The sequence below is a fragment of the Eulemur rufifrons genome, chromosome 20 (genome assembly GCF_041146395.1).
Source record: "Eulemur rufifrons isolate Redbay chromosome 20, OSU_ERuf_1, whole genome shotgun sequence".
In the NCBI taxonomy this organism is placed as follows: domain Eukaryota; kingdom Metazoa; phylum Chordata; class Mammalia; order Primates; family Lemuridae; genus Eulemur; species Eulemur rufifrons.
Genome location: NC_091002.1, coordinates 21,837,828 through 22,983,834, shown reverse-complemented (window position 1 = coordinate 22,983,834; position 1,146,007 = coordinate 21,837,828). Strand labels below are relative to the sequence as shown.

The 1,146,007-nt window shown below is 46.5% G+C and overlaps 24 protein-coding genes, 3 non-coding genes and 1 pseudogene across 57 annotated transcripts; 15 read left to right on the top strand and 13 right to left on the bottom strand.

The window, feature by feature from the left end:
* Positions 1-7,768: 7,768 nt before the first annotated feature.
* Positions 7,769-12,234, top strand: PROCR (protein C receptor). Of its 2 annotated transcripts, none has more exons than XM_069496142.1 (4): positions 7,769-7,916; positions 10,073-10,324; positions 11,052-11,330; positions 11,572-12,234. In XM_069496142.1, the coding sequence occupies exons 1-4, from the start codon at positions 7,847-7,849 to the stop codon at positions 11,685-11,687; spliced, it is 717 nt and encodes a 238-aa protein (XP_069352243.1). In that variant the 5' UTR covers positions 7,769-7,846; the 3' UTR covers positions 11,688-12,234. The 2 variants fall into 2 exon arrangements, with proteins under 2 accessions (XP_069352243.1, XP_069352245.1); XM_069496144.1 differs by having other exon boundaries at positions 7,810-7,916; positions 11,052-11,334; positions 11,576-11,993.
* Positions 12,235-43,901: 31,667 nt separating this feature from the next.
* MMP24 (matrix metallopeptidase 24) lies at positions 43,902-84,681 on the top strand. The gene is made up of 9 exons (XM_069496124.1): positions 43,902-44,135; positions 62,779-62,927; positions 66,991-67,107; positions 68,914-69,218; positions 76,342-76,503; positions 78,515-78,729; positions 80,718-80,856; positions 82,149-82,415; positions 84,344-84,681. The coding sequence occupies exons 1-9, from the start codon at positions 43,902-43,904 to the stop codon at positions 84,679-84,681; spliced, it is 1,926 nt and encodes a 641-aa protein (XP_069352225.1).
* Positions 84,682-86,352: 1,671 nt separating this feature from the next.
* MMP24OS (MMP24 opposite strand) lies at positions 86,353-87,857 on the bottom strand. The gene has a single exon (XM_069496037.1). The coding sequence runs from the start codon at positions 87,839-87,841 to the stop codon at positions 87,668-87,670; it is 174 nt and encodes a 57-aa protein (XP_069352138.1). The 5' UTR covers positions 87,842-87,857; the 3' UTR covers positions 86,353-87,667.
* Positions 87,858-88,553: 696 nt separating this feature from the next.
* EIF6 (eukaryotic translation initiation factor 6) lies at positions 88,554-94,681 on the bottom strand. Its single transcript, XM_069495707.1, has 7 exons — positions 94,603-94,681; positions 94,260-94,370; positions 94,063-94,148; positions 92,322-92,497; positions 91,608-91,784; positions 91,231-91,412; positions 88,554-88,850 (listed from the first exon to the last, which is right to left on the bottom strand). Exons 2-7 carry the CDS (start codon positions 94,364-94,366, stop codon positions 88,841-88,843), a joined length of 738 nt encoding a protein of 245 aa, XP_069351808.1. The 5' UTR covers positions 94,367-94,370; positions 94,603-94,681; the 3' UTR covers positions 88,554-88,840.
* Positions 94,682-96,257: 1,576 nt separating this feature from the next.
* On the bottom strand, positions 96,258-102,763 carry FAM83C (family with sequence similarity 83 member C). Its single transcript, XM_069495852.1, has 4 exons — positions 101,434-102,763; positions 99,070-99,237; positions 98,761-98,885; positions 96,258-98,272 (listed from the first exon to the last, which is right to left on the bottom strand). Exons 1-4 carry the CDS (start codon positions 101,944-101,946, stop codon positions 96,835-96,837), a joined length of 2,244 nt encoding a protein of 747 aa, XP_069351953.1. The 5' UTR covers positions 101,947-102,763; the 3' UTR covers positions 96,258-96,834.
* An 8,771-nt stretch (positions 102,764-111,534) lies between these two features.
* On the bottom strand, positions 111,535-212,885 carry UQCC1 (ubiquinol-cytochrome c reductase complex assembly factor 1). Of its 3 annotated transcripts, XM_069495402.1 has the most exons (10): positions 212,830-212,885; positions 196,718-196,822; positions 187,425-187,520; positions 186,385-186,492; positions 179,161-179,233; positions 173,049-173,106; positions 157,594-157,702; positions 121,786-121,863; positions 116,097-116,210; positions 111,535-113,048 (listed from the first exon to the last, which is right to left on the bottom strand). In XM_069495402.1, exons 1-10 carry the CDS (start codon positions 212,851-212,853, stop codon positions 112,914-112,916), a joined length of 900 nt encoding a protein of 299 aa, XP_069351503.1. In that variant the 5' UTR covers positions 212,854-212,885; the 3' UTR covers positions 111,535-112,913. The 3 variants fall into 3 exon arrangements, with proteins under 3 accessions (XP_069351503.1, XP_069351504.1, XP_069351505.1); XM_069495403.1 differs by lacking the exon at positions 121,786-121,863; XM_069495404.1 differs by lacking the exons at positions 186,385-186,492; positions 187,425-187,520.
* A 19,230-nt stretch (positions 212,886-232,115) lies between these two features.
* GDF5 (growth differentiation factor 5) lies at positions 232,116-236,560 on the bottom strand. The gene is made up of 2 exons (XM_069496228.1): positions 235,636-236,560; positions 232,116-233,521 (listed from the first exon to the last, which is right to left on the bottom strand). Exons 1-2 carry the CDS (start codon positions 236,258-236,260, stop codon positions 232,647-232,649), a joined length of 1,500 nt encoding a protein of 499 aa, XP_069352329.1. The 5' UTR covers positions 236,261-236,560; the 3' UTR covers positions 232,116-232,646.
* A 9,277-nt stretch (positions 236,561-245,837) lies between these two features.
* On the top strand, positions 245,838-293,538 carry CEP250 (centrosomal protein 250). Of its 6 annotated transcripts, none has more exons than XM_069496371.1 (33): positions 245,838-245,903; positions 253,360-253,648; positions 254,157-254,213; positions 255,366-255,448; positions 255,676-255,841; positions 256,941-257,047; positions 257,281-257,532; positions 259,003-259,099; positions 261,221-261,322; positions 261,833-261,991; positions 262,535-262,713; positions 263,034-263,216; positions 265,224-265,368; positions 266,831-266,977; positions 267,708-267,938; positions 269,405-269,598; positions 269,821-269,948; positions 270,147-270,316; positions 273,190-273,357; positions 273,766-273,900; positions 276,493-276,636; positions 277,292-277,425; positions 279,153-279,291; positions 279,984-280,326; positions 280,858-280,979; positions 282,338-282,458; positions 283,476-283,597; positions 284,400-287,015; positions 289,885-289,998; positions 290,181-290,336; positions 290,816-290,917; positions 291,881-291,943; positions 292,905-293,538. In XM_069496371.1, the coding sequence occupies exons 2-33, from the start codon at positions 253,463-253,465 to the stop codon at positions 293,172-293,174; spliced, it is 7,335 nt and encodes a 2,444-aa protein (XP_069352472.1). In that variant the 5' UTR covers positions 245,838-245,903; positions 253,360-253,462; the 3' UTR covers positions 293,175-293,538. The 6 variants fall into 6 exon arrangements, with proteins under 6 accessions (XP_069352472.1, XP_069352473.1, XP_069352471.1 ...); XM_069496372.1 differs by having other exon boundaries at positions 245,838-245,908; positions 253,473-253,648; XM_069496370.1 differs by having other exon boundaries at positions 245,838-245,908.
* A 12,550-nt stretch (positions 293,539-306,088) lies between these two features.
* Positions 306,089-307,916, bottom strand: C20H20orf173 (chromosome 20 C20orf173 homolog). The gene is made up of 5 exons (XM_069495751.1): positions 307,608-307,916; positions 307,212-307,390; positions 306,940-307,059; positions 306,770-306,821; positions 306,089-306,259 (listed from the first exon to the last, which is right to left on the bottom strand). The coding sequence occupies exons 1-5, from the start codon at positions 307,914-307,916 to the stop codon at positions 306,089-306,091; spliced, it is 831 nt and encodes a 276-aa protein (XP_069351852.1).
* A 5,906-nt stretch (positions 307,917-313,822) lies between these two features.
* On the top strand, positions 313,823-326,414 carry ERGIC3 (ERGIC and golgi 3). 2 transcript variants are annotated; one of them, XM_069495507.1, is made up of 14 exons: positions 313,823-313,959; positions 314,097-314,167; positions 314,287-314,374; positions 314,592-314,711; positions 318,215-318,308; positions 319,149-319,314; positions 319,446-319,503; positions 323,325-323,339; positions 323,986-324,017; positions 324,815-324,911; positions 324,989-325,053; positions 325,731-325,867; positions 325,956-326,011; positions 326,204-326,414. In XM_069495507.1, exons 1-14 carry the CDS (start codon positions 313,872-313,874, stop codon positions 326,281-326,283), a joined length of 1,167 nt encoding a protein of 388 aa, XP_069351608.1. In that variant the 5' UTR covers positions 313,823-313,871; the 3' UTR covers positions 326,284-326,414. The 2 variants fall into 2 exon arrangements, with proteins under 2 accessions (XP_069351608.1, XP_069351609.1); XM_069495508.1 differs by lacking the exon at positions 323,325-323,339.
* A 1,631-nt stretch (positions 326,415-328,045) lies between these two features.
* LOC138401213 (fer-1-like protein 4) lies at positions 328,046-364,594 on the bottom strand. Its single transcript, XM_069496578.1, is given in 47 exon segments — positions 328,046-328,305; positions 328,387-328,487; positions 328,575-328,858; positions 329,290-329,531; positions 329,788-329,916; positions 331,078-331,163; positions 332,058-332,133; positions 332,135-332,216; positions 332,791-332,945; positions 333,372-333,542; positions 333,668-333,795; positions 338,873-338,989; positions 339,087-339,224; positions 339,301-339,401; positions 339,494-339,536; positions 340,586-340,717; positions 340,805-340,863; positions 341,009-341,207; positions 343,478-343,563; positions 343,566-343,638; positions 343,732-343,848; positions 344,285-344,466; positions 344,586-344,724; positions 345,151-345,275; positions 345,403-345,556; positions 346,260-346,412; positions 354,491-354,607; positions 354,681-354,768; positions 356,404-356,504; positions 356,912-357,032; positions 357,126-357,303; positions 357,497-357,605; positions 357,963-358,321; positions 358,967-359,153; positions 359,238-359,421; positions 359,537-359,696; positions 359,954-360,038; positions 360,120-360,182; positions 360,422-360,553; positions 360,674-360,734; positions 361,248-361,406; positions 361,703-361,744; positions 361,942-362,033; positions 363,172-363,271; positions 363,366-363,454; positions 363,842-363,897; positions 364,516-364,594. Coding segments are annotated over 47 exon segments (6,024 nt in total). The 3' UTR covers positions 328,046-328,115.
* On the top strand, positions 349,171-349,232 carry LOC138401304 (U7 small nuclear RNA). The gene has a single exon (XR_011236464.1). It is a non-coding gene; the product is annotated as a U7 small nuclear RNA (small nuclear RNA).
* Positions 364,595-367,146: 2,552 nt separating the features above from the next.
* Positions 367,147-372,868, top strand: SPAG4 (sperm associated antigen 4). 2 transcript variants are annotated; one of them, XM_069496580.1, is made up of 12 exons: positions 367,147-367,767; positions 368,308-368,412; positions 368,732-368,798; positions 368,994-369,055; positions 369,309-369,352; positions 369,691-369,716; positions 369,838-369,946; positions 370,144-370,219; positions 370,371-370,486; positions 370,880-371,047; positions 371,602-371,691; positions 371,810-372,868. In XM_069496580.1, exons 1-12 carry the CDS (start codon positions 367,695-367,697, stop codon positions 371,966-371,968), a joined length of 1,095 nt encoding a protein of 364 aa, XP_069352681.1. In that variant the 5' UTR covers positions 367,147-367,694; the 3' UTR covers positions 371,969-372,868. The 2 variants fall into 2 exon arrangements, with proteins under 2 accessions (XP_069352681.1, XP_069352680.1); XM_069496579.1 differs by having other exon boundaries at positions 367,147-367,786.
* A 2,978-nt stretch (positions 372,869-375,846) lies between these two features.
* Positions 375,847-786,508, bottom strand: CPNE1 (copine 1). 7 transcript variants are annotated; one of them, XM_069495838.1, is made up of 18 exons: positions 410,136-410,275; positions 404,753-404,805; positions 401,990-402,132; positions 381,667-381,795; positions 381,388-381,567; positions 381,157-381,231; positions 381,002-381,073; positions 380,791-380,871; positions 380,540-380,629; positions 380,346-380,432; positions 380,124-380,210; positions 379,975-380,034; positions 379,762-379,895; positions 379,603-379,657; positions 379,291-379,342; positions 376,818-376,951; positions 376,419-376,655; positions 375,847-376,227 (listed from the first exon to the last, which is right to left on the bottom strand). In XM_069495838.1, exons 4-18 carry the CDS (start codon positions 381,793-381,795, stop codon positions 376,087-376,089), a joined length of 1,614 nt encoding a protein of 537 aa, XP_069351939.1. In that variant the 5' UTR covers positions 401,990-402,132; positions 404,753-404,805; positions 410,136-410,275; the 3' UTR covers positions 375,847-376,086. The 7 variants fall into 7 exon arrangements, with proteins under 7 accessions (XP_069351939.1, XP_069351937.1, XP_069351940.1 ...); XM_069495836.1 differs by lacking the exon at positions 401,990-402,132 and having other exon boundaries at positions 404,753-404,837; XM_069495839.1 differs by lacking the exon at positions 401,990-402,132.
* Positions 412,579-431,738, bottom strand: NFS1 (NFS1 cysteine desulfurase). 2 transcript variants are annotated; one of them, XM_069495420.1, is made up of 13 exons: positions 431,586-431,738; positions 430,898-431,001; positions 429,644-429,760; positions 428,642-428,725; positions 424,806-424,958; positions 420,973-421,066; positions 420,128-420,262; positions 418,400-418,557; positions 417,865-417,970; positions 417,703-417,784; positions 416,737-416,820; positions 416,231-416,320; positions 412,579-413,705 (listed from the first exon to the last, which is right to left on the bottom strand). In XM_069495420.1, the coding sequence occupies exons 1-13, from the start codon at positions 431,680-431,682 to the stop codon at positions 413,642-413,644; spliced, it is 1,368 nt and encodes a 455-aa protein (XP_069351521.1). In that variant the 5' UTR covers positions 431,683-431,738; the 3' UTR covers positions 412,579-413,641. The 2 variants fall into 2 exon arrangements, with proteins under 2 accessions (XP_069351521.1, XP_069351522.1); XM_069495421.1 differs by lacking the exon at positions 424,806-424,958.
* Positions 431,792-433,425, top strand: ROMO1 (reactive oxygen species modulator 1). 2 transcript variants are annotated; one of them, XM_069496082.1, is made up of 3 exons: positions 431,792-431,847; positions 432,053-432,183; positions 433,228-433,425. In XM_069496082.1, the coding sequence occupies exons 2-3, from the start codon at positions 432,053-432,055 to the stop codon at positions 433,334-433,336; spliced, it is 240 nt and encodes a 79-aa protein (XP_069352183.1). In that variant the 5' UTR covers positions 431,792-431,847; the 3' UTR covers positions 433,337-433,425. The 2 variants fall into 2 exon arrangements, with proteins under 2 accessions (XP_069352183.1, XP_069352184.1); XM_069496083.1 differs by having other exon boundaries at positions 431,803-431,852.
* RBM39 (RNA binding motif protein 39) lies at positions 434,986-465,994 on the bottom strand. 7 transcript variants are annotated; one of them, XM_069496361.1, is made up of 17 exons: positions 465,693-465,994; positions 465,011-465,074; positions 463,193-463,242; positions 458,526-458,720; positions 455,960-456,025; positions 455,810-455,863; positions 453,849-453,966; positions 453,274-453,426; positions 449,728-449,865; positions 448,245-448,310; positions 446,211-446,415; positions 445,378-445,455; positions 441,383-441,433; positions 438,875-438,956; positions 436,963-437,068; positions 436,404-436,482; positions 434,986-436,314 (listed from the first exon to the last, which is right to left on the bottom strand). In XM_069496361.1, the coding sequence occupies exons 2-17, from the start codon at positions 465,059-465,061 to the stop codon at positions 436,214-436,216; spliced, it is 1,593 nt and encodes a 530-aa protein (XP_069352462.1). In that variant the 5' UTR covers positions 465,062-465,074; positions 465,693-465,994; the 3' UTR covers positions 434,986-436,213. The 7 variants fall into 7 exon arrangements, with proteins under 7 accessions (XP_069352462.1, XP_069352463.1, XP_069352465.1 ...); XM_069496362.1 differs by having other exon boundaries at positions 441,383-441,415; XM_069496364.1 differs by having other exon boundaries at positions 455,810-455,860.
* Positions 489,824-600,789, top strand: PHF20 (PHD finger protein 20). Of its 2 annotated transcripts, none has more exons than XM_069495913.1 (18): positions 489,824-489,886; positions 509,635-509,749; positions 535,464-535,635; positions 537,457-537,541; positions 545,342-545,421; positions 549,195-549,582; positions 552,759-552,872; positions 553,562-553,741; positions 554,253-554,432; positions 578,439-578,717; positions 580,185-580,283; positions 580,993-581,157; positions 582,120-582,298; positions 587,934-588,033; positions 590,871-591,066; positions 593,589-594,000; positions 595,721-595,880; positions 598,317-600,789. In XM_069495913.1, exons 2-18 carry the CDS (start codon positions 509,667-509,669, stop codon positions 598,457-598,459), a joined length of 3,015 nt encoding a protein of 1,004 aa, XP_069352014.1. In that variant the 5' UTR covers positions 489,824-489,886; positions 509,635-509,666; the 3' UTR covers positions 598,460-600,789. The 2 variants fall into 2 exon arrangements, with proteins under 2 accessions (XP_069352014.1, XP_069352013.1); XM_069495912.1 differs by having other exon boundaries at positions 595,697-595,880.
* On the bottom strand, positions 567,440-567,610 carry LOC138401077 (small nuclear ribonucleoprotein G pseudogene; annotated as a pseudogene).
* Positions 588,439-588,542, bottom strand: LOC138401287 (U6 spliceosomal RNA). The gene has a single exon (XR_011236450.1). It is a non-coding gene; the product is annotated as a U6 spliceosomal RNA (small nuclear RNA).
* On the bottom strand, positions 603,509-604,460 carry SCAND1 (SCAN domain containing 1). The gene is given in 3 exon segments (XM_069495416.1): positions 603,509-604,216; positions 604,325-604,379; positions 604,382-604,460. Coding segments are annotated over 3 exon segments (729 nt in total). The 3' UTR covers positions 603,509-603,621.
* Positions 615,367-656,314, top strand: CNBD2 (cyclic nucleotide binding domain containing 2). Its single transcript, XM_069495415.1, has 12 exons — positions 615,367-615,416; positions 618,496-618,634; positions 621,694-621,747; positions 627,386-627,549; positions 631,502-631,658; positions 632,131-632,282; positions 634,075-634,213; positions 641,126-641,240; positions 643,879-644,056; positions 645,927-646,047; positions 650,915-651,078; positions 656,019-656,314. The coding sequence occupies exons 1-12, from the start codon at positions 615,367-615,369 to the stop codon at positions 656,311-656,313; spliced, it is 1,728 nt and encodes a 575-aa protein (XP_069351516.1). The 3' UTR covers position 656,314.
* Positions 775,149-823,949, top strand: EPB41L1 (erythrocyte membrane protein band 4.1 like 1). The gene is made up of 22 exons (XM_069495833.1): positions 775,149-775,325; positions 776,290-776,454; positions 778,372-778,476; positions 779,101-779,143; positions 781,114-781,189; positions 783,714-783,932; positions 786,269-786,356; positions 786,930-787,082; positions 788,173-788,270; positions 788,517-788,692; positions 791,728-791,876; positions 792,852-792,887; positions 795,362-795,544; positions 798,307-798,411; positions 802,349-804,307; positions 804,823-804,930; positions 806,008-806,418; positions 808,222-808,326; positions 809,973-810,053; positions 817,961-818,041; positions 818,373-818,489; positions 823,795-823,949. Exons 1-22 carry the CDS (start codon positions 775,149-775,151, stop codon positions 823,801-823,803), a joined length of 4,644 nt encoding a protein of 1,547 aa, XP_069351934.1. The 3' UTR covers positions 823,804-823,949.
* A 5,955-nt stretch (positions 823,950-829,904) lies between these two features.
* On the top strand, positions 829,905-848,479 carry AAR2 (AAR2 splicing factor). The gene is made up of 5 exons (XM_069495750.1): positions 829,905-829,957; positions 830,142-830,243; positions 832,876-833,687; positions 837,431-837,660; positions 847,085-848,479. The coding sequence occupies exons 1-5, from the start codon at positions 829,905-829,907 to the stop codon at positions 847,250-847,252; spliced, it is 1,365 nt and encodes a 454-aa protein (XP_069351851.1). The 3' UTR covers positions 847,253-848,479.
* Positions 848,480-988,261: 139,782 nt separating this feature from the next.
* On the top strand, positions 988,262-988,368 carry LOC138401269 (U6 spliceosomal RNA). The gene has a single exon (XR_011236433.1). It is a non-coding gene; the product is annotated as a U6 spliceosomal RNA (small nuclear RNA).
* Positions 988,369-992,446: 4,078 nt separating this feature from the next.
* Positions 992,447-1,074,081, top strand: DLGAP4 (DLG associated protein 4). Of its 5 annotated transcripts, none has more exons than XM_069495927.1 (11): positions 992,447-993,445; positions 996,175-996,416; positions 998,486-998,600; positions 1,001,267-1,001,317; positions 1,003,581-1,003,821; positions 1,043,317-1,043,678; positions 1,046,210-1,046,298; positions 1,046,824-1,047,236; positions 1,070,178-1,070,269; positions 1,071,264-1,071,419; positions 1,072,222-1,074,081. In XM_069495927.1, exons 1-11 carry the CDS (start codon positions 992,447-992,449, stop codon positions 1,072,438-1,072,440), a joined length of 2,979 nt encoding a protein of 992 aa, XP_069352028.1. In that variant the 3' UTR covers positions 1,072,441-1,074,081. The 5 variants fall into 5 exon arrangements, with proteins under 5 accessions (XP_069352028.1, XP_069352029.1, XP_069352030.1 ...); XM_069495928.1 differs by lacking the exon at positions 1,046,210-1,046,298 and adding an exon at positions 1,045,877-1,045,956; XM_069495929.1 differs by lacking the exon at positions 1,001,267-1,001,317.
* Positions 1,074,082-1,084,846: 10,765 nt separating this feature from the next.
* Positions 1,084,847-1,092,393, top strand: MYL9 (myosin light chain 9). 2 transcript variants are annotated; one of them, XM_069495662.1, is made up of 4 exons: positions 1,084,847-1,084,915; positions 1,088,250-1,088,461; positions 1,090,587-1,090,748; positions 1,091,617-1,092,393. In XM_069495662.1, the coding sequence occupies exons 2-4, from the start codon at positions 1,088,278-1,088,280 to the stop codon at positions 1,091,787-1,091,789; spliced, it is 519 nt and encodes a 172-aa protein (XP_069351763.1). In that variant the 5' UTR covers positions 1,084,847-1,084,915; positions 1,088,250-1,088,277; the 3' UTR covers positions 1,091,790-1,092,393. The 2 variants fall into 2 exon arrangements, with proteins under 2 accessions (XP_069351763.1, XP_069351764.1); XM_069495663.1 differs by lacking the exon at positions 1,084,847-1,084,915 and adding an exon at positions 1,085,931-1,085,948 and having other exon boundaries at positions 1,088,278-1,088,461.
* A 33,290-nt stretch (positions 1,092,394-1,125,683) lies between these two features.
* Positions 1,125,684-1,138,770, top strand: TGIF2 (TGFB induced factor homeobox 2). Its single transcript, XM_069496608.1, has 2 exons — positions 1,125,684-1,126,155; positions 1,135,996-1,138,770. The coding sequence occupies exons 1-2, from the start codon at positions 1,125,964-1,125,966 to the stop codon at positions 1,136,515-1,136,517; spliced, it is 714 nt and encodes a 237-aa protein (XP_069352709.1). The 5' UTR covers positions 1,125,684-1,125,963; the 3' UTR covers positions 1,136,518-1,138,770.
* Positions 1,138,771-1,146,007: the final 7,237 nt, after the last annotated feature.

Sequence of the window (1,146,007 nt, the reverse complement as noted above, 5' to 3'; positions counted from 1 at the left end):
GAGGAGAGTATAACCATGACAATGTAGCTGCAATGGAAGGCAAAGTTCTACTGGTTTTGTGAGAAGAGGGAGAGGTCACTTCTACCTGAGGACATTTGCGAAGGCTTTAGCAGGGAGGACTTGGAGAAGTCTAGAGAAGGACAGCAGAAAAGTAGTAAAACAGCAAAGAATATAATACAAGTAAAAAGGATAATTCCTCATGAAGAAGTTATTTTATCTCAGCAATGCAAAGTTAGAACTTAATTAATGCATTTGCCACATTAATAAATTAATTAAAATATGGAAAATCATGTGATCATCTCCTTAGATATTATAAAGGATTTGGAAAAACTCAAAACATTTATGATAAAAACTCAGCAAACTAATAATAAAAGGAATGTTCCTTAATATGATAAATGGTACCTACTAAAAATAGCAAACATCGTATTTAACAATAAAACAAAAGCTTTCCTTTTTAAACCAGAAAAACAACAAGAATACCCTCTCATATTCTCTATTACCATTTCTATTCAACATTGTGCTAGAGGTTGTAGCCAGAACAATAAGTTAAGAAAAAGAAATAAATAGTATAAAAATTAGAAAGGAAGAAAAAATACTGTCATTATCTACTAGTGCTATGATTTATGCATGTAGAAAATCCAAAAGAATCTACAAATGGTTATTAGAATTATTAATTATATATTATTAGTAATTATTAAGGTTGCTGGATACAAAATTAATGGAACAAAATTATCAGCATTTCTATATACTGGTAACAAGTGGACTGTGACATTTTTTAAAATATCATTTTCAATAACATTTAAAAATACGAAGGACTTAGAGCAACAAGTTTAGAGAGAAAATTATAAAACTCTGAGAGAGGCCAGGTGCAGTGGCTCACATCTGTAATCTCAGCAGCTTGGGAGGCCAAGGCAGGGGGATCACTTGAGGCCAGGAGTTCGAGACCAGCCTGGGCAACATAGTGAGACTCCATTTCTAAAAACAAAGAGGCCTGGAGTTTGAGACCAGCCTAGGCAACACGGCAAGATGCTGTCTCTACAAAAAATAAGAAAATTAGCCAGGCATGTTGGCATACATCTGTAGTCCTAGCTACTTGGGAGGATGAGCCAGGAGGATCATTTGAGTCAGGGAGTTGGAGGTTGCAGTGATCTATGATCACACCCCTGCACTCCAGTTTGGGTGACAGAGCAAGACATTGTTTCTGTCTCTCTCTCACACACACACACATACACACACACAAAACCAAAAAAAAAAAAAAAAAAAAACTCTGAGAGATATCAAAGAAGATATAAACAAATGAAGAGATAGCCCAATCACGCACTGGATGATTTAAAATTGTGAAATGTTAATTCTGCCCAAAGTCATTTACATACTAAATGCAGTATCAACCTGATAAAAACAATTCCAAAATTTATGTGTAGAAGTTCTATATACAAAAGCAGCCAAAGTACTCTTGAAGAACAAAGTGGGAAGACTTGATCTGCAAGATATGTAGACTTGTTATAAAATAATACTAATTGAGGTAATGGAGCATTGGTACAGGAAGAGACAACTAGGCATTGAAACAGAATAGACACATTTTCCATCAGAGATGTCACTTTAGATCAGTCAGGAAAGGCTGACTTTTGATACGTGGTGCTACGACAATGGATATCTATGAAAAGAAACTATCCTTGGCCGGGCGCGGTGGCTCACGCCTGTAATCCTGACACTCTGGGAGGCTGAGGTGGGCAGATCTTTTGAGCTCAGGAGTTGGAGACCAGCCTGAGCAAGAGCAAGACTCCGTCTCTACTAAAAATAGAAAGAAATTATATGGACAACTAAAAGCATATATAGAAAAAATTAGCCGGGCATGGTGGCACATGCCTGTAGTCCCAGCTACTCGGGAGGCTGAGGCAGGAGGATGCCTTGAGCCCAAGAGTTTGAGGTTGCTGTGAGGTAGGCTGATGCCACGGCACTCTAGCCTGGGCAACAGAGTGAGACTCTGTCTCAGAAAAAAAAAAAGAAACTAATCTTGACCATACAGCCTAAAGGTGAAAGACAAAACTATAAAGCTTTTAAAGATAAATAGCATATCTTCACTATCTTGGGGTAGAGAAGGATTTCTTAAACAAGGCACAAAAAGCACAAACTGTAAAGAAATAGATTGATAAATTTAACCACCTTAAAAGTAGGCACTTCTGTTTATCTACAGACCTGATAAAGTGAAAAGGTAACGTTTGTGTGTTCTGTGTTCAGAAAGCCAGGAAGTGTGGGTTTGGCTGAAGCTGGAATACGTGGGTAGATAAGGCTGCAGTGATAGGCAGAAGCCAAACCAAGAAAAACAGCTCCCACCAATTCCTGGGGCAGGCAGGCGCTGGAATCACCCTGACTTTATGGGGCTTCTTTTCATTTTCCCTAAGCTGGGGTGTTTTGCGGGGGGAGGTACCAATAGGGGAAAATCCTGATTAAGACTTGTATCTATTGCTTTGCCTCCCCTTTGGGAAATCATTACTTCATGTCTACCCTCCATTCCGCCTGTGGCAGGGTCAGTTCTGTTTGCTGCCTCCAAAGCCAAGGTCCTTCTTATCTCTCCCACCTACTGAAAATGCGTAGAGTTCTGGGCACTTCATATGAGTCATCTTATTTATCCTCCCAGGATGGTCTAATAATGAAGAAAGCATGTTTTGGAGTCCAACTCACATGGGTTTGAGTCCCAGCTCTGCCTTTACTTGCTGAGTGTCTTCAAGCAGGTCAGTTCACTGTTCTGTGCTTCTGTGTCCTCATCTGTAAAATGGGAATAATGACTATTTCTTCAGCCTTTTCATAGGGTCCTTCCTAGTGAGAATAAGACACATGTACTGTGCTTACTTCACAGCAAGCTCTCGGTCCATATTCTTGTTATTATTCCATGTCCTAGGGGGATGGTGTCTCTGAAGGGTCCACACTCCTTTGTTCTCTGATTGGGCCGGGTTGCTTAAACTGCCTATCTTCAGTAGCTAATGGGGGAGGGAGGGCTTGGTCCTCTGAAGTCCAGCTCGGCACACTGCCAGTCCCCGGCTCATCCCTGCTCCTGCAGCCCTGGCAAGGCCTCCCTCACCTACTGGGGCTGCACCAGCACTGGCCCCAGCTCAGCTTCCTGTCTCCCTTATCTTTCCCCAGCATGTGCTGTCTGGAGTGGGAAACACCACCACTTGCTTCCTTCACTTCCCTTTGCTCAATAGAACCCTCATTCTTTAGGCCTCAGTCAAATCCCAGCTGCTGGCCTGGCGCCCAACCTGCTCTGTGATGTTCTGCACCTCGGCCACCAAGGCCAGACGCAGTGTAGGCACTGGCTCCAACCACAGCGTTTCTCTTCTCTTCCCCACCCCAAACCCTGGGTTTAGAATGAGAAAACTCTCAAGTTGCCTCCACTCCCCAGCTTCCCTACCCCCACTACTCTTTTCACTCTCCCTGTTCGCAACCCCACAGCCCCATCCTCTTTGAGTTCAAATCCCTGCTCTGCTTTTCCAAGCCGTGTGACCTCGGGCAAGTTCCTCAACTTTTCTGGGCTTTAATTTTCTTATCTGTAACATAGAGACAATGAGCCCAGGCTTCCCCAGAGGAAATTATTATAGGGCTAGCACATAGTATGAACAGTAGGCCTATTTTATAATGTATATAATGTATTAAACATTCAAGCATGTTAGAGACAATGAGCCCGGGCTTCCCCAGAGAAAATTATTATAGGGCTAGCACATAGTATGAACATTAGGCCTATTTTATAATGTATATAATATATTAAACATTCAAGCATGTTAGAGGGATGTGTTCAAAATGTATTTAGGGAGAGTGATCAAAAAATATTCTTTTGAGATACTGTGTGGGGATTAAATTCACTAATTTGGGCATCATAGAGACAGAGGTTCAAATTATAGCTTTTGCTGTGTGACCTTAGGTAAGTCACTTAACCTCTCTGAACCTCGGTTTCGTTACTAGTAAATATAGTGATGCTAGTGAAACCTACCTTATAGGGCTGGCAGATGGATTAAATGAGTTTATTTATTATTTATTTTTCTAACCACTATACTAATGAGGAGAAGTGAGATTATTTATGTAAAGATCTGAACACTGTTTCTTGCCAGTGATAAGTGTTACCTATAAAAATGATGTTGTCTCACTGTTTGCTTTTCAGGGTTTTGGTGTGTGAGAAAGGTGTTTGGGAAATAGCTGTTGCTGCTGCCACCTCTGTCCATGAGAGATCTTAGCTTGGTGGGAAAGGCCTCTGTGTATTGAGTTCTGTGGAGAGTGATGGGGGTTCACTTTAACCCCAGTGACTCGGGCCTACCTGCTTAGATTGAAGGCTCACAACAATCAATTTCAATTTGGTTCAATCATATACTTTATCACCTGCCACCCCAAAGCACCCTTCAAACCCTCGAGAGAGAAAGAAGGCAAAGCCAAACGATGCACAACCTCACTAGGAATCAGACAAATGCAAAATAAAACCAAAAAGAGATGCCACTTTACACCCACCCATCTGAAAATGCCAAGGGTTGGCAAGGATATGAAGTGAGGGAATCCTCATGTACTGCTGGGAATGTAAGCTAGCACAAGCTTTCTGTAAAGCAGTTTGGCAGTATCTAGTGAAACCGAAGATGCATGTACCCTGTGACTCAGCAGTTCCACTCCCAGGTTCGCACCTACGAAAACTCTCCCACATGTGCACGAGGAATCGCGGGTAAGAAGGTTCATACCAGCACTGTTTGTAATAGCGAAAAATTAGGGGGAAAATGTCTAACAACAGGAAAACGGATAAATAAATTGTGATATAGTCCTAAAATGGAATATTTTAAAGCAGTGAAAATGAATGGACCTCCACATAGCAACATGGATGCATCTTACTAGTATGGTAAGTGAAAAAGCAAGTTGCAGACGCGCACATACACTTTAATATCATTTATATAAAGTTCAAAATATGCAAAATAGCACTATATGTTGTTTAGGGATATACTCATAAGTAGTAAAAATTTATAGAAATGAAAGAAAATGAAAAATAGCAACTTTTCATTTTCATTTGAAGTGGTGACTTCAGGGGCCATGGCAAGGGGAAACAGATGAGATTAGGGAGGAGCACGCAGAGGCTTCAATTATATTGCTAATATTTGATTTCTTATGCTGGGTGGGGGGAAAGGTGTATTTGAAATATAATTCTTCAAGCATGAAATAATAATTCTTCAAAACTGAAATATTTTATGATAATTTTTTATAAAAGGCAAGACAATATAATTGGTAGTGATCGAAATCATTCCGCTTTTCCTAAGTCCCCGCCCAGGAAACCAAGGTCCCCATTCTTCTTCCAACGAGACCGTTTTGCAATAACTGAGAGGTGAGCATGGATGCTCTTACATACATTCAGTTCAGAGAACGGGAGCCTGGTATATGTCCAGGGTTTGCCCCAGACTCAACTACGACATCATCTGTCCCTCCAGGGAGAAGTATATAAAATAAAAAATTAAAATACCCCCTCAGTCCCTTGTCCAATCGCATTTCCCAGAGGTAATCCCTATTGACAGTCTACAATTTTCCTACGTATACACAAATACACAGATACGCACATTAAGTTTGTTTTTTTAAAAAAAAATGAGGATGGAAATATATATGTATTACTTGGACAGAAGTGAAATTTTTTAATTAAAAATTGTAAATAGAGTTATACTATACATACTACTCTGTACTTCCTTCTGCCACAATCAACATCTCATGGACATCCTTCCGCATCAATACATCTGCTTATAACGATCTGCCACCCTCTTCCGCAGCCACAGAGAAGTCTATGTGGATGTGCCACAGTTTAGTATTAACATTTTTATTTTTAATTAAGCAAGAAATATAGGATCATATTCTAGATATTAAAATTTCAAACAATACAGATAGGGTGATAAAATCCCTCACAAACTAGAGTGATAAAACCTTTCACAAGATTGCCCATTCCCCTTCTGTGCGCGCGCGCGCGCGCACACACACACACACACACACACACACACACACAGAGCCCCCTATACATGTTCTTAATCCCAGGCCCCTCCCTAGAGAGAAACTGTTGCTATGTCTGAAGTAAATCCTTTCAGATTCATTTACTCTCATGAAGAATCAGGTTGTTTAGCTGCTGTGTGTGTCGTTGACACACAGTTTTAAACTGTACGTAACATTCTGCAACTTACTCTTAGAGATCTATGCACATCATAACTATCTCGTTCAGTCATTCATGTCACTGATAATTATTATGTGATGTGCACAATTCTAGGCATAGTTTCGAACAAGATGGACAGCCTCTATCCTCACGGAGCTTATGTTCTGGTGAGACATTCAAACATGTAAATAAACACGTAAATAAATAATATAATTTCAGGTAGTGCTAAAAATATGATGAAAATAAAGTGGGGATTGGGCAGGGGAAGGTATATATATTTTTAAACTACTGCATAGTATTCCACAGCATGGATTATCATAGTGCAGGGGAAATTTTTTTTTTTTTTTTTGAGACAGAGTCTCACTCTGTTGCCCAGGCTAGAGTGAGTGCCGTAGCGTCAGCCTAGCTCACAGCAACCTCAAACTCCTGAGCTCAAGCGATCCTCCTGTCTCAGCCTCCTAAGTAGCTGGGACTACAGGCATGCACCACCATGCCCGGCTAATTTTTTCTATATATTTTTTTAGCTGTCCATATAATTTCTTTCTATTTTTAGTAGAGATGGGGTCTCACTCTTGCTCAGGCTGGTCTCGAACTCCTGAGCTCAAACGATCCGCCCACCTCGGCCTCCCAGAGTGCTAGGATTACAGGCGTGAGCCACCGCGCCCGGCCGGAAATTTTTAAATTTTAAAACTTTTCTACTTGCTTCCTCAAGTAAGAAATACATTTTATATACAATCATTAGGTATCCATAATAATTAAAAATTTCAAAAGAAACATACGTTACACTGCTATCTAAAACCCATCAGAGAAACATATACACACAAAACCAAAACACACACATATACAACTGAACAAATATTTCACGAAATAATGCTTACCCTTACCTAAGTGTGATGCACTGAAATTTTTTATTCTGTTCTATTTCATTTTTACAAAGTGCTAACCATGACCTTTAACATGATTTTCATTGTCTACTAATAGATTATAACCTCAGTTTGAAAAATAGTGCTTTATGTAACTAGTCCTCTACTGAGATTAATATAGATTTTTCATAATTCTCTATTAAAAACAATATTGCAGTGAGCTGCTTTATACTCATTTTATGAGTATTTCTGAGAGCCAGGTCCCTGATTGCGTAATTGCTATTTACTTAAAATTCTGGTAAAAATGTAGCCATTATGTTGGAAAACTAAATTCTAATCCCAGATTTGTCACCACCATGATGCATAAACTTTGGGCAAGTCCCTTCACTTCTCTGGGCCTCAATTTCCCTATCAGCAACCTGCTGGTCCTACACCCTGGAGTGTATTCTAAGTCAAAAGCAGATGCCCCACCCCCTGACTCAGCTTGGGCGCCCTTCTCCCCCCTTTCCGTCTGTGGTTCCTCGTTCCTCGGAAGCAGCCCAGGGAGAAGGGAAAAGGCAGGTCTGGGCAGGAGAGCGCCATGCAGGGCGGGGCAGAGGGAGGGCAGGAGGGAGGCCGGCCCCCTAGTAGGAAATGAGGCAGAGTAGGAATAACACTTTATAAGCCTGACGCCCTCTTCCTCCTCCCATCCCTTGATCCCTTGGCCTCCTTCCATCCTCCTCTGCTCAGCCTCTGCCCCTCCCAGATGGTCCTCACTTCTCTTTTCCCCAGGCTGCAGCTCACCGAGCCTGGAGCCTGCCTGAGCCAGGAGCCTGGGTCCCTCAGCCTCAGGATGTTGACAACTTTGCTGCCGCTACTGCTCCTGCCCAGCTGGGTCCTTTGTAGCCAGGAAGCCTTAGATGGTAAGTCTGGGACACGTCTCCCGCCTCGGGGTGGTTCTGGGTAATCTCAGCCTATTTGGGTACATGGCAAGAGAAGAGCTTATCCCATAGCGTCCGTGTCTGCAGCTGGCTGGATCCCTCCACAGGTCAGACAGGGAAGGTCCTGGGGACTGGTCTGTGTTCCAAAGTCAAGGTGAGGAAGTACATTTAAGCCCTGCAGAGGAGATGACGGAGGCTGGGAGAAATAGAACGACTGGGAAAATGGGAAAGAAAGCAGCAGAGAGGGTGAGGGAGTCAGCCTCAGGAGAGGGGAGAAAGGAATGAAGCCCCGGACAGACAAGAGCTGAGGGTGATGGTGAATAGGGGTCAGTCTGGGGAAGAGGGGAAGAGACTCAGAGATGAGAAGAGAGATGGAGGGAATGGGAAGGTGCAGGGAGAACTGACAGAAACTTGGGGAATGACTGGGGCTGAGAGAGGGGACGCAGAGAGGAAGCAGCTGGCGAGGTGGGGAAAGAGAAGCCGTGCCCAATAGGAGAACTCACGGGCGATTGATCAGGCTGCCTGAAATAGCCCCGTTTAAGTGGAGAAGGGGAGTTACTACCCTGCATTATAACCACACAGGGGCCTCCTCGCCCCTCTCCCACAACCCCTATAGCTTCAGTCTGCCCCTCTGAAAAGGAGCAAATAACCCGTGTTCAATAAGTGTGCACCATGGTTAACACATGTATTGATTCATTTAACTCCCACAAGACCCTGAAAGGTGGGTAATATTATCTCCATTTTACAGAGGAGGAAACTGGGTCACAGAGCAGTTAAGGACCATGTCTAGGGTTCCCCATACAGATATACTTATTCATACCTGCAGATACAAAGCACAACTTCTCAAATGCAGACACAGACAAGATACACACACACAGATCTACACTCCCGGACTCATTCAAATGTTCTCTGGGCACCAGCTCTATGAAGGCCCTTTTCTGGGTGCAGGAGGCAGAGGTAACCAGACATGGTTCCGCAGCCTGGAGGAGTTCAGTGTAGCTTGTGTGTGTTGGAGAGTGTCACTTAGTATAGAATCCAGTGAGATGCATGCTAACACATGGTGGTTTGGGGATCACCAAGACAGACCCACTGTGTCTGGGAGGGTAAAGAGGAGAGGCATCAGGAAAACTTCTCCAAGAAGAGAGCAACTGAGCTGGGTCTTAAAGCATGAATAGAAACTTGCTAGGCAGAAAAAGGTAGGCAGAGCAACCTTGACATGCTATTCACATGTCAGCCAAAAGCAGCATGAGGAATGCCAACAAATTTGATACATCTAAGCCCAGAGAAGAGGCCGGAGAAGGTAGCTGGGGCCAGGTCACCAGCAGCCTTGAATGCCAGGCTAAACACTCTGGACTTGATCCTGTGCACAGATACCCTGTGGCAAGGCAGTGTAGCAGAGTGGCTAAGAGTACTGGACTCAACTCCCTGCATTCAAACCTTGGCCCTGCCATGCCTGCTTAGCTTCAGCTTCCCATGTACATTGAGGTTAATAACAGTAGCTACTGCATTATTGGGGGGAAGACACAAATAAGATGATAATGTGTGTAAAGCACATTGCTTAGATCATAATAAGCACTTAATGGATATTAGCTATTATTATTTTTAAGTGATGAAGGCAGTGGTGTGTCTCTGGAGGAATTTAAGTAGGACATGATTTTGTCCATGGGTTAGGTGGAGGTCAGATTAGAAGGGGTGAAACTGAGAAATGAGGGCAGGGGGATGAGGCAGGAAGTTGCTGCCCCGGTCCAGATAAGAAGTGATGAGCCCTGAACTAGGGCAGTGGCAGAGGAGAGAACAGGAGATGGAATTGGGATTTTACTGTGGGTCCAGGATTTGTTGACCAACTGGAAATGCCGGGGAGGGAGAGCTGAGGTTGAAAAAGGAGGCAGAGAGGAATGTCTCTTCCACTGCAGGCCTCAGTTTCCTCACCTGTAAAACGAAGATAATTATCTCTATCCTGCCCTTCTGGGAGGACTATGAGTGTCAGATGGGGCGAGCAGCGGGAGGGCACTTTATAGTTTAGGAAGGATCCAGAAGGTGGGCCGCCAGCCTCTGGGTAGGGGGTTATTATCTCCTGCTGCCCGCCGCCCGCCCCCACGCCGGCCCCACGCTGACGCTGACGCCGACTCTGCCCCCAGGCCCGCAGAGCTTCCACATGCTCCACATCTCCTACTTCCGCGACCCCTATCACGTGTGGTACCAGGGCAACGCGTCGCTGGGGGGACACCTGACACACGTGCTGGAAGGCCCAGACACCAACGCCACAATCCTCCAGCTGCAGCCCTTGCAGGAGCCCGCGAGCTGGGCGCACACGGAGAGCAGCCTGAAGTTATACCTGCTCCAGTTCCACGGGCTCGTGCGGCTGGTGCACCAGGAGCGGCGCGTGGCCTGTGAGTGGGCCGCGGCCGGGGCGGGGCTGGCGGGGGCGTGTCCTAGCGGGGGCGTGTCCTGCATGGAAAAGGGGGAAAATGTTCGCGGGTGGGCGTGGCCCTGTGGGCGTGACTCGTGCGCGCCTGGGCCCTTGAAGATTGCCGGGTGGGAGCTGGAGGGAAGCGGGTGTCCTAGTTTCTCTCTTCCTGCTGGCATAACCTCCTGGGGCTGATCCCGTTGGGAGGCTCTGGCCCTGACTCACCCTGACCCCCCCCCCCCAAGGTTTACTGAAGATTCCCCACAGGTGGCCTCACAATATTCCAACTCCTTTTCTTAATAGACATGTCCCCAACCACCCTCCACCGCCCGCCACACACCCCGCGTCCTTCTCTGCCCATACTTTACCCTCAACCCCCCAGCCACCGCTCCTCACAGCAGCCGGCGACTTTGCTCACAGCTCCCCTCACAACCCCCACTCCTTCCCCTCAAAGACCCCAATTTCTTCTCTCAAAGCCGCCAACTCCTTTCTCTTCATCCTAGTCCCTGCCCCTCCTTGCATAGCCTCCAACTGTCTAACCCCAAACCCCTCCCTGCAGCCCCCAGGCCCTCCTCCCCAGACTCCCCTCTCCTCACAGCCACTGACTCTCACCTGCTGGCTTCCCACCGTGCTCTGTTCCCGGTGGCGGACATCCCCCCACACCTGGCACCCTCCCACACAGCCCCCTGACCCTGAATCCCCATCCGCAGTTCCTCTGACCATCCGCTGCTTCCTGGGCTGTGAGCTGCCTGCTGAGGGCTCTAGAGCCCACGTCTTCTTCCAAGTGGCTGTGAATGGGAGCTCCTTTGTGAGCTTCCGGCCAGAGACAGCCTTGTGGGAGGCAGACACCCAGACACCCTCCAAAGTGGTCACCTACACCCTGCAGCAGCTCAACACCTACAATCGTACTCGGTATGAACTGCGGGAATTCCTGGAGGACACCTGTGTGCAGTATGTGCAGAACCACATGGCCATGAAAAACATGAAAGGTATGTTGGGACTGGGGCCAGGCCTGTTGGGGAGGGGGCAGGTTTCAGACAAATGGATGGACCTGAAGGGTGGATACTCTGAGCAACAAGAAGCCCACAGCTGGGGGGTTGGGACAGAGTACACAGTTAACTTGGTAAACTGGACCCTTTCCTTTGGAGCAGAAATCCTTTTGGGGTTTGTCCCAAATCATGGACTCCTTGGGGATATGTTCTAAGGGCTGACTCTCTGCGTGTTCTGCAGGGAGCCAAACAGACCGCTCCTACACTTCGCTGGTCCTGGGCGTCCTGGTGGGCAGTTTCATCATCGCTGCTGTGGCTGTAGGCATCTTCCTGTGCACGGGTGGACGGCGATGTTAATTACTCTCCAGCCCCCTCTGGGAGTGGGCTGGATTGATGGGGGCTGGTAAAGGAAGGTTTCAGCTCACTGTGAAGCCAGATTCTCCTGCTGGGACACCATATCCCAGGAGGTTTGGAGTGACAGCTCTTTTCTTCTCCCAGGTGTGCCCACCCAGGGTTTGAGGGAGGGGAGGTAGAGAGGCTAGGTGGACAAGGTACTCGGTCTGCTAAGGACCTAAGAACTTGCATGCTTTGCTGAATTGGTCTGAGAAGCGAATGCTTATCTGTCTGTGAAAAACAGATGATGGAATCGGGGCAGGTGGTCCATCCTCCAAAGACAGACAGAATCACCTGAGGCATTCAAAACACATAACCAAGTAAAACAAGTCATCTACAACCAAAATAAACAACATTCAATGCTTACAGGTGTGCCAGATTTGGTACGGGACACCAGTATAATGGGGTAGAAAGAAATAACTGGAGAAATGGTGGAAGTGTAAAGTCCAACTAATATAGAAGTAATGAGTTATTAATTAATCCATTAATTAATAATAATAAATTTTTTGTAAAACTTCTGGAAAAGTAGCCTATAGCCTTTGCTTCCACTTCCTCATCTTCCACTCACTCTTCAACCCACTGCAGTCTGACTTCTCCATAAAGTACTCTAAGATCACAAGTAACTTCTAATCATCAAACTCTCATCCTTCATGATATCTGCAACTTTGTGGACTAGAACTCTCTTTTTACCCAGGATACCATACTTCTAAATTTTTTTTTCTTTTTCTTTTCTTTTTTTTTTTTTTTTTGAGACAGGATCTCACTCTGTCACCCAGGCTGGAGTGCAGTGGCATCATCACAACTCACTGCAACCTCAAACTCCTGGGCTCAAACAATCTTCCTGTCTCAGCCTCCAGAGTAGCTGGAACTACAGGCATGTACCACCACGCCCAGCTAATTTTTTAAAAAAATTTTTTATAGAGATTGGGTCTCAGGCTGGCCTACTTCTAAAATTTAAACTGTTCTGGCCACTCTTTTCCAATCCCTTTGACCATGTCATCTTACTCAACTCACTCTGGAAATGTTGGCTTCCTTAGAATTCCATTTTTTGGTTCCTTTTGTTCCCCTTTAAACTATACTCTTTCTAGGTGATATGCTGACTTCATGGCTTCAAATACTATCTATCTCTGGTTGTTTCCATGGAGAAGCAATATAATTTTATCTTTAAGAAATTGTGTTTTATCACCAGACTTAAGTTTAAGGAGTTTTTCTTCAAATCTCAATCTCATCATTTACAAAAGGCATAATGAATATACAAAAAGGGTAAAAGAAAAACAATACCTACCTCATAGAGGCCTCAGGAGTATTAAATAAAATAACAGATGAGGCCGGGCGCGGTGGCTCACGCCTGTAATCCTAGCACTCTGGGAGGCCGAGGCGGGTGGATCGCTTGAGGTCAGGAGTTCAAGACCAGCCTGAGCAATGAGCGAGACCTCGTCTCTACTAAAAATAGAAAGAAATTATCTGGCCAACTAAAATATATATAGAAAAAAAAATTAGCCGGGCATGGTGGCGCATGCCTGTAGTCCCAGCTACTCGGGAGGCTGAGGCAGTAGGATTGCTTAAGCCCAGGCGTTTGAGGTTGCTGTGAGCTAGGCTGACGCCACGGCACTCACTCTAGCCTGGGCAACAAAGCGACACTCTGTCTCAAAAAAAAAAAAAAAAAAAAAAAAAAAAAAAACAGATGAGATAATATATGTATAGTTGGTAAATATGACACCAGTGCTGACCTCCAGACCACTCATTTGCATTGATTCTTGAAAATCACCTCTACCTTAGTACTTTGTGGGTTTTCTTTTTTTTTTTTTTAGACAGAGTCTCACTCTGTTGCCCGGGCTAGAGTGCTGTGGCGTCAGCCTAGCTCACAGCAACCTCGAACTCCTGGGCTCAAGCGATCCTCCTGCCTCAGCTTCCCGAGTAGCTGGGACTACAGGCATGTGCCCACCATGCTTGGCTAATTTTTTTTCTATATATATTTTTAGTTGTCCATATAATTTCTTTCTATTTTTTTAGTAGAGACAGGGGTCTCACTTTTGCTCAGGCTGGTCTCGAACACCTGACCTCGAGCTATCCTCCCACCTTGGCCTCCCAGAGTGCTAGGATTACAGGTGTGAGCCACCTCGGCCGGCCTAGGTTATTTATTTTAAAAGCATATTTTTAAATGACAGAAGTAATACAACAACAGTAACAACACATAAATTAACAAAGAAAGTTTACAAAGAAAAAAGTGAAAGACCCCTGCTTTTTCTTTCTTCTCAATTCCTTACCCCTAAGAATTCCAAGATTACTTGGTTGCAAGTAACAGAAACCAACTCTGCCAACTTAAGGGGGAAATAAATATATTGAAAGGTTATTAAGCAATCCTCAGAGTTGATGCGAAGGCCAGATAATCAAGCTCAGAAAATAGAACTAGGTGTCCCAGCCAGTCACACCACATGAATGGTCTGTTTAAAGATACCCCAGCTGGAACCACTACCTTCATCACCAGTGCATGCTGCCATATTAAATGAATTCTCCTTTGTCCCCTGTGTCTTTACATCATCTGCTCAAGATTCAAAGTCCTGAGTGGGAGCATCCAGATGACCAAACCTAGGTTATGTTGCCTTTGCCTTAGCTGCAAGGGGGGAAAAAGGAAAACTTTAGGTACCTCTGACTTCTCCTATGGAACATGAGACCCTCTCTCCCATTAAGACTCACAGAGAGGAAGAGGTTGCAGATGCTGAGCAACGAAAACACAAAAACAAAGGAAAACAGAAAAGCAACAACAGAAACCCATAAACATTCACTACACCTCACATCATTAATGTATTTACTAATCCAATAAACATTTATCAATAACTTCCATATGCAAGACTTTATGCTTTGTACTTTGGAAGATAAGAAATGATTAGGATGTGATCCTTCTCAAGGGGCCAAGTGTTTTCTTAGGAAGATGAACCACATACAAACAAGAACAATACACGGCAAGATGTCTTATTGTTGTATAATTGGAAGAAACATACAAATAAAAATGTTATACTGTGATTTGCTGTTGTAGCTATTATTTACATATTGCTTTATAGTTTTTGGAATTCTTTAACTTGTGTTTATCATTTAATACCCACTGTGGTCTTGTAAGATTATTCTTTTCATTTTAGATTAGGGCACAAGTTAGTAGCACAGCCAGGATTCAAACCTGTGCCCTTGTGTTCTGAGATTTATGCTTTCTCTCCTCTACTAAAACTGAGGGAATCAGAGGAATCTGAGGGGAAAGGTAGGATTTTTGAATGGGTAAGATATGACCAGGCACAGATAGGAAAAATAGAACAGCTTCAATAAGGGAAAGAGTTAGGAAAAAGGAGAGTAAATTTTAGGAAGGATAGCTAGTCCGGTGTGATTGGAGAATAGAGGAATGGTAGGAAAATGAAACTGGAAAGATAGGCTGAGGTTTCATACTATTGGGCCTCTAAAACCTAGTGAAGGAGTGTGTTCATTAGCCGGTAAAACCTGGAGAGTTGTTGGCATACAGAAGGGTGCTGAAGACATCCTTCCCCTTTCAGCTGCGTCCTTTAGATAGGAAGCCCACTGACCTCAAGCTAACAGGCCTGGCCTGGACACTATCCATCCAGATCAAGACCAGGCTAGGCCTTACCCAGATTTGGGGAGGAAAAGAGAAAGGAGAAAATGAGAATAAGCCAGTCTGGAGAAGAGTGAAATTTTAAAGTATGAGCCAGAGGTATTCAGGCTCTAAGACGTTATATGACCTCTTTTCATCAGTGCTGCCACTACATTCATTCAGGTGTTTATCAATGCTTACCTGGATCCCTAGCATCACTTCTTACTTCTTCAGTGGTACAAAGCAGCTGCTTAATACAATTGGAATGAATGCATGTTCTGGACATTGCTGGGGCATCCATCCTCCTTCCCATGCTAACTTCAGTAGTAGGTATTCAACAAATATGTTTGACAGAATGAATTAATATATATTAATATATTAATATAATTATATATGAATGAATAGATGTTATCCGAGTTGTAGTTCTGATTCTGCTATCATCTAGCTGTGTGGCTTTGTGCACTAACTTCACCTCACTGATTCTGTTTTCTCATCTATGAAATGGGAATAGAAATCTATGACCTGCCTACTTCACATTGCTGTTGTAAGGAGAACATAAGATAATGGATATGAAAGCAATTTATAAACTGCAAAGCACTGTGTACATGTAAGGGGTGATTATTATTGTTAAAAAGCAATAGTTAAAAAAACCCCAAATAGCTCTAAAGTAGATTCTGATAAGTTAAAATATATATTATAAGCCCAAAATTAACCACCAAGAAAAAAACTAAAAATATATTGTTAAAAATCATTAAAGGAATTAAAATGGTTCACTAGAAAACATCCATGTGGTACAGAAGAATGTAAATGAGGAACAGAAACAGAAAAACATGAGACATAATAGAAAATCAAAAGGAAAATGGCAGATGTATACATCCAACCATAAGAATAATATTACATGTGAATGGATTAACTGTCCACTCAAAAGGCAGAGATTGTCAGATTGAACACAAAAAAAGATTCAACTTTATGTTGTCTACGGGAGACACACTTTAGATTCAAAGATACAAATAGGTTGAAAGTGAATGCGTGGGAAAGTATGTACCATGCAAATAGCAACCATAGGAGAGCTGAAGTGGCTATACAAATATTAGTCAAATTAGATTTTAGGCTTGGCGTGGTGGCTCATGCCTGTAATCCTAGCACTCTGGGAGGCCGAGGTGGGTAGATTGTCTGAGCTCAGGAGTTTGAGACCAGCCTGAGCAAAAGCAAGACCCCGTCTCTACTAAAAAAATAGAAACAAATTATATGGACAACTAAAAATATATATAGAAAAAATTATCCAGGCATGGTGTCACATGCCGATAGTCCCAGCTACTTGGGAGGCTGAGGCACGAGGATTGCTTGAGCCCAGAAGTTTGAGGATGCTGTGAGCTAGGCTGACGCCACGGCACTCTAGCCCGGGCAACACAGTGAGATTCTGTCTCAAAATAAAAAAAAGATTTTAATACAAAAAAAGTTATGAGAGATAATAAAGGACATTTTATAATGAGAAAAGGGTCAATACATCAGGAATATGTAACAATTTTAAACATATATACACCTAACAATGGAGCCCAAAAATACATAAAGCAAAAGCTTACAAAATTCAAAGGAGAAATACACAATTCAACAATAATAGAGACTTCAATACTACATTTTCAATAATGGCAGAAAATCAGTAATGATGCAGAAGGCTTTAACAACACTATAAACCGACTAGACCTAACACACATTTATAGAACACTTCATCCAACAACAGCAGAATGCATATTTTCCTCAAGCACATATGGACCACTTTCAAGGATAGATCATGTTAGGTAATGAAAAAAGTCTCAATAATCTAGAAGTATTGAAATCACCATTGGTGTATTATCTGATTACAATGGAATTAAATCTGAAATCAACAACAAGAGGACGTTTGGGAAATTTATAAATATGTATGTAAACAACACATTCCTAAGTAACCAATGTGCCAGAGAAAAAAAAATCACAAGATAAACTAGAAAATAATTTGAGATGAATGAAAATAAAACCACAACATACCAAAATGTATGAGATGAGCTAAATTAGTAAGGGAAAGAGGGAAATGTATTACTGTAAGTGGCTATATTAAAAGAAGAAATACCTCAAATCAATAACTTAACCTTTCACCTTAAGAAACTAGAAAAAGTAGAGCAATCTAAAACCAAATCAAGCAGAAGGAGGGAAATAATAAGGATTACAGCAGATAAGTGAAATAGAGATAAGAAAAAACAATAAAGAAAACCAACAAAACTAAAAGTTGATACTTTGAAAAGATTAACAAAATTGACAAACCTTTAGCTAGACTTGTCAAAAAAAAAAGAGATTCATCTATAATATGGGGGTAATGGTAAAAAAAAAAGAAAGAAAGAAAAAAGAAGACTCAGGCCAGGTGTGGTGGCTCATGACTATAATCCTAGCACTTTTAGAGGAAAAGGCAGAAGGATCTCTTGAAGCCAGGAGTTCAAGACCAGCCTGAGCAACATTGCAAGACCCCATCTCTATTAAAAATTTAAAAATTAGCTGGGTGTGGTGGGGCATCTGGAGTCCCAGCTACTTGGGAGGCTGAGGCAGGAGGATTGCTTGAGCCCAGGTGTTGGAGATTGCAGTGAACTAGGATGACAGTACTGCACTCCAGCCTGGGCAACAGAGTGAGACCCTGTTTCAAAAAAAAGAGAGAGAGAGAGGGCTCAAATTATGAAAGCCAGGAATTAAAAGGGAACCACTCTAATGATATTACAAAAATAAAAAGAATTATAAGGGAATAATGTAAACAATTATATGCCAAAAAAACTAGATAACTTGGATGAAATCGACAAATTACTAGAGAGACACACACTGACACAGACTCATAATAAATAGAAATCCAAATAGATCTGTAACAAATGAAGAGATTGACTTAGTCATTTTAAAACTTCCCGTGAAGAGCCTAGGACTAAATTATTTCACTAGTGAATTCCACCAAACATTTAAAAAGAAGTAATATCAATCCTTGATAAACTCTTCTAAGAAGTAGAAGAGGAGGGAACACTTTATAGCTCATTTCATGAGGCCAGCATTACCATGTACCAAAACCAGACAAAACATCACAAGAAAACTGCAGGGTAATATTATAATTCTATGACTATACACACAAAAACCCTCAACAAAATACTAGTAAACTGAATCTAGCAACATATAACAAGGATTATACACCACGACCAAGTGATATTTATGCCAGGAATGTAAGGTTCATTCAACATATGAAAATCAATCAATGTAATATACCATATCCATAAAATAAAGTACAAATCCCACATGATCATCTCAATAGATGCAGAAAAAGTATTTGACAAAATCCAACAGCCTGTCATGACAAAAACACTCAGCAAACTAGGAATAGAAGGGAACTTGTTCAACCCAATAAAGGGTATCTACAAAAAACCCACAACCAACATTATACTGAAATAATAAGAACTGAAAGCTTTCTCCCTATATTCATCATTGTATTGGAGGTTCCAGCCTGGGCGATTAGGCAAGAAAAAGAAAAGTCATCTGGATTGGAAAGGAAGAAGTGAACAATATCTATTCACAGATGACATGACCTTGTATGTAGAAAATTTTTAAAAAATCTACCGGCTGGGCGTGGTGGCTCACGCCTGTAATCCTAGCACTCTGGGAGGCCAAGGCAGGAAGATTGCTTGAGGTCAGGAGTTCGAGACCAGCCTGAGTAAGAGCGAGACCCCCGTCTCCAGTAAAAATAGAAAGAAATGATCTGGACAGCTAAAAATATATATAGAAAAAAATTAGCCAGACATGGTGGCGCATGCCTATAGTCCCAGCTACTCGGGAGGCTGAGGCAGAAGGATCACTTGAGCCCAGGAGTTTGAGGTTGCTGTGAGCTAGGCTGACGCCACGGCACTCACTCTAGCCCGGGCAACAGGGCAAGACTCTGTTTCAAAAAAAAAAAAAAAATCTACCAAAAAAAAAAAAAAAAAAACCTGTGAGAGCTAATAAACAAATTCAGCAAGGTTTCAGGATACCAGATCAACACAATTAGTTATATTTCTATACACTAGCAGTGAACAATAGGGAAATTCAGAAAAGAATGCTATTTGCAATAGAATAAAAAAGAATAAAATAAATGTAACAAAAGAAGTACAAGATGTGTACATTGAAAACTATAAAACATTGTTGAAAGAAAGTGTAAATAAATGAAAGACATGAAAGACATCCTGTATTAATCAATCAGAGAGTTAATCTTTTGAAGAAAACAATACTCCCCAAGCTGATCTACAGACTCAGAGCAATCTCTATTGAAATCCCAACTACGTTTCTTTTTGCAGAAATTGATAAGCTGATTGTTGTTAGGCTGAATCCAGAGGCTGGTGGGAGGTTCCATGGGAACTTCCCCTTTAAACTGGCCCCGTCCCCTTTGAGAGCCCACCCAAATCTGACTATAAAAGCCCTGGACACCCACCAGTTTGGGGGTTGACGCCATCTTGGCCTCGGCTCGTCTGTAAGCAGATGTTAAAATAAACTTTCTTTTCCTTCTTCTTGGCCTCCTGCGTTCCTCCCTCGGCATTTCTAACAATTCTAAAATTCATATAGAGTAAAATGGACCCAGAGTAACAACAACAACAACAAAAAAATATGAATAAAAAAAAGAATGAAATTTGAGGACTCATACTTTCTGATTTCAAAATTTACTAAAAAGTTAGGCCGGGCGCGGTGGCTCACGCCTGTAATCCTAGCACTTTGGGAGGCCGAGGTGGGCGGATCGTTTGAGCTCAGGAGTTCAAGACCAGCCTGAGCAAGAGCGAGACCCCATCTCTACTAAAAATAGAAAGAAATTATATAGACAGCTAAAAATATATATAGAAAAAAAAAAAATTAGCCGGGCATGGTGGCACATGCCTGTGGTCCCAGCTACTCGGGAGGCTGAGACAGGAGGATCCCTTGAGCTCAGGAGTTTGAGGTTGCTGTGAGCTAGGCTGACGCCACGGCACTCACTCTAGCCTGGGCAACAGAGTGAGACTCTGTCTCAAAAAAAAAAATAAAATAAAATAAAAAGTTATAGTAACTAAGACAGTGTTTTATTGGCATAAGGACAAACATACAGGTCAATGGAATAGGACTGAGATTCTGGAAATAAACCCTTACATCTGTGGTCAATTGATTTCCTACAAGATGCTAAGACAATTCAGTGGAGAAAGAATAAGCTTTTCAACAAATGGTACTGGGACAACTAGATATCAACATGCAAAAGAATGAAGTTGAATCTGAACCTTACACTACATATACAAATTATTAATATTTAATTTAAAATGGGCTGGGCACAGTGGCTCGTGCCTATAATTCTCCTCTGGGAGGCTGAAGCGGGAGGATCACTGGAGGCCAGGAGTTGGAGACCAGTCTAGGCAACATAGTGAGACCTCATCTCTGGAAAAAAAAAAAAAAAAAGTTTTTGTTAAATTAGCTGGGTGTGGTGGTGCACCTACAGTCCCAGCTACTCAGGAGACTGAGGTAGGAGGGTTGCTTGAGCTCAGGAGTTCAAGGCTGCAGTGAGCTATGATCATATCAACTGCACTCCAACCTGGTGCCAGAGAGAGACCCTGTCTCAAAGAAGAAAAAGATGTTACAAAGTAGTAATAATAAAATAATTTTGAATCTGAAAAAAGAAAGCAATAGCTATTTAAATCAGTGGGCAGCAAAAAAATGTTAACAATTAGGTTATTTCCTTCTTTGTGCTTTCTCATTTCAGTCTGATCTATCTTCTTCTGAGTCTACATAGAAAATAAGGAGTAAGAATTGCAAAATGTTATACCTGATCACTCTGTACTATGGTGAAACTAAAGCTGGGTAAATGCAAGTTGCTTGCCCAAAGTTCCACAGTTACTTGGTACAAGAACTGGAACTAGAGCTTGGGACTTCTGACTTTTGATCCTGAGCTATTTATTGCTGCTACATCATGCTGTGGGAGATGGGAGGAATCATAGGTTATAGAGATAATGGGATAATTTGGAGGAATTCTCTGAAAGTTCATGTCCGTGTCCAAAACCACAAGAGGTAAAGAAACCAGGAAAGCAGTAGGATAAGTAACTCTGACCTTTCAGAGAGAAGTATGATCCTCATTTCCAGGAATTTCTAGTCAGGGTAAAGAGTGAACACGTGTAAATATTTATTCATAGCTGTGTGACCTTGGATAAGTCAGTGCCCCTTTCTGGGAGGGTGTTCATAATTTCTAAGATACCTCCCAGCTCTGATAACTAGGATTCTAAATTCCTAAATCCAGACAGTTAGCATTTGGACAACTTTAAGTGTCTTAGAAGTCCCATTTCTCTTTTTGGGAGTGACCTTAGAATGGTTGGCTTAGGTTTGTCCTGTGGTGGCCAGACTATTGGAGGCCCAGTTGGAGTTTACATGAGAAATAAATAAATCTGGAATAAATGTAAACAAGTGATCCCCTAGAATATGCTAAAAGCCTCCTTCTGAGTGGCCTGGTTTACTGTATTCCCGTCTTTTCGTTCAGTACAACATGTATGTCTTGATTTTAGGCCTTCTGCCAGGAGGTCTGAGGTTGAGGTTTCTCTACCCCATTCTTTTTCCAATTCAGTTAACTATTGCTGAGGGCTATTTTATACAAAGAATTATGCTAGTTACTATCAGGGACACAAAGATGGGTAAAACATGATCCCGTCCAGGATTCCATAGGGAGAGGCATTCAAAACAGCTTGTTTTAACACAAAAGGCATGAAAGACATTCAAAGTAATTATAAACTATGTGCTGAAGAAAAGAGATCAGAGAAGACTACACAAAGGCCACAGATTTCATCTGGGCCTTGAAGAAAGAGAAGAATTTCAGTAGGTGAAAAGGGGAAAGGTGTTTCTTCCTTCTGAGATCTTCCTGCTAAGATCTTTGAGGACAGAGATTACATCTTATTCATCTCTGTGTTCCTGACAGCCAGCATAGTGCCTGGCACAAGGAAAGAGTCCAATATACACGTTTATTGAATCAAGAAATAATGAGTTGATTCTGGACTGATATAACAGCACAAAGGCAAAGAGGATAAAAGTGCAAACATAATTTGGGGAATGCTAAATGATCTGATGTGGCTGCTCTGAATATAGATTATTTAAGGAAATGTTGTGGGAGATAAAATATCTCATTTTAAGAATGCCATGCTAAGAAGTTATACTTAATTCTATAGACAATAGTTAACTATTTTTTCCTCTAGGGCAATAATCTGCTTGGTTCATCTTCGTATCCTTAGTATCCAGAACAGTGCCAGGAATTTAGAAATTAGTCAATAAATGGCTGGATGAATGAATGAATTGAAGGTTTTTGAGAAAGGAAGTTATTTCATCCAATCTGCAGCTTACTTTAGTAATAATAATCTCTCACTCTGATATACAATTTTGTAGACACTGAAACACTTTTATTCTATTACTTAATTTAAAATTTTATTGATGTACTGAACAAGTTTATTAGGAAAGAAGGACAGATATTATCATTTCCTGCACGTGTTATTCTCATTTCCTGGCAATGTTATAAAAAAATTCTCATATCCCGTGTAAAATCAAAACTCTATTTGCTCTAGTTTCCCTTCATGTTACCAAAGGACTGTTGCACGTGCACCTGCATTTGACAGGGCTCTCATAAGTAGCCTCAGTCTTCTTCCATATTCACTATCCTCAGGATTTCTACATATCCCAAAAAGTAAATCTAACTCACGATGTAGGGATATTGTATTGATTACTTTGTGAGAAGCCTGGGCTAAAAGGTTCATCATACCCCACACAGCAGAAATTTAATCAAATTCGTAGACATTTCTGTTCTTTTTCTAAACTTGTACTCTGTAGTCATCAACTTACCTCTCCTCCTCTCTTTCCTCGTAGAACCTTGCAACCTTTTCCCACCAAAACAAATGACAAAACCATGTATTTTCTTAAGCCTCTCATTTTTCAGTGTGTATATACCTCTCTGCAAAACAAAAGGCCTGTAGTTTTTTGATTTCCTTAAACATACCCCTTTGGTGACTCATTTCATCCAGTTACAAGTGAAGGAGGGATTAGATTTGGTCTATGGGACTCCAGAGAACAGATTAATGAGTAAGAGAAAGTCAAAGACAAATAAATGTTAGTGTAATATAACCTTCTGACACAGCAATTTAATGATGGAACTGGCTGCTTCACAAGGTAGTGAACTCCCCATTACTGGGTGTATTCAGCATGTCAAAGCCAAGTTCAGACCTCTGAAACCACATGTGACAGCCCTACATATTTCCTAAGACAATGATCTTGTTCTCCTAAATCTTCTCTTCTCTAGGTTAAACGGCCCTAGTTCCTTCAAGTGTTCCTCATTTGATGTGCATTTCAGTAACCTAATATTATTCTTCTGGACTTGCCACAATTTGTCAATTTATCATGCATTTATTAAAATAATATTTATTGAGGGACTTCTATGATTCCGGAAGTGGGAATAAAGCAGAGAACAAAAACCAAGTCCCTGTCCTCGTAGAACTTACTGTCTACTGGAAGGGACAATTAATAAAAAAGTAAACTTTTTAAACATCAGCGATAATAAGTAGAAAATTAGTAGAGAAATAAGGGGGGTAGAATGGAAAATGACTGTCAGTAGTTGGTAAGTTCCTGTTTTAGGTTAAGCAGAGACCTTAAGGAAGTGCGAGAATGGCTGTGGGAAGAACGATCCAATCTAGGTAGACAGAGCAGCTGCAGAAGTCCTGGGGAGTAGGCTTGGTTTATCTGATGAACAAGGAGGCCAGTTTATCTGAAGTGATACAGGCAGAGGGGAGAGAAGTAGCAGGAGGCAGATCATGCAGGACCTTCTAAGCCAATTATAAGTACTTTGACGTCTATTCTGAGGTGAGACGGAAAGCCATTAGAGGCTTTTGGGAAGAGGAGTGATGTGATCTGACTTGCATTTGAAGAGCATCACTGTGGCCACCATGGGGTAAATAGAGGTTAAGGGGCAAAGACACACTCAAGAAGCTCCAAAGACACACACACTCCTGTTAGGAGGCTATTACCATCATACGGGTGAAAAAGGATGGTGGCATGGACCGGGGTGTTAACAGCAGAGATGGTGAAAGTAGTTGAATATTGTATATTATAAAGACAGAGCTGATAGAATTTGCTGAGAGATTGGATGTGGATATAAGAGAATGAGAGGAATGAAAAAATGACTCTAAGAAATGCAATGTGATACCACTGCTTACCCACCAGAACAGTAAAAAAAAAAAAAAAATAGAAAAAGAAAAAGAAAAACAAGGAAGGAAGGAAGGAAGGAAGGGAGGGAGGGAGGGAGGGAAAGGCAGTATTGGCAAGGATATAGAGTCCCTAGAACTTTTATATGCTGCTGCTGATAATGTAAATTGGTACAACAACTACTACTGTTTGTTTGGAGTATCTGCTAAAGTTGAATATATGTCTCCTAGGTATATATCTAACAAAAATGGTTACCCATGTTCACCAAAAGACATAAAAAATTAGTCATGGCAGCATTATACGTGATAGTCCCAAACTGGAAAGTACCCAAGCGCCCACCAAGAATAGAATGATGAAACAAATTATACTATAGTTACATAGTGAAATATACAACGAGAATAGAAAAACTTAACATGCCTTAATATGAATGAATGTCACAAATATAATGGTAATCAAAAGAAACCAGACACGAAAAAGTATAAATTATATGATTCCATTTATATAAACTTCTAAGATACACACGAAACTACCTTATGGTGTTTGAAGCCAGGATATTGGTCACCGTGGTGAGCTAGTGATTAGAAGAGAGACACAGCACTTCTGGGGCAATGGCGTGTTCCTCGATCTGGTGGTGACTATATAAATGTGCTCATTCTGTGAACATTCACTGAGTTGTACATTTATAATCTGTGCACTTTCCTGTATCAGTGTTGTGCCTCAATAAAGTGTACATCAAAAAGGAATGACTTGGAGGGTTTTGGTCTGTGCAACTGGAGGCTATAGTTGCCATTTATGGAAATGGGACAGCTATAGGAGAAGCAGTTTTTGGTGGGAAACACATCTGTTCTGTACATATTAAGTTTAATATTTATTAGACATTCATGTTGGAAGGCTGATAGGCAGTTGGTATACAAGCCTGAAGTTGAAGGGACATGTCTAGGTTGGAGACCTAAATTTGGGAGGAGCTCACCATATAGATGATCTGTAAACTCATGAAGCTGGTGGGATCACCTAAGGTATAGTGTAGACAGAGAAAACATGTGAGGACTAAAGCCTGAGAGTGCTCCAACATTTAAAGAGTGGAAATTGAGGAGAGACCAGCAAAGAAAACTGAGAAGTGACCGGTGAGGTATGACGAGAACAGAGAGAGTGGTATCTCAGAAGCCAGGTGAAAAAAGTGTACCAAGGAGGATGTGATCGACTGTAACAGATACTGCCCATGGGTGGACTATGGTAAGGACAGAGAATTGATTATTGATGGAGGTCATTGTGATAAGAGCAGTTTTGTGGTGTGGTGAAGACAAAAGCCTAATTAGAGTGAGCTCACGAAAGAAAGTGAGGGAACTAATTCGAGACAGTGAGAGTAATTATAAGAGTTTCTTGTTTTATAGGGGAGCAAAGAAGTAAGGTATTAAGTAGAATATTAATTAAGGATATTGAGAAGTGTGGGATTAAGTAGCTAAGAGGGATTATGAGATCAAGAGAAGTTTTTTTTTCTTTTAAGAAGGTAGATAATACAGCATGTTCGTATTAAAGGGATGATGATTAGGGAGGGAAAATTTGATGATGCAGGAAAAAGAAAGAAGGCAGTGGCCGGAGTGATATGCTTGAGTAGGCAAAAGAGGACAGATTGCAAGGCACTTAGCTAAGGAGCGAGGACAGATCGTTCATAGTAAGTGGACGGGAGACACAGACATGGGTAGAGATGAAGGTAGGTCAGTAGAGAAACTAGCCTCTCTTTCTTTCTGTTTTCCCAGAGAATGAAGAAGCACAATCTTTAGCAGAGTGTAAGAAGGACACAGTAGTGGTGGTGGTATGAAAAGAGATGTGAAATACTCATCTTGGAGACGGAGAGGGAAAGTGTGAATTTCAGATTTGGACAATAATAGTTCTGTAGGTAGCATTTGATAAGTGCTATATATATCATACACGCACACACACACACACACACAGAGAGAAACTATTACTTTCTGGGTTTTACATACAGTATTTTCTTTCCATCCATACAGTTGAATTTGTCATTAATCAAAATTCCCATTTTTACTTTTGCTGGTGGCAAGATGGAGTAAACCTATTCCAGCCCTTCTCTTTCACTAATTGCAACTAAAATTGTGGCCAAAATACAAAACCAAACAAAAACTATCTGAAGACTCTGAAAAGGAAATAGTAGCAGGCAGATTAAAGAGGGAAGTCAAAACTTGAACTTCATCTCCTTTATCTTCTGGCGTTCACCTAAGTGTGGGCAAAATCTAGAAACTGCACAATAGGTGCAGACAGCAAAAACAAAAAGAAAGCCCCATCTTTCTGCCCAGAGGATCAGGAAAAGGGGCCCTTGTGAGCTGGAGAGAGTGGGGTGGGGTGCCGACAGGCTATGGATTGGTAGTTTGCATGCAAAAGGCATGCCTGAAAAAGAGTCATTTGCCATTTCTGGGAATCAGCTATCCTTGAGAGGGAGAATAAGCTTCCTGGTCAGCAAGGCCCCAGATGTCAAAGCATCAGGTATAGAAACTAGAAAATGTGGTTAATACAGAGGAGACAATGAAAGGAATCTCCTTTTTCTTCTCTCTCTCTCTCTCTCTCTCTCTCTCCATCCCCCTTTTGCCCCTTCACCTTAGAGGTGGGCTAGATGGTATGGAGCTATGTAACAGCTTGGGAGGCTAAAACTCTAAGAGAATCCATCTTTCCAGACAGAGGAAAAGGGGCCTTGGGGAGCCAGAGAGCGTGGGAGAAATCTCAGAGAAGAACGAGCTAGAGAAAGCGATCCCTCAACTCTGTGCATGAACCAAGAGAAATCCTGGGCTCACTCTCAAGTTGCACATGTGCAGAACATACCCAAAGACACTTAGTAATAGCTTCGGGAACTGACCAATAATACAGACCACCACTTGAGTCGCAGAGTGATCCCAGAGTGGCACATGAGAGAGACAGATCCACAGAGCCTCACAAAGACCCTGAAAATGAACTGACGCTGCAACTACCACCCACAGAAGGTGAGACAGACCTTGTAGTGTGAGCCTAACTGACACTGATTGCTTGTTAAAATAACAATAGTCGACATCCAGAGGATTTAAACAGTACTCAGCGTCACAGTTTCGTACTCAAGATGGCCAAGATATAATCCAAAATTACCTAACATACCAAGAACCAAGAAATGAATCAATATTCAAGGAAAAAGAAAACAAACAGATGCTAATCCCTAAATGACCCAAATGTCAGAATTATCTGGCAAAGATTTTAAAGTAGCTATTATAACCGTCCTCCTTGAGGTAAAAGTTAACTTTTTAACATCCTTAAAATAAATGGAAAGGTAGAAGTTCTTAGCAGCGAAATAGAAATTATAAAAAGAAGCAAATGGAAACTATACGAAGTTAAAAAAAAAATGTACTGTTGGGACTCAGTAGTAGAATGGAGATGACAGAGGAATGAATGAGTGAACTTGAAGACAGGTCAACAGAAATCCAATATGAAGATCACAGAGAAAAAAGATTTTAAAAATGAACAGAGCCTCAGGAACCTGGGGAACAATATCAAAAGGTCTGACATTTGTGTCACCGAAGTTTCTGAAATAGAGGAGAAAGAGATGGGTGTGGAAAAATATTTGAAGAAATAATGGATGAAAACTTCATAAATTTGGTTAAAGACATAAATTTACAGAGTCAAGAAGCTCAGCAAACCCTAAACAGGATAAATGCCATGAAAACCCCGCCCACCCTACTCAAATTTCTGAAAACCAAAGATTAAGAAAAAAATGTTAAGGGTAGCCAGGAAAAATGACACATTAGGTGTAGGGGAACAATAATTCTAATGACTGTAGATTTCTTATCAGAGACCTGTGAAACTAGAGGACACTGGAGCAATACCTTTAAAGTGCTGAAAGAAAAGAATTGTCAACTCTCCATCTAGTGAATATCCCCTTCAGGAATGAAGGTAAAATAAAAACATTCTCAGATAAAGCCTAAGAGAATTTGTCTCCAGGAGACGTGCTCTGAAAGGAATGTGAACGGAAGCTGAAATGATTCCAAAAGAAACCTGGAAGTCCAGGAATGAAGGAAGAGCAACAGAACTGGGACGTATCTGAGTAAAAATAATAGGTTATTTTTCTCTTATTAAGTACTTCAAAGTTATTTATGACCATTGAAAGAAAAATTTATAACATGATCTAGGAGGGTTTCAGTGTGTGTAGATGTAATACGTAGGGCAACTACAATCTTAAGGGGAAAGAGTAAATAGACCTATATACAGGCATCCCTCATTTTATTGTACTTCACTTTATTGTACCTCACAGCTACAACATTTTTAATTTTTAAAAATTTTAATTTTTAATTATTATGGGTACCTAATAGTTGTAGGTGTTTATAGGGTACACGAGATGTTTTGATACAGGCATAAAATATGTATTAATCAAATCAGGGTAACTGGGGTATCCATCACCTCAAGTATTTATCATTTCTTTGTGTTAAGAAATTTCCAATTCCAGTCTTTTAGTTATCTTTTTTTCTTTTTCTTTTTTTTATCTTTTAGTTATCTTAAAGTATACCATAATTCTTGTTGACTATAGTCACTTTGTTGGGCTATCAAATATTGTTCATTCTATCTAACTATCCAACTATATATTTGCATTCATTAATATCCCCATTTTATCCTCCCCTCCCCACTACGGTTTCCACTCTCTGGTAACAATCATTCTACTTTCTGTCTCCAAGAGACAAATTGTTATAACATTTAGCTCCCGTGTGTGAGTGAGAACATGAGAGATTTGTCTTTTCTGTGCTTGGCTTATTTCAGTTAACATAATGTTCTTCAGTTCCAACCATGTTGTTGCAAATGGCAGGATTTCATTCTTTTTATGGCTATATAATATTCCATTGTGCATATACACCACAATTTCTTTATCCATTCATCCATTGATGGACAGTTAGGTTGATTCCAAATCTTAGCTATTGTGAACAGTGCTGCAATAAACATGGGAGTGTAAATATCTTTTTGATATAATTTTTCCCTTTCTTTTGGATATGTACCTAGGAGTGGGATTGCTGGATCATATAGTAGTCCTGTTCTATTTTTAGTTTTTTGAGTAACCTCCGTACTGTTCTACATAGTGGTTGCACTAGTTTACATTCCCACCAACAGTGTTTGAGGGCTCCCCTTTCTCCACATCCTCACCAGCATTCATTATTGCCTGTCTTTTTGATCAATGCCATTTTAACTGGGGCCAATTGAATTTTTTTAAAAGGTACTAAGGCAATTTAACAGGAAAAGATTATCTTTTTAACAAATGATGCTTAAACAATTGGACATTCATATGCAAAAATGTAAAGTTTGGCCAGGCCAGGTGGCTCATGCCTGTAATCCTGGCACTTTGTGAGGCCAGGAGTTCAAGACCAGCCTGAGCAAGAGCTAGACTCTGTCTCAAAAATAAATAAATAAGTAAATAAATGAATAACCTTTGACCTATACCTCACATCTTCTATTAAAAAGTTTAGTTGAAATGGATCATAGACCTAAATGTAAACCGGTGAAACTTTTAGAAGAAAGCACAAGAGAAAAATCCTTGTCCCCTTGGGTTAGGCAGAATTTTCAAATGCAATATTAAAGCACAATTCATAAAAGGAAAATTTGATAAATTAGATTTCATCAAAATTAAATATTTTTCATCCAAAGACATTGTTAAAGGAGTGAAAAAACAAGCAACGACCTAGGAGAAAATATTTGCAAATCACATTTCCTTTCTTTATTTTTTTTCTTTTCTTTTCTTTCTTTTTTTTTTTTTTAGACAGGGTCTGTCTCTGTTGCCCAGGCCAGAGTGTGGCAATGTCATGATAGCTCACTGCAGCCTCAAACTCCTGGGCTCAAGTGATCTTCCTGCATCAGCCTCCCAAGTAGCTGGGACTACAGGCACATGAACCACACCTGACTAATTTTTATATTTTTTTGTAGAGACAGAGTCTCAGGTTATGCTGCTAGTTTGGTCTCAAACTTCTGGTCCCAAGTGATCCTCCCACCTCAGCCTCCCAAAGTACTAGGATTACAGGTACGAGCCACCATGCCTGAATGAAAATCAAATTCCTAACAAAGGACTTGATCCAGAATTTATAAAGAACTCTGCAAAACTCAGTAATAAGAAAATAAACAAACAAAAAAAGATGAGCAAAAGATTTGAACAGGCACTTCACCAGAGAAGATATATGAATGGCAAATAAGCATATGAAAGGATGCTCAACATCATTTGTCATTAGAGAACTGCAAATTAAAACCACACCAAAATATGTTTACACATCTATTAAAGTTGAAAAGAAGCTGACAATACCAGTTGCTGGTGAAAACACAGAGCAACTGCAACTCCCATGCTGGTGGGGATACAAAACTATACAGTCCCTCTCTCAGTTTCTTATAAAGTTAAACATGCACTTACTGTATGACCCAATAATCCTGCCTAGAAATTTGCCCAGGTAAAATGAAAATTTATGTTCACACAAAAACCTTTATGTGAATGTTTACAGAGGCTTTATTCACAATTGCCAAAGCTAGAAACAATCCAAATATTCTTCAGCTGGGAAATGGAGTAACAAGCTGTGGAATATCCGTACAATGGAATACACTTTTGATGTAAAGGAATACACTTTTGATGCATGCGACAATGCAGATGAATCTTAAATCCATTATGCCGAGTAAAAGAAGTGAAATTTAAAAGGCTACATGTTGTATGATTCCATTTACATGACATTATGGAAAAGGTAAAACTATAGGAACAGGGAACACATCAGTGTTGCCAGAGCTGAAGGGTAGGGGAAGGTTTTGTCAATATAGGGGTAACACAAGGGAATTTTGGGGAGGTGATAAACTGTTCTGTATTTTATTGTGGTGGTGGTTATAGGATTCTGTGCATTTGTCAAAACACACAGAATTGTACGCCAAAATGTGAATTTTACTGAATGTAAATTACAATTAAATTATATATACATATCTATTGCATGTATATGTGTGTGTATATATATGAAATTTCTAAAAACGTATTTTCCATCATATTACTATCAAGTCACATCTCTGAGATTCTGTATTTGTACAATTACTTTTCTTCTTCTTCTTTTTTTTTTTTTTTTCTTTGAGGCAGAGTCTCGCTCTGTCGCCTAGGCTAGAGTGCCGTGGCGTCAGCCTAGCTCACAGCAACCTCAAACTCCTAGGCTCAAGTGATCCTCCTGCCTCGGCCTCTCAGAGTGCTAGGATCACTGGCATGAGCCACCGAACCCAGCCCAGTTACTTTCCTTGAGCCTGAAATTAGGACTGCCTTAATCCCTGTGAATTTTCCATTTCCTCTCGCTCCACAAAACCTAAAACTTTATCATTTGGAATTTATTCACTCTGAGTAGGTTATTCCTTCTGTCTCGAGAAGGTGCAACCCCTATTATTGAGAAAGGTAAAATAACACGTTATCTGCTGTTAGCACTTTGGTGGGGATCCAGTCATCGGTTAACTAGCTGTCGTTATGGATGGCGGTGAGAGGGGGGTTCTGAGGGACATGGGACGGATAGGCTTCGACGGGAGAGGAGGGAAAGAGAAGCCGGTGGCGCAGCACAGCGCAGCCACCGGGCACTGGCGGCTCAGCTCCAGCAGAGGTGGAGGGCAGTGACAGAAAGGAGAGGACAGCGCGCCAAGAACACACTGTGCTGACTTCACAGCTCGGCCTCAGGCTGGCTCTGGACTTAAGCCAGTCTCTTCCTGGAGCTTTCATTTTCTCTCTTCCGAATCTGTCAAGTCTCTACCCAAATCTGTTCCCCAGTCGTGTAGCCAAAATCCTCTTCCTCTGTCTCCATTTATTCAACAAATATTTATCTCAACTGACTCTAATCACACTCTCTCCTGTTTGTACAGCACTGAAAGCCCTTTTACATCTGCTTATCTCTTTTAGTCCAAGGGACAGAGAATTAACCCCGATTTCCAGAGAAGGAAATAGAGTCACAGAAAGGGTAAGTGATTTATCTAAAATGACCCTTTCCATACCGAGGACGGAACTGTTTCCATTATATGTACTCTGCTGCCCCCTACTGGGGCATAGCGCTAAGTGCTAAATTACAAAGACACGACATAGTTCTACAGAGGGCTTAGACGTTTGTTCATTTAACAAATATTCTTTAAGAGCCTACTATATGCCAGAAATGACAGGCATGGTCCTTGCGCTCATGGAGCTTAGGGGGAGAAATAATGATACAAATAATTACTTATTTGCCATCTGAGTAAGTATTATAAAGTAAAAGATGCTATACAAGGGCGTGGAATAGGGGTATGTGGCCTAGTCTGGAGGCTCAGGGAAATCTTACCTGAAGTGGAATCCACAGGAATAAATTATTGACTGGCTATAGGGGAGGTTAAAGAGGTCTCGAGGCTGCCTCCCAGGCCTCTGGCATGAACAGCTGGGTAGACGGAGTACTAGTACTAAGTTAGAGAAGCCTGAAGGAGGATGAGATATTGAATAGGAAGAACATGACCTTGGCTTTGGCTTTTTGCAATTTAGGAATATTGGGAGATACTAAGATATAAAAGTGGAATAAGAAATCGGATTTAGGAGTTTGAGAGCACAGTCTAGAATTAGAAATTTGGGAGTTGCTGGGACACAGATTGTATTTGAAACTGCAGTAATGGGTGAAATCTCTTAGTGAGAAAAGAACAGAAAGAGAAGAGGGCTTATAACTGCCCTGAGAAACTCCTGAATTTATAAGGTCAGTTGGAAGAGATGGAACTAGCAAAGGAAACTTAGAGTGAGGGGCCAGGGAGAGGAAAATCAGGAATGTGTGATTATGCCAAAGCCAAGGGAACAGTGTGTTTCAAAAAGCAGACTGGTCAATTGTGGTGGAAATTACTAAGAAATAAAGTACAGTGATTTTCTTGGCCAGCCTGGTGAAATTGAGGTCCAGTTGCAGGGGCCTAGAGGTGAAGAGGACCATGCCGGTACCTCCTAGAAAACCTCCCAAGGGCCACAGTCTTGAACCAGTGGTCTTCATACCCTTGCTCACATACCACTTTTAATTTTAACAAATAATGTCATCCATAATTGAAGTATGCTTCCTTGAATCTGATATTTTTTTAATCATCCTTTTGGCATCTCCAGGATTTTGTATTGCCCAGGCAATAATATACCAGAGTAAGATTCAGGGTGGGCCTGAATGCCTTTCTTACAAAAACAAGCAAACTACAGTTATGAAGAAAAAGCCACGGAGCCTCCAACCCAGGGACCTTCTCAGGCAGAGTACATCTGGAAGCTGAGACCTGGAAATTAATTCCCTTAAAGGTATCAGTACCTGAATATCCCTTAGTAGGTCTTCATCTGCCTCAGGAGTATTGCACCCCCCCATCTGAAAGCCAGTGTTGGGAAGGACTGGGGCACTCTGAAACAGCTGCTACGTTCCCGGAACCTGGCAGTGACTGCTGGGGCCAGCTGGGCCTGGTGACATCAGACCCCCATTTTAAAGGCCTGAAAGGTATAAAGAGATTAAGAAATAGGTGCGTGTGGCTTGGGGGACCCTCCAAATTTTTTCAGATCCAGGTATCTCCCACCCCTCCACAGGACCATCTATCCTATACTGTGACTCCTAGCATCAAGAGCCAGCCATCAGGGCCTGCTGGCCGCTAGGAAATTAGAGTCCAATCAGATTTAGCAACATGAAGGTGAGGTGTGTGTGTGAAGCACTATGGGGCTGATTATTTAGCATGCCCATCCAACTTAGCCGCTCCAACTCATTCATTCTCTCAGCTCAGACGTGCTAGGCAATGTCTGAGGTACCAGGGTTACAAAAAACGAACAAACAAAAACATAAGCCATAAAACAAGCCCTGGAGAAGCTCTGAGAGAGAGAGACTTTTAAGCAAATAATCATAGTACATTGTGACAAAGAGTTAATAAAACTATGTGTTGAGGGAGTACTGAGGAAAGGGTGACTTGGATGAGAAGGTTCAAGGAAAACATCCCAAAGCAGGTCACAGTAGAGCTGTATCTTGACAGGCATGTAGTACATTATACAGAAAAAGAGCTGATGGTGGAAGGATTTTCCAGGCAGAGGAAACAGTCGGTGTCCAAGTGGCACTCAAGAGGCAGGGCCGGCTTCATGGGCTTGCGACCACTGCAGTCTCACAGGGCCCCACGCATAAAAGGGCCCCAATGCTTATTTTAATGCTCTGCTGTCACCATCTTGAAATTCTTAATATTTTTTTAACAAGGTGACCTGCCGTTTCATTTTGCACTGGGCCTCACAAATCATGTAGCAGGTCCTGCAAGAGGGCAGGATGAAGGCAGGAGACCCGCCGGGAAGTTATTGCTGTGGCCCAAGGAAGAGATAATGAGAGGCTAAATCAAGATCTTGTCATAACAGTAATACAGACCCACAGAGTCCTTTTCAACACCCACCTCTGTTTAGACATAGCAGTTTCCCCAACTGGAAAGTATTTAGGTTGATTTCAATCTTTTGTGATTACAAAGAATGTTGCCATGAATAATTTTGTACGTTTGTCTTGGCATATATGCAAGGACATCTACCCAGGATAAATTCTCAAAATTAGAATTGATGTGTCAAAGGTGTGCTCATTTTCAAGGTTGATAGGCATTGCCAGTTTGTGCCCCAAAGAGAGTCTACCTATTTAAATCCCTTTTGATGATACAGAGGACTGTTTTATCATGCCCTCTTTAACACTGTGTAATATCCAGCTTTTGGTATCTGCAGTCTGATAGGTGAGAAAACAATAGCTCATCACTCTAATTTGCCTTTCTTTAATTACAAATGAGGTTGGTCATTTTTTTAAAGAAATTATTATAAAAGTCCATTCATATTTCTGTTGACATGAAACCCACGTTGGCCTTTGTCATTTTTTAATTGGGTGATGGGTCTTTTTCTTACTGGTTTATAAGAGCTGTTTTATGTTAAGAAAGTTTATAGTAAATATTTTACCTAGTTTATTATTTGTTTCTTACTTTATTTCTGGCTTTTGTTTTTTTTTTTTTTTGCCATGCAAATGAAAGCCTGAATTTTTGAAACTGCCCTGCTAAACGAACTGCTATTCCTTACACTACATGCCAAAATATTACAATATAAGCTCTCTTTTCAGGAAGTGGCCTTCAGACCCTATTTCCAGTACTTTTTTAAAAAGCTTAAGTTCTACTTATTTATGTTTTGAAGAGATAATATAACCACACGATGAAAAAGTCAAAGGATACAGAAAGGTATACAATGCAAAATCTCCCTCCCACCCCATCCTCAAGCCACATGGCTCCCCTCCAGGAAGCAAGCACTGTTATCAGTATCCTTCCAATGTGTAAACAAGCAAGTACAAAGTGTATTTACACACACACATATTCCTTTTCCACATTATTACACAAATAGTAGCATATTATACCCAGGATTCTACACCTTGCTTTTTTTCCACCACTTAACATTACATTTTGGAAATAATTTCCTAATTATTCATAAATTCATAAAGTGCTCTCTCTCTTTTTTTTTTTTTAAGACAAAGTCTTGCTCTGTCATCCCAGCTAGAGTGCAGTGGTGTCATCATAGCTCATCATAACAATTCTCCTGCCTCACCCTCCCTCCTTCAGCTGGGACTACAAGTGCACACCACAATGCCCAGTTAATTTTTTCTATTTTTTTTTGTAGAGATGGGGGTCTCGCTCCTACTCAGGCTGGTCTCAAACTCCTGGTCTCAAGCGATCCTCCCACCTTGGCCTCCTAAAGTGCTAGGATTACAGGTGTGAGCCACCCTGCCTGCCCAGGCCACTTTCTCATTTTTTAATGACTACATAGTGTTTCATCGTAGGCACATCTCTTTGAATGTGCTCTTAAGGGAAAAACCTAAGTGGGAAATACCCCGAAGTCATTTGGGGCTGGACATTGAGACTGAGGTGGGGAATTGAACTGCGGACTTCTCTGGATCCTGAACAACCAGACCCTTTCCTTCCTCCTCCCCATTTTCTGCCAACTAAAACTGCACACAGTCTTCCATTGCTTATAACTTTTAAACAAATGTGTGGTAATACTTAGTGTATATCGCATGTAAAACAATTATTAGAAAAAATGTTACCTGCTTCTAGAGACTCATCTCAAATGCTACTTCCCTTTAGAAGCCTTCCCTGATCGCCCCAATTTCCCCAGCCAGAGTGACCTCACCCCCGTCTGAAATCCTCTAGGATGGCATGATGTTTTGTGGTTATTTGTCACCTCTTACACGTGCTCAAGTTGTAGCTCTTTTACCTGAAGACCGTCTCACTCACCACAGTGCCCTCCACAGACTGGCTGGTTAGTAATGTTTATAGAATTTTTAGGGCGATTCATGGATAATTGTTAGCTCTGCAATAGGAATTCAGAGGAAGGAGGAGAGGGGCCGAGGAGACTTCCTGAGCTCTCTAGCCATCCCCCCCAGATCCCTAATAAGAACTTCTCTCTTCTCTATTCCTGTATTTTCTGTTTACATCCTTAGCTTTTGTGTAAATTCGTCTGGCTTCTGGCCAAGGGCCTCCAGCACCAACAGCTGTGTAGGGCTGCAGATTCTCATGACCACTCACTATTTCCTTCCTTTATAAGAAGCAAGAAATTACACTGTGGTTGAGCCCACAAGTCAGTTGCTTCCTACCCGTCTGGCATTCCTATGTCGGCAATGAAAAGCCAATGTGATTTAGGAAAAAAAAAAAAAAAAAAAATTCCACCGAGTATAAAGAGCACAGGGTCTTGGGACTTCAGGAGCTTTAGTTCAGTTCTTGACTTTTCTTGCCTCATTACAACAGCCGCATAACCCATTTTCTTCTCATGTCAGGAACTGTTGTGAGGGAAGCACCTAGCACAGTGCCGGTCAAGCTCTTCTCCAGACTGGTACCAGATTTATACTCCTAATGGTCCTCTTCTTTCCCCTTACTGTGGATGGATTCTCCTAGCTCACTTGGATGCTTGCTCACTCAAGGACATGGCTGCAGCAATTCTCCCCTCTGTCCTGCACCACCACCATCTCCCTCTCTCCTGGATCAGTCTCAACCAACATACCGTACAAATGTTATTTCTCCCATCTTAAAAACAAACAAAAACAAATAACTCTCTTTCGACTCCACTACCACCTACAGCTGCCAGACTTTCTCCTTCCCGTTGTAGCAAAACTCCTTGACAAAGGTATATACTGTATGCTCAACATTTTCAATTCCTCTCCTACTCCCTCTCGAACCTAATGCAATCAGATTTTTTCCCCTACATTCCACCAAAACTGCTCTTCTCAAGATCACCAGTAACCTCCACATTGGTAAATCCAGTGACCATTTCTTTATCTTTTTTTTTTTTTTTTAGCACTTTCATAGCTAGAGGGAACAATGACCATTTCTTTCCTGTTTTCTTTCTTTCTTTCTTTCTTTCATTTCTTTTTTTTTTTTTTTTTTTTTTTTTTTGAGACAGGGTCTCGCTCTGTCTCCCAGGCTAGAGTGCCGTGTCATCATCATAGCTCACAGCAACCTTCAACTCCTGGGCTCAAGTGATCCCCCTGCCTCAGCCTCCCAAGTAGGGGACTACAGGTGCGCGCCACCACACCCAGCTAATTTTTCCATTTTTTGTAGAGATGGGATCTCGCTGTTGCTCAGGCTGTTCCCAAACTCGCCGTCCCTCTGCCGATCCTCCTGCCTCAGCCTCCCAAAGTGCTCGGACTACAGGAGTGAGCCAGCACACCCAGCCTAACTATTTCGCAATCTTCGTATTACTTGATCTGTAGGACAAGTGGATTACTCTCTCTTCCTCCAAACGCTTTCTTCACTTGGCTTCCAAGATTTCTCACTCTCCCGATTTTCTTCCTTTTGGCTATTCCTTCTCAGAGTCTTCTGCTGATTCCTCTTTATTTTCCCAACCTCTACACATTAGTTGCCCCAGGACCCACTCATTGGAACTCTTTTCTACCTACTATCATTTCCTAAGCAATTTCTTTGGGTCCTCTGGCTTTTAAATATTACCTTTATTCTGAGAACCTCAAAATTGATATTTCACTCTTGACCTCTTTCCTGAACTCAGATTGATGTATCAAACAGCCTACTTGCCACATCACTTGGCTGTCAATAGACATCTGCCACTTAGTATGTCCAAAACTGAGCTCTTGGTGTTTCTGCTCAAACCTGTCCCTCCTGAAGTCTTCCTTGTGTCAGATAATGGCAGCTCCATTTTCCTGGTTGCTCAGGTCAAAAAGCTTGTTGTGATTTGACTCCTCTTTTTCTCATACTTCATATCCAATCCATTGACAAATCCCGTAAATTCTACTTTTAAAACCTGTGAGAATCCAACTGCATCTCATTATTTCCACTTGGGCCCTGGTCCAAGCCACCATCCATCTTGTACCTGGATTGCTGCAATAGCCTCCTAGCTGGGCTTCAACTTGTCCTCAGCCCAGCAACCAAAGTGGTTCTGTCAAACCTAAGCCAGAAGATGTCTCAGAACCTTCCACTGGATTTTTGTATCATATAGAGGACTCCTCCTCCCTATAACCTTCATCTCCTGATACTCTTACTCTTCTTCCACTCCAACCACACTGGTCTCCACTCCAACCACACCGGTCTCCACACCATGCTTTTGCCTCAGAACTCTTGCACTTGCTGTCCCCTCTGCTTGAATTTATTTCTCCCAGATATCTTCATGGTCCACTCCCTTGTTCTTTCTGACCTTTACCAAAAAACTTACCTTCTTACTGAGCCCTGACCACCCTCTCCAAAATTTCACAAACACATACACACATCTTTCAGATTTCATGTCCTAGTTCCCTGCTTTTCTCAACAGTTACTACTACTTAACTACATATATATTTTTTAATTATTTGTTGTCTGTCATCCCCATTATAATTTAAGTTCTGTGAATGCAAGAAGGTTTGATTTGTTTACTGCTCTACCCCAGCACCAGGAAGAGTGTTCGACATAAAGTAGGTGCTTAATAAATATTTGTTGAACTTGTTTGTCAAGTGAAGTCAAATGTTATCATGCTGCTCTTCTATTTTAAACCCTCCAGTGATGCCCTACTGCCTAGAACAGGGTTCTCAAAACCCCCCTTTTGGTCTCAGAACCCCCTTTACATTCTCAAAAATTATTGAGGATTCCAAAGAGCTTTTGTTTATGTGGATTATATCCATTGATAATTATCACACTAGAAATCAAAGCTGAGAAATTTTAAAATACATATTAATTCATTTAAAATAAAACAAACCTCTTCACATTAATAACATTTTTATTTAAAAAAAAAAAAAAAAAAACAACTGCATTGGCCAGGCCTGGTGGCTCACACCTGTAATCCTAGCACTATGGGAGGCCAAGGCAGGAGGATTGCTTGAGGGCAGGAGTTTAGACCAGCCTGAGCAAGAGCGAGACCCTGTCTCTACTAAAAATAGAAAGAAGTTAGCCGGGCAACTAAAATAGAAAAAAAAAAAAATTATCTGGGCATGGTGTCACATGCCTGTAGTCCCAGCTACTTGGAAGGCTGAAGCAGGAGGATTGCTTCAGCCCAGGAATTTGAGGTGCTGTGAGGTAGGCTGATGCCACTGCACTCTAGCCCAGGTGGCAGAGCCTGATTCTGTCTCAAAATAAAATAAATCAAAAAATTTTTAAAAAACTACATTTTCCAAAACAAAAAAACTTAGTGAGAAGAATGGTATTGTTTTTTACATTTCTGAAAATCTGTTTAATGTCTGGCTTAATAGAAGATACTTGTATTCTCATAGTACTTCTGCATTCAATCTGTTGTGATACGTCATGAAGCTTCTCGAAAACTACACAGGACTCTCATGAGAGAAAGAGAATTAAAAGAATGTCTTGGTGCCATTATGAAAACACTTTTGGCATCCATGTATATCCATGTCTTTGTACACACAGTTCCCGCCCACTCTGCAGCTCAAACTCCTGCTGGTCATTCAGGGTCCATCTCACCTCCTACAATCTCTAGACAGTTAGTTGTTCCCTCCTCTCTATTCCCATAATACATTTTTCTTTTCACTATAGTGGCACATATTAGGTGACCTTGTTATCCATGTAAGTGTCTATCTCCCCCATTGACTGTCTTACTAAAGACAGCAACTATGACTTCATCTTCTTTATGTCCCCAGCCCCTTCCACAGTATATAGCACCAAAAAGATTAATAAATATTTGTTGAATAAAGAAATAAGAGAGGAGGTGAAGACAAGAGGAGGCACAAGTTTCCCTACAGTGAGCTCTGGACCTGATATATTTCTTGATAAGATTATCAATAGCAAAGTTTTCCCTAACATCTGGTCAGTTTACCATGTGGTTTACAAAGTGAATCTCAACCATTCACGTGGGCTTTCTCATGAAGTGGAGAGGCAGGGGTCATTAGTTTCATTTTACAAATCAGGAAACCCAAGGCCCAAAGAGATGAAGTGACTTGCCCAAAGGCACATTGGCAGTTAGTGACAGAAACGGTGTTTGAATGCAGGTATCTGACTCTAAGTCATGTGTTTTTTCCATTTTACCCCATGCTTGTCATAGTCACTGGAGGCTGAGAAGTGAGAGTTCTGGCAATTCCATCTTACAGTGTTACTCTGAGGCCTTCTAAACTTCCTCTTGAACTGACTTCACAGTGGTCTCTGGACCTTCCTCTTACTAAAGACTATCTTAGGGATCCATTTTATAAGCATCTGTTTCCTCCTATCAGCTTCTTCTTTCCTTATTAATTACCTACTGCCATGCACAGCCACCATCCTCGGTAGCCAGCTCAGGATGGACAACTTGAGCGCTACATCATCATTAGCAGTTCCACGAGCATTTGGCACTAGCAGAAAGGAGACGAATAAAACAGATCTTGTCTTTAAGGAGCTTGGTCCAGTCTGTCCTCTTTCCTTCCTTGACTACACCATTTCTTCCTTCTGGAATATACCTCCTCCCAAACCTTCCAACTTGGGGCGGTTTGTTTCTCTTTCCTCAATGTTTCCACAATATTTTGTTCCCATCCTTGTCATAACTTAGCACATAGAAACAATTATGTGTCTCTAGCTCGCTACTGGGGCTGTGAGTTGTGCGTGTCAATGGTGGGAGCAATCTTCAGGCTCTCTGACCTGCCTGAGCCTGCCGACTCCTCTCCCTCTCTTTGAAACTCTCCTCCCCATTCCCACTCCACAGTCCTGTTCCTTCCATCTTTTTGGTCACTCGGTAGATTCATCTGTTGGCTCTACTTCTCTGGGGCCCTGAGCAGGTATGTCTCAACATGGGGCCCTGGCTTTTCCCTCTTTTCTACTCCTCTCTTCCAGCTTCAACTACTGTATTTACCTGAAGGTGTCCGAAATATCTGTTCTCCTCCCTCTTCTGAACCCATTCCTATCCCCACTCAGAAACCGTGTGGTCACCCCCATCTCATCAAACCTAAAACCAAGCTCCTTGTCATCTCCCTCAAGCCAGCTCTTCCTCCTGAGGACTCCATCTCTGTGAACACGCTGCCATCCATCTTCCTGGATTTGCCATTACTCACTCCTAGCTCCTTCCCTTCTTGTTTCATTCCCATTGTCTCTTAAATCTGTCCCTTTTCCAACCTGTCCCCTGCCCCAGTCCTAGAAAAAAGTGGGTTCTGAGGTCAGATTGCTCCAGCTCTACCAGTAATGTATCATGTCAGTTGGGCAAACTTATTCAGAGCCTCCACTTCCTTATCCTAAATTGAGTATAATATTAGCATAGGGTTTATCTGTGAGGATTAAATGAGATATAATGCAGTAAAGTGCTTATCCCAGTGCCTGAAATGTAGTAGGCATTCAATAAATGTTAATTATGATTGTGATCATTATTCCCTTATACCTGGACTATTGCAGTAGTCTCCCAGCCAATCTCTCTGCCTCCTCTAGACATTTTTCTCTACACTGGGAGGGGAACTAACATGAAACATCTATCGAGTGCCAAGCACTTTATCCTTACAGCAAGCTTATACAGTAATATTTGCCCCATTTTACAAAGATGGAACAGAACCAAGATTTGAACATAGGTCTGACTCTAATGGCTGTGCCCTTCCCACACCTCTGAATTACCAGGTAACCACAAATGTCGTTTTCCGCACATCATCATGCTCAAAAACCCTTCCATCACCATCCCCTCCCCATTTTCCCTCAGAATACAACCCAAATTCAATATCCCAGCAGTCACCCTCTTGTCCTATTTCCCTCACGTCCAGCACTTTCCTGTAGGAACCCTGTGCCCCAGAGAAACTTGGCTACTGCCCCCACCACATCTGTACACCCTCCACTTCCTGCCTGAAATGTCCTCTCCACTCCCCTGCCCTGGTTTAAATGAAATCCAGCCTTTGCTTCAGGGCCTGGCTAGAGTCCTGCCTCCTCCATGACACCTCCCGACTTCCCCTCCTCAGCTCTCCCTTGACCCCTGGAGCACCTGGCTGTATCCTTTTTGACACATGGTGTTTGCCATCCTGTTTTTGTTTGGGGATATGTTTTCTCTCCAGGCTATAAACCTCTACACTTCAGGGAATCGGCCCTCTCTTTTTTGTTTGTGTTGGGGCGGTGATTTTTTTACCCCCAGTATCCCAAGTAGCCCAGAGCCCTACAAATAGAAGATGCTTGATAAATGCGGGTTATTTTGGATGAGAGATGATCTTCCCAGCTGGGTGCTCGCTCTCCCTCTGGGGGGTGAGGGAATGAGCTTCACCTTAACTTCACCTTATGTCTCCCAGGGCTGCCCCCTCTCAAACACCCCTCAGGTCTATTCTTTTAGCTTTGCCAACCCACCACCACCACCACGCGGGCCCAGGGCGGCCCCTGAGACCCCCTTCTCAGGCGCCACCCTCCCAGACGCAGGAGTGTTTCTCTAGTCATTCTCCCCCAACCCTGCCTTTAGCCCGGGCCGGTCCTCTCTCCCCTGCCCACCCCCCATGTCTCTCCCCCAGGGTCACCCCTCAGACCCTCTCCCCAGGGCTTCCAGACCCCCACCCCCGGGTGTCCTCCCCCAGAGCCACCCCATGGTTCTATCTCCAGGATTTCTTGGTTAGCGCCGTCCGTCTCCCCCAGGGCTGCCCCCAGAGCCCCCTCCCCCAGTCCCGCCCCTTCGGACCCTGCCTCTGGGGCCGCTCCTCTAGCCCCTGCGACCCCGCTCCAGCGCCGCTCCTCGGCCCTGCCCTGGGGCTGCCCGGGGGAGCCGCGACCCGCGCAGGTCCGGCCCGGGTGCTGCCCCCGCGCCCCCGGCCGCCCCCCACCGGGGCGGGGCGCGCGGAGGCGGGGGCGCGCTGGCGGCCGAGGCGGCGGCGGCGGAGGCAGGCGGGCCGGGCGCGTGTCCGCGGCGCTGTGACTCGGCGGCTCCGCAGCGGCTGCAGCGGGAGGACCCGGCCGGAGCCGGAGCCGCCGCCGCCGCCATCGCAGCCGGGCGGCCGGGCCCCGCCGCCGGGATGCCGAGGAGCCGGGGCCGCCGCGCCGCGCCGGGGCCGCCGCCGCCGCCGCCGGGCCGGGCCCCGCGCTGGAGCCGCTGGCGGGCCCCGGGGCGGCTGCTGCTGCTGCTGCCCGCGCTCTGCTGCCTGCCGGGCGCCGCGCGGGCGGCGGGGGCGGCGGCGGGGGCCGGGGACCGGGCGGCGGCGGCGGCGGCGGCGCGGGCGGCGCGGGCGGAGGCGCCCTTCGCCGGGCAGGTGGGGCTGGCGCGCCGGGCCGGGGCGCGGGCGCGGGGCCTCGGGGCAGGGCGGGGGGCGGCACCGGGTCGGGCCTGGGCCGGGCCGCGCCTGCTGCCGGGGGCGCGGAGGCGGCGCGCCGGGGGTCGGCGCCCCGGGTCTGGGCCGCGGCCGGGGCGGGGGCCGGGGCGGGGGCCGGGGCGGGCCGGGCCGAGGGCCGCCGGGGCCGGGAGCGGCTTCAGCACCGCGGACAGGGGCCGCGGGCGGGAGCGGAGCGGGAGGGTCGGGACTGTTGTGGTGGCGGTGGGGTGTGTGGCCTGCATGACTATGTGTGAGGGAAGCCGTACAACGCCTCGGAGTAAATAGTAAGCGCAGCCAGTCTGTTGTGGGTTGGAGAAGAAACCGAGGATGTTCAAGCTGGAGGAGGGGGAGGGGGAGGGGGAGGAAGGACGCGATCACTGGCTCCGCGTCTGAAGGGCTGTCAGGTGGAGGCAGGACAGCCTTGTTCTGCGTGGCCCCACAGGGCAGAATAGGGCCGACAGGGGTAGAGGTGGGGGTTGCAAGAAAGCAAATTTCGGCGCAATATAGGAAGAAGTTTCTAACAATTGGAGCTGCTCAACCAGTTTAGGAGGCGGCGAGCTGCTCGTCGCTGGCATGTGCAAGCAAAAGCTCCAGGAGGGGATTGGATGGATGCGTGCATAATACTTGCATGGATACATGCATAATAATAATAATGCCAGCTAGCATTTACTGAACACTCACTATGTGCCAGGGCTGCTGCGATGTTTTATATGAATGATTTCACTGAATCCTCATAACCACTCTATGAGATAGTTGCAATTATTATCCCCATTTTACAGATGAGGACATAGACTCAAAGAGCTTAACTAACTTGACCAAGGTCACACAGCCAGTGAATGATGGAGTTGGGATTCTAACCTATGCAAGCTGACTCTAGTCTCCTTATATTTACCCAAGACATTATTCTATATCTCATGAGGGGTGGGGGTAGTTGGACTAGGTAATATCTCTGGTCTCTTCCAACCTAGTGGTCTGAAATTCTAATAAACGGTGTTGGGCCAATAGTATTTTTGCTGGGGAAAATCAGGGTGATTGTCTCAGTCATCCTAAGAGATGGAGTGTATTTGTTGAAGCAGGCAATCTGTTTTTTGTTTGTGTTTGTTTGTTTGTTTGTTTGTTTCAGAAGAGCCTGCGGGAGAAGATTTTTAATTGGGCATGAGACTCAGGGGGTCATAAATTCTCTGAAATGTGCAAAACTGTGTATGTGCAAATGTGTTTTTTTAGGAGTGGAAACCTAGATTTCTTTAAACTCTCAAAGGGTTACATGTTCCCAAAAAATGAGAGTGTGTAAAAGAATCTTTAGCCACAGTTGGTGGTTGTCCTCCAAAGATTTTATAATTGCTGGTTGACTTTTAGTGAAAACTTTCCCTAACCTGTTTGTGTTTTCAGGTTCATCACGTGTTAAAGTAATGCATTTCATGAGTTTGTATCCTAGAAAAAGTCGGATTCTTTTAGACTTCCTGAGTGTACAGGATGAGAAGGAAAGACCCTGGCCTAGGATTTAGGAGGCCTGGGCTCTAGTCTGCCCTTGGCCCCCCACTGGTTTCTGTGACCTTGAGCCATTTCCTTGCCCTCTCTAGGCTTGAATTTCACCATCTCTAACATAAAGAGATAAGGCTAGATGACCTCAACTTTGAAACCTTTTTATTCCTATGATATTTTAAGCATTAAGAGGAGGCTATTTGCTTGAATATGTCGTGATTTGGAGAGAAGGTTATGTTTACCAAGTCTTTATCCTTATCAGTTTCACAGGCTAGGATTATTCCACTGCTCTTAGCCTTGATCTTTTCAAATTTACGTTTCCCCCTTATGATAGGCTACCCCTAAAGTAGCCATATTCATTTTGTCCGGGTCATTTTACTTGCACTTTTCTGGATATCTTTGGGCCCTAATTTTCAATAAATGTAAACTTGACCATTGTCTCCAGATGTAGAAGCCTAAGGTTTTGCATAAAACAAGGATGGTTTCTTCTTTGGTTTCCAGGTCCTGTCCTGCTCCTCCCATCCCTATGTAGCCTTCCTGACCTCAACACATTAAGCCACTGTAATAGCTCCCTGATCCTTTTCCTGGATCAAAACTGATCGCCTGGAATACAACACCCAACATATGGATTATTTTTATCTAAGTACATTACCTTACATTTCCCCACATTGACGTTTATCTGCCATTTTGCATGGTACTCAGTACCTTCCTTCCTTCAAGTGCTTGTGCTGCTTTCACTCTCTCTCCCTCTCTGTCCTCCCCACCCCTCTCCCTCCCTTCTCTCCCCTCTCTTTGGGCGTAGCATTTCCCTATCTGAAAGGGCTTCATATGATCTCCAGCCCTGAAATTTTTACTTTGTTCTACTTCTTCTGGATCACTTATAAAAAATTCAAGCCAGACAGGTTCCAGCCTGGTCTCTTGGGGTCCCCTATACTCTTAATCCCCTTTCATTCAGAAATGTGACCATTTCTTGTTTTCTGTCTCTGAGTTCTCAGGCCCTGATAAAGACCACCACCCTTAATTCCACAATGACTCCATTTTAAATGTCTAATATGTTCTGAAAGATAGATGAATTATATCCAAAACTGTATTCTCTCAACAATTTGTGCCAAATTATCCTTTCATTGAACACTAGTGGATCACATGATTGAAACCTTACAGAAATATTGTTGCTTTTAAGCCAGAAGATAATGCTGCTTACTCCTCTGTCTTTTAAGGCCTCTAGAGCCCGACTCCACCCTACCTCCCCATTAGTGGGCTGTATTTCCCAGTGCTTATGGATAATGCATCCTTACTCCAGGCGAGCTTGTCTCTCGTGTATCCTAAGACAAGCTACCCATGTTTCTCTGGATACTGTCACATGTTGTTTACTTCTGCACCCTCGCCCATTCATCTGAAACCTTTCCTTAAAGTTTCAGCTCAAGCCCTGCTTCTCCAAGAAACTTTCCCTGATTTCTCTAGTCATCATCATTTATTTCTCTCTTCTTGGGGTAACACTTTGAGGCAGCCCCAGCCAGTTTGTCATTTGTCTTTTTTAAATACTTAAACATTATTGGAGGGGGGGAGTTGTGGTTCTTAGGCAGGGCTTTCCCCAACCAAAATGCTTTATGTTTTTAGATCTAACACGATCCCCAACTCTCAGTGCTCACCATGAAGTATTCAATGAGCATTCCATGATTCTACTCTTTGTCCCTTAAGTCAAAAAGTTGTGAGGGGCCAGGCACAGTGGCTCATGCCTGTAATCCTAGCACTCTGGGAGACCCAGGCGGGAGGATCACTTGAGGTCAGGAGTTCGAGACCAGCCTGAGCAAGCACAAGACCCCATCTCTACTAAAAAATAGAAAGAAATTATCTGGACAGCTAAAAATATATAGAAAAAAAAATTAGCCGGGCATGGTGGCGCATGCCTGTAGTCCCAGCCACTCAGGAGGCTGAGGCAGAAGAATTGCTTAAGCCCAGGAGTTTGAGGTTGCTGTGAGCTAGGCTGACACCACGGCACTCTAACCCGGGCAACAGAGCAAGAGTCTGTCTCAAAAAAAAAAAAAAATTGTGAGGGTCTAAAATAGGCACTCATGGGTATGCGGGTCTCAAGCTCCCTTCTAAAACCCTTCTTAGGGACGGGACTCACTGCCCACCCGCCCTTCCTTCAGGGGAAATAGAGGTCATTCCTTTTGACAGTGGTTCCACAATTTCACCCTTTAGTTCTTTCATAATTTCTTTAGGTAGGTTGTCATCTAATGGTAGCGACATACAATAGAAAGGAATTGAGAGGTAGCGTTGACCTTAGAGATCACCCGGTGCTCACACTAGCACTTACTTGGTGCTTCTTGCATTGCCTTAAGTGAGTTGCCCAAGGGCACAAAACTTAATAGTAGGTGATTCAGAACTACTGTAGTGCTTTGCCAGTTCTCCTGCGTTCTAAATTGAAAGCATTTTTCATTATTGTTGGTTTTTTATTTCATCTCTCTGATCTTTCATTACCAAGCCAAAAAAAAAAAATTGACCTTGTCTTCTCATTTGCTTTCTTGAATCTTTCTTTTGTATTTTGCACATGAGGGGGTCTCACTGATTCTCTAATTGGCTTCCTGCATTTGACTTGTTAAAAGCACCCTTTTCTCTTATTATTAGCTCAGTAGAATGCCCCTCAAATAGTTTTTTGGCCTTCCCGGTTTCCAACTTGATTCTGAGGAAGGTCAGATCAGGCAGAAAGAGACAGGCCCATTAGCACAGGCCACACCAGTTACGGAGTGTGACTCCGAGACCCAGGGCATTTGGATTTCTGCCCTTGAGACTGGTTTTGAATGATTTGCTCTGGGCAGGTGGAGAACAGTCTTTGGTTTGCACCTGTAGCAAGGAAGGCTAGAGCCCTGAGTTGTGGGGAGGGGGTGTCATTAAGAAACATATTCCCAAGCCCCAAAATTCTTTCACTGTGCCCATGGCCTCCAGTAGATCTTCATTCTTGTCTGGAAAATAAATGCTCACTGTTAGGAAGTTCTTCCTTTTATATAAGCTGAATCTAGTCTGCCATATTTTTAATTCATTTTCTCTTATTTATTGTTCCTGTGGGTTTTCCTATTTAATAGCCCCTTATGTCTGTAAGGTGCCTTCACGTGTGTGGCCCCATTTGGTCCTGGCAGCAACAGCATGAGGTAGATAAGGAGAATAGTCTCCTCATTGTGTAGCTGAGGGAACAGAGACTCAAAGAGGTGATGCGACTTACCCATCGCCTTATCCAGGGACCCACGTGTAGTTAATAAACAGTAAAGCGAGGACGAGAAGAGGGGGTCCTTGGGCTCTACAGGAAAGTTTCCTGTTCTGAATTATTGTAATAACCTTTTAGCCAAACCTCTCTACTTTCAAGTATGTCCCACGCCAGTCCTTGAAAGAGTTAGTTTCAATAGTAATAAAAGTAAATTATAATTGTACCAAAACGGCTAATCTTAGGAAGTGCTTAGCTTTATAAAATGGTAATGTTTGAACTCAAGACAGGAGGAATAGATGGCAGCCAGTGTCTCCCTGGTGGCTGACATTCTAGGGCATGTGATAAATATTTTTAAATTGATTTTATTGTCTGTGTCCCCCACCATCTTCTCTGCCTAGTGCTTGACACACACAAGTCAGTGCCCTTTTTTGAAGGATAAATGAATGCAGGCCAGAGGGGTAAGCAAGGTATGGGGAAGCACTGAAGCAGAAGGGTATGATGTTCCCCAACCTCTGTCTGAGGATGCTTCAGGGCAAGGTGGTATCGGAGAACCACCTTCGAGGGAGGAGAAGGATGGAGAATGGCAAGTGGGGCTGTCCAAACAGAAGGAAAAACACGAACTGTGGCTCCACAAAAGTGCATGGCACGTTTAGGAAACAGGATAATTTGCTGTGCCTGGAGCATTGAGTTACTTGCTGTTTCCAGTAAGAGCACATAAGGAGGAGAGGCTAGAAAGGGAGGCTGAGAGCAGATTGTGCAGTTGGCTTTTGTCCAAAGGCTGAGGGGAGTCATAAAGGTTTCTGAGCAGAGAAGTGACCTGCTCAGAGCCGTGTGGAGGCGGCGGAGGGACTGGGGCTTGTTCCTGAGTTGTTCTGGCTGCTGGCTCCTGCCCCACGTGCTTTTAAGCTTTATTAGCACAACGGAGGGTGGGCCGAGTGCCCGTTTTAGGGAGTAGTGTGTGGATATAGGTGTGAATTCGAGCTCTGGCCCTCCCTGCTGAGAGATTTTGGAACCAATCATTTGGTTTCTCTGGACTTCAGGATTGACTCTAATCAAGTTCTTTACTAGTTTTTCTTCATCATTACTCTGTGCATTTGTTTTGTTTTTTTGGTTTGGTTCTTTTGTTTGTTTGCTTGGTTTTTTGTGAGACAGAGTCTCTCTGTTGCCCTGGGTAGAATGCAGTGGTCATCATAGCTCACTGCAACCTCAAACCCCTGGGCTCAAGCGATCTTCCTGCCTCAGCCTTCCTAGTAGCTGGGACTACAGGCACGCCACTACAACCGGCTAATTTTTCTGTTTTTAGTAGAGACAGGGTCTCGCTCTTGCTCAGGCTGGTCTCGAACTCCTGAGCTCAAGCGATCCCCCTGCCTCGGCCTCCCAGAGTGCTAGGATTACAGGCGTGAGCCACCGCACCCGGCCCTTTGCATTTGTTTTTAAAGGCAACTTTGAACTAGGCTTCAGTGACATATAGGATAGCAGCAAAATCACATATATATATAAAGATAACACTTTCCCAAAGATTATGCATGTTATAACAAAGTAAGTAGAGGAAAGAAAGTCATTAATTTTTGTTAGCAATAATTTTAAAACTCAATTCTATTGCACAAACACTTATGAGCCCCAAAAGCACCAGGCCAGAAAGGGAGGAGTTGGCTTTTACCTCTTTCTCTTGTCCTCTACCTCCCAGGATCAATCGCCAAACCCCCACAATGCCACCTCCTGAGTAGATCTTTACTGTGTCCATTTCTCTCCACCTCCACTGCCTCCACCTGAGACCAAACTTCTACCCACCCGATCCTCCTCTCCCGCCTGCTTCTAATCCTTCTCCACGCGGCAGCCAGAGCAACCTTTTAAAAATAAACCTAGGCAGGAGTCAGTTATATCTGAAGCCAATATAGCAAAAACTAAGATTTGACAAAGCCGGTTGGTGATTATCTAGAATTTCTTGTTTTTTTTTTTTTTGCCTTTCTGAATGACTGGTATTGATGAATAAAAAAAATTTAAAAACAAACCACAAATCTGATCGTGTTACTCCCACCCTCAACTTGCTTACAATGTCTTTTAGGACAAACTATTATTACTATACTACTATTTCTTCTTCCTTTTAATTTTTATTGTGGAAAAATTTCAGAGGCACATGAAAGTAGAAAGAACAGTAGTACAACCCCTTGTGCCCAGCACCCAGCATGGGGCTCGCTCAGTGTGGCCCTGCATGACAGTCCTTCCCACCTATCTGGCTTCCTTTTATGCCACCCCTGTCCCCACTGGTCACTAGGCTCCAGTCACCCTGGTTTTCCTTCTCTTTTTCTAATATGCACACTCCTGCCCATTCAGGAATTCAAAAAGATAGCCTTTTTCCCGGAATGCTCATTCTCGGCCTTCACCTCGCCTCTTCTGTTCGTTCACAGGTGTGAGCTAAGATGTCCTCCAGGAGGCCGTCCCTGACATCGCAGCCTCTATCTCCTGTCACACACTCCCATAGCACCTAGTCCTTTCTCTTGCATTCCACGTATCACAGCTGTGAAGTGCTCAGCATTTCCATGTCTAGCTCCCCCAGCAGGCTGTGAGCTCCATGAGGAAGAGCTCCAGGGGGACAACAGGCGTGTAAACCATCACTTACAATGTCATAGGAAACATGCTGTGAATGGGGATGCAGGTGATGCCATTGGGAGCACAGCGATGTCAGCTTAACCCTGGGCAGACAGCCCTCCCTGGAGAGGTGGTGTTCAAGTCACTTTTTGAAGGATATCTAATAGTCCATCAGGGAGAGGCCAGAAAGGCATTCCCAGGAGAGGGAATGACATAAAGGCCCAGAGGTAGGAATCTGCAGGAGGTGTTCAGGCAGCACAAGCAGGTCCGTGTGGCTAGAGGTTGGGGTACTTGGGGAGGAGGCACAGGACAGAAGACAGGGCTGGAAAGGTACACTGGCATCATATCGTGAGGCTTGTTGAGTGTCATGCTAAGGAACTTGGACTTTAACACTGGCTTTCACACTCTGTCCACTTAAGCTCAAGGAGTGGAACTTTATATAATTGCTTAGGAGTTATAGGTTTCAGCCACCCCCCTGTTAGTGTTAAGAAGCACTAACCACTAACCCCTGGTCTTTGTCTGCCCTCCTCCCTTTTCTTTTTTTTTTTTTTTTTTTTTGAGACAGAGTCTCACTCTGTTGCCCAGGCTAGAGTGAGTGCCGTGGCTTCAGCCTAGCTCACAGCAACCTCAAACTCCTGAGCTCAAGGGATCCTCCTGCCTCAGCCTCCCAAGTAGCTGGGACTACAGGCATGCACCACCATGCCCGGCTAATTTTTTTTTCTATATATATTTTTAGCTGTCCATATAATTTGTTTCCATTTTTAGTAGAGATGGGGTCTCGCTCTTGCTCAGGCTGGTCTCGAACTCCTGAGCTCAAACGATCCGCCCACCTCGGCCTCCCAGAGTGCTAGGATTACAGGCCTGAGCCACCGCGCCCGGCCCCTCCTCCCTTTTCTTAACTCTTCAAGACAGCAAGCCTCAAGGGACAGAAGACTGCGGCAGGCTTGCAGGAGGGCACAGGAAAGGGTGAGGGAGACTAAGGCTCCTCCCCTCTCAGAGAGTGAACGAGACCATGGCCACACTCCTGGCTCGGGCAGAGGCCTCCCCAGAATCGGAAAACTCGGACATCCCGATGCTAACCCAAAACCCCAAATGCGCCACCTCCCCGGGCATGGTGATTGTCTGGCTTGTGGTGGCCTCCTGGGAGTGGGCCAAGGACATTGTGCGGAGCGCCAGGGAATTCCCGCTAGTGCACTTACCACCCACTCAGGAGCCGACGGCAGCCAACAGGCAATGCTGCGCCATGAAGGTGTTTGTCAAGAAGCTAAGCTGGGCACTGTGGGCGATCCTGAGGGCCCTTTTTAGACTGGCTGTAAGTGAAGGGGAAAAAAAAAGAAAGAAACAGCATTTGGAGGCAAACCAGAGCTAGCGTGGAGGGTGTAGCATGACAGAAAGAGCCCTCCCTGGGAGGCAGGGCGGCTTGGCTCCATTTCTGATTTCCCTACCAACTTGCTCGTGGTTTTGGATAAGCTATTTCCCCTCCCTGAGTTTTATTTTTCTCTTTGGCAAAACAAGCGTGTTAAATTAGATGATCTCTAAGTATCGTGGACCAGTGCATTTTCCAGCTACCTGAATGGGTATGCCCAGTATGCCACTGTAAAAGTCAGTCATAACTCAGGTGGGCTCGGCAGCAACGCTGGCGCCTCCGTAGTATGGGCAGAGGAGGAAGCAGGGACTGGGTGGGACAAGAGTTGGAGGGAACTAACACGGGGATGGTGCTGATCCCTGAGGAGTCACCACAGAGACCTAACGATTTGGTCTGGCTCGGTGACCAAAAGCGGTGGTCGGTCCATCACCGAGGAGTGTGGGAACAGGAACACAGACGATAACATAGCGAGAACACTTACTATGTGCTAGCATCAGCTAAATGCTTTATGTGCATGTATTAGTTTCCTATTGCTGCTGTGACAAATAACAAATAACCAAAATTAGTGTCTGACAACAACACAGTTATTATCTTACATTTCTGGAGGTCAGAAGTCCAAAATGGATCTTATGGGACTAAAATCAAGGTGTTGGCTGGGTGCAGTGGCTCATGCCTATAATCCCAGCCGTCTGGAAGGCCAAGGTGGGAGGATCACTTGAGGCCAGGAGTTTGAGACCAGGCTGGGCAACATAGCAAGACCCCATCTCTTTAAAAAGTTGTTTTTAAATCAGCTGGGCATAATCGTACATCCCTGTAGTCCTAGCTGCTGGGGAGGCTGAAGAAGAAAGATTGCTTGAGCCCAGGAGTTCAAGACTGTAGTGAGCTATGAGCGAGTCACTGTGTTCCAGCCTGGGCAACAGAGCAAGACCCTGTTTCAATACATACATACATAAAATCAAGGTGTTGGCAGGGCTGTGTTCCTTCTGGAAGCTCTAGGGGAGGATCCTTTCCTTGCCTTTTCCAGTTTCTAGAGGCTCCCCACAGTCCTTGGCTTGTAGCCCGTTCCAGCAGGTCTGCGTCTGCATCTGCGACCCGCCTGCCTCCCTCTTATAAGGACGCTTGTGATTCCATTAGGCCACCTGGGTAATCCAGGATGATCTCCCCATCTGAAGATCCTTAACTTCTTATCTGTAAAGTCCCTTTGCCAGGTCGCATGTTCACAGGTTTCAGGGATTAGGACGTACATGTCTTTGAAGGGCCATTATTTTACCTACCCCAGTAGCTAGGACTATAGGCACGTGCCTCCACGCCTGGCTAATTTTTACATTTTTTGTAGAGATGAGGTTTTGCTGTGTTGCTCAGGCTTGTCCCAAACTCCTGGCTTCAAGCAAACCTCCTGCCTCAGCATCCCAAAGTGCTGTGATTACAGACATGAGCCACAGTGCCCGGGCACAACGCTCACTTAAAGAAGTTAGGTCATTTGGAAAGAGAAAAGTTAGGCAATATTTGGTGTGTGGTGGCATCTTGGTCCCAAGTGACCTGTCTGTTCAGATAGGACCCCATCCCACTCCCAGGTGTGTGGGGAGTACTGTCTAACTCTCTGGAGGAGGCTGTCCGAGAACCAGGCAGGGAATCTGAGACCTTGAGAAACATACTAGGGTCATTGCGATCTCAGCTTAGGACTTGAGCGCCAGACAGAGAAACCAATGCAAAAACCCAGTTATAGGGACTAAGCCACACAGCAGTGGGTGGCGAAGGATGACCTTAGGCCACCTTCACACTGGTACACAGTGACGTGATAGAATCTCAATGTTGGGGCTGACGCTGCTGATGGACTGTCTGCCAACGTTAGGATCCGCCAGGGCGATGTGCGGGTGAAGGACCCGGAGATGGCGGCAGAGCCCAGGCACAGAGGGCACGGGCTGGCTACTGAGCCTGTGCTACCAGAAGGCTCTTCTAGGTGGGCGACGTACTTCCTGCCTTAGTAAATTACAGGCGGTACTGAACATAACATGTCCATTTCTTCACGGTCCTGCCAGGCCCTGTGCTAGGCGTTGGGGTTACTTACGATGGTGAGGAGGACACACATGCATTTTATAGCCAGGAGGAGGAGACAGGTCATTCAACATATGATTGCAATGAAGAGCTGTGACACGGAGAAGGAAGGGCCTGGACAGGGGATGTAGGAGGAACCCCTGGTGTAGATGTAAGGGGTCAAGGAAGGCTTCCCCAGAGAGTGGGGGCGGAGAGTGAGCTAGAGAGAAGGAACAATATACATCAGGGTTTGGAAGAAACGAAACTCACTGGAACATGGAACAGTAGGCGAGAAATGGGCAAAGCGTCAGGGGCCAAATCACAAAGGCCCTCGAATAAAGAGATGGAAAGCCCTCGAAGCTACCTCAGGGCACTCATGCTTCCTGTTCCCTCTTCCAGGAACACTTTTCCTAGAAGCCACGTGGCCTACTCCCTCCCCTCCTCCAGGCCTCTTGCTCAAATGTCACCTTCTCAGAGACCTTCCCTGACCCGTCACTCTCTATCTGCTTAACCTGCTTTGTTCCTCATAGCACTTAGCACCCGGCTTCTCCCACTAGACTGCAACTAGCAGGTAGCAAGGGTGTTTGTGTTCACCGTTACGGCCCTCACACACATCGCCTGCTACACAGTAGGTCCTCAGTAACTATTTATGGAATGAATGAATGGACAGAACCAAACAGTTGGTGTTAGGAAGTAGAACCAACTGTTCTGGGGTAAAAGACTAGATGTGGGGGGTGCAGTAAAGAGAGGGTCATGTGAGGCTGCTAGTTCAGATAACTGGGCAGGTGACAGTGCCATCCCCTGATGTAGCACAAGGGCATTGAGCGATCTGTGATCCGAGGTAAGATACTGCACTTTAGGGGTGTGAGGTACAAGAAGTCCTGGGAGGGGAAAGGGCTGCCTGTTCTATGGCCTCACAGCATGGAATGCCTGAATCCTGCCACTTGCTAGCTTTGGGGCTCTGGGTACATTCGTCCCTTGGTATCCATGGAGGATAGGTTCCAGGGCCCCGTGGATACCCGAGTGCCTTAGGGCCTCCATGTCCGTGGGTTCTGCATCCACAGGGTCCACATCCATGGATGTGAGGGGCCGACTGTAATTACATAACCTCTCTGAACTTCAGTCTCTTCATCTACAAATCAGGGATCATAATTCCTACTGGGGGGGTGGAGGGAGTTGTTGCGTTCTAGAGTGCCTAGCACAATGCCGGGAACACAGTAGGCGGTCTAATAATGGTAGCTATTATCATGGTTTTTATAATTAGAACATCTCTTGACTGTTAAAAAGTTGTTTCTGGGCTGGGTGCAGTGGCTCACGCCTGTAATCCCAGCACTTTGGGAGGCTGAGGTGGGAGGATCACTTGAGCCCAGGAATTTAAGACCAGCCTGAGCAATATAGAGAGACCCCATCTCTACAAAAAAATTAAAAACTAACCAGGCATGGTGGTGTGTGCCTGCAGTCCCAGCTACTGGGGAGGCTGAGGCAGACGGATCGCTTAAGCCTAAGAGTTTGAGGTTACAGTGTGCTGTGATGATGCTACTGCACTCTATCCTGGGAGACAGAGTGAGACCCTGTCTCTTAAAAAAAAAAGTTATTTCTTACAATGAGTTAAGATCTATGTCCTGCAATCTCTCATTCTGGTCTCAGTTTTGCCCTCTGTACCAAGCAGAATGTTCTCCCTCATGTTCCCTCTCCTCTGCAGCCTAAACATCCCTCGTCCGTCCTCCCAGGACATGGTTCCCAGTTCCCTCGCTCTCCTGGCTGCTCTCCCATAATCAAGCTCCAGTTTGTCCCTGTCCCTCTACATATAAAAGCCCCGGACCTGGGCTTGAAGCTCCCACGCACGTGGAGGCCAGTGCCGTGTTCCTGTTGCTCACATCGTCACCCTAGATTATGACGTCGGTTACCCAAATTCTGTGATCAGCATCTTTTACTCTTTCTTCCTCATTCTAGCCCATGCTTCTACATTTGACACCTTCCTGCCTGGTCCTCCTTTGTAGACTTCATGTCCCCTTCATGTCTGATCCTGAGCATTCTCCCACCCTTCTCCAGGCCTGCGCAGTCTGGTGGAGGCTCCTGCCCCAACCCAGGAGCGATGCTCCCCAGTCCCCGCTGGGGACCCCACTGTCTTGACCGGTGCCCTCCCCTGCCCTCCCCACAGCCATCTCTGCTTTCCGGGCACACTTGGCAGCCCTGCCCGTGATCTGCCTCCCGCCACCCTCATCGCCACTTCTAATCGCACCACCGCCTCTGCTGTCTGCCGCTCTCTTCCCTCTACAGTTTTTTCCTCCTTGTCATTCTCTGCTCTCTCCTTTCCCTGCCACCACTCCTGAATGTCTCAGCTTTGGCTCCTCAGGAACCTAAATCCCGCCTTCGGGCCGGCAGACCAATCGCAGGGTGTGGTCTGTGATCCCCACATCTTTGGTTCAGCCCGGCTATTTCGGTCCCTGCTAGCACTCAGACTTCTCTCACCTTCCTCTGGGTTTACACCTCTTTCAGCACCTGAAGGGTGACAGACATCTTAGAGTTGGTTAACTGAGCTGTAAAGGTTAGATCTGACGTGGCTGGTGATTGATTAATGGATCCAGGTGTAAAAAGATGAAAGCAAGGTCATTCTGTTTAAAACTGAATGGGGCTTTTTTTTCTGCTAGTGGATTTTATCTTCTTTTCAAATGGTACAGTGGAACCTATTGCTTCATCAAGCAAGGAAGTCAAACCACAATAGATTGAATTTCAGCAGATGTTTTTCTGAAACCTCTAATAGATACCAGGAATTGCGCTTGGTGCTTTAATGGTGTGTAGTACTCATTAAACCTTCCCAAGATGAAATCCCCTCCTTGTACCCAGGCAGTGCCTCCTAGACCGACTGTTCATTCATTCATGAACTCAGTGATTATTTGTTGTGCCAGGCACTGTGCTAAGTACTGTAACAGATACAAAAATAACTACGGCACAGTCTTTGGTCCCCAGGAACTCGATCTAGTGTGGAAAACGGACATATCAACCAATGGGTATGATCATTGTGGTAGCTGTGTTCAGAGCAGCGTGTGCAAAGTACAACAGGAGGAAGGAGGACAGCCGCTAGCTGTGCCGGGGAGAACTAGGGAAGGTTTAAGAAAGCAGGTGACATTTGAGCTAGACCTTGAAGGATGAATAGGAGTTTGCTAACGTGCATAAAGGGAATGGGCTTGGGAGGCAGCAGAAACAGCCTGGAAGTGTGAAAGGGCAGGGAGTGTTTGGAATATTGGTGTGACTGGAGTGTAGAACACGTGCTCCAGCCTCAGGGGCTTCTGCCCAGAGAAGGAAAAGGATTGCTTGGGTCACAGAGCAAGTGAGTGGCAGAGACAGGGTTAAGCATCGGAAGCTGGAATGGTCAGACCCCTAGAGCATCTTTCTTAGCCTCCTACCCTCTGACACACACACATACACACACACATACACACTGCCAGGTCCAATCTCGATGCCCTATTCCCTGGCTTAGATGCTGTCATTTGACCAACCCCTCCCCCTCCCATTTCCCCTCTTAGGAGTTTGCTCCTGAGCCTTGAGGCTTGTCCTCAGTGAACCTGGGAGGGAATCAGAGCCCAGAGAAGGCACTAACACTCCCCGCACCCCCACCATGTGTCTGGTCCATTCCAATGTTTGGTGCTGACCCAGACATTTGCCTATGACCTGAGTCCTTAGAGCCTGACTCCTGACATTGCTGAGATAGACTCTGTGACCTTCCCGATGGATCTTGGTTGCCTCTGAGATGCTCTTTGCTTGAGGATCCCAGAAGAGGAGCTGGGTAAACCACATTGTCAGACCTTTACTGACAAGGAGCTACTTTTCATTTCCCGAAGGCTGAAGTGGGTTTATGTGGAAGGTTCCCTGTTCCCTACTTCCTACCAGAAGCAGGAGTGCGGGCCGGAGGGGAGAGGAGTCTCATGTTCCACACTAGCTTAGAGGTGGGTGCTCAAAAAATACCCCACTGGCTGACTGGTCTGTCAGCAGTATCTGTGCAAAGGTCCTTCCCTCGCCATTGCCCAGTGCTGTAATTCATCTTAGTCGGACTTGCTAGAGAACTAATAGAGTCCGTTGACAGATAGGGAGGAATTGGATAATTTTAGATTTGTACCGCACCTCTTTATGGAATGGTGTGAGGCAACTCACAGATTAAAACATGTTTTTTAAGTAAGTCTTTTAAGGATGAAACATAACTTGGTGGTCTGAAGAATGAAAAGAGTTATAGTTACTTCCAAGCATCACTGTGCTCAACGCTTAAGCCATAAATTTGGCTGACAGGTTCCTGGCAAAAAGGCCACGAGGGAAAGGCATCGGGCCACCCAGTGCTTTTTCTCGTATACCTTAGAGCAAACAGAATCTCCTGTCGGGAAAGCATTTGCTTCAAGCTAAAGCCTTGTAGAAAGTGATTGTGTTTGGTCCTAAGAAAGGTGAGTGAGAGGGTGAAAAGTATATGGTTCACTTTAGCCATCGTTTCTGCACGTCCACTCAGCCCCAGACCGTAGGCAGTGCTCCCAGTCTTCCGTGAGGGACGGCCGTGTCCACGGACTCGACCGTGGAAGCTGGACTACCCTCCGTAGGACCCACGAAGACAGGCTCCTGGTCCGGGGAGCACGTGGGAGGACAGCATGACTAGATGTCAAAAGGCAGAGAGGGAGTTAAACCCTGTTTTCCACCTTGATTTCACAAAACAGAAACACCATCCGAAAGGATAGCAAACACTTTCTGAGTGATTGCTATGTGTCAGGTGTCAAGTGTATTCATTCATCTCATCTTCACAACAACGCTGTGGAGGAGGAATTATTATTTATATTTTACAAATAAGGAAACTGAAGCTCAGTTTGCCCAGGGCCACATAGCCAGGACGTGAAGTCAGGATTTGATCTCAGGGCTGTATGTCTCTTTCCCACTAAACTACCCTGTTTATTCAATCTGAAAGTTTTTAATTAAAGTTTCCATAAAGAAAGGGAACATAACGTGACATTCTGGCTGTGAGAGGCTGAGAGAATGTGGTACGGGGCCTGAATGCTTTGATGACATGACTTCACCCGGGAATAGAAATTGGGGTGCATGGATTAACAGAAGGGTGACTCGTCAGTTTCCCTGTCATTTCCATTTGCAGGTGTGTTACTTGAGCTTTGGCTGATCCTAGGCCACAGTCAAATCACATGTGACTCTTTGTAATTTTTCCACTCCGTGAATCGATAATTATATATCATCTCTCTCCACGCCCCTCCTTCCCAGCTTCTCCACTCATTGCCACCACCCGCTAAACTTTGAGCCATTTAAAATACTGCTCAGAGTGTGCCATGCTCTGCTGCACTTCCAGGCAATTGCACGTGCTGTGCCCTTTAAGTGTTAGCTCAATTCCCATCTCCACCTGGAAGCCTTCCCTGAATTCCTCTTTCTCCCTATCCACCCACTCCCCGCCCCATCTGTGGATAAGAACTCTTCTCATGTTCTCCCATAGAACTCTGTCCTTTCCTGCTTTTAGCACTATATTTTCATTTTGGGTTTACTTGTCAGTCCGTGAGTTCCCATTCACCTTTGCGTTCCAGAGCCTTGCGCAGTGCCTGGCATGTAGTAAGTGCTCAATAATGCTTGTCAAATGGACATCATGAATGGCTGCTGTGTGTCCAGCACTGTCCTGGACACTGCGAATATAGAGATGTGTAAGATATGGACCCTTCCTTTGAGAAGCTTAGAGTCTGGAGGAGATGGTTAAGTAAGATTAGAGCCCGATAGTATAAGATCTATAATGCTTGTATTAAGGGGTTTGGAGAGCACAGAAGAGGGAGAAAATAACTTAGCCTGGCAAGTCAGGGAAGCCTTCCAGAGGCAGTAATTTATGGGCTGAACTTTAAAATGTGAAAAATTTTTGGCAAACTAAGAAGTATATTAGGCAGAGGGAAAAACACAAAGGCATGAAAGAGAATCAATGTTTGGGGAACTGTAAGAAGTATTGATATTCCGTGCCATCATTCAGAATGAAAAACATGTTTTAGATACCAAATGTGAGAGAGGTAAGGTTGTTACTCTGTTGTGGATGTTTAAGGCTTTTTTATTTCGACAATTTTGTTTTTAATCGTCAGATGGATTTTATCGCAAGGCAGTAAAGATGTTACCGTCAACTTTGGCGAAATAAATAATAACTTATAGTTTCTGCTCTGCCTCCTTCCAAAAATGGTTTGACTTGACTTATGATAATAAATGACACAGCCACAATAAGCCTGTTCATATAGAAAGAGGAAACAAAAGCTGTAGATAGGAAGGGAATCATACCTTCATTAGCTCACTTGGTGCCCAGGATAACCCTCCGAGGACAGGAAACATTTACTAGCTTCGAGCTGGGCACATGGGAGTGCTCCCAGCAATGCTTGTGGGCTCAGGAAATACATGGATGTTTTCCTCATTTGCCAATTGATGCCACAGGTATTCCCTTATGCTCTCGTTTCTTCAGGTTTCCATCCCCTCCTGCTTTTTGGTGGGAATAATCACTGTTATATCCTTCACATTCATTGCTTGTTTGGGCTCCATCACCCAAGCTTCTTTCAGAGTCTCTTGCCCTGATAAAGTTTTTCTCCTAAAAAAGAAAAAAATTCCATGCATAAAAGTCAGAAAACAGAAAAGCACATTTAAAAAAAGAAGAAGAAGAAGTGTCCATGATACTGTAACCAAAGGAGACTATCACAGTTAATTCTTTTTTATTTAAAAAAATTTTGGGGGCCGGGAGCAGTGGCTCACGCCTATAATCCTAGCACTCTGGCTGGCTGAGGCGGGTGGATCATTTGAGCTCAGGAGCTCGAGACCAACCTGAGCAAGAGTGAGACCCCATCTCTACTAAAAAAATAGAAAGAAATTAGCTGGACAACTAAAAATATATAGAAAAAATTAGCCAGGCATGGTGGTGCATGCCTGTAGTCCCAGCTACTCCAGAGGCTGAGGCAGGAGGATCGCTTGAGCCCAGGAGTTTGAGGTTGCTGTGAGCTAGGCTGACACCATGCCACTCTAGCCTGGGCAACAGAGTGAGACTCTGTCTCAAAAAAAAATTTTTTAACATCATTTTGGACTTTCAGAAAAGTTTTCGAAAATAGGAAAAACAAATTCCTGAATACCTTTCACTCCTATTCCCCAGCTGTTAACATTTTACTACATTTGCTTTATCTATCTTTCTCTTTTCTCCTTTTCTGTTTCGGTCTGTATATATGTATTTCTGAATCCATTCAAGAATAAGTTGCAGACATCATGCACCCTTATGTAAGCCTGAATACTTCATTGTGTATTTCCTAAAAACAAGGAATTCTCCTAGATAAATATTAATTTGTATGTGTACCCTTCTAGATTTTTTCTATGCACGTATTGTTTCTATTTAAATAAAATAATACAATGTTTTGTTCATTTATAGTTATTTACAATGGCTTGCTTTTTAGGAGAGATTAGCAATAAAGATTGTATGTAATCTCCTGCCAGTAGATGCTCTGCAAAATGATTCTGTATCAGACTCTGACTGTAGACACAATGGGTTTCTGGTTGGCACAACATTTTCCAGAGACCACCCTATTTCAGAGAATCAACTGTTCTTGTGCTCTTGCATGTTGAGTCTGATATCCGTGGAAAGCACTGAATAAATAAGTAAAAAGGCAGGGTAGTGGCAAGCTCTGCATTCAAATTCGATCTTTATTGCATTGCCAGTAGAGACTCATGGAAAGGTTTATAGCAGGGGAGTGAGCCAATAAGAGCTGTGTTTTCTGGAGATGAATTTGACAGTGTCTGCAGAATAAAGGAAGAAACCAGAGCATGTGTTCACAAGTCGCTTGGGTAAAATGATCCCTAGTTTTAAGGGCAAATCTCAGGTAGAACAGAGCCTTCTCTAGCTAACGCGTGCTTTTCTCTCCCGGGTCTTCCAGAACTGGTTGAAGTCCTACGGCTATCTGCTTCCCTATGACTCCCGGGCATCCGCGTTGCACTCAGGGAAGGCCTTACAGTCAGCAGTCTCCACTATGCAGCAGTTTTACGGGATCCCAGTCACCGGTGTGTTGGATCAGACAACGATCGAGTAAGATTTGCGTAGGACATTGTGCCTTTGAACTTTCTGGACTTACATCTGGGTTTACATTTGTCATGGCCCGTGTACATAGCCTGCCTGTCCCACCTTCCTGTCTTCTCCTCCTGCAGTGCCATCCTGGCAGGGAACACCCCAAAGTGCCCTTTCCTATGTAAGCTGCAATGTGCCGGGATGAGAGTCCTGGCCCTGCCATTAACTTACTGTGCGACCTTGGAGACAAGTCACTTAACCCTCTGGGCCTCAGTTTCCTTATCAGTACAATGAGGGGTTGGGTTACAGACAGTCTTCTGAATCTCGTCGGGCTCTAGTAACTTACAGTTCTATAAGGAGCCGACTATAGTTCCCTGCCATGTACAAGTCTCGCTCGATATAGAAAACTCTTATGTGGTAATGGGATGGCAACTCTTGTCCCATTTTTTCCATTTACCAAACGTATGCCAAGTGTCTGCATGTGCCAGGCACTGTGCTTGGTCCTGTCCTCCTGCCCGCCAGAGAGGCTCACCATCCAGTGACAAACACAGTCATCCAGCCACACCAGTCTAGAGCTCAGAAGGAAGCACTGAGTTTCAGGGAGGCATTTAGGAGGTAGGAACAAGTAAATTGAGCCACAAGCCACGAGGATGATTATGATCACTCTAGGGAGAGTAGAGAGAGGAGGAAGAGGAGGGTGCCGGGGATGGAACCCCACAAAGCCAGCTGAGAAGGAGCAGCCGGAGCGGAGGAGGAGGCCTGATGGGTGTGATGTGATGTCCGGGCAGAGAGGGGCAGTGTCCGCAGGGCCAGCTGCTGCAGAGTGGCCCAACAGGAGCAGGACTGAAAAGTGTCTGCTGAGTTCAGTGACAAACCGGTGGTTGTTGTTAACCTCAGCGGAATGGCAGAGACGAAGTGAGATTGCAGCAGGGAGAAGGGCAGGCGAGGAGTAGAGATGGCAAGTGGAGGGAAAACATTCAAGCTTGACCTCGCAGGGGAGGAGCAGTGGGTGGGAGCTCAAGAGGATGAAGCTTGGTTTGTTTGTGTAAGCTGGGAGAGAGTAGAACAGGCTTAAATTCAAGAAATAGCTATGAAAGCTGTTTGAGAAAAGCCACTCGTGCCATGAAGGCACGGAGTGAGTTTCCTAAGGAGGTAGTAAGGACAAGAGCCTCGCAGGGCTGGGTGAGGACACAGGGGAGTCGGGAGAGGAACAGGAAATGCACCCAATTGTGGACCAAGGATCAATTCGTCCCTTGGGTAAGTCACTCCTTGACAGAATCATCTCTCTGGGTCTCAGCGTGTTTATTTGCAAAGGTGACTGTTGGGTTATGGCTCTCAAATTCTAGATTCCATTACTTTAAGCATCCAAGCTTTTAAAACTTGGTGAGTCTGGGTTTTTAGGATCCTAAAATTCTGGGTGAACATTTCACATCCCTCGGATTCTCTGATTGTGAGATTGTGAAATTCTGAGGTAACACATTTGACTGCTCCTGTGATGTCAGGTATACGGCGGATCCCTTGGCCCTGTGGCCTCTCGAGTGAGCTGGGGAAAGAGAGCCCGGCCGGCCTTTCAAAGCGGAGGTTATTTTGAGGGCTGTGTGCAGGCCTCGTGGCGGCGCGCCCTGGGGCAGGAGCGCTGGTGTCTCTGCTGGGGCACCACCTGGCCGCGGGTTTCGCTCCATTCCAGAAAGCCCCAGGCCTGCTGGACAGGGTTCAGAGAGCAGCAGGTGCACGGTGAAAGGCGGAGGCAGAGGGAACGATGTGAGGGAAAAGGATGGCATTTCCCACTTGCATTTCTGCCCGTAAGAAGGCAGGGAGTGGTGGTCTGAAAGCGAGGGAAGGAGGACGCCATTCACGCCTAACCCAAGACCCGAGACGTTGGCGTGGAATTTAGAGACCCGAGTTCCAGCTCCAGCTCTGTGACCTTGGGCAACGGCTGCCTCTCTCTGGGCCTGTTTCCTGCCTGAGGGGCCCTTCCAGGTCTCACTCGGCCTTGCAGTAGCAGAGGTGGCTCTTGGTTCTCTTCCCAGGGACTGTTAGTAGAAGGAAGCTAGATTAGCAGCTTCAAGTACGATTTTTGAACGTCTACCTTGGGAAAGGCGCACACTCGTTCATTCACTGTCAGTCCACAGCACAGTTCCTCTAGCTCAAGCTTGTGCTAAGCACGGACAGAAACAATAAAAGCTCCAGGCTTTGCTTGTTAAATTGCATTAATTAACAGTTCAGGTATTCATTCCAGCTAAGTTCCGGTCCTGCCTCGCTGGTTTCTATGTTTTACAAGTTACTCGGTTTATCGTGTATCTTCCCCTCGTCTGTAAAGTGGGGATGATAATTTCTGCTTACCTCACAGGGTTGTCTTGAGAAGCAAAAATTTTAAATGCATATGAACATTGGGAAAATTATAAATGTTTATGCCAAATGCATGGTATTGCTCTCATTATATCTTTTATTATGGATTTTTGAGTATGGGCGTTCTCTAGACAATGTGGAGCCTACGAAGAGTAAGACCTGGTTAATTCCCTTGAGGGGCTTTTGATATTTGGTTAAAATAGTCCCTGTCTTCTTTTCCCTACACTGCCAATGGCAGCTGCTTTTAGCTGCAAACGAGGTCAGACTGCTTTCCCTGCCAGCAATCCCGTGCTGTAGTGTAGTGGGTTGGTCATTAGGCCAGTACAGGGAGGGGCATAAAATGCAGGACCCCAATCAGCCACCATCTTCAAAGTCTCCTACCTTGGCCCCTTTTAAAAAATTCTCCAGTGATGTCCCAGGCTTACTGTTCCCTAATGTAACTTTACCTGATAACAGTTATCAGGATTTATTTAGTTCCAGGCAGGCACTGGGTTAGTTTCCAGGGACACAGTGATAAATATGACATAGTTCCTGTCCTCAAAGAATTTACCATTGATTAGAGACAACAGACTGAGACATTTAAATCACAATATGATGTGTTAAGTGCTGCAGAGAATTATGTTCCAAGTCCTATAGCTGTTCAACCACTTCTTGAACACTCACAGTGAAAGAGACTTTGCTGCCCTCCGTGCTCTGCCATTCTACTGTGGGGTGGTTCTGACTCATTCATTCATTCAGTCAGTCAACAAGTCATCACTGAACCCCTTCTGTGTCAGGCACTGTGCCAGCCCTGGGGACACAGGCAAGGTTCCTGTCCTTATGGAGCTTAGAATCTGGGGAGAGAGACAAAGAATAAATAAGCAGCAAATACATGATATAATTGCAGGGAGTGATAAACGCTATGAAGAAAAATTAAGCAGGATAAGCAGATAGCGATGGGATCGGGAGGAGGGCACTATTTTAGATAAGGTGGACAGGGAAGTCCTCTCTGAAGGGGTGACATTTGAGCAGAGACCTTAATGAAGCACAGGAACAAACCACCTGAAGAGGAAGAACATTGCAAGTAGAGGGAACAGCAGATGCAAAGAACCCGGAGTGGGACTAGGCTTAGCATGTTCAAGGAACAGCCAGAAGGTCACCGTTGCTGGAGCACAGGATACGAGGCGATAAGGGTGACGTTATTGGACAGGTAGGCAGGGGCTAGATCACGTGGGACTTTGTGGGCTGGAATGAAGGGTTTGGATTTCATTCTAGTGTTTGGGGAAGTCGTTGGTGGCTTATAACCAGGGAGTGACGTGTTCTAATTGCATATACAGTGCATTTTCACACATACTCCCTCCTTTGAGACTCACTGCCTCCTAGAAACAGCAAAGAATCTTAATTCTCATATTGCAGATGAGGAAACTGAGGTTCACCTTGGTTCAGTCGCTTGCCTGGGGCCCTGTGATTAGTGGTGAACAGAGCTGGAACTTACCAAGCCCTTGTCTTCTGAGTCCCAGTCCTTATACAGCACTGTTTCTCCAGATTTGGTTGTTCAAGTGCATGAATTAATGAATCAATCAGCCAATCGTGTTCCTATCGAGGCCCTTCAGAGCGAGGGTCCCAGAGTGTAGGCTGAGGCTGCACACCGCCTTTCAGACTGGACTGCGGATCACGCAATGGTTCCTGGAGTGCCCGGGGACCACAGCGTGTATATATATGTGTGTGTGTGTGTGTGTCTCCTCCTTCTGCCCAGGTGGATGAAGAAACCCCGATGTGGAGTCCCTGATCACCCCCACTTGAGCCGTAGGCGGAGAAACAAGCGCTATGCCCTGACCGGACAGAAGTGGAGGCAAAAACACATCACCTACAGGTGCTGTAACCCCCTCTCTTTCTCGCTGGCTCTGGACTCCCCCTCATTCAGAGTCTCAGAGGCTCACAGTGTAGGTGGGTGATTAGGGCCAGGTGCTCAGAGCCTATGACTTTGTCCTCCCTGTGGCTTCCACAGGATGCTGTGACTCCTACTTCAGGTTTATTTGGTCCTTTGGGGGCTCATTAGTTGTGTTCTGTTTAGATGCCTCTGGTTTTTAGGTTACAGAAAGTGGAGTACAGCTCGTTCAGTAAGTTTCAGCTGTGATAAAGAACCAGGCTTCATTCATTCTGCCTGTCACTGTCTGCCAAACCCCACCTCCTCTAACCTGGATGCCCTCCCCACCCAAGGTCCGCCTGATGGACTTCACCTGACATTCCCAACACAGTTCCAGTTGTTTCCCAAGGAGTAAAAGGGACCTGAATCACAGTAGTGTCATTCCTTGACTGTCTGGGTAAACCAAGGGCAGAGCAGGATTAGTCTCTAAGTCAGGCTAGTGGACCAAGAGCAGAGATGATGGAGCCACCAAAGCAGACTCAGACGCCAGAACTCAGAGTGGGGCTGGGGCAATGGATAGGGACAGGGACAGGGCGGGCTCCAGTGGGTGCTGTTTGGCACCTTTCAAGGCTCTGCTGTCATCTTGGGTGGATCCCCTGGGTCTAAGACAGGATCTAAGACAAAGATCTTTAGAGTTAAAGTAAGGGTTCTTCTGCTGACAAGCTGATAAGACCAGAACAGGGTTTTTTCAGAAATATGATAAGAGAAGGAAACTTAAGAAGAATCTGGGTTAGAAACTGGATAGACTTTTGGGTCTCCTGAAAAGCCAGAGTGGACCAAGAGAAAGAAGAACTGGGTTCTGTCCTAACTCTGACCTTATCACCCAACCTCTCTGGGCTTCAGTTTCCTTACTTATGGAATGGGTAGAATAATCCATGCCCCCGGCGTTCACAGGGCAGAGCACCCAGAAGTAGTGATGCTCCTTTGTGGAGGATCATGCAATATGGACATAGTAACCTTTAATGGCTAAATCTATAACAGATTAAATCAGAAACTGCCCTATACCAGCTTCTAGTTAGACAAGCAGTAGTTGGTGCCAAAGATTTTTCTAAAGTGACTTTTCATTTAAACTCCTCTCCACTGTTTGAATATTTTTAAAATAACTGTTTAGAAAATGCTATCTACCAACTTATCTTTTCTATAGATTGAAGTGGAGTCTTTTATTTAACACAAACTTTGTTGGAGATCAAATATGAAACACTGATTAAAGCAAAGCTGTTCTGATTGAGGCAGGGGCGGGGATCCAGAGCTCTGCCCACGCCACCTCTTCTTCAACCTCTGGGGCAGCTCAGCAAGATTCTAGGGTTCAAAATGTGAAGGTCGGCTGGGCGCGGTGGCCTGTAATCCTAGCACTCTGGGAGGCCGAGGCGGGTGGATCACTCGAGGTCAGGAGTTCGAGACCAGCCTGAGCAAGAGCGAGACCCCGTCTTTACTAAAAATAGAAAGAAATTATCTGGCCAACTAAAAATATATATAGAAAAAATTAGCCGGGCCTGGTGGTGCATGCCTGTAGTCCTAGCTACTTGGGAGGCTGAGGCAGGATTGCTTGAGCCCAGGAGTTTGAGGTTGCTGTGAGCTAGGCTGACGCCACAGCACTCACTCTAGCCCGGGCAACAGAGCGAGACTCTGTCTCAAAAAAAAAAGATAAAGAAAATGTGAAGGTCACTGGGCCTTATTGTCTTGGATGCTGCTTTTAGCTCTGCTAGTCTCTGACTGTCTGCTCCTCCCTAATGAGTCTCCCTCTCTCACCAGCATTCACAACTACACTCCAAAGGTGGGTGAGCTAGACACACGGAAAGCTATTCGCCAGGCTTTCGACGTGTGGCAGAAGGTGACCCCGCTGACCTTTGAAGAGGTGCCATACCATGAGATCAAAAGCGACCGGAAGGAGGCAGACATCATGATCTTCTTTGCTTCTGGTTTCCATGGTGACAGCTCCCCATTTGATGGGGAAGGGGGATTCCTGGCCCATGCCTACTTCCCTGGCCCAGGGATTGGAGGAGACACTCACTTTGACTCGGACGAGCCATGGACGCTAGGAAATGCCAACCATGATGGTAAGGCCACAAGGGGACAGGGATAGTCTTGGTTGCTCAGTTCTTGGGAAAGAAGCCCTGAGGAAGAGCTTAGAGGACACTGGAGATGAGTTTCCTGCTTTCTCAAGCTTCTTGTCCAAGAATCTAAGAGGGTGGGACTGTGGTCTCTGATAATATTTAACACTTGATCCACCAGGGCCAGGGCCACGGAGATGGGTCAGATCACTTAGGAGATGGTCTAACTGGGCTGAAGCAGGAGGGAGGGGTTAGGCCATGAATAAGAGGATAAAGTAATGGATCAGAGGCTGAAGCAAAAGTTAAAAAGGCACTAAAGCTGAAAGTCAGGTCTGAAATTGGTGGGCTCTGGCCTGAGTGATGAGAGTGTCAAAGCCCTTCTTACAAATGATGTGACCAACATTCTTCTTTATGTCAACTTCACAGGTAACAGGCCCCATAATTATCTTGCATCCTTGGATGATTTGCCTGCACCACCATGACTCAGTGAATATTTATGGAGCGAGAGTCAATTCTGTGCAGCAATTGTAACAATATCATCCAGGTTGCCAAAGAGTTCCTCGTTGACGTTCACTCACAAGGCACTTGCTTAGTACATAATAGGCAAATGGACATTATTATGCCCATATCTAAGATGAAGAGTTCAGGGCTCAAATGGTGGAAGGTGGCTGGGGCTGAAACCTCAGTTCAACTACCTGGCTATGAGACAAGGGACAAATAATTCACCCATAGTCTCCCTACCTGCAAAGTGAGGGGCTAGATTCAGTGCTCACTAAGGTCCCTTCCAAATCTAATGTAACATGACGCAGAGTCCTGCGAAGCCCAGGGGAGCCAAACAGTTAAAAAAAAAAAAGGCACGTTCTCTGCCCTCTTGCAGTCCAGTGTCAAGTGGGGGAGATGTGTGCATTTAAGTAGCCCTGTCACAGGCAGACTCTACTGCAGGCTGGAGCAGAGGTACCAAGAAAATGCAGCAGGGGTCTGGAGGACAAGGGACAGAGGATTCTGGCTTTTAGATTATAATAGATGACAATTTGGCCAGATGTGGTGGCTCACACCTGTAATCCTAGCACTTTGGGAGGCCGAGGCAGGAGGATTGTTTCAGCTCAGGAGTTCGAGACCAGCCTGAGCAAGAGCGAGACCCCGTCTCTACTAAAAATAGAAAGAAATTATATGGACATCTAAAAATAAATATATAGAAAAAATTAGCCGGGCATGGTGGCGCACACCTGTAGTCCCAGCTACTCGGGAGGTGAGGCAGGAGGATCCTTTGAGCCCAGGAGTTTGAGGTTGCTGTGAGCTAGGCTGACGCCACGGCACTCTAGCCCGGGCAACAGAGTGAGACTCTGTCTCACAAAAAAAAAAAAAAAAAAAAAAATTATAATAGATGACAATTAGTGGTTATGCTAATGTTCTAAGGCCCATGCCAAGTGCTTTCCATGAAATTATTATATTATATAAAATATATAACAAAACTAAATAATTAAATTATATATTAAGGAATATGTCATTGAATTGTATAATACAGAATAATATTAAATTATTATAATAGGTAGATATTATTATCCTCATTTTACAGCTCGGTAAGCTGAGGTATAGAGAAACATTCAGTAACCTACCTAAGGTCCCATAGTTGGTGAATGGGGAAATCAGGCCTTGAACCTGGGCACTATGACCCTGGAGCCACCGCACTAAGCTTCTATGGTTCTCAAACTGCAGGACACAGCAGAATCACCTAGAAACCATTTTTAAGAATGCAGATTCCAGGCTCCTAACCTCTTGCTATTCTGATTCTCTGGGTCTGGAGTAGGGCCTGGAAATCTGCAATTGGTCTAGTAAATTCCCCAGGGGCTTCTGATACCGGTGATCATCTTCTTGAGAAACACTATCTGAACTCCCAGTTTCCCCAACTTGCCTGATCATAAGAGCCAGCTGGAGTTCTCGTTATAAACGCGGTTCCCGGGGACGACTCCTGGACATCCTGACTCTGGAGCTCAAGCGAGTTTGGGAAACACAGAGCATCCTTCTTTCCTGCCCTCAGTGATGCTTCAGGCTGAGTGCAGACACTGCAAGGCCCATTTCCTCAGAGGCCACGTCTGGTGTCTGTAGATGGGGGTCGCCTCTTCCAGGACACTTTCTATCACTGCCTGGATCGGGGATTGGCAACTCAGGGTTATCTGGCAAAGGTTGGTTCAGGAGATGGTTTGGCCAAGGCCCAGCCTGGGCAAAATTATCAACCTGTTAAATTTCTCTTTGTCCCTTTCCTATCAAGCTCCACTTCCTTTGCCCTGGTGTCTCTCCCCTATGTCCTGAATGTTTCCTGGCCTTCTGAGTACCTATTCTTTATCTCAGTCTTATTTTTGGAATGGCTGTCGGTGCTAACTGATAAGGTGTGAGCAGATGGAAACTAACCTTTCTGAGGCCCTGTTATGTGCCAGGCACTGTTAGCTGATAAGGTTTTAGTTATATCCCTGATAAAGACAAATGACTTTTCAAAAGGCTGTTGTCCAAACAAGGCACTGGGAAAACACTCCCACCCCTCCACGCTCCCTTTCTGCCCAGCACTGGGGGTGTGCACTTCACACACCCACTTGCTGCTGGAGAACTCGTTGGGCCCAGCCCCTCAAATCCCAGGAACTGGTGGTGTGTGTGGGAAAGACCTGGGACCTGTGGCTGGCACCATCCCAGCACCCCTCGCATCTGTCCCACCCCGACTTTGGTGAACAACTGCCAGTTCTGATAGCCATCCCAAGATGGCGAATGTCTTCTTTGGAGAAGAATCAGGACTTTGCTCTGCTCTGGAAAAGCACACATGATCTGTCCGGACCCAGCTCACAACTCAGCAATAGACCCTGGCTGGCGAACTGGAATGCAGCGAATCGCCCAAAGACAGGTTTTGGAATGAGAGGAAAGGAACCAAGATTTATTGAACATCTATATATTATCTCGTCTAATCTCCACGTAGACTCAGCAAGGGAGGGAGAGGAGTTTCTCGGCAACTTTTTGATGATCTGCTTTCTTTTTACCTAATCATTATGAAAAACTTCGAACTCACAAAAGTAGGGAGAATGATGTTATTCCCCAGGTCCCCCCGACCTGCTGCAGCAGCTGCCAACATTGTGCCGTTCCTATTTCATCTACCCACCCCTGCTTTTATTTTTTGGCCGATGTATTTCCAAGAAAATCCTTGACATGATATCATTTCACCTGTAAACACATTGGTATACACCTAACAGATAGACTTACTTTTAACATAACCACAAAATCATTATCGAACCCAACAAAATTAACAATTTCCTAAAACCTAATACCCAGTCTGTGCTCCCTTCCCCGAATTACCTCCAAAACGTCTTTTACAGTTGTTTGCTTGACTCAGGATCCAAACGAGTTCGCACATCACACGTGGCCGACGTGTCTCTTAAAGTGCTTTTAATTGGAAACACCCCCCCCAACACGTGTCCCTCCGTACAGCTGTCGAACAAACGGCTCGTGTGTCCCGAGGACAGTCATTTGGCCTGACTAGATTCAGGTTCACTTTCAACGTGTCTCTCTCCCCCATCATTCCTGCATACTGTTAATGAGAGCTACAGGCCTGACTCGATTCAGGTTCACGTTTTTGGTGCTGGTACTTCCTAGTCATGGCATCGGGAAGCACGTACCATGCAGGTGGCCCCACTTTTAGTGACGTTAAGGTCGAGCATTTGGTTCAGGTTGTGTCAGCTCAACCCAACCGTTATATAATTCACCTGGGGGCTTAAAAAAAAGTTACTTACCCACACCCACGTGCCAATCCAAACCTGCTCAATCAGAACCTCCTTCCCCGGAGAACCACTGATCACCAAGGTGGTTCTGCGTACCCCCACCCCCCTCCGCCCAACTGGTCTGTGTGGAGGGGCGAGCTCGGCCACCAGGCCTTTAAGCCTGTTTCTGGGGCTACTTTCAGGTGTCCTCTGTCCTCATTTCTTTCAAATGAGTCAAGCAATGAAGTAAGTCAGCAGATAGTCACTAAGCTCCGCTGGGAGGGAGCGCAGCCCTGCGCTGCTCCTGTGTAGGGGAGGCGACAAGACAGGAAGAGTCGCCATGACCGTTCTTCACAGAGCAGAGCCCCTCCACACTCACCTCACTGACCCCCCCCACCCCAGGAGGCAGGCCAGCAGTTATAATCCCCATTTTACAGGGGAGGAAAGTGAACTTCTTGAGCTGGCTCACACCTGTAATCCCAGCTACTTGGGAGGCCAAGGTAGGAGGATTGCTTGAGGCCAGGAGTTCAAGACCAGCCTGGGCAACATAGTGAGACCCCCCCCCCAACACACACCCCATCTCAAAAAAGAAATTAAAATGAATAAATAGGAAAAATAAATTTAGTTGGAAAGTGGCAGAGACAGGTGGGGCCCAGGACCCTGCATTTTTAACAGTTGGTTCTGCTGCAGGCGATCCAAGGACCACCCTTGCAAAAATACTGAGCTCCTGGCATTGTTCCATGCTGGGTGTTGTCACTTCACCCTGTCCAGCACAAAGCTTGCCCTCGAGGAGCCCACAGCCCCGGGGCGGATGAGAGTGCGCACTGCAGCGATAATGCGGAGGCAGTCAATGCCAGAGAGTGCAGAGGAGAGAGCACGCCCTGCTGGCTGGGAAACCAAGGAAGGCTTCCTGGAAGAGAGGCACTGAGCTGAACTTGGAAGGAGTAAGGTTATTCCAGGTGCAGGGGACAGCACTGGCAGAAGAACAGAGGCAAAAGGAAATGCTATAACCCTTGGGGGTCTGGGGGCGTCCCTGAGATGGGAATCACCATATATGGAGGTCCTAAGAGAAGGGAATGGAGCAGAGACAAGGTCCCCTTGAGTAGCCAAGGAGACCACTGGGGACTTGCTTGGAGGCCCAGGGACTGACAGGAACACTCCCTATCAGGGGTGCTGGTCCTCACAGCTCAACATGACCTTGCTAATGAAGAGCAATACTTCTGTGCCAGGAGGCGGATGAGCGCGCTACATGCCTTGCCTCATTAATCTTCACCCCCATTCTTATGATGAAGGTGCCATTGTTCCCTTCATCTTACAGAGGAAGAGATTTTAAATGTCACACTGCTAGGACATGGCAGAGCTAGGATTCAAAGCCAGGCAGGGTGGCTCCCAGAGACTATACTCCTGACCACTCCGCTTCCCTGCCTCTCACGCTCTTGGGGAGTGAAGCCCCTAACAGCCTCCTGCTCGAGAAGCACAGGGGTCTTCTCCACAGCGGGCCCCTCCTCCTCGCACCTCGGCCCTCCTATGGTAGGCTCGGGGAGGCCCCTGCCCCTCTGCTTCCAGCTCCCCCAGAGGCCTCTGGGGTTTCTCTGCGGCAGAAGGCTGGCTCCCAGCTCTGCCCTTCCTTTGGGTCCCTGGACCCAACCCATGGGCCTCTTTCCTTTAAGGGGTCACTCTCCTCTGCAGACGCAGGCGGGGAGGCTAGGAGAGTAGTCGACACTGGCCGTAGACAAAGGTTTAGAGCCTCCCCAGGTGCTCAGAGCCCTGCTCCCCGGTCCCCAGCTGAGATCCCCATGGATGGCTCCTGAGGAAGAGCCTGGTCCGGAGACAAAGTCCCTGAACAGCTTGTCCCAGCTCATGGGACGGGCCAGGAGCAGAGCCAGGACTGGACCCCAGGAAGCGAAGCTGCCTTCCGCTGGCGCTAGCAGCCGCCTTTCTTTGGGATGGAGCTCAGAGATGAGCTCACCGTTCCCTGCTGCCAGAGGACCAGGACCTGAGGAAGGAGCTGGGGGCGGCCTGGCCTTCTCGCGCCAGCTTGCCCTTCGCCAGCAGAAGGCCACCCCAGGCTTTTGGCCAACCTTGCGCTGATCTTGCCCATCCCCCTTCCTTTCTGTTGCTCAAAGGAGGCTTCGCTGACAACACCGGTGGTGTCGGTAGGACTGCAGGCACACACTTCCTGCGGCCTGGGTCTCCCCCGTGGGGGTTCTACTTTCCCAAGACCTTAGTCAGGAAGGCCAAACAATGCCAACCCCCACCTGACCCTTCTGAGGCCCCCGGCTGGGCTGGGACAGGGCTACTTTGCCAGTGATGCTGGGGCCAGAGTGGGCAATAGGACTCCAGACCACCTCCTAGGCTCCTGGCACCTTCCCTGGACTCAGAGGTGGCAGGAACGGGCTGAGACACGCCTTAGGGCCAGGACATAAGAGCCAGGGCTCAAGGGGCAACGAATGCCAGTGAGGACACTGAGGCTCAGGTGGACCCACAGGCCAAATTCACCAAGCTGCAGGGGAAGAGCTGGCAGCGCTGGCACCACACTCGGGGGCCCAGGCTTGTGACCACCAGCCGTGCGGCTGCCTCAGTTTTACCTGGATGGTGTTTTCACCCGCCCTTGACCCACGGCCTCGATCTTGGCCAATAGCTCAGCTCTTCTGGAGCTGAGGTCCCCCTGCCTGAGAGCTGCCCCCGCCCAGGCCCTGCCTGCCCCTGGGGCTCCCGCTGCTGCCCGTGACTCTCTTCCCGCTACTTGCACCTGGACCTGGGACCAGGATGGGCCTCTAGACTGACCCCACTGCTCCCCGTGCCTCGGGGCTTGTTCCCTCTAATCCTCCCCCAGCCGCAGCTACAGTGATTTCATCCTATCACCACCCCCACCCCTGCTAAAGCCCCCACTGGCCGAGAAGCGTCCAAATTCCTCTGCGTGGCATCACAGCCCGGCTCGCCAGCCTGGCTGACCTCATCCCGCTCTGCCCTCCCCTCCTGCTCTGTTCCAGAGCCAAGTGGAAGGAAACTGCCCGTCCGTGGAGCATGTTTATAGCAGTCCCTCTGCCAGGAATGCCGCCCCCACCCCTTCCTCTCCTCCCCCTGAATCCATCCTCCCCACTTCTTATCTTTCAAGACTCACCTTTATGACGCTTTCCCTGAACTGCTTCCTCCAACTTTAAATGACTCCCCGCCCCCAATCCCCACTCGACCCTTGTAGACATCCCTGAAGCACCCAGAACACTGTGCCTCACTCTGTGCAGAGGTCTGGAGAGCAGGGTTGGGTCTGATTTCTCCGTGCGTCCCCAGAGTCCAGCACAGGGCCTGGCACAAGGCATGTGCTCGGTGTCTGCTGACTGACTGACCTCTAAGTGGGTGCCCTGGGCACCTCCCCATGCCCCTCTCCGCAGGGAACGACCTCTTCCTGGTGGCTGTGCACGAGCTGGGCCACGCCCTGGGACTGGAGCACTCCAACGACCCCAGCGCCATCATGGCACCCTTCTACCAGTACATGGAGACACACAACTTCAAGCTGCCCCAGGACGATCTCCAGGGCATCCAGAAGATCTATGGTGTGTGTCGGGGGGTCCCTGCTCGTCCTGCCTGTCGGGGGCGGGGCGGGGTGGGGGGCGCTGCCATCCTCCGCATTGCTGCTGTGTCTCTGTGCGCCGACCTTTATAGACTTCCGTCATCTTTGCCAGAGAGGACAGGCTGCCCCCAGCACACTCCGGAGGGTCTGAGCTGTAATGGGGAAGGACAAAAGCGAGGACAGGGCACCCCCCCCCCGCCCTCCTCTTTACCCACCCCCCCTTCCACACACCTCCCCCTCACCTCCTGCACTCCCCTCCGTCCTTCGCCAGATGGTGACTGAGCACCTCAGAGTCCCACCTCTAGCCAGGGAGGTCCACAGTGTGATGAGTATTGTAACCAGAGCTTTGTTCTTAAAAAAGAAAACAATGAGAAGTTCCTGCTGTCTGGATAAGGTATGAAGGGCCTCCCAGCTCAGTTCACCCTGGTATGTGAAGTTCCTGTTCTGCTCAAGTCAGGTGCGATGAGACAACCAGTTTATTTGCACAAAGCCTTGTTAACACAGCACAGGCCCCCACAGCCCAGGCTGCAGCACGGGAGGAGGCGTCCCTGTGGAGAAGATGCCCCACCCAGAGCCCCGACCTGCACAGGGGAGGCAGCAGGGGACCGGGTGGGGGCAGCAGGTGCCAGAAGGTGTTTCAAAGGTAGAAGGGACAGGATCTGCGGACAGATCAGATGTGGGCGTGAGGGAAAGGAGGGAGGGTAAAGGATAACCCCGAGGTTTCTGGCTTTTATAATTGTGAGGGCAACAGGATTTACCTGCAGCTCCAAAATCTGGGCTGGGATATTGATTTGGGATCTTTGGCGTCTAATACAGTAACCACTAATCACATGCGGCTATTGAAATTTAAGTTTATAGTAATTAAAATTAAATTAAAATTCCAATTCTTCAGTCACACCAGGAACTAGGCATTCATTTCAAGTGCTCAGTAGCCACCCGCAGCTGTGGCTAGAGGCCACTGTACTGAACGGTGCAAATCAGGGACATTTCCATCGTCACCGAACGTCCTACCGGACAGCTCTGATACAGAAGGCCTTTAAAGCCGTGAGGCTGGATGAGGCCACCTAGAGTACCAGTTCTCACCTTGCCTGCCCTTTGGAGCCACCTTGGAGGCCACTCCCAGAGATCTGGTTTTAGTTGGTCTGGCTGATCCCGAGCATACAGAGTTTAAAAGCTCCCTGTGTGACCCTAATGTGCAGCCCAAGTTGAGAAACACAGACCTAGGGATGAAAATGTAGAGAGAGAAGAGGACCCAGGGGCACTCCAACCTCTAGTGTAGGGCAGATGAGGACAGGCGGCCAGCAAAGGAGGCTGAGGAGGAACAGCCCACAAGGAAGGAGGAAAACCAAGAGAGCACAGGGCCCCGGGAAAGAGAGGAGGGTGTCTCAAGGCAACTGTTTCCATGATCTTGCTGCTCAAAGTGTGGGCCTCAGACCAGCAACATCAGCATCACCCTAGAACTGGAAGAAATGCAGACTCTCAGGCCCCAGCCCAGGCCCTCTAAGTCATAATCTGCACCTTACCCAGAACCCCAGGTGATTTATATGCTCATCCAAGTTTGAGTCGAGTCATGATTGGATTTGGCAACATGGCGGTCACTGGTGATCCTGACGGAGCAGCTGGAGTGGGTGACAGGGAAGAAGCTGCCTTGGGGTGGGATAAAGAATGAAGAGGGGTGAGAAAGCAGGGCCAGCGTATGTGAAGAGGGGCAGAGAAAGAGGGCACGGGACAATGACCCTAAGAAAGGACACATTCGCTCTGTAACAGGAGAGAAAAAAGAGAAGATACTAGGTTTGGGGTAGAAAGATGTGAGTTCCCTTCTAATGACTGTTTTCATCTATTTTCTCAAGGATTGGGGAGCTACACTGGGGAGGGGGGACAGGAGGTGGAATGTGGCAGACCTGTCTCAGAACTGCCTGGGGGATGATGTGGCCGTGGCCGTGGGAGGCAGGGAACGGCTTGGCCCCTCTCTAAGATGTGGCCCCTCTCCCCAGGACCCCCAGCGGAGCCTCTGGAGCCCACGAGGCCACTCCCCACACTCCCCGTCCGCAGGATCCACTCACCGTCAGAGAGGAAGCATGAGCGCCAGCCCAGGCCCCCTCGGCCACCGCTCGGGGACCGGCCATCCACACCAGGCAGCAAACCCAACATCTGTGACGGCAACTTCAACACAGTGGCCCTCTTCCGGGGCGAGATGTTTGTGTTTAAGGTGAGGCCGGTTGACTCTCCCCTGCCCCACGCCCCCCACGGATTAGGCTGCTGGGGGGCCCGCATGGGAGCTGGCCCAGTGGCCAGGACACGGGGTCTCTTCCTGGTGCTGCCCAGTGAATCAACTTGTTTCCAAGATGGCGGGGGAAAGACTGGTGGTGCCGCACCTTCCCGGGGTTAACGCTGGGGAAATGCTGGAGATTGGCTGCTGCTCTGTGGCCTTGAGCAAGCTGCATCCCTTCTCTGGACCTCAGTTTCCCCATGTGAAAGCTGGGGGAGTCATTCCTCTATCAAAGGGGGTGTGAAGACCAATGAGTGCCCGGCTATGAAGAGGGCAGGCTTGGAGTAGGGGCTGGGTCGGTGCTGGCTGAGTCTGACTCCAGATCCCACCAGGGCCTGAGAGGCTGCTACTGGCCAGGCTACCTCTCATCTCTGTCCTATGCCTGTCACTTCAGCCACAAGCTAACCGGGCGGCAGCCTGCCTGGCACTCTGTAGGTTGTGTTCCCAGGGAGCAGACTCCGCGTGGGTGTGTGGAACATAGGATTTTGATTGGGGGGTACCTTTGGGATCAACATCTGTGGGAAGGAGGAGAAGGAAGCAGGACCCGGCAGAGGGGGAAGTTATGCAGCAACGTAGGCCTGTCGTGGACTCCGCCACCCCTGCAGGGAGCTCTGCGGCTACAGTGGCCTGTCAGAGTCATGCCACGTTGGGCCCCAGATGGCTGGAACTTTATACCCCCTGCCTCAGTCATTGGATAGAGGAAGGGCATGAACTTGAGGAAGGCTCCCTGAAGCTGAGACCATCCCCAGAGGATGAAAACTCCCTGCTGGCCACACCCCCACCGCCGGGGCAGTAAGCCCTCCGCTGAGGGGGATCTGGGTGGCGCGTGTCCATCACTCTGGGTGAGGAGGGCTGCCTCACGCCCCTCGTGGAGTCCTCCCCAGCAAGCTCTGGGCCCTGAGCAAGCAGCAGATGTGGGTCAGGCCCAGTCCAGCCCCTCACAGAGTGGCTCTAAATCAGTCACTTGGCCTTTCTTAAGACTCTGTATATCTCAAATCGACTTAGCAGAGTCACAAAGGGAAAAGTAAGGTTAAAAAAACTGGATGCGAAAGTGCTATGTAAAACACCTTTTAAAAATACTAGCTTTTGTACCATCTTTTATGAATCACGTTCCTTCTTCTGCACCCACTTTTCTTTGATTCTCCCAACTGAACCATTCATAGGCGAGTCTAGGTTTTATCTCCATTTACACATAAGAAACCTGAGGTCCTGGGAGGCCACAGGCCTTGCCTAGATTGCCTCCCAGCCAAGGGCTGCGGTGGGGACAGGGCACCAGTTAGAAGAGGAGGGGTTTTTATTGGACTCTTGGCCTATTTAGCTGCCGTTTATCCAACATGGACTGCGTGCCCCATGCTGTTCTGGGCACTTTGCCTAGAGTCTCTCTTTGGATCCTCCATTACTGCCTGCACTTGCAGGTGAGACCCTGGGTCACACGGCTGTCCGCAGAGGAACCCAAATTCACCCAGGTCTTGAGGGAATTCCCACAGCATGCTTCCCAAGGTCCTCGCCCTGCTGGCTGGAGCCAGCCCCGGGGAGGGCGCTCTGCCCAGTCTCGCTGGCCACCTTGCTGAGAACTGGCCCAGCTGACGTCAGTGACTCTTGGCTGCCCTCACGTGGTCACTCCAGGCCTGGGAGGCACCCTCTGCAGCTCCCTCGCACCTCCTCTCCCGCACCAGGCCTGTCTGCTCTGTCTCATGGCCTCCAGGCAGCAAGAGCCATCGGGAGGCTCAAATGAAGAAGGTCACAGGGGCGCCCTGCCTTCCTCCCAGGGCTAGGAAGTTAGAAGCAGTAGATGGACAGACCCATGGAGGGTTGCAAGGCTGGGCCCAGGGAAGGTGTGGGGTGACTGGGGCCTGAGCCCCAGGGCTGAGATCACTGGGTCCAGGGGCAGGGCCTGACACGCCTCTCTGTCCCCACTTTCCTCCCAGGATCGCTGGTTCTGGCGCCTGCGCAATAACCGGGTGCAGGAGGGCTACCCCATGCAGATCGAGCAGTTCTGGAAGGGCCTGCCTGCCCGCATAGATGCAGCCTACGAAAGGGCTGATGGAAGATTCGTCTTCTTCAAAGGTAATGCAGCCTGTGCTGTGGGACCCGGAACAGTTCCCTGACCTCCTTGGAACAGCCTTTTTCCCATCTAGGCTGGAAGAGGTAGATGCCCTGCAACCACCCTTCTAGCCCTAAGAGACACTGACCTCTTAACAGGACAGATCCCCACAGGCAGGTGATGCACAGTCTGGGGAAATCAAGTCAGGGAGTGATTACTGAAGGTCTGTATATGCCAAGGTTGGTGGGGTGACATGAAGCAGAGGGTGGGATGGGCAGCTGAAGAGCACTCAGTGCTCCATGGAGGGCCATCCTGTCAGTACTGTATGAGCCCAGAGGGAGGTCACCCAGGCTGCAGAGGTCAGGGGAGGGAGGGAAGAGGGTGCCCATCCTGTGCCCAGCACCGTGCTGGGTTGTTTCATGACAATTATCCTGACTTGGGCCAGGCCCAAGATGGGTGAGATTCGGCTAGTTAGTGAGAAGCAAGGAGGGCACTCCAGAGGGACAGACGGCCCGGGTGAAGGAGCCGTGGTGGGACATGCGTGGTCATCCAAAGGGTTAGCAGACCCACCGGACGGCCACATGAGAGCTGTGAGAAGTGGCCTGGAAAGGTCTCGTGGGGGCGCATCCCGAAGAGGCTTGGTTGCCAGGCCGTAATGTGGTCCGGATCCATTAGGCCAAGGCTGGAAATTCACTGAATGTTTCTGCGAGGCAGAGAGCCATAGGGCGCCGCGCGGCAGGGCAGAGGCAGGGCGGTAGTGTCTGAGGCGGTCCTGGAGCGGGGGAGAGCACCGTCCATGCTGGAGGGCCAGGCGAGCTCCGAGGAGGCTCGGAAGGCCTCTTCCCGAGAGAAGGAAGGAAGGAAAGGGTTGAAGATGAAGGTCCCTGTTGGGGACCTGGGAGGCAGAAGGCGATGAGGAGGGAGCCCTGCTGTGGTGCAGATGAGGAGCTCTGGGAGGCCACGGGGGGTCAGGGTGTCTGGGACAGGAGAGCCCCAGAGCTGGTGTCACTGGTGGAGGTGGGGGGAGTAGGAGTGTGCACAAAGTCACGGGAGTGGCCGAGATCACCAGAGAGAGGCCCATGTCGCATGGAAAGTGGGCGGGGTGCAGAGCCCGGGCGGCACGGGGCAAGGCATCCAGAATCCCTGACTGGCTTCTGGCGTCCTGCCCCCAAGCTCTGCCTGGCCAAGGGCCAAGGGGATCAAGCCAGCCTCAGGTTCTCGTCCCCCCACACTCTGATGCTGGCAAGCAGCACTAGTCACACCTCTGTCCCTGAGTCAGGGCGGAAGGGTGACCCTGGGCTCCTCTTGGCCACAGGTGACAAGTACTGGGTGTTTAAGGAGGTGACGGTGGAGCCTGGGTACCCCCACAGCCTGGGTGAGCTGGGCAGCTGTCTGCCCCGGGAAGGCATCGACACGGCTCTGCGCTGGGAGCCTGTGGGCAAGACCTACTTTTTCAAAGGCGAGCGGTACTGGCGCTACAGCGAGGAGCGGCGGGCCACGGACCCCGGCTACCCCAAGCCCATCACCGTGTGGAAGGGCATCCCGCAAGCCCCCCAGGGGGCCTTCATCAGCAAGGAAGGCTGTACGTAGGGGCCGGGCTGGCGGGGTTGGGGGAGCTGATTCTGGGTGGTTCTCATCTGTGCCACGGGCAGACACACAGGGCATCCAGGTTTGAGAAACCAGCTGGTGGCAGACACCTGCCTCGTGTCTAGCCATGTCCATACGGTAGATCAAGTCACAGTTTTCCATCTGCAAGAATGATTCACAATTGAGAGATGTTCTCATAGACTGACTTCATTCCTTCAGAAGGCATTTCTCAAACAGTGGTCCTCAGATGCGCTCCAGGGGCTCCTCGAGTTATCAGATCTGAAAAGCATTGAGGGACATGGGTGGTTCAAAGGCAGCTTTTCACGCAGCCTGAGGGCAGGAAGATGGAGAGAGAGGTTTTTTTCATTTATGAGATTGTGTCCCATGCTCCTCCTGGAGGCCTGGTGGCCACCGGCCCCCACGGCTGCCATCAGGCGCTCACAGCCCGTCTCCCCACCAGACTAGGAGCTTCTCAGGAAGAGGAGCCAGGCTGGCCAGGTGCAGAGTGGGCATCCATGAGTGTTTGCTAAATATTTGATCTGGTCAAAAGCACAGACTCTGGAGCCAGGTTAGCTGGGTTCCCATACTACCTCCACCTCTTACGTCTCAGTTTGCTCATCTATAAAATGGGGATAACAATGGTACCTACCTTTATATAATGGCTTTGTGAGGACTAAATAAGCTAAATTATGTAGAGCACTTACAATAATGCCTAGCACACGGTCCATGCTATATAAGTTTTAGCTGCTATCATCCTCATCATCCTCATCATCTTGTTGGTGCATTTCAGTTTATATAGAACGACAGGATTCATTCATTCACTGCATAACAATTACTGAGAGCCAGCTTCTGTGATGGGGGCTGGGGAGGTGGCAGTGAACAAGACTTGCATAGCTCCCAGTCTGGTGGCAGAAAACAAATACGGTGGCAACAAACGCTGTAAGGGAAATAAATGCTGTGAGAGAGCAACGAGCAGGAGGGGCTGCTAGAGACAGCTGGGGAGGGGCTCTCCGAGGAGGCGTCACTGGCAAGAAAGCCAGTGGCTACAGGGGCAAAGCTGCCATTTGCTGGCTCTGCTGTGTACCTGATGCTTTACGCACGTGGTCTCCTTTTTGGGGGAGCCTCAGAAACAAGTGACATCAAGGACCTTGACCAATGAAAGTCCCAGCCAGGGTGGAGAGCTAGCCAATGAGGAGCATTTGAATGAGCCGATTTGTCCCCTGTGGGCGCTGTTGCTGGAGACTTGGGTGGCTGCTCAGGGAGAGATTGGCAGGGCTGCCTGGCTCCTCTTCCGCAGAAGCTCCTGGGTCTGGTGGGCTGCCTGATGGCAGCCGCGGGGGCTGGTGGCCACGAGGCCTCCAGGAGGAGCATGGGAAATGTGTCATAGATTTAAAAAACCTCTTTCTCCCTCCCCCACAATGGTCCCAAAGACCCTGCATCTGTGTTGTGAAGTGATGTATGTTAAGCCAAAAAAATTCATAATTACAGAGACGCAGTGTCTGCTGTCAACAAAAGGAGAAATCCTGCTCCCTGCCTCCCTTGGCTCAAGCAGGAGCCAGACTGAGGTCCTAGAACTAGGGAGACAGTGCTTGACAGGACCTGCGTAAGGGGCCTGTGGGCACAGTGTGACAGAGCTGTGACCCCAGGCTGAGAAGGGTCCTGTCTGGGTGGCACAAACTGAACATGTCCCAATTCTACCTAAAGCCCCTCAGTGGTTTCTCAGGACCTCTGAGACAACAGGTGGCCACTCCAGGCCCGGTCGCCCCTCCCTGCAGCTGCAGCTGTGCTGTTTACCGGCCTGATTCAGCCAAGCACGGCCCACACCCCCTCACTGCCCCAGCACCCTGTCCCCTCCCCCTCACGCTGCCAGAGCAGGTGCCTGGAAGTGTCTGGGAGAGGTGATGCCGGGCCGTATTTCTGCAGATTATACCTACTTCTACAAAGGCCGGGACTACTGGAAGTTTGACAACCAGAAACTGAGCGTGGAGCCAGGCTACCCGCGCAACATCCTGCGTGACTGGATGGGCTGCAACCAGAAGGAGGTCGAGAGGCGCAAGGAGCGGCGGCTGCCCCAGGACGATGTGGACATCATGGTGACCATCAACGATGTGCCGGGCTCTGTGAACGCCGTGGCCGTGGTCATCCCCTGCATCCTGTCCCTCTGCATCCTGGTGCTGGTCTACACCATCTTCCAGTTCAAGAACAAGGCAGGCCCTCAGCCTGTCACCTACTATAAGCGGCCAGTCCAGGAGTGGGTGTGAGTAGCCCAGAGCCCTCTCTGTCCACTCGGTCTGGCCAGCCAGGCCCTTACTCACCAGGGTCTGAGGGGCAGCTCTGGCCACTGCCCACCGGGGCCAGCAGGGCCCCAGGCCGGGTCATACAGCTGAAGTGGTGGGTGCATTGGCCTAGGCTGAGCGTCGGGCAGGGAGCGATGGGGGCTGTGCCCCAGGGTGGGTGCCTGGCTCCAAGCTGCCAGTCTTCTGTCCTGGGTAAATTACTCTCTACTCAAGGGAGTAAGCCAGGCCACACCAGGAGGCAGGGACCATGCCAGGAGAGACCCTATGGTCACTGCATCCTGTGGTGTCTTCCTGGCTGGGACCCAGCACCCTCTGTGGAAAGCCAGCACTAGCTGTCATCCCCCAACTGGGAGATGCCACCAGTCCCAGTCCCCTTTTGCCAACACCTGCTGGTCAGATGTCACCCCACCCCCACCCCTGTCCTCCAAGGCTACAGGACCCCTGCTGCTGACACAGTGGGCAACAAGCCTGGGTTTCCCCTGCTGGCCTACAGCAGACCCCTCAGGAAACCTGTTCCACTTGTCAGGGTCTCCTCCGAGACCCAGGACTTAGGGTCACATGCTGCAGGCAGGGCTGTGGCCCACCTGGGTCTGACAAGGACCCAGCTGTCACATCGTGAATATTTAAATGTCCTGTCACTACTGTTTAAAGTCCCATTTTGCAAAGGCTGCTTGAGGCGTTAGGTGAACTAGAGGTGACTGTCTTGGTGATGAGGCCGGTGTGGCAGCCCTCCCCCAGGCGATAAGGACCAAGGTGCTGCTAAGGCCACTCTAGCGCCCAGACACCCCAGGAGCCGGTCCCTGCTCATGAGGCTACAGAGCTGGGGCAGAAGCTGACCCCATTTCTGGAGGCCGATCCAAGTTTGTGACTATCCTCCACTCCCTCCCATTATCCCTGTCCCTCTCCCCACTTGCTCTGTCCCCAGCCCTGCCCCAGCCTGGCACTTGTGACCTGGGGCTCAGCCTGACTAGTTGAGGCAGAGATGGCTATAGGGCCAACACTGGCAGGGCCTGGGAGTAAGGGCCCAGGGCAGCCTTCTGGAGTGCTCTGAAACCACCCTGAGGCCAAGCCCTGGCTGACCCAGCTCAAGGGGCCATCTTCCTGCACTGCTCTTGGTTAAAGGGCACCCCCAATTGGTAGCAGCCCCAAGCTTAGGGGCCTCCCTTTTTGACCTTGTCTGGCCCACCCTTCACTGTCTATGGCAGGGTTCCCAGGGCTCAGCTTGCCTTGCCCCAGTCCAGCAGAGGTAGTCCTGCTTGTCACTGAGGAGCCCTAGGCAAGACCAATGGGTTCAGCAATGCCCACTGGCTCTCTGCCAAAGCCAAAAAGAGGTGTCAGGCAGTCTTCAGGGTGCTGGCAGGGTCCCAGATGCCACCCCGCCCTCTGAGCCTGCATGGGCCATACCCCCACCCTGTGGCTCCTGGGCTTTGGGTCGGCTTAGCCTGTAGCACAGACAGGGACTCCTGCTGCCCTGGGAGCTGTCTCAAGCAAAATCTCTCGTCCCAGAGGCGCCTATGTGGGTCCACTGTGTCCCCTGTCATCATCCTTATTTGTTCATTTTGGCCAAGGGCAGGCTCCCTGGGGCAGGCAGGGAACAACTGCGGAGATATTAGTGATTCATAGGTTTGTACAGTGTTTTATACTTTGCAAAGCACTTTATTAGCTCACACCTGTCCACTCACATGAAACTCGTGTAGGCCCAGGGAGGCCGAAGGTAACTCTCATCATGCCCTCAGATGAAGCACAGAGAGGTTCTGTTACTTGCCCAGGCCATCCAGTGGGCTGGCTGGGTCTCATGTCCCCATCTGTGGACCCTGTAGGGTCTGAGATGAGATGAGAAGTGTCTCCTCTATCCATCACTTCCTGGCCTCCCTTGCTGGTCCCTCTCCACTCCTCAGGTTGGTGCTCTCACTTCTTGAAAGCTCTAGGCACCCCCCACCTCCCGCCAGGCTCCCCGCTGGCTCCTGGTACTGCCTAGGCCAGCTGAGAAAGAGCAGGGGATGGGGCAGGCAGACCAGGCTGCAGACGTGAGGGATGTGGGGCCAGGCCCAGAGAGGGCTCAGCCTAGAGGCTTCCAATCTCAGATTCTCCTGCCTGTTGTCATCTGTTTGTCCACCACCCCAGGACAGGGCAGATAGACAGAGGGGCAAAGCACTGGGGGCCCCAGAGCCCAGCTTCCCCTCAGCCTGGGGAACATCACAGCATTTCAGTGTCAGTCACATTTTAAACTGATCAGCCTTTGTATAATGTTTTTTAAATCATTTCTAAATAAAACAGAAATACAGAGTGTGTCACTTTCCTGGGACGTGGGAACAAAGATGGGGTTCTATGAGTGAGCTTAAGAAGCTTCTGGGAGAACAGGGTGCCCTCGGGTGTCTGGGAGCTGCCCCACGAATCTCATCTGCCAGACCAGCAGATATCCCTCCTCTCCAAAAGGCTGGCCCCGGAGGCCCAGTGTGACTGGGGTCCCAGGAATACAGCCTGATGATGCCTCATTTGGATCCAAGATAGGGGAGCAATCCCCCCTCAGGAGGAGTATGGGGAGGGTCACTGTGGCAAGAGCATCTCTGAAGTCAAGGCACATGGTGCCATGACCTGGGACACAGGCACAAGCTTGGCTGTCAGCAATAAGAGGCAGACGAGGTCAGGAGCCCTGGCCTGGTCCTGGAAGACAGTGACAGGGAGGGATGCCCCAGGACCCAGAGAGCTGAAGAGGATGAGGGGGGTGCATGAAGGTCTGAGCTGAGTTTGGGTGCAGGCTGGGAAGCAGGCTGGGGGAGAGGCTGCGGAGGCCTCTCCGCGGGGGCTTCCAGTCCCCGGCGACCTCTTCGAATTCTCTGTGGTCTCCAGAGCGCTGAGGCTGGGAGAGGGGCGGTAAGATAGACACAGGGGCGTGGGCCAAGGCGGGCAAGGACGACAGGAGGCAGCAGGCGGGAGGCATCCTCCGGAGTCAGTACCAGGAGGTGCAGGCAATGAGAAAGCGCACGTCGTCCAGCGGGCCCCACGGGCTGGGCTCGGGCTGGGGCTGAGGCTGAGGCCGGGGTCGCTCCGGGCCCTCCGGTGCCGCTGGCTGTGGCTGTGCGGGCTCCGGGACGCCCTGGCCCCCGCTCTGTTGAGCCCCCATAGTCTGCGAGAACAGAAAACCTTCAGGCCTAGGTCAAGGCAACCCCACTAGGAACCCTTTCCCACCCCGCCCAGCCCGGCCCAGCCCTCACCTCGCGCAGCCGCACCCGCCGGTGTCTCGGAGCCAGCCTCAAGCGTTGGGAGGAGCCGGCGCGGTGACGTCACCACGCACCGACTCGCCCTCCGGCCGCCCAGTGTAAACTAGGCATGTTGGCCAGGGGCGGGACCCAACGAACACGGCCGGCCAATCCCGCCCCGCGCCCCGAGGCCCCGCCCCGCGCGCAGCCCCGACCTGTCGGCGTCGCCCGCAGTACCCGGCGCCCGGGCGTTCCAGGTCCTGAGAAGCGGCCACTTCCTCGCCCAGGCACGCAAGGGAACCAGCAACCAACATCCATCTTGCGTCAGGCAAGACTGCCCCGAAGCCAGGTGCCCCACAGCTCTCACAGGGTCTTCATACCAGCCCAGGGGAAAACTGGAACAGATTCTCACCCTTTGAAGACCAAAGAACACTGGGATAGAAGTTGGGTGAAATATGGAAGAACTACAGTAGAGAGTGTTTCTTCCTCTTGGCCCAGGATGTATCCTTCCATCCTGATGATGATGGAGAGGGGGATGCATGTGTGGAGATTGGGGACCTGGGGAGTGTGTGTCCATCCCATCAAATATTCCCAGGACCCTGGGACAAACTGCACACAGGCTGAGACCCCCAAACATCACATTCAGAATGGCCAGAGGCAGCTGTTCTTTAATGGGGTGACACAAAACAGCAGAACCTTCATCCGGGAGCCACAGGGCCTAACAGCCAGAAAAACATTAACAGGTTTTTGGAGCAACAATGGATTCGGGATTTTGGCACAGGTTGAAAAGGGCCTGGATGCGCAGCCACTCAGTTCCAGTGAGCTCTCTGCCACCTCCCTGCCAGCATCTGGTCCAGACTGGGTGGGGCATGGAGAGGCAGCCAAAGTCCAGAGCCAGGAGCCCACAGAACATGGAAGGTGACTCAGGTGAGGCTGCAGGGAGAGGAAAGAGCATTGTCAGCAGCTGTTGCACAGAGCACACCTCACCCTCCACTCTCAAGGTGCTTTCCTCCACTCTCACGCCTGAGCCTTTGTTCTAGCTCCGCCCTGAAGAGCCACACTCAGAGCCCCACCCAGCCCCATCCTGGTTCCAGGTTTGATTGCATCCATGAGTCACAGTCTACTCTAGAATTCTCAATGCTTAATGACTGAAAGTAACTCCTTCCCCACTCAGGTGGGTCAACTCACTCAACAATTTATCCAAACTGTTATTGTTCATAAACCAAAGCCTCGGAGGACAAGTTCACTGAACATCAGAGAAGGGAACAAGGGGGTACAACAAGGGGAAGGGATGTGCCCAGACCACAGTGCTCCCATGCCAGGGCTGGGGCCAGAACTCTCCCTAATTATTAGTGCTAACTAAACATGAAAGGCCACAAATACCAGGCAGAAAAAGAGATCTGCCGGCCAGCGCGGTGGCTCACACTTGTAATCCTAGCACTATGGGAGGCCAAGGCAGGAGGATCGCTTGAGGCAGGAGTTTGAGACTAGCCTGAGCAAGAGTGAGACCCTGTCTCTACTAAAAATAGAAAAAATTAGCCAGCCAACTAAAAATGGAAACAAAAAATCAGCCAGGCGTGTGCCCCTGTAGTCCCAGCTACTTGGGAGGCTGAGGCAGGAGGATCCCTTGAGCTCAGGAGTTTGAGGTTGCAGTGAGCTAGGCTGACGCCACGGCACTCTACTCAGGGCAACAGAGTGAGACTCTATCTCAAAAAAAAAAAAAAAAAGAGATCTGCTCAGCAAAAATAAGTACAAACATTCTTCCTGGAGGCAATAATCATGTTCATGATTATAAAACCAAAGTACATATTTCTTCCCCCCCCCCTTTTTTTTTTAGAAATAGGGTCTCACTGTTTCGCCTGGCGTGGAGTGGAGCAGCACAATCATAGCTCACCGACCTCAAATTCCTGGGCTCAAGCAATCCTCCCATCTCAGCCTCCTGACTAGCTGCGACTACAGGTACATACCACCATCACAGCTAATTTTTAAATTTTTTGTAGAGACAGGGTCTCACTGTGTTGCCCAGGCTGGTCTCAAACTCCTGGCCTCAAGCAATCCACCCACCTTGGTCTCCAGAGGTGCTGGGATTACAGGCATAAGCCACGCTTCCCTGTTTTGTTTCTTAACCCACAAAAATCCAGATTGTAAACCAGGCGTGGTGACTCACACCTGTAATCCTAGCACTCTGCAAGGCTGAGGTGGGAGGATCGCTTGAGCTCAAGAGCTTGAGATCAGCCTGAGCAAAAGTGAGACCCCCGGCTCTACTAAAAATAGATAATAATTAGCTGGGCAACTAAAAATAGAAAAAATTAGCTGGGCATGGTGGCTCACGCCTGTAGTCCCAGCTACTTGGGAGGCTGAGGCAGGAGGCTCAAACTGACGAACCCAGGAGTTTGACGTTGCTGTGAGCTAGGCTGACGCCACGGCACTCTAGCCTGGATGACAGAGTGAGACTGTCTTTTTTTTTTTTTTTTTTTGAGATAGAGGCTCGCTTTGTTGCCCTGACTAGAGTGCTGTGACGTCAAGCTCATAGCAATCTCAAACTCCTGGGCTTAAGCAATCCTGTCTCAGCCTCCCAAGTAGCTGGGACTATAGGCATGCGCCACCATGCCCGGCTGACTTTTTTCTATACATATAATTTTAGCTGCCCAGATCATTTCTTTCTATTTTTAGTAGAGATGGGGTCTCGCTCTTGCTCAAGCTGGTCTCGAACTCCTGACCTCAAGCGATCCTCCTGCCTCGGCTTCCCAGAGTGCTAGGATTACAGGCGTGAGCCACCACGCCCTGCCAAGACTGTCTTAAAAAAAAAAAAAAAAATCCAGATTATGATTTTGATGCAATACTCCCCACTCCCAACCAGTCAAAACACTCCTATAACAACTAGGGTCTCTTCAGCGTTTGAGAGTACCCTTCCCACCTTCCCTCAGCAAACAGCTCTCTTCTCTCTCAGGCCCTGGGCTGTTGCTGGCTGAGGATACTGATACACAGACAAACAAAAACTGCAAAATAATGTGGTCAGTGATGAAATAAGAAAAACCATAGGGAAGCTTTGCCTAGATAGGGGACACTGAGATGAGTCTTCAAAGATGAGGATTAGCAGATGCTCATGAAATATTTGCTGACTGTATCCTGTGACTGCTCAGCAGTGTGCAGATACATTCTCATACGAGGAGAACCTACCAGTATAAACACAATATGCCTTCCAGTCTACATGGCATCTTTTCCCCCTACCCTCAAAAGTCAAGTGAGCCCACTGCCCTGGGCAGAAGAGAGACCACCACCGCCCCCCCACCGCTCCCTGACACACACATACCTGTCAATGAGGGAATCCCGCATGCTGGTGGCTATGGTGCTAGGCTGGGCTTCATTTAGCTTGAAGACGCTCTCCACCACCGACAGTTCTGTGCTGGTTGTGTCCAGGCCACAGAAGGCACACCAGTCGTTCACTACCATCCCAGCAGCAATCACCTCACTGCCTCGGTTTACAGTGCCTGCCTGCCAAGAGATGGGCTCATTGTGGGTCATGGCACCAAAGTCTCTCCCTTCCCTGATGAGGATTCTCCCCAAACCCTGCTCCCTGACCTGCAACACCAATCCCAAACTGTGGCAGGTAATGACCCAGATTCCCGAACACTAGACAAAGGGATCTGCCTCAGCAGGCAACAGGGGTCAGAGGACAGGAATGCTTACCACAAGGGGGACCTGAAGAAGAGAAGAAAGCTCATCCTGGTCTTCAATTGAAGTCTTGGGATGCACCAGCCCTCCTTGATTGCTAAAGACACAGTAACTTCCCACTAGTACTTGGTCAGCCACTGTCTGTCTGAAGACCTCCACTTTGAGCACATCAGCCAGGATTTCTTCTGTCTCCTGTCAGTCAAAGGTACTGTATTCAGGGCCCAGAACTTACAGGCCAAAGAACCAGAGTTCTCCATGCCCAGAATCACCCCAGCTTGGCTCCCTGAGCCCCTCATTTCTCTGCTATGTACCTCATATGAAAGCCTCACCCAGAGAAAGGAGGGGGTACAGCTTATAGCAGAGTTTAGGCCAGCTCTGGAGCCCCATAATATCTATGCATGCTCTGAACTGCTGCAGGCTGGTCTCCATGTCACCCTTTTCCTTCTAACCCACAGTCATTAAGTTCAACTGTCAATCATTTATCCTGGCCCAGGCTGCAGGACTGGATGGGTCAAACTTTCGGATCCTGAGGATTAATAACCTCCCCAGCTTCTTTCTGACACTGATTACGCCATGGAAGGCTTCTATTATTATTCCAATGAGTGCCTCAAATTCCAGAGGCCATATATGAAAAGAGATACCCTCAATTCCTTCCTGTTAGGAAAGAACAGTGGCTAACCACTGAGTAGGATGGTCCTATGACTCTTGGGTGAAGTTGGGCTGCCTCACCCTGTCCAGGTCTGGGTGGACCAAGGCCACATAGTCATTGCATGTTGTGACATTGCCCAGGGCTGAGAGCCGCTCCTCTACCCGCCGGATCTGCACTGAGTCTGGGAGGCAGTTGCGAATATGTTGCAGCTCCTGATCGGTGGTGTTGTTGGGCACCAGGAGGCCATGCCTGTTCCCTGGAAAGACCCAAATTGGAAAATGGGGCAAAGATGGACCATGAATGAATTTGCAAGATGTCTGCGGGGCCCTAGGGACTGAGGATACAACCAAGCCCAGCCCAGTCAGCTTTCCCAGGAAAACTTTAGGCCCAGACCCCAGTCCTCCAGCCCAACGATCCATTCAACATCCAAGGGGACCAGGGGTCCCACTGGGCAGGCCAGAGATGGCCCAGGAGCCTGTCCCAAAAAACCTTGCCCACTTTACCATCATGAACTGGGGCAGTAGAACTAACAGGAAGGGCTCTTGGCATTAGTTGCACGTTATGCAACTAAAAAATTGAGCCAACACTACACGTTTACAAAACCAGCTAAACTTTTTAAAAGACCATCAATGTCAAGTGTTGGTAAAGATATAGAGAGCAATTGAAACTCTCGTACACTCTCATAGGAGTATGAATTGGTCAACCACTTCAGATAATTATCTGGCATCATCTACTACATTGCATAGTTACATAACCTGTGGCTCTGCCACTCCACTCCCAAGTTATATATCCAACAGAAATACATACATCTGTTCACTAAAAAAACAGCTGCACTATTCCTAACACACCAAAGTGAAAACTACCCGAATGCACACTGTCAAGAGAATGAAAGAATACATTGTGGTATACTTACACAAAACATATACAGCAACAAGAATGAACAAACTACAAATGCACGTGACAACTACGACGGCTAAACCTCTGCCTATCTTTGCAAGGCTACAACTCAATTTCTGAACTCCGAATTACTACCACCATAAAATACATCAAGGGCCAGGCTACATTCTTCCTTGTTCTGTCAGAGCTTGCTTCAAGTCCTAAGGGCATGGCTAGAGATCAGGATGTTTAAACCGAAAAAGAAGGAAAAAAAAAAAAAAAAAGTAAAGTAAAAAACAATCAGACTGCTATATGACCTCAATGAACAGCACTAAGTAACAAGGAGTGGCAGATCAAACAAGGAGACAGATGCAGCTTAAAGAAAGGACCATTGGTCAGAGTCAACAGTGCTGAGAGGCAGGGACGTAGGATAGAGATGTAGTAAGGGGACTTTAGGATTTAAATGTAACTGAGTAGGAGGACGCAGAATCTTAGCTAGTCCTTTTTATAGAGGCAGAAATGGATGCTCAGGAGGAGGAAGCAACTTGCCCACAGTGGCAGGGGGAGATGAGATACAAATTCTCCTCTAAACTAGGTGTGGAACTAGGTGTGGAACTTGGTGAGTCATTTAGGCTGAGTCTCAGCTACCTCATCAATCAAATTAAGCCAATAATCCCTACCTCCCAGTGTCTTTGTGAAGAAGGAATGAGAATAAGAGTGAAAGCAATTAATGTTATTACCATTATTTAGAAGCCTTTGTCAGAGGTTGCCCCCCGATATGCTGACACTTAAGACTGCGTCCTACCCAACACAGAGATTCTACAGTCCCCAGAGATAATGGATGAAAGCCTGGAAATTCTTAGGTCACTACGGATCCCCTCCAAGGGTATGAATAATGTACTTGGAGGCTCCACTCCCTCCATCGGCGCCCTCAACCTGTCTTACCCACACACATGCGCCCGATGATGCGGCAGCCGGCGATGGATGCGTGTACCACGGGGATGGTATCTGCGAGTTCGCCCTCGAACACACTATAGGGATATGGAGTCGGTGGTCACGAGGCTGAGGGACCGGTACCCTCACTCAGTCGAAGTTCCCAACTCCCCTCCCCGCCACCGCAAGCCCCCGGGCTCCCGCCGCACCTGTAAAAGTTCTCTGATCCTCCGATGGCCACCAGGCAGTAAGTGTTGGTGAGTTTGGCAAAGCAGCCGATCTCACAGTTGTTCTCGAACGACGCTCGGACCGCCATGAGGCTGAGGGCCGCGAGGCAGGGAATGAGAGTTCAGGGCCGGTGGATCCCCTCCCAGGTAACCCGACCTCTTCCCCCGTTTGGCCCCGCGGCGACCGCGCCCTTCTCGGCTTCTCAGGCCTTGAGTCCCGCCCACTGGGCCCTTCAGGCTCTCTGGCCCTGAATCCTCCAGCCCCCGCTCCTCCAGACCTGAGGCCCGGAGCTGATCCTTCCGGTCTCCCCTCACACCCACTTACCCAGTAACCGCAAACTGCACACGCGACAACAGACCCTTCGCCTCTCTGAAAATGTTTCCGTTTCCGCCTCCGCCCAGGAGACTTCCGGGAGGGCCTGCGCACCCAGCCACGCATGCGGCCTCTCTACCTCCAGCCTCCAGGAGGACTCTATGGTTGCTAATGGTCGGGACGCGGCCCCGCCCTCAGTTTATGTGCGTGCATTCATTCATTCTTCATTCAGGAGCTTTTTAGGAGCTACAATCGACCTAGGCCTACGGCTGGTCGGATGTGAAGCATAAAGGAGAGGCGGAGCCAGGGGTGTCTCGCAGAAGATGGGTTGATGATAGAGGTATTTACTGAAATGAAGCCACAGGAGGAAGGGCCGTTTTGGAGAAGTGATGAGTCCAGCTCCGCCGTGCGGGACAGAAGTCCAGATTTGGAGCCCAATCTCATTCTTCTGGAAATGAGGGGCTGAAGCCTGAGGTGGATGAGGTCACCCAGGGAGAGAGTGTCCAGGAGGGAGAAGTGAAACCAGGACAAAGAAGCTGGACAAGGAGGCGCAGCCAGAGAAGTAGACGCCCAAGAAGGTATTGGGGAGAGGGGAGGATGGATGAAGCAGGGTCTTAGGGAGAGGTCAGAGGGAAAGGGGTTCAGGGTGGGCAGGGATGAGAGTGCTGACTGGCTTCCATGATGTCTCTTGCACGGCTTTTATCACTCAACTCAGCAGCCACCTTCTGTCCCTGGGATAATGGTGACAGCCAAGGGCCTGGCTCTCTTGAACAGGATGAACTTGGTCCACATTTTGTAGAATCTACAAAAGCCCCAGGGCCTCTCAGAATGTCACAGTGAGAGCAGAGAGGGCTTGGAGTCCCGGGTCCCCCTTCCCCAAAAGCACTTTTTTGGCCATTCACTCTCCTCCAGGGGGCCCTCCATAATTGGCCTGAATGGTGCTCTGCCCCTACCCACAATGTGCCCATTTCATTAACTCAGCATAGCTCAGGATACACCAGGCTGCTGCTGGGTCACAGTCATGTCTGCCTTTATTGATTTGTATCATGTGTACTGTTCCAGGCAAGCGGTGAGCTCAGGAAAAGGGCTGACAACCTGGTACAGCGCATACTTCAAGAGACACTCAGCAAGATGAGGATGAGGATGATAATGATGATGAGGATGTGTGTGTATGTGTTTGTGTTTGAGTATCCACATGCTCCACTTGTCCTCCCCAGTTCACCTCAGACTCACTCACTCAGTCCTCTCTTGGACATCTCTTCACCTGGTTCCCTCTACCAAAAATTCCTCTAACTCTCGCCTCTGTCTGTCCAAAACCTCCTCATGCTTCAAGGCCTGGCTCAAAGGCTGCCTCCTCTACAAAACTATCCTGACCACTCCACCATCTCCATGACTCTCTGCCCTTTGTTTTCTGTCACCCTCTGTCACTGGTTAGCCTTTAGCTTGATACAGCTCTGATTTGTTCTCCAAATGGCTCATGCATTTCATCCTTGTCCTGGGTCTGAATCTGATTCATTTGTCAGCCCTACGGTATGCCCTGTGCAGGGCTGGAAACAGCTTAGGTTCAAGAAGATACTGGTTGGGGGTTGGGAGATGTGTGTGTGTTTGGGGTTATGGGGCATATTTATAGTTTGTGGATCCTGAGGGAGTCTACAGTGTACACTGAATGCAGGTATTTTGTGTAGCCATTCATTTAGCCAAATGACATTTATTGAGTACCCACAACTAAAATTCTGAGTGTTTTGGCTTCTCACACGGACCTATGTGTATTGTGTGTGGCTGTGGGTGTGCAGTTTGTGAATGTGTACCCTGTCAATGTGCTGCGTACAATATATGGAATGGGCATTTAGGTCCCTACCCTGCCATTTACTTGGACTCGACTCCAAGTAAGTCATTCAATGTCTCTGGGCCTCAGCTTCTGCATTTATTAAAAAAAAGGAGGATAACATCTATTATCCTATAATTATATACCTACAAAAGGTCCATCTTGTGGGATGCTGTGAGAATGAAGAATGAGAAGCAGTACCTGGTGTGAAGCACCCAGCATAGTGGCATGCAGTAGACACGAGTAACTGTGGGTTCCATTTCCCTGTGTTTGTCTGTATGTGTGTAAGCAAGAATCTTCAGCCCAGAGAGTGTGTCTGACCTGGGCTTCTAGACACCTCCCTTCCCCAGAGTTTGGGACCTGAGCAAGTTCAGTGTCTCAGTGGATGGAGGAGGGACCTGTCCTTGCTGGAAGCAGAGCTAGGACTCAAAGCGACTTCGGAGCAGCTTGAACTTGGACTTGTTGTATTTAGTGATGAGGTCCAGTTTGCTGTGGCCCAGGGTCAGCCGTTTCTCATCTCTAAACAGGTCATTGCTATTACCATTGCGATGGCCACCTGTGGGACCCCCAAGGAGGCCAGGCTCAGGCCCCTGCCTGGCACCCTGCAACTGATGATACTTGGTGATGAGGTCCAGCTTGCTGTGGCCCAGAGTCAGCCGCTTCTCCCCAGAGCCCACTCCAGCCATGCGAGCAGGGCTTGGTCCTGGGAGACCACTGGGCCCAGGCCCCTCACCCCGGAACGGGCCGAACTTTGTGATGAGATCCAGCTGGCTGTGGCCCAGGGTCTGCCGTCGCTCATCTGGACCCTGCTTGGCAGGCCTGGATGAGGAGTTGGCTTCAGGGGGCGCTCTGGAGCCCCGGGCCTTGGGGTGCTGTACCAGGAGGTCCAATTGGCCATGGCTATGGTTTAGGGACAGCCTCCTGTCCTCTGGGACTTGATCACCAGGCCTGAGAGAACCTGACTCAGGGGTACCCCCAGCACCCTGGGCCTGGGGCAGGAGATCCAGCTGGCTGTTGCCCTGGCCTGGGGACAACTTCCTGTCCTCTGGGGCCTGTTCGCCAGGCCAAAAGGAGCCTGAGTTTGGTGAAACCCCAGAGTCAGGGTCTCCTGCTTCTCGGGTTCTGGGGAAGGGTACAAGGAGATCCAGCTGGCCATGGCTCTGACTCAGAGATGCCTTCTTCTCCTCCACTGGCTCCAGGGCTTTCCCAGGTACCCGGCGACCTCGTGGAGGGCTAGGCTCCTGGCTTCCGGAAACCCCATTCTCTGGGAGCTGGGACAGAGCTGGGACACCCCGGGGGAAGTGGAGGAGGGGGCGGGATCGGGGAACCAGAGGTGACCCCACTGCCAGGGTCAAGGGGCTAGCGCTATTGTGGTTGAGGGCAGGGGAGGACTGGGACCATGGGTATGCCCCCAGCTTGCCCAGGTTGGCCCTGTAGAGCCCAGGAGAGGAGCCACGGTTAGGGTCTGACAGCTGGCGGTGCAGGGAGGGCTGGCCACTGGGCTCGTGGTGGGCAGGGCTGGGGGACGAGGACCCCATACCCATGTCACTGCAGCCACCGCCTCCTGGTAGAGCGAGGTAGGAGGAGTGGCCCATGAGAGGTGAGCGCTTGATGCTGCTGAGGCTGGTGATGGAGGGCGAGGAGGACGTGGGGCTTGGGATGTGAGGCCCAAAGGCCAGGGCCTCTGGGAGAGGACGCAGTGCTCGGGGAGACAGTGGATCCTCACCGCCACAGAAGCCCTCCACAGGCTGTGACTCGGCATACAAACAGCGGAACTCTCGGTCGAAGTCTTCCACAATGCGGCCCCTCAGCTGCAGCACCATGCTGGTGTGGGCCTGGCTGCAAAGCCAGGTGAAACTAGGGGCAGAAGGTGGGGTCAAGAGGCTAAGTGCAGGACCCTGGGGCTCAGCAAGGGTCACAGCCAGAGGAATGTACCCAGAAACTGACCCAAACTCCACCATGAGAGCTCACAGTGACAGGGGCAGAGCTCCAACCCCAGAGTCTCTGCTCATCCTAGCCCTGCTTAGCAGACGGGCACATGGCTGGCCTCTCAGGGCCCCAACTTCCCCTTCTGTAAAATGGGCCAGGGGAGGTTCCCTGAAGTCCCTCCAGTTCCAACACACAGTAGTTATTTTCAATGCCAAGGGCATTAAAGTAATCCTTCCACTAGAGTGAGCTCCTCCAGGGCTGACTTGCCCCCCATGCTATCCTGAACCCTGACGATGCCTGGCACACGGCAGGTGCTCAGTCTGAATCTGAAGGGAAGGATGAACGGAGGGAAGCTCAAAGCTCTCATCAGCCAGTGGCACAGCCCCAGGCCCCTCTCCCCTCCTTCCGTTGCTCACCTGTAGCTGCCCGCCACCACCTGCTCGCAGTCGATGAGGATGAACTTCTCCAGGGCCTGCCCAGTGAAGCGGCGGCCTGCCTTGCTGCAGTATGTGTCCCCACATGTGCTCCGTACACGCATGTTCTGGGCCAAGGGTGGAGGGAGGTTGGGGTGACCTTGAGAGAGTGGGGCTCAAGCCACATCTATGCCCCATGGGCATAGATAGCTAAAGGAGCCCAGTCTCCCACTCCCGCTCACCCCCAGTGCCCATCCAACTGGCTCCCCTCCCCACCCCAACCCCTGGTTACTGTCCCTGGTCCTCACTGACCAGCAAGTGCCCCCCATTGAGGTCCATCTTGTAGCACATCTCCAGGAAGTGCCTCAGGTGCTCCTGGGCCAGGAGCAGGTAGACGGGGACACCACGCCGGCTTGAGGCCTCCATAAGGTCACACAGAAGCTCCATGTCGGTGAATACATCCATTACTACAGCCACCACCTGGGTCAGGGGTGTGAAAACTCAGCCCTGCCCAGGGCACTGCCCACACCCAGCCCAGCCCGGGGCAGGAGCCAGGTCCCAGGAAAAGAGCACTGGACTGAAAATCAGGAGACCAGAGCCTTCAAGAACGACTGAAATGGAAGGGCTTTTAGCAATGACCCAGCCCGGAGGCCTTTAACTTGGGCACAGGGAGATTTGACTGTCTTGAACCCCTAGTTGTTTGAAAGTTTTTGTGTGCATTTTTCTGTGGTATGAGTGCTTATCTGTCACCAAATCCTCAAAGAAGTCTGTGAATCAGCTGCGCTAGTCCAAAGCCTCACTCTATATTGAGGCCCAGAGGGGGACAGGAGTCAGAAACAGAACCCAGCCCCCAAGTCCCAGGCAAGTTCCTGTGCTCTCCCTGTTAGCTCTAGCCCTTGCTCTGACCCAGGGCCTGTCTGAGGCTCCCCTCTTAGGAATCAGAGCTGTAAGCCAATTACTGGAGTCTTCAATGCCCTTTCCCAGCCCTGCCTCAGTTTCCCTGTCAAGCTACAGGGGTCTGGTGTGAAACCTTACACTCACAGACTCCCCCTTACTTACATCCATGCCAAGTGGAACCAAGTTTCCTGCTCAGTTGAGGGCTGTGCTGGGGCTTGTGCCCCCATCCCATATAAGGGGCTGCCTCAGAGAGGCCCATGAAACCCCCCTGGTACCTTCAAGCCCCCAGTTGACACTTCTTCCCATTGCCTGTATCTGCTGTGAGGATTTCCTCTCCCAGGCAGGGCCAGAGCACAGCATCCAGCCCTGGAGGCAGACAGAACTGAGTGCAAACCTGGACTCTGCCACTTTCTAGGGACACGGCCTCAGGAGAGTCACTTCACCTCTGGAAAGCTCAACTTCCTCATCTGTGAGATGGAGATAATGATAGCTACGTCTCTGAGTTATGGGGAATTGTGAAAATGCTCAACACACAAGCTCAATAAATGTTCCTTTCCCGCTGCCTTCTTAATAAATGAGGACATCGGGCTACAGGGAAAGGGAGCATTTCTCAAGGTTGCTCAGAGTCCGTGACAGCCCAGAGTGGGAGCCTGGCTCCTAGCCTGGGGTGCAGGGGTATAAATGTGGGGTGAGGAGGCAGGATGCCCTAGTCCACAGCACAGGCTGGCCAGGGGTCGGGGGAACAAGGCAGGAAAGATCAAAGAGGCAGGGGTGACAACGACAGCGAAGAGCCTCACTAATAACCCTGTTCCAGATGCCAATCAGGCCTGGCCCTCCCCTGCCTGGGGCACAGGCAGGCTTGCCAGGGAGGCTCTGGAGGTACTGGTGGGACCCCAGCATCCTGGCTCTTGATCTCCACAGCAGGAACCTAACCCAACTTCAAATCCTGCCAGGGGTCATCTTGTGCATTCCCCAGTCTCCTGAGTCAGAAGCTGGGGCTCTAGGAGTGAAGCCATGTTTGTGTAGGGCTGGAGCCGTCAAAGGTGCTGCCCTCCCCCACCTGCCCTCCCGGTTCTCTTTCTCCTGCACCGCTCCACCTGGCTGAGCCCAGCAGCCTCCACTGCTCTTTCCTCCTTGGTTCTGAGCTAAGGAGGCCTGCACCAGCACCCCTCCCCTGCCTCAGGCCCAGCTGCACAGGCAGTGCAGGAGGGCGAAGAGCCACTGGGGACATGGACCAGCAAGTGCGGCCCTGACTGTGCCCCAGGACCTGAGTCAGAGACCCCTTCTCTCCAGGAGCCCTGAGCTCTGTTCCACCAACTGACTGGACCTCCCTCGGTAAGTCCCAGCCCCTCTCTGGCCTCAGTGTCTTCCTCTGTAAGTCAAAGGGGTGGCTCAGATGTTTTCCACGGTTGGAGTTCTTAGTTTTGGGATCATAAAACTTGGAGAATCTGATGAAGACCACGGACCATCTCCTAAGAAAGATGTAGTGAGAACCCCTTCCTCCAACAATCACAACTTTGTGTGAATTTTCAGAGGTTCTGTGGAATACCTGAGGTCTGTGACCTATTCTATGCTCATCCATCATGTTCTTGAGAACAAGAGGTTGCCAAGGTAAATAAGACAGGTGCCCGTCCTCTAGGAGCTTGTGATCTAGTAGTGCCAGAGGTTCGAGTCCCAATTCTGCCCCTAAGTTGCTGTGTGGCCTTGGGCTAGTCCCTTTTCCCTCCCTAGGCCTCAGTTTCCACATCTGTGAAATGAAGGAAGAGATGAGGCCCTTACCGTGCGGGCCTGGCTGAAGAGGAAACGCAGCAGGTCCTTGATGTTCTTGGCCTTGTCCCTCTGGAAGTGGACCACGGCCTGGGTGGGGCTGAAGCCCGTGGCTTGTGGAACCTCGGGCCAGCCCAGGTCCAGGTCTGGGGGGTCTACATCGGAGACCATGGGGAAGTAAGTGCCTGAGGTGACTTCGGAGAGCAGGCTGAGGCAGTCAGGCCCCGAGGCCTCTGGCCCCCGGGCCTCGCTAAGTTCAGGGCTTCCACGCACATGGCTGGTCATGTAGTCAATGTCCAGGGCGCTCAGGAAGGGCAGCTCCCGCTCCTCAGAGATGACCCGCAGGTAGGCAGCCTCACCTCGCTCCAGGAGGGCATCAGCTGCCAGCCGGGCCGCCTCACTGTGCCGCAGCACCAGTGGTGAGCTCTCCCGCCACCATGGCCGCTTCAGCTCCTCCACCCGGCCCCGAAGGGGTCCCGCCATGCCCTGGGCTCCCAGGCCCCCAGGTCCTAGGCCTCCGAACATGCCTGCCCACCTGGCTGCCTCACCCACCGGCAGGCCCCATGCCTGCACGCTGGGTTGGCCGTAGCTGGAAGAAGATATCAGCAGAACCGCCTCCTGCCTGCGCGCTCCCTGTGTGGCAGGGCCCCCAAACCGTTGCCACCCTAAGTCAGAGGCATGCTCCGCCCCATTGCCCCTGGCCTCTGGAACCTGTCAGGTCAGCCCCACCTGTCTGCCTGTGTTGGGACTCGCCTGCCCAGAGAAGCGGCAGTGCCAGGCCCTTACTGCACACTCCTGTCTGCCTCCCCTCCCCTCCCTGCTCCAGCCCAGCAACACCACCGTAGGCCACCAAGCTCCTAGCAAGTCTCCAAACCCTGACCTTCCAGGGACCCATGGAGGTTAGATTACAGTCCAGAGGGGCCTGTGCCTGCTCAGGGACACACACACATGCACACACACTCCACAGTGGATGAATGACTCAAGACACCCAGGAAAAGACATGAACACACATCAGGTATGCTGACTGATATACTGACAATTGACCAACATAGACTACAGGCCAGCACAGGCAGGTCACATGTTTTGATCAAACATATTCACATAAATTGGCCCAAACACTAATTTAGAGACTGGCCATAACCCCAAACAGACCATGATGGATAGCACACCTGTTGGCCCACATGCACACAGGCCCTAAATAAGAGCTGAATGAGTGTCACACTAAACCAGCAAGGACATCAATACCTGTCTATCCGAAGGAGAGGAAGGGAGAAAAAAAAAAAAATACTTGTCTGTCCGTCATCCAGGCCTCTCTTTGCCCCCATAATCACCCTGTCACTCTCCACAATCAAAACTGGTGCTCAGGGCCCCCTGCCCCACCCCCACCCCTGCTCGGAGGCCATCCTCCAAGGATCTAGAGCAGTGGCTGTCACATGACACCCCAAGAATGGCTGGGAAGTGTTAAAATGCAGATCTCCCGGCTCCACCCACCCCACCCTGATCCAGTCTGGTCTGAGTAGGCCTTTAGAGCTTGCCTTTTTAACAAGGGCCTGGTGCACCTGGGGCAGAGGGCTGAGGCCCACCCCTGAGACATGCTGTTCCACATGGAACACCCTCAGCTCCAGGGATGTTCTTGGCTTGGTGGGGGCCAGACCCCAGCCTTCCTCCCCTCCTCTAGGGCTGAGTATTAAAAGATTGAAAGGTTATTTCAGACGATGGGCAGACACACTGTAAGGTCAGGGGGCAGACAGGGCCAGCAGGTTTCTGATCTCTGCCCCAACAAGGGACAAAGTCCCAGAGCAGATACGATCTGTCCTCGGAAGGATGGGCGAGAGGCTTTGCCCTGGAGAAGGGGGTCAGCTGATGGCAGCTGCAGATGGGGGCAGGCCTGGCAGAAGTGGGCACCACCTTTCTTCAGAGAGATGAGGTCCAATGAGGACAGCAGGGAGTACAGGAGACCTAAAGCCATGTCTCACAACCCTGTTTAGTACCGACTGCGCTTGGTTTATCTGGTCTATGATCATGTCTGGGATACAGGTTCTTCTGTGTCCACAGAACTTTGCACATGCAGTGGGGGATGGGGGATTTAGAAGTTCCCTGAGTTGAGTTGGGGCTGTCTTAGAGGAGCCTAGAAGTGAAGGGCCTGGGGGGGCATGGAGGACCTGGGTGAGCCACAGGCCAGAAGCCAAAATGCTGGGCCAGCCCACCCTCTCCTGGGTGCAGGGGCAGAAATCCGGAGCACCAGTCTTTCTAAGGAAGCCCTTCCCTGGGGGTGGGGAGGCTGCAGGAGGGGCAGGAGGTAGAGTAAACAAAGCCAGCCTGTGGGAGGGCAAGGAGCTCTCATTAGGGCCTTATCTCCAGATTTGTTTGAAGGGGAGAATCAGGGCCTTATCTGGGTAGGAAGGCGAGGGAGGCATGTGGGCGTGTGAGTTAACTGTATTTATCTTTCAGTGTGTAAGTCTACTTCATGGTACATATATTTGTCTCTCTGTATCTTTTAATTATGGTAAAATACACATAGAATGTGCCATTTTAACCATTTTTAACTGTGCACTTCAGTGGCATAAGTACATTCATATTACTGTGCAACCCTCACCACCATCCATCCCCAGAACTCTTTTCATCTTGCAAAACTAAAACTCTGTACCCACTAAACACTAATTCCCCATTTCCCGCTCCCTCAGCCCCTGGCAGCCTCCATTCTACTTTCTGTCTTCAGGAATTTGACTACACTAGATACCCCATTTAAGTGGAATTGTATAGCTTTGTCTTTTTGTGACCAGCTTATTTCACTTAGCAGAATGTTTTCAAGGTTCATGCATGTTGTAGCATGTGTGAGAATTTCCTTCCTTTATAGGCTGAATAATATCCCATTGTATGTATATATTAATAGCACATTTTGCTTATCCATTCATCCACTGATGGACACTTGGGTTGCTTCCACTTTTTGGCTATTGTGCATAATGCTACTTGAACATGGGTGTACAAATTTGGCTGTGTATTTTTGTGTACTTCCTTCCATGCCCAAGTTTGTACTAGATTCCATTGTTGTAAATTTTAAAAAAACCCTGAAGACTGGCAATTTTATATGATTCAACTAAATATATGTACATATACATATGCTGAATTGTACCTGTGCATGTGTGCCTGCTTGGCTGTCTGTAAGTACCTAGCTGCATGTCAATGTACATGGATATGAGTGTCTGGGTGGTGGGGTAGTCCTGGACTCTAACTCGGGACTGCGGTACTGTGTGTGTGTACAGGGGGCTCAGTTGAGAGAGACAGGGGTAGGAAGACTGAATTGAAGGGAAAAGGTTCCAGTGGACATCCTGAAGATAACAGTGTGCAAATCAAATCCAATTCCCCACGGCAGCAGGACCAGCTGCCCCTCCCAATGCAGCCCTCCCTGTGGGCAGAGTCGCCTTGGGGCTAGGGTAGGGGAGATGGCCCAGGGTGATGAGAGCCCTCCAGACAGACCCAAGACCAGTCCCTAGCTGCACCATGTTGGGCACAAACCCCTTAATGACTATTATTAAGAGGAAGGAAACTATTTTCCTGTCCAGGAGGTGTGTCAGATGCCTGCCTGGCTTCACTCAGCCATCCTAGGGGCCATTTAGTCTTGTCTGTTGTCTTTCACAAGCCAAGTGGCGCCTGGGCAGGTGACTGTCGTGTGGGGGTGGTGGGAGCAGAGGCTGGCACCTCTGGGTCAGGGGAGACAGGATTCCAGCAGAGGTGCAGCCAGGGCTGCTAGGGGTGCCAGAGAGTGCCCAAGTCCCTTGCATCAAGGCAAAGCCACCTAAGAGGTAGAGATACAAGGCGATGTGTGGTAAAGGATGAGGAAGATTTCAGTAAGTGCAGAGTGGCAAGCAGGGCATTCCTGAGGAAGAGGGCAAGGACATGCCCAAGGAAGGCGGGTGGGGGCTGTGGTGCAGGGAAAGACACTAAAGGAAGGCCATCTGGAGCCTTACCATGGAGAGCCTTGAGACCTTGCTAAGGTGTGGGGCTCTTACCGTAGAGACAATGGCACAGAGGGTGGGAAGATTCCAGAGTGTTATTTTTGGATAACTTGGAAGCAGCCTTGAAGAGGGGGGAGAGGGCAAGGCACCAGCCTCCCAGAAGACACAGGTCTTCAGGAGGTCACTATTCTGAGCTCTTATCTCATCCTAATAGCCCAGGGCTGGGGACATAGAGCTGGTCCTACGCAGGGGCTGTGGTTGTGCCACTGGACTGAGTCAGACCCCCTGGTTGGAACAGTGCTCTGCCACTTCATAGGTGAGCTGAACAATCACAACCTCCCTGAGTCACAGTGGCTTAATCTGTAAAACAGGACCAACACCACCTTTTACTGGGTTGTTGTGAGGAATAAATGTGCTAATCTATGTCAGGTGCCTGACTGAGAACACAGGCCGAAGTCCAGAGTTTTTCCAGTTGTGAAAGGGCAGGGGCTCAGGGTGGGCCTGAAAACCAGTAAAGCAGCAACCAGAGGACCCTCCTCCTCGTCACTCTCCAGCCTCTTCTAGACCAAAGTCTGGGCCCTCAGGCCTACATGGCCCAGGGCCACAGCAGTAGAGTGTGGCTGGTCCCACTGCTGCCTCTGAGATTTGGTCTCGTCCCACCCCTGCTCACAGGAGGCAGGGTCCCCTCTCCACAATCACACAGATGAGCACTCACATCCCTCTAGGCCCACTGGGCCACAGGGAATGAGAATTTTGGCATTCTATTTAGGAAAGGCGCTGGGTCTGGGTCTAGACTGTAGACACTGCAACACTGCGACGATGGGGTCTCACCCTTCCCACCTTCTCCCCTCGCCCCTCCAGCCACCCATCCACATCATCCCATCCCAGTGGGAGACGTGTCCTCACTCCTCATGATTTCATAAGGGGAGGGAAGGTATAAGAGGAACACTTCTGCATCTTCACTCACTTCTGACTGCTGACTTAGGGAAGGAGCTGGGCTCAAGTCTTTCTGGATTTTGTTGTTGTTGTTGTTGTTGTTGTTCTGCTATAGGCAAAGGGAGCACCTTCTCCATTGACCTACAGGGTAAACTTACAGAGGAAGGAGGTCCTGTCCCTGCAAGCAAGAGATCTGCCTTTTTGGAGGAGGGGAGGATATTAGCAACTCCATTTGGCCAGTAAGTGAAACCTTTATCAGTAATATTGGTAAAGCCAACGTTTTAATGTCCATCTGTCTGTCTCTTATGTCTTATTTCTCAGTTCATTCTGAACTTGGGAGGGGAAGAAAGAGGTATTATGTACTGGCCCCCTAAGCCCCCGCTATTGATGCAGCTACCTCTCCCCACCCATCCCACACCTTCCCTCTGTCCATCCAATCCACCCAACATGGATTTATTGCCTACTTCAGGCCAGCACTGGGGTCCCAAAGATGAGTAAGAGTTGTCTCTGCCCTGGAGGAACTCACAGTTTAGTAAGAAAGATAGACTCATAAATAATTATAAACCATGGATTAAGCTGAGGTATAAACCAAGTGCTTAAGGTTTAGATCTTATGACCCATTCTGGAACCTCAGAGGAACCATGTCCCCACCCCTCACCCCCTCAACTATGCTCTTTCCCAGACAATGACCTGGGGGGTGAAAGATCACCTTCTGGCCACACAGAGAGAGAAGAAGAGGAAGAGCAGGCCAGCACAGGCCTATGGGTTCTGGTTCCCAACTGTGAAACCTAGAGTGAGGCCTCTTAGGGCCTTGGCTTCTCACCTGTCAAACAAGATGGCTGGGCTGGAAGTCTCCAAGGGCTATCTAGCACTAACACTGTAGTCTACCACTTGTTGACATCATACGTCGGTGCTTGGGGGCTCCCTTCCTGGAGATTCCCCCAGCCAGGATCTCTAGGATTTCTTCTCCTTATTTTCCCCTCAACAGAAAGGAGAAGAGCCCTTGACCTGGTCAGGGTCTGGGTCCTAGTCCCCTGGAAGCCACAGAAAATCTTTGACGGGTGGTCAGCACACAGACAGGGATGAGTGGGGAGAGTCAGGGCCAGGGGTCTGAGGTCTGGCCTACCCCAAGGCCAAACACATGGATGAGGTTGATAAGCCATGGTGGACACCGTGGGGAGAAGGCAGGGAGTGGGTGAAACCAGGGCAAGTACAGGAGGGCTGCTCCCAAGGGAAGAGTTCAGATACTCTGAGACTGTCTTGTTCTCTGCCCACAAACCTGCCAGCTCCACTTCACCCCAGTAGCCAATAAACTCTAGGGCATTGAGACCAGCTGGCAGGAGCTTTCTCTTCCCCCTCAGCCCTCACCTCAGAAATCCCTTGTCCCCCCTCATCTGTGCTCCCAATCTCTGGTCTCAGGAAAGGGTTCCCTCTGCCCCTCCAAAGCCAGGCCCTTGTTCTCAAGACCAGGGCTTCCATTTCCAGAAGGATCTAATAAGAATATCTAACATTCACAGGAAGTTTCCTACTCCACCAAGTGCTCTGCATTTAATCAGGCTCTTCTCCCTTCCTCATACACCTTTAGCAAGTTCCTGCAAACTGCCTAGTTTTCACCTGCTCTAGCTCCTGCCTGCTTTTCCTCCATTTCTTCCCAGCATGCTGCACTGAGTCTCCTCCTCCTGGAGGCTCTCCTCTCCCCTGGCTCCAGCCCAGATTCCACCTTCCTCACTGGTTCCTGCTCTTCCTACCGTCTCCTGTGAATGCAGCCCCAACCCAATCCCTGGGCTACCTCACCTCTGGGAGCTCATCCAGTTTCATGATTTCTATACTCAAGACAAGGCCAATGTCCTTAGCCCCTCAGTCCCCATCATCCTCTGAGGTCCAGTCCTACCACATGCCTTTGCCCTCCCTGGGGCATCTCTATGGTCCAAAGTGCATCTTCCACCGGATTGGCTCCCCATAGATGAAACCAAAAGCAATGAAGTAAGGCTCAAAAGACATTAGACTATTCAGCTTTGCTATGGGGTCATCTTGCACCAGTAAGTGGTTTCTTCTCAGTGCACCTGGTTCCCTATTTCCCTATTGCATGATGGGTACTGTAATTATCACTTGAAAAAAAAAACAACAACATAATACCAAGAGGATTCTTCTTTTCCTGTTCCTGTCTTCTGCCAGATATCACCATGCCCTGGCCCCCGGACAGCTCAGTGACTGCTCCTTGTCTTCAGGCTCCATGTGCAGTTTGGCATCAAGTCCTGATGAGGTTTTTCTCTGAAATGTCTCTGGGATTTGCACCTCCCTCTGAATTCCCACTATCACTCCCCAGGACCTCAAGCCTACATGGCTAGATTCCCTTCCTGACTGAGCCAATCTATCCTGCCTACCGCCATGTATCCCTGCTGCCATCAGACCACAGTGCTCACCGAGAATGCACGGTGGCTCCGTTTCCTGCCAGACGACGAGTTGTCCAGACTATCCTCGTTCATGGCCCCACCTGATCTCTGCAACCTTTTCTTCCCTTAGCAACTGACTTAACTGGCCCATTTGAGTCTGAAGAGCTTCCTGTTCTGTTCCTTTTCACCTGGGCAGCTCCTCACTTCATGTTTTTCTGTCCACGTACCTAAACCTTGCCCATTTTTGTCCTGACTGCCTTCAGGGTTTTCTGATTTCTAACCCCCTTGCAGTGATTTTTCCAGTTAGTGTAAATATGTGCACACACAAGCCCAGGGGGCTGGAATATTGCTTTAGGTGTTTTTGCTTTTTAACCACAGCACAACTGCCCCTTCCTCCATTTCGAACTCCCTTTAGAGAACTAGAAGCAGTGGACCAGGTGTCAGAGCCACCTGAGTGTGCACGCAGGGTAAATCTGGGCACTTCCCTCAGCTATAACCAGAGTTTGAGAATACCCACCTCACAGGATGATCACTGGATGAGATAAATGAGATAAGTGAAAATACCAAGCATATCTAGCAGTGAGCAGAAACTCAAAAAAATACTGCCTGAAGTGTGTTCTGGGCTTTAATCTCAGTTTAAGATTAAAGATGTAAGAAATAGCAATAATTTAATTTATTTATTATTTTTAACTTTTTAGGTAAAACCAAAGTCTTAGGGGTACTGTTCACTACATTGCTCAGTGTTTCTCATTTGAAAACCTTTATAATGCATTCTTTTCTGAAGAGTAGGGAAGACATTTGTTTCTTCTGTTGAATAAGAACACTTCCTTTTATGTGACAATAGGAACTCTATAAACTTAAGGCTTTCCTGTTTCCACCTTTGGCCAGGAAGCTCAGAGCAAGGCTTTAAACTCAACTGCAGATCTTCCTGCTGACCTGGGTGACACAGTAATTTGGGGACAGAGTAGGAGCCTGGGGGTCAGAGATGGGCTAGGGCATTCTTGGCCCCTTCTTACCCTGGATAACTCTCTCTCTACACCTCTCTCAGCCTTAGTGCCCTCATTTGTGTAAAACGGATAATAAAAATGATGAGGACGATACCTATTTGACAGGACTGTTGTGAGACAATGCATTTAAAATATTTATAAATTACAAAAAAAGCTTAATGAAAGTAGCTTATCAGCCTAACTTTGCTTATCTCTCTTCCGTCCCAATACTTGCATTTTATCTTTTAAACTTTAATAGTTTTACAGTTTTATTATAACCATGTCTCTTAATTTTCTGTGATCCTTTCCAGAAGTATACCGAGTATAAATAAATGACAAAATTATCCCTAAAGAGCATTCTCCCTGAGAGCAAGAAATCGTGTCCTTCACTTGTTTTATATAATAACAATTTACATTAGAAAAACATTTAGCTATGGAAATGAACTTTGGGGTTTGGTTCCTATGCTACAGCCCAAGGAAGTACTTAATATTAATACTGAGCTGTTAAAATAAAATAAGCTGAACTGTAGGTCTCACTGAGAGAAAGGTCCAGAAAGGGGCTTTTCGGTTAGGCTTGCACTGATGGTGACTAGCGACTTAGGCACTGCTTCACTCTTGCATTTAGCAAAGTCTGTGCTGATGCTGATAACAAGCCAGTCACTGTTGAGCACTGGGAAGCAAGTGACCAACCTCCACACAGGGTGCACTCTGCGTGGAAGCAACTCACAGAGCAGAGAGCACTGTAGGGGCACCACGGACAGCGTGCTGTGCCTGGGGTGGACAGGAGAGGTGAGATCTGAGGAGGCCTGGGATTTTTTTAGTCAGAAGAGGGAGGGACGAGAGTTCCAGGTAGAGGAAACACACAGTGTGGTCTCTCCAGTAACCCCAAGTGGTTCAGAGAAGAAATGGGTTACAGACTCACAAAAACAGGATGGGGCTGGGTGCAGTGGCTCATACCTGTAATCCTAGCACGTTGGGAGGCCGAGGTGGGAGGATTGCTTGAGGCTAGGAGTTCAAGACCAGCTTGGGCAACATAGCAAGACCCTGTCTCTACAAAAATAAATAAATAAAAAATTAGCCAAGCGCAGTAGTGCGTGCCTGTAGTCCCAGCTACTCGAGAGGCTGAGGCAAGAGAATCACTTGAACCCCAGAGTTTGAGGCTGCAGTGAACTATGATTGCACCATTGCACTCCAGCCTGGATAACAGAGCAAGACCCTGTCTCAAAAAAAAAAAAAAAAAGAGAAGAAGAAGAAGAAGAAGAAGAAAAAGAAAAAGGGTGGAATGGAGGATAGAGGCAAGGGTCAAACTAGGAACTGCCTTGTAGTCTCCAAGGAACCTGGAATTGATCTTGACAGAGAGGGAGATTGGCAAAATCAGTGAAAAATGCTGACGGCCTGGAAGTGAGGGTTTTGGGGCATTGCAGACATGATCTATCTGATGTGACCCTTTCAAACGCAGCTTCATATTATGAGTTGCTGTGTTTGATGATTACCAAGTCCTGTGGAGACAGGACTCAGGTATACAGGAAGGGACCATCAGTTGCTGGAGGGACTCAGCTAGGGCCTGCATGAACATAGGCCAACTGGGATGTTAAGAAGGGGAGTCAGGTTCTGGACCAGGGTTGGACCAAATGACCTTTAAAGTTCCTTCCATATCTGAGGTTCCAGGATTCTAAAACAAGCCCAGTAGCTGAACTGGTGCTGTGGGCTGAGATCTGTGGCTGGGGAGCTGCCCTGGGCAGCAAATGGGTTAACACACAAATAACTTTTATATATGAATTAATGTGTAGAGTTGGGAGCCAAAATCTGTTCCATTAATTTTTCCATCCATTCCAGGAGCAGTTAGGTACACACAGTAAAGTTTATTTTGGTGCATGGTATACTTCACTCCATTAAAAATAAATTAATCAGCAAATTCCTGCCTGGCTCAGCTCTGGTTTATGTAAATAGTGCCCAGCTGTAATGAGTTACAAGGTGTTATTATCTCACACACACACAGGAGGCTTCACTCTAGAGCTCCACTCGCAACAAAAGCATCTTAAATAAACTGAGAGAAGGCGGTTTGATTTGTAATGTTTTCGCAGAAGTGGGATATACCTCACCCATATAGAGTTTCTTTATATGACTCATTTTATAGCAAGTTAAATGAAGGAAGTTTGATGGGGGAGGGAGGGGCAATATGGTTCCCCACCCCCTTTCTTCACTTTAAGAAAATCCCCCAAGAGATGACCTGTGCACACTCAGAGGGAGGAGGGGACTGGCATTCAGATGCTCAGACCAAGGTGGCTCTGCGGCACATACTCCAGAAGTTGGGAAGGGAGCAGAAGGCTAGGTGCGGGCTGTGACCTGGGACAGTTCAACTAAGCTAGGAAGAGTGTTCTCTCCTCCCCAGTATCTAAGGGGAGGACATGAGGAGAAAGACAGCATGTTTCTCACTCAGCTCACTGGGGGTGACAAAGGGACCTTTGTTCTTGAGGCCTCCTTCCAAATGACTTAGGATGTGACAAGCCCCTTGGCCATCAGAGGCCTCCTGGGTCCCAGAGGATGGGCCTGGCAGGCTGTGCCTTGGCCAGAACAGTGACATATCTCCATGAACTGGAGGCAAGAGCAGCAGCAGAGACCCTCCTGACCTCTTCCCTCGCCCTGTCTCTAACTGAGCTGGGTGGTGCTCCTCAGCTTATGGCATCCACCGTCTCAGAGAAGTTTCTAAAGATCCAGGAATAAAGAAGAGCCATGGCAGAGATAAGTCTCTTTCTTTTAATGACCAACTCGACCCCATGGCTCAAAGCTGAGGGGCAGAGTGTGGTTACCCATCTCGACTCAGCAGCATCACCAGCTCCTCCTAGGCCGCAGCAGGCCCGTGGTGGGGTGTCCACTTTCTAACCTACCCCATCTCTTCCTTGGCCTTTGGGAAAAGCTGTCAATCACATGTGGTTGCTGGAGGGACTTGGGGAGTGTGTGCTGGGGAGCCCTTGCTCGGAGCTTCACCTGAGGGAGAGGACACCCCAGAAGAGCTAGGGGTTCTCCCGGCACTGTACCCCTCCAGATCAGACTCCTGGGCACACTGAGAGGAAACTCTACACAAATGAGGCCAGGTATTTAACAGATGGTGTTCAAAGGTCAGTTCAGGCCACTTTCTGCGGGGTCCCAGGCCAAAGAGGCACTTCTCTCCTGGCGGTTCCTCCAAGCCAGCTGGCCAGCCGTCTGGAGGGCCCAGCCCATCAAAGACCTTCATCGTTGTAAGTGGGGGAATGGGGCTTCAGGATGCTCTGAGGATTCTTCTCCACGAGAGGGCGCCAGCTCACCTCCCCTGTCAGAAGCAGATCCTCCCCGTTCATGGAGTCCAGGTACTGCATCTGCAACCGGGAGAGCAGGGAAAGGGACAAGGGCAGGACAGATGTGAGGTGGCATAGGAACCAGCCTCCCAAAGGAGAGGAAGGGGAGGGGGCACGGGGGGGTTTCTGACCATTCCAGCTCTGATCTCCCAGATTATTTCAGTAAGGTGGTTCAGAAAAACAGGTCACTGGGGAAGGTTTTAGGGAATTCCCCATCATACCTTTGAATAGAAACGTGCATGCGCACGCACACACACACACCCACACACACCCCACACAGCCACCAAGGACATTTCACCCCCGATATACCTGCTCTAGAAAGCTCTCGCAGGCCAGTAAGTCAGGCCTTGTCACTTACAGAGGTCACCTTGTCCAACCCCATCCAACGCTGCTGGGTGAAAGAATCCTGATTGTGTCCCTTCCCTGATTGTTACCCAAGTGGCCATTTCCCTTCTCTCAGATTTAAGGTCCCCTGTCTGAGAGAGGGGATAGAAACGTGCACCACATAGAACACACGAAGAGATTAAATGATATGGCATATGTACAGTGCTAGTCACCCAAACGTTAAAAAAATATGTATGCCTCTATTGTCCTCTAGTGGGCCTGACTCAGTGGGCCCCAATATCACCCCTTTAGGACAACTTGGGTAGCCTATTCCCCTGAACAGCTCTGCCATTACAATGGCCATTATCCCAGACAACTCACAGCTGCTCTCCTATGACTCTCACCAATGGCCTGTTCCCTCTGGAACTGCAGAGACCAAGTGCTGTTTCCTCCTGCTCCCCACAACCGATAGCTGCTCTGACATACGGAGACAGTGAACATGTCCCCTCTGGGCTTCCTCCCGTGTGGGCCTCCAGGCCATCTGGCACATAGAAGCTTCCAGGCCTGCCTAAGGAATCTAGGTGGAGGACCCTCCCTACGAAGAGGAGACACCTGGCTGGAGAACAGGAGCAGCTGCAGGGGAAGCGTGATCTAATGCATGCCTGGGTCTCAGGAGACAAAGGCAGACTCTCAGAGGATTGCCCAGGCTGCCTGGTAGTCAGGAAGGCAGGAGAATGAGCAATGCTTGCAAGTAGGCAGACAAAATCTAGAACTGGTTCAGAGCAGGAGTCAACAATGGATTTCAAAAGATGCGGCTCCATTTGGCAGCAGAGGAAAGGGAGGCCAGTGCCAGCAGGCTTCATGTTAGGCTCTGGGTCATCCCCCTCTTCCAAGAATTCACTCTTGTTGCTTCATCTTCAGGCTGCTGACCCTTGAACCCAACGCCAACCTCACACATATCCCAGGTCTAGATTTCCACATGCCCTGCCATCTCTTCCAGGGTAAGAAGCTCAACTGAATTGCTTTCTTTCCTAAAGCCCACTCCTCTTTAAAGTGACTCCATTTATGTCCTGAATGCCACCAATTTGCCCATTTCCTGGGTTGAAAACCTCAACATATCCTCTGATTGGATCTTGGGCCATCAGCTTCACAGAGCAGCACCATGATGAAGGACTCTAGCATCTCCTCAAGGTCCAGGTTCCTGGTCTTCCCTGATCTACTTGGTCAGAAGGTGCCTGTCCTTTTGCTGGCCTTGCACATCACTCTGCCCTCCTGTACCACACCACACACTGACTTACCCCAGGGTGAGCCATTTGCCTGAAAGGCTTTCTCACCAAACCATGAGCTAGTTCCTCAAGAGCAGGATTGGGTTTCATTAATCTCTGCTTTCCCAACAGAGTGCCTGGCACAGCAGGTACTCAAAGGTTTGCTGACAGAACTGGGTCCCCATCAAAGCTCCCTGCTTTCCTAAGAGCCCTGTCACTGTTTTCCCATTGCCTAACTCTCACTGGGGCCATAGGGGACTTCTTGTAAGGACATTGGTTGTGGCATCCCTTACCTCGAGGGACCTCAGAGAGGTCCCAGCTGTGCCTTGTCATGTGGCCTCCGGCAGAAGCCCAACAAGGCCCAAGGTGCCTTTCCCCCTGGTTCTGGCAGATTTCAAGAGTGGTCAAACAGAAATCCTGGCTTCTGGGATTCTCTAACCCGTGGGTCTGAAAAGCCCCCAGTATGTGGCTTTTCCAGCAATTAAACAAGCTAGTCTTATTGGCCCTGTCTTTTCAACAGCTGAGGTCTAGCCTTCCCTTTCCAGGCTGTTGGAGACTTTGAAGGCCATGGACACAGGTGAACAAGAGAATAACTGTCGGGTGAGGCCCCTTTAGCGCCAGGGCCCAGGCCCATGAAGCAAAGGTGTGACTCATGGGACAGCCTGAGCTGATGACCTGTCTGGAGCAGCTGAGACCTCCAATGGCTACATGAATCACCCAGCTTGGGGTCCTAGGCCAGCTGTGCAGCTTGACTCACTGGGAGACACTCTATGTTCCTCAACCCTGCCATTCAGCTCACTCATCTATAAAGTATGAGTTCCCTATCAATACAAGATGTGGGGGCAGGGTGATCAAGAAGTTAATTCTCCATGGGCTTGAGGAAAGCTGTGGAGTTAGCAGTCCTCACTGCAGAGCTTTCTCCTAGAAGCTTTGGTGTCAGGGAGCCCTGGAGAGGCAGAGGGGTGAGGAACAGAAGTAGGGGGACCCTGCTTGACCATGGAGAACACCAAGTGGGAAGAGGCTAGGGGCGTCTATGAAATGCTGGCTGGTGCCCAGTCCTGCTAGAAGTCAGGAGCCGGAAACAAATCCCAGGGCTCCAAGTAGATAGAGAAGGAGACTACAGTGGGTGGCTGCCACTATACCCCATGCTTGTATCTCCCAGGACTCTCTGAGCCCAGTATCTAGCATAGCACCTGGCACATGGTAGGCAATGAAGTGTGTAGTGAATGGGTGACTAAAAGTTTCTGAAGGCAGAAGACTACCTGCCTCTTCCTCTTTTCTATTCCCATTTCCTGGACACCTGGCCTAGTTCATGGTTGGACACACAGAAGGTACTCTTTCTTCATCAGTGTCTGCTACATCATCACACTAGCTCCTGGTAACTCAACTTCCTATGATCCCCTGAAAGGCCAACATCCACAGACCTGAGGGAAGACACATTGTCCAGGAGACTCTAGAGGGGAGGAGAAGGGCTGCCCACCTGTTTCCTCACATACTCCACCAGCAATTCAAGCTGCCGGGGGTCTTCACATTTCTGGTTGAAGAAGGTTCTCCAGAGGGCAGCAGCCAGCCCATGATCATCTGAAAGGATCCCCTGGAACACAGAGTATAACTGGTCTCCTGAGGAGTATCGCAGAGCCTTGATACAAAAGCTGGGGATATTGTGAACATGCTAGCAACCACAGCATTGTCTCAGAAGGACCTTACAAATGCTATGAGAGAAATGGGGCAACTACATGGTAGAGCAGGAAGAGGTCTTACAAGAGCATCTGGTCCAACTCCTTCATTTTATACAAAGGAAGAACATGGGACCCAGAGGAGCCAAGTCACTGGCTAAGGTGATAAAGAGCTGGGACTCAGCTGGGCGAGGTGGCTCACACCTGTAATCCTAGCGCTCTAGGAGGCTAAGGTGGGAGGATCACTTGAGGTCAGGAGTTCGAGACCAGCCTGAGCAAGATTGAGACCCTGTCTCTACTAAAAAGTAGAAAAAAAATTAGCCGGGCAACTAAAAATAGGAAAAATTAGCTGGGCGTGGTGGCATGCACCTGTAGTCCCAACTACTCGGGAGGCTGAGGCAAGAGGATCGCTTGAGCCCAGGAGTCTGAAGTTGCTGTGACCTAGTCTGACACCACAGCACTCTAGCCTGGGCAACAGAGTGAGATTCTGTCTCAAAAAAAAAAAAAAGAGCTGGGACTCATGTCTGGCCGACCAACTCAGACATGGCTCCCTCTATTCTATTGCCCGGGGAACAACTGAGAGGCCAAGAAGAGAAATAGTAGTAGCAGTATTTCCATTGTTGTCCACAGGAAAGGGCTGGGAGTACTGAGAGTGTACATTTTTCCCAGGAATGGAGGTGGGTATGGACTGCACCTTCTCGCTTGGTGCAAAGGCAACTGGCTTTTTGGGGAAGGGAGCCAGGTTCTTGTCTTTACTGTCATCTAACTCTGGGCTGGCGATGGCTGGCCCAGCCTCTCCCTAAGTAGAGGAACAGGCTGTTCAACAGGACTGCCAGGAGCCACAGAGGGCAATGCTCAGAGCCTGCATGTATGTATGCCTAATGTTGCCTCTCCTGGCACAGGGATCTCTGTTGGGAAGTTCAAAGATCACAGAGGCTAACTAGAGCCCAGGCCACCAGCCAAGGCCATTTTCTAGTTTGGACCTCTAGAGGAGGGAGGGATGAGGGTTTTGCTTCCTGGGGTGGAGCTGACTGAAGGGAAAGGCTCTGAGAAGTTACTCTGTCCAGGTGCCAAGTTAGTGTGTGGAACCAAAGTGCTGACATGGAGTTAGAAGCCAGATCAAGTCCTAGTTCTGCCTCTGCCAAGCTCACTGATGGTGGCAATTCACTAAACCTGAGTCTTAATCTTCTCACTTATTAAAGAGAGATGAAAATACTTGCTCTACTTACAGTATCCTTGAATTGTAAGAATAAGATAACGTGAAGATGTTTTGTTGTTGTTTTTGGTTTTGTGACACAAGGTCTTGCTCTGTCTCCTGGGCTAGAGTGCATCATCATAACTCACTGCAACCTCAAACTCCTGGGTTCAAGCGATCCCCTGCCTCAGTAGCTGGGACTACAGGTGCATGCCACCACACCCAGTTAATTTTTTCTATTTTTAGAAGAGACAGCTCTTGCTCAGTTGGTGTGACTATATTTTTTAAGTGTAATATGTTGGATGCAGAGATTAGGAGCACACTTTGGCAGGCGGCTGTGGATACAGTTAAAACAACAGTGGTAACCGGGAGCCACAACACCTGAGTTCAAAGGTCAGCTCTGTTACTTGATGGCTGTGTGGCCTTTGAAAAACCATTAGCCCTTCCTAAGCTTTAGTTTCTCATGAGTTAAACAAGCATAACAATACCTATCCCACGGAGTCATTGAGAGAATTAAGAGATACTGACCATGAAAGGATATGTAAGTGGTAAACATTACACAAAGCCCTGGGATCATTTATTCTGCCTTATCTTGTGGTCTGGCCTCTTGGGCACTGACATATATGAGGTCTGGCTCCAGGCCTGCTGCCAGAAAGGGCCATGTCCAGTAAGCGGTGTTGACAGTTTGGTAGAAGAACATTCCACCTGTTCCAAATGCCCTCTGATAAACAATCCTACAGTTCCACAGCTTAAGACTGTCCTGGCACAATGGCTGAGTCAGGAAAACCAGCTTCTTCTGGCAAATGGGACAGGAGCCAAGGACAAGCTCAGGCACATCACCATTCTCCAAGCTATTTGTTAACACAACAGCCTGCCTGTGTCTGCAGTGCCCAGAGCACATGCTGGAATGCTGCTGGCAGCAACCCACATGTGCTGCACGGGAAGGAATGGGAGTGAGAGAGGGTGTTACGGGGACTGGGGGACTTGCAGAATGAGCAGAGCCCAGGACAGGGAAAGCTTGTGAGCCACGGCCTGCTGCAAACAGGCGGCCTCAGTAGTGGGTGAGATGGCTGGGAAGGGGCAAATCCACAGGGAAAAGATGACTCAAAACTCATTAATAGTGATAACAACCTGACTGTTTCAGACTGTCAGGGTTCCCTCACACACCTGGCTCCTAATGACTATGTATGCCAAGTAGAACAGATATTATTATCCCCATTTGAAAGATAAGTAAACTGAGGCTTAGAGGTTATCTAGCTAACTGGTGGTAGAACTAGAACCAGCATGTACTGATGAGGTCAGGAGATGGTGACTGACTAGCTCTAATTGGAACTCTACCTGGCACAGAGTGGAAGCGCAAAAAAAATGGCTGAATAAATAAACAACTTCGGCCTTCTTTTCACCATGCTGCTAGTAAGTCAGTGAAAACAAATGGGAGAGTAATCTGAGAGTGCAAATTTCAGACTAAGAAAGCAGAAAAGGAAAAAAAGTCTCTGGGACCCAAACATCAGGGTGCATAACAATTTCCCCATGATCTAATTGGGTGCTGACTTGAAGGAAGAAGCATCCTTCAGAAATTAAGACACTTAGTCTAGAGTGACTGAGAGGAAGCCAAAGGGACTGTTCTGGTTATAGAGGTTCTGGTTAAGGGTTTAGAGTGGCAGAGTTTCACTCACTGAAGATTGATCTGACACCACTATGTGCTTAGCATGATGCTAAGAATACAGAATCACAGCAATACGATCTGAGCTCTCAGGGAGCTTGTAATCTAGGTGAAGGAACAAAGCCAGTGTACATCTACCAGCAACATAGAATAAAATCCTGGAGAATGAACAAACACTAAACTGCACAGTGATACGCCAAGCCATACTCTGTGCACAGCTGCCTCCTCATTCTATGACATCTCGGAGAGACTTTCCTGGTCCACAGTAAGTCATTCCCTGCTGTCATTCTCTATCACTTTACTCTATTTGTAATTACATATTTATTTGCTTATTTACTTATTTACTGACTCTCAGTAAGAAGGTAAGCTCCAGTGGGAAAGAACCAGATCATGTTTGTTTTATTCACCAATATACTCCCAATGCATCATACATGGTAGACAATAAATATCTATTAAATGGATAGATGAATGGATGAATAGGTGCTGAAATTCAAAATAAAACACAAGATCTAAAGAGGTCAGGGAAAGCTTTGTGAAGTGGGCCTTTAAGAGTGGGGAGGATTTGTAGAGCTACAGGATGTTCTAAGCAAAAGAAAATATTCGTTCACTAAACATTTACTGAGGGAGTGCCTGCAAGGTGCCAGGCCCTATGATACAAAGCTGACCAAGACTCAGCAACGGCCCTCAACATCATGTTGTCCAGCAAAGTTTCAACCAGGCACAACATGTTTGTGGGGCAGTGAGGGAAATGGCCTAACTCAGAGAGACGGCAATGGGAGATAAAGGTGGACAGGGCGCATAATAATGGGAACAGTTCACAGAAGGCCTAGAAGTCTGTGGAGCAATTTGGACCTCAGGTAGTAGAAAAGAGGAAGGTTCCAAAAGTGTCCAGGGAGGTGGCACAATCCAAGCAAGATTCTAGGAAAAGGCTGCTGTAGAACAGCACTGTCAACCTTCTGTGATGATGGAAATGTTCTATATCTGCACTGTCCAATACAGTAGCTATTAGCCACATATAGTTATTGAACACCTGGAATGTGGCTAGTGTGACTAAAAGGAACTGAATTTTTAATTTTATTTACTTAATTTAAATCAAAATAGTTACATGTGGCTAGTACTGGACAGCTCTAGAACCTTGTGATTCCAAGTGTGGTATGCAAAATGGCTGCACCTACATCACCTGCAGCTGTTAGCAATGCAGACTCTCAGGCCCCACTCCAGACTTGCTGAGTCAGAATCTGAATTTTAGCTAGGTCTCCAGGTCATTTACATGCACATTAAAATTTAAAAAAAACTGTTCTAGAATTACACATTAAAATCACCTGGGGAACTTTTATAACTACAGATGCCTACCTCCACCAATTAAATCAGAACCTTTGGGGGACAGGGCCCAGGCATTGGTATTTCTAAAAGTGCCAAGGTAATTAGTATATTTCCCAGACTTTCCTATTCTTAAGAGTTACCTAGGGTGCTTGTTAACTACCAGGCAGAACTTGAAGATATTGCGCTAAGTGAAGATATTATGCTAAGTGAAATAAGCCAAAAAGGTCAAATACTGTATGATTCCACTTACATAACATTATCTAGAATAGTCAAATTCATAGAGACAAAGTTGAACGGTGGTTGCCAGCAGCTAGCAGGCAGAAGGGAATAAGTTATTGTTCATTGGGTACAGAGTTTCAGTTTGGGAAGATAGAAAAGTTCTGGAGATGAATGGTGGTGATGGTTGCACAACAATGGAGATGTACTTAATGCCACTAAACCGCACACTTAAAAATGGTTAAAATGGAAATTTTATGTTATGTATATTTTACAATTTAAAAAAAAGATGAGATGAGATAGATCTAAATGTTCTGATGTGGAAAGCTGCCAAGATAAACTGTTCAGTGAAAAAAGCAAGTTGCAGAATAGTGCGAGGTGCAGAGGCATAAAGAAGGAACATGTACAGGCATTTGTCTATGCACAGATGACACCTGGAAGGATACCCAATAAACTATTAATGAAGTTTCCTCTAGGGAACTGGGCAGGAAAGAAAATGGGCCTTCTATTTTCTGCATCAACCACTTCCACTTATATACAGCTTTACATTTTTTTGTTTTTGTTTTCTTAAATAGAGAGGGGGGTCTCACTCTGTTCCCCAGACTGGCCTTGAACTCCTGGGTTCAAGTGATCCTCCCGCCTCAGCCTCCCAAGTAGCTGGGACTACAGGTGCATGCCACTGGGCCTAGCTAGTTTTACTAAGTTTTAAAATGAGTGTGTATTGCTTTTATAATTAAAGCAAAAAAAAGTGTATAACTTGTCTTTCTAAGTGAGTATCTTTCTCGCTGGGAGCATCTGGGACTAAGACAGTGTCTGATTTGCCTTTGTCCCTCCATCCAGCACCCAGCAGCCACTCAATAAATGCTGACTAGTTGAATGATTTGACCAGATTAGACAGTGCTCTCATTCCCAAACACGAGGCAAATTGCTGGGCACATTCATTCTAATTGCCCAGTCAATGAAGATGAAGAAATAAACACTAAGCCATAATGGCAGGCAGTGATGATGATCTCTGAAGCTTCCTTCAGGGGCTTTCATCAAAAGTCTTTGTTGGGGGAGGCCACTGTTCTGCCTAAGACTTGGTAAATGATCTTACCTCATCATATCCCAAAATTGCTGCATAGAAATTATTCGTCATGATGATCATGTTCTTCTTCAGAATATAGGAATTAACCTACAGAAAGAAATGGCAAAAACAAAAGTATGAAAGAAAGGAAAAAAACAAAAAGTATGATCTTTGACACTTAGCTGTTACAGACTCTTAGTAGAACAAAGAGAGAGGGCCCCTAACAAGTCAAACTGCCAGTCCATTCCCAATTCTCTGATCTGTCGGGATTCTCCCCAATTTGCTAACTTCTTTAAGGTTTTGATCCCAAATTACACAAAACAGTCAGTTTAATGAAATGAGCCCCAATTACATGTTTGATTTTGTGCTAGCTCCTATGAACACAAAGTATAAGAAACAGTTTCTTTTTTTTTTTTTTTTTTTTGAGACAGAGTCTCACTCTGTTGCCCAGGCTAGAGTGAGTGCCGTGGCGTCAGCCTAGCTCACAGCAACCTCAAACTCCTGAGCTCAAGCGATCCTCCTGTCTCAGCCTCCCGAGTAGCTGGGACTACAGGCATGCGCCACCATGCCCGGCTAATTTTTTTCTATATATATTTTTAGCTGTCCATATAATTTCTTTCTATTTTTAGTAGAGGTGGGGTCTCGCTCTTGCTCAGGCTGGTCTCGAACTCCTGAGCTCAAACAATCCGCCCACCTCGGCCTCCCAGAATGCTAGGATTACAGGCGTGAGCCACCGCGCCCGGCCAGAAACAGTTTCTTGACTGAAGGAGCACATAGTCTAATATGGGAAAATAGGCATATAAAAAACAATTACACTGCAATGTGTTGCCTCAAATCCCATTCCAAACACGCTGAATCATAAATAGATTTCAGTGAAAATGACCTCTACTTAGGGGAGCTGGGGAATAGTTTGCTAGGAGGTAACATTTGAGTGGACCTTGGAGAAAGAGTTTGACAGAAGAGAGTGAGGGGGAGGAGACAGCATTCATGTCAGAGGGAACAAGGTGTGCAAGGTACAGCAGCTGGAAAGAAAATGGGGAGTGTCAGGGAGGGTGAATGGACAGGAACACTGGAAAGGCATGTTGGGACCAGGTTAGAAAATGTCTTAAGGGCCACTCAAAAGAGCTTGATGTGGTGAAAGAACTAAAAGAAGGAAGTTGTCAGAAGTGGGAAGAGGAGGGAGCGGGTAGGACTGTGAGTGAGATGCTGAGGAGAAAGGAGGGTCTCTGAGGCCCTGGAGATGGAGGAAGAACAAGATGAGCAACTCTGAAGTAGTAAGACTGTTAATATTAAGAGATTATTTTTTGTTTGTTTGTTTGTTTGGGTTTTTTGGGGACAGAATCTTACTCTGCTGCCCCTGGCTAGAGTACAGTGGAGTCATGATAGCTCACTGCAACCTCAAACTCCTGGGCTTGAGCGGTCCTCCTGCCTCAGCCTCTCAAGTAGCTGGGACTACAGGTGTGCACCACCATGCCCGGTTGATTTTTTCTATTTTTAGTAGACATGGGGTCTCGGTCTTACTCAGGCTGGTCTCGAACTCCTGAGCTCAAATGATCCTCCCTCCTCTGCCTCCCAGAATGTTAGGATTGAGGTTGCTGTGAGCTAGGCTGACGCCATGGCACTCTAGCCCAGGCAACAGAGCAAGACTGTGTCTCAGAAAAAAAAAATGCTATTCCAGTGAGACCGTTGAGACCGTGGTAGAATTCCTCTCAGGGAATGGCCAGGAGGGCCAGGAGGGCCTTCAAAGCCTAGAGTGCAGTTCACTGAATGTCTTCAACAGGGTAAATATTTGACCTGCAGACAGTAATATGCTGGAGGGCAGGGTCCACATTTTATTACTCTCTGGGATCCCAGAAGAAAGCCAGTGTAATGTTTAACATAGAGTAAGAACTATTTAAACTGACAGGTTTTAGAAACAGCCAAAAATCATTCGGCACTTTATGTAATATTTGTGTTTAACCACCCCAATCACCACCATGCCCACTGTCATCTCCTCCATTACTGAGCACCTGTCATGGGCCACATGCTTATGGACATCATCTCATCTCATCTGATTGTCACCAGAACTCAGAGAAGTGTTATAGTCACTGATAGCCCATAGGTGACTGTCTGAGAAACTTAGGTTGCACAGCAAACTAATGATAAGGCTGAGACTAGCATCCAGGTCATTCTGAATCCAAAGTCCATGCTCTTTACATTCTACAAGGTTCCTACCACCAGGAAGAAATTTTTACTTCCGATTTTTACTTCCGATCACAAATCAAAGACTAAGTAATTTTATCCTGTAGTTTGTAACTGGTCTCTGAATAAAGGCAGAAAGGGTAAAAGGATCTGGAGTTAGAGTCAGAAAACCTGTGTTCAAGTCATATTTTGCTATGTACATAGGATGTGATCTTGAGCAAGTCGAATAACCTCTTTGAGTCCATTTCTGTATCTTTTAAATGCCATACACACAGGGCTGTTTTGAAGAGCACATGAGTTAGCATGTATTCATTCATTAATTTAACAATGTATGCTGAAAGCCTTGGCAGACTGCAGAGTGCTCTGCAAATGCAAGGAATTATGAGTAATAACTTCTGGTTTGTTTATATAAAACTGAAACCAGTGCCAATACTTTATAGTCATGGATAATTTTCAAAAATGAAGAGAGAATTGTGAAGCTCAAGTCTGGAAAATGTGAGATTGGATGTAGCTAGGAGTACAAACCACGACCTTTCCCACCCATCTTCAACCCAGGCCACATTAGCCATCCATCCTTTGTGTTCTCACGGCTCTCTGTGCATATTTCTCCCCCTGGGTGCACAACACAGTTTAGAGTTGCTTGTGTGCCTGTCTCTCCCATTAGTCTGGGAGCTACTATAATGGTCATGGGGACCGTGTCCGATTAATCTCAGCACCCCCAACACCTGGTCCAGAGCCTAACCCAGAGGAGGGGCTGAAATAGGCATGGTGATGACTGAATCCTTACAAGAGCCTGAGTACCATTCATAGCATGTTCTATCCAATGATAACAGTGAGTTTGGGTTTCTTCTTTTTTTTGCTGCTGAATACTTTCCATGTTTCTGAAGTTTCAGAAACATATACTGCCAAATTTCTACTGCCCTATCTTCCAGAAGGGGCTGGGGTAAAAGGAAGAGTCAAGAAACAGACCAGAGCTAGAGTTCATTCCTTCTGTCATGTGAGGATGAGATTACAACCCAGACCTCGAGATACCCATTTTGGGGCTTACTCCCATACAAACTGTTCTCCTGCCTGTGCAAGAAGAGCCAGAGCCACAAAAGGACAGCATCAGAGGTGCCTCTCAGAGGAAAACATTCACTGAAATTTCCCAGCAGAGCTAGTTTATGTGTTGCATCATGCCATTAAGCTCTGGAGCTAGAAGGGCCCTCAGAGATCACCTAGCTCAGTACTCTTGAAGAAATGGTGAACTGAGACCCCAAAGGGACAAGAAACTTATCCAAGGTCACACATCAAGTTAGCGTCAGAGCCAGGATTAGAACCTGATTTCTGGGTGAGTGCTTTTCCTACTTCACTATCCATAGGGCATTTCCAGAGATCACCAATATATAAATCTGCAAACCTCACTTTTTGCTTTCCAGCTAAGCCATGTACATACAAACATATTTTCTCCTCCTGGGACACACCTACATTCTGGCTGGCTACTACCCAGGAAGAAAGGAGCACAGGAGTTGAGTTCCTTGTAAGCAGGGCTCCTCAACCTCCTAGTCCTATATTCTAACTCCAGTGACCTGTAAGCTGCCTCTCCCCCTCACCTCCACCAGAGAGATGGCAAGCGGCTAGGAATGGTTTTCAGATATCATCACCCAGGCTGGATTAGATCATGAAAAGGGCCCTTCCTGGAAGAGGGTGGAAGCTCGATCAGTGTGGACATATGATCTGCAGGCAACAGGTGAGGACAAGTGACAGCAGCTTCCTCAACTACTGGACTCACTCTGCCAGGCCCTTCTGGCCATCCCTGCAGCCAGAGGGAGCTGGATATTCCCTCTGGTGTACCCTTGTTGGATTTTATTCCCTCATTTAAATTTTTGTTTCCCCATCTCTCCATTGCCAGATCATTCTATATGGAGCACTCTGCCCATGAATACACAGATGCACCCAGCAGAAGAGAAACTCCTCCCAGATAAGAGACTAATAAGTTAGTCTCTTATTAATCTCTTATTCTTTCCATAATGCTTTGTTTATAAAAACCCATACATACAGCTCCACCACAAGGAAAAGGTTCCTTTTATATCAGTTACTCATATTTTCCCATTTATTTAAGCTATTAAAATTCATGTAGATATTTTATAAGCCATCAGGATTCAGTGACTGGTATTACTGAATGTTTAATAATAAACTAAACAGAAGAAATCAGAGGGTTAAATGATGACTGCAATTCCTAATGACTTAATTAAATTTTTATTGAGTACATAAACTATGATGTCATTTCTAGCCAACCATGGGTCTACTTTCCCAGCATGTCACAGGGTGGGAGCACTCAATAGGAGGCTAGCCTAAATGAGCAGCAGGTCTCAGTTGAAATGGGGAGGGGAGCAAGGCTCATGTAACACACTCAATAAATTATCCGTTCATTTTTAAACAAAGTCCATGAGTTATAATATATTTGCCATGCACTTTTTATGACATAATAAAAATGTTACCTTAAGGATTACTTAACACATACTACAAATGTTATAGCAGAGGCAGGCACAAGGGGCAAAGAAAACAAACATGAGCAGGCCAGGGACGGGTCCTGGAGTTTATGTCCCAGGGGGAACAGCATAGCATATTAAAAAGGGAATGCAAAAAAAAGGGAGGGGGGATACAAGAGTTCAAGGTTACTAATCAGCAGATTAATAAATGAGACAACCAACAGGGAACACAAGTAAAGCAATAATGAATCTTGCAAGGCATATGTTTAATTAACGTAGCATTCTCGAGGAGGAATATTAGCTTTAAAGAGACGCCAGTTCATTTGAGGCCAATTCACTACCCTCTTTCCCCTTTTTCACTGTTGCTGCTCTTAAAGACATTTATGTGACTGCTTAACAGAGGAACCAGACTATGTGGATATAGGGACCTATGGGAGATCAAATTTTAACTCCTCCGTGAGCTCAGCAAGACTCTTCGTGCTCTACTCTCGGTCATCTTTCCTGCCTCACCTCCTCTCATCTCCCCACTTTTATCTCACCCTTCAGTCAGAGTAAACTATGTACAATTTCCACAGGTATGTCATGCTTAGTTCTATCTCTTAGTCATACTGCTGCTGGGAATCTTTCTATTTGTCCATTGACAGAAGGGATGCTAATTCCTTATTCTCTAAGACTTAGCTCACAAATCACTTTCTCTACAAAGCCTCCCCTCTCCCCAGTCTATAGGTGCCCCAAAGTGATTCAAGTCTAAAAATAGGTCCCATAATTCACTGTTTACCAAGTGCCAAGAAATGTGCTAAGAGCTTTATATAATACATATTTGTTCACTTAATCCTTCCCAATGACTCTGATACAAGTACTGTTACTACCTCCTTCAGAGAAGAGGAAACTGATGTTTGGGAAAGTTAAAGCTGCAGAGCTAGGAAATAGTGGGGTCAAGATTAGAACACAGAGCAATCCAACTCCTATCTATGTTGGAACAAACACCATAAAGAATGTGGGTGCCCCTTCAGGTGCCCCACACCTTCCAGTTATCTGTAGAGGCAAAGCTAAGAAGTGCTAATGTGGTCTTGAGTAAAGACAACTCAGAGATTCCTAATTCCAGTGGTAGCTAGAGACAGGCCACTAGATAAGTCTTCAGTGGCCAGTTACTAATACGTCAGACATCTCTAGTGTAGCCAAGCTCCTCTCCTGATAGGAGGGGAGAATGGAAGAAGGTCAGTATGGAAAACACAAGAAATGATGAGGATGAAGGCAAGAATAAGCTTTAAGGTTACTGAGGAATCAAAGTTGCTAACGCAGCAGACTGATAAGAATTTGTTGGAATGAACAAAGGGTGGCTAAAGTTGCTGACTGAAGCATAAGGAATATATCAAATTCATTGTAGGGCAACAATGCAATGCAATACATGTTTTAGTTGTCTTTATAGCAGACAGTAATGCCATCAGCAACACTCTGCAGTACCAACACCTTGTGCTACAGTCGTTGTGTAGCAACAGGTAGCACACTGAATATCAGCTAGCCTATTTAAATTTAATGTTAGAAATTAGCCCATTATGGAATATTATGTCAGATACACAGAAACAGGGTACAAGTAACTGAGAGAAGATGGACATGGAGAGATCAAATACAAAAGTATACATATTATTCACTTACTTGCACTAAAAGATCTACTGAAGGTATTTTAGCAATGATCACAAAATACAAACAGAACTTGTGTGTGTGTGTATGTGTGTGTGTGCGTGCAAATTAGGCAGTTCCAGAGAAAACTGTTAATACTAAGAAGAAAAGGAAAATTAATAAAATATGAAAAGACATTTCAATTTCTTCTTCTCTTTTTAGAAAATGGTGTAAACATTGGAGTAAAGCATGTTCCAGTTGAGATGAAAGGCCAACCGAAACAAGGCATAAGGTGATCCTTTTAAAAATCCACTTCAACATTTTTTTTTTTTTTTTTTTTGTGGAGACAGAATCTCGCTCTGTTGCCCCAGGTAGAGTGCAGTGGCATCATCATAGCTCACTGCAACCTCAAACTCCTGGGTTCAAGTGATCCTCCTGCCTCAGCCTCCCAAGTAGCTGGAGCTACAGGTACTTGCCATCGTACCTGGCCTCATTTCAAACTTTTAATGCACAAGAGAAGCTTGCTGTATGACGAAATGCCTTTTAAAAAAAAAAAATCCCTTTCTTATTTATTTTGAAAATTTCAGTTTTGCGGCTTGGAATTGACATATTCAAAACCCGCATAGCCTGATAATGTCCTGAAAAACAAGATAGGTACATGGATAGCAGGCAGGACTGCAGAAGCAGCAGCCTTCCTTCAATTTCTGAATGGTCACAACGTACTGGAGTACTTTCCTCAGGCTTGAAAAATAGCCAAGAGAGAAAAGATGGCTGTCCTCGGAAACTCCAGTCATCCATTCAGTTGACAACGCATTCAAACACATCAGTAAGTCCATAATCACCTTGAAAAGCAGCTGGTAAGGTACATTAAGGTCCTAGGAAGATCACACTATCACACCAATTTAGTTTTCTTCTATATCAAGACATAAAGATAAGGGGAATATAACAGCTATAATCTACTGTGATTTCTGGAAGCTTTTTATAGTATCCACATGACAAGTCTCATGCACACTCCAGTCAGAGGAGTAAACACCTAGCTTGAAAGAGTCACTGTTTTAACAACAGCACTGATGGTACAGAGTCCTAAAGGAAACAATCCGGTGGGCTACTTTAAAATCTGTACTGATGATAATTCTGACAATAGTGGTGATAAAAATGCTTACACATTGCATTTGATTAGATAATGTTTTCATTTTATGATCTTATTGCCATCCAGAAGTTCATACCCTTACTGCTGCTGTTGTCCTGATTCTATAAACAAGGAAACCCAAGCTCAAAAATGTTAAGTGACTTGCAGCCAAATCACACCCTGCTTGTAAGTAGCAATGCTAGGGCTCAGATGGCCAGTCCCTAAATCTAGTGTCTTTTCTAAGCTATCACACCTTTCTGATTCTGATGAGTCATATCAGAAATGGGAGAATCACACATGCACAAAGCTAAAATCGCAAATTTCTGTACTTTAGAGAACAAGAGTAAAATGGACTCTAAATTATTGGAAAAATTATCCTAAAAACAAGATGAGAGTCAACAAGATCAAATGCAGAGTATTACGTCTATACTAAAATAAATAAATAAATAAATAACAGGATGGAAGAAGGGTTTGACCAGGTAGATGTAACAGAATCTCTCAGAGCAAATCTCTCTCATGAACTGATGAAATGGAAATGTGAAAAGGTGATAATAATTGGACATGTTAAAAGAAAAGCCATACACAAAGGTCAAAAAGTTTTCTTTCCTCTTTTATTATAATGGTTGAAAGTTTTTGTTTTAGCTACCATACTTAAGAATGAACATGGAGAACCAGAGAAATTTCAATGAAGAATGTCAGACAGATATGGTCATGATGGATTGGCACTGGTCACAGGCTAGAGCAGTAAAGGTTCCATAGCCAACAGAAACATCTAGAGGCTGTTCCATGAGGTCAGCCTCAATAGATCAGATCTCAGAAGTACTCTGATACTATCTGAGATGATTATAACTCTCTCTTTGTACCCTTTCCTTACATCTGGGACCTACTCCTTCCCCATTCCACATGGGTTAGCAAGCTACTGATCCTGGAATGCTGTCCCCTCATCACAGAGATGGGCACATAGCCCATGCTAAGCCAGTCAGACTCTTGCTTCTGAGACTAGAAACAACCAAAGATAAAAGGAAGCTAAATTTGGATCACCCCAAAGACACTATACATAACTTCCTGTTACTAATACTAAGATTCCTTAGCTGCCCTGCATCTTTTCTTCCTGAAGCCTGTTGCTAAACGCTTCATTCTGTGAGTCTTAGTTACCTTCCAGTAAATCCTTTGTTTGCTTGAATGAGCTAAAGTCTCAGTTGATTACAATCAACGGAATTCATCGATTCATTAAAAACTAACAGTATCAGCTAACATTTGGTGAATACTTACCATGTGCCAGAAATTGTATTAAAAGCCCTGTAAGTGTTATCTCTTTAATCTGCACAATAATCCTAAAAAGGGGGTATTATTATCCTCATTTTACAGAAAAGGCATCACCTCATTTTTCTGTGAAGGTTTTCAAGTTTCCCAAAGCTTGTTGCTTTTTCCTTCACGTGGGTTTTAATACTTCCACCAGGAATACTTACTGTACTATTTTAATGATCCGTTTATAGGCTGACCACCCCCTAACACACAGATACACTGCATTAGACTGTGATCTCTTTGAGGGTAAAGATGGCAAACTGCTTGGCACACATCACTAGGACAAATCAATATGACACTGTCACAATTACCTTGCATAATACTGGTACCCATGTACTTTTACAAATTTCAAGGAAGCTCTCCAAGTACAAGGATTCAGGGAGGGGCTGAGCAAGTCTGTATACATGCCAGTGCTATTTTCATGGTTTTCACACACTACTCTAGCATGAGGAGGCCCAACTCCTGTTTCTTCAGTCCGTCCTCACACAGCTCTGAAACCCCACACCCCTATCAAATCAATCTCTTGTACTAAAACAAGTTTCCAGACCACCTCTAATTCCATTACAGTCATGTGCCACATAATGATATATTGGTTGATGATTGACCATATATACAACAGTGGTTCCATAAGATTATAATACTGAATTTTTACTATACATTGTCTATGCTTAGACGTGTTTCAATACACAAATACTATTGTGTTACAATTGCCTACAACATTCAGTACCATAACATGCTTTACGGGTTTGTAGCCTAGGAGCTACACTATATAGTGTAGGTGTGTAATAGGCTATACTGTCCAGATTTGTTCAAGTATACTCTATGATAATGACGAAATCACCTAATGACACATTTCTCAGAACATGTCCCCACAGTTAAGCAACGCACTTCTGTACCATCATTTTCTAGAGTTCAGGATCTGGAATCAAAATATGTATACAGAAGCTTTTTTTTTTTTTTTTAAGAGATGGGGTCTCACTCTGTCACCCAGGCAGGAGTACAGCAGCATGATCATGACTCATTGCATACTCAAACTCCCAGCTCAAGGAATCCTCCCTCCTTAGCCTCCCAAGTAGCTAGGACCACAGGAGCACGCTACCATGTCTAGCTAATTAAAGAAATTTTTTTTTTTAGAGACTGGGTATTGCTATCTTGCCCAGGCTGGTCTCAAACTCCTGGCCTCAAGTGATCGTCCCGCCTCAGCTTCCTAAATTGCTGGGATTACAGGTATGAGCCACTATGCCCAGCTTATACAGAAGTCTAAAGTAAAAAGGAGAGCTCTGACTGAATACAAAGAGAACTTCACATTGTCAGAGTAAGAAAATACTAAGTGAGGAACTGAGTTTCTCTCTCTTGCTGGTTACTCTAACAAGATAAAAGCCAACTATTCTGAAGTAAACAGACCTTTGATACCTGCCTGCTCTATAACAAGTGCTATGTAAGAATAACAGGAAATTTTCTAAGAGGTATCTTTCTGTTTATACTTCCAAGTTTAAGAAAAGGCTTATGCCCTGTCAACAAATACTAGTGCAGGAAAGTTTTGGTTAGGCTTTGGGTTTTTTTTTTTTTTTCCTGAAACAGAGTCTCACTCTGTCATCCTGGCTAGAGTGCAGTGGCATCATCATAGTTCACTGCAACCTCAAACTCCTAGGCTCAAGGGATCCTCCTGCCTCAGCCTTCCAAGTAGCTCGGGCTACAGGCACACACCAAAATGCCTGGTTAATTTTTCTATTTTTAGTAGAAACTGGGTCTTGCTCTTGTTTAGGCTGGTCTCAAACTCCTGAGCTCAAGTGATCCTCCTGCCTCAGCATCCCAGAGCACTAGGATTATAGGCGTGAGCCATCATACCCTACTCAGGCTTTGGTCTCTGTTGTGAAATAGAAGATTTGGAAAGTGAAAACAGTTTACTTTATTGATGGCCATTAATGGCTAATAATCAAGGTAGACCCAATTAGCAAGACAATTACCAGAAGTATAAGAAAAGGATAATTCCATTCTCACCTACTAGGATGGCTATAATCTAAAATAAAAGGAAAGGAAAAATAAGTGTAGGTAAGGATGTAGAAAAATTGGAACCCTCATGCATCACTGAAGGGAATGTAAAATGGCACAGCCACTGTGGAAAACTGGTGGTTTCTCAAATGGCTAAACATAGAACTATCCTGTGACCCAGCAATCCCACTCCTAACTATATACCCAAAAGAACTGAAAGCAGTGACGAATAGATGTTTATACGCCAATTTTCACAGCAGCATTATATATAACAGTCAAAAGGTAGAAACAACCCAAGTGTCCATCAAGAGAAGAATGAATAAAAATAAACAAAATGTGGTATACACATACAACGGAATATTTGGAATATTATTCTGCCATAAAAAGGAACGAAATTTTGATATATGCTATAACATGGATGGACCCTGAAAACATTTTACATAGTGAAATAAGTCAGACACAAAAGGACAAATACTGTATAACTCCACTTATATGAAGTATTTAGGCAAATTCAGAGATAGAAAATAGGACAGAGGCTACCTGGGGCTGAAGGGAGGAAAAATGGAGGAGTTATTACTTATGGATACAAAGTTTTTGTTAGGGATGATGAAAAAATTTTAGGTATAGATAATGATGGTTACATAACACTGTGAATGTACTTAATGCCACTGAATTGTATACTTACAAATGGTTAAAATGGTAAAATATTGTCTTGCATATATTTTATAACAATAAAATTCCAATTACAAATGGCTTTTCTCAAACAGGTATTTCAATCTGTGACTTAATCATGTGTATATTAAAGCCTCTCTTATGTTACTCATCCCATTCTGTACAGTAGTATCATTAAGAAATTTATGTTCCTTGTTAGATTACAAGCTGTCTCAGTGAAGAATTCTACATTGCCTTGTACATGTTTGGTAAGCATGTATTGAGTGCCTCCTGTATTCTAGGCATTGTGGTATGTGCTGGGAATAAAAATTTGATGAATAAAACACAGTACTCGTCCTTAAGAAGTTCATAATCTCATGTGGAAGACACCCTTAGCACACTGTCTGTAAAAAATGGCAATGATGTGGGGGCCAAAAGGCTTCAGAAAAGAGGCAACATTTATTATACTGGGTATTAAAAGGTGAATAGGTATGTTCAGACAGAAAGAATGGTATGTGCAAGGCCACAGAGAGGTAAACAAGTACAGCATTATCAGAGGAAAATTTGTAACAAAGAGCTTATGGTAGGAGGAAGCAGAAGGCAGAGCTGGAAAAGCAGTTTGTGTTAGATTATAAATGGCCCTGAATGCCACATGAAGGAAAGACAAGGAAGGGTTCTAAGCACAGGGAAATTACATAGACATTTATTTTCACAAAGTAACCCTAGAAGTGAGCACCATAAAGTTGGGAAAGGACCAGAGGCAGGAAAACCAGGGGAGGCTGCTGCAATAATCTAGGTAAGAGTCGGTAAGGAATTGAATCAATATAAGTGGCAATAGAGAGGAAGGAATGCTTTCATGAGAAATGTCTATGGCAGACTCAATAGGATTTGTTTATCAAGTGGATGTGGAAGAGAAAAGGTGAGGCTGAGACTTGCACATCATCAAACCTCACTGAAGAAAGTGAAGAGAGAAGAAAGATGAAGAAAGAAGGCAACAGTTATATGCAATCGTACACTGATGACTTTCTGACCCTGGCAGCACCAAGTGCAAACAACCAGTCTTGTATGATTTTAGCAATCACTGTGCCCTTAATGTCTCCTATGTTGTGGTAATGGAAAATCTTACTCGGATAAGATGTAATATGAGCAAGATGTGTATTTAGTTGGAGCCCGGCAGGCGTCTCCAGTGGAGCAAGGGTATAACACACCAGGGCCTAGGAGCCTGAGCCCCATTTCCAGTAATTTGTTCACTACATGTCAGTAGATATCATTCCTCTGGGTCCTTTGCATTCTCTCTGCAGCCATGAGGTCTGATTACTGTCAGCAAGAAGATGCTGACATACTCAGGTTTCCAGAGACACTTGTAGGCTCCTAATTGCACCCTAAGCCTCATGACTGCATTTATGAGCACAGAAAACCTGCAGGCACAACTTTGCTTTTTAATGATTTTCTGTTAAATTTAGGCAGACTGGGTACAGTGGAAAGCTATAAGGATGCTTGTTCCCCATAACTATGAACCATCTCAAATGCACAGATGTACAAGTCAAACAGATGAATATAGATAATTAACAAGGAGTGGGTTCTTTGCTAAGGGAGCTAAAGCACTCACTGTCACTTGTGGATGCTTAGGAACTAAACAACCTAGAGGACCTAAAGGCAAAACTGAGATCACTGACCTCAGAATCCTTTCCCACTCAGTAATCCTAGAATAGATATATCATGCTGCCTAGAAGGCCACATTTTGTCACAGGATCCAACATTTAGCCCCTTACAAATCTTGAGGTTCCTAGTCCCTTCATCCAGCAGCCCTCTGCCTTCTCCTTCTCCACGGTGACGGAGAGCAAAAGAGGCAGGGCCACCCTAATGAACCAAGTCACACAAGTTAACTGGTGACTCCACCTGAGCACAGAAGTTCAGACAAAAGTCTATAGTTCAAAAAGTAAAGCACATATTTTCATTGTTTTCATTTTGCATAATGTTTGTCTTTCATTGGCTGTTTCTTACTGCCTACTGTTCAGAACTGTACGTTTTCCAAAAGTACTGACCCAATGGTAATGTGAGAAAGAGGTTGTTCCCTACTGTAGACATGAGGAAGCAAAGGCTCATAAAGGTCAAGTGACTCACCCAATTATCACTTGACTACTAAATGGTCAAGGTGTTCACAGAAACAAGGTCTTCTAACTCCTAGTCCAACATTTTTTTGTTTTTATTTTTGTTTCAGAGATAGGATCTCACTCTGTCACCTAGGCTAGACTGAAGTGGCCTGATCATAGCTCACTGCAGCTTTGAACTCCTGGGCTCTAGTGATCCTCCACTTCAGCTTCCCAACTAGCTGGGACTATAGGTATGTGCCACTGTGCCCAGATAATTTTTTTCTTTTTTTTTAGAGACAGGGTCTAGCTCTGTTACCCAGGCTGGTCTCAAACTCCTGGCCTCAAGCAATCCTTCCACCTTAGCCTCCAAAGTGCTAGGATTACAGGTGTGAGCTGCTGTGCCCAGCCCCAACATTCTTTTAAGGCTCAAGCAGAATTGCCATTCAGCTGATAGCTTGTAGAATCCTGTAGAAGTATCTTGGGAATGGCTGAGCCTGGATTCCAGGTAGAAGTGATATGATCACTCCCACTCTAGTGGTGAGGAGGTCAAGGGTGAGGCAAGGAGGGAGGTTCAGGTAACCCCTAAAATGCAACTGACGGTTGGCCTTGTGAGCTCTGACAGTGGCTCCATCTCTACAGGGTAATTCAAATTCTCTCTCTCTTTTTTTTTTGTTTTTGTTTTTTGGTCTTCTTTTTTACAGTAAAATGTTCCTAAAAGGGTATTTTATCCAAAGGAAAGAGAAAAACTCAGAATGCTGTACCTGTTAAGGAGATGCTCTTTTTAGTGATCTGTATTCAAGCCCCAACTCGGGCCTAGGAAACATACCGAAATCTAAGTAAATTTTGGGCCACAACAGCCCCATTTCTCCACCCTGTGACTCTGGAAGACAAATCACTCTGAGTCTCAGTTTTCCCATCAAAACTATGCAATATCGTCTTTCCTTTTTCTTTTTACGTTAACATACGAGATTAAAATGCTAAACCATAAGTAATAAAATTAATAGCAGTAAACATCTACTTCACTCTTAGGCACTGTTCAAAGAGTTTCACATGTGGTAAGTCATTTAACCCTCATAATGCTGTAAGATGTGAGGTAGGTATCATAGTTATCCCTACTTTGCAAAGAGGAAACTGAGGCACAGAGACCTTGCCCAAGGTCACAAAGCCAGGGCAGAATCTGAGCCCAAACTGTTTGGCTTCAGTGCTTGAACACTCTCAACTACTCTGTGATACTGCCCTGGAAAGGAGGTTACAAACCTCACCCAATCACCCAGTTGGAGTGAGGGCCTGGAAGTCTCTAGCCTTCCCCTAAGCACCTAGAGGTTTGCCTTCTCTCCTGCCCCATCCTCCCAACATACTCAGTCCTGCTCTGGGACAGCTTCTCTAGGAAGCCTGCAGCAAAAACAAAACAAAAGAGCTGGTCAACTCATATCTTACTTGTTTGTCTATTTTATTTGGAAGTGAACCTAGGAAAGATTCAATTTCATTTCTCTTCTTGGCATAAACTAGATTGTAAGCCCTATAAGATCATTTCTCTCTGGTATATCCTCTACCAACAGCATTTAGGGATTAGCACATGGCGAGAGACAATGTTCCTTGAATAAATGAATGAATGAAACAATCCTTAATAGAACCACACAAATTAATGATACTAGACTTAAAGGAAATAAATTCAATAATGTCTTCATCAAATGTATATTCAGTGCTAACCATGCATCAAGCACTGTTGTAGGAGCTGAGGCTATAGCAGTAAACAGACAATTTCTGAACTCCTGGAGCATACATTCTGGAAAGGGGAGAAGGGGATACAATAAACTAAACAAATAAAATATACAGAGCATCAGGTGGTAAATTAGTGTTATTGCCCTAATCCTGTCATTCAAGGTCCCTAACATAAGAACTGCCCAGTGCCACATATGGGGTATAAATGTGGGGACAGGTTGGGAACCTGTTGCTGCCAAGAACTGGCAAGGTCTGATGTGAAGGTAGCAGAAACCACTCAGAGACAGAACAAGGGATGTTTGCTGGAAGCTTCACTAAAAATCCTGGAGGACAAAAGCCACCTTTTAGTACCATCTGTACCCCCAGATCAATGCCTGGCACATACCAGGTACTGAGTGAACCCGGTGTAGAGCATCTGGGGACTGTGAGGGAAGGAGAACAAGAAGCACCACACCTCCATATGCACCTTTCTGTTCCGCACCACTATGCTAGACGAGAAAGGGCAAGCAAATAGGAAAATTCATCAAGAAAATATTTTAGCCAGGCATGGTGGCTTGTGCCTATAGTCCCAGGTACTTGGGAAGCTGAGGCAGGAGGATCACTTGAGCCCAGGAGTTTGAGGTTACAGTGAGTTATGATGATGCCACTGCACTCTAGCCCAGGTGACAGAACAAGATCCTATCTAAAGAAAGAAAGAGAAAAAAAAGAAAGAAAGAAAGAAAATATCATTCAGAATGTGCTTTGACCATATACCTGGCACAGATATCTCAACACCTATGTCAGTTATAGAAAGGATTATGTTTACTTCATTCTACTCTTCCCTTGGAGCCTCTTGCAATATAACAAAACTACTTGTTAAACCAAATAAAAAATATATACTATGTACTGACAGTATGCCTTGCTCTGTGCTGAGCCATGAGGTTACTCAAGGATGACTCATGATCCTTGCACTTAAGAAATTTACAATCAGAGCTGGGTATGGTGGCTCACCCCTGTAATCCCAGTACTTTGGGAGGCCAAGGGGAGAGGATCATTTGAGGCCAGGAATTTGAGACCAGCCTGGGCATCCCGTCTCTGAGATCCCGTCTCTACAAAAAATAAAAAAAATTAGCCAGGCTTGGTGGTGCATGCCTACAGTGCCAGCTACTCTGGAAGCTGAGCAGGAGGATCATTTGAGCCCAGGAGCTCACAGTTACAGTGAGCTATGATCAACCACTGCACTCCAGCCTGGGCAACAGAGCAAAACCGTGTTTCTAAAAAGAAGAAAAGAAATTTACAAGCCGGGCATGGTGACCCATGCCTGTCTCTACTAAAAATAGAAAAAATTAGCTGGGCATGGTGGCATGTGCCTCTAGTCCCAGCTACTTAGGAGGCTAAGGCAGGAGGATCGCTTGAGCCCAGGAGTTTGAGGTTGCTGTGAGCTAGGCTGATGCCATGGCACGCTAGCCTGGGCAACACAGTAAGATTCTGTCTCAAAAAAAAAAAAAAGAAAGAAAGAAAGAAAGAAAGAAATTTACAATCATATTGGTGAATAAGACATAAATGTAAATCTGGAGTGATTAGGGAAAATTTCTGAGATTTCCAGGTGGAGTTAGTGGGATATTGACAGGCAGAGACCAGAAGAAAAGTTCTACAGGCAGAAAAGATAATAAAATGATAGTGAATTGCAGCGAGTCTTTTTTTTTTTTTTTTCTTTCTTTTTTTTTTTTTTTTTTTGAGACAGAGTCTCACTCTGTTGCCCAGGCTAGAGTGAGTGCCGTGGCGTCAGCCTAGCTCACAGCAACCTCAAACTCCTGAGCTCAAGCGATTCTCCTGTCTCAGCCTCCCGAGTAGCTGGGACTACAGGCATGCGCCACCATGCCCGGCTTGCAGCGAGTCTTGAAGACAGACTAAGAGGTATGCTGTACATCTAGCAGGCACTGAGGAGTCACTGTGGGTTTCTGTGTAATGAATAATTTGACATAAATAGTGTTTAGGAAGATTAGCCAAGCTATTGAACAATTTGCAGAATGAATCTGAGATGAAGACAGTCAAGAGGCAAGAGGACCAGTGAAGCAGCCAACAGTGAGTTCAGGTGAGAGGTCAAGACTGGTTCTGAGCACCAATAGGACAGCTGAAGCTCTGATCATTGTTGTTCTAAAGAAAGGCTCCTTCTCTTCGAGAACCAGGCATGTCATATTTATGGCAAGTAGCACTGACACTCAGAAAGACTAACTAAACAGACAGCAATGGACATGGAGAAAGAAGTCCCTCCATTCCAGCTGGGCCCCTTCAGCTCTAACCAACCCTGTAAGGTCACTCACCTAGCATTCTGGGGAAATGAGAGGAGAAAGGAGTGTTACAGCTGCCTCACCAATGGATCCAGAAATACTCCCGGCATATCCAGGGCAGCTGTAATAAACATCTCACTCTACTCACTCACTCCTGGATCTGCCTCTTTAACCTCCAGAACTTATTCACATAGCCACTCAGATCTTGGCAGAGCCACTGCCCCCTGGTAATATCCACTGTGGGGTTTAACCCACAGGAGAAAAGAGCAGACAGCTGCCCACTTTGTAGGACATGGCATGAGCGGCATCATCAAGCTTGCCTCACGCCAAGAGCTCCTCATAATGCCTGTATATCTTACTACTGCAACCATTTCTTTTTCCAAAGACACTAATTACAGAAAGCTCCCATTAAAATGCAAATATTATCGAGGATCATTAAAACATTATCCTATTATTAATAGCATCCATTAACAATTTAGTATGAATTAGTTTATCAGGTAGGGTAGCAGCAGAGAACTGATTCTAAGAAAAGGGTTAGGAATAGAGTATGATTTCATTCACTCGTCCACACTCAACATTTGATGAAGGATTGTTATGTGGTAAGCACTGTGCTAGACATTGAAATACTGACCTTAAGAGAAAAGGATCAAAAGAGGTCTGTAAGATAGGAAGCTTTTCCCAGTAAAACAAAATGGAGCGTGCATGTGATAGCTCCAGAGAACAGCAAAGATGACAGTATCATGTAATGAAAACAGCAACAGAAGGAATCAAGAGAAGTGAGTTTCAGTCGCTACCTTGCTACTACTAATATGTAACCCTGTACAAGCCATTTTCCTTGCCAGGACGAAGTGTCCTCACTTGGAAAGGGCTGAGTTAGGATCATCTTTGTGGCTGCCAAGCTTTAGGAGCTTGCAGGCCACTAAAGCAAGTAGGAGAGAGATCGCACAAAGTATAAACACTGACTGCGTTGCAATTCTGACCAGCTAGGGCCAGCCCTCACTGGGACTTTCTGCCATCAGCCAGGACAGTATGGACCACCTTTACAAAGTCCCTGAGGATTGTCACCAAGTGGGATTCTTCTAACAACTATATCCAGCCACTGCTTCAGACCAGACAACCCTAGTACATTCTGAAGCCCACATTTGTCCCCATACCACTCTAGTCTCTTCTGAGCCTGCTGAGGATACTAGGGACGGAGCCTGTTCTTCCAGGGCTATAGGGCAAGAGACACTTGGAAAACAAACAGAAGGTCTTGCAAACTGCTGTTCAGTCTTATAAATTCTAACCTGGGTTAGAAAATTTTTATCTCATAGATTTTTTCCAAGCCAGTAGGGCCCTTAGAAATAACCCAGTCTAGGCTCTTCATCTGAATCTGCTGGTTAATTGAGGAACCAAGTTTAATTCCCTACTCTTCTGGGTCTAAGACTAGTAAGTGGTTTTTCAACTCTCCCATACTCTCCCTCCTCCAGAGGGAGGCTCTTCTTTGGCAGGCCACTCACCTTGAGACCTAAAGCACAACAGAGAGTTAACATCTTGTCTTTGAAAGAAAGGGTAGTATAGCCACAAATGTGGCTGTACTCAAAATGCCAAAGACAACAGGGTTCATTTGAAATCTGAAGAATCTTAGCAAAAGGGCATGGGGCAGGGAGGAAAAGGAGCAGAGTGGGAGATGCTTGGAAGGCCACTGAGTGCTTACCAGGAATCATCTTGTACTTGCCCCATCGCCACACGCATACCACAAAAGCCTGCTGACTCTTAACCCCAAGCTAAACTGCCCAAGGCCTAGAAAAGGGGCAACACACACAGTTTACACCTTTTATTATTCTGATAGAAATTTCTCTCCTGGGAGCAGAAAGGGGTCAAAAGTCCAACACCAAAAATATATATCTTTATAAGTCACGGGCAAAGAAGCATTACAGCAGACAGTTATTAAAAAAAAAAGTCACAGTGAACAGAGCAGAGTAGGAGGTGTTAGAAAACTCACTCCAAGTAATTTATTCACTGGGAACCACAAAGGGCTTTCCCAAGAACAGCAAAACACCATTAATTTCTCCAGTACCCTCCTTTCAAAGGGCTCCAAACACTTCACACATATCGTTTTAAATTGTCCTCAAAGGCTCCAAAATAAGGGGTTACTATTTCTCCAGGAACAGATGGAGAAACTAAAGCATTCATGTCCCCCCTGCTCTGCCCAAGTCATCTTAACAGATTCAACCAACATCAACTGAGTGCCTGCTATGCACTTGACCCATGCCAGGCAGAACAGGAGATAGAAAGATGAAAGATTTGATCTCTGTCCTCCAGAAAGTCAAAATCCAATGGGGTGTGACAGATGCATACATAAATCCTTTCAAATAAGGCAGCTTATGTTAGGTGCTATTGAAAAGGTCCAAATACAGTACCCCAATAGCTCCCATTTATCAAGTGCCTAATGTGTGCCAAGCACTGTACTAAGTCATATTGTTTAAGTCCCACAACTAGGTGTGACTTATCTTACAGAGTAAGGAATAGAGACAATGACAGGTAAAAAGACTTGCCCAGGGTCTCAAGGCTACACTGTGGCAGAGCAGGTATTAGTACCCATGTCTGTCTGGTTCCAAAGCCTATGTAATGAAAGGTAACTGCTTCAGAAACTTTTTAGCAATGAATGCTAAAAAAGACATTACCTTAGAGATAGAAAGCAAAACATAAAAGGGCCCTCACTAGATTTTTGGGGAATGGCCTGTTTCCCTGGCCCAAACTTGCACATGGATGTACTAATCTGTATTCTCCATCATAGGGATAGCTCCTGTGGAGGTCAAGAAGCCAAAGACAGGTGTGTCTTCCAAAAAAGAACAGAGCTCTCTGTCTGGGCAAAGAATTGCTGAAAGGTCCGGAGCCCTTCTTGTTCCTTTGCAGGGCAGTGAAAATGGATCAGGATCAGAGGGTATAGGATCCCCTGGATGGCTTAACAGAAGGTCGACAGCCTGCAGGACAGGCATAGTGACCATAGTATACATGCAGCACAACATCCTTTCCTCAGAGCCGGAGTGGAACTACTGCAGGGGAAGGAGCCCTCTACTGGAGAAGGGCATGGCTTAGTGACAGCTCTGCAGAGCTCACCTGGTGATGGCAAGTTCTGCCTCGCTGGCCAAAGCTCTACTTTGGAGGCCAAGGAAGAAAGTGTCAGATTTGGAGAAAAGACAGCTTATGGGGCAGCAGGCCATAGTCCTCACACCAGACATGTTACAGAGAACATGGTCAGTCCTGGGGAGTGCCTAGGTCTTAAGCAAGGGCTGGGTCAATAAATAGCTCTATTTTAAGCCCACAGGATGTGAAACAGACGGGAGAAGGAGAAGGTCCTCCAAACTCTGGGGAGCAAAGTTGAGCCTGAACTACAGATGCCTAATCCCCAGTCTAGCATTCTTCCCATTTAACTCATGGCATCCTTCTGTGATTGTTTTCAAATCTTCATTTTCAATCTAACAATACAAAACAATAACAACAAAACAAAACAATAACAACAACAAAAACCCTCAGAGGAAGCCAGGTACTTCTGTGTATTATTATCTCAGTTAACATTAGTGACTTGTGCTCCTATCAATGAATAACTTAGTTCATCAACGTACTCATTCACTATTACTTATATTCTACCTACTTCCAAAAAGGGTTCAAATTGGCTTACAACAAAGGGCTCTGTGTTATGGCCCAAAGAGCAAAGTTTGTTATTGTTTTTTTTTTAAAGCAAAGACTTTGAAATCGGTCAGATCTGGGCTTGTGACTTACTATGGTGGCCACAGCCAAGTCCTTTAATTTTTCTGCCCCTCAATTCTATTCAGCTGTAATACTCCCAACTCTATCACAAGGTAGTTTGTAAGGATTAAATGAGATGATGTCTGCAAAATGCCTGGCACAGAGTTTGGCCCATAGTATGCAGCTCAACCAAAATAAAAGTAAAAGAAAAGAGTTAAGTAATAAAGTTGCCGGGGGGAAGGGGGAGAAAGAGGATAAAGAATAATTATATCAAATATCTAAATAAGGGAAGCTTATACTTTCTGGCAGTCATGGCAAAAGGAAAGCAGGATTGTTATACCATTCTCATTGTTTAAAGGGAAGCATGTAAGTTCATCAGGACAGAGAAAGTTCTTAATTCTCAGTGCAGAGAGGCGCATATATACACGAGTGAGTGTGTTTGTTGCACACGTACACACATACACATGCTTATACCATTTCATTCTCCAACAGGAACAGGGCAAACAGCTCTCCAGAGTTCTGCTGCCCCTCTAACACCACACTACTGCTGTGTACAATGAAGTACTTCAAGAGTTAAAACATTTTTGTGCCAATATTTTAAGAGTGCAGAAGGTTCCAAATTACATGTAAAATAAACAATGCCAGACTGTGAAAACTCTTGGCTGCAACGTTCTCTGATGTTAACAAGAGTTTCTTTATTACTGTAACCTTTCAGAAGTGAATAAAAATTATTTCTCTGCCCTAGTTTTGCCCTCCAGTAAAAGGGAAGGGAACAGTGACCATGGAAAGAGCTGTACAATGACCTCTCATGAAGGCTAGGGGGCTAGGAAGGGGGCAGTTTAAAACACAAAGCCTTCCATGTATGTTTCTAGTCAAAGGTTAGAAATTTAGTTTGTGCTGTGCCGATCATATTGTAAAATTTTATATTCCTGATACTTTTATGTAACCAAAACCCTTAGAGGAACAAGGGAGTGTTTGCAAGAGCCCACACTGAGCTGGTGCTATGGAGAAAACCCAAATCTTGATCAAGACTCCCCAACCATTCACTGAACCCTCTTACTCAGAAATTGACTCTGAAGCACCGTTAAAAAATAAGGAAGATCTACTTGTGGCCAGTACTTACAACAAAGTATGTTACTTTGCAGACTCTTGAGTCTATGACTCTATAAATATCAGACACACAGAAGGATCTCAAAATGGAGCTAGTTTGGATAAAGAGAATCTGCTTTCACCATTGCAGTAAAAGAAGGAAAAAAGTCACCAAATGAAGCCAAACATTCTCTGCCCTCTTGTACCACTCTGTGCCTTTATCCACACTATTCCTCTACCTGGAATTCTTTTCTTGTCTAGCAAACAGCTACTTATGGGAAAAGATTTAACCCAAATGTCATCTACCACAAGCTTTTCTCCTTTGGGCGTTCTCAGCAATTTTAAAACATTATAATTTCTTAATATTTTAATTATCTGTTTATATGTTTGTTTTCTTGTACTAGACTAGAGTCATAGACAATGTCTTAGCCATCTTTGTATCTCCAGTGCTTAGCATAGTACCTGGAAGCTAGCAGGCCACAATAAAATGGATGGATGAATGGGTAAAACCTTGTTTGTGTCTGGGAACAGAAATCAGACAGAGAATGATGAACTGCTAAAAAAACAGAACACAAGCTCGGGAATTTAACACAAGGCTAGCTTTTCAGACTTTCACAGAGTTGCAGAATGTTAAGTCTGGAAGAGAATGAAGAAATCATCTAACTCTCCTCCCCAGAGAGGTGAGGTGATTTGACTTGTACTTACCGAGAGAGTGGCTGGCCTGGCTAGAACTTCTGTTATATCACACTGTCATTTCTTATTATTGTCTAAAACCATGGGTAAAATATGTGGCAGTTAGACTACATACTGTGATTATGTTATTTCATTATAAATGAAGAACAATGGATATCATCTAGGAATTCAAATAACTTGGCAAAAGATACAGTATCTGAGGTCCTCAAAAAGTTAACATAGAGCCACCACATGACCCAGCAATTCCACTCCTAGGTATATCCCCAAGAGAAATAAAAACATATGTTCAAACAAAAACTTGTATATGAATGTTCACAGCAGCATTATTCACAAAAGCCAAAAGGTGGCAATGACCCAAATATCCATCAACTGATAAATTGTTAATAAAATGGGATATAGCCATACAACAGACTACATATAAAAAGAATGAAGTACTGAAACATGCTACAACATGGATGAACCTTGAAAACATTATACTAAGTTAAAGGAAAGCCAAACAAAAAAGGATGCATAGTATATGATTCCATTTATATGAAAAGCCCAAAATAGACAGAATGTAAAGTTGTGGTTTCCAGGGGCTAGGGGAAAAGGGAAAAGGGGAGTGACTGCTAATAGGCATGGAGTTTCTTTCTGAGATGATGAAAATGTTCTGGAATTAGACAGTGGTAATGGGTACATAACATTGTGAAATTGCTAAAAAGCACATTTAAAATGGCGAATTTCATGGTATGTGAATTATATCTCCATTTTAAAAATGAAATCTCTGCTTTCTAGGACCAACATACCGAGATGCCCTAGTTTTGCCCTCCAGTAAATCGAAGAGAACAATGACAGTGGAAAGCGCTATACAATGTAGGAGCTAAGGTAGGTTCAGTGCTACATGACAAGTGAATATTATAGAAGTTAAAGGAGGAAGGAAACAACACATTGGTTAAAAATCTTAATGCTGATGTTAGAGCCATAGTTTTTGGTCAGGACCTGCTCAGGCAGTACAGAATAGTGATTAAGATCATGGGCTCTAGAGTCTGGCATGTTTGGGTTCCAATCCAGGATCCCACATTTACTGTGTAAGCCTAGTTAAACTGCCTGGCTGTGGTAGGCTTAATAACGGTCTCCCAAAAGATATCCATGCCCTAATGCCTAGAACCTGTGAATGTTACCTTATATAGAAAGAAAGGACTGTGCAGCTGTGCTTAAATGAAGACTATTGGGGAGAACAGCCTAGATTACACAGGTGGGCCCTAAATACAATCACACAAATCCTTATAAGAGACACAAGCAGTGGGAGATTAGACCCAGACAGAACAGAAGGCTGCAACGTGACTACAGAGACAGAGATCAGAGTAATGCAGCCACTAGAGACTGAAAGGGACAAGATTCTCCTCTTCTAGAGCCTACAGAAGGAGCACAGCCCTGCCAGCACTTTACTTTAGCCAAGTGAAACCAATTACTGCCCTCTGGAACTATAAGAAAATTAATTTCTGTTGTTTCAAACCATCAAGTTTGTGTTAATCTGTTACAGCTGCTATGGAAAACCAATTAAACTACTCTCTGAGCCTTAGTTTCCTCATCTGTAAAATGAGGCTAGAAATACTACCTATCTTACAGGTAAGACTGTTGTTAAGATATTACAAAATTCAAATGGTGTTTTCAAAGCGCATGGCAAAAAGAAAGTGCTCAATAAATGTTAGCTACTACTGAGGAAATGTTTTTGTATTATGCTGAAATCCTCAACTTTCACATGTCATTAGCTCATGCCCAGACCCTGCTCCACTTAACAAGGAGAGCAGTAAAAGCTGGCAAATGGGAGACCTGAGCTCTACTTTTCAGTTTCTAACTTACATTAATCTCTTCCAGAGCCAAAATTTCTGATTCAGAAGATCCAGGATGTAACCCTAGAATTTGTATTCTTAACAAGTTTTCAGGTGATGTTGTGGCTGCTGGTCTGGGGACCACACATTGAGAATCTCTGGACTAGATTATTTCAATGTTCCTTTCCAGTTTTAACAGTCTAAGATTCCCCAGGAACATCCAATAAATGTAGCACTCAAGTAATAAACACTGCTGTACCATGCTGAAATCGTCTTAAAACTAAGTTTTTTTCCTAAGTAAGAGTGGAGGATAGGAAGGTGACTATGAGGTACATGATAAAGACTAATTTTAACTTCTGAACAAAGCAGAATGAGAAATCTGAATGGAACAGGAAGAAGCTGTCCCTATCCAACATGCTGGCCCCATTTTAATTTATCTTAATCCCACCTTTCTGCCTTTTCACCAGACCCTTCCCCCTCACACCCCTCCTCTAGAAACACATCTAGGTGTCTCCTGAATTCATTTGCTGGCTTTGCTGGGCACAGTATAATACCGCCTTTGTTAGTCTCCCTGCCCAGCCCCTCCGAGCACCGTGTTCAGTCTCGGTGTTCCTCCACTCTTAAAAAAACACAACCAAGAAGTCTCTGAAAAATAATTGTAAAATCAACTAAGGCAAATTCAGACGATGTGGAGACATTCAGACTCTGAATGCTGGAAAAAGAAACAAATTCAGAACATTGTTAACATTCTCATCTGCCTATTTTTCCCCCTTAATCTCTACTAGTCCTGTTGAGTAGGAAGCCTCTGCTGTATTGGATTAGAAATTCTGAATAAAAGGGTTGAGAGTGCACCAAAGAAATGGAATGCCTCTAGAGTCAAGAAGAGTTGTCCTCTTGGTCTTTGGCAGTCCTTGGTAAAAGACAGGAGAAAAGGGATTTTTTTTTCTTAAGGTATTGTGGTATATTATAGAGGATCCCGAACTGGGAATCAGCATAGTCTATTTGGTCCTCATTCTATTTGACATTGGCAAACCAATTAAGTTCGCTGGGCCTCCATTTCCTCACCATAGGAATGAGAGTGTGGAACCAGATCTATGGTCCTTAATCTGAGATGTGCATCAGAAATCTTCTGGGAGATATTTTTCAAAATGCACACACCTGAGCCTCTTCAAACCACTCGAGAATCACTGAATTAGAGAACCTCTGAGGCACTCAGTCTAACATTCTAAGGTTCATCTATCCTATAAAGCAGATTAAAAGTATAACTGAAGAGAGAACCAGGGAACCCATGAGGCAGGGCAAGGAGAGAAAAATGAACCTTTTTTTAAGGGGGAGGGCAATCAGAAAAATTGAACCAGGGTGTGATCAGAGAAGATCATTCATTAAGTCAGTATTTGGGAGATAGTGCTAGCCAGATGCTAATAACAGAAGCAAGTACCTATGTTCATACAACAAGTATTTGAGGAGTGACCATGTTAGATACAGTGTGAAGACACCAGAGATCCTAGGATCCTTATCCCATCTAACAGGTGTGACCTACATAAACCAATAATTACAGCACACCATGGTAAGTTCTATCTCAGAAATTTGAGCACAGTGTTGCACCAATACAGAGGAGGGAGTGGCCAGATGTACTAACATTATTGGCAAGTGCTGGGAAAAGCTTCTTTGAGGAGGTATTATCCGGCTGTGTTTTACAAGGCCATGAGCAGAGTAGATAGGAGATGAGACCATTTCAGAGGGAAGAGCAAAAACAGAAGCCTAAAGGCATAAAAGAACATGGTATACTATGGTACTAGTGAAAGTCTGACATGAGGGAAACATGTTTGTGCATGCACCTGAACTTTTTTAGGGGGAAAGAGGGGAATGGTTTGTTGGAGATTAGACTACAAAGCTGGGCTGGAGCCAGAATGTGAATTTTTCTTTTCTCTCCAATTTTTTACTTTGAAGAATTTGAAAATTTTTTTAAAAGATAGAAGAGTAATGCAGTAAAAAACTATATAATCTTTTGATTGAGAATTGTTAGTATGTTGCAACATTTGCTTTATGTCTATCCATACACCCCTTTTTTTCTTTTGCTAAACCATTTGAAGTTAATTTGCAGATATCAAAACATTTTATCCTAAATACTTCAGCGTGTATCATCTAAGAACAAGCACATTCTCCTACATAACTACAAAGGGTTCTATAAGTCTTGCTAAGAAGTTTTAATTTTGTCCTATATGTGATGACAGCCCTTAGAGATGTCTAACATAAGGGGGCCATGATCAGAAGTGGGATTTAGAAAGAACATTTCTGGCAGTTGTATGGTGGGAGGGTTCATCAGAGTGGGGAATGTCTGGGAATTATATTGTTTAGAAGCTATTTGCAATAAAGGAGAGATGGTGAATGCCATGAAGCAATGGAACAGAGGACAGGATAAATTCTGGAGATATTTTGGACAGAGAACTGACAGGCCAACTGGATGCAGAGGATGAAGCAGAAATTGAGGATGAGGCAGAAGTTAAGGATGACTAACAATTCTAGCTTGGGAGACTGGACTGATAGTGATGACATCAGAAGTGAGACAGGAAACAGGTTTATGGAGCTATTTATCCCATCTCCTGAGTGATATTTACATGGGGAGAAGTATCAGTGACCCCTGAAAAGGAGGCTTAGAAAATGGCTTTAGCTATGCTCAATGCATACAGCTCTAAGTTGTGTTATAACTATGGAACAAAAGATATCAAATGGAATAGGACACCCAGAGACTGGAGGCAAAAGAAACATGATAGGCTGGAGAGGTAAACTGTTCTGAAATGATGAGCTGAATTGGAGTACTCAGCATAAGTACTTAAGGAAGGGTATTACAAAAAGGCCAGATTGTGTGAGTGCCCTGAGGCAGCCAGGGCTTTGAAAAATGGAATTAGGTCACTATCCCTCTCCTATACAAATTCTATGAGGTAAACTGAAGATAACAAAAGGGGATCAAATTCACTCACTCACTCACTCATTCACTCAAACATTTACTGAAGGCCTATTATGTACAAAGCTCCATTTTAGGTACAGTAGCAATACAAAGACAAATTAGACCTCAGGAAACTCACAATCTATAATTGAAGGTAAAAATGGTCATAAGAGAAAAATGATCAAGTATATTATTAGGAGTTTAATGCTTCATTTAATTTCAAATACAGAAAGGTTATATAACTTTTCTTTCAGCAAAACCCCCAAAATGGAGTGAGTTCAGTGCGCCACTCAGAAAGACAGGCAACTAGAGCCATCAGACTGGCATCCTGGTTGCATGCACCCATGCCATCTGATCAGTTGGAAAACTGCCTAAAGCCCCTACTCCTTGAACTCTTGTTAGCTCTTAAGGCGTTGGGGTAGGAAACCTGTGTAGACAAAGGAATGCAGGAGTTTGTGAACAGCCTAAGAAACAGCAAGACTCCATCTCTACTAAAAATAGAAAAATTAGCCAGGCATAATGGTTGACATCGCGGTGCATGCCTGTAGTCCCAGCTACTAGGGAGGCTGAGGCAGAAGGATTGCTTGAGCCCACGAGTTTGAGGTTGCAGTGATCTATGATGACCCCACGCCACTGCACTCTAGCTGGGGCGACAGTGAGACTCTTGTCTCAAAAAATTAAAAAGAAAAAAAGAAAGAGATGCATCTCCTAGAGGTACATCTTCAGCTGGACCCTGCTTAAATTCATGAGCTAATCTCAAAATGGAATTACTCAGCCTTCTAAGAATTTAGCTTTCTCTCCCCTAAAAACTGAGTATCCATCCCAACAGCTTAGGATATTTTTTTTAAACTTTCAAAAGAATGATTGATATCGGAGAATTTACACATATCTTCATGGCCACAAGCCCAAGAGATTTTTCTTTATTTACGCTCATGCCATTCATATCCTTGTCTTTAAAACAATAGCTTTCGCACTGAATTTTAATTCTGACCCAGAGATGTAGCAAAAATTTTCCCTCATAGTAAAACAGAAGAGTTTGAAGATTTTTGTAGGAGGAGGAAGATGAGATGGGAGGGGAATTACGGAGGCCTAAAAGGAAATTTTCAGAAAAACTAGAGCCTCTGTAAAAATTTAAACCCTTTGTTAGTTTGGAAACATAAAATGTCTTTGTATAAATTGGGTTTTTTAAAAAAAAAAAAAAATCAAATAATTCCATTAGAATATGGAAAAAAGAAACAGAAAAATTGATGGTGGAGGAAACAATTTCCCATTTTTCTTCCAATATTTAAGACCAACACAGAAAACAAATATCCTCAGAATAAAAAAGTATATCTCCCTGCCCCACTTTTTCCAATACTTACTCTGGGCTTCCAGGACTGTCTTCTTTCATTCTTCATATATTTACTGTGTACCTATTCAGCCAGGGGGCAATGATAGGCACTCTGGAGAATACAAAGAGGGATGCTTGTGATCCTGCCCCCCAGGAATTCCCCTGGAAGACAGTCAACATACATGAATGGCAATGATACAAAATAGAAACGGTAAAAGCCCAAAGAAGAGTAGATATAAATTACTAAAGTACTTCCAGCTAGGGGAAACTGGGATTGGCTTCCTGTTTGGTGTGGAAGGATGTGAAGGAATCGAGGCTGAGGTGTTAGGGCAATCTAGGTGTGTGCACAGAATGAAGAAAGACACAAGACAGGAATAGCAAGGCTTTCAGCTTGGCTGCAGTGAAGGGTATGTGAAGCAAGGATGGAATGTAATGTTCACTGAGTGCTTACTAAGTGCCAGGTACATGTACTAGTAGAAGGTTTCATATATTGAAGGTGCAAGAACCAGAGGAAATGAGTTTGGAGAGGTAGTCTGGAGTGTGATCACAGAGGACCTTACAAAGCAAAATGCTGGTCTGAAAAGCAAAGCAGAATTGCACAAAGGAGTCCAGTTCAGCCCACAGCTCCTCCACCTCTTTCTAGATCCTCTGCACCATCCCATCAAGCAGCTCTGCTACAGAGAGAGCAGGGGACCATGTGACAGGAGGTGCATTCTTATTCTGGAAGTCTTGCTGAGGCAACTGGCATGCCAGGGATCACTGATAAGGATAAATTGTAATTTCTTAACTGTGGTCCACCCTCACCCCTTCCTGCTTCTGTCTCCATGGCTTGGAAAGCTTAAACCTGCTCATTGTGAGCCACAAGGTGGAGATGTCTGGCAGGGCAGAACTGAGAGGAAATCGTTTAGCCAGCCTAAGGTTACCATTAACACTTTGAGCCACTGCCTTGAGCTAATTTTTATGTTTGTTTTTTAAGTTTGGTTGAAATGTCACAAATGGAAAAATTAAGTAAAGCACCCCGGCTAGCCACAAGACTGGACACACCTGGCTGCAAACCCAGCAAAAGAAACTTACTTCATTAGTAGGAGAGGCAGAGTGAAATTTACATCTGAAATCTGCCTGCACCAGGAGAAAGTGCTGAGGCCAAAGGCTCTGTCTGTTTTTACAGCTGTGTCAAGTCTTAGTTCTTTACTCTTACCAACACTCAGGAGTGCGGCAAGGGCCCAAGGAAAAATGGTCTCCAACCTCTCTTCAGCTGCAACTCAGCTCACAAAGGTTTTTAAGAAGCAGTTAATGAAATAAAACAAGACCAGATGAGGTGATATAATGAACTTTATTTCCACAGCTAATTTATATATTTAAATCCCAAATACTGTTTTTTTAAGTCAGAACACTCTAAATTATTGATGTGATTTTTGTAACCTCAAATTTAACACTTGCTTTTTGTACCGGCTTCACCAGTGATATATGAGTCTGCCCCATTTTTCATAACAGTTGGATTCCAAAAAACTGGTAAAAAGCAATTTTTGTAAAATGAAAATTTTCCCACCAAATGAGACTAGAATTTGAATTTCAAAGGTTCTTGATGCAAATTTCTGATTCATCATTAACTCACAAGTGGCTCTCTCAGTTCTGGATCTTCTACACACCAATCCACTAAGTCATGGCCTCTAAGTCTTTGGCATAAGAAAAATCACTACTATGTTGATTGGTTTTACAAATTCTACTTTTTATATGAGTTTTCTTACAGAGGTACAACTGGGATGCCAAATAACACAGAGATAGATTTGCAAATTACCACCTTCAAATCATAGGTTCTCAAAGCTGAAAAGAAACTTGGAGATCATGTAGTTTCCCCCACAACCCCCTTTTTGTATGAAGAAACTGAAGCACAGAAGAAAAATTTGCAAGCCAGGGTGAGAAGCAAGCCAGACTGGCTCCATACTGCCTACTACTTTTCTCCAGCCACATGTCCCATTTCTTCAGGTTGTGCACACGGGAAGACTGAGATCCCTTCTACACACACACTTCCACATGCATGCACTCACAACTTAGCCGTCAATATACAATGCCCTTGCCTACATAAAGGATATCTCTTTATACTATGAGGTTGGAAAAGGGGGATCAAGTCAATTATAATACAAAAATAATAATAATATTAACTCCTCCAAATCTCTATATTTTTAAATCATCATCTGTTATTTATAGTCTTTGTAACTAAACCAGAACTTGGGCATTTCTCTTCGTGAAGGCAATTTAAGAGCTTGTACTCGGTGGTCACTTAAACCTTGCTATGCAAAGTGCGGTTGCCCCCTACCCCACCGTGGACCACTGGAAACATTGGCATTATCTGGAAGCTTTTCAAAAATGTAGACTCTCTGGCCTCACCCCTAAAAGCTACTGAATCAGAATCTGTATTTTAACAAGATCCTCAAGTAAACTATAAGCACATTAAAGTTTGAGAAGCACTGATCTAAATAAAACATTTCCTGAGCCAGGAGCAGTGGCTTACACCTGTAATCCTGGCAACTTGGGATGCTGAGGCAGGAGGATCATTTGAGCCCAGGAGTTTCAGGATGCAGTGAGCTATAATCAAGCCACTACATTCCAACCCGGGTAACAGAGTGAGACACCCTCTTTTAAAACAAACAAACAAACAAACAAACAAAAACCCAACTTCCCTATAGGCAGCACTCCATCTACACCAATCCAGATTTTTTTAAAAATGGCTGGATAAAATGAGGGAGGAAGCCAGGCATAATGGCTCACGCCTGTAATCCTAGCACTTTGGGAGGCCAAGAGGGCAGGGGGGTTGCTTGAGGCCAGGAAATCCAGACCAGCCTGAGCAAGAGCAAGACCTCATCTCTACTAAAAATAGAAAAATTAGCCAGGCGTGGTGGCATGCACCTATAGTCCCAGCTACTTGGGAGGCTGAGGTGGGAGGATCGCTTGAGCCCAGGAGTTTGAGGTTGCAGTGAGCTGTGATGAGGCCTCTGTACGCTGGCCTGGGTGACAGAGCGAGACCCTGTCTCCAAAAAATAAATAAAAATAAACAATGAGGGAGAAAAAAAGAAAAAACTAATTCCTGTGGGAATGCATTGATGTATACCTAAACCAAAGAATAATAAACTAATATGACTTATTTGATAAGTTAGCTTTAAAACATAATTCCAGAGGCTGAAGTTCAATTTAGTCATTCATATGATAAATAATTATTCATTCAATGTTCACTGCATAAGCAAAGACCTAAATAAGACAGTTTCCTGCTCTTATAAAACTTAGTTCAGCAGAGGGGACATTATAGACAAAGTAACACAGAAGAAGGCTCAGAGTGTTGAGTATTATGAAGAGATAATATGGAGGCCCAGAAAGAAATTCATAGGGGAAGGGGGACAACTAAAATATTCCTGTGGTCCAGGAATCAGCAACCTATGGCTCATTAAGCTATTCAGAATAGGAACAGCTGTGGCCATATGGCTTTAGGGGCCCAACTTCCATCAGAGTTTAGTCAACAGCGGTAAGAAAAACAGATTCATTAAGAGAAGAGCTGCCGCATAACTGCCTGGCAGTCAGACAAGGCTTGAGCCGACCAGGGGATATCACTGGTGATCATTAAATGGGATGACTGGAGAATGCCAACACCAGCTTATGCCCACCATGTGCTGCCACAGAGCTGGGTAGTAAGTACTTGAGGGCATGTGGGAACACTCAGCAGGATAAATAGCTTAAAGGCTGCTGATCTCACTCCGGGCAGCTGTGATATTGTGAAATAGGTATTTGGTCTTCCACCTGTTTCCTGCCATACAACTCAGAAAATCCTTAGAATCTCCACAGTGATATCTTTTTGTATACTAATGAGTTGGCTGATGGCTGACAGCCCACAGGTAGGTTCAGGATGGAGGGTGGTCCCCAGAAAGTCCAAGGCAGGATTAGAGGGTTGAAACTTCCAGCCCCACCTACCAACCTCCAGGGAGGGGAGAGGGGCTAAAGGTTAAGTCGATCACCAGTGGCCAATGATTGACTCAATCGTGCCCCTGTAATGAAGCTTCCACAAAACCCCAAAAGGATTGGGTCCAGAGAGCTTCCAGACAGCTGAACAAGTGGAGGTCCCTGGAGGGTGGTGCTCTGAGCCCCTTCCTAAATGCCTTCCCTTAGGCATCTCTTCATCTGCATCCTTTATTATATCCTTCGTAATAGGCTGATAAACATAAATAAGTGTTTCCTGAGTTCTGTGAGCTGCTCTAGCAAATTAATTGAACCTAAGAAGGAAGTTGTGGGAACCCCAATCTATAGACGGTCGGTCAGAAACACAGGTGAAACAACCTAGAGCTGGCAACTGGCACCAGAAATGGTGGACAGTCTTGTGGATGGAGCATTCAACCTGTGGGATCTGACACTATTTCCAGGTAGATAGTGTTAGAATTGAACTGAGTCAGAGGACACCCAGCTGGTGTCCACTGCAGAATTAATTGCTTGCTTGGTCTGTGAGGAAAAATCCCTACACATTTGGTCACATAGTGTTCTGTGTTGATTATCGTTGAGTGATAGAATACAAAAAACACTTTGTTTGTTTTCCCCTGTATTACATAGCAGCTAAGATAGCAAGAAGGAATGACAATGAAAAAAATGAAAAAGGAGCCAAAGAGGATAATTACAAGGAGAGTTCAATATTGAATCCAAAAGAGATGATGGTGATGACAGCAGCTAAAACTTTAATACCTGCTGTCATCTTCTTAGAATGAACAGAAATGCCAATGGTCTGTTATCCCAGGGAAAGGCATGTAAATGTCAACAAAGATACCTAAAGGCAAACCCATGTCCACTGTGTTTCCTTATACATGCAGTTCCTTCAAACACACGAGAATTTTAAAAAACCCTCAGCCCAGATTCCCAGTAGGCAACCATACACGATATAGTCTCAAAGACTATAATTTTATATGTAGAGTAGTAAGCACATGATACCAACAGACAGCATAGTAGTGTTTGAAAATAATTACAATAAATAAAAGTAAACCATAGTTGAAGATTTCCCATTTAGCTCCCACGTTGCACATGGAAAGATCTCCAAAACATATTGTTGAGTGAAAAGAAAAGTTTCACATAAGTACATAAAGAATGACATCATATATAATAACACACACACACAAAACCAATACTACATATTTTCTACAGATAACACAGGAAAAAAGTCTTAAAAGATATACAGCAAACTGGAAACAGTGGCTACTTCTTGGAAAGAGGTAAATAGGATTGAGATTGATGATTAAAGAGATTTCAACCTTAGATAACACATTTTGAATTTTAAAGACATACAGATATGTAAAATAAAAACATGTCTCATATATGTGAAGGGAAAAATGCCAACATGCAGAACAGTGTGTACAGTATAAGCCCATTTGTGTTCTGTTAAAATAATACACATTTATAAATTTGTATTTGTATTTGTATTAAAAACGACTAGAAGGGCCAGGTGCAGTGGCTCACGACTATAATCCTAGCACTCTGAGAGGCCAAGGCACGAGGACTGCTTGAGCTCAGGAGTTCGAGACCAGCCTAAGAGTAAGATCTTGCTTCCACAAAAAAATAGAAAAATTAGCCAGGCGTAGTGGCACACACCTGTAGTCCCAGCTACTCAGAAGGCTGAGGCAGGAGGATTGCTTGAGCCCAGGAGTTTGAGGTTGCTGTGAGCTATGACACCACTGCACTCTAGCCAGGGTGACAGAGCAAGACCCCGTCTCAAACAACAACAACAACAACAACTAGAAGGATACACATCAACTCTTAACAATGGTTATTTCTGGGGAGCCGGACTAGAGAAAAGACACTTGTTTTTTACATTAAACACTGTTATTGTTTGAATTTTATTCTATGAGCCTGTATAGCTTTTTTTTTATGTCCCCTTACCACCTCCCCAACCATATAACTTTTATAATATATTTATAAACTTTGTTTACTTCTCAGGCTACAGGGAGAACTTCACTCTGTGATGAAAATAACTGAAATTAACCCATTTCATGACCCGTCTGATGGGTCTGCTTTGGATGTTCTCAAACTGGAAGGCAATGAAATGAGAAAAAACAAGGAACTACAAACTACCAAAACATAGTCTAGACACACAAAACACATAATATACACAAAAGGAAGATTATTATTTATGTAATCAACTGTATTCTAATGTTTGGTTTCATTTTTCTATTGCCATCACATTCCATGTGACACACACACACATATATATACGCACACATATACACATACTATATATACATATATTCTCCTTTCTCAGGTTAATTATTAAATACACTAATGTACATTTTCAGTAGATATCTAGTCAAAGTCTTCCAGGTTGCTAGTGATCAAGGAGCTTACTTTTTAGTTCCTGAGGACAGTGCAGGCCCCATGCCAGGGTCCTTCCATCAGAACTAATCCATAGAAGGACTTGTTCAAATACTGAATTGGTGTCAAAAGTACAGTATTCTTAAACTGGATTATAATTTGATACCCTCATTCACCAAATCCATCCCTCCTATCACCATGATTTGGGCTTTATATTCCCAACTCCATACACAGGATGTCTTCACACTGACAAATCACAATAATGTGTAGAAACACACATAGTATCTGTGGCATGTCAGTCTCCATAGAGGTAGAAAAGATGACTGTAGCTCTACTGCCACTTGACATTAGGCAGCATTTTACAGAAATCTAAAAGCAAGGACATTCAGAATAGATAAAACCCCAAACTCAAGTGAGACAATCACTCACTGGAGTTGTCTGGGATGAGAATCTGATAGTACTCACTTACCCCCATGACTCTGCCACGCTGCTCAACGTCCTCCCACATAAAGTGAACTATGATACGACACATGTACTTCCCAGTCCGGCCTTCCTGCTTCATTCGGACTAGACACATCCTGGGTGGGAAGAAGACATGGAGAGAGTCACTGGCTGTTTGTATTTTTCACATCGCACATTTCCACTGAAGGTCTACTCACCTAACAGTGACTTTAGCAAAGGGCACCAACCAAATTGAAAAACTGGAAGTGACCTTATTAAAAAAAAACAACCTTTATTAAGGCATAATATAGTACTATAAAGTATATGTGTTATGTGTACAGCTTGATGAATGTTTACATATTACATATACACCCATGTAAGTACTACCCAGATCAAGATATACATTATTTATAGCACTCTGGGAGGCCGAGGTGGGAAGACTGCTTGAACTCAGGAGTTCGAGAACAGCCTGAGTAAGAGCAAGACCCCCATATCTCTACATAAAATAGAAAATCAACCAGGCACAGTAGCACACATCTGTAGTCCCAGCTACTCAGGAGGCTGAGACAGAAGGATTGCTTGAGTCCAGGAGTTTGAGGTTGTAGTAAGCTATGCTGATGCCACTGTACTCCAGCCTGGGCGACAGAGACTCCATCTCAAAAAAAAAAAAATACACACACACACATTATTTAGAGTACCTGAGAAGGCTCCCTGATACATGGAAGGGACCACTGTTAATTGTTAGAAGATAAGCAAGTCTGAATCCTTCATTTTACTGATAAAAATAGGAATCACAAAGGAAGAAAGCAATTTGCCCAATAGCACAGAGTAGTCTATAAAGCTGGGTATAGAACTGTGCTGTCCAATACAGCAGCCACTAGCTATCTGTGGCTATTGAGCACTTTAAATATGGCTAGTCCATACCGAGATGTGATACAAGTTTAAGGTTGCAAAGATTAGTTCAAGAAAAAGAATATAAAATATCTCATTAACTTTTTATATTGTTTTCATGTTGAAATAATATTTCAGATATATTGGGTTAAATAAAACCTATTATTAAAATTCATTTCATTTGTTCTTTACTTTTAAAAATGTAGATACTAGAATATTTTAAATTACATATATGGCTTGTATTATATTTGTTGGATAATACTTGTCCAGAACATAGAACACACAAAGTATTATGATTATGTTTATGTAATTATCATTGTTTTCCCTGCTAGAAAATGTAAGCATCATTGAAGGCAAAGATCAAGTCTGGTTTTTATCAATATTTCATTTACAACGCTTAATAGTAGGCACTCATATATATTTGCTGAATAAATAAATGAATAAACATCACAGGGCCAAGCTTAGGGCCCTTTCCCCTATATATATTGCCTCTAATCAGTCCAGAGGGCTCTCTGTTCATGATCTCACATAACATAAGAATAAAGCCAGGTGCGGTGGCACACACCTATAGTCCTAGCTACTCAGGAGGCTGAGGCAGAAGGATCAAGGCCAGCCTGGGCAACACAGAGAGACCCCATCTCTAAAAAAATAATAATAAAGACTATAAAAATTATATGGTATTTTATTAATTAATAAATATATTTAAGAATATAAGCAGGGTCACCAACTTTTCAAACTAGTTCCTAATCTCATTCTTATGACCATACTTATTTCTATTATCTCTCATTAAATAGTTATTAAGCAGCTACAATAGGACTACCAACCTAAAAGACAATTCCTGCTATATTACAGAATATTCTATCTAAATTGACAATTCTATCTCCACACACAATTAATCCTGCCCATTAAAATCTACTGGTAATAACAAGGTACAATGAAATGATTACATCCTGGTCTGCCTCAACATCTCTGTTAATGACTAAGATGGACAAAAGAAAACATACTAATCAAATTTGCAGATGACAAGAAGCTGAGCAGAACAAATAAGCCGGATTACCCAACCATAAACCAAAAATACTTCATCAAGCTGTTTCAATGGGTTGAATCTAACAAGATGAATTTGAACAGGGATAAACTTAAGGTCCAGCACTTGGATCTAAAAGAACAACTGTAGAGGTATAAGATAGATGAGTCATACCTACTTATGTGTGGAAAAGCCTCACAGGCTTAAGATGACAGTATATGCTCAATGGGAGTCAATAGGATGATGATGTTGCCCCCAAAATTAATCTGATTTTAAATATAGTAACAAAACCATAATATCTTCAATGTGTAAAGTGAGACTTTTGTTCTACTCAACACAGATCAGAATCTACTTGGAATACTACTCATAATTTTGAGCATAATATTTTAAGAGACAAGAGGAAGGGATGAAAGACCAGAAAATATTTAACCTGGAGAAAAACAGAAAAATTGCCTTAAATATTGTAGAAAAATGATTAGACTGTTTTGGGGTTTTTTTTTTGTTTGTTTGTTTTTGAGACAGAGTCTCGCTCTGTTGCCCAGGCTAGAGTGAGTGCCATGGCATCAGCCTAGCTCACAGCAACCTCAAACTCCTGGGCTTAAGCGATCCTCCTGCCTCAGCCTCCCAAGCAGCTGGGACTACAGGCATGCGCCACCATGCCCGGCTAATTTTTTCTATATATATTTTTAGTTGGCCAGATAATTTCTTTCTATTTCTAGTAAAGATGGGGGTCTCACTCTTGCTCAGGCTGGTCTCGAACTCCTGACCTCGAAGCGATCCACCTGCCTCGGCCTTCCAGAGTGCTAGGATAACAGGCGTGAGCCACCACATCCAGCCTGATTAGACTGTTTATCCAACAGTTAGAACCAATGGGCAGACCATGGAGGGAAAAATATTTATTCAAACTGAACAACAAAAACAAAAACTTTCTAACAGGAAAGTGTCTGAAGATTTGAATGATGGAATGGATGACCTCAAAAAGTAGAGAATTTGCCTGTTACTAAGAGGTGAATAAATGCTTGGTGGGAACTCAGCTATGTGACAGAAGGTTGACTACATGATCTCTACTGAGATTTGGTGATGTGATTCCAGATCTGTAACCTCTGAACCCAGTTAGCGTCTAAAAAATAACACTTTGTAAAAATAATGAAACAAGTCACAGAAAAAGATTTGGCTACTTTATGTGATATAGGGCATACTCCAAGGTAGAAACAAACTGGGAAAGTTCAACAGTCCTTTTTCATACGACTTTTCTAAAAGTTAATCAAATCACTCGTGTCAGCCTTCTCACCTGAAAAGACGCTGTGTGTTTTGATGCTTAAGTGTCGTCAGAGGCCAATTCATCAACAGCAATAGTGAGGTAATGGAATTCTTCATTTATTTGAAAATTCTGTAGTTTGTTAATACACCTGTCCTCTGAGGTTTAAAAGGCACAGATTTTCTCAGACCATAAACTTTCTAACTATATCAACATGGGGTGAAGTGTTTTTTGTTTCACAGCACAACTTTTTCTACAACCCTTACAGATAATAGTCAGCTCAAATGGTTATCTAGTTGAAAAGATAAAGCAAAATGAAGACACTTTCAAGATGGTGATTAACAATTCACTCAGTGAACATAAATTGAGTTCCTTATGGTTGGATGCTCTGGGGATTGGAGTCTTGATGATCCTGACCCTGGGTAGGCTAGGCTAATGTGGGTGTTTGTGTCTTAGTTTTTCACAAAAAAAGTTTAAAAAGTAAAAAATAAAATAAAAAATTTTTAAAATAGAAAAAAATCTTAGAGAATAAGGATAAAAAGAAAATATTTTTTTGTACAACTGTACAATGTGTATTTTAAGCTAAATGTTATTACAAAAGAGCCAAAAAGTTTTTAAAAATTAAAAAGTTTATAAAGAAGTTATAGTAACCTAAGGTTAATTTATTATTGAAGAAAGAAAAATTTTTATACATTTAGTGTAACCTAAATTTATATAGTCTATAGTAGTGTATGGCAATGTCTTAGGCCTTCACATTCACTCATCACTCACTCACTGACTCACCCAGAGCAACTTCCAGTCCTGCAAACTCCATTCAGATAAGTGCCCTACACTGGTATACCATTTTTTATCTTTTATATCATATTTTTACTGTACCTTTTCTATGTTTAGATATACAAATACTTACCATTGTGTTACAACTGCCTACAGTATTCAGTAAAGTAACATGCTGTACAGGTTTGTAACCTAGGAGCAATAGGCCATGCCATACACCCTAGGTGTGTAGTAGGCCGTACCATCTAGGTTTGTGTAAGTACACTCTATGACATTTACACAACTACGAAATTGCCTAAAAATGCATTTCTCAGAATGCATCCCTGTCATTAAATGACAAATAACTGTATTTACTTCAGTAGAACTACAGTATTCAGAATAACCTGATCCAGAAATACACACCAAAGATTGCCACTGCCTTTTGAGAGACAAGCAACCAGCAAAGTTCGTTATAAGCTACACCTAATTTTGCTGATTCTAACAGTTTAGAAAATACGAATTGAAGCCTGTAAATGAAAGGAGGGCAAATTCTAATTATTCCTAAAACACTGTACCTAATTAGCTCAACAGACCCTTGACTGATGCAAAACACCATCAAATACAGTAAGTCCTCAATGTCTCCATAGGTTCTTCAACTTAAAAGTTAATGACATATAACAAAACCAATTTTACCCTAGGTTAACTGACATAAGAGAGTTAAGTTCCTATGGCATATTTCTGGTCATGAAAACATCACCAAACTTCTGAATAAAGACCCAAACACTTCTAATATTAAACACTGAAATAAATGTGAGCTATATATACATTTAAGAAAGATTAATAAAAACAAATGAGATAATTATTTACCCACTTATTCCAGTTCCAGGGTTGCAGGTGTCCAGAGCCTATCCTGGCAACTCAGGCCACAAGGCAGGGACCAGCCCTGGACAAGGACACCATTCTATGGCAGAGTGCACTCACACACACCCCCACACTCACTCCAAATGCAACAATTCAGACATACCAATTCACCCAACGTGCATACCTTTGGGACGTGGGAAGAAACCAGAGGACCCAGAAAAAACCCACACAGACATGGGGAGAACATGCAAACTGCACACAGACCGTGGCCTCAGCTGGGAATCGATTTTTTTTCTCATCAACATTATAATGAAACATTATTCAAAGACTTACTGTATAAAGCTCTACAGCAAATTTCATCACACACAACCAAAGTTATAAAACCAAACCAAAGAATCAGTATTCCTTTCAACAGGAAGTATACTGAAGATTCCATGAGTTCTACTAAGAAAATGAGTCTGATCCACAGGTCTGTCCAATCACCAGCACCGTATTCGGCTAACTAAAAGCTCAATGACTTTTTGCCCCGAGTTTGTGAATCATATTCCCTAGGTAGTTAAGGACAGAAAAGTAGTCCCGTTGTGAAGAACTTCCGCGTTTATCCTTTTCAAGGGAAAAGCAGAGCTGAAGGCTGGACCCACATCTAAGATAGTCAGCTGCCTGGAATGTCCAGATAAGCAGCTGAATGCCAATTCTTAGGCCACCTGACCTTGAAGCCTATCACATTCAGTCTACTCCTTTCTTTGCTTAGTAACTGTTCTTAATAGGTAATACATACACGCAGTAATAAAAACTAAGTCTCCTTCCTATCCTCATCCCCCAGCCAACCAGTTCTTCTCCCTAAAGCAACCACAGTTACTACTTTCTTAGGAATCCTTTTACGTATAATCTACACACATACAAGTTAATTCTTTTTATATAAATGATAGCTTCTTTTCTTCCCCTTTTTTCACAATGGTAGCATTCTACACACACTAGTCTTACATTAAGAAAATACATTATCTGCTATGAAAAGGATGAAAGTGAAGAAATCTCAACTCCAATTCTGTGTTTCATACACAGATACCACAGTCACCCCAGTGAAATCTTTTTTGGACACAAGAGATAACAGATTCCTAATTTATTTAACCATTGTTAGGTAACATCTGATCCAGGCTGAATTCAACTTAGTTGATAATTTTTCCTATTCTAAAAATGACTAAAAGGAAGAAAGCCCCCAAAAAACAAAAACAAAAAACAAAACAGCAACAACAACAAAAAAACCCTAAATAGCAAAAATGGACAAATGTTATAACTAACAGCTAACACAACTATGTGCCAGGCACTAGGTTAAGTGATTTTGATGCATTATTTCATTTAATCTTTACAACAACTCTATGAGGATGGTACTGTACCCTTACTGCACTCATTTCACAGTTGAGAAAACTGAATCTTAGAGAAGTAACTTGCGCAAAGTTACAAACTTAGTAAGTGTTAAAGCTAAGATCTGAATCTAGACAATCTGACCCTGGAGTTGTACTAAGGTTTGTGGTTTTTTGCCTCCTTTAATGACTAGAAAAACCCTCCAGAATCCACTTATTCTACTTTTCATTAAACTCTCACATGATGAGTAATTTAAGTTTCAAAATTAAATACATTAGAAATAGCATATCAGAAGGAAAAAGACTGGCTAACTTGAGGCAAGCATACCTATAAAAACAAAATGTAACTGCTAACAGTCTAACAGGAAAGGAAGAAACCAAAAAATGCATTTAAAACACGCTGGGCGCAGTGGCTCATGCCTGTAATCCTAGCACTCTGCCAGAGCAGGAGGATTGCTTGAGCTCAGGAGTTTGAGACCAGCCTGAGCAAGAGCAAGACCCCGTCTCTACTAAAAGTAGAGAAATTAGCCAGGCATTGTGGCATGCACCTATAGTCCCAGCTACCCAGGAGGCTGGGGCAGGAGGATGGCTTGAGCCCAGAAGTTTGACGTTGCTGTGAGCTATGATGATACCACTGCACTCTAGCGGGGTCAACTGAGCGAAACTCTACCTTAAAAAAAAAAAAACCAAAACTTTATCTAAAACAGACACACAAAAAACAGCACAGGAATTGAAGTTCAACAGGACAGAGTAAACCTACCCAATGCAACTCAAAGATGATAGTCTAGCAAAACACAGTTAAGAGTTGTCAGGACATCCCAAATCATTTAGAAAAGGTTAAAGTATGTTGAAAGGTGAAAGAAAGAAAAATGAATAAAACAAATTCTAAATGGTTAACAAAAACAGTTCCTTTAAGATCCTGGTACCCACTGCAAAACAAAGCCAACACTTGTCACAGACTCTAACTATACAATAATAATGTTTTGCATCATTAAGTAAGCTATTCCATAAAACAGTTTGTTTCAATTCATGTTGTAGATGCATTCCTCATATTAAACACCTAAATTAAATGTTGACAGGACAAATTACATTTTGGCACTGATTCAAAATCATAATTTCAGAGCTCTGTTGGGGGAAGGGAGAACCAAGAAGGGCAGGCGGTGGGGTGGAGGAGAAGACACACTTTCACGCTAAAACATAATAAAAATTGCCCCTAAGAATGCAAAATAAACTTCAAAAAGAAGCAATCTAGTAATAAAAAAAATCTCACATGAAATAATTCATTTAATCACTCATTTAACAAGTACTTACTAAGAACCTACTCTTAATATAGACTTAATCTGCGCATAAACTACTACTGTCTGTTTAGGAACAACTCAAGTTGCTCCTCCCAAGTTTGATGATGTTCTTAAACCCACAATTTATTATCAAGGTTTTAAGGCTCACAGTACAATCCTTGTCTCTCAGTGATTCCAGTGGCTCATAAATAACACTGATCTCTTTTACATATAAGGAAGGCAAATAACTCAGCTAGCAAAGTAAAGAAAAAAAGGAGTGTCCAAGTCTTAGTCTGACGGCTCCCTAATACCTCTAAAAGGCAAGCATAAAGACAGGGAATGAAGGAAGAAAAACTCACTGACTAGGAATCTCAAATAACAAAGGGCTGAAGATATCAATTCTGCCTTATGGCAAATAATAATATGATTACTACCATTTATTAAGTCCTCTAATATGAGACTTGTCACTGTAAGATGCATTTGTATTCATTCTCTCTCTCAATCTAATGATCATTTATCCATTATAACTGTCCCCATTTCACAGAAAACTGATGCTCTGAGGAAGTTAAGTAACTTAAGGATGCACAGTGGAGAAGAGAGGAGCTGGAATGAAGCCTGAGCTCCCCTCTTTTACCCCCAAGCCACAGGGTTTCCCACACTATTTCCCCCATTCTGTGACAACACAGCACCCGGAACCTCTTCCTGCTAAATGAGACAAGTTAGGAAGATAACAACACTATCTGCAGAGTTAAAATTAACAGGAGAGTTTCCTACCCATGATTTCCTCTTCTGAGCCTAAACCTGGGAGGGAAGAATTTCTATTATTCCTGATGCTGACCTCTTGCCATGTATTGGCAGCTCTGAGCATCCTGTCTCGCTTGCTCCGTTTGGGCATTCTGACAATGCCAGTTGTGTTTTGGCTTTGTTTCTCCCACATGGTACTTTATAAGCTGCTTAAAGTGGATCTGATTTTGAATTCAATGAACACTAGTGGGCACTGGGGCAGGTTTGTCACTCTGGCTGCTATAAAGGAATCCCAAAGAGGACTCTCATGCAGGTTGTTTCCCTTCCTCTGTCACCAGCCGAGGCCAAGAAAGCACAGCCTAGACGGCCACACTAATGTCCTAGCAGTGTGCTAATGAATGAGTTTATTGATCTGAGAGCTGGCCTTTTCCCAGGGCTGTGTACATGGCTAGCTCCACCTGGTTTCCCAAATTCCCTCCCCATGAAGCCTAACCCTTCTGAGGGGAGAATGAGGGTCACAGGACAGTCTGTGGGCAGACAGATGAGTAGGGTGAGGTCTTCCTGAAGCCATATCACCCGACAATGAGCCTCCTCCAAGAGCTGGACCTGGCCTATGGCTTGCCTGTCAAATCCACTATAAAGAACAAGCTCCTGGGTAGCAGGTACCGGTCCACTTAGGTTATGCAATGTTGGAAAATGCTGCTGCATAGTCCTTTGGTTTGGGCAATAAAGCTAAATGTGTGGGTGTTTGAACAGTGCAACTCTGGCTGGAGGAAGGAGAAAGAGGATGTGCACATGGCCAGGGCTCACCATATATAGCAGGTCTGGAGCTGCTGGAATCCAGCAGGAGCCCAAATGCCCTGCAGCTACATCAAAACTGCTGTGGTAGTTTTAAAAAGAACCTATTGCAGAGGCCGCCAGTGTCTGCCAGGGCAGTTCTCTGGCTGGACTGAGACTGGCACCAGTATTGCTTTCCAAGCCCTTCCCACCCCCACACTTTATTTCCTTCTTTCCCAAAAACTTCTTCCCCTCAGCTTATAAAAACATACCAGTGTTTCCCCCATCTTAAAATACAAAACAACAAAATGCTTCCCCTCCATCATGTTTCTCCCTCTAGTATCACCTTATCTTTTTTTTATCATTTGAAACTTCTTAAAAAGTAGTTTACAACACCTTGTTCCCCCTCCCCCTCAATAACTCCTCAACCCCATGTCCTCTGGTTCCAGCCCCAGAAGGCCAATGCCATTGCTTTCCTTGACCATCCCCAGGCAACTCCCTTCCCCTGTGCTCCCATATGATTTGTACATCACCCTGTGCTACTTTAAGGTTTACCTGTTGCCTCTCCCAAGACACAGATAGCGAGTGCCACGAAACGCAGTGCCCATCATATAGTCAGTTGATCAGTAAATGTTTCCTATGCTGTTCATATTGGGAGGAAAAAACCAGCATTCCCCCAACCACCAAATAGGACACTCAGAAAGGAAACAAAATGTTGCAGAAGGAACAGTTCATATAGTTTTGGATTTGTGTTGGATCCTCCACTGCGGACTAAGTGGCCGGTGTGTGACAAATCCTTTAAAATTGCCAAAACCATCTCCCTATTTGTAAAATGAGGGAACTGGACTAGATCTGTGATTTTTAAACTTTGTTCTGAGTTTCCTTGTAGCTACTTAAGCTGTCTTTTCAGTGGCCACGTTTTGAAGATATGAAGTGAGCAGGTCATTTTCACTTCCTTCAACCCAAGTAGCAATCTTTGTACATTATGGCTAAGCATATTTCATTTTTAAAAAGGATTCTGCTGGTGAAAAGTTTGAAAACCACTAGATCCTGGAATGCTTTTTCATCCATTCTTTCACTTGCTAACTTCTACTCATCCTTCAGGTATCAGTATAAATGTCATCTCTTCAGTGAAGCCCTCTCTGACTGACGCACTCCCCAAGTAAATTAGGTACTCCTCTTCCCACACACAGTCTTATAGTTCATCTCATGGCACCTATCACAGTTGTTATTTTATTAATGATTTGTTTAACATCCCTATTCTCACTCAAGCCCTATGAGGGCAGGAAACAAATCTGCTGCACAAAATAAGTTTGATTAGGGAATAAATGCTATAACTTTATGAATCCATGTTTAAGAATAAGCAGGTACTTAAGTAATAGTATTAATATTAAATAGTATTAATTATTAATAAGTATTTGATTAGTTACATTGGTAGTTATAATTACTAATGAGGAAAGCAACTCAATACTTTGAGTTAGATAGACCAGGCACCTGAATTTCCCCTCCACCACATACTAACTAGTTCTTTGGGCAAGTTCTCCAACTTCCCTAAGCCCCTGATCTCTCATATATAAAAATAAAGTAGTTGTGAGAAAAGTTTATGTAAATAAATAAACAATAATATATATAAAGCACCAAATACCAATTATATTTATGATATACCTGGCTTTAAAATAATCTTTAAAAATACAAACTACATTTTACTCCCTCTCTACCCAACATCTACCATAGGTATGTTCTAATTTCATTTGTCCCATTCCAATCTATAAAGTTAATTTCTACATTGCAAAGGTGCTAGTGCTCTATGACAACTTTAAAAGGGGGTCTCTACAACTCTATTAATGCTTATAATGCCAACATAAATCTCAACTACATAAATCTCACCACCTAGAGAAGCTTAAGTAGGGGCAGAGTTTTGCCACTCTCACCTGACCAACTGGTAGAGGCCAGCCTCTTCAAATTGCCATGGGAGCCATGTCAGATTTGAGGCCATTTAATAAACATTTACTGATGCACATCAAATCATCACATTACACATCTTAAATATACACAATTTTGTCAATTAAATATTTAAAATAAAAATAAAGAAGTTTGTTGTATTTAAATTTTTATTAAAATTTCTAATAAAGTTGTTTTTCACTAAAAAAAAAAATTTTACTGATACAAACTAAGACTAAGACATGGCATTGAGGGGAAGCCATGAGATGCAAAGATAATGAAAATAATTCTTGCTGTCAATAATTCACCATTCACAAGGAACACTGATACAAAAACAATGAAATATAAAAATGTTATGTGATGGCCAGGTGGCTCATGCCTATAATCCTAGGACTCTGGGAGGTTGAAGCAGGAGGATCACTTGAGCCCAGAAGTTTGAGGTTGCAGTGAGCTACAATGACACCACTGCACCCTACCCAGGGCAACAGAGTGAGACTCTGTCTTTAAAAAACAAAAAAATGTTATGTGACAAATGCTATAACAGAAGTATGCAAACTACTAAGGTAACACAGAAGAGGAAGTAACACTGCCTTCAGCGGGAAGGAAAGGCTTCAAAGAAGACATAATATACAATGTACGAATTGGATATCAAAGCACAAATAGGAGTATGTCAGGTAAAGAGGAAGGGCCTTCTACCTAAACTTTTGTACTCCCACAATATGCTGAAATAATAATAAAAAAAGAAAAAGAAAAAAAAAGCTCAAAAAAAAAAAAAAGATTTTATACAAATAAACACAGATTTTGTGAGCTAAAAAAAAAAGAGGAAGGGGCTTCTAGACTCAAGAAATTTTGTATAGAAGGCAATATTTCTACCACATAGTTTTGCTTTTTTTTTTTTTTTTTTTTTTGAGTCAGGGTCTTGCTCTGTTGCCCAGGCTAGTGTCATGGCGTCAGCCTAGCTCACAGTAACCTCAAACTCCTGGGCTCAAGCAATCCTCCTGCCTCAGCCTCCCAAGTAGCTGGGACTACAAGCACGCGCCACCATGCCTGGCTAATTTTTCTATATATATTTTTAGCTGTCCATATAATTTCTTTCTATTTTTAGTAGAGGCGGGGTCTCGCTCTTGCTCAGGCTGGTCTCAAACTCCTGAGCTCAAACAATCCCCCCACCTCGGCCTCCCAGAGTGCTATAGTTTTGCTTTTTCTTGCAGAGGAGGGAGAAGCGGTGATAATTTTGGTGCCTAGAATGGCAACAGATGAGACTAATAAAGGCAGCATAGGTCACATATGGTGGGAATGAATGCCACGCTACCAAACTTGTACTCTAACCTGAGAACAATGGAGAATATTTATTAAGAAAGACTGTGTGCATGTATGTGTGCCTGTGCGTGTGTCCTGATCCAATTTGAACTGAGAAGTACAGTGGAATGGAAAGAGGGAAACCAGAGGCTAAAAAACCAGTTTCCAGGCACTGTTGGTTATAATCCATGAAATCAACCTAGTGAGTGACACCTTGAATTTCTGTCTAAAAAGAATTCAAATGGAATAGAAAATATCAGAGATTATCTGACATTGTAAGGACAAATTTTAGAAAACTTTGGTATTGGATATATATGTGCATTCTAGGTCGTAAAGTAGCATGCATTTGTAACTATAGGTCAAGGTCAAAAAAGTTTGAGTTGATTGACCAGGTAAAGGAAATGAGGGCTAAGTCAAGGAGGACTCCCAGGTTTCTCATGTGAACACAATGCCACTGGACAAGATAGGGAGCAGGGGGGAGGCCTGCTTTTATCAAGTCCACATGGGGATGCTTGACAGTGCAGACAGCTGCCTCTCTCGGTACTTTTTCAGCAGCCACAGTCAATGCTAATCTTATTCAGCAAAGACAATGGACACAGTCATTGCTGCTCACATGAATACAAAACTGATAAGGGTCTTCTAGGAACTGGAGAGCATCCCAGCCCTAAATCCCAATCCACAGAAAAACTGTGGAACTAGAAAAAGGAGACAGGATAAATGAAACATCAATACTTCCTCCAGGGACCTAACAGGATGTGAGAAATGGTGTCCCTAGTCTAAGAGTCAACAGGGAACCATCACCTTTGGGAACTCAAGAAAGCATTATGAAATGTCAGCCACCAGGGTATTTTTGTTTATTAGGAATTTGTCTCATTTTTTGTTTTGAAGGGGAGGGTTATTTCTACTTTTATGACTGTTTTCTAAGCCTCCCCACCTCTCCCTCATACCACCACCTCCAATAAATATTTCACTCCCTGTACCTCTAGCAAGTTTGCAGAATTCTGAAATTTTGGATCTGGCTATCCGTTGGTTACCCTCCTAGAGCTTCAGGCTAAGAGAACAGGGACTAGAACAAAGCTCCTCCACAGACTTGGGGTGGATCTGTTACTCCTCCTAACACCCTCTATTCCTTAGAAGAGAGAGTTCTCCAGTTCTGCATTGCTCCACAAACCTGCCCCTGACACGTCAGACAACTGGCTGCCCTCAAATACTCCATGTTTTTGTACATTTTCTGCCTTTGCTCCCACTGTTCCCTCAACCTGAAATGCCCTCCCTTTCTCTGACAGAAATTCTATTCACCCTTCTCGGTACATCTCAAATGTCACCTCTACCGCAGAGCCACTCTTTATCCAACACACCCCCACTCCCACCAAATTTAGATTTAGTTACACTTCTTTGTGCTTCCACAGCATCTGCTTGTGCCTTGGGCACAGCATCTCTTTGTCATCCATTATAGGCAATTGTACTTTATGTCTGCTTTCCACTAGACTAAGTTTCTTGAAGGTACAGACCATGTCATATTGTTCTCTTCAACGACCCATGGTCCTGAACACACAGTAGGTCCTCAGTAAGAGTTTCAAATTGAAAAGTTTCTGTCTGATTCATTCCACCAGAGCCTGCAGATCATCAGAACTAAGGGAGAGGAAGAGTGGAAGGGAGACCAAGCATTGATATGAGGCAGAAAGCCTCCCTCTCCTTCCCTAACTGGTGGTGGTAGATCCCACTCCTAAGAAATTAAATCAACATCAGCAAGAAAGACTCAGCAGGCACAGTTTGGAAACTTTAAAGAACTACAAGTAGTTTCAAGGTTCTCCCAGCTGCTATTAGTCAGGTATTGACCTTGGGATGTGGTCACAGGGATTATATATTTTACTTTGCCATCCATTCCCTCTAACACTCTGATACCTCTAGCTATATGGGCAATAAAGAGTCTTTCATACAGGCTCTGAATATTATCTTTGAGCTCCTCTGGGAACAGCCTAGCCTTCTCTCAACCCTCCCACCTTTCCAGTGAGTAATTCCACTGTGCCACCTCTGCAGTCCTCCTCTCTTGAAAAGTAATTTTCTCCTCAATATATCCAGCTTCCCTTCCTGAACCCTTTCCCTAACCTTCACCATGAAGACAGTAGGAAGGTAATGTGCCTTCTCAGCTGCCTGATTAAAAGACATGGCACATTTCAAAGAACTAATAGGCAGAATTAGTAAGGGTTTGATAGTTGTAGCTTCCTCTGTGATCCTACAAGGACTACTTATTCATATTTATTATAGAACTTAGCCATTCCTATTTTTAACTGACCATTTCACATATCTTATCTCCCTCACTAGACTGTGAGCTTCTTTAGAACTATCTCTAGTTCCCAGCAAAATACCCAGGACATATGTGCACTCAATAAACTACTGGCTTACAAAAAAATAGCATAAAATAAACTGCAACCTTAGGCCCCTTAGCCAAACTCAGTGACTATGCGAGTACTGAAGAAGAAACATTTCAGAGGTGATCAAAACCAAAAAGTCTTTATATAGTAGTCAGTGCTGTGATGCAAAGGCTCAGCTGAAGGTAGCCTCAAACAAGGGGCCTTTTGACAGGGCAGCCATATCCCATGCTCCTCAGATACTCACTATGGTCAAAGTAGTAAACTTAGTTCTCCAGAATTTACTTTCCCAAGATCTGGCAGTTCAATAAATACATTCCCAAGCCCCCACTTCAACAACTCTCCTATATCCTTCTGACCTTTAATACTGTGTAACATTAGATGAAAAATTGATTTTTTTTGGCTACTTATTTCACGGCTGAAGAAAAAATATACTGTTTAAGGTGTTAAATATTTTTACATGCAACAAACCTGGCATGAATCTAACTCATATGCACATTTTAGAGGTACAGGCATAAATGTCAGTGCTATAATTTGTTATAGGTTTCTGATGACCAGCAATGAAAATGACCACGGATTCTCACAATTCAAACCACTTTTACGTAAATGTGAACTTTCCTAAAACAGCCAAGGGAGAGAACTTTCCATCCAAGCTCATAGAGTCTCCTAGAGATACTGATAGCATTGTTCGCGGGGTTAGGTGTTCTTTGAAAAAATCCTACAAATATTAGTTTCTTTCTGGGCCTATGCTTTGACCTTTTAATAAAAATGTGCTTCAAGACACCAGTTATTAAAATGAAAGGAACGGTTTTTAATGCCTGAACAACTGCCATTTCATATAATCAGCCCTGCTGAAGGCTATAGCTTACAAGTCAGCAGTGTTTAAAAAAAATACATTTGGTGACTTCACTAATTGCTCACTTACCAGACATGAAGTAGAGTTATAAGAAACCATGAATTGAATGTATCGGGCATCTGACACCCTAGAAAATAACAATAAAGTATAAGTATGTGAGGGTTTAGAGGAGGCAATATATATTTTAAATATTAATAGGAATTTGTTCAACTAAAGGATATGGCAGTTACAATGCTCTCTGATTATGCTATTACAGAGATGGCCAGTGAACCATAGCGCAACACCGTGGGCTGAAAGAGCACTGACTTCAGTCAGACCACCTGTCTTCTAGTTCCAGCCCCGTTACCGCTTTGTTGTGTGGCCTTGGGCAAATCACTTCTCCCCTCTGAGTCTCAGTAGTCTCACTTTGTATTAATATAATGTAGCCCAGATGATCTCTATGGTTCCTTCCAACTTCCATGTGATTCTACAGTATTTTCTCTTCCTGGCTCGGATTCTGAAAAGCTAGGCAAACACCACCTTGCCTGCCCCACTTTCATGTCAGCTTTTTTCAGTAGAGCCCCACTGAGAAGTTTAAGTCTTTCTAGTGTCCTTTTCCTTTCTTCTTTCTTTAAGGTGCTATGAACATAGTTGTATCGAATGAATTGCCCAAAAGAAATGACTAGGAGAAAAAAGTGGGGCTCTAGGGAGCCATGGCAGAATAAGAAAGCAGACCAAATCTAGTGAAAGGCCGTTCACCACTCCCCAGAAATGACAAAACCGGGAAGGGCTTCTCCTTGGTTTCAGGTCCCACAGATCAGGTCGATGCTCAGAAATCCAAGCCTCTGAAGTCTCAGATCTCTAAGAAATGCCTCTGAGCCAGGCATAGTGACTCACACCTGTAACCCCAGCACTTTGGGAGGCTGAGACGAGAGGATCACTTGAGGCCAGGAGTTTGAGACCATCCTGGGCATTATAGTAAAACCCCGTCTCTACAAAAAACAAAATAGCTGGCCGTGGTGGTGTGTGTCTGCAGTCCTAGCTACTCAGGAGGTTGAGGCAAGAGGATGGTTGGAGCCCAGGAGTTTGAGGCTGCAGTGAGCTATGATCATGCCATTGCACTTCAGCCTGGGTGATAAAATGAGACTCTATCTCAAAAAAAAAAAAAAAAAAGGAAAGAAAAAAGAAAAGGAAAAAAAAGAAAGAGAGAGAGAAAGAGAGAAAGAAAGAAAGAAAGACAGACTAGCCACTGGCTGGATGAGGGGTCCCCCACTCAATGTGCCCTCTTATTACACGTCAGGGAGAAAAGATGTAGCAAGAAGGTAAAGAAAAAAGAGAATCAATGGGGAATTTGGGTCCTTATTGTAGAATCTGCCTTTTGGAGCAATGACTCAAGAAAGAAATGCTATCCCCCGCCTTTCAGCACTCTGTGAGGTACACAATGTACTGAATGATAGGTAACAAACAGGGGTCACTAGGAGATAAAACACAGGGCAGGACCCGTTTCAGGTATACTAACAGCACCAATAATAACAAAGAGCTGTAATTCATCATGGGCTTACTGTGTGCCGGATGTTATATATAATAGGTGCTTTACATGCATTAACTCAATGAATCCTCCCTATGAGGTGGGCACTAATATTACTCCCACTGACAGGAGAGAAAACTGACTCTTAGATCAAGACTGCTCAAGGTCACAGAGCTATGAAATGAGACACCTGGGATCAAATTCAGATCTGCTTGATTCCAGACACCATGTTCTTAATCACTAGTCTAACTGCCTCTTTAATACTAATATCAGAAACTAATACACACGAAGGGCCCATCCTACATGCCAGGTACATTGCCAGTCATGTCAATACATTATCTCACTTAATCCTCACTTTAACCCTGAAAAGAAGCATGATAATCGTCATTGTAAAGATGAAGAAACAGACTCAAAAAGGCTAAGTAATTTGCGGGAAGCCACAATATTAACAAGCTAGTGGCAGGGCTGGGTTTGAATCCAGGTCTGTCACAAAGTGACAACAAAATACTCTGGTGAGCCTACTAGGAGGTGCCCAGCAGCTGTCAAGTGGACTTCCTCTCAGAGCCCAGCAGGAGGGAGGTGACGGCTGGCCTGGCCAGCCATACAGCTATTAAGACACATGCCATCTGAGAGTGGGCCAACCACCCTCCACCTAGAACGAGAATAGCCCTGAGAAACTCTCAAGCCCAGATCTGAAGTTGGGTCTTTTTTGGATGCTAGAACAAAACATAAAAAAGAAAAGTTTTCTTGGAAGTCTGTCTCTCAATCTGGAAAATGAAATTTGGCTGCTTCTAAAGGACAATCTGTTCAATTGCTACCTCTACATCAAAGCTTCTCAGCAGCCTCCAGGAGCCTTTCCAATTTTCTCAGAGAGGGAATCAGTTCTTAGGCTGGAAAGCACAGATATACAGACTGGCCAGCAGCTGGACTTCCGTCACAATTTCCCCTTCTGGGGGTCACCTCAGGGCTGAGGATGGGAAAAGAGCTGGCATATGATTAAGTCCCTATACCCACTGGGGTCCCTTAAGAAGTAAGACCAATGAATGTTGACTGTAAGCTACACAAAAATACAGCAGATTCTTTAGCTCAATGAAATGGGTTTAAACACTTCAAAGTTAAAACCTGTTAGAGTCTTTTGCCACGATCACACTCTTACTCCAATGCACATTCAGTGCTTCATTTTCTGAAGCTAGGTACTTTCTTTCTCAACATCAAGTTGGATAAAATTAAATAATTCATTACTGTTATGGGGAAGCAGTATTAACATAGTTGTTCATTTAACAGGGGGTCAGACTGCCTAACGGAAAACCCTGACTCTACCTCTCATTCACTACATGATGCTGGGTAAAGTTACTTAGTCTCGGTTTTCTTCTCTATGAAAATGGGAAGAACAAGATAATCTACCTTGTAAGGTTTTTGTGAGGATTAAATGAGATAAGGCCTGTAAAATGTTTAGCAAAATGGTTACTATTTAATAGGTACTGAATAAATATTTACTATTGTTTTCAGTCAATGATTTAAATAATAGGGTTTTAATTATCTCAAACAAACCTCACTAATTATTTAAGATTGTGTATATAAAGTGATAAACCTCAACCACTAACTCAGAACTTACTGATTAAGGAGCTTTCTCTCCAAGGTCTCTAGGGTTTTAAAAGTTAAAGACAAAGCAGTCTGCAGACTACAGGGTGGAATTAAACATAGGCTTCACTGACTGGCCACCTCTGCTCCGGTCTCCAAAAGACCAGTCAGCAAACCGCTGCATGCTCAGGTATGGCACGCTCATTTATGACACAAAAGACATCATTAGAACATCTGAGAAGCAACAATGGGCTGCTAAGGTATCTTACCACTCAGAATCCCCAATATCTAGCTCTCTGGATTTAAACCTTTGAACACTTCAGCTCTGAGGATGACAGACAGTCTGTAAGTTTGGCATTTGATGGGCACCTATCCAAGAGGCTAACAGATATTATTGTTTACTCATAAAGAATAAGCAAACAAGTTATTCTTAAACAATCTTCATGAAATAGCACCAGTCTCACTTTTATTAGGGTTGGGGTGGGTGAGGGTAACACTGGCCTGAGACTCTATTCTTTTAAAACTGAATTCTCAGGACTCTAAAAGTCAAGGTCTAAAATACCAAAAATCCAAGTGAACAATGACCATTATAAAGGTGTAATCTTAGGAAGCAATATATATATTCCCTATTTCAAACCTGTCTGGCCTATTCTTTAGAATCCAAGCCATAAGAAAGTCACAGTATTTTACAGATTTTTTTTTTTTTTTTTATCTTCTGCCTCTGGATTTGCTCCCTTTTTATTCACTAGCCACAGTTTGGAACCACTCTGGTTTGATTTTAAAACTTATTCTACCCACAAATGACTATGAAGGGCCACAATGGAACATAATACAAAGAACATGCTACAAGTCTAAAAAGAAATTCTCAAATTGAGTCTTAGAAAACCTCAAGAGTGGTGTCAGTGACTATTTTACTGCCTCCCTAGGTAACTACTACTTCAAAGACAAAGCTAGGACAAAGGTCACAGAGATGTACATGCTCTAGTAGGTATAACATCAGTTTCCAATACGAATAGAACTTCTCACAGAGGTAGTTCTCATTTAAATATAATAAAATACAAAAAATATTAAGATGGATTACAATTTCTAATTTGTAATTATATTCATTAACAGGCAATATGTTATAATGGAAAATTCCCCTAGATTTTAAGCCAGACAACACAGGTTGAAGGCTTGGCTAAGCAACCTTAGATGAGTCACTTAGCTCTCTCTAAGCCTCAATTGTTTCTGAAAACAAAACAAAAATGAAAACAATAATACAAACCTTCCTACCCTACAAGGCTTTGTAACTCCTAAATGAGACAAATGTAAAAGCATACTATGTAAATGTGAGCTATTCGTATATAACAGTCATGATTTTCATAAACTGTTCTTAAATTTTATAAGTAGTTTACAACAGGCTAAGAGTTAAAACATGATATATAAACTAAATATGTGAAAACAGTCTTATTATTCAATACTATAATATTAACTCAAAAACCTTCAATAATGAGGAGTTAACTAAGACAAAGATAGTCAGTAAACATCCTTTCAAAATAATTATAATAAATTTCTGAGTTATTTATTGAATCAAATACTAAATAGATGTCTGAGGATAAGGTTTTAAAAAGATCTGATGACAAATACTTAGCACATGGATTCAAGAAAGCACTTAAGAAAAAGACAGCTTCTAATATTAATAGTTTCATCTGCTAGAGGAAGGATTAGTCCTTTTGGACTAATTTCTCCTAAAAAGATTATTAGAAGTTAACAAAGAAGAAGGAAAGTTTTCTTTCTTGGCTATGAATAAATAAGAAATGAAAGGCAGATACCATATTGGAATTAAATTCAGCGTGGTATTTTAAGTTTCTAAAATCAATCTGCTGAGATGGTAAAATAAACAAAACAACTTGCATTTCATTTTTAAAAACCAAAATAGTAATTAAATAATCAAAACTGCATCTAGCTTTCTTCATTGTTATTAACATAATTATATATAAATATTTGTTGTCAGAGAAAAATAACAAGTGTATATGGTTAGGTGTTTGTTGCTTTGAGGATATGGTTGTTACCATAGAAGTACACAGCATACATTCCATTTCAAATATCTATGAAACTGGAAATGGCTTAATCTCTCCCAATGATTTTACAAGTACCTCCTTTAATTAATTTTGTTAATAACTACAACAATTTATAGCAACAAAATGTATTGTTATTGTATTGATATAATCAACCGCGTGCTTGTGATGGTGTACACCAGTAAAAGCCCCTTGGAAATGGGGCATAAATAATAAAATTGTATGTGCCTTTTGACCCAATAGTCCTCTACTAGAAAGAAGAAAAATCATGAGGCTTATTCTAGGCTTATTCTACTTATTTAACTAAAACAATTAAAAACTAAACACAAAGGAGGAATGATTGGACAAAAGTTCATCAAAGTGCTAAGTAAAACATCCAGAATGTAAAATAGGATATGCTCACTATGAGTACTCTTCTGTAAAAAGATGTATATGTGGATAAGAAGAATGATGATGTCAAATTACCAGACAAATCTTTAAGTTTTTTTCAAAATTGTTAAAATGTTTTATTTATAGGATTCTTTTGGTCTTTGTTTATTCTATTAAAAACAGAAAAACAGCCAGGCAAGGTGGCATGCGCCTGTAGTCTCAGCTACTTGAGAGGCTTTGACATAGGAGGATCACTTGAGCCCAGGAGTTTGAGGCCAGCCTGGGCAACATAGTGAAACTCTGTCTCAAAAAAAAATAAATAAATAAAAAATTAATTTTAAAAAAAAGAAGAAAAAATATGGGAGGAAGGGATGGATATATTCACACCTAAATGGGTGCAGTGTACACTGTCTGGGGAATGGGCTCACTTGTGGCTCTGACTCAGATGGTAGCAATACATGTAAACCTAAACGTTTCTACTCCTGTAATATTCTGAAATTTTAAAAAAAGAAAATAAAGAAAAAACAAAAGGAGAAAAATAGTTTGTATTATACGCTTTGTGCAAGAAAATTGTTTTGCTAGTGACTTAAAAAAGTCTATTCAGATGCAACCATAAAAATGAAAACTAGATTCATTTTCCTTTCAGAACTGTCAAATAATAACTTACTTAGAAAGAATTCCTCGAAGTCAGTTTTCTCCACACAGCTAGTATACATGCGCAGGGCCGCAATCTTAATCTTCTAGACAAAGAAAATAAAACCAAACTCAAAACATGACCAGTGGATGTTCTAGTGCCATTAGACATGGATCACAGAATCTCACAGTTCTTAAACTAGAAGGAAGGGTCCAAACTTGGGTCTAAGCAATTTATTTAAACCAATAAAATTTTTTTTTCCTTTTTTTCTTTTCTTTTCTTTTCTTTTTTTTTTCTTTTTTTCTGCGACAGAATCTCACTCTGTTGCCTGGGCTAGAGTTCCATAGTGTCAGCCTAGCTCACAGCAACCTCAAACTCCTGGGCTCATGCAATCCTCCTGCCTCAGCCTTCCAAGTAGCTGGGACTATAGGCATGCCACCACACCTGGCTAATTTTTTTCTATTTTTAGTAGAGATGGGGTGGTCTTGCTCTTGCTCAAGCTGGTCTTGAACTCCTGAGCTCTAGTGATCTTCCTGCCTCAGCCTCCCAGAGTGCTAGTGATTGGAAATGGTTATATCATATTTAATAGTGTTCACTCCTTCATATTTTGCTATGTTTCAGAATTGACTTAAGGGTCTTACAAGGATATGCAGTATGTAAGACAAGATAAATCAAATGTGAGCCAAGAGAAAAGAAAACAAGGAGACAGGCCTCTCAGTAGTTCACGCCTATGATCCTAGCACTCTGGGAAGCCAAGGCAGGAGGATTGCTTGAGCTCAGTAGTTCGAGACCAGCCTGAGCAAGACCAAGACCGCAAAAATAGAAAAATTTAGCTGGGCGTGGTGGCACACGCCTATAGTCCCAGCCAGTCAGGACGCTGAGGCAGGAGGATCGCTTGAGCCCAGGAGTTTGAAGTTGCTGTGAGCCAGGCTGACTCTATGGCACTCTAGCCCAGGTGACAGAGCAAGACTTTGTCTCAAAAAAAAAGGATATAACTAAATAAATTAGCACATCAACAAAAAGCTTGTAGAAGCTTATTTTTCTTAAAATAACAGGGAAAGTTACAAACTCAAATATGCACAGACTAAAAACAAATATACACAGACTGAAAAGGACATAGCAAGTAAAGAAAAACCAATCTAATTTAGCAGAGTTCTGATATTAAGGTTCAGAGTCACCAAGGATAGACTACACCCAATACTATACAATGTTCATATTTTTGCATACTCTCTACTGTGTAAAAAAAAAAAACCAACCAAAAAAAAACCAGGATCTCTGATAGGCAGAACAAATTAAGGAAGAATTATGTCTTTGACTGTAATTAAGATTTTTTTATTTTCTAATTTGAGGTCTGTCATGTTTTCAAGGCTTTTAGCCTAAAGCTCATACAGGATATAGGGCAAAACAGAACATATAACAAACAGAAATCTGATATGCCTATCTGGGGAGTAAATCAGCATTAGAAGCCCACATTTAAACAAAAACCATGGTAAAACAATAGAAAAGAAAAGAAAAGTAGGCTGGCACAGTGGCTCACCCATGTAATCCTAGCATTCTGGGAGGCCAACGTGGGAGGATTGCTTGAGCTCAGGAGTTCAAGACCAGCCTGAGCAAGAGCGAGACCCTATCTCTACCAAAAATAGAAAAAATTAGCCAGGTGTGGTGGTGCACACCTGTAGTCCCAGCTACTCAGGAGGCTGAGGCAGGAGGATCACTTGAGCCCAGGAGTTTGAGGTTGCTGTGAGTTAGACTGACGCCACGGAACTCTAGCCCAGGAGACAAAGTGAGACTGTCTCAAAAAAAAAAAGAAAAGAAAAGAAAGAAATAAAAGAAGTAAATTAAACCTAAAAGCAAGCAGAAAGAATATCATAAAAATAAGAGCAGAAATCAATAAAATTAAAAACAGAAAAATAACATAAAAAAAATCAAAGAAGCCAAAGCTTGTTCTTTAAAAATATCAATAAAATTGATACTCTATAGCCAGACTGATCAAGAAGAAACAAACCAAAAACAGAGAGCATACAAATTACCAATATCAGGAATCAGCAAGAAGACATCATGACATATCTTAAAGACATTAATAGGATAATAAGGAACTATTACAAACAGCTTTAGGCCAATGAAGGTGATTACTTAGAGGAAATGGACAAATTCCTTGAAAGATTCAAACTGCCAAAGCTCACTAGAATAAAATAAATAACACCAATAGTCTTGTATTTACTAAAGAAATTGTATTTGTAGCTAGAAATCTTCCCACAACGCAAACTCCAGGCCCAGATGACATCAGTAGAGCATTCTACCAAACATCTAAAGAAATGATACCAAATCTACACAAACTCTGCCAGAAAACAAGAGGAAAGAACTCTGCCCAGCTCTTCCATGAGGCCAATGTTACCCTGATATCAAAAACAAAGTCATTAGAAGAAAACAAAACTACAGAACCATAGCCTTCATGAACACAGATGCAAAATTCCTTAACAAAATATTAACAAGTTAAATCCATCAATATTTTTAAAAGACAATAAATCATGATGAAGTGGAATTTATCCCAGGAATGCAAGGTTGATTCAACATTGGCAAATCATCAGTATAATTCACTATATCAGCAAACAAAAAAAGAAGCCTATTTAACTTTGTTAACACCTGCAGTTCTTGGAAGTATTTGTCCTCAGATCACATCTTGGGAAGCATTTGTGTGTACCATCACCAAACTAATGATATCCTAATGATATCATTATCCTAATACTTTGGCCTTAACAGGCCTATTCCTATCCTTGAGACATGGAGTTTAGGGCATCTGTCCTAGCTCTTCAGTTCATCCAATAATTCACTGAGTACCTAATTCAGTGCCTGGCACTGATCCGGATGCTTAGAATAGATTATTAAACAAAACAGACAAAAATCCCTGCCCTCATGGAGGGCCATAAGGCCCAGTGCAACTACAGACAAATTTATAATTTTAATTAAAACTCCTAATCACCTATTTCTTAATCTTTTTTTTAACCTTACAATTTCCTTCAGACTCCTGTATATAAAGTCCTCTAGGTTCATAATTAATCACCCTGCCTAAGAAAGACAGACTTGCCTCCAAGGCCCAAGTCTTTCCTTGAGAAGGAAGCTTTCCCCACAACATGTTCGTAAAAAAGTATTCATTAGAAATAATGAAGATTTCACCAGATTGGCCAGCATATTTACACAGTGCTCATGCTGTGAAAATCAGGAGAATTTTACAGTTCTTCACTTTTCCTGCAGCAAAGCCAAGTCTTTATACTTTGGTGAGCCATTTTCCTGGACAAATCTCTAAAGCAAGTCCCTGAAGACCATCACTCAGGGCCTGGAAATAACAACCTGAGGAAAGAACCTTTTCAAGAATCATGCGTTAATATAAGTTAAGGAGGTGGGTGGACTAAATTTCCCACCAGTCAATACAAGTTGTTCTGATCCTTGGATGCTTGGATGACTTCATGTCTATTTCACTCTAACTTTGGAAGACTTCATCAGTCTACTTGAGTAAAAAGAGAACTACCTTAAACAGCTTTAGGAAATGAAAATCTGCTCTCCCACTAACTGATGCATTTTGTACTATCCTACAAGATGAAAAATGAATCTAGTAAAAGGCTTGCACTAACAGCTATGTGAGAGTTGGAAAGGAATTTTTAGTCACTTGAATCTTCTCTTCTGTACTGGAATTCCTTCTACAGCATTCTTGACTTAACGGTCAACCATCTGGGCCCCTGTTCAAACAAGATCAATGACCTTGTAAGGCTACCTATCCAACTAGAGGACAATTCTTGTTAGATTTTTGTTTTAGTCAACTTAAATGTCCTTCATGTAACATCCATTAAACATTATTCTGCCACTGGACTACCTCAGATTAAATCTCTTCATTTTTTTTCACACTTGTACCTCAAATAACCTGAGAAGAACCATCATGTCTTCTCTTTTCCAGGCTAAGCATCCCTATTTCCTTCAATTATTTTTTATTCAACACAGTTTCTGAAGCTTTCACAAGGCTCACTGCCCACCTTTCAATACATCCCAGCTTGTCATTGTCCTTCAGAGCAGGAATACTTTTTGGCTTAATGCTAATATGGAAACCATCTATTCTGTGGCATGTGGCAGAATTTAGTAAATGTCCTTATCTTACCTGATATTGCTATGTAAAGATAATGACGGCCAGATGCAATGGCTCATGCCTATAATCCTAGCACTCTGAGAGGCCAAGGCAAGAGGACTGCTTGAGCTCAGGAGTTCAAGACCAGCCTGAGCAAGAGTGAGACCCTGTCTCTACTAAAAATAGAAAAATTAGCCACGCGTTGTGGCATGTGCTTATAGTTCCAGCTACTCAGGAGGCTAAGGCAGGAGGATCACTTGAGCTCAGGAGTTTGAGGCTGCAGTGAGCTATGATGACGCCACTGCACTCTACCCAGGGCAACACAGAGAGACTGTGTCTCAAAAAAAAAAAAAAAAAAAAAAAGATAATGAAAAAGAATGGTTATTTCAGGATACTCAATAGGTAAGGAAAAGCTACATTTAAAATCCTAAATATGACTGTAGAAAAATGGGAACAATACATGAAAACAGTAAAGAAAAAGACAGAGAAAAGATAGTTGATACTGCTGATACAGATAGAGACGCAGACATTTCACTCCCTAATCAAATACATGTGAAAACACAAAACAAAAAATTTTGCTAGTGCAATCCAATGCAAGTATCTAGCAATAGATTTCTGAGTGAACATTGCTGAAAAGTGCTCTCAGTCGTTTAAGGCTGGGCATGGTAGCTCATGCCTGTAATCCCAGCACTCTGGGAGGCCGAGGCGGGAGGGTCACTTGAGGTCAGGAGTTCAAGACCAGCCTGAGCAACATAGCGAGATACCATCTCTACAAAAAACAGGAAAATCAGCCAGGAGTGGTGGCACATGGCTGTGGTCCCAGCTACTTGGGAGGCTGAGGCGGGAGGATCGCTTGAGCCCAGCTTTTTGAGGTTGTAGTAAGCTATGATTGTGCCACTGCACTCCAGCCTGGGCAACAGAGCCAGACCCTGTCTCAGGAAAAAAAAAAAAAAAAAAGTAAGTTATACCTACATTTTACCACTTTAATTATACTACAATGTCATATTTTGATGTGACAATTTTTTTTTTTTTTGAGACAGAGTCTCACTTTGTTTCCCTGGGTAGAGCACAATGGCGTTATCATAGCTCACTGCAGCGTCACACTCCTGGGCTCAAGTGATTCTCCTGCCTCAGTCTCCCGAGTGGCTGGGACTACAGGCATACACCACGACACTGGCTAATTTTTCTATTTTTAATAAAGACAGGGTCTTGCTCTTGCTAAGGCTGGTCTCCAACTCCTGAGCTCAAGGGGTCCTTCCGCCTTGCCCTTCCAGAGTGCTAGGATTACAGGCGTGAGCCATCACCCTCGGCCTGATGTCACAAATTTTAAAATGACAATTATATAAAGTAGACACTGCCACATCACAAAACATTTTAAAAATGCAAACATTAGGGATTTAGTTGAGGTCACAAGGGAACCAAGAAAAATCAGAGGCTAACTTAAGCTAAAAAACGAAGGAATTTTCCTGATGATTTAGTAATCCTCCAAATGGTAGCCAATCTTCCCTTTGGCATCATTAAAAAAACAGACTAGACAAAGCCTATGGTAGCAACCAAGTGGAACCTAATCACTAAGAAATGAATAAAATAGTGACTTTTTCTCTCTTTTCTTTCTTTCGGCTCTCATTTCCCCCTTTTTAATTTCTTATTTTCAAACAAAACACATATTTTAAGTTTTTAAGCCCCAATGCCATAATCACAACCTTTTGTTTTTAAATAGGGGAAAAGATTCTGGTTAACAATATTACCAAATACACCAACAATTATCAAGTGTCAAAGAATTAAGACATAGAAAAATATAACTTTAATGAACATAACTAATACTTCTTTGGTGATTAAGAAAGCACGTCAGAACCTTAAGAGTCCCAAGAACATCATTATCACTTAGTATTTGTGTTCTTTCTATACTTTTCAAAGCCCCTCAAAAACAAAATGCTTGTGGAATCACTGTTCACTTTTCAGAATTCATTAGAAGATTATAGAGAGAAGCCTATACTTGTAGTGAGAACTGTTAGGAAGAGAACCAGACATCAAAAGAACAAAACACAAATAGAAGGTCCACATTAAAATTGACATTCTAATTTGAACCCAATTATTAAGGTGGTATAACTGGCATTACTTGGTCATTTTGAGCGAAGTATGATTATTTTCTAGAAAAGCCTTCCCTACTGCTTTATAGTTGGCTTGTTCTGATTTACAACTTACTTATCTAATATTCTAGCAATCCTGAAAGGCATTAAAAGGCAATTCTGCTATAGTGATAGAAATGGCAGTACAACTTGAATATCCCCTATTTGAAACACATGGGACAGAAGGGTTTTGGATTTGGGATTTTTTTGGATTTGGGAGTATCTGCATTATATTCACCAGTTGAGCATCCCAAATCCAAAATTGTGAAATCTAAAATGCTCTAATGAGCACTTCCTTTCAGCATGATGTTGGTACTCAAAAAGTTTCAGATTTTAGAGCATTTCAGATTTTGGATTTTCAGATTTGGGATGCTCAACCAGTTCTAGAAGATAAGTAGGCTAAGAAGAACTGAACTGCTAATATTTTCTTTCTTTAATTGGTTAGGGGTATTGTTATAAAAGCCCAGGGGCAGTATGCAGGTAATGCAGAGAGGACATTTATTCATTTATAGCTACTACTATATAACAGATAATGTACTAGGCACAGCTAGCAAATATCCCACCACAATAAGAATTATAATAAATTGTGGGCTTAATTAGTTAACAAAAAGATGCTTATTAGTAAAATGTTTGTCAAAAATCACTTACAAATATGGATTCATCAGAGAGTAATGCTTCCTTAAGAAGGCTGTCCATCAGTACATTTGGCCCATCTGACCCCCAAGAAGTCATTTATGTGGCATACCATGTAGCAAGGGCCTGGAAAGCCCAGTCTTATTGCCATGCCTGCTACTATGTGATATTTCCAAGGCATCAGCTTGAGAGACTACTTCAGCCCCACACGCTGTATACATCTGACTTGGAAGCAGCAGTGGGGGAGAGGATTTTTTGAAGAAATTCTCAAAACAATGTATGAATTTCATAAAAAGTAAAGCAGAAGCTTATAAAATCTTCTATGAGGAGCAGAAAGCACAAAGCCCAAAAGGAAAAATAGATAAACTTAAAGGACTTTACCCATTTACTGTATTTCAAAGGTCCTGTGAATCCCATGGCTTCTATTATCTTTGTGAGGGCACCAACCTTCTCCTCAACAGGCTGTGGGGAATCCTTGGTAGTAGGCAGCTAATTAATCAAAGAGAAAGAAACCAAAATTACTTCCAAAAAATTTTTTTGAAATAGAATGCTTTTGTTCATCATTAGGTCTGAGAGCAATTTTATTGCTTAGTTTTTTTTCTTTCACCTAGACTTTTTAATTTTCATTTTTTTAGCACCTTATCAGTGAAAACAGATTTGGAACTGTAGATGTCCTCCAAATTTCAAAGCCATACATACCCACCTCACTGACCATATGCCTATGAACCCATGTCTAGGAAATGATAGATTTGGGTTATTATATAAAAGTTCCATCAAAAAGAGTACTCTTAAAAAGAATCTTGACCCCCATCTCCCAAAGAACAATTCTGAGAAGTGGAACATTCTATGTTTATTGATACAACAGGAAAAGGAAAGAAAAATACTATCTGAAAGCAGTCAAAAAGTCATTCAAAACCATAATCAACCGAAGCAAATACTGAATAAATATTTTTAAACTTCTGCATTCTTTAGTACAGGTATAACAAATTTTATTAATGACTATAGAAGATAGGAGTCATGCAGTTTACAAACAAACTCCAAGGAAAACCTGTTCTAATACTAAGCCTCTCCAAATGAAGGCAGGCCCTCTAACCAATAAGAAATTCTCCAAAAGGTTAAATATTGTATTTTTAACATGTAAAAAAATTCATAAAGACTTTTTCCTCTTAAGTGTTTTCTAGGCAAGAAAGTACAATGGAAGAAATATAGGACATAGGCTCAGAAGGCTCAGGTTCAAATATTCAGTTGGTCTGTCACTTACCATCCTTGTGACCTTGGGCAAGTTACTTTACCTTCCTGAGCCTCACCTTCTGCATTTCATAAAACTCCTTGCCTCACCTAGCTAACAGTTTTGTTCAGCTCCAAAGAATAACATCTGTGTGAGAGTACTCTATAAACACAGAAATGCTAACAATTCTCACCTTATTTGTGGTGTGGTATTTCCTACTCAGTTGTATGTATATTCCAGGAATCTGTTCTGATCCCCCACATGTTCGGGACTGGCTCATCTGGGGCCACTGGGGGATAAAAACACAGATGTAAGCAACACTGAGCATTCACTTAGAAGGTTATCCCAAGCAGAGCTGCTTCAAAGTAAAGACTACAGTATAGGATCTTTCCACCCTTACCCCAGTTCCTGGAGATCTGATCACCAAGAGAATCCAAGATCAGCACCTAGAATTGTGTTTGGTACCTGGTAAATGCTCAGTAAACACTTGAAGAAATAAAAGAATTTGGGCCTGGAAACCTAGAACTAAATCTAAGTCAACTCTAGGAAACAGAATTGTGACAAGTACCTATTTAAATATAGGTGGTGGAAATAAACCAAAGACATTATCAGTCAATTTTAAGTATAAATAAAACCTGCTTCTGCCACCTACAAGCTCGGTGGCCAGGGGCAACTTACTGAACTTCAGTTGTGGTGAGGATTAAAGGAGATAATCTATGTAAAGTGCCTTTCACAAAATAGGTACTCAATAAATATTCAATGATCACCATCATCATTGTCAACATTATTGTTCAGATCACAATTGCCTTCCTTTTATAAGTTCACATTGCATTTAAAGCAATTTGGCAATATTATAGCCATTATTTACAATTATTATGTGTCAGATACTATGCTAAATGCCTTACGTATATTTCCTTATTTAATCGTCACCACAACCCTATTGGGTTGGTATTATCATAACCAAGAACAATACACACAGTTTTGAAAATAATTCCTAAGGAGAAAAACTACATGCAAGAGATCCTCATTGTAGCATTATTCACAAGAGTGAAAACTGGAGGGAGAGAAAGTCCACTAAGGAGATGATTAATTAAAGTATACTCATTTAATGGAAAACCAGGTAACCACCAAGATTTTTTTTAATAGACTATCTTTTAGAACAGTTTTAGATTCATAGCAAAATTGAGTGGGAAGTACAGAGTTCCCATATACCCACCTCCCCTACATGCACAACCTCCCCCACTAGCAAATCCCACACCAGAGTAGTATATTTGTTACAGTGAACCTACACTGACATTATTATCACCCAGAGTCCATGGTTTCCATTAAAGATTTTTTAACATGAAAAAGTGCTTATAATATGCATAAAATTATAGATAAAAACATGAATGCATATGCAAGTCTCTAAAGGAACACACAAGAAATCAAAAAGTTATTTTAAGTGAGAATTATGGATAAGTTTAAGAATCTAGTTTCCAAACTCAGTAATGTTATAATGTATTATCTTTACAATAAAAAGGGGTGGGAGGGAATAGAAACAGGGTTAATCCTTCAAGTTTGGTTTATTCCAAGAAGAAATTTGGAACACATAGAATGAAAATGATTTTTTTCTTTAGACCTAACGAAGAAAAAATAGAATTTCTAATTGTGAAACGTTCCTATTAATATTTACTTTTCTTTCCAAACAAGGATATTAAAAGATTAGTCAGGACTCTTCTGGTCAGTCTCAAGGACACTTATGCTTTAATTCATAAGGATCAAGTAGGCTTTGTAAAACACAGACTAAACACAGAACACCTACCATTACATCAATGTAACGGTCTATCTGGAACACAAAGCACTTAAATTGGTTCAAAGAACACAACCAAGGGCAGTTTCAACAAGCTGTGCTTTGGGTTGAGTCGTCTTCTATCAGGTTATATGATCCTTTTCTTTCCCCATAGCTCCAGGAATAACTAATGGATTCCTTCCATGCCTGTCCCACCATCTGCTGTATTTGTGTCCTACCATTATTCACAAGTTAACATTTTACACTATATTGAACTACTGAAGCACTTACGTACCTAGAAACAAGGACAATATCTAGTTTCCCCACACCTACACATATCTATAATATAAACACAGATTTTTTTTTTTTTTTGAGACAGTCTCATGCTATCACCCCGTGTTGAGTGCAGTGGCATCATCATAGCTCACTGCAACTTCAAACTCCTGAGCTCAAGCAATACTCCTGTCTCAGCCTCCCGAGTAGCTGGGACTACAGGCTCATGCCATGATGCCCAGCTAATTTTTCTATTTTTAGTAGAGACGGGGTCTTGCTCTTACTCAGGTTGGTCTCAAACTCCTGAGTTCAAGCAATCCTCCCACCTCAGCCTCCCAAGTGCTAGGATGACAGGCATGAGCCACCATACCCGGCTATAAACACTGACATTTAAAACTCTTTTGTACTGTCCACTCTTGCTCTTGCCCCTCAAAAAGATTCACTTAAGCCTCAAAGATCTCAATGTTTCTTTTGTTTAAATTGAAAAGATATCAATAAATAACTTTTTGTAAAAGAGAAAAAATGCTCTGAAATACTCAAATGTCATTTTTTCAAAGAGGCCTTCTCTAACCACCTTATCTAAAAACAGGTTCTTATCAACCCATTCTTCTCTACCATAGTAGTAGCCTGTTCATTTCTTCATGGTACTCATTGTAATGTATAATTGTATCTTTATTTACTTATGTACTTGCTTATTTTCTAATGCCACTACCAAAAAGATACATGAGGGTTAAGAAATAGGTATATTACCAGAATCAAGTACAATGGGAAACACTCGAGTATTTGTTGAATAAACAAATCCTATCATCTGTACAATTTTTATTTCTGATTATTTCCTTCCTGTCTTTGTCCACACACATGCCATACATATATGCTTCATTCATTCAACCTGTATGGTCCACAGTATGCCAGCCCTTATGCCAGGTTTTGGGATACAATCAGAATCCCTATTCTCAAGGAACTCATAATCTTGTGAAAAAGAGAAAGACGACTTACCACACAAGAAACAGAACCAAATAGCACATTTTAAAATGCTGAAAGGTCATACACCACAAAACAAACAAAGAAAACCCCAGTGTCGGCAAGGATGTAAAGCAACTAGAACTCTCATACACTGCTGGTGGGAGTACAATGGTACAATCACTTTGAGAAAATATTTGGCAGTATCTACTAAAGCTGAATGTATATATGTCCTATGAGAATCACCAATTCCATTTCTAGGTAAACACCCCAGCAGAAATGTGTACGCACGTTCACTAAAAAGCATGTATAAGAATGTTCATAGCAGCACTATTCATAAAAGCTCCAAATTGGAAACAATCCAAATATTCATCAACAGAAGAATGGATAAGTTGTGGTACATTCATATAATAAAATATTATACAATTGAGAATAAACTATTACTACAAAGAACAATATGAGTGAATCTCTAAAACAAAGTTGAATGAAAGCAGACAAACACAAGAGATTATATACTGTGTTTAAAAGGCAAATTATCCATGGTCTTCAAAGTAAAGACTAGTTAATCTTGGTTGGGGGAGTGTCTAGAAGGGGATCAAGGAGGCTTCTGTGGTTCTGGTAATGTTCTATTTTTTGATCTGGATGCTGGTTATATTTACTTTCTAATAATTCATTCAGCTGTACATTTATGATTTGTACCTTTTTCTACATTTTATTACACTCCAATAAAATGTACAAAAATACTTAAAGATGTGGAACAGTGTAAACAGAAATTTGGAAATGGAAAATAATGACCTAGAGTCATCAGAAAAGACTTCATAGAGAAGAAGGCAGAATGGAGAAGAAGGTAGAATGAGAAGGCAGAGGTGAGGAAGCACGGTGTAATGGAAAGAGAAAAACACTGAGGCCAGTGACGTGGCTCACGCCTGTAATCCCAACACTTTGGGGGGCTGAGGCAGGAGGATCACTTGAGACCAGGAGTTCAAGACTAGCCTGGGCAACATAGTGAGACCCTGTCTCTACCAAAAAAAAAAAAAAAAACTTGAGTCAGAAGACTTGAGTTGAAGCTCCAGCACTGCCTGCCTATCTCATAAATTTGTTTTGAGAACCAATTAAATAATGCAAGTGAAGGAGATATATAAACTACACTGTATAATATAAATATAAAGACCTATTAACTATAATGATAAACTCTTTTGTAGATAGCCCCTGATTAAAAGGAATATACTAATAAGATTTCACCCTTATTTTTTGCTTCCAAAAAGGTCCTGAAAGTGAAGAAGCCTCCTTGAATAGAGAAAAGAAGAGACAGACAAAGGGAGAGAGAGAGAGAGAAAGAGAGAGAGAAAGAGAGAGAGAGAAAGAGAAAGAGAAAGAGAAAGGGGGACAGGGATAGACTCAAGTAATTCTTAAATACCATGGATGGGTGTATCTGGTCCTTTTAGCAAAACTATAAGCTCCACCAGGGCACATCCCATCTTATACTACTTTTATTTTCTGTCTCAATGTGCAACACCATTCTGGGCATGAAGTCGGTACTCAATAAAAACTAGATGGATTTTTCTTTTTTTTTTTCAAAGAGAAGGACAACCTGGAGAAGGTCCAAAAAAGAACCACAGGAACGATCAAAGGGATGAATAAAAGGCCCTAGTGGAAAGGTTAAATGGAATTGAGGCTGTTTAGCTTGGAGAAAAGGCAACTGAAGAATTAAGGAGTAACTTAGAATAATAACACTTGAGCTGGAAGAAATCTCAGAGATCTTCTAGTCCAACCTTTTCACTTCACAGATGAGGAAACTAAGACCAAGGGAGAGGCTGCAACTTGGTAAAGGTAATTTTAGAACAATTTTGTTTTTTTTTTTTTTTTGAGACAGAGTCTCACTTTGGTGCCCAGGATAGAGTGCCGTGGCGTCAGCCTAGCTCACAGCAACCTCAAAACTCCTGGGCTCAAGCGATCCTTCTGCCTCAGTCTCCCAAGTAGCTGGGACTACAGGCATGTGCCACCATGCCCGGCTAATTCTTCTATACATATTTTTAGCTGTCCATATAATTTCTTCCTATTTTTAGTAGAGATGGGGTCTCGCTCTTGCTCAGGCTGGTCTTGAACTCCTGAGCTCAAACAATCCGCCCGCCTCGGCCTCCCAGGGTGCCAGGATTACAGGCGTGGGCCACCACGCCCGGCCACAATTTTTTTTTTTTTAAGTTTCACTTTATACAGTGAGGAGAAAACTTACCCAAGTAGCATGAACATAAATAACAATAAAAATAGCAATTACAACTTATTGAAGATCTCCTATATGCCCAGGACCTATATGCTTGGTGTTTTACTTATGTTATCTCACAATAACCTTGTAAAGTAGATACTGTTTTTTCCTATTTTAGAAATTAGGACACTAAAGCTCAAAGAAGTAAAGTCCATTAAGGACTAGAATATTTATTCAAAGCTATGTTCTGTTCCCTATAGCTAGCTGCCTTCAAAAAGCTGAGTAGAGTTCAACAATACAGGCTCATGCATACCTAGTACTCAGATCTTGATTTCTAAATACTACTCCCCAATAAAAAGAACCACAGCTCCTTGGAGAAATGATTGAATCTAGGGCCAGGGCAAAGAAAATATAACATGAACCTGAAACATTTTGTGGTGCCAGGAAATAAGGGAGTGTTCAAAAAATGATGGGGGCATGCAGAAAGGAACTTGAAGGAGTTCCCAATAACCAAAACTGTGACAATTTGATCAACAAAATAACTAACTAGAAATGGATTATAACTCTTAGAAGAAAATAAATGTCCATGAGCTCATACTGATATGAATAAATAAATGGGGAAGAAGTAACAACTCTTCCTCACAGTAGAATTCCAATTAATAAATGTAGGAATGATGGAAACAGAAAATCATTAGACAAACACCACAGTAATAATTGCTGCAGTGGAGAACCATTGACTGAATTACCATATAATCCAGCAATCCCACTTCTGGTTATATATCCAAAAGAATTCAAAGCAGGATCTCTAAGAGATATTTGCACACCCACCTTCATTGCAGCATTATTCACAATAGCCAAGAGGTGGAAGCACCCCAATTGTCCACTGACCCACATGGATAAAGAAAATGTGGTGTATATATATAGAATGGAAGATGATGCAGTCTTAAAAGAAAAAGAAATCCTATCATATGCTACAAGAAGGATCAACGGCAAGGACATTACGCTAAGTGAAATAAGCCAGTCACAAAAAGACAAAAACTATATGATTCCATTCACATCAAATATCTAAAGTAGTTAAAATCGTAGAAAAGGAAAGTAGAAGGGCAGTCTCCAAGGGCTGGAGTGGGAGGAGGTGGGGTGGATTTTGTGTTTCATTAGCATAGAGTTTCAGTTTTGCAAGATGAAAAAGTTACAGAGATCTGTTGCAAAACAATGTGACTATACTTAACACTACTGAACTATACACTTAAAAATGGTTATGGTGGTAAATTTAATGCTATGTATCTATTACCATAATAAAAAATTAATTAATTAGTATATCATTTTAAAAAAATCAATGGCTGCTAAAATTAATGAGCAAAAGTATAATGAGAGACAGGATATTTGTACAGTCTCAAAATATCTCTTCACAAGATACTAATTATGAAGGGAAAATACTAACTTTATAGTGGAGAAACCTAACACAAATTCAATCAAATGATCAAAGTTAATATCACCAGTAATAAGACATGTTGGCATCACGTACCCCTGATATGACCGCACTGAGAAGAGAACATCAATTCTTTTGCCAGAAATGCATAACCTCAATCTCGTTATGAGAAAATATCAGAAAAACCCAAACTGAGAAATATTCTACAGATAACTGACTAATACTCTTCAAAAGTGTCAAAATCTTGAGAAGAAAAAGATTAAGAAAATGTAACAGATTGAGACTAAGAACATATACACTAAGAACATATACAACTAAATTTAATCTGGGATCCTGGATTTGTATTCTAGCCCAAAAAGAGGACATCAGTGAAAAAAATTGGAATAAGGTATATAAATTAGTTAATAGTATTATTTCAATATTAATTTCCTAGTTTCAATAACTGCACTATAGTTATGTAAGATTAACATTAGAGGAAGCCAAATGAAGGTTACATGGGAACTCTACTAGTTTTACAACTTTTACATAAGTCTAAAATTATTTCAATTTTTTCAGAGAAAAAAATTTTTAAGTAGACAGAACTTCAAGAGGTTAACAAAGACAGAGATAAGAATACAATGTCCCTAGCTCTTTGAAAATAATAGGCTTATAGCATTGAACATTACCTTAGAGATCATCTGATACCACCATTCATCCAATGAAGGATTCCTTTATGTCAGGCCCTTGACATACAATCATCCAACCACTGCCTGAATATTTCCAGTAAGAGTAAATTTACCATATGAAAATGCAGCCCATATATTCCATTACACATAATTCTAATTAACAAAATTCTCCCTCATTCTGAGCCAAATATGCCTCCCTATCAGACATGTACCTGAGGATACCATTCCGAAGCAGAAGTTTCCATATAAATGGGGGACCTCCAAGATGAGAAGATATGCCAATAAGTTATAGTCAATATGACAAAAGGTCCAGTTTATTTACATTGACTAAAATTACATTTAGTCAGCATGAGATAAACTACCCTGAGTTATTTGCATAAATTCTTTCCTATAATCCTGTCCCAGAGCCTAATACAGTAAGTACCTGGTACATAGGTGCTCAAGAAATATTTATTGATTCAAAGAATGGGGCACAGTTAGGGATTCATATAATGATGTCCCTTCCCCTACCATCTACATATATACAAAAAAACAAATGATTTTGAACTATATGATAAATGCTATTAAAATTTTGTACAAAAAGTAATAGAACATAGCCCAACTCTGAAAAGAAATAGCTGTGTGACTACCCAAAGTAGATACCTCTTCCTTACAGGCATACTCTTCACTCATTCAACATACACTTAGTGACTACTCTGTGCCAGGCTTAGTGATAAGCCTAGGAAATACAGGGACAAACAAGACATCTTAAAAATGGCAGGTGTATTGCTGACATCCTGTGTGAAAAAATAAAAAAACAAAAAAAAAGAATGGCAGGGCTTACACATTAGTTGGAGGAAATTTTAAAGTATGTTACATATAAGTTATATAAATAAATTATGTAATACGTATAATTATATATAACAATTTTTAAAATTGCATCAAGTATGAAAAAGAAAGTTAATGGCTACAGAGGAAAATCATAAATTGGTAAGAAAAATGAATTCCCAGGAGATGAAGAGAGAAATGACATAAGCATACAATTTTCACAAACTGGAATACAGCTAATAAACATACAAAAAATATATAACCCTGACAGCTAAACAAGAAATATAGGCAAAACAAGGTAACATTTTCTACCCAAATATTTAAATGTTTTAAAAATATCCAACTTGATGAAGGCAATGATGAAAATCTCGTTATACATACATTGCTGGTGGCAATATAAATTACAACTGTTTGGAGAAGCAAACTGCTCATACCCTTTGACATAGGGTATACCTTCCTAGGAATAAATAATTAAAAATAAGAAAAACTATATGCTAAGAAAATGGTAAGGAAATCAAGGCTTATATTTGCCAAAAAAGGGGAAATGATTTAAATATCAAACAAAGGCTAAGTAAATAAAATATCATGTAGCCATTTAAAAATCTAATCTAATTCAATTTAAATTAAAAATTTAATTTAAGTCTACCTAAACATTAAGAATAATGTCTGCTATAGTAAGTGAAAAGGTACCAGAATATAAAATTCTGTAGATATTTGTTAAGGCACTTAAGGAAAAAATTAGTACACTCGCGCGCGCGCGCGCACACACAGACACACACACACACACACACACACACACACGGGCTAGGAAAAAAAAACAAAAGAGATTACAATACTGATGTTTTCAGATTTGAAGTCACAGGTGATCTTTTTTTCCTTTATTACTAAATCATTTGTATGATTAACAAAAATCAGGAGGGAAGAAAATCCCTCACAAAGGGGCCAAGGTAAGCTACATTATAATGAGTCTGTGGTCAATGGTAAACTAAGACCTCAAATAATTGTTTATTGGATTTTATGTTCATAAAAAGGAAAAAGAAAAAGAAATATTTCTCACCCCAAATAAAAGTGACACAAAATGGCTACAAAAAGAAAACTGAAAAAAGTTAACTCTAAGATGAATAACTGGAAAAACTCCCTAACAGTAAAAACCATCAGACTGTAGCATGGTCTCCTAGGCTAAGTTCCATTGCTGGGGTATTTAGAAGCAACGCCCGAGACACCATACTGTAGGAATCAGTCCAAAGCTGGCACCACAGAGAACAAGAGTGGTCTCATGAGATTTTTCCATCACACAATTTGGTTGGCTAATCTATAAATACATGATATTTGCACATAAACACTAAGGTTTTCTTACCAAGCAAAGAACAACAAACCTTACCTGGGAAGTGCCAGACAGAGTCCTGCCCCACTGTCCTTGGGTAGGAGACACAGGTACCAATCTGCTGCATACTGGAACACATTGGGAAATGCTAGTCTGGTTCCTCTAGAGAAACAAAAAAAATTATCTGTCAGGAATCTATATCAGATGCCATATGTGAAAGGTAAAGAGCGTACCTGTGATGTAGTAATACAATGAGACACATATATTTGGTTTTCATCTTTAGTTCCTGGCACAGAGCTCTTAAAACCCTCGGAAATTCTGAGTGACAGGGGTGTTTTGTTATTTATCATAAGCTCCTTTCAACCATACCTAAGTTTATGTTAATGAGGTAACTCACTTGGAGGACGGGAGGCTGGTTGCCAGAGGAACCAACCACCATGAGTAGAGGACTAAACTTTCAGCCCCATCCCTCCACCCCACCTATCTCTGGGAGGGGAGAGGGGCTGGAGGTTGAGTTTACCACCAAAAGCCAATGATTTAATCAATTCTGCCATAATGAACCTCCATAAAAACTCTAAATAACAGGGGTCAGGGAACTTCTGGTAAAGTGGAAAAAACTCCTTTTACTATACTCAACAACAGAAAATGTGTGGGGTTTTCCCCACCCCCCCAAACAATTCTCCAATTCTCTACAGATACCAACTGGGTGTCCTACAATTTAACTTAATTCTGACCCTAACTGCCTGGAGTTAGCACAGACCCCACAGATTAATGGCTCCATCCAACAAGACTGTCCCCCACTTCAGACTCCAATTCCAAGTAATGAGTCCCCAGGTTACCCACACTTACAAATTGGGGGTTCCCAATCTGCCTCCTGAGGTTCAATAATTTGCTAGAATAGCTCACACAACTTAAGAGGGCACTTATGTTTACTGATTTATTATAAAGGATACAAATCAGAACAGCCAAATGGAAGAGACACAGAGGACAAGGTATGGAGGCATTAGGTGCATGGAGCTTCCTCTCCAGGCATACCACCCTCCCAACACTTTGATGTGTTCACCAACCTGGAAGCTCTCCAAACCCAAGGATTTTTATGGAGGCTTCATTAGGCAGACATGATTTATTAAATCACTAGCCATTGGATTTCCAGCCCCTCTCCTCTCACAGAGGTGGAGGGGAGGGTGAGAACAGCTGCAAGTTCAACCCTCTACTCAGTGTGTACCTCTGGCAACCAGCCTCCATCCTCCAAGAGTAACCTCATTAGCATAAACTTAGGTATGGTTGAAAGGGGCTTATTATAAATAACCATACATACTCCTCTCACCCCTATCATTTTCCAAGGGTTTTAGGAGCTTTGTGCCAAGAACCAAGGATGAAGATTATTATATATAAGAATATATCATTCTTATATCATAATACCATATCCAAGTTGGTGAAGGCAGCCACATGTCAGGAGAGTGGCACACTACAATTCCATAGGGACAGAGGCTACTGCATTCAGGACTATTCTAGATCTCATCTTTAGTACCTAAATTTAGAAATCTTGCCAGAATGCGGCAGACATGAACAAAGAACTTCCCAAATGGGACAAAGACCAAGCCTCCCCATGCTCATTTCTCCAAGGATAAAATGTACTTCTGCCTATTCCTGGTTCCTTGGACTAAAATAATTCTGATAATAGTTGACTCAAGCAGCGGGCATGAGCCCCCTCTGAGGAGAGAAACAAAATAAGCAGACTTCTAGCATTTTATAATTAGATTATCATTGAAATTACAGTTTGCGGCTAGGCGCAATGGCTCATGCCTATAATCCTAGCACTCTGGGAGGCCGAGGCGGGCGGATCGTTTGAGCTCAGGAGTTGGAGACCAGCCTGAGCAAGAGCAAGACCCCGGCTCTACTAAAAAATAGAAAGAAATTAGCTGGACAACTAAAAATATATAGAAAAAATTAGCGGGGCATGGTGGTGCATGCCTGTAGTCCCAACTACTTCGGAGGCTGAGGCAGGAGGATCGCTTGAGCCCAGGAGTTTGAGGTTGCTGTGAGCTAGGCTGATGCCACGGCACTCTAGCCTGGGGAACAGAGCAAGACTCTGTCTAAAAAAAAAAAAAAAAAAAAAAAACACCACAAATTACAGTTTGCCATTCCTTTTTTTTTTAAGAAACAGGATCTCCTTCTGTTGCCCAGTATGGAGTGCAGTGGCTATTCACAGGAGCCATGATAGTATGCTACAGCCTCAAATTCCTGGGCTCAAGTGATCCTCCACTGAGGCTGTCCAGCCTCAACAGCTGGGATTACAGGAGCACACCATCACACTGGCTTACAGTGCCTTTTCAAAAATAGTGATTTATCTGATCTTCATTGAATCCCTTTATAGTAAGCAGTGCTGGGATTATCATCAGCTCCAAAGAGATGAAAAGGATGAAGAAATGAGGGCAGAAGTCAGTTTTGTTGTTGTTGTTTAAGAGACGGAGTCTCACTCTGTCGCCCAGGCTGGAGTGCAGAGCAGTGCCTTGAACACCTGAGCTTGACTGATCCTCCTACTCAACCTCCGGAGTAGCTGGGACTATAAATGAGTGCCACCACCCCTGGCTAATTTTTTTTTTTTTTTTTTGGTAGAGATTGAGTCTCACTACACTGCCCAGGCTGGTCTTGAACTCCCAGCCTCCCAAAATGCTGGGATCATAGGCCAGAGCCACTACACCCAGCCCAGCTCAAGGGCATAAACTTTTAGGGTGGGAAAACACAAGTGGACAACTTGATTTCCAAGACAAAAGAGAGATTAAATGGCTGTTCAAGCTAAGACTGAGATTCAGTTTTTCCCTCTGACATTAGTTGACCTCAGAAAGGTTACTTGGCCAAAGTGAAAGGCTAGAATGGAGAAAGGGAGAGTTCTGTCTTGTTAAATGAAAAGCCTGCTTTATTTTATAAACCTGAAATACGTTCCATTGTATAAATGATATCCACGTACATAGCACTGGAAATTTCTATTCTAGAAACCAACTACAGGGGATCCAAGGGTTTTCTTCATTTGACCTGTAGATCTTATGGGGTCATAATGAGGACTGGATACACAAATTGTTTGAAAATGCTTTGCCAAGCATAACGTACAGTACAGTCGGCACCTCTGCAGCCACTAACTCTGCATCCATGGATTCAACCAATAGCAGATTGAAAAAATTCAGGAAAAAAATTTTTCTGTACTAAACATGTACAGATTTTTTTCTTGTCATTATTCCCTAAACAAAACAGTATAACAGTTATTTACATAGCACTTACATTGTATTAGGTATTATAAGAAATCTACAGAGGATTTTAAAGCATAGGGGAGGATATACATAGATTATATGCAAATAATAATACTATGCCATTTTACAACAGGGACTTGAGCATCCATGGATTTTGATATCTGAGGGAGGTCCTGGAACCAATCCCCCACACATACCAAGGGACAACTGTACTAGGAGTCAAAGATCTGGATTCTAGTTGAGACTCAGCTACTCTAATATGATCTTCATAAGTAACTTAATCTCCATGACAGTTTCCTCATAGCAGTTATTGGTAATATTTCTGAGCACCCACTAGGTGCCAGGGACTTTTCTGAGTGCTTTACATATATGAACATATTTAAACCTCACAATCACCACCCAATGACTTAGGTATACTGTTATTACCCCATTTATACAGATAAAGAAACTGAGATATGAAATATATGGCCAGGCGCGGTGGCTCACGCCTGTAATCCTAGCACTCTAGGAGGCGAAGGCGGGAGGATCGCTTGAGGTCAGGAATTCAAGACCAGCCTGAACAAGAGCGAGACTCCATCTCTACTAAAAATAGAAAGAAATGATCTGGACAGCTAAAAATATATATAGAAAAAAATTAGCCGGGCATGGTGGCACATGCCTGTAGTCCCAGCTACTTGGGAGGCTGAGGCAGAAGGATCGCTTGAGCCCAGGAGTTTGAGGTTGCTGTGAGCTAGGCTGATGCCACGGCATTCTAGCCTGGGCAACAGAGCGAGACTCTGTCTCGAAAAAAAAAAAAAAGAAAGAAAAGAAATATATGTATGCATATGTCCTGATAGGGCCTGGAAGAAATGACATCCCAGTAGCAATGAGTACATGTAGCACCCAGATTTGGTTTCTAAATAGCAATATCTGCTGAAAGGAACTAGTGTCCTCTAGGGAAAAGTTGACTCTAGAACGGGGTTAACAACTCAAAGCCTTAGTCACAAATAAGTGACTTCCCAATGTCACACAGTTAATAAATGGCAGGATATGAACCCAAGTCCAGAATCAATGCTCATTTATGGGATGAAAGGGTAAAGGGAATACTATCTCCAGGGCCCCTTCCAGCTCTAACACTATATGATCTAGTCTTGAACCAATTAAAATATAGCATATTGTGGAAAGAGCCATATAATTAAAGTAAGAAAGCATTGATTTGCCTTTTTTATTAATTAATTTATTTTTCTTTAAAGGCTGGTCAAGTGAAGCAGTGGGAGTGGAGAAGGAACAAAGGAATCTGTAACTGGTTGTGATCAATTATTTGTAAACACCACTGTACTCGGACCAAGAAAGCATTGATTTGATTCTTGGCTCCACTGTTCATAAGCTACATGTTAGATAACCACCTTTGTGAGCCTTGGTTCTCTCTCATAAAAAATAAAGATAAAATCCCTACTTCTCAGGATTTCAAAAAAAAAAATTAACAAATGTACCTTGCAGTATGTCCAGCTCAATATTAAGTTGAATCTGAATCTCCATTTCCTCAGGAAGGGGCAGGGGTGGGGCGTAGGGTGGAGAAAGGTATTTAAGTTTTAAACATTCAGATGCTTTCTAAAGTATCTCACAGTCCTAAAATTGGGTAACTGTTTCTATACTAATAGGCCACTTACAAGCACCTTATATTTCAAATGAAAAGTAGGCTAAAAATATTTTGTTTCAGCTAGGTTTGATTTGTTGGAATGATTTTTCAAATGAGAGACAGTTACTGGTGTTTTCTTTTAACAACACTGACAGATTTACCAGAATCATTCAATATCAGATGTTCCTTTCCTAAAAATGTAAATATGGGATCAGATGAAATGCTACAGATTCAGAGCCAAAGGTGGGGGGGTCAGGCAGGCGCAGTAAGCAACAGGAAATTACAAGTAGAAACAATGCAAACTTTTAGAAGAGTTTCTGAAGAATTTCATCATGTTATTTCCAATGTCAACAAAATTTTTCTCTGTAATTTTGACTCTAGTTGGTCTTAGGCCAATACTTTTAAATCAGTTCTTACTAGAATAAAAGCTCAATCAACTCTGTTCTTCCATTCTCCAATCCTACAATAATTCTTATCCAAATTCTTAATTGAAAACGCTGAGGTGTAGCAGAAAGGGTCTTTGAATCTCAAGCCTGCCATCAAATAGCTGTATGACCCTGAGCTAGCCACTCAACAATCCACATCTCTGTTTTCCCTTATGAAAAATGGGACTAATAGGCCAAATGTGGGGGCTCACGCCTGTAATCCTAGCACTCTGGGAGGTCAAGGCAGAAGGATCACTTAGGTCGAGAGTTCAAGACCAGCTTGAGCAAGAGTGAGACGCCCGTCTTTACAAAAAAATAGAAAAATACGTCAGGCACAGTGGTGTGTGCCTGTAGTCCTAGCTTCTTGGGAGGCCCAGGCAGGAGGAATGCTTGAGCCCAGGAGTGTGAGGTTGCAGTGAACTATCATCATGCCACTGTACTCTAACCCAGGCAACAGACCAAGACCCTGTCTCAAAAAAATAAAAAAGAAAAAGAAGGAATAATAAAAGCTACCTCACAGGAGTGTTCCAAGGAACATTTGTAAAAGCACTTTGATAACAAAAAGACACACACACACACACACACACACACACAAAGCCATCATCGTTATGAACAATCGTTACTGAATTATGATAATAAGCCTCTTTTTCCCCAGCAAACTGTCATAGAAACAAGAATCGTTTTCTTAAAATATTGGTTTGAACCTAACATTGCCCCTCTTTCTCAAAAGCTTGCAGGGGCTCCAAGGGCCTCATCATATAAGCATGTTTTTAAGACATGATCTTGCTATGTTGCCCAGGCTGGTCTCGAACTCCTGGGCTCGAGCAATCCTCCCACCTTAGCCTCCTGAGTAGCCGGGATTAGAGGCACACATGACTACGCATGGCTCCCAAGGGCCTCTTTAGTCAAATTTAAACACCTGATCTTTACTGGTCTTTACCAACTGGACTCCTATAGACTCATAATACTTACAACCCTGCTTTGCATTCTCCATTCAGCAATTCCAAAACCTGACTCAGATTCTCTGGTTTAGGAATCACTGCTCTGCTCCACACAAGTTAATCCCCTTGTAGTCGTTTCCTCTGGGACTGTCTTCATCACTTTGATCGAAACTGTAAGATCATTTGCTTCAAGAAATCTATTTAAGGCCGGGCATGGTGGCTCACGCCTGTAATCCTAGCACTCTGGGCGGCCGAAGCAGGAGGATTGCTTGAGCTCAGGAGTTCACGACCAGCCTCAACAAGGGCGAGACCCTGTCTCTACTAAAAATATAAAAAAATTAGCCAGGCAACTAAAAATAGGGGGAAAAAAAATTAGCCAGGCGTGCTAGTGCACGCCTGTAGTCCCAGCTACTCAGGAGGCTGAGGCAGGAGGATAGCTTGAGCCCAGGAGTTTGAGGTTGCTGTGAGCTGGACTGATGCCACGGCACTCCAGCCCAGGCAACACTGTAAGACTCTGTCTCAAAAAAATTAGGAAAAAAAAGAAATCTCTTTAGACTCTAGCTTCTGGTTCTACTGACACTATTCAGTCTTTTTTCCTTGACACCTGTGAAGTAAAAAAAAATCCTAAGGTTCTCACAGACTTAACAGATCCTCTCCTTGGCCAAGGGGTCCTGGCCATGAAGGGAAACGTCGTTGGACACACCTTGGACAACAAGATACTAAATTATTAACAAGACTTAAGGCCATGCAGAGCAAAAGTTAAGTCACCTGCAGGCCATCAATTTGCCTAACAGATCACTTGCATTGATACATTGTGGCTTGCCTGGATTAACAGACTTCCTTATCTTAAAATACTCCAAGCCTTTAGACAAAGCTTTATTTCTATAACCAATTACAAATCAAACAATCTTTGAACCCAACTATAACCTGTAAGCTCCCCACTATGCTGCCCAGATGTCCCTCCTTATCAGGCCAAACCAATGTACATCTTGATTTTTTTTTTTTTTTTTTTGAGACACAGTCTCACTCTGTTGCCCAGGCAAGAGTGCTGTGGCGTCAGCCTAGCTCACAGCAACCTCAGACTCCTGGGCTCAAGCAATCCTTCTGCCTCAGCCTACCAAGTAGCTGGGACTATAGGCATGCACCACCATGCCCCGCTAATTTTTTCTATATGTATTTTTAGTTGTCCATATGATTTCTATTTTTTTTTTTTTTTTTTTTTTTTTTTAGTAGAGATGGAGTCTCGCTCTTGCTCAGGCTGGTCTCAAACTCCTGAGCTCAAACAATCCACCTGCCTCAGCCTCCTAGAGTGCTAGGATTACAGGCATGAGCCACCGCTCCCAGCCTATACCTTCATTTGTATTGATTTATTATTTTACCTGCAGTTCTTGTCCCTTTAAGATGTATAAAACCGAACTATTACCCAACTGCCTTGGGACCACCTGCTCAAGACTTCTTAGGTATGACTCCCCAGGCCATTGGTCACACATGTTCGGCTCAGAATAAACCTCTTCAAACTATTTTATAGTTTGGGGTTTTTTCCGTTAACAATTCTGGCACCCAACCCGGGGCTCGGAGAAGACTCAGGATCCCCCCAAAGCAGTAGCCCAAACTCAGCACTAGGTACTAACATGGGCCACTCTTAGGCCCCTCGACTCCAAGCTTCTCCTTGGGCAGAACAGGTAAGTTCTCCTGAGCCCCAGACCTCCCAGTTACATGTGATCGGCTCAGAATAAACCTCTTTAAATTATTTTACAGAGTCTGTGGGGTTTTTTCCATTAAGACACCCCTCCCAATTCTTCATTTATAGATATAAATCTGTAGAAGTACTTACCTCTCTCATACAGGTATTAATATTAGGCCTATAACAATTAGGCCTAACAACAAGTTCAGAAAAACATTTATAGCCATTCCCCGTGGTAAAAATTATTGCTTTAACTTAGGAGACGTGCACCATTACTAAGTGGTAACTAGTTTTATTGCCTTTTGCCTCACCAACACTTCAAAACCAAAAATTTTAAAGACAGGCTTCATGTTTTCATTTCCCGTGCATATTGTTGATTGCAGGTGATTTTACATCAGTATTTCAAAACATTCTGACATACCAGCTCTTTTTTCCTTCTTATGGTAGAGCAGGGTCTCCCTATTTTGCCTAAACTGGTCTCAAACTCCTGGCCTCAAGCAATTCTCCCCTCTCAGCCTCCCAAAGTGCTGAGATTACAGATGTGAGCCACCAGAGCCAGCCTACCTGCTCTTTCATTGACTACACTTTAATCAGTCCATTTACAGACCTATTTTTTGCATGTGATTTTTAAGATACATAGTGTTTCCCTTGGTTCACTCATGAACTAGAAAAGGTTTACAGATATAGTCAATTCTACTTATTCACTATAAAATCACCACAAACACTAAATTAGCAAATACTGAACCATTGCTCCTAGGGGAAATACAGGGTTAGGTTCCTAAAAGCCTCTGGTCACATTTTCATCAACCAATCAATATATAATCGTGTTTTATGTGTGTTTCTGTTGAAAGACACCCTATTTAATATATATTGTTGATTCATTAACATTAAACTCACAGCAAACAGCACTATAATTCACTCATGAACAAAACTTATCTCATGCACATTTTCTCCATAAGGCACGTCACAGCCTTCTTGCACTCAGCAATACTAGACAATACTTCAGTACCATATTTGGGGGCCATTTTAAACACAGAAATCACAAAAAAAGCACAAAAATGCAAAAAATGGCACTAAATAGACCATGAAAGGACACTTGTTTATAGTATAAGAGGTGAAACAAGAAGGCAGAGTGTTTTTGTTTGACCTCAGCTAGCCTTTTTTGATCGCAGCTACGAACCTGCATATTGGCTGCTCAAATTTCTCACCCCTCTGCACGTATCTGCAAATGACTACAACAGCTTCCGAAGTACTGATTTTGCGGTTACAAATAAATTTTAGCAACTAGGTGAATTCACAAATACAGAATCCGTGAATAATGAAGATCTACTATAGTCATGAAATCTACTCTGTAATTCCCCAGTGGTGCCTAAATTCTGAATAGCATGGATACTAATTCAATTCCATACTCCAAAGAACAGATAACACTGTAACAAATCCTCCTATGAGTTACAATGTGGCATGCTACAAAAAGATACTTCTGTAGACCGGAGAAGAAGAGAATATTTAACCAGTCCTTCAAAAATTATTGAATAAGCTGCCTCTTCCCACTTTATTGGGAGTGTCCAATCTGAGTTTCAAAATGTTGATTAGTACAGAACAGTCTGAGCGAATCATTAAGGGCGAGGGTTCAGGTTTCTATCAGAGAAAAGAGTTAACAAATATGGCAAGGCAGGAGGGTAGAATAAATCCTGTGGTATTAGATTGGATTTAGAATAATCGGTGTGGGTTTTAATATATATAGCTAAAGAAAGAAATAGATATATATATGTTTACGTGCATGTATAAACACACATATATTTCCTACCCATGTCCTGATAGGGCCTAGAGGCAATGAAACCACAGTAGCAATGAACACATGTAGCAGCCAGATTTGATTTCTAAATAGCAATATCCACTAAAAAGAACTAGTCTCCTCTGGAGAAAAGTTAACTCCAGAATGGGGCTGATGCTCCTGAAAGCCTTATTCACAAAGAATTGGCATTATTTAATTTGTCTGATAATTTATCTTAGAAAGCTCTATTTGCAAGACTGTCTTAGAACTCACCCAGTGTGAAAAACCTCTTCCCCAGGAGCCCTGGTTGAAAACAAATAGATGTAACTGTTTAACTTCACGGCTTCCTAAGGCAGTGGATAATGGTCGGGAAAACAAGAGGCTAACCAAAACCCTTTAAAGGAAAAGCTGGGGAATGAGATGTCCTAAGGGGCTTTGCTTTGAAAAGCTCCAACATATGCCTGGTCCGTGCACATACACAAGTCTATGCACATATCCAAAGCTGTGCACATGCTCAGGAAAGACCTGAGAATGCCTCTCATTCCTGGTTGACCTTGAGGTTCTGCACAAGCAGGAAATGAAAGTGAAGGCAGAGCTGTTAAATGCCTGGCAGAGTGTTGAGGGTGTATCTCAACATGTACACAGAGCCTTTCATCAAAAACTGGGAGACACTGGTTCCAGGCATTTAAGGAAATTTCTCTTGAATCATTAGCTGACCACTAAGCTAATTAAGCAAAGACTTCAGGGGCCACACACAACAAAGAATACAGACTTTATAGAATTAATTCTGGAAAAGTCACAAAAACACAATAACACTGGGAAGGGAAAGAACCTGATTTCCAGAGTTGCCACATTGTATTATTTAAAATGTCCAGTTTTCAACAAAAAAATTACAAAACATGCAAAGAAACCAAAAATATGGCCCATACATAGGGAGAAAAAAGCAATGAATAGAAATGTCTCAAAGGAAGCCCAGATATTAGACTTAATCTAGACAAAGACTTTAAATTAGCTATTCCAAATATGTTCAAAGATCTAAATGAAACTGTCTAAAGAACTATATAATGTCTCACCAAATAGATTTATAAACAAAGAAAAGAATTATTTTAAAAGAACCAAAATAAATTCTAAAGTTGAGAAGTACAAAAACTAAAAATTCACCAGAGGGGCTTGACAGCAGATTTGAGCAGGCAGAAGAACTGCCGACCTTGAAGGTAGGTCAATTTAGACTATCCAGTCTGAGGAATGGAAAGAAAACAGAAAGAAATGGAAAGAAAATGGAAATTTAACAGCCTCAGAGACCTGTGGGACACCACTAAAAGTACCAGTAAATGTATAATGGGAGTCTCAGAAGGAAAGGAAATAAATGGACAGAAAAATATTTGAAAAAATAGTGGCAAAAAACATCTCAAATTTAATGAAAAACATTAATTTAGAAATCCAAGAAGGCCAGTGAGGTGGCTCATGCCTATAATCCTAGCACTCTGGGAGGCCAAGGCAGGCGGATCGAGCTCGAGCTCAGGAGTTTGAGACCAGCCTGGGCAACAGAGTGAGACCCCATCTCTTCTAAAAATAGAAAAATTAGCTGGGCGTCCTGGCATGTGCCTGTAGTCCCAGCTACTCAGGAAGCTGAGGCAGGAGGATTGCTTGAGCCCAGGGGTTGGAGGTTTCAGTGAGCTACGATGATGCAGTGCACTCTACTCAGGGCAACAAAATGAGACTCTGTCTCAAAAAAGAAAAAAAAAATGTAATTTGAATGGCAATAACAGCACAAGGCAGGGGGAAGAACAGAGCCATATAGAAACAAAGTTTTTATATATTATTGAAATCAAGTTAGTATTAATCCAAACTAGACTATTATGAATTAAGATGTTAATTGTAATCCCAGAGCATCGACTAAGAAAACAGCTCAAAAAATACAGTAAAGTCTTATACCATGTACAAAAATTAACTCAAAATGGATAAAAGAACTAAATGTAAGAACTAAAATTGTAAAACTCTTAAAAGAAAACTTAGGGGAAAGACTTTATGACAGTGGATTTGGCAATAATTTCTCAGATATAATATCAAAACAAGACAACAAAAGAAAAAATAGGTAAGTCGGTCTTCATCGAAATTAAAACTTTTGTGTATCAAAGGATACTGACAACAGAGTGAAAAAGCAACCCATGTAATGGGAGAAATTATTTGCAAATCATGTATCTGATATTGACATCCAACATACATAAAGAACTACTATAACTCAACCACCAAAAACAAACAATTCAAAAATAGTCGAAGCACTTGGACATTTCTCCAAAGAAAATACACAAATGGCAAATAAGAACATGAAAAGATGCTCAACATTACCAGCCACTAGAGAGATAAAAAGCAATACTACAATGAGATCCCACTTCATACCCATTAGAATGGCTACTATTAAAAACCAGAAAATAAGTGGTGGTGAGGATATAGAGAAATCAGAACCCTTGTGCATTGCTAGTGGGAATGTAAAATGGCACATAGCTACTGTGAAAATGGTATGACAATTCCTCAAAAAATTATATAGAGAAATTACCATATGATCCAGCAATTCCACTTCTGGGTATATATCCAAAAGAAGTAAAAGCAGGGACTGGAACAGATACTTGTATATCCATGTTCATAATAGCACTATTTGCAATAGTCAAAAAGTAGAAGGAACCAAGTATTCATTAATAGATGAATGGACAAAATATGGTATATCCATACAATGGACTATTATTTAGCCTTAAAAAAGAAGGAAATTCTGGCACAAGCTACAACACAGATGAATCTTGAGGACATCATGCTGAGTGAAATAAGCCAGTCAAAGTCAAATAATGTATGATTTCACTTATATGAGGCACCTAGAGTAGTTAAACTCATAGAGACAGAAAGTAGATTGGTGGCTGCCAGGGGCTGGGGAGAGGGGATCATGACAAGATAGTGTTTAATCAGTTTGCAAGATGAAAAGAGTTCTGTGGGTATGCATGGTGACAGCAGCAAAACAATGTGAATGTACTTAATGCAACAGAACTGTACATCTAAAAATAGTTTAAAAGGTAATTTTTATGTTACATGTATTTTACGACAATTTTTTAAAATTATTTTTTATGTACAAAGTGGCTTTCTACAATTTCTGCTAGCCCCAAAGAAAAGCAAAAATGACTACCAATGCCCAGGACAGCTCAGAAAACCATAACCATGTCCAGTTCCACTGCTCAAATGTCCAGTTTTTCTGCTGTAACCACTCAACAATAGTGTTTTAGTTTCCTCCTCCTTCCCAAACTCATCATTGGTTCTCCATCACTAGAGAAGGGAAAAAATTGGCTGACAGGACAGAAAGAAGAAAAATAAGGGAAGATTAACAAGAATGTTTCAGGAATACTACTTCTCTGTGGTTCAGTTTTCTTATCTGTAAAACAGGGAAAATAGGTGGACACCTTTTTCAGCCTCTACCCATCTGTACCCAGATGCTCAAAATAAACAGCATTTTGCTACAAAAATAAAAATAAAATAAGATAAAATAGGGAAAATAATATGCCCTCCTTTCCAAAGGGCTGCTGTAAAGATTAGGTAAATTCATATATACAAAGTATTTAAAAGTGCTTATCACATAGCAAGTGCCCTACCAATGTTAGCTATCAATATTATTGCCCAGGAAATCTCAATAACACCTGGCTTCAACTACAGCATCTCAGTTCTCTCACTCATGCATGCACTCTCACTCTGGAGAGTTGAGCACCAACTCTCCAACTGCTAAAAACATCTCCAGCTGGATATTCTCAGTGAAGGACAACACTAACAACTCAGTCATCCAAGCCAGATCTGGAACTTATTGTTAAATTCCTTCCTCTCCCTCACCTTCCACATCTAACCTCTCACAAAACCCTGTTGACTCTATTTCCTCCATACCTCATTAATCCACCCTTTTTTCTTAAACCACCCTTCCCTTAGTACAGGCCTTCTTCTTCTAGGATTACTTAAGTAGCTTCTGATTGGCCTTGGGGATGCTAATTTCAGCCCCCTCTGACTGATCCATCCACAACTGCTACAAGAGGCTACTAAAACAAAAATCTTGTAGTGGACATACAGTTTAAAAAAGAAAGAAGCCAGGCACAGTGGCTCACACCTGTAATCCTACCACCTTGGGAGACCAAGGTGAGAGGACTGCTTAAGGTCAGGAGTTCGACCTGGGCAACACAGCAAGACCCCATATCTACCAAAAAATTTTAAAAATTAGCCAGGCACATTGGCTTGTGCCTATAGTCCCAGCTATTCAGGAGGCTGAGGCAGGAGGATCACTTGAGCCCAGGAGCTCAAAGTTACAATGAGCTATGATCATGCCATCGCACTCCAACCTGGGCAACAAAGCAAGACCCTGTCTCTAAAAAAAAAATAGGAAAAAAAAAAAAGAAAGAAAGAAGAAACAACAAAAGTCTTCCCCGATCAGTGGTGAGTGGGTGGATGGAAGGGAGAGCAACAGGAGAAAATAATTGCACAGAGGCACAGAGAAACTTTTGGGAGGGATGAATATATTCGTGATTTTTATTGTAGTTATGGTTTTTCAGGTTTTATTTTCTATCTCTCCTATTAGATTATAAACTTGAGAGTAAGATTTATTTTTTTCATGCTCAGTGCATTGCATAGTTCCTAGAATGCTGTAAGTACTGGCACTCAAAATAGTTGCTGAATTAAAAAGAAGAGGGGAAAAAAGCACCAAAACATCGATTCATTCTCTGATCATCCCTAAGCAACCTTACTGATTAAGAAAATCTGAGGCTCAGAGAAGTTAGATGACTTGCTCAAGGTCACACCCACAGTAAGCAGTGGAGCCAAGCTTTCAGCCAAGGCTCTTCAGACTCCTAAACAGGTGCACTTTCGTGAATTTGGGAACTCCTTACAGTGCCAAATGGTTCCTCAGAGTAGATGATCAGTACATATCTACTACTTTCATGTTTACTGCCACTTTCAATTAGTCCTAAGGAAGTTTCCATTGCTTTAACACACATTACATTATAATGTATGATAAGAAGACTTTAGGGAATCACAGTATAAAGTGAAAATGATTTTCCTTATCTAAACTCGAATTGTACCAAAAAAGATAAACAGAAAAGCATAAATAGAAAAAAGAAAGAAGATCAAACTAATAGAAGGTAGATGGTGAGGTGGCATCTGTGGATGTCACCACCTAAGAAGAAATGAATCTGCAACAGTTCACATGCTAAGGGTAAGAATATTTAAGATAGCTGGGACAACCATTAATTTCTAAGACAAATCAAGGTGTTCATTTCAGGTCTCTAGTTCAATAAATTTTTCATCTTTTTTCCCAAATATCCATCTTAAAAACTAAATAATTTAGAACATCCTAGCTGCCATTTCCCCAGTCCTCAGATCTGAATCAATTTCTGTCCTGAAATCAACAAATACTTCACCAAATGAATCTTTCTGTAGGTTTTAGAAACTATGCTTTAAACAAATATTTATTGAGCCGCAATGGAGGGTACTGCACTTTGCTAGGCTGGCAAAGAATACAAGTAAAATCACCGTCTCTGTAAGCTATATATAAAAAGATTAAAAAGCAACTCAAAAGATACCAAAAGATAGGAATAGTCCACATCTGCTATGAAAAACAATGCTCTTGGCCCAATTTAAAAAAAAAAAAAAAAATTTGAGACAGGGTCTCACTCTGTCGCCCAGGCTGGAGTGCAGTCATCATAGTTCACTACAGCCTCAAACTCCTGGGCTCAAGTGATCCTCCTGCCTCAGCCTTCCCAGTAGCTGGGACATCCAGTAGCCCAGTGCATCCAGTTAATGTTTTTATTTTTTGGAGAGACGGGGTCTCACTAAGACTTGGTAAAATTATAAACTCTCCCACCCCTCCACGACTAAAAACTAAGCTCTGTATCCTCATAACCTTTTTTTCCTGCTACCACTTTCTTCTTTAATTTCTAAAGGAAAGAGTATGCTAGAAAGATCGGACTTAATCTCAAGAGGTGCAGTAGTTTCACATATGGTGCTAAAAAATGTAGTAGTCCTTCCTTACTTCATTCATTCAACACATATTTATTGGACACCTATGCTATGCCAGACACTGCACTGTGCATCAGTGACAGTCATAAACTAGAACTCAGGTCTCCCGAAACTCCAATCAGTACCCATGTGCTCCTCTCCCTGAGGGAAAACAGTTATAGGTGGTGACTGAGGAAAAGCAAACCCAATCAAATAAAGGTCTGGTGTCATTCTCCCTCTCCTCGAAAGAGGAGGAAGCCAAGTCCAAAACGGGGGTAGGGAGAATTGAAAAGCTGCCTCAGTTTCCCCGTGGAAAGGAGACCGCACAGCCTGGCTCTCGCACAGGCTGCCCTCCTGCGCTTCCTCCCAGTTCCTCCCCCAACCCTCACCCCCACCCTCAACCCCACCCTCTCGGACTCCAAACCGGGACTCAGCGGGCGACCATAGGAAATAACTCCTTCACTCACAAGGACTCGCACCAGCAGCGCCATATTCCTCAACAACCATTTCCGGGTGAAGGGCGAGCTTCCGGAGTCCCCGCTGCCACCACCCCTACACTACGTCTTCCTTCTGTCAGCGGGAGCCGGGTAGCGGCGGCGCAGGCGCACAGAGGCTGCTGCGCGCACGCGCGCGCTTCCCCCCGCAGTGCTCGAGGCTGTCGTGCCCGGGCGCGCGCCTCCCTGCTGTCTCATTTATCCTCGCCTTCGCGTCACAGTGGCTGGAGTCCTCCACCCCCACCTCGGGGCTTTTCATATCTCTCGCTCTGCTCTTTCCCCACCTCACCCAGCCTCCCTCCTCAGCCCCTCCTTCCCAGACTCCACCCCAATGAATATCCCCCGTTTTCAATGGAGGTGCAAAAGAACAGGACCTTGGGAAATCACAATGTTTAAAAGGAGCCTGAGAAGGAGTCTGAGATAAGAGGAGCCCAGGAGACTGCAGAGTTCTGGAAATCAAGGGAAGAAGGCGGTCACATACCGACCCGAAGCCTGGTAGAGGAAAGAACTTTGGGGGGTTGTGGTTGGTTGGTTATTTAATGAGAACATCTTTGAATATTGATAGGAGAGGATCAGTAAAGATGAGAACACAGGAGAAACAATCAAGGTTGCAAAGAAAGAGTTTACTGGGAAAGTAGGAGAAAATGGCCTTGGTAGAGGACTCCTCTTCCGTTGTATCCCAAGAGAAGTAGAGAAGGTGCCGATGCTCTGGGGGTTGACTGGGAGCAGAGGGGCAGGATGGTGAAGGACATCTTCCTTTTCATTCACTCAACAAAGACCGACTGAGTATTCGCTATGTACTGGACACCAGACAGGTGTAGATCCTGGCTTCCTGGAGCTCTCAAACTGTTAGGGCAGGCATATAGGACAGTCTAATAAACCAGTGCAAAAATAAAAACTGAAATAAGTGCTATGAAGGAAACAACCAACCGCTAAGCTAGAGAATAACATGAGAAACTGCTTTAAACAGTATGACCAGGTAAAGCCTCTAAGTGACATGTAAGGTGAGGAGGAGCTAGCCATGGGAAGTGACTTCACTCGTGCTATTTTTTTTTTTTTTTTTTTTTGGCCAGAGTTCAATGATGCTGTCATAGTTCACTGCAGCCTCAAACTCCCGGATTCAAGCAATCCTCCCACCTGAGCCCCTCTCTCCCCCCAGTAGCTGGGCTAATTTTTTTCATTTTTTGTAGAGACCTGGTCTCAGTATGTTGCCCAGGCTGGTCTCCAACTCTTAGCCTCAATCAGTCCTCCCACCACAGCCTCCCAAGTAACTGATATTATAGGCGTGAGCCACTGCGTCCTTGCTTTTTTTTTTTTTTTTTAATTTCAGGATATTATGGGGGCACAAACATTTTGGTTACATATTATGACTTTGCCACACCCAAACCATGATTTGGGGTGTGGCTTTTCCCCTCTACAATGCTCACCAGGTCCATTACTTGTGAGTTTACCCACCCCCAACCCCCTAATCCCTGGAGAATATTACTACCATGTGAGCACCATAGTGTTGATCAATTAGTGCCAATTTGATGGTGAGTACATGTGGAGCCCATTCTTCCAATCTTGTGATACCTCACTTTGGAGAATGGGCTCCACGCCCTTGCTTTTTTCAAATTTATTTTTATTAATTGACAAAAATTGTACATATCATGTACAACATGATGTTTTTTGGTTTTTGGTTTTTTTTTTTGAGACAGAGTCTCGCTCTGTTGCCCAGACTAGAGTGCCATAGCGTCACGCTCACAGCAACCTCAAACTCCTGGGCTCAAGCAATCCTCCTGCCTCAGCCTCCCAAGTAGCTGGGACTACAGGCATGTGCCACCATGCACGGCTAATTTTTTTTTCTATCTATAGCTGTCCAGATCATTTCTTTCTATTTTTAGTAGAGATGGGGGTCTCACTCTTGCTCAAGCTGGTCTCGAACTCCTGACCTTTAACAATCCTCCTGCCTCGGCCTCCCAGAGTGCTAGGATTACAGGCATAAGCCACCTTGCCCAGCCCAACATGATGTTTTGAAACAGGTATACATTGTGGAATGGCTAAATAAAGCTAATTAACATCTATTATCTCGCAGATTTATCATTTTTGTGGTAAGAACACTTAAAATTTACTAAGTGATTTTCAATAATACAATACATTGTTATTAACTATAATCACCATGTTATGCAGTAGATCTCTTGAACTTATTCCTATCTAACTGAAATTTTGTACCCTTTCACCAACATCTTGCCAACACTCTCCCCATCCCCCAGTAACCACCATTCTACTGTGTACTCCTATGAGTTCAACTCTTTTAGATTCCACATATAAGTGAGATCATTCAGTATTTGTCTTTCTGTGCCTGGCTTACTTCACTCAACATAATGTCCTCCAGGTTCATCCATGTTGTCACAGATGTCAGAATTTCCTTCTTTTTAAAGACTGAATAGTATTCCATTGTGTATGTAAACTACATTTTCTTGATTCATTCATCCATTGATGAGCACTTAGGTTGATTCCATAACTTGGCTATTGTGAATAATGCTGCAATGAACGTGGGAGTGCAGATACTTCTTCACCATTACTGATTTCATTTCCTTTGAATATACACCACACCCAGTAAGTGGGATTGCTGGATATGATCATATGGTAGTTCTTTTTTTTTTTTTTTTTAGAGACAGGGTCTTGCTCTGTCACCCAGGCTTGAGTGCAGTAGCCTGATCATGGCTCACTGTAACCCAGAATTCCTGGACTCAATTGATCCTCCTGTCTCTGCCTCCCAAGTAGTCAGCAAGTACAAGTACTACAAGTACAAGTACAAGTGAAAAATCCCTGAAGTAAAGGCATTCAAAGAATTGAGAGCCTAGGGTTTAGGATGGATCATCTACAGACATTTAAGTTACCTAGAGTGATGGCTAGATGTGGAATGAAGGGGCATACTCTATGTATGACGCCAAAGTCTACAGTAAACAGAGAGTGTTCACCAGGTTGGGAGTAGAATGAACATATAGCATGAGCCTTAGAGGAGCAGCAGGTAGAGGACTAATGACTTGAAAGTGATATTAGAAGGCAAGTGCAAAAAGACTCCAACTCCCAGTCTTAACACACACTGGGTATAGAATGATAACAAGCAACATCCCAGACAGGGCTGCAAGGGAAGTATATTCAAAAGGTAAGGCCAGGTTTGGGTTAAGACAGTAAGTAGAAGGAACTTTCTGGGAACAGGCTGGCAGTATAGTCAACTTTCTTGCCCATGGATTCCAGGGCATCTCACAATGCTCCTACCCGTGCTCCTTAACCTTGGCTCCCCAGTGTCACTCAGCTTCTTCCCACTGCCAGGGCTCCTTGTCCCCCAGACACTCAGCCTGAAGCCCCAGCAGTCTCAACTGTTCTCCCAAAGCTCCTTCTGCGTAAGTTTCCTCTTTCTTTTTACACTGCCTCTGCCCCTCAGACTTCCCACACTTCTTTATAGGCTCCACATTGAAACTTAGTCATTCATTTAAAAAAATTGCTGAGCACTTACCAGGATCCAGGCACAGATCTAGACGCTGCAGATACAGTAGAAAATGAAACAAAGTTCTTACCTTCATGGAATTTATGTTCCAGTGAAGGGAAACAAGCAATGGGCAAATAAATATAAATAAATATAATCTAATGTCAAGTAATGGTAAATGCTAAGCAGGATAAGAATAAAAAATGATAGGGTAAGGTGGGTTTTAGATAGTATAATCAGGCAAGGCCTCACTGAATTTGGTAAGAAATGTGAATAGAATGAAGTGATAGTGACCCCCCCCCCACACACACACGTAAATATCTTGGAAAAGAATATGCTAGACAGAGAGAACAGCAAGTACAAAAGCTTCAATATGGGAGAATGCTTGGTGTTGTCAAAGAGCAAGGAGGTCATTATGACTGGAGCCAAATGAATGAGGAAGGATATGGTGGGAGAGGAGCTTGGCAAAGATGGCCAGGGGCCAGACCGTGGGGGGACCTTTTTGGCCATGGACTTTGGATTCTATTTAGTACGTGTTAGTACAGATGAAGAAAATCACTGGAAGGACATACAAGAAACTGGTAATGGTATGGTTGTTGATTCTGAGGAAGAGGACTAAAGGACTAGAAGGTTAGGTATGGAAAGTAGACTTTTCACCATATGTCTTTTGGTCATGTTTGAATTTGTACCTTAAAAACCTACATGAGTTCACCTTAAAAACTTAAATAAGAACATCCATCTCACCCTCAAAATCTTCTTCTGCAAAAAAATTTACTCATTGGTTCTAGGGAAATACAAAGAAGTACTAGGATTACAGGCACGAGGCACCACGCCCAGCCCATAGAAGTAGTACTGGGTCCTTATTCTCAAAGTCCTTACAGTTGGGTGTGGATTTATAGTATATATATTCACAACTTTTATTAGAAAGACGATGAGGCTGGGTGGGGTGGCTCACACCTGTAATCCCAACACTTTTGGAGGCCGAGGAGGGAGGATCGCTTGAGAAAAGAAATTTGAAACCTGTCTGGGCAACATGGTGAGACCCCAGCTCTACAAAAAATAGAAAAATTAGCAGAGTGTGATGATACATGCCTGTAGTTCCAGCTATCGGAGGTGCTGAAGCAGGAGGATGGCTGAAGCCCAGGAGTTTGAGGTAGCAGTAAGCAATGATGATGCCACTGCACTCTAGCTTGAGTGACAAAGCAAGACTCTGTTTCTAAAAAAATAAAAATAAAAAAATAAAGGGCCAGGCACAGTGGCTCACACCTATAATCCTAGCACTCTGGGAGGCCAAGGCAGGAGGATCCCTTGAGCTCAGGAGTTCTCGACCAGCCTGAGCAAGAGTGAGACTTGGTCTCTACTAAAAAAAAAAAAAAAAAAAATTGAAAAAATTAGCCGGGTGTGGTGGCATGCGCCTGTAGTAGTCCCAGCTACTGGGGAGGCTGAGTCAAAAGGATCTCTTAAGCCCAGAAGATGGAGGTTGCAGTGAGCTATGATGATGTCACTGCACTCTAGCAGCAGAGTGCAGATTCTGTGGGCAACAGAGACAGACTCTGTCTCAAATAAATAAGTAAATAAAATAAAAAGACAATGAAAAACAATGAAGCAAAACAATGAAGTTGGACTCCTATCTTACACCATACTGAAAATTAACTAAAAATGGATCATGGACCTAAAAGCAAGAGCTAATCTATAAAATTTAGAAGAAAACATAGGAATAATTCTCCATGACCCTGTGTTAGGCAAAGCCTTCTTAGATATGACGTCAAATGCACGAAAAGCACAGATGACAAAAGAAAAAAAAAATGGATGAATTGGACTACACCCAAATCTTAAATTTTTGTGTTGTAAAAGATACTATCAAAAAAGGTGAAATATTTTCAGATCATATATCTGATAATGGACTTGTATCCAGAAAATATGAAGAACTCTTATAAGCCAATAATAGGAAAATAAACACCCAATTAAAATGGGAGGGCCAGGCACTATGGTTCACGCCTGTAATCCCAGCACTGTTGGAGGCTGAAGCAAGAGGATTGCTTGAGGTCAGGAGTTAGATACCAGCTTGGGCAACATAGTAAGACCCTGTTTCTTTTCTTTCTTTTCTTTCTTTTTTTTTTTTTTTTGAGACAGAGTCTCACTCTGTTGCCCTGGCTAGAGTGCCGTGGCATCAGCCTAGCTCACAGCAACCTCAAACTCCTAGGCTCAAGCAATCCTTCTGCCTCAGCCTCCCAAGTAGCTGGGACTACAGGCATGTGCCACCATGCCCAGCTAATTTTTTTCTATATATATATATTTTAGCTGTCCAAATCATTTTTTTCTATTTTTAGTTGAGACAGGGTCTCGCTCTTGCTCAGGCTGGTCTCGAACTCCTGACCTCGAGTGATTCTCCCGCCTCGGCCTCCCAGACTGCTAGGATTACAGGCATGAGCCACCGTGCCCCACTTCCTTAGAATGTTAAACATGAAGTTAGCATATGATTCAGCAATTCTATTACTAGGTACATATCCAAAAGAAATGAAAACATATGTCCACACAAAAACTTGTATATAAATGTTCATCATAGTATTATTCACAATAGCCAAAAAATGGGAACAATCTAAATATCCATTAACTGATGAAAAGATAAATAAAATATGGCTTATCTAGACAATAGATTATTATTCAGCAGTGAAAAGGAATGAAGTCCCAGTACATGCTACAACGTGGACAGTCCTCTGCCAAAACATTATTTAAGTGAAAGAAGTGAGTCACAAGAAGCCACAAACCAGATGAGTCCACTTCTATGAAGTGTCCAGCCACAAACGCCCCGGGCTAATTTTTGGACCTCACGTGCCAGAATTGTTTTAATTCTGAAATTTTTAATGTGTATCATTCTGTGTTCTCAGTATCCTATTCTTTCAGTTTTGATTCATTACGTCTAGTACACCTGTCATTCTACCCCACTGAGACCTCCATGCTTTTTCTCCCTTCTCTTTATAATCTGTTAACCCTTTCTTTACTTCTCCTACTTCTCCTAACTAGCTCAGACCATGTGGTCTATCATTTTAATTGCTCTCTTGCCAATATTAACTCTCTTGCTCAAATGTTTTTCTATGTTGCCCACCTAGAAAGACCTTAACCCTGCAATTGTCCATTTATTCCATGCCTGCATGTCAATTTTTTTAACATGTAAGATACTGTCCGATAGATTCTTAACTGCTATTGAAAAAAATCATGCAAAGGACATATTGTTACCACTAAATATGGTTTCCAACCTTTATTAAGTTGAACTCTGCTTCCCTCTTCTCCAAAACTACCATGTGTGACTGTGTTAGATTTTTAGGGCTGCCATAAGAAAATACCACAAACTAGGTGCCTTAAAATAACGAAAATTTATTGTCCCACAGTTATGGAGGCTAGAAGTCTGAAATGAAGATATTGGCAGGGCTATGTCCTATCTGTAGGCTCTAAGGGAAGATCCTTCCTTACCTCTTTCTAGCTTCCGGAGATTGTCAGCAATCCCTGGCATTTCTTAGCTTGCAGCTGCATAACTCCAATGTCTGCCTTTGCTGTCACATGGCATTCTCCCTGTGTGCCTGTTTGTCTTTTCTTCTCTTCTTATTGGACTCCAGTCATATTGGATAGAGTCTACCCTAATGACCTCATCTTAACTTGATTATATTTGCAAAGATCCTATTTTTGAAAAAGATCATATTCACAGGTACCAAGGGTTAGGACTTCAACATATCTTTTGGGGGGACACAATTCAACCCATAATAGGAACCTTTTCCACATTCCTCAAACCTTGACTTTGACCTCTTCCTACTGTCTCTCAACAGATGACCTCACATCCTGCTTCACAGAGAAAACAGAAATTAAAAGACATCAAAGGAAACTCAACTTCCCACCACTAAATCAACAAACCTGCTTTTATCGTGTGCATTTTATCCTCCCTTTCCTTTTCTCATTTGATGGAAGAATTGCTGCTTTTCCTATTTGAAGCTAATCTCGTAAGAGCACTTCAAACTTGACATGTCCAAAACTAAATTCAACATCTTCCTCTCAAAATCGGTTCCACCTTCTGTGTTCCTTGTTGTTGTTGTTGTTGTTAAATAGCACACCATTCATCCAATTACCCAAGCAAAAAACCCATAGGACTCATCCTTAACTTTGTGTTTCCCTTACTCTCTCCATCCCGACACTCCCCAAGTCCTGCCAGTTCCATCTCTTAATACATATGAATTCCAGCTGCTCTTCTCCAACCTCCACTGCCTCCTTCCTAGTTCACACTGCTATCTTCTCTCACCTGGACTACTACAACTGATTTGATCAGCAAGTTATATCAATTCTACTATGTGGATAGCTGGAGTAGAACATTTCAGGCAGAAAGAACAGCACATGAAAGGCCTTGAGGTAAGAATGGGCTTGATTGGCTGGGCGCGGTGGCTCACGCCTGTAATCTTAGCACTCTGGGAGGCCAAGGCAGAAGGATCCCTCGAGATCAGGAGTTCGAGACCAGCCTGAGCAAGAGCAAGACCCCCGTCTCTACTAAAAAATAGAAAGAAATTATCTGGACAACTAAAAATATATACAGAAAAAATTAGCCGGGCATGGTGGCACATGCCTATAGTCCCAGCTACTTGGGAGGCTGAGGCAGAAGGATTGCTTAAGTCCAGGAGTTTGAGGTTGCTGTGAGCTAGGCTGACGCCAAGGCACTCTAGCCAGGGAAAAAGAGCAACACTCTGTCTCCAGAAAAAAAAAAAAAAAAAAGAATTGGATTGATTCTTTTGAAGAAAAAAGGAAAGCCAAGGTCAGTATGGTTGGAATGTAGTGAGTGAGGCATGCAATATAGAAGATAAGGTTTGAGAGGCAGACAAAGTCCAGATTTTGGGGCCTTGGAGGCCATGATAAGAAAACTGCATTTTGTTTTAAGCAGAGCAGTGACATGATCTGATTTGCAATTTTAAAAGGGCTCTTTACAGCTGCTTTATAGAAAATAGGTTGTGGATCACACCACAGGTTACTTCCAATGTGTACTCTAGGTTTGGCAAGGTGAGATGTGAATGTGACCCCAATTTTGGGACTTGCTCTAGCTCGCTTTCATTGTAGGTTTGGCAAGGTGAGATGTGAATGTGACCCCAATTTTGGGACTTGCTCTAGCTCGCTTTCATCGCTTTCATTTCCCATATACAATGGGAAAACTATTCAGACTGCTTGAATTTTAGCTTCAAATAAGGAAACCTCTTTAATTCCCTGTTAACTGCCAGGGATCAAGAATCCCTCCCTGGAAGAGGCAAGGTAATACATTCTTTCCCTGTAGAAAAAAAAAAAAGAACAAAAACCACTGTCACAGGAAACCAGAAAGAAGGGAAGGCAGGCAGTGTCTCAGTCCCAGTGGATCACATAACCAAGCCTAAGGTACCCACCTCCATTCAAAGTGACTGTGCTTCCCTAAACCAAAAAGCCATTGTCTAACAAGAATTTTTACTGATTTATGAACTTCTGTATTTAAAAATTTTTACAAAGATTAAATATTTCATATATCACCTTTTTAAAAAAATGAACTTTATACTGAACTGTTCTAGAACATTCAGAATATATATTTTCTATGACAATATTTGCCAATGAGATCAAAGTTTTCTTTTTTGGTTTATTTTTATTTTTATCTTAGAAATATTTAGTTGACAAATATTATATGTATTCAAGGTGTATAACATGATATACATGTGTAATGATTATCACAATCAAATTAACACATCCATTACTACCCATGCTGTACGTCAGTTGCCCAGAATTTGTTCATCTTATAACTGAAAGTTTGTACCCTCTGATTAATATTGCCATGTTTCCCCCATATCCCAGCCCCTGGCAACAACCATTCTCTTCTGTTTCTGAGTTTAACTTCTTTAGATTCCACATATAAGTGAGATACTGTATTTGTCATACAATATTTGTCTTTCTGTGTCTGGCTGAGATCAAAGTTTTAAAGTCTGTTCCTCTTTGAAGAACAGTCCATACCCTTGACCTCTGTATCAACTAACTCAGCAGAGAGCTGGGTACGGTGTCACATTTGCCTCCACAAACTTGTTTTCTCTGTACCTTGTTGTTGTACTGTGCAATAACAACAATTTTGCGATTTGAGAAACCACTCTATAAATCTTATTTTTGCATTTATTGTAATAACATAATTGAGGATACCGTGTTATGTTAGTTTTTAAGAATGGCTGTACAGTATGTCTGCTGAGCAATTGCTTAACTGATAGATGCAATGACCTGTGTAAATAGCCTTTTTTCCTGCATTGTATTGGACAGCTGAGAGCCCAATGTACAGTCCACCTGGAGCAGAAGTAGAGCATTATGATCTTCATTTTAGCCTTGCTCTTGACTTCATTCTGTCCCCTTGTTTTCTTTTTCTCTTGGCTCACATTAGATTTATCTTGTCTTATATATTACATATCCTCGTAAGACTCTTAAGTCAATTCTGAAACATGGCAAAATATGAATGAATGAACAGTATTAAAGATGATGAAACCCTTTCAATCAGGCATTAAATCCCATCTCAAAAAAAAAAAATGCCTCTGAAAACCAGCATATCCTCCTGCATTATCTTCTTAAAGAACAAATATCTCTGCTTTAACTAAAGTACTATTCCCAATTGCCTAGAAGCTAAAATTCAAACTCTTTCAGCCTTAGTGGGGATTAACAGCCTCTTCCCTTGCTATACCTCCCCTGCCCCTCCCAAACACAAACATATCCTACTGCATTAAACTTTGAGAACATGGCCTTTGTGCATGCTGTTTCCTCTGCCTGGATCATCCTTCTCCATCTTCCTTCTCCTTCTGGCAAACTTCTTTCTCCAAAGCCTAATTTAAATGACACCAGGCACAGCAGAGATCCCCTGTAGTCCCTGCTACTCAGGAGGCTGGGTTGGTGGGGGAGGATCCGGGATCCTTTGAGCCCAGGATTTCAAGACCAGCCTGGGCAATATGGCAGGACCTCGTGCCAATTAAGAAAATTTAAATGACACATCCTCTGTCTTTTCTTTCTAATTTCCTTTGACAGAATTAGCTTCTTTCTATTTTGTGCTCTCATGGCACTTATTTTTTTAATTATTTTTAATTACTATGGGTACATTATAGTCATATATACTCATAGGGTACATATGATGTTTTGATACAGGCATATAACGTGTATTAATCAAGTCATGGTGATTGGGGTATCCAGGTGATTGGGGTATCCATAACCAAAAGTATTTATCATTTCTTTGTCTTAGGAATATTCCAATTCCACTCTTTTATTATAGGTATTTTTTTGTTTGTTTGTTTGTTTTTTTGAGACAGAGTTTCACTTTGTTGCCCGGACTAGAGTGAGTGCCGTGGCATCAGCCTAGCTCACAGCAACCTCAAACTCCTGAGCTTAAGCGATCCTACTGCCTCAGGCTCCCGAGTAGCTGGGACTGCAGGCATGCGCCACCATGCCCGGCTAATTTTTTCTATATATATTTTTAGTTGGCCAGATAATTTCTTTCTATTTTTAGTAGAGAAGGGGTCTTGCTCTTGCTCTCGAACTTGCTCTCAGGCTGGTCTCGAACGCCTGACCTCGAGCGATCCACCCGCCTCGGCCTCCCAGAGTGCTAGGATTACAGGCGTGAGCCACTGCACCCGGCTTTATTATAGTTATTTTAAAGCATACCATTACTTCTTTTTGACTGCAGTCACTTTGTTGTGCTATCACATATTGCTCATTCTATAATATCTATCTAACTGTAATGTTGAACCCATGAACCATCCCCAATTTATCACCCCTTCCCCACTAGCCTTCCTAGCCTCTGGTAACCATCATCTACTCTCTGTCTCCATGAGATCAATTATTTTAATATTTAGCTCCCACATATGAGTGAGAACATGCGAGATTTGTCTTTCTGTTCTCAGCTTATTTCAGTTAACATACTGTTCTCCAGTTCCATCCATGTTGTTGCAAATGGCGGGATTTCATTCTTTTTTATGGCTATGTAATATCCCATTGTGTATATTACCACAATTTCTTTACCCATTCATCCATTGATGGACACTTAGGTTGATTCCAAATTTTGGCTATTGTGAATAGAGCTGCAACATACATGGGAGTGCAGATATCTTTTTGATATACTGATTTCCTTCCTTTGGATACATACCTAGGAGTGGGATTGCTGGGTCATATGGTAGTTCTATTTTTACTTTTTTGAGGAACCTCCACACTTCTCATAGCACTTTAAATGGAAATTATTTGTCTGTATGCTTGTTTGTACAACTAGATCGTAAGCTCCTTTTGAAGACAGTTTTTGTTCATTCATTCAACAACTACAACAAATACAATGAAGTCACATCATGTACTCATTTAACTTACTTGACTTCTTAGAGAAAACATAAAAGGAAGAAGAAAACAAATATTGTATGATTCTACATATATGAGGTAAATGAGTAGACAAATTCATACAGATAGAAAGTACACTCTGGGAGTCGAGGCGGGAGGATCACTTGAAGTCAGGAGTTTGAGACCAGCCTGAGCAAGAGTGAGAGCCTGTCTCTACTAAAAATAAAAAGAAATTAGCCAGACAACTAAAAATAGAAAAAATTAGCCAGGCGTGGTGGTACATGCCTGTAGTCCCAGCTACTCAGGAGGCTGAGGCAGGAGGATCACTTGAGCCCAGGAGTTTGAGGTTGCTGTAAGCTAGGCTGACGCCACGGTACTCTAGCCTGGGCAACAGAGCAAGACTCTGTCTCAAAAAAAAAAAAAAAAGAGAGAGAGAGAGAGACAGAAAAAAAAAAAAGATAGAAAGTACAAGGGTGGCTGCCAGCAGCTGGGAGGACAGGGAAATAGGAAGTTTTTGTTCAGTGAGTATAGAATTTCAGTTTTTCAAGATGAAAAAGTGCTAGAGATCTCTTGCACAACAATGTGAATATAGTTAACAGTAATGAACTGTTCACTAAAAAATAGTTAAGATGGGCTGAGCACAGTGGCTCACACCTGTAATCCCAGAACTTTGGGTGACCAAGGCAGGAGGATCTCTTGAGGCCAGGAGTTTGAGACCAGCCTGGGCAATGTGGTGAGACCCCATCTCTACAAAAAGTTAAAAAATTAGCCAGATGTGGCATGTGCCTGTAGTCCCACCTACTCAGGAGGCTGAGGCGGGAGGATTGCTTGAGCCCAGGAGTTTGAGGCAACAGTGAGCTATTACTGTGCCACCGCACCCCAGCCTTGGTGACAGAGTGAGACCCTGTCTCTAAAAAATAAAAATAAAAAAATATGGCTAGGCTCAGCAGCTCACACATGTAATCCCAGCACTTTGGGTGGCCGAGGCAGGAGGATAGTTTGAGCCCAGGAGTTTCAGGTTGCAGTGAGCTATGGTGACGCCACTGCACTCTAGCCCAGGCAACAGATCAAGACTCTGTCTCAAAAAATAAAAGAAAAATAAATAATAATAAAAATGAAAAAATTGTTAAGATGGTAAGTTTTGTTATGGTTTTTTTACAATTTTAAAAAAAGAAAAGAAAAAGAAGAATCAGCTAGCAGTGCCTGAGAAGGGGTTGTGAATCGGCTGCTTCTGTAGCTGATCTTGTTTCCTGCCTTTTATAGCATGTGCATCTCACCAGGCCGAATGTGATTCTGTTGTTTAAAGATAAATGTTTTGGCCGGGCGCGGTGGCTCACGCCTGTAATCCTAGCACTCTGGGAGGCCGAGGCGGGTGGATTGCTCAAGGTCAGGAGTTCGAGACCAGCCTGAGCGAGACCCCGTCTCTACTAAAAATAGAAAGACATTATATGGACACCTAAAAATCTATATAGAAAAAATTAGCCGGGCATAGTGGCGCATGCCTGTAGTCCCAGCTACTCGGGAGGCTGAGGCAGTAGGATCACTTGAGCCCAGGAGTTTGAGGTTGCTGTGAGCTAAGCTGACGCCACGGCACTCACTCTAGCCTGGGCAACAAAGTGAGACTCTGTCTCAACAAAAAAAAAAAAAAAAAAAAAGAAAAAAAAAAATAAAGATAAATGTTTTTCTTACAACATGGCCCCTACATGCATGCCAACTGCTTGTATGGTTCCTCAATCAAAAAACTATTTTGATATTGGAGGGGAAATTGTTTATATTTAACTCATTAAGAGAAGAAAGAGTGCAATATTTAAAGAATTTTCAAGGATCATTTTTGCTATGAGTACAACCTGGATGTCCAGAATATATTACGCATATCATGGAGTTCCTGGTACCAATTTTTACTACTGTTCTCCTTCCCCAGCAACTCTCCGATGGTATGCTTGATCTTTGAGGCCCTGGCTGCTCAGTTTTCTCTGTTTTCCAAGTCAGCATCCCTCAGAAGGCAAGTGGACAGCCTCATGTGCCCATCACTAAGGGACTTGGCAGTTCCCAGCTGAAGCCATCCCTCATGGAGTCACTGGAAACAATCACCAACATGATATGATTTTAAGGATGAGAGGATATGCCCTCCACACTGTGTAAACTCACGGCTATTCATTTTCTAATATAGTCCTTCTGCTGAAAATATGTTCCTTCAACCCTGCTATGGTTTGAATATGTCCTCCAAAAGTTCATGTGCTGGAAATTTAATCCCCACCACAACAGTGATGGGAGGTGGGCCCTAATAAGAGATGACTGGGTCATGAGGACAGAGCCCCCATGAATGGATCAATGTCATTATTGCAAGAGTAGGTAGTTATTGAGAGAGGAGTCTGGCCCCTGGTGTCTCTCTCTGTCTCATGTGCTCACTTCTACCGCTGCCCTTACCCATAGGATAAAGTAGCCCAAGGCCCTTGCCAGATGCCAATACCGTGCTCTTGAACTTCCCACCCTCCAGAACTGTAAGCTAAATAAATGTCTGTTCACTAAGTTGGTGGTAATCTGTTAAAGCAATAGAAAATGAACTAAGACAAGCCCTCATATATAAACTTCATTGAACCTTCAGGACACAGCTTAAGCCCCTTATCCTTCATGAAGCCTTTCTACCACCTTTCTCCATTGTTCCACTCATTTGTCACTTGAGCATTTAATTACTTTCTTTCTCTTATTTGCCTGAGTTAAACTAGCATATATTTCTCACATCATTCTTTACTTATGTTATTTAATATTCCATCTTTGTTGGGCTTGACTCCCCCTTTATCAGTAAGTGTAGGTAAAGCTTATTGAGTGCTTACAACAGGCCAGGCATTGTTCAAAGGACTTTTTATATGCATTATATACAGCGCTTCCAACAGCTCTGTGATATAGGAACCATTTTTGTCTCCATTTGATATATGAGGAGACTTGAGGAGAGAAAGATGTGATGACTTTGCCCAAGGTCGCACAGCTAGGGTAAGAGGCATAGCTGGAATTTGATTTCAGCCAGTCTGTCATCAGAGCTCTAACCTATGTTCAACATGCAAGATTGGAGGAAACTTTAGCATTTATCTAGTCAACCATCTCCTATACTGCTGCTTGCTTTTGCTCTCTCTCTCTCTCTCTCTTTTTTTCTTTTTGTTTTTTTTTTTTTTTTTTGAGACATAGTCTTGCTCTATTACCCAGGCTAGAGTGCCGTGGCATCAGCCTAGCTCACAGCAACTTCAAACTCCTGGGCTCAAGCGATCCTCCTGCCTCAGCCTCCTGAGTAGCTGGGACTACAGGCATGTGCCACCATGCATGGCTAATTTTTTCTGTTTTTAACAGAGACAGGGTCTCACTTTTGCTCAGGCTGGTCTTGAACTCTTGAGCGCAAGAGATCCTCCCACTTCAGCCTCCCAGAGTGCTAGGATTACAGGCGTGAGCCACGGCACCTGGTCTCGGCTGCTTTCTCTTACCTTAAACCATGCTCAAATCCCTTTTCGAATTTCTCAAGTAATTATCTAAGCTCTCCTTGACCATAGAGAACTTAGTATTTTGCCTATTCCATCTTTAGACTTAAAAAGCTCTCCTTTAAATTCATCTGAAATCTGCCTAAGGAGTAATATAGTACTCATGTGTAAAATGGGGATTATAGTAGCTATCTCCCAGGATGGTTGCAAGGAATGAATGACATAAGGGTGAAGGCATTGAGCACAGTGCCTGGCACCAGGAACTGCTCAATACATGACAACAGTTGGCTACCCTTTACTTCTCTTTGTGTATAGATCTGTCCTTTGTAGTCACACAAACCAATCATTTCTCTTTTACCTATGGTAGTCCTTCAGTCCTGAAGTCTATGATCATGTTCCCACTAAGTTGTCTTCTTCCTCCAGATCCTCCTCCTCCTCCTCCTCCTCCTCCTCTTCTTTTTCTTCTTCTTCTCCTATCTTTTTGTCTCTAGTTTCTTCAGGTGAATCTCACAAGACATTGTTTCTAGACCCCTCACTACCCTGTCCTCCTCGACCCCTCCCTACCCTGTTCTCCTCGACCCCTCCCACTGTGGCTTAGATGAAAAAGTCAGAAGATCACTGAACAAAGCAGAACCACGGCTTCCTTAGGTCTGTACGCTACATGTCTATTAATGAAGCCCACACGTGTATTAGCATTTAGGCAGCCACATGGTGTTTGCTTAGCTCCACTGAGCTCACAGCCACCTACAACACCATTTCTTTCTCATTTGACGTTGTGAAATCACATTTTTTTCACATTCTGTACTTGATGCAGTTGGTTTCATGAATTCAGATGAATAATTTGACTGTTTTCCCTCTTTTATTTTATCTCTTTTGATCCAGCCTATCTTATCCTGACATCCTTTGGAATCTTTATTTTCTCTTCCATTTATACATAGACCTTGAGGACAGGATCATTGCAGGGTCAGAGAATTCCTGTAAAGTGCTAAGCACAAGTAACTGGTACGCAATAGGCCCTTGATAAACATTAATAATTGTGGTTGTTATTGTATCTCAACACTCAGCACAGTATCTGGACCATAGTAGACCCACAATAAATATTCATTGATTAATGAATGAATGACTGGATCTAAGATTGAATGAATGAATGAATGAATATCCCCTCTCCTAAATCCTAGGCCCAGTAAATTTGATATTATCCCTCTTTGCAGGTAAGAAAGCTGAAGCTCAGAGTGGTTAAGTAACTTACCCAAGGTCACTCAGCTGGAAAGTGGTAGAACCAGGGGCTAGAACCCAGGTCTGCCTGATTCCCAAGCATGTGTGATTAACACTTCCCTACTGTGCTTCCTCACATCTGTGTTCTGATCGGAAGAACTAGTTGTGGAGTCAGAATGAAGTCTGAGGTTGTGAGTTCCAAGTCCTAGAAAAGTTGCTTCTCCTGTTGTGATCCTGGGACAGGAGATGTGGAATCGGCCAAGATATGGGGAGGAAAGCACTGGAAGCCTCTTCTCTTTCCTCCCCTGTGGGCCTCTCAATTTTCACTGCCCTAAACTCTGCTTAGCTGTTTCTCCCAAGAAACTAACAGCACTGTGTATCCCCCATGGAAATACTTTAAGACCACGGAGCCAAAACCCAGGGAGGCGATTCAACTGCTTGCCAGGACTGGGGTCAGGGGAGTCAGGGGCCCAGAAGAGTAGTAAGAATGGTATAAAAAACACTGAAACCTGCAGGAGATCTGCAGTTATCGCTCTGCCTCCCTGGCTTCCTCGTCTGTAAAAAGTGTATATGGGGAGGGGGGGAGCAGAATAGTCCCTGCCCTGCCTGCTTCTTAGAACTGTTTGAGGCACAATAATGATAACAGTTAATATTTACTAAGTGTCACCTCTGTGCCAGCCACTGTGCTGAGGGCCTTTCAGACCTGTGAAATACTGTTTGCCTCCACTTCAGGTTTTTTTTTTTTTTCTTTAACAAATGAGGAAACCAAGGTTCATGGAATTAAGTTACTTGCCCAAGGCCTCAAACTCCAAGTGGTGACAGAACTGAGCTTTGAAACTGTGCAGCCTTTTCAGCCCTTCAGGGCTGTGAGACCATGGGTGGGAGAGTGTTTGTGAGCCCTCAAGTATGAGATAAGCCTTGTACCCTTTGGGGCAAGAAAGTACCATGCAAGTATGCAGCTTATTATGATTGGGGCTGGAGCGGGGATGCCAGGGAAGAGTATTTTCCAAGGAGGCAGTCAAACAGATCCAAGGGTTAGGACGGAAGGGCTGTTGCCACCCACAATGATTTGGGTAGGAAAGAGGGGAGAGTTCACAGTCTGAGCAGCTTTTTTGTGGAAGAGAGTTCTAGGGCAGGTTGAGGTGGGGGAGGAAGCTCCTACGGTGTGATTGTCCAGGCCTTCTGCAGCAATAACACTGTGGCTCAGGTGACATGAATCTCTCTGATGGGCTAAGGCAGGAAGAAGCCCCAGTTCTGTCAAAACTTTCCAAGAAATCAGGGACACACAGCCCAGGAAACAAGTACATGGAGGGGGGGTGGCCAGTCCCATCTGTGACCCCTTCGTCCTGTCTCTCTGCCCTTGGATTTCCAGCCATCCTGCTTCTACACTGCTCTCCCTGTATCCACGGCCCACTCTTGGATTCCCCCAGCACCTCCCTTCCAGGCCCACTCTCCCCTCACACACACCAGAACTCTGTCTGCCGTGGCAGCTCCTGTGTTTACTTCGAGAGCTCCCAGACCTGCCACTGGCCAAACACAATGGTGCCTGGCCAGGGAGGACTGGGCTCCAGGCTCAGTCTGGCCCCTCAGGGACAGGTAATGGCCTCCAAGCTAAGGAAGCAGCTCAAAGGTTGGCTGCCGCCTGCACTGAGCTCTTGATTCAGGTCCTGACAACCCAAGTTTCAGGCCTAGAGGAAAAGGGACACAAGATCTGCCCGTACCTGGGCAGGCATCCCTGCTGTTGAAACAGCTTTGGCTAGAAGCCCCAGGAATCAAAGACCCAGCTGGAGAGAGGTGGGGAAAATTTTGAGGCACCCTGGGTGGGAAACAGAGGCTTACACTTCTTCTGGTCCTCCCTGTCTGTCTCTTCAGCCAGGTAGAACCTGGACCTGAGCCCTCAGCCTGAAGACGCAGGTGCCTGAATTTCCCCAGCAGAGGGCTATGTTCCCTTCCCAAAAGTTTGTCCTCCCCAAAGACTCTAGCTGAGAAAAGGGAGTGAGCATTTACCCTGGGCCAAGCCCCAAGCAGGAAACATTGTCAAGATGTGCCTGGCATTGGTCTGTCTGGGGTGAGTGGGGAGATTATTTATCTGATGTATAATTGTGTATTTGTATAACATATAATATAAAGGGCAGGGGCTCCAATTCTGTTTCTGGAGCTGGAGTGAGGAGGTGGGAGCTGATGGGTGAGCAGTAACCAGTAGTGACGATGTCAAGCTGGAAGGTAGCAGGACCACAGACAAGGTCATGAGAGAAACAGTGGTCAGTGCCAAAAAGGAGATGCCCCAGTAAAGGAGGAGGAGGTCCTGGCAGCCCAGAGTCCCACGTGGAGAGGTAGAGGGCCCTGTCAACAGCACCCAGTCAATTCTGTGAGAATGAGGGGGCAGAGGCAGGACAGATACTAGTGAAAATAGTGGGGATGGTTTTAGAGGAAATGAAATCCCCAATTTCCCTCCCATTTAGGGATTCATTTCAGAGACAACAAGCTTGTCTAAGAAATGTCAGAAAGAAAAGCTAACTCTGTTGCCAGGCCCCAGTGGAACAGATGGAGCTCAGGACCCAGGGACCTTTGGAAGGAACAGGAACGGGGTTAGAGGTGAGCAATGGCCCCACTCAGCTGCACTCTCTGTAACATTCTGCTTCAGCGTCCAGGAGTGGGGGACTGGGCCCTGGAAACTGAGTTTATACATGAGGCAACCCACCTCCCCTCCTGGGTCAGTAATTCTTTGAGGGGTCACTGGGCCCCCAGAGTAAACAAGAAATTTGCCACAGTTTAAGGCATGGTTTTGCTTTTTATCTCATCAATGTACATTTTAATCTAACAGTCTAACAGCCTCACACTCCTCACCCCTGCCCAAGCCCTCTCCCACCCTTGCCCAATCAGCATCTCATCTGCCCCAGGGGCAGAAAATCCCTGGGCACAAAGGTGATTCAAGGTGGCGGTGGCACCTGTGTATCTCCCAAGAGATGCTTAGGATAGCACCAGACCCCTCTGGAGAGTCCAGAGGCCAAGGAGGCCCAGGTAAGGAGAAATCTCATTGGAAAACATGGTCTCCCAGGTCTCAGTCTCAGTCAGAGTCTGTCTCCCTGGGCCTGTCCCTGCCAGTCAGAGCAGCAGAAGGGGAGAAGTCCTCAGACAGGGGGACTTGTGGATGGAAGGGGACCTGTAGCCCAAGTCGCACCCAGAGAGTAAGCAAGGCTGTTGGAATCCCCTGGCTGCAGCTTCCTGACCCCTCTGTGATTCCAGGAGTGCGAGGAGGGGTTCTTGGGTTGTGCTACCAGGAAGACAGAGGGCCAGCGCTGCTACCTGCAGCCACAAGACTCCACGACCATGTCCTCGTACTGCTTATACACCACGTTGTTGGCAGAGTCAATGAAGAGGATGCTGATGGGACTCAGCCGCGTGGGCACACAGCAGGTGGGTGGCGTGGACTCAGGGTCCATGGAGTTCATCAGAGTCTGGATGACCGCATGGTTCGTGGGCTCCAAGTGGGAGCGCAAGGGGAACTCGCATAGCCCCTCACAATGGAAGGCCTCATACTCAAGAGGTGCGATGATCCAGTCGTCCCAGCCCATGTCCTTGAAGTTGACATGCAGCGCCTTCCGACTGCAGCGAGCCTTAAGGTTCTTACTGGGTCGCTTGCCCTGGCGAGTGGCCAGTGGGGCCCTCCGTTTTCGCCGCTGGCTGAACAGGTACTCATACACAGTCTTATCATCCTGGCCAGAGCGGGCCTTAATCTCATTAAAAAACAGGTCTCGTTTCTTGGTGCGGCCAAACACCAGGAACAGGGCCTTTTCGTGGACCTGCCGGGCAGCCCGGTCAAAGCCCAGGCCACGGAGGTCCACAGCCCGGCCCCGTTCCCAGGCCTCCAGCTCCAGGCACAGCTGGGCCGAGTTCTTGAAGTTTCGGAAGAGCTTCCAGATGTCGAACACCTCCCAGCCAGATCCATCCAGGCCTGGCACGGAGCGTACATCCAGCAAGGCTGCCGGCTGCCGGCCGCTGGGGCAGCTGGACAGCTTCAGCTGGGCAGCCCGCCCACTGCCGGGGGCCGCCGGCTTGGCCCTGTCCGAGGGCTTCTTCCGCAAGATCCGCAGCTCGGCCCCCAGCAGCCCATCCTTCTCCAGGGCACTAATGTCAAACACGTACCTCTGCTTCCTGACCACAGGGCCTCGGTCATCTAGAGAGAACACCCAGAAGTCATTCCCTGCAACCTCACCAAGGGAGTCAGTCACCTCAAGGCTGCAGGGGAGGGCCCCAGCTCTCTCCCCCTTGAGAGAGCTTTCTTTAACCTCTTCCCCACTCTGACAGAAGCCAAAACCCAAACCACTCGGAGCCTTTTTCAAAATGAGAGCCTTTTTCACAGCCAACCAAGTAGGGGTGTTTATCTGTAGATGTGGCTGAGGATTTGAGTGACTCTGGGTGTTTGTCTCAATGATCTATGTGTCCCAGAGATGCAGCAGCCTTCTACCTAGCTCCCTCCGATCCGTTCTCTAGCATGGTTTCTCATTTGTGAGATAGGTGGGGTGGGCACTAAAAGTACCCCTGGTTTTCCAGAGGAGAAACCTGAGGCTCAGAGAAGTAGATGACTTGCTCAAGGTCAGCCAGCCAGGAAAAAACAGAATTAGAACTCTAGCCTAGAGCTGTTTATACCCAATCCTGAGCTGTTTTCACCATCTCTTAAGGGTGACTTTAGTAGTCTTGTTTTACAGATGAGGCACAGAGATGGAGAGTGACTTGACTAAGGCCACACAGTGAGTTAACAATAAAGCTTGTCTATAACCCAATTTCCCGGGCTTCCCAGTCTAGTGATTGTTGTGTATGTGTCTTACCCGGTGATCAGGTTCATGTGCGAGTATGAAAGTTAATGTACATGTGAGTGACACATTATATGTATGTATGATTGGGCTTGTATGAATATCTGAAGGGTACGTATATATGTGTATGTATATCTGAAAGGTATGTATATATGTATATGTATATGATTTCATGTATGTATGTAAGAAGGTGTGTGTGCTACATGTGTGTGTGTGTGTGATTCAGCATGTGTGTATACATGTAAGGTTGTGTGTGTGTGTGTAAGAGAGAGAAGCTCAGTAGTATCTCTGAATCAGCATGCCCTCCTTCCTAAATACCAATTTGCCATTGGGGAACATTCATATATTGCTCTAGAAGGTGACTAATTAGGCCTTTAAACTCCCCATCTCCCCCTCCCCAAGCTCCCTTAGTGCTGGGGGGCACAAGGACTTATTTTATGAGCCCCCAAGGGGTCACAGCTTTCCCTGGCTGGGCAGGCAGCCAGGCCACCTCCCCCACCTCAGCCAGGCCTGCTGCCTCCCTGCCTCCCACCCCCTGTCAGTCCCCTACAGGCTGTTCTAATAAGGAGCCTTTCCCACTCTCTGACCCCTCCCCCACCCTGCCAGCCAGAGTCCCAGGGCTCAGAACCAGAGCACAGGAGCTGGAGGCAACCTTAGCAGTCAGCGGTCTACCTCCCTCTTCACACTAGGGAGAAACCGAGGCCCTGAGAGGGGAAGGGACTTGCTGAGATCACAGGTGGAGAGGAAAAGCTGGGACAGTGATACTAGGTGGGCAGAGGAAGATGTGAGGGGAGACCGTATTCTCCAGGGTTAGGGCAGGACGTAAAGTTTTCATATTTGAAGGGCTCTTAGCAACCACCCCATCCAACCCCCATATAGGTGTACAGATAGGGAAACAGACCCCAAGGTGAGAAGGGACTTTCTCAAGGTCACATTGTGAGTTAGACCCTAGGTCTGTCACCTCCCTGTAGATCTAAACATCATTCTGTGGCTCCAAGATGACTCATTTTCTGTCTTGACCTACCCTGCCTCCTCCTCTGCCCCCTGGCCTGAGGGCACAGCTGCAGAACCATGGGGACCAAAGGACTCATTTCTCTCTCTGCCATCTGAGAAAACCTACAAACCCCTGAGCTTGGGAAGTTTGGCCAAACAATACAGGTACAGAGAATGACCCAGTGACCAAGTCTTGGAGTCTGGTCTCCAACTCTGCCACCAGCTGGCAGGTCTTGCCTCCTCTCCAGGCTCCAGCGCCCCCCTTTGCACCTTGCAGGAATTGGACTTGGTGATCCCTAGGTGCCCTCCAGCACTGGTATGCGACAGCCTGGGATCTGGTATGTGTGAGATAAGTCCCCAGACACCCTCCCTGGGTCAGATGCACACACCGTCTCCCACCAGGGCAGCGTCGGGCTCTGAAAGCCCCTCCATGCATGCAGATGCCCCTCCCTCTGAGCCGTGCCCCTGCCACCCGCCCCCTCACCTTGCCCTTTGTCAATAAAGCTGGTGATGGTGTTGGCCAGGCCAGCCTCCAACTTCACGCTGCTGTTGCCTCCCTTTCTGTCAGCATCGGACAGCGTCCTGTACAGCGAGAGCATGTACTCGTGGGGCGTGATGGGGGGCGGGCGGAACGGCTCCTTGGGCTCTCGAGGGGGCCCAGGCTCCCTGGCCTTCTTCAGCAGGAAGGAGCTGGGGACAGATCCTGCCTTTGGGGGTGCCTTACCCCCAGGAAGCTGTCCTTTTGGGGTCACAGTCCGTGCTGCAGCCTGCCTTGTCTGGGGAGGGTGTCCTGGCTTGGGTTCAGGGCCACCCGATCTGGGGGGCAGCTTTTTGGGTTCATCCTTCTTGGGCTGTGTCAGGCCTCCTGTCTGCCCGGTGCCTCCCTTTGCCCTGGCATTGGTGGCCCCCCCACCATAGCTATGACCCCCTGGCCTGAAGATGTTCCGGGCCAGGGGAGACCTCTCCTTGGTCTCTGCTTTGGCCAATCCTGGCCTGGCCCCCTGGGGTCTCTGGCCCAAGTCAGGGGCACCCAACACAGTGCAGATGAATTCCAGGTCCAGCCAAGCCAGGTGCCAAAGCAAGAAAGTGAGGAGTTTGGGGAGTCTCATCCTCTGGCCAGCCGCTGAATGACACCAAAGAGAACAGCGGCAGCAGCGAAGGTGCCTCTGGTTTGGCAGGAAAAACCATGAAAGGAGTGGTCTTTCAAAAGCAGCGGCAGCAGCAGTAGCAGCAGAAGGAAAGGCTTTCTCTTCAGTCTGAGACTCTTGAAGTCTGCCGGGTGTGTGTTTGTATCCAGTCCCATAGTGGAAATGCTCTTGTATCCAGACGTGCACCGTCTCCAGTCAGCAGCTGAAAATAACTCGTTCTTGAAAGGAGAAAGCCGACCGCCCCCTTTCTCCTGCACAACTGACTGAGGGCTTGAAGGAGGCTTGTATAAGGCTGAGGGATTTTTCCAAGAAGGAAGAATGGCGTAATGCTGCCTGTGTGCTCCAGTTTTTTTTCCCCCTAGTTTTGAATCCTTTCCAGTGAAAATACTTCACACACACACATACACACGCACACGCACACACATACACACACACAGGCCTGCAGGTGCTCAGAAAAATCTTTTACAAACCTGAACTCAGGAATTGGAAACGGAATTCCAACCCAAACCAATTTAATTACTCTCTGATGTCATGCTGTCTAAACTCATTTAAGTGCGATATATTTATGTGAAAAAAATCACCGCTGCCCTTTCGAGGCCATGGCTCACAGGGACTCTTGGCACAGAGCCCCGCAGCGGGACTCTAGGCTTAGGGGGCCTCCAGTCCACGGAGCAGACTCAGGGGTCCTCACCTCCACCTCAAGGAGCAGCCCACCCCACCTTCCTGAGGATAGATGCTCAGGAATGAGCTCAAAGATCTTAAGCCCCAGGAGCATGGGGAGTGTGGGTTTGCAGTTAAGTCCTTGGAGTGTTTTTAAAGCAGTTTCAAGCAGTCTGGGACCTGATTTGGGGTGTGTGTGTGTTGGGCGGGGGGATAGCACAGATGGCAGCATTTACCCACAGTCCCTTTTATTTTAATAAACTTGTGGTGACCCAGAGACAGAAAAATCTCAGTACCCACTGCTACATCCCTCCCTCCTCACAAATGCCAGTGACTGAGCTCAGATGATTTCTTCGGCTTGGGGGCACTACCACCCCTGAGCCCACTCCTTGGATAGCGGCAGGTCTGGGGTGTACCCCACTACCACCCCAGCAAAGACATCCTCGGAGTTTTCTTAGAACTGACTGGCTGAGTCCAGAGGCAGCAGCCCCAGCCTGGGGCAGCAGCGGCCCCTGCAGGAGGCTGGAAAAGCGATTTCCTACATCGTGCTCTTCTGGTAGCTCTGGAAGAAGTCTGAATTCCAGTTGGACTCTTGGGTTTCCCAAGTGCTTCACTGAAGTACTGAAGCCACTTTCCTTTGGGGAACCTGCCCTGTAGAGGCCCAGGAGGAAAGCTGTTCCTGTCACCTGAAATATCCTCCTCTCACTCCCGCAACTGGAGGACGTCCCTCTCATCCTGAGAGATTTAGCTGAAACTTCACCTCCTCTGAGAAGCCTTCCCCGATCCCCACACAGAGCCAATTACTTCCTCTTGCACATTTCATGACACTTGTCATACTAGGCCAGGCACGGTGGCTCACGCCTGCAATCCTAGCACTCTGGGAGGCCAAGGCAGGAGGATCACTTGAGGTCAGGAGTTCGAGACCAGCCTGAGCAAGAGTGAGACCCCCGTCTCTATTAAAAATAAAAAGAAATTAGCCAGACAACTAAAAATAGAAAAAATTAGCCGGACATGGTGTTGTGTGCCTGTAGTCCCAGCTACTTGGGAGGCTGAGGCAGTAGGGTTGCTCAAGTCCAGGAGTTTGAAGTTGCTGTGAGCTAGGCTGATGCCATGGCACTCTAGCCTGGGCAACAGAGAGATACTCTGTCTAAAAAAAAAAAACACTTGTCATACTGTAAGGGGGATAACAGCGGGAGAAGCAGCAGTCAGGTAGGCCTCCTCCTTCATCTGAGATTCTCTGGACCTACCCAGTAGAGATCTGTTCATACTCTAAGGTCACACAGGGTTGGTTTCCCAGCATAGCCTGGCATAGAGTAGAAGCTCAGTAAGTGTTTGATGAATAAAAGAAGATGGAACTAATGGCTGGAGTGTTCAAGCGCCTGACCAGTCTTTTCATGGGGACACTCCCAGGCGCTCACTGATCTCCAGAGCACAGTAGCATAACTTGGCCACTCCAAGCTTCATCCAGTGCTCCTAGGTCAGAAAAAGCAGTAGAGCCCGACCTCCCCATCTCAAAGGACCAATGCACCTCTCCGGGAGCTTTAAGGAAGGGCTGAATTCATTACTGTCCCTCCAGTTGTCCAGATTCATAATGCTTGGTTTCCCTTCAGACTTGTCCTCACTTAACCAGTTTTCTCTGGCATTCCTTCCACTGCTCTATTCCCACTGCCTCAATCACTGCTCCCCCCCATTCTCCTCGCTGTTTGTCCTGCTGTGATTCCCTTAAAACTGGCTTCTCGGCCTCCAGGATCTCTCTGGTTCAAACCCCCCTTTACCTCAGGCCTACCTGTTGAACAAGTGCCAATCCATGTGCCATGTCCTCCCTGAAGCCTTCCCTCCTCCCCCAGAAGGTGCACACACTCCTCCTGAACCACCATCACACATTTTCTGTGCGCCTTTTGTGCATCAGCAGCTCAAAGTTTATCCAGCCTCTGCCTCTGCCCCTACTTCGACAGTTCATTTCTTCCACTCTGTGCATTTTTTCACATTTTATCATAAATGATTTAATTCCTTATAACTATAATAATTTATTTACATACCTGACTCCTCCATTAGACTATGACTAGACTGTATCATGTTTATCTTTCAGTTATTTCCAGTGCTCAGCACAGGACCCAGCACATAGCAGATTCTCAGTATATGTTATACAAAGGAATGAATTTCTAACTGACCCTTATATACAAAAATCATTTTCTATTTTAAGGTATAGACATATCATGTCTTCCCTGATGGACTCTGAGTTCCTTAAATGGAGGCATTCTGTCTTGCCACGTATTAGGCATTTTGTAAGCTCCGGCAAGTGATGAATGAAGGGATGAAGGAGTCAAACACAACATCCTTGTGCGTGGTTTGATAAAGAGCAAGGGCTCCAGAGACAGACAGACCTGGTTTTAAATCTTGGTTCTGCTATTTACACATTGTGTGATCTTGGGACTCCTCTAAACCTCTCTGAAACTCTGAACAGGAATGACAGTGCTTACCTCGCAGGGTTTTAGTGGAGATTCAATGAGATGAATCATAAAAAGTGATTATCCTAGTACCTGGCAAATATTAGTAATAGCTACTATTTTTTGAGCACTTACTCTAGCCAACCACTCTGGCCTTTGTATTCCATTGCATTTTTATCTTACTTACCTTCATAACAACCCTATGATGAAAGTACTCAGTACCCCCATTTTACAGATAAAGAAATTGAAATTCAGAAAGGTTAAATTACTTTTTAAGCCTAATTCCTGCTTCAACACATTTTATATCAAAAAATCCTAATCTGGCCTCCAGAAACACAAGAAGTGAGGGATAGTGGGGGAAGTCAGTATTCCTGACTTTCAGCTGGGGTCTCACCCAATGGGCTAGGACTTTGGGGACATGGAGGAGTCTCAGGCTATGGGTTATTGTTTCAGGACCAGGGAGAAATGGGGTGGGAGAGGGAAAGGGACTCTGAGCTGGGTTAGAAGCCCTTTGCAGGGAGGAGCCCAGGGTTCCTGCCTGGCTCTCACTATAAAGGTGACTAATCACTTTGGTCCCCTCTGGTAATTGCAACCAGATGCTGCCGCTGGCAGTGCTTCAGTCCCGACATGTTTAATTACTGGGACACAGCGTCCCTGGGTCCCCCATGTCCCCCTGCCTCCCCCTTTCCTGTCAGCAATATTAATGTTAAACTTGAGGTAGAGGATGGGAGTCTTGGGGAGCCACTGGCATGGAAATAATCTTTACAATCCTTTCTACTATGTAGAGCCTTTAACTTTAATAAATGTTTCCCCATCCATTATCTCACTGGTGCCCCACAAAACATCCTTATAAAGCCAGACTATTATTATCCCTATTTCACAGATGAGCAAACAGTGAACTGAATAATGATAATAATCCCTTGCTTTTTTCAAGCACTTAGCAATTTTCAAAATGGTTTCCTATTCATTATGCTATCTGAACCTCCCAAGATCTCTCCATCTCTCCTCGCCTGGGAGGCCGAGGCGGGAGGATCATTTGAGACCAGCCTGAGAAAGAGTGAGACCCCATCTCTACTAAAAATAGAAAAATTATCTGGGCATGGTGGCACATGCCTGTAGTCCCAGCTACTCAGGAGGCTGGGGCAGGAGGATCACAGGAGCAGCCCACGAGTTTGAGATTGCAGTCAGTTACGTTGAGGCATTGCACTCTACCTAGGAGTACAAGACTCTATCTCAAAAAAAAAAAAACAAAAAAAAACCACAGAACTAAATGTATTTACATATGTAAAGCACCTTTCTTTCAGTGACCAGTATATATTAGGTGCTCCATAAATTATAATTTTAAAAAAATCCTTTGTTAATATTGTCCCTGTTTCATAAATGAGGAGATTGAGTCTCTGAGTAGTTAAGTGACTGGCCCAAGTTGACATGGCTAGAAATGGCAGAGCTAGGATTCCACCCAAGTCCTGACTCTGAATCCAGAGCTCTTCCCACAGCAAGGGAGGACTGACCACCCTACAGGTTAGGGGCTGGCTGGGAGGAGGACTCAAGAGTTTCATACTCCTCATCTGCCGGGCCTGGGCTGTCCCAACCCAGGGGAGCCCAGAGAGCCCCAGGAAGAGCAGAGCCACCTCTGCTCATCCTCATCTCAGCCATCATTCTGGGGCGTGCGTGTGTGTGCGTGTGTGTGTGTGCGTGTATGTTAAACCTGCTTCACAGAAAAGTAAGGTTTGTGGTTTTTAAAGTCCCCAGCAACGGCCGCTGCTCAATGGCTCCCCCTGCTGAACTCCTCGGGGACTGCACCTTGTCAGAGCGCTAACGAGAGGGCCTTGGGGAGAGGCCAACCCCTCCTGCTGGGCTGGAATACCTGTGCTACAATCTGAAGCTGGAAATTTTGTGCGTGTATGTGCGTTTCTGTCTGTTGCAGTGGGGGAGTATCAACAAAATAACAATATATTTTTCACTTGTATTCTTTACTTAGAATATTTTTTCTTTTTCTTTTTAAAAATAATTCTAAAACTCTTTTAAAAAGTAATCGTATGAGAAAGAAAAGTACTATGAATTAACAATTTAAAAATTCAAACAGGCCGGGCGCGGTGGCTCACGCCTGTAATCCTAGCACTCTGGGAGGCCGAGGCGGGTGGATTGCTCAAGGTCAGGAGTTCGAGACCAGCCTGAGCGAGACCCCGTCTCTACTAAAAATAGAAAGACATTATATGGACACCTAAAAATCTATATAGAAAAAATTAGCCGGGCATAGTGGCGCATGCCTGTAGTCCCAGCTACTCGGGAGGCTGAGGCAGTAGGATCGCTTAAGCCCAGGAGTTTGAGGTTGCTGTGAGCTAAGCTGACGCCACGGCACTCACTCTAGCCTGGGCAACAAAGTGAGACTCTGTCTCAACAAAAAAAAAAAAAAAAAAAATTCAAACAGTACAAAAGAATGCATAAGGAAAAATCTCCCTCCCACCCCAGATCCTGGGTCTTCTAGTCCTCTCTAGAAGCAACCACCCTTACCGCTCTCCTGGATGATTTTCCATGCATATTATATAGTAATAGAAGCTTTCAAAAAACCTTTTATTTGTGTGTGATATCCATATAAAATATATTTAATTGCAAAATTAAATCATTTTCACTGTAAAAAAATTCAAACAATACCAAAGTTTGTAAAATTAAAAGAGAAAGTTCCCCTCTCCCCATCCACCTCAATTTCTCTACCCACGTTAACAGTTAGGGACCTGGAAACCTTGTTGTCATTCTTGAGCTCAGAAACCTCAGATCCTTGCTGGACTCCTTCCTATTCCTCCCGTCTTCCATCTAATTCCATCTTCCATTTGCACATAAGAACCCTAGTAGGTAAGCATTGTTATCTTCATTTTGCAGCTGAGGAATCTGAGGCTCAGAGAAGGAAAATGGGTTGCTCTAGAACACAAGGCAAGCCAGGTGCAGGGGACACATCAGTAGTCCCAGTTACTCAGGAGGCAGAGGCAGGAGGATGGCTTGACCCCATGAATTCAAGCCTTCAGTGAGCTATGAAGCAGCCACTGCACTCCAGCCTAGGCAACATAATGAGACCTTGTCTCTTAAAAAAACAAAAACTAGGCTGGGAGTGGTGGCTCATGCCTGTAATCCCAGCACTTTGAAAAGCTGAGGTGAGAGGATTGTTTGAGGCCAGGAGTTAGAGACCAGCCTGGGCAACAAAGTGAGACCCTATCCCTAGAAAAAAAATTTTTTAAAATTAGTCAGGCGTGGTGGTGCACACCTGTAGTCCCAGCTACTTGAGAGGCCGAGGCAGGAGGATCACATGAGCCCAGGAGGTCAAGGCTGCAGTGAGCTGCTGTGCTCCAGCCTGGGTAAGAGAGTGAGACCCTGTCTCAAAAAAATAAATAAATAAATAAAATAAAATAAAACACCCAAAAATCAACAAACAAAAAAACACAAGGCAAAGCCTAGAGTTCAATCCCAGGTGAATGTGTCTGACTCAAGTCCAGTGTTTATTCTACCATGTTCCTCTGCTTGGTTCTTACTCAGAATCTTAGAGATCAGTTGCTGTGTCACATGAGCAGCCGATAAATACTACTGTTAGAATATAATTAAGGGCCCATTTTTTTTTTTTTTTTTTTTTGAGACAGAGTCTTGCTTTGTTGTCCTGGCTAGAGTGAGTGCCGTGGCATCAGCTTAGCTCACAGCAACCTCAAACTCCTGGGCTTACGCGATCCTACTGCCTCAGCCTCCCGAGTAGCTGGGACTACAGGCATGCGCCACCATGCCCGGCTAATTTTTTCTATATATATTTTAGTTATCCATATAGTTTCTTTCTATTTTTAATAGAGACGGGGTCTCGCTCTTGCTCAGGCTGGTCTCGAACTCCTGACCTTGAGCGATCCACCCGCCTCGGCCTCCCAGAGTGTTAGGATTACAGGCGTGAGCCACCGCGCCCGGCCAAGGGCCCATTTTTGAGGAAGGAGAGGACCTGGTCTTGAGAGAGCTGTGACTGAACATCCTTTATTGCCCAGGCCCTGAGTAGTGGTGAAAAGATGCCACCCACTTGAAGAAGTGTCAAGTGTGGGTGAGTTGGTCACTTAGAGCAACTTTGTCAGTGAGTAGAAGCTAGGACTGGAATGAGACTTGACCACTGAATTGTGTCCAGTTTGTATTTATAGGGCCCTTGGGCCCCAAAAAAGGTGATGTGTATGAGCTCTTGTTTGCATGTTCCCTGCACTTTGCAGGATGTTTGAAGGCTGATGTATTGTACTCTCTATTCCTAGAGAACCTCTAGGGGGCAGAGTTACCCACTTTCATACACCAGCTAACTCCACTTTCTGCTTTGTCCAGACGATACCCAGTTGTACTACTTTATAATGTTTCAATACAATTTTCAACTTGCCATTAATACATTGTATTATCACCTGATACTAGAATATAATCAATGTTCACTAAATGGTTGCTGGGTGAATGAATAAATAGATAAGAGAATCAATGAATGAATCTGCCTTAACAGAGATCAAAGATTACTATTTGGTTTTGATCCTCTTTTATTCCATTTACTCTTTATTGGCATATCTTTGTAGTCTGAAACCAGTTTACTCCTCATAGTCTTAAAATTTATTGTCCAGTTTGCTGATGGATTTTGTCATTAAACTTTATAACACTGAAGCTGACTTGATTTATTTAGCAACTACCACGTGTCACATTCTTTTCTAAATACAAGGAATAAGTCTCCTATCCACATGTAGCTTAAATTTTAGAGGGGGAGAAAGTTAATAGATAAACAAAACAATAAAATAATAAATGGAAAGTGCTATGAAAGAAACAGAGGACTGTGATAGAAAATATAGGGTAAGTATTAGCGTAAGTAGATAGCATGGTCAGGGAAGATCTAGTTGAGGAAGTACCATTTAAGCTGAGATCTGAAGGAGGAGAAGGTATCAAACCACGAGCTGGTGGAAAAGTGGTCTAGGTAGAGAGCACAATATGTGTAGGGTAGAAAAGAGCTTAATGTGTATAACATTTAGGTTGTTTTATTTTTCTCCATTTCAAATAGTGTTGCAGTGAACATTCTTGATTCTTGCACAGTCCCTTTTATAGGATGGAAACCTACACCACTAATTCTTTGCGTCTTTTTCTCTGCCTGATACCTGGAGATGTTTTTTCTCCCTGTCTCCATAGTCTGCCTTTTAGAACCAGTGTCCTTCCTAACCGTCTTCATTCCCCACTTACTTTCTCTATTTCTCAAAGTAGCTATTGAGAACTTTTTGTGTTCTTAGAGGAGACAGATACAATGTAACTCTTAACAAAGTGTTCCCTTCTCAGGTTACCTTTGGCTGCGGGTTAACCAGAAGGTTTGCTGACTGTCTCACTCTCGCTATCAACTCATCCATTTATCTATTCCCTCAACACCTACTGAGCACCTATTTTCTACCAGGCCTTGTGCTGGGTGCTGGAGTCACAGATAACTAAGTCACAGTCTCTACCCTAAAGGAGCTCACAGCCTCATGCAGTGCTTCCTTTCTAAAATGTGTTCCCAACGTATCAGAATCACCTGGAATATCTGCTAGGATGCAGATTCCTGGGCTCCACTCCTGGTTTACTGATTCTCTAGGAGTGGAATCCGAGAGTCTTCAGTTAACATGTTCTCCACTTTTTTTTTTTTTTTTAATCCCTACCAAAAATTGAGAACCACTGAGTGAGAGAGGCAGGTAAATGGAATTTACAATTTATAGAAAGTGAATTGGTAATTTATGCACAATATGTTATGGGATTAATGCCTGGCTCATACAGGGGAGAAAAAGTCCTCTAGAAGTCAGGCTTAAACAGAAAATTAGACAAACCCCAGCTCCCTGGACGGATGTAGAACAGGCAAAGGTAACACACTGGGCAAAGACATGTAGACGAAACGGAGCGCTGAGCGTTCCAAACGACACCAAGTAACTCTCCTGTAAGTGTTGTGTTGCCTGAAGCTGCTTTGAGCTTATGGGTCCAAACGTGAGAAAGCCCCAGCACTGGACTCCCTGCAGGTTTTATCGCTACCCAGTAACCGGTTCCCTTGTTTACCACGCAGTTGTAATTGTACGCTGGGCCGTAGGTAAGGCAGTGCGCAGGCGCACTTAGAACCCACTGACCTTTACACATGCGCAATATGTAATTCTGAAGCTCAAAAATGAGATGATCGAGGGCAAGTTTTTTCCCAAACCTCCCTTACTCGAATCCAGACGTTCTGACTGTCCTCATTTCTGGCGATGGATTTTACGTCTCAATATAACCCCCCCTTTCCTTCTGGGCCTCTTTAGTAAATCGTCTGCCAATACCCAACATGGCGGGAGGCCCCTTTCCCGGCGCAGTCTACCCATAAGCGCCCTAGTCGGCGGGGCGGGAGGGCGGAAGTTGGGGGGGCGGGGTCTGGACCTCAGCGGGGCGGTGGGTCCCCGCCGGGCCTTAGCAGTGGCTCCGATCGCTCCGGCGCTGAGGAACACGCCGGGAATCTTCAGGAGCCGAGCGTGGTGAGGTGGGGCCTCAAGGGCAGGCGGGAGGTGCCTGGGTTAACGGTCCGAGGCCCGGACCCGCCCGCCTAGGGTGCATGAGGGAATCCCGTTCGGGCAGCGGCCTCCCGTTACCTGGGAGCTACCTGAGGCCCAGAGAGGGGCTGGTACTCGTCCTAGGGCTGCCGGCCGGCTTGCCTCAGCTTCCTGCAGCCGCCACCGCTCTGGGCTCCAGTCGGCGAAGAAAGAGAACTTCCCGGTCCTCGTATCCTACAGCCTACAATCCCGGGTGGTTAAGTCACTGCACTTTCCCGCCCATCTCGCTCCCTGCGCCCCGGACCTTTGCAGCTCCCTGTGCCCTGGCGGCTTTGCACGTGATCTGTCCGAAAGCCCAGTGCCTCCCGCGCCCGACTCTGGAACTCTCGTCCTTTAGGACCCAACTCAAATATCGCATCTCAGCCGCGCTCTCCAGGCGCAGCTACATTGGCTTCTCGGTTTTTGCACTCATTGCACCGAGTTACTTTTCCTGCCCCTTTTTGACACCATGGGTTCGTTCGTTAGACGTTGTGCCTTACCTTTTTCATCTCTGTATCCCAGAGTCTAGCACCTGATGATAATAGTAATAACTAATATTTACAGAATACTCGCAAAGTGTCAGGTGCTGCTAAATATGTTACATGTAAAGGCCCATTTAATCCTCACGGCAATTTTATGAAGTGGGTTCTATATCTTCACATTTTACACATGAAGAAACCGAGGTACTTATAGATCAAGAAATTTGCCCTTAAAAGGAGAAAGAGGCTGCAAAAAAATGAAAAAAGAAATTTGCCTTGAGTCCCACAGCTAATAAGTGGGTGGAGCTGGGAAACTGCCCCCAGGACATGTGATAACTTCCCTCCATTACCTTTGGGTTTGGTGAACATCTGTTGAATTGAACTTTACATTAGCCCCATGCATTATAGAGGCTGGGATTATGATCCAGAATTTACTGAGAAGGCTGAGAAGGGACAGTTGATGTCCCCAAATTTATAGAATGAGTTCATAACAAAACCAAGGCTAGAACCTGGGTTGTCTTACTGGTGTGCCCTCTGTTCCTTCAGGCACATTCTACCTTTCTTTGCTCCTTTTCCATCAGAAAACTGCAGACCTAGGTGTCATTATTTCTCATCCTTTAGGAAGTGCCCCTCACACAGCTGTGATTTCATACTTTGTACTTTAGGAGGCAGCTAATGCAATGGAGAGAGCATAGAATTTGGAATCAGATTGGGGTTCAATCTTTGCTCTACCACCAACAAGCTATATCCCTTCCATTTTTTGAGACTTAGTTTTCTTGTCTGTAAAATAAGGGCAATAATCTTATCTCAAAGAGTTTTAATGAAGATTGTGATTGTTGTGAGAGAGTACAGTACTGTACAAATTGTACGTGACCTGGTTTTTGCTTTTTAGATGGCTATAAAACTGTCAGGATTCTGCAAGACCATTGGTGATAATGTGGATCATGTTACCTAATGTCCTTGTATTGTCAGTTAAATTTTTAATGGATACCTGTTATATACCAGGTACTGTTTTAGGAGCTGGAAATACAGCATTCAATGAAACAATGTTTTTGCACTTGTGGAATTTACACTTTGGTAGGTGTATTATGCATAGTAATTAGGGACAGAAAAAGCATGTTAAGGTAAATAGAAATACCAGTGTGTGGAGAGGGGTGACAGTATTTTATATTGGGTGGTTAGGGAATAATTTACTGGGAAGTTGACATTTGAACAGAGACTTGAAGGTGGTAAGGAAACACATCATGAAGATAACTGCAGGAAGAGGCCCTGAGATTGGTGTGTTCCAAACTGGCATAGCAAGGAGGACGGTGTGCTGAAGAGATGTGAGCAAAGGGCAGAGGAGTAGGAAATGATATTAAAACAATTAGGGGCTAGAGTTGAATAATTAGGATCCTGTAGGCCATTGCAAGGATTTAGGTTTTTACTCTGAGTGGCCATTGAAGGGTTCTGAGTGGCGTGATCTGTTTTATGTTTTAAAAGGATCACTGTGACTACTCAGTAGAAAAAATAAAATTTAGAAAGCATCGCTGCCATCTAGGAAGCTTTTGTAGTAATCCAGGTGCATTAATTATCTATTGCTGTGCAATAAATTACCCCAAGTTGAGCAGTTTAGAACAACAATCTTTTATTATCTCATATATTTGTTGTAGATCACAAATCGGGAGCGAATTAGTGGAACGTTTCTGGCTTAGGATCTGTCTTGAGGCTGTAGTCAAGCTGGCGGCTGGGGTTGCCATCGTCTGAAGGCTTTAACTGGGGCTGGAGGATCTGCTTCCAAGATGGCTCATTCACAGGGCTGTTGATAGGAGGCCCCAGTTCCTTACCTCTGGGCCTCTTCCCAGGGTTGCCTGTAGGTCCTCAGTCTTCAGGACATGGTGGGTGGCTTCCCACAGAGAAATTAATCAGAGAGAGAGAAAGATTGAGAGACTGAGTGAGACTAAGCAAAGAGCCTCAGTACCTTTTATGACCTTGTCTCTGGTGTCATTTCTACTTTATTTAACTTTATTCCAGCCTACATTCAAGGGGAGAGAATTAGGCTCTACCTCTTGACAGAAGGAGTATTAAAGAATTTGTGGGCATGTCTTAAAGCTACCATACTAGGCAAGGGAGGGAGGCTTGGCTGAGGATGGTGGTAGCGAGCAGTCAGAAAGTAATAGGATTGGTAGAGTCAAGAGGATTTGCTGATGGATTGGTTATAGATTTTGGGAGAGTGGATTAAGTATGACCGTAAGGATTTTGACTTAAGCATCCAGAAGGATGAGATTGCCATTTACTGAAATGGGGAAGATCAGAGGAGCAGGAGTTCACTTTTGGACAAGTTAACTTTGAGAAGTCTGTGAGACATCCATATGGAGAAGTTAAATACAATAGATGTTTGGATTTAGTATAGCACTGTGGAGTGGGTACATAACAAAACCAAGAGGGGGTCATGGACTGGAGATGTAACATTGAGAGCTGTTAGGCGGAGAGAGGTCTGAAGCCAGAGCCCTGGGGCCTCCAACCTTTAGATGCTGGGGAGATGAAGAGGAGCCAGCAAAGGAGACTGAGAGATGCTGGGAGGAGAACAGGAGGAGGGGCCCCACATGAGATTTATATAAGGAGCTGCGTGCTAATTTTTTTTCTTGAATAAAAAACAAATTGTTTCTGCACACAAATATCTATACCATAGTTTCTTGCTTAGGAAATAAAATATTTGACGGCCAGGCGCAGTGGCTCACGCCTGTAATCCTAGCAGTCTGGGAGGCCGAGGCGGGTGGATCACTCGAGGTCAGGAGTTCGAGACCAGCCTGAGCAAGAGCGAGACCCTGTCTCTACTAAAAAATAGGAAAAAATTAGCCGGACATGGTAGCACATGCCTGTAGTCCCAGCTACTCGAGAGGCTGAGGCAGAAGGATCACTTGAGCTCAGGAGTTTGAGGTTGCTGTGAGCGAGGCTGACGCCACAGGACTCTAGCCCAGGCAACAGAGTGAGATTCTGTCTCAAAAAAAAAAAAAAAAAAAAATTGTGTCCTCCAGTGTTTTTCCTTTTTTGCTGTGACAAATTCTATTTAATAATACTAGTCCACATCTTAGTCCTTGTGACATTTAATCCTCTACTGTAAGTTGAGGTGTTGTTGCTTCTCTTTTAAACTTTATTTCAGCACTCTTTTTGGAGTACTTTGGACAAGGGAGGACTAAATGCATAATTTATATCACTCTTGTGCCACTCTCTACCGTGGGTTCATGGGTAGCTATTGGTCTTTAGTAAGGTTGCTACCCTTCCCAGCCTGATTCTTAGAAAAAGTAGAAAGTAGGTCTTGTTCATTTCTGTACCACTGTGGCAGACTCCTGATACTGAGTTGGAATTCATGAGTGTTTATGGGATAAATTAGTGTATAAAAGAAGTGAATCCTTTCTCTTTTCCTGCAGTAATGATAACATCTGTTCAGTGGTTTATGGTTTACAAGATAGACTGACACTCATCATCTCATTTGAGTGCAATCCAGTTTGTTACCATTTGCCTGCTACTGACCTTTTCCTTTTCTGAGGGACATTGAAACCTATTATACCTTTGGAGCTCTGCTAGTTTATTCCCTGGCTGATCTGGCAGTGTGTTAACAAAAGGATGCTGAACTTTGTCTTGAGGAAGCTCAGAACTAAATCTCAATTTCAGAAAGATTCGTGATGTAATTTTTTTCTGTCTCCTCCTTTTTATTTTTGTTTTTATGAATTTTAGTTTTATGAGGATTTGTTTGGTTTTAAAACACTTCAAAGCATTTTTTTAAATGAACTATTTTTTGAACAATTTTAGATTTACAAAAAAAATTGCATAGTTCAGAGAGTTCGTTTATGGTTTGGATCCAGTTTCGCCTATTAGTAACATATTACATCAGTATGGTCTGTGTCTGTATATATATATATATACATATATATATAATTTTTTTTTTTTGTTTTTGAGACAGGGTCTCACTCTGTCTCCCAGGCTAGAGTGTGGTGGCAGTCGTAGCTCACTGCAGCCTCAAACTCCTGAGCTCAAGTGATCCTCCTGTCTCAGCCTCCTCAGTAGCTGGGACTACAGGTGTGTGCCACCATGCCCTAATGTTTATTATTTTTCTAGAGACGGGGTCTTGCTATGTTGCCCAGGCTGGTCTCAAACTCCTGGCCTCAAGTGATCCTTCTGCCTTGGCTTCCTAAAATGCTGGGATTACAGGCATGAGCCACAACACCTGGCCTAATATGGTATATTTGGTATAATTTCAAGTCATTTTTCTGAGATAAGTGGGACATATAAACAAAAGATGAATAAAATGAAATTACTTCATCTCTGCAAGCCTCAGTTTACTTATCTGTATAATAAGATTGCGTGATGTTACTGGTGGCCTTATCCTAAAAGAAGATTTAATGAGAATTCTTGGAACTGTGGCAGGACTGTTTACAGATACATTAGGTTGAACTACATGAAATTGCCATTTTTGTAGGTAAAAAATAATGGGCGAATATTAGCAATTTCATATGGTTCAACCTAATATATTGGGATAGGGATTCAAAGGAGGGTGAAGGGGGCTTTGGGGCCTCTGAAACTCCCACTGTGTGCAGAAGCGTGGCTCAACCCTCACAGTATTAGGAGAGAAAAGGCTCCTTAGTTCCCTTGAAGCAGCTCGGATCTATTCTTGTTGTTGGTAGAGTGTTGGTAGAAACCCTGGGGTAAAATAGCAGTTTCCTGGAAGGTCTAGGCCTCTAACCAGCAGAAAGGGATTGAGCTTCATAGAACTCAGCAGAGCCAACGTTTTACAGAGCCATGGTGAGTTGGTTACACAGCCTGGGTGGAAAGGAAGGGCAGAAAAGGAAGATGTTTAGAGTATGGGGGAAGGTTGTATTACTCCGGTTCATAGGCTAGGAAGAGGCAGCCTGGTGTATTGGTATCACTCTGTTCTTCCTACTTAGTACACTTTTCTTACTGCCTAGCACAGGCTCTGCAAACTCAAGTATCTTCAGTTGCCCAGGAGGTAATACAAATTTGTAAGCTGAGTTTTCCTCTATAACTCTATTTAAGAGAAACAATAGCACTATCACAATGATAAACAACAACTGAAATCCGCTATCAGTGTGAGAGAGAGAATAGGCAGTGGGTGGGGGAGGCTGTGGTGAACTGGAGAGCACATGCCCTAGCTAAAGGAGGCAGGCACTATTCAACTACAGCTGGTCCTTGCCTTGTGGGCATATGGGTTAAGGGTCACTAGGTGTTCTGGTTTTCCAAAGGAACCAGAAATATGGACTTTTATGGGCATTCTCCCAGTGGTAAATGTTGGCACTTAATTTGAATTCTTAAAAACCATCACACAGTGGTTGAAAAGAGCCAGCAGGCCACTGATTTGTAATCTCTGGCCTAGAGTTTAGATCTTCCAAGAGTGAGGCCCACACACTTCTTCATTATGCATTATTGAGCACCTACTGGTGATTAAAATGAATTAGATAACTCTTGCTTTTGAGACACTCATGGATTAGTAGAGAGAATAGACAAATGATGATAAAATGCAATATGGACAGAATATATATTCTCTGTGCATGTGTGTAGCTATAAAAGTGATGAACTCTTCCTGGGTTCATTTGGGAGGATGTGACAGGAAGTGGTTTGAGCCAGGATGTAGGAAAATCACCAGTTTGGTGCATTAAAAGGATTTGGGGCCCTTGCAGCACCCACTGTATATGCAAATGTTAGATTTGCATTTACTGTATATATTATTTTCTTGATAGGTAGTTGGAAATATAGATTCCTTAACTCTGCTGATGGGAGTCTTAGGGTTAATAAAATGAGAGAACTCTCCCCTCTGCCCAGGATATAGGATACTTGTGTGTTTTAGAGCCCTAAGAAACTCAGAGTTCATGTAGCTCATTTTTGAACAAGGAAACTGAAAGGGAAATAGCATGCCTGAGGTCACAGTGCCCATTAGAGGCAGAGCTTGGACTAGTACCCAGAACTCTTCTTTACCACTATGCTTCTCTCTCTCTGGGTATCTCTGAAGGTCACTGTTAGGCTGGCCTGCCCTGCCTGCAGGTGGCCCGTTGCCCCATTTTGGCCCAGCTCCTGGTGGGCAAGGAAGGTTTGCCATCCTGCTGCAACTGGTTCCTTCTTCCTCCTATTCTTGATCTCTTGCCTCTAATACCTGCTACGTCTTTTCTTTGTCAGAAAGTCAGACTACTTGTATTCAAATCTTTCATCAACCAAATGTCAACTGTGTGACCTGGTACAAGTTACTTAGCCTTTCTAAGCCTCAGTTTCCTCATCTGTATATAAAGAGTTATAATAGTACCCATGGTGAAGTGTAAAGGGAAGGCATTGGAAGGTTTCAAGATTCTTGTGAAGATAAATAACATAATGCATATAAAGAACTTGACAAAGTGACTGACCTATAGGAGCACTCAGCAAATATTAACTATGGTGATGGTGATGATGATGATTCACATAGTTCATAGCCCCCTAGTCGACTTAAGTGCCCTTTCTTTGTTTTCCCTTACTATCCTGTGATGTCTCTATTATTGCACACACCACACTGTATTGTAATTGTGTCTGTTTCCCCTGCTAGATTCAGAACACCTTCAATGATTTTTTCAACAAATGTTTATGGTTCACTGTGCCAGGCACTAGGGATGCAATGATAAGCAGGAGCTCTTGGTTTAGTGCGGAGTTCCAGAAGGCACGCCAGGAAATACTAGTCTTGCGAGCTTGTCTCATGGTCAGTTAAATTTGAGAAATGATGGCCATCATAGTCCCCTCTTAGAAATCAAGGTCCATCTTATTTTAAAGGTTTTGAGGAGTCTTGTAGTAAAGGAACCTATTTACTTTGTCTAGCCCAGCTTTGTCAGACTTAATAAATATTTGCCGAATAAATTTGAGTCACATAGACAGTCCTTTTAATTTCACTATGTGCTTTGGTCCCTTAGCTCAAGAGGAGGTTGAAGTGGCATAGCAATGGTTAGAGGCCCTGCTGGGAGCAAACAGCCTCTGGCGGCATAGGGACCTGTGGACTTATTATCTGGCACTCCCATGGAGACAGGAAACCCTGGGTTGAACAACATGAAGCCCCAGTCGCTGCAGCTGGTACTAGAGGAGCAAGTGCTGGCACTACAGCAGGAGATGGCAGAGAATCAGGCAGCCTCCTGGCGGAAGCTGAAGAACTCCCAGGAGGCCCAACAGAGGCAAGCAACCCTCGTGAGGAAGCTGCAGGCCAAGGTGAGGCAGCTGCCCTTTTGGGAGGGGAAAAGAGAACCACCCCTAGAGCTGGGTGCCGAGTGGGTAAGGGTTGGGGGAGGCAGAGCCATGTCAGGGGAATGGCCCACCTAGCTTGGTCAGACAGGTCCCAGACCTCCTAGCTTTCATACACAGCTTCTCCTTTAATACTCACAAGTAATCCATGAGGTATGTATTGTATTTATTTTAAACATGATGTTCATGAGGGTTAAATTAGTTGCCCAGGTTTGCTCACCTAATCTAGAGCTAAGACCTGACCCTAAGTTTTCTAGGTCCAAAGCCCATAATCTTGCCTCTCCCATACAAGAGGCATATAGAAAGTATTATTTAAATGCCCAGTTAGAAGCTATAAGATGTTATGGGCTTTACCTCACTATCACCACCCAGTTCCCCTGTTCACAGCAGGTTTGCCTGAGATCCTCGGGGCCTTTCGTTTGGGCTATTTGTGCCAGCTGTGTCCATTGCCCGGGGCCTGCTCTGTTTGCCTCAGGTGTTGCAGTACCGGAGCTGGTGCCAAGAGCTGGAGAAGCGGCTGGAAGCCACTGGAGTGAGTGAGGCTGAGTTCTGTGCTCCCCCTGAACCCTCAGTGAATATACTTGTTAGGTTTCATTTGCCAACCGAAGGAGGCCGAGGTGTGAAAAAGGGAGTGTTTGGTAGAAGTCTTTCTTTCTTCAGCCCCTAAGACTTTATCACACTGATAACTTCATTAGACCTAGCTAGCCTGTCAGATTCCATCCCTTAGTTCTAAGCATGAGGAAATGTAGCTTCAGGAGACTTAATTAGATTGGAAGGAATGTGAAATTAGAGGGAAGGGGTGCATTTTTCTTCCAGCAGGTGTCAGTGTTTATCTGTTTTAGCCCTTTGTGGTGGAAGCTTATACTTGTGCTACTGTCTGGGTAGAACTGGCTTTGAAAAAACCATTTACTTTTGTTCTACATTCCCCTAAGAAAAGTTCTCTGAGAGGAAGGAAAGAACCAAAACTTACTGAGCACCTTCTATGTAGGCCAGGCACTATTAGTCATTGTCAAATACAGGTGGTCCCCAACTTATGATGCTTCAACTTATGATATCTCGACTTTGTGATGGTGCAGAAACTATACGCACTCAGTACACTCCTTGGGTTACAATGAGGATGTCTGCATAAACCCATCATTAAATTGAAAGTATGATAAGTTGAAAACATGCTTTTGATATATGAAACGTTCAACTTACGATGGGTTTATCAGGACGTAACCCCATCGTGAGTTAAGGAGCATTGTAATTGTGTCATTTAATCTGCAAAGCAATTTTCTGAGGAGAATGACATCACCTTCATTTTGTACCTGAAGACACTATAACTCTAAGAAGTTAATTAACTTCCCGAGGCTTTTTTTTTTAAAGCAAGCCTCCCACCTCAGCCTCCCAAAGTGCTGGCATTATAGGCATGAGCCACCAGGCCTGGCCTTATTTTATGCTTCTTAAGTTGAAGATTCTTTTAACTACCAAAGGCCATCTTTCAGAAGAAGTCATTGGTTCACTTTTGGAGCAAGGGATGCAATGGATTTGCTTTCAGGATGCAGTGATTGAGAAAAGAAGCGTATTGCTAACAAAAGGGAGAACGAATAAAAAGAATGTGGCTGCTGTAGAAGGGAGCATCAGGGAATTGGTCTGAATGATGTCCTCTTTGGAGGTAAATAAGGTTTTTCTCTGTCTGGCACAGGGACCGATCCCTCAGAGGTGGGAAAGTGTGGAGGAGCCAAACCTGGAACATCTGCTCATCCGATTGGAGGAGGAGCAACAGAGGTGATGGACCCCAAAGTCTCTGACCTGGGTGATTGGCCAGTGGGTGGAGAAGGCTGATGGGAAACCTCAGTCCTGAGGGCTAACATGGATTAGAGCCATGGACTTCAGCCTTAGCCCTCTAATTCCTAGCAATGGAAAATTCTTGTGATTGCCATCTTATTCCCAAGAGGTCCAAGGGTTGGACCAGACCTTTATTTTGCACTTGCTTTTACCCCTCCCCAGTGCAGGTGTGAGAGTCTAGCAGAGGTGAACACCCAGCTTCAACTGCACATGGAAAAAGCTGACGTGGTGAATAAAGCCCTTCGGGAAGATGTGGAAAAATTGACAGTGGACTGGAGCCGGGCCCGGGATGAACTAATGAGGAAGGAGAGCCAGTGGCGGATGGAGCAGGAGGTAGGAAAAACAGGGGGCTGGAATTGTGAGAGGAGGGCTGTGTAGTCTGGACACTGCCCTGTTCAGTGCTAGAAGGGGTTAACTTTAGGACTTGGATGGAAACTGAGCAATCGTTGTTAAAGTCTCTGACCATCCTTACCTGCCCACATTGTCAGCTTTGCCCTGCTCAGGCCTGCAGCTTAGTTCTGCCATTTCCTGCCTAGTCTAGGTTTTGCTGGCAGGTGGCATGACACTCAAAGCCACTCTGTTCCTGCAAAAGTGACTAGCTTAGGTTTTAGATGGATCTGAAAGCTTACTGACTCCTGTGATCTGGAGGTCTGCATATCTAGATGCTAAGGAGATAGAATACATACTGAAATTGAATGTGGAAGAAAGACCAGTTTTGGGCCCGGCGTGATGGCTCACACCTGTAATCCTAGCACTCTGGGAAGCCAAGGTGAGAGGATTGCTTGAGCTCAGGAGTTCAAGGCCAGCCTGAGCAAGGGTGAGATCCTGTCTCTACTAAAAATAGAAAAATTAGCTGAGTGTCATGGTGTACACCTGTAGTCCCAACTACTCCGGAGGCTGAGGCAGGAGGATCACTTGAGCCCAGGAGTTTGAGGTTGCTGTGAGCTAGGCTGACACCATAGCACTCTACTCAGGGCATTGGAGTGAGACTCTGTCTCAAAAAAAAAAAAAGAAAAGAAAAAAAGAAAAAAACAGTAGTTTTGGGTCCTGGGAAATTTTCAGATCACAGCTAAAGGAAACAAATGTTTCTTGAGCCTTTGCTTTGTGCAAGGTGATTTATATATTATATATTTTATCATTTACTCCTCCTAATAAGTATGTGGTAATACCTCCTATTTGTTAAGTAGCTACTGTGTATCCTTTTCTAATCTAGCCCAGAGAAAGGCCATGTACCGTCCTAGGCCCTTTGACCTCTTGACTCTCACTGCCAACTTTATTAAACTCTTTGGCATAACCTGAATAGACATTCTTAAGCTAGCTCCTGTAAGTCCCTCCTTCCTCCCCCCCAGTAGTCAGGAGGAATCCAAGACTCTTGTGTTGTCAAAAGATAGTTCTCTGCACTTTGGTATGACCTGGGTTTCCGAACACACAGTTCTTCAAGGGCTACCTGAAAGGGGAGCATGGTCGCCTTCTTGGTCTGTGGCGGGAGGTGGTCACCTTCCGACGCCACTTCCTGGAAATGAAGTCAGCTACTGACAGGTCAGTGTGGGGATAAGAAGGGATGTTTGCCCCTACCAATTCTGGACTCATGGCAGTGGACTGCTATAGAAGGGGTGATTGGGGGTAGGGGTGGGGGGGGTGGGAGAGCTGGTATTGTTGGAGTCAGAAGATTTTTCCCAGACCTGCTCCTCAGGCTTCATTGGGCTTGATCATCTCCATGCTGCCTTCCCTGGTCCCTATTGGAATCTGCTCTTTTCCTTGCTTGTACTCAGAGATCTGACAGAGCTAAAGGCTGAGCACGTGAGGCTTTCAGGGTCCCTGTTGACCTGTTGTCTGCGCTTGACCGTGGGAGCACAGTCTTGGGAATCCAATGGCTCTGGGAAAGTGGATGGGAGGGAGCCAGCCCAGCTGCTGCTGCTACTAGCCAAGACCCAGGAGTTGGAGAAGGAAGCCCATGAGAAGAGCCAGGAGTTAATACAGCTGAAGAGTCAAGGGGATCTGGAGAAGGCTGAACTTCAGGACCGGTAAGATGGCTTGGGGTCCCAGGAAGGGTTCACTGGGGGAAAGTTGGTTCCCTTAGAGAGTTAGGATATGGGCAAGGGAGATGCCAAGAGTATTTCTACTATGGGAAGGAAAGGAGATATGCCAGAGGGAGTCTAGTTTGAAACCTGATGCCACAGTTGGGGCTTGTTGCTGATTGCCTTCAGACTATCTTGCATCTCAGTTTCTCTCTTGTTGATTTATAGAGCTGGCTATGACTCCATTCTCTATCAACACCATACTGCTTGTCATTCCCACAGCAGCCAAGCTCTTCCATGCTTCCCTGCCTTTGTACATGCTGACTTTAGCCTGGAATGCCTCCTTCCCTTTTCTCTTTGCCTTATCCTTCAAGGCATAGTTGAAATGTCGCCTTGTCTATGAAGCCTTCTCTGACCTCAGTAGCCTACTAAGTCATTGTGCCCCTGTGGTCTTTTTACCTGCTTGTTACAGCATTGATCTCATTGATTATTTAGATTCCTTTATTTGTTTATTTTCTGGCAAGAATGTTTTAATTTTGGTATTATAGTGAAATAGGTTTTTAAAATATGATGATAAGAGGGGCAGGAACATAAGCCCCATTAAATCTCAGGGCAAAGTTCAGTTTATGCCTCATGACTAGGATTGTGTCTTCACTTATTGGTGGTGTACATAAATTACAGGACTATTTTGTTTTATTTTTGCTTTTGGAGGCACTGAGAAACACAAAGAGACGATGTCTTAGTAAATTTTGTGTCTCTAGTGTTTTGTATTTCACCTGCTATGTGGTAGGCACTCAATAAATGTTTGTTGAATGATACAATAATTAAATGAATGACCATACAATGAGTTAAGGCTCTTAGAAATAATAGAGAATAAAATTATTAAGACTTTCAAAAAAAACATGTAAACTCTTCAATGATATTCATTCAAGAAATATTTATTTATCTACCCATATAATACCAAGCACAAAGCTCCAAGATACAGTGTTAAGTGATAGAGATATTTGGTGATTTCATTGGACTTTGAGATTAATATCAAGAAGGTTGACCGTAATCTTCTCTAAATTGCCCCTCCTTTTTAACTGTCAGAGTCAGAATCTTGGGCTGGAGGGACCTTGGGACTATCCCATGTGGCAATTCTGATGTTCTTATTGGCTTCAGGGTGCTTGACTTCAAGATCAAGCGAGGCCTGGAAGGGCCTGGGCCAGGGCTTTCCTTCAGCTCTCGGGCCCCCAAACACGTGTTCCAGCCCTGAGATGTGGTAAATCCCTGCATGTGTCTGAGTGGCTTTTTGCTTCCCCCCAGTTCAAGGCCATAGCATCATGTGGTACTTAGGGAGTACAGAGGGGCTGGGGGTGCCCAAGGGATTCTGGGGAGGCTGCAGTGGGAGTGTCTGTGTTGGGGGGGTGTGCTGCATAGTTGCTCTGTCCATATGCTTGGGCTGCCCAGGTGACAGTGCTATGCTCTTCTCTTTAGGGTGACCGAGCTCTCTGCTCTGCTGACCCAGTCTCAGAAGCAAAATGAAGATTATGAAAAGATGGTAAAGGCTCTGAGAGAGACAGTGGAGATCCTGGTACATGATCCTTTGTTCTGGAAAGGAGTTGAGAGTAGGCTTGTGGGTTTCTTATCCTTCATGGACAGATAGTGCAGGATACCAGTTAAATGTTCCTTGATGAAATAATCTAAAGGTAAAAATGCATTTTGGCTGAATCTGAAAATTAATTAACTCACTCATTCATTGAATAAATATTATTAATTGTTTATTCCTACTGTGTTCCTAGGGAAACTACAATGGCACATGTATGCAGTATGTCCTTATCAGAGAGAGGTGGCACTGGGCCGGGCACGGTGGCTCATGCCTATAATCCTAGCACTCTGGGAGGCCGAGGCAGGAGGATTGCTTGAGCTCAGGAGTTCGAGACCAGCCTGAGCAAGAGCAAGACCCCGTCTCTACTAAAAATAGAAAGAAATGATCTGGACAACTAAAAATATATATAGAAAAAAATTAGCCGGGCATGGTGGCGCATGCCTGTAGTCCCAGCTACTTGGGAGGTTGAGGCAGGAGGATCGCTTGAGCCCAGGAGTTTGAGGTTGCTGTGAGCCAGGCTGACGCCATGGCACTCTAGCCTGGGCAACAGAGACTCTGTCTCAAAAAAAAAAAAAAAAAGAAAAGAAAAGAAACACACTGGCAAATTAGTGAGTCACCAGGAAGTGGATTGTGGAGAGATTGAAAACCTAGTCATATGGGAAACAACTGAGGAGTATGGCAAAATTTAGCCTGGAGAAGAAAGGGCTTGAGGCCCTTCGAAGGCCCATCAAGACATGGTTGCTGCCTTCGCATATCTGAAGGACTGACAATAGGAAAAAGAGAGTTGGCTTGTTTAATGTTTTCTAAGGCAAAACCAATGTCAATGGTTAGAAGTTACAGGGTAGTAGCATTTGTCTCCCTGCTAGGGCTGTTTAGTAGTTGAGCAGTCTGTCTTGTGAAGGAGTGAGGGTTTGGTCACTGACTTACCATCTGCCAGGGGTGTTATCCAAGGGATTCTCTAAGGTTGGATCTTAGAATCTCTAGCTTGATTCCATGTTTCCTTTCATCCCTACATATTTTCAGTCCCTGATTTTAGGCAGCTCCTGACCCCCATCCATATGCAGAGCCCTAATCTTCTCATCCAAGCTGCGATCAACTGGGAGCCAGACTTGTTTGTGCCTTCTTTATTCCTTTTTATTTAATATTAGGAATTTGCCAATTCCAGTATCCACAGGGTTCAGATAATGTAAATGAGCAAAGCAGGTTCAGTTGTAAGAATTCTGGTTTTCTAGTGCTGTCATATTTAGTTTTCAGTACTGCAGGGCACACTTGAGCTCAGTATAGAGGAAACCATGAGGAGTGGTAGGGATTGTGGGACCCTGAGGAATAAATGTGTCATCTAGAGGAGGCATCCACTGTTCAACTTCAATAAATTGTTGTCCTGTATGAATGGGAGCTGGGTATGGCCTATATGGTAACTTTTTGAGAGAAGCCAGAAAATTAATATTTTTATTTAAAATCTCTCAATTTATAAATACTGATTCAAATTTTGTATAAGCCAATTAAAACATAGCTTCAGGTCTATGTCTTCAGGCTTTCACTAACACAAACATGATAGGAAGGAAGAAAGGAGATCTTGAGTCTTCAAGATTATTTCTAGCTTTGGGGCTAGAGGTTTCTCTGGTTTAGCCTTAGGTCTCAAGCATCAATCTACTGTGCAGAGACAGCAGCCATCCCCCATCCAAGAACAGCTCACATTTATTGAGCATTTGCCTCGTGTCAGGCACTATTGAGTATTTTATTAATACATCCATTGTTTTTCATTTATGCCTCAAAACAAACTTGTGAAGTAGTTGCTGTTAATTATTCCTATTTTAAAGAGAAGGAAGTTCGAAGAAGCAGTTGCCTAAGGTTACCAAGCTAATAAGTGATAGATCAAGAATTCTAATCTAGGCAGTCTAATTTGGAACTTGCAATCACTTAATCTAAACTTTTAATCACCACATCTCATAGTCTTTAGACTCCTTGGACAACAATTAGCATTCATATGTGGTTAGGGAAAAAGTGGGGCTGACAGAATAGACAGAATGAGCCTTTTTGGGGGTTTGGAATTTTAAGTTCTCTTTTGAGAGTTTGCTCTGAGGCTCTGTTGTGTTCCCTGTTCAGGAGACAAATCACGCAGAATTAATGGAACATGAGGCATCTGTTAGTAGAAATGCCCAAGAGGAGAAGTTGTCTTTACAGCAGGTGATCAAGGATATAACCCAGGTACTGGAAAGCCTCCTGTTCACTCCTCACTCCTCTCCCCAGGCGGTGTGTCTTCTCAGTCATGCCTAGATTTCCAGTCTCTGAGGTGTTTGGGCTTAGGGTCTTATGGGGATGAATTTTCTGAGTGTATTTGAAGACCAGAACCCTAAGGGATTCATGTTTGAGCACTGTCTTGTGGGCCAGGCCCTCTTTCCTGTTGCCAGCTGCAGTTCTCAGGCCAGAGTCTGGATTCTGGTCTTGGCTACCTCAATAGCCTCTTTGTCCTTCATTTCATCGTTTATTATCACCTCAGTGAATGCTCTATACTTATTGCTGCTCCTAGAATTGGGTGACCAGAGGTGGGGAGTTGGAGGAACCAGCCTTTTTTGCTCTCAGATATGCCCCTTCTGCCCCCTGGGAAGAGGACCTGAGAAGGAAAGCATCAGATTTGTCCAGGCTGTAGTGTAAGTCCTCTGTAGGGACTCTAGGCTTTGGTCAGTAGGGTGGTGACCCCACTGTGTTGGGTTTCAGGTCATGGTGGAAGACGGGGACAATATGGCCCAAGGCTCTGGTCATGAGAGCTCTTTGGAATTGGACTCTAGTGGCTTCTCCCAGTTTAATTCCCAGGCCCCGGACAAGGCTGTTACTCTGGTGCGTTCAGTGCTGACTCAGAGACGTCATGCTGTGCAGGTGAGAACCCCCAGCATTCCCCTTTAGCCATAGGGGTGGGTGCCTAAACTTATTTGTGCTCCAGGTACCTCCCTAGCCTGGACTGCCCCATTCTCTTTGTTGACCAATCATGAGATACTTTGTCAATATCCCAAAGTGCCTGTTAGAATCTCTGTGTCTGCCCAATTGTACTTGTGGGTAACCAGCACATCCTTCGTGCCAGTGGCATGCTTCACTTTGCATAGCATTATGCAAAGATTGGGAACCAGAGCTCTGGGAAAGTATGGGTACATGTTCCCCAACTCTGAGGGTCCTGAGTACACTTACCATCCCCCCCATGCCACTGTACATTTGGAGATGATGAACCGTAAGACTCTAGAGCCACAGAAGCCCAGTAACCTCTGGTCCTCTGTCTTCTCAACTGGTCACATCTCTATTTTCAGCTTATCCTTGTTGCATCAACCCCTAACCTCCTTGTCCAGCCTCTCTCTCAGGCTTCTGACATCTCTCCGTTGCCCTTTCCTTCTTGCTCATCATCTGGTTTCTGTTGCTTTCCTTCCATAGGACCTAAGGCAGCAGCTTTCAGGCTGCCAGGAGGCTGTGAGCTTCTTGCAGCAGCAGCATGATCAGTGGGAGGAAGAGGGAAAAGCCCTGAGACAGCGGCTGCAGACGCTCACTGGGGAGCGGGACACTCTGGCAGGGCAGACTGTGGACCTCCAGGGAGAGGTGGACTCTCTCAGCAAGTGAGCACATGGGCTGTCCATCCACCCTTCCACACCTGCTCTCAGTCCTCATCCAGCCATTTACCCACTCCCACTATGTTTTTGGTTGGCTGATCCTGCTTGCTCTGAGACCCAGGGCTGCTTTGGGTTCTGCTCATTTCTACCGAACAAGTTTTTGTGTTTGGGGTCTTTGTGATTATAAAAAAATGGTTTCCCACTCAAAAGGAAAGATGGGGTGTTGGGAAAGGAAACAGGTACCTCTCTCCTTTGACCCTGTGATGTCTGCTTCTAGCAAGGATTTTAGGTCCCATGATCTCTGCTCACCTCTGATCTCCTTCTAGGGAGCGAGAGCTCCTGCAGAAGGCCAGGGAAGAGCTGCAGCAGCAACTGGAGGTGCTGGAGCAGGAGGCATGGCGCCTGCGAAGGGCAAACATGGAGCTTCAGCTGCAGGGGGACTCTGCTCAGGGGGAGAAGGAGGAGCAGCAGGAAGAGCTGCACTTGGCTGTCCGGGAAAGGGAGCGCCTGTAAGTGCGGCCAGTCTCCTCCTCACTGGGTCTGGCCTTCCTTCAATTCCACCCCCTCCTCACCCCCTCCCCTCTCTTGGAAAGTGGAGTACACAGAAGCCTGCCATACAGTGGGTTCAGATGAGCTTATTGCTCCTTCGTTTGCAGAAAGACGAGTACAGAAAGTTCAAGAAAAGTCAAGAAAGACTTTGCTGAGCCCAACCCATAAGAGATGAGGCACTGTGGGGGATACCAAAATGAATAAGACACAGGCCCTGATCTCAAGGAGCTTGCATCTAACAGAGAAGACAGACAAGTAAACAACTAACTGTGACATGAGGCCAGGTCCTCTGGGAGCACAGGAGTGACAGTTAATTATTGAGGACGAGGCAAATCTTTTTGGAGGAAGGGGTAGGCTTTGAGCTGAGTCTTAACCTATTTTGATTGGTAGAGAGTGAGAGAGGGGCTAAAGAAGTAGACTGGCAAAGGAGACAAGCAAGGTTCATGGCATGTTCAGGGGTAGCTAAAGGGTAAGACTTACATTGGGAAGTTGTGGGAAATTAGCTGGTCAAGAAAGGCAAATCCAAAGTAAATGGCCCTAGCTAATCAGTAAATTCCCCTGTATGATGTCACAGAAGCAGCAAGGACTTTAGAGCTGGGCAAAAGCTTGGTTTGAATTATGGCTCTGCCACTTGGACAGATTATTTGTAAAATGCGGTTTATAATACTTACCTTGAAGGATTGTTGGGAAGATTAAGCAGTGTTTTGGAAAATGCCAACATAGAGCCTGTTGTATAGTAGGTCTTTAATAACTAGAAGCAGGTGTCAGGCGCAGTGATTCACGCCTGTAATCCCAGCATTTTGGGAGACCGAGGCAGGAGGATCGCTTGAGACCAGGAGTTCGAGACCAGCCTGAGCAATATAACGAGACCCTGTCTTTATAAAAATTAAAAGGTTAGCCAGGTGTGGTGGCACATGCCCGTAGTGCCTGTAGTCCCAGCTACTCGGGTGGGTAAGGCAAGAGGCTCACTTGAGCCCAGGAGTTTGAGGTTGCAGTGAGCTATGATGATGCCCCTGCACTCTAGCCTGGACGACGGAGCAAGACTCTGTCTCAGAAAAATAAATAAATAACTGGAAGCAATTATCTGGCGTATTCATCTTTGGTGTCTTCCCCTCCTCTCCTGTGCCCTAGTTCCTGGCACATACCTCATAGGCATGAAGAGTAGAAACTTGAAGGACTGCCATGTGTGTCATGACTTGTGCTAGGAATAATCTCTGTACCAAGGGGAAGGGCAGACAATCCACAGAGATAATTGTATATTTTTAAATTTAATTTATCTGACTTGATAATATATTTATATGATTCAAAAGTCAAAACTATTTAAAAAGACATACACAGAGAAGTCTCACTCCCACTTGTGTTTTTCTTCATCCCATTTCCCTTCCTCGTATAGGTAACCATTATTTATTTATTTATTAATTTTTAGAGAAAAGGTCTTGCCCTGTCACCCACACTAGGGTGTGTGGTGCGATCATAGCTCACTACAGCCTTGAACTCCTGGGCTCAGGTGATCCTGCCCGAGTAGCTGGGGCTATAGGCACATGCCACCATGTCAGCTAATTTTTTAAAAAATTTTTGTAGAGATGGCATCTTGCTATATTGCCCAAACTGGTCTCAAACTCCTGGCCTCAAGCAGTTCCTCTTGCCTTGGCCTCCCAAAGTGCTGGAATTATAGGCATGAGCCACTGTGCCTGGCCAATAGTAATTGATTTCTTTTTTATCTTTCCAGTGTTGCTTCATGTAAATATAAGCATATATTCTTCCTTTCTTGTATAAAAGCTAGTACATCATATATACTGTTCTATACCTTGCTTTTTTCACTTGATATGCCTTAGAGATCTTTCCTTATCAGTTTTTAGAGAGCTTCCTCATTCTTTTGCATAGCAAAGGTAATTATATTCCTGTTACCTTTTGGGGTATAGCCAGTCCCTAAGACTTCCTCTAGACCCCTCTCCTTCCCGTCTTAGTCAGGAGACGCTGGTGGGCCTGGAAGCCAAGCAATCAGAATCACTCAGTGAACTGATCACTCTTCGGGAAGCCCTGGAGTCAAGTCGCCTAGACGGGGAGTTACTGAGGCAAGAGCAGACAGAAGTGACCGCAGCGCTGGCTAGGGTGCGTGGGCCTTCTCTCCTTACTTGCGGGGTGGGCGGCTTAAAATGGTGTGTTCCCAGGAAGAGCCATGCAGCCTGCCTCGTTCTTTACCCTTCAAGCCGTGACCCCTCATATTTCTCTCCTCAGTTACTAGTCTGCTTCTGGGTCTTCTCCCTTCCAAAATATCCTCCGTATTAGAGTTAGAAAATTTTCTAAAGTATAAATTTTTATATTTCATGTATTATGTCAATCTCGTAAAACTATTCAGTGGCTTTCTGGCTTTGTGGTGCCACATTTAAAACCCTTTGTTGGCCGGGCGTGGTGGTTCACGCCTGTGATCCTAGCACTCTGGGAGGCTGAGGTGGGAGGATCGCTTGAGCTCAGGAGTTTTAGACCAGCCTGAGCAAGAGTGAGATCTCATCTCTACAAAAATATAAAAAATTAGCCAGGGCCGGGCGCGGTGGCTCACGCCTGTAATCCTAGCACTCTGGGAGGCCGAGGTGGGCGGATCGTTTGAGCTCAGGAGTTCGAGACCAGCCTGAGCAAGAGCGAGACCCCATCTCTACTAAAAATAGAAAGAAATTATACGGACAGCTAAAAATATATATAGAAAAAATTAGCCGGGCATGGTGGTGCATGCCTGTAGTCCCAGCTACTTGGGAGGCTGAGACAGGAGGATCGCTTGAGCTCAGGAGTTTGAGGTTGCTGTGAGCTAGGCTGACGCCATGGCACTCACTCTAGCCTGGGCAACAGAGTGAGACTCTGTCTCAAAAAAAAAAAAAAAAATTAGCCAGGCATTGTGGCACATGCCTGTAGTCCCGGCCACTTGGGAGGCTGAGGCAGGAGGATTGCTTGAGCCCAGAAGTTTGTGGTTGTAGTGAGCTGTGATCCCACTACTGCACTCTAGCTGGGGCGATAAAGCGAGACTCTGTCTCAAAAACAAAACAAAACAACAACAAAAGCCCTTTGCCATCTGCCCCAACCTGTGTTTCTAGCCTCTCCGTTTCAAAACCCCATCCTAAGTCCTCGTGTCCTTTGCCCCTGCCACATAGCATTAATTGCATTCTCAGTTACACCATGTTCTTTCATGACCCTAATACTTTGCATATACTTTTCCCTTTGCCTGGACGACTTCTTTCCTCCTGCTTCAACTGCAAACTGTTCCTCATTTCTCAATACCCAACTTAATTGTCAATTCCTCTGTCAAGTTTTTTTTGACTCTTTGAGTTCCCAGAGCACTTTGTGCTTACATTTTCTATGGTGTCATTACAACTGTAGTTGTTTATACGGTCTTACATCTGTGCATTCATACTGTGAGCTCCTGTCTTACTCCTCAATAATGAATGAATGAAGGGAAAACTTGTTTAGAATGTAAGAGAGGAAATGGAGTGTTAACTGATCTCTATACAAAAAAAGCAGCAGGTGTTGGGAATGTGAACTGTTTACTGTTACAGGAAAGCTCTTTGACCCTCTTTGTTTTTAGGCAGAACAGTCAATTGCAGAGCTGTCGAGTTCTGAGAACAGCCTGAAGGCAGAGGTAGCTGATCTTCGGGCAGCAGCTGTCAAACTCAGTGCCTTAAATGAGGCTTTGGCCTTAGATAAAGTTGGGCTGAACCAGCAGCTTCTCCAGGTGAGCAAAGATTTCCCTGGTCCCCAGGGTAGGGCTGGTCCCTGATTAAGCACAAGCCAGTGACAGATGAAGCTGACGCCCATGGCAGGGCAGAGTCCTTAATGGATCAGCCCAAGACAGATCAGTTCCCAAATGTAGTTCTGAAATGAGCAAAAGGAACATTTACAGTGCAGAAGAGAGAAAAGACCATAAGAATTGGGCTTAGCCATTAGAAATATTCCTCTCCCACGCCTATAGTAGAACTACTTTTGGTCATTAGGGTAAATCACCAGGGCTGGGAATGGGTGCATGTCCTCTGGAAGGAAGATTAGGTTTTTAATCCTGTTGGGTGAGATAATAGCAATCACGAGAGAAGGATCTGCTGAAGAGCCTAAGTCCCAAAGAATCTTCTCTATAGGTTACAAATTTAACTTATAATTTTAGTAGGGGAACCTCTGTGGTACCCCTCTTCCCTTTAGCCCCAGAAATGCTCTATGTTCCATTATTCTGTATTCTTTGAGAGCAGAATTTTGCCTTTTGTATCTCTTTCCCCAGCATCTAGCCTGTCTAGTACCTGGAATATAGGTGCTAGATCATATGAATGGATTTTCATCCTTTCTTATAAGCACTTCTGTGTTCATCTTTGGAGAATAGATTCATGTCTCACTTGGATTTCAGCCTCACACTTGATCCCTAAACTATAAGCATTTGTCTTTGATTCCCTGTACTCCCTTCCCTTTTTGGCCAGTAGTTAGAGCAGGAGAACCAGTCTGTGTGCAGCAGAATGGAGGCAGCAGAGCAGGCGAGAAACACTTTGCAGGTGGACCTGGCGGAGGCAGAGAGGAGCAGGGAAGCCCTGTGGGAAAAGAAAACTCACCTGGAAGCTCAGCTGCAGAAAGCAGAGGAGACTGGAACTGAGCTGCAGGCAGATCTCAGGGACATCCAAGAAGAAAAAGAAGACATTCAAGAGAAACTAAGCGAGGTGAGAAGACAAAACTGACACCATCATGTTAAGGTGTAATACATGCTCATTATACAAAATTAAAACACTACAGGAATGATTCAGAAAGTGAAAAGGTCTTGCTTCCTAGAAATAACCAGTGTTACTAGTTTGCAGAATATCATCCAATTTTTTTTTTTTAAGACAGAGTCTCACTGTGTCGCCCTGGGTAGGATGCAGTGGTGTCATCATAGCTCACTGCGAATTCACACTCGTGGCTCAAGCAATCGTCCTGCCTCAGCCTCCCAGATAGCTGGGACTATGGGTGTGCTCCACCATGTCTGACTGATTTTTCTTTTTTTTTTTCTGAGACAGAGTCTCACTCTGTTGCCCGGGCTAGCGTGAGTGCGGTGGCGTCAGTCTAGCTCACAGCAACCTCAAACTCCTGGGCTTAAGCGATCCTACTGCCTCAGCCTCCCGAGTAGCTGGGACTACAGGCATGCACCACCATGCCCGGCTAATTTTTTGTATATATATATTTTAGTTGTCCATATAATTTCTTTCTATTTTTAGTAGAGACGGGGTCTCGCTCTTGCTCAGGCTGGTCTCGAACTCCTGACCTTGAGCGATCCACCCGCCTCGGCCTCCCAGAGTGCTAGGATTACAGGCGTGAGCCACCGCGCCCGGCCTGATTTTTCTATTTTTAGTAGAAATGGGATCTCACTCTTGCTCAAGCTGGTTTCTAACTCCTGACCTCAAGGGATCCTCTCACCCTGGCCTCCCAGAGTGCTAGTATACAGGCATTGACTCATTGTGCCTGGCCCTCATTCAGTTTTGTAAAAGAATTTCAGTAGGATTCTTTTACTGATTCTCTGCTACTTTATACCCCTTAGTTTGAATTAGGTGCTTCTTCTGTATGCTCTGTTTAGCACCTCGTGCTTATTTCAACAACCATGTCCTTCATACTACAATTATCTGTTCACATGTCTCCACCATTAGACCAGAAGCTCCTTGAAGGCAAGGTTCTGTCTTACTTGTTTTTATTCCTCCATCTTTTATTAATAGCACAGTGCCTAACAGCAGCTCAGTAAATTTTTTCCTAAACCAATGAATGATCTGGCTCAAAGATCATCTTTTTCCTCTACCAAATCTCTCCTTGTCCTAATAATTACACATACTCTCCCTTCTCAGAGTCTGTTTCTCAGGACACTGGTTATATTTCTTCCTGGTATTATGGGTGTGTCTTCTGAAAACTAGAACTCCTAGGGGAAGGTCCTCTGCTATCCTTAGCACAGGATCTTGCTCATAGGAGAACATTCTTCCTGAGCTGGGGGCTCTATGGGTTGATCAGGGAAATAGATAAATGCCATTTGGTATTGAGTGGGCAATGCGCAGGGCTCACAGAGCTGGACTGGGAATCTCCAAAGAGCCAGTGGCCCTAATCTGGTGGTAGCAGCCCCAGGGGGATCCTGCCTCTGTTCCGTATCTCACCAATTTCTTCCCCTTAGGCACGTCACCAGCAGGAGGCAGCCACAGCTCAGCTGGAGCAGCTGCATCAGGAGGCCAAGCGACAGGAAGAAGTGCTTACCAGGGCAATCCAGGAGAAGGAGGCCCTGGTCCGAGAGAGGGCGGCTCTAGAGGTGCGGCTGCAGGCTGTGGAGCGAGACCGGCAAGACCTCGCTGAACAACTACTGGGGCTCAGGTAGGACCCAGACCCAGATCAGCCAAGCACCGAGAGAGCTTTGCAAGGCAAGGGGTAGCCAAGCTAAGCTCCCTGCCCTAAGTATGTGGGTTCTAAATGAGTTATAAATTTATAATTGCCCCCTAACTTCTCCAGGTAGCCAGTACTTAGAACACAAACCCTCTTGAGGAAGGGTAAAGGGCTTGATGGGTAAGAACTTTTCCTGATTCCCAAACCTCACAGCTCAGCCAAGGAGCTACTGGAGAACAGTCTGTTTGAGACCCAACAACAAAATTCTGTGATAGAGGTCATCAAGGGACAGCTGGAGGTCCAGATTCAAACTGTCACTCAAGCTAAGGAAGTAATCCAAGGTGAGACCCCAACTGAGACGGGGCATACTCCATATTGAAAGCCAGGGTGGCAGTGGGAGGCCATTAGAGGTCCTTCTTCAGCTAGGCTCAGGGCCTCTGAGATGGTAGTTGCTCATGAGGTGGTGGGGAGGAGAATATTACTAGGAAAAAGGAATGGGGCAGAGGCCCAGAGGCCTGATCCTATCCCTGGCATCTTAGGGGAAGTGAGGTGCCTGAAGCTGGAACTGGATGCTGAACGGAGCCGTGCAGAACAGGAACGGGATACAGCAGCCAGACAGCTGGCCCGGGCTGAGCAAGAGGGACAGACTGCGCTGGAGCAACAGAAGGTGGCCCACGAGGAGGAGGTGAACCAGCTCCAGGAAAAATGGGTAGGTGGTGGATATGGCTGGGGGACGGGAGAGGCAGACATGGCCTTCAGTGAGTGCTCCACCCCGTGGTCCAGATATTGCTGCTTGTGAGAGTGAAATTTGGTCACCAAGGTACAAAATCCAGCTTGTAACCATTAAATAAATTAATATATGGGAAACACTAGGAATAGTTCCTGGTATATAGTGAGCTCTGTATTTATGTTAACTTTTATTACTGGTGTTGTTTTGGTGTGTACAGAGCATTAAGAGTGGAACCTGGGATTTAGGATTATTAAATTTGCCTCAGGATATAAATGGGGCAGAGGAATATCTTGGATGCATTCTTGCCCAGTTCAGAACTGTGTTTCTTTTGTTTTATTATAGAACTTAGTCCATTTGCCTTATTGTGATTTTAGTTGTATTTGTATTTATTTCTATGGCCTTATGCTATTTTGTCCTGCCTTTTTATATCTTTTGGGGAGGAGAAATCACCTTTCTTAACTTCTTTTAGAGGATTAAATTGGGTGATTACATTGTATTTTTTTCTTACGTCTTTTTTTCTCTCTACAACTTTGGATGATATGTACTGTATTTTTAAAAAATTCTTCTAGTGGTTACCTTTAATATTTTAAAATAAATAATATAATCTCGAATCAATCAGTGTTTTTACCCTTTCCCTCAATGACTCAAGAGCCTTAGAATATTTTACCTGCATTTGGTCCTTCAGAGTGAGACTCTGTCTCAAAAAAAAAAAAAAAAAAAAGAATGACTGCCTTCTCCTGGAATCCTAGCAGTTAGAAAAACTCTTAGAAGTTATATTCTCCATTCTTCCATCTAGTCCCTATATCCCCTTTAATAGTAATGATATTGGACATTTACTAAGCACTTCCCCATGCCAAGCACCATGCTGAATGCTTTATTCACATAATAAATGTGAATAAATGCATAGAGAAGTCACTCAGGGTTACATGACTAATAAATGGTAGAACAGAGATTAGGAGCCCAAATTTTTAACTATTTATGCTATGTCCACTTCTGTAATATCCCTTCCAAATAGTTGCTTAGTTTCTGTTGTATTCCATCAATAGCTGCCAATTTATTTTAGATAGATCTAGTTATTAGAAAATTCATGTTGCGCAAAGTCTATTACCTGAAATAAGTCAGCCTTAGATTTGCTTTAAATACCTCACAAATATGGTTGCTTTCCTCTAGGCATATTATAATTTACTAATGTCCCAGAGTGAAGGTGGTACTTTGAACAGGGCAGAATATTCTGTTCATGGTCTAACTAGCAATGCTGGACTGTTACTACCTGGACATTACAGAATTAGCTGTTCTGGTAGCCATAACACACTTCTAACTCATATGGATCAAATAGATCAGGTTTTTTTTAAACATTTACTACTGTTAAAATTCATCTTTCCCTTATTTTTATAGTTGGCTTTTTGAACCAGAGTGTAAGATTTGTCATTCATGACTGTCCTATAACTGCGGCATTATACAATGCTATTCTTAGGCTAACAGTCCAGTAGCTAATGTGGTTAGTCACTCATTCATTCAACCAATGTTGATTGGGAACTTAACTGTGTGGCATGATGCTGGCTATTAAGAATATGGTAGAAAGCAAACTAGACTTGATTCCCCTTATGGAGTTTAAAGTCTTGGGAGGAAGACAGGTATTAAACATTAAATATGGTAATATATAAATGAGTAAATGACTCTGAAAGTTCTATGAAGAAAAAGAACTGCCCAGGCACAGTGGCTCACTCTGTAATCCTGGCACTCTGGGAGGCCAAGGGAGGATTGCTTGAGCTCAGGAGTTCAACAGCCTGAACAAGAGCGAGACCCTGTCTCTACTAAAAATAGAAAAATTAGCTGAGCACAGCAGCCCATTCCTCTAGTCCCAGTTACTCTCTGGAGGCTGAGGCAGGAGGATTGCTTGAGCCCGGGAGTTTGAGGTTGCTGTGAGCTATGATGACACCACTGCACTCTAGCTGGGGTGACAAACAGAGACTCTATCTCAAAAAAAAAAAAAAAAAAAAAGACCTTGGAAAGGGCTGAAGAGGTATTCCCATTAAATGAATAGATAACTACAAACTTATAAGCATTTCAAATGAAAGGTACAGGGAACGACTAATATGATGAGGAAACTAGCTATTGTATACTGACTGCCTACAGTGTGTCAGGCACATTCAGAGTGATTTACATGACTTATCTCAATCCTCACAGCACCCCAGGAGGACAACACTGTTGTTACCCTCATTTTTGTAGATGAGGAAACTGAGGCACAGAGATATTTAGAAATTGGCTGAGGTCACACTAGTAGTGGCAGTTTAAACATTGTCACCTAGGCTGCCCAACTCAGGAGCCCTTTGCCACCATCCTGAAAACCTATCAGAGGGTCCTGAACTAGTTGGGAAGGTTGGGAAAGGCTTTGGTCATTGGTGGACCTCTGGGAGAACAAGGACTCCTGTTCTGAAGCTCTTGAATAATGTAGGGAGACATCTTTGCTGAGCTAGGCCTGATTTTTTGGGGGCCAACTCTGCAACCCTGAGCAAAGGAGAAGAGGCAGCAGAGAGCCAGAGTCAGTGCCTCAGTTTGTTGTTACAGTCATCAACCATGATGTGGTTGCTTTAAAAATAACAGATATTTGTAGCATAAATGAGAGACAATTGCACTTTAGAAGGCATGTGTACATGTATTATTTGATTTTTTATAAATCTCACTTGATTCTCATCAAATTTGGTAAGATAGATAAGGCAAGGATTGTTAGCCTCACTTTACAGTAAGGAAACGGGCTCAGAGAGGTACTAAGGTCACACAGCTTGTGATTAGCTCTTTCTGCTCCTCTCCTGACCCATTCAGTTCTAACAGCATTTCCTTCATGTGGCCAGGAAAAAGAGCGGTCCTGGCACCAGCAGGAGCTGGCTAAGGCTCTGGAGAGCCTAGAGAGGGAAAAAGTGGAGCTGGAAACAAGGCTGAGGGAGCAAGAGACAGAAACCGAGGCCATCCGGGCGCAGAGGGAAGAAGAACGGACCCAGGCCGAGAGTGCCCTATGCCAGGTGGGAAAGTAGGAGGATAGGAGCTGCACATCCAAATCTGCGAACCTCTTACCTTTGACCATTTCCTTTTCCACTCCCAAGAGTGGTGCCGCAGAGGGGCTCCCAGAAGAGAGTGTAGCTACCCACCGCTACTAGTCAGCAGGGTGATCCACTCCGTTAGCTGCAGGGCCGGCACTATGTCGTACTTCCTGAGAGAGGGCTGACATTTACCACATCCTGTCAGCTTGCAAACCTGACAATCTGCACTTCCTGGTTCTGAATCCGTGGGCTCAGGCCTTTCTTTGTCCTCAGCCTCCACTTCATTTGTTAGAAGAGCCCTAGAGCAGCTTGTGGGACGTGCTTGTGGCCTCACGGATGAGCTTGATAACCGTGAGCCAATAAGCCCTTGCCCTTCCTACCCCTCCACAGATGCAGCTGGAAACAGAGAAGGAGAGAGTGTCCCTCCTGGAGACACTGCTGCAAACCCAGAAGGAGCTGGCAGATGCCAGCCAACAACTGGAACGGCTGAGGCAGGACATGAAGGTCCAGAAGTTAAAGGAGCAGGTATGGAGGGTGGTCCTGGGTGGGGAAGAAAAAAGAGCATTCATTACCATTCAACAATGAATAGTTATGTGCCAGGCCCTGTGTATGTGCTAACACATGACAAGTACATAAAGGTGTGGCACAACAGTCAACGTAACATAGTCCCTGTCCTCAAGGAACTTGCATGCTAGTGGCAGATTGGACAATAGATGAACAGACACAAAATAAATGGGAGTATTACCATTTGTTTTCAGTGCTATAAAGGAAATAAATAGGGTGGTATCATTGAGAGTGATTCAAAGGAGGTCACTTTGGACAGGGTAGTTAGGGAAGGCCTCACTGAAAAAGTGACATTTGAGCTGAGACTTGAAAGTTAAAGAGAAGCCAGCCCACTGCTCTGGAGGCTGAGGTGTGAGGATTACTCCAGCCCAGGAGTTCAAGACCAGCCTGGGCAATATAGCAAGACTCTGTCTCTAAAAAAATGTAAAACAAAAATTAGCCAGATGTGATGGTGGGCGCTTATAGTCCCAGCTACTTGGGAGGCTGAGATGGGAGGATCACTTGAGCCTAGGACTTTGAGGCTGCACTGAGCTATGGTGGAGCCACTGCACTCCAGCCTGGGTGACAGCCAGACCCTGACTCTTAAAAAAAAAAGCCAACCCCATGATATAACATAGATGAACCTTGAAAAGATTACGCTAAGTGAAAGAACCCAGTCACCAGAGGCCACACATTATGTACTATGTGATTCCATTTATATGAAGTATCCAGAATAGACAACTGTATGGAGACAGAAAGCAGACTAGTGGTTGGGGGTGGAGAGAGGAATGGAGAGTGAATGTGAATGGGATCGGGATTTATTTTGGCCGTGATCAAAATGTTCTAAAATTGGTCATAGTGATAGTTGCACAACTCTATTAATATACTAAAAACCACTGAATTGTATCCTTCCTTCCTTCCATCCTTCCTTCCTCCTTCCCTCCCTCCCTCCCTCGGGGTCTCACTCTGTTATCTGGGCTGGAGTGCAGTGGCATCATCATAGCTCACTGTAACTTCAAACTCCTGGGCTCAAGTGATCCTCCTGCCTCAGCCTCCCAAGTATTAATAGCTGGGACTACAGGTGTGTGCCACCACGCCCAGCTAATTTTTTAATATTTTGTAGAGACCAGGTGTTTGGTTTTTTTTTTTTTTTTTTTTTGTTGAGACAGAGTCTCACTTTGTTGCCCAGGCTAGAGTGAGTGCCGTGGCGTCAGCTTAGCTCACAGCAACCTCAGACTCCTGGGCTTAAGCAATCCTACTGCCTCAGCCTCCCAAGTAGCTGGGACTACAGGCATGCGCCACTATGCCCGGCTAATTTTTTCTATATAGATTTTTAGTTGTCCATATAATGTCTTTCTATTTTTAGTAGAGACGGGGTCTCGCTCAGGCTGGTCTCGAACTCCTGACCTTGAGCAATCCACCCGCCTCGGCCTCCCAGAGTGCTAGGATTACAGGCGTGAGCCACCGCGCCCGGCCTGGTTTTTTTTTTTTTTGACAGAGTCTTGCTCTATTGTCCAGGCTGCCCTGGGCTGGAGTAATCCTCCTATCTCAGCCTCCCGAGTAGCTGGGACTACAGGTGTACACCACCACGCCCGGCTAACTTTTTCTATTTTTAGTTGCCTGGCTAATTTTTTTCTATTTTCATTAATAGTAGAGATGGGGTCTCACTCTTGCTCAGGCTCGTCTCGAATTTCTGATCTCAAGCAAATCCTCCCGCCTCGACCTCTCAGAGTGTTAGGATTACAGGCATGAGCTGCCTTGCCCAGCCTAGAGACTGGGTCTTGTTGTGTTGCTCAGGCTGGTCTTGAACTCCTGGCCTCAAGTGGTCCTTTCACCTGGGCCTCTCAAAGTGCTGGGATTATAGGCATGGGCTACCATGCCCAGCCTGAATTGTATACTTTAAATGGGTGAATTGTGTGGTATGTGTATTATATCTCAATAAAGACATTAAAAAGAAGAAAGAAGCCAGCCATTTGAAGAACACTTTAGGCAGAAGAAACAGCCATCATCAGGGCTCTGGAACAGACAGAGAAAGGCCTGCGGAGTTCAAGGACAGAAAGAAGGCAGTTTGGCTCCAGGTTGTTAAACTCAGGGGCAAGTGGAGAGATAGGTGGGAGGTCTTCCTCAGCCATAGTAGGAGCTTACGTTTTGTCCTAAGGGCAATGGGAAACTGTTGGGTGGTATTTAAAAAGCAGGGGTGGGACATGATTTGTCTGTGTGTGTGTTTCTTTTTTTTTTAAATACTTGAGCTGCTGAGTGGAGAAGAGTGTGTGTGTTTGTAGGGGATGGTGGCATCAAGTGGAAGTAGGGATATAGTCAGGAGGCTGTTGCAGTTGTCGGGGTGAGGGCCTGTTACCGATTCATGGACCCCGACCAGGAAACCTGGGTGAGCCAGTGCTCTTTGTGAGGGAGGAGAGGGAATAGGAAGTGAGGAGTTGCGGAAACAACATGGATTGCTGGCTCCTGCCTCAGCCTTTGCCAACTTAACAAAACACTATTTATACAACACAGATTTTGAGACCAAGGCCCCGGTGGAACCTTTCCTCTACTCACTGATGTCTTATCCTTCTGCAGGAGACCACTGGGTTGCTGCAGACCCAGCTTCAGGAGGTTCAGCAGGAGCTGAAGGAGGCAGCCCAGCAGCACAGAGACAACCTTGCTGCCATCCGAGAAGAGGGCCGCATCCTGCTGCAGGATAAGATAGACCTGCAGAAGCAGGTCCTCTCCTCCTTTCCGCCAGCCCCATAGTCCTTCCCCAGCACACCCACTCCCTCCTGCAGGACAGGGGATCCTTGGCCCTGCTGCCTGAGCTTTGGATGGTGGGGGTGAGCCACAATACTGAGTGGAAAATTAGAGGGTGCTCAGAGTTGAGCAGAGAGCCCTGGGATAGTAATCTCTTTCTTCATAAAGGTCACGGAACTTAGGTTTTCTCGGGCAGTCTCAGTTTCAATTGTTCTTTCCATCTTCACCATACATCTGATATTTTTACATACCAGATTGCTTTTCTTACTCAGATTGCTTCTCCTGCTCAGAATCCTATACCAGATGATGTTCTGATTTTTTATTTTAAAAAATACAATCATAATATGCTTACCCATCACTTTGCCTTTGGCAGTAGTTATATTCAGCCAAGATTTTTATCTGTGCCTGCCTTTATGCAGCATATGTGAGGCTGGGGAGACAGATGAGCAGGCTGAACAGTACTGAGGAAGGGGGTTAAGAACAGTGTGTAGGGACTGGTGGAACATCCCAAGCACTGGAAATGGCCACTGACTGTGGTACACCTTGCAGGACCCTAAAGCCCTAGGTGAGAAGCATCCTCCCACTAGCCCCTTGCCCTGGCATCTTGGTCTCCATGCCCTTAACTTTCCAGGTGGAGGACTTGAAGTCTCAGTTGGTGGCCCAGGATGACTCCCAGAGGCTAGCTGAGCAGGAGGTTCAGGAGAAGCTGAGAGAGGCCCAGGAATATAGCCGAATTCAGAAGGAGCTGGAGAAAGAGAAAGCCAGGTAGGCTAGACAGGCCATGGAGGTGGCTTGTCTGTTTGGCTACAGTGATCACTGACATTGACAATTCTTTGCTGAGGCCACCTGGCCTTTCTTGTCGACAGCTCTGGGATGTACATGTGGAGAGGATATGGTCTCTGTCTTCAAAGCTTGCACTTCATTTATTTAGTAAATATTTAGAGAACACCCATTATGCACCAGACAATACGCCAGGGCTGGAGATACAGTGATTAACAAGACCGTATGGTCCCTGCCACAGTAGAATTTATAGTTTTGTGTGGAAACGTTAATCAAATAATCTCTAAAACAAATTATTAGAGATTATGGCCCATGGTGTGGAGGAAACAGGGTAAGAAAGAGGAGACCTAATTTACAAAGGTTGTTAGGGAAAGCCTTTTGCAGGAGGTTGCATTTAAACTGAGCATGAAATGGAGCCACCTGTGCAAAAGGGGTGAGGGTGAGTTCTATACAGCAGGAATAGAAATCATATGCAAAGGCCCTGAGGCAGATAAAAGCCTACAGTGTTTGGTGAAACTGAAAGAGTTTGGTGTGATTGGAACATGGGGAATGAGGAAGGTGACATGAGCTGGACAAGTTCACAGCATTCAGGACTTGGTAAGCCATGGCAAGGAGTTTGTAGTTTAAGTTTAGCAGGAAACCACCGCAGGGTTTTAAGCAGGGAAATTGACATAATCCAATTTATGATGTAATGACATGAAACATCAGGAGTGACATACAACCATTCAGAATGAAGAGCAGCATGTATTCTTAGTGCTGGAGGAGTTTGAGAAGGAACAGATCATTTTGACGATGTAGTTAGAGGCAGGAAGACAAGTTAGGAGGCTGGTACAATTGTCCACATGAGAAATACTAAAGCTGAACCAGAGTAGGAAATGGGGAAGGGGAGGAGAGCAGGGATTTGAGGGTTGTTAAGGTAATTAGAATTAATTATATATAGTTGCAGATTGGACGTAAGTTGTAGATTGGATGGGAGAAGTCTGTAAAGTGGTTAAGGTTTCTATGTTCAGACACTGGATGGAAGTGCCATTCACTGAGCTGGGGAACACAGGAGATAAGTGGGTGGGGATATCCAAATTTTGTTTTTTTTTTTTTTTTTTTTTTTGAGACAGAGTCTCACTCTGTTGCCCAGGCTAGAGTGAGTCCCGTGGCGTCAGCCTAGCTCACAGCAACCTCAAACTCCTGAGCTCAAAGGATCCTCCTGTCTCAGCCTCCCGAGTAGCTGGGACTACAGGCATGCACCACCATGCCCGGCTAATTTTTTCTATATATGTTTTTAGCTGTCCATATAATTTCTTTCTATTTTTAGTAGAGATGGGGTCTCGCTCTTGCTCAGGCTGGTCTCGAACTCCTGAGCTCAAACGATCCGCCCACCTCGGCTTCCCAGAGTGCTAGGATTACAGGCGTGAGCCACCGCGCCTGGCCCCAAATTTTGATATTTGGATATTTATGTTGAATTTGAGGTACTTGTATAGACACATGTGGAATTTGCTAGAGAAGAATAAACTAAAATTGAAATGAGGCATCATATGCATGAAGTACTTAGGAGTTCTTAGTAGTACTCAATAAATGCAAGCTTTTACTGTAATCATTATCACTACAATTTCTATTAATATTTTAATTATTAATGCTATGTTTAGAGTAGTTAGATGAGAAAGTAGTTCTTCATTCCCCAAGAGAATGGCCTAGCCCTCTGACCCCTCTTTTTTTAGCCTGACCCTGTCACTGGTGGAAAAGGAACAGAGACTCCTTGTTTTACAAGAAGCTGACTCTATTCGACAGCAAGAGCTGAGCGCCCTGCGCCAGGACATGCAGGAGGCCCAGGGAGGGCAGAAAGAGCTTAGTGCCCAGGTACTTCCCATCTGGTTACGAGCCCTCTTCCTTGGTGGAAGCCTGTCCTTGGAGCGGTGGGTTGATTTTTCAGAGTCCTCTCATGGAGAGGAACCTTCTCTTTTTCCTAATTCCAGTATAGGCTGGCACCTCAACAGCCCTGGCAGGAGGAGGAAGCCAGGACTGGGCAGGGTGGGGGCTTGGAACCTGACTCAGAGATGAGAATGGCTCCTGTGGGAAACTGACAGCCCAGAACATAGTGCCCAAAGACACAGAGCCCTGTTAGTTCTGAATTTGTTGCCAGCTCCACTGCTTCCTAGTTGTGTGAGCATCGGCTTCTTCACCCATAAAACCAGGATGATAATTCTTAATATATAAGTTGTCAGGAACACGGTAAACATTCAAGAAGTGGTAGCCATTGTTATTGTGACTGGTCTTACAAGGCTCAGTGTCAGGGTTTCAGGGCAGAGTTTTTTTCATAGCAGGGAGTTGGCATTATCTGCACAGGAAACCAGGACCAAATCCCATTAGCATAACGCTGGGCCACAGGCAGCCAGGTGTTAGATCTAGGGTAACACTTATTTCAGAGCCCTTCTACCTGCTGGAGAGCTGAGCCTGCTGAAATCCAGGGATTGCGTGGGGTCAGGTCTCAGAGAGTCTGAGGAGAAGGCATCCACTCCCTGCTCAGAGTGTGTTTACTTCTGCCCTGGCAGGTGGAATTACTGAGGCAGGAGGTGAAGGAAAAGGAGGCTGACTTTCTGGCCCAGGAAGCACGTCTGCTGGAGGAGCTAGAGGCATCTCAGATCATGGAGCAGCAGCTGCGAGCTTCCTTGTGGGCCCAGGAAGCCAAGGCAGCCCAACTACAGCTGCAACTGCGCAACACAGAGAGCCAGCTGGAAGCACTGGCCACAGAGCAGCAGCCTGGGAACCAGGCCCAGGCCCAGCTGGCCAGCCTCTACTCTGTCCTGCAGCAGGCCTTGGGGTTGGTCTGTGAGAGCAGGCCTGAGCTGAGTGGTGGTGGAGACTCTGCTCCCTCCCTCTGGGTCCTTGAGCCAGGTGAGGCAGTCACCCAAGAACTAAGTCCCTTGGGCCAAAGCCAGGCCTAACTCCTAGGGAAGGGTGGAGGGAAATACAGTTCCTTAGGTAATAGTGCTTCAAGGTTAAGGCCAACTACTCTGAAATTAATTCTATCCGAGTTTGAACCCCACCTCTGCCTTTAGCTAGCTGTGTGTTCTTGCGCAAGTCACTTATCCTCTCTGAGCTTGATTTTCCTCAACTACAAAATGAGCATGTTAAACCTACCTCAGCATTTTACTAAGGTGTTAATGAGATTTCAGATGCGAATAGCTCACACAGTTCCTGGCACTTACTAAGTGCATAACAAACAATAGCTAGCATTATCTAAGTGCCCACCATAGTGCCTGGCACACAGTTAGGCAGAAAATATGTGATGGGTGAACTGCCAAGAAGGGGTTCTTCAGAGAGAGAGGAGGGACCAGTGGGAAAGCCAAAGCCATGTCTGGGGAGGTCTGGCTGTTTCTTTTTATGGTGGCAGCCAGGTGAAGAGGTTTTTCCTCATTTTTTCAGAACAGAATGGAGCTAGAAGCCTCTTTAAAAGAGGGCCCCTCCTGACTGCTCTCTCAGCCGAGGCAGTAGCATCTGCCCTCCACAAGCTTCACCAAGACCTGTGGAAGACCCAACAGGCCCGGGTATGTTTCTCTGCTCTCCTTCCCTGAACTCTTCACCTCCCTCGAAGAGCATGAGACAAAGATGCATGAAGTGGTTGGGTCTGTTTTATTCCTAAGATCAAGTTGGGATGACTTTCACTTCTGTCATTTACCACCTGACAACCATGAATAAAGCATTTGGATTTCCTGGGCCTTGTTTTCACTTGCAAATTAGGGCAGATGATGCCTGCCCCACAGGGTTGTTGTGAGGATTAAATGAATGAGGATCTTGAATCCAGAGTTTACAAAGTATTATATGAAACCCTGTACAGATGTGTGGTATTGTTTTGCATCATTTTCGTCTCAGCCATGAATTATTCTTAGTACCACAGCCTCCAAAAGAAACCCGACGAATTAGAGACCACTGAGATTTGAGGTTGCCTTTTTTTTTTTTTTTTGAGACAGAGTCTTGCCCTGTTGCCCAAGCTAGAGTGCCATGGCATCAGCCTAGCTCACAGCAACCTCAAACTCCTGGGCTCAAGCGATCCTCCTGCCTCAGCCTCCAGAGTAACTGGGACTACAGGCATGTGCCACCGTGCCCGGCTAATTTTTTCTATATATATTTTTTTAGTTGTCCAGATAATGTCTTTCTATTTTTAGTAGAGATGGGGTCTCACTCTTGCTCAGGCTGGTCTCGAACTCCTGGCCTCGAGCGATCCTCCCGCCTCGGCCTCCCAGAGTGCTAGGATTACAGGTGTGAGCCACGGTGCCTGGCCTGAGGTTGCTATTTATAGGATTATTCTAGGCCTATGATGGAACTAAAGGTCCCACAGATTCCACCTCACTTGAATACAAATTGAGTGCCACCTGTATGCCAGCCACTCTGAGCTGGGGATATAAAAGGAGAAAGACCTGATCTCTGCCCTCAAGAAGGCTCGTGACAGGGTAGAGGAACCAAACCGCATTCTCATGTGAAGCAGAACTGGTAGAATTAATTGGATCAATAACACATACAAATGTTGTACCGTTGGAGCTAGAAGGAAGGGGCAGTTCATTCTGACTTGGGGAGGGTCAGAAGGAAGGAAAAAATGACCTTTGGGCTAAGCTTTGAAGCAGGAGTTTGGGGAGGGAAGAGGTGACCCCTGGGCTAAGATTTGAACAGGGATTTTGTTTCAAAAGACAAAGACAGGTGAGAAGGGGCTTCTTTGCTCCAGCCAGTTGGAGTAGAACCTGTCTTCAGGGAGCTAAATGCACATGAGTTCAGAGGTAAATAATCCAGCAATCTGTGAGTAGGTCCACAATGGCAGACTACCCCAGTGCTGAGAGTGAGGAGAGAGCTTGAGCCCTGGCTGGGATGGAGGATGAGGAACTTGAGTTTAGCTGTGCCCTTCCTTTCCCAGGATGATCTGAGGGATCAGGTCCGGAAGCTGGAACAGCGTCTAACTGATACAGAGGCTGAGAAGAGCCAGGTCCACACAGAGTTGCAGGATCTGCAGAGACAGCTCTCCCAGAACCAAGAGGGTGAGAAGCTCAAGGAGGCAGGGAGATTTGGAGGGAGGAGAGATGGGTGGGAAGCCCAGAAGGGGCAGTAACAGGCCTAGCAGCCACTCTTTTTATTTTTTACCCAGAACTGTGAGACCATATCTAGAGGCATCTCCAAAGGGGTGATGACCCCCTTGAACTATTTTTCTGCTTTTCTTGGCCTTTGAGGGCCATCCTAGAAGATGGGACTAGGAGGAACAGATTTGGTGAACTGAGAGAAGGAGGGCCTGGGCTTCCATTTTTTGTTTCTGTGGGAAATTAAAGAAAAAAACTTGAGTCTCAAGCCCAGGACTATGAGAACATGATAAGACTCTGTCTTTTGTCACTTATCGATGTTATTTTATCATCTCCAACTGTGTCCTCAAAATTAGCCTTTAATGGCAGAAGGATTATGTGCTTATTTGGAAGAAAGTAAGGAGGGAAAATCTGCGGACAGTATATCTGTGCCACAGCCAAGGGCTGAGAAGGGTGGTGGCTGCTTAGAAAGGAGAGGGAAGGGTCTTAAGGCTCAAGTTTCTACTGTAGGAGAGGACAACTTAGGGAGTGGGTCTGGACCTTTTTTGAGGCCATTTGAGCGCTTCCTGAGGACACCCAAAAATAGAGCTGGGTTCTGGTACATGTTACAGAAATGGGGGCAGCCAGCAGAGCCACCAAATCTCTAGGAAGCTCTGCAAAATCATAGGATTGGGGGCTGGAAGGGACCTCCAGTGTCTTCTGGCTCAACCCTGTATGGAATCCAGGGCTGAGACTCTCTGTGTGATGAGGGTGAGGAAGTGTCAGGATGATTGACAGGCAGTGCTGGGGCTGGCAGCAGCAGGGAGCCTAGACAAATAGGAGCAGCTGGCAGACAGGTGATGTCTCTAAGACCCATGTAATTCTCTCCTTGGCCTTCTTCCCCTTTGATTTTGTTCCCCATCTTCCATCTGCTTCTGCGTCCCTCTTTTTCCCCTACCCCCAACCATGGGCCTCACTCTGCTACCTCTCCTCTTCCCAAAGAGAAATCCAAGTGGGAAGGAAAACAGAACTCCCTAGAATCTGAGCTGACGGAGCTGCATGAAACTGTGGCATCCTTACAGAGTCGCCTACGGCGAGCAGAGCTACAGGGAATGGAAGCCCAGGTAAAGTCCTGGCTTGGGGGAGGGTGTTGCCTCGGGAGTAGTCCCTTGGGCCCACCTTGGTCTATGGTCATATGCCCAACTTCCTTCAGCAAGTCTCTCCAGTTCCTCTGGCTGTCTCCATGTCCTTGAGGGTCATTGTTACGGTTCCACTGAGGCTGGTCTTGAACTCCTGACCTCAAGCAATCCTCCCGCTTCAGCCTCCCAGAGTGCTAGGATTACAGGCGTGAGCCACCACCCAGCCTGAGGTTGAGATTTTTTTTTTTGAGACAGAGTCTCACTCTGTTGCCCAGGCTAGAGTGCCATGGTGTCAGCCTAGCTCACAGCAACCTCAAACACCTGGGCTCAAGTGATCCTCCTCCTCAGCCTCCCAAGTAGTTGGGACTACAGGCATGTGCCACCATACCCGGCTAATTTTTTCTATATATATTTTTAGTTGTCCATATAATTTCTTTCTGTTTTTAGTAGAGACGGAGTCTCGCTCTTGCTCAGGCTGGTCTCAAACTTCTGAGCTCAAACGTTCCACCCACCTCGGCCTCCCAGAGTGCTAGGATTACAGGCGTGAGCCACCACACCCGGCCAAGAGGTTGAGGTTTTTATCCCTTGCCCTAAAGGACCAGAGTCTAGGATGGCTCATTGGTGGTAGAGATGCTCTTTTATAGTATCACCTTAAATGGAATACACCACTTTTTTGCCCAGGTCCTTATCACTGCTGGTGCCACAAAATAAGAAAGAGAAAGGCCAGTGTTGGAGTGACTGTATCAGGGAAGTATAGTTTAAGGTGGTTTTGCATCTTGTTTTCCAGAGTGAGCGAGAGCTACTTCAGGCAGCCAAGGAGAACCTGACAGCTCAGGTGGAACATCTGCAAGCATCTGTTGCAGAAGCCAGGGCTCAGGCTAGGGCTGCCGGGGTCCTGGAAGAAGACCTGAAAACAGCTCGCTCAGCACTGAAACTGAAAAATGAGGAGGTGGAGAGTGAGCGTGAGAGAGCTCAGGCTCTGCAGGAGCAGGGCGAGCTGAAGGTGGCCCAAGGGAAGGCTCTGCAAGACAATTTGGCTCTCTTGGCCCAGACCCTGTCTGAAAGAGAAAGGGAAGTAGAGACATTGCGGGGGGAAATCCAGGAACTGGAGAAGCAACGGGAAATGCAGAAGGCTGCTTTGGAACTGCTGTCCCTGGACCTGAAGAAGAGGAACCAAGAGGTGGATCTGCAACAAGAACAGATTCAGGAGCTGGAGAAGTGTAGGTCTGTTTTAGAGCATCTGCCCATGGCTGTCCAGGAGCGAGAGCAGAAGCTGACTGTGCAGAGAGAGCAGATCAAAGAGCTCGAGAAAGATCGGGAGACTCAGAGGAACATCTTGGAGCATCAGCTTCTAGAACTTGAGAAGAAGGACAAAGTGATTGAGTCCCAGAGAGGGCAGGTCCAGGATCTGGAAAAGCAGTTGGTTACTCTGGAATGCCTGGCCCTGGAACTGGAGGAAAACCATCGCAAAATGGAGTGCCAGCAAAAGCTGATCGAAGAGCTGGAGGGCCAGAGGGAAATGCAGAGGGTGGCTTTGACCCACCTTACGTTGGACCTGGAAGAAAGGAGCCAGGAGTTGCAGGCGCAAAGCAGCCAGATCCACAAACTGGAAAGCCACAGCACCCTTCTGGCACAAGAGCTGCAGGAGAGGGACCAGGAGCTGAAGTCCCAGCTAGAACAGATCGAGGAGCTACAGAGGCAGAAAGAGCATCTGACTCAGGATCTTGACAGGAGGGACCAGGAGCTGGTGCTGCAGAAGGAGAGGATTCAGGTTCTAGAAGATCAAAGGACGGTGCAGACCAAGATCCTAGAGGAGGACCTGGAACAGATCAAGCTGTCTTTGAGAGAGCGAGGCCGGGAGCTGGCCTCTCAGAGGCAGCTGATGCAGGAGCGGGCAGAGGAAGGGAAGGGCCAGAGTAAAGCACAGCGTGGGAACCTAGAGCACATGAAGCTGATCCTGCGCGATAAGGAGAAGGAGGTGGAATGCCAGCAGGAGCGGATCCAGGAACTTCAGGAGCACAAGGACCAGCTGGAACAGCAGCTCCAGGGCCTGCACAGGAAAGTGGGTGAGACCAGCCTACTCTTGACCCAGCGAGAGCAGGAGATAGTGGGCCTGCAGCAGCACCTGCAGGAAGCCAGGGAGCAAAGGGAGGTGAAAGAGCAATCACTTCAGGGTCAACTGGAAGAGGCCCAGAGAGCACTGGCCCAGCAGGACCAGGAACTTGAGGCCCTGCGGCAAGAACAGCGGCAGGCCCAGGGGCAGGAGGAGAGTGTGAAGGAAAAGGCAAGTGCACTGCAGGGAGCTCTGGAGCAAGCCCACATGACATTGAAGGAGCGCCAGGGAGAGCTTGAGGACCACAAGGAGCAGGCACGAAGGCTCCAGGAAGAGCTGGCAGCAGAGGGACTGCGGGTACAGGCCTTGGAGGAGGTGTTGGGAGACCTGAGGGCTGAGTCTCGGGAGCACGAGAAGGCTCTGTTGGCCCTCCAGCAACAGTGCGCCGAGCAGGCACAGGAGCACGAGGCAGAGGCCAGGGCCCTGCAGGACAGCTGGCTGCAGGCCAAGGTGATGCTCAAGGAAAGGGAGCAGGAGCTGGAGGCTCTGCGGACAGAAAGCCAGTCCTCCCGGCATCAGGAGGAGGCTGCCTGGGGCCAGGCTGAGGCTCTGCAGGAGGCCCTCAGCAAGGCTCAGGCTGCCCTGCAGGAGAAAGAGCAGCATCTCCTTGAGCAGGCAGAACTGAGCCGCAGTCTGGAGGCTAACATCGCCACGCTGCAGGCTGCCCTGGATGCTCACCAGGCACGTGCCCGGCAGCTAGAGGAGACCCTGAGGATGCGAGAAGGTGAGATCCAGGACCAGGATCTCCGGCACCAGGAGGATGTGCGGCAGCTCCAGCAGGCACTTGCCCAGAGGGATGAAGAGCTGCGACACCAGAAGGAACAGGGGCAGCTGCTGGAGAAGTCTCTGGCCCAGAGGGGCCAAGAGAATATGACCCAAGACAAGCAGAAGCTGGGACAGGAGAGAGAAGAGAAAGAGATGAGGGGCCTTCGTCAGAGTCTAAGGGAGCTACAGCTGACTCTAGCCCAAAAGGAAGAGGAGATCCTGGAGCTGAGGGAGGCCCAGCAAAGGAAGAAGCTGGAGGCCTTACCCCACAGCCACAGAGCCTCCCCCATGGAAGAACCATCTCCGAAACTGGAATCTTCAGGGCCCAGGCTACAGCGGGAGCTGGAGCGGCTACAGGCAGCCCTGAGGCAGACAGAAGCCAGGGAGATTGAGTGGAGGGAGAAGGCCCAGGAGTTGGCACAGTCCCTGGCCCAGAGCAAGGCCAGTGTCAGCAATCTGCAGGAGATAGCCATGTTTCTACAAGCCTCTGTCCTGGAGCGGGACTCAGAACAGCAGAGGCTGCAGGTAATTCACTCCAGGGGGAGTGAGGGCCAGGTGACAGCCCTGTCTGGCTGAGCTCAAGGACTGCCCGCATCCTGAGTCTTGTGAGAAAGTGAGATCACGAGCACCTCAACATAGGTGGATTCAGTGGAACCAGGCTACTGTGCTGGTCTAGGGGATATAAAGAGAAGACACCCACAGTCCCTCGCAGAGCTCAGTCTAGTTGATAAGCAACTGTAATGCAGTGTGGTTGGTGCCTAATAGGGGAAGTTTGGTGTGCTCCAAGCACTGCTGGAAGGACACCCAACCTTTCCTGGGGGTGGGTCCCCAAAGCCTTCCTGGTAAAAGTGGTGTTTCAGATGAGATTTGAAGGGACCAGTAAGGAACTAACCAAGCACAGGTTGAGGAGGAGATTTCAGGGGAAAAGGAAGGAGACAAGAGCACATGAGCTATCGTGTAGATCACCTGGGACGTAAAGAGGGAGTTGGCAAGAGAAGGGAGAACAGCACGGTCCCAGCATTCAGGGCTTATAAGTCATGTTGAGGACCTGGGTAACTAGTGGGAAGTAGATGAAGGTTTGGGGCAGGGGAGTGACATGATCAGAGACACAGTTCAGAAAGATCACTCAGGCTGCTGTGTGGAGCAACAGCAAATGTGGGGAGGCCAAGTGGGAGGCTACGCTAGAAGTCTAGGGGAGAGGTGGTGACCTAAGAGGGTGTGAATGGCGACACATGGGTAGATCTAAGAGATTCATAGGACTTCTGGCAATTCATTGGCTAAGAGGTGGGAGGCATTAAGAAAGGGCAGAAAGAAGTCAAAGACAACACTCAGGTCTTTCCTCACTGAGATGGAGAAAAGCCAGTGTGACAAAGAGGAGTGGAATGAGTCCAGTTTGGAAATGGAGTGAGGTTCCTGTGGGGCGTCAAGGGGAGACGTCCATTAGGCAGATCCACAAAGTAGTCTGAAGTTGAAGGATGAGACTGGGGCAAGAGGTACTTTGGAGTCGTCAGCAGTTAGAAATAAGTGTGCTCATGTGGGTGGAATGTCCAGTGAGAAAGGAAGTGAGGGTTTAGGGTAGGACTTCAGAGTATAATATTTCATCTCAAGGTCAAGCAGCATGTCTTAGTCATCTTTGTACCGGCACTGATCATGAGCACAAACCTGCACAGAGTAGGCAGTCAGCAAAGCTGGATCAACTGCTGGACATAGAAAGGTATCATCTCTTTTGCCAGGAGAGGGCCAGTCCTTTTTTCCAAGGAAATTGACTACATCCTAGTCCCTTGACTGAGCCCTAGACAACCTCCTCCCTCATCCCAGATACACAACCCCCCAGAGAGTTGCCTTCTGGGAATTCACAAAGCTCTGCTCTTGTTAAAGTACAGTATATGGATAAGGAGTTATACATTTATGAACTTTGGAGTCAAGTTCCAGGGTTGTTTTTTTTTTTTTTTTCTGGGACAGAGTCACATCTCGCTCTATCGCCCTGGGTAGAGTGCAGTGGTGTCATCATAGCTCACAGCAACCCCAAACTCCTGGGCTCAAGCAATCCTCCTGCCTCAGCCTCCCAAGTAGCTGGAACTATAGACATGCGCCATGATGGCCAGCTCATTTTTCTTTTTTAGTAGAGATGGAGATCTTGCTCTTGCTCAAGCTGCTATTGAACTCCTGAGCTCAAGCGATCCTCCTGGGCCTCCCAGAGTGCTAGGATTACAGGTGTGAGCCACTGCACCCAGCCACGTTCCTGAGTTTGAAATACAGTTCTGTAGTTCATTAGCTGTGTGACCCTGGCTAAGAGACTTCACTCCTCTGACCCTTGATTTCTTATCAATGAAATCAGAAATGATAGTATGAAATGAGATGATATGTATGAAGTGCTTGGGAAGAAAGCACTCAGTGAGTGAAACTTCTTTCCTATTTCCAGACCCATTCTTACAGGCACAGTGAAAGTAAGGTACATAATTGGGCAGAAGGGCGCTCCCTACCCATACTCTTGGGTTACTGAGCAGTTTTCACTCAGTAATGTAACTCAGGTCAGGGTCACTTCAGCCACTTACCCCTCCACACACTACTGTCTTACATCACAGTAGTATCATTTTTTATTTTAAACATTTTATGTGTCAGGCACTATTACTCTCACTTTCTTCCACAACTACCCTGGAAAGTAGGAACTGTAGTCCTTACTCTGTAGTGTAGGAATGGCAGTTCAGAGAGGTTAAGTAACTTCTCCAAAGTCACACAGCTAGTATATGGGAAAACTAGAATTAGATCTGAGTACTCTGCCTCTAGAGCTCAGGCTTTTTACCACTGAGCTCTTCTTTTCCCCCAGACAACCTGCACACACACACACACACACACACACACTCTTGTCCTTTCTTCTTGACTGTTATTTATGAAACATAGGGTGCCTGGAAAATAACTAGCATTAGGTTTCCCAACTTATCCAAAGGCTTCATTCGTGTCTCGTGGTGTATGTAGTCATTTTATAAATGAGGAAATTGGGGTTCGGGGAGAGCTCATATTTTGATCAGAATCATAGTTAATAAGTGGTGATGTGACACCCTGCCCTGTGTGACTCGAGTCCATGCTCTTTCTGTAACACATCAGTACTCCAAGTTACTGCTTAGCTTTATGGGAGATCCCAAATGAGATGCGGGGCTCTGGTCCTGTCTTACTTGCTAGCTCCCCTTGTATCCTGAGTAGATCCCTCTCTGTTCCTTTGTTTTATCCATCTGTGAAATGAAGGTTCTGGACCAAAATGGCTCAGAGGCTCCTAGAAAAGTAAGACTATAACCTGATGAGAAAATTGAAGTGGTTTTTATGAGGATGGAGGGTGGGGTCGGTATGGATTTGAAGTTGGTAGGATGTGATTTTGTTCCACGCCTCGGTACCCCAGGATGATCTGGAGCTCACCAGACAGGCTCTGGAGAAGGAGCGGCTGCACAGCTCAGGCCCGAGCAGCAGAGCGGAACGGGGGTCCAGAGGAGAGCAGGGTGTACAGCCGGGAGAGGTGAGCTGGGGGCCTGGAGGGAAGAGATGACCCTGGGGGAGCTCCTGTCCAGGGGCTTGTCCCCTTCTCTTGGAATTGACTTTCTGAAGCCCAGATCTACCAGATTCTTCTCTTTGCCCTCTGTCTGTTCCCTTACCTGTCTAAAGGGCTGCCCACATGAGATTTACAGGTCTTTCCCACAGGTCTCAGGAGTGGAGGCTGAGCCTAGTCCTGGAATGGAGGAGAAGCAGCCATGGAGACAAAGGCTCGAACACCTGCAGCAAGCAGTGGCATGGCTGGAGGTTGACCGGAGCAGACTACAGCACCACAATATCCAGCTGCAGACCACCTTGGAGCAGGCAAGTAGCTTCTGCTGTCCTCAGCTCCCTCCTTTGGGGTCCGGTGGGCATGCATCTCTACTTCTCATGCAGCCCCCAGGGCAGGGGTCAGTGAACTACAGCCTGTGGGACAAATCCGACCCGTTGCCTGTTTCTGAAAATTAAGTTTTATTGGAAGATAGCCATGCATTGTCTGCGGCTGCTTCCCTGCTACAACAGGGATGGAATGATCCACAAAGCCTAAAATACTCGCTGCAGAGAAAGTTTGCTGGCCTTTGCTCCAAAGGCCTGAGAGGCTGGCCCTGCCTCTTCTGTCTCAGGAGCTCTTCTTTGCACTCAGGGCTGCCCTAGCATGGGCTCTCCTCAGCTCAGTTCTCTTTCTGTGGTTGCTGTCCCCTTACACGTCCACCCACACGGGCACTGGCCTCCTCTAGAGAAGGCAGCTCTACTCCAGCCCTGGAGCCAACCCAAGCCCTGATTTCTCACTTGCACCTTGGCAGGTGGAGCGAGAGCGGAGGAAGCTGAAGAGGGACTCCATGCGTGCATCCCGGGCGGGGGCCCTGGAGATCAACGAGGCCACAGCTGCATCACCTACGCAGCAGGTTTACCTGTTTTCCTCCACTGCAGCCTCAGAGAGCCCAACCCCAGCCACCAGAAACTGAGCTGTCCTCATTGCATATCCCAGGCCTCTTTTGGATGGTGGGGACAGCTGCTTCAACCAGTCCAGAGTTCTGCCCCACTCAGCACAGCTTAGTCTGTCCCTGCCCTGAGAAGGTGGCCCAACGTCAGGGGCTGGGGTGGTGTCTAGACTAGCATTCCTGCTCTCTGAGGAACTTAGATCGGTCGACTCCCAGACCAGTGCCTCAGGCTCACCCAGAAGCAGGGCTTATTGGGGCTCTGGTCAGGATCCCTGGTACTTGGGTGTTGTGTGGTGCTCGCCAGCCCCTGATGCACCTCGGAGCTTGATCACAGCTTCACAGATCTCTTAGACTTCCTTGCTCCTTGTAGCACTGAGTTTACAAGATTAGGGTCCATGGTCTTTCCTGGAGCCAGAGTTCCTATTTTGGGTAAGAGGTTTGGGGAAGACTGAGATGTGCCCATCTGTAGACAGCCTTGCAGCCTGGCAGGCGGAAGTGTTCGTGGTGGCTGAGCATCTCTCACTCTCCGTCCCCGTCCTTTATTGAAAGTTCTCAAGGGCAGACTTTGAGTCTTACTTCCTCTCTGCATCCTTAGTTCACATCCCAGGGCTGGCACAAAGCAGATACATGCTATACTTCTGCTAAGTAGAAAAGTACCTCCAAGAAGCAAGTGCCGTCCAAGCCTTGTGGACACTCAGCACCAGGTCTCCATGGGCGTTGTCCATTATGCTGGTACAGGGACTCTCCCTGCCCCAGGGCCATGGTGCCCCATACAGCTTCAGGCACTTCTGGCCCAAACCTTTCCCCAACTACCCCCCCCCGCCCCCCGCCCACCCCCGGGATTGCCATGAGATAGTTGCAGGATGCCTGTGGAGACCCCAGAGTGGGAAGGCCTAGTTCAACAAGAATGCTATGTGTCTTCCACAGGATGGAAGAGGAGGACAGAAGGGCTCCTCAAGTGCTAAGTATGTGGTTGAACTGCAGAAAGAGGTATGTTCTGGAAGGATCTGTCTCCTATTCCCTCCCTTACACTCAGGCAACAAAGCTATAGTGTCTGCTGTGTGCTTGGCCCCTTTGCACCTCCAGCAGAAAGAGGGGAAGTAGTTCCTGCCTTCAGAGAACTTCAGTCTCCATGGGAGGCAAGAAGAGCCCCAGTCCCAGCTCCACCTCTCATCTGCCTAGGGTGGGAGTGGGGAAGAAAGCATGGTCCTTGACCTCCAGATTCATACTTAGGAAGGGAAAGGAAAGGGAAGAGGGCTGAGGAGCAGACAGAAGATTCTAGGAGAACAGACTAGCGTCCTCTGCCCTCACACGGACCCTGCAGGCAGGAGTGTGGCCAGCACACCAGGCAGAGGAGCCTGGCCCCAGTGGATCCTCATAGTTCGAGTCAAGCTGCCACCCTCAGGGAAGATACATGAAGTGCCTTCTCGCCTCTTGGGCCTCAGCTAAAAGTTCACTCTCTTTTTCAAGGCCCAGCAGTCCTAGGAAGTGTGGAATTTTGATTTCTGAGCCTATTGCAGAAATCAGTAGTCACTACTGGCAGGACCTGACCTTGTAGCTAGACCTAAGTATTACTCTGTATTCTGTTAAACTCCTACGAAGGAATCCTGAGGCAGAGCCCAGATGAGGGTGAAGCAAGAGAGGCCTCTTAGGTGTGGGCTTTTTTGGGTTTTTTTAACACGTAAATTATCCTCCAGTAAAGTTGATGAACAGTTTTGTTGTTTTTGAGTTCCCTGCTGGAGTCCCATGTGTACCCGGGGTTGAGAATCACTGGATTCCGGTTCCCAAAGACCCTTCCCCAAACACTCGAAAGCTGGTTCAGAGATTCGTGTATGTGGTAGAGCTCATTCAAATGTTCAGGCAGCGAGAGCCACGGGAACGCAGGGTAGGAGGAGTTGGGACAGCTTCAGGGCCCTCAACTGCTCTTCTTCTTGGTTTTTCTGCCCACCAGGTGGCCCTGCTACGAGCCCAGCTGGCCTTGGAGCGGAAGCAGAAGCAGGACTACATCGCCCGCTCGGTACAGACCAGCCGTGAGCTAGCGGGCCTGCACCACAGCCTCTCCCACTCCCTTCTCGCCGTGGCCCAGGCCCCCGAGGCCACTGTCCTGGAGGCTGAGACCCGCAAGCTGGATGAGTCCCTGACTCAAAGTCTGACATCTCTAGGGCCGGTCCTGCTACGCCCCAGCCCCAGCCCCAGCCCCACCCAAGCCACCTCCAGGTAGCAGCCAGGCTGGGCAGGACCCAGGCCAGCCTGGAAGCACACAGACAGATGACTATAGAGGGGGTCACGGCCCCTCTACACAGCTATAGGTTTGCCAAGGGAAGGGCCTGGCTCTGTTACCCTACCTGGGAGCCCCAGGTCAGCTGACGTTCCCAGGAAGAGGAAGGAAACCTGCAAGGCTGGGGAGGCCCCAACTCACTGGGAATGGGGCAAATTACATTTGCCTGCTACCTGCACAGTCACCCAGAGGAGTGCCTTGCCCTGGCCAAGAGGCATCAACTGCCTCTCGTCTAGAATTTATTTTCCTAGCACTTGACCTTCTCCCTCAACTTCCCCTTCAACAATAAACCCTGAGTCTTTGCATTAGTTCCCTGCTGTCTCCACCTCTGCAGCTGGGCAGCAGCAGGACATCCAGGGAGTTTATTGAGGAAGAGCTTGCTAAAGATTCTTGTCAGGTGGCATGAGTTTATTGCATGTGTGCACTGTGACAGGGAGGCTCACAGAAGATACACAAGACAAAGCCACTGTCCGCAGAGAACCTGCATTCCAGCCAATGAAATCAGACTAACGCGTTAATCAGTCAGACAGTTCTGTGCACTGGCTGGAAGGGCTGTGGAACTCCAGGGGCTGAGGAAGGGAGGCATGAACTGGCCCTCAAGGGAAGGGGTGGAGTTAGGGCACCAGTGAGCTCGCAGTGACAGCCTGGTCTGGCCGTGGCAGGGGCCTGAGGCTGAGGTTGCAGGTTAAGGAGATTATGGAGAGCTTCTAGTGCTAACTCTTGGACAGTGGGCAACCTTTGATGTTCTTGACTTAAAACAAGTTCTGGAGCTTCAAAAATACTGAATCGACCTTTGACCAAAGTCAGAGTCTCAAGTTCATAAGCTCCATCTGACCTCATTCCCCTTCTACTCTGGGGGAATGCCCCTGAGGTGTCCCTTCCAGGGCATATATCAGCTGGAACTGACTGGTCACCAGTAGTCCAGCCATGTGTCAATCCAGTCAGGAAGATGGACTGTGGCAGAACTGTCACTTAATGGACTGGCCCTGGTGGAGGCAGTCAACTGAACCTAGCTCACAGGCTTAAGACCTGTCATTGGCAACTTCCTCAAAGCCTCAGAACAGTTTTCTTTAAAGAAGCAGGTTGTGACCTTCCTCTGGCACTCGGCCATAATCTGGAATTCCTCTTCCCTAAGCCTGGGGATGGAACTAAGGTCTAGCTAAGAAGGTGGGGGTTTGAGAGCAGCACCCACTCACCCAGACCTACTGAATTGGGACTCAGCCCCATTGTGTCCTGTCGCACCACACATAGTGGGAATGGGGCTGTTGGCACTTGCTACAGCTGTGTTCCAAAAACCCACACATGCAACTCAGCAGTAGATGCTTAGTAAAAACTTACAGTTCAGAACCCCCAGAAATGGATCTGGGGTCCCAGAGATACTGGTTTAGTCCCTCCAGTGAGATCCCCTGTGGCTCAAAATCCTCTCCTGGCCCTTAGGCTTGTCCTATTGCTAGGAGTTCTCAGGGACAAACAAGACTTCCCTTGGTTGCCAACTGTTTATGGTTCTCCATCTCTGGTTCTCTGGCTCAGAGGCCGACAGAGGAGTCCTGTTTTTTACCTTGGAGTTTCTTCTCCATACCATCATCTGAGCCAAGGCCGTAAGTCCCACATACCTTCTGGGAGTCAGGGATTCCAGTCAATAAAAGACATTTTAGAGCCTGCCAAGCAGGGTCTTTATTTAGGACTAGGCTAATTTCTATTTGCTCTTGCCTCCCCATCCAACCCTCCATTATAGACCCCAGTCTAGGCTCTTCCCCCCATGACCATCCGGGTTGGCCTTTCTTACCCTCACACTGTAGCTTGTAGATGACTTTCTGCTCCAGCTTTCTAAAGTGTACTTTTCTTGAACCAGTAGTAGGACGGCCTCTATGCAGAGTCTCACTAGCAACGGTGCCAACTGCTCTTTCCCTCAGCTCCAAACAGAGACCTGGAGTGTAGAAGCATGAAGGAAGGAATGTGGGCCATCCAGGCAGGACCCAACCTTTGCTTGTCCCATGCAGCAGGGTAGAACCAGAGCAGTGGCTTCCGCAGATAGGAAATGTCCCTGACCAGCCAGCTAGTTCTCAGGGATGTACTCGAGGTAGGCTCAGCTGATCACCAGTCCCTGAGGGCGAAGAACGTCAGAGCTGAGCCACACAAGTGGTCTCCTTTGATAAAGCTTTCCCCTTCCTAATCTTGCCTGCACTGATAGAGGCTGGTACAAACCTAAAAGGCCTGAAAAGGGAAAAGAGTCAAGTCAGAGTCTTGGCAGTGTTCTTGTTCCCCGGGAATGCCTGGCTCTGGTGGGTACTGCCCTCTTGTCTCAACGAGCCTCCATGCATCGTGTGTTAGAGCAGTGACGATGACTCACAACCCAGTCACCACTGCCAACTGCTGTCCCACCTGCGACTGCCAGCACCCTGAAGGCAGAAAAGCTGCCTGGCACTTTACCCTCTAGAAAAGGAGAAGTTGGTGGTATATGTTGGGGTGAGGAGGGTGGAGAGTGCACAACTATAGACTGCAGCGGGAGAACAAGATCCACATCCAGGCCGAGATGCTGAGGGCTGTCTGCTCCAGACCTGGGGCCTCCACCAGTCATACTGTCCAATGAAACCATCGCAGTCCGCACTAGGTCTGGAGGCTTCAACAACACCAACAGCACGTGGGTGTTCTCATCCAGGTCATGAACATTCTGGGTGATTAAGTGCAGGGAAGTTCAGTTGCCCACATCATCCTCAAAGCCCAGAGTGGGGCCTGGTTCATTCTGCAGAGACAGGAAAGCAAGTCAGGAAGGCAGTGGGCTCACAGCCTGGCGCTGCTTGGCACCCTCACCCTCCTGCCCCACCGGAGCACGGTGTGCAGAGCATTGATGGGTATCCCATCTTCCAGATACTCAGCACAGGACTGGCATGGTCAGATCTCAGGGTCTGGCTGTGGCGTGGGGATCGGTTGGAATAGATTCTCCTTGGCCAGCTGGAATTGGGTTAGGTTCCCGGTGCGTATGGAGAAGAATACAGACTGTTTATCACTTAGCCCAGTTTCCAGTACAGGGGAGAGGCTGGACCCCATTGGAGGTGGAGGCTCAGCAGAGAGGGGGTCAAGGAGAGGGTGCAGCCTGGAGCCCAAGACTGATCACCCACCAGCCTCTGCAGACGGGGTGGTCTCTAATTCCATCAGTGGCTTCAGGGCCCATCCAAAGTGCTAATCAAAGCAGGTGCCGCACCCTGCTGGTGGAGGCAGGCTGTGCAGACGTGGTGCTGTGTGGAGCAGCCACAGATCCTCTGCAGCTCTTGGGCCAGCAGCAGGACTTCCAGAGGATCTGTGGTGGTGGGGAAAACCCAGCCACAAAAGCAGCAGGGCAACCTTCAGGCCCAAGGCTTTGCATGCAGGCTCCATCTTAGCCCATAGGACAGGTTCCCTGGTTGGCTTAGTTTGGCCCTGGGGCAAATGACACCTTTAGCTATCACCCCTGCAATATCTCACCTCCTGCCCCCTCACCCACTACCTTGCAGAGCAGGGGGAGTAGTGCTGTGGGCAGGGGAAGGGAAGAGAAGTGGGGGCTGCCAGTGTGCTCCAGGCCATGGACCCCTCTCCGTGATCCTAGGCACAGTTGGGGAGGGGCACAGGCTCAACTCTGCTCACCACACTTAGAAAGCAGGCAAGGGAGGAGGAAGGGCAAAAACGGGGTGCCAAGGCCCTAGGGCCCTTTCATTCCCTTTACCCTGCTGGGCCCCTGATGGTGGTGAGGATGAGGGGTGAGGTTTTGGACTGGTCTGGCCTGCTGATCTCACCCAACTCAATTCTATCAGTAGCTTGGTCACAGAGTGGACACTGTGACCTCTTCTTTGCCTTCTGTTGCCAGTGCCACCAGCTCTTTATATGCCTTCATAGGGCCTGAAGCTTGGCTCAGGACTTGGAGGTAGAATATTGAATAGGTTGGGGCTCAGAGGACAGATGTGACTCCCTGCTAGGGCTGTGTGATGTGGCATCTGAGAGTGAGCAGGTGTTCCTATTCCCAGCGTGTGACCATTTATTTGGAGACAAGGAGAGGAACAAGAATTAGTATTCAAATGTGGTTCTTTCTTAATGACTACTGTTAATAGTTCAGGTGAGGGAATCAGGGAAGTCATAAAAATTCAATGCCAGACTGATAATCCACACATTGCCCCTGCACCTCCAGTACTGGTTTCCAATGAGAACCTCTCCTGTATCTGTGACTATTCCAGCCCTGTGGGTCAGATGCAAGGGTCTAAGGTCTTATTGCTGACCAAGAGCAGACTCACATTCTAGCTCATTGATAACCTCGGCCTCCGCTGTTGCATATGGTTTAACAATTCATGCTGGAGCCTTTGGATATGACTATCTTTCCTGTAATAGGGCCCAGCTCTTAAGTTTCTCTCCAACTCCAAATGAGACCCTGGCTCATGAGATGGACTGGTTGCCACCCCTGCCCCAGATTTTTGTTCATTTGGTAGTATTCATTAAACCTCTGTCACAAAGTTCCACAATGAGCCCTGAAAAGGAGGAGCTCCCTTCCAGGGAGACAGAACCTGGACACAGACAAACTGGCAGAATGTCCCAGGTGCACAGAAGAGACCCACTGGCCACTCCTCATGGGGCCAGGGAAAGTGTCAAACAGAACATCTTGGACAGAGACAGCACTTGAGGGTCCTGTCAAGCCAGGTGGATGCACTGGATGTATGGAGTCAAGGGGTACACCTGCAGGTCCAGGAGCGATGGCTTGGACCTTTCTGATCAGAAACATCAGCCACAGGTGAGCATCAAGACAGCCCACAAGCCTCAAACACCCCATTAAGGCTACATTCCTGTCCCAAGGGACAAGACATGGCAAGTGGCAGGCTGACTCAGACAACAGGCACTGGGAGAAGTAGGAAGCTGTGGTCACAGACTCTACAAACATCCCACTGCCTGTTCGCCTCCACCCCGTCCTCAACCATCCACAGCACCCCCGATTCCAAGACCTCTTGCCTTCCTATGGACCTGTTAAGTCCTAAAGCATGTTCTGCTAAAGGCTTGGCTGGCGGCTGAGAAGAGGAAAGGGAGCAGTGGCATTTGGTGTGTCCTGTGGCCTCCAAGGTTGATGAAGGGGCAGATGCCCATAGAGTCCTTCATGCCAGCCCAGTTATATTGGGGACCTTATCGCACAAATCACATTGTGAGTTTCTGCATGTAGGCTTTGTCATAAGAAAGCCTTCACCTTGACGTTCAACTCAGGGCTCAGCTGACAAGGGAAGGCTTGGCAGTCAAGTATGATGGACGGTACAGGAATGGAAAAGTTGTTGGCCCTGTGCCAAGGCCGGTGAGGTGCATCTCTCCTAGAGGTGTGCTGTCTATTCCCAGAGCAGGGTTGTCAAGCAAGAGGCAGAAAGAGAAAAGGAGAGCTTTTTGGTTCTTCTTGAGGATAGAATCTTTAGGAAAACTTTGTAATAGGGTTAAAAATAAATTTCCTATCTAAACTTTTTTCTTTGGTAGAGTGGCTTTAACTTTATTCCTCTAAATAATAATGTGTTTATATGGTGCCATGATAGGTTCGGTATCTGGAACGACATGCTGCACTGCCCACAGCTCTGGGGATTCTTGGATTCTGGCTCTCAGCTACCTCATTTCTAGACACCCAGTACACCACGATGCCTTTAGGGAGGCAGGTAAATGTGCTTCCAGTTTTATGAGGGATATTTGCATTTTATTAGGTTGTGTATGATTGTTGGGCAGCCAAAAGGGTAGAATGTAGTGGACGTTTGTTCTAGATACCCAGCAACTGAAAACTGTCATTTACTGAAGCTATTGGGTTACCTGGAACTACTGTTTCTACTAAAAAGACAGGATAAATGCTCCCCCTCCACATACACACCTTTAATTACCAGTTTTCAGAGTAGAGGATTGATGTAATAGTCACCTCCAATTTTTTCTTTCTCTTTGAGTATCATTATGGGTTCAAAGATTTTTAATATGTATTTACTGTGATACAATCATGACAGTTGCTATTTTTGATGTTTAAATTGTCCCAAATTTGATGTCCAGGTTTTGATATACTTTTCTTGTCTAGACCTGGAATCTTTTAGTGGAAAAAAATATTTAGAAAGCAAAATCTGGTCTTCAGAGTTGATCATTGCTTCTGGGGTGTTATGGCTGTTCAGATAACAAAGGTAGAAAATGTACTTTGAAGACTGAGAGTTCAAGGAGGTGATGGTTGCACGACAGTGTGAATGTATTAATGCTTTAATGCCACTGATCACTTTACAATGGTTACAATGGTAAATTTTATGTATATTTTACCACACTAAAAATGTTTTAAATTGAGTGCATAATATTTCCAGTTTGAATTTAATGTCACAGAGTTTTTACCTGTCTGATTTTGTATTTGGTTTCTAATATTGTTAATATAATTAATTTATTGTAGTAGTTCTTTTTGTCCACAAATGTCCTCTAAAGGATGCATAGCCAATGTGCTGAATTCTAAAGAAACTTGAAATAATTCTTTCTCTGGGGATTATGTTATCAATTTAATATACAGTTAGGTCCATTTGATTTGTTTTCAACTTTAGGGTTTGCTTTTTTCCCCATTTTCATTTAATTTTATTTTTTGGTAAGATACAGTATAAGAGTCACATGGTGCTATGTTTGCTGCATAGAATCAGTAATAGAACATAGCCCTTTAATGCCACCAGGAATCCAATGAGAGAAATAAGCTAAGGTTTTATTCAGTAGTAGAGTGATTTCCATCTAGGGTTTACTCTGACACTCCAAGGTCCCTTTGGCTAGCTATGGCCTCCTGTGGCCTCCAGTGGAACCATTTCATCTGTAGATATCAATCTTCCCCTCACACTGCAGCTTAAGGATGACCTTGCGTTCTGCTGGGAAATTTTCCATGGTGTTGTCAAACCAATATTTATCATCCCAGTAACGGAACCATGTTTTGCGATGGTCTGCCCCAAAACCAAATAAGGATACCTGGGAGATGGGATAAGACAAGAGATGGCCATAGGGTAGCAGGCTGGATCCTGCCCTGCCCCCAAGTCCACCTACCCTTCCTTCAGCAACACTCACTCAACGGCTAGTGTGCCAGGCTTCCTCTTGGAGCTGGGAGGAAAATGGAGTTCACCTTCTCCCGGGAAGACAGACTTTGAATACTCATAGAGCAACCCCAGAGCCCAGAAGAGAGAGCATCAACTAGTTGCTCCTAATTATATTGAGGGAAGGGAGGATCCCCCTGGGAGACAAGAGATGGGCACTTCAGGCAGAGGGAACAGTGAGTGAGAAGGCACAAGGCAGCTAGTGTGTTTGGGGAATGCAAGGAAGCCCAGTGAGGGAGCCTGGGAGAGAGGAAGTTCAGGTGGTGCAGGATCTTGAAAGCAGGGCAAAAAACTAGATTTAACTTGAGGTCCCTGGGAAGACAGAAGTTTTTAGTGGTAGAGGAATGAAGAGGAATAAAGGCCTGTGAATTTCAGAAGGTATTTTACCTGGTCACAGGTGTGCAAGGCATACAACAGAGCCACGAACCCCAAGGATGGATACTGACCCTGGTACTCCAGCCAACTTTCCTGGATGTACTTGAGGAAGGAGAGGCTGATGACCAGGATCTAAGGAAGATGGAAGAGAGTGCTGACCTGAAGCCTGTCCCATGGCTGCCCACAGCCACATCCTCCTACCTCTTTCGCTTTTCCTTCCTGGGTCCCTCACCTTGTTTTCAGTTCCACCAGGGTGCTGGACGATCTGATATCTAAAAAGGAATGGAGAGGATTTCAGAGTTATTTGACACAGCAGCCCTGTGTCAAGTAAGCCTTGGGTGTACCCCAATATCCAGCAAGGATCTCTTTGGAGATCCCACTGTCACCCCCTACTATAGCCCCCCTCACTGACACACCCAGGGTTTTTTGCCTTCACGATGTCATCTTGATTTTGCAGTACACTTATGAACCACAGCAGAGCAGATGAATTCAATGGAAGCAGCAGCAGTTGGGCATCAGGGTCCTGAGTGCTGGCAATGTCAGGGAACATAATGCGCATGGTGGTTGTGTTCCCCACATCTGCCTCAAAGCCTTGGACAGGGGCCTGGCTTATCCTGGGAAGGAAGGCAAGGTGGGCATTTAGAGGAGGAGGAGGCTTTGGCCTGGTCTTCCTGGTCCCCACCTCCTACCCTGCACCCACCTGAGAACCATGTCATGTTGGTTAATCCTGGAGCCAAGGCCAGAGCCCCGTAGGGACCTTGAATTTCCCACCACTGCACAGGTCTTGCACTTGGATTGCATGGGGCCCAGCGGGCGTCTGGGAGGTGATTTAATCAGCTGCTGCTGCTTATTCTCAATCTCCTTCACTAACTTGACGCTCTGAAGTCCCTAGGAGCACAGGAGGGAACAATTTAGGGACATAGCCAAGGCTCCAGGTACCCATGGAAGAAGGTTAGAATCTGGGGCCATGATGGAGAGATGGCCGAGCCTAGGATTAGGGCAGAGACTGGACAGAGAGTAAGTTTGTGCACTGACCAGCCACAATACCAGAGCATCATAGGACATGGGATCTTCTGACCTCTGCAGGGGCTCAATGGCACTTTCAAAGTGTCTGTCAAACCAGTCGGACTCGCCAGGTATGTGGAGGCAGGCGGAGCAATTGTGGACCTTAGGGTAGCAGCCACATTTTCTGAAAGAGTTGCTGGGACAGTGGCAGGTCCTCAACTGTGTTCTGGTCATGCCATAGAGATCGTTCTGGCCGGAGTACTGGTCTAGGATGGAGGCCATGAGCCACAACGAAAGTAGACAGGTAGCTGCCACCAGACCCAAATTCCAGCATCGAATCTTCATCTCTGGCCCTGACTCTGGTGCCCCTGGCAGACAGTAGATTGGCTCTGACACCTGGCACTGGGAAGGAGAGGAGGCTGGGGCCACAAAGTTCCCCAGTGTCCCCCGTCCTGGTGGCCTCCATCCTGCTCCCCACCCTCTACACCACACCTCCTCCCAGCACCTCACCTCTGCACCTCTTGCCACCTGCTATCCACTGAAGGGGGATGACAAGGCCTGGGCTAGAGGCTAAAAGGAAGGGAGAGGTAACGCTTCTTGTGTCCTGTGGTCTCCATGAGGAAACTGATCCCCAAAGGGGTCTTGTGGGCCAGCCCAGCTATTAATATATCAGGGACCTCATCACAGAGGCCACATTGTGACCTCCTCCACGTGGGCTTACAGGCAAGCCCCTTCCTCACCTTGGCACTCAGCTCAGAACCCAGATACCAAGGGAAGCTTGGAAGTCAAGTGTCAGGGGACAAGAGGGCATGGAGGGAGAGAATAAATGGCCAGGCTAGGGTGGAAAAGCAGGAGGCAGAGAGGGAAACAGGAGGGCCACCTGGAACCTCCTGGTCAGAGAGAACTTCCCATACTGATGAACATGAATATTTGGTGCACGCAACTCTTCACACTTCCCAGGGGCTGACTTCCTTTCCTTTTTAAGAATTGTTATCAAGGTAAATACATGCAAATTGTTGTGGGGTTTTTTGGTAAATAATGTAGTTCAGGAAGGTTTTGACATGTAGCAGCCTTCTCCTGCCCACCCTGACACCTCTCCCTAGAGGCTACCTCTTCTAACTATCCTGGCATTTGCTTCCATATCTCTATTGAGTATGCTTATACCAACATATCACGATGTTATATCTAGACTCCCTGCTCTATAGCATCATACCATTATGTTTAGTAATAATCACTTGGTCATCTTGGTAACTTTATGACATGGATCCTACCCTCTCTCTATGTCTCATTCTGTCACTTTGGGATAAGTTCACTTGAAGCCCTTTTCTCTAAATGAGAATATTATTCTAAACTCTATTTGTCAATTATTTTCCCCTTATCCTTCCCAACACCGGCAACTTGAACTTTTATATCATCAAGGATGATAACATCTGCATTCCATTGTGTAAGCATAATTAAATTTCACATGCTGTATTTATAGCAGTACTGTCCAAAAGACATATATAATTTTCTAATATAATATATAATTTCTTAATGGCCAAAGTTAAAAAAAGTAAAAAGAAATAGAGAAAATTAATTTGAATAATTAATATATATACCTAGTATATCCAAATATCATTTCAACATGTAATTAATATAAAAATATTAAGATATTTTATGTTTTTTTAAACGAAGTCTTCTACATCCAGTGTATATTTACACTTAGAGTATGTCTAAATTCAGACACTCTGTTTTCATCAGAAATACATCAACTATAAATTTTATAAAATTTTACAGTCAAGTAGATTTACATACCCAAGTTATAACAAGCATACTGAAAAGTTTTCCAGTAACTGAATTGAGTGTTCATTTTAAAATTTAGATTAATTAAAATAAAATTAAGTTTAAAATTTTGTTCCTCACCTGCACTAGCTATGTTTCAAGTGCTCATCCACCATATTGGATGGCACAGAACTACAGGCTAATTCTGAAAGTCAACCTACTATCAGTGTTTATGTTACTGTGACTAGATAAATGATATTACCTGTAGAGCCTGTTAATGAACTAGGACTACTTTCCTTTTTTGTTCATTCCAACCCCACTTCATATTCATCATTTGTGTTATTCCTTTATTCCTTTTGCAAGCTCATATTGTTGTTTATATTCTTCCCAGTGTTTCTAGATGCTTTGTAACAGAAATTTTTCCACTATATGTTGTGTATCATATTGTCAGAAATGGACGTCCTTCCAATCACTGAAAGATCTTTTCCTTTTGCATTCAGTTTGTCTGCTATTTACCATAGTCATTTTCTTTCATTATGTAAGTTTCTTCAACTGTCTTGTGATCTTCGGTTAGCCATTCATGTATTTGTTTAAGAATAAGAGAGTAGACTTCTGATTCCAGACAAGATGGAGTAGAAAAATTTCTCTTTACTGCTCCAGCTGAATGTAGCTAAAAACTCTGAACAACATTCCTGAAACAAACCTCAAGCCTCTGGAAGGTGTAGAAAACAAGGTGAACTGTTTAGGAGTCTCAGGACTCCAGGACCAGGCCGGGCGCAGTGGCTCATGCCTGTAATCCTAGCACTCTGGGAGGCCGAGGCGGGAGAATGGCTTGAGCTCAGGAGTTCGAGACCAGCCTGAGCAAGAGCGAGACTCCCCCTCCTCCCACCCCCTCCCCGTCTCTACTAAAAATAGAAAGAAATTAGCCAAACAACTGAAAATAGAAAAAATTAGCCGGGCATGGTGGCACATGCCTATAGTCCCAGCTACTCGGGAAGCTGAGACAGAAGGATTGCTTGAGTCCAGGAGTTTGAGGTTGCTATGAGCTAGGCTGACTCCACGGCACTCTAGCCTGGGCAACAGAGACTCTGTCTCAAAAAAAAAAAAAAAAAAAAAAAAAAAAGGACTCAAGGACCAAACCAGCAGTGAGTTAAAATATACAATTATTTTATTATGACTGATTTTTTTGGTCTCTTACTCATTCAGAGCTGGTGCTAGAGAAGCTTATAACCTGGAAACACTATTAGATAACAGATTTTTTTTTTTTTAGATAACAGATTTTTTAAAAAAATAAGCTTGTTCTCTTTAGCCAAAGAACTAGGAAGGGGAACACTGCAAGATGGAATCTTTTTGACAATACCAGCTCTATCCCAGCCAATCACCATGAGAAAAATCCATTCCCATCTCCCATTTCACTGTATGTGGCACCAGAACTGGGATTATATGAGCAGAGCCCTGAACACTATCTCAGCCAGCAATATCAAGGAAGTTCCCCTTCCCAACCATCAGGTGCTTTGTGGAGGCTACATTATGTGAGTGAAACCTGCCTGCCATCTTGCCCCAGCAACAGCAAGATGGTGCCATTCCCCCAGTGAGGCAGTGGGCATTGTGTATAAACATATCTGTGAATATTATCCCCGCTGGCAACAGAACGACACTCTGTCTCAGAAAAATAAAATAAAACAAAATAAAATAAAATAAAAGATAACCTGAAAATCCTTCTACTACAAATGCCCAAAACTGCTAGACCAAACATAATATTCAAATTTTTAAAAACTGTATTTATTTATTTTTCTTCTAATTTATTTTTTTGTTTGTTTGTTTGTTTTTTACTTTCCTTGTTCACAGTAGGATGTATTTATTTTGAACATATAATATGGGTCTGTGGCACATAATCCAAAAAGTACAAACAGTAAATGAAGAGAAAATATCCATCCATCCCTTGTTCTCCCTCGCCTGTCTGCTCCCCGAGGCCATTCCTAATGTCTTACGGACCCTTCCCAAGTTAATTGGAAAATTTACAAGCATACATATATACATACCATATATTATTTTAATAAAAATGATCTTAAATACAGAGCAAAGGTCAAAAGAAAACCAGGAAGTCCCCAGAGGCCAGAACTGAAAAATAGCCAAGAAATTTAGGAGTTTTAATGCCCAGGTGGGCAGAGGGCCTTGAGCCCAAGGGAGGCAGAGAATTGGAACTGAGGCCTCTAAAAAAACCTGAGAACCTCAAAATGCTAAACCTTCAAGTGAAAAGCTGGGCTAGAGAAATCTACCCTACAGTGGGGATGGAACATGGAGGATTCTCTGCGTGGGAAAAGAGCCTCCCCCAAGGACTCAAAGTCTGGGTTTGCATTTCGCATGGAATTGGGTCTAAATTACACCCACTGCATGCTCCAGGGATCAGGTGTGCCTGGAGCTCTGGAAATGAAGTCTGGCCCTTCCTTCCCAGACACTGCTTACAGGTAAGAGAATCAGACCAGGATTTTATTCAGCACCAGACTGATCTCCATACAATTTCCTCTTGCCCATTACCCCTGAGAGTCTTCACAGTCACCTGCTGCTGTTGTTGCTGCTGTAATCCTAACACTCCCCTGCATTCACGCCCAAGGACTAGGACTTGTGGGACTCGGCTGGGCATCATGTGTGGACGGTAAGCTTGCCCACACACTGCAGCTGATGAACAACTTCCATTTCTGCTTCTGTACCATCCAGGGACAGCATGTCCTTGGAGCCATTGGTCTGATTAGCATCCTCCCAGTAATAGAACCACTTTCTTTGCTGTTCTGAACCAAATCCAAAGAGGGCGACCTGGTGGATGTTGGAAGGATGTGTCACAAGCAGACTCTTGTCCTTACCCCCATCTCCCCTCATTCAGCATCTAGTGTGACAGGCTGCCTCCAGGAGCTGGGAGGAGGATGGAGCTCACATTCTCCAGGGAACACAGACTCGGGACACGGTGAGGTAAGCACTCCCAGAGAGCCATCCAGGAGCCCAAAAAAGAGAGCATCAGCTAGCTGCTCCTCATCGTGTTGGAGGGAGAGAGGATTCCCCAGGGCATGAGAGGAGGGCAGAGGTGAAAAGGCATGAGGCGACCTGGGCGCAGTGCTGCGCCTGGAGTCCTGGCTGCTCGGGAGGCTGAGGCAGAGGAGCGTTGGGCCAGGAGCTCCTGCCTGGGCACAGGTGTGCAAGACACAGAGCAGAGCCATGAGCCCCAGGGATGGCCCCTGGCCCTGGTCATCCAGACAGTCGCCCCAGTGGTACCTGGGGCCTTCCCCACTGCAGCCCACAGCCACATCCTGTTCCTTCCTGTCCCCTCACCTTGCCTTTGCCCTGTCCCATGCCACTAGGGAACCGGGCCATCTTCTGAAATCTAAGAAAGAATTGGAGGTGGGGAGTTTCAGCTGCCCCAGGGGCCCCCAGTAAGCTCTCAGAGGGTTTCCCCTGAATGCCTGCTGTCGCCCCCAGCAGTGGCCTCCCCTCGCCCCCACACTGAGAATATCTGAGACAACTCCATCACCTCGTCACTCAGAGCGTCTGAAGTCCTTGCCAGGTTGGGAAGCTGCAGCAGCAGCAGCAGCTGCCTCCAGGAACCTTGGTCGCTGGCGTTCCTGGGACAGATAAAGCATCCTATGGGTTAGTTCCCCACATCTGTCTCACAGCCCCAGAGCAGGGCCGGGTTCACCCTGGGAAGGAGAGCAGAGACTGACAGGACTTTGGGGCACGCCTGGCCTTCCTGCTCCACCCTGTCCTCAGCACCCACCTGAAGGCCATGGGGTGCTGGTCCATGTTGCTGCCCAGGCCGGAGCCAGGCAGGATCTGTGGGCTCCCCAGCACCGCACAAGCCCCACAGGAGAAATCAAAATGACTCGCTGAGAGTCTGGGAATCACTTTAAATAGCGTTGTCCACACTTTGCCGAGCTCACTCCCTGAGTTCATGCCCTGGGAACAGCAGGAGGGAGGAGATTGGGGCTGGGCCCAGGTGAAGGAGCACAGACCTGGGAGGGCGAGGCCTCCATCCAGAGGGCAGGGGTTGTGGCTATGGAGATGGGAGATGCGCCAAGCCTGGGCCCAGGGCAGGGGTTTGGGCCGGAGAGTAGGAGAGGGGTGAGGCCTGGAAGGCTGGAGGACGGGATTGGGCCCAGGGCTGACCACTGACCAGCCACCCGAGCACAGTGTCAGAGGCCATAGACTCTTTTGTCCTCATCAGGTACCCCTTGGTCTTCTCGCAGCGTGCGTCAAACCAGTTACATCCTCCAGCTGCGTGGTGGCAGGAGGAGCAGTTGAGGGTCTCAGAAGGGCAGCCACACTTCCTGGATTTGAACCAAGGGCAGGTGCAACTCCATGGTACCAAGTATGTCTGTTCTTCCTGGAGTGCTGATTCAGGGGTCAGATCCAAGCAGGGGGCCATCAGCCATAGGATGAGCACCCAAAAGACCCACAGGACAAAAATCTGCCAGCGCTTCATGTGTGGCCCAGGCAAAGACTCCCGTGGCAGGAGTGACTGGCTTCTCTATCTGGAAGGAGAAGGGGCTGAGACCGAAGGCAGCACCAGTGTCCCTCTGTCCTGTCAGCCTCCATGACTCCCCAGCCCTCTACCCCACCACTCCTTCCAGCCCCTCATCTCCTGCCTCCCTATCCATTTGCTCACCCCCAAAGAGATCTCTGACTGGGTGTGGGGTGGAAGATGCCCGGGCAGAGAGAGAACATGAGGCTAGTCCTGCAGGAGGGAGGCCTGGCTCGCAGTGGGGTCCTTGCTGCCATCCCAGCTACATCGTAGGTCTCATCACAAAGTACACATTGTGACCTCCCTCCTTGAGCCTACCTGGAAAAAGCCACCACCCTATCATTTCTCTGACATCCAAACTTCCTGCCCTGAACATAAGATCCACGAGGACAGGGGCTGACCTTGTCTCTCTTCACCTCTGCATCCCTAAGGCTTAGAATCGCTTAGTAACTATTTATGGAATAAATGAACAGGGGTTGGGGGGAACTTTAAACATGATCTGTATGTGGTGCCCCCTCTCCAGTTGTGTGACTCAGCTCATTCCTCCCTTCTGTCCTCTAGACCCTGTCTTTAACAGCCTACTGGACTTCCACTTAGATGTCCCAGAGACATCTCATCGGAACAAGCCTGAGACCAAATTCACGATGTTCCCTATAAACCAACCCTTCCCAAGACTTCCCTGTCTCAATAAGGGTCCCAGCCTTCACCCAGTTGTTGAAGCCAGAACCAAGTATTCTTGGCCGGGTGCGGTGGCTCACGCCTGTAATCCTAGCACTCTGGGAGGCCGAGGTGGGCGGATCATTTGAGCTCAGGAGTTCGAGACCAGCCTGAGCAAGAGTGAGACCCCATCTCTACTAAAAATAGAAAGAAATTATATGGACAGCTAAAAAAAAAAAAAAAAAAAGAACCAAGTATTCTTCATTCCTCCTTCTGCTATGATAACCAAATCCATTTTAATCCATTTGTTTCCATCTCAAAGCCACCTTTTTCTCTTTATCTCCACTGCCACTCCCTTAATTCAGTCCTAGCTTTGGGAAGATATTAAAAACTAAAATGAAAAACTTTGTTTTTAAGGTTTCAAGGGGGAAAAACAGTCAGAACTCATTTTATTTTTTAAAAAAATGAAAACATTTTCTTCGCTGGGATGAGAACAGTAAAATTGTTTATCTTAACTATGGAAAGCTGGATGTTTTATAGCTTTTAAACCAATTCATGAAAAAATCTGAATAAAGTCTGTAGGCTAGTTAATCATGCCAATATCAAGTTCTTAATTTTAATAGTGTACTATAGGTACTATAGAGTAACACGCTACCATTAAGGAAAATGGGTGATAGAGGCATGGGACTGCTCTGTACTATTTTTGCAATTTCTTATGTGCTTATAGTTATTTTGAAATATAAAGGTTTTAAAAATCATCTAGGAAAAGATGCATAGTAAGCTTTATTGATGTTTCATTTACATCAACTGGTATAATATTTTTATTGTTGTAAAACACTCATAAAATTTAGCACTTTAACCATTTTAAAGTGTGAAATTCAGTGACATTTAGTACATTGACAGTGTTGTGCCACTATATCACTATCCAGTCTCAGAACATATTCATCACCCCAAGCATACTATAACCAATAATACATTGAATAACACTAGAGAGAAAAACATGATGACATTTGTGTACTCACTATCCATTTTTTTTCCAGATCTCAACATTTCCCTGTTTTTGGTGTTCTGGTGTTTAGGTATAATACATGTTCATTTATTCTGTTGGAATATATTCAGCCTTCCTGAATATGAGAACTCAGGCCTTTCATCAATTTGGGGTAATTCTCAGCCATTTCTTTCAAATATTTCCTCTCCCTCATGCTTACTATTTGCTCTTACTAGAACTTCTATCAGGCAAATATTGAATTTATTCTTTCTACTCTTCAGGTATCTGAATCTCCCCTTTATATCTATGATTTTATTTCTCTATACTTCATTGTAATTTTTTCAGTTCCATCTTTCAGTTCAATATTTCTCTCTTTAACTGTGTCTAATGGGTTTTTTTTGTTGTTGTTTGTTTTTATTTGTTGTTGTTGTTGTTGTTGTTGTTTTTGAGACATAGTCTCACTCCATTGCCCTGGGTAGAGTGCAGCAGCATCAGCCTAGCTCATGGCAACCTCACACTCCTGGGCTCAAGAAATTCTCCTGTCTCAGCCTCCCAAATAGCTGGGACTCACCACAATACCTGGCTAATTTTTCTATTTTTATTAGAGACGGGGTCTTGCTCAGCCTGGTCCTGAGCTCAAGCAATCCTCCTGCCTCAGCCTCCCAGAGTGCTAGGATTACAGGTGTGAGCCACCATGCCTGGCCTAATTGGTTGTTTAACCCTTCTACTCATTTTAAGATGTTTCACAGCGGGAGGGTTTCCAGGATTAAGTTGCATATTGCTGGAACTAGAACATTTATCGTTAATTTCTCACTGGTCATTGTTTTATGACTTGTGTAATTACCTAAATAATGTCCTCTAAAATATTGAAGGAGGGTTTCTCCTTGGGTGGATTGTACCATAGTGCAAATAAAAAGTATCTGCCTGAGACTCTTCTTAGCCCAGCAGTTCTCACACTTGAGTGTGCATCAGCATCACCTGGAAGGCTTAAAACACACAGAATGCTGGGCCTCATTCCCAGAGTTTCTGATTCAGGTTTTCTTGGGTGGGGCCTGAGAATGTGCATTTCTAACAAATTCCCAGGTGATACCAGTGCTGCACGACCACACTTCAAGGACCACTACCTTAGCCTGACATATTCAGCCAGCAAAGTATTTTACAGAATAAAAACTGACTCCTTTCTTTTTTTTTTTTTTGAGACAGAGTCTCACTCTGTTGCCCAGTCTAGAGTGAGTGCCGTGGCGTCAGCCTAGCTCACAGCAACCCTCAAACTCCTGGGCTCAAGCGATCCTCCTGCCTCAGACTCCTGAGTAGCTGGGACTACAGGCATGCACCACCATGCGTGGCTAATTTTTTCTATATATATTTTTAGTTGGGCCAGATAATTTCTTTGTATTTTTAGTAGTGACAGTGTCTCGCTCTTGCTCAGGCTGGTCTCGAACTCCTGACCTCTAGCAATCCACCTGCCTCAGCCTCCCAGAGTGCTAGAATTACAGGCGTGAGCCACCGTGCCTGGCCTGACTCCTTTCTTAAAATGGAAGCTCATGGTCTAACTATATTTTTGCTTTCTGAAAGAGGGGCTTATAACGTCTTCCTTCCATAGCCTGCAGTCGCGACTATCTGGTATCTCTGCTTCTGTTCTACCTCGCTCCCCATCCATTCTTCATCCAGCAACTGGCATGATCTTAAACTAAGCTCCTGCTTGAACCCTTAGAGTGGCATCCCATTGCACTCAGAATAAAATCCAGGTTTGAAATAGCACCTAACTGCCAGGCTGTTCTGCGTGTAGAATGGATTACAGCGATGATGTGTCGTCAGTGTTCGGTTTTCTCCTTGCCTCTCTCCTTCCTTAGCAAACTGCAGCAGGAGGGCAGAAGGGAGACTCCCATTACCCAACTTCTCCTGAGTCGGGCTGCCACATGGAACCCAGCCCCTCCTCCTTTTCATGGAAGCCTTTCCTAAACCAGCATGTCAGTCACTTTCTCTTGTAGACTCCCATGGCCCCCTGTGCCACCTCTTATCAAAGTTCTGATCTTATGTCATTGAAATGATTTGAAACCATGCACCTTGAAATAAGACAGACTGCAGTTTAGATCTTAGCTTATTAACCACCTAAAGCTTTTAATCAGGGATAATAATAGGACATAGCTTCTAAGGTTGTTTTTGTTTGATTTTTAGAGACAGCATCTCACTATGTTGCCCAGGTCTCAAACTCCTGGGTTCAAACAATCCTCCACCTCCTCCCTCAGTCTCCAGAGTAGCTGGGACTACAAGTACGCACCTTTGTGCCTGGCCTAAGGTAGTTGTGAAGATGAACTCACATGATACAGATGAAAGTAAAGAGTCTACCACCACACCTGCCACATAGTAGGCACTTGATGTTAGCTATTATTTTTATTATTACTTGTTTTGTTTTTTTTTTTTTTTTTTTGAGACAGAGTCTCACTCTGTTGCCCGGGCTAGAGTGAGTGCCGTGGCGTCAGCCTAGCTCACAGCAACCTCAAACTCCTGGGCTCAAGCGATCCTCCTGCCTCAGCCTCCCGAGTAGCTGGGACTACAGGCATGCACCACTATGCCCAGCTAATTTTTTCTATATATATTTTTAGCTGTCCATATAATTTCTTTCTATTTTTAGTAGAGGTGGGGTCTCGCTCTTGCTCAGGCTGGTCTCGAACTCCTGAGCTCAAACGATCCGCCCACCTCGGCCTCCCAGAGTGCTAGGATTACAGGCGTGAGCCACCGCGCCCGGCTGAGACCAATGTTTCTGGTCCAAGGACCACATTTAAGGAAGCAAGGCTTGAGACTTAATTCCATCAGCAGATCCCTTACTACATGTTTCTGATAGAATTCTTGGTCCTCCCAGGAATCTGAAACCCAGGTAAAAGAAGGGGATCCCAAGTGTCCTCTGCCAACCTCTTAGCTCAGGGAGACCTAAAACCTTTAGCTTCAGTGAAAAGACCTCCTCCAATTTCCCCCAAAGGTGTAGAATGAATTCTTCCAAATCTTTTTCTGTGATCATATACATATTCCCCCATGTAGGATTATTTCCAATTCAAAAATGGAATCATACAAGGCACATTACTTTGCATCTTGTTTTTCCCCTTAAAAATACATTCTGAATATACCTGAAGGAGTACATCTACCTCATTCTTTTGAAAAGCTGCATAATATTCCATAGAATGAATGTACCATGATTTATTCAACCATTTACTCAACCTGTCAATGAGCATTTAGGTTGGTTCCAGTTTTTTGCCATTGAAAAATCTCATGCATATATCTTTATAATCTGGTATGCTTTTTAAAAATAAATAAATAAAATCTTTGAATGGAAGGGACAGATTCAATATTGGGGGGTGTTAACAACCACCCAGCAACATGGTGCTTTTATTTCCTAAAGTTGGATTCCTAAATCAAAGCCTATGAGTCTTTGATATTTTAGTCATTACAGCTGGATTACTGTGGGCGCTGTCCCCCTAGAGACAATGGGCTACAATGGGAAGTGTCAGGGGAGAGCTTAAGCTCCACAACACTTGAGTCTAGGCCAGAAGGTGTGAAGTATGTCCTTGAGGAGACCAGGGCCCAGAAAGCACTTTTGTGTAATCCAGAAAGCAGCACTCAGGAGACGCGCTGGGACGCTGTTTAAGTAAAATCAACCCCCAAAGCCCTGTTCCCAGAGTACTTTAGGTCCCAAAGAACTGAGTTGGAATTGGGTCCTGCCATTAACTGGCTGTGATCTTGGGCAAGTTACTTAACTTCTCCGGGCCACAGTACGCTCTTCTTCAGAAAAATGGAGATTAAAAAAGTCACACCTGCTTTCAAAGGCGGAGATTCTCACACTTTAGCTGCATCAGAATCACCACCTGGAGTTTCTCATTCACTAGGTGGGAACCAATTATTTACATTTCTAACCAGTTTTCAGTTGATAATGATGTTGCTGCTCCGGGGACACTTTGAAAACCACTGTTCTAGGATGTTCCAAGAGTCTGAAACATTTGGCGCAGTTCCTGCACAAGGTAAGCTAACGCTACTATTCATTTCCAACCTGCAGAAACCTCCTCCCAGCACCCTGGTTGCTACAGGACCCATCGGCTGGGGGGAGGGACCTTGGCAGCATCGGTGGGCGGAGCCGCCTGTAAGAGAACGCGGATGAGGGGTGGGGCCAGGCGTGCGCTTTACTGCGCCTGCGTGAGGAGTGAGGGGCCGTGGCTCCGGGCCGGAAGCGAGAGGCTGCAGGGGCGGGCCGGCTGGCGTTCCCTTTCCGGCCGGTCCCCATGGAGGCGCTGGGGAAGCTGAAGCAGTTCGATGCCTACCCTAAGACTCTGGAGGACTTCCGGGTCAAGACCTGCGGGGGCGCCACCGGTAGGCCGCAGCGGGGCGGGGGTCGCGGGGAGGATGGTGTCCTAGAGCTTGGCCCTGGCACCTGGACTCTGTCCGGCCTGCCAGAGTCTGAGGGAGCAGAGCAGAGGCTATTCTGACCCTTGGTCTCCATCCTGCAGTTACCATCGTCAGTGGCCTTCTCATGCTGCTACTGTTTCTGTCCGAGCTGCAGTATTACCTCACCACGGAGGTAAGGGGCGGGGCCTAGTGCGTGGGCGGGGCTTGACATTCCAAGGGTAGGACCTTTAAGGGTGGGAGTGAGGAAGGAGAGGCTTGGGGCCAAATCTTACTGAGGCAGTCCTGCTCCAGGTGCATCCTGAGCTCTACGTGGACAAATCGCGGGGAGATAAACTGAAGATCAACATTGATGTACTTTTCCCGCACATGCCTTGTGCCTGTGAGTACCTCACAATGGGTGGGAGTTGAGAGTCCCAGGGTTCTCATGTGGGCTTCCACATTCACCCCTCCAGCCTAGGTTCTGGACTGGACCCCAGTACAACCTCCTTCTCCTAATCCTGTTCTGCCCCCGAACAGTCCCAGCATCCCATTCCTCCAAAACCCAGATTTCCTTGCCCCTTGGGTCCCAGTATTTTAGTCTGACTTCCTGCTTCCAGATCTGAGCATTGATGCCATGGATGTGGCTGGGGAACAGCAGCTGGATGTGGAACACAACCTGTTCAAGCAGCGATTAGACAAAGATGGCATCCCCGTGAGCTCAGAGGCTGAGCGGCATGGTAACCAGGGGAGGGGGCTGGGTCTCATATCCCAGAGCTGGACATGCCTGAGCTCTGTCTTCTGACAAGTGGCTGTGGCAGGCTCAGTGACATATTAAACAACTAAGACCTAAAGAAGTCAAGTGGCTTCTCTAGGGCCCCCAGTTAGTAAAAATCAGAGTAGGCTGAAATCCAGACTTCTAGCCTCTATATATATTGAGTAGGGTACTCTATCTGGTGTCATTCTCAGAGATCCTTAATCCTTGCCTATAGTAGTTTGAGTAACAGAAGTTTGAGGATGGTCTTATGTCCTGTTACCCTGGTAGAACTCCTTTAAATGGACCCAGGCTTCTCTGAGTGATTGCTTCCCCAGCCCATTAGCTAAATTCAGCCCTTAATGCTCTTCCCCTTTGGAATGCAGGTGGCTCAAGGTTAAGAGTTGGTTCTCGAGTCAGATTGCCTGGGTTAAAATCTAGTTTTGTCTCTTGCAGTCTGTGAGCCTCGGCTATAAAGTGGTGATAAATAGTAGTGCTGACCACATGGAAGTGTAGGATTGCATGAAGTAATATGTGTAACATGCCAGGTCCAGAGTGGGCACTCACTTTTAGCTTCCTTTCCTTGGTGGCCTCCCAGTGCCTCCATTAACACAATTTCCCACCATAGCAAAACTGTCCTCAAAGCTGAGATTTTTCACACCTTAGGGATTGCTCTGGTGGTGAGCTTTATCATTCATTCATTCCGCAGATATATGATGAACACCAGTGAAACCAACAGAATTTGCTATAGAATTGGATGCAGAGTGTAAGAGAGCAGAGTCAAGGTTGAGTCTAACGTTTTCAGCCTGAGCAAATGAATGACTTGTGATTAAGATGACCAGAGGAAGAGAAGGGATTTTTTTGGTGGGAGGAGTGAGCAAATGTTAGATACCCACTGCTGTGTAACAAATTACTCCAAAAATTAGTAGCTTAATAAAACAAACATTTGTTTCTTTCAGTTTCCCTGGTCAGGAATTTAGGAGTGGCTTGGATAGGTAATTCTGGCTTAGGGTATCTGATGAGGTTGCAATCAAGTGATTGCCTGGGGCTGCAATCATCTGAAGGCTTGACTGGATCTAGAGGATCTCCTTCAAAGAGGGCTCGGCTCGCTCCTATGGCTGTTGGCAAGATGCCTCATGCCCTCTCTGTATGGACTTCTCATTAGGGCTGCTTGAGTGTCCTCACAGCATTGCAGCTGGCTTTCCCAACTTGGATCTTGCAAGTGGTCTAAGATAAAGCAAGGTAAAAATCACAACGTTTTTTTTCTGACCTGGCCTCAGAAGTTGCATACCATCACTTCTACAATACACTACTGGTTACACAGGTCAGCCCAATTTACTGTGAGAGGGGGCTACATAAGGATGTGAATACTAGGAGGTGGGGATCATTGGAGACACCTGGGAGGCTGGCTTGCACTGGGTAAGATCAGCATTTTGGGAAGGAGAGATCTCAGGTTTGGGGCATGTTAAATTTGGGATGCCTGTTTTATACTCTGGTGATGTTAACAAGGCAATTAGATGTACTAGTGTAGAATTTAAAGGGGTGCAGCTGGAAAATTTAGGAGTTAGCAGCATATAGATGGTAGTTAAAGCCATTGGACTAAGTGAGGAAACCTAGGGAGTGGATGTCGGTAGAGGAGAGGTCTAGGGACTGGACTGTGGGCCCCTCCAATATTTAGAAGTCAGGAAATGAGGATCCAGGAAGGAAGATTGAGAGATTAGCCATTGATGTAGAAGAGATCCAAGAGGTGTCCCAAAAGCCAAGTGGAGAAAGAGGGGTTTTTTGTTTTGTTTTGTTTTTTGAGATAGAGTCTCGCTCTGTTGCCCAGGCTAGAGTGACGTGGCATCAGCCTAGCTCACAGTAACCTCAAACTCCTGGGGGCTCAAGCGATCCTCCTGCCTCAGCCTCCCAAGTAGCTGGGACTATAGGCATGTGCCACCATGCCCGGCTAATTTTTTCTATATATATTTTTAGTTGTCCAGATAATTTCTTTCTATTTTTAGTAGAGACAGGGTCTTGCTTTTGCTCAGGCTGGTCTTGAACTCATGACCTGGAGTGATCCTCCCGCCTCAGCCCCCCAGAGTGTGAGGATTACAGGTGTGAGCCACCGCGCTCAGCCAAGAAAGAGTTTTAAGGAGAGTGAGCAGCTGTGTCAGAAGCTACTGATAGTTCAGTAAGATGAGTGAGAATTGAACATTGCAATTGGCAACACGGAGATCACTGGAAACTTGGAACAATTTCGATACTGTTAGGGTGAAAAGGGAAGAAAATCTGATCAAAGAGCAGAAAAAGAAGTGGAGACATCAAGTACAGATGACACTTTGAGGAGTTTTGCTATAAGGGAGAGCAGAGAAACACGATGGCTGGAGAAGAATGTGGGTGAGATGCTGGGTTGGTGGTGAGAGCATGTGAAGTTCTGTTGCTTCTCTTTTCTTACTGGAAATTGAAAGCAAGGACATTAGCCTAAGACTGAGAAAAGAGCAAGGGGTTTGGAAGCCCAAGGAGAGAGAAGGAGATCTAAATTAGTCATCTCAGAGAATGGGAGAATGAACCGATTTGGGAAATAAAGTAGAATGCCAGGCAGTTGTAAGGGAGGTATAGGCAAGCAGTAGGCACAGAGAATCGAATATAACTATGGTTTGGATTTTGCTAGGTTTGTGCAGCAAAGGGAGAGGAACAGTGAATTGTAGTTATGTGCAGGAGAATAATTACAAAGGACCGTGGAATTTAAGGCAGGAAGTGAGGACATGAAGGGGTGATAGTGTTAGCTGTGTCAAAGAATTGGTACTAGAGATACCAGAGATATCTGGGTACCAGAGATAGGGAACCGGGAAAATAAAGGTGAGATTCAGATCCTTGAAGTTGAATTTTGGAAGGTTTGTGGTTATTGGTAATGACAGGGTCTAGGTGTGAGCAATGGAAATGGGTGGCTAAGGTTGGATGAGAGAATAAAAAGATCAGTAGTGGACAGGAGGTCAAGGTATTGAATATTGAAATCACCAATTATGACGGAGTAAGTAGACGCAGGGAGCCAGTGCAGAGGAAGAGGTCTAAGGAGAAGCGCCATGGGGAATCGGTTAAGGCCATGCTCTTTGGAAGAGCTGAAATCTGCCACTTACTAGGCTGCATTGGGCAAAGTCGGTTCTCATCTGTGAGCCTCAGTATCTTTTCAATCAAGCGGGGGTAATAACCTCCACCCTCTTGGGTCGTTGTGGGGATGAAATGAGACGATGTATATAAAGTACATTGACCTGTACCCAGCTAACGTTTAGTATTTGCTATTATTGTTTTCTTACTATTTTATTAAAAGAATTAATATGTGTGTAGAAGTGCTTAGAGTCTGACTCAGCATACACTGTATAAATATTTGCTATTTTTATAACTTACTATTCCCAAGCCACTGACCAAAGAAAGGGCTCATGCAGGCCTGGGGCCACACATTTCACTGTCTGCCCCCAGCTGATGCCTGTGCCTCTGCCCTCCCCTTAGAGCTTGGGAAAGTTGAAGTGACAGTGTTTGACCCCGACTCCCTGGACCCCGATCGCTGTGAGAGCTGCTATGGCGCTGAGTCAGAAGACATCAAGTGAGCTGGACCCTGGGGGGAGGGGGAGCAGGGTTCCCATCAGGCGCCGTCTGTCAGCCTCCGCCTGGGGCAGACTGTGACAGGTGGGGAGGTCGGACCCAGAATCTGGAGAGGGTGGGGTGCGTTCCTCGGTCACTGATCCTGGTGCAGGTGGCTGAGGCTTTGTGACCAGGCCCTGCCTGGGAGCTACACACCTAGGGACGAGGCTGAAGTGGTCTCTGCCCTTCAGCCTAGACAAGTGGTTCGGAGGTTTTCTTTGGAGTCCAACTGCCTGGGTTCCACCTGTGTCCTTGGGCCGAGCCACATAACCTCTCTCTGTGAATTGGGATAATACTGACACCTTCCTCATAAGTCATGTAAGGACTAAGTGTATATCGTATGTAAAGCACTGAGGCGGAAGGCCCAGTGCAGATCATTACCCCCTCAGTATATGGTAACTGCTGTTGTGTTTCCCAGGTCCCGACCCCCAAGAGGCTAATTCAGCAGGTCTGGGCTGGGGCCTGGGAATATGTACTTCAAAAAAGTTTTTATTTTGGTAAAATATATGTGACATAAAATTTACCATTTTTAAGTGTACAACTCAGTGGCATTAAGTATAGTCACAGTGTGGTATGATCATCACCATTTTTTCTACAACTTCATCACCCTAAACAGAATGGGAACATGTATTTTTAACAGTCCTGCTGCCACCGAGGAAACACGGTTGGAGAACATTTGATGGTCAGGGATGAAGCTAGCGAGCTTCGTGAGCAGGCAGAAGTGCTTGGGCTTCCTTTCCCGAGATGCCAGCGCTGGTCTCATGCCTCTCTGACACTCTCGGCCGGCACCCCTCCCTGCCAGGTGCTGTAACAGCTGTGAAGACGTGCGGGAGGCGTATCGCCGCCGAGGCTGGGCCTTCAAGAACCCAGACACCATTGAGCAGTGCCGGCGCGAGGGCTTCAGCCAGAAGATGCAGGAGCAGAAGAATGAAGGCTGCCAGGTGTATGGCTTCCTGGAAGTCAACAAGGTACGGGGGGATTGAGGCAAGATAGGGCCGGCTGGGCGGGGTGAGCTCCACGGTGAACCAAGGGCCCACTCAGGCCCTCAGGAGGCAAAGGAAGGACACAGCTGGAGAATGAGAGGGAATATTCCCTACAGGTGGCCGGAAACTTCCACTTTGCCCCTGGGAAGAGCTTCCAGCAGTCCCATGTGCACGGTGAGTGATCTTACATGGGCTGGGGAGGTTTAGACACTGGATACCTTCCTGGCAAGTTTGACTGCCCCTCACCTGCCTGATGTTCTTTTGTCTTTGGTCCAGAGCAGGCTTTCATCTCGGGGTCGCAGCGGTTAAGACATAGGCTGAGAAGCCAGTCTGCCTGGGTTCAGATACCGGCTTCACACCTTACTGGCTGTGTGACTTTGAGAAAGCTTCTTAATCTTTTGGAGCTTCAGTTTCCTCCTTTATAAAATGGTGATGATAGTACTTATCTCACAGGGTGTTTGTGCAGGTTAAAGATTATAGCATGGGGCAGGCACAATGGCCCATGCCTATAATCCTAGCACTCTGGGAGGCCGATGTGGGAAGATTGCTTGGGGCCAGGAGTTCAAGACCAGCCCAGGCAATAGCAAGGCCACATCTCTACAAAAAATAAAAAATTAGCCCAGTGTGGTGGCGAGCACCTGTAGACCCAGCTGTTCGGGAGGCTGAGGCAGGAGGATCGCTTGAGCCCAGGAGTTTGAGGTTGCTGTGAGCTAGGCTGATGCCATGGCACGCTAGCCTGGGCAACAGAGCAAGATTCTGTCTCAAAAAAATAAATAAATAAATAAAAGGAAGTCATAAGAACCAAAACAAGGCAGGATAAAGATGATGGAGGCGAGATTGTAGGGTGCAGTGTGTGTGTGTCCTATTTTAAATAGGGCGATCAGGGAAAGACTCTCTGACAGGGTGATATTTGAGCCAAGACCCAGAGAAAGTAAGGGAGCCAGGCACGTGGTTGTCTGAGGGAAGCGTTGCAAGCAGAGGACGGTAAATGCAAATCCCCAAGGCAGTAATGTGCTTGGCAAGTTCAAGGTATGGTAAGAAAGTTAGGATGGCTGGAGCAGAGTGAGCACAGGAGCGTGGTTGGAAGTGAGGTGAGAGAGGTAACGGGGCCAGGTCACATAGGGCCTGCAAGGGCATTGTAGGGACTTGGGCTTCTACTCTGTGTCAGCTGGAAAGCCATTGACAGGCTTTGAGGCAGTGGGGCCTGATCTAACTTAACTCTCCGACTGCTCCATGTAAAGACGTGGGGGAAAGGACAGAATCAGAGGCCTCAGGAGGCCACTGCAGCGATCAACCCAGGCAAAAGATGGGGGTGCTTGGACCAGAGTGGCAGTGGAGGTGGTGCGAAGTGATTGGCTCCTGGATATGTTTTGAAGGCAGAGCTGGGAGGAGTTGCTGGTGGGGGTGAGGGATAGAGGAAAGAGAAGTCAAGGGCACCTGCAAGGTTTTGTACCTGCGTGGTGAGAAGGCGCGTCATGCAGTGAGATGAGGAGACTCGGGGCAGCTTTGGGTGTCTGGGATGGGGTGCACAGCAGGCGTTCAGCTTCTGACATGTTCAGACCAATGGGATTTCGGTGTCCTATTGGACACCCGGGATGTCGAGTAAGCAGTTGGCTATTCAAGCCTGGAGTCCAGGGGAGGGGCTTGCCGGGGGACATAAACGCTGCAGTCCTCAGCATACATAGGGAGCCGTGGGAGTGGATGGCGTCACCCTGGAGGTGAGGGCAGCCAGAGAAGCGGGAGCTAAAAGGGCTTGTGCCGGCCGCCCCCATGACAGGCACCAGCAGGGACACTGGTAAGAACACTGGTGAGGTAAGAGTGCCAGCCAGGAGGGGGCGTCCTGCCAGCCGAGGGACGGGTGTTTCAAAAACCGAATCAGATGCTTCTGGCCATGAAGCAGGAATTGACCATTGGATGTATAACGCGGCCGTCATTTGTGGCCTCGATGGAGCCTTTTGGAGGGCGTGAGAGGGACACCGTGGAGTGGGTTGAGGAGGGAATGGGGAGGAGGTGGAGCAGGTGGGGATAGACAGCACGACTGCGGTCTGCGCTAGCGGGAGGAGAGAACGCCGGCTGGAGCTGGAGGGAGGTGTGGAGTCGAGGGAGGCCATCAGCTGAGGAGGAGGAGAGAGGGAAGAAGGTGTTGGCGATTTGAGAGAGAGGAAAAGATGTCACTGGTCACTTTGGGGCGGGAGAGTGCAAAGACTTTGGGAACAGTAGAGTTGCCAGGCAGCACGAGGACCCCCTTGGAGTGGGTGGCTGTGAATGGAAAGTGAGACGAGTCGGCGTGGTTGTCTCGTTTTCCCAGCTGTGTGTGGGTAGAGGTGCGTAGAGGTGACAGGGCACTGGCATCACCGAGGGCTTGTGCTGCCAGGTGCTGCAGCGGTGAGGGAGTCCCCAGAAATGAGTAAAGAAGTGACCCTGATACTGGACCACAAAGTGTAAGCTGGTAAAGGAGGAAAGATGGGACGTGGGGATGCGGGTGGGAGCCAGGAGGAGGCAGGAGCAGCAATGGACTGCAGGTCCTGGGTTTGGTGTCAAAGAAGCGTCGGATTTGGGGCACTGGAGGGAAGAAGCTGGAGAAAATTAGAAAGCTGGTGGCTGGAGCATGGGATACTTGAAATTGTGGAGGGGTGTGGTCACTAGGGAACGACCAACAGAGCGAGTGGCTTGGGTAGGCAGAGCACAGGATCAGGAAGGTGGGGGGGTCCTGGGAGGCCAGGAGCGTGGAAGGGTCATCTGCGTGGGTGTGGAATCACCAGGAACCGAGGCAGGGCTGGTGTGGGAGAGCTCGACGGGCAGGTCGAGGGCAGGTGAGACGTGGCGCGGGAGACCTGCCCTGGGGGTTTTGCGTGGATCTCTAGGTGACTGAAACAAGCTTTGCCCTGAGCTTCAAAGCTGGGGATTTTTAGGGCAGAGGGAGGAACAGTGATGTGGAAGTGGCAGGAAGGAGCAAGAAGGACCTCTCTTCAGGCCAAGGGGGGTTGGGGGCGGGCATGGAAAGACGGTGGGATGCAAGGGGTACAGTGCCTTGAAGGATCAGCCGGCTGTGGCTGGAGCAGGAGGGTGAAGGGGACGCTCAGAGGTCAGTGCCGGGGTTTTATGATGACTGAGCGACAGAAGGCCCAGCGGAAGGGCTTGGGAGGGAGGGAGTCAGGGTCTCGTTAGGGGCCGTGCAGAGCCACCTGGTGATAGAGCCCAGGGGATGAAGATCGCCTGGCTCCTGAGCTGCTCAGGGCGACCGAGGTAAGCAGGGTTAAAGTGTCCCGTGGAGACAGCCCTGCTGGTCTTCCAGGCTGTGTGTGGGGGTGAGGCAGGTGGGCGGGCCTGGGGCAAAGCCCTCTTTACTCCGCAGGGGCCAGGGATTGTAGGAAGATGGTCAGTGTCAGCTGTTGGCACAAGGCCTTGCAGTCACTCATAGGACGTAGGGCCAGAGCATCCTCTCTGCTTCCTGCTGGGGCTGGGGCTCCCAGGGCAAGGGTGCCCTGTTCTTGGAAGGACGTTCAAACACAAAACTATAGTTGCCTGAGGCTGGAGATTTGCCGAATTGAGGCCTGGGAGGTAGTTTCTGACATCCTTGTTGACTTAGGGGGGATGATCTGATATTGTAAAGTTTACCAAGTATTTTCCCATCTTAGATCCTACCTGGTTGTCAGAACTGCCCTTTGCAGAGGAGAACACTGAGGCCCAGAAAGGGCAAGTGATTTGCCCAATGTCACACAGCTAGGAAAGTAGCTCTTTGGGCTCTAGGTCTTTTGTTCTTCCTAGGCCACCATTCTTCTGACCCTCAGCCTTCTTGCGCTCTTCTCTGGCCGGGGAAGGGCTCTCGCAAGGAGGGGACCAGGAGGAGGCTTGTTGGCGGGGCCAGACCCTGTTGCTGAGGCAGAAATGTTCGGCCCTCCCTCCCGCCACGTGCCTTCTCCACAGTTCTCATTGTGAAGCTCTGAATCTCTGTTCTCTCCCTCCCTCCTCTCTCCCCCTCCCCCACGCTGCAGTACATGCTGTGGAGAGTAAGTGGCCCTGCCCCCAGGGAGGCCAAGCCCCCACTTCGGGGGCAGCCCGCCCTCCAGGATGGGGGGAGGTTGGATGGGTCTGGGATTGGCACCTTCTCTGGCCTGGCTGCTGAGTATGTAAAGCCCTGGGGTGTGTCCTGGAGGTACAGTTCCTGCGGCAGGAGGGATTGGGCTAGAGGGCAGGAAGAACTTGTTCTGGAACAGTTGGTACAGGGTACCCACAGGCTGTCCATGGGGAGCTTTGGGGGGCAGGGGTGTGGGGAAAGTGTGGATAGCATAGTATTCATTCTCAGGTCCTGCCTAACTTTAGGGCTCAGTGATTTGCCGTCAGCTCTAGTTAATGAGAGACCACAGTCGTGGGTTTTGTTGCCTGAGGTGCCGGCAGGGCCGTGGTGGGAGTGAAGGCCTGGAGTCGCGGTGTCTGTCAGGGAAGGAACGGGGTCTGGCTCCCGCACAGGCCCAGGACAGGCCCTATCTGGCTGTCCTTAGGCAGGACCAGGAGGTGCCAGGCTGGAGAGTGAACGGGGTCAGAGAAGAGCCAGGGGCCACACTCCAGAGGGAGGAGTGAGGGGCCTGAGCCAGGATTCTGAGGGGCAGGGGCTGGTCCCACTCCCCCCAATGACACCTTCCTTCTTTCTCCTAGTCCATGACCTGCAGAGCTTCGGCCTCGACAACGTACGTACCAGTGGAGCCCGTGGGGACAGGTGGGGTGGGAGACCTGGTTGCTCCTTCGTTTCTCTGTAGGGACATGCCGGGAGGGGGGCACATGTGGGAAAATGTGCCATGTTCTGATGGGGTCCCGCAGGAGGGCTGAGTAAGTGAGAGGGACTTTGAAACTGAGATCGGAGCAGGGCAGGGACGGGCTGGACAGGAGCACCCTAGACAGCGAGCGCGCAGTGTGGGGTCCGGAGCAGGTGTGGCACTTCTGAGGAACTACAGGGCAGGAGCGGGTGGGCCAGGCAGGGGAGGTCGGCAGGGACGAGACTACACAAGACTCTGAGGCCACGCTGAGGGGCCTGGTCTTTCTCCTAAGAACAGTGGGAAGCTGTTGCCCTACTTTAAGCAGGGTCATGGCATCATCAGATTTGCATTTTTAAAAAGATCCCTTTGGTGGCTGAGTTTGATACACATTGGAGCCGGAAGGGAGCGCTGCTGGGAGGTCTGGGGCCTCCAGCCTGGGCCTTCATGGCCTGAGACCTCCAGGCAAAGCCAGCACCTGCTGCACAGGGTCAGTGCTGGGTTTGAGACCTGGAGCCCCAGGAGCCTGGGGACTATGTGGAAAAGCAGTTCCTAGGAGGAAAATGGGGAATTCCTGTCTCCGGTAGGCTCTCCCCTCAGGGCCACAGCTTTTCCCAGACAGGTCCCCTCCTTCCCTTCCACTCCCCAGAGACGCAGGCATCCCCGTCTCTGCTGTAATACAGAGCTTTGGGTGGCTGGGGACCACGGGCCTCAGGCACTGGTGTTGCTTGCAGATCAACATGACCCACTACATCCAGCACTTGTCGTTTGGGGAGGACTACCCGGGCATCGTGAACCCCCTGGATCACACTAACGTCACCGCACCCCAAGGTACCAGCCCGGGAGGTAGCCCTCAGCCACCAAAGGCCCACGAGGCACCCATGCCAGTGCTCTCTTCCCCCCTGCAGCCTCCATGATGTTCCAGTACTTTGTGAAGGTGGTGCCCACAGTGTACATGAAGGTGGACGGGGAGGTGAGTCTGAGGGAGCTCAGGTGTCAGAGTCTCCGCTTGGTGCCAGGCACTCGAGTTCCTTCATTTAGTTCCTTCAACCCGGGAGGTGAAGCACCACTCTCATCCCCCTGTCATGGATGAAAACCCCAGGCTCAGAGCGGGTAGATGATCTGCCCTCCTAGGCAGAGTTCAGGCCCAAGGCTGTCAGGTTTTAAAACACTTCTCTCTCCTGCTGTCTAGACACCTCCATCCATTCCTCCAGGGCTCCCTGCATCTGCCTCATTGCCCTTGGGCCGGGGTTGCCAGGCCCAGCCCTCCTGGGCCCCTGCTCCCATTTCTGCTGTGGCCAGGAGGCAGTAAAGCGTGAGGGACTGAGGGGCAGGAGTCAGTCCTGGCCATCTTGGTACCACACTGGGGGGTTGCCTTGGACCCCCAGTGAGAGCATCCAGCAGATGCAGCTGGGGTGGGTAAACTGACAAGAGCTGATGACCAGAGGGCAAGTCAGGAGGGCAAGGCTGGGAGCAGGGGTTTCGGGGGTCCCCAGGCCTTGCAGGATTAGCTTCCAACATGGTGCCTCATTCTGTCCCTGCACCCAGTGAAGGCACAGCAGGACCAGAGGCAGGCGCAGGGGTTGGGCAGATGGGTGCAGGAGCTGGGTCATAGACCTGGCCCTGGCCTGGGCTCCCCTCCCACCCCAGGTGCTGAGGACAAATCAGTTCTCTGTGACCAGACATGAGAAGGTTGCCAATGGGCTGTTGGGTGACCAGGGGCTTCCCGGAGTCTTCGTCCTCTACGAGCTCTCACCCATGATGGTGAAGCTGACAGAGAAGCACAGGTGAGGGCAGGGGGCAGAATGGCCAGGCCTGGGCCTGTGGGAGTGGGGAGCCCACTGAGCCCACCGAGTCCACCTGCTCCCCCGCCAGGTCCTTCACCCACTTCCTGACAGGCGTGTGCGCCATCATCGGGGGCATGTTCACGGGTAAGGAGCCGCAGGCCCTCTATGGGGGTGGGAGCACAGTACGGGTGGGTAAAGCCTGGGCACCACATGTTGGGAGAGAAGGGGCACCTCGAGGGCCAGTGGAGATTCTGGCCTGGCCAGTTAGGTGACAAAGCTGTTGAGGTCAAGGCAAGGGCCCAGCCGGGCCAGTGCCAGCCCTCGTCTCTCTCCCAGTGGCTGGACTCATCGATTCGCTCATCTACCACTCGGCACGAGCCATCCAGAAGAAAATTGATCTGGGGAAGACAACGTAGTCGTCCTCCTCCCCCTTGGTGGTTCCCTTTCTCCTGTTTCTCCTCGGCCTGTGGTTCTAGCCCCAGCCTCCCCACCCCGCCTCCTCAGAGTGAGCCCAGCCCCAGGGCATAATCTATTGATTGTGATAGTACTCGCTGGTCTCCGTGTGATTCTTGGGCTGGCTGGGACCTTATCACAGCCACTTACTGCAGGCAGTGACAGCTGCCCTCTGGGATCCCCACCTGGGCATGCCCTGGTCAACAGGGACTTAAACGAGACGGACAACCCCCTCAGCCCTGTCCACTCCTCCACTGTGGTCTTTGGGGTTCAGCTCCGGGGCTCAGGCAGACCTTTCCAGGGTGAGTGTCCCGGGGCCCTCAGGCTCAGGAGTGGCCAACCCCAGAGACACTGTTACAGGGCCCTGCGTGCAGGCTGGGGCTTACCGCCTCTTTCGCGACAGTTAAAGCTGGGGCTGCTCCCCGCCACTCGGCTCAGTCACCTGATCCTCTCACCCTCACTGACCCTGCTGTGTGGAAAGCCCTGTGCTGGCTCTTGCTGTCGCTGCAGAAAGGAGTCCTGCCAGGTCCTCTGCCGTCTCCTAGGTGGAAGCAAAACTGAAAACCAAGGAGGGAAGTAGCAGTGGCCGTTCTGGAGCAGGGCTAGCACAAGGCCCCTGGCTCAGGACCCGATCACACGTGCAGAACCAAGGCCCAGGGACAGTAAGAGCCAGTCAGTTTGTCAGATCGTGTGTCAGGGAGTTTTGATATAAGACCATAGTAGGGGAAAAGCAGGGTGATGATGGCAGAACCTCTGGAGTCAGGCCTGGGCTCCAGCTGTGGTGTGATCACCTCAGAGCTGTGACCTTGGACATAGTTAACCTCCCTTTACAGGCATCAGCCTCATCTGTAAGTTGGGGGTGATAGCGCTGGCTCTAGTGAGCCTTGTTTTTGGTCACCAGGAGCCATTCTCCCTTAGGTCCTTCTGAATTTCTCCTGGGAACCCCTGGCCACCCTCTCAGCTTTCATGGTTTGGGAGAAGGGTGGATGTCCCACCCTGAGCCCCAGGGGAGGCCCGCAGTCACATACTCCATGCCCCTGGCCACAGTGACACAGTACAGGCCTGGCTCTATCAGGAGCAGGAGAGCTTGCTGTCCTGGGTGGGAACTTGGGGCGACCCTGCAGTTCCAAGGGGGAAGCCATCTGCGAATGAATGTGCCCCAGAGGACAGCAGAGCTGAGCCACAAGGCAGAGACAACTGATTTTGGTGACATTATTTGAACATTGTGACAAGCTGCACCTGAAGCTAGCCAGCCAGCCACACTCTGAACATTACAGTTCTGCAAGCCAATAAATTCCCTTTTTGCTTAAGCCAGTTTGGGTTGGGATTTCTGTCACTTGCAAGCAAGACAGCTGTAACAGGTGTGCCTACTCTCAGGGTGGTGAGGAATAAACAAGCTAGTGAAGTATGGAAAGCGCTCACCTGTCCTGCAATGGTAGAAGCCTCAGCAGATTAGGTGAGAGGGACCCAGCCACCAGCAGGAGCAGGAGCCGCGGGTGGGCTGCTCGTGACGGGCTGCAGGCTCCTTGGCCCTGAGCCTCCTGTCGGCCCCGTTCTTCCCTGTGGCAGGGCACATGGGGGGGCTCCCTCCCTCCGCATTCTTCCAGGAAGTCCCCAACACCTGAGGTCACCCCAGAGCATCTCTGTTCTCTGCCACCTGGAGGAGCTGGCCAGGTACAGCATGGTCAGGTGTCAGTGCCTGTGTGATGAGGTTTATTCAAGGAAAGCTCACTGGCAAGAAGGACTTCAGGAGTGGGAGTTGGGCTGGCACCGTGGCGTGGGTGTCCAAGCTGAGTCACTTGTGGAGGGGGTGGAAGATGACCTGGCTGATCTGGCCGGGGATGGCGTAGAAGACGAGGAGGAGGAAGACGGTGATCAGCGCCAGCAGCAGCAGCAGCACCAGGATGCACCAGTAGCGGCGCCAGATGAAGAAGACAAAGGTCTTCAGCGGGTTCACGAACCAGTTGAAGGAGGTTTGGGGGCGGCTGTTGGAAAGGTGGTGTCAGGACGACTAGGACTGCTGGCCGTCCCTCCACCCCCTCCCGGCCCCTGTGCTGCCGACTCACTTAGGCTTCTCCAGGGGCTCTGGCTCCTTCTGCCCCTTCCCCACTGGCCGTTTCTCAGCCTCCTCCACAGTCAGCAGTTCAAACTCTGCCTCCACCTTTCCCTAGAAAAAGACACTCCTGCGTCACCAAGAGCAGAGGCCCAGCTCTAAGGCAGCGTCAGGCCTGACCCCTGCCCCAGTCGCACTCACCGTGAGGATGTACACGTTGCCGCCTGTGTCTCTGAACTCCAGGTCTTCTGGCCGGCCCTTCCTCTTCCTCTGCTTCCGTCTCTTCTTGCCAGCCTGGGCCTCTTGCGCCTCCCGTTCCACGTCCTCCGCCTCCTGCAGCTTCACCATGGGCCACCAGCCCCTCAAGCGGCAGCAGCAGAACAGATTGCACCTGGGCCCAGCCCCATCACGGGCCAGCCCTACGGAGCAGAGCTCGGGGCCCCGGGCCCCCCGCACCATGTCTGGCAGCTGCAACTCCAGGGATCCTGCAAGTCCAGAGCTCACATGAGATCAAAGCCTGATGGGCGGGGGGTGAGGAGGCAGCGCAGCAGAGTGTTGGGGCATGAAAAATTAGGATGTGGCGGTCAGGCTACAGGTGTAGACCAGCCACGCCATAGCCCACTGTGACCAGCAGGTGGTCAGATCCCAGTGGAAGGGGGTCAAGGATTGGGATCAAATTGCCAAAGCAAGGACCAAAGGCTAAGGAGTCATCCTCTAGGGTGACTTGAGTGTGGGTCAGATTGGAACTGGTCAGGGACTTTGGGAAGGGAGGTGACTGTGCAATTAGGTCAGAAAGCACAGGTTCGGATCTAGGGTCTGAACTCCCAAGATTCAGGGTTGGGTTGGAATAGGGAACCGAGGGACAGGAGTTAAGGGGCAGAGGCCAGGGGTGAGGTTGGAGAAGGCTGAGCAGTACCGAGGAAGTCATTGGCGGAGATGTGGTCATAGTCCCAGACCTGCAGGACCAGCACGGCTGGCTGCAGGAACTCGGCCTCCTCCAGGGCGAAGGGTCCAGGCCGGCGCCGGATGCTCACCTCCTGCTCCATGGGGAGGTAGTCAAAGCGGAACACAAAGCACCAGTTGAAGTTCCCCTCCCCAGTCAGGGAGTTGAAGTGAACGTCTGTCTCCTGCTTGTCATGCTCCAGCCCCTTCACCCAGCTGGGGTCGTGGGAAGGACAGGCCAAGGCGGGTGGGCTCAGGGGCTGGGGCCAGGCCCGGAACCTGCTCCTACCCAGTGTGGCCCACAACTCAACCAGCTCTAGGCACCATAGAGGGCCTGGAGACAGGGCTCTGGACTCAGCCTGGGGCCCACAGCCCAGCTTGCAGTCCCCAGTTAGTGCCATCCCCACTGTGCCCTCCCCGCTTAGCACTGTCCCCCTTAGTGCACAGCCATTGGCCTGGCCTGCAGGCCTACCTCTTCACATAGATGTCACTCGACATCTCTCCAGTGAGCGGGTTCACGTCATCCAGAACCACATCTTCCATGTTCCAGATGATGACTCTGAGCTCACAGATGGCAGATGTATTGGGGGATGGTTTCAGACTTTGAGAGGGGCACTGGGGGGACTGCAGGAAGCAGGAAGGACCTGGGCCAGGGCCACTGACATTCACTGAGCACCTGGTGTGTGCCCAGCTGGGTAATCAGGATGCCTGTGGCCCTATGAAGGGACAGCCGCAGGTATCACTGACCACCCCAGCCACAGCAGATGGCACCGGGAATGGTCTCTGCCAGCCCAGCCTGGGCCGAGAAGTTTCTCCCATAAATTTGGAATCAGGACCCTGGACCATCAAGTGTGTGTCCTCACACACTTGGATGCGCAGCTGGAGCCCACTGCAAGCTGAAGTTTGGGGTGCAGAAAAGTGGTTAGCAGAGAAAGCCCATCTGCAGAGAGGAGTGGGAGGCTGGGCGACACAGTGGAGATGACAGCATGCATTCCCTGAGGGGCAGAGGAAGGGCTGCAGCATTCTAGACCCTACCTTCATGTGGCCTTGTCCTTGGCTGGCATGAGGATGCCTGGATAGCTGTTGGTTTCTCTTGCCCAGCATCAATTTCTCCTCGTTTGTTGATGGCACCCTGATTTTCTGCTGGTGGTCTCCCCACCACACCACCCCCACTGTCACTCTAGGTAATTCTGGTGGGGCACATCACCTAGGACTGGCCAATCAGCTTATTACAGCCCCGTGACCAGTGACTGGTTCAGGGAGCAGCATTTGACCCAAGCTGGTGTAATGAGAGTTGGCCCTGAGGCTTTGGCTTTAACTGGGAAAGAGATGTTTATTTCTGCTCAGGTGGCCTGGCTGAGACGTAAGCCTGGCCCCGTTAGAAAGGACCTTGCCCCTAGACTCCCAGAGAGTGACACCAAGGAAAGCAGAGCCCCGAGGCAGAAAGTGACAGACTGCTGCCATCTGAGCACCTGGATCCATCCCTGTCTGAAGTGGCTACACCCCACACAGAACCCCACTCAAACTAGCTCAGGTTGGAAGGGGGTTACTGAAAGGTATTTGGACTCATTCCATCTGCAAGTGACAGACACCCAATTCACAATTGCTTGTGAAAAAAAGGGAATTTAATGACTCACCTAACTGAAAAGCCTGTGGCCAGCGGCCCCTGCCTGCTTCACTGGGGGCTCAGGTGTCAGTGGACCCTTGTACAGGTAAACCAAGATGTGCCCCGCCTTGGAAGGAGGGGCCAGAACTCTCTCACCTGATTGGCTGCCGAGGCTTGATGTCAACTGGAGGTGGGGCAGGCACATCTCGGGGAAAGATGTCAATCCACATGTGAAGGGATCCCTGGGGACACAGGACCAGGCTTGAGGGTCTTGTTAGGGCCCCACCTCCCCTGACTGCCCTGTGGCCAGAAGCCATGCCTCCCCCAAGGGAGAGAAGAGCCAGGGTCAAGAGCAGAGCCAGGCAGATGCTGGGGATGAGGATGGAAGTGGAGTCTGACATGGGGGTTCCAAGGTCAAGGTTAGGTTGCGGGTTCAGGGATGAGGGCCCAGATGTGGAAGTTGAGATTAAAAGTTAAGATGTGGCATTCCCGGGCCGGGCGCGGTGGCTCACGCCTGTAATCCTAGCACTCTGGGAGGCCGAGGTGGGTGGATCGCTCGAGGTCAGGAGTTCGAGACCAACCTGAGCAAGAGCGAGACCCCGTCTCTACTAAAAATAGAAAGACATTATATGGACAGCTAAAAATCTATATAGAAAAAATTAGCCGGGCATAGTGGCGCATGCCTGTAGTCCCAGCTACTTGGGAGGCTGAGGCAGTAGAATCACTTAAGCCGAGGAGTCTGAGGTTGCTGTGAGCTAAGCTGACGCCATGGCACTCACTCTAGCCTGGGCAACAAAGTGAGACTCTGTCTCAACAACAAAAAAAAAAAGGATGTGGCATTCCCGAGGTCCAGATCTTGGGGGTGTGGGATAGAGATCAGGTTTGGGACCCCAGGTCTGAGCCTTGGTGGCCCAGGGGTGGGGACCTACAGAGTCAGAGGTGGGCATATGTGGTCTAGCGTGGAGTGGGGATGCTGGGGACCAGCACCAGGAGGCAGGGTCAGAAGTGGCAGTGAAGTGCCCAGGAGGAAGTCTCGGTGGATGGGGACCCTGGGGGCCCAGGGTCCAGGTCAGGTGGGAATCCCAGGAGCCTTTGAGTCGTGAGATTCTGGGGTTGGGCCCCAAGCCCTCCCTCACCTGCAGCAGCCCTGGGCTTTGGGGATGGTAGAGAGGCCGTGTTTCTACATGCTCAGGTACCAGCTGGATCCCAATCCGGCATTTCCTGCCAGCGCCGCAGCACAAGCAATGCCTGGGCCTCCTCAGGGGCCCCACCTACCCCCTTGGAGCGCCCCCTACCTGAAACAAGAGGTCTGTGAGCCTGGATTCCCCGCAGTTCCCAACTCTTCCCCTTTCCCCCACCCCTCCGTAGGAGCTCTAAGCTCAGGCAGCCCCTGTGTTGGCTAAAACCGGTGGACTAGGAGGGCAAATCTGCAACACATAAAAAGCAGGGGCGGGGTGGGGAAGGTGCTGCTATAACTTTTCCCAGTGAAAAGCCAGCAGTCAGGGGACAGTGACATCAGAGGAGCTATAACCTTTGCTCAGACCCTACTCAGAGAATAGGAGGCATGAGCTCAGTTCTGCAGCCACACTCTGTTGTACGGGATGCTCTATGGGGCCACCCTGTGTTCTGGGAACTTGATTAGCTGTGGTTCTGAGGGCTCCACTTTTGCTCTCTGGGGAACTCATGCCCACCAACAAAGAGTATTTTCTCCCCACCATCCAAGAACCTCATGCTTACTCAACCAAACTCACCTACTAAAGAAAGTGGGCTCTTTTGGTGGGCGCAATAGACTGGGCACCAGGGGCCCCTGTACCTTGTTCTACCACCATCTTGTTCCCTGTGGTCTGCCCAGCAGAGAAGGGCTGGTACCTGGGGGCAGGGTCTCAGGCGGTGTCAGAAAGACTTTGCTGCCCACCTTGACAGCCTCAGCTCGGTATTCAGGGGCAGGGAGGCCATGGTGTTGGCACAGACCTGCCAGGATCTGCGAAGGCCGGAATGCATCACGCCAGGCATTGTACCCATCCCTGCAGGCAGAAGCGGAGGATGCCTCAGCTGGGACCAGCAATATGGACACATTTGGGCACTGGGGCAGGGATGAGGACCCTTGAAGACAGGGCATCCAGGTTCATAACTCCAACAGGAGACAGGTTAGTGGTCATTTATGATAACAATGAAAATCAAAGGTGTACACCAGGTGCTTCTATGAAGGAGATACTGATATTGTCTCCATTCTGCAGATGAGAAAACTGAGACTCAAAGAGGTCAAGTGACATATTAGTTACAGGATCCCAATTCCCAAGCCCACATCTTGACTGCTGAGCTATAATGTCATGGTTGGTGGGGGTTCCCCTCTATGAAATGATAGGCTCTGGAGACACAAATGGGAATGTGAGCGTGAACATGTTTGGTCAGAGACTTAGAATGGCTCCTGAGGGCCCTGTCAAACTCACACATCATACTGGGCAGCCAGCCCACAGTTTGCTCTGTGGTGGCTGTAGAATTGGTTTTCTAAGTCAATGTGGGTCTCTCCAATGAGGTCGTCAGAACCCAGGAGGTCATGATCAAATACGGCAACGGTCAGCTCCGGCTCAGCAGGGAGAGAGATGCTTAGCTCCAGGATCCTGGCCAGGAGAGAGAGTGGCTGAGGACACCTCCATGTCCTAGGAGGTGGTCTGGGATGGGGGCGTCAGCAGCCTCTGTCCATTCACCCACTGCTCCCCCCTCACTCCCCAGGGCCCAGTCTCACTCTCCAAAGATGGGGTTGAGCTGCTTGGGGATGTAGCGCTCCTTGGTGTCCTGCCGCTCCCGGCCAGCGCTCACCACCACATAGGGGTCTGCTTTGCCGTTGGGGTCTGCTGGAGCCAGGTTGGTAGCCTAGGGGATGGTATGGAGTGGAATTGGGAGAAGCCTCATCGTCACAGTCCAAGGTTAACCCTGTTGGACCTAATCTCGGATTAGGTGTGAAGCAGGAAGTTACCAAACATCTCACTGTAAGGAGTTAACTGAGAGGTTGGACATGATGACTTGTATTTTATTTTCAATTAGTTATGAAATACTTAAGACATACAAATAGGTATAACAAAAAATATAATGAAATGGAAAATATTTGGAAAGATGTATCACGGACTTATTCTTCAACTTATAATTTTCCATATTGTTTGACTTTTCATTTTCTTTTTTTTTTTACGCCCTCCTCCTCACTTGACTTTTATTTTTTATCATGAGCATATGTTACTTTTTAAATTAAGAGTATTTTAACCAAATTTAAAAAAATACATTGGTCAGGTGCAGTGGCTCACGCTTGTAATCCTAGCATTCTGGGAGGCCGAGGTGGGAGGATTGCCTGAGCTCAAGAGTTCGAGACCAGCTGGAGCGAGAGCAAGACCCTGTCTCTACTATAGAAAAAATTAGCCAGGTGTGGTGGCACGCACCTATAGTCCCAGCTACTCGGAAGGCTGAGGCAGGAAGATTGCTAGGGTCCAGGAGTTTGAGGTTGCTGTGGGCTAGGCTGACGCCACAGCACTCTAGCCTGGACAACAGAGCAAGACTCTGTCTCAAAAAAAAAATAAAATAAAAATACATTGAGCATGTGTGCACCCAGCTTAATAAGACATTACCAACAAATTGTTATTTTCTTTTTTTTAATTTCTTCCCCCCACCTCATTATATATATTCTCCTATTTAGGAATACTTAAGTTATTTCTAAGTTTTTTATTATTAAAAATAATGCTGCTGGCCGGGCGCGGTGGCTCACGCCTGTAATCCTAGCACTCTGGGAGGCCGAGGTGGGCGGATCGTTTGAGCTCAGGAGTTTGAGACCAGCCTGAGCAAAAGCGAGACCCCATCTCTACTAAAAATAGAAAGAAATTATATGGACAGCTAAAAATATATATAGAAAAAATTAGCCGGGCATGGTGGTGCATGCCTGTAGTCCCAGCTACTCGGGAGGCTGAGACAGGAGGATCGCTTGAGCTCAGGAGTTTGAGGTTGCTGTGAGCTAGGCTGATGCCACGGCACTCACTCTAGCCTGGGCAACAGAGTGAGACTCTGTCTCAAAAAAAAAAAAAAAAAAAAAAAAAAAAAAAATAATGCTGCTATAGCAATTCATATTTGTTTCCTCATACACATGTACAAGAATTTCTCTAGAGTTATACCAAGATGTGTAATTACTGGGTATTGATTATGAAAATATCCCATTTCACTAAATATTACTAAATTGTTCTCCAAAGTTGTCATGGCAATTTGTATTTTGTGGCTGGCAGAATAATGGCCCCTCCAACAGATGTCCACATAATAATCCTCTGAACCTGTGAATATGGTACCTTACATGGCAAAAGGGGTGAAAGGGACTTTGCAGATTTGCAGATGTGTGACTAAGGATCACGAGATGAGTATATTATCCTAGATTACCTAAGTGGGCCCAATATAATCACAACTGTCCTTATCAATGAAAGGAGGCAGGAGAGTCAGAGAGAGAACTGAAGATGCTACGCTGGTGGCTTTGAAGATGGAGGAAGGGGCCATGAGCCAAGATTCGTAGGTGGACTCTGGAAGCTCAAGAAGACAGGAAACTGATTCTCCTCCAGAGCTTCTCGGAATGCAGCCCAGCCAAAACCTTGACTTGAGCCCATTAAGACCTGTTTCGAATCTCTGATCTTCTAAACCGTAAGATAATACATTTGTGTTGCTTAAGCCCCCAAGTTTGTGGCAATTTGTTACAGCAGCAATGGGAAACTAATACACATTCCCACCAGGACTGCATCAAATTCCACAGCCTCCCCAACTCTTATCTGGTAACATTTCTAATTTTGCCAATTGAAGAGAGGGAAATTGATGCTACAGTTTGGATGTTTGTACCCCCAAACCTCATGTTGAAATCTGATCCCTAATGTTGAAGGTGAGGTCTAATGGGAGGTGTTTGGGTCATGGGGACGGATCCCTCGTGAACAAATTAATGCCCTCCCTGGGGCAGGTGAGTGAATTCTCCTGTTAGTTCCTGAGAGAGCTGGTGGTTAAAAAGAGCATGGGGCCGGGCGCGGTGGCTCACGCCTGTAATCCTAGCACTCTGGGAGGCCGAGGTGGGCGGATCGTTTGAGCTCAGGAGTTCGAGACCAGCCTGAGCAAGAGCGAGACCCCATCTCTACTAAAAATAGAAAGAAATTATATGGACAGCTAAAAATATATATAGAAAAAATTAGCCGGGCATGGTGGTGCATGCCTGTAGTCCCAGCTGCTTGGGAGGCTGAGACAGGAGGATCGCTTGAGCTCAGGAGTTTGAGGTTGCTGTGAGCTAGGCTGACACCATGGCACTCACTCTAGCCTGGGCAACAGAGTGAGACTCTGTCTCAAAAAAAAAAAAAGAGCATGGTACCTCCTCCATATCTGTCTCTCTCTCTCTTCCCTCCTCTCTTGCCATGTGATCTCTGCACAGGCCAGCTCCCCCTCACCTTCTGCCATGAGGGAAAGCAGCCTGTGGCCCTTGCCAGATGCAGATGTCCAATGTCTTGAATTTTTCTAGACATCAGAATTGTGAACCAAATAAATCTTTTTTCTTTTTTTTTTTTTTTTTTGAGACAGAGTCTCACTCTGTTGCCCGGGCTAGAGTGAGTGCCGTGGCGTCAGCCTAGCTCACAGCAACCTCAAACTCCTGGGCTTAAGCGATCCTACTGCCTCAGCCTCCCGAGCAGCTGGGACTACAGGCATGAGCCACCATGTCCGGCTAATTTTTTTGTATATATATATTTTAGTTGTCCATATAATTTCTTTCTATTTTTAGTAGAGACGGGGTCTCACTCTTGCTCAGGCTGGTCTCGAACTCCTGACCTCGAGCGATCCACCCGCCTCGGCCTCCCAGAGTGCTAGGATTACAGGCGTGAGCCACCGCGCCCAGCCTCTTTTTTCTTTATAAATTACTCACCCATCCTGTGGTATTCCTTTATAGCAACACTAAATGGACTAAGACAATTGGTTTGTCATGATTTCAATTATTTGCATGTCCTAATTACTATTAAGGTTTAGCATTTTTATATATTTATTGGCCAGTGGAGAATCTTACATCAATTGCCTTTTTATATTCTTTCTAGATTTGTCTATTTGTGTGTGTGTGTGTGTGTGTGTGTGCGTCTGCTTCTTACAGATTTGTAGGAGCTCCTTATACGCATTGTGGACACTAGCCCTTTGTTGATCATACATAGGTAAACACTTTAGTCCAGTCTATGGCCAGTCCTATCACTTGTTTTAAAATGTTTATGGATGCCCAGAAGTTTAATCCTAATGTAATCAGACAGGTGTGGTAGCTCACACATGTAATCCTACCACTGTGGGAGGCCGAGGCAGGAAGATACCTTGAGATCAGGAGTTTGAGACCACCCTGAGCAAGAGCGAGATCCTGTATGTACTAAAAATAGAAATTAGCCAGACAACTAAAAATACAAAAAAATTAGCTGGGTGTGGTGGCACATGCCTGTAGTCCCAGCTACTCTGGATGCTGAGGCAGGAGGATTGCTTGAGCCTCGGAGTTTGAGGTTGCTGTGAGCTAGGCTGATGCCATGCCACTCGAGCCCGGGCAACAGAGGGGAACTCTGTCTCTAAATAAATAAATTAAAATCTTAACATAATCAAATGTATCATTTGTCTCCTAATTTTTTCTTTGTACCATTTTACATATTAAGAAAACTTCCCCACATCCAAGTTCATAAAGATACTGAATATTTTCTTAAAATGTTATGAAATTGATAAGCTTCCTCTTGCCCACCTTTCACTGAGGTCCTGCTTCATGCGAGGGTCTTGGTTCTGGCTCCCCACCTTGCATAGGCTATAAAAACCCAAGGCTCAGGGGCCAGGTGTGAACAAACCCTCCCAAGACAATCTGAGCTTCAGGACTTGTCTTCCTTTTCCCCCTGGGATTCTAGTTGCCTCTTTATTTGGGGCCTGATGGCATTTTCTTTTGTTTTTTGTTTTGGTTTGGGGTTTTTTTTTTTGTTTTTTTTTTTTGAGACAAGGTCTAACTCTGTTGCCTGGGATAGAGTGCAGTGGTGTGATCAAAGCTCACTGCAACCTCACATTCCTGGGCTCAAGCAATCCTCCTGCCTCCCTCCCAAGTAGCTGGGACTACAGGTACCCGCCACAATGCTCGGGTAATTTTTCTAGTTTTTGTAGAGCTGGGGGTCTCACTCTTGCTCAGGCTGGTCTTGAACTCCTGAGCTCAAGCGATCCTCCTGCCTCAGCCTCCCAGAGTGCTAGGATTATAGGAGTGAGCCACCACGCCCTGCTGGGATTTCCCTTTCCTATGAGATTAGCATCCATTTCAAAGACTGTTTATCTACCATTTCTAGAAGCATTATATTATACCATATAGTCTGTCATACTGTGAGAAGCAGAAGGTCAGGATGACTTCTGTTATCTAATTTATGCACTAGGATTCTTAGATTATGATAGAACAGTACGTTAGAACATTTCTTCAAATTACGCCTTAGAATCCCTATATTTAAAACAGATGGAAGCACAGCATCTGCTCTGGTGATAGGGAATGAGGGGGCAGAGCAGCCCACTTATTCCCCCCGACATTATGAGACAGCTTTAAGAAAACTTCAAGGCCCTGCTGAGTTCTGTATGAAAATCACAGCAATGGGAGGACCTGTACAAAGGGATTTCACGACAAGCCATCTGAAGCCTGAGGTGCAGAGATGCACTCGTCCTGGAATTACACTCCCCATTCTACAGGACCAGAACCACAAAAGGGCTCAGGAGACCTACGCTCTAAGTTCTGGTTCTGCCACGAACAAGCTTTGTAATCCTGAGGATCACCTAACTTTGTGCCTGAGATTTCCTATTTGAAAAATGAAGTTGGACTCTGAGATCCTTCAGGTTCCTTCCAAAGCCTTCATTCTGCAGGTTTCGTGCACATTAACTTAGGTGGAATTGGAGGCATGCCCAAGCTGTAGATGCTCACCTTGACAACATAGACTCTGACCAGGAGCTTGATGGGTCAGTTCTGTGGGATCCCCCGAGAGATCTGAGGCTCAGAGAACTACATTGCCTCTGATTCAGGGTAAATGAGGAAGGAGCCCTGGGGTGGACAGAGATAGAAAAGGCCCTAATAAGAGAATTGTCCTCTAGAATCCCCACATGTGCTCCCTGGTCCCCCTTTCCTTCCACAAACATACCTTGAACTTGCCCACCGGGTGTCCAGAACCTTCTTCCTCTTCATCTGCAACCTGGCCCCCTAGCCCTCGGTATAGGGGAAACACTTTTAGCCAATCTTCAAAGTGGTTAAACTCTTCCTCCAGGGAGCTGTTGTAGATCTGAGAGGCAAGGGCCTCAGTGACAGTTCGATGTCCAGAATCCAAGGAAACTTCCCTCCCCGCAACACCCAGTCACCTTCAGGGTGGCAAGTGCTTTTTTCCGGGACACAGAACCTTCGACTTTAGCCTCACCCTGGTCTTGGGCCTCCCCCTCCACAGAAACAAGGTTGACTCCATCTGGGAACAGCAAAAATGCCCTCTATCAGAAACATCTGGGTGGGTAGCAGGGTGGACAGATGGAGCAAGAGCAGAAAAGCCAAATCTCTCACCCGAATCTCCATGATCGTCCATTTCGTCCTCATCAAAGTTGGGCTGAAATGAAAGGGCAGATCAGAGATTCTTCCCCATCCCTTTCGACTCCTTACCCTATCTCTCTTCCAGGGTAGAGAGCTGGGAAACCTTAGTTCAAGCTCCAGCCGTGTAAGCCACTTGCATTTTCAAAGCTTCAGTTAATCGTCTAGTCCTCTGCTGTCCAAGACAGTCACCACTCGCCACATGTGGCCACTAAGCACTTGAAATGTGGCTGGTTCCAATTGACATGTGCTGTATGTGTAAAATACACACCTGATATTAAAGCCTTACTGTAAAATATCTCATTAATAATTTTTATTGGCCGGGCGCAGTGGCTCACGCCTGTAATCCTAGCACTCTGGGAGGCCGAGGTGGGCGGATCGTTTGAGCTCAGGAGTTCGAGACCAGCCTGAGCAAGAGTGAGACCCCATCTCTACTAAAAATAGAAAGAAATTATATGGACAGCTAAAAATATATATAGAAAAAAATTAGCCGGGCATGGTGGTGCATGCCTGTAGTCCCAGCTACTCAGGAGGCTGAGGCAGGAGGATACCTTGAGCTCAGGAGTTTGAGGTTGCTGTGAGCTAGGCTGACGCCACGGCACTCACTCTAGCCTGGGCAACAGAGTGAGACTCTGTCTCAAAAAAAAAAAATAATAATTTTTATCATCATTACTTATAGAAATAATACTTTGGCTATGTTAGGTTAAATAAAACATATTATTAAAATTAATTTCACCTGTTTCCTTTTTTTCCACTCACTCACCCACCCACCCACCCACTCTTTCACTCTCTGACTGCGTCCTTCCTCACCTGTTTCCTTTTACCTTTTTTAATGTGGCTATTACAAAAGTTAAAATTACGTAAGTGGCTAGCATTATATTTCTGTTGGACAACAACAGCTCTAGATAGTGGAGTTAACAATCCCCAGCTTCTAGAATTGCTGTGAAGATGAGAAAAGATGACGGCAATGAAGAGCTCTGAAAAACTGCAGAGCTCCACATTGTATGAGATCATTCTTCATGCCATTTAGCCTCCGGCCTCCACCCTGGAACCCTCCCCCGCTCCCACCTGCCCCTGGAGCTCGTGCAGCGATGCGTAGTACTTGGACCACCAGTCGAGTTCTTTAGGATCTGGGATGTCCTCCTCCAGCTCAGGCCCTTGAAGCAGGAGGCCTCCTAGGGGGAGCTTCTTCAGAGGAGCCTGAGGGACAGAAGACTCAGTCCCTATGACCCAGCACCACCTCAAGCCTCACCCGCCTCTTCTCTGCCCATCTCCCATACCCATCACCTTCAGGAGCCGTCTGGAGATCCCCATTTCAGCCGAGATGGGATCCAGGGATTTCTTTCCTGGGAGGGGGAAAATGACACCATGAGGAGATTTGGCGAGTAGAAGTCAGACTCCAGGCCCCATTGGAGGGTCCCCTGGAGCCATCTCTGCCAGGAACCAGAGGGGCTTCTATCTGGTGGCCCCTAAGGAGAGAAGGCTCCTAACCTTGAGGTCTCTTGGGCACCAGGTCTCCTGTCTCCTCCTCCTCTCCTTCCTCCTCAGGAGGATCCTCATGACCCCGGAAAGCGAATCCCATCATGTGGGGGACAATGTGGGAACCCACAAGGACAGTGCGGCCAAAGGCCCGGCGCTCGATCACCAGGATGCTGAGTGGGGGCTGCAGGTAAGGCTGCTCTGGCAGGTCCTGGGTGGGAGAGAGGAACTGTTTCTGAGACCCGGGGAGAGGGAAAGGCAGCCACAGAGAGGGGAGAAAACAATACACCTAAACCTGCATTCTTTTTTTTTTTTTTTTTTTTTTTTTTTGAGACAGAGTCTCACTCTGTTGCCCAGGCTAGAGTGAGTGCCGTGGCGTCAGCCTAGCTCACAGCAACCTCAAACTCCTGGGCTCAAGCGATCCTCCTGTCTCAGCCTCCCGAGTAGCTGGGACTACAGGCATGCACCACCATGCCCGGCTAATTTTTTCTGTATATATTTTTTAGCTGTCCATATAATTTCTTTCTATTTTTAGTAGAGATGGGGTCTCGCTCTTGCTCAGGCTGGTCTCGAACTCCTGAGCTCAAACGATCCGCCCACCTCGGCCTCCCAGAGTGCTAGGATTACAGGCGTGAGCCACCGCGCCCGGCCCTAAACCTGCATTCTAAGCCCAGCTCTGCCACAGCCTCGCTGTGTCATCTCTGGTAAGTCATTGTGTCCCCTAAGGGACACAATCCTGGATTCAAAAGATTGTTGTAAGTATCAAATGACATAATAGATAAAAAAGTACTTTGGAGCCTACAGGGTACTATTGGAAACGTGGGGTTGTTGTTATTCTTACGTAAAGCACCGATGTTCAACTTGAAATATATATTTAGAAGTATAAAAATACGTATGGCCTTTAACTCAGGAATTCTATATCTGTCAATGAATCCTCAGTGGGAGGGGAAACAATTTTACTACTGTGTTTCTGTGTTTATTTTATATATGTGCATGTGTGTATGTGTGTGATAATTATAATATAAAAAAAGGAATGAAGGAATAGAGCTATACTAGAGAAAAGTTTCTATATTTTACTGCAACTAGACCAATATTAATCTAAAATACACTGTGGGCCAGGTGCAGTGGCTCACACCTGTAATCCTAGGCCTATGGCAGGCCGAGCCAGGAGGATTGCTTGAGCTTAGGAGTTTGAGACCAGCCTGGGCAAGAGTGAGACCCCATCTCTACTAAAAATAGAAAAATTAGCCAGGTATTGTGGTGTGCTTCTGTAGTCCCAGCTACTGGAGAGGCTCAGGCAGGAGGATCCCTTGAGCCCAGGAGTTGGAGGTTGCAGTGAGTTACAATGATGCCACTGCACTCTAGCCCGGGCAACAGAGTGAGACTATCTCCAAAAAAACAAAAAACAAAAAACAAAAAACCCTGAAGCTCAAAAAAGATAAGTGATTTGACAAGACCCTAAGTGACAATGCCAGAATTTGACTCCAAAGCCCATGCTATAGTAATTACAAATTACACAAAGAATTTATTTTTCTTCTTAACCCCTGCTGCCTCAAAGACTATATATATATTATACACACACACACACATATATATACATATATATATATATATTTTTTTTTTTTTTTTTTGAGACAGAGTCTCACTCTGTTGCCCAGGCTAGAGTGCAGTGGCATGATCATACCTCATCGCAACTTCAGACTCCTGGGCTAAAGCAGTTCTCCTGCCTCAGCCTCCAGAGTAGCTGGGGCTACAGGCTCGAGCTACTATGCCTAGCTTATTTTTCTTTTTTTTAGAAACAGGGTCTCACTATGTTGCTTGGGCTGATCTCAAACTCCTGGCCTCAAGCAATCCTCTTGCCACAGCCTCCCAAGTAGCTGGGACTACAGGCATGCACCACCATGCCTGGCTAATTTTTTCTATATATTTTTAGTTGTTCAGATAATTTCTTTCTATTTTTTAGTAGAGACAGGGTCTTGCTCTTGCTCAGGCTGGTCTCAAACTCCTGAGCTCAAACGATCTTCCCACCTCAGCCTCCCAACGCGCTAGGATTACAGGCGCACCCTGTAATCCTAGATAGATTCTTTGAGACTTATCCTTCAGGACACTTGGATAATCTACTAATTCAATAGAGCCAATAAAGCACCACAAGTCCATTGAGAAATATAGGGATAAGTATACTACAGCCCACCCATAGGCCAAGTCTGGCCAACTGATAGCTTTTATGAATAAAGTCTTATTGGAACACAGTCATACTCATTCAATTACATATTGTCTATGGCTGTTTTCATGCTACAATGGTAGAGTTGAGTACCTGCAACTGAGACTGGCTGGCACACAGAGCCTAAAATATTTACTATCTGGCTTATTATAGTTTCCTGACCCTTGGATCATCTAAAATAACCAGCTGGAAATCCACCATCCACTACCCTCTTTCACTTCTCTGCCCAGCATTTCTTGCCCCCCAGCCCATGCCCTCACCACCATCAGATGCCTGACGAGCTCAGTGAAATTGGGGTTCTCATGGTAACTGGCCAGGACCTCAGACTCCACACGTCGCCCAGCACCTCCAGCACAACCTGGGGCTGCTCCACCTCGAACAGGTGCACACGACCAAGGCCCCTCAGACCCCAGAACAGCACCTAGAGCCAGGAAGTGGGAGATTCAGAGACCTGCACCTGACAGAGGGAGACCACAATGTGGGGGAATGGGGGGCTTGGGATGCCTGGTGCTACCTCAACATGGAACTCCCTGAGCACTGGGTGCACGTTGGGTGGCAGGGACAGGCGTCCAGAGAGGGGCTCCACCAGGGGCGCCAGATCCTGGGGCTCCACATCACGGGGCACTGAGGGCTGCAAGGGGAAGGAAGTCAGAGGAATCAGGCCAGAGGAGGGACAGCCTGGGTGTGGAGAAGGGATACAGGGAGCTGCTGGTAAAGTACAAACGCAGAGGAACCAAGCAAGGCTGGATTGGTGAGAGGAGTGGGCTCAGGAAGCCACAGGAAGGGAAGAGGGTATCTGAGGCATGTGGGATGGGGTGGGACCCACAGCCAGGTTCTCTGGGGTCGGAGACCTGGCAAGGTGAAACCTGGGGATGCATACCTGTAATGTTCCTTGGGGTCATGAGGTCCAAGGAAGTGACTCCAGGAAAGACCTGTAGCCTGCATTCTCTGGGGTAAGTGACCTGGGGCGGGGGGGTATCCCTGGGACATACCCATGTTTTCTATTCCCTGGGGATGGATGGCCTAATGGCCCACAGCCTATGTCAGATAAGCCAGGCTATTCTGACCTCAAATCGGCCACTGTAGTCCAGTTCAATGAGTTCAAAGGTGGCAATGAGCTCTCCAGCTGCCCAGGGTCCTTTCCTCAGGGGGAAAATCTGCAGCTCAGGGCATAGGTATGGGTCCTCCACCAGCTTTACCCTCGGGGCGGCCAGTGCCCTGCCCAGGAACGCGGGGGGGGGGGGGGGGCCTGCAGGAAGCAGGGTGGTGAAGACAAAAGGGGAAGAGGCTCAGGAGCCGGGCTAGGGTCGGGGGGATCAGGACAAGGGAGACGCCAGGCCAGGACCCCAGCTGGAGCCCAGGCCACACTCACAATCTTATTGTGGTCAAAAACATTGATGACCACTAAGGGCGGCTCTCCCTGCAGATGCTCCCTCCTGCCATCTGTGATCAACTGGTCAAATACCAAGAGTTCATCCCACAGGGGGCTCAGCGTCTGCTCCAGGACCTTGGGGGCCATGCAGAAAAGAGGGCACTGGCAGCTGTTAGAAGAAGGCTCCCAATACACATGCCAGGCGAGCACCCCTGCTCTAAGGGAACACCTGAAGTGACACTTGTCACAAAAGGAGTGAGATGTGATGAAGCTGAAAGAAAGCACCTTCAGATTGGTGGTGGAACACGCCCCTTCTAGCCCTGTCTGTCCCTGTTGTAATCCGCTGCCTTTGGAGCCCAGGCCTAGAGTCAACCCCAGAAAAGGACTCCTCACCCCTAAGACCTCTGGTCCTATACCACCCCCTGAGTAGGGAAGTCCCATCCAATATTTTGTTCTGAAAACTCAGGGTGGGAAGAAAGTCTTAGGGCCTTGGGGAAAAGCTCAGCCCCACACCACCTTGTCTTCCAGGCCACTTCCTCCACCTCCCATCCCAGCCCTCACCCATGTGGTCTGGCACTGTGTAGAGATGAGGACTCGAGCAAAGGGGTCTGAGAGGCCACTGTCATCTGCTGCCAACACACCTCGGGCCTGGTACAAGTGAGCCCGGAGCTGGAAGTACCTAAAGTCTGGGGTGAGGGGGAAGAAAGGAGCCATGTTTGCTCAGGGGACCACTGGGGTGCCTGACTCATTGGCCCCACCCCTTGGGCAAATAGCAAGGCAGGCGCTGTGCCCATCCTGCCCCCCTGCGCTCACCATCCCGGCATAGGCTGTGGGGCAGCCCAGCCGAGGGCTCAGGCAGCAGGTCTGGAGGCAGCTCGAAGGTGCAGGCCTTGACTTGTTTGCCCAGACCCAGCCACAGGAAGAGCTCCAGCTTGGCACAGACCTCCCCAGGGCCTGCCCCGGGTGCCTGTGTGGGAAGGAAGCATGTTAGGGCCCCACTGCCTCCTCTTATTACCCCAGCTAGGCCCAACAGTCCTGCTCCTCCAAGGCACACCCTGCTCCATGCGGCTAAACCATGCCCAGCTCCCTGACCTGAAGAACACTCCCTCTGTGCCCAGCCTTGCACCATCTTCCTGCCCGCCATCCTGTGCCCCACAACCCTCTACTCTCCTTCCCAACAATTCCTGCTTCAAAACTGTCACTTACTATACCCCACAACCCCACACCCCAAAACTGCACTCTGAGCTCTGTCCTCCAGCTTTGCCTCCTCCGCCCCAACACACATTCCCCGTTCTCTGACCAAGGGTCACAGCTTCTCCCCACTAGGGACCCCTTTTGGTATCTTTTCCAGGGACACCTCATTTAGAAATATTTTGCCTACAAACCAGCTATGCTTGTCAGGGACTAATTACACTCTCCGGTTGCAGCACATGGCCCGCCTGTCAGCGACTAGTCAGCAAAAGGACCAGTGCAGGCCCACAGCTAGCAAGCTTTGGAGTTTATCTCATTTCGAGCTGACCTGGGCAAAGGCACAATCTCCTTTTGGCTTTTTGGATAACTGAAGAGAGTCTGGGGGCCCTGGTTGGGAGTCCCAGGCCTCCACCCCAATGCCACCCTGCCCTACGAGCCTCGCCCCCTTCTCCCAGCACCCTCAGCCCCGGGCCCCTCACTGTGAGCAGCAGACTCTGGATCTTCCCGCAGTCCCGGCCCCGTTCCTCCTCGACCACAGAGAATAGCACATCCTGGACAGGGATCCGGGCCCAGGCCACGCGGCACCGCCCACTGAGCATACAGACCAGCACGTCAGGGAGCGGTGGCTGGGGCTGTGGGCAGAGAACTGGGTCACGGAGGTGGACTTGGAGCTAAGACCACCTGCTGCCACAGCTTGGACTGGACAGATGGACCAAATATCCATTCCCTGCCCTGACCACCCTTGAGCCCCAGATCCATGTGGCCACCTGACTTCTGGACATCTCCCTCTGGATACTCCAATAGTCTACCCAGACTCAAAGTCCAACCTGACTACTTCTTCTTCTTCTTATGGTAAAATACATATAACATAAAATTTACCATATTAACCATTTTTAAACATACAGTTCAGTGGCGTCAGGTATAATACATTCACATTGTGCACACATCAATCACTACCACCCATCTCCAGAACTCTTCAGCTTGCAAAACTGAAACTCTGTCCCCGTTAAACACTAACTCCCCATTCTCCTTACCCACCCAGCCCCTGGCAACCACCATTCTCCTTTCTGTCCCTATGAATTTGACTACTCCAAGTACTTCATATGAGTGGAATCATACAGTGCTTGTCATTTTGTGCCTGGCTTAGTTCACATATGCCTTTAGGATAATGTCCCCAAGATTCATCCATGTGGCAGCACGTGCCAACCTGACTCCTTTACCTTTCCCTCCACCCCTGCCTGATCCTTCTCAGTGTCCCCACCAAATGCCCATTCACATCAGCCACATGCCTGAGCTGGTGGCACTCTTCTCTCCCAACAGCCAATCCCCAAGTTCTGCCAGTTTCCCACTTCTCTCCCTTCCTCACTCTTGTCACAGGCTCCTTAGGCTTCCTGCTTCGGTCCTCCCTTCCAGCCCATTCTCTACCATGAATGACTGGCTTCTCCCCATCCTCTGGGTCTCAGTTTCAATTGCCTGACCACCTTTTCCAAGCAGATTCTCAGTCTCTATAACATCTTTCTTAGCAGTTCCTATAGATCGTAATTCTTCTTCTTCTTCATTTACAGATGTATAGTCTGTCTCCCATATTAGAAGTCCCCAAAGGGCAAGGAACATGGCAGGGGCTGGATCCCCAGGGCCTAATACAGAGGCTGGCACATAGTAGGACTTCAAATATCATTGAATAAAGGGGAAAAACCCAGCTAGAACTGATCTCTCCAAAGCACAAATCTGACCCTCTCCTTCCCCTTTTAAAACATCATCCCAGACTTCCATTTCCACAAATACGAGCTAGAAATTAAAACCTACTTCTCACCAAAAAAAACTAAAGTCTGGGTAAAATAGTTTTAAATATTTTATTAAGGGCAGTGGTGAGTATAAGAGTCAAGATTATCAGACCAAACTCTAAATGACAATGTGAACCCAGGGAGATTAGCAGAGCATTTAAGCCACTTTTGCCACAAGGGCATTTGCCAAACCTGAGCTTTCCATGACCTAACAATGAGTAAAGACAAAATAAAGAGCTCAGATCCCACTCAGGACAGGAGTCTATTAGGAGATTTCTCCCCTTCCTGAAAGCCAGGATCCCAAAAAATTATGCCTTCTGGATAAAGGTTACCCATAAATAAACCTGCCCCCTCTCTTACTACCCTGGGATCTACAAGGAAAGTTGCCTGCCTGGGTGAAGCAGGGGAGCTGGAAATTGTATCTGAAAAGAATAAGCACAAACTGACTTTTTCACAAGCCTAGGTGTTGCTAAACATCAGACTGTAGTGTAAGGTGATCTAAGGCAGAAGCAAAGTCAAATGCTTTCTGGAAAATATGTACCTTTATTCCAAGATCCAAAGAAGTCCCACAAATGATTTTATAAGGAAACTGTAATGAGCAATTCGCAGTCAAAAGCAACTAAGCACAAAAGGAAACAGCAGAAATAGCAATACCAACTCAAAAAAAAAGAGTCTGTTATTGGAATCATCTGACATTATAAAAACAACTCTGCTTACTATATGTAAACAAAACTAAACAAAAGACAAACTTTACTGGGAATAAGAAACTATGAAAATAACATAGTGGATGTGAAAAAAATAGGACTTAAAGAAATGAAAAGCATAATGGTTAAAATAAAAAATTCAGTAGAGGCACTTATACAGTCTTCTGATTTTCAATTAAAAAGCCAAAATAGGCCGGGCACGGTGGCTCACGCCTGTAATCCTAGCACTCTGGGAGGCCGAGGCAGGCAGGTTGTTTGAGCTCAGGAGTTTGAGACCAGCCTGAGCAAGAGCGAGACCCCCTCTCTACTAAAAATAGAAAGAAATTATATGGACAGCTAAAAATATATATGGAAAAAATTATCTGGGCATGATGGCGCATGCCTGTAGTCCCAGCTACTTGGGAGGCTGAGGCAGGAGGATTGTTTGAGCCCAGGTGTTTGAGGTTTCTGTGAGCTAGGCTGAGGTCACGGCACTCTAGCCCAGGCAACAGAGTGAGACTCTGTCTCAAAAAATAAAAAAGTCAAAACAGGCTGGATGCATTGGCTCATGACTGTAATCCCAGTACTTTGGGAGGCCAAGGCAGGAGGATCACTTGAGGCCTGAGCAATATAGAGAGACTCCATCTCTACAACAAAAATACAGTGACCTACAATTGCACCACTACACTCCAGCCTAGGTGACAGAGTGAGATCTTGTTTCTAAAAAAAAAAAAAAAAAACAAACAAACAAACAAAAAAATCTAAACCCATAAGCCTTTAGAGTAAAGCATAGGAGAACACCTTTGTAGCTTGGAAGTAACTGAAGGCTTCTTACACAGGTAATAAAAGACAAACATAAAAGAAAAATTAGATAAATAACATTTCATCAAACTTTAAAATTCTGGTCATGAAAAATCACCACTAAATGTTATAGCTCTTTTAGAATTTATCCAGCAGGTTTTCCAGTCCTCACCATAAGACCCCATTAAAAAAAAAATCACTACTAAGAAAATGAAAAGCAAACCACAGACTGGAAGAAAAATATATATAAAATTATATATCTGACAAATGACTGCTATCTAGGATATATATTTTAAAACACCTATAATTCAATAATTAGGAAGCAAACAGTTCAATATTTAAGATTGGCAAAACTATGAGAAAGACTGCACAATTCTAAGGTGTTCTAAACAGCTGGAAACAAAACAAAACAAAACAAAACACTTCACAAAAGATATGTGAATGGCAAACAAGCACAACAGAAAGTTCAATACCACTGGCCACTAAGGAAACACAAAACTATTAATACAATGAGTTACCATTATACACCCATCAAAATGTCTAAAACAAAAAAGATTGGTAACACCAAATGTGGGTGAGAAAATGCAGCAATTGAAACTTTTTAACTTTGTTGGTGGATGTGTAAAATGGTACAATCACTTCAAAAAATGGTCTGGCAGTTTCTTATAAAATTAAACATAGAGACACCCTATGACTCAGAAATTCTACTTTTAGGTATTTACCCAAAAGAAATGAAAGCATATGTCCACAAAAAGACTTATGCAAGAATGTTCATAGCTGCTTTATTCATAATAGCCAAAAACATAAACAGCCCACACATGTCCATCAGTAAGAGAATGAATAAACAAATTGTTATATATTTATACAATGTAAAATAAAAAGAAATAAACTAGATGTCTGCAACAATATGGATGAATCTCAAAAACATTATGCTGAGTAAAAGAAGCCTTTCACAAGAGAATATAGTCCTTCCTCAATATTCACAGATTTTATATTTACAAATTCACTTACTGGCTAAAATTTGTAACCCCAAAATCAATACTCCTGGTGCTTTTGTTGACATGTGTATGGGCAAAGAGCCGAAAAGTCTGAACCACCCTGAGGTGGAACAAAGCAATTCTCTGCCTTTAATACTGTAAACAGCATCTTTATAGCAGTCTATTTAGTGCCATGCTTCTCACATTTTTGTGTTTTTTGTCAGTGATTTTGCTGTTTAACGCATTGACTGTCATGTGAGTTCTATTTAACTTAGGCTAATTTTGACCCTGGGGCCGCGTGAGGCAAAACCCTTACTTGTTGATGTTCTTATTGTTACAATTAATATTGTTAATTTAATTCTAAAAACGTGGATTGCATTGCATATAACCCACGCACAAAAAAACAATTAAAAATGACAAATTAGAAAGGATCATTTTGTTTTAATAAAACACAGTGGCCCCAGGGAAAAAATCTTTTTTCCTAGTGTGGCAGTCAATGTGTTAAAATGGCCTTCAAGTGAAGTGAGTGCTACAGTGCTGCTTAGTGTTTGTTTCCAAGTGCAAAAAAGCTGTGATGTATCTTACACAGAAAATACCTGCATTAGATACACTTTGTTCAGGCATGAGCAATAGTGCTGTGAGTCCTGAGTCCAATATTAATGAATCAACGCTATATTAACTAAGGTGTCTCTAAACAAACACACATAAAACAAGGTTATGTACTGACAAATTGACAAAAATGTAACCAAAGGCTCATAGGAACCTAACCCTATATTTCCTCTAAGAGCAGTGATTCAGTGTTTGCTAATTCAGTGTTTGCAACAACATCATAGAATCTGACTACCACTAATGACAAAAATCAACTATACATGCTATAAATTCCATTATGTGAAGTTTGAGAACAGTCAAAGGTATAATGAAAAAATCAAAACAAGGCTGGGCGTGGTGGCTCATGCCTGTAATCCTAGCACTGTGGGAGGCTGAGGCAGGAGGATCCCTTGAGGTTGGAAGTTTGAGACCAGTTGAACAAGAGTGAGACCCCCATTTCTACTAAAAATAGAAAGAAAGGAAAAAGAAAAAAATCAAAACAGTAGTTATCTCTGGGAAGTGGGAGTGGTAACTGAGAAGGAATAGGAGAAAACATTCTGGGGTGAGAGTAATATGCTAGATAGGGATTTGGGTTACACAGCTAGCATATATTTGCCAAAATTCAGGAAATACATAGTTAAGATTTGTACATTTCATTGTTTGTAAATTGAACATCAAAGGAAAACCCTGTAAATTAAAAAAAAATCAGGCCGGGCACGGTGGCTCACGCCTGTAATCCTAGCACTCTGGGAGGCCGAGGCGGGTGGATTGTTTGAGATCAGGAGTTCGAGACCAGCCTGAGCAAGAGCGAGACCCCATCCCTACTAAAAATAGAAAGAAATTATATAGACAGCTAAAAATATACATATATAGAAAAAATTAGCCAGGCATGGTGGCACATGTCTGTAGTCCCAGCTACACGGGAGGCTGAGGCAGGAGGATTGCTTGAGCCCAGGAGTTTGAGGATGCTGTGAGCTAAGCTGACGCCACGGCACTCACTCTAGCCCAGGCAACAGAGAGAGACTCTGTCTCAAAAAAAAAAAAAAATAATGAAATATGTCAACATTTGGAAGATCTACATAAGTCAGTGAATCAAATTTCCAACTGACCTATGCATGATGGTTTCAAATGATCTTATGGATGATCATGCAAGGATAAGAGACCCACTCAAAGGGCAAGATAGACCAATGAATTTTAATATAGCAGAGTATAAAAAGTTCCCTGCCAGACACTTGCAAAATGTAAAACGATGCCTCTTTTATCACTAAATTTTTTTGTTTGGAGAATGTGGCTATTTTTCATAGAAATATGTTACTTATGTTAACAGGCAATGGGCTTACTCCTATTATTTTAAATGAATACATAATTTTTTATTTCTCAGGGTTTAAAATTTTTTCAGGTATAATTTATATAATGGTAAATATCAAAGAATACAAGCTATATAAACAAAAGCTCCTTGAGATCTCCAATAATTATTAAGGGTATAAAGGAGTCCCGAGACCAAAAAGTTTGAGAACCACCGGACATAGAGAAATTCTTGCCCTTGCACACTAGGACATGTACAAACATGGTCTTGGAAGCAGTTTCTAATAGCTGCCCTTTGGGAACAACTCACATATCCACCAACAGTATGGTGGATAAGTAAATTACAGTATATGCATGCAATGGAATATTATACAGCAATTAAAACTGACAAATTACAGCTACATGCAATGATATGGATAAAACTCACAAACATAATGATGAGCAAAAAAAGCAAAATAATATAATATGAAAGTAAAATAATATAAAGTTTGAAAAACAGCAAAACTAAACTATATTATTTCAGGGCACATATTTATGTCATAAGAATTTTAAATATCAGCTGACAGAAGGAGGTTTTTGTTATAAACTGAAAAAGCAATTTTGCACTAAAATTCAATATATTAATAATAAGGTCTCTACCCTGTCTCTCCTTCCAAAACTCTATCTCCCATCTGCCCAGGCCTCCCAATTCTGGGTCTTTGCACATATTATTCATTCCTTTTTGCTTCCAAAACTCCAGCTTATCCTTCAAGGTCTGAGATCAAAATCCAACTCCTCACTCTTTGAGAACATACTGGCCTCAACAGTCTAAACACCCTGTGCTTCAGAGGACTGAGATTCAGAGTCAGTAGAACTGGCTTTGAATTCCAGCTCAGCTACTTAGCCAGCTACAACATGGTGGACCAGTTAGTTTCCCTCTCTAAGCCTCGGTTTCTGCTCTGTCAGTTGGGATAACCTCTTCCCAAGGTTGTTGGAAGGATCACCCAAGACAACAACGCAGATGCTTAGCAGGGAAAGCATTCCAAAAACGTACACTCCCCTCACCCTCCACATGTCATGCTCAGCGCTTCAGACCAGGGAGGTCATGCCCAAGGGAGCTTACTCTCAACTCTTCATCCAAAGAGATCCTGAATGTTTGCTAGATCCCCGCTGGGCCCTAGAACTCTCATCCTTACCCTTAGCTAATCCAAATAGAGCTTGGTCCTGTACCCAAAGCAACAGGCCCTCTCAGGTAGATAGTTAGGATCTCCGGCTCTTTTCGGGACAGACTCCCTGTTTTGACCAATCGTTCCACCTTTGAAGATGGATAAGGGCAGGCACTTCATTTTAATGTTGCCCCACCCTTAATCCTACACCTGCTACACCTGGGGAAGGAGGGAACGCTTTATCAATCTAGCAATTCCCCATCCCAGGCAGAATAAGATTTAGACAGTGAGCTAGAGTAACCTAAGGGTAATTAATATGCCATTAGCTTGAATCTGCATTGTGGTTCACCACTCCCAGGTGGGCTTTCTTGGAGGGAGCTTGTATATGCAGATGGATTTTGAGGACACCTGTTGATCATTGGATAACATCCTACACCTTCCAAGAGTCCCTCTCCAGACTGGGCTAATAAAAGGAAACAATCTAAGAAGCCAGAAGGAAGTGAGTGGGTCAGTCAGTGATTGAGTTGGTCTGTGTAAGACTGGTGGCAGGCACCCCCTCCCCTCCCTAAAGGAAAAAGAAGAGGCCCACGAGACCTGCTGAGAACAACGAGAACGAGAACGCCTGCAAGGCCCAGCTAAGTTAAAGAATAGCCACACCTGGATGGTTACCCTGATAAGGGTCTCGGTTCCTGGAGTCCACACATACCACCAGCCCCTCCTATTTCTCAATACCCGCCCTAAAACTGCAACAAAGAAATTCCTCACTCTTCACCCCAAAACTCTTCAAGCCAAAGAAACCCCCATCCCTCAATTCTAAAAACATACATAAGCCTGCTCAAAACTTCTGGGTGGCACAAATTCTCAGGTTTCTCTCTCTCTCCCTTCCGGGACCTGAGAACCTCCAGGGGTGGGGGTGGAGGCTCTCTTGGGACCCGTTACCCTCACTCGGGAGTGCTCTAATAAAGCCTGTTTACTTATCCCTTTCAACTCTGCTCATCTTTCTTTCTCTGGAGCCGGCCAATCCAAAAAACCTTACAGTCTGTCTCTCTCCACTTAATGGAGACAGGACTGTTCTACAATAAAGAGCTGTTCTTGTGAAACTGCTCCCTGCCTGAGTTTACTCTGTCATATTGGCCTTGCTGGTGATTTTTCCAAAAAAGGAGTCAGCGGACTAGGATAATAGTCTGGACTTGATATTAATACTTTGGTGTGTCTGATCATTCTTCGGCCAAGAGCACACTAAGAACCAAGGGCAGACTTCCACCCTGACATCCTTGGTGCCGAAACCTGGGATTCTGACAGTCCCAGTCCCGGCATCATTCCAAAGAACAAATGTTACATCACACAGCTGAGAGGCCTCCGTAATGGTCAGAAAGCTTAGGGAGACAGGTACCCAGGGTGGGGAAATGGGATAGGCAAGGAATTACCTCCTGAGCCAGGAAGCGCAGTTTTGCCAAGAGCTTCTTGGCCAATGCCACCTTCTTTTGCACGTTGCCCTGTTTCAGGCCCCAGAGAAGCCGCAGTCCTTGCTTTGCCAACAGGTTCTGGAAGGCCAAGCGGAGACCATGAGTGTAAGGCCTCAGTCAGGCGCCCCTGACTCCCTTCCCAGGCCCGTACGAGGCTGTGCACCAGCAATTTCCCTCGGCATCGATCCAGGGTGTTGGGCCGAGTCGTCGTCCTGCGCTCAGCACCGTGGCAAAACTGTCTGCAGAGCAGGTGGGAGTCAAAGGAGAGAGTGCTAACCACTGGAGCCACTTTCCTCCGAGCAGGCGTCCCACCCCAGCCTCCCTTATAGCCCTCTCAGTCTGGTGCTCTGAAGAGGTGCCTCCAACTGCAAAGTTTCTCTTGAATCCATTCCTATCACTCCTTCTCCACGGCAACCATCAGTTCATCAACCTCTATCACCTGGTTTACTATAATGCCCTCTTTAGTAATTGCCCTGTTTCCTCTCTCACACCATCCCTCCCCCACTGGTCTTTTTTAAGGATAAGTGTATGTTAGAGCATATCTGTTTCCTTTTCAAAACTCTCTGCTTACTCACAGATGATGATTTGGAAGTAAAAAAAGAGAAAAAAAAAAAAAACCTTCCATGGCTCCTCATCTCACTCAGAGTAGAACCCAAGGTCATTACAATGCCCTAAGAGACTCCCACATGATCTGCCCAACAGAATCATCCTCCTTCCTATGCCCCCTCCAGCCTCATTTACTCTGCTCACATTGCTGCAGTCACACTGGTTCCCTTGCTCTTCCTCAAACACACCAAGCATATTTCTACCTCAGGGCCTTTGCACATGCTGTCCCCTCTGCCTGGAACATACTTACAGACATGGCTTGCTCCTTCATCTTCATGTCACCTTCACAGTGGCCTCCCCTCCATACCCCTTCTAAAACTGCAACACTTCAAACACGTCCTTGCTTTATTTTCTCCCTTAACACTTATCCTTATCCTACTTATATCTCTATCTCTCTGTTCACATGATAATCATCTGTGTCTCCACTCATCCTCCCACCACTCCCCACACCGGAATGTAAGCTTCCGGGATTTTTATGGGCAGGAATGCTTTTTCACTGCTATTCCTGTGCCTAAAACAGTGTCTGGCATAGTAAATGCCATAAATATTTATTGAGTAAAGAGACACATAACTCTTTTGAGAAGAGGATCAGAAAAGACTTAAGTACCTAGAGCAGGTTATGGAATTCAGGGAGTGAAAGTCAAAGATGAAAGCGACTGGAACATGTTTATGTGGTTACAGCAATGACTTGGCAACTAGGGACCAGTTGATGACGCAGGAGAGAAAGGACAATTGTAGAGCTCACTCTTCCAGTAGGTGAGAAGAGATGAAATCAAGATCACAGCTGTGGCTGTTGGAGCAGGGACACCTCCTCCACTGTAGCAGGAAGGAGGGAGTGCAGATGGATGCAGACAGAGGCCGCAGGGTGGTAGCCTGGGTGGGGGAAGGTGAAGCTCCTGTTTTCTCAGCAGTAGGAGAGGTCATTAGCTGAAACAAGTGTGGAGGAGAGTAGGAAGGGAGGTTTGAGGAGACAGGACATGGTGTATATGAGCCTCTAAGAGTGTGGGAAAGGGAGTGTATAGGAGATGGAAGGCAGCCCAAGCACCAGAGGATCTGGGGGTGGCCTAACCCCCAGTAATCTCCATCAAGCTCCCTTGATAGGAACGGTTATCGCCTTCCCAATATTCCATAAAGTGCTGAGCGAATGCAGCTGCAAGCTGCCCTTGGGTCCAGACAGTCATCATGAGTCTCCATCACCGCCCCCCATCCCCCCTCCCCCCCGGGAGTTGGCTGGGGACAGGAAGCAACAGGGCTGGCTCTCAGCTCACCTGCTCCCAGCCACAAGCTCTTCCAGCACCTGCTTGAGCCGTGTGCAGGCCCCTGACCCCAGCCTGCGCTGTTGTGTCTCAACCTCCTGTAGCCCCTGGTCCTGCGTAGAGGGTGTCTTAAGGGTCCCTGATACTGACTTCTTGTAGACCACACCCTCACCCACCCCACTCCCTACCGCATCTCTTGGGTTACCCTCCTTTGGCTCCATTCGGGTGGTGGTTCCATTTTTCTAGTCCCCTACTGGCCCAGCCCCCAGTGGCTCCATCTGTCTCCTTCAGCCAGCCCTTCCTGGGTCCAGCAACTCTGAATCTCTGTCCTCCCACAACTTCTGGCTGCCTCAGCCCAAAAGCTGTGCTATTTGGCTTCCCCAGCCCCTGATCTTGCACCAAGAAGGTGCCAGCTCCCTAGTGCTGTGCCCATTAGCCCTGCTCCAGAGCTCCCTTCAAAGTCCTCTGTGTCCTTGGTGTCCCTATCGCCTCTCTCTGCGGATGCTGGCCTTGCCCTCACCAGCCTCTCGGCCACTTTGTGCACGCAGTTGCTGCTGTGCAGGCGCCATGTGTGATCTTCCCAGCAGCTCCACACGTGCACACATGGCATGTGGTGACAAAGGGGCAAGCACAGGTACGGCCTGGGCGGGAGGGAGAAAAGCAGAGGCTTGAGGGGTGTTCTGGGTCTTTGGGGACCTCCCAACACCCTCCTTTCAGCCACCAGGAGCATTCACCCACTGCCGTCCATGGGCTCAGGCCGCTGCGCAGGAGTCCCCAGCTCCTCCTCCTCCTCCAGCCCGGCTCCTCCTGCGTCTGACTTCAGCAGAGGCTGCCCCTCTGCCACTGTGCCCTCAGTTCCCTCCCTGGCCTTGGACCCTCGGCCCAATTGCTCCTCCTGGCAGCCCGCTGGACCTACCCCAGGAGCAGCACGGGTCAGCAGGTGCCAGACTGAGAGTCAGACCCCTCCCTCAGCCGCCTCTGCCTCAATGGAAGTCAGAACCCACCCCTTAATAAAGGTCAACAGCCCTTGCCTGGGGCTTAAGGTCTGAAACAAGAGTGACCACCCTCAAAACATGACCCTCAGGGAGTCGGCTAGGCCACACACCAATGGAAATCTCGAAGCTGATGGGCTGGGAGGCCACAGCAGGGTCAATCATGGTGGCCTCGAAGAGCACACCAAAGAGCAGGAAATCTTCGCAGGGTGCCAGGGCGTTCTGGGGAAGAGAGTTAGGCTGGAGTCAGCCCGGATTATGTCCTGGATTATGCATGGCCATGATGCCCACAGAAAGACATTGCAACCAAGGCCTAGCCACTGCAGGTATCCCACCTCCCTCTCTGCCCCTTGCAGCCCCAAGGCATTGGCCCTGGGGATTGGTCCTCTCTGGTCCACCCCTAATTGGGCAGCTCTCCTTCCCCCAACATGTGTACATACACTCAAGCATACACACACTGCACTCTTCACCCAAGCCCCCCAATTGAGACCCCCTTCATGGTGCTTTAATGCCTGGAAGTGGATTACACCCTTCAGGGCTGAAAGTGGCCCAGCCCCTTTGCTAAGCCCCAGCCCCCACCTCTGGCAGTGGCAGTAGCTCCTCCACCTCCACCTCCATCGCACTAGGAATCTCAGGCCCCGCTGCACTGGGGCTGGCATCCATGTGCTGTGGAACCGCAGGTAAAGTCTGACCCCGCCTGGCTTTCTTCTTTTTTCGTGTGAGCCGTGACAACCTGGACCCCTGTTGGGGCTGAGGAGGCTCAGGTTCAGCTCTCCCTTCTAACACCTCTATGGACACAGCCACTAGAAGGTGGCCACGGAACCAAAAGCCTTGGCCAAGGCCTTCATTGAGACTTTGAAGACCATCTCGGAGGCCTCCGCTGGGCGGGGAGCCATAGAGAGGCACCCAGGCCCAGCCGAAGGTGGGGTTAAACCCCGCTGTGGGGAACAAGAGCAGTGTTTTGGAGGGGAGCAGGAGGCAGGTGGGTTCCAGGTCAGTCTATGAACCACACCCTTATCACCTCCAAGTCCTTGGAAAGTGGGAGCAGGGCAGGGGCTCGGCTGCAGATGCACTGCCTGAAGAACGACCTGGGGACACTTCTAAACCAACTCAGCTCCCCAAGGCACTATACTGACGGGCAGGGATGAAGCCCTGGAGGTGCAGTCACGATTGGGGCGGAGATATGTTTGCAAGGGGCTGGGGTAAGTGGACATGGGTGAGCCGGCTTGTTTCAGTGCATGCAAATTTGTAGGAAGGGCAGGGCTTGAACGATTATTGGACATGCAGCTGTGGTCAGGATTTTGTCAGTGGAGGCCAAGCTGAGGGTGGGGTTCACAGTCTGGGGGCGACAGGTGAGGCTCCAGAGGGCAGGGCCGGTTTGGAGCAGTTTTTTTGGTTTGTGGTTTTTGTGTGTTTGTTTTGTGGGGTGGACAAAAGTTCCTAAGCGGAGCTGGGTCCTAAGAATGAAATTTGCCGGCAGGAATGGGACCCACGGCGCGACTGGGGCTCTGAGCGGGCAGAGGCGAGTGGAGGTGGAGTTTGCCGCGGGGGCCGGACTCGGGTCAGAGGCCAGAAGCGCTCACCCGCGCGGCCGGGGTGGGAGATCTGCCTCAGGTCCAGCACGTGTGTGGCGAGAGCCACATCGACAAGGGGCGCGTCGTCCCTCAGCTGCAGTCGAAGGCTGCGCGTCAGCGGCAGGAAGAGCTCCACGAAGCTCAGCTGCTCGTTCCACTCGGGCGCCGTCGCCTCGCTGCACACAGACGTCTCGCCCTAAGGCGGCGGCGAAGACAGGCGGAGGGGGGTCAGCGCGGGATCCGGTCTGGGCTGCGGCAGGGTGGGACGTGGGGGACTTACCTGCTGCCGCAAGAAAGACACGCGCACATAGGGCTCCATGAGGACGCGCTGGTCGTGCAGGGCGCGGGCCAGGCTGCCCAGCAGCCCGGGGCGCAGCACGGGAAGCCCCTCAGCGCGGTACAAGCGCACTCGGAGCCGCGCCCACGGCCTCTCGGCCGGCACCCGGCGCGGCAGGAGCAGGTTCCTAGGGTAGGGGGGCGCTGAGAGGCCGGGAGGCTGGAGTCTTGGCCCCTCCCCTTCTCCGCGCCCCGGAGGCCACGCCGGTCCCAGTCTCCCCTCCCCACCTCACCCCAGCTCACTTCTCGATGTCCGAACTGTGCCCTGAGCCCGGGAGTGGCAGTGAAGGGGGCAGGTCCCCGCGTGCCCTCACGGACAAGGTGACTTTGACGAAGCCTTTGGTCCCAGCGCGGGTGTCCCGGGGGTCATGCAGCGGAGCCCATTTCTGGTAGAAGTGGCCATCTGGGGGGAGGGGCGGGCCAGGGGTCAGGGGAGACCGGTGGGATGCACCAGGTGGTCCGTAAGGCTGCAATCGGAGTGTGGGACAATGCCCGGTTCCCGTCTGGCTCAGCAGGGAGGAGCGGGAGTGCAGAGTTTAGCCTTCGAGGGAGATGGCGGTCTCAGAAGTTAATGTGCAGGGGTCGGTGCAGAGTCCCTACCCAGGGAGTCAATTTCTGGGCTGGGTGCAGATGAGTCTCAGCAAGGGAAAGGTTTGGTACCTGGGTGGTCAAAGACGATGCCCAGGTCCATCCGAAAGATGCCTATCCGAGTGGCCATAAAAGGGAGAGTCTGCGAATGGAAAGCCTAGGAGAGAGGTGGTGTTAGTCCTGGAGCTGTCGTGTCCCCGTTTCGCTGAATGAAACCTCTTACCCCTACCCCGCTCACCGTGATCTCCAGCAGCAAGTCTTGGAGGTGAAGCCGGGTCTCATGAAATTCGAACAAGAAGTACTGGGTTGTGACAGTGGAGAGAGGTTAGACGTGAAGAGCTCACACCAACTTTCGCCAGTCTCTGGCAGAGAAAACGCCCTCCTTCCCCGGGCCCCCACAGCGCCTCACTGCAACCTTTCCCTCCAGCCCCTGCACATTCATGGGCTCAGTTCCACTCAAGCCACGCCCCCTCCGGGGACAGTTCCTATCTGGGTCCCGCCCCTTCTCTCAGGCCCGCCCTCTTCCCTGGTCGTGCCCACCTCGTTGTAGAAGGGGCAATTGGTCCCACGCTGTGTGGCAGTCACTTGGCGCTGCTCCCCAACGTGCACAGCCACATAAGGGTTAATGTTGACTCCCACGAGTTTCTGGGCCTCCAGCACGGTGACGCCCACCTGAGGGGTGCAGAAGGTGGAGGAAAGGAAGCCAGACCTGCCTGGGTAGGGGGAAGAACATGTGTAGCCTCAGAACAGTGGGTACTCCCCATGTTTTAGGGCCTGGAAAAAGAGCAGTACCTGGAAGTCTTGGGCTCTGGACACCTGGAAGGGATCCCCGCGTGCCAGGCCCTGGGTTCAGCTGTGGAGAAGCTTAAGGTCAGCGGTCACTTGGCCCCCTCCCCACTCACACACACATACATTTGCCTGGTACTGGGGATGAGATTTCCTCTCCCTCTGAACTTTTGGGTTGAGTCCTTCAGGTCTTGCCTTGTTGCCTCCATCTCAACCCTGTGCCCAGAATTTGACCCATTCCTGGAGCCCTGAAACCATTCATTCACTCAACAAAGATTTATTGAGCACCTACTATGTGCAATCACTGCCTTAGGCACTGAGACACTGCAGTGAACAAAACGGACAAAACTCTTTGCTCTCTCAAGCTTTCATCACTTGCATGTGTGTGAGCCAGAGTAACTGTGCTCATGAACATGGCAGTGTCTATGCCTATGGGTGAGTGACCCTTGACCCCTTCCCACATACCCTGGGGCCATGTGTTTGTGAGGGTGGAAGGGCAGGGCGTGGGTCTGTATGTGTAAGCAGAGAGACTGACCCACTGGTAGGGTGTGGGAGCAGGCGTGCCATGAGTACAAGTTACCTCTTGAGGCGGCTGAACACAACCCCAGAAAGCTCCACATCAGGCTCATCCTCCAGCTCCAGCTCCAGCTCGTTCTCCTCATCATCCTGCTGGCCTAGGCCTCGAGCTAGCCTGCGGCCCAAAGCCACTGCCCGCCGCTCCAGCTGGGCCTCTACAGGCCTGATAGGAAAGGCCCTCAAGGGACATGTCTGGAACCTGTCACCCATCTCTGGGCATCCCTCGACTTCCTGGACCTTAGGACTGACCCCTGACCCTTGGACTGACCCCATTGGTCCCAGGACAGACCCCCAATCCTGGGACCCCTCTAATTCCAGAATGGACTTCTAATTCTAGGATTGACCTCTGACCCTGGAACTGATTCATTACTGATCCCAGACCCTGGGGCTGACCCCACTTCACTGGCTTCTAACCCCAAGACTGACCCCCTGACCTCAGGTCATCCCTCCCACACTTACTCCAGCTCCTGGAAGCCCACATTGGGGATGATCAGTTCCAAACTGGGAGGAGGAGAAATGAAAAGAGAGAGAGAGAGAAACAGGCCTGATTACAGAGCTGCAACCCAGTCAGCCCATGTCCAAGGGTCACAGTACTGGTAGATCTGGATTGGAATTGGGTACCACTTCTCCCTTTCCAGGGCCTGCCTGGGATGGGACCACCAGATCTTGCTTAGATTGCTGGAGGGGGTGGCGGTTACCTGTCAGAGATGGGTGCCCCAAAGTCCTTCTCTGCCCAGGTTCCAGAAGCACCCTCTGGGGGCTGGTACTTCAGGTCAAGCTCCACTTGGATCTAAAATGAGATACAGTATTCCCCGGAGTCCCCTCTAACTGCCCTGAGGCTAAGGGAAGCTCAAGAACAATGCCTTTTACTTCATCCATAAACAGAGACCCTCCTGACCTGCATCTATGGTACCTTGTGATTCCTCTCTGATGATTAATAATGCTGACTACTCACAACCTATTAAGAACTTACCATGTGCAAGTTGCTTCTTGAGTGGGCCAAACTTGACTCCAAAGTTCCCTCATTGACCTTGGAAATCACTGACCATGGCCTTGATTACTCTGCATGGTCTGGCCCCACCAACCTTTCCAGCTTCACCTCATCCTGGATTCTGCTTCTGCTCTGCACCCCAGCTGTGCTCTACCAGGGCATTGGGGTTTTGCATATGCCTTTTCCTCTGCCTGGAACATTCTCTCCTTCTACTTAGTTAACACCTGTCATCCTTCAGGTCTAAGCTCAAGCACTACTTTCTCAGGGAACCTTTTCTGACCCCCAAATAGGTCACTGTTTGTACCTGTTGCACTCTCCCAGCTCCTACCAGCTCCTTCATAACACCCACCAGTTGCAGTTTTACACTTGTTTGTGTGAATATCTGTTTAATGTTTGCTTCCCTCTTTAGATAGGGAGCTCCAAGAGGGCAAATCCTCTTAGCACAGCATTTGGCTTATAATAGGAGCTCAACAAATGATGACAGATTGAATGAAAAATTCAACGTTTTGTATAACTATACATTACGTAAATGAGAAAACAGGTAAATAACTTGTCCAAGTTCTCAGATGTTAAATGGCAGATCTGAGATTTGAGACCAGGTCCACGTCTACTGGGCTGTATGACCCTCCATGAAGCACCAGGAAAATCCAACCAGGTTCATCTTTGTCTCCCACAAGAATTGAGCCTACTGCAGGGTCAGGGAGCAGCACAGAATTCCTTATCACCCCCATTGTCACACCCCTGGGCCTCAGAGCTGAATCTGCTTCTTGGCCCATGTGGGACTCAGGAAAGGCCTTCAAGGGACCCCTGAGCCTTAACTCCAGCCCCTCTAGCTGAGGGTCCTTGGTACCACTCCTGTCTGGGTCTTGGGTTTTCCCCTCTGAGAAATGGGACTTTCAGGCCTCATGCTGGCAGGCTTGGGGCCAGTGGGGCTCACCCGGGACACTCGAAGATTCTCATCCACCAGGGCTTCCTGTAGCACCAAATGCCCAGCATTTTGTAGCTGCTACAGGGAGATCACCAGGGTCCCCAGAGGCCTGGGTGAGTGGCATAGAGCAAGAGTGACCCAGGAGAATGGCACCAAGCCACCCCCAGCCTCACCTACATCCTGGTCCCTCAGGGCCTACTCACCTGGGGCTGAACACACGGCTACAGTTGACCACCTGCACAGACAAACACTCCCCAGCCAGTGGAGCCCCATAGTGGGGCCAACGGAACAGCTAGGGATAGGAGGAAGCTAGTGACACCCAATGCTGGGCTGGCCCTCACCCCCAACCCAGAACCTATTCCCATCCTTGAAACAGGAGCTGACCCTCCAAACTTGGAGCTAACTCCAGAACTGACCTCCCAAACTGGAAACTGATTCCTCCAACATGGGGTTGACTCCAAGTTAGGGCTGATCTGGGGCTGACGACCCATCAAGAACTACTCCTCCCAGTCTTAGGACTGACTTGTTCTAAACTGGGTCTGACCTCTCAAGCCTGACATTGACCCCTCACTTCCCAAGACTATACCTCCCAAATCTCAGGAATGAGCCCCCTAACTCCAGGATGGACTTGATAGTAAACAGACGAGCTTCTCCCCATCCAGGAACCAACTGTACTGACCTCGCCGATATCTGCTTCTTGACCACAGCGAATTTTTCTTGTTTTCTGGGTAAAGCCTGTTCACAACTGAAACTAGTCATTTATTAGCCCCCCAAAAAGTCATTTTCCTCCCCCATCCTTGGCCCAGTGTCCAGTCCCTCCTGGATTCACTCTTTTTTTTTTTTTTTTTTTTGAGACAGAGTCTCACTCTGTTGCCCGGGCTAGAGTGAGTGCCGTGGCATCAGCTTAGCTCACAGCAACCTCAAACTCCTGGGCTTAAGCAATCCTTCTGCCTCAGCCTCCCGAGTAGCTGGGACTACAGGCATGCACCACCATGCCCGGCTAATTTTTTCTATATATTTTTAGTTGTCCATATAAATTCTTTCTATTTTTAGTAGAGACGGGGTCTTGCTCTCGCTCAGGCTGGTCTCGAACTCCTGAGCTCAAAGGATCCGCCCGCCTCGGCCTCCCAAGTGCTAGGATTACAGGCGTGAGCCACCGCGCCCGGCCTGGATTCACTCTTAAAGAAAGGCAGAAGATGGGGAGGAAAGGAGGCAGAGGGTTGGAGATATCAGGCTGAGGGAGAAAGGAGAGAGACTGTAAAGATAGTGAGGGCTTGGGCTCAGGGTCTAGGGAATGGAGGATCCAGAGTCCTCCAGTTCCAAAAATCCTTAGAGCACCCCTGCAAGCCTCACCTCGGAAGCTGAGCTTCACTTGTCGGTCGTGGGTGCCCGGCAGCCCTGTTAGTCGCCGCACGCACACAGTCAGAGCCATGGTCCCAGTGCCACTGGCACTCCCTTTGCTTGCCTGCCCTCCTGCCCTCCTGCCCACCTGCCCGCCCACCTGAATCGCCTCTGACTCACTGGACTAATCCAGCAGGTTCAGCAATCCCTGCCCTTTAGTCAAACACACAGGCAGCAAGCCTAGAGGTCATGGGTGGGGAGGGAGGAGGGGGACTGAGAGTTGGGGGTAAGGTCCCTATAGTTAGCTCAGTCCTCCCTGCCTGCACCAGCTAGCTACAAGCTGGCAGGACTGCTTCAGCCTCCATCCTGCATCTTTGTGGAGTGGGAACTACGATAGGATAGGGATGGAGGCAAGGGAAGAGGACAGGACCCCAGTCTGGTCCCTGCCAGTCTATGAGGCCTCAAGGGCATGGGCCTTATGTTCCTTCTTGTTCATCTTTCTATCCTCTATGCCCAGTTCAGGGTGTGGCACATGGTAGACCCTCAAAACACTGTCTGAATAAATGGATGGATTAATAAATGAATCTCCTATCCTTCAGCGTTAGTGCTATATGTATTCAACATATTTATTGAATTAATGAATGATTTAATATGTGTCCCTAGCTTCCACATGGTAGGTGTTCAAGCCAGAAGCCAGAGGTCCTTAACTTGGGGTACTAGGACCCCGGTAGGACCATAGAATTTTTCCATAGAGTGTACAAACCCTTGAAATTTTCTGTAAAATATTGAGCATATGTACATTCTTCTGGACAAAGACCTCCTAGCTTAGGTTAATAACCCTTAAACAGATATGCAGTACTTTTGCTGAATGAAGTAATGAATGTATCCGGAAGTCTGGACCCATAATAGGTAACAGTAATTATGCATTTACTGCATTTCACAGCCATCCACTTAGTTATTCTATTTAATAACACCTCATATGTGCAGGACTTGTGCTATGCCACCCTGCAGGGGGTGCAGCCACAGAATGGTGAATCAGATGTGTTCTGTCTTCCAGTGGCTTCACAGACTCCAATACCTACCACAGCCTTCAAAGACTGCAATTCCCATCAAAGCAGGAAAGGGTCAGGGTCAGGAAGGTCTGAAGAGGGAGGTCAGAGGGGCTTCCCTGAAGGAGTTTTTAAGATGGGCTGAGAGGACAAAAGTTGAGAGCAGAGACAAACAAACAGGCAGTGGGGAGGAATGCAGAGTGTGTTCTGGGACATGTGATTTGTTTGGTTTGGCCTGAATACAAGGAATGTATATTGGGCAGCAGCAGCAGCAGCAGCAGATAAGATTAGACAGAGGAGCTGGGTCTTGCTATGTGGCCTTGAACCAGACATGGTCCCTCCTTGTGTTTCAGCTTTTCCATCTCTGTACTGGGGTGGGAAAGCCCCATTCTGCCTATTTCTCCGTTGTTAGGTATTCAAATGAGTTTGGGGGTCCATAAAACACCAGGCAAGAGGAATGGGCTGTTCTGTTTCTAAGCAAGGTCCAGGTTAGACCTGAAGACCCTCAGATATTGAAGGAGGGCTTTACCTTCCCCTTTTAATAGATGAGGACACTGGGACCCAAAGGAGTTGACAGTCAAACATGAAATAGGCCAGGGGTAGGGAGTAGGGTAGGATGTACAGACAAGAATCCTTAGTTTGCAGTGTCTTGGCCTTCATTTCCGTTCCTCCTCCTGGGGTCTGTGGTGTCTAATCAGCAAGATATTAATGTCACCCCTCTGCAGCCTGGGATGGGCATCTCCCCTCTAGGCTGGAACACAGCTTAACAGGTTGTTCCTGTGCCTCAATCCCTCTAAGAACTGCCACTTCCACTTCCTAACATTCTAAGGAAGGCGTGATGGGGTGGGAGGAGTACTAGGCTGGAGGGAAGGATTTTGGGATTCTAATCTGCTATGCACTGCGTGGTCTCGGGGAAGTCCTTTCCCCTCTCTAGACCTGTTTGCTTAGCTGTGTAACTTGCACAGGATGCACTGCATTGCTTTTTGAAGTGTGGTTCTTAATCAGGATCATGAAAGTGGTTGTTAAAAATGTGCATCCCTGGGCCCACACCAGAAATGCTGCAGTAGGATCTCAAGGTGTGCCTGGTATTCTGGTACGCAGCAGGAATTTGGGAACCTCTGGTCCTCTGGCTGTGACCATTTGTGATTCCTCAGTCCATTCTCCATGGCTCAGGTGTACAGTCTGAGTGTGGGTATAATCATTGGTGGGTGCTGAATTCACACCCCACAGACCTCTGGGGAACATGGGGCTGGGGGAGAGACCCGCAGATCCTGAGGGCAGAGTTCTCTGGCCTGATGACTGGGATGGGAGGAAAGGGCTGCAGGACTTGCAGAGCAAAAGGGACAAATGTTTATCTAGAAGTGCAAGGGGTGATGGCTTGCTTCTTAACACTCATTCAGTCACAAATATTTGAGCACTTACTACATGCTAGACCTATCTAGGTGCTGGAGGATACAGCAGTGAACAAACAAAAATCTCTGCCCTCATAAAGTTGACATTCTAGTGGGCATGACAGGCAATAACGAAATAAGTCAAATATACAGCATGCATGAGAAAAAGCAGGGACGGGGGATAGAAATTGTTTTACCCTGAGTGCAATTTTAGATGGGGTGTTCTGGGAGGTGTTGTGATGTCATTGCTGTCTTCACACGTCAGAAAGAGTGAGAGAGGCTGCCATGGCTCCCAGCGACGTCACCACTAGCTCTGTGACGCGCGGCCAGGACGTTCCGCAGAGACCGTGGTCTCCTCTGTGACGTCAGTAGCCGGGCCCAGCCACAGGCCAGAGGGTTGGGTCCGGCCGCGGGGCCTGCCGGCTGCACGCTGGGTCCGTGGGTTCCCCGCGGCGCGCAGCTGCTGAGGGCCCAGGGCCTTGACGACTGCGGCGGCGACTTTGGCGTCCGCGAGGGGGCGGCCCCGGGTCAGGATGCGGCGGAGCCCCCGCACGGGCTCGGCTGCGTCTCCGCGCAAGCACACGCCCAACTTCTACAGCGACAACAGCAACAGCTCAGTGAGCGTTACCTCAGAGGACAGCAACGGCCACCGGTCAGCTGGGCCGGGGCCTGGGGAGGCCGAGGGCAGAAGGGCCCGGGGCTCGAGCTGCGGTGAGCCCGCCTTAAACGCGGGAGTGCCCGGAGGGACCACATGGGCCGGAAGCTCTCGGCAGAAGTCGGCGCCTCGGAGCTACAACGGGCAGACCGCCTGTGTCGCGGCAACCGTGAGGGGCGGGGCCTCGGGTGCGGGCGGGGTCGAACTCGAGTGAGCCGACGGAGGGGGCGGGGACTACGGGGTGGGGCGGGGCGCGGGGCGGGCCTAAAAATGAAGTCTGAGTACCTCCTAGGGGGAGGGGCCTGTAGGGTAAAGGGGAGTTGCTAAATAAGATCCCTTAAGAGGCGGGGCCTCCGCTTGATGGGCGGTCGTGGGAAGGGGCGGGGAAATCTTGTGATTGGGCACCACCAAGGAGGCGCGGCCTCAGTGTTAGTGTGAGTGGCTACTGGGACAACCGGGCCGCGCCAAGAGCTAAGGCTGGGGGCGGGGTATCCGTTTGCGGGGTGGGGCTAATTCTTGACTGGGCCTCCGTGAGGGGCGGGACTCAGAGTGCGCAGACAGACCTGGGAGGGTGGTGCTGGGGGAGCAAAGCCTGTGAGAGGCTACCGAGCTTTTTGGCATCTGGGCTGGGGAACTTGCGGCCGGGTCCCGGGGGGAAAAGTGGGCCTGCGGTGCGCAAGGGCCCAATGGAGCCCTTGGGCTCCCGCAGAACCGGCTGAGTCTCCTGTAGTCTCTGAGGAGCAGCTCGACCTTCTCTCGACCCTGGATCTCAGGCAGGAGATGCCTACCCCGCGGGTGTCCAAGAGCTTTCTGAGTACGAGCCAGGCCAGTCCTGATCCCCTCTGACCCTCCAGCTCCCCTCCCTAAACTCCAGTTCTCATTTCTGAGACCTGGTTCTCCGTTCTGAGCCCCCCGCCCATGTCTGACTATCCAGCCCCTTCTCTGAGCCTCTCAACTCATTCTCCTAGCGCCCATCTAACTCTCCTAGCCCACCCCTCACCCCTCCTTCATGAGCCCCGGGCCCATCCCTGGTCCCCTTCCTGAACCCGTTCTGAACCTGGAACACTATGCTCTCTGAGTCCCCGCCTCCTCATCATCTCTGCCTCTCTCTGAGCCCCCTGTCCTGTCCTCAGGCCTACTCTTCCAGGTGCTGAGCGTGTTGTTATCCGTGGTAGGAGACGTGCTGGTCAGTGTGTACAGGTCAGAGGGAGGGACGAGGCACCCCAGGGGCTGCTCTTTGGAGTGGGTGGGGAGCAGTGCCAGGACCTGGCTGATGCTTGAGCCCAGTCAGGTCTGGTTGAGTCGTGTTCGCAAGAGCTGGGTCTAGAACCCCAGGGTGGGGGCCGGGGGGGGGTGACTAGGGTCTGGGGCTTCAGCCTCCCTCCGGTTCCTCAGGGAAGTCTGTTCCATCCGCTTCCTGTTCACGGCTGTGTCGCTGCTGAGCCTCTTTCTGGCAGGTGAGGGCTGGTGAATTCCCTGGGGCCCCAGCCCTGGCTGCTTTGGAGCCAAACCCAGCACATTTTCTTCAGCCCACTCGGCCCCTTCAGAAGCTCCTCGCATTCCCCTTCAGAGCCCGCTAGCGCCCCTTCAGACTCCCCACCCTCCCCAGACTCAACTCTGTCAGGACTCTTCTCACTGTCCCCTTATGCCAGGGAACCCCCTTTTCTTCCTTTCCCTTCTCCTGAGACTCCCCCCCCCTTCTTTCTCCAGCACTCTGGTTGGGGCTCCTGTATCTGGTCCCTCCCTTGGAGAATGTGAGTTGGGGAGACTGTGTCCTTCGGTGGGTGGGTGGCAGGTTGTGAACCTGGAGATTGTGAGGAGTCTCCTGGATTGCTGGGAAGGGGCAGTGCCAGAGGCTATAATCCTGAAGAAGGGCTGGAGGGCTGGATATACAGATTTCTGAGGGACTGTGCCCAGAGGTGCTTGAGGGTCTCTGAGAGGCTGTGATCCTAGAAAGTTAAGGAAGAGTTAGGGAATGGGGCACAGTCCTCAAAAAGTAGGCCCTTTGAGCCTGGCTGTTCCCAGGCTGAAGTGGGAGAAAGAGGCGGGGAACTGAGCAGCCCGGTATTTTGTCCCTCCCTTCCTCCAATAGGAACCTAAGGAGATGCTGAGTCTAAGGTGAAAGAGGGCACCTAGGGTGGGAAATTGGAGGGCTCCAAGGTGGGAGCATGGGGGGCCTTATGCGAGGTGTCCGAGGGGACAGGGAGCCAACTGCACTGCGCCAACCTCCCACCTCCAGTGAGTACCACGAGCGCGTGCGCTCCCAGGGGCAGCAGCTGCAGCAGCTCCAGGCGGAGCTGGATAAACTGTACAAGGAGGTGTCCAGCGTCCGCGCAGCCAACAGCGAGGTGAGCCCCGGCCCACCTTGGAAACGCCTGACGGATCCCAGCTCCCTGGGTCCTGAGGCTTAAGCTCCGCCCCAAAGCCCCGCGTGATTTCTCCCGGGGCCCACAAAGTCGCCCCTAGAGCACCTAGTTCCCGGGGAACCCCGCCCACCTGTACGACCAGCCCGCAAGCCCCGCTCCCCCGCCCTCCCTCTTTTCAGAGAGTGGCTAAGCTCGTGTTCCAGAGGCTGAATGAGGACTTTGTGCGGAAACCCGACTATGCGCTGAGCTCTGTGGGTAAGATCCAGAGATACAGGGAGACAGAGAAATTGACACAGACAGACCTACGCACCTGGCCGGCGGAAGAAGACAGAGCCTCAGACCGACCGTCCCCCAGCTGTCGGTAAGGCCTGGGGGAGCCCCTGAGGGTTACTTCTCCTTGCTCTAGGAGCCTCCATTGACCTAGAGAAGACATCCCACGACTACGAAGACACGAACACTGCCTACTTCTGGAATCGCTTCAGCTTCTGGAACTATGCACGGCCGCCCACGGTTATCCTGGAGGTGAGCTGAGCTGGAACAGAATCCCGGGATGGGACCAAGGGCGGGAGGCTGGGGAAAGGACCCAGAACAACTCCCTGGAGACTGGACCTGGCTGAGCTGAGGGCGTGGCGCTAGGTGGGGCCTGGCTGGGGAAAGGATGGGCCTCACTGGAGGCGGGGCCTAGTTTGGCTTGGTAAGGTTTTGGGCGAGGCCAAGGATGAACTGGCAATGCTGAGGACTGGGCCCTCTGGTGGGATCTGGCTGGCCAGGGACCCAGGCTGGAGGCGCAGCTCCGGGAAGGACCAAAGTCAGGGTCGAGCTGAGGGTGGAGCCTGCCCGATCCGATGCCCATGCTGGGGAGGAGCAGCAGTCGCTGTGTCCTCTGGTTCTGATGGTCTATCCGCCCGTCTGCAGCCAGACGTGTTCCCTGGGAATTGCTGGGCTTTTGAGGGCGACCAGGGCCAGGTGGTGATCCGGCTGCCAGGTCGTGTGCAGCTGAGCGACATCACTCTGCAGCATCCACCGCCCAGTGTGGCGCACACCGGGGGAGCCAACAGCGCCCCCCGCGACTTCGCAGTCTTTGTGAGTGGGGCCAAGGTCAGGAGGTGGGGGATTTTACCTAGAAAGCCCCAAGCAGTCATGAAAACTGGTTTCAGTTTTCAGTCTTAGTTTGCTCATCTATAAAATGGAGATACTACTATTTGCCTCTTAGGGCTGCTGTAGGTTATAGTCGTAACCATGTCCAAATATGAGTTATGGCCTACTGAGCGCCCACTCTGTGCCAAACAGTTTCCATGCATTATCTCATTGCATCCACATAACAACCTAGGAAGTACTATCATCATTCCTCTTTACAGATGAGGAAAGTAAAGTTCAGAAAGGTGACATTATTTGCCCAAGGTAACACAGCCAACAATTGGCTGAACTAAAATTTAAAACCCAGTGTCTCAGAGCCCACATTCCACACTACAATATCCTACCATCAAAAAATATATGATATTCTTGTTCTGTCAATTTAAATAAAGAAAAAAAATACATGACAGCATGCATACAGCTATTGAACTCATAGACGATCCTCAGCAAACTTTTCTCCTCTCCACCTGTGCCTCACTGTTCATTCATTCTTCACTCATCAGGGCCTCCAGGTTGATGATGAAACTGAAGTTTTCTTGGGGAAGTTCACCTTCGATGTGGAGAAATCTGAGATTCAGACTTTCCACCTGCAGGTGTGTTTGTCTCTGGGGGTGAAGGTGCTAAGGGAATGGAGCAGTGAGGGATGGAGGATTGGGGAGGAGGGCAGCCCTTGGGAGAGTACGTCTTGGCATGATCCATTTGTCTCCCCAGAATGACCCCCCAGCTGCCTTCCCCAAGGTGAAGATCCAGATTCTAAGCAACTGGGGCCATCCCCGTTTCACGTGCTTGTATCGAGTCCGTGCCCATGGTGTGCGTACCTCAGAGGGGGCAGGGGACAGTGCCACAGGGGCCACTGGGGGGCCTCATTAAACATGCTGATTGTTGGAGTAGAATTGAGCTCTGCTGAAGGAAGCTGGATGAGTGCTTTGGGGTGCTCTGTTGGGAAAGCTCTGACTGCTTCTGTCTTAGGAGTATAGTGGAGTTTACCTCCCAATGCACCCTCTTTTTTGGAGAAGTCCAGATCAACATAGTAGCAGCAGCTCATGTTCATGGAGTGCTTACCATGTACAAGAAACAGTGCTGTGCACATTATACACATTACCTAACTTAATCCTCACAACCAGAGAGGGAAACTGCTCAGGTCAGAAACTTGGTTAAGGTCACACAGCTAATGATGAGCAGCACTAGAGTAGTACCCAGTCCCGCCTTCCTCCAGAGGCCACCCTCTTTTACCTGCAGGCTGGCAGGCAGCCTGAAGCCACATTTATCCTCCTCAATTTCCACCCCCAATGTCTAGGAAAGTCCCCAACTGCTAGGTGCAGGTTGAGGGGAAATTACCCCTTTTCTCCAGGCACTCAAAAACTAAGGAGACTTGAGAACCTCTAGGCAGTTTCAGAATACAGGCCTGGTAGCCCCTACTCAGGTTGTCCTGACACTTGAGTGCCCAATTGTGTGCTAGGCACAGGGTAGGTGATCCAGTGTTCACCAGTCCTTGCCCTAAAGGAGCCTGACAGGGGAAAGAAGATACTCCAGGCAACAGGACCATTCATTTACAGATCCAAGAATTCTTTACTCTAAGGGTCAAAAGTGGCATTAGAGGGGAAAAAAGATGGAGAAAACAGGCATCAAAGGATAGCATTCTACTTAGGGGTAGAAAGGGGGACCAGTATGGGCAAAGAAACACATACCAGGTTAGGATCCTTCCCAGTGTGTTCATGTTTTGGAAGAATAATCAGATTATTAACAGTGGTTACACCTCTAGAAAGTGGAACTGGGAATTTCTAACACACACACACACACACACACACATGGGGAGGTGGGAACACATGCATCTGTTTAAAGTTGGGGGATATTATTTTTGTAATTTGAAGATGAAAAAGATTCTGAGTGCTCTTAAAACCTAAATTTAGAAATATGAACTAATACAGCTTTTCTAGAGGGCAGTTTCACAATAGGAACCAAAAGCCTTAAAACATTTTTATACTCTTTAGCCAGGTGTGCTGGCTCATGCCTGTGGTCCCAGCAACTCAGAAGGCTGAGGCAGGAGGATCCCTTGAGCCCAGGAGTTGGAGGCTGCAGTGAGCTATGATGGTGCCACTCCATTCCAAACTGAGCAAAAGAGCATGACCCTGTCTCTAAAAAAACCAAAAAATTCACAACTTTTTATACTCTTTTATCACAGCCATTCCATTTCTAAGGATGTGTCTAAAGAAAAGATAGATGTATTCAAAAACAATACCTGTAAGGATATTTATCACAGTGTTGTTTATGAAGAAAACTAGAAACTTAGTATCCAAGTAGATAAATTATGCTACGAAATATTCAGCCAACAAAAATGGCAATAAATGGCAGAATGTTTAGTGTCATAGGAAGTAATTAATGATCTATGGATAACTTTTTAAAAAGTAAATTGGCACACATAAAAATTTTTTTTTTTTTTTTTTTTTGAGACAGAGTCTCACTCCGTTGCCTGGGCTAGAGTGTTGTGGCGTCAGCCTAGCTCACACCAACCTCAAACTCCTGGGCTCAAGCAATCCTTCTGCCTCAGCCTCCCAAGTAGCTGGGACTATAGGCATGCGCTACCATGCCCAGCTAATTTTTTCTATATATTTTTAGTTGTCCAGCTGATTTCTTTCTATTTTTAATAGAGAGGGGGTCTCACTCTTGCTCAGGCTGGTCTCGAACTCCTGAGCTCAAACGATCCACCCGCCTCAGCCTCCCAGAGTGTTAGGATTACAAGCATGAACCACCATGCCCGGCCAAAAATTTTAAATTTCCATATTAAAAGAGTTCTGTATGCCAAAGGATACTTTACTATAAATGGTAAGACAACAGCCTGGGAAGAAGTATTTTCAGCATGTATGAGATGAAGGGTTAATAACTTTAACAGAATAAAGACTATAACACACATACACACAGCCTATGAATAGGCTATTGAGAAGAAATACAGTTCACAAACATGAAATGATACCTAGCATTCATATTTAAATAAATCTAGTGCTTGCTTCAGCAGCACATATACTAAAATTGGAACAATACAGAGAAGATTAAAAGAAATTAAAATATATAAAAAAATAAATAAATCTAAACTAAAAGATTTTTTTTTCTATTTTTGTCCATCAGATTAACAAAAGGGGTAAGTTTGACCATAACTTCTGTTATGGAGGGCAATTTGCAATATCTAATAAACTTTAAATATATCCTTTGATCTAGCTTTTCCACTTTTAGAACAAATTCTTCACAAATATTCCTGTAAGTGTACAAAGATAAACGTATAAGGATGTTCATTACTGCATTGCTTGTAAGAGAACAAAACTGGGACTCAAATCTCCATAAATAAGAGATTAGCTAAATAAACTATGGTGCACTCACATACAAGAATAATATGTAGGCATTAAAAATAATGAAGTAGGCTGGGCACAGTGGCTCACACCTGTAATCCTAGCACTCCCGGAGGCCGAAGTGGGAGGATCAATTTTGGTCAGGAGTTCGAGACCAGCCTGAGCAAGAGGGAGACACCGTCTCTACTAAAAATAGAAAAATTAGCTGGGTGTGCTGGCACATGTCTGTAGTCTCAGATACTTGGGAGGGTGAGGCAGGAGGATCGCTTGAGCCCAGGAGTTTGAGGTTGCTGTGAGCTAGGCTGATGTCACGGCACTCTAGCCCAGGGGACAGAGAGAGAGACTGTCTCAAAAAAAAATAATAAAATAAAATAATGAAGTAGAGCTGGGCACAATGTAATCCCCAGCACTTTGGGAGGCTGAGGCGGGAGGATCGCTTGAGGCCAGGAGTTTGAGAACAGCCTAAACAACATAGCAAAACCCCAACTCTACAAAAAATAGAAAAATTAGCTGGCCATGGTGGCATGTGCCTATAGTTCCGGCTACTCGGGAGGGTGAGGCAGGAGGATCTCTAGAGCCCAGGAGTGCGAGGTTACAGTGAACTGCAATTGTGCCACTGCACTCCACCCTGGGCGACAAAGCAAGACCATATCTCTAAAAATCTAAAAAATAAAGTAAAATAAAAGAATGAGGTGAGAGAATAAGTTCTAATGGGAAAGACAGCCAAAATATATAATAAAAAAAAGTAATAAATAAAAACAAGGTATAAACAGTATGTTTAACATCCTATTTAGAAAAAAAGTTTGTCAGACCTAGGAAAAACAGGGACCCTCACCTACTCCACTGTTTTGTACAATATTTATATTTGAAATAATTTTGTACCAACATACATTTTAAAATTAGAAAAAAAATTAAACCATGCTAAAACAGTATGTATAAACTAAAAGATATGCACCAGCTATGTTTCATTGGGATGTGAAGAGTCTGGGTGATATTGTTTCTGTATTTAAAATTTTTTCTAAAACAAATACACATATTAATTCTCTAGTAAGAGAATGAAGGTTAGCTGTTAAAAAATTCAAGCTTTTCACCTGTTTTTAGGACCAGAACTACCCTGCTCTCTCCTCTAGGAAGTCTAACATAGCTCTTGCTCCCCCTTAAAACTCAGCCCTCCCTGCCCTTTGCTGCACTGCCCATCTTGTCTGTGTTCCCAGCTCAGCTCCACTCTAAGGGAGGGAAGGCTGAAGTGCTGAAAATTCAAAATTCATATTTTCAAAAATAGTGGGAGTCATTTAGCTATCTGGCCAGGAATACCCAATTTCTTTCTATTACACCAGAGGCAACTTTCACTCAACAACCCCTAAGATCCACAAACTGAGGCTCAGGGAGGCAAAGTAAATATGGCTAATAGCAGCCTCCCACCCAAAACACACAGAGTAATGGCAAAGCAGTAGTCTTCACTGTTCTTTATTGAATGAGAATACCAGGGGCAAGCATCGGGGATCAAGAGCAGTGACAACAGAAACAAGTATAAAAGTATCAAAAAATATAAGGTGCTAGCACTGAGGAGAGTGTGCGGGTTGGGCTATGGCCCAGAGGGACCTTGGGGACACAGGGCTGAGGACTGGCCACAGCCTCCAAGGGAATCTAGGCCTGGGGGGCCTGTGCAGTGCCCTTGGCTGGGGGAGGAAGTGGCTTGAATGGGGCCCAACCCTGAGCCTTGAAGTAGGAGACCAATTGTGTGGGCACTTCTGCGAGTACGGTCTGCGCCAATGCCTCCCGAGGGGCCTGCCAGGAGAAGAAGGGCAAGGTCAGTGATGGCTCAAAACAGCTGCCCGAGGTCTATATTTCATACCCAAGAAAGGATACAAAACCCAACACCCAACCCTGCCCCAGACTTAGAGCAAAGGGCAAGTATCCCCATTCACATAAGAGAGAGGTGGAAGGGTAAACCCCAGATCAAACTTGCCCCCACTCACATTCTGAAATCGGCGGTAGGGCACAAACTGCACTATGTCACGGGCAGCTGCCTGCCCAGAACGTGTTCGCAGGGGCCCACCATCAGCATCCAGCTGCTCCATGGCCTCGAAGTCAGCACCGCCCACACCCACAATGATCACCGACATGGGCAGGTTCGAGGCACGCACCACAGCCTCACATGTGGCCTCTACATCTGTCACAGCACCATCCGTCAGCAGCAACAGCACGAAGTATTGCTGGGGACAAGCCCATTTATGTACTGAGGCAGATCCTCCCCCCCATATCCCTCCAGACCCCCCCAGCCACACATTCCCACACAGATAAGAAGCCCCCTGTTACACAGCCCTCAAAGGGAGCCTTTGACCACCACCATTGCCACTGTCGCCCACAGCCCTCACCGAGGCAGTCCCCTGATGTGCAGCCTGGGCTGCAAACCTTGCCACGTGGTTGATGATGGGTGCAAAGTTGGTGGGGCCATAGAGGCGAACCTGGGGCAGGGCTTGGCGGTAGGCATCCACAATGCCCTGGATGCCTGCAGAGGAGCACAAAAAACAGTGTAAAATCCTGAACCTCTCGAAATTAGGCCGCTCCTGAAATCACCCCATCCCAGCCCAGGAGATTTGGGAACCTGGGTGCATTTCATTCAATCACCCCTGTAACCCAGGGTACATATCTCTGACCTACTAAGGTTCAAAAAGAGGCAGGGATTTGCCCTAAATCACAGCTTGAATTAAAACCCAGATTAAGGGGATCCCCTGTACAAAACCAACAGAGTTTGAGCATCAGATTATAACCTACTTAATAAAATAATGAATTATAATCCATTTAATAAAATAAGGATCTATACAGATATTAAATAATTATGGGGGAAAAGGGAAAGCTCTTAATAAATATTGAAGGAAGAATTACAAAATCATTTGATAATCCTCATAGAAATAACTGATTCAAGCAAGGATCATCAATGGATGCTAAAACTACAGAGTGCAGCTGGGCACCTGTAATCCCAGCTACTTGGGAGGCTGAGGTGGGAGGATTGCTTGTGCCCAGGAGTTTGAGGCCAGCCTAGACAACAGAGCAAGACGCCATCTATAAAAATTAAAAAAAAAATTATTTTTAAATGGGGAGTGAAAGTTGACGAGTGACTGGATATTTATATAGCTTCAAAGTATCTTCTCAAAAGATACTTGATTTTTTTTTTTTTTTTGAGACAAAGTCTCACCCTGTTGCCTGGGCTAGAGTGCCGTGACCTCAGCCTAGCTCACAGCAACCTCAAACTCCTGGGCTCAAGCGATCCTTCTGCCTCAGCCTCCCGAGTAGCTGGGACTATAGGCATGCGCCACCATGCCCGGCTGATTTTTCTATATAGTTTTAGTTGTCCAGCTAATTTCTTTCTATTTTTATAGTAGAGATGGGGTCTTGCTCTTGCTCATGCTGGTCTTGAACTCCCGAGCTCAAACAATCCGCCTGCCTCGGCCTCCCAGAGTGCTAGGATTACAGGCGTGAGCCACCACGCCTGGCCTCAAAAGATACTTATTAATGACAAAGGGAAAAACAGTACTTGTACAGTGGAGAAACCTGGTAGACCCTACCTTAACCAAATGATCAAAATTAACATGACTGGTAATAAAACAAATCAACACCATGTGCCTCCTGATACGATGCACCGAGAAGAATACACAGCACCACTTCAGTGGTGTTCCTCCCAAAAACGTATAACCTGAATCTAATCATGAGGATATGGCAAGTAAACACAAACCAAGGGACACTCTAGAAATTATCTGGCCTCTATTCTTCAAAATTATTATCATGAAAGACATGAAGAACTCTTCTAGATAAAAAGATATAATTTAATGTACTGTGTGATCTAAGATTTTTTTTTTTTGCTGTGAAAGACATTAGGACCACTGGCAAAATCTGAATAAATGCTATAGATTGGATAATAGTATTGTATTGATGTTAATTTTCTGATTTCAGACTGTGGTTATGGAAGAAAATGTCCTTGATTTTAGAAAACACACCCTAAAGTATTTAGGGGTAAAGGGCCAAGTGGATGACGCTGAGTACAAAATTGGTGGGGTCAGAGAGGCAAACTTTGGGCAGAGCTATTCACCACAACATTCTTAAACATTTTAAGAAAAAAGTAAGATTAAAAAAATATATGTATACAAGCATACACATACATATATGTACATGTACCTATGTATACACACACACTTTATATACAGATGGGAATCTGGGTGAAGGTAAACAATAGCCCCGATGACTCAGGCCCTGACCCCTGAGTTCCAATAACCTGAACCTCTATGATTATTCTTGTAATTTTTTTCTAAATCTGAACTTATGTCAAAATACACAGTTAAAAGAAAATTTAAAAACCCAGGACAGATCAGGTCAGGTCAAACTTTCCACTTCAGTTTATTCGCCACCTGGGGAAGTCATAAGGTTTTGGCTCTAGACAAAAGGGCTTGTGGGACTCTGGCAAAAGTATCTTGCAGGGAGGTAACCAAGGCTTCCACTGATGCCCAAATAAGTACCTGTGAACTTCTGGGTAAAAATAATAATGATGATATAACAGCTACCATTTTTTAGAGGGGACTTAGTATGAACCATGCTTACAGCTTTACTTGCATCCTCTCCTTGAATGCTCAGTATGCTAAAATATTTTGTCTTATTACAAAACCAAAACACACAGAGACTAAGCAATTTGCTCTAAGTCATGTGGCATGATGATTTGACTGCAGAGGCCTAGCTATAAAAAATCCACCCTCTGGATAATGGAGGCAGGTATCTGCCCCCGACTCTCCTTTGCCCGTACAGGCTTGCCCCTCTAGTTGTGGGCAGACCTGCCTCTAAGTGGATGGGGAACCTTACCTGCACAGTAGGGGTTACTGGGATTGAAGTTCAAGGCAAATTCATGAGAGACCTGAAGGCAAGAATGAAAATGAAGTTCTTCCCCCATGACTTTCTTTGTGCTAACAAAAAAGGCTCTATGGCATGTACCAAGATTCCTACAGGAGCTATTTAGTCCTGAGCACGTGCTGTATACATGCACACGCCTGCCGGGATCCATCCCTGCATCTCCTCTTAAAGCTGAGTGCCACCAGCAAGTAAGTTCACCACACCCCCCAAAATCAGGGCCCTGAAACTGAAAATAGGAGTGGGGGAGAGGAAGAGAGAGCTCACCTGCCAATCAGGGGGTACCTGGGCCCCAAATCCAAATGCTGGAAACAGCTTGTCCCTGTGGAAGGACAGTAAGTTGGGGAAGAGGCAGTGAGGGGACTGTGAGCTCAAAGGCTAAAGCATTTGCAGGGCATGGGGATGGCCAAGAAAACAGTTACTCACGTGTCATAGTCCTGAACCACACTGCCCACACTCCACAGTGCTGTCAGGTACTCGTTGACCCCTGTTGGACTCAGGTAATGTAGGGAGTCAGGTGAAGAAGGATCTCCATTGGAGCCAGTGAAGTCCACGCCCACCTGGGAGGAGATAAGGAAGGGAACTGAAGTCTACCTGGAACCTCAGACCTGTTCTTTTATACCTGGTAAGGCAACTTACAGTGAAGTTGATTTGACAGCCTCCCATCACGTAGTCCAGGAACGAATACTCTGTTTCAACCTGCAGATGAAACCAGAGTCATAGCGGGACATGGTTGGAGTCCTGGAGCTCAGGAATCAGAGCCTGGGTCACATGGGCTATTGTCGCACCTGGCAAATCTTGACATGGATAGTTCCAGAATTCTTGTAGCTTTTCTTTTTCTGCTGCTTCTCAGGGTGGACACATGCAAACTCAGCCTGGTGAGAGAAAAATTAGGGTAGAAAACTCCCAGAGCATCAGTCAAGGACTCGAGCTGCCCTCTCCTCCCTCTCTCCCCTGAGCTACAGCCATCTAGGCCCACCTCCACAGCCCCGAGCAGGGCCAGTGCTCACCGGGACTGCCTGCAGCTGGGCCAAGCTGGTGTAGAAGGTACCAATAAGATCATGTGACCCATCACTGTCATAATCGGAGCATCTCACCTGAGAGGAAGGTGTGTATGGAAATAAAGGAGTCAGGGAACAGGTAAGAATAAGTCCCTCTCCAGGCTCTTTCCTTGCTCAATCCACTCAGGAGGCAAGCTCCTCACCTGGATGGGTGTGCTGGGGTCTCCACCACAGAAATGCTGAAGGGGGACTGAGAAGCGCTTCCATGTAGGGTTCAGGTTGTTCTTGATTACCTGAGGGTGGAAGGTGAGGCCTCCAGTGAGCTGTGGCCTGGTCTGTGAGGAGCTGCCACCCTTCATACCCAGACTTTCTCCCTGTGTTCCAAACCTTGCTAGTCACAAGACCCAGGAGATTCTCTCCTACCTCGCCCTATCCAATCTCAGGGGTTTCACACCTCAGATCTGTATGTTAGGTGCCATTTCCCGTCACCCTGGCGGAAGAACTCCAGGAATGGATCCGATTTTCCCAGGAAGTCCTGCCAATACCACAGAGACCTCAGTTACAAGACTCAGGAAGAAACAACCACTGTGCCAGCCCTCTGTCCCCACCAGCACCATCCCTGTCCCCTTAATTCGTGGATTCCCAGAGCCTCCTTCCAGACACACCTTCTTATCTAGGTTTCTGGCCTCTACCTCCATGGTTATGACACGATTGTCCTTCAATTCCTGAGCTGAGACCTAGGTGGAGGATTCTGTATCATCTCACAAATTCTTCATTGATGTAAGCCCCCTTCCCCTACCCTTGCTGGATCCTTCCTTACCATGATGGTCCCCTGCCCAGCAGGTTTTCCAGGCTTCAGCATCAAGGGTAGAGTCAGTATCTGGCTAGACACAATCTGGAGCAAAGCAGCGAGTGGAGGAAGATTCAAGATTTCAGGCAGGGTTAGGTCCTGCTTGCCCCCCACCTTCAGGCTCCAGACAGGCGAGGTTGCCTGATGGGGCTTTTACAGAACACCTCTGTCTGAAGGCGCCTAATCCCTGGCCCTACATACCTGTCCTAGGGAACACTCAGCCCCCCCTAGGAAGTCATCATCCCCCAGGTCTACTGTCTTGTTATCTATGTCATAGATTCCAAAGCGTAGCTTCTGGACCGTCTCAAAGTGGTACTCGAGCTGCAGAGTCTTGGAGAACTGAGGGCTTGAGCAGTTCCGTACTCGTTCAGTCCGGCCAAGCTGTGGGCAGAGGCCAATAAACATCACAGTTACACACCCTCTACCCCAAATCCAGTCCTAGCCTCCCTCCACAACCTTAACCTCCATGGTCCACCTCACCTCAGCCCAGCTGCCCCCTCCCACATCCTGTAGAAGGACACAGAGTGGGTCAGACTTGGAGCCGATGTCCTTGTCAATAAGGTGGTCGCAGGAAATGGACAGCTGAACCAAGGTCACGCAGTGGGCCATCTGAGGGAAAAGGAGCTGGGTCAAGCACCAGGAACCCTTCTCTACCCCTCCTTGACTGTAGGACCCTGGGAAGGCCAGTAGGTTTCACCCAGGCAGGGCGAACCTATATCCACCCCCATGACACCCAAGGAAGAAGGCCCTACAGCCTCCAGACCCCTCAACCCCCTGGGGGAGCTCAATGACAGGAAATGGTGGTTACAACCAACCCTGGTCTGAAGATGTTGAAAAGGAGTACTAGCCTCCATCTTCAATTCTGACACCAGACCAATCCTCACCCTAAAATTTGTCTTAATCTCAATAGTGCTTCCCAGACCCAGACTCTTAACCTTGAGCTCTGCAGAGACCAGTGACTCTCACTCTGATCCCATTACTGGCCCCAAATCAAACTCTAATCCAAGTTTCAATCCCAGTATTACCCCAAATGCAACCACAATCTAGATACTATTCTCCAAAAAGTCTCTTCCTCCAATGATTTCCCACTAACCCTGGGGCCCTACCTCTTGGGGTAGAGTTGTAATCCCCCCACTAATTCTCCTAACCTCTAATCAGCTGCTCATGTCCAACTCCTCACTATTCCCAGTGACGCTACCTAGTCTAAGCCACCATCATTTCCCACCTGGTTTACAGCATTAGCCTCTTCAATTGGTTTCCCTTATTCTATGCCATCTCCACCTCCACTTCCACCTCCACTTCCCCATCTCCACCCCAACAGGCTATTCTCAATACTTCAATCAGGGTGATCCTATTAAAACATATGTCAAGTCACATCACACCTCTGCCTGAACCCTCTAATGATTTCCCACTGCTCTTAGAAAAAAATCCTAACTGTACCATGGCCTACAAGATCCTGAAAGATCTAGATCTCTCTAACCTGATCTCCTAACACCTTCTGCTCACTCCATTCCAGCCACCTTGCTCTTGTCATTCCTCAAATAAGCCAAAGTTTGTTTCTACCCTAAAGCCCTTACTGTACCAGGAAAGCTCTTTTCCTGTGTTATCCACATGGCTTGCTGCTCCCCCTCTCCTTCCAGGTCTTTATTCAAAATCGTCTTCTTGTATGAAAGAAAAGCCCCTCCTTTTCTAGACACTCTAAAATTTCAACCCTACTCCCACTGGCATAACATACCCCTTTCCTGCCTTTTCTCCTTAGCATTTAGCAAAGTCTAACACATTATTAATACATACATTTACATAATTTGTTTCCCCCAATAGAATGTAAACTCTGTGAAGGAAGGAATATTTAACTACTCTGTTCATTGCTCTATCCCAAGCACTTAGACAACAAGTATTTGCTGAAAGAAATCCAAAAGGTCATCTCCAACCCCAGCCCCAACTGACCGGCCTCTTGCCTCCGTAATCAAGCAACACCAAGCATTTCCAGTTAATCTACTCCCTCTGCTGAAAACATCATCTTCTTGCATCGATCACCATGTTGAGTCCCACACGGTCCCTCCTCCTATAGCCACCATAACAATCATCCTCAGACCCCCTTATTATCCTTGTGTTCCTGATGGTCCATACACCTGAAGACCATCTGCACCAGAAGTGCACGTGAGGTCAGATCTCTCAGTGTGTTTCACTCAGCATTCCAGGTTTCCCAGCACTATACCAGGGACGCCTCCAGTGTCAGTCTCCCCTAAACTGACCCACAGTCAATCCCTCCCTGACCAAGCCCACAGTACCCATCCTGGCCCCTCACCATCTCCATCTGGAATGCTGTTATCAACCAAAGTTGGAATGATTCTTAGAGTTCAACTTGCTTCATGTGCTGCCCGTCCTTAACACCTCAGCTTGAATGTGTCCAATGAGGGAAAACCCATCACTCTGTCAATCAATTCATCAGAAAGTCTAGCTCCATAGAGTCCTACCCAAACTGACCCAAGTCTGTGCAATTCCCACTTCTACCCATTTGTCTTACTTTTTCCCCAGTCTAGTGCTCCGCGGGAAAGCCTTATTCTATCTCCCAATGAGAACCCATCTGATAGCTAGAAGCTGAACAGTCCTAGCTAAGATCTCGAAGAACAGCCCCAGTTCTTTTGAATTTTGCTCCTAGAATATGGCCTGCAGACTTCTGGCCATCCTGTTCACTCCCTTGGAGCTTCCTCGAGGACAGACCCAGAGCAGAATACATGCTCCCCCAAGGGAGCAGGACCACAAGTTCCCCCAAGTCACAATCTGAACTCCATGCTTGTCACCTCACATGCTCTCTGAGGCAGTGTTTACACAGTACAGAGACAAATAAAAAAGAATGCTCATTTCACTATTGCTGAGAATAGTGAAGAACCTAAGGCAGCTTAAAGTTCTATCAATTAGGTGGTGACTAAATCATGGTACATTCTAACAATGAAATGCTGAATTGCAGCTAATAAACAAATAAGGCAGAACTATACTGGTATAATATGAAAAAAATAAAGCTGTAAAAAATGCTGAGTATGACTCCATTTTAAACTTCAATTGTACGTGTCTATGTGTATATATAATAGATTTTAATATGTACATAAAATACAGACACAGAAATATGGAAGCTACACCAAATAAATGTGGTTTTAGGTAGCTTGAAGGAGTGGAAAGAAGGTGAAAATTTTAGTAACTCTATATACTTCTGTATTGTTTCAGTATTTTATACTGTTTGTTTTGTAGTTTTTAAAGGGCCTCATTAGCTCCCCTCATGCATACCTCAAGTTCTCTTGACAATTCATTCTAAGCACAAAGCCTCTACTTCCAGTTCAACAACCCCTACCTAACTTTAGGCCTTATTAAAAGTCTCTTGCCTCCTCCCTGGTTTCTCCTTCCTAGTCCTGTGCCACCTAGTCATCCCTGATGCCAGCTTCCAGAGACTCCATCCTAATCCTTAACAGAAGCCCTGTTTAGCTGCTCATGGCCCTTAGGTTCACAGCCAAACTCCCCAGCAGGGCCATTTTGTTACACAACTCCAGAGGGTATATCTACACAGAATTTTGTAATTGTACAATATGGTAACCCTGCATCCCTAGTTCAACCTTCAAAGCCCTTACTAGTCTGCCACCAGCTCTACTTTCTGCTACTTACCCACCCATCCAAGTAGTCATCCAAAGTGACTTTTTTTTTTTTTTTTTTGAGACAGACTCTCGCTCTGTTGCCCAGGCTAGAGTGCTGTGGCATCAGCCTTGCTCATAGCAACCTCAAACTCCTGGGCTCAAGTGATCCTCTTGCCTCAGCCTCCTGAATAGCTGGGACTACAGGAGAGCACCACGATGCCTGGCTAATTTTTCTATGTTTAGCAGAGATGGGTTCTTTCTTTTGCTGAGGCTGGTCTCAACCTCCTGACCTCAAGTGATTCTCCCACCTTGGCCTCCCAGTGTGCTAGGATTACAGGCGTGAGCCACCACGCCTGGCCCAAAGTAACTTCTGGTTCATCAAAAACACACACATGTTGTACCTCCGACTTTCCTGCCTAGCAAATGTCTTGTAATCCAAGGTTCTAGTATAATATTTTTCCTTTATGCAGCCTTGCCCACCTTCCCCAGGTAGGATTTTCTTATCTCTCATCTGGATGACTGCAATGGTTTCCTCATTAGTGTTTCTGCAACCACACATACATTTTTGTGTTTATTAGCTGAAGAGAAACCAAATCATGTCATTTCTCTACTTAAAACTCTGGAATGGCTTCCCAAAACACTCAAAATAAAATGCAAAGTTCTTACCATGGTCTATAAGGCCCTGCAAGACCTGACCCTTGCCTAACTAATAATCTAGTCACCAAGTATGCTCCAGCCAGGATGGTCCTTCTGATCCTTTGTCTGGTTTGTATTTCCGTATCTTCAGTACCTACAACAATACCTGCCCTGTTATAGGTACTCTGAAAATACTTAGTGACTGACTTAATAATGAAACCACATCAGAATTTTGACTTTTGTCTGTCTACCCCAGCACTCTATGGGGTCCTTGGAACTAGGGTTGGGTATCATCTCTATATTGCTAGTATAAGTGGTTAGTATATAGTTGGTACTCATAACCATTTACTGAACAGTGTGCTTTCGCTCAACTCACACTTCAGGCCTCTTTCATTTAAACTAATGTCCAGTAAATCTTCCCTATTCTGATCTTGTACAGTTGAGCTTTGAAGTTTAAATGCAGGATTCCTACAACTCCGTATTAAATGACAGTCAATTTAAAAATGGGCAAAAGATTTGATCAGACATTTCATAAAGGAAAATATATGAATCAGAAATAAGCAAATGAAGTAATTCACAGCATCAGTCATCACAGAAATACAAAATAAAACCACAAGGAGATACTATTACATACCGACGACAATGGCTAAAAGTAAAAAGACTGACAATGCCAAATGTTGGCAAGGATGTGGAACTCTCATACATTGTTAGTGAAAGCATTAAATGTACCACTTTGGAAAAGAGTCTGGCAGCTTATCAGAAAACCAAACATATACCTAGCCCAAGAACAATTCCACTCCTAGCTTTTTATCCAAAAGAAATGAAAACATTATGTCCACAAAGATTTGTACAAGAATGTTCATAGCAGCTTTATTCACAATAGCCAAAAACTTGAAACAGCCTAGGTGTTCATGACTATGAGAATGAATAAACTGTGATGTTTATGGAAAACTATTCAGCAACAAAAACAAACTATTAATATCTATAACATGGATAAATTTGAAGGATAAAATAGATTCCATTTATGAAGTTTTAGAACAGGAAAAACTAACTGATGATGAAAATATTCAGAACAGCGGTTGTCTTCCCTGCTCTCTCAAGGGGAGGGGCAGGTATTAACTGTGAAGGAAAGAACTCTAGGCAGGAATGGAAGAATTCTTCAGCATGATAGGAACACGGGTCACAGGACTATGTACATTTGTCACTTTAACGGTACATTTAAGATGTATAGATATGATTGTAAAATTTTACAAGGAAAAAAAGACTAACCCATAAGCAAATATTGCACTCAAGTTAAGGCATGTTAAAATGTTTAGGGGTAAAGTATACTGATTCCTGCAACTTCTTTGAAATGCACCAAAAAATAAAATGGATTATTGGTCAGATTATGTGGTATAACAAAGAAAAATTTAACTTGTAGAATCTAAATAGTAGATATATATATATATAGTGGTATATATATATATATATATATATTTCTCTCTACACTTTGCTGCACACTGAAAGTTTTCATAATAAAATTTGGAGGAAAATTTAAATGGAGGACAAAAGGACCTCCTTCTGTGAACAACAAAAGCTTTAGCAGTGATTACCTAGGGGGGTGAGATTATAGGCAACAACTGGAAGCCGCTGCCTTCTCACTCCACGACTTCCTTTCAGAGCCCCTACAGAGATGCTTTTGGTCTGGGCCAAATCATGCGGGTGAGCCAGGAGCATCTGCCTGTGCTAGGCCTCAATTTCTGGTGGACCTAGAGCATTCTTTCTTAGTCATTACAACACTTTTCCCAGAATGCATGCTTTTTCAGCTTCTTTTTTGAACCCAGACTCAAACCCCAACCATACTGCTGTAGGCTCACTTGTGCCTCAGTAGTATATGGGGCCAGATTCTCACTCACGTGATGCTATTAAAGTGGCCTGGCTTCTATTCATTCAGAGAGGTCAGAGCTTCCTGTGCAACCACACTGTTTTGTTTTTCACAGATCGGCTTTCTTTTCTTTCTTATTAGAATTGGCAACTCTTTATAAACAAATCTTCACAATGTGTAGTTTTCTATCCTTTAAGCCATATTCCCTTTAGATGACCTATAATCCATGAGATTATTAGTCTCTTCCAAATTCTATTTATCTCCTTTGAAATCTACCTCTGCTTGGAAATTTGTGATTAAAACTGGTTTGTCATTCTCCTCTCCTCTCTCTCTTGAACAGCTACATACTTTAAACCAGACTCATTTAGTGCCATTATAATTAACCCCATGGGACTTTCAACCTCCTTTTTAGGAACAAAATTTTACAAAACCATATTAAATATCACATTTAAGTGAGTAAATAAAGAGAAGTCATGAATTTTATCATTTGATTTTTTTTTTTTTTTTCAGACAGAATCTTACTCTGTTGCCCAGGCTAGAGTGCCGTGGCGTTAGCCTAGCTCACAGCAACCTCAAACTTCTGGCCTCAAGCAATCCTTCTGCCTCAGCCTCCTGAGTAGCTGGGACTACAGGCATGCGCCACCATGCCCGGCTAATTTTTTCTGTATTTTTAGTTGTCCGGTTAATTTCTTTCTATTTTTTTAGTAGAGACGGGGGTCTCACTTTTGCTCAGGCTGGTCTTGAACTCCTAAGCTCAAATGATCCACCCGCCTCAGCCTCCCAGAGTGCGAGGATTACAGGCGTGAGCCACCACGCCCGGCCTATCATTTTATTTTTGTAAGAGAGTTCTGACTAGTACTTGCAAGATCTTTGTGCACTCTCTTTTGTCAACCAGCATATCTTATCTGGATGCCCAGTACAGTCTAACTGGTCTCACCATTTCTACTCAGTCCCCTTCTATCTGTTCTCTCTGTTTAAGCCAGAGACCTTCTCTGACTCCAACAAAAACCTGTTTCTCATAATCCTATCAAAATGTATAACTTGCTTATTATGTTTCCCCTACTAGACTAAAATTCAACAAAGGGAGGGGCCACGTCAGCCATGTTCCCATTCCAGTGACTGGCACGTATTAGGTACTGTATTGAAATCTGTTGAATGAATGAATGCCAGCAAAGAAGTGATAACCTAAGGATCCTCAGAAATAACCCAAATCTAGCCCTGACCTGCTGCTGAAGACATCAAAGGAGAAGTGAGCACTTAGGAACATCCAACACAAAATATCAGTTTGTTATCTCTGTATGCCCCCACTACTCTCACCTTTCCATTGGGAGTGAGTCGGGAATTGCAAATAGAAACAGCCAAGCATATAGCACCAACCTTTTCTGCCGATGCTTTCTACCACTTGGGATTCTCATTCCCTTCCACTTCCCCTTGTTTGTTTTCCTGTTTACTCCCACTGCCAACCTCAAAGTGCCCTGGCAGGGCACATTTTCTCACTGTCCCTTAAATAAGCCATACTTACTCTCATTTTTATACCTAAAAAGTCACAAAATTTCAGAAATAAAAAAGAACTGAGTGATCATCTAATCCAAGTCCCTATGATTTGGCTAAGGCCACATATGTGGCTAAGTGTCATGAGGACTAGAACTCACATGTGCCGACTCCCACCTGCTCTAGAACTTTAGACTATTGTTATAGTCTTCTCTCCTGGAAATACCTCCCTTCTTATATTCAATAGCAATCTGATGATATAGTGGGCCTGAGTATGGGTTCTGCAATGATGTGACCAGGCTCCAATTACTGGCCCTACTCCTTTCTACACAGAATGTGATACTACTACACCAGATTAATGTCCTATCTGTGTAACTTGGACACAAAATACTTAAGCTCACTAAACCTCAGGAGTAAAGTGGGGGATATAATTTCTTTCTGACGATTAATGTAAATAATGTATACAAGGTGCTTGGTATAGAGTCTGGAACTATTATGACCGTGTGTTAGCTACTACTATCATTATTCTTCCAGCCTAGCTCTCATGTGCCCCCCTTTCCATGATCTTTCCAGCACTCAACTTCTTTCTTACTCTGGGCTATTATACTCACTCCATACCACAAGTGCATTCTGTCAATGTTTCTCCAGCTTCTTACCTGTCAACTAAATGACAAAATTCTTCACAATAAATGCTGCTTCAGCACCTCCTGCCATACAGCACAGACCTATGCACATAATGGGAATTCAAAACACCCAATCGAAGTCTGCTACGGTATGCTGGAGCAGGCTTGTATGATTTGCAAGAGCCAATTATTAAATATTAAGGAACTTTGTAAGCAGGTGGCCTTGGTAAGTTTTAAACTACAGAAACTGGGCAAACGCTGAAAGTCAGGACTTTCTTCCCCCCCTGACAGCCAGTTTACCAGGACACCACTGTTGACAAGGAATCACACTCTCCGCTAATAGGGAGTAACTTGACCTTCATTTTCTATGGCATCCTCTCTCCTGCCTTAGGTGGTTATAACTCTGCTCTTCATAAATGCGAGAACAGATCTTTTCTCCTGTGTCCAGTGAGATCCAATTCAGTGCCAGATGAGCTGAAATTCATTCATCAGCCCTTACACTGCCCTCTTCTACTTCTGAAGGCTTAACCAGGAAAGTAATTAGACTGCAATTCCCATTGCCTTTTACCCACCCTAGGTAATGGACACAGAATTTGCAGAGAGGCCGTGAGGAGGAGGAATAAAGGACTTAAGTGTCTGGGTGGCAGGTTCACTCCTTTAACAAACCAAAGTCATGCTCATACTCCTATCGCCTACCTTTGCATGCTGGAGCAGCTCAGAGATGCTGGATCAAGGCTTGAAAGTCAATGGGGAAATCCTCCATAGGTTCCCAAAGAGGGAACACCATCCACTGAATACTTTTTTCCCCCATTAAAACTGAAAAGACAAACTATGCCCATCACCACCACTCTTCCTTTACTTCTCGGCCTCAGAGGGACATGGAGATGGTAGACAAGTTTTCTTATCCCTGCTTCTCCCTCTAACTCAGGGATTTTCCAAATTTAAGTCAGCAGCTCCAAGGACATCCTTCATAGGTCACAAACTGAAGCAAAAATGCAAATCCTTACTATAAAACTATACATTCTTTATAGTCATTCAGGAATATGACAAGGGCTACTAAAATGGTGTAAGCTGAAATTTTAAACAATAAATTTGGTTTAGACCCATATACTACTAAGAAGTGGAGCCGCCACGAAGTATTTGGCAACACTGCAAAGCTTAAAATGTGCATGTGCACACAAAAAGTGAAGAATGGGAAAATATGGCAAAGAAAATGGCCACAGCGTTTCCCATCCTGCTGTACTGGGTAAAGGTCAAAAAAATATGGAAGCCACTAATCCAACTCCAACATCCCCAAAGACTTACTCAAAAGTTTAACAAATCTAACCTGTGCTCAACTCTTCAAAGAGAACCTAGCTTGACAGAATTGGATATGGGGAGGGAAACAAACTAAGGAGGAATACTTGGTCTTCAAGCAGAATAGGACTATATCGGAGTGGGAGTTTGTCTTTGCCTAGAGACTCTGAACATGCTTACAAAGCCTCCACCTGCCTACTACAAAATAAGTTCAGGTTCCACTCTGTAACCATGAGCTTGACTATGGAGGCTAAGCAGCTTTCCAAGCGGTAATGTTGTCTGCCTCTCCACTCTATACTTGGGATTAGTTAGGAAACTGAAAAGGCACTGGAACAGGGCAGTAGCCCCTGCCCCAGCAGGCTCAGGAGCCATGATAGCAGACTGCTGGCAGTGGCTGTCCACATTTTCCCCCAAAAGTCAGGGAGAGGCAGGGAATAGAGGGCCTCTACCTCTGGAGTCGTGCAGGCATCTATGATTTTAAAAACCTTTGCCCACCCCTTACTATCAACGAGACTTTGAGCAAGTTATTTTGTCTCTCTTTGCCTGCATTACCACACCTATCAAGTGAGGATAATTAATAATGCCAATTTTACAAGGGTATTGTATTAACTGAGGCCAACCATGGAAAGTGTCCCCTGCCTGGCTAAAGTAAGTGCCCAGTGTGTCAACTATTCCGTTTAGTGCTGACAAATAGGCAAGTGTACCTTTGGGTCCTTTGCAGTGTCATTACCTCCCTTTTGATTGATGGGACACCTAGGAAGAATGTCTCTGGTCCACTATCTCCAGATGACCTAACTGGCAGGACAAGGAGAAGCCCCCAAAAGGGGAAATGAAGACCACGACGCTCTCAAGCTGCAGTGTGGGACCACTTCCACACTAGACCACTCCTGCAGTAGAGCAGGAGCCAGATCAAATTTGGAGTTCCACTCCTGGTCTCTCTTTAAGGTCCAAACTTGCCAGACTTCCAGAAATACAAGAATGGTTAGGTTCATCAGGAAGCTTAAAACTGAATATGAGATTACCTAGTTTAATCTCATTTTGTAGAAGAAACCTTGAGGCCAGAGGGAAATGGTTTGTCCTGAGTCACAGTAACTGACAGGACTATGATGATTCTCTGAGAATGCGATTTCTATATCCACCATATTTTAGCAATAGTTCACATTTTGTAATCGAGTCTAATCTGAAGTCCACCAGGCTACTAAGAGTAGTGGGGTTCACATGGCCTATCCCCATGACCTATACTAACTAGCCTTGCACACATACGGAAAATAATTCTCTTGTCTGACTGCAGGGGTAGGAAGAGAGGAAATGTTGGACTCCACATTTGCAGGATTTCATCAAAGGAATAAATTTTAAATAGCAAGCATGAATAGTGCAAATAAGGTAGAATTTACCTCAGAAAAATGCGATATCGAACCTTTCAAAGAACATTCATGGGGTAGTCAATTCTGCTCCATCCCACCCTACTGGAATTTACATTCTTTTAATGCCTATCACCTGTGGGGTGTCTAAAACAACAGTACTGGACCACCTTCCTGAACATCTCCAGGGTGGAGGCATCGCCAAAAACTTGTGCATCTCCAGTGAGCAGTGACCTATGACACAAAAGCAGCACACCAGAGATCTTGAGAAAGAAACCTATCTATTGTTCATGAGTCCCCCCCGCCCCTCACTGGAATAAATTCTTTTGGGATACTTGGAAGACTTTAAGATGGGTCACTCTTCAGAATTTGCAAGTTAGGGAAGTAGAGAAATAAAGGGAGGATTTCAACAACAGGAAACTACATTATAGCCACAGACTAGTTTACACTTGTTCCTTTCTGACCATGATTTAGCAATTGGCCAGGAAAGCCTTTCCATGGTTCCTGTGATTGTGTTAAGTGTACCTGGTACAAGTACAACCAAACACTTGTGTAACTTAAAAGACTCTAAACTCTTGAAGAACAGTCATCTTATTTTGCTTCCTTTTCCACCAATGTTTAAATGCTAGGTGCACAACACTGTTCAAAAATGTTAGTATGGGATACAGTTATGGCTAAGCGGTATATTCATGTGAAATTGTCTTAAAAGCTTGAAGGCAATAGATGTTTCCAATTCCAACCTGTCAATTCAATGGTCATAGAAGCAAAGCAGTTATCTACTTAAGTAGTAGTTCCATTAATCCTTCCATCACTTTAGCCAGATTAATAGCAGAGGGACTCTACTGGTCTCATAGGACACAACACAGAAGTGAGTTACGTATGAAGGCTATACTACCCTCCTGCCCCCATTACAACCCAAGTGTGGAGAGGTGTAGTGGGAGGGTGGCATTAACAAACTTCCTCCAGGCATGGCAGTGGCTCATGCCTGTAATCCTAGCACTCTGGGAGGCCAAGGCGGGAGGATCGCTTGAGCTCAGGAGTTCGACACCAGCCTGAGCAGAAGGAAACCCAGTCTCTACTAAAAAAAAAATAGAAAAATTAGCTGGGTGTGGTGGTGTGCACCTGTAGTCCCAGCTACTGGGGAGGCTGAGGCAGGAAGATCGCTTGAGTCCAGGAGTTTGAGGTTGCAGTGAGCTACAGCACCACCACTGCACTCTACCAGGGATGACAGAGGGAGACTGTGTCTCAAAGCAAACAAACAAACAAACAGAACAAAAGAAAAATGAGGAAATCAGCAGCACCAGTTGGTCTGATTTAAAACCCCTTAAGCAGCTGAATTCCCTTACCCATCTTAAATCATCCCACTTTGCAAAGACTAACAGGTGACTTCTGGGAGCACATTATGGTTGTTACCATTTGATATGAAGCACAAATTCATAAGTGACAAGTCTTATTCACTAACCAAAAGGTATTAGTAAACTATTCCCACCCATTAGGAGGCTGGGGCTAGAGATAGCAGTGAGGGAGCTTCAGTATAAATGAGTCTCACAATCCTGGATACCAGTAGATTTGCTATATAAGCAGGCAAAAGGAGAAAACCAGCAGCAGCACATTGCAGAAGGAATGAAACACCAAAGGGTAGTCTACTTGAATATACAGCACACCTCACTCCTGGGAAGAGTTAAGCTGACTCCACACCTGTGACTCTGTTCATATTGAGTTATGTTCTCCTGCTGGCCATTGCTCCATTTCCCCCAAATAGTCACTTCCTCTTTCTCTCAACATGAAATGACAAGCCATAAATTGATTAAGAAAAGTGACTTGAAATTATTAAGCTACTAAGGTCAGAATCCAAATATCTAGAACTGGGGTGCCAATTCCAGTGCTCCTCTGTACCATTTATCACTTCTATACAACTGTTTGCTGAGTCTCTATACCTTAAACGTCAGCATTTTCACTGGAGGGAGGTCCCTGAGGCTCTTGACAGAATTCAAGGGATATTGTTAATGACATTTTCCTCAGCACTACTTCTTGCCCCCAGACTTTTAGAGTGCTTCCCTTCTGTCCCTGGAGCTGGAATGTTTACATGAGGTGGCTTTTTGCTCCTTCCTTCCTTCTGGACTCTTCAGCAGTAGAGCATTATGTAGAAAATCATGCCACCTTGGTTGCTCATTGCTAGTTATGTTGATCCAGAAAAGGAGTCATATTCTAGGATGCTTTTGAGACCCTGACACAAAGTAGCTCAAAGCACCAAGAATAAATCCAAGAACAGCACAGTAAAGGATTAATATTTACCTGAGCAGGCACCAATAGAAGATGAACAAATGATGCTGAACACAAGGGTTTTCCCAGAAAAGTCAACTATAGCATCAGAAAATTGAGCTCCTACTAGAGTACACACTTTCCAGAACATTTTAAAATAAATCAATTGTGATCCATCAGATTTTATACTAAAAAATGAAACAAATCAAATAATTTTTTAATAAAAAAGGAAAGCCATTAAGTTTAGATTCTACCATATCCCATGAAAACTCTACTTCTTGGAGAACGGTGATGATGCACATAATTGATAATCTATTTCTTGGATGGTCCAAAGGTAGCGAGTTACCTCAACTGATTGTTCACAGTTACAAATCGAACTCCTGTTTCTACTCTTTCCCCTCTTCTCACTACTGCACATGACTAGGCTTTGAAAAAAAATAAAAATAAAAAAAGAGATAAACCATTTCTTGCTGTAAAACACTGGAAAGCAGACAACAACGAATTATAGAAGTGATCTCTCCTGAACAAGAAAAGGAGACACATTATCACACAATTCACCCCTTTCAGATGGTAAAGGCCATTCTGGATATTTGTAGACAGCTGGTTTTCACTCAGTGATTTTTTCCAATGCTTAGTCAAACCTTAATTATTTTAAAATGGCTCAGCTACTACCTGGAATTATGTATGTCTAGTCTAACATGCTCTAAAACAAGCTGGGATTCAAACTCAAATACAAGCTAAACTCTTTCATGATAAAGATAAAAATTGTAAATATTTTTCAAGAGCTCTGGTTACAAGGAACAACCTACTGGTTTCACTGCAACTCCAATCCAGATTTTTTTAAAAAAGGACTCTAAAGTTTATGGAAACTTCTTTTGCTAATTTTTTTCAGAAGTTGAATACACATGGAAGAGACAAAAATCAGAGCAATGCCAGAAAGCAGCAATATTTGATTCCTCTCTTCTTCCCCAAATATCTCACATACTAATACAAAAACAAAAAAGAAAAACTAAGCTTTAGAGGTGTGTACAATTGAGAATCTACTCTGAAGATTTCTTTTCCCATTTCCTACTGTAATCAGTTTTTAAAAATAATTCATAGACTCATTTAAGATTCCTGTAAAAAGGAGCACCTGGTCTCCGGTTCTTTAAGTCCGCATAACAAAATAGTATGCTAGCAAAACACACATAATAAAATTCTAAAAATGTGGATACCACAGACTTGACCTAGAATCAAGTTTCCTCCCTGCTGTTCCATCTTGCTGTATCCTCTTCTTTTCACACTTCAGCATTAGGAGACAAGGATAAGCAACAATTGTTACTTCCAAGATCACCAAATCCACCTTTCCAAAAGCACATATTTTCAGTTTTTAAAAAGTACCTGATAATGTTGTAGCTCAGTAAAGTACTTTTGTGCAATTAAAGCATTAAATGCATCAGCCTGTTTTATTTTGTGACAAGTTTATTGAACAGTATTCAAGACTTCATTTTTATAAACAAAAACCTTTGCTGAATGATGCCAAGGTAGTATTGGCCGGCAATGCTGTGGCCACACTGGCAATGAGCCATTTTACTGTGTTTGGTTTCTAAAGGTTGGAATACTGTTGAACTGCCTGGTCCAACAACTTAATGTGGCAATTTTGCAAGGGTGGGAAATAATTTTTAAAGTGACCACCACCAGAAATTCTTTCCAAAAGATTTAACTAGCAGCAATTTTACATTTTCTGGTTTTTCAAGTGTTCTTAAAATTGATGAGTGGGTTTTATTATTACACACCCCACACCTGTACATAATCAGAATCCAGTAAAAGGGAGTCAGAGTTTAAGGCTTTCATGCACCCTTATGTGAGGTGACTATTTCCACCTAAAAATGTATCCGTTTGCTTACTTCCATACAGTCCTAGATTTTCATCCAGTGGTTAAGACTGACCTTAGCTACATTGAATATTATTATCTGAAATTTCAAATACAAGTTTCCTAATGGAATTTTCATTGTTGATGATTTGACAACTTGGAGTACAAAGCTAGAAACTACATTTCACTTAATACTGTGTAGCATTAAAAAAAAAGCCACTAATTGTACATCCAAACTATGTGTAAACACAGAACACACCTCCAAATTATGCTTGTGAACTAAACGATTCACTAAAGTCAGAAAAGTTTACAAATTTGCTTATTTATAAAATACATTTGTAGATTTCTCTAATCCTTTAAACCAAAAGAAAAATGAACACCAATTAAAACTCAGAAGGGAAAGGAAAAAAATTAAACCTAATGGAAAAGATTCACTCCCATTAATGTCAGTCACCAAAATCAGACAATAAAATTCACACATAAAATTGCAAATATCATGATAGTGTTTACAAATGCACACAACTTTGAGCAAAGCTTTACAAATCCTTCATACCATACAAAGCAAGTGAGAAAATAATGTAAATTCATTTCCATCCCAAACCTAGTTCCTAGGAGAAAATTTACCTAGGAAGAGAGGTATGAATAGTTTCACAGAACACATTTTCAAGAGTATTTTTTAAACTGAAACTCCAATGCCCAGAACAAGATAAACAGTATGCTTTAGCAGTTAGCACTATGTTAATAAGTCTCAGATACACAAAAATCAAGTTCCAGAGGGCAAAGCATTTAATTACATTTCACAACGAGCAGCACTGTTGTGATTCAACGAAATATGAAACATAGTTCTCTCCAGTTTCTACACAAACCACTATTTTCTTAATTTATTTAATTCAATGAACAATGCAATCAAGTTTTCCTTTTCAGCATTTATCTAAGATGTAGAAATAACAAAGTAGTTGCAATAAAGTATATGAAATATTTAATAAGAATGTACGAACATATAACCAAAATAAATTGTGAAAAAAGATAAAAGACTTTCATCTTCAAACAACCCATTTTTCTAAAATGAAAATAGTCAGCTTTCCAATGGGGAAAATATCTGTGGTTGAAATAAGACTCCCAAGCAGCGCTGAAGTTTTTTGCATTGTCTTTGGAATGAGAAATGATTACTTAACAGAAAACTTAAATTTAACAGCATATACAAACATTATATTGCTTAAATTGAGGAGGCAGTATCTAGTGATCTGTGTCAAAGCAAATTTGTATTCATGAATTATCAAAAGACCCACAATGCAGCCACCTTTTTTGAGTCTAAATAATCATTTCCTTAAACAAAAATCCTGTACTGTCAATCCTCTAAGAGTGTAGTGATGAAAAGGCTTTCAAATCTTACCACACAAATGAAACTGTTGCCACTCTTAACTCTAAATTACACAACGCTGTATTTCAGTGTTCCACTAACTTACAACACCAAAAAGGCACTATTATATATATATATATATATATATATTTTTTTTTTTTTAATGGGAAATACTTCTTTTAAAAGGCTGACCTTTTTGTAAGTAAACTGATTCGTAGGAAATGTTGGGAATGTTTCAAACCGAGACAAGAGGGCCATGTAAAAGATAAAATTTGTTTTTCATGATATCTCAACAATCTTCCATTTTGTATGTTTATAATATAATGTGACACATCTTTAGAGTATTTTAACTCAGGAAAGTAACCCTAATTAGAGAGCCTTTGTGGCAGTGAACAGGACGTTGTAAAGTAAATGTTTTCATGACAAGGACACTTACCAACCAGAACCCATGTGGTCCCTCCTGCCCTAGTGTCCTGCATGCCAAAGAAAAGAGTAGGAAAGGGCAAGGAGTTTCAATTTGCTCCCCTCTGGTAGCTGTACTTATACTCCTATGAAGAATTTTTGTAAACGGGCTCCTGATCAAACAACTACACCAAAAAGCCTCCAAGTAACAGGATTAAATGCATCATCAATCTATGAACCAACTTATAGATCTTTTATTCTATAATACTATTGCTAACAAAGCTAACAATTTCAACTTCAGTTTTAAAAACCTTGATACAATAACGCTCTTTCTTATGAATGGACCCCTCTTTATTTTCTTAAAGGCCAAAATTTCAGATAAATTGGGACAGAAGAAAATTGTTAGAACAATTAGTCCACAATGGACAGGACTTCAAATCAAGCATCTTAAACGCTGATTATTAAAAGTGGTTTCTGGTTTCTGATCCCATCCAAACAACATGAACACTTTTTAAACCGACTAAACTAAAACTTGACGGTCAAACCAAAAAGGCTCTGGTAGGTAAAGGACTCCATAGTTTATTTTTATGGCAAGTCTTATTCCACACAGTTCTAAGTGTGACATCAAAGTTCAAGGTTATAGCACAAACCACGTGTGGAGTTTTATATTTACGAAAAAAAACCAACAAAACAGTTCTGCTCATTTACAAATGAGTCAGTTACGTAAACAAAGCAGCAACTTCTGAAGCAGGACTGTCTATACAGCAAGAACCCTCAAGAAGCAATAAAGGTACATACAATGAATCTGTATACAGAGATTTTATTCAATTTTTAAAGAAAATGAGGACTTTAGACAAAGCTTTACCCTATAACAAAGCAAATCTGTCCAGCTTTAAACCAAATTCCGAGAGTAGCCAACTTCTATTTTTCAGCAGCTGGCAAGAACACCCTCAATGAGCTCTACTTTCTATTTTCTTCATCCCATATGGTATAAAACAAAACCAATCTAGACTCCTTGATAAGCTTCATGTGGTCATTTGAGTTTTACAAATGGTTTCTCTAATGGTATGCCAAAATCATTTTTGTGTTCTCTCCAGATAGCTTTTCTGTAACACACAGCAATATTTATCCTGGTAGTGAGTCTTCTGTAAACAGTCAACCAATGCTCTATGTTATGGAAACCAATCTATATGCAATTGAAACAATCCACAGGTTCTAACCTGGAAATACTAGGAAAACAATCTGGATGCATTAATCACAGCAATATGAAGATCTATCCTATAAAGAATTGATGTGAGTGGCTACCCTAATACAAGTTTTACTTTTCTTGAGCCTATAGGCCTGTCATTTAAGTCAATGACAGCAGCTGTAGCTTCATCCCGAGACTCGAAGGCCACCATGGCTTCACCTGTAGGCATACCTTTTTCATTGTATTTTAAACACACCGAGCCTGGGATTACTTGATAGCCATAAAAGAAATCTAAAATCTCATCAATAGACACAGTAAAGGGCATGTTCTGCACTTTAATTACTGTTGGACCTGGTTTTCCAGAACTAGATCCAAAACCAGGAGGACCACCAATATGGATTGGGCCAGGGCCAGGCCCAGGCCCAGGCCCAAAAGCTGGCGGCCCACTCAAATGCCCAGGGGCACCTCCAAGACCAGGAGGGCCACTTCCAAAACCAGGGGGGCCACCTAAACTACCAGGGCCATTTCCAAAATTCTGAGGGCCCCCTCCAAATCCTGTTGGCCCACTTAAATTATTTGGTCCACCTCCAAAACCTGGAACATCCAGTCCTAGACCAGGCAAACCACTGTTTCCAACTGAAGGCATACCGGGCCTAACATCACCAAAGGCCCCTCCTAATCCTGGAGGAGGGAGTGGTGGCCCAAAGGCATTTGACCCACCAAAATTACCAGGAAAGTTAAATGGAGGCCCATTGTTGGCCTCCTTTGAGCCTACAGTCAGGAAGGCATGCTCTTCACCTCCTGCACTGGGCATTCCTGCACTGGGCATTCCCGTACCAGGCATTCCCGCACCGGGCAGTCCAGCACCGGGCAGGCCTGCACCGGGCATCCCCGCACCGGGCATCCCAGCACTAGGCATTCCGGCACCAGGCATTCCCGCACCGGGCATTCCGGCACCCGGCAGTCCAGCACTGGGCATTCCGGCACCGGGCATTCCCGCACCGGGCATTCCTGGTACTGCAGGATTACCTGGCACAGGCATCTTTAATCCCTTTTTTCCTTGGGCAGGGGGATTTTTCTCAATCTCTCTCATATCTTCTAGTGTAACTACATGAACAAAAGCTTCTCTCCCATTAAGTTTTTTACGGTGTAAGCGTTCAGACTTACGTGCATCATCTTCATTTTTAAACTGAACCAATGCCTGTCCTAGACCTTGCCCATTGTTATCAACAAGAACATGTACAGCATTTTCATCCACTGGAATTCCTTCTAGGAACTGAAGAACATCCACCTTGGTAATGCTGAATGGAATATTTGTAATGTGGGCACAGACTTTGGCGGAGTTGACATCCCCCTCTGTATTTAATATCATTTCCCTCTGGTCATAGCTGAAGTTCTGCAGTCTTTTTCGAATCATATCTATCTTTTCTAGCATACCTTTCTTAGTAATTGGATGAACTTGAATAAAGCGATTGCCCATGTATTGTTTATGACGACACAGAGCAGCCTTATAGTCAGCCTCATTCCTGAACTCTACAAAGCCTTCACCAGTTGCTTTCCCATTGGGTCCATAAGCTATATAAATACTATCTTCCACAATATCCAACTTTTTAAAAAAATCAATGACATGTTTGTTTTCTGCTTCAAACGGTAGCCCTTTCAAGTAAACACAAAACCCAGCCTCATGTGGTGATCTTGACCTTGACCTTTTCTGCCCACTGGGCGATTTTGACCCGGGAAGTGTCTGAGGAGGGGGATGCGTTTGTCCAGAAGGTCCTATATTTTGCTTAAAAGTGATATGGCCTCCAGCAGCTACCCACTGTCTTTCTGTGGCAGGGCTAACTTCCACATAGCGTTGAATCATCAGCATTCTGTTTCGTTTCAAAGCTTCAAATGTATCTTGAGGGGAGAGAAACTTAACCAATCCATTCCCATTATTTCGACCTACATGATCTTTCAACAAATGCACTGCATCAACACGGAGCCCATGGAAAAAATCTCTGACATCATTTTCCATTGCAGAAAAGGGCATTCCATGCACACTAACATAGAGATCATCAGGATTGATGGGAAGTGGCTTCACACTGTTTTGAGAGTTCATCTGGATAGGGTTAACAGGATTCAATGGACCCAGAAACATAGGGTTCAGGTTATTGTTCAGATTCATAGGTGCTCCAGAGCCATTCATTCCAGCAGGCAGAGGTGCCACAGGTGGTGGATTCAAGGGCGGCATGCCCGACATGGGTGGCAGTGGGGTCATGGGTGGCACAGAAGGGACTGGGGGAATTGGGGGCACAGGAGGCACAGGAGGCAATGTAGGTACTGGAGGAGGAACTGGTATTGGGGGAATGGACGGCATCGGTGGTAAAGATGGCATCGCTGGGATTGGAGGAATTGGTGGCGGTGGGACCGTGTTCATTGGAGAGGCTGTACTTGGAACAGTCGAGCTAAAGGTTGGGCTCCCAAAGGAAGGTCCCATATTTGGAGGAGCTGTTCCTATGCTGGCTGTGGAAAATGTCTGTATGTTTTTGTTGCTTTCATGAACAGAAGTGGTGGCAGTAACTACACTGGGTGAAGGATTATTAAAGTTGGGTACTGTTGTAGGCAAGTTTACCCTGCCACTCATTCCTGAGCTAGGTGGCGGTCCTGATCTACTAGAATTTGCTGGTGGTATATCTAAGTTGGCAGTTTCAAAACGCCTACGACTCAGTTCAATCATATTCTGCATTTCCGTTTTACTACTCAACAATAGTGTTACTTTTGACCCTTTAATTGTACCACCTGTGCGCATCATACCAAGCCTTGCATCTTCATCAGTGGCAAAAACGATGAAAGCCTCACCCAGTTCACCCCCTACAATATGCACGCCCCCATCAGGGATGGTCAATCCAGAGAAGAAGTGGCGAATGTCCATGGTCCCCGCCACAATTGGGAGACCTTGCAAACGGATGACCACAGCCATGCTGCGCTGAAACCACACACACCTGCAGATGAGAAAAGGCAACGGCCAGGTCAGACTCCTGTTTATCACACCAAGTTTTTAGCTACAAGAATGACCAGCTACCATATTAGGCCCTCAAATATTCCCTCAAGCTATCACAGGCAATGTCTTTCTTTAATTTAGATATTCTAAAAACTGAACATTACATGCCATTTACAATGTAAAACCTAGACAATTTCAACTTCCACAAGGCATTAATTCTGGAAACAATTAGTAATTCAGCCCCAAGACTCAAAAGGCTCAGTAAAAAACAACTGTAGGACAGTAAAAGCACCATATACATCATTCAGACCACTAATCATTAAGATTTAAAATAAATGTGTAAGTCAAATCAAGAAACAAAGTTTAGCAATCTATAGGGGAAAAACATGCAAAGGATGCATTGAAGTTAATGTTTAAAACTGGTTTAGCATGTTTCCTATACACTTGATAATTTCATAGACTTATCAGAGTGTAAGTATATAGAGCTCACCCTCAAAATGCAACAGAAACAAAGCTAGAATACTAATGAATTACAAATAATACTTAACACTAAAGTAGATTCAAGGGTCAAATGAGAACTGATTCCATATTTCATCCTAAAACTTTTCAATCTGCCTTATAGCTTTGTTTTAAATAAAACCACATGCGGATTTATTATAAACAGGGTTAATACATACTAAGAAGCCCAAAAGAAATAGTGACTAGAATAGCCAAAATCTGAGTTACCTATATTTACTACCCCCAAAGTAGAACCTGGTTATAGTGCCATTCACTGACTGTTTTATTAAAACTCAGGTCCAATGACTCATACCCAAACCCTCCATTTAAAAAAAATTTAGTTTTGTTTTCCCCCTAGAGGAGGGCTGACAATAAAAAAGAGGTATTTTTTGTTTTTGTTTTAGAAGAACTAGGGTGTGAACTTTACTCCGTGGTTGTTGCAGTCTCTGACCCTATGTAATTCCTGTGGGATATCTGGTTGCTAACTGATCTTAGATATTGTCTATTTTGATTTAAACAAAAAAGTAGTTTCTCTTGAATTTCAGCATTTCAGCTCTAAGGGCTTCTAAGAGCAAATGCAAGGGCTGCCCTATAGAAAATGACAAACCAAATTCTTGGGACTGGAAAAAATATTACTTTGAAATTAATGTGGTCAACAACATAGGGTGTTTTCTAAGCCATCTTAAAAATGAACTTTTAAATGTAAGCCTATTAAAATGGCTCTGTGACCTCCAGGAAGTTATAAATTATTTAAGATTTGGTTTTATTACTTCTCAAATAAGAACATTTAGAAGGGGCAAGGTTTCCTGCAATGAGCACTAAGAATTCTGAAACTCCATGAAAGCAGTTCTTTAATGTCAAGTACTACGTGAATACTAATTCAATGCAACAAAGTCTGTAATTATATCTCAATATTATGATTGCTATTTACAAAAGAGAAATATATTGTTTGGCTTTTACAGTTTTATCACACACTCATACAAAAAAATAAACGCCACCTTGAAATTTAATACAGAAAAGATGGACTGGCAAACAGAAAATGCTCTTTGTGAGATGATCATAAAACACTAGAAATATGGGGAGGGTGAAGAAGCTTTTCATTTATGGACTGTAAGAGTCAACAAGAAAAATTAACATCATACCAACAGACTCTTTTCTCCTTATTTACTATTTAGCAGCCTATAAGGAAGTTCATCAGAAGTTTCCTAAGTCATTAAATCAAATTTGCATTCCTTACTGAATTTAGAATATGTGGCCATATGCAAAACTGACAGCATTCCTGTTCAACTTTTAAAAATGCTTAATCACTTTGTATGGGGGGGGAATATCATGGGCAATCCAGGTACCCAAACAACTTGAGAGAGAGATATAAGTTTGCATTGGGACAATAAATAGGAACTTGATACAGTCCCAAGAACACAAAAATTAAACACTGGGCTAAAGTGACATATACAGTTAAGTTTTTAAACCATTTTCTGTTGAGTAGGGATTTTCTGAAAGTCTGTACAAAGTACACATGAAAGCATGCTATTGAAAATCTGCCTTAGATTACCAGCTAGAAAAGGGCTGAGTATTAAACCAAAGTAGAGCACGAGATTTATTCTTAAAGCCACATGAAGAGGAAAAGTTTTTAGGTTCTGAAAAAATATGAAATAACATCTGCTATTCTGCTAAGTAACTGTTTCACAGATAAATCATTTCAACCTATCTTGAGCCTACATTAGAAGAGGGTTAGATTCCATTTGCTAAGGATCCATCTGAAGTCTAAAATTTGTACTCTGAAACATATGACCCAATATCTTTCCTTATACCTCTAGGGAATATAAATAACCATAAACAAGCACCTGTATATGTAATTAGTCTAAAATGCTACTGAGGAATAAAACAGCTGTTTACTGCCTAACAATCAGGAATGCAACAGAAGAAAGGCATCCATAGAAAACTGACCCCAAGAGGGAACAACTGTTCAAGATACCCAATCCACCCCTCCCCCATCCCTCAGATAAACTTGTAAAAAAAAAAAACAAAACACAATTTAGTTACTACACACAATTTCATGTTTCATAATAAGCTATCTCATTTTATTTTGAATAAAAACAAACTCTCTATTCAAAATCTCTTACCTGATAAAACAAGAGATGTATTTTCTTAACAAGAAGTAGAGGCCAAGTCAATCCTGTGGGCAACCAATTAAAACCAACTTTTAGACTGCAATAGAGAATAAATGGAGGCAAAAATCAATGCAGGAAACACAACACTCACAGGCCACACTGAACTGTACATTATGAAGGCGAGTCTGAAACCACCAGAGTGCTTCATTAGAAAGCATATTAAAAAAAAAAAAAATAAGGAAAGACATGAACCAAAATCCCACACCGTGCTTTTTGCTTGGTATTGCTTTCAAATTTGAGTATGTCTCAAAATATTTAAATATTTACATGCATCAAGAATGTCAGAAATTGGCCCCAAAATGAATCAACTGAAAACTAAAACAGTCATAAAGCTCAGCTTCACAGCTACATTGCTTCTGCCACTTGATGATTAAACCAGTCCAGAAAACTCTGTAAAACGAGTCTATTTTCCCAGATTCTCACCGAAGTTTTGATGAAAAAGCACAAGTTCGCACAATAAAAATTCCTGGACAAACTAAGTCATCAATTCAAGGATACTCATGGAAATTATTACAAGTACTCTTTCAATTCCTTTGCACCAAAATAGCATCAAATATCACAAAACAAATGAAGTAAAAGTTCTGGCCATAAGGACTATTTCCATTGGGGTTCAAACTATTAAAGAAAAGTGTTTTTTCTTCTAATATCACAACAGTTTCAAAAAAAACTTGTTTAAAAAAAAAATCCCTAAAAATGTCTGGCATAGTAAGAGTATTTCCCCAAGTAAAAACAGGTCACTCATCTTTCACTGGAATTTCTTCCAAAGTGGTAAAGTTATGAACAATTCACAAGCAATATATATAACATATATGACCAAATGAATAATTCAGAGAAAGCGCGTAGAAGAAAATTGTCACTGTTCAGTATTATCAATAGAAAACTATTTATCCAAATGATGCTTCATTTTAAACTAATATCTTTCAAGATCAAGATACCAGTGAGCTTAATAATCACCACCAAAAAGTACAACATTTCAAAAATTCTAAGTGTTATTCCAAACTTTAAAGGACAAATTCCAAACTTTCAAGGACAAGCTAAACATCCTCTAGTCAACTACTCAAATTACTAAGGAACAATGAGATTGTTCAGCCACAAAAAGCTATGCAAATGTCATCACGCTTTCAAAAGCCCAGAGCATCGTACAACTCTAGCCTAATTACACCTGAAGAATCTAAACACGCTTTATTTAAAAGGCATGTCCAGTCGTTTATCTAACTGGTCACAAACGGAGATGTGAAACAGAAAAAGCTTGCTTCAAAGTAAAGCGATGAGGAAGAGCATGAATTACTGAAGTACTTTTGTACAGGTTTGACTCTAGGAGCCACAGAACCAGGGTAATTTTCTAGTTAAGCACTTGTGATAAACATGTGATCCCTAGTGGAGACTCCAATTCAAAGGGTCTGGTATAGGGCCAGGGCATATGCTCTGAATATAAGGGAAACAAGTTCCTCAGCCTCTTTCCTTCCAGACCCAAAAAGGCATCGTATGTCCATCTGGAGAAGGATAAATTCAGGGTGAGCCAGTTAAGCTGAAAGGGAACTCACTAGGTCTGCTCTCAAAAATTTCTATAAGGTTACCGGAACTTACTTTAAAAGGGAGGAAACTTCTTATTCCACAAGGCAAGGCAGAAAGGCCCAGCTGAATTTGGCAAATGCCTAGCTCAAGCTTTTATGTGTTCAACTTAAAGCACACAATCAATCCAGATATAAATTTGTGATTCTCTTCTATTTCAGCAAAGAGGAAGCCCTCTCCTACTCCATACCAAGGAAAAATGTGCAGAAAGTTGAAGCTAGAGGTCAGAACTTCACAACCCTTGGTATTATACTTCTTTGTTCAAAAAAAAAAAAAAAAAGGTAAATTGAAACAGAACTGCAGTACTTTTATTTCTTTTGACACCTCACTTCGTAAACATCACAATAATTTAACAGAGGCATCACTGTTTTCCAGGAAGCTATGCATTCCTGTGTTCTAAATGTCAGCCAGCAACTGAATGCAGGATTCCAAAATGAAAAATCCACCCCACTGACCATAAGCTTTGGTGAACTTTAGGAGTGTTAAGACTGAAATAATTCTATACAATAAAACATTTAAAATACATATATTATCTACAGATAGAGCATAATGGTAGGGAAGGAGAAAATGGGCCCGATTTGCCATTAAATCCACTGATATATTTTAGAAGATCTAAAACAAGAAGCTTGCATTAGTATGTTTTCCATTCATGTTACAAATTAGTCCTAACACAGAGGCTTTGCTTCAGCTTGACAAATACTAGATACGTGAACAAATTACAAATATCTGCTACAAAAATTTAGCATGTTATAACACAGACTTTCTTATCACTTGGAATTTCAGAATAAAATGTCTGGCAACAAACCTCTTTATCAAGAAAGAAGTCAAGGCACAAACTAGAACTTAACAATTTCCACTCTTCATCTGGTAATAAAACATCCATCAGTCTTTAACTGACAAGAACGAGGGTACAGCAGAGCCAGGTTCTTCAGATCCCAAAGGAACAAAAAACCAGCAACCCCTCAAACGTTCACCTCAGAGATGAGCAACAGAGAATCAATCGCAATGGGTACAATGCTATAAGCGGTATAATCACATTACGATAGGCATTATGAAACAACCAGATTCATCCACTTGATTTTGTTCCCCATCCCCAAAATGGAATACATTTCAGATTCTGGGATCATTCTTAATGAAAAAATTCTTCTGACACTGATGGAGATACATCACTTTTATAATGCATTACTCAAATTTCCTATTAACTTCTATTCAGTACTCAAAGGCAGCAAATCGGAAGACATTTCTAAATGAGATGTTCCTCTGCCAAGATTTTACTATTATTTTTCAATCCCCCAAAATGCCAACAAAAGTATCTTGTCATCATTTAAACTTAAAAGCAAAACTATTACTTCTAACCTAACCAACCACATTCACCTTCACCATGGCTTTAAGACTTAAAAGCTGGCTTTAAACTTAATTAACTAAACTCCGTGCAAACCAAAAGGTTCATGGGTGTTGGTAGTAAAATGTGATAAAACTATAATTTAGATGAAAGTATTTTTCTGTTTAGTTGACCTAAAACATTTAACAGTATTCATTTACTCTACAAACATTACGCACTTGCAGACCAGGCAAAAAGTTATAAAACTGGACAACAGTCTCTGCATTTTAGTGGGGGATATCCAAAAACATCTTTTGTGCAACTAGTTACTGACAATTCTTTCCTACAGTACCTACAAAAGAAAATATTCATCCACACTTGAGTGAGGGAGTGGCTTTCTGCAAGATGGAATAAAACCAGTATCAAATTGTCAATGGATTCCAGCACCTGGAACACACAGGCCCACAAAATCAAGTTTCGCATCCAAAAACTGTACCAGCAACTCCCAAACTCTCAATATGCAGTCATCAAAATATTTTACATGTCAAAGAACGCAAAAGAAGCCTAAAGAGTGCTGGTATTGATATGTAACTATATGTTCCAAATTACTGCAACAACGGTTTCTAAAGCGTCACATTTTTCACCTGACATCAAAAAAATTAAAATTATGCATGACAATCCATAAACAAAGTAATCAACATTTAACCGAACATATGAAAGTGATATAAAAATGCATTCCCTGTTTCATTAAACTGCCCAATTAATACATACTAAGCACATCTTCATTAACTTTTATATAAACATGCCAAACATTTCATTTTCTTCATAAATTAAATTACCATAAAGTTATTTGAACCACCTGTAACAGTTCTTCCCAATTTTTAAAAAACAATTCTTGGAAAATGCCATAACACAATTGCTTTCTACTGAATCCAGAAATCCTCTATTCTATCAAAACTACCAAATTTCAAAACAAGTACAACCAGTCCTGTATTTCTATAATTAAAAAAAAAAAAAAAAGATTTCCCTACATGTCCAGACTTGAAGGATTTTTTCAACTGCAAATGCTCTGAAATGCACTAACAATATACATCAGTTAACAAGGTCCCAGGCACTTCTTGTTGCTAAGACTGCATTTTACAAAAATTACACCATTTCAAACCATTCAAGCAAGAAGCTCTAAGAGAAACTCCAGTCACAACCCTCTTCCTTCAACTAGCCTTCACTTGCCATTACTCTTTCAAGTTATATTGACTAGCATCACCCTATCAATGAATAATACAAAATGGTCCCTGCCAACCACCCCAATTTACATTAGGCCATCTCTGGGAATCTAGGAGCCAAGCTAAGTTTTAGGGCCCAGAAATCTCTTAAGCCTGCAATTCTTAGTACACACCACCCAGCTGCATGAATGTTTAGCACTTAATAACCCTGAGTAACCTTCATCGGAGCCCCTCAGATTTTTCACTATACAGCACGCACTGGAGGCACACAAAAAGTCCACAAGCTTTCAACCCAGCAGCTAAGCCTGCTGCACTAGTGTCCACCCTTGTCACTAACCTGTAGCGCCTCAAAGGCCCGCCCACCCACTGCACGTGGCTGTAAACTAGCGCAGCCAACCTTCAGACAAACTCAATTAACTCTCCATCAAAAGCACCCACCCTCTACATCCCACCGACCTCGTCCGCCTTCAGTACCGGAGGCTCCACTCCCTAGGGAGTCCTAAGGGTGCTGGTCATAGCAGCCCCTTCCCTACTTGCGGACGAAGTGCCTGGCATCTAACTACAATGCTCATGCCTTGGGAGGCTTACTCATCCCCACTTTTTTGCTTCAAAGGCTGGCTTCTCAAACAGCCACACTCAGGAGAGTAAGCATCTCCCTGCAACCCGCTATTAAGGCCACGAAGGCGGCCGCTTCAGAGACTTCCTTCCTGGACTCACTGTAGTGTACCGACTACGGCTTCCTCCCCACAGGTGTGTCCCGATTGTAGCCCCTTCTTTTGCTGGTAGGCCACAGGAGCCTCCTTTCCATTCTGGGTTGAGGGAGTGTCCTCACTATTACCTCCCCACTTCCGAGCACAGAGGTTTGGTATAAATCTTCCCTACACAGGAGGTAGGTGTATTTTCACAGCAGTTCCCGTTAGCTGTAGGCCAATAGGCCACCCAGATCTGGCCTCCTCCCTCTCTGAAACCACGGGGGCGTCCTCGCTATGGCCGCGTCCTCATTTCGGTACGCAGGCTCATTCTCTCCTGCGCCTTCCTTGCATCCTCTCAGATCTCGGCGTAAGGAGCACCCCAGGTCCCCCGCAGCCCTGCCCCGTCCCTTTGTGTGGGGCGCTAGCTGCGGCGGGCTCGGAGGCCCCCGAAGGCCCCGCCCCGGGCCACCAAGGGGAGGCTCGAGCCCCGCACAGCCCCGCACGTTCCGGGGCTGCGGGAGTCTTACCGGGGAGAGCTGCGCGGCACCAGAACCCAGACCCGAGTTACCCCCCGCGCGAGTGCCTCCGCCCCGCGGCCGACAGCCCCAGCCCGAACGGCTTCCCGGAGCCCACCGCAGCCAACACCTCCTTCGCAGCTTCACAAAATGGCCGCCAGCCCGCTCAGCGGCTCCGCGTTCCAGAAGGGGGCGGGACGGAGAGGGTTGCGTCACGGGGGTGCGCAAGCGCGGTGAGGTTCTTAGGCAATCTCCCGGAAGTTGCCGATGTTTGGGGTTAGAGGGGCTTTCATTCCGTGCTTGGGACATTTGCGCACTTAGGCCAATAGCGTGGTGGGACGAGTGCTGGCTCGGGCCCTCTCTGCGGGACTTTGTGCAAATTGCTTCACTTCTTTTCGCCTTTGCGAAAGGAGGGAAATTGTGCCTACCTCGAAAAATTGAGGATTAAATGGACCACAAAGTGGTGGCTACTTCTATTGATATTGGCCCGACAAAAGAGCCAAAACCTGATTTTTTTTTTCCACTTAAAAATTTCAATCCAGGAAGCCTTACCCATCCTAACCCCTCCACAACTGCACTTTAGTATTATTTTATTATAGAAAAAACTGTTCTCAGCCGGGCGCGGTGGCTCACGCCTGTAATCCTAGCACTCTGGGAGGCCGAGGAGGGCGGATCGCTCGAGGTCAGGAGTTCCGAGACCAGCCTGATCAAGAGCGAGACCCCGTCTCTACTGAAAAATAGAAAGAAATTAACTGGACATGTAAAAATATGTAGAAAAAATTAGCCGAGTGTGGTGGAGCATGCCTGTAGTCCCAGCTACTTGGGAGGCTGAGGCAGGAGGATTGCTTGAGCCCAGGAGTTTGAGGTTGCTGTGAGCTAGGCTGACGCCACAGCACTCTAGCCCGGGCAACAGAATGAGACTCTTGTCTCAAAAAAAAAGAAAAAAGAAAAAACTGTTCTCAAGCTGCTTTGGTTCTAGCTCCTAAACTCCACCCTCCCAACCCCGGCTGTACACTATCCTGATGAATGTCTCCATAACTGACCTAGTCTTCAAAGTCACAAAGTGAGGAGTCTACTGAAGAACAAAATCAGGGCCTAAATTCTCACAACTCAAACAAGCTTTGGGGAAGATTTGAGTGGCAGACTTGGTGCTAATCCAATATGCCAAAAACAGCAAACTGAAATTGCAGGCCACACTTTTAAACCAAACCTGTAGTTTTTATATACTCTATAGGTATACCACAGTCCATTAAAAACAAAACCTAAATGCAATGTGGTATCTAATGTGTCCTTTTTCTCAAATAGAAAAAGGACATTAGTAGAAAAACTAGTGGAAAAAAAAAAAAGAATTAAAAAAAAGAAAAACTAGGCCAGGTGCGGTGGCTCACGCCTGTAATCCTAGCACTCTGGGAGGCCAAGGCGGGCAGATTGCTCGAGGTCAGGAGTTCGAGACTAGCCTGAGCAAGAGCCAGACTCCCGTCTCTACTAAAAATAGAAAATTAACTGAACAACTAAAAATATATAGAAAAAATTAGTTGAAATAGAAAATTAACTGAACAACTAAAAAATATATATAGAAAAAATTAGCTGGGCATGGTGGCGCATGCCAGTAGCCCCAGCTACTCAGGAGGCTAAGGCAGAAGGATTGCTTGAGCCCAGGAGTTTGAGGTTGCTGTGAGCTAGGCGGACGCCACGGCACTCTTGTCCGGACAACAAAGTGAGACTCTGTCTCAAAAAGAAAAGAAAAGAAAAAGCTAATGAGAGCTCAATAAAATCTGAAGTTTAATTAACACTAATATACCAGTGTTAGTCTCTAAATTTTGACAGTGTGCCATAGTTTTATGTCAGATTTTAAAATGAGAGGAAATTGATGGATATATAATTCTGTACTATCTTTGCAACTTTTCAGTAAATCTAGGATTATTAAAAAATAGACTTATTAAAAAAAAAAGAAAACCTCTATAATTTTATCTCCTCCTTCCCCTGTCCATCCACATTCACTACACTTTAACCCAGTGGCTTTCAAACTTTTTTGACCATTACCCACAATAAGAAATACAGTTGCAACCTGGTAAACACAATCAAACATATAATTGAAATACTATTCTTAAAACATGTACAATGCACTCTAATATTTTTTTTTTTTCTTTTTAGTACAAGTAACTACCCACCAGTGGTTCAGACTCACTGGAAAACTCTAGTTGCAATGGCCTTCTCTTGGTTTTTTAAGCACATCGTGCTTTTTCCACATTTAAGGCCCTTTGTTCTTGCTATTCCTTCTTATCCTGCACTCATCTCTGGATGGGCCATCACTGGCTCTTCATATTTCTGCTTAAGTACCACCTCAGTAAAGCTTTCCTAGAACACCCAGCACAGTACTTCTTCCCTGCTATTTCCTCTTACTACTTTATTTCTTTCATAGCACTTATCACAATCTATAACATTATTTGTTTACTTCTTGTTTTCCATCTCTCCACTAAAATGAAAACTCAGGCCAGGGGTGGTGGCTCACGCCTGTAATCCTAGCACTCTGGGAGGCCAAGGTGGGAGGATAACTCAAGGTCAGGAGTTAAAGACCAGCCTGAGCAAGAGTAAGACCCCGTCCCTGCTAAAAAATAAAATAAAATAAAATAAAATGAAAACTCAATACGGGATCCTTTCTGGTCCTGTTAACCAGTGTATCCCCAACACCCAGAACAAGTCTGGCTCCTGTAGCATTCAAATAATTGTTGAGTGAAGAGATACGAAAGCCAACTGAGCCATCTATGGAAATTAGGTAGAATGGTGGTCTTCTCCACAATTCCCAAGTAAAGCTCCACTTCACTTCTCCCTCAGCCTCTCATAAAGACACAGAGTAAACAGAAGGTGGGTTTATTTCTCCAATCTTCAAACTGACAAATTTTAAGGAAAAAAACAAATTATAAGAATAATGGGTGGAGTCATACGGATGATTTCTAGCTCCTTTCTTTTGATCTAGTGGGTCAGGAGAACAGAAAGGAGATAAGCCTTCTAAAAAACTCGCCTTTTTGTTTACAGTCAATATGAAAAGATGTCCTTTGGAGCCACAAAAAAGATTAAATTGCAGTTGATTATGCTTGTTGCTGAAGAAGCCAGTCCAGCTGAGCAGCAGAAAGTAACAACTCAAATGTCCATACAGAACGTTGGGGTCTCTGAACAAAGAGCCTTCTTCCAGTTCCTCTTGCTCTCCCCACCAAGGACACACATATGTCCAGCAGCAATATCACAGCAAATGTCTCTATTGCTTCAAGATGAAAATGTCCACACACTATAATACCAGAGAAGAACTCCTGGAAAGAAATGGGGAATGTTCCCCACCAAAGGAGATGAAGCTGGGGAAAGACAGTTTCCTTGAGTTTCCATCACAGAGGTGAGCTGATGCTTCAGTAAATTGGGCTATACCAATTCTGGAGCATCCATGGGGCATAACAAGGTGCCTGTCTTCGTGGGTTGGTGTGGCAGGAGGGGCTAGACCAGCATAAAGTCAGGGCCCCACTCTTCTAGTGTTGGGTCCACTTGATGCTCTTGAGGTCAATGCCATCCTGAACCATCTCCCAGAGTGGGCTGCCAAAGAGAAGAGATATTAGGTGAATAAGGGCTTAGACAGGTACCAACATTGGTTCCAAGCCCCTGAGCAATGACTTACCTTCTTTTGTCCTTGTCTCTCCTCTGCCTTTTGCCCTGGTAGGATCCTACCACAAGTGGTTAATAAGTATTTCTCAGCTAGCTGTAAGTCCTTGTCAGCTCTATCCTCTCCCTAACTGCCACCAAACAAACAGGAATAACTAGGTCCCCCAGACTCAGATGCCACGGGTCCATGAGCCAATGAGCATCAGGCATGGTCATATTCTTGAACTTCTCATCCCACTTGTGAGAGGCTATGGGCACAGTCTTCCTGGAGGAACCAACACCCTTGGGACCTGTATAAGCAGCAAGTTTCAGCCTCTTTACTAAAGCCCACCATCACTTATAGCCCACTTTTCAGCACTTGTTTCTGGGTTTTGTTCTAGTTCCCAGTTAGGGCTGGAGCTTAGCCATAAATCATCTGGGTATGCGGTGCCTTTCCCCAGTTCTTGCCAGCTTCGTCTCCCCAGAGTTGCACTATACTTCCCACATCCTAAGTTCCAATCCAAAAGAAACTCCTGGATCCCATCTCCCACAGGAGCTGCTGCTGAGAAATCTCTGCTAAGCTCTGATCCCCTTCAGCTTGGATGTCTTGGATAATGTTCTCAGACCAGACATTACTTCAGTGTGCTATGAATGTGGGATTTGATAGTTTGGATTTCCCCAGGTAACTTTCTACTATCAGATTTCATTCTGTTCTGGGCTTATTCCTCTTCTTTACACTATGCATTGTCAGAATGCCTTTCTAAGATTTTCCATGGCCCTTTAATGTTAGCCATCTCCTTCCTGTCCGTTCTCTTTAGGGAAGTTTCACTTATTAACATAGGCTCACAAAATATGCCTCTGGTTGAGGACTAATGGGACTAGGCTGAATTCAATTTGTAAAGAGTCAGAAGGGATAGGGTACAGATGCTGAAGCCACACAGATAGGAAAAATAAGGCTTTGCTGGCACATAGTCAGTAGAAATGCCCTTTGAGTGTACCAGAGAGTGTCAGAAAGCCAGGCCAAAGGAAGAATCCTACAGCTGAGCGAGCTATAAATTCTTAAGCAATACAGTTAGACCTAGGAGGAAAACCCAGGGCATGCAAAGGCCTAGGAGAGCTCACAAAGTTCAGGGTGTATACCTGAACTCTACCAACTGGACCAAGAGAATCCTGAAAGTCAAGTTGAACAAGTATAGAGCCAAGTTCTGAAAAAATACAGAGGCCTCAATGTTCCCAGGAGGAAGTTAAGCCCTGTTGGCAGCTGATCGGTCAAGAATTTCATGACCTTTATAAGTACCTTTACAAAGAAAACTCTGAATAGTGGTTTTTAACCTTTTGAGAATCTGATGAAAATTATACACTTTCTTCCAGGGAAAATGCACAGGTGTACAACATTTAGCATACAATTGCAGAGGTATCATGTACCTCCTGAAGTCCAGCCACAGAATCCAAATTAAGAATCCCTATACCAAAGGGAGTTGGTCCTATAGTTAGTATATAAACCACTAAGTGATATTGCTGCAATGACAATGATTAATATTACCAATAACAATAATAAAAAATACTACCCACATTTATATAGTTTTTTGTTTTTTACCCTCAACCCCACCAAGTCTATATAGTTCTTTAGTTTTTATTTTATCTTTTTTTTTTTTTTTTTTTTTGAGACAGAGTGTCGCTTTGTTGCCCTGGCTAGAGTGAGTGCCGTGGCATCAGCCTAGCTCACAGCAACCTCAAACTCCTGGGATTAAGCAATCCTACTGCCTCAGCCTCCCTAGTAGGTGGGACTACAGGCATGTGCCACCATGCCCGGCTAATTTTTTCTATATAGTTGGCCAGATAATTTCTTTCTATTTTTAGTAGAGACGGAGTCTCACTCTTGCTCAGGCTGGTCTCGAACTCCTGACCTCGAGCGATCCACCCGCCTTGGCCTCCCAGAGTGCTAGGATTACAGGCGTGAGCCACCGCGCCCCGCCTTTATCTTATTTTTTTGAGACAGTTTCACTCTGTTGCCCGGGCTGGAGTGCAGTGGTGTCATCACAGCTCACTGTAACCTCCAACTCCTGGGCTCAGGTGGTCCTCTTGCCTCAGCCTCCCAAGCAGCTGGGACCATAGGCATATGCCACCAAACCCCACTTATTTTTCTATTTTTTGTAGAGATGGAGTCTCTCTACATTGCTTGGGCTGGTCTGGAACTCCTGGGCTCAAGCGATCCTCCCACTTCGGCGTCCCAAAGTGCTAGGATTACAGGCATGAGCCACTGCGCCTGGCCTAGTGTTTTATTTTTTAAAAAGACTTTCTCATTTTCTGAAAACAAGTAGCCAAGGAGATCCACTTTCTTGCTTGGTGGAATCTCTAAATCCTAAAATCCAAGTGCTCTCATACTTTGGTTTTTGGCAGTATGAATACATAGCCTAAGGGCAAGAAAGTAGACAGCACTACAGTTTCTTCCAAAGGGTCTCTGATACAATAGTTTATACCTCATTTCTCGAAGACGTTTCACATGCTGAATGCACTTCTCTGCTGTATAGTCCACTTCCTCCTCTGTAGTGAAGCGGCCGATGCCAAACCTGATAAAAGAGCAGAAGAGCTCTGCATCAGAGTCTGGCACTAGGGTGAATTCATTCAGCAAATACTCACTGCGGATGTACTACACACACAAAAGATACGGAGAGAAGAACATGGCCCTTCCCCTGTAGGGCAGAGTTTCTCAGAACATGGTCTATGGACCACCCACATTAGAATAACCAAGAAGTTTCCTTCTTCTCCTCCAGACCTACTGAATCAGAATATCTGAGTGTGGGACTCAGAAATCATATTACATAAACTTCCCAGGTGATACTCAATGAAGTCTGAGAACCACTGCTCTAGAAACTCGCAGAAGGAATCAAGAAGAGATAAAGAGAACTAGACTTAGAAAGACTATAACAGGAGATAAAAACTGAAGAGGATGCCTTTCATATATATTGAAGCTCGACTCACTGACCTGATAGAAGAGTGTGCTAAATCCTCATCGGTGCCAATTGCTCTAAGGACATAAGAAGGCTCCAGGGATGCAGAGGTGCAGGCACTGAGGAGAGAGACACAAGCCTTGTTCAGTTCATCATCAACATATGCTCAGTCTTTCTTCCATCCCCGAGGACCCTGGAGTCGTACCATGGAGACAAAAGAGACATAACCTGGCAGAGCTAAAGGGCCTGATGCTATCCTGCACATCCTGGGATGTGTGCCTAGCTCCTCTGGCTCCTATGGTAAATAACCTCCTCGAGCAAGGACACTGCCAAGGTGGGACAGAGCACGATACCACAAAAGTTCGATTTGACAACAAGAGGCAGCAGAGGACCATGTGCTCGCTTCCATGGGACAAAATACACTAGCCTGAAGGGCAGGTAAACCCCTGGTGGACTTTGGAGCATCTTCAATTCTGGAGGCCTGCAACAGAACTGCTAGTATGACCCTAGAACAGATACATACATTCTCTAGGACCAGGAAAGGCACAACATTCTACCCCAAGACGACCTCCCCTGGTGGTAAACTTCAGCCTGTGCCCAGCCAGCCAAAAAATAGGTGCTTACAAAATGACCTTTACCCAGATGTGAGGGTGATCTGGCTGCAACATCTGTTACCTCATTGATTGCCAGGGTTGATTTGGCTGATCTGGCTGGCTAGGCAGGTGTCCCCTTCTTCCCTCAGCTCTCCATGTGGATCCCTCCCGAAGCTGTGAGCTCAGTCGAAGAGGACAACCTTCTCCAATAGAGGAGGACCATTCTTTGGTCAAGGATATACGAGCAGATGCACTCTCTTGCTAGAACCTCCAAACAAGCTCTCAAAATGACCTTTACACTTAATCAAGAGTTCTTGTGCCTGTCATCTCCATACTTGGAATCTCAATAACCTAAACAGCACTTGGAAGCCACCCTGCCACAGTCCCTGTCTACTCTGTCCAACTCACCTTCCTGAGGATAAGGCAACATCCTTCAGTGCCATCAGCAGACTCTCCCCTTCCACATACGCAAAGGAAAGGTTGACACAACCTGGAGAAAAGAAGTACTATGAGAGAGGTCTCAAAGTCTCAGCAACTTCTAGAATGGGGATAGAAAGGGCATGTCCATACCAGGGTAATGGTGCTCAGGGTCCCCATTCATCACCACATCTGGAAGGCTCTTCATTATCTTCTGTATCAGCCGCTCTGATAACTTTGAGATCCGCTTGTGGTCATACTAAGGAGCAGGCAAAGGAGGATTAAACACAGTGACCATAAACCAGCTCAGAAACACACAGTTCTAAAATCCCTTCTCCTAAACCCAGAAGTGATTGTATATCAAACCCACCTACCATCCTATGTTACCTATGGAGACCACTGTACCTTCAGCACTGAGCACAGTACCTGGTATGCAGAAGGTGCTCAATTACTAGACCCAAGGTTCCAACAACACAGAAATAAATGAGCTGATAACTACTAAAAGGGTAGGGGTTATACAGGCCATAATGCCTCCCTCAGAACATGGTGCCAGCAGCACCAGGACAGCAAAGGGTTTTCTTAAACCCCCTCTTCTAGCAGAGATCTGACTCAGTCATGCTGAGAAGCTTCTAAAAAGAAGACCCAGGACAGGGGAAGAAGTTGTGGGAGGGAACTGCTTTCCCCATACCTCCATCTCTTGCTGTGCCACCTCACACGCAGCCCCCAGCCCCACCACTAAGGGCGTGGGCACTGTCCCAGACCGCATACCCCGCTCCTGCCCCCCTCCACTCTGCAGGGCCTCCACACGCACACGGGGCCGGCGACGGATGTAGATGGCACCAACCCCTGGGAAACAAAGTTTGTCACAAAAAAAGAGAAAGAGAGAAACACAGATGAAATAAAATATTACTTTCCAAAGGGATAAATATATTATTTCAACTTTTCTCTAAGTTTGAAATTTTTCTAAATAAAAAAAGTTTGCTGAATGCGTGGCTCATGCCTATAATCCGAGTGCTTTGGGAGGCCTAGGTGGGAGGGCTGCTTGAGGCCAGGTGTTTGAGACCCTATTGCTACAAAAAATTAGCCCAGTGTGGCTAATTCCCAGCTAGATAGTCATAGCTACTTGGGAGGCTGAGGCAGGAGGATCGCTTGAGCCCAAAAGTTCAAGGCTGCAGTGAGCTATGATCCAGCCACTGTACTCCAGCCAGGGCAACAGAGCAAGACTTTGTCTCTCTTAAAAAAAAAAAAAAGCAAGATCAAATCAGAACAATGAGTATAGTATGCTATCATCTGGATAAAAAAGGGAAGAAGTGGAGAGGAAGTATATATATATATATATATATATGCTTGCAAATACATAGAACAATTCTAGAAAAATACCCAGGAAACTGCATGGCCAGAAGACAGAGGTGGGAGGCAGACTTTCCACCAAGTATTTTTTTGTAGCTTTTGAATTTTGAACCATGTGAATATATTACTTTTTCTAAATAAATTTAAAAAAAACTTTGAGGGGGGAAAAAAGCGGTAGATCATAATAGAAGAATTAGCACAATCTCCCAGGGTCTATCAACTCAATATGGGTTCACTGGTTTTATCAAAATAGATGTATCTACAATAAAAGCCAATAAAGGCAACACTGTAATTAGAAAAAGACAGAATGCCTGTTGGGCTTTTTGTAATAATAGCTCACAAAAACTCTCTTTACAGCCTCTGAGAACCCTTAGAAGCAGCTATCTTTCATACTTCCAGAAGCTATCATACCTGTTCCTAAGGTATACACCCAGAAAACACACCCTACAGACACAGAAAGTATACTGGCACAGATATCAAACAAAAAAAGGTCCTCACTTGAGAAACAACAGTCTCTTCCCAAGGGTTGGGGGGAAGAGACAGAACTAAAGCTTGAAAACATTCCCAGGCCAACAGAACTATAGGGGACAGACAGGTGTCCTTGAGAGACTAACAAGAGCACAGACTGCTAAGTCTTCTAGGAACAAACACCAAGACATATAAAAGCCCATACAATCTTCCCCTGAACTAAGGCAAGACACTGGGAATAAAGGAGTCAAAGAATGTTGCCATGCACATCATAGTGTGGCACATAAGATAGCTGGGCCTATCTAGCTAAATTTGATTTGACAAACTGCTTGTACCGCAACAAAATTAACACCTACATCCCTTCTAAGGATTTTTAAAAATGGATCAAGGAAGAATAGCCTGCTGTATACTAACAGCTAGAGCCTACAAATAGGCAAGTGTTTTTGGCTATTGCTAAACGACACCTCCATTCTGCAGGGGACTCTGGATGTACAGCTTCCTCTGAGAGTAACAGCAGTCCCAAATGACCCTGAGGAACATCTGTCAAAAGTCTTGCTGGGAAGTACAGAGAAGAGAGGAAATCTAGGAGGGCTGTTACCTTTGGGACCATAGATTTTGTGACCACTGATGCTCATGAGATCAATTTTCATGTCATTGACATCAAGTGGGATTTTTCCAACAGCCTGGGCCGCATCAGTATGAAAATATACCTTTCTGGAACTGCAAATCTGCCCTGAAGAAAAACAAGAGGGAAAGACCCACAGCTGGGAAGTCATCTGACAATGATCCCACAATGCACCATGAACTGTCTCTACTTACAGTAAATGACTTCTGTCAATGTTATAGTAAATTCCCTCCTTTGCCCCACCCCTTCCCCCCTCCGTCTCCCCTCTCCCTTCCTCTCCTCCCTTTCCCTCCTTCTCTCTCTTTCTCTCTCTTCCTTTCACTGGAATAAAAAAGATGAAGGGCAAAGCACCAAATCAAAACACCCCTGATATTCTAACACATAAAATTCTTGTACACCTCATTAATACTGCCTTTCAATATATCAGATTACCTTGTAGATACTTTTTGATTTAAAAGAAGAAAAGATTAACATATCTTTTTGCTAATGTGTCTAAAGAGATTACAGGGTGAGCTCTTAAGTGAGGATCATAAAAAGATGTTCTAAAGGAAAAAAAGATGAAAGGGGAAAAGGGTAGAAGAGTTTTTTGTTGTTGTTTTGGGCAGCAACAGCAATAAAATGAAAAACTATAAAGGATACTAGACCTGGATTCAAATACTAGCTATGCCACTTTCAGTATCCTTGAACAAGGTACCTGGGCTTTCTCTCCCTTGATGTCCTTACTGTACTTCATAGAGTGTTACAGCTCCTACGCTACCCCTGCTCCCTCAGATGGACCCAGTGATGGGCAAGAATCAGGGTTAACACACAATACTCACCTATTTCTGCAATAGGCTGCTTCACTCCAATCTCATTGTTCACAGTCATGACTGAGACCAGGCTAGTGTCTGGCTGGATAGCAGCCTCTAGTTCCTAAGAAAATGCACGAGTAAGGAGACTATAGAGTGCCAACAAATTCTCCCTAAATCAGAATGCAGGCAAGCTTAGTCTTGAAAAGAAGCTGTTTACTACACACCTATCAGAATAGTTAAAATAAAAATAATAACAACACAAAATGCTGGTGAAGAGGCAGAGAATTTTGATCATTCAGGCATTGCTGGTGGGAATGTAAAATGGTATAGCCACTTTGAAAAGTAGTTTGGCAGTTTCTTTTTCTTATAAAATGAAACATGAAATTACCATACAACCCAGTAACTGCATTCTTGAGCATTTATCCCAGAGAAATGAAAATTAAAGTCACAGAAAATCTATACAAAAATGTTTATAGCCCAGGCATGGTGGCTCACACCTGTAATCCTAGCACTCTGGGAGCCAAGGTGGGGAGATTGCTTGAGCTCGGGAGTTTGAGACCAGCCTAAGGAAGAGCGAGACCTCATCTCTACTAACATAGAAAAATTAGCCGGGTATTGTGGTTCGTGCCTGTAGTCCTAGCAACTTGGGAGGTTGAGGCAGGAGGATCACTTGAGCCCAGGAGTTTGAGATCGAAGTGAGCTATGATCATGCCACTGCACACTAGCCCGAGTAACAGAGTGAGGAGCCTCTGTCTCTCTCTCACACACACACACACACACACACACACGCACACTAAGTTTATAGTAACTTTATTCTTAATTGCTAAAACCTAGAAACTACTCACAGTCCTTGAACAGGTAAATGGTTAAACAAACGGTGGTACATCCATAACATGGACTACTACTCATCAATAAAAAGGAACAAAAAAAGCAAAAAAGGAACAAACTACTGGTACATGAAGCAATGAAAGAATCTTTAAAGACTTATGCTGAGTAAAAAGAAGCCAATCCCAAAAGGTTATATACTGTATGACTCCATTTATATAACATTATGAAATAACAAAAACTAAAGAAATGGAGAATGGTGGCTGACGCCTGTAATACTAGCACTTTCAGAGTCTGAGGCAGGAGGGTAGCTTGAGGCCGGGAGCTTGAGACTAGCCTGAGCAAAAGTGATACCCTCTCTCTACAAAAAATAAAAAAATTAGCTGAGCATGGTGGCACACGCTGGTAGTGACAGCTACTTGGGAGGCTGAGGCAGGAGAATCTCTTGAGCCCAGGAGTTTGAGGTTGCAGTGAGCTGTGATGATGCCACTACACTCTGGCCCAGGCAGCAGAGCGAAATTCTATCTCAAAAAAAAAAAAAAAATGGAGAAGAGATTAGTGGTTTCAAAAAAACGAGGATCATAGTGGCGATAAAACTATTTGTATCTTGACTGTGGTGGTGCTTACACAAACTTAATGTAGTAAAATTGTATAGAACTATACACAAACACACACAAGTGAATACAAGTAAAACGGGGGAAATCAGAACAAGATTGGTGGATTGTATCAATGCCAATATCCTGTACTATACTTTGGAAAGATGTTATTGAGGAAACTGGGCAAAAAGGACAATGTAATCTCTCTGTATTACCTCTTACAACTATATGTGAATCAACAATTATCTAAAAATTAAAAGTTTAATAACAAAAGAGAGGAGGAGCCCTTTCTACCTACAGTTATAAACAAGCTACAAAAAATAGAGTAAATAGCAAAGAACAGAGTTACTATTAACAACACAGAGGCAGGGACCACATCTAACTGAAATATCTTAAAGAAATTATTGATCAATCCATCAACATCTACTATGCCTCCCCAGACACTGGTCTAATGTACATGCTCAATGTTATGTTGTCTCTCAGCTTCTTCTTTGCTTCCCTCATAGCACAATTTGTAATTGTTTCACTTATGTTTGTTTACATGTTAACTGTCCCATTCACTAGAACATGAGCTCCCTGAAGGCAGGGACTAGGCCAGTCTTGTTCATCCCTCTATCCCCAGTGCCTGGCACGAAGGTATAATATAGTATGAAGTGAGTCACTAATCATCAGGAAAATGCAAATTAAAACCACAATGAGATATCACTTTACCCCAGTTAGAATGGCTTTTATTAAAAAGCCCAAAAACAACACATTCTGTCATGGATACAGAGAGAAAGGAATGCTTATACACTGCTGGTGGGATTGCAAATTAGTACAACCTCTATGGAAAACAGTATGGAGATTCCTCAAAGAACTACCTACCATTCAATCCACCAATTCTACTACAGGGTATTTACCCAAAGGAAAAGAAGCCATTTTATCAAAAAGACACCTGCACTCGAATGTTTATGGCAGCACAATTCACAATTGCAAAGATGTGGAATCAACTCAAGTGCCCATCAATTCATGAGATTAATAAAATGTGGTATATGTACACCAGGAAGTACTACTCAGCCATAAAAAAAGATGAATTAATACCTTTTGCAACAATCTGGATGGAACTAGAGATCATTCTCCTAAGTGAAGTAACTCAAGAATGGAAAAACTAACACCACATGTACTCACTATTAAATTGGAACTAACTGATGAGCATACAAGTGCACAGAGGAAAGTAAAACTAGGTGCAAAGAAACCCCTCCCAAAAGGAGGGGATGGGAATAAACCAACCTAATGGGTACCATGAACACTATTCAGGTAACAGGCACACATACAGCTAGGACTCAAGCACTACAAAAATGACCCATGTAACCTAAAACATTTGTACTCCCTTAATATTTTGAAATTTAAAAAAATAGTATGAAGTGAAATAAAGGCATTATGTTAAGTATTATGAGAAATAAAAATCTATAAAATATGCACTCCTAGCATTCAAGAAACAGCCTAGTGGAGAGATGAGAGATAGATACACATTTACAATATAGCACTGAACTAAAAAGCCATTAAGTGTTAAGAGACTTTAGAGAAGAAAGACATTCGAAGGGATTGGAGGAGCCAAAGAGATTTCTTGAGAGCTGGGACTTAAGCTAAGTTTTTAAAAGAGGGAGAAGATTACGATAAGTGCAAAGAGGCTGGGTGTGGTGGCTCATGCCTGTTATCTTAGCACTCTGGGAGGCCGAGGTAGGCGGATCATTTGAGCTCAGGAGTTCGAGACCAGCCTGAGCAAGACCAGACCCCGTCTCTACTAAAAATAGAAAGAAATTATCTGGACAACTAAAATATACACAAAAAATTAGCCGGGCATAGTGGTGCATGCCTGTAGTCCCAGCTACTCGGGAGGCTGAGGCAGGAGGATCACTTGAGCCCAGGAGTTTGAGGTTGCTGTGAGCTAGGCTGACACCATGGCACTCTAGCCCGGACAACAGAGCCAGACTCTGTCTCAAAAAAAAAAAAAAAAAAGAGATTCAGTTTGCAGTGAGCTATGATGACACCACTGTACTCTACTCTGGACAACAGAGTGAGAACCTGTATCAAAAAAAAAAAAAAGAAAGAAAACTATATCTCTCCTCTTTAGGGGGATAAAAAGCATTAGTGCATGGAAGGAGGAAACCAGAGCTTTGCCACGGTGAGTGTGTCCTTGGAATTCTGCACACATGGCCAGTTGTTCTCATACAAACCAGGAAGCACCAATAAAGCTCAGAAGCAAGTCCTCCAGAGAAAAGGAGGACAATACACACTTAAGGGGAATATAATCTTTTTCTCTGCCAGGACTATTTCTCTACTCCCCACTCTAACCATTAAATCTAGTCCTTCAAGCTCCAGCTGAGGCTGAAGAAATAGACTTATAGGCTGAAGCCAGGCTCCTCCCTTTTTAGTCCTCCTGCCAAGAGCCACTCATACCTTGAGGTCGATTATCCCACTCTTCTGCACTGGGAGGTAGGTGACCTGAAAGCCCTCAGCTTCCAGTGAACGGCAAGAGTCCAAGACACATTTGTGTTCTGTCTGGGTGGTGACGACATGCTTTTTCCGTGACCTATAGAACCTGGCCACCCCCTAGAAATTGGTGGTGGTGGAAAGAAAGAGAACAGACTCAGAGAGACAGCAATAGCTTCCATCCCACTTGTAAAGGGAAAGTGGGCAAGGCCAGTATGCTCCAATATCAATTCTTGGACACCAACGGAGTATCCTACAATTCAATTTAATTCTGATACTAACTACCCAGAGTTAGTGAAAAACCCATGGGTTAAGGGCTCAGTCACACAAGACTGCCGCCATTTCAGATGCCAGATGCAAATCTCGGGTGTCCCAAGGCACTCATACTTCTATCCAGCCAGCTCTAAATTCAGGGCTTCCTATAGCCATCTGACGGCTGTAATCCTAGCACTCTGGGAGGCCAACGAGGGAGGATCACATGAGATCAGGAGTTTGAGACTACCCTGAGTAAGAGTGAGACCCTGTCTCTACTAAAAATAGAAGAAATTAGCCGGCATGGTGACATGCGCCTGTAGTCCTAGCTACTCAGGAGGCAGAGGCAAGAGGATCACTTGAACCCAGAAGTTTGAGGTTGCAGTGAACTGTGATGATGCCACTGCACTCTACCCAGGGAGACAGAGCAAGACTCTGTCTCAAAAAAAAAAAAAAAAAAGAAACAAAAAAGATAGGCTAAAAAATTCCTGGAATTTCAACTATTACAAGAAAATAAAGAAGAACAATTCATCTCATTCAAGAAAAAAAGCAAATTCATATGTACATTCATATGTATTTTTTTTCCTGGAACAATACTAAACATATTAATAATTAGTTTAGAGTTAACAGAATTAACTTTGTGCAACAAGACTAGGGGACCTGGAGGAAGGAGCGGAAAACTTATACTTCATTTTAAATCTTTCTATAGGGTTATAAAACTCTTACCACATGTGACAGGTTTATTTTTCAAAAATTAAAAAATTGAAAGAAATAAAATGTGCAACTCCCCTACAGCTTATATTAGAGTACTACCTTTAAAAGCAGAATATAAAACTATATAGGCCAAAATTATAACTACATAAAAACTGTAGGCCGGGCGTGGTGGCTCACGCCTGTAATCCTAGCACTCTGGGAGGCCGAGGCGGGTGGATCGCTCGAGGTCAGGAGTTCGAGACCAGCCTGAGCAAAAGCGAGACCCCGTCTCTACTAAAAATAGAAATTATATGGACAACTAAAATATATATACACAAAAAAAAATTAGCCGGGCATGGTGGCGCATGCCTGTAGTCCCAGCTACTCGGGAGGCTGAGGCAGTAGGATCGCTTAAGCCCAGGAGTTTGAGGTTGCTGTGAGCTAGGCTGAAGCCACGGCACTCACTCTAGCCCGGGCAACAGAGTGAGACTCTGTCTCAAAAAAAAAAAAACAAACAAACAAAAAAAAAAACTGTAAGTTCAGGAGGACAAGTAACGTAAAAAAGAAACATTTAAAATTAACATATATTGGCTGGGCACGGTGACTCACACCTGTAATCCTAGCACTCTGGCAGGCTGAGGCGGGTGGATTGCTCGAGGTCAGGAGTTCAAGACCAGCCTGAGCAAGAGCGAGACCCTGTCTCTACTAAAAATAGAAAGAAATTATATGGACAACTAAAAATACATAGAGAAAAAATTAGCTGGGTATGGTGGTACATGCTTATAGTCCCAGCCACTCGGGAGGCTGAGGCAGGAGGATTGCTTAAGCCCAGGAGTTTGAGGTTGCTTTGAGCTAGGCTGACACCACGGCACTTACTATAGCCCGGGCAACAGAGCGAGACTTTGTCTCAAAAAAAAAAAAAAAAAAAAGGAGTATAAAATTAACATATACTCTGTTTTATCTACAAAAGTAGTCACATAAACAATATAAAAATAATTGGAGGATGGTGAGAGTAGTTCAAAATGTTGTTACTGTTGTTTATAAAAAAATGTAATTTTTTTTCTTTTTTGAGACAGAGTCTCACTCTCTTGCCCGGGCTAGAGTGCCCTGGCGTCAGCCTAGCTCACAGCAACCTCAAACTCCTGGGCCCAAGCAATCCTCCTTCCTCAGCCTCCTGAGTAGCTGGGACTACAGGCGCATGTCACCACACCCAGTTAATTTTTTCTATGTTAGTAGAGACGGGGTCTCGCTTTTGCTCAGGCTGGTCTCAAACTCCTGAGCTCAAACGATCCAACGTGCTAGGATTACAGGCACTCTGATTACAGGTGTGAGACACCACTCCCAACCAAAAATGTAATTTAAATGGTATATTCCCTAATCCACTTTCTCCTATCTCAGTTACCTATGGCATAGATTCCTTTAATGACAGATATAGTACATATCCAGGAGACTAAGAGAAACAACATGACACCTACTCTTAGCAATCCTTGACCTCTGCTTTGGGTTCTTTAGATACTTCCAAAGCAAACATTTTCAAAGGTCGGAAAATGCTGCCCATTTCAGAATCCATCTGCACCTTTGGATGGACTGCTACCCTGACTCTGGGGTCTCCATAGTCCAAAGGAAGGATGCCTTCCTGTAACAGGATTGGACAGAGTACTGATAACTCTGGAGCCCGTCCCAGGCCTCCTACATTCAGGCCAAGGTCAAAGAATCCAACACTGGCAGCACAATTCAGAGACAAAGATGAGATGGGGTGGAGCCAGAGCTGGACCTACAGCAGGCCACAATTTCTCAGGAGCCTTGGCATTTACTCAGTCCTGGAAATCAGTCCTAGTCAGATGTGATCATGTTCTATGAAACACCAATATGACTACTACAATTGACCTTAGCCAAAAGGCTGAAAACTAATTAACATGACTAAGAGTGGAATTTTACTTGCATTAACACCAAAGATGTCGGCCGGGCGCGGTAGCTCACGCCTGTAATCCTAGCACTCTGGGAGGCCGAGGTGGGCGGATCGTTTGAGCTCAGGAGTTCGAGACCAGCCTGAGCAAGAGCGAGACCCCATCTCTACTAAAAAAATAGAAAGAAATGATATGGACAGCTAAAAATATATATATAGAAAAAATTAGCCGGGCATGGTGGTGCATGCCTGTAGTCCCAGCTACTCGGGAGGCTGAGACAGGAGGATCGCTTGAGCCCAGGAGTTTGAGGTTGCTGTGAGCTAGGCTGACGCCACGGCACTCATTCTAGCCTGGGCAACAGAGTGAGACTCTGTCTCAAAAAAAAAAAAAAAAAAAAAAAAAAAAATCAAACACCAAAGATGTCTATGTCCCAAGGATACAATGACTGATCCCAGAATGACTGCAGAGGGCACCACAGCAAAAAGCACTTCAAAATGGAGACATCTAAAGAAATGGCAGGAACTTGTTACAAACAGATATGATCAGAAAGAAAAGGGAAGGCTGAGAGGAAGGCAGCACTGAAATCAGGTATATAAGGGTGAAATTCATTACTAAATCAAAAGAATGTTGACAAGGGTTCAGTCACCATTACCCACTCTCCAAAGTAGCTGCCATCCAAAAAATGAAGTGGCTAATGGACCGAGAGCCATCTCCTCTCCTATCCAACTACCTCATTGAACTCACACCAACAGGAGCAAAGACTTAAGATAGGGTACATTGCAAAGGGTTAAAGGAAGCAACAAATCAGAAAGAGTATGTGTCTTCTCTTCACAATAGGGTGGGGGTGTGTAGCTGGGAAATACATACCTCAGTCCAAATGATGAAGGCACGCTATCTCCCAACTGAGGAAAGCTCAGATATGCCCTAAGCCCTCTGGTTCCCTTTGCTTACCTTAATTGCTATGTTGTTGGATTCAGTAGCGCCACTAGTGAAAATGATCTCACGAGGATCAGCCCCAATCAGAGATGCTACTTGCTGTAAGCCAAGACACAGAGATATATAACATTAATTCCCCAGGCAGGAATGGGGCTGCATACACAGCCGGGACAGCTCTGGAGCAAGAAGAGCTCAACTGCATTCTACCAAACTGCCCAGGAAGAAGCTCCGTACCTACTAAGATCAGAAAATGGACAGATCCAGTATTATCTCAGATTCCAGGCTCTTTTCCAACCCAATACAAAATAATAATAATTATATTATTGGGTTTTTTTTTTTTTTTTTAGACACAGTCTCACTCTGTTGTCTGGGCTAGAGTGCCATGGCGTCAGCCTAGCTCACAGCAACCTCAAACTCCTTGGCTCAAGTGATCCTCCTGCCTCAGCCGCCTGGGTATCTGGGACTACAGGCACACGCCACCGTGCCAGCTAATTTTTTCTATTTTTAGCTGTTTGGCTAATTTTTTTCTATTTATAGCAGAGACGGGGTCTCATTCTTGCTCAGGCTGGTCTCGAACTCCTGAGCTCAAGCAATCCTCCTGCCTTGGCCTCAGTCTCCCAGAGTGCTAGGATTACAGGCATGAACCACAGCGCCTGGCCCATTATTAGGTTTTTTAAATGAACTTATTGAGCTCTTACTACGTATCGGCATTGTGTTAATAAATACCTTACGAGCATTTAATCCTCCAATAACCTTACAGAGTAGAAACTATTGCAATCTCCATTTTGAATGTGAGGAAATGAAGGCTTAGAGAAATTAGATAATTTGCCCAAGATAATTTAGCTAGGAAATGTGGGAACTCATGAAATGCCTACAAACTCCAAGGTTGCTTTCCAAATCTCTTCCAGAAAGAACCCAAAACCATTTTCACCTCCACCCACACGTACCAAGGAAATGCCCCGCAAGGGCCACTGACCCTCTCTAACCTCAGAACCTCCCAGACCCCTTTGTACTAACCTGGCGAGCACGTTCCATGGCTGCCTCACTCTCCCATCCATAAGCATGTGTCCGGGAATGTGGGTTCCCATAGTAGTTGACTAGGTAAGGGAGCATGGCATCAAGCACCCGGGGGTCCTGAGAACAACAGAACAGGTCACTTTCCTTGAGCCCATAGTTAACTCAGGCCCTACTCCATTCCCTCAGACCTGCCTAACCTGCTTCATCACACTCCCAATGCTTCAGACACCGCCTAGCTTAGGCCTCCAACATTCTGTCCCCCTCAGGTACTAAGCAGTTATCAACCTAATATACCCCCACTACCAACCTGTCTTAACTCGGGTTGTTCTACCATCCCCTCAGATAGTCTACAAACATTGCCTTGTTCTGACATCTGTTTCTGCAGGTGTTCCCATTCCTGTGAGCCAGTGTGATCTAGAAAGGCTAGGACAAGACAGGGCACAGGTAAACACCCCTTCTCACATATTGGTGAGAACTTGTATTAATATTAGAGTGCTTATCATGTGCCAGGCTGCTTTACATCTTTTGACCTATTTAATACTGCCCCAAGTTGACACAGTTCTTAAGTGGCAGTCCGGCTAATTCCGGACCCCATGCTTTTAACTATTACTGTAGTGCTTGCACTGAAGTGATTTGACCAGTGGTGTGGGGAACATAGGCCTTCTGATTTCAAAATTGTTCTTTTTTAAGCACCAAGGAGGCAAGAAAAGCTTTGTCTTTCTCTGCGGCACCACTAATAGGATTTGTTCTGTAAAATTTGGATTCAGTGAAAAGGCCATACTCCCAGCCTGAACAAGAGCAAGACCCCATCTCTACTAAAAATAAAAATAAATTAGATGGGCAACTAAAACAATAGAAAAAAAATTGGTGGTGCACACCTGTAGTCCCAGCTACTTGGGAGGCTGAGGCAGGAGAATTGTGTGAGCCCAGGACTTTTAGGTTGCTGTGAACTAGGCTGACGTCAGGGCACTCTAGCCTGGGTGACAGAGCAACACTCTGTCTCAAAAAGAAAAAAAAAAACCGGCCATACTCAAGAATCCAGAAGGCCACATGTGGCCCCAAGGCCACAGCCACCCTACCAGCTGTTTCTAGTGGAACAGAATTTAAGCCTCCTGCCTCCTGCTTCATTGTTTTTCTCAGCACTTCTCAATGGCTCTCACTTCTACAGGGTTCCAGTCATTTCTGTGTGTTGTTACTTCTATCATTTACTTCCTGTAAACAGCCTTGCGGGAAAAGCTGCCCCTCTATCCTTACCAGAGGAGTTGTAGCTTGCACATCCATATAGAGAGGTCGCAGCACTGACTCCGAAGCAGCGGCGGTATCTGAGGGAACAGCCGACTGGGGAGCATGGTCTGCAACTGACAAAAAATGGAACAGAGCAGCCAAGTAAGACAGAATGCAACTATGAATGCAAAGCAACCAAGGGAGCAGAAGGCAAAATCTGGACGGAGGCGAGATGATAAAGGAGTGATGGGGTCAAACCTCAATGGAAATGAAACAAGACATCAGAGAACCTGAGCGCACTGTGAAAGGAGGGAAGGGGATGGAGTTTCTTGAAGAGGGATGCTGGGGCAATATTCAAATCGTCTCATTGGGAGTGAGAAGGGCTCTAAAGGGAAAGCCGTTTAGAAGAAAGGTGGGGCCAGAATAGGTGCGATCTCTTTCGAACGTAACTCGCTGGAGAGCCTTGATCAGCATCTCTAAATTGGCCAAGAGACCTTTGAAGGACGAGCCTCCAAAGTTCTCCAGGGTACGGGGCAGGATCTGAGCGGCGGCGCGGCGGAGTCAACCGTTCGGGGGCGCTGGCCTGAGAAAGTCTGAGGGAAAGGGTCAGAGGATCTGGGCGGCGGGGCAGGGAGGCTCCGGAAAACTCAGCTGCGTCGCAGCGCCCAGGGGGAAAGGTCCGCGCATCCGGAGACCGTGGCAGCGAGCGGGAACGTACCGCGCAGGTGCAGCCCCCGAGTGGGCGCCGCAGACCTCGGCCCCGGAGCTGCAGTCGCCGCCAAGGCCGCCCGCCTCCAAGCGGCTCGTAGCAGCATGGTCCTGGTGGCAGAGCCCACCAGCCGAAGTGACCACAATCTTCAGCCTACCAGGCTCCCGGAAGTACTTTCTCGCGCTCCGGAAGGGATTCCTCGGGCCTCGAGCGCCCTCCTCTCCGCTTTCCGTGTGAGACGCAGAGCTGAGCGACCGAGGCCGCGAGCGAGGTGAGGTGGGGCGGTCCGAACCCTGCGTCGTCGCGCGGCGTGGGGCCTGGACGCAAAAAGGGTGGTGGAGTAGGGCTATGCGCTGATTTTTCTTCCCTAACTTTTCCCGAACCCTTGGGTCCTCTCCCCACCCGCCGTCTCCGTCCCCGCCGGACTCTTGACCTGGCGTCTGGGCCCACATTTCCCTATCCCTCGCACCCTGCAGATGCCGGTGGCCGTGGGTCCCTACGGACAATCTCAGCCAAGCTGCTTCGACCGCGTGAAGATGGGCTTTGTGATGGGTTGCGCCGTGGGCATGGCGGCCGGGGCGCTCTTCGGCACCTTTTCCTGTCTCAGGTGAGGAGCGCGGGCAGTGATCTCTGGGTGGGACTACTGATCCTTCCCACCCCACCTCACTCGGTTGGGAGCCTGAACAGAGCCTACTTACTTCTACTTCCCTGGCTGTCCTCTAGCGATTGAAACCGATTTCCTAACCACCTTCAGTCCACAAGGACAGATGGGAAGCGTCAGTGTTTAAGATTCTGAGATCTAGAGTAAAAATGGTTTCTGGCCTTTTCTTACTTGTTCGGTGATTTTAGGCAAGTGGGATAGTGGGTCTCCTTAAGTGTAGGATGAGGACAGTAACACCTCCATAGAACTGTAACAATCACAATCAGCACACTTTGCACACAGTCTGGCACATTAAATGCTCAGTAGCTGGTTATTACTACTGGTATTTTTATTTGCAATTGGGTACAACAAAGCGAACTTGTTGAGCGGTTTTACTATCCTGGGAACAGGATGCAGAGAGGATACAGATACTTTATACTCTGAAGAAGGTCATTTTCACATTTAGAGGCTATTATTTCTGTTTTTCCAGCCTATACATTCCCGTTTACAGAGCACTTTACATTAAGCACTGTGCTAAATACTATACTTGAATCAAAAAGATCATGTAAACAATCTTTTCATGTCTATTTTACATTTGACAGAGCCAATAAATTGCAGAGCAGGGTCTTGAACCCAGGTCTGACTCCAAACTCATTAACACCAGAAAACCATCTAAGACAGCTGTCTCTATTGGAACATATATGCCCTGGAGGCAAAACCAGTCCCAAAAGCTGTTTTCCCTGCCAGTGTACTTTACATTGCATCTGTTGCCTCACTCAGACTTAAAGTTGGTAATCAGAAGAGTGCCCCAAATAAACTGTTGGGTTCTTTTCCTTGTTTTTACTCGTCATGATGGGAAAAGATAATGTCCGATAAGTGGCAAATAAGATATAGGGAATGCCAGACTTAAGAAGTGCTTGACTCATTGTTAGCAGCAGACTAGAAAGGGGCAGGTAATAGTCTTCCCTGTATTTTTGTTCCCAAATGGCCCCATCTTGGTTTCCTCCTCAGGATCGGAATGCGGGGTCGGGAGCTGATGGGCGGCATTGGGAAAACCATGATGCAGAGTGGCGGAACATTTGGCACATTCATGGCCATCGGGATGGGCATCCGGTGCTAACCATCGCAGTGGTTGCCCACTACATCTACACCTTCTCATCAATCCCAGCCCATATACTGTAATAAAACAAAGTCTTTGAGTAGTCTTGAGTGTGTCTGATGGAGGAATTATTTTCTTCTCACTCTCAGCCTATTCAGCTTTGCCAAAGATCTTCTAAACTAAAAAGTGTGCTGATGAGTAGGGTTGCTGTTTCCCAAAGCCTGACTTTCTTAATCCACAACTGGAAAATTTTGGTGTGCCTGGTACCTCGCATAGATTATAGTAAACTAAAACCTGTAAGGTTAGTGCTTTTATCTCCCTTTTAAAGGTAAAAATCTGAGATTCAAAAAAAATGTGAGATTTGTAAGTTTAGATTTCCTCAAGGTCAAACACTACAAAAAGAAGTTATAACTTATTTCCAAAACAATGTTGTTTATCCTGTTCTTCACATACAGCTGCCTGCTTCATCAGAAAGAACAATTTATTCACTGTGAAACAAACTAAGAATGTCAGCCCCAGTCCTAGCTTCTCAACTGGCTAAATCCCAGATTTTCTAACCAGCCGTCAATGATGCAAACAGTATTAACTGGCCCTTCACAGGATTCCATTAATTGGCTTGGTGCGCAGTAGCTTCTGTAGTAATGAGCAAGTGTCCCTCATCTGCCCACATAGGCCTTAACGGATTTTCTGACCTGAACTGCTCCTTCAAAATGTCTTCAGAACTTAGGACATTTTGGGACACTGAGTTGCACAGGAAATCCACATTAGCTGTTGCAGCTACAGATTTTCCAACCAAAGTGAAAGTCTCAGGAGTTTGATGACCTAAAGGATTTCACTCAGAATAGCCATTTGAACCATATTCTATGTATCACATTACTGCATTTACTAAACATTGCATTTCCTTTGAACATCATTTATAAACCAAATTTAAAACTTTATGGCAACTGACAAATTTTGGCCACCTGTTTTAACAGATGAGATCAACTACAAGAGGCCACGTTTGCTTGCCCAGTTCCCAGGAAAGGAATGACAAAACAAACTTGATAAGGCCTGGTTCAGGTCGGGGGAGTTATTGCAAAGATAGCAGGGAGTACTTTGCAAAACAAACAAAAATTTTGAGAATGTAAGTTCCTGCCACAAAAAAAGCAATGCTGCCTGGTGTTGAAAAATAAGTTAACTTGAACCTTGAAGTTTTTCTTCACATTAAATAACTAATCTTTAAGATAAGAGTGTAAGTGGTGAAGGCCCACTGCCCAGTATGGAAGATCAAAATCCCTTTATATATATATATATATAGCTAAATCAATTTGAGAAACCAGTTTGAAATTAAGGCATTTTTCTCAGTATATACTTTTAAATAGTGAAGACTTTTTTCCACAAAGATGCCCAGGTTAACAGCCTGGGCAAATGCGTTTGGTTTTCTTTTTGGTAAACCCCTCTGTTTTGATGTATTGCCCCCCTAAGAGGTACTGTGCTATGCTAGGATGATAGGAAGGAATTGATGGGGACAGCCTGAGGGCAAGTTTCCCCAGACTCAGCACACTAAGATTTCCTTAAGAAGCAAGTACTAAAATACTTACTAGTAATAGTCAAAGAAGCTAACAGTCTATTCTCAAGTTTTTATGACTTTAAAACATTTGAAAAATGAAGATTTCTTGTGGCCTTTTTAAGAGAATTTTATTTGAGTGGTTCTTACAAAGATCGTTGCAATATGAAAGTCATTTGTTTGATAGAAATATCAAGCTGTCTTGTCAAACACACTGAAGTAACCCAAAAATATATTTCAGAGCTCACAGAGCTTAAAAAGAGCAAAAGATTATATGCAACCAGACAAAACCTATTTCTGCATTTCCTATTTCTTGCTCAGACTGCTTTGCTTACCAGACTGTCACTAAACATCTTCAGGAAATGCAGGGATCATTTTGTTTGGAATCTTAAGACACACCAGAATGCGTAGTATTTACAAAGAAACTTTTACAGATACATTAATTGAAAAGATACCATCAAGAAGTATTTTAATTTTGAAATCTCCCTTTCTTGGCCGGGCATGGTGGCTCATGCCTGTAATCCTAGCACTCTGGGAGGCTGAGGCGGGTGGATCGCTCCAGGTCAGGAGTTCGAGACCAGCCTGAGCAAGAGCGAGACCCCATCTCTACTAAAAATAGAAAGAAATTAGCTGGACAACTAATAATATATAGAAAAAAGTAGCCGGGCATGGTGGCACATGCCTGTAGTCCCAGCTACTTGGGAGGCTGAGGCAGGAGGATCGCTTGAGCCCAGGAGTTTGAGGTTGCTGTGAGCTAGGCTGATGCCACAGCACTCTAGCCCAGGCAACAGAGCGAGACTCTGTCTCAAAAAAAAAGAAAAAGAAAAAGAAATCTCCCTTTCTTGCCAATTGATTAAAATGCAAGATGAGATGCTAAACAAACAGCCCTTTAGCTGTCTTCAATTGCCATACACGAAATGTGTATTGCAGAAACCTCTGCTAAACCATCCACCAAATATCAACATTAGTGAAATGTGAAATGTAACTAACTGCTGTGTAAAAAGTTAGGCTTTTGAAACATTTAAAAACATCATTACATCCCTGGTCTGCCTTTTTACAGAAAGCACATTTGTTCCCCTAGAGCTATTCCTATAGGTCCTTAATGTAATTTTCTACATGAACATTTTAAAAGGCAGAACAAAAGAACAGCTTTGTATACAGTGGGATTTGCTAGTTAGGGAGAATGAGCACACTGCATTCCTGTTAACATTTTTATTTTTTCAAGGTAACAGGAATTGTATACAAATGACAGTAGACCCTTGCCTCTTTATTTTTATCTAAATAAAAGATAACTCAAGATGAATTCTCAAGAAAGAAAAAAAAGCTATGTACATAAGGGACTATATCTTCCTTCATCGTCTACTTGGAACCAGTAGTTGTGTTGCTGTCATAGAATCAGGAAAGAGGTTGTGGTAAGTTGGAAGAGGTACATATGCTGCTGTAATCATTTTACCTGTTGAAAGAAACAGATATGTTGGGTTTAGCATCTTCACTTAGTTGTAGACCCTTAATAACAATTAAAAAAAAAAAATTCAAACTCACCAGCAAACCACCTGCCATGCAATGCATTGACAGCAGCAATAGCTGCAGCAATTGATGGGCACTTCACATACACATTGCCCTAAAAAAAATGAGTAAATAAAAGGAGAGAAAAGGTAAGGATGGTGCTGTATACAACATGGACTCGGGTTTATTCAAATTCAAACAGCCTGTAGAAAAACTTGGTGCTCTATAACCACAAAATGTTTTCCATACTCAATAAACTAGACAATATGTATACCTAGAATTTCAGGAAAGAATGACTTATACTCCCTGACTTGCTCTGTACTATCTTTTCTCTATGACTTGTAAGCTGCCTAATAATCAAGATGCCAAGATTTAAAAGGAAACTTTATATATTAACAGCAAGTGCTCTATAAGACCCTAATCAAATATTCAATTACTTTTTGTCTTTATTTGAGGGTATATTTAGCCAAGACGTTACAAGCTTCCTTCAAGAAAAAGCCACTCCAATAGAAGACAGTGATTATAACATGAATCAAGTACATGTGAAGATTAAGACAGAGCAATAAACCTAGGTTTATTAAAGAGATTCAAATACCTGAGCTGAATTTTTATCAACATAAATATGAATAACTCCTCCATGTTTATTACATTCTTCAATCACATCATCCTTAATCTCTGTATCCCATCCAACTTCTTCTTCTCTGTAAGAAAGCATTAAGGTCTTTTAAATACTATTTACACTAATAAAACATACATTCTCAAATGTATCAAAAAATCAAAATATTTATTCTCTGAATTTAAAAAATTACTTGTGTTAAAAAAGAGAGTAGGACACTGGAGGAAAGCAAAGAAAAATAATATATAAAAACATTGTTTCCAGTCAGGCACAGTTGGAAGACCAAGGGAGGAGGATGGCTTGAGGCCATGAGTTCCAGATGAGCCTAGACCACACAGTGAGACCCTCTCTCTACAAAAAATAATAATGACAAAAAATTAGCCAGATGTTGTGGCACATGCCTGTAGGCCCAGTGACTATGGAGGCTAAGGTGGGAAGATGGCTTTAGCCCAGGCTTTAAAGCTTACAGTGAGCTATGATCACACCTGCACTCCAGCCTGGAAACAGAGACCCTGTCTCTTGTCACTGTATAAAATATAATTTATCAAAATTAACAACCCCCCCCTTACAATTAGATTGGATTTGGTATATTATAAACATGATTTATAAAACCACTGAGAAGAATATAGTTTAATAAATAGCATTCCAATCACCAGCTTGGTACTTGGAAACATTAGTACTTTGAGAGGCTGAGGCAGGAGGCTGGCTTGAAGTCAGGAATGTGAGACCAGCCTGAGGAAAAGTAAGATCCCCTTCTCTACAAAAATTAGAAAAATCAGCCCAGCTTGGTGGCATGTACTTACAGTCCCAGCTACTGGGGAGGCTGAGGTGGGAAGATCATTTGAGCCCAAGAATTTGAGGCTGCAGTGAGCTGTGACTGGGCCACGGCACTGCAGCCTGGGCAAGAGACCCTGTCTTAAAAATTTAAAAAATTAAAAAAAAAAAAAAAAAAAAAAAGGCCGGGCGCGGTGGCTCACGCCTGTAATCCTAGCATTCTGGGAGGCCGAGGCGGGTGGATCGCTCAAGGTCAGGAGTTCGAGACCAGCCTGAGCAAGAGCGAGACCCCGTCTCTACTAAAAATAGAAAGAAATTATATGGACAACTAAAAATATATATATATAGAAAAATTAGCCGGGCATAGTGGCGCATGCCTGTAGTCCCAGCTACTCGGGAGGCTGGGGCAGGAGGATCACTTGAGCCGAGGAGTTTGAGGTTGCTGTGAGCTAGGCTGACGCCACGGCACTCACTCTAGCCTGAGCAACAAAGTGAGACTGTCTCAAAAAAAAAAAAAAAAAAAAAAAAATTTTTCCCAAAGAAAAAAATGGGGCTCGGAGCAGTGGCTCACGCCTGTAATCCTAACTCTTTGGGAGGCCAAGTCAGGAGGATCCTTTGATCTCAGGAGTTCGACACCAGCCTGAACAAGAGCGAGACCCCTTCTCTACTAAAAATAGAAAGAAATTATATGGACAACTAAAAATATATATAGAAAAAATTAGCCGGGCATGGTGGCGCATGCCTCTAGTCCCAGCTACTCAGGAGGCTGAGGCAGGAGGATCGCTTGACCCCAGGAGTTTGAGGTTGCTGTGAGCTAAGCTGACGCCACAGCACTCTATCCCAGGCAACAGAGTGAGACTCTGTCAAAAAAAAAAAAAAAAAACCTACTTAGAAATAAATAGAAAACCTGCATAGCTTTTAATATAATTACAATCTTATAAATGTATCCTAAGGAATTAGCAATGTACATAAAACTTATTTTAAAAGTATCAAAATTATAGAATTGTTTCTATTATGAACTATATGAAAATGTCTTCAATGCTAGCTTAGAAAAGTTGAGTAGTATTACAGCATTCACAGTATATTCTTTTGAATTTGACCAAAGTATATTACTTACGTTTGAGGATTAAACATGTTAGAGAGTTGGAAACACTGTGTTGCAAGTGGTTGAACAGAGGCAGCTGCAGCTAAAGCTGAAGCTAAAAGAAAAGAGAGAAAGAAAAATTAGTTTCATAGAAAATAATTCACAACAAACCCCCAAAACCCATCCCAAGTATGCAAGTAGGGTGTCACTCACTACACTAATATTTCTTATTTTCCTTCAATGAATAAGCGTTCTGCTTTCATAAAGCTTTACTTTAAAATAAAACAAAAATGATAACGTGTCAGTACTCTGTTTAGTTACCAGAAAACCGAGAAAACCTAACTTTTGAAACAGACATTTAGAGATTTGGAGGTATTATTTTTAGAAGTAAAAAGAAACTTTGTGTTATCTCAATTCAATTAGACAAAATCAATACATATCAATCCCAAAAGACAAAGAATAAAAGGGAAGATTGAATTTGTTACAACTGCTGGTGTCTATATCCCAAGAAGAGGGTGATAATAAAAACACAATCCTTGGAATTCCCAAATAAATCTATACACCCTTTGGTATTTCTTAGCTTTCTGCCATAAATATAGTTTTTTTAAAAATATATAAACCTTAAGTATAAAAAGATTACATTTTTAAATAAGATGCATAAAATCATTTTAGATTTCCTGTCCTAGGAAAATAAATCCTATGAACAAATCAAATTAACATTTTAAAAAAGATTTTGTCTTTTAACATAATACCAAGAACATTCAATAGAGTAGCATATAATATCCACTATTATAACTTAAAAATACTCAACACTGTAAAAGTTTAAAACCATACTGGCTTGAAGTTAGGACATTTTCTAAGATAGCTCCTCCAATGCTTTATGTGATTTATAAAAATATTACCAGTAGCTGTGACAGAACTCACCGCAATCATATTATCTGACCAAATTTCAATCCAATACATAATAACAAACAAAGCTAAGGATAAAACAGTGCATTAGAAATTATAGTAATTAAAATGAATGATTGCTTAAGGAAGTATCAGAAATAGTCTAATGAACAAAAATTAGGGTTGTGCATTTAACAGATCATAAAAGAATGACTTTCTGGTGGAATTACAAGTGCTTTTGCTTCTTCACATTTTCCTTCAATGAACAAGCGTTTTGCTTTCATAAAGCTTTACTTTAAAATAAAACAAAAATGCTAAAATAACATGTCAAATTCTACTGAGGAATGTTAGAAAGATTCTCTGTGTAGCTTATCATAAAACAAGTGGAAGTAGCCTGGCACAGAGGCTCACACCTGTAATCCTAGCATTTTAAGAGGCCCAGGTGGGAGGACTGCTTGAGGCCATGCATTCCACACCTTTAGCTGGCCCCTATCTACAAAAAGCAAGAAAAATTAGCCAGGCATGGTAATGTGTGCCTTTATTTCCAGCTACTCAGGAGGCTGAGGCAGGAGGATTGTTTGAGCCTAGGAGTTGGAGGCTACAGTGAACTATGATGACTCCACTGCACTCTAGCCTCGACAACACAGTGAAAACTCTATCGCAGGAAAAAAAACCCCCAAATGGAAGTATGCTTGGAAAAACTAAAAGGTCTTAAAAACAATTGAGGAAGACTCCATTTTCCCACTTTCTCAAATTTACTATAATTTTATACTATGAATACTAATATTAAGAAACTACTACAGAAACATTCCAGTTCAACCTAGATGAATGCAGAACAGACTCAACCTAATAGGAAAATCCTCCATTTCTTTTTAAAATCTGTGAATAAAAACAGCACTCAATACAACCATCTCATTTGCTGGAAACATTAAAATGTATATTTAAGTCTTGAATATTATGGAACATGACATACTGTTTTCATATACAGTGATTTCCATAAACAATTTTAAGCATATCTCTATAAATGGTGATACCAAACATGCACCACAGCAAAATGCTCTAACCTGTAAAGTGGTATATTTACTTAATAATTAAAAACAAGAAATCATAGCCTGCTTTAATAAATGCCTTCAATCTCTGAAATGTGCATGCAATTTCAGATAAACCTCTCACTGTTGGTATGGACTTATATAAATATATCACTGAAATCAGAATACTATTTCTTAACAAAGAAAAAGGTCAGCCCTGTACTGTGATTTCTAACCTTATGTTAAGTATACTCACTGATTCTATGTTCTGAAAAGACTAGTTTACTAAGATGACAATTAAGAAATATTTCCCAATTTCTACATAAAACTTATTTTAATCCTGACTTCTACATAAAACTTATAAACACTCAGAACACACAAATGAGTATGAACCAAATACATGCTGAAAATTTTAAGCACACACAAAAAAAAGCATGCGCATTTGCATTTTTGGGGGACACTGATGGTTTGGGTTAGGTCTTAAGAAATACAGATCACTATATATATATACTATTATGTGCTATTCTGTAAAACTGAGTCCAAATTACTATAACAAATGACAACTATGTCTTAGTACATTTAATTCTATTTCAAAGACAAAAAATGAATAAACAGTTCAACTCACCTTCAGTCTGTTGGGAAAGTCTTGTTTGCAAATCTATAACAAAAGAGAATTCTACAGCTCAGTGCAGGAACAATGAAGAGCCTCAACTAACAGGGTAAATGTCAGGAAAGCATTAATAAAAGAGGACTACAGCAGCAGGGTTTATTCAAATGAACTTAGTAAAACCTGGCAGCAAAACCTCCTTCCCCATTCCTCATTGACAAGGCTTTGGGGCCTTTTCCCCTCGTAACCTAGGAAACTTCCGTATGCCTCTCTCTTCCTATTCCTACTGCTCTTTTACATCTCAAGTGCATTCCACTATACTTCTCTTCACTTGGGAATAATGGGAAATGGGGAAAGGGGCGCACACCGGTCAGAAAATGTGTGAAAAACCCTGATCTTGAGAATTCAATTCCAAGTACTTGGGAAATTCAAGTATTTATTTTATCATAAATAGTGGTGGTAAGCATTTAATACTTTAAGGTATTTATACAATTATAAGATTGTAAGCATTACACATCAAAAGGCTGTTAAGCATGTTCAATTATTTCCCAATGTGGGAGGAATATCACCATTGGGAAAGACACCATTCCAACAATATGTATATATTATTTTTTAAAGGGCTTTTGAGATTTAACTAGTCAAGTCCAGCCCAAAAGGACGATTTGACTAAGGCTATAGTTTCCTGACCTAGTCTGAAATTTTAGTGAGGCAGGAATAAAGTCTATCAGGTTGTCCAATAATCTTATGAATTCCAAGAGAAATATAAATATCTAGTCAGTATTAAAAATAAACATGGATTTTAACCAATATATTTTCTTCATACAATCATTAGCATTTGTACAGCGAAAGGCATCTGAAAAGAAAGCTGCCAGGGAGAGAAACAGCAGCCAAGTCTGACTACTAAAAAATTGCCACAGTGTTGTAAAAGCTATCTTGACATTATAGAAATGGAGAACATAAAATTGTTTGGATTCAGTAACCTAATTTTCATTAAAACATGAAAGACACTTTATTACCATATGGATTTTACTGGAGATAGAAAATGATCATAAAACATGGGCAAAAATGTAAAGGGACCAGCAGCCCAAGTTATATTGGATATACTACCTGGGTCCTAGGTGTACAAAAATGGCATCTCAGGGATCTGAGGAAATATAACTGGTGTATACTGAAGGAACTTTAAGATACGACCATAGGAACACTGTCAATAAACTTTAAATTATTTTTGTCATTTTTTTCCTAAAATGGGAAAAAAATGTATGGGTATCAGAAATCCATGCTATTTTAAATATATATAAATCTCAATCCAAATTCCAAAAATGACTTTTCAGGTTGTTGGAAGAAAGCATGGGTTTCATGAAAAGATAAGGACTCTAACCTATCTTACAAAAGGCCTGTTAAACTGGCAGAATAATAAAATGTGGATACAGTGATGACCCACCCTTGGTTTCAAACAAGAGCTTTAAAAGATTTAAGGGACAAGAGCCTACAAAACGGTGAACACTCAGCAATATAAGGTTTTAATGATGACCACCTGGAGGAAAAGCATCCAGTTACATAAATATTTACCTAAAAACTGAGTGTTGGTTAATAATGTAGTAGTAATTTATGGGAAGTCTAAGAAAACAGAATCAATCTTTAAAATCATGAACTAAATAAACAACACTAAAGGGAATATATAACAAAGTACAGATATTACAGAGTGGGGACTACTGTCAGCAACCCATAAGGAGCTTTAAAATTCTAGTTAACCACAATCAGACAACCTTGTTATACATTACACAGTGAGAACCCAGACAGGTGCACAGTCATACAACACAGGGGAAATAACGGCGGATGATTGTAATAATGTTTAACAGTGAAAATCTTAAGCTAAATATATAGTTTACTAAGAGCAACGTATCTGACATAGTATCCACCCTGTAACACTGCTACTTTAGAAATGAGTCCTATACAATTTATCAATTCCCTGAAGGCAGGGAAGAAATCATTTTCACCAGCCTCTCTAGAAGAATACCTAGAATATGGATAAAAACACTTCCTAAATGATCAAAGAACAAGCGAAACAACAAGAAACAACACAGGGAAACGGTTTCCAGACAAAATAAATTTGGCTAGGCACGGTGGCTCAAGCCTGTAATCCTAGCACTCTGGGAGGCTGAGGCAGGAAGATCGCTTGAGGTCAGGAGTTCAAGACCAGCCTGATCAAGAGCGAGACCCCGTCCCTACTAAAAAATAGAAGGAAATTAACTGGACAACTAAAAATATAGAGAAAAAATTAGGTGGACATGGTGGCACATGCCTATGGTCCCAGCTACTCGAGAGGCTGAGGCAGTAGAATTGCTGGAGCCCAAGAATTTGAGGTTGCTGTGAGCTAGGCTGACCCCACGGCACTCTAGCCTGGGCAAGAGTGAGACTCTGTCTCAAAAAACCAACCAACCAACCCCAAGTTATATTTCTGGAAGTAAAGAGTTTAGTATCTTTCATTACAAGTGGCATTTTATGATTGTTTATTCACTGTAAAGAACTAAATGGCTTGTGGCTAGGCACAGTGGCTCACATCTATAATCTCAGCACTTTGGGAAAGACAGGGCAGAAGGACTGCTTGAGGTCGTTAGTTCAAGACCAGCTCAAGCAACTTAGTAAGACTCGTCTCTACAAAAAATAAGAAAAAATAGCCAGGCATAGTTAGTCCCAGATACTTGCGAGGCTGAGGCAGGAGCCCAGGAATTGGGAAGTTGTAGTGCAGTGAGCTGTTAATTATAATGATACCACTGCACTCTATGCCAGGAAACAAAGCAAGACTCTGTCTTATTTAAGAGAGAAAGAGAGAGAGAGAATTGAATAGCTAATATTTTGTTTTCATTTTGGAGACAGGGTTCCTGGAGATATCTGCGAATTATCAAATGATTGTTAAATACAGAAAAAATGCCTCAATGGTTATGCCTTTTCTTCTAATAAGGATACACTTACACACATGTGAGGAACTCTAAAAAGAAACTATGTATCCGGTTTCAAAATAAGTCATCCAATCTGACAGAAAGACAAAACCAAAGGCAGGTTTTCTAAAGATACACACTTTTGGACATTCACTTAAAGAGGAACCACAAAAGACCTCTTTCTCTTAATAATAAAGAATACAGAAAGAAAAATGATCCTCTCCTATAATTAAATTAATTAATGAGCTTTCAATCTAAAAGATCATGAAGCAACCACACAGACCTTTTTGTATATTCAGATGCAGTACCCTGGTCTTACATATTTTATGTTCTCAGAGTATCACCTTTGTCCGTAAGATCAAAGGACCAATTTGAAATAGAAATTTCCATACTTTCTTGGGATAAGAATTTTCTATCATCCAAGGTGCAAAATACAAATGGCCCTCTTATATGTTCTAAAAGCATATTTTTTGACATTTCAATATTAAATCCTATTCTATCATAGATCTGGGTCAAGGTCTATAAAAGCAAGTTGCAAGTAATCAAATTAATCCATAAAAAGGGAAAAGCAATGTTTTATAAATTGAACCCCTTATTATCATAGTATTAAATTGTCAATTCTGCCCAGTTTTCAGCCCCCTCCAAGAACTTCATTCCCTACCTCATAATCTCAAAACTGTATATTCTATTTAGGAAAGCAGCTTTCTCTATACTCTTGCTACGATAGTTTTAAATAAAGCTTCATTAAAGAAAACACTTTTTGTACTGAAAAAATACAAACCCTGTGTTGTTCAATAAAAGTGATATATTTAAAAATATCTAAACTTACATCAATTTCAACTACAAATTGGAGTTCAGGGTTCAAAAATATCCTGATAGCTTATTCTGGGTAGTGGATAATACCATCCTATATCTCTACTTCCTTATATGAATTGTAGAAAGGTACAGGCCATATATATATAAAGTACTTGATGAATTGAATTCTCAGTAAGTCCTTTTGAATGCAAAAATTTGGCAAATTTCGAATTAGATGAAAAAACAATGATTTCAAATTAGAAAAGATTCAATTCCTACCTGCCACAGCACCAAATGCCAAAGAGCCACTCATTTGCAGAGCCTGCTGTGCTGCTGGTGGAATCTGTAAACCTGTACCTGTAAAAGAATAGGTCTTGAATATTCCTTACTGTGTTAAGGAGCAGAGAAACCAAGTTTTCTGGGGCTTATACTAACTGCAATCATCTCACTAAAAGAAATTACAAGGACAACTGTAATATTATAAAAGCTGAAACTAAATTTATTAAGAATGAGAATATAGGCCGGGCGCGGTGACTCACGCCTGTAATCCTAGCACTCTGGGAGGCCGAGGCGGGTGGATCGCTCAAAGGTCAGGAGTTCGAGACCAGCCTGAGCAAGAGCGAGACCCCGTCTCTACTAAAAATAGAAAGAAATTATCTGGCCAACTAAAATATATATATAGAAAAAATTAGCCGGGCATGGTGGCGCATGCCTGTAGTCCCAGCTACTCGGGAGGCTGAGGCAGTAGGATCGTGTAAGCCCAGGAGTTTGAGGTTGCTGTGAGCTAGGCTGACGCCACGGCACTCACTCTAGCCCGGGCAACAGAGCGAGACTCTGTCTCAAAAAAAAAAAAAAAAAAAAAAAGAATGAGAATATAAACATAAAGCAAAAGGAAAACTGTAACTTATGCTTTGGTACTCAAAACAAATAATACAGATTCCATTAAAACTTTAATGCAAGGCACTTCATCTATGAAAGTACATATGCTGCCTAAGAATAATGCCAACTCCCAAATAAGATAAAATTTTTTCAATTTCTTAGTTTGCGTGGATACCTTTCTTTTTCACCACTACACACATAATATATCATTCACAACACTAGGAAAAACTTACCCTCTGCAAGTCTTGCCATTAATTGGAGACGACCAGTTGTTCCCAAGTCAATTCCAGTCCTTTCCAGTTCATCACTATCCAAAAATGAACTAGCACTGGAAGCATCCGTACGTTCAGTAACATGACCAACTTTCATTGGCCTTCCCGCTAGTTCAAATCCATTAAGTTGTTCCAAAGCCTTTTTGGCACATTCCGAGTCTGAAAACTATGTAATGGGGTAGGAGGAGAGTACAGTATATTTGTTTATTTGTATACACAAACAAAACAAAAAAATACTGACATGTTAAATCTCGTATTGAGTGAATGAAAGAAATTTCAAGCCATAATTACAAACAAAACCTACATGAGAACATTAGCTCATGCAAATTAGATTTGTTGGTGTGGTACTTTAAATGAAAGAAAGAGACTGGCAAGGTGATCGATCTGTGCCTATAATCCCAGCTACAGAGAAGGCCAGGAGTTCAAGACCAGCCTGACCAACATGTATGAAAAATAAAATCAGCTGGGCAAAGTGGCCTGCGCCTGTAGTCCTAGCTACTCAGGAGGGTGAGCCATGAGGATCACTTCAGCCCAGGAGTTTGGGGCTGCTGCAGTGGGCAGTGACTGTGCTACTGTATTCCAGCATGGGTGACAGAGACAGATCTTGTCACTAAAAAAAACCAAACTTTTTAAATTTTAGGATGTAGAGATAAAACTCTAATCCAGACTACTCTTGTTTTAATTTGATTGGGAAAAAACCCATTCCATTGCTTAACCTGGCACACTGTTTAAAAATAATTTTCTTTTACTGAACTAGGAACTGGAAGACAGTAGTTATAAAACATAAAACTAACACAATATATAGCTTTCTGTAATACAGAGCACTATGTCAACAGTAGACAGCTCATCATTCTTTCAGTAAAATTTACCTCATCTCCTAGTAAAATCAAAATTACCAAATAGAAATAAAATAAATATTGGTGAGTTATGTTTAAAAATAAGTTTTCTCTTTCACCAGTATGCTGAGGTAGATAAAAGCCCATGAACAGTAACAGTTTCTATCAACACATCAATCAGTTTCCATTTCATTGAAATATGCATATGAGACACCTATAATTTCCTCAAGGAGACGTGTATTTTAAACTAAAAATGTTTCCAGGACCTCTAAAGTTTGTTAAGTATAACACAAGACCACACATTTGAAAAAATGTTATCATGTATTTGGATAGCATCATGAAGTAAGACTTAAAAGTACAGGCACATGAATTCACAATTATTCCAGTTGCAAATTATAACCCTGTTTGGACTAGGCTACCACCATGAGCCACACACACTTTTTTATTTTTTTTTTTTTGGTCAAGACAAAGTCCCGTTCTGTTGTCCAGGCTGGAGTGAAGTGGCATGTGGCATGATCATAGCTCACTGTAACCTCACTCCTGGTCAAATAAGTTTCTTGCCTTAGCCCCCAAGTAGCTAGCTAGTACTACAGGTGCATGTCACCAAACCCAGCCAATTTTTTAATTCTTCGTAGAGACAGGGTCTTGCTATGTTGCCCAGGCTAGACTTAAACTCATGGCCTCAAGTGGTCCTCCTGCCTCTGCCTCCCAAAGTGTTGGGATTACAGGTATGAGCCACCATGCTGGACAACAAACACTTTTAATAAGACAATCCTGGTCTTGGTTGTGAGGTATACACATATAAAATGATTTTAACAAACACAGAACCCCAAAAGACCTTCATTTAGTAAGAAGGTGTCATATTAAGTTAGAGATGAACATAAAACTAATTATATTAATATGAAGAGCTGCCTAATCAAAATGGCCATATATAAACATTAAATATAATACAGGACACCAAGAACATAGTCTAATAAATTCTCAGATTTGGTAGACACATACTGCTTACTAAAAAATAGCTACACTCTGCAAGCTAATTTAAAGTACTTGAAAATATTAACCATGCCTCCCTTTCCCCACAATCAGTAACCAATATAGATTTACTATGCTCTTTAGATCAAAAAAATTTTAAGTCATGTTAATCATGGCAATTACTTACTGTAATAAACCCATATCCTTTAGATCGACCTGTTTCACTGTCCATCATAAGCTGGATACTTTCAATCTAAAATTGAAAAGCATCATTATTATAAGTCAAAAAGATGGGGCAACAGTATTTTTTATTACTTGAGATATAGTTCTGAAAATCTCCACCCCGTGAAAAAAAAATTAAACATTTATTACACCCCTCATTCCAAAAAAATCTTCTAAAGGTCTAGAAATTTCCCAAACAAGAAGTTATGTATACACCAGGAAACAGGAAAAAAACTATGATTTTGAACTAAGATTATCTTTTACCTCAAAAACAAACTACTGAAAACCAGAAGTCCTCTGTAACATACTATCTCGGGTTAGAATCACCACCAACACATTTCTTCTGCATTGTACTAAAAACACCAAACATTAATTCTTAACTATACCAGACACAGTAAACTGTAAAAAATGTTGAAATAACTAAAAACAGCATTGGGTGTAGTGATGATTGCAAAACTCTATGAATATACTAAATTGTTAACTTTTAATGGGTGATTTCTGTGGTTTGTAAATTATATCATAAAGTTCCAATTAAGCTGTCCACAGAGAGAAAGCATGAAAAATTGAAACACCCATATATATTGTATTTCATTTTGGCTTATTCATGTAGTGATTGTGCAACCTGAACACAATTATGATTTGTGCACTGATTGAATATGTCCAATAAATAAAACACTCACAATCCTAGCATCCTAACTTGTATGTTACTAACACTTAAGCAGTTTCATAAACTGGTTGATGGGGGTGGTGGATGATGAGAAATTACTTAATGGGTACAATGTATGTTATTTGCATGATGGATATACTAAAAGCCCTGAAGATAACAAAATTACAACTGTACCCAATAAATTTGTACAAATGAAACTTAAAAAAAAATAAAAGGGTTGAGTGGGATGGTGAAAAAATATTATAAGAAACATATTCAAGGGCAATTTGTAAACTAGAGGTGGCTAAGGTACAGCAAGAACCAAGATTTATGTCCACACAATCTTTTCAATCAGAGTGCAGCCTACTGTTAATTATTTATTCTAAAATAAAACATCTAAAGTAAGCACTCATATAGAAACCATTTTAATTATTTAATTAAAAAAATTAAGAATTAAGAAAAGCATCTCTACATACCCGTAAAATGTAAGAAAAAAAAGCTTCCAATAAGCCCAATGAAATTCTTGCTCCAAATGTACAGTACACTATTTTTTACCAATGTTCATTTTTAAAATGATTCTAATATCCATAATGTATTTCACTGCTGCATTATACATAACATTAACTGACTACCTTCAAATACCTTCTATCGGGTGACCTATTGAGTTGTCACAAAAATCTCACAGAACCAAAACCTCCCATCTTAATATTTATCTTTTAATAGAAAACAAACACATATACAGAAATCATTAAGCAATTATAGTCAAACAACCTACTAAAGATCCAGAAGAACTTGGGCTTACCCTTCCAAAAGGCTCAAAGATCCCCCGAAGCATATCTTCAGTTATGTTAAAGTGTAACGAGCCCACATAAAGCCTCATAGGTCCTGCACTTCCCTTCTGTAAATTGTTTGCCATTGCTGCGGCTCTGTTTTTTTCTGCCTGCAAGATAAAACAAGATGCACATCACACAACACTAATACAAATTCAGTTTAAACAGACTAAACCCCATTGACAACTTAGATCTGCTTAATGACAACTGATGTCAAAAATTTGAGAGATGAAAATATTACGTTAAGTTAATAACTCAGCCACTAAAAGGATAAGTACTGTATGGATACACTAACATGAGGCATCTAGAATTGGCAAATGCATAGAGACAGGAGGTAGATTAGAGCTTACCGAGGACCAGGGTCAAAAGGAGAATTATGGTTATCTCTATGATAATGAGAATTTTTAGAGATGGATAGTGTGATGATTGTACAACACTGTGAATGTAATTAATGCAACTGATATGTATACTTAAAAATGGTTAAAATGACCAATTTTATGTTATATATATTTCACAATAATAAAATCAATTTTAGAATGGTATTTCATTTTTTGGTTACTGGGTCTTGCTATGTTGTACAAGCTGGCTAATATTTTTGTTTTGTGTGTGTAGGGGGCTGGGTCTCACTACGCTGTTCAGGCTAGTCTTGAACTCCTGGCCTTCCAAAGTGCTGAGCTTACCAGCTCAGCCTATGACATCAATCTTAGGATGCATTCTGATACCAGAGATATAAAATATGGAAAATGAGACTGCTTTTTGAAATTGTGAAACACATTCAGTATTTATTGAAGCTAACTTTTTTAAGACAGGGTCGTCTCTGTCACCCAGGCTAGAGTGCAGTGGTGTCATCACAGCCCACTACAGTCTCAAACTCCTGGGCTGAGCTCAAGCAATCCTCCTGCCTCCGCCTCCCAAGTAGTTCCAAGTGTGCACCCCACACACCAGGCTGACTTTTTCCCTTTCTTTGTAGAAACAGGGTCCCACTATGTTGCTCAGGCTGGAAAACTAACATATCCTTGAGATCAGTATAATTTAAAGTATAGTACACCAACTGGCTATCATTCAAAAACTGTTGCCAGTTGGTGATGAAATAAGGGGAATATAGCAGAAAATAGATCAAACTGTATCATTAAACAAATCATTCAGTTCAGCTGACATTTTGTCCATAACCACGACATTCAGCCGGGCGCTGATGGCTCACAACTGTAATCCTAGCACTCTGGGAGGCCAAGGCGGGATGACTGATCAAGCTCAGGAGTTTGAGACCAGCCTGAGCAAGAGTGAGATCCTGTCTCTACCAAAAATAAAAAGAAATTAGCTGGACAACTAAAAATATATATAGAAAAAAGTAGCTGAGCATGGTGGCACATGCTTGTAGCCCCAGCTACTTGTGAGGCTGTGGCAGAAGGATTGCTTTAGACTGGGAGTTTGAGGTTGGTGTGAGCTAAGCTGATGCCATGGCACTCTAGCCTGGGCAACAGAGTGAGACTCTGCCTCAGAAAAAACAAAAACAGACATTCAACAAGGAAAGTAGTCAATTTACATTCTAACACAAGCTCATTGTCTTCTAATAAACTGGGGCACGTTGATTAATATTGCTCTACAAGAGGTTAATGTTACATGAATCAAAAACCTCATTTTGCAGCTTTCTCAGCCCTTAGTGTGGCAATCCACACCCACCTATTATTTTATTTGTCTTCCTTCACCCCAGGAAATGATTTCAGCAAAAAAGACTATTTTCCTTTCCAGTTTACATATAATCACATGATGCTCAATATTAATTACTTCTAAATGTAAAGTAGGACCTATTATCCTGTTTTAGAGATTACAGAAGTAAAGCTAGGACAGAATTTGGTAAAGGTTACATACAGCTTGGTTAGCAGTGAAACTGGAATTTCAAGTCATATCTGGTTGTAAAGCTTGTGTACTACTTTATAAAATTATATAAAAGAAGTATGATAAAGTAATCAGATTATTTAGAAGGTGTTAAAGAGTGTTTCAGCAGTTTGAGAAACCACCAATATGACTTTTGTACTTTGTATTGCTCAACATATTCTTTAAATACCGTGTTTGCCATTTTTTTAAAAAAAGGTTGTTAGTGACAGAAATCAGTAAGTTGTTTCTTAATACAGATAAGTACTGATCAAGAATCTTAAGGATATTTTCATATAATAGAATGATACACTCCAATTTCTCCATATCCAAAAGAACTGAAATATTAATGCTAATTTCATTTTCCCCAAAGACAATACTTAATAATTGTTGTATTATCAGCAAAGTGGAAGTAAATCATTTGGAAATCTTGAACAGAAAATATTCTCCAAATTAGATTGCAACATCTCACTTTCAAGAAACGATATAACAGGCTGGGCGCGGTGGCTCACGCCTGTAATCCTAGCACTCCGGGAGGCCGGGGCAGGTGGATCGCTCGAGGTTAGGAGTTCGAGACCAGCCTGAGCAAGAGCAAGACATCGTCTCTACTAAAAATAAAAAGAAATTATCTGGACAACTAAAAATATATATAGAAAAAATTAGCCGGGCGCATGCCTGTAGTCCCAGCTACTCAGGAGGCTGAGGCAGAAGGATTGCTTGAGCCCAGGAGTTTGAGGATGCTGTGAGCTAAGCTGACGCCACGGCACTCACTCTAGCCCAGGCAACAGAGAGAGACTCTGTCTCAAAAAAAAAAAAAAAAAAAAACCTGTTGATTATTCAAACTACTCTTAATACACAAAGTATTATATAATAAGCACATAGCAGGAAAATATTAATTTATTAAAAATGTGAAAATTATTCCATTTGCATGGAGAAAACTTTAATGTTTCTATTCTTACATATTTCTATACCTTACTAATAAAGCATTGCAAATCAATAAAATTCTAGACCAAGTTCAAGTCTTTTTCATGAAATAGATATTTATAACTATTTTCTTTTAATCTCCTAAAATGTTCTCCAGGATACCACATATTTTAATATAAACAACAAAATGGGCCGGGCGTGGTGGCTCACGCCTGTAATCCTAGCACTCTGGGAGGCCGAGGTGGGCGGATCGTTTGAACTCAGGAGTTCGCGACCAGCCTGAGCAAGAGCGAGACCCCATCTCTACTAAAAATAGAAAGAAATTATATGGACAGCTAAAAATATATATAGAAAAAATTAGCCGGGCATGGTGGTGCATGCCTGTAGTCCCAGCTACTCGGGAGGCTGAGACAGGAGGATCGCTCGAGCTCAGGAGTTTGAGGTTGCTGTGAGCTAGGCTGACGCCACGGCACTCACTCTAGCCTGAGCAACAGAGTGAGACTCTGTCTCAAAAAAAAAAAAAAAAAAAAAAAACAACAAAATGGTATTGAGGACATCATATATCAAAGTAATCAAGGCAAGGTAAAAAACAAACAAAAACGGTCCTAAGAACATCTGACTCAATGTAATGAGTGGTGATTAATGTACACAAAGCACAGGACAGTACAACCAAAAACCAGTCCAATCAATAAACAAATTCTTAACAGCAAGAAAAAAATTACCTGTGATGCCTGTACTATGATTGGCACTCCTAAAACTCGTTGGCCAGTCAAGCCTATTGCTAGAGGCACTGAGCTAACATCAACAAACTCCACATAAGCAATTCCTTTGGAACGTCTTGAATTTCTATCAGAAATCATCCTCACATCTCGAACCTAAAAAGAAAACACATACTTAACACAGAGTTCTATTTGTACAACCATCCATTGTAGCTATGTATATTTAATTATTTCAAAAAGAGACAAGAGGAAACATTAATGGTAGAGCGAAGGACAAAGCCATTTGAAAAAAAATCTTTTTACTGATTCACTTGACCAGCCTAAAAAAATTTTTAAATAAAAAAAGCAAATTTGTAGGACAATTTCTATGATCTCTATCTTCTCATAAATGTGGTTAACAATCAACTCTAACAGTATTAACTTCTAGATGATGCAAAATGGAAACATTATCACAAACTGTGCTAAATCAAAGATCTGGTGTATAGATGTCTTCTCATTTTTATCTACTACAGTAACAACTCCTAAAATGTTGTTTGCAATTTTCACCTTGTTGCCCTCCCCAATCAGGAAAAGATTACCTTTCCCACTGTAGAGAAAAACTCTTCCAGATCCCTTGGTCGAATTCTTGCTGCCAGCTGCATACAGAAAACTGTCCTTGCATCTCTTTCCTCAGGAGTTAGATTATCAATAGGCTCCCTAACAGGAGTAAATAATAAAGAATTAATTCTCTAACTTATTCTTTCAAAACAATTTTTAAACATTTTCAGTAAAATGAATATGTCAAAACTTTTAGTCTGTCACAATCCCAAAACCATTTTCAGTAACATCTAGTTATACAAAATATCCATAAAGCAATTGAATGTGACACAATTTCTCCAAAAGAAAAATAAAGTTTACTAAATGTTTCTTCTAATCACATCTTACACGGACTCAGGACAAAAGTCCATTGTCTCACAATCTCCAAAAGTTTAATTTATCTACATAAAGGGCCAATCAGAAGCCTGACCATTTAACAATAGTCATACAAAATATCCCCTGACCAATTACAAATGCCAGATTGGTCAAAAATTAGTTTAATGGATGCCTGCCCACAACAAGACCATAAAACCATAAAGTGAAATCAAGTTTGATAAGTATAAATGATAAATCTAAAAGTAAAACCCCAAATGATTCTCAAAATTCTATTTTACAAATTGATACAGACATATAGAAGAGTGAGATGGTTGCTTATTTCAATTACATCAGTCTTACTATGAATCCGCAAATTTAACATCTGAATTAATGTTTTTTGATGGTTAAAGAATACAGGGATACTAACCATAACCAAATAAAATATTTAAAACAGGTTATTTTTTAGGTGGGATTTAATTTATTTTTTAAAAGCCTAAAAGATAGGGTATGCTACTTATAAAACTTTCAGAGGTAACTTGAGTATTCAAACGGGAGAAAAATGAAAGAGCACATCAGATAAACTTTAATTTTCATTAATAAAAGCATCTATACTAGCATTATTTGTTTGAAAATATCACTTAGGTTAAGGTTTTAAGTTAATCCTTAACGATGTAAGACTAAACACTCTTGTTCTTTTTCTGAACGTTCTCAGGAAGTACTTTTGGGTACAGAATCACTCTACCTACAGTATTTTTTTTACAAAGGGAGCTTTTAAAATCAGTAAGATTTTCATCAAATCCTAAATTCTACAGTACAATTAGAATACATCAAATAATAGAACAAGCACAATGTTATAAGATGCCCTCTTTTAAGGGAAGCCAGAACTATGTGAGTAAAGAATAACACTACCATATGACAAAATATTCCTTGAACCAAAATGATAGACTCAACGGATACATCTTACAGTCTTTGTTAAATTTCTTTTAATTTGGGGGGTTTTACATTCATTTAGGAGTAAAATAATCCACAAAATATTCAAAAACCTAAGAGTAATATTAAAAGCAATTCCATTCAGTAAGACTTTTGAGATAAAATACATTTTCTCAGAAAGAGAGCCAAATGGTACTTATGATTGTTACAACTACTTTTCCACAAGGCTATTTCATGTAACTCATTATTTATTAATTCCAAAGGTAAATAAGTCAAGTCTATTTAAATTTTTCCATAGCTACTATGCTCCCAACACAAAAAAATGATAAATGTTTGACCTGGATATGCTAACTGCCCAGATTTGATCAACACATTACATATATACACGTATCAAAATATCACAAAGTACTCTATAAATATTTATAATTGGGCCAATCAGAAGTAATTTTAAAATAATTTTTAAAATTTACAAGATCACATGTATCATTAAAATGGTAAGTTTTGTACCTTTTTAAATTGTATGAAAATAAAATGAAAGCTACTGAAAACTCAGCAGAAATCCACATTCATTTGAAAGTAATAGTGCTGGCAAAAGGAAGCAAAGGATTTAATATGGTCCAAATTACTAAGTACCATTAAATTTAGCAGTAGCATTAGTTACAAAAGCTTTATAAAAGTTAAAAGCTTTAATGAATAAAAAATAGGGACAAACAGCTACCTCACAGGGCTCTTGTCTTTTCTGAATGGGCTTTTGCTTCGGGAACGCCGTCTGCTGCAAAGTTAAAAAGTTCCAGAAGTTATCCAAACATGTACATCACATTAGTTCCTTGAAAAACAATTTAAACAATTCAGAAGTATGTTTAAAAACCTTAATTTGATGCTATGAGGCAACCCAATCTTTCCTCGGATGGCACTGTTAAATTTTGGTCCGGAGCTAAAAAGGAAACACAAAATTACACTAGTTACAGGTTTAGGGTCTTGCTAAGATCGCATTCATGCGCTCTCCAGCAAGTTTAACATTGTTTAGGCTGCTTCTTTTCCACCTCAATTATGAAGAGGAAACAAAAGACTTAAATTTTCTTGAACTCTATCTCAGGCAAGCTGCCCTTATATTTTATCCATCCTGGACCACTGAGAGGTGCCAAGACCAAAGATTACAGCCTCAAAATTTTTAGATTCTGAAAACGCTCACACTCATTTGGTCCATAAATTTTTAAATTACATATTTATAAATTTCATAATTATAAATGAATTTCTCAGATGTAAAAAAACACACATATATATGAAAGTAAAAATAAATCCCTCTGAACTTCCCTCACACCAGCATCAACCATGGTTAACAACTTGGTGTGCATCTTTGCAGATCCTTTCTCGGGACTATATGTGTACATACACATGTATGTATACACTATTCATATGTCTTCTTGTTTGAAGGGCCTCTTTTAAAAAATAAAGGGAATCCTTTACATAGTCATGCAATTCAGATTTTTTTCCCATTTTACAATAATTCTTAGACTGCATGACAGCACATTTAGCACATTATACTTCAGTTCTTTGTGGCAAACTATTCCATAGTAAAGATGTGAAGGTTAATAATTCACCATTTATTCAGAAAAAATTTTTGAGGAATTGACATAATTAAAGGAGTGTTTTCAAACACCTATGTCATAATACCAGTAGTTTTGTTCCTTCTTAAAGACCAGGCTAACTTAAAGGGACCAGCCAATGTCCCTTAGTGCTCATCCTCCTACCCTATTCCTCAAGAAAAGCAAAATGAAATGAATGTCTAGTGGCCTGTGGATTAGTTTTTGTGGACACTATGCCTACCTACAACAGCCAAGCAGTTCCACACAAAACACTTTTATATTAAATCAGTCCTTTGTAATTCAGAGTAATAGTGTTAACAGAATATACATTTACTAGATAAATTAAAGTTCTCAAGTAAGTAACTATAACCTACTTTCTTTCTTCTTTAATTATAAAACAGTCTCAGTTACAGCTCTCTAGTTAAAAATCAACTGAAACCCAACACAAGAACTAAGTCATTTTTAAATAAAGTCAGACCAGTATCACAGGCAGACTTTAAGTATTCATCATGCGACAGAAATAATAATTCTGAATTTATTAAGGAAATCTCCCCTCCATTTAGTTCATCCTGATATAAAAAGATGGTTAGCATAATCCCATTTTAAGAATGCATTAAATCTTGATAAATTGGACAAAAGCAAATTTTCTAATACTGTACAGCATTCAGAATTAAAACAACATTGTGGTCCCATTTTCAGCTCTTAAAAAGTTTATAAAGTAAGCAGCTAGGAGGGACCTAGAAACCATGGAGTTCAGTTCTTTTTATTTTAAAGATAAAAGAGCCAGAATTAGAATTTACTAACTGCAAATGGCTTTGTATCATACCAGAGCACTTTATGAATACAAGTATTCTGAATGATTTAAATTATCTTCTCATTCATTACTCATTAATAGCTTATCTGCAAGTTGTTACCTCCTTCTTAAAAGAAAACAAAAGCTTAGAGTGTTAAGTAACTTGCCCAAGTGAAAGAACCAAGGCTATAATTCAGGTTTGTCTTTGAATTCCACCCTGAACCACTCAAATTTTAAAGTTAGAAGTGTTATTTTCAATATATCCCATGGAGTCTACAACAGTGTTCTTATTAAGAGGAAAGATTAGAAAGCATTAAAGGAATGCTAGATTCAATCCTTCCTTAAAATTGCAAGACAGTCTCTTCCTAAAGCCACTAATAGAGTTATTTAATGACTGATATTTGTTTCCAATTTAGTTAAATATGAACATCCAAATGTCTATAGTGACTTAATCCTCAAAGCACTTTTGTCTTAGAATATCTTTTTAAAGAACCTTAAATACAAATGTGTGATGAAGTCAAAACTTATCAAGGTGCATACACAACAAATTCACAAATGGTCTGTCATTTCAGCTGAAAACAGCCACACAGGTAAGGTTTTTTTACTTACTGTTTACTCACTATTAATTACACATTTGTAACTTAGTATTCATCTGAATTTTAAAACTTTAAGTAAATATTTATTTAGTAAGGAATATTGTAACAGCTCACACACATTGCTACTAAGCATTCTCAAGTTTTGGAAGTACCATATAGTCCTTTTTTCCAAGCACTCTGATGCTTTAGCCTCATTTGTATTGGCATACAATTAAAATACCTTTAGATAGGTTAACAAAAAAGAAGCTGTATGCCTAGTAAAACAAAAGTTTTACGTATTTGTGCACACATCATATTTTCACTTTGATAGCCTTCAGTGCCAATATATTTAACTTAGTAATACTTTTTAACCAATCTTTGAAAAATAAATTTTCACAATTCAAATCCCTCAAGTTAAATTACTAACTGAATACTCAGAACAACCCTCCAACAAAAATCATCGTAATTACAGTTACATACTATGGACTTCTGTAGCGGCCTCTGAACCTGCGATCTCGACTTCTTGAGCGGCTCCGTCTCCTTTCCTTGCTTCTACTTCTCTTCCTTTCACGGCTTTTGCTCTTTTTCCTTTCTCTATCTCTACTTCGTTTCCGTTCCTTACTTTTGCTTCTCTTTCGTTCATGACTACGACTTCTGCTTTTGCTTTTTTTCCTCCTGAGAAGAAAAAAATTCTCCATTATCTTGTTGGTTTAAGAACCGACCAAAACATAGTACCTTTAATCGTCAGAATTTTTCTTATCCGTTTGCAAATTTACTGTGTTATTTCTATCATACAATATGTAATCATACTTAAAGAAAAAAAATTCATAGGTATGGTAAACAACACCCCATCTTTGCCTTATATTACAGAAAATCAGCAGTCAAGAAACAACATCCTTTAGCAGGAACTGCAATGACCTCCTGAGAGTCAGCTATAGCTTTAACAAGGAACACGATTTGTTGACAAGTACAAATCAAAATGTGCACTTTTAAATAAAGTTTGACTATCATATAACAAGGCCAACAAACATTACTGTAACCCACAAGATACATTAGTAAATCAATGTTACAACAGAATATGTTCATGTTAAGTACTATTACGGATTCATGTATAAAATTCTCATCAAATACACTAATTTACCTTAAATAATTAAGTTTTGACCCAATTTACACATGGAAATCTACTTGCATAGGGCCACAAAGACTCCAACATTTTGGTTTTTGTGGGCAAAATTATAAGTAATGAAAAAGGATGCTAAGAATTAATGCAGCGAAATACATTTTGACACTCCTACACTTTAATGCGACCATTTCAAATACTTTCTATTTCAAGTTATAATGAATATACCAGAAAATGGAGTATGCCATTTTTAAGCCAGTTTATACAAGCCTTTGAGGTGCAATCAAAAACAAGGATCAACCTGAACTTCATAAATCTTTATAAAATCTCAAACTCTGAAAGGTAAAAAAGCCAGTCATTTCTTTCTGTTCATTTCTGTATTCCTTATGGTATACCACTCACTCATTTAATAATTAAATCTTACAATCTGTACCTCCATGTCATCACCCAAATTTTAGAGGTGCCTTCAGATATTTCAATATAAATTGAAAGACATTTCAAAATAAATTTATTCCACTAAAATGTGAATTTGTAGTGAATTAAAGATTAAACATTTTGACAACTCTACATCATTATTTGGAAATTTAATTAACTGTTTAGTCCTTATCAAAGCAATATTACAGCACAAGAGCAATTGATGTTTGCCTCAGAACCTGTAAGCAGGTCATCTTAGAGCGCATTGAAAATAGAAAATGAAGACACCCACCTTCTGGAATCTTGAAACCCACACTCCAATCACAAGGAGATGTAGAGCTTTCCAAGGAGGCAGAAACTTTGTCTAAAATTTCAAGATAATCCACCTGACTGTCAGAAATGTATATGCTAAGTAGCACATGACAGAAAATTAGGCTACACTCATTATTTATATAGAAGTCATCAAAGCAATGCCCAAAAGGGCAACAGATAACACTCCAAATTTATTGCCTGAAAAACCTGACAATCTCTGTGACACTATTCTAACTAAAGAATTGTGTGATATAGCTAAAACCAAAAGTCCTAAATATAATCAATTCAATTAGGGGACAAGGTAAGAAGTAACTCCATCCCCCACAAAAAAAAGACAAAGTTTTTGCTCTGCTCATAAATGGCCCATAGCAGAGAGGCAGTCAACCTCTTTCTTTACCTCTCAAAGGCCCCAAAACTTATTCTGCCAAAAGAAAAAATTTGAAAATTGGAGGGCTAATTTTAACTTAAGGCCTTCCTAGGACTTTTTATAAGCAAGTGCCCACCCACATCTGAAGGCAACCCCAGACAGGTAAAAAGACAGCAACATACTAAGACATTCAGAAAATATAATCTGCATAAAAGCCCAGAGAAAAATATAAGGGTGCAAGAAACCAGTATACTTCTCTATAACAAATTCCAGCTTCAAAGGGCATTTAAGTTAACAAAAGGAGAGTTATCATAATCCACACTAATAGTCAAATCCTGTTACAACTTAAAAGGGACTTTCCAAAGTCTTTAGTGGCAGTGGATTTTGTACTGAACATCATTGAAGTAAATGGTCCACTGGGCTGGGCCTTTGGACTTTTTGGTTATATGGCCTCTGCTGTAAAGGTGTTTTGCTATAACTGGATTTGACCTCTTCCATGTAAGAAGATCTAAATTTTAAATGCAAAGTACTCTGGAAAATAAGAAAAAAAATAGAAAAGTCATTTATTCCAAAATTTATAATCCACACCACAGTAGCCAATATATTTCAACTGTGTCATTTTGTTATTTTTATTTTTTTAGTAATTCTCTAAAGAGCTTAACGGAATGGATGCTGGTTTAGACTTTGCAAAACTGGTTATGCTGACAAATAATATTCCCATGAGGGCAAGCTCAGATACTTAAAGAGACATACTTTGAGGTCTTGCCAAACTCAGGGTTATAGCTCTTCAGAAAGTAGGCTAATTGATAACCAATTTATGTTACCATTAAACTTTCTTTTTCTACTACTGGGATACAGTGAAGCATATGTGTTGAGAATCAGAATTATTAAAAAAATTTAGTCAACTCTATTTCTGAGAATGTGCACATTCTTATTACCTTATCAATTTTACCTCAACATTTAATGACCCTCAAGGCAATGACATTTTAAAATGAAAACTGCAACATGGTACCTTCTTTGGTTAAGAAACTTAATTTATACTGAAGCACAGGTGTTTTATATCTATCCATAAGTAAAAATTTTCTTCTAGGTAACTTTCAAATTAATTTGAAAGATAAAGTTCCTTCAGAAAAGGGGGTGAAAAGTTCATGATTGAGCCTGGGGGCCATTTATCTAATTAGCTAGAATTGAGAAGTATGACAAAGAAATATTTTGTACATTTTAAAAGATTACTAGATGAAGTGTTTTGAAAGGGTCTTCCCTTAAACAAAGAATCCTATGGTCAATTAAAGAAAATTGTCCATTCTTCTATTAAGTCCCATTGGACTCTTTACATTAGATAAATGCCACTAAACATCACACATGGAGAGCTTGATGCTCAATTTTCTTGGTAACCTTAAAAAGGTTAGATGCGGGATATAAACATGTATAAAATGGAGATGACTTTAGGTGGCAAGAAGCAGTACAATAAAGAAGGTATGCACCCAAAAGTTTATGTCCTCATTATTTTGGCACTTGTGAAATCTTTACATAGCCACTGGGCCTAGATTGGATAATTTATGTCAATTTATATGGATTTCCCTTCCAGGGTTTTCCTTTCATTACAAAATTGCAAAACAGAAAAACACTCGTAAACTGTTACTTTGGTTAAAGGTCTAAATTCAGATAACAGTAAACCCTGCAATGACTGGTTGGTTGCCTCAGACCACAATTCAAGAATAAACCCCATCTGATCCCCACATCAACTTGTGATTAGTGATGAACTATAACTGACTCCTACCCAACCATGTATAAGAACAAAGTAGGACATGTTCTACAAATCAAATCATTTAATCCATTACTACTTACTACCAAACCATTTTAGGGTAACTATTAAAATATTGGCTTGGCAAAACCTGAATAATCCAATCCAAAATTTTCTCATCTATTTTAAGAAAATTATATCAACCTAACATACTTGTAGTGATGATGATGGAGGTAGATGGAGGTAGTTACTATGAAGCACTTTAGGTCTCAGGAGGAAAAGAGCCAAAAGGAATCAAATAAATGGCCACTTCACCATCGTTTTTCATTATATATAATGTGGTCATAAATTTGACAAAATGTTTTAGTATGCCATCATAAATGTAGGCTAATAAAACAATTTAGTGCTTGTAACATGACCACATGACCTAACCTTACAGCAGAAAGGAAATTTCAAGAACTGCCAGGATCCAATCTTATTAAATGGATCTGGTTTTAACTATTAAGACTTTTTGTATACTGTTTCCTGTACTAGTCTGTAGCAGTGTTCCTATTACGGGTTACTCATATAACCCAAATAAATTGTATGAATATTCATAACTTCCAAAAGTGCCATTCTCACTATTAAGTCTACTAGAGTTTAAAAGGCCTAAGACAATGATCTAAGACAATGAAAGCCATGTTCAAGAGGTACTTAAGTGTGTTATTGCATTACTACAAAAAGGGCCTTTAAGCAGCCAGCAGCAGAAATAATTCACAGCTTTGACTCCTTCAGTGATTTGGGGCAAACAATACTTTCCATGGCCTGCTTATTATCTTTTCTAATTGAGTTCTTTTCCCTTTTAAGTTCAATAGCTATGATAGATTTCTCAGTAACACCAAATATTAAGTGAAAGTTAACAAATTTAAAACAAAAGACAAGCTCTAATACAGGAACTCTTAGTCAGACCGTCAGGATGGACATGGAGGGGAAGGTGCCCAGGTCTCTGAAACCTGAATCCTGAAATCTAGGCCCAAAGTCCATAGTTTCTCAGAGTTTCCTGTCCCAAAAAGCAAAGAACCAATTTTCTAAAAGAGGCAAAGAAAAGCTTAAAAAGAGAACCTTAGTTTGATGCTTTATCAACAGGAACACAACTTAAGATCTCAATCAGAGAACCACCCCTCCCCCCAAAGCCCCTTCTTAAAACTTACTTTTTGCTACGTTCTTCATGGCCGTTAGCACTGCTCAACTTGTTCTCATCCTAAGCAGGGTTGATAGAAGAACATCATGAGGGCGAAGTGGTAACATTTCAAGTTGTCAAAGGGTAAAGGGAACAGGAATAAGAAAATACAAAACAATTTTAAAACTAATTATTTATTTATAGTTTAACATGGAAGGCTATAAAAAAATTTAGATGGGTATGTGTTTAACCACTTTGTTACTTACAATTAAGTCATCAAGATACAAAAATTAAAATCTCTCCGTATTAACATGATAAATTTTACTTATATAGTTTATATTATTAAGTTATCCAGATTTACAATGTTGAAGTGGTTAAATATGATTTCTATAAAACATGAATGAAGTCCTGTTTGAGTTTTATTCCATGTTCTATGGTCCCTTTTGGTCAGTACCATGGCTCTATTTCTGCCTAAGCCCCAAGTGGCCATGCTAGCAGCCAGCCACTATCGATTTCCTGTGACCGATGCCATTCCTGAGATCTTCGCCCATTTCCGTTGGAGGGTTGGGACTGTAAGAGCTTGATGCCACCTCTGTCACACATCTCGCCCTGAAGCAAACAGGGATTCACACTGCTTTAGTAATGTTGACTCCCAAGAACCCAAGAAAGTCAATTAATAATCCACCAGTCCAGCCTAAACATTTCCTACTTCCATACCTGTTTACATGGAATTACATCCATGTTAAACTAAGACACAAGAATCTTAACAATAAAACAGAAAGTAGTCTTCAAGAGTCTAAGCATTACAAAACTACATTCACTATTTAAAGATATCAAGAATTCATCCAAATTGGTACCACATGGCCGTGCTATACAATCCAAAACAAATGTATTATTTTTAAAAGATTTAGAGCAATGTTTAAAGTTTGATCACATCAGCTATAGGAGTATAATTGCTAACTTACAAAGCTTACAGTTTTTGACACCAGTGATAATGCATGCATACTGCTATTTTCACCACCAACTGGTGAAAGAATGAAAAGACAGTTTACTTTTACTGTGATACTGAAATGGGTCAAAGACTATATTACTAGCCAAAATAATTCTGTTGTAGGTTTTAGCGTGAAATACTATGGCAGGGCCTAATTAAAAATAAAAAATGGAGAACAGTAAAACAGTTATCAAGTGACTCTAAGCTGTAATACTGCCTCTTTTGTTGTTGTTTGTTTTTTTTTTTTAATTCTATTCAGGGATCCAAGAATTTCAGTAATTATTAACTAAGCAGATCGCCACCTGCCTGTTTGAAGATTTACTATCACCAGTCGTGTATGTATATACATATAAATTTTAAAATCTCACCCATTTCTTCTTTTAAGACTTATTACAAGATTTACTTGCCAGACTGGTTATGCTTTGTTATTCTTGGACCCCTGCTATTTCCCAAACCACTACATTCACCTTTTTGCTATACCAAACTGGAGCTGGTAATTCTTAGTTGAGTCATTTTACCTAGGGGACCACGGTACAGCGATAAGTCACTCAATTACTACCTTATGATTGACAGTTCACACTGGAATCAAAGGTGAATTCATGGGAGTAGAGGTGAGATATCGTTAGGCAAGTCTACAAAGAGAGATAGATGGGCATTTATTCATCACGCTGAAGTGAAACTACTGCACAATATTATTACATCAATAGCATATATTTACTTTTGTAAGTTACACGTAATGCATCTCTGATAAGATAAATCAAGAGGGCTCCGGGGAGGTTAGTTTACATTTCAGCAGTAGTTTCGTGAATAATGCTAAATTAAGAAATATGTAAACCTCACCGACGTGTTTTTTCTCACCTTCTTGTAAGGAGCCTCAAGCATTGCTTCAATATCAATATCGTCTGCCATTTTCTCTAAACGCCTAGAAAAAGAACGAGATAATTCTGTAAGTATCTTTCAATTCTGCTTAATTTTTTTCTGAGCAGACACACTCCAAAACTTCAGAAAAACCTTCAGAAGCCCTGTAATAACTAAAGTGGCACACACTTTACCAAGCTTGGCTTGTCTAGCTAAATCTAAAACGCCTCTTACACCGAACATACGAAAAAGGAGACTTCAACATCCGATTTTAAAAAGCCTGCTATGAACTCCAAAAACAAACTGGGAGACTCGAGCGACAGAGCCTCTTTCCGCGCAAAACCCGCGCTGCCATTTTAGGGGCAAAGGGAAACTCCCTCTGTTGGGAGGGGTTGTATGCCAAGGCAGCGTTTCACTGGCGCCATGTTGGGAGGTCGGGGCCGGCCCAGGCCCGGAAGGAGACGGGTCGCCATCTGCCCGAGCCCTCTGCCGGGTTCTTACAACCCCAAGAATCTCGATGCTATCAGAACGAGACAGAAAAGTGCGGTAACCGAAATAAAGCCGACTTCTCGAGAAGTCCCCTCCCCAAGTCGCTGAAGACCTCCAGGAGAGCTCCTCAACCCAGAAGAGAACCAAACCTCGAAAAGCTATGACAGTATGCGGGTACGCGACGCTCCCGTACCTGTGCGGGCTTTCGGGTGCCTGTGGTGCTCGTATTCAGGAAGGGACCGCGACGACTGCTGCTGCCGCTGCCGCCGCCGCTGTTGCTACTGTTAAGCCCCTAGGCCCAGGCCGCGGTACCGCCCAGCCCGAATATCGGGCTCCGAAGGCGGCTAGGCCCGAGGGAATCTAAAAGAAACAATGGGATTAGAGGAGCCCGCGCGGGAGAGCAAGACGGCAGCTTCGGCAGCTCTGGATCCACCCCTGCGACAGCTTCAGCAAGCTCCCTGAAATGGCGGCCGCTGCTTCCCCGTACTCACATTCACCAACACACATACACACACACAAACACACGGGGCCTCACAGAGCCCGCAGCACGGGCTCTCGCGAGATACTGCCCCAAGTTCCAGACCTGAGCGGCCGAAACATCGCGAGATCTAAGTATAGCCCCAGCGACAGTAGGCCAATCTCGCGCAATGATTGCGCCACAGATGTTCCCATCCCCCATTCAGAGAGGCGCCTTTGCCTCCCCCTTCGGGTAAACATCCAAATCTCGCGAGGCGGCGCAGGTTGCTCTAGCAAAGACGGTTGGTCCACTACCTGTCAATCTGTCACAGAACTCCACGCTAAATGGAGCTGCGTGGTCGCCCCCTCTTCGTGGCACCTTCTAACCAGCCTTCTGAACATTTCCCCCTCGCAGCCAACCGCCCCCGCTCCGGCCTCCCACCCAGACGGCTGTCAAGGTCGCCATGAGGCAACCTTGTCAATATGGCAATAGGATAAAACGGTCACTTCAGATTATCTGCTGAGGGTGAAAACTAAGTGGGAAAGCATGTAAGAGAGAAGGCAAGAAGAGACTGTAGGAGGGTAGGGGGGGAGGGGTATAGAATAAAAATTAGGTTTCTCTGCCATTTGGAGCCAATGGAATAGGCGCGGCCTCCACTGTCGAGCTTCTAAACGTCCCTGAAAATTGTGGAGAAAAGCAAAGAGAAGGTGAAAAAAAAAACAGATTCTGCTTCCCTTGGCTTTGGATCAGCACTGTGTCCCCCGAATTTAGTCTGTCCTTGTGTCAGTGCTGCTATTGTTTCTTCAAAAATGTCTCCCTTTCCCCCTGGGACTTGGCTCCTCGCCCTTAAAAGTCTGGCTGTTAAAATGTAAATTCGCGACTTGTTCTTTCCTTAATAACTGTGAAGGGGAACTTCTATGAGGTTTTTTTTACTCCCAGCTAAGGATTTTTACTTCCAGATAAAAATGTTGGAAAAAAAAAAAAATGGATGTCTTCAAAGCAAAAATCTTACATAAGTCTATTAACTCAATGATTGAGAGCCACCAGCCAGGCAGACAGGGTGGCTCACGCCTGTAATCCTAGCACTCTGGGAGGCCAAGGCAGGAGGATCCCTTGAGGGTAGGAGTTCCAGAGCAGCCTGACCCAGACTGAGACCACCCCCCCACCCCACCCCCGTCCACTAAAAGCAGAAAAAATTAGCTGGCCAAATAAAAATGGACACAAAAAATTAGCCAGGCGTGGTGTCTAGCGCCTGTAGTCCCAGTTACTCAGGAGGCTGAGGCAGGAGGATCACTTGAGCCCGGGAGTTTGAGGTTGCTGTGAGCTAGGCTGATGCCAGGGCACTGTAGCCTGGGCAACAGAGTGAGACTCTGTCTCAAAAAAAAAAAAAAAGATTGAAAAGGAGACACCCTAGTTCGCATAGCTGCTCCAACACTGTGTGACCTTGTACAAATAAATTAACTTCTCAAAGCAGATCTTTCATTTCCTCCTATGAAAAAGAGGGTAATATAATTAGCTAGACTAAGCTACCTGAGACTGACCCAAAGCCAGTAACACTCACTTCTGAATTCCCAGAGTTTAGCAAGGGGTACCTACCAAGGTGGACCCTCAAGAAATGAATGAATGAAGGCTCAGAAGGAGTATATTGTAACATTAAATTATATAGTCTGTAAAATGCCTGGCGAATGTTTAATCCTCAAAAAAGTTAATTTTTTTTTTTTTTTTTTTTGAGACAGTCTCAAAAAACATTTGCCTGGGCTAGAGTGCCATGGCATCACCCTAGCTGACAGCAATCTTAAACTCCTGGGCTCACATGAATCTCCTGCCTCGGCCTCCCGAGTAGCTGGGACTACAGGTCCACACCAGGACGCCCAGCTAATTTTTCTATTCTTAGTAGAGTAGGGGTCTCCCTGTTGCTCAGGCTGGTCTCAAACTCCTGACCTCAAGCGATCCTCCCTCCTAGGCCTCCCAGAGTGCTAGGATTACAGGCATGAGCCACCTCGACTGGCTAATTTTTTCTATATATTTTTTAACTGCCTGGCTAATTTTCTTTTTATTTTTAGCAGAGACAGGGTCTTGCTCTTGCTCAGGCTGGTCTCAAACTCCTGAACTCAAAGGATCCACCTGCCTCGGCCTCCCAGAGAGCTAGGATTACAGGCGTGAGCCATCACGCCTGGCCAGGACTTCATCTCTGTATTTAAATTTAAACCTCCCCTGGGTAAAAAGACACCCATTAAGAAAAGGGTTCTATTATCTAAAAAAACTTGAAATTGACATTCCACAAGAATTCAGATGCTATCTCTGAAGACCAGGGTTGCTTGTTGGCTAGTTTTTCACCTGGACCAAAATTGTGGTTGCATAGTGTAGCTGCTGGCCTCCAGAAATTCTTAAGCCACTAATGGGTACAATGAGCCTTTTTTTTTTTTTTTTCTAAATCACTATGACACTGGAAAATCAAGCCAATTTCATAGAGAAGGAATTAATTTTAACCACCCATGGAACCTTTGCCTGATTTAGGTAGATGAAATTGTATTATCCTCACCTAGGTTCCTTCTGTACTTCATTATGTAATCAATCTACTTACTGATTGAATTTGTCATTTGTTTCAAATACTTGCCTGTTTGTTGGTCACAATATCAAGGGCATTCTAGTGACATATCCCAAAGGATTTTACTTAAATTTGTGAATAATTACTCCTTAAGAAGAGGAGATGTTTCAAGGGTACATCCCTAGCCACTTACTTTAGCTTGACATCATGGGTTACAACTCTCACATTAACTTTGCTTGGGATTACTGTTCCCCAAACTCTAGATACAGTTTCTTAAGATCCTTTGTGAACTGCATAGTGAAATAACAGTTGATGTTCTTGCCAGAGTTTAATTTTTGGTGGAAAAGTAAAATGTTTTGAACTCCCATAGTTAAGGCAATGAAGAAAATTAAGGGGTACTCTCAATATCCCATCTGTCCATTCCATGGACAAAAGGATTGCCCAAAACACCACCTTAGATTGAAAATAGAAGTGAAAAAATTCAATACACTATAACGTAAAATAGAATTTAGGCCAGGCGCGGTGGCTCATGCCTATAATCCTAGCACTCTAGGGGGCTGAGGCGGGCGGATCCTTTGAGCTCAGGAGTTCGAGAGCAGCCTGAGCAAGAGCGAGACCCCATCTCTACTAAAAATAGAAAGAAATTATATGGACAGCTAAAAATATACATAAAAAATTAGCTGGGCATGGTGGCGCAGGCCTGTAGTCCCAGCTACTCGGGAGGCTGAGGCAGAAGGATTGCTTGAGCTCAGTAGTTTGAGGTTGCTGTGAGCTAGGCTGATGCCACGGCACTCTAGCCCAGGCAACAGAGTGAGACTCTGTCTCAAAAAAAAAAAAGAATTGAGAACACTTATTTAGAGTTTATCAATGAAGTATACTGTTTACTGATTCATTCAGTATTTCTTTAGTACTTTTGGTACTTATAATAGTCTTTCGTACAATTTGTGAGTACAAAAGAAATCAAAAGCATAGTCTTTTTTCTTTCAAGAGTTTCCACTTTAGTTAGAGAACACCTGAAGGAACATTAAACCTTATTCAAGACAGGCTTTTAAATTACAGCACTAAGAGTTTGCACAAGCTCAATGCCTCAAACGTCATAGCAATAATAGCACATTTATGCAGCACTTCACACTTTAGAAACCATTTTCTACACATAATCCAATTTATTCCTCTAAATCTATGTTTACTGGAATTGAATGAAATAAATCAAAGTGTCTCAGTGTGATGGCTCAGGTGGCTCACTCCTGTAATTCTAGCACTTTTGGAGGCCAAGGCAGGAGGATTGCTTGAACTGAGGAATTGGAGACCAGCCTATGCAATATAGTGAGACCCTGTTTCTACAAAAAAATTTTTAACTTAGGCAAGTGTGGTGGTGCGTGGCTATAAGTCCCAGCTACTGGAGAGGCTGGGACAGGAGGATCTCTTGACCCCAGGAGCTTGAGGTTGCAGTGAGCTATGATGATGTAACTGCACTCTACTGTAGCGTGGGCAACAGGGTGAGACCCTGTCTCAAAGGAGAAAAGGAAGGAAGGAAGGGAGGGAGGGAAAAGAAAGTAGAAAGGAAGGAAGAAGGGAGGGAGGGAGGGAGAGAAAGAAAGAAAAAGAAAAAGGAAAGAAAGAAGGAGGAAGGAAGAAAGAAAAGAAAGAAAGAAATTGAAGTGATCAAACTATAATAGAATTGATCACAGAGTCTGCTGGAAGTAGCTGATTGATGTAGGTCATCAGAGCAGTTGAGAAGATTTTTTTCCCACATTTTATTATGAAAATTTTCAAATAGTGAGTTATACATGTGCCCACCATCTGTTTTATATTTAACATTTTGCCATGTTTGTTTTATCACATATTTATTCATCTACCTATCCCTCCGTCCCACCGTCCATCCAGCTTAATTTTTGTATGCTTTTCGAAGTAAACTGCAGACATCAGTACACTTTATCCCTAAAAGCTTCAGCGTTGCATAATCTTTTTTTTTTTTTTTTTTTTTTTTGAGACAGAGTCTCGCTCTGTTGCCCGAGCTCGAGTGCCTTGGTGTCAGACTAGCTCACAGCAACCTCAAACTCCTGGGCTCAAGCAATCCTACTGCCTCAGCCTCCCAAGTAGCTGGGACTACAGGCATGTGCCACCATGCCCAGCTAATTTTTTATGTATATTTTTAGTTGTCCAACTAATTTCTTTCTACTTTTTAGTAGAGATGGGGTGGAACTCCTGAACTCGAGCGATCCTCCCGCCTCGGTCTCCCAGAGTGCTAGGATTACAGGCGTGAGCCACCGCGCCTGGCCGCATTGCATAATCTTAACTGGAGTTTAATAGTGTTCACAATTCTTTTTGGTTAAATGAGATAAAATTTACATATAGAAAAATACACAAATCTTAAATATGCCAATAGATGAATGCATAAAAATTGGGAGTAATATTTTATTAACTTTATTTAAAGTGAAGGAATGGCAGACGCTGGCACTGACAGCAGGCCAGAGAAAGCAATATATTTTATCCCAAAATATCCTAATTTGACAACAGGAGAAATGGTTAAAGCATCACAAATTAGGAGGCAGAGTATTGTTTAAAAACGTCTGCTAACAGAAGCAAAAAGAAGGCAATCAAATATAACATTGCAAAAGATTTAGAAATTAAGCAAATCTAGCAATAGAGAGGAAGATTCTGCACGCCTGTAATTTCAGCTACCCAGTAACCTGAGGCAGGAAGATTGAGCCCAAGAGTTTTAGTCCAGCCTGAGAAACATAGTAAGATCCTGTCTCTAAATACATAAATAAAGAATGAGCCCCCATCTCAATATATAAATGAAACATCAAAGTTGTAACATGTGCAACATAAATAGTGCTGTGGTTGTAAAAGAAACAGGGGATATTGGTAAGAGTGTGGAGAAATTAGAACTTTTATGCATTACTGGCATGAATATTTACATTTTAATGATGTGGCTACTGTGGAAAACAGTTCGGCAGTTACTCAGAAAAATTAAATATAGAATTACCATGTGACCCAGCAAGTCCACTCCTAGGTATACATAAAAGAATTAAAAACAGGTATTGAAGGCCAGGCATGTGGTGACTCACATTTGTAACACAAGCACTTTGGGAGGTCGAGGCAAGAGGATCGCTTGAGGCCAGGAATTTGAGACCAGCCTGAGCAAGAGTGAGATGCCGTATCTAAAAAAAATAGAAAAATTAGCTGAGCATGCTGGTGCGCACCAGTAGTCCCAGCTACTTCGGAGGCTGAAACCGGAGAATCACTTAAGCCCAGGAGTTTGAGGTTGCAGTGAGCTTTCAAGATGCCACTGCAGGCTGGGCTTGGTGGCTCACACCTGTAATCCTAGCACTCTGGGAGGCTGAGGCAGGTGGATCGTTTGAGCTCAGGTGTTTGAGACCAGCCTCTCTGTCTCAAAACACACACACACAGGTATTGAAACAATTACTCATAAATGAATGTTCATAACAGCACTATTCACAGTAGCCAAAATGTGAAAACAACCCAAATGTCCATCAAATGACAAATGGACAAACAAAATGTAGCATATAAATATAATGGATTATTATTCAGCCATAAAAAGGAATGAAGTACTGATACATACTACAATGTAGATGAGCCTTGAAAACTTTATATTATTACTAAGTGAAAGAAGCCAGACACAAAAGGTCACATATTATATGATTCCATTTATATGAAATACCCAGAATAGGTAAAACCATAGAGACAGGAAGCAGACTAGTGGTTGCCAGGGGCTGGGGGAGGGGGAGGGAGGGATGGGGTATGAGGTTTCTTTTTGGGCTGATAAATAAAAATGTTCTGGAACTAGATATTGGTGATAGTTGCACAACATTGTGAATGCAGTAATTGCCACGAATTGTACACTTTAATATGATTAATGGTTAATTTTATGTTATGTGAATTTTGCCTCAATAAAATAAGGACAAAAAGAAAGAAGCAAAGGACCTTCTAAGGCCCTCCAGAATCTAGAGCAAGATGCTGAAGATATTAAAGCCCTCAAATCCCTGCTTTCGAGTAACTACCTCTTCTTATGTCATGGCTACATTCCCCATTTTCAGAATATTGAAATAATTCCTTACCATGGGGCAGGCACTAAACTAGGCATTGGGAAAACAAACAATGAAGTGCGAAAGCCAGTCATTGTCCATGCCCTCCTGAAGCTTACAACACAGTTAGAAGAGACAGTCATTGATCAAAAGACCATACAAATAAGTAAAGATGCACAGCTGTGACAAGTGCTACAACATAGGTTTATGGTGCTATAAGAGCATATAAGAAGCCGGGCCCGGTGGCTCATGCCTGTAATCCTAGCACTCTGGGAGGCTGAGGCAGGTGGATCGTTTGAGCTCAGGAGCTCGAGATCAGCCTGAGCAAGAGCGAGACCCCATCTCTACTAAAAATATGAAGTAATTATATGGACAACTAAAAATATATATAGAAAACATTTGCGCATGCCTGTAGTCCCAGCTACTCGGGAGGCTGAGGCAGGAGGATTGCTGGAGCCCAGGAGTTTGAGGTTGTTGTGAGCGAGGCTGATGCCACAGCACTCTAGCCTGAGCAATGGAGTGAGACTCTTTCTCACAAAAAAAAAAAAAAAAAAAAGCATATAAGAGGAAGATTTGAGGAATGGCGCCTAACAGGCAAAGAATAGAATATGCAACAGCCTTGTAGCAGAAGGAAGCATGGTGTCTTTAAGGACTGCAAGAAGGCAATGTGGCTGTAGTAAAGATGCTTATGAAGAGCCCAACCATGCAAGGCAAGGTGCCTTTTTGCTCCCTTTCTTTTGCTCTTCCTGCTGCAACTATGGGTCTGGTTGTCATCTGTGGCGTATGTATCATGCTCTATAAACCTATATCTTGCCCTTGCCCTATAATCCAATCTTTCTCTCTTCAATAAACCTCATTTTCATACTTGCCTAAATAAATAACCAAACAAACAAACCAGGCAAGGTAAGTCAGTTACTAAGTCTCAACTCTAAATTCTCCTTTCCACTCTGTGATTTTGCGGCTGAGACTCTGCGAACATATTTCTCCCTTGCCCGCTGGCTCTCTGTTAGGTTCTCCCAATAGAGACTACTGCTAGAGGGACATTGCAACGCTAAGGAAGGAAGGATGGAAACCTCCTTCCTATTTGCTTCCTATTGCTATCAGTGGCATCCTAGCAAAGCTTCTTTATTCTAGTAGTAGCAGTTGCTTCCTATTAGAGGAGCAGAATCCAGTTTACACTTTTCCTAACACTTATAGAACCAGTCTCATTGCCCTTTCTTCATAGACATCAGCACTGGACACCCAGTGCCCTCTATTCTCAAGTTTGGGTCCCAACCCCTGGGGCCCTTCCTCTGAGTTCAGAGACACAAGCACAGGTGCCAAGCAGCACCTCCTCCGCAGAGATCTGAGTTTCAGCTCTGTTTGGCGCCTACTACTCTACATTTCTGTTTTAATAACTCCAACCTCTTCCCTTTGTTCCCTCAGCCCTGGGGGTGGTAGCTGTTCCTAAAGTCACTACCTCCATGATAACTTCAGTTTCTCTGTTTACTTCTTCAGTTACCTAGTTAAAAATCCATTAGGTAATTCTCTCTGTTCACATATGTTTTTTCCTAGAGAGCTTGTTAAAACATCTACCTTCTAGCCAGGTGTGCTGGCTCACGCCTGTAATCGTAGCACTCTGGGAGGCCTAGATGGCAGGCTTGCTTGAGCTCCAGAATTCCAGACCAGCCTGAGCAAAAGCGAGATTCCCATCCGACCCCCATCTCTACCAAAAATAGAAAAAATTAGCTGGGCATGGTGGCACACGCCTGTAGTCCCAGCTACTTGGGAGGCTGAGGCAGGAGGATCTTTTGAGCCCATGAGTTTGAGGTTGCAGTGGGTTATGATGATGCCACTGCACTCCAGCCCGGGCAACAGAGTGAGACCCTGTATCAATCAATCAATCACTCAATCAATAAATGACATCTACCTTCTGATATATAAGGATCTGATATTTATCTTTTAAGGTCCAGTTAAGAATGATATGTTCTACACATGTTTTTTCCATTCCCCTCAGTTAAAATTATCCCTCTAGCTAATTCTTAATGTCTTTCTTGGTAAGGCCTATGGGTCTTTGTTTTCATAATTATATGCCCAGTCACACCCATACGCCTACTCACACCTCTTTGTTGCCCTACAATTATACTGAGAATCCTTTACTCAAATTAACTCTGATGCAACAAATTTACCTACCAATTCTAATAGAGAAGAGTAGGTACAGAGCAGGCAGGAACAAACATGGGTTCTAACTCATTTCTCTTACATATTGTAATTCTGTACAATTAAACTCTCAGTTAAATTTCAGTTTTCCTAGACTCACAGACTGCTCTCAGGATTAAGTAAAATAATGTGTGTGAAACACTTAGCACAGTGCCTGAAGTGCTTACTGTAAGTATTCAATAAATGTGAATTATTATTTTTGCTACTAGTTTATAATTTATTCAGTTATATGTACCAAGACTTCTTTTTTTTTTGAGACAGAGTCTTGCTTTGTTGCCCGGTAGAATGCCATGACGTCAGCTGAGCTCACAGCAACCTCAAACTCCTGGGCTCAGGTGATCCTCCTGCCTCAGCCTCCTGAGTAGCTGGGACTACAAGCATGCACCACTACACCTGGCTAAATTTTTTTTTAAATATATTTTTAGAGGCCGGGCGCGGTGGCTCACGCCTGTAATCCTAGCACTCTGGGAGGCCGAGGCGGGTGGATCGCTCCAGGTCAGGAGTTCGAGACCAGCCTGAGCAAGAGTGAGACCCCGTCTCTACTAAAAATAGAAAGAAATTATATGGACAACTAAAATATATATATACAAAAAATTAGCCGGGCATGGTGGCGCATGCCTGTAGTCCCAGCTACTCGGGAGGCTGAGGCAGTAGGATCGCTTAAGCCCGGGAGTTTGAGGTTGCCGTGAGCTAGACTGACACCACAGCACTCACTCTAGCCCGGGCAACAGAGTGAGACTCTGTCTCAAAAAAAAAAAAAAAAAAAAAATATATATATATATATATATTTTTTTTTTTAGTTTCCCGGCCAAATTTCTTTCTATTTTTTAGTAGAGACGGGGTCTTGCTCTTGCTCAGGCTGGTCTCAAACTGCTGAGCTCAAGGGATCCTCCCACCTCGGCCTCCCAGAGTGCTAGGATTACAGGCATGAGCCACTGCACCCAGCCTTTTTTTTTTTTTTTTTTTTGAGACATGGTCTTGATCTTTTGCCTAGGCTAGAGTACATTGTCATCATAGCACACTGAAACCTCAAACTCTTGGGTTCAAGTGATCCTTCTGCCTCAGTCTCCTGAATAGCTATAACTACAAGTGTGCACAACCATGCCCAGCTATTTTTTTTCTTTTTTTGTGGAGATGGGGGTCTTGCTGTGTTGCTCAGGTGGGTCTTAAATTCCTGGACTCAAGCAAGCCTCCTGCCTCCATCTCCCAAAGCTGACAGGTTTTAAAAAGATCATTTTGCTTATTATTGTTAGGCTTAAAGAATTCATCCTCCCCAAACTTCCATCCAAACCTCCTATAAAACCCACTGCTCTCCCCTTCCTAGGGGTGTATTAGGCATGTAGCCTTTGCCACACCCTAGGGAGATAAGGAAATGAAATGCAAAAGGGGAACTTACTTTTCTCATCCCTCCTGATAAGGACTATGCTTATCCCTCCTGGTTGTTCCCTAGAGAGATAAAGGAATGGAATGCAAGAGGGGAACTTAATTTCCCTTATCCCTCCTGGTTGTCTGAAAATAATTTATTTACTCCTCCAGGAAAAACCCTCTATAAAACCCAAGGCTCTTCCCTTTTTTCTCCTGGATGCCTTTTTCAGCCTCCACCCATCTGCATCCAGATATTTAAAATAAACAGCATTTTACTACACATGAGGTTTTGTGTGTCCCCCTCTCGGCTCTGGACCTAACAATTATTACTCTTCTGTTAGAATGGTAGCTTGAAAAGTTTGGAGAATGGGCCAGATAGGAGACAGTTTAGGGGCAGGGGAACTAAGAGGGGCTCTACTGAGAATTCAGTTACATTAGGATTAATAAGCATCATATCTAGAGATAAATTGTCTGGGCTTAAATTATTCTGAGCAACGTGAACTTAGACCACCAACTCAACTTCTCTGGGCCCCCAATACTTTAACTGCAAAATGATGATAACAAATAAGATTTCTCTTCAAAGTTTGTGAATATTAAATGAAGTAATTCATGCAAAGCTCTTCACCCAGTGCTTGGCAACAGTGAATGTTCAGTAGACATCACTTTTTTCCCAAAAGGGGTAAAAATTTCAAGTAGAAAGACAGAGCTGAATGTGTGAGTTAGGGGTATAAAAAAAATTTGGAAAACCTACAAGGCATGTTAAGTATAACTTCCCTATCTGGCCTCTTTGAAATGTCAGAGGTCTTACTTTAAGGAATGTGGTGGGAGGACTGAAGCCGTCTGTGGCAGAGAGAGTTCAAAGTGGGTGGGTCTCAGCTCTCTTACCTATTCCTAAGATTCAATCATTGGGTTTAATTTTTACTGTACCCAAGTATGCAGACATTTCTGTCTCTAGTTTACTTCCTGCAATAAAGAGAGGCTTTCCTGAAAAAGGAAATGGCTAGAAGGAGGAGGGACAATCATGTTGCTTCTGGGATAAGTAATCCTTTGAAAATAATAAAGGCCAAAAAGTGCTTATGAAGTACCAAGGCCATAAATAAATAAATAAAAATTAAAAACATTTAAAAGACATTATAGAGTCAAGGAGAGCAGTGCAAGTAGAATAAGGTGTGTAAGTACCTGCAAGTACTTGTTTTTCTGTAAGTGTTCCTCCAATGACTTTCTTTGGTGCTGCTATTTAGAGTCTGGAATTGGAATTCAGATTGGACCTCAGATACATTTTTAGGCCCAAAGGAACCGTGGGCTGGGCTAAGTAGGGTGAAGTAAAGGAGGCAAGATTTCAAACCTGTAAGTGCAGGAACAGGGAAGGGGAGAGAGCTTTTGGGTCTTATTGAGTCAGTAAGCAGGCTAGAAGGAATCCAGAGGGCTCTGGGCTGCAGAGCATCAATGATCAACCTTTCCACCACCTCCTTTTTAAATCTCAAATGCACATAGTCACATTGATACACTCAATTATGCTTTCGTTTCTTGGCACATAATTTCCATTAAGCCCAACAGTGTCACACTTTTTCTCTCTTTTTCCTTTTTTTTTTTTTTTTTTTTGTTTTTTTGTTTTTCTTGAATTTACAAAGATGTTTATTGAAGCATTGTTTATAACAATTGCAAACATTTTGAATGGCCATTAGTAGGCAAGTAGCCTCTGCCAGACCCCTAGGGAGATAAAGGAATGGAATGTAAAAGGGAACAAAGGGCCCCTCCTGCTAAGGGAGTGGACCAAGAAAAAACATGCTGTAACGGAGGCCAGGTGCAGGACCAGGATAACAGGAGGTGGTTGAGACTAGCATCTGTACATTTCAGCTGTTCTAGCCCAGTTCCTCTACTCCCTCCGGACAATCACCCTATAAAACCCAAAGCTTTCCCCTTCCTCGTCGTGGACGCTCTTTTCAGCCTCCACCCATCTGCACCCAGATGCTCAAATAAACACCATTTTGCTACATCTTGGGCTTTGTGTGTCTCCCTCTCGGCTGCAACCTAACATTTTGATGCCGAAAACTGGGAGGGCAAAGCGGGTGTACTCTTCACCCTGGTGGCTTGTGGGCAGGACTTGCCACTCGGGAAGCATCAGGCATTGGCAGCTCGTCCTGGGCTTACTCTCGTATATTGTCCTTCGGAGGGGGGCGGCGGGGGAGTGACTCTGAGGCTTTTGTCCTCTCTGGCCCCCCTGACCCAAGGCGAGAGACAGACTTCGGACCAGGACTCGGATCTTCCTTTGCTGACCTTCAAAATCCAGATCCAGAGACCTCCTGTTTCTGGTGGGTAGGAGCTCACAAGCTTGTTCTCCGGTTATTCCGAACTCTTCTACTTTCGTTTCTTCTACTGGTAAGCCGGAGAACCCTCAGGGCCCCTTTGGCCTGGGACGCCGTTGGATTCAGGGATGCCTGTTCTGACTGGTTGCCTTCCTTCTTTTCTGCTCTTCCTTCGTTTTGGGAACGCCTAAAACTGAGTGGAATCGGCCTCGAGTGACTCTTACTCTATTCAGGGACATGGGAAATCTCCCTTGGGATGCTTCCTCCGGAGCCTCAAAGAATTGGGTCTTACTGATCAGGTTTGGCCAAAGTGGCTAGTTTTTTATTGCAATACCGTTTGGCTACAATACAAACTTGACAATGGTTCACAACGGCCGAGAATGGGACCTTTGATTTTAATGTTCTGCAAGACCTGGACAATTTCTGTCACCGAAATGGAAAATAGTCCGAGATTCCCTATGTCCAAGCTTTTTTTGCCCTCTGCTCTCCACCCTCACCCTGTACGAGCTGTAATCTTGCTCAAATCTTCCTGCTGCCCTCTCAACCACCTCTGGGGCCTTGCTCCTTTGTGGGATGACAGGTCACTGGAAGGTCGACTGCAGCCTGGCCTCTCGAGGCAGGGCTGCATCCCTTCCCCCAAAGAAGAAGCTGGACAATTGTAACCTCACACTGCTGAACCTCCTTGGCCTGGCTACAGAAGACTGAAGGTGCCCGGGACCAACAGCCCCCAAACCGATCACTGCATCAGAGCCCCGGGTAACTTTGTTGGTGGAAGGTAAGCCTATTTCTTTCCTTATTGATACATGGGCAACATTCTCAGCCCTGCCAGAATTCCAAGGACCTACACAGCCCTCTTCGGTCTCAATTGTGGGAGTTGACGGCCTTGTCTCCCATCCTTTAGCAACCCCCCTCCTAACCTGCCATTTAGGCCCCAGTAACTTTACCCACTCATTTTTCATTCTCCCCCGGTGTCCAACCCCTTTATTAGGGAGAGATATTCCCTCCAAACTACACGTGATAATCTGCTTACCCTTGGACCATGAGCCATAGGCAAACACCGCCCTTCTTCTCCTCATGGACTCCCCTTCATCTCTTTTACCTCCCCTAAACCTGAGGTCAACCCCAAAGTTTGGGACACTGCGACCCCCTCGGTTGTTACCCACCATTCCCCCATCTAGATACATTTAAAGGACCCTTCTCAGTTTCCGCGCCAGGCTCAATACCCAGTTCCTTTACAAGGCCTTCAGGGACTGAAACCTATCATTACTCACCTTTTCTCTCAAGGCTTGCTTCACCCTACTAACTCCCCATAAAACACCGCCATGCTGCCTGTCAAAAAGCTGGATGGGTCATACTGCCTCATCCAGGATTTAAGACTCATTAACCAGGTGGTGAGGCCCATCCACCTGGTAGTCCCTAACCCTTACACTATCTTATCTCTTATCCCATCATCCACTACCCACTTCACACTGCTAGACTTGAAAGATGCCTTCTTCATGATCTCACTACATCCTGATTCCCATAACATCTTCACATTCACATGGACAGACCCAGATTCCAAACAGTCAAAACAGTTCACTTGGACTGTACTCCCCCAGGGATTTAGAGACAATGCCCACCTCCTTGGACAGGCATTGGCCTCTGACCTAACCCAGTTGAATCTCTCCCCGTCTTTTCCTCTTACAGTTTGCGGATGATTTATTATTATGTGGTCTCTCTGAAGTCATTTCCCACCAACATACTATGCAACTCCTCAACTTTTTTTTTTTTTTCTTTTTAAGGGAGTATGTCTTTTTTTTTTTTTTTTTTTTGAGACAGAGTCTCACTTTGTTGCCCAGGCTAGAGTGAGTGCCGTGGCGTCAGCTTAGCTCACAGCAACCTCAGACTCCTCGGCTTAAGCGACCCTACTGCCTCAGCCTCCCGAGTAGCTGGGACTACAGGCATGCCCCACTATGCCCGGCTAATTTTTCTATATATATTTTTAGTTGTCCATATAATTTCTTTCTATTTTTAGTAGAGACGGGGTCTCGCTCTTGCTCAGGCTGGTCTCGAACTCCTGACCTCGAGCGATCCACCCGCCTCGGCCTCCCAGAGTGCTAGGATTACAGGCGTGAGCCACCGCGCCCGGCCTTCCTCAACTTTTTGATGGAAAAGAGCTATAGGGTATCTCCCAAAAAGGCACAGATTTCCTTACCACAAGTTACCTATCTGGGATTAGCCCTCTCCCCTGGAAAGAGAGAAATGACAGTAGACAGGAGAAATCTTGTTACATCCATGCCTTCACCCACCAATAAGAGAGATCTCCTCTCTTTTCTAGGATTAGCTGGATATTTTCATATATGGGTTCCTAATATCCTAGCTCAACCTTTATATCAAGCAACCAAAGGAAATCTCAATGAACCAGTAGATCCTACCATAAAAATTCAGACTTCTTTTGAAGCCCTGAAAAATGCCCTGACCTCTGTTCTGACACTTATGCTTCCCGACCTCACCCAACCTTGCCAACTATACACTGATGAGAGACAGGGTAGCAGTGGGATTTTTAACACAGAACAATGGCCCTGACACACAGACAGGTATCTTTAGCTGCAACTGGTCTCCTCACAAAAGAGAGTCAAAAATTGACTTTTGGACAACCTATTACTGTCTATTCCCCCCACTGATCTTACACACCAGGTCTTACAGACCCTATCATCATCTTGTGTCCACAATTTCATCTATTTTTCATGGAATCTCCACACATAACCCTTGGCAGGAGCCCCCCTCTAAATCCAGCCACACTTCTACCCGCCTCTCCAACTCAATCCATACATTCATGCACAGAGCTGCTAGATTATTAACTCTCTTTCCCAATATCTCCCAAGAGCCAATACCTGACTCCACATACATCTGGTTTATAGATGGCAATTCCTAACACACATGAGAGAAAACGGAGGGCAGGGTATGCAATAGTCTCCCATGATAGCATCATTTTTTTTTTTTTTTGAGACAGAGTCTTGTTTTGTTGCTGGGGCTAGAGTGAGTGCCGTGGTGTCAGCCTAGCTCACAGCAACCTCAAACTCCTCGGCTTAAGCGATCCTTCTGCCTTAGACTCCCAAGTAGCTGTCACTACAGGCATGCGTCACCATGCCCAGCTAATTTTTTCCATGTATATTTTTAGTTGGCCAGATCATTTCTATCTATCTTTAGTAGAGACGGGGGTCTCGCTCGTGCTCAGGCTGGTCTCGAACTCCTGACCTTGAGCGATCCACCCACCTCGGCCTCCCAGAGTGCTAGGATTACAGGCGTGAGCCACCACGCCTGGCCGCCATGATAGCATCATTGAAAGTGGATCCCTACCCATGGGAACATCCTCCAAAAAGCTGAACTAATAGTTCTCATTAGAGCATTAATACTTTCAGAAAACTTAACAAGTCAATATTTACTCAGACTCAAAATATGCCTTTCACATCTTACACTCACATGCCCCCATATGGGAAGAGTGAGGCTTCCTCACAACAAAAGGCTCCCCAATAATCAACACACTCCTCATCCTCAAGCTCTTACAAGGAGCCTACCTGCCAACGGCGGAAGCAGTAATGCATTGCAAAGGACATCAACAGGCTCATGACCCCATAACAATTGGCAAATCAGTTGGCAGATCAAGAGGCAAAGAGAAATCCTTGTGAAATCCTCCCATTCCTGCCAATCAAATGATAGCTATCCCTTATAACTCCATTAATTATTCCCCTGAAGAAAGACATTTCTCGGGTGGGCGCCGTGGCTCACACCTATAATCTTAGCACTCTGGGAGGCCGAGGCGGGCGGATTGTTTGAGCTCAGGAGTTCGAGACCAGCCTGAGCAAGAGTGAGACCCGTTTCTACTAAAAATAGAAAGAAATTATAGGGACAACTAAAAATATATATAGAAAAAATTAGCTGGGCATGGTCGCGCATGTCTGTAGTCCCAGCTACTTGGGAGGCTGAGGCAATAGGATTGCTTGAGCTCAGGAGTTTGAGGTTGCTGTGAGCTAGGCTGACGCCATGGCACTCTAGCCTGGGCAACAGAGTAAGACTCTGTCTCAAAAAAAAAAAAAAAAAAGAAGAAGACATTTCTCTGCTAGAAGTTGGGGACACTCCAAATGGCCCCTGGTTATTAAACCAAGGAAAATACATCCTTGCACAAAAACAGACATACACTATACTAAGAGTTATACATGATTAATTGCATGTAGGATTTAAACCTTTACTTGAGCTTTGCAAACTTCATCCACTGTCCGAACCTAAGAGAATATTTCTGTCCTACTCCCCAAATCCATAACATCCACTCACTCTCACCAAATACACTGTCAAAAGAGGGCCATAGATCTCATAGTAGTGGGCATAATGGCCCTTCTGAGTTTGGCAGGATTGGCAGGAGGAATAACCTACAATGCACTCACAGCAAAAAATATCACTGCTACTATAGCCACAGTGGCACAGGACACAGGAGAAAATTTTAAACACTTATCAGCTTCCCCTCAGTTCATTAGGAAACATGGTATTGGATAAGAGAATAGCCCTTAATTACTTGTTAGCTTCAGAAGGAGTTTGTGCATTTGGAAACACTTCTTGCTGCTTTTATATAAACACCACAGGACAGGGAGAAGAAAGAACTCAGAGAATCTTAGAAGATGCAGAATGGCTAAAAAAATTCTCTGAGAAAGACATAGTGGACTCGCTTTGGAACTTTTCTCCAGTCTGCTCTCCCAAAACTAATGTGGCTTCTACCCTTCTTAGGGCCCCCGGTAATGATTCTGCTTGCGCTCCTCTTTGGTCCCTGTATATTACAATTTTTAATGCATTTTATTCAAAACAGAGTCCAGGCTATCACCAACAAATCTATCGGAGAAATCTTCTTGATGATACAGACCTTCCCCCATTATCGACCAGTACCCCAAACTTTCACGACATAAGATGCCGCACCCAGCCAGCAGGAAGCAAAGAGCAGATTCGACACCCCTAATTCTACCCCCTCATACGGTCTCAATCATATATATATATATGTATATATATATAAAGAGTTTGGAATATTAGACACCTAGCCTCTGCCAGACCCCTAGGGAGATAAAGGAATGGAATGTAAAAGGGAACAAGAGAACCCTCCTGATAAGGAAGCGGATCAAGAAAAAACGCTGTAACCAACGCCAGGTGCAGGACCACCATAACAGGATGTGGCTGAGACTAGCATTTGTGCATTTTGGCTATTCTAGCCCAGTTCCTCTACTCCAGACAATCTCCCTATAAAACCTAAAGCTTTCCCCTTCCTCCTGGTGGACGCTCTTTTGGGCCTCCACCATCCACCCAGATGCTCAAATAAACAGCATTTTGCTACATCTTGGGCTTTGTGTGTCTCCCTCTGGGCTCTAACAGCCATGAGTAGGGGAATTATTTATTGTGACATTGTTTATAAACATTGGAAACAAAATGAATGGCCCCTCTTTGTTACTCTTGTTTGGCCTCCATTCTCTATTTCATTTCCCCATTAACCCCTGAGGCCATCCATTTGTATATTTATATCCATGGATAAAATACAATTTTTTATGTTGTTAAATTTATAATATTTTCCTTTATGGCTTGTCCTTTTCATGGCTTAATGACATTTCCCCCTATACAAGGTCAAGATAGTTTCCAAGACTTATCTTTTTAAAGGATACCTGTGATAACATTGACATGTGTGACATATATGGTTGTGCTGATAGGTTGTACACATTCGTAGCTGGATAACTAGAAAATCACTCATTTCTCTCCCTACCAAAAACTCAAGTAAGTTAGCCAGCCATGGTGGCACATGCCTATAGTCCCAGCTACTTAGGAAGCTGAGGCAGGGGGATTGCTTGAGCCTAGGAGTTCCAGGTTGGAGTGAGCCATAATGACACCACTGTACCATTGCACTCCAGCCTGGGCAACAGACAGAGACCCTGTCTACCCCCCCTCCAAAAAAAGTGAATGAGAATAGCATTATATTAATAGGAATAATCTCTTGAAACAGCTTACTGCAACCTCAAACTCCAGGGCTCAAACGATCCTCCTGCCACAGCCTCCCAAGTAGCTGTGACTGCAGGCACTCACCACCATGCTCAGATAATTTATTCTATTTTTAGTAGAGATTGGGGCCTCCCAGAGTGCTAGGATTACAGGCATGAATTACCTCGCGCAAGCAGCCCAGCTTCTGTTTCTTAAACTATAAATAAGTGGTGGAATTTTTTTCTTTTTTTTCTTCCCTCCTCTACTCTGAAGCAAAAGTTGCAGAATTTTAATTTTTGCAAGTAATGGATTTTGCAACTGTGGACTTTGAGGACTCTTTGGAGGGCAATTTGCAACTCTATAAAAATTATAAATTCAGGCCCAGTGTGGTGGCTCTTGCCTATAATCCTAGCATTCTGGGAGGCTGAGGTGTGAGGATTGCTTGAGCTCAGGAGTTAGGGACCAGCCTGAGCAAGAGTGAGAACACTGTCTCTACAAAAAAAAAAAATTAAAAAAATATTATAAATTCATATATTCCTGTGGCCAGATCTCCCATTTTTGAATTTTGGGAATTTCTACTACAGTTCTGGCTTACGCATGGGCTATACTGTCTTTTTTTTTTTTTTTTTTTCTTTTTGTAGAGATGGGTGTTGCCCAGGCTGGTCTTGAACTCCTGGCCTCAAAAGATCCTCCAGCCTTGGCCTCCCAAAGTGCTGGGATTACAGGTGTGAGCCCATGCCCAGCTGTGCTGTACTATTTGTAAATGGATCATTGTTTTATTTATTTATTTTCTTTTTCTTTTTTTCTTTTTAATTTTTTTCTTCTTTTTGCCAACAGTTAAAGCTGATGGAGCATTGTTTTTAAATTGCAGAAGACTGGAAACAACCCAATGTCCATCACAAGGGGATTGATTAAATAAATCATCATATGTCCACACAAAGCATACTATACAGCAGGAAAATAAAATATAATAAGGAAATTATTTTATACCATTGTATAAAGTGTATCCAAAATGTGTTGTTTAGTGAAAAACGGTGGAGAACATATGAATAAATGCTTTCTTTTTTGTTAAGGGGTCAAAATAAAAACCTATATTAAAGTTTGCTTATATACATATAACAAAATTGTGAAAGGATTCATAAGAAAGTAAGAGCAGTGTTTACCAATGGAAATTGGACTGCGGAGGGACAAGAATTTGAGGGAGACTTTTGTTGTATACCTTTTATATAATTTCTGGTATTTGAACCATGTGACAGCATTAACTACCTAAAATTAAATTACAAAATGTTAGGAGAGTGGAGAGTACCTGAATATTCAGAAACTGTGTGTTTAATTTACCTCTCTGTAACCTCCTTTCCCTTAGTCCCTGGGGCTAATATCCTCCCCCTTTCTCTTTATCTTTGGGCTGGTAGAAGTTTCAACCCACAAGAAACATTTATTGGGTATGCATAAATTACAGGGAACAGTGCTAGGTACTGAGGCTCCCAAGGGACAAAGGAGAACAGGACATAGTCCTTGCCCTTGAAGTAGTCTAGGCGGATTTTATCAGTCTTTTTAGTGGCTAGGAGAAGAATAATTAAAAAAAAAAAAATGTTCTCCTCTCCTTCCTACTTCTTCCTCCCTCCTTATAATCTTGCAAAATCCTGGAATTATATTGGGATTCCTACTTAATTCCTCTCCCCCTCACTTGTAAAGCAGTTAAGGCCTGTTGAGCTCAGAGAGTTTCCATCAAGCCCAGACTGGAGAGACCTCAGGGCAGGGCCAAGACTCAACCCGCTTCCCTTGGGCCCCTGGCATCTTGTTGAGGTTCTCCGACCCCTAGGATGCTACTGTGACTGTGGTTTCCGGCTTCCTGAGTTCTCACACTCAGCTTGTTGCTGTAGAGATCACACCGCAGTTCCGGCTTTTGGAGAGTGACATGCTCAATCTTGGTGATATATGGGGTCTGTGAGGGCTAAGGGGCTTGCTTTTCTGCTTTTTTTGTTTTCTCTTTTTCCCTTGGCAGAGTCACTGTAAATGCCTTAAGTTGGCATAAGGATGGAGTACAAAGGTTTGCTGAGTAGAGCCTGAGAAAGATCAGTTTTCTAATGGACTATCCTATCTCATGTTAGGTCTTTAATTCTGCTTCTCTTTAACTAAGACTATTTCAAATATACTGCACTATGAATCCAGTAAGAAAGCAATCAAGAAATCATTTTTATAGAACATTGTAGTTTACAATACATTTTCTTATATATTATTTAACTTAAATGTGACAATTCTGTGAGTGAGGGTAGTTATCATCCCACTGAATTAAAAAAAGTGAGTATGGGCCAGGCCCCATGGTTCACACCTATAATCCTAGCACTCTGGGAGGCCGAGGAGGGAGGATGGCTTGAGCCCAGGAGTTTGAGGTTACAGTGAGCTATGATGACGCCACTGCACTCTACCCAGGGCAACAAAGTGAGACGCTGTCTCCAAAAAAAGGAGGGTAAGAACTCTTCAATGCAGGCATTGAATGCTTCTTGTGCTACTGTATACCTTGTATATATGTGGCATTAAAAGAAATTTTTTTTTGAGACAGTCTCACTCTGTTGCCCAGGCTAGAGTGCCGTGGCGTCAGCCTAGCTCACAGCAACCTCAAACTCCTGGGCTCAAGCGATCCTACTGCCTCAGCCTCCCAAGTAGCTGGGACTATAGGCATGTGCCACCATGCCTGGTTAATTTTTTCTGTATCTTTTTAGTTGTCCCTATAATTTCTTTCTATTTTTAGTAGAGACGGGGTCTTGTTCTTGCTCAGGCTGGTCTCGAACTCCTGAGCTCAAACGATCCACCCGCCTCAGCCTTCCAGAATTAGTAAGATGCTGGGGAGGAGGATCTTAAGGCAGAAGGTGAATGCTGCTAAGGAGACAGTGGATTTTATTTTTAAATTTAATTTAATTTTTATTTTGTTTTAGAGATCAGCTGGAGTGCAGTGGCATAACTCACTGCAGCCTTTTTTTTTTTTTTTTTGAGACAGCTCGCTCTATTGCTCAGGCTAGAGTGACGTGGCATCAGCCTAGCTCAAAGCAACCTCAAACTCCTGGGCTCAAGCGATCCTCTTGCCTCAGCCTCCCCAGTAGCTGGGACTACAGGCACATGCCACCATGCCTGGCTAATTTTTCTATTTTTAGTGGAGATGGGGGTCTCACTCTTGCTCAGGCTGGTCTCCAACTCCTGACCTCAAGAGATCCTCCTGCCTTGGCCTCCCAGAGTGCTAGAATTACAGGCATGAGCCACCAGGCCCAGCTGTATCAGGTTGTTTTTGCCTGGTCAGCGTCAGTCTCCTCCTACCACCCACCCTTCTCATTTGGGGGAATACCCTTACGGGCAGATCATTCCTCTCTTTTTTTTTCTGGCAGCCTGGACTCATCCATGTGACCTGAGATTGGCCAATGAACAGTGGCTTCTGGCCAAGACTTTGCTTCTCTCTTGAGTGACTCATAGAAAAAAGGATACTAAAATTGAATCTCAGCAGTGCTGTGCAGTGCTGCTGGTCACACAGTGGCTTCTTGGTGGAGCTGCCCTTGAGCCTGTTTGTTTTCTAAGCCTACCCTCCTGTTGCACATCAGGGCCCTCAATACCCTTGTAATATATTTTTCTCTTGCTTATATTTGCAACAGTGTCAGTGTTTGTACTGACAACAGAGAGAAATAATTTTAACTTAAAAATTGTGATTTCTTCACCAGTCTGTGAGCTTCTTGAGAACTGGGCCTAAATCTCATTCTGTTCTGTGTTTCTTCGGTGTCCATCCCAATCCTAACTCTAAATACATGCAGGTTGTATAAGTGAAGACAAATGTTATATATGTATGGGGCTACAGAGTCTGAGATTCTTGGCATTATTGTGGTTGTGGGGCAGAAAATTACCCATATACTACAACAGCCACTAACATCTGAGCAAGTTCATATTATTAATAATAAACATAAACACAGAGGATCCTGGGAAGGTCTTTCTTCCTGTATTTCAGCAATTGACCAACTGGTTTTGATTTTCAGATTTAAAAAATATACGTAGAATGTTTCATGAATTTGCATGTTATCCTTTTGCTAATCTTCTTTGTATTGTTATAATTTTCTTTCTTTTTTCTTTTTCTTTTTAAAGACAGGATCTGACTATGTTGGCTAGGCTGGTCTCAAACTCTTGAGCTCAAGTGATTCTCCCACCTCCCGCCTTCCAAGTAGCTGGAACTACAGGTGCGTGCCATTGAGCCCTGCAATCGTAACAATTTTAATACAGTGTGTGTGTGTGTATATATATATATATATATATATACTTGCCAAGTATCATTGGGAAAACTGGACTCTTATGGGGTGGCTGCAACTCCAACCTTGCTCCCTGGAGACAAAATACAGCTTTTTTTTTTCTCAGCAGCAATTGGAATCCTTTCCTAGGAGTTAATGACACAAAGATGGGGATAAATGAGCACAAAGGCCCTGAGGTGAGAGGGAACCTGGCTTGAAGACTTGAAAGACGCTGAGAATGTGGGGGAGCTAGATGTGTGAAGATAAGAATGAGGCAGGTTAAGTCCAGATTTTGAAGGGCTGGTATATAGTTTAGGTGAAGATTTAGATCTTAATCTGGAGAAGGAAAGGCAGAGGATGGCGTTTTGAAAAGCTCTCACCGTGTGTGAAGAACTGACTGAAAGACGGCCGGGCGCGGTGGCTCACGCCTGTAATCCTAGCTCTCTGGGAGGCCGAGGTGGGCGGATCGTTTGAGCTCAGGAGTTCGAGACCAGCCTGAGCAAGAGCGAGACCCCATCTCTACTAAAAATAGAAAGAAATTATATGGACAGCTAAAAATATATATAGAAAAAATTAGCCGGGCATGGTGGTGCATGCCTGTAGTCCCAGCTACTCGGGAGGCTGAGACAGGAGGATCACTTGAGTCCAGGAGTTTGAGGTTGCTGTGAGCTAGGCTGACGCCACGGCACTCACTCTAGCCCGGGCAACAAAGTGAGACTCTGTCTCAAAAAAAAAAAAAAAAAAAAAAAGAACTGACTGAAAGAGGAAATAGTAACGGGGTGGAGGCCACTATCACCTTGGAAAGGGGAGAGTCGCCTAGACAGAAGTGGTGACGGTGGGATGGAGAGAAGTGGGAGGTTTTGAGATGCATTTAGCAGGCAAATTAACAGGTGATGGGTAGTGTTCAGTCCCGGGCTTCGCGTAATGTCAGTGAATACGGGTGAGCAGGGACTTCGTGTTCCAGATGGATGGGGCGCCAGCCTGGTTCCCGCGCGTCAGGGCAGTGGGCGTGGCCTGAGTGGGCCGTCGCCACGGTGACCGGGCGGGGCCGGGGGCGGGGCAGCTGGGGCGCTGCGTCACTCGGTGGTGGCGATGGTGCGTGTGTGTGGGGGGCGGGGGATACGCTGGGCGCGTCCCGAGGGTCACGTGGTGCGCAGCACGCAGAGTCCTTCTGTCGGTTGGTCCGGGAGCGGCGCAGCTGGAGCGGGGCCGTGAGGTGAGCTCGCGGCGAGGCTCCGCAAGGCGAAGCCGGCCGGTCGGGGCAGGGTCGGGCCGGGCCCGCGCTGTGCGCGCGCCGTGCGGACGGGAACCGTGACGGACGCCACTGCTGCTCCGGTCCCCTGCCCGGCCCAGCTCCGCGCCTGGCCCCGCTCGCCCAGCCTGGAGGGAGGCCCTGGGACTGCTGCTGAGAGCGTGGCGGGCGTGCGAGTGGCGCCCAATCTTCGGGGCTGCCCGCGAGAGTGACAGCGGCCGCGGCCAATCAGCGCCGCCCGAGGGGGCTGGGCCGCGGGGTGCGGGCCCGGGGCGCGGAGCTGGCGGTGTTGGGGGTGGGGGATGAGCGCAAGGGCCCGGGCCTGAGATGTGTGGTTCTCGGGAGCCCCATCATCAGTTCCTACTGTTGCGTTGTGTTTTGTGAATGCGTTTTCTTTTATTGGCTCCCCCTATTTTGGGGAGCACACCTCTTTCTCAAGACCCCGAATATGGGAGTGTCCCCTTTCTCTATAGTTTTGAAAATCTGGGCGGCACACCCCGTTTCCTAAGCTCCAGCCCTGGGATTTTTGTCTCAGTTTGTAAAGCCCCCCCAAAGTGAGGCTGTACCCCTTGTCCCCAGCCCCCCAAACTGGGAGAGTACTCCCTTTTTCAAGTCTGCACTCTGAGTACGCATTCCCTTTACAGTTTGGGGGTTCACCCTGTTAATGGGTCCCTCAAATTTGGGGCCAATTAACCAAAGTTTTGGGATACTTTCTTACATCCTTGCAACTCTGAGGAAGAATCCCCCATTTCCAGGCCCCAACTGTGACAACATGCCTTCCAGAATTTCTTAAATGTAGGGGTCACTTCCTTTCTTCAGCCCTTCAGTTCTGAGGGTGCACCGAAAATGAGGTCTAAATCCTGAAGTTTACAGGCACATATTTTCAGTTTTATAAATAAGGGAATTCACTGCCTTCTTTCTGTTCTTGGGGTTGCACTCTTTTCATGAGTTCCCCAAATCAAACTACCTTATTTCCTGAAGGAGACTAATTTTCATATCTGAGTATATTTGTTTCCTGTGGCCCCCAAATGTATGAAATGCACGTCTTTTAGTTACACAGCTCTCAGGGTCCAGCCACCTTCCAGGTGCTTCTTAAATCTGGGGGATACACCTTTTTCCTGAGTCCTCTCATTCCCAGGTGGTGGGTGGTCTGTGGTTGTTGAGCGTGCGTTCCTGCCATTGTTAGCTTTTCTGTCATCCAAGACATTTTCATTCCTCAGTTTCCTTCTCTCTTTGGAAGCACATTCCCCTTTAGGTGCTCTCCCAGTCTGGTCAGTGCACCCATTTCCTCTTCCTTCCTCTCGTGAGTATATATCTTTGTTCAGCACAGCCCTTTCTCTCAGCTTTATGTGGCCTTTTTTTCTGAGCACACTTCCTATAGTCACATCTCCTAAATTCTCCTCCCCTCAGGGGAGGTACCCTCTGCTAAAGGGGTGCTTGCACTTTGTTTTTCATAAGCCTATTTTATCTTTTATCTTTCTGCAAACAGGAACTCTTCTCTCTTGGCTTGTTCTGTCTGCAAGCATTTTTCTGGTTTCTGACTGTCTTTGGACAATGTTCTGCTTACTGAATGGCTGTAGAGATTTCCCCCTTTCTTCCTTTTGTGCTGGAGGTGGCCTCAAGTCTAGGACTGCCTGGCCCCCCAGTGCTGGAGTCAAAGTGGAAAGGAATCTATCTGCATTTCTTTGGTTAATCACAGGACTGTTAATCGTCCTGGTGGTTTGCTTCCTATAAGATTCTGTTTAGGTGGGTACTGTTTTCTCCTTTGCTTATCTCCCTGTGGTGGGGGAAGAAATCCTCAAGAGATTTTCCTAGCTCCACTTCTATCCCAATGGGCTTCTTACTACCTTTTATCAAAAAAAGAGGCCATTTGGAGGAATCCCTTGGGCACTCTTTTTGTTCTTGCCCCTAGGGTATGGGTGGGGGAATGGATATTTATCTCTTCCAGTCATCCTCTTACATATTTGCCAATCTTTGTCCCCAACCTCACTTTTAAAATCTATAAGTAGGCCTGGTGAGGTGGCTCATGCCTCCTAGCACTCTGGGAGACCTGGGCTGGAGGATCGCTTGAGGGCAGGAGTTTGAGGTTGCTGTGAGCTTGGCTGACACTAGGGCACTCTAGCCCAGGCAACAGAGTGTGAGATTCTGTCACAAAAAAAAATAAATAAATAAAATAAAAATAAAATCTACAAATATCTGGAACCTCTTGTTTTTTAAGAGCTTAAATAGGTTCTTTCTTTTGTGTTTCCCTCTGCCTTTCCAGATCTTATTCAGCACTTCTCAGCTGAACTCCCAACCAGATTAATTACTCCACAGCTGGAATTCCAAGTGTTTAGGGGATGATGATACCTTTGACCTTTGTCTCCTTTGGGAAGTACTTGAGTATGCAGCTGCATGACGCCTCAGTGGGGGAGAGAGTTTGGGTCTGAGAAGCTACACTAATAGGACAAACCAGGAAAATGCTGCATTTTCAGGACTGAGTCCTTCTGATCATCATTTGGAAACTGGATGTTTGCTCAGCACCTGCTTCTTGGGGATGCTGGGTGGGGGGGTTCATGACACTCCTAGGTATCAATCTGTACAAGTTAATGGGGCTTGTGGAGAAGTGCTCTGAACTCCGTGTTGGAACTTGAATAAAATTAACAATTATTGTATTTTTCAGAACAGCTAAGCTGTTTTATATTTCATGTGCATGAAAGCCCTAGAACTAATTGTGTTATTTCAGGAAGTAAAATAGATCCTGCATTTAGATCATGTGGTCATTAGTAAGTACCAAATTTATAAAAAACATTGGAAATCTATATGAGCAGTACCTAATAAAATGTGGTATGCTGAAAGTGAACAGGTACCTTGTCTCTTTATTTGGCTGTTTGATACTTTATCTGTGTACTGCTGTACAGTGCACTCTTAAAGTATTCTGTAACAGTAGTACTTCTCAAACTTGACTGTGGGTACAAATCACCTGGGGGTCTTGTTAAAATGCTGATTCTGATTTCGTAGGTCTACGACGGGACCTGAGTGTCTGCATTTCTAATTTGCAGGAGATGCCAACATTACTAAACTATACCTTGGGTAGTCAGGTTTCATACACAAAGTCCAAGATTTCTCTGTGAAAATAGGAAAGTGGTGGTTAGCCTTATGCTGGGGTATTTGTTTTTCATTTTATTTTTTAACCAGATATATATCCCTTAAAGCTTATACAAGGATATCTTCCCCTTCTGAGGACTATTAATTACAGCTATTCTAGCATTTAGCTTTTTTAAACCATAGCCGAAGCTTCTACAGGAGTTTGGTTTCTATGTATATGATCAAGTTTAAATTGTTCAATATTTCTTGCTTAAATATGAACATGATTCTTTTTTTTTTTTTTTTTGAGACACAGTCTCACTTTGTTGCCCGGGCTAGAGTGAGTGCCGTGGCGTCAGCCTAGCTCACAGCAACCTCAGACTCCTGGGCTTAAGCGATCCTACTGCCTCAGCCTCCCGAGTAGCTGGGACTACAGGCATGTGCCACCATGCCCGGCTATTTTTTCTATATATGTTTTAGCTGGTCAGATAATTTCTTTCTATTTTTAGTAGAGACAGGGTCTCGCTCTTGCTCAGGCTGGTCTCGAACTCCTGACCTGGAGCGATCCACCTGCCTCGGCCTCCCAGAGTGCTAGGATTACAGGCGTGAGCCACCGCACCCGGCTTGAACATAATTCTTGACATAAATCATTGTAGTAAATACTGCACAGCCAGCTTGTCTCTCTGGTTCCTCACCTCTCATTCTACCATGAGTAGGGAGTTGGAGCTACCCCAAATCAGCAGGGTCACAAGTGTTGCAATTTCCAAGGAGCCTTTCCTGGTTTTCTGGGTTCTGGAAATGGACCTGGGAAAGGCCAGGGTAAAGGGCAGTGCCTGGACCTTGAATGGAAACTGTTGGCTTGTCTCTAAGTGGATGCTCCAGAAAGGTAAAGGCTGGTGGGAACATGACATTCTTTGATGGGGATCATGGCTAATGATGATCTCTCACATACATAATCTATGCTGAGTCTCAATTGGGTTTTTCCTTTCTAAATGTTTTAGATCATCTGTACCTATTTCCTTGGCTGTCACCTGTCATGGCCCTCTTCCAGCACGATCTTATTGCTAGCCCTAATCAGGACAAACCTGACTGACTGGGCTATTTTGTGTCCCCAGCCCTCTTCCCAGTACCCTCCCCCCGCAATTCCTCACATAAATGTCATATCCTCTTCAGTAATGGATTTGATCTGGATTTGGCCCTAGTCCCAGCTCCTCCACTCTCTGTGAGACCTCGGGCAAGTCTCTTGATGCTACTGGGCCTAGTTCTCCCCATTTGTAAAATGAGGAGCTAGTAGCTCCAAGGTCTATTCTGTTCTGAGTTTTTCTTAGTACCTTGCTTAGAAACCCAGTTATCTGTGGGAGCTTGTAGCGGCTCTCATTTCTTTCACATGCTCTGTTGGGCAGCTTGCCAGTCACTCCCTTGTCCGAGTCACTTCTGCCACTATCTCTTTTCTAGCTGAGGCAACCAGCTTGTCCTCACACCCAGCTTCAGCATTCTTATGCCTCCAGGTCCTCTGTCAGTTCCATGCTTTGTTTCATTCACAACTACCTGAAATTCTCAAGTCATCTTTGAGTTCTCCATTCAATGTTAGGTACTTTCCTGCATCTCTAAGAGGGAGGCTGTATTTTGTATATATCTTATTTACTTGTAATATGATATGACTTTTAAAAATGTTTTCCTCTCCTGTACACCCCAGCTTTCTTTTTTACTTTGAATTAGCAGGGCAAGTGGCATGAAATTTAAAGGTGAAGTAGGTACTTTGTCTTTGTCTGGAATTTGGGGAAAATGAGATGTAATGCCTTTTTTTTTCTTTTTTGAGACAGAGTCTTGCTTTGTTGCCTGGGCTAGAGAGCCATGGCGTCAGCCTAACTCACAGCAACCTCAAACTCCTGGGCTCAAGCAATCCTACTGCCTCAGCCTCCCGGGTAGCTGGGACTATGGGTGTGTGCCACCACACCGGCTAATTTTTTCTATTTTTAGTTGTCTGGCTAATTCTATTTTTAGTAGAGGCGGGGGTCTCGCTCTTGCTTAGGCTGGTCTGGAACTCCTGACCTCAAGCAATCCTCCCGCCTGAGCCTCCCAGAGTGCTAGGATTACAGGCGTGAGCCACCATGGCCAGCCAAGAGGTATTGCTTTTAATCCACTTCCCTCAAGATCTCCCGTCTGTGGGAATCAGTTACCTTGTATTTCTTCCTGGATTTTATTTTATTTTATTTATTTTTTATTTTTTTAAAAATATTTTGCTCGAGCTACGGTCCAAGGCCCAGAGCACCAACGCAGTGGCCTCTCCACGAACCAGGACTCTTCCTGGATTTTAAAGGTGCTTAAACTCCCTATCTGAAATTTGAAAGTGTATCCTAAGAGGAAATACCACTTAAAAATTACTTCCAAATGCTCTTCCTCCTAGGAACACACAGCCACAAAACCAGACAAGAAATTGCTAAGGATAATGATAAGAAGTCTAGATTTCAAATAACGTCACAAATGAGTAAAACTAACAGTTCTTTGAGAATACATGATTATACTTAAAGATAGTTGCTGACTTGGTAATCACGACTCAAAGATGTATTTAACCTCTGGAATTTTCTCCCTTCCTAATCTTTCTAGGAAGTAATATGGGGGACATTTACATTTTTCTTGATAAACATCCTTTAAACCAAAATGTGTGCTTAATCAGTGTCCTTGACTAGATTGGGAGCTTGGAGAAAGGGAGGTTGCTGTCCTTGTCTTATCCGTCTTTGTCAGCAACTGCCCCTTACAGGTTATTGACTGACTAACCATGTGATAACCTAATGAAAATTGAAACCCTGATTTGTAATAATACTTTTGACAACTTAGCTAGACCTTGGGCTGAGTCTTTAGCTCTGGACCTTGCTTTCTTTGGCCAAGTGATGGAAGTAATGTGCTTGCAGAAATTCTATAAAAGATTGAGAGCTTGATTTGAGTCACCAAGTATAAATAGGATGATTTTATAAAAGTGAGGTAGAGCTTGAATCAGTGAATTTTGGGGAAGGAGGGAGGGGAGGGGCGTGGGGAAGAATTGAAACAGGTTTTTATTTGATGACCATTTATTTCATGTCAGGAACATAATCCTAGGATTCTAAAGGCTGACTCCTAGGCATCTGAGTTGAGTATTTGGGCTCTCTGTCCTAGCAGAGACCTGATTTTCAACAGGTCTCTTTCCCATATGGAAAAAGTCCTTGGCTAGGTGGATTGACGTGTCTTCCTTGCTGCTACAGGTGCACAGGTGTTTGGATTTCTTTTTTTTTTTATAAATTTTTTTTTTTTGAACAGATTCAAAAAGCAATTGTACATAGCATTATCACTAAATAGTGTGCTAAATGTTTAAAACATATAAAATACATTTTACAATTGTTTTTTTTTTTTTTTCCATACCCCCATCCCCTCCCCCACCCCCCACCTCAGTCTGATATGCAGTTGGTGTCGTTTGGATTTCTTGGTTGTGGAAACTTGGCTTGGAAATATCCGCATTTTACAATAATGATAACTATAGCTAGCATTTTTGAACATTCTCTTGGGTCTCATTGAATCTTTTTTTTTTTTTTTTTTTTTTTAGACAGAGTCTCACTCTGTTGCCTGGGCTAGAGTGCCGTGGTGTCAGCCTAGCTCACAGCAACCTCAAACTCCTGGGCTCAAGCAATCCTTCTGCCTCAGCCTCCTAAGTAGCTGGGACTACAGGCATGTGCCACTATGCCTGGCTAATTTTTTCTGTATATTTTTAATTGTCCATATAATTTCTTTCTATTTTTAGTAGAGACGGGTTTTTGCTCTTGCTCTGGCTGGTCTTGAACTCCTGAGCTCAAATGATCCACCCGCCTCGGCCTCCCAGAGGGCTAGGATTACAGGCGTGAGCCACCTCGCCCGGCCTGAATCTTTAGAACTGATCTATTACTCTCTCCTAATAGAGAAGGTAACTGAGACTAAGTAACTTGTCCAAGGCCAGTTGTCTAATAAGCAGAGCCTGGATTGGAGTCTAGGTTTTTTGGCCCCTAGTCTCAGTGCTCTTATATCATCCTCTCTACAGCGGCCTTACTTTTCCCCCTAGAGGTTTGAATTAGTCACTTTTAATTACAATATCAAACAGATGGCAGCCTGGAACCCAGGACTGAGGTACTTTGCCACCCTCACCCCAGATTTCATTCCTGAACATGCAGACGTCCTTTAATTTTATAAGGCCAATCATCCCAGTTCAGGCTGCCTTTCTGCCTTTCTTTGTTTTCTCTTCTCCAATTTTTTTATTGGGGTGAAATTCACAAATAAAAAATTTGTCATCTTAAGCATTTTTAAGTGTACAGCTTAGTGGTATTAAATATTTTCATAGAGCCAGGTACACTGGCTCACACCTGTAATCCCAGTGCTTTGGTAGGCTGAGGCAGGAGGATCGCTTGAGGCCAGGAGTTTGAGACCAGCCTGGACAACATAGTGAGATCCTGCCTCTACAAAAAAAAAAAGAAAAAAGAAAGAAAAAAAAAGAAATAAGCCAGGAATGGTGGTATATGCCTCTAGTCCCAGAAACTTGGGAGGCTGAGGCAGGAGGATTGCCTGAGCCCAGGAGTTCAAGTTACAATGAGCTATGGTTGGGCCACACTACTCAAGCCTAGGTGACAGAGTGATACCTTGTCTCTAGAAAAATTAATAAATCACTACTTTCATAATGTACAATAATCACCACTGTCCATCTCCGTAACTTTTTTCTTCTTGGAAAACTGGAACTCTGTACCCATTAAATACTAACTCCCTCTTTTCCCCTCCTCTGAGCCCCTGGTAGCCACCATTCTACTTTATGTCTTTATGATTTTGACTACCTTTGTTCCTTTCTTGAGGCTCCTGGGCATGGCTGGTTTGGGCTAGTTGACTGTCCCTTGGTCCTGTGGAATGGTGAATGCTGTCCAGTATGCTTTAACGAGTAGGAAATTGGTCATGCTGTGACCTATATGAAAATTAGACATCTCCAGTTAAGAAAAGCAAGATAAAGAGGCCACCTTTCATGTCCAGGCTGCATGGTATGTGTTGGTGAGTACCCGGAACTTGGAGGTGGATTTTGAGCACCAGCAACTGCCATTGCAGCCACATGTAACTTGGACATGCAGGGGTGGGGAACCTGTGGCCTTAAGGCAAAATGTGGCCTTCTATGTCCTTAAATGTGGCCTTTTGACTGAATCAAAATTTTGCAAAACAAATCCTTTTATTAAAAGGGGTACAGCAGAAAAAGATGAAGCTTTTCTTGCCTCCTTTGGTGCTTAAGAAGAATCTTGAAATCAGAAGGCTCTAGGTTCCCCACCCCATCCTTTCATTGTGGTATGGACATTGGAAGCAGACATATCCAGCATGACAAGTTATTTAACCTGTCTGGACCTCTATTTCCTCACTTAAGTATCATAACTGCGTCACAATGATCATTGGAAGTATCAGTAAATGTTACCCTTCCCCTCCATTTCCTAATCTGAAAAATGGGAATATGAAAACCTAGTTTAAGCTGGGCACAGTGGCTCACTCCTATAATCCCAGCTACTTGGGAGGCTGAGGCAGGAGGATCTTTTGAGCCCAGGAGTTTGAGACCAGTGTGGGTAGCATAGTGAGACCTCATGTGGGGGAAAAAGAAAGGAAGGAAAGAAGAAAACCTAATTTATAGGGTTTTCATAGGTTGGTGATCTATGGAAAGTTGAGTGTATGTTACCATTATTTACTGTTTTATTTCTCTCACCAAATGTTTGTAAAATCCCTCCATGTTGTTAGTTAGTTTGTATTTCTTCCATGACTTTATCAGTAGTGTCTGTAAAAGATAAAGGCTTAAAGTTTTTTCTCATTTTCACACACAAAAACTAATTCCTTAATATCATTATGTTCAAGTATCCCAAAGACTACGTTTTTAAAAGCAATGTAAGTGTAGTGGGTTTTGGAGGAAGTCTTGTTTCTCAAATGGCAGCTCTTCTACCTAGCTGGGTGACCGTGGGCAAGTTGTTGATTTGCTCTAAGTCTCCTTTTCCCCTTTGTATAATGGGATAACACTGCCAGACTGCTCTGGATTGTCAGGAATGAGATATTTGTCAGGGATTTAGCATGTGGTAAAGACTCAGTAAATGTTTTCCATTTCTTGGCATTAGTAATAAAGGCCAGGAATTAAAGTTAATAAAGAAGGGAATTAATTAATTAATTATCTATTAAATTTAACTTATATACCTTTAAAACTCCATAGACAATGAAAGGGTTGTAATTCAGGAAAATGTCTTCGGAGGCCCCATTGAGTAATGACTTCATTCCCAAATTGTTTTCCTTTGTAATACAGTGATACTGCAATTAAGAAACCCTTTAAGAAGGCTTACTCAGGTGTGTTTAAAAAAAGACTTAAAGGAACCCACACAAAACCCACTCCAGAGCTATAAACTGTATTTTCTATAGACTATAGATAGTTACAGACTGGAGCCACCAGTGACAAAAAACAGATACAGCTTTTCCTAGGCCCCAGGGACAGAATCGTGGTCTGTCCTCAGGTGCTTCATTCCCTGTGCTTAGCCTTCTTCCCTCTGCCCCCAGGGAGTAATAACAGTTCCCATATATACTGGTGGATAACACTTTTCAATGAGCCTCTGTATGATTATCTCCTTAAATCCCTACAGCCCTTGAGGTAGATGATACTGGTCTTTTTCCTGTTTTTATTCCCATTTTGCAAGTGAGAAAGCTGAGCGTATTTAATAACATGTGACTGCCATGTAAGGGCACTGCTTGTTAGATGCTAGGGATGCCTAGGAAGAGTTCATTGCCTCTTGGGAGGGATTGGCTCAAATAGACGGTTTTAGTGTAGAGTGATGAATGGTGTGGCCCTGAGGGCAGGTCAGGCTGCCATGGGAGAGTATAGGAGTGGGCCACTGGAGGACCACTGAAGGACCAGGCAGAGGAAGCAGCTTGTTTTCACAAAGGTGTTGGCAGTCAGAACTGTAGGGAGTCTGGATGTGGCAAGAGTGTGGGCTGCAAGAACAGTAATAACCTTGATAGCTTATTGTGTGCCAGGCTCTGTGCTAAGTGACTTTTATCTTTGTAACACCTGGGTGAAGGTATGAAGTAGGTACCAGTACTGTCTCCATTTTACAGATAAGCTCAGAGAGGAAATGACTTGTGCAAGTTTATCTGGAAAGTGGTGAGGCTGGGGTCCAAACCCAGGCAGTCTTATTCCAGAGTTCTGGCTCGTAACCATTATGTGCCACTGCCTCTCTGCTAAGCTTGCCTGCTTTGCTCCTTTTAAGCTCCTATCTTTAGAGACTTCCGTTTGGTTGGGTCATAATGGCTAACTCATTGATGGCCTTTTAATGCTGCTCTGAGTACCTTGAACTTCGTTCTGTAGGGAAATCACTGGACTGTTTTAGAATAGTAGTCTTAGGATCAGATTTACATTTTAGAAATACCACTGTAGTATTGTTGAGGAAGATTAGCAACAGTGTAGTTGATTGGAGTCAGATGATCTGGACTCGATTCCTTGTCCCTGATACTTGGTAGCTTTGTTAATATATTCGGGCAACTTTCTGAACCTCAGTTTTCTCATCTATAAAATGGGAATAATCCTTACAAACCTATGAGGTAGACACTAAATGAGATGATATGTACATAAAGCACTTACTGTCTGTCATAAAATAGGCACTCAGATGTCAGCTCCTGGGACAATATTGATTTGGGGAAGGTGTGGCTTAGAGCACTGTTTTTATTGATGTGTTTATTTTTTATTTCAGAGGATACTCGATCATAGCGCTCTGTTGAGAGCTGTTGCAGTAATTGGGGTTAGAACTGATGTGGGCCTGAGTTAGGCAACCACTTGACAATGGGGGAGACCTAGAAGTAAGTCTTACAAAATGGTGACTGAGAGTGGGAGGTGAGGGAGGCAAAAGGAGATAAGGGCTATGCCCATATTTCTAGCTTGGCACATTGGCCATTCTTGAGGCCATAAACTGTGATGGGGAGAAAAGGAGAAGGAACTTGTAAGGGTAAGATGATTAGCTCAGTGAGGTTGAGTAATGTGCCAAAGGTCATATAGCAAATATATTTTAGAGCCAAGCCTGGGCACCAGGCCCTTTCCCTGGCTTCTGGGAAGATCCGCTGGTTTAATCAACACATTCTCAGTAATTTGGAATGAGAAACTCAACCTGTGTTTGCTGTCTGTCTAAATTTTAATTGTGGAAGGGAAAGCTTGACTTTTAGAGAAAGCATTTCAAATATCTGGGAAGAGGGTAAGGGGAATTTTTGGGGCCTATTTCTTTCTTTCTTCTCTTCCTCCCTGCCTGTCCTCCCTTTCTCCCTCCTTTCCTCCCTCCCTTCCTTCTTTCTTTTTCTCTCCCTACCTCTCTTACGCCTTTCTTCCCTCCTTCACTACCCTCTCCACTAAAAGGGACTAATTCAGCTCTTTTAGTGTGAGTTGAGAAAGGGCCCTATGTGAACCAGCTTGTTACTTCCCCTAGGACTAAAGATGTGCTCTTTACATTATTTAGCATATTGGATACTATTTGTTAATTTTTTTTTTTTTTTTGAGACAGAGTCTCACTTTGTTGCCCTGGCTAGAGTGAGTGCCGTGGCGTCAGCCTAGCTCACAGCAACCTCAAACTCTTGGACTTAAGCAATCCTACTGCTTCAGCCTCCCGAGTAGCTGGGACTACAGGCATGCACCACCATGCCCAGCTAATTTTTTCTATATATATTTTCAGTTGGGCCAGATAATTTCTTTGTATTTTTAGTAGTGACAGTGTCTCACTCTTGCTCAGGCTAGTTTCGAACTCCTGACCTCAAGCGATCCACCCGCCTCGGCCTCCCAGAGTGCTAGAATTACAGGCGTGAGCCACCGTGCCTGGCCGTATTTGTTAATTTTTAATGATAATATTGACTGTAATCGTTTGTGTCTTATGTCCTTTTTTCTAGCGCGATGCCATTACCTTCACCAATACCAAGTATTTAGTATTCACTGTGCTAAGCACTTGACATCTGCTAGCTTGCTTGTTTCACACAACAACCCCAGGAGGTAGGGTTTGTTGATCCCATTTTATAGATGGGCAAGTGGAGGCTCAGTGATTTTTTTTTTTTTTTCATCATCACTCAACCAACAGTGAGTAGAGCCAGTGGCCAGAATCTGAGTCTAAAACCTGTTTGTGCTCTCATCCCTAAGCAGTCCCTGGCCTTCTTCCAAGGCAGAACTTTTGGTAAAGTCCCCTTGGAAGCTTCTCCCTGGGAGACCTAGGTGTCATTGGACCTACTGATACTGTTTTTGCTTTTCTGGGACAGCAGCATGGAGTGCAGGCAGAGTCTCTACCTTCTAGCTCAGTCTGTCTGGGAGGAAAGCTTATTCCTGTGTGAGGCTCTTTGCCTTTAGTAAGGTCCTTCTGCCTGGAATTCTCTTCCCCTAGATCTTCACATGGACGTCTCTTTCTTATCATTTAGGTCCCTGCTTAGACCTTGGCTCCTCAGAGAGTCCTTTCTAACAACGTTATCTAAACTGGTCCTTCCATGTCATGGGTTCACATTAGTTTGGTTTTTCTCCCACAATACTTATCTCTGTCAGAAATGATCTTTATGTAAGTGTTTATCTTGTTTCTTACCTGCCGTCCCCACTAGAGAACGAGGTTGGGGGTGTCTTGTCCTCCTGTTATCTATCTCCAGCAACTGGTACACCGCAGGCATTCAGTACATATTTACTGAATAAAGGAGGCATCAAGATTTACACTGGTCTTTCACCTAAAGTGTCCCTCTATTGAAAGCAGTTGCATTGAGTTTATTAAAAGGCACCATCACCCTTTAATGGAGGTTGAATGCAAGCCTGGTGGTAAGCACCATTAGGTTATCCCAAAGCCTATTCTGTAGTTTCTAGTGATTGGCATTCTTTCCTTGAGAGTCCCGGAGTTTATTTTCTTCTAACCCTGTCCCAGAGCCAGCTCACTGAAAGGTCTTGTTCCATACCCATCTATCACTTTTAATTCTTTATTGCTTTGAACCCTCACTCCCTTCTCCTTGAGCACAATGGGATTGCTGAGGTCAAGACCTCCAGTTACCATGGTGACAGTACTCTTTCACCTCTCCTAAAATAAAACCCAGGGTTCTTGTTAGTACAACATTAACTGTAAATGTATTATGAATTTAGAAAATTCTGCTGCTATTCTTTGAGTACCTACTTAGTGGTAGATATTTTAATAGTGGTTTTGCAAACCTTTCTCATCTAATTCTCATAGCACCCAGGATAGGGACTCTTATCCCCATATGATAAGTGAAAAAAGAGAGCTCAAAGATAAGGTTTATAAACAAACTTGGTGAGAATCTGAAGTCAGGAGCCGCTGGGCCTGGGTTCAAATGCTGGCCCGGCCCCTTACTATATGGGTATCTTGTTTTCTTTGTTTCTCATCTTTACAATGGGGTTTAATAATAGTACTTACTGCTGTGATAGTTGTAAGGATTAAATAAGTCAATTTATGTAGGATTAATTGTTATTATAAATGTTTTTTATGTGGGTCTTGTTGGTCTGCGTAAGGATATTTTATATCTACTCTCGTTTTGCAAGGTTATTTTACATCCTCATCCTTTCAGTAGGTTAATAGCATTCTTTATTTCATTTATTAGATATCTGTCAAGTTTATAATGTAGTCCTACTATACTGAATTTTGTTTAAATATTCTCTTGTTCTTAAATGTGTAAGCAATTCCTCAGAATCTTATATAAAGAGCTATTGGTTTTTTCTCATTTTCACAAATGATTTATTTTTATCCTGAGCTGTATTCTTCAGATTGAAATGACTGAGTCCAGGAGTATAAGCAGTTTCACAGCTTGTTCCTTGTTTCAAGATTGAGATATAAAAAGATGGCCGTGGTCAGGGCCCCAGGCAGTGTTCCAGTGTTCCTGTTTCCCCATAGCTGGACCAGTTAAGTTTTGTCCTTTCTGAAAAATTAAATATTTCTGCTTGTTATATAATGGTGTGATAGTTCTGACACAACATTTGGAAAGCATCCAATTGCTTTATCTTCCTGTATTCAAATTATGTTTATATCTAAAAGCATGAATATAAGCACAGCTATGACATTGGTAGGGGAAAGAGAAAGGGCCTTTTGAGAGTGGTTTTGAGAAGTGGTTTGTCTACTTCTGGGAAAATCCTGTTAATTTTGATAAGGGGGCTTTTTCCTGCTTTGGAGGACCTTGAAAGCTGCTAGCCCCTTTGCATCTCAGTTTTATTTCTGTACCATGGGAACATTACATTTAGTCCTAATTATATCATCTGGCAATTGTGAAGATCCAGTAAGATAGCATAAGAATTAAATTCTTGACCATGTGCGGTGGCTCACGCCTGTAATCCCAGCACTTTGGAAAGCCAAGGTGGAAGGATTGCTTGCAGCCAGGAGTTTTAGACCAGCCTGGGCAACATAGTGAGACCCCTGCCTCTATAAAAAAAATAAAAATAAAAAGCTACCCAGGTGTGGTGACATGCACCTGTAGTCCCCAGCTACTTGGGAGGCTGAGATGGGAGGATCACTTGAGCCCAAGAGTTCAAGGCTGTAGTTGGCTATGATCTTGCATGCCACTGCAGCTGCAACCTGGGCAATGCAGGGAGACTCAGTTTCTAAAAAAGAATTAAATTCTTGCATTTTAAAAATTTATATATTTAAATTACATTTTTAAAAATATGAAGAAATATAAAGAAGTAATCCAAAGTTAAAATCTTACCACCTAGATAATCCCTGCTGACAATTAAAAATAAAAAGGAGTACATTCACAAAGTTAAAGAATTCTAATACAGAAAGGTAAAAAAAAAAGTTAAATTTTCATGCTCTGTTCCTGTTATTAAAGGAACTATTTAAACAGTTTCTCAGTTCCTTCCAAGAAATAATTTTATGCATATGCTAGAATAGATCTATGTCTATATTTATGTCTATATTTGTTTATAATAAAGGGATAGATAATACCATGCCTCTACATTATGCCTTTTCACTTGACAATGTACCTTGCAGATAGCTCTATCTCAGCATCTCCAGATTGCCATTATTCCTTTTAGTAGCCGAACAAGATTCTGTTGTATAGATGAACCATAATTTATTTAATGAGGCCTCTTTTGATGGACATTTTGGCTGCAGAAATTGCAGAGCTCTATTGATCATCCTTACAGATAATTTGGCAGACTGTGGTGGTGTTATAGTGGGCCTCTGTTATAAGTTACTGGCTATGGGATTGTTGGGTCAGAGGGAATGTGTGTTTTTGTATAGTGGGAAGTTGCCTCTAGAAAAGCTTTTCCAATTCATGCTTTTGGTAGGAGTGTATAAGCATGCTCTTTTCTCCTTATCCTTGCCATTTTTTGCCAGTTTCAGAAGTGAAAAATTGATATTTTGATTTGTGTTTCCTTTAATTTAGGGTGAGGTTATGTGATTATAATATCACATGCTTATTAGACCTTTGTATCTTGTCTTTGCACCCCATCTGCCAGTTCTTACACTTTGCCCATTTTTAAGTGACTTGTTTGAATTTTTGTCCTTGGTTTGTATGCACTCTTTGTTTATAAGGGAAGTTAGCTCTTTGTGGTATGGGTTGCAGTTATTTTTTCCCAATTTGTCCTTTGTGAAAGTACCCTTTAAACTGTGCATTTAAAGCTTTCATTACCATTGACGCAGGGAACATTGACTGAATACTGTATTTAAGGAAATAAACTAGGCTCTGTCTTCTGTGTAGCAGTGGGTTCTCATTGTAGGGAAATTTGAATGTAAAGGAGTAATTTGAAGTCCTACCAAGGTCATTAAAATGGAATCCTATGTGAATACAGATTGCATCAGGTTTTTTTCTCTTAGCCAACATTCCCTATGTCCAAATTGAACATACTCTCTTTTCTTCTTATTCTGGAAGTTGGAGATTTTTGAAAGAAAAAGCTGAAGCCATGAAGAATGGATAAGTTAAAAGCTACAGAATCTTAGCCCTATTGCATCTTTAGAAAAATTGTGTTTAAAACTAAATGCAAGAAGTAAAAATGTACTTCTTTTGTAATTTTTTTGAAGTTCCTGCTTCTGTATGAACTGTTTTTTATTCTCTAGTAGATATTGTCAAATTAAATAGATACTTTCAGATGATTTCCCCCGTGTCCCTCCCCTTGACCTTTGGTAAAGCTCATCATCTCTTCTCAGTATTTGTGTTTGTTTTGCTGGGTGGGCTAGAGCTGGGACTGAGTGGGACTCCTAATTTTCAGCATTTCCAGCATAGTGCTTTACTGACAATACTCATTAATGGTTCGTTGAATGAATTAATATGAAATTTGAAAACAAACTCTGCCACCCAAGAGGGGTGGAGAGAAAATTGGTAATGGGATAAGAAAGCCCAAGTCATTTAGTTTTGTGTTCTGTGTGATACCAGAGAATGGAACTTCAAACAGGTGGGTCAGAGTTATTTAGTTCATGATTAGAAGAACTATGACAGTTCAGCCTCAAGAGGAATTGGTTTTTTTGAGCCATTAGGATGAGCCATAATTTGCTCATCTTCATTCATTCACTGCCTTGTTCACTTACTCCTGTATTTTAATGAAAGGCCTCCTAGGGTGCCTGGGGGGAAGTTGTGTGGTACAAAGATATCAGGGAGACCTGGGCTTTTTTCTGGGAACTGTCATGTAGCACCTGAACTCTAGCCAAGTTACTTTAGGCCAAATTTCCTCATTGTGATAATACAGTTATTAATAGCTACTATGTAGTTCTTTGTAGCAGGCCTGTTCTTTAAATGGATTATCTCATTTAATCCTCACACCCACTGCTTTCAGATAGATACTATTATTATCACCATCCCCATTTTACAGAGGGGAAACAAACTCATAGATGTTAATTTACACAAATTCATTCACCTAATAAGGGGGAGAGGGGCTGGGGAGTTCAAGGCCCACCATTTAACCCCACTACATTAAATTACATTACCTCTGTAGGGGCTGTCTCCTTGCATACAGCCTTACCAATAATAGCTGCCTTCTTGTCTGGCATCACCTTTTCATATGATCTGGTGGGGCAAACTATTAATCAGAATACTACTTGGTATGCAGTCAGAGATAAAAGATAACTTGATGTTGTCAAGCAAGCCAAAAAAAAAAAAAAATAGCTAAAAAGACTTTTCTACTGATTGGATTATACTTATATGTCAGATTTGATATCTCATTTTCCTGAAGAGTGTTAGAGAAAGCCAGTCAAACCTGACATTCCCTTTCCTAGGGTCTAAGTGGTCAAAACATTCCTGCCAGCATAGCTTTTCAGTTTATTAGGTTTCAGCTTCCTTAATTACAACTGTCAACCATTTCTGCCTCAATTTGCTTTGCTTTGTGTGTTTCCCAATATTGGCCCTTCAGAATGGGTTAACAGATAGCTTATCTTCCTTCACATGTATAATCCTTCACATTATACATTTTTCTTATGGAAAATTTTCATTGTGAAAAACTATAAAATTTAGGAAATTATTTAAGAAGAAAGGAACAATCACTTATAACCTATTTTTTTCTTCCAGTCTTTTTTTTTTAAATGCATGCAAGTTTTAATGTGAGCTCAAAGTGATATAATTTTGCATCCTGCCTTTCATCTAATATATTGCAAGCAAATTATTCATAAGATGTGATGGATGCTATTACGCATCAGATATGGGAACCCACTTCTGTGATTTTTTTTTTTTTCAACATTCATTCATTGCAAAGATCGTGCTCCTAGGAGGAGGCAGGCATTACCCTGGCTGTACCCTGGCATTGTTGGAGCAGTTGTAGGCTGTCAAGAGCCAAAGTTTAGTGGGAAGAAGGAGTTATTCTGGGGTAGCCTGCTGTGGGGACGTAGATTGCTTAAGTGCCCTGAGAGCTCAGAGTGGCTTCATCTCCATAAGAACCAGCATTAGCCTCTCTGATTACATTTGGAACTTTACAGATTAATTACTTCAGTGATTCTGGAAACCGTTCTTTTTTTTTTTTTTTTTTTTTTTTGCCGTGGCATCACAACCTAGCTGTGCCTAGCTCACAGCAACCTCAAACTCCTGGGTTCAAGCCATCCTCCTCTGTCTCAGCCTCCCGAGTAGCTAGGACTACAGGTGCACACCACCACGCCCATCTAATTTTTTCTATGTTTGGTAGAGACGAGGATCTCGCTCTTGCTCAGGCTGGTTTCGAACTCCTGACCACAAGTGATCCTCCTGCCTCGGCCTCCCAGAGTGCTAGGATTACAGGCATGAGCTACCGCACCCGGCCGGAACCCTTCTTTTGTGACGGCCACTTTTCCCATAAATGACCTAATCCGATCTTTTTTTCCTCCAAAGGAAAATAGCTTTACTGTTTAGTTCTGATCATAAAGATAAATTTTACTCATATAGAAAATAACCACCAATCTCATTACCCAAAGGCTTGATAAAGACAAAAAAAGAGAGCACAATTACACAAGACAGGATTGAGAATAAGTGAGATTCAAATGGTTACTTAAGATTCAAAAGCAACTAAAGGAATTAAGAGAGAATATTTTGTACTGTTCTGCTGTTCCATGCTATTAAAATTGAAAATCTGGATAAAATGGACTTAGGAAAATATAAATTGTCAGAGTGGACTGAAAAAGTAGAAAATAAACATAGATCAAAAAAGTATAAATAGATCTTTCTTGTCCATCCTTCCAAAAGTAGAGCCACCTCTCAGTGTCTCAGCTTTTGTTTGCTTCCTTTTTATTTTATTTTATTTTATTTTTATTTTTAGAGACAGGATCTCACTATGTTACCCAGGCTAGTCTTGAACTCCTGGGCTCAGGGGATCCTCCCACTTGTCACTACACCTGGCATTTGTTTGATTTCTTTGTAGCCCTTGAATTTCATAGCAATTCACAGCTTGCAGTTATTTCATTTATCAGTTTACTGGTTAAATTTTTGTCTTCCCCCAGTAGACAGAAGGCTTCTTAAGGGTAGGAAATGTGTCTCTTTTGGTCTTTTTTTTTTTTTTTTTTTTTTTTTTTTTTGAGACAGAGTCTCACTCTGTTGCCCAGGCTAGAGTGAGTGCCGTGGCGTCAGCCTAGCTCACAGCAACCTCAAACTCCTGAGCTCAAGCGATCCTCCTGCCTCAGCCTCCCGAGTAGCTGGGACTACAGGCATGCGCCACCATGCCCGGCTAATTTTTTCTATATATATTTTTAGCTGTCCATATAATTTCTTTCTATTTTTAGTAGAGGTGGGGTCTCGCTCTTGCTCAGGCTGGTCTCGAACTCCTGAGCTCAAACGATCCACCCACCTCGGCCTCCCAGAGTGCTAGGATTACAGGCGTGAGCCACCGCGCCCGGCCTCTTTTGGTCTTGACTATTTTCTTAAATAGTTGCTGAGCAAATATTTGTTGAATGCATCAGCAAATGATTGAACTTAACTATGAGAGCAATTGTTTTTTCAAGTTCTAAGGGGTGTCCCTGCTAGGTGAGTCCTTGGTAAGCAGTATTGAGGGAGGGTCTCCTCAGTTCCAGAGACCACAGGGTGCACATGACGGAGGAGCAGGAAACAGTGGAGGGCGCACCTGTGTTAGAGTGAGGACACCAACAGTGTTTCATGGAGCTTTGTGTTTTGAATAATGCCTGTTTGTTTTTTATGTGTAGTGAGTGATGCTACACTGGGCAGACTTTGCCTAAGTTTCATAAATATTTAATTGGCTTTTTCAGGAGAATAAAGGCAGCCCTGTTGATGACTGAAAATGACAAAGCATCCACCTAACAGACGAGGAATCAGCTTTGAAGTGGGAGCCCAGTTGGAAGCCCGGGACCGTTTAAAAAACTGGTACTTTTACATTTTTCTGTTAATTAAAGCCCTTCAGTAAAAGATTTTTGCCAGCACTGATAAAGAGTGGTAGCCTAGGCTTTTCTATGGCATTTTCCTGCTCCCTAACTCTTGGAAGATGGAAGGGGAGACTTCAGTCCTTCTGTTTGGTGCAGGGGTCCCTGTGTCAGGGGGACCGTCCTGTGTTTCATACTTGTTTCGCCTTTTAGCCTGTTCATCTAAAGGCGTTGTGGGAAAAAGAAGCACGAGTGGCTACAGGGAAAGGAAGGGTTAATGGTGGCAACTCTTTTGCCCTTGGCTGCCTGTCTAGAAGGAGAGAGGAGAGAAAGACCAAGGATGGAATAGTAAAGAAAAGGGGGTTAGATAGGAGCAGCTCTCGTTTTGTGAGTACCCCTTCCTGTTTTCTGGGTGTGGTGGTGTATGATTGAAATAAAGTCATCACACAGTGGCACTGTCAGGGTGATTATGTTCAGAAGCTGAGGGGTTGCAGTTGACTGTGTTGTTGACTTGTGACTTCTGGCTGGTAATTAGCTACTGTGTGCATCAGCTTCATCTGTAAATGTGGGTACTGGTAATATTAACCTTTAGGGTTATTCTGAGAATCAAATGATGGAGTATGTGGGGAAAGGCCTTCTAAACTGTGAAATGGTTGTTGTGGCTGAGGGCGTCCTAGAATTTAGTCATTTGTGCTCAAGGTGAGGGTAGGGGTTTTAGAACTCAAACCTTTTTGAGTTTTTAAATTTATTTTTATTTTTATATTTTTTTAATTTTTTAGACTAGTCAAGTGCAGTAGTGAGAAGCGGGGCAAAGAGTAGAACAAAGAGTTCAATCTGTAACTGACTGTGAACAATCAAGTGAGTTTTATAAGGAAGAATTTAGCCCTTTTGGAGGTTATCTCAAAACAGACAGATTGACCAGTTCTTGAGGTGTAGGAAGAGAGGCAGGGAAGTGGTTGGTGCACAAAACTGTCTTTGCTGTTATAATTAGAGACACTTTGAATACTTAGTTGTTTTTTAGATTGTATCATCTATAATTACTTTTTTGATGACATTGTATTTTTAAGGCAGATTTTGGTGCTAGAGTATTGGGGGAAGGGATTTTTTTTTTTTTAATTTGGATAAAAGTTAAAATCTAGAAAAAGTAAAGTATAGCTAATCATAAAATAATCTGTTTTTATCACTCAGAATTAATACATGTTAACATTTTTATTTGATTTGATTTATATTTTTAAAAATAAAAGACATAAAACATTTCTGACATGTAAGTACCTATTACATCTTACCCAATTCCCTTCCTTCATTCTCAGAGGCAACCAAGCATGCTGCAGTTGGTTGTATCCTTTCTGTTCATGTATTTGCCATTTTACTAAATGTATATATGTATCTATTAATAATAGAATAATTTCAGGTGTTTTTAAAACATTTATGTAAGTGGTAGCATACTGCTTTTTCTTTTTTGTATCTTGTTATTTATATTCACCATATTTTTGTGATTTACCCATATCAATATATAGACTGTTCATCTTAACTTTTATATAGAGTTTCATTTTGTGAATATACCACATTTTGTTTATCCAGTCCCCTACTGATGGACGTTTAGATTCTGGTATTTCACTTAATAAACAGTGCTACTGTGAACATCCCTGTAAATGTCTCTTTGTGCACAAATGCAAGAATATTTTTGGGCAGTGACTTTCAATCTTTTTTGACCACAACTTAATAGTAAGAAATGTATTTTAAATCCACTGTGGTACCCACCCATATACACATACAAATTTAACTGAAGCATGAATTTTATGAAATATGATGTATGCATTATAACTCTGATTTTTTTTTTTATTCTATTTCTTTAACACACACAAAAATGCTAGTTAGGAAGCATTAATTTGACTTTATAACCTACTAATAGGTCATGAGCTGTAGTTCAATAAACCTTGCTCCAATGAGTTTGAGTATTATATTATGATATACACATTTTTAGTTTTGCTAGAAATTGCCAAGTTGCTCTCCAGAATGCTTATTCTATAATAATTTATACTCCCACCAGTGGTACATAAAACTTCCTGTTTTTTTCCATATCCTTACTAACCCTTGCCTTTGACAGACTTTCTAGCTTTGCCAATCTGTTTATGAGATTTTCTTGTTGTTTTCCTCTGCATTGCCCTTATTTCTAGTGAGGTTGCATCTTTGTATATGTGTGCTCTGTGACTTGCTCTTGACTATTTTCTTACTGGATTGTCTTTTCTTAATGACTTATTAATATCTTAATAATATATTATGGATTCTAGTTCTTTGTCAGTTTGTATTGCAGAAATCTTCTACCCATCTGTGGCTTGTCTTTTCAATTTGTTTATGGTATCTTTAATCGTACATGTGCTTAAAATTTTAGGTTTAAGAAAAATTGTCAAACTATGATTTTTTGCTTTTTGTGACCTGTATATGAAATTCTTCCCTGTCAGGTAGTTAAAAATATTCTCCAGTATTCTTCCAAACGGTCTAAAGTTTTGCTTTTCACATTTAGGTCTTTAATCTGCCTGGAATTGATTTTATGTATGGGATGAACTTATATCTAATTATTATTTTTTTCCATCAGATGAAAAACCTGTTCCTCCAACTTCATAGGATAGTCCATCCTTTCGCCACTGATCTTCAATACCACTTCCATATATCAAGTCCCATATTTACATAGGTCTGTTCTTAGCTCCTTATTCCATTGATACATGTTTACTCCTATGCTAGTAATAACACATTATCTAATTTATATTGCTTTGAAATAATCTTGATATCTGGTAAAATATGTTTTGCCCCTTTGTGTTTTATTTGTTGAATTCTTAGACCCTTACTCTTTATTGTGAATTTTCATATTATTTGTTGAGTTTCTTGAAAAATGCTGTTGGAGTTTTGAAATAAATTATATTGAATTTACAGACTATCATGAAAATTGACATCTTCATGAAAATATTATATTTTTGCACTTATTTACATTTTTCTTTATGAACTTGCGTAATGTTTTGTGACTTCCATGAAATTTTATAGATTTATTTCTGCCTTCTAGTTTTGTTGCTTCTGTGAATGGATCTTTTTGTGTTATTTTCTTTGATTATTGCCAGTGTGTAGGAATGCTGTTGAGTTTATTTGGTTGTTGGTAACCAAATTTAATATGTGGACTTTATCGAGATTCTAGTTCAAAAACAAAAACAGGCTGCTTATAAAAGATTTATGTCATTTATGAGATTGTTCGAAGTTTGCACACTGATTGACTATTTGATATTAAAGAATCATTGTAAACTTTTAGGTGTGGAAATGGTATTGTAGTTATTTTTTTAAGGAGTCCTTATTTTTTAGAGATTATATACTGACATTTATGAATAAACTATGTTGTGATTTGCTTCAAGATAATATGAAGGGGGAAAGAGTGGGCAGAGAGAGGAAGCAAAGTGGTCATGAGTGATGGGTACATGAGGGTTTATTGCTGTTGAGTTTTGTATGCTGATCTTATATCCAGAAACCTAGCTGCATTTTCATATTCGTCCTAATGGTTCTTTTGGATTTTCTATGTAGCCCATCATATATCTGTAAATAACTCTTAGCATTTTGTCTCTTCCTTTCCAGTTCTCATGTGTCTCATTTCTTTTCCTTTTTTCCCTCCTTGCTTCTTTCCCTTTCTCTCTCTTCCATGTTCCTTGACCAGCATGATGTTGAATAGTAGTGATGATAAATGGACTTTCATGGTTTGTTGTTTGATTTTAACAGGAACACATCTGAAATTTTACCATTAAGTATGACGTTTATTGTATGATTGTGGTAGCTGTATTTGATCAGATTAAGGAAGTTCCTATCTATTCCTTGTTTGCTGGAAGTTTTTTTTAAGCCTGAGTGAATGTTGAATTTATCTAATGCTTTCTGAGCATCTAATTAATTGAACATATGTCTTTTTTTCCTTTTAATCTATTAGTGTAGTATGTGACCTTAGTAGATTTTCTAATGTTGAACAATTCTTGCTTGTATTCCTGAATAAACCCTATTGGATCATTTATATAATTACTGGATTCAGTTTGCTAGTATTTTGTTTGGGATTTTGATATACATGTTCGTTATACTTTTGGTTTTTGATCTCTTCCTGTACTGTCCTTATCCAGTTTCAGTCTAGTGTTACACTAATGTTAGAAAGGAGTGTGGTTTTTTTCCTTTATTCTATAGAATTGTTTCTTGATGATTTGCTACATCTTGCCCATATCCATCCCCCCCTTTTTTTTTTGAGACAGAGTCTCACTCTGTTGCCCAGGCTAGAGTGAGTGCCGTGGCGTCAGCCTAGCTCACAGCAACCTCAAACTGCTGGGACTACAGGCATGCGCCACCATGCCCGGCTCATTTTTCTATATATATATTTTTTAGATGTCCATGTAATTTCTTTGTATTTTTAGTAGAGACGGGGTCTTGCTCTTGCTCTGGCTAGTCTCGAACTCCTGAGCTCAAACAATCCACCCGCCTCGGCCTCCCAGAGTGCTAGGATTATAGGCGTAAGCCACTGTGCCCGGCCTAATTTTTTTCTATATATATTTTTAGCTGTCCAGATCATTTCTTTCTATTTTTTTTTTTTTTTAGTAGAGATGGGGTCTTGCTCTTGCTCAGGCTGGTCTTGAACTCCTGACCTCAAGCGATCCTCCCGCCTCGGCTTCCCAGAGTGTTAGAATTACAGGCGTGAGCCACCGCTCCCAGCCGAGTCAATTATTTTAATAATTATTGGTCTGTTAATATTTTCTCTTTTTTGAATCAATTGTTTTGATTTTGTTTATGTCCTTTTTTTTTTTTTTTTTAAAGAGCCAAGTGTTCTCATTACTGTTGCTCAGGCTGGCCTCAAGCGATCCTCGAACCTCAGCCTCCTGAATAGCTGGGACGGCAGGTGTGCTCCACTGTGCCTGGCTTTATGTCCTATTTTTTTCAAGTATGCTAGCAATGTAACATTATTTTGTAAAATAGGAAAAAGTTACTTCTAATTTGACAAACAAACCTTACAAGGTAGTCTTTTCTGTAATTGTTTACATATAAAATAGGGTATTCATAGGATTTTTATATACTCTTTTTTTTTCAGTCAATATAGCATTAGCTATATTAGCATAGCATAATGTAGCACAATGTTGTTACACAATCTGTTTGTTCTTTAAGTAGATAAACTGTATTTCTGATGCCATTCTGGTTTTGTAGAACTTTTTGCTTCCAATATTCTATATTTATTTATTCATTTATTTATTTGTTAATTTAGCAACTTTATGTCAGACAGTGAATAGAATGATGCACTGCACACTTTTGGTCTTGTCAGGGAGACAGAAAGGCCAGCTGGTGGCTTGAGTGGTCTGGTCTTAGAAGAAGGAAGAGCCCTGCTTTTTCTGGGGAGATGGAAAAGGTTTCTCAGAGAAGGCGAGGCTGGAGCCATGAGTAAAGCTGCATGAACATTTGGGCACAAGCAGAGTTTTTAGGGGAGGAGTTTGTTAGTGTCATAGCATTGGTTATAAAGTTCTGATGGCTAGGTCCCTTTGGGTGCATGCAACTACACAGAGAAGTCTAGTATCTTTGTGTCACGCTCAGATAAGTTTGCTGCCTTGAGTGCCCTTACAAATGGAATGGCAAATTAACAGTCCAGCCTGTGAACTTTAGATTGTAGCTTGTCCACAAATGTTTTAAAGCTGTTGTCTGGCATAGTGACAAATGCTTATAATTTAGTGTGAGGCATTCTGGATTAGAGTTTCAAATGCTCAAGTTACTAGCTGAGTTTCCTTGGTTAAGTTACTTTGTCTCTCCCAGCCTGTTTCCATGTAGGCAGAATGGGAAATTATAACTGGATTAGATAGGATCATTCCTGTGTATTTTGTATTTTATATTACCAGGAAAACATAGGCAATAATTTTTTTTCTTAATCATGTCTTTATTGTAAAAATGAAAACATTGTTGCCATCTTGTAAGAATTTTTAGCAAGAAAAGGTTAAAATTAACATTTAAAAGAGAATCCTCAGGCCAGAAAACCAGTAATACCTAACATTTGTTGAATGCTGGTTGTCATGTACTTTATGGGTTATCTCATTTCATCTTCCAATTAACAGTCCCATGAAGTATGGATGCTGTTGTGAGCTTCATTTTAGCAGTCGGAAAAAGGGTGCTCAGAGAGATGAAGTCATTTGCCCAAGGTCACACAGTGGTAGAACTGGGGTTTGAACCCAGGGAGACTGAGTTCATAGCCTCTCTATGATAACCAGAATTCTTCAGTCTCTTAATGTTCCTGACTCTTAAATTTTAAGAAACACTGAAAAATGCATCCTGATAATGTTCATCTGAATTCCTAATCCAGAGGACTGTACATTTAATTGTTTGGTAAACTCTTTGCTTTTGACTTCTTTTGCCAAAAATAATGAAGGTTTGTTTTATTATCTCTAGACTAAAAGTGATTGTGTTTTCACCTTGATAAGTGATTTGTTTACATTATAGGAAGCAATATTTCTGCAGGGTAGAACCATATTGTGTGTGTGTGTGTGTGTGTGTATGTGTGTGTGTGTTTTCAGTCGATTGAAATGCAATGTGGTGTGGGGAATGGGGTCCATTTTTTCATTGCTTTTTTCCTTGTGACTTTTTACCTTTGAATCTTCACTGTGTTGCCCAGGGTAGTCTCAAACACCTGGCCTCAAGGGATCCTCCCACCTCAGCCTCCCAAAGTGCTGGGGTTTACAAGCATGAGCCAGTGTGCCTGGCCTACTTGTTCTTACTTTTGGGATCCTAAGGTAAATAAATTCCAGCTTTTCATTTGAAAAATTTTAGATAATAAAAAGTTGAGAGAACACTATACCTTCCACCTGTATTCACTGAGTGTTAACATATGTACCCTATTTACTTTATATACTTACTTTCCATAATATCTAATATACATAATATCTAATATCCGGACTATGGTTAGATTTTCCTGTTGTTCCAAAAATGTCCCTTACAGCTTTTTTCCAAACAGGATTCACATTACGTTTTTGTTTTTATCTCCTTAGTTGCTTTTATTCCATGGTAATTCTTCTCTGCTCCCACTTTTTTCCCTTTCATAGTGTTATTTATTTTTAAGAGTTCTGAACAGTTGTTTTGTAGAATATTCCACATTTTGGGTTGGTCACATTGTTTTCTCATGGTGAGTTTAACTTGTTTCTTGTATTCTCTTATATTTCCTATAAACTGGAAATGAGGTCTAGACTTCAGATTAAACATTTTTTTTGCAGAATGTTTCAGTGGTAATGCCGTGTGTTTCATATTGCATCACATCGGGGGACACAAAAAGCTAGGTCGTCCCACTGTTCCGTGTATCACTTGGATAAGGTAATGACTGCCATCTCTCACCATTATAAAGATATATTTGCCCTGTGCAAGTAGTAAATACTGTGGGGATACTTTGGTGTCAATGTCGTCTTATTCTACACCGTTTACCCAATGATTTTGGCATCTATTGATAATCCTTGCCTGAATCAGTTATTGTGCTGGAGGTGGAAAAATGGTGATTTTCTACTTCTGTCATTCTGTATTTTATTAGCTGATGTTCATAAAGAGCTTTTTTTTGTCGTCATTGTTTGTTTTATTTTTATTTTCTTTGAGAGGGGATCTTGCGCTGTTGTCCAAGGCTAGAGTGCAGTGGTGTGATCAGCAGCCTCAATCTCCTGGGTTCAAGCGATCCTCCTGCCTCAGCCTCTCGAGTAGCTGGGATTACAGGCATGTGCCATCACACCCAGATCCTTTTTTTTTTTTTTTTTTTTCCTAAAGATCACTAAGGACTAAAATTATTCAGTGTGGTGTTGTAGTCAATTCCATTCATTATTCTTTTTGGTGCAAAAATGATTCCAAATCCAGCCATGGGAAGCCTTTTAAACAAGCTCCTTTGTTCTTTTGACACACTCCTGTTAGTTCCTGAGCATTTTCTTATTTTCAGGCACTATTAGAAGCCCCAGACTTATCTTCCACTTTTCCTGTCTCAGACCCTGGACTCAGCCAGTTCTCCAAGGTCTGGCTCCTTTTTTAGGAAGCAGTGTTTAGAAATTAAGCTCTCGGCACTGGGTGTAGTTATTGCTGCTAGAATGTCATTGCTTTAAGTGGATGGAGTGAAGAAATATTTTTTTTTAAAAACTGTGAGTTCACTTTGATATTTCCAATTTAAATTTAACATTTTGGAACATATATATATATATTCTCCCCCAGTTTTATTGAGATATAATTGACAAAAGGAATTTATATATTTATTTTTGTCTTTTTCTTATACTAAAAATCTGTTCCTTTTTTTTTTTTGAGACAGTCTCACTTTGTTGCCCAGGCTAGAGTGCCGTGGCGTCAGCCTAGCTCACAGCAACCTCAAATTCTTGGGTTCAAGCAATCCTTCTCCCTCAGCCTCCTGAGTAGCTGGGACTACAGGCATGTGCCACCATACCCGGCTAATTTTTTCTCTATATTTTTAGTTGTCCAACTAATTTCTTTCTATTTTTAGTAGAGACAGGGTCTCGCTCTTGCTCAGGCTGGTCTCGAACTTCTGAGCTCAAGAGATCCACCCGCCTCGGCCTCCTAGAGTGCTAGGATTACAAGTGTAAGCCACCAAGCCCGGCCTAAAAATCTGTTCTTAATCATACTTTTACCTGTTTGAGTTATTCTGTTATACACAAGTGGTTTCAAAGTTATAATATCAATATTACTACTAACAAATATACTGAATGAAGTTTAAGATTTTTTGACATTAATCTTACTAAGGATAAATTATATTTGATTTATATCTTAAATTTTATCCCAAGTTAAATGAGTTCCTTTCTAATGCTCTTACAGTCTAATTTGATTTCTACATTTCAAATTACTTTTTAATATACATACAGTATATTCACTTTTTTTTCAGTGTACATGCCTATGAGTTTTAACACATGTATGGGCTTCTTGTCAGCACCACCACTAACAGGATACAGAACAATTTCAACTCCCTAAAGAATTCCCTTCCCTCATGCTACACATTTGCTAGTCTCTAATTCTTTGATTTGATTATTTTGTTTACTTGTTTGTCTCTCTCAACTAGAATACAAACTCCTTAGGGCTTAAGAGTGTTAGATTGGGTTTTCCAAGAAGCAAAGCAAGAGATTAAACAGGGACAACTCCTGTAGGGAGAAATGGAGAAGGAGCTGGAGAGGTAGGAGGCTTAGACCGCCTGGCAAGTCTGATCCCTGTGGAGGAGAGAGAGGGAAGGTAGTGCAGTTCTAAGAAAGCTTTGGCAAGGCAGATGGGGAGCCCTCAAACCAAAGTTGCTGTCTGGAGTCTCATCTCACAGGAAGGTCTTGCCTTATTGTCCCTGCTCACTCAGTCGTTAGCTGGGAGCAGCCATAGGGAAGTGTGGCGATGGCACAGAGGTGGTGTTGGATTTAGAGTACTGCAGCTGAGGTCACTTACTAGTTGTGAGGATGTGATAGGTGCATTTTCAAGGGAGTCACAGGTGAGTGGTCTGTTTTGTTCACCAATAAATCTCCAGTGTTCAAAACTGTACCAGGCACACAGTAGGTAGTCAACTGAGTACCAAATGACTATAGATAAACATTTTCCTAAGTTGTTTTGATTGCTTACATCTTAAGCCTTCTTTTAATATTGCAGAATTAGCAGTTATGTAAAGGACCTACTACTGTATTTGTTGAAGCCTGACTCTGTGCTGAGCTTTCCATATGTAGTTTATCCCTGAAATCTTCTCAACAAGCTCTGAGGTTGTTTATTGTTTAAATTTTATATATGAGGGAAGAAACTGAGGCTACAGAGGTAAAAGTCCTTTGTGCCAAATGATAGAGCTGGTGAGAGTGGTAGGGCTGGGATTTGAACCCCTTTTGATCCAACTCCAAAGGCCAACATGCCTCCCAGTTGATTCCTTTCCCTGGTAATATTTTTCTGGGTCATATTTTCTGGATTTGCTGCTATTTGAAAAAAAAAAACAAAAAAGGAAAGGGAAGTGTTATTGTATTCTTCAAAACCTGTGTGACAGTAAAAGGCATGGAGACACAAATGTGGCCCTGAGTGGGTGTGTGGGTCTTTCTGGATTAATGTTTCATACTGTACTAGATCTACATCATTGATTTGTTTTATCTGTATTGCTTATACAGAAGATTGGTTTTTCTGTCATCTTTTTATACTGCATATAGTGTACTCCTGTTAAACTAACAACAATAGCAATGACAACTAATGATTAACAGATTTGCTATGTGTCAGGTATGATGGTAATCACTTTAAGTGGGATATCTCATTTAATCTCCCTTGGCAGTGCCCACTTGGTACTGAGGCTCAGAGGTAAAATATCTTGCCCCAGGTCGCAAATTAATTAGTGTTAAATCTGAAATCTAGTTCTGTTTGACAACAGTGTTCAGTGTACTTTACCAGAATTTTTTTGGTAAATGATCCAAGCCAGCTTTTCTCAATTTATAGTGTCCCAAAGAAATCATAGAATTAGGATTTTTATTTTTTTAGAGAGGGAAGTTTATAAAATACAGTTTTAGATTTTCCATGGAGATTGCTAGTTCTCAAAGCAGTTTTTCTCATGTCATCTCACCAAGCAGGCTTTGGAATATCGATGAGAATCTGTGTTCTAATTTTTAATCTTCAACTTTGGGGCAGACTTTCCACATGCCATTTCCTTTCTGTTGAGGGGGTAACCCTGCTTGCCTTGCTTATTTCCAGGGTTGTGTAGATGAACTAACATGTGAGAGGCTGCAGTTTCCCAGTCGTGATGCTTGGTAGAGACAGTGGAACCTGCTTGCCTTCTGCCTCCTTCCTGTCATCTGTCAGGAGCACACCATCTGTCCCAAGCCGTAGGCTGTCTTTCCTTGTTCTTGCTCTGAACACAGTGAAAGAGTTCCTTCTGTCTATTGCTTCCCTGACTCTCTGGCATGTTTTCACTACTGTGTTTCCATTTAAGTTGATCATAGTTTCTTTCCATTTCTTGTATAGAGAATTAAAAATCTGTGAGTTTCATAATGTCCTTAAATCCTTTTCTTCTCTCTCTCTTTTTCATTAGGACTATCTGCACTGATGACATCTGAGTTACTCCTTACTTCTTACACCATATGGTTTTCTTTTTAAAAGTAATCTTTCTTTTCTGAGCTTTCCACAAACATGTAATGAATGTCTGCTGTGAGTCAGACGCTAACACTAGGTGCTGTGGAATGAAGAAAAATCAGATAGGTCCCTCAAGAAGTTTAGAGATGAGTTGGTATTTTGCTTTGGTTTTTAGCATTGATGGCCAAGGGTTGTTAATCATATATTCTCATGCTCACATTTATTGAGTGATTTACTCTGTGCCAGGCACAAATCTAAAGGCTTTACATATTATACCTTATTTAATCCTCATAACACCATGAGGTGAGAAGTCTTATTATTCTCATTTTATATATGAGGAGCTAGAGGCACAGAGCAGTTAAATAAGTTGTTCAAAGTTACATAGCTAGTAGATGGTGAATTTGGGATTTGAATCCAGGTAGTCTGGCCACTGAGCACATTAGGATACGGCTTCCATCCCATGCTGTATCCTGTACTTACAAGGTAAAGGCCCAGAAATTAATTATATCATGAGGGCATATTTACTCTGTACAAAGTTCATTTCCAAACCCCTAGGGAAGAACAATTAATTTCATATGAGGGAATTTCAGAAGGCTTCACAAAGATGACTTTTGATGCTGAGTCATTCATTCAGTGCTAGATGCTGGAGATATAGTGGTTATTGGGACAGACGTAGTCCTTGATCTTTATTTATTTATTTTTTGTTTTTTTGTTTTGTTTTGCACAACTAAGACTTGCAAGTGTCCCTGATCTTTAGAAGCTGACAATGCCAGTGGAGGTAGACAGACTATAAACAAACAGGTACATATATATAACGTTAAGAAGTGATCAATGCTAGAAAGAGGAATAAGTACTAATAAGTATGGGTAAATGGACAGAGAGTGATTCTCTGTGTGTGTTTTACTTTTTTATATAGAGGGTGGTCAGGACAAGGAGACATTTGAGTAGAATCCCAAAGTAAGTGAGGGAGTGAGCCATGTGAGTATCCAGGGTAGAAGGTTCCTCACAGAGGCAACCAAATCACAAGCCCTGAAGTAGGAGCAAGTTGGGGCATTCAAGCAATAGAAGGAAGGAACATGTGGCTGGAGGGCAGAAAATGAGAGGCCAGAGGTAGGAGGTGAGTCCAGAAAGGTCAACAGGGGCCAGATCCACCATAGTAGGGGGTTTGGACTTTATTCTATATGTAATAGGAAGTTACTGAAAAGTTTTATACAGGGAAGTACCATTATCTGATTTCAGTTATTAAAAGCGGATGTGGTTTTTGTATGTAGAATATGCTGTAGGCAGGCATGGGCAGAAGCAAAGAGAAGAGTAAGGATCCTTTGCAGTAGTCCAGATTAAAGGTGATAGTTGCTCAAACTAAAAAGCAGTGCTGGAGATGGTGAGGAGTGATCAGAGTCTGGATATTTTTTGAAGGTGCAGCTGACAGATTTGTTGATGATGAGAGGGAGACAGAGAAGAGTCAAGGATGACTCCATGAGCTTTAGTTCTAACTACCAGTAGATGGAATTACCATTTGTGAAATGAGATAGACTGCAGTAGCACCAGGTTTCAGGGAGAAGATAAGCAGTTTTTTTTTGGACATATTAAATATGAGATTCCTGGCCCGGTGCGGTGGCCCACGCCTGTAATCCTGTAATCCTCAGCTATTTTTTAAAAGTTCAATAAGTAGTAAAATTCTCAGCTGAGACTGAGGATCAGGCGTAGGAGGAGTTGGGTTTGAGGAAAGAAGATGAAGTATGAAATACTGAGGAGAGTATAAAAGGGATTGGATGTGAGAAATGTGATAGGTTTGTTGGTGCCACCAAGTGCCACTGAAGGCCCATTTGAGGATGGTGGTCGTGGAGTTTTTGAAATAAGCGTTATATTTTAGAACAGTTTTAGATTTACGAAAAGATTCTGAAGATCATATATAAAGTTTCTGTGTATGACACACCCGGTTTCCTCTACTGTTAACATCATACATTAGTAAGATACAAATGTAAGGTACATTTGTTACAACTAATGAACCAACATTGGTATATTATGAACTGAACTGCATATTTTATTCAGATTTCTTTAGTTTTTTTCCTAAAATCATTCTTCCCGCCCTCTCCCCTCCCTTCTCTTCCCTGCCCTCCCTTCCTTTCTCTCCTTTTCCTTTATCTTTTTTCCCTTAGACACAGGGGTCTTGCTCTGTCACCCAGGCTGGAGTACAGTAGCTTGATCATAGATCACTGTAACCTCAAACTCCTGGGCTCAAGTGATCCTCCTATCTCAGCCTCCCAAGTAGCTGGGACTATAAGCGAGTGGCACCATGCCTAGCTAATTTTTTTTTTTTTTTGTAGCTACGGGGTCTTGCCATGTTGCCCAGGTTGGTCTGTAATTTCTGGGCTCAAGCAATCCTCCGGCCTTGACCTCTCAAATTGCTGGGATTACGGGTGTGAGCCACCCTGCCTGGCCCTAATATCCTTATTCTGTTCCAGGAGACAACATTACATTTAGTGGTTCTGTCTCCTTAGGCTGCTCTTGGCTATAACACTTTCTCAGATTTTTCTTGTTTGTTTGTTTTTTTAAAGAGACAGTCTTGCTCTGTTGCCCAGGCTGGAGTACAGTGGTGCAGTCACAGCTCACTGTAACCTTGAACTCATGGGCTCCAAGATCTTCCCTCCTCAGCCTCCCAAAGTGCTGGGACTAGGTGTGAGTTGGGTATTTTAAAAAGACTCTTTATTAAGGTTTAATGTATAGTAGAGTGCATAAATCTCAAATGTGTAGCTTGATGAACTTTTACACATGTATACACTTTTGTAACCACCGCACAAATCAAGATATAGACCATTTGGGACATCCCAGAATCCCTTTTGTCTTCCCATCCAGTTACACAAGCTTCCCCTCCTCTCCACAAAGGGAATCACTGTTTGCAGGCATGCATCTAACGTGAGACCCATCAGAGTGTCACTTGTTTTCTCCAGCTGTATTTAGCAGCCTGGGTTCAAGAGTGGAGAATGTGGAGTCTGATATAACCAGGGTTAGAAGTTGTGATAGAGGGAGAGATAGGCCAAGAAATTGAGGGTATATGCAAGGAAGTGAGATTAAAGAATGAGATTTCCAGGATGAAAGTGATGGTGGGAGCAGGTAGAAGCAACAGTGTTAGCAAAAATATCTAGGCCTTGAAAGAACATGATCTATTCTAAGAGTCCAGAGAGGGAACAGAGCAGGAGTGATGGGAGATTGAGCTAACAAGGGAGATTTTAAAGCTGGGCATGGTGGTAGCTCACGCCTGTAATCCCAGCACTTTGGGAGACTGCGGCAGAAAGATAACTTGAGGCCAGAAGTTCAAGACCAGCCTGGGCACATGGCAAGACCCTGTCTCTACAAAAAAAAAATAAGAAAATTTAGCCAGGCATAGTCCCAGCTATTCAGGAGGCTGAGGCGTGAGGATTACTTTAGCCCAGGAGTTTGAAGCTTTAGTGAGCTATAATCACGCCACTGCACTCCAACCAGTTTGGCAGAGTGAGACCCTGTCTCAAAAAAAAAAAAAAAAAAAAAAAAAAATTAAATAAAGAGGGAGATTTTAAGCAGCAGAGAAACATGGTAGAGAAACATGATCATATCCCTCTTAGTAACAGAAAAATGTTATTTTTTTTTTTAGTCACAAAATAATTACTGAGTGGCTCTGTATCAGGCTTTCTGCCAGAAAAGAGAGGTTTAGGGGGTCATATGTATGTACTGACTGTTCAGTTGTAGCTGGTGAGAAATGATTGGGATAAAGAGGAAAGATTGAATTCAAGACATTTCCCGAGTTAGAAGTATCAGATGTTGATTAATGGAAGAGTATGGAAAGAGTTAAGGCACCCAAAACAGCACAGTTTTTCTGCAGCTTAATAGCCTTTTGTTTTTCACTAAATATATCTTCCATTCCCATCCCCTCTCCAGCAAATTCTGGTGATGGCTTAGAATGTTACTTTCGTGCATAGAAGTTGTTTGCTTCTGATGTGTGCCTTGAGCTGGGAATAGAGGCATGCTCTGATTCTTGAAGTAAAACGAGTGCTGTATGTTTTCAGATAGGCTATTTATATAGTGAAGAATCTGGAAGCAGCTGGGCGCAGTGCCTCATGCCTGCAATCCTAGCACTCTGGGAGGCTGACGCAGGAGGATTGCTTGAGCTCAGGAGTTCGAGACCAGCCTGTGCAAGAGCGAGATCCTGTCTCTACTAAAAATAGAAAAATTAGCTGGGCGTCATGGCATGCACCTGTAGACCTAGCTACTCAGGAGGCTGAGGCAGGAGGATCTCTTGAGCCCACGAGTTTGAGGTTGTGGTGAGCTATGATGACACAATTGCACTCTAGCCAGGGAAACAAAGTGAGAGTCTGTCTCCAAAAAAAAAAAAAATCTGGAAATAGCCTGAATGCTGAACCCCTCGAGGAAAGCTTAGACAAAATCTGGGTTAGCCAGCAGGTAGACTTGTAGGTGGCTAAGACAAAAGACACCCCTGTGGAATTGGGTCACTACAAGGATATTTACATGTGAAGTCAAATTAAGAGCTGAGTGCTCTTCACTGGGTTTAGAGTTAGAAGATTTAGATGCTGATCTTAGTTATGCTTCTTCCTAGTCACTCTCAGAAGCCTCCATTTCCACAAATGTAAAATGAGTACAATGATAACAGTGACTCCTTAAGTCTTCATAGGATGGTGGTAAAGATCAAATGAAATAACTTATATAAAGGTAGTGTGTAAACCCTTGAAGAAGTTGCAGACATTAGTTATTATTAGCCATGTGTGTGAATGATGACCAGTTGGAGTGGGAATTCAGAAGGAAATTCTCATCCTTTTTTTTTTTTTCCTATGTAATGTATCTTTAGTTAGTATTTCTTCTGGTATGTGTCGGGGGTACCAAACAGATTCCTGCCAAGCACTGTCTGGCTGCTCTAATTTAAGCATGTGCACATCGTGTGGTCTTAGGCAGCTTAATTTCACTCAGAAGCAGCCAAAACTCTGAGCAGCAAGCCTTCCTGGAACTTGAAGTCACACAGTGTGGACAAGTCAACATTGTTTCCCTGAATTAGACCTGGACTGTTCTCTGCCTTTCTGGGCATGCATGTGGAGTCATTCCCCCTCTTTGGTGGGAGCCTTACTCCCCTACAGTCCTCTCCTTTCCTTGGTGGGGCTCTAGGCTATGTTGGCTTATCTGGTAGCTTAGAGCAGTGGTTCTTAAACTTGAAAACATGAGGACTGGCACCTTTAACTTATAAACTATAGATTCCACTTTTGACACCAGGGCAGTCTAGTAAAATGCGGCTTTGTTTGTTAGTTATTGCCATGTAACAAATTTTCTCAAAATTTAGTGGCCTAAAACAATAATAAACATTTATTATCCTCCAAGTGTCTGTAGACTGGGAATTCAGGAGCAGCCTAACTGGGGGGTCTGGCTCAGGGTCTTATGAGGCTGCAGTCCAAGGTGGCTCACTCATGGGCCTGGCAATGTGGTGCTGGTTTCTGGCTGGAGGCCTAAGTTCCTTGCCATGTGGACCTCCCCGTAGACTTCTAGAGTGTCCTCACTGTACAGCATCTGACCCTGGAATGGGGAATCCAAGAGAGTGCAGGGCAGAAGTAGCAGTGCTGTGTGTGTGTTGAAATATATTAATATATAACATAAAATTTAGTATTTTAGTCATTTTTAAGTATACAGTTCTATGGCATTAAGTACATTCACACTGTTCTGCAATCATTACCACCATGCTTCTCCAAAACTTCATCTTCCCAAACTGAAACTTTATACCCATTAATCAACAGCTCCTCTCTCCCTTCTCCCCCCAGTCCCCAGTAACATCTGTTCTACTTTTATGAATTTAAGTACTCTAGAGACCTCATATTAGTGGAATCATACAGTATTTGTCCTTTTGTGACTGGCTTATTGCACTTAGCATAATGTCCTCAAGGTTCATCCATGTTGTAAAATGTATTAGAATTTCTTTCCTTTTTGAGGCTGAATATTACATTGTATGGATATATCACATTGTTTATTCAGCTGTTAAATATGGGTTGCTTCTACCCGGTGACTATTGTGAATGATGTGTGAACATTGGTGTGCAAATATCTGTTTGAGTCCTTGCTTTCAATTCTTTTGGGTACATACCCAGAAGTGGAATTGCTGCAGTGCTTTTTATGACCCAGCTTTGGAAGTCCCACACCATCACTACTGCCACATTCTGCTTGCTAGAAATGAGGTCACATTCAAGGGGAAGACAAGTGGACTCTATGCTTCGAAGGAATGAGTGTCAAATTTACAGACATATTTTAAAGCCATTACAACTACAGTTTGGGAGTGATTTTTTTTTTTTAAAGACAGGGTCTTGCTCCGTCACCCAGGCTGGAGTGCAGTGGTGTATTCACAGCTCGCTGTAAACTTGAACTCCTAGGCTCAAGTGATTCTCCCCCCTCAGCCTTCCAAAGTGCTGGGATTAGGGAGGTATAGGGAGTGATTGATTATTTAGTGTTAGGTTAATTGCAAATGCACATTCTAAAATTCTTTAGTAGTTCTTGATTGTATGGTGGTTGTCTTGCATCCTGACCTTTTTCATTCCATTTTTTGCTTACAACCCATTTGTGACACCTCAGCTGGGAAACTCTGATAAAGATGGACCAGATTATGGAAAGGCACAATAAAATATTCCTCATGGAGACCATATGGACCATCAGCTCTGTGTTCACCAACACCCAGTGGTCCATGGATTGCTCTTGGGAAACGTTCTTTTAGGGCCCAGCAGCCCATCCATAAGGTTCTCGTACAGCCCTTCTACACAGTTGCTGTTTCCTTCTTCAGTGAACTTCAGTTTCCTGCACTTCCTCGTCCTCTTTTGTGCTTTCTTTCCTCTGCACTATGCTGATTTACTCATATTGCATCCTCTCCCAGAAATACTCCCCAGCCTCACTGCCTCCTTGATCACATGGAAATGCCTGCTCCTCTTCAGAATGGAGATCAGGTGTCTCCTCTTCCCTAGAGTTGTCTCAGCCCCTCTTCCCCCTTGGTCCCCTTCCTCTCCCTCTCTGCCTTTTGCTCCTCTGTACCCTGCTCTACTTTGAGGAGTCTTCTGTTGTTGCACCTGGTATACTTTATTACAATTATTTGTGCCTATAGACACATTTATTCCTCCTGTGGATACTATAGTGAGTAAGAGACAGATGCATCTGGGGCAATTATTATCTCCTGGGGGAGCAGTCCATAAACATAAACAAGTAAACAGAGAAACAAATGAAATGATTACAGATTGGGGTACACGCTATGAAGGAAGTGGGAAACTGACACAGACTGGAAAGAGATGGGGGCTACTTGAGATTTTGTAGTCAGGGATTCCGAGACTGCAGGAAGAATAGGCAGGGGCAGATGTTTCAGGTGAAGGTAGCAGACTGAGAATGGGAAGGTGCGTGGTGTGTGAGGAATTGAAAGGCCAATATATCTTGTAACATAGAGTCTGCCTCCTTCTGCCAGCTTCTGTGATCACATAATTTAATAGATTTGGTTCTATATTTCTAAACCCCAGGATACTTCCTGCCCAGAGAAGAAACTCAGAAAATGTCTGTGGAATTTTGGTTTAATGAATTTCTCTTCCTCTAATTTCTATCCATTCTTCTTGTCCCTTTATGTTTCTTTCTTTTTTTTTTTTTTTGAGACAGAGTCTCGGTCTGTGTCTGGGCTAGAGTGGCATGGCATCAAGCTCACAGCAACCTCAAACTCCTGGGCTTAAGCAATTCTTCTGCCTCAGCCTCCCGAGTAGCTGGGACCACAGGCATGTGCCACCATGCCTGGCTAATTTTTTCTATATATATTTTTAGCTGTCCAGATAATTTCTTTCTGGTTTTAGTAGAGACGGGGTCTCACTCTTACTCAGGCTGGTCTCGAACTCCTGACCTCTAGCGATCCGCCAGCCTCGGCCTCCCAGAGTGCTAGGATTACAGGCGTGAGCCACCACGCCTGGCCCCGGCTAATTTTTTCTATGTAGATTTTTAGTTGTCTGGCTAATTTCTTTCTATTTTTAGTAGAGACGGGGGCGGGGGGGGCGGTCTCACTCTTGCTCAGGCTGGTCTCGAACTCCTGACCTCTAGTGATCCTCCCACCTTGGCCTCCTAGAGTGCTAGGATAACAGGCGTGAGCCACCACGCCTGTCCCCCTTTATGTTTGACATTGGCTTCACTGGTCTTCTGTGGCTTCTTGGTTGGCTTAGTGGCCAGTTACACTATTTGCTTAAAATAAGGTTATCATAGTCACCTTGTTTACTAAGAAGTTTTGGTTATCTGTTCTTTCCAAGTTGAAATTTGGATAAATAAGAGTTCTTTTTGGCCTCTGGGAGAAAGTGGTTTTGTGACTACTTTAATTTTTTCATGGTGACTACCATGTGCATATATCTCCTCCAAATTGACAGTCCTCATACCAGGGTCTATTTATCTTCTCAACATCTACAACATGGATATCATTGGTTTATTTTGATGATTCCTCCTGGTTTGTATAATATATACTCCTAATGCTGGTTTGTGCTTCCAGATATTTATAATCAAATCTTTTTTAAAAAAAGTACGTCTGATGAACATTTATTGAATGCCTGATATATGCAGGACACTGTGGGGGAGATTCAGACATTTGGTAGTTGCTTCTTTTTATCTCTGAAGGTTCAATCCAAATGCTGAGTCTTCTCTAAAGCCACTTTCCCAACCATTCAGTACCTAGTTAGTAAAAATGGGACTCTGATGAAAAAGTTTGAAGCGGGCTCCCACTCAGTTCCGGCCTCTGTGGAAAGTGAGCAGAGGGAGTAGGTTTGGCTAAGAAAGAGTTTGAGATGTGAGTGGTAAAAAATGTACTTTAAAAGAGAAGGGGTTATTCAGGTGCTTTAGAAGCGGGTAGGGGAGAACAGCAGAAACCCAGACTCTCCAACCCAGGTTGGCCATGGAGAGACACTGCCTCTCTTCCATCTGGTCCTGGTTATGGGGTATAGGCAGGCTAGGTAATTCTAGACCCGTCTTCCTTTTTTTTTGACGGTATTTCGCTCTGTTGCCCAGGCTAAGTGCCGTGGCATCAGCCTAGCTCATAGCAGCCTCAAATGTCTGGGCTCAAGCAATCCTCCTGCCTTAGCCTCCAGGGTAGCTGGGACCACAGGCACACACCACCACACATGGCTCGTTTTTTTCTGTTTTTAGTAGAGGTGGTGGGGGGGTTTCCATCTTGCTCAGGCTGGTCTCGAACTCCTGGCCTCAAGCAATCCTCCTGCCAGAGTGCTGAGATCACAGGTGTGAGCCACCATGCCTGGCCTAAACTCCTCTTTTATTCTTTTTCCTCCAGAGATCCAGAGTGTTCTTGATTTCTTTGCTTGTGGAGAGAGGTGGGGAATGCCAAGGAGCCTACCAAACTTCTCTTTGGATTCTTGCCATTCTAGGGGCCCTGATGATTGATTGATCATCTATTTTGTGTCTCTAGGACCTAGTAGTTTATTAGTCTCATAATACAAATCCAGGAATGTTTGTTGAATAATGGAATCAATAGGGCATAGTTCCTGCTCTAGAAAATGCTTAGTAGTGTTGTGTTTTTATTACCCATTTAAAAATCCTGTTTTGTGACTTGAGTTTGAAACGTTGTTGTTGAATCTTGAACTCTTTTCTTTATAGGCAAACTATTGATTTTTGAACACTTAAATTGTATCTGATTACCATTTCAAACTCTTATTACTTTAGGCAAAATTGATTCTAGGAGAGGTAGAAAACTTGATCAGGGTAGTAACCATACAAGTAATGGAAAAGGTAGATGAAGAACTGCCTTCTCAAAAGACCCCAGAGTAGGCAGTTTCATAGAAAAGGAAATAAAGCTTTTTAGTCTGTTGTATGAGATTGACGTAGCCTAATACTGAAACTGGGCAGAAAGGGCATAATACAAGGAAACTTGGACAAATCTCATTTATAAAAGAGTTGCAAAACTTGTCACTAAAATACTGGAATACCAAATAAACACTTACTAAATAAATGACACACCCAACCAAATATGACTTATTCTAGCAGGGTAATGATAACTTAAACTTAGGAAATCTGTTATTTCATTATATTTATAAAGTAAAAGAGAAAAGTTTTATAATCATCTTGACAAAAGCTGAAAATTCTCAAAATTTGTTCTTCATGAACCCTTGGTAAGTTAGGTAAAGAGGGAAACTTCATGAACTTGATTAGAGTAATTAATTGGAAACCTTTACGAAGCCCCATACTTGACAATGAAATACTGGAGATATTTTCATTAAACACAAGAATGCTGACTATCTCTGCTAATTTTCAACATCATCTTAGAAGCACTAATCAATGTGATAACATAAGTAAAATAAATGGCAGCAGGTATGAGTACTGACAGTGAGACAAAATAGTCATAATGTGAATGTCATATTATAGCTTACCTGGGAAATGCAAGGGAATTAATTAATAAACCATTGAATAGAGTTTGAATAGAGTCAAGAAAAATCAAAACAGTGTAACAGAATGTACAATGAAAATGATTGCTTCCACTCCTTTATCCTGTTCCTAATTTACTCCCTGTAGGTAATCAGTTTTGTTAATTTCTATCTAACCAGTATTTATTTAAATATAAGCAGAAACAAGTATACACTCTTATTTCCCTCTTTTGTAACACAGAAGGTATCATAAAATATGCACTATTCTGTAGCTTGCTTTTTAAAAACATAATATGGCTTAGAAGTCTTTCCATATCTATTCACAGAATGTCTTCATACTTTAAGGCTACAAAATGTACCATTTTGTGGGTATGTCATAGCAGCCTATAAACATAATATTCATGAAGCTATTGGTTGATAGCTGCCCGTTAAATACTTTTTAAAACTTTTAATTTAAAAATATTTATTATTTACTTGTACAGGTAATGTGTGACTAAATCCTTGTAAAAATTCAAATTATAAGCAAAGTCCCTTGGCCATTCCTAATCCTCTCCCCTCCCCAGAACTAACTTTTGTTATTAGTTTGGTATTAATATCTGCTCCTTGCTGGCTGATATTCGCATTGGTTAGAAATGTGATTCCCAGCTGCAGTGTTAGTTTGGAAACTAAAGTCTCATCACTGGCTGTTACATGTTGAAGCTACAAATTCTTTCTTCCCTTTTCTGCCTGTACAAATTCTATTCATGTCTCCTCTTTTGTTATCCTTGCCTCATTTTTTTCTGGCCTACCTTATGGTTGTTCAAATATTAATATTTAGGTTGAACCAGATAAAATTACTATTTTGGTAGCTAAAAAACAGCTGGTTATCAGCAGTTTCATATGGTTCAGCCTAATAGTTTTAAAGCTTAATCGGTTTATGTGTCTGGTTCTCCTCAAGGGCAGGAGCCAGAGCACACACGTTAGTATAATCCCCTCTAAGTCCTAGAATGACTGGCCAGATCAAAGGCACTTAATATAAGTCCTGTTGACTGATGAAGCTGAGCTGTCCCCAAGACAGATAGCAGTTGTGATTCACTGAGTCTTCCTGGGTTGGTCTCTAAGATGGTCTTTGCAGCTGCCTTCTCTGAAATGCAAGTGGGTCACCCACCCCCCATGAATGACTTGCATCCTTGTCACACTTTAGGGAAGTAGGGAGGACCACTTCCTCTTTACAAAACTTTGCCCCTTGGTTACTGTTGAGTCTCTTGTAGCAGTTAGTTTAGGTCTGCAGGCGGTGGGTTATGGGTGCCCAGTAAGGGAAAAGCTTTAGGCTAGCTGAGGGTACAGTGACTCCTCAGATCTAGTGTATGCAGTGGAATTGCTGGCCCAAGAGTTCTCCTTGATTCTGTGAATCCTGACTTCCCGGACTTTTAGAAGATGCACTGACCAGTGCAAATTCAGAAGAATTTGGGTTTTGTCCTGAGGTTGCCAACTTTTAATTTTGCCGAATAAGGATGTTTAAAATAAGTAATTATATATTTTGTGTAGTTAATACATGATTATGGTACAGCATTCAAATCATAAAAAAGGATATACATTGAATAAAATAAGTCTCATACTTCCTCTCCAGTTCCTTAACTATCCAGTTCCCCTCCCAAGAGGCAAACCGGGTTGCTTGATCATCCTTCCAGAGATAGCCCACACATTTAAAAACAGGTATGAATGTATTGGCTCTCTCTCTTCCCTCAAATAAATGGTAGTGCATTCAAATACTATTTCACATGTTGAGTTTTCTCCCCTGCTTTTCTTAGAGATCTTTTAAAATCAATACATAGAGCTGCCTCATTCTTTTTGGTGGCTACGTAATATTAGGAAGGGTATTAAAAAAGTTATCATTTTAATTTAAAAGGTAATTTAAATACCAAAAATGAGAAAGAATGTGATTTCAGTATAAAGAACAGTTCTATAAATTAAATAAATTTAGTTCTGTGAAAAATTAATTTCCTGCATTTGTCCAAAGACCCTGTGTTTGAAAACTGTTTCTAGTGATAGTAAACCATTAAAGAAAGGAGTTTATATGTTAGGACAGATTGTGCTAACATCTGTCACAATAGCACAATTTTAGAGAAGTTAATTAGCCTCTGGTGGGCTGAATGAATGAAAGGGCAAAGATCCATAATTGAGATATCCATGTCCTTCTCCCACTTTACCGAGAGAAGTAGATTTAGGACATCCTTTCTTATCTCCTACAATGGTTCTATTCTACTCATTAGATCACACACTTAGCCAGTCTGCTGTCAAGACATATTGTATTTATAGCAGCTGTCAGTTGGATTGGAGTAGGGAGACTAGTTTCAGGGCTGTGTATTCCTTCTGTTAATGTTTTTGAGCAATTAATGGAGGCATAGTACCATTAGGAATTTTGAAAAGCATACCCTGTCAGTCCTCTGTGAAGAATACCCAGATGAAGAGATGGGGTCCTGAACTTGGGGAATAAAATTGGAATAGGTAGCTGGAGTCTGAGAACCTTGGAATTCAAAAAATTGGCAGGACATGCTATCTTTGGGAAGAATAAGGAGAGCGGAATTCATTTATTGGGTGCCAAGTATGTGCAAGGTACTGTGACAGGTTAGTGCCAAGCGAACTGCCTTAGGATACTAGTATAGGGTTCAAGAAGACACGGTATACAGACGCAAGAAACCAGGCTTGTTTGTTTAGGCAGCACGTGTTTATTAGGACAGCACTGTACTAGGTGCCGGATACAAAAAAGGGAAGGAAATGGTATAAATCCAAGTTTCAGGGAGAAAATATAGATAGAACCTTAATTTTCTCAATCTGATTATTACAAGTATGTTTAGGAGAATAACTGCATATAATATTTTTATTTTTAACCATTTATTTTTGGAATGAGCAATAAATTTATATGGTTGAAGTAAAAAGTATTATAAGGTATACTGCAAAAAGTCTCCCTCCCACTTTTGCCCTCCCCTTCCCTTTTATACAGAGTTCCCTCTTGTGTTGGTTATGAATGCTGGAAACAGAAACTACTCTGAGTATTTTAACCACAGAAGGATTTAACGCAGGGAATTGGGTACTCATAAAATTGTTGGAAGGGTTGGAGGAGTAGGACTCAAGGAGGCTGTCCTTAGAGTATCAGTTTTAAAGGCCCACCACAGGACTGCAGCTGTGATCTGGAGGTCAAGAAGTCACTACTGACACTGCAACTGCACCGCTACTGCTTGACGCTCACAAAGCTAGTGACAAGACGTTACACCCTTGCTACTGCAGACGAGTAGCATCAGCATCACCTGGGAAGTTGTTAGAGCTCTTAGGCCCTAGATCAGCTTGCAGAATTGGAATCTTCATTTTAACAAGATCCCCTGATGATTTATACGTATGTGAAAGTTTGAGAGGCCCCGCACTGGTGCACTGGGTCTAGCCACTAACCCTGAGGCTCCATGACCTTAGTTATCAATTGTAAAAGAGTCAGGGAAAGGTAGTTGTTGGTTTTCTCAACACTCGGTCCGGAAGGAGGGTGGAATGGAGGTTGAAAGAGCCCATCTACTGAACTGACCACACTTTTCCATAAGTAACCATTGTTGTTCGTTTCTTTGTATCCTTCCAGATATTTTATGCATATATAAGTTTATGTGAATATATATGCTTTTTCATCTTCTTTTAAAAATAAATAATAGCTTACTGTACCCAGCGTTCTGCATCATTTAACAATACATCTTGGGAGAGCTTTCCATATCATGGCATGTAGAATCATCTTGTTTTTATTTTTTTTTTTTAACAACTGCATAGTATTCCATTATATGGATTACAAAATACTCAAAATTGAGACTGTCTGATACAGTCTGGGTTGCGTGGTCATCCTAATTTATTGGCACATGTAAAATATAATGTAGTTGTTAAATGTTTTCTTCCTACCTCCTGTGTGCTCAGTTCTTCTGTCTATGTCATCTCGTTTAACCTGTGCCACACGCCAGTGTGCTTCCTCCACTCTACATGGGGGAACTCAGGCTCTGGAAGGTTAATTGAATAGTTTGTTATCTAAGAAATATCTGGGTTGAGATTTGGACTCCAAGTCTGTTACCCTCCATAATTTGTGATTTGACCCAGTTATGCAGAGTCTGTAAATGGTAGGCCTTTAGTACTTTGGTAACCTTCTCCTTTGGGAAGAGATTTGGAAGTGTACCAATTTGGATATTTTGGGGGTGAGTATTAAAGGAATTTCTTTCTTTTTTTTCTGATTTAGGTATCCAGCTCACATAGAAGATATTGACTACGAAGAAGGAAAAGTACTCATCCATTTCAAGCGTTGGAACCATCGTTACGATGAGTGGTTCTGCTGGGACAGTCCTTATTTACGCCCTTTAGAGAAAATACAGCTGAGGAAAGAGGGCTTACATGAAGAGGATGGGTCTTCTGTGAGTAAGAAATCTGGGAAGTTCTGTAATGTGCAGAGCCATCCATTGCGCAGTTTGTGTTCCAGCCTTCGATGTTCAGTAGCAGCTGGGGACCAATCCTTATTTAGGCCTATAGTTGTAACCTCGAGATCTTTGTGGTACCTGGGGCTCTTGAAGAATCCCAGTTTTCATCTATTGATGATGTGATTGACATGACAGCTCATAAAGTAACTTGGAGGTTGCATTGATGGTTTATACACAGTATCCCTAGCCTCTAGAGCACTCCCTGGCACATAGTAGATCTTCAGTAAATATTTGTTGAACAAATAAATGAATGCTTGAATTCTAGATCCATTGTATCTAAAATACCATGGTATTCTAGATATTCTAGACATCTAGATCATTTATTAATCTGATGTGCTGTCTGATCATATATTAAGTGATCATTCCATGTGGAATGCAGACTGTACTAGTCTCATATGCAAGGTCTTTTATAAGCCCTTGAAGAACTTGAAATTGATTAGACTGTTTTCCTATTTTCTAAATTTCATAACCATGGCTGGAGTTTTTACTGACTTCAGAATGAAGTATAAAGTATGAGTTTTAAGTTTTAAGTTTTTTAAACAGGCATTGATATGTCTGTAATAGTTCTGCTACTTTTAGATCTGACTCAGCCCTGGCTTCTGTTTTTCATTTTAACCCTGACCAAGAAACTTGAACTCTTGCTGGCCATTTTTTTTTTTTTTTACCCCCAATTTAGGATTGTTCAATATTGTTCCATTTGATTGTTCAGTATTCATTTCACAAAATTTACTGATGCACACTGTATACTGGAAAACAGTATAAAATATTAAAGGTGAGTGGCTTGATGCAGTGGCTGATGCCTGTAATCCTAGTACTTTGGGAGGCTGAGGAGGGAGGATTGCTTGAGGCCAGGAGTTCGAGACCAGCCTGGGCAACATAGTGAGACTACATCTCTATAAAAAATTTAAAAAAAAAAATATTAAAGGTGAATCTTGCTTCCCTTAGCAAAAGACCCTTTAGAAATGTGGATGGCATTAAATAGCATTAAATGCTGCTTCCCTGAAGATGAAATAGCCTCATTCCTTCCAGCTCCTCTACTGGGTGTGTTTCCTGGTAGTCCTGGACTCCTAGACTCATTTTTAGTGTGTATCTTGGATAATGTAGGATTATCATCATTGCTGTGTTATGCCTGCCCAGACCTTCCTTGTTGAGGTCCTGTGTCCCAGCCCTCTTGTTTGGATTCCTGTTTTTGTCTGTTTTATAATCCTATAATGTAATACTTGAAACAGGGTAATTTATAAAGAGACGAGGTTTATTTAGCTTTTGGAGGTTTATTTAGCTTCTGAAGGCTGGCAAGTTCAAGGCATGATGCTGGCTTCTGGCAAGGGCTTTCACGCTGCCTTGGTACATGGTGGAAAGTCAAAGATGGAGTGGGACCAAATAGTAGGAACCTCTATTTATAACTACCTGTTCTCTTGAGAACTAATCCATTCCCGAGAGAGCAAGAACTCACTCTCGTGAGATAGCATTAATCTATTCATGAGGGATTGCCCTCATGACCCAAACATCTCCCACTGGGGCCCATCTCCAACACTGCTGCAGTGACAGTGAAACCAGCATAAGTTTTGGCAGAAATAAACCACATCCAAACCATAGTAACTCCCAGTGCTGAACAGCAGAAACATCTTCCTTGTTCCCAATAGCCTCTTCCCCTTCCCACTCTCTTATTGATCCTAGCCTCTTTTATGAATTCTGGTATTGTGTGTGTCCTGTGAAATTAGGTTGGTAACAGGATCTTTTCCTTTTAATGTTTTTTAGGAATTTCAAATAAATGAGCAGGTCCTTGCTTGCTGGTCTGATTGTCGTTTTTACCCGGCCAAAGTCACTGCTGTTAACAAGGACGGTAAGGCATTTGAGTTGTAGTTGTTTTTACTCATTGCTCAATGGGGAGTTTGTAATATTAGTGTTTGATAGTATATTTTCAGTATTTATTCATTGCCTATGAATCATCTTTTTTCACTTTAATCCCCGTGTCAGGAGTTAGGAAGAGATTATAAATGTGAAGAAAACTGAATAAAGAGAGTGGTTTGACTTTTTGCCCCCTGAATTTCAGTTACTGTTTTCTAAAACAGTCATAGTTCATCTATGACTGGTTCTTGCTGTCTAGGAGCCTCTAATATTCCTTTTACTTATTCATGAATAGCCTAGAAATTAAATGAACTCCAACAAACATTTAAAAATATGCTTTGTGGTTGCAAAGTGATTGAGGGTGGTTTGTAACATTGGAGTTGCTAATGGAAACTGGGATGCTGGGACTTAGAGCACTGAGTTGGGTTACCTTTGCCAGAGTTGAGAACATGTGACAAAATAGGAGAGAGAACTTGACCCAAAGAGACTCAGTTTGCTAGTACAATGTCAGGAGAAGGATTATGAGGATAATATCTATAACCAGAATCCTGGCACTCAGAGGACAGATTCTGGCTTCCAGTGATACCTTTTTAAGCATATTCTACTAGGATGTTTACAGTATGTCCACGATCTCTCAAGTGAATGTTTAGGGCAGTCAGGCCTCTTGATGCTACTCTTAGGGGTGATTATAAAGCCAGATTGACTTTTCATTCAGTGAAGTTATTCAAGTATTTATTCAGTACTCTGCTAACTGCTGGCCTTGGGCTGACTCAAGTTTTTCTGAGAATGGTTGAAATGTTCAAAAATAAACCTCAAAAACAAGGTCTTGTTTATTTATTTTTTTAAGCCTCTAGGCTTCCAGAACTGAGAGATAAGGTTGTATCTTCTAAGTTGTCTAAGCAGTTACTGGTCCTCCAGTTCATGACTGATTAAGTCTTTTTGGATAGCCCCTTGTTTCCCTAAATTAGTTTTATAAGCTTGTGTTCAAAATAAAATCCCATGTTACTGATTTTCATATATATCACATTAACCTAAAAAACTTATTTTAAAGGAAAGCTTACATATTATTAAACTGCTTCATATCCTTTTAGTAAAAGACAAACTTTACCATTTCAGATTCTTGTTTTCAAGATCAATCATCTGTCTTCTAATATTGGCTTTTGAAATCATGTGACATGACATACAGGTGTTCTTCATGTACATAAACGTGTTCCTGTAAAGTCAGTAGGTTGATTTATGCTGATCAAGTCATGCTTTTCCTCTGGATAATATCCATTGGTGTGCTCTTTTAGGGAAAAAGCTATCCTTTAGATCAGATGAAAGTTCTGGATAATAACATGGGTAACTTCTTAGATGAAGGAGGTAACATAAAGGAAGCAACCTTTCTTTCGTTTCAGTGATGTCCTAGAGTCCCATGGGGGACAGAAATGGGGCAGAGGGGACTGGATGAAGAATAGCAAAGGAAGGGCAGATTGAGGAAGAGGGGTTTTAGGAGCCTTGGGAGTTGTCCCTTAGAGAGGTGGAGGATGTCTTGGTGGAGGCAATGAAGGCTTAGGAACGTACTGTTTAGATCTAATATCTGCAGAGCCAGAGCTTGGCATCGAGGATTGGGAAAAAAAAAAAAACAAGACCTAGTTCACGGCAGAATGAAGTAGATGCCGAAATAGAGCTACCAGGGGGAGGCAGAGCAGGCATAGGATGGTGCAGACAATTCATCGGGGGTGGAGGTAGGGGGGCTCTGTCTGTGGGGGTTTGTGTGTGGGATAGGCCTGAAACTTTTTGGAGTAGTCATTTAAGGACTAAAAGTCATTGGCCACATTATTGGCTATAGTTATTTGGGGTTTTTAAATGTCTTTTAAGCTGGGGAGAATTTAAAAAAAAAATCTTTTTAGTTGTGTTTCCTCCATGAGCTAAAATCATAGGGGACGGAGTTTTGAGGTCATGGTTGTTTCCAAAATGGTCACTTGCTGCCCTAACATATTGGTTCTGTAAGCTCTGAATTCTGTCCAGTGACTTCTAGTTAACTGAAGGACATGAATATGAATGGAGATTTCTGCCAAAACCTGTTTTCTTGAAGTTCTTGGGTCTGAAGTCCTGTATTGTGCTGCCTTGCTGACTGGTTCTTGAGACTAATTGGACGGGGGAAAGAGAGGATATGGGGAGGGGAAATCCTGAAAAGGAAAGTTGGTGGGATAGGCTGGATGTATTTTTGCCGTATTATCGATTGATTGTGAAGGAAAGCTAGCCTTCGTGGGAGCTCAGATTTATGCCTGATTTGGAGATGAAGATAATCACTTTTAGGTGCTGCCTTTGTGTTAGAGTTGGCGGGCAGTTTCTACTTCATCATTCATTCTAGTACTTGTGGGACTGGGAGATACAATGTTGGACTCTCTTTCCACTTTTTCCCTGGTATTTTCTGCCCTGCATTGGGTTCATCGGTAGTAGGGGCCACCATGGCTTGATGACACTGAGGAGGAGCTCTGCCGGCAAGGTGCCCCCTGTAGTTCCTGTAAATGTCACTTCTGCCTTGTACCAACTACAGGAGGAGGCTGGGCACATAATGAAGTCAGGTCTTGCAGATTCATCTTTAGAAGGCTTGGTCTGATTTTCTTGCCACCGGTAACCTCCATGGTGGTTTTGCTGAGGCTGAGCATTGACTGAGCAGGCTGGGGGGTGGGGACTCTAGTCAGAGTAGGGGAGCAGTGGCTGCTGGCACTGGGAAGTCTGGCATGATTGAATCAGAACTAAATAACAACTTTAGAGGGTTTTTTTTCCTTATTTTTTTTTTTCTTTTTTTTATTCTTCTTTTCCTGACATTGCTATGTGCTAGGTAGAGTTTCTTAAGGGAGTGAGTTAGCACTTGGAAACTAGGAAGGGCAATGCCATATTATTTAGCCCTTTCCACCTGGAGATTCTTTGGCAGTGGAAATTAGGTATCATTAGTGTGAAGGCAGCCACAGTTGATAGCCTTGTTAGCCCCTCAGTCTGTGTTGCAGTAAAGGACAGTGAAAGATGGATTTCTGCTTTCAGGAAATCTTTGTTTGGAAGCCACTTCTGATGAGTTGACCCTAGCTCTTTGCTAGGGGCTGCTTCAGTCCCCTGTTCTACACAGGGGATGGCAGAGCCATTTGTCTGTCAGGGCTTTGTGCCCCCAGTAGTGGGCCACTCTGCTCTGCAAGGCATTCTGTTTGGGGAAACTGAAAGTAGGTTAGCATTTATGACAAAATGGGGAATTGTTCCTTCCTGTTGATCTGTGATTCTTTAACTTGAATGAGCAGTTGAATTAGCTCCTTCTTCCTAAAAAATGTGCATATTTTTGGGTCATGTTCCCCTCACCTTCTCGCAGTTCAGTCTCTTTGGGCCAGTGCCTGCAGTCTGATTTATGACGGGAAACGCTATGGAAATGGTCTTGTTTCTAGAGTCTCTGGCTGAAGCAGTTCCTATTTTTTGTTTTCTTCATACTGTAACTGATCCTACATTTAAAATGCGGGGAGGGTGATACTATGTGAACAGCTTAGCACAGAGATAAAAGGAAGATTTAGACCCACATGGGCAGGTGCTGGCTTGGCTGTTTTCTTCTATGAGGAGAGAGGGATTGTGTTTCCATTTTAAAGTGATATGATGGTATTGATCCCTTGCTCTGTGACAGGTCCTGTGATAGGTAATTTCTATATCTTATTTAATCTTCACACAGATATGGAAAGGTTATTGCCATTAACCCCATTCTCATTTTAGGGATGATGAACTAAGCTCACAGGAGAAACTGCTTGAGGTTACAGAGCGTGTAAATGGTAGAACTGAGATCTGCATGGAGGTTTGTGGGGCTCCAAAATCTCTGAACTGCAGTTCCCACAGTACCGGCTGCCTGTCAGGAGTAGGGTTTTTCCTAAAAGGGTAGGAGTCTCAGTTAGGTCCAGGTGTTCATTGATGTGACGACAGAGTGAATGTAGGAGGTCTGTACTCTCTGGAGCCTAGTGGTGTCTTGAGAGCCCTGATTGGGAGACAGGCTCTGGTCTCCATCTCTGCTCAGTGATTACAGGCAGTTCACTGTCCTTGCTCTGGATTCATTTGAGCAGTTAGAAATCAAAGAGGGAATTGGAGTAGATGAGCATTTTGAAAATTGTTGGCTGCAGAACCTAAGTTGTAAATTTGCTAAGAAGAAAAGACCTGAGGGGAGGGAAGGTGTGCCTGCAAACATGTGTGTATTCCCCTACCCCGCACATCTGTGGAAACCTCAGGACTTCAAGAAACCATGTTTGAAAACATTGAGTCTTCCATCTGTGGCATTCTGGAATTCTCTGACTTCTGGAGAATGAATGAGATAGAAAAGGGGCTGTGGAATCATAGTTGTTATAGATTTCAAGAGCAACAGAAATCTGTCTAATCCAAAGTCATCTGTGTATCCCTGTTTTCTTGGTCCTAGAGAAGATGAGCTTGCTCTGCATCTCTAATTTTGTTCTAAGAGCCCTTCTGCTATTATTGACTGCTGTAAGATTGTCTGAGATGCTGAGTTCTTAACCCTCAGGCACACCTGGCACATGTAAGGACGTCCAGAAGCTTCTTAAGGGAGCCTGAGGCAGATAACTCTTGTGTCAAGTTAGAGGAGATACAATAGGATGCACTTATTTTGAGTTGTGTCATTTATATGTTATTTGCAGGATGTTGTTTGTGGCCAGTGGATGTTGAGCTCTATTATCAGCCACACACGGGAGATTTCCATGGGAAGACAAGTCTTTTAGTTATACATGATACCATTAAAATAGATTTGGGGCCTCTCTCCAGAAGTGGGCCTAGGTTACTGCTGTCTGTTGTTACCTCTGATTTATTGAAACACAAGTTAGGCTGTGTTTAGCATGATCAAGGGAGAAAGTTTCAAGATGATTCCTTGTAGTCCTTTGGAAATAAAAAGGGTCAGGACCAGGATATTGGTATCTAAGGACAGTGATCTCTAAGCACCTTTAGCCATAGTTTGAATTATTTCAGAGTGGCCAGTGGTACTTTGGGTCTGTGGTTTAGACTTAGGCTGAGGGGCTTGGGTAATACCCAGTATGAGGTGGTGGCGGAAGAATTGGTTAGAGGTCAGCAGACAGGCTTGGGTTCCAATCCTAGCTCTGTCTCAGACTTCCCATGGAACTCAGGGCCCTTTCCTCTAAGGCCTCCTTCTAGAGACTGCCATCAGGAGTAAGCTTCAAAATGAATCTCAAATAGCTGGAAGTGTTGGACTGTTCAGTAGCATTACTTAATATTGCCCTTTGGATGTTGAAAATGCGTGTAAAAATGACAGTTTTCATTTTGATGTTATGAGGCTGCACTTTCTTTGTTGATAAAATAGTCGAAAGTATAGATTTGGGTGGCATTTACTGTTTAAGATGTCACAAGAACTGGATTCTTAAAGCTCCCATCCCTCACTTCTATCCCCAGACTGGCCAGAGCCATACCATGGTTGCTTAAGGGTCTGTTTAGAATTCCACAGCACTGTTTATCATTATGCCTTTGCTTGCCAACACTCTCACAATATAGTCAGGAAAAAACAGGAACGCAGAGGACCGAATTATAAACTTGTTCAGAATTGGCTGTTTGTATCCAGAACCTCCCCAAATACAAGTCCAGGGCTCCAGATAACAAACTTTGAACTGTTTTCCTCAATAAATTGTTTGATAGCACTGATGGTGCTTCGGCTTGAAGGTGGGGTGCCTTATCGGTGAGAATTTATGGGTGCAGTGCCTCAGTTCTCAACTTGGAGAGGCCTCTGAATGTCTCACCTTCATCCTGGCAGGCCTTTGAGTACAAGTCCAAGGCTCCTGCACATTTTTTTTTAAAGAGGGTGTAGTAGTTTGGCTAAAGATATCTGTCAAGGGCAACTAAAAATTTTTTTTTCATATAGTATTAGTACAGATTGAGATTTTTTTCTGTAGAACCACTTTGCCCTAATTGCCCACACTGGTTTAGAAGTACTCCTAAGTCATTGCTGAGCTGCCTTACGTAGAGAATCACTTACACTTTTATCCTTAGACCTTTATCACAGCCTGTCATCTAATTGCTGGTATTTTACCCAACCAAGCATAACTAAATATTCTTATATCTTATTTGCTAGGCAGTTTCTTTCTGTATTGGTGACACCTGTGACAAATAATCACCAGGCATAAAGGTCAGTAGATAATTACTAATTGTCCATGACAGTGGTTCTCAGATTTTGGTGTACATCAGAATCACCTGGAGGACTTGTTAAAACACATTTCAATGCCCCACAGAGTTTGTGATTCAGGGCTGGTAATTTGCATTTCCAACAATTTCCCAGAAATTTCTGATGCTGCTGGTCTGGGAACTTGCACTTTGAGAAGCATTGGTCTACTCTGAGCCAGGCCCAATGTGAGGAAGAAATTGGTATGAGATGTGATCTCTGGCCTTGAAGAGCCTGCCTCCTAGTTCGGATCTATACTTACATGAAGGTAGACCTAAGTGTGAAGCGGTGCAGGCCAGGTACCAAATGAGTCTATGAGAAGTTCAGAGCGTGGGGAAATTGCCAGTAGCTGGAAAGCCAGGAAACTTTTACCTGAACTCTTGTGGTCGTTTGAGCTGGGCACTGAAGGATCAATGAGTGAGTGACACATTCCTGATGTGAAAACACTTTGATAAAGATGTGGAGATAGAAATGTCACTGACAGTTTCACTGGTAACAAGTAGCTACCAGTTGTTGGATATTAAATGCTGGTAATGAGTTAATGAAGTTTGGAAAATTACCGGGCTCAAATTGTGTTGGACTTTGAATGCTAGAGAGGCAGGCTTTTGGATTGAATTCATTTAGTACAAGTGACTAGCCATTGACAGGGCCCTGTTAAGGACTGGAGGTGGGGTAGTGTGGGGAGAGAATGTACAAGAAGGAGGTAACCAGGACGTCTTAACTTCCTTCTTGCATTCTTCTGCTCCCAGCCCTCAGGGACATGTTTACCAGTAGTAAACCATTACTTGATTTACCAGTGACTCATGGGTAATCTTGAAAGATTAACTGTGATTCTTATTTTAAATACCCGGGGCAAAAAAAAGCAGGGAGGGGACACGAATTCGTTCTAAGATAAAAAAATTTCAAAGTGTTGGTTTGGGTGCAACTAATGAGATCTTGTGTATTGGATTCCTTATTTGGGAAAATAAGATTATTTGGGTTTCACTAGTTTCAGGTTTTTACCAGGGAGTGAACCTTATTGAACTGTTTTTTTCTAATGGAAAAAAAAACTGGCAATGTAGCAGGCAACATTAAATATTTTGGCCAACTCCCTATTTTAAAATATTGTAACATCAAGATAATTCATATGGATTTTGAGATTAATGGGATCTCTAGAAACATAATACCGTCAGCAGAACAATCACATTCCTTATAAAGTTTGAAAGACATTATTGCCCCCAAGCCCAGAAAATAAAGATTGAATTATAAAAATAAAATAATTCACCAAGGAATACATAAGTCTGCATTTTTCCTACATTCCTAATTGTTTAACTGCTCTCTGTTCTTGGCCTAAATTCAGTGCAGGTTTTTTTTCTTATTTTAATAAAGCATCATAAAAATGAGTTATTTTTTTGATGGATTTTGATTTATATAGATAAAAAGAAAACTGTAATCTTGACTAAGAAATGAAGGCAAACATACTGTTATCTTGGACATAAGTAAGACTGACTGTGGTTCTTAAAACAACTTTTCTAACTCCCGTAAGTGGTTGGAGGTCTCTTGTGTTTATACTTTGAAAAGTTGCTGCTTTCGTGAAACTGCAAGTAAAAATCATGATATCTTCTTGAATTTTAGGTACTTACACTGTGAAATTTTATGATGGAGTAGTTCAGACTGTCAAACATATTCATGTCAAAGCTTTTTCCAAAGATCAGGTGAGAAATGTGGTTTTGTGCTCTGTATTATGAATAATGCTAACATTGTAGTTTTGTTTCTCGAATAAAGACATTACATTTGCTTATGATGGCAAGTCTTTATTTCCTGCATCTGACACAATTTCACCAGAAAATAATACACAAGTTTTCAGAAGTTGTAAATATTTGTCTCTCGCTGTTATTTCCTTTTAACAGAGATTTTTTTCAAACATGCCAAATACTTGGGTACCATTGCCTCTGTTATCTGTTTTCCTCATCTTTTCTCAAAAGTGTCCGGTTATTATTCTTTTTTCCTTCTCCCTATTTCCTGCCCCCAGAGCTGTTCTCATCTCTCTGTGCCCTGTCCCCATTACAGGGAACTTGTTGAATCACTTCAGGAGACCTTGAGCATGTTTTCTCTGCATCTAGCTTTGTTCTTCAACTTAGGACCATGACTTGGTATTTTGCAGTGCTACTGTTTAGTGTGGATTTGGCAAGCACTGTGCTAGATGTGCCTGGTTTGAGAATTTTGTTTCCTGCTGTCTCAATCACCATGCATATACTTGCCTGAGTATTTTTTTTTTTTGAGACAGAGTCTCACTCTGTTACCGGGGCTAGAGTGCTTTGGCGTCAGCCTAGCTCACAGCAACCTCAAATTCCTGGGCTCAAGCAATCCTCCTGCCTCAGCCTCCCGAGTAGCTGGGACTACAGGCATGCACCACCATGCCTGGCTAATTTTTTCTATATATTTTTAGTTGTCCAGCTAATTTCTTTCTATTTTTAGTAGAGATGGGATCTCACTCTTGCTCAGGCTGGTCTCGAATTCCTGAGCTCAAGCTATCCTCTCGCCTCGACCTCCCAGAGTGCTAGGATTATAGGCGTGAGCCACCCACCCGGCCAGGGCCTGAGTGTTGATACTGGAAGTATGGTTTGCATAGATATGGGCCATCTAGAAGTGTTGCCTACTCTTTTCATGATTTTTTTCCACCTTTTGTCTTGCTCATGTTTATGTTTTAATAAAATGATTGAGGGGAAAGTAGAGATCAAAATTTGGATATTGGTGTTTTTAAAAATTCTGATTCTTACTAATTGAGACAGGTAAAGCAGTTTTAGTAAAAGATTTTATGGCTGAGGCATCGTAACTGGTTACTCTCCTCTGGGTGGTGGTTGATGAGACAATGTTTGGTGATGCTGTAACCTGTTGTGTCCTGTGATGATCAGATGCTTCTACTTTTCACAGATTTTAATAAATTCTTCTATACACACACTTAGCAGTTTCAAAGGATTGTGATACATTAAACCTTTAAAGGTAGCCTCAAGCATGTTTTTTGCCTTTTGCTTGTTTTCCTCTTCAGAAAATTGAGAAAATTATAAAGCTTTGGCCCTGATGATGCTTTCTCTTTGATCATTTGTTTCTCAGGCACCTAAGGAGCCACATACCCCTCTAAAATGTTATTTTGGCCTTAAATTTGGCAATTTTTGTGTTAGGTTTGTGGAATGAGTTAATATATTAATAGATGGACCAAATTATAAACTTGTTCAGAATTGGCTGTTTGTATCCAGAACCTCCGCAAATGGAAGTCCAGGGCTCCAGAGAACAAACTTTGAACAGTTTACTCTGCTTTCCTCAATAAATTGATTGATAGCACTCACGGTGCTTTGGCTTGGAGGTGGGGTGCCTTACCGGTGAGGGTTTCTGGGTACAGTGCCTCAGTCCTCAATTTTGAGAGGCCTCCCAGTGTCTCACCTTCGTCCTGGCAGGCCTTTGAGCACAAGCCCATGGCTCCTGCACTTTCTTTTCCCCAAGAGGGTAGTGGTTTGGCTAAAGAGGTCTGTCATGGGCAATTTTAAAGGTTTTTTTCATAGATTATTAGAATAGATAGAGATTTTTTCTGTAGCACCACACTGCCCTAAATGTTTTGATAATCTGTATTTTAGTAGCATTTCGTTTTTTGAAATTATATTTGCTGTAGACAATTTAAAAAGTACAGGAAAGCACAAAGAAAGTAAAAACTCTATGATCCCATCACTAAGATACAATGCTCTTAACGTTTTGGTGTTCTGTCTTTCTGTGTTTTTGTTCAACGTTTATGTTTTTGTGTGTGTATGTATCTGTTTCTTTCCAAAATTGGAGTCGTGGTATATTAAACACATGTTTTTCTTGTGTGTGTACATATCTATTTCTTTTTAAAATTAGAGTCATGTGGTATATTACTGTTCTCTAACTTTATCTCTTAACAAAGTAACATTTCTCCAAGTTGCTTAATACTGTGAGAATATGGCTTTTAATAGCTATGTAGTATTTTATAGTAAGTGTGTAAGTGTACTTTGTGTAACCAGTTCCCAAATAGTCATTAAGCATATTTGTAAATATGGGTGCCCAAGTCTGTTAGCAAATTCCATTTCTGGAAATTTATTCTTTTTCAAAGGTATAAACTTTTAAGTCATTTGACCCAAATTGTTAATACGCCCCAATCCCCAGAAGGACAATTGTAATTTATATTTTTGTTAGCAGTTACTGAGAGTGCCTGTTCTCAAACCTGGATGCTTTTAGGATAATTTTTAGGACTTAAAAAAAATATTTCCTTGCTTATTATTTCTCCCTATGGGAGAAATTAAACTTTTATTTGCTAAGTATTTAGGACTCCTTTCTGCTTCCAGCAAAAATCTATGTGCCCAGTATGTGCTAGTTGCTGGGATTCCAGGTGAACATTGTATGGTGGTCCCTGCTCTTGAGCTCTTGGAAGAGAGATACATACACAAATAAACTTAATTTAATCTAATAGTTTTGGAATCTCTAGAGCTTTTAGAGCTGGCTTTATTATGAAATAGTCACACTAGGACGCAAGATTTTTAGGATGAATTTTTTTTTTTTGAGACAGAGTCTCACTTTGTTGCCCAGGCTAGAGTGAGTGCCGTGGCGTCAGCTTAGCTCACAGCAACCTCGCAACCTCAGACTCCTGGGCTTAAGCAATCCTACTGCCTCAGCCTCCCGAGTAGCTGGGACTACAGGCATGCGCCACTATGCCCGGCTAATTTTTTCTATATATGTTTTTAGTTGTCCATATAATTTCTTTCTATTTTTAGTAGAGACGGGGTCTCGCTCTTGCTCAGGCTGGTCTCGAACTCCTGACCTTGAGCGATCCACCCGCCTCGGCCTCCCAGAGTGCTAGGATTACAGGCGTGAGCCACCGCGCCCGGCCTTAGGATGAATTTTAAAGAAAGTAATTTAGGACGAAAGTAACCAAGAAACAGCATTTTCTTCCAATGGATAAAAGCTCAAGAGTAGCTTATTGGACTGAGCACAGTCTTTACCCGGTAGAGGAAGCAGAGACCCTGGTCCTGGATTAGACAATCTTTGCAGTTTTCCTGTTCAGCTTCCAGTTACCAATTTGGGTTTTTTGCTACACAGGGCATCAGCATATACTGGCAAACTGAGCCAGGACTCTGAAAAGCCCTGAGTTAGTATAGTCATGCTGGGGACAGGAAGGATGGAGCACGAAGACATTTTCTTAGGACACTTCTGTTGGAAAGCTTGCTTTCCAGAATTTTATTTTCTAGTGACTTATTATTCATCATAATAAGGGAGATTGCTCTGTCTCAGATGGAATTGAACATGGCAATTATTTTCTTTAGAACTGGTTCTCAAATCTCAGGACAGGTGGTGCTTTGCATTATGTGATCTGTTGTATGTCCTCTCTTAATTTCTTTCTTTATAAGTTTACAAAAAATCCTCCTAACTGTGTTTGCAAGTAATCACAAAGTGTGTTTCATTGCTGTTTTGCTCATTTTAGAGTATTGTGGGTAATGCTAGGCCTAAAGAAACAGATCACAAAAGTCTTTCATCATCTCCTGATAAACGAGAGAGGTTTAAAGAGCAGAGAAAAGCCACAGTCAATGTGAAGAAAGACAAAGAAGACAAAGCCTTAAAGACGGAAAAGCGACCCAAGCAGCCTGATAAAGAAGGAAAGTTAATCTGTTCCGAAAAGGGGAAGGTGTCAGAGAAAAGCCTTCCCAAGAACGAGAAGGAAGATAAGGAGAACATTTCAGAAAATGACAGGGAATATTCTGGAGATGTCCAAGTGGATAAGAAACCTGAAAATGACATTGTGAAGAGTCCACAAGAAAACTTGAGGGAGCCAAAAAGAAAACGAGGCAGACCCCCTTCCGTAGCTCCTACTGGTGAGTTTCCCAAGAGGGCTCTGCAGTGGGCAATGCCAGAGTGTTCTTCTGTGGCCCTTTGTGGTTCTTTGTAACTTCTGTACCTCAATCCTTCGTTTTTGTGACTGATGTTGAATTGTGTTGTGGTCTAGAAACAAGTTGTGTCCGTGGAGCTGAATTTAAGTGAGGCACGTATCCACGTGAACCTAAGTTGGGAAGCCTGTTCAAGACTGAGCTGCTGGGCGAGCAGTAAACTGTCCATTAGATTCTCAACTTACGTGATAAGACCTAATAAGCTAAGGCCTTTTGCTTGTGCTTATTCAAATGATCTCAGTTTAAGCTTACCTAGAACCTGGGATCAGGAAATATAGTTTTAATGAGACAGACAAGAAAGAGGAAAGGAATATCTCTTGAGCCGTTGTGGCAAAAAAAAATAAAATAAAACAAAAAGAGGAAAGGAGGAAAAGTAAAAAGGTATGGGCATCTGAAGGGGGCAGAGACAAAGGAACACTGGGGCTAGGGAGGCATGGAATACATCGTTTCCTAATGATATAGAATGCAAAGCCAGTCCTCCCTATCAAGTCAGACTACTATATCAGACTTTATTTCTGTGGCGTAAAAATTTTAGTTCACTTCACATAAATATGTTAGTACCCTCAGTAGACAACTTTCTCACATCTAAGTTCTAATTTTAAGATAGGAAATTAGATAATAGGTTGATTTGTCTCCAGATGAAATAAGGGACCTCCCCCTTCAGTGGTTGTAACTAGATTTTGCCCGCAAGAGCTAAGCATCCTGGAATTATCCCTAGGTCTAAATAGGGCAGAGACCTGCACTGTCCAATATGATAATCACTAACCATATGTAGCTATTGAGTACTTGAAATGTGCCTAGTCTGAATTGAGATGTGCTGTCAGTGTAAAATAAGCACTGGATTTCAAGTACTTAGTACAAAAAAAGGTAAAATCTCATAATTTTAAAATATTGATTAGATGTTGAAATGTTTTTAGATGTATTGGATTAAATAAAATCTTAAAATTAATTTTCCTTTTTTTAAAAAACTTTTTAACGTGACTACTAAAAAAATTTAAAATTTCATGTAGCCTGCACTCTCATTATATTTGTATTGGACAGCACTGCCCTTAAATTCACTGACTTTCCCAACAGAGATCTGGGAGAGAATTAAGCCCTAATGCCCAAGGCATCATGATCTGTGATGAATTGACCTCTGTGCATTGAGAATGGTACAAGCTGTGTACTACCCTTGGGAAAATTGAGAACATATCTGTGTTCAGTTGAGGAACCTCAAGTTTGAGAAGTCCAGAAGTTTTAAACTTCCAAGCAGAGCACCATGTTAAGATGTGGGATGGGGTGAGAGAGAGGCAGGCCTTTTTATTTATGTGAAGTGGGAGAAAGGCAGTTATACAAGGACAGGTATAATATGCAAACTGGCAGAAATCTGACATGTCCTCAGCTCAGTTTAGGGAAGAGAATGTGTAAGAACTGAGTGTTTTGCAGCTGATTCCCTTTTAGCTATTCATGCTGTGGCTGATACCCTGTGGAAGGTGTGTACTGGGGTAGTTGTACCCCAGTTTGCGTACTGCTCCTATGATTTCACTGAGATAAGAAAAGGGGCATTTAGTTTGTTGCTTTTATAAGTGTAGGATTTCAAATCAGATAGAATAAATTTAATAAAGAAAGGGTATTTTCCAAGTTTACTGTTAACCCTTGCCTGAGACACTGTAAAAACTGATTCTAGCCGTGCCTCAGTCCTCCCCATTCAGACTGTCTGGACGGGGACCTGGGAATGTGAATTGTTGCAAGCTTTCCAGATAATTTTTACTGTAAAAGAATTTGGGAGACTCTCGAGTTCTGTATAGTCAGCTCCCTATTTGTATATGGTATCAAAGGGAAGAAGGATTGCTAAATGTCCCACATAGAATTCAAATCCTCTTTAAAAATTGCTTGGAATAAGTTCATAGACTTGGTAGAGGCTTGAGTGCCTGTGCAGACTTGATTAGGAATAGGATCTGAGCTATTTAGAGAGGATTGTTTGTATTTATGTTGCATTTGGAATGTGTGTGATCTCCAAGTTTCCCACCACTTGGAACAAAATAATTTGGGGAAGATTGAACACAGGAAGAGCCCAGGAGTGCAGCACTCTCATTGGGTTTGCCGCCTCAGAGCTCAGCCTTGTCTCTTGCTTGGCCATTTGACATGGCTGACCTGAAGCTGCAGGTCTTAATGAGTCTTTTCTCTCTCCCTTCCTCCCTTCTCATTTTCTTCCCTTCCCTTCCTGTCCCTTCCTCTTCTCCCATTTACTTCCCTTCCTCCCCACTTTCCCCTTCTCTCTCCTCCTTTCCCCTTTCCTCTGACCCCTGCCTTCCTGCCAAACTTCCCGTCTTCCTTTTTTCTTTCTTCTACTTGCCTTGCAGATTCTCATTTTTTCTGATTGGGGGAGAGTTTCTTAAGTGTTAGGTTCAAAAATAATATTCTTCAAGGGTTTAGTGTCTGCAGTGCTAAATTATGTCAGAGCTGGATTTGCTAGGGTTCAACAGCCTTGCCTAGAACATTGATTGCCAACTAACATAGTTTCCTAAGATTTTTTCTGGAATTGTTTTTAAGAGAATATAAATGTTGACATTCTTCTTGGACCCTCTAAACTAGGACCAATGCCAAGATTACTAGTGTAGCAAGTAGAGATTGCAAATGATAATCAAGCCCTAGTCCCAGGGTACACATGTTAGGAATTAGCCTGTGTGGTGGATTTCCTGAATATTGGATAGGTCAGTTTTTGATGAGAAAATTTGATGGTGATTACAATGACTTTGCTATTTCCCTTGCACCTTCATATTTTAAAGCAGTCATGTTGGGATGTGGTGTTTTAAAGAGAGGGCTTCAGGAGAGAAGCGTATGACTGGAGCTGGGTCATAGGAGAGACCAAGCAAAGAGATTCAGGAGGCGGATCTGCAAGGTGTCAGCGTCTCCCATAGGAGAGTATTTTCTCACCCATTTCACTTTTTTTCCCCTCTTACCTTAAGTAAGTATACCTTTTTGAGGGTCTGTTTATAATGGAGTGATGCATATGTGTGTATGTGTGTGTGTACACATATGTATGTTTTATTCACATATAAAATGAGAGATTGGACACTAAGAAATTACATATCTTTTTTTGTATGGTTTTATAAACATTGTAGCTGTGGATTCAAACTCTCAAACTTTGCAACCAATAACGTTGGAGTTGAGAAGACGGAAAATATCAAAAGGAAATGAAATCCCATTAAAACGTCCTCGGCTTGACAAAAATTCATGTGAGTCTCTGTGTATATGTGGCTAGAATTTGATGTTGTTTGGGTCAGCCTCCCCTATATGCATCTTGCCCCTGTTCCCTTTAGGCTCTAGTGTTAGTCCTTGGTGACATGAGCTAATGTGAGTGGGGTGTCGTTGGATCAGAAGGAGTTTTTGCTGGAAGAAATATAAATCCTAAAGCACAAACTGTATTAATGTTGAGTTTAGTGGTATGATCTCCATATCCATAAACTACATTTGATTTGGATTCCACTAGAAATTTAACAGCTTAGGAAGGGATGGCTTTCATATGCTGAGTGAAACTTTATACAAAAATACCCTATTGGCTCCAAAAAGGATTTGTGATGGTTCAAAGTAAGACTCTTATAAACCTTACTGACTTTGGGAGTTAGTACGTAGACTTTTACCCTGGGAAGCCCCAAAATAGAACTTAGTTGTCAAGATTGGGACATGACCTGGCACATACTTTCAGATCATGAGTCCTTAAAGAAATGAAATTCTATCCTGGCAGAGAGACTTTGCCTTACTTAACAATATAAACTAGTAAAGGATATTTCCTTTTATCACTTGTCTAACCTTCCAAAAGTCTCCCTATGAGCCCTTATAGAGGCAACCAGCCCAGAAATCTGTAGTAGCAGAGTTATTTCTTCTTGTTGGTCTCTTGCCCACAACTCTCTTAATGGTTTAATAGCCCAGGAAAAGTCAAAAAACTACTCGGAAAACACTGACAAAGACTTATCAAGGAGACGGTCCTCCAGGCTGTCCACTAATGGGACCCATGAGATCCTAGATCCTGACTTGGTGGTACCAGATTTGGTTGATACGGTTCCTTTGCAAGACACATCATCTAGTACCAAGGAATCTAAAGAAGGTGAGTTAGCTTCTGTTCTGGAATTGTCTTGCCGACCTGATGCCTATCTAGTGAGAACCAATCTAAATCATTGCATGCTGTCTTCCACAGGTATTAGATGGTCTTGAAATCAAACTACTGAATGGGCTGCAGTGTTTTTATAATATATTGTTCTTCACTGATGATTCATTGAGTAGACAAACTTTCTGGATGCATTTGTGGCTGGTTTTGCTTATATACCACTCACTGAATGTTGGGTTGGAGGCACCCTGCTTGAAGAGCCCTGGCTTTCTGTCTTTCTGGTGCTTTTTTGTTAACATTTCTAGCAATTTGTCCTTTGACTTTAGTCTCTTTCTTTGAGATGCTCACAGGCCAAGCTATATGTGCTAGAACCTGGGAATGTATTCTTGTGAGTTGTGAGATGGATGGCTTCTTCTAAAAAATCCCTGACTTTCTTAGTCTGTTGTAGGACTTTTGCTTCCCAGATTATATACACGTATATGTTCTCCAGGTTTTATTTTTTGTCTTCTAGGTCTGTTGAAATCTCCTTTGGAAGCTGGCCAGGTCTCATCTGCATTGACTTGCCACTCCTTTGGGGATGGATTGGGGTCTGGAGACTTGGAGTTGAATTGCCAGTCAATGGGAGAAAACACCATGAAAACGGAACCGGCTTCTCCTCTTGCTGAATTACAAGAGATTTCAACTGTGGAAGGTTCATATTTAGAGTTAACTTAAGCCTCTTCTTGTACATACCCTCTTCTTATATATACTTGCACTTCTGCTTTGATTGTGAACTAAAAAAAATTGACTTTTCTAATGCTGTTTCACCTTTTATTAATATTTCCTTATTTTTATGCTATATCTCTTTCTATATCTCTTTTATGATTCTGTTAATTTGTATTCCCTTTCCTTTCCATGGTTAGTATGATTAGAGTTTTATCAATTTTGCTGATAGTTTCAAAAAGCTAACTTTAATTTTCTCTATTGTTTGTCTTTTAAAAATATCATTGATTTCTGTTTTGATCTTTACTTCAACTTCTTCTAGAACCTTAGGTAATTGAATTTTGATCTTCCTTCCTTTCTATTAATAATAGGAGCATTTAAAATTATAAATTTACTACTAAGCACTGCTTTAGCTGCATCCTACAGATTTATATATGTTGTATTTTTATTTTTACTCAATTTAAAATATCTTGTGATTTATTTGTTGACCATGGGTTACTTAGAAATATGTTGTTTCATTTCCAAGTATTTGGGGGTTTTATAGGTACATTATTGTTACTGATTTCTAATGTAATTTCGTTGTGATCAGAGAATATACTCTGTAGGATTTCAATCTTTTTACATTTGTTGACTCTTATTTTATGGCCCAGAATATGATCTACCTTGGTGAATGTTCCATATGCACTTGAAAAGAATGTGTGTTCTACCACTGTTGTGTGTTTGTTCTGTGTCTGTCAGTTAGGTCAAGGTAGTTGATGGTATTTCTCTTTCTTTTTTTTCTAAGTATCTCCATGATTTTTTTATGGGGGTGAGATCTCGTTTTTTCTCCTTTTGAGAGAGGGGTGTTAAAATCTCTGATTGTGTATTTGTCTATTTCTTCCTCTAATTCTATCATTTTTGCTTCATGTATTTTGAAGTACTGTTATTAGGTGCATACACATTTATAATTGTTACATCTTCCCAATGAATTGCCCCCCTTATAATGTGAAATACCACTCTATCTTTGGTAATAGAGTAGACTTGAAGTCAAAGACGATCTGATGTTAGTATAGGTACTCCAGCTTTCTTTTGCTTACTATGTGCCTGGTGATTCTATTTATTTCTTCTGTCAACATAACTGTGTCTTTAAATTTGAAGTCTTCTTTTAGACAACATGTAGTAAAGCCTTTTATTAATAACTGCAATATTTAATCCAAACTAACATTAAATGTAATTATAGATATGGTTGGTTTTAGGTCTACATTTTGTTATTTGTTTTCTGTTTACCTTATTTGTGTTTTGCTCTTTTCCTTCTTTCCTGTTTTCTTAGGTTAATTGAGTTTTTTTTTTAGAATTCCATTTTAATTCATCTGTTAGCTCTTAGCTATATTTCTTAGCATTACTTTTAGAGGTTACTCTAGGGTTTATGATATATATGCTTTTCATGTTTACTTAGAGTTAATATTGAACCATTTTATGTAAAATGTTGTTTAGTTCCATTAACCTATCCCATGCTGTAGTTGTCACATGATTTATATCTACATGTGCTGTAAAATTCACAATATAGTATTATAATTTTTGCTCTAAACAATTATGTGTTTTAAAGACAATAAGACAAAAAAGATAGTCTTACTTACATTCATGTTTATCATTTCTGGTATTCTTCATTTCTTCCTGAAGCTTTCTTTTCAGCATGAAAAATTTCCTTTCGCTTTTCTTGTAGGTTTCCTGATGACAAATTAATTCTCTTGGTTTTTGTTTATCTGAATGTGATTTTACTTAACTGTCATTCTTTTTTTTTTTTTTTTTTTGAGACAGAGTCTGGCTCTGTTGCCCGGGCTAGAGTGAGTGCCGTGGCATCAGCCTAGCTCACAGCAACCTCAAACTCCTGGGCTCAAGCGATCCTACTGCCTCAGCCTCCGAGTAGCTGGGACTACAGGCATGCGCCACCATGCCCGGCTAATTTTTTCTATATAGAAATTGTAGTTGGCCAGATAATTTCTTTCTATTTTTAGTAGAGTCGGGGTCTCGCTCTTGCTCAGGCTGGTCTCAACTCCTGACCTTGAGCGATCCTCCCGACTCGGCCTCCCAGAGTGCTAGGATTACAGGCGTGAGCCACCGCGCCCGGCCTTAACTGTCATTCTTGAAGGATATTTTCACTGAATATAGACTTATGGGTTTCTTTGAGCACTTTAATAACGTTATTCATGGTCTTCTGGCTTCTGTTGTTTCTTCTTTCTTTTTTTTCTTTTGCTTTTTTTTTGAGACAGAGTCTTGCTTTGTTGCCCGGGCTAGAGTGAGTGCCGTGGCGTCAGCCTAGCTCACAGCAACCTCAAACTCCTGGGCTTAAGCGATCCTACTGCCTCAGCCTCCCGAGTAGCTGGGACTACATGCCCATGCCACCATGCCCAGCTAGGACTACAGGCATGTGCCACCATGCCCGGCTAATTTTTTCTATATATATTTTAGTTGGCCAGATAATTTCTTTCTATTTTTTTTTTTTTAGTAGAGACGGGGGTCTTGCTCTTGCTCAGGCTGGTCTCGAACTCCTGACCTTGAGCGATCTACCCGCCTTGGCCTCCCAGAGTGCTAGGATTATAGGCGTGAGCCACCGCGCCCGGCCCTTCTGTTGTTTCTGAAGGGAGTGAGTGATCATTTATATCATTGCTCCCCTGTTTGTAACGTGTTGTTTTATTTCTGTCTGCTTTCACATTTTTTCTTTTTATCTTTGGTTTTTAGCAGTTTGACTACAATATGTTTAGGTTTGTTTTATTTTGTATTTAACCTGCTTGGGATTCACTGAGCTTGAATGTGAAAACAAATGTCTTTCATCAAATTTCAGCCATAATTTGTTTGAATATTTTGTTGTGCCCCATTCACTCTGCCTTCTACTTGGGAATTCACTTGATTCTTATGTTAGATCTTTTCAGTTCTAGAACTTCCATTTGGTCCTTTTGTCTAGATTCTGTTTCTCTGCTGAGATTTCCTATCTGTTTATTCATTATGAGCATAGTTTTAATAGCTGCTCTAAAGTCCTTGTCTACCAACTGCAACATCTAGATTATTTTGACTTTTCTTTTGACAATGGGCCATACTTTCCCTTTTCTTCATATGCCTAATGTTTTGGATTGTAACCTGAACGTTGTGACTGATGTCTTGTGGTTTGGATTAGGTTGTGTTCCTCTAAAGAATACTGATTTCTTTATTTTTATAGGACAATTAGCTTGGCTGAACTCAAAGTTCACATTCTTTTCCTCTGTAATGAGCAGCAGCTAAAATCTCTGTTTAGTTCTTTTAGCTTTTGTTGGCCTGCTTGGAACTCTGTACCTTCAGAGTTTAGCCAGAGATTTAGGCAGAGTTTAGAAGCAGAAATTTGGGCCAACTGTTTGTGGCTCTCTTCTTTCTAGGATTTTCCCTCTCTCTTTCAACCTGTTGTAGTTGCACTGAACTTGTCTTATGCTTCTTCAACCAGTAAGACTAAAGGTTTCTATCTGAATTATCGCTCCCTGGTGCTACTGACAGGGGTCTGCTTTTGGGCAAAATGCCTTAAAAAAATGGAAAACTCATCCCGTGCCCTTCTCTTCTTTCCCTTATTCCAAATATTTGACTCCTCTTCTTTTTCTGCCTGCTTTTTGTTGCTCTCCAGTGCCTTTAGGTATTTATTTTGTAATATTTTTTTCTAGAGTTTGTAATGCTTGTATGCAATATGATTGTTCCAATATGAGATATTTTACCATTGCTGAAAGAGAAACCTCCACCTCATGTTAATATGCTGCCTTAGGAAATCATATGCATTTAACCACACAGAGGGATGCTTTTTCTCTCATATGGTGATTGCTTGTTGCATTCATAGCTATTTGGATATAATTGGTAATGTAATTTAGACCCCTGGACCTAGTCTAAACTCTTGGTTTTGATAGTGTTATGTTTGTGGTTAATTGTCAGAGTACAGGATGGCTCTTTTTTTTTTTTTTTTTTTGAGACAGAGTCTCACTTTGTTGCCTGGGCTAGAGTGCCGTGATGTCAGCCTAGCTCACAGCAACCTCAAACTCCTGGGCCCAAGCAATCCTACTGCCTCAGCCTCCCAAGTAGCTGGGACTACAGGTATGCGCCACCATGCCTGGCTAATTTTTTCTATATATTTTTAGTTGTCCAGCTAATTTGCTTCTATTTTTTTTTAGTAGAGACAGGGTCTCACTCTTGCTCAGGCTGGTCTCAAACTCCTGAGCTGAAATGATCCACCCGCCTCAGCCTCCCAGAGTGCTAGGATTACAGGCGTGAGCCACCGCACTCGGCCTCAGGATGGTTCTTGATCATTGGTCGTCTAAAGTGAAGAACATCTAAGCTACCTTTTTGTGTATGTGTGTGTGCTTATTTTACTTTCCTTTTTAAAAAGCAGTATACAATAATGTGTGCTGGTCATAAAAATCCAAACATGATGGGCATGGTGGCTCACATGTATAATCCTAGCACTTTGGTAGGTCTAGGTAGGAGGATCACTTGAGGCCAGGAGTTCAAAACCAGCCTGAGCAACATAGCAAGATCCCATCTCTACAACAAATAAAAAAATTAGTCGGGCATGGTAGCATGTGTCTGTACTCCCAGCTACTTGAGAGGCTGAGATGGGAGGATTGCTTGAGCCCAAGAGTTTGAGGTTGCAGTCAGCTATGATGATGCCATTGGACTCTAGCCCAGGTGACAGAGTGAGACCCTCCCTGTCTACAGGAAAATAAATAAGTAAATAAATCTAAACAACGTAGAGGTACTAGGAATAAAAGTGAAAGGTCTCCTCTATCTTGCCTTTTTCTTTTTGGATAAACTTCTATTACTAGTTTGTGATTTTTCCAGATCTTTTTCTGTGCATTTACATAAGTAGGGAAGCAATTAAGATTTTATCATTTTTAAATGTTAAGTGTGATAATTATAGGCTTATTGTTCTCTGATTTATTTTTATAGCATTTATTGAGATCTTTCCATGTTAGTACATTTGCCTCATTCTTTTTAATGGTTGAATATTTGTTTCTAGTAAGAATATTTCATCTATATTTAATCATTTCCCTTTTGATGAACATTTAGATTATTTCCAAGTAGTCAGTATTTTATTTTATTTTTTTAGAGATGGGGTCTCACTCTGTTTCCCAGGCTGATCTTGAACTCCTCAAGCCATACTCCCAAGTAGCTGGGATTATAGGCATGAACCACTGCACCTGGCTCCGAGGAGGTGGTATTTTAAACAATGATGTAGTGGTAATCCTTGAACATACGTTTTTGACCACTCAGTGAATAGACCTATAGGTTAAGTTTCTCTTGTCTGTAATTGTTGGATTCAAGGGAATGCACATTTTAAATTTCATTGCCAAATCACCCTCCAAAAAGACCATCTCACTTTATATTTTATGTTATCTACCAAGGAAATGGTAGAGTAAGTGCCTTGTCCCTCACATCCTTGCCATCTGTGGATATTGTTCATCTTTTACATTTTCACTAATTTATGTTAACGTTAGAAACAAGATTTCTTTCTTTCTCTCTCTTTTCTTTCTTTCTTTCTTTTCTTTTTTTTTTTTTTTTTTAAGAGACTGGGGTGTTTTTATAATATGTTGCTCAAGCTGGTCTTGAACTCCTGGCCTCAAGTGATCCTCCTGCCTCAGCCTCCCAAAGTGCTAGGATTTTAAGTAGGAGCCACCCGCCGTGTCCAGCCTAGATTTCATTTTTTAACTTCTGTTTTTAAATGAAGTTGAAAAGATTTTAAAGTGTTTAGAATATTTATATTTTTCTGTGAATATATGACTGTGGATGTATATATTATATGTATGTTTATATAAGACTTAAATTTATTTTATTTTTGTTTATATATGCATTTTCCCATAAATAATTTTATTTATTGCAAGGTTGACTAGCAAGAAAAATAATCAAGATAAAAAGAAATTAAGAGGCCGGGAACGGTGGCTCACGCCTGTAATCCTAGCACTCTGGGAGGCCAAGACGGGACGATCGTTTGAGCTCAGGAGTTCGAGACCAGCCTGAGCAAGAGCCAGACCCCGTCTCTACTAAAAATAAAAAATAGAAAGAAATTAGCTGGACAACTAAAAATAGATAGAAAAAATTAGCCAGGTATGGTGGCGCATGCCTGTAGTCCCAGCTACTCAGGAGGCTGAGGCAGTAGGATCGCTTGAGCCCAGGAGTCTGAGGTTGCTGTGAGCTAGGCTGATGCCACGGGACTCTAGCCAGGGCAATGGAGTGAGACTGTCTCAAAAAAAAAAAAAAAAAGAAAGAAAGAAATTAAGATAAAAATCATTTTAATTTCAGTATGAGCAACCTTTTAAGAATTTTAACGAGACCGGGCACGGTGGCTCACGCCTGTAATCCTAGCACTCTGGGAGGCCGAGGCGGGCGGATCGCTTGAGCTCAGGAGTTCGAGACCAGCCTGAGCAAGGGTGAGACCCCATCTCTACTAAAAATAGAAAGAAATTATCTGGCCAGCTAAAAATATATATGGAACAAATATTAGCCGGGCATGGTGGCGCATGCCTGTAGTCCCAGCTACTCTGGAGGCTGAGGCAGGAGGATCGCTTGAGCCCAGGAGTTTGAGGTTGCTGTGAGCTAGGCTGATGCCACGGCACTCTGGCCCTGGCAGAGCGAAGACTCTGTCTCAGAAAAAAAAAAAAAAAAAAAGAATTTTAATGAAATCAAATTTTATCTCCTGCCCATAGCTTATGTCCCAAGGTTCTTGATCAACATTCATCTTTTTTTTGATAAAAGCTGTTTATTTTGTAAAGTTTGACTCATTACAAATTTAAAGGAGTAGAGTAGGGGAGGAGGGAATTAATGTAAATATCCGTGAAGCCCTAAAGGTTTCTGTGGTAGTCCTCTTCTGGACTCAACTATATTCTGGACTAAGGCAGACTTAATGGGGGAAGACACGGCCTTCTTGGAGAATTTAGCCAGAAGTGAGTTGTAGAATCAAATCTCATTGGATTCTATTGACATGGTTCTGGACCTGGGAAGCATCCTTTGTAAACATGAGTGATCTGGGACTTTCTTCCTTCCCAGTGTGTGGAGAGTATGGGCTCTGTAGTTCCCAAAACCAGCTTCTTGGGCGCACGTGAACACAGAAGAAGAAGACAGCAGCTTGCTGAACTTTTTGTGGGTTGCCCATTGTTCTGTGGGGAAGAATGTGCTGACAAGTTCTTTTAAAGGTGGCTTCAAGGAAATGTAAAGGATATTATGAAATTGTCTTCCTGAGAATCTGCTAAGTACCAGTGTCTGTGCTAAACATTATTGATATAACAGTCAGTCAGACTCAGTGCCTGCGTGAAGACCATCTTATTAATATTTTGGGGGACACGACATGTAAGCTTAAGTCTTAATGGATGAATAGCACTATTCCATGAGTCACAGATGGAGCCTGTTATTCCAGAGGGAATAATATTAGAAAAGGTATGATATGATATAATATCTCCTAGTAGGCTATTCAGATGAAGAAGGTGGTCAGTCAAATATATAATGATTCTGTATTTTGACATGAATATACTTGTGACTTTAATATTAGTTTTCATGAAATCTGTACTTTTACATACTATTTATACTAAATATAAATCTAATTTATAGATTTAATTATTTTAATTAAAGATTTGAGCTCAGGAGTTCAAGACCATCCTGAGCAAGAGCAAGACCCCGTCTTCACTAAAAATGGAAAAAATTAGCTGGGAGTGGTGGCACATGCCTGTAGTCCCAGCTACCTGGGAGGCTGAGACAGGAATATCACTTGAGCCCAGGAGTTTGAGGTTGCAGTGAGCTATAATCACGCCACTGTATTCTAGCCAAGGTGACAGAGCGAGATGCTGTCTTAAAAACAAAACAAAATAGTAATTTAAATTGTAAACAAAATTTTACATTGTGAAAAGGTTAATGACATTAATCATTTTGTTTTTAATGTGGCTGTTTATAAGACTTCTATACCATCATGATGATAATGTCTACAGAATTGCATACTTTTGTTTGGATAAGTAAAAGAATTTTTTTTTAGTCGCTTCATTTTTTTATTTTTTTTGGTCTTGACCAGATGCTATATATTAATAGTTAACATAAATGTTGTAGCAGAGCAGCTGTTTGAAAATGGGGAACTGAAAAGTACTCAAGTATTCATTCCTGGCTCGTCTGTTGGTCCTTTGTGCAGCTGAGTCCAGAGTGCCGTGCCTCAGGCTCATGGTCACGCAAGGGATCTCCCTTTTCTTGCTGAGCTTCCTCTCAGTGTCAGGGCTTCTTTCCTCCCAACTTGCTTTTCTGTCATGTGGAGGAAATTATTAAAACTGATGTATAAATGAGGTGGAAATTTAATCTCAGAATTTAGTTGTCTGTTTTGGCAGGGAGAGTTCTAGATGACAGGCACATTCTTTGTAAGTCAGCAGATTAAGCTTTTAATTATGTTGTCTTAAGGGTGGTGGTAGATATCACTTGAAATTGGCAGTTAATTGTTTCTGCACTACTAGGAATTATGCCATGCATACAAGATAAGTTTGGAGACTAGGTTAGAAGCTAAATCCAGTGCCTGTTGTAAAGTTTATACACTTTGTGGGGCCTTAAGGTTACCTTTTTCCAAAACATACACATAATTTCTGGGATTGTAGTGCTCGGATTGTAGGCATTCCTGTATTTTTTTGAAATAGGTATATGTTTTTTGCTTTGATGACTTAAAAGCCAGAGGAGAATGCAATTTCAGTTGTTCTACTTGGGCAGGCATTCATTTATGCTGTAAAACAGAAGTTAGAGTCATGCCCTTAGAGAACTCACATTATTTTCTAAATCTAGGCTCAGCCTATTTGGCCATTCACAGATAACCAGGGCTATTTGCAAATGGGCTGCTGTCCATTCATTCATTTTAGCCAACAAATATTTAGCGAGTGCCAGACTCCATTCTAAGCTGCTTCATTTGTGAATATTCTGCAGGAAACACAGAATAAACAGGAGAGAAGACTTAATAGAAGTACAAGCTCATTCAGCTAATCTTCTTTTTACTAAGTATCTGGTAGAAGTGGGACACTTTGCTGCATGGTCTAGATCAGTGATTCTAATCTGTGACATCTTGATGTCTTTGTTGTCAGTTAGAAAATGAATAAGGAGGCTGGGCACGGTGGCTTACGCCTGTAATCCCAGCACTTTGGGAGGCTGAGGCAAGAGGATTGCTTGAGGCCAGGAGTTTGAGATCAGCCCGAGCAGCATAGTGAGACCCTGTTTCTAAAAAAAAAAAAAAATAAGCCAGGCATAGTAGCTCGAGCCTGTAGCCCCAGCTACTCTGGAGGCTGAGGCAGGAGAATTGCTTTAGCCCAGGAGTCTGAGGTTGCAGTGAGCTATGATTATGCCACTGCACTCTAGCCTGGGTGACAGACTGAGACCCTGGTCTCTAAAAATAAACAAGTAAATAAAATGAATAGGGAGTTGTTACTGAAGTATCAAAAATTAACAAATGATATACTTTTGAATTAACCAGCTTAGTTTCAGGGTAATGCCTATAATAGTTTTTGCAAATGATATACCTTTAAATTAACCAGTTAAAATTTAGCACAATGACTGTAATAGTTTAGCTTTCATGAACTTGTGTTCTCTATGGTTTCTTGAGTAGGAGAGTCATAGAGTTGCAGCCAAGTCATAGAGTTGTAGCCATTTTAGTTTGGGAAGTTGTGAGTGTTTATGGTCTGTCATTTTACCAAGCACGTATTGTGGTAGAAAACTGAGAATTCATTGTTCTAAGGATTAGAGAGATTACTGGGACATCTGGTCTTTCTGTCTGGGGGAATAGATAAGACTTCAACTACCTGTATTATAAGAGAGAAAGTAAAGTGATGTCATGAGAAACATTTAGAATAAAGCTGTGGGAGTAGAGAGAAGAATGATAGTGAAAATGTGTGCCTGCTACATAGTACTTCAATTCGGGAATCATTGAGCCTTTACTGTATGCCTAGGAGTTTTGTTAACTGTTGAGTATGCAAAGATGAATGGGCATTCTTGGTCTTAGTGTTCATTAACTGCTATTTGGATTTGCCATTGGGAGAGAGGTATGATATTTAGGTAGGTGATTTGGGGGCAGGGATGGAAGAAGGTGGTACTTGCACTTGGCCTTGAAGGATGGGTAGCAGTTAAGCATTTGGAGATGGAGGCAAAGCAGGGTGTATAGCATGACTACAGAGTCTTTTCTGAGACTGTCAGGTGTGCTTCCAGAAGTGGGTTAAGGGTGAACAGGTAAGTTTCTGCAAACCTGAGGTCAGTCACTTTGAGGAGTTTATGGAGCTACTGTAAAATGCTTCATTCTCAGGATAGGGTGATAGCCCTGCATCGTTCACTTGGATCTGTGCATTGGTACATTTAGCCATTTTGTGGCCTCAAGGTAATTTTCCTGCATATAGTTTTAAGAAGTTTTTATTCTGAAAAAATTTGAGTTATAAAAAAGTTGCAAAAAATGGTACGAAGAATATACCTTTAACCAAATTTCCCTTTGTTAGCAATTTGTCATATTTGTTTTATTCTATTTTTAAAGTACTTTTCCTGAATTGTTTGACAATAAGTTCCATCTATTCATGGAGATTTATCAAAAATAATTAATTAAAAAGAGAGTAAGTTCGAGACCTTTACCCCTAAATACTTCAATGTATATTTCCTAAAAGCAAGGATGTTCTCCTACATCACCACAATACAATGATCATAATTAGGACCTTCCTGAAACTTCGCCAGGGATATAGTTAGTACTTTACCTCATTTATGGCAGTGATCTTGCCTTCATTCAGTATGCTTTTTTAGGATAACTTTTATTTATTTAATACTAGCTTTTGATGAGTTTTTACAACTATGAATTAAGGCAGCTGGGACTCCTATTTAAAAAATTATAGTCTTTTTTTTTTTTTTTTTTTTTTTAAGAGATAGGGTCTTTCTGTGTTGCCCAGACTGGCCCTGAACTCCTAGGTTTAAGCAATCCTCTGCCTCAGCCTCTCAAGTAGCTGGGGATACAGGTGTGTGCCAGTGCGCCCGATTTAAAGTTATTTTGATTTATTTTCTATAAATTTTATAACCAATGTATGCTAAGAAACATTAAAACCAATTATAGGCTGGGCTTGGTGGCTCACTCCTGTAATCCTAGCACCCTCGGCCAAGGTGGGAGAATCACTTGAGGTCAGTTGTTCCAGACCAGCCTGAGCAAGAGCAAGACCCATTTCTACCAAAATAGAAGAAATTAGTTGAGAGTGATGACGTGTACCTGTAGTCCCAGCTACTCGGGAGGCTGAGGCAAGAGGATTGCTTAAGCCCAGGAGTTTGAGGTTGCAGTGAGCTACTATTACATCACACCACTGCACTCTAGCCAGGAGAACAGAGCGTCTAACTTTTCACTATTAATTCTCCCTGTATTTTTTTGTTTTTCTTTTGAGCCAGGGTCTTGCTCTGTCACCCAGGCTAGAGTGTAGTGGTGTCATCATAGCTCACCATAACCTCAAATTCCTGAGTTCTAGCAATCTTCCTGCCTCAGTCTCCCAAGTATCTGGGACCATAGGTGTGTACTACCACATCCAGCTAATTTAAAAATTTTTTTGTAGAGACAGGGTCTTGCTATATTCCCTAGGCTGGTGTCAGACTGTTGGCCTCAAGCAATCTTCCCACCTTGGCCTCCTCAAACCCAGTTTCTCCCTGTTTTATAGGCAAAGAGCCCAACATTTGGCAAGGAGTGACTTAGCCAGAGTTGCACACTTCCTAATGTTTGGTATTGCAGAGTCTATAACTTCCGACTGAGTACCTAATTTTATTTAATAAGAGGCTGGGTGCTATATAAATCGAGTGAAATGATCAGAGTCCCTGCCTTTAGGAACATTGCATAGTATATGATGCAAAATTACCACTGCTCTCTGGGGCTGCTCATTAAAGCAGCGTGTACACTCAGAGTAAGAAGCTTAGCGAGGTGGCTAGGTTTGAAGAATAGTGTGTGGTACAAGTAATACCAGTGCTCCAGGACTGGGTGGTGCCTTTGGAATTCTTTAATTTGAGGGGGGAAAATATGTTGATCTGGAAACTGAGTGGTGTTCCTGGTGTTTCTTTTGGAACAAGTGTTTAGTGGTGAGTTCAGGACAATCCAGCAAGATTGCGGCGGGAGCGGGAGGTTGTTGAGAACTCATTCACCAGGAATGTATTATGTAAGTAAGCAGGAAATAGGGCGGGACCGCCATCAGAAACATCCAGCCAGCCCCCTGGAGGTCAGGATGCTGCCTTAGTCACTGTTTAGTTATTGCTTTCCTGAGCTGGTGCCACAGTTTTGGCATTTCTAAACCGAGATGGAGTCACTATCTGAGAAATTGGCGTGAAGGAGGCTCTTGGGCAGCAGGAGGACATGCTGGAGAACGCAACACATCTAGTCCAGAGCAGAAAAGAGTCAGCTAGCTGGTTGCTCCAAACCCAGCTCTGGCATTTGGGGCAGCTCTGCCACCTTGTGGAGTAAATGCTCAATGGTTTTTTTGTTTGTTTTGTTTCTTTTAATGGGGACCAAGTATAGAGATTGCTCTATAGGGGATAGGCTTGAAATGTCCACCAGGACTGTGTGTTAGCAGGATTGCTTTCCTTCTGCTTAGCTATTCTGTGGCCTCAAAGTATTTTTACTGCATACATTTTTTTCTGTGTATATTTTTTCCCCCAAATGCCTACAGTAGAAGCAATTCTGCATATATTTTTAAGAAGTTTTTATTTTGAAATAATTTCAAAAAATAATAATAAAAAATAATAATAAGAAATAATTTCAGATTTATAAAAAAGTTGCAAAAATAGCACAAAGAATTCTCTTATACTTTTCCTTATGTTGGAGAATATAGATTCCCCCATTGTTAGCAGTTTACTACTATGTTTGCTTTAGTATTTTCTCTTCAGTTTTTTAAAATTTAACAAAAAGTTTAATATGAAAATGTACATGACTCAATTTTGACATTACAGTAAAAGAGGCCCTTTGGAGAGGGGACATGAATTTCTCTGCTGAGCAGCCGTTATTTATGCTCATTCCAAAGCTTCTAACATGATGATAATATTTCCTCGTGTTACGACTATGCTGATATTTTTCTGTTGCCCACTAGTTGCCATCTCCACACATTCATGTATCACAGGATTCATAAAGGGATCACATCTCCACAATATTCCTTGGACATGTCTGCCACCATTTTATTTCATTTTTCAACTCGGGAGGGTGAGCTATACTCAGGGCTTCTACACCGCAGAATCAGAGATGTCTAAGAATGGAATTTGCGGCTGCCCGCATGCTCCCGAGGTAGGCTGGGTGTCTTGTGTCTGACCTCTCTCAATTTTTTTAAAGTATTTTTTTCAAATTGTTTGAAAATAAGTTGCAGGCTTCTACCCCTAAGTAAATCAGCATGTATTTCCTGAAAACAAGGATGTTCTCTTACATTGCCAGAATATAATGATCAAAATCAGGACCTTTTTCTAACTCTGCTAGTTGTTCTACTTAATGTCCTTTGTGGCAAAAGTGGGGAAGAAGTTCTGGTCAGAATTTAATCCACGAGCACACATTGACTTTGACTGTCATGTCTCTTTTGCTTCCTTTGATCTTTTAAATAATCAGTCTTTGTCTTTCATGATCTTGACAATTCTGAAGAATATCATGTCCCTAAAATCGGGTTTTTCTGATGTATTCTGATAATTAGATTTAGGTTATTCACTTTTAGCAGAAATACCACACGAGTGATGCTGTGTCCTTTTCAAGTGCATTCTGTCAGAAGGCACATGATAATCTGGTCCCATTTACTGGTGATAGTAACTTGGATCACTTACCTAAGGTAGTATCTACCAGCATTCTCTACTGTAAAGCTATTATTTTTCCCTTTATAATAAGTTTCTTGTAAGAGGATACTTTGAAACTAATATCTTGTTTCGTCTTCAAACTCGTAACTATTTTAGTATCCACTGATGTTTTTTGCATGAAATAATTTTTACCTTGATAGCTGCCAAATGATGATTTCTAACTCTCATCATTCCTTCAACATTTATTAGTTTGAATACTGTCATATGGAGATTTCCCACCCTCCCTTCCTTCCTTTCCTTGTTTGTTTATATCTGTATGGACTCATGGATTCTTACTTTGTTCTATGTGTTAAGATCTTTTTCTACTATTATTTGTTTTAATATTGTCCCAGATTTGGCCAGTGAGAGCATTCCAAACTGACTCCTATGTCATGTCATTTTTTGAGCACTTCTTTATTTGCTTGCATAACAAGATGAGTTCTAAGCTCATCTTGTACGTTTCTCCAGAAAGCCCTGATTTCTTTAAAGTGGTGAACTATATTTAAGAAACCGAGATATGGGTGTTAGATGTGCTCGTTGCCCCTACAGTATGCAGAAAAAATATGGAAGTTCCTCTTTACTACCTGCCTTCCTGTCCCATGCCCCTTTCTAGAGGTAACCACTGTTAACAGTTTGATTCTATCCTTCTGGTTTCCTTTCTATGGTTTTCTTTTTTTTTTATTATAATCTGTTTTTTTCCTCGTCTATAACCATAAATGGGGTTATAAAGTATATACTTGCAACTTCTTGTTTTCACTTACCAATGTATCTTGAGATTATCTATATCAGTAAATGTGGAGCTACTTCTTCTTCTTTTTTTTTTTTTTTTTGTGGAGACAGAGTCTTGCTCTGTCACCCCAGCTAGAGTGCAGTGGCATCATTATAGCTTACTGCAACTTTCAACTCCTGGGCTAAAGCAATCCTCCTGCTTCAGCCTCGGAAGTAGCTGGGACCAGAGGCATATGCCACCACGCCCAGCTAATTTTTCTATTTTTGTAGAGATGGGGTCTCGCTCTTGCTCAGGCTGGTCTGGAACTCCTGACCTCAAGTGATCTTCCTGCCTTAGCCTCCCAGAGTGCTAGGATTACAGGCATGTGCCACAGTGCCTGGCCTACTTCATCCTTTTTAATGGCTGATTAGAATTACATAATGTGAGCCGGGTGTCATGGCATATGCCTGTAGTCTCATCTATTCAGTAAGCCAAGGTGGGAGAATGGCTTGAGCCCAGGAATTCGAGGCCAACCTGGGCAACATAGCAAGATCCCCATCTCTAAACCTCCCCCTCACACACACACACAACTACATAATGCAGACTTGCTATAAGTTTGTTTAATTGCTTCTCCATTTTTGGTCATTTTGATTGTTTATTTTTCTATTCTAAGCATTTGGCAGAATTTGCCTTGAATATTTAAATCTGCTCATGTTTCCCTTTGATTGCTTTTAGTTGCTTCATAGCTGAGAAAATTATTACTTCATGGACCTGAAAATGTTATATTCATTATAGTATTTGAGGTACATGTCATAAAGATATCCAGCTACTGGGCCATGTGGTGTCATTGCTGACAAAAATGCCAACTGTGTTGGGGCTTGGTGCTGAGGGAACACAGGACAATGAGAAGTGGCTCTTATCCTCTGGCTGGAGAAGTGACAGATAAGAGGATCCAGGAGCAGATGCTGAGTGTTAATGACGAAGTGCAGCAGATAGCCCTTTGTGCTGGGAGTTGGTGGCATGTGGTCCTTGAGAGCCAGGGCCATCTGGATGCCTTCCTGCAGGTGGAGTGAGCCGGGTCTGGATGGAAGTGAAAACTTGGCTGTGAGCCAGGAAGAAGTGGCAGGGAGAGGGCACAGGCTGAGCACAGGTGTGAGCTGTGAGAGCATGAAGCAGTTGCCGGGTCCAGCAGTTGGAGGCCTCGGTGTAGGTAATGCGAGGTGAGTTTGGAAAGCAAGATGACACTTAGATTGACATGGGACTTGAATGCCAGACTGCGTATTGCCAGCCAGGCTGAATATCACCATCATAGTCATCTAATTGTGAGATTTCTAGATAAGGGCAATGGGCATACAAAAGATTGAACAGGACATTTATGTCTAAGCCAAGTTTCAGAAAACAGAGTTTAAAAACTTTTTTAGCATAAAAATAATGTCTGCTTACTGTAAAAGGAAAAGTATAAAGCATTATCCAATTATATAGAAAATGAGAGGACTGCTGATCCCACTCTGCATTATCTATTGCTGTCTAGTAATATTACCACAGACATAGCTAAAGACAACACATTTATTTTCTCACCATTTCTGTGGGTGAGGAGTTCAAGCACAGCTTAGCTGGGTCCTCTGCAAGCTTGAAATCAAGGAGCTGGCCAGGGCCATGGTCTCATCTGAAAACTCTACTGGGGAGGGATCCAGGCTTACGTGTTTGTTGGCACCATTCAGTCCTTACAGGCTGTTAGACTCAGGGCCTCAGTTTTCTGCTGGTACCCCCCGTTCCTTGCCTCATGACCTCTCTGTAGAGTAGCTCACAACACAGCAGTTTGTTTCACTAAGTGAGCAAGGGAGAGTGTCTACTAGTAAGATGGGACATTATAGTCTTACATAATATAATCACAAAAGTGACATACTGTCACCTTTGCCGTATTCTATTAGAGAGACAGGTTACAGGTGCTGCCCATACTCAGGGGGACGGGAGGCAGGGGTTATTAGAAGACATCTCAGAGTCTATCTTCCCTCTTTCCCCCCAAAGAAGATAAAGAAAACATTCCTTAGAGTTACCATTATTAAAAGCAAAATCTGTGGCCCATTTTTATCTGCATACACCAATGTTTATTAGTAATTTAGGAGTGACAAGAGCAAAGGGCGACTTCGCATTTTTAGCCTGGACACCTAAGAGCAAGCTCTGTATTTTGTGTTGATTCCTTCAAACAAAAATCTGCTAAACCCAAGGAAGAGCACAGGACATTTAAATGGTAATACCAGTGACTGGTTGGAAATATTGATTTTCATACTGCTTTCTAAAACAGGAATAAATCAGTTTCAGTATTTTATCTTCTATCCCAAGAGTAATTTGATTACTCCTCACTTTTGAACCAGGCTCCCTTGAAGATTTAATTTACGTATTTTCTGCCCTCTGTATCCTAGTAACTGCTCCCATGTTGACAAGGACTCATGATATCCTGAGAGAAGATGATGTCACTTAGCTGGTGCCACCAGTGACGTACGTTCCAAATGAACTGTCCTCCCATTGGGGAATACACACCTGTGTGTGAGACTTGGCATTCATGTAGAGTAGACTGTGTCCCAGCAGGTCCTTCTGGCAACCTGTGGCTCTTCCAGCTGCTGCTGCTGCTGCTGCTGCTGCTGCTTTTTTTTTCTGAGACAGAGTCTCACTCTGTTGCCCAGGCTAGAGTGCCGTGGTGTCAGCCTAGCTCACAGCAACCTCAAACTCCTGAGCTCAAGCCTCCTGAGTAGCTGGGACTACAGGCATGTGCCACCATGCCTGGCTAATTTTTTCTATATATTTCTAGTTGTCCAGCTAATTTCTTTCTATTTTTCTTAGAGACAGGGTCTCACTCTTGCTCAAGCTAGTCTCGAACTTCTTTTTTTTTTTTTTTTTTGAGACAGAGTCTCACTTTGTTGCCCGGGCTAGAGTGAGTGCCGTGGCGTCAGCCTAGCTCACAGCAACCTCAAACTCCTGGGCTTAAGCGATCCTACTGCCTCAGCCTCCCGAGTAGCTGGGACTACAGGCATGCGCCACCATGCCCGGCTAATTTTTTCTATATATATTTTAGTTGGCCAGATAATTTCTTTCTATTTTTAGTAGAGACAGGGTCTCGTTCTTGCTCAGGCTGGTCTCGAACTCCTGACCTTGAGCGATCCACCCGCCTCGGCCTCCCAGAGTGCTAGGATTACAGGCGTGAGCCACCGCGCCCGGCCTAGTCTCGAACTTCTGAGCTCAAACGATCCACCCGCCTCGGCCTCTCAGAGTGCTAGGATTATAGGCGTGAGCCACTGCGCCCGGCCTCTTCCAGCTTCTTGACTACTTCCATCACCATGGCACAGGAACTGTTCTGGCAAGCAGTATGATGTAAAAATAGAAATGTATGTTTTTGCTACCATGAAAATCATACGGCTTTGGTAATAGAAAACATGGAAAAGTAGGAAAAACAACTTTTTTTAAGACTTTGAAGTGCCATAACCAAAAGGTTGCCATTGTTTACATTCTTACAATTTTAGAAAATAATATATACTATTATATTTTATATGTTATATATAGTTTTTATCTTGCTCATATTTTGTGAGTTTTCTTTAGCATAGCTATACTGTGAATATTCTATTAATTCTTCCTTTTAAACATAGAACATTTTTGCTAGTTGCATCATTTTACTCTTCCTATTGTTTTTATTAATTACCACTATTATGTCATTGTTTGATTAATAAAGTAGGGCAATAATTTTGCAGGTTGTGCCACTGATATATGGCCGCCTGGCTGAGATTATGGATAAATTTGATTGATCTAAGCAAACAACTGTGAGGTCAGTGACAATAATGATGACAAATTATGTGTAACCTGTTGCAGTTAATAATGGGTTTTCTCTTCTACAGCCTCACGGAAACACATAGTAGCCTTGTGAAATATTTATTCCCATTTAACGATGAGGAAATAGTTGAGAGAGGTTTGCTCCATTGTTTGACGTAGTACTACACTAGGATAAGTACTGGAAGAGAAGTGAAGAATGGAGTACATTCCCCTTTTCAACATTTTAGAAAAAGGAATGAACAAAACCAACTGTAATGCAAATAGTAAAGGAACAAGGACTATAAGATTTATTCTCTGTGAATTACTTAGGGAATTCTGAGAAGGCAGGACAGAATCTTTTCTGCTGAGAGACCAAGGAAAGCATTGTGCAAGGAGATGGCATTTGAAGGATGGGGGGATTTGGTTTGCATGTGGGTGGGACATGTCAAACAGAGGGAACCACATGGTGTGGACTGGCTGAACTGGCAGCCTTTATTGTGTTTTACAGAGGGCTCCTTTTGGCTGTAGTGTGGGAAAATTGGATAAAGTTGTGAAGTCTGGAAAATATTTTTTGTATCTCTAAAAATTTATTGGATTCAAAAATAATATAGTCTAACCAAGTTTTCAGGAACAGGAACAAAAGAAAATTTTAAAGAAATAAAAAATAAAATAGTCTAGTTTGTAATCCCTTCATGACAAAAGGGATGATTGTTAACTCTTGGGGTGTTTATCTTTTTTACCATTTTAATTTAACACATTTTAAAACATTTTGTCGTCATTGAAAAGTTAGCATAAACAGTTTATTCCTATATACTATTTTTATCTACTTTTTGATTTGTGATTCTGAAATTATAGTTAGTTATGTAATTTATCAGATTTTGTCACAGGTTATTGTGCACATCTGATTCATACCCTCTTTGCTGCTTGCCTCACCCTGTTGATTGTGTTGATTGTTTTTTTCCAACAGTGCAGGGTAGATTACTGACAGGCTGATAGTCAGAAGGGCTTGTTTCTGTAACAGTGAAGTTATACTTCACTAGTAGAGTTTATTGGAAATGTTACTTCCTGAACTTGCATGGTTGAAAATTCATAACATTCAAATCTTTCTTCTTTTGATCTTTATTCCTTCAGATAAAAAGCAGCAACTCACTTTGTTTTATTAGTATTGCCATCTTGAAAAGAGCTCTTGGTTTGATCAGAGTCTTTGTGATAGTGACACCTGGCAGTGTCTTCTCTCCTGGGGGGTTTCTCTGCTCACCTGAGCCTCCCTGATCCTCGTGCCACCTCTCAGAGACAGCTGGTCCACACTAGTGCCAACCTTGCTCTCCTTTGGAGGCCCAGCTGTACCTGCCTTCTGCTTAGCTGTGAAGAATCTGGGTTTTGCTTTTTGGGGGAGGAGTTTTTATTCTGCTAAACTAAACTCATTTTCTTTTGAGTGGTTTCCTGGATTGGTAGATTATCAGACCAGGCACATCTTTCTTTCAATTTGGCCAGATCTTCTTGAAATCTGTTTGTGTGCAAAGAGATGTATAAGTGCATTAGTAGTGTGCGTAGATGAAATGGAATTGGCCCGGGCAATTCTACCCAGAGAGTGTAGATTAATTGATTGTCAGTCTGAAGGCGGTTCCCAAGGCTGTCTTCAGCGCTGTCCTACTGGACATCTTTATCCACAAGTTGGACGAAGACCTAAGAATATATAGATCTTAGGCAATTTAAGAATTACAAAGTTCATAGACTAAAATAATCAGATGAAGTTTATTAGGGATAAATGCTACTTCCAACATACAGTTTCACAAAACTACTTAGGGGAAAGGCAAAGTGCACTTTATGTTTTAGAAAGACAAAACAGACTGGTCCAGAGGTAGTGAGTTACCTCAGTTGATTGTTCACAGTCAGATACAGATTGAACTCCTGTGCTTCTCTTTTCCACCTTCTCACTACTGCACATGACTAGTCTTTAAAAAAAAAAAAGACAATGTTTGAGATTTTGATAAACCAAGCTTGGTATTATCCTGTATTGTATAATGTGACTATCACAAACAAAAAACAAAAAACTTTTGTCTTCCTTATGAAAGATATTCCAAAAGGTGGGTATAATAATCCCACGAATTATGAATAGCCATACTAGGAATCTTGTGGTTGGTTTGGATTTCACACTTTAAGAAGGATATAGACAAAATTAAGTGCTTATAGGTTGACATGTCTCCCAGCCAGGGCATTTATGAAGGCTGGTTGAAGAAATGTTTCACATTTGGTTGATAATTAGCTGTCTCCAGCCACTTTCCAGAAACACCATAAGCCAGCTTATGGAATGATACTGGCTTCCATTTATTGATCACCCGCTTTGTGCCAAGTACATATATTATCTATAACCCTCTCTCCAACTCTTTGCAGTAGGTGGTATTCTTCCCTTTTATAGGTAAGAAGCTGGATAATCAGACTAGCTTTCACAGCTAATTTATGCTGCTAATGAAGGGTAGAGCTGGGATTTAAAATTGGGCTGTTTCTACTATACCATACTGCCTCTGGCATGAGCATGCAGTGAGTCTGGCGGTGGTGGGGACTTCTGCTCTTCTGCTTATGAGCAGGTTAATTACTGAAAGGCTCTTGTGCTCTACCCCTAAAAGACTCACACCTCTGTGTACAAACACACATTGTGCACATGCACATGAATTAGTGCCTCTCTTCTGATGCTGTCCATAAGTCCCATTTGCAGTATGTCCAAAATGATATTATATAGTAACAGTAGCCAATATTTATTGAGCACTTATTATGTGCCATACACTTTTGTAGGGTCTTTGCATGTAATTTATTTAATTGCTCACAACTCAGTGAAGTAGTTACCATTATCATCTATACCCTGCACGTGAGGAACTGAGGCAGGGGAGGAGGTGAAAGCCTAGGATTTGAAACAGGTTGTTCAGCTGCAGAGCCCACACTGTTAGCCACTGTGCTGTGTTTTTTTTGCAGATGACCATTGTGTGTACACAGGGTACAAAGTTTCTGAATAGAGAGATTGTTAATTCTTCATGGAATTGGTTCAAATTCCTCATTATTTCTAACTCTTAAATTTTTAATTCAGAGATGTTTATATTTTTGCATTCTTTTTTTTTTTTTTTTGGAGACAGAGTCTCTCTCTGTTGCCCGGGCTAGAGTGCCGTGACATCAGCCTAGCTCACAGCAACCTCAAACTCCTGGGCTCAAGCAATCCTACTGCCTCAGCCTCCCAAGTAGCTGGCATTACAGGCATGCACCACCCTGCCTGGCTAATTTTTTATGTATATATTTTTAGTTGTCCAGCTAATTTCTTTCTATTTTTTTAGTAGAGACAGGGTCTTGCTCTTGCTCAGACTGGTCTCGAGCTCCTGAGCTCAAACAGTCCACCCACCTTGGCCTCCCAGAGTGCTAGGATTACAGGCATGAGCCACCACGCCCTGCCAATGTATTTTGGCATTCTACTTTTCCATTATAAACAAGTTTATCACGAATCAGGGCTTCAAATAAGCCTAAGGATGGCTGAGATTACTGTAGCTGGACTTGGCCACTGTCACCCTCAGGTAGTGGCAGGCAGTGTTCATGTCCTCTGACCTTGAAACTTAACTTGGTTCACTCAGTGGTAAGTGGAGTTGTCTGCATTGATTTTTGAAGTACTGTTTGTCATATGAAAAAGGGATTATTGGGTTGAACCTTATTAATGGCCAATATGTAGCCTTTTTAATCTACATAAATGGCAAGTTTATATGGTTCAACCTAGTAGGCCCAAGAGGAGGAAATTCCAGAGAAACCATTTTTTGTTTGTTTAAGAAAGAATTTGGGGCTATCTTAGAGGTTTGAGTTTTTCATTTCTCCACTGACATGCTTTTCCTATACAGTTATTTGTCTAAGCAGTATGTATTCCATTTCACATCATGTTGTTTTTTCTTCTTTTACCTGCATCTAACTAATTTGGAACCTCTTCTATCTCTTGTCACGGGTAAAAAGTGATTTTAAGGCGTTCTGCTTTGGAATGTGTGTGCAATTTTTTTATTTGTTTAAATTGGCTATATAGTAGCACCCATTAGCTCATCAAACCTAAGTTTGAAATGTAGAGTATGATTTAGATTGAATTTAATCTTAAAATTCCTTCTTATTATAGGAATAATACTTGAAAATGTAATCATAGTACTTACCAAAGGTTTAGCACATTACCTACTCCTAATGAAAATTGTATCATTGCTTTTAGGAAAAACTGGATTCACTCAAGAAAGGTCCATTCAGGATATTCTTGGGTTACCAAACCTGTAGAACAGTAGTGACTTGAGTTTAAGGTGATTGCTTTCATTGGGGCAAGGACATTTTGAAGGTACTCCTCAATAAACGGAGTTTCTAACACACATGAAGTCCTTGTGACAGCTTTACTTTTTATCTTTGGTGCATGACAGACCATTGCCTTTTGCTTATTTGTTTTTTTTTGGGGGGGGGAGGGGGTCCATGCTTTTATTGTCTTATTGAATTTGATCAAGTTCTGAGTCCTCCTCTTGCCTTCCAGCTCTGTTCAGTTGGTGGTTTTGGTTTTTCTTGGAGTCTCTGGGTCCTGTTTGTTTGTTTTGCTTTTATTATTTTAATTGACACATAATTGTATATATTTATGGGGTGCAGTATATATTTCGATACACATATACAAGGTATAATGATCAAATCAGGGTAGTTAGCCATCTATCACCTCAAACATTTATAATTTCTTTGTGTTGGGAACATTTAAAATCTGCTGTATGTCAGCCTGGGCAACATAGCAAGACCCTGTCTCTACCAAAAACATTTAAAAATTAACCAGGTGTAGTGGCGTGCGCCTATAGTCCTAGCTACTCAGCAGGCTAAGTTATGAAGATCACTTGAGCCCAGGCATTGGAGGTTGTAGTGAGCTATGATTGTGCCATTATACTCCAGCTTGGGCAACAGAGCAAGACCCTGCCTCACCCTCCCCATCCCCCCCAAAAGTCTGCTCTATTAATCTGTCATGGAATTAGTAAAAAAAAAAAAAAACAAGAAAGAAAGAAAAAAGTCTGCTCTACTTGTTATTTGAAAGTATACAATAAATTACTATATAGTCATCCTATGGTGCCCTAGAACACTAGAACTTACTCCTATTCTAGGTTCTTTTGATCAAGCAAAGTATGCGGCAAAACAGAGTACATGGTGAAATCTCAGAGGCTCACTACTCAACCCTTTGTAACAGTTAAACCTTCCTTGTGCAAAAACTGTTGTAAAGTCTCTCTCTTAGGCTTCATAAGGAGATCCTGTGGAATATTTCCTGGTTTTCTCCATGCAGACAGGTTACCAGGATGGTGGTGAAAATGAGTCTGATCCAACTCATGAGTAACAAGCGCTGGCTTAAGATCCTTGATTTTTTTAGGTTTTTCCCTATTCTTCCCCCAAAGTCTGTGAAACCCTGAGAACTTGTATGGCTGTTTTAAATAAACATGTTGATCTCTTCTTTCTAAAGATGAATCATAGTATAGTCTCTTGTTATTTGACCTGTGGTGGTTTTCATTCTTTCCTAACAGTAATTTTGGAAGTTAATGGCAGTCTGATTGCTTTCTCAGGATATATATGCATGCTACTCTTTCACTTCTGTTGCCATGTGTTAATGCATGTTTTGTAATAACTATGATAAACATAAAGGATCTTTGCTTTTGTTTTTATTTTTTTCAGTAACAAATACTTTTAAGAAAACAGATGATTTTGTGACATCTAACACACCAGCTATCGACCTAGACCACAAGTTTAGATGCAAGGTTGTGGACTGTTTAAAATTTTTCCGCAAAGCCAAACTGTTGCACTATCATATGAAGTATTTCCATGGAATGGAGAAGTCACCAGAGCCAGAGGAGGGCCCAGGAAAGAGGCATGTCCAAACCAGGGGCTCTTCAGCTTCAGACAAAGCCAGCCAGGAGAACCTGACCAGGAAGCGGGTCTCCGCCAGCTCCCCCAGTAAGTATCTGGGTTCTGCATTGTGTCACGGAGGGCCCTGCTGCCTGGGTCACAGTGCTTATTACATTTTCTGACACACAGAAAGCAGGCATTAGGTTGGTCTGGTCCAGGTGAATCCCACAAGATTGAAAATAATAAGTGATCTTCAGGAGTTGCATCATGGAGCTGTGGCCTTCTTCAAGGAAGCAGGAATCGGCCAGGTGTGGTGGCTCACGCCTGTAATCCTAGCACTCTGGGAGGCCGAGGCAGGTGGATCTTTTGATCTCAGGAGTTCGAGACCAGCCTGAGCAAGAGGGAGACCCCCCCACCCCCCACTATAAAAAAAAAAAATAGAAATTAGCTGGACAACTAAAAATATATATAAAAAAATTAGCTGGGCATGGTGGCACATGCCTATAGTCCCAGCTACTCGTGAGGCTGAGGCAGTAGGATTGCTTGAGCCCAGGAGTTTGAGGTTGCTGTGAGCTAGGCTGATGCCACGGCACTCTAGCCCAGGCAACAGAGTGAGACTCTGTCTCAGCAAAAAAAAAAAAAAAAAGGAAGCAGGAATACTAACTCTGAGAGTTATACCATGAGAAAGTCACACAGCTGCTGAAGACTTTGGTGCTCCTAGTATGAGTGGGGGCAGTTGAGCAAAGGGTGCTCCTTCGGAAGCCAGCAGGGACAGAACAGCACAGGTGCTGTCATCCTACCCTCCCAAACCTGTGCTCCTGCCCTGCCAGCAGGACAAAAGAACTAAAAGGTGATGTGTGATTAGAGCTACTGTTGAGTCCACACGTAAATCCTATTTCATCTTAAATACAACTGATGATCTTTTCTAATAGCACTGTTGATTTTATATAGAAATCACAATGGTGGTAGTATAGGTTACCATAAAATCTCATTTTATGTCTTACTACCAAGAACCTTTTGAAAATTTCTCCTGAAACTTACAGAAATTGGCTTTTTCTCTTTCTTTCTTTTCTTTCTTTCTTTGGTGGGCCCCAGGCATTTGGGTCTTTTTAACAAGTTCCCCAGGTGATTGCAGTATGTAGCTGAGTTGAGTAGCAATGATCTAAGTAGAGGTTGGCAAACTTTTCTGTAAAGGGCCAGATAGTGTTTTCAGCTTTGAGGGCCAGAAGGTCTCTGTCCTCACTATTCAGCTCTGCTGTTGAAACGGGAAAGCATCCGTAGACAACATGTAACAAATGAGCATGATGTGTTTCACTAACCCTCTTTTGCAATAACAGGCAGCAGCCCAGAGTGTGCTGACCGGGATCTAAAGGCTGAGTGTTAGAGGAGTGGCTCTGCCTCGGGCAGCCAGCTCCAGAGCCCTCAGAGGGAAGGAAAGTGACCTCTCAGGCACAGCCTGGCCTACTGCCTGTTCCAGTTCTTCTCGTTGAACATGCCTAATTACTTAAGAAAAGAATAAACATCTCAGCATTGAAAACAAAATATTAAAATGCCAACACTTGTGTTTAATTCTAGCTGCAAAAGACAAGGAAAAGAATAAAGAGAAGAAATTCAAAGAGTTTGTGAGAGTGAAGCCAAAGAAGAAAAAGAAAAAGAAAAAGAAAACCAAACCTGGTAATTTTTCTCCTGAGGGTTTGTTAGGTTTCCTTACCACGGTGGGGAGGGGTGGTTTTCTCCCCTTGTGGTCTCTGAGCCTGTGCTGAACAGAGGGACCAGCTGGCCTTTACCAGGGCTTGTGGGGTCAGCCTAGCCTGGGCCCTGGCAGGGCAGGAGCCCACTTACCAGGTGTTACAAGGCCCGATTGGCATTTAGAAGCCCTCTAACTGGCTGCATTGGCCAGTGTGCCCTGTCACAGGTTGACGTACTTGAAGGCATCAAAGTGTGAGTGGATGTACAGGTGAATGACTGTATTTGTTCACACACATAACTCTTAAATGCACATCTTTGAGCCCTCTCAAGAAAGGAGTCACTTCTTGAAAAGTGTGTGTCTAGCTCCTACAAAAATGTTTAGAAAAATCTATGTTCCAACCTTGGGAATTAAAGGGATGCCTTGTTTTATTCTCAGTGTATCTTCTGTCCTAGAAAAGCAATCTTATCAGGAAAAGAGGGAGGGGGTGATGGTGAGGAGACATTTGGCTTGAGAGTCTCAGAGGTAGCTGGAAGTATTAATCCCTAAATCCCCCTCCATACTTCTTTGTAGTTGAATTATCCCTGAGCCTTAGAGCTATTTGAATAGCAGACCTCTTGGTTAGATGAGGTTGATTGTTTTTTGAATGCCATGATGTCAGGTGTTGCTCATTCCTTCCTGATCCTGTTCTCCCAGAATGCCCCTGCAGTGAGGAGATCAGTGACACCTCCCAGGAACCTTCTCCACCCAAGGCATTTGCTGTTACCAGGTGTGGGTCCTCACAGAAGCCTGGGGTCCATATGAGCCCACAGCTCCATGGCTCAGAATCTGGAAACCACAAAGGGAAAGTGAAAGCATCTGGTAAGGAGGCTGTCCGCTGGGCTGATCATTTACTGATCATTTGTTGGAAAGAACAGGCATACCTCGCAGGTTTTGCAGGTTTGGTTCTAGACCATCACAATAAATCGAGTATTACAATAAAGCAAGTCACACAAATTTTTTGGTTTCCTAGTACATGTAAAAGTTATGTTTACACTATACTGTAGTCTATTAAGTGTGCAGTAGCATTATGTCTTAAAGAAATGGCACATACTGTAATTTAAAAATACTATCTTGCTAAAAAATGCTGACACAGACTTGAAGTGAGCACATGCTGTTGGAGAAATGGTGCTGATAGACTTGCTGAACCACAGGATTGCCACAAAACTTCAATTTATAAAAAACATCTTTGGAGCACAATAAAGCAAAGTGCAATATAATGAGATATGCTTGTATTTAGAGAAGTACCTGGTACAGAATAAGCACTTAGTGAAAGTTATCTGTGATTATAACTAATCAGGCACTAAGACGTAGTGATTCTGGTTCTGATTGTCCCTGGAATTTTCTCCTTTCTTATACCCAGTGCCCACAGAGTTTTAAAGGTGGCTTTGGGTACAGACTGACTATAAACCAGGTCCTGGCTGGGCAAGGTGAGGCTGAGGAACATGTTAGAGTTGTTAGGGATGATGATCTGGATGGTTTATGGGAGTTGTAGTTCTTTTGCCAACGAGCTCTGTGACCTTGAGCATCCACTGACCTTGGGGTTCATTCTGTTAGTGAAATGAAGAAATGGCGTTCAGTTCATTACTAGGCATCATACTTTGTTGGGCCATTACTAAATGACAGGCCCAAGGAACAGATTGTTATCACCATTTCCCATCCCTGTGAGAGCTTGTGGAGCAGTGGGTCTGTAAGGTGATTTTTTTACTCTTGACAATATAGGGTTTTTCAAATTTTATAACTGTAATTTAAAATAGTGACTGTTGTTTTCTCTTTCCTCCCAGAGGAGGATAATTTGAGTGAGTCCTCTTCTGAGAGCTTTCTCTGGAGTGACGAGGAGTACGGCCAAGATGTGGATGTGACCACCAATCCAGACGAGGAACTTGATGGGGATGACCGCTATGACTTTGAGGTGGTCCGTTGCATCTGTGAGGTCCAGGAGGAAAATGACTTCATGATTCAGGTAGGTGGAGCTTCCAGAAAACAGGTCTAGAGAAGCACAAACTGGTCCTTGGAGGGAAATTTTGAGGCCAGCAGCAATGGCGAGTCACATCAGAAGCCCCAGATTTATAGTATTAACAGCGGTAGACTGAGCTTCACTTTTTGGTTTGGCTTTCTCAGAATTCCACGCTGCCGTAAGAGCCCATTAATAGGCTAAGAGAGTACTCGAGGAATCACTGAGTCTAAACCTCTCATGCTCTGCTTGAGGCAACTGGGACCCACAAATGGGAAGGGCCATGCCTCTGGTCACGAAGTAAGGAGTTGACCAGCAGGGACCCACATCTGTGGAGTGGCAGTTTAATATTCCTATGGACCCATACCTTTTTTTTGAGGTAAATTTTCTTTAAAAGTAATGGAGGCTGATTTTATAACTTCTGTTACTTGTACTTTATTTTCCTGACATTTGTATCTGTCATCTCCATCTCTGAGATGTGCCTGTGAGGTGGGACCTCCCTTCTGTTGGAGAGCCCATCACTGGCCAGCACTTGCTTGCCGCTGGCTCTTCTCTTGCTGTCTCTGGCGGTTCTGGTGGGGGTGGCTGTGGTCTGGCTGACTCTAAGGGCTATCATAAATTCCTTGGGTGTTTTGGCAGCTGCCCAGCTGGCTTGGGAACCTGAGTTTTTTAAAAGTCATGGTATGTTGGTTAGGATTCTTTTAGGGGCAAGTATAAATATTGTTGGGAAAATAGACTGGGTCCTGGAACCCAGAGGTAAGGATGTAACCAGGCCCAGGAACCTGTAATTCTGTCTGGATGGGCCTGGTCTACCTCATTTCCTGCCTCTCTGTGGAGTCCATTTGATTCTTTTTCTTTTGCCACTTATTTTCTTTGAAAATGCAAAATGGGCACCTATGACCCATCTCCCTCTCCCTAAATTTACATTTTTTTGTGTTCAAGAGATAAGCTAGCCTGAGATTGGAATCTCAGTCCCAATTTTGTTATAAATTCCTGGGCAAGGAATTCCAGCCAGGTTTAGATTAGATATTAGCCTTTGGAACAGTCTCCTGTGGTCAGAGCAGGAAGAAGTTGTCATGGGTCAGATGCCCACCCTTGGTCTAGTTATCTGGTCTGGTGATGGTAGAGGTTGGGGGTTGTGGGCAGGGTTACATTGTCCACAGAGACCAACTGGGGCCCACCTCTGTTACTATGTGAATGGGTTTTGGAGTTCCCAGTAAAGGGGTGGCTATCCACCACCCAGTAAGAATCTATATAGTTTATTGACATTATGAGAAAAAGGCCCAGACCCCTTGGCTTGCTTTCTGTGTTAGAATATTATTTCCTTGCCCTTATAGTGTGTAGATTGGCATGGCATTGATTTTTGAAATTCTCTTTTGGATCTTGACTTAATATGCAATTGGATTTATGCCTCTTATCTTTGAATTTGTGTTCTTCGTTCTCAACAGTCCCCTTTCCTTTGATTTTTTTTTTTTTAAACTTCACAGCTTTGCCATAATTCTTTAAACTTTCAGAAAGACCAGAGAATGAGTAGACACACTTGCTCTTTTGGTTTTTATTTTCCCTGTGCTTTTTTTCCTCACTTTTATTTTGAAATAATTATAGATTCATAGGAGGGTACAAAGAAATATATAGGGAAGTCCCATGAACTCCTCCACCAGTCCTCCTCCCATGCCAACAGCCCACACAACCACAGTACAGTATCAAAATGAAGAAACCAATTGACGTTGGCGCAATCTGCAGAGCTTATTCAGATTTTGCCAGTTATATACATGTATTCATTTGTGTGTGCATATAGCTCATGCAGTTTTGTCACAAGTATAGCCTTGTGTAACTGCTCCTACAATCAAGATACTCAAGTGTCTTGTCACCACAATACTCCCTCATGTTACTCTTGAGAGCCATACTTGTCCCTTTATCTTTCTTCCCTAGACCCTGGAAGCCACTAAACTGTTTTTCATCTCTTTAATTATATACTTCTATGATTATTGGCTAATGGAATCAGGTGGCATATGCCTGTTTGAGAGTGGCTTTTTTCACTCAGTATAATTTCCTTTAGACTCATCCAAGTTGTGTGTTTCAATAGTTTATTGCCGAGCAGTATTCCATGGTGTGGATGTACCACAGTGGTGCTCTTTTTATTAATAGGAGCAACTGTGTACGGTTGAGTAGTGATTTAAAGTTTCTGTAGTGTTTTCTTAAATCCCATTTTGCCTCTAACAAGGCTTTTTCAAGTAATTTATTTGAGAAAACAATATTATAAAGATGTGATTTTCTCATGGTTGTAGAACCATTAAATAAGTTATCAAGTTTTGATTTGAAGTCAACACCCAGTCGGGGACTCTTTCCCTACACTGCCTTAGCTATGGGGATTACACTGACAGTTGAGAAGTAAAACAAAAAATTTGCTTTTGAAACAATGGCATTGTCTAGGCTGGCAGACCAACCCTTCACTGCCACCACCAGTATGCACAGTCACATACACACTTGAGCTTGAGGGATTGTCTTTTCTTTTTGAATAGCCTTATAGTAACCTCTGGGATTCAAGGGTACATAAATGATCTCAAATAGTACCTGATATTTATGACCTTTAGTATACCTTGGTTCAGTGCTTTTCAAACCTTTTTTTTTTTTTTTTTTAGCATCAAAACCCATTTTCCTAATAGATTCTTTCACAAAACCCCAAAACAGATAACAGGTAAAAGCAGTAGTTTTAAAAGCTCAAAATAGATAATCTTCTCTTTTAAGGTCAGAAATGTGAATGGCAGGCGTAGTCTCCTGAATTCTGAAACGCAGTCAGAATCATGAGTGACAGCTGCTGACTTGGAGTACTTCAGTGACTCATTTGGTTTTCTCTATTTGGTTATACAACAGTGAGACAAGCATGATGCACAAATGGCCATTGTCAGGATGACTTTTTCTAAACAGTATGCTGTGTAGTCACTTTAATCAGAGATGGGAGGAAAAGCTTTGTTCTTAAGGCTAGCCTAATTCTGAGCTAGCCTGGCAATAGAAAATTGTATGTACTGACGGGCTTCATTATTTTAACATTTGACCTGGAACATGTTTGTGTATGCATTTTTTGTTTTTAACAATAGTCTCATTTTAAAACATAGATATTTGCAGACCCTTTGAAGTTTGTGGAATACAGTTAGAAAATAGTTACGTAACATGAAGACTATTATACTTTTTTAGTAGAATTTTTCTTAAAGTTTGTTTTTAAAAGGATGTTGAAGATCTTTAGTTTCTACTCTGTCTCCCTGGGTGTATGCTCATTTCCAGGCCTCGGTAGCCTGAGCAGATCTGGCTTTCATTTGTCCATAGAAATCTTCAGTAGGTGAGTAATGAATGTCCCTCCTGGCAAGACTGTTCTGCCCAACAGTGTGCGACCCATTTCCTGTCCACCGTGATACTTCTTCCATTGACTTTACTATGAGCAGCAAGGATCATAGAGTGTTAAGGGTAGAGTTTGTGCCATTATTTGCTGGATGAAGAAACTAAGTTTGGAGCAGTTGGGGCCACACCAATTGTTACGTGGCACGTCTGAGATTTCATTTGTTTAAACCATATAAATATTTGATCCACCTGGAATTTATGCTGGTACAAGGTGGGAACTAGGCTACCCAGTTGAATTAACACTATGCCCCACTGTTTGAAATGCCACCCTTACTTACTTCATTTCCATTTGTATTTGAATCTCTGTCTGGATTCTCTCTTCTTTTGCATTGATCATCTGTCTGTATATTTGTACAATTCTATTTTAATTATTGTGCCTTTATGATATTTGTAAAATATCTTATGGGGCTAGTATCCCCTTATTGCTCTTTCTTTTTCTCATATTTCCTGGCTGTTGATTTTAGAATTCTACCTAGTTCTAAAGCTGTTAATTTATTATTTTATTGGGATTACATTATTTTTATGAATTAACTGAAGGAGAATTGATATCCTTGTGATGTTGACTCTTGCTGTCCAGGAATAGAATGCCCTGTACCACTGACTTAAGTCTCTGTGCTCTTCAAATAGTAGAATATTTAAAAATTTGTTTCATAAATATTTTGCATGCTTATGTTTCATCTTAGTTTTTTTATCTTTTAGGTTATTATTCTCATTTGTTTCTAAATTTAAACATTTTAAAAATGAATAATGTATTTTAGCCACACCTACATGAAAACAGTTACTTTGAAGCTTAGTTATATTTGATTGACTTTTGGTGAATCCTGTTTTCAAGACTTATGAAGTCATTGGTGAGATAGACTTTGATTCTTAATCATTAGTCTGTTTTCTGCTACTAATTGCATTTGTTGTTACTTTATGTTTCTTCTCTGAGCTTAGTTACCTCATCTGTAGATTGAAAAATCTGGCACAGATCTCATCTGTTGGTTCTGATGTGATTAGCTTCCTGAAAGCCTTACATCTGCCCAGGGAAGCCCTCCTGATGCTGGGGCTTATCCAACTCCAAGTGATTGAGGACTATTTGAGCTTTGGATTTCTAGTCCCTTGTGGCCAGGCTGGTGGCCCACCACCATCAAGGTCATGGACAGGAAGCTCACTGTCCACCTTCCAGGGCTAATCTGTTTGTTAGGTAATTAAAGGTTTAGGGCCCTGGTTTGGAGTTGCTTGAGGAGTCCTGGTATCTCCTTGGGAGTCTGTCTTTCCTCTCCATTTCCTCCTCTGGACCCTTAGCTCTTAAACTTACCATCCCTAGGCTCCACGTGTTTCCCAGTGCCTCCTCACTGTCAGCGTCTTCCTTTTCCTTTCTGCCTCCTGTGTCTCTCCCTCCTGCTCTCAATACCCAGGCAAGGAAGTGGAGCCTAGGGTTAAAAGAACTAGCTTTGCAATTAGCTAGGCTGTGTTCTAATATACCTTTGACTCTGATTAGCTGTGTGACCTTTGGTAAGGTTTAGAGAGAATAAATGGAAAGTGCTAACATATGATTATTCCAGGAGGGGTCTGAGTGAATTATCTTGCCCTTAGTAGTTAATAGTAGTAGCTTAATGCATAAAGCTGGGCTCTATAATAGGAGCTTTTACACATGAACCATTGAATACTCACAAACAGTCCTGGGGCAGGGTGTGGAGTTACGAATAGTATCCTGTTTTGCAGTTGGGGAAACTGAAGCCCAGGGAGAAGTGACTTGTGCAAAGTTACACAGCTAATGAATGTCTGAGCTATAATTCAAATTCAGCTTTTTGTCACTCCAAGTTATCCATTCTCTAAGGATTTGAGCAGTTTTTACTTGATTTCCATAAAGTGATTAGAAAAGTGTAAACTTCTAGAAATGGGAGTGAAAACGTCATTATTCTGAGATCAGCATTGTTTAGTAGATCTAAATGTCACGTGCACTGAACCACCAGCTTCTTGTGGCTATTGAGCACTTAAACTGTAGCTAGGGGGACTGAAGAACTAAATTTTTAGCTGAACTTGTTAATTTCCTTGTAGAGCCACATGTGGCTAGTGGCTGCCACATTGGGTAGTGCGATTCCAGATGTGTGGCTGCAGCTCAGTCCCCTGTTAGTCAGGAGGGAGTGCTCCTCCCTCCCACCTCCTTCTGCCCTCCCAAGCCCTCCCCCCAGCAGGTGGGTCTTGCTTTTGGATGGAGGACACCTTCTGAGTTTAATTTTTGTTGCTTCTTTGATTCTAACAGTGTGAAGAGTGCCAGTGCTGGCAGCATGGGGTCTGCATGGGATTACTGGAAGAAAATGTGCCCGAGAAATACACCTGTTATGTTTGCCAAGACCCTCCAGGTAGAGATTTCTGGAGTCAGGGACATTAACAGTATGTAGCTTTTTCCTTAGCACAGCTGCCTGTGAAACATCCTAAGTGTCTGTGGTCTTGAGATTCATTTCTTCAGCATCGCTAGACTCCGACTCCTCCTCGCCTCTGTTGCTAGCCCACCTGGTGGCCAGCTGTCCTGAACTTAGCAGTAAGAGAGCACGTGTAAAGAGGCCCACCTAGTGGAAGGTCTGGCCTTGAGAGCTAGTTGTGGTAACACACACACACACACACACACACACACATACATGAGCTCTACCCTCTTAACAAATTAAGTGTACAGTGCAGTATTGTTAACTATAAGCACAATGTTGTAATGTTGTAATATTGTTCAGCAGATGTGTAGAAGTTTCATCCTGCATGACTGAAAATCTATAAAGAATAGGAAATGCTTGATAAATTTGAGTGTCATCTTTGTGCAGGGGCCGTGGTAATCTCTGCATTATTCCAATTTCATTAAAAGTGCTGCTGAAATGAGCACCTTTTCCTTGAGAGCTTATGAGGATTGGCATGTGGGCTTTGTCCTTGGCTTTTAGAGGCTGTTGGAAGGTTAGAAATCTGCCTCTGCTCCCTGTGGCAATATCTGTCCTCTGTTGCATCACTGCCACGTGGAAGGGACACATGTCCTTGAGGGAAAACGGAAGGGCCTGGTTGTATAGAGCCTGTCGCCACCCAGAACAGTGACTGAACTCCTTAGGATCAGTTAGTTTCATGGCTGCAGGAATCACCTGTGGCTCTTGGGTGCCCCTTTCTAGAAGGGGTGGATTATAAATCTGTGGTTCTCGTCTTGCTGTCAGTGGGATGCTGACATCGTCTCCCATTGCCACCTGTATGTACAGTCTCTCCCTCGACTCTAGTCCCCTGATTCCCTTACAGCTGGACAATACTCGAGAGCTTCTGCTTCTGTATTCATTTTGGTTCTGTGAGGTGTGTCTGGTAGGAGCTCTGACTCCCTTTTTTGCTTCTAAGAAAGAAAGTGGTGCCCAGAGGATATAAATGACTTTCCTAACCTCATAAAGCAAATTGGAATTAGAACTGTCTTGCAGGATCAGATCTCTTGATTTTGCTGATTATGTGGGGAAGGACAGGTCACCACAGTTCACTTTCCATCAAGCAGGTCCCCACGGGCCCGATGACCTCTGTTGTAAAACTGTATCTCCTTGTACTAGATTAGTCCATAGACGGAGAAGAATCAGCCTCTGTTCATCCCTTTATCCCAAGGAAAGAATATGGCCAAAAGATCAGACAGGTGAACAGACACAGGCCCAGGCACATGACTGGCTCAAGATCGCTCCACCAGTTAATGCCAGACAGGTGACGAAGACCATTGTCTCTGACCTTTGTCTTGTGAAACAAGTGGTGCCGCTTTGAATCCTGTTGTGCCAGCTGCCACTGCCTACAGCAGCTGCCTCTGAGGTTCCCTCACATAATCTTGAGGGCTCCTTAGGGCATCTTTTAAAAATCTTTTTGGTCTACCATGTCTTTCTCTCCACTTTTCCCTCTTTGTAAATCACACACACCATCCTCATCAAATCCTGTACACTTCCTGAATTTTTATAACTTTAATCGCCAAGACTGAATAGACTCTTCCTTGAACCAAACACTGAATGTTTCACAGGGTCTGCATTTATAGACTGTTTGACTCTGCAGTGGGTTGGGCCAAAAGTTTAACCTGACAGAGTCATTTTTTAAAGGTTACTTAAAAATGTTCTTAACAGGATCAAGGTATATCCCTACCACGTGCATTATCAGTAAAGCCAGAAAGAGCCCCAAAGACCTTGACAGGGATTACCTGGGTTATTTCAGGGTATTTGTAGATATTGACAGGTAAACAACAGTCTGTTGAAAGCTGTTCCCTGGGCTTTCGGAGCAGGGAGTGTTGCTGAGGCACATGTGCTTATGTTTTCAGTCCTTCCTAAGGGGCCCTATAAGGAACAGGACCACTGAAGCCATCCAGTTAAGGGGACCTGATCATCTGTTTAGTTTGGTGGTGGGTGGTACACTTGGAGGGGGACTTGCATCTTCTTTCCATTCGTCCATTGATGATGCCTTTTGCCAGGCACTGGGAATACAACTGTGAATAAGACGGTTCCTACTCTTCTGGCTCTAACAAGGCCAGGGGCCAGAAACAGATGTTAAAACAAGTTAAAACAAAACAAACCAAGACTGTGTTAGGTAGTGAAGAATGCTGTGAGAGGGAGAAACGATAAGATAAGGAATGCCTAGGAGGCAATAAAGAGGCTCTATTAACTTTGGGAGGTAGCAAAGGCCTCCCTGAGGTGGTGTTAAGGACACATCCCTGCTAAGGCCTTGGGGAGTAGTGCTTTAGACAGAGCGGGTGCTGCTAGAGCAAAGATCATGAGACTGGAAAGAGTTTGATGTGTTCCAGAAACTGAAGGGGGCCCCTGTAAGGGTGGGAAGCAGAGGGCAGAAAGGAGCTGGGTCCTGTGGGCCTCATAAAGCCAGAGCCGGGGCTTCTGGTTTTCTTCAGTGAACAGTAGGAGGCAGTGAAAGGTTTTAAGTAAGGGAGGGAATGATACGATTTACATTTGGAGATAATCCAGGTTCCCATCCCACCTCTGGCCAGTTCCAGGAGGCCAGGAAGCGTACGTGCCTTCTTCATTACTGTGTCCCTAACACCTAGTAGAGAGTCCAGCATATAGTAGGTGCTAAGTAAAGGTACACTGGATGAATAAATGAACAAAATGAACTCACTAATCTATCCTTCCAGTAATTCGTTTGATAATTGTGCAATAGTGATGGGCTTCCTTCAGGCCTCATTTTAACCCCGTGGTTGTCACTGCTTTAGGTCAGAGGCCTGGCTTCAAGTACTGGTATGACAAGGAGTGGTTGAGCAGGGGACACATGCATGGCCTGACGTTTCTAGAAGAAAATTACTCCCATCAGAATGCCAAGAAGATTGTGGCGACTCACCAGCTTCTCGGTGATGTGCAGAGAGTGATTGAGGTTCTGCATGGCCTGCAGCTCAAGATGAGCATCTTGCAGTAAGTGTGGTGCCTGTGGCTACGGGAAGGGGTCTGGTTTGCATGGTCTGGGGCAGGATACATTTGAGAAATGGGAAGCCATAAAACTAATCATAAGATTGATGAGTTTGAGACCTTTACTAAAAATTCTCAGTTACATGATAAACATGTACTAATAAACATGTATCATTTACAACGATAAACATTCTTTTATTTAAAAATCAACTGTATCAAGGAATATTTTGCATATAATTAAGTTCATCTATTTTAAGAGTTAATTGAGTTTTGACATAAGTATGCACCATAATCAAGATATGGTATGTGTAATTAGTTTGGTTTGGTTTGGTTTCGGTGTATAGTTATAAGTTTTTTGTTTGTTTTTAATTGTGGTAAAATATACATAATGAAAGTTACTATTTTAACCGTTTTTAAGCATATAGGTATGTACTGTAAAGTCATTCACTTTGTTGCACAACCAATCTCCAAAACTTGGCTGGGTATGGTGGCTCACTACTGTAATCCTAGCACTCTGGGAGGCTGAGGTGGGAGGATTGCTTGAGGTCAGGAGTTTGAGACCAGCCTGAGCAAGAACGAGACCCCGTCTCTACTAAAAATAGAAAAGAAATTAGCCTGGCATGGTGGTGCATGCCTGTAGTCTCAGCTACTCGGGAAACTAAAGCAGAAAATCTCTTGAGCCCAGGAGTTTGAGGTTGCTGTAAGCTAGGCTGATGCCATGGCACTCTAGCTTGGGTGACTGAGTGGGACTCTGTCTCAAAAAAAACAAAGCAAAACAAAGACAACATCAACAACAATAACAACAGCTCTTCATTTTGCAAAACTGAAACTGTATACCCATTAAACAACTCTCCAGTGCCCCTGTCTGCCCAGCCTCTGGCAAGCACTGTTCTACTTTCTGTCTCTATGAATTTAACTTCTCTAGTTACTTCATATAAGTGGAATCATATAGCATTTGTATTTTTGTGACTGGCTTATTTCACTTTGCGTAATGTCCTCAAGGTGCATCCATGCTGTCTCATGTGTCAGAATTTCCTTTTAAAGCTGAATATATTGTATTGTATGTATGTACCAAATTTTCTTTATCCTTTCACCCTAACCATTCTTGATTGGTAAGCAAAAGATATTATTTTGACACCATCTCTAGCATAGTGGTTGCTTAGAGGAACCTGTGGCCCTAAAAAGGATAAGAATCCCTGTTCTTTTCCTTAATAACAAACTTTTCTCTTTCAAATGATGAGAATAGAAGATTTTGGAAGAATTTTTAGAAATTTCATTATTAATGGCCTATATATGAGATAGTTGATTTTTTTCCCCCTCCCTGGGTCATCATTGCATTTTTGTAATCAAGTGCATTGCATGCCCAGATTATTGTGATGGGTTTTTTTTGTTTGTTTGTTTTTTTGAGACAGAGTCTCACTTTGTTGTCCGGGCTAGAGTGAGTGCTGTGGCATCAGCCTAGCTCATAGTAACCTCAAACTCCTGGGCTTAAGCGACCCTCCTGCCTCAGCTTCCCAAGTAGCTGGGACTATAGGCGTGAGCCACCACGCTGGCTAATTTTTTGTTTCTATTTTTAGTTGACAGGCTAATTTTTTCTACTTTTAGTAGAGACGGGTGTCTCGCTCTTCCTCAGGCTGGTCTCGAACTAGTGACCTAAAGTGATCCTCCTGCCTTGGCCTCCCAGAGTGCTAGGATTATAGGTGTGAGCCACTGCGCCCGGCCTGTGATGGTTTTTTTTTTTTTTTTTTTTTTGTTATGTAGACAGAGTCTCACTCTTTCCTCCAGGCTAGAGTGCTGTGGCATCAGCCTAGCTCACAGCAACTTCAAACTCCTTGGGCTCAAGTGATCATCCTGCCTCAGCCTTACGAGTAGCTGGGACTACAGGCATTGAGCCACCACACCTGGCTAATGTTTTTGCTATTTTTAGTTGCCCAGCTAATTTTTCTATTTTTAGTAGAGACAGGGTCTCGCTCTTGCTCAGGCTGGTCTTGAACTCCTGAGCTCAAGCAATCCTCCCACCTCAGCCTCCCAGAGTGCTAGGATTACAGGCGTGAGCCGCCACACCCGGCATGATGGTTTATTATTAAAGTTATTTTTAGTAAGCCACATTTGAAGAACACTTTATCACCAACATAGTACTACCATTCAGATTAATCCACTTAACCTTTACAAAACTCAGTGGTTGATGGCAGACAGATAATTACCCTAGTTTCACAGAGGAAGAGGCAGGAATGAGGCTTATTGAGTGAGTGTCCCAGCTGCACTGCTCATTGGTGGTTGAATTGAAATGCAGCCAGATGTCTTCCCCTGCAAGTCCAGTCCTACCCACTGTGTGTGTCTGCAGTGGGAGTTTACTGGAAAGGGGTCTCTTAAGAAACTGAGGATTCATATTCCCCTGTGCTTAACAAATGGTGGTTTGTGGTCAGGTGGGATCTGCTCTCCCTATTGGGAGCGTATTTGGGAACTAAGAAGCCCTTGCAATGGTGCCAGTTACTCCAAAGCCCTTTCCCTGCTTGCCCTCCCAACAGAAGCAGGGAGCATCCTGACCTGCAGCTGTGGTGCCAGCCTTGGAAACAGCACTCGGGGGAGGGGAGATCTCATTCCAAACTCATCCATGTCACTGACGCCAGGAGCAAGGAGGAAGCCCCAAGCTATAGAACTTTGAATGGGGCGGTGGAGAAGCCCCTGCCCCTGGCCCTACCCCTGCCGAGGTCCATGGAGGAGTCCTACATCACCAGCGAGCATTGCTACCAGAAGCCTCGAGCCTATTACCCTGCTGTGGAGCAGAAGCTGGTGGTGGAGACTCGGGGCTCTGCCCTCGACGATGCAGTCAACCCCCTCCATGAGAATGGTGACGATTCCCTCTCCCCGCGCCTGGGCTGGCCTCTAGAGCAAGACAGGAGCCGGGGGGACAGTGACCCCAAACCCAGCTCCCCAAAGGTTTGTGGCTCACTTATTCTTCATTCAGGTTTGAGTGCTGTAATTTCTCCTTCTATAGTTAAATGTTCTGTGAAAGATATTTATTAACAAAACTATATTTAAATTTGCTTGTCATAGATGTTTTTTGGTCTGCTAAAATGGGTGCAAAGTCAGGAGAGCACACTTAAGCCAAAGATCACTGGTTCCAGGAAATGCCCACAAAATGGCATAGTAATTGGGGGTGTAGGGGTGGAGAGGTGGGAAGGAGCAAGGAGAAAAGGGTTAGGAAAATTCATCTTTTCTTTAAGGCACTTTACATTATAATTGCACCTAGGCGCTAATTCTTAGCATGAACAAATGATAAGTCAAGTGTTTTGTTAGGCATAATTTTTTTAATCCAGTTGTATCATAGTTACTTTGACTTTTAACTTTGTAGCCATGTGGTAAGAAGGGTTCATTTGGCAAAATATTTGCTGATTCACCAATTTTCCCAAGAGCTACTGAGTTTTTTGTTATTCGAGTCATTCTCTTCCGGAACCCTTGTGTATCATTGCCAATGTTTTCATCTTTAACTGTTCATTCAGTCTCGTTGTCCCCTGTCTTCAGTTATTAGTGAGGCTGTGTGTGATCTGAGAGCTTCTCCACCCTTGTCATCCTTACTTCATGTACTTAATCCTTTGGTTGTCACCGCCAGCATTAAATGCATTGCTGCATGTTGCTGAGAGGGAGGATCCTAGATTATAAGCCCTTCAAGGCTGGAGATTGTACCTCATTCATCCTTGTGCCTTTGTCAGTGTCTAAACAGTGTTGGGCAAGGGTGGCAAGGACACAGTCTTTTGAGACAGACCCAATTTCAGTTCTGGACTCAGCCACTCACTGTGTGATTCTGAGCAGCTTACTTCACCTTTCTGATCAGACCTGTTTTCTCACCTGTAGAACGGGGCCAGTGACAGTGCTCCTCAGTTACTGTGGAACGTATTTGTGAAAAGCCCTCAGCGCATTACTTTGCACATAGTAAGCACTAAATAAATATTAGATAGAATCTATTTCATTTCAATCCCAAACCCCAGAAAAGGTTTGCAGTCCTGTGGACTAGGCAGATTTCTTAGAGGTATCTGACACATAGCACAAAATCAGGAAATATTGGGCTTAAGTGATGTAACCAGGGTTAAAAATCTCTTCCATTGATTGAGCTGACTGTTAGTTGGCATTGTTTTTATATACCTTATCCTATTTCGTCCTCATGAACCTTCAAACTAGGTTTTATTACCTCCACCTTCCTGCCGAGGAAACAGGCTCAGAGAGGTGAAGTACCTCATCCAGGGTCACATATTCAGCAAGAGACAGAGCTAAGACATAAGGCTTATTTCCATGACTCCCACATACTAATCCTTGTCTACACCAGCCCTGCTCTGGTCAGATCCTAGGGCTCTGGAAGCCATTCTGTGAGGCCTACTTCAGGCTGGGACATGGGGCCAATCAGTGGGAAGCAGCTGTGGGGCACCCTGAGGCAGAGGTCTGTGCTGCACTGAGGTGGTTGGGATTGGCACAGCGGGCGAGCTCTGTCCAGTTCCCATCTGGGAAGGAGGAAGGGGAGATAGGGACTTGGAGTATTCAAACTGCAGCTGGTTTTTCAGATGGTTGCAAACACTGGATGGTTGAACAAGGGGCTGGGGGCTTTCTCTGCACGGTAACTTAAATGCCATTGCATCCCCAGGTGAGAGAATATGTCTCCAAAAAGGTCCTACCTGAGGAAGCCCCTGCTCGGAAGCTGCTGGACAGAGGTGGAGAAGGGCTGCTGAGCTCCCAGCACCAGTGGCAGTTTAACCTACTGACCCACGTGGAATCGCTGCAGGATGAAGTCACGCATAGGATGGACTCCATTGAGAAGGAGCTGGATGGTAGGGCTCCTTCTCCTGCCCACTGGCATGCACCCTGAGCACGCACCCCTCACATGAGCTGCTGTCTGAGCCCCCTAGTCTGGCTCTGCAGGGACAGCCGTATTCTTGGCCTCATCGTCTTCTTTTCAACCTCACCATTCTCCCCTCAAGTTGAACAAGCCTTACTTTTAGTATTTATCGGGCACTTCCAAGCACTGCATGATGTCAGGGGTCCTGCCTCCCTTGCCCAGTCCCTTCTGCAAGGGCGAGTATGTGGCTGGCAGCTCTGCTTCCAGAAATGTATAATCTCAGCAAATCTTTACTAACAAAGTTCTGTGGGGAATTAAAATTTTGACTTGAGTTTTTAGGATGTCTAAGGCTTTAATCTGAAAAACCGTTTATTTCAACCTTTGATAAAATCTAAACTGAAGCCTTTTCCTCTTTAGCCAGAAGAGATTTAAGGACTTGACTGAGTCATTTGTGTAGCCCTGGGTATTTGTCCAGGTGGTGGTGGTGGTAATGGAGGCGCCTGGAGGACGGACCTGTGCTGGTGAACATGCTCCAGTTCAGTCTCTCTTGAGCCCCAGGAAGTTGCCGGTTTTGGTTTTTGGAGACAAAATTCTTTCCTGATTGTTCATTTGTTTCCTGATTATTTGTTTTTACCTTTAAAATGGAGCTCAATTAAGAAATAAATGTTATGTTTGAGGATTCTGGGTATAGTCAGGCTATGATGACTGTAACTGTAGATGTAAAACATATTTACATGAAATAACTAAGAGGAAAATGCCACATGTTATACAAGCTGGGGTCCTGAGGTGTGGCCAGGACACACGTGTGGATGAGGCCATGCCAGGGGAGGACAGTGCTAACAGGACGGCTTTCTGGAACTCCTGGGATTGACGCTGAGTCTTGAAGAGGGTTGGTGGTGCTTCCTGTTAGAGAGGGGATGACTCGGGGTGGATGATGGACTGGAGAAGGGGTTGCCCTGTTGGAGGGCAGTGAGGGAGAGACCTAAGGCGAATGGAGGGTTTTCTGTCTCGCTTCTACTCCTGAATGGTTTCTTTGGGCTCTTTAGAATCAGAACTGATGCCACTTTCTGTGAACAGCATGCTATTAGAGAGCTAAGAGAGGATCAAATGCCGGACAGAAAATAGTAGATTTTGAGGGTGCCTAAGAAGAGGCTTAGCACTGTGGAAATAGGGTGAATGTTCTGGTGTTGCCAAGGGAACCTTCCCTTAGGGGAGAAGTTAGAGCCTACTCATGTCTCACTTCCCTACCCCTCCTCGTCCAGCCCTGGGCTTGCCAAGTGGGCAGTGTGGTGAGGATGGTAAGCCTGAGCTTCCTTCATTGGCCTCTAAGAGGACCTCTTACATGCTCCGCTGATTTGGGGCCGTGTACTCTATACATGTTCTAACACTCCAGACCCTGAGAGAGGTACCAGGGACACATGAAAATCAATGGTAAAGCTTAAAGATTTTATTTAGGTAAGCAAATTTTTGCATTCTATTTAAGATTCATTTAAACACCATCAAGATAAACCAAACATGGACAGGTGGTGGCTCACTGTAATTCTAGCACTTTGGGGGGCTCAGGCAGAAGGATTGCTTGAAGTCAGGAGTTTGAGACCAGCCTGGGCAGCATATCGAGACCCCCATCTCTACAAAAAAATTAGTTGGGTGTGGTGGTGCACACCTGTAGTCTCAGCTACTCAGGAGGCTGAGGCAGGAAGGTTGTTGGAGCCCAGGAATTCAAAGCTGCAGTGAGCTCTGATAGGGCCACTGCACTCCAGCCCAGGTGAGAAAGCGAGACCCCATCTCTAAAAATAAATAAATAAATAAATAAAAGGAGAAAATAAAATAGTATTCTGCCACTGATGATTATGTATCAATCAGGAATTAATATGAAGCAAACCAGAATTTATAGTGATAATAACAGACCTTTTTAAGTCCCTGTAGATTTTCATTTTTCTTGACAGGACGCTAAAACAGCAGGTTCTCTGATTTCCAACATGGGAAATTTTTATAAAGAGTGGGCAGTAATACTGAGAAAAGTGGGTCCTTCTAGACTGTGTGCTAATAACAGTAACCACTAGCAATGTGCAGCTAATTAATCAAAATTGAATAAAATTTTGAAATTCAGTTCCTTAGTTGCACTAGCTGTGTTTCAAGTGCTCAATAGCTGCATATGGCTAGTGGCTACTGTAGAACAACACAGACATAGACCATGTCCATCACTGCAGAAAGTTCTTTTGGACTGTGCTGCTCTAAAGCATTTGAACTTTGTCCCAGCAGCAATACTTTGTGAAGCAGGTGTTGAGACAATGTTGGCTGAAACAGCCCTTCCTCCCTGCCCCCCCATGAGTGGTCAGATAGAATAAGGTGCTGAAACTTTTGCTGATGTTCTTGCAAGTCAAATGTTGGGAGCTCACTGGGTCTTCTCTCTCTCTTCTGCCAACAGTGTTGGAGAGCTGGCTGGACTACACCGGGGAACTGGAGCCCCCAGAGCCACTGGCCAGGCTTCCGCAGCTCAAGCATTGCATCAAGCAGCTGCTGACGGACCTGGGCAAGGTGCAGCAGATCGCCCTCTGCTGCTCCACATGAAACTGGGCACCTAAAACTAATGGGGGCACAATCCTGGGGCACCAGCAGGAGGAGCTTCGCATATTTAAATAAATAAACCTAGCATGCCGAATGCACGTGACACCAACTGACTTCAGGGATCTGGGCAGGAGTGTGATAGACGTTGGACAAAGAGGGCATTTTGGCTGCTGGAGGGCAGGGCACTCTGATCTCGAAGCCTACCAAGAAGGTAGCAAATTGACTCTTGGGATTCCCTTCTTCTGTGCACATCATTGAATGAAGAGAGTCTTTTTGCACAAACTTCACTTGAAATCGTGCCACTGATGATAAATGGAATGAGAGCCAAAAAAGTTTAGTTGGAAACAGTTGTAAATTCAATTTGCAGTTTATTTAATTGACTTTTCTCTTGGGTTGGGGCACTTGCCAACCCTCTGGTTTCTGCCTGGCATGGTGTTTAGGCAGCAGGCATCATTTTCATTTTCTAGCTTCATGGGAATGTTGTGACTTCACCATTCTGTGGAGGTTGGGAAGGAGCAGAGCCTTGGCTGCCCTGCCTTATCGTTAGGACTCTTCACTTTTCTCACCACATCTGTTGCATGACTTCATGGTACCAGGGACAAGTTTTGTATGCTTTCACTCCAGAGTTGGCTGGGCTGTGGCTTTTTTAGCAGAGCCCATACAACCTGTGGAGGAGCTAGAGTCTCACTATGATAAGAATCTAGGAAGAATTTCAAACTGAAACAGGCAGGGTCTAGAACCCAAAGGACAGCATTTTCTACCCACTTCTTAATATTCACAACTTCCCAGTTCTATTTAATGTCCAAAAAGTGTTTCCCAAAATTTCAAACTCTTTCACTATAAAGATTTGTTACGAAGAATGTGGTTTGGGGAATTACCTTATTTTATATTGTTGTAAACGAACTTCAGATTCTACACGTGCCGCTTTTCTCCTTCCCTGAAGGGTATGTTCAGAGTTGTGTTGTTAATATACTTTAACACTTTAAATTTTCTGTTTGTATTATTTTGTGAGATCAAAGTGATTATGCTGCTTAAGGTCCAGGTACAACCTATTTGTACCGTTTCAGACAATATTTGTGTTACTTTTGCAGGTTATGGTTCCACGTGTAATTGCTATATTTTGTTTTGTTTTTCCTTACTAGGCAAAGTTAAAGAAAATGTTCCATGCTTTGAAAAGTGACCCGTTTCACTACTTAGTTTTCTTATCACTAAAGTCAAAAATCAAAGCACAGTTGTCCATTAACACTTACAAGTTAATTATGGGTTTATGAATCTGTAATGTTATATGCTGCAAATATTTACTATGTAAACGTGAAGTAGCCAGTATCTCAATAGCAATGACAGTATCTCCAGCAACCTTTGGAATGGATAGGCACAGGTCATTGTGGTCATGAATTCAGGCCTCTGTACTAACATCTGTTTCAAGGGATGCTCTGTCTAGTGATTTGTTTACCATTTGATATGAAATGAATTATAGGACAAGTATAAATTGACCTGTTGTAGCTTATCCATCAGAGGGAATATATGTGGCTATAACATCTGTAATAAAGCTGATATAATTCCTCTATAAGAGGCCGTTTCCCACTGTTAACATTCGTGTTTCTGGTGTGGGAAGAAATGCTCAAGGAGTGTGCATGGCATCTATGTTCAGACAGCTGCATGTGAGAATTGTGTGATGCTTGTCTGAAACGGGAAGAAACAGGATGATTTTCCTATAGCCACAACTGTGAGGTATGATTATTTTTCTTTTCTTAAAATAAATTCGAGTATCTGTGGAAGCTGTAACTTTTAAGGCAGTCAATTTCATGTCTTGTTCAAAGATGGAAGCAGAAAATGAATTACTCTAATTTTACCAAGTGGCCATTATTGGGTTTACTGCTTAAGTAAAAGAAATAATCCCAATTTACTCATTGTGACTTTTGTCCTTAGGGAAGCAGGGAAGGTTCCCCCCAAGTTCTCATAACCTCAGTGTGCTTCCCTAATTTAAAGCCATGTTGAGGGGCTCTATTCCCAATTCCTGGGTCAAGTTGAATTAACCCCAAGTTGGAGCACTGGAAACTATTATTTGCAAACATTGCTATTACCATTTAGAAATATGTGCACTACCTAAGTTTGTCTTTTGAACAAAACTATCCACCTATAAAAAAATTGCCTTGACAAAAACAGTTCTGGTTTGACTAATCATTTTGTTTCTTTAAGTGATGTGTATGCAAGGTGGATCCTCGATGAGCCAACATTGCACTGTGGATACATATCTATGTTTACGCGCTATTAGAACAGAAGGCGCTGTATATAGAAATGTTGCTTTGAAGCAATATTTGCAAAACACGCAAACTTCTGTATCTGTATTTGGAAAAAATAAAACAAGTTCTTGTTGCTATGTTTCAGTCACATATTATTGAATTACAGTCATGCGCTGCATAACTATGTTTCAGTTAACACTGGGCCGCATGTACACAGTGGTCCCATAAGATTATAATGGAGCCGAAAAATTCCTATTGCCTAGTGATGTCTTGATGGTCCTACTGTGTAGGCTTGGGCTAATGTGTGGGTTCTTGTCTTAGTTTTTAACAAAAAGTTTAAAAATTTAAAAAATTTGTAAGTAGATAAAAGCCTATAGACTAAGGACATATAAAGAAAATATTTGTACAATGTGTTTGTGTCTTAAGCTAAATGTTATTACAAGAGTTAAAGTCAAAAAGTTTATAAAGTAAAAAATAGTAAGCTAAGGTTAATTTATTACTGAAGAATTTTTTTTTTCTTTTTTTTTTTTTGAGACAGAGTCTCACTCTGTCGCCCAGGCTAGAGTGAGTGCTGAGGCGTCAGCCTAGCTCACAGCAACCTCAAACTCCTGGACTCAAGCAATCCTTCCTGCCTCAGCCTCCGAAGTAACATGCACCACCATGCCCGGCTAATTTTTTCTGTATATTTTTAGTTGTCCACATAATTTCTTTTTATTTTTAGTAGAGACAGGGTCTTGCTCTTGCTCAGGCTGGTCTCGAACTCCTGAGCTCAAACGATCCACCTGCCTCGGCCTCCCAGAGTGCTAGGATTACAGGCATGAGCCACTGCACCTGGCCTGAAGAAATTTTTTTTTTTTATATATATACTAAGTGTACAGTGTTTTTAAAGTCTGGAGTACTGTATAGTAATGTTGTAGGCCTTCACATTCACTCACCACTTACTGACTCACCTAGAGAAACTTCTAGTTAGTCCTCCATGCTCCATTAATGGTGACTCCCCTACACAGGTGTACCACTTTTTATCTTTTAAGACCTTTTTTTCTTTAAAGAGTCAGGGTCTCATGTTGCCCAGGCTGGATTAGAGCTCCTGGGGTCATGCAATCCTTCTGCTTCAGGCACTTTAACAGCTGGGACTATAGGCACATGCCACTGCACCCAGCTACACCATATTTTTATCGTACCTTTTCTATGTTTAGATACACAAATACTTACCATTGTGTTTCAATTGCCTACAATATTCAGTACTGCTGTACAGGTTTGTAGCCTAGGAGCAATGGGCCATACTACACAGGTAGGTGTGTAGCAAGCTATACCACTGAGGTTTGTTTAAGTACAGTCTATGAGGTTCACGCAAGGACAAAATTGCAATATAGTGCATTACTCAGAACATATCCCCATGGTTAAGCAACGCATGACTGTTTAAAGTTCTTTACCCTATTTTAAATATGTATTAATCTTCTTTAAACATTACTTTTTTTTTTTTTTTAGAGACAGAGTCTCGCTGTGTCACCCCTGGTAGAGTGCAGTGGCGTCAACATAGCTCACTGCAACCTCAAACTCCTGGGCTCAAGCAATTCTCTTGCCTTAGCCTCCTGACTAGCAGGGACTACAGGCACACACCACATCGCCTGATTTTTCTATTTTTAGTAGAGACAGGGTCACATTTTTGCTCAGGCTAATCTCCAGAGTTCAAGCCACTCCTCCCTCCTCAGCCTCTCAGAGTGCAAGGGATTATAGGCATGAGCCGTGGCCCCTGACCAACATTACCTTTTAAAGGAAGCCTGCTTTTATCTTCTAAACAGATCTATCTTTTGCAGCGAGGTGGGTGCAAGCTGCCAAGAAATCCCAAGAAGTAGCAAAAATACTTTCAATTTATTTGTCTTAAATATTCAAAAGCAAGATGTCCCACATCAGCTCCCAACCCAGTCTGGCTAATACTTTTTAGTGGTGTGAGCTGCAGGCTTATTAGATTTTGACTGTTGAAAGCAGTACAAGGAAAACAAGTCTGGCCTCACTGCAATAGGACCTATCTGGGAGCAATCCAAGCTGCCTACGGACCCCAACTAGCTCCTTCCTGGGTGGGCAAAAACCTTACAGAACACTGTGAGTTCTAAGATTTCATAGTAGGTCATCTCCATTACTTGCCAAATTCTTTCTTCCCTTTGAAAACAATTATCTTTGTTTAGAAAATAAAAGGGAGCCATTTAGAGACATTAAGAATTAAGAGTAGCTTCAGTAATGTAAATAGTCCATTAATTCACACCACTTCAGCTTTTTTTTTTTCCATCAGGGAAGTTGAGACAAAGAGTTCTGCTTCTTAAATCCTACCAGAGGCCTAATATTTGGCAATGAAGGAGGTGAGCAAGTCTGGGCGTAAGCCAGCGCTCACAAGAACTAGTCTCTGTCAGGGCATACAGTAAAACACTTCACACGAACATAGCCCAGTATCTTAAGCCTGTTGCAAAACCTGTACCCAAGGGAAGGTGGAGCACGTTGGTGGCTGTATTGGGATGGTAGACTGTTAAGTGAGCATTTGACAGAGCCAGCCTATTTGGCCTACAGGAAACGCATGTCGGTCCTTTGGAGCTCAGGAGAAAAATTTCCCAGATGTGCTGGAGGGATGGCTCAGGTCTAGTTAACATCTAAGAAGCCCATGATAGCCCACGAAGGCTCCGGGAATGGGAAACAAAGGCCTTATTCTATGGGCTCCCAACTTCGTTTCGCCACCAGCCAGAAAGAAGGTGGGAAATAGGTTCGGTAAAGTAAACCCAATAAAGGACGAACGAAAGAGACACACCAGACGACGGGAGCTGCCAAAACTCGTTTTTCATTAACACGGGGTGCGGTGCCAGGCTCAGGCCCGGAGACCCTGGCCCCAGTTCACAGAGAGCGCCGGGGCCGGGCCGCCCACAGAATCGCTTCTCAGCCAGTGATGCGCACATCGGTGCGGCGGCGGAGCCGACGGGCCCGCGCCGCTTCGGGCAGGATGGCGAGTAGCTGCTCCTGCACCAGCATCTCCACGATCTGCTCCTTGGTGCGGATGTCGGGTCGAAGCCACTGGCGAGAGAGCTCCCGCAGCTGCCGGAACGCTTCCCGGGGACCCGCCGCGTCCTGGTAGCGGAACTGCCGAAAACGCTGGCGGAACGTCTCGGGACCCTGCCGGGAGACGCCAGGGCCTGGCGGGGAGCGCGCTGCGGCTTCGGCCTGAGGTGCAGAGCCTAGGGGTGTGGGCTCAAGGGGCAACTCAAGGGCCGCGGAAGCCGCCGCCGAGGGTGTAGGAATCGCTTCGGGGACCGCGGCGTTGGGGCTGGAAGGCTCAAGGGCAGGCGGTGAAAACCCTGTGGTCGAGGGGCCCGCAGAGTTTCGCTGAGGGTCTGAGCTCGGGCCAGCTCCTTCCTGTTTCTCCAGCGGCATCGCCGAGAGGTTCCCAGTAGCCTCCAAGCCGGGCTCCGTCGCTGCCATGACTCCGGCTCCGGGCGTCACTCTTTGTCCCGCAGCCGTGGGCTCGGCACTGCGTCTGCGCGGGGGCGGGGTGAGGAAGGACACGTTTCCGGCTACAGGGCAGCGCCGGTCCGACCCTGGAGGGAGGCGGACTCGGGACCGACCCAGAGCGTACGGAGCTTACCTGCACCGGCGAAGCGCCTAGAGCACCCGGAAGCGGAAGTCTCCTCTGGCTTCTTATGATCAGGTCTGCGCGCGAGGCCCCGGAAGCCGAGTCTGAGCTCCCGGATGTGGCACCCTCTAGCGTTCTTGAGTCGCATTGGGAGGCGGTGGCGACCGAGATGCTGAAGGCAAATGTAAGTGCGCGATGGTCCCTGGACAATGGTCGCGCCTCCGAGCACCGGTTCGAGGAGGAGTTGGAGGAGGAGTCGGAGTTGGAGTCGGAGTCGGAGCAAGAGCCGGAGCAAGAGAACGAGCAGAAGAAGCAGAAGGAGCAGGAGAAGGAGAAGGAGCAGGAGGAGCAGAAGCGTCCCAAAGGTTTCCAGGTAGACTTTTGAGTCAGGTACCTTAGCCAAATAAACACTTCGGCTTGAAGGTGCGGGGGCTCCTCATTTGCCCCTGACTAGCGTGTAGCTCTTGACAGCCCTTCGGTAAATGATAAGGATGATGGCTAGCCAGGAGCTTATCGGGGTTGGCGCCTGGCCGGTGACCGGGACAGGGCAGCGCCACGGCGGCCGGGCGCTCGGGTAGGGCCCGGTTCAGGAAAGTCCTCTTGCCTGGTCAAATGAGGAGGGCAAATACCACCCTCCTTGTTGCGAGGATGACAAAATATAACGTGTGTAAGATCCTCAACACACTGCTAGCACAAAGTAATGCTCAAGAACCCTTTGCCGTTATTTTTTGCGTGTCCTCTGAAACCAACGGACAGGCGGCTCTGTGGGTTCTGCTTTTAACTTTAGGATTAATAAAGTGAACTGTAAATGTGTTGCCCCATTTGGTGGTCACTGGTCACATGTGTTTACTGAGCCTTTGAAATGTAGCTAGTCTGAATTGAGATGTGCTGTATTGTAAAATATGCAAAGGACTTAAGAAAAAAAAATGTAAACTCTCTCAATTTTTATATTGATTACGTGTTGAAACATTTTGCATATATTAGGTCAAATAAAATATATTATTAAAATTAATATCACCTGTGTCCTTTTACTTTTTAAATGTGGCTACGAAGAAAATTTTAATGTATGGTTTCCATTGTATTTTTGTTGAACAGCACTGGACTACAGTGTTGGAGTCAGGCTGCCTTGGTGGCATCCCTTTTGCAGTGTTTATATGCCTTACCATGTCTGGCAATAATGCAGAGTTGTTGGGAGGACTAAATAAGTAAAATCCTTGGAAAGAAGAGGGTTTTAAAATGTTTGCTGTTATTTTCATTAGGTAAATTGCTTGCTATCTCAGAGCTACAGTTTTTTTTTTCTGTAAAATGGATGTAATAATCTGTAAAATGTGGATGTAATAGAATTTACCTCATAGAAGTTACTGTGAGAATTCAGTGAGATGATGCAGGTAAAAGCGTATGTCTCTGACAGCCCTTCAGTAAATGGTATTATATTCTGTTTGACAGCTGACTTACAGATGGATTTTTTATGCCCATTTTACAGAGGGGGAAACTGAGGCCCAGAGAGGGGCAGGAGCCTCATATGAAAGGTTTTGTATGACCCTTGCAGTCCCTTTCAGCGCTGTGCGGGGTGGATGGGCATGTTTAACAACCATTAATACATCAGTGGCCCTGATATAAAACCTGCCCCCCTCATAGGATGTCTCCTTTGGATGGGTAGAAGTGGATCCTCATGGAACAGTCTGAATACCCTGAAAACCTTGAAGGTTATGGCAGTGGGTCTTTAATGCTTTTTATTCACTGACATGTAAACACTGGGAGATTTCACTTGCAAATCTGGATTTCTAGCTTTTCTTGAAAAAGTACAAGAGCTGGCCACCCTGGACCCTAATTCCTGCCAGTCCACAATCAGCTGACACTGAGTGGAGACTACTTCCTTTAGACAAGATACTCTGTCCCAGTGGATTCAGTCCCCACCACTCCCTATGCTCTGAAACAGAATGTTGTTTGCATTTACTATTGCTCTCAGGTTGTTGTTTTCCTTAGAGCTGATATTTTTCTCTATTTTCTTTTCAGTGGTGGAAAAACAGGGGCTTAGTCTTTTTTATGCCTACGGTCTTCAAACCTTTACTTGTCCTGTCAGACCCCTTGGCAGTTGGGTTTGCTGCCCAGAGTGAACCGACAGTCCTATTCCCTGTGTAGTAACAGGTAGTCAGTTTCCAGGCATAAAGGAACACACCAGACCCTGCTGTAGGAGCCAGGGTCCTCACTGGGAAGGGGACCTTCAAGCTGAGACTCCAGAAGAAAAAGGGTGGAGTTTGGGGGCATTCCAGGTAGAAGACATTGCCTGTACAAAGGCATATAGTGCACTTACATAAAGCAAAACTTTATGGAAACTGCAGGCTACATGGCAAGTGGTTGTGGGGAAGGGGTGAGAGATGAGGTTGGAAGGTTGGTGGAGATTAAGTTATAAAGAATGGAATCCTAGAATTCCATGTTTAAAATTTGTCCTTTTCTTCTCGGGAAAAGGAATGAACGCTTGTGCTACTTGGAATCATGGAATGTTAGATCTCTAATCCATTTCTTCCATCCCTACTGGAATCATGGAATGTTAGAGTTGGAAGGAGAGATCTGAGAGATCTGTGAGAATCACGGGGTGTTAGGATGGAAGAGGCCTTAGAAATTGAATCCAAAAATACAATTCAGTTATTCTAAACCTTTTCTGGGTCAGTAAGCCCCCAAAATCTGGAAAAAAAAATTATAACACCTCTTCTTAGAAATGGGATGCTATTATATACTTCTGCATACAATTTCAGATAGTTTACATATATCCTTGAACCTGTCCAGAGGTCCTAGATTAAGTTTAAAATACATATATTTATATTTTATTCTCCTGAATTTTGCAGATTAAGAAGCCAGAATGCAAAAATGTAATGGATTTGTTCAAAGTCAAAAAGCTGGTAAGTGATTCCATGAGGACAGAAATCTTTTGACTTCTAGTAAAGTCTTATCACTAGATTGGGAGTTTATTTGGGAAGGGATCATAAACCATTCATCTCATATCACTTAGCTTCCAGAACAAGGCCTGACTCCCAGTCAGCCCTTGGTAGGTGTTGATTAAAGGGAAGAAGACAAATGTGGACTGCAGAGCATCCCTGGGAAGGGAGAGCTCTAATATGATTCCCAGACTCGTTCAGAGACTTTGGTGTCTTTTGATGGCACACTGCTGCTTGGAGTTTTGGAAAAGAAGCCTGGATACTTAAAAAAAAATTTTTTTTGAGACAGAGTCTTGCTCTGTTGCTCAGGCTAGAGTGCCATGGCATCAGCCTAGCTCACAGCAACCTCAAACTCTTGGGCTCAAGTGATCCTCCTGCCTCAGCCTCCCGAGTAGCTGGGACTACAGGTGCATGCCGCCGCATCGGGCCAGAGTTTTTTCATCATCCCAAACTGAAATTCTGCCCGTTAAGCCATTAACTCTCTATTTTCATCCTCCCCTAGTCCCTAGTAACCACTGTTCTACTTTCTGTCTCTTTGAATTTGACTATTCTAGGTCCCTCATATAAGTGGAATCGTATAATATTTGTCCTTTTGTCTGGCTTATTTCACTCAGCATAATGTCTTCAGGGTTTATCCATGTTGTGTCATGTATCAAAATTTCATTTCTTTTTAAGGCTAATATTCATATATATGCATATGAATATTAAGACAACTATATATATGTATATGCATATTAAGGCCAACTATATGTATATATGCGCGCGCACACACACACACACACACACACACGGACATTTTAGTTGTTTCTACCTTTTGGCTATTATGGGTAATGCTGCTATGAATATTGTTGTACAGATAACTTTTGCATTTCTATTTTTTTTTTTTTTTTTTTGAGACAGAGTCTCACTCTGTTGCCCAGGCTAGAGTGAGTGCCGTGGCATCAGCCTAGCTCACAGCAACCTCAAACTCCTGAGCTCAAGGGATCCTCCTGTCTCAGCCTCCCGAGTAGCTGGGACTACAGGCATGCACCACCATGCCCGGCTAATTTTTTCTATATATATTTTTAGCTGTCCATATAATTTCTTTCTATTTTTAGTAGAGATGGGGTCTCGCTCTTGCTCAGGCTGGTCTCGAACTCCTGAGCTCAAACGATCCGCCCACCTCGGCCTCCCAGAGTGCTAGGATTACAGGCGTGAGCCACCGCGCCCGGCCTGCATTTCTATTTTGAATTCATTTACATATATACCCAGAAGGGGAATTGCTAGATCATGTAGTAATTCTATATTTAATTTTTTTAAAGAACCACTACACGGTTTTCTACTATGGTGCCACTATTCTACATTCCTACCAGTAATGCTCAGTTTCTCCACATGCTTGCCATTTGTTATTTTGCATTATTGTTTAATGTGAAGTTTTATTTTATTTATTTGTTTTATTTTTTTTTTTAAGACAGAGTCTCACTCTGTTGCCCGGGCTAGAGTGCTGTGGCATCAGCCTAGCTCACAGCAACCTCAAACTCCTGGGCTCAAGTGATCCTCCTGCCTCAGCCTCCCAAGTAGCTGGGACTACAGGCATGCACCACCTTGCCTGGCTAATTTTTCTATATATATTTTTTTTAGCTGTCCCTATAATTTCTTTCTATTTTTAGTAGAGACGGGGTCTCGCTCTTGCTCAGGCTGGTCTCGAACTCCTGAGCTCAAACAATCCGCCCACCTCGGCCTCCCAGAGTGCTAGGATTACAGGCGTGAGCCACCGCGCCCGGCCTAATGTGAAGTTTTAAATAGAAATTTTAAGGTAAGTTACCAGTGGACAAGACATTCAGATTTTCAACAGATTTATTAAGCATGTGATTTTAGTTACACCACACGCATATACACATTCCAGGTTGCCAGCTGGGATCATGCTGAAGGGGAAACAGATTCAGCAACTGAGATGGTTTGGATAAAAAGCCCCTAGGACGTTCCATTTCTGCTTTTTTTTTTTTTCCTTTTTTTAACACCAGGTCAAAGAGGCTCACTTTGGTTTCTCTACTGACGTTATTAACTTCTTTTTGATAACCTATTTTATCAAATATGTTTGATCTTGGCGTAAAGATCTGTTTGTTTTTTCTTTCTTTTTTTGAGACAGAGTCTCACTATATCACCCAGGCTGGTCTCAAACTCCTGGGCTGAAGTGAGCCTCCTGCCTCAGCCTCCAAGTAGCTGGGGTCACAGGCACGTACTACTGTGCCCAGCTAAGATCTGTTTTATATTGTGGTGTTTTGACGAGCTGGAGATAACCAATCCAGGATACTTAATCTAGCTGGACTATGTTTGCAATTAATTCAGTATCTCGTTCCTGATAAGTTCATGTAAATTTAGGGTCCTAGATACCTCATAAACCTCTTGCCTTTTTCTCATTTCACTGATTTCTATTCTGTCACAAAACTCCTGGTTCCCGGTGAGTTTTCAGTGAGTTTTACTGTGGTACTCTACCAGTTGCTCTGCATTCCTTATTGCACTGCATTGATTTTGTTTTATTCCTTTAAAATGTATCCATTCATTTTGAATAGGATGCACACAAACACTGTATATATAATACGAAGTTGAAAAGTCAGAAAAAACAATTGTTATATTTCTGCTTCTTTTCATCTCATCTTAATTGATTATTATTATTAGTTCCCTTTCTATCTTTAAATATGCTTGTACATCTGTTTCTTGGTTAATCAATTCTGAAAGGTGTCTCAAGATTTACAGCTATAAAAATGGAAGAAATCCACATACTCATATTACTCACTTTCTCTCCCTCTATACTGTATACTTTATTTTTTGGCTCCTTTTTAATCATTCATTTCCAACGCCACTTGCCTTTTGCAATCTTATCCTCTGTTTTCAGCAAGGCTAGCTTCCTTTTGAGGTTCTGAAATGACCTTCACTTCTGAGATGGTTTATTTTTTTAATCACTTCTTTCCTGAGCTCCACCAGTGTCATCTCCTCTGGCTGTCTCAGCATCTTTGCTTTGAACTATTGCATCTTTACTTTGATCTCTTGTTTTAAAATTCATTAAGCCCTTTGAGTTCTTTGTTCATGATTATCATCTGTTTCATGTTAAAAAAAATTTTTTTGGTGTCTTTCATCTGCCACTTGTTTTTCCTGTTCCCCGCCTCCCCTCCTGCTTTTTTTGTAATATATTTGTATAGGTCTGGTGCTATTTCTTTCTTTCTTTTTTTTTTTTTTTTCTTTTTTGAGACAGAGTCTCACTCTTTTTGCCCTGGCTAGAGTGCCATGGTGTCAGCCTAGCTCACAGCAACCTCAAACTCCTGGGCTCAAGCAATCCTTCTGCCTCAGCCTCATGAGTAGCTGGGACTACAGGCATGCGCCACCATGCCCGGCTAATTTTTCCTATATATTTTTAGTTGTCCAGATAATTTCTTTCTATTTTTTAGTAGAGACGGGGTCTCGCTTTTGTTCAGGCTGGTCTCGAACTCCTGACCTCGAGCGATCCTCCCACCTCGGCCTCCCAGAGTGCCACCACGCCCAGCCTGCTATTTCTTTTTTACTATAACTTTCTTTTAGATGAAGTGGGTTCTTCCTGGACCAGCTACTTGTTGGGGTTGTGTGTGGAGAAGGAACTAAAGTAGAATCTAGGCTGGCAGGAAGTCTCTTAGGTTCATAGCAAAGCTCCTTCTGACAGGGGTTTTGTGTGAGTATGTAAGTTGGTTTAGCCTTTCCTCTTCCTACCAGTTGGAACTTGGCAGCTTCAGGGCTACAAAAATGGCATGTCTGCATGTTTCTCTGATCGGCCCATTCTCCTTCTTCTCCTTGGTGCCAGTGAGACCAGGGAAGCTCCTGGAGCCAGCCCATACACCACAATCCCAATGTTCTACAGAAGGTGTTGTTGGTTCTGCCCTCAAAGTGTACCATCTTTTTAGGAGAACTGTGAGTTCTGCCAGCTCTCTCTGAGACCTGCAGTCATAGCATTCTCTATCCGCATTAACCCTCTGGATATTCTCTGCACTCATCATTGCTGCACAGGCTGATGGGATGGCTTGCTACTCGGCACCGTTAGCCACTCTCAGCACCGTTAGCCTTGGGCCACTGGAGTGCTCAGCCCAGAAATGCTGGGGAGGTAATGCCTCCGGGAGCAGCCCTCAAAGGACAGCTCTGAGGCATGGTTTCTGTGGTCTTACTAAGGCCTCCAGCACACTGGAGCCCTACTTGCCCACAAGATTGACATGGTCATGTGTCTCTGTCAAAAAAAAAACAAAACAAAACTGTTTTAATCCATGGAAGAAGATCAAATGATTTTTCTCTTTAGCTATGCTAACATAATGAATTATATTTTATGGGTTCTCCATTAACCATATTTGCATTCCTGGAATGATGTTGTTTTTTAATGTGCTATTGAATTCTATTGGCTTTAGATGCAGTCCCGCTGTGTTGCCCAGGCTGGTCTCAAATTCCTGGCCTCAAGCAGTCCTCCCACCTTGGCCTCCCAAAGTGCTGGGATTACAGACTTGAGCCACCATACCTGGCCTTTGTTTACATTTTAACATTTTAAAAGTAATATTCATAGGTGACTGTAGCTTTGTCTTTTTATGCAACCATTTTCAGGTTTTAGTATCAGTGTTCTCACTTCACAAAAGAATTTGGTAGTTTTCTTTCTTTTTAGTCTCCGAACAGTTGTTGAAGAAACATTGGGATTATCTGAGTTGCCTGTGAAACCTTCAGACCTGGTCCTTTTTTTCTTTTTTGGTAGTAGTAGTGGTGAGAGAGTTCTTCTGCAATTTCTCTGTTACTTCTATGAAAATTAGTCTATTTAAATGGGTTCTATTGGGGTCACTTTGGTAAATTATGTTTTCCTAGAAAGTTTTTCATAAAATCCCAGTATTTAAGTGTTGGTGACTAATTCAGATTCTTAAAAAACTCTGTGAAAACATGTCAGCAGGCCAGGTATGGCCCATGGACCACTATTTCGCAACCACTGATTATAGTCAAAGAATTTTAGACCCAAAAGAGGCTATATGGAGTCTATATTGGGGTTGCAAACAGATAACATACCTGTTAGGTGACTTAATTGTGTGGAGCGAAGATTCTGGTGAATTGGAGAGCCCATTCCCCAATTAAAGACAAGTTAATTTTAAACTGTATTTTAACTGAAATGCCATGCAGGTCAAATAAAGTAGTCTGCAAGCTCAGTTGGCCCACCATGACCCGTGGGTGGCTAGTTTGTGGCCTCTGCCATCCCAATCTCACTTCCTCATAACCATGCCTCCTGAGCATCTCATGGTTAGTCACATGTCACACTCCCTGAACAGGCCCTGCCCTCTCCTCTGCCGGTCATAGCTGTATTACAGCTTCGTCTGAGAATTTTACTTATTCAGCGTATTGTGAACTCTTCCTGAGCGGGGACCACATCTTGTTCACCTTTGTATGCTTTGTGTGTAGTTGGAGCTCTGTAAATGTTTGTTGCATAACTTTTATAGTCAGCAAGACGTTAAAAATCTTCTCATCTTGAAAATAAAGTGTTTGTGGAATTGAGTCTAAGACTGTTTTATATAGGATGAAAATGAGGCCAGGGTAGTTAAATGACTTACCAAGATAACATAGGAATAGGACTGGTGTCTTCTTTCTGGCATTCTGTCCTGTAACAGTTCCAGTTATAAAATCAGGAACTGGAATAGAAATGGAACTTTCTTGAGAGCTGGTTGGAGGTTCTAGCAGGGGAGCGCAGCTACTCGTGTACCCTGACTGAAGAATGGTCCTCCTCTATTGGGGAAGGTCGTCTTCTTAGACTGAGCGTGCAGGTTTGGGAGGGACGCACATGGAGCGTTGAGGGAGGAAGGGGACACCTACCTGGCCAGCCAGATCAGCCGAATCTACCCTGGTGATCAATGGGGTGACAGATGTTGCAGCCAGATTGCCCTCACATCCAGAACTTTCTTAATTTATAGAACTGACTTTATCTTTTCTTTTTTTGAGACAAGGTTTCACTCTGTCACCCAGGCTGGAATCCGGTGGCATGATCATAGCTCATTATCCTTGAACTCCTGGGCTCAAGTGATCATCCTGCCTCAGCCTCCCAAGTAACTGGAACTACAGGCATGCGCCACCACACCCAGCTAATTTTTTTTTTTTTTTGGTAGAGACAGGGTCTCACCATGTTGGTCTCAACTCCTGGCCTCAAGTGATCCTACTGCCTTGGCCTCCCAAAGTGCTAGGATTACGGGTGTGAGTCACCATGCCTGGCCTAGAACTGACTTTAATGTCTGACTCTGAATCCTAGACAACTTAATTTAGATGTCTTCAGGTAAACTGAGTTCCAACTCAGTGATTTTGAGTGGATGTAATTTGAGGCTTAGTGACTCATCTTGGGCCAGTTCAAAGCTCTCCAAACTTTCTTCCTCTTCCTCTCCAGTGCTGATCCAGTTCCCAGAGAAATTGTACAACCACAGCTGGCAAGAGGTGAGGTCAACAGTGTCCACTCTTGGGGTCCCATCAGTTACTGCTTACTGGCATCCTCTAATGCCCCTCATTAGTCTGGATACTTTCCTTGTCACTCTTGGATCCTCAGGCAACTCAGGAGACCAGTGGGATACCCCTCCTGCCCACAGCCCCTCCTAACATCTCTCGTGCCTTCTCCAGGCCCAGTAGTTTCTCTCAGAGGCCCCCCGTAAACATTTATGGGGGATCCTCTTGTATTTCCTTCCTCAAGACTAGTTCTGTGGTGGAATAGGCAAAAACTCTATACTGTGTCTCTCTCTCTTTTTCTAAAACTTTCTCTTCCTCTGTCTCTCCCTGAGTTCTTTCATCTTTTCTCCAGATAGGTGGGAGAAAACCAGTTCTGTCCTTTCTCACCTCTGTGTGTGATTACTGTCTTACCCCAGGAGTGGTGGCCTTTGTCTTTCTTCCCAGCTCTCCACTGTCCAGCTGTCTTCACTGTGTTCAGGGCCTTTCTGTTTCTCAGTTGGGGGAGGGTTGGCAGATACACACAAGTGAATAGAAGTGGCATGTCAGGTGGCACTTGAAATCGTAGTTTTCTATTGGGGATCCTGGTGCAAGAGAAAATAGAGATCATCAATTGTTATCTTTAATCTAGTAGAAAAAAAGTGCTTCAGACCCTAGAGTCTTCTCTACTTTTGGAAGGACCTCAGCATCATTAGAGTTACAGTTTCCGAGTTTCTTTCAACATTTGACACGTGTGGTTGATGTCTTCTGATTTGCTGAGTTTTCTTTTCTTTTTTTTTTTTTTGAGACAGAGTCTCACTTTGTTGCCCAGGCTAGAGTGAGTGCCGTGGCGTCAGCCTAGCTCACAGCAACCTCAAACTCCTGGGCTCAAGCGATCCTCCTGCCTCAGCCTCCCAAGTAGCTGGGACTACAGGCATGCGCCACTATGCCCGGCTAATTTTTCTATATATATATTTTTAGTTGTCCATATAATTTCTTTCTATTTTTAGTAGAGACGGGGTCTTGCTCTTGCTCAGGCTGGTCTTGAACTCCTGACCTTGAGCGATCCACCCGCCTCGGCCTCCCAGAGTGCTAGGATTACAGGCGTGAGCCATCGCACCCGGCCTTGCTGAGTTTTCTTAATTGTCCTGAGTTGGTAAGACTTATGGACAGTGCCATGCCCCCACATCTAGGGTCTCCAAGTTCTAAGCCTCAGAGTGGCCCCTAGGCCAAAGTGTTGGATGTCCCTACATCCAGCCAAGAAGGCTCCTACTTTTTTTTTAAGAAGCCCCATGCCTCTGGTAGTCCCTTAGCTACTTCCAGCCCCAGTCTGCTCACATGTGGAGTTGGGCATAGGGTCCCTCACCCTGTGGTGGCTGTGAGGACTGACTGAGGTCATGCCTACGAGAGCTCAATAAATGTTAGGCTGCCAAGATTCCAATTTCTTTCTACTGACCCCTCCTCCCTCCAGAATCTTTCACTGTGACGTAAGTAGATTCTGAGAATGATTTTCTTAGAACAAGGCTCCCAAGCAGCTGTTGGTTGGGTTGAGGTGCAGAGAGGAGCTCTCACTTGCCTTGCCACTGAGGGAAGCTGTTTGTTTCTAGCATAACTGGATTCTCGGGGAGAGATTTGCAGTCCTCCCCTTGACAGGCAAATGGGCTAGTTGTGCGATGTGCCAGATCAGGAGCCATGAAAAGATATACGATATCTCACACCTGGAAGCTCCTGAAGGAAGAACTGGGGAGGACGGGCAAGGGCCCTGGGAGGGGAGAGCAGAGCATGGGACAGACAGGTATTTTGAGGAAGGAAGAGGCAGGTGGAGGAGGGGCCTTGGAGGAATGGGGACCATGCTTTGTCTTTTGGAGACGCAGCATGGCACAGGGGAAGGAGCTCCAGACCAGGCTGCAGGAGGACTGAGTTCTGACTTCTGCCCTGTAGCTGGGTGAAGCCTTCTACCCCCTTGGCCCTGGGCAAGCCACAGGCCACACTCTGAACCCCTGAGTCCTGTTCTGTGCCCACCCCTCCTGCTATTATGAGATCCAGAGACAACAAGGCAGGGCTGCAAGGTAGAGTAATAGGTGAAGTTTATGGACTCGGGAGCCAGACTGCCTGGGTTTAAATCCCAATCACGTGTTAGTCATGTGACCCTAGGCAAGTTACTTGTTTTGCTGTGCCTTTGTTTTCTCTTCTGTAAAAGGTGATGATAATAGTTAGTACCTACTGCATGAATTTATTGTTGAGGATTAAATGAGTTAATGCATATTAGAATAGTGCTTACAATTGTGCCTGATAATAGTAAACTGTACTCAATATGTATTAATTTTATTAAAGTACCTTTCTCTACGTTTCCTGTAGATATCTAGTTTTTAAAGAAATAGAATATTACAGGTGCAGGTAAAGTTCGTTACTATCCCATGCCCTTTTATTTTTCTTCACTGGTAACTGCTTTCCTGAAGTTGATGTAACCCTTCCTCTTTACATCTTGTTATATTATTGCTTGTATATATGTCCATAAACAACATCTAGTATGTGGCCCGCTTTTTAAAAATGACACCATAGATGGTATCATACTTCACTTTTTTCCACTCAAAATTGTTTCACCTTTATCCACAGATTTAGTGTGCTATGTTCAGTCCTGTGACTGTACCATAATGTATGGATCCCTTCTCCTGATGGACAGTGCTGCCATGATCAGTCCCATGGCTGTCTCCTTGTGTACATATGTGTGTTTCTCTAAAGAGGTTACCTAAAGTGTATATAATCCCTTGATTGTAAACACACCCTGAACTTTATAAATAATGTTGTCAAATTGCTCTACAACATGATTTTACTATCTTTCCCAATTCCCCAATGTTAAGTGTAAAATAGCATCTTATCATTACCATGATTTACATTTCTATTATTTCTAGTGATGTTAAGAATCTTTTCATAATTTATAGGTGACTTGAGTTTGCTCTTTGAATTACATGTTCATATCCTTTGCTCATTTTGTATTATTTGTATTTTTCTTTTGATTTGTAGGATTTTTAAAAACAAATTCTGGATAGTAATCTTTTATCATGTATATGCATGGAAAATATATTCTTCCAGGCTACGGTTTGTCTTTTCACTTTGTTTATGATGTACTTATTAACAGAAGTCAGTAAACAGACATCTTATTTAGTTTTTACATTTTTTTTATTATGGAAATTTTCAAACATAGAATTTGAAATATATGTATATATAATGATCATTCATTAGATCCAACATTCAACATTTTGCTATATTGCCGTTATGTATTTGTGTGTGTGTGTGTGTGTGTGTGTGTGTGTGTTTGCTGACTCATTTGAAAGTAAATTGCCAGGCCAGGCATGGTGGCTTATGCCTGTAATCCTAGCACTCTGGGATTAAATGGGTTAATTAATGGGAGTATCGCTTGAGGTCAGGAGTTCAAGACCAGCCTCAGCAAGAGTGAGACACCCCCCCCCCCGCCGGTCTCTACTAAAAATAGAAAAAATTAGCCAGTCAACTAAAAATAAAAAATATCTGGACATGGTGGCCCACGCCTGTAGTCCCAACTATTCGGGAGGCTGAGGCAGGAGGATCACCTGAGACCAGGAGTTTGAGGTTGCCGTGAGCTAGGCTGATGTCACAGCACTCACTTTAGCCTGGGCAACAAAGTGAGACTCTGTCTCAAAAAAAAAAAAAAAAAAAGTAAATTGCCTACTTTATGACATTTCGTTCTTAAAAATAAGGGCATTATCCCACATAACCAAAATACCACTATAATACTAAGAAAATTAACACTAATTCCCTAATATCATCTGACATGCAGTCATATTTAATTTCCCTTTTATAGCTTGTTATGAACCAGGATCCAATCGAAGTTCATACTTTGCATTTGTTTGTCTCTTGACTCTTAATTTAGAACAGCCCCCATACCTTGTTTTTCTCCTTGTGAAATTGACTGAAGAAAGCGAGTTAGTTGACTCAGATTGTTCTACATTCTGGATTCCTCTGTCCCCTATATTCACTTGGCTAGTGGAGGGTGGCTGCCCTTACGCCTAAATTTATATTGGGATCAAGAGGATGATTTGTTCTCAGTTCCAATTCTAAGTTCCCAGGGAAAAGATAGGATGGCCCATCTTGGATTAGGTGTTATATTATTTAATAGTTTTCTATTGCTGCTGTAACAAATGACCACAGTTTAGTGGCTTACAACAAAACAAATTTATTATCTTACAGTACTGTAGACTAGAAGTCTGACACAGGTGTCCTTGTGCTACAATCAGGGTTTCCAGCAGGGTTGCATTACCTTTTCAAGGCTCTAGGGAAGAATGCATTTTTTTGCCTTTTCTGCTTCTAAAGGCCCACTCACATTCCTTGACTCGTGGCTCCTCCCTTTCTTCACCTTCAAAGCCGGCAATGCCACATCTTTCTGACCATTTTTCCCTCGGATCCCTCTGATTCCAAAATTCAGGCTCTTTGCACCACCGCCACATTGCCTGCAGTTACTTGTGCCTTTATATTCTGTGTGAAAGTGAAGGACTTGGACATTGAATGCAGTGGTGTAATGGTGAGTGATTAACAACTATTCCTGAGAAGAGGGAATGCCCTGATTTGTAGTAGCTGCCAATTTCTGTGGCATAAATTCTCCCACCATGGCCAGTTTCAAGCATAATTTCAACAGGCCTGCAAACTTTGTGAAAATGTAACTCTCACTCCAACACACCACTGCATTTGATCCTGTTAAATTTCGCCTTGTTCAGCACCATCCAGCCCGCTGTTGACTGTTGAGAACAGATGGTTTCCGCTGATCTTGTTTGCTTTATTTCCACAGGGGCTGTACGAGCTCACCGTGGACATCATACTGATGATCCGAGTGTGTAAAATATTCCGCGAAGGCCTCGGGGGATTCCGGGAGTTTCAGATCATTGCGTCTGCTCAGAGAAAGCATCCTATCTTCTCTGTCTGGGATGTAAGCTGCTGGGCTCAGCATGATTGTGAGGGCTTAGGGGGGTTCCATAAATAGCACCACACCTCCCAGCTCAAGCTCAGAACCAAATGAGAGAGAAAGCAAAGGGTAAAGCAGATGAGAGACCCAACTGTCACCTTTATTAATGACCAGATTTGTATTGGAGAGGGTGACCTAATACTGAACCCCAGAATTAGACAGGCTTATAGGCCTCGTCTTGGGCGGTGCTGGACCAAGGCAGGCTGCAGTGCAACAGCAGGGCCTGTTGCCCTAAACTCATGGCCAAGCAAAGCAGAGGAGAACATGGGCTCAGAGGGACGACCATGCCCAGTTGCTCCTTCTAAATCCACCTAGGAGTTTAAGTCACTCCTCAATGTGGAAGGAGAGAGGCAGTAGTGTTCTACTAACACACCTCCCTCCATGTGGAAAGAAACACTGGGAAGAAGCATTCTCCATTCCAACATGATCAAAAGAGCCAGAGGAATCCAGGAGTTACAGTGGAGTCAGGGTTTTCCGAAGGCCCCCACACTCTATTAGCATCTCTCCTTCTTTCCTATCCTCCCACTTAAATGAAGGGAACATGTTCAGGGCCCTGATCACCATGGGGACCGTGCTTTCTAGATTTCATAGAAGGTCCCAGTTTAAAATACCCTTATCCTGTTGGTAGATCATGAGCTCCTTTTTGGCTCAGAAAGGTCGGTCCCTATTCTGTTAACTTGTTCGGGTTTCCCAAAGGTATCCTCATTACTACTCAATGTGTTAACCAGGACTTCATAATTTTCCCAGCTAATACCTAGACAGACCCTGTCCATTTTCCTGTTGGGTCAAGAGTGACAAGATCCAGAGTGACTAGATCAATTTACTCCAAGAAATTTCCCAAAATGGTTTCTGAAGGATAGTGGCCAAAGACGGGTCTGAGGCTGGGGCTGGGGGAAAGGAAGGCAGCCTTAGATTGGTTTCTAAGGGGGCAGCAGGTAATATAACTAGTGCATGTGGCTGAGTTTAAGATAGAGCAGGGAGGTAGGGGCCTATGGGCCAGCTAGAGATAAAGGACATGTCCCGTCTAGAGACATTCGAATCCATAGACTATATTTTAAGACACTGTGCCGGCCACACTGAACACGGCTGCAGCCCTGTGGTTGGGCTGAAATGAAAAGGGATGGACTAGAAAAATTGCAACCTGAGAGACTCAGGTTAGCTCTCAGGAAGGACATTCTCTCAGGATGGCAGGCCATCATGAAGCCAGGGGCTCTAGAGATCGAGGGGCTTCGGTTAGCAAAAGACCTGGGCTGAGGCATGGGGAACTTGGAAGCTGAAGACCCAGAGTCAGGCTTGTTGTCAGGGGACTGTGAGGCGAAACTTGCCCACACTGGCCAGCCAGAGTGGCCTTGAGCAGAGCCTCGTGAGGGCAGCACATAGGGGTCACGTGGTTGCCAGGTAGAGCTGGGCTTGGGGCGTGGGCTCAGGTGTAGAGAGCCAGAGCCTGGTTTTCAGGTCAGTGTGTGGATCTGGATATTCTGAGCACCACCTCTTTCCTTCAGTGGCCTCGCTGAGAAGCACCCCGTGGACACACAAATGGTAAAAAAGGGGAAGGAGAGGGATTGGAGTGGGTTCCCGGGGATAGCATGGAGTTTGCTTAGAGAGGAGATTGGGGACCCTGGTTTGGCCTGGGGTGGTGGTCAGGGTCTTGTGTGTCCCTTTCCTTCCCTCCTGGCTCTTCCTATGTATTCTCTGCTCTCTACATCCTCTCTTCAACTGTCAGAAGATAGAGTTGGATTAGTTCATCCTTACGGTCACTTACACCGTCTCCTCCTGGCCACACTCTAGACATGGACTTGGGTTTGCCCAAAGCCTTGGGTTGGGCTCCCAGCAGGACCATTTATTTGCTGTGTGATCCTTGGACACCTCAAGTCCAAAATGGGACTTAATAAAACCTGCTTTGTTCTGATGATTAAATGGACTACAGAAGATGCACCATGCTTGGCTCATTAAAGGCACTTAACAAAGGTTGGCTTCATTTGTTTTTTTCTTTTTTTTTTTTTTTTTTTTTTTTTTTTTTGAGACAGAGTGTCGCTTTGTTGCCCAGGCTAGAGTGAGTGCCGTGGCGTCAGCCTAGCTCACAGCAACCTCAAACGCCTGGGCTTAAGCAATCCTACTGCCTCAGCCTCCCGAGTAGCTGGGACTACAGGCATGCGCCACCATGCCCGGCTAATTTTTTTTTCTATATATATTTTAGTTGGCCAGATAATTTCTTTCTATTTTTAGTAGAGACGAGGTCTCGCTCATTGCTCAGGCTGGTCTCGAACTCCTGACCTTGAGCGATCCACCCGCCTCGGCCTCCCAGAGTGCTAGGATTACAGGCGTGAGCCACCGCGCCCGGCCTCGTTTGTTTTTTTCTTTTCTTTTTTATCTCCCCTTCCACCCCCATACTTTGTTTGTTTGCTTCTTTTCTCTCTCCATCCTTCTTTTTTTTTTTTTTTTGAGACAGAGTCTCACTCTGTTGCCCGGGCTAGAGTGAGTGCCGTGGCGTCAGCCTAGCTCACAGCAACCTCAAACTCCTGGGCTCAAGTGATCCTCCTGTCTCAGCCTCCCGAGTAGCTGGGACTACAGGCATGCACCACCATGCCCGGCTAATTTTTTCTATATATATTTTTAGCTGTCCATATAATTTCTTTCTATTTTTAGTAGAGATGGGGTCTCGCTCTTGCTCAGGCTGGTCTCGAACTCCTGAGCTCAAACGATCCGCCCACCTCGGCCTCCCAGAGAGCTAGGATTACAGGCATGAGCCACCGCACCCGGCCTCTCCATCCTTCTTTTCTGTCTTCTCTTTATCCTCCTTTCCCTCTCTCCACCCCTTCCAATAATTTGTTGTCAATGCTGGACCCAAGCCTAGTGTGGAATTGGGGCTTTCGAGCAAAGGTGGGCATGCAAGGGCTGCTGCTAAGAGGTTGCCCTGGGTTTCCTGCCCCCCACGGTGGTCCAGATACACAGAAGGGCTTCAGATGCAAAGTTCTGGGCCGTCTTGCTGAGTTGCCCTCTTCTCCCTGCCTCCTTTATTTCAGAAAAAGAAGCAAAGCCGAATCACATTTGATACCATGGAGTTCGTTGCAGAGGAGGTATGCATAGCTGTAACCTTGCCGTGGAGAGATTTTCCTTCTGTGCCATGGGCTGGCATCAGGAGAGCAGGTTTCAGCCCAGGCTCTGCCACCAACAGAGTGTGTTTCCCTGAGCCTGCCACTTAGTTTCCTCATCTATAAATTAGCTGATCTCAGTGATCCCTTCCTGCCCTGTTGTTCTAAGACTGTGAGCACCTGGGCACCAGTTGTCACTGTTTAGCTGAGCAGAACCAACAGCGGAGAGTTCCTGGGCTTGGACTCATGGGAAAATAGCAGAAAATAAAGCAAAGGATGCGAGAACCCCAGACAGACGAGAAAGAAGCCACGTGGTGGGGAAAGCCCTGGTCTGTGCATGAGTTCTGGTTCTGACCTGAACCATCTGAAAGATGCTGGGCACACCTGTCATCCCCGGGTGTCGGATGCCCATAGAGTCTTCCCATTCTGATGGGGGAATGCTTTTATATCTTTGCGAGGCTTTGGACTGCGCAACTTGCTCTCTGAATTTCAAACGTTGTCATTATCTTCCCAGCCTTTCCCCACCATGTCCTGAATATTAAATGAAAATTTTAAATCCAATTTAAAATTTAAAAGCGCCTACCTATTTATAGGGAAGATCTGAAGTTCTCACTAGAGCGAACCTGAGTTGACCCTGGCTTGGAGGAGCCGTGTTGGTTTTTCTCTCAAGGAAATGGAGAGAACAGAACTTTATATCTGGTACCGGGACCACCTGTGCCTATCCCCTCCCTCCCTCGGTGCCAAGGCGTGGCTTCTGTTTCCTGCCTCTCCTGGGCATGGTCTAGTTGCTCCTGCCCCCTCGTGTATGAAGTATAATCACTTAAGTCATCCAAATTCTGTGTTTCTTCAGCTTTCCAGACTGGCCAGTGTCTGGCACTGGACATTGAAGGCTACCCAAGTTTTATCCTTAACACAGGAGAAACTAGGGGCCTGAGAGCCACAGAACTGTAGCGATAAGGGCAATTCTATGCATAGCACTAGAGGGAGAGAGGAGAGCACCAAGGGAAAATCTTGGTGGCAAGGCCTATAGGTGGCCCTTGAATGAATCACATATGACTGTTTCCAACACAGAGAAGAGTTGAAACTCAATTTTAAAACCTGCCCTTCCAGTGACTGCTAATGGTTATGGGGTTTCTTTAGGGTGATGAAAAGTTTCTAAAATTGGTTGCAGCTGGGTGTAGTGGCTCATACCTGTAATCCCAGCACTTTGGTAGGCCAAGGTGGGAGGATCGCTTGAGGCTAGGAGTTCGAGACCAGCCTGGGCAACATAGTGAGACCTGGTCTCTACCAAAAAAAAAAAATTATCTAGGTGTGGTGGCATGCACTTGTAGTCGCAGATATTCAGGAGGCTAAGACAGGAGGATTGCTCAAGCCCAGGAGTTCAAGGTTACAGTGAGCTATGATTGTACCACTGCACTCCAGCTTGGGCCACAGAGTGAGACCCCATTTCTAAAACATTAAAAATTTAAAAGAAAAATCAAATCAATTTTGGTGATGATTGTTCAACTCTGTGAATACACTAAAAACCACTGAGTTGTATATTTTAAATGGTGAATCATATGGTATATGAATTATATTTTAATAAAACTGATATATAATACACTCATATATTTTTATACATATATATGCTGCTTCTCAGCACAGCACTTGGATTCTGACAGGAAACTGAGCCTCAGTATAGTCCATATTGGGCCTCTTATAACACTAAACTTCTCAAAGAGAACCCTCAGAATTAGAGAGGCTTAGAATCATAGACTCATTCGTTGTAGCAACTGTCAGACAATGGAGACAGTGGGTACCTTTCAAAAACATTGTTTAAAAAAATAGGGTGAAAAAAAGCAAGTTGCATAAGTGATGTCTACAGTCTGACATTTATGTAAATAAACAATTCTGTGGATACGTATGTATATATACATAAACATGGTAAACTGGTGGTGGGGAGCAGATCTGGATTGGAGTGATATGGTAAAAGGGGATTTTAACCATCTGTATTGTTTTGATTTCTTTTTCCTTTCCTTTCCTTTCCTTTCCTTTCCTTTCCTTTCCTTTCCTTTCTTTTTCTTTTCTTTTCTTTTCGAGACAGTGTCACTCTGTTGCCCAGGCTAGAGTGCAGTGGTGTAATCATAGCTCACTGCAGCCTCAAACTCCTGGGCTCAAGTGATCCTCCTGCCTCAGCCTCCTGAGTAGCTGGGACTACACGTGTGCAATACCACCCCTGGCTAATTTTTCTATTTTTTTGTAGTGACAGGGTCTCACTCTTGCTCAGGCTGACCTCAAACCATCTTCCTGCCTCAGCCTCCCAAAGTGCTGGGATTACAGATGTGAGCCACCATACCCAGCCTGTTGTTTTGATTTCTAATGGGAAATATAGTCATATATTACCTGAGTTATTTTCAAAAATTTTATTTATACGTAGGAAACAGACGGGAAACAAATATGCCAGATGTTAATGGCTAATTCTGGGTGGTGGGATTATGGGCAGTCACTCTTTCTTGATCCTTCTGGTCTGCTGGAGGAACATAATGAGTGCCGCTGGCCTGCGGTGAGTGAAGGGAAAGCAATGAGAAATGCCATTTGAGAGGCAGGGGGAAGCCAAGTATCCTAGGCCCCAGTTGAAGTGTATTTCCTTTTCCCCACCCCAGACATTTTTTTTTTTTTTTTTTTTTTTTTTTTTGAGCTCCTAAGGTAGGCCTAGATCTGCGTCTGGTTGTGGGGAATACTAGTTTGTGTAACATCCCCACCCTGTCATTAAGGAGCTATTTAGGAGTTACAGTGATGAAACTTACCTGGTAAGTTAAATAACACCCAAAGTCAGTTCTACAGAAATCCAGAGAAGGGAGTCTCTAAGGGTTGGTTTGGTGAGAAGGACTTCCTAGAGGAAGCAGGGCCCTGAGTGGGCCCCAAGGATCAGTTTGGTTCCTAGACGCCAGGGGCATCTGTGTTTTGTCATAAATGAACACCGTGATAGGAATCCCAACGGGTTAACGACGGCAAGAGAGAGAAAGGAGAAAGAGTGGACTTGACTCAGACCATGAAAGTGGCCAACTCTTCCACAGCTCTTGCTGTGTGCCAGACACTGTTGTAACACCTTTACACGTAATAATTCTGCTGTTTGTACATACAGGCTCTGCCGTTACCAGCTGGGGAAACGGAGGCTCAGAGGGAAGTAACTGGCCCCAGGATATACAGTTAAGAAAGCAGCATCTGGCACCAGAACCCATATATATATATATATATATATATATATATATATTTTTTTTTTTTTTTTTGAGACAGAGTCTCCCTTTGTTGCCTGGGCTAGAGTGAGTGCCGTGGTGTTAGCCTAGCTCACAGCAACCTCAAACTCCTGGGCTTAAGCGATCCTACTGCCTCAGCCTCCCAAGTAGCTGGGACTACAGGCATGCGCCACCATGCCCGGCTAATTTTTTTCTATATATATTTTAGTTGGCCAGATAATTTCTTTCTATTTTTAGTAGAGACGGGGTCTCGCTCTTGCTCAGGCTGGTCTTGAACTCCTGAGCTCAAGCGATCCTCCTGCCTTGGCCTCCCAGAGTGCTAGGATTACAGGTGTGAGCCATCACACCTGGCCAGCCCATGTACTTCTAATCACTGAGCTATGCTGCCTTTCTGAGTGAATATTCAAGGCATTGGGTCTGTTCTTATTTCCAGAATTCTTCATCATTTCCCATTTTCATTTGCGCCTATGACAATTACTGTTACGTCAGACTGCCGGTGTCTGTTAATTCTTTCCATAAATATTAATTTTGTTGAGTGCCTACTCTGTGTGAGGCACTATTCTAGAGTGGTAAACAATATAGACAAGGTCACTATCATGCTTATATTGGGGCTTATATTCTAGAGCACCTTTGTCCTATAGAACTTTCTGTGATAATGGAAATGTTCAACAATCTGCATTGTCCAGCACAATAACCAGCAGCCACATGTATTAATAGTTATTGAGCACTCGTGGCTAGTGCTACTAATAATGTAATTTTTAATTTAAATTTAACCACATGTGGCTGTCATATTGCCGTTCTAGTGTGTGTGTGTGTGTGTGTGTGTGTGTAGAGTAGGGAAATAACAGATAATATATACATGAACAAAAAAGAGTACGGTCATTCCAGAAAGTATTCAATGCTTTGAAGAAAGTGATACAGAGAAGTCTTAGTCGATATATACAGAGAAAAAACTTCCCCAATGGCTGGATTTCAGCCCAGGCTTTGCCACTAATTAGTAGGAGATTGTTGGTGAATTACTTTACCTCTTAGAATCTCACTCTTCTCATCTGTAAAATGGGAATAATAATGTCCACTTCATAAGGTTACTGGGAGTACTAAATAAGATAATATATGCAAAGCACTCAACACTGTGCTTTACCAACCAAACATGTGTTCAATAAATGTTCATTCATCACTTAAAAAAAAAACCCAGAGATGTCTTAGTCTATTTTCTGCTGCTATAACAGAATTATAATTTAATTCTGGGTAATTTGTAATCAATAGTTTACCTTGCTCATGGTTCTGGAGGCTAGGAAGTCCATGATTTAGGGGCCGCGTGTGGTGCTTTCTTACTGCATGATAACATGGCAAAAGGTATCACATGGTGAGAGAGAATGTGTGAGAGAGTGAGTGTGAACAATACAGAGAGAAAAATGGGGCTGAACTCCTGTGATCACTAACCCACTCAGATGATAACAGCATTAATCCATTCATTAGGGCAGAGCCCTCATAACCTAATCACCCCTTAAAGGTCCCACCTCTTAATAATGTCATAATGGCAATTAAATTTCACCATGAGTTTTGGAGGGGACATTCAAACCTTAGCAAGAACCCACAGAGTGCCGAGGAGGGAGCCTGCTTTAGCTCAGATGATCCAGTGGGGACTCGCTATGGCTGTGGCCGTATATGAGCTGAGACCAGAATGATGAGGAGGCAGCCGTGTCCACGTGAAAATCGAGGGGAAGAATATTCCAGGCTGAAGAAACAGCCTAAAGACCTCAAGACAGAACCAAGCTTAGCGTATGCCAGGGATAGACGGAAAGCTCGAGAATAGAGAAGGAAGGGGAGCGGTAGGAGATGAGGTTGGAGGGAAGCCATTGGAGGTGTTAATGATTCACAGTCCCACTTCTCCAGCAGGTGGGAGTGGTAGATCTGCCCATGTGCTGGTCCATGAATCCTGGTTCACGAGGGAAGAAAAGGTTTAGCTAATAATCTCTGGAAGGTTCTTTTTGCTCCTCAGTCTCCTGTAGCATGCCGAGATCTAGGCTAAGACAAGTGGGGAGGTCTCCCCTAACCACAGTGTGCATGTGCTGAGCGGACCTTGCAGGGCCCCTGGAGCCCAGAGTGGAGGGGTTTTGAGCCTTGGCATGTGGCAGATCTACTTATAATCCTGCCTGAATTTCTTCATGTGTCAAATGGGAATGATGGTTCTTGGGCCGGTGAAGAGTCAGATGGGCATGTAAGATGCTTATCTTGATGCCTGGCACACAGTAAGCACTCATCACATGTCAGCCACTCTTGGGTAGAGGACAGGAAAGAGTACAAGCAGGGATGTGGGGAGTGGCCAACGGGCCCATGGGGGGAACTGCTGGGTCCTCTGTGTCACTCTGGCCTTCTCTCCCCAGGGCCACTTCCCTCCAAGGGCTATAAAGATCATGCAGAAGAAGCCTTCCTGGAGGACAGAGCACGAGATCCAGGCCCTCTGTAGCTTCTTGCAGGTTCTAGATAGCTACCGGAACTACGAGGAGCCAATGCAGCTGCTCCTGGCCAAAGTCATGCGCTTTGAACGGTCAGTGAGGGCACAGTCCTTGACCCCTGGGCTAGGGCTGGGCTGGGCAGGGCAGGAAGAGCACAGCTGAGAAGGCCTGGCAGGTCCCACTCCTCTGTAGAGTATCGGTCTCGGAGAATCTTCTATTGGTTCACCTTAGAGCTCACCTTAGGTTGTAGCGCTGTTTATCTCACTCACTTATGGAGAGTCTTCATAGAATTATGAAGGAAGAGGATCTGGTAGGAACCTCAGAAAGGATCTGGTCCAATTCCCTCATTTTCCAGGCGAGGAAACTGAGGCTCAGAGAAGGGAAATGGCTCAATCTAGGTCACCCCGATAATAAGGGGCAAAGCTGAGACTCAAATCCAGGCCCTAAAAGCCAGAACGGATCTCAGGTGATTGTACTATATATCTAGGTAGGTACTAGAACAGTGTCTGTGAACTTGAATGAGAAAAAAATATATGTATCTCTCTATTTTCATTAACCTCTAGCTGAAATTGACCATTTCTTTCAATCATGAATGTGGGCAACAAAGCACTGGAATGTTAGCCATCCCTGTGACTTTTTCACTGGAAGAAACCACAGATATTTTCAAGTCATATTCAAGTTGTGACAGATTTCTCAAAAAACAATTTATGTTCTTCACATCTTCAAAATTATTACAGTTGTAATATTAGATCTGCTCAGATCTTGTTATTTGGTGCCTTAATAAAGATGTACCTATATTGTCATATCACAAATTTGGGTTTTTTAAAACATTTGTTAATTGTAATTCTGCTGGGTTTTATTTTATACATTTAAAACATTATTCTGTGAAGCCTTCACCAGACTGTCAAAGGGTCCATGGCATGAGAAGTGCCATGTATTAATAAATACCTTGTACTAGGAAAGTCCAAGTCCATGTGGAAGTACCACCACCTCCAGGCCATCTCCATGGCCTCAGAGGGGCAGCCTAGGAGAATATTTGAGGTAAGGCCTGTCTTGAAAATCCAGGATGTAAGGCCACAGTAGGTTTGTAGCCCAATATATTCCTTCATGGAGGTCACGGTCTGAGGCATAACACAACTATTCATAAATACAGGCTAAGGCCCTTAATGACCAGCGCGGGGTCCTCCCAGGTGAAGGAGATTACCCTCCAGCTGGCTTGGTCAAGAGTTTCACAGAAAAGTTTGTGTTTAAACAGGTAGATTTGACAGGTGGGGTGTAGACAAGGACATTCTAGGCAGAGGGAACCATTGCTTTTGTTCTAGCTCAGTGAAGAAGAGAGCAAGTCGCCACTGTCTATAAAGTAAGATTCCATGCCAGGCAGAGTGGTATCATAGAAAGAAAAAGAGTCATGGATCTAGATTCTGTGAAATTCAGTGCCATGCCTGCCCCAGTGTGACCTCAGGCAAGCTACTTAACCTCTCTGAGCCTCAGTACCCTCCTCAGTGAAATAAAGATAATGATATGGATTTTATGGGCTTTACTAAGGATAATAACAAGATTTGGGGGAAGATAAAGTGAAGCGATCATTGGTAAAGCCGTCTGCTAGCTGTTGATTATTTCTCGGACTGGGAATTAGCAGCTTAGACAGGATTCTTTCAGTTGCAAGTGTCAGAAAACTCAGCCCAGGGGAATACATCAGTGACTCAAGTATCTGAAACGTCCTGGGAAAACAGTTCAGTTTCAGGCTTGGCTGGAATTCAGGGGCTCAGTGTCACCAGGACCCAGTGCCTACCTGTCTATCTCTGTCTCTTCGCACTTGGTTGCCATAAGCCTTCTCCTCGACCAGACACTCGTGGTGGCGAGATGGCCACCGCAGTCACAGCTCCGAATTCCATCTTTCCAGTTTTATTCCAATGGGACAGAGAGAAAAGCTCTTTTCAGTCATTCGAGTCAGAGCTTTGGGATTAGTTCTTTCTCAACCAGATTGACTTTGCTTGACTCATCACTGGGGTCGGTGATACTTTGATTGAGAGTTGAGAAAAGATAGTTCCCCCAAAACAAAATCTGGGTACAGTTGGCAGAAAAATGTGACCAGATGCTTGACAACAAAAGCAACAGATGTCTGCTCTAAGAGATTTGCATTCTAGTGCTGACTTGATTGTGGCTCACCATGACCTTTAGCAAGCTGTGGGCTCCCTGGGCCCCACTCTCTTCTTTCCAAAAATGTTGGTTGAGCTTGATGGTCTCTGAAGGTCTTTCTGGCTCTCGCTCTAGAAGTCTACATTTGAATGAAGCCTGTGCTTCCTCTTCAAAATCTCATTTGCTAGCTGAATAGTCCTTCCATCTCCCATCTATTCATTGTCATCTGGGGCATCTCCTCTTTCCTATGTTGATAAAGATCTCAGGCTGGTACCAGCCTCTGGTTTGGACCTGATCAAGCCCCCAGCCAGAGAGGATCCTGAGGCTACTGACTTCAGCCTAACACCATTCTCTGTGTGTCCTCTGATCCTTCCCCTCAGTTTGCCACGAGATCATGAGGCCAGTGGGTGCTCTAGGAGCTTGGAAGAGGAGATGCTGCTGTTGGCTGAGTCAGGAAAGGCTTCCTGCAGGAAGTAGGATCTGAGTTCCTGAATGAATCTGAGTTAGGTGGAGAAGAGAGGGAAGGCCATTCCAGGCAGGGGGAGCCATGTGGACAGATTGCTGGAATAAAGGGAGTGTCATCTGCCCTGAGCAGAGTGTTGGTGCTCTTGCTGCTGGTCGAGCCAGTGAGTCACAAAGAAATAGAAGGTGGCAGTGTGGAGGGAGAAGAGGAATAGGAGGACTGGCAAAGGGCAAGTGCCGTGAGCTCAGAGTTGGGGGAAATGACAGACATAGCCCTGCCATCAGGGTACTTCTATTAATACTGTGGTCACTCATCAGACCTGGCAGAGACTAAAGGGCAGACTTGGGCTCCCCATCATCTTCTGGGTAAAATCCAAACTCAGCCCAGCTTTGGAGGCTTTGGGACAGTTGAATTTTTCTGCCACCACACCTCTGACTTCCCCTCTCCCATTTTCCTCCCCCATGAAGTGCACTGTTGTGTCCTTGAACGTGCCATGTTTTAGGCTACCTCTGTGCTGTTGGCCACGGTGGTCCCTCCACCTGGGACACTTGTCCATCTCTTTTTCCACCTGAATAACTCACTTTGTACACCATGCTAGAGCCTTCTTTGAGCTTCCTAAGCTGGGTTAAATGTTCCTTCTCTGTGCTTCTGAATTAGCCTGTGTTTAATCCTCTTGAAGCATTTTTTAACCTCATTTACCTCTTGTACATGACCGTAATTTTGGAATTCACTGTGCCTAACAGATACAGTTGCCATTTATTTATTGACTGAATGAAGGAAATGAATGGAAATTGAAAGAAGTGAGATTTGGCTTCCTAAGTGAAATAAAGAAACTTCCCTCTGAGTCTAAGGACAAAATCCCAGTTTGCTCGGGGCCTGGGCACCTCTACCCTAAGGGTGTCCAGTTGGGTAGTGAACTACTGGGGATCATCATAAGGCCATTTATCTGTCTCTTTCTAGGCATGCTCATCTTCATTTTATAGAGAAGAGGAACTGAGGCTCGAAGAGGGGCTGAGAGTTGCCCAGTGTCACACAGCTAAGGGCAGAGCCAGTATTTGGATCCTGGTCTGACATGAAAGCCAGCGCTCCTAATCACTCAGCTCCTCTATTAACCCATCCATTGCTTTCAGCAGTTGTTCACTCAGTTATTCAACTGCTGTTCACTGAGCATCTACTATGAGCCTAAGCACGTATGACAGTGCACCAGACCAACGAAGGCTCTGCTCTCAGGAAGCTGCAGGCTAACCGAGGCAGGCGACTGGATAGGTGTTAGTGGAGGGGTCCAGCTTGATAGGCAGGGCCTGGGCTGTTCTGAAGGCCCTTCTAGCCCAAGGCTGTGCTTTCACAGCCCAGAGCAGAGAGCACACCCAGTCCAGAGTTCTTCCCAGCACGGACCGGTCTCCATGTTGCTACCAGCTCAGCTGGTCATGGTCTTTCCCCAGGTTTGGTCGCAGGCGTGTGATCGTCAAGAAGGGGATGAGGGGCAACAGCTTTTATTTCATCTATCTGGGCACAGTCGCAGTGACCGAGGATGACGATGGGAGCAGTGCCTTCCTGGATCCCTATCCAATATTGCTGCGAAGGGGTGGCTGTTTTGGGGTAAGCCTCGGGAAGGGCCTGGATCCCTGGGGTGGGGGTGGGAAGATTATAGGACTCCTGCTAGAACTTCTGGCCAGGCTCAGTCCTGCCTCATATTCTGCAAGTCAACACCCCACGTGGGCCCCAGCACCCTTACCTGTCAAATGCTGATTGAGTTGGACCGGGTGATGTCCAAGTTCGACCTCTTCACCTGTGGTCTCTAAGGGATATTGTTCCCTATAGGAAGACTTCTCCAGCTTCCTCCCCTCTGGCCTGTTCAGGCCTGTTGCCTTTTTTTCCCACAAGCAGCAGATTAAGCAGGAGGAGGTGGGCCCCCAGTGGGAGAATGGGCAGGAGGCTAGAGGGGCCAGGAAACGTGCGGTCTGGGGAGGAGAGATTTCCAGGGGAAACAGAAACAGGGAAGATATGTGTAAGGCTGTGAACAGGAGCAGGAGGTAGCCTCACACTTGCCCTTGTCCCATCCACCCAACAGGAAATGGGCCTCCAGAGTGCTTCAATAAGGAGGACCACCATGGTCTGTATGGAGGAAACAGAGTTCTTGGTTGTTGACCGGGAGGACGTCCTTGCGAATAAGCTGGACCAGGAAGTTCAGAAGGAAGCTCAGCATCGGTTTGAATTTTTTAGGTAACTCTACCTTCATTCACCATTTTTTCCCCCTGTGTGTTTAATAGGTGCTTGACTGTGTCCTAGGCCTGGGGGGAAACATACTAGGTATTGTCCTGTCTGCCTGGAATGCACTGGAATATCCACATCTCACCCAACTTCTCTGTCCAGCAAACTCTTATTATACCTTCATGTCTCAGCTCAAATATCCCTTCCTTGTGGAATAAGAAGAAGAATAGCTAACATATATTGAGCACTTGCTGGGCCAGGCACTTTGTACCACTTGTCAAATCTAATGTCTCATTCAGTCCGATGAGGTTGTTTCTCTTATTTTCCTTCGTTTATAGATGAGAGAACCAAGGCTCAGGATGATGAAGTGCCCAGCACGTCTGATTCACAAGTCCCTGGGCTTCACCACCCTACCTCACTGACCAACTCTGCATCCCAGAATAAAAAGGGTATCCCCTCTATGCTTCTATTACACCCTGTGTTTCTTTAAACCTCCATCCAAACTATAATTCTTAATTGCATAATAATTTCTTTACAGTTTATATGCCCCATCAGACAGTAAGCAATATGCTGTCAGGGACCAGATCTGTCTTTTTCACTATTGTAATCCTCATTTCGTCATAGTGCCAGGCACATGCAGGTGCTCAACAAATAAATACTGAATAAATGAATGACAGGATATAAATAATTGCAATCACGCGTGAGTCAGAAAGTAAGCACCTTAACTATGGGTACTATATTTAACCAAAGAACAGAACTCATACATAGCAAAAGATTCTTGTTTTTTTTTTTTAGTACTTACATGAAAGGCCACATAGGATATATAAGTGAAATCTCATTTAATTACTTTTTTTTTTTTCCTGCCCACCGGAAGAGATTAATTACTCTTTAGTTATTTACTTTTATGTAAAAGAATAAAAATCCACTGAAGGATCTGCACTAGCTCTGCAAATCCAGGTTGCAGGGCTGCACAGCTACAGAGAAGTGTGTTGGCAGAGGGGTCTAGTCCCTGTGGCTGGAGCTGAGAGAGGTGGCTTCATGAAGGGGGCTGGAGACTAGGAAAGGGGGGATTCAGTCCTGAAGGGAGGAACAGTTCATTTTTCATTTTTATTTTTTGTTTTGTTTTTTTGAGACAGAGTCTCACTTCGTTGCTCTGAGTAGAGTGCCATGGCATCAGCCTAGCTCACAGCAACCTCAAACTCCTGGGTTCAAGCGATCCTCCTGCCTCAGCCTCCCGAGTAGCCGAGACTATGGGCACACCCTACGATGCCTGGCTAATTTTTATAGTTTTAGTAGAGATGGGGTCTCGCTCTTGCTCAGGCTGGTGTCGAACTTCTGAGCTCAAGCGATCCTCCCGCCTCAGCCTCCCGGAATGCTGGAATTACAGGCATGAGCCACCGCGCCCGGCCCATTTTTCATACTGTGGAAAAATAGGTCTGGTTCCAACCTCAGCTGTTAGGTTTATCAGTGATGTGACCCTAGACAGGTTACTTCATTTCTCTGGGCTTTAGCCTCCTGCTCTGTACAATGTGAATAATGACACCTCTCTCCCAAGGTCATCGTAAGGATGGAATGAGATGAGCTTGGCGGGAGGGGAGGACCTGGAGAAAAGGGCAGAGGGAGCAGAGGTGACAGTGGGACAGTGGCTACTTACTACAGGCGAGTTGATTGAGTAGGGAGTGGAAAAACCTTCCCCCCAGGCATCTTCCATAGTAGAAGAGCATGTTCTCTTTCTGGAAATTGCTATGATCTGGGCACCTTATGTGATGGAAAGTGATGAATTCTAACAGGCCTTTCCCCTCAGGAAGTTGGATCTGTTTGCACTGTGGTCTGATGAGAAGCTCTGGCAGCTCGTAGTCCTGGGGAAGACAGAGAAATTCTCCTACGGGCAGCTGATCTCAAAAGACATTGTAAAGTCATCTTTCATCATGTTTGTCTGCAAGGTGAGAAGTCTGGGGGTGGGGGATGAGTATGAAGCTGGGAAGATCGCGCCTAATATAACGTCCTGTGGCCAGACAGAGAGGGTTTGAGTCCCGTTCTGCAACTGGCATGATGTGCTTCCTTTTCTGAGTTTCTGCATCCTAGTGCAAAAGGCCCGCCTCCCTCGGAGGGCTGCTGCCCCCTTTAAGATGTATAGCTATTATGTTAGAAAGAGGACCAAGGGTTACTCCCTCCTTGAGCTCATATGCATGCTTATTTTATGTATAGATGCATATTTACATTATATATTTGGCTCTTGAATCTTAAAGATGCCAGATCATCTTTTTCAAAATCAAAATCTTCAAATTATAAAAGTGATATGACTACATTATAAAACTTTCTGGAAAGAGGGAAGAAATTACCCATAAGCTCATTACCTCGGGGTAGAGTTTCAAAAGTGGAATTTCTTGGTATCATAATTTTTCTTTTGCAAAGCAGACTTTATCCAAGGGGGGCATCAAGATAGGTGTAGGGACCACTGCAATGGGGTCTAGCAGTCAGGGACAGAGACCGGGCTCAACTCCCAGTTTCATGATGTTAGCTCCTGGAACAAATTGCCTTCCAAAAATGGGGGTGGGGGGTCCACCTTACCTGGCTTCCAGGATGTACAGCTTTGCCAATGCCACCACACCTCTGCCAGCCTTGCAAGTCATTTTTTCAGAAGTTTTCGAATTTAATAGGTGGCAATTGCTGCCTCGCTGAGGATTTAATATATATATATTTTTCTGATTACTAGTGAGATGTATCATGTGTGTTTACTATTAATATCTAAAGTTTGTCTTTTGCAAATTGCTCTGTGTCCTTTGCCACCTTCTCTCTGTTGGTTGATAATGAAAAGAAAATCTAACATTTATCAAGTTAGATTGGTAAATGCTTACCTTATAGCAGGCTCTGTATTTCACATGCTTTATCTCATTTCAGTCTCAGTAGCCTAAAGGAGGTTGGCATTGTCATTACTGCCATTTTACAGAGAAGGAAACTGAGGCACATTAAGATTAAGTGGTTATCCAAGGTCCCACAGGTGATGAGGGGCAGAGGGTTCAATCCAGGTCTGTCTGACTCCAATGCTCTTCTCAGGAACTGGGATTTGGGATTTGAGTTGATCTTTCTGTCAATTCCTTACAGGTGAAGACACCACAGGCATTTGTTGAATTTTTGTCAAGGTTGCAACACATTGGTTCAGGCTCTGGAGGGATACAGAGATGAAAAAGACTGATTCTTTCTCTTTATATATCTCTTCCACTAGAATCCACGCATAGACAAAGTTGTCAGTGCCAAGTACCAAGAGATTGGTGCAAACTGTGCAAGTTACCAGAACTCAGGAGAGGGAACTCTCTTAAGGCTGGAGGCTTTTAAGGAAAGCTTCCTGGAGGGGCTGGGGTGGTAGATGAGCCTTGAAGTATTGAACCAGCAGACAAAAGGAGGGAGCAAGAGTGGTAGGGTGCTGGAGCTGGCTTGTATCGGCCTTCAAGAGCTGATTGTTGGCCGGGCACATTGGCTCACACCTGTAATCCTAGCACTCTGGGAGGCTGAGGCAGGAGGATCACTTGAGCCCAGGAGTTTGAGGTTGCTGTGAGCTAGGCTGATGCCACAGCACTCTAGCCTGGGCAACAGTGTGAGACTCTATCTCAAAAAAAAAGAGCTGATTGTTAAATTTTCAGGAATTTTGCAAGTTGATAAACAATAATCACTAAATATTAGATTATATAAACCTATTGTTAAATAAGCTATATTGAAAACAAGGATAATAAATACTGAAAACTCACCATTTCCTAAAGATGTCACTGCATTTTACTATTATCTTTGCTTTCAGGTTATGTCTATCATATTTATCTGGTAGAAATACCGTGTAATTGTGCGCATCTCTTCCCAGCCCCACACTCAGTGGCTTCACCTTGGTGGCTTACAGTCAGCCATGTGGGAGTATTTACACAATGGAATCAGCAGACAGCCCAAGTCAAGTCTTGATTTCTGACTTTGCTGATTGCCTTAGGAAAGCATTAAGAGAAATTGTTTATAATGCAGATTAAATTTAAAAGTGGGCTGTGTCTGTATCTGTTACACTGTGCGGAGAAGGAAATTGAGGAAATAGTCTGACAGTACATAAAAACTGTTGTCTGATTGATCACGGAAGTTACATCATTGATGAACAAGTAAAGTTCTGACATACATAATGCTAAAGCTAAAAGAAGTTTCAATTTAATGAATATAATTTATGTGAGAGTGAGAAATAGTTTCACAGATCACAGATCAGATTAAATAACATTAAATTTCTTAGGAAAAGAATGAATTGGGATGCAACTTCATTTGTCAAACTATGGTTGAATTGCAACTGTAGATTGGCCGTAGATACAAAAGTTCAGCCAAAGTCAACCACAGCATTCTGTGAGAGTTGATTGGCTCTATGGAATTTCCAGTAAGAGTATGGCATATTTTATTATTTATATATTGTGTAGAACACACCCTTTATAACAGTAAAATGTATATACATGTTACCTTTTTCTGGAGAGCTGTTAAGCTTACTAACACTCACTTGTGTGAGTGAGAGTGTGTGTGTGTGTGTGTGTGTGTGTGTGTTGTTATTCTGGGGTCAGTCCCAGAGAAAAGAATTAAGTCTAGCTAATATAAGTAGAAAGGGATTTATCTCAGAATGTTAAGTGGCTAACAGATTTCCTGGGGAGAAGCCTACAGAAACAGACCCTAGACTGAAAATGACTCCCAGCCACCTCTGAGTCAGAGTCCAGAGCTGGACTGCCACAGGTGCTGCTGTCCCTGCCATCTCAGGAAGCCACTGCTACCGCCACCATCTCCAGTAACAAAGTGGATGTCTGGCACTTCCATAACCAAGCCTTGTCCAAGTGCATCAGATTGGTGGAACTGAAGTCACATCCAGAATCTTAGATGCAAGGGAGCCTGGGGAATGAAGCGATTGGCTTCATCTCTGCACACTGAAGAGGGACTGGATCTCTGCAGAGGAGGGTGGGGGTGAGGTCAATGCCAGCGAGGGCACAGTAGGGCTATGCTTGGGGTTATGATAAGTTTGGAGACTCCTGATGATCATGTAACAGGAAATGGGAGGTTGGTTGGAGAGCCCTGAAGGCCAACCTGCATAATTTTCAATTCCTTCTCTTCCCTGATGCTTGCTAATTCTTTACTAAAATTTTGAGGTGATCACCTCCAAAGCCATGAAATAACATATATCCCCAGATTTATCGTGAAGCTCTTTTGCTACTTTACAGCCAGGAACGATGGGGGGGATGAGTGGGGAGGGATATAAATCCAAGATTTCCTTTAATCAGCTTGATTACATTCTGATCAGCAGAAAGTGAGTGCTTCTTAATCTGTTTTGCCTCCATTTCTTCATCTGTAAAATGGAACCACTCACCTTCTGAAGTCTGGCAAGGATGAGAATCAGTTTAGTCCGTGCTTCCTCAGTTCACATTCATCCTTGAATCCAGTGGTTCTCAAAGTGTTGTGGCTGGAGCAGCAGCAGCAGCACTTGGGAACTCATTTCAAAATGCAAATTCTCAGACCCACCCAAGTGCTGTTAAATCCAAAACTCTGGGAGGGAGGTCTCAGTAATCTGTGTTTTGAGGAGCTTTCCAGGCGATTCTGATGCACACTAAAGTTGGAGAACCCCTGGCCCAAGGGAGGAATTTTCAAATTTTGGTAAGCATAAAAACACCTAGAGTGCTTTTTAAAAAGGCGGATTACTTTCTCGCCCCAGAGGTTGATTCATTGACTCTGGGATCTGCAATTAAGGGCTGCTGCAGGTGATTCTAATGCAGGGGCACCTGGAAAAATAACACAGAAGTCACAAAATGACAGCAGGTTGGGGGGGGGGGGGAGCTTTCAGAGGGCCCAGCAGATGAGATTGGTTTGTTCCTCATAGTGTTTTGTTAAAATCTGATTTAATCGTTAATGTGAAGATTTTACGTAAAAATTCTGATTTCTGGCTTCTGAGAATTCAGAACATCAGGCAACACCAGGTTGTAGTCTGGTACAAGGCCCGCTCTGGCTGGACCTAAAAAGCGCCTACTCCCTCTAAAGGGACTGCTCTTTTTTCTCATTTTTGTTTCTTGCCTGGCCAGGGCCTTGAGTGTTTTTTGGGAAGACCGGACTGCCCGACTCCTGTAGTTTACCCATATTGCCACTAGAGGGCGAAATCAGCCTCGAGTCCCTGGGCATCCTGGGAACCTGGGAAAATATTAATATGATTTCCCACCGGCATCACAAATGTAATTAATGCCCACAATCAATTCATTTTGAACAGTTTATCATTTGGGGACACACGATGAAACTTTTCTCTCCACAAATACAGATACAATTAAAAGACCCACGAGAAACTTTCCAAGAGGGAATTGCGTTGGTGTGTGTTTCTCGGGCTCCTGCGGTTCTTTGGTGATGACTGTTTGTTGAGTGAATATTGCATAAAGCTTCGAGCACAATGCCTGGCATATTAGGGCTTATTAAATGTTTGTTCCATTCTTCTCCTTCCTCTTCAACAGGAATTTGTCTTGAATCTTAACCCTTGATAATGTGTCTCTTAGAGTTCCCACTAAAAAAGGGTAAAATTTTTAAAAAGATATAAAATAAAAAGAAAAAATGATATCTTTTTTACCTGTCAGATTAGCAAAGATTAAAAGGATCGTGAAAACCCAGTGTTGGCAAATTGTGTTATGATGGGCTCTGTTATGCACTGGTTAAGAGAGTGTAAATTGAGCTAACCTTTCTGGAAGGCAGTTTGGTGATGCATATCAAAATTTTAAACATGCATACCTCTAGGAATTATCCCTAAGGAGATAATCAAGCATGTGTATTAAATTAGGATAAACTAGATGATGCTGCAGTTATAAACAATCCTTACATTTCAGTGGATTAACTAACCTAGATACATTCCTTCATCAGTCTGCTTGCCCATAGGTCATCAGAGAGGCCTTGCTCCTTATGGTCACTCAGGGGCTCAGGCCACTAGAGACTTGACCCATGCTCCCATGAACAACAGGACAGGAGAAGGGAAGGTTGAGAATCAAGCAGTAGCTTTTGAAGTTTCTACTCAGAGTACAAGTTACTTTGCTAAAGAAATCTCAGAACATTGGCTAAAGCAAGTAAGAAGTCCGTGCCTAATTCAAAGGATGAAAAAGTACAATTCTGCCATGTGCCTCAAAGGAGAACTTGAGTATTTGTGTGCTGCCTTAATGACCTCTATAGGAATTAAGATGTATCTGCAAGAATATCTGTTAGAGTTACTCTCTGTTGCAGATCACAGAAACCCAACTGTGGTGGCTTAGTAAATATAATGGTATTTTTTTCATGCAGTAATCATTCTAGAATTAGGCAGTCCAGGACTGGAACAGCTGTTCTAGGAAGTCTTCAAAACCTCAAGTCCCTTCTAGTTTTTCCCCTCATCCTCTACAGTTTATAGCTTTTGTCCTAATGGTCACAATATGGCTATTCCACCTCCAGCCATCACATCTGAATTTCAGGCAGAGGAAAGGAGGAAAAACAATAGTAGCTTTCATGGGAGTTTTATCCAGCAGTCTTCCACTTATATCTCATTAGCCAGAACTGGGTCACTGCCACCCCACTACAGGGGAATTGGGGAAAGTGGTGAGTTTTTTTTAACTGGGGACTTTGTTGCCCTGAACAAAATCAGAGTTATATATATATAATGCAGACAAATCAGAAACAACCAAATGTGAATCTTCAGAAATTTCTTGAGGTATAACATATATGCAGTAAAGATTTGAAATCTAAACTTCACAGCTTGATAAATTTTTACTTATATATGCACTTGTGTAATCATCACCCAAATCAAAATAAAGAACATTTCCAGCATTCCAGAAAACTCCTCTGTGCCCTTTCCCAGACAAAATTCCCCACAAAGGTTACCAGTCTTATGACTTATATCACTATAGATTACTTTTGCCTATTTTTGCACTTTATATAAATGGAATCATACAGTATGTACTCTTTGTGCCTGACTTCTTTTGCTCAACTGAATATTTGTTATTTTTAATTTTATAAATTATGGTACACATAGAATAATATGTAACTATTAAAATGATAATGTAGAACCATATCGTTTGGCATGGAAAGATGTCTTTGATGTATTATTGAGTTTCTAAAAAGGTTACAAGTCTGTTTTACATAAATGAATTCATTTATGAAAAATTATATATAAATCTTATATGTTTAGAGAGAAAATTTTGAAATAATATTCAGCAATATTTTACTACCAGTTATTTCTGGGTGCTAGGATTATGCAGTTTTAACTTTCTCTTTGTTCTCCTATTTGTTTGAATATGTTCAAACTTTTAATTTTGGAATAATTTTAAATTTATAGAAAAATTACAAGAGCAGTACAAAGAACTCCTTTATAACCTTAACCAAGCTTCACTAATTGTTATTAATATTTACCACATTTGCTTTAGTATATATATATATTTTTTTCCCACCTGAATCATTTGAGAGTTAAGTATCAATTATCGTACTCATTTACTCCTATACACTCAAGTAATTGTTTTCTAAGATCAGAAATTAACCATAGAATAATTATCAAAATCAGGGAATTTTAATATTTATATAATATGTAATCTACAGTTCATAATGAGTTTCTCCAATTGTCTCAGCGACTTCCATGTTGATATTTTCCCAATGCCAGCATTGTATTTAGTTCTAATTCCTTCTTAGCTACTTGAATTTTTTAATGAGTAGATAACATTTTCATAAAAAGAAAAAAAGAACCTGAAACCACTTGCATTAAGCAGATAAAACAAAATGGGATGAGATGCAATTCGAGAGCTTATCTGCAAAGCCTGGCCTGCCTGGGCCTCAGGGGCTAACCCTTTTGTTGTGTCCCTTGATGCGTCCAGGGCACCTGTGAAGTCCTGAGGCTGCTAGACCTGAGGGAGTCCCCTTCCTACCTCAAGTGGGTCTGGCAGCACCTGGAGCTGATAGACGACCGGCCTCTGAGGCGCCGCTTCAATGGTGAGCTGCTCCGCCACTCTGGCGGCAGGGGGCGCCTGGGCCCGTCTGTTTCCCATTCCCAGCCCGTAGAATCCGAAATCCCAGCCAGCGGGGCGGGACGGGGTGTCTGGTTGGATCCTTTCTTCTACCAGCTGTGGAAACCTGGGCCACAAGGCCCTGCCTTCCCTTCCGGCCTCCTCGCCGGCCTTTTCCCTGTCGCTCTTCAGATTTTCCCACGTGGCCATCTGCTCCTTGCCTCTCACTTCCCACCCCCACTCTGCCCAGCTCTCTTCTGCTTTTTATTTTTTTTATTTATTATATATACATATATATATATATGTATATTTTTTGAGACAGAGTCTGCTCTGTTGCCCAGGCTAAAGTGCCGTGGTGTCAGCCTAGCTCACAGCAACCTCAAACTCCTGGGCTCAAGGGATCCTCCTGCCTCAGCCTCCCGAGTAGTTGGGACTACAGGCATGCACCACCATGCCCGGCTAATTTTTTCTATATATATTTTTAGCTGTCCATATAATTTCTTTCTATTTTTAGTAGAGATGGGGTCTCGCTCTTGCTCAGGCTGGTCTCGAACTCCTGAGCTCAAACGATCCGCCCGCCTCGGCCTCCCAGAGTGCTAGGATTACAGGCGTGAGCCACCGCGCCCGGCTGTCTCTTCTGCTTTTTAGATCTTGGCACAAATAGACATCCCTTCCTCAGAGAAGTCTTCCGATTTCTCATGCTGGATCAGCATCTTCCATCCCCACTGTGTCCCGTTGAAGTGCCCCATGTTTTTCCTCTGTGGTATTTAACCCCACTGAAATCATACAACTGAATCCGAAATGGTTATTAAATCATTTGTCTCCCTTGCTAGAATATAAGCTCTGTCAGGGCGGGCTTTGTATTCCCAGGGCCTACTACCACGCCCCGTGGGCACTCAGAAGCCAATCACAGAGTGAATGGATAAACGTACCTGTCTTGGCTGTTCTATATGGTTATGGGCACATCCCAGGCTGTAAATATGTGTAAGAGAATGCCCGGCCCCTGTTACACCCTCTTGGCTGGAAGCAGAAGTCTAGACCTATGTTTTTTAATAACTGAGCTTTATTCTCTTATAGGGATATACAATAGTTAATTTAACTACCTTTTACAGGTATTTTGAGTTATTTCCAGTTTTTCACTGTCCAAATTTTCACCCTACTGTGGTGAATTTCCTGGTGTGCTTAGCAAGGAAACATATTGGACAAATTCTTAGAATTACTGAATCAAGTCATTGATCCAGCACATACTGGCTTATGTATATTTAAAATATGGATAGATACTGTTGCATGCCTTTCACAAAGGTCATACTCAGGGCACGTGTGTTCTGTTAAGCCAGGTCTATTCCTCATGGAGTTTGGATTTGTTTTTGTTAGCATTAATTTTAATAGTTGATTCTTGGCCAGGCACAGTGGCTCATGCCTGTAATCCTAGCACTCTGGGAGGCCGAGGCGGGTGGATCGTTTGAGCTCAGGAGTTCGAGATCAGCCTGAGCAAGAGCAAGACCCCGTCTCTACTAAAAATTTAAAGAAATTATATGGACAACTAAAAATACATAGAGAAAAAATTAGCCAGGCATGGTGGTGCATGCCTGTAGTCCCAGCTACTTGGGAGGCTGAGGCAGGAGGATTGCTTGAGCCCAGGAGTTTGAGGTTGCTGTAAGCGAGGCTGATGCCACAGCACTCTACCCTGGGCAACAGAGTGAGACTCTGTCTCAAAAAAAAAAAAAAAAATAGTTGATTCTAACACTAGAGATCTCTTTTTAATCAATGTTATTGAGGTGTAATTTTTATACAATAAAATGCATGCATTTTACATGTGTAGTTCTATGAATTTTGACAAATTTATACCTCCGTGTAGCCACCATAAGCAAGTAATAGAACATTTCCATCACCTCTAAAAGCTCCCTTGTGCCCCTTCCCAGTCAATCCCTGCCCCTCACACCTGCCCTCAGCAACACTGATCAGCTTTCTGTCACCATCGGTTGCATTTGTCTTCCCAGTATGGACTCTTTTGTGTCTGATTTCTTTCACTCAGCATAGTATTTTTGAGCAATTGGTTTGCTCCTTTTTATTTCTGAGTTATACTTCCTTGGAGATCATTTTAATAACTCTCATAGAGGGCCTATTATATGCCGGCACTGTGCATATCTCATGCTTTATCAGTAATTCTTACAATGGTCTTCCGAGGACTCTGAGCATTACATGACTTGTCCAAGGCTCTATGGCTAGTCATCTGTCTATCTTTTATCGTCACCCCTGCCCCAATTTGAAAGCCCAGTTTAAAAGCTGAGATAAGTGTGATCTGCTAATGGAATGATAGTGAGCTTTGAATCAAATACACCTGAATTCAGATTCAAGCTTTGGTCCTTTTCTGGGTGACTTGAACTCTCAGCTGTTCATCTTACCTCTTAGATTAGGCTAATTACACCTGTCTGGATATAACTCACAGGAAGGCTCCAGCACAGGGATGTTACGTGGAGGCCACAGTGTTTTTCTTTTCGTCTTAACTGCCTCCTGTGCCAGACTGTCCAGGCAGGTTCCTATGATATATTTCTTCCACCACCACCATAACTGTCATGTATACAAAGACCCATTAATGTGTTTTCCTGTGCTTTCTCTAACAGAGCCCTCTCCTAGGGAGAGATTTAAGGAATTCCAGATCAAATCATATCCTCTACAGGACTTCAGCTATTTGAAACTTCTGCATCTCCAGAAAGCCTGGGAGCAAGAGGGGACAAGCGTCAGTGGGACAATCAAAACCTCAGGAAATAGCCTCCCAAAGCTCTTGGGCCCAAAGATCAAGTAAGCTCAGCTCTTGGCAGATAGAGAGTCCAGATTGCAGTTGAAAAGGGGGCTAGGACTTACATGGCCGAATGTCAGGGATGCTGGCGGGGGTTGGGGGGCAGACACAAGTCCACCCCAGAGGGGTGGGGGTGTGCGCGTAAGGCCACCTAGGTTTGCTGTCTACGACCTGCATTCTCCACCTCTGACTCACAGGGCCATGTTAGGTGGCCTTCTTTTCTCAGGGCCTCAGTAACACACTTAAGGAAGGGCAGGATGGATCTTCTGGCTCTGACATTCTGTTGGTGTGTGTGTTGCTGGGCCCTTTTGATCCTGAGCTTCTTGAAAAAATTCTACCCATCTAAGGGAGGCAGTTATATAGCTCACTAATAAGAGCCAGGGTTTGGAGTCTGTCCAACCCAGGCTCAGCTCCTGGCCGGGCCACTTGTTTTAGCTCTGTGTCCCTGGGCAAGGGACTTGACCTCTCTAAGCCTTATTTCTTTCTAGATAATAGTAGCTAAGTCTCAGGGTTGTTATAAGCCAGCAATTGAATGAGAATACTTCTTCTGTGCCTGGTACTGAATTATCCTAGTTAATCCTCATAATAACCCTATGAGTAAGTACTATTATTATCACTCCCATTTTTCAGGTGAGGAAACCAAGGTTCAGAGAAAGATTAAGGTCCTGGTCACACAGGTAGGAAGTGGCAGAGCCAGGACTCAAACCTGAGCAGCTTGTTAATGCTCGGTCTTTACAATTGTCACTATGTGCTTTTGCTTTCCTAGAGAGGATGAGGAGCAGCAAAGGACATTCAGTGGGGCCCGGCCTAGAATCAGCTCAACCCCAAGCCCAGAGCAGCATAGCCCCCTCCCCTCATGACATTTGGAATTGAGGTATCATAATGGTACTAAAAAGGGCATCAGTGTCGCAATCCCCTTGTCGCCACAAGGGCCACTTCACTCAAGTCCTTTGCCCATTAGTGCGTCTGAGCTGCTCGCCTCCATAACGAGCCTCCATGACTTCTGTTCATTCCGAGGAACCCAGTGCTTGAAATCCCAGTCCCAGTTCTTCTGAAGGTAGAGATGGAACAGACTGAGTTTCCGTGCTGTGAATCAGTCAGGGAGAAGGCATGGATTGGACCCAGAAGTGAAAAATAAAGGACATGCTAGGCATGTGCCATTCACATCCATGTCCTGGAGGGCTGGGAATTGAATCCTGTCTTGTTTATGTTGCTGAGCGAGCTCAGCTATACTCTCGGCTGGTAAATAATCTTTTCCTGCCTCTAGTCCAAATAGCACAGCCTGCCTCTGCCTTCTATGCAGACAGAGACCAAAGAAAGCACGGCAGGCTTGCCTGTGTGAAATTAACTCCAGTATGAACAAAGTACAGGGTCTCCAGGCCACCCAGGGAAACCTGTCTTTGTAAACAAGTAAATAAGCCATCTCTTCTCTGCCTTCCTGTCAAGTAGAGCCCCAACTTCTGCCTTGTCTCCAGGAGTACAGAGCTTATTCCTTGTCAAGCAGTCTATTCCATTTTCAGACAGCTCTGTTAGAAATTCCTTCCTCACGTTGAGCATAAGTGGGCCTGGACGTCTGGCCCGTCAGGCCTGGCCCAGCTGAGGGGTCCCCAGCCCTCCTTCCACAGAGTGGCTGTCAGGTGTTCAAAGGGGCCCCAGCTCCTGCCCCTCCCCAGTCTCCTCCCCACATCCCCAGTTTCTGGCAATGGGAGTCAGTCTCTCTCAGGGCTCTTGAGTTTTCTCACCTTCTGGGAGGTGTGAATTCTCTAGGGAGGGGAGCTCTCACCTTGTACCAGTGTAAGCTGGTTAGGCAGGGCCTCGCTCAGGCTGGCTGCATCACAGATGAGTTCTCCCTAACAAGCTGTCGAATTTCAGATCCAAGCATGCTCATCCGATCAAATGTCCCATGATCAATACCAAGTTTGGTGAGCTCCCCGAGGAGGCTGCGGTGGGGGCCTACATGAAGATCCACACTGTGGAGCAAGGAGAAATCATAGTAAGTGTGCAGAGAGCTCTGTTCACAGCACAGCGTATGAAGGAGCACTTGGGGGGAAAGACTGCATGGAAGGGAGGATGTCAGAGGGATGCGGGGCCCACTGAGAGAGCTCCCAGCAGCCACAGCTGGAGCCGTTGGAGCAAAACAAATAAAGCAGTATTGGATTCTAACCCAGAGTGTAAAATAAACATCCATGGGTGCATGTTGCTATAAATGAATAAATTAGTAAATGGAGGATAAGAAACAAATCTTCCTTCAGAATAATTCCAAATAATTTATGTAGATGCCCTGTCCTAAAGAAGTGAGCGTAACTCCTCACTCCTTAAATGTGGTCTGCGCACAGTGACTTTCCATTCGAAGAATACAGTATGGGAAGAGGGGGAGATGGAGTAACTTTCCAGTGGAGAGGTCTGAGAAACTGCCTCAGCCGGGTGATGAAGGCCAAGATCAGCGGTAATAAATCGTGTTGATAGTGTTGCCCCTTGGTATGCTGTGAGGAGAATGGCACTTCTGTGGTCGTCCTCTTAATAACTGTAACTCAAGTCTAATCCTGAGAAAAACATCAGACAAACTCTACAAGTGGAGCATCCCACAAAATACCAATGAGTGCTCCTCAAAACTGTCCAAGTTACCAGAAACAGGGTAAGTCTGAGAAACTGCCACAGGCTCCAAGGGGAGCCTAAAGAGATATGACAATGAAATGTAATGTTGTATCCCAGATAGGCTAGTGAAACAAATAGGACATTAGGTAGAACAGGAGATCTCAGTAACGCATTGACTTTAGTTAGTAATAAGGTGTCAATATTGGTTCATCAGTTGTAACTAAGATATATGATGTTAGATGTTAATGTTAGGGGGAACTGTAGGGGTGTGAGAACTCTGCTATCTTCTCAATTTGTCTGTAAATCTAAAACTGTTCTAAAAAATAGACCGTTTAAAAATGAACGAATGCAGTAGTGGAGGGCAAGCGTGGCTGATGCAGGTTTGGCTGTGAGCTGAACACTACCGGAGATGGGCGGCGGCTGCCATCGCTGAGCGCAGGAGCAGTCGTGGGGGGTTGGGGGGTGCAGAGGGACGGCAAGCCTCAGCCTGCTGGGGAGGGGCTGTGTCCCAAAGGTGTGGTCATTCCTCTGGGAACCTGCTCCCTTCCCAAGCCCTTTGCACTGTTCCTCAGTCACAGTGTCTCCAAGGTCATTGTTATGCCCTTGTCACCCTGTGTTATGGTGGGTCTTGGGTGTTCCTGGCCCCTGGCCTGTGTGTCCTCAGAGCCAGGAAGGTCAGCCCAGTACCGTCTGGGAGCCCCAATCCCTAGCGTGGCCCTTGGTCGATGCTGACTGAATACTTTGGAGCTCCTAGGAAGTTCTTCTTGTCCAGTAAAACTCTGCCTCCTGCAACTTTAAACTAGCTCCTCTCCTCTCCCTGCCCCACCCCCAAGAACAAAACAGAAGAAATCAGCTTCCTTGCCATGTGATGCCCCTTAGATATTTAAGGAATGCTGTGTTGTTTTTCATTCAACATTTGTGCAGCCAGGCACAGTGCCAGCGTTCCATTAATTATTTACTTATTCGGGCAGAATGACCTCCATTCCTTCAGTCATTCTTCCTGTGACAGCATTTCCAGCCTTTTCACTGCTTCGCTTTAGTTTGTCCGTGTGTCAGAGCGAGGAGCTCAGCATGAACACAGGGCGCCAAGGGACACTGGGGCAGCCTGGGCAGGACGGAGGCGCGGAGGGCAGGAAAGGCCTTGCTCAGTTTGGTAGATGGTGGCAGGAATGGGAGGCTGTGGAAGGAACAGGAACAACAGGGTCTGTTTTGTCGAGGGCCCGCAAGGCTACAGTGGGAAACTTGGCCTTGATTTTGTAGAAGTCCTGGAACGCTTTGGGTGGGGGCTCAGCTCAGTGACCTGGCTGTCTCTTCCCCACACAGGGCCAGCACATAGAAGCCCCTCAACGAATACTTGTTAACATGACCCCTTTGAAGAGAATGTCTGTGGCTGTCTCCATGAGGGGCCTGTGATGTGGGACTCTGTTCTCCTGTTCCAGGGCCCTGGCTTCCTGGGTAGGAGAATGAGTGGGGAAAGCTGTGACCATATCCACCTGCCAGAAGGTAGATCACATTGTCCTCGCCCTTAGGAGCAGGAGTGTGGAGTTGGATTGGCTCTGGGAACAGCAGAAGTCGGGGCCTGGGGTGGAGAGACTCAAATTTGGGGCCTGGAGATATAGAGGAACCAGCTCCTCCAGGGAGCAGGGGGGCTGAGGCCTCAGAGGTGGTCAAGGCTGGGCAGGCCGGAGCTATGGGCAGGGCAGGAGAGAGGTGACAGGTGGAGGTTTCTCTTCTCATGTTGCCTCTGGTAGGTAGCCGTGTGGCCTTGGGCGAATCATCCATTTTACCTTTCTGACTTTGTGTCCTCATCAGAAAATGAGGAAATTCCCTGGGTGAGCTGCCACCTTTAGTGTTGTGTGACTCTGTTTGAGTCAGTAGTTCAGCAAATATTCCTTGAGCATCTACCACGCCCCAAACATGGCACAAGGGGCCAGTGCGGGCGAGTACACGGATGTAACTGCTGCCCTCACGGGGCTTGCGGTCTAGTCAGGACAGACGATGAGCAGATGAACGAGCAAATATGTAAGGTGTTGTATCGCTGCTAGGAGCAGAATAGAAACGGGCTTCCTGAATGTAGCAGTCAAGGGGAAGGCTGCTCTGAGGAGCTGATGTTTCAGCTGAGACCTGAGTAATGAAAAGAACAAGCTATGGACCAACCTGGCGGAAGAGTGTTCCAGACAGAGGAACAGCAAGTTCAGAGCCTGAGGCAGGAAGGAGCTTGGCATATGGAGGGGACTGGAAGGGAGGACAGGGTAGCTGGAACAGAGTAAACAAGGTAGGGGCAGCCTGAGGCCGGGCTGCAGAACTTGGCAAGGGTGAGACAGCGCAGGCCTTGGCAGGCACGACGGGGACTTTGATTTCATCCTGGGCACTTTGGGAAACTATTGGAAGCATCTAGACAGAGAATTGACCTGACTCCAGCTGGAGGCCAGGGAGGGTGGACTGGAAAGTGTAAGCAGGACAGTGCTGCTCCCTGGGTTCAAATTCTGGCTCTACCACTTTATGTCTTGTTACCTTGGGCAAGTTACTTAACCTCTTTGTGCCTCAGTTTCCTCATATTGTAGTGGCTGTCATCTTGGACTCTGAAGATAGACCACCTGGGTTCAAACCCTAGCTTTACTGTTTTCATGCTGTGTGATATTGGATGGTTTTCTAACATCCTCATCTGTAAAATGAGGGTAACAGTAGGAGCTAGCTCAGTGGGTTGTTTTGAGGGTTAATGAGTTAATATACACAAAAGCTACAAGAGGGCCTGGAATTTAGTGAATGCTTCATAAATGTTAGTTGGTGCTGTTATCATCATTGTCATCAGCATCATCGTTGTTATCATGGCTACTGGAATTATAAGACACATGGCCATGGACAAGTAAATTTCCTTTTCTGCACCTCGTTTTGCACGTCTGAGGAGGGCAATTCCTCTGCCCTGGGGTGGTTGTAAGGATTCGGTTATATATCCATGTTTCCTCCACACAGTGGGAGCTGGCGTAAGGGCAGCCACTCTGGTTCTGCACAAGGCCTGGCATTGGCTAGGAGGGCCTCGGTGCCCTCCGTGCTGAACATGAGCAGCATGTGAGGGCCTGCATGTCCCCCTGAGCTTCCTCACACATGCCATCTTGCTTAGACCTTCGGCAGCTTCATAGGAAAGGGAACATATCTCCCTTTCGTTCTTATCAAGGAGAGACAAGGCCCAGAGCACCCAGGAATTTGTAGATGGTCTTCCTTTAAGGTCTAGAACCCAAATGGTGGTGGTGGTGAGGGGTGTTCCAAATCCCACTTCACAGTTCCTTTCAGATTCAGAATCCTTCAGAGACAGGTGGGGCAGCCGTTCTCATCTCCATTTCATAGGTGAGCAAACAGTGGCCCAGGGAGGTATCACTTGCCCAAAGTCCATAACAAGTAAAAATTTGGATCTACCTTCTGAGGCCAGGATTAGTCCCAATCCGACATGGCCTCCATAGAGCAGGCCTCTTGGTTTGTTGCCCCTTTTCTTCTTGAGCCCAAGACAGCTGGGTGCTGGTGGCTCTAGGGCTACTGTCCTTTCCTCCCCCTACCCCTCCTTGCCTGAGACTTGATCAATAGCCAAAAGGCTGAAGAGTGAGCACTGGATTGGGAGTTCAGCAACAAGGGTTCTAGTCCTGGCTCTGCTCATCTCAAGGTGTCTCCTTAAAAAGGGGATTACGTTCTCCATAGAGCAAACAGATGTGTCTGTAGGTCTCCATCTCCCTTCCAGATAGAACCAGGTGCGTCCAAGCCAAAGACCAGGAGGAACAACATGAGCTGCAGAGAGGAGGACCAGCGGCCACCCAAGTCTATGATGGAGGGAGAAAGAATTGAGGCCTGCAAAAAAGGGTGGGGTGGGAATGGCTAAAAAGGGAAGGTCTAGAAGAGGACTAGCTGTTGGATGTTTGTCGTAAAACCTGAGGAAGAGAAAATGGGTTCACCTGGCAAAAGGAAGCGTTGAGATTGGACACTGGGGAGAGCTGGAGAGCAGCTGTGGAAGTGGGCATAGAGGAGGCCCTGGGAGCACAGCCAGCTCTGTGGAGGCGGGACAACAGCTGACATGCTTTAGGGGCTGTTCGGATTCCAGGGGTGGAGGACTTTGATGTCCTGTAGCGAAAGGAGCCCTGGACTTCTCCTCTTCACTTGCTCCGTGACCCCAGATGGATCACCTCCTGTTTGAGGCCTTCTTTTTCCCATCTGGAAAATCTGCTTGGCGGAACTGGCTGGTCTCTGAGGTCTAACTTCCTGTGACTTCTTCCCTCTAGGGCTTTCACCCGCTCTTCCTCCAGGACAACCAGCGTGACACACGGCCCTTAATCCTCATGAGCCTGGGAGCTGAGGTGATACGGATGAGGAGAGACAACTTTTATGAACTGATTGATGATGAGATAAAAGAGAATTTGTCCAAGTCCAAGATTGAGTATCCCAGGTCAGTGCTGGAAATGTGCATAAATCCCATCAGATAAAATGAACAATTTTTTCACCTGTTATTTTAGTAAAAGAAAGAAAAAAACTGATGATACCTAGTGCTGACAAGGGTGAAATGACACTGGTAGTTGTTGGTACATTCCAAATTGGCTCAATCCTTTTGATAATTTTAGCATTGTGTTTCAAGGGCTATAAAACTGTCTCAACCCTGTGAGGCAGTGATTCATCTGTGAACTTATCTTTACGTAGCCAAAATATGGGGAAAACTACCCGCTTTAAGATGTTCACAGCAGTCATATTCATAACAGAGAGAAAAACAATGACACCACTACCCAGATGTGCCTCACTAAAGGGAAGGTTTAGAAAATTGTGAGACATTCCCTTGATAGAATGTAATTGGGTTATTTTAAAAAGGTAAGTTTAATGGTTCTATAGCAGCAGGGTAAAATGGGTGATATAATGATATATGAAAGGGCCGCACCAAATTGTACATATACTATGTCTATGGCTTTGTAAAGCACTTGTACAAGAAAAACCTAAAAGGAAATAAGCAAAAATGATAATGGCTGTGATATTATCCAATTTGTAATAATTGTTTTCTCTGGAAGGCAGGACTAAAGGGGACTTTCTGGTTATATGTTTTATATTCCTCTCGTGTTTGCTCTTGCAATAAGTATGCATTGCTTTTGTAATGAGGGAAAAAAGATAAATTTTTTAACAGTTGTCAGGATAGGACATTCCAAGTGGGTTTATTTTTTTTCTTTTCCTTGTTCCCCAAATTTTCAGTAATGAATGACATACTACTTTTATAATTTTCATAAATATCTATCTTGAAAGATTAGATAAAAAGTGTTTCTTTTTACTTCTTCATCATTCCCAAATTTTCCAGAGGGAAAGTTAATGCTTTTATGATGGGGAAAATAACTTTTTAAAAATGTAAACATTTATTTATTACCCAGACCAGTGTTCTCAAAACTGTTTTCATCTCACACTGCTATTGCTAAAAAGTGTTTAAGCATGTACCTCCTAGTGTGCATATGTAATATAAATGACATGTGTTTTGCCTTTTTTTTTTTTTTGAGGCAGAGTCTTGCTCTGTTGCTCAGGCTAGAGTGCCGTGGCATCAGCCTAGCTCACAGCAACCTCAAACTCCTGGGCTCAAGCGATCCTCCTGCCTCAGCCTCCCGGGTAGCTGGGACTACAGGCACTCGCCACCATGCCCGGCTAATTTTGTTTTTCTGTTTTTAGTTGTCCATATAATTTCTTTCTATTTTTATTAGAGACGGGGTCTTGCTTTTGCTGAGGCTGGTCTTGTTCGACCTCAAGTGATCCTCCCACCTCAGCCTCCCAGAGTGCTAGGATTACAAGCGCAAGCCACCACACCTGGCCAATAACATGTGTTAATTAATTTATTTTTAATTATTATATCCATATACAGTATTACTGTACTGATATATATTATAAACATATAAAATAGATCTTTAGACTGGGTGTGGTGGCCCACGCCTGTAATCCTAGCACTCTGCGAGGCCAAGGCGGGAGGATCGCTCGAGGTCAGGAGTTCGAGACCAGCCTGAGCAAGAGTGAGACCCCGCCTCTACTAAAAATAGAAAGAAATGATCTGGACAGCTAAAAATATATATAGAAAAAATTAGCCAGGCATGGTGGCACATGCCTGTAGTCCCCGCTATTTGGGAGGCTGAGGCAGAAGGATTGCTTAAGCCCAGGAGTTGGAGGTTGCTGTGAGCAAGGCTGACTCCACGGCACTCTAGCCCAGGCAACAAAGCGAGACTCTGTCTCAAATAAATTAATTAAATAAAATAGATCTTTAAAAAGATAAGACAGGTTGGGCACGGTGGCACATGCCTGTAGTCCTAGCTACTGGAGAGGCTGAGGCAGGAGGATCACTTGAGCCCAGGAGTTTGAGGTTGCTGTGAGCCTGGCTGATGCCACATCACTCTAGCCTGGGCAACAGAGCAAGACTCTGTCTCAAAAAAAAATTTTGTTCTAGTTTTAACAGTTATGTATTTATTCTAGTGTGAATTAGAAAAACAGCATGACTAGCTTACTATCCCCATGACTTGACAGATTTTGTTGCTTAGGACAAAGCTAGAGTAAATATTTAAGCAAAAGAAACTAAATGGACTTAAGAAAAATCATTAGTAAATTTAACACATTGACTGCCACACACAAAAAACCAAACTTTTCCTTGGGGCCACAGTCTTTGATTACGAAAATAGAATAAAAACTTCAAGTGTAATTTAAAGGTAAACAAATAGAAAAATGAAATTTATTGACTTCTATTCATTTAATCCATGTTTTTAGGATTGAATTGTCAATATTAATTGCAACCATAAGAACATCAATAAGTAAGATTTTATATATGCCCCGGAGTCAAAACTAAAGTGAGTTAAATACAACTCTCATGGCAGTTAACGTGTTAAAGAGCAAGTGATATGTAGATACAGCCAGAATTGGGGCATTTTTGTGAGAAAAACAGGTCGAGAAATACTGGTGATTCCTTCCAGTTCAGAGATGCCACAGATGTCTGATTCCTCTGTGCTGCCAAGATAGAAAATGGTTTTTAGACCTATGTATTCAAAAAAGGATTCAGGGAGCCTTCGCTGCACACATGATGCCTGCCACATGACAGGTATCAGATCATCTCTGTCGAATCGAAATGCAGGAAAGGTTTGCATAGGCTCCAGGGGACCAGATGGAACACGCAGCATCTGCACTGCTCCGTCAGCACTTTGCCGCGCTCATCCGTAATGCCGACGACAGGATTCTGTCTTGGTCACGAATTGTCGAACTGCACTAAAGCAGACAGAAAACATATCCATTATCTAGCTCAAATCCCTCACGTATTAACTGAGGACTCTGAGGTCCTGAAGATCTCAAAGGTGGTGGCAGAAGTACCTGTCTCGTGAATACCATGGGCTGGATGGCCTGAAAATCACCCCTCCAGGGCTCGCCACGCCACAGAGGATAAATAGCTGCCTCCACGAGAAAGTCAGGGAAGCCCCAAGGGTCAAAATGAAGATGATCCCAAAACTGAGCAGACAGTGTGAGCTAATGCTGGGATGGCCCTGGAGGGCTTAAGGACATCATGGGATGAATTTTTACAGCCTGCAAGGACAGATGCTTTCAGCTCAAGTGAGGCAGGGATAGGAACTGAGACCCCCACATGAAGCTGAGGCCTCTAGAAGAAAAGTAGACTAGAAATCAATATGGCTGTCAGCATCAGGAGGTGACACGTGGAAGCTTGTCTGTCTCAACTTGGACTCTGGGTCAAAAAATGTATATCCCTTAAGAATCAGTAATCACACGCTTGCCCCCTTGTAGGTTTTGGTGAGTCGCTTAGCCTCTTTGGCCCCAGTTTCCATGTTTGTGAAATGGGGTGGTTGTGAAAATCGAATGAGTTAAACAATGTAAAGTGCTTGACACATGTTAAGTTCTAAGTCAGAGTTTGGTATTGTTGTTATTTATTATGTGAGAAATTGGGCGTCAGTGGAACTTTTAAAGTGGAGACTGTCCAGTGCTGGTAGATGTTTTAACAACCAGCTCTTCAGGAGGTGGAAGGAGACCCTGCCTTGTAGTGTTTTCTGATTTCTGTGGTGTAAATACTCCTACCAAGGCCAATTCAAACTGTCAACCTGGTGTCATAAAGAAGAGATGCTCACAGTTAGCTTTTGTGAGCAGGCAGACGCTGGCTTTGTCATACTGCTGAGCCTAACAAGGCCAGCGTGTGGCCTCTGCTGACCTCTGGGTGTTTTCTTAAGTCAGTCTCTACGGATCAAAGTCAGCTTTGTCCTTGTCAACATAAACTAGCCAGAAGAATGTTCTGATTTGCTAGTGACTTATTGGGCTTACTTCCTTAGGTAAGAGAGTACAGGCAAGTCCAGTGAAGTTTGACACACCCTTCCCTTGCTGTGGTCTCAGAAGGAAAGAGGCCAGTGGGTGCTGAGCCCACCCCAGAGCAGCCCCGCGTTCCCACCCTCACGTGCCATGAGCGAAGGGGGTAGCGTCGACCCTGAGCACCATGAGCAGTGTGAGGCTGCCACCAGTCTACTTCCTGTCTCTATAGGTTTGCCTGTCCTGGACGTTTCATATAATATGCATAAACCACACTTTATTCATCCATTTATCAATTGATGGACATTTGGATTATTTCCACTTTTAGGCTGTTATGAATAATGCTGTTGTGAATATTTCTGTACAAGTGTAGACATATTTTCATCTCTCTTAGGTATACCTAGGAGTGGAACAGCGGGGCCATGTGGTGACTGTATGTTTAACCTTTGAGGACCCGCCAGGCTGCTCTGCATGGCAGTTGCTCCAGTTTACACTCCCCCCAGCAATGTGTTGGAACTTTTGTTTCAATATCCCCACATCCTCATCAATATTTATTATTAGTGGGTGCAAGTAGTATCTCATTGTGGTTCTGATTTACATTTCCCTGATGGTCAATGATCATATACGGAACTTAAATTTTTCGATAGCTACATTATAAGAAGTAAGAAGAATCAAGTGAAGTTAATTTTAATAATCTATTTTATTGAAGTCAATATGTCTAAAGTATTATCATTTCAACATGTTATCAATATAAAAATTATTAAGGAGATATTTTACATTCTTTTGTCCTAAGTCTTTGAAATCTGGTGTGTATTTTACACTCACAGCTCATCTCTTTCAGACTGGTCACACTTCAGCTACTCAGTAGGCACACGTGGCTCATGGCCGCTGCATGGGACAGCGCGGATCTAAGGGAATAAAGTTGTGGGGAGGGAATGGAGGCAGAGGGAGAGCCTGGGACAGGCAGAGAGGTGGGACGACACCCCATGTGCATAGGGATTGGAAAGAGGGGCAGGAGGCAAGGCTGGGGGGCGGGGGCAGGGAGGGGCTGGCGTGAGAACCTCAGCTTCTGTGCCTGCCCTCCAGCGATGAACAAATGTGCCAGGAGTTCCTCAAGGAGAACAGCTGGAATGTCTTTCGGAAGGACCTGTTCCGGCTGCTAATGGAGTCTCGCCAGAATCCACCGTTCACCCCAATCTGGCACAGGAGGAAAGGGATCTACGACCCCAAGTGCCTGGTCCTGGATTTGTGTAGTATCAACAAGAAGACTAAACCTCATCATCCTATTTTTATGGCACCCCGGAAATACCTCCCCCCACTGAGGATTGTCCAGGCCATCTCAGCACCCAGGTACAGAATCCAGGAATTCCTGCCTCAGTAGAAGAACGTGGGGTTCCCTGTTTAGAACCAATAAAGGATGTTGGACTGGCCACCATGTCTGCCTAGTGCCCACCATGGCAGTTGTGGTACTTGGAGGAAAGGGGCCTGAAGGGCTGAGCTATGGGTCCAGAGGGGTGTTTGGGGACAGCAACTGGGGCACAGCCTCCCTTTGCGTGCCTGGCCAAGTGATTGGATTGTTCAGAGTCCAGGTGTGGATGGGTTCATCGCTGGGGATGGTCTCAGGGTGGGAGGGTCTTATCTGGTGAGCTGGGTGGGAGGCGGAGTGGAGTGAGGGAGCAGGTGGTGGTCAAATCAAAGTGGCCAAGACTAGGGTTGCAAACACAAATGCCGTCCAAGGCCAGACAGGTCATCTAAAGGAGCATGGCTGCAGGGCTGGGGAGGCAGCGCTAGGGACCTGATGTGTACATTCTCCATCCAGATGGAGCAGCCGCTCATTTGCCCCAGTCAGTTGATGTCGTGCCAGAAAATGATGCAGGCCCTATATTGCCCGTCTGTAGATTTTTCAAGAGAATCAAGAAATGCAATATTTTAGATGATTCCTACTGGTTTTTAAATATGAGCAACTAATTCAAATTGTTTTAGAACAGTGTCAGACAAACACAGCACATACGTGGGCTGTGTTGGGCCTGCAGGCTGTGGGCTGTGCCTCTGTCAGACTGGCAGGGCATGGCCAGAGAGTGGAGTGAGAGCCTGTATCATGGGGGTCCTGGGGGTGGTGGTACAAGCAGCCAGAGAGATGCAGACGGGGCAGCGTGACAGGAGCTGTGACAGAGGGGCAGGCCAGAGACACAGACGCAGGAGAGTGGCAGCTAAAGAGGGCACCTCCGTCCCTCTGGAGTGGGGGGGGGGTCTTTAATCTGGAGCCACCTGTCACTGGCCTGGGCCTAGAACTCAGGGTTCTTGTCTCTAAACAGCTTTCACACCACAGACCAAGCCCCAGATCCCCCCACTCCCTTAGGAAACCCCAGAGGTTAGCGTGAGAGCGTTGAGGGGCCTGGTAGAGGCCATGGCAGCAGCTCGGGAGCCTGGGCCCCTCACCTCCCCCACCCCGGCAAGGAGCAGGCTCTGAGGAACACCTGAGTGCTGAGCTAGGAACCGGGAGCTCTGGCGAGACGGCTCTATTTCTCCTTCACTGGACCCCCTTGAGCACTTCAAATCCTTGACCTGTACCTCAGTTTCCCCAATGGTGAAATGAGCAAGTTGGCCAAGATCGACGGTTTTCATGAATGAAGGGTGAGTACAGTTTGAAAAGCATATTCAACATTGTAATTCTGCTTGTTGAATTTAAAAGAAAACTGTTTTCATGTTGCATACCCAAAAAGGAGGCTTATGACATTTTTCTCTCTGAAAGCGGGTGTGGATATTAAAGGGTAAAGAGACAGTGGGCTTTGGGACCTTGATTCTCTGATAGCTTCAAAGCCAAGGAGTCAGGGTTGGCTGCAGCAGTCCTGGAAAGGCTGTCTGCGACCACCAGGGACAAGGGGTCACTCTGCTGGGGCCAGGTAAGTTGGGGTGTCTGACTATATTTAGGAATCTTTTTGCATTTGGGGCTGTGGCTCCAAGTTGATGACATGAACTTCTTGTTAATTCATTTGAAATTTACTTATCAGCGCTTGCTCCTTGGCAGAGTCAAAGGAGGGTAAGGTGCCGTCTCTGTTACCCTTTATTCTCTAGGCGAGGGATCAGGAGACTCCTCCTGTAAGGGGCCAGATAGTAAATACTTTAGATTTTGTAGGCCATATTGTCTTGTTACAACTGCTCATGGAAGCAGCTGTGGAAAATATGTAAACAAATAGATGTGGCTGTGTTCCAATAAAACTTTATTTATAGAACAGGTGGCAGGCCAGATTTGACCTGCAGGCCATAGTTTGCTGACCCCTGCTCTAGACAATAGGGAGCCCTTGAAGATTCTTGAGCAGACATGGCATGGCCAAAAGAAGGAAGAGGAGCTAACATATATTGAGTGCTTATTATATGACAGTCACCTTGCTGAGCATCTGCTGTGGTGTCCAGTGACCTGTTGAGTCCTGCCAGCTCTGCCACTTGATGGCTGTTGAGTATTAAAAGAGGTGGTACATATGTGACAAGGTGAAATATTTTGCTCATGAAGATCCCTGGGTCCCCCTTCCTGGGAACTGAGAAAAAAGCTTCTAGAATAACAGGCAGAGCATGTTTTCTAGGGGAACAATGGGGGAGAAAGTAGCCTAGAAGAGCAACAGGGGGCGGGGGCCTAGGCTGGGCTTCCGGAGGTCTGAGGGGAGCAGAGCAAGAGCAAAGCTTTTCTGAAGCCGCTATGTATGTAACTCAAGAACCTGAGAATGAGAACTGTCTAAAGAGGGCTTCGGGGAGCTTTTCTGTGCATCAGGAATGTGTCCTCCTTGGCATTTGTTTGAGAAACTAAGTGAACATTCGAATAGCTCTTAATGACAGTATGATGCAGTACTGCTGTCTCTGGGTTGGTTTAGTCACCAGGCAGGGTGGGCAGCACGAGGCCCTAGTTATGTTCGGGTTATATGTGCGAAGTCCCTGGCACATGGTACGTGCTCAATACACGTTCAGTGTTATTAGCTTCTTTTTGACCAAGATCAACTTGATCGTCCAGAGACTCTCTTCCCCCTTCTTCAAGGGATAGGAAACGAGACTTTGGAAGACTGGGCTCTTATAGTCAGTGATACAGGCCATCACGGAGTGATTTGGGGTGGGGGGCCTGGCTGACTCCTCACCCACCCCCCCACTCTTCTCTAAGTGAAGGGGCTCATGGAAACATGAAGGGGCAGCCTCGCAGGGGACAGTGGAGGAAGGGCACCAAACTGTTACCAAGCACCGTGCGGGGAGGGTGCTGTCTGGAAAAGAAGAATGGATGGGACAGTGTGGGGAGGGCTTGTGGGGGCTTGTAAATGTGTGAGGGCCTCCCGGCTTGCAGGCTGTGAGCTTCAGAACGAGCTGTGGTTCTCAAGGCTGCCCCCACCCCCTACAAACACGTACGCTCTGCAGCATGGAACAGGCATGAGACCAGGCAGGGGAGGGCAAATTAGCATTTGTCTGGGAGAGAAGTTCGTCCAGAAGGAGTAAATACGATACCCGGGCACCACAAGCATTGGCAAGAGTTATGTTTTCAGTGCTACAGAGGTCCTCGCTGTCCCTAGGCACAGAGCCATGGGGGCAGGAAGCCCACAGTGCTCCAGCGTGCATGAGGAGCCAGGCAGAAGGGCCTGGGCTCAGGTGTGGGGTGCTCCGTGTCTGCCAGGAGTTATGTGAGGCACTCTGCAGAGGCTACCACTTATCCTGAAAACAGTTCCTGGCAACTAACCAGGTGGCATTGTCCATTTGACAGCTGAGGAGCCTGAGGCCCAGAGAGGCAAAGGCCTTGTCTAAGCTCACTCAGCTACCAGGTGGTTTTTCCAGGGAATCCATGGAAATTCAGGAAAACTGCATCCCAGCGCCCTCCCAGTTAACCAGCATTGCAGTGTATGTGCTGTCTGTCACACCATTGTCATGCACCTATCCCAAAGGAACCACCTGTTTTCAAGAAAGAAACCCTCTACACACAACCCTGAAGCTGTGCTAGAGAGAATAGAACTGTCCTCTGGAGTGATTTTCCATATGTAAATAGGCACAGTCATCCTTGGGGAGGCATACCCAGGCCACTGGAGCCAAAAATACAGCCCCTAGCACTAAAAGCTTCCATTGTTTGGGGAAAATGTAAAAAACAAAACAAAACAAAACAAAAACCATTTGAAAGACAAACACGGGCTGGACATGGTGGTTCACGCAGTGTTGCCAAAACTGCAAAGGGGTTTCGGTCTAGGTCCAGTTACTCGTTGCACAAAGATACAATTATTGAGAAAAATGAGGACTGCCAAGGTAGAAAGGAATTTTTAATAATTCCACAAGGAGAACAAGAGAAGCTGCCTCAAATCTGTCTTCCCGCCCAGGGGAGAACATGGGCTTTTAAAGGAGGGCCCCTGGGGGCAGGTCATGGTGTAACTAACAAGGGGCTACTGCACTGGGGCAGGTCCTGTGCGCGGGCAGGTCATGGGGCCTGGTGATTCTTGGCATCAGGAACCTTGCTCAGGGGCCCTGGGAATCTCCTTGTCTTGCAGAAAATCCACCATTGCTGGGAAACAACTCAAAAACTTCAACTAGTCAGTTAAGGGAGGAGATTATACAAAAGCATAGAGAGGTTCAGGGAGCTGGTGACACTAGCACTTAGGGAGCCTGAGGTGGAAGGATCACTTGAGGCCAGGAGTTCAAGACCAGCCTGAACAATGTGGTGAGACCCCATCTCTACAAAAAAACAAACAACAACAACAACAAAAATAGAAAAATTAGCCACGTGTGGTGGTGTACACTTGTAGTCCCAACTACTCAGGAGGCTGAGACAGGAGGATTTCTTGAGTCCAGGAGTTTGAGGTTGCTATGAGCTATGATGATGCCACTGCACTCTACCCCAGGTGACCGAGCAAGAGCCTGTCCCAAACTAACAAAAACCACACAGGAGATATTGCCAGCATTTGTTATAGGAAGTGTTTAAGATCCCATTTTGGGGTTGGAAGCAAAAGCAGTCTTGAAATACTCTATTCCTTTTATGTAACTCATAGAAGACGCTTACCTTCCAGTTACAGAAAGTCTAAGAGGAGAAATGGGTCACTTCGCAACTGGGAAGGGCCACATCACAGGGAAATGTTTTCAGGAGAGTACACCAAGAGGCCACTTTGCCATGATGCCTTCCTCCTGTTGGGGCTTAACTACCAGGGTGCTGAGGTGCAGAGTTTGTAATCACTGGCTCAGAGCAGACAAGGAGGATGAGTAGCAGTTTGCAGGGGGCTGAGAAGCAGCACGAAAGCTAGAACAAAAGTTTTTCGTGGCTGCTGCCAGGCTGTGGAAACACACACTTGTGAGAGCTGGAACAATAAGAGGTGGCGAAGTCAGACACGTGCTGTGTGACGTTCAGCCAGGCGCCTTCCCTTTCTGGAGCTTCACTCCTGTCATCTGTATAATTTGAGGGGACCAGTAGGTGCTTTTCAATCCTAACTCCCAACGCAGGGGCTGGCCAGGGCCTCTGACCGTCTCTTTTCTTTTGTCCCCACCTATTCTCCTACTTCCAAAGCCTCCCCACCCCCAACAGAAAATCAGGATTGAGAAGAAAATGGGTTATTGACATGTGAAAATGAACGGTGGATGATTTAATGGTATTGCATTTCCCGATATCAATAATGGTGCTATGTTATGTGAGAGAATCTCTTTCTGCTTAGGAAATACACACTGCAATACTTGGTGGTTAAGAGAGATGATTTCTTTGACTAACTTTCAAATTATTTAGAAAAATATGTATATTTAGAGAATGGTAAAGAAAATATAGTCTAATGATAACAATTGGCAAATCTGGGTGAAGGGTATTTAGGAGTTCTTTGAACCATTCTTGTAATTAAAAACCATATACTTTTAATTATGGTCAAATACAGATAGCGTGAAATTTACCATCTTAATCATTTTTGAGTGTACAATTCGGTAGCATTGAGTACATTCACACTGTGCACCCACCGCCACCATCCATGTCCAGAACTCATTTCGTCTTGCAAATCTAGAACTCTGTCACCATTAAACACTAACTCTCCATCTCCCTGCCCCACCCCAGCCTCAGGTAATCACCATTCTACTTTCTGTCTCTATGAATTTGACTACTTTAAGGTACCTCCGATATGTGAATTATGTAGTATTTGTCTTTTTGCTACTGGCTTATTTCCTTTAACATAATGTCCTCACAGTTCATCCATATTGTAGCATGTGTCAGAATTTCCTTCCTTTTTAAGGCTAAACAACATTACATTGTATGTACTGACATATGCCACATTTTGTGTATCCATTCATCCATTGATGGACACACGGGCTGCTTCCATCGTCTGGCTATTGTGAATCGTGCTACTAAGAACATGGATGTGCAAATATCCCTTTAAGACCCTGCTTTTGGGTATATATCCAGAAGTGGAGTTACTGGATCATATAGTAATTTCATTTTTAATTTTTTGAGGAATAATCATATTGTTTTTCACAGCAGCCGTATCATTCTTGCAATTTTAAGTGTGAAATTATCTCAAAATAAAATAAAAATTACAACTATAAGAAGAAGAAGATAGGAAAAGATAATATGGATATGTGCAAATGTTGGCTCTAGTTGACTTTATAATTAGGTGATAATTGATTTTTTAATTTTTTTTTTTTTTTTTTTTTTTTTTTTTTTTGTTGAGACAGAGTCTCACTTTGTTGCCCAGGCTAGAGTGAGTGCCGTGGCGTCAGCTTAGCTCACAGCAACCTCAAACTCCTGGGCTCAAGCGATCCTACTGCCTCAGCCTCCCGAGTAGCTGGGACTACAGGCATGCGCCACTATGCCCGGCTAATTTTTTCTATATAGATTTTTAGGTGTCCATATAATGTCTTTCTATTTTTAGTAGAGACGGGGTCTCGCTCAGGCTGGTCTCGAACTCCTGACCTTGAGCAATCCACCCGCCTCGGCCTCCCAGAGTGCTAGGATTACAGGCGTGAGCCACCGCGCCCGGCCTGATTTTTTAATTTGTTGATAAGCTCCCTGATAGCCAGGGTGAAAAGGAAAACATGTTATTTCATTAGAAATTAGACAATTCAGACCAAGAAGTAAATGAAGGACGTCAATATGGATTTGTATAAGCGTTAGCCATGATGATTATAAAACCTGACTTTTACACACAGAATGGCCAAAAGCCAGAACACTGACAACACCAAATGCTGGTGAGGATGTGGAGCAACAGAAACTCTCATTCATTGCTGGTTGGAATGCAAAATGATACTGTCACTTTGGGAGAAAGTTCAGCAGTTTCTTATAAAACTACCCATACTCCTGCCATATGATCCAGCAGTTGTGCTTGTTGGTTTTTACCCAAAGGAGTTGAAAACTTATGTCCACACAAAAACCTGCACACAAATATTTATAGCAGCTTTATTCATAAATTGCCAAAACTTGGGAGCAACCAAGATGTCCTTCAGTAGGTGAATGTATAAACTGGGTTACATCCAGACAATATAATATTATTCAGTGCTAAAAAGAAATGAGCTATCAAGCCATGAAAAAACATGGGGAAACTTTAAATGCATATTACTAAGTGAAAAAAAGTCAATCTGAAAGGCTACGTATTGTATGTCCAATTATATGACATTACGGAAAAGGCAAAACTATGGAGACAGTAAAAAGATCAGTGGTTTCCAGGGGTTGGGGAGAGGGGGAGATGAATAGATGAAGCATAGAGGATTTTTAGGGCAGTAAAACTACTCGGTATAATACTATAATGGTGAGTACATGTTATCATACATTTGTCAAAACCCGTAGAATGTACACCAAGAGTGAGCCCTAAAGTAAACTATGGACTCTGGGTGATAATGATGTGTCAGGGTAGGTTCCTCATTTGTAACGACTGTACCACTCTGGTGGGGGATGCTGATAATGGGGGAGCCTCTGCATGTATGACTGTAGGGGGTATATGGGAAATTGCTGCACCTGCCACTCAATTTTGCTGTGAACCTAAAACTGCTATAAAAAATGAAGCCTATTAAAGAACAAAACAAAATAAAAAACTGGCTCTGAGCTCCCTGATGGCCAAGGCAAAAAGATAAACATGGTATTTCATTATTGGAAAGGAGGAATCTGATCGGTCCCTTAGGAAAGTAACAAAGTTTTTCTTACCCTACGAGGTGGGGTAAGTTTGTCTTCACTCCCTTTTTTTTTTTCCTTTTTCCTTTTTTTTGGGGGGACAAGTTCTCACTGTGCTGTCGGGCTAGAGTGCAGTGATGCAATCATAGTTTACTGCAACCTTGAACTCCTGGGCTCAAGCCTTGCCCTCCTGAGTAACTGGGACTATAGGCACACATCACCATGCCTAGCTAATTTATTTTTTGTAGAGATAGGATCTCGTTATATTGCCCAGGCTGACCTTGAATTCCTGGGCTCAAGCAATCCTCCCGCCTTGGCCTTCCAAAGTGCTGGGATTACAGGCATGAGCCACTGCACCTGGCCACTTTCCCTTCTTTTTTATGTGTCTCCTACTCAATTTGCTGTGCTCTTCCCTTCTTTGTGGGTACCTTAAATTAGGGGTCTACCTGTCTCTATTCAGCTCTAGATAGAACTTTCTGCCTCAGATCCCTTCTGACACCACAAAGTTTATGTCTAGAGCGGCTGGCTGTGGGTGAGGGCTATTCCCCCTTCGCTCCCTGATTGAAGACTGGTCACATGGAGGAAGGCAGTGGACTCAGGGCCTGTAAGCTTTAACAAAACTGGTCATCTATAATGTTAACGGTTAGACTGAGACCATAGCTTTTCCTGAGAGCAGATTTTTATCTTGAAATAGATACTGTCAGGAAATCCTTCCTGTCATAACTTAAAAACTCGTGCTACTGTAAAAGACGTTTTCTTGTTGTGTATAAGGTGGAGATGGGGAAGAATTGCTCATCATTCTTCTGGAAACCTCCTCCCAATTAAAGCAGCCCCTTTCCTCTTTCCATTTGTCCAATTTTACTGCTATCACAGAGCCATGGGTGGCAGTTATGAGCACGGGTTCTAGACTTAGGCCACTCTGCCCCAGACCAGCTGTGTGACATTAGGCAAGTGACTCCTCTTTGCCTCAGTTTCCTCATCTGTACTATGGGAATAATAAAAGCATCTGTTTCGTAAAGTCGTGAAGATTAAATTAAGTCGTTCATGTAAAGCATGAATTTCAGAGTTTGACTCTCATAAAGCAGATGCCTGGGGTGGGAGGAAAGAGGGCTGGAAGGGACAAAAGGGTACAGATAGCAGGTCTGTGAGCCCTGCAGACCGGCAGGGAGGCCAGCCCTGCCATCAGAGATGAACTGAAGCGTCCTTGGTGTGGGTATTTCTCAGTTTAACAGATGACAGCAGCTAGGGCACTTGCACATATAATATAAAAAGCTCTCACCAGTGAATCATTCTGCATTTGCACATTGACTGCTCCATTGTTGTTCATGTCCTCACCAGCTTCAAAGATTACCAGCTCATGGGGTCCTCCTCCTCCTCTTTGAGAGAAGAGCCCTGGAGACCACTGGCTGCCACCTGCTCCCCTCCCTTCACACCAGTGCTGTCTTCTGTCCCTCTCTTGGTCCCTCAGCCTCCAGATTCCTGGGCATCTCCACGAGACAGGGAGGCCTATGGGAGCTGGCAGGACTGAACCTAAAATCTACAGGAATCCAACCAGCAGATATGCTCTGGGGAGAGGAGCTGGTCAGGGTTTGGAGATACAGGACCCAAGCAAAATCCCTGGCCTCAAGGACCTTATGTTCTGGGTTGGTGGTGAAGGAACAGACAAGAAATGCACCAGAAAAATCAGGGTCATTAAGCATGGCTAAATGACAGCAAGAGGGCCGGTGTATCCAGAATGGAGTCAAAGGAGAGAGAAATGGCAAAGAGACAAGAGCAGAGCGAGCCTGGGGGCCAGATCAGAGTCGTGTGAAGGAGCTTTTGGAAGGTTCCTAGCGGAGGAGGAGTATGCTCTGGCCACAGACTTGGGTAAGCACGAGGGTGGAAGAGGGCGGGGGTCGGGGAGGAAACCACTGCAGTGATCCCAGTAGTAAGATTGTGGGGGCCTCGATTGAGTGGTTGTGGTGGAGAGGTTGAGAAGGGACCGATCCTGGACATGTTCTGTCGACAGAATGGAGAGACTTAGCTGTTGGACCGAATGTGAGAAATGGGAGAGTCGCAGCTGACCCCAAAGACTTTGGTGGGGGCAGGTGGAAGGATGGAGCAGCCATTTCCTGAGACAAGGGAGGCTGTGAGAGAAGTGTAGGTGGCTGGCAGGAGTGTGGTTTCAGTTTAAAGAAAAAAGATTTTAAGGATGGGGGATTTAACACACGTAAAAAATTCAGAACAGCATTTGGCACTTCCTAACACAAATGCAAGGTTGATGTTATCCCCAATTTTTAAATGAGAAAGTTGAAGTTCTAAGGCTTAAGTAACCTGCCTACTATATCTCTTTGAGACCCGGCTTTTGATTCCTTTGGATGTACTGTTGACCCTTGAACAACATGGCTTTGGACTGTGCGGGTCCACTTATAGAGAATATTTTTTAACCAAACGAAACTCGAATATATGGCGAGTCCACCATTCCTACACATGGGTTTTGCAGCAGGACTTGAGCATGCCTTGAGTATGTGTGGATTTGGGTATACACGAGGGTCCTGGAACCAGTCCCCCTGAGTATACCGAAAGACGACTGTATACTCAAAAATGTTGTTGCTGGATCATATGGTGGTTCTATGTTTAATTTGGTCAGGAACAGTCATATTGCTTTCCATGGTGTTTGCACCGTTTTACAGTTCTGGCAACAGTGCACAAGGGTTCCAATTCCTTCACAGCCTTGCTGACCCTTGTTATTTCTGGTTTTTTTGATACTAGCCATCCTAATGGTTATGAGGTGATATCTCATTGTGGTTTTGATTTGCATTTCTGATGATCAGTGATGTTGAGCATCTCATCATGTGCTTGTTAGCCATCTGTGTGTCATCTTTAGAGAAATCTCTATTCAAGTCCTTTGCCCATTTTTATAATCAGGTTATTTGATTTTTTTGTTATTTAGTTGTAGGAGCTCTTTATTTTGGATATTAACCCATAATCAAATATATGGTTTGATAATATTTTCTCCCATTTTGTAAGTTGCCTTTTGACTCTGTTGATTGTGTCTTACTGTCTTTTTTTTTTTTTTTTTGAGACAGAGTCTCTCTCTGTTGCCTGGGCTAGAGTGCCGTGGCATCAGCCTAGCTCACAGCAACCTCAAACTCCTGAGCTCAAGCAATCCTTCTGCCTCAGCCTCCCGAGTAGCTGGGACTACAGGCATGTGCCACCATGCCCAGCTAATTTTTTCTATATATATTTTTAGCTGTCCAGATCATTTCTTTCTATTTTTAGTAGAGGCGGGGTCTCACTCTTGCTCAGGCTGGTCTCGAACTCCTGACCTCGAGCAATCCTCCCGCCTCGGCCTCGCAGAGTGCTAGGATTACAGGTGTGAGCCACTGCGCCTGCCCAGTCTTACTCTCTTTTAATAAATATTTTGTGAGCAGGGACTTTCAAACTTTGTAAATATCTCATTCCTCATCAAACTTTCCCCTTATTCATTTATTTATATTAATAGAACTGGACTCGTGGCTTCCTGTTTTATTCAGGATGTTATCATCTGTATCATTACACAAATCCTTCTACATTTTGATGCTTCAGTTGTCACAGATTTGGACAATGGAAGCCACTTCAAGCCAGCTTCTGTGTCCTTTGACATGTTCCCATCATTCTTTGAGCACTTTTTGGCTTCCTGCACAAGATATTCTAGGATGATCTTGTACCTTCCCTGCTGCAGCCCATTTCTCCAAGGACCGTGGTTCCTTTTCATAGAGAATGGTATTTAGAAGCTTCTGGCCCTGGTTTTGCTGCTGATGAAACTCGTGGCCTTGAGAGGCCCAGCATCTGATCTGGAGAGGCAAACATTATCAACCAGCCAGAAGAAAGCCCTCATTTTACAGATGGAGACTGTCCAGACAGGGTCCAGACAGGGTCAGTTCACCAAGGTCCCCAGCCAGTGGCAGAGCTTATACTACAACTGGATTCTCTGACTCCCTCTCCAGTGCTCTTTCCCTATCAATTCAAACTGCTAGCTAAAAGGCATGATCCCAGCAGGGCCTGGCCCTCTCTGGACCTTACTTTCCTTTTTCTGTCCACTGAGGGTTATCTTTGCCCCAGGGCTCCAGGACTACCTGAGAACTGACCTTACCTCTGAGCTCTTTATGAGCCGTAGCCTCCTGGAGAACTTAAATTACAGAGGAGGCTCTGCTTTGGCTTTTATCACCAGCCCTGGTGGACTTGGAGCTTGCAAACCAGTCCCAGCCTGGGACGAGTTGTCTAGGTGCACAAACCTGGGTGGACACCTGGTTTGTCTCCTCCAGGCCAGAGATTCAAGGAAATGTGCTTCTCTGAAGCCCATCTCAGTCTGTAATATCTGTCTCATAGGGGCATCAACAGGAAAGAAAATTGGGTTCAGGACTGATGCTCGGTTGGAAAGGCAATTGGAAGGGCCTCCTCCACCTGTCCTCAGGCTCCCAACCCATCCAGGGAAACATCAGAAACACTGTCTTCCCACATCTGGAGGCCAGGGTCTCATAAGCCTCACATCAAAGTCAAGAACTCCTCTGGTATTCTGTTAGAGAATGTTTCCTCTGCCTGATTCGGGGATAGGTGGTGCTGTATCTGACCTGTACCCTCTGGTTTGGTCAGCCATGATAGAAACTTCGAGCCTGGAAAGCCTTGACTATTCAACCAGTGCGCATAAAAGCAATGTCATACAAGCAGCAGTCAGAAACGCTGAGCTTTCATCTCTGTTGTATCCAGCTGCCATTTCCTAAGCACCTGCTGTGTCAGGCATTATGTTGCAGCCTGTGGTTGCAGAAATGGTTTATTTATTTATTTATTTATTGAGACAGAGTCTCACTCCATTGCCCTGGCTAGAGTGCCGTGGCGTCAGCCTAGCTCACAGCAACCTCAAACTCCTGGGCTCAAGCGATCCTCCTTCGTCAGCCTCCTGAGTAGCTGGGACTACAGGCATGCACCACCAGGCCCGTTTTTTTTTTTTTCCTATTTTTAGTTGTCTGGCTAATTTCTTCCTATTTTTTTAGTAGAGACGGGGAGGAGGGGGGGGCGGGGGGGCGGGAGACAGGAGATGGTCTCACTCTTGCTCAGGCTGGTCTCAAACTCCTGAGCTCAAGCGATCCTCCCACCTCTCCTCCCACCTCGGCCTTCCAGAGTGCTAGGATTACAGGCCTGAGCCACTGTGCCCGGCCCTGCAGAAATGATTTAAACCTGAGCTCAATTCAGTAGGCTTTTAGGTAACAATTATGGTGCAAGTTCCACATACAAGAGGAAAAAGGAGCTGCAAAGGGCGTAATTTCTCACATTGAGTTCTGGCACTTGGGAGTGTCAGGTTCTTATAGGCAAGCCCTTGGTGCAGAAATTAGAATTTGAGCTGGGCCCCAAAGAGTGATTTTGCCAAGTGCAAATAGTGAAAAGGGGACTATAGGCAGAAGGACTAGCACGAGAAAACTATGGAACCACCAAAGTGCAAAGTTATCTTAAGAACAGCAGAGCGCCTGGGGAGGGGATGGCTAACACCTAGGAGATGGAGGAAGGTGGCTAAGACATGAAACTTCAGATACCTCAGAGCCTAAGCAGGAGGGAGCAGAACATCGTGCTTCTATGGAGTATGCTAACTTTATTCTATAAGCAATGGAGACTTCATACAACTTTTTAAAATAACCTTTATTTTTTTTAAAGTTAATATATGCAATATAGTAAACTGAAAAACACAAGAAGCAAAGAACAAAGTCATCCACAATCACAAGCAGTTTACAGTTGGACGTGTCCTTCTAGATCCTGACACATACACAACATCCAATTTTATGGGATTGAGACAGAACAGTATGCATCATGCTTTTTCACACATCATGAATATTTACCAATCGAAAATCCCAAAGCTATGTGAGTATTTTGATAACCAAGAATACACTACACCAACTCAATCTGTTAGGAAAAAATGTAATCCTGCCTTTCTTGGGACAAAAATTTCATAGAAGACAAAAATGGCAACAGGCCTCTAGATAAAAGTACTGGCAGAGTTCCGATTAAAATACTGCATTCCCTTAATGCTCAATTTAAAGTCAAACACAAAGCAACAGAGCACACTAAGTGTAATGTTTCTAAGCCAATTCATTATCAGATCTATACCATTAAAGTATTAGCAAGAAGATATGTTTCTATTTAATTACTTAATATATTCTTATAGTATAGCCAAAAGGGATGCACGTACATCAATGGCTATCATCAAAATGTAAAGATGAACACATCTGCATACTTCTCTCCTTTCATACCTCCTTCTGCCCCTCTGCTGCCAAGCTAATGAACAAGTCCTGATACGCACTGCTCAGAGGTGGTTTAACAATTCCATGTCCAAGATGCATCTTTTCTATCAATTATAACAAAGATACTCACAAAATGGCTATTCACTAGTTCTACTTTTTATCATACATTGTCATTTCAAGACATCTCCAAAGCTTAGATATTGCAAAATAATGGAACTTTGTCCACAATAAACAGATACTTTACTAAAAATGCACATATAGACCAACGGTTATAATCTAAAGCCATCTTCTAGATATGGAGATACTAGCAAAGAGCCCTTCCCTTCACCCTTCCTCTTCTTCCTGTTCCCCCACTCCAGTGACTAAGTACAGGACTAAGTCTAGCTCTAAGAGGTGGATTAACAAAGGTCACTCCCAGAAGACAGTCCTTCCTAAAAACTAACAAAAGGACATATATAAAGGGATTATTTAACTACCTCTACTTTTAACATACCTTGAGCATTAGGCTTTGTTTATCCTTTAATACACAGCAATATTAACTAAAATGCACATATAGAACAATGGTTAACTAATCTAACTCACTGGCACAGAACCCTTCTCTGCATACTTCCTCCTCCCCTCCCCCCACCACCCAGTGACAGCATACTCTCTAAGACATCAAATTTAACAATTCCATTCCCCAAATGCAACCACTCCTATGAAATAACAAAATACACTCAAAGGGTGTTACTTTAGCCCTCTACTTTTAACATATGTTTTGCACTTTTAAACATCTAGAAAGACTAGATGTTTCAAATAGGACTAAGTTTTTTTCCACTATACACAGTAGCATTGAATGCACACTCATAACAAAAGCTATAATTTCAAAATGTCCTCTAAGTAGGAACATTCTAGCCTAGAACTCTTCCCCTTCTTACCCTCTACCAACCCAGTGGACAGGTATAAGCATCTGTAATGCTTAGAGGGGATTTTAACAATTTCACTTCAGTATTTTTAAGGACAGTCTTTTCTATGAATTTTAACTCAAAGTCTACTCAATGTATTAGTTTACTAAACTCTACTTTTGTCATACACTGGCAACCTCTTTACCTAGAAAGACTAGATGTTGTAAATTAGGACTCATTCGTCCTTTATATACACTATATACACAGCAAAGTAAAATAAAATGCACAGACATAAGGGACAATAGTCTCGCCTCACCATAACCACATTGTTATAAAGCCCTTTTGCACTTTTTTCTTCCTCCCTGAACAGCACAAATAAATACCCTGTACTGCTCAGACAAGTGGTTTGATCAATTTCCAAAAGACAGTATTTCATGAATTTTAACAAAAGGATATCTACAAAATGTGTTATTTACTACCTCTACTTTTAACATACTTTGTGCACTTCTAAACATCTAGAAAGACTAGATGTTTCAAATAAGGACTTAAGTTTGTCCTCTATATACACAGTAGTGTTGAATACACACATGTAACAATGGTTATAGCTGAAAGTGTCTTCTAAAAAAGAACATTCTGGTCTAGAATCCTTGATTTCTTCCAACTCCTCTTCACCAACAACCCAGTGGATATAGGCACATGTGTCACTCAGATGTGATGTTATCATTTCACTTTCAGAAGTCCTTTTCAGAAAACAGCCTTTCTATGAATTTTAACACAAAGTGTACAAAATGTTATCTTACTAACTCTACTTTTGTCATACATTGGCAACCTCTTTAATATCTAGTGACTAGATATTATAAAATTGGGACTCATTTGTCCGACATATATACAATATATACAATACAGCAAAGTTAAATGAAATGCACATAACATACAGGGCAATGGATAAGCTAAAATTCTCTAGTATGCACAAGCAAAACACTTTTTGCAATTTCTTCCCCCCCCCAACCTCCCTCAACCTAGTGAACAAGTGCAGAGAGTGTACTGTTCACAGAGGTGGTTTAACAATTCCACTTCCAAACACAGTATTTCCCATCAGTTTTTAAAAGCTATGTACAAAGTGTTATTCTACTACTTCTATTTTTAAATACATCAAGCACTTCTAAATATCTAGAAAGACTAGATATTTCATATAAGAACTTGTCCACTATGTACACAGCACTGTTAAATAAAATTGCACACACATAGCAATGGTTATAATCTGAAGTATCATCTAAATATGACCATTTTGGTCTTGAACTATTCCCTCCTCATTTCCTTCTCTCTGCCTTATATCCAGTGGACAAGTACAGGCATGTGTAATGCTTAGAAATGGCTGAACAAATTCATGTCCAAAAGTAATTTACAGAGGACAAGCTTTCCTATGAATTTCAACACAAAGTGTACAAAATATGCTAATTTTACTAAGTACTTTGTCATACACTGGCAACCTCTTAACATCTAGATATTGCAAAATTAGGACTCATTTGTCCAATATATACATTATATACACACACCAAAACAAAATGCACAAAACATAAGAAAACTGGTATCTGATAATGTCCAAGTATGAACACACTAGCATATTACCTTTTGCCAATTCCTTCCCTCCTACCTCCTCCAAACCATTGAAACAGTATAGATGGTACTATACTGCTCACAGAGATGGTTTAACAATTCTATTTCCAAAAGACAGCATTTCCTGTGAATTTTAGCAAAAAGATATTTACAAAGTGATATTTTACTACCTCTACATTTAACATACGTCGGGCACTTCTAAACATCTAGGTAGACTAGATGTTTCGGGTGAGGATTTAATTTGTCCACTATATACACAGCAGTTTTGAATAAACTGCACACATGTAACAGTTATAATTTGAAAGTGTCTTAGAAATATGAACATTCTGGCCTCGAACCCTTCCCTCCTCCACCAACCCAGTGGGCTATAATGCTCAAATTTTCAGAAGACGATCTTTCCTACGAATTTAAAAACAAAAATGTACAAAATATATTAGTTTACTAATTCTACTTTTGTCATACACTGGCAACCTCTTTTAACATCTAGAAAGACTAGATGTAAATTAGGACTTGTTTGTCCTTTATATACACTATATACACAGGTAAGACAAAATACACAGACATAGGAACTATAGTTAATCTTGCCATCTTGCCTCACTATAAGCACACTGGCCTAGAGCTCTTCCTTCTCCTCCCTCCTCCCCGAACCCCTGCACAAACACAATGTGTACTACTCAGGAGGTGGTTTGGCCATTCCCCCAAAAAATTTCATATGAACTTTAACAAAAAGGTATTCACAAACGGTATTACTACTTCTACTTTTAACATATATCAGGCACTTTAGAACATCTAGAAAGACTAGATATTTCAAAAAAGTACTTAATTTTGTCAACTATATATACAGTAATGAGGAATAAAATGCACACACAAAACAATGCTTATAATATGAAAATGTCTTCTAAATATGACCAGTCTGGCACAGAATCTTCTCTTCCTTCTCAAGGTCTTCCGCTCCATGTGTCGCTTCCAGAGGTGGTCTAACAATTCCATTTCAAAAAGTCATTTCCAGAAGACATTTTTTTCCTATGATTTTTTTTTTTTTTAACAAATGAGCATTTACAAGATGTGTTACTTTCTAACTCTACTTTATCATACGTCGGCAACCTCTTTACATCTAGAAGGATTAGATGTAGTAAATGTTTTCTTTTAAAAGGTTGGGGGAAAAGTTGAGAGCAGCTTTTTCATATTATATACACAGGCCTTCTTCTATAATCGGCCAGTAAATCTTCCCAAAGGGTGGTGGGCATTTCCAAATGTGGTATTTTTTTTTCTTCTGTCTGGTGGCAGAACGAAGACCAACCGTCCGATGGCCCGCTAACCGTTCCACCCGTCGTCATCCCGGGCTCCGCTCACCTTCCAGGCCCGTTAAGGCCTTTGTCTGTCGTTGTCAGGATCAAGTAGGGCTCGCCCAGTTGGGGCAGCGCGGCCACAGCAAGGCCAGGATCTGCGCCGCTCCACGGCCCAAGGAGGTGAACAAGCTTGCGTCCACAGACCGGCCTTCTCGGGCCCTCCAAACCCTAACGGCCCTCCGCGGCGTTTGGGCGGCCGCCATTCTTCTCGCCCCGCCACACCCGCCGCCGCCCAAAGGCGCCGCGTTCTGGAGGCTTGGAGGAGGCTTCACTTAGGCCGGGCATGGCTGGGCCAGGAGACCAGGCGGCCGGCGGACTCCGGCCTCGGAGAAGCCGCCGCCATCATCAGGTCACCAAGGTGGGGTTGGTAGAGACGTTCGCCGCTGCTTCTAGGCCTAGGCCTGGCCGGGGGGCATCCACAGCGAGGGCTCCGGTTGTCTGCAGGGCAGAGGCCACGGCCCATCCCGGGGGCCCCCCAGCTCACCCGGAGCTGGAGGGCCTGAAAGGCCCAGAGGGCCCAGCGGACCCCGCGAAAACTAGCAGCTCCCTGTCTCACCCCTCTCTCAGCCGGAACTGACTTGGCAGTTCTCTTGGCGGGCAAGAGAGGAGCGGCACCGGAAGTGCCCTTACGCTGGGGGCCCGCGAGCCATGGTTCCGGGACTGCAACGTTCCGGTGTGGGGGAGGGTGGGGGATGTAGTCACGTGGGACCCGGACGCAGGAGGGCTCGGCCTAAGTTAAGGTAATTGTTACCGGCCTCAGAATTTCCTGAACATATGTATTTATCAATTTTCTTACTCCTCCACTGCTGGATAAGAAGAGGCCAATCAGGCCGGGCAGAGTGGCTCACGCTTGTAATCCTAGCACTCTGGGAGGCCGAGGCGGGAGGATCGCTGGAGGTCAGGAGTTGGAAACCAGCCTGAGCAAGTGCGAGACCCCCTTTAAAAATAGAAAGAAATTATCTGGACAGCTAAAAATATATATAGAAAAAAAATTAGCTGGGCATGGTGGTGTATGCCTGTAGTCCCAGCGACTGGGGAGGCTGAGGCAGGAAGATTGCTTGAGCCCAGGAGTTTGAGGTTGCTGTGAGCTAGGCTGACGCACGGCACTCTAGCCAGGGCAAAAAGGGCAAGATTCTGTCTCCAAAAAAAAAAAAAGAAAGAAGAAGAGGCCAATCTTTCATTCATTCACTCATTGACCACCTATTTGTTGAGCACCTACTACTACTACTATAAGCACTGGGAGTGCAGCAGTGAAGAAGAAAAAAAAACACAGGAAAATTTCTGCCCTCCTTTAATTTACATTCTAGTAGAGAAAACAGACAATAAACAAGATCTTTTAAATGCATTAAAAGGGCAGATAGCAAAGTGCTATGGAAAAATAAAAAGTTGGGAAGAGAAATATGAAGTGTGGGTGTGGAATGTTTTCTATGATGGCCAGGTGACTGTGAAGCAAAGACCTGAAGGAGGTGAAGGAATGAGCCATGGTTGGGGATGTCTGGAAGGGAACAGCCAGTGCAGAGGCCACAAAGCTGAAGCATATGGGCCTGTCCTGTCCCAGGAACAGCAAAGAGGCTGGGGAAGAGAGAAATGAGAGCCACGGAAGGGCTTTGAACTGCAGAGTGGAGAAGCTGAAGTGGGGGCAGGCAGAGCAGGGAGACCTGGTAGTAGGCTACTGCAGTCAACCAGGTGAGATATAGGGGCTTAGGCCAGGGTGATGCCAGAGCGCAGAAAGTGGTTGAATTTAGTGGGTGATAAAAAGTCAAGTCTACAGGATTTGCTGACAGACCAGATGTGAAGTGTGAAAGAGAGAAATCAAAGACAACTCCAAAACTTTTGGCCTGAGCAAATGAAAAAGGGGGCTCCCATTAAGTGAGATACTAGAGAGCATGAGAAAAGCAAGTTTTGGGGAGACTATCAGGAGTTCAGCTTTGGATGTGATAAATTTGAGATGCCTGTTTGACATTTAAGGGGAAATGTCAAGTAGACAGTTGGATTTATGAGTCTGGCATTCAGGGGACGGCCTGAACTGGAGATACACATTTGAGAGTCAGCAGCATATAGATGTCTTTAAAGCCATGAGGCTGCACGCAAGAACCAGAGGACAGAGAGAAGAGGTCTGAGCCCTGATCCCTGGGTAACGTTTAGAGCTCAGGATGAGAAGGAATCAGCAGGGGACTGAGGAGTGATCAGAGTGGTAGGACAACAACTGAAAGAATGTGGTGTCCTGGACGTAAATGAACAAAATGTTTCAAAGGGGACTAATGAACAGAGTCAAACACTGCTGATGGGTCAAGTAAAATAAGGTTGCAAATTGTACTTCCAGCTTTTATAATTAATGCTGTGATGAACATTCTTGTGAATTTCCAAACTTTGTGGAGACTTCTGAGTTCCTTTAGGTACAATTTTGGAAATGTAAAGAAAGTTCAAAGCATTGGCTTGGGCTTAAGACTCTTGAGTCAGACCCAGACAGGATTCCCAGGAGGAAAATCCTACAGGCAGAAAGACTGCTCTGGTGGAAGGTGGGCAGGAGGGGTGGTGAGAAAGCCAGGGGCTCTAGTCCACGATGAGATGACAAGGGCCTCAGCTGGGGGTAATGGCTACAGGAGTAGAAAACAGGTGAGGTAAGGCTTGCTAGCATTGCAAAGGAAAAACCCACTGGGCTTAATACCTGGAGAGAAGAGGGAGGAGAGGAAGAAGGACCCATGGCTCACACAAGGGTTTCAGACACTAGAGCTGGGTGGGGTAGGTGGGCGGCTGGCACATTAACCAAGACAAGGAGCAGGAGAGGCTCCTGGTCCCCCTTCTGAGCTCCCCATCTCCTAAGCAGCTGGTTCCATTTTCCTGGAACCTAAAAATTGTTAACGAACCCACAAGGGGTGTTTAATGTTGTTTGTCACACAGAAAGTCAATTACTGAGACAATACGGATTGTCAAGGAAGAAAGGATTTATTTTAGGAGATGTTTCTACTGGGAGGAAGAAGGTATAAACTGTCTCAAATCCGCCTATCTGATTAACAGGGTCAGGGGTTTTTCTGGAGGTGAAATTAATAACGTATGAGGGGTGTGAGCATCATTATGTGTTTGGGGTAGAGAGTAGGGCACGCAAGTGTCATGAGAAATCATGTTAGTACATACATCCTATGATCAAAAAATTGCGGATAAGTCTCTTTCAGGGTGGGGATTTTAGTACAATAATGAGTTAGGGGTTAATGTTAGTCATTTTTTTAGCCTTGGGTGTAGGCTCAGTGGGTTCTTGGGCATAATCTGTGGTGGGATATTGCTTATCTTGTCTTTTCTGGACAAACAGGTGGTGTAAGGCTTTGAAGTTATCTCATGACTGTAAGGAGGCTCTGCCATTTCTGGGAAAGAAACTCAAAAGGGAGTGTATCAGTGTAACGGAAAGTTACAAAGTTCTGGTCAGTAAATCCTACTGGCTTAGGAACTCGAAACATAAGAGAATTACAAAAAAAAAAGGTTGTCTTGTTTATGGAGCCAGTTACAAGGTGATGATGATGACAAACGTGTACATCCTGCTTTCTATTTGATATCTCTGTGTGAATATTCCAACAGTGTTGTAGACTCCTCTTGTGCATACAAAACTCTTGGTAATTCCGAGAGCCTGCCCTTCCCCAAGTCAGTAAATGGCAGTAGCATCCATCCTGTTCCCAAATAAAAAATGAGGAATCTTCCTTAATTTCCCTTTCTCTCACTCCCCACACCCCAGCCATCACCGGCCCTAAATATGTTTCGAATACAGCCAACTCCCTGTGCTGTCCATTAGAGTAGCCTCTAGCTACATGAGGCTATTTACATTTTAATTACTTAGAATGACGTGACATTAAAAATTTAATTCTTCATCCTGAGGACTAGCCCCATTCCAAGTGCTCGAGAGAGCCACGGGTGGCTAGTGCCTACCATGTGAGCACAGATATGGAATGTTCCCACCATCCCAGAAAGTCCTGTTGAACACCACTGATCCATAACCAAGTCCAAACCAGCACCATCTTTTGTCTGGATGACTCTAATAGCCCCCTAATTGTTGTTCTGGTGGTTTCCAGTGCTCCCCCTTTCTAATCCATTCTCCCTACAGAAGCCAGAGTTAACTTTAATCAGAAATCAGATCTTGTTACTCTCCCGTTGAAACCTTCGGTGGCTTTTCATCACACGTAGAACAAAATCCAAACTCCTTGCTGTTGTCTACTGCCCTCCATGACCTGCCCTCTGCCTCCCTCATGCCTCATGTTGAGCCACCCTCTCCCTCTCTCGTCACATCCCAGCCACACTGGCCTTGCTGTTCCTTCTGCTCTCTGAGTCTTCTCTGCCTCAGGGCCTTTCCACATGCACTCCAGCTAGAAGGCTCCTCACCTGGCTCTTGGCAAGACTAAGTTTCTTCTCATTCTATAGGTCTCAGCTCCAATGTTACTTTCTTTAGACAGCCTTTCCTGACCTCTCTGTCTCAAGGGAGTTTATCATCACATCACCCTATTTATTTCCTTCATTCATTCATCACCAAATCTCCTTATATTGTTAATAGTAATGAACATTTCTGTGCACTTCTTATATGCAAGGCACCGTACCAAGGACTTGGCTTTATATGTTTCACTTTATCTATGAATTTACAAATTTATTTTCTGTTCTGGTTTTCCCCTATGTCCCTGGCACCCAGCACAGTGCCTGATGTGCAGTAGGCATTAATAATTGTTTTTTTTTTTAAAAAAAAAAATGAATGAATGAATTGAGCACATACTATAGGCCAGGCACTATGCTAAGCACTTTACATATATTGTCTCTTTTAATTTGCACAGCAATCCTGTGCAAAGTAGTTACTACTACTATCCTCCTTTTACAGATGAGGGTCTACGTAACTTGTCTAGTTCTCAGGAAAAACTAGGATTTTAATCCAAGTCATCTGACACGTGAGTTCCCTGGGAAGGCACTATAGGGGATTTCGATGTCTGAGCACAAACCAGCCTGCAGCCACCCACAGCTCAGACTAGAAGCAGGGAAACTAGAGGACTCCTTTCTGGAAGGGCTTTCTATTTCACATCAGGCGGGAGATTTAGGGTGTCACTGGTCAATCAGGAGGCAGATTCAGGGCCTGGGTGAGGGCTCAGGCTTGGGCAGAGTCAGGAAAGCTAAATGCTCCAATTCAATTCTGTGCATCCTCAGAGAGGCTGGGGGTTTGGGCCCAGAGATCCCAGACAAGATCCTGAGCCAGGGGTACACCCAGTCTGACTGCTGAATGTGCTGTATCCTTCTGCCTGACACAGATCAAGGATGAGACAGGGAGAAAAAAGTAAAAATGAGCCTCACTAGTACTTGTACTCAGGAAATATCACATGTCAGGCCTATGACACAGAATGTTGTTATATTAGGCCAAAGTCTTCAAGCTCATTATCAAGAAGGGTGCTGAGCTGCAAGCCGCCACACAGCTTGTTTGGAAACAAATGCAGCGCAACATCCATACCCTCCCAGGTCTGGGCGTGTAGTCCCACCATTATCAACATCATCGTGCATCTGCACTGAAGCAGATCTGATTGGCGTTGGTGCCCTGGAAACGGGTTATGTGTGGGTGTGTCCCAGAATCTGCTCATAATCCTCATCATTAGTATTGTTGCTTGAATTTGGGACTTGGTTCTGCCCTAATACAGAATTTCTCAAACTTGAATGGCTCCAAAATCAGTTTAACAATTTCCTCCATATCTCTGTGCCACAATGTCTTTATCCATTCAGGCTGCTATAACAAAATACTATCAACTGGGTAGCTTATAAACAACAGAAATTTATTTCTCAGTCTGGAGGCTGGAAAGTCAAAGATCAAGGAACCGGCAGATTCAGTGTCTGTTGAGGGCCCAATTTCTGGTTCATAAATGGTGACTTCTTGCTGTGTCCTCCCATGGAGAAAGGGACTGGGTGTTCTCTCTTGGGCCTCTTTTATAAGGGCACTAGTCCCATTCAGGAAGGCTCTGCCCCCAAGATCAATCCTCTCTCAAAGGCCCCACCTCTTAATACCGTCACCTTGATTTCAACATATGAATTGGAGGGGACACAAACATTCAGACCATAGCACACCAGTACCAGTTTTTACTTAATACCTCTCTAGGAATTGGCTCACTTAGCACAACCACAACTGCAGCTATATTAGCCTTGTCCCCAGCAGTACCTGTGAAATCACCAAGTTGATAAGCTAGCTATATGTTTTCCTAACATATATTAAAGTAAACCTATAACTCTTTAAAAAATGTTCCTCTTGGTTCCACTTGAAATCATCTCAGTGCAACCAGCGGGACCCAAGCCATACTTGGCAAAGCAATTGGTGTCAGAGGGATAGAAGAGACAGCCTGAAAGAGCTCCCAATGGCCAAAGCTGCAACAATTTGAGCAATAAAATAATTAACATAGTATTGGAATATAGCCCAAAATAAAAACTATCCATGAGTCCGTACTGTTATAAATGATTGACTAAACAAAGGGAGAGAAGAGACAAATTATCCTTAAAGACAAATTCTAAATAATTTATGTAGATACATCCCCTTCCAGGGTGTGGAGCTTAATTCCCTCCCTTGAGTGTGGGCTGCACTTAGTGACTTGCTTCCAAAGAGTAAAAAGGAAAGACAAACGAGTAACTTCACAGGGTAGAAACCTGGTGAACACCACCTTTGCCAGGCAGTCAGGGTGATGAAGTCATGTGAATGACATGTAGACCTAACAGGACGTGATGAGAAGAGCACTTCACCTTTATGGTGTCCTTCCTCCAAACCCTAACCCCAGTCTAACCATAAGAAAAACATCAGATGAACCCAAATTGAGGGACATTCTATAAAACACCCAACCAGTACTCCTCAAAATTGCGAAGGTCGGCCGGGCGCGGTGGCTCACGCCTGTAATCCTAGCACTCTGGGAGGCCGAGGTGGGCGGATCGTTTGAGCTCAGGAGTTCGAGACCAGCCTGAGCAAGAGCGAGACCCCATCTCTACTAAAAATAGAAAGAAATTATATGGACAGCTAAAAATATATATGGAAAAAATTAGCCGGGCATGGTGGCATATGCCTGTAATCCCAGCTACTCGGGAGGCTGAGACAGGAGGATCCCTTGAGCTCAGGAGTTTGAGGTTGCTGTGAGCTAGGCTGACGCCACGGCACTCACTCTAGCCTGGGCAACAAAGTGAGACTCTGTCTCAAAAAAAAAAAAAAAAAATTGCGAAGGTCGTGAAAAACAAGAAAAGCCTGAGAAATTGTTACAGGCCAGAGGAGACTAAGGAGACATGGTGAGTAAATGTAGTGTGGTGTCCTGGAAGGGACCCAAGAACAGAAAACAGGTATTAGTGGAAAAGATATGAAATCCAAATAAAGTGTAGAGCTTAGTTACTAGGAATGTTGGTTTCTCAGTTATGACAAATGCCATAGTAATATAAGATATTAACAGTAGGGGAAACTGAGTGAGGGGTAGACAGGAACTCTCTCTACTGTGGGTGTGATGGTTAATTTTATGTGTCAACTTGAAGGGTGGTTTTGGATGAGATCAACATTGAAATCATTGAACTCTGGGTAAAGCAGATTGCCCTCTATAATGTGGGTGGGTCCCATCTGATCAGTCGAAGGTGTGAATAGAACAGAAAGACTGGCTTCCCTAAGCAAGAAGGAATTCTCCAGCAAACTGCCTTCAAACTCCACCTGTACTGTCGCTTCTCTTGGGTCATCAGCCTGCCGTCCACTGTGGATTTGGACTTGCCAGACTCCATAATCAGGTGAGCCAATCCTTTATAATAAATCTCTTTTTAAATGTGTATATATATATATATATATATATAAATCTCTTTACATATATTTATATGTACATACACACACACACACGTATACATTATACATGCTATTAATTCTGTTTCTCTGGAAAACCTTAATACAATGGGAAATTTCTGTACTCTAAATCAAAGGCCTACATTTATTTTCTATATATATAAAATTATCTTAAAATAATAAGTTTATTTTTAAAAGAGAGGGGAAAAAAAGAGACATGAATTTTGAAGTTGTGTAGGCCTATGTATTTGTTTCCTGTGGGTGCCAGAACAAATGACCACAAACTTGGTAGCTTAAAATAACAGAAATTTATTCTCTCATACTTCTGGAGGCCATAAATTCAATGTTAGTCTCACTGGGCTGAAGTCAACGTGTTGGTAGGGCTGTGTTCCCTCCAGGCGCTCTAAGGAAGAATCTGTCCTTGCCTCTACCAACTTCTTTCTGGTGGCTGCCAGCAACCCTTGGCTTGTGGCTGCATCACTCTGCCTCCATATCACGTTGCTTCCTCTTCTTCTGTGTGTGTCTATCTAATCTCCCTTTCCCTCTGTCTAAGGATATGTGTGATGGCACTTAGGGCCCACTTGGATAATCCTGGATGATCTCCTCATCTCAACATTCTTAATTTAATCACATCTGCAAAAATCCTTTTCTCAAATAAGGTAACATTTACAGACAGGTTCCAGAGATTAGGACTTGATATCTTTGGATGATCATTATTTAGCCTACTAAAACCTGGCTGTGTGAAAATTAGGACTTCTATAGTATCAATAAACCTCCTCTATAATTGAAAATAAAGACTACATTACCTATTTTTTTTTTTAAATGTTCATCTGGGTTCCACCTGAAATCATCTTGGTGTGACCCAAGCCACGCTTCGCAAAACTGTTGGTGACCGGTGTTAGAAGTCAGACAGTCCTACATTCTAAATCTGGCTCCACCACACACCAGCTTGTGACCTTGGTTAAGTCAACACACTCCTTGAAGGGTATCTCCTCGTCTGTACAAGAGGATGCTAGCCCTGCCTCAGAGGAACGCTGGCAGAACTCCCGTAGGCCATGTAGCAGATGCATAACAGAGTCAACATTCTCTTCCTTTCCCCTCCATGTTACAGAGCTTGTTACGCTTCACAAAGTATTTTCTACATATGATAACATTTGATCTCCATAAAATTTCATCCTGTGAGATAAAGCCAACGTTTTCCTTCTCAGTATTACAATGGAGAAGCTGAGACTCCACATCAGTGGACTTGGCTAACTTCACCTAACTAGAGGACTAGAGACCTGGGTGTCTGGGGACACAGCAGGGACAAAGAAGCAGTTGCACCTTTAGATGGAGCAGTTTGGCCTATCTGGCTATTTGACTCCTTCTCATGACTTTTGTTACCTTTCTGGCCCCTTTAGGCATTTGGGTTTACAACTCATGATAAGTTTCTAACTCTGGTTCATGCTGCTAGAACTTGATTATAGACCTTTGGACTTTAAGCCATACTCATGGGATTCCCCAGTGACAGCCCACCCAGTTTTCCAGTGGCTTCTTGGCCCTGGCTTCTCTGATCTTACAGGCTTCCCCTTCTCTGAAGACTGTGAGACAGACCCATAGTATGTCTCCGGGTTTGAGTTTGGCTAGGTTCTTGGTTCTGATAGCTCCCTATTCTGAGTCCTCAAGGCAGAGACTCCTATAGGACCCTCCTGCTGTAGGGCCCAGCATAGGGCTGGGTGTCCCGAAGCAGATCTGAGAGGGGAATCATGCTGGGCCCTCGGGAGGTCACGGGGAGAGGCGAGATGGGGTGTTGAGGACCCACATGCCAACATGTCAGGAGTCAGACTGCCCAGGATCCAATCTTGGCTCCGGCACCTTACAGCCCCTGACCCTGGGCAAGTCACCAAACCCCTTTGTGTCTGTTTCCTTATCTGTAAAAAGGGAATCATTATAGGAATACTGTGAGGCTCAATATATAAAGCTTTCACTACAGTGCTTGGTACAAGGTGAGTACTCGCCCTTGTCATTATTAAGCCAGAGTCCCCTAATCATATCACTGCATGGGCTGTTCTCTCTTCTGGATATGCCCTCTCTGCCTAGGGAGATTTGATTTCTCCTGAGGGGCGGTGCAGGGTCAGGGGAGCAGCTGGGGATCTGGAGGGTCTGGGTCTCTGTCACTTTTTGCTGTGTAGCCTTCTGTGAGTCGTTCCCAGCCTCTCAGTCATCCCCACTGTACGAGGGGATGATAAAGTGCCCACCCCGCAGCGAGACTCTGCCGCTGTGCGGGGCGCGCCCTGCCGAACCCATGGGCCATTTCTAGAAAGTCCGCCCCATGGCCGGGACCTCCACGCGGCAGGCGCTGGGGCGCCCCAGGGCAGGAAAGGAAGGACTTGGGGCCAGGGACCCGGCCGCGGCTGCCATGGCAACGCCGGGAGGCTGCGGGGCAGGGGTTGAGGGCGTGGAAGGCGGGCGGACCCGCCCAGAATAACGAGGCCCCGCCCTGGAACGTGCCTCCGGCTCGGGGCGAGGCCCCGCCTCCAGCCGAGGCTCCGCCCAGAACAAGGCCCGCGGGAGCCGCACTGCTGCGCTCTCCCTCGCTCCATCCGTGCCTGACCCGCGGCACCTGAGTGACCGTCTGACAGACCACAGACGCCACCACTGCCTGATAATCCGAGTGTGTCAGGCTATGTCTGACTGAACACAGATTCCATGGGGCCTGACAGACCAAGTCTGCTGGCTCGGTCCGCCCGGCCTCAGCTGACTGACTGGCTGCGCTCACCTGGCTGACTGCATCTGGGCCCGGCGAGGTGTGTCTGACTGAGGCGGCCTGACTGTCACCGACGGACCACACTCCATCTGTGCTTGACACGCAGTGTCTGCCTGACCACGGCCTACTGACCGCGTCCGTCGGGGCCAGCGGCTTGACCACATCTCTGCTTGGCGGGCGGATCCGGACGCCCTTGGGCCTGCGTGCCCTGGCTGGCCTCAGGGGACTACCCGCCCGCCAGGCGTCGGGAGGTCGAGGGAGCGTCCCTGTTGACTACATCTGTCCACATCTGCCCGACGCTCCGACCACGGCTGAGTCAGGGGGTCCGGAAGGACTGAGTGGCCTGACCGTCCCTCCCTGACCACCTCAGTCTGACTCGGCTTGTCTGACCCTGGCATCTGCGTCTGACGCCGCCAGCCTGGCCGACGTGACAGCTGGCCACCGCGACAGCTGGCCACCGCTGGCTGCATCTGTCCTCCGCGCAGTAGCCACTCAGTAAACGCGTGAATCAGACTGCCCGTCTGGAGTGCGGCTGACCGGCTGCATCGGACTAACTGACAGCCACTTTCACTCCAGTTACCCCACGATGGCTTCTGAGGTGTTGCTCGTCCAGGCTTCTGGGCCTTCGGAGGTCCCAAACAAGAGCACCAGCAAGGAAGGGAGCCCAGGACAGGCCGAGGGGCGGCAGGGAGCAGGAGGAGGACTTGGGCCCTGGTGAAGAACGGCTTCTGTTCTGGGAAGAGTTGCTGCGTACCAGAATAAGGGGGAAGGAAATACTGAAATACTGGTTAGCGGGATTTATTTATTTTTTTTACTCACTGCAACCTGGGCTCAAGTGATCCTTCTGCCTGAGCCCCTGAGCAGCTGGGACTATAGGCGTGCACCACCACGCCCAGCTAATTAAAAAAAATTTTTGATTTTAGAAACAGGGTCTCCCTTTGTCACCCAGGCTGGTCTCAAACTCCTGACCACGAGTGATCCTCCTGCCTTGGCCTTCCAAAGTGCTGGGATTACAGGTGTGAGCCACTGTGCAGGGCTAGGATTTTTTTTTTTTTTTTTTTGAGACAGTCTTGCTCTGTTGCTAGAGTGCCGTCACATCAGCCTAGCTCACAGGCAACCTCAAACTCCTGGGCTCAAGTGATCCTCCTGCCTCAGCCTCCAGAGTAGCTGGTACTACAGGCATGCCCCACCGCGCCGGGCTAATTTTTTCTATTTTTAGTAGAGATGGGGTCTTGCTCTTGCTCTGGCTGGTCTTGAACTCCTGGCCTCAAGCGATCCTCCTGCCTCAGCTTCCCAGAGTGCTCGGATTACAGGCGTGAGCCACTGCACCTGGCCCAGGATTTTTTTTTTAAAGCAAGCATGTCAATTGCATGGGTATGCTATGAGTTATAGCTATTGCTATCAATAATAATAAAAGGAGAGCATTGAACTAGTTTATCTCAAATGAGCTCTAGCATGCTAAGATGTTGTCTATCCATTAATAACAGGGGCCTGGCTGCCTCATTGATTTCATTATAAGCCAAGGGAGGAATGGGAGGAAATGAACAGCTTCACTCCCAAGGGCTCTCACAGCATGAATTTGGATCTCAGCCAGTGTGAGCAGTGGGGCTTCCCAGGGCAGGGGACTTCCAGGGGGCTGGGAAAAAAGGCAGCACCAAGATGCATGAAGCACTTCTATTTCATTCATTTCTTCATTCAACAAGTATTTATTGAGTATCATGTGCCAAGCACTGTGCTAGACTCTCACCCTGTCCTCATGTAGCATAGACTCATGGGCTCCAGGAAGCCTTTCCTGTGTCTCTCAACCCTGGTCCCATCAAAGCCAAGTGCTGAGTACCAACTCCTTTCTTTCTGGGCTATCTGGATAGCTACAGTGGGAGAATTAGCAAAGTACAGTGGTTCTCAAAGTGTGGTCCTTGGACAAGAAGTATCAGGACCACCTGGGAACTTAATAAAATACAAATTCTCATGCCCCAACATAGATGAGCTGAATCAGAAACTCTTAGGGTGGAGCATAGTAATCTATGTTTTAACAAGCCCTCCAGGTGATGCTTAAGTCTGAGAACCACTGTAGAGTGCTTGAGTCTGGTGGCTCTGGTGTCGGACTGTCCATATTGGAATCTCAGCTCTATTACATAAGAGCTATGTGATTTTGACCAAGTCATTGAATCATTTTGTGCCTCGATTTTCTCATTTGCATAATTGGTATAATTATGATTGCCTTTAACTATTGTTGAGTATTAAACTGTATAAAGAGCTTAGCACATATTTTCAGTTCTAGGAATGTATACTGTGGACATACTTTTGCATGTGCTGAATGATATATACAAAGGATATTCATTGATGTGTTGTTTATAATAGAAGAGAAACACACTAAATATAAATTAGTAGGGAACTGATTTAAAAGAAAATCATGGTCCTGGCAGGGTGCAGCGGTTCATGCCTGTAATCCTAGCACTTTGGGAGGCTGAGCCAGGAGGATTGTTTGAGGCCAGGAGTTTGAGACCAGCCTGAATAACATAGTGAGACTCCCTCTTTACAAAAATATTTAAAAATTAGTTGAGCATGGTGGCATGTGTCTGTAGTCCCAGCTACTGAGGAGGCTGAGGCAGAAGGATCGCTTGAGCCCAGAAGATTGAGGTTGCAGTGAAATATGATGACACCAGTGCACTCTAGCCCAAGAAACAGAGCGAGACCCTGTCTCTAAATAAATAAGTAAATAAATAATCATGGTCCTGTCATACAAAGAATGAGGCAGCTCTTTATGTACTCATATGAAGAGATTTCCAGAATTTCCAAGTTAAAAAAACAAGGTACAGAACAGTGTTCTAGTATGTTCCTATTTCAGTAAAGGAAAAGAATCTTTATAGAATCTTTATACAGGTATAGGCTCATATATGCATAGATTATCTCTGAAAGGATACTCAAGAAACTGGTAAGAATGGGAGAAGAAGTGGGTGGCCAAAAATAGGCAAAAGAGGGAAACTTATTTTTACCATACATATGTCCTTTTATGACTTTTAAATTTCACAGTGTGTGTATGCATTTCCTAGTCACAAGAACGAAGTTTTAAAAAAGGGAGGAGTACTTGGCACAGTGCCTGGCAGCAGCAGCGGTGGTGGTGATGGCCATTCAGCAGCTCTGGGCAGATGACTCACTGCAGAAATGCATCAAAGATACCTGGGGTTTGGCTACTACCTTCAGACTGTGGTCCCAGCTTCTCAGTCTCCCCTCTTCATTCCGTATGGTCCATGTTTCCCCAACAGAGAGTCCTTGCATTTTAGAGGTGGAAGGGGCTTCAGGATTCTCTAGTGTAATGCTTTTATTTTAAAGATGAAGAAACTAAGCCCCAGAGAGATGCCGTAACCAGTCCAAGGTTATCAAGAGGATTAGGGCTAAATATAGGGCCGCTTTCACACCCTTCTAAGACTAAGCTTTCTAAAATTCTGTCTTCACCATCACTGCTCTCCCTATGACTCCTTGACCTGGCTGTTAAGACTAGTCATGGTTTAATTCCCAACCAAACTCTCCAGCCTTATTTTCCACCCTTTGCTCTGTGAATTCTCTACCCTAGCCAGATAGGTCTCTTCATTGACCCCAAATGCTCCTGCTTTCCAGATGCCATACCTTTTCAGTGCTGTGCCTTCTGCCTGGAATGCCTTTCTCCTTCCTTTTCATTTTTGGAAATTACATCTAAACATGGAGGCTAAGCTTAAATTATACTTCCTCCAAAAAGTCTTCCCTGATTATTCCAGCTCACAGAGCTCTCTCCTTCCTCTGAACTAATTTAAAAATTTCTTGCAAAACTCTTGCTCCTTAAGAAGGGTATAGGATGGTTGTCTGCTCCTTGGGCAGTGGATAGAGCCAGTTTCTCATCCCTGATTCTCCATTTCTGCAGCTATAAAATTAAAATTGGGCCAATGACCTTAGCCCTCCTTATTGTCCCAGGGAAGTCCTGGGTGAGGATGCCACTGAGCCTGCCTGGAGCCAGGAGCCAGTCTGCAGAAACTGCTGGGCCTTGTTCCTACCCTGATGTTTACTTGGCCCAGAGGCCCAGTGTGATGAAATTCAGCCCTGTTGCTGAGCACCTTGGGAGGCCTCTCTCCAGGGTCCCTCTGTGCTCAGACAGTGGCCCTTTGTGGAGCATAGGAGCAGACTGAAAGCGGAGCTGCTGGAAACCCTTTCCTCCCCCCTGCCTCCAGCAGCCTCCAGCCGCCTCCTCAGGCAGCCACGGACCATCCTGTGCCTGGGTGGCCTCTGCTTTAAGTCCGTGGCTGGGGCTGGCAGGGTGAGGTGGGCCTCTAGACAGCCAGCACTTCCTGAGATTCCAGTTCCTGCTGAACCACTGACTTGCTGGGTCAATAGCTAGTTGAGTCATTAGCCTCAGTTTCCCAGCTGCAAAATTGTGGAGGCAGAGTAGATGAATGGCAAGGATTTTTGCAGTTCTGATTTTTACCAATTCTTGTTTGTTTGTTTTGAGACAGAGTCTCACTAGGTTGCTCTGGGTATAGTACATTGGCAGCATCATAGCTCACTGCAACCTCAAACTCCTGGCCTCAAGCAATTCTCCTGCCTTGGCCTCCGGGGTAGCTGGGACTATAGGCACTTGCCTCAGCACCAGGCTAATTTTTGCGCCAGGCTAATTTTTCTATTTTTAGTAGAGATGCAGTCTCGCTGTTGCTCAGGCTGGTCTTGAGCTCCTGAGCTCAACCAACCCTCCCTTCTTGACCTCCCAGAGTTCTAGGATTACAGGCATGAGCCACCATGCCTGCCTGGCCTTTCCCAATTCTTTGATCAGAGGAAGGAAAGGGAAGAGCTGGGGATGGGTTGGAGGTAGGTAATTGCATGATGTTCCCCATCGATTCACCAGCAGACCAGCAGTCACTAGATAGCTTCTTCTCTGCCGCCAGGATCCACTCCTCCCTCCATGTTTCTCCACTTCTCCTTTCCATCCCATTTTGAGAATTTTTTGTGATGAGATCCAGAAGCTGTTTGATTTAGATTGCCTTATCCCATCTTTTGCTCCTAGGGGGAGAGGACTGTGCACAACCACGAAGGGCACTGGCAGGTCTTTGGTGGAGAGGGAAGGAGGTCAGGAAATAAAAGAGAGAGGCAAATTAAGAGATAAGGGTGGGATTTAGGGGATCATCAAAAGAGAGCTCAGGAAAAGTGAAAAGGAAAGAAAAAGGAAGGGAGAGGTTGCTAAAAAGGGAGAGGAGGTGAAAGTGAAAAAAAGAGAGAGTGTCTCACACAGGTCTGAGACAAAAAAAGAAAAGAAAAGAGATAGAAAATCTCGAAAGAGAGGGAGAAATGAGATGGAGAATGAGGAAGGAAGGAATGGAAGAGAAAACCAGGAAGAGAGACTGTGGGAGAAGATCAGAGCCAGGGCAAACATGCAAGTGGGAACATCTCAGCGTGTTCTAGGTCAACAAACAGTTCAGCTTGGCTGGAGGTAAGAATGTGTGTAGGTAGACAAAATTAGAATCAGATTGAAGAAGTTCTTGAATGCCAGGCTAATGATTTTGAACTTTATATCTCTTATTTTCTTCTGCTCAAATCCCCTGTGATAAGCTAGATAAGACCCAGAGAAGCATTTTCATTCATCTGTCCGTTCATCAAGGAACTGTGTCTTATCCGACTCTGAATCCCCAGAGCATAGCATAATGTCTGCTTGTAAGAGGTAGTCAGTAAGTGCTTGTTAAAACGGAGCACTTGGGGAAAAAAAATTGAGCACTTGGGAGAAAGCAGCAGTTGAGACAATCTCACAGAGAATGTTAGAATAACCATATTACAAGGTAGAGAGCAGTAGGTACCCTAAGAGAGGTAACATAAGAGTTATAGGAGATCAGAGGAAAGCAACACAGCCTTCCCTGCCACTTTTAGCAGAAAAGTCCCAAAGAAGATTAAATAGAGTCAGTCCTGGTCACTTGAATTAAACCCCGTGGCCTGGAACATAGATTCTGTTGGCGGATACAGGGTTCTGTGTATGAGTGAAGAGCAAACAGTTCTCCAAAGAAAAGGGAGGGATTATTACCAGAAGAAGAGAAATTAGAATGGGGCTTGGGCACCACAGACTGTTGTAGTGGAACAAGGTGAGGCATGTATAGGGAACAGTGAGAAGGGTAAGGATCTGTTCAAGAGTGGTAGGAGTTAAAAATAGAGATAGAGACACACCAGAGAGGGCCTCAAATACCAAGTTATGGAGTTTGGACTTGTCTCTTGAACTGGAGAGGGCCCTTGCTGGAGTGATGCATTGAAAGAACTAATCAGGCCACCAAGGTACAGAATGGACTAGAGGCCAGAAGACCAGGACTGATGGGAGATTGTTCTAGAATATGCTCTGATAAAAACCCATGCACAAGATTCTTCACCCACAATGTGGTTTCCACTGTAACTTGGTTTGTGTTTTATTTTGCCCATTCTAGGTCAGAGGACTCAAAAGGATGAAAGGTCACACCTGTGTCAAAAGGGGCTGCCCTTTCCTGGCCAAGTCTCTTTTATTCTCCTAGGGCTGCAACCCCTTAACCTGGGAAATGGATGCTCCAGTGATTTGCAAGGGCAGGTGAGCACCTACAAAGGGCTTTGAAGATTTATGGGCAGAGTTTCCAGCCAGATTTCTGAAGAGTGGCAGTATCGGCAGCCCCTGTCTCTGGAACCTGACATAACGATGGGAGAAGCAGCTTCAGGGGATCCTGCTTTTGAGCAAGAGGTGGCCCAGGCCTGTATTCCAGAGTCACCTTTCTCCTCATCCCAAATATCTCCACAAAGAAAGACTCTGTAGTGTGGCCTAAGGGGGAGCATGAAACTTTGGTTCTCAGCAGTGCTACTTCCTAGTTCTGGGACTTTGAATAAGTTGTGAAAGTTATCTAAGCCTTTATTTCCTTGTATGTAAAATGGGGGTTGTAATACTAACTTCCCAGACTCATGAGAATTGAATAAGCTAATGCTAAAATAAGCACTTGGCACAGTGCCACACAAGCCACAGGCACTCAGCAAATGTGAATTCCTATTCATTTTTTAAGTAACAGAGTTATGTACTGTTAGAGCTGGAGAAGTCTTGGAAATTCCTGGTCTAGTCCTCTCATTCTGCTGTGGTGAGAGGACTCCCAGGAAGGTTTCCTCTTATCCCATCTAAGTCTCTTCTATCACAATATCTGCTGATCCTGTCCTCATCAGAAGCAAAGAACTAACCTCCTTCCTCTGTGCTTAGCTACATAAATCCTATGTGAGTTCTATACCTGTTCAAAAGAGGGCATTTTGGTTCCTCCATTTTCAACCCAAGAACATTTGCCCATCATTTGCTCTTTGCTTTGCCAAAGGTGTGAACAATTAGTGCACCATACTCAAAGTGGTCAAGAATATGTAGGAGGATCATATTAGCAACACAGTAGGTAAATCCTAAACAAATCCAGCAATCCTGGAATATCCAAAGGAAATTGCTTCCAATTATTCTTAGATAAGCTAAGAAATATATACAATTATTAGTTATTGTATGTGTTTTTTAGTTTTTACTCTGCTTAATTTTTATTTTCCAAATGGCAGGGATTTCTAATTCTTTAGCTTTACTTTTTTATTGAATAAAATACATATAACATAAAATTTATCATCTTAACTATTTTGAAGTGTATAATTCAGTGACATTAAGTACATTTGAAATGTTGTGTAACCATCACCACTGTCTATTTCCAGAAGTTTTTCATCATCCCAGATAGACTTTGTGCCCATTAAATAACACTCCTCATTCTCCCCTCTCCCTAGCCCCTGGTAACCTCTATTCTACTTTCTCTCCATAAATTCGCCTGTTCTATTCTAGATAACTCATATGAGTGGAATCATATAATATTTGTCCTTTTGTGTTTGGCTTATTTCACTTAGCATCATGTTTTTAAGGTTCGTCCATGTTGTAGTATGTGTCAGAATTTTATTCTTTCTAATGGCTGAATACTTTTCCATTTTATGTATATACCACATTTTGTTTATCTGTTGATGGACACTGGTTGTTTCCACCTTTTGGCTATTGTGAATAATGTTGCTATGGACATTGGTGTACTAGTAGCTATCACTATTTTATGCAATCTATAATGAATAGAAATGTAATAGGCAGAATAATGACCCCTAAAGATATCAGTCCTGGGCATGGTGGCTTATACCTTGGGAGGCCAAAGTAGGAGGATTGCTTGAAGCCAGCAGTTCAAGACCAGCTTGAGCAACACAGCAAGACTGTGTCTCTACAAAAAATAGAAAAATTATCCAGGAATGGTGGCATATGCCTGGAATCCCAACTACTTGAGAGGCTTAGGCAAGAGGATCAATTGAGCCTGGGGTTTTGAGGTTGCTGTGAGTTATGATGGTGCCACTGCACTCTAGCCCAGGCAATAGAATGAGACTGTCTCAAAAAAATAAAAAAGATATCAGTCCTAATCTCTGGAACCTATAAATGCTAATTTACATGGCAAAGATTTGTCAGATGTGATTAAGCATTTTGAGAAGGAGAGATTATCCTGGATTATCAGTGTGGGCTCTAAATGCAGTGAATCATTATAAGAGGAAGGTTTGACCACCTTCCACAGGAAAGGAGAAGGCAATGTGACTATGGAGCCAGGGACTGAAGGGATGTGGTCACAATCTAAGGAATGCTGGCAGAGGCTAGAAGAGGCAAAGAATGGATTCTTCCCTTGAGTTTCCATAGAGAGCATGGCCCAGTGATAATGAATTGGATTTCTGGCCTCCAGAACTGTGAGAGAATAAGTGTGAGTTATTTTAAACCACCAAGTTTATGGTAATTTTCCACAGCAGCTGTAGGAAACTAATATAAGAACTGATAAAAATAATAAATATGACCTAAATATTATGAAAAGAATCAATTGTTTTTGGACAGAATTTAGATCTGACATCTGACCTGGGAAAATGAGACTTGATAGAAAAGAGTTATCAAAGTGGTAGAAGCCATAATCAATAATCAATTTTATATGAACCAAAAAAGGATGATTAGTTGACTCTTCCAGTCAAGTTTGCATGGAAAATAATTGATCTCAGTGAAAATAATTTCATTAAAATAAAAATCAAAAAGTTGGAAACAGTTTTATTGTACCATAGAGATGATCAAAGAAGGAATTAAACTGGCTTATTAGTTGTCCCAGAAAAAAAAATTTGCCTTGAAAAATCATTGATATTTATATAATCCTAAACAAAATGTTTGTGTTCACAGTCAAACATCCTTGGGGTCAAAATACCTTATGTCCCTTTTCTCATATCTTTGAGCTTAATTTATTTTCAGAAAATAAGAGCCAGAACATTCCTTCTACGTAAGGAAATTCTCAGGAATTTCCTTCTACTTAGGGACAGACTCATGACTTTATAGTCCTAGCATGTCCTAGAGGAAAGAACTCTTAGAGACAACTGTTCACTCAAATCTTTCATTTCACGTATTAGGAAACTTAGGTTAGAAAAAGAAAAGGACTAGTCCAAAATCATCCCGTGAATTAGAGTTTCCCTAGAATTATTGGGCCCCTGCATCCAATATCAATTTCTGACAGCTCTTCAATGGCAGTTTGGCTCTTGGGTGACGGGGAGGATTTGAGGGCCCCAGAAAACCTGCCTCATTTCAGAGCTACTTTGGGCTGACGCTCTGAACTGATCAATTCCACTCTAAAGATTTGCACTGGCCTCTGAGAAGGACCCTAGCCTCTCCCTCTCTATGCCTCCTGCCATGGCCCATCTACTTCTCTCTTTGGGGTCATCTGCAGCACCCTCCTGCTGGCCTCCTGTTTCAACCACTACCAGTCTGTCCTCCATACCTGACACCACAGTGTTCTTTATTAAGTATTAAATTTAAAAATTATTACAAAAATAATTCAGTTATACCAAAAAGTATAGTGTATTATTTCACACTCATAAGGATGACTATCATCAAAAAGAGAGACAATAACAAGTGTTATTGAACACTCATATTGCTGGTGGGACTGTAAAATGGTGTAGCTGCTTTGGAAGTTCCTCAAAATGTAGAACATAGAGATGCCATATGACTTAGCAATTCCACTGCTAGGTATATACCCAACAGAAATGAAAATATATGTTCACACAATAACTTGTATACAAATGTTCATAGTATCATTATTTGTAAGAGCCAACAAGTAGAAACAACCTGTGTCCATCAACTGATGAATGGATAAACAGAATGTGATATAGCCGTACAATGCAATATTATTCAGCCATAAAAAGGAGCAGCATACTGATTGATGCTACAACATGGAAGAACCTTGAAAAACCTTGTGCTAAGAGAAAGAAGCCAGTCACAAAATAATACATATTGTTTGATCCATTCATATGAATCAATCAAGACAGAAAGTAGATTAGTGGTTGCCGAGGAATAGAAGGAGGTGGTAATGGGGAGTGACTATTAATGGACATGGGATTTATTTTTGGAGGTGAGGAAATGTTCTAGAATTAGAGAGTGGTGGTGGTTGCACAACCTTGTGAAAATGCTAAAAACCACTAAATTATACACTTTAAAATGATGAATGTTAGGATATAGTAATTATAGATCAAGAAAAAGTATAGTGTATAATAGTGAGCACCCATATATATACCCAATTAAAAAAAACTGTTACAAATACAATTGTAATTTCCTATGTACCCTTCCTCCATCCTAATCCCTTCCCTCTCTACACGGAGGTATCCACTATCCTGAAGTTGGTGTTTAACCATGGCAATTCTTAGTTCATTTCAGCTGCTATAACAAAATACCTCAGACTGAGTATCTTATAAACAACAGAAATTTATTCCTCACAGTTCTGGCTGGGAAGGCCAAGATCAAGTGGTGATGTCTTTGAGGGCCCAATTTCTCACAGACTGCAGGTTTTTGCTGTGTCCTCACAGGTGGAAGGGGCTAACTACCTCTCTGGAGTCTCTTTTATAAGGGCACTAATCCCATTCAGGAGGGCACCTAGTCATCTCCCAAAGGCCTCACCTTCAGTACTGTCACATTGACGATTAGGTTTCAATGCATGATTTTTGGGGGGGACACAAACATTCAGAACATAGCAGCAACATTTTTATAACGTTTAGTACATATATGAATACACCTAAACAATATGTACTATTGATTTCTATGTTTTTAAGCTTAATATAAATTATATAAGTTATATCCTCTGCAATATTCTTTTTTTCTACCAACATTATGTTTTTGAGAATTATCCATATTCTTACATTTTCACTGCTGTGTACTATTTCATTATATGAATATACTAAATTTATATTCTCTACCTATTGGTGGACATTTAAAGTTGTTTCCAATTTTTCAATATTATAAGCAATACTTCAAAGAATATCTTGGAACATGTCTCTTTTTGCAAATGTTCCAGAGTTTCCCTGGGTTTTATATCCAGGTGTAGAATTGCTGAATCAAAGGCCTATACATTTTCTACTTCATTAGATATTGCCACAAGTCTATTACTAGTGAGGTGGAGCATTTTCATATGTTTCTTGGCCATTTCTATTTCTTCTGTGAATTTCTTGTTCACATCCTTTGTCCATTTATCTAATACAGATTTTTAGAAATTCTTTATACATTTTGGATTCTCATCCTTTGCCAGCCAAAAAACATTGCAGAGATTTTCTCCTAGTTAGTGGCTTATCTTTCTTTATGGCATCTTTTGATGTACAGAATTTCTACATTTACTGTAGAGACTACATCAACTCTTTTCTTTTCTTCCTTTCCCCTCCCCTCTCCTCCCTTCCTCTCCCCTCCCCTCCCCTCCCTTCCCCTTTCCTTTTCGACACAGAGTCTCACTTTGTCACCCTGGCTAGAGTGCAGTGGCATCATCATAGCTCACTGCAACCTCAAACTCCTGGGCTCAAGCAATCCTCTTGCCTCAGCCTCCAGAGTAGCTGGTACTACAGGCTCACACCACCATGCCTGGCTAATTTTTATATTTTTTGTAGAGACGTAGGCTCACTCAGGCTGGTCTTGATCTCTGGAGCTCAAGCAATCCTCTGGCCTTGGCCTCCCAGAGTGCTGGGATTACAGGCATGAGCAACCACGCCTGGCCTCATTTAAGAAAATTTTGTTATTATTTTTTAATATTAAGAGGGGAAATGAGGTTCAATTTCCTTTTTTTTTTTTTTTTTTTTTTTTGAGACATTCTTACTCTGTTGCCCTGGCTACAGTGCAGTAGCGTCATGGTAGCTCACTGCAACCTCAAACTCCTGGGTTTAAATGATCCTCCTGCCTCAGCCTCCCGAGGAGCTGGGACTACAGTAGCATGCCACAGCACTTGGCTAATTTTTCTATTTTTAGTAGAGATGGGATCTCGCTCTTGCTTAGGCTGGTCTCAAACTCCTGAGCTCAAGCCATCTTCCCACTTTGGCCTCCCAGAGTGCTAGGATTACAGGCATGAGCCACTGCACCCAGTCAGTTCTTTTTATTTTTGATTTGTGTGATGGTTAATTTTATGTGTCAACTTGACTGGGGCATGGGGTGCCCAGATTTTTGGTTAAACATTATTCTCAGTGTATCTGTAGGATGTTTCTAGATGAGATTAACATTTGAATCTGTAGACTGAGTAAAGCAGATTGCCCTTCCCAAGTGGGTGGACCTTATCTGATCCACTGAAGGGCTGAATAGAACAAAAAGGTAGAGAAAAGGAGAATTCTTTCTCTCTGTCTGTGTTCAAGTGGGACATTGGTCTTCTCTTACCTTTGGACTTTTACCTGGACTGAATGTACACCATTGACTCTCCTGGTTCTCAGGCCTTCAGACTCAGATTGGAACTAAACCATTGGCTTTCCTGGGTCTCCAGCTTGCTGACTGCAGATCCTGGGACTTCTCAGCCTCCATAACCACGTGAGCCAGTGTCTTATAATCAATCTCTCTCTCTCTCTCTCTTTCTTCTATTGGTTTTGTTTCTCTGAAGAACTCAAACTAATATGTGATTTTTTGTGTCTTGTTGAAGAAATATTTCCCTACCCTGAGGTGCTGAATATGATTTTTGTTAGTTACTTCTAAAGATTTTAATGTTTTGTTTTTGAAATGTAGGTCTTTAATCTAACTGAAAATTATTTTCATGTGTGCTATAAGGTAGGAAGCTGATTTTATTTTTTCCAAATGAATAACCAATTGTTCAGTATTATTTTTTAAATAGTTCATTAGTATTACTTTTCTAGGGCTGTCATAACAAATTACCACAAACTGGGTGGCTTAAAACAACAGAAATTGATTTGTTCACAGTTTAGGAGTACAAAAGTCTGAAATCAAGGTGTCAGCAGGGTTGGTTCCTTCTGGAGACTCTGAGGGGGAAGTGTCCCATGCCTCCCTCTTAGCCTGTGGTGGTTGCTACCAATCCTTGGCCTTCCTTGGCTTGTAGATGCATCACTCTAATCTTTGCTTCCATCTTCACAGTGTCTTCTCTGTGTACGTGTCTTCTCCTCTTATTAGGATGCCAGTCATTGGATTCAGGGCCCACCCTAAATCCAGGATGAGTTATTCTTGAAATCCTGAATCGATAATATCTATAAAGACCCTATTTCTAAATAAGTTCATATTTTAAGGTTCTAGGGGGGACGTGAATTTTTTTGAGGGGGAGACTATTCAACTCACTGTACAGTACCACCTTTCACTACTGTTTTGAAAATGCCATTTCTGTTGTTTATCAAATTTCCATATATGTGTGGGCAGAGTAGTCATTTTATAATGCAAATCTCTGATAAAATGATTACACATTTTTCATGAGATAATCTTATTTAGTCCTCACAACAGTTCTGTGAGGTAGGTACTACTGAAATCACCCACACTGTAGAGGGGTGTACCAGTCAGCATTTCCTAAGTTATGATGAGATAACAAACAACTCCAAAATCTCAGTGGCTTATATTGATACAATTTTCTTCATTGCATTATACATCAGTAGCTGTGGGGCAGCTGTGGGTTGACTGCTGTTCTGCTCTGTATCTTTTCATTCCAGGATCCAGGCTGAAGGCACAGCTCCTACCCAGGACACATCTTTCCAGTGGCAGAGATTAAAAAAAAAAGTAAGATTTTTGACTTAAACATGCAATGGCTCTTCAAATTTCTGCTTAGAACAGGCAGTAAGCTCTCCAGCTCATATTGTACTGGCCGAAGTAAGTCATGTGGTCGAGCTTGACAGAGGGCTGAGGAAGTGCACTCCTTCTTCTGGAGGATACTCAAGTCACATGGCAACTCTCTGGGATGTATAATCCTCTTACTGGCAAAGGGGAAGAGCAAATAATGCAGAATAATAATATCTCAACCACAGGGGTTGAGTTTGCCCAAGTTCAAACAGCTGGGAAGGGGCAGAGCCAGGATTCAAACTCAGAGGGACTGTCTCCAAAACCATAGTGTGCTCCATGGCTCCCTACTGCCTGCTAGGTGGGCTCCAAATATAAATAAGCTTCAGACATGTGTATTCCTGCAGCCTGGAGTGCTCCTCTACCTCTTCTGTGTGCTGAACCCACTCTTGAGACTCCATTCTAATCTCAGCTCCTTCAGGAGTTTCTGTCCTCAGAATTAAATCACCATGTGCCCCCACTACTCTTTATAAATATACATTACTTTGTACTTATTATCTCATCCCTTCTGAGGGGTGGAGATGCATTCTTATTTGTCATGTGTCCCCTCTATCCCCAAGGCATTGCACAACGTTCCCCAAATGTTTGCAGTATTTTGGGATGAGATGAGAAGGGGGCACAAGCTGCAATTGGGCCATACTCCTGAGGAAGAGAACACTTGGCCTACTTTTCTGCCCCTCAAAACTAAGCTTAGCACCTTGTGCTTGGGTGACTCTGGCAGGTCAGCCCCACATGACTCACTCCATAAGCCTTCAGCGCCTGTCACCACAAGGCTCTGGGCTGGGGTGTGTGTGTTGGTGGTAGTGGGGAGGAGAGGTGGAAATTAACATTCACCTTTCAGAAACCTTTCCCTTCCCCCAGGAAAAGGACAAGTAAAAGTCCTTCTCTTAAGTAGGCTGGGCAAGTCCCTACCCATAAGGCCTAGGAGGACAGAGGAAAGCTCTGAGAAGTGAAAGAGCACTAAAGTGCACTGTGGAAGAGTTTTCTAACTGGCCCAAGTTATTGAGTTTAACCTCTCTGACCTTCAGTTTCCCTAGCTGTAAACTCAGGACAACACTGATCTTGCTGTCCTTCCTAGGCTGTTGCAAAAATACATAGTAAAGTGCTGGAAATCTTGAGGAACGCAGCTCTGAAATCACACAGGCTTGTCTTGGAATCCTTTTTATAAGCTGTGTGACTGTGAGAAAACTGCAGATCTGCATCAGCCGTGGTGTGCTCATCTATAAAGTGGGGATAACCATTAGAGCTGCCTCCCAGGGTGAGGAAATTATGTAAGTAAAGTGCTTAGCATTTACTAAGTGCTCAATAATTTTGACTTTTTCCATATGAGATGATGATACTTAAGGAAAGGCTCAGACCAGGACTCATTTGTGAACATATAATGGAGGGGAACAGAGTCTAACTTTTCCTAGAACTGGTTGCTTCTTTTAGCTAAGTACAAGGTGTGGCTCAAAGGAATGAGGAAGCAGTTCACAAGTTGACAGGGCACAGAACATTGTTTGTCTTCACAGATCTTGGGGGAGGGATAGAGTAGTTAGCTGACCCTCCTAAAAGATCAGAGGTCCTTGTCCTTCATCCAACTCCTATAGACATAGTCCACTTGACTCTTTCTTGTCCCCTCCTGCCAGTCCAGTCACCAAGTCCTGGCAAGGCTGCCTGTGAATTAATAATAATGATGATGATGATGATGAATATGATGATATTGTTACTGTGAGGCTTATTAAGGCTTTCTAATACGTTATCCAAGTTATCCTTCATTATCTCTCTCCCATTCACAGAATCCGGAGTTAGGAGGGAACTTGGAGATCATCATCCTGTGTTTCACCAATGGTGACACTGAAATCAGAAGAAGGAAAGGGATTTACCCAAGGGATGGGATTTATCCGAGGCCACACAATAAGTTAATGGCAGAGGCAGGACTAGAACCTACAGCTCCTGACTCCCCAGCCTCACACCATGGCTCCTTTCAAGCCTGTCCTCGGCTTTCCAAGTCCACTACCTCTGTGTCTATTTTCTTATCTCCTGCACTACTGCAGTGGTTCCTAACCGGTCCTCCCTGCTTCTGGTCCCTCGCCATCAATTTGTTCTATACATACAGTCACATAATTGTCTGGAAGCACAGCCTTGATCTTGTCTTTCCCTTCCTAATAGAACTTGCCCATTTTTCAACTTGAAGGGTCACCTGGTTCCTGGTTCAGCCTCCCAGTGAAGACCCAATCTTTGAATACATTTATTGACAAGGAAGTCATCAGTCCTAAGATAGTCCATTCTACCCTTGGGTAACCCTGACTGTTAGAAAGTTCTTTATTATCTTCCTGGATGTCTACAGACAGGAGCTGAGTGGAATTCTTTCATATCCATTCAGTTAGCAAATAGTCAATGTTTAATATTAGCCAGGTCTTGGGTGGACTAGGTGCTGAGGGGAACAGAAAGATAAATTTGACATGAATCCTTCCTTCAGAGCATGTGGCCTAGGGGTTCACTTATCCAGAATGTTTTGGGTTTTCTTTATTAGAACTAAATAATAGGAAACAAATCAAATCTCCTTTCTGTATGAGATGTTTGGAGATAGCTCCCACAGTCCCCTTGTGTGTTCTCTTCTCCAGGCTACTTAAATCATTCATCATACAGCATAGTGTCCAGGTCCTTAACATTATGGTCTCTGCCTCTAGACATGTTCCAGTGTCCCCCTCAGAATGTGGGGCCCAGAGCTGAGCCCCGTTGTCCACCTGTGATCCATCTAGGGTAGCACAGGGCTGGCCCGACCTCTGGTTTCTATGGATACTTTAATCACAGCCACTTTCACTTCCTTCTTTCATTTCCTTTCTCCTTCCTCCTTCTGCTCATTCCTTCTTTCCTTCCTTTCTCTCTCCTTCCTTCCCTGCCCTTGCTTTCTTTTCTTTTTGCTTTTTTTGTAGCTACATTGCACTGTTGGGCCTGGGGTCACCTAAAACCTTTAAATCATTTTCACTGAAACTGTACTTAATCTAGAGTCTTTCTATACTGTATTTGGGGCACATGATCATTTGGAACTGCACTGTCCAGTATGGTAGCCACTAGCCCCATATGGCTATTCAAATTTAAAGTATTTTAAAATAAACAAAATTAAATTTGCAGTTCCTCAGTTGTACTAGCCACGATTCAAGTGCTCAATAGCCATGGATGGCTAGTGGCTGCCATATCAGCACAGATTCAGGACATTTCCATCATTTCAGAAAGTTCTATGGAACCGCTCTGGTTTGGGCCTAAGGGCAGGAGTTTACACTTATTCTGTGTAGCACCACATCTTGAGAGGTCCAGCTCAGCCCCCAAGGCTGCAGAGATCTTTAAGAAACTGATTCTGGTTCCTGGAGTGTTCACTGTCTCTCCCAACTTCATGACAACAGTAGATCTGATCAGCATTTCATACCTTCCTCTGCTTCATCTGTAACTGCTGATAAAAAGGTCCAGCAGAGCAGAGAGGGTTGCAACTGAGCCCTGGATGTGGTGCCCCACACTCCCGTCCCATGTCACAGTTGTGCAATCATTTAACAAATTAGGCCTGCCTCCCAGGTGCTGTGCTGGGTACCAGGTACCTACAGGGAGACAGAAGATACCAATAAACAGAGTCTTGCTGTAATGAGTGCTCTAGTAGTAGTTCAAATGTCTTTGTCTCACATTCAGGGCTGCCTCTGTCTGGACTGTGATCATTGAAAGTGCAAGCTTGGGAATTAGCTTCCCCAGTTTGGATCCTGGTTCTGCCACTTTACAAGCTATGTAATGTCTGTATTTCAGTTTAAAAATGTATAAAGTGAGGATAAGAACAACCTCTATCCAATAGTGTTATTGTGCAGATGAAACGACTTGATGCAAGTAAACCTCTTAGAATAGTGCCTGGAATATAGTAAGTGTTCCAAACAAGTGAGTTATCATTGGTTCTTCTTAATTATAATTTTCCCTCCTGGACAAGCCTTGCTCAGTCCTGCTTTGGGGCCTAGGCTTCTGTAGTTTTGCCCTCCCTTAGTTTGTGGAAGTCCTTGGAGGGCCAAACCAGACCTCCCCTCCCTGATTCCTTATGTTCTCAGCTGCTTAGTTTGTATTTGCTCTTAGTCTCCCACACTGGAGGTCAGGACCACAATGAAGAACCAGAATTGTTGGGCTTCACCTTAGTTCTGTGCTGCCTGGAGCAGAGACCTAGAATAGACTTCTGATCTGCAAAATGGGGATAATCACAGCTGCCTATTAAGATGAGCTCAGGGCCAAGTGAGACACAGTAGGTGAAAGCTCCTGCACTTAGGCCTTTGCATATGTCCTGACTTCCAGTAAAACTCTCCCAACGGAGTGACACTTGCTTCTTCCCCTTGTTTCTGTGCTTTAGCATCTAACAAAGGAGACCTAGGCTCATTATTCTGGGCACTTCTAGAGGGCCTGCCCCAGCCCCAGAGCCCTAGGGCAGGAATTCCCTCATTTTCTTCATCTATGGAATGGAAACACCTAATCAGTGTCCCATCTTCTCCCAGATGCTCTCTTGGGCTCACTGAACTTAGGTTAGTCCCTTCCTTCCCCTAGCCTCAGTCCCTTCTCAAAGCAGGACCTAAAAGAGCATCTATCAGGGGGCCATCGTGGTTATTACCCTAATCAAGAAAAGCCCTTTACTTTGGGTGTGTCTGGGTTTGTGGGGGTTGGGGGCTGGGCGACGGGGTCCCAGAGCCCAGGACTCAGCCCTTATGGAGACCCCAGTGAGTCCAGAGGTGTTGCCACCTTAGAGGGGGCTGGAATGCGAGGAGCGATCCTCCGCGATCTCCGGCCGCCGGAACAATGGGAGGGCGGCATGGAGGCGGGTGGGCGTCGGCCAGGTCCAGGCTGGAGGTAGACGTGGTCGACAAGCTGGGCACCCAGCCTCAGGGTTAGCCCGGGGCACCGGGCCCAGGGCCGAGAAGTCTAAGCCAGGGAAAACCGAGGTCCGCGCTGGCAGGGACCTGGGAGGAGGTGGGGGCGGGGCCCGAGCCCATTGGGATGGGACCGCGAAGGCGAGGGGGCCCCTGGTGGGGTCTCCTCTTCCTCGCCCGACCGCTCGGCCCCGGCCTCTGAGCTCCTCGGTGGCTCAGGTGGGGAAGCCGGCGACCGGCCCCCAGCGCCAGGAGGGCTCGCGGGGCTCAGCCCCCTCCTCTGCTCCCCTCCCCGGGGGCCGGCTCGGCTCCTCCCGACGCGCGGGCCCGGCTCCGGCGGCTCCGGCGCTCCCCCGGCTGTTGGCGACTCGCCGCTGCTGTTCGCTCGTTCGCCCGCCCGCCCGCTGCTGCTTGGGCGGCCGGGATCGCTGCCTCCTCCACCGGGGGAGCCGGCCGGGGCGGGGCGGAGGGGGGAGAGGGGGTGTGGGGGGGGCGGGCGAGGAGGGGGCTGAGCGCCGTGGGAGGGAGAGAAGGAGCGAGCGCGCGAGCGAGCGGGGCATTTCTGCGCAGCTCGAGTGCGCCTCGGAGCCCGCCCGGGCGGCCGCCGGACGCAAGGACCAAAAGACAGACAGTGCCCGGAAGCCGCTTCGCCGCCGCCAGGTTAGCAGCGCCAGCCGTCCTCCTCTTGGCCCCGGGGACCCCACGGCGTCCGATCCCGCGTGTGCTTGTGGGGTGATCGCCGAGGGCTCGATCGCCGATCCTCGAGCACTGACAGGCCGGCGAGCAGGCTTGGGGGGCGGGCGCCGGTGCCTGGAGCCCCGTGCTTCGATTCGTGCGTTTCGGTACTGGCGCGGGTATGTGTGTCGGTGTTCACGTCTCCGGGTGTGTGTTGGGTGTGAGCACGCGTATGCCCGTGAATCTGTGCGAGTGGATGCTCGATGTGTGCGCGCGTGCGTGTGTGCTCAGGGTGTGCATCTGTGTGTGCGTGTGAGGGTGCGTGTCCGGTGTGTCTCCGCGCGTCTGGTGTGTGCCTATCTGGGTGAGGATATGTGTCTGCGTGTGTCTGTGAATTTGTGAGAGGGTGTGTCCGAATGTGTAGCAGAGTGTGTGTACATCTGGATGAGGGCGTGTGCCAGTGGCTTGGCTTGTGGCTGGAGCCTGCGGCGGTGTGTGTGTGTGTGTGTGTCCCTGTGTGTGCACCAGTGTGACTCCTTGTGTTTGCGCGTGTGAGGGCGGGTGTGTACCCGCGTAGCCCCGGTGTGCGTGTGTGCGGCTTTGTCTCCGCACTGCCGGGAGGAAGGGGTGGGGGCAGCAGTCCAGGCGCTGCAGTCGCTTGGAGCCGGGCACCTGGCCGGGGTGGTGGGTAGCGACGGCTGGGGCGTCCCCGTCGGGCGGGGACTCCCTGCTGGCAGGTGGGCGGCCACACCCCGGGGCCCAAGGGAGCTGGGCTGACAGCTAAGGAGCCCTGGTTGAGAGCTGAGCTGGAGCGGAGGGCGTGTCCTGCCTGAAGCCCGTGTGTGTGTGTGTGTGTGGCACGCGCGGGCGCGCGCGCACACACGAGGGGTGGTGGTGGCAGGGATAGCTGTCCCCAGGCTGGCGACCCATCCGGTTCAGGGATCCATTTCCTGTCGTGGCCCCGGGACCCTCGCCTGAGGCCAGACCTAACCTGGCCAGGCCAGCCACTGCTCCCACCTTCACCCAAGTAGGGCTGGGGTGTGCCAGGGTAGGTAGAGCAGCAGCTCAGGTGCCCTGAAAGGACTAGAGAGGGAGAATCACTCTCTTAAAGGGCCAGCTCCTCACTCCAAGGAATCTCCACTTAGAAGACCTCTCTACTTTGAGAGAGATGTCTCTGGGTGTGTATCTACCCCTTGCCTGAAGTATTGGTGCATGCATGCCTTTCTAAATCTGTAGCCTACGTGCATGTGTGTGTTCTCCTTGTGCACTTCTTGTGCATTTGGGTGCATAGGTGTGTTTTGTCAGTGCACAGTGAATAATATTTCTCTTGATGTATATGTGTATGTGTTTTTGTAAGTTCTGGTATATTTGTTTTTATGTGTGTATAGTTGTTTGTATATTAGTGAGTCTGTGTGTGTGGGTTTGCAGGGAAGTGGCATTTTGCTGCCAACTGGAGTAGGACAGAAAAATTCTGTCCAGGGCCACTCTATTTTAGAAAAATTGGGTGAAAAGGAAGTTTGGGGATTTAGTCCCTGGCTTTGTGCGGTTCAGATACTGGTACTGAAATGAACTGGGGTTTGACTGGGATTCAAGGATAGAGAGAAACTGAGAATCTTATAGGAGGAAGAAATTGTTCTGGGAGAAGGATATCCAAGCATAAGAATTCTTCTTTCAGTTCCACTTCTTCCCTGTAACTTCACCTCCCCCTTTGTAGCTTGGCTTGCCAGGATACCGTGCATAGGATTTGGAGTGAAAAGGGAGGGAACTGGGAGTGTAAAAGGAAGGAAGATGGATGGATGATAGGATTGGGGGCCAACAGCAGATTTCTGCAATTCTTAAAACGATTCCCTGCCAAAGGCAGCGGAGGCTGGGGAAAGCTGAGCTTGCTGTCCCCTTCCCTGAATTCCAGAATACAGGAATGGCTTTGGCATGGAGCTCAGGAACCCTGGAGTCTGGTCCAGGGATCTCTTTTTGACTTTAGTCAAATCCTTTATGTGTTTATCTGTTCAGCTAACACATTTTTATTAAACCTCTTTATGTAAAAAAATCTAAACTCCCTAAGCCTAGGTTTCCTTGGCTGGACAGCTGGTGGGCTGGATTTTGGGACTTTGAGGCCCTTTCCCTTGCTCAAAGTGCTAGAATTTGTCTCAGATTTAGGAATCCACCCTTCTAGCCCCCAAGGATCCTGGCCATGGTCCCCACTCACTGCTCCCCCCTTACCACCATATACTGTAGTCTCAAGCGGTGGTTCTTAAACTGTGGTCACCTCACCATTGGCAGCAGGGTCACCTGGGAATTTGTTAGAAATGTAAATTCTTGGGCCTCGTGCCAGGCCTAGGAATCGATAACTCTGGGAGTGGGGCCCAGCAATCTATGTTTTAACAAACACAGGTGATTCTGATCCACTCTAGAGCTCAAAATAGGGGTAGACAAAGAGCTCAGAACCTCCTATAAGTTGAAACTTGTAAACCCTCCCCTGTCCCTCATACACGTGTACCTGAAATAGCCCAGAAGCCCCACGTGGTAGGTAGGAGTTCTGGTTTCAATCCCAGGTCTTCCTTGTGATCTTGGACAAATCACTCCCTCGCTGACTAAAGCAGTGACTCTTTGACAGAGTCTACTCTGGGTCAGGTTCTGATCCAGTGGTTTCCCTGCTCTCTTTAATTTCTCCAATCCTTACCTTGATCTATAAGGCCCTGCAGGATACAGTCTCTTCCCACCTCTTTGGAAACCAGCCACTTTGACCTTTTAGTTCATCTAGCCACCATGAGCTCTTTTGCCTCTGGGATTTGCACATCATGCTGTTTCCTCTTTCCTCTGTCTAGGACACTCTTCTGCTTTCTTATATATATATATTTTTTTTTTTAGAGACAAAGTCTCGCTTTGTTGTCCAGGCTGGAGTGCAGTGGCACAATCACAGCTCACTGCAGCCTCAAACTCCTGTGTTCAAGTGATCATCTCTCCTCAGCCTCCCAAGTAGCTGGGACTATAGGTGCATGCCATCACACCTGGCTAATTTTTAAATTTTTTTTTTGTAGAGACAGGGGTCTCACTATGTTGCCCAGGCTAGTCTGGAACTCCTGGGCTCAAGCAATCCTCCCATCTTGGCCTTGTAAAGTGCTGGGATTATAGGTGTGAGCCAGCATGCCCAGCCCCTGCTTCTTATCCTCATTGACTCCTACTCTTCTTGAGATTTTAGCTCAATAGTCACTTTCTCAGGGGGGCCTTTGCCAACTCCCTGAGCTAAATCAGTTTTCCCTGTTATACATTCTTAAGAGCTGTGTCTCATAAGGCTTATGCAAGTTGGTAATTATACATGGACGTGTTAGTTGTTTGATTGTCTCCCCTGACTAGACTGTAAATGCCATGTGGGCAGGAATTTGCTTACTAATCTTCTTAGAGTCCCACATGGTAACTGACTTATGATTTATGTTCAATAAGTTTATCAAATGAATGAATTTTTGAAATGAGCGATGGTGCTAAATGATACCCAGAATTTCCACTCAAGCCTTGATGATGTATTATCCAAGCAGGCCTCAGACTTTTCTCAAGTAGATTTGTCTGCCTTTTTTACTGCTCCATATTCCATCTCCTGGCCATAGATTTGAGCACTCACTGTCTGTCCAGGCCCATGCTGGGCTCTGCTCTATGAGAGGCAGGAGAAAGCTCTTCAGGAGATACAGCCTAGCTTAGGTTCTGTGTCCTCCTAAATTAGGATCCTGCAGGATTGAGAAGAGGACTTTACATTGAATGAGGACTGTAAAGATCTGGGTCCACTCCTTGTTATATAACTGTGGGCCAATCACTTTCCCTTTCTTTTCACATTTTCTCTTCTGAAAAATGAAGGTATTGGGATGGATGGTGTACTTAGTAGTGGTTACTAGCTCCGGCTCTGGAGTCATTCAGGCTTTGCCATGTACTAGTTAGTTGGACTTGCACAAGTGATTTCATCTCTTCAGTTTCTCACCTGCAAAACAGGACCAGTGTTAGCATCTGTTTCATAGGATTGTATTGAGAATTAAATGAGGTAGTATACACGGAATGCTTAGCATAATGTGTGCACATAATAAACATTTGGTAAATGTTAGCTATTATTACCATTATGGCTACTCCATAATTCAGTTCAACATTCTTAAATGTCTTTGTGTTGGGCCCTAGGCCTACAGAAGAAGAAATAAATACAACAGTGTTCACAGGCTGAGGGTGGGGGCAGGCATGTAAAGACGCAATACCACAAGGATAATGTGCAAGGTGCCAGAGTGTGGCTATTTATGGAGGAAAAGGCTTCACGGAAGAGAGAGATGGTATTTGGGCTGGATTTGATATTCCACGTAGTTGGAACAGTCACATGCAAAGCCAGAGTGGCTTGTTAGGGGAACCCAAATAGTTACATGCGGTCGGAGCAGAAGATGGTAAGCAGTGGGGACACGTGGGGTGAGTGGCTGGAGATAAGGCTGAGAGGAAGGTTGAGTACCCGATCTGGGACAGGCCAATGAGCCTGACCAAGTCCTACAGGTGGTAGGGAGCTAGGGAAGAGAATTAATCCAACTTAGAAGGATCAGATTTGCATTTCAAAAACACAGCTCTCTAGATGGTGGTAGAGGATGGCCAGGGTGAAAGGGAAAAACTGTTGACCAGGTGACCCAGGCACAAAGGCTGCTAAACAAGTTTGATGGGGGGTCCTAGTGGGGTGGATAGAGGCCTAGAACGTCAAGAAGTACAGCTGATGGACTTTAGGCCAGCCTGGCCCTGGAAGGTGGAGGCGAGGTGAAAGTGACTTCTCAAGGGTCTCCAGTCCCCTTTAACTTCCACAGCTGCCTAATGTGAGGTCATACTGGACTAGGGTAGGTCCTAAATCTGACTGATGTCTAATGTGAGGGGGAATCTGAAACCCAGAGTTTGAGTGTCATAGGTCTGCTATTCAAAGGATTCACAGTATATTAACTTCCTAGGGCTGCTGTAATGAAGTACACTACAAACCAAGTAGCTTAAAACCATATATATTTATTCTCACAGTTGTGGAGGCTAGAAGTCTGAAATCAAGGTATCAGCAAGCTTGGTTCCTTCTGGAGGCTCTGAGGAGATAGTCCGTTCCCTGCCTCTCTCCTAGTGATGGCCAGCAATCCTTGGCATTTCTTGGCTTGCAGCCGCATCTGCCTCTGTCGTCACATGGATTTCTCTGTGTCATCTCCTCTTATAAAGACATCAGTCAGATTTAGGACCTACCCTAGTCCAGTATGACCTCATTTTAACTTAAGTAATTGCATCTGCAAAGATCCTATTTCCAAATAAGGTCACATTCTAAAGTTCTGGGTAGACATGAATTTGGGAGGGAAGGGAATACCATTCAACCCAGTGCATGAGGGAAGATGGGAAAGAGTGCAGGCCTTATAGTCCCACAAGCCTAGATCCAAATTCAGGCTTTGCAACAGAGCAGCTGGGAACCTTAGCATAGATCAGTTACTTTTTCTCAGCCTCAGTTTCCTCTTCTAGGAAATGGGGATGGTAGCACCTACAATAGTGTTGTGGTGGTGAGGCTGATCAAAATAACAGATGTTAGCATGCCTAGTGAGGTAGCACACAGTAGGCACTCAATAATTAATTCCTCTTTGGCTTCCTCTTCTCTGCACTCAGTAGCTGGGACAAGTCACTTAATCTTGCTTCACTTTCCTCATCCGTCAAATGTGAATAATCATCATCCAGCCCTGCCTACCTCACCAGATTGCAATCCCTGGAGATAATGAGAAAGCTCTCTGTAAATTGCTTAAGGGGTTGTTGCTGTGATTTTTAATTATAATCGTCACCATCATAATAACCCTTGGCCATTGCCACATCCACTGCATTCTCAGCAGAGCCCAGCCCAGCCTGCTCCTCTCCTGAGGCAGGTCCTCTTCGCCTTTGTGCTCACAGGCATCCCATGAAGTGTAGCGACTGTCAGAGTTGGGAGGACCTTAGAGATGGTTTTTGTCATGGCCCTCAGTAGCCTGAGGAGAGAAACTGATGCTCAGGGAGAAGAAGTGACACCCCAAGGTCACACAGCTGGTCAATAGCAGTTAGAACACCTTATTTGTGGCTCCTGTTTATAGTCTGAACACTGCTTTTTCCTTGGTTGCAACTTTAGCCCCAGAAGCAGGAGCTTGGAGCAGGTAGGGGCCTGGGGAGGGCTCTGCACAGGTTCCAGAGGCAGGGACCCAGCAGGGTTGAGTCCTGCTAAGTCAGGATCAGAATCTCAGAAAGGGGTCCCTGGGTCCTGAGTGAGCAGGCAATGCCGCTGCAGGCTGAATGGGCAGGTTGTTTTGTTGTCAGCCTGGCTGTGGCCATCTCTGCCTCCTCTACTGGGAGGGGCCCGCGGCATGGGGAGCCAGAGCCCCAAGGTAACCCAAGGCTTCAATGTCCCTATTGACAGCTAGGCCAGTACTTGTCAGCAGGCCGTGTCCCTCTAAGCCTTGTCTTGGTGGGTCCAGAGAAGGCTTTGGAAAGGAGAGAGGGTTTATCTTGTCCTGGCACTTTCTGGCAAGTCATCTTCCTTTCCCCCAAACTGGGGGAGCCAGGCCCCTCTCTGGCCTCTTGATTCTTCCCCTTTCCTTTCATCCCTTCTCTTCTCAGTTCTCTCTCCATCCATTCTCTCTGCTTTCCCTTTTTCCCTCTCCCCACCTTCTCCAGGTTAGAGGCCTGAAGATAGTCTCCAGACCCACTTCAGGTGGGTGGTTTTGGGGTTGCTTGAGGCCACCTAAGAATTAGAAAGCCTAGGGTCTTCCCCCTAAGAGGGTCACTCTGGTGACTTATAAACAACTGCTTACGTTTATTGGCTTACGTGCGCCAGGCCCAGGGCTAAGCGCTTTACTTGCCTTATGTCTCTTAATCCTTACAACTACCCAGTAAGGCAGAGATTACTATTCCCATTTTATTAAAGGAGGCTAAATAACTTGCCCAAGGCCTACTGAATAACTTGCCCAGTCCTCAGCCAGCAAGTGGCACAACTAGAATTTAAATCTAGATCTGTCCAAAGCCCACGGGTACTCTTGAGACTTTCCCATATTGCCCCCGATAGGGCCTGCAAGAACATTTAGGGGTCCACAGAGGGGCATATATTTGCTCAAATTCAGAGAACAAATTCTTGGCTCTTGAGAGGAGGGTCTCCAATTGAGGACTTCTGCCTCCCACGCCTGCATGCTGCCATCCCCTGGAGGACGGGCCTTTCTCCAGCATCAGCCTGGGGCTGGCCAAGGCTCTGAGCCCATCTGGTTCTAGGCAGCTGCCCACCTGTGGGAAAGACGCTGCATCAGGGGGAGGTGACAGGGCAGGTCTGAAGATACTTTGCTTTTTTTTCTGAATTACTGTTTTGTCACTGGCCACCTTAGTATTTCATCGAATAGAAATCTTCCAGTTAAAGGAGCTTATCATCTGCAAAGAGTATTAGTTTTGTCTCCTTAGAAGGGTGCTTGGGGGCTTGGATATTCTGTCAGGCTCAGTGATGGCTGGAACTCTGGAGGAAGTGGGGAGGCAGGCAGAGGCTGGAACCAGGAAACCCAGGTTCAGAAGTCCACGTCTGCTAGAAGAGGAAAAGCAGGAAGTCAGAGCTGGCCGGAGGGCCAGAGTGAAGCAGCCTGGAGAGAGGGAAGGATAGGAAACCTCCTCACACCCCAAGTTCAGCCCAGGAGCCCAGACTCCCTCCCAGGCAGGGCTGCTGATCTCAGAGTGTCACTTAAGAATCTGGCAGCTGCTGTCGGCTTGCTGAGCCTCCACCCACCCCCACCATGACCATTATGTTGGTCAGTCTAGCCCGGCCCAGCCACCTGCCTGCCAGAGCAGGTGGCTCAACCAGAAGGAACCTTGATAAAGGATCAGTGGCTTTAAAACTTCTAGCTGCAGAGCCATCTCTTCACAGGCAAGGAAGCAGAAATTCAATACGTGAAACAGCTGAAAGGGGAGCAGCTCAGCACTCCACCCCATCCCCCTACATCCTAGGGTTCTCTAAAGCCAAGTTTCTCAAACTTTGCTCCCCTAAGAACAACAAAGGGGAGCATACTAAAATACACCCTCTTCCAGGACTCTCCCCAGAGATTCAAATTCAGCTGCTCCATGGAAGGGTCAGATCCTTGTGGGGGCCCTGGAATCAGCCTGTTTTAATGGCTTTGCTGTGGAGGTGATTGGGACGCAGATGGTTCTTAGATTGCCCTTGGAGAACGCTGGTCTCAGATGTTCATGAACTTCAGAAATGGCATGCACAATTTTGAGAGTGTGCATTGTCCCCAGGAGAGGATCCGTAGTCACCATCTGAGTCTTTGAATCACAACCCATAAAAGTTTAGAACCACCATCTTCAGGGCTGTTTTATGGAGTTGGAACCTAACCTCTAGAGAAAGGTCGCCAGGGAGCTAATGGGAAAGTCAGGTGGAGAGGGCTGGTCTCTCACGCCTCTCTGCCCATTGCTGGCTTTGCATGAAGGAGCTGAGGGACTGTGTCTGGGCCTCTGTCTGGACCTTAGTATTCCCAGCTATAGAATGGGAGTTGGACAGGATAATCACGAGGGCCCATGCAGCTCTGATCTGTGGTTCTGGAAGTCAAGTCTCTTGCTGTCCAGTCCACGTTCTTTGCCCTTTTCCTTGCTACCTTGTTAGCTTCACCCACCTCTGGTGGGACCACCCTCTTTATCATATCCCATCTTCAGAGATTCTGGACAGAGCCTAGATTCTGGCCCCTCAAGTCCCTCCTGTCAAACAACATGCCCAGGTGCTCTGGCCCTTTCTCCCTTTCCATGCCCACTCACCATAAATGAGCCAGGTGCCCATGAGTCTGAGGACGTTCAAGGTGGCCTATCTTCAGGGCTGGATACCTGGGCCAGTGCCAAGGGGAGAGCTGGGAGAACATGTTTCCTGAGGCTCCTGGGACACGCCCAGTGCTTACCTATGTCTTTGCCCTAGCTCCTTATGTTCCTCCCTGCCAGGAATGCCACCCCCTCCTTTCCCCAATCACTGTTGAAATCCTGTCTGCCTTTTCAAGGCTCAGCTCAGATGCCAGCCTCTGTCCCACAAAGCCTCATGAGCCCTCCCCCCACCCCCACAATGGGATTTGTCTTTAACTCCTCTGCATTCCCTTAGTGCCTTATCTGTTCCTTTGTGGGGGACAAGTTCTGCTTGGTCTTAGCTTTATCAGGGAGGTGGCTTGTCTCTCTCACTAGGTTGTGAGGGCTCAGAGCACTGGGATGTCTCCTATCCCATTCTTTGCTCCCAAGCACCTAGTAAGGGGCTCTGCATAGAGCAGGTGCTTATTTGAGTCTTATTAACTTTTATTTGCAGGATCTGCCTCCAGCCCTGGGCTGAGCTGGCTTCTTTAGAGCCCATGTGGCCCATATCACTGGCAGGCCACGACTTCTCACATATCCCCTCCTTTATTTGTGGATTGGAGGGAGGCCAAGTAAGGCAGTCGGTAAGACCTTAAATTCTAGTCTTGATTCTGTCATTTCCTGGCTATGTGACCTTGGGCAGGTCCCTTTCCCTCTCTGAGCCTCAGCGTTCTCAGTTTAAAACAAAAGGGTAGGGATGATAAGTCTTTTGGGGGCTTGGGAGAGTTAACTGAAATGCTATGTGTAAAATGCTGAGATATGAGCATTATAAAGAATGAATAACCAATAAACGATTATAATTCATTATATTTTAGTTAATTATTATTACCATCACTGTTTCAGCAAACACCTACTTTGTTTGTAGCATTGTGCTGGGGGGCCAGGATAAGAGACAAAAAAATCATTACAGGAGCTCCTTGGTCTCCAGGGTCTTAGGATCAAGTAGGGGCAGTAAGCCCTGAGTGCGAGATGTCAGTGTCTGGCAGAGCCATGGCTGAGTGAGTCGAGGGGTCAGCGATCAGTGTGGATGCCATGCAGGAGGTGATGTTTGAGCTGCAAGGGCATGAAGCAGGAGGGGCAATGAAAGCCTGGGAGACAGGTATTCCCTGTGGAGAGTGGGGAAGTGGGGTGCATGTTCAGGGAGTCGAAGGAAGGATGCAGGAAGAGCAGAGTGGAAGCAGAGGGAGCTCCAGAATCTCCACACAGACAGGGTCAGCACCCTGGTTGGAGGGGGACCCTCAAGCTTTGTTTTGCCAAGAAGAATTTGGGGGAGTGATGGCTCGTGAAGCCTCTACTGAGAGCAAGAGAGAAAAGGCTGGAAAGGAGGGGCAGAAAAGTGAGGGTTTTGTGGTGGAGGGAGTGGGGACCAGTTGGGGGAGGGGTTGTCTCTCTCTGCCCAGGCTTGAGCCGAGAATGGTGACTGGGCTGCAGTTCTGGGCCTCTACAGAACTGCCTATTTACCTGGCCAAGGTTGGGATTTGAACCCTGATCTTTCTGAAGTTAAAAGCACAAAATGACCCCAGAAATGTCAGAATCTCTAAATATCAGAGCCAGCTAGCAGAATTGATCTCTTAATCCAACCCCCTCTCACTCCACATTATACAGATGGGAAGCAGAATCCCAGGAAGGGGGAAATCCCATCCAAGAACAATGCGTGAACTGGCCCTGCGAGCTTTTCATGGGCTGTGGGCCTACGCCTGTGTTAGGGTTTGAAGGAAGAAGGTGAGGAGGGGGCCAGGCAAGCCAAGAAGAATGTAAATGACAAGAAAACGTCAAATTGGGAGCAGTCTGTTGCCAGGGTATGTGCGTGATCCCAGGTGAGTGGGATGTGAGTGGGCTGGAGCCATCGTCATTCCAGGCTTTCCTTCCGGAAAAGGAGAAGGGGCCACATAGGTGGGAACCAGGGGAATATTGGGATGTGGGGGAAATCAGGGGGTGGCCTGAGAAGAGGAGGTTGTTGCCAGGCAGCAAGAGACATGATTGTATGAGAACAGCACAGGCACCCCAGCATCTGTGGGCCTGGCCCTGGATAGCCCTGGACTGTGGTGGTATCACCTCCATTACAGGGGAAGAAACTGGGCTCGCAAGGTCATAGCCAGGAAGAGTGGAGTCAGAACTGGCATCCAGAGCTGGGGGACTTCAAAGCCATGTCCCTGGCATGCCCTGGGTGACTACCATCCCAATTTTTGTGAGGTCTTGGGGTCAAAAGGGTAAGGAAGGCCGGGTGTGGTGGCTCATGCCTATAATCCTAGCGCTCTGGGAGGCTGAGGAAGGAGGATCACTTGAGCTCAGGAGTTCAAGCTCAGGAGTCTCTACAAAAAATATAAAAAGTTAGCTGGGTGACTAAAAATAGAAAAACATTAGCTGGGCGTGGTGGTGCACATTTGTAGTCCCAGCTACTCAGGAGGGTGAGGCAAGAGGACCGCTTGAGCCCAGGAGTTCAAGGTTGCTGTGAGCTAGACTGACGCCATGGCACTGTAGCCCGGGCGACAGAGTGAGACTCTGTCTCAAAAAAAAAAAAAAAAAAAAAAAATTGGGTAAAGAAGGTGCCTAGCTGGTACAAGCCATCTTCTGCCTTCCTTGACTTCTCCCCCATCAGTTTGCCCATCCAGCTGGCCTGTTTTATTCTAGTGTACCCACTACCTATTCTAGTGTACCCACCCCTACCTTTTTTTTCTTTTTGACATGGTTTCACTCTGTCGCCCAGACTAGAGTGCAGTGGTATCATAGCTCTAGCAACCACATACTCCTGGGCTCCTGCCTCAGCCTCCTGAGTAGCTGGGACTATAGGCACATGCCACCATGCCTGGCTAATTTTTTTCTCCGTGCCTCCCTCAGGCTGATCTCAGACTCCTCACCTCAAGCGATCCTCCTGCCTCAGCCTCTCAAAGTGCTAGGATTATAGGCATGAGCCACCGTGCCCAGCCATAGCCCCCTTTATTTGTTGATTAAAAATATTGAGCATCTGCTGTGTGCCAGGCACTGTCCCTGACCTCGTGGAACTGATACCATCACCCCTTGGCACAGAAGGCTGCCCCACATTGGTGGGGAGGGATGGGAAAGAGGAGGTGAGGAGGTCACTAGCCACTCCTCTCTCCCTTCACACTGGCCTCTCCCCTTTCTCACCCTCTATGGCTTTGCTAGTCTTTTTAGCCCCAGATGGGACTTCTTGCTGGAACTACCTCCTGCTAAAATGGAAACCAATCAGAGTTAATTGTTAACCTAATAGCTGGTGAGAGTTTCACCCTGCTAGGCTGGCTGGAGCGGGGAGCTGAGTGCTAGCAGCGCTCCCCAGGATAGGGGTGGAGCCGCCCAGGTTTTTCTGGCTTGTACCTGCCACCTTTTCCCTACTCTGGACTGGAATCTGCCTCCAGGGCCCTCTCCTCCCCTCTTCCCCAGGGGACTGGCTGCCACCTGGACCTTTCCTCCCCACCCCCGCCTCCAGCTGAGGTGACCCTGGGAGGTGAGCACTGGCTCTGGCCCTAGTCCAAGGGCCTCTGGGTGAGTGCTCTTGGGGGAGGTGCTGGGAAGGGCATGGCATCTAGCCCTGGGGGCCCACCTAGAGGAGCAGGCTGCCAGTGGACCTTGCTAGCTTTGCCCCCTCCCAGGTGGGGGTGGGGTCACAATGGCCTAAGCCCTGCACACAGGACTGCTGCCCAGTGCCATCCATGCCATGCCTTCCTCCTGCTCTCCTTCCTTTTTAGCATCTCCATTGGGTATCCTGTGCTGGGCCATTCTCTGCCACTAGACTGGATGTGGGCACCCTGAGAATAGAGGCAAAGGCTTATTTCTTCTTCTGGAAGGAAGGCTGAGCCTCGGGGCAGGCCACTGCCAAGGTTTAGGAACAGAGCTCAGGCTTCCAAGTTAGTAGGGTCAGTCAAAGCTCGGTGACCTTGGGCAGGTGACCCACCTCTCTGAGCCACAGTGTCATGCTATGAACAATGGGTACTCTGATCCCTTTGTCACCATCATGATACAAAGGCACCAGATATAAATATTAATGTCAGGCTCATGGGGGTTTGTTGAATGAATAGATACCATTCTATTCAGATTCAACTTTATATCTGAGGCTTAGGTCTGGGTTAGGGCCAAAAGGCCACTAGCCCAAACCCTCAAGGACTTGACTGTAGAGTTGCAACTGCCCCGTAGAGCAGCCACTAGTCACATGTGGCTATTGAACATTTAAAATGGGGCTGGTACAGTTGAGGGAATGAATTTTAAATTTATTTAATATTTAATTTGGTTTTATTAAAAGAATACTTCATTCAGTTATTGACAAACTTTTATATGTGTAGAAACTTAGATTCATGAATATACTTTTTCAGGCTGGGTACAATGGCTCATGCCTGTAATCCCAGGATTTTGGGAGGCTGAGGCAGGAGGATTGCTTGAGGCCAGGAGTTCGAGACCAACCTGGGCAACATAATGAGATCCCATCTCTACAAAAATTTAAAAAATAGCCAGGCATGGTAGTGCATACCTGTAGTCCTGGCTACTTGGGAGGCTGAGGCAGGAGGATTGCTTTGAAGCCCAGGAGTTCCAACCTGGGTGACAGAGTGAGACCCTGTCTCTAAAAAAAAAATATATATATATATATATATATACTTTTTCAATTGTAAAGCAAAAAGAATCTAAGTAGCTGATAAATATTTAGCAACTAAACCAAGATGTGCTGTAAGTATAAAATACACACTGGATTTAGTATGAAAAAAAGAGTGTAAAATATCTTGATAGTCTTTTTTATATTGATTACATGTTGAAATGGAAATATTGGGTTAAATAAATATATTATTAAAATTAATTTCACTCATTTTTTCATACTTTTTTAAATGTGGCTACGGGAAAATTTTAAATTATATAGGTGGCTCACAACATATTTCTGCTTGACAGCCTTGTAGCCAGAGTTGTGTTGGACACATTGGGATAATAATACAAGACTATATAAAGACTAGTTGTTTGGGGAGGTTTTGGGGGTCAGTGAAGGACAGATATTCCCACCCCCAGCCTGGACCACACCTCTTGGTGGATTGTTACCTTGGATAACTTCATAGCCTCAATAATATCAGGGCTGCTGATGGCAAATGAAGAAACTTTGGGTCCTCACCTTGGCCATGCCACTCCCTTGCTCTGTATATGACCTTGGGCACTTCTCTTTGCTGAACCTTAGTCTGTCATGATTGCCTGAGAAATAATCCAAAGGAAGCATTTAGCACAGTGCCTGGTATGTGTCAGCAGTCAGGCATTAGCTGTGGTGGTGGCTGCTACTCCTATTCATATTAATTGTGGGGGCTGTTGCTACCTCGGTACTGTTGTATCCACCAGCTGGGATTCAGTTATTCCATTTGTCTGAAGGGGACATGGGACAGAGGGAAAGGAGAAGTTAAAAGAGCTTGGGGATAGGAATTGGGATGGGGACTTGGGGGATACTTTGTACGATACCTCAAGGGATTGCTGGCCTTTGGGGTAGCTCCTCGGATCTTGCCTTCTGCAAGTGATCAGGCAAAGATAAGTTCACATTTTACAGTTGAGGAAACTGAGGCCTGTTGAAGGAAAGTGACCTGGCTATACAGCCGGAACCTGAATGCAGGTCTTCCCAACCCTATTTTGGTAATATTGGAGCCAGTGTTAAGAGGCCACCATTTGAGGTTGTAGGAGCAGCACCCGACTAGGAATCCAGCGCTTGTAAGGAATGGTTATTATTAGTCTCCTATAACTGGAAGGGATTTTGACACCATTTGGTACAACTGTCTCATTCTGGAGTTGAAGAAACAGAGAGAGAGAGAGAGACACCTGCTGATCATGCAGCAGGTTGGTGGCCAAGCTGGAACTGTTTCTGTTTGTTCAGATCCAGCTCTCAGCTCAGCCCCAGCAGGATGGATGGCCCTGCTTGTCAGCCCCCTCCTCTCCTGCCCAGTCCCCAGAGAGGGTTTCTGAGAAAGAGGCTTTTGTTTTACCAGCTCCTTCTGGTTTCCTCTCAAGGTAGCTGCACACATGTGCGTGCGCATACACAAACACACACCATTGGCCCCAATTTGCATTTGTCGCTGTTCTAGGTTTCACAGGCCCTGAAATTCGAAGCTTCTCCACATACGTCTATTTTCTGAATATCCACCAGGGAGGCTTTTTCATCAGGGAGGCTTGAATTCAAATCCCTCTCGTTCTGTCACCCTGGCTGGAGTACAGTGGCACAATCATAGCTCACTGTAGCCTCCAACTCTTAGGTTCAAGTGGTCCTCCTGCCTCAGTCTTGTGAGCAGCTGGGACTACAGATGCAAGCCACTTGGCACCTGGCAAATCCCTCTTCTATCGTTAATTCTCTCTGTGACTTTGGGCAAGTCACTGGGATCCATAGCCCAGCTGCCACTGTAAGGGTCTCAGCTTTGCCACCTTTTCACTGTGTGGTCTTAAGTGAATCATTTCACCTCTCTGGGCCTCAGTTTCCACATCTGTGAATGAGGCTGCCCCCTCTTGGATGTTTTTGGCAAGGCACTGTGCTGAGCTTTTCACATGCATCTCCTATAATCCTCCCGTGAGCCCTGGAAGCAGACACTATTACTCCTACTTTCCAAATGAGGAAATAAAGTGGCTTGCCCCAGGCCACATAGCTAGAAAGTGGTGGGGCCAGAATTCAAACCAGGTCTGTGAGACTCCAGAGCCCAAGCTCATAAACCACTGTACCTTCTTCCAATTTGCCTAATTCTCATGTGCTGTGTGAAGTAGAAATACCTCTCCTACCTGGAGATTGTGTTCTGAGTGTGCGAGTCCCGGGGACCCGAGGCTTCTCCCTCCAACTGTCCTGCCCCATTGCACACTAGGCCTCACCTGCAGTTGGGGCCCAAAGAAAACTGAAAAAGGATCAGGTGCAGTCATGCATGCCTGTAGTCCCACCTACTCTGGAGGCTGAGGTGAGAGGATCTTTTGACCCCAGGGGTTCAAGACCAGCCTGAGCAACATAGCAAGACCCTGAGAAAAAGGTCTTAAATATTCTGTGAGTGAATTATACCAGAATAGATTATTAATGCTAAAAAGACCCTGAGGGATCCCTGAGTCCAACCATTTATTTCACACATGGGAAGACTAAGGCAAGGGTAGGCCAGGTTGGGAAAGCAGTGGATATGTTTTTTCCTGGGTGCTGGAGACCACTAGACTGACATGGAAGGAGGGGCCTGAAAGTTGGGGCCCTTGTACCCCTCATCCCCCTACATCCAGGCCACCACCAAGTTCTGTGGACACCACCTCTTAAATATCTCTTGAGCCTGTCTACTGTTTTTTTTTAGCTCTTCTATAACCACCGTCATCTAGGCCTTTGCCATGTCTCCCCTGGGAAATCACAAGAACCTCCTAACTGATACTCCTGCAGCTACTCTTGCCCCTTTCCCGTCCATTCTCTACCCTGAAAGGCAGTGGTTTCCCTTTGCTCTTAGAATAAAGACTGAATCTTCACCTTGGACTCCAAGGCCCTTTGTGGCCTGGCCCCTGCTGGCTGCTTCAGCTTCATGTTTGTTACTTTCCCTTTTGCTCTCTCCCTCACAGAGCCTTTGTGTTTAACAGGTTCAGCAACTTCCCTAAGGTTCCTCAGAGAGTCAAATGCCAGCCTCTCAATTAACAGCCCATGCTGGGCTCCTGAACTCCTCTTCCAAGGAGCTAACCCTGTTTCCTCCTTCTAGGTGCCTGACTGACAGACGTCTTTGCCCCCAGGGTGCTGGTGTGGACAGAGGAAGGGTGAGTGTTCCAGAGGCACAGCCTAATTCTCCTTCTGCTGAGGTTGGACAAAGAGGGCTTCCAGGCCCTCCGAATCTCAGTTTTGTTACTGCTAGGGAGGTGTGAGTTTTTGGCTAGGTCACAGGTTTTTGGCAGGGTTAAAAAAGGGGGCAGTGCTGAGGGCCTTCCCTGGTTTGGGCTCATTTTGAAGTAGGGGCGGAAGTACATATTCATTAAGCACTCTGTGTTAGACCACGTGCTCTGCCTGTGTTGCTTATCCACGCCACCATGGTTGGCAACGGGTGGCGTTGGGCGGGCAGCCAGATCCACTGGCCCTGCAGCCCTTGCTTTCTTTTGCTTAACCACTCCTAGGTTGTAGACTAAGTTCAGGAGAGGGTGTTTTCATTCTGGCTCTGACATTGACCACCGTGTGACCTTCTTTTTTCTTGGCCTCAGAGTCACCTATACATTGTTGTGCGAGGGGGAAGGGAAAGGTAGAGTTGCACTAAATGAATTGTTTTCAAACTTTCCAGCAAGGAAATTCTCTTTTCAAATGAACCCCAGAGAAGTGTTTGCAGCCCCAGTTGGAGTTGGGGTAGGGCTGGGGGACATTTCTCATCCCCCAGCAGCCCCCAGACAATGCTGTGGATACTTCCTTGGCTTTGTTAAGACATTTGAAAACCACCAACCTGGGGCATGTCACAGCCCCTTTCCCACCTGGAGTTGCTGTGACTCTGGCAGGGTGAGGGTGTGGAAAGGGAACTGAGCCAAATGAAGTTGTGCTGATTGGGAAATTGCAAAGTAACATGCAAATGTCATTGTGGGGTTATTAATAAGGCACAACTGCCAGGACTGTGATGTCGTCATCCTAGAATCCTCTGATTTGTAGTTTTGGTTACACGTGAGGTACCTTGGCACCCCTGGGGGAACTTTCCACTTTGTGTGTTTGTTGTGCCTGTGCGTGCCAGTGAGTGCGTGTAAAGAAGAGGTGCCATGGGGGATGAGGTGGGGCTGAGCCAGGCTGGAGCAAGTAGAATAAATGGTGAACAGAGCTGGAAGCATGTTGCTCCTGGGGGTGGCAGGGGCAGGGGGTGGCTTTAGCTCCAGTTAAAAGGAGAGATTTGGCTCCTTCCTGCATGGGCCCCACGGAGATCTCTGAGCAGGAAGCACTGGGAACAAGGACTCCTCTGTCCATAGCCACAGCACAGCCAGGACAGAGGAGGTGGATTAGGAGTTCCCAGGAGGGGGCCTGCCCAGCATTTCCCTGACATTTGGGCAAATGTGTGGGGAGAAGGGGAACTCAGGGTATGTGTGCACAGGGGACGTGGGGGCTCAGTAGGGGAGGTAGAGATTGGTTCTTGCGTTTATACCACACGTTCCTCAAGCTTCCTAAAGGCTTCCAAGGAGCCAAACTCTGAGACAGGCAACTCTGTAGATGTCAGAGCCAAGAAAGATGAGACTGTAGGTATTAACCACCATCAGTTTACTGAAGGAGACAGGAAATGTGAGAGATAATAGATTTTTGCAAGCAGCGTGGTGCAGTGGAAGCTATTTGGCCTGCAAGTCTAGAGCCCCACATTCAAGTCCTTGCTCTGCAGCCTTGGCCTCATTACTTCCTTTTTGTTGGCCTCAGTTTCCCCTTCTGTGGAATGTGGATGAACACATCAGCCCTGGATACTTCTTTTTTCTTTTTTTTGAAATGAGGTCTTGCTCTGTCACTGAGGCTAGAGTGCAGTGGCACAACCATAGCTCACTGATCACTAGCAGACTTGAACTCCTGGGCTCAAGTGATCCTCCCGCCTCAGTCTCCTGAATAGCTGGGACTACAGGTGCATGCCACCATGCCAAGCTAATTAAAAAAAAATTTTTTTAAAAGATAAGATCTCACTATGTTGCAGGCTGGTCTAAAACTCCTGATCTTAAGTGATCCTCCCGCCTCAGCCTTCCCAGTAGCCAGGATTACAGGCACAAGCCACTATACCTAGCTCTGGGTACTTCTTAATTCTCTTCTGAGTGTCATTTAGAATGGGCTTTTTCAAATCATTTTGGGCAGCAGAATCCCGATATGTAAGAATTTGTAGCAGAATTTGTCTGGTAGAATTGAAGGCAGTTTACCCAGAATTTTGCCCTCCTATTGCTCTTTGCTCCCTGAATGCTTTTGGAGATACTTCTGCAAATTCCCAGGGCTCCAGGAAGTAGTGTCTAAAGTCCATTGGGGCCGGGTGCAGTGGCTCACGCCTGTAATCCTAGCACTCTGGGAGGCCGAGGTGGGCGGATTGTTTGAGCTCAGGAGTTCGAGACCAGCCTGAGCAAGAGCGAGACCCCATCTCTACTAAAAATAGAAAGAAATTATATGGACAGCTAAAAATATATATAGAAACAATTAGCCGGGCATGGTGGTGCGTGCCTGTAGTCCCAGCTACTCGGGAGGCTGAGACAGGAGGATCCCTTGAGCTCAGGAGTTTGAGGTTGCTGTGAGCTAGGCTGACGCCACGGCACTCACTCTAGCCTGGGCAACAGAGTGAGACTCTGTCTCAAAAAGAAAAAAAAAAAAAAAAAATAAAGTCCATTGGGACAAGATGATTCTTGAGAACATGCTTTGTAAACTGTTGCAGCCCAGATGATAGGGAAGGTGCCCCCAAAACACAGGAGCAGTTATAGACCATGGCCAGCACAGACCTTATCTTGTTTAGGGTCTGTATGATTGATTGCACATGGCTTTTTCAGAAACCAATGACAAAAACTCAAGCTAAAGAAGCTTAAGGCTGGGCATAGTGGCTCATGCCTATAATCCTAGCACTCTGGAAGGCCGAGGTGGGAGGATTGCTTGAGGTCAGGAGTTCAAGACCAGCCTGAGCAAGAGCAAGACCCCATCTTTACCAAAAATAGAAAAAATTAGTTGGGCGTGGTGGTGCGCACCTGTAGTCCCAGCTACTCAGGGGGCTGAGGCAGGAGGATCGCTTGGGCCCAAGAGTTGGAGGTTGCTGTGAGCTGTGATGACGCTGCACTCTACCCAGGGCAACCAAGTGAGACTCTGTCTCAAGAAAAAAAAAACAAAAACATTAACAGATCCTGGGGCAGCTCATGGGGTTGAAGGATGAGGACTCAGGTCAACTTGCCATCTCTCTGCCATCACTGCTTGTCTCTCCCCTCTAAGCTGTCCTCTGCCCAAGCTTAGTAATCCAAATAGAAAGAGGGGACTATTTTTCTTCTAGGATCTATATATCAATCCAAGGGAAGGACTCTGAGTGTTTCTGTCACTGTTACTGGAAGGATAGGGATATTCTGAGTGGCCAGGGGTGGTTCAGGTGCCTCCCATGTAGCTAATGGAGGGACAGGGCTATCCCCAGAGGAAGGGGGAGTGGAAGGCTGCTGAGCAGACCACGAGAACACACTACGCTATTAGAGGAGTCCTGGGTTGTAGAAGGAACAGCTCATAGGCTTGCAAGGGCCCGTAGTTCCCCTCTTCAGTAACAATAATACAAATACCAACAGTGATAACAATAGCTAACGTTTATTGGATTATTCTACCTGTGCTGGGCATGTTCTGCCTTCCATGTATTATTTCATCTAATCCTCATAATAGTCCTTTGAGTAGGTCCTATTATTACTATTATATCCCCATGTTATAGATGAGGAAACCGAGGTGCAGCTAAGTTAAGGCCACACTTTAAGTAAGTAAAGGAGCTGGGATTCAAGTCCAAGGACTCTGGCTTCAGAGCCCATGCTCTCCAGAGACTACATCTCTAGCCTCTGTTTGGTAAGCCAAGTGGCCGACCTGCACCTGCTTGCGTGCCACTCTGTGACACAGAGCTCAAGACCTGCATAGGCGGCCCAGGTTGCACTGCTTTGCCTGCTGGAAAGCACTTCCTTATACAGTGCATAGATCTGTCTCCATGCAAATCCACCCATCCAGCGTTGTGGGTCTGTGCTGGGTGTTTTAGGAGATATCAAGACAAATCATCCATGAACCTGCCTGAAAGGTCACCATAACCATTAAGTCACATTACTGACTTTATGCCAGGCTCCATGCTGAATGCTTTATGTGCATTATCTCATTTAATTGCAACAACAATTCTATATAGTAGGTACCATTATTGCCCCCATTTTCCAGAGGAAAATGAGGGTCAGAGGGGATAAGTGACTTACCCAGGGTCACATGACTAAGAAATTGCAAAGCTGGTGTTTGAGTTCAGGTCTGCCTTGTTCCAGAGCCTGTGCTAGAAACCAGTGCAATCTCCTGTGTCCCTTGGAGGGTGAATAAATGTGTGCAGGTATGACTGTGACACAGCATCACGTTTTCATCAAGAGGGGCAGGAAAAGCACAACTGAAGTTCAGAGGAGAGAGATCAGGGAAGGGGAGAGAGGGGGACATTTGATCCAGGTTGGAGGGGAATAGGATTTGGACATTCGATTCAGGGAGGGCTCTCCAGAGGAGGGAGCTGCCTGAGAAAAAGCGTGGAAAGGAGAAGTAGGGGCAGCTAAGTTTGGCCAGAACTAAAGAGCTGAGGTGGGCGTGGGCGTGTGGGAGGACTGTGGCCAGCTCTGTTTTCAGGCCCCACAGAAAGTATCTCCTTCTTCCATACTATTCTCTTTGGTGATATGAAGAGGTTGGATCTTCTCAGCTAAACACAGGTGTCCAGTTCCTTCCTTTCTTCCCCAGATGTGAGAGGAGCAGGCCACATCTGGAAGGTAGACAAGGGCACCTGGGCACCTATGGTGCCCATAGGTGTTAGTTCTTCATTCCCCTCTTCCTGGGGCTGAACGGAGGCAAGAGTAGTCCCCTGTGGTCCATTGCCCCGGGGTCAGCCCTTCCTCCAGGCAGCACCGAGCTCCAGGAACCAGAATGGTTTCTGGCAGCTTTGGTGGGAAAGAGGGTTCTCCATGATGTCCTCCCTGGACAGTAGGCTGAAGCACGTGCCTCTAGCCCATGGAGGGGCTCCTTTCCCATACCCACCTCTCCCAGCTAATCCCATCCACTTTGTCAGAAGAGGTTTTATCGTCCCACTTTCCAGATGAGGAAGCTGAGGTTCAGAGGAGGAAAATGACACAAGTGCAGTTGTCATATGAAAGGTGGCTGTGTCATTTTCTCCTGAAGGAGGGATGTAAGTGTGGAAGACTCAACAAGAAAAACCGCCCCTTCCCTCCCCTGCTCTTGCCCGTCCTGTGGCAGTGACATGGCTCTGACATGCTGACTCTGGCGACACTGATTGCTCCCTAGACTTTCCCCAACGTGGTAACAGATCATTCCCCTTGGCTTGCTGCCTGCCTGAGAGCCAGAGGGACTGTCTGGGGGGCCTAGGCCTCAGGAATGTTGCCCGGGGAAGGCCCAGATGTCCAGCATTTCTTCTGTACTCCTGTTATCTCTGGGGTCCCTGGATTTTCTGATCCTTCTTGGAGGGATTCCAGCATTTCTATAAGGGGAAAAGAGACAGAGAAGGGCAGAGGAATTCTTTCACTGCCCTTCACATGGGGTCTTTCAACCCATGGCCTATGTCACCTGGCTCACATCACTGAGATCAAAGTCCTTTATATTTTTCCTGCAAAGGGCTTTTCAGTTCATCATCTCGTCTGCTTTCCTCATAATCCTGAGAGGTAAGGCAGGGAGGGTAGAATTATCTCCATTTTGTGGGTGGGTTAACTGAGGCTCATAGAAGGAAAGTGATTTCTCCGAGGTCACGCAGCTGACGAATGACAGATTCAGGGTTAGAAGGTAAAAGTCAGTGTCCAGGAGTCCTGATCTTTCTTCCCATTGCTCAGTGCTGACAGCTACTGACACAGCCTCTGGCTGGCCCCTCAGTCCCTCTCCACTTCCAGGATTCCCTCTGTGGTCTAGCCCAGAGCGTGCAGATCATGTCTCAAGTTCAGAGCTTCCCAGGCTTCTTAAGGCCTACAGAATAAAGCCTCACTCACCAGTTCTGGGTTTGAAGGTTCCCCAAGTCCAGCCCCAACCTACTGCTCTTGCCAAGCTCGGCTGACATAACAGGCTGGCCTTTTTATTCCAACAAGGTGGACAAGATTAGCTGTTTGTTGTGGGGGATACTTCTGCGGGATGTTGGAGGCATGGGTTTCAGCCTGCTGCCCAAGGAGTGGATGGGGAGACTGAGGCCAGGGTCAGCACAGTTGCTGCATTCAGGACATCTTAGAGAGGGAAGACTGGGGCAAGGCTTGGGCAGGAAAATCTACAACTTTGTTTCACTAAGTGGAACACATTGTATACTGAGTGTTTATGTTTTACTCCACTTCTACCCTGGAGAAATTTTTCTAAGGGGCACTCTGGGCTTTCCCAGAAAAGTGGGAAAACCAGAACCAGAGACCTGGGTTCCTAAGGAGCATTGGAGGCTACAGCTCAGCACTTGCTAAGAATAACTGGGATTCTGGAATTAGTAGTGATGGTTGCACAACTCTGTAAATATACCAAAAACCACTGAATTGTATACTTTAAAGTGGCAAATTTTATGGCATGTGAATTATATCTCAATTTTTTTTAAAAAAAAGAATTACTAGGATCATATTAGAGTATGCCCCACACATGGTAGGTGCTTGATATTTGTTGAATAAATGTGTTACTGAGTGTAGCATCATATAAAGCACATCTGTTTAATCCTCACAGCAGTCTTGAGGAGGAGGCAGGGCAAGAATTAATGATCCCCATTTAACAGACAAAAAAACAGAGGCCTGGAAAGATTAAATGACTCACCTAGGACAAGTTGAATTAGAGTTTTATAGAGTTAGAATAGGTTTTTATGCCCTCTCCTCCAACCCTTGATTCATTAAACAAACCTTGATCAAGCACCTCTTCTATAATTGAGCTATCACCGAGGATGCTAAAATACTGATATCAATGTTGACAAGACCTCTATCATCCTCCAGTAACCTAGAGGGAAACTCAGATGAAGAAGCAAGTATCGACGATATGATGTGATTGGTGCTTGGTGAGGAAGTGGGCTCAGGGACTGCCAAGTGCCCAAATAGGCCCTGACAAGGCCTGGGGAGAGCAGGGCAACTGCCCAGGGGGATGAAAACTGACCGGGCCTGGGAGGATATGAAACATGACCACAGGAGAGGGCAAGGGGGGCAGGACAGGGTGTCAGCAGGCCAGTCTGGGACACCCTCGAATCCTGTGCTGAGATTAGGGCTTGCTTTGATTCAGGAGGGCATGAGAAGTCACTCTTTTTAAGCAGGGGAGGAACAGTGATAGATTGCCCACTGCCTTTGATCTAGGGCAAGCCCTGTCCATTCTTCAATACTGCTCTCCCTCCCCAACCCCCTGCTTCTGTCCTCCTCCCCTGCACCCTCTGCACTGGTCATATGGTGGGCCTGGTAGAGCTGAACTTGAGCCCAGGTGTCCTACTTCCCAGACCAAGCTAGTCCTTGCTTCACCACCCCAAGTGGCCTTCCTCGGTTTGAGTCAGCCCCTGATGTTGCTGTTCTGGCCTTGGATTGATCACAGGTTAGAAACTGTTGGTAATATTATTATTAGGAGCATTAAAATTGATGACCATTTATTGAGCCCCTACTCTAAGCCTGGTATAGTTGTAAATGATTTATATCTATCTTAATTTCATGTAATCCTAACCCTAAGAAATGGGGAGTAGTGTACTCCCTAGCTGACAAATTAGGAAACTGAGGCACAGAGAGATCTCATAATTTGACTAAGTGTTGGTGGAGCCCAGACTCAAAGTGAGAGACTGTGCTAAGCTTTTAACCACTGGGCTGTAGAGCACAAAAGAAGAAAGGAGCACCCACTCCAGCTGGGCCTCGGAAATCTCCCCAATCAGTCATTGGAGAGTCATATAGACTCAAGTACTATTGAGGGGAAAAAACTGAAACCTGCTCACGATCGGAGGGGAGAGAGGCAGGCAGGTCTGGAGGTGTCAGAGAAGGCGTCTTTAAGGAGGCAGATTGGCGATGGAGCCTGAGGTCATGCTGATTGTGATTCTTCAGGCAGGGTCCAAGGAAGCACTGTTAGGCCAGAGAGTTGGTTCAAGTCCCAGCTCTGCCACTCGACAGCTTGTGCATGATCTTGGGCAAGTCACTTCCCCTCTCTCACCTTTTGTGTTCTCGTCTGTCAACAGGCGCAATGATGGTCCCTATTCTACAGGGACCATCGGGCTTAGATGAGGGTGCCTTGGGACTGGGGCATAGGGCAAACCTCTGGCCAAGAATGGAGGGGCTTGTCTGAAAAGAAGCTTGGGCTATACGCTGAGCGGTCTTGCCTGGAAGTCAAAGTGTTGGCAACTCCCTTACCTCTAGACCTCTGGAGTTGGGGACATCAGGGAGCAAAGGCACCAAGACTGGCCTTCTGGGCTCTGTGGCCTGTGGAAGTGGTGTTGGCCTCTAGAACTTATTGTTGACTAAGGTTTAGTTATCTCATTCGGTACATGAGGAAATTAATACCCAGACTAGGAAAGTAATTCACTTCAGCTGCCAGCCGAAGCCAGCCCTGGATGCAAAGCAGGAAGACTAGCAGTGGAGCAGGGCAGCATTATAAAACCAGAATAGCCAATACTGCTTCTGTCATATGTGTGTTCCAAGAACCAGGTGCAGAGAAGGTCTCATGAAGGGTCTGAATGAGTGACCCAGTTCCTTCTCCCCTGGACCTCAGTTTCCCCCTGTGGACACACTCTGTACAGTGCTTTGTATTCCTGGTATTCAGTGATTAATGAGTTGAGACACACATGGTTGCCAGGTTTTCCTGCGGTCTCAGTCAAATAGAGACAAAAAAATCAGCTGGTCCTACACACCTTGGAGGTTACTACTGCAAGGGTCAGTGAAGTGACCATGTCACTTCAGGGCCATGTCAGGCTTTGGCAAATGGGGGGAGTCGCTTTAAGAAGGCAACACAACACTACCCTGGCAGTGGAATGGGGCTGAAAACAGCTTGAGCTCCAGTTTCAGACAGATTGGAGTGTGGACCCCTGCTCTACCACCCACTGTGTGAATTTGAATGGGATGCTTCATTTCTTTATACCTTAATTTTATCATCTATAAAATGGAGACAATAATAATTTTTACTCTAGTCGAGGCAACAGAGTGAGACTATGTCTCAAAAAAAAAAAATTTATTTTGGAGGTTGTGGAGCCCAAATGAGAAAATGCAGGCAATGTGCTTAGAACTGTGCCTGGCGGGGTTGAGTGCTTAATAACTAGTAGGTGCTATTGTGTCGTTGAAAACATGATGATAATTGACATTTGGGGATTTGGGTGTGATGGGAGCCAGCAAGGCTAGTCATGGCAATGTTACTATCATTAATCTCATATCTATTTGATACTTTACAAAGCATGTTTCCATCACTATATGTGCCCTTCAGAATACTCTTTAAGGGAGCCAGGAAAGGCTGTCAACATCTCCATTTTATAAATGCAGTCTTAAGAGAGTGAGTCTTAAGAGAAGCCAAGTGGCTCATCCACGACTTCAGCTCAGGTCTTCACGGTTTGGGAGCTCAGCTCCTGGCCAGAGGTGCTACAGGGATCAGCCTCTGGATCTGGCAGCATTGACCGGGAAGTAGGGGATGCTGGTTACTCACCTTGACTTTCACTCTGTAAATTTCAGAGAGCAAGTGAGCACAGAGTGACAGGCCTGGTGGCCTTGCCAAGTCACAGAAACACACAGGCCTTGAAGTCTGTACACTCAGTGTGCCTGGGGCAACCTGCCTCTCACCTTTGGGCCTAGGATTTCTGAAGCTCTGGGCCAACAGTGTCTCTCCTTGTTCAATACATCCTGGCTGGATCTGCGCTCTGGAGAGCCAGCTTCATGTTTTCTCTCTCTTGTCTGTTTCCTGCTCTCTTACCCCAGCTTAAGTGCTTGGGCCTAGAAATGAATTGTGTCTCCAGTTCCTCCTCCATTGAGTCATGATTTAGTCAACAAATTTTCATTGAGTTCCTACCATACATCAGGCACTGTGCCATGTGCTGAGATACAGAGGCAAACACGGCAGGTAAACACATGCTGTGGTCTGAATGTTTGTATTCCTCAAAATTCATGTGTTGAAATCCTAACCAGCAAAGTGATGATATTAGGAGATAGGGCCTTTGGGAGGTGATTAGGTCATGAAGGCTCCACTCTTCATGAGATGAATGAGATTAGTGCCCTTATAAAAGAGATCCCACAGAGCTAGCTTGCCCATTCTACCACGTGACAACAAGCTAGAAGGCACCATCTAGGAACCAGAAAGCAGGCCCTCACCAGACAGCAAATCTGCTGGTGCTTTGAACCTTGATGTCCCAGCCTCCAAAAGTGTGAGAAATAAATTTCTAGTGTTTATGAGCCACCCAGTTAGTGGCATTTTGTTATAGTGGCCTGAACAAAGTAAGAACACCTGACTGGTATTGAGGAGCAGAACTTTATGCCATTCTCTGACAGTTCCCAAAGGGTAGTGAGAAAGGTTTCTCTTGGTTACTCTATGGGATGCATGATTTTGAATTTGGAAAAATGCCTCTGCTGTGGGAGGTGGCATGTGCTGGGGGAGCCCTGGGCTGGGAGGTCAGGGTTGGGTGTTTGTTGTCCTGCCTCTGCCATGGCCTTGCTGTGTGACCCTGCCTCTCTGTGGTCCTTCTCCTCCCCATCTACCAAAGGAGAGGATTGGTTGAGATATGAGTCCCTGACGTTTGTGGGACACTTGTCTGGCCTACGTGTCATGTGCTAACAGGAGCCTAGGCTGACGCCAAGGTCCTTTCCTACCAAGGTCCCTTCCTGCCTAGCAGTTGGCTCCTGAGTCTCACAGGCCCTGTGGGTGATTTCTGAGCTGGGCCCTGAGCACCAGGAAAATGTTGGGTAGGCATCAGCTTCCCCCATGCTCTGGCTTGAGGGGCCTCCTGCTGGCTGGTGGAACATGTTCCAGCAAAGCAGCCCCGGACTCAGAAGTCAGCCCTGTCCAGCAGGGACCCCACACACTGGTGTGTGCTACCTCTTATGCTTTCCTTTGAGCAGGAGGTGGGGAAGACTGGGCTGGAGGTAGGGTGAGAGCAGATCTTCAAGGCCCCCTTAAACTATGGAGTTGACCCAGCCTTGCACAGGAAGGGTGGTGAAATTGAAGCCTGAGAAGGGCAGGTTTCCCCAAGTCTATGTTGAGTGTCACAGAGCACTGCTGGAACCCAGATCTCCTGATCCCTCCCCTACAAGTGCATCATGTGCTCAGCTGCTTCCTGGGCCTTGGTCACTGAGGTGGGGTAGGACAAAGGGTAGAGCATGTGTGTACCTGGCCAGGTGGAGGGTGGTGGGACTTCATTCTGGTGTCGTGGTTGGGAGGGGAGAGGTGTCTCTATTTTTGTCACCTTTCCCTGCCTCCTGTCATGTTTCTCAGATAAGTTCCTGGGTCTCTTGCTCAAGTGACACAGACAACAGACAGGTTGAGTGTCCAGAGGAGGAGGGGAAGCAGAGGGCAGGCCCTTGTGCCTGTTGGGACAGGAGGCCTGGTGAGTCCTGATATGCCTAATTCCTGGTGATGGAGCCGCTCAGCTGTGAGCTCCCATCCTCTTGGTGTGGGCAGTCTCACCCACACCCCTGCAGCTCTGGGTTCTGCCACCTGGCCCTGGTATGGGGACTGGTTTGGCAGGTTTTGCCACACCCGTGAGCAGTGGGAGGGCTGGGAGATTGGGTGGGGCTGGCCTGAGGAGGCAGTATTGCCCTGTCCTTGCCCCCTGGCCCCAAATCCCAGCCTCACTTCTGCTACCTTTTCCGCCTTTCTCAAGGGAGGCTTCCCTGGGGAGCTAGAAGGCAGAAGGCTCGAAGACTCCTAGTCCTGGTTCTGCCGCTTACTTGGTATGTGACAGTGGGTAAGCCCCTTTCCCTTCTTGCACCTCAGTTTCTTCATCTGTACAATGGGGGTTTGGGCTCAGGGATCCTCAGACAGCCACATTCTATGATTCTAGTTAGAGCTCTGCCATTTTCTCTCCATCCCTGGGCGAATCATAGAGCACTGACTGCCTCAGGCTCTGGATGGGTAAAATGAATACCTGGGCCCTTGCTTGCTTCCTGGGCAGGTTGGTAGGATCAGCTAAAGCCTAGCAAGTATCCAGTCTCCACGGGAAATGTTTTCTTTCTATAGTCTGGCCTGCCCTCATCTGGCTCCAGCAGGAGGAGAGAGTATACCTAAGAGTTGGAGTTTTCTCTAGGCTCCCTCGCTCCCACCACTTACCGTGAGCCCATAATTCACTGAGAACTAGGCTTTCTGAGCATCTCCATGATGGGAGGGGGAGGGCAGAGGTAGAGAACAAAAACCCAGAGGAAAGGCCTTAGCGCTTATTGTCTCCTCTTCCTCCTGACCTTCAGATGGGACCAGGTCCCATTCAGGGGAATGGGGGAAGGCAGGAAAGTGCCACCACTGCTGTGGCCCCCCTGTGTGACACTGAGCAAATGGTATCCTTTCTCTGGACCATAGTTTCCCTATCTAGTGGGGAAGACTATACAGGTCACATGTCCTCAGAAAATTTAAATCCTGAAAATGTATAGATCAGAAGAGAAATAGGAGTTAGATAAAGAGGACATTCCCAGCCTGGGGGTAGAGAGAGAGAGAGGAAGAGAAGGAAATTAACACTCACTGAGAGCCTATGCTATGCCAGTTACTTTGCATACATTACATGCATGATCTACATTCTCAAGTCTCCTTTCCAAGTGAGAGCTAGAGTGATCTTTCTAAAACACAAATCTGACTATGTCACAGTGTCTTTCTGTGCCCTTAAAATAAAATCTAGGCTGGGTGCGGTGACTTATGCCTGTAATCCTAGCATGTTGGGAAGCCAAAGTAGGAGGATCGCTTGAGGCTAGGAGTTTGAGATCAGTCTGAGCAATGTAGTGAGACCCTGTCTCTACAAAAAATAAAAAAAATTAGTCAGGCATGGTGGTGTACACTTGTAATCCCAGCTACTTGGGAGGCTGAGGCAGGAGGATCACGAGTCCAGGAGTTTGAGGTTGCAGTGAGCTATGATCATGCCACTGCACTCTAGTCTGGGCAATAGAGTGAGACCCTGTTTCTAAAAGAAAGAAAGAATGAAAAACAGAATAAAATTTAAACTCATTACCATGGTTTACATGTCTCTGAATGAACTGGTCCCTGCCTTCCCCCTCTCCAGCCATTTATCTCCCCATTGGTCATTTACTTCAGCTCCAGGATTCTTCTCTCTGTTTAACAAATTCTTTCCAACCTCAGGACCTTTACACATGCTGTTTCCTCTGCTTGGTATTCTTTCTGTGGCTCTTTGCAGTCTTGGCTTCTTCTTATCCTTTACATCTCAGCTTAATTAGGCCCCCCACCACAACACTGCTTTCTGCTACCACCTCTTGATTTCTTCATAATGCTTATCACAATTTGTGGCTATTTTTTAAATGTCTTTGTTCATTCTTGACTCCATATTGCATGGCACACAGTAAGTATTCCATAAGTATTTGGATGAATGAATGAATGAGTTGTAAGGAAATGAGAGAGTGCGGGTTGAGTGCCTGGCTTAGGGATGGCTCTCAGGAAGTGCTCAGTAAATGGCAGCTTTTAGTGAGAACCAACATGGCAGGGATGGCAGATACCCACCAATTTATTGCATGGAGGTGGGAGGGGATGCCGTGGGCAATTAAGGTTGAAAAGATGAGCTGGTGCCAGATCCTGGCTGTCCCTGATGCTTGGTCAAAGAGTTTAGACTTCCTGAAAGACACTAGCTAGAAATCATTGCTGGGCCATTAATGTAGCTATAAAGCTCTACTTCTGGGGTATGGGCTCAGCTACTTTGTGTACTCAGCAGGACATGCTGAATGGTGACGAGGGAGCAGTGTGGGGAACACACCCAGAGTGCAATAGCCTGGGCCTTATCTGGTATCATTCTCTGAGATGGGCTATTCTCGCAGGCCCAGAAGGAGGGGACACAGTTGAGAACATGCTGTGTTTTCTGATTCCATGTGGCCACTGCACTGTTCCCAGGGGGCGGGTTAGAGGAGGCAGGAGGCAGGGGAAAGGGCAGGCAAAAGATAGTGGTGACCTAAGAGTCAGATGCTTGGATTTATATTCAGGTCCCTCCCCTTATAAACCATGTGACTTCTGCCAGGTTCATTCACATCTCTGATTCTGCTTCTTTGTCTGTAAACAGGCTGCTGTTAGTACCTGCATCCTAGTTGTCGTGGTGAGGATCAATGAGGTAGCTCATGCAAAGGGCTTAGCAGAGAGCCTGTCACATACTGAACACTCAGTAAAGGTTAGTGGTTATCTTTCATTCAACAGTGGGGGATTTAGAATGGGCATTCCAGGGAGAAGGAACCACAAGCATAAAAGAAAAAAGTGCAGAGGCATGAAACAGGAGGGTGCTTTGGATGGTGGGAGTTTCCCCTCTGTGTCGGAAATGGCAAGAAGGCAAGTGGAGCAGCAGGTGGGTCCGGACCCTGCAGCACATGTCTATTGGTCCAGGAGCTGGAACTTTATCTGGAGAGCAATGAGGACACTGCAGGGTATTAGGCTGGGAAGGATGTGATCAGATTTCTGGCAGTGGGAGGATTGATTGGAAGGGCAAAGCTGGAGGCTGGGAGACCAACGGGCCAGCTGTTGGTGTGGCCTGGTGAGAAGTAATGGGCCTAACCTCAGGCACGTGGGAGTGGAGAAGAGGGAACAGATCAGAGAGTGAGTGAAGAGGGAGAGTGGGCAGCCTGATGGGTGTGGGGAAGGGACGGAGAAGAAAGGAGCTGCGTGCTGGCTGGCTGCAGGGTTTCTCAATGGGGTGGCTGAGGGATTATAAAGCTGAAAGCATGGACAATGCATGTGGGTTTTGATGTCAGTAGTTTGACTTTTCTGAGAATTGAGAAGCTTCCTGAGAAATTCTCTCTTTTTTTTCTGACTCTCAGTGTGGAAAATCTTTGTAAAATATCTGCGTGATGACTCCTCCCCTAGGGACAAGAAAGTCCCTCCATGGGGACATTGTACACATACCTCCTAGGGACTGGGTGAGGGGAGGGGTGGCTACTTGGCCTGCAGGTGACAAATCGGGGGGATTTTATTTGGAAGCTGTTCAGTTTTCTTGTGACTTTCTTCAAAGTATATACAAAGAGGCAATTCCAGTTAGTGGAATATTTTGTGCATTCTAAGGCTCTGGACCTAGGCAACTTTTCTGGATTCTAGGCAACTTTTCAAAAATGGTGTAAGGTGAGCTCCTTCCCACGCCCTGTCTCCATTGTTTTCCTAATGGGCATGGACTGGGAGCCCACACTCCAGAGAAACCTAGGTCTTCGATTTTCCAGTCCAATTTCCTTTACAGGTGGGGACAGTGAGGCCCCAAGAGAAAGGGGATGAAACTTGCTCAGGTCCCATTGTGAGTGAATGCCAGTGCTAGGCCTGGGCCCAGTGCCTCACATTCAGCTACAGGCTCTGCGTGGTTCTGCAGCTGGCGCTGCCTCTGTAGAGGAATCTGGGGGTGATGAACTGGTGAACATCTGCACGGGCCTCTGGCCCACCTCAGAGGCACACACCTGGCGGCAGTGAGTGGGCCTCCCAGATGGGAGAGGTCAACTATTGTCCTAGGCCTCCAACTCCGAGGCTCCTCCATTCCCTGCCTCCCGATCTGAGATAGCCCCAGAGGCATGACTGGAGTTTGGGGGCTAAAACCAAAAGCGTTGGCTCTTTATGAGAAAAGGAGAAGAGAGCCCTGTCTGGGTCAAGCGGAATACAGCCCACATCCCAACCCCAGCTGATTGTAGTGCTGAGGAGATGCCTTTGTCTCTGTTGCCAGGGAAACCAAAGTTTCTGCCTCCTTCCGGGCCCCTGATTGGCTCCTGGTAGAGCTTGAGCTTTGGTGAATAGAAGAGCCTCCCTTCTGCCTATACCTTTCATGAGGTGAGAGACTAGAGCCAGCCTGGGAGCCCCATGGACACACCACACAGTGTCTGTGCTCCACACGCACAGTCCTGGCGGTGATGGATCCCCTTGTTCATTCACTTGTTCATTTATCCCAGGCAGCATCTGCTCCAGGGCCTTCATTCTTCTAGGTCCGGCAATGCTAACCTAAGAATCAGAGGACCTACACTGTAATCCTCACACAGCTACAGACTCACTCTTGGCCTTGGGCAGGTCCCTTCCCCTCCCTGGGCCTCAGTTTCCCTATCTGTAAAGATAAAGGCATCAGGCTTTGCTAAATTCTCTATTCCTTCCAGCTCCAACTTCCCTGACCACATAGCCCAGATTCTCTCCTCTTGACCGTCCATAGTCTTCATCTGGCCTTTTGCAAGGCTCTGGCCATGTCCTGTCTTGTAGATTCCCTTGTAAGATGCAGGTCAGAATAGGGGGTACAAACAGATTTTAGTATTGTTTTGTTTTTTCCCTAGGAAATTTGTGTTCTCTGAAGACTTTCCTAGAAGCTCCAAATCCTGAAACCTCTCTTGTCCTCATCTCTTTCACCTGGACCCAGGCTCAGGGTAATAAGCCAAGGAGTAATGACTGATGGGGGCCCCATTTCTGCTGCAGGGCAGGGGGCTGGGCAGCATGCAGAGCAGAGCATGCTGGGGTGAACGGGGTGGTTAGAAGAGCCCTGGAGCTCAGCAGTCCTGGGTCCCAGGCCTAACTTGGCTACATACTGTCTAGGTGACCTTGGGAGGGTGGCTCAGCTACAGTTTCCACATCCATGACACCTCATGGAGTTTGGTGGCAAAGTTGAATAAGATGATATGGCCACCATATAGGAGGCACCAAGTCCCCTTCCCTGCTCTCTCTCCTAAAAAAAGCAGGGAGCTGGTGAAAGTCCAGACTGAGGAGGGGCCCTAGGCTGCAGGACTTTTGGTGCCACATGCCAGGCCTGACATGCTGCTCATTCCTGGCAGTGCCAAAAAGCAGGGAGAAAAAAGTGTTGCCTTGGGCGGATGGGGGAGGCTGTGTGTCAGAGCTAATGTTTGAATAACACTTTTAAGATCCTCCAGGGACCTCAAATGAGGATTTTTCAGATGAGCTGAAAATGGAGCAAAGTAATGAAACTGAGCTCACTGGCAGGAAAGGGGGCAGCCTAATTGGTACTAGCTTTGTCTTTGCCCAGCGACGCTTATTACTGCAGCCTGACCCAGAGGATGACCCTACATTTGGGCTGTCAACAGCAGAAAGCAATGTCAGTTTTCTTAGAAGGGGATGTAATGGGGGTACATCTGGTAGTGACTCAGCCCTGATTCTTGTTGACTCACCAGATTGAGGGTCAGAGGTGGCTTCTTAGGTCATTGGCCTTCAGAACCTGGTTTAGTTTTCAGCTCTGTGACCCAGCCTCCCTCCACCTCTGGGCTCAAGAGGCAGCAGCCCAGACCTAGCCACTGTCTGTCATGGGTATGGTGGGAGGCAGGGATGGGACATTGGAGTCAGGCGTGAATTTCTGGGGGACCTTCTCTCCTTTGCTCAGGTTTGCCTGAGGTCTGTGATGAGGTGGGCAGAGAGAGGGAAGAAGGGGAATTCTCCGGAGCAGAAAGAAGGCTGGTGTGTGTATGTGTGTGGGTGGGTGAATATGTGTCAATGAGGATGAGACTCTGGGCATGCTGGTGTAGCTTACATCAAGGAGGCACAGAATCTAAGGGACGTGTCTCAAAGAGGCTGAAGGATGGGCCCCAAAGCATGTGTGGGTAGGGGGTGGTATGTCAGTCCCTGTGGAAACACAGGTGGTAGAACTGGTAAATGTCAGGGACCAAGACAGTCCCATCCTGAGGACTGGGAAATCCTGACCAGGAGCTTATATATGAGGCCTCTTCTGTTTTGCTTGAGCTGGGCTGGGGGTGGATGACCACAGGTGTAGTGTGTTACTGCTTCTCCTGGGTGCCTGGTTTGCATTGTAAATGCTGCTCCTGGGGACACTGGTCATGGTGGGGCACCCTCTCAGACGCCTTAGTGGGAAGGGTGTGGGGGTCAATCATCAGATCCTTCTTGGCACCTGGTTTGCATTATGAATGCAGTTGGAGGGCATAGGGGCAAGCGTTGGGTCACTCATGGCTCCTGCCACACGAGCCTGGGCTCCCCACTCCTGCAGTCCACTCTCTGCTGGGTCTCCATGACATCACACCCTTCCTCCTGGCTCTCCCACTACCTCCCTTGCCTGCCTTCATTCTCCTGTTCCTCCTTCTCTCCTTTACTGCTCAGTGTGTGGGTTTCTTAGGGCTGCATTGCAGTTGTTGTTGTTGTTTAAAATAATACTTTTTAAAAACATTTACAAATGTAATAACATAGTACAGAGATTTTGGAAAATAGGAGACAGAAAAAAAATGGCTCCTGAGCATGATTGAGGGTTTGGCGTGTTTCCTTCCACCTTTTTTCCTTTTTCTCTTTTCTTGCATAGCCATAATCTTCCCCAGCCTAGTCCTTCTTCAGTTCTGTCCTGTGTTTTTCTTCTAATGATGCACTGGAAGCCGCCTACTGTGTTGTTACAGAGGATTCCATTAAATACACGGTGGACTCCTCCCTTTTCCAGTTGATGGGCATCCGCTTGCTTCCAGTTTTTGCCATTATGAACACTGCAGTGAACATTGCGCAAAATGTTCTTCCTGTATTTCAGATGATGTCTCTTAGGGCAAGGACCCAGGAGGGGAATTCTGCGCCAAAGACTGTGGATGCCTTATAGGCTTTCTTTCAACTTGCCAAACTGCTTTAAACTTGCCAAACATGCCACTTTCAGCCCCCAGCGTCCGGAGTGAGTGGGCAGGAATTGGTTTTGGTTTCTCCTAGATCTGAAGAGCCTGTTCCTCATGTATAGGGGCTGCTCCCAACCATCCTGTCCATCCATTCATTCACTCTAAGGTGGGAGGCAAAGTAGGGCTGTGGAGTCAGGCTGCCTAGGTTCAAATCAGGCTCCCCTCTCATCTGCCTTGAGTCCATTTCCTCAGTTGTAGACTGGGCCTCATGAGGGTGAGTCACCTCTCAGGGTCCTCATGTGCTTTCTCTCCATGTAAAGCATGTGGGCACGCAGCCTGGCACTTGATACACGGTGAGCCGTGATGATGATGGTGAGGTCCAGAGAGAGGAAGGGGCTGGTCTATCACCACCTGGTGACTCAGGGGCAGAGCTGAGGCCAGAACCAGGCTTCCTGCCTCTGGGTAGTCTCTTTCCCTGACCCAAGGCTACGCCCAGGGATAGTGTGGTTTGTGAGGTACTTGTTGGAAAATATGTTGGAAGGTGGAGTCCCTGGATGGAGCTATATAGAGTGGGGTCTCTCCCTTTCCTCCCAGAGCCATTGCCTTTTTTCTAAGGCACTGTCTCCCCCAAGTTATCTCTTTAGGTTAGAGTTTGGGCACCTAGCTCAGGCCTCTTCCCCAGAGATGCATTCAGAGATGTTTGGCCCCAAAGAGTGTCCCTTGCTAGCCCTTATGGAGGGAGTTCTATCAAGGGCTTCAATCTGGAGGGAAAGGATCCCTCTGTAGGTGGCTGTGTTAGTTTCCTAATGCCACCCTAACAAATTACCAGACACTTAGTGAGTTAAAATAATACAAATTTATTACCTTATTATTAGCTCTGGAGGTCAGAAGTCTGAAAAAGGACCTCATGGGGCTAAAAGCCAGGTGTTGGCAGGGCTGCTGGGGGAGAATCCATACCTTGCCTCTTCCAGCTCTGCAGGCTGCCTACAGCCCCCTTCGAGCAGCGGCAGCCCTCCCACCTCTGCCTCCGTTGCACATCTCCTTCTCTGACAAAGACCCCCCAAATCCCTCCTTCACTAACGAGGACCTTTATGGTCACACTGAGCCCACTCAGATAATCCAGGATCATCTCTCCATCTCAAAATTCTTCACCTAATCACATGTGCAAAGTCCCTTTTGCCATGTGATGTAACATATTCCCATGTTACATCTGTAATTCTGGGGATGAGGACATGGGCATTTTTTTTGGGCATTGTTCTGCCTACCACAGTGGCTAATACCAGGAATCTTTCTGGATTACTGAACACCCCACCCCGCCGTCCTGCTGGAATTGTACCACTGACCTCCAAGGTGGAGGGAGGGCTGAGGAGCCCAGGCCTGACATGCTGTGGTTTCGGTGAGGGTGTAAGAGACTGTTCCGCCAGATTCTCCATGATGGTGGCCCCTGAGGGGGGCAACGTGCCTATGATAGTGTGATAGGTTGTTCAACGAGGCAAACATTGGGGAATGTAACTTCTGCCCCTCAGCGTTAGGACTGATGAGTGTGGGACCTGCTGTGAGGCACTGCCACAGGATGCCAAGTGTCCTCCCCATATACCGCCGTCACTGCTGTGTGTGTGTGTGTGTGTGTGTGTGTGTTTGTGTACGTGTGCACTCATCTGCGTCTCTGCATGAATACTCTTGGGAGAGCCAAGGAGCAACTCTTTAAAAAGGCCCTTTCTGCTCTCATTCTAAGGAAAATAATTACACAAGTGACTAATTTTATCCCTAATCCCATAATTACTTTATTATGTAGCTGGTGAGAGGGCCCCGAGCTGTGCCTATGCTGCCACCCTGGCTGCTGGCCCAGTTGGCCTTGTCCACCAGCATGGAGCCCCACCCTTCTTCTGGCCTGGGCCTGCCACGAGGGCAGGATTGCTCCTGAGCAATCTGACTGAGGCCAGCTACACTTTGGTATTTGGGGACTGAAAGACCACCCTCCCTACCCACCAAATCCATGCACAAAGTCAGAGCTTGTGTTTGTGGAATTGAGTCAGTAGGAGGCAAGAGATCTGGATTCTAGTTCAGCTCTTTCATTAACTTGCTGCATGACCTTGAGCATGTCATTTCCCTCTGGGTCTCAATTCTGTTGCTTGTAATATGAGGTCCTGGCCAGTATTAACACTCCATGATTCCATGAGGGGAGCTAAGAGAACTAGAGCTTTGAAACTGAAGTACCATCTTGCTACCTGTTGAAAACATACCCCAATCAGAGCGTTAAAGATAATAGTATTAACAGTAGTTACCATTTATTGAGTTGCTTATTCCATAGCAAGCCTTATACCAGCTTCTGCATTCATATTTTTCTCATTCTGTACTCACATGCCTAGGTGAGGCAGGCTTTACGGAAGACGGAACTGAAGCAGCTATAAAGTGACTCACCCGCCATTAAGTGGCAGAGCTCGGACTGTAGCCAAAGCTCTTAGCCTCTGTCCCCATTGTCTTCTCCTACTATGTAAATAAATGAAGGGCCACTGAGATAGGAGTGATGGGGCTGGGATTTGAACTTAGGTCCAGCTGTCCCCCAAATTCTTACCCTTTCCTTAAGGCCACCCCCCAGAATTAGGCTTGCAGGGGTGACTATATTCTTGAACTTTGAATATGTAAACTTAAACTTGACACAACAAAAAATAGGGATGGTGAAATAAAATTGGAAACTCCAGTAGACCAGAGAATTGGGTGGCCCAAGATTGTGTTCTGGCTTTGCCATTGGCTCACAGTGTGAACTTAAGTAGGGCCCACTTATCTCTAGGCCTCAGTGCTCCTGTCTGCACAAGGGGTGGAATTAGATGGTCTCTGAAGGCCCTCCTGGTATTTTTTTATTTTTATTTTTTTTAATTTTTTTTAATTTTTTTTTTTTTTTTTTTTTTTGAGGCAGAGTCTCACTCTGTTGCCCAGGCTAGAGTGAGTGCCGTGGCGTCAGCCTAGCTCACAGAAACCTCAAACTCCTGAGCTCAAGTGATCCTCCTGTCTCAGCCTCCCGAGTAGCTGGGACTACAGGCATGCACCACCATGCCCAGCTAATTTTTTCTATATATATTTTTAGCTGTCCATATAATTTCTTTCTATTTTTAGTAGAGATAGGGTCTCGCTCTTGCTCAGGCTGGTCTCGAACTCCTGAGCTCAAACGATTCGCCCTCCTTGGCCTTCCAGAGTGCTAGGATTACAGGCGTGAGCCACCGTGCCCGGCCAGAAGGCCCTCCTGGTATTGATTTTCTGAGACTCTAGGTCATCCGGTCCCAGAAGGTGCTGTGGGGCAGGAGATCAGCCTGTGGTGGAAGCCAGTAGGTGAGTTGGCAGCTCTGGTTGTTTCTTTTCTTTTTTTTTTTTTTTTTGAGACAGAGTCTCACTCTGTTGCCCAGGCTAGAGTGAGTGCCGTGGCGTCAGCCTAGCTCACAGCAACCTCAAACTCCTGAGCTCAAGAGATCCTCCTGTCTCAGCCTCCCGAGTAGCTGGGACTACAGGCATGCACCACCATGCCCGGCTAATTTTTTCTATATATATTTTTAGCTGTCCATATAATTTCTTTCTATTTTTAGTAGAGATGGGGTCTCGCTCTTGCTCAGGCTGGTCTCGAACTCCTGAGCTCAAACGATCCGCCCACCTCGGCCTCCCAGAGTGCTAGGATTACAGGCGTGAGCCACCGCGCCCGGCCAGCTCTGGTTGTTTCTATTATGTTCACCCCATGAGAACAGAGACTGCTTAGACTGTGTCCCACTGAACATTTGCAGAACAACTTAGCCAGGCCATGGAGTTGAGAACAGAGAGTGGAGGAGGTCATTTCCAGGCTGTTCCTGCAAGGTTACTGACCAACCTGGGCTCTTAGCTTCTCAGGGATCCAGGTCTGGCATTTGCCTCTCTCCAAAGACTGCATTAGACTCAGCTAAGCATAAGCAGTGGCTGCGAGTCTGTCTGTGAGGTTTTGTGGAGGGTGCCAGGAGGCCTAAGCATAATTAGTAACAAAGCTACTTTGTGTTTTCTGTCATTATTGCGTGCAACACACTTTCCTTGCAATATTGTATTTAATTCTCATAAAATCAATGAGGGCTGGGTGCGTTGACTCATGCCTGAAATCCTAGCACTCTGGGAGGCTGAGGTGGGAGGATCGCTTGAGCTCAGGAGTCTGAGACCAGACTGAGCAAGAGCGAGACCTTGTCTCTACTAAAAATAGAAAAATTTAGCTGGGCATGTGCCTGTAGACCCAGCTACTTGGGAGACTGAGGCAGGAGGATCTCTTGAGCCCAGGAGTGTGAGGTTGCTGTGAGCTAGGCTGACACCACTGCACTCTACCTAGGCGACAGAGCGAAACTTTGTCTCAAAAAAAAAAAAAAAAGAAAAAAAAAATGAGGTAGGTGTACGGTCATTCCCACTTTACAGTTGAGGAAACTGAGACTCAGAAGTTTGAGTAATTTTCTCCAATTACACAACTAGTGAGGAATAGAGTGGGATTTGGGACTCTGACTCCAGAGCCCATGGTCTTGGCCTTAGGTATTGGTAACATATGGGCTGAAGCAATAAGCATGAGCTTAGGAGTCAGCTAGTTTTGAATCCCTACTTTGCTTACCATCTGTGTTTCCCTTGGGCATGTTATTTTAATTTTAATTTCTGAATTTCTTTCTCTATAAAATGGGTACATTAATACTTGCCTCTTAGGATCATTTTCAGGGGTACTGAGCTGATCTGGCAGTGGGAGAGTGTTCAGCCTGTGGTGGGTGGTTATAAAGGCCTTTTACCACTCTTCCCCTCTGCTTCCTTCCTGCTTCCCTCTATATACCTGAGGCTCCTGCCACCCTGGCAGGCTCCCACACAGAGCTTATAGCGCAGGGCCTTTGCACATGCTTTGCAACTTCTACCTGGAAGTTGCCATCCTTGCCTGTTATAAAGATAGACTTCACGTCTGGGCTTTGATCCTTTCCATTTCCCTGAGGATTCTAGGAAGGAGAAGTGGGGTGAGGCAGGTTCTCCCACAGGCCTGTTCTTCCATGATTATCAGAACAGCCCCTTAGTAGGGGTGGAATTGAGGGTAGAGGGTGGGGTTCTGAGAACCATGGAAATACAAACCTCTGTGGAAAACTTCTTCCATTTATACTTTACAGCTTAGGAAGGGTGCGCATGTGAGATGTGTGTCTCCTCTTTGGATCGTTTATCTTCTTACTACTGGGGTCTCACTTTTTCAGTTCTCCCAATTTCTCTGGCTTCATCTCTTGGTTTTTTACTTTCTTGTTTGGTTTTCTGTGTAGCACCTTAAAAAATTTTCTAAATTTCTATATTGTGTTGAAGGGGAAAAAAGAAAAAAAAATTTTTAAATTGTGGCAAAATACACATAACCTAAAATTTATCATCTTAACCATTTTTAAGTGTGCAGTTCAGTAGTGTTATGTATGTTCACATTGTGTAACCATCACCACCACCCATCCCCAGAACTTTTTTTATCTTAAAAAACTGAAACTCGGCCGGGCGTGGTGGCTCACGCCTGTAATCCTAGCACTCCGGGAGGCCGAGGTGGGCGGATCGTTTGCGCTCAGGAGTTTGAGACCAGCCTGAGCAAGAGTGAGACCCCATCTCTACTAAAAATAGAAAGAAATTAGCTGGACAACTAAAAATATATATAGAAAAAATTAGCCGGGCATGGTGGCGCATGCCTGTAGTCCCAGCTACTCAGGAGGCTGAGGCAGGAGGATCACTTGAGCCCAGGAATTTGAGGTTGCTGTGAGCTAGGCTGACGCCACGGCACTCTAGCCTGGGCAACAGAGTGAGACTCTGTCTCAAAAAAAAAAAAAAAAAAAAAAAATTGAAACTCTATATCCATTAAACTCCACATTTCCCCCTCCCTGCCCCCAGCTCATGGCAACCACCATTCTACTTTCTGTCTTTATGAATTTGACTAGATACCTTAGATAAGTGGAATCATACAGTGTTTGACTTCTTGTGACTGGCTTAGTTCACTTAGTGTAATGTCCTCAAGGTTCATCCAGGTTGTAGTATGTTGTCATAATTTCATTCCTTTCTAAGGCTGAGTAACAGTCCATTCATTGTATGTGTGTGCCACAGTTTGTTTATCCATTCCTCTGTCAATGGACACTTCTGTTGCTTCCACCTCTTGGCTATTGTGAAGAATGCTGCTATGGCCTTGGGTGTACAGATATCTCTTTGACACCTTGCTTTCAATTGTTTTGGATATATACTCAGAAGTGGAATTGCTGGATCATATGGTTCGCACTTTTATATTAATAAAAACCACTATGTGTTACATGCTTATTACGTGCCAGGAACTGAGTTAATCATCCGACATATTCTGCCTCACTCAATCCCTATACCCACTCTGTATGCTGGATAGAATTATCCCTAATTTGCAGCTGAGAAAATAAAGGCTCAGAAGGGTTAAGTTATTTACTCAAAGTTGCACAGCTAGGAAGCTTTGGAGCAGGGATTGAAGCTGTGACCTGCTGCCAGTGCCCTGCTTTTGACCATTATGATGTGCTGCCTCCCAGTGGTGTCTCTCTCTCCATCTATCTATAAAATTTTCTGCCTCTGTTGTGTCACTTTTGTGTTCTCTCTTCTGCCTTGTGTGTGTTCACTCTCTCTGGAAACTTTGAGCAACTTGAGTAAAGGCCCTTTGACTGCCAGGATGTTTTTGTGAGTTGGAAACCTACGGAGAGAGGCCTGTAATTTGCTTTCTAATCATAGTTCTCTGGCTCTCTAGCTGCCCTTCTCCCAGCGGTAGACAGGATCTCCTTCCACTTCTTGTGGTGACTGGCCTGTGGATCCACAGAGAGCCAGCCCAAGAGGGTCAGCTTCCTGGGGGCAGAGGCACTGTACCCTCACAGAGGCAGTGTGGGACAGGAAAGGGCTTGGCCAGACAGACTGGGGTGTTCCTGGCTCATTGCTTTCCTAGCAACAGCCCAGAGGCAGGGAATTTTATAGAAAGATGGAGAAAGAGAGGCTACCAAGTGGGTCTAGTACATTTGCCTTTTTCTGACTTTCCAAACTGTCAGAGCAAAATATCTCTAAGTTTGGATGATTTTACTAATTTTATAAGTTCAAGTCAGACTTAAAATTTGCATGCTTATCAGCCATCTTTCTGTCATTCTTATTTTTTTTTAATTTTAACTTTGTTATTATGGAAAATTTCAAACACACAGAAAAGTAAATAATATAATGAACTTCCATGAACCCATCGCTCAGTGTTAGCAATGATTAATATATAGTCACAGCCCATCTGTTCAACAACATGGAGGTTTAAATTTTTCGTCATTCATGGCACTAGCTCAGTGCATCACACCTAGTAGTTGTTCAGTAAATAAATAAATGTTGGCTGATTACAATTCCCTACCCACAACCCCCGGGTCTCCATTTCCCCATCTGTGTGGTGAGCGGGTAGGACCAGATGATTTCTAAGAGACATTGTGGTCAGAGCATATACTTTGGTGTCAGACACACTTGGTCAAATCCTCGTTCTGCCATTTACTAGCTACGTGTCTTTAGGCAAGTTAGGTCTCAGTTTTTTCATCTCTAAAATAGGGATACTAGTGTGTACTCAGGAGTGGTTGTAAGTGCTGAATAAAGATACAGTAGCCGCTTTATTGCTAGTACTTTTGTTATTGCTATTTTAAATATTATTATTCTGGGCCAGGTGTGGTGGCTCACACCTGTAATCCTAGCATTCTGGGAGGCCAAGGCAGGAGGATCCCTCGAGGTCAGGAGTTCGAGACCAGCCTGAGCAAGAGTGAGACCCCGTCTCTGCTAAAAATAGAAAGAAATTATCTGGCCAACTAAAAATATATATAGAAAAAATAAACTGGGCATGGTGGCTCATGCCTGTAATCCCAGCTATGCGAGATGTTGAGGCAGTAGGATCACTTAAGCCCAGGACTTTGAGGTTGCTGTGAGCTAGGCTGATGCCATGGCACTCTAGCCCGGGCAACAGATTGAGACTCTGTCTAAAAATAAATAAATAAATAAAAATAAATAAACAAATAAATAAATATTATTATTCTGGTGGGAAGAATCTATATGTTTCAAAAATGCAAAAATAAACTGGAATGGACTAGAATTCAAGCCCTAGGATTTGGCTTCTTTTTTTGGTCCCAGTGAGCAGATAGTCAGAAGCTCAAGAAAAGAACGGTGCTTGAGCAAGCCTAGAGCGAGGGCCATCCAGGCCAATTCCGTCTTCTTACCTCCCTTCTGCTATGTGTGGGTGCTGTAACTCTCATGAGAGGAGCTGACCAGCCACCCCCTTCCATAGCAAGACAGGCCCGAGCTGGAAGAGCCCAGAGGTGGAGAGAGTGGCACTGCAGGATGTCTCGTTGCTAGGAGACCCAAGGAGGTGGCAAGGACCAGTTGCCAAAGCTGGGAGGGAATGATGGGCTGGTGTGGAGATGTAGGGCACATGGCCCCAGATGGGCTTTTGTGGGATTCTGGGCAGGGGATGCTAGTGTAGCAGCTTGAGGATGGAGGGGGACCGGGGCAGGAGGAGGACTCTGTAGGATATGGCTCCTTCCTTAGACTGTGGGCTTAGATAACCTGTCCATCTCTTCCTTTTAACTCCTTATATGTCAAAAGCAGACTGGCATTTGAATCCTAACTCACTGTATGACCTTTGACAAGTGTCGTGCTCGTATACTTGCTGGACCTCAGTTTTCCTTCTCATCTGTACAGTGGGCACAAGCCATTGTGAGGGCTAAGTGAAATGTGTATAATAAAGTACTCTATAAAAAGGAAGACAGGCTGGGAGTGGTAGCTCATGCCTGTAATCTCAGCGCTTTGGGCGGCTGAGGCTGGAAGATTGCTTGAGACCAGGAATTCAAGACCAGCCTAGGCAACATAGCAAGACCTTGTTTCTACCCTCCCCCCCCCAAAATGGAAGACAAAGCATAAATGTGAGGGTTCTCTACCACTCTCATTTTTATTATAATAATTATTTTTTCCCTTGCTATAAAATGAGGGAATTGGAGTCTCTCTGTCTGACTTAGATTCATGGACAGGGAACCTTGGAGGGGACTTCCACTGTGTGGGCCTATGTCAGGGGACTGTGGGGATTGGCTGGAGGGGTCCCTAATTAGTGAAACTCCAGGGAGTAACTGAAGAGGACAGCAAAGTCCACAGCCAGAGAGGCAGCCTAGAGGAGGACTGTGGTTACTAAAAGGTGGGGTCTCTAGTGAGATTCCAGGAAGGACTTTGAATGGTTCAGGCCAGAAACTGTGAATGAGGTGAGGGTAACAGGCCTTTCTTATATAAATAATATATGTTCATACATATACACCAGAAAATAAGCAACAAGACAAAACAAAACCCAAACAAGCACAAAAAGAATAATTCCACTATCATAAAACAACCTCAGATAACATGGTTGTTGTTTTTTTTATATTTCCTTCCAGTCTAGTCTTGTTTCTTCCCTTCTCTTCCCTTCTCTTCTCTTCTCTCTTCTCTTTTCAGACAGGGTCTTGATCTGTTGCCCAGGCTGGAATGCAGTGGTGTGATCATAGTTCATTGCAGCCTGGAACTCCTGGGCTCAAGGGATCCTCTTGTCTAAGCCTCTCGCGTAGCTGGGACTACAGGCACATGCCACCAAACCCAGCTAATTTTTATTATTATTATTTTTTTTTTTGGTAGAGACAGAATCTTGCTATGTTGCCCAGGCTGGTCTCAAACTCCTGAGCTCAAGCAATCCTCCTGCCTCAGTCTCCCAAAATGCTAGACTTACAGGTGTGAGCCATTGTACCTGGGCCAGTTTAGTTTTTTCTATGCATGTACATACACGCACATTTTATAGAAATTAGATCATATGTTATATACTATTTTGTACTTAAAAAATCTGTTTTGTGTTAGGAACATGATTATATAGCAACAGATAGATCCACAACATTGTTTTTTAATAGCTGCCTAGTATTTCAGCATATATATGTGTCACTATTTATATAATGTAGCCACTATTATTGGAGATATATATTAATTCTAATTTTCTACTTCACTCTTGTATGTTTTTGTTCTTTTAGCCACACCTTTGTGTCATCCATTATTCCCTGAGGATAAATTCCTAGAAGAGTAATTTCTGGATTAAAAGGTGTACACACTTTTAAGACTTATCATGTACTTTTTCAAAGTGCCCTCTAGAAAGAGGAAACCAATTGATAGCTGCATTGACACTATGTGAATCTGCCCAATTTACTGGGTGCTCATTTTCTTAATAACCAGACCACAGTGGCCTGGGTGCTGGGAGGCTCATTTGCTTGGACTGGGGAGGGGAGTGGCCTCAGTAGCCACTCTAAAGGGACTTTGGCAGAGAGAGGCCCTGGAGTGGCCTGGTGGGGCTAGGTTGGACCGTGTCGAAGGGTCTTACCTGTGCAGGCTCTGCTGGGCTGGGCTGTGTTGGCAGCACTGGCTGAGGCCTGGCAGTCTTGCCCCTGGTGTGATCCTGGGCTTAGACTGGTGTGATCAGTGTGGTCACCAATCCAAGACACTCATTCTGGAAACTGGCGTGGCCTTGCTGGCCATGCTGACAGACTTGTCCATTCACGTAGCGGGGAGTGATTCATCGGAGCTGATGGTGGCAGCAGTAGCTCTGACAGAGTGGAACTGCTCTCACCGTCCTGTCACTCGGCCTCTAAAAATAACTCTTGCCTATTCCTTGTTCCAAGTGACCGCACTGCCAGGTGTCTGGAGCTACAGTTCCTTGGCTGTGATTATTCGAGGGAAGTCATGCATGTGTGTGTGTGTGTGTGTGTGTTTGTGTGTTCTGGGGGTGAGGATGAGGGTGGTATCTGGGAGCCTGTTTATTGTTTGGCTTCTGAGCCAGGATCTGGGGTGGGGGTATGAGAGGCAGGCTGGGCTCTTCCTTTTCTACCCTCTCATATCTGGGGACAATCTGTCTACGGTTTGGGAAGTGGTAGAGAGAGCCAATGGGGGCAGGGGTATCTTTCAGGACTATGTGCTTGCTACCTGCTGATCGGGGGAAAGGGCAGCAGTGGGAGGGCAACATTGGAGGCAATATGACAAGGGTGGAGGCAGGTTCTGGGAGGGAAGCATAACATTTAGCCAATCAACAACTGTATCCTATGAAAGCCCATTTCAGATTTCATCTTTTTAGTGAGATCTTTAACATAGGGTTCCTTAAATTAGATACCAAATAGGAAATACACACAGTTGAATCCTAACCCTAACTCTAGCCCAAGATGTCCTAACCAAGTGTCCATCAACCCAGGGGGTGATCTATGCCTGGGCTTCATGAGGTCTCTTGATACTTGAAATTATAATAAAGGGGTGTGTGTGTGTGTGTGTGTGTTTGCACACATATCTACGTGCATTTCTCTGTGAGAAGCTCTATACTTTTCATTGCATTTTCAAAGGAAATCATAACCCCTAAAAGGTTAAGAACTATGCTAGTCCCCTCACATTATAGTTAAAGAAATTGAGTCCAGAGAGGAAAATGACTGCCCAAGATCTCAGGCAAGATCAGAATCCAGGTTTCTTGATGCCCAGCCCAGCCTTCCCTGCCATGCAGAACACTGTCTGCCCCTGGCTGGTTCCCTGAGTCAAGATCTGGCTACCTGCGGCAGGCAGGACCACAGTGCCATTTCCCATGCTCTCTTGGTCGATGTGGATCTGACTGAACAGGCTTGAGGCTTTTAGTCACAGTGGGCAGCTAAGCGATCACCTCCAGGCCTTCCCACTCCTAGGTGGCTTTATAGAGGAAGACTCATGGGGTATCCTCTGACTCATTCCCATAGAGGACATCTTATCTCAGGACAGTTAAATCTGCCTCTGACATACTCCCTCTGGTGGGATGCTCCCTTGACACAGGAAGTGCCTCTGCCTTGTGGGAGAAGAACTGACCCTCTGATCCTGGAGAAAAGTAAATGGAATGGGTGCTGTGGGAGAGTGGGCCCAGGAATATTATGTGATGGACTGGCAGGAGGTCATAGCTAATGGTAAGAGATAGATGCTGGCCCATTGCATATGGGAGGAATTAAACTGCCATAGGAGTTTAGATGAAATGTCACAGGAGGATTAAAAATAAGTAACATTCATTTAACATTTACTGTAAGTCACATACTCTTCTAAGACATGTACATGTATTACCTCCATTAATCCTTATAATATAAGGATATATAATGCATAATAAATATAATATAATTATAATATAATAACCACATACGGTTATTATATGGAAACTGAGGCACAAAAAGATTAAGCACATCTGGCAAATAGCTGAGCCGGGATATGAAGCCAGGTCCAGTGACTCCGGAGTATAGAGTCACCCTGGAGCCAAAGTGTGGCCTGTTAGCCTCTATGCTGGCAGAACTGAAACTTGACTGTGCACAATCACAGGAGGGCTGATGAAAGCACGAGTTGCTGCTCCAAACCGTCTAGTTTCTGACTCAGTACACTAGTTTCCAGGCGATGCTGCTATTCCAGGGACCACACTTTGAGAACCATCCTTCTGCTTCCTGATAGGAAGAGGTAAACAAGGGGAAGAGAAGTAGTTATTGATCTCACCTGGATTATTGCGCTATCCTGCCCTGGTTCCAGGCCTCTTCTACCTCCAGTCACCAGCTCTTCACCAGGGACAAATTGATCTTCCTAAAGCCCAGCTTTAATTATGCTTTCTGCTCAAAGTTTTGTGGATTCTCTGCAGTTATGTACCATTGCCATCCAGTAGAAGTGTCTACAATGATGAAATATTCTATATCTGCACTGTCCAATATGGTAACCACTAACCACACGTGGCTATGAATTTTACATTTTATTCAATTAAATTTAAATTTAAAAAGTCACATGTGGTTAGTTGCTAGACAGTGTAGGAAACCACTTGGTTTGTCATTCAAGGCTCTGCTTGGCACCATCTGCCTTTCTAGCCCAGCTTTAACCCTCAGCATCAGCATCCCAGGCTCCAGCCCGTTTATAGCCAGTTCCTTGATTCTACCCTGTACTTTCTAACCATGGTGCCTTGTTTTATGTGCTCTCCTCAGGCTAGAGTGTTCTGCCCTGCCTTTAATGTTCAGCTTAGATGCTGCCTCTTCCTCAAAACCTTCTTTGATACCTGCTCCCCTCTAATCTCTTTCTCCTCTGAACACCCCAATTTATCTTTTTCTTATGACCTTTAGTGCTTTCTGTCTCATATTGCAGTTGGCTGGTCTTGGTATTTTATTTCTTTTACTAAACCGTGAGCTTTCGGAGGGTGCGACTGTTTTTTATAGCAAGCTCTTGCTTCCTGCCACAGGTCCCTTCAGGCATGCAGAGGAGCTCGGTACATCCCACAAACCTTTGCACTGGAGCACTGGGGATACAGATATGGGTATCATACCTTCCCTGTCCTCAAGCTGTTCACAGGCTCCCACAAGAGTCTGATTCATGCCCAGAGAACCATTGTAGCCAATGGTTATTTTGGGCAGGGAGATAAAAGCCACAGAGGGCTCAGTTGGCAAGGGGAGTCCAGCAGGAGCTGCCTAGGCAGAAGGCTGTGTTTACACACACGGATGACACTCTGCCCAGCCTGGCCTGGTGCGAGGAGATGGGAACATTCAGACATCACTGCCTGGCTGCCTCGTGAAGTTGAGGATTAACCGGTGATGCAGCGGCTGGTGTAGCTGTCTGGTCCCTGCAGATGGATGGATGAGGAGAGGGCTGCAAAGACTGCAGAGCAGTGCCAGCTTCTGGGAGTGGAGTGCTGGCTGGGTGGAGGGGGCATCTGGGCTGGGAACGTGAGTGCAAGCAAATGTTTGTGATGTGGGCAGCGGACAGCAGGTAGAATTCTGCTGGGTCTGGTTTGGGGGGTTATGGGGTCTTCTGAACGGTCCCTGTTTAAAATGGAAAGACTGTTGAAAAGAAAAAAAAACCCAGCTTTCTAGCTTCAGACTTTAATCCTGAGAGTATTTTATACCCTGGAAATCTCTAGCATATATTCATCTCTGGGACAAAAACATTTAAAAAAAAATAAACTTCTTTATTGACATTATAACAGACACAGAAAAGTGCACAGATCACAAGTTTATGCATACTTCTGTAACTACCCCCCAAACAGAAACAAAACATGTCAGCATAGCCACAGTAAATTTGTGTTAAGCCTAGTATGGACAGGATTAATGATAGAACAAACACAGCCTCTGGAGTCAGGCATGCCTGGGGTTAAATCCTAGCTCCTCCACCTACTAGCAGTGTGACCTTGGACTAGTGACTTAACTTCAGTTTCCTCCCCTGTAAAATCAAGGTGGATATATAATTTCTACCTTACAGGGAAGTAAGAGATTTAAAACTGAAAATGTCTTCCCACAAAGACTCAAAGGTAGAAAAGGAAAAAGAAAAAAAAAACTGAAAATGTAGGCAAATTGCTAGGCACAGTGCCAGCACATAAGTGGGGATTCAAATGCTATCTGCAAGGGTGATGCTAATTGACGGTGATACTGCAGCATCTTCTGGTACCCAGGACCACAGACACACACACAGCTTTTTTCCTACTGCTTCTCACCGCTCCCAGCCTCTGTAGGACACTCTCCAAGCTCTTCTCCAACTGCAAGGAATTAATGATATCGTGATGATGCAAACCTCAGCTGACACTTCAGGCACCCAGTGGGAGGCTGGGTGGACATCTGTATCCAGTGGGCATGTGGCCAGATTTTTCATGTTCAGGTCCCAGGAATGTGACTCTCAGATCTTCTAGGGGAGGGCTGATTTCCCAGGGGGCAGTGGAAGCATGAGGACCCATTAAGAAATGTATCCAAGGTAGAGTCTGGGTTGCAGAATCCAGCCTCAGAAGTGTCCTGGCACCCTGGGTGAACTCCTGACTCCCACTTGCTCCCTGGTCTCTGGCTGTGGGAGTGAAGATGGCCCAAGGAACAAACACCATGCACGTATTATGAACTGGACGCTGAGCTAGGCCCTCATGGGCTGAAGGATGAAAAGTGGCCCCTGCCCTAAAGCTCATAGTGCAGTGGAAGTTTAAAACACTTCAGCAGGTCACACAACCCTGAACTTGAGAGCAAAGTTGTAGGAGGCAGAGGGAGAGGCCAACAGATTATTTCTGGCCAGAAGGATTGTTGCAGAGAGAAAGGGATCAGGAAGGACTTCCTGGAGAGTGCCTAGAAGAAGAACCATGGGAAAGGAGAAGAGGGTCTCCCAGGCAGAGGAAAGAACACGTGTAAAAGCAGAGGGGCAGGGCAGAGATACTGTGCCTTCGGAACGTGGAACCGGTGACGTTGACAAAGCTTATCACGTGGAATCTGAGAGTAAGAGCCAGGTAAGACCAGGCTGTGGAAGGTCTTGAGAGTCAGGGTGAGGTGTTTGAGTTGCTTCATCAGAGAATAGTGAGCCACCAGAGGTTCTTCCATGGAGGAAGCAGAGTGGGACCAGCACCTCTTAATGTGCTCAATGGAGACTAGGATTGTTTTTAGCCAAAGCTGGTAAGCTGGTGGTCAGTTGTCCAAGCCACTGGAGTCCTTGCAAGGTGGGCACTGCTGCCTGTCCATTCTGTCTACTCCTGCCACCCCGACCCAGCTGCCCTGTGGTGCCTTCCGCAGAGTTCCACCATCAAAGGGAACTAACTGCCTTGTCAGATAGCACTTCCCAGGCCAGTGGGTCATGCTGCTCTAGAAAGTTTGGTTCTGATAGCTCCTCTCTGGCCCAGCTCTTAGTGGCCTGGGACTACAGCTCAGCTCACCAAACCCTGCTGTCCTCTGGAGCCAGAGCCAGATGCACTGTAGCTCTCATGCCCTGGAATACCCTCCTTCCCATGCCCTCACCTTTAACCCAGCTTGGCTTAGGTGTCCTCTCCTCCAGGAAACCTTTTCTGATCCCCAAGGCCTGAGTTATGACCTCAGGGTATCCAAACCTGTGCTGACCAAAAGAAATATGAGCCACTTGGGTGAGCCACATGTATAATTTTGAACTTTCTTTTTTTTTTTTTTTTTTTTTGAGACAGAGTCTCACTTTGTTGCCCGGGCTAGAGTGAGTGCCATGGCGTCAGCCTAGCTCACAGCAACCTCAAACTCCTGGGCTTAAGCGATCCTACTGCCTCAGCCTCCCGAGTAGCTGGGACTACAGGCACACGCCACCATGCCCGGCTAATTTTTTGTATATATATATTTTAGTTGTCCATATAATTTCTTTCTATTTTTAGTAGAGACGGGGTCTCACTCTTGCTCAGGCTGGTCTTGAACTCCTGACCTCGAGCGATCCACCCGCCTCGGCCTCCCAGAGTGCTAGGATTACAGGCGTGAGCCACCGCGCCCGGCCTGAACTTTCTACTAGTAGCCATATTAAAAAAAAAAGCAAAAAGAAACAGATGAAATTATTGAAATGATTTATTTAACCCAATCCATAATATCATTTCAATACAAAAATTATCAATGATCTATATTACATTCTTGCTTTTTGGTACTAAATCTTCAAAATCCAGTGTATATTTTACAATTACAACACATTTCAATTTGCACAAGCCACATTTCAGGTGTTTATTAGCCACATGTGCTAACCAATACCATATTGGTTAGCATAGTCTCAAAGGCAGGGAGGAGTTTATAAGGGTTGAAACTGAGGGTTTGGTATCAGACAGATCTGACATTCACAACCTGGCCCTGCCATTTATAAGCTGGGTGAACTTCAGGAAGTTGCTAACCCCTCTGAGCTTCAGTTACTTCAACTGTGAAAGGGATTGATAATTTCAGTGCCAGAGAATTGTTTTAAGGATTAAAGAAATGAACGTGTGTCTAGAGAAGGCACAGAGGAAGTGTTCAGAAAATGGTGGTGATTAACCTTCTAGTACCCTCTGATGTGGTGGTTTATATGCCCCCACCAAACTGATTGTGAATTCAAGGGCAGAGACTATATCCAATTCTTTCTGCTTTCCCCAGTGCCCAGAGCCTGGCTCACTGCTTGCTTGAATGAAAAATGAAGTCCTTGGGCTGGGAGAGGTCCCCACCTCACCCTGCCCACTCAGGAGTCAAGGGCCCCTGGTGGCTGGGAGTCAGGAGACCACTGACTACCTGTGGGTGACCTTGGCAAATAGCTGCTTTGCTCAGGGCTTTGGTTGCCTCCTTGGAAAGATAAAAGGGAGTGGGAGGGAACCTGCCTGAAATGTTTGGTTGAGTCTCTGCCCCCAGCGACCTTGTGGGGCAGTGGGTGACATTGTGGGCTTTGCTTTCCTGGCTAGTGGAGCAAATCACTTCCATCCTCATCCTGGCTTTCCTGTGTCCTGGACTTTAGCACCATCAAGTTCCCTACAGTTAAAATTTAAGAGGAAAGAATTTCTCCTACCTCCTAGGCAGAGCAGAGAGGGGATGAAGGGTCCTGTCCCTTCCTTTCTGCCAGCATTTGCTGACCTCCCATCATAGCAGCCTAGTGACTGATGCAGGCGGGGAGAGATTCTCCCATTTTACAGGTGGGAAAACTGAGGCTCAGAGGGGTCCAATAACCTGCCCAAGTAATACAGAAAGAAGTTGTAGAGCTAGGGTTAGAAGCAGAATTCACAGTTAAATTAACTGAAGGGCCCTTCTTTGTGGGGTGGGCTCCTCTTTCTTCACCTGGGCCCTGGCATTTCTCCATGAGGGCTTTCATGAGGGCTTGGTCCTGAGTTGAATACTGTCCCCATGCCTTAGTTTCCCTGCATGGGAATGAAAATAGCCAAGTACTGGATTAGTAATTTCAGCTGATGCCTATAGGGGCCATGTCATGTGTTCTTCAGAGAGTGTCTCCCCCTTCCCTCCAGCTGGGTTTTTCTAGAAACATTATCATTGGGTAAAGTGGAAAGTGTTAGTCCAGAGAGCCAGTGTTATTTGCAAGTGTGACCTTGGATAAGTCACTCACCACTCTGGGCCTTAGCCAGCCTATTTATAAGATGAAGGATGATATTATCTCATAAGATGCTGTTAAGATGACACAGGAAAGTAGTTTGTAAACTGGAAAGTACTAATAGACATGTTAGTGAAAAATAATAATAATAGAAATGATAATAGAAGAAACCTAATTTTCTGTGTGGTCTCATTGACCCGAAGTGAATTGGGCCCTTTGGGTATAAATCCAGAATGATGTCTGGGAACATCCTGCCTTGGTCTTTGCAGTGTAGCCTGGATTCTCCTGGGAAAGTGAGAGGCTCCATCTGGCTAAGGAGGGTGGGAAAGTGGCCCTGCCCCAGTGGAGGAGTGGGGAGGGCCTCTGTCTGGGGGAAAGAGGAAAGGGAGGGGGCCAGGGAAGGAGAGTTGAACTAGGAGGAATGAGGAGGCCCTTGGCCACGCAGCCAGGAGCCTCCTGCCCACAGGAGCCGATGGTTGGGAAGACCAGCATGCAGAGGAGGCTGCCAGTTGATTTGGAATCAAAATACTTGAAGGCAGGAAGTCAAGAATCTCTTAGCTGATGTGCATATGAAATGATAACTCCTAAGTTTTACCGGTCCTTTCACTTATTCATTTGAATAAATATGTGGTGAACTGAACTCAAACAGAGCACCTCATGAGGCAAAGTGACTTGTCCAAGGCCACAACCCTGAGGGCCTGCATAGGGCTCCCTGGGGTGCTCCTGGGAAGAACTGAATTCGGGAGGCCCCAGGAATGAGAAGTCTAAAGGCAAAGGAGGGGATCCGTAAGGAAATTTGCCTAGCAGGACTCTGGTCCTTCTGTGAATTGGCCTGGGCTGATTTGTTTGTTTCCTGCCTGGAAGATGGGCATGTTCTCTAGGACTGGGAGGAACTGGCTTCATTCTCCTTTCTGCCTTTGTCTACTCCTGAACCTAGTGAGCAGGGAGCGTGATGGCATTGGAAGCTGTGTCGTGGGATGCCTGATGAAGGAGTTTGTCATTCTTAACTTGGAAAAGGCTTGATTTGGGGGTAGGGCAAAGGAACACCGTTGCTATTCTGTGTTCTCTAAGGGGTGCTGCGAAGAGGACATAGCCTCATTCTGTGGAGGCCCTAGGGTGGGTATTAGGACTTTGGGTGGAAAGTCACCATGATGGAGAGGGAAGGGTGGAGGGAGGGAGGTAGTTGTCTGTATAGTATGTGACGAGCAGAGATGGATAACTTACTGGTGAGGTTGATACTGAGGGAATTGCACCACGGGAGGATGGATGGCTGGGCTCATATCTGGCTGCTTCCCAGCCTGGGGCTTCTGTGATTCCCAGTGCAGTGGAGGACAGCAGCCAGCCCATAGTAGGTACTGAGGAATGATTTGAAGAATGAAAGAATAGATGTGTATGCTTGGGGGCGTGGTTAGGGGGCAGTGGTCATATGGGCTATAGTGGACCCATGGGCAGAGATCTTTGGAGATCATGTTGTGGGTTACCCACCATTCTCCAGGCCCTCCCCATGACCTGGGGACCCTAGAGATAGGTTCATGCAACCCTATCATCTTTCATGTAAACTGAGGCCCAGAGCATGGGAGCAACTTTCCCAAGGGTACTTGCCGAGACAGTAGCAGAGCTGGACTGGAACCCAGGCCCTTTGCCTCCCAGAGTCCTCTGCTGTTCCAGGTCCCTGCCTTCGGATTGAGTGAGATGGAGGCCCTACAGTAGCTGGGACCTGTGTTTTGAGTTTTAACAGTGCTGCTTGGGAAGAGGAGCGGGGCTTAGCTTGGGTTTGAGCCACAACCTCTGCCACAGACCCCTTGGCCACCCTCTACCCTTCCTGGAGCCCGGGTGCACACTCAGCATGTGCTCATACACATACAGCAAATCCATCAGTACACAGGCCCAGTCCTCAGTAGGTCTTTGTGCCCACTGTTACACTTAACTGTCATTGGCACCAATGCACATATGGACAGATGTACACATACACTCCAAGAGACACAGAGGATTCCCAGGAGACAGTCTCAATACCTCCTCCCTCACGGGGGAGGAACGCTGAGTCCCAGGGAGGTTCTGCCTTGCGCCATGCTGCAGGGGAGGTTGAGGGGATCCGGCTCGGGTGGGATGGGAGGCCCACTGAGGCTGAGTCACCCCTTCTGAGTCAGGGATCCTTCCCCCTTCTCTCCTCCCCCTCCCTCTCTCGCTGCTGAGCCCCCCAAGAGGGACTGGCCGGGACCAGGGTGAGGGCAGCCCAAGCGCAAGAGTTACCTCTTGCTGTACAGTCCCGCGGTTCTGGGAACTGCCCGTGCGGCAGGGACCGGGAGGAGGTGTCCTGGGAGCCTGAGAGCGAGAGCGAGAGGGAGGGGGAAGAGGGAGCCAAGCAGAGAGGAGGCGGAGGCAGGGGCAGGGCCGCCGCGAGCTAGGAGGCAGGCTCGAGTGGCGGCCGCCCCTGGGCTGGGCGCTGAGGCCGGGGCGGGGGCGGGGGCTGGCCGCGCGTCGGGCGCCAGGCCCGGGGCTGTGGGCACGGTGCCCAGCCCCCGGCGCACGCCGAGCCGCCGTCGCCGCCGCTGCTGCAGTCGGCATCCATCAGCGGGCGGGGGTGTCGCTGAACAGGCTGCTCCGCAGAGCCCGCCGCGACCCCGCGCGCCGCCCCGCCCCGCGGCCTGCCGGCCAGAGGAGCCGAGGGGGCCGCCCCTCGCCCAGCCTGCCAAAGATGGGGACCCCCAGGCCCAGGTAGGCACGTGTGGGAGATCAGGTGGCACTGGGGGCTGGGGGCTCGTACCATCTAGGCCCAGCCTCTAGCCCTGGGGGAGCGATGGGGTGAGATCGGGAACTGAGTTTGCAGGCTGTTGGCCCCCTGGCCAGTGTGGGGGACTTGGCCTTGCTGTTCCTCCCCACCTCCCAGGTCTGCAGCCTCCCTCAAGGCCTGGAGAGACTGGAGGCGAGACGGTGGGCTTGTCCTGCTGTAGGATGAACAGTTGGTGGGTGCTGGGTTCCCCCCGGGCTGGTTCACTCTGTTCTCGGAGACCACTCTTGCTGCTGCCTCTGGAGGCCAGGGGCCCTCTGGATTTCTCCGCGTTCAGATGCTGCGTTCTGAGCTCTTGGCTGGAGGTTGGGATGCTGGCGAGCTCTTGCCCTCATCCTCACCCTCTGGTTATAGACCCTTCTGAGCTTGCTTCCCCTCCCATCTCCCTTCTAAGTCTATTACAGCTGGGGTCATGCACCTTATGGCTTGGCATTTCCCTGGCCAGAGACTGTTCCCTCTGATCAGGGGGAGAGGACTTGTGTATCCCAGTTGTGTCTGGCACCTTCACACTTGGGGAGGTCCAAGGGCCCAAAAGGCTGGGGTCTTGGGGATAGGGCATGGGGGGGGGGGGCAAGTGACTACAGCCACCAGGGTACTTATTAGGTGCTGAGGTTACTGACTAGCTGAGCTATATGGCCAAAAGTGGTCCATGGGGACCTTGAGGGGATGGACAAGGACTAGGAAGGAGTTCTGGGGATGCTGATCTCTTTCTCAGCTGCCAGCCATGGTTGCTTTCTCACGGAGCTCTGAGGATGCACTGGGTGGGGGGTGGGGAGGGAAGAGCACTACCACGTGTTCCCACCTTCACTTCTGGATCCACATAGCACCTCCTCTGCACCCAAAGGTGGGAGTGTAAGAGGGCTGGATTTAGGGCCTCCCAGGGCTGTGTGGGGTCCAGTTGCTACATCTTCCCCCTCCCCCCAGCATACGGAGTCTTCCAGGATCAGCAGAAGTTGGGCCAGGTTGAGAGCTGGGGACTGGGATGGTGCCCTCAGCAGCTCCTGGAAGACCTGGTGCTGCCTGTCCCAGGGAATGGTGTGGAGAATAGAGGCGGCTGTGTGCCTGCCTGCCCACCCATTCCTCCAGATGGAGCCTGCGACAGAGGCAGCCTGTGCCAGCCTCTCTGAGCCACCATGGCCCAAGGAGGCTTTGCCAGCTCCATGCAGGGATGGAGTGGCTTCTGCTGGACAGTCGAGGTCATACCTGCCTAGCAACCCATGCACAGAGGACAGTCCCTGGGATTTCAGGGGCACCTCAAGGCAGTCCTGGAGAGGACCAGTGCAAGAGGCCTTGTTCTTATTAAAACCTTTTCTGGGCCATGCGGCAGTTCCCTGGGCTCAGCTCTGTGAGCTTCTTGAAGGGCTTCCGACATAAAACCCCACATGAGAACAATGCTTGTTCCAGTAGTCCTCACTCAGAAAATATTTGAAAGGTTGAATGAGGCCTAGAGAGGAAGAGTGACTTGTACAAGGTCATATAGCAGCTGAGTGGGAGAGCAGCCAGCGCTAACATACCCAGGTCTTCTACCTCTTGGTCTGGAGTTCTTGCAACCCAGATGCCTGCTTCCCTGCTGCTGTGGTCGTCCCATATACAGGACTCTACCAGAGGCTAGACAGTGTAGCGGGGAGCCCAAAGCTACCCCTTAGGAGGGGCCTTAGATTGGCCTCCCAGCCCTTGTCCCCAGTAGGTGAGCAGGAGAGGCCTGGGCTGAGAGAAAGGGCAGCCAATGCCCCTGTACCCTCTTGGGCGTATACAGAGCTGGTAGAATACATGGTACTCAGGGATGTTCTGGGTGTGAGCCTCCAGGGGGCAGCAGAGAGGGTCTCCTGACTAGTCAGGCTGAGGTGGAAAGTGCTTGTTAGCACCAGCCTGGACATCTCTGTGGGCCCCTTTCTGGGCTTCTCTGCTACCACCCCCTTTCTTGGAGATAGGGTTTTGCTTTGTCACCAAGCTAGAGTGCAGTGGCACAATCATAGTTCACTGCAGCTACAAACTCCTGGGCTCAAGCGATCCTCCTGCCTCAGCCTTCTGAGTAGCTGGAATTATAGGTGTGAGTCACCACGCTTGGCCTCTGCTCCATTTATTAGAAGGGGATGATCATCTCTACCTGGAGTAATACCAGCCATTACACAATCAGAGTGATGGCATTTATTGAGCACTTACTGTATGCTGTGCACTGCAATAAGTGCTTCACATCATTTCACAGCAACCTTATCAGATAGGTGCTATCATTATCTACTTTTTATAGAGGAGAAGCTGAGACTCAGAGAGGTTTCGTCACCTGTCTAAAGTTACACAGCTGGGAAGCATGGGGCTGTCTGAGTCCAGAGCCCCTCTCTCTACCATGACATTATATTGGGACAGTGTCTGGGAGTACCAGGTTGGTGTCCAGTGAGCCAGGCAATTAATGGGGATGGGCATGAGGGGCCAGCAGTAGTCCAAGTGGAGAGGAATATGTGTTGGATCTGGTGAGGCAAAGGTGGCTTTGCGGTCCTCAAGGGTAGGGACAAAGAGGTACTGGCTAGGAGCTGTCAGAGAAGGATTGGCCTTGGCCATCTGCTTCCTGGCCAGGATCCCCTAGAAGTGTAGAAGCTGTAGAATCCTTCCTCTCATTGGCTATCAGGGAAGATGGGTTGGCCCTGCCACATGTCTCCTGCCACATTTGGTAGGGCTCCAATGACCAGAAACCACACGAGTGGGAATGCAGAGACATCAGCAGGGACTGCAAAGAGGGAGCCCTGTAGGGAGGGACCTGAGCCTGGGTGGATGGATGGGGCTGGAGCAGGCTGGCACTGCTTCTTCTGTGGGCTGGCAGCTTGTGGATAGGCATGATAACAGGTAACATTTATTGAGCACCTGTTACATGCCAGGCACTGTTTTAAGGGCTTCCATGTACAACTCGTGTAATCTTCACAAAACCCTATGCAGTATAGGTTATTATTATTCTCATTTTACAGATTGAGGGAACCGGGGCTTAGTGAGGGAAAGACAGTTGCTCAAGGTCAGACAGCTAGGTCATGGGGGGAGTCAGGATTCAAATCTAGACATTGCGGGTCTGAGCCATGTTCCTGATTGCCATGCCAGGCAGCCTGCAGTTTCTCAGATATCATACTCAGTTTTGTTCGTTTTGAAATAATCTCTCAATCAGATGCATCCCTCTCCTCAAAGATCTCAAAGTCTAACTGAGACACGGTAATGACACGGCAAAGGTAAAGAATGCGCTACTGCGTATGCTCAGCATAGATTCCTCTTTCAGTGCTCAGTGAGCCAGGCTTCAAGAAAATGGGGACCTTTGAGCTGGGCACTAAAGGCCAAGTTGGATTTCGATAGTTGTAGGGGGAAGGGCACCCACTTCCCTAGGTCAGAGGGGAAGGAATTAGGGATGCCTTTGAAGAAGAGCAAGTGGTCTGGTGTGCCTGGCACAGATAGGGTACACGTGTGGGGGGGGTGTGTGTGAGTGGGAAGGTGACTCAGAAAGTCATCTTATATTTGGGTTTTTGATGAAGCTCTGGAATGTACCAGATGTAGGCTCTAGTCCCAGCACTGCTTTGTGCTAGCCATGTGGTCCTGAGCACATCACTTAGCTGGTCTGAGCCTCAGTTTCCTCATCTGTAAAGTGCAGATAAACATGCCTGTCTCACAGGGACCATGTTTTGGTTGTTACATAAAGCACCTAGCACAGTGCTGACACATTGCAGGAACTCAGTAAACATTACTTCTCTCCCTCTTCCATTTCTCTTAAATGTCAGGCTAAGGTGTTTCGACTTGACATGAGCCTGGAGGCTCAGGGAATCTTTGCAGCGTTTTGATCTGCCAAGGAGCATGACAGAACTGTGTTTTGGGAAGGTCCCTTTGGCAGAGTGGACTGTGGCTTTACAGGAGAAATCTTAATTCTGGGGGCGTGGAGGGCTGGGGAGGGAAGAAAGTTGAAGCTGCTCTAAGGTATCCCTTGGGGGTAGGTGGCTTGTCAAGTTGGGGGAGGAGGAGCTTGGGGTGGGGAAGGCCACAGAGGTCAGGAATTCAGTCTGAGGCCTGGTGGGTTTAAGAAGAAGGGCTGGTCTCCCTTCAGTCATGTGGAAGGTTGGGCAGCATCTTCTTTTCGCGTCTGGCCTTTTTTTTTTCTTTTGAATTATTTCTTTTGGATATATCCCCATCACAGCTTCCCCTATAATAGCAGCAAATTGGGACTAAGTGTCCAACAATAGGAAGATGATTGAGAATGCTTTGGAACATACAGTGGATAAAATAATGTGCAGTGGTGAACTCCCACAGAAACGGAATATATGGAGATATGCACTTGTAAAGCTCTTTTATATCCTTGATTCATTTCATGCTTATGACTGCCCTGTGAGGGAGGTGGGCCAGGGGTTAGATCCTTCCTGTGCGTGAAGAGTTTGAGGCTAGACTCCAGTCTCCTTCAGAGCAAGCTCATATTTTATTCATTGTTCTATTGCGGCGTGTTGCTCAGTGATTTGCAAATGCTTGTCCAGTTAAAGAATGATTGAGTGAACTAAGCAGAGGGGAAGTGACTTGTTCAAGGTCATACAAGTTGTAAGACCCAGAACCTGCCACATTCGTGCTCTTCTCTACTTGCCACATTCTTCTCCCTCACCACTCAGTATTTGTGAGTAAGAGGGAGGGGTTCCCAGTGAGGACTTGGGATTGCACAGACCAGCGCGTAAGCCTTGTTTCTATTCTTACTGGCTGTGAGGCCTTGGCAAACTAATTAATCTTTTTAACCCCAGTCTCCCTATTTATAATGTAGATAGTCTAAGTACCTGCTTTTAGGGTTATCATAAGACTAAACGAGTTAAGGCATGTAAAAGTCTTGGCACGGTAACTAGCACATAGTAAAGTAATCATGAACCTTAGCTGTGATATAATGATGATGTTATAATGTGATGTCATTAATTGTCTGATAAAATTAATGTTAAATGGAAAATAACCCACATAAAATTATGAGCATTTGTATTACCAGGGTATAAAATTTGGTATGACAATAGGTTCAGATTGGAAGAAAATAGGCAGAAATACAGTTACAGCAAGTACTATGAGAAGTAAATAAGACTGACCCAAACAAATCTTTCTTAAATGTTATATTCATTTTTTCCTTAGTTTTATTTACAAAAGAAATTTGTGAAAAATCCTAATAATTCAAAAGTGTATTCTCCCCTTCCCCCCAAAAAATTCTACTCTCCAGAAGTAGCCAATAACAATGTGGTGTGTATCTTTCCAGGATATTTTCTCTACCTACATGAACATAAAAACTAGAATGGGATTGTAAATTGCATTATTGTTTTATAACTTGCATTTTTCATTTAACTGCATATTGACATCTTTTCATGTCAGTAGATAGAAAATTTATCTCGAAAGTTTTTGCAATAGGTGTGTAATACATTTGTAATTAATTTTCTAATGGATAAACCCTAGCTAATTCGGCTAGTCCCCTATCGATGGGCATTTGAAGTTGTTTCCAGTTTTACTGTATTTTAAATAACACTGACAATGAACTCTAACGGTGATTAAACAATTAATGAAAATCAAGTGAGGAAAAGAGTCAGAAACTGTGAGATTGTGAGAATTGCCCTCAAAAGTCTGCTGCTTCTCCCTTCTCCTGTCCCCTCCTCTTCCCATGGAGCCTGAGGGAGCTGGTCTGCTTAGAGGAGGTCTTGTCCCTGTCACCCTCAAAGGGTCAGGATGTCCCAGGGAGACCTCTTCTTTCATTCCTCCAGTATGGAGCTCTCCTTGGAAATTTGCTGCTGCTTACACTCAAGTGTCCTTGGACAAGTTCTTTGCCTTCTCTAGACCTCAGTTTGTCCATCTGCGTGGCAGTGATGCTTCCTTGACCAGAGCCATCACTGCCACTTACTGAGTATCTACCCTATGTGAAGTACTGTGCCAGGGAGAGCTGTGTGTGCACTATTTCATTTCATTCTCACTAAATGCCATTGAGGTATAGGGGGTATTCTCAAGAGAGGTTAAGTAACCTGCGCAAGGTCACCAAGCCAGTAGAGTCAGGATTCCAGCTCTGGATGCAAAGCCCGTGTTTGTAACCGCTGTTTCTTGCTCACTCTTAAAAACGGCTGATTGGTAAGGTCCATGCAAAATCATGATTATAAAAAGATCCTTTAAATTGTAGAGCACCCTGCACGTAGGAGGGATTGATACTGCTGTTATTATTTCTACATCCAGAGCAACAGTAGCTTTGGTTACTTGGTTTACAGCAAGTTGGAGGTCGTGGGATGTAACAGGATTGAGGAGGGAGAGTGCTGGACACTGACCCAGCACACCTGGGTCCTCTTTCTGGCTGTCCTCAAACTGACTAGCTGTGTGACCTTGGCAGCTAAGCTGGCCTGGGGAACAAGCCCACCCACTCTGTGTGGCCCTTATGCAACTCAAATGAGATAAAGCCCAGGAGACAGCTGGCACATTGCCCGGCTCTCAGAGGATGCCCTGCTTATGGGAGGTCTCGGTCTGCCTCCTGCACAGTCAGCATGGTTCACGCGGGAGACATTTCTCCTTTTTGATGTCATTACTCTGCAGTTCTGTGCTGTCACCTGGTCCCTGGCCCACAACTGCACATCAGTTTGAGGCTCCACAGTGGCACGTGGAACTTCGGGCAAGAAGCCAGTGCTGATGAGTGGTGGCCTCTTCACATCGTTTGGTTTTATTTAATGCGGTGCCCATGGTACCTCAAGCCTCTGACAAATTGCCATGTCCCCACTGCCACATATGGACCTGAGCCCCAGTAAGGATGACTGCGGGCCCAGCTCCCTTTTAGATCCTTCGGGCCTGGCTGCAAGGGTGGCACAAGGCTTCAAAGGTGGCTCTTTCAGCTGCACCCTCCAGTCATTTCATTCACATCTGCCCAGAGATTGTCACTCGAGGAAGTGAAAGTTCCATACTGGGGAAGTCCCTGTGGGAAGTAACATCATCTCCAGTGTCTGAGAGAGGGAGAATGAGCCTTAATAGGTGCTCTCTCTCCTTCTTTTTTCTTTTCTGACTCTGAAAGTTATACATGTTCATAGAGGAAAAATGGAAAAATACAGAGAGCAAAGGGGAAAAGTCTGTATTTCCTTCTCTACGGGAATACTATTATTAGCATTTTAGTCTTTGGACTTAATAATAAAGATGAGAATATCCAATATTTCTGCAGCACTAACTGTGGGTTTGGCATATGTTAAGTGTTTTATGGGCATGATCTGATTCCATTTTCACAGCAAACCTGTGAGGCATGCAAGATTATCATCACAGTTTTATAGATGAAGAAACTGAGGCACAGAGACGTTAAGGGGTTTGTTCAAGGTTTCCCCATCTTTCATTTTGTCTTCCTTACTGCCTCTTCCCAGGCTCCCTTCATTGTTAATTAGCGTTGGGTAGTATATTAGTCAGATTCTGACAGAAAACAGAATTTCACTAAGATGCTTCAACTTAGGAGATGTTAATACAGATGTAAGCAGGGTTAAGGGAAACCACAAGGGGTATCGAGGTACCCACAAACTAACAATGGCAGGAGCTGTTACCATCTCGTGGCCTGAATGAACAGAGGGACAGAATGAGCAAGGGGCTGTCACAGAGGCATTCAGCCACCGCCAGAACCACAGGGAGGGAAATTGGGGAAAATGTACCCAGTCTTTCTCTCCTCCCACCCTCTGACTCCTGCCAGTACCTTCTATTGGCCAAACCCAGCCAAGAGCTCAAGGGACAGTCCAATGGGTCAGCCTCCTGCTGCTTCAAGCAGGGCACAGATCTGAGGGTGCAAACAGAGACTAACAGCTCAGCTGTCATGGTTATAGGGGGACAGGAGAGATGTGCCCCTGGGACTCCCAAGAAGAAAGAATTATTATATCTTGGTAACTGTGATTATTGAAAGCATCATTCAAAACAAAAGAATTTTTTCTGCCTGGAATTCTCTTGGTGTTTTGGTTTCTCCTATACACTGTCCATTGTTCCCCGCTTCCCTACTTCCTGCCACTACTTCTTTTCTCACCTGGTTCAGAATTCCCAATTTTAGGCAAAAGTCTTCGATGTCATCAGTGTCCAAGACTTAGAAGAGACAGCCTTGTTATCTAGGGAGTGATTGTTCACGGCTGTGGAAACAAGGGGCCGTGTGTGTCCTCATGTTGTTTCATTGCTATACATATGCATGCAAAGATGTGTTTCTCATATACATGTCGTAAACATCTGTAACATACTGTCCTCTGTATTTAGGAGGACTTTAACTTTTATATCTCAAAGTCCTTCCATTCTCTGTAATATCTTTTCTCTCCATGGCCTTACTCTGATGTGGAGGACAGGGGCTTTCATCCCTGTTTGACAAATGAGGAAACCGACACTCAGAGAAAAGAAGTGACTTGCCCAAGACCCATCAGATAGGAAGTGGCAACATTGAAACAAGAAGCAGTGGTCCCAATTCTGAGTCCAGCTCTTCCCAGTGTATGTGCTTTTCAACCTTAGCAAGTCTTTCTTTGGCTAGCCCCACCTCTGGGAGAAATTAGTACAGGTTCAGCTCCCTGAGGCTGCTAAAATGCCAGATAGTGGGAAGAACTCTGGAGTCAGAGAGACTTGGCACAGCCTTATGACCTTGGGCAAATGAATATGCCTCTTTGAGCCTGTGTGTCCTCATCAATAAAATAAGGAAGATAATATCAGGAATTTGGACAGGAAAATCAAGTGCTTAAGGTCTGATAAATCATCCAGAGAGGCTGGCTGGCTGGTAGCCTGAAAGGCTCCCAGGGTGAATGCAGCCCAGGTCTCTGGTCCCCATTTGGGTAGAGTTAGAAATTGTCTCATTGTGTTCCATCCATCTATCATCCATGTGTTCATCCAGTTATCCATCCGTCCATGCCAGACCCACTGAATGTGAATTCTGGCACTGCCATTTACTAGCTGTGTAATCTCGGGTAAGTTACTTAACTTCTCTTCTTCAGTGCCTGCTTTTGTAAAATGAATATACTAAGAGAACCTATTATGGGTTATTATGAAGATTAAATGAGTTAATTTATGTAAAGGACTTAGATCAGTGCCTGGCATATAGCAGACTCAGATTATAAATGATAACTTTGTTGTTGTCATTTATCAAGAACTGCACTAAGCCCTGGGGATAGTGGCGAACAAGACAAAATTCTTACCTTTATGGAGTTTATACTCTAGAGGAGGAATACAAACAAGTAAATCAACCAATGATACAGGTTCAGTTTGTGATAATTACTATGAAAACAAACAAATCCAACATGCTTGCTTAATGGATACAAAGTTTCTGTTTGGGATGATGAAAATTTTTGGAAATAGATAGTGGTGATTGTTACACAACATTATAAATGTAGTTAATGCCTCTGAACTGTTATACTTAAAAATGGTTAAAATGGCAAATGAAACAAACAAACAAAAAACCACCTAGCATGTTATAACCAAAAAAAAAAAAGAAATGGAGGAGACCTACGTTAGACAGGGTGGTCAAGGGGCACGTAGATTCACGATCTGAAGAAGGGAGCTGCCAAGCTGTCCATGCAAGGTAACATTAAGGACAAAGCCCCAACGCAGGGGCATTCCTGGCCCAGTTGAAGAACAGAGATAAAGCGAATGTGACAGACTCATAGTGAGGGTGGGAGCAGGGGACCCGTAGTGGTGGGAACTGATGCTGAAAAGATGGGCAGGAGCCATGTACAGAGGCCTGTAGCTTTGATAAGGAATTTGTGTTTTATTTTGATGAGAAGCCATTGGAGGTTTTAAAGAGGGCATCCAGTTCGAGTTTTGAAAAGATCCCTGTCGCTGCTGTGTGGAGAATAAACCCTAGGAGGGCTCAAGTGGCCACAGGGGCCCATGGAACAGGCTAGGGCAGCCATTGGGAGGAAGTTGATAGTGGCTTGGACCTAGGCAATGGTTGTGGGGATGGAGAAAAAGAACAAATCCAAGTTTCTGCACTCAGATGCTGACTCATGCTAACCCTGATTAGATGGCCTGATGTATAAACCAGATGCCAGTTGATTTATTTTTAAGGAGTGGTGCAACTGTCAGGATGAGTGGATATTGCCTCAGCTGGGGTAGGACACCCTCTCCCTGAAGGCCACCCAGATGAAAAGGCACAGCATGAGAAGGCTGCTTAGTGCTACTAGAAGGTGAGCCAGGGGAGCCAGACGGTGACTGCAATATTGAAGAGCATCAGATGCTGACAGCCTGCTGGGCCAGCCCCAGCCCAGGCCAGGCGAGCACTACCGGCCTCACTGGGCCCCTCTGCCCCAGACAGGGCTGGTGTGGATGCTGTCAGCATTTACTTCCCTGGCTGACCTTTCGCTTTTTTAATCCTGTGCATTAGGCCTTTCATATGTTAGTGTCATCAGTCTGGCCCTGCGGGCCTCTATCTCTCAGAGCATCTCTTTCTCCATTCATTCTGGGTGGGCACTTCTGAACTCCTCTTCTCAGTCCCCTCCTCACTGCAGCTTCCCATTACTGTTTGTAATTATAGACCATACCTTGTAGGGTTGTTTTATTGGGTGCATACCATGCTAAGTGCTCTGTTATTTTCCTGAATCTCCGTCCCCACCCTGAGAGGGAGGGAGGAGTAGCTCCATTCTATAGAAGAGGCAAGTGAGGCTCAGAGAAGTGAAGTCACTTGCCCAGGGTCACAGAATGAGCAAGTGTTGGAGCTGGGCTTCGGTCTAGGTCTGCCTGACTCCAAAGCCTGTGCTCTTAACCACTGAGCAGTAGAGCCCCCTGCCCTGCTGCCTTGCTGCCCTGCGAGAGGCCCATGAATGACTGTATGAAGTCTCTGCCCTGGGTCTTGTGCTCCGTGGTGGGAGTCCTCTCCTTCTCCAGCAGAAGGATGCTTCTGACTCTTGCAAGGCTGCTGGCACCACCCCAGCCCCTTCACTTCTAGACCCCAGCCTGTCCTCATTCCAGGCTGTTTGGTGCTCACCATTATAGACTTCTCATTCTGAGGTGTCAAAATGTCAAGGTCTCCTCTTTGTTCCCTGCCCAGCCCCCTTTTCCCATCTCTGGGCGTTTGCCTACACTGTGACTCAGCCCAAATGCCCTCTCTGCTGTCTCCTGTCTAAATACTCCCTATTTTCACAATCTAACTCTGCCTTCACCCCCTACCCCAGAAATCTTCTTTGAGAGCTCTGAGCCACATTCCAGATCACCAGGTCCCCAGACTCTTCTGAGAGGCTGAAACAGACACTGGCAAATCATACACTCATCCTGGCTGAGTGTTTAGCCATTTCCTGGGTGAGCCTTTTCCTCCCACGTAGCAGCGAGCTCCACGGAAACCAGCACGTACTTCCTGCTGGGGTCCCCTACGGCACCCGGCTGCCCTGCGGGTTCTATCCCTGGCTGCATCCCTGTGCTGACCTGGGCCTGGGCAGGACTGCACCCACATAGCAGGCTGTGTCAGAAGCCAAGGCCAGGTTCTTGGCTCCCTTTCTGTGGCCTAGTGAGAGAACCATGCTGTTATCCTTGGACTTGTGAAATAAAGATTTCATCTTCGGTTTAAAAAATAATAATGTAGGCCGGGCGCGGTGGCTCACGCCTGTAATCCTAGCACTCTGGGAGGCCGAGGTGGGCGGATCGTTTGAGCTCAGGAGTTCGAGACCAGCTTGAGCAAGAGCGAGACCCCATCTCTACTAAAAATAGAAAGAAATTATATGGACAGCTAAAAATATATATAGAAAAAATTAGCCGGGCATGGTGGTTCATGCCTGTAGTCCCAGCTACTCGGGAGGCTGAGACAGGAGGATCCCTTGAGCTCAGGAGTTTGAGGTTGCTGTGAGCTAGGCTGATGCCACGGCACTCACTCTAGCCTGGGCAACAGAGTGAGACTCTGTCTCAAAAAAAAATAAAAAAAATAAAAAAAAAAATAAAAAATAATAATGTTATTTCTCTTTTTAATTCATAAATTAAAAAAAATGTAAACAGACTTTTTCTCCTCATCCTGTCATACCAAGCCATATGCATCAGAAAAATTTCTTTTTTAGCCTCTAATTTCTTTTTAATCATTCAAGGAATCTCCAAATATAGTAGAAAAATCAACAGCTACAGTTAAACAGAAAGAAGGAAAATAATCTGTACTCCTGCCACTCAGAAATAACGATAGTTAATACTTTGCTGAATTTTCTGTATATGTGTATTAACTAAAATAGGATCAATCTGTACAAACTGTTTTATATCATGCTTTTTCACTCAAATAATTTCCATGATGTTTTTACGTACTTTTTTTTTTTTTTTTTTACTCTCTAGAGTGGATGAGCCATCATTTATGTCACTGGCCCTTGGCCGTGGGGTACAGAGGTGCAGACGTGGCTCCTGACACCCCCTTGGCTTTCAGCCAGGGCCTGAGCACTTTCTCCTTCAAGGGGATTCTCTTGGGGTTTGCTTAACACAGCGAAATACAGTGGAGAGAAAATGGACCCAGAGTTAGGATCGGGGGAGTTAGGAGGCTGCGTAGGGGAGAGAGTGGGCGGAGGAACCAGAGGAAACCTGTCTAAGGAAATGACTGTCACTCAAGTCTCTTGCTCTCTGGGTGTCACCTATAAAAGAAGAGGAGTAGATTTAATTATCTCAAAAGACTTCCGGCTCCTTTCATCTGTGGTTCTGGTAGCGCCAGGCATTTGCTGTCAGCAGGCTCTGCTGGAGACCCGGGCAGAGGAAGACTGGGATGTTTACTTAAGATTGCTTTCCTGGCTCTTTCCAAACAGACTCAGGCCTGGGGAAAATTCTGGGAGTCTGGGCTGAAACCAGACAGAGGCCATCTGAAAGGGAGAAGTGAATGTGCCTATTGGCTGCCTGGGCCATGAGGGTCATGTGGATTCTGCTTCTCACAGCAGAAAACATACAGATTAGTCTGTGTATTCTTTTTTTTTTTTTTAAAGCAAAATTAAGTAGGCATTTATTTTAAGAATTCCTGCCTATAGGCCTTATCTGACATAATGGCCAATATCCTTAAGTGCAGGCTTAGAAAAGATCCCGAGCCAGGCAGACGGGCATCAATTTGACCCTTTCGAGGCTGTGAGCTCCCCTAGAGCCACTCTTGTTGCTTTGTGTCCTGGCCCGGAGTCGGCACTTATTGTTGTGTGACAGAGAGCCTTTATTTAACCATGGCTTTAAATTTTACCCATAAAGCCCTGAGTAATGACTGCAGTGGAAAGCATTTCTGGGTGGGGATGAGGCAATGGGGACCAAGGCCTTCCCTTCCTCTCCTCATCTTACTACTTTATTTTTTAGAGACAGGGTCTCGCTCTGTTGCCCAGGCTGGAGTGCAGTGGCAAAATCATAGCTCACTGCAACCTTGAACTCCTGGATTCAAATGATCCTCCTGCCCCAGCCTCCCAGGTAGCTAGGACTATAGATGCACACCACCATGCCTGGATAATTTTTTTTATTTTTATAGAGACAGGGTCTCAGTCTGATGCCCAGATTGGTCTCAAACTCCTGGCCTCAAGCGATCCTCCCACCTCAGCCTCCCAAAGTGCTGGGATTACAGACATGAACCACTGCACTCAGCCTCATCTTACTTCTTGATAGCAGCATTAGTAACAATGAACCCTCTCAATTGTACTATGAGCTTCAGCTTACAAAGCCTTCCCCTCATTATCCACTCTGTGGGGACTGAGAACATTCAGGGCCCTGGGAGGCTCCTGTGGCTGAGTGGGGCAGTCAGGGTCCCTGACTTTCTATCCAGTGCTCTTGGCTTTGGGCCAGGCTGTGCCCACTGGAATGCAGAGAGAGAAACTGAAGAATGAAAAGGAAGTGGGGGCAGGGGGCCTGGAACAGGTGGTCAGCCCAGGGTGGATGCTGTGTCTGTCTGTCTGACTGGCTGGCTCTCTGCCCATCAGAGGCCTCCCATGGTGGATGGCACAGGGCAGGGGGCCTGTCGGGTCTAGTCTGGATCTTTCTCATGAAATGTGGTGGATTTAGAAGAAGGATCTAGACTCAGAAGTGAGGGTTCCTGCCCATTTCTCTATTCCCCTGGGTTTAGCTCCAGTCATTTTTTTTAAGATCCACTGATTGGGGTCAAGAATGGGTACTTTTGCTCTTTTTTTTTTAAAAAAAGAAAAATCCAACTTGTGGGCTAATGTATGTATATATTTGTATATATAGGAAAATATATATATATTTACAAAGATAAAAGTAATTCCAAAGTATATAAAGTAAAAAATGAAGCCTCCTCTCTTATGCTACCTCATTCCCCTGGATCTCTTTCATTTTCCTTTACCCACTTCTGAGTTATCAACCTCTCTTAACGATTTTGTGAATATTCCTTTCAGATCTTTTACTTAGATGTGTACAAACACAAACACACATTGTTGAGGTTATTGTTTTGTTTTTTAAATATAAAATCAAGACCATGCCATTCTTTCTTTCTCTCTCTGCAATTTGCTTATTCCAACAGAATAGCTGGGCAATGGGTCCTTGATTCTCTCTGAAATCTCCTCATTTACTGCTCCAAGGGGGAAATGGTAAGAATAGTCTGTGCCAGAGATAATTTCTCTGAGTTGCTCACTTTTTGGATCAGTCACATAGAGGCGAAGGGACTGCCCCATTTGTGGCAGGCTCGGGACCTGAGCCCCATTTTTTTGACTTTTACCTTGTCAGGGCCGTGCGTTTTTAAAAAAATGTGCCTTCCTGTCATTCTCCCTTTGGATCCATCCTGACAACATCCTTATGAAGTTAGCTTGGGGCATGAAGAGGCTTGCCTGAATTCAGCACCAGAAGGGCCTGGAACCCAGGGCTCTTTGGTTGAATTCAGTGCATCCAGCATTTATTGACGGGCTGCCAAGTGCCAGGTGATGTGGCTGGAGAGCCAGCCTAGCAGGGGACCTGCCTGGAGGTGGTCACTGACTGTCCCCTATGTTCCTGGCAGACCAGGGCTCCCTGGAGAGACTCTCATCATCCTGAGGAAGGGCCAAGGAGCTGTGGACACAGCGTGGGAGGGGTGCCTGTGACCTCAGCCACCAACCCCTCATTTCCCATGACTCTCCCCATCCCCATTTCCTCTGTCCCTCCCTCCCTCCTTCCTTCTCTCTGTGGCTCTTTGTCCATTCTTCTCCATCTGTCTCTCTCTGCATGTGGTTCCTGCCCCTCTTCCTCTGTCACACGGTTGCTGTCCCTGTTCGTCACATGTTCTCCTTCATGCCAATGCAGGCGTGCTGGTCACCATGACAACAGAGACAGGCCCCGATTCTGAGGTGAAGAAGGCACAGGAGGAGGCCCCACAGCAGCCTGAGGCCGCCGCCTCTGTGACCACCCCTGTGACCCCCGCAGGCCACGGCCACCTGGAGGCCAACTCCAATGAGAAGCATCCGCCCCAGCAGGACACTCGGCCTGCTGAACAGGTGTGTGCCCGAGCATGGGCGTCCCTCTTTCTGCCCACTCCTCCAGGTCTAGTTCTTAGGGCCTTGGTATTTTCTCAGGGGGGAGGAAAGAAGGAATCTAAGATTCAATAAGTGACCTGTTACATGCCGAGCACTGTGCTGGGAGCATTGTGGTCATTGTTATATTTAATTCTCCCAAACCGAAGAGGATAGCTATTAACTCCCCCATTTTACACTTGGAGAAACTGAGGCTCAGCAGGATGGAGTCAGTTACCCACAGTCAGATTGCCATAAAGTGATAAAGGTGGGATCAAATCCAGGTCTGATTTTGAAGCCCATGTTCTTTCAGTTTATTTTCCTGCCCCTTGAACCTGTCCATTCTTGCTTGGCAAGCCCAGTGTGATCTTGGAGCAAAACTCACCACTTTAAAGCTACAAGGGACTCACCTAGCCATCTCACACCTTCTTTAATTCACAACAGGCCCAGAGAGGGCAGGGACTTGGCCAAGGTCATTGAGGGAGTCAATGGCAGAGTTAGGACTAGTGGATGGGCTCTGGCCTCCCATCCCTCCTTTAGATCAGTCCACAGCTCCCAGCCTCCTGCTAGATCCAGTGACAGACGCACAGGAGGAGACCAGATGGATGCCCTGATGACTCATGCATTGCCTTAGGGAGACAGGGCAGCTCTGGCCACTGGGTTTGGTTTTGTGGGGTGCCTCCACCTGCAGAGGCTGTCTATGGCAGCAGTAGCCTGCAGGGAAGAAGTGGAGCCCTCACGTGAGTCTGCCCCATTACACACAGGAGCTCTGGCTCTCTGCCTATATGCACCAGCCACAGACCCTGGTCACCTCCTGGGCCTACAAGGGGAGTGACTCTCATTTTGGGGTCCATCTGAGCCCTAGCTGCCTCCTTATTGCTTCTCATGTATACGAAAGGCCATGGTTTCAAGCTCACTGACCAGACTCTTCCCTTGGTTGAATCTGCAGAGCCTAGACATGGAGGAGAAGGACTACAGTGAGGCCGATGGCCTGTCAGAGAGAACCACGCCCAGCAAGGCCCAGAAATCACCCCAGAAGATTGCCAAGAAATACAAGAGTGCCATCTGCCGAGTCACTCTGCTTGATGCCTCTGAGTATGAGTGCGAGGTGGAGGTAGGGGAGCACCTAGCACCATATGCCCCATCCCCAGTCGGCTGGCCTCAGAGCCAGGGCAGGCTCCTGTGTGTACCCAGCCCAGGCTAAACCATAGGAGTCCTGGACCGACTGCAGTGTCCGGAGAGATGACCTGGCCCCGGCCCTCCTTTGTACAGATGGTGGCACCAAGACCCAGAGAAGGTGGTTATGATTGCAAATAGAATTAGACAAGGTACAGGGCTGGCACCAAGAAAAGCTTTCTCAGGGTGACTGTACCTTGGCAAGGACACCACCATCTAAGGGCTGATCTGCAGCCCAGTAGGCCTAGGAACTAGCCTCTCTTGTCTCACCCAGGAGACACCGATGTTTAAACTAGAATCATTTTTATGTATTTATTGGGTGGAGAAAGGGATCCACCCTTCCTTATAAATACTTGAGGGTACCACCTCCAGTCGCCAAGACAAACTAGTAACCTGAGGATTCTATGGTAAGTGTGTCAGTCACAGGGAATGGCCCATTGGAAGGATGTTCCCATCCAGGCTGTGTAGAAGCCATTGTGGATGGCCCTGCCCCACAGCAGTGGCACAGCAGATGCCCCCTCTCTGGGGTTGGCCCTTCTGGCCCCACATTTAGTGTCTCCCTTTCTTGTATAAGCCCAGACTCACACCCTAATTCTGAGCACTCACTTGTCCCCTCTGTGAGCCCTTCAGGGTTCTGCCCCTGTCTAAGCACCATTCCTGGCCCTTCTTCACATGTATGGAAGAGTTCAGAGGGTGGTTTTACTACAGAAATTGTAGAATCCACCTCCCTCTCTCCCGCATTCCCTGGTGTGAAGGGATGTGACTGACTTCTGAGCCCTGGGAGGCTGAGTCCCTCTTCTCTGTGGGGTCTTATTTTGTTTTGTTTTGTTTTGTTTTGTTTTTATGTGTATTTCTTTTTTAGAAAGGTTTCAGGATGGATACCTTCCCTGCTCCTAGGACAAAAGAAAGGGCTATTTTCTAGTTTCCTGCCCTCATGGGCCCCCACGTGCTGTTGCAGCCTGCCCCAGACGTGCATGAAGGGCTTGGCTGACGCCAGGGTCATTCTCCCCGGTGAACTCCTCCAGGCTTGGGAATTCCTTGTCAGGCTTGGTTCCAGACCTTAAAGGGATCTCACCCTTTCCTTGGAGTCCCTATCTCTTTGGTGGTGACTGCGTCGTGTTCCCTCTGCCCTGTGGTCCCTTTCTTGGTGCCCAAGTTCACACCTGGGAGTTTGGAGTGCCCAGCCAGGTTCTGGGCTTCGTTATTCTGAATCCTCAGGCCTGGACGGTGGTTCAGAGAGGCCCCAAGCCTAGCTGTGTGGGAGTAGGGGTAGCAGAAGCTGATGGAGGCCCCATGAGCCTCTGTAAAACCGCACTTGCTGCAGGGTAGAGGTGGCGCTCCAGCCTGGGGTGCCCTGCCTTTCTCTCAATTAAGGGGAGGGGCCAGGGAATGAGAGTCACACTCTGACCCTGAGTCCTAGGCCCTCCCCTTCTGCCCCTGCCCACTTCTCTCATATTTATTTCAGGGACCTCTTGTCTTCCTCTCAAAAGCTTAGGACTTTGGGTTTTCTATTCCTCGGGTCCAAGTTAGCCTCCTTCTCTTAATCCTATAAAGGAAGGAGAAATCAATCACTCCTGACACCCACACTTCAACTTCTCTCCAAGCAAGTCCAAGGGCTACGAAGACCCCAGCAGAACTTGGAAGATGGGTGTTGAGGAGCTGGACATTGGTGTCACCCCCAGGATCCCTTAGGACTCAGAGCAGAGCCAGATGTGGTGGCAGGAGTGCCACATTCCTGGTCAGATGCTAAACGGCCCTTGGGGGGTTTTGAGTTGTCCTGGTGGAGCCTTGGGTGTCTCCCAGCCCCACCCCGGGGTGTGTTCCAGCCTCATAGAAGCTCTGCTTTCCTCTTTAGAAACATGGCCGGGGCCAGGTACTATTTGACCTGGTCTGTGAGCACCTCAACCTCCTGGAGAAGGACTACTTTGGCCTGACCTTCTGTGATGCGGACAGCCAAAAGGTACCTGGGCTGGGGAGCAAGGCTAGGCGGGGGAGGCCTGCCGGGAGATGTAGACCTCTTCCCTTAGGTCCCCACAGTCCTAGCCACATCCCATGGCTTCCATCAGTTCTCACATCTTCATTAGGCACCTTCTGTTTGCATGTCCCCAAGGTTCAGCCAGCCTTATCCACCTTCTCGTTTCTCTGCCTCCACCTCCTTCCCCCAGTCATTCCTTTGTGACCCACAGGTTGCCCCCAGACAGGTATTTGGACAGCCCTGGTGTGACTGCTTGAGTTGTCTGGGGGAACTGAGGCACTCCCTGCCATCACCTCTTCCCTATCCCTAGGAGCCTCCTGTCTAAGTTTCCTGTTTCCTGCCAGTCCCACTATGGCTTCATTACCTAGTCACTGTGGCAGTCTCAGGGCAATGCCAGCTCCAGGGCACTGGGTCCCAAGCCTGGTGGTGAATCCAGGCCTCGTGACCTCACCTCCCAATCTCAAGGAAAAGGGACCAGAAAGTTCAGCTAAGGAAGGGTATTTCCCACTAGCGGCTGTCAATGGACGTGTCAGGATATTTCTCTCTACCCAGCCCGATCCAGGTTCTCTCTTCCATCTTCCCCCTAAAGATCTCTGTCTTTTCTTTTAGAACTGGCTGGACCCGTCCAAGGAAATCAAGAAGCAGATCCGGAGTGAGTGGCTGGCTGTGATTGGGGATGTGGTGGAAGGGAGGCAGGGGCTCCAGGTTACAAGGGCCCTAGGTTACAAGGGTCCCAGTTGTCCTGCTCCCTCCTACTTAGGAAAGTGCGTTCAGACCCATGAGTTCATTCACTGGGCATGGCAGACTTTGCAGGAGGCCAGGGTTGGAATGACCATTGACCATTGTTTTATAGATGATTAGTCTGAGGCCCAGAGAAGAGAAAGGACCATGCAGAGTTGCATAGCAAGTTAGCAGAGGAATCATAAATGTATTCAGGATGTTAGTCCTGGAAGGAACCTGCAGAGTCATCTAGGACAGAAGACAAGCAGATGGCCTGGAAACAGCCACCCTTCTGTCCAGGGCTGGTGCAGACATCAGTGATCAATGACCCTTTCCTCAGAGGCCCAGAGATTGTCAGTTATTACCCACGGTCACACAGCCAAGTATTGGCTAAGCCAGGTCTTAAACCTTGGTCTTCCAGCACCATCCTGTGTTCTCTTCAAGGCCTGGCGTGAAAGCAGACGAGCAGGCCAACAGCCTGTCCTTTCTGGCCCAGAGAGAAAAGGCATATTGGGAGGGGTGGGGCAGCTTTCAAATGGCAGAAGGGGTTGGTAAGTAGCCTCAGCAAGGCAGCATGAGTAGGTGGAGACCTGGAGCCTAGAGGCAGAGATGCCTCCACCCAGGGCCCCTCCTCCTTGGCTGTGGTTAGTCTCTCCTGGACTCTCTGGTCCCCTGACTAGAAGGCTGTAGCTGAGCCTGTTGCCATGACAGCAGGCAGCTGGGCCCAGGGAAGCCAGCTGACTCTGCAGGAGGGGGCTTCAGGAATTCTTCCTGTAGGCTCCTATTAGTTGGAGACAAAGAGGCAGGCACATAGAGCAAGCTCCTCTGGGTGCTGACAGGATCCTAAGGCCTAGGCTTCAGGCTGTCCCCCGGAAGCCCCGGCCTGGCTGGGAGGCCTGCCTGTCATGCCTGAGGGAATCAGAACGTAAACAGGCAACCAAGTATGCAGTGTTTGGTAAGGACCAGGAGCTTGGGAAAGATAAGTGGCCGGACCAAATGGTCAGGTCTTGCTATCCCTCGCCAGAGCTTGCCCAGAGCCCTGCCAGCACAGCCCAGGCATGGTGGATGGTTGCTTCTTGCATCCACCTCAAGTCATTGAGGAATAGTCTCGAGCCTTGGCAAGTGTCTTCTCCAGCAAAGCCACAGTTCCTGTAACTTCCAGGTGTTCATCCTAGTCCTGCCTTCAGGGGCCCCAGTGGAATAATCTTTTGCTCCCTTTTTTTTGTTTGTGACAGCCCTTCAGCCTTCTGAAGGTAGCACTATGAGTCCTTGAGTCCTGGGCTTCAGAATTGGGTGTATCTCCCCCCAAGCCTCAGTGCTCATCACATGGGGCACCTGAGGGCAAGTCCTCTACCTCCCTGGGCCCCTGCTTCTCCTTGGCAAGTGGATTAGCAATTCCTGCCTCATGAGGCGGGGGTGACAGTTAAACGGCACATGTATGGACAGCACCCAGGTGCCCAGTAGCTTTTTCTTCTTGCTTCCCTGAGGTAGTCTGGAGTGATGGTTAAACAGATAACACCGGGGCCAGACTGCCTGGATTTGAATCCTGACTCTATCACTACTTCTTGTGTTATTTAACTGTTCTGTGCCTCAGTTTCCTCATCTGTAAAGTGGGGTAATGATAGTACTTATATTTAGGATTGTAGTGAGGATTAAATGAGTTATTACATGTACAGCACCTAGAACAGGGCCTGCACACAGTAGCGCCTAGTATGTATTAGCTATTATCATTTTATTATTACTATCATTATTCCTAAGACAGGGATTGTTTCCACTTGAGGCTATTTTTTCCGAGGAGCCATTGTGGTCTGGAGCCTGGGATTTGGGGTTAGCTGACCAGCGTTTGGGCCACCCATTGGGATGATGGGGTCTCTCTGATCCCTCCCCATCTTGTCCTCTCAGGCAGCCCCTGGAATTTTGCCTTCACAGTCAAGTTCTACCCCCCTGACCCTGCCCAGCTGACAGAAGACATCACAAGGTGAGGGCTGTGGAGGGAGGGGCAGGCATGCTGGTGTGCGGGACCATGGATGAGGGAACCTGGCCCTGGGGACACAGGCCGTATATGACAGCACTTGCAAGTGCTGATGCCGAGGTCAGGCAAATGGCATCAACAAAGGAAGCAGACTCAGTGCAAGAAAAACAATGACATAGACACAGTGGTCAATAGCAGCTGACCCTGCACTTCAGAGGAGGAGGCATCACAGGGAACCGGGGGGCCCCCTGTAAGGGGACAGAAGCCATCTGAAACAGTTGCCATTCAGCTGCAGGCCGTCACTGTCACGTGGGAATTGGGCCTGATTGTTAAAGTGAAGCTAGAGATTTGAGAGTGAAAACCACAATTTTTAAATGTTGGCAACTAATGCAAACTTTAAAAACAGTGTGGGCCATCTCTGGGTGGGACACACCAAACACACATGAAGTCAATTAGGTGCTGAGTGGCTCACCAGTTTGCAGTGCAGGGGATATGGAGGGAATAGAACATGATGTTGCACTTGGGACTTTGGTTCTGCTCGCTGCTCCGTGCACACGTCAGACACGTGATGGTCAAATGAGGCTTGTGACCCCCTCAGGGAGGCAAGCCTGGGCTTCTGTGATGAACGGGGATCGTGTGTGCAGTGTTGTTGTGCCACAGGGCCCGTAGATAACATGGCTTGCAGATTGGAATGGGTTGCAAAGCATCCTTCAGGATGGAAGTTTCCACAGGGCTCATCCTGCCTCAGTAAACCAGAATAGGGGGAGGCCCTTCTCTTTATCTGAGCCCCTTCAAAGAGATAGTCTCACTTCATGATCTCCTGGGGCCATGTCTTCCAGGTGGTAGGCGCTACACCCTCAACAATAAGACGTGGGCTTGAAGTTCTCCTATAGCAGGGGAGGGGTGACTAAGCCAACCTCTCTCCCATTGGGTCCCTCCTTAATGCTGGCTGCCTGTTTGCCAGGCAGAGGACCAAGGTCAGGCTGCTGACTCTGGCCTTGGGAAATAAGACAGATGTTCCTGGAATAGATCAGGCCCCAGGCCTTGGCCTCATTAGCCCTGTTTTGAGCCCTGGGGTCAGCTTGGGGCCAACGTGGCAGCAGCAGGATCTGAAACTCCATTCCTACAAGGGCTAAGAGATTTAGGCCAGCACAGCCCCCATCCCTCTGGTCTTGCCCACTGGTGCCTCCCCCTTTGTGCCAGACACTGGGCACTGGGTGTCTCGGGACACCAGGAGGGAAATTAGCCCTGCCCAGCACAGATGGCCCCCAGAGAAGGGATGGTAGTAGCAGCTGACTTAGTCAAAAATAGTTAGGCCCAAAATAAACTGGTCAAAATGACAAATTGATTGAAACGAAAGATTGGTCAGAGTATTTGGCAGTGATTTTTGAATTTTTAGACTTCTGAACAAAATACCCATAAACCCATACTCGGTGGCTGTGATGTCTGAGCTGCTGCTGATTCTGAGCCTGCACCTTGGCCCTGAGCACACACTGAGGCTGCGTGTACTTTTTGCCAGGGCTTCACTGTTGACCAGAGCAGTAAAAATTGTACTAAGTAAAAGCCACTTAAAAGGAAAAGAAATAGGCAATTGAAAAAAAAAAATGGTGGAACATAACAAAAATGCACAGGGGGCATCACTGGCTGAAAACAAGCTGAAACATTTTTTTTAATACACCAAAAAAGCAATAAAAAATGGTTTTAAATGGTTCTAAAATTGTAAAGTCATCCAAGTGTGCATAAAAGTTATAAAATATCATGGCCTGGTGGTTGGAAATGTTTCTTTAAGCCAATTTGGTTTTAGACAATTCACTTAGTGCCGGAGGCAAAATAAGAAAGTTTTGGGAAAGCTTTGGTGAGCAGGTTCATCCGGGCTCTTGGAATACAATGTGGAAGTTAAAATGAATGAGGCAGACAGAGTTGCATGTGCTGACATGGGAAGGGCTCTAAGGCATGGAGTTTGGTATGAAGAAGCGAGCTGTAGAATCAGATGTAGCATTTGGTACAATGTACATGTTAAAAACACCCATACATCAAAAGCACATGCATTTCCGTATGTCCAGGGAGAAGAAATGTCTAGAACGTTACATGATAACTGTGGTGACCTCTGGAGGAGGGGATTAGGAATGAGAATGGGCACCCAGAAGAAATTTAGAGTCACCTCTGAAATTTGTGTTTTTCCCACAATATGTATACAGAATATTCTACAATTAAAACTATGATTTTTTTTAGTTGTTAAACCAGCAAAGTGGTCTTCATTAGCTTGAAAATGAGTTCAAGATTGAAAATGCTCTCATAGTAGGAAAAAAAAACCTCTCGAATTTAGAAATGAACAAAAAATGTCACATGAAATGTTATAAAAACCGTTTTGTAGAACCCAAATTGTCCACATATGAAATGCCAGTGTCTGTGAACATCCTTTTCTATCGAGCTGTGTGTTGATTCATGCGGTTCCAATGGACCAGCTGTGCTCGGGGCGTCTAGGGAGGAGTGGGGCCCCATGCCCACGCCCACTCTCCCCCATCTCCAGATACTACCTGTGCCTGCAGCTGCGGGCAGACATCATCACAGGCCGGCTGCCCTGCTCCTTTGTCACGCATGCCCTGCTGGGCTCCTACGCCGTGCAGGCTGAGCTAGGCGACTATGACGCTGAGGAGCATGTGGGCAACTATGTCAGCGAGCTCCGCTTCGCCCCAAACCAGACTCGGGAACTGGAGGAGAGAATCATGGAGCTACACAAGACATACAGGTGAGAGGGCTGCCGCCCAGGGCCTTCCTTGACTCTGGCCGGTTGGCTGGAGCCTCCCTGGCAGGCCTGAATGTGCTAGGTCCCTGGATGCCATGGTATACATACCCCACCTGGCTCTGCCCCTAACTTGAGGTGTGTCTCAGAGCAAATCATCTCTGAAAATAGGAACGATAGTGGCTAGCTGTGTGACCTTAAATGACCTCTTGGGGCCCCAGTTTCTTAAGCTCCTATATGGGTGTGATAATTACCTGTCCTTGGCCTCTGAGAATCAGTTTCTTATCTGCCAGCTGGAGATAATTGTCACTACTCTGTCTCTGGGTAAGTGTCCTGATGGCTAGATCTTGTTTAGAGTTCAAAAGTTTGGACTCGAAAGCTGGTCTGCTTGGGTTCATATTCTGACTCTGCCAGTTTCTAACCAGGAGGTTTTGAGCAGGTCATTTCACTTCTCTATGCTTTGGTTTCCTCCTCTGTTCAAAGTGGTTGCTATTAAACTGATCTTGTAGGATTGTGGGAGGACTAAATGACATGTGTTAAAGACACAACACATGTTGGCTATTAGTGTTGCTATCTGTGAATTGAAGGGTTGAATAAGTGATTGTGCAGTAGAAAGCACCTTATTCTAGGAATTGGAAGATAGTTAAATAGATGTGTGATTGAGGCTGATTATTTAACCTGTCTGAGCCCATTTTCACCTGTATATGCACGGACTTAGATTGTCAGTTTTTTTCAACTGTTGGTATTTGGGGCAAGAGCATTCATTGTGCAGGATGTTTGACATTCCTGGGCCCCATGCTGTGAATGCCCATAACACCTTCTCAGTCATTGTAACAACCCAAATGCCCACCTTTGCCATTGCCTGCTGTGTGGGTTCCCCTGGAGAGGAACCCCTAGAACTAAATGATCCCTAGGGTGGTTTTAAGCTGGAAGTACTTTGGGCTCCAAGTCCAGGGTTGTTATAGGAACTCAATGTGATGAATTATGTGAAAGTGCATTATAAACTATAAAGTGCTGTGCCTGTGGGAAGGAGTATGGTAATATCCCATTACTATTAAGGATGGAGGGAATGATGACAGTTGTGTCCTATGGACTGCATCTGGAGAGGAGGGCTAGGACCAGATGTGGAGGAATTGTGGGGAAGACCTTGCTGTGGTGTGATGAATGCTAGGTCAAGGGTGGCAAATGCTGTCTCTTAGCGACTCACACACCAACTCTTCTTGGTTAGTAATGACTGCTATGGTATTGTGTTGGGCAGGATACTGGTACCCTACAACTGGTTAGCAGTGTCCACCTGACATAGCAATAGGGAGTGGTGAACTCTCTGACATCTGTTTGTCATCCCTATCCTAGATAGCAAGACGTCTTAGGATTTTCAAGAGTCAAAATAATTGAGAGAGAGATGTTAAGATCCATATGTATGGGAGAAATACCAATGGCTATTCCTGCATCTCTTTGGACCTAAAGCACATTGACATCTAGGGTCCAGGTCTCCCACACAGCAGCCCAGAGGTAGACAGGGCAAAGGAAACTGAGGCCCAGAGGATATAAAAGACAGCTGTAGTTAAGTGGTTAGGAGCACAGACTCTGGAGCCACATTGTCTGGATTAAAATCATGACTCTTCTTAATAGTGCTGTGCCCTTGGGCAAGTTATTCAACCTGTCTGTGCCAGTTTTCTCATCTGTCAAATGAGAGTAATAATAATACCTACCTTATAAAGTTGTTACGAGGATTCAGTGAGTTAATACATGTAAAGTGCTTGGAACAGTAACCAGCACATAGTACCCAATGTAACTAAGTATAAAATGTCTTCCAGGTTTCCTGGCAGCTGAAGCAAAGAAGGAACTTGATTAATTACATAACTCTTCTTTTCAGAAGGAGAATGTGCACCTGTTCCTCAGGAGAGATTAAGTGGCTTCTGATACTAAATTTTGAGAGAAATATCTTACGTGGGTAATAATTTAGGAGCCCCTGGGTGATTATAATGAACAATGTCTTCTACAATGGTTTCACATTGATGGAGAAGCAGAATTTATAACTCACAACTCAGCAGGAGAATCAGACAGAAATCCTGACTCCCAGCTCAGCCCTTGTATGCTTCCTGAAGGAAATGAGACTGGACTTAAGCTTTGGCAGAGGTGGTGGTTGGGTGGATGGAAGCTGGGGGCCTGGGGGTGCACCATCCTGCCCTGAGGGCAGAGAGGAAAGACTTGGGTGAGGCTCAGCCATGTGCCCACTCCAGCACATTTGCCTCCTAAGATGACAGCTTCTGATGGGGGTCACCTTGAGCCAGCAGGACTCAGACCACCAGGGCCACCTCTGATCACTTTCTTTCCCTCAGGGGCATGACCCCAGGAGAAGCAGAAATCCACTTCCTAGAGAACGCCAAGAAGCTTTCCATGTATGGAGTAGATCTGCACCATGCCAAGGTACCACATCCAGGTCCCAGGGTTCCATCTGGGTGGTGTCCCCTGATGAACTGTCAGGCCTTCTGGAGGGCTGGATGTGCCAGATGCTGTGTTACCTCCAATTTGAAACCTTTTCTATTCTCATTTCTCATAGTTCCATACCTTTCTTTCCCCATGATCTTTATCATTTTCTCTTTATATTATATTTCTTTATGAACTGTTTGTGCCACTACTAGATTGGGAGCCTGATGAGGAAAAGACACAGACCTTAGTGTATTTCTGTATCCCTAGCAGATAGCACGTGGCCTCACATTGAGTACGTACCACTAAATGTTTGCTGGGTGAATGAACGATTGAGTGACTGACAGAGCATGTGATTGAACAAGTGAGTTGGTGAATAAAAACCTAAGTGAATGACTGAATGACTGAATGACTATGTGAGAGATTGGTCAGTGGGACTCTAGCATGGAGGTTCTAATTCTGTCCCTTAGAGCTTATTACAAGCAGAACTCAGGGAAAGGTTTTAGGGATGGGTGGCAGGCTGCCCCCAGGTGTAGACCCCATGCTTCCCATTCATGCCGCCTTCTCATGCAGGACTCTGAGGGCATTGACATCATGTTAGGTGTCTGTGCCAATGGCCTGCTTATCTACCGGGACCGGCTGAGAATCAACCGCTTCGCCTGGCCCAAGATTCTCAAGATCTCCTACAAGAGGAGTAACTTCTATATCAAGATCCGGCCAGGGGAGGTGAGCCTGTCTTGGGAGCCTTTCCTCCTCACTGCATTGGCTAGAACAGAGTGGACCCTGGCAGCTGGGTGTGGGTTGTTTTCTATCCAGGATACATAGATAGGGGTGCTGGGGTTCTGGGTGGGGAGAGATCCCTCTTCTGTGGCTTTCTACGTAGACTTCTCACCTTAGGTGTGTACATGCAAACACACACACACACACACACACACACACGAGAGCCTAAACAAAAGTTAGTCACATATATACAGGTTTTGTAGATAAATGAATATAGTCTGTATATAGTACATGTATTTGCTTACATGTAGTCCTCAAATATTTACACATGCTAAGATACACATAGACACATGACCACACATGTAGCGACACATGCACAGACAAACATGTATACATCCACACCTCTTTTTTCCTTCAATCTCCCCATCTCACCCAACAGAAAGTTCATTCGGTTCTACCTCTATAATCAATGCAAACCCATGTGCTTCTCTTCCTCTCTGCTGCACCAGCCCGCAACAGCCACCATTTCTCACCTGTCTCTACAGGGTCCTTCTCACTGGGCTCCCTGCCTCCATTGTCTTTTCAGGGCATTTTTCTCATAGCTGCTAAAGAGATCTTAAAAGTCCCTTAAATCAGATAATGTCAAACCCACTCCCCTACCCCACGCACACTTTTTGCTTAAACCTTTCAAGAACTTTCTTTAGCTCTTGGGCTAAAGTCCAAACTCCTTCCATGGCCACCTACCTCTCCCCATTATCTCTTGCCACATTGCCCCACATCCATGATGCTCCAGCCCTTCTGGCCACCTTTGAGATCCTTGAATAAGTCAAGCTCTTAATGGTCCGAGTGCTTCTTATTTGCTCATTTGTTTTCTGAGACGTCCCCCACACCAGTATCTTCTGTCTTGGTCTCCACAGTTGGTATCTCTAGTGTTTAACACTGGACCTGGTGCAGAATAAGGGCTCAATCAACCTTATGGATTCAATGAACGAATAGGCCAAAGTCACACATGCCTGAGAAGAGGTTCAGAAAGGATAGGCCAGTGGTGAGAGTGGGCCCAGGCCCTGCCTCTAAGCTGTCCTTCTTGGTTTTCCAGTATGAGCAGTTTGAGAGCACAATTGGCTTTAAGCTCCCAAACCACCGGTCAGCCAAGAGACTGTGGAAGGTCTGCATCGAGCATCACACGTTCTTCCGGTGAGCCTGCCCTGGATGACATGATGGGGATGAGGCAGAGGCTGTGTGTATGCAGGGGAGCAATGGGAGGTGTTAGTGGGGACTCTAAGGAAGCCACCCCACCTTTCCCCATGGCTCTCCCTTCCTGGACCACTTCGAGTTGTCATAGTTGGTGGGACAGTGGGATGAAAGGCCAACTGTAGTCTAACCTTGGGCCTGCAAATGCAGGTCTGATATCCCCTCCTCACCTTCTTCCCTCTGCTGCAGGCTGGTGTCCCCTGAGCCTCCACCCAAGGGCTTCCTGGTGATGGGCTCTAAGTTCCGGTATAGTGGGAGGACCCAGGCACAGACCCGCCAGGCCAGTGCCCTCATTGACCGGCCCGCACCCTTCTTTGAGCGCTCCTCCAGCAAACGGTACACCATGTCCCGCAGCCTTGATGGAGGTATGGCCCAAGTTGGAGGTGGGGGGAAGAGTGGTCTTTAGAGGGAAGTGAGGAGTGGGCATGCCAGGTTCTGCAGAATGAGCAGTGAAAGTGGTAGACACATCCCAAGTTCATTTGCACCAGGCATGGTAGCTGGAGACCACTGCTGTACCTGGGCAGCTCTTGGTTGGTTTAGCCCCAACCTACAGCTCACTTCCACTTTGGATGTGACACTGCCAATCTCTGGATTCCCACAACTTCCCTGAATCATGGCCTTTGGGGCCCCAGGTTCAACCGTATGGTTTTCTGGGCTCCCCACCCAAGAAGTTTAGCAATCCATATATTATCATTATACCAGGAGAATGGTGCTTATGACTACATTGCGGAGCTGGTAATACCTTATCTGCTTGGAGGCTGAAGCATTGTTCCTGTTCATTCTTTTTGTTCCATTGAGTTCTGGGCTGATTGACATGCTATCCATATGGTGCTTTCCACTGCCTCCATTTCTGTTGGACTGATGGGTGCCCTTAACATCAGCGAGAACTAGCCGGACATTGTCCTGTATCAAGCAGATCAGGGCTTCTCAAAGTGTGGTCCAGAGACCATGTCTGCATCAGAATCACCTGTGAGACTGTTAAACGTGAAGATTGCCAGGTCCTGCCCCAGACCTACTAAGTCAGCACCCCCAGGGCCCAAGTCTCTCCCCAGGATGTACACACTAGAGTGTGCAGGTGATGTTCAGAAGCCACCTGGGGCAGTGGGGGCATTCAGAGTTAGGCAGGTCTGAGTTCAAATCTTGACCCTGACACTTACCAGCTGCTCCATGGACACAAGAAGTGGTCCATAAATATCTGAATGAATGGATGGGTGACCTTGAGCAACTTATTGAACTCCCCTGAGCCTGTTTCCTCTTATGCAAAATACTACTGCTTTTCTGTGTTATAGGGAGAATTAATAATGCCTAAAAAACACACAGAACTATTCATGGCATATAATAGGACCTTCATAAATGGTACCCATCATTATTGCTTTTAGGTTTGTAGAGGGTAGCTTAAAGGTGTGAAGTAGGGACTTGGATGGGAGAACAGTGAATGCTCCTAGAATATAGTGGGGGAGGCCTCCAGGCAAGTTAGTTCTACTCAACATGTATTTTCTGGGTGTTATATGTGTGCCAGGTCTCGTGTTAGGTATAGTATTTATCCAAGTATAATATTTAGAGTGAGTAAATGCAGCCTTTTCCTTTGAGAAGCTCATAGAATAGTAGGTTTTGAAGCATTTAATGTGGTTTAAGCAATGGGAGAAGCATGTAGAGAATGCAGATCAGCCTTGAGGAGGGAGGAATTCATTCTATCTGGGAGAAGCAGAAAGGGCTTTGTGGAAAGGCTGACACCTGGGCAGGGTTTTGAAGGATACTTAGGAGTTTGCCAGATGCTCAAGAGAGTCTGATGCTTTTTCTAGAGTATGAAAGTGAGACCTGTCTCAGGATTTCTGTCTATGTTTGAGGGATATATAGTTCTGCAGGGGTCTATTTGAGGCAGAAGAAGCTTCTTCTCCTTGGATAGACATAGGGCTAAGAACTGAAGGTTTATGCAAAGAGAAAGGAGGATCTGTACTGTCTTCTGGTCCTCTTTTGTAGCTTCCATTTCTATGCCAGGAACCAAATGAAGGCCAGATTTTGGCAGGGAGCAGAGGTTAGCTCAGAGCTGGTGAAGCTCATTAGGGGAGGAACAGAAACCTAGACTCAAAGCCAGGAAGTCTAGGTCCTTGTCCTGACTCACCGAAAGGTTCCCAGTGAGACCTTTCCCCTCTTGAGGTCTCAATTTATCCTCTGTGAAATGGGGGTTATAATTCCCATTCTAGCCACCAACACAGAGTATTATGCAAATCAAATGAAATATGTGCATAAATGAGTACTTTGCACAGTGAATATGTATGAATAGAAAGGATAATTACTCTCTTTTTAAAATCTAGGCCAACTCCAAGGATAATCTGTGCTCTGGCTATTTTAATTCAGTGTCTTCCAGCCTATTTTCCACCAAGACACAGTCCATGGGCATAGTCAGGTTATGTCCAGTGCCTGGTGTGCACAGTCTATAATTCCACCCCTTTCTTTCCTGTTCAGAAAAGTGTTTTATCACGCCTGTAATCCTAGCACTTTGGGAGGCCAAGGCAGAAGGATCGCTTGAGGTCAGGAGTTTGAGACCAGCCTGAGTGAGAGTGAGACCCTGTCTCTACAAAAAATAGAAAAATTAGCTGGGCATGGTGGCACATGCCTATAGTCCCAGTTACTCAGGAGGCTGAGGCAGGAGGATGACTTGAGCCCAGGAGTTTGAGGTTGCAGTGAGCTATGATGATGCCACTGTACTCCAGCCTGGGCAAAAGAGCAAAACTCTATCTCTCTAAAAAACAAAGAAAGAAAAGTGTTTTAGAATGCCAGTGGGTAAGAAAGATGTTATTGCAGGAATCCCCTTGAATTTTCCCTAATTTATAAGGAAGGTAAATCATTTGTAAATGTTACAACTTTGGCTTCCACTAGTAAAAGCCAATCTCGTAATATCTGTGTGTTGCTAAATTGTGATCAAGTGAGTATTCTGCCACAACCACCACAACAAAAACAGCAACATTTATGGGCCAACATTGATTGAAGGCATACTCTGTGCCAGCCACTCTTCTAAATATTTTTCTAAATACTTACACTCATTAGCTATTTGTCCTCACTTCAGCTTTCTGAAGTAGGCACTGCTTATAGAGGAGGAAAACAAGGCCCAGAGAGATTATGTAATTTACCCAAGGTCACACAGCAAGAAGAGATGGATTTGAGATTTGAACCCAGGCTCGAGTGCTATAGAAACCAGGAGGGGGCCCCGGACTGAGAGGCAGCTCTGTTGCTTGCCAACGATGTGACCTGGGGAAGTCTACCTCACTCCTCTGTGAGCCCGTGGGGTGTAGAAAAGTCGGCTCCACTCCAGGAATGGTTGGGCAGTGGCTGGGCTGGCTCCTCGTCTGTATAGAGGAGATGTCTCACATGGTTGCCTGGCTGTCTCTGCCTATTTCAGCAGAGTTCTCCCGCCCAGCCTCTGTGAGTGAGAACCATGATGCAGGGGCTGATGGTGACAAGCGGGAGGAGGATGGCGAGTCTGGGGGACGGCGGTCAGAGGCCGAGGAAGGAGAGGTCAGGACCCCCACCAAGATCAAGGAGCTGAAGGTAGGAGCCTGGTTTTCTCAGACCCTCTGCCCTGGGGATCGGGAGGCTGATCCGAGGTCTAGCCTCAGCCTTGGCCTTCACCTGCCCCTAGCTGTGGCCAAGCACCCCTGCTATGGAGTGCATCATGGACAAGGCTTTTCCCTGGGCCATGCTCAATACCTGGACATCCCTGGGGTGGGGGTGGGGATGGGTGGTAGGCACACTGCCTGCCCTGTACTCTTCCCCTCCTTCTGCCCTGCCTTTCCACAGGGGCCTTCTGTCCCCTGGAGGACTCAGGCCTCCTCCTGCCCACTCCTGATTTGCCCCTTTGACTGTGATCTGGATCTGCACTATGCCCTTCCTTTCCAGAGGAAGGTGTCATCAAGGTCCCTCACAAGTGTGAGGTACAAGTGTGTCCCCTGCCCCATGCCCCATTCAGGTGTATGTGTACACTTCTAATGTCTGTGTGTACACACTCATGCAGGAATGCACAACCTCAGCCTCACTGACTGATATATGTACTCCTTCACCCTTACATTCCTGCACACAGACGTGCAAACAGCACACGCACACACACACACGCACTGGTGTGTGCACACACAGGCCAGGGAGAGCTTCCTCTTGGCACGGTTGTTAAGCGGGTTTTTGTCTGTCATGCAGTTCCACCTTGTGAATACGGGCCCCTGAACACACACCCACTGACAGCAAGAAGCATAAAACCCCATTCACACGTCCCATCTGCCAAGTGTCGCCCTGCCCACTTTGCCCCTAGTCCCCTTCTTTGCCTTCTTGGGCCAGCTCCCTGCTTCACGCCCCGCACCTTCTTCTGACTACCTCACTGCCTTACTGGTGGCCCACCCAGCTTCCCTGGCCTCCACTGCTTGGTCAAGTGTGAGTGCTCTGGGCTCCTTGCTGGACCAAGCCCATCGAGGTATCTCTATTCCATTTGCTCTACTGACCTTGCTGGATCCTTTCCCTCCTACCACCTCCCGCTAGCCGGAGCAGGAAACCACGCCGAGACACAAGCAGGAGGTACTGCATGGGACCTGTCCCTCCCTACCTAGCCATTCACATCCCCAGCTCATTTGTCACCATCCCAAGCACACATCCTGGCACCATCTCAGCTTCATCTTTGCTCCCTGGCCATCCCCCTCCCCAGTCACCCTTGCCCTCCCGCAGCCTTGTTAAACTCATCTCTCCAGCTTCCTGCTCAGACTCTCCCCCAGACCAGCTATCTCTCCTCCCCCCTCACCCCTCCCACTCTCCTCCCAGCTTCATGCTCCACCTTACCAGACCACCTGGTCCTCCATGCCTCCTGCTTACCTGCTGACCACCCCGCCTGTGTCCACCAGCCCTTCCAGGCCATTCTGTGCTTTCATTTAGCTCATTCTGCCCGCCTCCCACCCCACCCCTTCCTTAGACTCATCTCCTGCCCCACAGCACTGTTTGGTCCATCTCATCTGTGTCCCCTGTGTCCTCACCCAAAGCTTCACCTTGTATCTATTGGCAACCAGATGTGGGAGGGGGGACTTTGGGTGGGGAGGGAGGAGCCTCAGAGCACATCTGCCCAGACTCCAGTTCCACCTTCTCCCAGGTGGGATCTGCTGCTGCTCCAGCTCTGCCAAGAACCTCTCCTCCTTTTCCTCTTCCTCTTCCCATCTGTTGCTTCCTTCAACTTAGTCCTCCTATGTTAACCACTTCTCTTTCCGTCTCACCCAGTCTCCAACTCTTCATTTGAACCTTAACTGCAAGAGAAGTAGGTTTATCCGTGGGTCCTTGGGCTGCTGAGAGAAAGGACCAGAGGCCAGGACGTAAGAAGAGCCTGGCCTTAGAGTCCCGAGATCTAGGTTTCAACCCCAGTTCTGCCACTGACTCTTTGCAGATCTTGAGAAAGTCCCCTCAGGCTCCAGTCCCCCATCTGCACAGCAAGGCATCCAGACTAGGTTTCTCCAAGGCCCTTAACCTTCAAGGATCTCGGGGTCCCACTGCTCCCTGTAGCCTTCAGGAGCACGACATGCCTGCAGAGCCAGAGGAACAGGTTTGGGATGGAAGATGACAAGCCAAATCTCAAGTTGGGCCTCACTACCCATTGCAGCCCAAACTTACTCCCTGTGAAAACTCCATCAGGTTTGACTTCTCAGACAGAGACAGACATTGTCCCAAGGGCAGCTCAGCTTGGGGTGGGATGCCTGAGGTACAGACAGGTGTCTGGAGGGAAAGCAGGAACCCCAGTGGTATCAGCTTCCTTCCCGAGGTAGCTTAGGAGCCAACCACAGTGGATCCTTGGATAGCAGAGATGAGCCCGGCAGAAGATCGTAATGTTGTCCAAGGGTAAGCTTACCTTCCAGTGGTTCTTCCAGAATCACCTCATGTGACTTTAATAAGCTGAGATTGTCCATTTCTTCTCCTAAATTGAATTAACATGAATCCTCAAACAGCCTTGCAAATAAGGGTCCTTGGGCTGCCAGCCTATCCGCTCTGCCCCAGATGCAGGCAGATAAAGAGCTTTGGCAAATCACTGCCAGCTCCTGTACAAAGGCTCATCCGCACTTCAGCTAGGAAGATTACTCTGTCATGCCGCAGTGGCTAGAGCTCAGACTTAGGGGTTTAATGGGCTGGGGGGGGGGGGGGGGACACCTATGACTCCAGCTATTCCTGGCTCAATTCTTGTGCCCAGCCTTGGGGCTTACCTCTCTTCTTCTTGGTCTCTAATTCTCCTAATCTTCCTGAACACCCCACAGTGTCCTAGTTTCTCTATCTGGCTGTATCTCACCCAGTCTGCTGTTGGTGAGTCAATACCCAAAAGGCATCTGGAAGATCCAGGGTGGTTGGGGAAGCTGGTGGCTCACAGCAGAGAAGGCTGGACACAAGCTTTTCCTGGCCCCTGTCCCTAGTGTGGGAACATGGCCCATTTTTTTCTGGATATCCCTGGGCTTGAGGAGGATCTGTACTCTAGGCCTTCACAGAGCTTGAGCGGTTGTGCATGTTAGGCTAGGAGAGGCCTAGATTGGAGGTCCTTGTCTCAGCCAGAAGGTAGGTACCAGGATCCAGGAAGAATCCAGAAGGCCAGCAAGTGAGCCAGAGCAGCCCAGTGAGCAGGGTTAGTGAGTTCTCACTCTGGCAGATGCTGCCTTCTATGCCTTGGATGTAACCAGAGGGAAGTCACCTCCATCACTAAGACTGGGCTCGCAGCACCAAAGCGAACTCTCCCAGACCTGCGGGATTTGGGTGGAGTTGGGTGTTCAGAGTCTGGGGAGCCAGGCAGGGGAGAAGAAAAGGTGGCTTGACTAGAGGCCTCCTCTTTTAATCTTAAGTACTCTGTGCCTCAGTATGTGTGCCTGTTGGAGCTGATCATCTTCAGCCTGCCTGGCTCGTGGGGCTGCTGAGAGATTGAGACAGGGACATTGCTGGTGGAGGGTGGTGACATTATTGCCATCATCCCTGCACCCTGTACCCCCCATTCAGAGCTATTTCCTAACACCGCTGTCCTCTCCATCCATCCCTAGTTCTTAGACAAGCCAGAGGACGTCTTGCTGAAGCACCAGGCCAGCATCAATGAGCTCAAGAGGACCCTGAAAGAGCCCAACAGCAAACTGATCCACCGGGATCGAGACTGGGAGCGGGAGCGCAGGCTGCCCTCCTCACCCGCCTCCCCATCCCCCAAGGGCACCCCTGAGAAAGCCAATGAGGTAGGTTTCACCCTGAACCCCTCAATAAGGGCCTTGGGAAAAGAGGTATTGGGGTCGTTCCTGCATACTGACTCATGCTCATCCTCCACACCAATACCCTTCCCCCCATTGCTGCTTGGGGGCTGGTGGGGATAGATAGGGTGACGGATTAGGCTGAGGGAAACAAATTCACTAAATTTTGGAATCCTGGGTCACAGGGACCACCTTGAAGCATGTCAAACTCAAGACTCATAGTAGCTTGGTGTACTCCCCTTCCATCAACCAGAGTATAATGGGGAAGGGATGCTTTTTAGAAATGCAGGTTCCAGGCCTCCCCCCCCAACATTCAGTAATTGATTCAGATATTTGGAGTTAGAGCCCTGGGATCTGCATTTTAACAAATGCCCCAGGTGATTCTCATGTGTACTAAACTTTAAGAATCTGGTAGCCATATCCAGTAACCAGACCCTTTTGTGCATATTGTGAAAATACAGATTGGGGGCGTCCCTCCTGGAAGGGTCCTCAGGGCCCACTAGAGGGAAGCGGGTCCTCCACACATATCAGACCTGCTTCTGAGGCTTCAGAAAAGGATCACACATGACCTGCCTTTCAGAGTGGAAAGCACGGGGTATTTTCTCAATTGAAAGAGAGATGAAGACAGGATTTGGAGAATTGCTGTATTTATACTCCCAAGCAATTATTTTTAGTCCTTGCTAAATCTTGGCAGTATTTACCCCAGTTTATACTTAGGTGTTTTCTCTCTAGAGCTATTGCTTATTGGTCTCAATCTCAATTGTGGTCTAGACTGACACTGCCTGGGTTTGAATTCTGGCTCTGCTGCCTGCTAGCTGGATGACTCTGGGCCTGTTACTTAAGCTCTCTGAGTCTCCTTAGGTAGAGATAATAAAAGCGCCCACTTGGTAGGGATGTTGTGAAGATCAAATGAGATAACACAAGTTGAGGAACGAGAGTACCTCAGTGCTCAATGTGAGTTACTTATTGTTTCGTTTTAAAAGTCCTGGGACTTTTCCACACAGGAGGTTGACTTTGAACCAGAATCTCCTTTAAAAGTTGGAAGGACCCTTGGAACCTGCTTGGAACCTTCATTTTATAGATAGGGGCAATGAGACCCAGAAAGAGGGTGGGCTTGTTCAGTGTCATAGCTGATAGAAGAGGAGCCAGAACCCAATTTTCTTGTGTCCTAGGCTATTGTATTTGCCATTAAATCACAGCTGCCTAGGAGCAAGACCAAATCATGTAAAGACCAGGTATAGAGTCAATTGTGTGTGTGCTGTCTTCTAATGCTTTGAAAATTGGTGATGTAGCCATTATCTAATTAGCAGAGCATTTGATTGAATCAGAACTACCCGTGGCCTGAGCCTGCCAGATAACAGAGGGCTTTGCCTAGTGAGGCATAAGCTCAGGAACAGCTACTGTGGTAGCTCCCTGGATGGTGAATCACAAAACGAGGGAATGCTTTGGGGGCCTGTAAGGCTGGTACCATGGAAGAAGGGCAAACCTCTGCAAATACTAAGGGCTTATGTGGTCACCTATGGCACAATCAAGACCCTGGACTGGACCTCAAGTGGTGGTCTAGTGATCCAATGAACAGCGCCCCTCCCATCCCCACCTCCAGCCCTCCAGAGTGGCCTCTAATCAGTCCTCATGTGGGCTGGGTCTTGGCCTGGCTGTGAGTGAGGTGGGATGCAGAGGCTACCAAAAGAGTCAGACTCCCTAAGAGAAGGGAAGGGTGAGCCGTGGTGAGTTGGCATCTGGAGCTCTGGAGTGTCTCAGAGCAGCCCTGCTTGGGGTGTGCCCCACCTGCTGGTGGTAGCTGGAATTGCTAGAAGATGAGTCTCACTAGCAGGAGGAGTTTGTTCCACCCGCCCCAGCCCCTCGGCCCCAAGGAATGTCGTCCACTGCTGGGAAGGATTACGGTCCAGGACCTCACATTGGAGTGATGGACCATCTACAACTGGCTTACAGGTCCCCTTGGCATTTAGGGGGCCCTTGAAGATTTGGGAGATGGGGAGGTGCTATAGACAAGATTGGCTGGGACCTTTCTGAGCCTCACTGCTTAGTCCATCTAAAGGGGGACCAAAATTGCCACTCCATAGGGTTGTTGGAAAGGTGAAATGAAACAATGAGCATAAAAGCACTTTGTCAACTGGAAAGCACTGGGCAGTCACAGGGCTATTGCTGGTGGTGACTAGAATCCTTGGTCCAAACGTGAGTGTGCTGGGGGCTCTCCTGCAGCCGTCCTGCATCGGCCAGAATTCCTAGGAGCTTCCTTATATATTGCTGGGCCCTATCTGGGCCAAGGGGAAAACAGTGGAAACTTTAACTGTTCCCATTTGCCACACCCAGGTTTTAGTTTCAAAGATAACTTTTTAAAAGGAGCTGTGACCCAAACTGCAGGATTGAACCATAGCCTAAGCCAAAGACATCCAGGGAAGACTTGGAATCATAGTCTGAGTGATATGGCTCCAAAGACTCCCAAATGGGGAAGGGCCCGAAGGCACAATACTGGCCAGCAGCTGACTGTGGGCCTCCCTCCCTTAAATGGCTCAGAAGGGCAGTCCCGCTCTATCTCACCCCACAGAGAGGCTCCTTCCTGACCTAATCCACAAATCCTCAGATGTGGGACTTATGAAGCTGGGCTATTTACAGACTCTGTGTGTGTGTGTTTCTCCTGCTTTCTCTCTCTCCCTCTCCTCCTGTCTCTGTCTCTCCTTCCCTTCCTCCCTCTTTACCTCTCCGCTGGCCCTGGGCCTCCCCTGCAGTCCCAGAGGACCCAGGACACCTCTCAGCAGGACTTGGTACCTGAGCCTGGAGCAGCCGCAGGCTTGGAAGTGTTCACTCAGAAAAGCCTCGCAGCGTCTCCTGAGGTTACTGTCTTCACCTTCCCCTGTCTCTTCCTCCTCGGGCCTCCAAGAGCCACGCTCTGTGGTCTTAAGAAAACCCTTTCTTTGGGGTTAGGGGAATGGACCAGATTCTGCCATGCAGATGGGAGCAGTGGGTAGCCCATGCTGTCCTCATGCTGTGACAAGCAAACATCCACATCCCAGGGATCCATAAAGGGCCAGCCCCTCCCTCATCCATTATTCTCAGGAGGGACAGGACTGCAGCCATTCTGGGAAGACAGAACAGCCGAAATAACCTCTGGCTTTGAAGGAGAGGCAGAAACGATCTCTGTTTCTCAGGCCCTGGGAGGCGGGTGACTCCAGAGGCAGGCTCTGACTTCTAAGCCTGGGATGGGGGTGATGGTACCCAAATGCCTTCTGCCTTGTCTCTGTTTAGAAGCCTGGATAACGTCCAGCAGTGGCTAGTTAGGACATAGCATTTCATCCATCCCCTACCTCCTTCCTCTCTAAACTCCTCTGGAGCTTGGGTCTATCAGGGTCTCCAGGCAGGCAAAAGTAGACATCTTTCTCTAAGGAGTATCCTTGGGGTTATAGAGATATTGGTCAGGCAGACATTCTAAATGAGGAAAGCATCTATGCATCTATGTCCAGGATAGCAGCAGGTTGGGGGCTCTTGTAACGTCCTGTGGATGCTGGGCATGGGATTCAGGCGCAGGCAGCAGGGGGCTGCACCCACGTTCCTCCTGGGATTTCATAGACTGTCAGAGTTGGAAGGTACTGACCAATCATCTGGGCAAAACTTCTTTCTCCCTGATACCCGACTTTCCTTTGTTGGCATTGTGTGTGAGGGCATATACCGTTTTCAGTTCTCAGAGAAAACTTTTGTAGCTGCTGCAAATGTGCTAGAACTTTGAGAAAGACATGAGTGAGCTATATAAGTGGCAAAACATAAATCACACTTCTACTCCATGAGTTTTCCCTTAATGTAAAACAAAACTTTCCCCTGTCTCCTGGGGAAAGTCAGACAGGAGTCAACAGCATCCCAAGGTTAGGGATATAGTGATGCCCTGGAGCACAGAGATGCTCCTAGAACCAAGGAGAGGTACTCATACTGGGAGCTCTGCTCCCAGTATGCACCCTTCACTATTATCCCTGCAAACTGTCCATCTAGCCTCTTCCATAGCGGGGCTCTCACGGTCTTTGACAGCAGCCTATTTTGTCCTCAGTCAATCATTAGGAGATTTTCATGTTGAATTAAAACCTGTTCTTCTAAATCAGCTGTGGGCCTTGTTCTGCCCTGTGGCATCCATAGATCCACTCTGCATCCTCCTCCAGGCCAGAGAGCTAAACACCTCCCTTCCCCTTGAACATCCCCACTCTTTGTAGTTTCTCCCAGGACATGCTTTCTAGATGGCTCTTCACCCTAAATCCCCTCCTCCTGTAAAGGATGGGTCCCAAAATGTGGCCTAGAGCTCCAGTGGGGCCTGAACAGCCTAGAGTCAGCAGTACTGCCTGGTTTGAGAGTTTCTTCTCATCTATGGCTTGTGTGGGAGCCACTGGCTCTATTTCTCCTCACTTCTGTTGCATAACTTCTCTTGCAGCAGTGCCCCCCACTGACGGCAGGGGGCACTCTGAGCAAGGCACTGAAGGTCCCCTGGCTCTGGGGAAAGAAGGGTTGCAAGACTGCCACAATCTGGGGCTACTCTAACATTATCCCCTCTGTTGAATCATGTCAGACCGACTTTCAGACCAATCCCCAGGGCCAGGTGTGACTCCACCAGTGCTTTGGTGTCTCGGGGGGGTTTCTCTCTTTTTTGTTCAGTCTCCTTTTCCATTTCAGGATCCTGTATACCTGCATTTTACTTGTTAGGAACAGAACTCCTTCTTTCCCCACAGCTCACTCGGTGGTCTTATGCAAGTCCTCCCACCTCTGGGAGCCTCAATTTCCCCTTCTGAAATAAAAATAACAATGCCTGCTTCACAGGTTGCCATTTGGATTGAATTTAATAATTTAGCCAAAGGGCTGCATTGCCTGGCACATAGTAACTAAACATCACTACATGTTTCTCTTTTTCTTCCTGCAGAATCTTTCTTTTCATTCTGAGCCAGCTCTTGCCCCAGTCACTCTTGCTTGTTTAGCCTGGTTGCTAGTTAGAATTGGGGCAGGAATGTTCCAGAGAGGCCTCATTGACCACCTTTGGCCATTATTGCTATGCTGATGATGTCAGTACAAGCTGAAATTGAAGCAGCTAAAGGAACCTGCTTGCCAAGGAGATGAGAAAAGAGACCTGGCTTCAGTAGGCTCTGGAAGCACTTCACTCTGGGATGGTTCAACAACCTGAAGTAAAAGCTCGGAAACCCACCCCAGACTTTGCCTGGACCTTCCCATTCCTTTGGTCTCTTTCCCGTTGGCAAGATTCTCTTAGTGAGGTCTGATTCCCTCCCTGACAGTCAAGGAGATTTTGCTGAGTGGCGTGGGGGAAAAAAGGGTTTACAGTGTTCTCTTGGTCCTTCAAAATTCTTCAGATCTGGGGAGTTCTGGTAGATTCCTCCGAGATGGTTGGGATTGACAGATTCCTCACCATGTCATAACCTGAAAAGGAGCCTAAGGTCATATAAACCTTCCCTCTCCTGTTGCTAGGAGCAGTTTTGAGCATACCTTACGTGGAGGTGGTCAGGGTAGAGTGGAAAGGGCACACTTCCCAGAACTTGGAGTCATAGACTGCATTCTAGGCTACCTTTGCCAGCAGCTCACTGTGTCGGGCAAGGTGCTTGCCTTCTCTAGGCCTTGATTTCCATATTTGTATCATGAGGGCTCCAGTCAGAGCAGGGATTTCCCACGAGGGCAGCCTGCACACCCAGCTTCACCAGGAAGCTCTATATTTGTGTCCCATACCATACTTCCATTAACATTTTGTGGGAAGAAAATATTCTGTGGCCACAAGAAGATTAAAAACCCAATGACTTTCCTGCTTTTTTAATGACTCTGGAAGTCCGTCACTCCCTCCCATGCATTGTTAGAGAACCCTCCGGGGGAGCTAGAGGGCCATTTCATTGACAGTTTGACCGTGTGACACTCTGGTGCCTTTGACTCATGATGATGCCTGGATACTTAGATCTTTCCCTTCCTGGCTGCGTCCTGGTCAGTCCCTTTCTACTCTTTTTCTGTCAAGGGATGGACCTTGATAATTTGTTTCTTTTGGACAGAACTCCACAATATTCAAGCTGTTTAAGCCATTTTGGTGACTGGCACTAACCTAGCCATTTGGTATCTTTGCTACTAGTCTGTTTTCTTCCCAGAAGCTCTTGTAGAAAGATCAGAAGGTCAGATTTCAGGCTGTGGGCCTGTGGAACTCCATGCTTCCCTTCAACTTGATCACAGTTGGCACCCATATTCCAAGGTGTGAAATAAGTCAGCAAAAAGATCTCAGGCCTCAAAAATCAGGCATTCTTTTCTTAACTCTACGGTCAACTAACTGTGACCTTGGGTGAGTCACTGACCTTCTCTAGGCCTCAGTTTCTCCATTTACATAATGAGGAGATTAGACTGGATAATGTCTTAAGAGTTCTTTTGGCTCTAACATTCAAAGATGGCATGTGATGCAGCTACTATCCCCTCTGACAGTGGCAGTTATTAATATATCATTAAAAGAGGAAGAGGAAGAGTCCTGGCCCATCCATGGATCTCCATTTCCCCATAGTTAATATGGGGAGGGCATGAGACCCCATCCCATTTTATTGATTTGGGGGCAGTGGTTGAGGAGAGCCTCTGGGAGGCTAGGGAGACTAGCTTTGATGAGAATGGCTGGCATTGTCATGCCTTCCTCTCCCCAGTCAGTTCTGGGGACGTGCCGCTCCAGAGTCCAACCTTTCAGTGGTAGATTGGTCCCTGGAAAAAGTGACTCACTCTTCTGGTGCCTGATATTTCATGTTAACTCTTCTTGCTCCAATTGAAACACAGGGTTCAGAGCATTGGGTATTTATAGAAAGAAAGTACACTAGGCCAGAAGAACTCTGTCTCCTAAGAGTGGCTACCACGCAGCAGGAAGAAAGTGAGGCAGGCCTTGCTGGTATCCTTGCTGATGGCAGACTCTCCAAGGTAGATGTTCTGGTGGACAAATTCAAAGTTGAAGTAGCCACAGAAGAAATGGTGGGAACCAGAAGAGCAAACACACAGCAGCGAGGGAGAATGATCGCAAGTCCTGAAGATTTTGAGTCAGTGTGGGAGGAAGGCCCCTGGGTCAAGGAAGGCCCAGGAGGGGCTGCCCAAGCTGCAGGCTGCACGTTGGCAGAAAAGCTCCTGGAAGTATCTGAGCTCAGGGTGGACACCAAGAAGGCCACCATCAGGAACCGCTGCATCTCAGACAGTCAGCTGGAGGGCCGGACAGAACTGAAGAAGGGGCTGGAGGAGCTCCAGATCTGTGGGAGACCCACTGCCCCAGGGACCAGGCCAGCAGAGGTAGACGTCTCCTCTCCAGCCTCAGACAAGGGAGGACTGCAGTCATTTTTATTGGATCCAGCCCACGTGGAAGCCAGAGCTGACTCGAGTGATGAAACCGATACCTCCTTTGCAGAGAGGAGCTTCTATTTAAACTATGGAGAGAACTCAGAAGACCATGCTCTCCCTCTGTCCCTGGAGGAGAGAGAAGAGCACCTGGATGCTCCTTCTGGAGATGAGACCAGACTGGAGCTGAATTCCTCAGACCTGGGGAGTTCTGCTGCAGATTCCAGCAGGAACAAGGATGAAGCCCACACAGCTTCCTCAGAGGAAGGAGCAGAGCTGCTCAAGAACCAAGGAAGACCAGATGACCTGAAGGGACACTCTCCAGGGCAGACATTTACTGAGGAATGGGAAAAAACCCAATGGGAGATGAAAGGAGAGTTTACCCACCCAACAGCCAGTGCAGCTAAAGAGGAAGAGGGCCTTGTGAGAGGAGATTTGCCAGGAAAGGATGAGAAAAGTCCCCCAGCTGGATTGAAGAACCACTCACCTCATGGAAGAGGGGGTGTGCGTCCAGACACCCAGGTGTGTGCCCTTCCATGGGCCATCCCTCCGAATGTCAGGAAGCCAGCCAAATTGGACAGAGGCAACTTCCTGTCCAAAGGGAGGGGAGCCGGTCACACCCAGACAGGAAGACCTGAGATGGAGGACCGTGAGGCCTCAGCATTTCTTCACATGGAGGTGATCATCCCCCTGCCAGCCTCCCCTGGTCACTTGGAGGCTTTGGAAGCTCTGGAGGAAGCTTCTCCAAGCCTAGCCCCTCATGGGTCAAGGAAGCCTTTGGAGCTCAAGGATCCCTTTGGAGAACAGTCCTCTGTATTCCTCAAACATATCCATCCTCCTAAAGACAGCCCAGAGCCCAAGGACCAAGTAGGGTTGGTTGTGCCCTCTGATACAGGAGGTGAGCGTAGGGCACCTCCCATCACCAGCAGAAAGCCCAGAGTTGTCCCTGAAGATGCTGAGGTGGCCATACCCCTGGGGTTGGTGCTCACTTCAGGGAAGCAAAAGGAGATGACCTCTTTCCAGGCTGGTGGCCAAGAGGGCTCCCTGGAAGATATTAGCAAGACCTCAGTGGCCAATAAAATCCGGATATTTGAGACCCATGGAGCTGAAACTCACCGAGTGAGTCAGGGTGAAACAAGAGTCCTTCTAAATGAAGTGTCTTCAGAGGCCCCCACGGGACAGGTAGAGCAACAGCGAAATAAGCTTTCAGACCTGGGCTTCGTCCAACTCCAGCCCCCAGGGGACTTTACCAGCCCCAAAGCTACACATTCCCCAATGATGCCTCTGGCTACCAAACACTTCGGGGAGAGCAGTTCCACTGCATCCCACCAGGAAGGACGCACAGAACTAGAGCTCATGTCCCCTGATTCGGGCTGTGAAACCACGCTGGAGGAAGCTACTGGGGTAACTGGCCACGTGAGCCCCCGCCCCCACTGCTGCCTGCTACCCATGGGGGCTGGCCGCATGCTACGTAGTTCTTAGAAGCATGTTTCAGTCGCCCCTCATCATTACTGCAATCAGAGGCTGCTTACCCATTCCTATGAGTACTTTTCCCCAAACGGGCCTGGGTGTAGTTCAGGCTGAATGATGGGTTCATCTGCTTGGCCCATGTTAGCTTGGCCACAAAGACCCTCAGCTTTTGATGTGACCTGGTGCCCAGAGGGTCACACATTCCCCGTGGAGGCGGTGGCACCACCACCAGCAAATTACACATGTGCTTTGCCTTGCTGCTCCTACCTGCTGGGTTCCTACCTATCTTGCTTGGCTTGTCCAACGATCTTTCTTCATCCTTTCCCATCCCTGGTTCTCCTGCCTTGGGGAAGCTGACAGTCCAGAATTTTCCATCCTTCACTTCTGGTTCCCTCTCAGTCCCAGTGCCACCGCCACGTTTCTTTCTGCCTCCTTAAGACTAACTATCTTCTCTAATCCAGAACAAATCCGGAGATGCGATCAGGGGAGAGACACGCTTCACCAGCTTAGCAGCGAACACCCCTGGAAAGGGGGGGCGCCTGAGATTCACCAGCCCCTCAGGCCCTCAGGTCTCTGCAGTCCCTCTGTGCCCTGATGACCCAGCCATCCTCATCTGGCCAGGGTGCAGTGCCGCCTTAGATCCCACCTGCTCTGGCAGCACCTCTTGTGGCTGCTCAACTCTGGCTTGTCTGGAATGTATTCCTCACACCTCTCAACCTTCCAGAAACTGGCTAAATGGAGGCTTGCTCAGCAAGTGAATCTCTAAGCACACTGAATCCCTAGAGTCTGAAGCCAAGTCCTTTAAAAATATTCCGTGGGTGTTAGATTGGTCTTAACAAAGAATGTCATGAACCAGCCAAAAATGTGTGTGGTGTTTAATCCCTGACAGGCCAGTTGAGAGGTATGTATGTTGGACAAGAGTTGCTGGTTCCCCCCAGGCACTGCCTTGGCCTGCTGTTGTCAATTACACTGATGGAGCCAGAGCCTCTGCTCTATGACCTGCCTGTGGTCCACTCATGGGGTTCAGGGTGGAACTGGTGTAGCCTCCAGCTCCCAGCAAGCTGGTGCTCAAGGGGCCCAACCCCATATTGTTCCTCTTTCTATACGATGCTGATCCCTCCCAGGGACACTCAGTGGAATTGACAAACCGTGTTGGCTTCCTCTTTGTTCCTCAAAGCTCTGGGCTCTAGCCTCTGTGCCTTCCCTTCCTGGGTTTCTCTAAATCCCTGGACCTCCCTCTTGGGTTTCTGTTTTTCAATGCCCGCCTGCACGGATGGGCCTGGGGTCTGGGCTTCCATCCCTGCTTTTCGCACAGTGCTGCTTCTGATAAGCTCCCAGATCCAGACCTTGGATGGAGCCTCCTGTCCAGGACTCTCTGGCAGGATGTTTGCTTTGTACTTGCTTTTGCCATCAGTGTGAGACCATCAGGAAGGAGCATCCCCACTCTTGAGAAGTTTTTGGTTTTTTTAAGCTTGTTATGATTTCAAGGAATCTTTTCTGGGGATGTTTTTTGTTTCCTGACCTGCTCCTCCATTCGGGATGTCGACACAGCCCCAAGATTTCTTCTGACATTCACCATCTTGATTTCTCTTTCTCTCTCTTTCCCCATCCCACATCCCTATTCCTTTGATTTTATCTGGCTATAGAGAGCAGGGCTGAGGGAGGGCTCGGAGGAGAAAGTCAAACCACCACGTCCCCGGGCCCCAGAGAGTGACACAGGAGATGAGGACCAGGACCAGGAGAGGGATGCAGTGTTCCTGAAGGACAACCACCTGGCCATTGAGCGCAAGTGCTCCAGCATCACGGTCAGCTCCACGTCCAGCCTGGAGGCTGAGGTGGACTTCACGGTTATTGGCGACTACCACGGCAGCGCCTTTGAAGACTTCTCCCGCAGCCTGCCTGAGCTTGACCGAGACAAAAGCGACTCAGAAACTGAGGGCCTGGTGTTCGCCCGGGACCTCAGCAAGGGGCCCCCCAGCCAAGATGATGAGTCTGGGGGCATCGAGGACAGCCCGGATCGAGGGGCCTGCTCCACCCCGGATATGCCCCAGTTTGAGGTACAGTGGAGCTTCATCGAGACCCCAGCCCACTGGGCACTGCATGCTCAGAGGGTCCTGGGCCACCTGGGAGAAGACTGCCAGCCAGCCTGCAGCCTGGAGCTCTGTCTCATGTTGCATGACTACCCCTCGCAGAACAGCATGGTTCTGCACTCGCATGTTTGCCATGTCAGTTTACCCCTAACATGCGCTCCTTGGTGTTTTAACCCTGTGACCTCATCACTTGCTGAGATCGAGCAGTGACAGGCAGTCTGGTCTTACTCGACTCCTGCCCTTGCCCGTGTTGCATGGCACCTGCAGAGAGCATGTGTCTGTGGACTCGCAGGGACTCCTGCGGCCTGGTCTGAAAGTTGAATGGTTTTTCCTGATCTAGGCTCAGGCTCATCTCCCTGAGGCCTGGGCTTCCTGGGGAAGGGGCAGGAGTTTAAACCTATCTGGCCCTGGGGTCTCAGGGTGGCAATGGGAACTCCTGGAGAAGAGAAAATATAGTCATTGAGGAGGTACAGACTGGTGGCCTCTCTGCTTTGTGGCCCTCCTCTACAGAGCTGCAAAGGGGTCTTTCTAAGACACGTCTCTGCTGTCATTTCTGTGCTCCCTCATCTCTTCTAGCCCCAACCTCCCTTCCACACCGTCCTCTCCCCCACGTTCCAGGCATTGAAATACGAGCTCGTCCACTCTGGACTCTCACTCCATGCAGTACTCTCTGGGTAGAAAGTTTTTTCTCCCTTTCTATGCCTTGCAAAACTATCATGTTCCAGGACAGTTCAGATGTCAGTGCCCTAGCAAAGGGTTTCCTGACCATCCTGGGTGGAAGTATTTCCCCCCACACCCCCTTGCTCTGTAATGTTTCTGCTCCAGCATTATCCAGAGTGGTCAGGTCAGCGGCAGACAGCCCTGCACTCCTGCCGGGTGGCAGCTCCTCTAGCCCTGGCGTGCACTAGGTCCTAACAGATGATTAGATGAATGAATGGCTAGATCGCAGGGTTCTAACCACCTATAAGAATCCCCCTCATCATCATCCCCCCAACCAGACAAGCTAGCTTCCGTGTTTAGCTCTCATATGTTAATGCCTGTAGTGGGTATAGTCATGAACCAGGCCAGGTAGAGGACTCAAACTGATCATTTAACTTAAGACTTCTAGAGTAGAGGGTGTAAACTCATGGCCCCAGGTCAAATCTGGCCAGCAGATATATTTTCTTTCACTCTGATTTAAAAATTAGGACATTGAATTATACCATTTAAAAACTCAGACAGTCACTCAGAGGCCATGGTCACAGCTGGCCAAACCTGAGTGGGATCCCACATGCTGTTCCTCCAGTGCTCAAGGAGCCCACCTCACTCATTTACATCTCCTGCCTGGCCCCCTGTAAGCCTCCAAGCACGTGCAGCTCCTGTTCTAAAAGAGTTCACCTGAAGCAGGCGGAAGGTCATTGGAGTCATCCAGAATTCAGCCACATTATGTATATAAGGAAGACACTCAGTGTGGAGCCTGGCAGAGAGTACGTTAATGGAATAGTATATGTTCTTCTAATGGTAGCCTAAAAAACCAGCATATAGCCGCCATGAGGTTGTACAGTACAGGTGTGTGGGACAGGCCAGCCTGGTGCTGGTTCTGCCTCTCCTCTTGGGCTATTTATCTGTGATATCACATTATGACTTTTTTGCCCTGACTTGCATATCCTTCCAGAGACTTGGCCAGCTGTGGGGGTAGGAGACCACCTCTGACCCTACACCACGGTTGCCTGTGAGCAGGAGTCATGCCAGAGCTTGAGTTACGGAGCATTCTCCCTCCTCTCCCTACAGCCTGTGAAAACGGAAACCATGACTGTCAGCAGTCTGGCCATCAGAAAGAAGATTGAGCCGGAGGCTGTACTGCAGACCAGAGTCACCACTGTGGACAACACACAGGTAACCTGTGTCTTCCAATGTACCCTGAACATGGGTATTGGGCATTTGGGGGTGGGGATCCCCACTGCTGTGTCCAAGCCCCTTGGCCAACCCTTCCCACCTTTGCTTCCCCGGAACCCCCATTTTAACCCTGATGCTCTTCTGAGCCTCAGTGTCTCCCTGAGCTCCGAGAGTTGGGGGATGGAGCAGGTTCTTGTCCTGGGCAGACCAGACCTCTTAAAGTCTCAATTTTCCCATCTGAAATGTGAATGATCCTGTCTCCTCCTTCTTCCCGGGAGAATTGGGAGGACTAGTGGCTAGTGGGTTAGGACCTTGGTTTTCAGGTTGCTTGATGGAGTTGGAGAGGTTTCTTGATGTATGCTGCTTGGGGAGAGAGGAGGAAGAGACCCCAATCCAGCTTTAGTCAGAACAGCTCACCTTGGGTCATTTGTTATGCGTGGGAGTTCCACATGAGATTGGTAAAATAAAGTGAAAAAAAAAATCATTTGTCTTAGCAAGATGAAGCATGCTTAGCACCCTGGAGAAAGCTGTCATGAATAGGCACAGTTGCATTCCTTATAGTGCATTCCCTACATTCCTTTTGTGGTTTTTAAATTGTAAAAATTAAGAATGTGGGTCTAATAGGATGCCCTCTTGGTTTTTCCTGGCAAGAAAAGCTACAGTTCTGGAGACATTTTTTTTACCCTGAGATGAGTCTTTGTTTTAAGAACTGACATAAGACATAAACCAGCATAACATGGACAACTCTTGTTTCCAGAAATTTTTCTCTCACTTTGGTAATGATGCTAGGGTTTATGAGGCTGCCTGCTACAGGTCAAGCTCTTGAGTTCTGATGAGCTTTGTGACCTTGGGCAAGCTGCTTTCCTCCTCTGGCCTGTTTTGTTTTAGTAACACGTGTTTTGTTTTGTTTTCCTACAGAAAAGTATAAAGAAACTATAAATGGCCCCAAATTTCACGGCCCAGTAACCCTTAATGACATCAAAACAAAACAACAAAAAAATGTTCACAGTTATAAAATTCAAACAGAACTAAATGACATCTTTCTTAGGATACCTCCCAGAAAAAAATTTATGCATATTCCAACACAGATACCTACATCTCTATATAAGTAAAAATTTTACACAAAAGCAAGCATTGCCTTTTGTATCTTACCTTTTTTCCTTAATAATTGTTTTGGAGCTCACTCTTTACTGTCATAGATAGACCTCTCTTACTCTTCTTAGTCTCACTTGGGAGGCGAATCCTAGTTTATTTTGCCATTTCCCTTTGATGGGATCTGTGGTTGTTTTTGTCTAGCGCAGTTAATGGTCAGTGCCTCAGTTCATGCTTCTTGGCACACTTTTCAAGTTTGTATCCAAAGAGCAAATTCCTACGGATTGCTGGGTCAAAGGTTACATGCATTGAAATTTGGATAGAATTTGTCCAATTATCTGAGATTATTTTTTCTTTGTCAAATAAAGCAGTTGAAATGAAGCAGAGAGTCTGTGAGGCCCCTCTGTAATTTGGTCTACACGTGGACTGCCATAGTGATGCCCACTCCCATACCCTGTCACTTTGTAGCTGGGAATGCTGTGAGCCCAGGTGACAGATGTCCAGGTGTATATCTGGCTCTCTCTATGTCTAATGACACCTCCTCTGGCTAGCAGGTTGATGGGAGTGCCTCGGTGGGGAAGGAGTTCATAACAACCACTCCCTCCATCACCACGGAGACCATATCAACCACCATGGTAAGTAGAACCCAGGAGGCTTCCCTCTCTGACCAGCCCCTTTGTCCCCCTCAAAACAGCCAGATAACAAGCTAACCTTGCCCAGCTGCTTCAGGAAGTCCTCAGCTGCCCCCACTGCATCAGTCAAATGTTTATTGTCTGGTACCCTGGTTGCCACAGGACATATAGTCAGACCTCAGTTTCCCAAACTAAATAATGTGGGTGTGGAATTCCTGAGTCTCATTTATCTGGACCATGTCAGCCATGGCAGGAATAGAGGGAGGATGGTACTCTTTGATTATCCGCACACATAAATCTCATCTCATATCAAGACTCCACTGATGTAGCTGGGTATGATGGCACATGCCTGTGGTCCCAGCCGCCTGGGAGGTTGAGGCAGGAGGATTGCCTGAGCCCAGGAATTCAAGGTCACAGTAAGCTGTGATTGTGCCACTGCACTCCAGCCTGGGTGACAGAGTGAGATCTTGTCTCTAAAAAAGAAAAAATTTAAGATTCCACTGGCAAATCTCACCGCCAATCTGAAGATGTGCCTGAGAGTTCTGTGGACCCATCGTAGTGGCTGTACGTTTTCTTGTGTCTCGGACCACTTCCTCCCCTTGGTCAGTAGATGGCGTACGGTGAACCTAAGTTGGAAACTCAGGATTTTGGAACACCTCCCAAGGGACCTTGTGATTCTGCTACCTATTTGCTGTCTGACCCATGAAGGATGGTCCTTGGCCCCAGGTGTCCTGATCTGTAAAATGGCAATAATCTCCATTCTTCAGTTTTTCAGAGACTCTAATGACACTAAATCCTTTAATAATGAAACAGAGCAAATAGCATTAGGCACACAGGTCATGGTTCTAGGCAATATGCTGAGAATTTTGAATGGATTGTCTCATTGGATCTTCACAGAGACTGTAAGGTAGATGCTCTTTCTTCTATATCCTTTACAGATGAGGAAACTGAAGTTCAGAGATTTAAAGTGACTTACCCAAGGTCACACAACCAATAAGTGGTAGTGCCAGGTTAACCCCAGACATTCTGACACCAGAAGCCCCACTTTCAACCCCAGTCACTCTGCTCTGCTCCCTTATCCTTCCACAGTGAACGTCGGCCACATGGGCTGGGGCTAGAGGAGGTAGCAATGCCTGAGCCAGATCTCTCTTGAGCTGTTGAGAAATTGTTTTCAAATGCTTTCTCTTGCCAACCTGCTGACATACACATAGGAAGGGGGTTTCATTCATTTAGACTACCCAGCAGGTAGGTTTTGAATAAACAGAGAGTTTAAGATCAGTAAACCCAAATCGGTTAGCAGCTTACACACTTTCCCTGGTCACTCAGGTCCTCCTCTCCCTCAACCCTTCACCTCGTGTCATTGGGATGCTTGTAGGGCTAATTTAAATTCATCCTTCTGATGGGCAGGCAGTTATACCATTCATTTACTCATCCATCCATCCATCCATCCATCCATTTGTTCCAAAAACATTTATTAGTCTCTACTGTCTGGCTGGTATGGGGATACAGAGTTGAAGAAAATATACTTCCTGCTAGGATTCATTCATTCAAATAAACATTGTGAACAGCTTTCATGTGCTGCACCCCTGTATTTAGGTTCCGGGAACACAGTGGTGAACAAGGCCCAGCTCTCCCACTTCCTGGCTGGATGACCTTGGGCAAGTTACCTGAACCTCTCCAAGCCTCAGTTTCTACTTCTGTAAAATGGGGTGGGGGTGGAGGGCAATAATAGCACATACTCCAAGGGTTGATGTGAGGATGAACTGAAGGAATCTGTGTTCTCTACCGAGAACAGTGCCTGGCACATAGTAAGTGGTCTATAGATGTGAGCTGCTGTTATCTCTTTCCTGCCTTCGTGGATCAGTGTAATAATGCTATCCTAGAGGCCACGGGAAGGGTAGCTATGGGATGACACCTCTGCCAGGAGGAGCCGGAGAAGGCATTACCGAGGCAGGGACATTTGAGCTATGCTTGAAGGATCTGTTAAGGTACAGGCCTTGGGGAAGGCATTCTAGACAGTGGGAGGAACAGATGCAAGGCAGGGAAGTAAAGGAGCATAGACAAGGTCAGGGAAGCCAGGTGGGTGCAGGAGGAGCAGGGGGAGAAGAGGCTGGAAAGGAAGGCTGGGCTAGAGCTTGAAGGGCCTCGAATGTCATATTCCAAGTTCAAGCTTCATCCTGCATACAATGGGGAATCACTTAAATTTTTATAGTAGGGGCATGGCATGATGTCATCAACTCCATGTTTCTGTGTTTTAGAAAGATTATTCTAGCAACCTGTGTGGAGCAGGGGCTGGAGCAAAAATTCCTCCCCCACCCTCTCGCCTTCCTCTTTCTTTCCTTCCTTCAACATATATTTATTGAACACCCACAATGTGTGAAGTTCTGTGCTAGGCACTGTGAATCTAGCACTGAAGAAGACAGATAGCGTTCCTGAGCTCTGGGGCCCACATTGCCATCGGGAGAGACAGGAAGAGAAGGCAGGGAACTAGCTTAGAGGCCAGTGCCCAGGCAGAGGTGGGCCGGAGTATGAGGAGGTGGATGCAGAGGAGGGGTGAGGGTTAAGGGATGCCTGGAGGGAGGGAAGTACAGATCATTGGTAGAATGTTCAGGGGATAGGAGGAAAGAAGGGCTGGTGATGCTGTCTAGTAGCCAGCAGTTCTCAAAGTGTGGTCCCCGGAATCTGTTACCAAGGCAAATTCTTGGGCCCTGCTCAAGACTTATTGACTCAGAAACTCTGGAGTGGGGCCCAGCAGTCTCAAGCCCCCAGGTAATGCTCCTCATGTTTGAGAACTGCTGATGTAAACAGAAAGCACTAGAGGAAAGTGCTCTTTGGTGGCAAGTATATGTCAGAGGCAGAGGATGCAGTGAATTCCATTTGAGATCAGATGAGTCTGAGATGTTATTGGGACATTTCCAGGGGAAAATGTCTAGGAAATTGGTTTTAAAGGTTTGAGATCCTGTGCATTATAGGATGTTTTAAAAAATAGTTTGAGAAAGATCTAGGCTACAGGTAAAGGGATAGGTGACTTGGGCCTCAGTGAGTCAGCAGAAGCCCTTAAGTGGCTGAGGTCGCCCAGAGAGATGGTGGCAAGTGAGAAGGGGAGCCTCAGTGTGGAGGAAGTGCGGGGGGGAGTTTGCCTTGGCCAGGGAGAGGAACTGTTCATCCTTGAGGCAGGAGAGGAGACTGGCTAAAGATACAGGAGAGGCAGGGAGGAACAGATGGTGCCTTCTTTTGAATGATCTGTATCCCCAGTAGTGGCCTCTGTTTTAGTGGGAAGGTGGAGGTATGGCTTGGTCCTGGGAAAGAGGCAGCAATGAGAGAATAAGAGGCTTTAGGGGAGAATGGTCCCGAATGACACTAGGATTCTAAGGGACTAGAGGCTGTTTCCTAAGCCAGGAGAAAGGAAGCATCGAGCCTGGAAGCTGCCCTTTGAAGGTCTGCTGCTGGGCCATGTTCTGGACTGCAGGTGCATCTGAGAACGTGCCTTGTGGTTCAGTGCTGTGGCACCAGGTCACTGATAGTCTCAGCTGGAGGCAGGCATCGGGGGAGGCTGGGGAAAGGCAGCAGGGTTCTGTCCTCACCTGTTCCTTGGTAGGCAGAGGCCCAGATCTAGTGCCATGCATACAGGTCAATCCACCGAGGAGCTGCAGAATGGGCATAGTTGGTCCCCGGATGACAAGGCTGAGCCCTGAGATGGTACAGAAAGTGGGAAGTAAAAGCAGGCAGCTAGGCCCCTGGCCAGATGTGGGGCAGTACGCATGGGGACAATTCCAGGAAGATCCAGCAGCTAGAACCCAAGGTAGGACCAGGAGAGCTGGCTTAAGAATAAGAGTTCCAAGGGCAGAGTGGTGCAGAAAGAGCATGCTGGACTTGGTGTCTGACCACCTAGAGTTCAAATCCGCCACTATCAGACTTGCTGGGGGATTTGAACAAGCAACTAAACATTCTCTTGCCCTCCAGTTTCTCATCTATGAAACAGGAATATTAGAAAACATTTCCAGGCCAGGTGCAGTGGCTCACGCCTGTAATCCTGGCACTCTGAGAGGCCAAGGAGGGAAGATTGCTTGAGATCAGGAGTTTGAGACCAGCCTGAGCAAGAGTGAGACCCCATCTCTACTAAAAAGTAGAGAAAAAATTAGCTGGATGTGATGGCACACACCTGTAGTCCCAGCAACTCGGGAGGCTGAGGCAGGAGGATTGCTTGAGCCCAGGAGTGTGAGGTTGCAGTGAGCTACAATGATGCCACTGCACTCTGTCGCAGGGCAACAAGCAAGACCCAAGACCCTGTCTCAAAACAAACAAACAACAACAACAAAAAACCCCCCAAAACCCAGCTATTTCCTATGGGTGTTATAAGGATTAAATGAGATGACACATGTGACATCCTTAGTATAAGGCCTAGCACATAGCAAGTACTCAGAAAATGGTCATTACTATTATATTCTAAATAGCCAGCTTATGCTCCTAGATTTATCCTATAGAGGTTAGTTTGCAAAGTCCTTCCTTCTCTGTTAGCCTCATAAGGTAGAAGTGGGGCAGGGGTCCCTTTTTACAGATGAATACATGAGGCCCATAGAGAAGAGGTGGATCTGCCCCAAGTCATGTGGCTCAAAGGTGGCAGGGCCAGCACATGAGCCTGAATCTCTCAATTCCTTTGTTAGCACTTCCAGAGAGCAATGCCACATCTTGTTCACCACAGTGTCCCTCACACCAGACACTCTCTAAATGTTTGTCGAATGAGCAAGTGAGCAAGTGTGCGAGTGAGCGAGTGAATGAGCGAGCAAGGGATGAATGAGAGCAGACTGAACTGAATGATGCCTTCAGTTCTTTGCTTCCACCGTTGCTATGCAACCTTGTGGCTGTGAGAGCTACATGGCCATGTGCTCCGGCCATCCTGGGGGCCCGCCCACCTGAGACCTGGCCATCTGAGCACTATTGTTTCCCCAGGAGAACAGTCTCAAGTCCGGGAAGGGGGCAGCTGCCATGATCCCAGGCCCACAGACGGTGGCCACGGAAATCCGTTCTCTTTCTCCGGTAAGTGGGCAAGGCCAGTTCAGGCTAGGGGACTCCAAGCTGAGAATGTGGGCATGGGCCCATGCATGGCCCACAGCAAGTGCAGCATTGAGCCCAGAAGGTGCCCTTTTAAGTTCGGAGGCAGGAAACTGGACCATTTTCAGATGCCCACAGAGCTCCCCGGTGCCTGCCAGAGTCTCAGCAGTTGCCTTCTGCCCTCCCCTCACATGTAAGCAGAGCATTAGTGTGGGGTGAAGCAGACCCTCACCTTGGTGGTGCCTTTCATGGCTCTTTTGCGTCTGCTCTCCTTACTGACCAGGAAGAGCAATGGGCTGGGAGTCCAGAGGCTTGGATTCTGGACCTGGCTCTGTTGGTGGCTGCCCCATGACCCCCAGTCTGTCACTGTGAGGTCTCTTACAGCTGTTGCATTCTCCAAGTCTGGTGTTCTCATTGTCTAGCCTTGGAGAGAGAGTGTTCCTGGCTATGACAGGATGGGGGATCAGGAGGACTCTGTTTCCACCTTGGCCCCCTGTGTTCATTCTTCTAAGATTCCAGGATTCTTAAATTCTAGGGTGTTAGGATTTTGGGCCTCAGGAATCTCAGGATCTAGGAATCTTAGATTCCAAGGTTTGAGAATTTTATGGGTCTAGGATTCTGAAGATCCTAGTATTCTTGAATTCTTTATGGTTCAAAGCATCTTGGCTTCAAAACATCAGTTTACCAGGGACCCTTGGTTTACCCCACCCCGCCCCAACCCCTGCAGAGCCCAGTGTCCTTACCTGACACCCGGGGTGGGGGGTGGTTATATTCTGCAGATCATCGGGAAAGATGTCCTCACCAGCACCTACGGCGCCACTGCGGAAACCCTCTCAACCTCCACCACCACCCATGTTACCAAAGTGAGTAGCAGCAGGGTGCCCCATGCCCCAGCCGGGCCGCAGGCAAGGAGGTCATTACTGTTGCTCTGCTTTGGCTTCTTGATCTGTAATGTGGAACAAAGACGACGTGTAGTGTTACCAGTTTCTGGAATGCTGTGAACTTTGTCCTGTGCCACATGTTGTTCTAAGGATGGGTCCTTCCCATACAACATTGACAACCAGGCTTGGGGGACAAGACCCTCTCCTTTGAAGTAATGTGAACCGTGGCATTTGTGCTTTATAGACCTTAAGTGCTGGAGGAGTTTAGTGGGGGTGATGTACAGGAGGCTCCGAAGAGTCAGGAAGTCTCTCCTGGAAAAAATAGGATTTGAGCAGGGTCTTGGGAAGCCAGGTAGGACTCCTGAGGGAGGAGAAGACAGATGCAGATGTCCTAAGCAAAGCAGAAGATGGGAGCAGAAACTGTGTGTTTGCTTATTTGTTTGTTCATTGAGCATCAACTTTATGTTGGCCTCTGTGCCACGGGCTGCTGGAGGCAGCCATAAGTGAGGCCTGTTTGAGGGAAATGAGAAGCATATCTAGGGGTGTAGCAGGGAAATTCGGTTGCAATGGGGACAGGGGAAGCAGAATATAGAGCAAATAAGGCAACTACCAGGACACATTTCACTGTGCAGGCTCTGAGTCTAAGAGAAATTGGAAAGCCATGAAGGTTTTTAAATTAGGGAATGACCCAGTGAAAATAGGTTTAGGGAGAGGATATAGATCCATCAGGATGTGCAGACAGAGAGGAGAAAGAAGAAGGAGAAGTATGGAGATAGACTGATAAACTCAGGCCTGGGGGAAGGCCTGGACCAGGGTGGGAGGTGGAGCCAGGGAAGGAAGAGGAAGGGCCAGAGGAGGAGGGCCTTCCTGGGTGCATCAGCTTGACTCAGCCCCTCAGGACAAAGCGCTGGGAGGCAGACTGGCTGACACATGCATGCCTGAGTGGCTAGGAGGAAGGCGGGGGGGCCAGCTAGGGCTGGAGGCCTAAAGGAGCCAGGTTGAGCCAGGTTGTGTTGAGGTTCTGATGAGCCATCAGAGAAGTCTGGTCAGCAGCACCGGCCCTTTGTGCACACAGACTCTATCCTGGCCCTGCCTGCTCCTCTGCAGGTCTCCGCACTTTTTCACATTCCCACAAAGAACCCACTCTTACCAGAAGCATTAGTGAGCAATGTGGACTTCTCTGAAAGCTTTATGGGAAGGTTTTACATCACACACCCCACAGCACACAGCTCAGAAAACTCTTCTTCCCAAAGTCCCTCTTGGCCCTGCCAATTGGAAGCCCCCATCCTCTTTCTGTCCACTCCTGACTCCAGCTGGGATTTCCCACAGCCACCGCCGTCCTTAAACATGCCAAACAATGAGGTCCTGCCTTGTCTTCTAAACTTGTCCAAGCCTCACGCCTTCAGAAAACAGTGGAGGTCATAAGTATCATCAATGCAATTTTCTCTTGTACTGTTGTTCAGAGTCATTTAAGGTAGAACCTTGTCACCATTCACATTTCATTCATGTGTTCATTCAACAAATCTGCATTCAGCACCACCCTGGTCAGATTGGGCAAGGGAGTCGGGGAGGAAGGGACACAGAGATGAACAAATACAGGCCCTACTCTCAAGAGCTTGCAGCCTGGTGAGCTGAGCAAGGCCATCTATACACATAAGGGTCAGCACCCAGCAGAGAGGCCCAGAACTGTGAGGCTGGAAGCAGAAGCATTGCCAGCCTGGGGAAGGGAGGCAGCATTTGAGCTGGGCTCAGAAGACCTAGATGGAGCAGTTGAGTAACTGGGGGAGTGGTGGCAACCAGACAAGATCTGCAGTTTGACATCCCAAAACTAGATGAGGGAATAACCAAGGAAGTCAGGAGAGAAGGTAACTGCTGGTTCTCAGCCTTGCCCTTGAGAGATGCTTTGGGTAGGTCCCTTGTCATGGTTGCTGCCCCAGCAGGACCCAAGAATGACCTCACCTCCCTCTCCCTCTACAGACTGTGAAAGGAGGGTTTTCCGAGACGAGGATTGAGAAGCGAATCATCATTACTGGGGACGAAGATGTTGATCAAGACCAGGTATGGGGGTAGGGGATGTTATTCTCAGTGGCACCTCCCAGTCCCCAGTCCCTCTGATATTGGGTTTTCCATGGATGGCTACCTTATGGACAGAGAAAGTGCCCACTTCTTGCCAGCCGCGTTCAGATAAGGACCTCTTGAGGAAGGGGCATTGAATGAAAGCCAGAAAGATCCAGAAGACCCAAGCTCTAGTCTCTCCCTTTAACTGTTTGACTCTACCCCTCCCTGGGCCTCAGTTTCCCCAGCTGTGCACTAAGGGGCTTGTTGTTCTCCATAGTCTTTCCCATATTTGATATTCCATGGTTTGTCACTTTGTGTTCTTTCCCACCAGGCCCTGGCTTTGGCCATCAAGGAGGCCAAACTGCAGCATCCAGATATGCTGGTAACCAAAGCTGTCGTATATAGAGAAACAGACCCATCCCCGGAGGAGAGGGACAAGAAGCCACAGGTAAGGCTTCTGAGGCTCATCAGCCTTGTGGGGTTGGGGGGAGGAAACAGTAGCAAGACCTTCTGAGGCTCATTGCCCTCTAAGAACCCAAGTGGAGGAGCCCTGGTGCAGCTTTAACCACCTGCCTCCCTGAATTGTGGCTCAAAGGAGAGAGGCAGCTCCTCCAGATACAAGTCAGTGGTGAGGGGAAGGAACATTGGTTCTTTGGTTTCTTTGGGGTTTCATGCCCCAGATCCAGAAGATTAAATCCAGAAGTGGTGAGCAAATGGAGAGAGGATTGACAGTGGATATTGAGGTAGGACAGATGGAGGTACTTGTGATCTTGTTGGCCATTGCCTACAAACTGGAAGACAGAAACAGTCCTACTAGGCCCAGTGCCACATTCCTGTCCCTGAGTCTCTTTCTTTGTCACAATCACTGGATGTTCGCAAGGGGACATGATGACCAGAGTCCTTGATCTCGTCTGTCTCACTGATTGCAAGCCCTTGACTTCTCAGGCCTCCAGGGGCCCCGATATTTTCCTCTTTCCTTGTGGGCCATCCATACCTCAGTGAATAGAGAAATGAGATGATATCGAGACAGATAGAGCTTTTAGCAGCCAAAATGGGAGAGGGGCTCTTCTGGCCCCTCTGGAAATTTACCAAATTTTATCAGACCTATAAAACAAAATCTCCTGGACATTGAGTTGAGTGAAATAAGCCAGACACAAAAAGTGCAAATTGTATGATCCATTCCTAGGAAGTCCAAAAACAGGCAAAACTAACCAACAATGATGAAAGTCAGAATAGCGTTACTTCTGGGATGTGGCATTGGCAGGGAAGAGCCACAAGGAAACCTGGGCTGCTGGGATGTCAGTCACATCTTCAACTGGGTGGGTTACATGGAGGTATACATATATTAAAATCTGTCAAGCTCTCATTTACACTTAAACTTGTGTATTTCACGTGTTCTACCACAATGAAAAAAAAATCCATCTTGAAGACCCACAAATAACTGGTCTCTTTTTTGTCCTTTTCCTTGAATGAATGAAACCAGTGTTTTCTAGAAAGATACAATAATGTTTCTTTCTCTTCGTTTGATTACCACCCCCCTAATGTCAGAAGAAAAAATGCTGAAACATTTTCCTGCTGTTTTGAAAGGCTGCTAACCCCTGGTCTAGACCAGTGCTGTTCCATAGAACTTACTGCAGCGATGGAAATGTTCTTTCTGTGCTATCCAGTATGGTAGCTGCTAGCTGCGCAGAGCTATTGAGCCCTTGAGATTGGCTAATCTGAAATGAGATGTGTCTTAAGGGTAAAATACATGCAGGATTTTAAAGATTTAATATTTAAAGAAAAAGGAATGTAAACTATCTCAATAATTTTTATATTAGTTACATGTTGAAATGATAATGAATATATTGGGTTAAGTAAAATATATTATTAAAAGTAATTTCACCTGTTTCTTTTTATTGTTTTAGTGTAAATTAAAATTTACAATTTAAATTTTGAAATTAAAATTTTCTATTTACCTTAGAAACTTTTAGAAAAATAGAAACACATAGAAAATGTAGGAAATTTTATCTAGAAAATCTATCATCTAAGGAAATTTTAAGTTCCATCTGTGGTTCACATTCCATTTCTGTTGGACAGTGCTGGTCTAGAAGTGTAAGTTGGCCACAAACAGAGCCTACCTCTCTCCTTCTTCAGACTTTCATACAAATGATTGTCGCTCCTGTCCCCTTAGTTGTCCTGCTTTTTCTCCCCCAAATCTCAAAGTGGTAGAGTGTCAGTCACTTGCCGAGCTGGTGCTGAGCCGGGTGTGTCAGCTGGGGAAGGTTGTTGAAAATACAGGTGCTGGAGAGCCCTTGCCAGAAAGTCTGATTTAGAAAGGCTGGACAGGAACCCAGGATCTGTATTGCCTGAGGATCTTTATTTACACCCTGGTCCTTAGGGAGTCTCTGTGCAGCCAGGTGTGGGAGCCACTGATGCAAAGAATTCTATACGGGGAATCCAGGGACCTGGCTCTCCAGCCATTCCACTGACTGGTTTGTGACCATGGGTTAGTTTCCTCCTTCATGGAGACTCAGTTTCCTCACTTGCAAAATGGAGAGATGGGATGAGCCCCCTTCTAGTTATGTTCCCCAGCTATTTGCTCTCCTGGGGTGTCTGCTGTGTGTTTCTCGTCTCTTCTGCATTCCCTATCTCACGCCTCCTCATCTTTCCTGGGGCATTCACAGCCAGGCCCCCAGGTTCCTGCCTTCCCATGTCCCTGGCCATTCAGAGCTCTTGTCCTAGCCTCCACTTCCTGCCTAACCTACCGCCTTGCAGTCTTTCATATCTGCCCACCTCACAGCTCCCTTTGCTGCTTGTTCCCTCCTCCTCGCCTCTCTTTAGTTCTTTCTTTCATGCCATTGCCCCACGTACCACCATGCACCATCTCTCTCTCTTCCGGATCATTCTGTAAAGGTCACTCTGTTTATGTTACCCTGGAGAGCCAGAAGTTTCTCTCTCTTGCTTTTTCTGCCCACATGCTTTAGCAGTAGTTATCACCAAGTAGGAGCTACCTCTAACTCTCGGTACAGTCAGATTCACTAATCCTGGGGAGAGATCTCTGAATTTGAAAACTCCTTTTTAAAGTGCTTGCAAAACATTGGCTTACTAGAAGGAAGCATCTTGGTTCCCCAAGGAAGAGCTCTGTAGCCTAGCAGATCTAGATTCGAATCTCAAGCTCTGCCCTCTATTAGCTGGGTGACCTTCAGCAAGTTATTTAACCTTCTCAGCCTGTGCTTCCGTATCAGCCAAATAGCAATGATCATCACAGTAATAACAATTGTTGTAATTTATGAAAGACTTATGTTGTGCCAGGCACCAGGCTATGCACGCAACATAAGCACTGTTATCTATTCATTCATTTCACACGTGAGGAAACTGAGGCCCAGAGACATTAAGTGCCTCGCTCATAGTCGTGAAGCTGGAAACATGATGATTGATTAGAGACCCAAACCTAATCTGTTAGATTCCAGAGCCATCCCATGGTCTTAACCTTCTCACCACACTGACTTTTCATAGTGTCTTTCTTGCAGGGTTATAGAGATCATACATATATGGTAGTTAGCACAGCAGCTGGCACATAGTAAGTGCCTAATAAAAGTTCATTATGACTGTTATTACTATTAACTCAAAGTAGGCTAACAAAATGCTGCATGGAGGGACTCTGCTGTAAGAAACTGAGAGGAATAAATTGTAACATGGTATTGTTTAGATGTCCCTGGTGCTTCTGAAGTGTCTGTGGGCTTAGGAAGACTTCCCCCACACCAAAATGCATGATTACACTGACTTACAGGGCAGCCACTTCATTAACAGATGAGCAGACTTAAAGTGCAGCCTGCCACTGTAAGAGAAAAAGATCCCCAGTTAGGATATAGCAGAATTGAGTAGAAAGGATGCACCCAGGCTTTGGATCCAGAAACACCTGGATAGCTGTGTGCCCATAGAAACCTCTCTGGGCCTCAGTTTCTTCATCTGTAAAATGGAGTTAATCTATAAATTGGCACTGCTGTAATAATTAAACATCATCTGTGATGTACTGGGTCAGTGTGTCAAATATAGAAGGTGCTCAGCAAGGTGAATCTGCTTCCTTGTCCATCTGGGGTTTTGCCATGTTTAGGGGTTGATGAGAGCCCCGAGAAAGTCAGCTGATAAACTTCACCACCAGCCTGGTGCACGAGGCCTTGTGTCCACAAGGGTGTTCATCTTGGTGGTCTTCATCTTCTCTTCTCTCCCTGAATCCTCCAGAAACATCTATCCCTGCTCCAGTTGACTCTTGGCCTTCTTTCTTGAAGTTCTTCCTTCCTAAAGTTCTTGCTGTGAGTGTGGAAAGCCACCTGTCTCACACAGAGCCTTTTCTCTTCTCTCCCTGCAACCTTGCAGGCCAGACATGTGATTTCTGCTCCATCTTGTTCCCCTGGCCCACTCGAGAAAGAGGACCTGTCTGCCAAACACTGCCAGCAAGAGGGCAGCACTCACCCAACTTCCTAGAGCTTTCAAACCTTCCAAAACTTAATTAAATGGGAAAAAAATCGATCTGTTCCAAACCGTAACCTTGGGTTCTAGTCTTGGTTCTGCCAACTTGCTAAGTCAGCCAAGCCTCTGGGCCTCAGTTTTCCCACCTGTCACATGAGCCAAGAAGAATCCCTTTCTCTAATTCCATTAGCATTTTCCTGTGGATGAGTGGTAAAAGGCAGGAATGATATTCCATCCATTAAATGGTTTTGAGTAGTCACTGTGTGCCAAGCACAGTGTTGGGCACTAGAAAGACAAATAGGGGTAAAGGACAGCCCTTGTCCTCAAGGATGGCAGAGATCACAATGGTGTGTGGTTAAATTAACAGCAATAGTAATAATAGTAAGAATAGCCAGTATTTATTTAGCACTTACTATATGTTGGGCCCCTGCTTTGATTCCTCCCTATAACTATAGGAGGCAGGACCCATTTTAGAGAGGAAGCAACCGAGGCTTAAAGAAGTTAGGAAACTTGCCAGGCACTGCAGCACACAACTACAGTCTCAGCTACTCAGGAGACTGAGGAGGGAGAATCTCTTGATCCCAGCAGTTCAGGACTATAGCACTATGACAGTGCCTGTGAATGGTCACTGCACTCCAGCCTGGGCAACATAGCAAGATCCCATCTCTAAAAAAAAAAAAAAGAAGAAGAAGAAGTTAAGAAACTTACCCAAGAGCTAGCAGGCCGTGAAGTGAGATTTGAACTTAGGGAGTCTGATTTCAGAGCCTACGCTCTTGAACATTGAATATTGGAGTCAAACCTGAGTTGGAATCCAGGCTCCAGTTTCTTTATTTAAACACTGCTGTCTGGGGTTTAATCTCCAGGACACAGCAGTCCCATGGAGAACAGAAAGGAAAAACAAACAAAAACAGAACATCTGCAATCATGACTAAACATTTCTTAGAACTGAGAAAAGATAGGCAGAGAAAGTGAAATGATTATGATCTTAGCTTCTCAGCATTAAAGGACATTTTAACAAATTTTCAGGCCAAAGTAAAAGATACCACCTCCCTGGAAACAAACAAGCAAACACACATGGGCTGTGAAGTCAGACAGATGCAGGTTCAGTTCTCAGCTGCCACACGTTAGCTGTGTGCCCTTGGACAAGTCGCCCTACCTTCCTGAGCCACAATAAAGGGCATACGGTAAAGGATAGCTAAAACAACCTCTTGCCATGTACTTAAAGAGAGAGACAAAATAACTAACTTTTCTTGTCCTCCTCCTTCCTTTGAACCCCTGTCCCCTGTGCCTCTGACTCCCAGGAATCCTGACCTCTGTGAAGAGATGCTGGCATTTCTGGTCCAACCCAAGCCAGAGAACCATTAAGAAGGGGCCTTCATTCTGGATTCTCCAATGCAACACCGACGTCCCAGCTGCGATGTACTGTCACTGATGAGAGACTGGGAAGGGAAAAGCATATATATATAGATATATATATAGATATAGTTATATATACAGGAAACACCGCGTCCTTGCACTGCTGCTGGGGCTGGCAGAGCAGTCGGCCAACAGCAACAACCAACATCTGAACACCTACTTTTCCTTTGCAGACAAATCGAAGAATTTGTGGGATTTTTCAGGAAAAAACAAATTATAATAACCATAATCCCTCGCTCTCCCCTTTCTCCTGCCAAATAACAAAAGCAAGCCAGACCACGATGATTGTAGAAGTCCCACGCCACCCTGGTTCTGCACGTTACGGTTAGCGGATGAACTTTCCATTCGTGCTTCTCCAGCATCTGTTGCCCACTTGAATGCAAAGGAAAACACTCGTGCAGCAAAGCAAGAGAAGTCGCAGCAGCAAGACACGCACAGTCAACCATTTTCTGAGAAAGAAAGAAAATTCCCCACTCGGAAAGGAGGAGGAGGAACACTGGATTATTATTTTCTGGGTCTTGACACTGGGCTGCAAAATCCACCTTCCTTTCTTCCACCTCCCCTCCCCCTCGACTCTCACATGTCTTGTTGTCATTTTCTGTCTCAGTTCCCTCCTCCCCCTTTTTCTCTCCCTCTGTGTCCTGGTCCCACTGAGGGCCACTGCAGATGACTCTCCTTTGAAACGAGAAAAAGAAAAGAAAGCAGGAACAGAAAACTAAGCCACAGGAAGGGAAGTAGACATTGTATGTTTATGGTTTCTCATTATGAAGGTGCAGCTTGTAGGAGATTTGTATGGATGTGCTTTTAAGTTATGTATATTGCATATAACAGGAAACAAATATTAAAATAAACAGTGCTGGTAAGTATGAAGCTGACATTTTAAAATTATAATTATCTGACTGTGATTGACGTATCCCAAGGTTCCTAGATCTCACTGAACTGGCCCGGCTAAGGAGACCTGGACTCTGGGTGTGGGTTGGCTTACAGTAGAGGCTGACGGGTTCAGTGTAGTAATACCGTGTGTGGTGTTTGTAATTGGTTGATTGGTGGGGAGGGGTGGGGACCCCAAACGGAGAGGCGGGGGTTTGGCAAGAAGGAAGCAACACAGATATAGTCCCAAACATACCGGTCCAAGATGCCTTCTCCCCCCGGGCAGTAGCAGCCAGGACCTGGTCTGTGCTCAAGCACAGGGTCTGGACGTCGGACTCTGCTGCTGAGATTCCCACAGTAGAGGTCCCTGGCTCAGTCCTCCTACCTCCCTAGGGGGCTTGCCTTGGTTTTCAGTCCTCTCTTTCTCTCTTGCTCTGTGTTTCTTTTTTCCATGTCTTACCCTTCCCTGACCACATTGATAACCAACTCCATATCCAAAGGGAGGTGATGCCCTTGGCCATGGTAGAAGATGGTGGCTTTAACCTGGCTGTCTGAAAATTCCCAGCTCAGTCTTTTCCTCTACCCCCTTCCAAAGAGACCATAGACACAGATAGGGCAGACCCTGATAGATCAAAACTGCATTTCTAAAGGTCTCACCTGCCCCGGGACAAGCTGAGGGTGAAAGGTGGTGTTGCTTGAAGCTCCATCTCTGTATAAGACCTTGGTTTTGGAGACCTCCCCTTCAGTTAGCATCTGAGCTCTGAGCCTGTGCCTTCGGAGTCCCACAAATCGCCTTGAGATCACTGAATCCCTTGGAAAAGACCCTGTCACAAGTGTGGTATTGCCCTGTGGCACATGTGGGCTTCCTCAGACTGGCCTGCCACAAGCTTCCCTGAGCTCAGCGAGTGTCCCTTTATGAGGGAAAATGTCCCACTGCACTATAATTCTCAATTCCATTTTACTCCCCAGTCTTGCTTCTAAAGCAGTTGATAAATTCATTCAACAAATATTTATTGAGTGCTTACTTGTGCCAGGCACCATTCTCAGGCTGAAGGAGAAAGTGGGAGGGGAGGGCAGTGCCTGGGAAGCCACCTGAGCCAGCCTTATATCTCCAACTATGGCTGGCCCCTCCGAGAGCATCTGCCCACTCTCTTCAATCCATTGGACATTGCCCAGGGATGTCCCCCAGAGGCCCAGGCTAGATACACACCCTGGGCTTGCTTGTCAGTGACAACATGCACCTCAGCTGCTGATCTGGTGCTGACCTGAGGCAGGGCAAGAAACTAGAATGGCATTTGCCTCTCTGGGCAAATGGGAAGTTCAGCGGGGCTGTCAGATGGCAGAATCAGCCACATCCCCCATGGAGCAGGCCAGTGGGCCCACTCCAGCTTCCCCTGAGTGCAGCAACTTACTTTCCAGCACCAGGTTCTTTTTACAATCCTGGTGAAAAAGCCACACAACCTTCTTTCTGCCCTTCTCAACTTGAGAGCTCCCACTCTTTCTGGGTCAAGAGCTGGAACGGCTCCATCCCCTCTGGGCCATTTGGAATTCAGCTCCGGCACCTCATCTTTGTAGGAACCAGGTGTCCTGAGCACACTGGACACACCTCAGAGGGAGGATCTTTGCTCTGGGTTTTGCACCTGCCTATAGACCCTGGGTGTGTGGCTTCAGGGCAGGGATGAAGTGACCAGGATTAGCTTGTGGGCCACCAGGGTATGGGGAGATCTCCACCCCACAGATGCTCTGACCTTCCTTCCACAGAGAGGCAGGCAGCACCACCAGGGAGGAGGGGACCTGCAAAGCTAAAATCTAGGGCACTGTTTCCTCCCCATCCTCCTCTTTATAGAGAATAGAGATGTTTGTCTTGTCTGTCTTCAACCTACTTTTCCTTTTTTCTTTTTTATGTTTCTCATCCTCTCTGTGCTGCCTCTCCACCCAGGGGGCCATGTAGCAGAGTGGGGAAAGTCCCAGAGGGACCGTCCTGGCTCAGCCCCTAACTCACCTTGTGACATTAGGCTAGTCCCATCCCCCCTTTTGGGCCTCAGTTTCCCCACTTGCAAAATGAGCAGGGTAAACCAGATGCTCTCCAGGGCCTTTTTCTACTCTGCCATCCTACAGATCTTCATTTTTTCTTATTTTGCTTTCTCTGGATCTTTTCCATCTGAGGGTACAGGAAGTGCCAGGACCTGTTTCAGTTTTTGAATCCTGCAAGCACATTCCAAGACTGGCCTGAAATTGCATGAGCAACATCACTCTGAGTAATTTTTTTTCAAAAGCACCTTACCAACCAATTGCAATGCTGTCCTGTTCCTTTTTACTCACACCCCTCTCCTCTCTTGTCCCCATGCTCCCCCACCTCAGTGCTCTGTGCTGTATGCGTGTGCTCTCTGTTCTTGTATACTCAATAAAAGTGAAATAAATGTGTTTGATGCTGAACCACACTTCCTTGGTGTGTCTCTCTCTCTCTTTCTCTGCCTCTGTCTCTCTTTGGCTACTGGTACAAGCTGGCATTGTGGGAAGGGCAAAAACTGGATTGGAGACATCCCAACTTAAAAGGTGTTTATTCAACAAATATTTGGAGCCCCCAATGCGGTCTAGGCCTTGGGTTAGGCTCTCCAGGTACAACAGCAAATAATACAAAGTCCTTGCCCTCCAGGAACTCACAGTCTAGTGGAAGAAACAGACAAAAAAAAAAAAAAAGAGGCAAATGTTCAAAGACAGTTACAGAGTGATTGACACTGGGAAGGGAGTACACAGCGGGAAGGGGCGCAGGGTCACTGAAGGAGACCGCTTTAAATGAGGTGGCTAGTTAAGGCCTCCCTGAGGAGTTGGTTTTTGAGCTCAATGAAGAGAAAGATCAAATAAGCTGAAGAAGAACTTGGGTGAGAGCATTTTAGGCAGAGGGTACAGCAGGCATATGGGCCCCCAACCCAATAGGGGCTTGTTGAGTGGAGGAACAGCAGGTCCTTCCTCCTGAAAGAAGAGCACCTGCATTGGGGTCTCTCTTCCTGCAACCCTCCTACATAGGAGCCCAATGGAGAATGGATACAGCATCCCTAACTTCAGCCTTTGCCCACAACCTCCATATGTGTTCCCATAGCTCATATCACCTGTCCCATTATTGACTTATTTTTCTTTAAATTGACTCACTTAAGAAATTTATTTAAAAAGGAAAATTACTTCCACAAATGGAAAACAAGTGTCACTTGCCAAAGAAAGGAGGTCTTCATAAAAATTAATGCAACAATATTAAAATTAAATACCAAAATCTTGTAAAAGTAAACTCATCCCTTGGACCATCTGAGGTGTATGTACTACACTTTCCTTTTTATTCTACCAAGCAACTCACCCCAGGCCACCTTTCTTTATTGCCCCAAATTGCACAAAAGGGTCTTTTTTTCCATGAATGTATATTTTTTTCAGAGTTGAAGTCATCTTGTACATACCATTCTGAATACTTTTTAGAACTTATATACTGAGTATTTCCTTATACTTTCAAATACTATTTCTTTTCTTTGAAAAGGTATTCAGTAGATAATACAAAAGGCTATGCAGTGAATAGTTCTTCAGCCTTCTCCAGATTCCTGTCCATTGTCAGAGGCAATTGCTGCAAGGAGCACTGTGAATCTTTCCATGAATTTTCCCTTTAGGTTTCCTTTAACAATCTGTTACCCCTGGTGTTTCAGAATAAGACTTAATTTGCAAACATTGTGTTCCTATACAATTCCTCATGACTCCACACACCCTGATCTATATTTGTGTCTCCCACAGATACAGGGCCAGCCTCTCTGGTTCTTAGAAATAATATAGGGTAGGTTCATCTAGATGAGTGTTTTTCAATTGGGGTGGGGGTAGATGATTTTGCTCCCCCTTGCCCCTCAGAACATTTAGCAATGTCTAGAGACATTTTTGGTTGTCACAACGGGGGTGGGGGGTGCTAATGGCATCTAGTGGGTAGAGGCCAGGGACACTGTTAAACATCCTACAGTGCACAGGACAGCCTCCTACAACAAAAAATTATCTGGCCCTAAATGTCAATAGATGTCAATAGTGCCAAGGTTGAGGAATTCTGATCTGGATGGACATGCAACCTACAAGGTAGGATTCTCAGGCCATCTACAGCTTCTATGTCCAGTGTTCAGTGCCCTGGAGTCCCTGAGAAGATGGTGAGCCCACCTGGAACAGGGAGCTCTGAGACCAGACCACAGAGCTCAGCCTCTAAGACTGGGAGTGGGGAGGGGTGAGGAGGCAGCTGAGCTTCTTCACGCAGGAAATGAAACTGACAGGACAGGCTGAAAGTGATAAGCATGACTGTGACTGATGGAGGCTGTCTCTGTTTAATCCTGCAGCAACTCATTGTGATTAACCATGACTACAGGGCCCAGTCTAGTCTGCAACCCACTAAGAGATGAATTTTGATGGAGACAGACTGGCGGGTCCAGCTGTCACTAAGGAACTGTGACAGACAAGCTAAGCAGCAGCAGCACAGAGACAAGAACAGCCAGTCAGACCTTGGTTTGCATTCTAGCTCTGTCACTCTCTGGCTGTATAATACCTCTTTGAACTTCAATTGTCTCTTCTATAAATTGGGAATACTAGTATCTACTTACTAGGGTTAGTAGTAAGGATTAGAAACAATATCCAAGTGGCCTGCCATATGGATTTTGTTCTTGCCTAGCCAGCCCTCAGGATCACATAATCCAATTCCTTGCAATAATCACTTACTATTAAATATGTATCTTCTACTGGCTCTGCTTCTTTGGTGGAATGATGGCCAATAGAATCACCTAGCACAGGGCCAGGCCTGCAAATAGAAACCATTTATTAATACCAAATGACTGTGATTATTAATTAAATGTATGATATAAGTACTGAGCTGAGTCTTTGTGTCTGGATTTGTGCTAGGGTCCAGGGAAACAGGTCTGTGTTTGTAGCCTGACGGAGATGTCAAACTGGGCCTGTAGGACAATGGGTGATCACGGTGGGAGGGACTGCTGTGGTGACTCTGCTGCTGCTGCCACTAGCTCTCGGGGCTAGTGGCTGGGTTTCAGAGCCTCTCCCCTAGGGCTGAGTGTGACTGGAAGCTGCGACACTGTGATCAGGTAGAAATTGACTGACTGGGACTATGACTGAGAACCTGACTGGCTACTGGGGAGCCATGACCTTGACCATGCTTCAGTGATCATGACTGCTTGAGACCAAAGGACTACGGCTGCTGGATGTGTTTCTGGATGGGGATATAAAATTCATAGCTTAATGAAAGTTGTTATGCACAATTCAGAAGCTAAAACAAGAAACTAAGGCTAGCAAAAGGCAACATTTGGCCAGGCGGAACCTGTAGGCACGGGCCGTTTTTCCCGAGACCAAGGCTTCCGCCGGGCAGCTTTCTTTGTTGCTCCTATCCGGCGCCAAAGCGGAAGAGCTTCCGGTGCGTTACCTCGGTACCCGAACGTAGGGCGAAACGGTGAGTTTGGCTTCCTGGCCTCTTTTTCCTCCTCTGATTTCCTTGTGTGTGTGGCCAGTGCCACATTCCTTTCGGCTCAGAATCGCGGAGTGCCGGAAACTAGGCCCACGTCGCCGCGGCGGCAGCGTCTCGGTCTGTGGGCCGGTGGTGGGACGCTGCTGTCTCTGGAGGCCTTTCTCCCTGAGAGACCATCACCAGAGGCACCGTCGCCGGCGCTTCCCTGGGCACACGGAGTAACTTCACTTTTTTCTTAACTTGAGAGCTTGGGAGCTGGAGACTCTGGCTGCACCCGACCTAGTTCTGCCCCATGCTCTGTGTGATTTCCAGTAAGGTCTTTCCCCTTTGTTTCTCATCTGCAAAATGAATACCATATTTTTATTAAATAAGTGTTTTCTAAGCGTCTAATGTGTGCTACGAATACAAAAGGACTCAAATCTCGTGGAGATGACGACCCTCAATCAGACATGCAAAATTGCAACCTGATAATTTAAATGGAAAGGTAGAAGGCATCCTAAAAGTTTATCACAGGAGATTTGATCACAGAAGATTTGACTTGGCCTGGGGTAAGGAAGTTTTACTGAGGAGGTGAATGTATTTTTCTATTTTTTTATTTATTTATTTTTTTAGAGACAGGGTCGCACTCTGTCACCCAGGCTGGAGTGCAGCAGTGTGATCATAGCTCACAGCAGCCTCAAACTCCTGGGCACAAGCGATCCTCCTGCCTCAGCCTCCTGAGCAGCTAGGACTACAGGCATGTGCCACCACACCAGCTAATTTGGCTTTTATTTTTTTGCAGAGTCAGGGCCTCACTATGTTGCTCAGGCTGGTTTCTAACTCCTGGGCTCAAGGGATCCTCCTACCTGGCCTCCCAAAGCATTGAGATTCTAGTTGTGAGCCACCACACCTGGCCTTAACAAGTACATTTTATGTTACAACCAGCCGAACATACGCACACACAAAGCTTCAGAAAACAATACTTAGCCATGCTACTCATGATGTATTCTGATGTTTTAAAAATTTTGTTCTTTTTGTTTTATTTATTTTTAGAGACAGGATCTCTGCAGTGGTGCCATCGTAGCTCACTGTAGCCTCAAACTCCTGGGCTCAAGCAGTCCTCCTGCCTCAGCCTTCCAAGTAGCTGGGAGCCTGGCTAGTTTTTTTATTTTTCATAGAGATGAGGTCTCACCATGTTGCTTAGGCTGGTATCTAAATTCTTGTCTCAAACGGTCATTCCATCTTGGCCTTAAAAGCACTGGGATTACAGGTGTGAGCCACCTGGCCCTGTTCTTTTCATTTTAAAAAAGTAATGCTGGTAGAGACCTTCTGAGTTGATTTCTTATCTCATTAATGGGTTGTGACTTGCAATTTGGAAAAAAGTACTGATTTAGAGTGAGTCATTTGTAGTGGTTTTGGGTAAAGATGAAAAGATATGCTCTTAGTATTTTTGGAAAAGGGTTGGTCTTTCTGTGCTGTTTTAGTGTGTGTGTGTGTGTGTGTGTTTGTTTTTAAGCTACAAAGAGTAAACAGAATTAAATAGGCAGCTGGTTTTTCTGTTTGTGACATTTTGGGGTCCTATTTGTACATCTGGCTAGATTGGAAGTACTTAGTGGGCAGTGACTGTCTTACTCTGTGGATGTTTCTTTTGGGGCCCAACAAAGATCCTGGCACAATGCAGGCACTCGATGAGTATTTGTTGAATTGACTGGGTAGATGTCTTAGGACTAGAAGGGTAGATAATGATTTGGTTTAAATTAGTTTATGTTCGAACCATTCTTGGAAATACCACAGAGGCAGTGTCTGCTTACAGAGGTTTTATCAGTGTGTCCTCATGGGTAGTTCAGAAGTGATAAAATAAGTGTTCTAAGCTCTTTTTCTTCTAACTACTGATCCTAGGCCAACTCTGGCACCTGAATCCATTCTGGATAAATGATCCAGAGCTGCCACTGATTGCAGACCGTTTGGGAAGTTGTTTCACTCCCTGGAGTTTAGGTTTTTTAATGAGTAAAAGAAGAAGGGAGATTTGCAGTTGAAAAGCTTTCCACTCCCCAAATCTTTTGTAAATTTTAGATACTTAGTTTCCACTTTCTACTTTCTATTTATTTCTGGGCCTTCCCTGAGGCTTACAGGAAACTGGGTATATACTTAATTTAATCATTCTTCCCAAATCTTCTGGGACTCTGCAGTGATGGCTTTTAGACAGAATTATAGTTTAAGATGTGACTTAGGCATAGTTATAGTTTAAAAGGAACCATCAGGCTTTTCCACTGTCATCTTCTGTTTTGAGAGAGAGATCTGAGAGAAAATCCTTGGAGTAGACAGTGGAAAGAACACCGGCCTCCAGGTCAGGGTACCCAGATTCTAGTTTGGATCCTTGTGTGACCTTGAGCATATCGCTTTTCTGTAACTGGTGTCTTTATAGCAGTGAAGTGACTGTTCTTGCTCATTAATCCAAAACACAAAAATCCTTTTCTTTTGATCCTCATTTTCATCATCTATAAAATGGATGCAGGGTTGTCTTCAGGGTTGTCGTGAGAATTAAGAGAGAGAATTATGTTAGGAGTGTAATTCAATATCTGGCACATAGAGCATCCTTCCCAAAGTTCTGATTAACTCTGATTTCTTTCTTTTTCAGCTGTTCTGGAAGACAAGGAAGAAGGGTTCTCCTTTTGGTCAGCACCACTGGCCCCCTGGCTGCCATGCAGATGGATCCTGAGCTAGCCAAGTGCCTCTTCTTTGAAGGGGCCACTGTGGTCATCCTGAACATGCCCAAGGGAACGGAGTTTGGCATTGATTACAACTCCTGGGAGGTGGGGCCTAAGTTCCGGGGCGTGAAGATGATCCCTCCGGGCATCCACTTCCTCCACTACAGCTCTGTGGACAAGGCGAATCCCAAGGATGTGGGCCCTCGTATGGGCTTCTTCCTTAGCCTGCAGCAGCGGGGGCTGACAGTCCTGCACTGGAATGCGGTCCGGGAAGAGGTAGACCTGTCCCCAGTCCCAGAGTCTGAGGTGGAAGCCATGAGGGCCAATCTCCAGGAGCTGGACCAGTTCCTGGGACCTTACCCATATGCCACACTTAAGAAGTGGATCTCACTCACCAACTTCATCAGTGAGGCCACAATGGAGAGGCTGCAGCCCGAGAGCCGGCATATCTGTGCCTTCTCTGATGTGCTACCCGTGCTCTCCATGAAGCACACCAAGGACCGGGCAGGGCAGAATCTACCCCGCTGTGGCACTGAGTGCAAAAGCTACCAAGAGGGCCTGGCTCGACTGCCTGAAATGAAGCCCAGAGCTGGGACAGAGATCCGCTTCTCAGAACTGCCCAAACAGATGTTCCCAGCAGGTGCCACACCAGCAGAGATAACCAGGCACAGCATGGACCTGAGCTATGCCCTCGAGACTGTGCTCAGCAAGCAGTTCCCCAGCAACCCTCAGGATGTGCTTGGTGAGAAGGAGCAAGGCTCCTTGGGAGTGGGCCAAGGGGAAGATATTAGTAGAGATGCTTTAGAATAGGGAGTACGTCTTGTGTTAATCTAGTCCAGTGAGTTCCAAATCTGGCTAGGAGACGGACTCACCTGGAACACTCATTAAAGATACAGATATATCTCCTTACTCCTAGAGATATCTCCTTGCTCCTGGAGATATTTTTTCTTACTCCAGATATATCTCCTTACTCCTGGAGATTTTGATTCAGGAGATCTGGAGGGGGACTCCAGTAATTTATGTCTGTCTATCTATCTAATAAACAAGAATCCTAGGTGAACCTGGTGCAGATAATCCTGTGTTTGGGAACCAGCGACATGGCCCAGTCTCATAGAGGGAAAGGATTTGGTTGACTGAGTGGTTGAGCTGAGACCAGAGCCCCAGGTTCCTGGTTCCTAGGTCAGACCTGTGTTCAGAATATCCTCTCCACTGCTGCCTCAGTTTGTCCCTGACTCTCAAGGTGCTGGTCTCTCTACTGGCTTAGACCAGGACAGTGATTTTTTTTTTTTTTTTAAGTCATTACAGTTTCTATTGTTGCTTTGCTCCTTATTGCAAAAATAATATATATTCATCATAGAATAAAAACAAAAATTTCACTCCAAAGCCCACTACCTAGAAATAAATTTTTATATTTTGGTATATTTCCTTTTTTTATATATATTTTTATGTATTTCATTTTAGTCTTCTCTATTTCTATGTATTAATATTTCTCTTTATTCTTTTAAAAATTCATAAAAGTTATATGTGTTTATGTGTATATATGACTTTTTACAAAAATGAGATGAAAGTATTAAGATATTATTTTGTAATCTGCTTTAATAAGCATTTTTCCATGTCACTGAAATAGCCACTCCTTTTTAGTGACTGTTTAGTGTTCCCTAGTTATTGAACCAGTTCTCTTGATGGACCTTTAAGATGTTCATATTTTTCCTTATTATAAATACCATCTAATGAACAGCCTTGTGTGAACTTATGCATACACTTAGGGTTAGAATTGTTGGATCAGCGCATGCATGTTGCCAGGAGATTTTGCATTTCTGCCACCTGGTAGGAGCAGTTGCCCATCACCTTTGACAGCAGTGAGCATGATAATTTAGCAAAGTCCATTTTCAATTGAATGGTTGAAAAATGGCATCCTGTTTCTATTTATATTTCTTAAATACTAGTGACAGCAAACATTTGTCTTATCTTTACAGTTATGTATTTTTTTTTGCAAATTGTTCAGGTCATTTGCATATTTTCCTGTTGGAAGTTTGGCTAGCAATTTGATTATAGGACTTTTTATACCATTGGCTCTGCCGATGAAATAAGGGACATTTATTTTAATGGGTACATTTTAATGCATTTCTTAATATTTTCATGTAGTAACACTTGAAATTATGACTTAAAAATGAATAGAAATCCTATTTTTCTACCTCTAAAAAATTTCAGTTCTTCAAAATATATCTTGTGAAAAGATCTGTTACAGGGATAACTTTGAATCTACATGACTGCTCTTTGAAATTATTTCTGATATCAATTTAATTTTAGACAAGGTCAGAAGTACACAAATTTAAACAAGTGCTCCAGTAAATAAATGCTCCAAATGAAAGAATAGGCTAATATTTAGTTTCACAAACTAACCAGGTAAAGCCAGCTGAAGAAGCAAATCATAACCTCTATTAATCAAAGAAAATTCGACTATATTTTGAAAATATTGGTCAAATGTCCAAAATATCTAGACCCAGGTAGCTATTCATACAAATCAAACTTAGTTCCACAACTTAGAAACAGGGAACTAGTTTTTCCAGGTATCTGGAGGTGACAGAAATCAAAGGCTGTGTACTTAAAGGGGTACTTGGTGTTGCACATCTGTTTTTTGTTTTTTGTTTGTTTTTTGTTTTTTTTTTTGAGACAGGATCTCCCTCCGTCTGTCACCCAGGCTATGGTGCAGTGGCTCAATCATAGCTCACAGCAACCTCACACTCCTGGGTTCAAGCGATCCTCACAGCTCAACCTCCCAAGTAGCTGGGACTACAGGTGTTCACCATCATGTCTGGCTAATTTTTCTTTGTTTTTTTTTGTTTTTTTTTTTAAGACAGGGTCTCACTCTGTTTCCCTGGGCTAGAGTGCAGTGGCATCATCATAACTCACTGCAACCTCAAACTCCTGGGCTCAAGCGATCCTCCTGCCTCAGCCTTCCGAGTAACTGGGGCTATAGCAGTTCGCCACCACACTTGGCTAATTTTTCTATTTTTTTTGTAGTGATGGGGGGGGCAGGTCTCACTATGTTGCTCAGGCTGGTCTTGAACTCCTGGCCTCAAGTGGTCCTCCCACCTTGGCCTCCCGAAGTGCTAGGATTATAGGTGAGAGCCACTGCGCCCAGCCCTGGCTAGTTTTTTAAACAGTTTTTTGTGAAGACAGAGGTCTTGCTTTGTTACCCAGGCTCATATTGAACTCTTGGCCTCAAGCGATCCTGCCTCAGTCTCCCAAAGTCCCAGGATCACAGGCGAGAGCCACCTTGTCTAAGTGCATCTGTTCTTTTTATGGTGCACATGTATCTATACCTCATTAAATTTACAGCCACCTTTGAAGCCAGAGAGAATGTCTGTGATCAGCTGCAGTATAGCTGCGGTGACAGCCCCACTTGCTTGCCCAGGGACAGTGGCTTTTGGATCATCAGATCTTTTTGTTTAAGACGGGCATCTGGTGGAAATTGGAAATAGTAATACTTTTTGAGTGCTACTTTGTGCCAGGTATTATTTTAAATGCTTTACATGTACTGTATCGATTCATTTAATCTTCGCTACTACCCTCAAATAAGGAAATTGAGGCTTAAATAGATTAAGTAAATTGCCCAAGGTCACACAGCTGCTAAGTGGTAGAGCTAAGGTTTGCATCCAGGCAGTTTGGCTCCAGAGCCCATGCTCTTAGCCACCAGACTGCTCATAGAGATTAAATCACAGAGTCCTGTGATTAAACAAATAAAAATAATCTGGCTGGAAGGCTAACCCTGGAATAAGTAATCACGAATTTTCCTGTTGTGGGAGCTTCTAGAACTGTTCCTACCCAATAAAGAATTTGTTTTATCTTTCCATTGTTCATATCGTGACGCAATAGATGTGCAAGCTTGGGCAAGCCCTTGACCTCATCTGTAAAATGAGGCAAATACCACCTTCCCTGATCACCTCGTGGAGTTGGGCTGAAGGGGTCCTGGTAATAATGCAGCATTTCCCTGACTTTGGAGCAGGCCATCTACATCAGAATCACCTGGGAAGCTTGTTAGAGCTACAAAAACAGGCCTCATCATCTTTCCTCAACTAGAATCACAGAGTGTGGCTGGGCAGCTTAACTTTCAACAAGCTCTCCTAGTGATTCTGATGGGCAGCCAGGTGTGGGATCCACTTGGCATAATATCCGTGGACACATTTTGTAAACTTTTAAAATGCCAGGCAAATATGTGGACTGTCTCTTCCCTTGCACTCTGATTTTACAGAAATACAAAGCCACAGTTTGGTCTCACATGGCTTGAATTTATAGCAGATCAGCAAACATTGAGTACCTTGCTAGATGCAAAATCCCATACAAGGCCCTGCAGGAGTGACAAGGATAAAAGGTCACCCATTGTTGAGGTCCAGTGGAATTGACAGCCTTGTGAACAGTGAAGGGTAGTGTCAACTGGTCCTCCTCTCCCTCAGAATCATTTCTCCTCTGTGCACCTTGCAGGTGAACTCCAGTTTGCCTTTGTGTGCTTCCTGCTGGGGAACGTGTACGAGGCATTTGAGCACTGGAAGAGGCTCCTGAACCTCCTGTGCCGGTCAGAAGCAGCCATGGTGAAGCACCACGGCCTCTACAGCAACCTCATCTCCCTCCTGTACCACCAGCTCGGTGAGATCCCTGCCGACTTCTTTGTAGACATTGTTTCCCAAGACAACTTCCTCACCAGCACCTTACAGGTGAGCAGTCTTTTGGCTAACACTCACGTGGGTCAGAATTAAGGCAGGGGTATGTGTTTTGTTTCTCACTATTCTTCCGTGACCCGAAGATTTCTTAATTTCAGTTTCCTAATCTTGAGATGTTTCCTGGTTCTCTCTCTCCAACTCAGTTGTAAGGTCGTCTATGCCAGTGACCCTCTGTCTGTACCACCCTCTCTCCACCTTGCCCCCAGAGTGCCCAGCACTGGGATACTTGCAATTTGAATCCCTTCCACCCCTTTGGTTTACTCAGCTCAAAACAGCTTCTCTTTCTCCCTATAGCCGTGAATTGCTGCCACCCTGTAAAGCAGAGTTTTGAAGCTTGTTATTCCCAGTGAAACATCTGCAGCTCCTTAGATCTCATTTAAGCATTAAAGTAACTTTGATTTCCTGTTCAAACAAAATGTGCCAGTTTCCACAGAGATTCTCTGACAGAAAAAGTAAATTTGCTTTTAACTTGGCAATTAAATTTTCATTAAGAGTGGTAATTAGGAAAGAAGCTTCAAACAACTTACAATCTTCATCCTGTTCTATTTCCTCCCTTTGCAAACAGATTAGTTTTCTTTATGTGCTTGGGACAGCCTCTGTCATTCACATTGTGTAACTTTTTCAAGCATAGAGGAGCCAGAAGCTGCTGTCGGTTTCCACACTTTCTCTCTCATGAGCTGCTTTCTTTTCCCTGTGTGTGAGACCCCATGAGGCCTGTCCCATACGAGGTGGCTGTTCATTAACCTTCCTCTCCCACCCCGTAAGGGAAGGAACAAGCATTCATTAACTGCCTATTAGGTATCGAGCACCATGTTTATCATATTATGTGGGTTCCCTCATTTAATCTCTCTGGAGCCCTGTAACGCAGAGGGGATCATCCCCATTTTACAAATGAGAAAGCTGAGACTCAGACTAAATCATGTACTTGAAGTCACACAGCTGGTAAGTGGAAGTCCGGATTTATACCCAGGCCTGAGTCTTGGTTAGTGCCTGTGCTCCTGCCCCTGTGTAGTGAATACAGTATGGATTCCCAGAAAGGATTTTTGATTGACATTAGTGGAGATACCCTCAGGGGCTTTTTTCTCAGAGGTACAGAACGCTTTTCTAAAACCAGCGACTGTTGGAAGAGTCCCTTTGAGCAGGCAGCTGACTTAAAATTGGCAGTTGGAGGACTTGTGCAGACCATGGGGGTGAGTCAGTCAAGCTGATTGCTTGAGCCTGGTGTATCCCACCTCACAAGAGCTATAAAACTCCCCTTTTATTGGTTCTTGATGTAACAGAGAAATTAAATCCCCTTATCCTTCCTCTGTGGGGAAAATCCATCCCTCAGAGGTACTGGCTGTGAGTTTCAGGGCAGTGTGAGGAGGCATCTACTTGCTAACATGCCTCTGGCAGTGGCTGCAGCTAAAGGGAATGATGTGCTACCCTCAGGAGACATAAACACAGGGGGGCCATAATGTCCCTGGCTGTCCTGACTATTGTTAGCACAACCAGCAGCTGAGCTCAAATTGCTCAGGCTTTGTTGCCAGCTATTATTTACAAAGCAGAAAGGGCCCAGCTGGATTGCTGGATGTCCAGGTGGGTTATGCAAAGCTGATGGTTGGAAAAATTTTGTCTTTGGACTTTTCACCAAGAAAATTTGATGCATTATTTGGAAAAATCTAGGGCATGCGCCTTTAAAAAAAAAAAAAGTATGTTTTTGAGCATCGTTTATATACATTCTACTGAAAGTGGTGAGGAATACATACATAAGTTAGCCAGAGTTCCTGCCCTCTGGGATTTGTTCATTGATTTAGCAGGTGTTTACTGAACACCTGCTGTATACAAGGCCCTGTTGTAGACGCAGGAATATAGCTGTAAGCAAAACAGACTCCCTGACTTAGAACTTACATTTTGGGAAAGTAAACAAATGAACCAACCAAATAACTCCAGGTAGTGGTGAGTGTTTTAGGAGGTGGTCCTGCCCCTTGTTCCATTTCCCTAGTGCAGGCCCTGTTGTCTCCTAGATGGCATCAGAGTTGATCAGCCTCCATGCTTACCCTTGTTAGCCAATCTGTCTGGTGGTAGCCAACACTGCCAGCAGAGTTGCTCCTCCAAAATGCAGCTCAGATTCTATTTCGCTGTGGCTCCTCATTGCCTAGAAAATTAAAAGCCCAAACCTAGGTCACAAGGCCTATTCTGATCAGATATCTTATCCTATTCTCCAGCTTTCTCCTCCTCTGTTTTCTCCTGTCAACTCCAGCAACAGTGGTCTCCTTGCAGGCTCCCAGACAGGCCATGCTGTTTCTTCTTCTTCTTTTTTTTTTTTTTTTTTAAGTCGTGGCAAAAAATACACATGAGATCTACCCTCTTAACAGATTTTAAGTGTTGAGTGCAGTATTAACTTTAAGTGCAGTGGTGTCCAGCGGATCTCTAGGACTTTTTTATCTCGCATAACTGAAACTTTCTATTCATGTTTCACACATTCTTGGCTGAGCCTGATTTTCCCTCTGCCTGGTACGCACTTGTTCATCCTACGACGTGCCCTCGAGGTGTCCTCTGTGAAGCCATCCCTCATCTCTCTCTCTCTCTTTCTTTCCATACTCTTAGCCTACTTTGTATTAACACTTGTCACTATTATATCGCACAAGTTGTGTTTGCTGAAATTAATATACTGTCTGCCCGGCTCCCCCACTGGGTCATGAGCTCCTTTTACACAAGGCCTATTTTTTTGTTCATCTGGTAATTTTCAACATGTTGTCAAGGCCTAATACTTACCTCATCTTGCGTTTTTAGATGGATAGAATGCATAATTCCTGTGGCAATGTAAATATCATAGATCTGTGATGTCTGATCAAAGGGCATCAGGAACATCAAAGAGGGAGTGTTTAATTCTGACTGGTGTTGAGATTTGAGGGAATAGAGGATCAGGAATGGCTATATGCAAAGAGGGGCATTTCGACCATGAGTTGAGGGATGACTGAGATTTCAAACAGCAGAGTGTGGACATGGATATTATAAAACTTTTTTTTTTTTTTAAATGGAGACTCATGTTGATGCCATCTTGGCAGTGAGAATCCAGTCCCCCACCAGAGGCACTTACTCAGGGTGTTTGTGACTGAATGAATCAGCCCTTAAAGCTTTGCTCAGCCAGCTGCCCCCTCTCGCCCCAGGTAGTCAAGTAAGTGGAGCCGGCTTTCTTACTTAGGAGCTTAAATGCCTACTACCCACAGAGAGGGCTTGATGTTTGTGTGTGTAAGCACTTAAAGATAGCCACATTAGCATGGATAAAATCAGCCACATAATGGAATGGTCTCAGCCATTAATTTTTTTTTTACTTTCCCATGTGAGGCCCTTTTGAATAGAAGCCACTGGTTTTTACAAATCCCTTGGATTTAGCTTGAATAAAAATTATTTGTTTTACAAAAATAGATACAGTTTTTTTCTTTTATGTAAAGCAACTTAAGTCACCATAATTCATTTAAAACCAATGAAAGGATAATCTGAATTTAATAGTATGTTAGAAAGGGCATTACGTATAAAATAACTATTTTTTTTTTTGCTGATTGCGTAGTATTTAGGCATATAGTCATGTAGCCTGTTTTTTTAAATACTTTTAGTCACAATAGGCCATGTATGTTTTCCAGCTTCTCTTCTTGCCAGTGTTCTAAATGCCAGTGTCCATCTTTAACTCTTCAGGGAAAACACTCTGACAGTGATGTCTATGGTGTACTTTTATCATAACACCAGCTGTGATAAATTTACCCACCTACTCCTATGCCTCCTGCCGCCATCTATTGCTTTTGCATGCTTAATGTGCATTATCTCATTTAGCTCTCACAACAGTGCTAGAAGGTAGGTATAGAATCCCATTGTACAGATGAGGAGACTGGCTCAGGGAGGTCACATAATTTTGCTGAAGATCAGCAGAGCTAGTATCTGGCACTAAAGCTTGTGGTGGGCTCCCATATCTGATTAGAGTTCTAGATGAAACATCCCAAATTTTTTAAACTGACCTGAGGAGACATGATTCCTACTGCTTTTCACCTTCCTGGTCATCATTGTGAAGCAATGGTCTTGCTTTGAACACCACTTGCTTCTGTTGTAAGTGGAAATGAGATGTTTTACCAATGGCTAGTTTCATTCTAAGTTGAATGATTATTTGAGAATTGAAAAAATTAAGAAACTTCATCTTTTTGGTCTAGCCAAAAAATAGGATAAGATAGTAACTGAGCTACCTACCTTGATATTTTGAATTTGTCAAAGTAACCTGACTGAATTCAATTTATTTAAGTTGGGTTTTTAAAAAAAGCTTTTACATTTATAACTAAAGTAATTTAAAATTTTAAAATACACAGACTTAACGATCAAAGTGTTAATACTTTATCTTTGAAGAAAAACACCCAGTGGATGTGCTTTTTGTTTTAGATAAATGCATTTGTTTGCAAAATGTTATCATCCTATTTCAAAAGTATTTTTAAAATATTTAGGATTAATCTGCTAAGATTAAGATGATTTATTTCTTAGTGATGTTAAAAAGTGTTTCCTTGATTTCACTTTAGTGAATAAAATAGCCAAATCATCATTAAGTTTTCTGAAGAAGGCATAATCTGAAAATAAAAGAATCAAATAAATTAATGCCTAGAAACTAAGTACTATTTAAACATCTCCTTTTCTGAATTGTAAGGAGTGTTTTAAAATATCAAGTTTGTTTCCTGCAGATCATTTGTGGCAGAGAAAAAAAGTTTGTGAACCTAGGGTCAAAAATAGATGAGTGGATGCCAGGGCCTAGAGGTGAGGGAAAGGTTTGACTTCTATGGGGCAGCCCTGGGGAATTTTTTGGAGTGATGAGTGATGGAACTGTTCAGTGTCCTGAGTGTGGTGATGGTTCCACAAATCTATGTGGACCTTCAAACTCAGAACTGCATATAGAAAACACTGTACACATATATGGTGGTTACATGGGGGGGTGTGTGTGTGTGTGTGTGTGTGTATTTTTCAAATGAATCAGACATTTAAGATGGGTGAATTTAATTGGGTATAACTTATACCTCAATGAAGTTGATTTGTTAAAAAAAAAAACAAAAAACAAAAGTCAACCTGAATTGTGCTCTGGAGCCTGGGGGCTGCAGAGGGGGCAGTTCCAGAAGCACTTTGGCTCCCCACAGGGCAATGCTGAAAAATAAACATCAAGGATGTATTAAGGCTCTGTCAGGACAGAGAAGGTCTTGGTAGGGAAGAAGGATCAAACAGAGACGTCCATGCTTAGACTGGATCCTGCTCAGCAGTTGTCACTACATGATGCGCCACCCTAGTGTCCTCCCCCATACAATGGCAATAATAATTTCCTGCCCTCCTACCTCGAGGGTTTGTAGTAAAGAATAAATTGATGAGTTCTTTAAAAAGGATGAAGCACTTTTCACATTATTAAAAAAAGCCTTATTTTTTAGACTGAAGGCTTCTTTTGTACCTGCCACTAATTGATTTTACTCCCAGACAGTGCTTGAGAGGTGGGTGGGGAGGATGGGTGACGAGCATGAGCCCAGATTGTTCCAGCCTTGCATTGCTGGCCATTGCCAAGTGCACGGTGATCCCTACGTCTCATTCTTATTGTTCAGTGATCGCCCTGTGGGCCTAACTCTGTGCCAGGCCCTGGGTGATATGCTGTGTGGGACACGTTGGTAATTAGAACTCATTCCCTACATTTGGAGGGCGCAGATCACTGTGATGCAAGCACAGCGTGAGAAATGCCATAAGGGAGGGTCAGACACAGTGCTCAGGGAACAGAGGTTGGAACAGTTCATTTCAGCTTGTCTTGTCAGAGGAGGTGGCTTGTGAGCTGGCGGCATTCAGGGGCCTGGTAAATAAGCCACCTCCTCCCTAGGATGAGTCTCTTATTCTCTTCAGCGCTATCACATAATTATTGAGCAATTAATTTGGTGCCCGGCACTATACGAAAGTGAGTCAAAAATTTAACCTGTGGTCGTCTTCATTCTTCTGTTTGTTAAACGTCTAATGGGTCCTTGACATGCATCAGACTCTGTGCCAAGAGTGTGGAATGCAGGAATGGAGTAGTTGTTGCTCTGGAGTTGCTCTTTGTCCCTTGGGTGAGAATCCACAGTAAATGGCCTGTTACCGTACTGAGATTGAGGCCATGATCAAGGTAACCCTGGGTGCTGGGGGAGCACACCTGTCCCATCCTTGGTCTGGGAAGACATCCGGAAGGAGGTAATGTCTGAGCTGAGCTTGAGTCATCAGTAAAAATTTGCTAGGTGGAGGAGGAGAAGGCAGGAGGTGGAAGGGTGTTAAAAGCACAGGGAAAAGTATGTTTGCATGTGTAGAGGCACACAGGAGGCAGGAGAGCATGTTTGGGCGGCTGCTCCATGTGGCTGGAGAGGAGGGGCTGTGGAGAGAATAGTACAGTTAACTGTGTAAGGAAGGGGAACAGGAGGGGGCTTTTGCTAATTCAGCCCAGCAGGCTCCCCACAGCCTCTGGGGACGGACCCATGAGTGTACAGGGCGTCCGGAGCTAATGCTGTGTGAAAGAAGGCTTCTCTGCTGCCCATACAAGGCCTCTCCCCCAGAGTTCGGCTGTGCTGCAGTGCAGGCTCCACTCTTTGTCTCCAGACTGGCTGCCCACTGGCTTCCCCACTGCCCTCTTGCCACCAGGATCACACAGGCCCCTCTAATTACTTATCGATCTGGCATTTTGTTGTGGCTGTGCTTCCCACTCCTGTATTTAGTCAATTCCCAAGTTAATGAAGCCAAATTCTATACCTGCCCCGCCCCCATCACTTCTGCCTCTGCTGCCACTCCAGCAGAAAGGCCCCAAACAGAGATCACTGAAAATGACCCGCACTCCTGTAACAGGAATATGGTGGAGGAGCGAGTGGGAGGAGTATTGTCCCTGGAATCGGCTCAGAACATGCCTGTTGCCTTTGTTAGGTCAGGTCTCCTGGAGTCCAGAATCCTCCCACGGTGGCCTGAGGGCCAGCTATGGCATGAGGATAATGTCAGTCAAAGAGCTTCTTCCACAGTCGTGCTCCGGTGTCTCTGGGGTGGTCCTGCAGGGTGAGCAGATGGGAGTCTGAGAAAAAAAACAGGTCTTTCTGGATAATTTTGATCCAGTCATTTAAGTCCTCTCAGATTCCATTTTCCTTAAAATAGGAACTGTATCTTCTCAGGGTGTTGTAAGGATCCAGTTGGATACTCTGTGAAACTTCTTTGAAACAGTAAAATATTCTCAACTTGCATGGACAACATAGATCCTATCTCCACCAAAAAAAACTTAGCCAGGTGTGGTAGCGCACGCCTGTAGTCCCAGCTACTCGAGAGGCTGAGGCGGGAGGATCACTTGAGCGGAGGAGTTCGAGGCTGGCTCAGTGAGCTGTGATCGCCCACTGCACTCCCCAGCCTGGGTGACTGAGGAGGACCCTGTATCTTTAAAAAAAAAAAAGGTGGGCAGGATAAAACAGTGTAAGAAGGAATGGGGTTTTGGATGTGGAGAAAATTGCTGTTCTGCCCTCCTGCCTCTGTTTGTATTAGATGAAACAGTTCATGAGAACATCAAAATAAGGGATTAATATCCAGAATATATAAAGAACTCCTACAACTCAACAACAAAAAACCTAATTAAAAATGGGCAAAGGCCTTGAATAAGTATTTCACCAAAAAAAGATATACAAATGACCAGTAAGCACATGAAAAGATGTCCAAGATCACTAATCATTAGAGAAATGCAAATTGAAACTACTGTGAGATACCATCTCCCACAAATTAGAACGGTTATCATTTAAAACACAACACACACACACACACACACAGAAAATAACAGGTGTTGGCCAAGATATGGAGAAATTGGGACCTTTATGCATTGCTGGTGGGACTATAAAATGCTACAAGCTCTGTGGAACAGTGTGGCAGTTCATCACAATGTAAACAGAGTTACCGTATGATCCACCAATTCCACTTCTGGGTCTATACCCAAAAGTACTGAAGGCAGAGACCCTAAGAGATACGTATTACACCTATGTTCATAGCAGCATTATTCACAATAGCCAAAAGGCAGAGACAACTCAGATGGCCAGTGACAGATAAATGGACAAAATGTGGTATAAACATACAACAGAATATTATTCAGCCTTAAAAAGGAAGGAAATTCTGGCTCATGCTAAACATGGATGAAGCTTGAAGACATTATGCTAAGGGAAGTAAGCCGGTCACAAAAGGACAAATACTAAATGATTCTTCTTATAAGAGGTACTGAAATTCATAGAGACAGTAGAATGTTGGTCGCCAGGGGCTGGTGGGAGGAGAGAATGGGAAGTCACCGTATAACGGGGGCAGAGTGTGGGCTGGGAAAGACAAAGCAGTTCTGGAGATGGATGGTGGTGATGTTTGTACAACAATGTGAATGTACTTGATGCTATTCAACTATACACTTAAAAATGTTTAAAATGGTAAATATGTATATTTTACAACTATTTTAAAAATGAAAATGTAACAAAATGGTTGAAATGGTAGATTTTATGTTATGTACAGATGCTTCTCAACTTACGGCGTTACATCTCGATAAATTGTTATACCCTAAGTCGAAAACACATTTAATACACCTAACCGGGGGGAAAGGCGGTACAGGAGCAACATATGTAACCTGCAATTCTGTATCCCCCATAACAAGATAAAATAAAAAAATAAAAAATAAAATAAAATTCAAAAAAAAAAAATACACCTAACCTACCGAACATTGTAGCTTAGCCTAGCTTACCTTAAACATGCTCAGAATCAGAACACTTACACTAGCCTACAGTTAGGCAGAATCATCTAACACAAAGCCTATTTTATAACAAAGTGCTGAATATCTCATGTAATTTATTGAATACTGTACTGAAAGTGAAAAACAATGGTTGTATGGGTACTGCAAGTACAGTTTCTACTGAATGCATATCGCTTCGTGCCATTGTAAGTCAGAGATTGTATATTTTACCATAATTTAAAAAAAAAAACCAAAGACAGCTTTTAAGGGGATAGAAGCCTCAAACTGGCAGCCTGTGGCCCATTTAGAAGAGTAGAGCAGCAATTCAGTCTTGTTGGCTTAGGGCCTGGGACGTTATGGGACCCAGGGGCTTATAAGCCCTCCAAGCCTTTCTCAGTACCAGCTGGTGGCTACTACCTCTTCCTCTGACTTAGTGCCCAGGTGCCTTCCTCTCAGCGGGACATCTCTGCCCAGGGTAGTAATTTTCCATCCTGGTCCTGCCCCAGCATCTCAGCTGGGTTTGGACCTTCTTTCTTGGTTTGGGGGGAACACAGCAGGTGTCCTGGGCCTGTGCCAGCGCAGCTGATCCACTCGCCCCAGAAAGCTGAACACCATGAGGAAATTTCCATCACTTTCTCAGCCCCTCTGTGTTCTCAGGAGTGACTGACCCTCTGTTCTCTGTAGGTTTTCTTTTCCTCAGCCTGCAGCGTTGCTGTGGATGCCACCCTGAGGAAGAAAGCTGAAAAGTTTCAAGCTCACCTAACCAAGAAGTTCCGGTGGGACTTTGCCGCGGAGCCCGAGGACTGCGCCCCGGTGGTGGTGGAGCTCCCGGAGGGCATTGAGACTGGCTAACTCTGGGAATGCTCGCAGCCACGAGAGGCCCCGTCCCACCTGCTGCAGTCCTGGCCTCTCCATTTACTCCTTCCTATCCTGGGACCTGCCAGGGCAGCAGTCTCACCAGGTTCTGCAAAAATGGAGCTGGGATTCCCTCCACCAATAAATAAGTTCCTTCATTGCCAAAGAGGCTGTACCCATCCTGAAGGCGCATTTGTGGGTTCCCCATCCGCCTGGCCTTGGTGCTAACCTGACTGAATTTCAGATGGGCTCTTACAGAAGGAACAGCAACCTACTTCCTTCTGAATGAGAAGAAATTGAATCAAAAGTCCAAGAGAACTGATTGCTTATTCCATAGGATGGTTAGAAAACAAGAAACCCTGGACTGCCCAGGGGATCTGAGATGTTAGTTGGCGACTTGTTTGAAGTTAAATGGAGGGTAATGAGGAAATGAGCCAGGATTTCTGCCTGCCCCTGTTTAGTGGGGGTTCATCACAGAAGACTTGGGCCTGTATCCTCTCCAGGGCCCCACTTTGGGAAGAGGGTGACAAGGCAGACAGTTGGATTGAGTCTGGCATGTGGTCAGCTTTAGCTTTTGCCATCTACATTCCATTCTGTCCAGAGACCCCGGTGGGTAATCTCCCAAGATTGGTGTGACCCCTGGCCTCGGGGGCCTTGCTGGTGCTGTCACCACCTACCTATTTCATTCTGAGGCCTCAGGCCCAGAAGTGGAACCTGGCAACCCTCCCGTATGTGCCCATCCTCACCAGAGGGCATCATGACTGTTTCCGATGACCTGGAGAGTCAACAACAAAAGAGAGTCTTGCCCTAAGCAGGCTTCTTAGGCCCTGTTGGAGTTTTGTGCCTTTTCTTTCAAGCTCTGGAGATGACCTGTTAAGTCTAAATCTTCCCAGCCTGCAGTGAAGCTGTCAGTCATCAGAGTAATGGCGCTTCTGGTTTCCTGGGAGTCCTGAGGGCATTCCCATCGTGCTCTGTGGGCAGAGTTCTGTCTCTAGGCAGGCACACGGGCCCTGCCGCCCTGACCTCAAACTGTTGCACTATGATCAGAGCCCCTGTGCTATCCTTTTTCAAGGCTGGGGCTCACACCAGGTTTTTGAATGAGAATCCCTGCTGGTTAAGACTTGGTTCCACTTATTTCCTTGGAGATGTTTTTCCAAGAGCATAATGTATTAATACATTAAAGTCTTTGAGTTGAGGCTAAATCCCCTTGTGTGAGTCTCTTGCAGTTAATCTGCCAAGCCACTGTCTATAGACCCACCTCTCCCTGCGGAGCGCCCAGCAGATCCTGCCCAACCTCTGCAGTCTCCAGAGGAGGCAAGCAGCCAGCGTTGCCTCCTGTTCCCAGTGAGGCCTCTGGGATGGGCACACCTGAAAGAAGGAAGGAGGCCCCATATCTTACTAGTAACCTGAAATCTCACCTTGTGTAAATTTGCTCCTCTTTTCCTTCCAAAGCCCACTCGTCAAAACTACCTGGGAAGCTTGTTAAAACTGCAGATTCCAAAGGAACGAAGTCCTGATAACATGCTACAACATGGATGAGCCTTGCAAACATTGTGCTAAGTGAAAGAAACCAGGCACAAAGACCACCTATTGTACGATTCCATTCATGTGACATGTCCACTACAGGCGAATCCACAGAGTGGGAAAGTAGATCAGTGGTTGCCAGAGGACGAGAGTATGGAATGGGGAGTGACTGCTAATGAGTCCAGGGTTTCTCTTTGGGGTGACAAAAATGTTCTGGAATTAGATGGTGGTGATGGTTGTACAACCTTATGAATATATTAATACTAAAAACCACTGAAATTATATACTCAAAAGTGGTGAGTTTCATGGTATGTAAATTATATCTTGATAATTTCTAAAAATGCAGATTCCTAGGTCCCACCCTGCAGGGATTCCGAGGCAGCGTCAATCCAGATGGGGCCTGGGATCTGAGGCCCACTCAGTTTTGAGTAACATTACCCGGAAGTAACAGTATTTTAATTAGTATGTTGTGCTCCATTGGGATAGGATTTGTCTGCCCTGGCATTGTCAGGGCAGCACCTGGAAGTTGGATTGTGTAACCTTGTTCACTAAACTTGTCAGTATCCCTGTCTAGACACAAGCACACCCCAGACACGCACACGTTACTAAGCGCTCTGTTCTGTTATTTCGCGTAATCCTGAAAGCAATATGTGGTAAGTAATTATCCCCATTTTACTATCAGTAAAATGGGCCCAGAAAGCTTAAATATTTTGCCAGGGTCCCACAGCTAGTGAGTATTGAGGACCAGGGTCTAGGCCATGCCCGTTGGTATCCAGCGCCCGCTCTCTGTGCTGTGTGCGTGGCTCGGATTTGCTCCCGTGCTGCCCTTGTGTGTCCAGGGCAGCCTTCCCCTCCACCCTGCTCCCCAGGCCTAGGTCGGGCCTGCTGACAGCCAGCGATGTGACCTTGAGCTAGCCACGTAGGTTCTCTGAGCCTCAGCTCCTTGCTGCAAGAGAGCTGGCTTGGATTCGGGGTTTCTGATAGAGATTCTGCAGGCTCCCACAGGTATTTAAAAGTTAAATCTTGTGTTGTTTTAAATTTTTTTTAAAAGGGAAATCATGCATTTATACAGGATAATATGGCTGGGCTGACAAGAAAAACCCCCAATATGTCTCTCTTGTTTGGGGCTGCAGTGACATCCACTTTAGGTCTTCTCCTCCTTGTCCCAGCTGGCAGTCCTCTGTGTGTCTTTGATGAATAAAAAATGTAAAAACAGATTAATTATTACTTAATACTTGCAGTATTTTTGGAAGGCAGAGGCCTTCAAAACTGAGAGCCAGTGGTGTGGCTGATCTCTAAGCTCCCTTCTAGTTCTAACACGTCTAAAAGTGAAGCTGTAGGCAGGGCCTGGCCTGATTTTAAAATCCCCTCAAATGCAGGCCTCCTGGGGGCTGGCTCTTATTTTCAAGGCTGGTTCATCCTATTAACAGAATCAGCAGAGGTTTGTCATGGGGACGCCTTCCGCTGTCCCCATGACAAACCCTTGCTGCTCTGAGCCTCATTCCATCGAATTTCTCACCACTTGAGCAGTGGAGGAGTTCCCCGCTGTTGATTGCCTCTTAGCATCGGTAATCATTTCCCCACCGTCACCCCTTTGTAAATATTATTTAATATTCCCAGGGCACTGTGACATGCTGGTCTCTCCAGCTAATCAGACTTTGGCTTGACCGAGATGCCATCCCTTGCTGAAATGGGGGTTGGAAATGCAGAGTGAATGCTGTGGTCACAGCCAGCCCTGCCTGAGTCATATCCACCAGATTTAAAGCAGAACCGCATGGGAATGCTCACCTGAGCTATCCAGTAATCCTGGGAGCCCGGGTGGCCCTGCGGTTCTGCAGAAACCGCTTTTCCCTTCGGTCCCCTGCTGACCACAGACAGCACTTCTTCACCTCAGATTCACTGTATCTGTCCCAGGCAGGCCTTGTTTCCGTTAGACCCTTCTATCTTCAGAGCATCCAAGGTCTCCAGTGCTGGTTCGTTCTCCCCCAACCCTGGGCTCCCACTGTGGACCGGCCTCCCTGCTGAGCTGTGGGGTAAGCACTGGGAATAATGGCAGCTGCTCACTGCTGGGGTGGGGGTGGGGGGTGCATAGTCTTCAATCTGGCATCCAGCCCCTCCCCTGCCTGCCAGGCAGCCCTGGGTCCCGGATCTAGCGCTCACCTGTGTAGACTCACTTGATTTCTCTGGAATACCGGCATCCTGAGGGTGTCAGGCTGTCTCTTAAACTTCTTGGAGGGAGGAAGGCAGAAGTAGGGGCTTCTCAGTGGAGCTGTCCTATGTCTGATGGCCTGCCAAAAGAAACTCAGCGGGTCCCTCCTCCTTGGATCTTTGTCTTTCTTCTTCCCTCCATAAATTTCTCCATTTCTCCTCTGTCCACCTCCCAAAGTTTTCACCTGGTTCGGGTCTGGACTCTCACTTCTAAGTGGGTGCCGACAGGTGGAGTTACATCTTGAGGAGAGTGAGCGCGCACGTGAGGAGCAATTGGAGAAAAACATGAGGCCATTGTGAAGGAGTAGAGAGATGGGAGGGCTGTCCTGAAGGAGGAGGTCCCTGTGTACTTCAGAGTGCAGAGAGGGGACCCAATGAGAAGTCGCAGGGGGGCAGAGGTCGGCCCGTGCCTGCTTCGGCCAAGTGCCACACCCCTGCCCTGTGAGCTTGCACTGTAGCAGGGGAGCCACTCCGTAAGCACGTGATTACAGAGGATGCTGGTCATGAGAAATGCTCTGGAACAAAATAAAGCAGGATAAGGAAAACCGAGAGTCCTGGCAGGGTGAGGGGAGATGTTGCAATTTAAACAGGTGGCATTTGGGCAAAGGTTTGAGGGAGGTGAGCAAGCAAGCCATGTGGGTATCGAGAGGAGGAGCGTTGCAGGTGGGAGGAACAGTGAACGCAGAGGCCGCGGGGCAGGAGTATGTCTGGTGTGTCGGAGGAACACCAGGGGTCAGCGTGGTGGGAGTGTGGTGACCAAGGCTGAGAACAGTAGGAGAGGAAACCAGAGAGGTTACAGAGGAACCAGGTTATCCAGGGCTTAGGGGTGGTTGTATGAACTTTGCATGTTACTCAGTGAAATGGGGACCCATTCGAGGGTTTTAAGCAGAAGAGTGACATATAATCTGACTTCTGTTTTAACAGGATCACTAGGTGCTGTGTTGGACGTAGGTACAGGGGGATGGGGTGGACGCAGGGAGTAACTAGGGCACCAATCCAGGTGAGAGGTGACAGTGACTCGGATTCCAGTGGTGTCAGGGGTGCCCACTGCACCGTGTTCATGGTTCGGATGAGGGGTGGACTGGATGTCTTTGAAGGGCCCTTCTAGCCTGATCGCCGTATCTCTCTAGTCACAGAATCTGAGCAGAATACTGACTCACTGGACTCCTCACCCTCAACAGGAGTCCCCCTCCAGTGTCTCATCATGGGATCTAGCAACGCTTCCTGTTCTCAGGTGTCCACAGTTCATTTAGGGAAGTGGGGCAATGCCGAGGGGCTGAGAGACTGTTGCAGGCTGCTGGGTGAAGGGGTGGCAGTGCAGGACTCTAGGTGGCTCTGTTGAGAAGCAGGGGGCGTGTCAAGCCTCCCTGGACAGTGGTCACTGTCAGCACACCACCACGCGGTGCGCTTGCTGCTGATGGACGTGAGGTGGCCCCACGTGATGTACAGGCATGCACACAACCGACGGGGTCGAGGGCGTGTGCAGCCTCGGTTGGTACTGGTAGTTCCTGGTCAGGAACCATTCACACACCCACTTCCCCCATGGGATTTTCGTGGACTTAGAGGTGACTGGGCTGAGCTAGCGTGTGCTGGGGCCTCCCTCCTCACCGCAGGGCACTGCGTCAGGCCTTTTCTTACCTTGTTGGGTCTGGAGCACCAGCTCTCTGAGAAAGGTCTTGTCAAGGCTCAGAAGGGTGAAGGATCTTTCCCAAAAGCACAGGCCAGGAAGCCCCAGAGCTGGAATTTGAGCCCAAGCCTGTCTGAGTCCAGCCTGCCCTCGCACTGTGCAGCGTGCACGCCTTAATAAGGACAGTTACATAATCCATGATAATTACCAGCGGATCCAAGGCTGCAGCCTGACAACTGGCGGTGTCAGTCACTTAGAAGGACGGTGGGCAGGCCCCACTGGCCCCTCGGGTTGTGACATCTTGCTCATGTTCCGACTCAGACGCTTTGTGTCTGTACCTGGCCTGTGAGGATGCTGGACCAACCTGGCTCGGGGTGAGGTGGCACCTGGGTGTGGGGTTGCTTCCAGATAAGGAGGAATGGGAGGAGCCTCTGGCGCAGAAGGAGGCCGCCTCTGCCCTCCTCGTGGGCCACTGGGGCCACTGAGCGGCTGCTCAGCCTGGAATGCACCCGAGCCCTGTCCTGCCAGAGTTGCCGAGTTTAGCAGAAGGCATTTGCTTTAGAGAAAGACGCTGCTAGCTGTGAGGCCTCTGAGGGGCTACTTAATGACTGGCCATCCTCCGGGCAGGCCTTTGCCTCAGCCACGTGCCCTGGGGACCAGTAAGTGACACAGCTTTATTCCAAGTACAGCGCAGCAGGCCGAAAGTAGGGAACGGGGTGGGGGCATTGGAGGAGGTCTCTGTGGTTCATTTGCATGAAGAAGGCTGTACCGCTGTTCACCTCCCTTTCGGGAATTGTCTATTCATGTCCTTTGTCCATTTTTCTGGTGGGGTCCTTATTTGTTTTTTGAAAATGTGCATTTATCTTATCACAAATTATCTTAGTATCATAAATTCTTCCCCCAGATTGTCGTTTGCCTTTTAATGTTACGATTTTGAAATGTACGCTTTATTTTTGTATGTGTCACATGTCAAGCTTTTTCTTCTTGATTTTTTCCCATTGCTTTAATGCCAAAAAGTCCATTCCCATCTCAAGATGAAATATATATCAACCTATATTTTGTTCTAGTTTTTCCCAGTGTTACTCTTCTCTTTGTATCTTGCCACAGTCAAAATCATGTCTCCTCAGCCCCATCGTTGCCTTTCCTGCCTCACACCTGTTCTCAATGGTTCTTCTCTACATTTATCCTAACACGCTGCCTCACACCTCTGTCCTCGTCCTTCCCTTTGTCAGCACAGGATTCTCAGAAGCCTTCCTGACCCCTCGTGGCGTTTACAGCCAGAACCACACGCACAGCTGGCGCTTGGTGTCACAGTCCGATGGTGTGGAGTGTTTTCCTTGTTGCTTCTCAGGGGTTAGAATCATTTGCTCATGATCCTGCACCCCCCATGCATGGAGCCTAATGTACACAAATCCTTTACTGATTGGAAGGTTCCCCCCTCCTCTCTGTCCCTGTACTAAAGGCTGCTAGAATGGTCAGTGGTTGCTGTCATTTTACACTGCAGTCCATTTCTGTTCACCTGTCTTATGCCAGGCCTCCTTTGCTTTGAGGAAGACGTTTTCTGGTCCATGCCGCCCTTGGTGGGAGGGCCAATCACAGTGCCTCACCCCATCCTCCCACCCACAGGGATTCCAGTTAGGCCAATTGGCATCTTCCCTGGGATGCTTCTTCCAGAAGGCACAAAAGGACCCCACTTGCTTTCAGCATTATGGCACTAGAGGGCTCTCAGTTGAACCTAATAGGGCTCCTCATACCCATCACAGAAAGTCCTTGTAATCAAGGTGAGGATGAGGTCAACACAGAAGGAAGCTGAGCTGAGAGATGAGAGCAAGAGAGAGTCAACAAAAATCACTAGCACACCTGGATCCAGCCCTGCCTGCAGCCCACAATCCATAGGTTTCCTCCTACATGAACCAATACAGTACCTTTTAATTTAAGCCCTTTTGTGACAGGTTTCTTCCACTGCAGACAAAAGAATCCTAACTAATTCATGCCTGCATTGTGAGGCTCTGGCCTTCATTGCCTGCCCATCTGCAAAATTCCCAAGATGTCAGAGTTGAAAGGGACCTTAGGACCACAGTCTTATCCTGCAGTTGGTGACACCAAAATCCCAGAAGGGAAAAGAACTGGTCTAAGGTCACATGGTGAGCTGTTTCCTGGCCAAAGGGAAAAAGATCTTAAACTCACTGGCCAGCAGCCTGGACAGAGCCGTGGGCCCCTGTGATGGCATTGGAGTGCTTAGTAGCTATTGATCTGTTGGTTTTGGATGCGTTACCCAGACAGGATTGCCACCACCACCTGAGAGTGTGTGCAGCCAACAGAGAGCTCCAGGCTGGGCCAGAGCAGGGGTGGGGAGGGCACTGGGAGCTGCTGTTGCAGCTGCTCCTGCCTCCGCAGCTCCTGTGGGGAGAGGATGGTGGTCGAGACCATGACTGGTGTCGCTGAGCACTATGTCCTATGCAGCGGGCTAAACTGTAACAGTAGCTTGTGCGTACATTCATCTTCTGAAGCCTTGCAGCGTCCGTATGCAGTAGGTACTATGAGGAAACAGACCTTGAGAAGTTATGGAACTTTCCGATGGTCACGCTGTGACTGAGCCACACACTCGGACTAACCCAGGTCGGCCGGACTCCAGAGCCTGAGGTGCAAGCCCTTGCACCAGGGAAGGCAAAATCAGAAGCCGGTGGGGCCAGGTGGAGGGTGCGTGGTGGGTTCCCTCGGGGACTGGGAGAGAGCGCGCCTCTGCTCCCCAGCTCAGCCAGGGCGGCCAGCTGACCGCACACTTGTCAGAGCTTCCAGTTTTTCAAGAGAAGCTGGAAATCTGGATTTTTATGTGAAATGTCTCTATTTTTTAAATGTTGGCAACAAATTTAGATTAAAAAAACAACACTGTGCAAGCCAACCAAAATCACAACTGCAAGCCAGTGGATTGCAACTTTTCTACTTTACTATACTCTTTCTGTGGCTAGAGGAAGATGCTCTAACCCATGGGACTCTCGGTCCCCCCCTGGTGGGGGAACTGACCTACCTGGATGTGGGCAGGATCCCAGCCGCGCCCTGCCCCACACTTGTAAGCTCCTGAGTGCGCCTCAGAGGCCAGCCCGCGCCAGAGCGGGTCGGGCCGGGTGCAGGGGAGTGCCGAGGGAGCAGAGGGAGCCTTGTCATCCAGTTTTACAGACGAGGAAGTCCAGACCAAGTGAGGCAGGTAAATGGCTCAGTGTCTCACAGTGACCCACTGAAAGAGCTGCTGGGACTAGACCCTAGGTCTTTCGGAGCCATAGGTGTGGCCCTCTGGGCACACACTACCTGTGGATGGCCATTGGCTAGGTAGAGGAGATACCTGGATTCTGGGATGTGACAGATCCCAGCCTTGCCCATGATGATAATATTAAGTAAGTCACTGAACCTCTCTGAGACTCAGTGTCTTCATCTGTAAAATGGGGGTGGCAGCCAGCTCTCAGGATGAGAGTGAAGAACAAGTGACGTAGAGAATGTGAAATTCCTGGCGCGGTAGCCTGGTGCTTGTTTTCATTTCTTCCCCGTCTGTCGGGGACTCAGCTGAGGGCCAGGAAGGCAGGGGGAGATGCCTCATTCCTGCGCTTCACCCGGAGCGCCGTGCCTCGTGCCTCCACTTGGAGACTCTATTCTTACTCGGTCCACACTGAGCACCAGCTTGGTCATCTGTCAGAATAGATTAGAGGGGGATGTGATGGGGACCTGGCTGGTGGCAGGGTTGTGTGACTGTGAAGCAGGGCTCAAGAACACAAAGCCAGCACACGTGGTGGTCCCCGGGGGGCAGTGCCCGGGTGCTGCCTCCCATGGGGTAAGGTGGGACCTAGAGGGGCACTCGAGGAGGCTGGCAGCTTCTGGGCTCCCAGGATGCCCATGTTGGGAGGGCTCTCATCATGCCCTGATCTGGCAGGGCGCGTCCCGGTCTGCACACTGCGCTCCTGTCCCTGCACGTGAGAGAAGACCCGTTTGTCTTTCCTGATCCAGATCCAGTGCCCTTGTCTTACAGGAGTAGGGAGAGATGGGCCCAGAGAGGGCCATGGCTGTATCTAAGGTGACCCAGCACATTTGTGCTAGGGCTGGAGTCCATGCTATCCTGTGTCCAGGCCAGGGCTTCTGTCACCAGCCCCCTCCAGCCTAGAATGTGTACTTATGGGGACCAGGCTGCTCAGTGGGCTGGGAGCCCTGTGCGTAACTTCATTCTAACCTGCCCTGAGCTCTAGAGCTGCACGCAGGGCCTGAAAACCTTGCATGCGCTCGCCATCCGGAAGCGGCAGCTCTGCAAGCATGTCAGGAGTCTTGACCCTGCTGTAACCCCTTGGACAAGTCCTTCAGCATCTCTCGGGCTCAGTTTCTCCTCTGTAAAGCAGAAGCATTGGCCCCTATAAAAGCACAGTGCCCAGTCCCTGAGGGATAGGGGGTAGCACTTTACCCACCTCCAAGAGCAGGGCACTGAACCAAAGATACCTGCAGCCCCTTCTGTGCAATGCACCTGGGGCCGGAGCTCTGTTCCGGGCATGTGCTGAGTTATGGTGGCACATCTAGGACTCGGTCTGGCTGCCCCACTTGCCTGGTCCTCTGGAGCAGAGGTGGGGGTTGGGAAGGTGGGGGCCTTCATCTTGGGGTCACCAGCTCTCAGCCCTGGGCCTGGCATAGAGGACAGCGAGTGAATGTATGTGTGGATGGACGAATAATATCCTAAGAGCAGTTCTTGTCAAGACCCTCTGTGTGCCCAGCTCTTGGCACATATCACCTTTCATCCCGGTGGCAGTCCTGTGCTCTGGAGGAAGCCAACCCTTGCTGCCTTCTGTTCATCATGGATACACGCCCTTCCCTCCAGGCAGTGGCTCCTGACTCTGTCGGAATTGCCCCCAAGACCCTGACCCACGCCCAGCCAGGGCAGCCACCCCCAAGTTTCCCAGGGAGCCTCAAGCATTAGCTGCCCCACCCAGCATCCTTGGCCTGGCAGGACTTGGGGACTCCCATCCACCTAGCCATGAGATCAGCCCCCTGCGGGATGGTCCTACCTCAGCCTCCCTGTGTCTGTTCAGCTCGGCATGTCTTTGAGGGTCTTCAGTGCCTCTCTTGGCCTCAGAAATCAGCTGTCGGCCTGAAGGCTTCTGTAAGACTTTGTGCTGAACCCCTCATCTCAGCAGGAATGATCAAGGCTGAGCTCATGGGCCCCAGAGGGCAGGGCTGAGACCAGTGGTGTGAAGCCAGGGAGGTAGATCTAAAACCTTAGTACCAGCTAGAACTTGCAGTCAAAACTACCTAGATTGAAGTGGGCTCCTTGGAAACAGCGAGTTTTCTGTTCCCAGAGGTAGGCAAGTAAAACCCGGAGGCTGATGGCGCTAACACAGACATCCACTCAGAGTAGCTTCGCTCAGTGCCTGTGAAGTTCCCTTCCAGTTCTCAGACTACAAATCTCCTTTCTCGGACTTTCTGCCCAAGCCATCCCCTAGGACAGACACAGGTATTAGCAGGCCTGATTCAGGGCAGAGGAGAGGGGAGTTTGCAAACACACAGCGGGGCTCAGGACCAGGGACTCTGAACTCAGCTGCCTTTTTGCATGGGCTTCACCAGTCCCCCAGGGATCAAGGCCAGGGCTGGTGCGGGACTTTGATCTGGCCCAAGAGGTTCCCACAGTGGTCCTGGGTGGTGGGTCCAGCACCAGGTAGGTATGGGAGCCAGGGAAAGAGACAGGTGTGGGAACTGGGGACTGCAGGTTCAACTTTGCAAACAGTGGGGACACCTACAGGGACAGGCAGCTTTTTAGAAGCCCACAGCCATGGAACTCTGAAGGCCTGGACACCCAGCCTTCACCTCGGAGGAGGGAGGGCAGGAGGGGCACGCAATGGGGCGCTCCCCCCCCCCCCCCCCCCCCCCCCCGCTTCCCTCTCACGGGCTGCAGGGCGCTCACGCTCAGTCTGCTCTCTCACACGCGCCGGGAGAGCACGGCAGCACTCCCAGCAGACACAACCAGCACCCACACCCAAACCGTTCACACACGAGGCGCGCACGCGTCGTGCAGAGACACCCACACGGAGACACACACACCCCCACGTGCGCATAGGCACGAACACGGGCCCCTCCGCTTGTGAAACAACCCCACCCCCTGCCCAGCAACCCTGGCTGGGGAAGGTGGGCGGTGGGGGGGGGGGGGGTGCGTGCTGGGTCAGCTCCTGTTCTGGAAGCCTTGATTATCTGCAAGCATTTCCCACCTCTCAGCTCTGCCACCTTCTAGCTCTGTGACCTTGGCAAGTCACTGAGCCTCATCTTCCTCATCTGGAAAGTGGGCATAAACATAATAACCGACCTCTTGCGTAGCCCCCAGGCCCTGCATATGGTAGGTGTTCAGTAAGTGGAGACTGTTGCCGTTGCCTCGGGCCAGAGGCTTAGTTGACAAATGGCCACTCATTCATTGCAGCCTGGCATATGGTGAGCGCACCGTATTCATGGGCTGTCATTTTCGTGTCTATTTCAGGGGGGTACCTGGGGTCTGGACCTCACTTGGGGGGCCCAGGATGTGGGCTTCTGTGTCCAGACTGGTGAAGACAGCGCCAAGCCCCTGGCGAAGGCAGGGCTCAGCCAGATAGTCTTTGATATTAAACAGTGAGCAGCCACTTGGCTAGAGCCTGGACTAGGATCTTGGCAATTTAATACCGTGGCATTATTGAGCCACAACTGCAAAAGCCAGGGGCTCTTGCAATTGTATTTTAGACTCGCAAAGATCTCAAAGCACAAATCCCTGAATCTTGGAGTTGTAAAGAGGCCATGGAGACATCTGCTCCAGCTGCCTCACTCCTGAGACAGGAGCCCAGGAGCCTGAAGCCTCAAAGTGGGACAAGAGCTTTGAGTTCATTCGAGTCCAGTTCGACAGAAGAGGAAACTGAGGCCCAGAGAGGGTGAGTGACTGGTGCAAGGCTGCACAGCGAGTTAGTGGCAGCATTGAGACCAGACCCCAGCCCCGGCTTCTCCACAGGCTGAGACTCGGCCCCTCTGTGCAGGCCTGGAGGAAGTGGGGGAGGCAGAGGAGGAAACATGTGGGCCAAAGCAAGGATTTTCTGGAGAACTGTTTTCAAAAAAATCAAACCAAAAGAAAAATGGGAGAAGGATGTTGGCTTCCCCTTATTTTCTGCCTGTCTTCCTCTGGGCACTCACTCTCCATAGCTCTCAGCCGGCTCCAGCTCTGCACACAAGCTGCTTCCAGCCGCCCACAGGCTTCCTAAAACGGTCTCTGCAAGCTAATTCCAGAGGGTGAATGGCAGAGAGCGCGCCTGCGGGGAGGGGGCTTCCTTAGCTGGCGCAGGCGCGGAGTCTGCACGTTAGCCTGGGGCTGGCTGCACCCCAGTGCCAACCCCTCCCCTAGTGCTTCAGTGGTGCCCCCCAGCCTTCAGGGGAGGACGGGGTCCGGCTCCCACCTCTCTCTGCCTGACCTCTCGGAATAGGTTATTTATCCTTCTTAAACAATTAAATTTTAAAATTATGTAATAATACATATTTATTGTAAAATAATCAGGAAGATAATAAAGAAGGAAATTAAGATCACCTGTAATCAACTCCGCTAAATGAAGCAACCATTAACATCTAAACATATATCCTTCTAGACTTTGGGCCAAGCACATATTATAGAGAGAAGGGCTGACTTAGTACATAATGTTCCAAAACCTGGTTTTTTCTTCTAACCACATATTCACAAACATCTTTCCTAGTCAACAGTTGCGCTTCTATGTGACTTTTGGTGGCTGCACAGCTTCCTGCATATGACTACACCACACTTTGTTCCATCAGTCCCGAAGGCGAAACATTTTAGTTCGTGTCCATTTTTCCCCTCTGAGAAAATATGCACTGTTTATTCTTGTAGTTACATCTTGTGATCGTCCTAATTATTTTCTGAGGACAACTTCCTGGAATTGGAATTACTGGTCAAAGGGTTTATATTTTTTAAAAAAGATAAAATGTAAAATTATAATTCTATTTTCCCTTCCTATAATGAACATGTAATAATTATATATAAAGAAAAATTAGGCCAGGTGCGATGGCTGATGCCTGTAATTCCAACACTTTGGGAGGCTGACTCAGGAAAGTTGCTGGAGGCCAGGAGTTCAAGACCAGCCTGGAGGACATAGCAAAATCCTGTCTCTATGAAAACAAAAACAAAAAATTAGCTGGGCGTGGTGGCATGTGCCTGCAGTCCTAGCTACTCAAGAGGCTGAGGCAGGAGGATCACTTGAGCCCAGGAATTCGAGGTTACAGTGAGCTATGATAGCACCACTGCACCCCAGCCTGGGAGACAAAGCAAGACCCTGTCTAAATAAATAAATTAATTAATTAAAAAAATAAAAATTAGAAAAGACAGATAAGGAAAAATACGGAAAAAAATCCCGTAAGTTTCCCCCAATCCTACTACCAAGACATTGTTAAGAATTTTCCTTAGCCGGGCATAGTGGCGCATGCCTGTAGTCCCAGCTACTTGGGAGGCTGAGGCAGTAGGATCGCTTAAGCCCAGGAGTCTGAGGTTGCTGTGAGCTAGGCTGACGCCACGGCACTCACTCTAGCCTGGGCAACAAAGTGAGACTCTGTCTCAAAAAATAAATAAATAAATAAATAAATAAAATAAAAAAATAAGAAAAAAAAAAAAAAAGAATTTTCCTGTAAGACATCCAGGCTTCATCGTACATTTATGTGTGCGTGTGTGTGTGTGTGTGTGTACACATATAATGGGATTATACTATACATGCTGTTTAGTAAAACTTCGACCATTTGTTCATGTCACCAAATTTACATTCACAACATCATTTTTATCGGTCACATAGTATTTCATTATATATTTACACCTTGGTATATAACCACTCGCCCATTCTTGGGAACTAGATCTCTGATTTCATGCCAGTATAAATAGCTCTGTAGTGAACATGCTCGGAGAAGCATCTTTGCCACTTGTCCACATCTGCTCTTAGGCCCCAGAGCAGTGGAATCACTGGTCAAGGGGTCTTTGTCATTGGTACCGCATCCTGTCTGACTGTGAGTCTAAGCACCAAGCTGGCATGGAGGCTCTTACCACACTCCACCGATGTCTACAGAGAAGGACCCGAATCTGTAAGACTAGGTGGCAGCTTGTGCTGGTCTCCAGGTTAATTGCTTAGAAAAAAGGCCTTGGCCTTGAATAGGGCCTTTGCCCAGGAAGGCTCCTCTGTGCTTCTGGCTCCTCTCAGGAAGCCGGGCTCAAAACTCGGCACACAGAAGCCATGAACACACAAGCCAGCTGCTGTTGGCCCTCCCCAGCCCACTGCCTGAACACCCTGGACACACCATGCGCCTTCTTCGTGCCTCCAAATCCCCACTCACCTGAGACCACAGGCAGCTGGAGAATGAATGTGACATGTAACCAGCGTCTTCATTGTTCTGAGGAGGGGCAAGGTGCAGTGGGGCATTACCAGGGCAGCCGGGCTCCTAGATGGGAGAGGAGGTGTGGGCCCTGGCTGCTGCAGGGCTGGAGGGGGGCGCATGGGGGCTGAGCTCTAGGGCTAGCAAGGGTCGGTCTGGGGAGGAGAGAGTGGGGTGGCCAACTAACCCAACCGAGGGGCCCAGAGTGGGAAGGGCCAGCGGTGGGCAGTGGGAAGAGGAAGCCCAGAGCAGGGAGGGGGAGGGCCTGCCGGAGCCTCCTAGGGTGCTGGCGGCCAGGTCTGCCCCAGGACTCTGCATCCTTCATCACACTGCTCCGCTGTCTGGGATCTCACTCCGTTCAGACTTGGGAGAAGAAAGATCCATCTGGGGAAAAGGCAAACTTAGAACTAATGTGAGAGGGAGAGGGGAGAGGGAGAGAGAGGGAGAGAGAGGAAGACAGGAGAGGGAGGGGAGGCAGCCACCCTAGAGAGGTGGCCGTGCCCTCCAGGCCTGGTGGCTGATCAATCAACACAGGGGTCTAAGTGAAGACTGTCCCAGGGCTCAGCTCAGAAGTGTCTGCAACAGACCTCCAAGCTCGGGGAGCAGGTTTTCAGGCAGCTCCAGATCCTCCCTCCGGAGTACACAGCCCTTTGTGGTTTGCCCAGCGCCTTCACATTCCTGATCTCAAGGACAACGCCAGCTCTAAACAGTGTGTCTGACGGACGAGGAGGCCAGGCAGGTCAGGACACCAGCTGGAGATGCGGCTCCTGCGTTAGGCTCAGGCATTTCTGATTCTCTTCACTCTTGCTCCTCGTTGAATCCCTGCGTGTTGATTCCCACTGGAGTACACTTGAGTCAGCCCGCGTTAGAGCTCGGGGCCAGAGCTCATGCAGAGGCTCACACCATGGGCAACTGGCTAGGAGACATCTCCTGGAGCGGAGTTACTCTCGCTCCCCTAACTAGGTCCCTTTTTGTCACTTGATTCAGGTGCAGTACACCTCTTGGTGGCCTCTCCTCTCTTTCTTCGCCCCACTCTGCTCTGGGGCTGTTGGGGGTGGAGTATTGGGTGGGCCCTGGTGTGCTTCCCTCCCGGACACCCACCCGTGTCCAAGCACGATGTGGGGAGGCAAGGAGGGCACTGACCTGTGAGCCTGGGGGCCACTCCCTTTCACCCAGGGGGACAGCTTCCGGGAGACTGAGGTCAGAGGGGCTTGAGAAAAGAACAGAAGCCCACCCCTGGCCCCTTCCACTGGGAGGGTGGACATCAGGGCTCTTGCTTGAATGGTCTAACAGTGAAACTATTAACAGCTGACATTAAGATAAGAGTGTTCCATACGTGCCTGGCCGTGTCCTAAGTACTTAAGAGGAGTACTTCACTTACAGTCCCAAGGTGCCATTTTATAGATGGAGAACATGAGGCACAGGGAAGTTAAGTGACTGGCCCAAGCTCTCACAGCCAGCAGGTGACAGAGCCGGACTTGCAGCCTGTGATCATCATACCAAGCCAAACTCCAATCAGGCTTTCTTACCGTCCAAGCTCTGCCAAGCCACCCTCGGGCCCCCAGAGCCTTTCTTCCTCTGGCCTGGACTCTGGACTCACTGCCTGCCTGGGTCTGAGAGAGGAAGTCTGAAAGCCACCAGCCTCCCTCCAGTAAGAACATGCTCCCTGCAGGCAGCTCTGCCCGCTCTGTCCCCAGGGCCTCAGGAAGTGCTTGCAGCACAATACGTGCTCACTAAAGATTCGTGGAATGGATGAACAAGATCGGCCCTGGGCAGCAGGAGCTGGCATGACAGAGTGCGACAAGGCAGGCATGTAGCTCAGTCAAGAGAGACCTGGAGTCAGGAGGCCCCGTCCACTCCCAGCTCTGTGACACTGGACAAGTCACTGCATACCTCCGAGCTTCGCTTTCCCACCTGCAAAAGGAGGTGTCCTAGTGTCCTCCTCCCGCCGTGGGGCACTGAACAAAGCTCGGTGGAGACTTCGCTGCGGTTATCATTGCTGCCCCTACCCGGGACGCCACCAGTGTTCGACCCTGGGTCTGGCCAACCGTGGTCCTCTCCCCTCTGCCCCACCCAGGGTGCTGCCAGGGGCCTGCAGGGTGCCAACCTGAACCAGGCCCTCCCCTTCGGCCGTGTCAAAAAAGAGACCCTGTTGATACCTGCCTGTTCCCAGCCCCAGCCCCGCTGCTATTCTTAGTCCCTCCCCAGATCGCTCATCTCCAGGCATTTTCCCTCCTAAACTCGCTCTGCGTTTCCATAGGAACCAGGGGAGGGTGGAGATGGGGAGAGGGTCCTCCCCCACGGAAAGGAACTTCATTGGGGCTGCTTGGGAGCGGCTGGCAGCGCCGGGTGGAGCTTCCCCCACCCGCCTCTCCCCTCCCCCCAGGCCCCCTCCTTGAACAGCATGTTCCTCCAACCGTTATTTTTAATGCATTTATCCTGCCGCTTAATTTATCCCGCATTGTGATCAGATTTAGCTGAGAGCGCGCAGCGCGCCGGGCCTGCCTGCATATTCATGAGCCGCTTCATTCATGCTGCCCCGAGAGAAGGCTCAGGGCCATGGGCAGCGGCCTGGGTCCACAGATCACACCTGCTGCAAGGGTGACCGGGGCACAGGTCAAGGGCCCAGGCTGGAGCCCGGCGGTGGTGTAGGGTGCAGTGTGTCATGGGATGGAGACTCTGGAACCAAACTTGGTTAGAATCTTCCTCTGCTGGTAAAATCGCCTCACCTCTCAGTTTACTCATCTGCAAAAGGAACAATAATGTCCCCTGCCCTGGGTCACTCAAAGGATTGACTGTGATAATGCATAGAAATGATCAGAGTGGGCACCCAGTGTCTTTCACTGTCAGCGTTATAGTCCCTGCTGAGCTGCTGGTTCCCGAGGAGAAGGGAAGCAGCAGGTTGGCACCTGGGGCTGCTCTGGCAGGGGCGGCTGCGGGGCCACTTCCCTCCGGCCTGCGCCCGCCTGCTCACCAAGCACCTCTTGGGTGAGCATCAGGAGCGCAGTCCCAAGAAGGCAGAAGCCCATGGAAGCCGTCCAGTCTTCTCAGGCAGGGCCGCAGCGTTCACCCAGGTGTGTGCAGCCCTCCAGGGGCAGCAGGTGTGCAGGGAGCCTGGGGCTCTGGAAGGAGGCTGGGCTCTTGGCTCCAGGTTTTTCTGGCCCATGGGAATTTCTATGCAGATTTACTACATTCAACTGTTCATTCTGTCGCTTTACTGATGCCAGAGCCATGCTGGTCACTGGGGACACACTGCCCAGTCCTCAGGGAGATCTCATCCCAGGAGGGAGGTGAGCCTGGGATAGAGAGTGGCCAGGGCCTTCAGCTGAGGCCAGATCAACTGCTGTGGAAGTTCAGAAGGGGAGGAAATCGCCCCAGCTGGGGCAGTAGGGAAGGTTTCCTGTAAGAGGCGTCATTTAGGCTGAATCGTAAAAACGTGACTGTAAAAAGATAGGATGGAGTAAGATGGACCTTGCGGGGGAGGTGGTGTCTAAAGAACAGCAAAGACAAAGTCCTGGGATGGGAACTGAGCTGGGGGGGGGCGATGGCCAGGTGGAGGCCGGGAGATCCATGAGCCCGCGTGTGTGCATGCACAGGCCCTGTTCCCGCTTGCTGGGGACAAGAGGAGCGCTCCTGCCTGGGTCTCCTGATTAATCTATAATTAAATCAGCACAGACGCCACAGAGCCATGTTGTCATTAGAGAGCTGGTGAGGGCAAGCAGTGATCTCTCTAAGCACCCAGAGGCTGCCAGGTGGCTGCGGCCCAGGCCATGCATGGGTGGCCTTCAGGGCAGGGGGCAGGCACAGGAGGCAGAGCTCCAGCCAGGAGTAAGAACACCAGCAGCTCACACATGGCCATTCACAGAGTGCCCATCTCTATCCTGGCGAATCCTCATGACAGTGCCACGAGATGGGCTACTGTTATTGTTATGTATTTGGTGGAGACAGGATGTAGCTCTGTCACCCAGGCTGGAGTGCCGTGGCGTCATCATAGCTCACTGCAGCCTCAAACTCCTGGGCTCAAGGGATCCTCCTGCCTCAGCCTCCCGAGTAGCTGGGACTACAGGCGTGCACCACCACACCTGGCTAATTTTTCTATTTTTTGTAGAGACGGGGTCTCGCTCTTAACTCAGGCTGGGTTGGGGGGAGGTACTATTATTTACTCCCACTTTCCAGATGGAGAAACCGAGGTGCAGAGAGCAAAGAGGTGAGCTAGCCTGGTTAAACACGTGTGTTTGGGAATCAGAAAATCTTGGGTGCAAGATTCTCAGGTGTGCCCCTTGCCAGCTGTGTCCCTTAGGCAGATTGCTCACCTTCATCCGCATATTGAGGACAAACCCTGTCACTTCAAAGTCTTGTTATCAGGAATGAATGAGGCAATCCACACAAAGAGCTTAGCACAGTGCTTGGTGCTTAGCCAAGTGCTCGTCAAATGCTACTACTCATCACGCTTTGTTGCAACTGCTTATTTCTTGTCCATCTTTCTTATTAAAATCTGGGCTCCATGAGGACAGGAACTGTGTCCATCTTGTTCACTTCGTAGGTTCAGAAAGTTATTAGTAGCTGAGACAGCCTTTGGTAAGCTGCAAAGTGCTAAATAAATATTAGATATTATTTTCTCTATGTTCTGCCTTGCTAGAAAAAGGATTTAAGGATAGTTCAAAAGGAGCAATAAAAAATAAGAATAAAATTAAAAGGATTCAATGAGACAAGTATTATTATTATCTTCGTTATTATCACTGTTATTCAGCGCCGATCCCCTTCCTTAAATGAGTTTAGAAAAAGTGTAGAAACATGCAGGAAGCCTCAATTCACAGGTGGTTGCTAGGAGGTGATGAAGAGACCCAGCTTCTGGAGGGGACATCTGGGGACAGCTGCAGAGACCTCTGTGCTACCCAGTGAGCCACCCTGGAGGCCCCTGGAAGAACTCCTTGGTCTTGTCATTTGGGAGGCTTTGGACTTTCAGAAGCACCAGAGGGGCTAGAGCCTGCGGCCCACCTAGTGCAGACTGGATGTAAGGGAATTTGCCTTTAAAGGTTCAAAGGGCATTTTGGGCTCATCATTGTCTCTGTCCTGTGCGACTGTGGTTTCCAACCTCTGCATTGGGATCCGAGGTTTCCTACACAAATGACTGTTGAAGTCCTAGATTCTCCAAATGAGTTACTTGAGATACAATCCACTTGAGTGGATTCAGAGTTGCCCCTGTGGCAGTGTTACCCCCACTCCTCGTGTCCTGGAGAGGAAGATAAAGGAACCGAGCTGTCTGGAGCTCTCGGAGCCTCTCTCACCTGAGCCTCAAGCCACTGAGTAACTGATGACTGTTGACAGTCCCTCCCCTGTGGATACAAGCTCTATGAACACTGCACCGTAGCAGGGGCTGCTGTGCCTGGCCCCGTTCCCAGAGGTGCCTGCTGCGGCCCCCACGCCTCTGTGCCCGAGACTCCGCCGAGGGCACACTCAGCCAGGGGTGCCGAGGGCTCCGTTCCCCAGGAGCTGCCCTCACCCACGGGGGCTGGCGGGAAGGACTTCCCCACCCCTCAGTGGGACAATCGCCCGCAGCAGTGACTTGTATCTCAGCTTCCTTCTCTTTCCAGCTCATTCCTTCATCTCAAAATATACCACTTACACCCAAGTCCTCATCTCAGGATCTACATTTGGGGGAACCCAACCTCAGACACCCTCCAAAACTGTGGGTGCTTTACTGTCCTACGGCAATTTTTGAGAGATGTCAAAGTCTGTGGATACCCTTGGGAGCACACCCATCCTGTGCGCTGTGCCCACCGGAGTGTGGCCTGGGAAGTCAGTCTGCACACCCCGCTGGGTGCGGAAGCCACGGGGCAGAAAGCGGCCTCGTGCCGGCTTCGCCTCCGACACCTGTCGGGACGCAGATCCCGAACCGAGCACTCTGTGCTGAGCTAGGGAGGCGCTTGATTTGTGTAGCAGTCACCAAGTAAGTACCTACTGTGTGCTGAGGATAAAAAGGTGAGTAAGATAGCAAGTGTCCTCGCCCCTGGGGGAGTCAGAGTCTATTGCGGAAGAGCGTTGTGTCAACATGTGCTCAGAGTTAGAGGTGAGCTGAGAAGAACTGGAGAGGACTTGAGTAAGTTCATCCAGTCATTTGAGACGCATTTATTGAGCACAAATGGTATACCAGGCACTGTGTTAGGCCCTGTGGGTGGATGAGGAATGGATTTCAATCGCACTCTACTCAGAAAGGAGGAGAGGTAACTAACGTCTGACATGTATTAAGCTCCTACTGTGTGCCAGGCACTGAACAGGGTGCTTTCCATAGTTTATCTCCTTTCTTATCACAGCAAACCCACCAGGTGGGAGCCGTTCTCATCCCCACACACAGAAGGGGCCCAGAAAGGTGACGCAACCTACAGGACCACACGGCAGGTAGGTGGCAGAGCAGGGCTTCAACCTAGATCCGTCAGACTCCCAACCCCCAATACTATTTTTTCCCCTTGAATCAGACCAAGGTCTGTGACTTTTGTCTTAAATACCCACTGAGTGAACCAGTTTTTAAAAGAACAAACCCTGGAAGCAAACCAGGCCAGGCTCAGACGTAGCTAGAACAAGCTTTTGCTGGGGTTGAGCTCCTGCCCGAGGCCCTGCCTCATCGCCGGGGGCCCCAGCCTGGTCCGTGACCCTGTCTGTGGGGAATCCAGGACACCGGAAGCTGACCTCATTTCACCCCGAAGAGTCGGGAAGAGGGGCTTGGCAGAGCCCTGCTCGCTGCACCCAGTGGGGCTCAGATGTGGACCGACACACGGCTCAGACCCCTCCCTGCCCCTCCCAAGGGGAGCCCGGGCAGGGCCCGGCTGGTGGTGGGAGTATGTTCCTGTTACTATTACAGCAAAAAAAGAAAAATCACCCTAAAGCTTAGGGGCAGAAACTATTTTGTTATGCTCATAGACTCTGTGGGTCAAGAATTTGGAGAGGACACAGTAGGGACGTGTGCTCCATGGTGTCTGGAGTCTCACTTGGGTAACTCAATAGCTGGGGGTGACTTGACAGCTGGAGGCTGGAATCATCTGGAGTCTCCTCCCTCACACGTCTGGCAGCTTCTGCTGGCTGTTAGGTGGGCCCTCAGCTGGGCTGTCAGCCACAGCAACTGCTTGTGGCCTTTCTATGCCGTCTCTCCCTGTGGGCGAGTTTGGGCTTCCTCACAGCATGGCGGCGCCATGCCAAGAGCAAGCATCCCAAGGCAGCCAAGCAGAAGTTGTAACTCCTTTGATGACCTGGCCTTGGACCTGGCGTCACTTCTGCAGTAGTCACAAGCCCACCCAAATCAAAGATGGAGGGACACAGACCTCACCTGTCAATGGGATGGCGGGTGGAATTGGAGATGCTGTTGTGGACCTCTTTGGTCACATAATTTGCTACAAACATAATTCACTATGGCAGACAGTATTGGTGGGTGTTGGCGGTTAATACCAGACCGTTTGGGTAAGCGGTTGCCTCAAGAGTGGAGGGCAGCCAGCACTGGAGGGGAGGCGTCTGAGTGGGTGACAGAACAAGCAGCTTGGGTTGAGGTTGACTTCTGAGATCCAGGCAACAAGGCCAGAGGTAAAAAGGCAGAGCTCGAGTTGGGCACAGAGGAACTGATATTATTTTACTTGTTTACCTACTACCCCTCTATCAGTCCAGCCACCCTCTCTCCCACCCACCCATCCGTCTGTCCCCCTGTTTATCCATTCACTATCCATCCATTTTACCCTTCCCACCTATATATCTCATCACTTTCAACATGACTCAGTTTCCTCACCTGTAAAATGGGGATCATAGTAGTATAAACTGCATGAGATTGTTTGAAGGTTCAATGACTTAATCGATGTATGGTGTCTAGGGAAGTGCCCAGCACATATTAAGTGCTCAATAATACTACCTATTCTTATTACCACTAGTACTGTTGTTACTGTTGTTCAAGCATGCACCCCTAACTCTCTCTACCCAGCATCCACTCTCCCATCTGTCTTTTCATTTAGTCAACAGTGCAGTTGAATCATATGCGCATTTAATTTGTATGAATTCAACCATATTCTTAGCAAAAACAGAGAGGGGGGGAAACTAACTTAAAAGGCACAGTTGACACTTCCTGCCATTCCACACAACGGGTGTGTGCCCCAGAGGGAGCGTGAGGTGAGCCGTGTGACCTCCCAGGTCATTGCACAGGGACATGTCAGTAAATAGGGCAGTGAAAGCACAACCACATATACTGCATGTCTGGGGCGATGTATTGGCCCTTACAGGGTAATTTTAACTGTTCGTGTTTCTCAGTTCACGCTGCCTTTCCTGCCTTCGTTACGGGATGAGACCCACCTCTCTGCGGTGGGCCCGGGCTGGCCCTCAATACGCTCACAGTCGATGGCAAGTTCCATGGGACGGACACATAAACAGATCATTACAGTGTCATATAAAAAATACCACAAGCGTATGAAAATATAAGTATACGTAAAGTTGAGGAAGCTCAGTGGGACAAATGACTGCTGGTGGGGGTCAGGAAGAGCTTCAGGCAGGTCTTTGTGAGTGTGTGACGTTTAAAGAAAACCTTCAGGGATGAGCATACATTTTCAAGACACTCAAGAGGGGGAAGGGCCGCCAGGCGGAGGGAACAGTTATTCAGGGGGATGTAAGAACACGGGCGTTGAGGAAACGGGGAGTAGGGTGGGTAGGCGGAGCGGAGGGACAGGAGTCTGGAGATGTCCTGGGGGCTGGATCCGAGGGACCCCGAGTGCTGCCGAGGGAGCTTGGACTTTATCCTGCAGGAGATGGGTGGCCAAGGTGAGGAGTGGCAGGGGTCAGAATTGTGTTTTCAGTAGGCCGTTCTGGCTCCTGTACGAAGGATGGACAGGAAAGAGGAGTCTGGAAGCGCGGAGACCAATAGGGTAGGCTGAGCCCTACCCGGCTTCCATTGTGCTCCAGAAGGTGGGGCTGCCACAGAAAAGGCTGTGTAGACAGTGCACTTAGGGCCCGGTGACTGGGCACGTTTCCCACTTTGGGCTTGAGGTTCCCCGCATACTGCCTCACAAGCGTTCTAAGTAGAAGCCACAGGTGACTCCCCTCGGGGGCCAGCTAGACGGCTCGGGTCTTGTGTCCCATGGAGCTTGCCTGGTGCTGGAAAGGGCTCCTCGTTGAACTTAAAGTTCTTAAGAGCTCCTCTTAGTCTTTGGTGGTCTGCAATTTGACTATGGTACATCTAGGCTGTTTGCTTTTGTTGTTTGTTTTTTAAATTTATCCTCCTTGGGGTTCATTTTGACTCCTGAATCAGAGGTCTCATGTCTTTCATCAGTTCTGGAAAATTCTTTGAATCCTCTCTCCCCTATCCTCTCAATTAGCTCTTCTTGGAACGCTAAGTAGACGTCGTTGGACCTTTTCAATCTGTCCTCTCTCACTCTTCCTGCTATATTCTGGGTCATTTCTTCAGATTCCAGGTCACATTTTGTTCTCTTCAGCTAAGGTGAATGTGCTGTTTAATGCTTCCAACAGTTTTAAATTTCAGTGATTATATTTTTTATTTCTGGAAGTTTGTCTTGGTTCTTTTTCAAATCTGCCTGTTCTCTCTGTAGCGTCCCTTGCTACTTATTCATTGTTTCAAATGCCTCCATTATTTCTCTAAACAGATTGAATATGTTTACCGTATTTTACGCATTGAATCTTACGATACCAGGATCGGGAGTCTGTGGGGATCAGACTTGGTTGTTTGCTGCGTCTTCTGTCGAGCTCGGGAGGGCGCGTTGCTTGAATGCTTTGAATTTTATTTTAGTTTTCAGCTGGAGCCATGTCTGTGGGAAGTCACTGAGGACTGGGCTGAGGGTGTTTTCTTCCGGGAAGATTTGCTTTTCTTCTGTTGAGCATCTGGGAGCACCGCAGATTTTCTTTTTTTATACTTTAAAAAATTGAGCTTTATACTACAAAAAGTGAAGTCCAACAGTCTTAAGAGCACAGCTTTTTGAATGTTTTTCCAAAACATTTCAATTTAATTGTTATTGAGGGAACATACATCCCATAAAGTGCATTAATCTTAAATGTATATTTTTTAATAGCTGCATGTTGATGTAACCGTCCAGATCAAGGTGTAGAAACTTCTCAACACTCCAGAAAGCTTCCTCATGTCCCTTTGCAGTCTGGCTTCACCCAGAGAGGGAACCACCGTTCTAACTTCTACCAAAGCACTGATGAGTTGTGAAATTTTATGCAAATGGAGCCATGCAGTGTTCTTTATCTTGATGTGTATCTGAAAGATTCGTTCATATTATCGTGTGTCGTGATATTTGCTCACTGTCATTTCTGTGTAGTATCGCATTGTATGACCGTGTCACGATTCCCTTATCCATTCCCCTGCCTATGGACTTTTGGGTATTTTCCAATTTGGCACTATTATGAGTAAAGCTTCTATGAGCATTCCTGTACGTTACTTTTGGTGAACATAGCACTTATTTTTATAGGGTAAACACCCAGGAGTGAAATTATTGGGTGATGGAATACATGGATGTTTGACTTTAGCAGATACTGCCAACGTTTTCCAAGGTGGTTGTGCCAATTTACTGGCCCACCAGCCACGCGTGAGAGTTGCAATTGCTCTACATTCTTGCCAGCCCTTGGCATTGTCAGATTTTAACTTTTGCCATTCTGGTGGGGGTCTGGTGGTATTTCATTGTGGTTTTAATTTGTATTTTCTTGGTAGTTGATGTGGAACACCTTTTCATGTTTATTGGCTATTTTGACCTACTTGATGTATATTCAAGTCTGTCGCCTCTCCTTTTTTCTGAACTCAGAATTAATTGGAATCCGCTGGAAAGGTAAAGTGGTTCATATTCCAGATTATATAACACGTCCAGCATAGTCTACAGCAGGGGCATGCTTATAAACCGGTTCTCAGAAATTTAAAAAAAAAAGCCTGATTTGTAGCATTTTCTGCTTTCCATGATATAAATATTTCAACCATAGCCAATTGCAAGCTACCAACTGAACGGCTCACAAAATTCCTGAATATTTAACCAACGGCTCCCATGAGCCAGAACGGATGGGCTCCGGGACACCACGGAGTCTGGGGTAGCACCTCTGATAAAACTAATTGATATTTCTGCAACAAGATATGTAAACAGTCACACTAATTGGTATAAAATAGCCTCATATCAATTGAGGTCAGATTTTCACCTGCAAATGAGTTGACCACCAATGAACTGTAAAAGAAGAACCTTCAGTTTTCAGAGCTCATTGGACTTTCACATTGCATGTAAAAGATGCTGGGTCCGTACGTGCTTGTATGCCACTGTTTGCAGACTAGCTGGTGCTGCTGGGCTCTTCAGGAAATCCTGTTGAACTTCTGTGCACAGCCGTGAACAGTGATTTTGAGCTAACTGATCCCCAAGATCCCTTCTAATTCTAGAAGTCTGTGGCAAAAAATTCAAGAAATATTTCACTAACTGCCCATTTTGCTTCTTTTCCTATTTTAGCAAGACCGTGGGATAGAGTCTTTCAGAACATGGCTCCTGCAGCTGGTAAACCCAGAGGTCACATGGTTCTTCCCACGGAAGGTTCTGGAGTCAGGCTGCCTAGATTCAAATCTTGGCTCCACCACTGACTTGCTCTTTGATTTTGGGTGAGTCACATTAAATCCCTCTGTGACTTTGTTTCCTCGTTGATTGTGAAAATTGAGGTTTTAAAAAAATGGAATTCCTGAGGTTCATCTCTAAGCTGCCTGCTGGGGGCTTCAGCCTGAAGCATCTCCAGTCAGCCAGCGCTGGTCACTGCAGGGGGACAGTTTGTGCGGGTAACAGGAGGATCTGACTCCACACGATTTAGTGCCGGGGTGTTTCCCCATCTGTCTACCCAAGGTGGCTGATTCCGGCAGCTTCTTGGTCAGCAGGGTTCAGGCCCAAGGCCGATCCCTCCCTCGGCAAATCCTGCGCCCACCTGAGGAAACATCCCATCCAAGGCCTCTCCTAACCCTGACAAAAGCTTGAAATTCCCCACCGTGAGATATCTCAGACCTGGTTTCTTGAGTTGTTTTCTTCCTCTAGGGCTTGTCGGGAGCACCCTGACTTAGATCCGGCAGGAGCTGTGACCAGGCTTGCGCCCTGTGTCCTGCGCCGTCCAGGCCAAGGGGAGGCTGCCTGCCAGGGGCGGGGTCGCGGTGGGGGTGGCTGAGCCTTTGAGGTGTGAGCATGGCCAGTGGCCACTCCTGGCAGACTCTCAGCATTAAACTGCCCTGATGTATATTGTTAAATTAGCTTGTCTGTCTTGTTCTCATAGATTCCCAGGAGCTCTTCATTCTGCTATGGGCCATTAGTTGGATATGTGTATTGAAAACATATGAATACCTTCTCCCAGTCTGAGGCTTGGCGTTTACCTTTCCTAAATGAAGAGTTCAATTTTAAATGAAGTCTAATTTATCATTCTTTTCTTTTCTCATTAGTGTTTCTTTTCTTTCTTCTCTTTTCTTTTTTTTAGAGACAGGGTCTTGTTCTGTTGCCCAGGCTGGAGTGCAGTGGTGTGATCATAGCTCCTTGAAACTTCCAACTCCTGGGCTTGAGTGATCCTCCCACCTCAGCTTTCTGAGTAGCTCAGACTACAGGCGGGCGCCACCACATGGCATCCCAATGTGCTGGCATTACAGGCACGCGCCACCATGCTTGTACTTATCATTAGTGTTTCTTAGCTCTTTTAAGAAATCTTTAAGAAATGAAGATATTTATCCATGTTTTCTTCTAGAGCTTTTAATGTTTTTGTTTTCACATATAGATTCATACTCTATATTGAATTAATTTTTGTATATGGTACATGGTAAGAATCAAAAATTGATTTTTCCCATATGCATATCTAATTTCGGCAGCACTGTTGATTGAAGAGACCATCCTGTCCCCGCTGAATTGCAGGGCACCTTGTGAGCCAGGCGGATGTGTGTGTCTGCTGTTGTACTCTATTCTGTATTCCTGATCTATTTGCCTGTCTTTGCACTAATGCCACACAGTCTCAATTACTATAGCTTATTGTTAATTAAACCTTTTATTTTGAAGCCAGGCGTGCTGGCGCACACACGTAGTCCCAGCTACTGGGGAAGCCGATGTGGGAGGATCGCTTGAGCCCAGGAGTTCAAGGCTGCAGTGAGCTATGATTGCGACACTGCACTCCAGCCTGGGCGACAGAGCGACACCTGTCTTAAAAATTAATTAACTGATTTAATTAACATTTTATTTTGAGATAATTGTTGATTTGTATACAGTTGTAAGAAATAAAACAGAGAGATCCCATGTTCCCTTTACCCAGTTTCTTCCAGTGGTAACATCTTGAAAAACTATAGTCACAATGTCACATTTAGACATTGATAAAATCTGCTGATCTAATTCAGATTCCCCCAGTTTTGCTTGTACTCATTTGCACATATGTGTGTGTTTAGTTCTATACAATTTTGCCACTTGTGTAGGTTTGTGTATCCACCACCACAGTCAAGATACAGAACATTCCATCACAGGAATCTTCGTGTTTTCCTATTTTTAGCCACACCTGCCACCCTCTCACATTCTCTCTCCACCCCACCCTCACCCCAACCCCCTGGCAATCACTCATCTGTTCTCTGCTTTTATAATTTTCATTTCAAAAATTTCATATAAATGGAATCAATGTGTAACCTTTTAGGATTGGCTTCTTTCACTCAACATAAATCCCTTTGAAACTCACACAAGTTGTTACATGTGACGGTGGTTTGTTCCTTTTTATAGCCGAGTAGTATTCCACGGTGCAGATATACCCGTTTGTTTAGCTATTCATCCTTTAAAGGATGTCTGAGTTCTTTCCAGTTTTTGGCTATTGGGAATAGAGTTGCTATAAATAATCATGTATAGGTTTTTGTGTGAACGTAAATTTCTATTTTTCGTGGACAGATGCCCAAGAGTGCAATTTCTGGGTTGTGTGCTAATTGTATGTTTAGGGCACTTCTTAAAATAGGCTTTATTTTTTAAAGCAGTTTTAGGTTCACAGAAAAATTGGGCAGAAGGTACAGAGAGTTCCCGAGTATACCCGTCCCCACACACACAGCCTGCCCCTCCTCACAATCTCACACGAGAGTGGTACATGTGTTTATCCTCAGAGTCCATAGTTTACATTACGGTTCACTCTTGGTGTTGTACCTGCTACAAGTTTTCACAAATGGTTGATGACATGTGTCCACCATTACAATATCGTATAGGATAGTTTCACTGCCCTAAAAATCCTCCCACCTCCCTATGCCCTGGAACCACTTGGTCCTATTAATGTCTCCATGATTTTGCCTTTTCCAGAATGTCCCATAGAGTTGACCCTTGAACAATGTGGGGGTTAGGGGCACCGCCCCCTGGTACAGTTGATTTTCCACATGCACAATGTGTCATCTGTGAATAATGATACTTTTACTTCTTCTGTTCAATTTGTACATTTTTTTCTCACCTTATTGCACTGACTAGGGTCTCTAATACAATGTTGAATAAAAACAGTGATAATAGATAGTTAATTTAAAGGGAAAAGCAACTGTTTTCCCCCAATAAGTATGATGTTAGCTATAGGGCTTTGTAGGTGTCCTTTATAAGATTAAGGAAGACCCCTTCAAATCCTAGTGTGCTGAGAATTTTTATTATGAATAGGTGTTGAATTTTACCAAATACATTTTCTATTTCTATATCTTTTGAAAGGATAATTTTTTAGAATAGTCTTTAAAGTGGTGAATTATATTGATTGATTGATTTTTGAATGTCAAATCAACTTTGCATTCATGGAATAAATCACATTTGATTACGATGTATCATGCTTTTTATATATCTCTAGATTTATTACATTAACACTTGTTTGGTATTTTCTACTAAATTTATCCACATTTATGGAGATACTGACTTAAAATTTTTCTTTCTAGTAATGTCCTTCTCAGAACTCAACAAGCTTAGGCTGAATCCATAAACTAAGTCAGGTAATAGTCCTTTCTTTTCTATTCTCTAGAAAGATGTATAGGAATAATGTTTTTTATTCTCTAAACGTTTGGGAAAATTCACCAGGGAGGCCATCTGGGCTTAGAGATTTTTTTGTGAGAGGCTTTAAATTACAGATTCAATTCTTTAATAGATATAGGATATTCAAATTTTTATTTCTTCCTGTGTCATTTTGGTAAGTAATTTTTTTCAAGAAACTTGTCCATTTCAATTAAAGTACCCAATTTTTGGCATAAAGATGTCTATAATATTTTCTTATTAGCTTTTAAATGTCTACAGCATCTTCATTCCTGATGTTTATAACTTGTGTTCTGTCTCTGTCTCTGTCTCTCTGTCTCTCTTCTTGATCTTTTTCAAAGAACCAACTTTTGCCTTTGTTAATTTTCAGGTCTATTTAAAATTGAAAGTCTCAGCATGAATTTTTTGGTACCACATCAATACTTAAAATTCAGGCCTTGAACTCATGTGAGGACCAGTCAGTGTTCACGACTTCTCAGGGGGCTACTTCTCTTTAACCCCACCCAGACCCAAACCTGAGACAGACTATTTTCTTTGCTGTCTGCCTCTGTGGGGCACGATTTAAACAAAAATTCACCCTTTCTTCAGTAGCGTAGCCTTTCCTGAGTCCATAACTGACGTGGGGCGATCTCCGATGCATTTGGCTCTGTCCTGTGTGGGTCACAGACTTTGTGTTACCTGAGCGATCGATGTCTGAATGACGTCCCCCGACTTCAGTGTAGGCCTGTCTCTTTGCTCTCATTCCTGCTTTGTCTCTGCCAGCAGAGGATTTCTCTACTTTTTTGTGCTTTTTTTTTTTTTTTTGGATTTCTCTACTTTAACACTTGTCCATTCCCATATAATTTTACAAGTGAGGAGATTTTAGTATTCCTCACCTTAGAGTCTTTGCGTTGGCTGGTCCCTCCATCTGGAATGCTTTTCTCCCTGACACCTTTAAGGACATTCCCTTCACCCTTTCCCTCACATCTTACCTTCTCGGTGAGTTCTGTGTGTTCACCCTGTTTCATAATCTGCACCAACGCTAGCACCCCCTGTTCCTCTTACCCTGACTGCTTTGCTTTTCTTCATAGAACTTACAACCATCTACACTTGATCTTGGCCAAAAGGCCGAGAAGCGATACAACCATCTAATAAACTGCGTCATTTACTTCTCTTTTTTTTATCATTTAATTCTTTATTACCATTTTTGTTTATTGACCAGTTCCCTTTGCTAGATGTAAGCTCCATGAGAGCAGGTTCTTTATTTGTTTTGTTTCCTTAAATTCCTAGATACTCTCTGGCGCATAGCAGTTTCTTAGTAAGCATTTCTCCAAAAAAAAAAAAAAGGAATGTTTCCAGAAACTGGAATCTTATTGAATAGAGGGGGAAACAGGTAGAGAGGGAAAGGGATTTGTCCAAGGTCACCTGGAGAGGTAGTGGCAGAACCAGAACACTTGCCCCTGGCCTGCACTCAGCAGGTTACAGTCAGGAAGTTCCCGCTCGCCCCAGGGCGCAGGTTGGGCAGCCGATAAAACAGTCTGCATCTCATAGCACCGTTGGCCACTTTCTCCTGGAAGCACGGTCTTCCTGGCTGCTGTCATACATCACTCCCTGTTTTCCTTCTACTTTTCTGCTCACATCCTTTTGGCCTCTTTTGCTCAACCCGTGAAGTTGCTATTGCTTAAGGCTCTGCCCCGGCAATTGTCTTCTCTCTCCCGAGGTCCTCGTGTTGAATGACCTTCGGTCATTTGCACCTTCGGTCTTTCTCTCTCCAGGCCCAGCGTCTCGCCCAGTTGCCCATTTCTGGGCACCTTCTTGTAAACTTCCAGATGACGGGAGGCGTGGTCTTGACGTAGAGTACCTGGCCCCACCCCCACTCGGGGAACGCTGGGGTCAGTCATGGCTGCTCTCTGAGCCTGGAATTTTCCCTCTGCGCAAATGATGTCTCAGAGTTGTTGGGAGGCTCCAGGGAGAGTGTGGATTAACAGCTCTTTGTCAACTTTAAAACATGGAGCCCACAGGAGGAGGAGCACTAGGTGTCCTACAGACACTTCACGCCACAAGTCCCCAGTGGGCCTTTTGCGCAGACCTCCCATCTCAAGGGCACCCCCCGCCCCACACCAGAAACTGCAGCCTCATCTCTGCCCCTCGCCTTCCCACATCCCCACATCGGGATCTGTCGGCAGCAGCTGCTGGTTCTGCCTCCTCGCATCTCCCCCTTCCACGCTCCGGCCCAGTCCCAGCCCCGTCATCTGCCTCCCAGCCTCCTGTCTTCTCCCCTCTTAGTCACCATCCTCCACACTGGCCCCCGGAGAGATCCCCACTAAAACAACGTCTCATCACACCGTCCCTGTGCCCTGAACCCCTCATGGCTCCCTTTTGCCTCCCGGATGAAGGTCAAGCTGTTCACCGGCACCCAAGGCCTCTCCTGATCAACACCCCTGCTCTGGCCCCATCTCTGAAGTCACCCCGTGCACCGCTTCTCCCTGGATGCCCCTGCCTGTTCCTGTTTTCACGCAGGTCCCTTCGCCTAGAATCCCCTTCCTTCATCCCCTGCCTGCCACAGGGCGGCCACAGCCCCTGCAGTAAGACCCACACAGCAGAGTGTGGCCCATGGCCCTCCAGCCAGGGCAATGTCATGTATGCACACCCAGCACACACACGTGGTGATATGACGGGGTCCCGCTTCTGCTAGAAATCTTTGGACATAGCCTCTCCTCTCCTAGGCTTAACCATCAGATGCGAGAGTTGCCTCGAAACCCAAGATTTAGATCTGTGGGGTCAACGAGATGGGCTGCTCGGGTGGGGTCTCCAGAGGATGCAGGGTTGGTAGTTGGCCAGATGCTCCAGAAGGCCGGACCCAGCTTTCCTCCGCTTGGGGCTTGGGCGGGCCGTGTCGGATACCCAGGGGAGTCAGGCTCAGAGCTGGCTTGAGTGAGCTGAGGCCAGAAAGGTGCTCAGACCCATCTACCCACATCCTTTCACATCTCCCTCTCCACCCACGGTCCTGGGGTGCCGGCCACGACTCCCCCCACGCCCACAGCACCACTTTGTGCAGGCCTCTGGGGCAATTCCAGCAAGTCACCCTCTGCCCACTTTGGCATAACCTGGGACTTCATCCTGGTTCCACCACTTGCTCCCTGTGTATCCTTAAAAAAATAAATTTGCTTCTTTGGGCCTCAGTTTCCTCTCTGAAAAATGGGGCTCGTAAGTCCTCGCAGCTGAGGTATTGGGAGGGTGGGCTGATGTGGCCCCCTGGAAACTTTGGGCTATGCACAGCCCAGGGGCCACTTTTTCTCTGTCCTGCCTGCCCCCCACCCCCACTGCCCCTATAAGGACAAGAGCATTTCAAGGGAGAAGAACTCGTCTTATTCCTATCTAAGACTCTCCTCCCACCCCACGCCTGGCCCAGGGCCTGGCATACAACAGGTGCCCAGAAATGTTTTCCGAATTGAATCAAGGAAGGGAGGGAATTTGGGGGGGGATGGGCAGTGCCCTGGCCAGGACATTTGGACCCAGGATAGGGGCAGGACTCTTCCTCCCAGTCCCAAACACACCTCTCCATCCTGTCAACAGGCTTTGGCTTCTGAATCCTACACACCTGGGTTCGAATCCTGGCCCTGCTTCTCCTTGCTGGGAGCAAGTGATCTCAGGTGTCATTCCTCATCTGAAAGCAGGGAGTGATCCCTAGCTCAAAGAGGTGTGCGACACACAGTAGGTGCGCAGGAAACGGGCCACAACCTGTCCTCCTCCTTCCTTTCCTCCCTTCCGCCTTTCCTTTCTTCCATGTGAGAGATGTCTCCAAGGAAACCGGAGGGATTATTTTAAGAAAAGAACCGAGGGCTCGGGTGGGAGCAGATGGTGGCTCGGGCATCTGGGAGGCAGAGGCAGGCTGCTCTGGCCCTTCGAGGAGACAGCGGGACCCGGACCCAGGTACCTCCCATCCCAGAAAGTACCAGGGCAGCATCTGGAGGCAAATGTGTATTGAGGGGCAGAGAAAAAATGCTTCCAGCACCGCAGAGCAGGGACAGAGCACTGGACCTGGCTATGAGTTTGCCTTGCTAGGTGGCCCAGAGGAAGTCCCAGCCCTCCAGCCCATTGGCCTGGGAGTGACAGGCCCTACTGCAAGGGGGGCCAACAGGGAGAAGGTAAGACTGGGGGCTGGTGACTTCCACGCTTAGAAGTGTGTGATCTAAGGCCCCCGGGTACTCCTGAGCCAGGCAAAAATTCACTCACTCACTCACTCATACATTCAACTCCTATCCACTAAGCAACTTCCTTTTCTTTCCCAGGTAATGAGCACACCTCATTTCACGTTCTCCTCGGAACATCCTTGTTGTGGGATTTTTGCTCCCATTGTACAGATGAGAAAACTGAGGCTCTGAGAGGCAAAGTGAGGTGCCGAAGTTCACAAAGAAAGTCAAAGATTCTTTCTCAGTCTCGTCTTCATTTTCTATAGATCCCCGTCATCTTCAGTGACCTCAAGGTGTCATGACTCAGTCCTGCCGATCCTTCCAGCTTCACCTGTGGACTCTAGAGGCTTCAGTCTCAATGAGCTGCCAGCAGTGGCTTGTGTGTGCCCCAGTCTGGCCTCCAGGTTTTTGTGCACCCTCATGCTGGCCTGTCCCCTCTGTCCTCCCCTTGCTCCTCAGGCTAAGAGCTGGAGGTTTTCCTCACACAGCCCTGCACCTCTGGTGCCCGCCCAGGGCTCAGCCTGGGTGGGATCAGTGAACACCGAGTGAGTGAATGAATGAATGAGCTGAGGAACGGCGTGGGATTTCTACTCCTAGCTTCAATCATTCTGTTCTCCAAACATGTCCCAGGCACCTCCTCCATGCCAGGCCTGATGCCAGCCCCAGGGAAGGCAAAACTCAACCTTGCAATTCACCCTGTGGTTTACAAGGCTCTTCCACTGCAGGTGTCACAGCCACCCTGCACAGCAGGTGTTTGTGTTTGTGTCCACTTTCCAGGTGTGGAAACTGAGGCTCAGTGAGGTTGGGTAACCTGCCCAGTGACAGCCACTGTGTGGCAGAGCCAAGATCTGGATCCGGGCCTGTTCACTCCAGAGCCCACACTCCTTCCACACTGTGAAAACAAAGCAAAATAGACCAAAGGAATACATGCACATTTAGAAATTTGTTTTGGAACAAATTTGGAGAATACAGAAAATTTGGAAAATACGGGAAAGGAGAAGGAAGAGGGCAGATCCTGCAAGGCCCCGACCTTGGGATAAATTTCACTACCAGTTTGGAAATCTCCTACTGGTTCTGGATGAGCCCATGGATGCAAGGAAGTGACCCAGCCAAGGTCACACAGATGCAAGCGGCACAGTCAGGGTGTGACCCAGACTGTCAGATGCCATAATTTGAGATGAATTTAACGTGGCCCTGAACCTCAAGGAGCTACCTCCAGTCTTGTGGGAGGGATGGAAGCAGCAGGTGTGTCTAAGTTTGGGTTCCCCCAAAGCAGGCCCTGAGACAGGCACGTGAGTGGTTTGTCTGGGAGGTGGCCCCAGGAAGCAGGAGGGGAGTGTGCAGAGAGCGAGGCCAAGGAGGAGGGAAAGTGTTAAAGTGTGCAGGAGCAAGCAGGTGACTGCTGGGGGCCACTGGAGCTCGACCTGCCGACCTGCCGGGGACCTTCTGAGAATAGCGGAGGACATGCCTCAGGACTGTCTCCCTGAAGGCTGGGAAGCTGGGGCATTTACCCAGTGACTCCTGTCCCCCACAGATTGAAGGGTCTCCTGGGGACATTACTCCCTTACATTTCCAATGTGTCCTGTGCTTCAGCTGGGCAAGTTCTTGCAACTTCCGAAGACGCCATCAGGCAGAGAGGTGGAGAGACTGGTGGGTGCTTGAGGCTGACCAGCATCCGGGAGCTGTCCCCCACCGCTGCAGCCAGAATCCAAGGTGGGCACCAAAAGCATTTGCTGTAAGGTGTTTGAGACATGGTGTGTTTTTGTCATCACAAAGTATTTTGGGGGTAAAAAACTGGGAATGGGGGTGAGACATAGAAGTCAGGAAGGATTTCCTGAGAGTAGGTGACATTTGAGTTGAATTCTGAAAGGTGAGTATACAATGCAGGCGGAAGGCACCCCCGGTAAAGGCTGGGTGGGGAGCAGCTTGCTGTCTTTGGAGAAACTGCAGAGCCGGGGCCTGAGTCATGGGATTTGACCGGAATTGAGTCAGGAGAGGGTGCAAAAGCCAATGGTGAAGGGCTTTGCATACCAGGCCAAAGAGGTCAAAATTTGTTGTCAGGTGGCAGGGAGGCCATGCAGGTTCTGCACAGGAGAGGGACACAGTCACATCTGTTACAGAAAGATCTCTCCAGGGCTGGTGCGGAGGACGGGCTGGGAAGGGGAGACGGAAGCTGGAGCCCTGGGAGAAAGCTCCTGCAGGGGCCCAGGAACCCTGGGAGCCTCCTGCCCGTTTCCCCTGAGGGCCTGGCGGCGCCAGACCAGGGGCTCAACGGACCCGAGCCTGGCACTGGGGCTGGGCATTCCCCAGATCTGGACGGTATCTGGTTCGGTACAAGCCCAGTCTCATATTAGCGAGACATGGTCACTCCCAAGTTACACACTGTGCTGGTCCTGCGCTCTCTCGCCCCACCTCTCTTGGTCTCGCCCTCTCTCTTCGCGTCTCTGTCTCTGTGAGTTTCTCGATGTCTCTCTTTTTAAAATATGGACCTCGGATACACACAAGTGAGTTAAGCAGGGTCCTTGTTTCATGACTTTCAGCTTCAATGCTCTCAGCACATACCTTGTATGTGATTCAAACTAGTACAGACATCACATATGCCATGCCTGTATGCTGCACCCGTCCCAACCCCAGCTCTCTGCTAGAGGTCGCTAAGATTCTGAAATCTGAGTTTATCTTTCTCTAGTTTCCTTGTTTTTCATGTTATTACATGTATGAATACTTAAATAATATGTTGTTTTTACTTTATTAATTTTATGTTAAAAGGTACTATATTGGATATAGTATTATATACGTACTGTATACAGGCTCACTGCCTGTAATCCTGGCACCTTAGGAGGCTGCAGCCAGGAGTTTGAGACCAGCCTGGGCAACACAGTGAGACCCCCAAAAGGTACTATAGTGTATATAGTCTTGTCTTTTTTTTTTTTTTAACTCAGTGCTATGTTGATGAGAATGTGTCTATGTTGCAATTGTGATTCATTCGTTTTGAAGGCTGTGTGTGACTATAACACTATTTATTTATTCTCCTGTCAATTGATAATCGGGTTGTTTTCAGGTCTTCTGCTATTGCAAACGGTGCTGCCACGGATATTCCTGTGCATTTCTCCTAATGCTCTGCAAAATGTGGTCCGGGGATCCGCAGCCTCGGCGTCACCTGGAAACCTGAGGGAAATGCAGAATCTCAGGCCCTGCCCTAGACCTGCTAAATCAGAATCTGCATTTTAACAAGACCCCTGGGGGATTCACAGGCAGGATAAAGTTTGAGAAGCACTCGCCGAGTGTCCCTGTGCTTGGCTTTCTCTTGGGAGAACACATCTGGGAGTGGAATGGCCTGGTCACAGCGGGGCGTCCCAGCTCACCCTCCCAGCAGCCCATGTTCGAGCTGCCATTGATCTAGAGCTTCACCAGCTCCTGGTGTTGTCCCACTTTCTCATTTGTGCCAGTTGAATGGGTGCGCAGTGCCATCTCATCACGGTCTTGATTTACATTTCCCTGATGACTAACGAGGTCAGGCACTCCTTGTATGTTCACTGGCCATATGTTTCCCCTTCTGTGAAATGCCTCTTCCTGTTTTTTGCTTTTCTTTTGGGCTCATTCAACTCAACCCTGCCTTTACATATGCTCTTCTTTCTGCCGGAAATACCTCCCCCCCACTGCCAGTTCTTCCAGGAAGCCCTCCCTGATTGCTGCTTGGGTTGTGAGTCTTGCAAGCAGGAAAACTCCATATTACTCTCCCTTTATTTCATCCCGTGGAACCTCTCCTTCACTGAAGAAATTGCAAACCTATATGGCTTGGCCTGTGCAGAGTTAAGAAAGTTTTCAATTTAGTTGCCATAATTTTCAGGAAATTTTGCATTTTAAAAAGACAAACTGCCAGTTTCTCTTGAAAAATTGAGATGTGGCTCCACTGGGTCTCCTTTCCCACTTGGCAACAATAAGCTGGTGCTGAGTAGCGGCTGCCCCTGCGGCACCGTGTGTCACAGTCCCAACTCCAGGTTCTCATCCTGGTTAAGTGACCTGCCTGGCCCTGTGGCCATTTAGGTTTGTGGCCCTTGCCATTGCACGCCCATTGTTCACTCCTCTGAATCTTGCCCATCCCTCCCCTCCTTCCCATTCACTCCTTCCATCTCTCTTGGTCTCTCCATCTCTCTGTGTCTCTGTCTCTAGGAGTTTCTCTCTGTCTCTGTCCCTGTTCCCACTCAGGCCATCACACCTCTCCCCTGGACTGTCACACCAACGTCCCTGACCTTCCTTTCTCTAGTCTTGCCTCTTGTAGTTCACTGACCATGTCACACCCCTGCTCAAGAACCAGCAATGGCTCCCGGTTGCCTTCCCAGGCGCCTCCTGAAGAAAACACAAATGTAATACAATATGAATATTTTTGCCCACAAAAAAGTCTAGAGAGCAGCATAACAAACACCCATGTACCCACCACTCAGCTTATGTAATAAACCACTTCAAATATATTTAAAGCCCCCACGACATTCCCTTCCCTCTGTCCCTCAGGGTCACTGCTCTCTCGGATTTGCTATTTATCACTCCCATGTGTGTTTTTACACTTGTATTACATATGTATGTGTCCCTAAACAGTGTATGGTATTGTGTCGCATGTTTTCAAACTTTATATATCTGGCATCAAACTGTGTTTTCTGTCTGCAGTTTGTTTTTTTCATCCAACAGTATATATTTTTCATTTTTAAAAATTGTATTGAAGTGCAAAGTTCATACAAAGAGTGCACAAATCATCAGTGTACAACTCTGAATTTTCACAAACTGAATCAACATCGTGTTTTTGAGATTTATCCTCGTGGACGTATGTGGCTTGCGTTTACCTGCTTTGAGGACTGTGGAGTGAAGACAGTGATCCATTGTCACAATTCATCGCTATCCAGTCTCCTGTTGATGGACAGCCAGGCTGTGTCCAGCTGTTCACTGTTACAAATGATGCTGCTGAGAACATCCCTGTACGAGCCCCGGGGCCCCGTGTGAGGTGTTCTTGAGGGCAAAGCCTGCTCTTCTTCAACCTGACCGTGTACTGCCAGGTCACTGTCCAGCCCTTGGCTCTCGCAGACCCGGGCTCAGGGATAAGGTCGTCTCCCTGCTTCGGGCAGCCCACTCTCCTCCCTGCCTCGTACTCTCCCTCCTCCCCCAGAGTGCTAAACTCACCTCTCCCTCCACACTTTGCTGAAGCCCCACCTCTTCCAGGAAGCCCTCTCGGGCAGCGCCTGGGCCTCACGGTGTCTTTCCTCTGAGTGACATCCTCTCACCACAGTTGTCAGAGCCCACGAAGACAGAGGCAAACCCAGACCAGACAATGGGAGGGAGGTTTGTGTTCTGGAGAAGGGAGGCTTGGATGGACTAGCAGGGAGTGTGAGAAGCTGGGGTAGGAAACATTGCTCCGGCCTTGATGGGTGAGTAGGAGTTTGTCAGGTAGAGACTGTGGGAGGGCATCACAGGTGGGGGGACAGGCAGAGGCTAGGCACTGGAACAGTCTTTTCTGGGATGGGGATGTGAGCAGGGTGGGCGGGTGGTGGATGAGACTGGAAAAGGGGCTGTGAGGAGCCTTGAATGCCGCCCTTGAACGCTGTTCTGACTTCTGCATTCAGCCGGCATTCTCCAGGATGGCACGTGTGGGAGCCAGGGAAGGTAGGCACATTCATTTGACACCTACTGAATGCCAGGCACCAGCAAAGAGCTTAGATCTATTATCTCTTTGGTTTCTTGCCCAATTTGAGGCCACATACTCGTGGGGTCCCCATTTTACAGGTGTTGAAACTGGGGCTCAGAGAGAGGCAGTCTTTCTTCTGTAATCACTGAACCCCAGGAAACTAGGACCCCTGCTCAGTCTGGGTCCTTCAGACTCCAGAGACTGTTTTTAACCCCCGTTCTGCCAGAGGCGAGAAGACAGCAGGGAGCGGGTTCTGCAGGAAGCAGGTCACCAGGAGGGGGCACTTATTCCCAGAGGCAGGAGCGCCACCTTCGAATGGGAGGGGTGGTTCCTGATTTGCTTGGTGTGACCCGGGCCAGTCTTCGTCCTCTCTGAGCCTCAGTTTCCCTCCTCCACCGGACGGCGATAGTCAACACAGGTTCCTGCTGGCCCGCGCCACAGCCTGGGGTTCCAGGTTCTCGCGCCACCGCGGCCCGCGCTGTGTGACCTTGTTCCAGTAGCCTGCCCTCTCTGGACCGGCGGCCGTGGATTTCCAAGCGCTCTTCCGGCTCGCAAGCGAGCGTCGCGGGCTGCGGAGACCCTCCCCCTCCTCCTGGTTGCGGGGGCGTGGTGGGGGTGGGGCCCCGGGAACCGCGCGATCCCCCCCACTCCCCCCACAGCCCCGGGCCCGCGGCCGGATCCGCGCCTGGTTTTGGGCGCAGCCGCGCGGCCCCCTCCCCCGCGCGCATCTCCCCGCCCCCCGCCCCCTCCCCGCCGCTCTCGGGGAGCCGGGGCCGCGCGGCTCCTCCTCCCGCAGCCGCATCTGGGGCGCCGCGCCGGCCGGAGGAGAGGCATGGGGCGCCCGCGGGCCGGGGCCGGGGCCGGGGCCTAGGCGGGCGGACCTGCGAGAGGACCCGAGTGGCGGCGGCGGCGGCGCAGCGCAGCGGCCAAGCGGGCCCGAGACGGCCGAGGCGCCGGGCGCAGGTGAGGGCGCGGGGGTGGCGCGCGGCGGCCCCGACCCCCTTTCCCGGGCCGGCGCGCCCTGTCCGTCGGCAAGACCCCCGAATCCGGGTCTCCTCCCCGGCAGACCTCCCTAAACCGGGGGGCGGCGCTGGCGCAGAAAAGCCCCCTCCCCCTGCGGGTTCTGTCTTCCGAGCCCGGAGTCCGAGGGGGCGGCTGTGCTGCTGGGAAGCCCCCTTCCCTGGGTGGGATCGCCCCATCCAGGTCTTCCTGGACCCTCAAACCCCAGGGCGGCGGCGCCGCGGTCCAGAACCCCTGTCCAAGGCGGGACCCCCATTCCGGTTCTTTCCCGCGGACTCCCCCATGTCAAGGGGCTGCCAAAGCTGGGAAGCCCCCTTCTCAGGCCCGCCCCTCAAGCCGCAGGGCGGCCTGGGGGTCAGGCAGACCCCTCCACTGCCCCGCCAACCTTGGAGCTTGGGAGGGCGAGGGCTGTGCCAGCGCCGGGGCATTCCTCCGTTCAGCCCGGCCGCCTCGGATCCCGCTCAGCAGCCCCGGGAGCCGGCCGGCCCCCCCTTCCCGAGCTCTTTCCCCGGACCTGGCATCTGGGGAGGGGGCGGGGGCAACACCTCCCCCCGCCCGCGTTGCATAGCGCCCCCTCTGTGTTTGCGTGCCCGGGAGGGGCCGGGCTGACCCGGGCACCTGGGCTGGGGTGGGGGGGCGCTCACATGGCTACGGGAGGCCCCCACGTGCGGCGCTCCGCGCTGAAAGGGGTTCGCGTTCAGAGCGGGTAGCGGATGGGCCAGGTGGCCGCGGAGACCAGCTGGGTCCAGATGTGCTGGGCCTGCTGGGATGGGAAATGTGCTACCTGGACATGTGATGGCCCCTGGCCCCTTTTGGCCAAACCTGCCGATTCCAATCCCCTTCCATCGCTCCATCCCTCTGTCGCTCCATCCTTCCATCCTGTCCCTTTTCCTCTCCTTCCTCCACGCTGCCTGTGTTGCAGAGAGGGGCTGTCAGAGACTGTTGATGTTGTGGAAGAAGATGAAATGGGGGGAGGGGTTGTGGTTGGCAAAGGCCAGTTGTGCTTGTTGGGGGCGGTGGTGGAGGAGGCGTCCTGAGGATGGGAAGCCCCGAGCTTGGGGGACAGCGCTGATGGGCAGAGGGTTCCCAGCACCCCCACCTTCCTGGAAGTGGAAATGACAGGAAGAGGGGGCTGCAGTCCCCAACCCCAAGGGAGACTGGGCTGCCCTGCCTCTACCTCCACTGCACCTCCTCTCTCAGCCCAGCCCCCCCGGGGAGGGGTGGTCCTGGCTCCCTCTGCCCGTGAGCAGTCACCTGTGGGAGGGGGCTGTCTTCTGCCAGCTGGAGATGGTGGAAGGAGGTTGTACAGGACCATCTCAGAGAATGCCTGTTGGAGGATCCCTGTTTCTGTCCCTCCTTGGGTGGCCAGCTCTCCCTTCCCTCCTCTGCCAGAGGGAACTGTGGGCTGCCTGGTCCCAGGGTGGCCCGAGGGGCCTGAGCCAGACTCCTGTGGGCAGCAGGGCTGGGTGGGGCCGCAGAGCTGGCCGATTGGTGGCTGAGTGTTGGGAGCCACTGCCAGGCCCTAGAGCCGGCTGTTGGGGCCAGTCAGCGGCAGACTCCGAGTGCGTTCCCAGCAGCTCCGGAGATGCTGGCTGTGCACGTGGGGCAGGCGAAAGTGCGTGTGCCCACATTGTGGCAGAGGTGGGCCAGGGCCCCTGGGTCCTCTGGGAGCCGGAAGCAGCAGCTCAACTTCTGCGAGTGTGCCCGTGCATGGTGCCCGTGGCGCCCCCTTGTTCGTCTGTAAGAGACCAGGCCAGGCCTGTGCTGGGGCGTGCAATGGTCTGGCAGGATCCCTACCCTCAAGAAGGCCCTGTTTTGCTGGGTGAGCAGGCCTGGCTGGGCACTGGGGCCACACTGAAGAGAAAGTGTGAGGCAAACCAGGCCTGATGGCTGCGTGCTGTGGACCCGATGGAAGCATCCGGCTGGTGCCAGCCTTGACGTGGAGCTATAGGTCTGAGGGCTGTGCCCCGGGCAGGAGGCTGCGTGGCAGCTGAGTTGGTGTTTTTGACAGAAGGCTGTGCAGCACCTGGGAGCAGAGGACAGAATGTGTACTTTGGAGCTTTCGGGAGACTCAGTGATGTGTTGGATGTATTGGGGCACACACTGGCATCTCGTTAGGTTCTCGTGTGGTTTGTGAGCTGCTGGGTTCATAAATGCCAGCATTTTTACATGACGAGGAGGCACTGAGGAAGGGTCTGAGGTCCTGGGCACTGGATGTGACAGAGAGCGGGTGGTGGTCTCTACCCCTCCCATACTTCTGTGATTGACAGATTCATACATTAAAAAAAAAAAAAAATCAAAAATAGCATCCTCTGACTCCAGTGCATTTAAATGCTTCCATTTAAACATTCTGAAATGTGGATTTATAAAATCTTGAATGCAGATTTTTTTTAATAAAAAAAAAGCGCATAGTAGGTAGTCAGTAAATGCCGCGACTCCCGGGCTGCAGCCCAGCCTCCTCCTCTAACTCGCATGGCTGCATCTTGCTCCCCACCCCCCGCCCTCTTTGGCTCAGGTCCCCCTGGCCTGCTTTCAGTTCCTGGAATAGGCCACATTCCCTCCAGCCTCGGGGTCTTCGAACATGCTGGTTCCTCTGCCGGAACATCTCAGCACCCTCCTCCCTGTTTGCCTGTGTAACTGCTACTCATGGCCCGGGAGTGTCACTTCCAGAAGAAAGCCTTCCCTACCACCCAGGCCAGGCTGCGTCCCTGTCACCACCCTCACAGCCCCCCAGGCCTCTGCCTTCACTACCCCAGTCACCGTTCCTTATTGGATGTGTCTTGCTGTGCTTGGTGTGGGGAGGGCAGGGTCACGCCGTTCCCCTGGTGCTGAGAACAGGCTTAGCTCGTCCTGGGCTCTCAGTCCATTTCTTCTGACTTGTGACAATCTGGGCCATTCTGAGTGGAGGGCTGGGTAGTGGGGCATAGTGGGAGACTTGGCCAGCCCAGTGGCCCACAGGACTGTCCCTGTGGGTTCCTGGCCTCCATCTGGGGCTGCAAACCCAGAGGCATTTGGCTAGGATCTGTGGGAGCCATAGGACTATAGGACTATAGCCTCCAGAATCCCAGTGTGTCTGCGGGACCCCAGAGGCTCTCCAGGAGAGTAAGGGGCTGTGCTTGGCAGCCCCTGCATCTTTGGGGAGCGTCTGTGCCCTTCCGGTCGGGCAGTTACTCATGCATCAGTTCGTTTCCTCACAGTGTCACCTGTTTACCTGGTCACCCCTTCTTCCACTCACTAGGTCACTGGCTTGTTCACCCCTCCACTTCCTAGTCCTTCGTTCCTGAGGCCCACTCAGCGCCCAGCCTGTGCCGAGCTTGGGGATACAGCGTCAAACACGCAGGGGCCCTGCTCTGTGAAATGTAGCCTCCTGCCAGCCCTTCCTAGGGATGGAGTCGGTGCTGTCCAAGTGCTGGAAATGCTCCTGGAGGCCATGCGCTTGATCTGGGTTTTGGAGGATTCGGGAGTTTGGGTAGATGGAGAACAGAAGGGAAGCACACTGGGTGAGAGAACTGCCTGGATAAAGCCAAGTGCTGGGGGGGCTTGGGGATGGTGGCAGCCATGTGTCCTTCCAAGAGGAGGTGGCCCTCCTGAGAGGGCCACAGGGAGGCTCTCATGGAGGTGGGCAGTGTGTAGTCATGGTGGGTGTCATGTGCTAGGAGCCCTGTTGCTGACTTGCTGTGTGTCCTTGGATGAGGCATGTCCCCTCTCTGGGCTCCCTGGATAAAGCGCAGTCTTGGACCTGGTGATCTCAGAGGGACTTTCTGCCTTCCACTGTTGAGTCTGTGATCCTGATGGCCCAGGAGGGGAGGCCTCAAGGCCCCTGCTTCTTTGGGCATCAGGGGGCTCACAGGATGGGCCTGGTCTGCTCTAGTGGCTCTGGAGGGCAACATGTGTCGGTGCCCAGAGCTGGCAGCAGGGGCTGGTGAGGCCCGGCCATTTCTTCTAACGGGTGCCCCTGTCGGCTAAGGGAGTGAAGGGGCTGGCTCCGTCGGTGTGCAGCACCCCATTATGCAAACACTCACTGGGTGCCTTTTGGGAAAGGCCATCACTGAGGAGGGGCTTCCTGTGTGTTGGGCCACAGACAGGCCCACTTCCCACTTCATCAGATTATGGGGGTGAGGGTGCGTTGAGACTCACATGACTGGACTTTCTTTTGTTGTGACCTGTGTGGGAGAGGGTTGCCTGTTCTGTCCTAGACCCTCTCCACGTGTCTTCTGGTGACTGCCTCTGGCCAGGACTGAAGCCTGTAGGGCACGTGCAGCACTCTACAGGTTGGAGAACCCATTCAATCCTCCCATCTTCTGGCCACCCCCAGAGGTAGCAATGGATAGGTATATTGTCTCCGTTTGACAGACGAGGAAACTGAGGCTCAGAGAGGTTGGGTGGCTCCCCAAGGTCACTCAGAGGGTGGGGATGGACCCACAGCCCAGGAGCCCCTATTTCGGGGTCCTTGGGGGGCCAGCATGTGGGGGCCTCTCGCTCACTGATCGCACATCACTTCCTGAGCCAAGGAGTGGGGCCCCAGATCCTTCTGTGCCGGTTTCGCAATGCCGCCTCCTCCCCGCCGAGCTGTCTGACGTGGCCTTTTCAAAACCCAAAGTGAATGGAAGCACATTTTGTTTGGAGAATTTTGCTACACCCCTCACCAGGGCTGGTTGCAAAACCAGGCTTGGGGATCCCTGCTGATGTTGATAATGATGATAATAATAACCGTATCACTGGCTAACATTTCTTTTCATTCATTCATTCCGCAAAGCATCATAGACCATCTCCCGGGCCAAGCACGGTCCTGGGTCCCCCATTAGTGAGCACCGGCTAAGCACTTTATGTCCGGTCTCTCGTTCAGTCCCCGTCACACCCTGTTATTATCACCCCCATTTTATGGACAAGGAAGCTGGGGCACAGAGAGCTTTAGTAAGGCGTCCGAGGCCGCACAGCTGGTGAAGCGGAGGCACCAGGATTTGGACCCAGATCGGTTAGTCGTGTTCTGGGGATTCTGAAGTTCCCGTTGTTCGACAGCAAGTGCTGGATGGGGATCAGGTCTGGGGGACTGAATGCAGCAGACCCAGCTCCTGGCCTTGGGGGACCTGGACATACTCACTGGAGGCGGAGCTGGGCCTGGCCTGGAGAGCAGCCTCAGGAGCAGGTTTAGTGGCCACACCTGTCAGCGGCCACACCTCCTGGCCCTGCCCAAGGCCCCGTCTGAACTGCCAGGTTCATGGGCACCGGGGCATGGACGTCAGAGGAGGACTGTGGCCCTTCCCCAGTCCTCCACTCCTTACTGGCACACAATTCTCGTAAGCCAGCCCGTCTCTCAGGCTGCACAGGGACACCGGGAGGTGACATGGGTGATAAGAAATGACCACAACTAGCAGCCCATGTGATGAGGGAGGACGAGATGTTCAGTTCCTGGGACCACTCGGTGGAGGGGCAGAGCCTCCCTCCCTCCCCCCAGTGCAGTGGGGCCCCCCGGGCACAGTGACAGGGCACAGAGGCCCCCAAGAAGGTAGCAAGGCAAACATCGCATTTGTAGTCCTCTGCTCAGGTGAGGGGAGGCCTGTGCAGGTGACCCGTCTCCGGGGCTTTGCTTCAAAAATGGTTAAGGGGATGTTTGGTGCATGAGGGGGTCAGCTTTAGCAAGCACGTGATGTGGGCAGGTTCTGTCTTTGATAATGTAGAAATGGGGCAGGCATCCTGGGGTTTAAATGGAGCACAAGACTTATGGAAGCACTTATGGAGCACCTGCTGTGTACCTGGCACTGCTAGGCCTCACGACGGGGGATCAGAACCACGCCCTGAAGAGGCGCGTGCGATTGTGTGGGGTGGTGGGACTCTGGGCACCCAGCTGCTGGCCTCTGGTTCAGGTATTTCTCTTTCTGCAGTGACAGCCAGGCCTGCAGTGACAGGCAGAGGTGGGGCCAGGAGGCCTTTTCTTTGCCGCCATCGTCGGGAGATGAGTGCTGGGTATTTGGGGATTATAGTAAGAGCAGTGAGCGGTTTTGCTGTTGTGTGTCCCCGATGAGTCCCTGCACCTCTCTGGGCCTCCATTGATTTGGTGGGAATGGAAGTAGGGGCTCTTCCAGCTCAGCCCTCTGGGACTCCAGGGTGAACTGAGCTGGGCTTCCCTGGGGTGGGGGTGTCAGGAGCCCTCATTGTCCTCACCCTGACCTGCTGCCACAGCCCCCTGTACCTCTCGTCCCTGCCAGAGGGAGGGAGGCTTTCCTTCCGCCCACTGTGGGCTGACTGCGTGCAGTGATGGTGACGCAGCAACCAAGGACTCTGGAGTGCAGCTTGGAAACAGGGATCGGGCTTGCTAAAGACAGGGGGGAAAAGGTTCTTCCCACCACCCCCAGCTGCCTGCCTGCCTCCCTTTCCCGGCTGCTGCCAAGCCCTGGCGCCTCCTCGGCTCTGCCAGATCCACTCGCGGCTGGGAGCTTGGGGCTGGAGGCTCAGCTGAACAGGGCCCAGGTTTGAGTCTCAGCCCACCAGGGCCTTGCCATGTGGCCCTGGCCTGGTTGCCTGTGTTTTCTGAACAGTGTGTACCATGGGGGGCTGGGCTTCGGGATTCTGTGGCTGACCAGACAGCTTTGCAGTGACAGCCCTGTGGCCTCACCTGTGACTGGGGAGGAGCTCCTGGTTGGACTCAGCCTGCTGCCGGTGGGGGACAGGGCTGTCGTCCAAAGACAGTGGGTTGGAGATAGCTTCAGGGCCTTCTGCCACCTGTGTCATCTCTGTGTGCATCCCACAGCTGAGGGAGCAAGGTGCTGTGATCATCCCTGTTTTACATCTGGGGAAATTGAGGCTGCACAGCTGGCGGGTGTTAGAGCTAGGATTTGAACCTAGGTGTGTGTGACTCAGACATCCAGGTGAGAAGGTGGGCCCCAGGCAAGAGGCCAGCTGGGCGACTGTGCACCTCCCTGTTCCCTCCCTGGGCCTCAGTTTGCCCATCTGTGCAGTGGGAGTCGGGGGTGGTGTTGGGGCCCCACCTGGCACTGCTCGAACTTTCTGGGCCTCCTCATCTGCCCGCTGGCTCCCATCCTGGCAGCCGAGGTGTGGCAGCAGGTGAAGAGGTGTCAGCATCTCACACTTCCTTGGGGACCTGCCACCTCTGGGGTGTGAGAGATTCCTGGAGGACTGGGAGTGTGTGAGGCCATCCAGGGACAGTGTGGGTGAGGACACAGCGGGGTTGGTTCTGGGCAGCCTGGGGGTCTTGGCCAGTCACAGGGCCAGGCCCACCTCTGCCTATGACTCCTCTTCCTGTCTGTGCGTCTGACCCTCCTGTATCTGGTTACCTGGGGACTCTGACAGTGCAGGCAGGGACGGGGACGTGGGGCTGCCCTCTGGCTCCTTCCCAGCCCGCCGTGTGTGTATGGTGTAGTATAGGGTGTTGGGGGTGTGTGTGTATTGGAGTGTGGGGTGTGTGTTTCTGTGTGTAAGGTGTGTACATGTGTATATGTGTGAAATGTGTGTGTGGTGTGTGTATATATGTGTATGGTGTGGGGGGATGTGTGCATGGTGTGTGATGTGTGTGTGGTATGTGTATGTGAGGTGTGTGGTGTGTGTGTGCTGTGTATGTGTGTGGGGTGTATATATGTGTGTGATATGTGTGGGGGGGTATGTGTGTGTTTGCAGTGTGTGTGGTTTGTGTGGGGTTTATGGGGGTATGTGTTGTGTGTGTACATACACAGGGGTGCGTGTGGTGTGTATGCGTATATGGGGGCCCGTGTGTGACATTGTCCCCACCCGGGCAGGCTTTTGATGTTGCTGGGACCTGGATACTGGGACCTGGGCAACATAGACACCCTCTGGACTCACCTTCCGAACCCCTCATTTCTTCCAAGTGTTCATTCTCCGAACTCGGTGCAGCGTCTGCTCTGTGCCCACGGCGGGGGCTGGGCGGCGCGAGTGAATGAGCTCCCTGCCCCTGCCCGGTGGAGCCCAGGATCCTCTTGGGAGCTGCAGTCGTTACGTAACCTCCCAGGTGAACGTAAACTCACATCTGTGACAGGCGCTGCTGCTGCGCTGCGGGCTCAGGGAGGGGTGCCCCAAGGAGGTGACACTGCAGCTGAGGCCTGAGGGTGAGGTGGGGGTGCGGAGGGAGCAGCCAGGAGCTGGGTGTGGGGAGGAATCGAGGCCGGGCCCCGTGGGCCTGTAGGCCCTAGGGTGGACTGCTGACGTACGAGGAAACTGAGGCTCAAAGAGGGAAAGCTGCCTGCCAGGCAGGACTGGGAACTTGGAGGGATATGGATTGGACCCCTGGGGGACTCCTGGTCTGCCTTAGGATACTTGAGCAACTTTCCTGAGGTCCTGCAGCAAATTAGAGGGGAGCAGGACCCCCCTTTCCAGCTCTCAGCCTCCCCCTGCATGGTGCTTCCCACTGAAAGCAACTAGGGAGCCATAGAAAGTTCCAGAGCAGGGCAGACCCATAGTGCTCTCCTGGCCAGCTCCTCCGCAGGCCTTCCCAGCACTGGCATGGGGTGTTGGCTGCCTGCCCACCTGCTGAGGCCAAGGCCAGAGCTGACTGACCTCTGCCAACAGTCTGTGGCCCCCCTCTGCTGATGGCAGCCAGGGCAGGGGCAAAGGCAGTGGGCAGCCTGGGAGGGGGCAGTGCGGACAGGGGTCACCATGGCCCAGCAGCCCCGAGGCTTCCAGGAACCATTTGCGAGGCTGGGTTTGATAAATGACAAGGCCACTCCTGGAGGCCAGCGGGGAGGCCGCCTTGCGTCTGGAGCCCTGGGGTGAGCCGGGGGATCAGCCACAAGGCAGGGGTCGGTCGGGCTCCTTCCTCGCTCCACGTCACCTTCTTAAGCAGCATTTGGCTCCAGCCTTCATGGCTTCTGGCCAAGGTGACTGTCCCAGCCTCCTACCTGATCTCCTGCTCGCAGTGTGTCCTCCGTACACGGGCAACACTATTGATCCAGAAACCACACCCGGCTGCTTCCACCTGTCTGTGGCCCAGAGCCCTGAGTGAGGCGGTTGCTGCTCCTTGTCACCAGCCTCTGTGCAGCCTGCAGGCCTCCTGCTGCTGCCCCGTGGTGCTCCAGCGCAGCTCACAGCAACGAAGGGATTCCCAGAACACGCATGTCCTCTGCCTTCCCCACCTTGGCATTTACTGTTCCCTCTGCCTGAAAACCCTTCCCCAGAGTCCGCTTGGTGACTCCTGTTTGTTATTTGTGGCTCAGCTCTGGCCTCCCCTTTCCAGGAAGCCTGCCGTCTCCTCCCACTTGGGTCACCATACCCCCTGCAGAACTGGACTATGAGGGGTCCCCCCCGCCGGGCAGGGGCCTCCTCCAGGGCAGGGGCCAGTCTGATGCCAGCAGTGCCCAGCCTGGGCCCTGGCACTCAGTAGGTGCACGCTCGTGCTGCCTGAGCACTGTTGAGCCTGGTGGTCTGCTCCGGGCGTAACAGCAGGGTGGAGAGGTGGAAGGACAGCAGCCCAGCCCGGGTCGCCAGCCTGTGTCCCCTCAGTGGTACTCTCAAGCCTCCCTCCCATAGAGGGGCCAGGTCACCAGGCCCGGGGCTGAGCAAGGGGGCCGCTGGCCGGCCGCCTGCCTTCTGCTTAGCTCGAGGACCCAGCAGGGCTGTTTTCCAACCTGGGAGCTCGACTGTTTGAAAATCGATCTCCAGGAAAGGAATACATTTCTACATTTCTTGTATTCTGAGGTCTATTTTAGGGGGCTTTGGGGTTTATTTATTACTGCAGCCTAGTTCACACTAAGTATCGATAGCACAGATGTCTGCTACGTGCCAGAGATTGTTCTAGTCACTGGGAACAATGATATTCACCTCAAAGGGGCTATTATGAGAATTTTCTGGAAACTGGGAGGTGACTGCCTTTAGCTGGGTGCTGGCACACCGCAGGCTCTGTGGGTCAGATGTGTTCTCTAGCCTGACACAGTGATGAGGACCAGCCGCACGGGGCTGGCCGGGTTGGCGGGGGAGTTGCTGGGGACAGATCAGGGGTGCAGAGGAAAAGCCCTCTCCGCTGCCCCGGCCAGGGCTCACCCTCTGCACTAGGCATCTATGACTGTGTAACAAATTACCCAAAAACTTAGTGGCTTGAAACATTAATAAACACTTATTCTCCTGCACGCACAGTCTACCTCCAGGAGCTACTGAGAGGGAATCCGGCCTAGACTCATGATGGTCGGGCAGGCAGAGCGATCCCAGCTGTTTCTGGGTGGGGCCTGGGTCAGAACTTGACGCCAGCTGTCCCTCCAATACTCCTGGTGACTCTGGGCAGGGGGGCCCTGTCCTCACAGGAGGGGCGGCAAGGCACAGAGAAGAAGAGTGACACTCCTGAGGTCCCCCAGCCGGCAGCTGGTGGAGCGGGCTGGGAGCCCAGACCACCTGTCCCTAACCCCTGTGCCACCCTGCCTAGGGTGGGGCTGGGCAGGGCAGGGAGGCACCAGCCGGGGGGTCCTTCATTCCTGTTTAAAAATGAGGTGTTCATAGCGGTCAGCTGTTTTCATGAGCAGGTTTTTTTCTGATTTTGTTTTTAATTGAAAGAGCAAAACCGAGGGGAAAGGTGGCGTCTACCGCAGTCCCGAGGACCCCAGGAAGCCACAGGCTGGACCTCCCCGGGGTGGCCACCAGCAAGCAGGAGGAGGTGAGCTGATTTTGAGGGTTGGCCCAAGTTTGAGTCCCAGCTCTGCTCACGTGTAACCTTGAGCAGGTCACAGAAACTGCTTTCAGCCTCAGTTTCCCTCTCTGTCCCCCAAGGGAGACCAGTGGGACTGCCTGCCTTGCAGGCTGGGTGTGAGGCTGAACTGAGGTTCCTAGGACAGGGCCCGGCACACAGTAGGTCCTCAGGATGTGGCAGCGGATACTGCTGGGCTCTCATGGCCCTCCCCACAGCCTGGTCCAGATCAGCCACAGAGGTCGGCCTGGGCCTCCCTGTGGGACCGGCCTGGGCAGGACCGGGCATGAGCTCTATGCAGGGTGCTGGTGCAGGGAGGTGAGCTTGTCCTATTGGTGGCAGGGAGAAGGCCCAGAGAGGACTTGCCCGAGGGCCTCAAGAGATGGGACTGAATCAGGCCTCTTGACTCAAAATCTAGTGCTTTCTCTGCTGTCCCACTCTCAGGGATCCTCCGGAGAGGTTCAGGAAGCCGAAGAGAATTCTAGGAACCTTCAAGGTGCCTGGGAGGCCTGGAGCCCGGATGCTTGGGATGCAGGCTGTCCCCAGGCCTCTGTGTGACCCTATTGCGGTTGCCTCCCTCTCTGTGCCTCTGTTGTGACAGAGCTGTGGGAGAGCCTGGACTCTGGCCTGCCTGGGACCAGGGCCCTCTCCCCCAGGCCCCTCATGTGTCCCCCCTCAAATCCCCATCCCTCAGGTCCCCTCTGTGTCTCCTCCCCCAGACCCTCCCCAGGCCCCTCCCCTAGGTCACCTCTGTGTGTCCCCTCCTCCAGGTCCTCCTCTGTGTCCCCTCCCTCCTCTGCTGTCCTGGTTTGTGCATGGCCCACATTCAAGGCGGCAGCGTTTGGGTGGGAGCTCAGGCAGTGGGAACTCTGCTTGGAGGGGCCCAGCCAGGCCAGCCCGCCCCTCGCCCTGGGACTCCCTCTGCCAGGGCGGGCGGCTGCGGGGCTGCGGGGCTGCGGGGATGTGGGTGGGTGCTCTGGTTCTCCCTGCGCTGTGGGCCAGCTTTGTGCCCCCCTCTCCCTCCCTTCGCGCCCTGTGTTGGGGAGCAGATATATTTAGACAAAATGCTGTGTTCTGTACAGATTCTGCGTTGACTGTACTTAGGGCTGGGGGGCAGGGCCTGTGAGCAGCCACGCCTGCTACCTGGCCCTCTGGGGACTGCTGGCTGGGCGAGGGGACACTGATCAAACTGGGGACCTCTGCTAACTGTGGACAGGTCTCCGTCTGTGTCCTCCCTGTCCCCTAAGGCCACATCGCCCTGACCTTTCTCCTCCAAGTCACAGCCAAACTCAATCACTAGTTCCCCACCTGCCCCCCTCACTTGCTCTGAGTCTCCTAGTCCTTCTCTGCCCCTTCCCAGGACTCCGAGCACTTTCTCCCTTGCGTAGTCAGTAGGCAGACAAGGCTTTGCACCTGCTGTGGGCCAGGTCCTTGCTGGGTGCTGGACATGGAGGTGAGTGCCCTCCAGGGCCCCATCATGGTCCAGGAGATGGATCACGGACCACTAAGACGACAGCAGGATACCTGGTGTGACAGACAGTAAGAAGCCCTAGGACAAGGGGCACCCTTGGGGTGATGATCAGGGAAGGTTTCTTGGAGGAGGGAGTGGTCCAGGTGGAGACCTGTAGGTTAAGTGGGAGTGAGCCAACACCTGGAGACGGCGGGCATTCGTGGCAGAGGGAACAGCATGTGCAAAGGCCCAGAGTTGACGGGGGTCCTGGCTGCACATGGGGGCGTGAAGAGCAGGAAGGTGGGCAGGGATGGGGTCTTATAGAGCCTCAAGTGCCAGGTGAGGGCCCTTCAGTCGATGCCCCCGCTGGGCCCTGGAGAGCTTGGGGAGTTTCCAGCAAGGCTGTGGCCGGGGCTGGTGTGAGCACGGCTGGGGTGGCTTGTCATTGCCCGCCGGGCTGGCCCGGGCTCCCACGGCAGATGCGCTGCGCCCCACCGGTGGGAATCAGAAATAGCTCACACGTGCTCAGCGCCTGGTGAAGCGGCTCCCCCGCCTCAGCGCATTTCATCTGCGCCCGAGTCAAGGACGGCTCAGTGCTTGCGCGCTGGGTGACCTTCTCGCTCCTGTTTATTAATACACCGCCCACTGGGGCCATAGGCAGAGCTGGGAGAACGTGTGCGGGGAGGGGGCCGGGGGCGTGGCAGATGGGGGCCCCAGACAGGGTAAATGCTGCGGGCTTGGGAAGTGGTACCTGCCCACCAGAACAATACCCAGCAGATAAACCTCAAAGTATAAAAATGAGCATAAAAATCCCCTGCAATCTATTTCCTCTGGCGACCACATTTTGCTGTCACCCTTGCAGAGATCTCTCCAAGTCGATCTGCCCTGGCAGATGGATTCATTCATTCATCTTTATTGAGATGCCCACTCCATGCCAGGCCCTGTGGTGGGGGATGTGGCTCTGAGTGAAACAGACATGTCCTGGCCCTTGGGGAATTCAGAAAGCAGGTAGAACAGTGATGAGGCCCATGGGGGAGGCTCATGGGCCCGGGGGGGGGAGGGCACGAAGGCTTCCTGGAGGAGGTGACACTTGAACTATGACCTAAGGGATGAGAAGTTACCCCAGCAAAGAGGAGTAGAAGGAGACATTTCCTGGCAGAGGGAACGGCAAACATGCGATCCCTGCGGTGGGGTTTTCAGGGAACAGAAAGGAAGACGGTGAGGCTGGAGCATTGGGGTGGGAAGGGAGGGCAGGGTGACATGTCAGAGGGTGGCAGGGACCAGACCCCATGGGACTTTGTGGACTGTGGTCAGGCCTTGGGGGTTTACATAAGAGCACAGGTTCTGGTGCCGGAAGGTCTAGATTCAAATCCAACTCTGCCACTTATTAGCTGGTTGACTTCAGCAAGTTGCCTGACCTCTCTGTGCCTCAGTGTCCTCATCTGTAAAGTGGGGTCGGTCATGGTCCCTACCTCACAAGACTATTGCGAGGGTGAAATGATGTAATAAAGTGCTCAGGACAACACCTGGCACACGGCAAGTGCTCATAAATAGTAGCTCATATAATTCTGCGGCCGTCTGGAGGAGGAGTGCGCGGGTATAGACAATTTTGCAAGCGGGTCATATTAATCCTGCGCGTCTGCAGCTACTTTTTCTCTTTTTTCTGAGTCAGTGACTACAGAGTATTATTACATTTAAAATTTTTGAATTGAGGTATAATATATGTATAGCAGCGTACACTAATCTTAAGTGTGTAGTATAGCTTGATATGTATATACACATAAATCCATCAGAAAGCTCCGCCATGCCTCTTCCAGTTAATTCCCCACGACCCTCCTCCAGAGGCAACCAGTGTTATGACTCTAAAGCCACATGCTAGTTTTGTCTGTTCTGCACCTTCCTATAAACGGAATCGTGCAGAATGCCTCCTTTGTGTCGACTCCTTTTGCTCATCGTTGTGTGAGCAGAGACTCATCATGCTGTCGTGTGGATTGGTAGTTCATTCTTTTATATTGCTACCTAGTACTCCGCTGAGTATTTCATATTGTCTGTTCTATTGTTGACAGGCGGTGGATTATTTCCAGTTTTTGACTATATGGATAATGCTGCTTGGAGCTTTCTTATACATACCTTTTGGGAAACTTATGAAGTTATTTCTGTTGAGTGTTCCTGGGGCATAGAGGACGGACAGGTTTGGCTTTAGCAGATACTGCCAAATAGTCTTCCAAAGTGGCTGCTCCAGTTTGTTCTCCCACCAGCCGAGGTGAGAGTTCCAGTTGCTCCATATCCTCATCAACACACGGACTAAAGATTATTTCTAAAAGCTGCAGAAAACTCCACAATATGGTCACATCCCCTCAAACCAGCTCCGGAATGATGGACATTTAGGTTGTTGCCGATGTTTACATGGTTTTAAAAATTAAAAGGAAAGAAAGAAACCAATCAAAACAATTTAAAAATAAAATGTGGAAACAACCAAGATGTCCTTCAATAGGTGCGTGGATAAATAAACTGTGGTACATCCATACAATGGAACATTTTTCAACAATAAGAAAAAAAGAGCTCTCAAACTGCAAAAAGACATGGAGGAGCCTTTAACACAATTACTAAATGAAAGAAGCCAGTCTGAAAAGATTACATGCTGTATGGTTCCAACTTTATGACATTCTTTTTTTTTTTTTTTGAGACAGGGTCTCAAGCTGGAGTGCAGTGGTGAGATCAGAGCTTACTGCAGCCTGTAACTCCTGGGCTCAAACGATCCACACCTGGCTAATGAAAAAAAAAAATTTGTTTTTGTAGAGATGGGATCTCGTTATGTTGTCCAAGCTGGCCTCAAACTCCTGGCCTCAAGTGATCCTCCCATCTTGGCCTCCCAAAGTGCTGGGATTACAGGCATGAGCCACACGTCTGGCCCAACAATATGAGATTCTGAAAAGGCAAAACTATAGAGACAGTAAAAAGATTAATGGTTGTCAAGGTGTAGGGGCAGGAAGGAGGATGAATAGGTGAAGCACTGAGGATTTGGGGGGCAGGGAAAGCATTCTGTATGAGGCTATAATGGTGGATATATGACATTATACATTTGTCAAAACCCATACGTGTACAGCACAAAGAATGGATCCCAATATAAACTATGGGCTTTGGTTAATAATTGTGTATCCATATTGGCTCATGGGTTGTAACAAGTGTGCCGCATTTGTGCAAGATGCTAACAACAGGGGCAACTGTGAGGGGAGCCAGGGGTATATGGGAACTCCGTACTTCCTGCTCAGCTTTTCTGTCAACCTAAAATTGCTCTAAAAATAGTCTATTAATTCTAAAATAAATAAAAATAAAGTTAAAATATAAAAATATTAAAAAGGAAAAAGACAAAACCAAAAATTAACTAGCTAGAAGTATGTACTGTAGTGTTGGGGATATTTCTTATTGGTCATTGTCTCTGGGATTTTTTTTTTTCTTTTTCACGGTGGGGATGGTACTCTGAGGACGTTCGCCTGAGGACATTCGCGCCTCTCTTCTGTTCTCTCCCTCCCTGCTCATTCTTATAAGAATTCATAATCCTTATGGAACTTAAAACTCTTCCAAAATGGAATATGTTGTCCGACATTGGTGGTTCAGTGGTAGAATTCTCGCCGGCCAAAATGTAATGTTTCGTGGCTCCCTGTCTTCGTTTGTTTTGCATTTTCATAAAGGAATACCTGAGGCTGGGTAATTTATAAGGAAAGAAATTTATTTGGCTCATGGTTCTGCAGGCTGTTCAAGAAGCAAGGTGCCAGCATCTGCTGCTGGGGAGGGGCTGGGGAAGCTTCCACTCCTGGCAGAAGCTGAAGGGGAGCATCGCAGGGTGAGAGGAGACAAGCACGAGAGGGGGGGAAGGGAGGTGCCAGGTTCTTTTCAACCATCAGCTCTCGTGGGAATTAATGGAGCAAGAACTCACTTGTTCCCGCGAGGAAGGCACCATGCAGTTCATGAGGGATCCGCCCGCATGACCCCATCGCCTCCCACTGGGCCCCACCTCCAACTGGGGATCAAATTTCAACATGAGATTTGGAGGGGACAAATATCTAAACTGTATCATTCCAGCCGTGGCCCCCAAATCTTATGTCCTTCCCATATTGCAAAATACAATCATCCCTTCCCGATGGTCCCCCAAAGTCTTACCTTGTTCCAAACATGAACTCGCAAGTCCAAAGTCTCATCTGAGACTCAAGGCAAAGGGCGAGGCGATCTAAATTCTGATGATGGAATAGGAGCTGTTGCGTTTGGAGACAAAACTGGAGACTGATGAAGTGATGGAATCTTGGGATCTCAGATATGGGCATTACATTTTAGGAGAAATGATTTAGAATCACATCACCTTCGTACAAATGCATCTCAGAATCCGAGTATAGTTATCTTCAAATGACAGAATGAGGTGTGTTTACATTGTGGAAATAAATGATTATGGATCTTTGGACAGATGAGTCCTAAAAATTCAAGACTCAAAGAATCTTAGAACCTCTAAGTGGAAAGAGCCAGTCAGGGTATTCTAGTTTAATCTTTTTTTTCCCCCAGTATAACTTTGGTTTATTTTCTTTTTCAAAAAACAGCTTTTGTTGAGGTATAATTGACATGTAATAAATCACACATATCTAAAGTGTTCAAACTGATAAATTTTGACAAATGTATACACCGATGAAACCAGCACCACAACCAAGATAATGAACACAGTCCTCACTCCCAAAGGTTTCTGCAGGGTCTTTTGTAATCTCTCTCTCACCCCTTCTGACCTCTTGCCCACCCTAGCCCCTCCCCATCCCCAGGCAAACATTCCTTCCTTTTCCCCAGAATTCTCTATAAATGGAATCATACAAAATGTACTCTTTTTGGTCTGGTTTCTTTCACTCAGTATAATTATTTAGAGATTTATCCATACTGTCACGTGTCAGTAGTTCGTTTCTTTTTGTTGCTGAGTAGTGTTCTCTTGCATGGATAGGCCATGGATTATTTATTCATTTCCTTGTTGATGGACATTTGGGTTTGTTTCCAGTTTGGGGTTATTACAAATAAAGCTTCTATGCACATTTGTAGACAAGTCATTGTATGAACATATGCTTTCATTTCTCTCGGGTAAATACCTCAGAGAGGAATGGCTGGATAATATAGTAGGTACATGTTTAATTGTTTAAGAAACTGCCTAGGTGTTTCCCAAAGTGGCTGTCCCGTTTTAATTTCCCACCATCAGTGTGTGAAATCAGGTCCTCCACACCCTCACCAACACTTGGCATAACCAATCCTTCCAACTTTAGGAATTCTATTCGGTGTGATAGCTCATGTTAATTTTCAATTCCTTAATGGCTAGTGGTGTCGAGCCTCTTGTCATGTGCTTCTTGGCCATCGTATCTTCTTTGGTGAAGTGTCTGTTCAAATCTTTTGCCCATTTTTAAATTGAGTTGTTTGTTTTCTTATTGAACTTTGAGGGCTCTTTTCATCTTCTGGAGCCAAGTCCTATATATGATTTACAAATATCTTCTCCGGGTCTGTGGCATGTCTGTTCATTTCTTTAAGAATGTCTCTCCAAGGACAGATTTTAAAAATTTCGATGAAGTCCAATTTATCAATTTATGCTCTTACGGATTATGTTTGGTGTTGTCATATCTAAGAAATCTGTGCCTAAGGCAGGATTATAAGGGTTTTCCTTATGTTTTCTTTTTGAAGTTTATAGTTTTAGGTTTCATATTTATACCTATGGTCCATTTCGAGTTAATTGTTGTGTATAATGTGAGATCTGGATTAAATTTCTTGTTTTGCTTATAAATATCCATTCATTTCAGCACCTTTTGTTGAAAAAGCTCTCCTGGCTCTATTGCATTGTCTTTGCTCTTGTCAAAAATCAGTTCTCCATATGTATGTGGGTCTGTTTCTGGACTCTTCTTCCATTAATCTATTTGTCTGTTTGTACACTAGCATTACACTGTTGTGAAGTCAGGCTCTCCAACTTTGCTCTTATTTTTCCAAGATATTTTGGCTGTTCTAGGTCCTTTGCATTTCCACATACATTTTAGAATCAGTTTATCAATTTCTACAAAATTGCCTGTTGAGATTTTGACTGGGATTGATTTGAATATATAGATTAATTTGGGAGAATGAGCATCTTAACAACATTGAGTCTTCTAACTCATAAACAAAGTATCTCTCTCAATTTATTTAGGTGTATCTTAAAATTTATCTCAGTAATATTTTACTTTTCCATATCCAGGTCTTTCACATCTTTTGTCTTATTTATTCCTAAGCATTTCATATTTTTTATGCTATTATAAATCCTATTTAAAATTTTTAAATTTCTGGTTATTCATAGCTTATATACAGAAATAAAGTTGATTTCTGTATGATTGATCTTGTATCCTGCCACCTTTTTTTTTTTTTTGAGAGGGAGTCTCACTCTGTCACCCGGGCTAGAGTGCCATGGCATCAGCCTAGCTCACAGCAACTTCAAACTCCTGGGCTCAACCAATTCTCCTGCCTCAGCCTCCCGAGTAGCTGGGACTACAGGCATGCACCACCCTGCCCAGCTAATTTTTTGTATCTTTAGTTGCCCAGCTAATTTTTTCTATTTTTAGTAGAGATGGGGTCTTGTTCTTGCTCAGGCAGGTCTCGAACTTCTGAGCTCAAGTGATCCTCCCACCTAGGCCTCCCAGAATGCTAGGATTACAGGTGTGAGCCACTGCGCCTAGCCTTATCCTGCAACTTGGATAAACTTGCTTATTAGTAGCTTTTCATGTGTGTGGATCCCACTGGATTTTCTATATCAATGAGCATTTCATCTTGCAGAAAAAGACTTTTATTGGCCGGGCGCGGTGGCTCACGCCTGTAATCCTAGCACTCTGGGAGGCTGAGGTGGGCGGATCGTTTGAGCTCAGGAGTTCGAGACCAGCCTGAGCAAGAGCGAGACCCCACCTCTACTAAAAATAGAAAGAAATTATATGGACAGCTAAAAATATATATAGAAAAAAAAAATTAGCCGGGCATGGTGGCGCATGCCTGTAGTCCCAGCTACTCGGGAGGCTGAGACAGGAGGATCGCTTGAGCTCAGGAGTTTGAGGTTGCTGTGAGCTAGGCTGACGCCACAGCACTCACTCTAGCCTGGGCAACAGAGTGAGACTCTGTCTCAAAAAAAAAAAAAAAAAAAAAAGACTTTTATTTTTTCTTTCCAATCCCAATGTCTTTTATTTCATCTTCTTGCTTAATTGCCCTGACTATAACCTGCACTGCAGTGTTGAACGGAAGTTCTGAGGGTGGACATCGATGTCTTATTCCTGCTCTTGGGGGAACCTTTCAGTCTTTCACCACTGAGTATGATATCAGCTGTGGGGTTTTTGTAGACGCTGTCATCAGGCTGAGCAAGTTCTCTTCTACTCTTAGTTTGCTGAGAATTCTAAAAATCAGGAATGGAAGTTGGTTTTTGTCAAATGCTTTTTTTGTGTCTTTTGAGATGACTATATGTTTTTTTTCTTTTTTAGTCTGTCACTATGATAAATTACATTGATTGATTTTCAGATGTTAAAACTAACCCTGCGTTTCTAGGATGAGACCCAGTTGGCCACGATGTATTATTCTTTTAATATATTGTTGAATTAGATTTGCTAACATTTTGTTTAGAATTTTTGCACCTATGTTCGTTAGGGATATTGGTCTATAGTTTTCACGTATTGTCTTTGTTTGATTTTGACATCAGGGCCCCATAAAATAAGGTGGGAAGTATTTCTTCCTTTTCAATCTTTTACAAGAATTTGTGTAGAATTTATATTATTTCTTCCAGATGTTTGATGGAATCACCATGAAGCCAGGAGTTTTCTTCTTAGGAAACTTTTTATCTACAAACTTAATTTCTTTAACAAATATAGGACTATTTAGGTTATCTGTATCTTTTTGTATGAACTTTGGTAGTTTGTATCTTTCAAGGGATTTATCCAATTCATCTAAGTTGTTACATTTATTGGCATAAAGTTGTTTATAATATTCCTTTGTTATCACTCTTTAAAAAGTAACGACTTTATTGAGAGATAATTTACACACCATACAGTTCACCCATTAAAGTGTACAGAGTAATGGTTTTTAATATCATTATACAAAGAGTTGTACAACTGTCATCACATCAGTTTTAGAACATTTTTATCACCCCCAGAAGAAACCCTGTGCCTGTTAACAGCCACTTCCCTTCGCTCCCTGCCCCAACCCCCACTCCCAGCCGTAGGCAATCGCTGATCTACTTTCTGTCTCTGTAGATTTGCTTAATCTGGACATTTCGTATAAATGGAATCATACTATATATGGCCTTTTGTGGCTAGCTTTTTTCACTTAGCATAATGTTTTCAAGTCTCATACAAATTGTAGCTTGTAGTAGTATTTCATTTCTTTTTCTTGCCAAATGGGATTCCATTGTATGAATATAACACATTTTATCTATCCATTCATCAATTTAAGGCCATTTGGATTGTATCCACTTTTTGTTTATTACAAATAATGCTGCTGTGAACATTGTATACCAGTTTTTGTGTGGACATATGTTTTTCTTGGGTATGTACCTAGGAGTGGAACTGCTGGTCCACATGGTATATGTTTAACTTTTTGAGCAACTGCCAAGCTGTTTTTCCAAGCAGCTGCACCATTGTACATTTCCATTGCAGTGTATGAGGTTTCCAATTTTTCCAGATCCTCACCGACACTTGTTGTTGTGTGTCTTTTTATGTATAGCCATCCTTGTGGGTGTGACGTGCTCATTTGGTTTTGCTTTGCATTACCCCGATGTCGAGCATCTTTTCATGTGTTTATTGACCACTTGTATGTCACCTTTTGAAAAATGTCCATTTAAATACTTTGCCCATTTTTAAATTGGGCTGCTTGTCTTTTTATTATTGAGTTGTGTCTTAGTCTGTTTGAACTGCTCTAACAAAATACCTTAGACTGGGTAATTTATAAACAACAAAAATTTATTGTTCACAGTCCAAGGCTGGGAAGTCCAGGATCAAGGTGCCAGCAGAGTCCAGGTCTGAGGAGGGCTTGGTCTCTGCTTCAAAGATGGCACCTTGTGCTGTGTCCTCACATGGCAGAAGGGAGAAATAGGCTCCCTCAAGCCTCGTTTATAAGGACACTAATCCCAGTCATGAGGGTAGAGCCCTCAGGACCTAATCACTTCTCAAAGATCTCACCTCTTGGTATTATCACCTTGCAGGTTTGGTTTCAACGTACAAGTTTTGGGGGGCCACAAACTTTCAGATCATAGCAAGTTGTGAGAGTTCTTTATATATTTTGGATACAAGTCCCTTATCAGATATATTATTTGCAAACATTTATTCTGTGGGTTGTCTTTTCATTTTCATGATAGTGTCCTTTATAGCACAAAAGTTTTAAATTTTGATGAAGTCCAATTTATCTTTTTTTTTCTTTTGGCATATGTTTTTTTGTATCATAGCTAAGAAACAGTTGCCTAATTCAAGGTAATGAAGATTTATGCCTGTGTTTTCTTCCAAGAGTTTTATGGTTTAAGCCCTTACATTAGGTCGTTGGTCCATTTTGAGTTAATTTTTTGTACATGGCATGAGGTAGGGGTCCAGTTTAATTCTTTGCATTTGGATAATAAGTTGTATCAGCACTATCTGTTGCAAAGACTGTTCTTTTCCCTTTGAATGGTCGTGGCAGTCTTTTGGAAAATCAATTGACCATAGAAATTATAACCGGCTCTATGAACAAATTTCAATGACCCCTATATCTTTTTTTATAATCCTCTTCCTCTCGTGGTTTAGATTCTCAGGCAAGTAGGGCTTGATGGCCAGAACCTTGTAACTTAACTAACTCCTTTATTTTTTGAGTTGTCTCCCAGAAATGGCAGAATGTCTGCAAGACAAAGGAGTTATAATTCCAGAAGGCCTCTAGGCAGACTTCCTGATGCCAACTCAGCAGCCCTCAGTAACCTGCCCCAATGCATGTAGCCTCTCATTAATTTCAACACAACCTGCCCCAATGCACACAGCCCTTTGTTAATTTCAGCACAACCTGCCCCAGTGCACACAGCCCCTCTTTAAAAAGCCTGCACTCTCCATTAGTCAGGGAGATGGATTTGAGGCTCAATCTCCCAATCTCCCAATAGATGTCTTTTGTATTAAAAATTCCTTTCTTCCTTGGCAATCCTCATTGTCTCAATAATTGGCTCTCTGTGCAGCAAGCAACATGACCTAGGCTGAAACCCCCTTGCAGTTTCCATAACAAAGTGAGGTTTGTTGTTTTCTTTTCTCAACTCTCAATTCTGTTCAATGGCTCTATCATGACAGTTCCACACTGACTTGATTATTGTAGCTTTGTAGTAAGTTTTTAAACTTATTGTCTTTTTAATATCTGTAGAATCTGTAGTGATATAACCTGTTTCATTCCTAATATTTGTAATATGTGTCTAGTCTCTGTCTCTCTCTCATTTTTTTTTTGATCAGTGTGGCTATTTAGCAGTTTTATTGATCTTTTCATAGAACCAGCTTTTGGTACCAGTGATTTTTTTGAATTGCTTATCTGTTTGTCTTTTATTGATTTCTGTTTTGATGTTTATTATTTCCTTTCTTCTACTTAGTTCAGGTTTAATTTGTTCTGCTTTTTCTAGGTTATTTTGGAGACAGGGTCTCACCTTGTTGCCCAGGCTGGAGTGCAGTGGCGTCATCATAGCTCACTGCAGCCTCAAACTCCTGGCTCAAGTGATCCTCCTGCCTCAGCCTCCCAAGTAGCTGGGACTACAGGTGCACACAACCACGCCAAGCTAATTTTTTAATTTTTTAATTTTTTTGTACTGATACGGTCTTGCTATTGACCAGGCTGGCCTCAAACTCCTGGGCTTAAGCAATCCTACTGCCTCGGCCTCCCGAAGTGCTAGGTTTACAGGCATGAGCCACTGCTCCTGGCCTAGTTTTTTTTTTCTTTTTTAAGGTAAAATCTGAGGTTATTAATTTTAAAACTTTTGTCTTCACTAATATAGGCATTTAGTGCTATGAAGTTTCCCCTAAGTATCGATTTAGCAACATCTCACAAATTTTGATATGTTTTCATTTTTTATTCAGTTCAAAGTACTTTCTGATTTCTATTGTGATTTCTTTTTTGACCCTTGGGTTATTTAGAAGTATGCTATTTATTAAGAGTTTCCATAATTTGAGGATTTCCAGGGATCTTTCGGTTAATTGTTTTTAGTTTAATATTGTGATTTTAATTAGGGCATTTAGAGCACTGACATTTAATATGATTGCTGATAGAGTTAGTTTTAAATATTTTATTTTGTTATTTGTTTTCTACTTGCCCTATTTCTCTTTTCCTCTTTTTCTGCCTTCTTTAGAGTTAATGAAATGTTTTTGTCATTCCATTTTATCTCTTTTGTTGATTATTAGCTATACCTCTGTTTTGTTATTTTAGTAGTGGCTGTACGGTTTATAGTGTACATCTTTAATTTATTACAGTCTATTTTCAAGTGATATTATATCACTTCATATATAGTATAAGAATATTACAATAGTATACTTCCATTTCTCTACTGATCTTGTGCTACTGTGATTATTATGCAGTTTACTTTCATATATGTTACAAACACAACACTGCATTGTTACTATTTATGTCTACATGATCATTATCTTTTAAGGAAATTGAAATAATAAGCAAAATAATCCTATATATTTACCCATGTGGTAACAGTTACCATGTTCCTTTTTGTAGGTCCGAATCTCGTTGGTGTCATTTTCCTTCAGCCTGAAGGATTTTAACATTTCTTGTAGCGTGGGTCTGCTGGTGATGAATTCCTTAGCTTTTCTATGTCTGAAAAAGTCTTTATTTTACCTTTTTTTTTTTTTTTAAGTTATTTTTGCTGGGCGTAGAATTGTAAGGTGACTGATCTTTTTTTCATTTCAGTACTTTAAAGTTATTCCACTGCCATATCTCTTGCATTGTTTTTGACAGGAAATACGCTGTAATTCATCTCTTTGTCACGCGGTATGTAACGTGTCTCCTTTTTTTTTCTGGCTACTTTTAAGATTTACTCTTTACCACTGGTTTTGAATAATTTGGTTATGACTTACCTTGGTGCGGTTTTCTTCATATTTCTTCTCTTTGGGTTCATTTAGTTTCCTGAATTTGAAAGTTAATGATTTTCCAAGTGGCAGCGTTCCCCTCGGGGACGGAAAAGAAGTGTCAGGACTAAAAACTTGGCGGAGGCCACTCCTAACTCAGTTTCTCCATTTGTCACGTAGACGGAAGGACACCTGCGTTCTGGGACACTCTGTTGTTCCAGGTCAGGCTTGTTTCTAAGGTCAGAGTGCACAGTGGCAGAGTGGCCAAGGTGTCCAGTGGCCGAATGTGTCCCTTGATCACTCTGCTTCTCCTAGGCGTGCCCCACGCTGAGACCCGGGGCAGCAGGGCTTCCAGCCGGGAGGACATCAGGCCCGGGCCAGCTGGGCCCAGATTCACAGAGCAGCTGAAAACACACCGAAAATTAAAGAAATGCCATTGGAAACCGCAATGGTGCATCTTATTTGTACACAAACCTGGCAGGTTTTTTGTTTTTTAAATAAAGTCTATCATAGGCAAGAATGTGGTGAGACAGATTGGCAGGGGTATAAACTGGGACACCCCCCCCCCCCCTTTTAAGGACCAGTTGGTACAGAATTATCACAAAGTTTGAGATTTCGTGTATGCTTGGCCTGGCAGTTCCAGCTCCAGGAAATTATAAGAAAACAGTTCAGATTATTGGAGTGAAATAGTCATGAGTTTGAACGTGACCGTTCCACTAACCGGTTATATGACCTTGGACTAGTTACTTTACCTCTCTGAACCTTCATTTAATGCTTACCTAGAAAATAGAGATTTTAATACTTAGATTTGTTGGTTGTAGTGAGAGTTAAATGAGATTCTGTGTGCCAGGTACTCAGCACAGGGCCAGACTCAGCAGATCTTATGCTACTAGGGGACGTCTTGATGGTATGAATGGAGAAACTGAGGTAGGAGTGGCCTCCACCAAGTTTTTGGCCCTGACACTTCCTGTCTGTCCCTGATTATGTTTAGAAAATGAAAAGGCTGGAAGGCCGTGCGCCATAATATCAGAAGTGGTCATGTCTGGGAGAAGAATAATTTTATTTTCCTAATGCCTTCCTGTTTCCTTCCAGTTTTCTACCGTGAACATGTATCACTCTGTAATGAGGGAAAGCATGATGACAACTAAAACACAGTGTGTTTTATTCTTCCAGAGCCTACCTTTGAAGGGGTGAGGAGCCTGATGGGCCAGGCCAGAGGTGTTTTGTGGGGGTTCTGACCACAGTGGTGGGGTGGCAGGACTGGAGAAGGGCTAGGTCACTGCCCCCCATGCCCAGGGCCAGAGCCTGGGCTGGAATCTGAGGCGAAGTTGTGGAGAATATGGCTTCTAAAGTCAGACATGTTTACTTAACCCTGTGTCTCAGCCAAGTGCCTTCACTTCTCTGTGCCTTGGTCTCCTCATCTGTAAAATGGGCATATAATAGGACCTATCTCATAGGGTTGTTGAGGCTTCAGTGACTTTTTAGTTTTTATCACAGCGCCCAGTGGACAGTAAATGTTAGCGGTTGTCACTGTTATTACTACTATTTCTGTTGTTATCGTCAGACATCATTGCCTTGGTTCTAATCCAGGCGGTGAGGGGAGGGCGGTGGCTGGTTCACAGCGGGGCCCCATCTCCTTCACAAAGTGGGCCATGAGAGAGAGACACAGCTCAACCCAGCTGGGGGCCCGTGGGCAGGCCACCCCCTCTCTCTGGGCCTTGGGTCCCCCCTTTCAACAATGGGGATGGTCATTTCTGCCTTGTGAGAAATAAATGGGTGCCCACGTCCAGTGCCCACACATCAAAGGTGCCTAGTAAGTGTTTGTTCCCTGGCCTTTGTGAGTGACCCATGTTGTCAGGGAGCAAGGAGAAGAGTAGCAGAGGCCAGGTGGGCAGGCTGGGTTGGGGTCAGGTGCCCCAGCCACCTGGAGACACATCCCCTGCAGCCCTAGCTCCCTGATGGCCTCGGAGAGAGCAGGACCAACATGAGGACATTCATCCGCCTCATTAACTCACTTTGCTCTGGAGTTGTAGCAATTAGACCTGCTCTCTGGGCAGCTTCCGGAGCCAGGCAGGGGTCACCCAGCCTCAGCCAGGACTGGCTCTGTCCCTGGGGAGAGGGGCCAGAGAAGGGGGTTTCCCTGGAAGCCTTGGCTTCACAGCTGTTTATTGAGCACCTACTATGTACCACGGAGACAGATGTGGTTCCTGCCCTCACAGAGCTCTAAACAAGTAAATGAAGAAATAACAAAAATAAAACACCTGCCACCGGGATAAATGCTGTGATGGAGAGAGCAGCAGGGTGGGGCCTCTGCTGGGGTGGTCACGGAGGGTCTCTGGGAGGTGACATTTGAGCTGAGAACTGAACACTTGTAAAGGAGCCAGTCTTTTGAAGATCTTGGGTGGGGCTGGGGCTCCCCGCAGGGAGAACAGCAAATGCAAAGACCCTGGAGTGGGACCGGTGCTGGCCACATTTGGGTGTGGCTGAGAAAGAGTGCCTAGGGGGAGAGAGGCCATAGAAATAAGCCATGTGGGCGTGTAGCCGTAGGAAGGACTTGGACTTTTCCCTGAGCCAAGCCAGAGTCACTGGAAAGCTTGGAGCTGGGAGGTGACAGGAGCAGGTTTGCGTTCACAGGACTTCATCCAGGGCTCGGCTACCGCAAGGGGCCGAAGTGTGACATGATCATGACTCTCAAGGACTAATATTTGCTGTGTGTATTATTAGTGTGCCGTGTCGAGTGCTTTACTTTGTATCATCTTCTGTCCCTGGCAGCCCCACGTGGGACTGTCCCCATTTTATAGGTGAGAAAGTGGAGACTCAGCGCAAAAAGGAGCTGCGGGGTCAGAGCTGGGCCCTGGGTCTCCGTTCTCTCTGGGTCCTCTCCAGTCCCAGCCCCCCACCCGTCAAGGCCCCCTCTAAGCTGGTGGCCGGGGTTTCCCAAGGTAAGGCAGCTTGTTAGCATCTCAAAGGACGCTCTGCCTGCCACCATGTATATTCATGGAGCTTCAAAGAGGAAGCTCTAGACAGGAGACTCTTTCTTTCCTTCCAAGAGCAGATTCTCACCCTCGCAGATGCAGGGTGCAGTCTGGCTGGAAAAAGACTTATTTTTCCTTCTTTCTCTCTCCTTTTTTATACCAGCTAGTAAAAGAGAGATGCTACCTCCAGCTCTAACAGCTGAACATTTGCCCTGCCTGGTTGGTTCCAGGTGTGGGGGCTTCAGAGACCCTGGCCTTGCAGTGAAATCAGAGGCCATCTGGTCCCACTTTGGGGTCATGGAGGGCAGGGGCGGAGTTCAGAGGGCATCATGGTGGCGTACTCACCTGCTTAAAGTGCACTGCGGAAATGCAGGTCTTCTCCCTGCATTGGTGTGTGCTTGAAATTTTTCATGCTAAGAAGTTTTTTTTTTTTTTTTTTTTTTTTGGAGACAGAGTGTCGCTTTGTTGCCCTGGCTAGAGTGAGTGCCGTGGCGTCAGCCTAGCTCACAGCAACCTCAGACTCCTGGGCTCAAGTGATCCTACCGCCTCAGCCTCCCGAGTAGCTGGGACTACAGGCATGTGCCACCATGCCCGGCTAATTTTTTCTATATATATTTTAGTTGGCCAGATAATTTCTTTCTATTTTTAGTAGAGACGGGGTCTCGCTCTTTCTCAGGCTGGTCTCGAACTCCTGACCTAGAGTGATCCACCCTCCTCGGCCTCCCAGAGTGCTAGGATTACAGGCGTGAGCCACCGCGCCCGGCCCCATGCTAAGAAGTTAATAAAGGTTTTTTTTTTTTAAATCCTGAAAACAAACCCACTCTGTAGGCTGGTGTCCTTTAGGCGAGGGCCACCTCCTCCCAGGCATGGCATCCCAGGTCCTTAACTGTCGGGAGTCAGGGCTGCAGCCACAGGGAATCTTCTCTCTGCTCCCCGAGTTCCCTACCTGCCTGCTATGCCTCTTCATGACTGTGGACTCCTGTGCATTCTGCAAGCTTAGTTCCAGTGTCACCTCCTCTCAGAAGCCTTCCCTGACTCCCTGGGGCTGTCATACCTGTGCTGTGCTTCACTCTTTTCCCAGGGTATGGCTTTGATTTCTTGTGGCTGTCCCACGAGGCAGGGTTATCCACATGTTCATGAGGAAACTGAGGCTCAGAGAGGTGAGGTCACTTGCCCAAGGTCACACAGCAAGTGAATCTTTGGATAAGGATTTGGGGACGTGTGTGGCTGGGCGATCCCCCCAAACCACTCTGCTCCCCTGCCCCGCACATCACCCGGCCACTCTATAGCACAGGTCTTCCCAGCTGGGTCTGCCCTGCTGGCCTGGAAGCCCCCCAAGGGTGGATCCCTGTGGGTCTGGATCCTGGGTGTGCAGCTCAGGGCTGGCACCGAGAAGGCACTGACAGGTGTTTGCCAAATGGGCAAAAACCTGGGTCTGAAGTCCTGGAGACCATTTTCCCCAGTCTCTGCCATTACCAGGTTAAGGCAAAGGCTTGGCAAGCTCATGGCACCTGCCGCCAGAGGCACCTGGAGCAGGAAACCCAGGGAGGCTGGAAAGCCGCTGTCCCCACCCACCTACCCACGGGGTTAATGGCCGCTCACAGGGGTGACCAGGAATTTGGGGAGTGGCGACTCTGTGGACAGCAGGGGGTTGTGTTTGCTGGGTTGTTCAGCAAGCATTGATTGAGCACTTACTGTGTGCCAGGCACAGGGCTAGGCACTGGGGCACAGCCATGAACAAGCCAGACGCAGTCCTGCCCTCCCATGGCTCTCCCTCCCAGGCCGTGAGGGGAGGCTGGATAAACAAAGACGTGACAGAAATGCTACAGTGTGGAAAAGAATAATTGGGGGGAGGGCATCTGCAAGGCTTTGGGGGGGAGTTATCCGAGGCTTTTTAGGAGGTGGTATGGGGCTGAGCCCTGCTGGGTGAGAGGGAGCCAGTCAGGGAGGTGTCTGACCTGTAGGCTGTGCAAAGGCCCTGAGGTTGGAGGAGCTGGGCTCACTCAGGGAACAAATGGGGGTGTGTCTCCTGAGGGCCAGGGGAAGGGGAGCATGCCACATGAGGTAGGCAGCCAGGGATGGGACCTGAGGGGGTAGCTGTGGGGGTGGGTGTGGTTTGCAGTCTGGAAAGCCCCCTATGGGAGCACTGGGGAGCACAGACCTCCTGTAGGAGGCGGGTGCTGTTTTCAGGGGAGATGAAGGTGGCCTGAGTCAGGACAGGGGCTGGGGATGTGGCAGCAAGGGGCCAACTGGATTTCAGTGGCAGAGCCCGCTGGCTCTGTGCTGGGCCAGGTGAAGAGAGGAGGGTGGTCTGGCTGGGCCCTGGGGGTGGGGGCTGGAGACTCGGCAGCCGAAATCCTCTTCTCGGGACCCTGCAAAGCAGCCCAGGAGCAGCTGGGTCCCTGGCACAGGGTGGTCCCTTTTCCGAGTCCCGCCTCTCCCAGCCTGTGTCTGGGACTGACGTGTCTATTGGAGGTGAAAATCATGCCTCCTGCCTGAGCCCAATGGCCCCCCAGGGGTGGCAGAACGCCAGGTGCCCATTTTAATTCTCCGACAGTCATACTGCTTTATTGTTCCTATTTGGGATTTTATTATTATTGCTGCTAATGGTTTGAAAAGGCCTTTTAATTAAAGCTGCAGGTTGGAGCTGGCGCCTGGGCCCCTGGGGTGGGGGAAGGAAGCCTGGCCAAGTGCTCACCCTGCGCCTTACAGAGCTGGAGGCTTCTGGGAGGGTCTGTGGCCCCTTCTATGCGGAGACTCCGGCAGGGGACCCTGCCATGGAGACCATGGCAGCAGCCACTGTCAGGGCTTGGTCCTCCTGCTGTGATGCAACCAGAAGATTCTTCCAGAACAGATCGCCTGACATTAGTTACCTGTTCAAAACCCTTCCATGGCTTCCCAGGGTCCTCTCCTTCAGGAAGCCATGGCCTGGTGGCGAGGAGCTTGTGGGACATACCTGGGTTCGAGTCTTGTCTTTGCCACTTACTGGAGGCAGGACCCTGGGCAAGTTGCTTTATGGCTGCAGCCTCAGTTTGCTCGTCTGTAAAATGGAAGTGCAGAGTTCCTGCCTCCCAGGGTTGTTAAAAGGAATAAAGAGATGACCCAAACGCCTGGCCCATGCTGGACACCCAGTAAATGGAGTCTGTGTTGTTGTGACCGTCAGGAATGCAGGGTCGAGTGAGGCTGTGCCTCTGAGCCCAGCTCACAGATGCTCCGTACCCATCAGCCGCTCTTGTCACTGGTCCTGCTTCCTTCTCCCCTCTGTCCTCTCCTCTTGCCCCAGAACATGCAGAGACTTGACCCCCTCTGTACCTTTGCTGTTTCCCCACCTGTGGGCCTCCCTTCACTCCTTGCCCCCTGGACACCCTTCCAGAGCCAGGCGTGGAGCTGCCTCCTCTGGGAAGCCTTCCCCAACTCCCCCCGGGACCTGGGTGCCCAGGGCTGCCCAAGCATTCCTTCTTAGGGCATGGTCGCCCTGCCTTTAATTTCTGTTTTATTCCCAGGGGTTGCAAACTCGAGGGCCTGCAGGACCTGGCAGATCAGGTCAGAGAGGAATGTTGTCGAGTGAAGGAACCAACAGCCTTTTTGCAAGACTCCTCTTTCTAAGGGCTGCTTCCACCCCATGGCCAGGGCCATCCTCTCCTCCCTCCAGGGGACAGTTCCCTTTGTAGGGTTTGATAAAGTCCATGCTGTGGAACACCTAGCGTGTGTTGCCCCGAGCTGCAGGTCAGTTCCTCCACAGACTCCCTCCATTTTTGTCCTCGTAACCACCTACATCTTTCTGTGCCCGTTTGACTGATAAGGAGAAGGAGTTTCTGGCTCCAAGGTCACCCAGTTGACAACTGTTGATGCTCCATCTTATGCTCCTCCCTTGACCGATATTGGCAGCTCCATTAGTATCATGTTTCTACCCCAGGACCTTTGCACTTGCTGTCCCTGGTGCCTCAGACTCTCTGCCCCCAGATACGTGCAGGGCTTCCTCCCTCATTTCGGTCAGGCCTGTGTTCGACATTGCCTCCTCACAGGGCCCCTGTCCCACCCTTTTTCCTGCCTTATTATGCCTCATGGCAGTGATCACATCTGACATGTTATACATTTATCTAATTTCCATCTCTCCCACTGGACTTCAACAACCATGTGTGTTTTGCTCCATCTTATCTCCAGCCCCTAGGATGGTGGCTGCATCAGTGCCAGTAGGTGTAGGCGAGTGACTCCCCTGACTGTGGCATGTGGGTGGGACTAAGGGGGTGCTCTACTCCGAGAGAGGCCCCCCCATCAGCCTGTCCTTGCTCCTTCGATTTCCTTCCCTCTCCTCATATGCCCACACCTGACCGTGGCCTTGTGTGCAGCCAGCGTGGGCAGCTTTGCTCCTGCCTGCTGCAGAGACAGCCCCTGCTCCTTCCTGGGCCACTGGAGCCCGTCAGACCCCACAAGTGCCCCCACCAGTAGCCAGTCTCTCTCTCTGCCCCCTCCTGCCGTGCTCACACCCCGGCTTCCTCCTGAGAGCTAATGCGTTGGAAGCTCTTGGACTTGAAAAAAATGGAGGTACAGTCTGTGGAGCGGGGAGAGTCGGGGAGAGCTGGGGAGAGCGCGAGAGGCCCAGCTGTAGCCGGGGACCAAACCTGTTTTGCACATCAGAAACTGAGTCTCAGAGAGGGTGAGTTACTTGCCCAAGGGACAGAGCCCAGATTCAACCTCAGCCTGGTTCACATACCCATCGGAGGGCAGAGCTAGAAGACAGAATGTTCTGGGGGTTACTGCCCACTCTCACTCACCCAAGAATTCATTGTAGGGGGTATTGTGGGGTGAGGGGCCGAGGACGCTGGGGGAGGTGCAGGGAAGCAGTCCGGGTTTGAGGCGTGGAGGGAGAGCAGTGCCCTGGGCAGTTGGGGCAGGAGGGAAGGGAATCCAGGTGAAGAGGTTTGGGTGAGTGGTGTATACCTTTAAGCCTCAAGGTCCTTGGCCATCCAGGAGGCTGGGAGGGCCGGGGGCAGGGGCTTCTTAAGCTGTGTGTGCCATGCTGGACCCGTGTGGGAGCCCCGGCACTGGGGAGTGCAAGGGGGAGGCAGGAAGGCCCGACTGGAAACTGCTGGAATGATAGTAAAAACCACCATTCATTCATTTAGTAAGCATTCATTGAGTGCCACCTGTGTGCAAGGCCGCTGCCCTCAGGGAGCTCCCAGTCCAGTGGGGGAGTCATTAAGTGGCCACAAAAATAAATACATTCAACCGTGTAATAAAGTGGAGCGTCCCATCCTAGTCAGGGGAAGTGTCATTTGGGCTAAACCTTGAGGAATGAGTGACAGCTACCCAGATGAAGAGGGAGGGAAGGGCATTCCGGGCAGGGGGCACAGCCTGGCAAAGGCAGCAGGGAGCTGGGCAAGCGAGAGGGCCTGGAGCACAGTGGGGAGCAGGGGAGCAGGAGCCGGGGATGAGACAGAGGGGGATGGGGACTCAGCGGCCACCACAGGAGACTTTGCAGACTTTATCTCCAGAGCAGTAGGGAGCTGTAGAGGGTTTTAGGCAGGAGCTAACGTGATCCAGTGTGCGTTTTGATGTGCTCACTGACCCCTGCGTGAGGGAGGCTGTGAGGAGGCTGGGGGGCCACATGGACGGGGGGCGGGGGGGTGCGAGGCGCACACACTCGGCAGGGGGCACGTGGCGGTGTTTGAGGCGGACTGTGCAGGAAGGTTCCTGCAGAGCTGAAGGCTGGCATGGCTGGCGCAGGGCACGGCTCTGGCAAAGGTCTCAGGGTGGGAGGGCAGGCGAGGGACGATCCCGGAGGGTCTGACTGTCAGACCTCTGGCAAGAGCCTGGATTCCAGGGCAGGCAGTTGAGGCGGAGTGAGGGGGTGGGGGCTGCGGAGTGAGGGGGTGGGGGCTGCGGCAGCAGCAGAGCTGGGCCTGGAGTAGCCAGGGGTGTCGATTAGCATATTCATGGCGTGGCAGCCCATATGAATATGCTAATCAACCCTGTAGGGTCTGGGGGTTTTGATTTTTCCCTTCTGTGAGAGAGGGAGGCCTAAGTCCCCAATGCCCTCTCCTTCTGGGAGCAGAGTCCCAAGTAGAATGGGCTGGGGGCCCCACGTCCCATCAGGGCCTCCTTTCTCCTGGCTGCCCGCCAGTCCCTGGGTACCCTCCTTCTCTCTCTCTTCGGGAAATTCTGGCCGTTCTGGGGGTGGGGATGGTGAGGACGGGGGATGTCCCTGATGTGTACATGCACAGACACACACACACACGCAACACACTCACACTCACACCGAGGTGCTGCCCCGGCCCACTGCGTGGCTCCGCCTGAACGTGCTGTTTCTGGGGAGCAGAGCCACCGTGCGCAGGTCTTCAGTGACTCACCCTCCCAAGTTTACAGGGTTGGGGGGGAGCAAGGCGGCTCAGGAGGAAGCCACCAGGGCCCCCCTGCCATCACCCGCCCATGCCAGCGCCCCTGGCCACATGCCCCCAGCCTAGGTCAGGGTCTCCACTGGCCTCATGGCACCTTGGTACCCGTGGCACAGAAATGGCCGTATCAGATCAGGTGTTGGTGTGGCCTCCAGCCCTTCCCACCCCCTGGCTGTGAGTCCCTGGGGGGCAGGGCTGAGTGTGAGAAGAGGGGGAGAAGCTGCCTCCTAGACAGGGCAGCCCTCCCCGCCTCCCAGCTGAGGCCCCGGGGGTCCTTGCAGCTCAGGCCCCTCTGGGGGCTCTGGGGAGCCAGAAAGCTTCGATGGAGGTGCTGCAGTCTGGGTGGAGGGGGTGGCATAATTAGCTGTCACCAAAGTAATGAGTCAGGCACCACTCGTAGCTTTGAGTCAGCCCCAAAAGGGAAGGAGACATGGCCAAGGTCACATGCCAGCAGGCTGGGCCAGGTCTCCCTGAGCGCCTTCCGCCTCTCCCCAGGCCCCTCCTGGTGCAAACAGGGCAGTGGTGGCTCCGAGGAGAGCTGGGAGGCACTTCCATCGCTCCCATTGTATGGAGAGGGAAACTGAGGCCTGGAGAGGGAACACACTCGTCTGCTCCCTCCCCTTGGCTGTGCTGCCCTCGTTTCGGGTCATCAGCCACTCGCCAAGCTGCTGCCTCCCTCAGGCCTGTGCGTGGCCGAGCCCCCTGCCCAGAACGTCCCCCCAGTTCTTCTTATCCATCAAGACTCTCAGCTCACGTGTCCTTTCCAGGGGGGCCTTCTGTGACCCCTGACTTGGCCCCCAGTTTTCTCTGTCCCAGGCGCTCGGACACTGATCACGACATACAACTGTTTTGCCAGTTTTGCCTCTCCCCCTTGCCAGGAGCTCGCAGTCCTCATCTGTCTTAGTGACTGCTCCAGCCTGGCCCCTAGCAGAGCGCCTGGCACATGACGACAACGACAGTAACACCTGGTGGCTGCTGAGTACGCAGGGTGTGCCAGGCACCGTGCGGGACCTCCGAAGGCCTTTGCTCCCACAGCAGCCCTTGACAGAGGCACGGTTCCGTCATTCCATCCTGGAGATGCGGGAACGGGGTGCAGGGGGGCGCAGGGCTTGCTGAAGGCCCCACAGCTCCAGCAGGGGGGTGTCTGAACGCCCCGAGTCTGCACTCAGGCAGGCCACAGGCTGCCGCCCCCCTCGGCCCCTCAGCTTGAGCACACAGTCGGCGCTTAGTAAATATTTGCTGTGTGAACAGATGGGAGAACAGGTCTCTCCCAGAGTCGCCCAGACACTGGGGGAAGAGCTGGGCCTGTCACCCCTGCTTCCGCCTTCCGGCATTTTCCTGGCGCTGCTGGGGCTTCGTCCTCAGCACCCAGTGGGCACCACGACAGTCCCTGCCTTCCTGCGGGCTGGCGGTACAGGCCCAGCTCCCCGGGGACCCCCCCATTCAATTTCCTCCTCATTTCCTTGAGCAGATTGGAAAGGGAGGTCGGGCAGTCTGCAGGATCCGGGCGCCGGGGACCAGAGGCTTAATTTCCCAGGAGCCCCTGGGGCTGGAGTGGACCCCTAAGATCCGAGGAGGGGCCTGTGAACGTAGGCACAGCAGCCTGCTGGGGTCTTCCTGGGGTTGGACAGAGCTGGGCAGTGGCTCAGCCCCCCGTGCCTGCTCCCTGGGCTGGGGTCTCCCCTGTGAGGGGCCAAAGGTCAGAAGCCTCAGAGCCAGGGGCTGCCACACACTTGCTGTGACCTTGGGCAAATCACTCCTCCTCTCTGTGCCTCAGACTGTTGTTTGGTAAAGTGGGGTGCGGGATGACTCCTGTCTCTTTGTACCATCATGAGGACCTGGAAGGCCAAGGGGGTGCCTCCAGAGAGAGTGATGGGGGCATTTGTGGGCTGGATGGGCCGGGGGTGGACAGGCAGAGCAGGCAAGTGACCGTGTCTGGGCAGGGGCCTGTCCGGGTGTTGGTGGCTGGAGGCCTCAGCCCAGCAAGCTCCCAGCCCTGAAGGCCAGGCCCACTCCCGCCAAGGACCTGCGACAGCCTCAGTACTACCGATGTTGATTAATGGCCACAGAATGCCTGGGCGCCAGCAGCCGCCCCACTCAGTGGAATCATCAGCTGTGATTTATGGGGTTGGGCCTGCCGGGAGCTACTGTCTGAGCTCAGAGGAGCCTCAGAAAAATGGGTCAGCGCAGGGTGGGGCCTTGATAGAGGTAGCCTCGGCCAACTGGCAGGGCTCGGAGACTGGCTCCTCTGCCTCAGGGTCATGGGAAACTGAGGCCCACAGAGGACAGGTGACATGCCCAGGGCCACTCAGCAGAGGAGTTCTTTAATGTCAGGACATGTTACTCTGCTGCTTGCAGCCCGAGGGAGTCACACAGCAGCTGCCTGGCAAACGCACTTTGTACCCCTGTCCTTTGCCAGTAGAGACGCTTCTCCCCCAAATTGGCAGCAGGAACCAAGAGCCAGAGCTAGTGTCCGGTGCTGGGAGGCATCTCAGACTTGAGGGTGGCCAGGGAAGGCCTCTCAGAGGAGGCAGCGTTTGTGCTAAGGCCGGAGGCATGAGAAGGGCCAGTGGTGTGAATGCTGGAGGGGAGGGGGCCGGTGGTGGGGCCAGCGAGGCCACGCGCTTGGAGGTGGGACAGAGGCTGTTCAGGGAGGGGCAAGGAGCGCAGGGTGGCTGGGGGCTGGGGGAGGGGAAGGGGCAGAGACTGACTAGACCTGAGGGGCCTTCTGGGCCTCAGTGGGGTTTGCATCTTTTCCTGCGTGCACTGGCAAGCCCCCGGGGCTGCCAGAGCTCTGTTTTACATCTTACAAAGACCTCTTCGGCCCCCGTGAAAATGACATTGAGGGGCATGCGAGAAGCAGGGGCCCCGGGGAAGACGGCTGCTGCAGACATCGTGGCTTGGGCCCAGGGTGGCCAAGAAGGTCTCAACTCCAGGAGCTGGTTTCTGTCCCTGGGATTCTAATTTCAGCCACTCATCCCTCTCTGGGCAGTGACCAATTCCAGTGTCTCGAAGCCATGATCCCTTGATACCCCACACCAGGGCCCAGGAACCTTGTATGGTCAGCATGTCAGACCAACTTTATAACTTGCTCAAGGTCACCTAGCGTGAAGGAGCAGGGCTGGGATGGGAGGCCAGGTTTCCGGGCGCCCCCACTTCTGATGCCCTGCTTGCCCCCTTGCCCCGCAGAGCTCAAGGCTGCACCTCCTCCAGGGAAAGAATTGGATTTGGGGGCTGCCAGGACCCTCCCCCCACCCGCACTGGGGGAATTTGAACTATATCTGTGCGTGCGTGTGTGCGTGCACATGCTCCACTCAGCAGGAAATTTGGGACAGGAGCAGCCTGGGTGCACGTCTGGGCCTTCTCCTTGCTGGGAAACCAGGCCAGAGCTGGAGGGGCCCCAGCAGCGCTGCTCTGGCACCACCCTCCCTCTCCCTGGTGCTCAGATGCCTGCTGGCAAGGGCACTGGAGGGCCCCGAGTGGCCGACGGCCTGTGGCTCCAGCTGACACACATTGTCTCCGGGCCACTTCATGTCTCTGCTTTGACAGAGGACCCTCCAGCAGGGGAGAGGGAGCCACCTGCCTGTTGTCCCGGCCACACGGGTTCACCTTGCCGGGGGGGCCTGGCGTGGAGCAGTGGGAAGAAAGAGGTCTGTGCTGGGAGGTAGAAGCCTGGGTTTTCTGGGTGACTCGTGGTAAGTCTTGTCCCTTTCTGGTCCTTAGTTCCTCCATGTGGACAATGGGAGTGGGTGGGATAGATTCTGTGATTTCAAAGGTTAACTGGTCTGAATCTCTGCTCCCCACTTCACTAGCTGTGTGACCTTCGGCAGCTAACTTTACCTCTCTGAGCCTCAGAATATCCATCTGTATTCTCGTTCTCATTTTAGTACTTGCTTTACTGGACTGCTAGGGGTAGAAGCAGGTAAGGCTCTTGGAAGACCAGGCACACAGTAAGCACTCAAGCAAAGTTGGCCTCCCAAAATAGCAAGTCCGCAATCTAACAGTAATAGCCGATGTTCCCTGGGCCCCACCATCCACCACGTACTGTGTCTGCGTCCACTCTTCACCACAGACCCAGGAGGGCGTATGGCTATTGTCCCCAGCTTACATTTGTGGGAACTGAGGCACAGAGAGAAGAGCCGGCCGGAGATCACACTGCTGGGAAGCATGGCGCCCGACTGGCTATGGCTTCCTACTGTCCCCAAGTACCAATCTTCCTTGCTCAATTCCCAGCCCCCAGCCTGGGCGAGGTGCAGAGCCTGCTCTTGGGAGTATTTCCCAAGGGGAACCCAGTCTTGGAGGGCGGGCTGGGGTTTCAGCACCATGGACAGCGCCCAGTGGCCCTGGGCCTCAGCTTGGCCCCGGGGCCCTGGGGGGCAGGTCCTTTTCAGTGGGATGAGACCCTCCACCTCATCCGTGCCATGTGGAGGCAGCAGGGGCCTGAATGAGCCAGCAAAGCCAAGGGTCCCCCTTCCCCTGGCACAATGAGTCCACTGGACACAGAGGCTCTTCCTCCTGGGAGGGGAGGGGCCAGGGTCCCACTTCTAGGTCCCAGCATCGCCACAGCCCTCCTGGGCCTTGGCATCCCATGGAAACGGGGGGAACATGCATTCCCAAAGACCCTGCTCCAGGAACCCCAGGCCGACATGGCCTTGGGAAGCCTGGGGCTGAATCTGAAGGGACCTGGAGTCACCACTGACTCTGCTCTCCCTCCAGTCCTTTCTACAAATGGGGAAACTGAGGCCCAGAACAAGGAAGGCTAGATTCCTGGGATGTCCTAGCTGGAAGGGTGGTGGGTATCATCATCCGGCCCTGCTGCTCCCTTCTATAGATGAGAAAACTGAGGCAAAGAGCCGTGCTCACAGAGACCTGCAAGAGGTACCCCTACGACTGGCATCTGGAGGAATCACTTCTTTTCCTTCCTCACGTGCGCCACAGTTTGAAAGCATGTGTTGTTTCTGTGTGTTGTGTCTCCTCCGCCCCGGCAAACAAACCACAGCCAGGGCCCTTTGTCCATGATCGTATCCCAGGGTCTGGTGCAGACTGCGGAGTGGAGTGTGGACCCCGGGGCCAGCTAGCCTGAGTTCAGACCCCAGCTCTGCCACTTACTGGCTGTGAGACCTTGGACAAGTCACTTCTCTCTGAGCCTCAGGCTCATCTGTGAGTTGGGAGAATGACACCGTCGCCTCAGGCTTGTTCTGAAGAGTGACTCAGATGGTACCAGCCCGGGCCTTGCCCATGGCGAGTATACAGCCAAGTCAGCTGTTATTGCAGTTACCGTTGTTGGGTGCCCAATAAATATTTGTCCAATGAAAGAGTGGAATCCACCCGCCAGCCCCACCCTGAGGGCTTTTCTTCAGGACAGCAGGGGCAGCCTCCTCCTCACCCCACTACACTTTTTTCATTCCGGCAGATATTCACCTCTCACCTGCCTTGCCAGAGGCCCTGCAATTCCGCATGCATCGGCGTCCCTTGGAGGGAATCGATGATGCAGATTCTTGGCCCCGCCGAGGCCACTTGAAGGAGCCAGAGTCCAACCTCTGTGGGCAGAGCCCAGGGTCTGATGGCCATGGGCACCCCATGCTTGTCAGTGGCTGGAGGCGTTTGTGGCTCCCTCGAGGGGTTCCGTGAAGACTGTTCTGCAGCCGTTGGGCTGACTGTGCTGATGAGACAGCCCCCCTCATTCTCAGCAGGAATTCGGGCTGCGATCAGACAGGCACTGGGAGCCTGAGCAAGGTGCTGGGCCCAGAGAGGAGCCATCAGGGAAGGCCTCCTGGAGGTGGTGGTGGTTCAGCCAGGCCTTGAAGAGCGGGGAGGATGCTGCCCGCCTGAGATTGGCAGATGGCTGTGTGGATGGGGGAGTAGAGCCCACAAAGTGGTGCAGGCAGGAAAAGCAGGTTGTGCCTGGTGTGTGGTGCGGGAGGAGCTGGTAGATGATGTATGCAGAGAAGAGGTGGGGTTTGTCTGGATTGTCAAGCGCCTTGAACGCTGCATCTTACACAAGCCCCTTTACTTCCTTTCTCTGTTTCCTTCCGTCACTTGAGGCTTTTACGACCCATTTGTTCTACCCCAGACCCAATTTTTATCCACCCTGCCCCCCCGGCCCAGTTCTTTCCCATCCACTCCTCTCATCTTAGCCCAGCCACACCCTGGCCTTCACATCTGCTGCGTATGAAATGATTCCATGCTGAAGTCACAGTGGCTAAAAATGGGTTGATTGTGGTAGAGGTGGGGGTCCCGGACAGTCGGGGAGGGGATTCTTATAACAGGGGCTTTCAGTCCCTTAGCCCAAGGCACAGACTCCAGTGGCAGCACAGCCGGAAGTTTGGGAGCACATTGCCAAGTCCTCACCCCACAGCGTGTGGTGTTGGCATTTCCCATCTTTCCCTCTTTCCTTAAGCCTTATCTGTGCCAGTCCCCAAGCTGGGCACTGTCCCTGCCCTCAGAGTGCTCCATCTGGCAGGGGAGATGCATTGACGCGGAACCCCCAGATCTCCTGGGGGCGGAGCCCTAAGGAGGACTGAGTCGGGCCCATCTGCCGCATCTGCCCGGCTCCCAGCCAGGGCCCGGCCCAGGGGGTCGTTCGGGAGAGTCTGAGCCCCTGTGTCTGCGGATTTGACAAGGGCCAGATGATACTATCACATAAGAAGCAAAGCTTTTGGTGCTCGGAGGAGAGATGAACTCTCAAGTGTATATAGAAGGCGCAGCGAGAGAGGAGTCAGGGGCACATGGGGCCAGATCGTGGGCCACTGAGTACCAGCGTCAGCCCAGGCCAAGAGACTTGGTGGTCATTTGCTTGTTTGTCCATTCATTCAACTAGTATTTGTTGAGCACCTACCATGGCCAGGTCCTGTACTCGCCTTGGGGTGCCGTGGAGATGGGGTAGACACAGTTCTTGCTTGCACATGCTTGATGGCCAGGGTTTGAATTTTGGCACTTCCACGGAAAAGCTGTGGGACTCTGGCTCCAAGTGACAGGAAACCCTGAAATAACAGTGTCTTAAGCAGGATGGAAATTTATTTCTCTTCCACAGATGAGTCTGGGTTGTTGGTTCAGGGCCAGATTGGTGGCTCCATGATCATCCAGAACCTAGACTCTTTCTATCTGGTTACTGTGTCTTCCATATAATGGAGTGTCACCTCATGATTCTTGATGACTGCTTCAGCTCCAGCCATCACACCCACATCCCAGCCCAGCAGGAGTTGCACATATGACCTCCGACGTTGACTTTCCTAGAAACTGCACATAAGACTTTTGTTTCTATCTTCTACTAAGAACGTGGTTGCATGGCCACACCTGTCTGCAGAGGAGGCAGGGAAATGTAGACTTTTTTCCTGGATGGCCAAGTGCCCAGCTAAAATTCAGGAGTTCAAGAAAAGATACTGGGGGACAGTTAGCAATGCCTGCAATGCTCTGTTTCGTCATCTAACTGGAGACCATTACTCTTCATTCATTTACCCAACAAATATTTATTAAGCATTTACTATGAATTATGGCCACCCTTTTGAGTGCTGTGCTCAGCTGTAAACAAAATAGGCAAAGTCCTTGCTCTGGTAGAGCTTACTTTCTAGAAGAGGAAACAGACACTAAACAAATAAATAACATCATGTAGCGAAAAGTATTATGATGAGAAACAAATCAGGGGTAGAGAGAGTGGTAAGGATGGATGTGCTATTTTAGATGTAGGCGATACAGTCTGAAGCGGGGATGTTTGAGCACAGACCTGAATGAAGGAAGGGACAAACCATTATTGGGAGGGGGGGCGCCAGGCCAAGGGAACAGCACGTGCAAAGGCCCTGGGGCAGAAGTGTGCCTGGTATAACAGAAAAACAGGAAGGGGGCCAGAGTGGCTGCAGTACCTTTTCCTGGGTCATTGTGAGGATAAAAAGGGGTGATGGATATAAAGTGTCCAGGAGGCATCTTGGCACATAGCAGGTTGTTCAATAAATAGTGTACCCACATGTCATGATTTGCCCAGGACTGTTGTGGAGTAATTACTAACAGCTTCCCTTTTGATATTGTAAGTATGTTGGTTTGGATAATAAAGTGCATGGTCATTACATCAATAAATAATAGCTATTTATTAGGAAACGAAATTCCCCAAGGTATTTCTAGGGGAACAGCATCCTCCGCGTCCCCAGGAGATGGGCCGCCTCCCCCAGCCCAGCCCCACCTCCCTGCCCCTGGAGGAGCAGCCCCCTGGGCACAGCTGTGTTGCTTCCAGCCCTCGTCCCCACGGGCCCCCAAGAGCATGACTGCACCAGTGTCTCACGGTTGCCACATTTTCAGCCAGTGGGTCCCAGGTGACATGTCTCTGGGGCGGGTGCCATGGGGACAGGAAAGGGATCTGCACAGGGAGGCAGGAGGCTGGCGTGTGCCAAGCCTGGCTCATCCCTGTGCTCAGCTTGACCTTCGGCCTGGCTGGCTCCGCGCCCCTCTTGGCACAAATGAGGCAGCGGTGAGTGTCTCAGGGGGCTGCGGGAGGTGGGAGCAGGTGTCTGGGCAGCGGGGAGAGCAGTCCCTCCTGGATGGGGTGGTGGGGGGCCTCCTGAGACTTCACCCGTCCTCCTGGCCCCGGGGAGCACCCCCGCCCACCCCCAGCACCTGCCCCACCCTGACCCTCCTGAGCTTCGGAATTCAGCTTCCTTAGGTGTCTAGATTTGCAAGTGCTTAATAAAAACACGAACCTCGCTTTCCTGGTCTGTAAAATGGGCCTGATAGTAGCCATCTGTCCTTTCTGTGGGGAGAACGAGGTGACACGGTGGCTAACAAGGGCTTGCCCTCTGTACCACCGGGGTGGCAGTTGGGGAGGGGGTGGGTGGTGACAGCCTTTGCTCCAATAAGCATCCGCACAGGCTCCTGCACATAGCAGGTGATTACTAAGTGCTTCCCACAGCAGGTGGCAGGGAGGTGATGTGTGCTGAGTGGTGCCGACCAGCCGGGCTCAGTTTCCCCTTTGCAGATGCCAGAGGGGACACAGGCCATCACTGCCTGATCCTTCCCCTCTGGGCTGTGAGGCCTCTGCTGCCCCCAGAGGCTGCTGGTGAGTGGGGGGAGGGAGGGCTGTCCCTGCCACCAGGGTGACCCCGTCCTGCCAGCACCACGAGCCCCTCACTCTGGAATCCTGAAGGCCTGAGGAGTGAGATTCCAGGCCAGGCAGCTGGGTTGCTGGGGCAGCGGGGTCCGCGGGCCCAGACACGGCTCAGCTTCAATCCCAGCTCCAAGGCCTTCGTCTGGCCTTCCGCAGGTCACCCACCTCTCGGGGCTTCGGTTCCTCCTCAGTAAAATGGGGGTAATAGGAGAGGCTGCTCACAGAGTAGCTGGGACCCCACTTGCCAGGCACAGAGGAGCGAGTGGCACCGTTTCTGCCGCTGCTGTTGGGATCACCGTTGTCTCCATGCTGTCTTTGCCGGGTAGGCAGGACCTGGCGTGTCACCAGCACTTTGTAAACGGCGGACCCCCTTTGCAAATGGCAGGCAGCAGAGTGGGTGCTAAGCCTCCTTCTTCCGTTCGTTCAACAGCTATTCATTGAGCACCTGCTATGCTCCGGTCACCGTGCTGGGGGCTGCGGCTCTGCCCTGGCAGAGACAAGAGACAATGTCTTCCCTCCTGGAGCTGACTGTGGGGGTGGGGGCTCATCCGAGCCGCCCAGTGGGTGTGACGTGCTGCCGTGGCAGGTGGCAGTGAATGCCAACAGCAAAATGAAGCAGGGCGAAGAGCCAGGAGGTGAGGCAGGCTGAGATGGGGGGTCTGGGTCTGGGTCCGGGAAGGCCGGAGGAGGTGACCTCTGACAGAACCTCAAGGAAATGAGGGAGGGAGGGAGCCGTGTGGTTGGCCAGAGAGTAGTGCCCCTGGTGGTGCAAAGGGCCTGGGGTGGGAGCGGTGGTGACTGACGAGCAGCTGGGAGGCCAGAGCGGGCAAAGGAGGGCGTGGTGGGAGAGTGGTGGGAGGGGAGGCTGGACCATGTGGGCCCGTAAGCCCAGGCGAGGCAGAGGTGGGGGGGGGGTTCGATTCTGGAGATGTTTTGAAGGCAAGGACAGCAGGGTCGCCTATGGATTGAATGTGGGGTGAGAGAGAGGAGTCCAGGAAGACTCTAAGGTCTTTGCTCCGGGAAGAAACCTGGAGTTGCCTTCCACTGGGACAGGGAAACGGCAGCAGGAGCAGGTTCGGGGAGAAGAGGGGAAGACGGTGAACTTTGATACCTTTCAGACGTCCAAGTGCAGAGGTCGAGTGGGCAGTGCTGACTGGAGAAGCCTGGAGTTCTGGGGAGAGGCCAGGTTGGACATGTCACTGAGGAGGACACAGGAGGCTACATGAGGGGAGAGGGGACGGCACTGCAGGCCCTCGGGGCCCCCTCAGGCAGGGAGGTGTGGAGGACAGGGGATGTGTCTGGGGAATGGAAAATCTAGACGCAGGTCTGAGTTTAATCATAAAGAAGAACAAAACCTTTGCTGTCGTAAAGTCCACAGAGGGGGGCGCAGAAGTGAGCGGCTAGTCAGGAGGTGCAGGTTCTGCTCTGCCCCCACCTGCTCCCCTGTCGCTGTGTGGCCTTGCACACACACCTGCCCTCTCTGGGCCTCGATTCCTTTTTGCAGACCTTGACTCTAACTCTCGTGGGCCACCCTTTTGGCGTCTCCCATGGAGGTGCTGGGGCAGCCTGTGGAGGCCCCAGGGGGCCTGGAGCCGTGGGAGATGGGGAGCGGGGTGCAGGGGTCCTGATGAGCTCAGAGCCGAGGATAGGGGGAAAGCTGGGCCCGCAGAGCTGCTTTCCTGGAGGGGTTTGCAGACTGGGCAGCCGTGGCTCAGAGAGGAAGACCCCACCCTACCCACGCTGCCCTGTGGCAGGTCCCTCTGCTATGACTGAGACAAAGCAGCTCCAGCAGGAGTCACACGGTGACCTCAGCTGTCCCTGCAAAGTGGCTGAGTCTGCATCCGGGCTGGTCCTGGCTCTGTTGCCCGGGCACACTCCTCCAGGACCCGGCGTGAGGGGAGGCCCCTCCTGCCCTTTTCCCAACCCTGGGTCCTTTTTTCTGCTGATGACTTTTTTGAGGACTTTTTTGTTTGTTTCCACCATAAAGGGCCGAAGCATTTCCTATAAGCACCTGGTTACAGAACTCAGCCTGTGGTGGCCACAAGGGGTCCAAGAGTTGTGCGGCTGGGGAAGCCGAGGGCTCGTGCTGGAGACTGACCCTGGTCGCAGGAGCTGGAGCTGAGCTGGGGCTCGAGCCTGGGTCTGCCACTTTGCCCTTCAGATCTCTGAGAAACAGAAACGTTTAGGGGACCAACAGAGGAAGAGGGGCCAGCAGAGGCAGTGAGCTGCAGCAGGCTCTGATGGCCGGCTCACGCCAGGGGACAGGAGGCTGGCGCCTGCCGAGCGTTTCCAGTGGATCCAGCTCTGCGTAGAATGTCCAGTTTGCTCCGCCCCACAGCCCTGGCAGGTGGCCATCATGACGTCTATCTATCTGGCTGGCTCCGAGAGCCGGAGCGGCTCACCTGAGGTCACCCGGCAAGTGAGTGGCAGAAGTGGGTTTGGCATCCAGGTCAGCTACCTCCAGAGCCTGCTGTCCTCCCCCACTGACCCCTGACAACTGTGGAGAACAAACTGGAGGCCAGCAGGGGTGGGGCGGGGATGGCAGTGGGAAGGACGGAGTTCTGTCATGGCTGGCTTCTTTCCTGAGGCCACATTCTCTCGGGGGGACTTGTCAACTCCATGGCATCAGTGTCCCTTTGAACACCCACAGTCCCCAAACCCACAGCCCCATCCCTGGCCTCTCCCTGCAGCTCTCATGGTCAGCCTTCCCAGGGTCCCAGAAGCAGCTCCTGCTCCTCTGCATTTGCACACAGGCCTACCCCTGCCGCTCTGTCCCAACTAGTGAGTGGCACCGTCCCCCTCTGGAGTGGCCCTGTGTCTGCACCCAGCACTCCCCCCTCCCCCCACACCGAAAGCCTTTTTAAAAAAACAGCTTTACTGAAGTGTTGTGTATACACCATAAGATTCACCTATTTTAAGCATTCACTTTAATGAGTTTTGATACATTTATACAGTGTACAACCAACGCCACAATCCAAAAGTTCCCTTTGTCCATTTGCAGTAAATCCCCTCCCACCCCAGGCCCCAGCCAACCAGATCTGCTTCTGCCTCTGTAGTTTTGCCTTTTCTAGGAAGGTCATATAAACGGGAACGCATGTCATGCAGTCTTTGTGTCTAGCGTCATGCACTCGGCATAATGGTTTCGATGTTACTCTATGTTGTTGCGCATACCGTTCCTTGCTAGCGCTGAGTAATATTCCATTTTATGGATGTACCATATTTTCTGTATCTGTTCCCTGGGTAACGGGCATTTGGACTGTTTCTAGTGTGGGGCTATTATGAATTACGCTGCTGTGAATTGACATACAATGACTTGAATTCACATACAAGTCTTTGTGAGAACGAATGTTTTCATTTCTCTTGCATAACCTCCCTTTTTCCATCCCACCAGACCTTGCTTTTCATTAGGGAGCCACACAGTTCTAGGGAAACTGACTCTACCCCTCCCTCGGGGAGGGAGCTCAGGACTCAGGGAGCCAATCGGGGCATAGAGCTCACCACCCAGGCTAGGCCAATCAGTGCATTCCATCCCCCAGGCATGATGATTGGTTCCTGGATGGGCATGTGAGAAAAGCCAATCCAATCACAGTGACTCTTAGGACTTGGCTGGAACAGCAGTCCTTTCTCATGCCCCCGATGGTACTGTCTGTCTGGAACAGCCATTCTGCGTGCCTGAGAGAAGCCGGCCTTAGGATGTAGTTGATTCATGGAAGATTACAGCACAGAGAAGCTGAAACCCTGATTGAACTGTGCCTGAAGCCCACCACAATGCCAGACTTTTTCAGTTACATGGACCAATCAATTCACTTTATTGTTAAAGCTGGCTTGAAATGGTTTTGTTGTTGTTGTTTATATCTCAAGGTTCAGCAAACTATGGCCCAGGGGCAGCCTGTTTTCCTACAAAAACATTTTGTTGGAACATGGCTACTTATTTATGTGTTGTCTATGGTTGCTTTGCAGTGCCATATGGCCTGCAAGTCTGAACTAGGTACCATTGGCCCTTTATGCAAAAGTTTGCCGGCCCCTGTTACAGCCAAAAGCTCAGTATACAACATACCCCAAGTCATCCCTGACTCCTCCCTCTACCTCATCCCCACAGCAAATCAGCGCCAAGTCTGACTGATTTTTATAGTTTTAATGTCTCCCGAATCTGCCTTCCCCTGATCCCTGCCCTGGGTAGACAGTTGCCCCACCTGCCCCTGCTTCCAGAGTAAGGGCCACATTCCCCAAACTGACACTGCAGGACCCTCGTGATTGAGCCACTATCTGTTTCCAGCCCTGTCTCTCCTCTCGCTCCTCCCTGCCTTCCCCAGAGCACACACACCAGCTCCCGACTTGTGTAGAATTTCTTGAAGTTCCGCAAGCATGGCATGCTTGTCCCTCTGCCCAGCCTTTGTACCAGCTGTTCCTTCTGCCTCCAGTGCCCGTCCCACTTTGCCCACCTGGTGGACTCCTGGGTATCCTCCATGGCCTGTGTAGCAGCCAAAGCCTCACTCCTTTTTGATACTTCTGTTGTCCCCCCGGGCTGGGTCAGGGCTCCCATCCACTCTTGGGGCTGAAGAAGGGGAGAGGCTCAGGAAGTGTTCCTTGGCAACACAGTGTCCCCTGCCTCTTGCTCCAGAGCCCCCGTGAGGAATCAGAGGAGGCTTTGAACGAGGGAGGGAGGGAGGGAGGTGATGGCTGTGGACCTGGGCTCGGTGTTAACAAGCGGGGATGGAAGGATTGGAACTGTCTGGGCTTTCAAGGTCCAAAGACCCCCAGGCAGGAGTACCTTCAGGAAGTGCAGAGAAATGCCTCCCAAGATGGACAAAATGAACCAACCATGAGATCAGAGAATGGTTCAGAGAAAGGAAAAGTAGGGCAGGCGAGAGTGGGCCGCTGTGGCAGGCCCTGAGAGTGCAGAATCGAAATGAAGGGATTACAGGGAAATGTCATTAAAGCGAAGATCTTCCATAGCCTCCGGAGGAGGCCAGATGGCCGGTAAGGGGGCCGAAGATCCCGTCAGAGCTGCCAGAAAGTTTAGGGATTTACAAGATGGGGCCTTTGGAGGATTTCAGGAACATCTGATTTCCAAGTCCTTGACTGAAAACAAATCTGGGCACTGGCTGGGCTGGGCTGGCTGGGTCCCGAGTGAACCTGCCCAAGAGGAGAACCTCCCCTCAGGGGAGCACTGGTCGGAGAGTCCAAGCCAGCTCTGCCCTCGCTCCCTGGGCAGATCTTGGCTTCCACGTCCTGGGGTTGCGGCTGTGGCCCACACTCACTGCTACTTCTGGAAGTACATGCTGATGTGGGTCCAGTGCACAGAAAACCAGAAACCAGTCCAGGCCCAGCCTCCCACACAGAGCTGTGTCGAGGCACGAATGTGACAGTGGACGTCAAATTGCAAACTGTCCAGAGCGGTGACACCACGTCAGTTCCCCTCCTCACTGCATTTGTCCCTGACTCCTCCAGCCGAGTCAGTCCCAGACCGTGTATAAACCTGGCTCTTGCCCCCGTCTTCTCTGCTGTGGCCCCTAATGTATGATGTGTCTCCTCTCCCACCAGACTCTGAGCTCCTCGAGGGCAGGGACAAGCATGCCAGGCCCCTGTCCTCCACTTCTTGTGCGGTGCCTGGCCTAGAGCAGGAGTTTGGCAACTCTTTCTTGAATGGCCTTGAATTATAAAGAAACAATTAACTTGAGGGTGCTGGGTAGCCTGGATTTGTGGAAGTAGGGACCAGGCAGTTCGTGGTAGAAGTCTTTCTGACAAAATGACAAAATGTTTTGTGAGTTGTAGCTCAAAAAGTGTGAGTGCCCTGGGATTGCAGTCTGGAGTTGCCCGATCCTGAGCTGCCGAGTAGGGGAGCCATGAGCCACATGTGGCTGTTAAACTTTAAATTAAAAGTTCAGTTCTTTAGTTGCACTGGTCACATTTCCAGTGCTCATTAGCCACACATGGCTCACAGCTACCCTACCAGACAGCACAGATTAGAGCGTTTCCAATGTGGCGCAAACTTCTATTGACAGCACTCCCCCGTGCCTTATCTTGGGCCCTGACCCTTCGGGGGGCTTCTGAGGCTCAGGGGAGAGAGCCCAGCTCTGGAGTCTGGCCTGCCTAGGTTCGAGGCCCTGCACCCTTGGCTTGCTGTGCAGCCTGAGGCAAAGTGACTTCCTTCTCCTTCCTGAGGATCAGCGTCCTGTCTGCAGAGTGGGTGGCCGTCCGGGCTGTGCAGAGCCGTGGGGGTAGAGGACAGAGCCATGCAGAGGGCTGCTCGGTGGTGCTGTGTGGAAGGACCTGCTGTTAGTAACAGGGCGGTGTTCCCAGAGCTGTGAGAGGCTGCACGGGCTGTTCCCATCTGAAAACTCCCCGAGGGAAGCCTCCAGGCCCTTGGAGCTTGGAACAGCTGCTCAGTCTTCTCAAAACGAGGGCAAGGCATGCTGGGAGCTCATTGGCCACTGGGGGCCGGTCTGAAGCAGTGGCCAGCAGGTGTGGCTGGTTTGGGCAGCTGGTAGGTGAGGACAAGGCTAGTGCTGGTGGGGCTCAGGGAGGGGCGACTACACCCACTCCAGAGCACCGCTGCCGAGGAGGAGGCTTTGCAGTCAAGCTAGCACGTGCCTGCTCTGTGCAAATCTCTCCATTGTCTACCAGCTGACGGAGGGATATTACTAATAATACGGACAATCATGGCAGCTGTATTCCTTGACATTTTCTACCTACCAGGCACTGTGCTAAGATATAATACGTGTATGCATGAGCCCATTTAGTCTTCACAACAGCCCTTTGTAATAGGTTCATTATTATTCCCATTTTACAGATGGGGAACACTGAGGTCATTTGTCCAAGGTCACACAGCTGTGAGGTGGTAGAGCCGGGCTGTGAGCCCAGGCTGTCTGGCTCCGGCATCTGTGCTTGGGGTAAAGTGCCAATTTAGTCCCACCCCTCACATCCCTCGCCCCCCACTTCTGGTCGAGTCTCCTTCCTATGCCTGTGCCCTTGTTTCTACCTCAACATAGATGCCGTCTCCACTCCCCTCTTGCCTCCGCAGATTCCTGTTCACCCGTCACGACCCAGTTCTGGTGTGAGCAGCTCGAGGCCAGGGACAGGCCAAAGTCATTCTCATGTCATGATGCCTGTGGTGTGGAGCACTGGGGGCCTTGGAGGTTGTGGTGGTGGCTTGGCGGGTGGATGGTGCGTGGCCGGAGGGGTTGGGGAAGTGGCTGGAGGGTGAGTCAAGGGGCGGGGGGACAGTGGGTGGGTGGCGTGTGCTCCAGTGGCCTGGATGGGGCCTGGGGAGAGGCAGCAGCTCCAGAGACATCTGGGGGCAGAAGCAGCAGGGCTTGGGGAGGGATGAGGGGCAGGGCATGGTCCAGGACGAAGGCCATGCTTCCAGCTCGGGGACATGGTAGGTCATGCTGTCATCAGGGGGAATGTGTTTGGGGGAGAAGGCGATGAGTCCCTTCTGGACTTGGGGGTGTGAGGGGCCAAAGGCCGAGGAAGCAGCTGGGGAGACGCACCCCGGGCTGCACAGGGGGACTTGGGAGGCCAGTGTGGGTGAAGGTTAAAGTCATGGAGGCCGGTGAGGTTACCGCCTCGGGAGCATTGAGTGAGAAGGACTCAGCACAGAGATGGGCCCACAGAACAGGGAGGAATCAGGGTCCCTGAGGTAGAAGAGCCAGGAGGGCCAGAGCGGCCCGGGGGCCTGCCGGGAGGAGGAACAGGTGTGGATTTGAAAGGCCGCAGAGCATGGACCCCATCAGTGCTAGCTTTTAAAACTATTTATTTTTATTTATTTATTTTGAGACAGAGTCTTGCTCTGTTGCCTGGGCTAGAGTGCCGTGGCGTCAGCCTAGCTCACAGCAACCTCAAACTCCTGGGCTCAAGCAATCCTCCTGCGTCAGCCTCCCGAGTAGCTGGGACTACAGGCATGCGCCACCATGCCCAGCTAATTTTTTCTATATATATTTTTAGTTGGCCAGATAATTTCTTTCTATTTTTAGTAGAGACGGGATCTCGCTCTTGCTCTCGAACTTGCTCTCAGGCTGGTCTTGAACTCCTGAGACCAAGCAATCCTCCCGCCTCGGCCTCCCAGAGGGCTAGGATTATAGGCGTGAGCCACCATGCCTGGCCCTAAAACTATTAATATTTTTCCATTTCAATTCAACTTCACAAATATTTATCGAGCTAAAATGTTCTGTGTAAATCCATTTTGCAAATTAAATTTTGCCACGAATGCTATTTTACCTGGCCCTGGGGTGGCAAAGTTTGGGGGCCGTTCATTTTCTGAGGAGCCCTGAGTTGACTCTTTTGAAAAGCCCCTGTTTGGTTAGTTTTTTGAGTCAACAAGGATTTTGACTTCTGAAGCTTGCAGAGGGCAGCTTTCCTTTGTGCCCCATGTGTTCTGAAAGATCCTTCTGGCCACACAGAAGATGGACCTAGGGCGGCAGCAGGGCACCAGGGAGGATGCTGGTGCATGGTCTGAACGGGAGATGGTGCTGGGCCCGAAGGGGCTGACTCTGGGGATAAACAGGACGGGATTTGAGAGATGCGTAGGAGCTTTAAAAAGAAGATAGGACATTGGGTTTTACTTATCGGGGAGAGAAACGGGGCAGAAAGGGGCATGGAGCCTTCTGGCTTCTTGGTTGCGAAAGAGGGTGACCAGGTCAGATGATGCTGGAAGAGAGCGGTGTCTCCAGGGAAGCTCACAAACCGGGCCCGGGACGCACAGAGTATGAGGGCTCCGTCCACAAGACGGCGGGCGCAACTGCCAGTAGGAATTTGGAGCTCATAGGGGCGAGCTGGGCTGGAGGGAGAAATGTCACCTCTGTGACAGGGAAGGAGGAAGAGCCCAGAGCTCGTGACAATTGGTCAATAATTACTTGGCATTGAAAATATTTGCAGGCTGAAGTATTCACTGAGCACCTCCGCGTGCCAGATGCAGTGTGTGGCAGGGAAAGGACTAGAAAAAACAGGGCTGACACACGTGAGTGGCAGGCGATGATCAGGATAAATTACTCAGGGGCACATCCTGTGTTACAGTGACGTGGGCTAAGGAGACCAGCAAAACGGGGAGGCACCAGGCGTGTTACACGGGGTGTCTGTGCAGCGTAATGTCGGTGGACGCATGGGTTGCGCTCACTGAGTATGTCTGAGCCTCCCGACAGCCATACGAGGAAGGCGCCATAACTGCTCCTGTCCTAGAGGTGAGCTACTGAGTTGCAGAGAAGTTAGGAAATGTGGCCAAGGTCGTTCAGTTACGTAACTGGCAGAGTCTTGATCCTTAGGAGTCTGTGCTCTGAAGTTAAGAGTCTTCCCTGCCCTGCGACACTGCCTCTCGTCACAAGGTCAGGTCTCAGCAGAGATGCTGAAGGAAGTGAGGGGGTAAGGCTCACAGAGGCCTGGGCGACCAATATCCCAGGCAGAGGAAGAGCATGTGCAAAGGCCCTGAGGCAGGAGTGTGCCTGTCGGTTTGAGGAACAGCACGAAGGCCAGTGTGGCTGGGGCAGAGGGAGCAGTCAGGGAGTGAAGGGGGGACTGGGAGCAGGTGCAGGGGCCACTGTGGCATCCATAGGGCTGTTGGCTTCTACTTGAGGTAAAGTGAGGCCATGGGGGCTTAGAGCGGAGGGGGGGCAGGATCCCACTTGAGTTCTGACCTGATTCCTCTGGCTTCTGCGCTGGGAGCAAGGGCAGAAACAGGAGATCAGAGAGGACACGAATAATCCAGGCAGGAGGTGACAGTGGCTCAGTCCACAGCAGTGGCAGCAGTGCGGGTGGTGCATCGGCTTCTGGGGATATCGTGAAGGTGGACTCGTGGAGCTGCTGAGGGCTCCGGTGTGGATGGTGAGGGAGGGAGAGGCCTCAAGGGTGACCCAGGGCTGGGGCCTGAGCAGCTGGAAGGGCGGGGTTCCATTGGCAGATACGGGGGCAGCTGTGGAAGGAGCCATTTCATAAGGAACTTTCCACGCCACTATCCCTTTTAATCCCTGGCTTCCCTCTGAGGCGGGTATTGAGACTCAAGGTGGTTCCGTCACTTGCCTAGGATCACTCAACCAGGAGGGAGCAGAGCCAGGCCCAGAAGCCAAGTGTGTGTCCTAGGTTTGGAATTTTGATTCATCCATTCAATCAGCAAACATTTCTAGAGCACCTACTGTGTGCCAGGCCCTGTGCTGAGTGCTTGATCCCCGCCCAGTCTGATGGGCGAGGTGGGGTCAACCGCGGCCAACCGCGGTCATGGCATGGTCACCTCACATCAGCATGATCGGTGGTGAGGAGGGACTGACGGGGCCCTCAGAGCCAGTAACTGGGGGCCTGACCTGCCTCGGGGGGGGGGGGGGCCAGGGAGGGCTTCCTGGAGGAGGAGAATGTGAAACACAAAGACTTGTGCGAGGGCGGGGGCTTCTTGGGAAAACACTCCCTGGTTTTCCAGAACCACAGGAGACCGCAGGCTCCCAGAGGATGGCTGCCCGTTGGGAAATTGCAGAATCTCTTTTTTAAGCGTTAAGATTTGAGATATAATTCACATGCCAAACAATTCACCCATTTAAAGTGAATTCACCCATTAAAGTTCAGCGGCTTTCAGTATATTCGCAGAGTTGTGAATCCATCACCACAATGCATTTGTGACCATTTCATTACCCCAGAAAGAAACCTGCACTCCCCTTAGCTGTCACTCCCTCCCAGGCGCGGTCCCCGCACTGGGCAGCCCCGGGTGACCACAGATCTACTCTCCGTCTCTCCAGAGTTGCCCGTTCTGGATGGTGCATAGAAATGGAGTCATGCAACATGCTGTCTTCTGCGTCTGGCTTCTTTCACTCCGCATCATGCTTTCAAAATTCATCCCCATTGGAAGCTGCAGAATCTGTAACAGCATCACAACCGGCAGGGACCCAAGAGACTGTCTTGGGCGCTTCCCGACGTGTTAGATAGACAGGGGGATTGCAGAGGGGACCTGCAGGTCTCATCGAGGGAGAGGTGGGGTCTCTGCATTGGTCTGCGCTCCCAGGACAGGGCCCTGCCCTGCCCCCTGCTGTGCCATGCACAGGACAACGCCTCCCTCGGCTGCCACCTCTTTTCCTTCAGCTCTGGGCTCCGGATGAATTTAGCTAAAAGTGACAACTTGGTCGGAACACGTTTTCCCAAGCACCGTCTTTCATGCACTGGCAATTTTCATGCCCCGTGGTGCATCTTGAAATCTTTTATGCATCTTTAAGAATTTGTATCTGCTAATTTAGAATGTTTTGGAGTTTGGTATTTTCTTTTCCTGCTCTTAAACACTTTTTGTTCTGATGGCGCTATGCCTGTTTTCCTTGGTCGGTGTTCTCACGGCTGGGAGGCAGGACTGTATTGTTCTAGAATCAGATGCCTGGGTTTGAGGCCCTGCCCACTTCTCCTTCAGTGTGTGGTTGCTGGAGCTCCCTGCGCCTCTGTTCCTTCCTTGGGAAAATAGGGATAACATTGTAGGGCTGTGGCGAGAAGGAAGTGAGGTAGTTTGTTACGGGCTTGGCATAGGGGAGGTGCGGACATGTGGGAGGTTTGGTTCTTGCTCAGACCCCAGGAGAGATGGTGAGGCCTTTCCAGGGCCCGGGGAAGACTGGCAGAAAGGTGACCCTCCCCCACCAGCATTGGCCCCTTTCTCCCGTTCCTGTGGCAAGGTGACCCCTGGACCTCCCCTCCCAGGGCTGAGAGGGGGGAAGCCTGAGTTCAAATCCCAGTCTAGCCACTCGAGCTCTGTGCCCCCACGCCAGCTCAGCTTCCTCTGCATCTGAGTTTCTTGACCTGTAAAATGGGAAGACAGAGGGCAGAGGGCAGAGGGCAGAGGAGGCGGGTTCCGCTGAGATCATCAAGGCTCCCAAGAGGCTCCTGGGAGGGGGGCGGGGAATGGAGGAGCCTTTTTCTTCTCCCAGGAGGACTTGGTTCCCTCTGATTTAACGATCTAAGCAGGAGCGGTGGCACCTGTTCGGGAGAGGTGGGTGGAGGGACACCTGGCTTCCCTCTGCTCTCACACGCGACGTGTCACGTGGGAGGTGGAGGAGGTGGTGACGCACTGAAGGGCCTCCTGCTTCGAGTGCTGGGGATGGAGGGGGAGCCTCTTGGAGGGGTCTTTACTCTGTACCAGGCATTTTACCTGCATTGTCTTCTTAATCTCCACAGTGGCCCTCAGGGGAAGGAAGCACTCTTATTCCCATTTGGCAATCAGGGAAACTGAGGCTCAGTGTTGCCCAGCACGTGAGAGGCTGCGCTGGGATTTGAACTCAGGACTGTGTCCAGCCCTGCTCCTAACGTGCCCCATCCAGGGAAAAGGAGGGAGAAGCAAGGCAGGGCAGGGCGTGAGCCTTTGGAGACCCAGCTTCCCGGCTGCTGTGGGGATTCTGTGGGTGGTGGGAAAGGCATCGTAAATATGCATGACATGCAAATACGCCTCTAAAAAAACAATGTGGGGGCCCATAGGAGCCAGGGTGCCAGAGAGCTTTGGAAAATGTAGTGTTGTACAAACACTCAGGTTTCTATGACGACCGCTCCATGTTGTCCCCCTCCCTAGCATCCCCAGGGCCAGTCCAAGGGTCTCAGGTGGAGGGCTTCTCTCGGGCACCTCCTAATTACCATTCCTCCCCTGTTCCTGCAGGCACGGGTACCTCCCCTCTGCCGGTGTGACCAGGCCCTGGTACCCCCCTGGGTGCTGGCAGGGCCCCTGTCCCAGGCTGCTTCCTGCCAGCACCTCTGATCGAGTGCCCGGAGGGATGTGTGTGCCAGCCCTCGGTCCAGCGCTCGCTCCCGAGGTGACACCTGCTGGGCCCCAGCTGGTTCCCGTTTTTCCTGCGCACATAGCTCCCTGGTTGGTAAGTAACGGCATCCACAGGCCTGGGCCTCGCCAGGCCACCGTGCTTGGCACAGTTGGGAAGTGCCCAGCCTTCCCACCCACTGGTGCCCACATGCTGGCACAGGGGCTTCCCTGAGAGTTTTTATGCGTCTGGGCACCATTTATAGTTTGACTGGCCTGTCTTACCCAGTCCTCCCGACAACCAGGAGGTAGGCGTGGTGAGCACACCCATTTTACGGAGGAAACAGCCTCAGAGAGGGGAAGCCACCTGCACAGCAAGGCCAGCTCTTGCCTGACGCAAGGGGGCTGGGCAGGTGTGAGCACAGCTCAGGCAAGGAGGGGACAGTGAGCCGGGCTGGGGGCCGGGGAAGCTCTAGGGTCCCCAGAGGGGCTGAGTGAGGCCAGCAGGGTTCCTGAATCTTGGGGACCCCCTGTTCCAGTTCTCCCCATCCTCCTCCCACTCCCACCTTGCTTAACCCCCTCTCGGGATGAGGTGCTGGGCCTGGCACCATCTCCGGCCTGAGGACCCTGAAGCCCACCCCGCCCTAACTCAAGGCTGGAGGCTGGTCCCGCCATCCTTCCCACAAAAGCCAAATGGACGACAGAAGCCGCCACCTTGGGCCCCCACTCTGTGCCAACCACAGCGCCCGCCATGGCGCCAGGTTCTTGCATCTCACCCTTACACCCAGGTCACGGACGAGAAAACTGAGGGTCAACAAGGTCAGAGGCTTACACAGGGTCACCTGGCCACCACTCAGTGCTACATGGGGCCGTTGGTTTCAGATCGGCCTCCTTGTCTGGCCTCAGCTCCCCAAGGACCAAGAACAGCGGCGTCCTTCCCCAGTGGCCGGCCAGCAGCTGGCACTGTGCCTGGCATACAGTGGCACCCAGCAAGTAGCTGTGGGAGGAAGAAGAGAGAGGGAGAAGAGGGAAGCCTCTCTCCCCGCCCTCCACCGAGACACCAACGGGACCCGAGAGCCCCTTGGCCTTTTGGCACCTGCCCCCCTGCTGGTCCCAGAGGGCTTGAGCAGGCGGCCAGCCCCTCTGGTCCCGTTTCTCTCATCTGCCAACAGCCGCCCAGCCTCCCTGATGGGATGGTTATGAGAAGGGAAAAGACTCGTAAATATGTATAACATGCAAATGTCACTGGATAATTTTTTTAAAACCTGTGAAGTTCGCCGTAGATAATGTACGGAGAAGTGCTTCTTTGCCGGCAAGGAGCTGCGCACCCGTGCGGTGCCAGCCTTGTTATTAATAACTGTAAAAAGGGGCCCATTAATTAGCTGCCCCCCAGCCTGGCTCCCCTAACTGGGCTCTGGTCTGTTGTAGCGGCTGCAGACACTGTTGCATTTGGCTGAGAAGCTGTCGCAGGAGAGGTGATAAGGACATCTTGGTCTGAGAGCTGAGCATCTGTGGGAATTAGTCATTTGCAAATACTCCTGGTTTCCCCAGGGAATGAATGCATGGGCCTCCCCCGGGACTAAAGGCGTAACAGGGGCAACCTGGATAACAGTGAACATTTCTTGAGCAATTACTATGTGCCTGGCATTGCACTGAATGCTTTTTGCTCTTCCTCCTCTCAGTTAACTCCCAGTGACCCTGTGGGAGGTTGATTGGGAGACTGAGGCATAGACCCGGGGTGAGGGCTTATCTATCAACCTCCCGGGTTTCCTGAAAATTATTGCCATTCAGTGCCCACCTCCATGCCCTGGGCCAGGCACTGAGAACGCGGCTGAGCTGGCAGCCCCTGGCGTGTGTGGCCCAGTGACGGAGAGCGGGATTCCTTGGCACGAGCTGGGAGAGCAGCCGTCACCATCGCGTGGAAAGATGGAGGCCCGGGCGGCAGCGAGGGAGGTGTTACTGCTGCTATTTTGCTAACAAGCTGGTTATTTAAAGAAAGCCGGAGCCGGGAAATGGGGTGGGACGTCTCCATGCCAGGGGCAGAGGCAGCCAGGAGCGTGGGGACCTGAGGCCAGTGAGGCTGGGAGCCGGGCTGCGTCAGCAGAGTAGCCACACGCTCACTTATTTTTTCTTCCACTTATTAATAATAGTAACAGCACCATAAAATTCTGGAAAAGGATTACCTTTGTGGAGAAAAGAGGACATAGGATTTGAGAGGGAGACCTGAGGGGTTCTCTGAGGGGCCGGCAGTGACATGGGTGGGGACCACACACCTCTTTGCCCTGTGGAAATGTATTGCACTGAACGTTTTTGTTTTGCGCCCTTTTCTCTCTGTATTGTATGTCACAGTGGAAAGGCTAAGAAACAATAACAACAGCTAATATTTATTGAGCATTTACTAAATGCCAGGCTCTTTGCCAAGCATTTTACTTTTTATCTCAGTAAATCTTCATGGATTCTCTTACTCTATCCATTTTACAGAGGAGAAAAGTGAGGCTCAGAGAGGTAAAGTTACTTGTCACGTGATCAGAGAGTGAGGGAGGTGAGATGAGAAACCAGACAGACTGACTCAAGGCCGGAGTGCAAGGGTCAGGGGCCAGCAAGTTGCCCTAAAAGGGCAGGGGGCTCCGCCCTTTGTTCCTCACACTCGTCTCTGCTTCTTGCGTTTTTAAGGCTTGGGTGGCCAGGCAGGTGTCCGCTCACAGGCGGCGGATGAGGGGTCTGGGAGTCTACCGAGGGGCCAGAGCAGAGCATTTACCCATCTAGCAAGTGTGAAAAGGATAGGAATGGACAGTCCTAGGGACAGCCCGGGGGAGAAGGCCAGGACATACTCAGGTCTCATCTGAGGTTAAAAAAAAAAAAAAAAAAGAGGCCATCCAGGTGAGAGACGGTCAGACTCAACCTCTGAACTCATTGGAAATGGGGCCAAACCGCTGTTTCCTAAGGACCTGCTATGTGCTGGGCACATTTGTTATCGTCTTTAATCCTCAGAACAACTTTATGAAATTAACAATATTGGCCCCATTTTACAGATGAGGAATCTGAGGCCTCGAGAGGGGAAATGACTGGCCCAAGGCCGCACAGCCAGTGAGTAGTGGAGCCACTCTGCCAGACCCCGGTGCCTGTATCCTTGTGCGCGACAAGCATTGCTCGGTGCCGGGTCCCTGGCAGGGCAGGTACCTGGGCATGGAAGCTCCAAGCAGCACATGGCTGGATTCAAGTTCTAAGGCAGATCGGTAGGGCCCAGAACTGGTGCTGGGGACATGTCGTGGAGGGGGCAGCCTGCCGTGCTGACAGGGCAGCAGCTCCCGAGGCATTCGTACGTTCCAAGGACGTTTCTCGAGACTAGTCCGTGCTAGTCAACACCCCTCCCAGAGCACACAGGCTTGGGGAGGGACAGCTATTATACAGCCACCCAAATCAGTAAGGAGAATGCGAAGAGACTCCTTTGGTGCAATAAGGGGAATTAGCATGGTGACATTATGAAGGTAAACAGAGTAGGGGGCCTGCGTGACATGGCACTGTCTACAACAGCCTCTCTGGGGAGGTAGCATTTGAGCCAAGACCTGAAGGACAACACAGATGTCCCCATGCTGGCCAGTGTTCACTGTAACATTGCTGGTAGTAGCAGGACAACTGGGAACAACCCATTTGTCCATCGCCAGGGGACTAGTTAAAGCCACTTCACTGTAGCCATGCAGTGACACCTGCTGCAGCTGTTAGAAATGGGGCCGTGGATCTAAATTTACTGTTGCAGAGAGAACTTCATAATGTGTTGTAGAGCTTAAAAAAAAAAAAAGAGGTTATAAAACAGCATGGGTAGCATGATATCATTTTTTAAGAACTATGTGCGTGTCTGAAACTGTTCACAGCGCTCCTCCCGGGGAGTCGGGGCACGGCGGGTCTTTGCGGTCTTCTTTATAGTCTTCTGCATGTGGAGGCTTTCCGGAGAGTTAGGACTTAGGGGGAGGAACAGAGGATTTCAGGACTCCCACAGTCCTGCCTGGGGCACGTCCCCTCTCCTGCTACCTACCCCAATAAAATGGGAGGGGGTGTGGGCTGAAGATCTGGGCCATACCTCACTTTCACCACTTCTTGACTGTGTGACCTTGGACAAGTCACTCGCCCTCTCTGAGGCTGAGTTTTCTCGTCCACAAAACAGAGACAAGAATAGCATCAGAGGGTGGTTGTGGGGACTAAGGGAGTTAAAACATGTGGAGGGGTAGGATGACACCGGTGTGGCGTCACTGATGGTGCTGCTGCTGTCACTACTGTGACTGCCAGAGGTGGCAGCTCCCATGTGCTCATCATGTCCTGCCAGGGCTCTCTAGGCTTGCCTCTCCCTCGTCACTGGGAGTCAGACCCGGTTGCAAGACAAGGCCCAGGGAGGCGGATGGCTTGGCTGGGCACACGGCCAGCTGGGCCCCAGGCCAGCACCCCCCCACCCCCGCCCCAGCTTCCTCCCCACCAGCTCACTTGCATCTGCCAATGAGCACTCTTGCCAGAGACGCTGTTATGGGTCCTGCCCTGGCCTTGGGTTTGTTTTTTTGTTTTTTGACAAGCAGTGCACCTGCCTGGGGAGACAGATACCACCTTGCAGCCACTCAGAGAATCTTCAGTCTCAGGCAGAGCAACTCACACTCGTGAAGTCAAACCCTTGGAGTCATTGAATTTAGTCATAAATAACCCAGCAAATGCAAACATGCATTTCATAAGTAAGGTCACTGCATCTTTCTTGATTACAGTGATAAATTAGAAACTCCCCAATTCTCTACCTGTAGGAGATGGTTAAATAACTTACGTCCAGCCAAACAATGGTGTGCTCGGCCGCTGCAGAGGTAAGGCTGGAGAGCTCTACTTGTTGACATGGAAACTCGTCCATGGTGCATTGTTGAGGGAAAAATAGGAGGTTAAAAAATGGTGTATATGGTATGATATCTGGATCTGGAGTTTTTCCTGAGCGTTAGAACTTGGGGGAAGGAATGAGGTATCCACTTAGATATCTGCTGATTTTTTTCATTTTTGTTATGAAAAATATGTATAAATATATGCAAGCTGTTGCCAGAGAAATGCCTAGAAGGGTAGTCATTGAACTGTTCACAGTGGTTTCCTTTGTACAGTGAGGTGTGGGTGAGTCCGATTTTATTTTGGAGTCTTTGCAAGTGCAAGTGATAGAAAACCCATCCTAAACTGGTTGAAACAAAGTGGAATTTATTGGCTGTAACCGTGAGGTCCAGGGATGCACTGGCTTTAGGCCCACTGGATCCAGGGGCTCAGACAGTGTCACCAGGACCTGATTTCTCTCCCCGTTTCTTTTTTTTTTTTTTTTTTTTTTTTGAGACAGAGTCTCACTCTGTTGCCCGGGCTAGAGTGAGTGCCGTGGCGTCAGCTTAGCTCACAGCAACCTCAAACTCCTGGGCTCAAGCAATCCGCCTGCCTCAGCCTCCCGAGTAGCTGGGACTACAGGCATGCGCCACCATGCCCGGCTAATTTTTTCTATATATATATTTTAGTTGGCCAGGTAATTTCTTTCTATTTTTAGTAGAGATGAGGTCTCACTCTTGCTCAGGCTGGTCTTGAACTCCTGAGCTCAAACAATTTGCCCGCCTCGGCCTCCCAGAGTGCTAGGATTACAGGCGTGAGCCACCGCACCCGGCCTCTCCCCATTTCTTAACTCTGTTTTCTCTGGGCTGTTCCCGTGTTCTCCTTGAGCTCCCCTGTACAGGTGATGAGCTGCCTGTCCAAAGGCATAAGCAAGAATTTTTCCCAGACAGCTCAAACACAGGTCCCAGAACTGAGTCTTGGCATTGATTGGTCAAATCTGTGGGATGTGCCCACCCCTCAAGCAATTGCTGTTGCTGGGGGAAGTCAGCCTCTGATTGGCAACCTGGGCCCGTGCACCACCGGCGGGGGGTGGAGTCAACACCACCAGAACCTCAGGCTGGAGAGTAGGGAGGGTGGCCTCCCCCAAGGGGAATGTAGACTGTGGCCTAAAGTAGGCCAAACGGTGTCCAAACCCAGCAAATCTCTCCTGTAATTATCCGAATTTCCCAAGATGCATGACTTTCATAATTGAAAAAACAATGCCACTAAGGAAAAGAGTACTGAGCCCAGATCTTACAGTCAGAAGCTCACTGAGGCAGCCGTGGACTCTCCTGGAGTCAGAACATCAGAGTCTCTGAAGTACCAGGAGACATAGGTCCTCTCTGTGTCCTGGGAGAGAGCTGTCCTGGCCCTTGAGGGTCTGCAGTCTTTGGGGAGAGGAGAGAACACACATGATGGGATGTGGCAAGTGCTAAGGTGGGTGGGCGTGCATATACAGCAGCTGAGGGAACCCCAAGGCCTGAGAGCAAGGAAGGCTTCCTGGAAGAGGTGATACCTACGTTGAGTAGCCAAGCAGAAACATTGTAGGCAGGAGAAACAATGTGTCAAAGGCCCAGAGGCATGTGGTAGGGGTGCAACCATCGGTTGAGAAAGGGCAGGCCCAGACCACAGGAGCCTTGAATGCCAGAGTGAAAACTCGGACTTCATCCTGAAGGCAGTGAGGAGCCGTTGAGGGATGTTGTGGGATAAGGGGAGTGTCAGTGACTCACTCTGCCTGGTGCTGGAGGGGTCAGGTCAAAGCCCCCCATGGGGAAGGAGAGAAGAGACCCAGTAGTACCCCTCAAGGGGGTCTTAGATATCTACTGGGCTAAATTGCTTCCCACCCCAGGTCAGAATTCCCATCCTGAGGTGCCCAGCCACTGCATGCATACCCCCAGAGATGGGGAGCTCACTCCCTGTTCTCGCCACTGCTAGTTAGGGAGCTTCTTCATGGGACCAAATCTATAATCCTGGCACTGCCTGAAACGCTGAGGGCTGTCTCCCAAGTGACCTGCCAGGAGGACAGGTAGAGGCCTGCATTTTCAAGCCAGTAGGTGTCCAAGACTAGGGAGCCCTGGGTGCCTGCAAAACCTTCTGGGAGTTTGGGGGAGGGCAGAGAAAATCACATTAACTTGGCTGTCTCTACAGTCCTTTGGACACACATCTGATGCCTCAGCCAATTCTCCACATGCCATTTGCACTTTAAAAACAAGGAAACTGAGGCTCAGAGAGGCTAACCCTCCTATACAACACACAGAGCAAGCTGGAGGCAGGGCTGGGACATGGACCCCATCTCTCCCACCTGTGCCCCCTCCGTGGCCCTCCTCCCCACTTCCTTCTGTCCTGGTCACTTCATCTACTTGGGCTTGGACAGCTTTTTTCTGAAAATTCCAGCCATCCCAGATCATCCCATGATACCCGTCTAAATCCTCATTAATCAAACATTTTGTGACTGTTTATTTTGACAACAGCATTTTTTGTTTCTGATAGATAAAAGCTATGACTTGTCCGAGCTGTGTTTTATGGGTCATCTCCGTCACTTCATCGTGCCCCACGGTCCCCATTTAGTCATCCATTGTCACACTCCACGAACATTTATCTGCGCCGACCGTGCGCCAGGCGCCGCATCAGACACCAGGCTACAAAGATGCGTTAGAACAGCCCCTGCCTGAGGGAATTCCCGGTCCAACCGAGGAGAGAGGCGTCTGTGCCAGCGATGACAGGTGAGGCAGGAGAGATCAGAGGTAGGTGCTGGGTGCTCAGGGACCTCCCGGGCCAAAGCAATGGATTCCACCCCTGTGAGCAGTCTCGAAGGAGTGGTAGGGGTGCTCCAGGGGGGAACGACGGGAGGGGCTCTGCAGAGCTGTCACCTGCTGAGCCTCCTTAGGCAAGAGAGCCTGAGGGACAGGGGAGACACAGGGCTGGAGAGGTCGGCTGAGGCTGGAGCTTGGATGGCCTCAACTATTGGGCTGGGGCGTTGGAATTTGATCCTTAGGGTAAAAGAGAGCCAGAGGCAGGCCAGGTGGGGTGTTAAGAAGATCCTGGGTTTGGGCTGGTGTTGGGGGTGACAGCGGGCAGGAAAGGACCATGGGGATGACACAGAGGGGCGTTTAGCAGGGAAATTCAAGACTTGGGGACTGGGTGCTACAGAAGGGGAGAGAGAGGGTTAAGTTTTACCCTGGGCGGAGGGCGGTGTGGGCTTCAGGGCCCCGTGGACCAGTCTGGAGATGGATCCTGGCAAGCCGGGGCCCGTGTCCCCAGGTGAGGCCAGCAGGGACCTCTTCAGCTTCATGAGACTTAGAGCAGCCGCCTGGTGAGGGCTCCGGGGTCCCCACATCCTTGATGAAGGACTGGGCCAAGTCTCTGTTGCCCCTCTCTGAAGTGGAGCGATAATAGCACCTCCCCGGGGGGTGTGGGGGAGGTCGCACCCGCGGGTGTGGGGGCAGGCTCTGCACGGCGGCGCCTGGCACACAGTAAGTGCTTGGTGACTGGGGGCTGCTCTGGTTACCGAGGTCAGGGGGCAGAGGTGGGCAAGGGGGCTGACTCGTGCTGGAAGCCCAGCTCTTAGCCTGGACAGCTGTATGAGGACAGCAGAGGGAACTGGAGAGTGTCGCCTGGAGAAGGAAACCAGAGACCTCAAGGGGCCTTGCTCCCTGCCTTTCCGGCTCTGTTGGGGGAGGCAGGGCCTGGGTCTGGCTGCAGGGAGGGAGATTCCAGCTCAAGCTAGGAAAAGCTTTTGGTTACAAAAAACTCTCTGCAGATGGGCTAACTTGGGTGGTAGTGAGTTCCCCATCACTGGGAATGTTCAAGCAGCAGCTGCACTACAATTTGGCAAAGAGTCTGTGGAGTATTTGTGCTTCAGCTGAGGAGCTGGAAGGGCTTTTCTAGCCCAGAGTCTCTGATTTCATATTCTTCCTTCTCTGAACCTCAGTTTCCTCATCTGTAATAGGAGGATAATAGCAGCCCGTGTCTCAGAGTCGGTTGTAACATTTAAGTGAAACCATCCAAATGAAGTGCTGAACCCAGATGTGACACACAGCAGGTGCTCGGCGGTTGGTGGCTGTTATCACCGTGGGTGTTGCGCTGGATTCCTGGGCGTGTCACTTCCCTCTGAGAGCCCCGGGCTGCCTCTGCCCTTGGGAGCTCCTGCCTGCCTGCCCTTCGGGACCCTCTTTCCGCCCTTCTCACTGCCACTGTCTCTGTCTCCAGCTCCACCTCTCCAGGAGGTGGTAGGATTTCCAGACCCTTCTGGGCCCCTTTTAGCTCCCACTTGAGCGAGAGTTGGCAGGTTGGGGCGGCGGGCGCCATCCGCCTCCCATATGCTTCCTGCTATTTAGAGGAAAACTCTCCCCGCGTTCCTCCAACCACACGGGCTGACATTTCCAGACAGACGCTGGAATCAGCTCTTCGGGGGATTGGCAGATAAATTTGGCCCAAGCTGTTGGGAAAATCTTCAGCCTTACTGGGGAAGCGGAGCCCAGGCTCACTGACTTCCGTCCACCCCGAGACTGCTCAGGCCTGGTCCTCCCTGTCCCACAGCCCTGCAGATGAGGGTAAGTCTCACCAGCCCAGCCTTGCCCCAGGGCAGCCCTGGCCGGGAAGTTGTGGCTTCCAGCCTTTCGCTCCGAGGAGCAGGAGTTGCAGGGGAGGCTCCTCCTGCCCAACACCAAGACACCTGGGTGTCACCTGGCCCAACATGGCAGAGGAGCAGTTTGGGGATAAGGAAGACCCAAGCTCCAGACCACTTACTGTCTCTGTGACCTCAGATAAGTGGCTCCACCCACCTGAGCCTCTTTTTCTTCATCTGTGAAATGGGGGTAACAGTAGGATCTGTCTGATTAATGCCTTAGGATGAATGGTGCCTGGCACATGCTAAGTGGTCACCAAATACCAGCGCCTTTATTATTGCCATCGTCATTGTCATCATTATTATTTGGGCTGGAAAAATGCCTGGCACATGATAGGAGCTCAGTAAATATTAATGTTTTTCTCTTCTTTTGCACGGCTGTGGCTACTCAGGGAGGACTGGGGCACTTCAGACGTAGCTCAGATAGGGGTGACCAGTGGCCGAAATGCAAGAATAAGCACAGGCAGAGGTTGCCACATCCAGGGTAGACTGTAGATGACCAATCCCCCCAGCACACACGCACACAGAGCTCTCTCCGTCCCAAGGTCTCATCACCCCGCTGGGGTCGGGAATCCCACCTGCTTGGCGTCAATGGAGGAAAGGCGAGCCCAGGCAAGGCGTGGCTGGAGGCAGAGTCGGGGTGTCAGCCGCAGTGGGAGGGTTCAGGGAAGCTCGAGTAGTTCTGTTTGGCTGGAGTAGAAGGTGGGTGGCGGGAAGGCGTGGGAAGCAAGTTTGAGCTTCATTCAGCACCTCCTGATGGAGCCCGAATCCCAGGCCTCCCGCCAGGAAACGGGAAGCTGGGAGAAGGACGGGCACGCTTCCTGCCCTCAGGAAGCTCTGGCTCTGGGTGCGGGAGGCAAGTGACAAACGTGCCGGCGGTGAACTAGCAGGATTCTGGGTTATGCTCAAACAGACCCAGGAGCTGAGAGAGAGGGTGGCACGGAGTGGCGGAAGAGGGCGCCTGCTGGAGGCAGGGTGGTCGGAGAAGGCATCTCTGTGGCCGGGAGGGTGAGCTGGAGCTGGCCCTGCAAACGCTGGCTGGGGGGAAGGGGCAGGGGGCAGAGGGAACGGCAAGAGCAAATGTAGAGAAGGTGGCAGGGGCCAGGCCCGTCAGAACCGCTCTCGAGGAAGATCACTCTGGTGGGGGCTGCAGGACCTGCTGGGGGGAGAGAAAGGAACCAGGACACCTGTCTGCAAGGACCGATTGAGACTCTGCTGTGCGCTGCTGGCGGCAGGCAGAGGGGAATTCTGAGCCAGGGAGACACGGGTGAGCAGGGAGGAGGCAGAGGGGGCCTCACTAGGGCCCGGATCTGGGCAGAACCCTGGGACTTGAGACAGGTCAGGTTCGAAGGGGGGATCTGGACCTGCGTGTAGCTGGGAGTGGGGTCAGGTATTAGAGGAGACATCAGGGCCCCAGAGTGGTCAGGAAGAGTCGCAGAGGAGAGCCAAGTGCTGGGTCTGGGGAGGGGCTTCCTGGCAGCCGGGACTGCAGGAGGGACCAACAGCACACAGGTAGCACAGTGAGCACAGCCCTCGGCACTAGACCCAGTGGCCAATTCCAGATCTGTTTACTTGCTGTTGACTTTGGGAAAATCACTTGACTTCTGGATCTCAGCTGTTACAGTACTGAATCAGTTGGGATTGCATTTGGCTGCATGTAACAGAAGAAAACAAACAGCATTTGTATAAACTCCCAGGAGGTTATTCTTCTCATGTAACAAGAATCTCAGAGGCAGGCAGGCCGGGGCCAGTGCGGTGATTCAAGCAAGTGATCGAGGGCCCAGGCCTCTGCTGTAACGTAGCATGTATCCTTCATCCTCATAGCTACGAAATGGCTGTTCCATCTCCACATGCTGTGTCTGAATTCCAGGCAGGAAAAAGGGAGCCAAGCCTGCATGCTTTCTGAGTCTGCCTTTCTTTTCAGGAGAACAACAGATTTCCTGGAAGCTCCACCCAGTGGAGTTTCTGCCCACATCACTTTTGCCAGATGTGGTCACGTGGCCACCCTAGCTGCAAGGGAAGCTGACAAAGTGAATATTTCTAACTGGGCACTTCTGTTAGGCAAAGGAGAAGAATAGCTAACAGCATAGCTAGCAAGGTCCACGTCAAAGTAGCTACCTCACAGGGAAAGATGCCAGGAGATAATTAACGTACATAAAACATTTAGCACCTGGAATAGAGCAACCTCTCCAGTAAGTGGCGGCTGCCTTTATTCTACGGCTCTGCTTGCATTTATTCATGCATGCATTCATTCATACATTGTGTTCTGGGCACTGCACCGGGCATGACAGTGACAATCCCTGCCCTTTTGGCACTCACAGTGAGTAGGGAACACAGGAAAGGAAACAGACGTATTCCCTCCACTTCTGTCAGTGTCATAGCAGAGGACTGGAATGTCCATTCATTTGCGTCTGTGTTTTGTTACCTCTGTGCTTCCTCCACCTAAAACAGTGGCCAGCACACACTAGGCATGCGACAAATAGTTACTGAATGAATGAAATAATTTAAGAAGTACCCATTAAGGGCCTACTATGTACAAGGCCCTCTGAATTGGATAGAGAAAACGGGTGATGCATCCTCCCTCCCTTCAGAAGAATCAGAGAAAGAAAATCGCTCCGGGGCAGGCCCTGAGGTGGGTGCTGGGGACCTAGAGGGGACGAGAGTGCTGTGATTCCTGCCCTCACTGAGCCCTCCGTCTAGGGGGAGAGGCACTGCAAGGGAGTGTGGAGTCTGAGGTCATTCTGTTCAGGTGTCCTGCGGTAAGTCCCTTCCCCTCCCTGGGCCTCAGTTTCCCCATCTGTATGGCAGCAGTGACGGGCCCTGGTGGGGATATCACTGATGCTGGTGGTGTGGTTGGTGCCTCGTAAGCCCTGCTCCTCTGTGTGTAGGAGGCTGACACAGCACGTGGGGGGCTAGAAGCCACTTCCCACATTAGGAGAGGAGGCAGCCGTCGTGGGGATGGGAACAGGCTTGCCGCTCAGCCCCTGGGGAATCTCATGGGGCCCAAGAGGGCAGAGTCTGGACTTCCATCCTTGCCTACCCTGGTTTCTGAGCCTGGCAGCATGCTGACAGATGGCCAGCACTGGATGTGGGCAGGGAATGGGGTGCGCTGGGCACCCCACGGTGAGAGGTGAGGATGATTGTAGTTATCAGAGATCCGCCAGAGGTGGGGAAGCAGCCTGGAATTTGAGGGTGAAGATCGGTTTTGTCACTTATTTCCTGTGTGACCTTTGACAGATTTCTTGGCCAATATGAACCTTGGTTTCCCTGTCAGCAAAATGGGTACAATTATCCTTGTCTTACCTACCCCTTGGTACCTTGTAGGCACTCAACATTGGTAGTGCTCGTCACTGCCATCATTATATCTTCCTTGTTGGAATTGAGGAACAGACATTCACTGAGCCTTGTTATGTGCCAGGTCAGTGCTGGTCACACCATCTCATTTTATCACAACTCTGAGGAGGTGGCCTTCTTCCCATTCACCAGATGAGGACACTGCTATTCTGTTGGGCTCCGGCTTACCCTTCTGCTGCCTCAGAAGGACTGAGTTGCTGGCTTTGCTGGAGTCTCTGCTGAACCGAAGCCCTGGGGATCCTCAGTAAAGGGCTCAAAGCAGCTCAAGACATTTGCTCTGAGACCACACAGGCAGCTTGTGACGTCAGAGAGGTGGTCAGGGCAGGAATCAATGTAGCCCCCATCCAATGGGCGAGGAGCCACTGAAAGATGGCCTCAGGGATGAGTGATGATGGGTGGGACAGGCTGAAGGATCAGGAATGCTTTTCCTCTTTGTTCATTGTCTTGAGAACAGGGCAGCAGGCCCGGCCCTTGAGGTGAGGTGGCGATGGGCCTGTCCTCGCTGCTGCATTCGGCTGTGACACTGTATCCAGTGGCCGCCACTCCTTGTGTCTGTCATGAGGCCAGGAGATAAAAAGGAGAAGGCTTGGGAGGCCCTCTTGGCCTAGGGTGATGGCTTTTCTCAGCCAAGCACCCCCAGAAAGCTTCCAAGGGACTGCACTGGGTGAGAACTCACTGGAAAGCAGGCCTCTAGCATAAAAGACGTGCAAATAGAAATAGAATTGGAAGTGGCCCTTCGGGGCTTTACTAATTGTGGGGTAGGTAGCCAGCTGGAAAAAAGCTTTCAGTGCCACCTCAGCATGGGGGAAGGGAATTTTGTCACCGTGACCTTGGCGCTGGGCTGCTTTGGGACGCGCTGCCCTTGTTTGCCCTGTCCTTGGTGCTGATGAGAGGGGCGTTCTCCGTGGTGCTGAAGAGAGAGGCGGTTCGGCCGGGGCCCGCCACCTGGGGCGCTGTCCGTGGTTCTGCCTTCAGAGAGCTTTAATCAACCATTTCCCAGACTGGTATTCTGGGGACCCAGCTGGGAGTTCAGAAGCTTTGGCCGTGACATTGAGCAAATCTGAGCAATATCTGAGGTAGGATCAGTGCCCCTGTTGTCATCTACCGGGCACCCTTTTAAGAACTTTTGAGGTCCTATGCCATTTATTTCTAAACATCACCCTGCAGGGGAGGTCCTAATATGTGTCCCCGTTTCAGAGGCAAGCCCGCTGAAGCTGACGGAAGTTAAGTGTTCTGAGGACTCTGTCTCTAGCCTCAGTTTCCTCAATCATAACGGGCAGGCTGTTTGTAGCGTTTCACCAACTGGTGGATGGGGCGGGGCTTTGTGAACTGACGTGCGGCTGGAGCGGTGTTGTCTTGCACGCCGAGGGAAGCATGGGTGGGTTGTTAGACACAGATACTCTTGCAGTCCCGTGGGATTTCCTGGAAGATCTGGGATTTGAGCCAGACCTGAAGGGCTGGGGTGGAAGGCTTGTGTGGAAAAGAAAGGAGTGTCCATTTACTGAGCATGTATTGTGTTCCAGGCCCCGTGCTGAGCACTCAACAAACCTGGCCACCCTACCCCCGCAGCCACACTGGTGAAGAGTGACTGGTTCCATTTAATGGACATAAACGCAGAATGGATGGGGCACCCCAAGGTTACTTAGCTAGAAAGTGGTGGGGTAAAGAAAGGCCTTGAGAACTGGAAACCACAGACTTGAACATCAAGACCAGAAAGGATCTGGGTGTCATCATGTCCAGCCCGGACAGGGAGTATGACCTGCTGGGGACATACTGAGTCAGTGGCAGGACTCAGGCTGGATTTGGCTTCCTCTGGTGTCTTTCCTCCTCCAGGACTATGGCACCACCACCCTCCCCTCACCCCTGGCCTAGGCTCCAGGGAGATGAGAAATTGGTGTTGTGTCACAAACAGGGACTAGATGTGCAAGAGTCCTGAGATTCAAGTCCTGGATCTGCCATCTGTGAGCTGTGTGGCCTCAGACAAGTCACTTGCCCTCTCTGGGCCTCTATTTCCCCACCTCTAGCAGAACAGAAGAGCACTTAATCACTGCCCTGTGGGGTGGTTTAAAGGATGAGAAGAGAGAGTGGGTGGGGAAAGGCCGACAGGTTAGTTCTTGCTGATAGAAATAAGACCTGGAGAAGGGAGAAAAGCCCTCCCCCACCAAGGTGGCAGAGCAAGTATCAGAAATAGAAAAGGGCCTAGAAATGCTGCCCTGAGCCACCAGTGCCACTGCACAGTGGGACTAGTGGCCATGGCCGGGGCAGCACCTGGCAGGCCCAGCTGACAGACATTCCTTCAGGCAGGCAGACTCGAGCCCCAGAGCCAAGTGTCCCTGTGGGGGTCGGTGGCTGGGCCAGCTCTGGCTGTTTCTCCACCAGCCACCCTAATGGCTCCAAGCTTAATATGCCTCGCGGGGCTGCTGTCATGCCTAATTAGACTGTCCTCAGCCACCCTCTCTCCAGGGCCCTGTTGTGGCCATCTGAGGCCCCGGACGTGATGATGGCTGCTGCCCTTGGCGGCTGTTTGGCTTTTGGGAGGAAGTGGCCACCTGCTCTTCTGACCACGTATGGCCTAAGAGATCTACCTCCCCACTCCGGCCCGGGCGGCTTCCTTAGGTCCTGGGCCCAGAGACTCAGCCGCACCCTCCCCCAACTCCCTACCCTGGCTCCAAAGCCTGGCACTAAAGCAGAGCGAAGAAGGAAAAGAGAGAAAGATGGCAGGAACGACAGGGAGAACAGGAGGGAAAGGAAGGCGGGGGGCCCAGCACCACCAGGCAGCCGCTTCAGCTGAGGCTGGTATCACTCAGGAGACAAAGCCCGCCTCGTCCACCCTCTCTCGTGAACCTCTCAGCAGCCTGTGCAGCCAGCAGGACAGAGAGCCAGAGACAGGACGAGACGCATCGTCTGAGGTGAGGGCTTCATGTGGGGCCAGCGTCGGGGTCATTCTGGGCCGGAGTCCTGGGGGAGTGGCAAGGATTGAGCTTGGGGCCTCGCCTTCTCTCGCGTCCATCAGCACAGAGCAAGCGTGTTTGGTGAAGGCAGGAGGTTACAGGGGGAGGGAGGGAGGGACAGACAGGGGAAGGAAGGAGGGAAGGAAGGAAGGCATTCTGTGTAGAGGAAACCCTCCCAAACCCACACTCAGGGGCAGTGTTTGAATGGTCTTCTTACATAGATTATATCATAAATCAATTAGTTATCTTTGCATTTTGCCTTTTCACTGATAGGTTTTTGAGATTTATCCGAGTACACATGTAGTTGTAGTCCATTCGTTTCTTCTGTTGAATAGTACCCCGTTGTATGTTTGTACCACGCTGCACCCGTCTTCCTGCGGTGGGTGTTTAGCGTGTTGCTTCTGTACCGTAAGGCAGTGTCACCGTGAACATCCCTGTGGATGTGGGTTCCTGCTTCTCAGGAAGCAGGATTTTCTCTGTTAACAAACACTGCCAAATTGCCCTCCAAGGTAATTATGCCACTTTGCACTCCTGTTAGTGATATATCCGAGTTCTCATTTCCTCAGTACCTCACCATCAGTTGATTTATCACTCTTTAATTTTGCCAATCTGCTAGGAGAAAATATCTCGTTTTCATTAGCATCACCCGGCTCTTAGAGAAGCTGAGCGTCTCGTTATATGTTTAGCGGTCATCTGAATTTTCTCTTCTGCAAAATGCCTGCTCATATGCTTTGCCCAATTTTTTATGGGTGACTTATCTTTTTCTTATTAATTTGCAAGAGAGGTTTATATATGTGAATATTAATCTTTGTTATGTTTGTTGCAAATATTTTCTCCCAGGATGTTGCTTTGTCCTTTAACTTTGTCTTTTCATTCAGAAGTTTGAATTTTGGGTGGAGTAAAATTTATTTTCCCCTTTTTTTTTCTTTTACTTCTTTGCAACTTGTTTGAGAAGGCCTTCCCCATTCCCCATACAATAAAGATATTGTATAGCTCCTTCTAATTATTTTAGTTTCACTTTCCTTTTATGTTTCATATTTTGATCTTTAATCCAGTTTAGGTCTTTTATCTTTGAATGTGGTGTGAAGTAGGATCTAATTTTATTTTTATGAGGCTAGCCTGTTGTCCAGGCAGCGTTCATTGAATACTCTGTCCTTTGCTTGCTGATTTGAAATACCATCTCTGTTTTATGTTTAAGTGCCCATGTATTTATGGAGCTATTACTGGAAACTTTGTTCTGTCTCATTGATCTCTTTGTCTACTCTAATTCTACATCAATTACTCCATCTCATTGTTTTTGCAACAAAAATGTATTGCCATTTGGGGTTGACAACTCTTCCTTGGGCAAGACTGTCCTGTTCATTGTAGGTTCTTGTGCATTCCTTATCTAATACCAATAGGAGCCCCCTCCCCAAGTCAGTGTTACACCCCAAAATGCCCCAATCATTTCCAACCCACTGCTGAGAACCACTGAAAATATCTGTATAATGTGATTTGGTATCCAACAGGACAAGCTTTGCCCACCTCCACTTTTTTTTTTTTTTTTTTTTTTAGAGATAGGGTCTCACTCTATTGCCCAGGCTAGAGTGCAGTGGTGCGATCATAGCTCACTGGAGCCTTGCATTCCTGGGCTCAAGTGATCCTCCTGCCTCAGCCTCCTGAATAGTTAGGACTACAGGTGCGCACCACCACGCCTGGCTAATTTTTTAATTTTTATTTTTGTAGAGATGGGGTCTTGCTATGTTGCCCAGGCTGGTCTCAAACTCCGGGTCCCAAGTGATCTTCCTGCCTCAGTCTCCACCCCCACCTTCTTGATTCTTCTTTTTTTATCTTCTCTTTTCACTCTGCTTTGCTGCCAGGAATAGAATCAGTAGCATGACACTTAGTCAGGCATCTCTGGAGATGGGACTCCCTTCAACCAAGGTAGCCCACTCCTCTGGGGGGTGCCGCTTATTAGAAAGTGCTGTCTTACACTGAGCTGAAGTTGGCCTCCCTGTGACCCACTTCCTTCCCTGATCCTGGAGCCCATAGAACACAAGTCCTTCCTTGGCCCACCTTTCATTGACCTTGGAGAGTAGACATTTCCCCTCCACCTCCTCCTCTCCAGGCCCCCAAACTCAGTAACCCCAGCTCCCTCTGATGTTTGTTAAGGACCTACCTTCAGTGGCCGGCAGCCTGGCATGTTTGAGCTTGAGTCAGACACACTGGGTTAGAATTCCTGCTCTCCTACTTTTTAGCTCTCTGATTCTGGAAAAGGCAATTAACCTCTCTGTGCCTTATTTGTTAAATGGGGATAACAGGCTCTCTACCCCAGAGGGCTGATGAGAGATGTAAATGATTCAGAGCCTACATCCTGGGCCTGGTGGGGCTGCCCAGGAAGTGATAGCTGTTAACATTTTTCCTGTAGTTGTTACTTCTTCATGACTCTCCTGGGGTCTGTCCCATGCCCATCCATCAGAGCACTGTCTAGGGCTGAGACCTCGTGGTCTCTGGCCAGGGCAAAGACCACCATTCCAGCCTCTGCCTGAGAAACTAAGATGACAGGATTTGCGCTGGGGTGGTTGTGGGGATGACAAAAAAAAGTCAGGGCTGAATCCTAGGCTTTGGTCTGATCAATTGCAAGGGTGGCGCCACCATCAACCAGATGGGGAGACTGGAAAGAGCAGGTCTGCGGGATCTGGAGTTTCAAGTTTGGACAAGTCAAGTTGGCGATGCCTGTTAGACGTCCAAGTGGAAAAGTGGGTACAGGAGTCTGGAGTTCAGGGCGGGGTGGGGGGGCGTCCAGGCCAGAGACGTAAATGTGGCGGTCAGCAGACCTTCCCAGATCTTTTACTTCCTGGGCATTGCATAGACGTCATTTTATTTTGTGTGCTTTTCCCATAAATAGAATCATATCCCATAAATAAAATCATAAATAGATCTGTAGTCTGCTTTTTTCACTTATTTTTGTGGTTTGAAGTTTTGGGGATTTGGAGGTTTGTTTTTTTTTTTCAGGCCAGTACATAGAGATGACATCATTCTTTTTCATGGCTGCATAGTATTCCCCAATGTGTGCTGTCCCCAGTTTCCCACTGACAGGCACTGTGGTTGTTTCTTGCTTCCCTGTCACTGGCAGCGCTGGGGGCACCTTCACATGCGTGTCCTTGTGCAGGAGGTGGAGTTGCCCTGGGCTGGCCTTGGGGCTGTGGAGTTGCTGGTGGCAGCTCCAGGCCGACCCATTTTTAATATTTGGCCTCTGTCCAAGGATTTATTTTATAAAAGTTTCTTTAAAAGGTTTGAAAACAAATATTTATTGAGTCAGGCCTCAAACTGGGCCTGACAGCAGCAGACATACCTGAAAGCCTCTTCAACCTGGAGGTTCCAGAGTTCTGCGTCTGGGAGGTAAGAAAGCACAGTGGTTAGGACGGCTGGTTCTGGAGTCAGGTGGTTCAAGTTCCAGCTCTGCCTCTTTCTCCCTGTGTGTCCTGGGACAAGTTACTTACTTTCTCTATGCCCCTGCTTTCCCGTCCACAAAACAGGTAACCATAATGCCCACCTGTCCCTTACAGATGCGGGGGGATTACAGGAGATAATGAGTGCCAAGTCATGGGTTTAACTAAGGCCTGTCGCAGGCTGAGCACAATCTATATGAACTCTGGTAATTACCATTTTTAGCTATAAGTCTAAACTGTGAAGGTTTCCTGATTCTTCCTTTTATTCCTTTTCTTCCTCTGTCTTTTTTTAAAAAAAAAAATCCCTCATATATGTAAGAAAAATAAATAAGAGATCAGGAGAATAGAAAATAAAGATAGAAATGAGATAATTCCAGGTTATATTTTGCTAAAGGTAGGCTATAAATTTGCCTCTGAGCTTCCTAGTAGACAAAGAAAAAAAGGAAATACAAGAAATAGCATGATTCACGGTGCCCTTGAAAGGAAAAGAAGGCAGTTAATTGCTCAGGTGTGTGCAGAATAACCATGTCCTCAGAGCCATTCATACAGTAAATACAGTAAGGGTTGGGGGCTGCTACAGCTCATACCCAAAGGGTCTGGGGTTCAGAGGGGCCGTGACTGTGGGGCCATGGAGGCTAGGCTCTTGGCCTCCTACTCTGATGGGGGAGACGGCCAGGACCACACCTACTCTGCTGCATGCAGAGTGGGCTCCAGGCTAAAATGGGGGCTCAGAAGTGTGCGAACTGGAGCGAGGGGCAGTGAAGATCAGCTGCGGGAAGGCTTCATGGGGGTTGTATATTCCCTGGGCCTCGAAAGCCAAGCAAGGCTTTGACCCCTGGAGGTGATAATGGAGGTCATGAGATCCGCACCAGGCCTGCCTGGAGAAGGACCATCCGTCTGTGGCCTGTTACCAATACAAGAAGCAGAGATTCAAGCTCAGCTGCTCCCGTGATGGGAAAACTGAGGCCCAGAGGAGGCAGGGACGAGCCTGAATTCACATAGAGAGGCAGGGACTTAGCAGCCCTCAAACCCAAGCCTGCTGCCCCCCTGACCAAGCCTGTTCTCCCCTACCCACCCCCCACCAGAGCTCCTGCTCTGGGTTCTGACTTGCCTCCTCCAGGGTCATTAACCACCTACTGCCTGTCACGTGGTGTCCCCCTATATTTAACTCCCACGCTGTGACTTACACAGGCCCAGAATAGCAGCCCTGGGGTGGGGGACGGCTCTGCTGTACTCCTCTCTAGTCTAGCGGAACTTCTCATGGTCACAGCTCCCTTCCCCAAGAGAGAACAGAGTCCTGGATCCTGGGTCTGTGTTATTGCCAGAGGAGAACTGGCTCGTCCCCAAGTAAGACTAGTTATAAGGGGCGAAGTATCCACCTGGGGAGTCCTGGATACACACTGAGCCCTGATCCTGGCCCCAGACTGAGTTCTGGCCTTGACCCAAGTGGTTGTAGTTGGGGCATGGACAGCTGGGGTCATCCTTCCCCCTCCTTTAAATGTGGCATCTCAGCTGAGGGACCACCCACCCCTCATATAGGCCAGTTGTTCCTGACTCAGATTGTGCCCTGAGGGTCTCAGAGTCCTGCCCCCCACATCCTGGCCCCGGTCTCAGTGGCCAGGGGACCAGTAGCCTTGGGCAACAGAACCATTCAGCATCCCCACGTGGGCTCCCAGCACCCGGAAACCCTCCCTCCGCCTTCCCCCAGTGTGCCTCCTATCTAATTCTCCAGGCCATGTGACCCATGGTGAGGGCCGAGATATTTATAAAATCTGTGTCCTTCATGATAAAGCCAGCCCCGGGGACCAGGTTCAGAGCAGCTCTATTCATCCTCTAAAGTCCCTAAAACTTCAAACGCATCCACCACATAGGGCCCTCATCGCAGTCTACCTGCCGCCAATTGAAGTCACAGCCCCTGCGTTTCGGAACTGCCTCCCTCTTGTGCCCTGTCAGACTCCGAGCGAGTGCTGTTCCCAGCAGCCGGGAGCCCTGGCTGAGTGGAGGGGGCTGGAGGCAGGCAGGAACTCTGCTTCCTGCCCAGTGGCTGGGGATGAGTCACTGCCATCTCTGACCACTGGTCTCTTTGTCTTGCAAATGGAACAGTGGCCACCCCAGTCTACCCTGCTGGGGAGTGGGATTCTCAGCATCAGGCCGGGCAGAGTGGGGCCTGTTGGTGTTAACACTGTCCCCAGCACAACCAGGACCATCTGAGCAGGTGGGCAGGACCCACTATAGCTTTCCAGCAGCCCATCGCAGTGCCGGAAGGTGCACCATTTGGGTTATCTCGAAATCTCAGTTGAATTGCAGGTCACTCTGGAAGGGAGGCGGCTTAAGGCTGCCTTTTGGGAGGAATTGCAGAGGCTCCTGGGAGCAGCATCTTTACACTGGCCCTGACTTCACGTGGTGGGCCTTGGGGCCTGGGTGATAGGCAGGAAGCGGCTTGGGGTCGTGCCCCTGGACAGTCCCCTGCACCAACACAGCCTTCACCCGTAGGGCAGAGACCTCAGAGATCTTCCAGGCCACCCCTTCCCAGGGCAGAGCCCCCTCCTCACATTCCACCAGCACTTCTCTGGCCTCTGCTTGCGTTCAAGTTCACCCTGTCCTGGGCAGCTCTTTGCACCTTTGGAATTTTTCTTAGATTTTCTTTCTCCTTATAATTTCTGCTCTCTTATCCAAGTGCTTCCCCTTGCAGCATTTATTGTTGCGCCCAGCCCCATGCATTGCGCTCAGATGACACAGGGGGAAACGCCAGACATGATCCCTGCTGTCAAGGAGTTCAGGGTCCCTGGTTTTAAAGTCAGATGGAGCTGGGATCAAATCCTGACTCCCTGACTCCACTTATTACTTGCTTGTGACCTTGGACAAGTCACTCAACCTCTGTGTCATTCCTGTAAAACGGGCTGCCCTGCAGAGGCTATGAAGTGATGCACATCAGACTCACAGGAGAGGGTCTGACATGTGATCAGCACCCAGTAAATGGCTGGGCTGTAGGGTGCGGGCTGAGGGCAGCATGGCCTGGGCTGGAACAGCCACCTGTCCAGGGGAGGCACAGCCTGTGTGAAGGCAGACACATGTCTTTGAGAAGGTGATGCAAAGCTGGGACAGCCAGGCAGGTGGGGGGCAGGCGGGGGGAAGGCTCTCCTGGCAGGGGGAACTGCTCGTGTGGTGGCCTGGAGGCTCGGTGCCCACCGGCTGTCACTGTGGCATTGCAGCTGGGAAACCTCCTGAGCTGTTCACAGGGGACCCCCCTTATTGCTCTGCTGAGTCTGGGCTGCAGCTGGTGGCCACGGTGCAGGCAGGGAGGGGGTTAGAGGTGTGGGCAGGTGGTGTGGATGGAAGGGGCTGCACTGGTGTGATCGTCTTGACAGGTGTTGGTGGCCAGGTCCAGGGCTGAGGCAGCAGAGGTAGAAAGACATGGGCAGATGGAAAGAAATGGGGACCTCAGCATCCGGCTCGGGTGCCAGCGGCTGCCACTGGGATGGAGACCGGCGAGGAGCACGTCCGCCAGAGGAGGTCCAGAGTGCAGTTCGAATGTGTTGCCTCTCAGACGTCTGGTTGACATGCAGGGGGAGGCGGAGGAGCTTCAGGATTTCCTGTCATTCATTCGTTCATTTGCTTGACAGGTATTTCTTAAGCACCTACTATGTTTCAGGGACCATATCAGGCCCCAGGACATTGCAATGGACAGGACCCAGCCCCAGCTTCCATGGGGCTCTCAGTCTAGTGGAAGAGACAGTAAGTAAAGTAAATGAACCAGAGCTCCACTCGTGGGTGACGGGGGAGTAAGGGAGGGGGCAGCAAGGCCTCTCTGCAGAGGAGACATTTGGCCTGAGCCCTGACTGGAGCCAGGGAGAAGCCACATGAGGGTCTGGGGCAGAGCATTCCTGGCGAAGAGAGCAGCGAGCGAGTCCCAGGTGTGCTGAGGCCTGTGAATAGGGGAGGGGATGGTCAGGACTCATGTGGCCTTCGTGAGGGGTTTGGCTGTGATCAAGAGCCCAAGGGTGAGGTTGGGGTGGGACTGGAGAACTTGGAGTCGTTAGGGCAGAAGGGGTGATTAGAATCCCCAGGGGACGGGTGCACTAGGAGAGGGGACTGGACGGGGACACAGACCTGGCTACGAGCCCAAGGAGGCCTGGGTTAAAACCCCGAGTCCTGCGAGTCCTGCGTGCCCTCGCTGAGTGACCTTGGGCACATCTCCTCCTTGCTGGGCCTCAGCCGCCTCATCGCCTCATCGGTTAAACCGGTTAAACCGTGAAACTGACACCTTTCCCCTGGGGGAGGGAGTGGCAGAGAAAAGGGCTGTGCACTGGGAGGCGCTCTGGGGACCTGGAGGTCCAGCCTCTTAGTGAGCAGGACAGGGCAGGGCTGGCCTGGACTTCTGGACTCGTTTCCCCTGAGGGTCCACATGAAGCCCCCTGGGGGGCACGTCTGGGTGGTCAGCAGCCGGGGAGACTGACCCGGGCCAGAGCTTGCCCCAGCCCCAGCCGCTTTAAAGAGTTGGTGAGCAAAGTGAGAAACCGAGGCAGAAGCTAGCTTTTGAGAGGGACGGAAGGGATGCTGCATTTGCCCAGTGGCTACCACGGGCCTGTTCCGTTTGTGGCACTTTAGATGTGTTTCTTGGAATTAGACATAGATTAGGGTCTCCGTCTGTTGCCCAGATGAGAAGCTAAGACTCAAAGAGGGAGGTGACCTTCCCAGAGTCACACAGTAGGTGAGTGCGTTCCACCCCCAGCCTGTGTCTTGGCCAGCCGTGAGGCAGCTGGGGAGGGGTCCCAGGGACTGACCCCCTCACCAGCCCACAGACCCTGCCCTGGGCCCACTGGACACACAGGAAAGCGGCCCCACTTCCCTCCTGCATGCCACGCTGACCTGCCTATTTCCCTGAACCTGTGACTCTGTTTCCAGCCTTAAGGCCTTTGCACATGCTGTCCCCTGTGCCTGCAGCTCACGCACGCACGCGCACACACACACACACACACACACTTCTCATCCTGTCAATTCCTACTCATCCTTCAGACCTCAGATCAAACCACACTCTCTCCAGAAAGTCTGATCCGACTTTCTCCCCATCAAATGCTCTCCTTGCCCGTCTGCCCGTCTCCTGGGCTCTGGTCACTGCTGTCACTTCCATCCGTCTGCGAGGTTGTGTTTATGATCTCTGCCCTGACAGCCTGGCTGGTGGCCCCTAAGGGGACCCCACATTTCTCGTGGTCTCTGTGGGGCCTAGCAGAGAACAGGGCCCAGGAAACATGCTAGGATGGATATTGGGGGGCTTCTCCGTGCCTCTGCCCCACAGGGGGTGAGGCTGCAGGGGGTCCAGAGGAGCTCTTGCCCTGCTGGGGCCCCTGGATGCCACCCCCCACACTCCTCCTGTGACAGACTCCATGGTCCCCATCTCCACTGGGGTGTGACGTCAGTGGCTTCTGAGATGAGCCAGGGTTGTGTGGGCTCTCTGGTGCGTGTGTGCACGTGGCCCTGAGTGCAAGCACGTGTGCACACGGGCCTCCGTGAGTAATTCCAGTGGTGCTTCCAAACGCTGTCTCCATGGAGAGGCCGCCCCCGCCCACCCCAGCCCCAGGTGGCTGCCTCTGCCACCCATCCTGGCTCTCCTCCCAGCCTCTCCATGACCCAAATTCGACCTGCCTCACCTCCCACATCCGTGAGTTCTGGCTTCTGAAAGTTTGGGGTTCAGGGTCCTCTCCCCAAGATACACCTCTCATTCAGGATGGGCTCCAGGTCCCAGTGACACTTGCTGAGGCCACGTGGCCAGGAGAATGGGCACTGACATGCCACTGCCGGGCATGGAACCTGGCTCCTGCACCCAGGTTGTGCAGCCTGTGGGTGGTGATGCCTCACTGGGGGTCCGAAGGGTTTCCTGCGGCCCTCAACACCCTCCCCTCGCTCCCGCCGCTCCAGCCACACTGGTCCCTTGCACCGGTCCCTTTACCCAGAGTGCACCTCCCCCCACCAGCTACACACCCACTTTTGCACTCACTGTTCCTCCACCTGGGATGCTGTTTTCCAGGTATCCATGAGGTCTACCCCTCACTTCTGCCCAAATATTCCTTTTCCAGAAAGCCTTTCCTTACCCCATTCTTCTTTACTCGCTCTAATTTGCCTCCAAGGAGGTATCGTTAACCCAACGTTATGGTATATATTCATTCGCCCGCTGCCTGTCTCCCCAGTAGAATGCAGAGTGTATGGGGGCAAGGACGTGATCTTCTTCACTGCTGTATCCCAGAGCCTTGAGTGCCTGGCACATAGTAGATGCTCAGTAAATGTCTGTTAAGTGAATGAATGCGTGAACCTAAAGCACTTGGCCCAGAGCCCAGCCCTCAGCGATTATCAGTGTAGCTATCGTGATCAGAGACACCATTCTTAACCGCGGCGCAGAGCAGGAGCTGGCGGATGTTAGTCTGCTCAGTGCCGGAAAGTCCCACACACACGGTCACGTGTGGCCCTCACAATCAGTTCCGTGAGATAGGCGCAATTATTATTATTAGGCCCATTTTCTGGATAAGGGCATGAGTCTTCAAGAGGTGCCAGGGGTCCCTGAGGCTGGCTGGGCTGGTGGGGTTGAAGCCCAGGCCTCCCTGGTCCCTGACTCCAAGCCCACATTTGCTGCCAGCTCTGAGACCCCACCTGCAAATGCGGCAATCTTGGAAGTCTCATTGTAATGGCGTCATAGCAGTGGGGACTCCAGCCTGCTGAGGAAGGAGGCAGCGCCGTGGAGGGGAGAAAGGCTGGAGCCCCAGGGGCCATCCCAGGTTGGCCTCCTCCTTGCTGGACAGCCTCGAGACTGCAGCTGCCCCTCAGCACCCCAGAAGTGCAGTGAGTGGGGTCACTCAGCCAGCTCGAGACCTCTTCCAGGTCTAACGTTCTCAAGTCCAAGAGGGTGACTGTGAAGCATGGGACCAGGGTCTCCCATCCCTAACCCCCTTACCCAGCATGCACACACACACACACACACACACCGGGACCCCATGAGGGCTAGGGAGGAGTTTTGACCTTTTTCTGGGGTCATTCTAGGGGCCCGTTGAAGGCTTCTCACCCCAAAGGCAGCCTTAGTTAGCCTCAGTTTCTTCACCTGTAAAATAGGGACCATGACAAGCCCTGCCTGCCCTCCCAGGGCTGTTTACTCAAATGGTTCCGAAAAGTGCGGATGGCTTCTGTGGTCTGTGCTCTTTGGGTCGCCTGAGACAGGGCAAGGCTGAGCAGCACAGGCGGGGCAAGGGGAGGGCTCGACATTCAAAAGAACCGGCCTCTGTGCTGACCGCCTCCCAGCTCCGTGACCTTGGGCAGGTAACTTCCACTCCAAGAGCCTTGGTTGCCTTATCTATAAATGGGACTGATAACCTGGCCTGCCCGCCTCGCGTTCTGTGCGAGGATCACATAAGATCATGCCTGCCTTGCCACCTGTGAAGTGCCCCACCTGTGTCTGTCGTGGGACCAACTAGGGAGGGCTCAGGACGTCCAGCCAAGGAGCAGAGCAGCAAGCCGCCAGCGCTGGGGACCCAGGGTGGGCCCTGAGCTGGGGAGGGGCAGGGAAGCCTGTAGCCTTTGAAAGTGGAGCTGAAAAGAACCTCACAGATCCTTTGTTTAGCTCTATGAAATTCAATAAATATTTGAAAGAGTTGAATGAGTTTCAACTCAAGTTTCAACTCTTGAGCCAATTCCAGTGGGTTGCACAGAATGCAGATTTGAGGATTCCAGGCTTTATCCCATCAGTGAGAAGGTGAGGTTTTGATTAGCCATGTCTGCCACGGGTGCAGGAAATACAGGTGGTGGCAAGCTTCATATCTGCCAGTGAGTCTTCAGTCCAGAGGCTTTCAGGGGGACAGCAGCATCTGCTAGAGCCATGTTGTGTTACCACAGTAATTGGGCAGGCGCTACTAGCGTTTAGAGAGCAGGGGACGGGTAATGTTCAAGCCAACCTCTCACAATGAAGAATTGTCCCAGCTGCATTCCATGTGACTTTCAAATGTCCTGCCAGCCATTCCCATCGCCAAAAAAAACCAACCCTATTTATAATTCGCTGAGCCTGGACCCTCACTATATTTCATATACAAACATGAAGTATTTCGTGCCCAGTTTTAATAAGCCAGGAATGTAACTGTCATGGGTACCAAGGAAAGGATGAGCTTTCTCTGTTGGTTCAGAGCTTTCCCAAGAGTTGGTCACCGTTTTAGAAAGATCACCTCCGCTAGCTTGTGCTACCTGCGATATTGAGATATTTGAGTAGCTGATTCAACAGCACATCTTTCCCCGTCTGCATTTGTAACTGTCACTGATGCAGCGTGTAGGTGCCAGCATCTGATTCCTTCATTATGCGTTCTTGAGTAGTTGTGCCCCAGCGTTTGTGCTATATAATACGTGTCATGTTATAAATTACTTTCCTTTCACTTCTCCTTTATACTTCAGTTAGGGCATTGTATTTTTTAAAATTATGCGTGTAGGTAGGTAATATGATCTATGAATTTTATTTCAGGAGATTAAAAGGGGGACATGACAAACTATTTCGTGTAAAAATGGCATCTGGGGCCTGACGGGGCTGAGAGGGATTGAGAACTGCTGTCGCCCAGGTCCTCCCTTTCCGAAGGGGAAGCCGGGGTTCAGGGAGGGAAGAGCTTGCCTTTGCTCACGTGGAAGGTGGGAGGCAGAACCCGAAACCTGTGCTTTAGGAAGATCTGTCGCACTCTGGGGTGGGGGGACATGGGGGCAGGAGAGCAATGAAGTGCCTGGGACAGGAGAACGGGGGCGAGAGGAGGGGGTGACTGTGGCAGTGGGCTGAAAAAGGAGGTGCAGAGCTGGGGGATATTTGGGAGGCTGGGCAGGGGGATGGGAGGGGAGGAGGAACGTGCTTTCTTGAGGAATTCCTCCCGTTGTCGGAAGAGCTGGCCATCCCTGGCTGGGAACCTCGGAGGAAATCAGGCCATCCCACAGAGAGGCCAGTCAGACGCCTCCTGCCACCCCGCCCCCACCCCAGCAGCCAGAGACCCAGCCAGGCCTGGCCAGTCGGGCAGCCTGTGGCCAAACCCGCCTCCCGCCCGATCCTGAGTGGCAGAGGCTGCCGCTCCCTGAGAAAATGATGTGTCTGTTCCGAGAAACCGAATATCCTACAATGAATCCAATTAGATTTCATAGGCACATGAAAACGCGATCTATCTTAAATGTCCTCTGCAAACCTCCAGCCGCAGATAAATATTTTATTCCATTCCAAGCAGTCCCAGGCAGAATATCAATTAGCATCCAGCTGCCTCCCTGGCGGGTCCAGACAATCCTGGCTGAGGAGGGGGACCTCAGCGGAGAGCCCTCGGGTCACCTCAGCAGGTCGCTTTTCCTTCCCGGGCTGCCTGGCCTCACTTGCAGAATGGGTTTGCAAAAACTTTCATCCTACTTCTCCCCCCAGCCCCCCCAGTGCTGAGCAAGGAAGTTCATGTTCATTCATCTGACAGCTAGTCCCTGAGCAGCTGCCATGTGCCAGCATCTTGGTTGGTGTTGGGGACACAGCCTTGAATGAGACCGACCAGTCCCTGCTCTTGCAGAGCTCACAATCTGGGAAGAGGGGGCAAAAATAAACATGCTAAGTGCAGATCGCTTTTGACAGAGCGAGGTAAGTTTTACAGAGAACACAGTCAGGCTGGCTGCTGTGTTAGAGAAAAACAGGGAGCATCTGTAGTAGACTGAAGGGTCAGAGAAGGCCTCCCTGGGGAGGTGCCATCTGTGCCATGATCTGAACTGGGAAAAGTATTCCAGGAAGAAGTTCAGCAAGCGCAAAGGCCCTGAGGTGGGAAAGTGCTTGGTGAATTTGAGGATGAAGAAAACTAGTGTGGCTGGAGCTGAGTGAATGAGGGGGAGAGAGGCGTGAGGGAAAGCCGGAGAGCATGGCAGGGCCGGGGTGTGGATTGGGTTCATGCTACATCTCTGTTCAACAGGTGAATTGTGAAGCCATTCACAACTGCGAATGAGCAGGGCCAGGAAGACACATGTCCCACCAGAGGGAGGGCCACCAAGTCCTTGTGTTTTGAGTCCAGGTTCCGTACCAGAGCTCTGCTGATGGGATTGGCATGGCATAAATGAACTGCCCCTTACCCGGGATATCCCTTGACCTGGGCAGAGACGTTTGGGGCTCAAATCTCAGCTCCACCACTTACCAACTGGGCAAGTCCCTTCACCTCTCTGGGCTCAGTTTCCTTCTCTGTAAAATAAGTGTAATCTCACCTACCCTTGATGGCCCTCCCTCTGGTGTGACATGTGTCTTCCTGCAGGTCTGTTAATGGGTTAATGTATATCAAGTGTCTGGTGCCTACATTTTTTTTTTTTTTTTTGGTGAATGTGTCTCACTCTGTCTCATGGGCTAGAATGCAGTGGTGTCATTGTAGCTCGCTGCAACCTCAAACTCCTGGGCTCAAGTGATCCTCTTGCTTCAGCCTCCCAAGTAGCTGGGGCAACAGGCATGCGCCACCATGCCCATCTAATTTTTTCTGTTTTTTGTAGGGATGGAGTCTCGCTCTTGCTCAGGCTGGTCTCGAACTCCTGAGCTCAAGGGATCCTCCCACCTCGGCCTCCAAGAGTGCTGGGATTACAGGCATGAGCCACCGTGCCCAGCCCACTAACTACATCTTACAGTGGCTCAGAGAGGGGAAGCAACTTACTCAAGGTCACACAGATGGGGGAGAAACTGGGATTTGAACCTGAGTCTATCGGATTCTGTAGCTGGTCTTACTTCTGCTTTGCCATTCAGGTCCATAGCTTAAAGAGAGAGTACAGAGTAGGTAGAAACTTGAAGCTTTGTCCTCAGAAAAGGAGGCTAGAAAGAGGGGTGGCTTTGCCCAGGGCTATGCAGCTGTCGGAGGAAGAGATCAGAGGGGCTGTGTCTGAGTCCATTTTGTGCTGCTAACAGAATACCATAGACTGGGCAAAGTATAATGAACAGAAATGTATTGGCTCACAGTTCTGGAGGCTGGGAAGTCTAAGATCGAGAGACCAGCATTTGGTGAGGGCCTTCTTGCTACGTCATAACATGGAGGAAGGCATCACATGGCAGAAGGTGAGAAAGAGAAAGAGAGAGAGAGTGCAAGAGGAGGTGAACCCACTCCTGTGATAATGGCATTAGTCTATTCATGAGAGCAGAGCCCTTGTGACCTGAACACCTCTTTAAGGTCCCACCTCCCAATACCATTACAATGGCAATTAAGTTTCAATGTGAGTTTTGGAAGGAACAAACATTCAAACCATAGCAGGATGCAATCCTTGCATGGCCAGCCCAGGGCAGAGGAAGCTTGTGTGTCCTATAGTCCCAGAGGGCAAAGCTGGGGCCAAAGAGGAAATCTCAAGGAGATGGGTAGTCTGAGCTGCCCAGTGGTGGAGCAGACTGCTTCGTAAGGTGGTGAGCTACCCATCCCTGGAAGTATACAAGCAAAAATCAACATGTTTCCTGATGAGGTTTGTATTGATTATCTATCGCTGCATAACAAATTACACCAAAATTTAGCAGCCTAAAACAACAGACATTATCAGCCAGCGGTAGTGGCTGTGCCAAGTAGCTATGCCCGAGGTTGCAGCTACTTTGGGAGGCTGAGGTGGGAGGATCGCTTGAGGCCAAGAATTCAAGACCAGCCTGGGCAATACAGCAAGACCTTTGTCTCTAAAACAACAACAACAACAAAACACACACACATCCACACATCTATTACCACACAATTTCTGTGGGTCAGGAATTTAGGAGCAGCTTAGCTAGGCAGTCCTGGCTCAGGGGTCCCATTAGGTTGCAGTCAAGATGTCAGCCGGGGCTGCAGCCGTCTGAGGGCTTGACTGGGGCTGGAGGATTGGCTTCCAAGCTCGCTCACGGTGCCAAAGGCAGGAGGCCACACAGACCACTCTGCAGGGCTGCTTGAGTGCCTTCTCGACACAGGAGCTGGCTTCCCCCAGAGCATGAGATCCAACAGAGTACGTTGGAAGCTGAATGTCTTTTATAACCTAGCTCTGAAAGTCACATGCTGTCATTTCCACAATATCTTATTAATTACTTGGGCCAACCCTAGCCAGTGTGGGAGGGGACTGACTATACAAAGGTTTGAATGCCAGGAGACGAGACTCTTCAGGGGACATCTTGGAGGATGGTTATCACATACTGAACTGTGAAACCTTAACTGTACCTTCCAGCATCAGGTGTCCCCTCTGAGCCTCAGTTTCCCCACATCCACCATGGGGGTTGGATCTGGTGATTCTTAAGCGTGCCTGCAGGTCTGTGTTAGGGTGAACCAGGCTCAGTATGTGGGGTCAGCTACAGAGCCCCAGGTGGTGGAGCTCAGGAGCAGGGCATGCCAGAGGGGCAGTGGAGGCCCGCGGTCACCTTAGAGTCCCTGAGAAGCACCAAGGCAGGCTGCAGGCTGTTCCCCGGGAAGACGCCATCCCCAGGCACCAGGCCACCTTGTTGGAAAGGAGGCGTATCCAGCAGATAGGCTGCGACTGGCACATTCCTCCACGCCCAAAAAATCCCACGTAGATGGGATCCTATTTCATCCATCTCCCCTTCCAGCGAGCTTTTTCTGAACGCTCCTCTACGAGAGAGTGTCTGAGGGGGTGGAGTGGAATGGGGGAGCCGAGGATGGGCACACAGGGACGGTGTTTCCGTGTGTGACGTGGGTCTTCCCCACGAGGCAGCTCTCTCAGCGAGCACTGGCCTAGCTCATGGGGTGTTTACCCGCATTTGTTGGATGAATGAATGAATGAACAAAGCAGAGATAAAATTGAGTGAGCTGCTATCGCAGCTTGTGAAGAGCCCCCAGCCCAGCGGGGACCCTGTAGCTCATTCCAGCACAGAGTGCGAGGTGCCGTAGCAGCCTCTGCACAGTTCAGGGGCTCTTGGAGGGGGGACAGCCAGCTGGGCGATGGCGCTGTGGCCGACAGGGCAGGCGGTGAGCAGCAGGGAGGGCCTCCGGAGGAGGTGGCCTGTGAGCCAGGCCTTGCTGCAGTCAAGGCAGCAGGAACGTGCAGCCGGCAGGGAGTGAAGGCGTGGGGTGGACATGCTGCCGCAGAAGCGGCCAGGGGCAGGTGGCCAAGGGCCTCGAATGCCGCAGGCAGCAGGGCAGCCAGGGGAGGTCCTTAGTTGAGGAGGATGTGGTTGGAGTCGGGAAGATGTGGAGAGTGGGTAAGAGCAGGGACTTTGGACAGACCCCAGGTCTGTGACCCTGGGCAAGGTAGTTATTCTCAGTGTCTCAGTCTCCTCCTCTGTACAGTGGAGATGCTGACGGCAGCTAACTATCTCTGGGGCTGCCGGAGGTGAAAGTGAGTTCATTTATGTAAAGTGCTCAGAGCAGAGTCTCATACGCAAGGAGGCTGTGCAAGTGTTGGTTATTCTGAGTGTTGTGTACACATGCGAGGGAGGCTGGGACGTTTCTGGCAGACCACATGAGAGATTCCAGGGAGTACACACGGGGTGCCTAGGTGGGAGGAGACTTACTATTTTTTGAACATCCTGGGCATGTGCTATTTTACTAATGACGGCGGATGGGGCAGGGAGGCTGGGGGTGCTGGGGGGAGCTGGGGGCCGGTCAGGCCAGAGCGGATGGGGTCCAGCCACGCAGAGAACATGAGGAGGGATGCAAGGGCTGGACTAGGGTGTTGGATGCTGCCACCTCAGGAGGGCCCGGTGACCTGTTAAATGGGGGAGGGGGGATGAGGGCACCCCAAAGTTGATGCACCCATGTTGGGACATCTAGGCCCAAATGGACTCCAGGCTGGGGACTCCCATGGAGGCGACAACAAGAAACCACGCCAGGCAGGTCCCTTAGAGAAGTGCCCAGGGGGGAGCAGCCTGGGCGGCCCAGCAGTGCTTCTTCAAAGGCGCTGAGACGACCACAGTGAAGCACTGGTGTCCACGGGGAGGCTGGGGCCTCGGGCTCAGGCTGGGGGTGGCCATTGGAAGCCGCGGCCATGATGGGGAGCTCAGCCCCCTGCTCCACCCGTTCAGCCCCTCACCTTGGCAGGGAGTCAGGTGGAGGCGAAGAGTTCACCGTTGAAATCACGTTGGTGAGGTCCCCCTGCTCAGCAGGGCACAGATGCTCTGCTGGTCTTGGTCACGGGGGCGGGGGCAAGGAGGGACAGAGCACCGCCAGGGCTGACCCCCCAGCCCCGACTCCTCTCTTTAAAGTGGGAGTGTGGCTCATAGCAGGGTGTTTGGATACCGTGGATGGTTCTCGACCCTAGAACCCAGCTTTGTAATCCCCAAGTTCTGTGCACAACCCCCCTTCCCACCCTGAGAGATGAGGGGGCAGGGCAAGTCCCCTGCCTCGGCCAGTTGGCTGCAGACCCTGGAATCCGGACTGTGTGAGCTGTAAGAGACCTTGAAGACCCCTATTCCAGCGAAGCCCCACATTGTGCAGATAGGCAAACCGAGACTGGCTGTGGGTTAGGGGTCCAACGAGGACCTGTCGGCAGCCTCTGTGCCCCAGCTTCCCAGAGTGGCAGGTGGGGGACAGTGGGAAGCCTGCAGGAGTCCAGCAGACCCAGGTTCAAATCCGAGCTCTGCTACTTACCAGACAAGTTCCCTCACCTCTGAGCCCCAGGTCCCTCCTCCTTCAGTGACAATTAATCCTTGGTCTTAGAGTTGTGGGAGGTCAAATGATACCATGTATTAAAGGGGCCGGTGCACAGCTGACCCTCAGAGAAGGGTGCCCCCCTTTAAAATGTAGTCCTAAGTGGGCATTCACTTCTTCTGCATTATTTCATTCATTCTTTCACCGGGCTTTTACTTAGCACCAGCTGTATACCAGGCTCTGAGCTGGGACTACAGACATGACTCAGGAATGTCTACTTCCCTTAAGGGGCTCACAGAGTGTGGGAGAGAAGATTCCGGGTTTCTGGAGGGGTGACTCAAGCACCACGTACCCGCTGAGGCTCAGAGAAATACTTACAGAGGAAAGGGCATTTGGGCCGGGTCGCTGGGATGCACAGGAGTTCCCTTGGCAACCACGGGAAGGGAGAACATTCCAGGCAGAGGGAGCGGCATGTGCAAAGTCGTGGACGCCTGGAACATCAGGGTGTGTTCTGGGGGCCCCGAAGGGCCTTGTGTGTGTGGTGTCCAGATGTGAAGCAGGTGCAGAGGGAGACGCGGGGGTCTGGGCAAGGACAGACTTAGGGACCAGGCCAAGGGCCTTGAGTCTGGTCTTAGTTTGGGTTTTCCTGGAGACCCTGAGACAGGCTTCAGGGAGTTTGCGAGATGATCCCCGGAAACTACGGAAGGGGAGTGGGGAAGGGAAGGGAAGGAGCCAAGTGAGGATTGTTATCCAGCCACCACCGTGGACAGCTGGGCTCAGCACCACGGGGGACCCCTGGAAGTGTGAGCAGAACACACAACTCAGAGTCACCTGCACCCGAAGGCTAAGGGGACTGGTGTTTATCTGCCACTCCCACCCGTCACTGGTTGAGGGCTGCCTCTGGGGACCTCATCTCCCAGGTGTTCCTGGTTGGCCTTACTCCTGTGGGCGGTCACAGGCGTTTGTAGTAGGTGGAGGTACATGCGCTGGGGATACCGGGGCGGGGGCTCCAACAGCTCCTGCTACAGGTTCCATCCTTCCATTGCCTTTTGGGGACGAGGGACCAGCAAACGCCTGTGCTGGGGAGCCCAACCCCTGAGGCACCCTGTGCTCCTTGCAAAGCCCGGGCCCACCTTTCCCACGTTCAGCACCGTGGCACTGTCCGGTAACCCCGGTCAGGGCGTGCCTGCTCGGCAGCCTTTGGTGACACCTAGGAGTCTTCAGTTTATTATTTTTAATAAATAATTTATTCTTAAAAAAATAAATTTTTGCAATAGGTAATATATTGGTATGAATCAAATTCTTAAGACTAAGTGCAATGTGGTATCCTTGATTGGATCTCCAACACAACGGATATTAATGGAACTGCTGAAATGAGAACAGAGTGGGGTTTAGTTAATAGTAATGTGCTGATGTTAATTTCTAAATTTTGACAAATGTACCATTGTTAAGTAAAATGTTAACATTAGGGGAAACCGGTGAGGATTATAAAGGAACTCTCTGTACTATCTTTGCAACCTGGAATAATTGGAAACTATTCCAAAATAAAAGCCTTATTTTTTTTTTTTTTTTGTTCCAAAAAAATATAGTAGGCCAGGTGCAGTGGCTCATGCCTGTAATCCCAGTGCTTTGGGTGGCCGAGGGGGGAGGATCGCTGAGGTCAGGAATTCAAGACCAATGTGGGCAACATAGTGAGGGATGGGGATCTCTACAAAAAAATTTTTTTTTAATTAGCCAGACATGGTGGCGTGCGCCTGTAGTCCCAGCTACTCGGGGGGCTCAGGTGGGAAGATCACTTGAGCCCGGGAGTTGGAGGTTGCAGTGAGCTCTGATCGCACCACTGCACTGTAGCCTGGGAGACAGAGCGAGACCTTGTCATGAAAGAAAGAAAGAGAGAGAGACAGAGGAAGCGGGGGAGGGAGGGAGGGAGGAAGGAAGGAAGAAAAAAGAAAGAAAGGAGGAAAGAAGGAAAGATAGTTAAAAGTGCCCCTCGTACCCTTTCTTCCATCCACCCTGTTCCTGGTTTCTTGGGTACCCTTCTGCTGGTAGCAAGCAAGAATAACATTCTTTTGCCCCATCTGTAGGAGAATTGGGAGGTGCATATTGTAGCAGACACTGTCAGTGCCCTGCCCCTACCACCCAAACGCGCTGTCTGGTTTGTGTCACTGCTTCCTTCTGGAGTCACCTGCGGCTCTCCAGGGGCAGGCTTCCTCTCAGGGAGGGTGGAGTGCTGGGGAGCTGCTTCCCCCGGGAGCAGCCCCGTGCCGTGTGGGCGGAGGTGGAGAGTACCTAGCCCATCGGCCCGCAGTGCGATGACCCTCAGAGAAGTGTCCCACCTGACATGCGGCGTTCCCAGTGGGCTTGGGCCTCGGTTGCCCAGGCCTGGGTTGTGCGTCCTTAATTGTCTCCTTTTGTCCCCTCTGCTCACTGTGCTTCCTCGGATCCCCTCCCGCAGAGGCTTGAATGCTTGTCCATGGGTCTGCTTCTCATGGAACCCGAGCTAAGACACACGCCACAGCCCTGTGCTGCCCGGCTGTTTCACGTCGCCGTGGGCTGGGGAGGGCGTCGGTACGCTTAGCGCTGCCTCATTCTTGTTTAGGGCGGCATAGCATTCCGTGGCGTGCCGGGTGACGACGCAGCCACTCTCCTGACGGACAGACGTGGGCCGTTTCCGGCTCTTGCTAGCACAAACAGTGTTTCGGGAAGAGCCCCCACACCCATCGCCTCCCACGTGCGCAAGGCAAGCCTGCTGGTGATTCCTAGAAGTGGAATCGCCGGCACTCACGGCCTTTGGGGCCTCCTCTATTTTGATGGCTGGCGGCCTACACTTGAAATCTAGAGTCCCTAGGGGGCATCGAGGACCCCCATGATCTGACCCCAGGTGTTTGCCTCCCCCTCAAAGCCCACTGGCTGTTCCCAGCATTTCTCCCTGTGTCTCTCACCTTTGATCATGATTTTGTCTATCCTTATCCCTTTTGTGAAATGCTTTTTCCTGTACCTTTACCTGTTGGGAGCCGGCTTGTCCTCCGAGATGGGCTGCAGTGGGGAGCCTCCCTGGTGCCCCAGTGAGCATTAATCTCTCCTCACCGGGCTGCACCCCCGGGCATTCACACTTCCTGGGATTTGTTTGTATGTGTTACACAATTGCTGTGTGTATTTCTGCCTCCTCCACTTGGCCACAAGCTCTTTAAGGGCTGGGACCATCTGAGTCACGGAGCAGGCCCCGTGAATGCTGGAGGAATTGTATTATATGTGCGGGCAATTGCTGCATTCTGACCGTTTTGTCCTGCTGCTGCCAGCAGGATGGTCCCGCAGCGGGGGCTGGGGTGAAACAGGCTGAGGCAGGTGGCCTCGGAATGCGCCTGCCCCCCAGTCGGAGCTCCGAGGCTGAGGACAGGGCAGTGTGTCCCCTGCACGCCCCTCCCCTGAGAGTCCTCTTCTGGCCAGGTGGAGGAAGGTTTTGCTGAGCACAAGGCTGGTGGCCGACTAGACGTTGTGTCCTGAGAGCCAGGAGGCAGCACAGGGAGCTGATGGGCAGCACGGGCTCTGGAGCCGCACTGCCCGGGTTCGAATCCCAGCTGTGACGTGTGTGTGACCTCGTATAAGTCATTTCTGTCTGTGCCTCAGTTCTCTGTCTGTACAGTGGGACTCACTGTAAGACCCACTTCACAGGGTGACTTGAGGGTTCAACTAGGCGATTCATATGCTTACGTGGGGGGCCGGGGCACGTGGTGAGCTTTGGAAAGATCTTGATTCACAGACGCTTGGGGGCTCCCGTGACAAGCACAGCTGCCCTTCCCTGAGCACCTGCCACACCCCTCCCGGGTCCTCTGTGTGTCCACCTCACTGCAGTTCGCAGATGCCCTATTGCGAAATGCCTTTTTAAATTGTGGTAGGACACACATAAAATTGGCCATTTAAACCATTTTAAAGACGATTCGGTGACACTCGGTACATTCCCAGTGTTGTGCAGCCACCACTGTTCGTTCCCGGACTCTTCCCTCACCCCCAGCAGAGACCTGGCACCTGCAAAGTAGTCACTCCCCATCCCCCTCCTCCCAGCCCCTGGAAGCTGCTCATGCACTTACCGCTCCTGCGGCTTTGCCTGTTCTGGACATTTCGTATAAATGGAGTCACGCAGTATGTGGCGTTTTGTGTCTGGCGTCTTTCACTGAGCGTGATATTTCGAGGTTCATCCCTGTTCTAGCATGGATCAGAACCGCGTTCCTTCTGCTGGCGGGATAATCTTCCATTGTACGGCCAGTGAGGTACAGTATCTTAGCCATACTTCCCAGGTAAAGAAACCGAGGCTCGGAGAGGCCGACTGAGCTGCATGGGGTCCCGCCGCGGGATTTGTGCCTGCGTCCGATGGGGTCCAGCAGCTTGTCTCCCCTCTGTAGGACCACCTGGTTTGCAAACGCTTTCCCGCCCAGCTAGTCCCATTTGCTCCTCGTAAGAGCCCCACATGGTTGGGGTGATTATGTCCAGCTGCACATTGAGAAAACTGAGATGGGGAAAGTGACTTGCCTGAGGTCGCCCTGTGAGCTAGGCAGGACTGGGGCGCAGCCCCCACAGTCACAGCAAACACTGCTTTAGAATGGCAGCGAGGGGCGACTGCGGTCCACCCAGTCCCTGCTGGGAGGGGAGAAAATGAACACCTGCCCGTGACCTCCTGCCTGCCCTGGGGGTGTCCAGGGGCGACCTGGGGAGCCATCCGTGGGGCTGAGGGCGCCTGCCCTGCAGCTGCAGCCAGCCTTCCCCCACCAGCCCTTCGGAAAGGTCTCAGGAACATCCATCCCAGGGTAGATTTTTGGCTTTTGTTCATCAGCAAAAAATCATTTCTGTTGACCAGCACCTTCCATGGCCCGGCTGCTGACTGTCCAGCCTGGCCGTGCAGCAAGCTCAGAGTCAGGAGCCCTGAGCCCCCGCAGCCTCCACCTGCCGTGTGACCTGGGGCGAGTGCCAGCCCCTGTCCCAGCCCAGTCAGCAAAGCGGAGCATGACAGGGCTGGACAAGGTACGACAGCTTCAGTGTGGAGCAACTTCCCACAACTCGAGGGCTTTAGAGAGGCTTCTGTGGGGACTGGGGAGGGCAAAGGCCCCAACCCTGTCCCCCTGCAGTTCCACGTGGGACTCACGGGAAACACTGATGCACAGTGATTAAGTCCTAGGCCAGCGCTGCCCCCAGAGCTGCCTGTGCTGATGGAAGTGGTCTCTGTTTACGCCGTCCGTATGGTAGCCACTAGCCATTTGTGGCCATTGAGCACTTGATCTGTGGCCAGTCCAACTGAATTCTTAAATTTAATTCTATTTAAGTTTAATTAAATATCTAGAGCAAGTCTAGACCGTCGTGCTCTGGGAACAAGAGCCACTCAGAAAGTGGTCACAGTGCAGAATACACCAACCTTTGTTGGTTCAAGACCTCCAGAGAGCACTGGCCTAGGAGTCCGGAGACCTGGGTACAAATCTCAGCTGCTGCCAACATGCTGTGTGACTGGACCAAATCTCATTCGCTCGCTGAACCTCTAGGAGGCTAAACAAAGACCTTGACCAGTCCTGTCTGGCTCCAGAGTTCATACTCTCTCTGACCCTGACCTCCTGTGGGCAGGTCCCCTTGTTAAGGATTGCAACAGCAAATGCTTGCGGAGTGCTCACTGCGTGCCAGGCACCATGCCAAGCCATCTGTCTGTGTTAACTCGTTGATCTCTCCCAACAACCATTTGAGGACACTGGGGCTCAGGGAGATTAAGTTACTAGTTCAAAGTCACACAGCAAGTAAATGTCAGCACCAGGATTCAAACTTGAGGAAGTTGGCATTCCAGCCTCCATGCGGCACCATCCCAGGGGCAGGGCTGTACCTAGCCCTCCCTGGGGCCACCACAGGGAGCAGCTGGAGCTGGGCAGTGAGGCCTGGAATGTCGAGTGGTCCCCAGGTGAGGCCTGGAGGTGCAGGGGAGGGGTAGTCGTGGCCATCATAATGATCATCCTCATCCCCACAACTCAGGCTTTTCCTAGGTGAGGGTGGGGTGACCCTGACTCCCCCAGGAATGCAGGGAAGAAGCTCAAACCAGACTCATTTGCTCCATCTCAGCCACAGACCCCTCTTCCTCTGCTCTGTGTCCTCACGGTCCTTCATGCTTGAGATGAGCATATAATTCATCGTCTAAACCGTGACACCTCTGAGAATGAAACAGAGCACCAACCACTGGGGACTCCAGGACAACAGGTAGAATCTGGGAAAGCCAGAATGGATGTCACCGTCTTTATGCACCGACATTTGCAGAGTGCCCGCTCTGTACAGGGTCATTGCTTCTGCTTCATAGGGATACTTAGAGCTCCTTGGGCTGTTAGCTGTCGTCATGGGGGACCCCCAAGGAGGCCTTACCTCCCACTTGCAAGGTTAGGGAAGATTTCTTGGAGGAGGGGTGTCTCCTCTGAGCTTCAAGGATATTAGGCAGAGAACAAGGCTAGGGACAGTGTTCTCAGGAAGGTTCTCGGGAACAGAAACACCAGCCCAACCCATCTGGGATTCACACACGGAGAAGCAGCAAGAAGGAGGTTTGGGGGGGCCCACAATCAACTCCTTTCTCTTCTGTTGGGCAGCCCCAACCCTCTTCAGCTCCCATCTCTTTGAAGTTTTATCTGTCCAACCACCTCATTCATTTAGCAACTTTTACTGTGCACCTACTGTGTACCGGACTCTATGCTTGGCACCAGGGATACAGTGGAAAACCAAACAGGTGTGTTCCCTCCTCTCTCAGAGCCCACCGAGCATGGGACACATTAATCCAGCACACAAGCAACCAAGCAGGATAACTAGAGACCCTAATACATGTTTTGAAGGAAATCAGTAAGGGTGTTGAGAGACAGTGCAGGTGGATGAAGGTACCATCTAGGCACAGGGGTCAGGAGATGACCTTTTGGCTTCTGAGGAGGTGACATCTGAGCAGAGATTTGAATCAATAGAGGCAGCTGGATATGTAAAGAGTTGAGAGGGAAATGTTCAGGTGGAGGGAACAGCATGGGCAAAGGCCCTGTGGCAGGAAAGAGCTGGAAAACGCTGGAGAGAGAACTGTTGAGGCATCCGGCGTGGCTGAGGCAGGATGAGGAGGCTGGAGTTTCACCAGAGGATGAGGGGAGAGGAGACCTTGAAGCAATTTAGGGGACCTGGGTGAAGCTCTTCCATCTGGGTTTTTTAAAGGATGACTCTGTGATTCTTCCTCCTTAGTCCCTTTGTTCTGAGAGTCTAGGAGCCCTTGGGTCTGTGTTTCCACCTATCTTTTCTGTGTCTACCACACGGAGATGAGAGCCTGGGGCCCCTGTGACCTCTGACGTTTTGGCTGAGGCCAGGCAGGTTTAAATGGGGTGTGGTCACAGAGCAGCCCTGTCTCTGCGGAGCCCCGAGCCCCCAGATATGTGCCCTTCACCCCCGAGGAGCTGCAGCATCCACAGCCTGGGCCCTGTGTTCAGAGTTCGCTCCCAGGATGGGCCCAGGAACTCGTTTTGAGTGGCCGTCTCCAAGTGGAGGAGAGGGCCTGAGGTCGGGGCAGTGTTAGCCACACGTCCCAAGAAGCCATCTCCTGCTATCTTGTTGACCAAACAACCAGTTGATTGAATGTCATGCTTTTCACACAGTTGCTATGGACACAGACTTAGGCTGGAAACAATTTGGACCTTGAATACACCAGGATTATGGAGCTGTCTTAGATGAAAAGGATCCTGAAATCTCAACTCAGCCTGATGGACAGGGCCCTGGCATGTGGGCTCACGAGTCAGACTCAGCTTCACACCCATCTCCTTGCTACTGGCTGTGGGGCCTAAAGCAGGTGACTTGAGCCATCCAAGCTGCTGCTTCTCTAACGGGGGTGTATTTGTGACCTGTTTCTGCATAACTGATCACTCCAAAACTTGGCAGTGGCTTCAAACAATAAACATGTATTATCTCACAGTCTCTGAGGGTCAGAAGCCCAAGAGCAGCCTCACTGGGTGGTTCTGGCTCACGGTGTGTCATGAGGTTGTGGTCCAGTTGTCGGCTGGGGCATCAGCCGTCTGAAGTCCTGACTGAGGCTGGAGGATCCACTTCCGAGTGGCTCACTCATAAGACTGGCGGGTTAGTGCTGGCTGTTGGCAGAGGCCTCAGCTCTGCGCACATGGCCTTAGCGCTGCTTGAGTGTCCTCACAACATGGCAGCTCACTGCTCCAAGAAAGCAAAGCACAAGCTGCAGCGTCTTTCCTGATCAAGCCTCAGAAGTCACAGTCATTTCCACGATATCCACAGGTAAACCCTATTCATATTGACGGGGAGGGGGGTACACGAGGGCATGAATATGGAAGACGGGGACCACTGGGGTGCATCTTGCAGGCTGGCTACCATGATGGACTCATTCCCATGGGGTAGAATTGTAGTGAGGATCAAATGAGCTCACACATGTGAAGCACCTGATATATAGTAAGTGCTCAGTAAAGGATCACAGCTCTCCCCCTTAGCTTGATCAGCTTGAGTGTAAAACCTACCACCCTGCAGCTGCCTCACTTTCTGCCGCATTTCTTGGCCCCAGGACTTTCTGCTGTTCTTTCATTCAATACAAGCTATATAAGCATCTTCTGTATCCAGGCCCTGGCTGGGTGCTAGAGACACAGCAGTGACCAAGACACACCCTGCCCTGGCTGCTCCAGCTACTTAGGGCTACGTCCAGGTGGTACAGCAGAGGGGGCTGGCGGGCGAGGGGCTGCTTTGGACAGTGTGGTTGGGGAGGGCCTCTCCGTAGAGTGGCCTGCGAGCTGAGACAACTGAACTCAGTCGTTGGGTGACAGACAGTGGGGACCCGGCCCCCTGCGGGGCTGCGCAGGTGGTGAGAAGTGGTGGAGCTCTGGGGATGTGGCGAAGGTCGAGTTGTTTCTGGAGCGTTTGCTGTTGAATGGGACATGGCGGTAGAGAGAGGAGTCAAGGATGCCTCCTGGCTTCTGAGCTTGGCAAAGCAGCAGGGACTGTTGTCGGGAGCTGAGTTGGGGCAGACCGGGGAAGGAGCCCGCCAAGGCGGGTGGGAGATCAGGTGCTTGATCTTGGACCTGTCAGACAGCCGGAGTGAGATATCAGGGAGGCAGTTAGAGATGGAGTCTGGTGTTGGAGAGAAGGATTGGGCGGAAGATGTAAATTTAGGAGTTGTCAGATAGGTGGTGTTTAAAGCCACGTGTCGGGATGAGCTCAGCAAGGGAGAGAGCGTGCAGAGAGAGGAGCAAAGAGCAGCCAGTTCCTCTACGCTTAGACGTCAGAGGAGATGCCAGCAAGAGATGGAATAGGCGTGGCAAGACATACAGGAGGAGAATGGGAGCGGTGTCCAAAGACGAGGTCGCAGTTCAACACAGACTGCCTCTCTCCACCTTCACCCCTACCCCAGGCAGCACCAAGGCCCTGGGGCCCTGATCCTTCCCCTTCCATACATCATCGCTTTGGAGATCGAAGGCAGTGGCTGTGTCCTCTGTGGACAGCTATGAACATCCCCAGAATGTCTGGCCATTGCACCCCACTTCATTTCCAGACCTGCATCACTTGACTCACCCCCCATGCCCCACTCTAAGTGTCTGTCTCCCTTTACTGAAGGGCTCAGCATTGAGCAGGGCTATCCCCTCCCTTCATTTAGACTCTCTGCCTCTGTTAATGCAACCGTAGACAGAACTAGCCTTTCTGGTAGCAGCGAATAGAGAAGATATAAGTGGGGAATGGTAAGGGATCTGGGCTGGTTAAAGGGAAGGGCTACGAAGAAAGAAAGTGGGATTGGTAACATCTGAAAAAGGGTTTGGGGCTAGATCAGTGAGTGTCTTGATTGCCACACCAAGGAGTTTAAACTGAGGAGGGAAGAGGCATCCACAGAAGGTTCTGGAATAGGGAATGATGCAGTCAGCTGAGCTTTGCTTCAGGAAGCGCCATGCTGGGTTCTGTTCCTGGCCTCGTCCCCACTTGGCTCTCCCATGCTCCCAGGCCAACGCTGGCACCAGGATGAGGTGAGGCAGGGCAGGGAGGCCCTGCTCCGTGGCAGGCGGGGTTAGCAGCTGCAGACACAGAAGCATCATGGAACAGGGAGGGCTCTGGGGAGGCAGCAGCGTCACTGGTCCCTCCACGTTGCCATGAGGGCAATGAGGCTTATATTAATGAGAGGTAATTATGGCACCCGGATGGGCCTAAGTATAGCTCATTGACAAAGGCAGCACAAGGCAGCCAGCTGCTTCCTCCTGCGAGGAAGGCCTGCCTATTTTAAGACCTCCCCAAGGTAAGGCTCCTGCCACCCTGGGTGTGGAGTGGCTGAGGGGCTGGTGCCCGGTGGGCCAGGAACCCTGCCCAAGGAGAGAGTCGGTGTGACCAGACGCTCAGACCACCCTCACTCAGAGCCCCTACTATCCAGAGACGGAAACTGAGCCCAGAGGGGAGGGACCGTCCTGGGCGACAGCAGATAAGCAGCAGCGTTAGGATTTGAATCCAGGTCCAACCGCATGCGCTTCCCACTGCGCTGTCCCTAAACTGGAAGCTTTGGGCCGTCCCCACGAAGCACAGTAGAGTGGGGTGAGGAGGGGAATGCGACGGACACTTATTGGGCACCTGCGTGCCAGAGGCTTTCATATGACATCACAGTTCATTCTCATCGTTACCTTGAAAAGTAAGGACCACCAGCCCCGTGTTACAGAGTGAGAAACCGAGCTCAGGAGGAATGAAATCACCAAATGTCCTGCAGTGAGGAGGGAAAGAAGTAGAATCCAGTTTGTCCTGTCTTAGGTCAGGTTCCGCAGGAAGCAGACTGAGACGCTGAGGTTTGCATGCAGAAGTCTCCTGGGAACACCTGTGAGGGGGAGGGGCGCAGGACGGGGTGGAGGGAGGAGTTGAACCTCGATGCCGGACAACAGAGGCCTCAGCTAATCCACGTGGGGCTCTGGGGCAGGGATGGCCCTTTAGGGTTGTTCTGAAGTGAGCAAGGGAGTCACGCCTTGGTACCCAAACATCGACCAGTTACTGGCTGCAGGGTGCCTTGGGTGTGGCATCCTCTTTTGGTTGAGAGCAGTTCCTAGCAGGAACTTGGCTGTGAACTGTCAGCAGCCAGTGCTGGTGGCATCGGGAGGCATGAGAGCACACCCATCTCTTTTTCATTCATTTGCCCCCCAAACAGGACTGGCTCCTGCCCTCAGGAAGGTTACGGAGACATGGACTCACTTTCTTTGTGGCATTAACAGGCCAGGCGGCGCGGGGGAAGGGAGGCCATCCGTGCTAATGAGGAAGGGCAGAGTGAGTGAGTGGCCAGTCCCGGGAAAGGAGAAAACACTATCAAAACCCTACAGGGGTGCTCGCTTCGGCAGCACATACACTAAAATTGGAATGACACAGAGAAGATTAGCATAGCCCCTGCGCAAGGATGACATGCAAATTTGCGAAGCGTTCCATATTTTTTCAATATTATCAGTGAACGTGAAAAACCTACAGGAACAGAATGGGAGAAAATATTTACAAACCATATATCTGACAAGCATTTAATATCTAGAATATGCATAAAGAACTCCTAGAACTCACCAACAAAAATGAAAAACAACCCAATTATAAAATGGGCAAAGGGCTTAAATAGACATTTTTTCATAGAAGATATACAAATGGCCAATAAGCACATGAAAAGATGCTCAACATCATTAGTCATCAGGGAAATGCAAATCAAAACCACAATGAGATGCCAGTTCACACCTACTAGGATGGCTATAATTTTAAAGAAAGGAAAATAACAAGTGCTGGCAAGGATGTGGAGAAATTGGAACCCCTATACATTGCTGGTGGGAATGTAAAATGATGCAGCTGCCGTGGAAAACAGTTTGGTGGATCCTCACAAAGTTAAACATAGAATTACCATATGATCCAGCAATTCTACTTCTGGGTATAAACCCAAAAGACCTGAAAACAGGGACTCAGGGAGATACTTGCACACCAATGTTCATAGCAGCATTATTCACAATAGCCAAAAGGTGGAAACAACCCAAGTGCCCATCAACAGATGAATGAATGGATAAACAAAGTGTGGTGTGTACATACAATGGCATATTATGCAACCAAAAAACAGGATGAAGCTGTGATACATGCTACAAAATGGATGAACTTTGAAAACATTATGCTAAGTGAAATAGGTCAGACAAATGTTGCATGAGTCCACTTATTTGGAATATCTAGAATGGGCAAATTAATAAAGATAGAAAGTAGAGTAGAAATCATCAGAGACTGAGAGAAGGGAAAGAATAAGGGGTTCTTGCTTAATGTGCAGAGTTTCTGTTTGGGGTGATGAAAAGGTTTTAGAAATAATGGTGGGGGTTGCACAACATCGTGAATGTACTTCATGACTCGTACACTTAAAAATGGTTAAAATGGCCAATTTATGTGACATAGCTTTTACCATAATAACAATAAACCCTATGGAAAAGAGGTAAATCCGTAGATACAGAAAGTCGATCGATGATTGTCAGAGGCTGGGACGAGGAGGAAACAGAGAGTGACGGCTGACTGGGTACAGGTTTTCTTTGGGGATTACGAAATGTTTTGTAACGAGATGGAGGGAGTGGTTACACAGCATTGTGAATGTAATTAATGTCACTGAATTGTATGCTTTAAAATGGCTAATTTTATGTTGTGTAAATTTCTCCTCAATTAAAAAAAAGGTGGGGGGGGGTGCAGAACCTGTGGAGAGAGAAAATCTACGAGATGCTGCCAAAAAGGTACTCAGGGGAAAATGTATAGCCTTTCTGTGACACATTTACTAGAATATAAAGAAGTCAGAAGATAAGTGAACTAAACTTCCAACTCAAAAAGGTAGAAAAAGTATTATCATTAAGTGTGCTGGGCCCAGCTTTAGCAGGGAGAGATGGATGGACGAGGTACCTTCCAGGAGGTGGTCTGAACCTCTAGAACTGCACTGTCCAACGTGGTAGCCACTTGCCACATGTGCTGTTTAAATTTAAATTAATTAAACTTAAATAAATTAAAAATTCCGTTTCTCAGTTGCACTAGCTGCATGTCAGGTGCTCTGTGGCGACATGTGCCTGGTGGTTACCATATGGGACAGCGCACATCCAGGGGATGATGGACAACGAACCAACAAACGAGTAAGCATGCAAGAGTTTCCAAGAGCAATGAGGGGTGTGAAAAAAGTGCAGCAGGGTGACAAGCTCGGAGTCAGCAATGGGGACGAGGCTGGGAAAGCTGGCAGAAGCTAGACCTTGCTGGACATCACCTCGTACCGTCCCATCCTCCCCGCCCTCTGCCCTTAGCTGGCGGGCGCACCCCCCACACCGTCCCCTTTCTTTGCAGACCCTCTAGTTTAGGATGGCCAGGGCCTGGGGCTTGCACTTATAGTCAAGAGAACTGGGTTCCAGGCCTGGCTCTGTGTGGCCTTGCTATGTGGCTTTGTGGTGTCTGTGCCCCAGGCTGACACTCTTTGTCTCACAGGAGGCCGTGTGGCTGGAGCTTCTTGCAGGTCTAGAGGTCAGAGTCTAAAATGGGTTGCAGGGCCATGTTCCTTCTGGAGGCTCTGGGGGAGAAGTTGTCTCCTCGAGGTTTTCTGCATGCCATGGCTCGTGACCCTATGTCACTCTGACCTCTGCTTCCGTTGTCACCACATCTCTGACTCTGAGCTTCATGCCTCTTTTTTTTTTTTTTTCTGAGACAGAGTCTTGCTCTGTCACTCCAGGTAGAGTGCAGTGGCATCATCACAGCTCACTGCAACCTCAAACTCCTCGGCTCAAGTGATCCTCCTCCCTCAGCCTCCCAAGTAGCTGGGACTACAGGCACATGCCATGATGCCTGGCTAATGTAGAGACGGGGTCTCACTTTGGTTCAAGCTGGTCTTGACCTCCTGACCTCAAGTGATCCTCCTGCCTCAGCCTCCCAGAGTGCTAGGATTACAGGCATGAGCCACCGCACCTGGCCATCTTGCCTCCTTCTTATGAGGCCCCATGTGATTAGGTCGTGCCTCACAGATAATCTGTGATAGTCTCTCCATCTCAAGATCTTTAACTTAATGACATTTGCAGAGTTCCTTTTGACAAGGTCATGGGCATATTTGGGGGCCATTATTCTGCCTTCCAGGCTTGGACTCAGCTATAGATCATGTGCTCTGACATGGCCCAGCCCCTCTAAGAGCTGTCCTACACCCTTGTCCTCACTTGCCCTGCTCCAGCCACACTGAGTCCTTGCTAATCTTTAGCACACCAGGCATAGGCCAGACCAAGCCATGGGACTCCCCGAGCAGGGATCATGGAGTCCAGAGCTTAGGAACCTTGCTGACCTCTCCTCTGCCCCATGGTAGACAGGAAGGTTGAGGCCCAGAAAAGGGAAGAGACTTGCCTGAGTTTGGGACTAGTATTTCCAGGATGCAAGACCCTGGGAATCAGTTAGTCCAACCGCTCCCATTTTATAGAAGAGGAAACTGAGGCACAGCAGTCCACCTAAATGCTATCCCCTTGTGAGGCCTTGCCCTGCCCACCTAGCCCTGAGGATGTGCCCTGACTGTCTGAGAACTCTGCTCCGGGCCACCATTGCTGTATCCTGATTGGCCTGGTTGGCCTCTTTGGTGTCTGCATGTCCCAGCACCTAGGCCAGAGGTCACACTCGGTAGACATTTGGTGAAGGACAGAGCGGGTTTTTACAGGAGGTTTATATTTGATGTAAGGATTCCTCTGCTAAAAAAAAAAAAAAAGTTGGACAGTACTGTCCTCAGACCTGGGTAAGATGGGCCCCTGTCCTGGGTCCTATGCTTTAGAGGCCTCTCTGGTTCTCTAAAAGGCCATGTTCTTCTCCACAAGGCAAGGAGGATTCAGGAGCCCAGGGGACATGGCCCCCCAGAAGCCTGCATCCCCCTGTAGACCACCCTCTGTCCTGAGGACCCTGGGATTCCCTGCCCAAATGACCCCAAGCCTGCTTCCAGGGCTGGCACGGGATCCTCCCATGGGAGACAGACACTGCCCGTGGGACCATCCCAAAGCCCCAGAGATGGCTGTTTGGGGGGCATGTGGACAGAGCCTGGGTGTGGCCCGAGGTGCTCTCGTGTGTGGCTCGTGACGGTGACAGACAGGGTCAGGGATGGAAAGAGAACGAAAGGTGGGCAGCTCCCCTGCCCCCATGTTCCACCGTGGAATTCAGAAGACACCAAGAACTCTGGAGTTCAAACCTGGCTTTCCAGGTTATTGTGAGAAACAGTCATCAAGCTAGGAGAGTAGCACGCATTTTGTTTGTCCAACAGTTGGCTAGCTGTGTTGTAACTTTTATTTACACATAAAGTCCGTGGGCCTCCACTCATACTCCTCAGCCCCACAGCACGAAGGACAGACTCGCCACCTTCAGAGACGCCTCCAGCCCTGAGGGCTGGCCTTCCCGCACCGTCTCCTCCAATCCAGCTGACGCTTCTCTGTCTTCTCTCCCCAGGGTAGCTGCCGCCCGGGACAGGCCGCCCGGGCGCCCCACTAGGGCAACGGCCCCTGCCCCTCGGGCCGGGATCATGAAAGGCCTCGGTGACAGCCGCCCCCGCCACCTCTCCGACAGCCTAGACCCACCCCATGAGCCCCTGTTCGCAGGGCCTGACCGCAACCCCTACCTGCTGTCGCCCACAGAGGCCTTCGCCCGTGAGGCCCGCTTCCCCGGGCAGAGTGCTCTGCCGGGGGACGGCCTGTTCCCACTCAACAACCAGCTGCCGCCGCCCAGCAGCACCTTCCCCCGCATCCACTACAATTCCCACTTCGAGGTGCCAGAGGAGAGCCCCTTCCCCAGCCATGCCCAGGCCACCAAGATCAACCGGCTGCCCGCCAACCTCCTGGACCAGTTTGAGAAGCAGCTGCCCATCCACCGCGATGGCTTCAGCACCCTCCAGTTCCCCCGTGGTGAGGCCAAGGCCCGTGGCGAGAGCCCCGGCCGCATCCGCCACCTGGTCCACTCAGTCCAGCGGCTCTTCTTCACCAAGGCACCCTCACTGGAGGGCACAGCGGGCAAGATGGGTGGCAATGGCAGCAAGAAAGGTGGCATGGAGGACGGCAAGGGCCGGAGGGCTAAAAGCAAGGAGCGGGCCAAGGCTGGGGAGCCCAAACGGCGCAGCCGCTCCAACATCTCAGGCTGGTGGAGCTCTGATGACAACTTGGACGGCGAGACTGGCGCCTTCCGTAGCAGTGGCCCAGCCTCTGGGCTGATGACACTAGGCCGCCAGGCAGAACGCAGCCAGCCACGCTACTTCATGCACGCCTACAACACCATCAGCGGGCACATGCTCAAAGCCACCAAGAACAACACCACTGAGCTGACTGCCCCACCACCCCCTCCTGCACCCCCGGCCACCTGCCCCAGCCTTGGGGTGGGCACTGACACCAACTATGTCAAGCGGGGCTCCTGGTCCACTCTGACCCTCAGCCACGCCCATGAGGTCTGCCAGAAGACCTCAGCCACCTTGGATAAGAGCCTGCTAAAGTCCAAATCCTGCCACCAGGGTCTAGCCTACCATTACCTGCAGGTGAGTCTCTGCCAGGGTCCAGGGTGGGGTGAAGGCTGTGGGGGTGGCACAGGTTTTGAGCCATACCACAGATTCACTTGGGAAGTCACTTCATCCTGGGCCTCTGTTGCTCAGCTATGAAAGGGGTGGCCAGTAGCACCTGCTATTATGGGGGTTCCTGCCACTGGTCATGCTCTCAGCAGTTATTGATTAGGGCCCTTCTGAGCCCAGCCCTCAGTAGGGACTAAAATATGTCCCTGCCCTCTAGAAGACAAATCTGGAAGCTGTGCCATCCCACCCCCCTCACAGGACCAAGTACATGACATTCTAATTGCCATCCTCCTGCCAGCACCCCTGTCAGACTGGTGGCTCCTTGAGGACAGGGACCACATCTGATGCAGCCATGTGTCCCAAGGCCCAGGCCAGTGTCTGGCATGGAGGAAGTGCTCAGGAAATGTGAGAGAGGGAGGGGTCGATGGGCAGATGGACAAGGAAGTGAACAGAGCTAGAAATAACAAGACACGGTCCCCATGATGAGGATGCTGGGCAGAGCGTGAGGGGTCAGCACGAGGGCTGCCGGAGCCCGGGAGGCCCTGGCCTGGGTGGGTGGATCAGCCGCCTCCTTGCACGTGCTAGCGCTGATTGAGGCACGTATTATGCACCAAGGCCACACGGCTTGAAGGTGGCAGAAGGCTAAGACATCTCTGTGGCTGCACATCCTGAGGAGTCTCGGGGCAGGGCAAGTGGCTGTGACCTGGACGGCTCCTGGGCGAGAGCCCAGGCTGTGGGTGGGAATCACGGGAAGCAGATTTCAGGCGGAAGGGGCCACTTCTGTGGCCAGTGAGTGCTTCGGCCCGGGGCATGTGAGTGCAGGCCGGGCTGTCCCTGGGAGCCTCATTAGATGCATTTTACACCAGATGAACTTCCCAGTCTGACAAAGCCCTGAGCTCTGATCATTCCATGTAAAATTCCGGAGGCTATAGAGAGAAAGGCTATTTTTTTTTTTTCAAGAGGAGGAGATTGAAATCTAGGAAGCATTTTATATATTGAGGGCTTTTGTTGCTCTCAGTCTGCTTCCTTACTTTAGAAACATTAGAAAAGGTGATGTGTGACTTGGCTCCATCTCAGAATCCTATAGTGTGGTCTGATCATGTAAAGATGCCTCAGAAACACCATGAGCGGGTGGCCCTGCAGGCCCTGGGGTTCGTGCTGCCTGCTTGGGTGCAGAAGGTGAGTGGGTGTGGCCAGCAACAGGTTCTGAGCAGGGATGTGCAAGGCCACGTTCCCAGTGGACAGTGGGGGTGGTGGGGATTGACTAGCAGGTGGTTTGGGGGATAGAATGCACAGCCCTAGAGACTGACTGCGCAGTCAGCTGGGGGGAGTTATTGGAAGGCTGGTGGGGGTGGCAGGTGGGGTGGGCATCTGGACAGGACCCTCCCTTTACAGAAAGTTGGCTGCTGCCATTGAGGGCACAGAGAAGGGTACCTGTGAGGCTGTGATCATTGAATGTGCATTTGTGTATGTGATGGAGAGTTCGTGGGCATCATGGGGAATTGTGCAGCCCGGGGGAGGGTGTACACTCTCTGTGTGTTGAGGTGGGGACACCAAGAGGTGGCCATATGTGGAGATGTGTGTCCACAGTGCTGCAGTTGCTGGTGTGAATGTCAGGAGGATGTGTAGCAGTGAGGTGCGTGTGCTCTGTATGCACGTGGTGCACATGTTGAGGGGTTGGCCATGATGAATGGCCACTGGTGTGTGTCCTTGGTGAGGAGTGTGCTGCACTGGGGGTACCTGCTGAGGGGTGTGGAGGGGAAGTGTATGCCTGCTCTGTACATGTTAAGATATGTGCAGGTGGCGAGGGTGTTCACTTTGCACGAGCCGGGGCGCATGTAAGTGCTGAGACGTGTTAATTCCTCACAGTGCCCATGCACTGTGTTTACTTAGCACTGTGGACTAAGGCGCTGAGGAGTGTAGGCTATGCCCTGCCCTGGAGCAGCCAGCACAGCCTGGCCTCAGAAGGGCGGGGAGGTCCCCTTGGTTGGTTACTGCTGCCATAACCACTGGGGACTGGGGGCCACAGCTGCGACCTCACCTGCCTTTATTACAGCCTCATTCCACAGATAGAGTCCCTGAGGTTCAGATAGGAAAACTAACCCCTTTTCCAGCTCACCACATGGCTACCCCACTGGGCAAGCCCCTCTGCTCTCTGTACCTCAGTTTCCCCACCTGTGGTACAAAGAATGTTGATTGACTCTGGGATGCCACCCCCATGCCAATGTGCCAGGGTCCTCTGACCCCCATCCTAGGGTCAAGATCTGGTTCCGGGTCTGGGGCCCTCTCTCAGCAAGTGGCTTCCCTCTCTCAGGCGTGGTGTCCTCATCTGAGCAGGGGGGCCATATGCCATTCCCTGAGACAGCACCAGTGAAGTGATGGGAACACCGTGGGGCTCAGTAAAGGCGGCTGCAGTGGAGGCCACTGTGACCACAGGGCCTAGGGCAAACCCAGCCTGGTATCCTTGGAGAAATGTGAGGCTGGAGAGGGGCAGGGACTAGCTTAAGGCCACTCAGTGAAGCTGTGGCAGAGCGGGCTCTGGAACCCTGGTAATCCTCCCAGCCCAGGGCAGGAAACCCAGCACATGAGGCCAAACTCTCCGAGCTGGGGAGCAAGGAAGCTTCAGGACCCCAAGCTGGGAGTCCTCGTCCTCAGTGCATTTTCCAGGTGGCCCTGCTGAGTCCTGTCCCCATCCCCAGGTGCCTGGCGGCGGCGGCGAGTGGAGCACTGCGCTGCTGTCCCCGCGTGAGACGGATGCCTCGGCCGAGGGGCCCATCCCGTGCCGGCGCATGCGCAGCGGTAGCTACATCAAGGCCATGGGTGACGAGGACAGCGACGAGTCCGGCGGCAGCCCCAAGCCTTCACCCAAGACCGCGGCGCGGCGCCAGAGCTACCTGAGGGCCACGCAGCAGTCGCTGGGAGAGCAGAGCAACCCGCGCAGGTGAGCGCGCGGCCCCGCCCCCTAGAGCCCTGCCCACTGGCAAGCCCTGCCCACTTGTGAGTCTTGCCCCCTGAGAGGGCCACGCCCTTAAGCGAGCCCCGCCCCGTGAGAGCCCCGCCCACAGACTATCCCCGTGAGCCCCGCCCTTCGGGTGAGCCCCGCCCACCGTGAGCCCTTCCCTGGAAAGCCTTGCAGTAAGTACCAGCCCCGCTCTCAGGCAAGACTTGCCCGCTAGGTGAGCCGCTTACAGCTGTGTCCCATCCCTGGGAGCCTTGCCTTCCATTCGGCCGCCCCGGGAGAGCCCAGCCCACAGATGAATCCCGGCCCTCAGCCTCAGATGCAGGTGAAGTCTCTCCTATAATGATCCAGGCTCCCTAGGGGAACCCGCCCTCAGGTTAGCCCTCCTCCCTGAGATCCACATCGTTAGGTTGGCCCTGTACTCTGACGAGTTGACCCCGAAGAGCCCCGCCATTTGGCGAAACACCCATGAGCCCGCCCACAGTTAAGTCCTGACCACAGGTGAGCCTCATCCTTTGGTAAGCCCCGCCCATACTGAGAACCACTCTGGGGTGATGGTCTAGGTAAACCCTGCCCACAGGAGCCGCATCCCAGGTAAGTGCCACTCCCGGAGGGGAACTGCCTCAGGGGACCTTCCTCTTCAGGTTAGGAGAACCCTGCCCTTAGGAAGCCCGTCACTGTCCCAGCACTGCCCAGGGAAGGCCAGAGCGCCCTCTGCCCTTACCCCTGTAACTAATGAGCTCCAAGATTGGGGAGGGGGCTGAGCCAAAGAGAGATAGACAGCCTTCGCCTGCTCCTCCACCCTAGCATGGAATTCCACCATTTGAGCCCCATCCCGTTGCTTTAAGACTTGGAAGAGTTAGAGGAAACAAGCTTGCTCCTAGCTCTTCAGCTACTGGGGCATGAGCCAAGGCTTCATGGAGGAGGTAGCCTGGGAAGACTGGAACAGGGGGAAGAGAGCAGGTCAGGTGACAGTGGCAGAGGCAGGAAGGGGACCATGCACTCAGAGCAGCCAGGAGTCCAATTGTCTGGGCAGAAGGCAGGGAATGGCCCCAGCTTGGAATTCGGGACACCACCAGCCAGTCCTAGGTCTGTCCCTTTCTGAGCCTCAGTTTCCCCATCTTTAAGCCTCGGTTTCCCCATCTCCCCCAGCTCAAAGGCTGACCTCAAAGGATGATCTCTAAGACCCTTTCTACTCCTGAGATTGTAGAGGAATGACCAGTAGGCAGTAAGGTGGGTGAAGTGGGCAGGACTGGGACTCAGGCCTAGAATGAGAGGGAAGCTAACAGAAGCAGCTGCTGTTAGCACGTGCCTGGCTCGCCACTGTGCCTGACCCGTGGCACTGTACTCTGCATTACTGCGTCCTCACCGCCCCAGCAGTGAGGAAACTGAGACTTAAGCAAGGAATGGGGACTTGCCCAGGGTCACTCAGTGGAGAAAGCTGGTTTCCAGTCCACGCCCATCAGTGTCAGGGGCCTGAGCTGTTGGATGCTTGGACTTTATCCCCATAACACAGGCTGGGAGAGGCCCAGGATTAATCAGGTAGATGTGAGAAAGATGGAGGAGCTGAGGCCATCAGATAAGTGGTGAGTCTTTGGGGGCCTGGTAGAAGCCACTTGGACATCCCAGGGGAACTGATGTCCCTTGGGCAGCCCTAGCCTAAGGTCAAGGCTGTGGGCTTTGACCCACCTCCTCTGTCCAACCACTGGAATGTCCCAGACTTGCAGGGAGGTGAGGAGGGGGCTGTAGAATTGGGTTGGGCTGGGCCAGCCTCCGGCTTAAAACAGTCAAATGCAAGCTTGTGCTGCCACCTCGCGGCTGCAGTGGAGATGACAGGTGAGGGCCACCTGTGCATCACAGATAGTCAAGGCCTCCGAAAGCTGGGTGTTCTCCCCTTGCTCATCGCCCCCCACACTGCCCAGGCTGGCAGTGACTTCCATTTCTCCCTCTGCTGCTGGGTGACCTTGGCCAGTCTTTTACCCTCTGGGCCTTAGTTTCTCAGACTGAACAATAGGTGGGCTGAGCCCTGTCTGCTCCCCACCCCCCACCAGGAGTCTGGACCGCCTGGATTCAGTGGACATGCTGCTGCCCTCCAAGTGTCCGAGCTGGGAAGAGGACTACACCCCTGTCAGCGACAGCCTCAATGACTCCAGCTGCATCAGCCAGGTGAGGGCGGCAGGCAGGCAGGCTGGAAGGTCAGGCTTGGGAGAGTCCTGACTCCCACTCAGGAGAAGAACAGACGCCCAGGCCCGGCCCCTGCTCCGTGGTCCCCAGATGTCTACTCTGCGCTTGTGTTTGATCTTTGTTCCTGAAGCTGCCTGTGTGTGTGTGTCTCTGCTCCATAGACCATCCTGTGGCTGGAGGGCATGGTCATGGGGCCTGACCTATGACCCTGGGGGAGGCCCACAGCACCACTGTTAACCCAGGCTGCCAGCATGCCTGTGGGCCTTGTCACCCCTATTGGGTTCAGAGCCATTAGGATAGAGAACTGGAGACCTGGGTTCGAGTCCCAGTCTTGTCACTGATGTTATGAACCCAGGACTAGTCACCTCCCCTCCTTGAGCCTCAGTCTCCTGATTTACCACAGGAGGGTTCTTGTGAGGACTAAGTGCCCAGCAAAGGGTAGCTACCTTTATGGCCATCGTCATCCTGTGTGACCTCAAGCAAGTCACTTCTGTACTCTGGACCTCTGTGTCCACCTGCCTGGTGGAAAGTTGGCCTCCAGGGCGCAGCCAGCTCTGCCTCTAACAGGGATGAGCACACTTGCTACACTTTGAATTTACATGCTACTCACTCAACCGTCAGCTCCTTGAACCCTCACAGCCACCCCCACAGGTGACCTTATTATCCATATCCCCACTTAACAGATGAGGAGACTGAGGCTCAGAGAGATGAGGTCACACAGGTAGGAGAAGGCAGAGCTGGGGAGGGACCTAGGGCTGTCCCAGACCTGGACCTCAGCCCCTGCTGTGTGCACGGTACTTTGGGGTTTGCCGAGGGAGAGCCGGCCAAGGCTTGAGGGCTCCCTGCACACTGTGGATGGGGAGATGAGGCCCAGAGAGGGCAGACACCTGCTGGTGGTCGCACAGTAGGCAGTGGGGCAGACAGGTGCAGACCCAGCCTCCTTTCTGCCTTGGCCCCACTGTGTGCAGGTCTGTGACCAGAGCTAGTAGGTCACTTAGAAGGCTTTGGGAGCCAGGGTCCAGCCCTCCAGACACCAAAGTGTCTGACCTCAGATGTGGGAAGGGGAAGAGCACCCCAGCCTACGGGACCTTCTGCCCCTGCCACCCTCATCCAGGCCCCTGCAAGTCTCACCTGAACAGCTGTCCTGGCCACTTCCAGTCTATACTCAGAGGCCAGAGGAAGCTTGTCAAAGATGTAAGTCATGTCATCCCAGCACTTTGGGAGGCCAAGGCAGGAAGATCACTTGAGGCCAGGAGTTGGAGACTGCAGTGAGCTATGATGATGCCACTGCACTCTAGCTGGGCAACAGAGCGATATGCTGTCTCCAAAACAAAACACAAAGGAGTACGTCAGATGATGCCATGCCCCTGCTCCAAACCCTCCCATGGCTCCCACCTCACCCTGAGGGAAACCCAGAGTCCTCACTAGGACCTGTGAGGCCTTGTGAGACCCAGGCCCTGCCTCCCTCTCAGACCCTATCCCTCGCCCTGCCCCAGCCACACGGGCCTCCTTTCTGTTCCCCACACGCCAGCGTGCCACCTGATTCCTGCCCCAGGCTCTCTGTGTTTGCTGCTCCCTCCACCAGGAGCTCTTCTCAAATCTTTGCACAGCTCCTTGTGTTTCAAGTATTGGCTCAAATGTCACCTCCCCAGAGAGGCCTTCCCTAGTCACTTTGTCTAAAGTAGCCCTCCCAGGCACTGTTCCCTTACTTTGCTTAACTTATCACTACCTGGAATTATGAAGGCTTGCTTATTTACTGATGTCTGCCTCCATCTTAAGACTGGGATCTCCCTGCAGTGCCCCAGCACCTGGCACAGAGCCTGGCATGGGGCAGATGTCCAGTAGGTGCTTGGGCGGTCTCTCCCTTCCCACCGTGTCCTCTCGTCTCTAAGTCTTCCTGTCTGTTCATACCTGTCTTCCTATGTTCTCTCTTTGTCCTATATCCCCTCATTCACATTTTTCTCCAACTCTCTGCAGTGTGCCTCCATCTCCATGTTTCTCTCGGTGTCCATCGGTCTCTCCAACACACCCCATATCCATCCCCCACCTGGCCCTGGCACCTGGAACACCTCTGCCTTTTGGCTCCACAAAAAGGCTTATGGAATTGGCCAGGCTGGGGACCCCAGCAGGCCTCACCACCTGCTACCCAACCCCAGCTCTCTCCAAGTCCAAGGTCCTCTGACCACCCCCCCACACCTTTACTCCCAGAGGCTTGAGTACCAAGCCACATATGCGGCCCCAAAGTCAGAGATATCCCAGCCTGGGCAAGGGAAGGCCCTGGACTCCATCCCTATTCTGTATTTCCAGGTGGGCTGGCTGCCCAGGTGAGAGGCAGCAGAAAGAGCATCCTTGGTCCCTGGGGCAAGACCAAGAGAAGGACTTATAAATCGCAGAGAAGTCCTCAGTAATGCCTAGCCCCAGAAGCAGTGAACCTCCCATGCCTGGAGGAAGCCAAGTGAGACCTCCCAGCAGCTGGGCAAGTCTAGGGAGAAGGTTAGACCAGCCAGCCTAAAGTTCTCTTCTTTTTTTTTTTTTCCTAAGTGAAAGACATCAGAAAAAGCCTCAAGTTCTCTTGCAGCTGAGCCTGAAGACCCCACCCCAGCCCCAGCCGTGGTCCTCCCATAACCCTCACCCTCTCTTTCCTGCAGATTTTTGGACAGGCCTCCCTGATCCCCCAGTTGTTTGGCCATGAGCAGCAGGTCAGTATGTGTCCTTCTCTCGCACCCCAACCCCAGAGCCCAGGGCTGGGCTGTAGGCCTGCTGTCTGAGTGGCCCCATCAGCCAGCCCGCGATGGAACAGGCACAGCGTCACCAGGAAAGCCACCTCCAGTGTGGGTGGAGTTGGGGCTTACATTGGTGTCCTGGCGCCTCCACTCCCTACCCCATCACTTCACTTCTCTGTGCCTCAGTTTCCTCTTCTCAAAAATGGGGAAGAATGAACTAGCAATGGATGGGGCAAGAACTAACCCCAGGATAATGGGAGGCATCCCCTGAAATCTTCTGGCTCCTTTTTCTCCTTCCCCAAAGCCTGGGTCAGGCCCAAGAAGACTATTTATTTGGACAGGTTGGGGGCTGGGGTTGATGGCATTAGCTTCTATGTCCCAGCCTCTAGATCCCCAGTAAGTCCTCAGTGATCCACACACCAGCAGCACTGACCAGCCGACCATTCCCCAGAGCTTGGAGCAGCTTAACCAACATTTATAAACTCCACGTAGATGCCTGTACTCATAGCTACAGATTACCAGGTGCTTACTGTCGTGGGTGCTACCCTCAGCACACGACATGAATTATCTCATTTAATCTTGACAATGGCCCTATGGAATTGGGACTATAAATAGCTCCATTTTATGGATGGATAAACCAAGGCACGGAGTGATTCAGTGACTTGCCTGCATTCTTATTGCAAGGAAGTGGTGAGCCTCTGAGCAGTCTATTTCTGGAGCTGTGCTGCTACTGTATGTTCCCAAAGCACAGCCTCATTGCCCTTGGCAGTCAAAGGGGTCTCTCAGTGGACTTCAGGTTGCAGCTTTGGAGGATAAACCCCTATCTCTTTAATACCTGCTCCCAGTGAATTTGGGGTTTGCCACGTAGCCTATATTTTAATTTATTAGCGCTATCCAATAGGAACTTTCTATGATGATGGAAATGTTCTATAATCCACACTATCCAATAAAGTAGCCCCTAGTTACATGTGGCTCTTGAGCAAGTGAAATGTGGCTAGTATGACTATGGAACTTTATTTAATTTTAATTAATTTAAACCTAAATAGCCACACATGGCTAGTGGCTGCCATATTGGATGGTGCAGATTTAGACCTTTCCATACACCCTATTTGTTTGACCTGCAGTCTCAGATGAGGACACATTTCATGTGAATGAAGGGAAACTGACCCAGAGAGGATAGCAATGGCCTGAGGTCACACAGTGGGTGGGTGGGACAGAGCTGGTCCCAGGCCCAGATCCATCTTTTCCTCCACATGGTGCTCAGTCAACGTGTGCCCCTCATCCCCTAGCCCAGGCCTCTCCCTCAGGACCTCCACCTGTGTCCGTCTTTGACCAGCTGGCTCCCCAGCTTATACTCTGTGGTCCTCAGTTACCAACATGGCCAGAGACATGGGTCAGACAGCCTTTCCAGAACCCCCAGAGAATGTGTGGATGGTGAGACCCCTCAGTGCTCACACGCCCAGCTTCAGATCTGCAGGGTCCTAAGACAGTCATCTCTAGAGAGACAATTAGGAACTATCTAGATGAAGTTGAACTAGATGCAAGATGGCAAATGGCATACATACCACCATTCTCCATACTGCCTGTGGCAGACATCACTAATCAATCCTCACTGCCACTATCCTCACTCCAGACTATTGCATCACCTTCATCTCTGGCCCCTGCCTCCATTCCAGACCCTCTCCCTAACATCCATTCTGTACACTAGGGATGGATTAATCTTCCCTAAATACACATTTGGTGTATTGGTTCTGTGCCTTCTTCACTGGGTAACCCTGGCAAGTGTCTTTTCCTCATTGGCCTTCAGTTTCTTTGCTTGTGAAATGAAGGGACTGGACCATAAGATGGTAAATATCCAACATACCTACCATTTTCCAACACTCAGTACAGACTTTACTAATTGATTATAGACCTCTTATGTGCTGAATTCAGATGTGACCTTAAAATCTGCTATCAGTCAATCAGTGTGCACATGCAGATATAATCTAGTTAATATCCTGCAATATCCCAACTTTTTCCTCATTGTAGAGATGGGAAAATTGAGGCCCAGAGAGGTGAATGGGGAGTTTCTTTCTCAAGGGCTTCATCTGCCCATCTATACCCTGAGTAAGATGGGAGGTGGGGTGGGCTGAAGCGAGGCCCCAAAACCCGTCCAGCCCTGCAGCTGAGCCCACCACCAAGCACCCCTTCCCCCAGGATGGGCAAAGCTGGCCCCCGACACCTGCCTTTGCCTGGACAGGTACGGGAGGCAGATCTGAGTGACCAGTACGAGGCGGCCTGCGAGTCGGCCTGCAGCGAAGCGGAGTCGACAGCGGCAGAGGCACTCGACTTGCCGCTGCCCAGCTACTTCCGCTCCCGCAGCCATAGCTACCTGCGCGCCATCCAGGCGGGCTGCTCGCAGGAGGAGGACAGTGTCTCCCTGCAGTCCCTCTCCCCACCACCCAGCACTGGCAGCCTCAGCAACAGTCGCACCCTTCCAAGTGAGTACTATCATGGGGGAGGGTTTGTTTTCTTTGCAAGGGGACCCTAGGGACCATGCCTGGTGGGCAGCCCCTGGGGATGGTTGGGAGCAAAAGCAGGAGGTCTTGGGGCTGAACTTCTGAGCAATTGCTGAACTGGAGCTCAAATGGGGGTCGCAGAGGCAGATGCCACCCTGGTGGGGGGCGGGAGGTGTTGGAGGGGGCTGGAGCTTGCGGGACTCTTGGTTGCTCCCTGGCTTAGAGCAGCCACCTGCCTGTAGTCAGGGCTTACTGAAGCCCCACCTACCTGTTGGGATTAGTTTGGTAGGCACACCTGTGGGGGGGAACCTACAGAGAAGCAGAGCCTACAGTGAGAGGGTGGGGTCTGCGGTGAGCCTTCTCAAAGGGATGCGCTTGCGGTTCCTCTCATCCTCACAATCAGTAAATACCTTCTCGATTCTTGTTCTGAATCATCTGAAGATAACCCATGTGTGATCAGAGAAAAAAGGGGGACGCTGTGTGACTGAGCAAGCCAGGAAATAATAGAAAATCAAGACCAAGGAAAAACAGCACAATTTCTGATACAGTGGGGAGAGTTTTGAGCTTGCTGTGGCTGGCCAGTGCTCCTCTCCGAGCCTCAGTTTCCCCATCTACAAATTGAGGGGATAAGCCAGACCCTGGGTCTGGCTGTTATTACTGGTTCTCAGACTTGACTTTGAGCATCTTGAAATTCAAAAGCAATCGGGGTTGGATTGTTGTAGAGAGACAGCTGCTTCAGGTGTTCCACTAGTGTTTGATGTAAATAAATGAACTTGAATCCCATAGATATTCTATACACAGGTAACCAACTTATTGACTGAATGAACTGGTGTTTGCAGGGGGCAGAGCCAGAGAAAACTGTCTCACTGCTGCTTTCCACAGTCTCACTGGTCACCCTGCCCTGCCCTTGGGTGATATCTGGGGCAGATCCCTGAGCTTTTCCAGCCACTTTTTGAACTTAAGGAACAGTTTCAGATATTAAGAGTCCAGTCTGGTCTAATTTCAGAATTTCAGTCCCTTCCATCTCAAATGTCATGCACCTGCAGCTAGGGCTTGACTCGGGCTGGGCAGGCCGCAGGTGGGGAGGGTGTGGTGGTGAGTGTCTTCTCTGTTCCTCGCTCACCAGTGACTGTCTCTGGTTCCTCCAGGTGGGAAGGGAAGGTGGCTGAGCAGGTGTTGTCTGGTATCAGGGCTCTGACTTTCTGCCCCGCTGCAGGGTCCTCCTAGCGCCTTCTTTCCTGGCGTGGGCAAGCCTGGTTCACCCACCACTGCTCATTCTCTCTCAGTGGCTCCATCTGGTGGGGCCTTCCTCCCCACTCAGCCTCTTCTTGCTGGGGGCCCTGGCCCTGCTAGCCAGGCATCTTGGGTAGAATCCTCCGAAGACCACTCCAGCCCCACTTTCTCCCTCAGTGACCACTTAACCCATTTGAAAATGAGGGCCTTTGCCTTGTGGAACTCTCAGAGTATGGACTGGTCTGCTAAGCCTTCCTTCCAGACCTGCTGTCACAGGTAGCCCTGCCAGCCTCTCCACTTTAGAGGTCTCTGAGCAGGAGTTGAGACCAAGGTTCTGTGGCCTCCATGTCTGGGGGAGCCCTACCAGGCTCTCCCAGGTACTCCGCCACAGTCCCACAGGAGCCTTGGGTAGAGGTTCATATTCCCCATGTCCTTTGGCCCATGAGAAGTTCTCTAAGCATGAGGCCTGAAGGGACAGATAGCACCACTAGCAATTCTCTTCAGGTAAACCCACACTGACCAGTTTCCCCAACCCCAGTCACTCATGAATGGACTACACAAGATACGGGATGGGCTACTTATCCCAGAACTGCTTTGGTCCCTGTGAGGTCAGCTCTTGCTACCATAATGCTGCATAAGAAACAACACAAAATCAGTGTTGTACAACAATTGACATTTATTTCTTGCTCCCAAGTTTGTCAGCTAGGACAGCTCTGCTCCACATGTCTCCCATCCTCCTCCTGGGACCAGAGGATACTCTAGAATCAGTAGCTTAGCCAGGGAATGTTCTTCCCATAGCAGTGGCAGAAGTACAAGAGGGCAAACCTCACTATACAAGCACATTTCAAATCTCTCTTTGTGTCACATCTACTAACATTTGGTTGGTCAAAGCAGGTTACATGAGTCCAAAGCCAAGGTCCAGTGAAATACATTTCACCTTCTTGTGGGAGAAATTGAGGTTACATAGCAAAAGGCATGACTACAGGGAGGGACTGAGAATTCAGGCAGATAATTCAATCAATCACAGCACCCCAACACATCCTGTATGGACCACCCAGCATTTGGCTTTACATGTAGGGACGTGAGGGCTCCAGTTATTCTCAGTTTGGGGGCTTTAGCCCAAACCCAGATAAAGATTATGTCACAATAGCTCACACCTACCCAGAAATGTGTGCACATATTCACCTACTTATACACATGTATAAAGTCTTGTACTCCTAGACCTACATATAATATGAAAACAGATGTAAAAACACTATACTGATATTCTCATATGTATACACATATGTCTAATATTGACATACACCTGCGTATACACTCACATACATGTGTGTCTTGCCTGTGGGGAAATCATGCCTCTTGAAGATTGTGGCTACCACAAAATTTACCCTCCCAAGTTTCCCAGGTCAGCCCGCCCTCCAGGCCACCACAGTGACCACGACATACTTGCTTCTCTTTCCTCTACCCTCTGATCCCTCATACTCAGCAGGTAAACTCACCTACCTCACAGGGAAATCCAAAGCCACCAGATTTTCAAGTCTGTGGCCAGAGCTATAGCTGGTCCATATGGTACTTTTGTGTTGAATTAAGAAAGGGCGCTCCTCCTTAAGACGCTTAACTACCATCTGTTGAAAAGCTATCAGCTGGGCACAGTGGCTCACGCCTGTAATCACAGCACTTTGGGAGGCCAAGGAGGGAGGATCACTTGAGGCCAGGAGTTTGAGACCAGCCTGGGCAATAGCAAGACCCTGTCTTTACAAAAAATTAAAAAAAAAAAAAAAAAAAAATTAGCTGTGCGTGGTGGCACGTGCCTGTAGTTCTCCAGAGGCTAAAGCAGGAGGACTGCATGAGCCCAGGAGTTGGAGGCTGTAGTGAGCTGTGATCGTGCCACTGCACTCTAATCTGGGCAACAAAGGGAGACCCTGTCTCAAAACAAACAAAAAAACTATTGAAATGTACAGTTTCTATTAGAATAAGGTCCCTTATTTCCATCTGCCAGAAATTTGTCATAATAATTATAAATAATTGAATAATATCTATGTTGTAAATGGCACCCCCCCTTATGTGTGCTATCCTTACCAGTGTAAAACTTGTACAGCCATACATGACAAGCCTGTGCGTGATCACCTCCCCCGCAGACACACACAGGCACATCCTTGCTCAGCCACTGTCTCCCTGCAAGGGTCACCCCTGCCCAAAAGGCACCCCTCCTCCTCAGTATGTCTCAAGGAGTGAGCCGTCAGACCCACCCGCCCAGGGCTGAGGGGCATGAAAGCTCTTTGTCCCTCTCACGTGGGCACAGATGCACTCAGGCGGGTGGGGTGGGTGTGGGTGAGGGGCAGTTATTGAGACAGAGCCTGGCAGGAGCCAGACCCTCTTGAGTGGCCATGGGCAGGGCGCAGAGCTGCCCACCCACCCACCCATTTGGGTCTGGCCAGCTTCCCAGCTGCCAATGCTGCTACTGCCACCCCCTGTCCCTCCCCCTGTCTGACCCAGATTCCACATTCCACAAATAGCTCTGGCAGGTGACTGGCAGGCGGGGGCAGCTCCAGCTGGGATGGTGGAAGAAGCAGCAGCTTGGCTGTCTATGCGTGCCCCTCCCAGCCAAAGGACCTACCTGGGAGGGAGCGCAGGGGTGCCCTGATCCTGCCTCTCCCTTCTCTACACCTCTGAGAAAGAGGGGAAGAAAGAACATAGCAAAGCCTCCCTCCTTCTCCCTTCTCTTACTGTGCCCATCGCCTCCCTTTCTTCCAGCCTCCCCTCCCCCTCCTCTCCTTCCCTCTCCCCCCACCATCTTTGCCTTCCGTCTGTCTCCCTCAGTCCTCTGTTTCTCTTCCCACCCTCTCTGCCTGCCTTCCCTCTCAGTTTCTGGCCCTCCCCCCTCCCCATCTTCCCTTTCTGTGTCTCTCCCACTCCCTCTGAATCACAGGAGAGACCGTGACATCACCCCGGGGCCTCAGCAAGCACGGGGTGTGAGCTGCAGGGTGCACCCCCAACTCCTGCCAACTCTCGCACCTGCACATGTGCACACATGTGCAGGCACACGCACCCGCTCAGACACTTGGGGTCATTCCCTGGCAGTGCTTCAGGCTCCAGGCTGAGCTGGGATAGGTTCTAGGCCTGGGGAACACCCTTGCTCCTTGCTCAGGGACCCTGAGTTCTAGTTTCAGTTCTGCTGTGTCACTCTGAGTGGGTACCTGCTCCTTCCTGGGCCTCAAATTCTCCATCTGTGTGGTGAAGCTTGGGTTTGGGGGGCCCCAGGCGCCTCCCATCTGTGCCCATCTAGTCAGCAGCTGTTCTGCCCTCCCTTCTCTGTCCCCTCTCTTCCAACCCCCAGCACTCTCCTAGTTTCTTCTCTGATTCACCTCCCACGTATACACAGGAAGGGAGGCTGACAAAATTCCAGTAAGCAGTCAACCCTCCAGTCAACCTCACACCCTGAGCCTACTCCCAGGCTCCCCAGTCTCTGGTAATTCCATTGCAGGCTCCTGTCAGCTCAGCCTATCCAGTCCCCACAGAGCCAGGGCTAAGAGGAACCTCAAAGACCATCATGTCCAGAGATCGCAAATAGACTTCAATTTATGTGTCATCTCTGATCCCTGGAGCTCAGGACTGAGATTGAGTTAAGCAGAGAAGTGTGCCACCATCAATTAGCAATGTCTGCTGTGGCCAGGAGAGTTACACACATCTGCCATTCCTGATTTAACCCAGTTACCCCAACACACACACACACACACACACACACACGTGTGCGTGAGATATTTCACAAAGAAACTTCAGCCTAGAGAAGATGAGTGTCAAGGTCACCCTGTTAGTAGGTCAGGGAGCTATTTCCCACCTGGGCTGCCTGGCTTCAAAGCCTTGAGTTCTCCATTGTCCTCTGTGTGTGGGAGCCATCCAAGGTCCTGGTAAAGAGGTACAGTATGTTACAGGAGTTTCAGGGAGAATAATCTAGCAACATGGGCAGGATGCATTAGAGGCTGGGAGGCCACTCACAGGCTGGTGCAGTGGTCCAGGCAAGGGACAGTGAGGTCTGAGCAGGAGCCATGGGGTCCAGGAGTGATGGGAGGATCCAGGAGGCCTTTTCAGAATGAGTGATGAGGAGCCAAAATTTCCTATTGCTGAAATGGGCACCTCTTTGCAGAGGACACTGGCAGAAGACAAGCTTCCTCTCTGGCCTCCACCAAGCCCCTGGACTAGGACATTCTGGTTAATTGAGTGCCTACTGTGTGCAGAGTACATGGATCATCTCCCAATCCTGTTTTTAGGCAGACCCACTGAGCCTTCTGGGGGAAGTAGTAACCAGGACTGAAGACTGGTAGACAGGCCTCCAACGCCAGGATTGAGACTCTTGGACAAGACAGAAACATTCCTTATGCTTTCAGAGGGTAGAGAAGTCACCCCTAAAGAAGAGAGACTAATGTGCTTAAATAGAACCATGGAGACCCTATTGCATGGTGGTTAAGGACATAAGCCTTGCAATCAGCCATCTTTCATCGATAGATGCTAATTTATCAATTACTATGGGCCAGGTTGTGCTGGGGCAGGGGGTACCTGGTATACTGGGGAGGCAGAGAGAGGACAGGGAGGGGAGGGTTGGGCCTGACCACAGGCCATGGGATGGACTTTGTCTTTTGGTCTGAGTGAGGGAAACCACTGGGGCATTGGAAGAGAGGGCGATGTGATCTGATTTACATTGTAAAAGAAACACTCAGGCTGCTGTGTGTAGCCTTGATTGAGGGGCAAGAAGTGGGTGATGTGGTAATGCCAGTTGGTGGCTTACACAGGGCCCAGCAGGGGAGGTTTTTACAACTAGCCAGATCCTGGGTGTTCTGAAAGTGGGGTCAACACGATCCCTTGGTGGATTGGGTATAGGGTGTGAAGCAGGGAGAACAGTCAAAGCGGGGGATGATAAGTGATTGTTATGCGGCCAGGTCAAGTGGGGAGAGCCCTTATTCCCCTAACTGCCAGTTCTGGCCACCTGGGACAGGTAACTATCTGGAAAGTTGGGAAAGAGGAGCTTCTATACATCTCCCCCAGAGGGGAAGCCTTGGGGCCTAGGCTGGGGATTGGGGCAGTCTGAGTCCTGCCTATTCCCAGCTCAGCCCGGGCTCCAGCCAACTCTGCTTTGCAGGGATTCCAGCCAGACTGGGGCCCCTTGGATTAAGGACTTGGTACACGGTAGGTGCTCCATAAATATGGGACCCTGTAACATCACCGTCAGAAGGGACCCCTAGCCCAAGGGTCTCAAATTTGGTAAAATACAAACTCTGATTGAGCCCCCTGAATTCTGGCCCAGGAATCTGCTTTTCAATCAGTGCCCCCAGTAACTTCGATTCAGGGTGCCAACCATGGTCCACAGTTTTGAGAACTCCTGCCTTGGTCCAGGTAACAGATGGGACCGGTGAGTCCCAGAGAGGGAAAGGGACTTGTTCAAGGTCACACAGGGAGTATATTATTGAATTTGGGACAGTGGCGGTGGGATAATGAGATCTCATTCTGTGCTGCCTTGGGTTGTCAGGGCCCATGGTGAATGTACCTTGTTTTTTCCTAAGTAAATCAATTTAAAGTTAAACATTAAGTGAACAGTACAGGTGTAGCACAGTGACGGAGAGTAGGGTGCAGTAAACTACGACTTTCACGTGCTTACTTGGCAGTGCCTGGCATCACAATGTCTCGATAACCCTCAGCTGCTTTATTTTTATACCTTAATGCAAAAGCTATGACAATTATATTGGAAACACTGTTATCTCCTTCATTCCTCACAACGTTGTCATATGAGATGTCAAAGATTCTTTTCTCCATTTTATTTTTGGGAAAACAGATGCAGGGAGAAGGGAAGGGACTTGCCGAGGTCACCCAGGAGTTGGCTCTGTGGATTCCTGTAGGTGCGGCCTGGAGAGGTCGCAAGGAAGCGACAGGATCAGGATTGAGTGCGGAGAGGGGACTCACGGGGGGAGGAGCAGGGAACCGGGAGGGGAGGCGATGTGAAGACAGCACCTACTGCCAACCCCGCTGGGGCTAGGCAGTCTGCCCTCCCAGACACCGTGGGTGTACTTGTTTTATTTAATATTTTACTGAAGAGGAAATGAAGGCTCAGGGAGGCTGAACGAGCATCTCGTCCAAGGCCACACAGGCCTCGAGAAGCTGAGCCGGGTTGCAGCCCAATCTCCAGGACTCTGAGCAGGCACAGCAAAAGTAGGACGGAGTGGAGGGAACAACTAGAAACACCTAGGACGTGTAGCCCATAGGACTAGAGGACCAATCCGACTATGCAGGAGTGAGAAGGCCACCTCACCCTGCTTTCTCCGAACCTCAGTTTCCCCGGTTACAGCGAGGTGTCGCCGGCGTAAACTGGTGCGAACTCGCGCCCCGTCCGCCTCCCGCAAGGAGCATGCGTCACGTTCCAGCTGGAACTGGTTTGGCGCGACGGTTCGAGGGGCGGAGCCCCCCGCGCTCGGGCATGCGCGTGCTGACGTGGGCGCGCGCTCCCTTCCTGGGCCGGTCGGTCTGGGCGTGGGTTGGGCTGAGCGGCCCCCGCGCCTGCGCACCAGCCCGGCTGCGCGCGCTGGACCACGTGCCGAGCTGGCTGCGCGCGCCCCGGCCCGGCCTGGGAGTCCCGAGCGACGCGCGCGCGGCTGACGCGGGGGGCGGGGCGGGGCGGGGCGGGGCGGGGCAGGCGCGGGGCTTTAACCCGAAGGCCCCGCCCCTCGGGCGTACAAAACCGGAGCCTCGGGCCGGGCCGCGTGAGGGAGGAGGGTGAGTGCCCGCCGCTGGCCGCAGCTGCCGCCAGTCCGTCCGTCACTCCGTCCGTCTGTCCGGTCCACGTCGTCGCCGCCGCCTCCTCAGCCCGGACGCCCGGGGCCCGCCCAGCGCCGCCCGGAGCAGCCGCGGCCCCGCGAGGAGACGGGCGCCGCCCCCGCCCGGCCCTGCCCTGCCCTACCCCTGCCCTCCTCCTCGTCTGTCCATCCGTCCGCCCGCCCGCGCTTCCGTCCTTCTGTCCGGCTGCCAGCCCTCTGGCCCGTGTCCCCGCTCCGCCCGCTTTGTCTCTCCCTGGCTCGCTGTCTCTTTGTCTCTGCCCTCGCGCTCCCCCACAGCCCCTCCCTCGCTCCCGGATCTCGGGTCCCCGCTCTCAAAGCGCTCCTCTCTCTCCTCAGAGCCTCCCTTTCTGGGCGCCCCAGTTCTTCGGGACTCCCCCTCAGAACGTCCCCAGATCTTTTGGGGCCTCTCCTTCAGAACACCCTCCGCTCTTCCCCAGGGCTCCCACTGAGCTTCCCGCACATCCTTTGGGGGTCCGCCCTTCTGTACCCCAAATCCCTGGGGTCTGCCCTCCTCTGAACCCTCATTCCCTCAGGGTTTTTCCTCGTCTGGATGCTCCCCCATTCGGCTGGGACCTCCTGGATCCCTTGGGGTCTCTCTCCTTGCTCCCTGACTTCGAGAGCCCTTCCCTGCCTTGCTTTGGTTTGTCCGCTGTCTCTGTCTCTCCTTGTCTTCTCTCAAGTCCGCGAGCACCCCCACTTCTCTGGATCGGGGTCCCCTGCTTTGCTCTCCCTGCCTCTCTGTGCCCCGACATCTGTCTGAGTGGTCTCACCACTCTGTTGTCTCTTGCGCTGAAGACCCCCCCAGCCTGCTTCTTTGCACGGGGCTTTTGGCCCCCTTGCTTTTCTGCCCAGCTCCCTGTCTCCCCTTCTCTCTGCTCCCGTGTCTCCCTTTCCCTTTTTCTGACTTTGCCGGGTCTCTGGGTCTCTGACCCCCATCCGGCCCTCATGGCTTTGTGTCTGGAGCTCTTGAAGCAATGTGAGTGGTGGGGTGTCCGGGTCGGGCCGGAGTCGCCCGCAGGCTGGCCGCGGCCAAGGCTCCGTGGGTTGGCGCTGGGGCAAGGGCTGGCGCTGGGGCTAGGGGGCTCTGGAGCCTCCTACAAAGGGGGGCAAGGAGGGCGGGGCCAGGCTCCCTGGCGAAGGAGGGAGTGGGGGGGCCTTCTTGCTCTGAGGCTTCTGCTTTAGTTGCTTGAGTGTGTGAAGGGCGCCGCAGGCTGGGCATCCCTGCCCGCTTGGCCCTGCATGGCCTGGCACTTTGTGATCGCTTGTGGGCAGGCCGGGGCTATTTTGGAGCCGGCAGGATGTGATATCACTTGGACGTTTATTTAGACCCAGCTCGGGGTGGGGGCTGCGTTCTTGCCGGCTTGAGTAATGAAATTTTGCAGGGGGGTGCGGCCTTCTAGGCAGCTGGGCTATGAGTTTTGTGGCCAGAACTTTGTATGCCCCCAGAATGGGCAGGTGAACAAGGGTCTCTGCTGCTGCGGTCTTGCTGAGACTTGCTTGATTCAGGATGAGCAGGCAGAGGAATTACTCTTAATCTGGCCACCCTTGAGTATTGGGTTTGGCAATCTAATACCTCTGGGGCCTTGGTTCTGCCAGCTTCAAGGTGTGTAACCTTGAGTGAGACCGTCTACCTTTCCAAATCTCAGTTTCCCCATCTGTAAAAAGGGGAGTAGCTGTGCTGGCCTCACAGGGTTGTCATGAAGATCAAAGGAAACATCTGTAGACATGCTTTGTGAACTGTCAGCCTGTCTTTAAACTGAGTGTGTGGTGGTGGGGATGATGCCAGAGCTGGGACGGGGATCAAGGCCCAGGACTCCACAGTCCAGGGTTCTTTAGCCTCCACTCCATTGTCACCTGGTTATTCAGAAATACACCTGCCTTTCCTATAGAGCAGGGAGACAGCTGTCTCTTATTTATGCCCAATTCCTGGTTGCTTTTTGTCAGTTTGTAAAGATAGGTGGGTGTGCCAGCAGGATGTCTGTGCTGGGGGACTGTTGGATTTTCCATGTTTCATCACGTTGTTTAAGGGTGGGCCCTGCTTGGGCAGTGGCATTTGGGAATAAAGTCAGTCCATTTGTAGTTGTGAGCCCTGGCTGCTTTTCATGCTTCCCCTGTAGAGTAAGAGAACAAAGGCCACAGCTGAGAGATCCTCCACAGAGAGCTAGGATCTGCTGTAGGGAATGAGATCAGCTGTTGTAGCTCCCTTATAGATGAGAAGATGAGGCCCGGAAGAGCCAGGGACCTGCAGAGGGTCAAGCCAGGACTCTTGGGTCCTTTTCCATGACACTGCCCTGAAGAAGTCACTGTCATGCTGGTGTCACCTGCCCTTGGTGTATGATGACAATCTCTAACATCCTTTGACCTTTTACTGTGTGCCCTCTGCTCATGTGGACTACTTGCAGTGGGGAGGAGTTGGGGCTTGGTCCCTGGCCTAGATGTGAGGGGTTCGGGGTTCTGGCCCCCACATCCCACCCACTTTCCTTTGGACTTCAGCTTCCTAATCTATAAAATGGGAGTAACAATCCTTGTCCTGAGACTGATTCTGAAAGCAAGGAATCCCTGCGGAAATTCTGTGAGGCAGAATGCCAAGGTTCTGTTTTTGGCTCCGAAGCCAAGATGCCGTGTGACTTCAGACAGGTGTTCTTGTCTCCCTGAGTCTTTATTTTTCTTTCTGAAAAATGAGAAAGTTGGATGTTACGGTCTCTTAGGTCCTTCCAGCTCTGACATTTGAGGATTTTTAGATAACTCAAAGTCTACCTATTTGTACCTGCATCTCTTTTAACCTTTTAAAAACATGCCTGATCACAGAATAAGAGGGATAATGTGCTGAAATCTGCCAGATGTGTGCTGATAATGTGCCGTGGGGTTTCATAGGAGAGATGCCCTGTCTAGGCAAAGGCATCAGAAAGGCTTGCGAAAGGAGGTGGTGTTTGAGCAGAGTCTGTACCAGGCATGGTCTGCCCCTTATGCAGACTGTTTCAGAGAATAGAAATCATGTGGGTTTTAGAGGCACAAACACCTGGTTTTAATCAATCTCCATCATTCACCGTCTGTGTAATCTTACGCAAGCTACTTACTTTCTTTGAGCTTCAGTTTCCTCATCTGGACTCAAGGTTTATACTGCAGGCTTGTAGTGAGGATTAAATGAGATTATATATATGTTTAAAAACCTGGTACACAGTAGGCACTTAATAAATGGGAACTTTCTGCTCCCCAAAATATCTGGGTTACTTTTCTCTTTATGGAAACAAGACAGAGGCCCAGCCTCTCCCCCTACCCCATGTGGTTGGTTCAGGTAATAAGGAAGGTACCTCGGGCTATCCTAATTATAATAGGAGTGATCCTCTAATCTCTCACAGGCTGGGTGAGGCATTGTGTAATCTGCCAAGCTCTTTCCTGACCATTGTTCCTCACTACAGTCCTGGGAGGAAGTCAATAGTCAGCAGAGTTCTCCCTGTTTCACAGGTGAATAAAGAATGGGGGCCCAGAAACGGACAGGGACCTGCTGAGGGCCCCACAGCACAGCAGTGTCGGGCAGGCTTGGAGCTCAGGCCTCTTGACTTTTCTTCTTCATAGCCCACAGCTTGCCACCAAGTTTATTGCTTCTGTCTGGTAGCCTACCCCTTAGGCCACCTTCTCCGGGTCTGGCATCTGTTCTTGCAAGCAGGGTTTGCTTGACATTTTCCCATCTCTGAGCTCATCTCAAATTGAAAGGAGGCTATCTTGAGGCTGATTGGGGACTGAGTCACCGCCTCCCCTGGCTTTCTCATCCTGAGCAGCAACCAGACACACCCAGAGGGCCACTGCTGGAGACCCACTGGTTATAGATGCCACACTTTGACAGACTTCCCCCGCAGAAGCTCACATGGGCTTGGGGATGTTCCTCCTTGGGCTCGTGGGGGAAGGCTGCAGTGGTGGCTCTCTATGTATTTATCACTCCCCAGGGCTCCCCTGGCCACGTTGAGAAGTTCTTGCCTGTCCTTTCCTGCTGCAAGCCTTTATTTGTGCTGTACCCTCCCCTTATAGTGCCCTCTCTTCCCTTAGAGGCCCACACTGTCAAATGCCACCTCCCCCAGGAAGTCTCTCATTGCTGGCTCTGGAGTCCAAGTGGAAATTTAGTCCTAGGTCCATGCAGTTGCTTAAAGTGTGACCCTGGAAGGTCACTTCACCTCTCTGTGCCTCAGTTTTCTCATGTATAAAATTCGGATTCCTTGCCTTTATGGAGTTCTGGTTTCTGAGCTCCATCTCCCAAAATTCTCATTTGGCAGGTCTGGGGACAAGAATTAACTTTTTAAACCAGCTCTCTAGAGCTGTGGTCCCCAACCCCCAGGCCGTGGCCCAGTACTGGTCTGTGGACTGTTAGGAACCAGGCCGCACATCACTATCACTGCCTGAGCTCCACCGCCCCTCCCCTTCCCCCGTCTGTGGAAAAATTATCTTCTGTGAAACCGGTCCCTGGTGCCAAAAAGGTTGCAGTGGGGGGAGACGCTGCACTAGGGTATTCTGATGCTGAGAGCCTGTCAGGTGCACTCTGGGAAAAGCCAAACTGGAAGTATCCTGGGTTTGTATGACAGCCTGGCTTGTCCCTGCTGTGTGACCTTGACCTGCTTTCCATGCCTCAGTTTTCTTCCCTGTCAGATTGGGATGGAAATACCTGCCTCGCAGGTTGCTGCAAGGATGAGAAACCCTGTAATGAAGGCCCCTCAAGAAATGGCCGTCATCACCATCATCAGTTTTGGGTAGGACTGGTTGTTTTCAGGAGCAAGTCACCCTCCCTGCTCCTTAGCCCTGGCAGCAGATACTGTCAGATCAGACCCAGCCTGGGTGAGGGCCGTGGAATCGAACACCTGAGCAGGAGTGAAATCCAGTCATCAACAGGATTTTAATGAGGTCGATGAGGTGTGTGGTGTGAATACCTCTCAGGTTCCAGATTTCCCAGTCCTGACTGGCTGCCTTTCCTCACTCAGCCTATGCTGGAATCAGCTGTGTTCCTCACCCACCCATTCTTAGAAACCAAGATTACCTTAAAGACAAATAAAATCCAAATTCTAGAGCTAAAAGATGATAGTTTCCTGTTTCACAGTACAAAAGCAGACCCAGGGACGGGGAGCAAGACCATGCCAGGGCCAGGCTAGAGCCGCAGCCCCGCCTCCCCACCCCACCGCCCTCGTTTTTGTCCATTGCTGGCCTTGATTGCCCACTGGAGAACTGGAGCACTAAGGTCTGGTTTGGCCAGTGAACAGTTTCCTCACAGGACAAGAGCAAGAGAAGTGGTCCCAAATGGTCCAGAGCTAGACTCAGCTCAGCCTGCAGCTGAACTGGGCTTAGAAAACACTTTCTTACCTGGCTTGCCCTCCCAGCCCCGGGCTAGGCTCAGAGAGGATGGGAAAGAACAGACACACAGGCCTCTGCCCCTGGGAATTTATGGTCTGATGAGGGAGACAAGGCCTACAATTATGAGAGACTGTGTGACAGTCTGTAATTAAGTGTCTGCTGAGGAAAAGCATTGTCTGAGAAGGAAGAAGTGAGCATGAGCTAGAGGAAACAAGAGCCCTTTGAAGGGAGCTGGACTCGCAGAGGCGGAGGGTTGGGCTGATGTTTAGGGAATGGTCTGTTCAAAAGCAGAGGTGTGGGTGGGGGGCTGGAAGGTAAGTGTACGTTTAGGGAAACAGCAGGTACGAGTACGAGTAGGCTAGTTTTGCTGATGCTTAGGCTTAGGCGCTCTGGCAGGAAAATCTGGGAGGGGCCAGGAGGTTATAGGCAGCATTGAACATCAGCTGAAAAGCAGAGACATTGGGGAGCCATGGAAGGTTTTAGAGCAGGGGTAGCACCACTGGAGGACTTTTTCAAGAAGATTAATCAGGCTGGGTGAATTGGAATCAACAAAAATGACAACAGGGAGGAGGCTTTGCAAGCATCCAGATGAGACAACAGGGCGAGGTTTGGGTGGGGCCCACAGGAGTGGGAAGAGCCAGTTGGGGTAGCAGAGGACGTTGTGCTCCCTCAGGAGAGCGCAGCTTGGACCCAGATGGGCCAGAAGGAAAGATGTTGAGTGTTGCTGGTTTGGGGCAGGAAGTAGCAGTCTGAGCACATTCCTTGTACACCTGCTGTTTGCCGGGCTCAGTGCCAGGGGCTCCACAAGCACTCTTACGACATCCGCACAAGAAGCCAGAGGCAGGTGGACGTACCATCCCCGTTTTGCCAATAAGGAAAATGTGGCTCAGACCCGAGGCTGACTGTCTGCAAACCCTGGCTCTTCCCACAGCTCACCTCTGCTTCTTGGAAAGGGAACTCCTGCTGTTAAGGTCCCAGGGATCTGAGAAGCCTTCTTGCCCCTTCACTTAGGGGCACACAAATATATCCTTGAAGCCCACAAACCCTGCTTTCTGAAGATCCTGAAAGTCAGGGTGCCAGCTTAGAATTTCTTCCAGATGGAAGAATCAAAGGAGCTAAGGACCTTCACACCAGCAATTTTACACACCAAGCTGTGAGAAGTCCCCAGAGTTGTGCCACATGTATGTCCAGTCCAACAGTGGGCACATCCATGGCTGGGCCCATTGGAATTTTCAGCCAGCCCCACCAGAGAAGGTGTTCCCTGGCCCAGCCAGAGGAATCAGTCACCCACAAAGGCAAGAAGGGACTTGTCCTCTTGACCTAAGGTGCTTAGCATGGGAGAGCCAGGTAATAGAGCCCAGGACCTATGTCTCAGGGAGCAGCCAGGGATACCGGTATCACTGGGCAGAGGGAGTCGGGAGAGGACCGGTACTTAAAAAGTGGCTACAGTGAGTATAGCCAGGAAATTGATGGCTTGGCCCAGGTCTCCCAGCCAGTCATGCTCTGCTCTTCTGTATGCAGCTCATGCTCCCCTCACCCTACTCCCCTTCGCTCCAGCGACACCGCCAGCATCCGTTGCCAGTCTCCCTTGTCAGATACTCCCTGAGCCCAGCTGCATGCAGAGTACTGTAACGTAACCATGTAACCATAAGCTGGACAAAGGTTTTGAAGAGGGATTTTTGTGCTACTTTGAAACAGAGACAGCCTGAGAAATACCGTTTGGACATTGGCACAGTGAACTAGAGTGACCTGTGCTGTCCCTTTCAATTGTAGAAATGCATTTGATCACCAGTTTGCCAGGTGCTTTCTTGTAAATTTGCTCATTCTCATGTATTTCATTTCTTTTTGTTTTTAGCACGTTGGATTCTGGATCTTTAATATTTCTTTAGCCTGTTTTGATTTGCAAAGCACTTTTACGCACATTATCTCAGTAGATCTTTATACAACCCCGGGAGGTATTATTATTCTTGTCGTCCTCATTTTTCCAGAAGAAGAAACCAAGGCTCAGCAACAGAAAGTGACTTGACCAAGGTCACTCTGGCTGAGCTGCACATTTATCCCACATATTAAGTGCTGCTGCATCCCAGGCTGTGAGCTGGCTCTGAGGATACACTGACAGGCAGAGCAGCCTTAGAGACTTAGTTCTGACCTCCCAGAGTCCACAGCATCACCGAGGTCTAGCCAGGACTCCGGACCTCCACCCTGGGCTCTTTCCACTGCAGACCCATATAGCTTGGGTCTGTGGCTTAGACTTCTGTAGCCTGTGAACCCTCAGCCTGGAGCATCAGGGTGTAAGGCAAGCCAAGGTGCAAGTCTTTGTGAACTGAACTTCAAAAGTGACAAAAGAGATCTTCAGTAATGACTTTATTAACAAGATGAGGAAGAGCATCTCAGCAGAAGGCCATCTGCTCCTTCTCCCTGGGGGAATGTCGCCCAAGGGCTGCTTTACCTAAGATCCTAGCCTGAATTTTCTGCAGGCTCCAAATATTTGATTACAGTCTGCACAGGTGTGGAGCCGTATGGCCATGTGCTGAGCTGGGGACCCTCCCTGCCTCCTTTAATATTAAATGAGATGAAATAAAGGCAGGTCCTAGGATAGTAGGTCTGGAAAGGACTCTGGCCCAGGCCCCTCATTCCTATGAGTAGGGACCAAACCCAGGAGGGAAGGGACTTACCAGGATCCTATATTGAGAGAGGCATTCCTTCCCCTTCCCCTCTCTTACCAGCCTGACATAACTTCCCCAGTCCTGGTGGGAACCCTTTCTTCCCAGCTGTCCATGTTCAACGTTCAAAGCCGCTTTCAAATCCTTCCTATGCCTCAAGGCCGAGTTTTTCCTCAGAATATCCCTGACACTCCCCTCCTCACCCCAGAGCCCTACAGTGTCCAGGGTGCCTCGGTCTGCTCTCAAAGGCTGACTGCCTGTTCTGCAAGGCTAGACCAGCAGCCTTGAAGAGACTTCAAAACCCTGCTACCTGAGTCCTGACCCCCCCCCCCACCACCAGGGGTCTGGTGCCTGAGACCTAGGGGAAAGGCATCTCTGGGTGCATTTTGCTGGAGTTACTTTCTGTGTGGAGAAATTGTTTTTTTAATTGAAAAATAAATACAATGTATATGGTTAAAAATTTCAAACTTTGCAAAAAAAAAAAAAAAGTACCCAATGAAAAATTAGTCTCTCTCCCACCCAGACATCTAAATAACCACTGTGACCACTCTTGCGGTTTCTTTCCAGAAATATCCCGCATATGTGGGCAGCTGTTGTCAGTAACATCCTTTTTTATTACACAAACAGTGGCATATTCTCAACCTCTTTTCTGTACCTTGCCTTTTTCATGCAAGTCTCCCTGTGTTGTAGGTTTTCTCTGTGGGCACACAAGATGTTTGGCCTCCTTTCTCCATGAGCCTGTGGCTTTCCATCAGTGGGGTAGACCACCAGTTGTTTGTCCTCTACTCGAGGATGGTTAGGTTGTTCCTGGTGTTGCTGCTGTAAACAATGCTGCAGTGGACACCCTTCCCACCATGTCTGTGTGCGTGTGTGCATGTGTAGCTGTAGAAGTCATTCCTGCAAGTGGAATTACTGTTTCCAAGAGACTGTGCACTTAAAATTTTGTCAAATATTTTTGAATTGCTTTCTCTTCAATTCTGAAAATATGTATTTTTTTAAAAAGTACCCCATCCTTTCCCCAGATTCAAATTCATCTCCTTGGTTAAGAAACCACTACTTTAATCACTGTTTTACGGATGGGGCAAGGCCCCGAGAGGGGAAGGGGTTAGCCTGTGTTATTCAGCAGTCCTCGGCCAAGGTGTCTCTTCTAAGTAAGGTACAGATGGGAGGAGGTGAGGAATGGAGGGAAGAACTGGGCTGGAGGGGTGGCAGGAGCAGAGCCAAGATTGGTGGGAGAGGGGACTTTGTTACAGGTAACTTGGGACCTGTTTGTTACTTGGGCTCCAGGGAGAGGCGTTTTCCCCTCCTACTCGGAGTCCTGTGTCATGAGTTTCTCTGGTTGTGCAGCATCTGCCTGGCAACGGCTGGGCCAGTGAGCTCATTCAAATATTTACTGAGCTCCTGAATCCCAGTGCTGGCTTGGCCACTATGTCCCTGCCCTTCCCTGAGCCTCAGTTGTCCTCGTCTGAATGGTTGGGAGGCTCATTCCTGCCTTTCACAGGCTACTGGGAAGATTTGGTAAAGCAGCCAGTGAGAAGACATCATAAAACAGTCAGCATGGGCATGCAGGGGTCAGCAGAGAGTCTGAAGTTGGTACCAGCCTTCGGTGGGCTGCTGTCAGTCTTGCAGATGGCCTGGTCCGCCCTCAGGCTGCAAATTTTAGGGCAGCTGTTGCTGAGTGTCTCCTCTTGCTGTGCCAAGACAGGGTCAAGATTGTGCTTAGAGTCTTCTTGAATTTGGTTTGCGCCAGGTTGCTGGGACGTCCAGGGTCCATGCAGGATAAGGGAGCTCAGTTGGCAGATAGGGGAGAGGTAGTTAGAGAGATCAGGAGGGTGTCTATGCTGCTGCCAGAGTTTTACCTCCTCCCCTGAGCCAACAGGATGGCCTTTTGGGGCCCCTGTGGGTCATCTCTGCAGCTCCTTTTCAGCCCCTAGTGGTGGCAAGAGTGAGGAAGGGGAAGTTCTGTTGTTTTTTTTTCTAGTTTAAAATGTCAGTTTAAAATCACTAGCCTAGTTCCTCCCTCCCGTTTTATCAGTGGGAACACAGGTCTGGAGAAGTTGAGGGCCCCCTACCAAGTTTCCCAGTGAGCCAGCAGTCGTACTGGGATTTGAAGCCAGGTGTTCAGTTCTCCCAGTCCTCAGCTCTCTCTGCCTTCCCCATATCCTCCCAGTCTTTAGTTTCGCTTTGGGGTTAAAAACCAAAGTGAAAGAAAAAAGGCAAAGCAGGAAGCAACTGCTTCAGATCCGGCCCAGGCTGGGGGACTCTGAGGGACTCCGCTGGACTCACTAGGAGGGGAGCGGGCCTCTTCCCTACCCACTCGCACCCTTGTTCTGGAGGCCTGGGTGCGGCCCTGCAGGGAGAGGCGCCAGGCCACAGACAGGCGGCGGCGTCCTGGCTTGACTGGCCGCTGTCTGGGAGACTGCCAGTAGGATGGGCTCCCTGGTGAAGTCAGCCTCACCCGGGTGCGGTCACAGCCCGGGCCCCAGGTAGGCCTTTTAAACTGCTGGTCCTTCTGGGGCAGGGCTGAGCTGGAACTGGGCCTGTGTTGGCCTGGGATAGAAATCCTGGCCTCCCGGATCCCGCTTTCACAGAGCAGTTCACTCCTCTGGAAGGTAAGAGCTAGCGTCCTGTCTCCCGTGAAGACTCTTAGACTTTCGGTCACTGTGGGCACTTACCTTAACCCCTGGTAGTTTCTTCTCTCTCTCTCAGATGGCTTGAAAGCCTTTTTGCCTTGGTCCCACATCCAGTCTAAGGGACTTGGAGAGGACAAAGGGATAGGAGAGCAGGAACCCTGGCTTCTCACCTCTATGTCACTGAGTGGATGGGTGGACTCAAGGCAAGACCCTTCCCTGCTCTGTCCCTCAGGTTCCTCATTTTTTCTCAGCGGGAGGGAATTCCGTCTAGCTCTGCTATTCAGTTGAATTGATTTGGGTTCCTGAAAGCTGGGGAGAGTATCAGTAACACCGGGTTTGGCTGCCCTGTGTACTTTAAAGATTAACTGTTATCTAACTAGCTGGGGTCTCAAGTTCCCATTCTCTGTGCTTTTTCTAAGGAAATTCTCAGACTTGCCAAAGCAGATATGATATCAGTTTTGTTACTTCAACAAATATGATTTTTATGTACCTCTCCTCTGCTCAGTCACAAGGTCTGTAAGCACAGAGCTGGTGTCCACTCCTTGAGAGCACCCCCTGAGCACCTAGTAAGTGATCAGGAAGCCATTTGTTGAATGACTGCATTGCTGATCCACACTGACCACGCTGTTCTCGGGAATGCAGAAAGATGGCATTTATAAAGCCCATACCCCAGAGGTAGTGCAGACCTATAGTTAAGAGCACAGCTCTAGAGTCAGACTGCTGGGGTTCAAACCCTGGGCTACCCTGGAGCTGTGAGACCTTGGTCAAGGTGCTTAACTTCGCTGGACCTCAGTTTCTTCACCTGCCAAATAGAGACACTAATGATACCTGATTGTTCTCAGCATGAAGGCAAGAGAAATGTGTACAAAGCACCAAACACAGTACCTGGTACAGAAGAAACACTTAAGAAATGTTAGCTGATGCTACTACTGATATCCAGGGGGGGAAATGGAAGACTTGAAGTAGCTGAAAACTGTCTACGTCCCATGCTTGGAAAGCTGTAGGTGGATTGGGTGGGCTGTTTGGAGGTGAGTTCGTCATCTGATGGCTGTGGGCCAAGTGCAGGGCTTTGATGGGGAGTATGGAGTGAATCAAGGTAGGCTTTTGAGGGGAGGGTGTCTTGTAGGGGAGAGGAAAGCACCCTGGGTGGGGCAAGAGGGGCAAGAGCAAGCTGTCCCAGAGTCAGGACAGCCATGATCAGTCTGGCCAGGTCTACCCAGGGCTGTCAGAGTCAGCGGGGCACTTTGAGCTGGGGTTTTTGTCTGCAGGGTCATCACTCTGGGCAATTTCTTGCTAGGGGCTGTGACTAGGAGCCTGTTAATGAGTGTGCTGGGAATAGGTGTGATAGTTCCAGCCTCTCCTAGAACTTGCTTGCCTTTCCAAGCTTCCCACGCTTCATGACGTGGCTGCTGCCCTGCACAGGGGTGTGGTAGCAGTCATGGGTTGTCAGCCTAATAAAGGCAGGGCTGCCACTGCTGCCCAGCAGTCTCTTCCAAGGAGGCACGTGCAACAGTGCGTGGGAACAGTCCAGGCAGGGGTGGGGAACCTGCCGCCTTGGGGCCACCTGTGACCTTCTGGATCCTTGAGTGATTTGTTCTGTGAAGCTTGGATTTGGTCGAGGGGCCACACTCGGATCTGGAGGCCCGCATGTGGCCTTGAGGCCGCAGGTTCCCCACCCGAGAGGGGAAGAGGATTTGGGTACCTCGGAGCCCGCTCCTCCCCACCCCACCTCCCTTTTTCTTTCTAAACAATCAGCCATTCATATACTTAGGGTGCCGGGTACTGTGCCAGGAGCCAGGGAGAGAGTAGGGAGCAATGTTGGTTTCCATCCAGCTTGGAGTCCACACCCAAGCAGGCAACAGATAAACAAGATAGGATCTGATTGTGATAAGAGCCCTGAAGGAAACACATGGGTGCTGAGAGGGACCCATTCAGAGAGAATGGGGCAGGCATCTCAAGGAAGGTGACTGGGAAAATGGGAAGGAGCCAGCCAGGGTGGGTTGGGAATACAGGTGTCAAGATGCCAGGGCAGGAGTGTTTGGTGTATTGAGAAGGGAATATACCAAAAGAGAACAAGGAAAGGTGCAGGTTACATCTGGAGCAGGCTACAAGGTCAGGCAAGACCAAGGTTTCTCAGGAAGCCTCGTTAGGTCTGGGGCAAACAGCTTTGGTCACCCGCACGAGCCAAGGGCATCACTGTATTAAAGGTGTGACAGTGAAAGTACTACAAAGTGATTGTGTTTTAAAATTAATGTCAGAACTTCTAAATTCTTAATGGTTTACATACTGATCATAAGTCATCAAGAAAAGGTTCCTTTAGCATTCCCCATTAATTGCTAACTTCCTTCCATGTGCTGCTTCACGGTTCACAGAGTCCTGTTGCTGAGGGCGGTGGGTTGCAGTTGTTGTTGCTCTTTTCAGAGGTGATAGAACAGAAAGGTAAAGTGACATGCCCAAAGTCACACAGCTTCAAGATTTGAACTTCAAGATTTGAAGTCCTGGTTCACCATTTTTTCTATTCTACCATACTGCCTGTTTAAGAAGCCCCAACAGAAGTTTTTGTTAATTTTTAGCAAGATTGCTAAAAAGAATTGTGTTAGGGCAATGAGATTAAAGTGACTTTTTCTTTACTTTCTATAATGTCATACTAGATATGTATACACACACACATTTTTTTTTTAAATTTTAGTTTTTGTTTTTTATCTCCACACAATCTCTCCTATCCAGCTCGTTTCCAGGGTTCTATGATACTAATACATCCATTACTGCCTTTGTACACCTCCAACCTTTATTTTCTCTTTTTTTTTTTAATTTCAAAGGATTAATTAAGGGGGGTTACAAGTGTTTTTGTTACATGGGTATCTTGTATAATGTGTAAGTCAGGGTTTTTGATGTGCCCATCACCAGAAGAGTGCTCATTGTACCCAGTAGTAAGCTTTTATCCCACATCACCCTCCCACCATCCCCCCTTCTTGGTTTCTCGTGTCCTTTATATCTCTCTGTGCCTGTGTGTACCCATCTATTAGCTCCCACTTATTAGTGAGACCATGTGGTGTTTAGTTTTCCATTCCTGAGATACTTCACTTAGGATAATGGTCTTCAGTTCCATCCAAGTTGCTGCAGTGACATTATTTCATTCCTTTTTATCACTGAGTAGTACTCCATGGTATGTGTGTGTGTATATGTATATGTGTATATATATGTGTGTACATATACACATGCCACATTTTCTTTATCCACTCATGAATTGAAGGGCACTTCAGTTAATTCCACATCTTTGCAATTGTGAATTGTGACCTTATTTTCTATATGAATTATTTTTCTTTAATTCTATTAAATTTTATGAAAGAGATTGTAGGCAGATTATAAATCAGCCCCTGCTCACAAATGCACTGAACTCAAATAAGAAATAAAAAAAAAAAATCATGCTTAAAGTAGTTATACATTTTTTATTTTGTGACTTTTGGATTTGGGGTGAGAGAAATCAAAGCAGTTTTATAACTGCTGGGCCCAATGGTAGAGAATCCCTCAGTGGACTGCTCTCTGAGCCATTTTTTTAAATTGTGGTAAAATTGACTATCTTAACAAGTTCTGTGGCATTAAGTACATTCCTGTTGTGCAGCCAGCACCACCATTCATCTCCAGAACTCTTTTCCTCTTCCCAAACTGAAACTCTGCCCATTAGACACTAACTCCCTATTTCCTCCTCCCCCCAGCCCCTGGCACCACCATTCTCTGTCTCTGTGAGCTTGCCTGCTCTAGGTAGCTCATTCACTATCCCATTTTAAGGAGGTGTATTTGAAAAGCGGTGGAGGAGGGGCAGTTTCTCTGATTAATTAACTCTTATGGTGGTGATTAATTCTCCAAGTTAATGCATACTGCACATCTAAGCTTCTGTGTGGCTGTGTTCCAGCAGAATTGTTAAAGGACCAGTGGTCTCCTGGGAGGCCCTGCTCCACAGAGGCAGCCTTGGTTCCAAGGCTGTGGTGGCTGTGAGGAGCCTGGCCATGGCCTCCCTGGCCACGGCGTCCCTGGCCACAGGCAGGATAATGGGATGAGGAGGGCTGTGGATCTGATCACAGGACCCAGGTATAATTACTTGATTAGCTACTTGCTGTAGGATTTGGACCAAATCCCTCCACTTCCCTCAGCCTCAGCTTCCTCTTCTGGGAAGTGGGACGATACTTCCCAACATGTTTATGTCCCAGAATTGGTGAGACAGATGGTGGACTTCCCTTTGCAGCCTTGAGAGTCCTAGCAAAGTGTTCAGATGTGGTTAAATGCAAGTAAAACAGGGCTTCTGATCCCCATTTTATAGAAGCAGCAGTGGAGACTCAGAAGTAAAGTAACTTGCCCAAGGTCATACAGCACTTAACTGACAACTGTGTTGAAACCTAGCTACTCTCACTCTACAGGTTGCAGCTATTTGGGGTTTCTTGCTGGTCAGTCTTTCGAAGGGTAATCGGCTATGAAACAGATGGTTGCTTTTTCCGTCTTATTGGATTTAAAACATTGCCCAAGGAAGCTCCAGTGTTGATGGGCCTGCAAGGGAAGATTGCAGGGGGTGGTAAAAATATTGGTGGGAATCAAGGACGATAATTCTTTGTCATAGGACTAGAATCCTAAAGTATTCCCAGGTGATCATCTTGCCCAGGGACAACAAATACCTGTGCTTGGCAGTTACTCCTCATACTGGACCCATGGCAAACAGCGTCCGTCAGTCACAGCACTCCCAGCGGGCCCACAGCTTCAGGAGCCTCGTCAACATAGGCTATACCAGTCAGCCGGAAGTAGAGTGTCCAGTGGGATCTGTGCCATCCCCAGCCTAGTGAGGTTCCCACTTTTACAGATGGGCTGCAGTCATGGGAGGGGCAGGCTGTGATGGGGAAGTGATGTCACAGGTCTCTCTGTGAGAGCAGAAACGGGTCTGGCAGGACAGCTTGAAGCCTGGGGAAGTATGTCTGCAAAAACATCAGGGCAGAGCAGCTCCTGGGGGTTAGCAGTTATCACAGTAAAGTCTGCTTTCTTTGGGTGCGCTTTGGGGTACTGGCTTGGGCCTGGGGTGTTTGCGAAAGTACACTGTAATCAGATTCCATCAGCTGGAGGGGAAGGGCAAACTTGTCTTTCTACAGCAGCTTCTAGACTTTGTAATGGGGGTGTGTGTCAGTCTTGCTGAAGCAAGCTTGCATTTTTACTACTTGTGAGACTGGATGCTGTAGAGGTTGGGTTCTGGAGGTTGAAACCAGTCACTTAGCAGATAAACATGACTCATTTTGCGACAGAGCAAATCCTTCAACCTCTCTGAGCCTGTATTTTTCTTAGCAGTACAGGGGAGATGGTGAAAACATCTCTTTGAGGGGATCAAATATAAGATGCAGGTATAAGGACGTCAGACAGTGACTGAACTGCAATAGCCACCAGTTCCTGAGCAGATGGTAAACGTCTGGTAACTATGGTTATTAGCCACTAGTATTCAGCCATTTATTACGGCATGGCTAACACTGTGCCATTGTCCGGGCAGGATTCTGGAGAGAGGTGTGGGGTGGTTGGAAGCCTTCCAAATGGTAGGTGCTCTTTCAAAGAGATCTTCCCAAATGTCACCATGTTGTGTTTTCAGAGGTGGTTGAGAGGAAGATTGAGTAGCAAGGCGTCTGGGGCATGAGGGGGAAGCATGTAGTCAAGGCTTGCTCCAGCCTGTCTTGTGTTGCTAAGTCGTCTCCTATAGACACGATTCTACTTAGCGTGTCTTCACGGTCTTCCAGGGTGAGGGCTCTGCTGGCCTTTACCACTTTTTGGGCAAAGTCAGAGATGGGGTCCTACCTGCTAAGTGTCAGCAGGCATTTGCCTGGGTACCTCTTCTGGGCCAGGGATGGGGTCTCAGGGATGTGAACCACATGGTCCCTGCCTTCAGGAGGCTCAGAGTCTAAAGCTGTGGTTCCCAACCCCCCAGGCTGTGGACCAGTACCTGTCCGTGGCCTGTTAGGAACCAGGCTACACAACAGGAGGTTAGCAGGGGGCAAGTGAGCAAAGCTTCATCTGTGTTTACAGCTGCTCCCCATCACTCGAGTCACCATGTAAGCTCCACCTCCTGTCAGATCAGCGGTGGCACTAGAATCTCATAGGAGCGCCAACCCTACTATAAACAGCACATGTATGCTAGGGATCTAGGTTACACGCTCCTTATGAGAATCTAATGCCTGATGATCTGAGGTGGTGATGTTAGCACTGGGGAGCAGCTGCAAATACAGATTATCATTAGCAGAGAGGTTTGACTGCACAATAAATGTAATGCTCTTGGATCATCCCTAAACCATACCCCTGGTCTGTGGGAAAATTGTCTTCCATGAAACCGGTCCCTGGTACCAAAAAAGTTGGGGACTGCTGGTCTAAAGGAAGAAGCAGAAAAGTAAACAGGCTTGTAAAAACAGCATGGTGGGCAAGGGCTTGTGATATGCCTAAGCGTGGGGTACTGACCCACTGAAGGAGCCAGGGCAGGAGTCTGGGGAGACTGTCCGGGAGGCTTTTTGGAAGGAGTGATGCTGGAGCTGAGCCCTAAAGGAGGAGGCAGGATTAGAGAGGAAGCAGGGGTTCAGGCAGGGATGAGTCAGCGCAGAGGTCTGGAAGCTGAGAGCATGGTATGTTGGCGTGAAGAGGGCGGTGGAGAGAAGTTAGAGGGGTGCTTGGCAAGGCAGGGAGGCCAGTGGTCACACGCTAAGATATTAGAAAAATGCTGGTACAAGCATGGTGTGGAGGGGGTGGATGGCTGAGAGTGCTGGGCAGGACCCTGAACTTTCCTGAACTCAGCCCCTTGGAAAGGATAAGATCCCTCACTTCTGCCCCAGGCCAGAAACCCTCAGCCTCTGGTCCACAGAGTCCCTGGCGGGCCTGAGACTGGGCAGCAGCTCTGTGGGCCCCACAGGCTATCATAATGACAGTTCCTCACCTGAGAGTCTTCTCAAGAGACTCTCACAGCAGTCCTAGGGCAGTGGGCAGGGCAAGTCAGTATTGTTCTCGTTTTATAGATGGGGGAAATTGAGGCCCAGAGAGTGAGGGCTGGAACCAGTACTCAAACTCAGACTCCTAACCTGCTGGCAGTTTCTGTCACAAGCAGGTATTTGGAAGGGGAAGGGGTAGTAAGTGTCAGCTGATCTCATATTCTGAGGATGGATGTATCATCTCAGGTAGGGGCTTTTGCGCTGCCAGACTTCCTAGATGAAGGCATGTTAAGCACTGACTGTGCTATGTGGGACCCTGATGTTAGTCCTTGTGTCATTTCCATGTGGCTAGGCTATATGAACGTTGTCCTTTTGTCCTTTTCTGCTTGTTGATGATACTTAATTTTCCAGAGGCAAAAAAAAAAAAAAAGTTGAACTATGAATGCCATACACACAAAGATGAGGTCTGATGTCACATCCAGAACTGGGTGTAAAGCAGGAGGCCAAAGAAAGAGCATCTCAAGCCTGGAAGGAGCGTTAAAGGTCACACCTGTGGGCACTTGAGTTCCTTGCCTGGCATCCTCCTGCCCGTGCCTAGCCTGGCTGGCCGTCTCCTTGGCCCCTCTTCCATCTTTGGCCATCTCTGCTTCCCCTTGGCAATCCTCACCTTCCCTCCCCACTCTGGGGCCACATGTATGTGACAGTCTTTGAGGTATTTGAGGACAGTAACCATGGCTTTCTGAACTGTCTCTCACCGCAGTTAGACACAGTACGACTTAGGGTACACATGTGTCACCCCCTTTTCAACATCTATCACAGACAGCACTAATCACTCTTGTTGAATCAGTCCTAGGCTTCCTCATGCAGCTCCCTTTGACTGCCACGGTGCCCAGTCAGTAGAGGAGGCATTTCATTGTCATCTCTGCACTTCACTGTGGGTTTCTTGAGGACAAGGACTACTGCTCATCCTGGGTTTCTAGTGTCCAGCTTGACGCGTGGCTTCTCCACTATAAATAAGCACTTGCCGGAAGGGTATCACCCTTTTCTCATCAGGTCCAGTCTGGCAATGTCACTTGCCTAGATTTACCTGCGATACCCACGATATTATCCAGAGTTTGGTGGGGACTGCCCGTCTCTGGTCCTGTGTCTTTTCTCTGCCAGTGCAGCTTCAGACTGTGTCTGTGGTCAGCTGGAGTCACTAAAGCATTCTCCCACATGTGCTGATTTCCTTGTGTAATCGCCCTACTTGGGATCCCAAACTCAGGATCTTAATATAACTCTGAGAAGAGGGCCCTCTCCCTTCCTGTGTCTCTGTCCCCAGAGCCTGCCTGGCACAGAGGCAGGCAGCGTTGCCTGTGCTGACCTGAACTGCACTCGTGGTTCCCCCATTCAGCCTGCGTCGTTAGTCTCATCCCATGTCTTGGCTGCCCGGGGTTCTTGGCTCCTGCTTCTGTCACCCGATATACCACCTGCCACTCCAGGCACAGTGAATGAGCCTCTTACACCGTCTTGCTATTCTGGGATCCGCTTGGTCATTCAGAATGATGAAAGAGGCCAGCAATCAAGGTGCACAGGGCCTGGCAGCGTCTGGCTTTGCACACTGGACATGGGGTCTGTGACAGTTTGTGAAAGCCAGGCTTTTGTGACCCATCACCAGGGTTTGACGTCAGCGCACCAGAAGTGAGGGAAATTTTTTTGAGGCTCTTTTCAAGTAGTACTTGAAGTAGACTGAGCTTTTGGGACCTTGGGGCTTTGGAAAGGTAACAAGAAGGCTCACATGACAGTGCCAGTATTTGAAAAGGCAAATTTTGCATTCTCCACCCCTAGTCCCTCTCCAGTCCAAACGGGCTATACTTGTCCAGTTTTGCATTGGGCCAGAGCCGTGGCAGCTCTGTAACCAGCCATCTTCTACTCACCACTAGTGACCTGGCTATGATTTAATAACTACAGCTTGGAAGCTAGCATCTCCTTAAAGCTCAGACTCCTGGCGGGTGGGGTGAGGTGGGGCAGAGACCTCTAAGCAGAGCTCCTGGCAGAGCAGACTCTTCAGGTGGGTCTGTGAGGATAAATAAGAGGACGCTTGTGGCAGATTCCAGCACAGAATGGGCCAGAGTAAATGTTGCCCGACAGGTTGCATACTGGATACAGTTACAGTAGCGGTAGAAATGGTTTTGGGGAAAGAAAATGCTCTTTGGGAGTCCCTGGTCAGGGGCTGGAGGAGGTGGGGCTCAGCTGCAGGTGGTTACCTCCCTGAATGCCTGGAGCTGGTGCTCTCCTGTCTGGGGAACCTGAAGACAGCTTCCGTTGTTAGTCTGGGGGACAAGGAATATCTCTACACTCAGCCCCAGGCCAGGGGCCCTGCCCTGCTGCCAAATCCTCAGTGAGTGCCTTTCTGATCCTTGGTTTCTTTGTGTGCGCTGTGAGAGATTGAATTAGTCTAGTGGGTCTCAAAATACCATGTAGAAATTCTATATAGAGGAAAAAAGGAAAATGGAGCTGCCCGGAGGGACCTGGAGTAGTGGCGTGAGGATCCAAAGGGCCTTCCCCAGGGTCCCCTTGGAGTTCCCAGAACCTGGTTTGACAATCACTGGAGTTACTATACTATCTTCTGGGGCCCTTCAGCCCTGGAATTCAGAGGCTTCACATCCTCTTTTCAATCCCAGCACCCCCTCAACCAGCTGTGTGACCTGGCACCAGTGGTCCCACCTCTCTGGGCTTTGCTTTGCAGGCTGTGGTGAGACTCAGCCAAACTGGAGAAGTGCTGGGTGACCGGGAAGCCCATTTCAGGGGTTCTGGTGTTCCTGGAGAGAGGGTTGGGAGCATCTGGACCATGTGTCTGGAGAGCAAGGCCTGAAGAAGGGCAGTGGGCAACAGGGTGGGCTCTGTTTTAGCTATGTGCTGGCATTCTGGCCCAGGGTGGGCACCAGGGCCCTGTCCTCATGGTCAGCAGAGCCAGAGCTGCCACCATCTAGTGCACTTAGAAAATAGTGAAACCTTGTCCAGGAACTCTAGGAGTAAGGGCTCACTTGGGCTCTGACTGGGGAGCTGGGCTGGCCAAGATCTAGGCCAGGCCCTGGCAAGTGGTGCCTACCTCCCACCCTGGGCAGTGTGGTTAAGTACTAGCTAAAAGCACAGGCTCTGGTTAGAAGGCCATGGCTCAAATCCTGGAAAAATGGCTCAAATCCTGGCTTTTCCACTAACCGGCTGTAAGACCCTGGGCTATTCACTTCTCTGAGCCTCAGGTTTTTGTTTTTGTTTTTGTCTTCTCTCTTTTGAAATGAGAATGATAGGCCTGGTTAAGGGTTGGTGTGCTGATATAATTAAAGTGCTTCATGTCCTGTCCTCAGGCAGTGGGAGATGCCCTAGAGCTTCTGAAGTCTCTGGTTTCCCACCCACTGAGAACCAGTTGTCCTGAACTGTGGGTCCACCTGGAGGGCCTTGCTTAACCTCTCCCCAGACATGTCAGGAAAAAAGCTCCTCACACCCTTGACCTCAGCTCCGCAGCTGGAGTGTGAGCAGCCTCCTAAAGAGCAGCCTGGGGGATGGGGGGGCATAGACATTGCCCTGGCAACCAAGCGGGTCCCTCTCAGGCAGCTGCTGTAGACCGTGAAAGGGGGTGACCATCTGCGCTCCGGATGGGGCTCTTCTGCCACCTGTGCCCTGGTGCCAAGAGCCTGAAACCAGACCTGGCCTGCCAACAGAAGGGGCTTTCTCTGTTTTCACCCAGCTGGAGCAGAGACGCCACCAGAAGTGCCTCCTGGCTGCCTCCATTTCAGGGTTCCCAGGGGATTCCTGCCTTTCCCGGGGAGGCTTTAGGACAGCCTTCCTGGGGAGCAGGGAGGGGGCCAGAGCTCCAGAAGGGGTGTGGCGTTCTGAGGGGGGGCAGCTACTGCAGCAGTCATAGACTTGGGTGCCACAGGCCCCCTTCGCCCCCACACGTCTACCTGCATGGTGTTTCTTAAAACCATGAATTATCTCCATTTGAAAATTTGGAGGTGGTTTTGTGTTTTTTTTTGTTTGTTTTTTTTTTTGCCAATTGATTTTTTTATTGATACATAATAGATATACGTAAGATATTTTGAAACTATTCATATATTGTGTCATGATCACATCAGAGTAACTGGGATATCCATCACCTCAAATATTTACCTTTTCTTTATGCTGGGAACATTTGAACTCTTCACTTCTAGCCATTTTGAAATGTACAAAAGATTATTCAGAGGTTTTATATACTTTTTAAAATCCGGATTTCTGGCACATTTGGCAGCTCTGACAATGCTGGGCCCAGCTGTCCACATGGCAGCTTTGGGCCAGAGAGGTTAGAATCCCTGTAGACATTTTAACTTGCACCACTATTCAGAGCCAACCCACTTAGTTTACAGCTGGGGAAACTAAGGCCCAGAAGGGACTCAGGCCCCTGCACAAGGTACACAGCCCACCACGGCCAGTGTTGAGTTTAGAACCTGGCAGCCTGGCCTTGCAGAATGGAGCTTTCTACTCTGCCACTCGTAAGGGTAAAAAGCCTTTTCTCATCTATAAAGCATCAGTCATAATTACCTCTTCTCCCAGAGCTGTGTCTGGATAAAGCAGCACCTGGCCCAGGCCTCACTCAGTAATGATTCTTTTAAATCTGTCCTAATGATACATCTTACTGGGAAAGTGTTACTGGAAGCACCACTTACTTTCTTTCTCTGCCACTCTTCAGAAATGATTATTTGTCAAAACACTTTCCAAAGCCCGGTGCTTAGGGTTTGTTCAGCCCACTGCCCACCGTCAGAGTTGCCCGAGGCTCTACCTGTCGCCAGACTGCGCTGCTGTGGTGTGTGTGTGGGCGGGGTGCAGGGGCGGTGTATGTGCATGTGTGCAGTGAGGGCTGTCCTGAAGGAAGTTCAAACCCCTGGCCCCGGGCGTTAGATTTCAACTCAAAGACAGGAGTAAATTATTCCTCTTCCCCTGAGCCTCAGTTTACCCAGTTGTCAAATAGGGATTTGTTCATTCATTAAGTTTTTACTGAGCCCAGCTGCGTATTGGGCATGGTGCTGGGAAAGCATCTTAATTGTATAAGATAGTCAGGTTCCCCATCTGGTAGGGGTGAGAGGCAAAAGACAAGTGAAGTAGTAAGTGGTCAGTGCTGAAATGAAACAAAAGCATCCTCAGAGAGGCCCTCACTGAGGATGTGCCGCTTGAGCTGAGACCTGAAGTCAGGATGAGCAGGAGCAGACATGCAGAGATGAGGGTGGGGATCATTTCAGACAGGGCACAGCAGAAGCAGAGGCCCTGAGGTGGGAGCTTGGAGTGTTTGAAGAATAGCAAAGAGGCTGTGTGGCTGGAATGGAATGAGCCAGGGGAGACCACAGGAACTGAGGTGAGCAGGGGGCAGTTTCTGTTATAGGCCAATGTGAGCAGTGTGGATTTTATTCTGCACAGAGTGGGGATCCTTTGAAAAGCTTTAAAAAGGAGAAGTAATCTCATTTGCACTTTTTAAAACTTCAGGATTTGGAGAGTGATTGTGGGCCACAGATAAAGCAGAGAGGCCAGCTAGGAGAAAGACCAGGCCTGTGGGGGTGGAGAGACGCTGGTCTCTGTACAGAGAGGGGTGGGAATTCCCAGGCTTCTGGGGTGTGTACCTGAGTGTTTAGGGTCCCCACTCGGAGAGTACGGCTGATAGGGAGGAGAGGATGCATTCTGGACACTCAGGTTGAGATGGCCTTGGCGCTTCCCAGCCGAGCTGCCAAGTGCACTGGGCTCTTGAGATAGTGGATGACAACACCCTCCTAGCTGCTGTCAGCGCCTGTGTGCCGTAAAGTCCTCTAACCTCAGGCCAGTCTGGAAGGACTTTATGGAGGATGCTGTGGGCAGAAGGAAGGTGCCTCAGTTCCCATTGTCCAAGCAGCCTCAGGAAGCTGAGAGCCCTGTCTGAGAGGAGGCCTCCCTCTCTCGGATCTCCTGGCCTTGGTCCCTGTCCTCCCTCCACCAGCTAAAGTACCTAAACTCCATTTTGCCAAACTGTGCCCTGCTCAGCGTCTGTCTTCTCGTGCCTTGGGCTGTTGTGCCCTGCTCCTTTGCTCACAGAGGGTCCCTTCACTGGAAAGCCCTGCATTTCCTTACCCCTCAGTGGCCCTGGCCATCTATCCAGACCCAGTCAACTAATACTTCCAGAAAGGCCCCCAGACTGTCTCTCATGAGAGGATCACTCCCTCCTGCATCCAGAAGCCATGGTAACAGGAGTTGCATGGGCCCACCCACAATTGCAAAACACCTCATGTCTGTCATCTCCTTGGCCCCTACCCAGAGCACATTGGGTGTCACATCCCATTTTATGGGTGGAACAATTGATGTGCCAAGGCAGTGCAGTGGAGGGGCCGTCGGGTAGCGGTCGGCCTCCAGGCAGCCTGGGTGCACTGCCTAGCTAGGAGGTGAGCGAGGGCAAATCACTCCACCTCTCTGTAAAATGGGGCGGTGACAACCCACCTGGTACATACTGGTTCTGAGGATCCAGTCAGTCAAAGTCAATTCCCATTATTCGCAGCAGTTAGTTCACAAAGTCATAGCAAATACTAAACTATTGCTCCTGTGGGAAAAACGGGGTCACTACAAAGCCGCTGGTCACATGTCCACCAACCAATCAATACATAACCTTGTTTTATATGTGTTTCTGTTTAAAGATCCTTTACTGAATATATTATTGATTCATTAACGTTGACGTTGTGGCCAACTGCACTGTGAGTCGTGCCTGAATGAAGCGTGTCTAACACACGTGTTTTTCCCATAAGGCACATGCAGGCTTCTTGCTCCTAGAACACCAGGCAGCACTTGAGCGCTATGCCTGGGGGCCATTCTAAACAGTGAAATCACCAACAGAAAGCACAAAAATGGGAAAACAGACCATGAAGAGGACACTTGTTTACAGTACGAGAGCTGAATGAGAAGGGGGAGTGTCAACTTGTGCAACCGCAGCTGCAGATGTGTGCGTCAGGCGCACGTGTCTGTGAGTGACCACAAAAGCCCGTAGCGTTGGGTTTGCGGTTACAAGTCAGTTTAAGTGAGTAGGTAAATTCGCATGTACGCAGGCCGTAGATGACTCGGATGGGCTGTATGTGAAGCACTGGCTCCGGCCCAGCCCTAGTCAGTGCTCAGTAAGGTCATCTGTTAGCGTCACAGTCACTACCAACAGGAGTGCATCCTGGCTTCTCGACACGGCTCTGAGGGCAGGGCCAGCTCCCCGAGCTTTATGGCTTTGTCTTCACCAGTGTGACACCTTTGTAACCTCTTGGCTTCTGTGCATGTTGGGGTCCAAGGCAGGTGCAGATTCTGGAGGCCCTGAATGCCCCCACTGAAGGGGTCCAAGTCCACCAGGGAGGTTGTGGCACCATTGAAAGGTTGCAAACAAAACAGTGACGTGGTTGGATTCCTCAAATGGCCGGGGTGGAAGAGGGGCAGGAAGGCAGGACAGGAGGTGGTAAGGCCAGGGGTCAGCAGTGTGGTGGTCTTAGGGAGCCTGGCTCTAGATCCAGGGGAGAAGGGAAGGGTGGGAGAGGTAGTTGGGAGACACCTGGGTGTGGGGAGCAGTGGAGGATCCCCAGAAGGACTTGGGAGGGGGTTGGCGTGAGAGGTGCTAGCTGCCCGTCCCCCTTGCTGGAGTTTGAAAGTGAAGTTTGACATTGCTAATTCTTAAGACACGGTGGGGGGGGGGATCTCAGACTGAAACAGTGGGAAAGGAGGGGGTCTCATGCAGGGGCTGTCAACTGGGAAGTGGCTCTGAGAGGGCAGTTTGTCCCTGATCCTGACCTAGCTGCTTAGAATTCTCTCCCAACACCCCCTGCTTTATGGGGGGGTGGGGAACAGAGGAGAGGAGGAGGAAGGAATTTGAGGCCAGTGGGTGGGAGCCTTTGACCTCTGTTTTCACCATAGCACACAAGTGAGTTGCTCGATTTAGCTGTGTGGGTTGACAGGTTACTCACTGGGTGGGAGAGGGGATGGGGTCTCACCGGCCCTCAGCGCTTCCTCTGACAAGCCCTTTCCCCAGCTTGGCAGAGCCAGCAAAGGGACTTAAGGGAGTCTGGCTGTGTCCGAAGCCAGCCCCACCCACTCGTGGGGAGCCTTGGGCTGGGAAAGCCTGCTGTCCCGGCCCCCACACTGTCTGTGGCCCTGTAGCATCTGTTCCTCTGGGGGAGTCTAGGCCTCTTCTCCTTTAGGCCCCTGGGAGCCAGCAGGCATGAGGGTCTTGCCTGGCCTCCAAGACAGTTGCCAGGGGCTAGCTTCTTGGGGAGCGAGGGAGATGGCGTCACAGCCACTTGTGTGCATTTGAAGCTCTGTTTGGGCATCTTATACACCTTGGCATTAAAAACAAAATGCAGAAACAAATTCATTCTGACCTGATGAATACATTGGGTGGATAATATCTTGGAGCAGAGGGTGGAAATAATGAGGCAAAGGGAGCTTCTCCTTAGAGGCAGCAAGGACTTGTGTGCTGTGGGGCAGGGAGGCTGCATGGAGGATGCATCGCACAGCTGGCTCCTGCCTGAGCCTTGGCATGAGTTACCTGCATGGCCGGGGAGGGGTGGGGTGGGAGGCAAGCATGCGGCCCATGGGATGGGGCAGGTGGTTCAGGATGCTGTGACTTAGCAGGTGCTCCACTCAGGAGCTTTAAAAATACTCTCAGGGACCAGCTGGGGGAAACAGTCACCCCTCAGATTCCCAGGCAAATCTAGAAGTTTTCCAGACTGAATGGACGAAGAGTTTGAGTCACGTGCCATGTTGTAAATTGTGGCACACGGAATGTCTCCTCAGGGCAGGGAAGGTCGGCAGTCACGTGCTGGAGGATGCAGGGCTGGTCAGTTCCAACATCTTAGGTCTCTGGGCCACTTGCCTCCCTCTCCAGTTTGGTTGGCACGTGATGGCTGTGCACCCTCTGGGCCGCCCACACACATGGGACAGTCGGGAGGCAGGACCACAGGCCTGAGTGCTCCAGCTGATGCACAGAGAAAGGCGAGGGTCTGGCTCTGCCTGGGCCAGAATGTGCTGGGGCTGGAGGGCTGGCAGGAGGCAAGGAGGCTGGAGGACAGGGGAAAGGGGCTCCAGCAGAAACAGGTGCACGTGTAAAGGCTTGGACGCGTGGAGGTGTGTGCTTGGGAACAGTGCACTTGGTTCTCTGAAGCTGGAAGGGGCATGTGAGGGAGTGGGAGGGGCAGGAGATGAAGCTGCAGAGAGGGGGGTGAGTGGGGAGCAAGCAGAAGGGACTCTGATGGGGGTTGGAACCTTGGATACTAAAATGTTGGGAGCCTTTGCTATGGCCAGATCATCTTGATTTTTGGCAACTGAGGTTTTTTTTGTAGTTACAATGAAGTTGATTTTCTCATTCAGCAAATACTTATTGAGAGCTTTCTGTGCTTGAGTCATCACCCTGGGCCTGGGATGTGACCTGCTGTGCCAAGACTGACAGAGTCCCCCAGCTGCCCCAGCCATCAGCAAGCGAATCCTTCAGTAAGCTGATGACAGGTGTGGTAGGTGTTCTGTTGGAGATTTCCTGGGTGGAAGAGGAGTCCAGGGAGGCCTCCGAGAGGAAGAAGTGGCTAGAGCTAGACATTGGAAGAGGCAGGAGTAAGTTCTTGGCTTGTGTTTCGTGCGTTAATAGTGTTGAAATACTGTTACAAGGTCAAATCCCATTCCCCTACCCCAGGGGGCAGTACTCAGAGCTGAGGGGTGCCTGCCCCCCAGGAAGCCCTAGAGGTCCCCAAATCCTCTGTTAGACACACCACGTATCTGGCTGTAACCTGTGCCCCATGAGACACAGAAATCCAAGATAAGCTCACTTGTCCTCTTATCGCATCTGGCTTGGATGCACGTTCTGGCTGGTTCACTCTCCCTCTAGTGACTGACGGCCTCAGCCAGGGCTCGGGGCCTCTGAGTGCGCTTTAGTAGGACTCTGGGCCCGGCAGCCCTGAGAGCTCAGTCCTCTGTCCAGACTTCTGGCAGCACCATTGTCTTCTGTTGGGAAGGTGACACCTCTTCCCCACCAGATCTGGTGAATGCTGCACACACTGACTACTCAGCCGGGGTTGTCTCCAACTCACAGACGGGGACAAGGACTCTGACTGGTGTCACATGGCCTCAGCCAGGCTAACAGCCCAGTCCTGCTTTCCCATACTAACTGCTACCCCCATAAGGGGAATATTCCCCCTTTTTTTTCCTTTGACACAGGGTCTTGCTCTGTCGCCCAGGCTGGAGTACAGTGGTATGATCATAGCTCACTGCAACCTCAGACTCCTGGGCTCAAGCAATTCTCCTGCCTCAGCCTCCTGAGTAGCTGGGACTATAGATACACACCACTGCACCTGGCTAATTTTTAAAATGTTTTGTAGAGATGAGGTCTCACTGTGTTGCCCAGGCTGGTCTCCAATGCCTGGCCTCAAGTGATCCTCCTGCCTCAGCCTCCCAAAGTGCTGGAATTACAGGCTTGAGCTACTGTACCTGGCCCCCTTAAATATTTTGAGCAAATTGGGGCTGGCTTCACTGTTTTGATCTAGGACATAAAAGCCCACTGAAACCCTGCTTCCTTTGGGATTTTTAAGCCAAAGAAATCCATTCCTGAAATCCTCAATGAGTTAGCCCTGTCTTTGCTAGGCAGTGGTGGCTGCTGGCTTTAACGTCCAGTTCTTGGGTGAAACTACCCTTGAGCTGACCCTGCCAGTGGCTGGGGAGTGGTGGAAGTTAGGCTTGCCCCCTCCAGGCCCAGTTCCCTCTGTACCAGAAACCTGCAGGAGCCATGCTGGCGGTAGGCAGGGCTGAGCTTCTGCGATGCAGCCGATGGAATCGCTCCCTTTGTATAAGGAAGAAGAGGGGTCCGCACAGAGCTGGGATTTGAATTCAGGCTTGTCTGGTTCCATGCTGCTCACTGGCTTCTGGGCCCTTACCCCCAAAGGAATGACTCTCAAATGATACAACTGCAGGCAAGTGGGGAGAAGGGGACTTTCCCTCCGTTACAGTGATGGGTGGCTCCACACCTATCTTGAGGGAGAGGATGAATGTAAAATGCTTGGAGTTTGTCAGGAGCTGTGTGAATATGGTGTGCTGTTACCCAGTTAGAACCTCCCTGTCCGCTCACTGCACAGATGGGGGTCTGAAAAGTCCGGAGGACAAGCAGGGGCTTGCCTAGGCGGAGCCAGGGCCTGGGAGCCAGCCTCTGCTTTCAAGCTAGGCCCCTCCTCCTCCAGCAGTCAGATTTCGGCTTGGTGCCCTGCAGACCGGTCCCAGGGCCCAGCAGGAAGGGGCCCAAGGCCTGGAGAGCACAGTGAGCTGGGCTGTTCAGTTGAACAGATGTGGTTGCCACTTAGCCCTGGCAACTCTGGGCAAGTTGTCTAACATTTCTGAGCTTCACGTGCCCCACCTGTAAAGTGGGTATAATCATTACCCCACCTCACAGAGTCACTATGAGGCTTAAATTATAAAGCCACAAAGCTGCTGAGCACAGCTTAGTAAATGACCCAGGTTTTGGCTGTGAGACTGTGCCCTACGGCCAGCTGAACGCAGGAGCTCCTGTTCCCTGAGCAGGCCCGTGCCCCCTCACACAGGCGGTGAGCCCTGCCTTCTCCTGGCCCAGAGAGGTGGCTTTTCTTCTGCCCGTGCACTGCTCTTCTTAGGTCGGTGATCAAAGATTACAGGTGTGTCTGTCTGGGGGATCCCCGAGTTTTCTGGAGGCCTGAGCAGGACTGGGACATTTTGAACAGATGAGTGGGAAGTGAGTGCTTCTGGCAAGGAACTACCAGAGCATTTTGTCACCTCCAGATTAGGTTGGGCACAGTGTCCAGCTCCCTGGGCTTTTCCATTGTGGCATCTGTTACTTTCAAACCACTCGTTTCACAGCTGTTTCTCTGCTGATGAAGCTCCCAGCTTCCCTGGAATCCGGTACAAGTCCTTGGCTTCATAGGTGTCTATTGGATGAACAGACGGATGAGTTTTTTTTCTTTTTATGTTCATTTTTTATTTTTAGGTAATTGTAGATTGACATGCAGTTGTAAGAAATAATACACAGGGATCCCGTGTACCTTTACCCAGGTTCCCTCAGTGGCAAAATCTTACAAAATTGTAATACAGTGTCACATCCAGAATATTGACATAGATAGAATCCACCCATCTTATTCAGATTTCCCCAGTTTCACTTTTACTCGCCGGTGTGTGTGTTAGTTCTGTGCAGTTGTATCACATATGTAGGTGCATGTAGGCGTCTCCACAGGGTGCAGAACTGCTCCCGGTGTCTTTCAATATCCACACCCAGGTCCCCGTCGCCCTCCCCACCTCCTCCCTAGTGCCTGTCTGCCTCTGCCCCTGGTGAGCACTAATCTGTTCTCTATTTTTATAATTAGGTCATTTCAAGAATGTTATAAAGATGGAATCTTACAATATATAACTTTGGGATGGCTTTTCTCACTCAGCATAATTTGCTTGGAACTCATCTAAGCAGTTGCTTGTCTCAGCGGCTCATCCTCTCGTTGCTGAGTGCGCGCGGGGCGGCTGAGTCGCAGTCCCTTTCACCTTTCACCCGCTGACGGACATCTCGGTTGTTTCCAGATTTTGGCTGTTACAAATAAAGCTGCAGTGAACATTCATGTATAAGTTTTTTGTGAACATGATTTTGTTTCTGTGGGATAAACGCCCAAGAGTGCTATTGCTGGGTTGTATGGTAATTGCGTGCTTAGTTTTGTAAGAAAATTCCAGCGCGTTTTCCAGGGTGTTTGTATCATTCAGTTTATCCACATTCTTGGCAGCATTTGATGTTTTATTTTAGCCATTCTGACAGATTTGTGAAGTGGTCTCTCATACTGGCAGATGGATGGATTCTGCTGTCCCTTGTCCACAGCCCCTGTGGCACTGGGCCTTGTCTTGTGGGCTGCCATTGGGCCAGCACTGTCACCATGATTGGCAGCCTCATGAAGGCAGGGCGTATCTGGCTCCAGTCCCCAGCCTGGGCCTGGACCAGAATAGGGGCTTGTTGTAATCCTCACAGTGGAAAGGGCACTTGGAGTTAAGGTGCTGAGAAAGGCGTTCGACCTGGCCCCTCACAGCAAGCAGCTACTGTTGTTGGAAGATTACCTTTTATTTCAAACAGAGTTCAGCATGTGAGAAGCAAGCAGTGGGCCTTTGGTGTTCTGTGTCCCTGCTGTGGGCCAGCCCCTGGCTGGGCAAGGAGTGAGACCCAGAGATGGCTCAGACTCCCCCCAGGGCAGGTCCAGGTTTCCCGAATCATAGTGGAGAACAGGGAGTCAGACCAGGCACGATGGAGTCCTGGGGAGCTGACTGGTGTGCGGGGTTTCCACATGAGGAGGAAGAGGTGGGGTGGCAGTGGATGGGGGAGGGGCTAGCTGTGTTCATCTTTGACCAGACGGGGAGGGAGCGTCCAAACAGAAGGACAAGACCAGGGGAGCAGTAGATCTCTCGGTGACCTTGAGGAAAGCCAGGTTAACTATTCCTTAGCTCTCCTGACTTCTGCTCTGTTGTCACTATCTCCACCTGGTACAGGCCAGGCTCTGTCACAGCCTTGTGGCACCACACACCTCACCATCTAGCCCATGCCCCAGCTGGGTAACACCTTTGTGTGTGACAGAGGTGGAGGGTAAATGCTGGCATCCCCCACTGGATTTGGCCTCGCATGAGGGTGGCAAGGCCGGTACGTGTCTGTCTTGGTGGTTGCTGTGTCTGACCCTCATTCTCCTGCCCCAGAAATCCTGGCTGAGGCAATGGCTGAAGCCAGAGCTTAGGCCGGGTCAGGCATGACCTCCGCCTTGGAAGGGGCTTGAGAGGGCTGGAGGCTTCACCTTCTCACCTTCTCCCCTTCTTTCCTGCCTTCTCTCACCATCTGCAGGTTCATCATGCCTAGTGGCATATAAGAAGACCCCGCCACCGGTCCCTCCACGCACCACATCAAAGCCGTTCATCTCCGTCACGGTCCAGAGCAGTACCGAGTCTGCCCAGGACACCTACTTAGACAGCCAGGACCACAAGAGTGAGGTGACTAGCCAGTCGGGCCTGAGCAACTCGTCTGACAGCCTGGACAGCAGTACCCGACCGCCCAGCGTGACACGGGGCGGAGTCATCCCAGCCCCTGAGGCCCCAGAGCCACCCCCAAAACATGCAGCTCTGAAGAGTGAACAAGGGACACTGACCAGCTCTGAGTCCCACCCCGAGGCCATCCCCAAAAGGAAACTGTCATCTATAGGAATACAAGTAGGGGCTCCTTTTGCACTCTGTGTCCTCGGTCCGCTCCGTGCACCTGCCTGCGTGTAATTACATCTGGCGGAGGCCCACTAGGTCTTCTGGGAAAAGGTGGCTTGTCTGTCTGTTTTGGGAGGTCAGCCCCAAGTGGCCAAACCAAATTCCACCCGTAGCCACACCTTGCTCGTGTCCACCCGCACGTGCTGCAGAGTCTGCAGCCGTGGGCGTGTGTTTCTGCTCCTCTGATGGGTTGTCCCCGTGAATGTAGTTACACTCAGCCAGCCATCTCCTGTCCACTGTTTGCCTGTCCACTATCTGTCTGTCCACTCCACCTTTGCCCTGCCAGCCAACCCGTGGGAGGCGGGACTGGCCTAACAGTTCTCTGATCCAAGGTCAGCTCGGGTGCGGAGGCCATAGCCCCGCTTGGCGTCGGGAACAGCATGGAACATAGACACCGGTGGCCAGGGGCCCAGGACCCAGGGCCCTGGAGCCATGGGGGTTGTTCGAGGGGAACTTTGCCCAGAGCCCTCTCGGGCCTTGGGGACAGGTAGGTGGCTTGGTGCAGCAGGCCCATGTCAAATTGAGAAGGGCGATGCTGGTCCTGATGCCTTCCTCCGCGGGAAAGGGTCCAGGCAGATGGTTCCCCCGAGCCAGGTGGCCAAACTCAGCGCACACCCATGGCCACGGCATATAGCCCTGGGTCCCCCCTGCTGCTTCATTGCACCTCCTGCATGCATCCGACAGCAGTATCTGTCCGCTTGTTGCTGAGCCTGGGAAACTTGGGCCCTGCCTTTTAGTTTCCAAGAGTTGCTCTGAATCCAGAGTGAGAGGACTCTCCCTGCCCTGGCTGGACCTGCAGACCAAAGTAGAGCCACTCGGGGCAGCGAGGGAGGGGCAGCTACAGTGGGCAAGGGCTCAGGGGGAGGCAGGGCCCTTCCAAGCCCCGGGGGTTGATTGAGGAGGATGAGGTGGTGTGCGCTGTGGCTTAGGGCTGGCAGGGCTCTTCATTTTCCCAGCACCACCTCCCCCCGTCCCAAGCAATTGGACATGGGCAAGTTGATGACGAAGCACTAGAATGCAGAAGGGTATGGAACGCAAAGGAGAGGACTGAATGGAACAGGAAAGGCTCAATGTCTTGTACTCGGCTGGATTTGTTTCCCCCAAGAGGCAGCTCTGGGCTTCAGTTTCCCCATATATATATATAGGAAGAGACTTGGCCAGGAGACCGTAAGGGTCCAGCGCTGGCCCTGCACAGCCTCTCCAGGTAGAATTCTTAGAAACACAGAGTAGCCTACTCTGACCCTTGGTTCTGACCACCCTAGTCTTTGAGCAGTCCCACCCTGTTATTGGCCAAGCTGGACACTTTTATCTTCCCAGAAGGCCTGAGAGGGAGTTAGGACCATTCTTGATTCATTTCACCCAGAAAATGACACTAGGATAAGGACTCTAGCTCTTTGGCCTATCCTGGGTGTCCCTTTCCCCAGATTCACTCCCAGCCCCATTCTGTGCTCTCACTGCAGCTCCTTAAAGATGATGAGGCTGCATTCCTTGAGCTGGCTGTTGCTAAGGGTGACTGTGGCTGCAGAGCTTTCCCAGAAAGCCTCCCTGGCCCCCACTTCTGTCCGTGAGGCCAAGAGACTAGAGAGGCCCTAGTTTCTGAGGATACCCTGAACCCCGGTCCTACCCCTTGGTGCCTCAAGCCTTAGGTCAAGTGTGGGTCCTCCCTCATTCTTGAGAGATGATAAGCGCACTGGCCTGGCTGCTGCGTGGCCAGGCACCTCTGTCCCGGGTGCCTGGGCAGGCCCAGGGCATCACTGTGCCATGGCTCTTCCACTTCACAGGAGCGTAGAGAAAGTGCTTTGGACTTGGCCCTGGCCCTGGCCCTTCCCCTTCCCCAGGGCCGCCCACTGCCGAAGGTAACCTCAGCCAAGTGTGAGTGAGGGCCAGGGCTGACATCCCATAGTGTTCAGGGACTTCACTAGCTCTTGCCTTGGTGGCAGTTTCCAAACCCAGAACTGCTGTCCAAGGTTTGCTTTAGGCGCCTCCAGCCGGCCCTTCCCGGCTTCAGCCACAGGGTTGGGGAGGTGATCTTTGCCTCATGCAGCCCCCAGCTTCAACTGCACCGGATAACGGCTGTGGCTTTGTGTGTGTGTGTGTTTTCTTTCTCTTTCGTCGTCCTTTCTTTTTTCTTCTCTCTGATGCGTGTAAAGGAGAGGACTAGAAGGAACGGTTCCCACCTCTCGGAGGACAACGGACCCAAAGCGATCGATGTGATGGCACCCTCCTCAGAGTAGGGAAAGCCAGTCATCTCCGCCCCACCCCACCTCCCGTCCACCTGCCCGCCCGCCTCCGCGCGAATGAGCAGTGCCCGGCTTAACCTGGTCCAGCCTCGGGCCCACGTGCAGTGTCCGCATGCCTCGTGCTGTCTGTCCACATGTCCGTTTGCGTCGTCCCACTAATGTGAATTTCAGCAGCAAGTGTGGTGTTTGTTTTTTATTTTTGTCTTTGTCTCCGTGCCGTTGCTGTCGTTGTCCTTCAATAAGGTTGACTGCATTCAGCCAGTGCCAAAAGAGGAGCCCAGTCCCGCTACCAAATTCCAGTCCATCGGGGTTCAGGTAGAGGACGACTGGCGGTAAGTCGGACAGAGGTGGCAGCTGCTTCTCCCCTCTCCTCTCCCTCCCTCTGCTCTCACCTCTCCCGCTCTCCCTAACCCACTTCTCCTTGCTGAATTTCTAATAACCAAGCTGGGTTGGGGGTGCGGGCGGTGGCCCAAGCTTGGGAGGCTGGGCAGGGGGTGGGCGGGTGGACAAATGAGCACTTGCTCTGTGAGACCAGTCAGCCCACGGGGGCCGAGGCTGGGCTGGGACATGGCCCCAGCTACCCTGGTGTTGGTGGTCTTCCTGGCCCCACTGCAGTAAACAGGCAACCTTATGACCGTGTCCTTGTGTGTGTATGCGTGTGGGCTTGGGCGGGATGGGGCAAGGGCTGAGCTGAGAATGAGACGGGGGCTGTGGGACCCGCTTCAGGCGCATGGTGAGCAGATGATGCATCCGTTTCTCTGTCTCCCGTGTGTCCGGGTCAGGGCGGCCTCTGGTCTCTGGCTCTCTTGGTGACACACTCTTTCCTGTGCCCTCCCCATGCACCCCTCCCCCCACAGAAGCAGCGCCCCCTCTCACAGTATGTCCTCCCGACGGGACACTGACTCGGACACCCAGGATGCCAACGACTCGAGCTGCAAGTCATCTGAGAGGAGCCTCCCGGACTGTACCCCACACCCCAACTCCATCAGCATCGATGCCGGCCCCCGGCAGGCCCCTAAGATTGCCCAGATCAAGCGCAACCTCTCCTATGGAGACAACAGCGACCCTGCCCTAGAGGCGTCCTCGCTGCCCCCACCTGACCCCTGGCTTGAGACCTCCTCCAGCTCCCCGGCAGAGCCCGCACAGCCAGGGGCCTGCCGCCGAGATGGCTACTGGTTCTTGAAGCTTCTCCAGGCAGAAACAGAGCGGCTGGAAGGCTGGTGCTGCCAGATGGACAAGGAGACCAAAGAGAATAACCTCTCTGAAGAAGGTGGGTGCTGTAAGGATGGCCCCCTGGGGCAGGGGAGGTGTGCACAGCTGGGTCTCCAGCTTGTGGCCCGCCAGCCTCGGAGCCTCTGAGTGGAGCGGGTCTCTTCGCTTCTGTTCTTGTGCCAGTTCTTGTGATCTCCCCTTGTTTTCATCCTTCCCTTTCTGCCATGCGTCCGCCTTCCAGAAAGGATCACTGGCAACAGCTGCTAGTTGTGCAGGCTGTGGGGTCGGCCACACCTGGATTTGAATCCCGGCTCTTCCCTTACTAGTGAAATGACCTTGGTCAGGTTACTCTGAGCCTCAGTTTCCTCGTCTGTAAAAAGGGAGCTAATCCTGCTCTCTGACTGCGTCAGCGTGTTGTGAGGATTGGACGTGGTAATGCACGTACAGGGCCCGATGAAGTGCTGGACGCAGAAAGCTGGCACCACAGTTAGGCCTTCGCAGCTGCTTACTGAGTGCTTAGTGGGTGCCGGGCACCGGGGATCTCACTGGGCCTCAACAGGCTGAAAGGAAGCCATCTACTTTTCTACCTGAGTTTCTGTCTGTCCATGCCTATTTCCAAAAATTCCTGAGAAATTAGGTCAAAGAAGAGCTGGCAATGTACTGGGAGCCCAGATTCACAAGTGGTAAAGGGGAGTGGGTGGTTTGGAGGCGGCCCTGGGAAGCCCTGCCCCGACCTGGTTCAGCCAAAGCTCTGGCTCCCAGTTAGCTCCTCCTCCACAGAACATTCAGGAAGGACAGATCTTAAGAGTATCCAAATGGAATAGACCCTGCATCCCACTGACGCCTCATGGGGTGGGCCCTGAGGAAAGCTCCCTTTGATTCAGAGGGCGCTTCAGGATCATTGCTTCACTGTCCTCTAGGCCAGTTCCCAGCTTTGATGTCACACCCACTAGTGTGCAGGAGCTGTTGTGAGGGATGTGCCTAATAACTCTTTACAACGTCAGTATTCCAGACAGGGACAAGGATCACAGAGCACCGGAAGGCTTCTAACAGAAAACATCCAGCCACTGCCCTACCTGGGCCCTACTTTCAGCTCTGACTAGCTATATATTCTGTATTTGCCTTCCTATTTCTTTTTAAAATTTGATTGATTACCTTTTATTTCCTCTCTAAAAACAATCATCATTATGAGTTGATTTCCTGTCATCCTAGACAAGTGTTTAGCGCTGTCCTACGACCTCCACCTCCTGTGCTCCACACTCCGTATATTACGTCACAGCTTTTGGTTAAATAACAAGCAATGGTTCTGTTTACTGTGAGTATGTAAATATTATTTACTGCAGAGCCTAATGGTATATTATAAATTTTTCTTTTTTCTTTATGTTTGTCTTTCCTAACATGAATGGTTGCTTCATGCTTTGAATATACCCCATTTTCTGAATTTTTACACCTGCTCTACCAGATCTGCCAACCCTCATCAATATTATTTTCCAGATGTGCAAACACATCAGATAATCTCAGGATTTCCTATTTTTCCTGATCCCCTCTGTCCTCTGCCCCTGCCTAGTCAGGTTGCTCTCTGTCCAACTGCTGTCCTGAGACTTCCCCTTTCATCACCTGGGACTGCCCATGGCCAGTTTCCTGTGATGGACACCCTGCTTTTTGGACCACACGGTCTTCTGTTTTCTTGGTTTTAATCCCTCATTTTATTGGAGCACAGATTTAGAAATTTTTGGAAACTTTGCATGTCTTTGAAGTCACAGTTTGGCTAGGTATAAAGTTTAAAATAATAAGTATAAATTATTTAAACATAAATACGTATTTATGTGTATGTATGTAATTTTTACATAAATAATAGAAAGTTAAAATAATTTTCCTTCAGAATCTTAAAGGCCCTCCATTATGTTTAGCTTCTGTCACTTCTGCTGAAAAGCTTGTTGCTGTTCCAACCCTTAGTCCTTTATTTTTGTTGAAGGTTTTTCAGGATCTTCACTGCGTCTGTCTTGTGAAACTTCTTGGTGAGGTGCTGGGGAATGAATGGGTCTTTTTTTTTTTTTTCCACTTACTATGCCAGTAGTTAATAGGCCATTTCTATCTGGAGACTCCGGCCTTTTGTTTCTTATAAATAATCTTGTATTAATTTTTAAAAATAATTTCCTCACTTCTATTCTGTTTTCTTTCTCTGGAATTCCATCAGTCTGTTGTTGGACCTGCTAGGTTGATCCTTAGTCTCTCCCCTTTTCTTTTTCATGTCTATCTTTTTGTTGTACTTTCTGGAAGGTTGTTTTTTTTTTTTTTTTCCTGCTCCATAATAGCTTTATTGAGGTATAATTCACATACTATAAAATCCACCCTTTTAAAGTTTACATTTAGTAAATTAACAGTGGCATTTACTGTATTCAGTGTTGTGCATCACTACTATCTAATTTCATCACCCCAAAAAGATGCCCCATACTCATCAGCAGCCACCCTCCACCCTCCCCAGCCCTTGGCAACCGCTAATCTACTTTCTGCCTCTGTGGATTTGCTTATTCTGGACATTTCATATAAATGGAATCATATAATATGTGGCCTTTTGTTTCTGGCTTCTTTCACTTAGCATAATGTTTTTGCAGTTCATTCATCTTGTAGCATATGTCAGTATTTGGTTCCTTTTTTTTTTTTTTTTCTCTCTTTTTTTTTTTCAGAGATAGATTCTCACTCCCTAGCCCTGGGTAGAATGCAGTAGCGTCATCATAGCTCTCTGCAACCTCAAATCCCTGAGCTCAAGTGATCCTCCTGCCTCAGCCTCCCGAGTAGCTGGGACTACAGGCACACACCATTGCACTCAGCTAATTTTTCTATCTTTGGTAGAGATGCAGTCTCCCTTTTGCTCTGGCTGGTCTTGAACTCTTTTTTTTTTTTTTTTTTTTTTTTTTTTTTGAGACAGAGTCTCACTCTGTTGCCCAGGCTAGCGTGAGTGCCGTGGCGTCAGCCTAGCTCACAGCAACCTCAAACTCCTGAGCTCAAGCGATCCTCCTGTCTCAGCCTCCCGAGTAGCTGGGACTACAGGCACACACCATTGCACTCAGCTAATTTTTCTATCTTTGGTAGAGATGCAGTCTCCCTTTTGCTCTGGCTGGTCTTGAACTCTTGACCTCAAGCAATCCTCCTGCCTCAGCCTCCCAGGGTGCTAGGATTACAGGCATGAGACACCATGCCCAGCCTTTCATTCCTTTTTATTGCCGAATGATATTCCATGTCATAGATATATTACAGTTTATCCATTCTTCTGCTGATGCAAATTTGGGTTGTTTGTACTTTTTGGCTATTATGAATTATTCTGGTAGCTCAAACCTGTAATCCCAGTGACTCAGGAGGCTTAGGCAGGAGGATTGCTTGAGGTCAGGAGTTCAAGACCAACCTGGGCAACATAGCAACTCCCTGTCTCTTAAAAAAAGAAAAAGAAAAAGAAAAAGGCAAAAAAATTAGCCAGGCTTGGGGGAGGCTGAGGTGGGAGGATTGCTTGAACACAGGAGTTCAAGGCTATAGTAAGCTGTGATCACACCACTGCATTCCAGCCTAGACAGGAGAATGAGACCTTGTCTCTTTAAAAAAAAAAAATCCTGCTATGAACATTTGTGTACAAGTTTTTGTGTGGATGTATATTCGTTTCTTTTGGGTACATAGCTGGGAATGGAATTGCTGGGTCATATAGTAACCCTGTGATCAACGTTTTGAGAAACTACCAGACTGTTTTCCAAAGCAGCTGCACCATTTAACATTCTCACCAGCAGCATATGAGGGTTCTAATTTCTCAATATCCTTGCCAATGCTTGTAATCACTGGGCTTTTTGATTATAGCCATCCTAGTGGGTGTAAAGTGGTGTTTCATTGTGGTTTTGATTTGCATTTCCATAATGACTAGTTGTGTTGAGCATCTTTGCATGTGCTTGTTGCCTATTTATATATCTTTGTTGGAGAAACCTATTGAAATTGGGAGGTATTCTTGGCTTTATCTCCAAATTCTGTCCACCATTGTTTACTATGGTCATCTAAATGTTGCTTTTTCGTAACATTTTCTCCTTATTTTATGAGTGTGGTATTTTCTCCTATCTCTCTGAGACTTACATATATATGCATGTATGTTTGTTTTCAAGTGTCCCTGTGTTGTTTCCATTTCTTTAGGTTCCTTTTTTCTATTTGTCTTTCATATTGGAGGCTTTCCTGGAATGTCCAGTGATCTTTGGTTGTTTATTTATATTTAAAACTGAGGCCTTGACCAGGCATGGTGGTTTACACCTGTAGTCCTAGCTACTCAGGAGGCTGAGGACGGAGGATCACTTGAGCCCAGGAGTTCAAGTCCAGCCTGGGCCACATAGCGAGACCCCCATCTCTAAAAAAGTTTTTAAAATATACTTTTAAAAAGCAAAAGTCTTGGCAATATACTGGTATGTTGGTAATATATGGTAATAGCATCAAAGATGAAATTACTTAAGCATTAGGATAAACTCTTCAGTAGCAGCCTAAAAACTCATAATAGCAGGATAAAAGCTGTTATAAATACTGCTGCTATGAATATTTATGTACAAGATATTTTGTTTTCAATCTTTTTGAGTATATACCTAGGAGTGGAATTTCTGGGTCATATTTCTATGTCTAACTTTTTATTTTCCATTTTTTATTGTGGTAAAATTTACCTTTTAACTATTTTTTAAGTGTACAATTCAGTAGCATTAATTACATTCACAATGTTGTGCAACCCTCGCGACTATCTATTCCAAAGCTTTTTCATCACCCAGAACATAACCTCTGTACCCGTTAAGCAGTAACCCCCCATTACCTTCTCTGCCCAGCCCCTGGTAACCTATAATCTACTTTTTGTCTCTACAAATTTGCCTGGTCTAGATAGTTCATATAAATGAGATGGTATCGTATTTGTCCTTTTGTGTTTGGCATAATGTTTTCAAGGTTTGTCCACGTTGTAGCATATATCAGAACTTCATTAGTTTTTGTGGCTGAATAATATTACATTGTATATACAGTATCTACCACATTTTGTTTATTCATCTTTTGATAGGCCCTTGGGTTGTTTCCACCTTTTGGCTACTATGAATAATGCTACTATGAAGATTGGTTTAGAAGTATCTGTTTGAATCCCTGTTTTCAATTCTTTGGGGTGAATAGTAACTAAGAATGGAATAGCTGGGTCATATGGTAACTCTATGTTTAACTTTTTGAGGACCTGCCAAACTGTTTTCCAAGCAGCTACACCATTTTACGTTCCCACCAGCAATCCATGAGGGTTTTAATTTCTCCACATCCTTGCCAACACTTGTTTTCCATCTTTTAAAAAGATTGTAGCTATCCTAAGGATATGAAGTAGTATCTCATTGTCATTTTGGTAGGAAGCAAGTGTGCCTCCTGTAGGACTGGACTTCAGGTGGCCTGGTCTCTGGGAACTGTAGACCTTGGGCAGGTGGAGGTAGGGCCTGCATGGGTTATTTTACCACGTCTGGTGGGCCTCACTTCTCTGTGGAATTGTACCTAAGGGGCAGTGCTGGTTGACAGAAATGTCAGGGAAATTCTAGCCTGGTGCATGGCCTGTTGCAACATTTCCTCCTTTAGGTTCTGTTTTCCAGTTACCTCTTCCCAGACCTGATCAAAGGGTCATAGCCAAAGAAGACACTCCCCTCAAGGAGAAAATATTCCCCAACCACTGGCCTGCCCTTGTCAATTGGTAAATAAAAAGCAATTCCTGGGGCGTAAGGGGAGGGTAGGAGAAAAAAGAAGTCTATGATTTCATTTTATTGGGGTGGGGGAAAATATTGCTATCTTGTTTTCAAATGATAATAGAGAAATATGCATCTGCTTATGAGTTTGAGGAAAGGTAAGGTAACCATTATGAGAATGGAAAAGTATAGAACATCCAAATTAATAAGGGAAAAGATAGAATGCTCTTGAATTTGAGCAAACCAGTAAAAATAAGAAAGAAGAAGCCACTTGGATCAAAAGAGAAAACGAAAAGCAAAATTACAAACTACCTAGAAGGCAATGGAAAGAACACTTCATGTTATAAAACCTATGAGACCTTAACAACAGCCACACTTGAAAATGTGTAGCCTTCATTACCTCCTCTAGTAATGGATAAATATATATAAAAGAATTTAAAATTCACTCTAAGAAACTTAAAAAGCATAGTAAAATAAGCCAAAAGAAACAAGGAAGAGGCCCGGCATGGTGGCTCACGTGTGTAATCCTAGCACTCTGGGAGGCCAAGGCAGAAGGAGTACTTGAGGTCAAGAGTTCAAGACCAGCCTGAGCAAGAGTGAGACCCCATCTCTTGAAAAAATTAGCTGGGTGTGGCTGTGTGCACCTGGAGTCCCAGCTAGTCAGGAGGCTGAGGCAGGAGGATCCCTTTAGCCCGGGAGTTTGAGGTTGCTGCGAGCTATAATCACATCACTGTACTCTTCTCTGGGACAACAGAGCAAGAGTCTGTCTCAAAAAAGAAAAAAGAAGAAAAGAAACAAGGAAGAGAGAAATAAAAACTGTAACTCATGAAATAGAAAAATTAAAAATGGTTGAAGGGATAATGCTGATTCCTTTGAAAAGAATATTAAACTGTTTAGAGCCCGATTAAGGAAAAGAGAAGTAAAAATTAACAAGAGTAGGAATGGGAAATAAAGCATAACCACAGAATCAGAAGAGACTAAAAGGATTAGAGACTATTACATTCAACTTTAGGGTAGCATATTTGAAAACCTAGATGAAATAAATGGATGATTTTCTAGCAAAATATAAATTACCAAAATTGCAGGTACCGGGCTAAATGTTTATAAAACAACCCTGACTCAGGTAGAAGATCCCAAGAAAGTGCTACAGAGGAATTACATTTAGAGGTGACATGAAGCACTACTTTCAGGAAGACAAATTTCTACATGGGGAATCATTAAAATATTTAGAAACTAGCCACCAAGTTTAGTTTGAAATAAATGGATACTCTGCCCTAGCAAAATGTAACTTAACCTCAGTTTTTTCTGCAATGTGTAGTTTATATCTACAGAGAAAAGAAAATGACACTATCCTCTTGTGATGAATATAATTTTCAATAAAAAACTAGACAATTATTTGTAAAAATCTTTATTTTTTTCAGACAGAGTCTTGCTCTGTTGCTGGGGCTAGAGTGCCGTGGCGTCAGCCTAGCTCACAGCAACCTCAAACTTTCTGGGCTCAAGCGATCCTCCTGCCTCAGCCTCCCAAGTAGCTGGGACTATAGGCATGTGCCACCATGCCCAGCTAATTTTTCTATATTTGTAGAGACAGGGTCTTGCTCTTGCTTAGGCTGGTCTTGAACTCCTGACCTCAAATGATCCTCTTGCCTTGGGCTCCCAGAGTGCTAGGATTACAGGCATGAGTCACCGCACCTGCCTGCATATAATTTTTGACTTCCCAAAAACTTAACTACTTATAGCCTATTGTTGACTGGAAGCCTTACCAATAACATAAGCAGTCGATTAACACATATTTTATATTTATATGTATTATGTGCTACATATCCTTACAATAAAATAAGCTGAAGAAAATGTTATTAACAAAATCATAAGGAAAAGAAAATATATTTATTGTTCATTAAGTGAAAGTGGATCATCATAAAAGTCTCATCTGCACTGGGTCTGCTGAGGAGGAGGAAGAGGAGGGATTGGTCTTGCTGTCTCAAAAGGTGGCAGAAAATCAGCATATAAGTGGACCCATGCAATTCAAACCTATGTTGTTCAAGGGGTATGCAATATGAAAAATTACTGAGATATTTTACATTCCTTTTCATACTAGGTCTTTAAAATCCTAGGTCTTTAAAACATACAGCGCATATGTTACTCTTGTAGCACATCTCAGGCCACACTCAGGCGCTTACTAACCACACGTGGCTGGTAGCTGCTGTATGGAGCAGCGCAGATCAAGACAATAAGCCTGAGGTGCGGGGCGCAGATCGCTTAATGCCACAATGGTGATACAGTCGGTTTGATTCCCCTAAACGTTTCTGTACTAAGTTCTAATTCTTTCTGCAGTGAGAAGAAGCTTATCTGCTAAGGCAGACAGCATTGTTACCTTCCTGTCTACTAGGGGGAGAGGGGGCTTTTCAACATGCTGACATTTCTTGATAACCAGACCCCAACTCCTGCTGCTGAACACAAACTCTAGATGGAGCCCTTTTCATAGCTCCCCATCAGTAACTGTAACTTACAGATAGATCTAGTCACATAGCTTGTGTCCTTAGAGCCAAGATGAATATTCTGACTGCTCAGGGAAATCAGTGCCCCGCCAGGTGACTGCCTCTCTCGATTGGGTTTGCATTACCTTCTTGTCTAAATCTAAAGACCTTTAAACTTGACAGTGCTCTTTTGAGACTTTTTCCCCCCTTAGAGACAGAGTCTTGCTCTTGTCACCAGGCTGGAGTACAGTGGTACAAACATAGCTCACTGCAGCCTTGAACTCCTGGGCTCAAGGGATCCTCCCGCCTCAGCCTCCCAAGTAGCTGGGACTACAGGTGCTTGCTACCATACCTGGCTAATTTTTTCATGTTTTGTAAGACAGGGTCTTGCTATGTTGCCCAGGTTTGTCTTGAACTCAGGGTCTCATGTGACCCTCCCTCCTTGACTTCCCAAAGTGCTGGGGTTACAGGCATGAGCCACCATGCCCAGCTCTTTCCAGACACTGTCTTTTTTTTTTAATTGTGGTTAAATATATATAACATAAAATTTACCATTTTTACCAAGTATATAGTTCTGTGGCATTAAGCAAGTACTTTGCCATTGTTGTACAGCCATCACCCCATCCATCTCCTGAACATTTTTATCTTCCCCATCTGAAACTCTGTACCCATTAAACACTAACTCCCTTTTCCCCTCTTCCATCAACCCCAGCACCCACCATTCTACTTTCTGTCTTTATGAGTTTGACTACTCTAGGTACCTCATACAGGTAGAATCATACAGCATTTGTTCCATTGTGGCTGGCTTATTTCACTTAGCATAATGTCCTTAAGGTTCACTCATGTTATAGCATATGTTAGAATTTCCTTTTTTAAGGCTGAGTAGTATTCCACATTTTGTGTATGCATTCACCTGTCGATGGATGTATTCTTTACAGCTGTGGCTGTTGTAAATAATACTTCCTATCTCTTTGGACCACAACGTCATGTTGATGTTGCCACGCATTGCCATGCTCTCTGGTCAAATCATGTACATTCCACTCAAGGCCCTTTCTGACTTGTGGCCACAAGTTTTAAGGTCACTCTTATATCCGTGGTGAGCTTCACTGAGGAGGTGCCATTTGTAGCTGGACCGCAGAGGATATCTGCAGGCTGTGGGAGAGGAAGGGTGTTCCAGGTGGAGGGAGCAGCACGTGCAAAGGCACAGAAGCAGGAAGGGCATGGCACCTTCCCGGGAACCACACCTGAAAAGGGGTGGGGAGTGGTGATGGCGGGTCCCAAGAGTAACAGGCTGACTGTGAAGGCCTCAGGTAGGTCAAGGTACTGGGCCATTACCCCGTAGGCAGGGGAGAGCTGTTGGAGGATCTGGAGCAACAGGGAGATGGTTAGGTTTCTTTTTAGATAGATCACCCAGATTGCAGTGTAGAAAATGCACTGGAGGCTGGGGGTCGGGGAAGGATTGGATGGACAAGAGAAATGTCTGTGAACATTCTGAATGGACTGGATTTGGTGTCTGACCGGATAAAGGGTTATGGGGCCAGGAGTCAGGTGGATAGCTCCAGCTTTCCTGGTTTGGGCGGTTGTTAGATGGAGAGGCCATTATTTTGAAAGAGGGAGGCAGGAGGCAGGGAGTGCTTGGTTGGATAAGGAGGGACTCATGGAGAAATGAGATTACAGAAGTCGGTTTATGCGGATGTCTTCCTTGCCATCGAGGAAGGTAGGGATGAAATGAAGGCTTAGACATAGTCAGTGGAAACTGCTGCGGCCGGGGACAGGTCGGGGCTGGTCCAGCATGAGCGGAGAATCAGAGCCTTTGAACACTGAAGGGCTCAGGAGCAGACTCGGCTTCGCTGTCTTGCTTATTACTCCCTGCTCCCCAGTGAGTCAGAGCTGTGAAGAGCGCGTCCTGAAGACCAGGGGACAGGTGCACAGAGGTGAAGAGCTCCGCCATGCAACAGCTGCGTGACTGTGGGCACTTGCTCTGCCTCTCCTCATCCATTCGGTGGCGGTCAGATGAGATCCTCTGTGCGGAATGCCTGGCCCTGGATGGTGGGTGGTGACTGGCGACAGCTGTGCCTGCCCTGGCTACCGCCATCCTAACTCCTGGATAGACACAGCCCAAGCGAGGGGCTGATGGTTAAAAAAAAGGGTCAAACCTGTGGCCTCAGTGCTGGGGGAGCAGAGGTGAGGACAGGGAGACGTGGAGCCGGCAGCCTGAGGGAGGGGCTGCCGTCCCACTCCCCCAGTGTGGTGAGGGAGGAAGCTGTGAGCCTCTGGGTGAGTCACTTTACACCCCCAGGCCTCTATTTCCTCACCTGTTTAATCAAGGAGATCAGCACCAGCCCCAACGGGCTGTATTACACAAGAAAAGGAGCACAAGGCCCTTGACAAGGGCCCAAGAGATGGCAGTGTTCACTACAATCACCATCATTAATGTAGTTATTGACACTATTAGAAATAGGCGTGTGGCCGCCTCCACTTTGACCAAAGGGCAGCTTTGAGGAGCAGTTTCCCCTGTAGTATCTCCCTTAAAGAACGGGCTTATGTGTAGAGGCACGTACAAGGATTTCTTTGTGCATTATTTGTAATAATAAGGCAGGCTGCTCACGACCCAGCATTAAGTGTTCCAGTTATCTTTGCTATATAACAAGTCACCCCAAACCTAATGGCATAGGACGACCATTTTCTTCTGGTCATGGATTCTCTATGCCAGCATCAGAAATAGCATGGCAGATACACTCGTCTCTCCTCTAAAGTCTGAGGTCTCAGCTGGAAAGAATCAAGGCCTGGCAGTGATAGGATGTCTGAGGGATGAGATGACCTGAAGGTAGCTCACTCGTGTGCCCAGCACCTGGATGAGGATGACGCAAAGGGAGAGCCCTGTGCATGTCCTCTCCAGGTGACCTCTCCTGCTGCCCCACAGCCTCCTTACACGGTGGCTCCAAGCTCCAGGGAAGAGTGCTTCAGCTACCCTGAGGCTGCACCCCCTTTTAAGACCTAGCCTTGGAAGTCACCTGGTAACTCTTTTGCTGAATTTGATTGGTTACAAGCAAGTCAAAAATTTAAGGAGGGGCTTCAGGTTGAACGAGGGGAGTGTCAATGTTCTAGAAGAGGATGAGGGACAGGAGATATTGGTGGGGCTTTCAGAAAATAGAGTCTGCCACAGCAGAGAACGAGTTACATACACTATTATGCTGCAGTTAAAAAGAACAATTTTATTACTGAACGTTATGTCATGGGGTTCTGTCTACTTTGACACATACAGATCTAGTTCATTTCTGTTAAATTCTGTGAGTTGTTCAATCATATGCATATGCTATGTTTTCTTTGACCATTTTCCTAGTGATGTTCAGGTGTGTTGAGTGTTTTGTCAGCATCCTGGTGCATGTCTCTCTGCCATGACACGTGAGAGAGTTTCTTTAGGGTACTTACCGTGGACAAAATCACTGGATGAGAGGAAGCATGTTCATCAGTTCTGCCTGATTGCTCGCCAAAGAGGTTATACCAAATTATCCTTACACCAACAGTGTTTGAAAATTTCCGTTTCCCTAGTATCCTCACTGACACTTGATCTTGTCATACTTTAAATTGATTATTTGATAAGTAGATGAAAGACTATATCCAGTTGATTTATTTTGCATTTACTTGGTTACTAGAGAAGCTGTGCATATTTTCATTTTATTGGCCCTTTGGACTTTACTCCTGTGAATTACTCGTGTACACCATTCATTTTTCCATTGGATTGTATTTTTAAAATTGATTTGTAGTCCTGTAAAATATGGGTACTTACACTCTACCTATTGTATATATGACCAATATTTTCTCCCATACTATTGCTTATCTTTTAAAATTAATGATTTATCACTATAATTTTTAATTCTAGTAGGTTCGTTATCTATTCATCTTTCGTTTTACACCTTTCATTCTTAAGAACACCTTCTGTGTTCCATCAGCACAGATATTTTTTCATGGTTTCAAAGTTTTGGTTTTTTGTTTTTTCATATTTAGCTGTTTAATCCATCATCGGTTTATATTTGCACATTCTAGGATCTCATTTTCTTTTTTTCACAGTGTCACAGTGCTAGTTATTGAAGTCTCTTACTTTCCTCACTGATTAGCGATGCCAGCCAGTCATAATCCGTCACATGCCCACATGTGCAGGGGTGTGTTTCTGGGCTCCGTTCTCCTCTCTCTGGTACTTTCCATGTTAGTGTAACTTAATCACCACAGCTTTCTAGTGCACCTCGGTATCTGATAGGGCCAGTGCCTCTTCTTTCTCCTTTTTGTGCAAAAAGAAAAACTCTTACAATCTTCATTCTTCCAATACAAATTATAGAATTAGTATATCAAGTTCATCAGATATTTTTTGTTGGAATGTTAACTGGAAGTACTAGAGTGACTTACAGATTGATTTGGGCATTTTCTCAGCTATGAATCAATTTTATATCTCCATTTATTCAAGAATTGTTTTATATACTTCAAGTTGAATTTCTCAGTGAAGGTCTTGCATATTTTTATTAGGTTTATTCCTTGGTACTTTGTAGTTTTGTTTTGTGAAGTGGATCATTTTTTAAATATTTGCATATTTTCATTAGTTACTGCTAGTAGATAGAAATGATGTTTGATCCTTGTACGTTAATCTTGTGTCCATCAACCTTGTATAACTGTTGGTTCTCTTGCATTTGCGTCTCAAACGATCATATTACTTGCCAAGAATGGCAATTTCATGTCTCTGTGATCTTACTGATATCTTGTCTAACTGCATAGCAAGGAGCTTCAGGACACCGTGGAACAATAGGTCCACATCCCTCCCTTGGTCCTGACCATGAGTGAATATTTACTGAGCACCTACCATATGCCAGCTTCTATTGTAGCTTCTGGGGACACAGTAGTGAACAAAGTCAAGTCCCTACCCTCCTGGAGCTCACACTCTCATGAGAAGAGACACAGAATAACTAAATACAGTAATCAATAACCAATGGCAGTAAGAGCAGGATAGTGTGTGCTGCGTGGCGGGGCACGTGTTGCTGTCATAGGTAGGGTGGTCGGGGAAGGCCTCCCTCTTAAGGTGACGTTGGAGTGGAAACCTGAAGGGAAGGAAGTCTACAGAGATCTGGGAAGAGCCTTCCAGGCAGAGGGAACAGCAGGGCAGAGAACTGTGGTGGGCAAGTGCCTGACATGTTCAGGGCCTGGGGAAAGCAGCCAGTGGGCTGCAGCTGTGAGCCCAGAGGGGAGAGATGGGAGATGAAGTCAGAATGGGGGCTCCCCAGATCACAGGGGGCTTCAGAGGCCATTATTAAAGGCTTGGTTTTACTCCAAGAAGAGAACTCACTGGAGAGTTTTGAGTGCTGTAATTTGATATTCTTTTTTAAAGGATTCACCTGGCTTCTCTGTTCAGATGTGACTGGGTGGAGAGTGGTATACAAATGGAAGTTGGGAAATGAGTTAGGAGGATGTAACAGTAATCTGGTTGAGAGAATAGAGATGACAGTGGAGACTTCAAGGGAGGGATCAGATTCTGGATTTATTTTGAAGGTAGAGCAGGATTTCCTGACAGATGGGACATGCGGCAGGAGTGAAAGGAGTAAAAAATGGTTTGGACTCTAAGTAAAAGGAAAAGATGGCCTTGCCACTGAAGTGGGGAAGCCTACAGGAAATGTAGATACGGGGGAGTCTGGAGTTCAGTTTTGAGCATTTTTAGTTGGATATGCTTTGTTAGACATCAGAGAAATCAAGCAGGCAGATGGATTATGATGGATAAGTCCACTTTGAAGATAATATTTGGGAGTCATCAGAGTAAAGATAAAGGTGAAAAATGAGATGAGAGCCGGGCGTAGTAACTCACGCCTATAGTCCCAGCTACTCGGAAGGCTGAGGCGGGAGGATCATTTGAGCCTAGGAGTTCAAGACAGCAGTGAGCTATTATCACACCATTGCACTCTAGCCTGGGTGACAGAGCAAGACCTTGTCCCCCCCCCCCCCCAAAAAAAAAGAGAGACAAGAATGTTTAAGGGGTAGAGAAGACCAGCAATCGAGGACTGAGCCCCGAGACACCAGTAGTTAACATTGGGAAGGAATTAACAGCAGGATCAAGGGAAAGGCGATTGGAAGCCAACTAAAAGTTTTCAGGAAGAGAGAATCCACTGTGTGGAAGACAGCCAGTGGGCACACCAAGCCAGATATGGAAATGCAGAGGTCGTTAGAGACCTTGAGGAGCCATTTTGGCGGAATGGTGACGGTAGGGCAGGGGTGGGGCGTCCTGATGGAAGGAAACAGAGGGGAGTAATTGGAGACTGCAAGTATAGACCACTTCAGGGATGAACTTTGGAAATGGAGAGATACAGAGCCAAAGGAGAAGGTTTTCTGTTTTGGGGTTTTTTTTTTAATGGAGCAATAGAAGCATGTTTATATGTTGTTGGGAATGACCTTGTTCGAGAAGAAGCATTCATTATGCAGGAGAGAAAAGCAGCAACTGTTGGGCTTGTTCCTAGGTGGGTGAGGGGTGGAATTAGTGCCCGAGTGGAGAACGGATAGTTCCTCCTCAATGACAGGAGGCAGGCCAAGTCTGAGGAGAGGTGTGGCAGGTGGCTGCAGAGATCACCTCAGGGTGAGGAGGTGTGGAGGACGGGAGGGTTTGCAGAGAGCAGATCTGAAATAGTCATCCCACTCATCAGCTCCAAGGCCCGTTGAGATTAGGTGTGGAAGCAGGACTGGAATGGGGGAGGGGTGTGTTCATCCAGAAGATGAGTTTGTTGTTGTGTTTTCAGTATAATTGTGTTGCTATTTAGGGAGTATGTCTATCACTCCACTTTCTATAAAATAATGAGTTTGTCCATTTCTCCTTAGAATTCTGTCAAATTTTGCTTTATATATTTTGAAGATATATTAGATGCATGAAGTTTAGAATTTTACTATTCCTGGTGAATGTTTAGTGAGCCACTCTATTTTTCAGAATGTATATTTGTGTTTGCCTGAGAGTCTTATGTATTATGATTACTGTGTAGCAGCTTTCCTTTGGTTGGTGTTTGTCTGGTATGTCTGTTTCCTTTTTACTTTTAACCTTTCACTCTCCTTATTAATCATGCCTCTTACAATCAGCATATATACCTGGGTTTTGTGTTTTATCCAGTCTCTTATTTCAGAATTAGACAATGTAGTCCATTTACATTGTGATTTCTGTATGTTTGGGTTTATTACTAACATGTTGAGGCATTTTTGTACTTTTTAGAAGTCCCTTGTCTTCCTCTCTCTTCTTGCCTTCTTTTGGGATTAACACACTCATATCTCTATTTCCACCCTTTCTAGTTTTGAGGCTATATTAATTGGAATTAGGTTTGTTGATGAATAACATTAAAAGATAAGAAAAAGTGGCTTGAACAAGATGTTTATTTTGCCCAAGTTCAAGAATGTCTGAGATGGTGATGCTTGGAGCACCAGGCTTTGTTTTCTTGAGGTTTGATGACATAATTGGCTTCCATTCCCAAGATCTCTGCTCATCTTTCAAAGTGCTGCTGGATTCCACAGTGCGGTCCAAACAGCAAAAGTGCGGTATGTAAGAGGTTGTTCTTACCCCAATCTACAGATATGAAATAGTGGTTATATTAATAATTTATATTTCACTGGCTAATGAAATTGAGCATCTTTTCATATATTAGCCATTTATGTTTCCTCATATGTGAAATCCCTGTTCATGTCTTTTGCTTATTTTTCTATTAGGTTCCCTTTTTCTTAATTGACCCATAGGTGATCTTTATATACCTGGATTCTGGAACTTTTGTTAGAAGTTCCAGACAAAATGTATTATAGATCTCTTCTCCCAGTTTGTGAATTGTCTTTATACTTTCTTTATGGTATCTTTTATGTTTTTTCTTTTTCTTTTTTTTTAGTAGAGACAGGGTCTCACTGTTGCTCAGGCTGGTCTCAAACTCCTGACCTCAAGAGATCCTCCTGCCTCCGCCTCCCAGAGTGATAGGATTACAGGCGTGAGCCACTGCACCCGGCCATATGGTTTTTCTTTTGGCTCACACCTTATTAAGCATCAGAATATGGTATCTTAAATCAGCAAATGTTCTTCATTTTAGTATAAATTTATCAGTCTTGTCCTTTATGGTTTGCATTTAAAAGTATCTGTGCTTCTCCGAAAGTCGAAAAGATATTTTATTGTTTTCTTGTAACAGTTTTCAAGTTTTGCCTTTTACATTTAAGTCCTTGATCTCCTGGAATTGATTTTTCTAAAGGGAGAGAGAGGTGAGGCTCTATCATACATTTCTTCTTGCTGGATATAGTTTATAAAAATGTCCATTCTTATCCTACTTGTATTCAATCCAGCTTTGACAAACATCAGGTGTCCCATATGTATTGATCTGAGCTTTCTGTTCTGTTCCATTAGTCTCTCCCTAGGCCAAAATCACACTTTCTTCATTATTATAAATATATAATGAGTCTTCATAATGGGAAGGATAAGTTCCCCCAACCTTATTCTTCTTTAAGAGTGTCTTGCCTCTTTGCTCTTCCATATAAATTTTTTAGAATCAACTTTTCAAGGTCTATGTTGACAATTTGATTGGAATTGTAGTAAATCTATAGATGAATTTGGGGGGAAATTGACATCTTTATGAATTGAGTCTTTTCTGTCCAAGAATATGATAACGTCTCTCCATTTATTTAGGTCGTCTTTAGTGTATTTCAATTGAATTTAAAAATCTCCTACATAAAAGTTCTGTGGGTTTTTTTTTTTTTTTCAGATTTGTTAGATTAGTGTTTTAATTTTGGAGGGATGTTTTTATAAATGGTATCTTTTTTATTGGATTTTCTCTTTATTGTCGATTAAATGCTCCTGACTGTTATATTGATCTTATATCTGGAAACCTTACTATATTCTCTAAAACTTATCTGTAAATAAGGAATTGGTTTTTGTTTGCTTGTTTTTGAGACAGGGTCTTGCTCTGTTGCCCAGGCTAGAGTGCAGTGGCGTGACTGTAGCTCAAGCAATTGCTTTTAACATTGCACCGTTCAATTTAATGCTTACTGTAGGTTTTTTTGTAGATGTTCTTGTTCTGGTTAAGAAAATTGTTGAATTGACTAGAATTTTTTACTGTATCTATTTAGGTAATCATATGGTTTATCTTAATCTAGTAATGTGATAAATTTTATTAATAGATTTTTCTCCTTCTTGCTTTTTGGATTAATCAAGTATTTCTTTCCAGTTTTCTCCTGTGAACTTACTAAATTCTTTTAGTAGTAACTTATTAAATTCTAGAGATGACAGCCTGCATCCTTGACTTTGTAAAGACTGAACAAATGCCTTTATCACTTCCTAGTTGAAGGACCTTAGAACACTTTGATTCCATTTATTCCCCCCCAGACTTATGTACAATTGCTGCACTATTTTAGTTCTATATGTATTCTAAATACTGTGAGACATTATTTTATACATATTTACTCCTCTCTTCTGTATTTCTTTACTTCTACCTAGGATCACTTTCCTTGTGCCTGAGGAATTCCCTTTAGTGTTATTTTGATGCCATATTTATCTTTAAATGTCTGTATTTTTCCTTCTTCTTTTAATATATTTTTAATAGGTGTAGAATGCTAGGTTAACACTGATCTTCTTTCAACACTCTATAAATGTCTTTGATTGTGTTCTGGTTTCCAGTCTATTGAAATGGAAGCTGCTGGGTCTTCCTGCCGCTCTTCTGAAGATTGTGTCCCCCTCGCTCCCCACCCCCAGCTTCTTGAATCTTAAAAATCTTTCATAAATTTCAGAAAAGTCTTGGCCATTCTTTCTTCAAATATCTGCTCCGTTTTATTTCTTCTCTCCTGGACTCCAATTACACATGTGTTAGACTACTATGTCTTATTTGTTTCTTCCTTTTCTGTATTTTCTCTTCTTTTCCCCTTTAGGCCCCAGTCTGGATATTTCCTACTGGATTATTTTATAGTTTAGCTGTGACTAATCTATTAAACTCATTTGTTGCATTCTTTCTAGTTTGCCCCTAATCCAGTGTGTGTGCACCCTTCAGGGAGTCCCAGTAATATCCAGTGGTATTTTTCAAGTCCCTCCTCCGTGGCAGACTCTAAGCTCCAATTGTCCTCTCTCACACCTTAAGGACTGCCGAAAGCTTTGCTCAGCTTAATGTACTTTCCTTGTTTCTACCTCGATAGCTCTGAATTTCAATTTTTGTCTCCTTCCCCATGAAATTGCCCTATGCTGTGCTCAGCTTCTCAGCCTCTTTACCACCACTTTCTGCTTTGCTTCTCAGCCTTGTGCTGCTTGCTTGTAAATTGGGAGGCGCCTTGGGGTAGTACAGAATATCAGATTTACCTATTGTTTCCCTTCTAATTGGGATTTTTGCCTCTCAAATTCTGGTTGTGTTGGTAATTTTTAATATCTTAAATATGAGATTTGTTATTGATATTTTATTTTGTTTTTTAAAATTTGTTCTTTGTTAGACTGTTAAGTTTGTCTGATACTGACTGGTTTCTCATGGCCAGAATCAGAAGACATTAGAATTTTCTAATTTTGAATCAATCTTGCATTCTTAGAATAAGGCCAGTTGAATTGTGATATATTATTTCACTGGATTTAATATCTAATTTAATAATTTTGTCTTTGTTCGTGAGAAGTTAGCTTGTAATTTTTTTTTTTTTGAGACAGAGTCTCACTCTGTCACCTGGGCTAGAGTACCGGCGGCATCAGCCTAGCTCACAGCCAACCTCAAACTCCTGAGCTCAAGCGATCCTCCTGCCTCAGCCTTTGGAGTAGCTTGGATTACAGGCGCGTGCCACCACGCCCAGCTAATTTTTTCTATTTGTAGTAGAGATGGGGTCTTGCTCTTGCTCAGGCTGGTCTCGAACTCCTGAGCTCAAGTGATCCTCCTGCCTTGGCCTCCCAGAGTGCTAGGATTACAGGCGTGAACTACCGCGCCCGGCCTGTAATTTTGCTTTTTTCATCCCTTGTTCTATTGTAGTACCAAGGCTATTGCTTCATAAAATGAGTGCGGGATGTTTTCTTTTTTCATAGTTTCTGAAGGAGTTTAAAAACAGAATTATCTTTTATTTCTTTGTTTTATAGAGCTTGTTTTTTTTTGAGTATCTTTTCAGTGTATTCATGTTTTATGGTCCTTTATTCATTCCTAATCTCTATTTGCACCTGTCTTCTATCTTGACCCGTCTGGCAGCATTTGTTAATTTTATTAATCTTCTATTATTTTGTTTTACAAATTTCTCCTTGGGGTAATTGCATTGTTCCTTTACTAATGTCTCAAATTAGATCCTTAGCTAATTTCTTTCTTAGCCTATCTTTTTTTTTTAATAAATTTGAAGCCTATGCATTTCTCTGACAAGATACGCAACTTGCACTGAGATGTCTTTTGACTGGTGGGTTATTTAGAACTCTGTGTTTTTAATACATGTGGGGATTTATTAGTTATGTTTTCAGTACTGGTTTTGAACCTAATTATATTAATGTCAAAAAACATGATCTATATGATACCCAGTTCTTTGAAATTCATTGCACATTTTATGGCCGAGAATGTGGTTAGTTTTAATGAATGTTCCATGTGTGAGAAGAAAGTAAATTTTATAGCTATTGGGTTTAGACTTCTATATTATGTCCATTAGATCAAGCTTGTTAAGTGAATCAAATATTCTCCGAATTACTGATTTTTTTGGGTCTGCTTTACCTGTTAGCTACTAAGAGAGAGAGGTATATATATCGTTTTTAGTATTTACCTGGTGTACCTTTTTCCATTTTTTTCATTTATAATATAACCTTTCTGTGTCCTTAGGTTTTAGGTTTGTCTCTGGTCAATAGCATATATCATAAATCTGGGTGGTGGTGGTTTTTTATGCAGCCTGAAAATAGGTTTATTTTAGTTGGAGAATTTAATTCATTTAAGATGAAATTATTAATGTATTTAGATTAATTTCTACAATTTTGTCTTATACTTTCTATTTTTTCTCTTATCCCTTTTCTCCTTTATCATTTTTTAATAGTAGTAAAACATTTAACATAAAATTGGGGGCTGTTTTAAGTATTTTTAAGCATACAGTTCAGTGGCATTAATGACATTCACAACGTTGTGCAACCATCACCACTATCTATCTCCAAAACTTTTTCATCACCCCAGATAGAAATTCTGTACCTATTAAGCGGTAACCCCTATTCCTACCCCCTAGCCCCTGGTAACCTCTAATCTACTTTCTAAGTGGAATCACACAATGTTTATCCTTTTGTGTCTGACTTGTTTTACTTAGCATGTTTTTAGGGTTTGTCCAATGTAGTATGTATCAGAACTTCATTAATTTTTATGACTGAATAATATTCCATTAGTATGTATACATTGTATGTATATACCACATTTTTGTTTATCCATTCATCTATTGATGGGCACTTGGGTTAGTTCCACCTTTTGGCTACTGTGAATAATGCTGTTATAACATTGGTGTACAAGTATCCGTTTAAGTCTCTTGTTTGCAATTCTTTTGGGTTTATACCCAGAATTAGATTGGTGGATCATATGGTAATTCCATGTCTAATCTTTTGAGGAACCACCAAACTGTTGTTCACAGCAGCTGCATCATTTTACAGTCCCACCAGTGATGCACGTGGTTCCAATTTCTCTAAGTGTTTACAACACTTGTTTTCAGGTTTGTTTTTTTTTTTATAGCCATCTTAATGGGTATGAAATCTAATTGTAGTTTTGATTTGCAGTTGCCCCATGACTATGTTGAGCATACTTACTTACTGGCCATTTATATACCTTTAGAGAAATGTCTTTTTAAGTTCTTGCCCATTTTTAAATTGGGTTGTTAATCTTTTTGTTGAGTTGTAGGAATTCTTATATATTCTGGATATTAAACCCTTATCAGATATATGATTTGCAGATATTTTCTCCCATTCTGTAGGTTGTCTTTTCATTTCTTCATACTGTCTTCTGATACATTAAAAAAAGTTTTCAATTGTAATGCAATCTATCTATTTTTTTCTTTTGTTGCCTGTGCTTTTGGGGTCTTCTTTAAGAAACCATTGCCAAATCCAAGGTGTTCTTATGTCTTCATCTTAGAGTTTTATAGTTTTAATCTTTGATCTTTTTGGGGGGGGCGGGGAGACAGAGTCTTGCTCTGTTGCCTAGGCTGGAGTAAGATCGTATTAATAGCTCACTGCAGCCTCAAACTCCCACGCTCAAGCGATCCTCCCACCTCAGCTTCCTGAGTAGCAAGGATTACAGGCAGCTTGGAGCTACCATGCCAGGCCATTTCTGGAAAATTCTTAACCATGATCTCTTTGAATATTTCTTTTCTTCCATGCTTTCTGTCCTCTTTTAGAACTCTGATGCATATATTTTCTCTTCTGTGTCTCCATCAATCTCTTTGATAGTTTCTCCTTTTTAATACATTTATTTCCTGCTTCTATTTCTTTTTTTTTTTTTTTTTTTTTTGTTGAGACAGAGTCTCACTTTGTTGCCCAGGCTAGAGTGAGTGCCGTGGCGTCAGCTTAGCTCACAGCAACCTCAAACTCCTGGGCTTAAGCGATCCTCCTGCCTCAGCCTCCCGAGTAGCTGGGACTACAGGCATGCGCCACTATGCCCGGCTAATTTTTTCTATATAGATTTTTAGGTGTCCATATAATGTCTTTCTATTTTTAGTAGAGACGGGGTCTCGCTCAGGCTGGTCTCGAACTCCTGACCTTGAGCAATCCACCCGCCTCGGCCTCCCAGAGTGCTAGGATTACAGGCGTGAGCCACCGCGCCCGGCCTCCTGCTTCTATTTCTTATAACATAACTGAGTGCAGTCTTACATAAGTTAGGGATTTTCAGGAGAGACTTTTCCTTTTATTCCCACTATACTGTAGACCAAGGCAGACTTATGTCTCCACTATCTGCCTGGGGGCTCATTCCCCTCCCTCCAGTTCAGCTATTGAGTTTTAAATGTATTTTGTTTTGTTAATCAAGGAGTTTAAGCATTTATGCCGGGGTCTTTCAGTCCCACCCTCCCTGTCCTTGCTGGAAGAATTCTCTACAGAGTTTAATCTTTGTGCCACTTCCAGTGTGGCCCTGGTTTCTGTGATGGCCTGATTTTTCTCTTGCTCTAATTCCAGAGCCCCTGTTTTATCTCCTTCTATTGTCTTTCTATCTCTTTTTGGAGCATCTCTCTCTCTCTCTGCTTTGAACCTGACTTTTACATATTCATGGCTGTCATAATTTTCGTCAATTCCCTGGCAACAATTTTCTGGTAAAAGTTCATGTGCCATTTGCTGTTCCTGTAATGTCTTTGTTTAGGTCCTGTGTGGGTTCCTTTTTATTTACTAATTTCTTAATGAGGCGAATTCTACCTTGATGAGCTCTTTTAAGTGTCCTAGGCTGGCAGGAATTCTTACATGGGAAGGTTTTATAAAACTCCACCTATAAAATTACCTAGGCCTGGTTTTTTTTTCTGGGAAGATTTCTGATATCTACTTCAATTTCTAAAAAATACTTAATGATCTAATCAGACTTTCCCTTTCTTCTTGAGTCCATGATGGTAATTTATGTTTTTCTGGAAAAGTTTTCCATTTAAGCTCAATTTTTTCAAATTTATTGCCATAAAATGTCCTTAGGAACTATGAGATGGGGTTCAGTTTATCTGTGTTGTTTGCATTTTTCTCAATGAAAATGGATTAATGTGTAAATACAATGACAACTCACTGCCATCACCAAATAATGTTTCTATCCTAAGGGAGTGCAGGGGGAGATGACCCTGATCCCACTTTCCACCCCAGAAAACCAGGTTCAATGCTAAATCAGTCTTTTTCTACCTTCTCTTTCTCAGTCTTAGGAAAAGTCCTCAGTGCTGTGGGCAGTGCCCAGCTATTGATGTCCCAGAAATTCCAGCAGTTCCGGGGCCTCTGTGAGCAAAACTTGGTGAGTGTGATTCTTCCTCCTCCACAGGAAGGTTTCCAGCCTTTGGCTGGACGGGCCTGCCCGTGCGCCAGCCAGCCCCTCTACACCTCCCCGACCACTGACGATGGCAATGCCGTCAGTGTCTAGCACAAGAATGGGGCCAGGAATGGCCCTGCCACCCCCTAATCAAATCTGATGCCTTTTAAATAGAAAATGGAACTCTATGTGAAATAGTCACGTGAAAGTTAAAAGTCAATTAGCTTTTTATATAAACTTTATTTATATGAAATATATTCTGTATCTAAGATGACACCCAAGGTAAGAACTAAAGAAATACCACCACTAGGGTTAGGGTGGGTCTCCTCCTCCCTCCCCTTACCTACCTGATAGGAGGGCTTGCGTGCGAGGACCAGAAGCAGAGTCCTAGGCGGCCTTTCCTGGGGGAGTCTCTCTCCATCCAGCCAGGGGCTGTGTATTCCTGGGGGTGCAGGCAATGGAGAATGTCTCCGGGACCTGTAGAGATTGGGGATGGTGTTGACATGGAAAATCATTATGGGATGGAAACAATATGGATTCTGTGGTCATACTCACCTGGGAGTGAATCCAGGCTTCTTCCTGCTTCACTGCACGACCATGGCCAAGAACTTCTGTTTCCTCCCTGTAAAATAGCGAGTTAGCTGTCTACCTGGCATACATTAGAGACATGAACACTTCCCTCAAGGTAGCCCTGCAGTGGTGGCCTTGACAGTGGCCTCAGTCCACATGTATGTGCAGGGCCTACTCTCATGATGGGACCATCCCCTTGTCCCAAGAGTCCCCACCATTAGGGCTGGCTGACCGGGATCTGGCTTCATTCATTCACACAGATACTGACCCAGACACTGGGAACAAGGGAGCAAGACTAGGCCTCCAGAGCCCCTACCCACTGCTGACAGGCCGGGGGTACCATGCTTGGGGTGGGGGACAGGACAAGCCTCTGCCTTGCTGGCCCTACTGATCCCCCTCTGGCCCACAGAACCCTGATGCCAACCCACGTCCAACAGCCCAGGACCTGGCAGGGTTCTGGGACCTGCTACAGCTGTCCATCGAGGACATCAGCATGAAGTTTGATGAACTCTACCACCTCAAGGCCAACAGCTGGCAGCTGGTGGAGACCCCCGAGAAGAGGAAGGTGAGCATGGAGCAGTGCGGAGGGGAAGTCCAGGGACAAATTCCTGGTCGGCAATAACGCTGCCCACATCGGTCAGTGCTGCTTGGCTCCCTTCTCCGTGTGTCGTCTTTGAGCTGGGGGCTCACGTCCATCACCGCGTGGGGTCCATGCTTGGCACTTGTCCAGCATGCCGCTCGCTCTGTGTAGTTGAGGCTGCCCCCCTGAAGCATGCTGTCCTGCCCTGCATGTTCAGAAAAGGGGGACCCCGGGAGAGACATGCCACCCACAGCCTCAAGCATCAGTGGTAGACATGGCCATCGGAACTTGGGAGGCAGCAAAATGGCCCCTTCTCCAGGGCTGTGCCCCCAAGAGTACGGGGGTCTGGAGCCAGTTCTGCCTCCTTGTGGTGGCCAGCCTCTTCCCCGAGGCTTCCTTCTGTAAACCAGGGGAAGCCAGTGACCCTCGTAAGTCCTAATCCCCTAGAATAGCATGTGAAATGCAACCTGGGAGTCGGAAGCCCTAAATTTAAGTCCTGTCTCTGGCTGTGTGACTCAGGCTCCCAGTGGTTCAAAGCAGGGGTGGGAACAGCTGATCTGTCCGTCCTTTTCTGCTAGAACATTCTAAGCTCGCTTTTGCTCCTATACCTTGTGCTATTCCCACGATCATCGCTTCTGTGGCTTCCTGATTCCAGTGTGTGTTGCTTGTGCCCAGTGCGGGGAGGCTGGGGTGGAGGCTCCAGCGCCGGCATACAGTAGGGGGTAGTGCCACACACAACGTGGCACCTTTGTTTTATTTTTGTTCCCTCCTCACTGTCTCACTAAAGGACGAGAAGAAACCACCCCCTCCGGTCCCAAAGAAGCCAGCCAAATCCAAGCCGGCAGTGAGCCGCGACAAGGCCTCCGACGCCGGGGACAAGCAGCGTCAGGAGGCTCGCAAGAGACTCCTGGCTGCCAAGCGGGCGGCTTCTGTGCGGCAGAACTCGGCCACAGAGAGCGCGGACAGCATCGAGATTTATGTCCCGGAGGCACAGACCAGGCTCTGAGACCTGGAAGGAGGAAGGAAACAATTGGAAATCGTTAAAAAAAAAAACCCACATACCTGAAAACTAAATGCAAATGGAACAAAATTTTCTCAACCTTAGTAGGTTATTCTGTCTAGAGACCCTGAGCCAACTTTCAAATTGATGCATACAAGGGCTCACAATTTGGCTTTTCTGGGTCCCTCTCAGCTTTAGGTTATGAAGATTTCACACACACAAAAAGTCAACAAAAATCACAAAAACTACAACACTTTTCTTTTTCCTCTCGCTGGCCGTGGTGGACTAGATAGATGGACTTCAGTCGGCAACTCCCGGCCCGGCCTCCAGACTGCGGTCTTTTTACTTGTTCTATCAGATGAGAACTTAAACTAGCTTGTTTACAAGACGACGACAGTCCAAGGGCAGCCTTGGGCACCTGCCATGTCCTTCCTTCTTTTCCCAGCTACCCCTGCTCTGACCTCGGATTTTCATTCTTACGTTTTTCTCTTTTCCCTTCAGAGCTCACACAGTGGTCACCATCATGGCAAGCGGCTTTCTGGTTCTCAACTCTTTTTGCGGTTGAGGGCCCAGAGGACAGAGTGACGGACACGTGTCCCCTCCCTCCCCCACCCAGTGCTCACACACGGTCTCACACGCACGCAATATGCAGATGGAGGTTCCTCAGGGGGTGCCCGCTGGACCTGCCAGCCCTGGGCAGTGTCGCGCAGGACTTGCCTCTGAGCAGATGAGGGGGTTTTATCTTTAGGGGGAAACGAGATGAAGCCACAGTTACCACGCTCCAGACTCCCGCCTTCTCCTCCTCTCCAGCCCCTCCTTCCTTCAGCAAAATCTAGGACTCAGAGTGGCTTCCAGGGGGCACGCGAGAGAGGGACCCCATTTTCCAGGGGGTTGTGTCTGTCCTCGGCCACGCCTGTGTATAGTAACCGAGGGACAGGCGGCGATGTCTGTACGTATGTGTACATATGCACATAGACCTTAGAGTGTATATTTAACAAACGCCCATCTGCTCACCCCTGCCCACCAGCGCCGCCGCCGCCGGCTCTCGGGGCACCTGGCAGGAGGCGGGTGTGTGAATAGCATATATTTTTACATGTACTATATCTAGGTGTATGTACAAGTGTGTGTAAAAATATATACCCTGTGTGTAAGCAGCCCCCTTTTTTTTTTGGTCTCCCACCCTTACCCCCGGACCCCATGGGCCCATCTGCCCAGCCTCTTTAGTTTTTTATTCTGTTCTATTTTTTTTTTTTACCCCAATCATCCTTCCCTCTCCCATTCCCCCATCCCCACTCCCAGGGTGTCACGAGCCCTGAGCTGCAATGGCCCGGGCCTGCAGGGCAGGGTGGGGGAGGGCAGGGTGAGGGCAGGCCATCTGGGCAGGGGCCAAGCCCAGCAGCGAGCTCAGTACACGAGGGGCTCTATACTGCGTATACGACTACGGCATTGGAGACATCCTCTTGTCCGGCGCTTGCTGCAGGGGGGCCCCCCCAGGTGAACCAAGGGCCTGCTCTGGGCCCCATTCCAGCTTGGCCGCCGTCTGTGACCTTGGGCAAGTCACTTGACCTCTGTGTGCCTCAACTTCCTCCTCTGTAAAATGGGGACAGTCCCTGCCCCTCCCTACCTCACAGGCATGTTGTGAGAATAAATGAGGTAACGTGTACCACGGGCTCATGGCGTTATTGCAGTGGGATGAGCCAGGCTGGGATGAGCAGGGTGGGAGTGGGCGCCCCCAGAAAACTGAGCCAGACCTCTGCCCAAAAGGCAGCTCTTTGGGGACAGGTTGACTTGAGTGCGAACCATAATTCCAGCTCTATCATGCACGAGTTCTGTGATCCTGGGCAAACACTAAGCTGACTGTCTCACCTGAAGATGAGCATGCCACATGGACCTCACCAGCTTCCCGCGAGAAATAAATGCTTAATAGACAGTTGTTATGATGGGAGCCAAGATGACTGATAAAAGCCACTCCAGCTGACAAGTCACACCCCCTCCACAGACCCAGACCATTTGCACATCTTCCCGGATGGGGTTCTCAGGGCCCCTCAGCAGCTGCTTCCACCTTGACAGCTGCAGGCACTGAAGCAGCTACTGAGCGCCTACCCTAGCAGGCCCAGTGCAGGCAGGCCCGCGGCAGGCTGCACACAGAGCTCACCCTCTGGTGCGGGAGACAGATAATGAACTTGGCAGAGATGAGTTCAAGTCTATGACAGGTGGTAAAAACAAGATGCAGCAAAATGAGGCTGTAGGAACCTATAGCCCCTAACCCAGTCTGGGCAGGAGCTTTCTGGTGAAGGACGAATATTAACTAGCTTGGGGCGGGGGACGGTGGGGGACAGCGGGGGGAGCTGGAGAAAGTGCATTCCAGCCAGAAGGAACAGCAGGTGCCAACCCCTGATGGAAGGAACTTGCCTTTTAGAAAGTTCTGGGACCAGGCTCAGCCACAGTTACCTGGTCTTCTCCCTTTGCCCGACCTAGCCAAGATGCCAGTGACCTCAGGCCCAGAGGACACACTGCCCCTGCCTTCCTAGGAGCTATGCTCAGGCTGCCCAGCCTGTCCCCAGCTGGCCCCCTGTGAGCCCCTCTCCCCACGTGGGCCAGACCCAGACCCCCTGTGCTCAGGGCAGCTTGCCTTCATCCCTGGATCCCAATACACCTGTGTTGGTGGCAAGTGACAGTGGTTCTGATTAACTTTTGGGCTGGCACCTTCCTGACCTATTCCTGCCCTGACACTTAGCTGGGGGTGACTGAAGGCTAAGTGGCATTTCTGCAGCCACCATGAAGCCAGACATGCTGAGGTGTGAAAGCATGCAGAGGCGAGGCCAAGCTAGACTTGAGGGCCACTGTCCAGCTAGCAGCCCAGCTCAACCCCTGATGGTCCTTGGGGACCAGGAGTGGACCCTTAGCCCTTCAGAGCCTGAGTGTTTCCCCTGTGGCAGGGGGAGGGGCCTTGAGCGTCAGACCGGGGTCTCGCAGGGAATCCCGCCCTCCCTGTATCTGAAGCACAGGACGGGGTGGGGGGTGTCTAGTGTGCAGCCCTCCTGGCATAGCAGCAGAGGGACCAACCCCTTCCCCAGGTTGAAGGAACAGCGTGATGAACACCACATAGCTGTTGGCCAGAATCGCCGCATTTGCACTGCCCCTCTTGGATTCGCACTGTGTAGTTTTCCCCCCGGCCATGTGAAAATTGATGGAAAACTGATATTTCATCCCTGCAACTCCTAAAAACAAAGACATTCCTGTGCAACCACATACCATTATCACCCTCAAATTTGACAAAGGAATGTTCCAAGGAGTACCTCCCTCACCTGGGAGGGCACTCGGACCCTAGTATTAATACTGCCTAAAGCACAGTCCATACTCCAGTTGCCCTAATCATGCCCTTTATGGCTTTTCTCTTTTATCTGTTCAGGACCCAATTAAAGAGCAGTCAGTGCTATCAGTTACCATGTCTCTATTTAGCCTCTTTAAATCAAAATGCTTCCTCACCTTCGTTTTGTTTTTCAAGATGTTAGCTTTTTAAAGTATCTAAGCATCTTACAGAATGTTTCATAATTTGGACTTGTCTGTTTTATCATGACCAGATTCAGATAAACCGTTTTGACAAGAATATGCCTTAGATGATGGCCCAAGTCCTTGTACCCTGTTCCATCAGGGAGGCATTTGTCACTTCAGGGAAAGGTTGACAGCAGCTTCCCAGAGAAGCTGGGAACAAGTCCTCGGCTTCTGCATTTCCAAAGCCCAGTCCCTGAGGGACAGAGGACCAGGACAGACAGGAGGCACCCTTCTGAAGGCTGCAGGGTAACCAGGGAGGAGGCACAGGGGGCAGAGACTGTGAGCCACCCATGGGTCCCCGAGAACCCCACACGGGGCTGCAGGTCTGAGAGCAGGGAGGCCCAGGCTTCCCATCTAGAAACCCCAAACTTCCCAGGGTTGCAGGTTTCCACAGTCATGGGGTCCCCACCCTTGGCCTAGGGGACACAGAGAAGGCTCAGCCACTGCCAGGAGCAGCACTGGGCCCAGGGGCCTTATAGCCAGGACAGCAGGACAAAGCCACTGCCACCAGGGGCCTGAGGGCCAAGGAACACGGGGACCCTGCGTGGGTAAATGCTGTTGAGGAGCACCAGCAGTGGAATGGGGTTTATAAAAGAAATTTAAAGTCGTGTTTCCTGCCCCTGCCACATGGCAGCCAAGGGGCACTTTTCAAAATGCCAGCTGGGTTGCATCACCCTCTGCTTAGAACCCTTCGCAGCCTACCCATTCCCGCAGGAGAAAACCTGACCTCTTCACCTTGCCCTTGGAGGCTGCTGCCCACCTCTCTGGCTACACCTGTGCTGACAGCCCATCCCCTGTGAAGCCCCACACATGGCACCCTGGCTCCCCGCCCCCCCATGCAGCTGGCATCTGCTTTTGCCTCTGTTCTCGGGTCAGTGGCGCTTCCTCAGGGAAACTACCAAAGCACCTGGTCCAGGCCAGTTGCTGTTCTTTGTTGTTGTCACTGATGCGATAATGCTTTTATCTATGTAATTATATGTGAATCTCTCTCTCTGCCCAGAAGATGGTGGGCTCTCACCTTTAGGTGGCACGCCCCTGTGGTCCCAGCTTCTGGGGAGGCTAAGGCAGGAGGGTCACTTAAGTCCAAGAGTTTGAGGCTGCAGTGTGCTATGATCGCTCCTGTGGATAACCACGGCATGCTAGCCTGGACAACACAGCAAGACCCCTTTCTCTTTAAAAGAAAAATGGTGGGCTCCCAAGGGCAAGAATTGAGTTTTTCCGCCAGGTCTCAGTGCTTAGCACAGGGTAGAGCCTCAAGAACTATTTCCTAAATGAAGAACCTTGTGGGGGGAGGGTATCGTTTGCAGAGAAGGTGATACTTGAACTGCGCTTTGAAGGGTGAACAGGAGCACTCTGAGCTGTGGCAGTGAAAGGCACAGCGAGCACACAACCAGCGGAGCCCAGGCCCAGAAAAGCCCTTGTGGCCAACAGGGGATATGGACCTTTGGGGACCCTCAGCTGCCTTATGGCTTTAACTTTCTATAAGACTGACTACTCTCACATCTAAATCTACAACCTGTATCTTTCCCTGAACTCCACACTTCCCACCCACTCAACATCTCCACTTGGATGTCAAAGAAGTAACTCCAGGCCGGGCGCGGTGGCTCACGCCTGTAATCCTAGCACTCTGGGAGGCCGAGGCAGGTGGATCGCTCGAGGTCAGGAGTTCGAGACCAGCCTGAGCAAGAGTGAGACCCCGTCTCTACTAAAAATAGAAAGAAATTATATGGACAACTAAAATATATATATACAAAAAATTAGCCGGGCATGGTGGCGCATGCCTGTAGTCCCAGCCACTCGGGAGGCTGAGGCAGTAGGATTGCTTAAGCCCAGGAGTTTGAGGTTGCTGTGAGCTAGACTGACGCCACGGCACTCACTCTAGCCCGGGCAACAGAGTGAGACTCTGTCTCAAAAAAAAAAAAAAAAAAAAAAAGAAGTAACTCCAAAACTAACATGTCTACCAACTAATAAAAGTAAAAGGAATTTAGAAGGAGTTAGAAAATCACCATTTGGCAACCATCATCATAATAACTGAATCATCAGTGGATTTTTTTTTTTTTTTTTTGACAGAGTCTCACTCTGTTGCCCGGGCTAGAGTGAGTGCCGTGGCGTCAGCCTAGCTCACAGCAACCTCAAACTCCTGGGCTTAAGCGATCCTTCTGACTCAGCCTCCCGAGTAGCTGGGACTACAGGAACACGCCACCATGTCCGGCTAATTTTTTTTCTATATATATTTTAGCTGTCCAGATAATTTCTTTCTATTTTTAGTAGAGATGGGGGTCTCACTCTTGCTCAGGCTGGTCTCGAACTCCTGACCTCGAGTGATCCTCCTGCCTCAGCCTCCCAGAGTGCTAGGTGTGAGCCACCGCACCCAGCCATCAGTGAATGTTAAAAGTACTAGGTGAGAAGTCTGATGAGGACTAGAATATTCACAGTCCCAAAGCAGCACCCCACAAATTACTTATTAATGAATATATTAATTACAAAGGGGAAAAGTAGTAACTTTATGATGGGAAAAAGTACTGGCAGACGCTACCTTAACTAGGTGGTCGAAGTTAATATTACCAGTGATGGAAAAAACTATGACACATCTCCTGATGTTACTGAGAAGGATGCAACATACTTGGTATTCCTGACAAAAACATATAACCTGAAGGTAATCATGAGACACACGAAGTACCTGGCCTGGACTCTCAAAAAATGTCACTGTTATGGAAGACAAGGAAAAGCTAAGGAACAGTTCCAAATTAAGCGACAAAAGACATCTCAATAAAATAGCATTTGACAAAATCCAACAGACGTTCATAAAAAAACACCTCAAGAAACTAGGAAGAAGAGAGCTTCCGCAAGCCATAAAGGGCCTCTACCAAAAAAATCCATAGCTAACATCATATTTAAAGGCAAAAGAATGAAAGCTTTCTCCTAAGATCAGGATCAAGACAAGGAGATCCTCCCTCATCACCTCCATTCAACACTGTCCTGGAGGTTCCAGCCAGGGCAATTAGGCAAGGAAATGATTATTTTTTTTTAAGTAAAAATTAACATAAATAAATGGCATCCAAATTATAAAGTAAGAAGCAAAACTATCTCTATATATAGATAACATAATTTTTCACATAGAAAAGGCTATGGTATTTATAAAAGAACTAACAGTTAATAATTGACTTCAGCAAGGTTGCTATATATAATACCATCATACAAAAATGAGCTATATTTCTACTGTTACATAATAATAAATGTTTGGTCTTTGTCCTTGGTTCCTGGCATACAGCTCCTAAACTCTTAGACTCTCTAGAGTGATAAGAGTGTCTTTTACATGGTAATGAGATGGCGAGGGGCCCCTAGATACCTTCAGGATGGAGGCTGCTCACTAGAAAGACCAAGACATGATTAGAGGGCTGGAATTTTCAGCCCCAACTCCACCACCTCTGAGGGGAAGGGGGCTGGAAATTGAGTTAATCACCCATGGCCAGTGATTTAATCTATCACACTTACATGATGTAGCCTCTGTAGAGACTCCTATACAACAGGTTTGGAGAGCCTCTGGTGAATACATGGGAGGACGGCACGCCTGGAGAGGGCGTGGAAGCTCCATGCCCTCCTCCCCAGTACCTTGCCCTGTTACACTCTTCCTGTCCTGAGTTGTATCCTGTATAATGAACCTGTAACGGTAAGCAATCTGTTCTTCTTAGTTCTGTGAGCCATTCCAGCAAATTATTAAACATGGCGAAGGGCTGTGGGAACCCCTGATTTGTAGCCAAGTTGGACAAAACTGCAGGAGACCCAATATTTGTGACTGGTGTCTGAAGTGGGGGCAGTCTTGTGGGACTGAGCCCCAAACATGTGGAGTCTGATGCTAACTCCAGGTAGTAAGTGTCGGAAATGAATTCAATTGTAGGATGCCCAGCTGGTGTCCAGAGAGTTGAAGAATTGGTTAGTATGAAGAAGAAACCCACAATATTTGGTGTCAGAAGTGTTGTGAGTAAAAACAGTTCAACTACCAATGAACACTCTGAAAATGAAATTTTAAAAATTCCATGTATTATAGCATTAAAAAAATGAAATACTTAGGGACAAATTTAACAAAGGAAGATTTGCACACTGAAAACTACAAAACATCATCAAGAGAAATTTGTAAAGATATGACAGTAAATGGAAAGGCATCCCATGTTCATGGATTACAAGACTTAATATTGTTACGATGGCAATACTCCCCCAAATCTGCAAATTACTACAGATTCAACACAGCCCTTATCAAAATCCCAGCCCCTTCTGCAGAAATTGACCACCTGATCCTAAAATACATATGAGTGTGCAAGGGACCTTGAACAGCCAAAACAATCTTGAAAGAGAAGAACAAAGTTGGATGACATACTTCTTAATCCTAAAACTTACTACAAAACTAAAGTAATCAAGATTGTGTAGTACTAGCATAAGGATAGACACATATATCAATGAAATAGAATTGAGAATCCAAATAAACCCATACATTTGTAGACAACCAATTTTCAACAATGGTACTGAGATAATTCAATGGGGAAAGAATTCTCAACAAATGGTGCTGCAATAACTGGATATCCAAATGCAAAAAAAAGAAGGAAATTGAACCCTTATCTCACAGCACACTGAAAATTAACTCAATGTGTTGGTTGGTCCTAGCGCAGTGGTGTTTTACAACTAATTGATCACAACCAGTTATAGATTCCTTTGTTCCTTCTGTACTCCCACTGCTTCACTTAACCAGCCTTTTTAAAATAAAATTAAAACATTAAAAAAAAGAAAAATTAACTCAACATGGATTAAAGACCTAAATTTAAAAGCTAAAACTATAAAACTCTTAGAAGAACAAAACACATGTGTAAATCTCCATGACCTTGTATTAACCAATGGTTTCTTGGACATGACACTAAAATCACACACAACTGAAGTAAATAAAATCAACTTCATCAAAGTTAAAAAAAACATTTGTGCTTCAAAGAATACTATCAAGAAAGTGAAAAATGAGCCAGATCTAGTAGCATTTGCCTGTAGTCCTAGCTACTTGGAAGGCTGAGGCAGGAGGATCCCTTGAGCCCAGGAGTTTGAGGTTACAATTACAGTGAGCTATGATCTGACCATGCAATCCAGCCTGGGAGACAGAGCAAGCAAGACCCTGTCTCTTTCAAAAAAGAAAAGTGAAAAGATAACCCACAGAATGGGAGAAAATATTTGCAAATCACTTCCCTGATAAGGTTATGATAGCTAGAATATAAAAAGAACTCTTGCAACTCAACAACAAAAAACAAATTTTAAAATGGGTAAAGGATCTACATAGACCGTTTCTCTAAAGAAGATATACAAATATCCAATAAGCATATGAAAAGATGTTCCACATCATTAGGGAAATGCAAATCAAAACCACAATGAGATACTACTTCATACCAAATACGATGGCTAGAATAAAAAAGACAAGTGTTGGTGAAGAAGTACAGAAATTGGAACCCTCACAATTGCTTGTAGGAACTGGAAATGGTGCAGCATTGTGGAAAACAGTTTGGAAGTTCCTTAAGAGGATAAACACACAGTTACCACATGACCCAGCAATTCTCCTCTTACATGTATACCTAAGAAGGTGAAAACATACACCTATACATAAACTTGTACCTAAATGTTCACAGCAACATTATTCATCATAGGCAAGAAGTGGAAACAACCCAAAAGTCCATCAACTAATGAATGCAAAAACAAAATGTGGTATATCCACACAATGGAATACTATTCAGCAATAAAAAAGAATGAAGTACTGGTGTGTGCTACTACATGGATGAACCTTGAAAACATTACGTGAAGTGAAAGAAGCCAGACACAAAAGGTAGCACATTATATATGACTGCATTTGTATGAAATTTCCAGAGTAAACAAAGCAATACAGACAGAAAGTAGATCACTAGTTGCCAAGGGCTAGGATAACAGGAGAATAAGGAGTGACTGCTAATGGGTACACGGTTTCTTTTTGGGGTGATGAAAATTTTCTGGAATTACATAGTGGTGATATGCTAAAAACACTTAATTGTACACTTCAAAAAGTAAATTTGATGGTATATAAAGTATATCAATTTAAGTTTTTCTTCCAAAAACAAGAGAAACTGGTAGGGCATGGTGACTCACTCCTGTAATCCTAGCACTTTGGGAGGCCAAGGCCAGAGGATTGCTTGAGACCAGGAGTTTGAGGCCAGCCTGAACAAGATTGAGACCCATCTCCACAAAAGATAGAAAAATTAGCTGGGCATGGTGGTGTGTGCCTGTTCTCCCAGCTACTTGGGAGGCTGAGGTAGGAGGATCACCTGAGCCCAGGAGTTTGTGGCTACAGTGAGCCATAATCATGACACTGCATTCTAGCCTGGGCAATAGAACAAGACCCTGTTTCAAAAACAAATGAACAACAACAAAAACAACAACAACAACAAAAAAAAAAAAAAAAAAAAAAACAGAGAAACCCATAGAATAGGAAAAATATTTACAAGTGATTAATATCCAAAATATACTTTAAAACCCCTAGAACTCAACAACAAAAAAACTCAAACCAACTGCTTTTTATAATAAAATGGGCAAAGAACTTACATAGATACTTCTCCAAAGAAGATATACAAAATGGCTAATAAGTACATGAAAAGGTGTTTAAGGGAATTTAAAATGGTACAGCCACTATAGAAAACAATTATGACAGTTCCTCAAAATATTAAAAATAGAATAACCACATGACCTAGCAATTACATTTCTGGGCACCTACCCAAAAGAACTGAAAACAGGGACTTGAAAAGATATTTGTATACTCATATTCTGTAGCATTATCCAGAATAGCCCAAACATGGAAGCAACCCCTATGTCCATCCATTTTGAGTAGATAAAACATGCTTTATACATACAATGGAATATTACTTAGCCTTCACAAGGAAGGAAATTCTGACACATGCTACAACATGGATGACCCTTGAGGACATTGTGCTGAGTGAAATAAGCCAGTTACAAAAGGACAAATACTGTATGATTCCACTTACATGAGGTTCCTATGGGTAGTCAACTCCATAGAAACAGGAAGTTGAACGATGGTTGTCAGGGCTGGGAGAAGGCGGGGTGGGGAGTGAATGTTTAATGGGCAGAGTTTCAGCTGGGGAAGATGAAAGTTCTGGAGATGGACGGTGCTGACGATTCACAACAAAGTGAATGTTCTTAATGCCACACAACTGTACACTTAAAAATCGTGAAAATGGTAATTTTATGTTATGCATATTTTATCCCTCCCCCCCACAAACACAAAACAAGAAAACAGGGAGACTAAAGAAACATGACAACAAATGATCTTGGGTTGGATCCTGGATCATAAAAAATTTCTACAAAGGACATTATTGGGATAATGGGCACAACCTGAATATGGATTGCAAATTAGATAATTAAGTCAATGCTAAAAATTTTCTGGTTTTGATAATTGTATTATGAAAAAAGAATCTCCTTTTAGGAAATAATCACTGAAATATTTAGGGATAAAAGAGCATGATGTATGTAAATTACTCTCAAATGGCATGGGGGGGAATATACATACCTATAGAGAGAGAGAATAGAATAGAATAAGCCAAATGTTAACAACTGGAGAATCTTGATGCAGGTATACAATGTGCAATTCTTATAACTTTATTGTAAGTTTGGAAATATTTCAAAATAAAAAGTTTTTAAAAATTAATTTGTCCAAAATAGAACTTCTAATCTCTCTCTAAACCTGCTCCACCACAGCTGCCCCCATCTTAGAAAATGACAGCTCTACCTTTCTGGTTGCTCAGACCAAACTCACTGAGGGGCCATCTTCTCTTTCACACCCACTCCAAGCCACCCCCAAGTCCTATTGGCTGCACCTTGGAAACACTTCAAGAACCCCAGCCCTTCTCTTTGCCTCCATGCCTACCTAGCCCGGGTCAGCAGCGCCTCTTGCTTTATAGCTCCTGTCCCAGCTTCCTCTCCCCTAGGCCCCTCCAGGCTATTTTCAACACAGCCCCCAGGGGGTTTCTGTCAAACCCTAAGCCAGACCCCACCACCCTTCTACTCACAACTCTGAGGTGGCCTACACGGAGCCACAAGGTCGGTCCCTACTGCTTCCGAGGCCTCTTCTCCCACCCCTCCCCACTTCCCACAGCCTCCCTGCAGCTCCCCGCCTGCCCAGCGTCCCTTCCTGGGAGGTCTGCTCCAGCCACTCCAGCACACACTTCCTCCAGCATCCCTCTCCCAGCTTGGTCCTTCGAGGCACTGAGTAGTGTCCCCACGCCAGGGAGCTACTTTCCTTCCACAAAACACACGCTTCCGGAGTGGAGTCCTATAGCAGGTGTCTGTTAACAAACATTTACAGAGTAAGCAAGCAACTGGGTGTTGGAAAGTTTCCTTGGGAACTTCAGCCGACCCTTCGCGTGATAGCTGGCTCTCCCTGGCCCGCCTCTTCCCTCCAAAGAAGCCTTACTTGGCCGGGTGCAAGCCGGGCTCCCACTGCGTGGGCCTGGGCGGGGAGGCCTGGGGGGGGAGCGGGGGTGGGCTCTAGGCCTAGGCCCCTGGACATCAGCATGCCTCCCTGGAAATGAGGGGCGGCCCAGAGTAACCCCCACCACCTGCCAGGATTCCCTCAAGCCACCCCGTCACCCCCAGCATCCTCCCCTCCCCCAGAGCCCAGGCACAGCCCAGGGGGCGGGGACAGCAGCGAAGGGGACTCACCAGGGGCCCCCCCTCCCCGCCGTGGGTAGAAGCCAAATAAGGCGCGGCCGCCCACCCCGCGGCCCCGCCCCGCCGGCCGCGCACATTCTTCTGCCTTGTAAGGCCCCGGCCGCCGCGCCCCGGCCCGCCCGGAGAGCCCAGACCCGACGGCCGCCGGCTCCTCGCACCCCGCGAGCCAGCGCCTTCTCCGTACCAGGTGGGAGCACGCCCGGCCGGGCCTGGGTGTCTAGAGCAGGGGCTGGGCTGGAGACGGAGGTGGCCCGGCCCAACCCCGCTGTCACGGGCGGGGGCAGGCCCCGGGACCAGGATGTCGGAGGGTCTGCTGGGCAGGACGGGGTGAGGGGGTGGGCTGGGGCTGCGAGTCTGCTGGGGAGGGCCAGGGATTCTGGCCCGGGGCTGGGCAGCAGGGAGACTCTTCTGTGATCTGGGAGGCAGTGGTCCCTCAGCGAGGGAAGGAGGCTGTCCAGGCTCTGCCCCAGTGCTGAAGAGCTAGAGACGCCACACCCAGAGGTCCTGGGTGCCAGGGTGAAAGGGTGCCAGGGAGAGCGCTGCGATCAATGATGCCCCCTGACCCGAAAGAGCCACGTGTGTCACAGATGAGGAGACAGCCCTGCCGGGCTCCACGACCCACGGACCCACCCCCCATTTCGCATCTCCACAGCCTGGGGCAGGAGAGAGGAATGGAGCTCAGGGCAATCTCCCCCACACGCACTGGCCTGGGCTTCCTCTGTGGGCCGTGCACCCCTGTGTGCCTGTGGGTGGGGAAGGTCTGGGCTCCCTGCTGGACTCACTCCCAGGGGACTGGACAAGGACTCGGGGCTGGGAGAACCTGGGCCCTGCTCCTGTCCAGCCCGGGAAGAGCTGGATGACAGATGAGGTGAGTTTACAGGGAGGCGGTGGCATCGCCAACAGGAGAGACCGTGAGGCAATGGGGGGCACAGGCCTGGTCTGGCTTCAGCCCAGGTCTTTGCAGTCACGATAGGATTTTGGACATCAGTCCTGGGGAGGTGGCATCTAGTCCCAGCCAGGCCAAGTGTCAGCAATGTTTGATCCCTCGTGTCCAGGGCCCCTGCAGGGGGAAGGGGTGGCTCCAGGGCTAAAGGCCCAGCCTGCCCCTGACTCCAGTCCCTCAACCAAGCCTAGAAACCACCTGTGGTCACACAGAGCCCTCAGCCACTCAGCTGCCACAGGCCCACGGTGAGCCACTTAGGATGGATGTTTCCTTTTCTGTTCATGCCTCAAAGACACCCACTGACCCAAACCTAGTCCAGGAGTCCTGGCTTCTAGTTAACCTCCACCCTTTCATGGGCACGTCACTTGCCTTCTTGGGCCTGTTCTTCTAACTGCACAGTGCCGGGGACCCCAACTCACACCCTGCTTTCCACAATTGCTGGAATGGACGTGGTGACCTTGTGCAAACCCTCAGGTACAGTGCGCCCAGCCACATCATGGCTCCACCAGGGACGAGGATGGGGCTGGGGGGGCGATGAAGGCAGAGGAGCCCAGCCAGGCTCAGACAGAGAAGTGGGTGGGCCTGGCCATGCATGCCCTAGAGCTTTGGGAACAGGAGGGAGGTGGGGACAATGATGGCCATCCTAGCCTTTGCTGGGCACAGTGGCCTTCTCTTACGTGAATGGCCTTCTGTGAGGACCATGAGTCAAAGTTCCCAGAGAACATGGGCTCAGGCAAGGATCAGGCCCCTCCAAATCACAGCAGAGGAGGGGGCCAGCTTTTGGGGACAATGCCACTCCCTGTCCTCAGCACCTTCTCTCTCCGACCCAGCTCACAGGTGAGAAGGGCTTCTGTCTAATACCTGCTCCCCACCTCCCCCCGCCCTCCAACCATGCAAGAAACACTGAGGGCCAGGTGTGTAGGTCCCTGGGACACATGCAGCCACTGTCTTGTGACTATAGGCGACTGTGACCCTGCGGACCCACTGGGGCTGGCCCAGCTCAGAGTTTAAGATCTCAAAGGCCAAGGATCAGTAATGACTTCAACAGGGTCATGGGTTGAAGGCCTGGAAACAGCTTGACAAGCACTCACAACCACACAACTTGGGGTGAGAACAGGCAGCACAGGCAGAGGTGGTGTCCTGGAGGCCCTGGACCAAGGGGTCCAGGGCAGAAGAAAGGGGGGTACAGCAGTCCTGGGGCCTCGGCCAGGCTCATCACTGCCCAGCTGAGGGGAAAAAGGCACTAGGTCTTCAGGCACATAGTCCCCACAAACTGTGACAAGGGTTCATGGAAAGAGTGCCTTGCCTGGCCTCAGTTTCCCCACCTGTACAGTGGAGGTGGCAGGCTGGCCGCAGTTGCCCTCATACAGTTACTCATTAAACAAGCATTAGCCCCACTGCGGCCCGTGACTGGGGTAAACTGGGGGATTTACGCCGGCTCCGATTACGATTACGAGGGAGAGAGATCTTTAAATGCTTGCAGTCAAAGCAAGGATGAGCTGGACGGCGAGCGGGACAGCTCCCGAGGGGGTGTCTCAAGAACTGGGCTGGAGGAGGAAAAGCACTGCAGGAGGAGGGACCAAGGAGGAAAGTCTAGGGGTGGCTGGGGAACAAGAGAGGTCAGATCACAGAGGGACACAGTGAGGGTGCCTGGCCAGTCACAAAGAGAGCAGGACAGGTTCACACAGGGCCTTGAATGCCAGGCTGAGGGGGCCCACACTTGTTTTGGGGGGAAGCAGGAACCTTCAAGGGCTGCAAAGTCACAGGTGCAGATGTGGGTCTGGGGGTGGGAAAGATGGGCTGGTGGGTAAGAAGCCAGGTCTAAACTAGGGTGACCAGGAGCTGGGGTTCTCAGCTGGAGGGAGCCTCACACACGGTAAGCACTGAGGAGTGCGAAGGAGGAGTAGGGCCCAGGATCAGCCTATCACCCACCCAGGGGCTGGTCAAGCTCCCTGAGGTGGGGGGTGGGGGGGGAGCAGATGGTCCAGAGCCTACTGGAACCTGCAACTGGCAGCACAGAAGGATGGAGAGGACATAGGAGGAGGAGGAGGAGGAGGAGGAATGTCAGGAATGCAGGGCTGTTGACCCAGTGCCTTGGGTGGGGGGAGCGGGGAGCCTGCAGGGCAGCTGGGGAGGGGGGGTGCTCACTGCCTCTCGCATGTTGACCCACCTCTGTCACTTGGAAAGAGAGATGCACAGTGTAAATGTTACTAAGGATTAAAGGAGATAAAATAAACCATGTTAATAGTTGGCACCAAGCCCAATCCTAACTGTTTTCCCCAGACAGTCACAGCAAAAATAGCGTACTCCATGGCTGGCGCTGTTCCAGAGGCTTTCAGGCACTAACTCAGTAAATCCCCACTGCTGGGCACTCCTCATGTCCCATTCCCAGGACACTCAGGCTTGGGAGAGGTAGGGGAAGTTGTTCAAAATCACACATGCTTGTCTGCTTTTGTGAGGAACTGGATGGCAGGTGCCCCGAAGCCTGTGGAGGCCTTTGAATGCTAAAAGCCCATCTGGAGGAGGCTGGAAGATTCTCCTGGCCCAGACTCATATGCTCCCCACCCCCTTCCTGCAGGGAAGCCCCACCACCAACTAAAGCCAAGATGTCCAGCAAACGGGCCAAGGCCAAGACCACCAAAAAGAGGCCACAGCGGGCCACATCCAATGTCTTCGCGATGTTTGACCAGTCTCAGATCCAGGAGTTTAAGGAGGCCTTCAACATGATTGACCAGAACCGTGACGGCTTCATTGACAAGGAGGACCTGCATGACATGCTGGCCTCGCTGGGTGAGCAGGGATGGGGATGGGGTGGGGTCTCAGGGGGACCCCAGGCAGGGCTGCTCATTTATAGAGCACCTATAAATAAACATGTGTAGTGAGACACATGGTACCCACCCTAGAGAACAGCTGCTGTGACTGCATCTGTTTAATAGTCAAACTGAGGCACAGCGCAGTTTGGGGATTTGCCGGAAGTGCAGCTCAGCATCTGAACCTAGACAGGCTGCCTCCAGAACGGGATGTCGAGAGCAGATCTGTGTTGGGCTGACCGGTAATATTTCATTTAAAGAGAGGGATCAGGACTGGTGCGGTGGTATACACCTTAGTCCCAGCCACTTTAGACGCTGAGGCAGGGGGATCGCTTGAGCCCAGGAGTTCGAGGTTATAGTGGGCTATGATGATGCCACTGCACTCCAGCCTGGGCAACATAGCGAGACCCTGTCTCAAGTAAATAAATAAAGAGAGGGATCAGTATCTAAATGAAAGTTAACTGTACAGACTTTCCACTGTACAGATGGGAAAACTGAGGCCTAGAGGCAAGGCTAGAGCACCTCCCCTCCTTCAGAGGTCACCCATCCCAGGTGCTGGGAGTCTCTCTCACCCCAGTGACTTCCTCAGAATCGGGATCTTAGAGCTGAAAGGGTTCAGGAACCAAGTCCAATTTGCCAGAGACCACACCCTGCCTGTGGGCCTGCCCATGTCCCTGCCACATACTGGCCACACAGCCACTCTCAGCCCATTCCTGGCACACCCTCCATCGGGTGAAAGCGTCTGGCCCAGACACTGGCCAGGGGCAAGAAAAGTCTGGGATTGGGGGAGGCACCACGTGATGGTCAAGCCACAAGCTCTGGTGCCAGATAGTGCCCTGAGTCAGTCCCCAGCCTGCACCCATTCCCCTCCCTGTGTAATGGTGACCATGGCCCTCGCGCACCCACCAGGCATATGGTGGGAGGACCAGCCAACCCTGAGTGGGAGGGCTGACGGGACACTGCCCGCTTTCCCAGCTTCAGGCCAGGCTCACTTGCCAGTTCCCTCCCCCGAGGTTGCTAGCAGGGACTGAACTCCAGCACTCTCATCTGGGACCCTTCCAGCCTTGGCCTGGTGAGAGGAGGGGCTGGCCCTGAGCGCCACACTAGGGTCCTGATGTCATAGCTTCCTCTCGGGCCTCCGCTTCCCTGGCCATCCCATGGGACACAGTGGGATGTGTGAGACTCAGAGGAGACAGGGACATAAAGACTCCTTAGCACCCGACACCCAGGCCCCTAAACCCTGAGGCTTGATGACAGCTATAGATGTCAACCCAGAAAAATATGCATTCATGTCTGTAGCTCATGTCAGCAGGTCTGCAGATCAGTCATGGTCTTCTAGTTAAGAACATCATGTTCAGGTTAAAAAAAACCCAAAAAACAGGAGCAGCAAATAAAATAATCAGCAACACCAGCCCTGTAGGTATTATCTTAAATCTCAAAGCAATCCTACTGGATAGCTGTGATTATCATTCCCACTTTACAAATGAGGAAACTGAGGCTCACAGAGGTTAAGTAATTTGGCCAAGGTCACACAGCTACTAAGTGTAGCGCTGTTCCAGTCACTGTTACGAGCGTCTTACAACCATTGTTTTTTTCATCTTCACAATTCTAAGAGATGAGGGAAGCCCAGGCACTTGTGTGACAGCAAAGCACTGTGCCTGGACTTTGGGGTTAGGCTGCCTGGGTTCAAATGCTGGGCCCACTCCTTTCTTGCTATGTGACCTTGGACAAGTCACCTCACCTCTCTTTGCCTTGGGTGCACACCTGTGAAGGGAGTAAGAATGCTGACCTCAGGGATGGTGAAAGGTAAATGCAACAAGGCACAGGGTGCTCCAGACACAGCAAGCAGTGAGCAGACAGATGCGCTTCAGAAAGCATCCCGACGCTGACGTGCCGCCCAGCGGAGGAAACCGACTGAGGCAGCTGGGAACTCCTGGCACCCACCGCGGTGGCTGCTGGGCACTGTGCTTTACAATCCACCCAACTTACTCTCGCCCATCTCTCACAGGGGGCTGCGAAGGGAGGGGAAGGGGAGGCAGGAGTTGCCCAGGCTAGGGACAGAGGGCCCAGGGATGGCAGGCACGAATGTCCCCCCCCCCCCACAGGGAAGAACCCCACGGACGAATACCTGGAGGGCATGATGAGCGAGGCCCCGGGGCCCATCAACTTCACCATGTTCCTAACCATGTTCGGGGAGAAGCTGAACGGCACAGATCCCGAGGACGTGATCCGCAACGCCTTTGCCTGCTTCGACGAGGAGGCCTCAGGTCAGTGGCGCCCCTGTGCACACGAGTGGGGCCAGGCCAGGGGCTGGCAGTGGTGGGGCCCGGCCTGCCCTGGGCCTTCAGTGCCCCTGTCCCAAAGGCCAGAACAGACATCACCATCTCCTGGTTTTTGTTGCCCGAAGCTTCCTTGCTCTCTCCCCAAAATGCTAGGCCAGAACAGCCCACATCCACCAAGGTGTCTGACTTCTTGATCTCATCTGTTGGTCTAACACATACTCTCCCTCTGCTTTAGATCTTTCCAGAAATCACACCATTCCATGCCTTTCTTGCCCACAAGGCACAGAAACCAGCCCCCATCCTCAGATCTTCCCAAGGACTTTCTGTCCCACAGCTGATTTTTCCCCAGCACGTGCCACGCCAGAGTGATGGCGTAACACTGCTGTAGCCCCCCACAGGCCTGAGCATGTTCACGGCATTTTCCTGATGACCTTCACAGTCCCCCACCAGGTTGGCATATTTTTATCCCATTTTTCAGATCAAACAGGCAGAGAGTCAGAACCTTGCCCAAGGTCACACGCTAGGGAGGATGGGCCGCAGCATTCCAGCCCAGGCGGTGGAACTCTAGAGCTCCTGCTCTTCCGGCAGGATGTACCCAGCACCACCCCCCGCACTCACAGCCCCACGTCCCCCACAGAAACACCTCTCAGACAGTCCCACTGCAGAACTCTCCCCTCTGGGACCCTGGTGAGCCCACCTGCCTGTCCTCATTCCTTCAAACTGATCACAGACGAGGGTCGTGCCTCCCTGGCCCTTCCAGGTGTGCGAAAGCTGGCGGGGGGGCTGAGGGGTAGGGGTCGCTGTGTACATCCAGTCCAAGTTCCTGCTCTCATGGGCCTGGCCCCGCCCCCAGGTTTTATCCATGAGGACCACCTACGGGAGCTGCTCACCACCATGGGTGACCGCTTCACAGACGAGGAAGTGGACGAGATGTACCGCGAGGCACCCATTGATAAGAAAGGCAACTTCAACTACGTGGAGTTCACCCGCATCCTCAAACATGGTGCCAAGGACAAAGATGACTAGGCCACCCCAGCCCTCCCCACGCCCAGGCCCCCGTCCCGTCACCCGCTCCCCACACACACTTGTCTGTACCAACTCCATGCCCACCAACCTACAAGACCCTCGCAGGGGCGGATCCCAGTGGAGGCAACAGGCCAAGAGAAGTGCAGTGCTAGGGGAGGGGCACATGGCCAACTTGAGGCGAGTGTTCCCACCGTGACCCTGGAAGCCTGAGAGGGAGTCTCTGACCCCTCCAAGGAAAGACCATCTGGGGAGATGGGGCAGAGGGCAGGACGTGGAGGCCGCTCGACAGAGCCCAGGTCTCAAGCGGCAGCCTGCCCATTCCTGCACTGCCCCCCAGCAGGAAGGGGCCCTGTGTGCTCCCCTAAGAGGAAGAGGCCCTGTGTCCTGGTATCTATCGGACACCACTTCATGTGCACCCACACACAAACACAAGTTCACGAAAGTCCCCTCTCAGGGGACAGGACAGCAGCCCCCTCCCCTGCACCCTGTCCAGCCACCGGAGCACACCCACCCACCGTGGGACTGTGCTCAAGACGACGCACACAGAGCGGATGATGTTTGTCCCAGGGGAGGCAGAATCTCCAATAGAAGGCTGAGCACTGCTGTGGCTGTGTATGTCTGTGGTTGGGGTAAAATGAGAGGCCCCCTAAACCTGAAACACCCTCCCATCCCCTCTTCTCATCCCCAGTGGCTGCCCCGATCCCCCCTCCCTGGCCAGAAGGAGGGCTGGGGGCTTCCAGCCGTAGGGACCCTGAAGCCTCGGGACCCAGAGTCCCTCAGTGAGGGGGCTCCATGCCTAGCTGAGACCAAAACAGCGGGGGAGGGGAACAGAGGGAGGCGAGCCTGCTGGCCTTGGGGCTCATCGGAGGGAGAAGACACAGTGAGAAGGACCCTCAGGAATCAGCACCGCCACTCCCAGTGGAGGCTTCTGGATCTCTGGGTCCCCCCAATGCTCCAAGAAAGCCAGGCGGTCCTGGAAGAATGGGGAGGCTCTGGGAGCAGTGATGGGGCCATCCTAGTAGTTCAGGCGTAGGGGTGGGAATGAGGCGGTTACCAACTCTGCGACTTGGCTGCACCCTCTGCAGCTAGAGGGTCAGTTGAGCCACAGGACCAGCAGCACAGCAGGCCACAGCTTTTTATATCCCTTACGTGTGCAGGACAGGCAGCCCTGCGACCGCTGCTACATATTGAATGATGGGGACACTGACAACAGTGCCCGGGGCATAAAAAGGGCGGAAGTATTGGCTGAATGGTTGAACAGAGCCAAGAGGGGCAGGGACTGCCTGAGGTCGCCTGGTGGGTCTGGGCAGAGTGAGGGCTGGACTCTCCATGGGGCTCAGGCTGGGGCTGCACCCACCTCACATGACCCCAGCAAAGGTCAGTGAGTCACTGCTGGACCCAGCTTGGTCCTGCTGCCTTCTCTAGAGGTCACCCAGAGCCAGGTCCCCAAAGCACTTGGCAGAAGTCTTAGATCAGAGCCAAGGGAGTGCTGAGCACCAAGAGGACCCTGCACCAGCGCAGGACACCCTGACCTCCCACAGGCCTCTGCCCTACCTCAGCACCAGGCCCTGGACGGAGCCTGGATGAAACTCCTCATCTTGGCTCCAAACTGAGTCCAACAAGTTCCAAATCAGGCCCAGTACATCCCAGATTCACTCCCAACCACACCCTGGCCCCGTGGCCCCAGACTGTGGGCCCCCAGCTGCACACAGGCCCCTGAGCAACTGAGCCTGGCCACTCACTCACTGCTGCCAGTCCCAAAGCGGGGTGGGAGGGCAGCTCTGGGTGTCCTCCCAGAGCTCTGGCCACACATGCCCAACACCAAGGTCACAGGGTCCTCTCCGCAGAGCCACTGCAGCACCAACGGCCTTTCTGGAGGAAGGCAGGGACATGTTATCAGGATTCCAAGCTCAGTTTGCAATGCTGTCACTGGCCTATCACTCTTCACTCAGAGAGATGGGAGAGCTCACATCGGTGGGGATAGGACAGAGTCAGTCCAGCCTCACTGGTTTCAGAAATGGCCAGGGGGCTCATGGGACTCCCAGAAATGAAAAAGGAAACTGCTCTGGGTAGGACAGGGCAGGACCAGCAGGAATCTACAGGGCAGAGGGAGGAGGGAAACAAGGGTGCTTGGTGTATAGAAACAGCATGAGCCACGGTCTGGGGACAAGAATGCACAGGGAACGCACAGGGCGTGCTGGGAGCTGGGGAAGAAAGCAGTTTTTCATGTCAGGAACTGACCTATTGAGATTTTACCAGCTTTTCAGAAAAAAAAGAAAAAGAAGACACTAATGTGTTTCATTTATCTCAGGCAATATTTAGACATTAACAGTGAAGTACTCCCAGAGTTTCAAAGTCTAGCACAAAACCCAGAAGCCACAAACAAAAAGAATGATGGATTTAAATGCATGAAGACTAAATACTGGCCAGGCACGGTGGCTCACGCCTGTAATCCTAGCACTCTGGGAGGCCGAGGCGGGTGGATCGCTCGAGGTCAGGAGTTCGAGACCAGCCTGAGCAAGAGTGAGACCCCGTCTCTACTAAAAATAGAAAGAAATTATATGGACAACTAAAATATATATATATAGAAAAAATCAGCCGGGCATGGTGGTGCATGCCTGTAGTCCCAGCTACTCGGGAGGCTGAGGCAGGAGGATCGCTTAAGTCCAGGAGTTTGAGGTTGCTGTGAGCTAGGCTGACGCCACGGCACTCACTCTAGCCCGGGCAACAAAGCGAGACTCTGTCTCAAAAAAAAAAAAAAAAAAAAAAAAAGACTAAATACTTTCTGTAGGACTAAAGAAACCATAAACAAAGTTAAACACTAAATGCAGACTAAAGAAAATATTTGCAGAATACTTAAGGCTGGGCACAGTGGCTCACACCTGTAATCCTAGCACTGTGGGAGGCCGAAGCTAGAACATTGCTTGAGGTCAGGAGTTCAAGACCAGCCTGACCAAGAGCAAGAGCAAGATCCTCCTCTCTACCAAAAAATAGAAAAATTAGCTGGGCGTGGTAATGTGCACCTGTAGTCACAGCTATTCAGGAGGCTGAGGCAGGAGGATCACTTGAGCCCAGGAGTTTGAGGCTCCAGTGAGCTATGATTGTGCCACTGCACTCTGGCCTGGGCAATAAAGCAAAACCCTATCTCAAAAAAAAAAAAAAAAAAAAAAAAAAAAATTAATGACACTTATCTATGAGGAGCTGCAACAATTCAATAAGATAAAGATAGGTCAGTAAAAAAAAAATGGGCAAATAATATGAAAGGGAATCTCAGAAGAAATACAAACATTTAATAAGCATATTTTCAGGAGCCTGAGGAAGATTGAGGCCAGAAGTTCAAGACCAGCCTGGACAATAAGACCCTGTCTGTCTATCTCTTGCTCTCTTTCATAGGCTGTGTCCCTCAGGCTGAAGTGCAGTAGTACAATCACAGCTCACAGCAGCCTCAAACTCCTGGGCTCAAGTAATCTTCTTGCCTCAGCCTCCCAAGTAGCTAGAATTACAGGCCTGTGCCACCATGCCCAGCTAATTTTTAAAATTGTTTTTAAAGACAAGGTCTCATTATGTTGCCCAGGCTAATCTCAAACTCCTGGCCTCAAGCGATCCTCCCGCCTCAGCCTCCCAAAGTGCTGAGATTATAGGCATGAGCCACCGCATCCAGCCTATTTTTCTAGTTTTAATTATTATACTTAGGTCTTTGATTAAAATGCCTGGATTTTTAACAATTATCTTTCCGGGAACAATAGTTCTATCTGGAAAATGCTGTGTGACCTCAGGCAACTCACATGTTTTTATATTTATTTTTTGATTAATTTTTTAAATTTTTTAATTGTGGTAAAATACACATAACATAAACTTCACCATTTTAACCATTTGGGGGAAGGGGGGTGACAGGCTCTCTATGTTGCCCAGTCTGGCCTCAAACTCCTGGCCTCAAGTGATCCTCCCGCCTTGGTCTCCTGAGTAACTGGGACTACAGGCATGAGCCACTATGCTTGGCCTTCTTTACATCTTCTTTAATTGCACTTTGAGTTTCATAATTTTACCTTAGGTCTTGCATATCTTTTCATTTTCTACATGGGGTCTTCCATAGAGCAAAAGTTTTTAATTTTAATGAAGTAGTCCTCAAAACTGTCAAGGTAATCAAAAACACCAAAAAAAATTGGAAACAATCCAACTATCCTTCGAATAGTAAATGGACAAACAACCCTGGCACATCCCTGGCACATCCGTTCAGTGGACGGCTTGCTATTCACCAATACAAAGGAAACTACCACCTACTGATACACACACGACACGGATGAATCTCAAACACAACATGCTAAGTAAAAGGCTACATACTGTACAGTTTCATTTGTATGATGGTTGGGGTAAGGCAAAACTATAAAGACAGAAAACAGCTTACAAGGGCAGAAAATAGTGGTTGCCAGGAGGTAGGAGTGGGAAGAGAGATTGGCTGTAAAGGGGCACGAGGAAATCTGGGGGTGATGCACTATCCTGCATCTTTTTTTTTTTTTTTTTTTTTTTTTTTGAGGCAGAGTCCCGGTTCTGTCACCCTGGCTAGAGGTGCTGTGGCGTCAGCCTGGCTCACAGCAACTTTAAACTCCTGGGCTCAAGCAATCCTTCTGCCTCAGCCTCCCAAGTAGCTGAGACTACAGGCATGCGCCACCATGCCCGGCTAATTTTTTCTATATATTTTTAGTTGTTCAGCTAATTTCTTTCTATTTTTTAGTAGACACCGGGTCTCACTCTTGCTCAGGCTGGTTTCAAACTCCGGAGCTCAAACGATCCACCCGCCTCGGCCTCCCAGAGTGCTAGGATTATAGGCGTGAGCCACCATGCGGGGCCTATCCTGCATCTTGATTATGGTGGTGATTACATGCACTCATTAAACCTCATAGAAAAAGGGTGGATTTTCACTATATTAAAAAAACACAAGGAATTAACATCTAAAATATTATAAGAAAAAGTTGGAGAATCTAATAGAAAAATGGGTAAAGCATGTAAGTAGGAAATGCACCAAAGAGAAATTTCAAAGATCCAGCAGATACCATATACTAACATGTGCTCAACTCACTGATACAGCGGTACAGGGTGATTGGTTCCAGTACCCTGTCAGATACCAAAATCCACGGACGCCCAAGTCCCGTATAAAATATGGCACAGTATTTGCATAAAACCTACATGCATCCTCCTATATACATCATGTCTAGATGACTTATGATGGAAATACTATGTAAATAGTTGTTACACTGTATTGGTCTTTTAATTTGTATTTTTTTATTGTGGTATTATTATTTTTTTGTTGTTTTTTTTTCCCCCCTGGATATTTTTGATCCATGGTTGATTGAATCTGTGGATGTGGAACCTGCAGATATGAAACGCTGACTGCATTCAGAAAAAAATGCAAATTAGAAAAAGGAGACTACCTTATACCTACCAAATTGTCAAAAATTAGAAAAAGAAGGCCAGGTGCGGTGGCTCACGCCTGTAATCCTAGCATTCTGGGAGGCCGAGGAGAGAGAATCACTTGAGGTCAGGAGTTTGAGACCAGCCTGAGCAAGAGGAGAACCCATCTCTACAAAAAATAGAAAAACTGCTGGGCATGGTGGCATGCACCTCTAGTTCCAGCTACTTGGAACGCTGGGGCAGGAGGATCCTTTGAGCCCTGGAGTTTGAGGTTGCAGTGAGCTATGATGATGCCACTGCATTCTAACCAGGACAACAGAGCAAGACACTGTCTCAAAAACAAAACAAAACTGGAGTGGTCATGAACTTGGTGTGAGGCTGGTGTGAGATGAGAGATGTGCCAAGGGCCAAGTGATGAACTCAGGGCTGTCTAGGCCACTGGGAGAGCCTGGATACAACTATAAATGCCATAGAAACCACTGGAAAGTTTTAATCAGGGAGAGAAAATTTCATTTTTATTGGGCATTTACTATGGGCCTTGTGCCAGGCTCTCTATCATACATGGGTTACTGCACTTTATTCTACATAACTACGCCACAGAGAGGGGCTATTTTTAACCCAGTTTCATACTGAGGAAACTGAAGCAGGAAAAGTTTAAATGACCAAGGTTTAAATGTCAAGTTTAAATATCAAGGTCACAAAATTAATAAGAGTAAAACACACACTCAATCACTGCTTAGGATGTTGCATAAAGAAATAATGGCCCTAGCACTCTGGGAGGCCGAGGCAGGTGGATCGTTTGAGCTCAGGAGTTCGAGACCAGCGTGAGCAAGAGCAAGACCCTGTCTCTACTAAAAATAGAAAGAAATTATATGGACAGCTAAAAATATATATAGAAAAATTAGGCGGGCACAGTGGTGCATGCCTGTAGTCCCAGCTACTCGGGAGGCTGAGGCAGGAGGATCACTTGAGCCCAGGAGTTTGAGGTTGCTGTGAGCTAGGCTGATGCCATGGCACTCGCCCAGGCAACAGAGCGAGACTCAGTCTAAAAAAAAAAAAAGAAAGAAATAATGGCTCTCCTGAAAGTGGTTATGTTGAAGAAAAAGAAAACAAATAATGGCTTATATTTAATGAGCAATTACTATACGCCAAGCAATCTGATTCTAGGGCCCCTGCAGTTTCCAATTCACTGGCCAGGAAAGGGATCTTTTTAAAGAATTCCTCTGGCTGTAAAATTATATGGACCAATCCCTATCCATCTCTGGGCTTCAGTGTTGTCACACACAAAATGGAAAGGCTGGAGTAATGTCATGACACATGACAGCTAAAGTATCAGTATACCTGCCTTGGCCTGGAGAGGGGCAGTGGCAAGCCCAGGGTCAGCCAGCCAGTCTGGACCAAAGAGTTCACAATTCCCAGCCCAGGCTGCTTTCCGGATGCCAGCTGCCTCTCAAGGACCTCCAAGGTCCCTTGAGTCTCAAGATGTTAGGACCCCAACTCAAGGGGCCAGCAGCCCAGGCCCTCCAGCTGGCTCATAGGCACCTGGTCTAAAAAGCCCCTTTCTTCAAAGCAAGCACTCAGGGTGGGTGAGCAGTGATGGCCGCAGGCAACCAGAAAGGACATAGGCCACCATCCCAGCCACCTGTGCCCTGCCTGATGCCTACACCCCTGCCCCCAGAGTCACCCTGGACAACCTGCTGACTCTATTTCCAGCACATCTGCCAAATAAAGAGAAATGGTAGAACCAGCTTCATCGGGTCGCTGTGAAGTTGGGAGTTACTTTATATATGAGCATGGGACCTGACTCTAGTAAACTACCAGCCCCCCTCCCCTGGCTAGGAATAAACTTCCAACAAGAGCTAAGGTGTGCCTTCCCTAGGGCTGGTTTCCCTTTTTACTCAGGACAGTATGGAAGGCCCCCTATGTGTAAAATCTCACACTAGGCTCAGGAGTGGGACACCTGGTATGAGCCAGGACCTTCTCTGTGCATCAAAATATAGGTGAGGAAGCTGGGCATGGAGACATGTGCCTGTAGTCCCAGCTACTCAGGAGACCAAGACAGGAGAAACACCTGAGCCCAGGAGTGTAAGGCCGGCCTAGGCAACATAGCGAGACAAGATTCTGCCTCTAAAAAAATTTTTGAATTAAAAAAGTTAAAAAAAATCTGAGGAAAGAAATATATTTATTATCTGCATAAACCTGGGCAAGTTATTTTCCCTTCTGAAGTTATTTTACCATGTTACAGGTTTTCATCTATAAGATGGAGATAACATCCACCTCATAAGGCCGCTGTCAGGATTAAATGAGTTTATGAAGTGTGTGGAACAGTGCCTGGTACACAGAAAAGGCTGCATAGTTATTAAAGAAAATGAATTTTAAAATACACATGGTGAATGTAACCCAAAAATGGTTTTATAGGAGATAACATTTTGGTTATGTAAATATAGTTCAGGGGATTCTGGCAGGAAATCACAAGCTCTGGAAAGGACAAAATCCCAAAAGCCAAGAAAAAGTGACATCAGTGAATAGTGATATAGGTTCAATATCCCTTATCTGAAATGTTTGGAACCAGAGTGTTTCTGATTTTAGATTTTGTAATATTTGCATATAAATAATGAGACACCTTGAGGATGGAACCCAAGTCTAAATGTGAAATTTATTTATGTTTCACACATACATATTCTGAAGGTAATTTTGTACAATATTTTTAATAATTTGGCGCATGATCCAAAGTTTTGACTGTGACCCATCACATGAAGTCAGGTGTGGAATTTTCAAAAAGTGTCAAATTCTGGAGCATTTAGGATTTCAGGTTTTCAGATCAGGGATGCTCAACCTGTACATCATAACAAACTAAACACGCTGGATTTGCTGGCAAATGAAGCCCCACTCAATATATACACAGGTGTAAAAGTAAATACCAGGACTGCGTCCAAGAGAATGTCAGTAAAAAGCAAGACACAATGCAAAAATATACTGAAAGAACTTCTACCCAGTACTTGAGCAAAAGTAAATATATTAATATCAACAAACTCAGGCACAAAGCTACAAAACCCATCCTTGCTGGAATGGTGTGTCTCACTTTGCCACTAGGGGTCGCCCAAGGTCACTGAGCAAATCTGGGACAGAGCCCTCAGAATTCCCGGCCCCAGTCTGCTTTCCCAGGTACCAGCTGCCTCTTCACAGCTCTAAGATGCCAGGATGCCATCTCAAGGGACCACATGAAGCCCTGAAGAGCCCCAAGGGCCACACTTTGCACCACTCTCTTCCAGCCACAACACTGGCATATACTGTAAGGCATCAGGGAAATTGCAGAATACATTTTTTCAGAAAGGGGAAAAGGGTACAAATGAGGCATATGCCAACAAATAGGATGTCATCCCCACTTTACAGGTGAGGAAACTGAGGCTCAAAGAGGTAAAGCAACCTTTTCAGGATCACATTGCTAGGGAGTATCAGAACCAGATTCAAACCCAGCTGAGTCAGAGCCTTGTCACTTGGTTACTGTACCCCCAATCCCCAGACAGGTCTGGGAAAGAGACAGACAGGTGAGGAGAGCATCTGAGGGATGGATTATGAAGGCATGGCTACTTCCTCCCCCAGAGGCCCTACATGCCTTCCCCAACTGGTCCAAGAAAGCTGTCCCCTTTCCCCTACTGAGCCATGACAGTTGAGGATGGGGTCTGAGGTGTTTTCTTGGGCCTCCTTCCTAGCAGGACCCCCAGAGCTACACAGGCAGTTTCTTCATTCAGCAAGGGCTCCTGAGCCCCACTCAGAAGTTTCCATCTTCAGTTCTCAAGTATGACTTGATGTTCTCCCCATTGGGGGCCCCACCTCCCTCAGCCCCTCCTCAAACCCAGTCAGCTCTAAGACCAGAATCCCACCCAAGCCTCCAGATGTGTCCCATTGCTCCAACCCAGGCCTAGAACCAGACTTTAAACTTTATGTGGACTACTGTGATTGCCTTTTTTAAAAACTGAAGTATAATTCATGTATAGAAAGATGCAGGCCGGGCGCGGTGGTTCACGCCTGTAATCCTAGCACTCTGGGAGGCCGAGGTGGGCGGATCGTTTGAGCTCAGGAGTTCGAGACCAGCCTGAGCAAGAGCGAGACCCCATCTCTACTAAAAATAGAAAGAAATTATATGGACAGCTAAAAATATATATAGAAAAAATTAGCCGGGCATGGTGGCGCATGCCTGTAGTCCCAGCTACTCGGGAGGCTGAGACAGGAGGATTGCTTGAGCTCAGGAGTTTGAGGTTGCTGTGAGCTAGGCTGACGCCACGGCACTCACTCTAGCCTGGGCAGCAGAGTGAGACTCTGTCTCAAAAAAAAAAAGAAAGATGCATAAATTTTAAGCACAAAGCTCTAGGAACTGCCATGACCTCTTAACTGGCCTTCCTGGTTCCCCTGGGCCCCTCGCTTCCCCACTCCCACAGTTTTGGGTTGCTCTTTCCAAGTGTCTGACCAGGTCACCGTCCTGGTCAAAGCCCGAAAGATAAAGACCTACGGAAACAGAATTATAAGCACTCCTCACCTTTAAGAAAGAAAAATACAGAGTCAGATCTAAATCTGCCTTTGAGAAAGGAATTCACTTGAGTCAAAGGGAAACTACTGGGCACAAGGTAGTTGGACCTTAAAGAATTTTGTTTATTCAGATGCTGAGACGTGAAATGTCTCCATCTGGGATGATGAGAAAGTAAATTCACAACCCAGCAAACAAAGAGCATAATTTAACTGAGTAAAGGAAGCTGGTGGTGAACTTAAATTTGATGTCTGATTAAATTAACCATTTGTGGTTGTTGAGTTTGCTTCTCTTTATCATTGCTCTGTCCACGTTCCATAGTTGTGTGCGGTTTTTTAAAACCATGTAATTTAGCCACTGTAAGGGCATAATGAAATTAGTTTGGGCAAATGTTCCTTCATGCCCCTTTTTAGCCAAGCCCCTCTCCCACCCCCCAACCCAGGCAATCCTTAATCTCTTTATGAATTTCTTTGCTGTTTCTAGAATTTTATATGAATGGATTATACAATATTATTTTGTATCTTGCTTCTTTCACTCAGCATATTTTTGAGACTTCCTGCAATTACAGAGGCAGTAGGAAAAAGAAAAAACCAAATAAAAAGAAAAAAAAGTTACTTTTGAGATTCACCTGTGTTATTATGTGCATCCGTAGTTCCTTTAATTCTGAATAGCACTCCATCATATGGACAGAATATAACATTTATCCTTTTGCCAGCTGATAAACATTTGGGCTGCACATAGTTTGGGGCTATCATGGCTAAGGCTGCTATACACATTCGTGCACAAATCTTTGTGTGGATACACTTTGTCTCCTACCAAAAAGGACAGACTTCTCTGCAGTGCTTCCTGCCATTCCATGCATGAAACAAGTATGCTCTTATTGACCTGGTTTATCACAGAAGCCTGTCTTCCCGTATGAAGTGTACACACACACACACACACACACACACAGATTTGTGAAACACGAATTAGGCAACTGTAGTAAGTCATAATATGGGACTAGTGAAGATGTCTTTTCTGTAACTTTCCCTTATTGTTTGCCAAGCATTTTGTCATTTATCTCTCACAATAGCCTTGAGAGAGGATGGTGTTATCCCCTCTCAAGGCTGTTGTGAGGGGAGTGACCCAAGGTCAACCCACCTCAGGGCCACCAGGGTCAAGATACACCCCAGGGCAAGTGCTGGAGGAACTGGCTCCATCACTGACTTGCCGTAGGCCCGCCCTGGGCCTCAGTGTGTGGATTCGCTAGACATCACCGATCTCTGAGACTCTTCTGGGAAGTCTTGACTTCAAATATTCTGCTTGCACAAATAATCAAAATGTGCAGGAAATGCCAATACTTTGCACAACCACAACACAAAGTCAGGACAAGCCCACCATGGGAGCCAGGTGGAGAGTTCTCTCTCTTTTTTTTTTTTTTTTTGAGACAGAGTCTCACTCTGTTGCCCAGGCTAGAGTGAGTGCCGTGGCGTCAGCCTAGCTCACAGCAACCTCAAGCTCCTGAGCTCAAGGGATCCTCCTGCCTCAGCCTCCCGAGTAGCTGGGACTACAGGCATGTGCCACCATGCCCGGCTAATTTTTTCTATACATTTATTTTTAGATGTCCATATAATTTCTTTCTATTTTTAGTAGAAATGGGGTCTCGCTCTTGCTCAGGCTGGTCTCGAACTCCTGAGCTCAAACGATCTGCCCACCTCGGCCTCCCAGAGTGCTAGGATTACAGGCGTGAGCCACTGCGCCCAGCCTGGGAAGTTCTCTTATCTGACTGCTGCCCCTGTACTCCTCTTAAGTTACTCTGGGCTTGACCAAGGTGGACTGGTCAGAGCCTGACCCTTGAGGAGGCAAAGAAACAGACACAACAAAAGCTGCCATTAAATGGCTCTGCAGGAGGCAGAGGGAGAGAAGTGTTTTTGTTCCAGAGAGGAAGGGAGAGAAGGAAGGAAGGAAGGAAGGCTGGGTGCTGGTGGACCAAGACAAACCTTCCGACAGCTGGGACCCCCAAGGACGCCCAAGGATGGAGAGCGTAGAAACTGAAGGCCTCTGTAAAGCATGCTTCCCCCTCCCCTCCTTTGGTAATGGGCTGGCTTCACTTGTGTTAACCAGACTCGGGGAAGGGGGACTTAAGGAAGACTGGTGGAGATGAAGGGGAAAGACTGAACTGTGAAGACTGTCGTCTTAGTCCACGTTTGTGCTGCTTGAACACAGTACCTGAGACTGCTAATTTATAATGAACAGAAATTTATTTAGCTCACCATTCTGGAGAGTGCGAAGTTCAAGACTGAAGGGCCGCATCTGGTGAGGGCCTTCTTCTGGCATCATCATAACATGGCAAGAGAGCACGCACCAGAGAGGGCAAGTGTGGGGAGGTGAACTTGCATTTTATCAGGAACCAGCTCCTTCGGTAACTCACACACTCCCGCGATAACAGCATTAATCCACTCATGAGGGCAGAGGCCTCATGACCTAATCACCACCTTGTAAAGGTCCCACCTGTCTACATTGTTGCACTGAGGATTAAAGTTACAACACATGAACCTCAGGGGAGGCCGACACGTTCAAACCATAGCAACTATGTTGCACCAGGGCATGCTCTGGGCACGCAGGCCCCAGAGCCAAGATTATGGACAACGGGAACTTCTAGGAATCCATAGGCACCAGGGAAGGGCCTGAGATATCCCCGGAGTACAGAATGTAATTTCAGCTGGTCTTAATCAAGACCCAGGGCAGAAAGTCCCAGTTGACACAGAACACCTGGGTGAGTCCAAAACGACTGAGGGTACAGGAGGTGGAGGAACACCTAAGGACATTCCTTCAGAGACAGGGCAGTTGGTATGAGGATAAGAGCACGGGCTTGGGGGTAAGATTGTCTGGGTCTAAAATACTACCTCCTACTAGAGAGAGATAAAGAGGGATATTTTGTAATGATAAAAGGGTCAATTCACCAGGAAGAGATAAAAGTTTAAGAAATACTATTATATGCAAACAACAGAGCACTAAAATATCTGAAGCAAAGGCTGCTGACAAATGAAGGCAGAAGTAGAAAATTCAACAATAGCTGGACTTCAATATCCCACTCTCAGTAATGGATGGGACAAGTAAGCAGAAGCTACCAAGGAAACAGAAGGCTAAAACAACACTATAAACCACATAGACCTAACAGACATCTATAGAACACATCCACCAAAGAACTGCAGGATATACATTCAAGTGTACCCATTATGTGGGTTTTTGCCCCTCCCCTCCTCCCCCATGCTTGATTTCCAATGACTTTTACTTCCCCCTGTGCACTTGTGTACCCATCAGTTAGTTCCAATTTATTAGAGAATAAATACGGTGTTTTTTTTCCCATTCTTGAGATACTTTGCTTAGGATAATAGTCTCCAATTCCTTCTAGATTGCTGTGAAAGACATTAATTCATTCTTTTTTTTTTTTGAGACAGAGTCTCACTTTGTTGCCCAGGCTAGAGTGAGTGCCGTGGCGTCAGCCTAGCTCACAGCAACCTCAGACTCCTCGGCTTAAGCGATCCTACTGCCTCAGCCTCCCGAGTAGCTGGGACTACAGGCATGTGCCACTATGCCCGGCTAATTTTTCTATATATATTTTTAGTTGTCCATATAATTTTCTTCTATTTTTAGCAGAGATGGGATCTCACTCTTGCTCAGGCTGGTCTCAAACTCCTGACCTTGAGCGATCCACCCGCCTCGGCCTCCCAGAGTGCTAGGATTACAGGCGTGAGCCACCGCGCCAGGCCTAATTCATTCTTTTTATGGCTGAGTAGTACTCCATGGTATACATACACCACATTTTGTTAATCCATTCATGAAATGATGGGCACTTAGTTTGATTCCACATCTTTCCAATTGTGAATTCTGCTGCAATAAATATTCAAGTGTAGGTGTCTTCTTAATAAAATGACTTCTTGTCCTTTGGGTAGATATCGAGTTGTGGGATTGCTGGATGGAATGGTAGGTCTACTTTTAGTTCTTTGAGAAATCTCCATACTGTTTTCCATAGGGGTTGTATGAATTTGCAGCCCCACCAACAAACAGCATTCCCTTCTCTCTGCATCTGTGCCAGCATCTTTTGTTTTTGGACTTTTTAATAAAAGCCATTCTAACAGGCGTAAGGTGATATCTCATTGTGGTTTTAATTTGTATTTCCCTGATGATTAGTGATGGTGAGCATTTTCTCATGTTTGTTAGCCATTTGTCTATCTTCTTTGGAAAGCTTCTGTTCTTGTCTTTTGCCCACTTTTTAATGGGGTTGTTTGTTTTTTTTCTTGCTGATTTGAGTTCTTTGTAGATTCTGGATATTAGCCCTTTATCGGATGTGTAGTTTGCAAATATTTTCTCCCATTCTCTAGATTGTCTATTTGCTCTGTTGATTATTTCCTCAGCTGTGCAGAAGCTTTTTAATTTAATCAAGTCCCATTTATTTGTTTTTGTTGTTGCTGTGATTGCCATTGGGGTCTTAGTCATAAATTCTTTCCCTAGACCAATATCTAGAAGACTTTTCTCTACATTTTCTTCTAGAATTCTTATGGTTTCATGCCTTACATTTACGTATTTTATCCATCTTGAATTAATTTTTGTGAGTGTTCAGAGAAAGGCATCCTGTTTCATTCTTCTGCATGTGGCTATCCAATTTTTCCAGCACCATTTATTGAGTAGGGCTTCTTTTCCCCAGTGTACATTGTTGTCTGCTTTGTCAAAGATCAGTTGGCTGTAGGCACATGGTTTTATGTCTGGGTTCTCTATTCTGTTCCATTGGTCTATGTCTCTATTTTTATTTATTTATTTATTTATTTATTTGCCCTTGGTTCTGCTTTATTGACCTCCGAGCACCCTTTGAATACAGTTTAAAAAAAAAAAAAAGAAAAGAAAAACCACACAATGGGAACTGGAACTGGATCCAGGCTGGTGGCACCTGACCCCAGAAGAATCCCTCAACCAAAGTGGATTTATACAAAATGCAGAGGGAAACATGAGGCTATGTGTTTCTGAGTAGAGGGTCAGCCAATCGGCAGAAGAGCAGCCAGTGAAGGCATGGGCCGGTCGTGCCTCGGAAGTGCCACTGCAAACTACACTGCAGTGGTGAGTGTCAGGATAAGTTTCCCATCACTTAACTCCCACACAAATGTCATCTCTCGCCCATCCCACTTCTGCAGGTAGACAAGTTTGTCTCCATCCAGTGTCACAATGGACTTGACCTTCTTGTCATCTGCTGTTGTCTCATCGAACTCCACCCCAGCTTAAAGCTGATCTCTGTGTTCTTGAAGGTGCTCTGCGTCTTTAAGATGATAATGCCCCCATTCTTTGCGATGACTGTGGGAGGCTTGGTCATGTTGGCCACCTGCCTGGAAGCAAAACCCATCCCAATTGACTTCATGTAGTCATCGAAATTCTTGCTGTCCACTAGTTTCCAGGTGCCCAGGAAGGTGTCCACCATGGTGATGCTGGGCTGGGCTGAGAAAGCAGCTGCAAGAGAGCGGGCGTGCAAGGACTCCAGACTGGCCTATGTCTCTGTTTTTGTACCAATACCATGCTGGTTTGATTACTGTAGCCTTGTAATATAGTTTGAAGTCTGATAATGTGATGCACCCAGATTTGTTCCTTTTGCTTAACAGTACTTTGGCTATTCAGGCCCTTTTCTGGTTCCAAGTAAAGTGCAGAATTATTCTTTTTCTATATCTGTGAAATATGCTGTTGGTATTTTGATGAGGATTGCACTGAATCTGTAAATCATTTTGGGTAGTATGGACATTTTAACAATGTTGATTCTACTGATCCATGAGCAGGGTATGTTTTTCCATTTGTTTGTGTCATCTGCAATTTCTTTCCTCAGTGTTTCATAGTTCTTGTAGAGATCTTTCACCTCCTTGGTTAAGTATATTCCTAGGTATTTTATTTTCTTTGTAGCTATTGTGAATTGATTTGACTCTCATCTTGACAGTTACTGGTATATAACAATGCTACTGATTTGTGTGCATTGATTTTGTAACTTGAGGCTTTGCTGAATTTATTTATCAATTCCAGGAGTCTCTTGGTGGGGTCTTTGGGGTTTTCTAGACACAAGATCTTATCATCAGCAAAAAACCTCAATAAATTTAAAAGGACTGAAATAATACCAAATATGTTATCTGAGCAAAATATAATGAAATTAGAAAACAACAGGAAGAAGCTAGGTACAGTGGCTCACGCCTGTAATCCCAGCACTTTGAGAGGCTGAGGTGGGATGACTGCTTGAAACCAGAAGTTCAAGACCAGCCTGGGCAACATAGTGAGACTCTTGTCTCTAAAAATATTTTAAAAATTAGCTAGGCGTGGTGGTATGCACCTGTGGTTCCAGCTATTCAGGTGGCTAAGGCAAGAGCATTGCTTGAGCCCAGGAGTTCAAGATCATAGTGAGCTAGGATAACACCACAGCATTCCAGCCTTGGTGACAGAGCGAACGAGACCCTGTTTCAAGAAAGGGAGAAGAGAAGGGGGAAGGGGGAAGGAAAAAGAAAAGAAAAAAGAAAAGAAAAGAGGAAAATTACAGAAACAAATTTGGGAAACTCACAAATATGTAGAAATTAAACAACATATTCCTAAATAAACAATGGATGAGACAAAGAAGAAATCACAAGGGAGATTAGAAAATACTATGAGATGAATGAAAATACTCAAAACTTATGTGATGCAGCTAAAGCATGCTTGAAGGGTAATTCCTATCTGTAAATACCTGTTTGTTTTGTTTTTTTAAAGAAAGATTTCTTGGTATCAATCTCTGAGGTTTTGGAAATAAAAAATAAATTAAAAAAGAAAGACTTCAAATCAACAACCTAACCTTCCACCTTAAGACACTAGAAAAGTTAGAAAAGAAGAGCAAACTAAACCTAAAGCAAGCAGGAGAAAAGAAATAATAAAGATTGAGGCAGAAATTAATGAAATATAGAGCAGAAAAACAATAGAGAAAATTAATAAATCCAAAAAACTGACAAACCTTTATCTAGACTGACTAAGAAAAAGAGAGAGAAGACTCAAAATGACTAGAATCAAAAATGGAAGAGGGGACATTACTACTAATCTTAGAGAAATAAAATCCTATCTCCTCCCTGATCAGTTGTGTGACCTCAGGCAGGTTACTGAACCTCTCTGTGCCTTCACTTTCTCTATTCTTTAAAGATATTCTTTTTCTATCGCTTCTGGGCCTTTTGGCTAAGATCAAGTGTAAAGATATTTTTCTCAATGGGCTATAAAAAGTAAATAAAAGGATTTATGTCAAGTACCTAGTCACACTCAGTTAATCATCGACACTCGCCTCCTCCCACATCCAGTGCTTCACCCCATCTGTGTTGTTGGCTCTACCTTCAAATTACAGATTACAGAGCCGGCCGCTTCTCCCGTCCTGCACCCACCCATGGTTAGTCCACATTACCACCCTCTCTCCCTGGCTTACGGCCACGGCCACGGCCACGGCCACGGCCACCTCACTGCTGCATCTCCTTTCTCCTGTGGTCTGTTCTCATCACAGCAACCAGGGCCATGCTTTAAAAATGGAATGGCGGCTATGTCTCCACTCTCCAATGACTTCCCATTGGGTGTGGAATAAAATACACACTCCTTTCCTCAGCCTCTGGCCCCATGAACCCCTCTCCCCTCTGCCTGCAGGGCTCCAGCCGCACTGTTCTGTTATTCCTCAAACTTGCCCAGCTCATTTCTGTCTTGGGCCTTTGCGCCTGCTGATTCCTCTGCCTGCAACCCCTGCTTGGCTGCAGTTTCCAATTCATTAAACACTCCACTCCGTGTCGCCTCCTGACATGGTGCTCCGTGAGGGGCAGGCCTTTGCTCTGCACACAGCTTTTCCCTCCAGTGCCCCGATCACAGCCTGGCACATAAACTGTGCTCAATAAATATCTGTTGGAACAGAAGAGAAAGCTCAGGAATGGACCCACAGACAAACGGGACTTTGTATTTGGTGCAGGATAAAGGTGGCATCCCAAACCAGACAGAGAAAGGTAGGTGAATAAATAAGGGGTGTTGGGACTACTGAATGGGAAGCCATCTGGGAAAAAAATTAAGTTGAAGATGGTGGATTTGTCACAGGTATGTAATACGGTTCCCCCGAAACTCCACTGAAACCACCACAGAGGGATCTTTCAAAAGGCATAACTCCAAAAGGAAGAGGAAGATGGAAAAAGGAACCACATCAAAATTTTGGAAGCTAGAAAGTAAATGGACAAGCAATAACATACTTAGTAAAACCAAGCAGGCAATGAGAAAAGGTGAAAATTTAACCTGATTTACACCACAGGAGCCTTAAGAGGCTAAGCCTTAAGAGGCTCAGGAATTACTGGTACCTCCAGAAGAGGGCAATGAAGGGCAGGAGGAGGTACTATAGGAAGAAACATTGGTAGAATAGGGTTTAAAAAGCACCTTAAACAAAAGCAGTGGACTCCTAGATCCTCCCATGGCTGCAACCCAGACCCTGGCCAGAGGTCAGAAATGTATTTTTGGAAGAAGGTAGAAGGTCCCCAAACAGGAAGACACCAGGCACAAGAGAGAGAGAAGATACCAACAGAGAGATTATACGTAAGTTCACAAGCTAACTACTAAGGATGTCCAGACCCTTAGCCCTCTTCCTCCCTTCAGCTCTGGGAACACTGCCAGCAAGGCACAGAGCTAGCTCCTAACACCAAATGGTGAGACCCCCTCAGGCCTTCATCCCCTACTCAGCTCTCGGAAATCCCAGCACAATGGAAAATTTGGACTTCTACCAAGGCATAGTATCGAGAACTTCCAGCTCACTGAGGATGAGAGAAGATTCTGAAAATTTCTACAGAAGAAAAGGCAGATCACATATAAAGTGCCAGTATCAGAATGACTTGGGACTTCCCGACCACAATACTGAAACTGAGAAACAAGGGAGCAACACCTTCAAAATCTTAAGAAAAACCCGGGTATATACCAAGAAAAGTGAAAACAGGGACTCAAATAGTAGCATCACTGTTCACAGCAGCATTATTAACAAAACCCAAAAGATGGAAGCAACCCAAGTGTCGACTGACAGATTATTGGATAAGCAAAATGTGGCATATACACAGAGTGGACCATTACCCAGCCTGAAGAAAGAATGAAATTCTAACACATGCTACAACATGGATAAACCTTGAGGACATTATGCTGGGAGAAATAAACCAGATATAAAATACAAATATTGTAAGAGTCCACTAACATAACTTACCTACAATAGTCAAATTCATAGAGATAAAAAGTAGAATAAGGTTACCAGGAGGAGGAGGGGATGGGGGTGGGGGGGATGGGGGTTACTGTTTCATGGGCACAGAGTTTCAGTTTGAGAAGATGAAGAGGTTCTGGAGATGGATGGTGGAGATGATTGTACAAAAAATGTAAATGTACTTACCACCACTTAAAAATGGTTACAATGGGGCCTGTAGTCCCAGCTACTTGGGGAGGCTGAGGTAGGAGGATCGCTTGAGCCCAGGAGTTTGAGGCTGTAGCGCACTACAACTGCACCTGTGAACAGCCACTGCACTCTAGCCTGGGCAACATAGCGAGATCCTATCTCTCGCCAAAAACATAAAAAAGGTTAAAATGACAAATTTTATGTTATATACATTTTACCACAACAACAAAAATTTGAAAAAAATTATTTCCAACCTAACTTCTCTCATACATTGCTTGTGGGAGTGCAAATTCTGGGAATTTATCCTACAGAAACATTTGTACTCATGTGAAATGATAAATGTGCAAGATTTCTTACTGAGGCTTTGTCATACTAATACTGGAATCAATCCAAATGACAACCAACCAACCAGAGAGCAGTGAGGCAAATGTGTTATTGCCATACAAGGGTATAATGGGCACTGCTGAAACAAACGAGGAAGCTCTTCATGTCTGAACATATAAAGTTCTCCAAGATACGCGATTAAGTGAAAAAGCAAGGTGAACAACAGGGTGATAAAGTGTCATTCACTTGATGATCCCTCTGAAAGTTTTAGTGTCAAGATCAAGAAATTTCATTTTCCAAAGGGGCGGAGGAGACAAGTTATAACCAGACCTTCTGAAGGGGTAGTCTTTGCCAAGATGTTCCTTCTAAGGGTTGAAGGTAGAAGGTAGATTCAGGTTTTGTGGGACCTGAAACTTAGGTAATTTTGGGAGCCCTCACTGAGAAAAAGAATGTAAAATTAAATATATGAAATCTGGTACAAATGTGAATGCTTATTCAAAATGAGAAAAGAAATTATAGCAAATTATACATTTTTTAAAGCTGAGATATATTACGACAAGATTCAGAAAAATAACATCTTATAGGCCAGCTTGGTGGCTCACGTCTATAATCCTAGCACTCTGGGAGGCCAAGGTGGAAGGATCTATTGAGACCAGGAATTCGAGACTAGCCTGAGCAACACAGCGAGACCCTGACTCTACAAAAAATAGAAAACGTAGCCAGGTGTGGTGGTGCACACTTGACATCCCAGCTACTCAGGAGGCTGAGGCAGAAGAATCAACTGAGCCCAAGAGTTGGCGGTTGCAGTGAGCTATGAGGAGGCCACTGTACTCTAGCCTAGGCAACACAGTGAGATCCTGTCTCAAAAAATATACATATATATTTTATGGAAAGAAAACAAAGATAATTCAGTGTTTCTTCTAAATGTATACTTATAATTGTATATATTGCATTATCAAGTACATTCCTGGTGAAGAAAACTTCCCTTTTTAGTAAGTATTGTTAAGAACTGAGTCCTCCCATTTCCATTTTTGTAGTCTTGATGATTATAAGAATTTTCCAAAGACTTAGCTTCTAACATCAGTCATTCCACACCTTATTTATCTTCCTTGACTTATATACTTCTGGTATGGACTTATAGGACATCCTTATATGGTGATACCATCTCTGTTCCTGCAACTGTGTACCATGACAGGCTTTCCTATTCCAGGACAGTTATCAATATTTGAACGGCCCATGGAAGTGACTGCACACCACATAAACAGATAAACCCAAAGTAAACATATTCCAAACTCAACCTTTGGCAAGACCCAAAAACATGTCCAGGGCTAACACAAGGCCACCAAGCTAGCAGGGAACAGTGAGGAGGGGAAATCATAGTGGAATAAGATAGTGCTCTTAACTGATTACAACTACAATTTCTTAATTTTATAAATTTTATGAAAACACATGACCCCTCCCAGGGCCCTGGAAGAGTCATGGGCAAGTAGGGTCCTTAAACTGCAAGCTTCATTAGTGAGAATCTGTCTCCATTACAGAAATACTGGCCGGGCGCGGTGGCTCACGCCTGTAATCCTAGCACTTTAGGAGGCCGAGGCAGGAGAATCGCTCGAGGTCACGAGTTCAAGATCAGCCTGAGCACGAGCGAGACCCCGTCTCTACTAAAAATAGAAAGAAATGACCTGGATAGCTAAAAATATATATATAGAAAAAAAAAATTAGCCAGGCATGGTAGCACATGCCTGTAGTCTGAGCTACTCAGGAGGCTGAGACAGGAGGATTGCTTAAGCCCAGGAGTTTGAGGTTGCTGTGAGCTAGGCTGACGCCACGGCACTCTGGCCTGGGCAACAAAGCAAGACTCTGTCAAAAACAAAACAAAACAAAACAAAAAAAACCCAGAAATGTTGACCATCCTGGGCCAAAATCTGTCTTTTCATCCTCTGAAGTAGTAGTATCAAGATACCCCTCCTTGGGTGGCACCATGAAAAAGAGTCTAAGAACTCAATATCTTGGAAAAGCCATGCAGAAGGGCAAGACAGCAAGAAACAGTATGTAGTTCAGAAAAAAAAACTACCGAGATTCTTACTACACACTGTAACACAAAATAAAAATACACTCCAGATGCAGTTAAGGATTAAATGTTAAATATTAAGCCATTAAGAAACAAAATCAAAAAGAAAATGTGAGAGCCTATCCTTTGATCATTGGCTAGGGTGTTCTTTCTCAGATTAGAAGCAATAGACAACATCAGAAAAACTGACATTTGGCCAAATGAAAGTTTAAACCCAAAAATCCAAAACGAACAGTTTAGGAAAATTTAAGGCAAAGAATAACTCTGGAGAAACAAAACTACTTGGAACAAATACGACAAACAAGGATTAAGAATCCTGATTATTAAACAGAAGCCGGGCAGGGTGGCTTGTGCCTATAATCTCACCTACTGGAGAGGCTGAGGCAGGAGGATAGCTTGAGCCCAGGAGTTCAAAGCTAAGCTGGGTAACATAGCAAGACCCTGACTCTAAAAAAAATAAAAAATAAATAGCTTGCAAATCAGAAAGAAAATCCCTATGACCCCAAAAGATATGGATATGATTCACAGATAATGAACACCCAATAATTGTGAAATTATAAAATGTTCAATCTTACTAAAAAAAAAAAAAAAGATTAAAACCCACCAAATGAGCAAAGATTAACACAAAATTGCTAAGACTTAATGTAGCTGAAGACCAGGTAAGATGGACACTCCAACGCCACAATTGCTTTTGGTAATATTGCTTTAATAATATTCAGTCATACTCTCTGTGCTGGTAATTCCACTTCAGAGAATCTATTTCAGGAAATTCTCAGAACTGCAAACATATTTATTTGGAAAATATTAAATGTATCCCTGTTGAAAATTGAGGGAAAAATGTAAATAAGAAGGATCAACGGGGAAAAGAGAAACCACTTCTCAGGACATGTGTAGATATTTGTGTGTGTTCACGTGAACCTGGAAACAGGTGTCATAAATACACACCTGACTGTCATTACTGCTAATGCTGAAGGGTGGGGACGAGGGGGTAGGTATTCACTCTTTCTTTGTATTCCTCCAAATTATTTAACTTGCCATCATGAACATGGTGTATTTGCTTTTGTAACTTAAAAATACTCCAGGAGGTTAAGAAAATTCCCACATGTATAATATCCTATCATCCTGACCCTAGTAAAAAGAATGAGTATACACTCATTAAGTCTCCTGCCCCACAACAGCCAACTCTGACCTGCTGATTTCTATAGCTGTGATTAGAGGTGCCAAAACCCAGCTGTTTACAGTTATGAGTGCAGACCACCAGAACATCAGAAAGGATTTTTTATCCCTAAATTAAAAGCACAGCACTGCTACTTAATCTACGAGGCAGAGGGCATCGAGTGGAGAGGCTACCTGCAGGACACAGCCACACCCTGCAACACTGTGATTTCATATGCTATAACCTAGGCCCATCTGAAATAGCCTTTTGAGGCAAACTGTTTACACAGGAAGAAAACCATATAATCAAGCATAATTTGAACAACGCTCAGCCTGGCTATTTGGCATAACATAGCCAGGCACGGTGGTGTGTGCCTGTAGTCCCAGCTACTCGGGAGGCTGAGGCAGAAGGATCACTTGAGCCCAGGAGTTTGAGGTTGCTGTGAGCTAGGCTGATGCCAGGGCACTCTAGCCTGGGCAAGAGAGAGAGAGACTGTCTCCAAAAAAAAAAAAAAAGAATAAAAATATTTTATTGATGGTCGGGCATGGTGGCTCACGCCTATAATCCTAGCATTCTGGGAGGCCAATGCAGGATTGTTTGAACTCGGGGGCTCAAGACCAGCCTGAGCCAAGAGTGAGACCGTACCTCTACTAAAAATAGAAAAATTAGCTGATATGATGGCTCACGCCTATAGTCCCAGCTACTCAGGAGGCTGAGGCAGAAGGATTGCTTGAGCCCAGGAGTCTGAGGTTGTAGTGAGCTATGATGATGCACTGTACTCTAGCTGGGGCAACAGAGCAAGACTGTCTCCAAAAAAAAAAAATACTTTATTGCTAAAAAATGCTAATGATCATCTGGGCCTCCTGCAGGTTGTCACCTTTTTGCTGGCAACAGGCCTGGCATCAATGTTGATGGCTGCTGACTGATCAGGAAGGTGGCTGCTGAAGGCTGGGGTGGCTGTGGCAGTTTTCTGCAATAAGACAATCATGAAGGTTGCCACGTCCATTGACTCTTCTGTCATGAAAAAAAACTTCTCCATAGCATATGATGCTGTCTGATAGCATTTTACCCACAACAGAACTTCTTTCAGAATAGGAGTCAAGCCTCTCAATCCCTGCTGCTGTTTTATCAACTAAGTTTACGTAATATTCTAAATCCTTTGTTGTCATTTCAACAACGTGCACAGCTTCTTCACCAGGAGTAGATTCCTTCTCAAGAAACCACTTTCGGCCTGGCACAGTAGCTCACATCTATAATCCCAGCACTTTGGGAGGCCGAGGTGGGAGAACTGCTTAAGGCCAGGAGTTAAAGACAAGCCTGAGCAAGAGCAAGACCCTATCTCTACAAAAAATAGAAAAAATTAGCCGGACATGGTGCACACACTCAGCTAAGGCTGGAGGGTCACTTGAGCCCCGGAGTTTGAGGTTGCAGTCAGCTATGATGACACCACTGCACTCTAGCCCAGGCGACAGAGAGATCTTGTCTCAAAAAAAAAAAAAAAAAAAAAAAGAGGCCGGGCACGGTGGCTGATACCTATAATCCTAGCACTCTGGGAGGCTGAGGCAGGAGGATTGCTTGAGCTCAGGAGTTCAAGAACAGCCTGAGCAAGAGCATGACCCCATCTCTACTAAAAACAGAAAAAGATTAGCTGGGCATGGTGGCAAGCACCTGTAGTTCCAGCTACTCGGAAGGCTGAGGCAGGAGGATTGCTTGAACCTGGGACTTTGAGGTTGCTCTGAGCTAGGGTGATGCCATGGCACTTTAGCCTGGGCAACAGAGCGAGACTCTGTCTCAAAAAAAGAAAAAGAAAAAAGAAACCACCTTCTTTGCTCAGTCTCATGAGGCAAGTCCTGATCTGTTACAGTTTTATTTTTTTATTTTTATTTTTTAGAAACAGAGGGTTACTTTGTAGCCCAAGCTGGAGTGCAGTGAGTGGTACAATCATAGCTCATTGTAACCTTAGACTCCTGGCCTCTACCCATCCTCCCACCTTGACCTTCCAAAGTGCTGAGATTATAGGCATAAGCCACTGTGCCTGGCCCTTCTAATTCTGGTTCTCTTGCTATTTCCACCACATCAGCAGTTACTTCCGCCACTGAAGTCTTGAACCTTTCAAAGTCATCCATGAGAGTTGCCATCAACTTTTTCCCAATTCCTCCTAATGTTGATACTTTGACCTCCTCCATTAATTACAAATGTTCTTAATGGTATCTAGAATACAGAATCTTTTCCAGAAGGTTTTCAACTTACTTTGCCTAGACCCATCAGAGGAATCACTATCTATGGCAGCTATAACCTTACAAAATGTATTTTCTTAAATAATGACTTGAAGGTAGAAATTACTCCTTGATCTATGGGCTGCAGAATGGATGTGTCAGCAGGCATGAAAATATTAATCTCCTTGTACATCTCCATCAGAGCTCTTCGGTAACAAGGTGCATTGTCAATGAACAGTAACATTTTGGGTTTTTTTTTCTTTTTTTTAATTTATTCTTTCGTGTTTTTCCCTATGTGAGCTTGGAAACAGTAATATTTTGAAAGGAATCTTTTTTAAGCAGTCGGTCTCAACGGTGGGCTTAAAATATTTAGAAAACCTTGCTGTAAACAAATATGCTGTCATCCAGGCTTTGTTGTCCCATCATAAGAGCACAGGCAGGAAACAGCATCACCCTGAAGGGCCCCAGAATTTTCAGAATGGTAAATGAGCATTGGCTTCCACTTAAAGTCACCAGCTACATTAGTCCCTAACAAAAGAGTCAGCCTGTCCTTTGAAACCAGGCATTGACTTCTCTCTAGGTATGGAAGTCCTAGATGCCACCTTCTTTCAATATAAGGCTGTTTAATCTACATTGAAAATCTCTTTATTGTACCCACCTTCATCTGTTATCTTCACGAGATCTCTCAGATAACTTGCTGCAGCTAAGCTTCTACATCAGCACTTACTGCTCCATACTTTGCACTTTCATGTTATGGAGACGACGTCTTTCCTTAAACCTCATGAACCACCCTCTGCTAGCTTCCAACTTTCCTTCCACAGCTTCCTCACCTCTCTTTCAGCCTTCATAGAACTGAAAAGAGTTAGGGCCTTGCTCTGGATTAGGTTTTGGCTTAAGGGAATGTTGTGGCTGGCCTGGTCTTCTATCTGGACCATTCAAACTTTCTCTGTATAAGCAATAAGACTGTTTCATTTTCTTATCATTCATGTGTTCACTGAAGCAGCACTTTTAATTTCTTTCAAGAACTTTTCCTTTGCATTCACAACTTGGCTAATCATTAGTTGCAAGAGGCCTAGTTTTTGGCCTATCTTGGCTTTATACATGCCTTCCTCACTGAGCTTAATTAATCATTTCTTATTTTTTATTTCAAGTGAGAGACTTGTGGCTCTTCCTTTCACTTAAACACTAAGAAGCCACTGCAGGGCTATCAATTGGCCTAATTTCTTTCTTTTTTTTTTTGAGACAGAGTCTTGCTCTATTGCCCGGGGTAGCTCAAGTGATAGTCCTTCCTCAGCCTCCCGAGTAGCTGGGACTACAGGCACATGCCACCCATGCCTGGCTAAATTTTTTCTTTTTAGTAGAAACAGGGTCTCACTCTTGTTCAGGCTGGTCTGGAACTCCTGAGCTCAAGCGATCCTCCTGCCTCAGCCTCCCACAGTGCTAGGATTACAGGTGTCAGCCACCACACCCAGCCTTAGCCTAATTTCAATACTGTTGTGTCTCAGGAAATACAGAGGCCGGAGGAGAGGGAGAGAGACCGGGGAACAACTTGTCAATAGAGCAATCACACACATACAACATTGATTAAGTTTGTCATCTTACATGTGTGTGGTTCATGGCACCCCAAAACAATAACAATAGTAACATCAGAGATCACTCATCACAGATTACCATAACAGATACAATAATGAAAGTTTGAAATACTGTCAGAATTACCAAAATGTGACATAGAGACATGAAGTGAGCACATGCTATTGGAAAAATGGCATCTATAGATTTGGTCAAGGCAGGGTTGCCACAAACCTTCAACTTGAAAAAAAAAGCAGTATCTGTGAAGCGCAATAAAGCGAAGTGCAATCAAATGAGGTGTGCTTATATTGTCTTTGACTCTCACCAAAGCCCTAGGTTTCCAGAGGAAAAAACGGAGGTTCAAAAGGTTTGGGTGATTTGCCTAAATCACCTGGTTAGTAACTCACATGGCACTGCTGCCCAATGCCCTAGGCTATGGGTTCCCTGCCTCGGGCACACAGGAAGGCACTCAAAAATTAGTTAAATGAGGAAACAGCCAACAACTAGGAGAAAGCTAAGCAAATTGTGGTTGACCCACAAGATACTAGAGACTCTTCAGAAGGAAGATGTTGATAAGTAGAAATCCACATCAGATGAAAATGCACAACCTCACATTTCACAAGAGCAAGATCGCCTAGATCTCGGATGCAGGTTTCCATCTGCTTGGCCTCAATTACCCAGAGCTGAGTCACCTGACCCCCACGTCCAGTCTTCCCAATTCTCCTCAACCCGTCTCAGAAACCTGCCCAGGACTCCCTAGTGCCCACACTGCCAAATCTGAATTCCTTACCCTGGCCTTCAAGGCTTTACCATCTGACCAAATCCAGTCGTTTCTGGATTATTTTCTTTGGCCTTTGCTAGACTCTTTCCCTCACCCCACAGAACCCCATTTTCCCCTTTATGCTGACACTAGAAGTGGCTCATCTTGGCTCTCAGTGAATGCTGGTGCCTTTGCCCACTTCCATAAAAAGGGAAGTGGCTTTTTTTTTTTTTTTTTAAATAAAAATGGATTTACATGACCTTCATTTGAACCTATGTGATCATCCACATGATCCACATGGAGCCCCTATCCAGGAACCTCTGATTTGGGCTTTTTCAATACGGAGGTGGAGAATTGATTTAGACCACCTGAGCAGCCAGGTGGGCTTGGCTGGGATGCTGTTCCACTTCCTCCTCTCCTAACTCACCCATGAATCAGAACCAAAGGCTCATTATCAGGCAAGTCTCTTTTTTCTCCCAGTTTCTTCATGCATAGGGGAAAACACGGTTGGGGAAAGAGCTTCTTACTACAATAACATTTTTAGAAAAAATTTAGAAATTGGGTGTGTCAAAATTGGATAAGAGAAAAATGACAATAACTTACCAATTGGAAAAAGTTTTCCCATGAAAGTTCTCACCAACTATATCCAAAGTTCTATCCAGCTGAGACACTGTACATTGTCAATAAATATACCCTGGCCAACCCCTAGATTAATGCGCACAGACTTACCCCATCCATTGTAACAGCCTGCTGTAGGGAGATCCCAGCTTTGCTGTAACCAGTCAGCTCCTGGTGAGGGGCATTTAGTTGTCAGCAATTTTCCAGAATGAACAATTCTGCAAAGAACAATCTCATATAAGCATTTATCTTTGCTATGCAGCTTTTATCTCAAGACAGATTCCTAGAAGTGGAATTACTGGCTTAGAGGATGCACACATTTTAGATTCTGATACTTAAACTAGTTGAGAAACTTTCCGTGATAATCTCAAACGCTCTTTGTATTTAGGATTTACCCAGTGGAACTTGTTTACAATGCAAAATCCTGACACACTCCCAGCCTTTCTCCACCCCCACCTCATTCTCCTGGAGGAAGTGTGGAGAGGGGCTCTAGAAGCTGCTTTGTTATGCAGGTGGCTGTCCTATAGGCGAGGGGAAGCCATCGCTCCCTTCTATTTCCACAACCTGATCTAGCACAAGACTTGGGAAGCACTAGCTTAGGGGGCTGCCATAGGCAGAATTGACGGTTATGTCTCTGACCTCTGACCCAGGCCCCCAGTAGTTAGCTTCCCCAAAAAGGCAGAGTCTGGCTCTCTCACGCACACACACACAAAAAACGCCTAGTGTGGAGTTCAAGCTCAGCAGGTGACACAAGCTCACTTGGCTACACCTCTATTTCCCCTCCAGACCCCGGTTCTCATACAAGTTCTGCGACCCCAGTGGCTCCATTAGTTTTGCCTTTCTTACCTAAGACTCCTCAAGCCTCCCCTTTTCTATCAGAAGGCCGTGGATGGAGCACCATTTCGCAAAAAAATTGATTTTGACTACCACTCTGGGCCTCAGTTTCCCCATCTGTGAAATGGAGAGCACTGGGCAGTGCCACTGACATTTGCGGTGCTGCCGTGAGGAGACTAGCATGGCCAACTAGGTTCTTGGCATTTTAACGGAAGTCCAACTTCAGCGGGGAGTTCAGGTGTACCTGGTCATTTAATCAGCACTCTGATGGGCTTAGGGCCTGTTTAAAAAATCAGACTTTCGCTGAGTTCTCCAATGCTAAAATGCAATTAAGACCAAAAGCTGTTTTCCAGGCTGATTGCCAAGCTCAAGGGCCCTAGCTATCTGGGCCTAGAGGAAACAGGCCCAGAAGAGGCCTTGGCAGGTTTGAGTTAGGCTGACTCTGTGCTGGGCTGCCCTACTAGGCAGCACGGGGACCGGGATCACAGAGCAGGGAAGGCAGTGCTGAGAGGGGTGGCGGAGGCCAAGGAAAACCTCCTGGAGTTGGGCATAACGCGAAGAGGAACAAGAAACCAGTTAGAGCCGCTGGGAGCTCCTAGACTCAAGTCTGCCTCCGTCAAAGGCCAGCCACGGTCAAAACGTCCTGGACTGAGGGGCACGGGTTGACTGTGTGACGAAACCAAGTGCGGAACCTCTCTGCGGCTCAGGAGAAAGCCAGCGACTTATCCGTAACACCACCTACCCACAACCCGAGGCCTGGGCGGGACCCCGCGCACCGCGTCGCGGCATTGGAAACAAACAGGCGTTGGCGCTTCCTCTGCGTGCTACACCGCGTGCTTCTTCGCGCTCACGTCTGAGGCGGCCTCCTTCCCCACTCTACTGACCCTTGAGGGCAGAAAAGGCGTCGCATTCTAGGCCCTGTCCCTTACCAGCTTGGGGGACATCCCTGGACTAACTGGGCCTCAGTTTCCCCTCGATGCAATGGGAACAATCACACCGCCGGCAGATCTGGCTGAGGGAGCGAACTTACAAAAGTCGGGATTTGCATTATTTCTCCCTTGGTAATGGCCCCCATGCCCAGCGAGGAGCACACAGTAGGCGCTCCGGAAACGCTCTCGAAAAAGAGGAACCGGCCACTTCCTGCCCTCGAGCGGACTATCCCGAGCCGACGCTCCCACCGCTCTCCTCGGAGGCCATGTGGCATTCCTGAGGGTGGGGGTGGGCGCAGGAAGAAGGTGCCCTCCCGGCCCCGCCCCCTCCGGGCGCGGTGGGCGGGGCCTGTCCCTCGGCGCCGTCGGCCCGCCCCGCGGGGGGTGGGCGTAGCTGGACGCGCTCCGCACAAAGTTTGTTTTCTCCCTCAGGGCGGGTGGGGGAGGGCGAGGAGAGCGCGGAGGGGAGGAGAGGGGATCTGACGTCAGGCCGCGAGGTGCTTTCCAGCCGCGAGCTGTCAGGCCGAGTGTCAGGCCGGGCAGGTACGCGGCGCGCTCCCCCGGCGCCCCCCGCCCCCTGCCAGGACGCACCGCACCGAGCCTGAGGCCGCGTGGACCCCAAAGCCGCTCGGAAAAGTCAGTGCGGGGCGCGGGAGGGGCCAGATGGGGAGTGGGGGGCGCGCGGACTACTTGGAAAGTTTCTTTTCCTCAGTCGGGCGGGGGAGGGGGCGTCGTCCTGGCGCGTGCGATTGTGGGTGTGTGAGCTCCAGTGTGTGAGTCGCGACTGCGGGGTGCTGGCGGGGCCCGGTGGGGGCTGTTCCCGCCCCCGGGAGGAAGCTCGCTCGACCCCGGTGGGGGGCCCAGCTCCCCAGGATCCCACCCTCGGAGAGGGCCGCTCACGCCCCGGACAGGGGTGAGCGCGCGGGGGGCGGGTTTGTTTGGTTTCAAAAGTGCACGTTGCTAACCGCCGGCAGCCCCCCCCCCCCGCGCCGCCGCGGAGCCGGGGAGGGGGCAGCTGAGAGTGACAGCTGAGGGTGGGGGCAGCGAGAAGGGCCCGGAGCGGGGGAGCTGGGGAGCCCGCGCGAGTTCCCCTTTCCTTTGGAACAAAGGAAAGTCTGTCTCCGAGGCATCTGTCACTCCCAGGCGGGCCAAGGGAGCGGGGCGCGTGGGGCCCGCGACCCGGAGAAAGTTTGTGCGCGCCGGGACCCTCGGGCAGGCCGGGGGTGAGCCGAGCCTCCCGCGGGGGAAGCGCGCAGTCTCCCGGGCAGGGGGCGGCCAACATGGAGTCTGGGCGCTGGGCTGAGGGGGGGGCGGTGCGGAGGTGGGAGCCCAGCCCCCTGCCCTCCCCTCCCCCTCCGGGCCGAGTTCGGAGCACAAAGCCGAGCGCGCACGCTCGGCCAGCCCCGCGCCCCGAGGAGTCTGCCAGCGCCGAGCGGCCGGGGAAGGGGTGGGAACCAAACTTTTTCCTGCCCCGGGACAGACACGTGAGTTTTCTTTCTTCCACAGCCCCTGCCCCACCGGGATTGCGGGCCCGCGGGGGAGCTGATGCGCCGAGTCTGCCCCGGGGTGGGGGAATGGGGGGGTGCAGGCGCCCCGAGCGCCGGCCGGTTCCTCGCCGCCCCGGGAGCCATGTGCTCCGACTCGGTCTGGGCCGCGGGGGAGGTTGGGCGCTTTGTGTGAACCGCTGGGAATGCGAGCGTGAGTGCGCGGCCCGGGGGAGTGTAGCGGGGAGAGTTGTCAGAAAGTTAGTGCGGGAGTCGCTGCAGGTGGCGTTGTGGGAGGGTGCACGGGGCGTTGTGTCGAGGGGGTGCTGCCACAGGCCAGTTAGGGTAAGAACTGATGACTAGTGTGGTGACGTCCCGAGCTTTCCCTGTCGGAGAGAGAGGGTGGGTGGGTGGGTACAGAAGCCGGGCTCGTTGCATGGGTCACAGTTCGTGCTAGGTGTGTGCTGTATGTGTCGGTGAAAATCCCGGCGCTTGCAGGGCTAGAGCGATGGGTCGGTGCCAGTTACCTGAGCGCTGTTGTGCGTTGGCGTGAGTGGGGAGTGTGTGTCTGGTCGCAGTGTGGGGTGAGTATGTGGGGAACCTCCCGGACGGCAGGCAGACCTGAGAGGCAAGATAATGATGTCGAAAAGTTTGTGTAGACTGAGGGGTCATCCCCTGGGCCCACCCCGGGAACCCTGCAGACTGGGGCTTGGCTGGCAGCCAGGGTGGAATTTGTACAGATAACCTTCTGTAAACTTCTAACCGCCTGCGGGGGCTGCATCCCTGAGCCCAGATCTGCTGCCCCGGTGGCCCAGAAATGTCTGACCTCAGAAAGTAGCCTGCTGGCTGTGTTCTCTGAGGAGTGGCACCTCAACCAGTGCCTGTCTCACCTCCAGGTGGCCTGGCTGAGACCCTTCCCTCGAAAGCCTGGCCTAGCGGGCCAAGAGATCTGGGCTCAGGCCCAAGTAGAGGAAACAAAACCTGGGAGATGCCAGAGTCTGTTGGCCGGCCTGCTGGCGAGCTGTTAAAAGGCTGAGAAGGGAGGAGCCTTGAGATTCTGGCATCAGCTTGACCTAGAACTTTTGCTTTTAAAATGTAAATCTCTCTTGCTTCTGTGAAGAACTTTGTCCGGAGATGAGCAGCTGGGTTGAGTTATCTACAGAAAAACCCTCCTTCATTTGACTGGTGAAGTGGGGGCTCAAGCCCAGAGATGGGAGGACACTTGATCAGGGTCACATAGCCAAGTAAGTGGAGGAGGGTAGGGCAGGGACCAAAGCGCAGGCTCATCAGGATTTTGAGGGATTGAGTCTAGGACCAGGCCAAAGGGCCTGACAAGGGAGAATATCCAAGAAACAACCAGTAGGCCTGACTCACCATTCTCTGCAAGGTACACAGTAGGTTCTCTGTAAATTTTTTATGTGGATTGCTGCAGACCATGGTGACGCCTCACCGGGCCTTGGGAGATGGGAGGCAAGATGGTGTAGAGCCCACAAGGCAGCTGAGGGGAAGCAAACTGCCTGCATCCAAATCCTACTTGCATGTCATATCTTGGAGGTGGGATGTCTTTTTTTCTCCCCCCAACATAACCTCTTTATGAGACATAACTCACATGCCATATAATTTACCCATTTAAAGTATACATGTCAGTGGCTTTTAGTATATTTACAACTAGGTTTAACTTTAGGACAATTTTTATCACTTCAAAAAGAAACCCCACACACTTTACCACTTTTCTATCCCCCCGGCCCTAACTAACTGCTGATCTATCTTCTGTCTCTATACAGTTGCCTATTCTGGACATTTCATAACAAACAGAATCGTAAGATACGTGTGCTTCTGTTACTGTCTTTCACTAAGCATAATGCTTTCAAGGTCCATCCGTGTGTCAGAATTTCACTCCTTTTTATGGCTGAATAATACTCCATCATAGAGATAGACCACATTTTGTTTATCCATTCATCTGCTGAGGGACACTGGGTTGTTTCTACCATTTGGCTATTACAAATAATGCTGTTGTGAACATTTGTGTATGAGGTTTTGTGTGGACATAGATTTTCATTTCTCCTGGGTAGATACCTAGGAGTGAAATCGCTGGGTTGCACGGCACTCTGTTTAACTGCGTGTGTCTTGGGTGGCTTTCTTAATCTCTGTTTCTTCATCTATAAACTGGTGATGATAGCAGTTTCTCCTTTATAAGGGGCTTGTGAGGATTAAGTGAGATAATGTAAAGTGCTCAGTACAGAGCACAGAAAACAGTAGACCTCAATTATTGAGTAGCTGCAATTATTTCTAATCCTTGGTCCTGCTTATGAATGAGCTGACATTCATTTCAGTGTCACCTACCCGCTCCTTAAAATAGGGGTCTTTTACACTCCTCCCATCTAGCTTGCTCAGGCTGTGGTAAGGCCTGAGACTTTGTTTTTGTTTTGTTTTGTTTTGTTTTGTTTTTGAGACAGAGTGTCGCTTTGTTGCCCTGGCTAGAGTGAATGCCGTGGCGTCAGCCTAGCTCACAGCAACCTGAAACTCCTGGGCTTAAGCAATCCTACTGCCTCAGCCTCCCGAGTAGCTGGGACTACAGGCATGTGCCACCATGCCCGGCTAATTTTTTTCTATATGTATTTTTAGTTGGCCAGATAATTTTTTTCTATTTTTAGTAGAGACGAGGTCTCGCTCTTGCTCAGGCTGGTCTCGAACTCAGGCCTGAGACTTTGAATTGCGACTCCCCTGATTCTGGTGTCTCAGGCTTTAGTAATGCTGAGTGTGTTGGGAGACTGGGAAGAGGGTGAGAGGCAGTACATGGTAATGATGTCCCCATCCCCTGTGTCACTTGTCCTAGGCTTGCCAGAGGTCCAGCCTAGCCCCTAGACACCATGTCAGACAGTGATCTAGGCGAGGACGAAGGCCTCCTCTCTCTGGCGGGCAAGAGGAAGCGCAGGGGGAACCTGCCCAAGGAGTCTGTGAAGATTCTCCGGGACTGGCTGTACCTGCACCGCTACAACGCCTACCCCTCTGAGCAGGAGAAGCTGAGCCTTTCTGGACAGACCAACCTGTCAGTGCTGCAGGTAAGGAGGGGATCCAGGTGGTGGCGTAGCAGGAGACCTGGGTTCTAGTTCTGTCCCAGAACTGTCACTAATTCACTGTGTGGCCTTGGGCCAGTCACTTCCCCTCTCCAGGCCACAGTTTCTTCTTGGGTCAAGTGAGAACACCCATTCTCCTTGCCTCAAGGGAACACAAAATGAGGTCATTGCAGCAAGATTTCAGACTGTGGAGAGTTCTGCAGAGACAAGGAACTAATCGTTATTAATATCTAGGTGTCATTATTAACACCGGAGGCATTTAGAGGCTGTGGGAAGGTGAGAAGGTGTTGAGTATCTGAGATTGTGGGATCCAGCCCCCAGCCCCAGAGCAGTGTCCCAGGTGAGGACTTGGTTGTAGGGGGCAGCGATCTGCAGTGTGGTTAAGAGATAAGTTGGAATCATAGCCAAGGAAAGGGCAGAAGTCAGAGGTTCCGGGTTCAAAGCCGGGTTCTGCCACATGTCTTGATTTACCCATCTATAAAGGGGGGGTCAGGCTCCTTTCCTGCCTCATGGAACTCTTGTGAGGAACAGATTCAAAACTGGGTGTGAAAGCGCTTTGTAAACCATGTGCATGAGCACACTCGAAGGCAGTACAAAGCGTTGTCCCCTTTAAATTGCCCCTGTTGCTGACCTGCAGGTGTCTTTGTCCTGTTTATGGTGCTGAGGCAGGATGCCCTGGACCAGCGTTACCCTGCCTCCCTGGGAGACACATAGTAGGCCCTCAGCCTAGCCCCAGAGGCCCACGCTGCCCCGCTCATCCCCACTCTTCCCCTTTCCCCATCCTTTCATAGCCCATTAATCAAGTGTACGGTGCTGTCTCTCCCTCCTTCCCTTCCTCCCAGCTCCTGTCCTTCCTCCATGAAGAGACATGGTAAGTATTTCAGCCCTCAGAACTCCTGTCACCTGACTTTATACTCGCTGGGCAGTGGTTAATCTGAGTCTCTCTAGGAGAAAGGGTCTAGAGTTACAGATCCTGACTCAGATTCCATCTTCTCCACAAGAAGCAGCCTGGATCTTGGCCAGATCATTGCCTTCTCTCTGAGCCTCATTATTTCCTCATCTGAAAAGGGGGAGATATTGTACCACTTTCACAGGATGCAGGGGAGGGACCAAGCAGAAGAATCCAAGGCTGACTGTGAGGTGTTAGGCACAGTGGGTGCTTCTACTCCTGTCTTCATCCTCGCCTCTCCTTTTAGATCATAAGGTCTGGAACTGACCCTGGGTGCCTATCAGTGTGTAGCATCTCCCAGTGTTCCTCCTGATAACCCCACTGGGCCCGGCTCCATGCTGGGCAGAGTTGGGATCCAGAGGGAAGCAGACACATTCTTACCCTTGAGGAGTGTCTAGTCTGGGATGGGGGTGGCAGGGCCAACTTGGCCACTGATGTTTACAAAAGTGATCACAGTTGGAATAGAAGGCAGCAGAGACCCGGGGCAGGGCCTGGAGCCTCAAATAGCCTCCCAGAAGAGGTACCCTTGAACTTATAGGATGTAGAGCTGTAAGGCAAGAGGCCTAGAGACCGAGAGCCAGGATTACCTAGACAGCCTCTTTGCCAGTCTCCCTTCCTCTAGCCTTGCCCCTTTAATCCATTCTTTTGAACACAAGTGAAAATCTGATCATGTCATACACTCTGGGGACCCCCCTGCCCTCAAAATAGAGTTCAAGTTCCTTAGAAGCTCACCAGCCTCATCTTAGTTCTTCCCTTCCCTGGCCTTTGAAGCTTTGGGCCTCTAGGCCTTCTCCCCTGGCTCTCAACAGCTAGGTGCAGCCCTGACCTTTCCTGTGCTGGCTTACTCCATTTAAGCATCTCTTTCTCGGGAAAGCATTCTCTGACCCACAGCCTAGCTTTGGGGCCACTGCTTATATTCCCAGTGCACCTCATACCTGTCCCGTCAAACCACTTGTCACATGGCATTGGAATTTCTTTTTGTCAAGGACACTGTTTCTCAAATCTGAGAAAGATACCAACTATTTTTAAAGAAAACATTTTTCACCCAGGCACAGTGGGCTTGCACTTTGGGAGGCCAATGTAGGGGGATCTATTGAGGCCAGGACTTTGAGACCAGCCTGAGCGAGAGCAAAAGAAAGAAAACATTTCTTGTGGACCTGTCTCCCCGTAAAAGGCAACCTGAGTCATTTTTATTATCACATCACTTATTTGCAAATATAAAACTGGGTTTAAAAAAAAAAAACGACTTTTTTTTTTTTTTTTTCCCCTCTTATACACAACCATAAAACCAGTTTTCCAAAGTGGATAAATGGAAAAACAATTCCATCTAACCACATCAGTTTAAAATGGTAGGTGGTATTGTGCTGACGCAGTGGTGTGTGATGTGACAAAGGCCCTGGCTCTGGGGCTCAGTAAGTCTGGACCACCACAGGCCTCTGGAGACTTTCAAGGAAGGGCTGGCTGGCCCTGCGCATGCCCTGGAGGGAGGGGGTCCAGTGGTGGCCACCATGCCCTAGAGTCCTGCTAAAATTTAAAAGCAGAGGAGCCCATCTGGCATGAACCCCACATGCCCCAACTGCACACCTCTCATAACTCCTCTAAGCTGGCTCCTTCCCTGTCATCACCAGTTCCTGTACATAAACCCCTCAAATATTTCTGGGATTTGGCTTCTTTCTCACCTCGGTCCAAGCCATGATCGTGTGATCACTTGTCACTCCCCTGCTTAAAACCCTTCAGTGGTTCTTGTCAGCCTAATGACAACATCACCTGCCCTTGTCTGCACTTTGGGCCTCATTCCTGGCCCCTCACATTCCTGCTACACTGGTCCACCTGACCAGGAAAACTGCTGACCCCTAGAGGAGTTGTGTGCTCACACAGCATTGGGTCACTTGGCTGGGACTGCTTTTTAGACTTCGATATTTTCTAGAGGTGTGGAGAGCAGTGAGCTAGTTTTGTTATTGCTGTAGCCCCAGTGTAGCTCAGTGCTTGGTATCTGGTAGGTTAGGTGCTCAGTAAATAATTGTAAATGACAGAAAATGACTATAAAGTGTTGGAAATGTCAACAGGCAGAACCTCGGAAGTAAGGAAATGTGGTGGCTTCCTCTGTCCAGAAAAGCTGGCTTAAGTCCCTCGAGGCATCTCTTCTTGGTTTTTTTGTTTTTTGTTTTTGATACAGGTCTTGCTCTGTCTTGGGGCTAGAGTGCAGTGGCATCATCGTAGTTCACTGTAACCTCAAACTCCTGGGCTCAAGGGATCCTCCTGCCTCAGCCTTCCGAGTAGCTGGGACTACAGGCATGAACCACCATGCCCAGCTAATTTTTCTATTTTTTTGTAGAGATGGGGTCTCTTGCTCAGGCCGGTCTCAAACTCCTGACCTCAAGTGATCCTCCCTCCTCAGCCTCCCAGAGTGCTAGGATTACAGGCATGAGCTACTGTGCCTGGCCTCCTATATTAAATTTCCTTTTTTATTAAGGACATTTTTAAATACCCACAAAAGTAAGAGAATATTATAGTGAACCCCATACCAATCACCTGGCTTCAACAAGAATCAGCATTTTGCCAAACTTGTTTTATCTGTCCCTGGGGACATCTCTTTTGATTGTCTCCTTTAACCCAGCCCAGGAGCCATCTCATTAGCAAATCAATGAGTCATTTAACTAACTGGTTTGCTGGTAGTTGCCTGGGGCTAGGCAGTTGGGAGGATAATACAAAAAAAAAAAGTCTTTTGTGAAGGATTTTCACAGGTCCCTGTGACACCCTCTAAGCCCAGCTGATTGGTTGGACTAGATCTATGGTTTGCTAACTGTTCTAGGCAGCAGCCTGGGAGGGTTCTGGGCCCCATTCCTTCACTATAGCACTGATTGGGGGGGCGGGGGAGCAGGCACTGTGTGCCAGGCCCAGTGCTCTGTGCTAGGAACAGTGGGGGAACAGGCACCTCCCCATTCCTTCATTGCTGTCGGGCCTCCTTTCAAATGCACACTCCTGAGGGATGCCCACGCCAGGACAGGGCCTTGGGTGGAGACTGGAGCCTGGTGTGTGGGAGGGGTGGCCTGGCCTGGCCCCCAGGGCAGCCAGTGATTATCTCTGTGTCCAGAGCTACTCTCCTCCTCTTCTTGGCTCCAAAGCTAGCTGCCTTCCCATTCCTCCCACAAGCAATCTCTGTGTGCCCATCTCAAGGCCTTTTATCTGTGTATGTATTTTTTGAGCCTCTGTGTAAGTTTTTTTTGCTTAAATAAAGGGATTGGCCCTCGAGGACAAGTCAAACCAGCAGGCTAAACCGTCGGCTCCTAAAGTTGGGTGGCCAGACTCTCTGGGTAGCTTGTTTAAAAATACACATTCCTGACTCCACCCCTCACCCCCACCAGATCTATAGAGCAGATGAAAAATAGCTATTTGACAGTTTTTTTAAATCTTGAGCACAGTGGCTCAGGCCTGTAATCCTAGCACTCTGGGAGGCTGAGGAGGGAGGATCGCTTGAGGTCAGATGTTTGAGACCAGCCTGAGCAAGAGTGAGACCCCCCTTTCTATAAAAAATAGAGAAATTAGCATTAGCAGGGTGTAGTGTTGAGCACCTGTAGTCCCAGCTACTTGGGAGGCTGAGGCAGGAGGATCGCTTGAGCCCAGGAGTTAGAGGTTTCAGTGAGCTCTGACAACTGTTCTCTAACCAGGGTGACAGAGCAAGGCTCTGTCTCCAAAAAAAAAAAATCTCCCCCAAGGTGATTCTAATACAGGCAGCTGCCTTTACGAGCACCTCACTTCCTTCCCTGCTTTTGCTCCATTTCTCACTGCTGAAAAGACATAGGAGCACTTGTGTCTGCCTTCATCGGCCACCCTGCTTTCAGCCTCAGGGCCTGTCAGCTTCCTGGTGCCCCTCCCACCCCCATTTGCCACAGTGATTCCTCCCTGTCCTTTATCTCTGATAGTTAAAAAAAAAAAAAAAAAAAATGCTGGCCGGCACAGTGGCTCACACCTGTAATCCTAGCACTCTGGGACGCCAAGGCGGGCGGATTGTTTGAGTTCAGGAGTTCGAGACCAGCCTGAGCAAGAGCGAGACCCCCGTCTCTACTAAAAATAGAAAGAAATTATCTGGCCAACTAAAAATATATATAGAAAAAATGAGCCGGGCATGGTGGCGCATGCCTGTAGTCCCAGCTACTCGGGAGGCTGAGGCAGGAAGATTGCTTGAGCCCAGGAGTTTGAGGTTGCTGTGAGCTAGGCTGATGCCATGGCACTCTAGCCCAGGCAACAGAGTGAGACTGTCTCAAAAAAAAAATACTGACAGGGCAGCAGCATTTCAAATAGAGCCCTGTTCCAGGGGAGAGACAGCTTTCAGGCCTCCAGCCTGTGTTCTGCCATGTAAATCACAGCATTCACCTTGGTGTTCTTCCTATCACCTCCCCAAGGTCCTCGAGTGGGGGCAAGGCACAGGCTCTTTTCCTGACTTAGACTTGGGCAGGGCAGCTGGAAGGGGCTGCAGAAAATCCTGTTATCCCAGCCCCCTCAGCTGTGCATGTCTATGGGCTGAGAAGACAAAACAGACAGATGCTGGGCTGCCAAGTGTGCTGTGGACCAGGGCGAGCTGTGGGGGAGTGTGTGGAGGGGGTGTTTTTCTGTTCTCTTCTCTGAATCGTCAGCCAAAATGGGAGGTGCAGCTGGGGGCTAGGTACTCGCTTGGCTGCTGGTTACGCCCAGGGCTCCTCCCTGAGACTCTCTTCAACGACACTCATCCCTGCTTTGCTTGACCCAGGTCGCTGTGACCTGACCATCCAGGGGTGAGGTGGGAGGCTCAGCGCACTCCTGTAGTGCAGGTAGCCGAGGTGGCATCTGTGGCAGGGAAGGACCAGAAGCGCCAGGAGAAGAGGCCTCAGGCTGACTCTCTGCAGCTGGCAGTGGTAGCTGCCCAGAACCAGGCTGTCTGGATCAAATCCCAGCCTTTGCACCCGTGACCTTGAGCAGGTTTCTGAACTTTTCTGATCTGGGCCTCAGTTTCTTCGATAAATGTCATCATAAAACCTGTCTCATAGGCTGCTGAGGTCAAATGAGTAATTAGATGTGCAGTGTAGAATAGCACCTGATGTTCTGTGTCACATATTTGCTATTAGGATGATGATGATTGTTCAGCTGTCCCCTCTGCTCCTCGGGGAAGAGAGAGCAAAGCAGTGGGGGTTGTAAAGCCCAGAGACCTGGGTTTGAATCCCAGCTCTGCGCTCAGGCTGTGTGACTTTGGGCAAGTTCTGTCATCACTCTGAGCTCCAGTTCTCCCTTCAGTACTTAGGGACACTGCTTTCTGCCTTCCGGGCTTGTACACAGATTAAACATAACACAGGTGAGACGGTTGGGCATGGAACTGGTATCAAAAGTGCTTTAATAAGTTTGTTCCCTTCATCCCACCCAGCTCTTCAGCCCTACATCCCTTGGGGTTCCCCTGCAACTCTAGTTAGGATTCGGCTCAGCCAGCATCCACTGGTGCCTGATGCTCAGCTACACTATAGGACCATACAGGGGAAGAGGGACAAATGAGAACCTCAGGGGCAGGGCTCTTCCTGGCTGGAAATGAAGAGAGAGAAGAAGCCTTCCAGCCTGACATGGCCAGGGGCCTGATGCTGTCTTTGGGACATCTGTGGAATGGGTGCGGCTGTAGTCAGCTGGGCAAGGAGCCATGCCAGCTCCAAGCACCAGCTCCTGTCATGGGTGGCTGTCCCTTTGGCTGGGTAGAGGCAGATACAATCCATGGGAAGATGGTCCCCAGGGGCTTGCTCAGATACTGCCAAGAAAGGGGCCTGGTGGTAGCCAGGGACAGAAACTGGTACAAGAGTCCTGGGCCTTTGATCCCTTCAGCAGACACTGAGGCATGCTAGGCACTGCGGCAGCCCACACAGTTCCCACGTCCCAACACACAGGAGGTCCCCTACAGCAGCGGGTACTTAGTACAAGCCCCGTAAGTACCTGTTGATGAAGTAAGAGGAGAGACAACAGGACCAACAGAAGGACCTAGAGTTTAAAATTTCGATCAAGCCACTATTTGGACCCCTGAGTGGTTTATCATAGTGTGCCGGCCTGGTGAGGTCAGCCCTTCTCACTTCTGAGTTCATCACCTACCATTCCCCGCTTTTGTCTGTCCCTTAAACCAAACTCTTTCCTGCCTCAGTACCTTGGCATTTGCTGTTCTCTCTGTCTAGAACATTCTTTCCTTAGCTTTCTGTATTGCTGGCTCTTCCTTATCCTTTAGATCTCAGCCTTCCAGACCCTGTTGTCTATGGTAGCCTCTCTTACCTTTATACACTACCCTTTTATTCCTATCGGTATAGTCACCTATGTGTTTATTGCCAGTCTCCCATCTAGATGGACTCTAAGGCTCCACAGAGCAGAGTGCATGTCTGTTTAATTCACAGAGCCATCCCAGCACCAAGAACTGGGCCTAGCACATAGCAGGCACTTGAATATTATTTGAATGAGCAAGAAGCCTGGAAAGGGAGAGCAGCAGGAGGCAAGAAGCTCCAACTTGACAGTTCTAGTGAATATAGTACGCCAGGCTCTGAGGCCCTGTGACAGCCTCAGAGACAGATGCAGAGGAGTGACTCCCGCCCTCCAGATGTGAAGGCCCAGGCTCGGGGTCCCTGCTGCAGGTGGAATCCCAGCTGATCTTACCAGGCTGAGCTGTAAGTGTGTTCATCAGGAAAGTGGGAGCTGATCAGACTCATCTTTGTAGGGCTGATGTAATAGAAGAAAGTTGTGAAGACGTACGGTGCCCAGTAAATGGCAGCTATTGGCAAACTCTCAGCAGTGGAGGCTCCCAGAAAGGTGCCTAGATGTGTGGATACCTCCCGTGCCCCTCCCACCACATACACACAGTTTCTAATGTTTCTTGTCTCTCCCCTACTTCTGGGTTGGCAAGAAAGTGATTAGGCAGCTTTTCCCCTGTGGTGGCCCCTTTAGTGGAAGGCAAGAGGGAGGAGGACTTGGAAATGCTGATAGGGATTGTGTGTGTAACGAAAGAGTTGATGTTTGAAAACAGGTTTTATGTTTATGAGCTTACACCAACCAGGCAGCTAAGAAACTGTTTTCTGGTCTAATCTTTACCTGTTTGTGTTTTCTTTTTTTGGTTTTTTGTTTGTTTGTTTTCTTTTCTTTTCTTTTAAAAACAATGCCCAGAGGAGCTACTGTAGGATTAGTCGTGTCACATCCCCAGGCCCCTGGGAGTGAACAAGGGGAAAGAGGGTACAAGTGGTTGATCTTCTAGAGGGTCAACAATGATGCCAAGGTGCGGTGCTTGCTGCCCTGGAGTGTGCATAGACTGTATTCACACTTTTCTTGAACACTGGTATCTACCCTTGTGGTGTCATTTGTTTTTGTCTGAAAAGAGACTGTGCCGGGCCCTAACACTGGCCCTGGGTGAATTGAGATGTCTTTTGTATCCGTTTCCTCTGCTCTGGCCCTATCTCTAATACCTTACTTAGAGGAGTAGACGTTCCCCAGGTAGGGAAGAGGGCATTCCAGAAAAAGGAATGTGGTGTGCAAAAGGCATGAAGCTATTAAAAAAAAAAGAACAGGTTGGGTAAGGTCAATTCTTTACTGAAAACAAGAAACAAGCAGAGCCTGAGTGGGGGCAGGTGAGCAGTTTCACACTGCAGAACACGAGGGTAGGAAGGGATTGCGTAGGGGCAGCTGGACAGGGGGGCTATGATGACACGGGAGGGTTTTATGCCCAGCCTCTGGAGTCTGGACTCGATCCTGCAGGCAGTAGGAGACAAATGGCAGCTTTCTGGAATGGGAATGACAGCCACTGCATTTTACAAAGAGAACCAACAACCAGTGAAGAGGCTGGACTGGAGCGCTGTGAAGTTGGGGCTAGCCAAGAATCCAGACAGAAAGGGGCAGGGTGCTAGATGCGTCCCCCAAACCACCTGTGCCTTGAGCTTTGCAGCAAACGGCACACCACTTACTGGTGAGAAACTGCATGCCTCGAGTGTAGATAAAAAAAGATGAGTCTAAACAATCAACTAGATGGGAAGGAGGTCAGAATTAATGGCAGCTTTCTCAGTAGCATGTGGGAAAAAGACTTAAGGAAGCTGGCTGAAGGGACATTCTGCTGGAGCCACTAGTCCTAGTATTGCTCGGAAGCAAGAATGACTTTTCTTCTTCCCGACTGACAGCCACTTGGTGCCTTTGTGGCTCTTTCTCTGGCCTGCAGCAAGACTCTGCTCTGCAGGCTTAGGAGTGAATTGCTGTTAGCCTTGTCCCCTCTCTTTCCTCCTCCATCTACCCACACCCAACCAGGGAGCAGGTCCTGCCATTCCTGGCTTCCTAAATGGATCAAACATTTGTCCTCCTTGCCACCTCCCATAAAGTAACATGAACTACTGCCCCGCCTCCCTGCTTCCAGTCTGTTCTCCACAAACCAAGGTGCTGCTTTGCTCCAGACCCTCCTGTGGCTCCCCAGTGCCCTTACAATAAAGAAACAGATACTCACCCTAAGAGGTGACCCCCAGTTAACCACTTTCAGCTCCAGCTACATGGACCTTTCTCATAGGCACTTTGCAGCCACCTGCCACTCTGCTCTCTCCCACCTCCCACCTAAACAACTGCTTCTCCTTCAGAGAGTGCTTCCCTGAGTCCACACAGACTAGACTGGGTCTCCCCGTTACTGTCCGCAGCAGCACCATCATATGGACCTTCCCTTCACTGGCTGAATCACAGTTGCAATTTTATATTTGTGTGATTTCTTATCTAACTTCCCCTTCCTGCTATGAAACTCTGTGAGGGCTGGGATTGTGTTTGTGGTGTTTGCTCCTGTGTTCCTGGGTCCTGGGACACAGTAAGTGCCTCATAGCTGTTTTCGATTAAGTGAACTGATCGGTCTTTTATATTCATTCCAGATATGTAACTGGTTCATCAATGCCCGGCGGCGGCTTCTCCCAGACATGCTTCGGAAGGACGGCAAAGACCCTAATCAGTTCACCATTTCCCGCCGGGGGGGTAAGGCCTCAGAGGTGGCCCTCCCCCGTGGCAGCAGCCCCTCAGCATTGGCTGTGTCTGTACCAGCCCCTGCCAATGTGCTGTCCCTGTCTGTGTGCTCCTTGCCACTCCACTCAGGCCAGGGGGAAAAGCCAGCAGCCCCCTTCCCACAGGGGGAGCTGGAGCCCCCCAAACCCCTGGTGACCCCTGGTAGCACCCTCACCCTGCTGACCAGGGCTGAGGCTGGAAGCCCCACTGGTGGACTCTTCAACACACCTCCGCCCACACCCCCAGAGCAGGACAAAGAGGACTTCAGCAGCTTCCAGCTGCTGGTGGAGGTGGCGCTACAGAGGGCTGCTGAGATGGAGCTTCAGAAGCAGCAGGACCCATCACTCCCGCTACTGCACACTCCCATCCCATTAGTCTCTGAAAACCCCAAGTAGGCATCTGCCAGCAGGGGTGCTCGAGGCTTGAGCCAGCTGTCCTGGGTTTCCGTTTTGGTTCCCTTCCACACAGAGGGTTTCCTATGGATCACTGCCAAACATCAGGATCATCTCCTCTGTCCAGAGGTCTTCGGCAGGAAGATGCCAGCTGGCGTCACTGCACTGTGATGGGGGACCTCTCCTCTGCTAATTCTGCCGTTTCCCCAGGCCTCCCTTCAGTGGTGAGACCAAGAGATTGGAGACGGGCATGGTGCTGCTGCTGCTGCTTCTCCAGAGGACCCCTGGGACACCTTTCTTCCAGCCTGGTTTCCTGGGCTGGGCTCAGGAACCTTGCCAGGTTCCGACCTATGCTGGGTCCAAGCTGCCCCTGAGCTGTGCCTCTTTCTGTCAAAACCAGGTGTGGACATTCCAAGTTCATAAGCGTGAACAAAAGAAAAGAGGAGCCCAGCAGATCTAACAGGACCGACGCCAGTTGAATGTTTAGATTTTTGCTAAACTGTTTATTTTTCCCTTTTTGCTGTGGTTCACATTAATGGCAGTAGTTAGCCCAGGTTGTGGGGAATGAGAACGCCTTGCGTGATGGAGTCTGATGAACTAGGAATGACCCGACACTGCAGTTGGGAATGTTTTGCAAGGAAGGAGTATTTTTATTTTGGGAACCATCTAAATCTCTGCAGTAGTGTGAAATTCCAAGTGGTTGTTGTATTGTTGGTTTGGTTTACCAAACAAAGACAAAAAAAAAAAAAGAAGCAGCAAAAAACTTGTGGCCGTTGGCTTTTCTGCATCAGGCACAGAAGGGGATAAAGCCATAGCCAAGAGATAGTCCAACAGAATCTGACTAAACCTTCCAGGTGCAGAGCAGAGAAAAATGATAGAACCAGAGAGGTGTTTGGTTTTTTTGTTTTACTTACTGTATTTTTTTGGGGGGTGGGGAAGTAAGCTAGACTGAAGCAGTGGATATTTTTTCCTTTTTTTCTTTAACGTTTTCCCCTTCTTTATTTTTGATGGCTTTTGCCCTGCAGCCTGAGTTTTGAATTCCTAAAGGAACTTGAAGATTAGTGGGGCCAGAATATCAAAACCTCTTGGTGTCTCCAACTTGGAGAGAAGTGAGCCATCTACTGGTCACGAAGGCCTTCCAGCTGACTGGCACAGGCAGCTTCCCCTCAAGGTGGCAGGAAACCATTCCTGGAGGAAGCAGGGAATGGTGCCCGAAGCTGCCCGAGGAACTTCCTTCAGAGGCAGCTGGGGCTGGACATGGGTTAAAAGCCTGTTATTTGTGTCTTTGTTTCACCTTTCTTTAGATTGGAGTTGCAGGGGCCCTACCCTGAACTTGCCAGTGAAACCCATCACGCATGGTCTTATAGGCATGAGCCACCAGGTGGGCCCCACAGTTGGTCTTACACTCCTCCCTCGCCCCCATTTTTTCTTTTGCTGTTTCATTGTTGACAGTGTCAACAGCAATATGCCCCATCGTTATATATCCTATGAAACACTAATCCTAGGTTATTATTAGCCGAAATATTTTTGTTCTGAATAACATTGTTACTGGGCCAAAAGATAGGTCAGGAGCTCCAGCTTTTAGTTTCCTGAAATTGCCAGGTTAGGCACAAGGAGGGGTTCCTGGCTATTGACTGACTTGGGGGGGCCTGGCCAGGAGAAAGGCAGCAACACACATTCTGTCCTTTCTGGGAGGACCCCTGAAGCCCTCAGGGAGGCTCCCCCACTTCTGAGCGGCTTGGCCCATCTGTTGCTGTGGCAGTGAGCAAGTTTCCTAGGCTCTCTGGCCCCTTCCTCCTATGCCTGCTCCTGGTGTGCCCAGGGGGTTCAGGGATCCTCACCCTCCTGAGGCCCAGCTGGGGAAGAATGAACATGAAAGTGTCAAGGCTGAAGCTGCTGTTTGCCCAGCCTCTTGCATCCCGAGCGTGTCTGTGAGTCCAGCCTGGGGTGACTGCCGCAGGATGCCTGTGGTAGGAACTCTGGAAGTGTATTGGGCTGGGGTGGGCTTTCCCACCCCACAGTGCACTGAGCAACGAATGGAGGGGGTGAGGGAGCCGTGCTGCTGAATTCTGGTTGGCATTCCCCCCTAGTGTAAAATGGGGTGTCTGGGGGTGGGGCAGCCTCTGCTTGGTTTTGGTTGTAAGATAAACTAGAGGAGAAGCACAGTTGTCCCATTGAATTATTTGAGAAAAAAACTACTGTAAATAACTTGTTTTTGTCTTTTGTCAAATAAAGTTGTTTTTGTTCTCTTTTTAAGCAGAAACGGGGTTCTTGATTGGATCCACTGTGCCTCTGGGCCCAGGCCTGGGGACAAAGCTGTCACCGAGTTCTTACTCTGCCTCTAGTAGCCACCTGTGAGTTTTGCGCACCCGCCACCGGTTCCCTTTCTGCAGCCTCCTTCCACACCCCAGTCATCAGAGTATACAAAGGCACGTGCCTCCCAAGTGGGACCTGTCTCCCCTGGGATCTACAGTTAGTTAAGCTTTGGGGTTGCTCAGTGGTGAGGAAGTGACCTTAAGACAACTGGAAACTTTGTCCTCCCCCTCTCAGTGAGGAAGGAGAGCATGACTGCAGCATGAAGCCAGCACAGAAAGCAGATATGAGATAGAGGCTCCAGTCATGTCTGAAACCAGTACCACCTCTAGACTTCCCTATTACGTAAGCTAGTAAATTCCCTTTTGCAGCCCAAACTATAAAAACCAAGGTCTGCAACAGTAGTAAACAGCAAGTTTTGCTGGGTATGCCTGGGCCTGTGCAATGTTCATTATCGCTTCATTTTTACATACACACATACAAAAGTGAGACGCCCTCCTAGGTGGTGAAACTGAGTGGGGATTTAAGTTACTCGCCTGAACTCGTACAGCTGGTCTAAGTGTGGAGCTAGGATTTGAATTCAAGTCTCTTGCTTCAAGGTCACTCTGAGATCTGCCCAGAACCTATTTGATGGACACTTACACCTATTGGCGTCCAGCTGTGTAACAGTGGTATGGAGCTAAGCACAAGAAGTTTCTTCTATGAACCAAATCAGCTTCTTTGTGATTTCTCCCCAGTACCCCAGGATTGAGGACGTCTAATCTCTCCCACAGGTCACTCTGCTTTGGTTATCTGGAGATGGAGCCTCTCCACTCAAGTTCCCCAGATTAAGGAGCCCTCACTCCTTAGACATTCATCCATGGTCCTAATGAAAGTTGACTGTGAGGGACAATGTGGCTAGGGCCCCCCCCTCTGAAGCTGGGAATGTGATCTGAGGACATCCACCTTTCTTATTAACAGCTTCATTTAGGAAACTGCTTTTAAATGTATCTCTATTCCTGGTCTTAAGTACCTGCTGCCTCTTTGGGCTGGCTATGTATTACCTGACTCCTTCCCTGTTCTTAATAGGGGGCCAAGATGATCATCCAAGTCCTTGGATATCAACGTCAATTTGGACCTTGTGTCCAATAGTTTAAAAAGAAAGTGGTGTTAGTGACGGAGGGGGGTATGCCACCCTTTAGTCTCATGATCAGGGAAAGTCTCTTGCTTTCCACTGGTTATGAATGGCAGTTTCTCCATGGTCCCCAGCCTCAGAACCACTGGGAAACTTTTCCCCCCAACTCAGACCTATGAATAAGAATCTCTGGGGTAGGTCTCAGGACTCTGGATTTTAAAAGTACACTCTAGTTTGAAAGTTGCTACATGAAAGCTCCCAGAGGGCAGAGACCAGGTCTACCCTGGTTGTGGCAGGCACCAGGGCTGCAGAGAATGAGGTCTGGCACCCAGGAAGGATGTGGAAATACTGACCACTGCTGTCAAGTGTTACTGATCTCGAAAGCACTACTCCATGATCTAAGCCTGGGTTCAATTCTGGGTCTGTCCCTGACTAGCTGTCATGACCACAGGCAAGTAAATTCACTACCCCAAACTTCACTTTCCTTATCAATAGTAACACCTCTCAGAAGGATGGAATAGGATGATCTGTATGTTACTATCTGGCCTCCCCCTTGCTCTCAGCACAGAGCCGAGGGAAAAACAAAACCCTGAAAATAACTTACCCCATACCACACAGATTTTAAGTGGCAGAATTGGAACTAATTACCCAGAGAAGTGATTCTCAAGCCTAGATATACATCAAGATCATCAGGAGAGCTTACAAAAATGCAGATTCCCAGGCCTTGCTCCCAGAAGGTCCAGACAGGGATCTGTGCTCCTCACTGATGCTATAGGAGACCCCGATGCTCTTGTTCCAGGAACCTGATCATTTATTATCAGGACACTACTTGTCCCCAGGAAGCTGCTGGGCTGGGAAAATAGCACCCCAATCTTTCAAAGTTACAAGATGAGAGGAGGAAGGGTCCTACCAAGTAGTCCTCCCTGAACTATGTGACTTCTCCTTTACCCCCAGGAGTCCATGGTGAGTTGAAGGTCAAATATAGCTTCCCTGCAATTATTTTAATTACCAAAGTAATCAACATTCACTGTAGAAAAACTGAAAATAAAGGTATAAAAGAGAGGAGTTTAGTATAATGGTTAAGAACCCAGACAGCTGTTGGAGGAATACAAATGTATATAAAACATTTAGCAAAATGACACACCTAGTAAGGACTCATTAAGTGCTAGTATAACATTTATGATAGGCAAAAAGAAAACATGACCAGGGTTAAACGCAGACTTCTACTTCCCAACAGGTGCTCTCTCCATGACTCTTTCCTGGTGGTTCCCCACCCCACCCCCAGCTTTCCCCCCAGGACTTCTAGTATCTGGATCTCTCAGCGTGTCCTGGTGTCCTGTCCAGGGCCACAATCTTACACTCAGAGCAGAGCCTACTTTCCTCTCCAAACCCCACCACAAGCAGCTGGCAGTGGTATAGAGACATTCTGCTGGGAGGAAATACTCAGCCCTAAGGCTGAGATCTTGTGTTCAACTGGTGCTAAAAAGCTCCAACCTCACAAAGACAAAATTTGTCCTGCTTCCAAATCTGTCTCTCCCACTTCCAAATCTGACTCTTCATCAAGTTCTTTTCCATCTGAGACCACCCAAGATGTTTATTTTAACCAGATGGATGCACTGGGATTCAGCCAGATTCCCCACTTCCTAAGATAAGGAAAGCCTTGGGTGGAAACAAAAAGGGATCAAGTCTGAGTCCCATAAATACCTTCTAGGCAAGGGCTTCCACCCTGGCTGCCAGCTTGGCTCTCTGTCTGCTCCTAGGAAGGTAAGAGGAGGAACAGGGATCAGGTTTCAGACGCCTGTTGAACCTCTAACTTGCTGTGTGACCTTGGGCTGCACTGCAGGATCTGAGGACCCTTCCAACTATAACTTTCTATGACCTCCACCTCCGCGTAAACACAAACTCAATGAATCTCACAGTTAAGATCAGAACTTGAAACTGTAACACAAATATGACACAGAATTCGCGCCTATTTTGTTCTGAAGTAAAGTTACCTGTATTCAAAGATGATGTGATCTTATATATAGAAAACCCTAAAGATTCCACCAAAAAACTATTAGAACTAATAAATGAATTCAGCAAAGTTGCAGGATACAAAATCAACATACAAAAATCAGTTGTGTTTCTATATACTAACAACAATCTGAAAAAAAATTAAGAAAACAATGCAATTTATAAGAGCATCTAAAAGATTAAAATACTTAGGGATTAACTTAAGGAGTTGAAAGACTTGTAAACTTAAAATTTAAAAAACAAATACTGTAATTTTTTTTTTTTTTTTGAGACAGAGTCTCACTCTGTCACCTGGCTAGAGTGTAGTGGTGTCATCATAGCTCACTGCAACCTCAAACTCCTCGGCTCAAGCGATCCTGCTGCCTCAGCCTCCCAAGCAGCTGGAACTATAGGCACTCGCCACAACACCCAGCTAATATTTTCTATTAATACTTTTAGTAGAGACTGGGTCTCTTGCTCAAGCTAGTCTCAAACTCCTGACCTGAAGGGATCCTCCTTCCTTGGCCTTCCAGAGTGCTGGGAGTACAGGCATGAGTCACTGCCCAAGGCCTAAAAAATTTTTTTTTTTTTTGAGATAGAGTCTTACTCGGTCACCCAGGCTGGAGTGGAATGGAATGATCATAGCTCACTATAGCCTCGAACTCCTGGGCTCAAGCAATCCTCTTGTCTGGGCCTGCAAAGAAACTAGGACTATAGGCACATACTACCACATCCAGGTAAATTTTTTTTTTTTTTTGTCTGAACATCCAGCTTTGAAAAGGTAAATTTTCAAACATATTTTGTAGAGATGGGATCTTGCTATGCTGCCCAGGCTGCTCTCAAACACCTGGGCTCAAGTGATCCTCCTGCCTCAGTCTCCCAAAGTACTGGCATTATGGACATGAGCTACTGCACTTGGCCCACTGAAAGAAATTAAAAACACAAATAGGCCTCACTTGAGACCAGGAGTTTGAGACCAGCCTGAGCAACACAGTGAAAGCCTGTCTCTACAAAAAAATAGAAAAATCAGCAGGTCGTGGTGGCATGCACCTGTAGTCCCAGACACTCGGGAGGCTGAGGCAGGAGGATCACTTGGGCCCAGGAATTTGAGTTTGCAGTGAGCTCTGATGACACCACTGCACTGTGGATGGGGCAACAAAGTGAGACTCTGTCTTAAAAAAAGAAAAGCACACAAATAAATGGAAAGATATCCTGAATTCACTTAATATTGTTAAGAAGTCAATTCTCCTGAAGCAATCTCAGATTGATTGCAATCCTTATCAAAATCTCAAAGACTATTTTTGCAGAAACAGAAAAATTAATCTAAAATGTATATGGAATCTTAAGGGACCAAGAATAGCCAAAACAGTCTTGAAAAAGGACAAAGTTAGAGGACTCACACTTCCTGATTTCAAAACTTACTACAAAGCAGCAGTAATCAAAACTGTGTGGTCCTGACATAAAGACAGATACATAGATCAATGGAATAGAATGGAAAGCCTAAAAATAAACCCTCACTCATGTGGTCAAATGATTTTCAACACGGGTGCCAAGACCATTCAATGGGGAAATGACAGGCTTTTCAACAGTGCTGGGAAAACTAGATATCCACATGCAAAAGAAAGAAGTTGGATACATACCTAACACCATATACAAAAACTAACTCAAAATGGATCAGAGTTTAAAGAGCTAAAACTATGAAACTGTTAGAAGAAAATATATGGGACAAGCTTTATGACATTGGATTTGGCAATGATCTCTTGGATGTGAAACCAAAGGAACATGCAACAAAAGAAAAAACAGAAAAGTTGGACTTCATGAAAATTAAAAACTTTTATGCATCAGAGGACACTATCAATAGACTAAAAAAGCAACTCACAGAATGGGAGAAAAATTTGCAAATCATATGTATGATAAGGGATTAATACCCAGAATAGCCAGGCGTGGTGGCTCACGCCTGTAATCCTAGCACTCTGGGAGGCCGAGGCGGGAGGATCACTCAAGGTCAGGAGTTCAAGACCAGCCTGAGCAAGAGTGCGACCCTGTCTCTACTAAAAATAGAAAGAAAGTAACTGGACAATTAAAAATATATAGAAAAAATTAGCTGGGCATAGTGGCACATGCCTGTAGTCCCAGCTATTCAGGAGGCTGCGGTAGAAGGATTGCTTAAGCCCAGGAGTTTGAGGTTGCTGTGAGCTAGGCTGATGCCACAGCACTCTATCCCAGGCAACAGAGCAAGACTTTGTCTCAAAAAAAAAAAAATCCAGAATAAAGAATGCTTAAAACTCAACAACAAAAAACAAACAACCAGACTCAAAAATGGGCAAAGGTCGTGAATAGACATTTCTCCAAAGATATACAAATGGCCAATAAGCAAATGAACAGATAATCAATATTACTAATCATTAGGGAAATGCTAATCAAAACCACAATGAAACACTACTTCACACCCAGTAGGATGGCTATCATCAAAATAACAGCAAAAATAAGTGTCTTAGAACCCTTGTACACTGCTGCTTCCTTAAAAAATTAAAAACAGAATCACAATATGATCCAGCAATTTCTCTGGATCGTGTCCCTGAATGCAGGGACATGAACAGACATTTGTATACCCATATTCATAGCAGTATTATTCAGAATAGTCAAAAAGTATAAGCAAAACAAGCATCCACTGATGGATGAATGGATAAGCAAAATGTGTTATATACATACAACAGTCTTAAAAAGGAAGGAAACTCTGACACATGCTTCACTTGAGTACATTTTGCTAAGAGAAACAAGCCAGTCACAAAAGTACAAATACTGTACTTATATGAGGTACTTAGAGTAGTCAGATTCATAGAGAGAGAAAGTAGAATGATGGTTGCCAGGGGCTAGGGAAATAGGAGAATGGGGAGTTACTGTTTAATGGGTACAGAGTTCCAGTTTTACAAGATGAAAAACTTCTGAAAAAATGGATGGTTGCACAGCAAAGTGAACGTACTTAATGCCACTGAACTGTACACTTAAAAACTGTTAAAATGATAAACTTTTCAAGGTATATTTTATTACAATTGAAAATATTTTTACTTAAAAAGAAGTTTTTAATCCAATTTTCTCCATCTTCAGTGCTCCCACCAACTCTCACCTAAATGACGTTAGCAGTCTATTAACTAGTCTCCCACTCTGATCCAGTCCCCCAGATAGCAACAAGAGTGATCTAAGATGTAAACCTGATGACTTCCCCTTCTCAAATCCTTCCTCGACCCTTAGAATAAAAAGCAAATTCTCACAGGATTCTTCCCTCTCCTTCCCTACTTGTGGCTTCATTCCTTACCCTCGGCTCACGTGGTTTCATCTCCCTGAATGCTCCCTCTCCCCTTCCCCTCCCTCTTCTTTCTTAACCCCTACTCTTCCTTCAGAGCTCAGTCTTCCCTAACCCGCCAGCTCAGATTCCGCAATACATATCTTTGCCTCGAGGAGACCCAGCACGGTGAAAATGTACGTTTTGGCCATGAACTAGGTATTATTTAGACATTCTATGACAGTGTTCAGTTTGTTTCCAGAGCTGTATGCCACCAGGGAGTCTGTAAAAGAGGTTTTGTACCAGCGGGACACTTTCCAAACTGGACTGGGTTGGTTAAGCTTTACCTTGCACATGGGAGGGAAACTGGTTCAGAAAAGAGGCAGGGTTGAAAAGAACACCTATGTGAAAGTTAGGAATAAAGGTGTGCACTCATCAAGTATATGGCCCTTCCACCAGTTCCAGAGTAATGTCTGTGGCCACATGTATCACTTTTGGGGGCCAGCACCACTCAATCTACTGAAACAGGATCTTAGGGTGGGGTTGGGTGGAAAACATCAGCTCCCTAGGAGATTCTGTTGCTCACCTAAAGTGAAGAACTACAGGTGAATGTTGATGGGCATGCAATGAATGTTCTCACCTGGTTGATAGTCTTTTAGACTTAAAGCTTAAGGGTTAAGAGCACGTGTTTTGGAGTCAGGTACTGCTCAGTCATTCTAGACAAGTTACTTGGCTCTATAAACCCACTGCACGTAAGGGATGTGCCGTGGTCTCTCAACTTGTCACACAGT

Bases quoted from the DNA above. Each gene is read 5' to 3' on its own strand.
- PROCR (XM_069496142.1), top strand. From the start codon at position 7,847: ATGTTGACAACTTTGCTGCCGCTACTGCTCCTGCCCAGCTGGGTCCTT. The intron at 7,917-10,072 runs GTAAGTCTGGGA...CTCTGCCCCCAG, and splicing joins TAGCCAGGAAGCCTTAGATG to GCCCGCAGAGCTTCCACATG. The intron at 11,331-11,571 runs GTATGTTGGGAC...CGTGTTCTGCAG, and splicing joins GGCCATGAAAAACATGAAAG to GGAGCCAAACAGACCGCTCC.
- MMP24 (XM_069496124.1), top strand. From the start codon at position 43,902: ATGCCGAGGAGCCGGGGCCGCCGCGCCGCGCCGGGGCCGCCGCCGCCG. The intron at 44,136-62,778 runs GTGGGGCTGGCG...CGGGTCTTCCAG, and splicing joins AGGCGCCCTTCGCCGGGCAG to AACTGGTTGAAGTCCTACGG. The intron at 62,928-66,990 runs GTAAGATTTGCG...CCTTCTGCCCAG, and splicing joins TTGGATCAGACAACGATCGA to GTGGATGAAGAAACCCCGAT.
- MMP24OS (XM_069496037.1), bottom strand. From the start codon at position 87,841: ATGGGGGCTCAACAGAGCGGGGGCCAGGGCGTCCCGGAGCCCGCACAG.
- EIF6 (XM_069495707.1), bottom strand. From the start codon at position 94,366: ATGGCGGTCCGAGCGTCGTTCGAGAACAACTGTGAGATCGGCTGCTTT. The intron at 94,149-94,259 runs GTGCGGCGGGAG...ATATCCCTATAG, and splicing joins GGATCAGAGAACTTTTACAG to TGTGTTCGAGGGCGAACTCG. The intron at 91,413-91,607 runs GTAAGCATTCCT...ATCTCTTGGCAG, and splicing joins TTCTTCAGGTCCCCCTTGTG to GCAGGCACTGTAAACCGAGG.
- FAM83C (XM_069495852.1), bottom strand. From the start codon at position 101,946: ATGTTCGGAGGCCTAGGACCTGGGGGCCTGGGAGCCCAGGGCATGGCG. The intron at 99,238-101,433 runs GTAAGGGCCTCA...CCCCTGACCCAG, and splicing joins TCTTCAGCCAGGCCCGCACG to GTGGTGGCTGTAGTAATGGA. The intron at 98,886-99,069 runs GTCAGTGAGGAC...CCCTTGGCCCAG, and splicing joins TCAATGGGGGGCACTTGCTG to AACATGCGTGTACGGAGCAC.
- UQCC1 (XM_069495402.1), bottom strand. From the start codon at position 212,853: ATGGCGCTGCTGGTGCGAGTCCTT. The intron at 187,521-196,717 runs GTAAGGTTTGTT...TTTATCCCCCAG, and splicing joins CTCTGTCTGGCACTTCCCAG to TGGCCCCAGATGAGCCAGTC. The intron at 173,107-179,160 runs GTAAGTTATTAT...GTTATTTTCTAG, and splicing joins CTTCGAGGAATTCTTTCTAA to GGTGTCAGATGCCCGATACA.
- GDF5 (XM_069496228.1), bottom strand. From the start codon at position 236,260: ATGAGACTCCCCAAACTCCTCACTTTCTTGCTTTGGCACCTGGCTTGG. The intron at 233,522-235,635 runs GTGAGGGGGCGG...TGTTCTCTCTAG, and splicing joins CTTTATTGACAAAGGGCAAG to ATGACCGAGGCCCTGTGGTC.
- CEP250 (XM_069496371.1), top strand. From the start codon at position 253,463: ATGGAGACAGGAAACCCTGGGTTGAACAACATGAAGCCCCAGTCGCTG. The intron at 269,599-269,820 runs GTAGGACCCAGA...CAAACCTCACAG, and splicing joins GAACAACTACTGGGGCTCAG to CTCAGCCAAGGAGCTACTGG. The intron at 290,918-291,880 runs GTTTACCTGTTT...TGTCTTCCACAG, and splicing joins CTGCATCACCTACGCAGCAG to GATGGAAGAGGAGGACAGAA.
- C20H20orf173 (XM_069495751.1), bottom strand. From the start codon at position 307,916: ATGAAGCGCTGGCAGATTTTTGTCCTGTGGGTCTTTTGGGTGCTCATC. The intron at 307,060-307,211 runs GTGGGTGCTGAG...TATCTGTCCCAG, and splicing joins CAGCACCCCATGGCCTTCAG to GAACGCCAGCGACCAAGGTT. The intron at 306,260-306,769 runs GTGAGGGGACAG...AACATCCACCAG, and splicing joins TGGGACAGGGCAAAGGCAAG to GTCGCCCTCTTTGGATTTGG.
- ERGIC3 (XM_069495507.1), top strand. From the start codon at position 313,872: ATGGAGGCGCTGGGGAAGCTGAAGCAGTTCGATGCCTACCCTAAGACT. The intron at 319,315-319,445 runs GTACGGGGGGAT...TATTCCCTACAG, and splicing joins GCTTCCTGGAAGTCAACAAG to GTGGCCGGAAACTTCCACTT. The intron at 324,912-324,988 runs GTACCAGCCCGG...TCCCCCCTGCAG, and splicing joins TAACGTCACCGCACCCCAAG to CCTCCATGATGTTCCAGTAC.
- SPAG4 (XM_069496579.1), top strand. From the start codon at position 367,477: ATGCGGCGGAGCCCCCGCACGGGCTCGGCTGCGTCTCCGCGCAAGCAC. The intron at 369,353-369,690 runs GTGAGTTGGGGA...TTCCTCCAATAG, and splicing joins TGGTCCCTCCCTTGGAGAAT to GAACCTAAGGAGATGCTGAG. The intron at 371,692-371,809 runs GTGTGTTTGTCT...TTGTCTCCCCAG, and splicing joins TTCAGACTTTCCACCTGCAG to AATGACCCCCCAGCTGCCTT.
- CPNE1 (XM_069495835.1), bottom strand. The intron at 381,074-381,156 runs GTAAGGAAGGAT...TCCTCCACCTAG, and splicing joins CTGGGCAGGGGACCATCATG to GTCTCAGCTCAGGAATTGAA. The intron at 380,630-380,790 runs GTGTGAAACCCC...TTCCACCCTCAG, and splicing joins ACCTAACATACAGATCTGAG to GTAATCAAGAACAACCTGAA.
- NFS1 (XM_069495420.1), bottom strand. From the start codon at position 431,682: ATGCTGCTACGAGCCGCTTGGAGGCGGGCGGCCTTGGCGGCGACTGCA. The intron at 431,002-431,585 runs GTACGTTCCCGC...ATTTTTTGTCAG, and splicing joins TCGGGGGCTGCACCTGCGCG to TTGCAGACCATGCTCCCCAG. The intron at 429,761-430,897 runs GTAAGGATAGAG...TGTTGTTCTCAG, and splicing joins TGCAAGCTACAACTCCTCTG to GACCCCCGGGTGCTTGATGC.
- ROMO1 (XM_069496082.1), top strand. From the start codon at position 432,053: ATGCCGGTGGCCGTGGGTCCCTACGGACAATCTCAGCCAAGCTGCTTC. The intron at 432,184-433,227 runs GTGAGGAGCGCG...TTTCCTCCTCAG, and splicing joins GGCACCTTTTCCTGTCTCAG to GATCGGAATGCGGGGTCGGG.
- RBM39 (XM_069496361.1), bottom strand. From the start codon at position 465,061: ATGGCAGACGATATTGATATTGAAGCAATGCTTGAGGCTCCTTACAAG. The intron at 463,243-465,010 runs GTGAGAAAAAAC...AACCCTGCTTAG, and splicing joins TTGAGGCTCCTTACAAGAAG to GATGAGAACAAGTTGAGCAG. The intron at 445,456-446,210 runs GTAAGTTTTTCC...ATTCTTTTACAG, and splicing joins AATGGCAAGACTTGCAGAGG to GTACAGGTTTACAGATTCCA.
- PHF20 (XM_069495912.1), top strand. From the start codon at position 509,667: ATGACAAAGCATCCACCTAACAGACGAGGAATCAGCTTTGAAGTGGGA. The intron at 554,433-578,438 runs GTTCATATTTAG...TATTTTTTTCAG, and splicing joins AGAGATTTCAACTGTGGAAG to TAACAAATACTTTTAAGAAA. The intron at 580,284-580,992 runs GTAATTTTTCTC...CTGTTCTCCCAG, and splicing joins GAAAAAGAAAACCAAACCTG to AATGCCCCTGCAGTGAGGAG.
- CNBD2 (XM_069495415.1), top strand. From the start codon at position 615,367: ATGAAAAGATATACGATATCTCACACCTGGAAGCTCCTGAAGGAAGAA. The intron at 621,748-627,385 runs GTATGCATAGCT...TTCTCTCCCCAG, and splicing joins TGGAGTTCGTTGCAGAGGAG to GGCCACTTCCCTCCAAGGGC. The intron at 651,079-656,018 runs GTCAGTGCTGGA...CCTGCCCTCCAG, and splicing joins TCCAAGATTGAGTATCCCAG to CGATGAACAAATGTGCCAGG.
- EPB41L1 (XM_069495833.1), top strand. From the start codon at position 775,149: ATGACAACAGAGACAGGCCCCGATTCTGAGGTGAAGAAGGCACAGGAG. The intron at 779,144-781,113 runs GTGAGTGGCTGG...TTGTCCTCTCAG, and splicing joins AATCAAGAAGCAGATCCGGA to GCAGCCCCTGGAATTTTGCC. The intron at 804,931-806,007 runs GTCTCTGCAGTC...ATCTGGCTATAG, and splicing joins CCAGCCCCTCAGGCCCTCAG to AGAGCAGGGCTGAGGGAGGG.
- AAR2 (XM_069495750.1), top strand. From the start codon at position 829,905: ATGACTGAGAACCTGACTGGCTACTGGGGAGCCATGACCTTGACCATG. The intron at 830,244-832,875 runs GTGAGTTTGGCT...TTTCTTTTTCAG, and splicing joins CCCGAACGTAGGGCGAAACG to CTGTTCTGGAAGACAAGGAA. The intron at 833,688-837,430 runs GTGAGAAGGAGC...TGCACCTTGCAG, and splicing joins CAACCCTCAGGATGTGCTTG to GTGAACTCCAGTTTGCCTTT.
- DLGAP4 (XM_069495927.1), top strand. From the start codon at position 992,447: ATGAAAGGCCTCGGTGACAGCCGCCCCCGCCACCTCTCCGACAGCCTA. The intron at 998,601-1,001,266 runs GTGAGGGCGGCA...TCTTTCCTGCAG, and splicing joins ACTCCAGCTGCATCAGCCAG to ATTTTTGGACAGGCCTCCCT. The intron at 1,047,237-1,070,177 runs GTGGGTGCTGTA...TCTCTTTCTCAG, and splicing joins GAATAACCTCTCTGAAGAAG to TCTTAGGAAAAGTCCTCAGT.
- MYL9 (XM_069495663.1), top strand. The intron at 1,088,462-1,090,586 runs GTGAGCAGGGAT...CCCCCCCCACAG, and splicing joins TGACATGCTGGCCTCGCTGG to GGAAGAACCCCACGGACGAA. The intron at 1,090,749-1,091,616 runs GTCAGTGGCGCC...CCCCGCCCCCAG, and splicing joins CTTCGACGAGGAGGCCTCAG to GTTTTATCCATGAGGACCAC.
- TGIF2 (XM_069496608.1), top strand. From the start codon at position 1,125,964: ATGTCAGACAGTGATCTAGGCGAGGACGAAGGCCTCCTCTCTCTGGCG. The intron at 1,126,156-1,135,995 runs GTAAGGAGGGGA...TATTCATTCCAG, and splicing joins CCAACCTGTCAGTGCTGCAG to ATATGTAACTGGTTCATCAA.